At 50.0% G+C, this 1,147,093-nt stretch overlaps 9 protein-coding genes, 1 long non-coding RNA gene and 2 pseudogenes across 46 annotated transcripts; 7 read left to right on the forward strand and 5 right to left on the reverse strand.

Annotated features, from left to right (window-relative positions):
- Positions 1–1,379: 1,379 nt before the first annotated feature.
- On the reverse strand, positions 1,380–92,189 carry CDON (cell adhesion associated, oncogene regulated). Of its 4 annotated transcripts, none has more exons than XM_045192763.3 (20): positions 92,049–92,189; positions 54,297–54,433; positions 52,489–52,761; positions 51,095–51,241; positions 50,142–50,285; positions 49,208–49,495; positions 47,703–47,972; positions 45,875–46,228; positions 40,695–40,984; positions 39,232–39,406; positions 37,375–37,506; positions 34,200–34,403; positions 30,853–31,034; positions 30,259–30,364; positions 25,943–26,065; positions 22,695–22,916; positions 20,569–20,849; positions 17,800–17,879; positions 4,710–4,984; positions 1,380–4,147 (listed from the first exon to the last, which is right to left on the reverse strand). In XM_045192763.3, exons 2-20 carry the CDS (start codon positions 54,370–54,372, stop codon positions 3,984–3,986), a joined length of 3,786 nt encoding a protein of 1,261 aa, XP_045048698.2. In that variant the 5' UTR covers positions 54,373–54,433; positions 92,049–92,189; the 3' UTR covers positions 1,380–3,983. The 4 variants fall into 4 exon arrangements, with proteins under 4 accessions (XP_045048698.2, XP_053784083.1, XP_053784082.1 ...); XM_053928108.1 differs by lacking the exon at positions 92,049–92,189 and adding an exon at positions 91,450–91,567; XM_053928107.1 differs by lacking the exon at positions 92,049–92,189 and adding an exon at positions 91,421–91,567.
- A 103,854-nt stretch (positions 92,190–196,043) lies between these two features.
- RPUSD4 (RNA pseudouridine synthase D4) lies at positions 196,044–204,956 on the reverse strand. Its single transcript, XM_024557395.3, has 7 exons — positions 204,673–204,956; positions 204,196–204,361; positions 202,499–202,700; positions 199,319–199,412; positions 199,100–199,244; positions 197,839–197,936; positions 196,044–197,300 (listed from the first exon to the last, which is right to left on the reverse strand). The coding sequence occupies exons 1-7, from the start codon at positions 204,859–204,861 to the stop codon at positions 197,061–197,063; spliced, it is 1,134 nt and encodes a 377-aa protein (XP_024413163.2). The 5' UTR covers positions 204,862–204,956; the 3' UTR covers positions 196,044–197,060.
- A 19,801-nt stretch (positions 204,957–224,757) lies between these two features.
- On the forward strand, positions 224,758–248,850 carry FAM118B (family with sequence similarity 118 member B). Its single transcript, XM_024557138.3, is given in 8 exon segments — positions 224,758–224,822; positions 224,824–224,846; positions 228,266–228,518; positions 239,310–239,537; positions 242,673–242,801; positions 244,065–244,350; positions 247,997–248,053; positions 248,301–248,850. Coding segments are annotated over 8 exon segments (1,053 nt in total). The 5' UTR covers positions 224,758–224,759; the 3' UTR covers positions 248,315–248,850.
- Positions 248,851–249,103: 253 nt separating this feature from the next.
- Positions 249,104–254,835, reverse strand: SRPRA (SRP receptor subunit alpha). Its single transcript, XM_024557137.3, has 14 exons — positions 254,615–254,835; positions 253,940–254,023; positions 253,484–253,647; positions 253,141–253,301; positions 252,749–252,899; positions 252,469–252,622; positions 252,190–252,281; positions 251,988–252,106; positions 251,764–251,850; positions 251,282–251,454; positions 250,981–251,194; positions 250,408–250,571; positions 250,229–250,327; positions 249,104–250,086 (listed from the first exon to the last, which is right to left on the reverse strand). The coding sequence occupies exons 1-14, from the start codon at positions 254,729–254,731 to the stop codon at positions 249,958–249,960; spliced, it is 1,908 nt and encodes a 635-aa protein (XP_024412905.1). The 5' UTR covers positions 254,732–254,835; the 3' UTR covers positions 249,104–249,957.
- A 222-nt stretch (positions 254,836–255,057) lies between these two features.
- Positions 255,058–262,715, forward strand: FOXRED1 (FAD dependent oxidoreductase domain containing 1). 3 transcript variants are annotated; one of them, XM_024557305.3, is made up of 11 exons: positions 255,058–255,215; positions 257,211–257,431; positions 258,141–258,251; positions 258,857–258,975; positions 259,951–260,045; positions 260,322–260,423; positions 260,800–260,876; positions 261,061–261,221; positions 261,347–261,476; positions 261,713–261,817; positions 262,047–262,715. In XM_024557305.3, the coding sequence occupies exons 1-11, from the start codon at positions 255,131–255,133 to the stop codon at positions 262,299–262,301; spliced, it is 1,461 nt and encodes a 486-aa protein (XP_024413073.2). In that variant the 5' UTR covers positions 255,058–255,130; the 3' UTR covers positions 262,302–262,715. The 3 variants fall into 3 exon arrangements, with proteins under 3 accessions (XP_024413073.2, XP_071078013.1, XP_071078014.1); XM_071221912.1 differs by lacking the exon at positions 257,211–257,431 and having other exon boundaries at positions 255,084–255,215; XM_071221913.1 differs by lacking the exons at positions 255,058–255,215; positions 257,211–257,431; positions 258,141–258,251 and having other exon boundaries at positions 259,955–260,045.
- A 1,427-nt stretch (positions 262,716–264,142) lies between these two features.
- On the forward strand, positions 264,143–275,564 carry TIRAP (TIR domain containing adaptor protein). Of its 9 annotated transcripts, none has more exons than XM_053927832.2 (5): positions 264,448–265,130; positions 265,843–266,362; positions 271,814–271,919; positions 272,122–272,280; positions 272,783–275,564. In XM_053927832.2, the coding sequence occupies exons 4-5, from the start codon at positions 272,214–272,216 to the stop codon at positions 273,517–273,519; spliced, it is 804 nt and encodes a 267-aa protein (XP_053783807.1). In that variant the 5' UTR covers positions 264,448–265,130; positions 265,843–266,362; positions 271,814–271,919; positions 272,122–272,213; the 3' UTR covers positions 273,520–275,564. The 9 variants fall into 9 exon arrangements, with proteins under 9 accessions (XP_053783812.1, XP_053783808.1, XP_053783807.1 ...); XM_053927835.2 differs by having other exon boundaries at positions 264,448–265,113; XM_053927837.2 differs by lacking the exons at positions 264,448–265,130; positions 265,843–266,362 and adding an exon at positions 264,143–264,335 and having other exon boundaries at positions 271,784–271,919.
- A 5,813-nt stretch (positions 275,565–281,377) lies between these two features.
- Positions 281,378–319,890, forward strand: DCPS (decapping enzyme, scavenger). The gene is made up of 6 exons (XM_024557273.4): positions 281,378–281,601; positions 282,818–282,986; positions 308,342–308,487; positions 313,467–313,580; positions 317,807–317,917; positions 319,574–319,890. Exons 1-6 carry the CDS (start codon positions 281,392–281,394, stop codon positions 319,838–319,840), a joined length of 1,017 nt encoding a protein of 338 aa, XP_024413041.2. The 5' UTR covers positions 281,378–281,391; the 3' UTR covers positions 319,841–319,890.
- LOC128781317 (large ribosomal subunit protein eL15-like) lies at positions 283,076–308,429 on the forward strand (annotated as a pseudogene).
- A 7,956-nt stretch (positions 319,891–327,846) lies between the features above and the next one.
- ST3GAL4 (ST3 beta-galactoside alpha-2,3-sialyltransferase 4) lies at positions 327,847–361,912 on the forward strand. 21 transcript variants are annotated; one of them, XM_053928042.1, is made up of 11 exons: positions 327,847–327,993; positions 354,324–354,399; positions 354,679–354,775; positions 355,156–355,236; positions 355,477–355,574; positions 355,788–355,848; positions 356,385–356,480; positions 356,573–356,762; positions 357,446–357,589; positions 360,774–360,917; positions 361,227–361,912. In XM_053928042.1, exons 2-11 carry the CDS (start codon positions 354,384–354,386, stop codon positions 361,311–361,313), a joined length of 1,014 nt encoding a protein of 337 aa, XP_053784017.1. In that variant the 5' UTR covers positions 327,847–327,993; positions 354,324–354,383; the 3' UTR covers positions 361,314–361,912. The 21 variants fall into 21 exon arrangements, with proteins under 21 accessions (XP_053784017.1, XP_053784018.1, XP_045048684.2 ...); XM_053928043.1 differs by having other exon boundaries at positions 354,703–354,775; XM_045192749.3 differs by lacking the exon at positions 327,847–327,993 and adding an exon at positions 328,090–328,387.
- On the reverse strand, positions 344,545–346,463 carry LOC112301668 (large ribosomal subunit protein eL37 pseudogene; annotated as a pseudogene).
- Positions 361,913–369,998: 8,086 nt separating the features above from the next.
- On the reverse strand, positions 369,999–863,298 carry KIRREL3 (kirre like nephrin family adhesion molecule 3). 4 transcript variants are annotated; one of them, XM_045192908.3, is made up of 18 exons: positions 863,242–863,298; positions 860,461–860,867; positions 475,044–475,121; positions 446,252–446,401; positions 441,568–441,717; positions 410,774–410,931; positions 402,297–402,447; positions 397,120–397,225; positions 392,217–392,365; positions 390,892–391,019; positions 389,741–389,867; positions 385,311–385,411; positions 382,395–382,593; positions 380,948–380,983; positions 377,842–377,949; positions 376,275–376,384; positions 372,120–372,206; positions 369,999–371,512 (listed from the first exon to the last, which is right to left on the reverse strand). In XM_045192908.3, the coding sequence occupies exons 2-18, from the start codon at positions 860,513–860,515 to the stop codon at positions 371,069–371,071; spliced, it is 2,337 nt and encodes a 778-aa protein (XP_045048843.1). In that variant the 5' UTR covers positions 860,516–860,867; positions 863,242–863,298; the 3' UTR covers positions 369,999–371,068. The 4 variants fall into 4 exon arrangements, with proteins under 4 accessions (XP_045048843.1, XP_045048844.1, XP_024413132.2 ...); XM_045192909.3 differs by lacking the exon at positions 863,242–863,298 and adding an exon at positions 863,159–863,208; XM_024557364.4 differs by lacking the exon at positions 380,948–380,983.
- Positions 400,102–401,777, forward strand: LOC123479446 (uncharacterized). The gene is made up of 3 exons (XR_006655061.2): positions 400,102–400,173; positions 400,520–400,776; positions 400,884–401,777. It is a non-coding gene; the product is annotated as an uncharacterized lncRNA (long non-coding RNA).
- Positions 863,299–1,147,093: the final 283,795 nt, after the last annotated feature.

Below are 1,147,093 nucleotides of genomic sequence, written 5' to 3' on the forward strand. Positions count from 1 at the left end.
GGGACGACGCAGAGCTGGCTCCGCGGGGAGAAACGGCACAGAGCGGAGTCTCGCCAGGAATGAGCAAAGTGGCGCCTGAGAGGAGAGGGAAAAGTGACAGAAGCTGAAGTTGCTGCTTGGGTTCTCGCAGATTTAGACTTTATTAGAAAAGGGATTTCGGGTTCCCTCAGCGCTCTCAGGGCTGGGGCTCAGGTTTGGGGAAGCCTTATTTAAACATGGAAAATAAGATATCACAAGACCTCATCCCATGCAAAAGGCCCTGTTGGCTTTCTGGTCAAAGCAGCCCAGACACTTTTATTTATTATTATTTTTTAGGGCAGTAAAACAAAGCTGCTCCTTGAGGAGGCCAAATTCTACCCTGGAGCTCACAGGGATGTTGCTCCAGGTGATGGTAAAAAACAGCCCATGTGGCCCTGGCTGGGTGGCTCAGTGCGTCGGAGCGTCGTCCCGTACACCAAAGGGTTGCGGGTTCCATACCTGGTCAGGGGTGTGTAACAGGAGGCACCTGAGCGATGCTTCTCTCTCTCTAAAATCAATAAACATCCTTGGGTGAGGACTAAACAAAACCAGAGACATGTGAGGGGGGACCGCTCCTGCCCATTTTCTTCAACCTCTCCCACTCCCCTCTTCCTTCCAGAGAAGTACTGAGCCCCCCTAAAGGGGGGGCGTCTGCCTGCTCTGACACGGCTCCACGGTTCAGGTATTTCTCTCTCCCCCCCCCCAAAAAAAACCTGTCCTAGATCCTGTTGCTTCAGGGCCTGGCTCCCTGCAGTCAGAACAGCAGGGATGGACTCACTGGAGGGGGCTTTCCAGGGGGCTGCGGGGTGGAGGCTCCAAACTGTTTGCGAGGGACACCCATGCCCACCCCAGCGACGAGCCACAGGCAGGTTTTCTACCAATGGGGAATGTCTGAGGGCCCCGTCTCCACAGCCGCTCCCCACACAAGTGGTATTCTCTCTTCCTATAAAATCATACCCACCAAATAAAACCTGTCAAAGGTACACCATTTAAAATATGTACAATTTCAAACACACTAGTACAACTTTAAGGAAAAGAAAACATACTTTTCACTATGATACAAAAAACACGCATCTCATCGTCCCTGCTTTAAAAGAGAGCAGCGCAGGCGAAACCCAATCATGGATGGACTTCGCGGCAGTGCTGGACCTGGAACGAGAGTTGGGGCACGATCCCCCGCATAGCGACACGCTGATCCTCAGACTCATACGACAGAAATGAAACCCGGGAAGAAATGTTTTAAAAGGCCGCTTCAAAAGGTTTAAAACATTGCAATTTAACTGACACCCCGTGTGCCACCAGACGGTCACCCATCGCCAGACTGCTGGTGCGTAAAGGAAATAAAGGAGATAGTGAAACAATACAATAGAAATGGGGATGTTTAATGCGAAAACAAAGCATCACAGAGCACGCTAGGGAGAAAGGAAACATGAAGAGGCCTGTGCAACTGCAGCATCACTAAGCCACGTGAAGATCAGATTCGGGTGGGGGTCGGGGCGTAGGGGCTTCAAGGGAGAGGCGGGACTCCGGGAAGACGAAGAGCGAGCGCAGAACCGCCCACGCACACAGGGGCCGCCTCTCTCGTTGCGAGTTGGGGCGTCAGAGGAGACTCGCAGCAGGGGCGGACCGAGCGTGCAGCGCTGGACTGGTTCCATTCAAAGAGGGAACCACATGCTTTTGGAAAGCAGCATGGAAAAATGGAAGCAGCTCAGATTACAGCTCTGCGTCAGCTGGGTTCAAATCCGGGCTCTGCGGCTCACTGTGAGACTCGCGGACTTCAGCACGTACTTTGTGGGCTTGTCGTGAGGGTTAATAAGAGAGCAGTAACCAGCTGTGCGCCGGTGCCTGGGACACAGCGGTCACCGCGCTCACGTTAGTGCTGTCTCCCCCAGGGCACCACGGCCCTCGACTTCCAGGTGACGTGACATCAGGCAGGGCTATTCTGGTGACTATCACGCAGGACGTGGAAGTTCAGAACAACTCATGGTTAGGGGGAACTCACAACTCCTAAACATGAAGGCAATTATATATATAGTTATATTTATATTTATATATCTCAATATATAAAGGCATTTTTTATAAATAAAATACAATAAGAGGGATAACACTTAAAACAGCGTTACTAATAACATAAATAAAGCAGTCCCCAATGGGACTGCCCCGAAGGTAGAGTCGTTTTCTCTGCCTGGTGGACAGATCCCATGTTCAACCTCATCTTTACAAGCAGTTCAGGACCTAGGCTCACGCTGACACGCCTGCTTCCTGAATCAGAATGACAGCCGACCAGCGTTCACTCCCCGGTTTTCTAAGACTCGCCTGGTGACAGCACTGCGGTCACGTGATTGGCCAACCGGGGCACGCTCTCGTGTTCTGTGTCCTAGGACTTCGTCCTTTGCTAGTCCCAGAAGTCAGGGATGCAGCCACCCCCCTGCCAAAGCTAACTGCATCTACGCAGCATGAAGAAATCCCGCACAGCAAAGGCACGGATGCCTGGGATGCAGAACTTGACCCTACAGCATCCCCAATACCTGCCCGTGACATCCTACGCACTGCATTCTACCGGAAGTTCCTGCAGAGGGACTCAGCTTCAACAGCACATTTCGCTAACAGTTCTATCTATAAAATATATAAACGTATGCAAGGGAATACTGATGCACTTATATAGAAAGTTGATTAACATAGTATCCTAGTCTATTTCACTGTAATTTCTGGGAAGCGGTAAAATTTTTTCACTTATGCTGAAACTGCTGACTCTGAAGAGAATCGTTTTCAGTTTCTTTCCCCAAAGGGACACACAGCCCAAAAAGGAGCAATGATCCATTAAAGCTGGGCTCGAGCTATTCAACACGCAGTGTTTTTGTGTTTTGCGGTTTTTTTTTTTTAGACTCCAAGAAGAAAAGCCTTCCAAAGGCAGCTGCAAATACCCTGTCACTCCAAGGCATCGCTACTGTGACTGATGGGCTCTGCTAACCAAAGCTTTCGGGGCCTGTCTACAATGACGACCTTCTGCAAAACAGGGAATTTCAAACCACCCGTCCTCACCCTCCCAATGAGGTCTTTTCTACCCCATGTTGCAAGCTGTGCAAGGACGGTGTCTGGGCGGGGTGGGGGTGGGGTTGGTGGCAGGGGGGTGCCATCAGCACAGACCTATAATAATGAGCTTCTGCCAGGCTGGGCTCCCTGCAAACCCTCCTCTGTCTTCTCCAAATGTAAATCTTTCTCTTCAAGGCATCAGTTTAAAGTCTTATTTCGTCCCTACTCTTAGGAAGAGTTAAAAAGGGGCCCATGGTGACCATTGTATTAACACGTGCAATTTTAAAGCCGTAGAACTTGACGGCTTTCTTCTGCCCTCTGGCCTTGGTTCCCTTCCTGGGACTGCACTGACCCAACCCCACCTCTGCCCTGCCCGTGCGCCCATGCCTAGCTGATGCCTGGGGAACGGGATGGAACTGGGGCCCACGTGCAGACAGTGAGTTGACGGGGCTGCTGCAACTTCTGTGGAAGGCACGAATAAAATTCCTAAGAGGTCTGCTGTTAGAAACAGCAGGCTTCATCTGTGGCTGTTTCAAAACGTCCTCAGAAAGCCTGGTAATGTACTATTGAAAGATAGTGCTCCATCTGAAAACTTCAGAGGCCTGCGCAGCTCCCTCCTCGCTGGGTCGGCCACAGGCTGGTCTGTCAGTGAAGTTGTTGGAAGACATGGAATGCTCTGGGATGATGGAAAACTATGCAAAACTAGGTTGTCCCCTACTGTGGGGGAGGAAGGGAAAGGGAGGAAAAATTTTAAGGCATAAATAATATAAAAGGGCACACATTTTAAGATACATTCATACGACGTTACTACTACAAAAATAAATAATGACTTTTCTCTGATTTGAATTAACGTCCTTCACGCGGTCCATCCCCAGGCCTGTTCAGTGCAGTGACCGGCTTGAAGTGGGAAGTGACTTGTCCTGTGCACGTCCTCAGGTTTCCTGCGGCTGCTGAAGGACCCCAGCAGGGCTGTCTAAAGGAATGCCGGGAGGAGACCATGTTGTCTTTTCAGTACAGTCCTTTGAAGTGGGTGGCAAAATAAGAGGATTCCAACTTAAAATGTTGGTCTCTGTTTCTGAATGGCCGTAGCTGTCTCCTGCAGAACACAGAGATTTGGGAGCATTATGAAGTCATAAAGGCTGATTTTCACGAAGCAGTCTAAACACATTACTTGGAGCAGTAAAGAGAGCGTGATGAGAGGAGGCAGAGCCCAGTGACGCTTGGTTTGAATTTGAAGGAGACAAAAGGTATAAAAGGTTTAAAAGGAGCTTGAGCTCGCATGAAGTTATACAGCTCCTCTGAGAGTTAAAGCAAAACCACGAAAAGCCCCAAAATAACCACCTTAAAGAAACAGAGGCCCATGACCACATAACACATTCTTCAAGCAAGTCTATGGTCCAGGTGCAAACTGAATCAGGGCCCATTTGGATTTATTTTCTGAGGTGTGATGGGATTAACAGCCTGAGATGAAGAAGGTGAATAATAAGAAAACCTCAAAATTCACCTAGTCACCTTTGATTGAAGTATCCACCCCCCCACCCCCAGTCTCTTGAGAAACATGTGAGCTGATCACAGAGCGAGCGCATCTGCCTCATGTCCCTTACTGTAGCTAAGTGCAGACTATAGAGAAACGGGGGTTTCATCACGTCTCCCAGTACCTCTGCCGGGCTCTGCTGCACCCTCTGTGGCCTCAGAGTCTACCCCGTGCCTGCTGTCGGGACAGCAGGCAAGGTGAGCAGGTCTCGTCACCGCTTCATCCTTGCTGCTCTCCTCAGGTGACAGGCTGCAGGTGGGAGCTGCTGAAGCCTGACACACAGGTGTTGTCGTGTGACCGAGGGGTTTCATTTCCAAGCCATCCTGGGGACAAGGTGCGGCCAGAGGGACCACGGAAAGGGGGCTGCTGCTGAAAGTGCCGTTCGTTTTGGTGAAACACCTACAAAGTGCAAACCAAAAGACACAGGTTTGTCTAGAGGGGTCAGTAATTAAAGTACTTATTTTGAACTATCATTTGGTATTTGTATCACAGATTCTTAACAGGGACAGGTGCTTAAAAATAAATGCTCCGCTGTGATTTGATATATCAAGAACTCCAAAACTATGGTTAAAGTGGGATACAACAGGAAAATAAATCAAAAGGCAAACCGCCTAAGAATACGACCTTATATGATGCCTGTTCCCTTATTATGATGCCCTAGTCCACTGTCCAAGGCTGTGTCTCCTAGTTCATAATTAACTGGCTCCTGAACACAGCACACAGAAGGAAAGGGCCATTAGCCACCGGAAGAAATGAGGGAAAAAAGAGAACTTGAAGCTAAGACACTGACGTCCAGATTCAGAGAAATGACCTTAGGAAAACCAAGGAAAACAAACTACTTTGATATCAGACGCCAGGTTCCCTCCCACCCTTGGAAGGAACACTCCAGGATTAGATATTTGAAATCTAGGTCTGGTTTCTTTTGCAAATGTTTTATTTCAAGAATTAATTGCTAGTATTAGCACTGAGCATTCACTTCAATTCTGCTATACTTTTATTTCTCGTCTTCACCTAAGGTACGTGTTTTGTTTTTCTTTCCATTCTTCTGAAGGCATAATTTCTGCTGGTCTTCCGGTTCACTGACTCTTTCCTCTGCTGTCTCCAATCTGTGGCTAAACCCATCCAGTATATTTTCCACTCCAGTTACTGCTGTTTTCAGCTTTGGAATTTCCATTTGGTCTTTTTTTTTTTTCTTTCCAGTTTTTACTTCTCAGATGAAATTCCCCATATGTGAATTCATTGTGTGTTTTTCTTCCTTTAAATCCTCGGACACATTTTTAAGAGCAGCTTTGAAGTCACGGTCTGCTAATTGTGACATCTGAGTTCCCACTGGGTCTATTTCTATTGACTTTTATCCCCTTGAGGAAGTATCCCATTTTTCTGTTTAGACGTAGAGTAAATTTTTTTTACTGGATATTTTGCCTTTAATTTTCTAGTTCCTCTGTTGGCCTTGAACTCCACCTTCTGACACCTTCTGTTTGGGTCTATGGCCCAAGACTGAAAAATACTCTCAGAAAAACCCCATAACAACTGCCATCCATTGTCTTTCAAGGTCAGGCTTATTCAGTTTCAGCCTGCTTCTGGTGACTCTCCAATACTTTGGTATTGTCCATATTCATCATTATTGCCTGTGGATAATCAAGTTATTCCACCATTATCAGAAGCTGTAATTTCAGAAATGTATTTTCTATTTCTAAAATTGGGAGCAAGGAAAAGTTTGGAGAAGACATTTCATTTGGCTTTGAGTTGGGTGTGCTGGGTAGGAAGCACACAGAAGTGAGCAGTGGTGTGCTGCAGGGAGACGATGTCAGGGAGATCCAATTCTTTGGATCTCCAACCTTTAAACATGGCATGGTGTGTCTCTGGGGCACATGAGAATCAGTGAAAGGAGGTTAAGGTGACTGCTACTACCAGCTCTGTTGGTGCAAGTTACTGCAAATATCAAATGTTAAGCAGGAAGAAAGATCTGAACCTGAAAGAGAGTGAGATAATGGCTGTCAAACGAGCCATTAATTTACATAAGTCCAACTGTAATCATACAGAGAAATATTCTCACTACACATTTAGTGGAATTCAGATACCAGTCATCTGGAAGGAGAGCCTAGTAGGCCAGGCATTTGTTTGTACAGAGTAATTTGAGTACATTATTACCTAATAGGACTATATTTTAACCTTTAACAATATAGCAAAAATACTCTCATATACCTGATTCAAACAAAACCTAAGTTTTCCATGCATGTCTTAAGCCCATAAAATAAAGGAAGCACTGGTATGGAAGGAAGTTTGTTGGGGGCAGACCCGGAGCCCGGGGCTAGACGCAGCATGATTCCAGGAGAGTACTGCATTCCTTCTGTGTTTTGTCCTACATTTTACTCACCTCTGAGCTCTAGATTCAGAGATCTGGGGTGTTGGCAAGGTGAGCACCAGTCTCCTGACGGCCATTTTTAAATGTCCCTGACACCCTTCTGATACTTCACCACCGGTCCCTTCCACTGTCTCAATAACCAGAGAGCCTCCAACCCCCTGTGTGCACTCCATTCATGGGGATCCACAGACTAAATATGGTACACACCCAAAACGTGGGCAAAAAGCCTTTCTGAGTTCAAACTACTGGTAATGGGAATTTAAAGGATATTATCCATCTACATAAGAGCAACCTTATCTAGAAGAGGTCTTTATTCTAAAAACCTTTGCTAAATACCTTCTAAATGCTAGACGCTGAACATGTAACAGTAAATAGATCAGAGTTCCAGCTCCCAGGCTAGCAGAGGAGATGGAGAAGTAAAGCCATGGCCACAAGAGAATGTAGTACATGTTACATAAGAAGCTATAGAAGACCCTGGGAGCCCTCAGCATGAATTACAGATGTGTGGCTTCCCACATTACCGACTAGAGAGTGGGGTATATTCTTCTATTTCAGACTCAATTGTCTCAATCTATGAAGTTACTCTAGATAGTGATTATAGAATTAGAGAATAAGAAGGATTCTGATTTTTAAAAACCAGGAATATGTCTCTGGTCAGGGGAATCTATATGGCTACTGTGATTTCCTGGAAGTAAAGCTTAAAAATTAAATTCCTGGCTTCTGGCTAAGACTGATTAGTTTGTATCAGAATAACTCTCCTGCCAAGAACAACTAAAAAAGAGAGATTTCATTTTAAATCTGTTGAAGTCATCAAAGAGCTACCAAAACACTCGAGTGGCTGCGATTCCAGAGAGAAGGTAAATGTAACTCTGAGTTTTGGTACCATTTTCTTTCCTGAGGCATTTGCCCAATTCCATGCAGGATGGACACTGAGAGATGAAGGTAGAAAGTGGTAGGTAAGAGGCTGAGCAACATTTCTGGCAGTTCTGTGGGGCTGGGAAGGGAGAAACTGGAATTCAGAGCTCCCAGAGAGAGAAGGCCCAGTAAACACCCAAGGCTTTTAACTGAGACCCTTAAAGGGTTACAGCTGTAAAGATAATGGTGCAACAGGGAAGACTGAACCAGCATTTAATTAACTCAACTCCTGATTGGATTAAAGTGATCTACCCTTTACCTAACTGCCCGCCAAAAGCAAAAGTCAATTCTCTCTGTAGGAAGAAAACATCTTCCAGAGCCCATATCAGTTTTTGTATGCAATGTCCAGAATATAATAAAAATTACCAGACAGGAACAAGCAGAAAACCTAGTGATACAGTTATTGAGTTAGGAGATACACCCTTGGAAAGAACTGCATGAATATACTCAAGAAAACAGATGGGAAGATAAAGAATTTTAACAGAGAACTGGAATCTGATAATAATAACTTTTAACTTTTATTCTGTTTTTCTGCACTAAAAACAGAATAACTGAATTAAGAACTCATTACATAGGGTTAAGAGCAAGTTGGGCACAGAGGGGCAGAGGTTTGGCAAACACGAAGCAGGACACTGCCAGGTACTAAGATTGAAGCGTAGAGTCAAAAGGATGGAAAATGTATTTAAAAGCGAAGAGACATATGAAACACAGGGAAAAACTAAAAAATATGTGTAACTAGAGTCTCCCTGAAGGAGAGAAAGGAGAGTGGGACAGAACCATACTGGGAGAGATAAAGGCTGAGAATTTCATAAAACTGACAATAACTGGAGCCACAGATTCAAGAAGTTTTATGAACCCCAGAGAGAATAAATACAAAAAATTACACTTTTGAATGTGAATAATTAATCTGCTGGAAAGAAAATACAAAGAGAAAAATCATCAACCAGCAACAGATGATTTGTGAACAGAAATGATGGAAGCAATAAAATAATGGAACAACATTCTTAAAGTATAAAAAGAAAGTAAACACCAACCCAGAGTTCAGTAAACAGTAATAAATACCCTTCAAAAAGGACGCTGAATTAGAGAGATTTTCAGACCCAAACCTGGAAGAATTCGCCACCCTAAGACCTGCACTAGAAGGAGCTAAAGAGGACTCAAGTTGAAGGAAAATGAGTGGCAGAAGGAAGAAAACACAGAAAGAAGCTGCAACCAAAAAGGTACTGTCAGGAATTCTGAATAAATGCTGAAAAACAGTAAGTGTAACAGTCTTGGAGGGTCTCGAATATCTGTAGGTTAAGACATGTGACAAAAACAGCACAAAACAATGGAAAGAAAATGGAGGTAACGCGCTCTAAAGTATTTTATTGTCTAGGAAGTTGTAAGGGCACCCACGTACATTGGACTCTGACTAAAGGCAGGACGCCCAGCACCAAGCACGTGGTCAGTGGTGACAAAACGTTAAGTAAGCAATAAATGTTAGCACACCAGACATCTTCACGCCCATTTTCATAGGCAAGTAAGTTTATTATTAGACGGCAACAATTACGCTAATTATTGGAAGTGCCTTCTAACAGGCATGTCCACTAAAGTGAGAATGAACAACTTACCCTTTCAGATCTTTGCATTACCATACACAATAGCAAGTATCCCTGTTCTGATTCAATATGCGTCCTGATGTCTACTTTTCCTTCTATCTGCTGCCTTCACCGTAACCTGACTTGACCTTCAGTCTCCCGAAGGACAGGCAATGACTGTCCCCAGTGTCACAGAACCAAGACAGGCACTTAATAAAATCCCTACGGTGATGTTGTAAAACAAAGGAAGGGAGCGTCTGGCTCCGTGTCCCGTTTCTCTGTGAGTCTGGAGTGATAGAAGGTACACGAAACCTAAAAGCGGAAAGTACCAGGTCAGAAAGAAGTGTTTTCGTTTAAAAGAAGTAAAGTTAATCTGGAGGAAAAAAAAAACTTGCTACAATTCGAAAAACCAGGGCAGTTCCCTAAAAATGAAATATTATCAATTAATAATTTGTTCATATAAATCTCACATGAATGAAGTGGCATAATGTTGGCATAAAATAACGAAGGCTCACCAGATACTAAGATGCTTTAAATTCTTCTGTTTCTTTCCTTTCTGTTTCTTTATATTCCTGCTCATTTCTTTCATTTAAAGCACAGACGAGCATTTTAAAGGAAGCCCCAGGGGGCTCTCACAGGTTGAGCACAAGGCTCCTTTGTGCGAGGGACAGGGAGGGAGGACGATCTGGACTGGGCGGGCTGAGGAGTGGTTGGGGCCAAAGGGCCAGCGACACTGACGCCGACCAAGTGCTGTCGCCGCCGCCTGGCTTTGTGGAGGGGAGTAACCGAGCAGAGTGACCACAAACAAACGTGCTTAAAAAGAAATGACGGGTATTGAGCAAGAGAAAAGCACAATTTCCTACTACCTGCTCTTTAGCTTCTATTTTTCCAATAAGTGAAACACAAAATCACAGCAGTTTTTTTAAAAAAAAGATTTTTATTTATTATTGGAGGGGGAGGGAGAGAGAAAGAGAGTAAGAGAAACATCGATGTGAGAGAGAAACATCAATCGGTTGCCTCTTGCGTGAGTCTCATCCAGGGACCGAACCCACAACCCAGGCACGCGCCCTGACTGGCCGTCAAACTGGCGACCTTTCACTCTGCAGGAAGTTGCCCAACCCACTGGGCCACAGCGGTCGGGGCGCAGCAGCACTTACTTACATTCTGAATGAGACTCTCAGGTAACAGAGTGGTGCAGACAGTAGGACCGTAATCTGAGTTAAAAAAGCCGGCATTAAAATGGCTTTGACCGGGGGGTACGTGCTGAGAAACAAGCAGAGAGACACAGTCCGCACAAAAGGAACACAAAGCCTGCCCGGCATACAATTAGGTGGATAGCATATACAATAATTTTACTGATAATGCTTCACCGAAAGTTTCCAAAGCAATCAGGCAGTCACAAAAACACTGTCTGTCTCTGCGTAAACTTGGCAGACACGTCTACAAGGGGCGGAAAGGAGAGGACGGAGTCTGTGTCCGCAGACACGTAACATGCACTGAGATGCTCTTGCAACGCACATCACGCAGTTTATTCACTGCAGTTTATCGTCTCACTAGCTTCGGCTTTTCAAATAACGTTCCAGGTGCAGCTGCTGTCGACTTCAGCGGGAGGGAAAGTGTTCATCGAGCTGTCTCTGGCTCAAAGAAACTACGTTTCTTAACTTTAAGTTTAAACAACATCCAGTGAACAGGACAATGTGCATCTTTCCAGACAGAAGTCGTACTGTTTGGAAGAATTCAGGGTGCCGGGGACCTGCTGGTTTACCAATACCTTATGAAACGCAGGACAGACTTGTCTGACCAGCCTGCAGGATAGGAAAATGACTGTGACGGCGCCATAAAGTTTTCAAAACATTCTTTAGCCGATACTCTGAGTCGCACAGACTGGGACACAGACTGGAACAGCAGCGTAGGACTCAGTTTGGAAGAATATGTTGCTTTACTATTTGACTAAACACATTTTGGATTTTCCAGTGCAACTAGGTAGCACCTCTGAAATATTCGCTGGAGAAGTGTTCCACTTAGGATTACACAGTTGGACATTTGTAAAGCAGAAGTATATATGGAATTCCTCTGATTAGATGGTCACATGAATTTTGCATTATCTCCTCTTTCGATTATCCCTGGAGGGCAAGGACTAACGACGCACGAATTGCTTGGACGTCAGATACTTAGGTTCACAAATATGTCCTTGAGACTTCTGAAGCCGTCCCATCTTGGTAGTGGTTTGCTTTTATCCAGTTCACACTCGCTGGTTCCTCTTACCGCTGCGTCTGTGTCTGGCTGACTAGCCTTTATCTGGGGGAGTTCATCAGTTACTATGAACTGAGGACACTCCTCCAGGACCGGGCCGCCCGCCACTGTCCTTGCCCCCTCTTTGTCAGAGGCTGCAATGACCCCTGCCTCAGAGTGGGAGCTTCCTATCGGGGCGTGGTTTACTGGTGACAATACGTGACTAAGCACGTTACTGAACACGGCATGCTCACACAGCACACACAGGCGCAACCTTACAGGTAAAACACCAAAAGCAGCATCCGAACCCCGGCCCCCTGGCAACAGGCCCTCGCTCTCCACGTCCGGAGGAGGAGATACAGAACATCCCCAAAGGAAGGTACTGACCAGTTTACAAAACTAGACACAGTGCTTTGAATTTAGTTCCCAGGGCATTACACAGATCACCACAGATGGAAGAGAAACCAAATCGTAGGTTCTGTGTGTTTTGTTCCTTTGTTCCGAAGTAGTTAGCAATCAGGGATAGGAGAGGGACTCAATCATAGATCCGCTCACCAGAGGAAAGAGTTCAGGTGTGCCAGGCAAGGAACTGTTTTCACTCTCAGCCAACCAGCCGGGAAGGTCAAACTCCAGGCCTGAAAGAACTCCTACTTAAAATGTGTCACATTCACCTCTGCACGCCACTGCTGCCTGAGTGTGCCTGACATCGGTGGAAGGTTCCCGTTGGTGACAGCGCATCCCCCAACCCGACGACACAGACATGAGTCATCGCTGCGTAAAAACGCGGAGATCGTGTGTAGTAGCTGGGTTTCCTGAGGCACTGTTGCCAACAGCTCACGCCTCCCCTCGACTGCCAGCCGTGGGCAGCTGGTACTTTCCCCAGGTGGATTGTATACATTTTTCCAAGCTGATTTTTACTTGGCTGCTTCCTGCTCAGTTCCAACCTATCTTGGACCCTTGAAGTTCATTTCTTGTTCCCTCCTGACGGGACCTCTCCGTTCATCCGTCTGCGAACTCCATCAGCATCCTCTCCGCTCTGCAAATTACTGGGACCGAGGGTGAGTGGTCCAGATTCAGCGTCAATCCCTCCCCACAGACCTCGCCAGGCAACTGACAGCCCCCCCTTGATCACATATCCAGAACCGAACTCTGCCTTCTGAATTGAGGAGAGGAGAGAAGGGTAGAGAGCATTCGATTTACTCGATTACAGTCTGTTTAACTCCTGAAATACCCATATTGCCCGAGGATTTCTCAACTAAGTCTTCAGTGTGGGGACTGGACCCACGAAAAGATGACTGGGTGTGCTTCTTTCTAGCTGTCCACAGTGAGCTATTACACACGACTCTCAAAACCTGCAAAGGGTTCAGATGAACTGAACAGCGTGGGGTAGTCGACGCTAGTGTGGCACGAGGCCCTAGCACCAGACGAAACTCCACCAACCACTCCGGGGCACCTTCCCCTCTAACCTGTTCTGAAATTTCCATGTTAATACTCCAGTTGAGGCAATAAAGGCAAAGTTTTCTCTCCAGATAGTTCATTGTTAAAACAGAGGGATGGGAAGGGGGTCTGAGGCTGGCAATGACTTGTTTCTTAAAAGTCCACTCTGAGAAATGCATTTCAGTTTAAACCGAGGAAGTCGGAGAAGAATGGGGAGGGCCGAACACAGGGCAGGTAAGGGTCCACGTGGAAAAGGCTGCAGCAAGACTTCGCCAGTCCTCTGGCATCTGCGGACTAGGGGCTACCCCGGGCAAAGGTGAGTGTGGTGAGGCGTGACAGGGGTCTAAAAGGATGATCCCAAAGGCACGCTGAGGGGCAAAAGTCTCCCCTAGCTCAGGGACTGCGTCGTTATTACTTGGACGCCGTCTTGACACTCCCTCAACCTGCCTCACTGACCAGTTGGTCCTGTATTTTATTTAAATGCACCTCCTAAATCTCTCAAATCCATCGACCTCCCTCCCCATCTACTGCAGCTGTCCCAGCGCCCTACTCCTCACCTGGACTGCTGCAGCCGCCACCCCACGGGTCCCCTGAGTCCTCGCTCGCCCCATCCAATGTATCCTCTGAACTCTACCCATGGGGTCTTATCACGATGTTGCCCTGCTTCAAACCTTTCACTGGCTCGCCATGCTTCTGTGTTACCTGATGTCACTTATCTCTGGCCCCTTTGCTTACTACCTTCCTGCCACACCAGCCTTCCTGAGGTTCTGTGAGGACTCCGGCACCCAGCTCCCGAGATTCTGCACAGGTGGACCTTACCTTTGCCCGGAAAGCTTTTGACCATCTCCTCTTTCACCTAGATTCTAAATTCTTCAGAGCTTCAGAGCAAAATGTTACTTGCTTAGGAGGAGTTCTTTCCTTTCTAAGACAGTTTTTCCTTTTCCTTTAAAGCATCCAGTTTTACTTAGATATTCACTTTATGATTTAGTAATGCGATTTTTAAAAAGACATGCCTCCCCACAAACAAGCTCGGTGAAGCGGGGACCTGTGAGGCCCACCACTGTATCCCCACCACCCAGCCGGGTGCTCGGCCCACTGAGAACTTCAGTGAGTGTTTGCCGAGTAGATGAATGGACGAATCCTTTTTCCTTCTCATTCCCCTTATTTTATCGCACATCTTTCCTCATCTCTCTGCAGATATGTCAAGGCAGTACACAAAACAATAATAAAAAGCAGGACATATTCCGAAAATGTCTAATCACTGTAAATACTTAAGAAATAGAGCAAGCAAATACCTTAAGTAATTAAATATAGAAAAATATTCAGCTGAGTCTACTGTCTCCCTTGGTGATTCCACCCATTTCTAAGCTCTATCACTTTGATACAAATACCTCTTAAATAGGTATCAGAGGCCCAGTCTCCCCCCTGAACCCGTCTGTGGCCAGCAGTTCCACCTGTCTCCTTGGCCTGGCTATCCCAATGGCATCTGAAACTCTAAATGCCCCAGACCAAACTCATCACCTTTCCTCAATACAGCATCGTATTAAGTTTCTTATTTCTATGACACAACCATGGCAATTACCAGGTCATCCCTGTTTGACATGTTCTGCTCATTCTGAGCCATCTTTTCTGGGTCCCCATCAGTCAGTGGCCAAGTTCTAAAGACTTCAGCTCTAGGACCACTCACCTCTCCCCTCTCCCTCCACTCCTCGCATGGAGGCTGAGGCTTCGGTACAGAAATGCTGTCTCCTCCTCTGGCCCCACCTGTGTGCCCTCCCGCCATCAATCGAGCCTCAACGCATCTCTGAATGGGTCACTCCCCTTCTGAGGAGCTGTGGAAAGAATTATGCTGCCACAAGCCCAGTGTCTCTCAACATTTAACACACCCCTTTTGATTCATGTAAAAATCTCATATCCCTCTGCACTTTATATTACAGAAACAACAAGGTTTATTCTCATTCCTTAAATGTAAAACCGTGTAAGATTCAATGAGCTTCTTCAAACTCTACTCACTAGACTTCAAGCTCACTGGTAGATTAGGGGGCTCTCCGGAGTACCTGGGCGGCACTCAGTAAATGTGCATTAAATAAACTGCTACACCCTGGCACTCAGGGTCGCTCAGCTGGTTTCCAGTTTTGTATCCTTCACCAGCCAAATTATCCCAGTGGTTTCCAAAGCCTGGTCCCAGGACCGGCAGCGGTGGATCACTGGGAGCTCGTTAGAAATGCAAGTTCTCAGGCCCCGCCCTAGACCAACTGAATCAGAAACTCCAGGTGTAGAGCCTTGTAATCTGTGTTTTTTACAAGCACTCCAAGTGATCTGAGAGCACGCTCAAGTTGGAAAACCACGGACTTAGACTAGCCGCTGTTGTGTAATAAACATTATCCTTCCTACTTCCACGACTTGCAGTTCCTTCTTCCGGGAAACACCCCAGAACCCATTCCAGTGCCCGGCAGGCGTGCAGTGACTTTTCATGACCAAACAGCCAAATACTCTTCCTGTGTACACATTATTTCAGTTGTCGTTAGAAAATGCAGATTTATTCTTAGCAATAATGTTGATATTCCAAAAGTGTCAACTTAATAACATTGAGCCTATTTTGGGAATAAATCATATACCATCTACCTCTCTGCATTTGAAACTTAGTACAAGTTTTTCCATTTTGGGGGCTCTTGAGAGGAGATCATTGTTTCAGTTGCAAAGTTAAAAGAGTTAGAAGCTTTAAATTTAATGATTTCAATTTCCCAGAGCTGAAGGGAGGTATCTGTTAATATTTATCTGGCCAGTTATTTACTGTCCAATCACACGATGGCTCTTGGGAGCCAGACCAGGCACTGGCTCACCTTCGAAGCAACGCAGGCAAGCAAAGACGTGCCCCAACAGGTGCGCCCTCACGTGGGAGGAGGATTTAAGCCAGGAAGAAACAGAATTGTTTTTTTTTCAGGCTGAAGAGAATGCCTCTTGTTTCCAAAAAAAACAAATGTAAAATCCCAAAACATGAAATGCAATAAGTTACTGATTTGAAAACAGAAATACAATTGAGCAATGTCTAAAGGGAAAAACCATGTAAAATCCCCAAATACTACACACACACACTCACCCCCACTCACCCCCCACACAAACGGCCATGAATGCAAGATAACACAAGCTATGTAAGTTCTTTCAAGGAAGTGGGAGGTACTGTGGGTACGAGGATGGCAGCTCATCGTAGAGACGTGACGGGCAGCAAACCGCCCAAATCCACAATCGGAGCGCGTTGCGGGCAGCTGTACATTACCTAAGACAAGTTTCCATTTTTCAGAGAAGAAACAGCCCCGGATGGACTACATACCTTGCCCACGATCACAGATTTAAGCAGCAGCAAAGCCTACACCTACTCCTTCTTAGACGGGAGGCCCTCTCGTAACATCACTCTAAGGCCTACACGGAGGTGAGATCTGCTGGTGGCCACGGGGGCCACAAAGGAAAACAGTATGTATCCAGGCAACACCGTTCGTTCTCATCAATCCATCTGATTACCTACCGGGTATCTGAAATACCGTCACCGGCTCTCTGGCATGTCACTAACAAACTGAGAAAGCCTATGACAAGCTCAGGGCAAAAACATGGCTTCAAAGTCACGGTCATCTTCACATTGAGCTAGGGGCATAGAGAACTTAAAAATGTAACACGCAAAGCTTAGTGCACAAAATAAGAAGGATGCTCCTGCTAACATGTAAGCCCTAAGATGGGTTAAGTAAAAGATCTCCAGGAAACTTTATTGCTTTCGCTTTGCAACTCTTAAAACATATGTTGAAACAGTAAACTTTTAATTCTACGGTCCACAGGATCATCTTTCCGGTTCTGGTTTTGGTGACTCCCACACATAACACTTAACCTTCTAATTCATTTTTAAAATATGGGTCAAGCGCCATTTCAATGAAATACCCGAAACTCCAGTGAGATAATTTTTAAATTGTAGAGTTTCAGAGATCGGAAAAACTTGTGAGACCACGTAAACCAATACTATCATTATATAACAGAAAGAACTACGATTTCTGACAGACACAACTTTAACACAACAAAAACATTTAATATTCCCTGAATTTAAGGGGTAGCACAAAAGCTTTCTGAATACTGTTAAAATTTAAACATATTACCTATTTCTGTCTTGCGTGAAATATTGCTATACATTTCACTTTTAATATTTTTTACAGTCGATTAAAATAAAGCAAGATTTTATTGCTTAATTGTCTTAAGGTTTCAAGAATTAAAAAAAAATTGAATAATCGGGCAAGAAATTTTCAATAATGTAACTATGAAAAAACATTACTATACACACAGGGGCTTGCCCCCCAATATTCCACCATGCCCTCATTCATAACATAGAGTAGAAAGCACCCCGCAACACAGCGGAGAAAGTAACGGGTGAGAAATGGTGAAGTCCGTACAGAGAATGACTCTAATTTAAAGATTTCAAAAACATCAACCCTTTGATAACTTAGAAACAAGTCTTTAATATTGTCACTATTGCTAAAGAAACCAAAGCAGAGAAAGATAAAAATTATAGAGCAGGGGCCCCCCTTATTCAGAGATTTCTATATCTTTCTCAGGGAAAATTTGGAGAACTCTTTTTGCTAAAGGGGGGGAAAAAAAAAAGGGGTCATACACCTATTCACAACAACCTGTGCGAATACAGGTGAGCATACCTGTTGTTGTTCCAACAGTTCCGACAGGTCGCGCACTCCGCTGGGTCTGTCTGCGGGACTGCTGTGTACCCGCCACCGCCCTGATTGGGAAGAAGCACAGGAGAGAAGAGGAGAAGAGAGAGGGCTGAAGGTGCCACTAACCCAACTCTCCGCAATACAAAAGCCATGCAGCAATAAAGGGACACGCGGCATAATGTAACCTACTCCCTGAGCAATGGTACACTTGTCACGATTCACCTATATTCACAAAGGAGCTCTGCACACCATTAAAGCTGTACTCCCAAAAGGCCACCGCCATGTTGCCCCGGGTATTTTCGTAGTGGCAGGAGGCACAGAAATGGAGGAGGTTAGTTACTTCCCTTCCGTGCTTTAACCCTGAAGGGCCCGGCATGCGCTGTACATCGTAACCGCCCATTCGCCGAGCAGTCACGGAAGAATTCTGTGCGATGCGAGTTGGAGAAACTGGGTGGAAATGTCTGCATGATGTCGTAAGTTAAACCCATCTTCATCTTCCTGTAATTACTTCGACTGGGTCTGTTCGCTTGACTACCCTAAGTGTTAAAACATGTTCTATTTTTCCAGATGGAGCGGGTTCTCAGCCAGCAGTGACTTGGAGGGGAATATTAATATTTTGGTGTTGCTTTTGGCGGACACTGCCCAGCAATTAAGAAAAATGCCCAGATTAACACATACCTCACTGTAAAATGTTCGCGGGACATCGCAAGGGCAAGAGTCCTTACAACCGGAGGTGAGGCTGGACCCAGCCGTGCGGTCAGGGCTGAAATTCTGCTCTCAGATGGAAAACGGCAGAAGTGAATTTGATAAGGCTGGTGGGGCGGGGGACGGGGGGGGGGCGGTCTGTCACACTGCACCCAAATTCAGAGCGGGCCCTCAAGGTTGGGAAAAGTTCAGGCAATTGTCTTTTCCAGAATACTTTCCATTGCCATCCATCTCAGACCAACAGCCGGAATCTAAGCAAACCAAAAACACTGCAAATTTCTCTCAACATTCTTGATCCAACGAGCAGCAGGAATTGTTAAGAAAACATTGAGAGAAAGAATATTCTTAGGCTATATTCAGCCCACGGTGGGTAAACGTAAGAGCTTCAGAAAATCAAGTTAACAGCTACAGGGTATAATTACACTTATTTGAATCATTAACCATATTAAAGTTAATTAATGATTTTTTATGATAACCACCATTTTTTAAATTTCCAGATTTCTTGCCACCCACAAGAGGAGAGGAAGAAAACTAATGAGTTAATTTAGAGGTGATAACCTCTGAAATTTTACTCCTAATGGGTGACTATTACTTAAACAGCAATTCATTGTTCACAACCCAAAGCACCATGTTCAAACGCTAGAGCAAACGTCAGGCTTATTTTTTCCTTCTCGTGCAAACTCATGTGCTATCCAGACTTGAATGCTCTCCCCTCCGGGTTCTTGGATAACGTTAGTAGTTTGGACTAGCAACGGTGACAAAACAGTTCAGGGAGCCTGAACGTAAGCCATGCCTTTCCGCACGAAATCATGAAATCATCATCCTCTTTTGGTAACGAGATGCAGTAAAGGAAACTCAGTATTTTTCATGCAACATACTAAAGCTAGGTCACACTAAAGCCATTCGATTTCTAGCTTTAAGATACAGATATATATATTGTCATTTTGTTCTTGAAATATTTAATAAATCTTTATTAAAGTTGACGATAAAAAGAAAACTAAACTTCAAATTTTAGCACATTGTGGGTTATGGCAAATTTATCTGTAATGGGAACAATGAGAAAAAATAACATCTGATCAACTAAAATGATCCATTTGGTTGAAAAAGAGAGCGGATGTGTCCCCACACCATGCCGTAAGTCAAACTCCCTGGTGCAGAGAACCTCTTCAACCAAAATAAATTCAAAATATGCTTCTCATTCTGTTCCCATCTCAGAAATTAAACCCGTACCAGCGCGAGATTCCTGAGTTAGAGTGGTTTTAAAGGCTTATCACCTCTCGTGGCAAAGAGCATTAATACTGTAAAATGCAAAAGCCTCCCAGGCCACCACGACAGCGCATGCTGGGAAAACAAACCGAAGCAACTCACAGCGTGCTGGGTGCTGGTCTGGTGGCCTGCAGACGCGGTCTGCATGGCAGACGCAGTGATATCAAGAACCAGAATGAGTTCCCAAAACTCAGGAGTTGTAAAAAATCTGGCAGTTTCATCTCCATTTACAGACGTTTGGGAAAAACAAAAGGCTGGGCCACACAGGGCCCCGCATGCTCACAGCAGGAGCTGAGCCGCAGCGGCTGCTCCCACCCCTGTGCACCTGCTCTCTGGGGAGCTGGCGCCTCCACGGCTGCTGCCTCCTTCCCACCTACTCACTCGGCATCACGATCTGCCTGACTCCTCTAGCGCCGGGAGTGTTCAGACTTTGCTCTAAATAAATCGAATTTAAAGACTTCAGTCCAGGCTTCACCCAATGGTATTTCCATTTTACCTCAAGAACAAGTTCCAAAAAAAAGAACAATCCAGTGTGTTTGCTACATGGTCTACTTGCAGTGCTTAATAATTTAAAAATATAAACCAAACTGAAGGACATATCTATTACCGGCTAACAGACATCTTACAAAGATTACTGTGGATCAAGGGGTTGCCAGGGACACAGACTAACCCCATTCCCGTGAACCAGCGAGCTCGCCGTACTGCAAAGCCCAGCCTGGCCACCACTGTCGTGCCGCGGCACCGTGGGGCACAGGGATGGTTCGCTCAGAAGGGGTCTCTTACATTCACTAGACGACGAGGATGCTCAAAGTCCGCGCGTGTCCTGGTTAGAGAGCTCGCGTGCCCAGAGTAGAGCCCTCCGTTGAGGCTCCCGTTCCCAATGCCAGTGACTCCGTTCGGGACCTTATGGTAGAGGTGGGAGCAGCCGTTGCTGAGCCCGCCGTTGCTCAGGAAGCTGCCGTGCACACTCCCGTTCATCCGCTTTGTGCCAGGCGGAGCCGCGTATTCCATCAGCTGCCCAGTGATGTCTGAGCCCTGGCAGAGGTACCCTGGGGGGTCATACTCTGTTAGGAGAGAACAACGACAACAAAAAGATACTGAAAAGGACAATCTTCTTGCTTAGGAAGTTTTATTAACAGAACCACTAAGAAACGACACACACGCTAAAATCAAGCATTCTGAAAGTGTTCGGTGAAAGCCTTCTTGTGAGAGATGCTTTGATAAAGTCATTGCTGCTGTTTCCTTTACCATGTGGAGGGATCTAGGAACTATGAGTTAATTAAGACCCTGTGGAAATGGAATAAAGCAACAAAAAGCTACCTACAGGCAGGACAATTCAAATAGCAACAAGTAACTCTTACAAGGAAAAGCATGGGGTTGCGCGTGCATTGACTGACTATTCACAGCTCCTTGGTTACTGGAGCCCCTGTGGAAGTCGTGAGGTACTGAAGCCAAAGGGCTAATTCTTCCATTATCTGATATTAAAACCACTTAAGCAACTGCCTCAAAATTCTGATTTCCAGAGGTGTACTTAGAAAAACTAAAATATCCTTTAGAAAGCACAGTGTCTAGATTGCCCAGGATTTGTCGTCAGAGTTTTCACAAATTCTTCGACCGCAGCAGTCGCGCCCAGACCGGATCAGGCGTCCCTCCTCCTGCGGCCGAACCTCCCGCCCCGGCGCGCTGCTGCCGGTCTGCCTGCTCTTCTCCTCCCTGGTCTGCACACCGAAAGGACAGGGGCCACGTTTACCTCACTGACCTCCACACCGCCATTGCCGAGCCCTGCGCCAGGCCCACACCAGACGGGCAACGCATACCTTCTGAATGAATGGCTGAATGAACATTGCTACTTTAAATTTCCATCTTTCAACGTATTATCAAGTCACCAAAAAGTGACTTTAACCAGATTCCTCTTGCTCAGGCAACCAAATCATTACTTCCCTTTTAATAATTCAGCACACACTCACCCAATTAAAGTCAATGACATTAAAGCCATTGAGAAAAAGCCCCGATGAAATGACCTCTGGCCCATGCAGCCTCCCACCGCCACCACACCGCCTCTGCCCCGCCTGTCTCCTGGACGGCACCGCGTCAATAAAACCCCTCCAGCCCCAGCCCCCAATTTAGAAACTACAGCGGGACCGTGTGTGGGAACTGGATGACAGATGCTGGTGTCTTCCTCCGCTCTGCTTTCATTCTCTTATTCTGGGCCAAAGGGAACCCCCCCAAACTTCCTCCCATCGAAGACGAAAGCCTCTGGCTGATTCGTGGCCCCTGCTGATTAACAGCTGGGGGAACAGGACAGGTAGGACGGTGAGAGGAAGAGAGCTGGGCAAAGGAAAGGGGGAAGCGCTCGACATTATGGGTTTAGCACTGCGCCGTCTCGGACCTCAGCTCTCCGGTCACTACGTGCGTTTAGGGGGAGGGACGGTCACGGAGGTAGTTTGTGTCCATTTCGGTACCAAAATGGGACCATGCAACCTTAATTTGTGTCATTGGGGGCAGTGCTCTCTTCCTTTCCAGCATGCCTGTTCTGTTCCCCGCTGACAAGCTGTGTACGGTGTGAAGGAGTTCCTGCGGCCACGGCAGAGCTCCCGCTGCAAGACTCGGGCTCTTTGGTGGTCTGACCGAGCCGGAGTTTCCCAGCGCGAAGCCAGCTATTTACTTAGAGGCCGGCTCAGCTTTGGCTCTGTTGTTTATTTCTCCTGGGCCATTTAATCTGACGCTCCACTTACTTTGCTTGACAGCCGAAACGGTTTGGAAGTCCCCTCCTCTGAACGAAGAGCAGCTAATGTGTTTAATGCCACGACACTAATACACAGAATGGTTGGAAATCAATATTTACGCTGACGATATTTGTCTACGCGTCGCTTTGAAAGAGGAGAAGGAAATGTTTGGGAATGCCTTACTCTGGATGGTCCTCTGCTGGCGGTTCTTCCACAGACACATGGCAATGAAGACCATGAGAATGAGCACCATCACACCCAGCACGCAGCCCACTATCAGGTACAGCATGTCGCTGCTTCTGGTGGGGCTGGTCGCAGGCCCCGAGTGGCCCCCACCTCCGGAAGAACTGGGAGGGGTGCTCAGCTCTTTGACAGGATACTCCGAGGCTCCGGGGACACGTTTCACTAGTTGAAATATAAAGGGAAACATGACGTCAGAGTGCATACAGACTCTATGAAATGGTTTACTCTCTGAAGGAGGTCTGGTTGGGAATGTAAGCCAGGCTGTTTATACTCGTTACTGACTGAGACGATCTGACCACCAATGAGCCACGAGGAGGGCTCAGAAGGTTCAAAATCTGATGTGCCAGAGTCGTAGTCGACAAACTCTAGGGAAAACAGAACATCAGAGAAACATACGCACTTGGTCTAACCAAACTGCTGATTATCTGCTCCGTTGTACTTGCAGGAGACTCCCAGAGAGTCGAAACAAAAGCACTCCAGCTCATGGGTGGGACAAAAACTCCTTTCTATCTGGCATACTTGGAGCTGAGTAACATTCCGAATTACATATTTTATGCCTCTACCATGTGATTAATATTAGTAGGTATGACTTTGGACTATTAGAACCTCTATATACAATCCCCCCAAACCTCACACAAAACCTCACACAAAAACACTGAGCCCAACACCAGAAAGTTCTGGAGCTCAGAGAAATGAAGTACTTTGCCCCACTTCACTGATATAGGAGTGATAGCAAAAGCTAACAACAGGTGGAACTCAAACCCCTTTTTCTCTGTCCCCAGACAACATGGTCTTCATGCCTTAAATGTCGTGGAAAAGCAGCGGGGCGGAGGGGTGACAGCCTGGTCTCTGGGAGCAGGCCACCTAGGTCTACACCCGGCTCCACCACGTATCCGCGGCTGTCTGCCTTCAACTCCCAGGGACCAGTCTCTGCGTGTGGAAAATGGGTGTAGTAAGAGCAGCCCCATCTCAAGGTTGTAAGGAAGAGGAAAGGAGTTCATCCATGTAAAGTGCTGAGAGTATAGGCACAAGGCAGTGTTCAGTTCTGTTAGGGTGATGGCTTCTTACACTGTGTCTCTTGTTACGGCACCTAGCAACCCACGTGAGTGGAGTAGGCTTTTAAAGAATCTACTCCAACATTATACCCGAGTTCCATTTTCTAGCAGCTTGAAGTAGACAGAGCAGAGCTGGGAACTGCATAGGAGAGGCCGCCTTTCTGAGGAAAGAGCGCTGCGTCCCCGAAAGCTACACATCGACTTGGCAGAGCCTCTAAAGGAAATTACGGTATGTTGGATTGAACAATTCTCACGTCCCTGCCAACACTAAAGAAAACAAACAAGTTTCTGAGGCAAAATGGATGTTACAGATTATGCATGAAAGTCCGTGATGACTCACAGGGAAGTCCTTCGGGTTTCTTCACTCTTTATTTACCCTTAATTTATTCAAAAAGTCTACCAAGCTTGATGATCTGGTTGCCAGCCTCTGGCTACAGTTAAAAACTTCTGCAGTGAAGACTCAGACACGCCCGTGAACATCAGTAAGGGACGGCTCAGAATGTGAAATAAGAAATAAGGTGACGTGAAAAACAAAGATACTGGAACGCAGCTGTGCACACACGTGAGCTGACACAGGAAACAGAAAGAGAGTCACAGAACTAAAGAAAACCCTGGCAGCCTTTGATCACTGGGGGGTGGGGGGGCAAGGACGGGCCTTCAGCACCTCGGGCATTCCCCAAACCTCCCTGAGTCGCCAAAGATAAGACAATCATTGCTCAGGAGAACCTCGAGTCCCTTCTTTCAAAGCTGAACTTGTGTATAATAGGTTCTATTTAAACAGGCTAGGAACTGTGTAACGTACCAGAAAGTCGTTCAACAGAGACAGTTAACATTTACAGAAGGTTTTCACTCTGCGCTGACCTGAGCATCTGTGGGCAGGGCCTCTGACTCCCCAGCAAGGCCAGTGCGCGAGGCAGGCTATGAGAGAGCCGGCTCCGCTATAATATTATTTAAACAACACAGCTAGTCCCCTGCCGCCTGTGTTTTATGTTTTGCGTGGCTAGATTTTTAGATGTTTTGGGGACAGAGAGGATAAATTTCAGGAGAGTAAGAAATCCCCATTAACACAGCGAAGTGTCTGATACAAAAAGACACTTAAATATGTGCTCACCAAATGCACTTCAAGGTAAGTCTAGAGGTCTTTGTATATGTACAGGCTTAAATGTTGACGTGATGTGTGGGTCTGCAGCAGGAAGACGCACGATTTAGAACTAAAAGACGGAACTAGCTTAGCTTAATAGTTCAATCTTTTGGACCCTCTGTTTCCTCATTTTTAATCAGGATACTAAAGTCACCTGTGGCAGATGCCAAAGGCTGCCCGGCCCAGACAACAGCCTCGTTCTCCCATGCTCGCAGGCCCCCAACCTTGTTTAGGTGTCCCCTGAACCCCACAGAACTCTGGAGCAGGTCCTGATCCATCATCCATCCAGGGAATAGGATGGGAGGCACGTGACTGAGTGTTGGCCAATGAGACATTGGGGGAGTTGGGGCAACTACTAGAGGACTCTGGGAAATTTACCCCGGTTCTTAAAAATAGACACAAGGGGAAAACGTCTCTTTTTCTGTCAGATTAATTGAGACTGATCACGAGTGCTTCTGATTTGTAAATATCCACATCAGTTGTTTCTATGATACCTTCCGTTTTTAAGGATGGTAGTATTTCAGTTCCTCTGTGTGTACAGGCGGGTTGAGAATTTCAATTGCGACCGCTAATTCTGAACTTCACTACTACACTTAATCACGCAAGCCGTGTTACCCGTATCTGCCATTCCAGAAACCCCTTTAAGCACAGGCTGCACTTATCCCTAAAACTCTTCCATATGTCGTGTAGCACTCTAATTCTCACGGCAATCTCGGAAACTAGTCAGCAGATATTTCTGGCCTCCTGACGGGGAAAAAGGGAAGGGAAGTGGCTTACTCAGAGTGACAGAGAAATTAATGAGGTGATCGACGCCACTGCAAACTACTTTTTAGACACCTGCTCTAGCCAACACATTATACTCTTGTTTGGACAGTCTACGGGCGCGCAGAGAGAGAAAGGCCCAGAGCCGCAGTTCCTAAGGAGCGACGTGACGCGGGGCTTGGCATTCCAGCCCCGTCCAGGGGAAAGCACGAGTTCCCGGCCCCGCTCACCTTTCGTCTCACAGATCATCACGTTACTAAAGTCGCTTTCGCCCCCTTCGTTGAAGCACTGCATTTTAATGTCATAGGAGGTCTCCGGCTGCAGATGTCCGATCACGTGCCACTGCTTTGAGCCTAGACGGGAACATAAAAGATGAGCTTCACATGCCACGCAGCCTGAAGGGTGCCCTCAATATAATGACTTAATCCCTTCAAAACGAGGTTGGAGCAGCGTCCACGACCAGAGTCAGTGTGTGTAATACAAATGCACTTAATGAAAGTATTTGAGTAATGCACTGAGATAAATCGCATTTCTACTACACGGCATGAAAAACAGTGATGAAGAGATAAACTGAATTAAAGCTACACCTGTGTGTTGGTAGGAAAACTTGGTTTCATTACAAATAATTACTGGTGAGCCTTTTGCAAAAGACGTATTAACATTTTACACAGGTAAAAAAAAAAACAAAAAAACCCAAGTACTTTGATCCTCTATTTCGGCCCAACTCAATCCACTCTGTCCGCCCAGCAGGAAGCACTGTTACATGTGACATCGGCCAAGGGTGCCTTTCCCAGAACATGTGACCGTCCAGAAGACAGGCCTTAGCCACACTCTCCGTTCCATTGTAACGGATGCGACATGAACTGACGTACAAACAAGTGCCTGAATAAATAGTTCAGAATAATCAAAAAGCAAAGTCCGCCGCAGGAAGCTCTTGGCTCCTGCTCCTGCTGTTTCTTTTCTCTTGGGCCAGGGTCCCCAGACCACAGAGCCTCTCCAGCAGAATGGTTCTGTCATTCGTGGCGCACGGCCAGCGCTCCATTTAGAAACACCCCCCCACTGAACGCTCCGGTATGAATCACTCTCCATTTTCACTTCTACGGGCCCGTGACAAACTTTAATAAACGGGACACTTCTGCCAAATTTAATGAACTCTTCAAGCACCTTTAATCCCTCTTAGAAAATGCCTCTTCAAACTGTTTCCGCGACGCCTTAGAAACTCAGCTATAGCACCAACTGAGTTAAGAATCAATTGAAGGGGCAGGAAAAGAAATCTGCACACATACAGGTCAGATCTATTTGGCTGACGGGACGGATAGCACCAGGCTCCCTTCCGATTCAACACAGACAAAAACGTTCCTATCTGAAGACACAGCCCCTGCCCCAGGCCGCCGACACAAACCCCCTCCCTCCTGAAGACCCACATTTTATAAGATGAAGAACCTGTTTGTTTTAGGGTCAAGGGACTCCAGAGCCTCCACAGGTGAGGAAATCTACGCCCCATTTATAAAGGTAAAGGGAACCTTAAAAGATACGTGACTCAAAATCTGGTGGCGACTAGAACAGACCTACTTCTAAATTCCAAAATCTTTCTTAAAAACTTCTGTTTTTTACTTTACCCCTAGGTCTTGCCTAGCTCAGCCCTACACTTACCTAATTATAAACATTCTCTTGAACATTTACTACACTAGATTGAAAGTTTTCCTTTCATAGCAGTTGTAAAAATGGAATTATACTAAGCTTCTGGTATGTTACTAATAAGAGAAAAGTTAAAATAATAGATTAATATTCCATTGCATTATTAGGCTGAAAATCAAGAGGCAATTTTCTCCTTGAAGGAGATTTTACAAAAGGTGAAAAAGCCAAAAGCACAGACTTAAAGATCAAACGGCTGATTACTCCGATTTATTTGGAACTCAACTTCACTTTGTAAGATAAAAATATCCAGGAAGAAAGCATTGGGATGCCAGACACATTTACAGTTTGTCTAAATGTGGAACTTAATTCGGAAAGAGGGTAACTTAATGTAATTGTCCTCTTGCTGCATTCTTTAACAACGTGAGTTTCACTTTTTTTTTCAAAAGCTTAAACAATTTTGAGTCAAAACACGTAAGTAATCAAAACCTTTCCTTTAAAGATAGCTTTACATCCAAAGGATAAACACTTTTCTCTTGGTTTGGGAGAACGGGCCCATAGTTGCTAACTGCCACCAAAAGAATGTCAAATGCATAAACTTGAAAATAAGAAATAAGCAAATTACACAGCACAGTGAAGCCCACTTAAACATCTGACTGCTCCATCTATTACGTTTGTAAACAAGCTCTCGGGGAACCGGGGAACGTCGGGCTGAACGCACATTCGCAGGCTCTACTCCTGGGCACAAAAGCTCCTTTGAAGTAAATGCCCAGTGCCACGCTCAATACTCACATCAGAGCAGCTTGTGAAAGTTCACAGATTTCACTACAGACTATGGCTGGAAACCGTTCATCAGGGGTCCTAGAGAGAACCAGGAAGGGTGGGGAGCCAGCGGGAGACAGAGACAAAGAGACGGAGAGGGATTTACATTTGCCTTGTTTAAAACTATTTTAGAGCAAATGTTTAACCTCTGTCAAAAGATTTTAAAAATAAAAACCTGACAGCCCGCTCTCCTACCCCGGCTCAACTAAAATGAAGGCTCACGAGGGCTAAAATGTAGAATTAACAATTCTTTCCGCTTCTTTTTTAAAATAGCTTTCTTGGGAAGTCGAATACATCAGGAGGAGTGCCCACCACTGCACAGCTCGCCGAACGGCCACAGACTGAGCGTACTGCCGGTATTACCTGCACCGAGGGCCCTCCGCTTGCTTCTTCCAGGCGTGTCCCCCTTAAGGTGGCTCCTGTGTTGACTTCACAGATCGCTGTGCTAAAAACAATTATCTTTCTACATTTCCCCAATTCCTTATGTTTAAAGCAAATTTTAGGGACTGATTTCTTTTCTATTTTTTCAGATTAAGAGAAACAATTTCATTCGACAAATATTTACTGAGCACCTACTATGTGCCAGGAATTAAAACTCAGATGATAACATTGTTCACTATATTACAAAAGTAACTCCACTGGATAAACACCAAGAGGAATGCTACAATATGTAAAGAAACGTGATATGTAGAGCATCTTTCAAGTAATTTATTGTAAGACGACTTCTAACAAAAACTATATGCAGTATTATTAGACGACATGAAGGCATATGAAAATAAGGTTGGCCTAGGGCGATTTTTCTGACATGGTCCATTAGGGCATTAATATTTCAAAGAATCAGAATCTTGGAGTGAAAAAAAAAGCCTTGAAAGAAGCCTTCTTCCCAAAGCAAGAATCCCTTCCAAGATATTACTGAGAGCACTTCCAAAACTAGGGGGTTTGTTATTTTACAAGAAAACCTGAGTTAGAAATGCTATGTGGGACCGTTCTTCCTTTGTACTCTTGCCTCTCGACCGCCTCTCCCCCAAACGCCTGAGTTCTTCTTCCACCTGGCAGTCTCTGAATATCCAAAGATGACTCTCATGTTGCTCGTTAGTCAGCTTTTCCCCAGGCGGACCACCCCAGACATTCCATTGTTTTCTCTGGCTTCATTCATTCCATTCATTCATTCATTCATGCATTCAATGCTAAACCCTTCACAATCATATGAACTGGGGATACAGCATTGGGAGAAAGGCCCCTCACCCGCAGGAGGTTAACATTCAGTAGGGGACACACTTTAAGGAAATAATTTCATACACACACACATATAATTTCATACACACACATAATTTCATACACACACAGATCTATGATAAATTCCCTGAGATTAGAAACGAAGTGGGAGGAGGGTGTCTGAGGAGGAAATAGTTGAGCACACAGCAGAGAAAAGTGCCGAGAGGAGGCCGCGGGAGAGGAGCGGGGATGGCCTCGCGGTGCAACTCGAGGAGCCTGGAAGAAGACCAAGTGTGACGGAAGACTCAGTGAGGAAGGAGGAGGTGCGTGAGACAGGGCTGCGGGTGTGGGCGGGGCCAGCAGGTCACCTGGGGCCTTCAGACCGCACACAAAGTTCTGAACTACATTGTAAGCAGTTTCACCACCCTTCCCTGCGTGGCTGTTTTTTCCTCTGCACACATTCCAATTTCCCAGCATCTCTAAAAGAGGATAACAAGCTCAAGAGGCGATCTTTCTAGCACAAACTCCAATGGAACTGGAGACCGAGACCTCACTTTTTTAAGTACAGCTAGCAGTTGCAGCTGATTTTTATACACAGGCTACCACTCATTGAAACAAAAAGTATCTTCAGATGAACTACTGACGAATCCTACCTCCCCCACACTTTTGTAGCTGACAGTTTTTACAACCAAAATGTAAGCTACTATATGTATTAAGTTGAAAAAATTATGGTTCTTTAGAAAATATTACAAGTAATGGTACATGTACCATTTCACTGTTACTGTATCTTAAGCTAAGATAATGTTTTTCATATTTATAAACCCTCTCCCTCCAAAGCTCCTCATGGGGACTCCAGCTTGCCCCTGGACCTTACCTTCGACAATGTCCCTCTTGTAATCACTGTCATTATCACTATCTGTCGGCCGGTAATAAATATAAAATCCTTGAATGGGGGTGTCATTGTTAATCGATGGGATGTACTAGAAGAGAGAGGCAAAAGCTTGTCAAAGACAAAAGCAGATTAAACTTTCGAGTCCATTAGGGTTTATTTATGGGTGTGGTAGTATTTCTCTAGATTTGTTTCGCAAATATCTTTGGTGCCATTTTAAATTTAACGGCACCAAAGGTACTCAAAGGTATTAAAGACATTTAGTTTACTGCAGGGCTAATAAAAAATAAAGCAATATATTTCACAAGGTTCAAAGGCATAAAAGCACATTTGTTTCAGAATGAATAAATTATGAAATGGCAGTTAATCTAACACTTGGAGGAGAGCTGAGGTACAATCATTTTATGTGTAACATGCCCCATTTATAACATGTGTTTTTTAGACAAATATGTGTGCCCTTCAATTTCCTCACTTAAAAGTGCAAAACTCTGCTGTTCACTGGATCACGTGACGAGAACGTGAACTCATCAACAAGGCCGAACCACAGAACCTGCGTGTCAGAGAGGACGTGCCACTCACCGTCCACTTGAGCATGATCTGAGTGTCGCTGACGGCTTCTGTGTACACGATGTGAGGGCCGGCCACCGGGCGGCTGGAGTGACGGTTGGGGAACCCCGCCACCTGGTAAGGACGAGAGGCCGAGCTCCGAAAACTCTCCCCATAATGGTTGATAGCAATGACTCTGAATTTGTATGTTGAACCTTTGGAGGAGAGAAAAACACCCAGAACTTTAAGAAGCTGTGATAAGACAACTGAGGGTACAATACTCACAACGAGACAATTGTGCTGTAACAATAACATCCTCTGGGGCCTGTATGGGAAATAGATTCCAACCACTTGCCAACTTCTACGGACTGCTGGTAGGTACTCAGTAGACTGCGTTCAAAATTCCTAACCTATAATGTCTGTAGGGAAGGGGCGGGCAGAGAAGAGGAGAGAGCACATTTGATCCTTTTACCATCCAGTGCTCACACCCCTCAAATACAGTAGGAGCTGAAGTGCCTGTGTGCAAACCCAGGTTCTGTTCTCTCTGAAAGAAGCAACTGAAGTGAGTTTAATATGGTGAATCCGTTTATGAAGAGGTGCCGTGTGGGTTATGTCACTCTGATTTCACCAGTAACAAGGTGAAAGGGAGCAGATTTAAACTACAACAGAAGATACTTATTTGTACTAGATTTAAGAACTTAAAAAAAAAACCACTAAAGGTGGTGAGTTTCTGAAAATATGGAGTCTAAAAAATAAATTAGGCCATTAAAGCAAGGGTCATAATAGCTCAAAGATAACCACTGGGCTTCTGGAGACAATGTTTTCCATCTGAAAAGTATTACTTAGCTTCACGCACATTTAAAACTGTCACCTTCTCGATGGGCTTAGAGTTGAGATGATGAAGTAGGTAAACGCAGTACTAGTGTCCTCCCGTGACCACATCAAAATTACAACTACACGACAGAACAACCATCATCGAGAACTGCCTAAAATCTAGCCTAACAGAAGTTCTACAACTAAGGATACACAGAAGAAGCCACACTGAGATTGGTATGGGGAGCAGAGACGTGGAACAGGCTGCACCCCATCCACGTGTGGTGGTTAAACATCAGGAGGGATAGCTCAGCTGCAGAGACTACATGACACATACCAACACCTGCACTATGGGGGCACCAAAAGGAGAAGATGGAGAGCAAGGGGTTGAGAACCTAGTGGAAAAAATAATGACTAAAAACTTCCCTAACCTGGTGAAGGAAAAAGACACACAAGTCCAGGAAGTGCAGAGAGTCCCACACAAGATGAACCCAAAGAGGTCCACACCAAGACGCATCGTAATTAAAACGTCAAAGGTTAAAGACAAAAAGAGCCTTAAAAACATCAAGAGGAAAGCAGGTAGTTACCTACAAGGGAGCTCCCATAAGACCAGTTGCTGATATCTCAACAGAAACTACAGGCCAGAAGGGATTGGCATGAAATATTCAAAGTGATGAAAAGCAAGGACCTACCACCAAGTCTACTCAACCCAGAAATCTATGATTTACAACTGAAGGCAGATGAAGAGATTCCCAGGCCAGAAAAAGCCATTACAAGAAATGTTAAGGGGTCTCTTTTAAGAAGAAGATAAGTAACATAAATAATGAAATCGCAATAAATATGTATCAGTCAACAATCACTTTTAATGCAAATGGATTAACTACTCCAATCAAAAGACACAGGGTGGCTGAAGGGGAAACAAAACAAGACCCTCACACATACGCTGCATACAAGAGACCCACCTCAGACCAAATGACCCACAGACAACAAGCAAAGGAATGAAAAAAGGTATTTCATGAAACTGGAAACAAAATAAAAAAGGTGGAGTAGCAATACTTATTCCAGACAAAACAGACCCTAAAACAAAGGACATACAAGAGACAAAAAAGGACCCAGCAATCCCACTTCTGGGTGTTTATACAAAGAAACCCGAAACCCTAAATCAGAAGGACACACGTGTGCCCCTGTTCACTGCAGCGCTACGCACAATAGCCAAGGCACGGAAGCAGCCTGAGTGCCCACCGAGAGATGAGCGCATGAAGAAGCAGCGGTGCGTGTATGCGGTGGAATTTGACTCGGCCACAAAACAGAATGAAATCTTGCCATATGGAGCAACACGGCTGGACTTAGAGGGTATCGTGCTGAGTGAAATAAGTCAGACAGAGACAATGCCATATGATTTCACTTCTATGTGGCATCTAAAAAAAATACGTGAACAAGAAGAAGAGAAACAGACTCACTGAAACAGAGAACATTTTGGCAGCTGCCGAATGGGGTGAGGATTGGGGGTATGGGTGAAGAGGGTGAAGGGATTGTGAAGTACAAATGGGTCGTCACAGAGCAGTCATGGGGATGGAAAGCACAGCGTAGGGAATACAGTTAGTAATGTTGTAGAACTATGTATGGTGTCAGGCGGGTAGTAGATTTATCAGGAGGATCACTTCGTAAGCTATATAAATAGCTACTCACTGGGTTTTACACCTTCAATTAATATAATACTGCATATCAACTGTAACTGAAAAATAAAAACTTATTTAAGAAACCTGCCACCTTCTCCCAACTACACTACATCCTGTCCCTAGGTTCTCATGTTGCCTGTTAGACAAACGCAGGCGTTTGCCACTAACGTCCGTGGAAAGGTCCATAAACAAGAGTGGTCATGAGACGTAAACAGACACAGTTTAATTTTTCCACGTAGCCTCGGGATATCGGGGGCGGGGAGCGCTCATCTGCTGGAACAAAACATACAGGACCAAGTGTTCGGCGCTGCCTCGTCTCCAGGCGAATAAACACCAAGCGTAACTACGCTGACCTGCATCAGCAGATCACACAACCGTCACCAAATAACAACTCTCCTCTTAAAATACTCATTCATATCAAATCACATGCACACGTGCAAAGACGCCATCACTACACGGCTTCTACTCATTTGCAGGTAGAAATCACCTGAAACCCAGAAATAAAAAATGGGGGTTAAGTGAATTATGGTATACTTATTTGGCAGATACACGGTTATTGAAAGTTGAGTTTTTTAAGAATTTTTAATGATAGTGAAAGATGCCTATATGATACAATATGGGGAAAGTGGAGTCACAAAGCAATGTTTATGGCATGGTCCCAGTTTATATTAAAAAGAGAAACAAGACACATACCCAAATGTAAACAATGGTTATATCTGGATAGGTGGGTTTCAGGTGACTTGCTCTCTTCTTCCTATTTTCTTTATTTTCAAAGTTTTATGCAATAAACTTGCATTATTTTAACAATTAAAACTATATGATTATTGAAAATAAGTGGCAAAAGTCAGCATTGATGATTAAAAAAAGGAAATGTTTGAATATTACTACCTGGCTCTAAAGTACGAACTTCTACGGAGAGTCTGGAAGGAGGGATATCTTCAGCTGCCACCAGCCAATCACTAGTCCCCATCCGTTTATACTCGACCTTGAAGGCAGTGATTGGAGAACCTCCATTGGCCCGTGGGATCCAAGTGACATAGACGGACGTCTCTGATGCAGTGGAGATGGTAGGCCGATCAGGGGCCTCTGGAACTGAAAGTGGAAACATTCACTTCAATAACCCACGGTGTCAAAGACAAGAACAGCTCAAATAAACCAGGTGTCCACCATCATTTCATCAAAGGTTCTTCAAACTGTGCCAGAGTTAATAATGTGACTATCTTCCTGTCCTCTGTTAAAAGGCCATGGAATAGACAAATACAGGAAACACACGGAAGGAAAGGAAAAATAACCTACACACTTGACGACTGCCTCTGACAAACTGAACATTAATGGGTATGGTAATTGTGATCATGCCAATTTGGATTTGTGGCTGAAACTGTGTATAAGTAATTACTATTGCGGGCTTCAACTCTGGTTGTGGTTATAATTTACAGTAAATTTTCAAAATTATGTTATCTTATGTAAATGTTTTCTTTATCCATCCAAGCTACACAAAACACCTTCATCAAACAACCTACAGATTATTATATTAGTTGTTACTATCCCTCAAGGCTACAGGACGGGACTCCAAAGCAGACTGCAGGCAGTACACAGATGAAACGTGACTAAGGAAATCAACGCTGATAACAACGGAGAGGATGCTGCTCAGGATAAAATCGGGGAGACAGGACGTGTAGTCGAAGAAAAGTGCTATGAGGAAATGATGACCCACAGGATCATCCACGTGAGCGTGTAGAAACGGGGGGTCAGAGAACGAATGTCCGGCCGTCTCCAGTTCAAACTGCCGAGGGGAGGGGACGTCCTGGCCCACGGATCAGACGGTCTGATGCTGCGGCATGTGGAAACACCGGCCACTTGGGCCATGTGCCTAACTCTTCCTGCTGACCAAGCAATGGTGTGCTCCTAACTGGCTTTCTGACTTTTTCCTACAAGGAGAGGATGCTGCTAGGAACAACCTCGTCGTGTGACAGTCACATCACAAGTTACTATACTCCCACTCAACCGTGAACTTGGTAAAGGCGAGCTCATTCTCAAGAGGCTGATTCTCCTCTGGTGTGCTGAGAGTCAGGTTTCTGGAGCTGGAACAGGAAGGGCTCCCTGTGGCCCTGGTGACATTTCTTAGGTGAAGTCACCAGGCGGCCCTGGCTCTGTCTAAGCCTGTGCCACACTCTTCAAGTGGCACCCTCTGTCTCAACACCTCTCCAACCCAGACACAAATACAGAACAAAATAACGCTGCCTATGGTACTTGCCCGGAGAAAATTGTGGCATTTTAAAAACAAATTGCTTCATGGATAGAAAGAGGAATATAGTCAAAGCAGGCAACTTTCAGTGGTACTTACTGTAGTCCTTTCAAGTCAGAAAGCAATGGAAACAGAACGGATAGAACTGTTAGTGAATCTCTTTTTAAATACTATGTAACCACAGAACTTCCTTATGTTGATTTATATGGGGTTAAAAGGCATCAAAGAACACCACAGTTTGAACAGAAAAAGAAAGTTATTAGGTGGAAAAATCTCTACAGACAAGGATATCTTCAATATCCAAAAGAAACAGCTTGGGACAGTTAAAGGGGAAAAGAAGGAACCCTGAGCTTGGAGCTAACACCCTGAATTTGAGGAGCGGTTCTTCCAGGTTCTGGATGCTCTCAGACAGGCTGCGTAACCACGCTGAGTCTCAGTTTCCTACTTGGTAAAACAGAGAACACTACCTCCCCAGGAGGTGGTTGTGATGATTAAGTAGATCACTTCTTATAGTTATCTCTGCTGGATACGCCAGACTCAAGATCTCCACCGTTGCCTCGTCGTCTTCACCTACAAATCTCGTGACCTATCTGGTGAGTGGGCCCTCGCTGCCCAAGCCCACACCCCACAGTTCTCCCTCTCATTCAGTGTGGACTCGATCCTGCCACCTTCCTCTAGTCCTCCTCCATTCACACCGTCACCGGCCTCATTACATCCCAGCCTCATCGTTAGCCATTCCTCCCGTCCATTCCTCCCTCCCGTCGCCCTCTTTAAAATTCTTCAGGGTTCTTTCCAGCTTTCAGGGAAAGATTGCCTCTTTCAGCACAGGACACAAGGCACCCGCCTGCCTCCTCCGCTCTACCATCATTCTGCACAGCAACCGGTCACACTAATAAAATCTCCCACCTCTGATCTCTGAATGACATGGGACATGTCATTCACGTGTCTCTTTGCACAAAGAGCTGCCTTTGCCTAGAACCTCTTCTTCTGTCTCTCTGTCAGCTACAGCTTTGTCTTTGAGGCTTAGTTCGGTGAGGCTCTCTTACCAACACGTGGCCTCCTCTCTATCGAATGGGTGATTCCGATAGTTCTCTTGTGAGCTCAAAGTATCAAGTGCGGAATCTCAGACACAATGAATCAAAATCACTGGCAGGAGTTCATCTCTCCAGGTCACCCACGACATGGTTACTGGTTTAGTTACCGATATCATCCTGTAAACTTCTCGTAGGCAAGATTTCTTTTATCTCTGCTGCGCCAGCATTTAGTACAGTGTCTGCCACTGACTGTAACGCAGAATTCGTAACTGTGAAATTTAAATACTAAAAAGACATTTTTCGAAGATTCTACTGTAACAGTATTTAAAAACCATAAGATTGGCAAGAAAGAGCAATGAAACTGTGTGTGACCTATAATCGTTCGATTAAAAAAAAAACACCTAAATCTTACTATAGGTATCACCATATATTTTGATAAATCATCAAAAAAAAAAGGCAGACTTGCAGAATTCAAAATATAAATTTGGTCTCCTTGCTAGAGAGGAGACAGAAAAATCCTTTTTGTGAGTTATAACTACTTAGTACCACATGTTTGGGATCTGAGTGTATTATCTTAAATACCAGGCATGACAATGAGTTGCCAGGATTTGAATACAACAGGACGTTTAAGAAAAGGGTTGAAATAGGACCTAGAGGAGCTACGTGGCAGAATAGAATCTGAATGATAAACAAAACCCCGGGCCCACTCGGACCCCCAGAGAATCTGAACCAGGTGGGTGACAGTGTCATACAAACAGAAGCAGCAGGAGAAGACCCTCCTCACCTCCGCTGTGCCTCGAGGGGTCTGTCAGGACCGCCCCAAAGTGCTCTGCTGCCTCCGACACCACCGGGCGCCGAGGGACGACGCCCGCCGGGGGAGAGGATGCCTGGGTGCTCTTCGATGAGGCCGTTTTCTCTGGAAAGGTTAAAACAATACACTGTAACATAAGCTGCTGTGTGCATGTGAAATAAGAAAAGACACCGTGAAATTCAGCTGGCACGCAGAGGCAGGTATATGAACTCAGCTGTTACGGTATCTAAACGGAAGACCTACATGGTAAATACTCAGCTACTCGGAGGCACTGACTTTAAACATTATTTATCTTTTTCTAGTACCTTAAAGGGAAAAGGAAAATGTGTCTTTCTTCGCAGGCAGCTTTAATTTACACATAGAAAAATCAACCCACGAAAAAGTTGAGTGATGAGGATAAAGGTTTTCAAACTGTCCGTTTTTCTTTTTACTGGACATATTTCTTAATTCTAAAACATAAAATTCATTATTAAAGGGCTTCTGATTAGTTTCTTCACAGGAAAATTGTCACGTTAAGTTTGAAAATTTCAGGAGGCAAGCAGTGAAATTGGGTGATTATTTTAAAACTGAAATACATGATTATTCGGTATTTTAGGTCAGCTTCTATAAACAACTAAGAACTAATTATGTAAATTAACTCAAAATACGTTTCAAATAAGAAATCCTCATTATTCTTCTGGCCAGTCGCAGTAATTAGACGAAAGGGCCTTTTTCAAAAGCCAGTGGGTGACGTCTTCTCCACGCTCACACCGCCTGTTCTTACTGTGCCAAGGTAAATCTCTCTTCCACCCAACCCCCGCCCCCGCTCCCTGAAGTCTTCTTCTTGATCACCTATGGCCAAGCTACGAGGGCACCGTCCACCCAGCCTACCCACAGGGAGACCGCCATTGCTCTGTGCAGCGCTGGCATCTTCTGTCAGTCTTTCCTAGTACTGATCACTTCCGGCCTCTGCCTATGCTCTCGCCTCCTGCTTGCCCTGCAGCCCGAAGCGTCTGTTCAAACACAGAGCAGGTTGCGTCACAACTCTGCTCAAATTCCTGCCATGCTTCCGACGAGGTGCTGTGTGACTTGGCCACTCTGTCACCTCCCCGAGTGTTCTTCTCACTTCCTTTGCTCCCATCACGGTGGCCCCCTCAGTTTCAAGGGTGCACCAAGCACAGCCCACCTCAGGGCCTTTGTACTTGCTGTTCTCACTGCTGGGATGTCCTTTCCCATGACGGCCACGTGGCTTTCCACTTCGCCGCCTTAACGCTCTGCTCTGCTGTCGACTGCTCACTGAAGACTTCTCCTGCCCCCTCCCTAAACGGTGACACCTGCTACGCCACACACGTCCTATATCCATCCCCTAATTTATTTTCCTTATTAACATTCACCACCTTCAAACATACTTATAACTCAGGCATGCGTCTCTCCCGACTAGAATGTAAGCTCCATGAGAGCAAGGAGTTTTGCCGGTTTTGTTTATTGCTGGGCAGGCACACAGAAGGCGTTGGTAAACATTAGCTGAACTGAAATTTTGCCTTGTACTTGGTATTCATGCACGTGTTACCTGCTTTCTTAGCAAAGCAGACGCTCCATGAGGATGGATGTTGTCTTGATCACCTGTGTTCTCCCTGCGTCACCTACCCTAAGGTCTCATACACCATAAGCTCTCAAAAGTGTTTGTGGAATATTGGGCGAAATGGAATAATGCAACCAGCCAGTGTGGCCCCAAAAGGCACCATAGTTGGCTTATCTAATGAATTTACACATACTCCCCTAAAGGGTACTCACTAATGGGCTGGCATGAAGACAGCCGGCTCACTCCCTCTTAGGGAAGGTGACGCTCACCTTTGCTAGTTCGGAAGGTAAGCATGGCAGGCTGCCCCTCACCGGCCGCGCTTCTCGCTACCATCAACACTTCGTAGAGGCTGGATGGCTCCAGCTCTGTCAGACGGAGCTCATTTTCACTTCCTGGGACTCGCACGGTGTGCCAGCTCCCCGCCACGCCGACACCGTCGTCCAGCTGCTCGAGGGAAAACGGGCCATTGGAAAAAAGGAGATGACAGGGAGAAAACCCTTCCATTCAAACTTGATAAAAGCTAGAAGTCACTCAGTTCCAGCTGAATTTTGGGAAGTGATACACCATTTTAAATATGAGGCGCAATATTTCTTCATATTCAGAAACAGAAGCAGACCTGCAGCAAGGACTCAGGAATTCTCCCTGTAAAGACTCCCAGCTCCTCACCACTAACTTAGGGCCTCCAGCGAGCTATTTGGTCTCCCCGAGTTTGTCTCCTTTGCTTGCAATGGAAACAATACTCCTTCCTTACTGGCCAAATGGGAGAATGCAATAAGTATATAATAATGTGTATTAACGACAATACGTAACGTACATAATGAATTAGAACATATATGTCTGTGTATATGTGGATTATATAATTATGCACTATATATTTCTAGCATTCTTGCTTCACGTCTTGCCACTGTTCAATACGTGTTGCATAAATAAATCTCAAAGAGATCCACTGTGTCTCCGTTAATGGGACCAAGACACCACATTATATGGAAGTCTTTGTGCGGCTGAGAATGCCAGAGAAACTTCCTTCATCTAAAACCTTCGGGTTAGAAACGGCACATAAACTTTCAAATCTCATGATGCTGAGTTGTCCAGATATTAAAAATGTTACTATTAAACGATGGATACCAAAACGTCTTGAACAAAGAGTATTAGTTTTAAATGAGTGCATCTCTTTCCGTTTCATTTACCTGCTCGTCTCATCAAACCGAAGAGAGTCTCTCAGTTTGCTTTAATACACGCCTTTGGTGGAAAACAGCTGAAAAATCAGCCGTGGGGACCAAAGTTCACCATAATAGAGAACCAGACAATGTAAGATTCTAATACTATTGAGAAGACAACGTGAAAAGCAAAGAATTGTCGGGGCTCATACCAGAGGACTTTGTTCAAAAAGTGGTTTTCAGTAAGAAAACGCTTTATTTGGTAAATAAACTGTATACTACTATGGTAGAGGGGGGACTGACTTTTTTTTGAAGTAGTTTATACAGCTTTATACCCAAGAGGTATAAATAAAATGTCTGATAAAAAAATGTGGAGAAGTTACCAGGTTCTTAGAATCCCAATTTGGGGGGAAATGGTTTATATATCATTCTTAATACTTTTCTACGCTTGTAAATCCAGCTGCGGTATTTCTCCCTAACTCGCCCTCCTGAAACATCTTGCTCTCTCTCCTTCCACTCCTCCGAAGTAAGACAGTAAGTATATGCTACACGCTGTGGGGGTGTAGAAACATTACCTTTCGATACTTCACAAAGTAGGCGTTGATGGGCAGCCCGCCATCCTTCCCCGCCCTCCAGACCAGGCTGTACGTGTCTGGCGTGGGGGTCTGTGGGGGGCTCAGAATGATGGGGGCGTCGGGGACTGAGGCGCCGCTAGCGTTTTTCTCTGATGGCGACTCCACTGCACTGGAAGGCTCCTTCACCGGGACCGAGCTCAGCAATTCAGTTGCCAAACCACCTCTTTTAGCATTCAGGGTGGCATCAGAAGGTGTGACTGTTCCTGATTTTGTACTGGTTTCAAAAGGAACTGCAGAGAAAGGGGGGCAGGGAGACAGAGAGAGAAAGAGGGGAGACAGCTTGAAGAAACGCATTATTTTGGTGTCTGCCACACAGCTACCTAACCGCCTGCGCACACTGATACAATTTGAGCCCGAGAAGGTAAAAGCAGGTACATTTCAATGTACGATTCATGGAAACGTCTAACCTCCAGTGGCTGCCTCGTAATCAAGAAGGAGCAAATTAGTTGCGTAGAAAATCAATTAGGTGATGCAGTAGTGCCGTGGTTTAAAGGACGCCATTTCTTCCTTGCTCTACACTAGCATCCCTCGTCTTTTACAACTTGCTGGCTCAGCCTCAGAAGATTTTAGGTGGAGAACGCGGCGCTTGGACTCTGTTGGTACGTGCAACACCAGGAGCTGCAACCCCGCGGGACAAGGAAGCTACGCCCTACCTACCAGGTAGCCGGTCTCCAGGGACACCTCTCATGATGCACTCCCCTGGACAGTCCCCCCCGCCCCCATGCTGAGTGCGGGCTGGCCCTGTGACTGGCCCCAACCAGCGGAAGGGAGAGGTGAGGCTGTGCTCTCCCAGGCACAAACATGAAGACGACCTGGCCCTTCTGCATTTGTGCTGCCTCACACACGTCCCAGCCAGCCCTGTGGGAGACTCGCTACATGCACAGAGACAGAGAGAGGAGTCGGGGGTGGTTCCGGTCCTCACAGAGGTGCCGCGCACGGGAGTGGAGCCACTCCGAATGTCCCAGCCCTGGTGCCATCTGATTACAACGGCACGAGGGACCCCAAGTAAGGCCAGCAGAGCGCCCAGCTGCACTGGGTGACCCACGGGACTGGAAGGGAGAGTAAAGCGGCTGCTATTCTGTGTCTTTAAGCTGTGGGGGCAGGTACTCAGAGACAGCTAACCAGTGCACCTATCTTACACATGGAGAACAATCTCCGCTCGAGAAGAGGGAAGACGTGAGACAAAACCAGCAGAGAAAAAGGAATTGACTTGTTTCCAAACAAGGCCTGTACCCGGGCAAAACTGAAGAAGGTTAAAAAAACACTGCCAATCTAGAAAGAAAACGCAGACAGCCTCGATACTTACTTACTACTAGAAGCGTGTGGAATACACAGAGGAAGGTAAAAACGATTTATCTGCACTGAAATACCCAATAGGTTGTGTATATCAAAAAGTCACTGGGTACGTATGCGCCAGGCATCGTGCGAGATATTAGTACACATACAGTCTCATTTAATTCTCAAAACGACATTCTTAGATAGTAACAGTACTCCCACTTAGCAAGAAATTAGGGTTCTGGGGCTAAGTGACTACAGCTGGCAGGCGAGCGTCAGCCGCGCGGCTGTGGAAAAGCGAGAGAATGACATACAAGAGCAGATGTATCTCCAGCACAAAGAACTTCAGGACGGGCAGCCTGGGCTCTCGAAAGCACTGTCGGCACTGACCAAACGTCTCCTTTTCCGACGACTTTTGGGGAGGAAGGGAGCACAGGAAACCATGTTAGAGTTTCTTTCCCCAGCGAATTCAGATTTCTGATAAAAGGAGAGGGTGTGTTTGGGGGACAACTATTGCAGTTTAGTAGAAAACCAACAAAAACAGGACTGACAGTGTAAGGTCAGCTCTCTGTTTGTGTAAAAGACAGAAAAGTTGTCCCAGAAGCATCCTCCATCAAAGAAAACGAGAAGCCAGTGGGAAAATAATATAGAAAGCTAATTAGGTTCAGTGGGACTTCAAAATAGTGCTTCTGAAACAGCCGTGTTTATCTCGTGAGTCAGAATGTGGGCTGATGTCAAGGGTGGGCGCTGGTGCCTGCTGGGCCGGGACGGACTCGAGGGGCCCAGGTCACGAGCCATGCTCAGGGTAGTGGAGAAGGACCTTCTTCTTTACCACAGCTGCGGGTCCTCTGGGCAGGTCACCGCTGGGAAGAGGTGTCCGGCTGTGCAAGAGTTTAAATGCCACACGCCTCAGTTTCTAAATTAGGTAGGGTGTAGGCGACGGGGCTACTATACAGAAACATGGTATTTAGCAAGACGTAGAATCCTGAAGGGCGGATGTGGAAGGCCTAAGAAGATCCAATCTAAACAAGATAGTTTACACATCTTCTAGGGGCCTCAGGTCATGGTTAAAGCGAGGCATTTAGACAAAATATCTGGCTTCCTCAGCTACGACCATGACCTCTACAGCTCCCTCTACCCTGCGTTCACATGAAGGAGTCCCTTCCGCTGAGTACCACCCACGCGGCGCCTGCACGACACCTGCCTCAGACAGCGAAGGATCCTGTGTGGAGCCGCTCTTCCTTTCGCTTAGCAGAACAGACACATGAATGCACACGCACGCATATTCACACATACGTATAAACTTACACAGCACTCAACTACCTTTTTTTGAAGATTCCTAAGGTTTCTAAAATCAGTAACTATTTCTTCCTTCCTTAATCACCACGTGGATAATTACAATTTAACCTAGGACTCAGTATTTATTGAAGGATTTCTGTTGCTAGACGCCACTCTAAGCACTTCACATGTATTAACTCCTTGAGTTCTCCCATCGGCCCCATGAGGGGGGCCCCTTCGCTGCACCTGTTACGCAGAGGAGACGACAAGCACAGACGTGTTTAGTGACCTGCCCTGGCGCACGAAGCCCCTGAGTGGCACAGCCACATTCAAACACAGCCTGTGTGCTTCGACTCCACGCCATGACCACCTCTGGCGTTCACAGAGTAAGTGGCACAAGAGTGTAAACGGAGTCCCTGGCCTTCTCCTCTCCTCTTCCTCCCTCCAGCCTCATCCAGCGCTAGGGTCCTTGTGTGCGTGCAAATGGAAAGACCAGTGCAGTGTGCACACCCGCCCTCTGCCCACTTCACTGTCACCCCTCTGCAACAGAGCGCGTGGCCACTCCTCGGGCTGAGGGCGCCTGTGCACCGGTGGTGTGGCCCACACGCTGCAGGCCGGACCAGGGAGAAGGCCTGTGTGGGGTCAGCCTGTGTACTAACTAAACCAGGGGGTTCTGAAGCCCCAGCCCCGGGGTACAGGAGGAGGAACGCGGTCACCGGTCACTGGGCAAGCACAGCCCCGTGACCCCACGGACCTGTGGGACCGGAGGACCCCGGCAGAAAGGGCCGCACGAAGCCCTCGAAGGCAGAGGCCCAGCGCAGGAGCCTCCGTGGCCGAGAGGAAGGGCAGCACGGCTCTATGGCAGTCTTACTCTCACAGGACAATCTGGTGGCGATCTCCACTCCGGTGACTACTTGCTCGGCACGCTTCTCTATGTACCACCGACGTGCGGCTGGGATTCGCATTTAGTCAAATTTGAATTGATTCCAGTGATATTAAAATTCTACTACTGGTGCTTCAAAAACTATAGAATGTCTTTAAGTCATCATCACCCAAACAGCGCGTAAATATAAAGAATTACTGTCACACAGCCCCTTAGAGAAATTCCCGGGTAAGATGGGGAAACGCGCAGGTGTGGTCTCACAGCCCAGTGACTCTACACTCTTCCGGAAAGCCAGCCCGGCAGGCTGCGGGCATTGTACTCATCGAGGGCTCGCCTTAAAAATGGCTGCAGGAACATTTTCAGTAGCTTAGAAAACCAAAAGCCTTAAACACAAAGATCGGCCTGTGGGGGTCCAGGGTGAGTCACTCTAAGACGTGCCTCTGTGGTATTGCTGGGAGCTCAAGGCAGCTTTAGCCGCAGGCTCAAGGGAAACCACTGCCCCCCACCTTAACTCCCTAGAAGAACCTGAATTAGAGGCCTTGCCTGAAGAGATTATCAGAGATGACTTCTTCTGACCAGCCTGCAGGGCAGGGCACACTTCTGTGTATCGGGTTGGCCAATAAGTCCGTTATGTTTTTTCCATACGATGGTTCTAGTAGTGCTTAGTTGTCTTTAACTTGATTTGAAACAATTTTGTTAGACTGTATTGTGACAGCTGTCATGTCAGCGTGCATTTAAAAAAAAACGTATCACAGCCGTTTCAATACTGGAGATGGAAGAAGATACACCACACTTTCAGTGTATTACGCCTTATTATTTCAGAAAGGCCAAAACGCAACTGAAGTGCGACAACAACAAAAACATTTGTGCCGTGTGTGGAGAAGGTGCTGTGACTGATCGGACGTGTCACAAGTGGTTTGCAAAGCCTCTTGGCACTGGTGACATTCTGGCCAAACGATTCTTTGCTGTGGGGCTGTCTCACGCACTGGAAGATGTTTGGCGGCACCCGGGCCTCTACCTACTGGAAGCCGACAGCAGGAGACAGCCCTATCAAAATGTCCAAATCAACAAAGTTATTGGTGGAAATGAAAAATGTGTCTTTTATTTTATGGAAAAAACGTAACAGAGTTTTTGGCCAACCCAATACTACAGGTCTGCTCTTCTTATCCTGCCATGACTTTCTGAAGCCTCCACGGCACCTGGCCACACCCCTGGCTCAGGATGTCTTAAATGCCCACGTTCCCTCTCTCTCTCTCTGAACCTCCCCTGCACGCGCGGTCTCTGGCTCGCTCATGTATGAGCGGTTCCCGGACATAGGTATGTATTAAATTTGGTTATTTTCTCCTGCTAATCTGTCTCATGCCTATCTGATTATCAGGCCAGCCAGAAGAACCTTGAGGGGCCAGGAAAGTTAGTGCCTCCCCACACGTCGTACCTTGGGCTTCCCAAATGCGAGCGTCTATAGGACAACTACAAGCTTAGCAAACACATCAGAAATGGAGACCAAGGTTCGAGCAGTTCACATTAAGGCCAAATACCAAAAACGATGGTTCTACACATCACTCACTGGGAAAAAATATGTCTTTAGAGATTTCTGGATTCAGTAAAATAATACTTTAAAGTACTTTATCCCCCATGATCACAGACAACTATTTACCTGGGGAGAATACTAACGGCAACTCACCAACTGTGAGCACAGCCTCAGACTGCGCGGTGCCGTGCTCATTCGCAGCTTCGCAGGTGTACTTCCCAGCATGCTCCTGAGTGACGGCCCGGATGTACAGGGAGCTTGAGCCCGCTCGGGACACCACGAAGTGGACAGGCTCCAGGTCAAAGCCCCCAGGTCTTGGTGAGTGTGGTTTCCGGGATTTAGATCTAAGGACTTGAGACGGATGGCTGGTTATCAACCCATGCCTATCGTACCAACGGATGACGGGAACCGGCACTCCAGTGGCGTTACAGGCCAAAGTCACGAAGTCTCCATCCACCACCTGGGCACTCGCTGGTGCTGTAATTATGACCGGCTCGAGTCCACCGTCTGTTAAAAAGGCATTCACATACAAAGAGTTAAGAACATCAGTGTCTATGATGCAAAGTAATTTCGCCCTCGTGTGCAAATGCTCCCGATGTCGGGCACCAGACGCAGGCAGAAACGTCTTTTGTACATGTGTCTCCACACAAGTGTTTTACACGCAGGATAGTGTGAAGAACGTGACCATTCACTGAAATGCACGTTCGCGACGTCACGCTCAAGGAATGACACAGCCATGAGGACGGTGACGCTTGGAGCACGGCCAACTCCCTCCTCGTCAGTCCTCAACCCGCACCAGGGGACGCCGCCGTTAGGAGTTTTCGCAGTTAGGAACGCCGAGACATTCCCCACACCGACTTTCCGTCTCTCAGAAAGAAGGGAATGGACATAATCTGCTGAGACCCCTGCAGTAGGTACCCTATGCACATCTGGCCGCTGTAAGTGTAGAACGTGTGGAGCTAAAACCTCAGACTTTGACATGAAAAAGGCATGAAGTAGGAGAACACTAGGTATCTTTTCATGAAAATTCTCAGTTCCTAGGGTGCGGGGAAGGGGACCTGATTATAAAATCCTGGGAGAAAACCCTGTTCTGAGTCAAAGTTGATAAAGATACTTCTTACCGTGTGCACAGAAAACGTTTTTGTTTCTGAAAGTGGCACCAGCTCCCTGCTTTTGGTCCCAGGTACTCCCCAGGGCTATTTTTAAGGACGCCTACAATGGAGTATTGATGACAAAAGACATTCTCTGCAGCGTGGCTTTCTTTTTCCCTAGTCCTGCTTCCGATGTTTGACGCACCAACCAACACTCGCTGCTGTCAGATTTCGGAATTTTGCCAAACCCTCACGTGCTCACTGCCATCTCACCAGTCCTAAGCTGCATGTCCCTGGGCACTAAGGACGCTGAACGCCTTTCCACGAGTCTGCATGTCACGTACTCCCCTCCTTTGTGCAATGCCTTTTGTCCCTTTTTCTATTGGGACCTATCCTTCCTGCAACGGGGCAGAGCTCTCTGTACACGCCAGACGCTGCCCTTTGCCAGCTGCGTGGTGCGGGCATCGTGGGTGTGACGTGCGAGGACACTCGGAAACCGATGCCACTCGCTGGTTCTAAAGAGAGATCGGCTGGCTGGGGCACGGGAGCGAGAGACTTTCACCACCTGCCTTTTCAATACACCGTGTATTCAAAACTATTTTTTAAAACTTTTTCAAATGAGCTTGATTAAATAAGGCTGTTTCTTCATGGAATGAGAAACTTTTACCCTATTACCTTTTCAATATACAGTATATTGAAAAATATTTTTAAAAAATTTTTTAATGAGCTTGATTAAATAAGGCTGTTTCTGCATTGAGAAGGGACCAGGGAACATGAAGACAGCTCTATCATGGTGATAGGATCGTTCCCTTTAGTTACCTTTTAACCACAACAAAAGCCTATCTGTAAAGTAAACTTTCCTACAGTTAATTACGTGATCTAGAGGCTACCTTTTTTAATCTCGAGTCTCCCAGTAGACTGCATGAAGCCAATTCCATTATCCGCTATGCACTGATACAGGCCAGAGTCTTCCACGGTGACGTCAGTGATTTTCAATCCGCCCTCTTTGGTGACATGCCGTGGGGAAGGGCGGACTGGCCGTGCGTTGTGAAGCCAGGTGCGGGTGGGGGGCGGGTTCCCACGAACCTCACACGTGAACTGCACGGTGGCGCCCAGAGACACGGTCTGGTCCTGCAGTCCTTTAGAAATGGAAGCCTGTTCTGGAAACAAACCACACGTTGCCACACGAGTCACATAAAATCTTCTCTATCTCCCAGTAACGAGTTAAAACCAAAGTGTACTGTTTACTCGCATTCTCCCATCTGCTGTGGTCAAGAAAAAAAATTAGAAATGTATTTTAACTTTCCTTTAACACGACAAACCATATGTTACTAATACGTTGTAACCTCTTTTTATAGAACTCTCCACCCACTTAATTCCCTGAACACACACAAATACACACACACACACAGTTTCTAATTTGGGGCTTTTCTTAGCATTCGTTTCAGGTGATTTGTTTGAAATAAAGTAATAGTTTCCCTGGATTTCATACTACACGAGAGCCAAAACAGAAGAAAACCTTATTCAGAAGTGAAGTTCTTTTACGGTCAATTCTGCTCTGAGGTTAGGTGGACACTGGGCAGAAACACTTCTGTTCTGTCCATCAAGTGGGCTTTCTGCCTGGACGAAGCAAATCCTTTATCGACACTGCAACATACGCCCACGCTAAGTAGCTATGCATGTTACTCTAGGCCTAGTGTTCATTAAGCTTTAAAGCCCATTGCCGAACACTTCATTCCCGTGTAACCTGCATCGGGCCCTTGTTGCAATTAAACACGTGCAGCTTTACAAAAACTGTATTAACTGGGAGACCACTTACTATCTGTTTTTGCTGGTTCTCATGAAAGCCTGTTTTAATAAAGAAAAACGTTCTCTGCAACTACACACGAGAGAGAGATAGGCAGCTGGAAGGGAGGAACAGCTTTGGCATAGAGAGCAGCTGTAGAAATGCAGGTGACAACAATGCCAATTCTACAAGCCGGATATAGTGACGGCTTTCCAAAAGGGAAAGTGAAGTGAAGTAGATTTCTTTGTGAGATGCCATGTTCTAGTCAGTCCCTGCCTTAGTTACTACTGCTGGAGACGACACCTGCCAACAGCCCAGAACCTTCCATCCCACTGAATTCCAGTTTCCTTCCTCCGGGTCATGAAGAAAAACAAGCTCTGCACTATGTAACCAGGCTGGGGTGAGGCCCCCAAGAACGCCCCGGGTGAAACGTTCTGTGACACCCGGGAATACCGTCTAATTCAACCGTCGGTGAGGAATAGGGAGCCTGCTCTGCCTACGGGTGAGGGTGTTTCTTCACAGCCCTCGCTTCATACCCAGCTGACAGGCAGACCCTCTGCTCGAACCTCAGTTCAAGGACGGGAAGACGTTTACTGCGCAACATCTTACCGAGCACGTCGACCGTGTAAGTCACGTATTTCGTGTCTCCAGACGTGCTTCCCACTACACAGGAATAATTTCCGGCGTCTGCGGGGTCAATGCCATCCGTGGCGAGATGAGAGTCCAACCTCCTCCAGTTGCTTCCTGCCACGGTGTCCCGACCGTCCTTGAGCCAGCGCACTTGAGAAGTGGGGACCCCACTCACCACACACTCCAGGGTCACAGGGCTATGAGAGAGCACGGCTAGTGCCTGCGGAAGGGTGGGGTGGAGAATGTGAAAATCGTCTGAAGAAGGGCCTGGAAAAAGAAGAGAGAGCAAAAAATTACTATCATGTCCAATCTCGTCCTTAGCAAATCTATGAGCTCTCCCATGTTCCCATGTATTCTTCTTCACACTCACAGGTTCTGTTTGGTAGCTAAATCATTTTTAATAGAGAATTACAATCAAGAGGGTCTGCAATACTTCAGGGCTACTTCCGAATGAGCAGTTTAGAAATGCAGACTTCTCGACAAGGACACGAGCCAGCGCTTCGCCAAGCTTTGGCCACTGGCGCCACCTCCGCTCAACTACCGCCATCTAACCATCAGGTAGGAAAGCGAACAGAGGTGTGTATTTTCCTAATTCCCAGTGAGCCACAAACTTGATCACCACGGATACCAAGTCATATTGTCACTGTAGTTTACTCTCATTTGAGCGAAGGGCAAAGTTCTCCACGTGCATTTCACTCTGTGATCTTGACCCAAATTCTCCTCTGGCAAATCATTACATTTTTAAAACATGTACAGTACCATTCTATAATACATTATGTATTTAATTTTTGTAAGACTTTCCTATGATAAACAAATACGATCAAAAACAAAAATGAACTCTCATTTTTCAACTCGTTATGAGGAATGCTTCCGAGGACTCTCCCTAGTTACCATTATTGTCCCAAATACTTACGACTCACAAGGAGCTTTCGGCCAGTGGGTTCGACTTTCAACTCATGCGTGACGGGGTTAAAAGCTGCACATTTATATGATCCCTTGTCCTCCGTGGACACATTCAAAATCTGAAGATTTCCCGACGGGAGGATTACGTAGTTCTCTGAGGAACGAAGGGAATGCAGTCAAGCCTCCCTCTTTACAAAGGACACCCGTGAAAACTAATCAACTTTGATAGTTATGCTTTACATTCAGACATCAGACTAGCAGCAAATAAGCAATTGAGGGAGAGATCACTGAACCGAAGGAAAGGGGAAGTCAAGGCAACAAAGAAGCCGGTGGTACTAGAGTAACAAAACCCAGCCCGACGGCCACACCTGGCCCCAGGTCGCCGGCTGAGAGCTGACGGCAGGTTGGGCGGAGTCAGACGAGGACACAGTGACCTGCACCTGTCACGCTCGTCCGTCACCCGGCATTCTGCCTTGTCTAGCCACCCATTTTTTCTCAACAAGTACGTTCTGACTATTTTCTGCCAGCGATGGCCCAGGCACAACGAAGAATGCAGAGGAAGGTACTGCTGACGCTCCAGTGCTGGGACGCGGGTGGCAGAGGAAGGGCAAGCGGCAAACAGAACGTCGTCTGACACAATGCTGGGGGAATGAAGCCGAAGGCAGAGCACAGAGGGCAGCAGGCTGATTAGGTTAGAAAGGGCCCCGGGGGCCGTGTCCTCAGAGGAAAGTCCGTCTGAGCAGAGACCCAGTGAGTTGAGAGGGTGAGCACCGGAGCGTGGCCCGCAACCCTTTCTGTAACGTAACCACGTCCGCTAGTCTCCTGCCCTTGATTTCTGAGAGCGGACAACACGTGTCTTGCGGATTCTGGTATCCGCAAGCCCCAGTACACGGAGCTTCATAGGAGGCCCTTTCAGGAACCTCTGACCTGTGGGTGCCAGAGGCTGTTCCTCAAAGCTCTCACCTGTGGAGTGTCTCAGCCATCTGCCCCGGATTTTGTAGCGCACCTCGGCTTTGGGGATGCTGGCTGGTACCTGGCAGCCAACGAAACCGGTCCTTTTTTCTTCCGCTGTAATAACATGCTTTGCGGATGAATCAAAATCACCGAGAACTAAAATAAATAAATAGAGAAAGAGACAAATGTAAATTCGAGCTCTCTTTCCTGAAGGAAATTTAAAAACTGGAAAAAAACCATCTGCGACTTGGCTGTCTGTGGCAGCCAATCCCACTTCACAGGCAGGGGACTTCTTATCTCTAAAGGCGGCCGGGGGAGGGGTGCATGGTTCAGGGTGGGAGCCAAGTCATGGCACCCTTCTCCGGGAGAGCTGGAGAAAAGCCAGCTGCTCTGAACACATGAGGGGGAGCTATAAGGCGTAACTGTTCCCCTCCTGTCCGGATCAGCCCTTTTCAGCCCAGTCCCTCATCAACACTGACTTCCCCTACACGTCACTGTTCTATCTGAACTCATGTTCCATATGAAGGCTTTTGAGGACGAACCCAGGACCTCGAAAACAAAGCTGTGTGTCACTGGACTCTTCTGCAAACGCTAACGCAGTCTCCATTCCCCTCGGTTAGGTTCCCTGCAGAGGAGCCTGCGCGGAAGGGCTCTATCCTCTCCAGGGCCCACAGCAGCCGGCAGCCTGCCGCCGGGAATCCAGCCCTCCAGCGCGTGCCTCGGAGCTGTCCATGGGTCACAGCTCTACAAAAACATTTACTCTTCTCAGTTATGACAAACTCGCCACTCCTGGGGAATCCAGACCTGCTCTGTCAATAGGGGCGCCCTTACGAAGACGTTTCCAGGGCTGGAAGCCGTCACCGTCTGAAAGGCAGATGGCTCAAACGCACTGAGAAAACCGCGAAGCCAGATTTTCCCCAAGCTCGACACTCAACATTCCTTTCCTTACAGTCAGTTATTATTTTCCTGTTTCTTTAGCCTGGTTTCAATTACATAAATTAAAAGCACTCCGTAATCAGGCAAATAAAACAATTAGATGTGAAAGAAAGATAAAGGACTGCATAAAATCACTGAGTGTCAAAGTAGACAATAGCTTTCTTGTTGCTGCTCCTATTAAGGACTTTCAAATGCTAACACCTCCCCCCCCCCTGAAAAAAATTCAGAATTCCCTTTAGAAAACTGTCTTGTGTAAAAAAAAAACAAAAATCGCTTCCACACCCTTGTTGCAGATGAAGACAACTAGGCTGGGCCCCCCGGAGGTTCAAGTACACTCCCCCAGGTAAACACAGAGCAAGAGTCAGGCTGGGATGGGAGCTCCTGTGCGTCTTCCCACTACCCAAAATGCAAGTACGGCCAGCAACTCCAGGAAGCCCCGTACGTACCAGGGACAAAATGACACTCACCTGCAATGGATACTGTGGCAGGGCCACTCACAACGGCGCCGACGCTATTGTTGGCAACGCACTGGTAGTCACCCAAAAGGGAGGGGTTGAGAGAAAGAATCGTCAAGGTCCCCTGATGAATCTTAATCTGTTCCGAGTGTCTCTCCAATCTCTTTCCATTACGCAACCACGTGATGTGAGCAGTCACAGGTTTAGCAGAGCAATGCAGAACTACAGGTCCCCCAAGTTTCTGGACAGCAGGCAGTGGCTCAGAAACAAAATGAGGTGCCAAGTCTACAAGGGAACATTCCCCGTGTGCAGAGGAAGGGGAGAACGAGAAAGAAAATACATGAAATACGTCTCATCTCAGTCTGTGTAACTACAGACAATCCCTTACTTGATCTATATATGTTATGGTTCTTAATGCATGTGTAAGTTCCAGGAAGTCTTCGAAGTCAATTTTTGGAAGAAAAAGAGGCAACGTGTTAATAACCTAGGACTTAACAATTAGGGTAGAACAGGTAAGAATCCTTATGACATAAATGAGAAATGGCAAGTTGCTCATGTAAGGGAGGGGCTTTTAAAAAGAAAGTTAAGAATCTGGCAAAGTGGAGATGCCTTTCAAACCACAAATAATTCCCTCCCCTGTAACCAACGGGGCTGGACTTTCAAGAGCAAGGGGTTTGACAGACAAGCCTATGGTGTTACTTCAACACTTCCCTTTAACATGAAGTCACGTTCAACATTTAAGGAAGCGGAAGGAGAAAGTTAGGAAGCCGCACGGAACTATGAAGTCTATCCTTATTTTGGGCTAGAAGGCTCAACGGGGTATCAACCTGACTATCTTCATTTGGTATTTGGAAGAATTTCATTTGTTATGTCTGTTCCTTTAGGAACTTAGTGGGGGGGTGGGGAGGTGGAGTCTTGTACTTAAGTATCAAAACAGAGCCCTGTCTTCCACCCAAAATAGAGGACAGGAATGCTGTTACTCTGGCATAATAAAATACTTTTGTAAAGAAATCAATAAATCATTAATTCTACTTTTACAGGACATTTTATCAGAAATGAAGATTCAGGAAAGTGCCTCTCCTGAGTAAATCTGAGGTGGTTGTTTAGCAAAAATAAACAAACAAATAAAACCACAACATCAATTTCCCCGTACTAAATGTAATACAGTTGCATAGCACACTTAGCAGAGGAAAACAACTATCACTTAGTGAACAAACATCAACGCACTTGTGTATGACAGATAAATCTTCACAAAACCCTAGAAGAAAAAGAAATGCATGCGGACCACTGTTAGGCTCAGCCTTGGCACGCGCACTTAACAACAGACACAGGGCAGCTGGGCGGCAACCCGGAGAGGGAGCTGATACGCTAGACAAGGTCACCAGAGTCCTAGCATTGAACCCAACTCTCTCCGTCCAGGTTGCATATTGTTACACGCTGATTCTAAAACTTCTCTGTGTTCGTATGCAGTCAGCATTTTATTCCTGTTTTAACGTCCAAATTCCGAAATTTGAAACCTATCTTCTTACTGAAAAAGGCGCAATTGGAAAATAATTACTTTTAAGACAACAGAGAGAGTAAGTTTCAAGGCCACTGATGGGAAGGCCGGCTAAAGTCCCAGCGGCACTACTAAGAGACCCTTAAACTGTCAAATTCACGGAATTTTTAACTCATTCAGCTGGTCGAACGAATTTGACAAGTGCCTTTAGAATCCGTTACCACCAGTGAAATACTGAAGTCGAGGTTTTTGTTCGTTTGTTTGTTTTAGATTAAGATGAGGAAAATCTCCAGCTACAACACTACCATTCTTCTACTCTTACCTGAACTCACGGAAGAGCAGAGAATCAGAAGAATACCACAGAGCAGCGTGTGGAAGGGTCCGGGATCCGAATGCATAGCGCCAGGTTACAGAAGCGGGTGGGACAGATTTCCAGAGCAAAATCCAGGTCTTGGCTCACTGAAAAACAGTCAAAGAGAAGAACTCTAAACCACAAAAACAGCTGAACTCTGAATAGTCAATAGGGTTGTGAGCATAATCCATTATTATCTCCCCAACTCGCAAACTCATCTCTAGACGCCAAATTACAATGAGAAGTTCTGCTCATTCTTCCCAGGTGTTAGGATGCCTCTTCCTACACAGAGGCCATCATTCCAAAGGAATACATTCACCAGCCTGTGTGCATTTGTTTTATGTCCCACAAGCATCTCCAACTCAACACAATGAAAGTGCGCTCCTCTACATTCCTTAAAACAGAAATTAAAAAAAAAAACAAATAGCTAACATTTACATAATGCTTAGTATGTGCCAGACACCATTTTACTTTATCTTAACTTCATCGTCACAGCAACCCTATGAAACAGGAACTACTGGTTTTCTTCCCTTTTTTCAGATGGGGGCTCGGGCTCGTGGATTGTTCAAACAGAGAACACCAAGTGCACGCCTGTGTTGGGGGTGCAGGTTATTTAGCACGTTTGCAGAGCATCCGCAGACCAGGGTGGCGAGAGCGGGGTGAACCAGGAAAAGAGCACACAGAAGGGAAACTGGGCCAGATCCTACCCAGCTTTGAAAGACACAGTAAAGATTTTGGAACTGGGTGAAAAGGTGAAAGGGATTAAGTACAAATTGCTAGTTATGGAAACAGTCCCAGGGATGTAAAGCACAGCATAGGGAATATGGTAAAAAAACACTGTAGTAACTATGTACGCTGTCGGATGGGTTCCAATAGGGGTGACCACTTCGCAAGGTGTATAAAGTGTCTAATCACTATGTTGTACACCTGACACTAATCCACTATTGTACGTCAACTGTAATTGAAAAATAAATTTAGAAAACGTTGGAATACTCGCAACTCGGGGGCAAGCCCTGAGAGGACTACGGGAAGGGGGGTGACGGCATCGCATTTACGCTTTACAGCGGTCGCTGGCTGGAAGGGACCAGACTGAAGCGGGGCAGGCATGAAAAAGGGCAGCAAGTAGAGTAATGCCATCCCTCGGGAGAGACAGAAGAATGTGGTGGGTTCGACCAGGGAGTCAGCTGTGGGGGTGGTGGAAAGTAATATGACTCAAAACATTTGCTGAAGCCTCGGGGACAGCATGTGAGAGAGAGATGTGCTCATAGCTTTGGCTTAAAAATAATAGCTGTGTTCACCGAAATGGGGAAGACCGAGGCAGTGGACGGGGGTTAGTCAACAGTGCTGCTTTAAGCCACGGGCAGCCTAAGATATCCGTTAGGTGGCCTGGGACTACTGAAGGTTGACAATGACATGTTGGGGCCTGGGGCTGTGGAGTCGGAGCTGGCAATGCAGACGACAGACCTACAAAAACCATGGCGCTGAATGAGCTCTCTCTACGGAAAATGAGAGAAAACGAGAGACCCCCTAGGAGCCTTGGGCCATTCCAGCCTTCGGAGACTGAACAGGGAGGGAAGAACGGAGCAACGGAGACTGAGAAGTCAGCAATGAAATTGGAAGAAATCTAGGAGAAGGTTGTGCCGGGGCGAAAAATATTTTAAAAATATTTCTAGAAGTCATGAACTCTCTCGATCACTTCTGTGAGGCGGAGTGAGACGAGACACCGCGGGGAAGGCACCACGGAGGTCACTGGTGATGCTGATGAGAGGGGTTTCCATGGGGATGCGAGGGAAGCCTGGCAGTGGGTTCACAGCGGAACAGGAGGGGAGGGAGAGAAGAAAGCGGGCATGGAACTCAAGGGTTTCGCTACAAAAAGGCAGCAGAAGGACAGGGAGAACTGATGGAGATGAAGGCAGCCAAGGGAAGGCTGGTCTGTGCGGGCGTTTTCAAACAGCGATAGTACAGCAATTCAGCAAGTGCTTCCTTCTCCACGCCACGTGCTGCGAAACCTACGAGTAGCAAATTGCACTCTATCCCGCTCACGGCTCTCAGTTCATGCGCTGCCTTTTCCATTATTTTCTTGCTGACCTCTTCTTAAAAACAAGAGAGGATATTTTGGTTACCGCTCGTGGGAAGCAAGGGCCATCTGTGTGAAACTTTTTTTTGTGGGTTTATTTGAACTCATATTTGCGTCAAGGGTAAGAACTGACACGCCACTGCTGAGCAGACAAGCAAAGTAAACACTCGAACAACTTGCTAACAGGAGCCACTTTCCTGAGAGAATGAGGACAAGGAGGAGTGTTTCTTCCTTTTGCCAAGTCTTTCCTCAACTGTTTATTTACTGAGAAGCAGGGCGGGGAAATTCCGGAGTCACCTTTAACCCCAGCACGTGATCTACTGAGTTACTACTCGACAGCTGTCCTTTAAACTGTCACAGCGCATTATCGCTACCTAAGTATCAGCACACAGGGATAGACTTTATTCATTGTATCTGTTAGGTTTCTCATAGCACACTGTCCATTTTTAATGGGACGTTTGTTTTTCTATGACAGTTGACGTTTCGGGCAGACAACACAGTAATTAGACGTTATAGAACGTACTGAGTGATCGCCCTGGCAAGTCTAGTACCCATAGGGCACCACACATACTTACTACAATTTTGTGGACTATCTTCCCTCTGCTGGACTGTACGTCCCCGGGACGATTCTGTGACTTCCTGTCCGTGCTTCTTAATCCCCTCCCCGTTTTTACCCGGAGCCCTAACTGCCCTCCCATCTGGCGACCATCAAGATGTTCTCTAGGAGTCAGTTTCTGTTCCGTGTTCATTCATTTTGCTGCATAGATTCCACATATGAACACGTGTGGCATTTACCTTTTTCTGTCTTTTATTTCACAGCCTCTATGTCCATCCCTGTCATTACAGATGCAAGATTTCATTCTTTTTTATGGCTCAGTCACACTCCATTATACATAGGCACTACTTCTACTTTCTCCACTCATCTGCTGGTGGACACTGAGGTTGCTTCCACATCTTGGCTGTTGTAAATAATGCTGCAATGAATGTAAGATACATATATATTTTTTTCAAGTTGGTGTTTTGGGTTTCTTCAGGTGAACACCCGGGAGTGAAAGAAATTACTGGGTCTTTCTTTGTCTCTCGGTATAGCCTCTGTTTTAAAGTCTATTTTTTGCTCTAGTATAAATATTGCTACCCCACCTCTTCAATTATTGTTTTCATTTTCATGAAATACCTTTTCCTATCCCTTTATTTCAGTCTGTGTGTGTCTTTTGATCTGAGGTGGGTCTCTTGTAGGCAGCATATATAGGGTCTCATTTTGTTATCATTCAACCACCCTGTGTGTTTAAATTGGAGTATTTAATCCATTTGCATTAAAAGTAATTGTTAATGGACGCCTATTTATTGCCATTTTATTATATCTTTTATTGTTTTCTTCTCCTTCTTCTTGAAAAAGACCCTTTGATATTGCTCGTAATACTGGTTTCGTGGGGATGAACTCTTTGAGCTTTTGCTGCTCTGGGAAGCTCTTCATCTGTCCTTCAACTCTAAATCATGGCTTTGCTGGGTAGAGTAGACTTGGCTGTAGGTCCTTGCCCTCTATCACTTTGAATATTTCATGCCAATCCCTGCTGGCCGGCAAAGTTTCTGTTGAGATCAGCTGACACTCTTATGAGAGCTCCCCTGTCGGTAACTACCTGCTTTTCTCTCGCTGTTTTTAAGAGTCTTTGTCTTTAACCTTTGGCATTTTAATTATGATGTGTCTTGGTGTGGGTCTCTTTGGGTTCATTTTGTTTCACCAGGTTAGGGAAGTTTTCCGCCATTATTTCTTCAACTAGGTTTTCAATTCCTTGCTCTCTCTCTCTTCTCCTCCAGCAGCCCCATGATGAGAATGTTGGCATGCTCAAAGTTGTCTTTAAACTATCCTCACTTTTTAATTATTTTTTCTTCTTGCTGTTCTGATTGGCTGTTTTCTGCTTCTTAACTTCCAAGTCGCTGACCTGATCCTGTTTCATCAACTCTACTGTAATTCCCTGTAAAGTATTCCTTGCAGTTACTGAGTTCTTCCAGTTCCGATTGGTTCTCTTTTATGTTTTCTAACTCCGTTTTGTTCCCTGTCTCTTTGTTAAAGTTCTCACCAAGGTCACTGGGCATCCTTATAACTGATGTTTTGAACTGGGCATTTGGCAGATCGCTTGCCTCTGTCTCGTCTAGTTCTTTTTCTGGAGTTGTGTTCTGTTCATTCATTTGGGACGTGTCTCTTTGTCTCCTCATTTGGCTGCCTCCCTGTGTTTGTTGCTACATATTGGGCAGAGCTGCGATGTCTCTCAGCCTTACAGAGTGGCCTTACGTAGTAGATGTGTCCTGTGGGGCCCAGCGGCACAGCCTTCCGAGCTACCCAATCTGGGCACTCCAGGTGCACCCCCAGGTTAAGATGTGTCCACGTGCCTGTTACGGTTGAGCCTTCATTGCTCTTGGTACATCAACGGGAGGCACTAAACCCCAGGCCAGTGGGCTGAGAGAACTAGCTGCAACCCCAACAGAGGAGCTGCTGTGCATGGGCTGATCCCCCAGAGCAGGAGTCACTTCCGCAGGGCTCTGGTGCCCAACGAGTCTGTGCCCTAAGTGTGTCTCTGCTGGAGGTGGCAGGTGGTGCTCTGGTGTGGTCTGAAGCTGGCCACCAGGTGCACTTCCTCTGGGGCTCCCCGGGAGGCATAGCCCAAGATCAGCTGCCACCTGAGCCCTGTCCAGGGTCACCTGGCATGAGCTACAAAGCGATATGCAGATGGCTGGTACTTGTGCTGGGTTTGGAGGTGCCCAGGAGAGGCCACACTGTGAACTGAGGCTGACTACTACTAGGGCCGGGCCTGGGGCCACTTAGCAAGAGATACAGGGCACACTGAGGCCAGATGCTGCTTACTTGGGGTTTGTGAACCTTTGACTGAGAGATTTTAGGAAAGTCTGAAGAATGAGCCAAGACAGGCTGTTTGCATGGAAAAGCCACTGGAAATCGCTTGCATGGGTCTGCAAGTTGGGTGGGTCTGGGCCTCAGGGAGTCGCCAGGGCAGAGTAAACAGCATTAGCCAGGTTGATGGAGACTCAGATATGGTGCCTACATGCCAGCGATATGGGGGGAATGGCTCAGCAAAGCAACAACAGTCTCTGCCAGCATTTGTCTGGGAAAAAGCTGGCCTTTCAGCCGTCACCCCAAAGCCTGATAATTCAGTTTCTCCCCATGTGTCCCTGATGAGCCTCTCATGCTGCTGCCCCAGAACTTGAGCTCCCAAGAGAATGAGTCCAAGTAAGTCTGTGCACAGGCCCTTTAAAAGGAATACGTGGGACTCCAGAAACCTCTGTCTCACTCAGCCACAATCCCCGCTGGTTTTCACAGCCAGAAGTTATGGGAACTTCTTTCCCCAGCACTGAAACCCTGGGCTGGTGGCCCTGGTGTGGGGCTGGGACCCCTCACTCCTCAGGAGGATTTCCACCGCTGAGATATCCCTCTCACATGGGTGTGGGCCCAGCCCGTTCTGCGCCTCTGCCCCTCCTACCGGCCCCGATGCGGCTTCTCCTTTATAGCCTTAGTTGTAGGACTTCTGTTCAGCTAGACCTCAGGTGGTTCTCAGTGACGGTTGTTCTGTAATTCTGGTGTGCCGGTGGGACATTTACCCATCCACCACCTCGACAGGAACTCCAACATGCTATCTGTTGATTTTGGAGGTTGGAAAGAACGTATGACCATAGCGGTCATTCACTAAATATTTGTTGATTTGGTTTATAATTATATGCATCCACGGCAAGCTTGCTCCGTTTGTTAGAAAACTATGACAATGAACACAAGGCCATGGGTTCTATTACTATATGGGTCACACAGCTTGAACTTATGTTCAACAGCCACCAGTGGCAACCTGGGTCCAACCTCCCAAATAAATGCCACTGACCATGAGGAGGGTTAGATGGTGCATAAATCAGGGTATATCCATTCACACTACTGGAAAACTGCTCTGTGCTATGTCATTTTTAAAAGTACTCTTTGTCGAAAAAGGAAACTCAGTAATATTAGTGTTAATGCTATTTGATCAGCAAGTTATCGGAAAACATATATATGATACCTATATATAACTACATAAAATGTACATAATATGTGGATTTTATTTTGTTTTTTTAAAGATTTTATTTATTTATTTTTAGAGAGGGGAAGGGAGGGAGAAAGAGAGGGAGAAAGACATCAATGTGTGGTTGCCTCTTATGCGCCCCCCTGCTGGGAACCTGGCCCACAACCCAGGCATGTGCCCTGACTGGGAATCGAACCAGTAACCCTCTGGTTTGCAGGCCGGCACTCAACCCACTGAGCCACACCAGCCAGGGCAATATGTACATTTTATATATTTGTAATTTATATATAAGTATATGTGTCCTGCATTGCTCTACCAAATGAACAATTTGGTCGGTCGAGTTTACTACAACTGAGTGAGGCTCCTGCCCTTTTCTTACACACACACCAGTGGCCTTAACAGGTAGGTCACCTTTCTTACCCATAAAAAAGCACCTTGACAAGGGAAACAACGGCCCTAATTTCCTCTGCATACAAGTTACCCCCTCCCCCTCTCATCCTCTCTTCTGACTAGGGCAGTGGCCAGCAAAGAAAAGGCTTCTGGTAGGAGCACCCCAGCCCACTCTACCACTCATCACTTTGGCACATAACTTGCTGTTTGACCTCTGCCCCAGTGCACATAACACTCAAATATTCGCATGCAAAAATTAAACACAGAATTCTGCTTTCAATCATATGGAAGGGAATTCTGACTTACATCACACTGTCCTTTTTTTTAGACATCTGTGTTTTTCTCCCGTAGAATTTTTTTAAAGCACTCAATGTGGTTAACATAATGCCAGTTGATATTTCAAACAAAATATTCAAGTTTTTTCACATATTCTACAATTAATATGTTACTTTTACAAGTAGAACGTTGTTAATATATTTCTACAAATGCTGACAGAATAAAACATTCAGCATCAAAAATGTGGAATAAATAGACAAAAAAAAGTAAACATGTCAATTCCATCACCTAAAGATAATACATCAATATTTTGATGCTCTTCCTCCTAATCCTTCCCACATGTGTATCTTTACATAACTGAGACCGTAACATGTATGCAATAGCTGTAACTCCTGCTTCATTTATCTAATGATTAATTTTACTTATTAAAAGCATTCATAAATATAAAAATAATATAATTTGTAATAGCTATAGATACTTAGCTATTCCCTTTGGGGTAGTTGGGCTATGTGTGTGTGTGTGTGGGGGGGGGGTCTATCCAGAAAGTATCCAGCCACATACTATGAAAAATAGAGACATTTATTAAAGAAGACACAAGAAACATTGTACATAGGACAGTGATGCCTCAGTCCCCTTCAAAGTGGGCACCTTGGGACCTCACAATTCTCCCAGTCACCATCAGCTGCCCCATCACATTTTCCTGAATCTCATCAATGGTCTGAAATTTCTTTTCCTTCAAAGGTGATTTTAGTTTTGGGAAAAGCCAGAAGTTGCAGGGTGCCAAATCTGGCGATAGGGGTGCTGAGTCACCTGAGTGTTTGGATGTTTCACCAAAAAACTGCATGAGACGTGAGCAAACCGTTCTTGCCATATACTAACCATATATTAACCATATACTAAACCATACGGTAACAACGGTTGCATTTTTCCAGACAGACCTCATATGTATATGTTTTTTGTTACTACGAATAACGTTGCTATGGACATCTTTGTCCATAAACCTTTCACTCTGATTATGTCCTTAGGAGAGATTTTTTTAATGGGATTATTAGGTCAAGGAGTACAAACATTTTTAAGACTCTTTAAAAATAGAGAGTCGAATTGTTTTCCACAAAGAAGAAGATGGCAACCCTCTCCAGCCCCACCCTTGACAACCCCCATCAGCACGGCGTGAGCGGACTCCCACTCACTGGCGCAAGTTCTTGGTCTAGACCCTTACACCGGTTTAGGCCTTGGTTTAAATCCTCACGCTGTGCCAAGCAGAATGACTATAAAACATGAATTCAAGCAATTAATTAAAATATTTGCTCAGTCATAAAGGAGCATTCACTGTCTCATCCAGCAAGGCTTTTTCCAACAACATTCTATGTTTACGTAAAAGTAACGCAAAAAGAGCGAAAGAATCGGCACTGGCCCTGACACGCTTGCAAACCTCGTCCGTCGGAGCATCCAGTTACAAAAAAGTGCCCTGGATACAAAAATCTCTGCTTTTTACCCCAAATTTATTTTAAAGTAAGATAGCAGATAACTGTTATACTGTGTGATTTTAATTTATAATATGTATTTCTCTTAAAAAATTTTGTATGCAAAAACTGATGGCACTTTTGGCAATATCTGTTGGCACTCAAAATAGTAAACTACCAACCATTTCAAAATTGTATTCTCCCTTCCTTAATGCTTTTGTCCACAAAGCACGCACACAGCTCCATGCCCTTAAACCACTGCAGGTAGCAAAATACCGCAAGGGGCTACATTTTAAAGTGCTTCTGTCTCGCCTTACTGGTGGACTTCAGCAAGGACCTGATCAATTCCCAAGTGAAAACCAGAACTGTTAAGGCTTAGGGTTATCCAACTCACTGGTCTCAGCAGAAATTAACATGACCACGAGGAACTTCTTCTCCCTCCCTCACATCTTCAGAGGAAGTTAACAGCCAATAAGATTCTATTATTTTCACTGCAGTTCTGAGTGGCTGATTGAAGTGTCTGAGAGGATGCTTAGCGGTCACTTTGCTCCCAAGAAAGTATCTGGTAGTACCGTCTCCCCAGAAGGAAGACTAGGGTGAAAAAAGTAAAAACAAAATAGAACAGCTAAGTGTAGCATCCCCAAGAAACCTGCAAATCAGGGAACAAATCCTTCAAGCTGTAAAAATTTTTGGAGGGCTCCCCACTTTCACGTGCCCCCGGTACTGCTCCTGGAGTCCTGGCCTGAAGTTCCTGAAGAAGAGCTGGCGTTTCCAAAATCACAGGGCTTTCTCTAAGTCTTCCCTTCACATCCACACAGAAGGCAATTTGTCTTCTCTAACAAACTATACTTATACGCCATCCCAGGCTCAGAAGCTCTTCTGCGGGCAAACGGAAGCTAAAGGTAATAAGAAAGGAAATACTTCCCTAACATTTGCTTAACTTATTGTTCAGGTGGTGAACTTAATGCTTTTATAACCCCTTTTCGACATGCTGCCAGAATAATCCTTTGGGAAAAGTCTTTCCTGAATTTCTAGATTTGATTTCTTTGTTTCTGAAGCAATGCCTCTGCTTTCCTACGGACTGTCTCTCCCGGTTATCCCCTCCCCACCCTCCTATATCAAACTTTCTCAAGGTTTCCTTTCAGGCTTAGGGAGTAACTGTGACTAATTTGTAAACAAAAACTCAGCTTTGCGGTCGGTACTGTTCTTCAAAATAGAAAGTTCTAGTTTCCTTTTGTAAAGTAAAGGCATCTTACTCCTCATGAAACAGTAACTTCCTTCTTTAAGAGAACTGACCCTTATTTTCAATCTATTTCAAAATAGGCTGAGAAAAAAATGTTTTCTGTAGTCACTACAAAAGAAAAAATAAAACATGTCTACTGAACAATTTCTGATTAAGTACTGATTAATTCAGCACGATTTCAATTAGGGAAGTCAAACACGCAACATGTGGTTTTTAACCCACTGAACTACGCTGACCTTAATCACATCCAACTTTAAATCTCCTGTCAAAGTTTTCTTCATTCTGGATATCTGAACAATTTAGCAAAGCAGCTAATATTTCCTGCAGGCTTCTCTCTAAGAATCCTGATTTTCCCAGGAAATATTCAGTCGAGAAATTCCCTACAACAGGGCATCAACTTTGGGCAAGATCCTGGGAGGGGCATAAGGATAAGGAAGATGAAGAAGTCATAATTCCTGAATTCGAGGCTACAGCAGCCTCATCGAGAGAAGAGGCTGTGGACATAATTAACTTTGGAATAAAGAAGAGTGTCCTGCATAGTAAGTGCAATGAGAGGGCAAAAAGTATTAAAAGTTCGAAGCAGAGGAATTCACCTTTTATTCCACAAGCCGTGCTTAGTGCATGCCTACTATGTGTCAGGCACGGTGCTATGCTGGGAACTCAGCCACGAACAGATCAGACGGGACACCTGCCTTCCCGAGGCTTACGGTCACATCAGGGAAGGCGGCATTCAAACACACGGTTATCCCACAGGACTAAACTTTTTGCCCCAGGGCTCCTGCAAAATTATTCCGCTTTCTGGATGGCTTCTTTTTACCCAGTATCACAACGGTGTCCATTAGAAACTAAGAAGTGGTACTTCGATATTATAGCTTCAGGCAAAGATACGCCCATCAGTTTACATGACATCATGGTATTTGGTCAGAAAATACAGAAGAATTTGAATGGCCTGCTCTGTTTGGGTGAGTCCAAAACAGGGTCCTTTGCGTCTAGATGCTGAGCGAGGGGGGCAGCGAGCATTTCCTCCGCCCTTGGTTGATTCTTGCACTGAGGCGCGTGTGAGCCATTTCCCCCGGTTCGGAAGCACACCCGGGGGCCGACCCTTCGCCCCGCCACACACGTGTTTTCTGTGCCGTAACTGCGTTTCAAGGGCAATGTGAGTGCACGATACTATGTATCTTAGGAGGACTTCCTGTTTGAAAGTTGATTCCCTGCCTCTCCATCACCTTGGAAGGGCTTCCTCACCAGCCCTGCTTCACCCCCAAGTCTTCTTTCTCCTTTGCCTAGCACAATAAATTCACTGCAAGACACTTAGGAACAAACAGCATTTACTTACTTTGAAAACATTGCTTATCACCTATAGAAATCTGTTTTTCTTGCTTAATTGATTTATTTTTCTGTCTGTGAGACTGTTTCAAGTTCTTGGACTGGGGCCACACATCATGCCTCCATCAAAATCAATGGAATGGTTTTTGCTAAGAGGCAGTGCTTTTAGGAAATAAAGTTTTTCTGCAATTAAAGTAGTTAAGTGAGGGAGGGGTGGGAAAGCAACAGAATAAGGCAAACACAGGTGCTACAGGAAAAAGGGAAGCGTCGCTTACCATAGAGTTGGAGGACGGAAGGTTTCTCAAAGGAGACGTTTAGGTGACTCAAATGATACGTTTGGGGGGGTGGAGGGAGGGATGAAAAGCAAGCAGAGGGGAGTGTTCTAAACAGAAGGAACGGCGTGTGTGCAGAATCAGGGGCAGAGAGCGCGGAAATACAGGCTGGAAAGCAGAGCAAGAACTGGAGGACTGTAGGTAGTGAGAGTGAAGGCCATGGAGGTGAGGGAAAGCGTGAGTATAAAGAACATTATAATCAGGTTTCGGGGGTTGGTGTTTATCCTCAGGGGAGCACCGATGGCTGTTAAGTAGGCACGGGACAAGATCAGGCATGTGCCTTTCAAACAGCATGTGCGCTGTGCTGTGGAGGGGGGCTGGGGAGGGGAAGAGGGTTTCGAAGGCTGTGGGGAAAGTGGACGGGGACCTGTACCGGAGAACCATCCGGGAGACATTAAAAAATATTTTTAAAGACAAGGACATATTTAAAAAAGAAGTAGAACTTGGATAGTGAACGGCTTGGATTGGGAAAGAATACACCTCTTAGACGTCTCTGGAATCCATTATCTGTCCGCTTCTCTGTTTCCCCGCTGCTTCTGCCATTAATAAAGGAATTGAGGCTGCTGCCCAGATTTCTGACTCGGGCGAGTGAGCGAGTGAATGACGTGCGTTTCCTAAGACAGGAAATACATGAGAAGCAGCAGGGTTTCCCGTGGTCTGTTGTTGCCGTTGTGAGGGTGGCGAGGAGTGGAGAGAGTGTATCCTAAGGTGTGGAGCTAAGGAGTTGGCTCGGACACAAGTGGGAACCGTGTGGGCATCTAGGGGGCCAACAGGAAGAAGTCTGGATTGCTGAAGAGCGACTTGGGAAGCAAGGGCAGGCAGACAGGACTGACACTCCCTACCAAGGAGGGGCCTCAGGCTGACTTCTAAAGCACACAGCCTTGGAAGGGGTGGCAATTTTTCATTCAAAATAATTCGCATGGTCAATACTACTAAAATATATTTAAAAATTAGATTTTATTTGTTTATTTTTTAGAGAGGGGGAAGGGAGGAAGAGAGGGAGAGGAACATCGATGTCAGACAGAAACATCAATTGGTTGCCTCTCGCACGCCCCCAGTCTGGAACCAAACCCAGAGCCCACACATGTACCCTGACTGGGAATCGAACCAGCGACCTTTTGCTTTGCAGGATGCCGCTCAACCCACTGAGCCACATGGGTCAGAGCAAAAATATATATATATATATATATATAAAAGACAAAAAATGGTATTCTAGGGATGGAATCAAACAGACTTTTTAAAAATGAGTTTCAAAATGCCATTGCCTTTCCCACACATATATCTCTTTCCAAAGCACTACAGCTTGGGGTCATCAGACGCATTCCTCAACTGCTGACTCCTTCGTGACCACTGAAGCCTTTGATCGGTGGCAGTCTTCACGCTGTCCGCATGGGGTCTTGAAAAATGAGAGGAACAGCTGGCCTCCATCCTTCAGCGATTTTACTGGACGAGTGGGTAAGGGAGGAGGAGGGTGAGGAAAGGCGAGGCGAAGCAAGTGCCCCCATAAATCTAGTTGCAACAAATATACCATCATCCAACAGGTAGCGAGCACATTGGCTCGGGGTTATTCCCAGTCCTTTCAGGAACTGAAGATTCCCTTAGAGCAGACACGTGCAACGTGGATGGCGCCGCATTCTCTGCAGGCTCTGGTAGCTTGAGGCAGTTGGACGTACGTCCAGAAGTAGGGCGGCCTGGGTATCAAACAGGCAGGCCCAGGTGGGTAACCTGTGCCTCTCTCTTCTCACCGGAGCTCGGAGCCCTCACTAGGCGGTGCAGCTCTTCAGTGATGCCACCATTCATTCATAGGACTTCTCAAAAAATGTTCACACCTACAGATTCCACAGCCCTCTGCCCCCCCCCCCCCCCCCCGGGCGGCTCCACTGGGTGTACAAACGGATCCCACTGCCTGCGAAAGCACTTCCCTTCACTGCGGAGCGTCAGAAGTAGAGGAGCAAATGGAAGTGACTGGGAGTTATGGCACCAAAAAGGCCAAGTGAGCAGAGAAATAATCAACTCCACATGAACCACTTCAGCTCCAACACAATGGAGGGCCTAGGACTAACCCCAGGAAAGGTCACGGAGATCAAAGGTCACGAGCAGAAAAAGGCAACCCTGAAGGGCTGCCGGCTGCGGTGGGAGTCAGCGTGGTCCTAACTACCCACCAGAAGAGAAGGAAGGGGCCTGGGCAAGAGCGGAGTTCGGTTCCACTGCCAGTATCGGTGTGTTTAACAAAAGAAGTCGAGTGTTCCCGTTCACTGTCTCTCAAGCAGATTATTTCCTCCTCTCCTACGGCACAGGAAGCCCAGCACGGTGGAGGCAGATGATTCTGGCCTCTACAGCGATTCGTATGGGGGCATTGCACATGTGTAAAAGCGCAGCTGCACACAAACAGTGAAATTCTAAAGTGATTTGGGAGCAATTACTAAAAAGACAAAATACAGCAAGTTTCAAGGGGATTACTTTGCAAGCATCACAGAGTCAACACATGCCGTGAATCCAACACTCAGCAGATTTTCCAGTTTGTCCCTGGAGTTGGTTTCATGGGAAAAAATAACAGAGTTATGGTAACCACAAAACAAATGCTAAAAGCAAAGTTTTAAAGTTTGCTGAGAACTAGCTAAACTCGAACAGACATATAATGGTGCAGACAGACATTTGGCCAAACTTCTTTGGTGGAGAATGAAAAGAAGGAATATGAAAACCCGTGACAAAGAGCTCTAGGAAAATGTTAGGTTACGAAATTAACATAGTTGCTAATAAACCCAGTGCTTTGCTTAGACCTTCCCGAAGGAAACACATTTCCCCCAACAATGACAAAAGACTCACCTCATGGAGTTTGGTTTAGATTTCATTTTAATAACTAGGAAACAAAACCTCATGGAGAAACTCATATCCATAATGTACATCCTAATATGTGGTCCAACTTTTAGGAAAAAGTGAAAAAAGGAAAAATTAGAAATTTAAGAAACTGGAATCAATTCTGGATGAGCACAGGACCCCGTCGCAATGAATTTTATGTTACCTGCTGGGTTATAAGTGCCCTGGAGACCTGAAACAGAGTGGCATCAGTCTCCAAGTGCCTTATCCCACCTCTAAACTTGGCTGCATGAAAATACCTGCAGAAGTCTAGGTTTCACAGGAGTCCCTGCTTTGCGTGAACTGGTGGTGGGGCTGGGCCAGACAGGGCTTCCCGGAGCGGGCTGCGGCACCACGAACAGGGGCCCTGCGCTGATAATGGGGCTCCCCTTATCCAAATCAATCACAGATTACTATACAGGCAGTAGCTAATCACCACAAATGGATTAATACATCTAAAGATAAGTAAACACACGCACTGGCCTGTATGCAGAAAATACGCACCCCAGGAAACTTTGATAGGCACTAAAAATCAAAGAAATGACCAAGATACAATGTCCTGAAGAAGAAGAAGAGAGAAAAGTAAGTCAATTAAGATCACAGTACCTTTGTAAACGGCACCACATAGCATGAGGTTTTAGTCCAATTGAAAAGGCCTGAGAAGCAGTTTTAGCCTTAGGTCTCCCCTGGCTCCCGGAAATGGAGCAAAGCTCACTGGAACAACTCTGCTGGCGGCATTCGCCTGAACAGCAGCTGCTGCGTTGTGACGTTACGCTGGACCACAGTAAACAGGACGGCCAAAAGAAATAGGACACACTGATGCAGGAGACACACATGCACACACATAACATATGTTCATACATACACGCCATGTGTACATACATGCACTGTGGGAAAACCAGAGCAGCCGACAGACCCAGCCCAGAAGAAGTTCATTATTCCACTGGCGTTCCTCTGTGCAAAACTTCTCTGAGAAATCCTTTACTAATTCTTTTCCGTGCCAATGTATAATCCAGGCATAAAAATCATTCTCATTATGTTCTGATAGCACCTGATTTTTATTTTATTTTTTTCCATCACCATATATCCCCCATACCCTCTTCTGCCCTATAGAGTTAGTCAGTCTTAACTCCAACATAACCACCCAATTTATTCATTAACAGCTACATCCAAAAAAATCAAGAGCACCAAAAAAAAATTTTAAGTGCCATAAGATGATCCCAAAAGAATTCCAAATTTCTTAGCACATAACAGCAACGTGCGACTAACCACACAGCATCCCAACGCCGACCGACTTCTTGAAGGACACAATTGTCATAGAGATATGTGAGTCCTCGTATATTTCTTAAATCTCTCACATCACACCATACTCGGGTTTCCTCGGCACACGACACTAGCCCCACCGTACATCTGCAAATGCGCTGTCAGAAGGCGCTCCACCTACATGCCCTGGGAACCAGACCGTTCATGTTGCATGTTCCACGTGCAACATGAGAGCATCCTGTTTTGTTTTCTGGTGAGATTTGAAGGGAGCTGTAACTTTATTCTTTACACAATGTCGTAAAATTGGGGTCTTAGAATTATAAGGACGCGGTGGGTTGGACCCTTTGCTTAGTGTTCTAAGGTCTCTCTTTGCACCCCATTTTCTGAGATACATTCTGAGTAGAGTTGGAATCTGCAGCTTAGTAACACAAAAAGCAGTTTTTCATGCACTTATTCAACACAAATGTATTGAGTATCTATACCCAAGGTAGTGGGGGCAGTGGGGGGAGATAAAGTAAAGTAAGAAAACAGAGACCTCGATTTCATTTTGTAAATCTCTGATGTCTGTAACTCTTGGATTAAATACATACAATAGAATTTTAAACTTTTTTGTGGTATAAAAAAGTTTCAAGAAGTGACAGGGATCCTAATTTTTTAAATATTTTAAAGTATTATATTTAAATATATTTAACAATTAAATATATTTAAAGTATATTTTTAAAAATTAATGGTGGTCTAAATTTCTGTTTTTGGTATTCTAAATTGATGTACTTCTTTTTCCTAAAGAACATCATGTTGACCATTTACTAATTTAGTGTGGCTTACGTTCTGTCTGCAAGGGGGGAAAAAACTCCACAATTTTTTCCCAACTTGAGAATTCTATGACAAACATTTTGCAAATGCTGTGTTTAAATGAAAAAAAAAAAACACTTAGAATCTTTGTGCACCTCTTACTCTCGCTTTGCCTCATCTTTGGCAGACTCTAAAAAATGAGTGACTTCACTAATGAAGGAGGAAGGGGTGGGGGGACCCAGCAGAGGCATCCAAAAGCAACAAAATTTCAGCTCTAAAAATCAAGTCAAAAGCACAGAGTTCAGCACTTCAGTTTGCAAGAAATAAAAAAGTGTTTGTGTTTACTAAAAAAAAAAAAGAGAAAAGAAAAAAAGCCAAGTGGAAAAGAAAAAACAGTAGGAGACTAGCTTACCACTTCATTGTAAGAACTTGGAGAGGCAGCCCCTGTATTCATATTGGAGAAACTTCCCTAGCAAACTTTCTTGCTTTGTGAAAGCTACCATCAAAGTATCTGTAGGATACTCCCAGAATTCTGGAAACACTGTTAGAAACACAAAACATTGGAAAAGATATGTCTTCTCATGACAACTCAACACTTATCATAAAAAAGAACCATTGCTTATAAAGAAAACAGTACATGGTCAATTTGAAAACTAGGTGTTGGGCTTTCCAAGAATTTACGTCTAAAACTTTTCTTCATCATCGTCTTGCACATCATCACCTTCCTTTTCTCTCCCTAGCCTCCCTGCCAATGTAAGGAAGGACACCTTAGGCAAAGGTCCCAGTGACAGGTGTGGGTATTCCAAAACATCGAGTATTATTTTGTTTGATTGAATTACATCCTTTGCTTGAACAACCGTGGGGTGCAAATAACACGTACTACTAATTAAAACAGCCAACAGCAGTACTAATAAAACATCTGAAAGCTTTCATATAGACAGAAGGTACACTTATACTAAGTGAGGCGTTTCCACTTCTGCTGGAGAAAATGTAAAGCTATCTTAAGTCTGTGGAAGAGAGCGAACCCTACTTGATCTGGACGGACCATAAGCCTTATAGATGGAGAAACATGTAGCATGAGGAACAACAGCAAAGAGGCCATACCCCACATGGATATTTGTATCCTAATAATTTACTAAATTTAATGTCTCAGATTTGGGGTTGCAATAACCGGTAATATTTTAAAATGAAGCTAAACACCTGTATGGCCTGTGTAGGATTGCCGACAACGTGCCAAGTGAGAATGTGTGTTAACAACAACAACAAAATAAGAACTGCCAACTGCTGCCATTGTTTCATTGGGGCAGAACAAAACAGTGGGCAAAAAATGATATTACAGTAAGTCTGGCTTTAGGAAACAGTCACTCCGTGCCTTTTGGTTGGTGGTTTCTCATCTGACTGCAGACATGTATAAAATCTTCATTATAAACCATGCTCATTTAAAATCACTGCTGAGAAACTCAGAAGCAACTAATCTAAAGGCTTATTTCACTGTCTTAAATCAGCAGATTATACTCCATACCAACTGCTCCATACCAACACCTGGTTATAAAATAGGCTAAATCGTGTGGCCCCCAATGGAGCATTAAACACAGATATCTCGTGGCCTTTCTTCGGTCCTGAATGTCGACCAACAAATCTCCCTGAAGCAGCATCTTCCCTCTTAGTGCAGTGGGTTTCTGCCACTCAGAAGGGCACAGCTGGACCCCGAGGGTCATCCCTACTCCTCACTGTGAACACTCCCCGCAAGGAGACAAACTTTTAGACCTTGTTGGTAAACCAGTGTTTCAGAGGCAGGAACCTCACCGTCTGTATTCCTACAATCAACTAAAAAAATTCCCATTGCCCCTTGCTCTGTCTGCACACCACCTTAAAACTTCATGTTTTAAAACTCCTTTCCTTCTTCAGCAATAGCCTTGACTTTCATTTCAATCTGATTTCCCCTAGGTGGAAACCAGTCACGAAGGGGAAGTGCAGGATTTCACTTTCCCTGACTCGTCAACCTGTAAGAGAAGAACTAGGCTAAATGCTTAGAGGTCACATAAATGTAAAAAATTTCTACCTGATCTGGATCAGCCTCTGGTTTGTAGGAAGGGAGGGAAACCGTGTTTATTTTATACAGCAAATACCTGGGAAGTATCTTGCACAAGATAAGTGCTTAATAAATGTTGATAAGTGAATAAATGTACACAGAGAAACCCAGCAACGTTTTCTAGGAATCATGAAGTTACTTAACAAACTATTGATGTAATAAGTTTAAAAACACTGTAGTAAGCCAAGAGAAAAATTATAAGAATGAGCTAACACTATTCAACAGCTGTTTTGTTTAAGAGAATCAGCACTAATGCTTTATAACACATTCACCGAGCTTATCTGGTCTTCTGTGGAAGGTAACACCATACTTACTTATTTTTTATTATGTCAATTATCAAAAGGTCCCTCTAAACTGAAGGAGAAGGAGAGAGTACAGCCGACAGCAGAAGCACTATTCCTTTGCTCACCGAGAGAAATGACTCAGTAGTCTACAAAACACTCACGGTGATCTGCGGGCATGGGAGCAACAGTGCGTAAACGGAAATCTCCACTTCTAAGATTACTGTAAGGACTTGTAGCGTAAACAAATAACACAGACTCCCTTCAGACACTTATGACAAAGAAATCAGCCTTACAGATGAAAAACATCAGTGGTTTTTTTCTGATAAGGAGTGGATACCGAAAATTTATAAAGAACTGGTAAAACTCAATACCAAAAAAACAAACAACCCAATTAAAAAATGGGCAAAGAACCTGAACAGACACTTCTCTAAAGAGGACATACAGATGGCCAATAGACATGTGAGAAGATGCTCAACGTAATCATCAGGGAGATGTAAATTAAAAACACAATGAGATATCACCTCGCCCCTGTCAGAATGGCCATCATCAGTAAATCAACAAACAAGTGTTGGCCAAGAGGAGAGAAAGTAGACCTTCGTGCGCTGTTGGTGGGAATGCAAACTGGGGCAGCCACTGTGGAAAGCAGTGTGGAGATACCTCAAAAAATTAAAAACAGAACTGCCTTATGACCCAGCGATTGTACTTCTGGGAATATATTCAAAGAAAGTCAAAACACTAATCCAAATGAACAGATGCACCCCTGTGTTCATTGCAGTATCACTTACAATCGCCAAGACGTGGAAGTGGCCAAGAGCCCATGAGGAGAGGAGTGAATAAAAAAGCTGTGGTACATTTACACAAAGGAATACTGCTCAGCCATAAAAAAAAAAAAAGAAAAAGAAAAAAGAAAATCTTACCCTTTGCAACAGTATGGATGGGCCTGGGAGCATTACGTTAAGTGAAATAAGCCAGTCGGGGAAGACAAATACCGTATGATTTCACTTACATATGGGATCTAATGAACAAAATAAACTAACACACAAAACAGAAACAAAGAGTCAAAAATAGAGAACAGACAGCTGTCAGAGGGGAGGGGGCCTGGGAGGCTGAGTCAAAAAGGTGAGGGAATTAAGCAAGAACCTTGTGGACACAGTGGGGTGACCACCAGAGGGAGAGGCGGTGGGGGAGGCAGCAGAGGGTACAGGGGGGATAAGTGGAGACAGAAGGAGACGTGACTTGGGGGGATGAACACACAATACAACATACAGATGATGTGTCATAGAGCCGGACCCCTAAAACCTATGTAATTTATTAACCAGTGTCACCCCAATAAATCCAAGTTAAAAAGAAAAAATAATAGAAATAAAAATAAAATATCAGGTGTTTTTATTGTACATAGTCACGCTTCCTGCAAGCTGATACAACTTCCCACAGTCAAAATCCTGCCATAGGAAGCCATGTTGAGGCCAGGTTCTACCACATAATGCTATTACTAAGTGGGAAGGTAGCTCTCTAGGGGGAGTTTTAAAAAGCCATAAAGAATATTTGCCAAATTAACTGGTAAATAGTTTTATAAATTTCCTTAAAACTATCAAGGAATCTGTCCCACCTCTTGACAACACTTTTTTTTAAAGTCCTGAATTTGGTAAATAAATCCCTAAGAAAAATCAAGTCCATTTTTTAAGCAATCTCCCACAATGCTCCTTTAATTGAACCTACATGTGAGGTAAAGCAGTCACTTCCTGTCACTATTAGGCAATACAAACTTGCTAATTATGTGGGTAAATAAGTAAGTTCATCTTTATGATAAGCAATTACAAAATTAAAATCTTAAAGCATTGTACAAGGATTTAAATCAGAGCTACCAGAGAAAGACGAATGTTTTGCTCAGTCGACCTCAGTCATTCTCCTGCCTCCCCACGAGAGAGAAGTGACACAGCCCCGGGGCCACCGCGGGCCACCGGGAGCTGATTGGGGGGCGCAGGGCTCTGCACGCCGAGTGGAAAACCTCGCCACACAACCCTGACTCTGCTCCACCCTCGCCTCTTGCTCCCGCTAAGTGGAGAATAATGGGCTTGTGTGGAAATATCAATCTATCTCACCCAGCATCTGTTTCATGAGATTAATTATTCCGAAGAATAACAACAGCTACCAATTCCTGATTTATGGGTGACAGACTTCACATGTATCACTGCCAATCCTCACAGCCTGCGAGACAGCATTTCTGTTGCACAGCCGAGGAAGCGAAGTGCAGAAGTCTCCAGCAGCCCCTGCAGACGACACAGCTCACAGGTGACAAGGCTGGAAGGTGGACTCGGGCAATGTCCTTCCCACACGCAGCTTCCCGAAGAGGAGGCCGTTGGAGGGCTTTCACAGGTGTGCTTTTACCTGCATTCACTTCAGCGTCAGTCGGTGACCACTTCTCACTGGGAAAACACTCTCAGACCCACCGGGTTTTTGTTCTTTTCCTCTATTCTAGCCTGCAGATGGGTTTTTGGGGGTATGAAGGTCATTTTTCAAAGACTCCATTGTGTTTCTGCACTGCCAAAACACAAGTTATTGGAAGCCTACTCTGACAAGTCGGCCAGACGAGGAAGACACGCCGCCAGAGGTCAGGGCCTGATCTGCGTGCGTGCTTCTGGGTCATACCTGTAACACCTGGCAGTCTAGTGATGTTACAGATGCCGTGCAGAGAAAGTTGTGAAACAGGCAGAAAGGACAGTTGGGGGTGCCAGTCACCGCCTGGCTCAGGGCAGAACAAGTGCACCAGATCTGAAAAGCATGGGACATGCGGACGGTGTAAGGCGTTGTAGAGAACGCACGTGCTGCCGAGACCCCATGTGGCTGTGGTTCGCAGGCAATAAGTAAGTATTGTTAGTACTACAGACGCTTCATGGCATGGCTTTCATGGTTCAGCTTTACCGTATTTTTTGGACTATACGACCCAAAGGACCATAAGACACACCTAAGTTTTAAAGGAGGAAAATAGGGGGAAAAAACCCACTCCACCGCTGACGCCCCCACCGCAAGCCAGGTAAGCTACATTCGGACTGTAAGATGCGCCCCCATTTTCCTCCCAAATTTTGGGGGTGTCTTATAGTCTGAAAAATACGGTATATACTGGGTGTGCTTTCTAAAGGGACTAGCCCACAAAATATTGGACCATCAGTTAAAGACAAGGTCACCATTAGAAGGGAAAAATGTTAATCCTGCTTAAAATCCAAACAGCCAGAGCAAAGAGACAACACAAATATAAAATAAACAAACGTATCTTCCTACTGTGAAACTCAACACTGACAATCTGAACTTTTTTAAGGTTACTCAAAGTTTGCGTCTAGTTTATTTTGTATATAATTAAATGAGTAATAAAACTTATTTAATCAACATTAGGAGTTTATAAAAAGTTTTTCCTTTGAAAAAGTCACATATTACTGAAGTTTGAGTGCTAACCCCCTATCAGCAAACACAAGACACTCATCTCAGGTCTGACATCACGTTCCTTAAACACAGCTATTTCCTCGATCCCACGGAATCGCAAACCTGGGCTGAGAATAATGGGTGGGGGTGTAGGACAAAAATGACAGTTCCAAATCCAAGATTCACGTTCCCCCAAATCAAAAAGGTGGAGCCACAGCCGCCAAGACCACCACCACCCGGAAACTGTAACTGCAGCACAACCAGGCTGCATCCGCTCTGCTACGGGCTCCCGATGGAATATCTCAGGCGTCTGTGCCTTCGCTGGGTTGGGGTACCACGTTGATCTGCAGAGATGCTCCGCACTGACACAAAATTGACCTCATTTCCCTGAAAACCCGGGTTCCAGTGACAAAAATGCAATGATTGGGCCAATCCAGTGGACAGAGAAGGATGGAATTCTCAACACTTACCTAAAACATTTTCTTAAACAAGAAAAAACGTACAACAAGCATCTCCTTCCTGAAGTGCCACTGCTCCCACTGCAGGGGCCGGATGGAAACTACAGGATAAAGAGGCAATGGTGCTGAAAATGGGGGACCATGGCCCACCATCGGTTGTGTTCTAGTCCAACTCTCAGCTCCAGTTCTCCGGATCCCATCCACCACTAACTCTCAATCTCCCGCCGTCACTGGGCGGGGCGGGGCGGGGCGGGGCTGAGGGGACTTAGTGCCCAGGCCAACTGGAGACCAAACTGGGCAGTGGCCGGGGTGGGGCCGACGGTATCCACGACCGGTCTACGCCCAAGTCAGACATTCACATCTGACGCACCCCCCTGTCTATTCTGCGGGGGTGGGCCAAGGTGGGCTTACGGCTGTAAGCATACAAAACACAGAGCTAATCAGGTTGTTGTAATAATCATGACCTCCGTGGCTTTCCATACGAACAACTGTGAACCTACTTTTGCCCACCCCGCATTTCAGCTTTTGAAACAACTTGGGGGTGGCACTTTTCTGGTGGTCTTTAATGCCACCAGCCCCAGTACACGTCTCTATGCCCCAGCCTTGTGTAAGCTCCCACCGCCGCACAGTAGGAGATTTGAAGCACAAACCCAAGAATCAAGATTATTTGGTATACATACAAAAGTTCTAGAAAGCACTGGGATTTCCCATAGATAAGAACACCTGTATGTGATTTTGGCGGGAAAATTACCAACTGGAAAGTGAGCAAAGGATTCTGACAACAGTAGTCCCTTGCTTTTGAGAATATGTCAGTAGGCGAGGCAGAAAATACATTTTTTATCAACTAAATTTTATTTTCCTGGTGTTAAACTTCATATGTTTCTATTGAGTTTGGGGAGACGAGGAGGACAAGGGGAGATGTCAAAGTAACAAAGTTGAAATTTAGTGCAGGGAAGTCTGAGGTGGTACCAGGTTGTGGGGATTGGAGAATTTATTCAGAAGTTCCCCATCAGCTGTTCCACACAGCACTCAGCCTAACTGCTCTCTCTCTTTGCCAGGAGCCACGTATCACAAGAATACTTCGTCCACACCAGCCATCTCATAGCCAGCAGGAACAACAACAGGCACAGGAATGCTCACCTTGAAGAAGCACCTACCAAGAGCCAGTCGCTCCATCTGTGAGGACTAAGAGAGAGGACCCACCAGCCGGCTGGGTTGGCAACCCCGTCAGAGACGCACGATGTGAGACTAAAGGGTGGAGAAGCTGCATCGCTAGAACAGGACAGGGTCTGAATGCAGCCCCAGCGCTCGGACTCCAGAGCTTACCCTCGTCCTAGGTTAACAAAATTGCGTTCACAGAAAACTCATTCATTCCCAGTTCAATCACTTCATTAATTGGGAGGGGTGGGGTGGGGGTGGTCTCCCAGTCCTATACCCTCTTCTATTAAGCAGCATATGAGCCATAAATAACAAGAAACGGTCTTCTTTAGTTGGGCTCGGCCCTATATGTAGACTACTATTCTGAAGTGGTGCCAAGGACACCTGGCACATTCCAGTCACACACAGTGTCAGCCTGGGAGGACGAGAGAAGGGACAAAGAACATGGCGAGGTGGTCGGCAGCTACGCTCGACGGCCTGGGTGTGCTGTTACAACGGCCCAAACCATCCTCATATAGTTAGAGAGCAAGGGGTTAAAACTGCCTTAAACTAAAGCCAAGGCTTCCAAATAACTCAATTTCATTAGAGAATGAAGAGGAAAACTCTTCACAGGTTAAAATTTCTACTATACTGAATATAGAACATCAGAGAAAACCAAGTTAAGAAAGATATTAAAATATGACAACCAGATCTCTAAAAGTTCAAAAAAAATTAATCATGTAACAGTGAAATTAACCTGCTGACACTGAAACATTATTTTAAAGCATTTAACTGTAACCTAAAAATCATCAAATTAATGCACATTCATCACTATAGATAAAACTACATTACAGACTTGGTTTATACTTGGCAATTAGAGAGCTGAACAAGAATTCATTAATGTCCGGTTTTTCTCTTTTCAAATTAAAAAAAAAAAAACCGTGCAGCCAAGGCTCATCCATCAGGAAGAGGGCCTGGTTCTGACATTGTAGGAGCTCTGTCAACCTTAATCAAATTGCCTGCCAGATCGCAGATAAGTAACGCTTTGCTGAGGGCTCGCACGGCCAGCGTTTTCCTTCTGTAGCATATACAGCTCCAGAGTGAAAATAAACAGCTCACACCTCTGACTGGGAGCTGGACTCTGTTGCTATTACAACTTCGTCTTCCCTCCAGCCAAAGAGGAGGAGCAAACCTTGCCTTTAAAAATATCTGGGTTTCTTTCTTTCCTTTTCAATCTGGCCATCAAACTGGTCATGGAACCATTTTTAAACTACTTCATTAAACAGTTAACAACTGTTGTAATCAACACTGAAGTAACAAATGAGCTATCGTTAAATGCTTTAGAAGTGGTTTTTGTTTTATCCAACATTATACAGTGATGTAAAATGAAAGACAACTAGCTAGCAATGGACAAAAGTAATACGAAAAGAATCACGTAAAACTGCAAAACTCGTACTCATTGTCTAGCACCCCCAAGAAATGAAAAACCAGATTATGTTTCAACATCATCTGTCACGTCTTGGCCACAGGGGTTCCATGGAACAACTGTTAAGACAAAGAGCATATCAATTCCAGTTCAGATTTTAAATCCGTTGAAGTACTAAAGACACAAATGTAAAATGAGATTTATTTCTAAAACGCCACCTTGGCTATCCTTACTTCACATGTAATTGGAAAAGGATTTCAAACTTCATATTCAGCTGGAATATACTGCTAAAGAATTTCTAAGCACCCAAGTACCTGCTGTAAAGAACCGTGTTAGAAAGCAAGGATTCCTGCAGCTGGGGGGGGGGGGGTGGCGGGGAATGAAATGATGTCTTGAGAGGAAAGAGGTTTAAAAGACAAGACACCAGGGGGTCAGTTTTACCTTAGGCAAAATTCACTTCAGTACCTTCCATTAGGTCAAGACAATCTAGAATGCATTTGTGGTTTACAATCGTCAAAGACAGAAAACCACTTAGAATTTAACTATTTTATTCTAAGTACAGACAAATGTGCAAGTATAACCTAAATTAAGTTTAAAAAGACTACAGTTTCCAATAGCCTCCTTTTCCAATCTTGGAGAGATTTTGAAGATGACCTAACTTTGAACTGCATTAAAACACTCGTGTCTGAAACCAATGCTCCATCACTGATCCTCTACAGGATTTCCCTTTTCATGCAAATTTTACCATCTCAATCATTTATGGTAAATGGCAAAAGAAAAAAAAGAGAGAGAGAGAAACCCTGTAAAACACTCTGCAATGTAGAATGGGCTCTGTAAAGGTTACTAAGAAATGATCACCACCAGAAAGAGAGGAGGAGAAAATTATTCTGTATATGAAACAAAAAGAACCACGAGACATGAGATGTCACTGGACTCCTAACCACCCCGCTGTGTGGAGCTGCGCATGCCCAGAAGTGCCACGGTTCCCGGATGCCTGTCTCTGCATGCCATGCAGACCGGGACAGCGCATGTCTTTCCCAGTCCTCTGGGGCACCATCCCACACGTCTGAAGGACACCCCAACAGACAGGGCCCTGCTCTGCAAAAACAATAAACACTTCACTCCTTCGTCAGCAGGCGATGTCTTTATTAAGGTGCCCATGGATACCTGCAGTACAGCCACTCCAGGTGCTGGCATCAGACACAGAAGATGCTAGTATTTCTCAGTGAGTTAGGACTTTTATGAGCAAATGGGGACTTTGCCTACAAAATGTCACGTGAGAGGATTGTTTTTCCGGGAAACTCCCATTTCCACACAATGGGGTAAAAATCCTTAATTGCACAATGAAAAAATTCAAAACTCAGTTTCTCACTCTTGGTTGTTGAAGGCCTCAGGAACGTGATAGGTGCTAATTTGATCCCATGATCAGCTGACATCTACAACCACAACTAATTAAGTATTCCGTGCATATGTCCCCCTAGCTAAGAAAACATAAATCCGATCCAGCATTAAAGTCTTTGCTCTGCAGAGCTAATAATTTCCTTACCTTTTTCCCTAACAACCTACTTATCTGGAGGAGAGATCCCAAGATAAGTAAAACATTGACAATTTTTCTTTATTTTATTTTATTATTATTATGTTTTTTACTACATGAACTCATGTAATGATGGAACTTTAAAAAGTCAAACCCATATGAGCAAAGAGTAGTGTGCTGGCTGCCAGAAGCCGATGGGAGGGGAAGAGGTACCGCCTTTCCAATATGCAGGATGAGTAACTTCAATTTCTCCTGCTGTTTTCACGTGGGCTGGGAGACAGCCTTGACTTACAAGGCTCACATCTGGGAACCCACCTGGGGACTTAGCTACAAGACTCTTGCTAACAGTAGTAAGATTTATGTAGTCAAATCCCGGAGCTAAAATGTATTTGGTGCCACAAAACACTGATATCAAATCTTTGTACAAGCTGTGTTGCGCGATTAAAAATCCCACTGTGGCTGCTGTCATAGTAACAAATGTGAAATTATTTTAAGACCTAACCACTATGACAATAGCTCTTTCAAAATGCATCCTCAAACACAAAAGAAATAACAAATAATGACAAGTGTGCTCGCCAGCCTAATAATAGGAGACCACAGTTAACAACCCGCCATATAATAACTCAAAATCGGCTTCCGTTAGCCACGGGGCAAAAAAACCTTCAGCTCTACACTGCCTGATGAAAACTCCATGAAAGACCTATACAGCTCTGCAGACGAAACACGGGAACTGCAATTTCTCTGAAAAGACAAATGCAACTAAAATACACACTAATTTAAAACACGATGACGACAGCTTGGAACTGGGAACTCAGCACAGATGTTTGACCTGTTTTTGTTTCAATTTCAAAAAGGGCTTGACCATAAAAAAGAAAGTATGCCCAATTTTCAATAAATGGGAAATAAAAGATCTGATTAAGAGATCAGAGCTTTCTAATCAGATTATGACTTGAAATGCGTCCTGAAGTAGAAGTACGTATTTCGAATTAGGTTTACAATAATCCTCCCTACTGCAGAACAAAAGTTGTGATTTCGTTTTGGATGTATACACAAGATTTAATTGGAAAAAACCATCAAACGACTTGTTCAAGAAGGCGACCACAGTAAGAGGATCACCCGAGTAAATCACGAATGCAACACAGTAGTGAGACCTCAGTGCAGTTCTACTCAGGAATTTAGTAATCTACTAAGAACGATCACAGTATCTTCTCAGTCTTCCCAGTCCCAGGAGCTGCCTGAACTACCGCTCAGGTGCTAGGACACCAAATTGGAGTCCTGGTATATGAGTTGTCATTAAATCACGCTAACCACTAAAAATCTAATTTCACAGCAAGAGTGAACAGTCATTTGATTGGCCATACGATGTTATTTTACCAGTGTTTATAAAGGGGAATAAATAACTCCTGTCCTAAAAAACATACTGTCCCATTCCTAACTGCACTCACACGCGCACACTCCCTCGCGTGGCCGTCTTATAAGCCAATCATCTCACTTTTTTGATATATTGCAAGCTATGTAATATCAAGCCAAATAATGAAGCTTAACTTCATTTTCCAGAAAAAAGATTCTTTTATACCGACTCGTGTACTCTTGTAGTCAACAATGGAGGGAAACAGTTCAAATTGCTGAAACAGACGTCAGTGATAAACAGCATGTCCAGCCCAGATGAAAATGTTCACTCTCTAATTCTTATTGCCTGGCATTCCCTGCGTTGTTATTTTGTTACACACACACCCTGAGGCAAAGCCATGAAAACAAGCCAACATAAATGGGCAAGAAAAATGCCTTATCCCTAGCTTATGATGCTATTTTTCTTTTTATTGGAATAAAAGAGGCTGCCAAGTTCTGATGTCACTACAGTAATTTTATGGCCTGATAAAAGTAGTCTTTTATCCATTAAACAGTCGTCCCTCTTGCCAACTTTACCTCTAACCAGGTGGCGTGTACAATTACTCACTGAACAGATATCGTATTATAGTAAAATAGAGAATACTAATTACTTTTACGCTGATACCATAAAAAGCCAGTAACTGTCAGAAATCTCCCTGACAAGAGACGGAAGCCAGAAGGTACTTTTCGGTCCCTATATATCCAGGAGAACCCCTGTATTACTGAGTGTTTGAAAACAAACACACGTACCATGACGTCAGCTCTCTGGGGACATTTAATGTTTCACAGAACAAAAATACACGTTTTAAATATATAAAATTGTTGAAATACTAGACAAGTGTTCCAGCAACAGTGTGACAATAGATGTCCAAGTATCTTCAACAGTTAACTGTCTTTTCTTCATCTATATAACTTCCTTTAATCTTCATCATTGGAAGCTGTGGTGCACCTGAACTTGACATGGAGAGACACTGATTTCACTGGATTTTTTAAGAACCAAGTTGTGTGTTGAAATCATCCCTGGATCTCCAGGTGACAGTGAAGCCTCCTGCTACTCAGTGTGGTCCACCCAGAGCCATCAATATTGTCCGAAACCTGTTAGAAAGGGAGAACCCTGGGACTCGCCCTCCCACCACATGGTCATCTGCATTTTAACGTCTCCGGTGAAATTCCAACGCACCGGCAAGTTGGCAAAGCACTGCTTAGCGCTGCTGCTTTGCAGGCACAGTGTGAGGAAAGGGGTGAGAGGAATGATCGCATAAGGGAGGGTCACATTGTCCTTAAGGAGTGAGACGAGGCCCAGACAGACAGTACCCACCTGCAGGAGACAGGATGCATGGCAGCTGGGGAGGGCAGAAGCACCAGGTAGGTGAGGCACCCTGTAGACCTGGGCGTCAATCAGTGAGCAAGTCAGGGCCTTGGGGGAGGGGTTAGAAGAGCAGTCATGTGGTCAGATTTATGCTTTAGGAAGATCATCACCCGGGGAAAATGTAGAAAAATCGGTGATTTGGGTGGAGAAAACCAAGATTAGAGACAGGAAGAGGAGCTAGAGGCAATTTCAGCAGGAGTTACAATGATTGCTTTGTCTCACGTTCTGAATCTCCTCTCATCCTTCTCCCAAATTTTGAAAAGAAGGCTGGAGGGGCACAGTATGGGAAGAGATAAAAAATCTTATAGGTTACAGGTAAGGTACAGAAGGGTATATGTGTAGACATAAATACAAAACGGTAAAAACTCAGTTTATTCTTCTACTTTATAAAATAGAGAAAATATTATCTCAGCCCTGGCTGGTGTGGCTCAGTGGACTGAGTGTCAGCCTGCGAACCGAAGGGTCGCCGGTTCGATTCCCGTTTAGAGTACGTGCCTGGGTTGTGGGCTGGGTCCCCAGTTGGGGGTGTGCAAGAGGCAACTGATCGATGTTTCTACTGCACATCGATGTTTCTCTCTCTTTCTCTTTCCCTTTCCTCTCTCTCAAAATAAGGAAATTTAAAAAAATCTTTAAAAAAAAAGAAAATACTATTTTGGTGATTTGGGATTCCATACTCTTTTTGATAATTCTAAATATCAATTATTATCATAAGTTATTAACATATATTTACAGATACAACATGTGCACACAGTCAGATTAAACAACCAGGGTCCCCAGAGGGCAGTTTCGTTGCTTGGACGTGTCACTGACAGAGCTCTCTCTGTCCCCATATGAGTTAGTTCTCGCTCAAAGGGCAGAAAAGTTTGGATGGAGGAAAAAAGGTAGAGAGGCAAGAGGTGCATTTATTAATTCTTATTTTGTATATAATTTTTTGTAGGGGTAAATAAATAACTGGGCCAACGGACGGCTTCAAATAAGTTGTCAGACTATGTGGGTACGTGTACCTGCCTAGAAAGGGAGCAAAGACTATACCTGTAGAGTGTTTTCATTTCTGATACCCATATACTTAGAGTACTGGAAAAAGGCAGAATCTAGCATTTACTTATTAGTGGAAAACTAAGAATTACATTAAAGTTAAAGAAAGAACTGGCAAGCAGCAGCCATCCTCAACTTTATGCTAGGGTTGGATTGAGAAAATTTATTTATCCAATGGCCATTTAAAACTTTTTAAAGTATTTTCCCCCTCTGAAATTACGTATGTGGTGGTTGTGCAGACTCCCACAAAGCCTATTGCGGGGCTTCTTGGTGCTGCGAAGGCCCTGACAGGTCACGTGGTCCCTCGGTCACCCACGGAAGCGACCCTGTCTGCAGTGCCTGTGCAAACGCCGCTTGAGCACGTCTAGTAATAAGGCGCTCATGCTGCTTCAAAAGAGCGTTTTCTAGCGTGAGGCAGCTCTATTTGTCGGACAGTTCTTCCTTCTTTTGAAACAAAATCTGCATCTTTTGAGGGCCCCTATCGCACAAAAGACGCAACATATATCACCGCTTCAACCCTCCCCACCCCCATTGAAATCTTGGCCACTGGTGGTCTGATTTGAGAAGAAAAGGGGACAACTTGCCCCTCTGGAGTGCAGGGGAACCGGTCCCTGCACAGGGCTGGACATGAAGAATGACCTGTGTCAAGGAGCTATGAATAATAGACTTAATAAGATTACAAATGCGGAAAACACAGTGTCTCCTGAGAGAGAAGTGGCTTGGATTCAAGCAGAACGTCCAGAAAATCCTTCATCAACATTTCCAAGAACAGAAATGTTAGTAACCTTGACCACAGCTCCCTCCAAAGTGTAAATAAAAACAAAAACTTCTGATTCACCCACATCACCCTGTATTCCGGACTCACTGTTTGGGGAAACAAATTTTACTTGGCATAGGAGGGCATTCCGACACTACCAGCAGAAATTCCACACGTGGAGGCACAGCCTGCCGGCCAGTTACGACTCTACCCCAACAGAGGTGAGCAGGCCTGGCCTACAGCTTTTCCTGCAGCCCAGCAACATCCTAGCTACGTCTTCTTCCACTTTTGGTGGACTTTTTTTTTTTTTTCAAAATAACGTGGTGGTTTTCGTTTGCTTCTAAAAGGTTATTGCCCTAATGCTGCAGTAACGGCACTTCTGTACAGCGCTAAGTACTGATTACTGCGTTAAATGCCAGAGATGAAGGACGTGCGTAACGCAGAGGGTCCTTCTCTATTTTGAGGCTCCCTCCATTCCCTTCTAGAAACAAAAAAATAAAACAAATGCAGTTATCAGAGAATCTGACTAATGGAATTGCAAGTATAGGTGATTAAGTTACCTTCAACCCATTTTTCTGTATCAAATAAGGTCATGGCTATTTTTCTAAGCTAGCCACTGGGATCTGATTTCGAACAATTTAGAAAAAGTGTTGTTAATTTTTTCCCCAATGACCGTGTACCCACCCAATGTGCCGATAAAATGATCTCAAAGCACACAAAAGACGCGACGACAATTAAAAATGCACGTATGACTCCCCTCCATGATAACAGACGAAGCTCACAGATGTAACGAGCCATGCAAGGAACCAGGGATGAGTCCGTTCTTACAAAGTTCGAGAACAGGCAAAACTGATGTACGGTGAAAAATAATGGCCAACCAGAAGAGTTGTTCTTGCAGTGGGTAGGGGAGACGTCTGGGAAGAGCCACCAGGGAGCCATGTGAGGTAAAGGAAAGGTTCTACACCTTGACCTGGGCGATGGTTACCACAGGTGTGCGCCTATGCAAAGCTTCCTCTAGCTGTTCACTCAGTGTACGTTAAATGTATGTTTGTGTACGTTTTCATATGATACCTCAATTGGGAAAAAGGCAACACATTGTTTCCCAGTGCCTTTCAAGTTTCAGTTGCAAAATAAAGAAAACTGTATCACACAAACTACAGCAGCTACGCGTGCCACACTATTACTAACGTCTGAGAACTCCTCATTATTTAGTCCTTCAAAGAAATCCTTTCCGGGTCAAAGCAGTAGACCAATATACAGGAGGAATTACTAAAAACACCAGCAGCTAACATTCACGGAGGTTTTCCCGTGTGTCGAGCACTTTCCTTTCATTATCTCCTGTAATCCCCACGGCAGCGGTGGAGATACTGTTGTTACTACCCTCACTTTGCAGAGCGGAAGACCAGAGCCTAGGTCAAGGCCACGGCGCAGGCTCACACACAGGAAGAGGTGAGCCAGTCTGTAATGGGAATAGCTGAGGAGCAAGCTAAGTGTCAGCTTCTCAGCTCTGTTTGTATTAGGGTGATAAAAAAATAAGATCAAACACACAGTTCCAAGCCCCAAGCCCCGAAACGTGAGCAGAATATGTAACCTAAGTTCAATGATGTAACCGCATGTATTTTTTCCTCTCAAGTGAGGTGTAACGAGCTTCACAGCTCCCACATTCCATGATTCAAGGTACATCACTGGCTCTAAGGAATCGAAGTCCCTACTCACATTCCAACTGACAGGGAGGAACAAAATGGTCTTTGGGGTAGTTTTTTCATTATCTGTGGCTATCAAAATCCATCACACAGCAAAGCGCCTGAACAACTATGAGCCAAGACAGGCACCACGCTAACGTCAGTGTTTACTCCAATTCACTCCCGAGTCCTTTCAATTTGACCGTACTGGTAGAAGGCACGCCCAGGATTAAGGTAGAAAAAAATTAAAACATATTCTCTAAAAGGCTCCTTTATTGTCTAAACACTGAGCGGTGAGGGGAATTTGGTAGGACTACCTGACCTGGTAATAGAGGGGGAACATACAACGTGATTTTAATCAGGAACAAAATGTCACATTAACAACCCAATAGGCTACTGCATTCTTCTGCATTACTTGAAAACTCCAAGCATTGGAATTCAGACACATGTTCAACTATTCTCAGAAGATGAAAAGCAATTAACTATATCATCCAAGATTCAGAAGTGCCCTTCCTTAAAAAGTACACAAGAAACAATCTAGGCTAAGACTCTGCAAAATGTATCTAGAAATTATTTGGGTTAGGATAGGAGGGGCCCAGGGAGGAAGATCCACTAATATTTCTCAAAAGCTCTGCTCCAAAAGTTTTTACAGAATACTTTTAGTAGATAGATATCCATTTACTTGTGGCTCCTAGCAAGTCTGCAAAGCAACGCCTTAAAAAAAAATACTAGAAATCAAAAAGAATTCTTAAAAACACAACAGAAGAGACACATACCCTACATGAATTTAAATTCTATAATAACATAACAAAAACACAATAAAACCATACAAAAACAGGAGAGCAAACTAAAATATGCCTATTCAAATAAGCATTTCGCCGCTGCAAAACGATTTGCTTCACCTAAAGGTCAGGTTTGGCTCTCGGTTTAAAAAGTTATTAAAACAATGCACCCACCCTTACAGGCAAGACCAAACTGTAACACGATTTTACGTTATTTACCAAACTGACCGTTCAGAGAAAACTTACCAAATCTGCAGCGTGTGTATGCTTGTGCTTCGGAGGGAAAGCAGGGAAGGGACTTTCTGCACTGAACAGTGGCGTGCACGTCAGGGCTACAGGCACACAGACCTGCCAGCAGGGAAGTCCTGACTAGCAATCTGCCTCTGGGCTGGGCTCTGCTCTCAGGAGATAAGCTGTTAAGTCATGCCTTGATTTTAGATCTGCTAAAATACGGAGTCTTCCAATGCAGCTCCACTCCGACCCCTCCCTCCACTCCCCCTCCCTGCTCGGCTCCGCTCCCTCTGCACACACACACACATACACACACACAAAAAAGGCACTGCAGGGCAGAAATTCCTCAGGTGCTCGCTAATGGAATTCCCAGGGTCTTGGAGCCGCTTCGGGGATCAAGAGATCTCATAGCTCCTGCTGGGGTAAGGAGCAGCGAGTCTGTTCCATTTAATCAAATACAGAATGAATTTTCAGCTCTATTCACTAGCTTGTCTCCAGGGCTCTCAAAAGGCACCAGGCAGCTAGACTCACACACATGTGGCTCTTTTAGGCAAGTATAATTAGTTTGATTTTAAAAAGCCACATTAATAATATCACCTCAGGACCATTATTCAGGGGACAGATGACAATGATACTGTATGTTTTAAGCCTGACAATGGGGGAAAGAGCACAAACAATGAGGGGAAACTTGAAGGATTAAAAAAAAAAAAAACCCCAACAAATCCGTTTTTCATTTCATTGTAATCCCATATTTTTAAAGTGACATTAAGTATATTCCACACACTTCATTTTAATAGAAAAGAACCGAGTAAAGCCCTCCTCCCGATTCTGTTGAAAGTGAATTAGTACCATGTACACAACAAAAACTTATAAATGGAATGTTTACAAATAAATGGAATGTTTACACACAATATAAAATGCGAACTAAAAGCAGCCAACCATGCTCTAATTCAGTCCAAGTTAACAGAATTTCTTAGGAAGAGGCACCGATTGAAAACTGTAAATCAAGTTCTTTAAAGCTATCTATTTAGCAACCAGGCTGCGAATTCCCTTTCTAGTCTAATTAGTTGCTATTAAGTGGTACAATCATCTACCTAAATGCTACCTGGTGGACAAATCTCTTCTGAAGTCTTGTCTTCCCTACACTTCTACAATTACTAATAACAAGTACAAAAGCTAATAACAAGGTGACAGCTAATGCAATTAAATGTCATACATAACACATTTTTTAATTAGTTATTTTTAGTCCCCCCCCCCAGCCGGATTGCACTAAGATAACGCTGAATCCCTGAAGTCATTTCCCCAAGGATTTTACTTAGACGCCATCACCGAATTTTAGTCTACATGTTTGCCAAAGAAACATTTCTACAGAAGGAAAATCTTACTTCAACTTTTATTTGGACAAAACCAGACATGAAATCGCCTAGAAAGCCATGAAAGCAAAAGGGCAGAGTGGAAAAACAAGAGGAAGGCAGAGAACTAGTCAACAAATTGTATCTGACCTCTGCAGGGCCCTACGACAGAGTACCCATTCCCACACAAAGCCTTGGTCCATGTACACCTTGCAGGTGGGAGGGGGTGGGGGTCCTATCTTAAAGTGAGCTTTATGCCTTTCGTGCAGTCAAACCACCTCCAAAGAAGGCAAGGAGTGATGCCCAACCCAGCAGGGACAGGCCAGGTCAGGGTGCTCCAAGCCCCGAGACTTCTTTGTACCTCCCGCCGCGAGAGGGGAGCTGCTGAAGTGCTCTCCACGGAAGAGAAGGCCGCTGAGAACCACAGGCATCAATCAAGACATCCCAAGTGAGGTTCTGCCCAAACGGGACCTGGAGTCACTGATTCTCCTGGTTGACTACACTATTCAAACAAAGACACATTTCCTAAATACTGCATCTGAGTTGTTGCATGGAAGTTAAACAATACACAGTTGTGTGTGTGTGTTTTTCATAGAAATGTAAATGTTTCTGCTCTGTACGCTGCCAAGCACGCACCCCAGACAGCTCTTCACGAAATGAAACAGGTTTTCACTCCATTCTCCTTGTGTAACTTAAACGTATTAGGCAGCTTATTTCAACATGTGCGTAACAGAAACTATGGTATTTGGTGCCTCTCTGGGTTCCTAAGAATGCTTTCCAGTTATGCACTAATTTAAAATTTCCAGAAATTTTCTGAAGTTTCCTTTCATCTTGTCCTGTAAGCTGAACTATTGCCTTCCCCCTCCACCTGCCCCCCCTTCACAACTAAAATACACTACACAAAAACAAGAGCTCTGCCCTGGCCACCGCTGTCTGCCAAGGTTGCAGGTTTGATACCTGGTCCAGGCACATACCTAGGTTGTGGGTTTGACCCCTGGTCAGGGCGAGTATAGGAATCAACCAATGAATACTTAAATGCGTGGAACAACAAATCAATATTTCTCCCCCCCCCACCACCGCCCCCAGCTCTTCTCTCTAAAATCAGTATTTAAAAAAGAGCTCTAAAATGTAATAGAATGTTTAGAATTATACTAAGAACAAACCCATTTCATTTTCAGCCCCCTCCCACGTCGTCCTCCTCCCAGACACTGCCCCATTAGGTAATGCCAAGCGTCAGCTGAGATGCTGAGGGCTATGGCATCAGTGAGGCATGGGATCAGAACTGGCCTCTTTCATCTTCACTGTCCATTAGGCTGAGAATAAATCTCATGTTCCCTTTCAGTCCAACCTTCTGCTTCCCAAGGTGTCTGATTTAGGGCACAGAGGCTGCCATTCTGTTAATGAGGTTCTCTAAATTCCAGATCTCGGCTGGAAAGCAGCCTGCCCTTAAAGCACCTGCCACCGTCTGTAGTCCCGGCCAGGAAAGACAAGCATTCTGCAGAAGGGCTGCTTTTGGAGAGCCTTCCACCTGACTTAGTGGGGTTCGGAGGAACAATGAAGGGAAGACAGACAGAGTCCGTCTACCCCCCTCAGTGATTTATGACTGAAATTCCTAGATGCGGAGAGAAAGCAATAAAAGGTCTGGAGGCTGCAGGCTGAAATCAATAGCGAGCTGCAATGTATTTAGAAATGATAATGCAACCCACAGAAAGCTCACGGAGAAGGAAAATGAACTCCCTGGGGCTGGGAAGTCAGGGCGCCGGGGACGGCAGAGAAAGATACATTGTGCAGGACGTTTCTCCTGCTCACCCCACATAAATCACCGTCCCGCGGGCGCCCCGCGGGTGGAAGCTGAGGGGCGGGGACCCCGCTCTCTGGGGACTGGCGAGCGCCCCTGCTCTCCGACAGGCTCGTCCCACCTGCACGGCGCGTCCCTGTCACTGACACCCCGCCCTCCACCGGGGGGCGGCCCAGCGTCCCCGGACTGCGCCCGATCTCCGGACCCCGAGCCCCCGGCCCGCCTGCCGCCCGCCTCGATCGCCCGTCCCCCGACCCCGCGGCGGGACCACCCCGCACCTCTCGGCGGGCCGGCGGAGCCCCCAGACCTCTTGCGGCAGCCAGCTCCCACAGCCGTCCCAGGTCATCCCGCGCGGGCGGCTACCGCGGCGACAGCGATCCGAGCGGCCTCCACGCGCCGGGCGGGGGCGGGGCGGAGGCGCGGGTCCCCGCTCTGCTCGCGCCGAGACGCGCACCCGCGACTCAGGACTGGGGCGGGGCGGAGGATCGGGGCGCGCCCCCGCGGCCGCGCCTGCCCTCCCAGGCCTAGGCGCGCGGGCGCGTAACCCCGCGGCGCGGGAGCGCGCCACGAGGCCGCCCCGCCCCCGCCGGAGGGTGCGCGCGCATCCGCCAGATGGTCGGGACCTACCAATCTGCGCAGGGGTGGAGGGAGGCACCATGTGCAGGAGGTCTCTGGTCCCTTTCCTGCTTGCCTGCAAGAACGCCACTCTGGAGAAACGGAGTGGAGTTTCTGCTTTGGCGTACGGCAGGTGCGGAGGAGCTGCCTCAGCAGCTCTCGGAGGTTGCCACAGGGCCTGCACTGACTCTCCCCTCCCCTTAACTTCCCCGAGAGGCGACAGTCGGAGCCGTCCACAAAGGTCCGCACGCCCGCGGGAGTCCCGCGGCTGTCCGTTCTCTCCGCTATTACCTGGACTGTGTCTCTCTGCTCCATCTTCCTGGCGCCGTGGTTCCTTCGCCTTTTTACTACTTTCAGCGTTCTGCTTCTCCCGCACTTTCCCCTGGCTTCCCAAGCCGCCCTCCTGCATTGGCAGTCACGCCAGCAGGCGACAAAACTTCGGCGACTGGGAGACCGGCTCTGTCCCGGTGCAGCCAGCGTGGCCTTTGGCCCCAGCGTCCGACCAACTTGTCGTTGGACCTGCCCCAAGTGCACTGATCTCACTGAACTTCAGTTCAAACAGAAAAAGGCGAAAGTAACTTCTATTTAAACGATTGTCATGAAGCATGAACACACTGGGAGGGGGCGCAAACGAAAAGAACAAAAATCTGCTTTTCCTAAATTCTCCTACCTGAGCCAATGAGATGAGCAGAGACCGATTAACAGGAGACAATGTCCCAAGTGTATTATTGGGGATGTGCACGCAGGGGTGCCGTGAGGTGTGAGACCCGAGGACACACTGGGCAGCTGAGGTTTATGTGCTGTTTAGGACAAAGGGGAAGGTGGGGGTGAGGCGGGAGCCCGGGATTTCAAAAGGAAAGCCGGGAATTCACAGGTGCACCACATGTGGTAAATAAGTTCTTCCTGGACAGCCCAGAACAATGGGATGCAGAAGGAAGTTCAACCAACAGGCTTTGCTAGATTTCTTCCTCCCCGCCACACTCAATTCATCGGTGGGAAGGCGCATCTGCTAAAGGCGACATTGCTCACGTTCCCTTCCTGAAGCAGGTTTTTCTATCTGGATTCCTTTAGGCAGGACGAGGTGTCAAAGGTTCTGAGTCTTTCCCCCCTCCCCCTTAAAAATCAGGTTAAAATCAATATCGCAAAAAGTATATTTTGGTGTGGCAAAACTTTGGGGCCCCCTCCATACTTACGGTAAAGCACCTGCCCCTGAGCAGCCTTTCGTGGGCTGTGCCTTCGAGATAACCATGATGATTACTATTAATAGTTAGCTCATTTTTTAAAGCAACATGCTTACCTACTATTACTTTACCTACAGAAGGGGCCCTCCTGATACCTGAAATTCAAAAACTCTCAATACTGAACTTCAGGAGAAATATGCCCTTTACCTTTTTAGTTGGTTTTCACAAAGAAAGGCTTTGAAAGTGTGCTAGTGTTCAATCAGCCTAGCTTTCCACTTTAGCCAGAACCAGGGTCTTGGCGAAAGCATCAGTTCCTAAGACAATCGGCACAGGTGGGGAGAAAGGCCTTTTATTCTAGTTTGTTCTCCATTGTTCCATTTTTTTCGTATTCAAACCAAGAATCTGGATGTTCTTAACAAAGCGTAGTCAGTGACTTTTCATGCGCTGAAATGAGAGTTTTGCGTGAGTAGGTTGGGAGTCTTGCAGGTTTCTGTGGCACTGTGAGAGCCCTGACTGTCCCCTGCCACAGCAGCACCACTGCCACCACCTCCAGGTCCCTCCCTCGGGGTCCCAGTGACTCTGGACACCTCCAACTCTCACAGTGTCCTTTGAATATCATGATGCCTGATGCTCATAATTAACCTTGAGAAATAAATAATCACGGGGTTTAGTGCTATCGATTACTCCCTTGCTGCCTTGTTTGTAAAGTGAAAAAGATCATTTCAGGTGCAAAATGATTTTTCATTAATAAATCATTTATTTGTTTAATATTTACTCTAAAAGCAAGTATTATTAATAGTTAGTGTTAATTTGCTGAGAGGGCCAAGTGACCAGACCCAAAAGTGCAGGTGCATCTCCCTGTGGATGTGAGAAGGGAATGGGAGGAGCCCAACAGATGGGTCCCTTCCCTTCTCCTCTACCCGGCAGCCTGTCCTGAGGCGTGGTTTTCCAGCTAGCCTCATCTGGACACATCCCTCATGGTCAAGCAAGAACACTTGTTAAGTGGCCAGCTGTGTCTCTTGTGACTTGTCAAAAAGCAGTGGCCAGCATGGTAACATGTCACCTGGCTTTTGTTTCCAGGCTTTCCCACCCCATTTTCCTTTTCCCTCCCTCTCACCTACGATCGAGTCCATTGCTTCAACCTCTGTTTACTAGAACATCGCTGAACATGCGGCAGCTGTATAACACTTCAGAAGAATTAGGCCTGTGGCTGTATAAAATAAGTGACAATAGAAAGGGCTATTTGACAAATACTGAGAGAGTAGGATGCAGCAGAGCTCAACTCTGAGTCTCAGCCTGAGTATTGTTAACTACGTGATCTCGTATTTTCCACGCCTCAGCTTCCTCACATATAAAACAGAGACAGGGATACCGACATCACACTGCCATACACTGATGGTCAGGGCAAAAAATGGTACAACCTCCAGGGAGGAAAATTTGACAATAATTAGCAAAACGTAGCATGCTTTTACCCTTTGATCTCGTAGTCCCCAGCTTGTAATTTATCCTACAGATATTCTTACTCTCAATGAAATGTTGGAGAAAAAAGTCCACTCACTGCAACATGGCTTACAATGAATTGAAGCCAACCCAGGGGTCTGTCATTAGGACCTAGAGCCACCCAATGGAATACTATGCAGCTGGGAAAAGGAGCAGGGCACTCTCAGAGAACTGCTACAGGAAGTGCTACAGGACACATTGCCAAACAGAGAGACAGAGAGACAACGAGGTGCAGAATGGTGTATATAGCTTATGTTCTAGTTTCTAAGAAGAAGAAACTACAACTATGTGTTCTATTTGCTGCTCTTTTGCATAAAGGACCATTGAGAGGATCCTAAGAATAACTTTAGAAATTACTTCTGTGGAAGGTGAATAATAGGGTTGACAGGTACTGGAATAAGATTGAGACCTCTTTAGCCTACTTGATAACTTTTTACAACATTTTGATTTTTGAACCGTGTAAGTGGGTTACTTATCCAAAATAAAACAAGATGAAAAAGAATATGAGACGAATACCCACCTTTCAAGGCTTCAGTGTGATAACTTGAGTAACCTAGCACATTCCTAGTATCTGACACAGGAGGATGGTCAGTAAATGGTAACTACGAAAATAACTTCCAGTCTCAGTGGAGGAAGGAAGCCTTCAAGAAGGAAGGAGAACTAAACCTCAGCCTGAAGGCTGCAGAAGACGCAGAGAGAAGGAGAGAGATGGGGACCCTTCCCAACAAGGGAGTGGGAAGGGCAATGGGAGCAAAGGTGGGAAGGCAGGATTGCAGGCGGAAGGCTCTGGGCACCCAACGGGCTGTGGGCTCAGGGCAAATAGTTCTGTGCAGAAGAGCATTTGGCGATGAAGTTAGACAAAATTGGGTCTTATAGGGTTTGAATTGTCGATAAGAACTTGGGACCTTATAATAATAATAATAATAATAATTAATCTTTATATTTGTATCGTATCTTAGGGTAGAAACTCCATTCTTATTGTCTAGATTTGATACGAACCCAAATTAATGTCATGAGCCTCTCAAATATTCTTGGGCTAGTGTTGAAAAGTGTCCCTTTTAGAAACAGCGAGGGAGGTCGGAGTGGAACATCACCAAGCTGGCTCAGTCCTGTTGAAAGTTTTCCAACTAAATAGTGATTTCACAGGTTTTGCTTTTGGCCATGGCTTTGGAGTTTACTGGATCTTATTTACATAAGGGAAAACAATGAATTTAACCCTGAACAAGGGAAGGGAAAATGATCGTCAACAAGTCAATTGATGGTTTAGGGCCTTTCTTTTTACTCTGCTAAAGGTTCCAAAGTTCAAAACAACAACCACCCCCACAATAAGGGGGACCGAGAGGGCGAACGAATAACAGCAGTCATTTGTCTCCATTTGGATGATTTCCAAATTTATACAACAAAGTCCCTGTCAAATATGCAGGACGTGCTGATTATTTGTGATGTAATCTAATATTGACATGTTATTAAATGGCGCGCCCCGCCCCCAAGCCTTTGGGGTTTTACTTCCAATGACTGCAGGATAACTCTCCTCCCAGAGTAGAAGGTTGGTAATCAACAGTTTTCCTCTGCAAGATTTATTTCCCTCCACAAGAAATTCCAATAGGTTGACTGTATTCTCACTCTCTCGTCCATTTCCTGAACTGCGTGCAAGAGGATTTCACGGAGAGAGAGAATTCTATGGCCTTTTTTATGCGGGACGGGCTAAGCTCCGGAGACACACCGCCTAAGCCCATTACACACAGATCACCTAACTCCGTGACTGGTTCTGTGACGCTAGATTAATTTACCCACACACCAGCTCAGGACAAAGTGACTTTACACGTCTCCTTTGCACTCGCCAAGAATGTGGAGATAATTTTACAGGAAAGAGGAAGACAGGTCTGTCACGGGGGCCAGCACTGAAGATATGAATGCCACCTTCCCTGCCATTCAGGAGGCCCGGCCTGAGACGTGAAAGGAAGCCAAAGGCCCAAAAGAGAATGATGGGGCATTTGGGATAGTTGCAAAGGGCAGCAGCTAATGAACAAATGAGTCTTTTGAGGCTGGCTGGTCTCATAGAAAAAGCATGGACGGGAGGATTGGGAACCCTGTCCCGTGTACTTTATTCCCAGACCTCACTCTCCTGCGTCTGCTGTGTGAACTTGGAACAATCCCCTCGTCTCTACGGTAGAATTTCCCTTCTTCCCCTGAGAGGAAAAAATGGGTGAAGGCATCAAGGTCTCTAAAGGGCTGGCAATGTCAGAGCAAATTCTGGAACTTTCACAGCTCTTGCATAGGAACAACAATAAGAGAAAATTGCCGCAACGTCTCAGCTGCTGCTTGAAGGGTTTGGTGTTAAGTCCTGAGGATGCTGCACACCTAAGGAAGCTCTGACCAGGCAGCTCTGCGGGAGCCGGGGGCCTTCTGCTCGGTCCTGTTGCCCATAGGTCGGATGGATGTGGGTAAGTTTCCTCATCAACCAAACAGGCATAAATATCCCACAGGTTGCCAGGTTGTTTTGAGAATTCAAGGTGTATAAGGCATGCCATACATGGTCGTTCTGATTCTTCGTCAGCTCCGTTTAGACAACCGCCATTCCTGATCCATGGTGAACAGTTCTTATATCGAAAGTAAAGAATGCTCTGCAAGCCAACTTGCATCTTGGACAAATGACTTAAGTGCATTGTACATCCATGTTCTCATCTGTGAAATAGTAATAATGGTCCCTTTTTCTATGGTTATTGTAGGATAAGTGAAATCATGCATGTAAAGAACTTAGCCCAGAGACGGGGACATAGTAATAATAAAAATTCACCACTATGATTATTTTTATCATCCCCATCCCCATCATGGTAAGAATCATTGTGAATTCTCCTACAGGCCAAAGTTTCCACTCGTTGTTTTAGCTGTGAGCAACGGTTACGTTGCACAAGCCAAGGAAGATGAATGCACGTGAATTATTGGCTTGTGCTACAATCTTTCGCACGTGAATAACAAGGGTAATGCTCTACATATTGATATGATGCACGAATACCATGAATTTAGAAGACTGGACTAGATAGACCGGGCACGTGGTAAGCATTATATGGTACTTACTAACAAAATAAAGACATCCTATACGACGAGTATAAAAAGAATATGAGACGAATACCCATCTTCTCTTACATTCCCCAGCCGAGTGTTTCCTCCACTCTTCATCAGTTAAACGCACTTGAAAAGCATCAGTGCCGACACCCCTTAAGACAATGGCTCTGAACTGGCCTCTCCCAAAGCCCCTGTGTCTTCCCCAGTCTCACGCCCTGTGCGAGCCACTGTGCTTCCTGGTTTTCCCTCTCTTGTGCCCCATCCCTCCCCTGGACCATAACCTTCACCAGCCGTTGTCTGTCCATCCAGTCCTGGGGATTCTGGGTACCAAATCTCCTGGGAGAAATGGAAACTCCTTTTTACTGACTCTGAGTCGCTGTCTCAGCCCTGTCACGTCCCTATGGGCACGAGAGACCAGGACCAGGGCCCAGGCAGGGCGAGGATGCCATGAGAAGAGATGTCTTGGGGCAGAGATAGGAGACTGGAGAAGCTGGTGGCTGATGCCTGGGGCTGCTTCTCACAGCAGTTTTGGACAAGGCGTTTACATATACATCTATGTTGGGAAAGGAGAGCAAGCAAGTTGGGAGAGAACACCTGGGAGCTGGATACCTGACTGAAGGAAGTTTCTGCAGGTGGCAGGGATGGGAGGCAATTTAGATTGGGGGCCATTTCCCTTCCCCTTCCAATCTGTGCCTCCCCGGAGACCCTCTGACCTGTTCTAAAGTTGTTTCTCTGTGTTCCTGCCTCCAGGCGTCGGGGACCACCTCCGTTCACGGGGTGAGTGCCGTGGAGGAAAGAGACAGAGATCCTTCTCTCGGTTTCTCCGGGCTGGAGATGTAAACAGGCTATGTGCTTTTCAGCATGTTTGCAGGCTGAGAAGGCTTGAATGAACTGATTCAATCGAAGGTGCCAATCACTGAAAACAGCTTTATAACCAGCTCTCCGGGATCTAAAGAGGCCATTCTCCAGGAGCAGACTTTGAGACACTGAAGCGGACCCCTGGGGAGATATTTGGAATTTGGGGACCCTCTGTCTCCTCCGCCTTTCAGATCACGGCACATATTGGGCTCTTTGTCCTGCCTACAGTCAAGGCCGAAGGGGAGCAGAGTTCACCACCTCAAAATATGCCACCGTGGGGTACTGATTATTTCAGGCTGGTGCATTTTAAAAGCCAGTAGACGTGGGAGAAGCTCTGACCCTTTGCAAAGGATATTTACATTTATAAGGGCGCCTCCCTCACTGTCAACGGAGAAGGCTTGGACTTACATGGGTAACAGTCTTACCCTTACTGACTGTGCTGTACCCTGTCACCTCCCATAACTGATTCATCACCCCCAACATAGTCTTTTGTTTTTAGCTGAAGGTGGTATTTGAGGTGGTGGCATCCACCCTGTTGGCGAGTTACTCGGCATTCCTGGGTCTTTCCCACACATGCAGGAGGGACAAGCGTTATTAGACTTTAATTTGTTTTCCTCCTGCTAATCTGCTTCTGTTCACTGGATTAGTCCAGCCAGAAGAACCTCGAAGAGTAAAGGGTAACTTTTCCTCCCCGACAAGGCCCAACGTGCTGTCTCTGCTTGCCCTGAAGCCTGTCCTCTCCCTGGTGGCAGCAGCGCTTTCCTGTCCTCTCCCTGGTGGCAGCAGCGCTTTCCTGTCCTCTCCCTGGTGGCAGCAGCGCTTTCCTGTCCTCTCCCTGGTGGCAGCAGCGCTTTCCTGTCCTCTCCCTGGTGGCAGCAGCGCTTTCCTGTCCTCTCCCTGGTGGCAGCAGCGCTTTCCTGTCCTCTCCCTGGTGGCAGCAGTGCTTTAGGGCCTGAGATGAGTGACCCCCACCACCTGTGTGAGTGGCCCCAGCCTGGGGAGGGGAGGGTGAGAAGACGTGTACAGGAGCCTGTACCCATGACCCCTCAGCCTCCCCGCCCGCATCCCAGAACACTTCTTTCCCACTGCTCTGTTGTATTCATCTCACAGATGTGTCCAAAGCTCAATACTGAGCCAGTTGTGGAGTCCAGCTTCTCTTGGGCCCTTTTACAAAGGGCTTCCACCTTGAGGAAAGCATTGTTGCCTGAGGAGGTCCTGTACCTAACGTGCCTTGTAAATGCCCAAGAGCAGGGGCCTTTCCACCGAGGGAAGGGATGACTGAAAATGGAAATAAAGCAAACCATCATGAAATGTCTGAACGCAACCACAGAACCAGCTAATGAATATGGAGTCACAGACAACAGACCAAAACCGGAAGACATGAAGCCAAGGCATGCACAGAGAAAAGACCTTTGACCTCCAGCTGCACCCAGAACCAAAGTCTCACCTCTTCCAACCCCCCAGCAGAGCCAAAGGACCGGCACAGAGCTGGAACTTGCACACCGGAATGCTTCAGAAGCCAAGGGTCCGTTGTCCAGGAAGATCCAGTGATGACACCTCTGTACCATAAATGGCAAATTCCAAAGTTTTCCGGTTAAAACTTGCCCTACCAGCACTTCCGCACACCTGTCCCCCTAGCCCCTAACGCCCCTTGACCTGGTCTAGCAAGCAAGACGAGTCTGCAGTCCCCCAGGTCTCCTGTGGGCGTCTTTTAGATCGATAAACCTATCCTTACTCCAAACTCTGATGTTTTGAGTTTTGGCCTTTCAAAGTGTCAGGCACGTGGACTTTGGGCCAATTACAGGAACTGTGGACATTTTTCCAGAATGGGGTCGTTCTCTTTTTTTTACCAACCACTGGGAGCCGTGACTTTGGGGATTCTGTGTGCCCTTTGAAGCTCACAGGTGCAGTCCTTTGGCCCCACACACGGGGTTGGCTTAGAGATGGCTTTCTCTTCTCTGCTAGGCACTTCTTGACCCTTCTCTCTCAGACGTCAGCGTCTTACACTCCTGATCAGGAGGATGTAATCTCGAGGGCTCCTTCCAGGCTGAGAAGGTTGGCTTTATCACCCTCTGACACGGGAGACGTTTCAGGACCTCTTTGAGATGTTCACCCCCTCCCCCCGCCCTAGGGTTCCGTGAGCCTTGTGGGCTGTCTGCAGCGGGGAGTCACCAGCCAGACGGTCGTTCCCTGGCTTCTCTTTCTGGCAACATTAGCAGCCCCCGTGCGGAGCGGAAGCCCTATGTTTTTTCTCTATATCCTGGATCCATGCATACCTCTATCCCAAGGCAGCCCGAGAGATGGCTCGGAGATGCTGAGCCTACCAAAGGCGCAAAGGAGGGGAACAGATGACCATCCCTCTTCTTCGATCTTTCCCTCCATTTCTCTCTCTCCCTTTAAACACTGAAATGGCCAGAGTTCTCCACTTTAGTCAGTTTGCTGACTAAATGAAATGAAATGAAATGAAATGAATTTTTAAATGAAATGAATTTTTGAGTGCCATTTACTAAGCACCAGAAGATATTATCACGGAAAATGAAGTGTTTCTACACTTCTTTGCGTTCGCCTCCTGCTTACGGGAAAGGTCAGTGTCGACCGGTGCCTTCCCACCACGTTGCTGAGGAGCCACAGACCAGGCAAGCCCGCAAAGTCCTATCAAGCCTTTTCTGTGTGCTCATCCCTAGCTTGGCGGCAGTGAAAGAATACAGGAGCATGCCTGCCCTTGAGACAGTTAGTCTTTTGGGTTAGAGAAGATACACACTTACTTATATAGTACCTACTAAGTGCCAGGCACAGAGCTCTGAGCACTTTTCTATAAGCACTCACTTAACATTCTTGTGAAGTGGGCATTATTATTCCTACTCTGCATGAGGGTAAGGAAACCCAGGTGCCGGGATGCTGAGTCAGTCGCTCAAGGTGGCACAGTGAGGAAGGGCAGAGTTGGATCTAAACCTGAGCGGGTGAGCTTCAGAATCCACACTGAGCCCCTACGCTGGGCAGCCTTGCAGAGGTGTCCCCGCAGCGATGAGAAAGCCGTGCAAACGGTGTACAAACACACACTCTTGTTATGGCGTAGAGTGAGGTTACTGGGCGGGGGGGTGGGGGGGGGGCGCGGAGAACAAGGAAGAAATGGCTCTTAGGAAAAGTTCCATAGAAAGAGCTGGGTTGGAATGTTTCGAGGCTCATAGAAGACACTGTCCCCATGCAGAAGGAGGGGAACAACCTGGACGCCCAAAGAGAAGCTAAGGATGGGAGTCTCGCCTGCCTTACGAACAAGGAAAATAGGAAAGTTCCTACCTGCAGAACGATGGTGATAACAGCAGCTCCCTCCTGGTTCTGTGAGGATTCGAACCTTGCCCCGCACCTCGTAAGCTCAGCCTAAGTGTTAGCTCTACTGCTATTGGTATTGTTCTTGGATGAACTTGTGCTGCGGGACTGGCTAGGGCTGGGGAGAGAGAGCCTGACATATTATGGTCTTAGGTTAGTGACTGTAACACACTGAAAACCTTTGTTCCTGGCAAAGCACCACCACGCTCTCATTTCAAACCCACTTATAAATTCTGCAATGGAAAAAACAGGGCTGGCCCTTAGGGAACTCACGGTAAGGGCCTGAGACTTGGGCCACACTCACTACATCTGCTGGCAGAAGAGCGTCAGCCATCCAGCCCCACCTGGAGGTGGAAGGCACTTAAATGGTGATCTCACCGGTCCCTTTTGACCAAGGAGAGGGCTCGAGTCTGTGATCCTGTAAACAGACTCCTATGCATTGCGAACCATGGGCGTTTTTGTGGATTGTTCTTTGTTCAGAAAAAGCCAGAGCCATTTTGCGAAGTCTGCAGAATGTTACAGCTGTCACTTCTGAAGTAACGTAACTCTGTCTGGTACCCAGCAGATCAGCGAGGCAGAGCAAGGTGTCCGTCTCCGTGAGTCAGGGTTTATTTAATGTTCACAACCCTGGCAGTTTTCTGACTGATGAAAATGTTTCTTTGCAAACAGACCCTGGTCCTGTTTTTCTCCACGCTCCCTCCCCTGCTAAGCGCGGAGTGAGAGGTTGGCAGAGGCGGCCCTGAGCTCGTAGGGCTGGTGAGGTCCCTGCTCTGTCTCCTTGTAACACGACACATTTATTTTGCAGTGAGTGAACACAAAATTGAAAGGGGTCCAAAGACTTCTGGGAGCAAGAGGCTTGATCTTTGCCTTGCGGGGCGGCCTGGTTGGTCCGCTTTCTGCCTCTCCTGCCCCAGCAGTACACGAGCTCCATGAGAGACATAGGCCACTGCGAGGGCCGTTCTGGGAGCACCCAACCACCCCCACCACGGCCCCACAAGTCAGGAAGACGGCCTGGGCGCCCGGGGCCCAGCCAGCGTTCTGCGGATGAGACTGACTGCTGGGCAAAGCCAGATTCAGTGACTCCATCCTCCTTCCTGCCTCTCCTCTCGTGGTATTTGTTGGGGGGCCGAAGCCCCCAAGGACAGACTCAGTTGGGGCCTATGCCACAGCCTCCACAGACACATGGGGCACTTTGCTGAAGGCCCAACTCCCACGCGGCAAGAGGACGACACCTCAGAACCTGTGACCACAGGGACGTCTCAGGGGAGACGCACTTGGCTGCACTAGCCTCAGACCTTGGTGCAATCCCGGCCCTTACTATGTGCCCTGGGCAAGCCGTTTAATTTCCATGTCCTCAAAATGGGGGGAATAATAGTCCCTGCCCCCGAGGCTTTTGTGAGAATAGAACAGTCAGCTCAGAACGAGTGGGATGACTGCATTGCTGGCATTGTCAAGGGTGCGGTTCCCTCTTCATAGCCCCGAGTCCCCAGAACCTGAGCTCAGCGGTTCCCTGAGCTTGGGGCGGGGCCCTCTCTCTTCTGAAGACTCACCTTCCTCTCCTACCAGAGCTGGCTTTGGGCTGTCTCTGAAGCCCCTTGGATATTGGTCCTGCTCCTTGGGTGGGGCTCCCAGCACCAGCCAGGACCATTCAGCCTCGGACTGCTGGTTCGGTTACTTAAAGCACAGTTATTGTCCAAACTTTTCCTTTTGAAAAAAGAGAAAACCCCTTACAACCACTGCTTGAAAATATTAAGTGGGAAATTCCAGAAATAAGCACTTTGTAAGTTTTACACTGCAGTGGTCTGAGTATCGTGTTAAAAGCTCACGCTGTCCTGCTCCATCCCGCCCGGGACGGAACTCATTCCTTTGTCCACACCATAGGTGCTCCCCACCCATCGGTCACTTGGGTGCCATCTCAGTTGTCAGATCAACTGTCACAGAGCTTGTGTCTAAGTCACCCTGATAGCCGCCTAATGATACGTCCCCGCCATTCAGCTCATTTCATCTCATCCCGTGGGGACTGGACCGTCTCATGTCCCCACAACAAGAAGGGTGAGCACAGGACAGTGTTTTGAGAGACAGGGAGTCCGTATTCACATAACTTTCATTACAGCGTGTTGTTGTAAATGTCCTCTTTTATGATTAGTTATTGTCGTTAACCTCTCACTGTGCCAATTTATAAATTAAACTTACCATAGGTAAGTGTGGATAGGACGAAACATAGTATGTAGAGGGTTCGGTACTATCCATGGTTTCAGACATCCACTGGGGGTCCTGGACATAACGGGGGGCTAGTGTGCCTTAAGGATCTGGTCCCAGAGGAGATTGGTTTACAACCAGAAAATGTGCCATCTCCTCATTTATTTTTCATGTAACTCTGGTTTATTGAGTTTATGTCAGTTGCTCAATCTGAGCAGGATTGGTGCCTTGGACCCGCTGATTCTTTGTTACGGGGGAGCTGTCCTGTGCAATGCAGGACACTCAGTGGTGTCCCTGGCCTCTCCCCACCAGATGCCAGCAGTACTCCCTCCTCCAGTTGTGCCAATCTAACATACCTCTAGACATTGCCAGTGTGCCCGGGGTGCAGTTAACAGATCCAGCAAATAAAACATAAAGATGCATTTCAGCTGACAGCCCTACTCTGGATGCACATCACTCCAGGTCAGGAACCACGGGGTTAGGCGCCAGGCCCCGTGCCTGGTGAGTTCACACCCATTACCCACATGCTAACTGTGCAAGGCCCTTAGTTATCAGCGACCCATTGCAAAGATGAGGAAACTGAGTCCTGGAGAGGGAAAGTGGCTGCGCCGCGGTCACCCAGGCGGCTGGCTGATTTCAGTGCTCTTTCCATTATAGCCCAGCAGCTGATGAGTGGAGCGCATCCTCTTGCAGGATCTTCCGTGTTTGTGAACACTCAGAGGCCCCCGTGCCCAACCCTTTCCGACCCTTCTGTGCCAATTCTCTGACAACTGGGGTATGGATTGTTCCAAGGCCCAGACTAGACATTGTCCCACAGACCTCTCCACCCCACACAGCTCTGAAAGCTGCTCTTAGAGAGAAGGCACAGGGAGGAAAGGAGGGGAAAGGAGCAGCAGGGGGTGCAGGGTCCCAGACTCCCACAGCCCTGCAGCCAAGAGCCTGGGGAGACAAAGGGCAGCTCTGGGCCACGGGGATTATTTCCTGGCCGCATCACCCAGCTCCGTGGGGCACTTTGGACCCCTGCCCTACCGTGTTCAGGGCCCTCTTAACAGACCTCAGCTGTTGCCCAAGGCCCTTACCTCACCGGAGAGGGCTCCATTTGCATGAGAATGCCCTCTTTGGGCGAATTATTGCTTAATTAAAGAACAGCAATCACTTTAATTAGCATGTCTCCTTGCTCCCTGGTACTTTCATAGATTCAAATGAGCTCCTCATTAGGAACTGGCACTTGGACAAATCTGGGGCCTCTGGCTGCAAAGGGAGGCTCCCAGGGCCGGCGGCCCCAGCCGGGACCTCAGTGCCGGGGAGGCCCAGCCCCACCGGGAGTACAACCCGGGCTTTGTGAGGGGAACGGCAGATGGGGCTTAGGCCAGCACGGTCTTAGGGCCCAGGACCTGGCACGAAGGGGAGGGCCAGACCTGGGGGGTAGTGCATTTGCCGGCCTCTCTTTTCCTCTGCTTGTCCACTTGAACTACAGTTTTCTTTTCAGCTCTTTTGCCCTAACGTTAGCTGCCTTACACTACTATCCTCCTCCCACGAAGCTTTTCAGATTTTTTCTATCACGCCCGACCCATCTCCTCTCTCCCTCTCTCCTGAATGTCTATTGATCTCAGTGCACCTTTGATTCTCCGCTCCTAGTTTCAGAGTGCAATTTTCTCTTTTAGCTGGTAGTGTAGGGGGTTAGCACCTAAAACAGAAACAGAGAAGAAAAAACACCTGCCCCGAAGCTTCTCTTCCCTGAGATCTAGAAAGCTATCCCAAGACTACTCTGTGCCTGCCGGTCCGTCCCCAAGTAGGATTCCCAGAAAAAGGGGCCAGTGGGGATTCTCCTGCCGTAGCTCAGCCTTCCCTCGTTATTAATGAAACATGTTACCCACAAGGCCGCTGGACATCCGCTTTCTGTAAAGTGCAAGTAACGTCCACCTAACTTTACACTGATATTTCTCTTGCACTTGGCCAGAAAAACTTTTCTAGAATAAGGACAATAGCTTCCCCTCCAGAAAAAACTCTCTGTTGCCGGGATGTCGGTGTGCCTAAGGTCAGCCGGCCTTCGTTCTCTGTCCCCCTTCCCACAACACTGACACCCCCCGGGGCTTGTGGCTATACTGTGCTGTCTGGTGCACAAGAAGGTAAAAGTACACCTGTAACAATTGGTGAGGTAGAAATGGCTCAGGATTTGCACTCTAGACACTGGCTTCAGCGTAAGTTTAGCATCCGGGCCAGAACATCCCTTTCACCCATTTTCTGGGAATCTCAAAACAAGCGAGAATAACTCCAGTTATAACCCCAGAGGGGCCAAACTCAGCTCCTCATCAGCCCAGGACTCTGACCCACCACAGCCTGGCCAGCACACACCCTGCCTTTGGGCCGCCTCCACCCCGCTGGCCATCGTGCCCCCAGAGTGAGCAGGCCTGGGACTTCAGAGTCCCCCCTTTGCCTGTGTGGCAGGGGGAGGAGGCAGCTGGAAACTACTTGGGGGACTCAGCTGGAGAGAGATGGGGGAGAGGAGGGGAAGCACAAGGTGGGGGTGACTGGGGAGAAAGGGGCTTGCTCCCCCTGGAATCCTCCTGTGGAGAGAGTAACACAAATCAGAGGTAAATCCACTTCCAGGCAGGAAGCTGAGCCTGAAACCAGATGAAGCCACAGCGGTTCAAAGGGAGAGTGATACCCAAACAAGAGAGCAGCTCCTAATCCCCCGCAGAAGGAGGACAATGAAGAGCTCAGGCCCAGGAGGGAGACCACGTGCTTTGTGTAACCGGGACTGAAAACACAGCCCCATTGAGAGGCTGGGACTCAGAGACGCAGGCCCTGAGGGGCAGTTGCCAAGTTGAAGGCAGCCCAAGGCTGCCAGCTTTCACCTCTTTAGTTCTGGGCCTGGCAGTAATGAGGCGAAGGGCCAGGACTTTTAACTGGCAAGGTCAAAAAGGTTTCCTTATTAGACAAACAGTGGGAGGGGGTGGAGATGCGTTTGAGTCTCAGCTTGGAACCTGAAACTTCCAGAAGACACTGGGCCTGAGGCGGGTCTCCCTCCACATAGCCCCTACTGCTGAGCCCCTGGGCCCTTCGCCCCTGTCCCATCCGCACTCCTGCCATTTGGCAGTAGCTTGAAGGGAATGTAAAGGGTCAAGTGGAACCCAAGAGGTGGACAGGGGAAGGGTCTGCCCTGAGGCTAGTTCTTGACCTGTAAGTGAGCAGGTGGGATAAGGTCAACTTGGGGTGGGGGGTGGCATCCCTTAGCTGGTGGGCAGACAGACCCGGACAGGCCTGAGGGAGGGAAGGGTCCCTCTCCCCTGGGTGGCAGTAGCCTGGCCTGGTATGAGCTACTGTGGCAGCGATTCTGGGTCTGAGGCCCCACACCCCGCTGGTCCTTCTGACAAGCTGTTTGTCAGGCCACACTCTGTACAGACGGAAGGCCCAGGGAGTGGTGCCCAGAGGCCAGCAGGAGATGGGGGGGGGTCCCCCAACCTCTCACCCACGCATCTCAACCTGAGCAGCTTCTTTTCTACGCACTCGGTACATCTCCTGTGTAGGGTTTCGGGTGAGGAAACTACCACAGAGCCTGGAGAGCTTGAGAAGGCCTGCCCCGAGCGGTGAGGTGCTCTGTCGGAGAGACGCACGCATCTCTTTTCATGACAACATCTGCGTAGCTGGCATCCCAATGTAATTCATTAAATGACTGCTTATTAAACACCTTATTTATTTATATCATGAGGGTCCAAAGCAAGGCTACCTGGAATGAGGAATAACCTGGCACACAGATTATTTCCAGCCGAAAATAACTGAAGGCCAACAAACACGGGAGGAGTAGGATCATTTCTTCCCCTCGCCCTTAACTACCTAAGGAGGTTCAGAGAGAAAAAACTGCTTCAGGACGGGAACTGAGCATAATCACCTGAACACTCGTGAATTAAGTGTGGCCGACTGGGGGGCCACAAAGCAGAAATCTGAAGTTCTGTGTCCCGTTGTTCCTGAATGATCCTGCCAAAATTTGTTTACCAAATTTGCTCTTTCTTCTGCCTACTTCCCTCTCTTTAATCCAAAATGACATTTCATCTCCCTGTCTTGGGAATTTTCATGCTTATGTGAATTTGCCATGCGCATGTATTAAAATTTGATTTTCTCCTGTTAATCTGCTCCTGTGTTTGAATTCTTTGAACAGCCAGGACCAAAGGGGTAAGGGGAGAGTTCCCCCAAACTTGACAATATGCCCACTAGTTCCACAGAAGACTTGAGGCTGCTTTCAAAGAGACGGGTGGAATAAAATAGAGGTAAGTATAAATAGGAATAAATTATCAGAAAAAAAAGTACATAAAATGAAATCAAGTCCTGGCCGGGTGGCTCAGTTGATTGGAGCATTGTCTTGTCACCAAAAGGTTTCTGGTTGGATTCCTGGTCAGGTCACGTGTACAGGAAGCAACCGAACGATGTTTCTCTCTCCCGTTGATTGATTTCTACCCTCCCCCCCTCCCATCTCTCTCTCTTAAATCAATAAACATATTCTTGGGTGAGGATCAAAAAAATAAAATCAAGACTAGGGAAGAGAAGCATGTATATGCAGGTGATAAAATCCCATATATATTCTATATAATAAAAATATTGGATTTGGAATTACTCTTTGGGATCGGAAAACACCAAGCTTTTTTCTGGACCACACCTGTCTCCCTCTCTCATCCACCTTGGGGTTATTTCCCGGGAGCCCCCTCATCCTTCACGCGAATAGACTTCTCAAGGGCTTGCCTCACCAAATTCGCTTAGATGTATCTCAAATTGAGTTGGTAGATACAGCTTACACCAGAATTGAGACCCCTGCTTCACAACGATAAAAATGTATGCATTTGAATAAACATACATATTTTGTACCCTTCAGATCATCCTTCATCAACATCACTTTTGGTAGGTGCTGGACGAAAGATAATTCAGTATTATATTCCGTAAAGAGACCCCTGGCATGCTGATATTCCTAGTTGACAAATGAGAAGAGATGCGTATGTATGGAAACCAGTCAAACAGGTAACAATTTTGATACAGCTTTTAAGGTGTCTACCCAAGACTCTCACCTGTATGGAGGGTCATTCCATCTCAGCACAGGGGAAGGCTGGACGGTTACCCACAACAAAGAATTTTTCCTAAGAAACTGACCTCGTTTGGTTACCGTCCATGAACAAGGGCTCGATTCATTTCCTGAAGTCCTGCACTACAGCGTGTTTTCCCACCTTCCCCACCAAAGCATCCTTCACGGCGAAAACACGTATACTGGGGTCTTCATTATTTAAGTTTTTCTGTCTGAGTCCCTGTGGTTTCTGAGACCATGCAGGGGAGCAAAATGTCATCCCAACGTGGAAACATTCTCTGAGGAATGGATCACTTACAAAATCAGCCTCTGTCTCAACCCTGGCCCTCATTTCCACATCCCCCACCCACATCCGAATCATTGCCTGTCAGTCTCTGCCTGGTGGACTCAGGGGTAGATGTGGTGACAAAACAGTGCAAAGATGATGGCAAATCTTGCACAAAATGCAGAATTCCTAAAAATATTTGTTTATTGACTTTTTCAGAGAGAGAGGAAGGGAGAGAAAGAAACAGATTTGTGGTTCCACGTCCTGATGCATTCACTGGTGGCTTTTGTGTGTGGCCCTGGCAGGGGATGGAACCTGTGGCCTCTGGCATATCGGAACAACGCTTGCCCAACTGAGCAACCCAGCCAGGGCTTAAAAACACAGAGTTTTATGAAGTCAATGAAAGTGGTGTTGGATAACTACTGAAACTCATTAGAAATTGATGGATCACTAACAGTTGCAAAGAAAACTGACAAAATTGTTGATTTGATGGGTCCTCTGAAAAAGAGTTTTTGATGAAAAAAGGATTCAACTCCACCGATGGGCCTTTGGAACACTTGCAGGCATAACCTCCTTTATGATCATGCTGCAAAGGCCAGAGGGAGAGGAGGAGGGAGTTTCGGGCCCCGGGTTTGGCATGTGGTACCATGACAGCCACCTTCCCCCCAAACAAAATCATCGCTTGTTCCTTAAAGCAACACTGCATGGTTACGATCATAACCTAAATTCTGCTAAACATAGGGTAAAATAAACCTTATTTTGTATTTAAAATTTTCAGTATAAAATTCGAATTTACACTTTTTCTCCCTACCATTGACCACGAAGTATTTGGTCCCCAGTGAAGTGGATTCACTTCAAGTGGACTTTTCCCAGGATCCGTTTCCTCTAATAATGAAAACTTCTTGTGGGGCCCGAGGGGTCTCAGATAAGTACCTGAAATAGCTTATCATTTGTATGAAAGTCCTTTAAATTTTCACTCTTTATCTTAGATTTCATTGAGGTGTTTTTATCCTCTGTGATATACTTTATAATTTGTACGCTCTATAATGTAAAATGTAAGTGTCTCGCACTTTGTGCTAGAAGGTCTTTAATAAAAAGAAAAGAGCCCTAGAAAGTGGGCCCTGCTTGTCCTGCGGCTTTAGAGACCCCTGGGGCACGTGGCATATTTCCCTCAGGCCATACGCACTCTGCTTGAAAAGCTTGGCCATAAGAACGACCACAATTACTCAGGCCCTGACCTTGTCCAGAGGGGAATGTTGCCGGTCAGCTACTCCACCCAGCTCCAGGGAAATCTCAGAAATGCCCCCGTAGGGTATCTGGCTTGGAGCAAGGCTCCGGTCACTCTGTGATGGAAATTAATCGTTCTCGTACTCTTAAATGGCTACATTGATTAACCTGATCTGTGGGATTATCCTTTGTGAACCAGTTCAACTTTGGAGGCTGGTACTTGCCACAGAAAATGATGCTGGCGTGGAACACGAAGCCACAGCTTTCTCAGCCTAGTTAGGGACCAGACCCCTCGGTGCTCTGAGCGTGCTTCCAGATGGTGTCGAACAGAACACACATCACGTCTCCTCTTACAGGACTTTCTCCCTCTGTTTCTAGAGTAAGGGTGCTATCTATAGATAATTCTAGAGCGCACTGGTGCTCTAGAATATACACTTTTAAACTTTTGTTCATTTATTTTAGAGAGAGAGGAAGGGGGAGAGAGAGAGAGCGAAACACCGATTTTTGTTGTTTCACTTATTGACGCATTCACTGGTTGCTTCTTGTACGTGCCCTGGCCGGGGATCAAACCTGAGGCCTTGGCGTATCAGGACGATGCTCTAACCAACTGAGCTACCCGGCAGGGGCAGGGTATATTTTTAAAATTTAATATTTAAAAGATGGGGGAGGATAAAAGAGGAAAAAAGAAGAAGGAATCAGAACGGTGTTCTGGTTTCCAACGTTCGGAGGTATTCTTCGCACCGGTTCCCACCGGCTTTGACGACCAGGGCTGTGCACTGTTCTTACCTGGTCCGTTTCCAGTCCACGGGGTCAGGGCCGACGAAAGCCCAGTGAAAACTTCAAACAATCTGATACTGGTTTTGACAGATTCCTTTACAACCAGGAAGAGAAAATCAGTGATAAATATGGCCTGGCTGTGCTTAAAAACCCCAATTGCTTCCCATGTAAAATACTGCTCTAGGAGACACAAAACTACTACAGTTTTGCTAAGAAGAAAATGTGCACAATTTTATTGTATACAATTTATTTAATTTTATTTCTATACAGAAAGAATATTCCATATCATTAAGTGCTGCCTCCCCCCCCAATAAAGCAAGGTGAAAGCTGAAAAGAACCTGTAAGGTCTCGCTTCGGTTAGAGAGCAGCAACTACGCCCGGGACACTCACAGGGATGCTGAACCTCGAACTGCTGTCCAGCTCCTCTCCGAAGCCCGTCTGAGACCATCGGCGCTTGGAGAAGACAGGCTAAGGGTCATCCCTTCTTACTATGAACCTAATCCAGGTGTAAGGTGATCTGATTTAATAGGAAGGGAATTAGCTTTACGATGACTCCACCATCTTCTAGCTTTGGGGTCTTGGCAAAAACCATTTAACGTTTCTGGGTTCTGATTCATAAGAAGAGAATAATCGCATCTACCATGAGGATCACAGATAATGCACTTAAGAGCTGGCCCCGTTTCTGAGGAGAGCGTGGAAAAAGAAGCTATGAATTTCATCACCAGAGCATTGTACAGGGGTGGGCCAAAGCAGGTGTACGGTTGTGAGCAAGCGAAACAGAGTGCACGCAGCTATTACAATAAACATAGCCCGCCTGTGCTTTTCCGTACCAGCAGCTGTAAACCTACTTTTGCCCACCCTCTAGTTCCAGACTTCTGAGGTTCAGTCCCAGAGAAATGCTTTCATTAAACAGTGTGTCTATGTTTTGACACCAATTTTTTTGAAATTACCGTAAGTTATAAAAATTCTGCCTCTTTTGAAAAACCTTAGTCAAAGATCGCGTTCATTCCGTTGTTCATTCAGAATCCTCCTGATACGCGCTTGGATATGCCAAGTGGCTGTAAACTTAGCACCAGACAAAGGTTTTCTACATTGTTTGCTTTTTATCAGAGAGAACCGCAGTATTTTCATTTCTGTTTAGCTGCCAGGAAGCCTAGAAGTAAACGAAATACAACATAAGCTTTCCCTCTTCCTCCTTAGATGGTTTTGATTTTTTAATTTCTACGTTAAGCCTTATTTTCCACGGTATACTACCATTACTCACTTCCACTGCTACCGCTATTACTGCTCTGTAGCGTTTGGACAGCGGCCATGTCCAGTTTCCCCCAAGCCCTGTGACCCTGGGAGAGAGACGGTTAGGAAGTGCCCCCGCCTTCTGTGTTTCAGAAAACTGCTCATTGTCAAGAGCCGCCCTCCCCCACGTGACGTAGGTAAGGCCCCTCGACGCCCCACTTGTTTATGACAGGAGCAGACTCACACCCTCGAAATCCCCTTTCTTTGCCTCCTGAATAATTATGTGAATTGCTTGTCCCCACTGACCAATGAGAACGAGATGCCCGTTAACAGAATTTCAGTTAAGCTTCTCCCCTTCCTCCAGAACCCTGAACCGTGGGCTCCCCCAGCCAGCAGACCGCCATCCTGACGAGAGGCAGGCCTCAGGGTGAAATAGTCTCCCATTCTGCCACTTCTCTTTATCTTGTCCTTTCTAGCCTTGCTCACTCTCTCTGTAAGAGCAAATGGCTTGCCCGCAGTGAAGCAGAGACGTGAAGCCAGGTTTTCTGTCTTTGAACCCTGGGTCGCTCCTGCTGCAGCGCCACGCACCTTTCCTGGAAGTGGGCGAGGTGTAAGTAAGTAGGTGCTGCGCACAGCACAGGGAGCACGCTCTCTGGTCTTTCGGGTCCCTTGCTCTGCCCAGAAGGGGTGACTCCCCTGCGCTCCGATGGTGGTCGTTGGCTTGTTTCCACAGGATCTCACGGCCACTCTGGTTACTAAGGACGTTCTCCTGCGGAGATGGGGATGACCCCACGTGAGACATTTGGCACAGAGACTGCATCAGGTCAACTCTTTGCATGAGGGTCATCCCCGGGCACCACGCTGGAGGTGCTCCTGAAGTCTCATTGCGCCTCTTTCCACAGGAACTTGAGGTTTAATGTACTCATTTCAGTTAATCTCCCAATAATGTAATGAGGCAAGTGATTATCTTCATTGCCCAGCAGAGAAAACCAGGGTTAATCCTTAAGTAGGTCTGTCTGTGGTTCTAATAATGAGTTACTATATGTTGAGACAAAAAGAATGCTGTAAGTTACGTACTATTACCCCAATTGTTGGAGGTGGAAATCAGAGAAATGAAATCATTTAAATAATTGGCCCTAAGACAGCGGAGCCCAGTCTTTCCTGGAATCTTCTGACCCCTCCCCTTCTCCTCCCCCCCCCGCCCCCGCCCCTCTCTCTGTTCTTTATCGTGTTTTCTTAAAACCAAAGTTTCCTTGCACATAGTTTAAAGATACCAAGGGTTCTGCAAGGCTTGATAAGAAATCTCAGGAGTAACCTCTTCAACTCTTCTTTTTAAACTATTCTTTTTACTGATTGTTTACATTACTAAATAGCAAGCTTACGTTACTACTTCTAAATGTTTTCATGTTAGGCATTTCTTACATTTCCTTGATTTAGGCATTGTTTTATTCTCCGTCTCGGAAGAGGAGGATTTACTCTCTTTTGCCAAATCTTCCCTCCCACTCGTACAGTCCTGCCCGACTCAGCACGCCAGCCCCCATGTAACTACATCATGATTTTGGTGAGATCAGCATTCAGTCTTTATCTTCTTCCCCTGCACTATTATTCACAGTCAAATCATAGCACAGAACAATTCCTTCCCCTTTTATACCAAAGGTTCCTCATGGAGCTAAACATCACTTTGGTTTTGTTTACTTGTTTCGTTTTCGGCGTATCTGTCACTAATTTAGTCCCAGCTCTCCCCTGTCGTCTGTCAGTCATCTCAGATGCTGAAATGCCTTAGATGGTTTCTCCAGCTCATTTCCTAGAGCTCCGGGGAGCCAGTCTGGACTGGGTGCTCCCGTGCTGGCTGCAAAGCTGCTGACTTGGGACCTCCCTTCACTGTCTCCCTCAGGCTGCCTGCCTGGCTCGTTCGAGGCCCAGTTTTTCCGTGTAATCCTTCCCCGGTTCACTCCTCTATTTTTGGTGGCGCTCTTCTTCGCGGTAGCTTCCCGAGACAGAGTGCGTGGACGATCGAATTTGAAGACATGTCCGAAAATGTCTTCACGCTACCCTCGCACTGGTCGAGAGGTCAGGTGAATAGAAAATTCTCCTAGAATTTTGGAAGTGGCTGCCTTTCTCCATTGTCTTCTGGCTGCCAGTGCGGATGCGATTCTGCCGTCCTGATTCCTCTGTAGGAAACCTGTCATATTCTCCGGAACCATGTACAGTCCCCTCTTTGTCCCTCCTGTGCTGAAATTTCATGATGATGCTCATGTCTGTGTGGGTTTTTTCCTTCATTGGTTGCTCTGGGTACTCACCGGGCTCTTTCGATCTGCAAACTCATATATTTTCTTGAATTCTGCTTTTGATTAATTTTAACCTCTGTTTTCTCTATTCTCTATGTTTGAAATTTCTATAATTTGGATGTTAATGCATCCAAATGCATCTTCTAATATTTTCCCCTTTCGTCTAACTTTTTCCTCTACTTTCTGAGTAATTTCTTCAACTTCTTTTTCAATTATCAATTGATTTAAAAAAAATTTTTACTCCTATATTAGTTAATTTTCAAGAGCTCTTTTGTGTTCCCCGAGAACGTTTTCTTACAGTTGCCCCTTTTCGTCTTTTAGACGCAATGTTGCATCTTTCTAAGTATATGTTTTCTTCTCCCTGCATATCCTCTGTTTTCCCCAAGATGTTTTGCCTCCTGTTGGTTTGACTTTTTGTTTGTTTGTGCCTTTGTGCTCCACGGTAGAAGCTGTCCTCAAAAGTCCAGTGCTTCTGGGCTGACTACTTAGGACCGAGTATGACAAAGCTCTATAGAGGTGCTTATCAGGGGCCGGGTGGGGGTTGTCCAGCGTGGATTTCACTGGAGGGTGAGCTGGCCCAGCCCCTCCCTTGGGAAACCATGGATGTCATTTTATAAAGTTTCCCAGAGAAACTTTATCTGATCTCCTGCCTGGAGAGGATAAGCCTGGTTTTCACCAGTCAGTGAAAGAAGGTTGACGGTCTCGATGCTCAATCTACAAGCCTGCGTTTAATCCTCATGTTTCCGTGTACCTCTGTGCAAATGTCGCCAGTGCAGGCACTGTTTTACATTCTCTAGAGAGGGTGAACTCCCCTCTAGAGAGGTCTGGTCTTTGCTAGGAGGGGAAGCATGGAGGAGGGCAGAGGATCTGGGGTCTACCTGCTTTTTGGGCAAACTTTTAGCCAATGTTCTTGTTTTCAGTGCCCCCTCCCCTTCTAGAAGTATCTTATGTCACTAATTCCTGAGTTTTGGGGGGTTCTTAAATATAACTTGGAGCGTTCATGTCTGAGTTAGGATTTAACTTTCTGAGGCTGGCTTAGACGGTTTTCACTCATTAATACGGTATTTGTCACATGTGCTCTCTGGTCTCCCAAATTTTGTCACCGTGGTCTCCTTTCCCCCATCTTTGTGGGTTCATACTTTCCTTTTGTTTCCTTTAGCTTTTGTTTTAATGGGGTTTCAGGAGGAAGGAAGCTAAAGAGTGTGTTTAATCTGCCATCTTTGACTGGAAGTTTAATTAACGTGAACTCCACTGTTCTAAACTGTCTGCCGAGAAACAGCCATAATGATGATAATAACAATAACGATAAATAATTGTTAAGATTTCAGGATCTGCCAGATGCTATTTTAAGCATATAAACACTAGCCATACACTAGCTGGGGTCACTGTGAAAACCTGGTGGCCCCCTTTGGAGCCTCCCCTGACTCCAGGAAACCTGAATTAGGACTTACAGAACTGTCCGGTGGTAATGACATTGGGTTCTGGAATGAGGGTGTTCACATCTGTAAAATGTAGCTCTGAAACAGTGTCTGTCTGCCTTCCAGGGATGGCGTGTAGATTATATAACAAATGTAAAGTCCTCAACATAGTGTCCAGCAAATAGTAAGTAACCAGAAAAACAAAAATGCACTAGGATAGAGAGAATAGAAGGACCCTCCCCACAGGAAGTCACTTGGACGTGTATGTGTGTTCAGGGGTGAGTATGACTTTGGAAACACGGCCCTGGAGACAGACCCGGGATGGGGGCGGAAGCTGGTGCTTGAGGTCCAGGGACTTCCCTGAGATGCCTGAGTCTGCACTGTGCCCCCTGCCCCTGTGATGTGACATTTCTCTGGGGTTCTCTCTGGATTTGCCTTTCTTCTTCACTAGACTTCTGTCCATGTTCCGGTCCCCCTGTTAATATCTTATGGCATCTCTGTGTTTTTGCTAATTTAACCCACATGGAAGCCCTGTAAGGAAGCATTTTTATGTCCCTTTGCAAGTGTGGAAACTGAGGCACAAGGAGGAGCCAGGCCCCAAGTCATGCAGAGGCAGCCAGTACTCAGAGCAGTGGATCTGACCCAGGGCCCGTGCTGCTCACCCCCCAGGGCCTTGTCCCGCGCTGTCTCACTCATCTGTCTTGCGGATCAAACCCACCAACTATCTTGTTTTCATTCTCATTAATGCTTTTCTTCTCCATGAGTTCCTCTCATGCACAAACCTCTTGTCTCATCATTTTGCCTGGTTCCTCATTAGCTCCTGGAACCTTGACATCCAGTCCATCCCCTCTCCTGCCATCCATCCTATGAGTGTGCCACCCAATGTCCTTACGTGGCTGGCCTCCAAAAGCCTTCACCTCCTCCCTTCCTTCTTCCCTTCCTGCATAAAATGAGAACAAGGGTATTTGCTTCATAGGGTTCTTCTCAGGACCAAATGATTTAGTGTACATGCACGCAGTTCGTAAAATGTGAAGCACGGCTGCTGTGAATAGCCAGGAAGAGAGGAAGTGCAGGGAGCGTGGAGCGGGCCGGAGGGGAGGGCGCAGTGGATAATTGAGAAGGCAGAGAAGGGCAGGCCCGGAGGACCCCACATGGATAGAACTGGCCACTGGGAATAGGGGCAGGGGCTGGGCGGGAAGGCAAGGATCTTCGAAATGCAGAAAGCGCTCAGCCCTCTAACCCAGGAGTCCGACCCCCAACCCCAACATTATTCCTCTCCCTAGAGTGGGTAGCCGCGAGAGGCCACCGTGACTTGTTCCAGCAGAGGTTGCCCGAGGCCTGGCAGCCCCTCCCATGGGACGTCTGTCTGTCTATGCATTCTTTGCCCAGCCCTAAGGACAAGCAGGGGGCTAGGCAGCCGCTCCCTTCCCCCCACTCCCTGTCTATTTCTCAGGCTTCCCGAGATGGAGAGAGATGGACAAGGAGATGCTGGTACCTGGGAACATTGATTGGGTAGGAGGGGGCATGGATTTGGGCTCTCCACTCCCTACCCACCACCACCTCTAGGGCCACAGCAGGGTAGTCGGGGCCAGACAGCTTGGGGATGCACAGGCCCCCCCAAGGCAGGGCTGGGATATCAAAGCTGGAAGCGTGGGGGCATGTCAGCCTGGCTTTGTGAGCCCAGCTCCCATCAATGCATGAAAGCCTCGCTGTGCACGCTGCATTCGCCTCGCTCCCAACCTGCATTCCGGATTGGTCACAGCCTGGCCCCAGCTGCATTCCTGGGCTGGAGGAGGCACGGGGGTCTGAACTCTTTGTTCTTCCCAAATCAGGGCTCAGAACCATGACAGGCTGATCTCATTATCCAGCTGAGGTCAGCCTGGCAGAAATGACCCCCTCCCGCTCCTCCCACAACGCGCCCCGCATGGCGCACCTTTACCTTTATGACACGCCACACATGGCTCTAGTGGAAGAAGAAAAGTCTCCCCAACCCCAGCTCTGCTGCCTCCTTCCAAGGTCAGCTGCTGGGCACAGTGCCCAGCCCCTCATTCCAGGGCTTGTCCAATTTCAGGCCATCTCCAAAGGCTTGCAGCTGCTCTGGGGTGGGCCCAACTGCCCTGTTTGTGCTGGACACCTCAGAACCTGTCTGCCATGTACCTGGGTGGCAGTAAGACCTGGGCCCAGTATCAGAGCAAGTCCGGCTTTGAGGGTTGCCATGGATGAGACGCTGTTCTGTTACAAGCCCCACTTACATCACTGTCCACGACTCCTGGGAGTGATGTGGTAAGCCACCCCTTTTCTTTCCTATGTTTGACATCCGCCCCTGCCTGGTTTGAAGCCTGGCTCTGCCACTTCCTTGCTGTGTGACTTTGGGTGGCTTGCTTCACTTCTCCGGGCCTCAGTTTTCTCTTCCGCAAAACTGGGATAGCTGTGAAGACTTAAAAAGATACCGCACAACAGGTCTCTGGCTTGTTGCAGATACCTGACAAATGTTATTTTTCCTGCTTCCTTCCCTTCCTTGGAACGAGTGGCCTCAAGCAGAGCCTCCATGAGATAACTAATACCCTTGCCCCCTCTCTCTGAATTCCGAAAACCCCAAGAGTGAGGGCCGAGCTATCTGGAGACAGCTATGCACAAATTATCCTGTGTTGTTCTGAACGGTTTTACATGTCAGTCTTTGTCTCCCCAGCAAGCTTGTTGGCATTCCAGAAAAGACCTTTCTCTTTGTTATTTATTCAACAAGCCTGTATTGGAGAGAATTGCGTGGCCACTGGGGATCCAGCCGTGGAGGAAGCCGCCAGGTTCCTGCTCTCGGGGGGCTCCCAGGGGCGTGGAGAGACCGGCCTTCATCCGTCATGCAACGAGGGGCAGTGAGTGGTTTTCCCTGCTGCAATGGCTGCACTAATGAAAATGCACAGGTCGTCAGGAGGCTGAATGAAGCAGGGAGCTCGGGGGCTCTGGGAACGCCGCTCCAAGTCAGTGGCATTTAAGTTGAGGTCTGGAAAATGACAGGGAGTTAGTTATAGTGGCAGGAAAACAGTCCGGGCAGAGAATGTTAAGTGCAGCAGTGAGAAGGCGGGGAGACCTCACAGCCCATCAGGACCCTAGAGTGTGTTCTCAGTGACATTAGTGGCCATTGTGAGCTTGTGAGCAGAGAAATGGCATATTCCAGTGTCGCTGAGTAAAGAAAACGGAGGTGGGCTTGGCCAGGATGGATAGCGGTGGGATTCCTAAGGCTGCGGGAGCAGCAGTCCAGGCTGGAGGTTTGTCTTTGCCAGCCCTCCTAATTATCTCAGTTTCACAGATGCGAAAACTGAGGCCCAGAGAAGTGAAGTGCTTCATCCAAAGTCACGCAGCGAGTCAAGGTCAGAGCTGGGCTTCAAACCAGGTGGTCAGATGCCAGAGCTCGTGTTCTTGTAAGTGGGCCCAGGAAGGAACGGGGGTGGCTCACGTCACTCGCCGGAGGTGGGACAGTGGTCCTAGAGGTGCAGATTGGTAGCTTGGGCATCACATAGTGTGGACAGAGAGAGGCAGACAGGCCCACAGGGGCTGCTCCATGAAAGCCATTTGTAAGGGGAGGGGCTAAGTGGCCGGGGAGGACCATGCCTAGTCCTGCTCTGAGTTAAGCAAGAAACGTGAACGCCTTTGGAATGGCCTGCCTGTCATGACTGGAGGGATGGGGTTATTCTCAGAGATTTTCAGCACCAAGGACCCCTTTTATTATTCTCACTCACCCCATAAATGATTTTGAAGGGTTTTTGTGTACTCAACCTACTGAAGTCATTAAATTACGAATTAACTCTGTTGCCTCGTGTTTTGCTAATCAGGCCGATACACCTGGCGATCTGAGCTTCTGGCTGAGCAGACAACTGTGGTGGCCACACTGGGGTTACTGAATTCGCCGCCAAAGCAAAGAAAGGTGATGCTTCGTGTAGTCTGAGCGACCTTTCTGCTCACTTTTCCCAATGCATCTTATTGAGCATGAATAAAACACAGCCCTGCCCTTGAGAAGATGTAACTCTTGTAAGAGATGCAGGTAAGGAGCTGGCCAGTTAGAGTCGAGTGTGACAACACCATGTTCTAGGTAGGCACAGGGTTGGTTGGCAGATTCAGGGACACCAAATGCTGCCTTGCAAGGTGTTATGGACTCAATGTTTGTGTCCCTCCAAATGCAAATGTTGAAGCCCTAACCTGCAATATGATGGTGTTTGGAGGGGGGGTGCTTTGGGAGGTCATTAGGCATAGCAGATGTCATGAGGGTGGGCCCTCCTGTTGGGGTTAGTGCCCTTACAGGAAGGAAACCGGAGAGCTCACTCTCTCTACCGCACCCCCCGCCCCGACCCCCAGCCACAGGAGCATGCTCTGAGGAATGGCTACGTGAGGACACAGTGAGAAAGTGGGCCATCTTCACAGCAGGAGAGTCCTCACCAGGAACCAAACTGGCCAGCACCTTGATTTTGGACTTTCAGCCACTGGAACTGTGAAAATAAATTTCTACGGATTCAGCCACCCAGTCTATGGTATTTGGTTATGGCGGCCAGAGCAGACTAACCCAGGAGGTGCACTGGGTAGTCTTCCTCTGTCTCCCCAGGTCCTCTCTACAACTGTATCACCTGCTCTATACACCCCAGGGCCTGACTCAAAGGACTGTACCCATGGGGCTCCTCTGTTCTCTAGCTTCCAGTTGGGTTTCGCCATTGGGAGGCCCTGGACCAAGGAGGGGGAGGTCAGCCCTGCCCCTGATGAGCCACCACGGGTCACTGACTGATCCTTGACTGAAGGCCACAGTGCCTGCCTAGGCCCTGCCCACCCCCCCCCCCCCCGCCAACCCCCCCCCTACCCCGCTGGCTTCTGGGACTTTCCCCATGAGATGTCATGCTGACATCACTTTGTGTCTTTGTGGAGAATGTACCTGCTATTCCTGCCTCTGGGCTTTCCCCGGGTCTCATCCTCTAACTTCCCATCGAACTGCTCCTCCCGACTCCAGCCCACAAGGAGGCTCATGGCCTCGGACGCCATCAGCCACCGCACCTTCGAGGAGGAGGTCGATGCTGCCTCCTACTATTATATAAACGATGATGTCAGCTCCTACTGTTTTCTGTCCTGGTCTTCGTAACAAGCCAGTCTTCACGATCACACCGTCAGGCAGGTATGGTCATTACAAAGTTACTGGTGGTATAACTGAGACCTTTGGTAACTTTCTAGGCTGGGAAGTGTTGGCAGGAAGACTCGAACCCAGATAAATTCTTCTATTTTTTAATCCACACCCAAGCACTCAGAGAGGGGAAGGAAGGGAGAGCGAGGGAGAGAAGCATTGGTGTGAAACAGAAACATTGATCGGTTACCTCTTCTACATGCCACGACTGGGGACCGACCCTGCAACCCAGGCATGTGCCCTTACCAGGAATCGAGCCCACGATCCTTTGGTTTATGGGACAATGCTCCAACCAACTGAGCCACACTGGCCAGGGCTCCACCTAGGCAGATTCTTATGGCCACTCCACACTACCTTGACTTGTCTCCTTGTAGAGGGTACGTTCTTGGTGGATAGAAACCTTGTAACGTAGCACTGCTGGGTTGCACGTGCAGCTTGCAGCGCTGGATGCAAACTGCCCCGGCAGAGCAGCTACTGCTGTCATTCCACACTTAAATCTGGTCATGCCTGTGCTGTGCTCAGAACTCTCCATGGCCTCCCACATGTGATCTGCTACACATGTGCGTGCGCGCACGCACGCACACACACACACACCCGCCCTTACCCACTCTGCTACAGCTGCACTGGCTCCTGCAGTCCCACACTGTTCTAAGTAAGCATGGCCCAGCGTGCTTCCAGGGGTACCGTAAAGCCAACCCCCAGGACCCCTTGCTCACAGGCAAAGACTCTGTCCACCATGTGAGGCTGCCTCCTCATGGCCCCGTCACAGCCTCATTTGCTGCCAGAGCCCAAGTTGCTGGGTGATTTCCCTAGCAGCTCATTGGCCAACTCGGCAGTCGGGGGCCTGGAGCCCCTCCCACCGGCTGCTAATGGAGCTTTGGAGGCCTCCAGTTGGATCGCTGCCTCTCACTGTTTTTCCTTCTCCCTTTCTCCCCAACCTCAAAACACCAGGTGCCCTGCCCTCCAGCTGATGCACCAGGACCCCTCCCTGCTGGGCTGGGCTTGTGCTGTGCCCTCTGCCCAAAATGTCCTCCCAGTTTTGGCCTCACCAAGTCCTCAAGGTGCTGTTCAAATTGCACCTCACCACTGAGCCTTCCCATCTCCCCTTGGTCCCCCACTGCAGGCCCCCACTCCCCTGCTGCAGCCAATGCCACTGTGGCCCTTTCTCTGCCAGCCTTCGCGTCCGTGTGCGTCAGCCTCCACTTCCACACTTGAGGCTCTGCAAGGTGGAGAGCAGCTCTCAGGCCTGCTGTGCCCCATGGTGCCTGGCACCCATTCATGCGTGTGACTAGTGAAGAATGACACTGAGTTCTCTCAGGGGAAACTGAGGCCCAGAAAAGAAGAGTTGGCCCTGGTCTGGAGGCAAAGTCCACAGCAGGCTGGAACTCTAGGCTGCCCGGCACACACGGGACCCCCGCTCACTGTGATTCGGAGAAAGAACAAGTGAACGTTGAGAGTCAGCGTGGTAGGCCGAACCCCACAATGGCCCCATGTCTTTTCTCTCTTGGTGTTACCCCTGGGATTATGGGATGCCGTGTGGAAAAGAGATTCTCTAACTGAGCCTGATAGAATCACAAGGAGCCCTTTAAAAGCACAGAGTTTGCTGCAGCTGGAGGCAGAAGGGAAGTCAGAGAGTTGAAGCATGGGAAGGATTCCATAGCTGTGTGCTGGCTTGCAGATGGCAGGGGACACGCAACGGGATTGGGGGTGGCTCTGGCTGCTGAGAGCACCCCTGGCTGACAGCCAGCAGGGACACAGTGGCTTCGGGCCTGCAACCACAAGGAAGTGAATTCAGCCAATATCGCAACTGAGCTGAGGGGCAGACTCATCCCAGAGCCTCCATGAAGGAAAACGGCCCCCCGACACCATGATTCCAGCCCGTGAAACCCAGCAGAGGACTCGATGCACCCACCCGACTCTGACCCCGACCCCAGAACAGTGAGCTGACGCACGCGCTGCCCAAGCTGCCCCCTCTGCGGGAACTTGTTGCGCAGCTGCAGGAACATAGCACAATAAGAACGTCCCAAGTATCGCCCAGCTCACACTCATACGGAAAATGTATTCCGTGTTTACCTGTAAATCAAACTGAAACGGGCCCTCTGTAGTTTGATTTTCTAAATCCGGCCACTCTAAACCCCAGGTAGGTCACAAGGAGCCTCCGGGGAGCTACCAGCTGGCACAGAGCTGCAGGCTTGGATGTGGTCTGCTCTCCGTCTGCTACCAGAGACCAAGGAGCTTCTGGAGAGCCTGCCCAGCACCCTGCCCAATGCACAGTTTGTGACAACTTCCCTCCAAAGCTGGGCTTCTTCACCTGGAGTCCAGTCCCCCGAGGCATCCACAGACAGAACGCTGCGGGCCCGAGAACTTCAGTGGGGAAAAATAATCACATCTTCATTCCCATTGCTCTCTAACTGAAGCTTCGTGTTTCTTTCCATGAAGAATATCGGGATGGCCACAGCCATGGCCGGGCTGGCCGATCGGGCTGGAGTTTCAGCTGACTACTTTTATTTCGGTCTGAGCCCGATTAGACACACACTGTCTCTTCTAGTGATTTTTCAGGTTCTGATAGTGTACATTTATTTACTCTAGGGAAGTTTTTACTTCTGTAAATTTTGTTCTGTTTTGCTGTTTGAATAGCTGCATGGTTACTATAATTTATTAGTGCTAAATAGGGATACTAGCATTTTAATATCTCTAAAGTTGGGCCTAAAGTGTGCTTATAAAGTTAAAGGGCCATAAAAAAAATAAAGATTATAGGGATTATTAGTCCCTGTGACTTTGTAACCAATAGAAATCCCTGAGCAGTCTGTGCCAATATCACAAACTATTATTTGCATTCATCATTATTTTGAAATTATGATCGTTGTTAGATTTTGTTATTTTTACTATGTCACATACTTTTAATGTTTTGACAACGCTATTTCCATGTAACTGGTTTCCTTTGTAAATCTGATGTAGTTTTTTAAAAACATTATTCCAAGAAGGGGGCCAAGGGCATGACCAGACTATGTCCCTGGCACGGAAAGGTCAGACCCCGGTAGAAGCGAAGTGTCATAAGGGAGAAGACATCAGAAATAATTCAAGTCCCGGCTCTGACACTTCATGGCTGTGAAGATGAGTCACTTACTTAACCTTTCTGAGTCTCAGTTTCCTCTTCAGTAAAACAGAGTTATTGTGAGAATTCAAGAAATAAAATACATGCGCCACTTGGCACAGGCTGGTTCTCGAGAAATGAATGCCAGTGTCATTACTAACAACGATTCCGACCGACAGCTACACCCGCGGGCCCGCAGCGGTCGCGTTACGGTGGCGTTATAACAACTATGAGCACGTGTCCTCGGCTCCTCCTTCTCCTTTTTCCCTGTGCCATTGCACAGCTGCCCCTGGGCTCCAGCGAGGACAGTGGTTTCCTCTGGCCTCCAAATGGCTTGGCTCCACACAGCTGCAGCCCTGCCCCTGGGTCCCCCGGGCCCTGTCCCTGGCTCAGCCCTGGCAAGCCCACTATGGTCTGCCCACTGCTCCAGCCAATAGACGGAAATGCACGTCCAGCCCGCGTGACGCCCTGCACTCTGCTAATGAGAGACAAGTGGCCTGCTGTGTTCAGAGCAGACAGAGGAGGACCCATCCCACCGCAGCCCAAACCCACATTCCTGAGGCGACATGGGGTGACATGACCAGCAGCGTGCACGCACAGGACCCCCCTGCCTGGACCTCTCCTCGCACACCCAGATGGGCAGTGGAGGGGTGCTGGGAGCAGCTCCCCGCCCCTGCACCCACCACAGCCCTTCCTGTTATGGGGCACTGGACCGGGCCTTGGGCGTGGGCAGGAGGGCAGCCAGAGCCTGAGTCACTGGGAGGGACAGTCGGGTCTAGGGCTGTGGTCCCTGTGGGGAGGATGGAGAGGATGGGGAGGAGTAGACACTCCCTCCCTTCGATCTGAATCCCTTACAGCACCGCGTGGGGGAGGCTGGAACCCTGCACCAGCCTCAACCTCACCACCCTTCTTCTGTCTTCTGTGTTTGTCTCCTGGGCCCACCCCCTTGTGTAGGAGCCCCGGCTCCCTCCTACAGGGCGCCATTAGTCCCATAGGAAAGCAGAGGCCCACCGGGGCCACTGACTCCCTCCAGGTCACAGAGCGGCGTGAGGACCGAATTCTACTGCCTCAGGCTTCGGGTTGAGCGGGAGATGCTGCTGGACCCTTAGCACTGGAGAGAGGGAATGTCATTGGGGTGCGAACGGCCAGCACGCATCCACCCAGCCAGGCACATTGGGTGCCCCGGGCGGAGCTGGAGGCAAGAGCAGGACAAAGGCAGACCCCCCCAACTCTGCTGCCAGCCCAGCTACTGTCCCGTGGGTGCAGCACCTCCCCTCCTGGGCTCCACCCACGGGCTGGCATGCTGGGCTTCTGACCCTTCGGGACTCTCTTCTCTAACCGCGTGGCCTCAGACTGCCTGTTCCCCTGGATTTTCACGCTTCCTATGGCTCCGGGAGAGGGGCTCACCTCACTTGCGCAGCCTTGGTGAGAACAGGGTCGATTTGGGCCCACTGACTCGGTTTCTGACGCATTGGCGGGGACCACACCCACTGACAGCTGTCCCTTGTGCTCCTGGGGAGGGGGCGGCCACCCCACTGCCCCCCTGATGTCCAGGCTCACAAACCCTGACATCTCTGTTATCAGCATTGGCCCCTCCCGCCGCAGCCCCAGACGGGTTTGGGCCCAGTCCTGGCAAACACAGGGAGCATAGTAAACTCTGGGGGCGGGGTACGGACTTACCCCCACCCCTTTCCAGGGACGGAGGAGCGTTATCAACTGCTTCCGTGTGACTTCAAATGCTATTCTGGGAACTTCCCACAGAGCATCTCAGTTACTCCTTGCAAGAACCTACAAAATCGGCATTTTCTCCGTTTTACAGGCGGGAACACTGAGGTCCAGAGAGCTCTCTAATGTGCCAGGCGGAGTGGTAGATGTCGAGCCACGTCCGTCTGCTGCCACGGCTCCTGCCGTTTCCGCCATGCTGGGCACTCTCAGGCCTGCCAACCCTCTACGCACCCCTCCCCCGAGCCTCCGCTTGCTTCACCCTGCCTCGGTTTCCTATTTGGCCTTTCCACTCCCCACTGGGTCTGGAGCTCATCCTGAATCCTTCCAATATGACTGGAACCCTGCTGCACTGGCAATCCCTTCCCCTAGGATGGGCCCCTGGGCTCCGTGGACCCCAAAGAGGACCCCTGCACCAACTGGCTGACCCCGGAGCCACGCTGTTGTCCTTTCTGATGGTTTCCATGCTGCTCTGTCCCATCCACAGGATTGCACCTCCTTGGAATGACACTGGCCCCGAAGAAGGCTGCCTCGAGGCACCCTTGTGGACACCGGGCATGGAGCACTGGGGTCCCGCTCTCAGGGCCTGCTCTGTGGCCGCCCAGCCCTTTTCATTGCAGGTCCCATCACCCTGGAGGCCTTGTCTGCAACAGTGGAGACAGAGCAGTTTCTGACTCAGCCACTTCTCCCCCTCTCTCCCCTCTAGCAGTCCTGCGGGGGAGCCAGCCCTGCCTGGGGATCAGTGTCTGTTCCAACTTCGAGGCTAACTTCGCTCCGGGAGTGGGGATTCAGCCTGGAAGAAAACGGCCAGGGACAAATGTGGCACTTGGGAAGGCGGTGGGGAAAGGCCTCTGAGAGAGGGTGCAGGAGACTCGGCAGAAAGCGACTGTCTAGACCTGGCTTCCTGGGCTTGAAGGGAAGCAAGACCTCCTGGAGCGGCCTGTTTACATTTCGTCTGCTCTGCTCATCTGTTTGCGCTGCCTTCTCCAGGCTGCTGGCCCGGCTCCCTCACATACTGTCATTGTCGACACCCTCTCTGCTGTCTCGTGCCCTCACGGAGGGACACTGCTGTCCTGATGACTCTGCCCCAGCCCCCCGGGGAGAAAGGGCCAGGGGCAGCAAGGGCCCTAGGGAAGCTGAGTGCCTAGAGGCCTCACCGCCTGTTAGCCGCAGGCTCCTCCCTTCCTGGGGAGTGCCTCGCCTTTTCTTGGCTTCCCTCACGTGACTTTTAGCTCCCTTTCCCCTCCTCTGCTATTCAGTACCTGTGTCTTCTTCAAAAGCCCAGGGAGCAGCCCAGGCTGGGTGGCTCAGTTGGTTGGAGCGTCGTCCTGTACACCAATAGGTTGCAGGTTTGATTCCCAGTCAGGGCACATACCTGGGTCATGGGTTCACTCCCAGGCTGGGGCGCACACAGGAGGCAACCATCGATGTTTCTCTCTCTCTCTCTAAAATCAGTAATCATGTCGTTGGGTGAGGTTTTTTTTTTTTTTTTTTTTTTTTTTTTTTCCAAATTACTTTATTTTTTTTTATTATTTTTTTTTTAAATATATTTATTGATTATGCTATTACAGTTGTCCCATTTCCCCCCCCACTCCACTCCATCCTGCCCACCCCCCTCCCTCCCACATTCCCCCCCCATAGTTCATGTCCATGGGTCATACTTATAAGTTCTTTGGCTTCTACATTTCCTACACTATTTTTACCCTCCCCCTGTCTATTTTCCACCTATCATCTATGCTACTTATTCTCTGTACCTTTACCCCCCTCTCCCCCTCCCACTCCCTTATTGACAACCCTCATGTTCTAGTTGTTTGCCTAGTTTGCTCTCGTTTTTGTTTTATGTGTGGTCGTTAATAACTGTGAGTTTGCTGTCATTTTTACTGTTCCTATTTTTGATCTTTTTCTTAGGTAACTCCCTTTAACATTTCATATAATAAGGGCTTGGTGATGATGAGCCTCTTCAACTTGACCTTATCTGAGAAGCACTTTATCCTCCCTTCCATTCTAAATGATAGCTTTGCTGGATACAGTAATCTTGGACGTAGGTCCTTGCGTTTAATCTTGGGTAATGTAATTATGATGTGCCTTGACGTGTTCCTCCTTGGGTCCAGCTTCTTTGGGACTCTCTGAGCTTCCTGGACTTCCCGGAAGTCTATTTCCTTTGCCAGATAGGGGAAGTTCTCCATTATTTGTTCAAATAAGTTTTCAATTTTTTGTTCTTCCTCTTCTCCTTCTGGCACCCCTATAATTCGGATGTTGGAACGTTTCAAGGTGTCCTGGAGGTTCCTAAGCCCCTCCTCATTTTTCCAAGTTCTTGTTTCTTCATTCTTTTCTGGTTGAATGTTTGTTTCTTCCTTCTGGTCCATACCATTGATTTGAGTCCCAGTTTCCTTCTCATCACTATTGGTTCCCTGAACATTTTCCTTTGTTTCTCTTAGCATAGGCTTCATTTTTTCATCTGTTTTTCGAATAGATTCAACCAAGTCTGTGAGCATATTGATAACCAGTGCTTTGAACTGTGCATCCGATAGGTTGGCTATCTCTTCGTCGCTTAGTTGTATTTTTTCTGGAGCTTTGAAGTGTTCTGTCATTTGGGCCATTTTTTTTGTTTGTTTGTCTTGGCGCGTCTGTTACTTTAAGGGGAGGAGCCTTAGGTGTTCACCGGGGCGGGGTAATGCTGGTCGCTGAGCAGTGATGCTGTACGTGGGGGCGGGGCCGAGAGGGAGCAATGGCGCCCGCTTCACTCTCCTCCGGATTTCAGTCTTTCACTCCGCTACTCACAATCAAACTGGGCCCCTCTGGTGCTGGTTCCCAAGTAAGTGGGCCTGTGCACACTCTAGGCCCCTGTGGGTCTCTCCACCAACCTCTCCTGTGAGGCTGGGAGTCTCTCCTGCGGCCCCAACCCCCAGGGGCGCTTTCAATCAGAGGTTTGAGGCTTTATTTCCCCGAGCTGGAGCCCTGGGTTGCGCAGCGGTCTGCTTCTCTGCCCGCCGTTCGTCCGGTTTATCTGTGGGCGAATGTGGTGCCGCAATGTGCTATCCGCCACTCTGCCTGCCCCACTCTCCGCCACTCTGAGTCCGGCCCTCTGGGTTTATCTGTGCAAATGTGGGACCGCAGGGTCTGCTAGTGCTCGGACTGCCTGCGCCATTTGTCCCACACTCCGCCAGTCTCAGTCCCGCCACAGCCACGCGAGTCCTCTCCACCCCAGTGCCGTCTCCGCCCCTCCTACCAGTCTGGATGAATGATTATTTTCTGTTTCCTTGGTGTTGGTCCCCCTTGCTGTTCGATTCTCTGTCGGTTCTGGTTGTGCGAGGAGGCGCAGTGTGTCTACCTACGCCGCCATCTTGGTTCTCCTTGGGTGAGGTTTTAAAAAATAAAAATAAATAACATAAAAAAGGCTAGGGAGCAGAGGCTCTGAGGAGCGGAGACCACATTCCTACACCCAGGAAAGGCCCACTCCTCTGCCCTGTGTCCCCCAGAGCCCACGCCTGTCCTCCCTTCCCCATGTAGGCAGCACGAGTCCACTCCGAATCACGGCCCCACCCTGGCTGGGCACTTTCCCCACCGAAGGCCGACCTCCCGCACTGTCCCCGCAGGGAGACCTCCCTGTCCATCGGGGGCCTGCAGGGGCGAGCCCTGTCGGGGGCGGCTGAGCAAGGCTTGGGGTGGGCAGAGCAGGGCCCTGGCTCCTCATGCACCTTCCAGGGATGCTTTCAGGAGCAGCTACTTCCTGATAAAAGAAAACGGAGAGGCCCAGAGACGGAAACAAAGACAAAAGACAGAGAGATACGGGGGAGACAGACAGAGAGACAGAAAAACACCGAGAGGCCCAAATTGACACCACATGGTCGTTTTGCTGGACCCCAGGGCCCAGCAAACAAGGTTTCGTGCTGAGTCAGTTGCCATGGTGAGAAATATGCAGGAAATATCCAAGATAACTAGAAGAGCGGCGACAGCATGTGTTTTGGATAAAACCTCCTCCCCACCCCCTCCAATGTATGCATTGCATTACTTGGGATAAACTGGGCTTTTGCACAATCACCTTCCCCGAGAGGCCTGGGGTGGGGGTTCTGAGGTCATGGGGGTTGGGGAGAACAGCTGCCCTAGGGAACTGGCTGGGCCTGGGAAGATCCCTGCTCAGGAGAAAAGTGTACAGTTTTTTTTGCCTTTGCTCTCACTTCTGCGTTCCTGGGTCTGGATCTGGGTCCCTGTATCCTCCTGCTCCACAGCCCAAAGGCCCCGAAGAGTCTGAATTCCTGTTTGAAGTCACACAGAAAGTCTGAGGATGGGGAAAGGTACTGGGGCTCTTTACGAATCCAAAAAGCATCCCAACAGAGTTCAGGTTCAACGGGGAAGCCAAAGCTAAAATGAGGGCACAGTACGCAGCGTGAAGAGCCAAGTGCCCAGAGAACGCTGGCCCCTTCATTTAGATGGGCCTGCCCTCTCTCCCAAAGCAAGGGCAAGAATATGGGGGCGGGGGGAGGAGAAGTAAGAAGCCCAGGAGGAACAAGGCTGCTTTGGGGGAGGTGACCCTGAAGGAGGGGAGAAGACGAGCTTTGGCCTGGCAGACACACAGGAAGGAGGTCTGGGGAGGAGAATGAGGCGGGGGAGGAGGCTCTGAGGGAAGGGCCTCTTAGAAAGCCCCCCACCAGCCTCCTCTGCTCCTGAGGATCTGGCAGGGCCAAAGCCACCACAAGAGGTCCAGCTGGAAGCCCATCCGGTCAACCCCTTCCTGCCTGCCAACAATGGGAGGACTCTGGTTCCCTGCACGCCTCCAGGCAGCTGGCAGAAAGGGGTCCATGGAAGGAACCCAGGAGGTCAAGTCCACCACCTACGGCTCGTGCAGCCCCGGGCAGGCCTCGTGACTCCCCTGGGCAGAGCTAACAGTCACTTATCTCCATTCGGAGGAACAAATGTCACGGGGCACGTGGGAGCACTTGGCACATCAAGTTGTCGATTGCTGCCGTGACTCAGGCAGACAGGAGTGGACGGGCCAAGGGAGCAGGGAGAGGTTGCAGGCGAAGGTTCGTGTGAGGAGACTCTGGTTTCTGTAATGACATTATGCCCAGATTTTCCGATCTAAACAAACGGCTTCAGCTGTGATTTCCCGCCTCGGAAAGTTTCTGGGAAGTGATCTGTGAGAGACGCAGGTTTGGGAATGGTCCATCCGGACACAGTGGACCTTGCTTGGATGGGAGCATTCCCTTTGGGAATGCCAGAGCCATGCTGTGGGGGCCTGGAGGGCCCAAGGGGTCAGTTCCATCCGCTGACCGTCCCTCCTGGGACTGGGATGCCAGCCCCACCTGCCTTGGGAGCACTGAGTCAGGCCTGGAAGCAACCCTTAAGTGACCCTCCAGGTCCAAGTTAGGTGGGTGGGACCAGCTCCCTTGGGAAAGTAAAGCTCTCCCACGTGGAGGCCAGATTTGCTTCCTCCTTGCTGTTGGAAAGAGTGAAATCCATCACACTCACATGCCAAGTTCAACACCTGTCTTTGGTACGGTGCTGAAAGGGATGTGCGTGGAGGCAAGGCCAAGCCCAATGGGGGAAACGATAGGCTGGCCTTGGAGACTAGCTCACTCAGGAACAGCCAAGCTGGAGGAGGGACTGGCTTAAGGGGGCAGGAGTCCCATTTACCTGACCTGGGATGGGGGCAGGACCCCAGGGAGGATCAGGGGCCTGGCACCCCCTCATAGGTGGCATGTCAGCTGAGTGAGCAGGAAGGAAGGTAGACCAAGGCTGGGCCTGCCCCGCCCCCCCACCTGGGTTACCCCGGAGGACAGAGGAGGTCTGCAGGGTGGAACCCCCCCCAACAGTGGGCGTCCTTTTCTGTGACCAGTTTCACTCTCTCCCCTGCTTTTTCCACACGGATTCTCTCTGGCTCTGGGGTGAATTTTCCAGCCCTTCATCTGTTTCTATGTGGTGCCAGCAGAACAAGCAGCCTCAGTGGCAGAAGGCTGGCTCTGTGCGGGCATTGGGGGCAGAGGTGGGTGGTGGGGTGCTGACGGCATAAAGAGGAGGAGAAGCAGCTGGGAGCCCTGAGCCTGGCAGTCCCGCCGGCTGCTCTTCCCACCGCTGTCGGGAATGTCCAAGGGCCCACAGGAGCCAAAGAAGTCTGGGACTAGAGGGGCCCAAGTGCCACCAACCCTTTTTCCTTCACAATTCCTCCAGGCGTTTGAGAGGAACAGAGCTAAACTACCGATTCCCTCCTGGAAAGGCCCAGCTGGAATCCTCACCCAAGCCTCTGGGGGTGTGGGCAGAACACTGGGGCGCAGAGCCTGCCTGGCAGATCTAGGAGATGGCGTTCCATGGCCCTGAGGTAGGGCTGGGTGCAGGCAGCATCTCTTCTCTGCTTGCCAAGGAGCTTTCTCCCAGGGGATTAGCAGGGCCTTCCTGCCACCCGTCTGGCTGCTGCAGGAGCCAGAGCACCAGCCCTGGCTGCCGGCCAGCCGGTGTCCAGAGAGCCGGTGCTCCTTCAGAGACTTGCAGGCGCACTGCTGGGGCCCGAGGGCAGGGGAGGGCGGCAGGGGCCTCTGGAGAGACCCTGGGGCCACCAGCTGGGAAGTAGGGCCCTGAGGTTCGGCCAGCTCCCACTTCTGGGGAAGTCCGCCTTCCTGGCCTGTGGCTGAGGGTGCACAGGGTGTCAGGAGGGTCCCCTGTTGGTGTGTCTCCCCTCTCTTTCACCCATGCACGCGCACACCCACCCACACACGCGTACTCTCTCCATCCTGAGACAAGGAATGCGTAACCTATGTAGCACCTGGAATACAGAGAGCGGGTCCGGGGGGGCGGCCTGGCATAGACGCCTGTTGGAAGCCAGGACCCAGCTAAGGGCTGGGAATGTGCTGGGCTGCGTTGGGAGTGGGGTTGAGATTGGGGTTGAGATTGGAGGCGCAGGCTTTGCGCTGACAGGTCCAACGGGGCAGGAAGGAGCCGGCATCTGTCTCCAAGTCTCCTTGTTTTTAATCCTCACCCGAGGACATGCTCATTGATTTTAGAGACAGGAAGAGAAACACTGGTGGGAGAGAAACATCAATCGGTTGCCTCTTGCATGCGTCCCAACTGGGGACAGAACCTGCAACCCAGGCATGTGCCCTGGCTGGGATTCAAAACTGCAACCTTTTGGTTTATAGGATGATGCTCCAACCCACGGAGCCATACTGGCCAGGGCTCCAAGTCTCCTTGAAAGAAGCAGCTGTCGAACCACAAGGAAACTCTGGAGTCCCCTCACTCTAAAGATGAGAAACCAGGTGAGGCCCGGTGAGGTTACTCGACTTGCCAAAGGCCTTGCAGTTACTGATTGGTGGAGCCCAGATTCAAATCCACTCTTCTTTCATTAGATCCCTGTCCCTCCTTTTTCTCTTCGCCTACCTCTCAGGGTTCTGCAGCTAGGAGACCCCCAGCATGAAGGGAAGACGGTCAGCTGCCCTGGTGGGGAGCAAGCAAATCTACCCTGCTCAGGAGGGGAGGTGGGGAATAGAGCCCCTGGTGAGGAAGGTACACAGAGCTCAGGATCCTGAGGGGGGCTCTCTAGAACCAGCAGTCCCCATAAAACGGGGCCATTCAAACGGGCCCCTGAGACCAACGCTAACTCTGTGCGGCCTGCACTTGTCTCTCCCCTTGTCCCTCCCTGCACTCTGCTAAGTAAACAAACACGGCTCTCAGGCAGCTCTCTGCTGGCAAACACCCCCGACTTAGCAACCGCTCCTAGAATAAATAAACACTCACACACTGCACGCTTACACACACACTCACTCACACGCACGCCTGGTGCTCCCTGATGGCCACTGAATCCCCATCGGGCCCCAGCCTCAAACATACAGGTTACAGTCAACGTTGTGACCTAGACTGCCATGCTCTGCCGGGGGCCAGGACAATCTGGGACCTCAAAAGACACAGACTTGGGCCCCAGGTTTGAGGCTTTGCTCCGCTGTCCACAAGCCAGCGAGGCTGGGAGGTCTCTTCTAGGAACCCAGGGGTTAGCCCCGAGGGACCAGTAGAACACTCAGGATGCCCCAGTAACTAGCTCAGCAAATGGAAGCCCTGGGAGAGGAGGTGGCCTGCTCAAGATCTTGAGAGTGGACCTTGCAGAGGCAGAATCAGAACCCTTGGCAGGAACTCCGCCCACAGAAGGCCCTTCCCTGCCAATCTTTGGAATATGTTCACCAGTGTGGCCCGTAGGGTCAGGGTAGTTTTAAGAGGACAAGCACCATCCTGATGGCATAATCTCAAGAAATGAGAACTAGATAGTCAAGCCTCCTCTTGCCTAGTGTGGGGTGGCGTTCTCTCCCAGGCCTGGGTGACATGAAATAAGAGACGTCTCACATGCTGCCACACATCCTCACTCTTCCCTTGGAACCTCCCAGGAGCCACCTTATCGTCTCCTTGGAAAGCACAGCTTCTTGTGACTTCCTGCTCACCACTAAGTGCCGGTACCTCCTCATCAGCAAGAGAGATGGGAATTCAGTGACCTGTGTTCCAACTGGGGGACAATAAAGGCAAAATCGTTTTAGACCAAAGGGACTGAAGGCTAATACCAGGAAGTTTTATTTAATACGTAAGAAAATCAAGACAACTGAGGGATGAGGGTGGTGTTTGATCCTACACAGTAGGGACACCTGGAGATGCCCACAGACGGAGACCGGGCCTGGCGTCAGGCAGGAGCATGCAAGCATGGGCACCAGGCACAGCCAGTTCCTGCTCTGGGCTTTCTGTTACTTGCTGTGGACACTGGGCAGCTCACCTAGCTTCTTCTGTCTCTAAAATGGGGATAATGCCCACCTTCCGTGGTTGCTGTAAGGACCAACCAGACGCTGTGTATTAAATATCTAGCGGCACTAGCACTGTTGCCTTCAACAGTGATGGATGAACGTGGCATGATTTTAAGTCCAAGCTTGACTCCTCTTTTTTTTTTTTTTGTATAGAAAAAAAAGGGCGTATTATCCAAGTGGAAACATGATGATGTGTGAAAATGAGTTACAATACAATGGACCTGCAGAACGGAGGTGTTACCATTTGAAATAGCTTCACGCTTCTGATCAATCTGGCCTTAGCCATATTCCTCAAGTCCAAGTCTTATGCACCAAGGGCTGCATAGTGTTACTGTGATCATTGCCTCAGGTGCCAGTGATCGTTAACAAAACAATAACAGCCGAAAACAAAATATCAGTCCTGTCGGTCAAGAGCGCTCAAAGTCACCTTGGGGAATCAGAGGAGGCTTTCAGGAGGGCACAGTGCCCGAGTCCCGCCTGGGAAGATGAGGAGGCATGCCCCCGGCCGACAAGCCCAGAAAGGGAAGCGCCGTCGGAGGATAGAGCAAGTGCAAGATGCAGAGCCGTGAGAAAGCCACTGGCTTCTGGGAGGTGGAACAATGAACTTCAGTGTTGCTGTACCATAAGAGCAGGAATGGGAAGGAGAAATGAGACTGAGCTGACAGACAGGAACCAGATGATACAAGATTTTTCATGCTATGCTGAAGAATTTAGATTTTATCCCGAGAGTAGTGAGAAGCCACTGAAGAATGTTAAGTAAAGGAGTGATGGACAAGATTTATAAAATGATTGCTCTGGCGGCTATGGGTAGTATAGATGGGGCACAGGCAAGGCCGGCTGAAGGGAGCCCAGTTAGGAGACAGCATCAGGAAGTAAGAGCCAGCAGCCATGGAGCTAGAGGCGAGGGGACGGATGCTTAAGGGGTCAAGTTGGCAGGACTCGGTGACCGACTGGATGTTACGGATGAGGCAAGGGCCTGGAAAATGTTGACACCCTTGGAAACAACACCTGCTGAGTAAGGGAGCAAAGGTGGCAGAGCCGGCAGAGAGAGACCTGGAAGGATGGCGCTGCTGAAACAGCAGAGATCGGAAGCTGAGCTGGCCCTTCGGGAACGGCCCGGACCCAGGCCGAGAGTTGCTGAGGTGGATGGGTTTGTAGAGAGGAAGTTCCTTCCTGGTGGAATCCCTTTTGTCTGCAAAGCAAAGCGTGGTTGGGAAAGAGGGTCTGGGGTCTTGGGAAGAGTGGTCAGGGTCTGGGAGGGCTTCGGGGACTCACCCAATGGGATCGCTCTGCGCTCTCAGGAATGCAACAGCGGGCAGAGGCTGCAGACCTGTGGTGACGCTGTCTTCCCGTTAGGGTGATTTTCCTCAGTAGGGCTCAGCACCCCAGAAGTACAAAGGGGAGCTGCAGGTTGTATTCATTAAGGTGTGTTTCTGGGTGTGGGCGTGTGCCCGGCTGTGCCGCGCGCCCTGTCCCAAGCTCACCCTGGGAGGGAGCCTGTGGGTCATGCCTCTACTTGAAGCTCCCCTTCCATCTCCAGGGTAACTTTTTAAAAAAGATTTTGTTTATTTATTTTTAGAGAGAGGGGAAGGGAAGGGGAAAGACAGGGAGAGAAACATAGATCGGTCACCTCTTACATGCCCCCAACTGAGGACCCAGCCCGAAACCCAGGCATGTGCCCTGACGTGGAATAAAACAGGCAACTTCTTGGTTCACAGGCTGGCGCTCAATCCACGGAGCCACACCAGCCAGGGCTGATAACTATTTATTTTGTTTTGGCCAACTCACCAATCCAAAGGTTAAAAATAAGCAGAGTATATATATCAAACCATTCCCAGAATCACAGTTTAAAATAATTCAGAGGTCAATGAGTCAGATACATGCGGATTGCATTTTCCTCTCACTGTGTACTTGGTTGGAAAGTCCTAGACTGGCACTTGGGAGGGATGGGTCCTGTTTGGGACACCCGAGTCATTATAAAGTGGTAGAGCGCACGTCCACGTCCTATTCCCTGGTCGCTGGGCAAAGTCTGGGCGCTTCTGCTAGAGACTGTGCAAGTTCCCGTTACCGCAGGCCACTGGGACAAACTTCTAGCAGGCAGACTTGGCGCTGTGGTGATAACCCAAGCCAGACCTCTTCCGGGGCCAGCCTGGGGTAAAACGGGCCCAGCATGGCTGGCTGCTTGCTAACCTCACCCACTCTGTATGTGTAAGCGGTGGCCTTGAAGCCACAAGGGAAATGCCAAAATGGTGCAAGGACAGTAAGTTCAAGGTCATTTCAGATCACTTCTATCTCTTCTTTAGTGTTCAGAAGCCCAAAAGAGAGGATCCCTGAGTTATCTGGCAGATGCTTTTCTGGAATGACTGCGTTTGAGGCAAACGGGGAGAAGAGGAAACCGGCGTTCTGCCAAGGACGACAGAGGCAAGGACCCGAGCCCTGACTCTGGCTCTGTGGTCTGACGGAAGTCACCGAGGTTACCCTCCCCTTGGGGTTTTGGTGCCCCCCCCAAAAAAAGATTTGGCTGAGACGCTGACTAAGGGCCTTTTCAGATCTGACTTATCTAGTTGCACGTTCTTTGTGCCTCAAATTTAAACTCATCCCTTCCTGACTCCTCCCTATCTGTCTCCCTTCTTCCCGAAGGGCCTGGCGGCGCTTGGTGAGCTCCCCGAGGTTGGCCTTGTCTTCCTTTTCATTGCTCAGCCTTCGGTCACTTCCCTGCACTGTCGTCATTCAGCAAAAGCTCACTGATACCGATTTCTTCCCACCACCCTCGCTAGAGCCAGGCAATGAGACACATGGCAACCTCCTGGGGGAGAGAACCTGAGGCCCCCCTGGGGCTCCAGGTCGGGTTAGGTCAGGGCCCACCCAGCCCCCAAACTTCCTCCGAGTCCCTTTTTCTAGCCCTCACTTCCCCTGCTCTCACCTCGGTTGCGAGGAAGGAACAACTCACTTCTGGAGCCCCCAGCCAGGATGGAGGGGGGACAGAGATAGGCAGGAGTGATGAGGCTTTGTGACAGGGGGCAGTAGCTGGCAACTCTCCACTCCTTGATCTCAAGGCCATTTTCTCTCATGGGAATGATGGGGATGGGGGAGGGAGAACAAGAGAACCTTGAGACGAAATGCTGAGGCTTTGGGGATGAGTAGGACACCGTAAGAGCTGTCCCACAAACAGGGATGAGGAAGAGCATTTGAAGCTTGAGTTTATATTTCTAGAAAACTCTCCTCTCTTCCTCTTTTTCTTTGCTTACTCCTTTGCTATATTATGGGGTTTTAGTGAGGTTGAGAAGAATAATCAGAATCTAACCATAACTGTCTGGATATGCTAATTTACCAAGAAAGATGTAACAGAGTAGCTGTGCACAGTAAGCCTCGGTCGGGGGTGGCCAGCTCCCTGGGGAGCTGAAATTACCCACAGTCACCCACAAGAGTGGTAGCTTTCCGGCTTTTCATCCCTCTCCAGGATGGGCTGCTTTTGCACACAACAGCTTGGCTGGTGGCTCTGAAGGCTGAGTCAAATTGCCTGTAGAGATGAGGTTTAGGAACGCAGGGCGGGGTGGGGGGTGCATATCCACTTTGCAATCAGCCACTGTCCCAGGCTTGAAAAGACCTGGCTAAGGCCACCTGGTCTGCTGTCAGCTTTCAGGTAGGTTGGTCCCTAAATCATCTTGGTAGGAGGTGAAACTCTCTAACCTTCTTTATATCCCTCCACCCAGGAACGTACTTTGTAGGGGGGGAATGGCACCAATGACTCAAAACATGAAGTATGTTAGAGGTGAAAGCCATCTTATCATGCTGGTCCAATCCTTTGCAAATGAGTAAACTGAGTCTCATGGAGAGGACACAACTGTCCAAGACTCCTCAACTGCTGAGTGACAGAGAGGGGACGAGAACCCAGGTCTCCTTAACCCCCGTAAAGAGGCGCTTTCCATACCAGCTCCCATCTAATCTCGCAGTTCCTCTTTCCTCAGCAGCCCGTCCCTTTGTTCGTGTTCTCTGGGTTCTGCTCAATGAGTTTGTGTACTTTGGGCCCCCTGCAAATACAGCTCCTGTGGTTTTGAACCCCATAACTTAAGGTCCCCCTCTTGTTAACTATCCCTATCGTCAACAAAAGTCTCCAATCTGGGGTGTGGAAAGAGGAGCAACATTTTTCAGAACAGTTTGCAGATGGAGTCCCTTCTTAGCAGATCCGTCTTTTTCTTGAGGTCCACAGCGCTTTTCCCTCTGAAGCTTCAGGACTGCGCAGGGTGGGAGAGGGAGCAGGGGTCACCAGGTTGGGCTGTGGTCTGTAAGTAAGTTGCTCTCCTGGGGCTGGAAGCGAGGTCTTCCGCCTCCCCCCACTCCAGGATGCATGTGAAAGAGAGGTCTCTAGTTTACTAACAGATTTAGGGTTGGATAACCTGGATTTGAATCAGAGTTCTATCGCTTATCAGCTAGGAGACCATTAACAAATTATCTAACCTTTCTGAGCTCAGCTTCTGCACTGAAGATGGTGAAATCCACCTTCTAAGACTGTTATACAAATCAAAGCAAATGAGTAAGTTTCCTAACTACCTGGCACACGGGGAACCTCAGTAAAGGCTACTCGTGCCCTGCACTGTGGCTTAGTTGTTTGGAGTGTTGTCTGGTAACTGAAAGGTTGCAGGTTCGATTCCCAGTCAGGGCACATATGTGGGTGGCGGGTTTGATCCCTGTTCTGGGCGTGTACAGGAGGCAACCAATTGATGTTTCCCTCTCACATCAATGTCTCTCACTCTCTCCTCCTCTCTCTAACAGCAATGAAAAAATGTCCTTGGGTGAGGCTCATGAATAAGTAAATGAATAGATAAATAAATGCTACTGCCTTCCTTTGTCTTGGGTTCTGGGCTTTCAGGACTGCCTGTCACCCACAGCGTGCTGCCCCCTGAGGGGCTTCAACTCCTGTTTGTTGAGAAACCGGTTCACTGTCCATTCCCTCCGCATGACAAGGGGGTTGGCTTCCCACCTTCTCCCCTCTAAGTGTGACTTCCCACCTCAAGTCCTCCTAACTCAGACCTTGGCTGGACCCCCTTCCTGCTGGCCACGCCCCCTCCCTGAGTTTACCATTGCAAAAGAATCCACCCTGATCCAAGCTACACCTGTTTTTGAAGAAATAACAATGAAAGGGAGAGAAGAGGGGGAGATGTATTTCCAAAAGCTAAAACTCTCTCCTCCTTGCTGTTTCATGCAAGGTCACAGGACCTGAGCTCAGAAGATACGTGCTGGGCACACGACTCCTCACTGGTCCCTGAAGCCCTGCGGAGCCTCAGCTTCCTCACCTGTAAAGAGGGAATTCAAAATCTGGTTTAGTTAGGGGAAAGGATACTACATTAATACTGTGATTATTTTTTCCTCCTCCTGTTCCCCCAAGACATCTCAAGTGAGGCCAGATGGGGGGAAAGGCAGGTTTATCCTGGCTGAGCTGAGTGCCACATCACCCTCTGCAATCGGCACAGCATCCTCACCCCCACCCCCCACCCCCCACCCCCGAGCTGGGGGAGGCAGGGGGTAAAGGGTGGACCCCAGAGCGTGGAGGCCGGAGCTGTCTCCTTCTCAATCTGCTTCTGGGGGAGTGCTCTTGGCACAGAGAGAGACCACTCCACATGTGCTCCAAATGCCGAAGGTGAAATCCATCACCAGGGCCCTGAGTTGAGATAAGATAGAGGAACGTAAATCACAGCTCCCTGAGATAAAAAGGCAGCCTGGGGCCTCAAAAATGCGACTCTCCTGCCAGCCGCCCACTTCTGCAGAGTTGCAAAGAGGGCTGTGCTTGGCTGGGAAGGAACCCAGAGCCCCAGCCCTTCCTGGAAAAGTAGGAGGAACCTCACTCTTGAGCCCCTGCATTTCTCTTTTCTCTCTCCCTGTCACCACAAGTCCCAGCCTGAGAGGAGGGACAGGCGTTTTTATTGAGACACTCTCGACAAAAGACGGCGGAGCCATCCATGGACCTCTGAGATGAAGGGGCAGAGGCCATGGGGTCAGGCAGCCTAGGTTCACATCCTCGCCCTGGTCCTGACCGTGTGGTCTTAAACCACCCACCTAATCTGGAGCCACAGTTTCCAACAGGGAGACCACCGGTGTTACTTTATGAAACTGTTTCCAAGACTGACTGTGATGCTTTCTGAGGAGCATTTTGCAAAGAGTCTGGCCCGTGGAAAGTGCTTCAGTGAACAGTCGCTACAGTAACTCCGACACCTCTCCAACTTCCTGTTTATGTCACGTGTAGTCATCTTTTTATAATTCTCTAAACGGTAATCCCCCAGAGCGAGTCTGGGCGTCTCAGTCCCACCTGTGGAGCGTTTTGAAGGCTGGACCTTCTCTTTGCCAAGTCTGTGTCCTGAGCCTGACCACATACAGAGAACCCCTGCACTCCCCGATCCCCCAGTGTCCGTATTTGAGAGCCTGCCTGACTGGCTGAGCTTGGAGCAATCACAAGGAGGTGATTTGACCACACGTAGGTTACAGAGGAAAGAAAATCGTAGAAAGACACCTAGCGGCCTAAGGTGGTTTTCCAGGGAAGGAAGTGGCCGAGTGACACAGGCAGGAGCCCCCCTGTAGGTCAGCGTGGTCATTCCTGCTACTGAAAGCGGCCCTTCGCACCCTGCAGTGTCCTCCCAGCCTTAGCCTCGTCTTTCCCTCTTGCGTTAACAATCAAGACCTCAATAGCTGCCCTGTGCCTGCGTTAGGAGTACGGTGGGAGAAGTTCATATCTTGGCGGCTAAAGGATGCCTGTGATTTTGCTAGGGAGCCAACAAGCTCGGGATGTTTCCGGGGGTCCAGGAACCTGGTGCCGCTACTGCATAAGCCCCTTGTAGAATTGAGACGGGTTCGTGGGGAGCAAGCAAGAACTGAAGGGCCCAGAAAGGTAGGCAGACCCTGTGGATAGGTTGACATGCTGTGCGGGTGGGTCTGTCTGACTTTGCAAAGGAGCTCTGGACCTGAGTTCGAGTCTTGGCTCAGCTGCTCACTAGCCACTTAGGTTGGCTAACCTCTCATTTTTGGTCTTTCCCTTGGAGTAACAAAGCCTAACTTCCAGGTTTGTCATGAAGCTGTGAGGTGACATGCGTAAGGCCACTTCCTGTAAATGTATGGGTTCCAATGACTGGAGGGCCTGTGGAGGTGGGATGGGCCCTTCTAGCTTGGGGTGGGTGGGGGCTGTTACGCAAGGAAGTTGGGTGGCGACCAGGGTGCCGATGGGGTGGGGACTGTTGGAATCAGTTTCCTCCTCATTCCTTATAGCTGTCCTGCTGCCCACCTGTGCTGGGGCCCCCATAGAAAGAATCCCGTAGACTTAAACCCTCTCTGGGCCTAAAACCAAGCCGACAGTGAGAGGCAGACAGCCGAGAAGGTCAGGGAATGACAGAACATGAGTGCATATACAAATAGACAAGATTAATTATTCCCATTGTATACACAGAGGCTTTGCTAACACTCAGCCAATTAGAAAACTAATCTAAACAGCCACTGGCTTCCACGTCTCCTCGGAGCTCTTTCGAACAGCTGTTCGGTGTGCACTTGCCGCTGTCCGAGCAAGTGCCTGGAGACTGCTCCTTCGGTCGGCTTCCCCCGCTTGAGCCTCGAGGGCTCCTCAAGAGCGAAGGATCGTGTCTCTTCCGTTCCCTGGACTCCCTCTAGGGGTCCTGCTGCTGTTCTGTGCCTGTCACACCTCTGAGAAGCTGCCGCGTTCCCCCAGAGGGACTGTTACAGCACGCTCCCTGATTTAGTGCCATTTATCTGGGAGGCGTGTAAAGGTAAGAGCAAAGCCTTTGAAGTCGGACAAATTAGAGTTCAAAAACTCCTAGATCGCTCACTTCTATGATCTCCCTGAGACGGCTTCCTCACCTGCAGAGAAGACAATAGTTGTACCTACGTCAGAGAGATTAGAAACAAAGCATATATTGTAAAAACCCAGCACGTTCACAGAGCTGACTTGCCATTGTTATTCTACTGTGGCGGACTCTAACTGCCCCTAGGGCAGGAACCACCTGACTGCACCAGGCAACTGGAAGACGCCCAGACAGTCCATGTGACTTCAGGTTCGCAGCCCAGTGTCACCCCCTCCCCACGAGTGCGGGCAGGGCCTGGGACTTGCTTCTAACCCGTAGAATATGGCAAAAGTGATGCAGTGTTTCTTCGGCTGTCACATTACATAAAACGGTGACTTCGGACTTGCTGGCCAGCCCTCTCGGTCGCCTCTCAGCCTGCACACTGTGCTGAGAAAGCTGCCACGTGAGACAGGCCCTGGGACAAGGCGCGGAGAGCAGCCGCTGTCTCACAGCCTGCTAGGCCCTCCGTCCACAGCCCCTGGGGGCTGAGTTCTGCTAAATACCATGAGAGCTTGGAAGGAGATTTTTCCCAATGGAGCTTCAGGTAAGGCCCAGCCCTGGCCAAACCTTGATTATAGCCTGAGAGACGATGAGCAGGGGGCCCAGCCAAGCTGTGCCCAGACTCCCAGCCCCCAAAAATCACACAATAATAATCGTGTGCTGTTTTAAGCTACTAAGCCTTATGGTAATGTGTTACCCGGAAATAGACAACTAATACAACTGCTTTGTCTTCCTAGCACAGCACTTGGCACAGAGCAGAAGCCAAGTGCGAATCGAGTAGGTGGGTGGATGACGGGGTCGAGAATGGCCTGGCTGAGCTGGACCCCAAGGAGGGCTCTTTCTCAGCCCCCACTGCCTGTGGCGTCTGTCTCTTTCTCTCCCTCCTTGAGAACCCCAAGCCCTTCCTCCCTTCTCCAGTCCTCAGGACCTTGCTCTGCTTCTGGTTCCTGCACTGAGTCATTCTCGCTGAATTTTATTTTCTTCCTTTAAAAAAAAAAAAATCCAGCTCTCTCTCAAAAAGCTGACCCTGGTGAATTGGACTAATTTCTGATGGAAAGCAGTCTTGTCCAGAAAGTCTCTTACCCACCCTGCTGAGGAATGTGGCTTCTGCAGATATGAAAACAGACCTGCAGGCGTCTGCAGCGAGCGCGAGCTTGTGCCAGGAATGACCTCAGCCTGCACAGCGGGGCTTTTTACCTACGAAAGGCCTCTGCTCTGGGCTAGATCACCCCAGACACCTCCCTTCTCTAAACCCTCCCCTTCCTACAGACCCCGTGCTGTACCCCTAGCCCAACGTCTGAGCAGAGCTTCCCGCCCAAGGCTGGTACTGAAACTCAGGAGCACAGCGCTGTCAGGCCTGCTACAGGGAGTGCTGTGGGTCCCTTTGTCTGGGTGGCTCCCAGTGACTCTGGCTGAAGCACGTGGTCCTGGTAGCTGGCGGCCGCCTTTTCCTTGCCTCTTCCCCTGAGTCCACCCTGGCCCCTAGACAGCTGGGAGGGATCCTATTCAGATTGAGAGGTTCCAGGCTTCACTCCCTCTGCAAAAGGCACCCTCATTACCCTACCCCACCCTCCCTGGCTCAGAGAAGCCCAGGACTCTTGGGGCAGAAACTGAGGCTGGGAAGGCTCCTCCCTGCCTGGCCCAACTTCTACCCAGACCTTGGATGTCACCCCAACTGATTCAGCTCCTGCTGCTCAATCCGAATGTGTCTAAGATGAAGTCGATACTCTTGTCAGTCAACGGATTTCCCTCTTCCACCAAGAATCTCAGAGAACTAGGAGAATCCCTACGCTTGCCCCTCCAGCCTCCAAACTCAACTGATAACCCCCAGAATAAGAGTCCCAGCTAAGACTTGCCCAGCCCAGTCCCGTGTGCAAAGAAAGGGCTTTTCTGTGGGCCTTTTCTCACAAGAACCCTATAGTGCCTTCAGCCCCATTTCACCGGGGAATGAATACACTGAAGCTGAGGATGACTAGGCCACGTTTTGCAGTCACTTGGTGAACAGGTGGCAGAATAGGAGAATAAACCAAGGTCTGGGACTCATAGCTGCATACTCTTTCCACCGCTGCTCGCTCCCCAAAACTGCAATTCTTGTTCACCTCTAATTTTGCATCTTAATCGTGTGTTGATTGCTTTGTGTTGAAATGTGCATTCTATATGGTCCAATTCCTGTCGCTTTCACCTTAGTCTTCCTGCAGACCGCCTCCGGACAGCTAGACTGAGCGACTCCATCCAGAGTAGCAAAGGACGGACCACTGGCCCTCCAGACAAGGGGACTGGACTTTCAGTTCTGGCTCTGACACCAAGGAAGCATGCGCCTTGCCGGAGGGCACCTCACTTTTCTAGGTGTGATCATGTCAATGTGAGAAACTGGGTGCTCTTTGAGGTCACATCTAGCTCTAAACCGATGTGATTCTTTGATTCAGTTCCTGATTGGGTTCCCTCTTGGGAGGGTGGGGGGGTAGTTTCCCAAATTACTGGGGCAATGCCTTGGCCTGTTGCACGTTTATGCCATCTGGAGCTCAGGCTGGCCGTGGAGAGCACTTAGCTAGCTCTTCCAAAGTTGAGAGAGAGAAGGATGCTGCACCCCATCTCCACCCCAGCAGTCCCCCTCATTCCTGGCTCCATCCACAGCAGGGCCTCGCAGCCTCCTTTAGGTAACAGCATTAGCTCCGAGAGGCCTCTGTCCGCCCGTTGACCAGGGACAATTGCTGGACCCCGATGGCACAGACAGGCTGGCACAGGGCGTCTGTGAGCCGGGCTGAAGGCTGTCACCACGCCTGCGCTCAGGGAGGCCCTGCAGCTGCTCCCAGCTGTCCGGCTGAACAATGCAGGTTCTGTCAGGTCCCGGCTGAGCCTGCTCCTAGGGGGTATTCAGGTTGCAGTATTAACCGGAGGCATCTCAGCTGCTTCCTGCGCCTTGGGTATCAGCACAGATTCCTCAGCGAAGACGCTCGGTCCAGTTCTGCACCTGACCTCAACACAGGGATGGGGCCTGAAAGCCTTTCCCCATCGTCAAACCTCCTAGGCTGGAAGGGACTCAGGATCAAGTGCGCCTGGGTCTCTACTTCCAGGCCCAGAGGCAGGAGTGCAGCTCAGCTTCCGGAAATCCTCGCGGCCTGCTAAGTCGCCTCTTCCCGCATTAAATCACCCCAGCAGGAGTCTCCTAACAGCATCCCCACCGCCCCCAGTCAAATCACTTGCACAAGCTGCTTGTACAACTTGCACTAATTTGAACCCTCCGCTTCAGCAAGACTTATCCTACTGCCTGTCTCCTGAGCTCCGCTGTCCCCCTCCATTGCTGAGCAAGGCAGATGCTGTCACCCAAGCTCAATTCCCACCCTGCCCCACCAGCTCCATTTCCACAGAAATCCCAGTCCTTCTCTCGGCTTCTGATCTCTGCTGCAAGACTCATCTTTACCCCAGAACTGCTCGAGTGACGTCCTGAGACTCTACCTAGTCTATTGATCCCCCTGCTTCCTGGGGCCTAGATGCTGGCTTGGCCAGTTTTGCCAACGTACTTACCTCGGCAAGTACTTTCTGTCCGTTTTCTTTTCATGGCCATTCCAGTGCCTCTCCCACCTACTCCTTCACCCGGGAGCTCCTCCAGTGTGCTGACCAGGTCTCCTCCTTCCCTCTAGACTGGTGTTAGGGCTGGCATTTCTGGTTATTGATTCGCAGGAAGTTCCACCTGAGAGCTAGCCATTCAAGCCTATTTCCTGTTTGTTTGGGGCCTGGGAATATGATAAGGCTTCGGCCAGCTGCCGGCAGAGTGGCTGGTCCCCAAGGCCGGTTTGGGGATCTGAGGGCGAAAATGACATCTATCACATAGATATTATTTCGGAATACAGCAGGGTGGAGATAATGGTCCTGCTGCACCCAAATCCGCTCTAACCCCTTCCTTGCACCACGCACCCTAGCTTGTCAAGACCGCAGCACTAGTAAGCTGTTCCTGGGAGGAACGTTGTTGTTCGCAGCATTCAGCCCCAGAGACACATGGAAGAGAAGTGGCTGGGCAGGGGACACATGGAGGATGAGCTAAGATGGGAGCCAGGGGTTCAGCTCCACCCTCTGCAGCCTCCACACGCAGGCTGATTTCGTTAAAGCTGTTCTTGAGTCTAACGAAGGACAAGTTGGAGCCCTGATGGGGGCCGGGGGCAGCGCTTGCTGAGCTGAGTTTATAAGCACTTCCATGTTCTTCATGGCTCCCTCTTCACACATTCCTCTGCATGTTCCCTTTTTATTAATGTGGCATCTTTCCCAGGCCACTTTATGGGACTGTGTGCGTTTTCACTTACGCTCTGATTAGGTCTGACCGTGTCTCTCCCTATGAAGAAACTTCAGATCTTTTCAAGGCCCCACTCCGCCCCCCACATCCCTGTGTTTTGGTCGCCATGGGACTTCTGGGCTCATCCCTCAGCCGAACCCCCAAGGGCTCCTACTGTGTTGTCCACAACACTGGGCACTTGTCTGCATTAGGGTCGCACCTCATTTGGACCCCAAAGAACACAGCCCAGGCTGACTACTCACCCAAATCTGAAATGACTTCTGGCTCTTGTCCCCAAATCAAATAGGCCCCAGAGGATGAAGAGGACGATTTGCCACAACTTCAGATTTTCAGGGAAATGTGCCACATCCCCCAAGGCCATTGCCAGAGAGGAATCCAGTGTTGGAGCCACAGTGGCTCCGAGAGCACGCAGCTCTCCACGGGCTGCTCTCTCAGAGGCCTGGAGCAGCGTTTGGATAGTCGCGTGTTGGCGTGTTTATTAAAAAAGACACTCGTGCCCTGGCTGGTGTAGCTCAGTGGATTGAGTGCCAGCCTGCAAACCAAAGGGTTGCCGGTTGGATTCCCAGTCAGGGCACATGCCTGGGGTGCAGGCCAGGTCCCCAGTAGGAGTTGAGTGAGAAGCAACCACAGATTGATGTTTCCCTCTCTTTCTCCCTCCCTTCCCCTCTCTCTAAAAATAAATAAATAAATAAAATCTTTTTTAAAAAGAAAAAAAAAAAAACACTCGTGTTGCCCTGATCAGTGTGATTCAGTGGGTTGGGTGTCGTTCTGCGAAGCGAAAAGTCACTGGTTCAATTCCCAGGCAGGACACATGCCCCGGTTGCATGTTCGATTTCTCTGTCACGGATGTTTCTCTTCCTCTCTTTCTCCCTCCCTCCCCCAATCGCTCTCTATTTAAAAACAAACAAACAAACAACAACAAAAAACCAAACAACATTCATGTTACTCTCAGGAACTTTGCTCTTATCCTTTTGTTTTTCTTCAGACTGTAGGTTCCGAGAGGGCCATGCCTGAGGCTTGGAGCTGACCGTCTCTCTTTGAGCTCAGTTTTACCCGCACCGCCCCAGCGTGGTCTCCTGGTTCCCGGATGGGAGCTGCCTTTATGAACACAGTAAGCAGCAGGCAGCATGGCAAGCCTGCGGTCTTTGGAAGCCCCCTCGCCCTCTCCTCATTTTAGGGCGCCAGTTTTGTCCTCTGTAAAATGAGGAGAAGGACACATATTCCACAGGGTTGTGAGAATTAAATGAAGTAATATCTGGAAGGGGTCTGGAATGTTGAAGGCACTCAGTGAATGACAGGGATTTTTATTACAAGACTGGGGGGGTGCTCTTTTGGAGAATCTGCTTTTGTTCCCTCAGCCTCATCCGCCCCAGCCATCTCGCACGGCAGCCACTCCCTCTTGGGATGTCTGCAGACTTCAGCGTCCACGCTCTGTTCTCAAGGGCAAGAATCTCTAAGTCCTTTGGGAAATCTAGTTCTGGGATCGTTTTTCCTGTTGTCAGCAGGCTCTGGGAGAGGCATTAGCCCCATCAGGCTTGACGTGGGAAGTTTTACAGGTACCGCTCATCTGGCTGACAGATGTAGCTCTCCAGCAAGATACAGTTCTGTCTTCCAGATGGGAGGGTGCCTGGAAGTCCTGAGGTGGACGGGCTTCCCTCTGCTCGGAGCCAGGGTGGGGCGTACGCATGGATCTGTCACCTCCTTCCAAAACCCTGGGGCCCTTGAGCCAAATTAAGTGGAGCTGATCGTATTGGTGTCCCCTCAAACCTACATTCTGGCAATGGGCTGACCACCCCTCCATCATCTCCCTCACGCCACCCTCTGCCAACGCACACACGCACAGCACTATGTTTCTAGGGGAGAGAGGAGGAGAGCCCTGCACCATAGCGAGGACGCCGGGATGCTCCCCTCCCCCAGGGAAGAGTTTCATTCATTCTGTCACACATGCTCCTGAGGAGATGAAACAGGGTAAAGAGGGTGTCTTAACTTAAGACGCCCCCTTAGATTTGGGCATTGCCCCTAAAGGACAATGGGGGGAGGAAGCGGAGGCCAAGGCTGGTTCTTCTCTCCCGGTGACATCGCCCTGGATAGCAGCGGCCACAGTGCTCCACCCTGACGTCCCCTCTCTGCTCCACAGAATGGGCTGTGTCTTGCCCACTAGCTGCTGGTGTCCAGCCTTATTCGAGTTGGGCTTATTTGGGGACATTTATGCTAAAATCCTCTCGCTTTCATTACTTCTGACCAAAATGATGTTGGTGCCGAGAGGCAGAAACCTATTCATAGATCAAAAGCGAATACAGGAACAGCTATGGCAGGGGAAAAGGGGCTCCAAATGAATGGGGTACCAGGCCTGGGGTTCTCTCTCCTCTTGGGCTGCCAAGCCTCCTGTCCCTGCTCTTCTCTGTACATCGTTTCGATTGGCCTGTGGTTTAATCACAGGGCCCCGACTCAAGTCCTCATTGAACGAGAAGTGTTAGTTGAGCTCCCTGTGACTAAATGGGTGAAGAGTCTGTGAGTCTGTGCCTTTTTGTTTCAAACTCTTAAGGGAGGAAAACTGAAAGGCGATTGTCAAGTTGAGACATTGGCTGGCCTTGGGCACCTATTCCTGGTTGAATTAGCTGTGGCTGAGGAATGGAACACGTGCTACAAAACATGTTTGAGGCCCATAGCTGGTGTGGCCCAGCTGGTTGGGGCATTTTCCTGTAAACCAAAGGGTCGTGGGTTCAATTCCTGGTCAGAGTACATGCCTGGGTTGTGAGTTCAGTCCCTGGTTGGGGCGTGTAGGAGAGGCAACTGATCGATGTGTCTCCCTCACATCAATGTTTCTTTCCCTCTCTTCCCCTCTCTCTAAAATCAATGAGTAAGTCCTCCAGTGAGGACTTTAAAAAAAATGTTTAAGGTAGCAGGAGCTGAATGTGAGGAAACAGATTCTCTGAGAAGCACACATATCTTTTCCAAGGTATAGCCAGTCCCCACAGGTGGTTCTGAGGTTCACTGACAGGCAGGTACCATTTGTCTCCAGGCACTCCCTCTATCTCTGCAGATGCTGGAGGTGCCATTCAAAAGCTGGGGAGGCAGGAGACCAATGAAGCATCAACCACCTTCCCAGCACTCTGGGGCCGTGGTGAAATTTCGTAAAAGAGTGCCCAGGATAGTGTCCTTGGAAAATGGCACTATCCGGAGTTGCGTGTCTGATTCCCACTCTGCTGCTAACTCACAGAACGGCCTCAGGAAAATGGCTTTTGCCCTGCGGGTCTGAGACTGTCTATAAGTTTAAAAAAATTAATCAATAATAGCACTGAATAAAGTGTTGAATTAAATAGTCTCTTCCCTGGCTTGTGGGGCTCAGTGGATTGAGCACCAGCCTGTGAACCAAAGGGTCCCCGTTTAATTCCCAGTCAGGGCACATGTCTGGGTGGCAGGCCAGATCCCCCGTAGGGGACATGCAAGAAGCAACCACACATTGATGTTTCTCTCCCTCTCTTTCTCCCTCCCTTCCCCTCTGGCTAAAAATACACAAATAAAATCTTTTAAATAAATAAATAAATAATCTCCAAGGTCCTTTCCAACCTCTAAGAACTCCTGAGCTTATCTTCTTGCCCACCTGCCCGAAGCAGTTTCCCAGAAATACATAGAGCAGAGCGCTTTGACCCGGGACTTTGGGGGGGTCTCTGCCGCCCCCTCTCTCCCACGATAAACTGTCCAGAGGCTTCTCCGCCTGGCCCTGCAGCCACCCGACATAGTCCAGGCAGCACCTTCCTGGGGGTTGGGGGCCACGAATCCCCACTTCAGGGAGCACATTTATTTCTGATTTTGTAGAGGCCAAGGACAGAGCCTGGGCGCTTGGTCTCAGCCAACACCAGAGAGGGCAGCCTGGGCACCAGAGACTCGTCCAACTGCCGGGCTACCAGGGCCTGTGAGGACAGGGGAAGCTAGAGGAGAGGGGTCAGCAAAGGCCTTGGGAGATCAAGGACAATAAGCCGAACGGCGGTGGAGAGGGAAAGCAGAGAATGTTCTGGGTCCTAAGGGGAAGATGGCAAGACCAGAAGAAATTGCTATGCCTTTTGGCCAGAAATGAAGAACATTCAGAGAATATGCAAAAGGCCACACTAATCAGCACCTGTTCACTCTGGAGCCAGGGGCTTGGGCCCCTGGCATTGAGGCCAAGCCTGGCCTTGGGTCTCCCCCGGGGAAGAAACCCAGTACATTGAGATCCACTCAAGTGTTGAAAGAAGCCCTGGCCCTAAGGGAGTAGAGAGGAGGAAGGTGCCCTCAGCTTCCTTGGCTCCTTCCTGGCCCCAAATGGTCTGTTACGCCCCTTCCCCCTCTTCCCCGCTCAACCCCAGGCAGATGGCTGCAAATTCTGCAGGGGCCTCTGAGCATTCCCTTGGCTCCGAGCCACATTCCAGAGCAGCATATGTTTCATCTCAAGCCCACAAGGTTTGCACTTCCAAGTGGAGCCAAAGAGAAAACCTTGGCTCAGGCTGCACATTTCTTAGGAGAGGTGGGGGCAGGGAGAGGCCATGGGGGAGGTTGGAGCTGTAGGGTTGAGGGACATTTGAGTTAATGCAAAGCTGGGTCCAAAATCTGGGACACACTCATGCCCAATGCAGAACTCGTCAAGGAACCTTCGCAGGAGGAGGTGGAGTGAGGGAGTTGCCGCCCATGTTGCTCCTGCAACTGCCTCTCTGCCGCCTACCTGCTCCTCCAATCCCCTATCTCACGTCTACACCTTCGCCTGAGCCCATGACCTCCTGGACCAACCCTTCATAAGCCAGGGCCGCACAAAGTGAGGAGGGAAAAAGGGGTGCCTTCTGATTCTCTCTGTCCCTAAAAAAAGCCTGGACTTTACCTCCCTTTGTCCCTGTCCCTCTTCCCTGAGAGGTGTGCTCCTCTGGCCTCCTTCCAACTCTGGAAGAGGGAAAGAGACAGGAGGAGGTGAGCAGGGAAGACGTGAGGAGCCAGAGGGAGTGTTGGCAGGGAGTCTGTGGCTGGAGGAGAGCGGCAGGTCTCCCCTCGGGTGGGCAGCCCGGGATGGGGAGCAATGGCGGGGTCCTGGTCCTCTGGGGCTCTGCTCTGTGGTAAGCGAGGGGGTCTCTGACAGCAAAGTAAACTGTGGTGCGCTGAGTTTACCCAGCTCCAGTACGCAGTGCCTGGAGTGTTTAACGTTTCCTTTCGACCGAATTCGTTGACAGGCACTGAATTGGGGCCAGCCCCTTGCCGTCCTTTGGGGAGGGAAAGGGTGGGGAGTAAGAAGAGGGCCGTCAGCAAAGCTGGGTCCCTGACCCCAATCCAGAATGTGGAGACTTGAGTGGGGGCTGGGAAGTCCAGCTAACACGGGAGAAAGAATCTGAACTACATGTCACCCCTCGTCACCTCCTCCCGCACCGGTCCCTGTGGGGCCGCGCACACATACCCATCCAGCCCATGTATTTCTCCCACTGAGCTCTCTGTATTACACGCCTGCCTGTGAGCCTAGTGTCTCAAACAGTCATGCTCATGCAAACAGATGCAGGAGACACACAGACACAAAATAAACCAAGCAGACACCTGAGCTCGGCATCTGAGAACAAAATAAACTCACCCTGGCATGCAACATGGGTGCCGCTGGGGTTTGTGTGAAGGAAGGATGAATGGGTTGAAGTATGGGGGCGAAATAGCTTTATTTCCCTTCAATCCAGGGAAGTTCCTGGGAAGAAATTGAATTCTGAAAGGCTCTTAAAATGAAATGGGGCAGGAGAGTGTGGACAGAGGGCCATTATGGCAGCGGAAGGGACAGAAGTGCAGAACAGGGGTGAAGACCCCCGGACAGGTGGTACGCCCAAGAATGAGTATGTGTGAACAGCCAGGAATGGGCCAGGAGCTGGAGGAGGCGGGAAGGATGGAGTGGGCTGTGGGCACAGAGTCTGAACTTGACCCAGAACTACAGCAGGCTTCGAGTCCTGGGCTGCCTTTGCCCCTCCCCACCTCACATGCAGAGAGTTTGAGGTCACGCTGGACCTATAGGGCAAGTGGAGGTGGACATATAGTGGGGGAGGGGGGGCCCACGATGCCAAGAGGCAGCCCAGGCTGAGGACCAGGACTTGGGATCCCTACTGGGCTCCAGCCAGGAAGAGGGAGGGGACATGGGGCCATGATTTTCAGGGTGTACATAGCAAGGTGAGGGAGCAGCCAGAGCGAGTGAGGTTAAAAAGGAATGAAGCAGGAGGTCGCTCACTGCTTGGGGGCAGGGGGACTGGGAGGGTGTGTGGGCGCCAGTCATGGCAACGGCGATGTGCGTGCGGGTGTGTAAATGTGACGCACCTGCCGGGAGATTCATGCAATAGCCTCATTTAACTCAGACTCCTGGGTCTCGAGTCCTGCGTCCCTCCAAAAATGTTTTATTTTATTTTAATTTTTAAAAAGGTTTTAGTATTGATTTTTAGAGAGAAGGGAAGGGAGGCAGAAAGAGAGGGAGAGAAACAATGATGTGAGAGAGAAACATCCATCAGTTGCCTCTCCTACATGCCCAACTGGGGACCTGGCCCTCAACCCAGGCGTGTGCCCTGATCGGGAATGGAACCAGCAACCCTTCACTCTGCGGAATGACACCCAACCACGGAGACACACTGCTCAGGACTCTCCAAAAGTATTTTAAAATATGCTCCTAAAAGTAAGGAGGAGTATTTGAGTGGCTTCAGATGGGCTCCGTGGAGCTCCTAGGAAGCCAGCAGAGGGCAGAGCGAGGAAGGGGGCGGGTGGGTGCGGGGAGGAAAGTCGGAGCAGGCAGGGCTCTCCCATTTCAACCAGACCAGCTCGGCAGCAACTGTTGGATTTGTTTATGCTTTTGTGTAAAATTTCCTTGAAAGAAAGGCTCGTCACGGTCAGCCTGCAGAAGAGTCTGAATGAAAACCACTAAGGTATCCTTTCCGCGGGTGGAAGTCCCCCGGAACTGTGACTCTGGGAGGGAACATGCCGTGAGCACACGCACCCACTTTGGGCACAGTTCCCAAACTCAAATATCCTGGCGCATTGGCAGGGCCGTTGTTCCCGTTGTTGGTGGTGTCCAGAAAGAATATGACCAGCACGAGTGTGTGTGACCCTGCCCTCCTTTCAGGAACGTGGGGACCAGTAGATTCCGCCAAGGCAGGCGCCTCAAGTCAACGGTAGCGCTCTCAGGACAGTAGTAATAGCGGCAACAAGAGCACCAGCACCGTCTGGGGATCCGTCTCAGCGGAGCGCACCAGGCAGCTGCCACCGAACAGCGGGTTCAGGAGCTGAAACCTCTCCACTAGCCCGGATTTGGTAGGTGTCTGACTTCAGGAGCCCTCAGCGAAAGGACCACGGCCACCCTTGCCAACCCCATGTCCTTCCTGGCTCCCGGACCTGTAGGACAAGGGGCTGGCCTGTATTTCCAACAAGAGAGCAGGACTGGCCGTAACTTGGGAGGCAGGTCCTTCAGACTCAACTGTTGGCTGCCTGGGCCCTGGCGGAAATAGGCCGTGTAGGGGCAAGTGGCCATTTCTCACACCTTGCCCTCTCTAGTCGAGGGTCAGGGACAGTTACCATATATGACTTTGAACTCAAGCTTTACATCTTCAGACCACCCCCATCTGTTTATTCTCCCCAGTTATGGAGAGTAAGACTCTCAGGGAAAACTCTGAAAGGCTTCGAACTTGTTTAAAGGGGAAGCATAAAAAGGGGCAGTGACAGACTGGATTCCAAATCCAAAGCCACTTGGGAAGATGACTCTCCTACGGGAGGCATTGGGCGTCGGCGGTGGGGGACAGGAAGCAAGTAAGTAGCCTTGGAACAATCTGGAAAGGGGGCAGGGTACATGAAACAAGACAAAAACGATTTAAAAAGGGGAGGAGTAGATGGATGGTTTTCGACTTCTTAAATAAGCAGAGCTGTCTTTTCAGAAGAAATCTGACTCAGACCCCCAAGATATAAGCTGGTAAAGGAAGCTGCTCTGGTGGAAGGCAGAGAACAGGCCTCCCTCTGGCTCTACTCCTTCCTCCCCTGACAGTTGCCGCCCCGGGTCACCTGGCCAGCAAGGGCTCCGCCAGGTATCGCAGTCACAGGCATGATCAGTCACAGGTGTGATTACGGAGCTGCCTCCACACTGCTTTGCTCCCCACTCGTGCACAGCACTAGAACGTCCAGTCTGACTCACACCGGGCCCTCGGTGGGCGTTTGCTGAGTGAGCAAATCTACCATAGCAACCCTGTGGGCTGACTCGGAGCGTCGCAGTTGGTGAAGAAACTCCACGCGGGACTTTTCTGCCTGAAGGTCCCCCTCAGCATCTGCCTCTGAGTCTCGCACACCCTGTCCATCTGGGGTGGGGTGGGAGGGGGTGGCAAACTGAGCACGGGCAGGTGTGATCTCTCACCTTTCTGCCCCTGAGGGGCTCCAGATTTCCAGCTTTGGGAAAGGAGACTTCCTCTGAGAAGCCTCATTCCTGACCTTGGTCACTGGGTACGATCCAGCTTAGAGACCCTTCAGTTCCAACCCACTCCTCCCCCCTCCCCCCCCAACACCCTCCCCCAAGCCCATTCACCTTTGTGTGTGCCTTTAGCACAAACATTCTGGAGAGGTGGGGCACAGGCGTTCCAACAGGAAGCAGAGGGTGTCCTGTGGGGCCCAGAGAGGCAAGGCCCATGTCATTTGTGGGGTGAAGGGGCTCCCCTGTAGCCCAGGCCCCACCCTCCCACGGTCCCCATCCTTTGGAAAGAGATGAGTGTATTTACCGCTGTCCCATTGGACCACTCCCCTGCACCCACCTTGGCTCCCTCACCCCTCCGCAGAGACCTGCCAACTTGGGGACAGGAGAACAGGCCAGGTTCCCTATGGGGAGCCAAGGGGGCGGCAGAGCCAGGCCTGGCTGGGCCTCCAGGTTGGCCTGCCCTGGCCCAGGGTTTAATAAACTCCGAGAGAGGTTTTCAAAGGCCACTTGATCTTCCCCATCAGGCAGCCCCTGTCTCCTTTTCAGAGCCGCGGGACTGGAAATAAAAAAAACCGCTCAGTGAACAAGGCAGCTAGAGAAAGCTGAGCTGCGGGGCACCTCCTATGAATTTCTGATGAGCACGCGGCCCTGCCGCCTGGGTCCCAGCCCGGTGCAGTCAGGGTTGTTAGTTTAAGTCATTTCGCACGGTTCACTGGCTCTCTGAGAGCAGCTTGTCTCCAGCCTGGCTCTCTCTAACAAGCTCTTTTTACTTGGGGCTTCTCTGAGCAGAGACCTCAAACAATAGCAGCTTTCAAGGGGCTTGGCCTCTTCTGCCGGCTTCCCTCTCCCACCCCCCAGGCCTCTCCACCCTTCCCTCCAGCCTCTCTCTGAATGTCCTTGACTGGCAGTGGGCCTTCAGGGAAAATTCCCTTCCTCCCTCCCTTCCTTCCTTCCTTCCTTCCTTCCTTCCTTCCTTCCTTCCTTCCTTCCTTCCTTCTTTCCTTCCTCCCTCCCTTCTCTCCTTCCCTCCTTCCCTCCCTCCTTCCCCACTGTCCTTATCTTTTTCTTCCAGAGCAGGCAGAATAAGAAAGCAGGCTCTCAAGAGCAAGCCACCTTGTTGCTCAGTTCCCGAACACCGTGTGGCTGGCTCCCCCTGGAGTTGTGCAGTGAAGAGCCACCTGTCTGGACACTCCAGGCCTATTAAGCTCCTTGCCCCCTTTAACCCTGGAGCCATTTCACCCTCCCTTTAACCTGAGGAAGGTGCTGGCTTCCTCCACAGGGGTGGCGGTGGGCGTGGCTGCAGGCCAGCCCCACAGGCCCAGGCCTGGCAGGGGGAAGGTGGGACGTCAGGAGAGGGAAAGGTGTTACAGGCACAAGGCTGAGGGGGGCGAACGAGGCACAGCACCCCTCTGTGGCAGCTCTGCCCCCACACGAGAGGTGGGCCAGGCTTCCCACCAGTGGGAGGCGTTCTCTGTCCGCCCCATCCCACTCTTTGTCCCCGTTGTCCCTTGGCCACCCAGGGCACTGTGGAGTGCCCCCTTCAGGTGTCCTCGCCAGGGTGATGTGTCTTCACAAGCGACTCCTGGGGGCAAGGAGATCAGGGGAGCAGCATTCACGTGTTGACACTAAACCTCCTGCCAAAACGAGCTAACAAAAGAAGTTCCTATCCGGACCGGTCAGTATTTTATCTTCGTGAGAGCTTCACCTTGACATTGGGTCCTTGGATGGAGACCTTTGAGCTCGGGCGCCCCAAAGACTTAGGGCCACCATTCACGGACGGTCCACACTGGGAGAGGAGCTGCCCTCTCCCAAGGTACCCGTCAGCACTTGAAGGTCCCCTCTGGGGTGACCTGGCACCTCCTCTGGGGCCCGGGGTCTCTCACCTTTCCAGAGTCCCAAGTAGCTCAGCTGTACATCTCCCCTCACACCTCCCCACCTTACCGTCCCTACTCTCTCTGCTTCATTTCAGTCACAACCTTACCCCTGTTAATACCCTACTTGTTCAGAAGTTTGATCAGAGGGAGGCCAGCTGGAAGAGTGGGCTGGGAACCCAGGGCCCATACCCCAGCTCTGCCTCTGCCCTAATTTGCTCTATGATTCAGGCAACACTTTCTCTTTCCTTCTCCATCACTCCCCCCAGGCAGTGTGGGCTGGACCAGTGTTTCGTAGAGACTGATCCCCAGATGGCCAGCGTTGGCGTGCTCTGAAGGTCTCAGAGTGAAGCATGCAGACTTAAAGTCCCCTCCCGCAATCCACTAATGCAGAGTTTCTGGGGGTGAGGCGTATGTGCCTAGGGGCATCCGGCCCACTAGGGGTGGAGGGCCACGGGCCTAATCTGTTCCAAACTATACCTTCCACTGGAATCCGCCCAGGTGCTCAGTGTGAACTTGCTTGAGACTTGAGCTCTATTTTAGGGCAGATCTGCCAGGGAGCAAATGACCCGTGCACAGGCTCCCTTGTGAAGCGTTGGGAGCAGCCCTGGTAAGTTCGTGTTGAGACATATGAATTCTTTTACTTAAAGAAACCCCCACTGCCCTGACCGGGTGGCTCAGTGGGCTGGGCGTCATCCCAAAAAAGCAAAAGGTCGCTGGTTCAATTCCCAGTCAGTCCACATGCCTGGGTTTTGAGCTTGGTCCCCAGTCAGGACACGTACAAGAGGCAACTGATAGATGTTTCTCTTCCTCTTTTTCTCCCTCCCTTCCCCACTCTCTGAAGATAAATAAATAAAATCTCTACAAACTAACTAAATAAAGACAGCCCCACCACCACACCATAAACTCTCAGGCCCCACACAGCCTGGCCTGGGCCCTGGCTGGGCTGGTGGATTGGTGATGTTTTGTAGGCTCACAAGCCTCGCTGTTTCTGACCAGATCTCCGCCTCTGAAGATGCCCATTTTCTCTCGAAGTCCTCATCCCTCGGAGGGTCCAATACCTTCGCACCCATAGTAGTCACTCTCGTAATCCCAGAAGTCAATTCCAATCCCGTTGAGACCGAAGGGAGCCATGATTCCAGAAGCAGGGAGGTGTGCCCCAGGCCGGCTGGTGTCTGCAAACCCAGGCTCAATGTGTCAGAAGTTTCGTTCCCAGGTGTGGGGATGGGGTCAGACGGGGCCAGGTGGAAAAAGACAGGCCCGGCTGTAAAGCTAATGAACCATTCTTTCCCATGCCCAGACTGGGGTTTGAGTCTGTGCTTGGCCTGTACAAGCTGAGTGTCGCTGGACCCCGAGACCCCTCTGTCCTTGTTTGCTGATACCCCTGAGTCCCACAGCTGTGGAGAGGGTGGCAAAGACAGTGGGCATGAAGGCCTTTCATAGCCCATCGGTACTAACCTGCCGTAGGATATTGTTAGTCGGGCAATATTTAGGCAGAGAGGCCTTGGTAGAACCCAGAGTAAAGAGTTTGGGATACTTAATGTCATAGATTATACCCCAAACTTTCCAGTGCGGCTCTGTGGCAGAGGGGACCGAGGTCCCCTGCTAGCTAGCTCCCGGTTCCTGCCCTGCATCCCCCACCACCCTCAGCGCTGGCACCAGACAGAGTGCTGTCACACACTGCTCTCTCTGGCCCTGCCCTGGGCAGGAAGCAGAGTGGGGAGAGCAGGACATAGGTGCTGGAGAGTCTCTCCCTCCCCTATACCCCCTGCAGCCCTTGGCAAATCAGGGGGAAGAGGAGGAGGCAGCCACATCTGGTCTGAGCGAGTTTCCCAGCAGGGCCCTGGGATACCGGAGGAGAGGGCCCGGAGCTGGGGAGGAAGGGAAGCAGCGAGGGCTGGCATGGGCCTCAGGTAACTGAGGGAACGTGGCTGGGGCCAGGGGAAAGCAAATTAACGGAGCGGGTGAGACAGTAACAATCAAGAGGAGAGTCATCCAAGTGAAGAATGGAGACGTGTCACAACCGAGACAAAGAGAAAACACACATCCAGTGGGTCCACGGTACAGATGTTGGCGCTGAGGACCACAGATCAGAGATGCCTGGAGATGCTGCCATCCAGCAGACCGCAGCCGGAGAGCAGGTGGGCAGGAGCCCCAGCCAGAGGGGCCTCAGGGCTGGAGGGGAGCAGCCCCAGAGACCACGCACTGTCCCCCAGCCGTGGGCAAGCTGGCCCCGTCCCGAGGCTGGCACAGCACCTGCACTCGAAGGGCAGGAGAAGTAGAGAAAGGATGTCATCCTTCCCTGGGCCCGGCCGGGTCCCCTGCATGGCGTTCTCCTTCCCAGCCACGGTCTCCTCCTGGCAAGAGGGACCCTCAGTCTCCCAGTGTTCACACGAGGTGAGTTCTTCGAGTGACCTCAGGGAAATTGTCTTTTCACTGGTTGCTCAACAGCCTACCACCACACTCATTTTAGTGATTCTTCGGGGACTCAGTCTTTCCTTCCTGGCATCCAGTGGGGGCGGGGGGGGGGGATACTTCTGAGCTGACCTTTGACCTGTACTAGTAGGAGGGGTGTGGGAGCTCAATGTGTGGGGTATTCAGGCCTCATTTCCTCAAGAGTCACTTTGTGTGCCTGGCTCTGCATTAGTCCCCTTGGTGGTCACAAAGATGAGGAACACACCGTCCTTCCCCTACAGCTGGGGTGTCCAACCTGTGGCCAGTGGGCTGTGTGTGGCTCAGGATGGCTGTGAACGCGGCCCAACCCAAAATCGTAAATTTACTTAAAACACTATTAGTTTTTTTGTGATCACACATCGCAGTGTATTTAATGTGTGGCCCAAGACAACTCTCCCTCCAGTGTGGCGCAGAGACGCCAAAAGGTTGGACACGCCTGCCCTAAAGGTATTTAAAGTCCAGAGATGAAGGAAAACCACATTTTTTGAGTGCCCACCCTCTAATAAGCGCCCTGCTAGGCTCTCTCCAACGGTCTGCCTTGTGTGTTCTTCACGGCGACTCTGTCGGGTAGATATTATTCCCTCGTCATCCTTCCAGGGGCGGGGGGGGAGGACCACAGAGACTCGGTGCTTTTTCTGCGGTTGCGAAAGAAGAACAGGGATCATTTGGAATTCGGGCCCATGGCTCTCACAGCCCAGGGCTCTTTCCCCGACACCGTAAACAGCCATCAGGTGAACCTGGACTTGACAACTGCCACACAAAACCGCATGCTCTCAAAGGACGCAAGAAGGGGGTCTCCTGCCTCACATCCAGCCCTGCTCCCTGCCCCGTAATTGGAACCAAATTCACCTTCCGGTTCTGTGTACCAGCAGGGAGGAGCCGGCACATCCCACCCCCAGCAGGCCGAGTGCCTGCAGGTGTTTGAGGAATGCTAATGGCCATGAATTGGGGGAGGGTCCACCCAAGGCTCCTCGGTGGCATTTGCTTCCCATTAAGCCCCCTCCCCTTCCTCGCTAGGCCCCTTCCCGCTCCAGTGACCTGCTGCTCTCGTGAGCCAATTACCACGGCCAGGTTGCCTGTTTCTCTGAAGCTACCAGCGCTGCTAACAAAACACAGATGAGCGAGGCAGCCCGGCTGCCCACTGCCCGACAGACCCCGAGTAGGCAGGAGGAAGGCTGGGTTGTCCCACGTCGGCACACCCCAGAGGAGGGGAAGCCTCAGAAGGCTGTGTAGTTACGAGTGCTCCCAGGAAGGTGAGCAGTGACCTGCGCCTTCCTGGCTGTGCAGTTGTGGTGGGTCCCAGAGGTGGAACAGAGGGCTGAAAGGGAAGAACGAAGACTGGGTGTGAGTGAAGGCCCAGAGCAGCAAGGGTCCCCCGATGCTCTTCGTGAACAAACAGGTATCCAGAGCTAGATAACTTAATTCAAAACAACTTGGCTTAAAACCTGCTTATACGCTAGCAAGGCAGGCTGGGGTCCCATCTTTTTCTACCCTTTCTTAGAGCTCACCACCAGCCCCACTATATTCTTGGCCTCTTAAAATTCTATTCAGCCTGCAAGGCTCCAAGATCCTTCCCAGATGTTCCTGGGGGAAAGGAAGCCCTCCTTTCTCGCTAGTCTCTCACCCCGCTGCTTGTGTTTCTCTGAATCCAGTTTCGCTGTAACATATCCAAGTGTGGATTTGTTTGGGTGTCCTCGGAGCTCTTAATATGTCTGCGGTTTGAGGATGAATAGCTTCTGTCAGTTCTGGAAAACCGAATATTGCCATTCCCCCGTTTTCTCTACTCTTCTCCTTCTGCACCCCTCGTAGGGGCAGTTTGGGCCCTCTCATTCTACCTTCCCTGCCCCTTAGCCTCTCTTTCATATTTTCTCTCTCTTTATCTTCCCATGCTGTATGAGGGGTAATTTCCTCCGATCAACTTTTCAGTTCACTAATTCTCTGTTCAGCTTTCTCTAATCCACTGTTTGACACATCCTTGGAGCTTTTATTTCAACAATCTTTTTAATTTCTAGAAAGCTCTATTGGTTCTTTTCATACATGTGCCTGTTCCCTTTCAAAATAGCCTATCCTTTCTTTATGGTTTTTCTTTTTCATATTTGTAATCAGTTTAAGCATAGTTGTCTTAAAGTCTCTTGCAGGTTGTTATTTTTCATTATTAGAATGCTAAACTGGTGTGATATGTTTGCTGACTTTCCCAAATGGCACATCATGTCCTCATGTGGTGTGTGACTTTTTTTTTATTGTCGGTACGACTTCAAAGAGGGTTCCAGTGTGCCGTGAGAATGCCGCTGCTCTGGGGCACGCTCCTCCAGAGCGGTCTTGCGCTTCCCTCTCTTGATACCGCAGCATTTTGACTCTCTGGGACTGATTTCTACATCAATTTCTCAGCTTGAGAACTCTAAACAGTGGAAAATCACACACTAAGTCTCATACGATTTGGACCTGGGACTTCTATTTCTCACCAGAGACTTTTTCCATTCAGAGCCACGGCGAGGACAAGCTCACTGGTCATGACCCAAAGGCTGTGAGTAGTATTTTTCTAGTCCTGATTTCTCTGAAGATGCATTCCTTACGGGGTTCCAGATTTTTGCAGAGGCCTCGATATCAGCTGTCTGCCTCTTATAAAATAGAGATTGTGTCCCCTGCCCCCGTATCAGCAGCATCCAAGCCATCGTCCCTGGCACTGAGAGCTATATCTAGTCTGATGCCCTGCCCCCCATGGCTCCGACACTGGGGCTGCAGCTAGTGGAATTTACCATTCAGACATTAACTGCACCCACTGGCGTTTCTACTCCCCACCCCCGTCACCTCTCCTTTCTTTGGCACCTAAGCCTCTTCTTTCCATGGAGCCTCCTTTCACTGTAACCTGCTCTTCCTCCAAGTTCCCTCCCTGCTGAGGACTTTGTCCTCTGCCTGTGTCAGGTAAGAGGGGTGGACGCTGTGGTGGCCTTGAGTGTGCCCTCCAGTGGTGGGGTGATGAGCCTGTGGGGAGTCAGAGGGAAAAGCAGATGACAGTGACCCAATGCCCCCACATGGCCCCAGCTTGAGGAGTTTCCTGAGCCTTAGGCTGGGGACCCTGCGGCTTTAATGAGCCTCTTGAGCCTGTTCGGAAACAATGAATCAAAACCGGCTGGAAGCTGCCCTCCGACCCAGCTAATGACTTGTTTATTGTCAGAGCAGCAGTGCGTCATATAAGGGAATTTCAAAGTGTCACTAATTGGCAGAGGGCCAGTAAATAGCACCATATAAACCTGAAGGCACTTCCACTAGGGCTGAGGGTTGAGGGCCAGATGCGGAGGAGGCACAGGGAGAAGGGCCGGGCAGCACAGGCCCTGGGCACAGGGCGTGGCACCTGGTCCAGCCATGCTGGCCTCCCTATGGAGTGTTTGTTCTGTGACTGGGGAAAAGGAACGAAGAGGCTCTTTGATGGCCCTAGTCCCACCCTTGGGAACATTGTACCACAAGTCCCAAACCCCGAGAGGCCTGACTCCCTGCTGTACTGTGGAGAAGATGCCCACTTTGTAAGGAAACACTAAGGATCTCTTTTGAGGTAGGATTAGCAGATTCTGCAGACATAAAATTTAAAGCCTTGTAGTCCATGACCCAGAAGGTTCTGCTTACAGAAGAACCTTGGCAAGACCCTAGCTCCGGTGGGTGTCTTAGGTACCAAGCGGGGAGGACCAGGAAGGAATAACAGAGGACAAAAAGGAGCCTCTTCTCCCCCTGCAGAACCCATGAGCTCCTGCCGGGATGGACCACAAGATTGGCCGGAGACGGGTGATCAGTGAAGAAATGGACGGCCCCTCCCTGCCCGCCCCCGCTCCTCACACACACACATTCCCGCTGCCTGTCCCTCACCGCTCTGCAGAGTCAAGCCAGTGGGTGATTTGGAGAGAAGAAAGCAAGAATGAAGGAGAAAGGAGGAAAAGCATAAAGCAGCAAGTGAAAGGTGGGTAGGAAAGGAAGACATGAGGTTGGAGAGGCAGAAACCTGCTCACACATGGCTGTTCCAGACGGCCTCCTCGTGCCAGATACTCAAGCACTGTCCCTGACACCCTCAGCAGGCAGGGACCCATCAGGAAGCTTCGCCCTGGGACCCTGCTAGAGCGCAATGGGGGAGAAGGGCCGAGGCTGGTTCCTTGGGATAACTACTCTGTGTCTGGGATACCGGGACCTAAGCTTGGGCCCTTGTGACATCAAGAAGCCAGTGGGGAACAGTAGGAAGGTAAAATCTCTACAGGGGATTGCTCACAGGAAGTCCTAGGGCACCTGTGGTCTCTAAATGAAAGCGAGCGCTGCCCCAATTTGTTGGGCCTCCACCAGGACCAATGGTGCACCTGAGAACATTTTCTATTTTACAGATGGAAAAAATGGAGGTTCAAAGAATCAGAGCCTGTCTAGGAGGTCCTAAGACCTAAAAGCTACTCACTCACTCACTCTCTTTTGAATTCACAAGCACGGATGGAGTGCTTGTTCTGGCCACTGGGCTAGGAACTCTAGAACCAGTGTGAGAGTGAGCTCTGCCCTCAAGGGCCTTCAAATGATTGGCGTCCAAGTGACAGAGGATGACGTAAAACACAACGGAGGGCTGGAGTAGCGTGAGGAGCAGGAGATGCGTGAGAGGATGGTGGGGTGAATTCTGCCTCCGTAGGAACAAGGAGGGCTTCACAGAGGGGTGGCCTTTGAGCTAAGCCATGAAGACAAGACAGACCTCTAGCAAGCGCAGGGGAGAGGGCTCAGCAAGGTGGCCTATGGAGGTGGGAGCTGCGTCCTCCCGCCTCACCCAGTATAGGGCAGTGCCCACAATACTTGGACAGTGAGCGCTTGTGTGCAGCTTGTGGACGAGGAGCTGGGACAAGACAAAAAAATAACACACCAGGGAAATGACCCCAGACAGATAACAGGGGACTGCCCGTGGCCTTGGACTAGACACCCCCAGGTCACCACGTTCTTCTTCTCCCCTGAAGACCTGCTCACTATTAGCCCTTTGCCTACCTCTGGTAGCCAAACACCTTGAGCTTCAAAAATTAGGACAGCTGGAAAGAGTTCTCTCCAGTGTGTCTCCTTTTTTGCCTAGCATTTAAATTTTTAATGTTATTAGTTTTTAAAATTGGTTTTATATCATGTAAACATAGAACAAAAGCACTTAAAGGACATTATGATTTAAAGTATGCCTCCTGCAAAACGGGACAGATATATATATTTAAAAAACCCCAAAAAACCTAGACCACCTTCTTACACTACATACAAGCATAAACTCAAAATGGATTAAATATAAGCCCTGAAACGATAAAACTCCTAGAAGAAAACATAGGCAGCAAAGTCTTTCACATTGCTCTTAGTAATTTTTTAAAATATCTCCTCAAGCAAGGGAAACAAAAAAAATAAACAAATGAGACTACATCCAACTAAAAAATTTTTGTACAGCAAAGGAAGATATTTACCAAAGACACATTTGATAAAGAATTAATATCCAAAATTTATAAATAACTCATACAACTTAACACCAAAAAAATAAAACAATCCATTTAAAAAATGGGCAAAGGAGCTAAATAAACACTTCTCCAAAGAAGATGTACAGATGGCCAATAGACATTTGAAAAGATGCTCAATGTCACTAATCATCAGAGAGATGCAACTCATCAGAGATGCCACCTCACACCTGTCAGAATGGCTGTCATCAATAAATCAACGAACAACAAGCGTTGGCGAGAGTGTGGAGGGAAGGGAACTCTTGTGCACTGTTGGTGAAAATGAAGATGGCTGGAACCACTATGGAAAACAGTATAGAGGGTCCTTAAAAAATTAAAAATAGAACTGTCTTATGACCTAGGCATTCCACTTCTGGGTATATATCCAAAGAAACCCAAAATACTAATTCAAAAGAATATATGCACCCTTCTGCTCACTGCAGCATTATTTACAATCGCCCAGATATGGAAGCAGCCCAACTGCCCATCGACAGACTGTTAGATAAAGAAGTGGTGCGTGTCTGCAATGGGATGTGACTCAGCCATAAAAAGAGTGAAAGCTTGCCGCTTGCAACGATATGGATGGACCTAGAGGGTATCAGGCTGAGTGAAATAAGTCAGACAGAAAAAGACAAATACTGTGTGATTCCACTTATATGGGAAATCTAAAGAACAAACTGAATGAAGAAACGAAACAGAAACAGTCATAGATACAGAGAACAAGCTGACGGTTGCCAGCTGGGAGCGGTGTTGGGGGGGATGCGGGGGAGGGGAGCAGGGGAAGTGAAGGGATTAACAAGTACTAATTGGCAGTCACAGAACAGTCCCGGGGATGTACAGGACAGCATAGGGAATATAGTCAATAATACTGTAATAACTACGTATGGGGCGAGGTGGGGGTCACTTCATAAGTTACGTAAATATCTAACCACTATGCTGTACACCTGAAAATAATATAATATTGAATGTAACTGTAACTGACAAAAATTACAATTAATTAATTAAATGTAAAGTGAAGTATGCCTCCCACCCCTGCATCTCGTCGCTGTAGTTCCCCTTCCTGTTCCGGTATTACCAATATTCCCAGCTAAAACAAAGTTTCCGGGCTACTTTGGGACTTCCAGAATTGGGGCAAAAGGGAAAAGTCCAGAAGCTTTGGCCCACATAGAACAGCAAAACCCTCCCGGTTCCCCACAGACCAACGCACACGGAGGCCGTGGGGTCCGATAGCTGAGAAGAGGAGCAGTGTCTCCCCTCTCTCCTGCAGCACTCACAAAACCCTACGGTCAGTCTACTTTCATCCCCGTCCCCCCCCCCCCCCCCTGCCCCGACACACATTGCCAGATACAGAAACCGGTGCTCACAGAGGGGTGGAACCGTTCCCCTGTGGCCCAGCTCATAAGTGGCAGCACGGGATTTGAACCCAGGCCTGTCTGCTCTTTGACTCTTTACCATCACACAATTGTTTCAAGAAACCAGGCTTCCCTGCGCACGCGCCCTGCGGGAAGGAATCCAGGCTGTAGGAAGGAGGTGTTGAGAGCACCCACCATTCGTGTGCCCCATCCGACAGTAACTGCCTTCTGTGAGCCCAGAAGAAGGCCTAGGTAATCCCGCCCCCCACCCACCGCCACACCTGCCCCAGCCACTTGGCACTATGATCCCAAGGGAGAAATGCCCTGGTCACTCTGAGAATGCGGGCGGTGCTTTCCAATTGTTTTCCAATAGTTTCCAATAGTTTCCAATGGGCCTCTCTGCAGACAGGCTTCTGGGAGGAGCCGAACCATCACGCCAGACAGAAATGATTGCACTAACAAGGCGAGAGGTGGCCTGCAGGAGCCTTGCCTTGGCCCCAAGCCTCTACTTAATGAGACTTCACAGGGAGAAAGAGCGTCTAGGGTGAGTGGGAGTCGGCCAAAGGGGCTGCAGAACAGCTGGAAGCCAGCAACCCCAAGGCTGTTTATTAGGAGACAAAGAAAGGACTTTGCTCCCTGCACTGAGGTCAAACTCAAGGTATCCCAGGGAAGTGTCAGGGGAATTTATGAAGTGAGGAGGCGGCAGTTTGACAGCTGTCTGTGGCCCCGCTCCAACACAGGGCTGCCTCAACCCCTGACCCGAGCTGGAGAGCGTCCACCTGGCGAAGCAAGGTTCTGTCCGGCAAGGGGGGCAAACCCAGGGCCCCAGCTCTCTCCCCTCTATTTCTGTCTATAACCATACAAGTCCCCTCCCCGACCCCACCTCCACCCCATGGGCTTCTGGGAGATGGTACTCACCCAATGGCACAGGCCACAGAATGGGTTGGAAAGAGAGAAGGCCGAGAGCCCTACTTCCTGGGCTCCCACAAAAATCCAAACTCATCTACCTCACTTCCCAACTCCACGAACGGGGAGTGTCCGGCAGTCTCCTGCCTCTGAGGACGGGCGCCTGGGCCCCGGTGTTGTGCCCCTCTCCTGTCCCACCCCAGGACTCTCAGGGCACAGAAGGAGAGAAGGGGAACCTCTCTGGAGAAGGTGGACCCCCGGGATTGAGCCGGAGGGAATTCAAGCATTGCATTTCAGGATTCTGGAGAAAGAAGTGGAGGAGAGACATTGCATACGCCTGAGAATGTAAACTCAGATGCTTTGGTTATGTAAGTGGCCAAGTTTCCGTGGAAATCAGGTTCCTTTTTTTCTAAACGAGAGGAAGGTATTTGGGTGTATGTGTGTGTCTGGAGCAAGGTGAGGATGCCGGCATACTCAGTGCAGTTGGACCCCATTCCTCCCAACACACGCGAAATATAGGCACTCAAAGCCTTTCGGAAGCCTAGAAACACAACTCAAGACAGTCCTCTCCAGTCATCTTCCTCCAGGGTGTAACTTAGCCAACCCGCCCCCCCCCCCCACCCCAGAGGGGGCCTGCTCTTTCCCTCTGTCCGGGATTCTCAGCTGGGAAATACCCTGACACCCACCTCCCCTCCCCAGCCTTCCGTAACTGCATCCCTCGCCTGGACATTTCTGCTGCCCTGACATTTCAGCTACCGGGAGCCCCCTCCGCCCTCAGCCTGACCTTGCCCTGCACAGCCGGGACCTCGACCCCCAGCAGGGCAGCTAGAGCTGCTGCCAAGACCCATCCATCAGGCCCAGCACAGCCCTCCTGCCCTAGCAGCACCCTCCCTCCCCCCCTCCTGCCCAGAGCCTGTAAATGACAGCGCTGCCATCACAGGGCCCACTGGGAGGGGCTCCCAGGGTCTCTCTGCCGCCAATCCCCCCTGGCAGCCCCTTCGGAGTGACAGCTACTGGGCAGAAGAAAGTGATGATCCCTCCCCTCCAATCCAACTTTCTGTGAAGCTGACAGCCCCCTCCCACCTGGTGACCTGCTGGGACCTACGGAGACCAAAGCCTCCGGTCAAAGATAAAAAATGTCTCGCTATTGACTGAAGCACAATAAGGGGCCAATTTGCATGTTATTTACATAACCAGTTAATGCCCACGCGGCCTGAGTGAGCCCATCCCCACCGCCGACTCCCTCAGTGGCCCTGGTCCCCAACCTTTTCTCCCCAGGGCTGCTGCTGCTTTCCCACCCTGCAGAGTGGGCTTGACCCTGCACCCACTCCCCAGCTTCCCTCAGGGCAGGGGTCGGTTTTGAGCATCCCTGGGCCAGTGCCCCTCCTCCTGGTGCATTTTCACTGTGCCCTGTGAAAAGCCAAACCCCAGCTTGCCGACCCCTCACCCCTGCAGATCCGCTCTGTTTGCGCAGGAGCTCAGAGGACGCAATGAGAGGCTGATGTCCTGCAGCTGGGCTGCGTTTGGGCCCTGGGCCGGGGGCGAGGGGGGTAGTGTGGGCAGCAGGGCAGGTCCAGACTGCGGAGGAGGGGGAGGGAGAGGGCGACAGCAGTCTCAGCTCACACAGGAGTTTCCTCCCCACCGTGTTCTCCGCTCCAAGCCTGTGGGCCCCAGAGTCGGAAGCTTCCAGGGCTGTAACAAGCCTTAGTTTATACACAAACAGCTGCGTTTTCCTACTACTGTTTACTGCGAAGGGAGTGGGTCCCAGCAGCCTCCCAGCTCCCTGCGGTCTCAGGAGCAGGTTCAAGCTGCTCTGCGGCTAGGACAGCGCAGTCCGTGGACCGGGAGCGTCCAGGTGGGACCCCCAGCTCCTGGGCCTGGTGTTCAGTCTCCGACTCCCCATTCCTCTGGACCTTGGGTTCCCTCCAAAGTCCCTCATCCTTGCACTTCCCAAAGCATAAACAGGGGGATAAAGAGCTTAGGAGTAGAGGCCAGTCATTTCAGACTCAGTGATATCATCTGTCAGGCAGAGACCCTGTGGGACGGACTCTATGCCTCAATGTGTCGTCACCTCCATGCGAGGTCACAGACGGGCCCTTTCCACACCCCACTGTCACCAGGGCCCCACAAATGCCCAGTGCCCGGGGCTTCTGCAGGCTTGCCAGACTCAGTGCCAGCTGCGATGCTCCGGGAGGCTCCCAGCCCAGGAGTGCTGGCCACCAGGCAACCCTGCTGCCACGGGGGCCACGCGGCAGGAGACACCCCCACCCCCACCGTGCCCAGAGCAGGCTCCCCTTGCCTCTTCTGATCTCTGGGCTGCCAGAAGCCAAGAAAAGGGACGCCGCCCCTGGGGACCAGAGAATGGTGACTCTGCCACTCCCACTCCCTCCAACCATAGCGCAGACCCTTTGGAGAGGCAGGGAGGTGGCTGTGGAGGTGGCAGGCAGCATCCCCTTGCGGCTGTGATGCTTAGCGTTTAGTGCTGGGCCCTGGCAGCACCGTGAGTGAACAAGCTACTCACTATCGCTGGCTCCCGGACCCCGCCCTTCAATGGAGTGAGCAGCCCCCTCCCGTGGCTGTGGCAAGACTTGAATGTACTACCCAAACGGAGCAGTTTGCACAGGCCTGGCGCACAGTAGGGACTCAGGGATGACAACCTTGTGGCAGCCGCACAGGCCGGGCGTCGGAGGGTGGGCTGGAGAGGGGGAATTGGAGGTTTGTGACAGACTCTGACGCTTCTGGCATCACACTGTGAGTGACTCAGAGTCACGTTCAGGGATTTCTTGTCTCTCTTCACAACCTTTGTTCAGAAATAAGGTGGAAGAACCAAATTTCCTCATCCCTGGACTAGTCCCCAAACCCCGCCCCTTGGTCCCTTGATTCTCCTTCTGGGCATGGACCGAGGGGAAGGATGGGCCCAGGAGCAGACAAACCTGGGTTGAAACCCCAGTTCTGACTGGAGCTGGCTATGTGGCCTGGAGAAAGTGACTTATACTATCTAATTGTCCTCGCCTATTACATACGCCATGGCCAATAGTACCTGCCTTACGGGGCGAGGCACTGCCCCTGAGGAGGCACGGCAGGCTCTGTGTGCCCCCACACAGGCACCCTCGCATCTTGACACCGGCCTCTCTCAGATAATAAGCAACGACGTTCCTAGGGACCTTGGGGCGGGAGCAGGGGCAGCCCCGGGTCATTACAGCTTTCGCTCTGGAGAAGTTGGGAGCCGTCGATCCCGGCTCCCAGGCCAGAGAGGGGCCAGCAGAGCAAGTGAGGGTCCCCATGGCTCCCCTGAATGGCATCCTATGCCTTCCAGGGAAGGAGAGCTCGATCACATCTCTCAGGCCTCTATAAATCACACACCCAGCAAGGTCAGCTCAGCCGCCTGGCAGGTGAGCTCCAGGACTCACAGGTGTCCTGGGAAGCACCTCCCACTTGCCCGGGGTTGCCCATGCCATGCCACCTCTAGGCAAACTGGCAGCTCTTGAGACACGGGCTGGGGCCCTGGAGTGCAGAGTGCCCTGTGGACCAAGGCTGGGAGGCCATTGCCCTACCCTCTCCCCTGCAGGGAGGATGGAAAGAGGAAGGGGCAGCTGGTGAGAAAACAAACTTCAGACCCATTATCTCCCTGCCCCGCTCTCTGCTCTTCACACAATTAAATGTAGCTCTAATCCAGAATGAAAAGCAAACCGGCTCCCCTCTGGTCCCCTGTCCGCACTAATCAGGGCCCTGGGCCCTCGTTCCCATTTTCAATACAAATATTCAATTAGACTTTCCTACAGGTTCCAGTAATTGGGTTTCCAAGGGGGCAGTTCCCACAGAGCGAGAGACCCAGAGACAGGGAGACCCAGGAGGTGCAGGCAGCCTCAAGCAGAGCAGGAGCGGGGATGGGAAAGGGGGCCTCCACAGGGGCTGCAGATTTGCCCTAATGGTCAAAAACACTGGTCTAGAACTTGGTGCCCAAGATTCAGGCTTTCTCTGAACTGGCTTGACAGCGGGGCTGAATCTTCAGGAACAGACCGCAGACCGGCCTAGACCCGCCTTGGACCCGCTGTAGACTCTGTGACGTCCTGCTTGTCCCGCCACCCCACTCGCCCCCCCCCCCCCCCCCCCGGGGTCAGCACCCTCTTGTGTTTAAGTAAAAACACTAAAACCTCTGAAGACCCTCCACCTTCGACACAAATCGCTGCACAGGAGGATCCTCCTCTTTGCTGTAGTTGCCTACTGGAGCTCCTTCCGAAGCAGAGCGTTCTCCCGGAGAAACTGAGACCCAGCGGGGAACAATCCCACCAAGGTCGCCCTGCAGGTTAGGGCCTAGGCCTGAGCAGCCCCCAGGGCTCCTGGTGGCCTCAGATTATTTCCGCCCAGTCAGCCCCAGTCAAGGCGAGGGCTCCAGCCTCAGTGCCAGCCCCAGGGCAACCTGCTGGGACGCAAAGGGAAGATACCCCCACTTCTGACCACTCCCAGGAATCACTTTCCTCCTCGGGAACCTTTCTCCTGCAAATCCTAGGGACCCCGAAAGGGCCAAGAAGCCAAGATTCAAGCGAGCAGTAAGACCTGGCACAAGGCGAGTTTTAGAACACAGGCAGGAGGTGGGTTTGGTAGCTCTTCTTTTTATTTTCGGTCCCATCTAAGAAGCCAAGCTACAAGACAGGCTTGGGGGTGGGGGTGAGGAGAGGGGGGTTACTGAAGAAGGAGCCCAGCTGGTTCTCCTAATTATAAACCCTAAAGCCCTCTTGACAGATGTGCCTGACAGTGTGGGACTGAGTCCTCTTATCCCGGCACAGGCCGCACCTGGAGGTCTCTGCTCATGACCTCCAGACAGAGGACAAGGTTGACTGGAAAGGCAAGCGGAAAGGGGAGGGGCCGGAGTGCCCCCCCCTACTCCAACCCCCTCCCGTCACCAGAGTGGAAGAGACACAGACTCCAAAATGGCTGGCTGGGCCGCTGGGGGAGGGGAGAGGATTAGCACCCTGAGATGGGGCCACAGGCCACAGAAGGCATGGGTGATCCTGGGTTCTGGGGCCTCCGCTGAAGGAAAGGCGCCCGTAGGCAGACGTCACCTACACTTTTCCCAGTTTTCCCCTGTTGTTACCCACCATTGGTTGGGTTGATGGTTCTCTGGGACCTCTTCAAAACCTAGTCTCTCAGACCTTCCCCAAAATGCTGGGGCAGCCTCTCCGGAGGCAGCAACCCCGAAGTTCAGAAGAATTTGAGGTCTACAGCTCAGCCCAAAGATGTTCACCCATGGTAACCAGAGCAGGCCCTAGGCCTCTGGCCAGCCGGGTAGGGGCTGCCCGGCCAGAGCCAGAAGTCAATGTGTGAAGTCCTCGGGGAGTGAGGGAGAGCAGACAGGGAGGTGTTCCCCATGGCAGGGAGCCCAGGAGGCGAGAGCTGAGCCAGGGCCTTCCAAGGGAGTCTGGCTTGGGATTTATGAGTCTCTTGTTCCTATTAAAAAAGACTCTGGGCCTCAAGTGCCCTGGAGAGGATCGGGACACGGAGCCAAGACACGGACGGAGGGAAGCTGGCTTTCTTGAGAGGCACCATCCTGTCCCCTCTGAGGCCACATTCAGGGCTCCCTGATTCCCTTGTCCCAGCCTGGGGCTTGGAACTCCTCTACCTCCGATTTAGGACAAAGGACACGCAGAGGAGTGGGAAAGGGTCTTGGGCCCAAGGAGGAGCTTCAGGTTCTTGAAAAGTGGCCACGAAGGTCAGCTTTGCCGAGATTCTCTGGCCATCTGACTCAGGCTTGGAAAAGAAAGATCACCATTTGTAATCTCGCTCTCTTTCGGGGGTACTGTTCTCAGTCATTCCAGAAGCATCTCCTCTGAGCCCCAAACTGCTCTGGCAATTCCCCTCCCTCTACCAGTCCTTCTCTCACTTCCCACACTGAGATTCGGGCTCTGTGTAAGCCCTTTGGTTTAGATTCCACCTACATCCTGATTGGGGGTCAGATTGTCCGAAGATGCTGACCTCTCCCGCGTCCAGCCCAGGCCACGTGCAGGCGGACATGGGCTGCTGCCGCCGGTGGCTCGTCTTGCATGTGGTGAAGGCTTTTGGCTGTGGATCCTGCTTAGGAACGAACGACTGGGGCTGTGGGAGAAGAGATGCCTGAGGCCCTAATAACCAGTTCCAGCAGGAAATCAGCGGTGTTGGTGGGGGAAAGGAACACTCCTAGGAGATGCTAGACTTCCGGGATGAATCCAAGGGAGCAAGGGGAGGAGCAAAATCAAGGGAAATGGAGACAGTGGGGGTGAGCAGATTGTTTTCCCGCATTGATTTTTTAAAAATTTTTGATTCTTTGTTTTAGAGTAAGTTCTTTTAAGCCATGGCATATATTTCCCACACTGCTGTTGCATGAACTGTTATGATATAGGCAGGGGGGTTCCTAGTGGTGGGCGAGCCCCACCCTGCCTCGCCTCAGCCAGACAGTTCCACCTGCAGTTCCCACGTCCCTCCGTGGCACGCCTCTCCTTTTCCGGCACAGCCTCACGGTTTTCCTTAGTCTGTTCCATGTTCGGGATAGGCTTTTCTGCCGCCGCCAGCGTGCTGAAGCTGTGGTCCTCCAGAGACAGGTCTTTCTTCTTTGGAGAAGCTAAAATTCACAGGGCTTCTGAGACGGGAGACAGTGGCTTTAAGATCAGCTCCAAAGCATGGCCAGAGACATGCCTGTTGATTTGCTTCATTTCCATATCGTACATGTAGATGCTGATGTTGCAAGCGTCCAGGTAAAAGCAGGAGTGAATCAGGGAGAAGATGAACAGCTTTTTCATTTTTTCCTTGTAGACCATCGCTGTTTAAGCCACTGCAGGGATATGCAGACACTGAGTGGTGGCAGAGGTGAGGGGTCCGGCAGCAGCAGCAGCAGCAGCAGCAAGAGAGAAGCGGGGGTGAGCAGATTAACAGGCTCCCAGCCATGGTCCTATTAGATAAGGTGCATATTCAGCCAGAGCCCAGGAGATTGCAGGAGATTGTTTTCAGGGAAATGAAAATTCCCTGGAGATGCTTGGAATCCATCTTACAATGAACAGGCATTACTGACTACAAGATATTTACAGGAAGCTTTTCACCTGTGACAGAGGAAAAGAACTGCAGGAAGAGGTACATGGATCTCCAAACTCCACTTAGGGGCTGTGCCTCCACACTTTGGCACATGCCGTTCCATTGGGGACTTTTTTTTTAATCCTCACTCAAAGATATGCTTATTGATTTTAGAGAGAGAGGAAGGGGGAGAGAGGGAGAGAAACATCGATGTGAGAGAGAAACATCAATCATTCGCCTCCCGTACATGCCTCCACGGGGGGATCGAACCTGCAACCTAAGTATGAGCCCTGACCGGGAATCGAATCCATGACCTTTTGGTGTACGGGATGATGCTCCAACTAGCTGAGCCACCCAGCTGAGCCACCCAGCCAGGGCGACACCACTCCATTTGCCTGGAATGCCCTCACTCCCCTTATGCACCTGCTCTTTCTTCCCATTCCCCGTTAAATTATTGTGAGAATTGAATGAGTTGATTCATATTAAAGCCTTAGACAGAATCCACAACATAGCCCTCAAAGGTTAGTCGTTATTGTTACTGCTATTCTTCCACAGTGCCCTTCAGATACCTCTGCACAGGTCACGTGGGCTGGGAGTCCTGGGGCTGGCTGTCACAGGGCCTGACAGAGTTCTTGGCTAGCAGGACCATTCAAACATGCTTCCATGGCCTAAGAACCTGGGATATGGGATAGTGCAGAGCCTGGTATATGCTGAGTGATCATTAAATGTTGAATGAATATATAAACAAAAAAAAATGCTTGTGCACTTCAAGATGTATTATGAGCAGAACCCCTGTCTGCCCCCAGAGGTGGTCATACTCCCTCAGACCTGTGTTCCTTCCCCCCAACCCACCAGCCCAGGCACTCAGCCAACAACCTGGGGTCTGTTGTCTTAGGAAAGAGTTCATTTTGCTTTTTTTCCAACATCAACAGCAACGTGGAGATGGAAAACAGACCAGGACCAATGAAAGTGGTTCCTCCTCCAGCTGAGGTCCCAACCGTTTTAATTCTGCTCATGAGACGCAGCCAGGAGTAATCAGGAAGTGTCTAAAGTTAGCTGTTGTAACTTGAGCAAGAGCGAAAGGGACTAACTCATAAGGGGCACCGTCTCTGGTGGAAAGATTGGGATCCCAGGAAACTCCATGGAAACCAGAGCAACATCTGGTGCTCTGGCACCCAAGACAATGCCCAGGAGGGACTCCAGAACCCTGTGACTCAATGCTTGGTCACAAATTAGAACAATCTAGTTGTCTGTTGTCCCAGAATCCTCTGTGCTTCAAGTTAGAGGCCACCACTACCATCTGGAAAATGTCAGCTGAAGTCTGGTTATGGGAGACCTTTCTCTCTCCTACCCACCACACTCCTTTCAAACTTCGTTATCTGGGTTCTCATTTCTCACCACTGGGTTAGGCACATGGTAGGTGCTTTGCCACCTCTGTCAGATTCTTCATGACTATTCTGGTCCCCAGGGATCCCTCCATCCTCTGAAGGAAGAGAAACTTGCCGACTTTACCATTCATGGATCGATCCGTCTAACATTTATGGAGCACCCGGTATAAACCAGATTCTGAAGTAGGGATGAGGGATTCACACACACAGGAAGGCGACACAGTGCTGCCTTGAGGAGCTCAGTTGGCCGAGGAGACAAAAATGGAAACAATGGGCATATCATGACACAATTGTTACGTGGAGTGTCACCCGTGCCGGGAACAACGGGAACCCAGGCAGAGGACAAATGGAGCTGCCTAGGGAATCAAAGAAGATTTCTTTTGGCCCTGACCGTATATTGCCTTCTGTTACTAGTTTCCGTTTTTATTTCCTCATCCTCAGAGATGAGCCACTTGCAGCCAAAGAATGTGTGTTCCAATTTTTAACATTCTGATCTGCACAGAACTTTTCACATAGTAGGAGTTCAACTGATATTCTCTCACTGGTGATCGATCACCTAAGAATGTGGAAATCTTTCATTATAGCAAATGGAGACAGTTTTCATTGCCCTGAACATCTACAGAAATAAGTTGAAACTGGAGGCACAGGGGCGTCCAAACTTGTGGCGTCTCAGGGCCACACTGGAAGAAGAAGAGCTGTCTTGGGCCACACATTAAGTATATTGCAACATGTAATCACAAACAAATCTCATAATGTTTTAAGTAAATTTACGATTTTGTGTTGGGCCACATTCATAGCCATCCTGGGCTGCATGTGGCCCGCGGCTGTGGTTTGGACACCCCTGCAGAGGAAAAGAATTAGGGTGAGGGTCCTCTGGACCTAGCGGTGGGTGACTTAGTGAGGTTGCAGGATCTCCTGCAAATGTTTCAACAACGGGTCATCTCCCCTGCGCCCATGGCAATTTCGATCAGCTGCCCCATAAGGACGTGAGAAAGGGTCACCGGAGCTCCGAGGGCCCGTTGGCTCCCAGGATTCCCTTGTGTTCAGGGCCCCCAACAAAAGGCAAAAGACCAAGTCCTGTCTTGGGGAATTTACAAGTTAGAGGGGTAGTTCCAAGGGTCAGATTCAAGTCCTTCACTTGGCTTCCACAGCCCTTCTCCGCGGGTCCCACCCGTCTCTCAGGTCTCATCCTGGTCATTGCTGCCACGCGGAACTTCCCACTGTTGCCCACACTCCGCCGGCCCTTCACGTGCCTGTGCCTCTTACATCTCGGGACCCCCTCTTCCTTCTTGACCTGAGGACATCTACTGAGCCTTTAAGAACCAACTCCAATGTCACCTCCTCAGTTAAGCATTCTGTGACGATCCCCAGCGGAACTGGTCACTCAGTTCTCTCAACAACTCTAGCACTTTGTGTCCATTTCTGTTGTGACGCTCGCCACGTTGTAGTGTACGCGTATTCATTAGGCTGTTTGGGTCACGGGAACAAAAGCGTCTGGACTGCAAAGCCTGGATGATCCTCAGAGCCCCTGAGCTCACGTGCTCGGCCAGAAGCTCTGATGTCAGTGGGACTGTTGGCACAGCAGTTTCTCCTGCAAACCGGAGTCCCTGGGCCCCTTATCTGCAGATTCGCCTTTAACGCCACTTGCTATTCCCTCTTTATTCTCAATACCTCCCCTGCCCCTCCCTACCATGCAGTCATCCAAATCATACGAAGGCCGAGTTCCTTCTCAAGTCTGTGCCCTTGTCCTTGACTCAGCCACTACCACCATAGTCACAGTGGTCCTTAACCTTGAAGGCATATTAGAGTCACCTGGAGAGCTGCTACAGTCTCGCATTGGTTTCTCTCTACTCTTGGGTTAGAGACCTCATCCTTGGCTTGGCACCAGGCAAGGCAAGGGACCCCTGACCCGGGGCCCTTCTCCTGTGCTCAACACACTGCCGTTCTGTTCCTCATATGTGTCGTACCCTTCCCTCCTCGGGGCTGTCTCAGGGAGTGGTCCCTTGGCCAAGAGATTTTTTCTTCTTTCTCCCTGTCTGGGTTAGCAACTCCTCCTCCACCTCCTAGAGGCTGAGACTGTGAGCTGTAAAGAAGACAGTCGCCTGGGTTCGCACCCCAGCTCCAGCACTGTGTGTACCACCACGCAGGTGACTCCGAGCACGGTGGCCGCGCCGAGCCACAGTGTGTTCTCAGAAGGGGACTTTGGGCAGAGGCGTCAACTGTGGGAGAACAGTGTGGTAACTGACTTAGCTGCCTGTCTCCCCACTTTTCACTAATGCTTACAGAAGAGCACCATGAATTTTTACCTGGTACCCATATCTGTGCCTGACACACACTAGGTGCTCAATGCACATTTTCAAAAACCAGATTGAATGTCCCTGTCTGGATTTCTGAGCAGACCCTGCCTGGAGCTCCACTCTTCCTGTATTTGGGCTACTGGATCATCTCCAGCTTCCCCTAAACTGTGCTAAGAATCGGGACTTTCTCTCTCTCTTCCCCCCCACCATAAAAAAGCCAAAAGCGAGTTGGACATCAAAAGCCTCTTTAAAACCAACATTTTGATGACTTAAGAGTAAATGAATGAGAACCATACGGCTTAAATTTCCTCTCGGCTGCACGAGGGCTCCTTCTGGACTCCCTTCCCGTTGCTGCCAAGCTCACGAGGAGAGGGGAGGTCGCTGATTCTCACTTCAACAGATGGCTCCCCATATTTGGAAAATCTTCATGTGGCTGAGGAATGAAAACGCCAGCTCCTCCAATCACTCATGTGTCTAGCGGTGCCTTCGTCTGCTTTATATCGTATCCCGGTCAGAGAGAAACTCCACACTCAGTGGGCCCTGGCCGGGCACGGGCATGAGGGGAGCCGCCTGCCTGGAGCCTACAGGGGTGGAGCAGGAAGAGCCCTGCACCCACTAAGGTGGGGAGGCTGAGACGCTAGTACTGATTTCCCAGTACTAAGGTCACCTGAGTCTTTTTTTTTTTTTTTAAGATTTTATTTATTTTTAGAGAGGGGAAGGGTAGAGAAAGAGAGGGAGAGAAACATCAATGTATAGTTGCCTCTCATGAACCCCCCTCCTGGACACCTGGCCTGCAACCCAGGCACATGCCCTGACTGGGAATTGAACCAGCAACACTTTGGTTTACAGGCTGGCACTCAATCCACTGAGCCACACCAGCCAGGGCAGGTTACCTGATTTTTAACATTCCATGAGTGTACAAACCAGGGGCTGATGTTCTGTGTTCCCTTCTAGCTGGGAGAATGGAGACAGCCTCTGGGAGGGAAGCAGTGCCCAGGACATGTGGCCCTTGCCTGGCTGCTCAGAGAAGACCCCCGGTGGGGAGGCAGAGATTGGGTAGTAACTCCCAGGACCCTTTGTTCTCAGTGCAGTGACAGCCCCCCTTTCTCTGAGGCCCTGTGTCACTCTCAGAGTCATTTGTGACTTGCTCTGATTTTAGTGTCACTTCAAAAATCTTTCCCAAACTGACCAGTGCTGGCAGAACAACAAAAATCTCAGCCCTGGCCAGGTGGCTCAGGTGGTTGGAGCATCATCCTGTATGTACACCAAAGGGTTGCGGGTTCGATCCCCGGTCAGGGCACATGCCTAGGTTGCGGGTTCAATCCCCAGTCAGGGCGTGTACAAATCAATGTTTCTGTCTGTCTGTCTGTCTCTCCCCCTGACACACAGCTTTAGAAGGGTGGCACATAGGTTTATAAGGGTAAGACAAGGAATCCAGCAGAACATATTTGGGAAGAAAAACTTTCAAATTTTAGCCCTGACCAGTGTGGCTCAGTGGATTGGGCATCATCCCGCAAAGTGAAAAGTTGCCGGTTTGATTCCTGGTCAGGGTACGTGCCTGGCTCGCAGTTTCGATTCTCTTGGGGACTTGTGTCAGACCCAACAGATGGATGTTTCTCTCTCACATGTTTTTCTCCCTCCCTGTCTCCCTCCTTTCCCCTTTTTCTAAAAAAAAAAATAAATAAAAATCTTTAAAAAAAGAAAACTTTTGCATTTTGGTGAGTTGTAGGCACAACAGGAGGCTGCTGCTGGAAATCTCAGGCTGCATCATGGAAAAGCAGCGTCTAGACTAAGGGCTGGGAGAAAGCCGCTCTGCGCCCTGGTCAGCGACCGCGGGTTCTGAGCCTCGCGTTTGAAGGGGCATCTGTTCCCAGTCCAGGTGAGGCAGACAGTGAAAACCACGGGACATGTTTGAAGGCATGTTTGAAGGGTCTGGCATTTTTAGCTCAGAGAACAATAGCCTCCCCAAATGCTCTCTTTTAAATGTTTAGGGAATGCCCCCTAATGTTGGGTAATGCATGTAGCATGCGCTACCATGGCGATCAGAATTCCTTTTCCAGGTGAAACTGCGGCGTTGGCCCAGGTTCCATCTTCAAGGCTGACGGACCCATCCCCCAGCTACTGGGAAGGCGGGGGACTCACACCTTGTGCCTCACTCGGGCTGCCTCACCCAAGGCCACTCTTCTTGCCAGGGTGACCTGATGCGGAGAAAGACCAGCCAGGCCTCCTTGCCACATCTGGGAGAGCTCTGAGGAGCCCCACAGCTCCAGAGAGTCTTGTGGGGTCAGCTGAGGCCCCAGGTGCAACCCCAGCAGGGTCGGCTGCTCCCCACCCAAACCCACCATTCTCATCTTCTTACAGGACTATCTCCCCATCAGTCTGGCCGGTGGGTGGAGGCGGACTAGCAAGTGGGCGGCTACTACAATGATTGACAGGGCTACGAATGGGGGCGTCCCAGGTGTTAGGGGTGTACCTAGGACAGCCAAACTCAGGGGGTCAGGGAGGCTTCCCAAGGAGGTCATCTGAAATGACATCCAACGTGGCTGGGGCAGGGGAAATGCTCTTTGACCTCCAGCTAGTCCTAAATGGAAGAGGAAAGAGCCAGGGTCTCTATCCTGGGCCCAGAGTTGGGCAGATGGCCGCAGCAGAGGGCCCCTGGCTCTGCCTGCGCTCCTCCAGGCCTCCCGGAGCTCCTCCCAGAGCCCACAGGGACCGGGCGCCTGGTTCTGAGCCACCAGACACCGCATCAGAGTGCCCCGGGGCAGGGAGAAGGGCTCTGCTTTTGGGAGTGGGTTTTCCTAAGTGAGGTTGAGCTCAGAGATTAAAATTGCATCCCCTTCCAGGAAACGAGGCGCTACTGCCAGGCTCTGCGCCCAGACGGGAAAACACCGACAAGATGCCTGGTGCTGCTGCTGGACTCCCCCTCTCCGGGCTCCCCCGGCCTCCAGCCAAGGCAGAGACACTGGCCACTCACTGCCCCAGGCTCTCCCAAGCTTGTTGCCAGCGGGGTTTCACCCGAGAGTGCGGGAAGTCCCTGGTTGTAGTCCCACCCACAGCCATAAAATGTTCTGGTGGCTATGAGTTGCCCCCATTGGAAGGGGCAGAAAGACATGGGAGCAGCATGGAGAGGGTGCTGGTCCCTAGACCAGCCTTGCATCCAACTGGCCAGGTGACCTTGGGTGGGTCTGCTGCTTCCTTGGGCTTCGCTTTCTTCATCTCTGTGCTGACAGACATGTAGCTGGGCTTCTGGACTTCTACGACTGCTTCCACCTCATTCTGATTCCTGAGGAAGGAAGTGGGAAAGTTGACCGACGTGCCTGGGATCTCACAGCCCAGAGGCCGAGGTCGCTAACCCTCTAGTCCAATTTCTACTCCTCTATCTCTGAGCAGAGAGGAGAGCCCAAGGAAATCAGTGAGGTGTCTCTTCAAAACCGCTCACCTCCAAGCTACCTAAAGAAGGGGCCTCTGTCTGCACCCTTCACCTCACCCATCTCTCTGAATGAAGAGCAACCCTCTCACTCATAGGGAAGATTTTCCAGGCCACTGAAGGTCCCCTGAGCCTAGAACGGCCCCAATACACAGAAGATGCTAAAAAGTAAAAATAAAAATAAAGCAAACCTTGGCCAGTGTGGCTCAGTTGGTTGGATGTCAATCCACAAAGAAAAAGGTCGCTGGTTCAATTCCCGGTCAGGGCACATGCCTGGGTTGTGGGTTCGGTCCCCAGTAGAGGCGTGTACAAGAGGCAACCAAGGGATATTTCTCTCCCTCTCTTTATCTCTCCCTTCCCCTCTCTCTAATAAATAAGTTTTAAAAATCTTTTAAAAAATAAAACAAATAAAGCAAAAGGCTGCCTGCTCTGGTACCTACCTGACTGACTAAAGACGGAGTACAAGAGGAAGAGGTGCCGCTGACGGAGGGCGCAAAGGAGTTAAAGGTGGGCTAGAGGGGCCACATTGGAAGGGTGTGCGCACCAAACCCTGAGGAAAAGAAGTGACAGAAGAGACGGAGAAAGCGGAAGTTCTGCCGCTTCATCAAACACAGGAGGCTGCGCCTACTAAGTGCTCCCAGTTTTGTCCACTGCTCCCTCGATCGCCCGGTCTCTTCCTCACAGCATACCCTCTGGGGCAGGAGTTTTGGAGATGCTCATTTCTCAGATTTTTAGAGATGAGAAGGGTAGGACTCTGAGACATGGGTGACTTGGCCAAGGTCGAATGGGATAATCAATGAGCCCGCAGGCCTTGCTTGCTCTTGCGTGGGGGGGCAGGAGGAGAGGAAGAGGAAGGTATAACGAGAGGGGAGCTTTTCAGCAAAGGTGCTGGGACCACGGGATAGCCACACGCAGAAGAGTGAAGGTGGACCTTTATTCACACCTCATGCAAAAACTAACTCCAGATGGACCAAAGATCTAAATGGAAGAGCTAAAACTACAAAAACTCTTAGCAGAAAATACAACCATAAATCTTGGTAATCTTGGGTTAGACAGTGGTTTTTTAGATATGCCACCAAAAGCACAAATAAGAAAAATAAAAAGAAATGGGCATTATCAAAAGGAAAGACCTTCGTGCTTCAAAGGACACCATGAAGACAGTGAAAAGATGACCCACGAAAGGGAGAAAATGTTTACAAATCCTGTGTCAGCGAAGGGGCTGGTAAATAAGGAACTCGCAACTCAGTAATAAAAAGGCAAGTAATCCAATCTTAAAATGAGCAAAGGATTTGAACAAGCATTTCTCCAAAAGGGATAGACAAAATATCGATATGAGCACATGAAAAGATTCTCAACATTATTAGCCATAAAAAATTCAACCTCCGCTAGGCTGTCTAGAATCAAAAAGACAAAGCGTCCAGGTGTGGGTGAGGAGGTCCAGAAACTGGAGCCCTCATACACGCTGGAGGGAAGATAAAATGGTGCAGCCTCTTTGGAAAACAGTCTGCCAGTCGCTCTAGCCATGAACCTGGGCTCTGGGCTTCCAGCGTCCTAGACTCTAAAGTTGGAGAGACCCACAGAAAGGCAGGGTGACCACAGTCCCGACTGCCTGCGGACAGGCTTGGTTTAAGCCTGCTGTTTGGGGTGATTATTGAGTGCCACCTTTTGTTCTCAACAGTGTCCTGGTTTGGGGGGACATTCGGTCACCCCCGTGTCCAAAGGGGGAATGGCCACGGCTTCCTGGGTGTGAGGAGCCCTTCAGTGGTCCCGAGGGCTTCGCCTGCCCGAGGAAGGGTTCACGGCAATGTTGCCCAGCAGCTATACGTAGAGATTCGACAGCTAGGGGGCCGGTACCCTTAACCGCTGGGCTGTTCACGGGCCCACTGTATTGAGTGCTCATTTCAAAAGTGTTTTTATGGAGCACTTCCTGCGCACCAGGCCTGTGCAAGGTGCTGGGGATGGAGTCACGGCCTGGACAGGTGTCTCTGCCCCATGGGGTCGCCCTAAACCATAAAGTCTAAAGCCACCTGGACTACAGCACGCCGTGACCTCTGGGCTCCTGTGTACCGGGTTGCTCAGGCTTAACGGCGACCTTTCTATAGGTCAGCAGGGCGATGGGACAGCATGCGCTTCACATGCGCTTCCAAGTCTCAATTCCGCATCCCCTCGGCAAGTTACCTCTCCTCCGTCCCACTTGTGAAGGGCAGGGCATGCCACAAACCTGGCGGGACTGTGTGGAGGGCCCACGGGGACAGGGCTGTGAACACTCAGCATGGGGCCTGAGACGGGGGACCAAGGACTGTCCCTGAGAAATGGAGTTTTCCTGTCCCCTTGAGCTGACGATTCGTTCCGTTGCCAGTTGGCGTTGGCACTGTGTTCCAAGCCAGCGTTGGTTAAACTTGGCCGAGTTTAAGAATCGCCAGGGGGCCAGGGCACATCCAGATAGCAAATATCCCAGCAGCCTTTGGGCCGAGATGGGGGTGGGGAGAGAAGAAGCCAGTGCAGGGAGTACAACGGGCTCCAAGTGGCTTCTGGTTGCTTCTGCCCCTCTTCCCTTTTCTTTGCTGCTCAGTTTGTAGTATCTGTACCCACAGAAGTTTTGGGCGGTTTTAACAAAGTGAAAGTAGTTTGGGGGGAGAATGGGGTGGAGACAGAGCTGGGTGCTGGGAAGGAGGTCCCCTGGGGGAGGGCCAGGCCACAATCCCCACACGATTCAGGCATCTTGAGGGGCTAGATTTCCCCCGGGCCCTCCCAGGGGCCCAGGGAGGAAACTGAAGCCCAGACATGGAGTTCTGTGTGGTTGAAGCAAAACCAGGACCACCTTCCACACTAGCCCCCTCTCCCCCTCTGCACAGGGGCCCCCACCAGCAGGCCCTCCCTGGGACCAGCCCCACCCAGGATCTCTGGGCCCAAGAGATGATGCGAACCCAACTGTGGGCCAAAGGCAATAAAAGCCTCTTTTTAGGGGGAAAAGAATCGCCATGGGAACTTTTGAAGAAAACACAGATTTCAGTGTCCCCCGAACCTACTGAACCAGAACTCCAGGGCCTGGACAGGGCTGGGGAATTTGCATTGTGAGAAGTCTCCAGACTCCCACTTCTATTTTCCCAAGCTCCTGTTCGGGAGCAAGGAGGACCAGGGCTCCAGGGAACCTCAGGCTCTGCCTTCCTTCTCTCCACTCTGGGGCTGAGCACCCCTGGCCAACCCCGCCCGCCCCAGGCTGTGGTGGGTCCCCTCTGAGTGAGGCAGCTGCCGGCAAGCTCCCGATGAAAGGCCAGACAGACAGGAGGGGTCAGAGTTCACATAAGTTGCTCCGCCTTCTGTTTCATTTACAAGTGGCAGTCACCTCATTAAACCCAGTCCCCTTACCCCCACCCCTCACCCACAGCCCACCCCACACAAGCCGACACCAGCCCCTCCTCCCTTCAGCCCTGGGCAAACGTCAACCCAGACACGTGGTTGGAGACCAAGGCAGACAGGTGACACCCTGGAGATGCCACCCACACCCCTGTTGGCAAGTCCAGACCCCCACACTGGCACAGAGCCGGGCATGGACAACGTGCCCCCCAAAGGCTTGCTGACCCCAGGCATTTGCAGAGGCGTGAAACTGCCACCCCAGCAGTCGAAGCATGGCTTGTCCTCAGGAACCAGCGCCGAGGCCTGTAGGCCAAGGACCGAGGGAGAAGAGAGTGTGGAGAGGGTCACAGAGGCCCAGATGGACCCCTGGCAAGCACCAGAGACGTGCTGTGCGCCCTGGATTGACTTCGCACCTCTCGGACCCTCAGCACCCTCCTCTACAAGGTCGACCACACGAGAGACCCTCGTTCGTGACTGGCACACTGCAGGTTTTCGGTGAACATTCGTCCCCTGAACCACGGAGGGCGGAGTCTAGTGGGGACACACGTTGCACAGAGTTAAGTGCATTTGGTGACTCGTGATGGTGAGGCCCAGGCTGTCACATCATGTAGAAGGACCTGGAGTCATGTGAGCGTGGGTGGTTGCTCCCCAGATACCAAGACCTGAAGGACGGGCGTCAGCCAAGCCCAGGGGCGATGAGGGTGTGGAGAGAAGCCACATGGAGGGAAGGTGAGGGAGGCCTTTTGTAGGAACAGGGCCTGGCCATGTCTGGGGTCTGGGGACAGAGGAAGTGGAGTGACAAATGAGTGAAGGGAGCAAGGTGAGGGCCTGAAAGAGGTGAGCCGCGGGAGCCCCTCTGAGTGGAGGGCACGGGGACTGGTCTGGAGATGTTGGCAGAGCCCCACGTTTGTGTGGGGGGGTGTTTATTTGGTGGGGAGCGGGTGGAGACTGCCAGGGTCTAAAGCCCCCACCCCACCCCCAGCCACAGAGCCCCCAGGGTCCGTAGCCGGACAAGAGAGCACCATTCACTCTGCCATCTCTGTGAGGGTGTCTCCTGTCTGGGATTTGTGAGCCTGCCCCTGGCCTCTCCTGGTGAAAGGGGAGGCAGGGTCGAGGATGCAGCCACAGCTGCCACCCAGAGGAGAGAAGGGACATGGACCCAAAGGGAAGGGCCCCTGAGCACTGCCAGCTAAGCCAGACCCTGCAGGGAGCTACCTGGGACCCAGCAGGGCTGAGTGGGAATCTCGGGCTCAAGAGGAGCCAGAGAGGGAATTTCTGGATGTTTGATACTGAGGGGTGGCTTGCCTGCTGCTGCTGTGACTGTGGCTATGAAACCACCAGGCCAGGCACTGACAGGTGTGGAATATCGTCCTGCAAAGCAAACGGAACGGTCGCCGGTTCAATTCCCGGTCGCACATGCCTGGGTTGCGGGCTAGAACCCCAGTTGGGAGCGTGCAAGAGGCAGCCAATTGTTTCTTTCCCTTCTCCCGCCCTTCCCCTCTCTCTAAAAATAAATAAATAAAACCTAAAACAAAACCCCCAAAGAACCCCCCAGTAACAAGCCCTTCAGTCACCAGCTGAGGCTGATGGGGGGTGGGGGGCCCCAGGCTCCTGGTCTCCCGCAGTTCTGAGCACAAAGTCTCTGCTCCCCCACGGCCCGGGGGTTTCTGGTTTCTCCCCCTCTTGCTCCCTCACCTGCAAGTTGGAGCCCGAGACCTCTGCTCCCTCTCCAGCCCTGCCCCTTCCTGTCCCCAGCTCTGGGCTCCACTTACACCCAGCTACTTGCTGACCTACCAGTAAATCTGCCACTTTCCTGGGACGTGGGTGCCTTCCCTCCCTTCCATCTGTAGACCCCCCAACTCAGGCTGCACCCGCACTTTCTCATGGTCTCATAACACCCAGCACACATCCGGAACGTGGACTTAAGGGTGGGGTTACAGCTTCATCTCTGCAGCCACCACTGCTGGACACAGCCCGGGGTCCTGCGGTGCCGCGAACAGAGGCGGGCGCTCTGATACGGGACAGCCAGGAACTGGAAGCCGCAGCTCACCAGTTACTCTGGACGGGCTGCTCTTCGTTTTGGTTCTCTACCTAGATTGCATGTCCCTTGGGTGCAGGGGCCACATGTCGAGCTCCAGATGCCTCTGTCCCATCTCAGATGCCTGTTGACAGGAAGAGGAGTCCCTGTCTTGCTGTGCCCAACGGACTTGCCTGAATTCTCTGAGACATCATCCCCAGGACCCTGAGCTCCTGGGGGCCAGGAAGGCACCAGGTCCACCTGGAGCTTCATCCTTTTGCAGGGGATGACTCTGTCCTGCACCCCAGACCCTGGCCTGGAGCCCCCTGGTCAGACAGAAGGTGGGTTGGAATCGGAGAGCAGGTGATGGAGGCACTTTCCTTTGAAGACTACTGAGGTGGGTAGAGGAGGCAGACGGCCGTCACGTTGGCTTTTCCTGCTGAGACACTGCCTGAGTGCCCTCCAGGGCGAGGCCATCTGCAGCTGCAGCCAGGTGGTCCACCCTGTCACCTGCCCACCTCCCCCACCCCCCTTGGCGGCAAAGACCTGGCCTTACGGTTTTGGAATAAACCGGACTGGGCCCAGGGCCTAGAACCTTGGTCCCCTGCACTTCCTCACCAGACAGAAGTGCCAGCCCAGGAAGGCTGCTCTTGCTCAGAGCTGTCGGTCAGGGGGGCCCAGGAGGGCATGGCTGGAGGGAGCCCCAGGTGTTTTCCCTCCACTCCAGCGGAGCTCAGCTCCCGCCACAGCGAGGCTTCCTCCTGAGACCCTCGCTCGGCTCTGGGTGTCACCTGGACACCCTACTGGTGAAAACCCACCAGCTCACAGCTTCCTGGCCCCAGCCTCTGGCACCTGGTGGGATGGTTGGCAACTGAGAGGGAGGGTAGGAAGGGACCAACGCCAGGGGAGTCAGTGTCACCTGCAGCGCCTTGGAGCTCATCCTGTCCTCATAACCCAGGACAAGCTCTCCGGAGAAGCTCACTGTCCAGCCCTGAGAGAGAGTGACGTGGGGAGGGGAGGGTGGCGAGGGGAGGGGGGGGACATGTGCTCAGAGTCCAAGCATGGGGAGGGGCAGAGCCTCCAGCAGGAAGCAGCTCGTGATCAGCACTGGCCAGGTGCACACAAAGGTTGCTATGTCCCCAGGTGCCCCGCGCCGTGTCTCCCGCCCCCCGTAGGCACTGCTCCCTGCTTTCAGTGCTGTCCTTCCCAGGTGTACGGAGCTGCTGGCCTAGTCGGCGATGGCTGGGGTGGGATGCCAGCATGGACAGCTCTTGTCACTGCCCCCTGGGGCCTTATTCATGCTGGGGAGGTGAAGACAGCTTAATTCCCTGGCCCAGACACAGGGCTGCTTGCCAGATAGGGTATGGGGCCACCACTGAGCCCCCCCCCAACCACAAAGGTGGACACAGGGAAGAAAGCTGCTGGTGTCCCCCGTGCCCCAGGGCTCTCCCTCTGCCCCTCCCCCTACGCCAAATAGCAGCAGCCCTGTGGCAGCTAAATTGCTGGGATGAGTGACGCTGGGTGCTGAGTGAGCCTGCTCGGGTTGACAGAGCAACCTCAGCCCTCCGATTTGGGGACAGGGAAAGGAACTGATGCCAGATCGTGGGGTTCCCTTAGCCCTGGTAACCTGGGCTTTTGGGCTTCAAATCAGGAACCAAACAATCCAGGCTTCATGCCAGCCCCTTCCACGCTCCTCAAGGATCCTAGTCCCTCAGGGCTGCTGGCGATGCCTGTTCTCCATCCTATCTGCTCCCTCCAAGGCCAGGGCCATGGCTGAGGTCATCTGCAAGGTCTTTCACTTGAAAGTCCTGGGCTCTAGCTCCATTCCTGGTGAACAGGGAAGCCTGGGAAATACCTGCATTCCCCACTGTCTCCCCACCCTGTTCTCAGGACAATCTCCTGAGCAACCTTGGGGCTCTAGCCACTCAGGCCTGGCCTGGCACCCCCAGTCAACACTGCCACCCTCCAGCTGGGAACTTCAGGCTTTTACGCCGTGGGGCGGGCCCGCCTCCCCTTCCCTTTCCTGCAGTGAGAGTAGGCAGTCAGGGCGGCTCCTCATGCCCTGGGGACTCTGGGAAACCATACCCAAAGCCCGAAGAGCCTAACCTGAGAGCCGCCTCCTCTCCAGAGCAATCGGTGGGAATCTAAGACTGCACCTGAGATTGGGCAGCACGCTAGCATGGAGGACACGGATGTGCTCTCGAATCTCAGCCCCTCACTTCCGGGCTGTGGGCAAATTGCTGACCTCTAATGTCCTGTTCCCTAAAATGCCTATTTGGTGGAACTGCTGGGAGGGCTGGACAGCACCGTCCAGATGGAACACAGCATGGTGCCCCTGCACCATAAGGGCTCAATGCGAGGCCGCCGCGGTGTGCAGCGGCCCTCCTCAGTGATGGCTGCTGTGGCCGCTCCCTGCCCATGTGGTGGGGCCCGGCCAGTGCTGACTCTTCCGGGAGGCTCTACCTCCAATGACAGGCGACACTCCTGAGTTGGACCCACTCACGGAGTGACTGTGCTGCCCTCGTCTGGGAGGCCGGGTTTGCTGGCGCCCTGCAAGGGGCTGAGGGTGCTCTTCCTTCTCCGGGATCAGCCATCTCAGCGAAGCCAGACTCCGGGGCCCGCAATGAGAAGGGGCCTCAGAGATGATCTGTGCTGGAGCCTGTGATCCCAGACAGCGTGTCATCCCAAGCACCTTACAGGTGAGGACCCGAGGCCCAGAGAGACCGGACGCAGCCAGCCAGCAGCAGGATAGAAACAGCGCCCCCACTGAGATGCCACCCGCTTCCAGGCACACGCCTTGCTCACACTCCGTTCGGGGCCGCTGTGTGTCAGAGGACAACTGGGACTTCTTTGGGGACCTCCAGGACACCCAGTCCCTGGGGAAGTGCAGGTTAACAGAAAGGCTCCAAAGATAGGCAGACCTGGTCGAAACCTGGTTCTGCTGTACAATCGCAGGAAACCCAGGGGCCCGGTTTCCGGTGGGGGCTTCTCGGCCCTCAGCTGTGAATGACACAGACAAGAGCATCAGGAAGAACAGTCTAGCCACACAGCTGTGATCGGAGCTTTAAATTAGCGAATACACGGAGGAGGTTCGGGCAGGGCAACAACTGTGGAACACTGAAATCCTTGCCTCCACTCTGTTCCTGGAACCCCAGCATGGGTGGGAGGAAGGGAAGGCTCAGCTTCGGGTGTGCTCAGAGGCCCTCATCCTGCTTTCTTCCCCCCTTTGGCTCTTCTCCCCTAGGCCAAAAAAGCAGGGGACAGGGGTAATCTGGTTTATAACTTCAGGGGGAAAAAACAAACAGGGAAACTTCTGGAAAATTCTGTAATGTCAGACAGGAAAAAGGCCAGACTCCCTGGCTGGGCCAGGATGAGCTGGCGGTTTCTCAGGCCTGGCTGGAGCAGGCCCTAGGGCGTGTGTGTGTGTGTGTGTGTGTGTGTGTGTGTGTGTGTGTGTGTCCCAGGATGGCCAGGAGCTCAGGGGAGCCAGTGGCTCTCCTCCCTGTCTGGCCTGTGTCTCCTATCCCCTCTCCCCCTCCCTGCTCCTTCATCTTCTCTTCCCCCACCAGTGAGGCAGGGAACCTCAGGGGGTGGTGAGCTCCTTGCATTAAATCCTGGCTGGGTGGCTGCCTGTCAGTCAAATAGTTGAAGGTGGAGCCCCCCCCCACCCCCGCCCCCGTGACCTGAGGCCCCTCTCATTGCTGAGCTTCCAGATCCAAAAGGGAAAATTCTGCTCTCTGACCCTGAAACTGGGTGTTTCATGCATGAAGTAATTACCACACACCCCATAGGATGAAGTCGATGGCTTGGCCCCCACCCTAGGGGCTCCCTCACCAGCACCCCTTGTCCCCAGCTCCCCATCCAACCCTGTCCCACGTCCCTCTCCAAAGAGGTGTGGGAGTGGGTGATGGGCCACAGGCAGGACACAGGCCGGAGGTTTGGGACCAGGAGTCTGGAGCCGCTCGGAGGCTTGGAGGGAAGATCAGACATGGCCCCAGGAGGGGAGTGATGGAAGAGGGGAGAAGACAAGCTGGCGTCTTCGTTCATGCAAGTCTCTGATGAGAGAGCAGACTGTCTGGGCAGCCCTCCCCAGCTCCCCCTCCTGTTCCCTCGCTGACCTTTCTGATCACATCAAAGTGGGGACCCCTTCCCCTCGCTCTGCTCTCTGAATGGGTCCAAGTCATCACTCCTGGCTTTTTGAAGCTGCTGACGGACGGATGGTAACAGCTCCGAAGTGCCGAAAGACAGGTCAGCCCCGGCCCTCGCCCGGACCCCTGCGTGGGGGAGGCTGCCCTCCCTGCTGCCTGCCCGCTTCCCTGCACCCCGGCCTCACAGCTCCTCAGGACAGCCTGGGTAGCCCGTGTCAGGAAAAGGGGTGTGCAGTTAGCTGATGCTGAGGTTCAGAGGCCCCCAGATGCAAGGGGGAGATGTGAGCGAGGCGAGGGTCTGAGGATGTGCACAGCCTTGTCGGAGAGGCTGTGGAAGCAGCAGAGCCACGTGGCAGGGAAGGGTGAGCCTGCCCTGGGTGAGCACCCCCCCGCCCAGCCGGGACGGTGAAGAAGGGATGGCAGCCAAAGACACACGTTTGAGGCGCCCAAAATGTGTTACTGTGGCTTCTTTTCCTTCCAGTGAGATTTCAACCTGTTTTGACTAGTCAAAGTCACTTATAACTGTCAATCAGTGCTTCTGATTAGCAAAGGGGCTGCGACTGTTACTACACTGAGCCAAAATAAAACCATCCGAGCTAAGGCCCTCCACATTTTAGCTAAGCTGTGTGACCACGTGGGAGGTAAATGCATATTTCCATTAGGCTTTTTGATGGCGGAGGACAGCTTGATTATGCGTCCCACGGTTCTGTAATGAACGTGTAGTGTTTTTATAACTGAGTGTGAATCAAATTCTGTTTCAGATTCACTCGGGCAGCCCAATCCACGAATGGGGAGCCCTACTCCCTCATTCCACCAGAGAACAGCAAACTCCAGGTTTTCTACTAAAAAGTATGGCGCTGTGATTTATGATGCTGGGGTAGCCAGAGTCGGAGTTATAGGATCAGAGAAAGACAGCTCAAGACTCTTGTGGAGAATACTCCTCCATACTTGACTAAAACCTGTTCCCACTTTTTAGAGCAGCTCTGTCTGGAAAGGGATGAAATCTGGGAGACTGCTGCCATCTCGTGGCCAAACCAGAAACTACAGCTATTTCTCGTTTTGTTCCATTCACATCAATACTACTGTAATAAAACCAAAATGTGCCCTATGAAATTATCTATATTAGACCTGGCATGACCTTTCAAACATGTCAGTTTACCAAAACAATTTTGGGGGGAAGAATAATCTTTTCAATAATTGGGGCTGGAACAGCTAGACCCACATGCAAACTTGGATACCCTCCTTACATCGTACACAGCAATTAAACTGGACCATGGGCCTGAACATAGAGCTAAAACTAGAAAACCATCAGAAAAAATATAGGCGGAAATCTTCATGGCTTTGGACTGTCCAATGTTTTCTTACGTATGGCACCTGAAGCACATCGACAAAAAACATTACACTACATCAAAATTAAAAACTTTCTCGTGGCAGGTGATGTCACCTAGAAAGTGAGAGAGAACCCACAAGAGGCAAGAAGATATTTGCAAATAACGCACCTGGGAAGGGACTGTCTCCAGAATATATAAAGAAATCTTACTACTTAATGATAAACAGACAAATGACTCAATTTTTGAAATGGGGAAGAGCCTTGGACAGACATTTCTTCAAACAAAACAGGGCATCACCTACATGAAACACATCAGAGAAAGACAAGCACCGTATGAGCTCACTTACTATGTGGAATCTAAAAACAAAATGAACAAAAACAACAAGTGCACAGATGCAGCAAACAGATTGGTGGGTTGTGGGGGTGGGGGTCACGCAAAATGCGCAAATGTGTTGAAAAGCACGAACTCTGAGTTATACATTAAACAAGGCACGGGGCTATAACGCATATCACGGTGACTGCAACTCATAATGCTGTATTGCATATTTGAAAGTAGCTAAGAGAGTGAATCGTACAAGTTCTCTTCGTGAGAAACACAATTTTGAACTATGTGTAGTGATGGATGTTAGCTTATTGGGGTGATCACTTCACAATACAGACAAATATTGAACTATTGTGTTGTACACCTGACACTAGTGTGTCAGATAGTCCTCGATTAGAAAACATAGTGAGAATGCACTTCACGCCCAGTAGGATGGCCACCTTGGGGAAGATGGGTGACAAGTGCTGGCATTGAACTGGAGCCCTGACACGCTGCTGCTGGCGATGAGAAGACAGGGCGACTGCTTTGGGGAGATCTGGCCGCTCCAGGAAGTGCTAAGCAGAACTATCATGTGACTAGGAGTGGCCGTAGGGCCCAGCAATTGCCCTCTTAGGTGTGAGCTCACGAGAGATGAAACATACCTCTTCGTGAAAGCTTACACACGAATGTTCATAGCAGCACAATTTATAGCAGCCAAAAATTGGAAACAATCATCAACTGGTGAATGAACGAAATTTGACCTCTTTGTACGATGAAATATTATTCTGCAATAAAAAATGAAACACTGGTGTACGAGCATTTGACAACAGGATGAACCTGGAAAACATGATGCTGAGTGGATGGAAGAAGCCAGGCACAAAAGATCACGTACTGCATGATTCCATTTGTATAAAGTATCCAAAATGGGCAAAACTACCGGGGCAGAAAGTAGATTAGCAGGTGGCTGGGGCTGGGTGTGAGCGGGAGTGGGGAGTGACGGCGAAGTGGGTTTGGGGTTTTGAGGGTGAAACCAATAGATGGTAGCGATAGTTGTTCAATTTTGTGACTATATTAAACCCACTGAATTATGTACTTTAAATGGATGAATTTCATGGTATATGAATTTTACCTCAAAAAGATATTTTTAAATGGCTAATTTCATCTTTTTTAGCCTACTATGTTACACTAATTGAACTCTTCCCATAGGTCAGGAACTCTTCTGGGGACTTAATATGAATGAATGAATGCAACCCGTAAGATACCTGTCGATACAGGCCGTTTTGCAGGTGAGTGAACTGCTCCGACCCAAGAACCAGGGAGGGTCTCAATGCCTCCTTCCCAGTGCGGTCTCTGGTGGGGACTAGCAGGCTGCCTCTGATTCTGCTTCTAACCTACGAGGCTCTTCCACTTTCCAGGTCTTTCCTGCCATTGCTGGAGGTAGTGATGGGGGAGGGCAGGTAGTGAAGGTGGTATTGGGGAGGAGCAGGTAAGATCAAAGCAGGAAGCTTGTTTTCAGAGAACGGTGACATAGAGGAGCTGGGATTTGGGGCTCTGTAGGAGGGAGTCAGGGTGGTCCCCAAGGTGGCAGTGATGCCATTTGATGGAGGCAGGAGTGGGAAGGAAGGGCCCAGTCTGGAGCAGTTGGGCCACAATTCCAGGGGGTGGACAGGGGACTCCCAGGGGGCTGACAGGGGACTCCCAGGGGGCCACGACCACAGGAGAGACGGAGGCCAGGGAGAGATGTGCGAGGACTCGGCATTATCAGAGTCAGGTCCAAAGCTACCCCACCCTGCGGCCAGGCCCCCTGGGGGAGGGGCAGCACACAAACATGAAGCGCTGGGGGCACCCAGGCCCAGCCCTTCAAGGGGCCTGGGAGGAAATAAAACAAGGTGCAAAGCCGGTGAGGAGCCCAAGGCAGGAGGCCTGGTCACTGAATTTAAGGACAAGGCACAGTGTGACCAGGGAGAAAACTGCTTTCCCAGCTGAGGTCACAAGGGTCCAGCCTGGAAAAACCTACCTGGTCACTGGCTAGCAGCAGGCTGGCTGGGGTGCTGCCCCCACCCCCAGCCCAGAGGAGTATGGCCAGGGGGTGGGGGGGAACCAGTCCTCCCCCTGCTTCCTAAGGAACAGACTAGATGGGCCTCCCACAGGCACGCCATGGGCTTTCGCAGGAGAGCTAAAAATAGAAGCTCCAGGTGGGCAAAGAACACTGGGTTTCATTATAAGCTTTTGGGTTTTGATGTTTAAGATCATGTGCATGTAGGACTTGAATAAAAAGAACGAAAACCATCTCCTTATACTAATCACACAGCTTCACGGCAAATCTGGGCTTCTCACTGGCTGGCCAGCATTTCACTTCGGGCACCGGCCAGCCTCCCTTGCTGTGCAGCACCAGCTTCGCAGGCCACACCGACTGGGTGAAGGTTCTCAGAGGGTTCTCAGCGCCTGAACACAGCCACTGTACCCAGCAAGGCCGAGAAGACTCAGGAAAAGGCCGAGGGCCCTCATTCCTCAGGCCCACACCCCCACTGTGGCTCTGGGCGCTGCGAGCACATTTGTGTACAGGCCGCCTGCGCCCTTTGGGGCGGCTCCCTGGGTGCCTGGGGTCTCTCCCAACATCCATCTTGGCCATTGGTCTCCCTAAATCCAGGTCAATCATCACCGTTTTGTGTTACACGCTTGCACCTTTATCTGGAGCAGCATGGTTTACTCAAGCAGAATGGGCCCAAACGTCAGTGTCGTGCACACCAGTATGCAGACCTGTGCTCACCTGCGCTTTGGAAGGGGAACCCGTCACGCACTGCAACAGCATCAGGGCCGGGGCAGGGGTCCACAAGGCTGCCTGGGCAGTGGAGAGCACAGAAAGGCAGCTCTCGGGCTTGTCCCCAGCTGCTGTCCCTCCGGCTTCCCTCAGCTCAGCCCGGAGGAAAGTGCGCACACTGGTCACGAGGAACAAGAGGGGAGCTGGCGGGACGACTGAGCCGCGAGGCCAGGATCATCTCCATCCCCACTGCCGCCCAGCAAGGCCGCCTCCTTCCTGAGACCAAGGGCAGGAGGCTCGCTTCCAAAACGAGGCAGCTTTAGACCATGGCGGCACCTTCCTGGCCACGCACGTAGACTAACCGAAGCCGGGCCCTAGTCCAGAAAGGATGTGCAGCTGAAATGCCAACCGCTGATCCGGAACTTTATTTTTTTATTGACTGGAGGGGGGCGGGGAGGGAGGGAGGGGGGGAGGGAGAGACACCCATTTGTTGTTCCACTTATTTATGCATCCATTGGTCGATTCCCATGTGTGCCCTGACCGGGATCGAATCTGCAACTGCGGTGTGTCGGGACGACGCTCCAACCAACTGAGCTACCCAGCCAGGGCCTGATCCAGAACCTTCTGGACAGCACCTTTCACCAGCCGTCTACTCCATTCTTCAAACACAGACTGCAAACAGGCAGCCTGCAGACCAAATCCAGTATGACTTGCTTGGGTGCCTAAGTGATTTTTCAAAAATTGATTTAGTTAAACACATACTGGGAAATTTCACATAAATATCCAGATTTCCCGACTGAAAAACAATCAGAGTATCGGTTCCCATAGAGCAACACCCAGATGGAGTCAACAAGTACCCACTTCGGAGGGCCGCGTGCACTCCTCTCTCAAACCTCACACCCAGCCTGTGACACTCCCTCGTGTGCCCGCCTACCTCCCTTGCCAGCGAGCACCCTTCACAGGCCCCAGGACCGCCAGCACAGCGGGGCTCCCGTGCTGGAGTGGGTGGGCGTCCCTCAATTGACACACGTGTCTACAAAACCTGAGATGAGCGTGAAGAAGAGCTTGCTCCGATGCTGCAGCTCCGTGAGGAGAGGAACTGATTGCTTCCCAGTCTCCCAGAGAGTCAGATAACCACCGCGCTCTGTCCGACCACGGGAACCCTCCCGACAGACCAAGAACTTTATTGCTGCACAAAGACAGTTCCTGTCCTAGATTCTCTGCCGCAGTTTCTTTTCCAATTTCTGACCCAAGCTGCCTGGACCTGGGCTCTCTTCCAGCTTGGCAAGATGACGCTGGGGCCCACAGGTTTTTCCAGAGTGTGGCTCGAGTATCAGCAAATAATAGACTAGTTTCCAGGAAAAGCCCCAGAGTGGCTGGGCTTCTTCAACTTCTCTCACCTGGCTCTTCGGAGTCTGTCGCAAGGGAGAAGTCCACTGGACCAAGCGAAGAATTCAGGGGCCACGCTGCCCAGCGGTCTTACTGTGCTCCCTGATGTTCAGCTCCATCATCCCTGTTCTGGTCCTGACTTGGCATCTTTAGGCCCAGACGGCTCAGAGAGCGAACAAAGTAGCGAGGAAGCCTGCAGACCAAGCTGAGCTCCTCCTCCCTGGACCCCAGGGCGGGCAGGACCAGCTGGCGGGCATGCAGGTGAAGAGGGATGTGGCGGGCCTTGGCCTGCGGCAGGCCCAGCTTCTTCAGCGTGCCAGCAGACAGCTTCTGTACGGAGAAGAGGCGGTGTTGAGAGCAGCGCCAGCAGCAGTTCGCCCGACCAACACGCAGGTCAGAAGACCTGCGCTTGGAGGGACCCAGTCCTAACACCCCTGGAAGCGGGCCTGGGAAGGGTCCAGGACCCAGGAAGGGGAAATCCGCCTCACCAGGGAAGCTCTGCCAGCTCTCTGGGCTCTCAAGAGAATGGGCTAGACCATCATAAGACACGAACGTTTCCACCGTGGCTCTTTAGCAGCGGCACGAAAGGCAGCTTTGAGCCTTCCGAAAGCCTCCTCCCCGGCCCGAGGCCTCGTAACAGAACCTGAGACTGGTCACACGAAGCAGAAAGGTTCTGCCCAGAGACCCCGAGCCCCATGAGCCCAGGAGCTGACTGCGCCTGAGTCTCTCTGAAGGCCGGGTGACTGGGGTGGTGCCCTGTCCGAAGACCATCAACTCGTCCTGCTGTGCCCCGCTCCAGGGTGCCCACAAGGGGACAGCCCGAGTTCGCCCTGTCTGCCTGCTGCATTCTGAGTGAAGCCCGTGTTACCTGGGGGGCCAACTTGTTCCAGTCGGAGTACTTGTGGTCACCAAGGATGGGGCAATCCAGCCCAAAGGACAGGTGAACTCGAAGCTGATGTTTTATCCCTTTATAGAAGAGAGAGAGAACTTACCAGAGGCTAGACACAGTGGCACTGGGGGCATCAGCCCCTCATCACGTTAAATCAAAGCACAGTGAGCTGGCACAGCCCCAACCACATTCAGTTACGAAGAATAACCCGACACACTCTGAGCCCACAGGAGGTAAACACTGTAAATACTGCTACACCTCCACTCCCCCCGCCCTCCCCAGAGACAAGCATCACCATCATCTTGGTGTCTACCACTGCCGTGCTGGCTTTGTTAAAAATAATTTTATTGTATCACACTGCATAGCTTTGTTTTACACGTTTACCTTTTACTGTGGCAAAATATACATAACATAGAATGTACCATTTGAACTGTTTTTAAGTGCACAGCTCAGGGGTCCCACGCACATCCACACTACTGTGCAGCCGTCACCACCGCCCATTCCCAGAAATTCTGTGTCACCCTGAACTGCACCTCCGTCCCCATTACGCCCTAAGCCCCATGGCCCCCGTTCCGGCCGCTGGTGAGCACCGTGCCTCTCTGAGGCTGACCACTCTGGGATGTCACAGAGAGAGAGTAGCAGCGTTTGCTGTCCTTCCGAGTCCGGCCCCTTTCGCCGAGCGCCACGCCCTCATGCCTCCTGCTGGTGGCAGCTCCTGTTGGAATTCCCTTCCTTTTTAAGGCTGCGCAGCACCCCGCTGCACGGGTGGGCCACGCTGTTTACCGCTCATCTGCCATGGACACGCGGGACGGTCTCACCTTCTGGCCAGTGCGAACAGTGCCGCTGTGGACACCGGGGAACAGGCACAGTTTTGAAGCCCTGAGTTCACTTCTCCTGGACATACACCTGGGGTAGAACTGCTGGATCTCATGGCAATTCTACGCTTAATTTCTTGGGGAACCACTTGGCAAACTTATTTAAATAAGTGTAAACAAACTGTTTATATCCCTCTGCTACCTACTAGGGGTAGTTTTTAACAATTTCCCCTAGGGGAGCTCCCGGCCTCCGCTCAGCACAAGCAGCACACTTTCCAATGAGTCAGCGGCAGCCGCAGTCCCCAGCACCAGCTGCTCTGCGGGGCACAGCCCAGCCCCATACAGGCCCAGCCCTGCACCTCTGGGGCGAAGTGCAGAACAGGGGCCCCTCCCACGGGGGGGTGGAGCGGGGGAAGCCCTCTCACCAGTAATAGGCTGGAGCTCCAAGAGGGCGGAGGAGACTGTGCTGCTCAGCACCTGGTACTGAGTCACAGCCACACTTGCTTTCCGGCTGGTCCGCACTCTCACCATCTTCCCGTCGTCCACGCGGTAGCTCGGGGACAGCGTCATCTGAAGCCAAAGATGCCAAGATATGACTTCAAGGGACATGCAGAAAGCCCGTCCCTCCGGTCCAGCTCACCCACCTTATGGTGCTGCTGCTGCCCTTGCACCTCCTTCTCGACGATGGGGATATCCACGACTCCTGCCGCGGGCACTGGGACGCGCACGGTGACCGCCCTGGCGTGACAAGACCCTTGCTCAGGCCCCAGGGGTGAAGGAGGCACTCTTCGGATTTGGCTACTTAGAGGTTTTTACGGAGGACCCACTGTGGTCCGTTCCTAAGGTCTGAGGGTTCCCAATAGTCTCTTGGTGTAGTGCTTAGCCTGAGAGCTAGATACTACCTTTACAAACCTATCTTTTTTACTCCTAAACTAATAGGTGTTAACTAGAATATTTGGGGGGGGGAGGGGAAACCAGAAAAAAAATATATTAATAACATGGTCTTTACTCCAGCCTTTAAAAATGAGTATGTATAATTTAAAATAAAATTAGAGTACTATGGCTTTTGCATCCTGGTTTCCTTTTTTAAAAGATAAAAGAGGGTAAGTTCTGACTGCACGTGAAATGAATGAAAAGTGAACGAACGAACGAACAGGATCTCACAGGACTGCCCCTGCCCCGTTTGCCGGGCAGACAGCCAGGGAGGGACCGAGCCAAAGATGTCGCAGCAGCCACAGCACGTCAGCAGCTCACTCGGGATCACTCCTGCGGGAGGTCTCGTGTCATCGATCCCATCAGACAGCCGCAAGACGTCATCTGTCCCCATGGCCATGCCTCTCCAGGTCAATCAGAGCAGTCCTCCTGGGTACCAGGTGGCCCTACCACAGAGCCACGTCTCTCCAAGGGGAGAAACAGCCACTCGGATGTAACACTTCCCATCCTGGCCATGCCACTGCAGGCTGGTGTATTTTATCACACTAAACTCAGTTGTGACTACTCGGTCACCCTTCCTGATCGCCTAGCATCACTGCTCCAAAGTGGTCAGAGAGTGAATATTTCCCGAACGTAAACAGGCACCGATTCTGAGAGGCACTAATTCTATGTAGATGAGCAAGACCCAAATCCCTGCTCTCAAGGAATTCAGAGTCTGCTACGAGGGTTCAGACCAGTAACTGTCACGGAACAGGTTGCTATCAGCAAAAGCTGATCCTTCCTGCCTGTTCTACTTGTAACTTCTACTTCCTGCACCTGGCATGTAAGGCCACCACTAACCAGGTTCCAGCCTGCCTTTCCAGTCTACCTGCCACCACCTGCCACCGCAGTCGGACCGTGTGCTGCACCCCTTCGCGCACGCTGCTCCCACAATCTGGAACACCGTCCTCGAGCTTGGTGATCAAACTCATTCCTTCATCACGACCCAACCGACCGACTTCAACTCCTCTATGCAGCCTATCACTGAGAACGGTTACCAATTCTGGGCTTTCATGAACAATTTTCAAACAATGACAATTTTTTACAGACTTACATTTTGATTACTTGTATACATAATAGCCTTGGTTTTCCAAACTTCAGCTTTTACTATGAGCTCGGTGCTGTGTTAAACACTTCACATGCATTATCTCACCCAAACTACAAAAAGAATACTTACAAATCAAACAGAAAATAATGAACAGCCCGAAAGAAAATGGGCAAAAGAAATAGTCTGTTTACAGAAAGGGAAACTCAAAATACACAATAAGCATGAAAAACAGTCAACATCGAAAGTACACAGAGAAACTGAAAATAAAATACTCCCTCCCCCGTTTTTACCTGTCTTGGTGGCTGACCTTTTACAAACACAATGGGCCCTGGCCGGGTGGCTCAGCTGGTTAGAGCGTCGTCCTGAGACACCACGACTGCAAGTTCGATCCCCAGTCAGGGCACACACAGGAAGCAACCAATGGATGCACATGTAAGCGGAACACCAAATCGATGTTTCTCTCTCCCTCACCCCCTTCCTCTCTCCCTCTAAAGTCAGTACAAAACAAAAATAAAAACTTTAAAGCACATCGGTCAGGCCTAAGAGGTGGGCACTCACCACTGCCAGTGAGAATAAAAACTGATATAACCACTTTGAAGAGCGATCGGGGTTGTAAGGACTCAGATATTAATGTGTGTACCCTTCCGCTCAGCAATTCCACTTCTAGGGATTCGTCCTGAAGGTAGACTCACATACTCTTTGCAACAGGTTCTGGAAAAAATGGGATCACCTAAACATCTGTCAATAAAGCAGCTATGATACCTCCACACAATGGAATACTACAGAGCCATTAAAAAGGAGATAGCTTTAAATTGCACCACAAAATGCTCTCCGAGATCTATTGCTTGAATGAAAAAAGCAGGATGCAAAACAGCACAAAATAGGCTGCCGTACGCAATGTGCTTCTTCTACATGCCCCGGATAACTCTGGGAGTTCATACAAGACACTGGTGACAGTGACTGCCCCTGGAAAAGGAACTCGAGTGGATGGGGGACAGAAGTAGGTATCATTTGCACTCTTGTATCTTTCTTCTATTTAAAAAAAAAAAAAAGAGGAGGTAGCTCTGGCTGGTGTGGTTCAGTGGGTTAAACACTGGCCTGCTAACTGAAGGGTCGCCGGTTCGATTCCTGGTGAGGGCACATGCCTGGCTTGTGGGCCAGGTCCCCAGGTGGGGGCATTTGGGTGGTAGCCAATCAATGTTTCTCTCACACATAACTGTTTCTCTCCCTCTTTTTCTCTCTCCTTTCCTCTCTCTCTAAAAAATAAATAAAATGTTAAAAAAATATATGGAGGTAAACCTGTATGTACTAACATGGAAAGACTCCCCAAGGCACAGAAGGAGAAACAAAGTACGATTTGCATCGTACAATGTGACACATGCATGTACACATACGTGTTTGTAGATACACATACTGTATATACTACATACATACATAAATATATTGAGTAAGGGCCAAAGGAATAAAAACCAAACTACCCTAAGGGAAGGGACAAAAATGATAGAGCGGGTGGATTCCCTAGGAGTTTTTTATCTTTGTTGTCTAACTATTTTGCCACAGGAGAAAAACCATGTATTACTTGCATAATTAATTTTCAGTGATTTTTATGTATCGCCATAATTAGGAAGCGCAACTCTGCCAGACGCTAATAATGTCTAGCACTAACTCTGTTTCCTGTACCTTTTAACTGCCCACAGGTCCTAGTACAGTGCCTTCTGTCAATAGGAGCTGCTGCCGTAGGAACTCGTGAATAGAAGGGATGCCTTCCTTTCTACCACCCCACCCCTGCCAGTGGGCTTCGTACCAGTACTTCTTTGTCACCTGACGGGTTCTAAACAACTCTTGGACTTGGTGCGCCACTTCCTTCTCCCAAGCCAACACCATGACGCCTGTAGTTTCCTTGTCCAGGCGGTGGCAGAGATGTAGGGGCTCTGCCTTGTGGCCGTGAAGCATCTTTGCCAGGACAGGTAGTACATCACTGATGCAGAGCTGGACCCCAGGGCCACCTGTGAAAGGAAAAGGAGAGGTTTGAGCGGTCACGAAAAGATCCCACCAGAGAACTCTACTCGGGGGAATGAAGCCTTTCCTGGATTAACTGCCAGTGCTTTCTACAGCCTTGTAACTCAATGTGGTCCAGGGACTAGCAACATCGGTATGCCAAGGACTTGCCAGAAAGGCACCCGAGGCCCCCAACCCAGACTATTAATCAAAATCTGCACGTAACAAGATGCCCGACTAACTCATATGCATATTAAGTTTGAGAAGGTTTGTCTTAGAGCATGGGGCTTTCTCCTTAGGCATAAATACACTTTAGCCTACCTATGTGCATGTACTCACAATAAAATCAGCAATCAAAATGAGGAGGCCTGATATTTTACTACATAAACAAAGGATGGAGAATTTGTTAAGGAAATCCTAGTGAGAAATGCAAAACCATGAGGCCCCCCTGAAGCACTACAGCAGAGCTAAGATGCTTTGGGTGAGATATCTCTAGGTTCTACTCTGTGCACTCTCCTAAGTAGCCAATGACTTTGGAAAAGTTGCTTAATCTTTCTAACCTTAATTCTCATCTATAAGATGTAAATGTTTGTACTGTAATTATCTCACGGGAAAGGAGAAGGCAAGAAACTACTGTGAGCGTCAGCAGAGAAACAAACCCACACAAGGCACTCGGCAACGTTTAATTCGTTGCCTTTACGTGCAACCGTCTCCACAGCTCCCCGAAAAGCACTCTTCTTCCAGCAAAAGTATGCCTTTTCCTCCAGCAAAACCTCTTCCACAAATGCACTTTCCGCCCCTATGTTCCCTGACTCACTCCAGCTGTCTCTAACACCTACATTCAGCATTTATTCAAAAACATTCGAGTGTCCATGAAGTTCCAGATGTCCCAGGGTTTGGTTGGGGATACTCCAACACACACCCCCCCCATACGTGTTTTCTTTTTAAACTTTTTAAATTTCCTTTTATTGATTCTAGAGAGAGGAGAAGGGAAAAAAAATGGAGAGAAACATCCATGAGAGAGAAACATCCATTGGCTGCCTCCTTCACTTGCCCGGAATGGGGACTGGACCCAACCCAGGCATGTGCCCTGACCAGGAATCCGACCAGGACCCTTCCGTATGGGGGACCATGCCTAACCAATTGAGCCACACACACGAGGGCTACACTTTTTCCTTATGCTATTTCCTCCTTCCCAGTTTTGATGTAAAATAACTTATAGACAAATCACACAGCCTTTAAATCCTCCTACAGCAATCCCCGTGGAGGTGTGCACACAGCATGTTCCGTAAACCACTGCTGACTGCCAAACGTCGGGAGGGTGGGACTGTCTTACGTACGTCTGCATCCTCCACAGTGCCTTACATAGGACAGAAGTCCACAAAAACTTAAATTATTCTAAATGCAAGGCTTCTGAGAGCCCCTGAAGTGATGCGTGAGTGTTGCCCTTAGTTGCAGCTGAAAGCGGCAGCAGTCTCCCTCCCTTTGCTCCGGGGTCCTTACCATGCACAGGGACGCCATAGGGCTTATTGATGACCACCAGGTCCTGGTCCTGATGGACAATCCCTCGCTTCAGTGCCTTAGCGAGCACGTTGGGGTGCACTCGCTGCAGCTGCTTTGTGAACCGCACTAGTTCTTGCACTCTCCGCTGGACGGGGTTTGTGGGCACCTACCGGGAAGAGAAACAGCGATGGGAAATGCTTGGTGGGGAAGACGTTCCCTAAGTCTGGGCGAGAATCCGGGCTGGGAGGGAGTCACTGTACCTTTGCCCCTTCCCCGAGTAATTTGAGAGCGGGGGTACTTAACATCGAACCCGCAGGACGACACCCTACCCCGCGAACCACGTGCTCCGCCCGAGCCCCGTTCTCCCACCGACGCCCCGGATCCCGACTAGCGAGGCCTCAGGGGACCCTTCCCCCTCACTCCCCGCCACTGAGTGCACTGTCTCTTGGGAGCTGAAGTCTTTCCCTCCGTACTCACCGGCTCCTTCTTGTTCTTTTGTTCCTGTTTCTGGGCTCGGAGCCTCTCCGCTAACTGCTGGGCATCCAGAGGCTTAGAGGCAGCAGCGGCGGCACAAAATGGCTTTGAGACGAGAGAGAGGAGACTCCCCACGTGCCGCCCGGAGCCCCAAGCCCACAGGCGCCGCGCAGGGGAGCTGGGCGCCACCATCTTGCCGCGGGGGCCGGGGCCAGGCAAGACCACCTGACCTGGGAAGCCGTTTGGGCGGGGGAGCGACTCACGTGGGTCCAGGCCGGGGGCCGGGGGCTGGGAGGCGGGGGAAGGTGGGTGGGACTAGCGGTCCGAGTCACGTGGCCGCGGCAGCTAAGTGCGCCTGCGCCGGTGGTTAACTGCAGTTAGAGCGGCGGCGTCTGGAGCGGTCCGGGTGAGTGTGTCGGGGAGCGCGGCCGGGGATGGGAAATGCCGGCTCTTCGAGCGTTAACTTCGCGTCCCACGATCTTTGTCTCGGGGAGCCCTGTCCTGGGAGGTCGTATCTCCCTTTGGAAGAGATCCCACCCCAAACCCCCTCCGCCCCCGCAGAACGATGCCCTCAAGCGCTGGACCCGGAGCCTCCTCAGGCGCCGGCTCGTTCGTCTGGGCAGCCAAGTCCCCGGAGTTTGAGCAGCCCGGGGGAACGCGTCCTGTCCGTTCGCTCCCTTGGCTTGCCGCTCGCTTTGCCGAGATGCCCGGATCTCTTGTCACCTCCCGACTCCCCAGCCTCTTTGTTATACGTCGTAACCTGTCCTCTCCCTGGGATGACTGGGAGTCCTCGCGTTATCCGGGGACCCCGGCCCGATTTCCTACCTAGGGAACCCCTTGAGTTTCTTCTGACCTTTCCGAAGAGTTCATTTCTTGCAGCCCCCTCTCCTCCTTCCTACCCTTTCCCTGGGACTCCTTGCGAAGGAAAGGCTGAGAGCTCCGAGCACCAGCTTTCCCCCCGTCTGTTCCTTCACGTTCCCTTCCATGCTTTGCAACCTCCCCAAACTCTTCTCTCCCTCTCTTACTCAGTGCGATGTTGGGACCCCCGGTGCCCACACTGCACGCGGCTTTCTCTGATTTCTCTGAGGGGTAGCTGGGAAGGTGAACGTTGGTTGGGGTGGTCATGTTACAAATACCTTGGCACATCCCTGCCATTCGTTAAGAAAAAAGCTGTTACGAGTTGTGAGAAATGATGAGTCCGTACTGACGGTAGAGGAAACAATTTCTTAAGATGCTTAGAAGGAAGGGTACCTGAGGAGTTAGAGCAGGTCGTAGAAGTAGGGTTACCGGCCAGCCCTCCAAAAACAGGTAAGTGGAGCTAGGCTGTCGACGACTTTAAGTCAAGTCTTTGAACTAGATGCGATATAAGTAGTGAGGAGTCGTTGGAGCTTCTTGAGCAGGAGAGAGACTCCTTGCAGGGGATTCTAGAAATGAATCTGGCAGTTGAATGCAGGACAGCTCGGAAAGCAAAGGGCTTTGATGGCAGGGACACCCGCTAGGATGCCGCGAGCCAGGCAGACGATAGGAGACCCCTGTGCTTCATTCCGGGGTCTTTTCTCCCTGCACCGTCCTGTCCTCTGAGTTAGAATTGATTTCGAGTCGTACAAGTCAAGATGCACCATTGGCTGCTGCTGTAGAACCGTGGGTCCCCGAAGGACCCATTCATTTGTTTATTCCCACGTCCGGCACAGTAACCTCGCACATGTTCATTAGAGGAAGTGCGTTAGGTACGTCTGACCATTCTGATTTGTCTTAGTGCCGTCACTGTTTTGACCTGAAGAATGGAGGTGGGAGTAACAATTTGTAAAGAGTGGGAAAGACGGTGTGTGCGGATGTTTCTGTAGTAAGATGGGTGCCTGGGGTAGAATTGCGAAGAAGTATGAGTGAATTTGGAAAACAACTCCTTTCTCTCCTTCTGTCCACACCCCGCACCCACACATTCACAGGCCAGACACAGATCTGTGAAAGTTGAGAAGTTCCACCCTACAAGAGTTACTGCCCTTCACTCGTGTGCCCCAGACCCAGGTTTTGTTTTCACTGAAAAGTCACACGTCGTGTATTTCTTAGGTACAGGAAGCCCCTTTTCCAAGGCCTCTGAAATTTGGACCTCAGGATTTTAATTGGCATCGCTGCATTAATTATAATTACTGTTTTGGATATAGTACTTTTATGGTTTTGTGGGGGCTTGGAAAACCCATTTCTTCCTTCATGTGTCCTTAATGGCATTAAAGAAATGACAGCTGTTCTTGAAGAATTGGCCTTCTGTGTCAGGAAACAAAATGAAGCCCAACTCCGATGTCATTACTAGGGACGCGGAGCTTGTGTTCCTGGGTTTCAGTTAACCCAAGAACACACTACAGAGCCTAAGAGTAAAAACACTGGCCACTTTTTTATGGAGAAGGATCTTTTAGGTTTTTCCTGTTGAAACATTTTGAGAAAAATTTGAAGAATTCAAAGTCTGTTTCCTTGGCATCACAGTACAGTCTTAGGCGACATGGGTACAGAAGTTGCAGCTTCCTTAATGTGTCTCCTGTGAGTCCAGGACTTGGTGATTTAAAGTAGCTGCTCTCTGTACACGCATTTATGCAAATACAAGGTCTGCTTTTGTGTTTTTTATGCTCTGTTGCCTCCTTCCTCGCTCAGTCGGTCCCTAGGCAGTTTATTTTTTCCACTTCTGTACCAATCTCACGTTCTCTTTCTGGTTGAGGATTCCTCATCTGGACTGTTTGCTCAGTACAAGGAAGAAAGTTCTGTTTGTGGGCTCTTCATTTTTATAGAGTTCAAATATGGCATAGTTACGTGTTTTTAGAATTTCATTTATCGGGGTGACTGGGGTTAAGAACATAAATTTCAGGCGTGCAGCTTTTAGTGCGTCTGTGTACACTGTTGTGGCTCATCACCCGAGGTCTAGCCTCCCTCATCAGCGTGTACTTGCCCTCCTTTCCCCTCTTCCCCTCTGGCAACCGCCATGCTTAAGATTTGGGTGTATCATAATGTATCAAGTGCCCCCCAAATAACAATATAAAGAACTTAGTTCATTTTTAAGGGTATTTCCCGATCTAAGCAAAAACAAAGCTACATTTTAATTTCATAGATATGAACAAGGACCGGCTAACAAAGGAACTTGTGTTTGACTATCACAAATTTAAGTTTAGTTAATGGCGTAAGGTTAAATTCTGGCTTCTCGAACAATGATTTGCAAGTTGCAGATTAACTAGCAATTCAGTCTTCCTGAAGAGCAGGAAGTACTTGGACACTGTTTTGTGGTTTCAGAGCGAGCCAAAGAAGCAATTAGCAGCAGCTTGCTGGACCTAGAAGGTACAGTTGTTGGGAAAGGGGAGATGTGGAGGCTAGTCCCAGTTCAGCTGCTTGTGAACTTGAATAATTTGGGCTTCACCCCTTTTTTTTTTTTGTCTTGTAAAAAAAGATCCTTCCAACTCTAAGCTTCATTCTATAAAGCTTTTCCACTGACACTTAAGTACTTCTCCTTCTAAACAAGTGGAATTTATTTCAGACATACCTTAAATACATTTAGCACTGGCATGGGGAACCAAGATTCAGCTCTTTACCCCAGGCTTTAAACTTAACGCCAGGTGAGCTAACATTTGTATGAGGAGGTTACTTTATTGAGTGGTGTTGGAATATACCTTAAGATTTCCTATGTGGGGCACGACAGAGGAAGAGTGCAGACAGAGAAAAACAAAAATATTAGAGCCCTGGCCAGGCAGAGCATTGTCCTGATACATGAAGGTTGCGTGTTCGATCCCTGTTCAGGCCAAGAATCAGCCAATGAATGCATAGATAAGTGGAACGACAAATCGATATCCATCTCTTTCTCTCTCTCTCTCGGATCAATCAATAAAAAAAATTTTTTTTAACTATTAGAAATCAGTGGTATAGACCTATAACGTGGCTGTTCTTTTCCCCACACTAGCATTTTAAAGACGTTCTGTCGTACTGATGCTCCTCACTGTACTTTTATTCAGCTTTTGAGTAGTAAATCAGAGCAGGTGTGGCTTAACCCAGTACTTCCCAAACTTTTTTCACATCGTGGCACGGATGGACATGATCGTGGCTTTGTGGAGGAGAACTGCAGGCAGCCCACAGAAGACAGCTGGCCTGGAAGCTGTGGCTGTCCCTCGTCCTCACGTGACTGCACCTCTGCCGGTTTCTTCACGTGAGCAGTGGAACGGATAACACGTATCGAGTAACGTCGCTGTGATGAGCCACGAGATAAATACATGTGGTGCCTAGCATGTAGTAGATACTCAAATTATTAGTAGCATTTCATGATTACAAGTTAAAATAAGACCATTACATTAGAGCATGTTCATGATGACAACGAGCTATGTGTTTATGGCATCTGTATTGATGAAGGTGACCAGGGCATCTTATGGGAAGAGGCACGCACACCAGAAGGGTGAGCATGGAGTCGGTGTTTCCAGAACGTGAGCAATGGAAAATTGAGGGATATTCCCCATGCGGTGGTTAAAAGCCAGAGGATATCAGGGCCCCTAGAGAAATTTAAGAAGGCATTTGCAACATCTAGTTGCTTAAGTCAGATAAACCTATTCTTTGATTACTTGAAATTTTAATAAGTTATAGATAGGGATTGCTGTGTTTTAATTGTCAGTGATTGGACAGTTCATGCCAACATGCTGTGTTGCCTTTCATGATATGTGAATTTAATGACATTAGCTTCCAGGAGCTGTTAGGAGGAGACCTGAGCTGCTGCTCACTGATTTGGAAAACCAGATCCACACTGAGTTTAAGACTGTTAATTCTTCACATTTTTCTTAGGATATTTCATCAACAAAACCTAAAAGTTCCTTTTCCAGAAAAATGACCAGTGTTTTTATTCTTAGGCTTTATAGCGCGTATCTTGGGTTAACCTATTAGTCAACATTTTCCCGACTTGCTTGGTGATAAGAATCACCAGAGGTGCTTTTAAGTCTACAGACTACTCCTCTGGATGTGGTGACTCAGTGAATTCTGAGTTAGGGCCCAGGGACCAGTTTGCCTCACCCTTTCCTGCCCAGCAATCACTCTGGGGGCCTGGGCTATAAGTTCTTTCCTTTATGAATGCATCACACAAAAGGTAAGGTTACTTAAAAATGTAGATAAAAATGGCAAATTTTAAATGTTGCTATTTTCCCTTTTATTTTTTTGAAAGGCCTTTTTTTTTTTTAAAGATTTTATTTATTTATTTTTAGAGAGAGGGGAAGGGAAGGAGAGAGGGAGAGGAACGTCAATGTGTGGTGGCCTCTCGTGCCACCTACCGGGGTCCTGGCTGGTGACCCAGGCATGTACCCCAACAGGGAATCGAACCAGCTACCCTTTGGTTCGCAGGCCAGCACTCATTCCACTGAGCCACACCAGCCAGGGCTATTTATTTATTTTCAGAGAGGGGGGAAGGGAGGGAGAAGGAAAGGGAGAGAAACACTGACGGAAGAAACATCCATCCCATATGTTCCCCGACTTGGGGACCCAACCTGCAACCCAGGCATGCGCCCTGATGGGGAATCGAAGCAGCAGGCCTACACTTTGCAGAAAGAAGTCCAACCAACTGAGCCACACCAGTCAGGTCTGGCTTTGTTTTTTATCCAGGTAATTCGTGTATATGGTTTAAAGTCAGATAGTATTAAACGACTTACATGGGGGAAACCAGAAACCATTCTCTCTGTTCTTCTCACCTCATAGTCTCATTTCCTAGAGGCAGACGGTCAGTGCTTTCCCTCTTCCTGCTGGCGTTACCTTCCAATTTCTTCCTCACTCGCTGTGTTAGTGGTACTCTTCGTTGTCTGCCCCCCAGTGTTCGACCCCTCGATTTCTCGCCGTGGTCGATTAGGGCTCACTTCTTCCCTCCATTTCTATCCCTTTCCACGTCCTCCAGCCCTACCATGGCGCTACTGTAATTTTTGGTTAAAACAGGCCGTTTTCACATGTTTTATGCCTCTGCCGGCTATCATTCAACCATGAGGCAGGTGGCCTATGTCAGCTCCATTCTTCCTCGTGGTTGGGTTGCCCTTTGCCTGCTTTTTTTTTTTTTCTTTTCCCACATATCTACTGCAGATTTTTCCCCAGATGCTTCAAAATATTTGTCACACTCTTATCAGTAACATTTTCTGTGACCTCAGTTGCTTCACTTCCACTTTTTTCTGGGAGCCCTGCGTCTTCCTCCTCCTCCTCTACTCTTTTCGATCCAGAACTGCTCCCCAAATGCAATACGGCAGCTTGCCTTTGCGCCCCTCCTGGGCTGGCACCGTGTCGTCCCATCCCTTGGCGTATGTCCTTACGTACTAAGAAGCACTTGAATGACTTTATTTTGCCCACAGACTTGCTTGACAGTTTGAAAATGTTATAGAATTCTAGGGGGAAAAGAGTTTTCCCTCCGAATTTGGAAGGCCTTGTGTGTTCCTGTCTATTTCTGTGATTGCTCTAGATGCACAGTGGTTCAGATCTTTTCTATGCAACCTGGTTTTGGTGGTTTTTTCCTTTTCTTTTCTCCTTCACGGGAAGCTTTGAGGATATTCTCTGTCTCTGGTGTTGTGGAATATCTTGATGATGGACTCAGTAGAACCTGTCATTCTAGAAATTTGTGTCCCTCAGTTCAGGGAAATTTTCTTCTATTATTTCTCTGGTTTTCCTACCCATATTTTCTTTTCCTTTGAAGTCTTTTCATAATACCTACTCTGGTTATGTGGGCGTGCAGCTTCCAAGAAAGCCCACGGCGATTACAGTTCTTCAGTTTCCTGCTCTGCGCCAGAGTGGGTTTGAGCGTGAGCCCTGAAATAAAGGCAGGGCCTGTGTGTGGTGGGTAGTCAGTGCTTCCTCACAGTTGCATAGACCCCGCTAAGTCCCGTCCGTGGGGGCTGGGGAGGGGCTGGCCCTCTGCCCGTTCCCTCCTCGTTTCCTCTCACCCCAGATTCCTCACTCGCCTCAGTCCCTAGAAATGTACCACTGCTTTCTCTTTCCTGCTGTAGAAACGTGCTATGTGAGTATTTTTAACGTTAATATTACTGAGACACTAAGATAAATGAGGAAAGAGAAGTGTTTTCTTTAAAAACAAACCCGGAGAAGAGGGACTACGTGTAAGAAAACCCACGGCGTAAAAGCAGGGGCAGGCCCAGGAGCACAGCTGCTTGCAGTTGGAGCAAACGGGACCTGGGGTACTTGCACTGCGTTCAGGCTGTCTCTCCACGGGGACCAGGACATCAGAGTGGTCCTGTCCCGGGGGGGTTGTGGGGCCACTTTCATGTGCTCTTTCTCCTCCGCCTTACCTTTCGCACCCCCTGCACTGCCTATCTCGGACCGTTTCTTTCCGGTGGGAGGCTAGGTCCTCCTCCCCGGGGCCCAGGAGGCCCAGCCCCCGTGGCTGCTGTTGTGATTTCTCCCTTGGTCTTGCACTGACCTCCTTCGTTCTTTGAGAAAGTAAGTTACTAGGTCTCTTTAACCTGTTTTTCTCTCGCCTATTTTTTTTTTTCTCAATTATTTTTACTGGTCACTTTTTAAGACTGATGCTACCTGCAGCCAGCCAGGGCTTTTAAAGCAGTTTCTTCTAAGTTAGTCTCACCTTGCTAGTGGTTCTGGTGACCTCTGTGACAGATAATAGCTTTTTTTTGAGCTTTCAGGGTTTTGTTTCAGGTCTAAACAGTGCTTTCATGTCTCAGTTCATTTGCAGATCAGAGAGAATATTTTGCAGTTAGTTTTTATTTTAAAAAATATCCTGGAAGGAATATCAAACTTGTTAAAGGTTTCGGGCTTCACGACTTTCCTAAACTTCCTTCGGTCCATCACTCCCCTGTTCTTCAAGGGCTTGTTGGAGTTGACACACGAAACGTGCTCCCAAGTGCATTGCTGAAGTACCTGCCAGTCTTTCAAAGTCAGTAAGTACTTCTGTTGGCGCTTGAAACAGAAAGGGGGAAGTAACCACCCATAATTCTCTCACCCAGAGATTGTTTCTGCCCTTCAGAGACTGATGGGACGCGATAAGGAACAGGTTCTTGGGCTGTTTTTTGACCTTTAAGTTTGAAGTATTGCACTGTCTTAAAGGACCTTTGCACGTGAGGCGCTGTGTGACTGAGACTTCTGAGTGGGAATCTCCTGTGTCTGAAACACTGGGGCCATCTGAGCTGAAGACGCAGATTTGGGAGTCATTAGCCTTTAGCTGGTGTTCTCATCGCTCGGGAGACCAGGTGGGGAGGGGAGGGAATTGGAGTGAGTAGACTGGAGAGCCTGAAGTAGACTCTGGACTCAGCATTTAAGAGATGGGCAGAGAAAGGAGGGCTTCCACTAGAGGGATGGGAGGAAACCAGGAAAATACAGTATCCAGAGGAGGTGAGAAATGGAAGGCTGGATGCTTCCGAGAGCTAAGGGAGCTGAGTGCTGCTGATTTCACTGAATCAGTTTGCTGTAAAGCTGTCTGTCTCCCATAAAGCTTTCCTTGGTCTTCCTCAGGAACGATTGTTAATCTCCTCTGTACCCCAGACATGCATGTTAAACTTAGCACTTATGTAATAAAATTTGGTGACAGTTGTATTTCCCCTAAAAGGTAGAGACCCTCAAGGATATGGTTTTATGGTCTTCCTCGTCTTTGATGAGACAGTATTGCATTGTGTCTTCACAACGTGAACTTGAGTCAGCATCCTGTGTCTACTGTGTAATAGTGGTGTGTCCTTCAGCGTGGTCTCAACATCTCTGAGCTTCTATTTCAATGTCGATGCTATCTGTGATGTGTGGTGATAATAGTGTCTACTGCAGAGCAGAAGGAACGTTTGTGAAGTATCGGGAGCAGTGGCTGACATTTAACAGGTATTTGAACGTGAACACTCCACAACTTGGGACTAACAGTTCCAGTCACTCTACTCTACAAGCACACATAGAGTATACTCATGGCCGGGCCTTAGAAAGACTGCGGAAGTGGACTGAGTTCAGTGAAATGCATGTAGCTCTGTTTTATACACATCTCTCTGGATTTTTTGCAAAGTACTTTGTGATCTTGGCTTCTTTTCCTATAGTTGGGAAGGAGAAAGTGAAAAGGTTAAGAAGATTGCTCCAAAGCACATCAGAATTTTTAGTGTAGAGATAAGCAGCTTAAATAGGTGAGCGGTGGGTGTAAGTCACAGCATGTATTTGTTTGACTGAAAAGAAACAGCACTACAACTCTACGCATTCATCCTGTTTTTTCCCTTCCCTTCAGGAGAACAGTGTAACGGTTAGACCGTACATAGCTTCCAAAGCCATCGCCCTGATGGGTCTAGCATCCCTGCAACACCATACGCCGTTATCACGGCATCGGCGCCTGTGCTCTCTGCGCTGCACTTTGCCTCCCATGGTTATTTTGGTGACTGGCCCTCCGTGCATCTCCATCCCTCATCTTTTTCACCCGTCCCCGCAGCCCCTTCTCGCCTGGCAGCCGTCCGTGTGTTCTCTGTATCTGCCAGTGTGTTTCTGTTTTATCTGTCGTTTAGCCTCCATGTGTGCCTGTGTTTTTTACTTTTCTCCCTGTGACTGACTTCTAGTTCATAGCATTCTGGTCGGAGAAGATGCTTCAGAGGATTACAGTCTTCCTACGTCTGTTGAGGCTGGTCCTGTGGCCTAAGCTGTGGCGTGTTCTGGAAAATGTTCCTGAGCACTTGGAAAGATGTGTATGCTGCTGCTTTAGGTGAAATGCTCAGAAAGTGTCAGTTAAGTCCCCCTGGTCTAACGTGTCACTTATGGCTGCAGTTTCCTTGTTGGTCTTCTCTCTGGGTGGTCTGTCCACTGATTTTCTGTTCAACCTGCCGGAGGCTCCCGGGTGTTTCTTACGGGGGCTGTGTGTGCCCTCCTGTTGTAGTTGGTCCTCAGTGGCTGCTGTCAACCCAGAGGGTGGGGTTGACCCTCAGGCTGACTGGCCGTCTGGGTTGGCCGTGACCATGGTGGACGAGGTGTTGAGTGGGGGCTGACCCCAGGGAGCGAGAGTCACTTCAGTGGGGCTCTGTGGCCATTGAGGTCTGGCCTTCGGGTGTGTCATTTGTGGAGCAGGTTGGGTGGTGCTCTGGTGTCGTCTGAAGGGGGCCCCCAGGTATGTTGGGTCTGGAGCCTCTTGGGAGAAGCTCTGGTGCAGGCCAAGGTCAGCTACCACTCGTATCTGGCTTGGGGCTGCCTAGTAAGATCTAGAAGTGATCTGCAATTGGTTGCTCTGAGTTTGGAGATGCTTGGGAGAGGCCATTCTGTGAAATGAGGCCAGCTGCCACTAGCTGGAGGCTTGCGGCCATTTGGTGGGCACCACAACATGACCTGAAGTCGACCAGCTGCCGCTTGTACCAGGGTTCTGACTGCTCAGTTGAAGCTGCATTCCAAACCAGGACTGGCCACCACTTATGCCAGGATTGTGAACATTGGGTAGAGCAGAGACCTGCTGCCATTTGTGCCACTGAGCTCAGGTTCTCCAGTGGGAGTGTCCTATTCAAGAACAGGATGTTGTCCTTGGGTAGTGTTACTTACTTACAGCAAGTAAAGGAGGTGGGATTCACACCCAAAGCTCTGTCTCCTTGAAGGGAGGCTTAGCCATTGCTCCTACACACTATTTGGGTAATTTTTTCTTTGTGGTTGGTTATACCTGACTTACAGTTGGGTACCATTTAGCAAAAGTAGCATTTAGTAACAAATGCTGGGACCCCGAGTCCCTTGTCTTAACACTAGGGCTGGGCTTGGGGTCACTTAGCAAGAGGTACAGGGCATGCTGAGGCCAGCTGCTGTTTGTTTGGGGTTTGTGGGCCTTTGAGAGATTTTTGGAAAGCCCGCAGAATGAGCCAAGGCAGCTTGTGTGGAAAAGCCACTGGAGGAGGTTTGGGCCGGGTGCACGAATTGCGTGGAATGGGTTCCCAGAATCACCAGGGCAGGGCCCATGGATGTTAGGTTAATAGAGACTCAGATGTGGTGCCTGCCATCTGGGAGGGAGGAGCACACAACAAAGGAACAGTGGTGTTCGTCAGCGTTTCCATCCCTGGAGAGAGCCGCCCCTGAACCCCTGCCCCTCTGGCCTTGACCCTGAAACTTGTCAGTTCCTCCCTGTATGTTCCTGGCACCTTTGGAGCTGCTGCCCCTGCAGCGGAGCCCAGAGCTAGTGAGTCCGTGCACGAGCCTCTCAAGAGCAGTGCCTACGTCTCTAGCAGCCCTGTCTCTCCAATGTGGTCCTCGCTGGTTTCCACAGCCAGGGATTCTGGGGACTCCTCTTCCCAGCACTGGTGTCCCAGTCTGGGAAGCCCAGCGTGGGTCTAGGACCCCTCACACCTCAGGTGGGATCTCCCCAGCCAGATACCCTTCCTGATTCTTAACCACACACCTGGGTGTGGCACCTGCCTCTTTCACATCCCTGCCCCTCCTGTTGGTCCCAGTGTGGCTTCTTGTGTATATTCGTAGTTTTAGGGATCCTGTTCAGCTAGTCTTCGGGCGGTTCTCAATGACGCTTGTTCTATAATATAGTTGTGGTCGTAGGAAGAGGCACGCACAGTGTTTGCCTACTCCAACATCCTGCCTGTAAGTCCTCATCCTGTTTTTTACAGCTCATGACATTGAAAGTATCCATGGGTCCGCTAGTCTTTAAGTCATTGTAGGTACACATGCATGCAGTCAGCAAATATTTGAACATTCACTCACTGGGTAAACTGTGCTCGGGGCTGTGGACATAATGATACAAATAAGACAGACACTGTACTTGTCCTGAAGGAGCTGTGTTCCTGTGGGAGGCACCAGTAATTGCAAGTGTTAAGGGACGCGGATAAGGGGCTGCAGTGTAAATGCAGCCCTTGGGGTAAAAGGGGTGGATGCCCACACTGCATAAAGCTGAGACAGTGAGGCTGAGACCTCAAGGAGGAGGTGGGGGCTGAGGCACTTGTAGAATACGTCGCTCTAAGCCAAGTTCTGTGCGTGAGCTGGGGATGTTTGCGATGTGTCCTGTGTGGTTCTGATGCCTGGGGAGTGCAAGAGAGGACCGCAGGGGACACTGTGAAGTGGGCCGCAGATGACGATCATGCCTGGTCCCTTACCCGTGATGGGGGGTTTTACTAAAAACGGTGAGAAACCGCAGAATGATTTTAACTGTGATTTAATTCAGTTGCGTTTTGAATTCCTTTCACTGCTACAAAGCTTCTAGTGGTAAAATACTTTAGATTTAATATATAAAATCCGAGAAGCTGATTTCATAGTGCTAAATACTGAGGCCATTTAGTCATTTGCCAGACAGAATTCTTGCCTTAAGAATCCACCTGTAAAAATCAGTTTATACCTTAGCCCTGGCCCGGTGACTCAGTCGAGGCATTTCCCCGTGCACCAAAAGGCTGTGGATTCGATTCCCGGTCAGGGCACATCCCTAGGTTGTGGGTTTGATCCCTAGTCCGGGCATGTGCAGGAGGCCAACCCATTAATGTTTTTTTCTCTCTCTCTGTCTCCCTATACCCCTTTGTCTCCCTTCCTTCCTTGCTTCCTCTCTCTAAAATGAACAAACATTCTTGGGTAGAAAAAAAAACAGTTTATATTTTAGATATCAGAAACTTGACTTAATATAAATAAAATAATTTCTATATAAAAATAATCAGCTAGTGTCAGAGGATAAGCTAAAGCTGAAATCCTTTTGCCCGCTGGAATCAGATTACCTTTACTCACTGGTTGGCATATCTGGAAAATAATAGTCTAAATATTGATTTACTGTGCACACAATTTTCACAGGAATTTGCCTTTTCCCATTTTTTCCAAATGAACTTTTATGGTTCTTAGTACATTAAAAGCAATAGTGGGGTGTTTTCTTTTAATAGGAAATGCTTTCTCTGTTGCACAATAAATTTCTTTCCTGTCATTGTAATTATGAGCAACATCTTGCATTTGAGTTAGTTCATTCAATAAATATTTGAATACCTACTATACACCAGGCACTGTTCTAGGGCCTTGGGATAGACTGTGAACTAAACAAAGAGCCCCACTCTGCAGGAGTTTGCATTCTAGTGGAAGAAGGTAGGTGACAAATAATAAACTCAGTTAGTATCCTTACTGTACTACTCATGTAGCATGTTAGAGGGTGGTACATGATATGAAATTAAACGTAGAACAGCTAATGCAGTGTTGAGGAGGTTGCAGTTTTAAATAGGGCGGTCAGGGTAGCATCGCTGATAAGGTATGATTTGAACAAAGGCAGGGAGCCTTATGCAGAGACCTGGGGGAAGAGCGTGCCAGGGAGAAGGAACAGCCAGTACAAGGAAAGGCCACAAGGCCAGAGGGGCCCAGGGAAGAGGAGCAGGGAAGAGGCCAGGGTGTCCAGTGGAGGGGAATGGGGTTGCTCAGCTTTCTAAGAATGGGTTTCTCTCCAGTCAGTTTTAAGAAGTTCATCGGCCAAAACAAATGAACAGTTAGGCAAAGAATTTCCATCCCATGAATGTTCTGCAGGTGGTAATCTCTACACACTCAGACTCCTGTCGTAACTTGAGTTAGGTAATTTCAGGTAACACAGAAGTTTCTTAAATCCGTGCCATACGGCAGCTAAACAGAAATCAAAAATCCTTTTTTTTCCTGTAAATGAAAAAACTGATACTGGATCACGTGCTTAGAAGACCTAGCATGTAGTAAATACGGAACATTCTGCCATTCTAATTTCTAACTCTCCCAGTTGAAAGCCGGAGGCTCTGTTCCACCGTGGAGGACGGCAGGAGGAGCAGCGACGGGGTGAAGATTGCTCTGAGGCAGGGGAGGCAGCTCTTTCAGAGCAGGTTTTCTTGCCTCCCTTCTTTCTCTCTCGCAGGCTCAGTAGCTCTAACTCCTTTTAATGTTTTTATTTGGTGGTCTGCGTTTTCTGTTCCGAGACCCAGTGAAAATTTGCATGTGCTTCTCAACTTTCCAGGCTAAACCAGCCATGCTCTTTCCTGAGGTCCTAATCAGTGACTGATGGAGACTGCTCCCAAAGTCACGTGCACGTCAAGTGTACGATGCTGGGGTATATCTTCAGGGTCATCTTGTTTCAGATGCACGGCGCTCTCTATAACGAAGCAGGCTCCGTTTGTCCACTGAGGTCACTGGAGCTGTTCCAGGCATACGTGCCCACGACTGGTCTTCTCCCCGTGGTGTTTCTGATTTCATTTTTCATAGAGCACACTTTTATAGTTTCTTAAGCTCTTCTTCTCAATTTCCTTCCTAATTGGCCATGGTTATTTCATATTGGAGTCCTGTCTGTGTGAATTGCTGTTCATTGCTTCTCACGTATTTCCCCATGAAGTGGAATCTTGAGGTAAGATCACTCAAGAAAATGCTGAGAAGCCACGGGTCTTTGACTTCGTTCCCACAGTAAAAAGAGAAGGGAGGGTGAGTCTTCACGTAACTGCGCATTAGGCCCTTGAAAACGTTGCCAGGTCTTTTCTCTTCTTTCTCTAGATTGGACTGCATGTGAATCACCTCGAAGTTGCATAGTCTAACCCCTTTTTCTGTAAAAGGAGATCCAGTTCCGTTGCTCTTCTCAGTGGGAAGGTCAAGAGCCTAGCATTCAGTAGACATTTAGTAGCTGCTAAGTGACAAAAGTAAAAGGAATTTGAACGCATTAAATAAAAGCAACCTTATTTTTAAATCCCTCTTTATTGGGTATTCGGATAACTGAGCTTGAAAACATAATTAAGAACCTCAGATGGGTGTCTGTTCACTTTTGTATGTTATGTCCAAGATACTGTGTCCTTGAACATGAACTAGAAAGTAATGAATAAGTTGGACCTGAGCGAGTTTATCCTGATGTTGAAGAACATTTTATTAATTTTCTTTTTGGTTAACTCTAAGAATAATTGTAGGACAGATTTGCTTTCTACCTTACATTCTGTCCTTGGCTTTGCTGTTGGAGGGTGGGGGGGCGTGGATTACACAGCCCCAACGCAGTGACCTCGGAGCTGTTGCCCCTGGGGCCGCCACCCAGCACCGTTACTGCGCTGTGCTCGGGGTGTTTAGTCCTCTTATTTGCCCACGCTTTGTGTATTACTGTCAGGACAGCACTGCGCTGTGTTCTGTCGGCGCGAACAACGAGAAGTTGAGGGCATTGCCGTACGTAACTCACGCCGTGTTAATAGGAGGAGTTCAGTTTTTAAGGACTCGCTAGAACATGAAGTCTCGATGATTTATCTAATCTCATTTTTACTGAACAGCCTGTCGTTTGGGATGAAATGCTGTGATCGTGCGGCTAGACTCGTGGGAAATGTATCTTTTTTCCTAGTATTTTTGGTAGCACCTGCGTCATTGTCTGCAGGACCTAGCTTCTCAGCAGCTCCCCAGGAGGGCAAGTGGCGACAAGGAAGTTCTTGTTCTGTGCTATATATGAAATCATCCGCTTCTATCAGCAACTTCTAATTCCAACCAGATTTTTAATTTGGGTCTTCCATTATTCCTCCGTGAAGCAGTTTTGTTTTCTTACACATAATGTGTTTACTTTGGTTTTATAATGAAAAATAATGAGTATAAGCAACATGTGAGCCTTTGAGCCTGGAAGAAGAAACGGAAAATTTGTCTTACACACTGCCAGGAAAGGCTGCGGTCTGCAGCATAGAACCGAACTTATCAACTACCTGAGAGAAACAGTTTGTTTGTTACCTGTCAGCGCGCGCTTGCTGGGTGCCCTTTTGCAGGACCTTACACTGGGTTTCTCTTTTCTCCCTATACCCGTAGTTGCTAAAAACCAGATGTGTTGGGATTAGTCCAAAAGCCACAATTAGAGGGACTTGATTTCTTCAAAGTCAGAGGATGGCTGTCTTTTTCCCTTAGAAAATGAAGCTAACCCCTTTCTATGTTTAGGTTAGAGAAGTAAGCCAGTCTTCATTCTTGTCACTTTTTTTTTTTTTAATAGACATGGCGGGGACCTTTTAAAGCAAGAAATGTACTACCTCCTTAAGCTAGTCATTGTTGCCTTTTACTTCCAGGCAAAAATGCCATCATTAGAACTTTTTTCTCCTGTCGATTTCTTTCATCTACCCCTAGACCAATGCGAATCACTCTGAGCTCCTTGTGGCCGGTCACTTGTTGGAGCTGAAGATGACACACTGGCAGCAGAGGGAGGGGTACGAGAGGGAGAGACCAGCAGGGAGAACTCAGGCTGCGTGGCCTCACCCTGACTCTGAGATGGACGAGCCATCAGGTTTCACTGTGCTGGCTGGCTCCAAGGCAGCACAAAAGCAAGAACTGCTGGCCTTCTTTGATAGGTCCAATCCACAAGTCCTCCAGTTTGCACAAACGGTGTTTCACTCATTTGCCAGTCCCTTTTCTCTTGTCCTTTTTTTGTGTTTCTTAATGGGTTTTTCCTGGAACACTTGCCTTGGTTTCCCCCTTTCCACCCACCTGATACGAACATTCTAGTTCCTGCCAAGCTGGCAGGTTTCAAAGGAAGTGTCCTGTCTTCCACGAAGACTTAGGTCTTTAGAAACTTGTTGCTGAGTTTGCTGTGGCTATCTCAGCTTGTACCAAGTATCTGACGGTTATTTTACTGAACTCTGTTGGCTTTGAAGGACTTCTCAGTGCTTAGCAGTAATTGGAGTAATGAAGACATTGCTGTAGATAATCGTCCTTGGTTTCTTGTGGCAGGAAAGCTTTTTCCACCTCTGCTATACATTGCATGCCCCACTAAAACAGAAACTCAAATAGTGATCACATAAAGAAATTAATGTGTGAACTAGCTGATGCAGTTTAGGAATACACAATTAGCTTGGAAACTCGTTAGAAGTAATTGCATATCGTTTAGGGTAAAATGCTAAAAGTTTTTTTTTCTGGAGCAGTACTATGTAAGGAATGTGGTATTGTTTATGCTTAGATGCCACTGGGCTGTGCATATGAGATTGTATCCTATGAGACATCCTTTATTTAGACTGAACACATGATGATATCCTGTTAGAAAAGAGAACGACTATATGGTCAGTTACAATGTGGGCATATTGAATTATTTCTCATTGAGTTCCTAAATAAGAGGACCCCAAACATTTTAGTAACAAATTGTCGGGAGCTGTCAGCCATATGGAACTCTTTTTAAATTATGCAGGCGGAGTGGACCTTCAGAACAGTTGACTCCATAAAGAAAAAAGAAAACCAGAGAGCCTGGTATTCAGGTGTAGAAACCAATAATTGACCACCTGTCAGAAATAGAATCCAGCAAAAAGGACCTTGCTTATTTTCCAGGAGAAAATGGAAGGGCTGATCTAGGGCTCGAGTAGACTAGGGGTGGCGGGAGGTAGTAACAAGTCGTACTTGTCACAGAAAAAGTGTCGCCCCAGCTTCAGAGCACAGGGGACGGCTGCGAGAGCCTCAACCGAGGCCTGGTCGGGTGGCAGGTGTTCAGCATTGCACAGAGTTACTTCAAATAAATCTGCTTTCCAGCTTGTAGGAGCTTCCTTTTCTGATCGTTTCGGACTGCACGTTAAAAACAAAAAACTGACATGCTAATACTCGAGGAATGCTTTTAGGCGATAGTAGTGTGGTTGAGAGCGTGGACTTGGCCTGACCGGTGTGGCTCAGTTGCTGGGGTGTTGTGGGGCCAAGCGGTCCCCAGTCAGGGCCCATGCCTGGGTTGCAGGGTGGCGTGTGAGAGGAAACCGGTCTATGTTTCTCACATCGATGCTTTTCTCTCTCCTTTCTCCTCTCTGTAGACAGACAGACAGACAGATAGATAGATAATATTGGACTTTAAAAAACGAGCATGGACTTAGGAGACAGACCACCTTGGTTTGAATTGACACCAAACCTTTCAGTGCCCCATCTCTAAATTACGGTAGCCCTGGCCAGGTAGCTCAGTTGGTTGGAGCATCATCCCATACACAGGAAGCTTGTGGGTTCGATTCTCGGTTAGGGCACATGCGAGGGTTGTGGGTCCAGTCCCTGGTCAGTGGGTATACAGGAAGCAACCTATTGATATTTCTCTCGAATCAATGTTTCTGACAGTCTCTCCCTTTTTCTGTCTCTCTAAAATCAATAAACACATTCTCTGGTGAGGATTTTTAAAAAATAGGGTAATAATAGTACTTCATAAGGTTATGGAAGTACTATATAACAGTTTGTAAATAAAACTGGTGTAGGAGCCTCATTAAGCATTTAATCCTGAAGATGTCTGTCTTCAAAACATTAAATTCCTTCCCTCTGTACTTTGTTTTCATCTTTGTCAGTACACGGTATTTTGGACACAGATTCAATTTGCTCAGACAGCGGGTTCGCAGAACGATACTTAAGGAGAAAGCATAAGCACATTTTTCATTGCATGGCTGTAAGAAGTCCCCCAAACTGATGCGTTGTCCTGTATGTGGTAGAAGCAGCCACTCTGCGTCACTGCCTCTCCAGGCTAGCACAAAGACTTTAGAGTGGGAAATAACGTCCCATAAATTAAAACTTCAGGGAAACATTTTAATGGTGATTAGCTCCTGACCGTGGCATTAGCAAACTGGGAAGCGGCTAGGCTGCAGTAAATGATGCCTCCCACTTGGAGGGAGGGAAGGTGACCGAAGCGTAGGGTGCCCAGTTGTGCGCCCTGCGTGTAGCAAAAGAGTTGGATTGTGGAGAGTTGATTTCTCCTAGGTGTGTCCTACTTGTCTCATCATAAGAATCCCTTGAAGATTCTGGAGACTGTGGTTCAGTAATTTGGGAGTAGAGCCCGAGAACACACAGTCTTTCAAATCAGCAGACCGTTATTAAGAACACGCACTTCCAACAAGCATCTCAGGTGATCGATAAGTTACGGCAAGATTTGCTGCGTTAAGTAACCTGAACCTCACCTCTCCCACCAACAGAATCAGAGATTTGGCTAGAAGGACAGTCTGCTTCCTAATTCACGTCTGTGACTGTGTGATTCCTTTTTTCTCATGATTTCTGATCTCAGAGAAGAATGCCATGATGTGCTGGAGTCTGGGATGAGGACTGAGCCTTCTGTTTATCAGAAAAAATGAATCAGCAAGCTTTTAAAAACGTCTTAATAAAGAAAAAAGCATTCTAATGAAACAGTACACTTAAAAGAATTACTGGTAATTTTGTTCTTTCTAAATGTTGGCCACGAAGGATGATAAAACACCCGAAACTGGTAGTACATACTGTCTTCCTTATTGTGCTGTGTGTACGTACATACTACCATTTCAGAATTACTGGTCCTTAGGCTTAGCAGGCTTACTCAATTTTGAGCAATTAAAACTTCTCTTGGTAGTTCTCACGTAATCCATGGTAACTCTGTTCTTTGGCTGGTTTTCTCGTCACCTGGACATAATTGGCCATTTGTCATGTATTTTTACTTGATAATACCTTTTCCAGTTAGCACAGTGTGTTTAACTTTCTTTTTCATCCTCCCTTGAGGACGTTCTTTCACTGCTTGGAGAGAGGAAGGGCTGGGGGGCTGGAGGTGGGGGAGAGAAACGTGGACGTGAGAAACTTCAGTCAGCTACCCTCTCGCAAGTGCAACCCGGGATTGAACTCAACCCCCCCGGGCGGGTGCCCTGACCAGATATCTATCTGGCTGCCTTTCCCTCCACAGGACGACGTTCCAACCAACTGAAACACACTGGCCAGGGCAGTTTATCACAGTGTGTTCAGCTAGAGAAACACGTCTCACCACCCATGAGGATACAATTGTCCAGCAACAAGGAATGTCTGACAATCAGCAAATGAGAATTGATTGATGTGTTCTTGACCCAGTGATTTTTTTTTAGCTGTTAGAAAATGGATAATTGGGAGCTATTAGCACACTTATCTGTGGTTTTGTTCCGAGTCTTCCCCAAGCCTGTTTCATGAGAAAATAAAAGGTATTTCTGACACTCCACAAAAATGATGGCCAGTCATTGACGTGAGCCGACGCTGATCTTGCGGTTTTTCAGAGGTGGGGGGGAGCTTTCAGGAACAGAAGCAGAGTGGCAGTGTGGAGTACCAAGTCATCATTTCAGAGTTACCTTCTTTCAGATGAATTTAATTCTGTACGTTTGGGTCGCTCATGAATCAATGAATTTCTGTTAAGCAGGGTTTACCTTTAGAGTGCCTTTAGGGTATACGGCTTATTAAAACTGTTTAATGTGTATGCTGTTTTGAATGGTACATCTAATTGTGGTCCATGGTGTTTAATATATTTTAGAAACTTGATGGCTTCTACAGGGAGCCAGGCCTCTGATACAGACAACATTTTTGGATTCTTCAGTGATGGCGCACCCCCCCAACAAAAAGCCCAGGTAAACCGGGGAGGGGATCCGAGGAGTGAAGCACGTTCCCATCACGGTGGTGCACGGAAAAGAGCAGACTTGCTCTACGTCCCGGTAGTTCTCACTACTTAGTCGTGACCTTTATGCAAAATTAAAGTTCTGTTTTGGGTCTAATTTTTATTTTTTATCAAGATCGTAAATGTGCATAACTGTAGAAGTCAGTACTTCAAGGCTCATAATGCCTCACTCATCCCCCACTTTGAACTTTTCTATATGTTTCTCTAATAGTTACATTCATGTTTTTAAAAACAGTGCGTGCTGCTGTATTCCAGTGTTTGGGTTTAGTAATATCTATTTCCGGTTACGGGAGATGAGAATTAGGCTTGCTTTCATAGCACCTTTCCCACATTGTCACACACACACACACCCCATACACACTCCCCATACCCCCCAGTATGTTTCCTGTCACGTTTTCTGTTTAAATCAGTTTTTAATATTTATATTATATGCCTGTATAAATAGTATTCATAGATGAACCTAGTAATGTGTTATGAGCACAATTCTTGTCCATTTATGCCTCCAAGTTATGAAAGATTGCCTTGCTCTTATTTTTTTTAATTTATTTTTTTGGTTCACTTTGTTTTCTGTGTTCCTGTCCATTTATCTTCAGACTCTGTGACAAAAGAGTCAGCCTCCTAGACTCACTGACCCCTCAGAAATGTCCCACTACCTGTGAGGACACAATCGACACTAGTCATACTTGTCCATGGATTCTTCCTCCGCACTGGGCTCCGCCCCGAGCATGTAGCTGTTCTCCCTGCCGCCCTGTTGCTGACTCTGCCATTTTCCTTCCCCACCACGCTGAGAACCCCTCATTCATCGCTCCTGTGTTGGGTCCTGTCTCCTGGCTCTCTTGTCTGTGTGTGTGTGTGCTTCCTTTAGCTTCCTCAGTAAGGACGCATAGGAGACAAGTATTCGGAGATGTTTGAAATGTCTTTACTAGACACTTACATTTATTTGATGATTTGGCAGAGTGTAGAATGTTAGGCAGGAAATTGTTTTCCTTAGAGTTATGAAGTTATTGCTCCTTCTCTGCTAACACCTAGATGTTTCTGCCAAAATAGCCACTCTGTTCTCTGATTCCTAGTCATTTGTATTATATGGCCTCTTTCTTTCTTTATTAGTAGTTTATAAGAATGACTTTTATTCCCAGGAACCTCAAACTTTCACAGTACATCATTGTGAAATTTTCAGGTTGTGGAGAATAAAATTATCTAGATACCAGGTGTTTGCCCATCCCTTTTTACAGTATTCTGTTCATGTTTCACTGATGCTGGTTTTTTTTAAATTGCTGTGAAGATGTCATTGTTTTCTTTTTAGTTTTTCTTCTCTTTCCTTTATTGTCTCTTGTTTCCTCCAAGTTCCAGTTTATCTGCTAGTTTTGTTTTGGTGAAATGCTCACGTTGGGGACTTTGCCCAAATATAAGGCGACCCTTTTATGTCGGCTTCTATTTAAAAAGCCAGATTGTGTATGTGCCTAAGGGGCTTGGTCATGGATGGGCCACACTGCGGGTTTCAAGTACAGGCAGTCCCCACCTGGCAGCAGCTCGGGCTGTTGCCTCTTCTCTTGGGCTGCCCGTTCCTCCCAGAACGGGATTCTCCCACCTGGGACCGAATGGGGAATGGGGTACAGGTGTAAGGTCCACTGCCAGTGTGTCTTCTGAGGGGAGAGGGCAGGGGAGAGTCTTCTGTTTCATATACAGACCTTTACCCACACAGAGTTCTCACATTGAGAATCCTCTGATTCAACCTTTCTGGAAGGCCAGCCTCCAGTCCCAGAACTCTACCCAGTTGGTACGGTCTTGCCACGAATTCGCCCGTGTGGGCCCTGCCAGCCCCTCCACCTTCAGATACAGCTGGGCAGTCGCAGGGTTCTGCAGAGGGCATCCGCTCTGACCTCTCAGCTTCTGGAACTGTCCATCTCTGTTGTCTGCTGTCAGCGTTGCCTGTTCTACTCTTTATGAATTGATGTCTTCTAAAGAATTCCTTTACTATTAGTGGTTTTAGGAAGAGCCAGAAATGGAAAACAACTGTTAAATCTTTTTAACTGGAAGTCCTAAGGTAGGAAAACCTACACCTCAAATCTAGAGTGTATGAGGTAAAAAATTCAAATAGTACAGCACAATCAAGTGGGAAAAAAATAAACTTTTTTCTCCCCTATCCCCAGAGTGACCACTATTGACAGTTTTTGTGAATCCTTCTAGAAATTTCCTGAGTGTTTGTGCGTGCTTCACCGTTTTGATTCCCTTGAACTGAAAATCATTTTTTGTCATTTGCTTCCAGTACCTACTATTGTCTTTCCCGATAGACTGAACTTTGGAGATCGGGGCTCCGTTTTGTTCATGAATGCGTCACTAGTGCCTACCGCAGTGTCTGCTACTTTCTTTATAAACTTTTTGTGTCCATTGAACAGCTGAATGCAGGAGTGAGGGATAGGGAAGGTAGTGTTTTCCCAAAGCTTAAAGTGTTGTTCCAAAACGCTGATCCTGTTCCTCTCTATTTTATTACTGGGACAAAAGGTTGAGAAAGACAATTTCTCGTGGGAAAAATGCCGCAGCAAAAATGAAAGTAAATCAATACATTTCGAACAGATTTCATTATAGCCTGCAGAACAAAACCCCAAAACCTGTGCCCACCCTGTCTCACCTGGAGACCTCAGGATGGAGCTCCCTCTGAGCTTACCTGGTGAGAAAGGGATGGTTTTCACTTTATGTCATACCCATAGAATGGTTTGCTCTTTGTTTATTTAGATTCTGGAGGCTCTTCCTGTGTTTTCAGAATTCTTTTGGCCACTTTTTTCTTGTCTTTGGCCTGAGGGCACCTAGAACAAACAGAAGGCAAACTTGTTCCTTCGTTGGACTATGTCCTGCCCAATTTTAGTCACGCTGGGTTTTCATGTTCACAAAGTTGGGGCTTGAATTGTTTATTGTCCGCCTTTCATCTGCTGTTTTGTTTCTCAACAACTGCAGTTTGATTTGTATGGGGTTCTGTTCCCTCAGGAATCTACATCAAACATGTTCTTTGAAGTTTGATACTGGTTTAAAATGGAACTTTGCCAAACTCAGCTGAGCTGTAATATAATTGGAACTTTTCCTGAAATTAGTGGGGTTTCTTAGATTTTCTTAGATCTCCTTTCTACGAAGGAGAACGTTGACTTAAGATTGCTTTTTAGGGTTCCTGAAATGGGGTTTATGGCTGGTTTTCAGCAAGCACCGGCACCACGTTCTGGTCTGTGAGTATCAGCTGCCTTGGAGAGGTGGCAGAGACCCAGCACTGGCCACCTCTGCAACCGTGAAAGTCACACCCGAAAGCCGTGGTTTTAGACGGTCTCTCTGTGTGCCCCACATCTGTTGGAAGGTCCCCATCCTCTCTTTTGTTAACTTTTTTAGGAAGCTGCTTCCAAGCTTAAAAAGTAAGAAGCCTCAGGAGCTCGTGCTGGTGATTGGGACAGGCATCAGTGCCGCGGTGGCGCCTCAGGTTCCAGCCCTGAAATCCTGGAAGGGCTTAATTCAGGCCTTACTGGATGCTGCCATTGATTTTGATCTTCTAGAAGATGAGGAGAGCAAAAAATTTCAGAAATGTCTCCACGAAGACAAGAATCTTGTTCATGTTGCCCACGACCTTATTCAGAAGCTGTCTCCTGTGAGTACCCTGTCATTTGAAATCTAAAACCACCCGCTGCGTGCCAGCTGGGATCGGGGTGTTCACTTCCAGCGTGTGGGTGTGCACAGCACTCGGCTCTTCCGCGAAGTGTTGTTGATGGGTCTCCCTCACGGTGTTATGTTTGGCCCCATTTTAGTGTGTGGTGTGTGTGTGTGTGATGATGATGGTGGTGGCGATGATGATGCTGAGGCCTTTATGTAGAAGTGAGACCCCTGTCCCATTGTCACTACGTCTCGAATGGTCTTTTTCTGCACTCACTACCGTAAAGCTCTGTTCTCTGGCGCTTACGCCTTTTAGGGAACCCAGGGAGGTTAGACGTCATTCTTACTTTATGGATGAAGCAGCACAAGTTTTTAATGTCCTTCTAAAGGCAGCCACTCAAAATATTTATAAGGAAGTTGGATACCAATTTCCTAAGGCTAAAGAGCCTCCTTGACTTGTTTTGTCTTATAAATGTCTTTAAAATAAGGACTTATTAAGTCCTTATTAAGAAATATTGGAAAATAATAGAATAGCCAAAGCATAAGTCAAATGCTTAGAAATATATATATTTATATAAATATATAAAACTCTCACTCCTGAAAGAGTCAATCATCAGTATATTTATATAAATATATAAAACTCTCACTCCTGAAAGAGTCAATCATCAGTATTTTTCCCTCCCCCACACCCAGCCCTAAGGCCTTAGGAAAGAAGTGTCATTAAGAATTAGCCTAAAAGTCATGGATTTAAAAGTAATTTCTTTCTGGTTCATGACTCATTTTAGAAAGGTAGGGACTTTTTTCACTTCTTCTTTTCATTTCCTTGTCCCTAATTGGGATACATTGTTACTAACCTAGAACAGGCTGTGAAGAGCTCATGGGACCTTCACCTTATACCATATACAGAAACTAATTCAAAATGGATTAAAGACTTAAATATAAGAGGTAAAACCATCACACTCTTAGAAGAAAACATAGGTTTAAACTGCACGACCTTGGATTTGGCAGTGGTTTTTTAAACGTGACACCAAAAGCACACGCAACAAAGGGAAAAATAGACAAACCGCAGCTCACCAAAGTTAGAAACTGCTGGGCTCCAGGAGCACTGCCAAGAAAATGAAAATACAGCCCTAGGGTGGGAGAAAATACTAGCAATTTGTATATCTCATAAAGGTGTAGTGTCCAGAATATATAAAGAACTGTTACAACTTGACCATAAAAAGGCTAATAATTCCATTTAAAAATGGCAAAGGGTTTGCATAGCCGTTTCTCCAAGGAAGATATACAGATGGTCGGTGAGCACTGGTCATTAGAACAGTGCACACCGAAACCACGTGAGGTACCACGAGGATGCTAGACTGGAAAGTCAGTGAGCCCGGGCAGAGCTGTGGAGGAACGGGCCCCGCATACACAGCTGGGCGTGTGAAGCGGTGCCGGCAGTGGAAAGCAGCATGGCAGCTCCTCCCGTAATTAGACACAGAGTCCCCGTATGACCCAGCAGTTCCACTTCTAGATGCCTGCCCAGGAGAAGTGAACACGTTTGTTCATACACAAACTGATGAGCGAATGCTCGTAGCATTATTACTCATAGTAGCTGAAAGGTAGAAATAACCCATACGTCCCTCACCTGTCAAATGGATAAACAAAATGTGGCATGTTCATACAACAGAGTGTGACTTAGCAGTAAAAAGAAGTTAGGTACTAACAGATGCTACAACATGAATGAACTTTTAAAACATTATGCTAAGTGGAAGCCAGTCAGTCGTAAAAGACAACCTAGTAGGTGACTCCATTCATAGAAAACGTCCAGAACAGGGAAATCCATCAGAGAAATCCAACAGAAAGTAGTTACCGAGGGCTGAGCAGGGATGGAGGGCAGAAGGATGATAAAGAGGATGGGGGTTTTTTGAGATCGTGACAATGTTGTAAAATGGACTGTCGTGACAGTTACACAGATCGGTGAGTCTGCAAATGATCATTGAACTGTACACGTTAAGTAGTTGATCTGTATGCTATGTGAATAATATCTCAATAAAGCTGGTAAAAGAATGAAAAAGGTATATGATCCAAATAGTAATCAATAGAAAGTGAGAGTAGCTATATTAGTGTCTGAGAGAGAACATTTGAGAGCAGAGAGGAAAGAAAATGCATTTTTTTAATGTCCAAACATATACGAATTATTGTCATACGAAAGGTAATTCAAGACTGTATATACAAAAAATGTAAGGGATTGTAGTATTAAAGATGTGTGGCAACCAGTTTATTGATAAAAAATGTTATTTTTCTGGAAAGAAAAGAAAAGAAAGAGCTCACGAGGGAAAAGAGTAGTCCCAGTCCCGGAAGACTAGGCAGGTGGAGAAGTCCAGTTTCAGATGAGGGCCCTGCGGTGTTGCTTCGCCACCCTGCTACCTTGGCCGTAGTTACCAGTAACCCATTCAGTGGCCTCCTGGGAACAGAAAACATGACTTTGCCCGTTCGGGGTTATTATCATTGAAAGCAATGAGAAGATTGAAAGTCAGTGTCACTAAACATATACCAGCCGAATATAGCAAACTGGGGTCACTAATTATCTGTGGATGATAATTTATTACTGACCTTAAAGTATACTGTAGAATAGTGTCAGTTTTAATAGAGTAGCAATTGTTCAACTTTTTCAGGTCAAGACTCCAAGATGAAAAATTAAAACAAAAATTTAAAATAATAATTTATTTAAAAATAATAGTAAACCTATTATATGTTAACATGAATGTTTATAAAAATAATTATTTTTAAGACAAAATTGTGAAAAGAGTAATACTGTTACATTTTTGCAAATCTCTTTAGTGCCTGGTTTAATAGAAAACAGCTGGATTCTAATATCTGCTTTATTTATAGTCAGTCTGTTATGTTTGTGTTGGTTTGGTTTAATATATGGGAAAAACCCAGGTTCCACAGACACACAGTTGGAAAAGAAAGAAGTAGAGATGTTCTCTGTTTATACCACACCAGAAACTCAGGGAGTCGTGGCCTCCTCAGCACTAATAACAATTGGAGGCTGCCAGTCAAGATGGTGGTGTAGGCAGGCGTGGCTCTCACCTCTTTGCACAACCACGTCAAAATTACAACTGAAATATAGAACAACCATCGCTCAGAACCAACAGAAATCGAGTTGAATGGAAGTCTGACAGCTACAGGGTTAAAGAAACCACATCCATCCAGACTGGTAGGAGGGGGAAGACACAGAATGGGCTGGTCCCACATCTGTGTGTGGTGGATAAAAATTCAGGAGGGACATGTCAGGAATGAGGAGTCCCAGCCCAACACCAGGTCCCCCTCAGCCCAGGGTTGCAGTGCCAGGAAGATAAGTCCCCACAACTTCTGGCTGCAAAAACCAATGGGAATTGAGTCGGTGGAAGAAACTGCTGGAGCCCAAAGCACTCCCTCTTGAACTTACACATGGACTCACCTACTCAGACTCACTCCCTCTGAGCTCCAGCGACAGGGTGGTGACTTAAGGGGCACCAGGGGTGTGCAGGGGGAGGCTGAGGTGTCTGGTATCAAAGTGAGCAGAGGCTGTTGTCCCTTTTCTGGGCCCTCCCCCATAGACCCGACAGAGTGGTGCCATATCTAAGATTCCATCAACCTGGCTAACACTGTTTGACTTGCCTTGGAGATCCCCAGAGACTCCGCCCCACCCAACTAATGGGCCCACCCAAGCTGCTTTTCTATATGAATGGTTTTAGCTTATGTTTTACAATTTCCTAAATCCTCTCAAATAAGCAGCAGCTGCCCTCAGTGAGCCCCAGGCCTGGAACTAGCAGCCTAGCTTCACAGCTTGGCTTCACCTGGAAATCTCCAAGCCCAGGCCAAGTAGCAGCCTTCTCTGGTTGCTTTATAGCTTAGGCAGGGTGGCCCCGGGCAAAACACAGAGGGCTGACCTTGGACTGCACCACCTGGGAAACCCCGGGGCCAGCTCACGCAGTGGACAGCTACAGACCACGTCGGAGCACCACTGCCTTGCCCCTGCACAGCTGACCCTCCACGGAGGGTGGAGGTTGGTGGTCAGCGGTCACAGCCAATCCTTGCAGCTGACTGGCCTGTGTAAATCCCTCCCATTGACCTGCCAACAGCAACCAAGGCTCAACTACAAGAGGAGGGTATACTTCGCCCACACAAAGGGTGCACCTTGCGTCCCCCAGCTTGGATGGGTGATAGGGGAGGCTGTGCCACTGGACCCTAAAGGATACCTATTACATTAGGCCACACTATCAAGACACGGAGACTAACCAGCTCTACCTAACACACAGAAGCAAACTTGGAGGCTGCCAAAACGAAGAGACAAAGAAGCATGTCCCAAATGAAAGAACAGATCAAAACTCCAGAAAAAGAGCTAAACAAAATGGAGATAAGCAATCCATCAGATGCAGAGTTCAAAACACTGGTTATAAGGATGTTCAAGGAACTTAGTGAGGACCTCAGCGGCATAAACAAGGTCTAGTCAGAAACGAAGGATACACTAATTGAAATAAAGAACAATTTACAGGGAAACAACAGTAGAGTGGATGAAGCCGAGAATCAAATCAATGATTTGGAACATAAGGAAGCAAGAAACAACCAATCAGAACAAGAAGAAGAAAGAGAATCCTCAAAAAACAAGGATAATGTAAGCAGCCTGTGGGAGAACTTGAAGCAATCCAACATTCGCATCATAGGGGTGCCAGGAGGAGAGGAGAAAAAGCAAGAAATTGTAAATCTGTTTGAAAAAATAATGGAAGAAATCTCTGATTTGTTGAAGGAGATAGACATGCAAGTCCAGGAAGCACAGAGTCCAAAACAAGATGGACGCAAAGAGGCCCACTCCAAGACACATCATAATTAAAATGCCAAAGGTTAAAGGTCATGAGATGGCAGAGTGGAAGTGGGAAAATGGGTGAGAGGTGAGGGGATTAAGAAGTACAAATACATAGTTACAGAATAGCCATGGGAAATGGAGTAATTAGCCAAAGAACTTACACATATGTCCCGTGGACATGAACAAGGGTGGGGGGATTGCCTGAGAGAGTAGGGGGTGCTGTGTGCAGGGGAGCCAAGGTGGGGAAATCAGACAGCTGTAATAGCATAATCAGTAAAATAGAAAAAAATTTTTTTAAAAGATTAGTAACTATGTAATCTGAATCAAATCATTCCATATTAATGGTTATCTGAATTTGAACTTCTTCCATTCCGTTGCATTAAATAAGTCCATGGATCTGTCTTGCACATAGAATGAATCTCTCACCGGTATGTGATTTTGTAATATCACACGTTGGTCATTCGGAAAACGCCAGTTCACTGAGTTATACACAGCTCCAGGTGTTGGCACATTTCACTATGCAGTAAAAAAATGCCTCCGTTAATGTCACTGCCAGTCTCATCCCAGAGATACTTGGAAGCTGTCAAGCTCCCTGTGGCAGAGAAAAGTTTTCTAAACCGCCAATTCGTGCTCGGAAGCCCAGATTTCATCATCGGCAGCAGCGGCAGCAATCAGCAGTGGTTTGCCTCAAGATGACCGGCTCCCTCCGTTCATTTTTGGGAGTGATGCCTGAGAATACCCAAATCTGAATAGCCGTAAGTTTGTCAGTCAGTCAAATGAAAATGGTGTTTGATGAAAAAAAAGGTGGCTCATTCACTTAACAGTTCAAACAATCACACAAGTGTTTTGCCTGGAGACAGCTATCCTACTCCAGTGTACAGAAGTGCTGCGGGCATATTTCCTGTTTCTTCATGTGGAATATTAAAAGGACAGGTACTCGAGAGTCAAGATTTAATGCAGTTAATTTGTACTGCCTCATTAAGGACATCCTTAAGTTGAGACCGGCATTTTTTTCACACTGAAAGCCTTCGGAGGGACGCAACAATCACTGGAGTTTACCTAGCCAAACTGACGGCACGTGCTGGGGAGCAGATGTCGTCAAATGCTCTGAGAACAGCAGTTTTGCAGCTTATTTTATACATTAGAATCAAAGGATGAGACATAAGGGGTTACATGAAATCCACTGGTGGAAAGGTTAGGGAGGTGGGAGGAAACAAAGCATGGGAAATTTGGGGGTTTGGATAAAGAGTAGAACAGATACATACGAACTTCTTTTGCATTGGTGGGTACAGGATAGTTAATAATTAACATTTACAGCACTTAGAGATGGTGTGGGGGAGGGGGAAGCAAGGTAGCAGTGAGGTGTTCTGGGGTCCCCTGCTCCTGGGGGAAGTTGTGCCCTGAGGGGTCCGGAAAAGGAGCATTACTCTGACCTTCCCAAGGTCTGTTATCTTCAATGCAAAAAGAGGATGGACAGGCTCGGGAAGGTAAACACTGACCTTTGTCAGGGCAACTACAGACGTGACTAGCGGCTGTGACTTGCTTTCTGTTAGGAATTTTGATGTTCAGACCATCCTATGTGGTTACTTTCGGTCTCTGAGTTTGTAAGCCTGCCGGGCCGACCTCCCCTGAGCTTGTCAGGTGTAGTGTGTGGCCCCTTTTTGTCCACAAAACAAATCAACAAACAAGTGTTGGAGAGGATGCAGAGAAAAGGGAACCCTAGTGTTCTGTTGGGAATGCAGACTGCTGTGGCCACTGTGGAAAACGGTATGGAATTTCCTCAGAAAACTGAAAACCGAACTGTCTTTTGACCCAGCAATTCCACTGCTAGGATTATATCCTAAGAACCCTGAAACACCAATCCAAAAGAACCTATGCACCCCAATGTTTATAGCAGCACAATTTATAATAGCCAAGTACTGGAAGCAACCTAAGTGCCCATCAGATGAGTGGATCAAAAAACTATGGTACATACAGGAACTACTATAAAGGACACATGGACAAAATCAAGGGGAAGGGTGAAGGCAGGAGAGGGAGGTGGGTTCGGCTGGGGTGGGGTGGAGGGATGGGGAGAAAAGGCAGACAACTGTAATTGAATAACAATAAAAATTTTTTAAAAAACAAAACAAAAAAAACTATGGTACATTAACACAATAGAATTCTACGAAGCAGAGAGAAAGGAGTTTATACCCTTTGGGGCAGCATGGGTGGAACTGGAGAGCATTATGCTAAGTGAAATAAGCCAGGTGGTGAGGGACAAATACCATATGATCTCACCTTTAACTGGAACGTAATCAACAAAAGAAAAAAGCAAACAAAATATAACCAGAGACATTGATATTAAGAACAATCTAACAGTAGCCAGAGGGGAGAAGGGAGGGGACAGTGGGGGAAAGGGTTTTCAGGAACTACTATAAAGGACACATGGACAAAACCAAGGGAGAAGGTGGAAGTAAGGGAGGGAGGTGGGTTTGGCTGGGGTAGGGGGGAGTGGTTGGGAGATAATGCAGACAACTGTAATTGAACAACAATAAAGTAATTTAAAAAAAAATTAATAGTATTGCATTTTTTTTTAGTTATGAGGGTGTTGCAGTTATGTTTTATCTGCAAAGGGGAGTCCTTATCCTTTAGGGAACCTACTGAAGCATCTGAATGAAATGATGCCCAGCAATTGCTACAGAAAATGCAGCGAAGTGGGGAAGGAGCGAGGCGGATGGGAGTTTAGGTTACCCAGGATTGGCTGTGGTGTGGTTATTGTTCAGACTGGATGATGGGTACATGAATTTTTTTTTATACTCTTTTTACTTTTGTGTCCTTTTTAGTTTGAAAATGTCCATATTAAAAAAAAAAAGAAGAAGAAGAAGAATCTAACAATAGTAATGTGGAAGGTTAGCAGGCCCATCTGTTGAGCCAGTTTCTTACTGTAGGGAAGTGACCTTGTCCTCAGTGCAGAGAGTATTAGGAATCAGGGAAAAAATGCCAATTAAGGAGACCCTGGGCAAAAAACAGTTGTGCATGTCCTGGCACCTATAAAGCTGGGGTTTTGTGAAGAATAAGTGAGATAGCAAACATGAAGTGACTGGCACATGGTAAATACACTGTACATGTTCGTAGCCTCGGTGAGGGAGTCAGGTTTATGCCTGTTTTCTCTGTCTGGGATCAGAGAGAGGAGAGTCACGGGGAGAAGGAATCGAAGTAGGAAGTAGCGTTGGACTCAGTTCACTGTCTGCAATGAATGAGAAAATGTCCACAAAAGTTGTGTGGGAGTTCGGCATTTCCTTTTGGCCATGGAACTTCCTATTGTTTTCATTCCTTTGTCCTGATTCAGAGAGGCCACTGGTGGGAACTTTAGTTCAGAGTCACCTGCTTCAAGAGAGAAAAATGTTCATTTTTAAGTCCGAGGAAATCGGCGTAGCAACAGAAAAAACCTCTTTTCTTCCTCTCTCTGTTGATATGCAAAATGTAATAAAGAAATAGGACTAAAAGATAGCTAGCTACAATAAGTGACTCATGACATTTATTTCCAGGCTTTAACCTTTTCTATTTCTTTTCTTAGAAGCAAGAAAATATATTCCACACCCACGATTAGCTGATTGTATACCCAGGCATGTTTATCTGTGTGCATAGTGATTAAACTGGTGCTTGACTCTAGTGTTACATAACTGCGCATGAAGTGGCGTCCAAAATAAGTTGTAAACACAAGAAAGTCCTTTCAGTAACCATATTCTGTACTTAATTTTGCTTTTTTGGATAGGTACTGTTTACACACATTGCAGAAACCAAACGACGTGAAGAGGTGTACGTGCATCACAGCGCCTCACTCCCGCCAGTGTCCTCTCTCCCAGAGCTCACCCCCAAGTAGGGCCCCACTCTCGCTAGGCTTTTGAGTACCCTCCTAGTGTTCCTATTTGCAAAAAGAGGCAAACAGGACTATATTTATCCTTATCTCCCTGCCTTCGTCCCCGGTGTCAGCAGGCGGTGTTCTAGGCACACTGCCCTGCACTCCTTTGCTTGACCCAGCAGTGCATGCTGGAGGCCTTCCCGTGCCAGTCTGCTGTGCGTGCGTGCATGCTGGGCTTGTCTCCCGAGAGCAGGATAGCCTTGTATGTGTCATTTCCGTTGTTGGCAGATTCCATCTGCGGGGTACATTCCTAGAAATGGAATTTCAATATTGTAAGGTAAATGAAGTGTGATTTTGATAGACCTTAAAGGGGCACTGTATTTTTCATAACAAATAGGAAAGGGCCTGGCGTTCAGGAGTGGTTGACTCTTGTAAGTAGTGAAACTCAGTAACTGGGGTTTAAATTCTTCACAGTTTGTTTCTGATCAGATTGCTTTTTTTTTTCTTTTCCTTTTTTATTGTACACCCAGGTGTGTTTATCTGAGTGCATGATGACTAACTGGTGCTTGAATACAGTGTTACATAACTGTGCATGACTCCAAGTCCAAAATGAAGTGATACAACACAAGGAAGGCCTTTAAATAACTGTGTTTACTTAATTTTAAACTTGTTAGAGTCCTCTGTTGGTTGTCTGCTACAACATACGATGGAATTATTTGTGCCCTTATGGAATGAGAATGGACAAAAGCGAAAATTCATTCCTAGCCACATAAATTAGGGGCCATACTATATTTAGCACTGGAAAAGAATCTCCGAGCCCCTGACAGCAGGGTACAGTGAGGAGCCTGTCTAGTAGTAGATGTCACAGGGACCAGGGACTGGCGTGTCACCACCAGGGAGAGGCACTGTTTCACCTCTGCTCTAATTGTTCTACTGTGGAAATATTTACCATTTATTTGATTGGCATAAATAATTGATGATTTTATAATATACTTTGAAAAAGGAGGAAAAGAGTTTGGCAGAGTGAAGTGTGTTTCATGAATCTGCTTCCATGGTTCCATGGAAACAGGTCTTTGTCTTGAGCATGGTGCTATTAGAAAGATGCACAAAGAGAACCAGGAAGGGAGGGGGCACCCCGTCGATCTACAACCCAGCTCGGAGCTTGGTGACCTGGAGTTCGAATGGGAAACATTGGGGCCTTTAAGAACTAACTCTTGCTCTGACATCACCTAATGGGATGATATTGCAGGAATAGGGTAGGGATCAGGTCTGTGTTATAGCGAGTTAGAGTCACTTTCCCTTTCAAATTCCTTTTGTCCCGGGAGCCACTTTATCTCTCCATCTGAAGTTGGTATTTTATTTCCTCATCAGTCCACAGAGATATTTACATGTATTCGAAATGAATCCGGGAAAGGAGTTACTTAAATAAACCCTATGTTAAGAAATAGGGAATCTGTTTAGAACTGACTAGTGTTTGCTACTTTTAACAGTTGCAAAACAAAGATGTTTGATAGCCTTCATTAAATACTGAGTATTCTTCCTAGTAAATCTGTAGGCAAATTGCTAACTTACGCAAGGGCAGAACAGGCCATGAGAATGTAGGGGGTTTTTCCGTAGCATCCATAAAACTTAAGCCTCCAAATCCGTAGGCAGCTGGAAAAAGCACCTGGGATTGGAAAAAGAGATGCTAAACCACGTTTAGAGGTGGGGTCTCTTACTAGTTATTCCCTAGTTAAAGTTTACAAAAGCACACACTGTTTTCTCGCCTGAGGGCAAATTAGAGGGCAGTTGGTGCTGTGCTTCCCCCCCAGCATTGCTTCAGTCCTGGTCGTAGTTATATCTCTTGGCCGAGCCCGTCTTCTCCATCCCGCGCAAGCGCCTGCTTGCAGAGCTGGTGCTTGCTGACATGGGATGTGATAGTGCTGATGCTTCTCGGCATTGCACTAGGCACTGGCGCGCTGTCCTCTTAATTTTCCTCATACCCTGTGAGGTAGGCCATACATTAGCCCTTATTATAGGTGTAAAGTATCTTTCAAAAAATTGCTATTACTGTGACTATGGCAAATGATATACCAAAACCCCTCGCATTAATTTTTCTCTTTCAAATCCCTCCCCAGCGTACTAGTAATGTTCGATCCACGTTTTTTAAGGACTGTTTATATGAAGTATTTGATAACTTGGAGTCAAAGATTGAAGACTCTGGAAAACAGCTGCTTCAGTCAGTTCTCCACCTGATGGAAAATGGAGCCCTGGTACTGACTACGAATTTTGACAATCTCCTGGAGCTGTACGCAGCCGATCAGGGGAAACAGCTGGAATCCCTTGACCTTACTGACGAAAAAAAGGTAAAAAGTAGAACGTTAGTCTGTGCTTCAGGCTAGCGGAGAAAACCTGCCTTCCGGTCAGTACATTGTGTGGTGCTGGTATTTATGGGGAAAGAGAAAGGAAGCTTCTCCCCGGTTGGATTTTTTTTTTTTTTGAGATGAAATCAATGTACAATAAAATTCACAGATCTTAAAAGTGTTCAGTTTTGACAATTTCACTCAGTTTTAAAGCAAGAAGCAGGAAGTCATTAGAACTGTAAGATCTCTTTAATACCTGTTATTATCAGGCATGTGTAATGTTGACTTAGAATTTTCTCTTAGAATTTGTTCTTTACGCCAGCTCCATCTGAAAATGAATGAAAACTACCTGATGACTCTGGAAGACCAGCCTTCAGGTCAAGTGAGTGCCAGGTTGAGGTTAATGTTCAGTGGAGCCCTCAGAGGACTTTTTAAAATGGTAGCCCAAACTGTACCTAAGTTATCTACCACATGTTGAATTATAGATGTTGCTTTACATTCACTAACGAGAGGAGGCTTTATTAGAAAGAGTTTGTAATTTGAAATCTAGTACCAGGAGATTCTATAGCTACACCAACATGTATTTAATTGGTGAAATACAGTGAAGCCGTAAAAGGGAAAATACTCTTATTGGCACAGGAAGATATCGGAGACATAATGAGTGAAGAAGAAAGAAAACAAAACTGGTTATAAACTGCCACCAGGTCTCACTTGTGCTGCTCTGCAGTTTTGTAATTTTCCTTCTACACTGGGTTTTCCCAGGAGCCTGCCTCAGTGTGCAGCCTAGAGCCCCGTTGAACAGGGTGTGACCAGACCAGCCATTCACCCACTGGCTTCCAGTGGCGCACAGTACTGCCTCTGCCAGAGGAGGCGCTGTGACGCCGCTCTCGTAATGTTGCTGCCCTTGAAGCCAGGTTTGAAAAGGAAATCACAGTTAGAGAAATGGTGCCCTGAAGACTGAGGTTTCTCTGGCTGGCATGCTTTCCACCCGCTACTCCCATGCTTGGATGGCCGCTTCCTTCACCTGTTAAATCTCAAACAGCGCCTCCTCCGAGAGGTCTTCTCTGCCCGTCTTGTGTAAGAAGGGACACACCCTTCTGTTCTGTCCATTTGCTTCATAGCACTTACTGTAACTTACTTTTTAAATTTTATTTTTCAATTAAAATTTACAGTCAGTACTCGTTTGTACGAGTTTCAGGTGTACAGCATAGTGCGCAGACACTCTCATACTCTACCCAGTGATCTCCCTGATATTTCCAGTACCCCCTTGGCACCACGCGTAGTCATTACAGTGTTATTGACTGTATTCCCTGCGCTGTGCGTCACATCCCCTATAATTTTCATTGTTTCTGTTGAAGATTTTATTTATTTATTTTCAGAGAGAGGGGAAGGGAGGGAGAAAGAGAGGGAGAGAATCATCAACGTGTGGTTGCTTCTCAGGCACCCTCTACCCAGGACCTGGCTTACACCCCAGGCATGTGCCCTGACTGGGAATCGAACTGGTGAGCCTTTGGTTTGCAGGCCGGCACTCAATCCACCGAGCCACCCCATCCAGGACTCGTTGTCTGTCTTGGTCTGTTTGGTTTTTGGCTGTTTACCCTTCTAGAATAGCAACTGGGCAGGTACCATGTCAGCCTTTCTTACACCCGTGTCTAAGATAGAGCCTGGCGCTTAGTAGGTGCTCAGTACATATTGATTTAATGATTGAATGGGTCCTGGCCGGGTGGCTCAGTTAGTTAGAGAGTAGTCTCAGTACATGGAGGTTGCAAGTTCAGTTCCTGTCAGGGCACATACCTAGGTTGTGCGTTCGATCCCTGATCAGGCATGTATGGGAGGCAGCCAGTTGATGTTTCTCACATCGATGTTTCTCTCTGTCTTCCCCCCTTTCTCTCTCTCTCAAATTAATAAATAGTTTTTTTAAATAAATAATTGAATGAAAATCAGAAACTAATCGCTGGAAACAGTGTTTACACTGTTTCTGATATAATCTCTGAAGAAGCCTGACCAGTGTTGCAAGCATCAGGCCTTTTCAAAGTTAGGGGTATCTATCAGACCTGACATTCTCCTTCTTATCTCCATCCTGGAGCCTCACGCTTTACTTCGTCTGTTTAGTCCACGTTAGGGGCAGTGCTGAAGTCTAACCGGTAAAGCCATTGGCGGTAGTCAGGATGGGGCCTAATGGTACTCAGGTTTCAAATCCCTGTGCCTCTTGACTGTTTTGTCTTAATTCATACCTTGTTACTCCGGGATGTTATAAGAATAAATGTGCACTGTCTTGAGTCGCTGGGAAAACAGAACTGTAGAAGTGAGGTGGCTGTTGTCACCGTTGTCATTGGAATGATCAATCTGCATTGGTAGCCTTTTAGGTAACTCAGAGGTGACTGAAGTGATGCTTTTTCTGCTCATCAGTTGCTGCACAAGAAACCACCCTGAAATTTGGGGGCTTAAAACCCCATTTTATTTGCTGGTGATGACATGAATTAGTGATCGCAGCTGGGCTCAGCAGGCAGCTCTTTTGCTGGTTGTATGGTGGCCCCCTCGGCAGCGGTAATTGGTGGCCAGCCCGCAGCTGGCTGGGTGGTGCGAGATGACCTTGCTTCTGTTTCTATCGGGCAGGCCGTAGGCTGGGCCCTGCATCTCCAGCAGGCTAGCCCAGCCTTCTACACATGGCAGCTGGGATCCAAATCAGCAAAAGAAAAGTAAGACTTGTGCCAGCATTTTTTAAGCTTCCGCTCGGGTCGTGTTGGTTGATGCCCCAGCTAAAGCAGGCCACGTGGCCAAGTGAGTGTTAAAAGGACTGCACAAAAAGCTTGATATCTTGAGGATCGTTTCGGAAACAGTCATTCGTGTCTCTCCTGGGCGTCACCAGTGGAAAGAGCCCCTATCATTTCTGCGATGATGAGAGAACATTCTAATTTTTTATTGTTACTTTCCACGTGAAATCACCAGACTTGCTGCCGTCGGTCCTAGCAGTCTTGCCTGAAATGGGCGCTGAAGCCACATCAGGTTTTGCATTCTTGCTCTGTGATATGTCGTGAACTGGAGAGTTAGGCCAGAAGCCTAGTCGTCTTGCCCATTGGGACCCTGAAGCCAGTGTTCGGCCCGCCACCCTGGTTGAGCTCTGTTTGTGTTGTGCAGGTCCTAGAGTGGGCACAGGAGAAGCGGAAGCTGAGCGTGTTGCACATCCACGGGGTCTACACCAACCCAAGTGGCATCGTCCTTCATCCTGCTGGGTATCAGAACGTGCTCCGGAACGCCGAGGTCATGGTGAGTGGTGCCGGTCAAGCCGGTCCCGGGAAGGCCTTCCCGGAAAACTCTGGGTGTTCCATTGGTCTTCAAGGGGGGTGACGTTTTCTTTCCACTCAGTAGAAGTTGGAAGGTCAGACATCCTTTCCCGTGCTCCTCAGCTTGTGGGTGTGCATGCCACCTTAGGAAGCCTACTCTTCAGGTCTCCCGCTGTGCGGTTTTCCTTTGCTCTTGGTTGACAGCCGGCTGGTGGCACCTGATCATTGTCGTCATCTTCACAGACGAAGAACACCTTACTACCTCTATTTCTTGTTGGGTTTACCACAGTATTAACAACCCTCTCTATGCCAGTAATAATTTATGTAGCTTTTTATGGACCAGTCAGTACTAGAACATGAATTCTAAAGTAATTTTGTGTAAATGATGATAGGTTTGTACTGAATTGCCACACTTACTCAAACTTACTGCTCAGTGGAAAAATCACACTTATTCAAACTTACTCCTCAGTGATAAAGAGGAGGTCTTCTTCTTTGTGAAAAAAGATCTGTGTTGATCTTGACAGATGGAAGTTTTAGACTTGCTCACACATAATATCTTGTGGGAGTAATTCATTGGCCTCAACTCCGAAACCAGCATATACCAGCAGTTTCAAGACTGGTCACTGTCTAGGGCGATTGCATCTACATGATGCAGCAAAAGAAGGACCAGAAGAGAAAGCATAAGAGCCTTTTCCCCCCGCATATTGTTTCCTTGACCTCTGATGGAGCTGCATTCATCACTGACGCTGCAGGATCCCTGAAGCAAAATAATTTCTAATGTACTTATATTTATATACGTGTGCACAGATGTATACACATACACAGATTCATACTGATGTTCTCAGTGTCAGACTTCCTTAGAGAACAGCTGGTGATGAAATTATCTTCACCGGCGGTCCAATGGAAAGAGTAATGTATTGAAGACCCGCTTCGTGGCCTTATGGCCTCTGGGCACATTGATGTACAGAATCAACTGCAAGGTCAGTAGATCAGTGCTAACCTGGAGAAACCCTGAATAGGGAGCCTGCAGGAGAATGCCAGGTAAAGATAAATTATAGACAGTCATCAAGGTACAGTAATAAACAGTAAGAAGATCGGATTTGGGGACTTTCTCTTACATCTTGGTTTAATGCGGACCACAGTCTGATGAAGGCAGCAGTTTCAAGGGCCCTGCAACTTCTTTATTTGAGACAGGCCTGTGTGTGTCTTCACGGTGTCATTAATATGTTGTTTCTTTCCCTGCAAGAGAGAGATCCAGAAACTCTACGAGAACAAGTCATTCCTCTTCCTGGGCTGTGGCCAGACCGTGGATGACACCACCTTCCAGGCCCTGTTCCTGGAGGCCGTCAAGCATAAATCTGACTTGGAACATTTCATGCTGGTTCGGAAGGGAGATGTGGATGAGTTCAAGAAGCTCCGAGAAAACATGCTGGACAAAGGGATTAAGGTCATCTCCTATGGCAATGAATACGCTGATCTTCCAGAATACTTCAAGCAGCTCACCTGCGAGATCTCCACGAGGGGCAGGTCAGGTGAGGTGCACCCCGGGGCCAGAGGGGTCTGAGAGCAGCAGCTCTGTGGCCGTGTGTGGAATGTTCTGGGTGAGGTCGTCACCAAGGTGAGAAGTGTCATCCTAACCCAAATGTGAAGCGAGGTCGTACTTGGTCTGCAGGCTAGACTTACAGTGGCATGCGGGCAGGAGGAACACGGACCAAGGCAAATCCAGTATAGAAGTGGGAAGAATTAAAAAATTCCGCCTCATTAGTTATCAGTGAGATGCAGTTAGAATTTAGATTTCTAAATAGGAAAGGGCGATGACTCAGTTTTGGCTGTGAGAAATGAAACATATTCATGTTGGAGTATGTTCAAAATTTTAAGACCTTTGACCCAGAAATTCCATCTGATACAATTTATATTAGGAGAAGTTTCTCCCAAAGAGATGATTGGACAGTCGCACAAAGACAGAGGCACGGGAATGTTACCGTGTTGTACGTAATGGAAAATATTGGATGCAACCTAAACTGTTTCACTTGATAGGGGACTCTGTAAATACTCCAACACTTATTTAATTGATAAAATACAGGAAGCAATAAAAGGGAAAATGTTTTTATTGTCCAAAAAGATGTCAGAGACATAATATTGTGAGTGAAGTGGGGAAAAAGCAGATTGGAAAATGCCATGGCCGGCCAGTCCCATTCATACAGAATTTACACTCTGTGTGTGTGTGTGTGTGTGTGTGTGAGAGAGAGAGAGAGAGAGAGAGAGAGAGAGAAATGTCTGCACTTGCACTGATGGTTACTAGACTAACTTTGGTCTTATTTATGCTGTAGGATTTAAGGGTTTTTAAAAAATACTTTGTTTCTATGTTGGTATTTTCTGTTGTGCAATGATTATGCATTAGCTTTATAAAAATGTAAAAAACACACTTTAAAATGCTCTTTGGATACTGTTACAATGGTGTTAAAATCAGAGGGTGGGGACTACTCTCTGGACGTTTTACCTCGGGGTTCTAACAGGAAAGCCAAATGGGGAGGAAAGGTTTGGTTGATTAATGGCTCCAGGCAAGTTCCCAGTAACCCCACAAAATAACAGAACTTCATGGTATCAATGAAATTGAAGAATGTTTTTTAAAACCTTACTTTGAATAAAGCCAGGCCCCAGGATATGACTGTTCTGACCACCCGATTCCCAACAAACTTTGCTGTTGCACGTAAAATATGTTCTTGAAAAGTTTTATATTAATGTAGATTTTCATCGTCACTCTGAATGCATTCTAGAGGGCCTCGTAAAGTTCAGGGTATTTAGTAGAGAGAACTTTTCTGAAATCTCCCAGCCGTTCCCAGCCTTTTTTCCTGAATCAGGTTGCTTTGAGTGGGACTTTGGAATGAGAAGTTCCACGAGCTCTTATCGCCGTAACTGAGCACTGAAGCCCACGTCTGCCCTTTCGCAGAAGCTGAGCCTTCGGTTTCTCTTCTATGCGCAGTTTGCAGCTCCTCCTGGGGGCGTGCTGTCTGCTGTCCTGCAGTGTTTGGTTCTTTTGCTTTTTACCCAACACTTAGGGCTCTCAGTAGGTTTTCCTACTGGACACCCTGTTTCCTTCAACAAGGAGCACACGCCCACTCGTGGTGTATTTCTCTTGATCCCCATCCTGATACCTTCTACCCAGGGAAGATGCTAAAATTGAAAATGAAGTTCCTCTGTTCCATTAGCTGTTGCATTACACTCAACCTTTTCTTGACAAAGCTCATCCAAAGTGGTACAGATGCTTTTTTTTCTTTTTTAACTGTGTGGGCTTCCTACTAGAGTTGCTTTCCTGAGTTTGCACTGGTTAGGCATTGGGAATTTTTAAAAATCGAGGATTCTCAGTATGGCCAGGGGCTTTATTAGAAGGGGCAGCTGAGTTGGTTTGTGATTTGAAACCTAGCAGAGCAGTTTGGGGTTAAAAACATTCTTCGCTGTGAGACGAGTCAGCCTTACCTGCCGTCCTCAGTTGTGTTTGGAATGGCAGTGGATGCACACTGGTAAGGGGGGTCCTGTTGTCTCGTGTCACGCTGAGTGCTTGCTGTGTGCCTGCGTTGTGCTGGACACTCACTTTTGTGTAGTGAAAATGGCTTGGGTTCAGAAGAGTGTGAGATCTTGTACATTTATTTCAGAAAAATCGAGTTAGGAAAAGAAAAAGAATTCTTTTATAGCCCATTACCATCATACAAGCAGCTATTTTGGTATATTTCCAATTAGCAATTTTTCCTATGCATTTTTTCAGCAGTGTAAACAAAGTATACTCACAGTCTGGGTACTTTTTTTATTCAGTGGAACATGATACAATTTCCTACAAGGCTGTAGGTTTTGTTGCTGGTTCAAGATTCCTGTGCCCTACTCTTCAAAGGCCAATAATCAGAAATGTCAGAGTTTGGAGTAAGGAAAGGGTTATTGATTGAGAAGGTGGGGGTGGGGGATCTTATGGCTTCAGCAAATCCATTTTAAGAGAGCCCAGAGTTCAAGCATCTTCTGTGTCCAGGGACAGGAGAAGGGGGCGGGGCACGGGGCGGCCAGGAGCCTAGACAGCCAGGCTCCAAGAGGGATTCAAGGAGGAGGGCGAGATCTCCCAGATCTCTTTGTTCCTGGTTGGTCTGTTGAACAGCACCTCCCCCCTGGTCATCTGAGTCCAGGCTTGAGGCTCCTGTAAAGCTTTGATAAACAGCCATTATTTTGTACATACTTCCCTGCCTCTGTGTAATTCCTCTAGTTAATTAGCAGGTCTGGAGCTGGAGCTATGCGCTGAAGGCCATGGAGAAATGCAGGCTAGAATTAAAATAGTCAAGAAAGTGAGCATTTCACTGTTACATTTACATAATCACTATTTTTACTGACTGTCACAGTCCAGTGTGGCTGTTAGTTTACGTAGTTATTTTCCTGTGAGTCAATTTTTAATTTTTTGTAGGTTTTTAAATTGTAAGACCTACTGCAATGAATGTTATTTTTACCTGAACAGTTTTTCCTTTTGCCAGTAATTTCCTTAGGATAAGTTCTCAGGGTAGTTACTAGGTCAGGAGGCACAAACATTTTAGGGGCTGGTGCTTTCCAAGAGAGAAATTGCAGTTTGGCACGTTTGAGTGTGTTTACGTGCGCTCCGGTGGGCCACGGTCCCCTCTTCCCCACGCCAGTCTGTCCCTGTGCCGGCCAACAGTTTCCTGCAGGGGCAGAACTGTCCTGCCATTTTTGCTGTCTAGTATCAGAATCACGGCACATGCGGCTGTTGACAGTTTGAAATGTGATGAGTGTGGCAGAGGAACAGACTTCTTAATTTAATGTACAAGTCAGCCACGCTGGGCTGATGGCGTGGTGCGAGCACAGATCCGCCCCACCTCTGGCTGTGGGAGTGTCTGCCACCCAGACCCGGTTGGGACGGGCAGATGCACCACATGGGCAGACACACTTGGCCCCTGTAAACGTTTTGTTGACAGGCAACGTCAGTGCACTTGGACCTAGCTGTTCCCGTTATTTAATACAGCTGTCCGAAGTCTGAGTGAGTTTGTTCTCCCCACCTGTCCTCTGTAACATGTTCATTACTAAATAATGCCATCCTTCGTAGTTCACACATACGCTTTCATCTCCCTTTGGCTGGTTGGTTTTGGCTTTTTTGGTCTAATAGCTGATACTGTTCATTCTGTTTAGCAGGGACGGCGAGAGAAGGTCAGCTAAATGGTTCATCTGCAGCACACGGTGAAGTAAGAGGTATACGATTTCCTGTTCTACTCTTTGCCAGTTTGTCAGCAGAAAATGTGGTCCTTGGACTGAGTTAAGACCTTGGAGAGTGACTGACTTAACCTCTTGCTACCTGGAAAGGATCCTGTGTTTTTTATCAAATCTGTTACAAGATTCCTGTTATCCCCTATGTCTTGTCTTCTGAAGTTGGTTACCTTTGAATGTGTAAACCTGTTTTGTGAACTTCCTTTTTATTCTCAACCTTCTCTCCCTGCAGACCGTAGTACATGAGAAGGCTACATAAGTCACCGCTGTGAGACCAAGCTCGGAGGCCCTATCGTGGAAAGTGTCTAACAGTAAACTCACAAGAACCCAATACAGCTCCTAGGAAGAACCAGAACCCGGAAATTGAAGGCTGGGGCTTCGGACAGTAAGGGGGGAGGGGACGTTCCAACAGCTCTTCCTGCGGCCGGTTCTTGGTCTTTTTTCCCCCAGTTCTTGGCCTTACACGGCCTGTTCCAGTTTGAGAATACCCGAGTGTCGGCGGGACACACACACAGCTCCCCTCCCCACCCCAGGGCCAGCACACTGCTTGTGTCTGCACAGCAGGCCAGTGCGACGCCCAGCAGGCTGCTGCTGGGCACGGAGGACTTGGGGCGCAGCTGCCGTGGAGCTTTCCGCGGCCCTGTTGAAGTTTTGTACTATACTTGGTTTTCCAGTAATGCCCAATCACTGTTTTTTAAAACAAGACTTGAAGCTCGTTTCTAGACCTTTCACAGTGTACAGTATTTTGCTTACCTGAGCTGTATTAAAAGCGCGTTCATTTATTTCTCAGGGCCCTGCTTCTATTTTTAGTTGCTTTAGAAAACTAAGCCTGGTTTTCGTAACTCCACTTTTAAGAGGTCTGTTCCTTCGCCTGGGGGCTGGGGGATGGTGCTCGTCCTCAGGGGAAGCCAGTGGACTGGAGCCCGCAGAGCACTATTGGCCCCTGCTGCCTCCCTTCTTACCACTGACCCGTTCACGTGACATGGGACTTCAGTTTTGAGTTCTGTGAAAAGTAACTCCAAAGCTAAAAGGCAGTTTATTTATGAAATTTATTTTCTGATATATAAATTATGCTCTTCTCTGGGCAGGTAGCCTTCCCCTTATTGCACTAATAGCACGCCTGTAATACCAAGCTACGGGACAGGTCTCAAGAGGTTTGTATTCTTCAGTGTAGCACTTGTCTACCAGGCACTGTAGGGCGGAGGCCGCAAAGCCGGGGTCCCTCAAGAGTGATGTCTCGGGAGGGAACAACTCGATACCGTTCTGACAGGTGGTTTTCTCCCAGAAGGGGAACATGCAAAGCTTACATCCAGGTTCTGGGCGTGGGGAAGAGCAGGAGGGCTGAGAAGCCCAATGCAACACCTCAGCTCAGCTCCCCTTCTCTGAGGGAAGGAGGGACTAGTTTTTCTCTCATTTGTAACCAATCTTTCTGGCCTAGCTGATGCTTTGCAGAAATGATGAGGATGAGGTCATCAGAATGTAGCAGCAATTAAGATCAGGCCATACATTGCCACAGTATGCTTACTATGCTCAGATGTCCCTATGCCCACACTAATGAGCGAAGTTCTGATGCTGGGTCTTCTGACCACTGGTCAAGGCTGTAATGAGACCAAGTCTGCAGGCAGAGTGACGGGGATGCCGGGGGAGGGAGGGTGGGGCCCTGTGGGGGTAGGGGGTGAGCAGTGATTGTAACATGATTGGGCCCTCCTTACAGGCGGAGGCTGGACTGGACAGGGGTGGGGCGAGGAGGAGCTGCATAGTCCAGGGGCTCCCCGCACTCTGCCTTTGCACTACACTGGAGACAAGTTGCTCACGCTCTAAAGCATGTTCTTGATACAGGAACAGGGACTTTGGGGGGAAGCGGTGATTTGGTATTAGGCAAGAGTACGTCAAGCCTTCATGAGAGCAGCCACCACAGCCTTGGCGTTGAGACTACGTAGGTCACAGTAGGTCTGGCCGGTGCCCACAAACACGATGGGTTTGCTTGTGATGTAGGTCATAGAAATAGCAGCTCCCACCTGACGTGGAAAAAGGGGTGCCCATTCAACTCAAGGACCTTCAGTTCACTCCCCAGTAACAGGGAGCTCTGTAGTGAACGCAGCCTCAGCTCCCTTGTGGAGGACGGCCACTCCCTGCCCTCCCAGTGATGCTTGCATTTACCTTGTCATCAATGGTATCAAATTTGGTAAGGACAATGCCATCAATGAGCCGAGGTGTTTGAGACATGGAATGGTCAGCCAAGGCTCTGTTGAACTTGACCTGGAAAGAAGTGGGATGTAAGTAAAGAGCACCTAACTGGCCAAAGCTGAGGTGGGGAAGGACCATGCCGTAGCCCTCACCAGCTGATCCACGGCCTCGTTGCCAACTAAGGCCTCCCCCACAAACAGCACCAAGTCAGGCGTGTTGACGGTAATGAGCTTGGCCAGGGCGGTCATCAGAGGGGCATTGTCTTGCATGCGACCGGCTGTGTCCACCAGCACCACATCAAAGCCTTGATTGCGTGCTAGAGAGAAAAACGGTGAACTCAAAACTCCTGGGCTGCCACAGATTCCCAGCTTTCTCAAAAAGTCCTGGCCTGACAATGTTAAAAGTCTAAGTTTCCTTTCTTGGGCTCTGGGTATGATTCCAAGGCAGCGGGAGAAGAAAACTCTATTCTATGCCTGGCTCTCCAGGCACAATCAGGAAAAGGATAGCAACTAAGGTGACCAAATAGAGGTTTCTTCTGGGGGGATATAGCAGCTCTGCTTGCAACCACACCCATCTCGCAAAGCAGAGCGCAGCAAGTCACTAATCCCGACTTGCTACCCAGCAGCCTGTGGGCAGTAGGGTAACCCTGATGCTCAGCACACTTTAAGGGAACCCAAGGAGGAAAGGGGCCCTGACCAGCTTCCCACACGTGGCGTGCACTGTACCAAACGCAATAGCTTCCATGGCGATGCCGGCAGCATCCTTGCCATAGCCCTTCTCAAACAAGTGCACCATGGTGCGACCACCGTGACTCTCGGGGGGGTGCAGGGCACTCAGACGTCGGGTGTGGGTGCGCAGCTGCTCCACAGCCCCGGCACGAAACGTGTCACAGGCAGCAATGAGGACACTGAAGCCATTCTCTAACAGCCAGAAAGAAATCTGCAAGAGAAGCAAAGGAAACTGTCACCCAGAACTAGAGCTGCTAAGACATGAAGAAATGCCGGACAGGTGGGGAACTGCGCTGACCTTGGCAAGGTTCGTAGACTTCCCCACTCCATTAACGCCACAGAAGGTGACAACGTAAGGGCGCTGATGACGCTGGGCATCCATGATGTCCCGGAGCATGTCGACACGACGCTGTGGCTGCAGAATCTGCACCAGGGACTCTTGGAGGGCCTGCTTTACTGTGGAAGTCACCGCTGCAAGGGGGAGGAGGCGCAGCCATGAACCCCAAAGAGTGTACTCCACGAGCGCCCACCAGCTTTCTGCGCTAAGGAAACTCGAATCTGGGCACTCACATGACCAGGCCCTGGCCCCAGGAATCCACCCCGCATCTGAGGCTGTCCTAGTAAATACTTTACAAGCATTAACTTAGTAGCAGTTTAGAGCTTCGGGGATTTGGCGAAAGTGTGGTTGATGCACCCGAACTCCTGGTGCACATCACGCCCCCCCCCCCCCCCCCCCCCCCCCCCCCGCGCATTCGCATTCTGCTTTGGGGTGATACTCACTGCTGAACGTCCCCATCACCTTCCCTTCCAGCTTGTTGGCCACAGACTCACAGAGCTGGACTGCAATGTCTGCTGCTACGTTCTTCGCTGAGGAGAGGACAGCGGGTGTGGTGTGAGCGCCACGTCAACAGTCAACAACCCGTGTGGTGCAGCTGAGAAACTAGTTTGTTCTGCTCCCCACCCACCCCCGGCCGACAGGAGCCCACCCGTTCCTCAGAACTCACCGATGAGATGATCGCGCATCTTGTCCAGCACAGACTCCATGTCTTCCCGACTCAAGCTCTTGGAGCCCACGAGGCCCTTCAGCATCCCAAACATGCCTCCCAGAGTCCCCTTGGTAGCACTGCAGGCACGGGAGAGTGGGCGGAGTCAGGTCTCACCCACTCTGGAGCCACACGCGTCACCCCCACACCTGCGATTTCCTACCTAGGTTTGGAAGGGTTTTGAGCGGCCCCCTCATCATCTGAGCTGCTGCAGTCCAGGTCCTGAAGCTGCCTGCCAGGCCCAGTCCCTCGAATCTGCAGGGTGCGGGGGAAGGAAGGAGACAGGATCAGGCAAACTAATGGTTCTGAGGGAGGGGGAAAAAACCCAGGATTTAATTGCTCTGTCCCCTCCAAGAAATCAGAGGTACTGCCCTCCTCCTCTCTACTTCCTCCCCGGTTCTTTTTAACGGTGACCTTCACCCTGACCCCCGTTGACTCTTACCAAATTGATGTCCTCAGGCGGGACAACCTCTGGGGCTCCATTGGTGGTAGGAGCACTATAATCAAGGTCTTCCTTGTTAACACAGCCACCCAGGGCCCACACCCGAGGTGCTTTCTTGCCCTTCTCCTTTGGCGCATCTGACTTCGAGGACTTGCTGAAAGGGTTACAGCACAGAAGGTCACGGTGGAGAAGCAGGAGAGGAACATTCACCCGAGAAGTGCAGACAAGAACGCCCTTGCCCCCGACAGGGCCAGATCACGGCAAAGGTCAGAACGCTCACCCGGACTTCTCCATACCCTTCCCATGTTTCTGGATGAACTCCTCTCGCTTCCTCCGTATCAGCTCTTCTTTGGAAAGTTCTACCCCATTCTCAGCCCCCACTGACTTCTCTGCAGAGGCTGTCTTGCTGGTAGCCAAAGGAACATCAGAACCTGTTAGGAGAAAAAGGGCCAGATTCCAACAAAATAGACAATGGGGAAAATATCTTCCAAAATCCTTAAAGAGGACACTACGCAAACATCTCGGGGCCCACGAGGACTGGGGAGGGTAGCGAGGGTGGTGGGCGTTTGAGTGAGGGAGACAGGCAATGACAGAGCAGGACAGGGAAGCACTTCACCACTTAGCACCACATTATCCCTTCACGGCCTGTATGTCCGAGGAGCTCAAACTAACCTTCCTTCTTGGCCCCCTTGTTTTTTTTATTCTTGGCTTTCTCCTTGGGCTTTTCACCCCGTGTCTCAATCATGGATCTTACAGGTTTCTTTGCTTTTTCAGAATCTTCGTATTTCTTCATGGTAGTTGGAACCCGGACCTTACTGCTCTCCTCTGCTTCACTAGAGAGAAAGAGAATAGTTAAAGTCCAGAGGAAGGACCCTCACACCAAGAGGGTAATTTTGAACTGGGCGGCAAATTTAGAAGCATCTTTCAATAAACAGTTTACTTTCGATAAATAGCCTTAGGAAGGGAGGCACCTCATCAAGCCATGGCAACTGATTTTGGAGAGGGGAGGCCTCACCGAAGGAGCTGCAGAAAGTCATTTTGGAAATCGAAAGTGCCGTTCAGTAGACTCAAGGCACTCTGCTGTTGGATCTCTGTGCGGTACTTGTCCCGAAACAGCCGGTGCACGTCATCTATCAACTTGTCCACGTACGTCAGTGTTAGGATCTTCTGAAAACCAACCTGTTTGGGGGGGAGAAACCGATCCAACGGATCTGCTTACATGCCATTCCAGAAGAGAGGGACGCCAACTCAAGCCAGGCCTCCAGATTGGCTAAGCCATCTGGCAGGTGTCCCTGACCTGAGGGGTAGCCAAGCTCTCTGACTGGGCCCCCGAGTTTCTTCTCTTTACCCACACCCTCCTTGCCTTCTCAATTACTTCGTCATATATCACTTTCTTCTGCTAATCAGGGTTTTCTTACTAATCAGGACTATGTTGAGGATACACTTGTCCCTCTAAAATACCCCCACTTACCACAAACACCAGCTCAAACTGGTTGTCCAGTTTATACTTGAGTGTGAGCGCTTCATGGGTGAAGGAGTTGTTGCCTCCCCTTTCCTGGAAAGACAGTATGTCTCAGAGTTCCGACTATTCCCCAGAAAACCCAGTCTTGGACCCCTCAACGATTACCTTTGGGAAAGAACCAGATATTCCCCCAGTCAAACCTGTTCCAGGACTGGTGGATGCTGGGAATTGCTCTCTAGCATTCCGCCAGGGAGAAAAGGAGATAACAAGCTGGGGGTTGGGGCAAGAGATGAGAGTGGCAACATATATGGGAGCCGGAAGGAAAGGCGTCATACAAACAGTCAGGTCTGCCAGCAGCTGTACAGTACTCACAATTTAAAAAGGCGTCTTCCCACCCATTATTTCACACATCCTTAGAAACACAACAGAAAACCAAGCTGCCAGGAGCGAACGACCTTAAAAGTCTAAAAAAGCGCCCACTCCGGCTAGAGTCCCAGAAAGTGGAGGGGGGGGGGCGCAAAGTTGCTGGACGGTCTGAAGGGGGCGGGAGAAAGTTGCTGGATACCCGCGAGCGGCCAGTTCTCCGGGCGGACTGGGTGGGAGCGAGGCGCGGGGTCTATCGAGGGGGACTACGGATCGGATGGGGGGGACGAGCCCGCAGTTCTGACCCCGAGGGGGCGGTACCTGCAGCAGCACAGAACGAATCAACGCGTTAACGGGCCCGGTGCAGGAGTCGCTCACGCCCTGGAAGCACCAGAGCACGAGCCCGCCCTTCGAGAAAATGGTGAAGAAGTCGAGCATGGCGGCAGCGGGAAAGGAGCCCGGCCGGCGCCGGGAACTGAGGCCGCGATCGCCCGACTTCCTGCTGCGCCAAACGCGGGACACGTCACACTAGCGGCCCCGGAAACTGGCTCAGCGGTACTTCCGCTCAGAACCACGGGTTCCCCACCTTCCTCCGCCTGAGGGCGCTCTGCACCGACGTAGACAGCAGGCTGGCCAATGGCGGGCTGGGTCGGGTCTAGGCGGGGCTCTAGGGAGATCACGGGGAGACGGACAGCCTATAGCGTGCAGAGGCGGGGCCCCGAGGTGCCGCTGGCCAATGGTGCGCTCTCCGCACGCCGGGAGGCGCGGAGCAGTGACGGCCGCGGGCAGTGCCAGGTTTAAAGGGTCGTGCCCAGAAAGAGCGCGCTCGGAAAGGCCATGTTTCGGGGAGCAGTGCGGCTGTGTGCAGGCCGAGGCCACTTGGGCCGGGGCCTAAGCGCGTTCAGAGGAGGCTCGACTCTGGGTAAAGTTGAGGACACCGGAGGGTATCATGGTTCTGGGGTACCCCCAGTCTCCAGCTATGTGACCTTCAGGACTTGGGACCCCGGCCGCGCTGGGCAGACACTGGGTCAGCTGGGAGAAGGGGGTAAGGTTGTCCGCTGGAGCTTGTAAAGCCTGGACAGGTGTATGGACGCCAAGGTTGCCTTTCTCAGGTGCCAAATCCTAGGTGTCTCTGTACGTCCGCTTACCATCAGCGTAAGAGACGAGGCTGATTCGTTAGGTGCACGAATGTAGGTTGAGTCCTGCTCGCGTGCAGCATGCGGTGCTTACAGTCGTGGCCGTGAAGGAGCGAAGAGAAGGTGGATGGTTCAGTGTATGCCCTGGAGGTGCCTGCATTGGAGCTGGGGAGGGAAGACATTCTAGAGCAGTTCAAGACTAGGCTAGGTCCCAAGCTAGTAGCGTCGTAGAAGTATCCATATGTGGCAACAGAGATCAGATTTGAAGGATGTATACCGGCTCCGGGAAGGTGTGTATTTCAGGTTCTGGAAACCTGAGCAAAGGTTAGGAAGAAAAAAGCATTTTTCTTGTGCAAGGAACTAGCCAAAGCCATCTGCACAGTTTGAGCGGTCGTGTGAAGTGTGTGGACAGTAGGGAAGCGCAGATCAGAGAAAGATTCTAATGTTGCTGCCCTTGATCTTGGAAACAATGAGAAGACTTGGACATTTGTGAGCTAGGTGTTAATGACAAAGGATTCGTTTATTCAGGATATTTGTTGAGCGCCTCGCAAGTGCCAGGTAGTCTGCGAGGCTGGAGATTCTGTGGTGAAGGTAGACACAGTGCAGTATGAAGCTATCCCAAATCAACGGATCCAAAGTCGCAAGTGTGTTTCATGCTGCAAAAGAGGATCACAGGCCTGTGAGTGAATGTGATGGGAGAATCTGACACAGTCCAGTGGGGGTGGTCAGAAAAGGTTTCCCTAAGGAAATAATGGAGCTGATGTCTAAAGGGGGCAGAGTTCCCTGGGCAAAGAAGTGGACCCAGAGTTTCCAAGCAGAGAGAACACCCGTGTAGATTGCCTGTGATGGGAGGGAAAACAAACGGTGCCATCAAGGAAGTAAAGGGGCTGGGGCTGGAGTGGGTGGGGGAGGACAAGGTGAATTGGAGCCAGGTCGTGTCTCACGGACCATGTTTATGCATTTTGGACTTTTATCCTTAGAGTAATGAAAGCCTTTGGAAGGTTTTAAGCAAGGGAGTGTGACTAAATTAACGTTTAGAAAAGATCATTCAAGCTACGATGTGGAAATGAATTTGGGGGTGATGGTAAGAGGAGAATTGGTGGGAACAGTTAGGAGGCTTTTGTGTTAGTCTAAGTGAGAGATTGTGGCCATCTGGTCTAGGACGGTGGTACAGAGATAGAAAAGGGGGACAGATTGGGGAGATCGTTAGGAGGCAAAGTCATCAGAACTTGATAATATATAGGACATGAATGTGAGTTTGCTGGTGGTGGCAGATATCTAGGATAAGGGGCCACTCAGAGGTACCATGCTTCAGAGGTTGCTGCAGCGCGGAGTGTGCTGGGACCTCTTGGTCCAGGAGCCTGGGACATCCAAGTGCAGGTGACAGCGCAGTAATGCAGTTGAGAATACTGCGTTACACTCATGCAAGGAGCTGGCCAAAGCCATCTCCATAAAAGTCCACGGGGCTCACAAGAGAGATAGGTCTGCACAGGAGATAAATACGCTTAAGTCGCCTGTCCTAGAGACAAAGTATAGAGTGTTAATTTTAGGGAGTTGAATCTTGTGCTGGGCACGGTGCATGAAAAGGAGAGATTAATAGCATGCAGGCAATGTAGCAAAGCTGCGGAACACTGCTGGTGCAAGTGACCTTATGAGAGGGGATGACAGTGGGGACTGCCACCTCGGTGAAATTTAGCCCACCTTTTCCTGTGCGCACCCCTTAACCCCCTACCGCCCGCGAAGGAAATATATGACCCTCTGACCGTGACTGTGTCCCACAGACTGGGCTGGAAAGGTGTCCGACATTAAGAAGAAGATTCAGTCAGTTCTTCCCGGAGGGGCCTGGAACCCTCTGTATGACACCAGCCACCTGCCCCCTGAACAGTCAGATGTGGTGATTGTGGGGGGTGGGGTGCTCGGCTTGTCCGTGGCCTATTGGCTGAAGAGGCTGGAGAAGCGACGAGGCGCCATCCGGGTGCTGGTGGTGGAGCGGGACCACACGGTGAGGTCTGGGGTAGGACAGAGTCATGAGCCAGGCTGGGACTTGGGTGTCACTGAGGACTCTAGGGACAAGGGGATGGGAGAAAAGGCCTTGATATTTGGAGGTCCAAAGGGCAAGGACTGTGCTTTGTACCTTACCGAGGAGTAGCCCCAGGTTCTTCCTTCCTTAAACTCGGGACCTCGGCAATACAGTTTTTGCCTTTGAAAGGGAATTTTACCATGTTGGATCTTTTGAGATGTCACAGGTCTGGCCAAGAGAGCCTGCATTCAAGTTATAATTGATACAAACAGCCCCCTTTTAGGTTTCACTATTTCTGAAATTTTGCCCTGATCTGTTCCTGTTACTGCTGCCAGCCAGCCAGGAACCTTGCTACTTTGGCCATATCCCTTTATCATCCAATTAGTAGATTATATGTTAACCCCCTGCCCTTGGACTTCCAGGCCATTACCATTTGTTCGACTGCCTGGCCCGTTCTTGATGACTGGCTCTCTGCTCCGCTCATCTGCTTATGAGGACTTTAATAACGGTTGTCCTCCCTGGGCTGCAGGATGACTTACGCATGGCTTTTTCCCCGTCAGCTCCTCTTCGATTACAAACCTGGACTCCCCTTTAGCTTTAGGTGTGTGACCTGCCACTTCTGTGACAGCATTCTGCTGCCGTGCTGCAGGGGACTCACTGGTGCACCTCGACTTCCCCTGTCTTCCCACAGTATTCCCAGGCCTCCACTGGGCTTTCCGTGGGCGGGATCCGCCAGCAGTTCTCCCTGCCCGAGAACATCCAGCTCTCCCTCTTTTCAGTCGACTTTCTGCGGAACATCAACGTACGTGCAATGAGATTTGGGGGTTGGTGTGGTGACCCCTTTTTGACCTCAGAGAGAGGAGCAGCCCAGCTAGCTAGGGAGAATGGAACAGGAACAGGCAAGTCAGCAAGTCAGAAGTGAAGCCACCCCCCCCCCATTTTTTTCCAGTGGCGGTGCCTGGAGGAGGGCTCCCCTTGGGGTTAGGGCCCTGATCCCTGAGAGTCGAAGGTAAAGAAGCCAAGAATGCTCTCCGTCCCTCCTTCATCATTTTTAAAATGATTTATATTTTTTAAAATTATTTTAATGTTCAATTACAGTTGTCTCTGTTTACCCCACACTAATCCCCCCCCTCAGCCAAACCCACCTCCCTCCCTTACTTCCAAGATTTTTATTATTTTTAGAGAAAGAGAAACATCAGTGTGTGACAGATACATCAGTCAGTTGCCTCTCATACATCCCCAACTGGGGACCTGGCCCACAACCCAAGCATGTGCCCCGACTAGGAATTGAACCCTCAGCCCTTGGGTTCGCAGGCCAGCACTCAACCCACTGAGGCACACCAGCCAGTCCCCACCCCCATCCCTCCTTTCAATCAGCTTCCCTAAGGCTCTCTTTTTTGCCGGTAGGATAACCTGGCTGTAGTCGATGACCCTCCCCTGGACCTCCAGTTCAACCCCTCAGGTTATCTTATCCTGGCGTCGGAAGAGGGCGCTGCGATCATGGAGAACAATGTAAAAGTGCAGAGGTGGGTGCCTGGAGTGCGCAGGACTTCAGGCCCCGGTGCTGAGGGCTGTGGTACAGGTCCGGGCCAAGTGCTGCCGCGGAGCATCCTAAATGTCCAGACGACGAGGACACACCCGTACCTAATAAATCAGAATTCCCAGGGAGGGGCCCAGGAACACGCAGGCAGTTCCCGGGAGAGCCAGTCAGTCAGTGTTCTAAGCTTTCCAGGCCACACAGTCCCTATTGCCATCACTCAACTTGCGGCTCAAGCCCAGAAGCAGCGACACAAAAAAGTATGCAGATGAGTGGGCTCGTGCACCCCGGCTGCACACCGGAAGTGGCAGCCCCGCCCTCAGTGGTGGTCTCGGTCAGCCACCAGCGGGCATCTTCAGCAGCTTCTCCCTGTCTCACCAGTGACGTTGGGCCCTGTCCTGACGGCTTACAGATGTTAGCTCCTGTATCACCGGGACTCCCTGTTTACATGGGGGGAAATCGAGGCACAAAGAGCTAGTAAGTGGTGGCGCTGCGATTGCGACCAGGCGGTCTGGCTCGCGAGCGTGGTCTTTCAGCACCTATGTGGCTGCCTTTGGACAGCGGAACTCTAGGGCCGGTGGCGGTGCTGGTGGACGCGATTCCTCCGGGAGGTGGGCAGGAAGGCTGCCCCAGGCAGAGTGGGGGACAGAGTGAAAGGACACTGTGAACAGTTAGGCCTAGTTTCTCAGGGTTTGGCGAGAACCATCCTAGGGGATGGCGAGGACTTTAGTGCAGCCAGAGGGACAGTAGGCTGTTGGAAAGGAAGAAGGGATCAGATGACAAACTGCCCGGGAGGCTCATCCTCCACCCGTTCAGTGGAGAGAAAACTGGGGAGTTTGGGGCAGAGAAGGGGCATAAAAGGGGTAGAGTCCACTCTTGTGAGCTGGGTCCATACTGCTCCCTCTCTGCACACTCCCCCTCTCTAGCGTATGCGCACACACACACACACCCGTGTTTCTTTCAGGCAGGAAGGAGCCAAAGTGTGTCTGATGTCTCCTGAGCAGCTGCGGAACAAGTTTCCCTGGATAAACACAGAAGGAGTAGCCTTGGCGTCTTACGGTGAGGCCTGCATGCACGGGGGTTGGGGTTGCGGGTACCCCAGGTGCAAACTCTCAGTACCCTGCAGCCAAGCGAAGGACAGACGCTCCCCTCCTGGCCAGCAGGGCCTGCCCAGGCAGGGCCAGCTGTCTGTTCTTCTGCCAGATGTGACCCAGTGTACTCGGTCAGCTTGACCTTCCCCAGCTTGTGAGCCCAAAAAGAGTTGGGGGTGCGGGAAATACAACAGGAGAAGAGGGTTCTAGTCCCTCTTCATGAGTCCTCTTTTGTCCCCCACAGGGTTGGAGGGTGAAGGTTGGTTTGACCCCTGGTGTCTGCTCCAGGGGCTCCGGCGAAAGGTGCAGGCCATGGGGGTCCATTTCTGCCACGGAGAGGTGACACGTGAGTCCGAGGCCCCATCCCCCCAACTCATATCCTTGGCCATGCAAGGCGCAGCCGGGACTGTGTCTTATCCTCACTCACAGGCCCAGCAAGGGTTGGTGGGGAGAGGGCTTCTCCCCTGCGGGCTGGCCCTGGGCATCCCGACCCCAGCCCCTGGCTTGGCCTCCTCCTGACTCACATGACCTGCTTGAAGATTTCAGCGCCCTCAGTCCTGAGTGGGGCCAAGTGCGCGCCTGTGACCCTCTCTGTTGGCGTCAGTGCCTGTGGGAAGCTCCCGGCCTCCCAGCCTCCTTTCCTTCGGAGGGAGACTGATGGAATTCCCATCTCCTTCCTCCTCAGGGCCTCAAGGGCTCGTTTAATTGTCCTTTTCCTGCAGGTTTTGTCTCCTCCTCTAGCCACATGGAGACCACGAGTGGGGAAAAGATGACCCTGAAAAGGATCCATGAAGTTCATGTAAGTCCCCAGCCCGAGCATCTTCCTTACTGAAGCAGAGGGACGAGGAAGTTAATGACTGTCATTTGATCTTCTTCTACCCACTGCCAGTGTGGGTAAACGAAGTCTTAGGTAGGAACCTGCCTCTCCCGGTGGCCAGTGTGCGGGCCAGGCCCTCCCTCCCCTCCTCCTCTGGTGCCCGCAGGTGAAGATGGACCACAGTGTGGAGTACCAGCCTGTGGAGTGCGCCATAGTGATCAATGCGGCCGGGGCCTGGTCTGGGCAGATAGCAGAGCTGGCTGGTATTGGGAAGGGGCCGCCTGGCACCCTACAGGGCACCAAGCTGCCTGTGGAGCCCAGGAAAAGGTGACCTCCCCTGGGGCGGCTGAGGAGGTTGGCTAGAGGAGGAAAGACGCAACAGAAAAGGTCGTCCAGCGGGAGGAGGGAAGAGTTGCCGTTCCCGTCACACCCTAACCCCAGGGTTGCGGCAGGTATGTGTACCTGTGGCACTGCCCCCAGGGACCAGGCCTGGAGTCTCCCCTCGTTGCAGACACCAGTGGAGCCTACTTCCGCCGGGACGGATTAGGCAACAACTACTTGGGTGGCTGTAGCCCCACTGAGGTAAGCGAAGTGGGGTCGTGGGTGCTGGGAAGGAGACAGGCCGATAGTCGTTAAAGAGGCAGGGCTTTGGGGAGGGCCCTGTGCTGCTATTAGCAATGCAGCCCCTTCAGGTTTGAATTGGACTCTCTTGTCCCTGTCCCCTACCTTCCGGAGGGGCCGTTTAAAGGGTTCTGTGAGATCTGGCTCTGTCCTTGTGCCCCAGGTAATATAAACCTTGTCCCCACCTCTCACCCCAGGAGGAGGAACCAGACCCAGAGAACCTGGAAGTGGACCACGATTTCTTCCAGAACAAGGTGTGGCCCCGTTTGGCCTGGAGGATACCAGCTTTCAAGAGTCTGAAGGTAACTAGAAGGAAGGAGACAGATGACACTGGAGACCTCGGTCCCCTCGGAAAGCCTGTCCTCAGCCTCTGCAGGCCTGCCTCACAACCGCTAAGGACTGTGTGGTCTATGGGCCCATCCCATCAACCCCCCACCCAGCAGTGGCAGAGGGTGCTGATGCCTGACCAGGAGAGAGGGCGGGGAGTACCAGCAGCCTTCCCGAGAACCCCAGCATCCTGTGTCCCTGCAGGTCCGGAGTGCTTGGGCTGGCTACTACGACTACAACACCTTTGACCAGAACGGTGTGGTGGGCCCCCACCCACTGGTCGTCAACATGTACTTTGCCACGGGCTTCAGTGGCCATGGGCTCCAGCAGGCGCCCGCTGTGGGGCGGGCGGTGGCTGAGATGGTGCTAGAGGGCCACTTCCAGACCATCAACCTGAGCCCCTTCCTCTTCAGCCGCTTCTACTTGGGAGAGAAGGTCCAAGAGCACAACATCTTCTGAGCCTGTAAGCTCTTCACTGGCTACCTTTTCCCCCGTGTCATCTCCTGGCTCAGATCCTGGCCACAGTCACAACGAGGGAGGCTGAGGTCTCCTGCACCCTCCTGCTGGTGCCCAGGCAATTCTGTCGCCATGTGGCTGGGCAGGTGGGCAGACTGCAGGCTCTGAGGTCCCACACCTGAGGCCCAGGCTGATGGAGAACAGTGGGGCAGGACCCCAGGACTGATCCCTGGCCCAGGCCGATGCTACCTGCCGAGGTAGTCCATCAGGTCAGAGCACCTCGGTGGCCCTGAGCTCCGTGGCGCAGAGCCAACCCAGAAAGATCACCTCTGCCCCTTGTCGCAGAGCCCAGGCAGGGAGCATTCTGGCGCATCCTTGCCCGAATTTATTACCAGTCAATAAATGCGATTAGTTCCATCCTGCCAGTTTCCTGTCCCTTCCTCTCTTCTCCCCATGGCAGTTCCTTCTGAAGTACCCACCGGGCTGGCAGGAGCACAGCCTCCTCCTCCTCCTCCCAGGAACAATCTTAAATCCTTGTTGGCAAGCTAGTGCCTCCTTTTCCCCACTTCCGGCAGGGGTGTGGCTGTAGAGGGAGGAATGTGTTCATTCCTCTTCAGTATCCATTCAGCTGCAGCTGTTGGCCAGGCCCAGGGCTGCATATTAGTGATGCACTAGCAGGCAAACCTAGAGGATAAGCAGCTTAACAAAGGGAGTGTGCAGGGGGAAGTGGGGCAGAGAGTGGGGAAGGGGTGATTCCAGGCTGACTGATGGAAAACTGTATGCAAAGGCCAGTGACCAAGAATTAGCAAGGTTCGAGGGTCTGGTGAGATCATGATTTGTCCCAGCAGGCCATGGCGTGAAAGAAGAGGTACTTCAGGGCGGTGCTGTGGGGCTTGGATTTCCTTCTGTGGGTGGGGGCTGCTGATGGGTTTGCAATAGGGAAGCAACGTGATCGGGTTTCCTTTTAGAATAAGCACCAGGCCTGCCCTGTGGACAACAGGCTGTGGGGTCCGAGCAGGCGCCGGACAGGAGGCGGCTGCTGTGGCCGGCATAGGCCTGCACGGCTCGGTAAGAAGCACGCCCGTCTGAGAGGCTACCGTGCCCCGGGAAACGGGCGAGTAAGGCTCTAGTCTCTGTTAAACAACTGGATGGATGTCCTGCTTTCACAGAGGTGAGGACGGAGCTGTGAGGGACAGGTGGTACTGCTCGGGGCAGCTGAGCTGAGTGCCTGCAGGACACCTGCAGAGCCGTCTGACAGGATTGAATTTGTTGTGGCCTCAGGATGGTCTGGGCTGAGGCAGAGGTGTGGACACCATGCAAGAGGATGCTGTCACTGCAGGAGGGTAGAAGGGTAGGGGACAGGGCAGTGAAGCTGGAGGGACTCCATCACCTTTAACGAAGAAACCAAAGAAGAGATGGCTTGGGGCAGAAGAGCCAGGAGAGTGAGGGGAGTGGCTGAGGAGGGATGGTTTATTACAAACGCACAGGGGGGCTGGAAGCGGCTCGGGTAGGTCAGGGTAGGTCAGGGGAACCTCAGGGAGAGCGGGTCCAGGAGACAGTGCGCCTCAGTGGGATCTGAGGGGTGGGCCGCTGTTCAGAAGGGAGAGATGAATGGACACAGACACAGCTAGTGAAGGGCCCCCACCCCCAAAGTGCCTTTGGGAAGAAGAATGAAGTGAAAGATGGAGATGGGCCTCATTATGATCACCTGGGGTGGGGGGATGGGGCAGGGGTGGGGTGTGTGGATGTGCTGCCAGTAAGGTAACAGGAGAAGCCCCTGGAGGGTGAGGGGTTAAAGAACCAGGAAAGGAGGAGCCACCGGAATTTGGTGCTTAGAGACAGGAAGGACCAGGCCAGGGGCGTAAGGGCCAGGCAGGTCACCCTTAACCCTGTGGGCTGGCCTGCTGAGCTGCCCAGCATCACCCTTCAGTGCGGACACCCCTACTTATGTATGGGTCAGAGGGAAAAGGCCTTCAACTGGCTCCGCACCCAGAAGCTACTTCCTTCGAGATAACAGATGAACTCAGCAAGGCATTGGTGAGTCCTGTCCTCCCCCAGGGCCTTGTTCAGCAGGTTGGGAGAGCCTGCACTCCCCACTGCTCGTGGTGCCGTTAAACTGCCAGGGGCAGGGACCAAGCCTCCCCTCCACGCGGGCGCGGAGCCCTGGCGGTGCCGGTGCGGCACTCAGCTCAGCGTGTACCTGGGTGCCTCTCTGCTCCGTCTGGAGCCGAAGATGGGTCCCTGGCCGCAGGGACTCTTCAGTGTAAGGCGAGAGCTGAGCCACGGAAGCACGAGCTCCCAGTAGCACCTGGTGCTGCAGAAATTTGGGGAAAGAAGAGGGCAGGGAGAGGGCTAAGAAGGGTTTTCCTGCATAAGATACAAAGATGACTTTCCCGAAGCGGGGTTGTTGAAGGTAGATCTGGGAAAAGGCAGGGCCCTGTGGGCGGAGGGGCCTGGGGGTCCGGGCGCAGAGCCTGTAGAGCAGTGGGATCCTCCCCCACGAGGCTGCGGGGGTTCCTGTGGCCACCAGGGCTCCTCTGCAACTTTCCGCCCAAGTGGTAACTCCGTCGGTGCCCGCGAGCCAACCAGCGGGCACGACCCCTCTCCGCAGGCGCAGAGGCCGGGCTGGCCGGGCTGTGGCTGACCCCGCCTGCGCCTCCCGGCGCCACTAGGCGGGCACAGGAGGAGGCGGGGCGCAGGCTGGGCGCTTCCGGGGAGGGGGCCGCTGCCTGGCCTGCGCCTCACTTCCCCTCTGCCGGGGCAGCGAGCCCTGCGCCCGACCCCGCAGGCACCGTCGCTACCTGGCCCCGCGCAGGTGAACGCATGGAGGAGGTGGGGCGAACGGTGGGACCCCCACGCAGAGCAGGGGCAATCGGGAGGGGGGCGTGTGCTGGGGTCCGGGGAGGGAGGGCGGGCAGCCTCCGGGGCAGGTAGGACCTGCATCTGGCCCTGTGCCCCGCACTCGGCTCAGCCCCGGGCGCACCTGCCAATCCGCAGCCTCCCTCCCTACCCCTTTACCTGCTGCCTCAGGCACCCAGAGACCCGAAGCAGGGTGAAAAGGGCCTCCGAGACAGCTGTCACCCTCCTGTCGCAAAGAAGCTAGTTTGGGGAGCCTTCCTTGAACCGGAGAGGAGGGCTTGGTCGGGTTTCTCCCACAGCCTCCCCTGCTGTGCTCACCACTTCTCCCTCTGCGCTTCTGATGGTCTTGTGACCGAGTTCCAACGAGAACAGGGCTTTACTCAGGGTAATGGCCTGCAGGCATCCCTTCCACAGTCATTTCACCAACATCTGCCATGGGCTGGGCCCCGTGAAAAGCTCAGGAGTGCCACCGCGGAACAGGGCTGATTCACCCCACTCCTGGAGACAGACGGCTGGGTGAGAAGCCACAGCCCAGCCTGGCCAGTGCAGCTTGGAGAGGGGAAGTTCTGTAGCTGCCCAGGGGGCACCAAGGGTTAGTAATGACTGGCTGTCACAGGAAGTCATATCTAGTTGGTTTTTAAACTTTTTTTTAATGGCACAAATCATAAGTGTACCTCCTACGCAGATTCCACACAGTGAGCCTTTCTTACCTGTGCTGCCTGCATCCGGAATTTATAGAACATTGCTAGCTCTGCAGAAGCCCTTTGACACTTCCAGTCACTACTTCCACCTCGGCAGAGCTGCTCTCCTGGCGTCCAGCCTCGTCAAATAGTTTCACCTGGTTGTGAACTTTTGCTACATGCAATCGTGCAGTGTGTACTTTCTGCGTGTGGCGTTTTATACTCGACATGTGAGATTCACCCATGTTGCATGTGGCAGGAATTCCTCCGTTCGCTTTGGTGTGTGATGGTGCACTGTACAGATGGACCGAGGTGTAGTTCTGCTGGACGCTCGGATGGGTGGACCCGGGCGGTGTCCAGCTTGGGGTTATTTGCGGTAGTGCTGCGAAGGCATTCTTGTGTTTGCCTTCCAGTGAACCCGTGTAAGCCCTTCTGCTGAGTTTGTTCCTTGAGTGAAATTGCTGGGTGTGTCCGTGGTCAGCTTTCAAAACCGGTTGTGCCGAGCTGCGTTTCTACCTGCAGTGTGTGAGTTCCTCTTCCTCCTCATCCTCACCAATATTTGATAGTGTCTCATTCGCAGCGGCCACTTTGCTCGGGATGTGGGTGGTGGTGTTGCAATGAGGGTTTTATTCGCGGTTTCTGGTGGCTAATGACTTGTGTTTATTTGCCTATTAGCCATTGGGGTGTCCTTTTTTGTGACGTGTGTGTTCAGTTCTTCCACGTACTTTCTAATAGATCTTCCCTTTTTCTTGCCAGTTTGTAATAAGAGTTCTGAAATATTCTGTATATGAAATATTGATTGGATATGTAATTTTAAGATATCTTTTTTACTCTCCTAATGGCACCTTTTCACGAACAGAACTTTTTCATTTTAACGTTGGCCCGTTTATTGCGGGTATTAAGTCCGGTTTGAAAAACAATCTTTGGGGAGCTTGAAATAGGTGAAGGGGGTCAAAAGGGACCAACTTTTGGTTTTCAAATAAACAAGTTGTGAGGATACAATGTACACCATGGTGACTACTGTTAACATACTGTATTGTATACTTGAAACTTGCCAAGAGACTAGACCTTAAAAGTTCTCATCCCGAGAAAACAGCATTGTAGCCACGTACGGCATAGTAAGCAGACTTACCGGGCTGGTCATTTCACAGTATATGTATATGTACAGGGTGGGGCAGAAGTAGGCGTATGCTTGTGAGTGCAAACTGAAACACGGAGTTTATTCTTGTATTTGTTATTAGTTATTGTATTATTTTCCATGTGGACAACTGTAAACCTACCCTGTTTATTGATTGAATCATTATGTTGTACACCTGAAATTAACATAATGTCATATGTCAGTTATATCTCAATTTTTTGAAAATCAGGAAGATTTAAAAAAAAAGAGAGAAAGAAAAAATCAGGAAGATAATCAAAGTCGGGAAGATAATCTCCTGTACTTTCCTCTAAGAGCTTTATTGTTATTCTCATGTATATCTGCTCTCCACCTGAAATTTTTTTTTGTATGGTATTCTGATAGGAATTATGTTAAGTCTATAGATTGCTTTGGGTATGGACATTTTAATGACGTTAATCCTCTTCCTATCCGTGAGTGTGGTATATGCTTCCATTGACTTGTATCTTCTTCGATTTCTTTCTTCCTCGTCTTACAGTGTTTCAAGTGCAGGTCTTACACCGCCTTGGTTAGATCTGTTCCCAGGTATTTTAATTTATTTTTTGATGCAATTGTAAATGGGATTGGGATTGTTTCCTTTGTTTCTCTTTCTGATGGTTCATTATCACTATGTAAAATGCAACTGATTTCTGAGTATTTTGTACCCTGTTACTCTCCTGAATTCATTTAGCAGTTCTAGTAGGGTTTTTTGTGGAATCTTTATCTCCCTATATTATCATGGCATGTGCAAATAAGGACAGTTTCACTTCTTCCTTTCCAATTTGGATGCGTTTTATTTCTTTTCTAATTGATTTTTTTTATTTTTATATTTATTAGCTAGAGAGAGAGAGAGAGAGGAACTGATTTGCTATTACACCTATCCATGCATTCATTGGTTGACTTTTGTATGCGCCCTGACGGGGGATCAAACCTGCAACTTTGCCATAGCTGCATGATGCTCTAACCGACTGAGCTACTCAGCCAGGGCCCTTGGCTGTGTTTTATTTCTTCTTCTTGTCTGTTGTGGCTAGGACTTCTGTTACTATATTGAATAAGAGTACTGAAGGTGGACATCCGTGTCTAGTTCTTGGTTTTAAGGGAAATGCTTTTAGTTTTGCCCCATTGAGTTATGATGTTAGCTGTGGGTTGGTCATGTACGGCCTTTATTAGATTCAGGTAAGGTCCCTCCTTTCCCACTTTGCTGACAGTTTTTACCACAAACGGGTGCTAGATTTCGTCGAGTGCTTTTTCTGCATCTATTGATAGGATTGTATGATTTTTATCTTTCATTTTGTGTATGTGGTTAATTATTGGCAGATATGGACCAATCCTTGAATCCTAGGAATAAATCCCATTTGATCATGGTATGTGATCTTTTTAATGTATTCCTGGATTCGATTTGCTAATATTTTGTGGAAGATTTCTGCATCTGTGTTTATCAGGAATATTGGCCTATAATTTTCTTTCTTTGTAGTGTCTTTATTTGGTTTTAGAATCAGGATAATGCTGACTTCATAAAGGAGATTGGGGATCGTCCCCCCTCGTGAATTTCTTGGAATAGTTCAAGAGGGATAGGTGTTCATTCTCCTTTGAGTGTTTGGTAAAATTCTCCTGTAAAGCCATCCAGTCCAGGGCTTTTGTTCGTTGCAGGTTTTTTGAATACTGCTGCTTTTTTGGATGAGATTGGTCTGTTCAGATCTTCTTTGTCTTCTTGGTTCGGTCTTCAAAGATTGTGTGTTTCTGAGACTTTGTCCATTTCTTCCTGATTGCCCAGTTGTTGGCGTGCAATAGAATCCTTTATACTTCTGTGGTATCCGTTGTCACTTCTCTTGCCTTTCTGATTTTATTTATTTGGGTTTCTCTCTCTCAAGTCAGGTTAAAGGTTTATCCATCTTGTTTATCTTTAAAACAACTCTTTGTTTCATTGATCTTGTTTTCTTTTGTTACATTGATCTTTTGTATTTTTAAATTTAGACTCTATCTTATTTATTTCCACTCTGATTTTTATTATTTTCTTCCTTTTACTCACTTTGAACTTTGTTTGTTTGGGGTTTTTTTAGTTCTTTTAGGTGTTAGTTTGATTGTTTACTTGAGATTTTTCTCGTTTCTTGCAGTAGGCCTGCATTGCTGTGAATTTTCCTCTTACGCCTGCTTTTGCTGTGTTCCATGGATTTAGGATTATTGTGTTAACGTCTTCATTTGTCTCCAGGTATCTTTGGATTTCTTCCTTTATCTCGTGGTTAACCTGTTCGTTGCTTCGTAACATGTTATTTAGCCTCAAAGTGTTTGTGCTTTTCAGGGTTTTTTTTTTTCCTTGTAATTGATTTGCAGTTTCATACTATTGTGGTTGGAAAAGATGCTTCATATGATCTCAGTCTTTTTACGGAATTTATTGAGACTTGTTTTGTGCACTGATGTGATCTGTCCTGGAAAATGTTCCGTGTGCACTTGTAAAGAATGTATATTCTGCTTCTTTGGGGTGAAATGTTCAGGAAATATCAATTAAATTTACCAGTGTCATGTGTCCTTTCGGGCCACTGTTTCCTTGTTGATTTTCTGTCTGGAAGATCGATCCACCGATATCAGTGGGGGGTTAAAATCCCCAGCTATGACTGTGTTACCGTCAATCTCGCCCTTTATGGCCATCAAGATTAGCCTCATATATTTAGGTGCTCCTATGTTGAGTGAAAAAAAAATACCTTCTTATCTGCTTTGGCAACTATGTCTCCTAAGTCTCAATATATGACTATTACTAAATCTTTTAAAGATTAAAGCATCTTTGAGTGTAACGGTTCCACAGCCTCAGGCATGCAAGAACTGAAAAGTAGCAAGGCAGGTGTGCTGGGGTTTTAGGTTCCGGGAAGCAGACGGTCTGTATGGCTGATGGAACTATGTCCTCTCTTGCTCAACTGTCCTCTGTCAAAGTTGGTGTTATTTCCTGTGTTTAAACTCTTCCCCCATCAGTCCCTGGGGCTTACACAAACCCACGTCCAGTGGCATCTGCTGTTGGACAACTGGATTTTTTCTTAACCAAGCAACGGAAAAAGGCAGTTACCCCCAAATCAGCATGTATTGCCAGAAGGGCAGGTCATTTTATAAAATGAGAAACTGAAACTTTTAAATCTACATCTGTTGAGTAGATTCAAGCATTATGTTAATTTTTGATCTTTAGGCTATCATTAAAATATCAAATGATTCTCCAGTTCATAAGTGTAGCAAGGACAAATAACAAATTTTATAAAACAAAAGAGAAAAAATCTCAGTATTATAAAAGCCAAGTGAGAGCATGTTTACTGCTTGGGGGTGGAAAGTGGTATCTTGAATGGTCTAAAGGAAGATGTTGACCGCCAGTAACCCCGGACCAGGGAGAGGATTTCAAAACCTGGTGAGGTTATCAGGCACTGCCTGGCCCCACAGCACTGAGGCTGTCTGAAACCCTGAGAAACTAGGCCAGAAAAGAAGCACATCCATCGGTTAATGTTTGTCTGTTCGTGTCCTTCTGGCTGGCTGAGCGGCTTAACTGCTTTTCTCTTTCAAGTATATCTCTGATTCCTGTTCCCATTCCATCTCCTCTCTCTGCCCCCCTTGCTGCTGCGGTTCAAGTTCTTTCTTCTTTAACTTGGATACATGTTCATGAATGAACAGTACCTCTCATCTCACATTCACCAGCTTAGCAGCAAACGGGGCATTACTGCCCAACACGGGGTGACATTCTTTATATTTTGAATCCCGTTATTTCGGTGTGTCTGATGGTACAAGTTGCTTCTATGTTAATTCCCAGGGGGCTGGTTTTGACCTTTGCAGATTTGGCAAAGAGTGAGGAAGCTGTTCTCCACCAGCCCTTCATCTCCGGCCCTGTCTCAGACCAGGGCAGGTTCTACTCCACAGGGCGTCCTCCCAGAAACCTAGGCTGAAAAAGCGTCTCCCGTCAGGGACATCCTGGTCACCGTGGTGGGCAGAGAGCATGGCAGGTCCCCCATCCGAGGCATTCTTGGTCCTTTGCATTGCTGTGCACATTTAGAAGCAGTGAGACCGGTCCTTCCCCCCAAAACCAAAAAACCCTTGTGGAATGTGGGGTAGCACCGATGTAAAGAGAAGTTTGGGGAGAATTGATGACAATATTGAGTCTTCTAAACCATGCACATAATATATACCCTTCCAGTATCTAGATGATTTTTTAAAGTTTTTTAAAAAGATTTTGTTTGTTCATTTATTTATAGAGAGAGGGGAAGGGAGGGAGAGAGGGAGGGAAGCATCGATGTGAGAGAGAAACATCGATCTGTTGCCTCTTATACATGCCCCAACAAGGGGCCAAAGGTGTGACCCAGGCATGTGCCCTGATGGGGGGGGGGGGAGGTGGGGCGTTGGACACCAGCAACCTTTCACATGGTGGGGCGACTCCCAACCCACTGAGCCACACAGTCAGGGCTCTAGATGATTTTAAATGCATACCAACCACACTATTTTCTGAGCATTATATGCCATGCACCATTAGTACTTGATGGAAGTACTAATATAAGGGCTAAAGGCCACAGTGCATGAAAGGTGAGAACCCAGGCCGCGGCCTGCACAGGCTGCCGTCTTTGTCATTATGTGGCACCGCTTCCCTGAGCTGACAGCCGAGGGAGGAAGAGATGGAGAGATGCATGGATGGACGGATGGGGAGAGGGAGGGAGGGAGCTACTCAGGGGAAGGCCAACTTAGAGGAAATGTTTCCCAAGAGTTCTTACATGTGTTCTCTCTCTCCCGCTCTGTGTCTGTCTGTCTGGATACAAAATAATTTGTCCAAATAGCAACTGCCCTCCCATTTCGGCATTTAACAGGAAGCCCCTGTGAAGAGCCAGCGGCCCTTCCCCGGATCCCGAATGCACTCCAGGCCTGGCGGAGCAGAGAGCAGGCACCCTCCTGGTCATGCTGAACTCATACGCTGTACGTCTGGCCACACCACACAGGCTCCGGTTTACCTAGAAACCTGCCCCTCCCAGGGGTGTCTCTCCTGTGAGGGTTGAGGGGCCCCCTGAGAGGTTGAGCCTCCGTCAGGCAATAGAGAGAAAGAACATTGGAGCCCACCCCTGGGTCCAAGAGTAAGGTAAGTACAGCTTTCGTGACCCTCTCTCTCTGTCTCTTGTAGAATGGCTGTTCCCTGGGTTCAAAACTGGTTCCCCTCCCTTCTCCGGTGTCACCAATGCCTGGTGTCCGGGGGTTAGTGTTGAGCCTAACACTATGGCATCACCCACCTCCTTCCCAGCTTCTGGCTCCAGGTCCAAGAAGCCTTTGGGCAAGATGGCTGGTGAGTGGAAGCGGACTCCTATTGCTGTTCTCGCTCCCGTCGCTCTCCCCTTCTCCCTTCCCCTCCTTCTTCATATTGTTATACCAAGGCGTAGTTTTAAACTGACATGTGATTGACATGAAACATTATATTAGTTTCAGGTGTACAGCATGCTTCACTGTATATATTGCAAAATGAGCAGCACACGTTTCGTTGGCATCTATTACTGGGCAGAATATCCTTCCTGTGTAGAGAACTTACAGGATTATTAACTGCAGCCACTTGCTGTGCTCTGCATCTCAGGACTTACAGTCGGCGTTCTTCTGTCTTCTGGAAAACTCTAAGATAGTGGGGACTTGGGGCAAGTCCTGAGGACGTGCGCAGTAGCGGGGCAGTAGGTCTGTGAGTCCGGCGGCGTTGGCCAGTGCAGGAAGGCGGGCTGGATTCCTGGGCCGGGCCCTTCTCTGCGGCAGGGAGGAGGTGGTCTGGGGAGAATCAGGCTTGAGAGGAGTTTTTTCCGCAGGCTGGCTCAGGCAGGCCCTGTCGAAGAAGCCCAAGAAGATGCCTGCGTCCCAGGAAAGCCCCCCCAGTGACGCTGTGCCAGGGTGCTCACGGGACGACACCCCGCCACCACGCTTGCAGGAGGACCCTCCACCGCAGTGCCCCCAGGACCACCCCGCATCCTCGGGCCTCAACTCAGCCGCACTGGCGGAGTCTCCTGCCTTGCCGCCTGCACAGGAGGGTGCCACCAGCAGCAGTGGTGGCCGCTGGAGCAGGGACTACGACGTGTGCGTGTGTCACAGCGAGGAAGACCTGGCTGCCGCGCAAGAGTTGGTGGCCTACCTGGAAGACTGCTCCGCCAGCCTGCGCTGCTTCCTGCAGCTGCGTGATGCGGCCCCTGGCGGCGCCATCGTGTCCGAGCTGTGCCGGGCGCTGGACAGCAGCCACTGCCAGGTGCTGCTCATCACTCCTGGCTTCCAGCGTGACCCGTGGTGCAGGTACCAGATGCTGCAGGCCCTGAGCCAGGCCCCGGGGGCCGAGGGCCGCACCATCCCCCTGCTCGCAGGCCTGGCCAGGGACGCCTACCCGCCTGAGCTGCGCTTCATGTACTTCGTGGACGGCAGGGGTCCAGAACGAGGCTTCCGCCAAGTCAAGGAGGCCATCCTGCGCTGTAAGCTTTGCGCCAAGGGGACCGGGAAGGGCTCAGCGTCTGATCTGCTTAGGCTCTTAGGAGACAGCCCCTGTCCCCCCGTAGGGTAAAATGCAGGCTCTGAAAGCATTGTTTCTTGGGCAGTGACTTAACGCCTCTGGGCCAGGTTTTCCTCATTGGGGAAATGAGCATGGTACCGTGCACCTCAATAAGGGTATTCGCTAAGTCGGTGTTCTGAGAGAGGCCTGGCAGGAAAGCACGTGTAACAAGGCACGCATCGAGTCCTCCCTAAGCTTCGCCGTTATTAGCATTAATATATTCATAATATGAGTTTCCCTCACGGAGGCCAGGGTGGAGATGTCCTCCAAGAGCTGGGAAAATGCCCGGAGGAACACTGGTGTAGTGAGGCAAAACGGTGCAAAATAATAGGGAAGAATCGCCTCCAATCCGCGTGCCCAGGGGAGGACGTTATATGACAGCGGGTTGGGAAGGAAAATCCAGAAAAAGTCAGAAGAGGTGGAGACCTGTTGCAGGAAACGGATGCTGGGTTTGGGGAGGGTGGCAGGCCCTGTGATTCTGTTTGGTCTTTTTCAGATCTGCAGATGCTCAGGTGACACTTCCTATGTCACCGTGGGACCCGGAAGGCTGGTGCAAAGCTGGAAATCAAGTTAGAGAGCCCAGGGCCTTGGATCCAGCAGGTGTGACAGGGCCTGAGGAGCTGGAGCTGGTAGCACTTTCTATGGGATCTGGGATCAGGTTGCCTAGCAGGCTTCCATTATTGCTGGGGACTCCCCAGGAAGGCCCTGGGGAAGCTGGGGATTCCCCCAGAAAGATCATGAGGAAGCCGGGGACTCCCCAGGAAGGGCCTGGGACAGCCAGAAACTAGAGGTGGTAGGAGGAGGTGCTGATGCCAAGATGACCACCAGTGTTTTGCCTCATCCCTATTGGACGTGAGTCTGGCACACCCCTAGGTCCTCTTCCCCTGGAATCCGGCACACGTGTAGAGATGCATTCCTCCTGAACAGGTGACTTGCCTGGTGCATCAGCCAGAAGCCTAGAGTGCATGTCTCAGCATGGACGGTTTTTCCAGTTGCCGGGGAAAGCCCTGGAACAGGTGTCAGGAGAAAGCCAAAGGTATCGAGTCTTGCACACTCAAACCGCTGCCATTCTCCTTCTCTTCATTCACTTCAGAAAGCTACATGAAAAATAACACTCAGCATTGTACCGTATTTATTTTTATTGCATGCATGTTGTTAAAGACTCAAACCTAGAAACCTTCCTGAGTAGACAGGAGAAGACTGGGAGTAGGTGGGGTGAGGAGAAGGAAAGCTCAGACCTTTTACTTTGGATCAAAAGCCTACCCACCGATGCTTTGACATATGGGAGCTTCGTGGGCGTCTGGCTAGAGCACATGCTTTACCGTGTCTTCGCCGCTGCACCGAGAGCCAGCGTTTTTCTTCTGGCAGATGACCGTGTGTGTTGAGGGACAGGCAAGGTTCCGTTCATCTGTTCTCGGTGAAAGTTGGTTGTTGAACCTAAATGAATGTTTTGTTCCACCCATGTGTGCCTTTGTGCTTCTCTCACTTCCCCCTCCTTATACTGAAAAATATTTATACATATATATATTTTTGTAATTGAGATGCAGTTGGCATGTGACACGATAATAGTTTCAGGTGTAGGAGTCGATATTTGTATATATTGTGAAAAAAGTTATATTTTTAACTATGCATTATTTTACTACATACGAAAGGACTACAGCATACTATAATGTACACGCGTGTACCTTCCCCCCAGCTTAAGCAGCAACACCTGACAATCTCCAGGTGCCCGCTTTGTGCACTTAATTGTCCTCCTCCCTCCTGTCCCCAGAAGTCACCACCACTCCGAATTTTCAATTTATCATCCTTAGCCTTTGTCTAGAAATTTATTACATACACGGGCATCCCTGACAGCACGGTCCTTTTATATGGTTTGGACCTTTACATAAATACCGTCACACTGTGCTCTGCAAATCGCTTTGCCTGCCATACTGGTGAGGTCTGACCACGCTGAGGCATGTAACTGCGGTAAGTCCACTCGCCGTCCACTGTGTACACACCCCGCTCCTGAACCACACGCTCTGCTACAGATGGACATTGGGTGGGTTCTCGTTTTTTTTGCTGTTAAAAACAAGGAGGTCTTTTGAAAAAAAGAAAGTGAACATTTTTGTACATGTTTCCATGGGCGAGATTTTCTAGGATTTAGCCTGGATGGGGAATAGCTGGGTAGTAAAGAATGTACATGTTTAGTTTTGGTAAAAGACACCAATTTTCTTCCAAATGAGTTGTGGCGATTCATGTTCCTACCATTTGTGTAGGAGTTCCCATGGTTTGATGTTCTTGCTAACACTTTAGAATTATCAGATTTTAAAATGTTTGCCAATCTGGTGGGTGAAAACTGGTACCCTGTTATCATAATGTTCGTGTTTTCCTTTTTCCTTTTTTTAAAAGATGTTTTAAAATTTATTTTTTAGGGAGAGGGTAAGGGAGGGAAACATTGATGTGCAAGAGATACCATTGGTTGTCTCTCTCATGCCCTCCACTGGGGACCTGGCCCACAACCCAGTCAGTGCCCTGATCAGAATCAAACCCACAACCTTTTGGTTTGCGGGCTGGCACTCAGTCCACTGAACCGCACCAGCCACGGGGTCCTTTTTACGATGAATTCCTGCGTGTTGATGAATCTTTACACCCAGCTTCCGTAATTACCAACTCAGAGTTAAGCTCATATCAGCAATTACGCTGCTCATTCCCTCACCCCCCTCCCGCCCCAGTCTTCCAAAGCAAATCCCAAGCATTATTTTATTCCTCTATATTTAAGTATGTATCTCTAAATTAGAAGTTTAAAAAATGACAATATGATGGTATCTTTTAAAGGATATAATTTTTTAAAATATAAAAACTTTTACTTATTACTTTGTAGTCTGTGTTTGTGTGGCTTATGGAGAAAATCCTTCCTCACTCAGAAAAAGGTGTTGTCTTTCAAAAGTGCTTTACACGTGGGTCTTTAACGCACCGGGATGTTTTCTTTGGGTTTTTGTTGTTACTGCTCTTGGCTTGAAAGTCAGAGATCTGCTTCCCCCCATTTGAACAGCTGATAGTCCATCCTCTCCCACAGCTGACTGTAATGGGTTCTCCAGTCACCCCCATTTCTGTGTGTGTATCTGCTCGTCAGAGGCATGCGACTTATTGTGGTTTTTAATGAGCTTTGCTAACTTGTGCATCAGCCCTTCCTACCCTTCTCATTCGTCAAAATCGCTCTGACTTTTCTTGTTCCTTTACTTTCGCAGAAATAGTTTATTCAGTTTCTAGGAACATGCCTGGTTTTGTCAAGCTCCGGGGAAAGGCCTGTTTTGTTTGGCTTTGTTTTTTTCTATTGGGCCGACACAGAGTTGAGAGATTCATTTGGGAAAAATAGATTTATAAATGAGATTTCATCTTCTTAAAAATGGTATGTGTCCCTTTTTTGATATCTTTAAATGTATTCAGTAAAGCTTTATAATCTTTTTCCAGAGGTCGGTCAGTCACATCTTTTATTAGATTTCTTCCTTCGTATATCATATTTTCTGTTGCTACTGTATTTTTAAATTACATTTTTATCTATTACTAATAGAGATTACAATTTATTTTGCATACTAATCTGATAGTAAGCAACCCACTGAATTATTTATTCTCTAAGACCATAGATTTGGTTGAGTCTCTTATAAGACAATTGTAAAATATGAAAACAAAAACTTCCTTGTCCTTCTGCGCTGCCTAGGACCACCAGTAAAATGCTGACCACGGCAGCCATGTTTGTCTCCACGATTTTAAAGGGAAGACTTCATGTTTCACCGTTAAATGTAACATTTGTTGTAGGGTTTTGGTTTGGTACATACTTTTTTAACAAGTTGTAAATATCCTGCTGTTTCTAGTTACTTCTCTTGAATGGGTTTTAAATTTAATCTAAAATTTCCACATCTACTGAGGTGATGTGTTCCCCCACCTTTTTTTAAAAAGAATTTTGTATACTTTTTTAAACATTTTATTTGTTTATAGAGGGGAAGGAAAGGAGAGAGGGAGGGAAACATCAATGTGTGGTTGCCTCTTGCATGCCCCTTACTGGGGACCTGGCCTGCAACCCAGACATGTGTCCTGACTGGGAATCGAACCGGTGACCCTTTGGTTCACAGCCCACGCTCAATCCACTGAGCTACACCAGCTGGGGCTTGTTTTCCCCCCTTTTAATCAGCTAATGCAGTGAATAAAATTGGAATTTTCTAATGTTAAGCCAGCCTTACATTCCTGGGGTAAACTCAACTTGGCCATGATGTATTTAATAATTTCATATATTTGTTATGAGCCGCAGGCTTCCAATTGCCAACACGTTCTTTAGGATTTTATATATATGTTCATATGTAGGACAGGCTCATACTGCTCCCTCTTGCATTATTCCCTCTCTGGTCATGTTACCAAGGTTGTACCAGCTTCATAAAATAGTTGGGGAGTCGTCCCTTTTTTCTGATTGAAGAGTTTAAACTTGAAATTAATCGTTCCTTAAATGTTTGGTAGACTCATCTGTAAATCCACTCGGCCTAGCACTTTCTCTGTGGGAAGACTGAAAACTGAAACTTCAATGTCTTAAGGAGTTACAGATCTATTCATTTCTTCTGGAGCCAGTTTGGCCTGGAGTAAGAAGTCAGTAAAGCACACAGAGCAGCTTGAACAGATTCTTCAATTTGAATTTCCTGGGTCACATAGGCCATATGAATCTGAATTCTAGTCCTACAGGAAGACCAGCCTGTGGTTATACCTGGGCGGGCCTGGGCGGTTATACCTGGGTTTTCTTTCTTCCCTTCAGAGCCAGATGTTGAGGCAGACGAGTTAACTAAATATCTTGTCTCCTTTAGTGGGGCAGTTTTTGTTTTGTTCATTTTTTAAATAGTTAACCCTTCCATTGAGGTGGTGACCCTTCAGAGATCTCTCTGGGGAGTCCTCTCTTCCTGTTCCTCCCCTGGCACAAGCTCAGGTCTTGCTTCCTGTGCCCGAAACATCACATTTAAAGCTCAAGGCTCTAGATTTCTTGAAACCAGCGATCACTCTTAGAACTTCAGTTTCTATATCCGCTTAACGTTGTATAAATTCATGCTCCCACATTTTTCATTTCAGAAATTATTTTCTTGTGAGAGCTGTAAAGTAACCGAAAGGATGTTTTTAATAGTGCACCTGGAATTGCAGGTGTTTTTAGCTAAACTGTTTTTAGGATATCTAGTCTGTTATAATACCTGAGATGGAAGTGTTTATTTTAGTCCTTTAAAAAATTGGGAGAAGTTTTGAGATTCAAGAAGACTGAAGGGGGCTGATGCTTACAGAGACTAGGGTTTACCAGTAATAACCTCCTAGTACAGCACCATCCACTTGAACTTGTGATGACAGGAAATGGTCCCCATCTGGGCTGCTCAGTGTAGTGGCCACTATTCATATGTGGCTCTCAGGCAGTTGAAACGTGGCTGCATGACTGAGGGGCTGAACTTTTAATTTTATTTAATCCTAGTTAATTTATTTTTTAAAGCATTTTATTTATTTTAGACGGGGAAGGGAGGGAGAAAGAGAAGGAGGGAAACACCAATGTGCGGTTGCCTCTCATGCACCCCCTACTGGGTGGGGACCTGACCTGGTCCACAACCCAGGCATGTGCCCGGGAATTGAACCACGGACCCTTTGGCTCACAGGTCAGTGCTCAATCCACTGAGCCACACCAGCAGGGCTAATTCTAATTAAGTTAAATGTAAATAGCTACACATGGCTAGTGGCTATTGGATGGATAGTGCAGAGCCTTCTGATGTTTCCCAACAAGCTGAACTAAAAACATCAACTGACAAAGGCCTCTGAAGCCAAGCAGTGATCCGTAGTGTTGGTAAAGGTCCCTTTCACTCTGCCAGCTGGTATTCTAGTAGGTCCTCTGGCAGCTGAGGCTCCTGTGAGCTCATCCTTCCCTTGAGCCAGAGCTTTAAGACTAGAATTCTGACCTTATGGATATTTGTTTTAAAGATTTTATTTTTAGAGAGAGGGGGAGAGAGGGAGAGAAACAATGTGTGGTTGCCTCCAGTACGCCCCCTGCTGGGGACCTGGTTGGCAACCCGGGCACGTGCCCTGACTGGGAATCGAACCAGCAACCCTGTGGTTCCCAGGCCGGAGCTCCATCCACCGAGCCACACCAGCCAGGACTGTTTCCTTCTTATCACTCCAGTTTTAGCTCAGTGTCACCTCCAGAGAGGCCCATGACCACCTTATCTAAAGTCCTCCCTATGCCCAGCTCTGTCCCATTGCCGTTTATTCCATAAATAACACATTAATCATTGCCTAAAAGTATAGTATTTGCTTACTTCCTCTGTATTTGAATATGAATTCTAGAAACATAGAGGTGTGTCTTATTCAGGATGGACTGCGTGTCTGGCAAATAGAAATGGAGGCCTAGAGAGGGTAAGTGCCTTCCCCAGTGTCGCAGAGCTAGTCAGTGTTGAGGCCAGGCTTCCTGGCTCCCAATTCAGGGCTCTTTTTGTTAAAACATAGCTACTCTGCTCAAACTCTCATTCCAGGTGCAAGGAAGAAAATGTTTTTAAACACATGGAGAGAGGGAACAAAAAGAAGAGGGAGGGAGGGAGAAAGGAAGGGAGGGAGGAAGGAAAAGAGGAAGGGCGTGCACACCTAGACATTTTCATAAGGTCAGGGCCTCCTCGTTCTGAGCTGGTTTTGCTGGTGCCATTTTGCCCCAGGACATTTTGTTTCCGGGTTGCACACCGTTTACACCCTGCTGTTCATTTCCAGGAGGTGAGGGATGTGCCCAGGAAACTTGTGGACGAGCAGCAAATGTTTCTGGTTGAAGATAATTACTCCAGATCCCAAGCTTCTCCTACTAATGCTCTGTGCTTCACAAAACAATTAGCCTTTTATCCAACTTATCCCACACGAGTGTAGTTCTGGTAGAAGTAACCAACCCCAAAGCAAACTATCATTGACATATAGTACACTTCATGATTTGCCGACTGCCTGAAAATTGCCCCCACCATTATTTTGTCTGAAAAACCGAACTCAAAATAAAAGCGACATTGGCAAAAATACTACAATTTTTTAGTATTCTATTATTTGATGTACCCACTCTTGACAAGATTTAGATCTGTGAAATAACACCAAGGGAAACGGGACTCGTCGGAAATAATGGGTACGAAAGAAACTTACAAAGCAGAAACTATAAGTAAAATGTTTATACGTTTCCGCACCCCGCCCCCCCAAAAGGGAAGAAATTCTGATAGATGAATCATACTCAGGCTGCAATCACACCTCGGGGGCGCAGAGCAGACACAGGAGGTACAGAGCAGAGCAGGTACAGGAGAGGCAGAAGCCCCTGCCCGCAAGAAGAGCGGCCAGTGACGGAAATGCAGTGCCGCCCTGTTCACTCGTCTTTCTATTCTGCAAGGACTGAATCTACGAAGAACTGAACGCAACGGAGATTCTGCAAAATGGATGAACAAATGATTTAATCGTTCTCTATAAAAATCGACTAAGAAATGAGATAGGCTCCACAGATGAGTTTCAGAAGCATTCCCTCCACGTTAACTAACCAGTGTTGATATAATTTGTTAAAATACCGGTATCCGAATAAGGTGCCGAAGCCTTCGGCGTCGGGCGCGGGCGGCTGGGCTGCCTTCCCCCGCGCAGCACCGCTAGCCCGCCCGTCCAGGGGCTCGCTGTCTCTCTCTCTCCTCTCAGCGCCTGCCTCAAGTCGGGTGGGCCAGCGCTAGGAGACTAAGGCAGCAACTTGGATGAAACATGTCCCTCCGGACAGGTCACGGGGTCGTAGGGGCGTCCACGCCCGGGGCGCATCGGGAATTGTAGTCGTGGCGGACCACGCAGGGGGGCGGGGCGCGCCTGGGGTCTGCGCAGGCGCACACTCCCGCGGGCAATATGGCGGACGCAGCACCTCCGCCGAGCAAGAGAAAGCGCGAACTGGATGCTGCGGGGGCGGAAGCCTCCGGCATAGAAGATGAAACGGCCAAAGTAGCCGAAGTTGGGAATGGCACCTCGGCCCCTGTCCGCTTTCCTTTCTCCGGCTTTAGACTGAAAAAAGTGCTGAGGGAGTCCGCGCGGGACAAGATTCTGTTCCTACACGGCAAGGTACCACGGGCAGCGCTGGGCGGGGACGCAGGTGTGTGACCAGTCACCGTCGGGAAGGCGGATCTCGGCGGCGCTCGGCCGGCCAGTACCAATCGCATTACTGGGAAGGGAGGGTGAGAAAGTGAAATGCTTTGGGGGCGGAGGGAGTGGAGGAGACACGGTCACCTCTGGAGTTAAGGACATTTAACTCGTGTAGGGCTGGTGTTCCTAATTCCTCCTTCGCTAAAAATAACCACTAACACTTCATAGGGCGTATTCCAGATTTTTTAAAGCCCGTCATTCATCATTTATGCTCGTCCAAGTCATTCATCATTTATTCATTCAACCTGTAAAGGTGCTAGGAACCCAGTAAATGATGCTGCACTGTCTTGCTCCCCGGTGCCTCTGGGAACGACGAGAGACTGCAGGAGATAGGATCCTTGCTGTACGGGGCTCCAGCCCTAACAGAGGAGACAGTTTAGTAAATGGGTAATGCAATTCCATATACCATGCACTGACAGTCCAGCGCTGAGCTAGATACTGGGGATGTAGAGATCAAAGTTACATCCCTAAGCTTCAGGAATGCAGAGTATCTTGGGGCAGACAGATACACACAGCTGGCTCTAATGCCACGTGCTCAGCTCTCTAGCAGGGACTGGGAGAGACTGGAGACCATCCTGCAACTGGTGAGGAGGCCTAGCCAAGGGCAAGTCTTAGGGTTCCCCAGAACTCCTAGCAGGAGCTCTCATTTTGGGAGGATCGGGGGACCACGCTTTTCTCCGCGTCTCTTGTTTTAAACAAGGTTCTGTCTGGTTCTCTCAGCCCCATCTGTCTCTAGTCTGCAGCACCTGCTTGCGTTTGGCCATGACACCGATGGAGGTAGGAATTAGTTGGGATGCCTGGATTCTAGTTGCATTTTCAATATTGACTGTCCAGGTGACCTTGGGCAAATCACTTAATCTCTGTAGACCTCCCCGTCTTCATCTGTGAAATGTGGAGAATTTAACAGAGGCCTTGGGAGCTTAAAACTGAAGACAGCCGAGAAGCTCTGTGTCTTTGAGAAGAAAGATGTGAGTGCTGCCCAAGGATACTGATCTCCCCTCTGGGAGGAGAAACAGCAGCGCCGTCCTAGACTTGCCCAGAGGGAAACTACAGAGAAGGAAATCCCAAAGGTTGGGAATTCCGAGGCCCTCAGGAGTTCGTTCTCCAGGCCTCACCTGTGTCTCTCGGCCCACAGGTGAACGAGGCCTCTGGGGATGGAGAGGATGCCATTGTGATCCTGGAGAAGACACCATTTCAGGTGGATCAGGTGGCCCAGCTCCTGATGGGCAGCCCTGAGCTCCAGTTGCAGTTCTCCAATGACATTTACAGCACCTACCACATGTTTCCTCCAAGGCAGCTGAGTGGTGAGCAAGCGCTGGCCCAGGTGGCTGCACGTGGGGAGGGTGGGATGGTGGGGAATTAGGGAGGGGGTGGCTGCTCTCCACAACTGGCTTGCGGGTTCTAGTGAAGTAGTTCTCAAAGGGAGGTAGAAGGGATTTTGTCCTTCTGGGAGGCATTTGGCAATCTCGGAAGACAATTTCTGGCTGTCAGAACGGGGGAGGTGGGGTTGCTATTGGCACTTGGAGGGTAGAGGCCAGAGATGCTGCTAAATATCCTATAACACACAGGACAGGCCCCCACAACAAGAAATGTCAATGGTGCCGAGGTTGAGAAACCCTGCTCTGGTGCAGTATCTTCTTTTTGAAGGAAATTATATGACTTTATTAAAGGATATAAAAGAAGACAAAATTAAGTGGAGAGATACCATGCCATTATAGGAAGACAATCCTATAAATATGTCAACTCTTTCCCCAGTTACTCTGTAAATTACATGTCACGCCTGTTAAAGCCACACATGGTGGTTTTCCATAGAAGCTGACACACTCATCCTAAAATCTAGATTAAAGAGTGAAAGGCCAAGAAGAGCCAAGGAAATTCTGCGGGAGAAAAATGGGCGCATGCTGGGGCTGAGGAAGACGCTTAGCACACCGGACTTCTGATTCTAGCCCAGTCATACGTGGGAACGTGGTGTGTGATGAACCTTTTTTCAAACCAATGGGTAAAGAATGACCTAATCAATGCGTGGTGTTGGAACGATCAAAATGGAAAAAGGAAACCAGAACCTTATCCTATACCATGGTCTGAAATAAATTTAGGGGAACCAAAGATTCTATGTGAAAAAATTTTAGAAGAAAATTAGGCTTATCTTTAGGACGTTAGAATAGAAAATTATTTTTCAAGGACTGAAACACACAAAGCATGAGGGGAAGATTGGTAAACATGACATTAGAACCCTCCGTACTAGAAAATACGCTGTAAGAAAGGTTAAGAGACAGTCAGAGAAGATATTTGCAAACCTATAAAAGTGACAAATATTAGTATCTGGAATATTTAAAACTACTGAGTCAGTAAAAAAAAGACAGAAAAAATGGACTAAATATATATAAAAGCAATTCAAAAGATTTGTAAAAACAAGTCACCAAAATTGTATATTTTTATGTTTGAGGTCACTAGTAATGACAGTAGGTACATTGGAATTGTGAGATACCATTTCACACCCATCACAGGTGCTAAAATTTAAAAGTCTGTAGGTTAGGTACTTTTCAAAGAAAGAAGAAATGGAAATTGTGCGGCACTAGTCATTTATCCCAGTGACAGGAGGCAGTGCACCTGGAGGGAGCACTTGGGTCGTGGCTGCTCAGCCCAGGTTGTCTACGAGGCGGTGGCAGCAGCAGAGGCCAGCCCAGCGTGCTACCAAGGCCACCTGACACCTGCTGTCCTTCCTCCTTTCCCTTTCCAACACATACGCTGTTTTTAGGAGGCTCCTGGGATTCGCCCTGCCAGACATACTGTGGGTATCCTTGCTAGGGGTACCCCTGATGGGTGGGTAAGGTCCTCCCACAGGTCCTGGGGGACAGACCTCTGGCCCTGTTGGTGGTTGTGGATAAGGTGGGTGTGGGGCTGTCAGACCCGGGCCCAGATACAGTGGAGGGCTCCTTTAGTTCACGAGGGGCCTGCAGAATGTACTGCTCCAACGAAGGGCTGGGCACCAGTGTGGTCGGGAGGGACAGGGTTAGGCGGGGCGGCACCGATAGTGCCGCACCTGCCCCGGGGGTGAGCGAGGAGCCATGTGGTACGGTGTGTTTTAGTGTGATTTATGGGAGAGAACAGGTTTGTCTACTGACTGAATAGTAACAATCGTCAACACTTACTGAATCCTTACTATTGCACTAGCCACCATTCTAAGTGTTTCACTTGTATTATTGTATTTTATCCCTAAAATGGCCTTGTGCCAAGACTTTCCAGGCGAGGGAACTGAAGTTTTGAAAGGCTGAGTGGCTTGGCCGCCGTCACACAGCCAGCGGGCAGCAGAAACACTGAGGTCTTCTCGAAGATGAGGACTTGCTTGCCACACCGCTGTGAAATGAGCCGGGTGCTGGGTGCTGGGTGCTGCAAAGACCAGCTGCTTCTCTGAGGGAACTCTCTTTCCAATAGGGAGACAACGATTGTGCTTGAGGGGGATGGACTTGAGATGGGCGGGAATGCAAGAGTTAAAAGACAGAGATTTGTTTTTGATTGCAAGTGTTTTTTAGCATATTAAAAAGGGGAAGAAGGAGAATGTTCCATGCTAAAAGCCAGGCATGATGCGAGCTTTCCCCTTTAGCTGGTTATTTTAGTAGGCAGCTTTGTGGGGAGTTGGGGGGGACACTGGCTGACCTTGAGTGCTCCTTCCAACCAGGAAAATCTGGGGTCTGCTTTGCAGCACGTGCCCTTCTGTCTCTTTATTTGCCTTCCGTCTTTCCGGCACAGTTTGGCTTTACAGATATCCTGCCACAGCCTTTCTGACAGACTACGTCTTTCCCACACCCCGAGAAAGGGCTATTGTTGTCCTTTGGAAATATGTGTGAGACAAGCAAAGCTTTCTAAAGCAGCCTGGCCCTCCGCTGAAAGAGAGCCAGCTTGATTGGCTCAGATTGACAGAAATGGACAGCTGTATTTACTTTCCCCGGCACTGACATTTAAACAAATGTGTTCTTCAACACGGAGTGCAGGAGTGTGGCAGAAGGCATGGTGGCCAAACAGCACTTGGGCAGCCCCTGAGACAGGCCCTGGGGCTTTTATTCTGCTGCCATCCCCGCCTCTTGCCTCCTGGCACCCCTCCATCCACCCGCCCCACCCTCAGCCAAAATTAAGGTTCTCCACAGAGCAACTTCGTAGAATTTACAGCCTTTCCTTATTTTATTTTTCCAGAACTTGTATGGTTAGTGCACACAAGTAATGCTGGCCCCTCCCTGTCTTTCTCTTTGTACACCCCCCCAAATAATAAGTACTGAAAGAGTCGTCAGATGTCAGCTCACCACAGGCCCTGTCCGCACTCAGAGCCCAGTATCCCTCTGCCCTTCCCCCACAGCCCACTCCCACCTGGATGCCTCCTTGCTGGCTCATCTCTTCCAGAGCAGCCTGCTTCGCATAAGCATTAGCACATGCGCAGTGTGTTGTACTTTTGTTTCCCCTGCCCACGGGAGGCGCAGTGGTTTGGAAGTCCTAACAGCTTGCTCCAGAGCTCCGTGCTCCTCTCTCGTCCTGTGGGCTGCGCAGCCTGCCCCTGCATGATCTAGTCAGGGGCTGGCAAATGGTTTGTGGAAAGGACCAGAGAATAAGTACTTTAAGCTTTATGAGCCACAGGTGGTCTCTGTCACATATTCCTCCTTTTCTCTTTCTTAAATTGGTTTTTGCAGAGAGAGAAACATGGATTTGTTGTTTTCACTTATTTCTGCATTCATTGGTTGCTTGTATGTACCGTAACCAGGGATTGAACCCACAACCATGGCCTATTGGGCTGACACTCTGACCAACCAAACTACCCAGCCAGGGTACACGCTCTCTTTTTTTTTTTAAACAGTGCCTTTAAAAGTGAAAATGTCGCTCTTGGCTGGGCCAGATTCAACCTTCTGGCCAGTTTGTCAACTCCAGATCAGACTTTCTCACTCAGACGTGTGGTCTGTGGCCCAGCAGTATTGCTAGCACCTGGGAGCTTGTTAGGCTTGCAGAGTCTCAGGCCCCCACCCCTGACCTCAGGCTCAGAATCTGCATTTTAGCGAAAACCCCAGGCAGCTCACGCACACTAACTGGTCTTTAAACTCATCTGTGTGCTGGTGGTACCCGTGTTTGCTTCTCTGTCTCTGACCTTCCAAGAACTCCAGGGTCATGTTATAATGAACTGGACATCTCCCTGTGGAAGTCCCGTAAGTACTGCATGGGCAAAAACGTGAGGCTCGGGCATGTGCATGTGTTTCAGAGTACTTGGCACTTACCGAACAGTAGCTGCCATTGTGTTTCTGCTGTGCTGGGCCCTCTGCCGGGTACTGGAGCTTCAGAGACGGAAAACACACCATCTGTGTCCCCACAGGCCTGTTATTATGGAAAGGGGAAGCAAAGGCAACAGGGTTTGCCCATTGCCTGGATGTAGGAGTCAGAGGTCACTTAAAGTTGGAGCATGTCAGGCCCACTGCCAGTCCCCAGCAGCTGGACCCGTATTAGGTGCTCATATTAGGTGCTCAATAAATGGCTGCGGAAGCATAAAGCCACGAGCTGACCATCTGTACTTGCTCCTGTGGGCCAAGCAAGCATCCCCCGGCCTCCAGGTGGCAGCATTGCCAAAGGATTGCTGTAGCCGGCTCCTCTGACCAAGGTGCCAGAGCCTTTCCAGCCCTGCCTCTCCCATCTCATTCCCAGAGTCGCCAACCCTTAACATGCCAGGAGGGACCTAAAAGTGTGGTTCCTACAGCCTCAGCCCTCTGAGCTCCCTGCACAGTTGTCCCTTGATTTTTTTTGCTTTTTCCAGCAGTTTCTCCAGACCTTCCCAGAATACTTCCCTGGGGGAGCTCCTTCCACCCCCTATTTCTGAGCTGGTCACTCTCCTATTTCTTCTGGTATTTCTCTGGTCATTGGCAAATTTCTTCTTCTAGCCCGAAGGTTTTGCAGTCTTCTTATTTATCCCCTCCAAATCTCAGCTGACCACTTGAGGGTCCTCCCTGCTGGAGGCTACTCCCCACTCTACTGACGTAATGGAGCATGGGCATCAGTGTTAGGCTGCTTGGGTCCCGTCCCAGCGCTAGCACTTACTAGCTGTGTGACCTGAGGGCAGTGTGCTGTTTGAGTTTTAGTGTCGTGCAGAGGTTAAGCGTCAGCCTCGGCCAGACACAGAGGGGCTGGAATCCCGGCTTTGCCATTTACTAGCTGTGAGGAGTTGGGGAGTTTCTGTGTTCACTTAACAAAGATGAGGTGTGTGCCATGTGCCAGGTGCTGTGCTGGATGCTGTGTGTATTGGCTGGACTTCAGATGGCATCCCTGTCTTCGGAACCCCGGTGGGGAGGCAACCCGCCAGCCAGGAAGCAGAGGTCTCGGGGGCCGGGACCAAGAGAGGGCTGCGTGGGCTGGATGTCCAGGAGGGACCTCTGTGAGTGGCACCCACGCTGAGACCTGAAGGATGGAAAGGAACTAGTTGTGCAAAGATCTGGAGAGGAGGGGCAAGGAGAATGTTCTAGGCTGAGGGAACTGCATGTGTTCTGGGGGTGGAAAGGAGGAACATAGAAAGGAGGCCTTTCTATTGCTCTTTGTGTCGGGAGCTTGGAGGGCAGTTGGTGGTTGTGGTATGTGGCACGAATGAATTAGGGGAAGTACTAGTAAATGCAGTTAGCAACTGAACATATCTCAGGACGGTTACAGCACGAGTAAGAAAGAACACAATTTTCCCTGGCTGGTGTGGCTCAGTGGATTGAGTTGCCGGTCTGCAATCCACAGGGTCTCCAGTTTGATTCCTAGTTGGGGCACACGCCTGGGTTGCAGGCCAGGTCCCCAGTGAGGGGCACGTAAGAGGCAACCAACCACACATTGATATTTCTCTCCCTCTTTCTTCCTCCCTTCTCCTCTGTCTAAAAGTAAAATAAATAAAATCTTTAGAAAAGAAAAAAGAAAACACGATTTGTTAGCCTCTGCCCACAGTGAGAAATGCATTTTGCATTTCTGTGACCTGTGCCCTTGAGTAAATCCACGTAGATAGGAGGGAAACAAAAGGTTTGCGGAACAGTTCTACCCTTGCTTTGTGCGGTACTCTCTAGGTTTCTAAATTCCAGTCTTGTGTGTTTCCTTTTTAATTTAAATGCTGGTCTTAACCTTCTAAATTAATTTCATCAACCACTGTCACGAGTTAGGACCCATTGATAGAAGGTATATAAACACTTAGCACAGCTGCTGGCATATGGTGTGTATTCGCTGTTAGTCATTCTCTATTCCTGTTTACCCCTTTCAAATTATATGAGCCTTAAGTGGAACAATATATGTAACATAACAGAAAAACGCCAGGCCCTGACCATGGGCAGGTTTCCTGTCTTCCCCTGTGGCTGTGTGGCAAATGCGAGGACTGGGTGAGCTGGACTGGGGTGGGCCTGACAGCTGGCCCCCAGTGCTGCTCCTGGCCCGCAGGCAGGGCAGAGCCTGGATCACAGCCTCCTGCTGCCATGGCTCTCACGCTGTCAGCCTCTGGCTTGTCAATGGAGCCCTTTGACTGAGGTCTCTGTTCCCTCCTACCTGGGAAGAAGGGGGCAGATACTAGGGAGAGGGGTGTGACTCAGAAACCCAGTCCGGCTAGAAAGGCCGATTGTTTTCCTACTCTAGAGCATGGGTGTGGAGTCCCAGGTTCAGAGGAGGAGAAGGCGTTTGTGTGACTGTGGCCAGGGCAGGGAGTGGGGGAATGCTGGGAATCCCATCATCTTTGGGTGCGGAGAGCTACTCGTGCAGGCAGGGACTTCCGCCCTGGGCTCTTCGCAAAGGTGAAACTGGGCCTCTGGGCTTAGAGTGAGGACTTGTTTAGGAGGAGTATTTGTATTTTATTTTATCATTTTATTATCTTATTTTTTTATTTAGTCCTCACCTGAGGATGTGTTTATTGATTTCAGAGAGAGAGACATAGACAGAGACATCTTCATCGATGTGAGAAACATCAATTGGTTGCCTTGTATATATGCCCTGACTGGGAATCGAACCAGCAATCTTTTGGTGCATGGGACTAGGCTTCAACCCACTGGGCCCCCCAGCCAGGGCTGGGAGGAGCATTTTAAAAGACTAGCCAGTTGTATAAGAGTTTCCCCGTCAACCTTGTTCATGGCAGAAGAAACTAGAAACAGTGGGAGACAGGCTTTTCCTTTCCGTCTAGCCACAGCCATCAGGTAAGCCAAGATGGGTGCCTGCAAGTACATCCAGGAGCCATGGAGGAAGAAGCAGTCCGATGTGATGCGCTTCCTTCTCAGGGTGCATTGCTGGCAGTACCGCCCACTCTCTGTGCTCCACAGGGCCCCCCGCCCCACCAGGCCTGATAAAGTGTGCAGGCCAAGCAAGGTTATGTCATGTATCGGATTTGTGTGCACCATGGTGGCCGCAAATGCCCCATTCCCGAGGATGTGGCCGGTGGCAAGCCTGTCCGTCATGGTGTTACCCAGCTGAAGTTTGCCAGAAGCCTTCATTCGATTGCTGGGGAGCAGTCCAGGCACCACTGTGGGGCTCTGGGAGTCCTGAATTCTTACTGGGTGGGTGGAGATTCCACGTACAAGTTCTTTGAGGCTGTTCTCATTGATCCAGCCCACGAGGCTATAAGAAGGGATCCCGACACCTGATGGATCACCAAAGCGGTCCGCAAGCACTGGGAGATGCGAGGGCTAACATCTGCGAGCTAAGAGCCGCGGCCTTGGAAAGGGCACTGGTCCCGCCGCACTACTGGTGGTCCTCGCCCTGCAGCCCAGAGAGGCACGATGCTCTCCGGCTCTGCCCTTACCGCTAATACGGGTCGTGTTTGTAAAATTCCTACTCAGTAAACAATTTAGGACCAAAAAGAAGAAACTGGAAACCACCCGGATGTCAGCTCACAGTAAAATAGGTAAATAAATCATTCTCCTCCACTCTGCTGTGCTGCTTCCCTACTGCAGTGAAAATGAATGAACTACAAGACGCAAAACACGGAGTGCACACAGTGTGACCCCAGATGGAGCTGAAAAGCCAGCGGAACTAAACGGTGTACCGCTTGGGGTACTCACACACTGACAGAAGCTAGGGAGACAGAAAAGACACGGTAGCACCCCCTGCAGCAGCGCGGTCATGGGGGCGGGGCTGAGAGGACACGGAGGTCCTGGGAACGCTGTTTCTCGGGCTGTGTGCTCCGTGCGTGTATATTTTCACATTGTATTTTAGGTCTTTAAACAGTACACATTGTGTATTTATGTACACATGTATGTGTATATGCCTATGTGTTATATGTGTACACAGGCATGTGTATACGTATACACAAGTGTTGTTTTATATGTACATTATATTTTCCAACTGAAAATTAAGAAAAATTGGCAGGTCCTTAGAAGAACTGAGACTGTTTCCCCACTAAGTTGTAGGGCTCTACCCTTGTTCTCAAGTTTGGTTTCTAGTCACTGCTGTTGAATGTGAAATGTTTGATTCAGGCCTACTTCCTCTACGTTTCGGGCATCAGGAGACTTTTGTGGCTGCACGCCGCCTTTCCCCCGAGGTGGAGGAGTGCTGGGGCCTGACCCTGGTCTCTCCAGGGGGCGAAGGAGCTGTGCCTGCTGGAGTACACTCCAGGCTGGTGCCAGCCCTGGCGAGGCAGGGCAGTGTGGGAGGTCCTCCAGCAACCAGACGGAAGACCCAGTACCAGGCTCGCTCTGTGGGCCTGCCTCCAGCACAGACTGGCATGTGCCTCTTATCCCAGCCCTGCTTGTGGCCCTCCCATGGCAGCTGAGCCGAGGGACAACAGTTCTCTGAACAGTGACCAACAGAGAAAGCCTCGCCAAATAGTTCACTGCCTGAGTGAGTGTTGAAGAGCACCATCGTCATCTGGCGTGAGAAACTCCCCTGGCATGGCCAGTGTGGGACACCAGGGCAAGTCACGGGTCGCTCCGAGACTCCATTCCTCTGAATGACCAGCGAGGAACCCATCAGCTGGCTAGCCTGCCTCAGGGGGCTCCTGTGTCCTCTGAGATTATGGTGTCTCAGGTTGGAGTGGAACCTGGAGGTCCTTTGTGGCTCCTCCCTAGAACTGCTCATCAGCATTGCTAAGGAGCTTTCTCAAAACCCGAATCTGGACCGACTGAGTGACAGCCTGTGGCCGGAGCCTGGATCAGAGCCACACCATCATGGTCCAATGATCAGGGAGCACCAGAGGGCTCACATGGGCAGGAGCAGCCTCTCGGGCCCTCTGCCTGGCCCCGGTTGGTCGTCCAGCTTCTGCAGCTGTTCCTTAATTCATCAGATTCTGACATTATCAGATCCCCACAGTGGAAGTTGAAAAGGTTAGCTTCTTTTTATCTCATTTTATTGCAAAAAACGCAGATAACTGCGTTTTTTCCAAATTGAAGCTAAGACCCTCCACCAGCAAATAAGATTACAACTCGCCGAAGACTCAGATGATGGTTCGCATGTTTTAGCAACAAAGTATTTTTAACTGTAGTGTGTGCCTTGTTTTTGAGACGTAACACTATTATACACTCAACCGACTATGGTAAGCGTAAATATCACTTTCATACGCACCAGAAAACCAAAAATTCTGCGACTCACCTTACTGTGACCTGGAACCAAGCCTCGGTGTCCCCCAGGTATGCCTGCGCTTCCCTCCCTCCGTCCCTGCTCTCCCAGTTTTTGACGTTTATATTACTAGTTTTAGAATTCCGGAAAGTTGCCTTTGGAGTCCTACGTATACTGAGATCTGCTTTAGGCTTCATCACCGTGTCGGGTAGGAGTCTCAGGGCCTCCAGCCTTTCCTTCCCGCCGACTCCTGTCCTGTGCTGTCCCCCAACGTCCCTCTCAGCTGTGCTGGTGCTCCGCTGCCACGGTGCATGGGGCTGCACATCTACACCATCGTCTCCCACGCCGTGCCAGAGAGTCGACTCTGGTTGACAGCAGTCGGCAGCGCTCACATAGTGTAGCCCCATCAGCCTGCACTGCGCTCTCAGGCAGAGCGTGAGTGCCCCAGGTTCTTCTCGACCTGTGCCACTTGGGGAGGTCGGACGCCAAGGTCACGTGGATTCTCTCCTCACATCCCAGCAGTCCCTCCAAACCCCGCTGCTGTTTAGTTTTTCACTCAGGACTCACTGTTTTATCTGCTTTTACTGTTTCACAGTTTCTAGTTGCCTTTTTTTAGAAAATTGTGGTTAAAAGAATTCTGTGCCTTTCGATTTAGTTTGGACCCTTTCGATTTACTCTGTTTTTGAAACTATCCAGCTAACACTTAGTTGGGTAATTGATTGCATGATATCTGCTTCCTTCCGGGAAATGTTTCCAGAACGCCGTTCCCCGCTGCCCCGGTCTGGAGGGCAGGTGCTCCCGACCCTCTGCCCGAGCCTGCCTGCCTTCACTGCGCTCTGGGCTCCCAGTCTTTTCCTTGTCTCCCTCTCTCGTTTAGCTGCAGTGCATGTGAAAGCACTTCTTCAGAAAGAGTACATGAGAGGTAAACTTTAAATCTTTTATTTTGCCCTCACTTCTGATGGATGACTTGACTGAATACAAAATTTAAACTTTATTTTCCTTCAGAACATTAAAGACAATGATTTGCTGACTCCGGGCATTCATTATTGCTAATAAGACATCTGATGCCAATTTGATTCTTTTCTTTATAGCTAACTTGGTTTTTGTTTTTGGTTTTAGTGCTTTGTTAGTTTCCTTTTCTAGAAACTTACAGTGTATTCTCCTGGGTGTACTGCAATTTTGTAAGGTGTGTAGGTTGGATTTTTTTTTTTTTTTCATTGTGCTGGGTACGTTTGGACCCTTTCGATTTAAAGTCTGTCATTCTTCCACTCTACATTTTTTCTGTGTTTTCTTTGATAATCTCCTTTATTTTCTCTTACTGGAGATCCTGTTATTTGTTAGACTTCCTAGGTTGATGCTTTGTGCTTCGTCTGTTCTCACTTTTTCCATCTGTGTCTTTTCTTCCTATAGCCTGGTGGATTGTATTAACTCTGTCTTCTAGGCCCTGTAGTGAAGGTTTTAATTTGGCAATTATAGTTTTAATTTTCTTCCATCTGGTTGGTTGATTATTACCTTTACATAGCATCTTGCTCTTGCTTTGCAGGGGCCAGATTGGGTTTACTTTCTCCGACACACTGATTGGAATTGTTTTAAAAATTATCTCCTGACCCTTACGTGATCTCATTTCCTTTGGGCTCTGGCTTTGGTTGTTTATTTTGGTCATTCTTTTTCAGGCTGCTGGTTTTTCTTGAATGTCTGGTGAATGTTTGCGCATTTTTATTTAGAAGAACCAGTCTGATGAGTCCAGTGAACTAGCTCTTCCTTCCTGTCCTCTGCACTTGCTTACTTAGAGCCCAGCCTGTGCTGTGCTCCCCTGGCTGGAAATCACCTCCGTGCAGCCCCTCACATGCTCGGGGCTGGAGCTTCCTTCAGGGTCCCTGCCTCTGTCACATGCTGCTTCCCACTTCCTGACGTTGAGGGTGCATTGCAGTCTCTGGTTCTCTGCTGCCTCCCCATTCTCGTCCCTTCCCTGTTGTGGGTTGGTTCCCTTTTGCATTTCATTACTGTTCTTGCACTGAGGTCTGGAAACGATCTGAGCGCCACCATTAAGCAGGAGTGAGTCGGCCTTCCGTGTATGTCAAGCTGTGCTGTGCGGGGTCTCTGCAGGTGTAGGTAGCTTAGACCATGGAGAAGCTCCCCCTTTGAGGGCACCCGCAGATACGGCTGGTGTTGGTGAGCTGAGATGGGCAGACACCTGGGTTTCTCCCAGGTACTCATGCACAGCATGTGGGATGTACATCAGACGTGGCCAGAGCCGTGAGGGCATAAAACTGTGTCCCTCAGATACATGGAAGCACGTCTACTTCCACGTGTCTGACTGGGCCAGCTGCTCACACAGCTGCACCAGAGGTGCAAGAACATTCATCGCAGCCCCCTTTGTGAGAGGGAGGGAAGACAATCTCAGCGACCCCAATTGGCACCGGGGGTGGGGCTGGTTAACAAGGCACAGAGCTTAGTGTGGGCTGCTCGTGATTGTCGCAAACGGGGAAGGAGGTCTGTGCGGACTGTTGTGGGAGGGCTCTGAGGTCACAGGTGACCCAAAGAGAATTATCCCACTTGTGCCTAAAAAAAGACTTTTATGTAGATACGTTCATACTTACACAAACTCATTTAAGAAAAGACTGGAATGAGGAACACGCGACTATTATCTGTATTAACCTCATGAAAAGGGTTGGAATTATTTAAGAATATATTCATGTGACACTCAGATAGACAGATAATTTTTAGGATGTTACCCTCCTCACCAAATGAACAAAAGACGCAGATCGAAAGATTAGCCTGCATTAGGGCCCCTGGCAGCTTCCTTACTGCACAGCCTGGGTGACCCCCATCATTTAGGGCCTATCAGTTCATCGACAAGTACTACATACCCCCAAGACTGGTGGACCCGAGGGTCTGGTGATTGGCACCTACCCAGGGAGACACGTGTGTGTCCTGCTGATGTAGAGCACTTGGCCATTGGGCGGCACATGTTGGGGCTGGGGTCAGAGTGCGGAAGTGACTAGTCCCCCTCCTGGAGATACTGTGGCCTCCTGTGGTGCGCTGGGCTGGGTGACGGGAAGGCCTGTGGCATCCTGCGGTGTGCTGGGCTGGGTGACGGGAAGGCCTGTGGCATCCTGTGGTGTGCTGGGCTGGGTGACGGGAAGGCGGGAGGTGGAGGGGGTGTGCCCGGAGAGGGCAGCGGTGTGGACGGAGCTGTAGAGCAGGCATGTAGCGTCAGCTGGGCTTTATTCCTGGGACAGGGAGAAGACGAGTGAGCCCACAGGGGTCTTGCTTTACTGCTTTGGATTCACCAGTTGATGCCGCCTGAAGATGGCAGGTTTCTGTCACCTTTCCCCCAGGCTGCATCAGAGCTTCTGAAACCAGTGAGTCCAGGCTCCCTCCATGCTTGGAAGGACAGTGGGATGAGAGCACGCAGAAGTTTCACAGCCCACCTGAGTGAGATTCTCAACTCAAATCTGGGCTCCGCCTTCCTCTGGCTCTCTGATTGGCCCTCACTCTCCTCGTGCTGCCCCCTCAGCTCAAGAGACCTCGAATGCTGCCGCCTCCTTGCCACCTGCGAGCAGGGGCCCTCTGTGGGGTTCCTTGTTCAGACTCATGGCTTCCATGAGGCCAGGAGACGCCATTGCGTTCAGAGCCTGTTTAGAAGTGGATAAATCCTGAGTTACTGCATCTTGCCACCACTGCAGACTAGCGTTCCCTCCCTCCCCCCTGCTCCCCCTCCCTCCCTCTCTCCCTCCCTCCCTCTCTCCCACACACAGAGATGGGGCAAGGTCCCAAGACTCTGTGGCAGTCTTAAGGCTCGAGTCAGCGGAAAAGTCAGCTTACTCAGGACCAGTGGGCAAAGGCAGATTGCCCACAGGATAGCTGGTTCCATTTCATCGCTTGGCCTGGCTGTGGCTGCCTGCCGGTGGCAGCCCGGTGGTGGTGTCCGCTCCGGAGGCATACTTCTCAGGGAGCGAGAACCTAGATTCCGGCAGTCCGGGACTCCTGTGGGGGACGTATGCTGTGCCTCCCTCCCCACCGCACGCACGTTGTGGCCGTTTCCATTGACGTTGCACCGAGACTGGAGCCCGTGTGTCTCTCAGAGTCAACGGAGGAAATACTTTTACATAGGAAGTTGTGGGAGACCATATGTGGAATTCCTGAGTGTTCACTCTAACAGCTCTTGGAGTCTGGTCTGCTCAAGCCCGGAATAATTTCTTCCTGCATGTGGGGAACTGGGGTTCTTGCAGTCCGCAGCTCCGTTATCTCATTAGATGCCAGCCCGTGAGCCTTCTGTTCAAGTGGGACCTGCAGAATGCAGGAATTCCCCCAGGCTCCCTGGCAGGAGCATTTCCTGTTCCTGAAGGACCATCTTATGCATGGAGCAACCGAAGGCCACTCCCCCACCCCAGGCATCTCTAGGGCTGCATGCGGACTTACCATGTGCACCCATGGGCCACCAGGCCCTGTCACACCCCTGTTCTCACTCCTGGGCCTCAGAGAACTGAGGAGAGCAGGGACAGGAGCCCGTCTGACCCAGGGTCTTGGTAGAACCAGCACGCGCCTCTTCTCCGACTCTGAGAGCATCTCTGTGCTTTCCTTGAGACCTGGAATTAGCGGTTTGAGGTTTGCTGTGAGTGGTTGAAGCTTCCAGTAGGATCCCGACCACACCCCTCAACCCTGTTCTCCTCAGGCCTAGACTTCGCCCAGCACCCTGCCTTGGGTGGGGCATGGAGCACTCCTCCCCAGCCTTCCACTGGAGCGTGGCCACCTCCTCTCCAGCCTCTGGCCTGGAGAGGAGGCTCCTGGTTCTTTCTGGTCATCAGATGCTGGGGTGAAGAGTGTTGCCTAGCCAGAAGAGAGCCCCAAAGGGGGGAAGGACAGGCAGTTCCTGGAGACCCCCAGCGGCCCCTCCATTGCAGCCCTCCTGCAGGAGTTCTCTGATGGGGTGCTTAGCCAGCCCTGGCCATCCAGCCTGTCACCTGGCAGCTCTGCTTGGCGCTTGTGGAGGGGAGGTGGGGGTGGGCTTCACACTCATGTCATGTTTGCTGTCACTTCTGCCCTGCTTTCCTGGGCCTGCACATCTGGGTCAAATAAGTTGACACTGGCTCATCAGAGTGGAGAGCAAAAGCCACAGACGGAGCCATGGAAATGACCTCATCATGTGGAAGCCATCAGCGAGGGCTGGAAAGCAGTCTTGTTTGAACATGTGTATGGGAAGGAGAGCAGACTGTCTGTGGTTTGCATTTTCATGTTTCATGTGCAGCAGCATTTTCCTGGGGATTTGGCTAAGCCAGTTTTGGCAGAGAGCGAGGGAGGCAGCTGCTCTTTTCCCTACATAAGCCCTGCCTCCCGCCTCTGAAAGCAGTTGTGCTTTCGTGTCTGAGTGGGGGCAGGGGGTGGTTTTATCGATTGGAGAAGGCCTTTTGGGAGATCCTAAAGGTCTTGATGGGCAGCACAGAGCTGCCCTAGCTGAGCTGCAGAGGAAGGAACCTGTGTGTGCAAGGCCACTGTTCATCCTCATGCATTGTGCGGCCATTCCTGCTGCCAGAACATCCCTATAGATCAAGAGCTGCAGCCCCAAGCCCCACAGAGGCCACCACACCACTGCAAGGCCCCAGGCCTCCTTTCTCACCATCCAGCACTGTCATATTTGGTGGGGGGTGAGGGTTGGGACCACACACATCAGCCAAAACAGCCATTGTTCCCTGTTGTGAGCAGGGCCGCCTTTAAGTCCCTCTGTGCATCCCCAGAGCCTGTTCCAGCCCAGCTCCTGGTGCCAGTGTGCCCTGGTGACACCGCTCCTCAGACAGCCCTCTAGAGCAGAGGGAGCGGGCCTCCCTGTCCCCACACTCCCCAGGAGGCCTGGCCACCAGCACTGGGGAATTGCTGCCTCTGGTCTCTGTGTGCTCCAATGGCCTCCCCCACCTCCCAGTCTGTGGCCCCAGCCTCTCTGGCACCTCATCACACCCTTTGGTTTTGCTGACAGTGGTTTATGTGTCTCCAAGACGGGTGCGACTCATCACATCTCTCGAATCTGAGAGGGCCGCTTTTTGGAGATCAGGCTGCAGCATGGGTGCCCTGGGAAAAGGCCTGAAGGAAGGCGGCCCTGTGGCATCGAGAAAACAGTTGCGTGGAGGAGCCAGCCTGCTTGGGCTCCAGTCTCAGCTCTGCCGCTGTGACCTTGGGCGAATTACTTAATCTCTGCAGCTCAGTTTTAAGGGGTGGCTGCTGCTTCTATTTATAACATGTTTGTTACATAAGTGGTACATATTTGTTTTAGAAAATATAAATAGCCCCCCCAAACTAATTAAAATTATAGCACATAACCCTAATTCCACTGCCCAGAGAGAACTCTCAACATCTTGGAATGTGTCCTGATTTTCCATTTTTTTCTAGGTGCTTACGTGTGTGCAGTTGGGCAGGCGCACACTCTCAAGAATAAAGTGGCCCCGTGTGCACTCCGTTCCCTAGACTGTATTGTGAGGGCCTCGCGTGTGCCGGGAGCTGTTTCACGTGCTGCGCACACAGCGGACAAAGCAAAGTCTGCGCTCTCAGCTTGCTTACGTTCAGCGGGAGGAGGTGGACCATGAATAACAAATAGGTCAAGTGGCCGTAAACAGGGAGAAATACAAAGCGTCATGAGAAAAACGGACAGGGATCTGGGCTTCCAGTTAAAAGGCGCAGTTTGAATGTCCACTGTTTCCTTGAAAACCCTCGCTAAAAATGACATTAAAGGAATTACCTTAAAAAATTTAATCCATGAATACTAGAGGGGGAGAGAGGAGACAGACCTAGAAAGCGAAGTGGGGAGGAGTAAGTGAGCTAGCAGCTCTGAGCGGCTGAGACCTGAGCTGGCAAAGGGCAGATCTGGGCAGCATCACTGAGCTCCCTGCCCCACTTCGCAGAGCCGGTCACTGCTCCTCCTGGACATCGGGCTCTGGACAGGTTAAAGCAGAGGGTCCAGAGGTTCTGGTGCAGTTGAGGTGGAATCGTGGTACTGAAGTGTCGGAGGGTTAAGTGGAAGTTGAGATACTGAATGTCGAGGCCCTGGCTGGGTAGCTCATTTGGTTAGAGCATCTGGATATGTCAGGGTCGAGGGTTCAATACCTGGTCAGGGCACATACACAAAGCAACCAATGAATGCATGAAAAAATGGAGCAACAAATAGATGTTTCTCTCCCTCTCTCTCTAAAGTCAATAACACTAAAAAAAATTAGATATTGGATGCTGAGATGACCCCATGCCCCCCTCTCCCCAGCTGCTTCTCTTCCTCGTCACTTGGAATGCTGTCAGCCAGGCCTCTGTGCCTCCCTGTATGAAACCGGAAGAGTGGTCTATGGTGCATCTGACAGCCCAAGAGCAAAGACCTACATGCTCGGAGCTTCTGTCATGCAAGGGGATAGCCTGATCATCCTGAAATAAAGCTCCAGGGGACTCACCTGTGTCCACAGCTCTTGGTCCCTACAGTCTTCAGTGTGAGCACACGGGCAAGGGTTCCCAGTCTTTGAGTAAAGCCTCCCCTGGAAAAGGACAAGAAACAGGAGGGAAGAAAGGAGCACAGAGGAAACAAACTGCAGGGTGGAGAAATGTTCAGAAATTGTCATCAACCTCAGAGAATTCTGATACATTGAATGCATAAGAACAAGATGCTATCACAAAGGAATATTTAAAAACCTCTCAGAAATTAAAAATGTAACAGAGAGAAACATTTCAATAGGAAGGTAGATGAAGTTGAAGAAACCTCCTTGAAACTAGAGCAAAAAGACATAGAGATGGAAAGTGGGAGAGAACAGAAAACTGAAAGATGAACTGAAGACGTTAAATATCCAAGTAGGTGTTCTCAGAGAAGGGGAGGGGAAGGTGGGGAAGAAAATGACCAAAGAAGGAAGACAGTTTCTCAGGATAGAAGAACGTGATTTTTGAGGTTGAAAGGGCCCAATAATTACGCAGCTCAGTGGATGAAAATAAACGCCCCCCCCCCAAGACCCATCAGCACCAGCAGCACTTGAGGACAGAGAGAGAGTCACTGCGCAGGACTGGGGGCAGAGGGACCTCGGTCACCGGGCAGTGCTTTCAGTGTTTGAGCGTCCCTGCCTCCTGACCCAGGGTTCTTCGGGGGCTGACTCTTCATTCAGTGCGCCAGTGAATGCACTCCAGGTGTCCCAGGTCTCTGCACGTGTCTCCCTCACACCATATCTCTGGAGCAACTAGCACTTGTGCTTTTGCGCTGCGGCTCTTGATGTTTTGTCCCCTGATCCGCGGCAGCAACTGCACTTGGGAATGCATTGGAAATGCAGATTCTCAGGCCCTGCCTCAGCCTAACACACTAACGTCTGAGAACCAGTGCTTTAGCCAAACTGGGGCGCGGATGTGCAGAGGAAGAGGGCAGGTGCAGGAAACCGGCATGGGGGGGGGTGGGGGGCGGCGAGGGGCCATCCCCGGGATGGCAGTGCACGCGCTCGCAGGGCACCGCTCGGCCCAGGCGCCTGCTGCAGCAGGTCAGAAGCCAGGAAGGCACATTGCTTGTGTGCCTGATGAGGTTTGCCATCAAGAGGAGATATGTAGCCCCGGCTGGTGTGGCAATGGATTGAGTGCCAGCCTGTGAACCAAGGGGTTGCCGGTTTGATTCCCGGTTGGGGCACATGCCTGGGTCCCCGGTTGGGAGCATTTGAGAGGCAACTGGTGGATGTCGCTCTCACACGTCGATGTGTCTTTCCCTCCCTTTCTCCCTTCCTCTCTCTTCAAAAATAAATAAATTAAAAATTAAACAGAAGAAGCTATATAAACAGGGATGTAGATGTGGTAATGAATTAATGATAAGTTTATAGAAGAGTAAACTTAGAAAAACAAAAAATAACTGCAGACACCAAAAACTGTGGTGAACAGGAACAGCAGTCATAGAACACCACTCAGTGGTGAACGGCATTTACGTCGTCACTGGTGGTGCCAACGCTGAATCCTAACTCACCCCGGATTGTGGGGGGGAAAAAAAAGCTAAATCCTTATTTTCTACAATGGGAGGTTAATAAGTAAAATTGAAAAGTCAAGGAGAGACAAGATATAAATATATTTGTAATTTAGATTTCTGTATGTATGTACGTAACCAAAGAAATGGGTAGGAGAGTTGGAAGTGGCACACAGAGAGGAGCAGCAAACTTAAAAACAAGCTTCATTTGGCTCTTGAATCTGCGTGCAGATGCACCTCGAATTGAAAATAAAAACAAAGTTTGAAAATGCATGACAGGCAGGGAGCGCCAGGGAGGGCCTCTGCATGTGCAGTGGTTCCTGGTGCCTGCGGTTCGCCTTCCACTGCTGTAGTTGCCCGCAGTCGGATGTTAAATGGGAAACTCCAGAAACAAACGCAGTTTTGTAACGGGAGGAGCTCTCGGGCCCTCCAGCTCTGTCCCACCCAGGATGCGCATTGCCCTTTGTGCAGTGAATCCGTGTTCAGACCGTATTGCGAGAGCTTAGGAGAGAGTGGCCGCGCTGCTGTAGTCTGTTACTATTATCACGTATAATTGTTCTTACTGTCGCTAGTCTCTTCCTGTGCCGAATTTATAAATCGAACTTTATGCTAGGCAAATACACATGGGAAAACAACATAGCATGTATAAGGTTCGCTGCTAACCGTGGTTTCAGGCACCCACTGGGGGTTTTAGAGGGTGTCCCCCAAGAACAAGGGGGGACCGCTGTGTTGTGCACATTTTTGAGGGACAGGTTTTGGAGGGTTTGAGAGTGTTCCAAGCTGTTTTTTCAAGAATGTCAGCAGGGGTGTGCCGGGAGAAGGATGCTGCTTTTCTAGCCACAGGGGGACGTTTCTGGGTGGGGAGGTGCCAGGGACTGCTTGCCCTGGGCAGATAGCTCCCCGAAGTCAGCTTGCTAACCAGGGATTGGCAGAGAGGGCACCGGGCAGGTCGTCGGGCTTCACCTGCCACCCTTTGGGGCTGGCACCGGGGTGGCTTGGCTGGACCCCAGCCCTGAGCCAGACAGAGCCATGGGACGGAGGACACCGTGGTGAAACAAAGACACCCTAGTCGCCTCACATCGGTTGTGAGGAGTGAATGAGGCAGGGCCCCTGTGGGACTGAGAACTGAGTGTCTAGCTCCTCTGTTAGCAGGGAGCGCTGAGGGTCCAGAGGGTACTGGTACCTTTTTTATTAACTCTTTATTGTGAAAAAAATTTGGAACCCTACAGAAAAGTTGTGCGAATAGTACAAAAAACTCCTTAATAAAAACACATTCACCTTTTGGGTTTTTATTGGTTGGTTTGTTTAAAAATTTGTTTTATATGTTTTTTATTAAAGTTACTTATTTAATGATTTTGGTGGGGGGAGAAACATCGACTAGTTGTTCCACTTATCCGTGCACTCGCTGGGTGCGCTCTCTGCGTGCCCCGACGGGGGACTGAACCTGCGACCCCGGCATATCGGGGTGATGCTCCAACCAACTGAGCCACCTGGCCAGGGCTGTTATTTATTTTTTAAGTTACAGTGTACGTTCAATATTATTTTGTAGTAACTTTAGGCGTACAGCACAGTGGGTGGACAGTCACATACTTTACAAAGTGGTCCCCCTCACCCCCCCGGATATTTCCAGTACCCACCTGGCACCGTACACAGTTGTTACAGTGTTACCGGCTGTATTCCCCACACTGTACTTAACATCCCCGTGACTGTTTCGTAACTGCCAATTAGTACTTCTTCATCCTTCATCTTTTTCACCCAGCCCCTGACCTCCCTCCCCTCTGGCAGGCATCCGTCTGTTCTCTGTATCTGCGACTGTTTCTGTGTTCTGTGTTTGTATTATTCTTTAGATTCCACATGTAAGCGATATCATATGGTATTTGTCTTTCTCTGACTGACTTACTGATATTTCACTTAGCACAATACCCTCTAGGTCCGTCCACGTTGGTGCGGATGGCGGGATTTCACTCTTTTTTTATGGCTGAGTCACATCCCATTGCAGACATGCACCACTTCTTCTTTATCTAACAGTCTGTCGATGGGCAGTTGGGCTGCTTCCATATCTGGGCGATTGTAAATAATGCTGCAGTGAGCAGAAGGGTGTACATATTCTTTTGAATTAGTATTTTGGGTTTCTTTGGATGTATTTCCAGCAGTGGAATCTCTGGGTCATAAGGCAGTTGTGTTTTTAATGTTTTGAGGACCCTCCACACTGTTCTCCACGGGGGCCGCACCAGCCTGCATCCCCACCAGCGGTGCACGAGCATTCCCTCCTCGCCACGTCCTCGTCAGCACTTGTTGTTTGTTGTTTTGTCGATGGAAGCCTTTCTGGCAAGTGGGAGGTGGTATCTTGTGGTTTTAATTTGCATTTCTCAGATGATTAGCAACGTCGAACATCTTTTTATGTGTCTCTTGGACATCTGTGTGTCCTCTTTGGAGAAGTGTCTATTCAGGCCCTTTGCCCATTTTTAAATTGGGTTGTTTGTTTATCTGCTGTTGAGCTGCATGAGTTCTTTATAAAATTTTGGATATTAACCCCGTATCAGATGTACTGGCAAATATGTTCTCCCATTCAGTGAGTTGTCTTTTCATTTTGTTGAGGGTTTCCTGTGCTGTGCAAAAACCTTTTAGTTTGATGTAGTCCATTTGTTTGTTTTTTGTCTTTTGTTTCCCTTGCCCAAGGAGATACGTCAGGAAAAAATGTTGTGAAGAGAAATGTCTGAGATCGTGCTGCCTGTGCTTTCCTTGCAGCATGTCATGGTTTCAAGTCTTACCTTTAAGCCTTCGATCCATTTTTTATTTTGTGTGTGGTGTAAGAGGGTGGCGTAGTTTCATTTTTTTTGCACGTGTCTGTCCAGTTTTTCCAATACGACTTATTGAATAGACTGTCTTTATCTCACTGTATGTTCTTCCCTCCTTTGTCAAATGTTAAGTGACCATGTAGGCGTGGGCCTATTTCGGGGCCTCTGTTCTGTTCCGCTGATCCACGTGTGTGTTTCTATGCCAGTACCATGCTCCCTTCAGCTCTTGTTAACGTTTCACCGCATTTGCTTTTCGTCATTTCACATACACATACAATAATAATTTCACACCATTACTACTTATTGAAGAGTGAGTGACAGACAACATCACCTTTCAGTGCTAAGCATTTCAGCGAGTGTCTCCCAGGAACCAGAGTGGAATGACCCCTTTCAGGACATTTCTATACAAGACAGTATGCAACATAGAGACCATTATTAAATTTTACCAGTTGTTTCAGCGCCTTCCAAGAAGCAGAACCCCTCCGCCCCAGCCCAGGCCCGGTGCGGTCTGGGCTTTCACCTGAAACCCCCTCAGCCCGTCACTGTGTCTCCTAGCTTGGACGCTTGTGAAGAGTTGTAGAGAGGCTTGTTGCAGAATGTCCCTGGCTTAGGGTTTGATGATATTTCCTTGTGATTAGATTCAGGTTGTTGGTTTTGGCCAGAGCACCGGGCACATCCGTCAGGAGGCACGTGGTGTCGGCTTTCCCGTCGGAGGTGAAGCTAGCTCTGATCACTTGCTGCTTTCCCTTTGTATTTAGTGAGTGATCTGTGGGGAGATACGTTGAGACTGCGCGTGGGTATTCTGTCCTCAATGCGTTTCCACCCAGTGGTTTGACATTTATTGGGCCTTGACTCCTGACCAAGCTCCTTGTGAAGTTCGGTGGCAGGTCAACACCTTGACTGGCGTTGAGACAGACACCGGAGTTTGTTTTGGCTGCCTTTGGGAAGCCTACGTTGATTATTATCAGACAGGTTTTATTCCATTCGGGACAAAAATGCTTTTCTTGGGTTTAAGGTCTGAAAGGCCAGATTCATTTCCTCGTTTGTTAAGTGCTTCCTGGAGGCCAAGTGCTGTTCCGGGTGCTGGGGCTCAAATGATTTTAAACATTTAAAAAGTTGGACGAAATAAAATTTTCATCCCCTCGGAAGGTACATGGTAATGGGGGGCCCAGACTCTCTCAGCAGGTGTGGCGGGGGAAGGGGACAGGGAAGGGCGAGGGTGCCTCTTTAGCCAGGGCCGCCCGAGGGCTCTGAGGAGCTGGCCTCTGGGGAGAGCCCTGACTGATGCAAGGCAGCAGCCGGGACCACAGCGGGAGGCTGCCCAGCAGGGGGACAGCTGGCACAGGCCTAGGAGTGGGCGCGTGCTCGGGGTGATTTAGTGGGAGTACAGGGAGGTCGGTTTGACTGGAGCAGAGATACCAAGGGGGAGAACAGTGGTAAATGAGTTTGGGGAGAGATCCGGACACCATAACACAGGCCCATGTAGGCTGTGATAGGGAGCCAGCCAGGGGTGTCCAACCCATGGCCCAGGGGCCTCATGCAGCCCAGGAGGGCTATGAGTGTGGCCCAACACAAAATCGTAAATTTACTTAAACCTTTGTTTTTTGCTCATCAGTTTTTGTTAGTGTTTGTGTATTGAATGTGTGGCCCGAGACAACTCTTCTTTCAGTGTGGCCCAGAGACACCAGAATGTCGGACACCCCTTGTAGACAGTCCAGGTGTGAAGGGGTCAGCGCCTCAGGGGAATGAGAAACTCAGCCGGCCCCACACCTGACCCCAGCGAGTGAGAGTCCTGGCTTCCGGTGGTGGTCTGCTGGAGGCTGGCCCCGAGAGGGTCTGGCATGGAGGGCCGGAGGGCCGTGAGCACAGCGAGCACAGCAGTGAAGTTTCTGCCTCCAGGAAAGGGAGGACAGCAGGAAGTGAGCAGTTGGAAAATGTCTTTTCATTTTTTTCCTCCCACTGGGGGGAAGGCAGGAGGGGGCTGGCCTGGCGAGGTGCCTGCTTCCCCAGCACCCTGGGTGGCTAGGGCGGTCTTTTGACAAGCCTCGGCAGACAGGGGCATGCTTGGGGGCCTAGCAGTGTTCTGATCTGGAGCAGCCAGGGAGCCCCAGACTATGAGCACAGGCCGTGTGTCCATTGCCAAGAGGGCTAGGCTGTTCTCCAGCATGAGTGCTGCCTTTGTCCCACCCAGCTCCCCCGTGCTGAGGGAGCACCATTGTTCATGGCTTTTCTCCCCTAGGCCCAGCCCAGGAAACTGGAGCCCCGGCCAGCCTGGGAATGAGCTGGCGTTGGAGGAGCACTTTCCTGTTGGGGGGCGGGGCACTTTCCAAAGGCTTCCCATCTCCTGCTCACTGACTTCTCGCAACAGCCCAGGGTTACAGAGCTACTGAGTGCAGAGTTAGGGTTTGAACCCAGGCTGCTTGCTGCCAGAATCTCTGTTTTCTCCACCAAGCTGCACTGCAGACAGCATGGGATTCCCCTAGAGGCCACTGCCAGGGCCATGACAGCGCCATTCGACCTATTTCAGGCCGACTCCTGCCTGTTGAGATCTTGTTGTGCTTGACCTCTGGCCTGTGACCCCAGGCTGTCAGACATGGTGGGAGTGAGAAGTGAGGAACACCTGCTGTGCTGCCTCCCTTTCAGGGTCCCCTAGAGAGTCCCAGGAAGTGGGGTCATACTTGCTAGCGTCTCCAGTGACTGTTTAATGCTAACAGCAGCTCTGTGGGCAGCTTTTATGGCCACCCTTTAACAGATGAGGAAGCGAGGCTCCGAGAGCCAGGTCGCACAGCCAGCGAGAGGAGAGCCGCGTGTCAGCTCAGGTCCCATGTCTTCACACCACTCTGGCCCCCGGAGATGACGGAATAGGGACCTCTGATCCCGCCCAGAAGTCATGTGCGTTGTACAGCCCTTGAGGACTTCTCCCCGGGGCTGGCGTCTAAAGAGCACCGACTTCGACTTCGGGGTGAAGACCGGGCTCCAGCTTGTCTGCCCTGCTTCGCAGCGTGGCTGACATCAGATATGTGTCAAATTGCTGTCAGTGCTTTTCACCCTCCTATGAAATGGGAGTAAAGTCCCCAACGTCCTCAGACCAGATCTGAATGGGTAGAAGGGTGGTTCTTAGTTGGTCCTGAGGTGTGTAAACAAATGTGAAAATTCGCCGGGGTGTGAAATGCGCCCGTGTGAAATGCACGCTGGCTTTCTCTCCGGGTTTCTCTGGACGAGCACCCCTGCATCTAGAGTAAGGGAGTGGGGGGGGGGTCTTTTGAGAAATATCCCAGCTGATCTTGAACACCATTCCCTTTCCTGCCCTTCATACCTTTGTTGGCGTGCCATACACAGAGGAGGGCAAAAGTAGCTTTACAGTTGTTTGTACGGAAAAATACAGATGCTACAAATAAATAATGCAATGATTAGTAAACAAACAACACACGGATTAACTGTAAACCTACTTTCCCCTGCCCTTGTATAAACACTAGGGTAATGGTAACAGTGGTAGCAGATGTTATTAGAAGTAGAGACAAGGACTTCATTGGGTGTATTCGACCAGGACCCGACCCTGGAGTCTGTTTAGGAAAACAACCCAGTTCCCTTCTGGTGAAGACAGTTTCACAGCCATGGGCAGTTTTATCCCCCGGGGACGTTTGGCAGTGCCCGGAGACGTTTTTTGGTGGCCGCCTGTGGGGTGGGCAGAGCCTGCAGCGCTGCCGCACATCCTGGGACGCCCAGGACGGCCCCCACCGAGAAGTCAGTAGGCCCAAGTGTTGCTGGGGTCAAGGCTGAGAAACCATGGGTTGAAAATAGCCGACTTTTGCATGGTAAATATTTGCTGTCTGTCAGAGATTGTTCTAAGTGCTTCACAGGTATTAACTGGCTTAATCCTCCTCAGGTGACAACTGGGAACTCAGGGGCCTGGGAAGGTAAATGACTGGACTGGCTTCCGGGCCCTGGGGAAGGAGACGGAGAGATGGGACTTGAACTCAGTGGGCTCCAGAGCTCGTGCCTTTGACCATTCGCTGTGCATCCTGCACTGCGTGGCTTCAAACCAGCTTTCCAGCTGTGGGTCCAGAAACCCACGTACCCAGAGCCTTGATGTGTGAGAAAAGTCAGGAACTTTTCATTTCTGTGCCTAGAAAATAAAGGGGGAGCACAAAGGTAGGCAGATGAGTTTTCCAGGTTCTGAGTGTGGCCCAGTTTTTGAATTTAGTGGCCCAGGCACCTGTGGGAGTGGATCGCGGGTGACAAGAACCTCAGCCTTTGACTGCCTTTGCCAGGGAATCAGAGGTGGGGCAGAGGTGGTCCCCTTTCGCTGGCGGGGACCAGAGTGTGGCCGGACTGTGCAGGGAGCGGGCCTCACTCTGCACTCCCGGGCTGTGGTGTGTCGTTGCAGATGTGAAGACAACCGTGGTGTACCCGGCCACAGAGAAGCACCTGCACAAGTACCTGCGCCAGGACCTCCACCTGGTTCGAGAGACGGGGAGCGATTACAAGAACGTCACCTTCCCTCACCTGGAGTCCCAGAGCCTCAGCATCCAGGTGACTGGCCCAGAGGGGGCAGACCCGGAGTGCCATCCCAGTGGCTAGTGTGTCTCTCACAAGCATCAGTCGCAGCCCTGCCAGGAGCCCTCACTGTCCCTCAGCCTGGCTGTGGGGCTGTGGCGGAGAGCGCGGTAGAGTCCTGTCTGTGTGGGGCTCGCCTCCTTGTGCGGGAGTCAGACCGCACAGAATGCACCCGTGACCGCACGGGACGTGGCCTCACGAGCGCTGTGGGCAAAAATCGGCATGAAAGTGGCATGAGCAGCCCTGCGATGAGGTGGTCACTGTCCCACAGAGGACAGTCATTGGTATGGGAACTGACCCCAGTCTCGGGCATGCCCCTGAGGCTCCCTGAGGACCTCAAAGCGACCCAGTGCATTAGAGAATCTTTGTCTGCTCTGCAGTAGTCGCGACAGTCTCGTGGGGGGGGCGGTGCGCCCTTGCCAGGTATCTGAATGGGCGACGGATGCCCAATCGGGCCCGCCCCCTCCAGACTCGTATTCCTGGTTTTCCCGCAGCAAACCAGCTTCCAGATGCTGAGCTCAGAGTAAAACCCTGCCCTTCAGTCGCTCTCCCTTGCATGCATTCCACAGAGGGCAGGACCCGATGGTCTCGGGGGGCTTTATGCAGACCCCTTCTCCCAGGGGCTGTGTTTGGCGGTTGGCAGCGTCTCCTGAGTGTCCTCAGGGACTGGGCCAGATTCAAGGCCATTTTACTAGCAGGTCCCGATTACTCCTTGGCCTAGGCCCAGTGCCAGCGCGAGCCTGTGCCTAGAGCTGGCCCCGTGTGAGTGTCGGTAGTAACTGTGATAGGTGAGTTGTTTCTTGCTCGCTCACTGGCTCTCGCTGTCTCCGTGGCTTCCTCACTCACCCTTGTTCTCCTTGAGCATTCTCATCCACTCTCCCCAAGACGCAGGTTGCAGTGGTGGGAAGCATTCTGATATGGGGAACCCACAGCCATTTCCCCCAGACCCAAGAGAAGGGCGGGTGTCCTGGGTGTAGGGGCAGTGTGGGCTGCACGTACTCAGGAGGAGGAGGCACTGGGAGGCTGGCAGGCTGGGTGGGAGGCGCTGTGCGCCCACAGCCCTCTTTCCTCATCTGGCCGTGTTTGCACAGGTTCCTCTGACTCACGCTGGCTGGATTTTTTTTTTAAGTCCCAGCACTTGCTTTGTCTTCTAAGTGGAAAAGAGATATATTTCCATCTTCCTAGATAGGTTCTGCTGTCAGGGCCCTGGAGAGACCTCCTGGAGTACATGTGCTGTGTACCAGTTGCACATCCGTGGAATTCAGGAGAGGAAGCCCTTTATAGTCCGTGCAAGTCATATATGTACTTTCTTCTACCATGATTCAGACCCTTCCAGAAAATCACACAACAAAATTCCACTACTCTGCCTGCTTCTGTTCGACATGAGCACTTATGTACTCTTTCTTGACTGTTCCTAGCACGTTCACAAGCACTCAGCTTAACTGGCAACAGTCGTCGTACTGATTGAGCGTCTACTGTGTCTGGGCCCTGTGGTAGGCTCAGGTGGGCCACCCGGGTGAACACTGGTAGCCTTCGCGGAAGACAGGCGTGGGGCTGACAGCTCCAGTGCGGTGCGACCAGCACTCCGGTGGTTTATACAGAAGGTGCGGTGGCGACACAGAGCGAGGTGATCAGCTCAGATGGGGGCGGGCCTCTCAGAGCAGGGGATCCTCCAGCTGGGAGGGACAAAGAGGAGTTTAACAGGTGGACGAGGCAGGCAGGGCATCCAGGCAGAGGGAAGGGGCAAGTGCAGAGGCACAGAGGGCTGGGGAGCTTGAGGTCAGCAGGAGGCAACAGAAGGCCAGCAGGGCCCAGGAGGAGGCAGGTGCGCTGTCCAGGGCCTCCCACACCTTACCGATCGTCGGGGTTGCCTGGTGAGATTTTTCAAAATACAGAGCCTAGTCCACATCCGCTGGATCAGATGTTCAGGCAGTGGAGCTGGGGGATCTGTTTTAACAATACCTCTGTCGCTGCTGGTCATCAGATTTGAGAATGATTGCCATAGCCAGTGCAGGCCCCTGAACAGGTTAGTCCTGAGTGCCATGCACTTGGGGTCAGAGTGTGGCGGAGTGTGGTGAGAGAGGGAGTGGGAGGGCTCTGAGAGCCCGCGAGGGTCTCTGCAGGGAGTTGACAGGCGGGGTTTAGGGCTGGTCAGTGGGAGGAGGAGGGAAGAGCTGGGGGTGGCTCCAGGTCTAGCCTGTGCGATGAGTGGACAGTGGGATTACTAACCCGGACGGGGACGGGGACAGCAGAGAGGGTGTATGTGCAGACAGTGAGTTCAGTTTGGGACTCGCTGAGTCCCCACCAGGCGCCAGGAACTGTTCTAAGCACTTTATGTGCTTCACCTCAAAACACATTCGCAGCGGCCCTTCAGAGACGGGAATCGGAAGCCAGGCGATCTGGCTTCGGGGCCGGGGCTTTTAGCCGACTACCTTCTTTGCCTCCCCAAATTTGGTGCTTGCAACGTCCAGTAAAGATGCCCAGTAAAAAACACGGTGGGCCATCTGGGTTCTGAGCGGGAGAGGTCATGGGGCTGAAAATGCCAGTTGGTCACTGAGCCGAGGCTTCAGCGTCAGCCAGGGTGGGTCCTCACTCTGCCACCTCAGAGCAGTGGACACTGTCCTCCCTTCCCTAAGCCCAGCTTCCTCGTCTGGCAAAAGTGCCTACAGTCCCAGTGGAAATTGAGAGAGGTGCTATGTGTCACCTGCCCGCTGCTGCTGCCAGCACAGAAAGGTGCCAGAGTGGTAGGTGCTGTGAAGCACACCCAGGTGACAGTCTGGGGAACAGGACAGGGCAGGGCAGAGCTGAGACACGTGGAGGGCAGCTGGTACAGGGAGGCCAGCAGGGAAGCGGGAGCTGAGGGAGGAGCACGACGTCCCAGGGAGGAGAGGCGGGTCTGGAGTGGGTGCCGGTGTCACTGCCAGGAGGCCCTGCCCGGTGCCTTCCAGAAGCCATCAGGGCCCACTCACAGGCCCGTATTGTCGGGGGGCCGAGTCTCCTGGCCGTGCTTTCGGGGATCACTCCCTTTAGGTAACCCCAGGGTCTGTGTGAGCCTGCTTCTCCTGCCTTCTCACCTGGCGTCTGGCCGAGACTCCATGTGCATTTAGGCCCCTCCTGCTCCCCCAGGGGCCTTCCCCGCCGTGGCCTGGAGCTCGGGCTCCGAGACACGCTCTGGCGTGAACTGCATGGGCACCTTCGCCCCTGCCTTTTTCTTACCTGCAAAATGGGGTGCTCACAGCCCCGAATTCCCAGGATGGCTGTGAGGACAGTCCCCGTGAGGCTCTAGAGCAGAGCCTGGCCACTCCCTTCCTGGACTATGCTGGCCACTCCCCACCTGCCTGGAGCCGCTGGCCGCTCCACTCTTACACCAGCCTCCGTCCTGCCCTTTGGTCGGTGCTACCTCCTTTGCTCTCATCTTCTCTTCCTCCCCCCAGTCAAGCTCATGGCCCCCACTGCCATTCTCAATTCAGGTAAAGCTGCTCAGGTGGACACCCTAAGACTTCATTCTGGGAATAGGTTTTACTCTTTGCATCTCTTAGGCAGGAAAGGAGGGTGGTCAAAGTTTCTGAGTCTTGTTTCTTAACCAGCTTAAAAATCAATATCCCAAAGGGAAAAGTTTGGGTCCCCTTTCTCCTCCAGACCTCTCTCAGGGAGTGGGGCAGCCAGGCTCTTCTCGGGAAGTGTGGGCCTTTCTTCTTTGTAGTGGGTGGGCCACATGTGACCTGTCTATGGGTCTTACCAGGGAGATGGGAGGCCCAGCTATTCCCAGGCAGTTACCCTCTGTTCCCAAACTCTTCATTTCAGATTGGTGCACTTGACCTTGGCCATGCTGCCCTAGAACTGAGGAGAGCTGAGGCTGCAGACTCCTGGGAGGAGGCGTGCAGACTAAACCAGCCCCTGGCCCCGGCCTTTGCTGCCACTGCCTGCGCCACTCTGCTGGGAGTGGGCAGAGGGGCCCTCCGGCTCCGGTAGTAGCAGTGCCCTGGCTGCCCCTGCCCCTGCCCCTGCCGTGAGCTGGGAGGTGGATGGGCAGCAGTGTGAGCCCAGCCCCTGCCCTCTATGCGGCTTCCCAGCAGGGTTCTCAGGATTCCTGGCACTGAGTTCACTGACCTGGGAGGAAGTTTCCTATGCAAAGAGTGCTTAGAGCCGGGGGAAAGTGGAGAATTGCTGAGGTCTGAGGTCTGTGGGTTTGAGCCCTGGGAAATAAGGGCCTTCGCTCAGCCTCCCTGCAGGAGGCCACTTTGGGAAGACATCTGGACTTCACTGTAGTGATTCCCCCGGGATCCACACAGTGCCCAGGAAGGGCTCCCGGCGCACTGTGGACAGCAGCAGGTCAGAGGTGTGTGGGCAGGCCAGAAGTCCTGTTGACAAGGTGGCCTTCAGGTCTGCTTTGTCACGCAGGGGCCGTGTCAGCTGACACTGCTTTGGCTGTAGGTGGGCAGAGGTGCTTATCCAACCACTGAGAATCCCCGGGGTGGGCAGGGAACACGCACACATTACTTTAGAACCTCCGCCTTCCCCCGTCTGGCATGGAGCCGGCTTCCTCTGCAGAGGGATCTCCCAGCATGGTCATGTGCTGCGGTCCTGAGTTCTGTGGGCCAGGGAGGGAGGGAGCTCTTGTCGTGTGGGCAGTGGAGGGTGGGTGCGGACCGGGCCTGTGAGGCTACAGTGGAGGGCATGCGCTCTGCTGACCCGTGAGCCTGGAGAGCCAGCTCTGTCTGCATGTCAGGGGCCTCGTGGGGATGGCGAGTGCCCGGTGTCAGCAGTGGTAGGAGGGGAGATCTCTCCTGGACCCGTGAGAGCAGGTCCTGGGGACAGGACCGCCAGAGCGTAGATCCCCTGAGGTCAGTGGCTGTTCCTCCTGGAGGAGCCAGGGAGCTGCCCTAGCCTGGTCTGGGGAGTCTCCCCAAGGGACAGTGACTAGATCTGAACCCCCTCTGTCCCTCTCCTTCCAGTGGGTGTACAACATTCTTGACAAGAAGGCGGAAGCCGACCGGATCGTGTTCGAGAACCCAGACCCCTCTGACGGCTTTGTCCTCATACCCGACCTCAAGTGGAACCAGCAGCAGGTAGGAGGCTTCCCACCGGGGTCCTCTGCTGTTGCAGTGCCCTGCTCCCGGTTGCTGGCCCGCCTTGGCCCTGCCCTTCTTTCTCTCGGTGGTCTCTCACTGTGATCCAGCCGCAAGAGAGGTCTGAGCTCTGCGGTGCTAGTGCATGCCTGTTGCGTACTAACGTTTAAACTTCGCTGGGTCAGTTTACAGCCCTTTCTGTCTCCCCCAGCGGCCCCCCGCACCGTGTAGTGGGGGGGCGGCATGAGGCAATGTTTGCGTAACCACATGGGCCACTCCTTAAGCAGCCAAGTGGCTTGGGTGGCCAGTCTCACCTTCTGTAGCCCCGTGGTGGACTGTTTGCTTTTCTTCGTTCCCCTAGACTCTGGCAGACCCAGGCAGGCCCATGGTCTAAAGTAGTGACAGGAGGCAGTCGTGGTGAACAACCTGGTGTCCCTGACATTGCCCTAGTCATGGAGGAGGCCTCCTGGGGGCCCCTCCTGCCCCTGAGCCTCCCGCTTTGTTTCCCGGTTCCCAGGTGCTGGTGCTTTCTCCTCCCCTGCAGGGAGCGGGCCTCCAGCAGAGCCGCCTTCTCTCGCACTGGCCCTATCCGTGCCGGGTAGCCTCTCTCTCTGCATCTCCTTTCTCCCCTCCTCACTCCCTACATCTGCCCCTGCGCATCACAATGTACCGTCTGCTCTGTGGGCAGACTCACATGCCCTAACAGTACCATACCAGGCAGAGCAATGTCTTACAGGAAGTGCTGTTCCTGCTGCAGAGCAGCAGTAGGCCTGCAGCGGGCCGGGGGGCAGGAGAGGGCCAGGGAGGCCAGAGGTGGAATTGCTGAGTCGGAAGCAGTGGGTGGACAAATGCCCCTCTCCTCTAACTAGACTGTTTTGTGTATTCCAAGCTCAGATTTCCATTCTGCTTTTGGGGAGTCCTTCAGGTGTTTGTGCTCCTCCTGCAGTTATGGGACAGGCAGCAACGTCACCCTGGGGTCTGGGCCCTGTCCCCTACCTTGGACGCCCGCCCTCTTCTCTCTGAGCTGTGGCCTGCTCATTAGGCCTTGGGGTCCTCACTGAGCCCACCTGCCTGGTTTTGCTTGGTTTTGCTTTGGTGATTCCTGGACCTGTCACGCTGCTCCTTCACCGCCAGGAAAGGGGGGCTGGGAGCCTGTGGTTGGGGCAGAGGGCCAGCATCTCAGCGCAGGCACACAGGAGAGGGAGCACCAGCTGTCGCTTACAGGAGACCAGAGGAAATTCCTGAGCATGGCTCCGGGGTGGTAGGAATTTGAAGGGAGTTTCCAGAAGGTGGAGCTCTATGTGATTTGTTAGAGCCAGGTGAGATCGAAGTGTGGGGTGTTGTGGTGCAGAGAGGCTGAGAGAATGCTTGCCCCCCACTCCCGCATCTCCTCCCCACCCTGGCCTCCATGGGGGAAACTAGACTGGCTCTGGAGATGTTGGGGGCGCTGGGGCGAGGTCCTGGGGACACTGGTGGCAGCTCTGGACAGTGCCTTTGTGCAGCTCTGCAAACCCCTGCTGCCCCTCAGCAGCCCTGTGCCTGGAGGTCCTGGGCGGCGCACTGGGTCACGGGGGTGGGGCTGGTGTAGGAGGAACCTCTGACTCACAAGGTCCACGAGACTGGGGAGTGTGTCCTCCTGACCTGGCGCTGGCGGGCATCCTGGCTGGCCCGTGCGTGGACGTGCCCTCCCTCTGTTCCCTTGAACACAGAAAAGGCTTCAGGAACCTCACTGGGCTTCCAGCCACACGTCTGAACTGACCCTCGGTGGCCGTGAGTGGGCAAGCTGAAACATCGAGCTTTCCTAGATAGCCGTGTAGGTGCCATTGTTCTTGCCCTTTGCTCAGTTAGCACTGGTAATGCCACATGTCATGGTCTCAAATCCTTGATCTGCGACAGAACAGCAAAATCATAGGTCCCTGACAGGCAGGCAGCGTGTCAGCAGAGAGGCAGGGCGGACAGACGGCTATTCTTTCCCTCACAGCCTCAAGGTAAAGCGGGGGGGGGGGGGGGGGGGGATCTGGTGCTTTCCTCAGGGGCCTTTCTGGTCACCTGGGACCTCCCCCTGCTGCTCTTTCTCTAGCAGTGTATCTTTATATCATGTATATGTGTTGTGTAGCCCCCAACAGATGGCTCAGGATTAGAGACTCTGTGTCCATCCGTCCATCCATCCATCCATCCAGTCCATGAATACTTATCAGGTCCCTAATGTGTGCTAGATACTCTGCCTTCCTGGAGGTTGTAACACCCCTTCCTCAGCTCTCTTAAGAGTTACCTGTTTATTTTATTTGCAGGCCCGCTCTGTACATGTAGGGGGTAAACTGCAGCTAGTACGAGCTGTGCAGTGACAGTGAGTTCCCTCCATCCATTCCGCTGCCCTTCCAGAGAGAGTCTTTGCATGTTCTCTGTGTAAGCATACACACACACACACACACATGCACACACACTTTCAGTTCGTGGGGTGTAGGTTTTCTGCTCTAAGGTTCTCAGATCAGGAGTCTGTCCTTTCGGGTCGCTCCAGAGGCGGAGGGACGGCTCTCCAAAGCTCCAGCCAGTCTCAGTCTTGCTTCTTGCTGGGAAGCTGTTACTTTGATGGCACCGTCTGCCTTGTAAAAAGAGATCGATGGTGTCTTCTGCCAGCGTGACTGATGGGCCAGCTTCTGAGGTGCCAGTCGGAGACCCTCACCAGCCCCTCGTCTAGCTCTGTCGGATCATTTCTCTTGGCTGGGGGCCCTGTGGCTGCCTGCAGAAATCTGGGGTAACGTCCGATATTGAAGAAGGGCTTTCTTTCCCTCCCTCCCCGGCCCGTGAGCCGACGCCCAGCCCCAGGCTCCATTCCCCGTTCCATGTCTGTGGCTCAGGGAGGTAAGATTTAACGTCACGTCTGGGATTTGTCAGCAGACTCCATTTGAACAAACGCTCCTATTATTTGGTTGTCCTGTGGTAGTGCTACATGGAGCAACTAAAGACACACACACAGACACCCCAAGTTTAAACAGTTTCGTTTCCTGGCTTCTCCTTGGTCCTCCAGCGAGCGAGAGAGGACATGTCCTGGGCATAGGTCGTGAGAAGGGAAAGCCCAGAAGGGACTCGCGGGCACAGCCGAGGCCTGGGTGGGCACAGCCAGGTCATCTGCCAAGAGATTCCCCCGGCAGAGAAGAATGTCTGTGTCAGGAAGAGGCACAGCTGGGCATCACGTACCATGTGGGAAATCTCATTCTCACCTTGTAAATCAGGGCTCTTCAGGGGTCGGTCGGGTGACTCACGGGGCCCGGAGTATGTCGTTGAGCTGGCAGTTCAGACTGCAGGGCAGAGTGCGGCTGGTGTCACCCCAGGCCTCATCCATGGAGCCCTGGTGTCTGGGGCCCGCCTCGTACAGGGACGTGATACCAGCCCAGGCCTGGCGTCTGGGTGAGCGGGGAGGGAGGGGGTGTTGACCGGGCCAGAAGAGGAGGTCATTCACTGTCCTGAGCAAGGTCCTGTTGACTTTGGTTCTTTGTACTGCTGTGAACTCCAGGTTTTCAGCTCTGTTCCAGGAGGACAGAGGAACTGCTGCCTGGGAGCCCGGGGGGATGCGGGGGGAGAGGAAAAGGTTATCAGGCTCTGCCGGCCCTGTGGAGCTGGCCCCAGGCTCCCTTGCACCGTGCACACCCGCCTCCAGGCAGGGCAGTTGGGTTGTTTGCTCTGCCCTGCAGGCCCCGTACTCCGCTGCCTCCGAGCCTTGGCTTTCACCGTTCCTCCACCTGAATGCCCTACTCTAAGCCCACATCTTCCAGACCCGGGTCCTCTGCCTTCTCCACCAGGAAGCCTCTCTGGATGGCCCTCTCGGACAGTCTCCTTCCTCCTGTGTGTACTTTGATTGCTTTGTGTCTCACAGTAGTTGCTTGTGTGAATGCAATTAGACCATAAACTCTTGAAGGGAAAGAGCTGGCCTTGGCCCTTGCTGGAACCCTATCATCTCTGTGAGTCCAGAAGTACCCCCCTCTGGTGTTCTTTAGCAGGAGGAATAAACAGAAGTTCCATTCCTTGGGTCGTCCCCGCTCGCGCACCCTGGGCACGTGGGTCCCTGTGTGGTCTGGGGACCGGTCCTGCGGTGGGCCCCTGAGCTTGGCCAGGGCTGGCTCTGCAGGCCTGGGCGCTTGCTGGATGCTTCCCTGGGGAACCCTGGGATTGGTGTCCTCCCCAGGCCCTGTCACCTGCTGAGCCTGGCTTGCCCCTGGTCTCCACAGCTCGATGACCTGTACCTGGTTGCCATCTGCCATCGCCGGGGCGTCAGGTCGCTTCGGGACCTGACTGCAGAGCACCTGCCGCTGCTCAGGAACATCCTCCGGGAGGGGCAGGTGAGCCACCCTAGCCGAGTCACCTCGGAGCCCAGAGCAGTCCCACTCCGATTCCAGCGTGCCCCCCCGCCCCGCCCCCGCCCCCGCCCCGCAGTCTTCACCCTTCCTGGCAGGAGGTCTGCAGCGGGGGCTTCTTTCTGGACATCAGTGTGGAGGCCACACTGTCGCCTGGTCCTGCCCCACCCCTCCGCCCAGCTGCCTTTCCTCTCCCCACGCTCGTCCTCCTCGTCTGAGGTCCCCACTCTGGTCCCCTTTGGGGGACTTTCTCTGGCAGGCCCCTCCTGGGACCCCTGTCCATCCCAGGATCGCCTGCCTGGCCCGTGGTGGCCCGGTCACACAGCCTTGTGTCTCGGGCAGCGGGTCGCAGGCTCTGATGCTGAATGCAGGACCCTCCTGCTCCAGCCTGAGGGCAGAGACTGCATTCTCTAGCGCCTGGTCTTCAGGGACACCCGCTATCTGGGGTGTTTATTGAATGGAATGACATTATGGGGGTACTAAAAGGAGCCCTGAGGCGAGGGACCATGGGGGAAGAGAGACAAGAATCCAGGGTGGTGGCCCTTATTTGGACTTTCTGACCGAAGCCAGCTGGCTGACCTTGGGCCTCACCTCTCTGGGCCTCGATATCTGGTTCAGATCCTTCTGAAACCTCCATTCTGGAGGGCGGCTCTCAGCCTTTTTTCCACTCTGGAACATTTGAAGGCCCCCCAAGGCCTCCCCCCATGCCAGGGCCTGGCAGTCATGGGTGCTCCTCTCAACAGGAGCTGCCACTAGGCGGGAACGCACGTGGAGGAAGGGCCCTGCCCAGTGCTGTCCATGAGCCTGGGCCTGCTCCCTGTCAGTGCCCTCACCGCCCCTGTCCCACCTATCCTCGCTCTCCTAAAACACACTCTGGTGGCAGAGTGGCGTCTGTCTTTGGGGGGATACCTGGCCAGCATGTTCACCTGCCCTGGCAGCCCTGGCGGCCTCGCCCTGCCCATCCCAGGAAGCCCTTTGGGTGCCCTGGCCCAGGTGCAGAGACCCCTGGGGTGAGCTCCCAACACAGAATGCGGTTCTGGGGTGTACTCTGAGCCCACTGAGGCCCTTGTCTTTTCTCCTTACCGTTGACCCCCTTAGGGATTTGCCCACAATGGCAACCGGAGGCCCCTATTAACTCCAAGCCTTGGAGACTCCGGAAGAGGGGTTGAGAGAAAAAGCCCTACCCCTGAGCAAGGTGGGGGCCCCGGGAGGCGAGGCCAGAGTGGAGTCCGCCCGATGGCATGCTGGGGGAGGACACGGCGCCTCCTGCACTTGGTGCCGTCAGTGTTTACAGGTCATCCCCAGTCGGTCCCTGCGGCCTGTCCTCAGGCACTGGGACTGTCTAGATTCACAGCAGCAACTGCCTGAGGAAGCAAATGTTTTGCCCAGATTGGAGTGGGGAGCCCTGAGCCAGGCCACGGTCCCGGTCCCCTTTCTTTGGGAGAGAGTCTCAGCCTTGCTGCTGCCACCTGCGTTTGTTGAATCTTAGACGTCAGGGACCTGCTGCGCACAGCATGCAGAGGGCTGCTGGGAGGGTTTTCATTGGAGTCCGAAGGCCGTCTGGGATTAGGGCAGGAGGAGGGTCCCGTGGGGGTTCGTGTGCACACCCCGACCCCTTTCCTGCCACGCCCTTCTCGCCAGGAGGCCATCCTGCAGCGCTACCAGGTGAAGGGGGACCGCCTCCGCGTGTACCTGCACTACCTGCCTTCCTACTACCACCTGCACGTGCACTTCACAGCCCTGGGCTTCGAGGCCCCTGGCTCCGGGGTGGAGCGCGCACACCTGCTGGCAGAGGTGATCGAGCACCTGGAGCACGACCCCGGGTACTACCAGCAGCGCACCCTCACCTTTGCCCTCAGGGCAGATGACCCCCTGCTGAAGCTCCTGCAGGAAGCGCAGAAAAGCTGAGTCTGCCCAGGGCTGCCCAGAGGAGGACGGGGGCGGGGGGACTGGGGTGGAGGGGATTTTTAGCACCAAATCCGATTTTTGTAATATGTTTTATACTGGCTTATTTCCTATGTGTGAATAAAGCATTGGTCTCATTTGGTGTGGCCTTACGGTGCGGTCTGGGGGGCTGTGCTGAGGCAAGCAGAGGGGGCAGGACCCCGGGGAGGCCTTGAGAAGGGAGGCCAGCCTCTGGGGAAGGGGGCGTGGCTGCAGCGGACCTGGACGGCTGCCAGGCCTGTGTCCAGACCCGGCATACCCGGCCTTGTGATTTCCTTGTCCGGACCTGACTGCGCCTCTCCCTGTTTTCACTCCTGATCCTACTGCCATGTCCCTCTTCCTTCCTGATGGAGTGTCCCCAAAACACCCAGTATGAAAACTCTGGAAATACTCTGTAGCACTTTTTGATGGCACTTCCTCTCTCCATTCCCAGCATTGACGTCACGCCTCCCGGGGTGAGTCAATCCTGCTGATAAACTTGTTGACAGGGATGAGGTATTGCCCCGTGGAACTGGGAGGGTTTTGATAGGAATCATGATGCACGCCCAGAAAGCCTGCCTCGACTCTGTGCTTTGGTCAGCGAGTCCCTGGCCTTCAGGTTATTATCTAGGCAAGAAGACAAAACAAGGTCTCAGGAGCAGCCAGAAGATCAAGTATGAAACAGTGTACCAGCAAGGGCAGAGTGATACGGGTGCGGTGGCTCAGGTCCAAGGTGTGACCAGCGTCACAGGCCCCTGTTCATACAATCCTGAGACCAAGAAGGGACTGCAGGCTGATGGCCTGTAGGAGCCAACACAGGCATATCTGGCTGTGGAGGGTGACGTCTGCCACTGCTCCAGCAGAGCAGGGAGTCGGGCATGCGTGCGGAAGGCACACAGTTTAACACGTGGCGCTCTCCTCAGCACAGAAGACAGATGTGTCCCAGTATGGCGGTGGGGGGAGGGGGCTGGAATGTGCTCGCTGGTCCTCAGGGCATTGGGTCTTGCTCAGGGAAGCTCTGGGGGAGGCAAGGTGTTGGGTTCTGTGTTAGGCAAAGGAGTGGCTCTTCCTTACTCTGCATCCCCTGGACTCAGAGCTGAGCTCCATTCACTCATTCGTCGAATGTTTATTGAACACATAGTGTAAGCCCTCGCCCGAGATACTGGTGAATGGTAAGCAGATGGCCAGAAGTCTGTTTCTGGAGCTGACATTTGCCCATAGCATCGGAGGAGATCCAGGGCCTTCTGAGCCTGCCACTTGGTGAAGGGGAGGCGGGCTGAGGACCCGCCACATCATCTGCTGTGTGTCCGGTGAGACAGTGAGGCTTTGTCCTACCCAGCGACTTGCTGATGGGCTGCCTGGAGCCAGACAGTGTGCTAGGTGTTGGGAAACAAAGGTGAAGGCAGCAAGATGCCCCCCTCTGGTGCATGGCGCAGACAGGTGAGCGGAGGAGTAAAAATAGACAACTTTGGGGGAGCTGCTTTGAAAGCAGGTATGTGAGGGAGGCTGGTGTGAAGAGTTACTGCAGGGAGACACGGTGTGTGTCGGGTTGTGACGGCACTTGGCACACAGGCCCACCTGGTCGCCTCCAGCAGGACAGTGGGGCGTCCAGCCCGCAGGCTGCGTGCGGCCAAGGATGGCTGTGAATGCAGCCCAAGACAAAACCGTGCATTCACTTAAAACGGGAGATTTTTGTGATTACAGGTCACAATGTTTTTAAGGTGTGGCCCAGAGGCACCAAAAGTTTGGACACCCCTGCAGATGGAATAAGGCCTTGAAGGTGGGGAGGCCAAGGGGGGCTGGGTTAGAGGGGGGGTTGTGACAATGGGGGGCACCTGCTTCCCCACCAGGTGACAATGACAGCCGTGGAACCAGCTGGCTTGGAAGGGACCCCCGGCCTGCCTTTTCTCTGTGTATAAGAAAGCTACGCGTAGGGAGGTCTGAGGAAGAGACCCCTCCAAACTGTTGTGAGGATAAATGCTAGGAGGAGTGGAGGGGAGGGGACGCAAACCCAGAGAGGCCCCTCACAGAGCAGAGGGACCCAGTCTTGGGGGTCTTTTCTTCTTGAAAGATCAAGTTCTCTCAGCAGGGATCTCATCTGACTTCAGGCAGAGAGTGTGGCCAACTCATCCTGAACCAGAAGGAAGGCAGCCAGGGCCTCCTAGGGGACAGGCCTCCACCTCCCTGGAGTCCCGCCCCATGAAGGCGTTCCCTGCCCCTCCGAGTGAGTCCCTGGCCCCACCTCTCCTTCACGCGTGTGTTCAGCCGTCCACCAGATTTCCATGGGCAGTCGTGCATGGGTGGAACTACGGGGCGATGGAGGGACAGGGAGACCCGTGGTACCCTCCAGAAGCGGCGGTACAGCAGGGTGGGAGAGCCTTGGGCAAGACAGCAGGGAAGGGCTGTTCAGAGGGAGCCACGGCTTTGCCCCCTGGTTGTGCTGGGAGGTGGGTGGTGCCTGGGTGTCGGGACCAACTCTGCTCTCACAGAGGGGCCAGGCTCAGTTCTCCCTGGGGCCTGCTGGGGAGCAGCCGAGACCCAGGGAGGGAGCATTCGTGCGAGCCGTAAACTGCTCCCCCAGAAACCCCACCTGTGGCCAGCATCACCGCACACAGGAGTAGTCACTGTGACTCCGTCAGACAACTGCTTGGAGGTGTGGTGGACCGTGCTGGACCCTCCTGACCCCTGTCTGACAGAGCTGCTTGCCTTTGTCACCACCTGAACTAGTTCCTTTGCTGCACTCTCGAAGAGCTGCGGGGAAGAACTGTCACCCCTCCTCTGAATGCGCAGGGGGTTTGGAGCAGGTGTCCTCTCTTTCTGACCACATGTCCCACTTCCCTGTCATTTCTAGGGGGTCTCCATTCCCAGGGGCCACAGGGGTCCAAGAGCAGCTTCCTCCACCACAGGCGCTGTGGGCTGGAGCAGGTGGCAGCTACTGAGCCACCACCTGGGGGCTTTTACCCGCAAATAAGGAGCCGGGCTCTGGATCCAGGTCTGCTGGTGCTCTCAGTCCAGGAGATGCAGACTGAGGGCCGCTCCTCTGCCTTGCACTTCCTTCTCATCACTTAGCAGAACCCAACGTCCTGCCTCCCCTGAGAGCTTCCTGAGTAAGGCTGAGTATTCCTGAGCCCCACCTCGACAAAGTAGCACGTACCAGCCGCTCCGGCGGCGGGACACATCTGTGCGATCGCGTGTGATTGCGTGATTCCGATGTGCATGCCTGCATCCCGCTCTGCTGGGGCAGTGGCAGAGACAGATGCCACCCTTCCCAGAGCAGTCCTGGAGGCTCCGCAACTGGCTGTCGGCCCCCAGCTCGGCCCAGTTTCTTCCTGGCTCAGCTGGAGAAGGAGCGGAGCAGTTAGAGGCTTGACTACTATTGTTCCGGGGCTCCTCTCAGTTTGCCCCAAACATTCCTCATGTAGCAAAATTGCTGACTGCTCTCTGCTTGTCAACATTCCCTCAAGAAACAGAAAAATAACATTTGGAAATGAGTTGGACATTTGAGCTCCACTTGGCATGTCTCCGTGGAATGCAGATCCCCAAATTGAGAAATCAAGAAACAATTACATACAAAGTAACATTTGAACAGGTCTCTCTTCTATAGCCAAACATTATAATGTATCTATTTTACTTCTGAGTAGGTTGCCATAGGTCTGCTAACTCTTCCCTCTCGGAAGGACTAAATGTGTATTCCAAACATGTATACATAATATTCAAACGTCTTTTATAAGAAGCCGGCGATAATTAATGGCTACTGTGTTTCAAATATCCTCACTTAGCAAAATAAATGTTGACAACTCTATGTTTGTTGTATGATTATTGTTGAAATCACATTGGATTCTGAAATCTATATAAACTTGAGCTATCCAGTTTTAACCACCATTAAAAAAATAAGCATGGACGGAATCTGTTTAAAGTGTTTCAATTTAATACACAGGTTTTGAACATCCACTGTACTCTTCTTTTTAAAGTAAGAACCTGGAGATAGAGCCCCCATGGCGCTTACAATTTAGTGGGGCGTTAATTACAAACGAATTACAAAAGTGGGGATCCCCGTGAAAAACGCAGAGGGGGCTACAGGAGCGTATGCTGAGAGAAGCCAAAGTTCTAGGCTAAAACTCGATGGCCGCGGCCCGGCACGGCCAAGGCCCGGCGGTTCGGCCTTGGCATTTAGCTTTAGCGAGAAACATTTAGCTTCTCGCATGGGCATACACCGACAGCTCGCTGGCCAGTTTTTCCTTCAGCACCAAAGTGAATGTCAGGGCTAGTGTGGGGGATATAAATATATACACACACTTTCCCTCCCACCTGCTAAGTTCTTCTAGCGGGTAGCCATCAAATTAAAGGGGCAGATTGACAGGAGCAAACCAAATTCCAGTACATGCACCTGGGGGATTCACATCAGCATGAAATTTCCAAAGACAGGAGGCAGCACTTGGTGTATAGGATACTTCAGACATAGGAGAGAAGGAGGCATTGGGGTATTTGAGTGCAGAAGTGAAAATGGGCCGATTCTTCCTGGGCAACTCAGAAACGGCAGGATGCAAGGAAGGGGTAGCTAGTTGGAAGTAGACGAGCATCCTAAGACTTCCTTCTTTTTTCTTTTTAAAGATTTGATTCATTTTCAGAGAAAGGGGAAGGGGAGGAGAAAGAGAGGGAAGGACATATTGATGCGAGAGAGAAGCCTCGATCGGTTGCCTCTCAAAGGCACCCTGACCAGGGACCATGTGCCCTGGCCAGGAATCGAACCTGGCGGCCCCTGGTTTCTGGATGATGCCCAACCAGCTGAGCTGCCCCAGTCAGGGCCAACAAAACATTTCTTTTGGTTGGTTTGTTTTCTTATTTATTTATTTATTAACAAGACATTTTTGAACACCCCACCCCCCTCTGCTCGAGAGGCAGGGGGCCTGATGGCACCGCACAGGACCTGCGCGGTCAGCCAGCATGACCGTGGACCAGTGACGGCTCAGACACTAGGAGGGTCGCTGTGCTTATCCCGAAGGATCACGTGAGGATTGTGTGAGGATTGTGTGGGCACAGTAATCGCACAGAAGACATTAGCTGCTATTTTCCAGATGTGGAAAAGGTCAACAGGGCCATCACCAGAGATACTTGGGCCAGATATTAAAAAGGACTTCCTGACCAAAGGCTGGGTAACCCTAGATCGTGCAGTCGAGTAAGGGCAGCCAAGAGACTTTTGAGGCAAAAAGGAAGCCATACGCTCCCTGTGGCTCATTGTTCACAGCCTTGCACAGAGACAAGGGCTGGGCCCAGGGACTCCTCGGGATCTCTCCCGGCTCAAAAGTTCCTGGAATGCATTTTAGCCTCGGCCAACAGGCAGGTTGCTAAGACGACAACAGTGATGTCCCTGCTATTGAGAACCCTGGGAACAGCTCCGCTCCATGGTCCAGCCATGTAAATCTGATAAAAATAGGAGTTGAAATACTATCCCAGAGTTGCTATTTTTAAAAGCGTCTGAGATGCCGGATTGGGTTTATTTCTTCCTCAAACAGCATCTTGCTGTTCCCTCCTTCGGGTGGGCAGGATGCTAACGTGGCACACACAAGGGGCAGGAGCCAAAAGCCTGCCAGGCATACTTGTCAAGGGGCTCCGTGCCTCCTACCCACACCCACTGCCACCAGGGAGGAGCCTGCGGGCCAGGGCTTCCGGGCTCCAGATGTACCTGCCCTTCCCATGCACCTTGCTCCTCTGTCTTCTCCCTCTGCTCCCACCCCACAGCAGAGAGCTGTCTTCCCCTTCCTCCACAGCGGAGACAAACGCAGCAAGGTAAACAGAGGCGGAGGCAAAGGGAATGGAGGCAGCATGGCTGAGAGGAGGACCCAGGTGACTGTTCCTCAGGTTATCTTAACCCACCCTTGGCACAGCCAGCCTCCGCACACTGCTTCTTGCTGAGCAGCTCACAGTATCGTGCCCGTGGGCCAGAGGGGTGCAGTGGAGTGGTGGGGCTGCAGAGCCCAGTGCCGGAGATTGAAGGCACCAGCATTCCTCCCACCTGCACCACAGATGATACGGCTTCCGGGCAGAGAGCTAAGCATCTGGGCCCAGCCGTCTGGTCTGAGAAACTAGAGGAGAAGGATCACGCATAAGCACACTGTGGCCTCAGGGGAAGAGCCAGAGTGGCAGTTGGCTTCTGAGCTCCCAGTAACCGGTCCTGGGATAGATAACCTCTGTGAGGTGGGTGGGGTCGGGAGAGGTCTAACTAGAGCCTGTTGGTTAGAGGAGGGATGCATCCACCTGCCTAATAACAGCTCCCACGTCTATGACACATTGTACTTTCAGAGTGAATTCATATCCATTGCCCGACTTAATACCAACCATATCCCTTCGGCCAGCAGTTATTTCCTTTTTTTTCTTAGTAAGGGAACTACAGCTATCGAGGGACAGAGGCAGAGCTGTCATTCAGGTCCTTGGAGCAAAAGCTGGCCCTTCGGTCCTACCTCCCGGCCGGGTAAAGCTTACGTGGGTCAGAGCAGAAATCGCAAACTGTTTAGATGTAGTGAGTGGGGTGGAAGGGGACTAAACAGTAATGGAAAATAATCCAATAAAAATAAACGAAAAAAGAAGAAGCTGGGCTGATTCTCCATGGAGCTCTCTTGGGGTCGCTGAGCTGCTTAGGGCCCGGTTTCCCACCTGTAAGGTAGGGAGGCCCCTCCCTCTTCCTCCAGGCCTGCTAAGGGCAAGGGCTTGAGTCACTCACTGTGTTCTTTCTACCTGGCTTAGTGTTAGCATTAAATATTTGTTGAATGAATGCTTGGCCGACGGTGTCAAAGACACCATTCAAACTTGAGTAAGACGCTGATGAAATGAAGCAAGAACCACGCACCGTACGCCTTGGGATGGAGGGCGCGCTGCCCCGCGGGGGAGCTCGGAGGCGGACTCCTGACCAGCGCCCTGTGCGCTGTGCTCACCTCCAGGTTCACCTGGCGGGCGCCTTGAGCTGCTAACTCTCTGAGTCCCTTTACCCTCACCGTCAGTTACTCTTCACACTTAGTCACATCCTGCTCTGCTTCTTTTTTTAAACAAAGATTTTATTTATGTTTAGAGAGAGGGGAAAGGAGAGAGAAAGAGACAGAAATATTGCGCGAGAGAAAACGGTGCCCTTTCGCTTTGCAGGAGGTCGCCCGACCCGCCCTGCCACACGGCCAGGGCCCTGCCTCCTGTTGAAGGGGAGTCTGCGGTCGGCGCCCTCTCTGGGACTGGATGGTGAGCTTCCCGGAGGCAGGGTTCCCCCGGAGCCCTCAGCACCAGGCCGTGCACACCGGGGCTCGGTAAACACTGTTCACCTGTGAAACAGAGACTCGGGGGCTGTGGGTGGCCATGCAGGTGACTCCTGGACTTCCGTCTTTCAGCCTGACTAGCTCCTGGGTTTGACTGGGGGGTGTCTGGACCCCGCGAACTGGGGTCATGGGCCCGATGAGGTCTCCCCTGGAGACAGGATGCCTGGCGCCTTCCTCTTCCCCGAGGAACAGAAACTGAGAAGCTGTCCCCAGTCCAGGACAGGGTGTGCAGAAGAGGCATACAAGAGGGAACTGTATGGGGGCGGCAGCTCCAGACCAGGGCAGACGAAGGGCCCGGGTCTCGGTTCGGAGCAGTGGGCCGCTGTGCGCCAGGGGGTGGGCTCCCGGGGCAAGGCCCCCTCTTCCTGCCTCACTTTCCCGAGCGAGGGTGGACGAGGCTCACCGCGTGGGGGAGCGGAGAGCCCTTTGTTGGCGCTCATTGTGTCGGGGAGGCCGTGCGGAGGCCGCGCGGGCCCGTCCCTCCTGGCACCGTTGTCAGGCAGCTCCGGGCTCTCCCTTCACACCCACCCGGGCCCCGGCGCCCCCACCCCAGCCCATCCCCGCGGCCCGCTGCGGCCCCGCCCGCGATATCGCCCAGCCCTTCCTCCTCCTCCCGCCCTTCGTTCCAGGCCCGCCCGCTCCTCGTTGCGCCTGGCGGTGTGCGCACGCGTGTCCGGGGCGTCCCCGCCCCGCCCCGCCTCGCCCGGCCCGGCCCCCGGCCCCAGGCCCCGCGCCCGGGACAGGGACCCGCCGAGCGCAGCGCCAGCCTGTGCGCCCGCTGCGCGCCTAGCGGATCGGAGCCGCGCGGAGCCGCCCGCCCGCCCCGCCCCACCCTCCTGGGTGAGTACGCGCCGCCGGGCCCTGGAAGAGGTGCGCCTGCGGCCGGTGGCCGGCCCCCAGCCCCGCGCGGCCGCCAGGGGTTCGGGCCGGCACGTGGGTGCAGCCGGGTCCGGGCCGGGTGGGCGGCCGAAGCCTGGGATCCCTCCCCTGATTTTCGCGGGAAGCCGAGTCTCTCTCCCTCTCGGAAGGAGCCAACGGGACGGTCCTCTTACCCGGAAAGTTTCCAGCCCTCGCCCTGCGCCCAGGCTGGGAGGTGCCCCACCCTAGCATCCTCCGAGCCTTGCTTTCTCTCACGAGTGCCCCATCAAGCCCAGGAGGGTCCGTGCGCTGGCTTTTCTGGAGGTGACAGGCTTTGCGGTCCGTCGCAAGGTCACCGAGCAGAATCAGCCCAAAGGTAGAGGTTGCTAGCTGCATGCTGGCTGTGCCCTGGAGACGGGGTCCACGTTGTGGGGGGTCTTCAGGCCTAGGTCCCTGTGCTCAGAGCTCCCTGGGTGGTGGGCAGCGGGTGGCTGCCCAAAAATGGGGTACTGCTGGGGGCAGAACCCCTGGGCTCAGCTGTCTGCTCTGGGTGTCCCCCCTCACCGCCCCTGCCCCTGTCTGCAGGGACCTCCCGGCTGGCCAGCCTGGAGCTGCCAACATGTCTGCCAGGACCAGTATTGCCCCTCCATTCCCAGTCTTGGGGGAGGCTTGCTCCTCTGGGCCATTGGAGACCTGATCTGTTGCTGCTGCTTCCTCTGTTTCACAGACGGGGTCCCAAAAACCTGGCTTTGGGGGACTGCTTCCTGAAGGCTGGGGTGCAGGCAGTATAGGGGTGCTCGCTGTGCATGTCGGACCTCATGGCCACCCACAGACTGGCACCCCCAGAGCCCTCTCCAGGAAGCCTTTGCTTTCCGCCGCTGGAGGGAGGCACAGCGTGGAAGCCAAGTTCAGGCGGACTTATTCTTTCAGAGCCTTGGGAACGGACCTGGGACGGTCTGGGTTGTCACGAGAGGCACACAGCAGCACTGCTCTCTGAGCTGGCTCAGCCGGCCCGCCTTCCTCCAGGCGCTGGCCTGTTGGGGCATTTTAAGCCAGTCGGTGGCATTAGGTGCCTGCCCAGAGGAAGAGGCCTGCGCTGGCTCTCAGTCCTGTTTCCCCCACACTCTCTTCAAAGTCCCCCCATGATTCTAGAGAGGGGGCCTGGGAGGTGCCAGACGTTTGGGGCCCAGAAATGCACCTCTGGGGCTTTTTCTCTTTGCTGGGAGCTGGTCTGGAATGCCCGCTGCCTGAACCCAGGTGGCCCCGGCCCCTCTGACCTGTTCCCTGTGCTGCTCCTGCCTCCCCTCCGTGTACCCTACCTGTCTTGTCTGTCGGCATCGGCGTGCCGCCTGGGGGACCCTAGGCTGTCCCACAAGCCCTGGGTCCATCAGTTGAGGAGAGCCACAGTTGGGGCTGCACCCCCAGCCCCGAATCCAAATTGTCAGAGGTCAGGAGGGGAGTTTAGATGGAAGGAGAAGTCAGGAGTGGAAGGTGAAAGCTGCCACTCAGGCTGCAGGCTGAGAGGCGGCGGTAGCTGGGGAGGGGTTGCTGCTCAGGGCAACAGGACCCCTCCCCTTGCGTGGGGACCCTGGCCCAGGGAGCCCAGGATACTTCCAGCGCTGCCTTCCTTACCGCGTCTCCTTCCTGACCCAAAGCAGGGACTTCCTCCCCACTCCCCAGAAGCAGTTCCTTGGCCCTGCCACCTTCCCAACCCTTTTAGACTCCTAGGACCCGGTTTTCTGGGTAGAACCAAAAATCCACTCCTTTCGGGAACTGGAAAAACTTCTGGAAATGACACTCCCGTCACCAGCAGGAGCAGAGAGGCCAGCCCCACCTTCTGTGTGCTGCAGGTAAAGCTGTGGTCATTCCACAGTCAACCCACACGGGCCTGCCATCGGCCCCGCATGGGGTGCCCACCCAGGCCCGACCTGGGCACCATCTCTGGGCCTCTCCTCTGAGAGGCTGCCCCCAGTGGAGCTGTGGTTTCACCTCCCCGAGTGGTTCCAGGGTTGGCACCCTCTATTCAGGCGGGGGGGGGGGGGGGGGGCGGGGTCACGCTATGTCAGAATAATACCAAACACCAGTTCCAGCCCACAGGCACTGTCCCGAAAGGGACCCTCTAGATCAGGGCCTTGGGTGTCCCAGGGCCAGGTTTACAAATTGTGACCGAGGCTGCCTCAGAGCCTCGCCAAACTCCCAGGCCCCCTGTCTGGGGCTGAGGGGCGGGACCCCCAGAAACCATACAGGACCTGTTCCCTCTCTCCTGACTCCTCGGTGACCCTGTGGTTAGCCGTTTCCCTGCAGCGCTAGCCGGCCCGCAGGGTCCTCCTTCCTTCTGATAAGTGAAGGCCTGGGCCTGAAGCTTTCTGTTGCTTTGAGGAAATGACTAATGTGGCAGGTGGTGGTGGCCGTAGTCGTTAGTTGCCTTCTCTCCTCTGTTGCCCCCTTTCCAGAATTGCTCAGCACTTCTGCAGGAGTGTTCTCGGTCGCCCAGTGCCTTACCACTGCCACCTTCCCTGTGTGTGTGTGTGTGAGACAGAGAGAGAGAGAGAGAGACGCTCTTTATTCTCCAGAAGAGGAAGTAGTCGAGTGTAGCAACAAGTGAAAGCAGCAGTGTGTGATGTCCGGGCCACAGCCAGGTGCCTGGGGTTTCCGATTGGTGCCCCTGAGCCCGGCAGGGGCTGAAGCTCTGCCAAGGGGTTTTGCCGGGTTGTGCTTTTCAGGCTGAGGAGGGACCTCGGTGTCCAGGGCTGCAGGTGCTCTTTTAAGCCTGGCCTCTTGCCCGGGGCCCAGAGACCTGCAGTCCTGCCTCTTCGCGCTCCACCCCGCCACAGCTGCCCGGCAGAAAGACGATGTGGTTGCTCTAGAGTCTGAAGCCCTGGCTTCTGCCCCTAGGCCAGCAGGGAGGAAGCTGCCCCAGCCAGGGCTGCGAGGCCCTCAGGGTCCGCGGGGGCCTTGAGTGTGAAGAACGCCTGGCCTCGGGGGCCAGAAACAGCCGTGGTTGTCGGATAGGCCTTTCTTCCTTCCGCAGCTTCCCCTCGAAGGCCCGGTGGGCCAGGGGCTCCAGGATCTGCTTCCGTGTGGTTGGGGAGGGGACGGAGGATGGTGGGGGGCTGGAAAGAGGACAGAGACCAGTGTGCATGATGCTGGGCCCACACACTGTTGTTTCCGCCTTGGGCCCAACCCTCCTCCCTGGGGCGGGTCCCAAGGGCTGCAGGGTGGGCACCTTGCACCCATGGTCTGTCCTAGGTCCTCTGCCCATGCATCTGCTGTCAACTCTATCCTTATAATAAAAACGGACTTAGCGAATGCCAATGGAATTACCATTGATCAAGCAGGCACTTATTAAAAGCCTGGCCCAATGAACTAAAAAAAGAACCAAGCAAACTAAAAAATGAACAGTGCGCTCCACATTCGCTGATGTCGCTTCATGGGAGCCTCGCATGGCCCTTCCACTGAGCCCATGTATAGGGAAGGAATGGAGGCTCAGGAAGATTAAACTACTTGGCCAAGGTCACACAGCTCGTAAGCAGCTGAGCGGGGACTCGCCGCTGGGCAGGTTTCCAAACGCTACACTTTCTAGCCCAGCTCCTCCATGGCTCCCTGGGCTCATCTCGTCCTGTCCTGTGATCCATGACGAGCCGGAGGCTTGGAGGTGTGAAGGGGTTTGCTCAAGGTCACGGCGTCTTGGTGATAAGGGGGGACCACAAACCATCCCAATTCCCAGCCTGGAGCTCTGCGTGCCAGCCCTGAACCCTATATCTCTGTTTGCTCACCCTGGAACCCCATCCCCTGAGTCTGGCCCTTTCAGTGGGGCAGAGAGGGTTCCCCCCTCCTCCCCATCCCCGCTGCTGCCAGCCCCTCCCAGCCCCCACCTCTCCCCTTTCCCAACCATAATTGCTTCCATCTGACCCGACGCCCGCTCCTCTGCCGTAGGAAAGGCAGTTCAGCTGCCGCCCACAGGGTTATGAGGCCTCATCTGGCAACTGGGGCAGCATGTTGGGAAGGGGGCTGCCCTGTGGGGTCTAAGCCACCGAACCGGCCAAGGTGGCCGCTCCCGGTACCTGGCATTCCCCGATCCCTGCCAGGCCAGAGCACCTTTGCCCCGCGCTGCTCCTGGCCGGAGAGGCTCCTCCGAGCCCTGCTTCCCAGTCCAGTGGTGAACTCCCCTCCTGCCCAGAGAGGTTGCTCAGGTCCGGAGCAGGGAGGCCCAGCTGGCAGGGACAGGGACAGCAGGAGAGGGGTGGGGCCAGTGGGGTGTGCTGGGGACCCTCTGCCCCAGGGTCACAGGAGGGAAGTGAGGCAGGTCCTCGTGATGGCAGACACTGAGGGACCCGAGAGCTTGGACAGGTGAAAAACAGAGCCACCTTGCTCTCTTTGGTGCCAAGCAGTTGACTCAGAAGCAGCAGGACTAGAGCTGAAGCTTCCTATTTCGCCTTGATAGAGAGAGCTTGCACATTGTACGGGCACAGGTACCGCTCTGTGGCCCCTCTCGCCTCCGGTTCTGCGCCCGCAGCGTCTTAGTGTGGGCATGCGGAGGTGTCAGGGGGCCAGCGTCCTCTCCCTGTGGATGTCCAAGGGGAGACTGGTGACTGTGACAGGGATGCCCCAGGGGAGGTGCAGGCCTTGAGGGGGCATGGGTCTGGGGGGGGGGGGACTGGGCTTGGGAACTTCGACGGCATTTTCCTCCCTGAGATTTGAGGGTTGCAGAGTGCGCTCCAGAAACCTGTTTGTGGTGGTCACTGCTCTGCCCACCACGCCTGGAATGGTGTCTGGCCAGTAATAACTGCTCAGTAAATATTTGTTTGATGAGTGAATGGACGATGAGCTCAGGTTTCTGACTCTGGTTCACCCTGTCCCTGCTTTGCTTCTCCTGTCCCCGGGGCAAAGGGACAAGAGCTTCCCTTTGGACAGGTGAGCTGTTTGTCAGAGAAGGATCTGCTCCCTTCCCCTTCTCTGGGGGTGGGGCGGGCGGGGCAGGCAGGAGCCCCAGGTGGGAAGGGGACGGAGTCTGCCCAGGTCACCCTCCTGCTCTGTGGTGTCAGCTGGGCACATGGCCGCCCCTGTCACCCCTCCTCCGCCCAGCCTCCAGGTCCTCGCACACACTGGTTCTCACTGCACCTCCTGTCCCCGACACCCGCCCTGTCCTCCTCATTTTGGGCCAAGAAAGGCGCCCTGGGACTGGAACCCTCTCGGGGTCCTCTCAGGAGGGAGGGCTAGGGAGCAGGGTCTCCCCGTCTTCTTGTTTCAACCCAAACAAATTCATTCCTTGGACATGTTGGGTTTCCACATAAAATTTCATTGGAAAGTGGAACAGACGGTTTCTTGGCTTTAAGAGCGTGTGTTTGAGAGCCCGCTCCTGCGCGGAGGAGCACAGCACGTGTGTTCCCGCCTCCTCTTCTGCCTCCGCGTCTCTGCTCCCGCCGTCTGCACCGCGTGGCTTCGGTGCCCTCCGGCCACCTCCGGCCGCTGTTCTCCGAACCCTTTCTGACCACGCAGCACACTGTCCCTTCCGCCCCGCTCACAGCCCACTCCTGTGACGGGAGGGAGGGGACCCTGTGCCGGGCTGAGCCTGGGTGAACCACAGCAGGGTGAGCGGGTCGCTGGACTGCAGACAGGCGGGGCAGGGCTGTGCGTGGCAACTGGGAGGGGCCATCAGGCGTCCCCAGCAGGCAGGGTCTGCCCCTTCCCGGGTGCGCAGCCTAAGCACTTGTGAGTGAGGCCCTTCAGGTCGCACCTCTGTGCCCCGGCCCCTCCTCTGCTAATGCTGGTGGGCGCATTTCACGTAGGTCGGGGTGCAGGGCGGAGAGCTTCGTGTACGCCCGCTGGCCCCGGAGAAAAGGCAGGTGGTGGTGCAGGAGTCGCTCCTGAGGGCGTCCCACGTGTCTACTCCCGGCTGCGTGACTGCAGAAAGGTCTGCGACTTTATTGATTTCCTGCAAGCACACCGGCTAATTGCACTGTCAGTACCTGCCCCACCTCTCGAGATCCTGATGCATAAAGTCAATCCACACTGACCTCGAAGCCCCAGCACCTGGCACCCTGCTGGCACCTGGCACCCACTCTGCCACTGTTTCTTTCTGTGCAGCTTGCTGTTCAAGGTCACAGAGTAGCTCTTCCACTGGGCAAGGAACTGCCGAAGGGGTCTCCTTGGTCTCTGTCCCTCCATCCCCCCCCCCCCCCCGCGTCCCCCTCTCGTCTCTTTCTTCGAGGGCCTGGTGTCATTCGACCTGCCTGTTCTCTGGCCCCAAAGGTCCAGGCCTGTTGAGGCTAAAGCTCCTGGGGCCTGGCTCACATGAGACAGGGGACGGGTGAGCGGGCGAGGGCTTCCCGGCTCCCTGGGGCTGAGAGTGTGAGCTCAGGGCTGCTGGGGGTGTGTTCTTGTGGGGGGGGGCTGTCCCCATAGGCTGCATGGGCTCTTCTCTCCACACTTGCTGACTCCCCCGCTCCCTGGCCTCCTCATTGGTCCTTCTCTCACTTTTTTCCCTTTCCAGTGTTTTTCTGACTTCCTCCCTTGTTCCCCTTTAGGTTCAGCCATCTCCTTCCCCTGATGCCTCCTCCCCCTTGTCTGTGCCCCTCCCTGTCCCGCATCCCAGTTGTCCTGACAGCCGCAGTTGGACCTGGGTGGGTTGGGGGGGGAGGGGTGGGCGCCCTGCAGGGCTGGGGGTTCAGGCACCTCCTGGGAGCAGCTGCAGAGTTCTTAGTGAAGGGGCTCCTGCAGCCATTGGGTTTGGTGAAAGGGCCCTGCCCGCTCAAATGGTGGGAAGCAGTGTGGTCTCCAGCTTAGCACCCTGGGCCCTCACCCACCTCCTTGGGCATCTTCCCGGGCAGGAAGGTGGGAGCTTCTCCTGGAGCTGGCGGGTGGGGCTTTGCTGGCCTCTGACCTTTCCTGCCCACCCTCCTCTCTCCAGAGCTCCAGCCCTTTGCCCAGAGGCCCCTGCTGGGATGGAGGAGGCTGGCCAGGGCAGGGAGGAGGTTTCTGCTCAGATGGCTTCCAGGTGAGCGCACACAGTATGGCGTGCTTGGGCTGAGGGATTCATGTGTGTGTGCGTGTGCACTACGGGCGTGCGGATAGGGGGAACATGGGCGGTGTGTGAGAGAGAACACGGGCACACCACTGGCCATGGACAAGAACATGGCGCCCTGTGCAGGTCTGAGCCCCTCCGGGCCGGTCCCTGTGCAGGCCTGCTCCTAGTCCGGAGCCCTCCTCTGGCCTTTGTGACCCTGGCCTTGCACTGCGCTTCATCCTGTCCTGGGGGGAGCTGGTCTCTGGCTGTAGTCCCACGCATGGTGACCGATCCCTGGCCACCCATTCGGCTGCCTGGGGGTCCTGCGGCCAGCATTTGCCTACCCCCTCTCCCCCAAATGGAGGCGTGTGGGGGCTTCCTGCCTGGTGTCTGAGCCCCGCCAAGGCGGAGGGAATGGGGAACAGCTGCGCCGGCCGATCCTGGCACCGTGTGGATGTGGCTCCACAACAAAGCTCCCTCTGTGTGTTCTCAGGCCCCTTACATAACGCCGGTGGGGGTGGGGGCGCGGAGACAGGCGGGAGGAGGAGGTGATCGGGACAGGCAGACACCCAGATGGGGTGGCTGGAGAGGGGCTAGGGACCCGGAGGAGAGGGAAGGGGAGTGAGAGAGGGAGAGAGACCATTGGGGAGAAGAGCGGGAAGAGGAGAAAAAGTTTGTCTTGACTCCATAACTCTCTGCCTCCTGGGGTGGGAAGGAGGTCCTGTCCAGACCCTCCAACCTTTGCCCTATTGACGCCTTGTCTTCCCTCCTTGAGTCCCACCGACCAGCCTGGGCACAAGAGCAAGGGGCCGAGGAGGGGCTGCGGGACCTGCCTGGCAGTGGGGCCAGATGGGGTTTGGAGCTAGGTGTGACAGTCAGCCCTGAGCCCCACCCTGTAAACCGAACACACTCCATAAAGATAGGAAACATTCTCCTCCTTTACTGTTTTTTTTTTTTAATTTATTGCTTTTTTTTGAGAGAGAGAGAGAGATTTATTGTTGTACTTACCGATGCATTTGTTGGTTGGTTCTTGTATGTGTCCTGACTAGGGATCGAACCTGCAACCTTGGCATCTGGGATGACTCTAACCAACTGAGCTACCCAGCCAGGGTCCTCTGTTACCCTTGGTTGTCTGCTCCCCACTCCCAGGCCCCGGGCCTGGCTCTAGGAGCCCCCCTTTGTATTGCTACTGAGGGGCTGGCTTTCCCTCTCCCTGCACCCCACCAAGCTGGCCCCAAGGCTCCTCCTAGCTTGCTCTCTCCTCTTCCCAAGCAAGACCCCTGCTCCAGAGCCTGGGGTCACCGCCTTCAGCGGCCCTCTGTCCTGTTTCCTGCTCTCTCCTCCCTCAATAATCAGATACTCTCTCCTCACCATCACGATTTCTGCAGCTGTCCAAATAGAGCGAGAAGAAAAGGTTCTCTTTCCGGAATGGCTGGACTGACAGGCCAGGAGGGCCAGGTGAGCTGGCCGGGCTTCGGTGTGTCCTTGGAGTGGGAGGTGCCCTGTGCCAGGCCCCGACCCCGTCAGCTCCTAGGTCAGGGAAACAGAGGGGAAAACACCCGGGAGAAGCGGGGAGGGTTGGTGGGGCCTTCAGACAAGGCCCAGGACTGCGGTGGCCCAGTCTCCCGGGCTCCCTCGGGGTCTGTGTCTTCCCTGTGCCTCAGTTTCCCTGAGCCTTTTTCTGGCACTGGGCCTCCTTGGAAAGGATTTGACGTCACTCCAAGGGTAGTACTTGTCCCCGGGTTGCAGTGAATGGACAGGACCGAGTCCTTGAGGACAAGGATGGCTCCGCAAAGGACAGGGAGGAGCTGCTGGTGAGGCCCCCAGTTCTGCTGGGCACGAGGGACAGAGAACCCACGGTTCAGGTCCTTGCTTGGCCCCTGGCCTGCTCTCATTTAGGTTTAGGGTGTCTGCTCAGGGCATTCGCTGTCCTCGGGGCACTGCCCTCTGGAGAGGTGGTGTGGGCGGACCCAAACCTGCTGGGCAAGCCCTAGACCCTGGACTCCTCAGTCCCCAGGCCCGGACCTGTCCCACCCTGCCCTCTCACCCCCTCCTGGGGTCTGGGTCTTGGGGTGATCTGAAATTGCTGAGACCACATGGCTCGAGCCCAGAAGGTCTGGGGCTGAGGCAGGCGGCTGGGCCAGGGCCTAGGAGTTTCCTGGGTTTGTGTGGGGTGGGCTGGGAAGATGGTACCTGTCACTGAGACCAGGGTTAGGTGCTGGGACAGGCTGTGAGGATGGTGAATTTGTGTTGGGAGGGTGCTGGGTGGGGGGTCCCCACAGGCTGCCTGAAGTCATCCCCCTGCCCCCCTATCACCCCCCACCACATGCTCCTCCTGTGGCTGAGGGTTTTTCTTTACCCAGCTTTGGGAGGAGATCCCCACAGGGCTGGTGTAGCCACTCCCAGCTCCTCTGGAAGCTCCAAGCTCCCTGGCTGGTAGCTCCAGGGAGCTTCAACCTAACAAACAAACTCTGCTGGAGCCTGAGCTGATGGTTGAGGAGCCTGGTGGGCAGTGCCCCGCGCCGCCATAGGATGGGGGAAGACAGCGCCCTGGCACAGGGGGCCCAGCAGCCCCCAGAAGCTGTATGTTGGGAGTAGGGGTGGGAGGCAGGAAGGAGGAGGGGCGAGCCACTTCTGCGTGCGTGAGCTTGAGTGTGTAGGGGTTGCTAGGTTCGTGCGGTTCCGTGTTTGTTTTGGGGTGTACACCTGTGTTTGAGCAAGGATCGCTGTGTTTGTGCAGAGATAGGTTTGTAGGTCTCTGGCTCCAGAGGGAGGCCTGGGTGGGCCAGAGCAGGGTTGGCGTGGGAGGGGGCTCAGTGTCTTCCCGTGCCTCCTGGTTCTGGGGTATGGATGGGGCTCCTCGTTGCCACGTAGGGGCTGGGTGAGCCCCAGGACAAAGGTGGCCCTGGATCATTTCTGATAACCTGGACATCATCCAGCTTTCCACCCAGCATTCCCTTCTGCCTGCGCCCTGGGCCCTGGGGTGCTTCCTGGAGGGGCCGCCCCTTCCCTAGCTGCCCCTCCTTTCCCTTCTCCGTCACCATTCCTGGGAGGAGAGCCCTAGATACAGCTGGCTCGGTGAAGGGCCTCACTGGTGTGAAACAAGCTCCGAAGGGCTTCTCTTCCCAGCCTCTCTCTTCCCAGGGTACAGGCTGGTGCAGGAAATGGTGCCTCGATTTCCCTTTTTTATGATTTCATTTCTCTTGTAGAGTCTCCCTGCCCTGCCCCCTCCCAGCAACGTGCACAGCCACCTCCATGTCCGGTCTGTTCTCACCCTCAGCCAGTCTTACCCAGTTATTGGGCCCCTAATAGGAATTCAGGAGTGGACCCTCCCCCGCCGATGCCCTGAAACCTCTTTGTTCTAGAATCACCATGCGGGCCATTTCGCACCACGGTACTGCCGGCTGCTCTGGTGACGGAAGGCAGGGGCTTCATCCGCAGGAATGGGGGTCCCTGTTGGCACTAGGGGCCGGGGCCAGGGGCTTCTGCATCTGAATCCCTGCTGTTCCCCAGTGCTCCTGAGAAAGCCACACCAGTAGCCACCATCCATGGGCCCAGGCTGGGATTGTACCCAACTGTGCAGGCTTCCAGGTCTGAACATGACCCTGCAGTGCCCCTGCTTGGGACTTCGAGAGTCCTGCTCTGCACAGGGGATATAACTAATGGAGGGAGTGTCCCTGGGGAACCAGGCACTGCTTGCACGCAGAAGGCACTGCTCCCAGAGCCTAGTGGGCAGCCCCCTGGGCCACAGCATAGCAGAAGAAAGCGCCCTGGCAGAGGGCACCCAGCAGCCCCAAGAAGCGGTAGGTGGAGGGTGCTGCTCAGCAGACGCGGCACACCTCTGCCCCACTCAGGGAGCTGTGCCAAGGCCCGACGGGGTGGCTGTCAGGCAGACCTGACCAAGGACCTGGGCACCATCTCTAGGAGACGCTGTATCCAGAAAGAGAAAAAACAGCCTCTCCAGGGTGCCCTCTGCCCCCTCCCCACTCCACACTCCTCCGCACTTCAGCATGCACCCCGAGACTGGCCAGGCTGTGGGATCTGCATTTAGGACAGGGCCCAGCTGGCTGCCAGTGCCCCTCCCTCCCTCCCTGGGCAGCTGCATGGGGCCAGGAGGAGAGGGGAGCACCACCATTGGCCTTTCCGCGCTGTGCTCAGTCAAATCTGCCTTCTTTCTGTTCCTCACACCCAACAAAGCCTCAGGGTCTTTGCCGTCCTCTCAGTCTGGAACCTTCTTCCCTCTCCCCACACCCCACTCCAGCATCTCTACAGGGTCGCCCTCCTCTGAGGTCTGAGACGGTGGAGAGGGCTAGCTGTCCCGGCTGCATTGTTGAGTTTTATTGGCCGCATAGTGGGCATCACCGTCACATGACAGTTCTCACGAATTTGTCTGTCTGTCCGTCCCGACCTAGGTGTACATTCTGGGAGCTCAGGCCTCTTTCCGTGTTTACTGCTGTAGCGCAGAGCCTGACAGAGTTCCCGGCACGTAGTAGGCCCACAGTCCCTGTCTTCTCTGGTTTCTGTGGGGCTGCCGGGCCTCGCTGTGTCCTGGGAGGGCTTGGGACGCCAGCCCACCTTGGGACAGGGCTGTTCTTCAAAACGAGCCCTTCTGAGCAGGAAGTAGAGGAGGAGGGAGGTCCCCCCTGTGGCTGTCCTGGACCCGCACGGGGTCCGTCACTGGGATGACCTCACTTAGTTGACCAGCTGCCCTAGACTTAGGACGTAGGTGTGCATGGGCCAAAGGTACCTGGAGTCAATCCCACAGAAACCACGCCTGCTAATGGAAAGCAGGTGTCCTTCTGACTTTAGGAGAAACGGCGCTTGGAGACAAACAGCGATGGGCTGACTGTGCCAACTTCCCCAAAGCTGTTACTGGACGCCACCGCCCCCGCCCCACCCCCATCCACATACACCCAGACTTTTGCACTGGGCTGCTTTTAACTTGGCAGAAGGAGGGAGGGTTAAACTGCGCTGCTCTTGAGGATGTTGCGCTAGCTCCCGCAGACCTTTCCTGTAAAGCAAAATCACTGCCCCCGTCTCTGGACACACCCCTGCGCCAGGGCGAAGGGTTTGATGGGCAGAGGGAGGGCTGGACGCACTCCCCACTCGCTGCCCCCACCAGGCCTGGCCGGGCACACTCAGGGTATGTAACTGTGAGCAGTGGCCCTGGCCCTGCCATTCTCTGCCTGTGGAGTGGGACATGGAGAGACACTTCTCGGTGATAAAGATCCTCGTTGGGCTGGGTAATAGCAACAGTAGTGCCCTGTTGGTATCCCCCTCGACCCAACAGAAAACCTGGGACCTGGAGGGGTGACTCGTCAGCAGTCACACAGCTAGTCAGTAGCTGATCGGGACTAGAAGTCCTGGGGTGTGAGGCTCCAAAGTTTATATTCCTCATTTTCTGTTCTTCTCTTTGTATTAAGTTTTTAGTTGAAAGTGTATCCTACTCACCAGTTTAAGAAGTTAAACATACAAAACGGTGTGTGATAGAAAAAGGCTGTCTCTTCCATCCCAGACCTCTGTCTCCAGGACTTCCCTCTGGAGAGGTAGCCACCTTAGTTTTTTCTGCATCCTTCCAAATAGTCTGTGGAAGAGCCGGTCCGTGTATGCACGTACGTCTCTCGTGGAGAGCGCATGTGGAGACACACGGAGCACTGCTCTCCGCCTGCCTTTTAAAGATCAGTAGTGGGGCTCTGCCTGCTGCAACTCCGCTGGGCTCAGTCCTGCAAAGTGAGAGGTCAGCAGTTCAATTCCTGGTCAGGGCACACGCCTGGGTTGTGGGTTTGGTCCCCGGTCAGGACGTGCGAGAGGCAACCAATCAATGTTTCTCTCCCTCTCTTTCTCCTGCCCTTCCCCTCTTTCTGAAAGTAAATAAATAAAATCTTTTTGAGAAAAGCAGTGTGCCTTGGAGAGCACGGGAGACCAGCTGGATTTGCGTCCTCTTTTCCAGAGCTGCATGGTGTCCCATCGTCTGCGCCTGTGTGCTCTAGACAGGCGTCCGCATAGAGCTTTCTCTGTTCTTTTTTTAAAGATCAACGTTGTTTTCTTCTTTTAAAAAGGTTTTATTTATTTATTTATTTTTTAGAGAGAGGGGAAGGGAGGGAAAGAAACATCGATGTTCGAGAGAAACATCAATCGGTGGTCTCTCGTTCACGTCCTGTCTGGGGACCGAAGCCACAACGCAGGCACGTGCCCTGACTGGAACGGAACGAGCCACACCCCACCCACTGGGCCACACGGGTCGGGGCTCTGCGCAGATTTTCAACTTGTGTCCGTCTTCCCCGCTGCAAATAGGGCTGCTGGAAGGATCTCGACAGAGAGATCTCTGCACACAAAAGGAAACTTTTCTGTGGAATAAATGTGGCATTCAGTGGGATTCCCCGGCTAAAGGGGATTTTGGTAGATAAGGCCAAGTCACCTCCCAAGAGGTTGGCCTGCCTGCCACTTCCCCTGGGCCTGGCGCCCCAGCTGCAGCGGCAGCCAGGATGTGGGGCTCAGTGAGATGGGCGAGAACAGTGTCCCTGCCACGAGGCAAGTCTGACGTCAGCAAGCACCTTTCCCTGTGTGCCTGTCACCGTCACCAGACATTGCCCGGTAGTGTCCCTGGCCAGCTGTCACATTTGTTTCTTTATTTCTTATTGCTTTGCACATTATAAGTTAAGGGAATTAACTCGTCTGTGACACACAGATTACAGGTATTTTTCCATTTTTTCCTTTGCCTTTTAACTGTGTTCTAAGATACCTTTTTTTTTCTTTTATAGCCTCTGAATTTTTGTCTTAAAAATAACATAACAGATCCCAGCAGTAATCAGCCACATCTAACAAGGGTGCCTGTTTCCCCTTATTACATCAGTGTTTTCTTTAAGAAATAAAATATCACAAGTACAGACCTAAAACCTTGGCCTTACAGCCGGCCCTACTCTGCGTCTTCCCAGAGTGTAATATTTACTTAAATTTGGGGGTGCCCCTATGCTGTATCATCTTCCCTTAAACACACACCGTGTGTATGCACACACACGAACACACAGACGGGGCTGCCTAGCTGCACGCACACTCAGAATTATTTTGTAGGTTTTTCACTTTTAAGTGCAGTCGTGTGCTGCTTAACAACAGGGATACGTTCTGAGAAATGCATCATTAGGCTATTTTTAAAAAATGTATTGATGTATTTTTTTAGAGAGGGAGGCATCAATTTGTTGATTCACTTGTTTACGCATTCATTGGTTGCTTGGTGTATGTGCCCGGATTGGGAATCGAACCCACAGCCTTGGTGTATCAGGGGCAATTGTGTCCTTGTGTGAACGTCAGAGAGCGCACTGAGTACACACCTGGGCTGTATGGAGTAGTCTCTTGCTCCTGGGCTGTAAACCTGTACAGCATGTTACCATAAAAAACAGCCAGAGATTAAACCCAGACTTGAGAAAAAGATGCAGTCCAAAGAGGCCGTAAACACAGGATGAATCAGGCTGCTGCTGGCCAAACACGGCATCCTGTTCTCCAGCAAAACGATATCTTTCATAAGTAGAGAGAAGGCACCGTAATGGGAGAAAGCATAGTACAGTAGAGTTGTTTGTTATCATCATCGGGCTGTGTGTCCCGTACACAATTGCGTGCGCTGCCCTTTTACACCACCGGCTGTGCGGAGGCTGGTTCACACCTGCATCGCCACAGACGCGTGAGGAACGTGTTGTGCTGCCACACTTCGTGGCTGTGACATCGCCGGGCGGCAGGGGTTTTTCAGCCCCATTATGATCTTTATGCAACGCGTGACCGCACTGGATCTATGCTTATGTATCTGTTTGCAGCTCTTTAAAAATTGCCATTGTGTTCCAGGCTTACTCAGATGGACCCGTGTAGGAGAGTTTCTTCAGTTTCAGTGGCTGTGTAAGTGCTCCGTTGTGTGACTGCACCACGGTTTACGCAGCCACCCTCCCGGACGTGGAAGGTGCACCCACAATGGGGGTCACTCCGGGCGGCCCTGCCTGTGAACTAGTGGGTTGTAAAGTGTGCGTAACCTCAGCCTTGCTAGGTGTTGTGAATCGCCCTTCCAAGCCTTGGTAGCCGTGAACTCCTACCAGCAACGTGCAAGAAAGGATACATTCAGTTTTCATCTGCATTCCCTGGGCACTAGAGAGGGTGAACACCTTTTGTGTTTTGAAGTTCCCCGGATTTCACTTGTTTAAAAATCAGTTCACAGAGATGTGTAGCAAAGAACGTTTTAGTAATTAAAGTAATCTTAAAATGACACATGTATCGCTGGTTCACGAGAAGGTGTTGAACACTGAGATGCCCTAACTGGAAACTAGGCAAGCCGAGAAGGCTATATTAAACTATTGGTGACAAGTCGGCCCCTTTAGAGCCAGGGAAGTGAGAAGATAAATTCTGTTTCGGATACAATGAAATATTGAACTTAAAATAATGCTTTGATATTAATCCATTCATCATTTCTCTGTATTTTTCTGTTTTGAGTTTATATTTTGTTTCAAAGTTTTGTTTTTCAGTTACAGCGGTCATTCAGGATTATCTCGCATTACTTCCGGGGGCCCAGCATAGTGCTGAGACAGTCCCGTACTTACAAAGTGTCCCCCACCCCGACGTTGCCCACACCCCCTGCCCCCCCCCCCACAGTTGTCCCTGCGCTGTTGACCTTACTCCCTGTGCTGCGCCCATGTCCCCGGGGCTGTTTTGTCGCTGCCAGTCTCTACTCCTCCGTCCCTCCACCTTTCCGCCCTCACCTTCAGCCTCCCACGAACATCTTAAGCGTTCACCTGCTGTTGGAGTGGAATCTGTGAATTACCTTTTTCTGTCCTTTTTTCTCTTCGGTCTTTCATTGATCGGAGGGAGTCCCGACGTACCCGCGTGTTTGTTGATTACAGGTACGCGCTGTGTCTGACTCAGCCAAGGCCGGAACGCTTAACCACTGCCTTGCTGTCCCTGCCTGTGGCCGACTGGTGTTGAGACAATGTCTCCTGCAGAGGGGGGTCTGGTCAGGGGCCAGGACACCATGTCTGCGCCAGGTGATGCTGTACCACGAGAGAGCGCAGAGGGCTTCTCCAGGGCAGCCTCCTCCCTCTCCCCAGCACGGCATGTGCCCTGCTCCTGGCCAGGGCCTGGGATCCGCGCTGGTGCAGGGCCCGGTCTGGCTGCTGGTGCCCCTCTTCCCGCTCTCCCCAGGCAGCTGTCTGTGTCCCGTGTTGCGGGCACAGTGGACCCAGCTGCCAGGAGGAGGGGTGAGTGCCAGTCTTGCCGATCAGCCACCCACACCGTGGCTGGACTTGCCCTTGTGGGTCTTCCTGTGATGCTAAGATGTCCTTCAGCCACAGTCATCAGGGAACTTTGAAAACGTGGAAGTTTACTGTTTATGGGGCCGGCAGTGACAGTGCACTTGTGGGGTTGGGGGTGGGGAGAACTAGGCCGGGGTTCTGCTTTAATTGGGGTTGAAAGTGCAGGCCTAGAGTTTCAAGGATTCACTCTTTTTTTTTTTTTTAAAGCCACAACCTTAATTGCACGATTAATCATTGAAACCTTTAAGACAAAGTGGATGCTGCAGCAGCTGCCCTCCTGGACTTGGGTGTTGCTCCTTCATGGAATCCATGCCTGAATCCGGGTATATGACTTTCAGGTGACTCATCTGCCCAGTCCCGGTGGTGGTTCGTCATTCAGCCTTGGCGCTCCAGTTGCACTTCCCCTTCTACTTGGTGGGGTGGCCGCCCTTACCGCAGGTAGACTCCGGGGGCTGCAGGCATCGGGGCCACAGTGGACGCACAGCGTGGGCATCTTGCTGCAGCGCCGGCCAACCGGTGACGTTCCCTTTGTCTTCCCGCTTCTGCTGCTGAGACCGGAGAGTGGCAGGACTCTCACTCATTATTGGTGAAACTGAAACATAAGAGCCATAATCTAAAGTGCGGCCCAAGCGGTCAGTTATTGAAACCAACCGAGACCTCTTAACACAAAGGAGCATGGAGGCGGGGGAGGTGGCCTGGCTTTTTATCTAGCCGACTGGTGGTCGTGCATATTTGAGATACCTGCCTTTGAAGTGGATGCCATTTCCAAACCTGGATTCTTTTCCTCTGCCTCCAGGAGGCCAAAGGTGCTTTGGGGGCTAGGGCTGGACCCTGGGTTTTAGCCCAGGCTGCCGCCTCTTGAGGGGCAAGTAAGGAGGAAAGGAGGCTTCCTGGGTAAGAAGAGGGGTTCTTCCAGCCAGTCCCTCTTCTGGGACCACACAGGACAGCTGACGTCAGCTCACAGTGTGGCACCTCCGCCTTGGAGCTGCTGGTGGTTGAGATGAGTCAGAGGTGATATGGACGTCCTGTGAGAAGGACGTGTCGGGCAGAACGCGTGGCATCTGCTGGCCCTGCCAGCTGCAGTGCTGAGCGCCTCGCCAGCCCCTGGCATCTTGAGTGCCCAGGCCTTCGCGACGAAGGGTGTGGGACGTCTCACCATGACGAAATGTTCCGTTCGCTCTTATTCTGCTCATTGGCTCATTCATTTATTCACTTAAATAGTTGTTGATGACCTACTGGCATTGAATTTCATGCTGTAGGTATGGTGGGCCACAGGAAGTCCCTGCTTTCTTGGGGCACACAGTCCTGTCAGCACAGGAGATGGTGTGGTTTAACTGTGACAAGGGAAATTCAACAGGGTGACGCGGTGGGACAGACCACGGCGGGGGCAGGGTGGCCACGGAGGCTCCTAGATGGGGGTCTGGGGCTCTGCTGGGCGGATGCAGGGGAAGGGGAGGCCAGAGAGTGAAGGCCGGGCTTGGCGCACACGATTCCAGACTCCCCGACATTTATACCACAGAACTCCTGCCCCGACAAGGGTTCCGATCCGAGGCTGTTGGCGCTGACCCTGCCTCGGCCCGGCCTCCGTTCTCAGATGGAGTCTGGGTGTGGATGGGGGCGGGCAGGCTAAAATGCTTCGTTTGGGAAGGGGAAGGTGTGTTTTAGGAGGTGCTGGTGAGGCCTCGGGCTGCCGGGGTCGTCTCAGTTCAGGAGCCAGTTGGTCGTGCATGGCGTAAGGTCCTCAGTCCTCCGTGCTTTCGGTCACAGAAGACTGGCTGAAAAATAGTCTGTTTGTTTTTTAAGTAACGTTGTGATTCACCCCCTATTCTTCACAGTTGTAGCTTTTGGATCTCGCTGAGGGCGTGAAAATGAAGTACTGGCAATAGTTTCCATTCGCTGAGCACGTCCTGCGTGCCTTACCCTGTCTGTCTCGTTGACCGAACTGCAGTAGGGTCCCTTTGCCTCCACTTCACAGACTGGGAGATGGGGCTTAGGGATGCCAAGTAGTTCCCCAAAGCCACACACCTGGCAGGTGGCAGAGACAGGGTGCAGACCCAGGGGTGGGTCCCCTGGGCACAGCTCTCAGCCGGAGGAGGAGAGAAGCTCCGGTGCAGTGGTCCCGTGGGACCTGCTGGCCAGCCCCGCCGTGCTGTGCCATCCATGTGGGCCCGGGCAGGTGTGGGGAGCGAGGCATCGCCGGGGGCCAGCCACTGGGCCAAAATGCCAGGGTCAGGAAGAGGCTGGGGGCGGGCCAGGTGGCAATGTCTCCTTGAACTGTGCCCCCACACCCAGAGCCCCAGTGGCCAGGGGGCGCAACATGGAGGGAAGAGGGGGTCTTCTCGGCTGATGAGCAGAGACTCAGGACCGTGCAAATAGTGGCTGGGGTCGGGATGGCCGAGACTCGTCCTCAGCATCTCAGGCCCCGAGTTGGCCTTTTGGACGTGGAGCCCAGGAAGCGCCCCAGGTGCTCCCAGCGGGAGCCTGGAGGTGACCCAGCACAGCGCTGTCCAATAGAAAGGGGGTGGGAGCCACCCAGGCAAGCCCCGCGTGCAGTTTTAAATGTAAAAGTGTTAATTTCATCACATTTGTAAAAAGTGAAATTAATTTTAATACTTTGAGAGCCGATGTAGCTGACATATTATTTCAGTGTATGACCAATGTCAACAGTTTAAAGGTGATAGTTTCCTTTTTGGTACTAATTTGAGGTCCAGCGCGTATTTTTCACTTAGAGTGCATCTGAGCGTGGACCAGCCACAGGGCCAGCACTCCACAGCCTCACGTGGCACGGGCCACCGCATGGGGCCACCACGTGGGACCAGGCAGGGCCGGGACGGGGCGGGGGGCCGGCCACACTGTCGGTGAGCCGGGTTCAAGCCCCAACTGCAGCAGGGCCTTTAGCTTTCAGTCCAAACTCCTCAGGTCCTGGGTGGGCGGTCGGAGGAGGGTAGCCTGCAGGAGCCCCCGACTAGGAACCTGGGGCGGGCCCACAGCCACACCACATTTTCCCTTTACTTATCCCGGACATGGGCCTGGATAATGGACTCTCTGCCCGGCCACACCACTTTAGCTTCCGCGCCCAGAGAATGGAATTCAAAGCGCCTGCCCCTCCCTGGCCCACACCAGAAGTATGATTTTCAAGTGGCTCCCTGTGGTGCCTTGTGACTAGCAGTTGATAAGGTGGACAATACCACATTTCCACGCGTTTCTGTGCCTGAGGCTGCGGTGCTGGGCTGTTTGGGGCCTGTCCTGCCCCCTTCCCTTTGGATATGGGTGTCTGGAGAGGTGCCCCCTCTGCTCACTGGTGGGCCTTGGGGCAGCTGGTCCATTACTCTGCCCTTTGCTGCCTGGAATGCGCCTGGGGCCGAGGCAGCCTCGCTCCCTCCGGGCACGCTGTGAGCGGTGACCTCGCCATGCTGTTCGGTGAGGCGCACAGAGCAGTCCGCAGGCCGTGGCCGTCGGGGCTGAAGCCGGTGCCTACCTGTTGCCGCCTCTCCCCCTCTTGCTCCAGGAGGTGTACGGATGTGTTCCACAGAGCTGTGTGGAGAGCCCCCTGTGTGCCAGGCACTGTCCTAGAGACAGGGCAGCAGACAGGAGACGTCTCTGCAAACAGGAGGGGGGCCCGAAGTATGGGGTCTACGCCAAACTTTTGGTGGGAGATGGGGTGAGTAAGGAGCTGAATGTCCAGGGGAAGCGTTTTGGACCCAGCAGATGGCCCCGAGGGAGGGGGATGCCTCGCCCCATGAAGAAAGGGCGGGCCAGGGCGAGCTGGGAAGTAGGGATGCGGGTGCTGCTGGTGGGTCACGCGCATCCTCATAGGTCAGAGGCGAGGCTGTGGGCTTTCCTGGTGACGAGGAGCCCACGGAGGGTTTTCGAGCAGAGGAGAATAGAGATGACAGGCCCCTTCTCCAGGATGGGGGAACCGCATCCATGAGGCATTGATTAAAGTGGACTGGGACCCCCAGGAGAGCTTCCACGGCCTCCCCTAGCAGCTGTGTTCATTCCATTAAGTTCACAGCCCAGCGGGAGTCCCCTCTGGAATGCCAGCAGCAGACACCAGGCCTAGAGGACCTGCCCTGGGTTAGCTGACAGTGCGACGGGCTGGACACGTGGCCCTGGCTTCCCGAGGGGAAATGGGGGTGTGTCCACAGGTGTCTTGGCGGTTCTGCTGTCTGCTCAAAGTAGCAGCCACATGAGTTCTGGGCCCAGGAGACCTGGCTTGCCCGCGGAGGGATTTTAGGCCCGCTCTGGGGCTGGGACGTGGCTGCGTGAAAGTGAGCGTGGTTACAGCCAGCCCTCCTGGAGGTCTGGTGTCCAGATGGAGGGCAAAAGTCATTCTGCCAGTACAGCTGGATGTGCTGAGAACGAGCTGGAGAGCCTCCAGCGCAGCCCCAGGCTGGGGGGCAGCAGGCGGATGCTCCAGGGATCGTGGAGTCCAGGAAGCGATTCCCCGGGCAGGATGGGGTGAGAGGCAGCAGGGTGGGGGGTTCGGGGTGCCAGCTGGGTGCTGAGCCTGAGTTCCAACCCCCTTCCCCCAAGCTGCACGACCCTGGGCAAGTTGCTGACTCTCTTGGCACCTCGGTTCTCTCTGGGCACAGGGAGGTAATAGTAGTGTTTAACTCACAGCGTTGAGGTCATACTTGGACAGCCCTTGAAAGTGTCTCGCAGAGGAGTTCTCAGCGTTTGGTAATTTTTGGAGATGTTTTGTCTGTCACAGCTGGGGAGTTGGGGGTGGGGGTTCCTACTAGCATCCAGGGGGTCGAGGTCAGCATTCTGTGGTGCACAGGACGGCCCTCACAACAGTGCTGGCGAGACCCGCCCCTGGTGTCCCACCGAGTAAGTGCACAATACATTTCAGTTGTGAGGAAGGGATGCAATACATTTTAACCTCATTGTATTACTTTTATGTCAAACATTTATAATACATCTGCTACATTTAGATACTGTTATTCTTTATGTCTGGAGACTTCATGAAGAAGTCCCTGACCACAGAGGTCACAGTGTCGTGGACAGGATAAAAAAATACGTAATAATCTAATATAAAGTAATATTATGTGGTAAAGCATCTTCTCTACCCCGGGTATTCCGATAGACTCTCAGCATAAACAAGCCTCCAAGTTCAGAGGTCAGAAGGCAGTGGGCAAGGCATGCAAAGCAGTGATTCTATAATATGAAATTAGATTACCTGTAAGGGCTAAAATCGAGATATAAACAATATTTTGTGGGAAGAGAAACATCAGTTGCTTAGAAATGTCAGAGAAGACTTCCTGGGCGAGGTGTCGTTGAGCCAGTGCCGCGGAAGGGGTAGGATTGACTGGCAGCCAGGGTGACGGGGGCAGAGACCGGCAGGGGAAGGAAGAGGCGGCTCTTGTCCTGTGGGGTCGGAGGTGCCCCTGCAGGGCTGTGGGCAGACTTGAAAGGGGGCCCATTGCCTCTGAGGAGTTTTGGATTTTCGTTTAAGGAACAGGGAGTGATTGAAGCGGGAGGGCGGCTCAATCCAAATTGTTTCTTAGGAAGACACCGTGTTGGCCATCCCAGGGGAGGGGCTTGAGTGAGGAACGGCTCACAGTAAGAGACTGATTAGGAAGCAGGGGAATTAGGGTGAGTTGTAGACTCAGTCTCTGGCTTGGGAGGAGGAGCAGGGGGTGCTGCCTTCTGAATATTTCGGAGGCTCTAGACTAACTGGCCTTAACCCTGGGAGTTTTATAAAGCTCTGCATTCCCTGTACCTCCCACAATGCCAAGCCTTGGAGGGAGTTCAGCAAACATTTGCTGGAATTAGGAAATGGGGCAAATCGATACTTAGTAACTGTTTAGTAGGGATGGTGTGCCGGCCAGTCGGTTGTGTGGGGAGACTGAGTTGACCATGTTGGGGCCGGGAGGGGCTGGGGAGAGGTCTGGTTGGGGACAGGGTCACTTTTGAGGAGTTTAAGGTCATCCAGGTAGCATGTGCCATTGAATGTTGGTAATATTAGGATGGGTTCCAGGAGAGAAATTAAAGGGCTGGAAGTAAAGACCTTGAATTATCAGGTATGGGTAGTAGTTAAAGCTCTGGAAACGAATGAACTCCTGTGAAAACAGACCGGGGAGAGTGGAAGTTCAAGGGCGCGTCCCTGGATACTGCGCACACTCAGAGCCTCAGGGCCAGCACAGGGACGGTCACGGAGGCAGCGAGGAACCCGGGGAGGGGCTAGACCTAGAAGCCAAGAACAAGGCACTGGCTGACGGTGTCAAAGGCTTCCGCAAGACCAATTTCAGCGTAGAAGTAAGGGTGGGAGGCAGGGCTGGAGTAGGGTGAGGGGTTGTGTGGGAAGTGTGACTGTTGGAGGCCAGGAGAGGGATGCAGGGGTAGCTTGAGGAGGAGACCAAGGCAGAGAGGGGTGTAGTTTTGTTTTAGGAAGAGACCTGAGTACGTTCATTGGTCAGAGAGATGGATGAGTCAGGGCCAGAGTGGGTGGGGGCGGGGGGCAGGATCCACTGATCAGGAGCAAAGCTGGAAAGGTGATTGGGGAGTCAGGGTCCAGGTACAGGGATTAGGAGGGGCAGGAATGGCAGGTGAGTCTAGAGGCGGCAGGCAGACAGCTCCCATTTTCCCTACAGAACAGGGAAAACGGTCTCTGAACGAATAAGAACAGACCCTGTGCTTCTGCCTCCCAACCCCCTTCCTTCGGTCTTTGGAGGAGCATTACTCCGTGTCCCAGCGGGGGTTCTGAGGGGCCTGGCATCACGCTGTGCCCGTTGGGGGGCAGCTCAGTCTCCTGTACTTCTTGGTACAGCCTCTGCCTGCCGAGTACTCACTGTGTCGACCGTGGGTGCCGGAGCAGCGGGGGTTATGGTTGCTGTTTCCATGGGGTTTGTTTCTGTAGCCGGTGGCCCCCAGGCTGCCCTCGGGTGAGTGCTGTGGCAGTTCCCACCAGCCTCCCTTCTGCCCGGGACACTGTGGCTCCTGGCAAAGCACCAAAGAACACACAGCCTTCCTTGTCCTGGGGTCAGCTTTGCCTCGCGGGCTGGGAAGCCCGGCTCCCGGCAGCCAGTGGCAGGTAGAGGCTGCTGCACCTTGGACCAGATGAGTGGATCGGACACCTGCTTTCCTGCCCAGGTACCCCGCTTTGAGTTCTCTCCTGTCCTTTCGTACCTCGGGGCTCAGTCTGTCACGTGGGGTTGCTGCTGGGAGAAGGCTACCCATTGTCCTGAGGCAGCAGCCAGCCCAAGGACCACGCTCCTGGGGTGTCTGGGGCCAGCTAGCCATCCCCTGGGCTTGGCTCAGTGAGGGGAGGGGTTGGGCTGATAAGACCCCGGATGGGGCACCTTAGAGCAAGCCCTGAGACCAGCCGGCCTGCTGAGCAGAGCGCCAGCGCGGTTTGGGAAGAGACACAGCACAACTTTCTTGGTCAAAGAAGGGCTAGCTGTCTTGCTGCTCAGGACCGGTCAGTGCCGGTCCCCTCTGCTGGCGACGGTGGCCTCCATCGAGGGGGGCCTACGGGGCGGCCGAGTGTCTGTCTTTCAGTTGCTGCGGCACACGCTCTCTGTCGCGTGTCCATCTCGGCTGTGCGTTAGAGTCCTGAGGGAAGTGGGGGTGGGGGTTGGCTCTGCCTTGTTTTTTCACTTGGCCAGGCCGGGTCCTGCCCCTGACCAATTAAGTAAGAATCTGGCAGAGCGGGGCCTGGGTGTCTGTACATTTTTTAAACTTCTCAGGTGGTCACTTGCCTTGTGCAGTCGGCGCTGTGATCTTCCGACATGGGGGGAGATGAAGTCAGATGGGGGAGCCCTGGTCGCCTGGGGCAATGTGGGAGCTGGGAGGGCCCTGGTCTCAGCCTAGCCGCAGGGCCCCCCTCCCGGGGGGCTGGTTAGGCTTGGACCCACCCACACCCACTGGGTCAGAAAGTGCCTGTTCGAGTTTGAGGAACCTGCTTTCGCCACCCTCTGGCCCAGTGCTGCTCAACCTTGGAGTCGCCTGGGGTGCTTGGACAAGTTCCGGCGCTGGGCCAGACGCACGAGGTCAGAATTCCTAGGTTTGGGACTGTCAGCACCCCCGGGCAACTCTCTCCGACACCTGGAGCACACCCCTCCGTCCTGACCAGTGTTTCTCCCACTTTGAATGTGCACTCGAATCCCCTGGATCTTATTCCAATGTGGGCCCTGATTCTGTGGGTCTGGAGGGGCCTGAGAGGAGGGGTTTCTACCGAGTTTCCTAGTAAGGCTCAGGCGGCCGCTTAGAGGCGCAATGACCTGCAAGTGTCCAGCGCCCACGCCCCAGTGTCACAACCAAAGAAACCGAGGGTCAGAGAGGGAGAAATGACTCCCCCAAAGCAGCCCAATATGCTACTTCATTCACTACTGTTCAGGGCTGGCTGTGTGCCAGGCAGCTGCTACATGCCAGGGTCAATGCCGGGACAAGCAGACCAGACTCCTGCCGGCACGGAGCTTACACTCCACTGGGGGAATCAGAGAGTAAACAGATGAGTCGCTGAAGGACTGACCGGTCAGAACTGCACCCACTGGGGGAATCAGAGAGTAAACAGATGAGTCGCTGAAGGACTGACCGGTCAGAACTGCGCCGGAGGCCGCAGAGAGGTGGCATGCAGGGAATGAGGGCCGTGGCTGTGGGCAGGTAGGGGAGCCCCGCCCTTCTGGAAAAACAATCAGGGGAGTTATTAGAACCATGACCTCCCCTGGGGTCTGCTGATGGCACACCTGGGACGTGACTGGACAAGGCCACCCTCCGTCCCCAGGAGACGGGCGCCTCTGACCCTCCGGATGACTCCTTGCTCTCGTCCCCACACGCACTCTCCTCCTGCTCTAGGCTCATCCTTCAGGGCTTGGAGACTCTACCAGGAGCCCAGCGAGTGCCCCCTGGGTGCAGGGCACGACTTCGTGATAGGACAGTGCTCAGGGTCATTGATTTGGGATTTGTAACAAAACCCAGGCCATGTCCGGACGCTGTCCCCCGCCTCTGAGGAACAGTTGATTTTTCGTTTATCCCGGGAGTGCAGGCACTTGTGCTGCTTCGGAACCGAGGCTAAGCACAGAAGTGCCCGCCCCCCGCCCGCACAGGCGACCGAAGCCGCCCCAGGGGCAGGGCCAGGAATATGGGTTTTTGGTAATTGGCCTGGTGATCCGTGGGGCCCAGATCCCCAGGGAACCCGGCATGGAACCCCCCGGGGCCACTCTGTGTGGCTGTGGACACTGCGGGAATTTCCCCCCCGGGCCGACCCCAACGCGTGGCCCTGGCCGTGTTCTGTGATTGCGGGACCTCTCTGTGACTGTACGAGCAGCAGCTCCCAGCTCCACAGCCTGTCCTTTCTGCGCTGGCCTTTGCCCGTAGCAGAAGAGTCCCCCACCTCCTCACTGATCAAACAGACTCTGGTGCTGCAAGCACCCCGCATCCAAACACGCTGCCCTCGCCGGTTCCTCTGGGTGCCGAGGGCTCAGACCGTGTTTGCGTTTGGTCAGAGTCCAGAGGGCTGGAGGGGCACCTCGGGGACCATCTCGTAGCTGCACCCTCCCCTCACTGTCTGGTCTGCGCAGGCCTGTTTGGCTGGAGTAGAGAGAGACACGTGATGGGGAGGTGGCCAGAAGCAAGGTGAGGCCTTGGGTGGTGGTGAATAAACTTTTAATTGCATAATATATGAATCACACCCATATACAGTTAGTTTGACTTTCTTGTAAAAAAAAAAAATAGGGGAGGTGCCCATTTGCCTCCCGGAGCTGGCCCTTTCCTGGTCTAAATGAAGAAGAGGACAGCAAGGGAATCACTCTGGAGAAGCTGCAACCAACCACTCTAGCGCGGAACCCAACCCTCGAGGGGTGGGACTTGGTTTCCCTTCCTGGCTCATAGGCCCCTGATGCTGCCTTTGAGGGGCTGGGGGAGTCCAGGGTGAGAAGGGCCAGCTCTGGATGGCTGCCCTGAGGCAGCTTGGGCAGAAAGAGGAGGCGGGAAGAGGCGGGCTGTGGGCGTGTCCTGCTCCGGCATCTGGCAGGAGTGTGTGTGGAGCTGACCAGACACCTATGACTCCTGTCTCCTAGGTGGCCCGAGGCAGCCGGGATGCCAGCTCTCCCCAGGAACCCTGCTTCCTGCTGAGAAACATGATCAACAAGTCCCGTGAGTGATGCCCAAGAGCCTTCACCCTGAAATATGCCTCCCGAGAAGCAGTCTTCATTATCGTCCTGGGACCTGGGGGGCTGTGGAGGGACGGACAAGGAGCTAGGGCCCCCCCTTCAACTTGAAGGACATTGGAAGTGCTCGGGCCCGAGCCCTTTGCTGGAAAGCAAGGGCCAGACCGGGCCAGAAGCTGGGCCAGCCTGAGTTGCGGGTGGGGGGGTCCCAATGGGGTCGGTGAGAAGGTGGCCGAGGGCTGCACCTGCCTCTTTCTGCCTCTAGCTCCTCTGTGCGTGTGCCCTGCAGGCTGGAAGCTGCTGGCCATGTTGGTGCTGGTGCTGGTCATCATGGTTTGGTACTCCATCTCCCGAGAGGACAGGTACGTCGGGCTGCGAGTCCGGCTCCCACGTCCTCAGACTCCGGAAGGAACGTCACATGGTGGGGGCAGAGTGGGGCAGGGCGGTCAGAGAGCCCCAGGGTTACCTCTCCCTGTAGCTGCTGGCATGAGATTCTTCCAGGAGGGTAGGTGGTGGGTTTGGGGGCGGGGCATGGGATGACACCCCCAGACCCTTGCTGGGGCGTTCAGAAGGAACAGCTGCCTCCTCCATGGTTTGGTTTCAAAATGGACCAGGGGTTGAAATGACCCCCCTCTCCCCGGCATGTTGTGCTCCAGCACCTGGGACCCGTGTGCCGTGGGAGAAGGTGGATGCTGGGCTCCACGGCTGACCGCAGCTCCTGTCTCTCCTCTTCCACCCCCAGTTTCTATTTTCCCATCCCAGACAAGGAGGAGCCCTGCCTGCAGGGGGAGGCAGAGAGGAAGGCCGCTAAGCTCTTTGGCAAGTGAGTGCTTGGGCTGAGGTGGGTGGGCAGAGCCTGAGGTGAGCCTGGATTGAGTTTCACAGGGTGGGGGGCCTCAGAGCTAGCTGGACTGGGGGTGGCGTGCTGGTGGACCTGGGTTAGAAGAAGTCAGGGAAGGAGGGCGTGGCCCTTGGACATGGTGTAGGAGATGAGTCAGGGGCCTGATCCTGGTTCTGACCTTTCCACATTAATCCTTTCCCACCCGCACCCTGCTCTCTGCAGCTACTCTCGAGATCAGCCCTTCTTCCTCCGGCTTAAGGATTACTTCTGGGTCAAGACACCCTCCGCCTACGAGCTGCCCTACGGGACCAAGGGGAGTGGTAAGCACTGCCTGGGGTTGTGGGGACAGCGGGTCACCTTGGCCACCCCCTCCTGTTTGGCACTCCACAGTCCCCGTGCCCAGGTTCTCAGCCGGGCCCAGGCTCTGCCCTGGGGCAGGGGCGCAGAAGGCAGGCAAAGCCCTGAGGAGTGGAAGAGGGAGAATGGCACGCTGGCTCTTGTCATCAGCCCCTTCCGATCGGTTCTTTTCGTAGAGGACGTGCTCCTCCGGGTTCTGGCCATCACCAGCTCGTCCATTCCGGAGAGCATCCTGCGGTAAGCAGACTGCCCACTCGCTCTGGCTCCAGTGCCTCCTCCTTCCTGCCCCAGCGAGCAGCAGTCGGGGCCCAGCACCCCCATGGAGCCCTCCTGTCACTGGTCCCCCACGGCCCATTTGGCCCATTTCCTAGCCTGCCCATCTCCAGGGGAGGCAAGTGCATCGGTCCCCGCAGCAGTGAGCCTGGGCGTCTGGCTGCTGGAGCAGGCAGAGGCTGCTGAGGGGTTGCCGGGGCAACAGGCAGGCCCAAGCAGCAGGCGAGGGGCTCTGCAGTGGGGTTCCTTACTGGCACTCCTCAGTTGTCTTCATGTCTCTCCTCCTCTCCCTCCCGTGCTCTGCTCGGTTTCCTCTCCGGTTACAGAGGCCCAGTGCCGCAGAGGCAGCAACACAATGAGCATGGCCCCCTGGAGATGCCTGTCCCCCGGGGACCAGGGACTCGGGGGGTCTGGGGAGGGATCCTGAGCCTGGCCGGGCAGAGGCAGACCCAGGGCGGGGCAGCAGTTGCTCCTGGATCTGAGCGCCCTCTCCCCGGCAGCCTCCAGTGCCGCCGCTGCGTGGTGGTGGGCAACGGGCACCGGCTGCGCAACAGCTCGTTGGGCGAGGCCATCGACAAGCACGACATGGTCATCAGGTCTGTATGGCCGGCTTGCCCGCTTCTGGTTGGGGGCGGCTGCAGACAGACTGGGGCACCCCGGGCAATGGCAGCATCCTCCTGCCTCCCAGGCTGAACAACGCCCCCGTGTCTGGCTATGAGGGTGATGTGGGCTCCAAGACCACCATGCGCCTCTTCTACCCGGAGTCTGCGCACTTCAACCCCAAGGTGGAGAACAACCCCGACACGCTGCTCGTCCTGGTGGCTTTCAAGGCCATGGACTTCCACTGGATTGAGAGCATCCTGAGCGATAAGAAGCGGGTATGTGGGGACACGGGGACCCTGCCTGAGTCTGGCCCTCCGTGCCGTGATGTCTGCTCTGCTGTCCCAGAGCTGGCGTGGGGAGACGTGAACCCAGTCTCCTGCAGGGCTGCCCGGCAGCCAGGGCCCGGGGCTGGAAGGAGTCAGGTGGCAGCCAAGGGCGCCCCAGGCTCGAGGCTGCCTGGGGCAGAAAAGCTGCCAAACTCTTTGCCAGGGAGAGAGCCGGGAGCGGAGGAAAGGGCAACAGTCATCTCCCAGGCAGGGGCAGGTTAGGATATTCAAGACCTGGGTCCTCTCCAGGTGTTCCCCACAAAGTCCACTGTGTCTCCTTATCATCCGGTCAAGTGCCGAACTGTCCCTCTGGTGCTTTTGCCCAGTGTTGACACAGCTCTGACTTCGAGGCCCACCCCCTCGCCCCCCACCTGCCTGCAGATTCTTAGAAGTGGGATGGCTGCGCCTCGTTCTCACTCTCCTGGCCCCTCTGGGTGGGGGTGCCCTCCTCTCTCGCCCTGCTCCGCTCCTCTGGTCCCCCTTTCTTATCTCTGGTGCAGGCCTTCACCTCCCTGCCCTCGCCCTGAGGATCTCGGCCATCACATGGACCCCATTCCCTGGCCGAGGACCTCTGGGCTAGACCTGAGAAGCACCCCATCTCCCATCCCTTCCTTCCAACCTCAACCCCCTAGGTGCGAAAGGGCTTCTGGAAACAGCCTCCACTCATCTGGGATGTCAACCCCAAGCAGATTCGGATTCTGAACCCCTTCTTCATGGAGATGGCAGCTGACAAACTGCTGAGCCTGCCCATGCCACAGCCACGCAAGGTTAAGCAGGTGCTGATGTGACGGGCAGCCAGAGGGGCGGGGGCGCAGGTGGGAAGTAGGTGGGGGGGGCCCGAGAGAGTCAGGAAGCCGGAGAGGCCCCAGAGAGAGGAGAGAGCCATCAGCTCCCATAGGAGTCGCACCTGTGAAGGCCGGGGGACCTTCGGGCACACACACACACACACGCGTGTGTTAGCCTGCCCAGGCTGGGGACAGCGCAGACTTGCGAACCCCAGGCCATCTCCAAAGTGAAGAGTTCCGGGAGGGCCATTCCTGGGGCTAGGGGCGGGACTTAGAGGATGGTTTGGGCAGGCACCGGTCAACATTTGTACATTGGGCCTGGCTGGGACAGTCTCGGCCTTATCTGCAGGACAGCTCAAGCCGGGACAGCCGCTGTCAGATCGAGTCAGCGGCAATCTCGCAGAGGGGTCGGCCCGGGCTGAGGTTTTGAGCTTGCAGTTTGAACGGCCTACCACGGTGAATCACAGAGGCATGGTGTAGTTTTGCAGGTTTAGGTTTTAGCTCTCAGTGCCCTTGGTGGTCACATGGTCACCGTTGGCTTGGTGCTACCTGAGCCTCTGAGAGGCCGGGCGGGCAAGCAGACAGAGGTGACCAGCAGAAGCAGACAGGACTCCTGTGGCCTTGGGCAAGTCAGCTGCTCGGAGCCTCTGTTTTCTTATCTCTGCAGTGGGGGTGTGACCTTTGAAGGCCACTGCGGGGTTTAAAGAGACACTTACGAAGCAGGTCTGTCGGGGAGACCAGCACACAGTGGAGGCCAAGTTTTGAGTCAATGATTTTATCCTTTACTGGGCGTCCGTCCACTGGGGTTCAGCTTCACGTGTTGAACCCCTGCTGCTGAGACTGCTGGAGCGGGGCCGCCCCCAGCAGGCAGGCAGGTGGGCAGTCTTGCTCCTTGCTCTGAGGGCCCTCGGGCCGGCAGAATAAACACACAGGCGCAGCATGGCATTGCCAAATGCCCAGCGGAGAGTTGTGCCAGGTGCCGCGGGATCTCAGAGCAGGGCAGACCTCGGCTGGGGGCTGTTTCGGAGCCCCCGCCCCCAGAGGAGGTGGTGCTGGGGCTGGGCCTTCTGGGGTCCTGGGGCGCATCCGGCAGAGAACGGGGGAAGGTACGTCATTTGACAAAACCCAACACCAAATGCTCCCTCTGCACTGAGTTCTGCAAGTGCGGTTGCAGGGGCAGCTTGGAGGTACTTTCCGCCCCCGAAGGCTGGAGGGGGGGCAGGAGAAAGGAAGGACCAGAACCCTGCTCCTGCAGCGGGCCGAGAAACAGAAGGGGTGGACCTGGTCTGTGTTAGTTTCCTGTCACTGCCTCACAAGTTGCCACAGGGCAGTGGCGCCCCACAGCAGCACGGGTGCGCCGGCTCCCTGTTCCTAGGTCAGACGTCCTGTCCAGCGTGGCCGGGTTCTCCGCCTAGGGTAGGTGTGCTGTTGCCCCGCTGTCCCAACGTTGCCTGTTCCTGTGAAACCTGTCATAAGCTGAGATGGCGAAGAAGCACTTGCCATTGATCTCTGTGTCTTTATTTCTTTCACCACAGTTGCCACGTTCAGTTACGTCCGGTTTTATGCTAAGCGCAGCACCCTCATGAGGTCTCCCAGGCTTTCCCGATGTGTTAGGGCACATCTTGCTGACATGCCCAAAATAAACCTAGAGAAAGCGCAGATGCTCAGCCTCGGTCCGCAGCTCTGGCGGCAGGATGCTGGGTGTGGTTCTGGGGGAAGGAGCTTGGCGGGGCCACTGATGTTGCAAAACAAATGCTGAGGCTGTGTTTGCTTTTCACCTCTTTTCTTAAAAGTGGAAATCCTCTTTGGACTTCTTTAGGTTAGCAAACACAGGCGCTTCGGTAGGTCTTTCGTAAAAGCGAGTGGCACAACAGGAACTTTCGGAAAGCGGTGAATGCTGTAGGAGGCTGGAATCCGGGCAGCAACTGGGCTGAGTTCTCCTCTAGAGGCTGGGGAGCCAGGAGTGGGGGGGGGGGCGACTCGCTTCCAAGCTTCTTCTTGTGGGAAGAATCTAGTTCCTAGTGGTTATAGGAGCAAGGTCCCATTTTCTTGCTGGCTTCCGGCCAGGGGGGGCAGAGCTCCCTCAGCTCCTCCCCACGTGTCCCTCTCCGCCTTCAGCCAGCCCCAGCTTGATAAATCCCTCGGGCTTCTTATCTCGGACTTCCTCCACTGCTCAGCTCCAGACCCAGATAAGTTCATGGAATTAGGTCAAGCTCCCCGGGGTTATCTTCGCTGTCAGGGTCGAGGGTGCCTCTACAAAGCCACACGACAGAATGCGATGTAGCTCATCGTTGCTGCGGTTTCCACACGCACGCAGGGCGAGGGCCTTTGGGAGTCACCTGAGAATCCTCCCGCCACAACATGTACCTTCCAGGTGGAATGGAGAGGTGTACGACAACGCCAGGTTCCCCGCTTGGACAGCTGGGTGGGCGGGAGCACAGGGGGAGAGGTGGGTGAGTTTAAGAGGCTGGCGACTGGGCGGGGCTGGCAGGAAGGCGGTGGCAGCATGGTGCGGTGAAGGTCTGAAGGGGATGAGGTAGCTTAGTGGCACTGACACGAGGTGACATGGACGGAAGGCCCGGCAGGAAGTGGCAGATGGAACGAAATGATAGCAGAGTTCAGAAGTAGATGCTGGTGAAACCCTGGCTTCAGGAGGCCCGATCAGCTGCAGTGTCTGGGAGGCAGAAGCTGAGGACAGTGGGGTGGGGGGCGGTCTGGACCCCAGGGCGTCCGTCCCTGGGGGTGAACTGGGGGTGGGGAAAGGCAGGTCCCTGGAGCAGCCCAGGAAGCGGATGGAAAAGTCTTGCCATCCTACTTGACAGAAGGGGAGAGAGCACACCCACAAAGGGTCCCCCGTGAATGTGGGGGTCTCACGTCTGAAAGAGGCGAGGTTCTCCAAGACTCAGAGCAGAACCGTTCCACTCCTTGGGGAGCCGCTGAGCAGCGATAAGCCACCGGTTCCCCATCTGTGCTGTGCCGTGTGGGGGCTACGAGCCACATACGGCTATTTCAATTTCAATTAAATAAAATGAAAAATTCAGTCCCTCAGCTACACGAGCCCCCTTCGCTTGCTCAGTTGCCAGCTGTGCCGGTGGCTGCCGCACAGGACGGCCCAGCAGATGCTGCCAGAAGCACAGCCCCCCCTAACAACACGTCCCTCACCCTTGTCCCTCAGAAGCCCACCACAGGCCTGTTGGCCATCACCCTGGCCCTCCACCTCTGCGACATGGTGCACATCGCTGGCTTCGGCTACCCTGACCCCCACAACAGGAAGCAGACCATTCATTACTACGAGCAGATCACGCTCAAATCTATGGCGGTAAGGGGCCTCCCCTGCAAGCTGGGCTGGGCAGACCAGTCTGGGACACGGCAGGGAGTGAGTGGTGCCAGGGGCCCAGAGGTGGCTCACAGGGAGGCCACTGAGAGTCAGAACAGGCACCAAGGCCTCTGGACTCCCAGGCCAGTGTCTTCTGTGTTTGGCCACACAGATTGTTCTTTCTGAGAGGCGGCATGGGGAAGGGAGTTCCCAGAGTGTGGGGCTGTCGGGGGCGGGGGGGCCAAGGAGGCTGTTCTGGGCCAGGGACACCCCTGGGAGACCCTCAGTTTGCTTCCTTGGCTGTCTCCACAGGGCTCGGGCCACAACGTGTCCCAAGAGGCCCTGGCCATCAAGCGGATGCTGGAAGTCGGAGCAGTCAAGAACCTCACTTACTTCTGATCTGGGCGGGAGCTGTACCCATCGGTCCGCCCACTCTGCTGCCTGAGCGACCCCCAGCCACGGCGGTGGGGGTGCCTGGTGCCCGTGGGACCAGCCTGGTCTCCCCCTTGCCTGTGTGGGGAGGGGCCCCGGGACTGGCCAGGTCTGAAGAGAGGCCATGCCCCTGGCTGCTCTGTCAACAGGGAAGCCAGATCTAGTCCGGGTGGAGGCCCTGGGGCTGTGGGAGCCCGGTGAAGGAACCAGGGCTGTTGCTGTGATATCCCCTGTCCGTCACTGCTGGGAGATTATTTAATGGGCTATTTAATTAAGGGGAAGAAAGTGCTGTGGGCTGGTCCCATGGCATCCAGAAAGGGGGACATTTACAGTGTTCGGACCACTTTTTATAAAACCACAAAAGTGAGGGGCCCACTAAGGCCTAGATCCGGAGCCGGCCTCCCGGGAGGGGGGTCGCCTGGAGTGTGTGCGCGTCTGTCCTCCAGAGAGCGGCTGCCCCTCCCAGCGGGCATGGGAAGAGCAGTGGTAGGTGTGTCCCATGGAGAAGGGAACCTCACCTGGAAAAGAGGTACCAAACAAATTAAACTATTTTTCCTAAAACAGAAGCAGTTGTGATAACACTGTGTCCTTTCGGATTGGGGAGGATGTGGGCAGGCAGTGGGACCCGGCAGTGGACAGGCTTGTTAAAGACCCAGGGGGACCCAGAGCAGGTCACAGTCATTCAGGAAGTTTATTTTTGAGTATAGTGCTTGGTGCCAAGTCATACATTGTCACCCTGGCATGGCGGCAGGCAAGCAAGTGGCGCCCAGAGCAGCCCCATCTGCTGGACACCCAGCCTGGCGTCCTGGATCCTGGTGTGCTTCCCAGAGGTGGGGAGGGGCGGGAGGATGCCAGATGGGAGGGGCAGCACCTCCCCACCTTCCTTCCTCTCTCTTACCACCAGCTTGCAGTTTGCAAAATCTCATGCTGGGAGGTGTCTGTGTGAGGACTCGGGTGGAGTCGGACAAAGGAAGCCAAGTTTTCCTTAGCAGATTAAGTGGGAACCATAAAAATGGAGTTTGCAAAAGGTCCTGCCAATGGCCTGGGCTGCCAAGGTTGGGACGGGCAGGGCTGGGGCAGCAGCTAAGGGGTTTGGCACGGCCTGCCCACCAGTTGCCAGGCCAGGGGGTGAAATGCCCCTCCCCCCCCAGGTCTCTAGACTTGGGATAGCCCTGCCATTTGCTTGTCTCTCCCCTCTTTGTTCTCCATCTTCCCAAGCCCTGCTTGGCTGCCAACTGGGCTTGCTGCCGCCCCACAGCTGTCTCTTTACATCTGGAGCCAGGAGGGAGAGCTGGAGCTCCCCACAGGGGGTGGGACTCACAGCTGCGTGCCTAGCTTTCTCGGAAAGAGTCCCGGCCTTGAGGTTTTGAAGCTGGGCTGGGATAGGACAGAGAGAAAAGGGCAGGGGCTTGGGGAGGGACAGAGGAAAATGACACATTTCTTGACAGTGTTAGAGAGGCCTCAACAACACCCACCATCATCCCATTGGTGGAGGGAAGGGAACAGCCGTTCTGGGAAGCCTGGTGGCATTACGGGGAAAGGGGGGAACTTTGCCAGCAAATAGGGGCCCAGCATCTGCCACCCCACATGGGGTTTTGCAAGGTGGGGGGAGGGGTCTTGCTGACAGGGGCATGAGCACAGGGTCGGGGATCTCAGTTCTGCTTCTCCCCGGTGCTTCCCCAGCTGTTTCTCATTGAGGGTGTGCAAGGGAGTGTCCATTTCCCCATCCAGGCCCATTGAAAGTGGCTGTCAGCACACGTGACCCAGCTGTCCTAGACTGGGGTCACTGCCTGTTACTGAACAGGCCGCACGGTGAGCCAGCATGCCATACACACGGACGGGTCAGACTCCACATGCACGTGCATGTAGACACAAGGGTGTGTTACACGCTCGTTGGGTTATGTCTCTGATGCCATGTGCAGACAGCCCTTCACGATCTCGCAAACACACAGGGCTGTGTGTCGGGGTGGGGTATACACACCCAACCCATCCATTGTCCCCTGGGGTGTGGGCTCAGCTTTCTCCTGGCTGCAGCCGGAGGCAACGCCGGTGGAGGGGCAGTGCTGCCAGGGGAGCTTTGATCTGGGGCAGCTGGGTGGGGTTCTTTGGTGTACTGAGAAAGGGACTTTCTTCTTCCGTTGGATGAACTGCCTGTCAGCCTGGCCGGTACTGATTAAACCGCGCCCTGAACACGGGGCAGGAAGGGGAACAGGGAACAGGAGGGGCAAGCCGTAGTGCAAGTCCACAGTCTGGGTTCTACACCAGGCTCTGCCACTTAATCATGGAGGACCGATGATTTCTTCACGTCCATGCTCCCAGGTCTTACGTTTCTCGGAACAAGAGGGTGGGCTGGGCCAATGAGGACCTCTTAGATCAGTATTATCTGGGGACGGATGAAGAATGCAGATTCTTGGGTCTAACCCAGGCCGCTGGGGTGCAGGAATCTGGAATTTTGACGAGCGCTCAGAACTACTGCTCTAGCAGTCTAGACTCCGGGATGACCTCATGCGCCTCTCAAATCCACCGTCTGGGTGCAAAGCCCATCCTAATCCCCCGCGTCCTGGAGCCGTTAGCGAGGCGCACTTGCGAGCGGAGCCCCCGGCAGGGCTGGCCCCGCCCCCGGCGGCCGGCGGCAGGGTGCGCACGCGCGTTCTCGCAGGAGCGCTGGGGCCAGCCTGGTGGCCGTGGGAACCGGGCGGGAGGGTCACCGCTGAGCGAGGCCTCTGGGGCTCGGCTCCAGCCCAGCCTCAGGCCCAGCCTCTATGAGCCCTGCCTCCCTCCGCAGAGGCCTGAAGAAGGGGACTCCCAGCCCAGCCACAGGGCGAGGCAAGAAGGAGGTTAGGCTTGGATCTAACCCTCGAACACATTTACGGGATTAACATCAGATGGTGTGCCTTAATTTGGGACACTTCGGGTTTTTATTTACACTTCCTAAGGACAATAGCACATCCCCCGAGACCGACTAGTCTGCGGAAATTGGGAGCTGGGAGCAGTTCTGTCCATAAGGCAGGAAAAGGCGGAATGCACGCAACGTAGCACAGACCGTGGGGTGGCAGGTCTCACTCCCTGCCCCCTGTCATCAGCCAGGTGAAGCCCTGCCCCTCCGACTGGAAAACGCACTGTGCATGCCCACCTCGCAGTGAGGTTTCAAGGGTCTAATGGGTAGATTGTGTGGACTGTAAAGAGTGATACCGATGTTAGATGAGAAAGCCGCCTTGCATAATGGAAAACACCAGAAAGCAGACGAACCAGGCGATGTACAGCTGCCGGGTCAAATATTTGTCCAGGTATGTAATAACATGGCCAGTTCCAGAAAAGTCTGTCTCTGAGTCACCTGCAAGCAAAGGAAGGGTCAGACATCAGCGCAATGACTCAAATGCAGGCTTTGCATAATCAAAGAACGAACAGTGAGTGCGAGCTGCTCTCTGACGGTGATTTTCCTGTCACGTCCGACGCCCTTGGGGCTTTTGGAGAAAGCGCTTTCTTGGGAGTCCTTATCCATTCATTTCAGTGGTATACACATCACACAGCACACCGCAGTAGGTTCCTACACCCAGGCTGATAAGTACGATCTCTGTGAGCGAGATCTCTCCACCCTGACTTTTTTCTGTTTTAATTATAGCTTCAGAGAACTGTTTGTTGCTCTTGCGCATTCCCATCTCTGTACCAGACATGGCCCCAGGAAAAACCTTACCAAATTAAAAGTTTAAGGAGGGATGTGTGTTTGTGTGTGTGTAGCTATAGCCTGTTTTCCTTTCCAGTTCTCTCTCCACAAGCCTACCTCTCTTGTTAGACAAGAGGCCTTGGGGATCCCGCATCCAAGAATCCAGGCAGGGAGCTGAACCCTGAGTCTCGGTAGATGCCAGATCTGGGGGGACCCCAAATGTATATCGGAAGGCCCTGCTTCCTCATGTAAGGGGCTGCAGAGAGCCGGCGTCAGGCGGGAGAGAGCACAGTCCTGTCGCTGAGGATCCAACAAAAGTTCCTGGGGAAAAATGAACTTGGGAGGGCAGATGTCAGGTTCCCAAGGAAAACGGACATTGTAAGATACATTCACCCCTCGAGAGAGGCACAGCTTCTTCTCAGGAATCTTGCAAGACTGGGAGGGTGGACTTGGGTGGAGGGAATGCGAGAAGGCTTAGATGGTGAAATCACACTAGGGGATTGAAGTTGGAATTACTGAACTAAGCTATTCCAGAACCATCCATTAGTCTGAGACTTCCTAAAAACACTATTTACCTACATCGCCCATTTTAACACTTAAGGAGTATCTTCTGCTTAAAAATGTGTTTCTCTCTTGAGGAAAAAAAAAACAAAGAATTACTAGAGTGGAAATTAGAGGCCAGCAGGGCAACTCTCTCCAGTTCTGTTCTCTTTCTCTGTAGATTTATGTTCCACTGGTGAAGGCCTGCATGGCAGGAGAGCTAGAGAAACTTTAAATTAAAAGTCAAATGGGCGTTCTTATCTAAAAATTCTTCTGTAGAAGCCCCGGCCCCTTACCCACATCACCTTATTTCCACTGCCCTCTTTCTTCAGTGTTTCTTCCAACTGTCATTTGTGATGTCCATTAGTGTCACAAATACATCTTCTGGTCCCTCAGCATAGGGACCCTGGCCCTTGTACTCTTCTTACAAAGCAGGCAAAGGTGGTGTCTTTAATTTGGTCCACCTGATTGTGTCTTTGGGGGTGACCTGCAGGGGAGACTCCCTGTGTTCGGTTTCTGTCCTGAGCAGCTCTTTTCCTCTTGCATCATTGGGAACAGATGCCAGAGAAGCTCTAGCTCCTAAGATCCCAGTGCTCCCACTTGCTGTTTCCTGAGACTCCGCTTACCTCGTCTTGGAATCTCAGGAGCGTTCTTGAATGTTCTCACAGCATTCCAAGGCATTTCCAAGGGCCATGAGGTTAAGCAGCAGCGGAAGGAGATAGATGTCTTTGCAGGGCTCATCTGCCTGGTCTGTGGGCTCAAGAACCACCTTGGGCCCCAGGGTGGAGGAGATCCCAGCCCGGTGGTCGGGCTCAGTAGACTGTTCCAGAGAGGAGATGTGGAAACATGGAATGGCAGGTGGACACCAGCACCAGGGATTTAGACAACAGTCAGCGAGAATGGTGTATGTTCATAAAAGGCCCTTTGAAAGGGCTAGGGCAGCCCTTGCTGGTATGGCTCAGTGGATTAAGCGCTGGTCTGTGAACCAAGGGGTTGCTGGTTCAATTCCCAGTCAGGCCACATGCCTGGATTGTGGGCCAGGTCCCCAGTAGGGGGCGCATGAGAGGCAACCACATGTTGATGTTTTTCTCCCTCTCTCTCCCTTCCCCTCTCTCTAAAACTGAATCTTTAAAGAAATATATATTAAAAAATAAAAGGGCTAGGGCAGGAGTAAGTAAAACTACAGGGCCTGTAGTAATGAAAGATCTCGGTGCATGTCAGAGCCCTAGCCATGAGGGGGCAGTGGGGAAGGGGACCGGAAAGTACAGCAGTTAGGGAAAAGGATCGATGATCGTCTTCCTACAGCAAAAAGGCATTCGCCCAGGAAAATGAACCTTTACTTTTAGAAAGAAGAGTAACTTGAAATTTCCTCATGTTTGCCAGCTTTTGACCTGGGGAGGAGGATTGAAACTAGGGAGTTAGGAGAAAGATGATCAGAGCCTTTGGAAACTGGTAGCAAAGGTCAGGCTGAGAGGTCCTTATCGGCCATCGATTATCGAAGGCTGCTGGTAGTTTGGCTGCTTACGCTGCAAATGGCTGGCATGTGGTCGAATCTGAAGACAACTTACATCAGAGGCTTCTAAAAGACTTTGTTTTTTTAAAGGAGGAAGTAAAATTCAAGATTTAGTTGTGATGTCATTGGTTTGTGTCTAAGTGATTATGTTTCTTTAGAGAGGCACCCCAACTGGTACTTCAGAGAAAAATCTATATGCAAATCAAGATAGCTTTTATTTACATATGTATACTTTTATTTTAATAAAGAGTTCATTTTACGAGAAGAACCTCATCGCAGGGCTGCCTTTGTCTTTTCTTTTCCTGGCGCCTCATAAACCACACGAGACATCTGGGAGGAGGGCATGGCATCTGCGGAGTGCACCTTGAGGTTTCAATTCCGATTCCTGAATAGCAAACGCCCACACTGTGCCTGCGCCTCCCCGAAGGGGAAGGGAGAAGTGCAATCCCTGTTCTGAGAAATCTCCCAAGAACAGCATCATGGTTGTTTTCATCTCCTCAGGTCCCTTCCGCTCCCGAAAGCTCAGAGGCAGCCTCAAGGCCTATTGCTTTAGAGCGCTTGTTTGACCGGCCTCCGTCAGAAACGGATTGGATGTGGTGTTCTAGCCCATCCAGAGAGAGCACTTCCTATCCCAGGAAGGGCGACCGGGTGGTGGAAATAGCTCTGGCCTCTCCAGACTGATAGCGAGCCTGAGAATTAGAAACTGGGCTTCCATCCAGGGACTCCGAGCCAACCGTGCATTTGAAAACGATCAGAAAACTGGACGCTGGCCTTGGTAGGGGAGGGGGGTGCATTTGATACAAGAATGGCTTTGTTTCCCAGGGAGCTGTGGTCTTTCCAGGTCACTGGGGGACTTGAGGTGGAGGATGCCAGTCCCACCTTCCTAGTGGAGCTGTGGCCTGTCCCTGCTCAGCCTACCTCAGAGTGGGTGCTGGTGGACGGCCTTTCCCACAGGCCGCCTCCATCCTATTCTAGGATGAACGTGGCCTTGGGCTGGCACTGTAGGACGCAAACATTTTACAGAGGAAGTCACGTGTGTTTCACCCTTCCTGTTTGCCACTTGTTAGCTCTGTGACCTTGGGCAAGTCTTTGGGGTTCTCTAGGCCTCATTCCCTCGCCTGTAAATTGCAATACCTTGTAGACTTGTGAGGGTTAAGTACAATCACAAATGTAAACTCATTTCAGTTCATTGGAAATCACCTACAGGGGAATTCAGGGCTTCCTGTGGCCTTAAACAAGGTGTTTTTTAACACCTCCCTTGACAGCTCGTTTGCACCCTCACTCCTGTGCAAGAAGTGAAAAGCGCTGGCGACCAGGAGGGGTGCACACAGCTCCGTCTGGGCTCCTTCCCAATGCCTCACCATCTCAGAAGCCCCAGATGCTACCGATTTCCCCCTTTCTGTTCTTCTCTTTCACCAAGGCCTTCCCTGTCCCTCTTGTCCCTTCCGTGGTCCTTGCTGTATTTGTGCATCGGAGGGAGGGGGGGGCACCGGATGGCTGAGCCTTGAGGGCTCAGTCTCTGTCGAGACCCCCTGCTCCTCTTCTAGGATGGTCCACTCACTCTGGGCATGCCAGAAGCCCAAGATGCACTCATTCTGCTCTGCGGGACAACAGCGTCCTCCCCTGTGCTCTGGTCATGCGGAGCCATAACCTCAGGTGTCAGGAGAGAAGGGGTGCCTTCACCCTGTTTTGAAAGTCATTTGGAGGGTAGGCAGGGGACAAGGAAGGCTGTGGTGAGGATGAGGAGGAAGATTTCCCACCCACTTCCTGGGGAAGACCAGGACAAATTAATGGACAAACCCACTGAAGTCATCCTCTTTCTCATTCTAGCACCCCAAGGCATTTTACATCTGGTCTTGGAAGCTTGGAAGATTGCTTAGGGCCTCGTTCTGATAAGCCAAGGTTGGGGGTTCGATCCCTGGTCAGGACATGTGCAGGAATCAACCAATGAATGCGTAAACAAGTGGAACAGCGTACTGATGTCTCTCTCTCGTGTGCTTTCTCCCTGCCCCCTCTCTCTAAAATCAATCAATAAAAAATTAACCTAGCATGTTCAGGAGCCAACACCCTGGCCTCTGCGCCAGACCAGAATGGTACTAGGAGCGGCATCTGAGACTGGCATGTACACGCATATTTCTCATCAGTTTCTACTCCCCGGGCCCGGGGGCTGCAAAGGAAGGCATTTCAGGCCCCGGGAGTTTTGAAGCAATAGGAAACACGGTGGAAGCCAAACACCCTCCTGGGCAGAGGTGCTAAGAAGGCAATGCATAGACTCTGTGGGCCGGGGCCATCCCAGGAATCAGTGTACGGATGGAAGCACAGACCTTTGTGGTGAGGCTCCCATGACGGGTGAGGACTATGGGAAAGTGGGGCAAGAAGGGCCTAAAACCTGTGAGGAATGCCAGCCTTTGGGGCAGTTTGGGTTCTCCAAAGTTCCATGTGAATCCTGCTCTCTGAACTGGCCGCCTCACTCGGCCCTGTTTACCCATCCTATCCTGTCTGGCTTCACTCTATGTCAGGCTTCCCACCCAAGCAAGGCCGCTCTTGGAACATTATTTGAGTCTTAGAGTGTTACGGTTTTGGGTGCCATAGGTTCTTTGAAGAGGGCCTCCTTCCCTGAACCCCCAAAGAAGGATACTCCTCTTGCAGAATGTTGCAGAGAGAAAGACCCTAAAGGACCCCTACTGTGCCTGGGACAGACCCTGTGCCGCTGACCTGTGGATGGCGCAGTCCGGTGGTTGTGGGTCCTGCCTTCGCAGCCCTCTGTGCCAGGCGCAGCCACAGGGGGAGGAGACTGCCGGCAAGCGCCAGGGCACCCCGACCAGAGCCCTCAGCTGCCTTCATGATCTAGGAAAAGGGATTCACACAGGGGCAAAGGACCCTGGGTCCCCAAAGCTCTAGGGTCCCTCCTGTGGCTCTGCAGGAACAAAAGGAAAGCACGAATCTGTTGGAGTAACAACCCTAACATTTATTCTCGCGTGGGGAGCAGGAGGGATAAGGTGTCGATGTACTGTCTTTCTTGCTGGCGGTGTCTTGCTGAAGACAGGGCCACTGCTCCTGGTGTGAATCCAGGCCTGTGGAGAGTCATCAGCTGAGAAAGCGAGTCTCATCACCCTAAAGACCTGGCCTCTAGTCCCCTCAAACCTACATCTGCCGGGAAACCCTCTCCCCGAAGACCAGAGAAGCGCTCACACTCCTTCTGTCCACTCTGATGTGCTGTAGAGAAGAGGGGCGTATGCAAAGCAGGGGTGGGTGGGAAGGCTCTGGGGCTCGCAGCCTGGTGAGGGGGCGGGGCGTGTCAGGTCAGGTGTTGCCCGAACTCGCTCGCACTTTCCCTCCTCCCCTCCCTCCCTCTCCCAGGACACCAGTCTCTGACTGGGCCAGTCCCGCCCCAGAGTTCAGAGGCATCAGTCCAAGGACAGAACTGCAAGAGCATGGACACAAAACACCAAACAATTTGGGGGTGGGCTCCCAGACAGTGTGGTGAGAGACCGTCCTGTGTCCAGGGCCATTTCTAGCTCTGAGCAGCAGAGGGCGCTGGAGTCTCTGGGGCAGGAGACCGCTTCACCTCTTCTCCCTAGAGTCGCAGGGGAGCACAGGTGCGGGGGCGGAGCTTATGGGCAGCCAGGGGCAGCTCACAGAGAGACTGGAGAGTGATCGGCAGTTTAATTAAAGCAAAGTTAGAGCTGCCTCTAGTGCCTGCAGGTGGAGCAGGTAGGGAGGGGCCTCCAGGAAAGGGCTGGGGACCCGAGTGTCCAGCGCGGAGCACAGGGCACTCAGCTGCATCCTCTGACACTTCCCCACCCCGCGCCTCTGGCCAACTGCAGCTGGGCACCCAGATTTGTGCTTCATCAGGGCTTCGGAGGAGGGCGATGGCAGAGGCACTCTGGGGCTGTCCTGGAGGCTGCCGGTTCTGGGGTCCTCTGCAAAGTACCCATGTTGCCTGGAGAGCCAGGACGTGCCGTGGCCCCGGTCCCCCGCCTCCCTGCCGGCGGTGGGGGGTCCTCAGACGTGAGTCTGCATCCGCCGCTGCAGAGGGCGGCTGGGGTCGGAGTTCTGGGAAGAGGACTGCGAGTGGTGGGAAGAGGAGGCAGAGGCCTTGCTGGCCTTGTCGAACTGCACGTAGCCGTCCTGCTTGCCGCTGCTGCTGACGCTGCTGTCACACTGCGTGTCCAGGAAGGAGCTGCTGTCGCTGAGGGAGCCCCTCTGGAACTCGCGCTCGCAGAGCTCGATGGACGAGCTGCCCATGCCCAGCACGAACCTCTGGCTGTAGTCATAGAGACGGCCCTGGCCGCTCAGGGTGCTGTAGATGTTGGTGAAGGACATGCCCGTGGGCACCCTCTGCTTGCCCGCAGGGCGCAGGTCCGGCTGACAGCTGGACAGCGAGATGGTGGGGGTTGAGTGATGCTCCTTGAAGGTGTTGACACTGTAGTAGCCATTGGTGGGGTCCTGTGGTACGGGACAAGGGCAAGAGCAGAGTCACCGGGCAGGGCAGAGACTGCATTGAACTCTCTATTGGAACCGGTCCTACCTCACACAGGCAGGGATGAGGAGAGACGGGAGGAGGAGGGGACTCCAGTGGAGAAATGGGTGAGGGGGACATCTGGAAGGGTTCCCCGGGTGGGGACACCAAGGGCATCAGGTATTCAGGTGGCAGCTGGGAGGGGAGGCGCTGGAAGGAGGGAAGCAGGGGCCTCTCTGCGGGTGTATTTGGTTATGTCAGCACAATGCAAGGTCATTTGAGAACCAGACTGTGTTCGTTGCTTTTGTCCAGGACACGGATACTTAGTTTTCAGGTGTATCTGTGAAAAGGCTGTGGGCCAGGGGCCTGTGGGAGCTCGACCCTAACTCTGTGGCCTCCTTAGTGTGGGGGTGAGGCAGCAGGTGCGTTTGCAGGGGAGGGTCCCACATTAGGGAGAGGCTGGGTACCTGTCCCCAAAGTGGCTTCTGGCCTCTCTCTTCTATTTGCTGTTGTCATTCGTCTGGACACAGGGCTCGGGCCATCTGAGCCGAAGGGCAGAATCACCCCGAGTCCTGCCGCTGGCGGCCACCCTACCTTCAGATTCTGAAACTCCTTCTCCTCTTCTTTGAGGACCTCCAGCTGCTTGAGGACTGAGTCTTGTTGGAATTCACCCCGGTCCATCTGCAACCCAAGAATCATGGCTCAGAGGGCAGGAGGTGGGCTAGACACCCACTCCCCGCAAGGAAAAGTTGGAGAAACCAACTCAAAAGAAGCTTGCCCTCTCTGCCTCCCCTCCCCGCGCCTCCCACTGCCTGGCCTGCAGGAGGCAGGTGAAGGAGGCAGGAGATTTCAGATCTCGTGTTGCTCCTGGACCTCTGTCCAGAGAGACAGAGAAAGAGACAGGGAAGGGGGTGGGTGGGTGAGAGGCAGGACTCTGAGATCAACTTACTCCCCTCGGGCTAGGAGACCACCTACAGAGCTCTCACTTGGCTGATTCAGTTCAATTCCTTGACCATTTACTGAAGTGGTCCCCAGCCTTTCTGGCACCAGGGACTGGTTTCGTGGAAGACAATTTTTCCACAGACCAGGGTCGGGGGAGGGTGACTTCGAGATGATTTGAGTGCAGGGCATTCAAGCTCACTTCCTGCTGTGCGGCCAGGTTCCTAACAGGCTGGGACAGACTATTACTGGTCCTTGGCCCAGAGGTTGGGGACCCCTGACTTACTGAATTTCAGGTGGGGCACCGCACTGTCCCACGGGCCAGGCATAGGCACATGAAGATACAGCTGTTCCCATCAGGGCAGTGGATCTGCAGCTAAATGATCGCAGAACCTTGCCCAGTGGGCACGGGGTGGGTGGGGCCCTGGCCGAGCAGCACGTCGTCCAGCGCCAGGCTCAGCGAAGGGTTAGGAGGGGGCACAGGGAACCACGGGGTCCCTGGGCCACACGGCAATGCCTGAGAAGTCCTGAAAGTTTTCTTCTTTGACAGAGACCAAAGCGCTCCCGAGGAGCATCGCTTCTTGCTTGTCTCTGGGTCCGCAGCACACCCGGCACACGCCTTGAGCACTGCAGTCATTGATCACGTCCTTTCGGGGTGCAATATTTAATTGTTTCCTTAGAAATGTAATTCTTTGCTGTCCCAGCGCCTAGTGCGCTGCCGGGTCTGCATACAGCGAGCGCGGTCACAAATGTTACGTTCGCGTTGGGTGAATGCACGGAGCGGAGCAGCTCTAAATTTCTGAGAATTAAGACACCGGTCAAAGGAAGGTGAAAGGTAAGGCACACCCAGCACACAATGGGCGTGTTAATTGATCTGAATACTCACAGGGGCACTATCCTGCAGGCTGTAGCCACGGGTCCTTTCTGCACACGGCCTGAGCCAGGCCAGATTCCCACCCACTCTCTGAGCTGTGATGATGCTTGTCCCTTCCGACTCACTTTCCTGGGGCCCCAAGACATCAGCCAGAGTACTTCCACCCTGTCGCCTCCTCACTGACGCTGCTTCTGTCATTCCCCAGGAATGCCCTGGGTCTGTCTGGATTGCAGGTCTCTTTCACCAGGTTTGACTGCCACTCCCAGGGCTGCAGCGGGAGTGGGATGAAAGGCAGTGAGGGGATGACAGGATCCCCAGGGGTGCTCAGCCGCAGAGCCCTCAGCAGGTCCCTCTGCGGAGTTGTCCTCCCCCACCCCTCTCTTAACTGACAGAGAGTGACGACCCCCCCCTCTTTCCTGAGGGTTTGGACTGGAGTGTGTGGAGACCCACTGAGGCAGCCAGAACGTTCCAGTGGGAAGGGATCCAGGCCCCATTTGGGACAAAGGACAGGCCGGGAGCCACCACACGGACTTGTTGAAGCTCATCTGCGTTGATGCTGGTTCCTTCTCAGGTCTACCCACGGTCTCCATCCTGTGAAGACTAAATGCCCTGCTGGGTCTGGCTTTAGGTTAGCCCTGGGGACATACACTCACATACATTCGGGAGCACGACCTTTGCCCCAGGGGACTCTGGGATACCTGGGGAGGCTGACCAGTGATTTGAGCAGGGCACTGTAAGGGAGACACGCGGTGTTTGGGAAGGGCAGGGAAAACCATGGAGGAGGTGACCTTTGAGCAGATTCTTATAGCAGCATGTGAAATTCAACTGCCACATTCAACAGGCAGAGGGAATCGCCTGCGCAAAGCCTCGGAGGTCTAGAAGACTCGAGGGCCGGGAATTGCAGTTCTTTGGGGTGTCTGCAGCGCCCCAGGCATTTGGCAAGAAGGCAAAGTGGCCTGCTGACATGTGTGGTCATGGCCTTTGCCCAGCAGGCACGGGGAGCCCCCGGGGATTATGTGTAGCCACAGGGTCGGATCCGTGTTGTAGAGCTGAGGCAGGATTGTAAGAGGCTAGAAAAATTCCTGAGCAAGTGGAATGAGGAGACTGAGACGAGATAATTAAATAAGGCCAAATAATTTGAGCAACTTACAGCCAGCTAGTGTACTGCAAGCCCTTATCTTCCCAACCAAGGGCACTTGAGAACAAATGGCTTATACCTCTCCTCCCTAACGAGAGAAGACATAGCTTAAATCACCCTGGTCAGGGAGAGAGAGAACAGAGACCCAATTAATGTCATTTATGCCAGCCAAACCCAAGGACAGCTGAAGTCAAGGGAACAAATAACAAAAACCTGATTAGAGCCAGACCCAAGATAAAAGGAAAACAGTAAAGGGGACCAAAGAATAATCCCAAACTCCCCTATGCATTCGTTTTGATGCATCAGCGTGTTAAAAACGCACCTGGAAAGCTGACGGATATTCTGCTGAGACCCTCCCCTAAGATTCTCGCCCACAGATGAAAGATAACCCTCAAGACAAAGGGTGCCAGCGCAGGCTGTCTCTGGGTGCCCTTCTTGGGTGTGGACGTTTTACTTCCTCCTAAACTCTAAGGGTCCCGAGGGGACTTGCCGCCAGGGGAGCAGTGGGCAGCAGCAGCTCAACCCAGGCTCACCCCCTGATCCTGTCTCCAGGGCCCCCTTCTCTCCAACTTTTCCCAGTGAGCTGGCAGCAGCCCCTCCTTGGCTCACTTTTTTCCTGTAACGTTTCTAGGCAGCCGAAGCAGAGCACCGCCTGGGCTCTCTCCTGCTGCTGCTTCTCCCCAAGCCCTCCCTTTGTCTCACTGTCCCAGCTTCAATAAACATACGCGCAAAACCACCTGGACTTGTGTTGTGAAATCTGTCCTGCACGAAGTCAAGAACCCACGCACTACAGGATGGCCTGAGGCAGAATGGCTCGGGGCCAGTCCCTGTCTGGGGACAGAAGGACCCTTTTTGGGGGGTGTGGAGGGGGGCACTGAGCAAAGTGGTGAGAAAACAGAATGGTGAGACCACTGAAGAGGCCACTGGGACTGCCCAGGGAGCCACTGCGAGGCCCAAGCCGGCAGCCTAACAGTGGGGTACAGGCAAGAGCGCCCACTGGAGGAATCTTTTAAAGTGGAATTGACAGCACCTGCAACATCAATTGGACAGAAAAAAAGCAGCTGAGGAGACAGCCAGCTTAGTGCTCTACTCCTCGGTGGGTGTCCGCTGGGGACTGGGAGGCTCTGGTATGCACGAGGACACCGGGGAATTGTGAGCGGCACAAGCAGCTCCTGTGCCGGGGAGCTCACGGCACTCCGCAGGCTGCTTGGGGTTTGTCGGCTGGCCCTCCACCTGGCCTGCATGCTCTCCCTCCCACCCCCATTCCCCAGAGGAGGAGACTGAGGCACTGGGTGGCCCGTGCTCTTCCCCCCCAGGTATCACCAGTGGAGTTTCCTAACAGTGTTCCCGCCTTCTGTTTGCAGGGCCAGCTGCAAGAGCGGGAGAAGGGATGATTTGCTGACAGTGAGCGAGTCCATTCCGGCAGAGGAACCTATGACTCTTGCAGACTTTGGGGGTGACGTTGGAACATGGGGTACATACTGAATACGTGCAGTATCTATGGGTGGGTGTAATAGTACAGCTACTGACGCATGGCATCTTGCCCTCCCGAAAGGCCAGGTTCTCTGAAAGCTGGGGCTGCCTTTGGAAGACTTCGAGGCTCTAGAACACCAAGCGCAGCACAGCAGACACACGGCGAGTCTTTGCAGGTTGAGAGCAGGGCCCTGGCCTGCAGTGGGGGAAGGGCTGTCCTGGCTGATGCTCTGCTGCATGGGAGCTTCTAGGCCCCAGGAAGCTTCCAGCCAGGGACCTTCAGGGCACGGAGGGTGGGTGGGGTGGGGGGAGATGGCGTTCTCACCATCAGCTGCTTGATGGTGGGGTGCTCCTCCGCCTCCCGGCCAGAGGCAGGCTCCTTGTGGACGATCTCCACGCGGATATCGTTCTTGGCTGACACAACACCTTTGAGATCTGGACATAAAATAGGAACGGATAGGTGACGGATTCAGTCTGCGTCCTCAGGCACTAGGGTCTGAGCTGCTGAGCTCCCACCACCCCATCACCCCCCAGAGTTTAGCCTCCAGCCCTGAACTCCACATCCCCTCGCCCACCCCCACCCCCCTCCCCCCACCTGGGCCTGCAGAACAGCTGTCTGGACGCTCTCTGAGGGCCGCATGCACCTCAGCCTGCTGCTGCCACGCCCGTGGCTTAAGAGGTTGCCCTCACCCATTCTTCCACCTTACAGAGCTAGGTCCCTCCATGCTACTAACTCTTCACTTCCTTTTAGAAGTCTTCTCTGACCTACCGTACCAGGCTCTGATCTCTCCATTCAGAGAATCGCCAATCTGACCATTAGAAAGGACCTAAGTGGGCAACCTCCCACCCAAAGCCGAACCTGCCTGGCATGGCTGTGGGTGGGGGGCAGGAGGGCAGCCCTTGTGTCAACGCGTCTGTGACGGAGACTCAATGATGCCTGGCAGAGGCGGCCACTTTATAGTAGGAGAGTCGTTAGAAAATTCCGGCTAAGATCTGCTCCCTACAGTTGCCACGGAGAGGGTGGTGAGGGAGGCCCCGAGACCACGTGGCTGGGGAGTCAAGGCCACCTAGCCCGGAGTGGAGCAGACGTAAGGGGGTCCCCCAGCTTTCTTCCATAATGAGGGCTACCCCATGGGGGAGGGTCAGGCGGGCTCTGATTATTCCTTTCGTGCCTCTTGTGCTCACAGTGCAGAACGTTAGAGCAGGGTGGGGTCACAGAAACCCTGCCATCCTGCCCCTTGCTCTTACATGGGGGGGAAACTGAGGCGGGGGTGGGGTAGTTGCCATCTGCCCAAGCTCTCGTGTAGGAGGAGTGGGGCTGGGGGGCCGTGCCTCCATTGTTCCCACCCCACTCTGCCGCCCTTTCACAGGTCTGCGTGTGTCTACCACACGTCACGTCAGCGCTGTGCCCAGGGTGGAAACTCTAGGTGCACGTGACCTTCACGAGCTCATAAGCACTAAGGTTTTATTGCTAACGACTAAAGGCCTTTAGAAGTCTGCACGAAGCGATTCCTTGAATGCTCTTTTTTGTTTTTCGTATGTGGGTAACCTGCTTTTCTGCTTGGGCTCCCGGGTGTTTGAGGGGAAGGATGGACACTCCCCCTGAGATTTCTGCAGAGTTCTAATGGCTACAGGTGTCCAGCCCAACGTGCTGGCTGACTGCCCGGCCAGCTGAAGTTGCGTTCAGGCCAGTTCACCCTCGGCTGAGCACCCACCGTGCGCTAGACGCCCCCGAGCACCGCGCAGACAGAGGTGCCTGTGACCCAGCCTGGCCTGCAGCTCACCGCACCGGCAGACCCTGCTCCCCGCGCCCCTGCGTGCTGGCTCCCTGGGCAGTCTAAGCCTGGCCCCTTCTCTGCCCCTCCCTGAGACCCCCGGGCCCCCTCCCGTACTTCTCTGGGAGCGGGCGCAGCAGAAGGCCACAATGGTTGCCATGAGGACGAGGAAGGCCACGCCGGCGCCCACAGCCACCCCAATGATGACGGCCATCGGCACAGACTCTGTGGGAGAGAAGCAGGCACAGCTGACCAGGGATCCGAGGGCCCGCTCTCCCCTGTTCCCGCGGGTGCGGCCTCTGCCGAGCTGGGGCCGGAGTCCTGCACTCAGGCCCTCCGGAGAAGCCTGTGGGGGCCCTGGGCAGGCACAGGCAGAGTCCAACAGAGTCGACAGGAGTGGGGAGAGGGTGGGCAGTGGACTCCCAGCAGTGGTGGTGGGAAGGGAGGCAGGACTACACAGGAGGGGCGGGGGAAAACAAGGGCGATGAGAGGCCAGGCTGGGTGCGATGGGGCTCTCTTGGGTGTTAAACCAGGAAGAGTATATCAGGCAGTGGCTGGAGAGTCCTAAGTCCTGGCTTTTCTTCCCCTGTGGCCACTGCCCTTGTCTGCTCCATTTGTGTGGGCCTTTGCTTCCCTTCCCAGGTGCAGGAGGCGGGGCCTGGACAACCGGCTTCGAGGGTTCTCGGGGCTTTCTGGGTATCAGACGTTGTAGGTGCTGGAGGCCCAGGTCTCAGGGGCCAGGGGAGCAGGGACCCAGCTCTGTCCTCTTTAAGGAGAGATGTCCCCTTTCCTTACCCCTCCCACCCCAGTCCTGCTCCTTCCTCTCCAGGCCAGAACTCTGGGCATCTAGGCAGGCTTTCTAGAGGGGCCCAGACCTGCAGCCAGGCAAAGCCTCGCTCCCCGCTCAGTGTCTGTGGTCTGTGGCTGCCCAGCCGTGTGGGGATGGGGGTAGGAGGGTGATGTTGGGGTTGGGGAGGGACTGCCCTCCCGGACAGCCCTGGCCTCTCTGTGGCTGCATGTGGGGCCTGAGCTCGTGGTTTGGGGCTTGGATAGTCCATCGGGAACAGAACTCGAGAATGCAGCAGCACAGAGGCCAGAGGGCCTGCTGGGCCCACAGCTCGCACTCACAGAGGAAACACTGAGGTCCAGAGAAGTCAAGTGACTTGGTCAAGGACGCACAGCTTCAGCAGAGCCAGGGCAAATCTAGATCCCCTCTTATCCCACCCCTGCCGCCCATTGCAGTCCTGCCAGGCTCTGCACACCCCAGACTCTGCCTCTTCTGAGCTGCTGGCTTCACCTGTCTCATCTGTAAGATGGGAAGAAGCCAGGGCCCACCCGGCTGTGGTATAGGGGGTAGAGGGGTGAGTGCAGGTAATGCCCTTGGAGCTGAGCCTGGCACCCACCCCGCTCAGTCTCTGCTGCTGCTTCTAGGTAAGGGGAGCAGGAGCTCCCGCCTGCATGCCCACACCCCATTCCTCAGTGTGGGTGACTTCTAGGTATTGCTTGGGCTTGTCCTGGAAGGAGAAGGTGCCTGCAGGTTGACAGTGTTGGTGGCTAGGCTGGCACCTTCCTCCCAGCCCAGGGCCTGCCTGCCGGTGGCTGAGACACTTAGAGTGGCAGGGGAGGTGGCAGGGAGCAGGGGGGTGTGGCAACCGTCCAGGGACCGCAAACAGAGGCCCTTGGTTGCTCTCAACAGCCAGGAGTGAGGGGACTTGCCTCCTGCTTTGATAGAGAGACGGTTCTGTCTCCAGTTTCAATCCCGTCAGGCAAGGAAAACTGCTTTGGAAGCTCATTGGCTCTATGCTCTTGAACTTTATCAATTTGGGTTTCATTTCAGTTCTCTTCGGGTTCCTAGTAAGCTTCCTGGGAGTAACTTGGCCTTGTCTCAGCTGAGCTCAGAGGACCGCAGGGGGTCCCTCAACCTCTCTGGGCCTCCCCCCCTCAGGGTCTCACTGGAAAAAACCAGAGGGCCGAGGAATCGAGGGAGCGGTATTCTGCCTCCGGCCTCCTGTGACTCCACATGTCCCTAGGATGTTGACAGCTGGGAGGCACCATCTTATCTGCAGCAGGTGGGCGGGGGGTCTGATGGGGACATTCCTCTCTGGCCTGCCAGCTTCCCCAGGTCTGGCCTATGCCTGAATGCTGTCTGTCCTCTTCTGGAGAGAGCACGCTCAGAGGTCCCCTGGCGAGAGAGGGACTGGAGTGGGGAGCTGCCCACCGGTTCAGCCCCCTCTACATCCAAGGAGGTGGACTGGGCATGAGGAATCTCAGCCAGTCAAGGATCAGGGACCTCTGGGTGAGTGTGACCAGACACGCGTGAGGTGGAAGCAGGCAGGAGACGCCGTCCCCAGCCCCAGGAGGGGCTCTGTGGGGCCTTGGGGACAGGACAGCAAGAGGCCAGTCACTGTTGCTTCCGAGAACCTGCCTGTGCCCCCTGAAGCTCGTTGAAGGAGCTGACTGGCCCTAGCTCCTTCTGGGCCAGCGTGGTAGGAGGACTAGGGCAGAGGACACCCCCTACCCCACATCTTCTGCGTGTCCTCAGTCAGTGCTGTGGCATCAGGTTTTGCAATGACCTGATTCTCTCCCTGGGTTTCTGCTTGGAGGGTGGGGGCAACTGTCTCCTGTGGGGCCCAAGACAGAGCAGCTCAACTCTGGGAATGTGAGGACCGCTTGGCTGACAGGTGCCCCAGGGGAGGGAGGCACTTCCCGCAGCCTCAGCTGGTGGTGGGATGGCAGTGCCCTGGAAGCAGGGGTGGGGGATGTGGGGGGAGGAGGCAGCCATGAGAAAGCATGGATTGGTATGGATTGATTGTGCAGGCCGCAGTGGGGGCTGGAGGCCTGGCCCGGGAAGCCATCGCCAAGCTGGTGATGATGTTGAGAAGCTGGAAGAGTCAGGGGGAAATAGAGGGAGGCCAGGCTGGGGGCAGCTGCCCAGAGGCAAGGAGACAGGGCCTGGAAGGGAAGGGATGAGAGGAACAGAGCAGGGGAAACGGGAGCCCGGTCCCTGGCTTCAAGGAGCCTGTGGGCTCTGGCTGCGGTGGGGTGGGGGACAGGCCGCCCGCAACCCGGGCGGCTGGGAAGCCCTGTCCCTGCTGCCCTGACTGCACTGAGCCCGCGGGCGGGGGAGGGCAGAGAAGTTAGCGGCCTGCACAGGCCTCCCTTCCCCCGCTAGCCCTGCGGTCCCTTCCCCCCACCCAGGGAGTTCTCATGTCTCCTTCCGTACCTGCTTCCAGCCCGGCTCCCGACTTCATTTCCGAACCTGTTTGGAAATAAAGCAAGCGTCCACAGCCAGGGCCTGGCTGGCCAGGGTGGGGCGGGACTGGGGTGAGGGGGCTCCCTCCTCAGTCTGGTCTCGGGACTGCCCACTAGACCCACTCTATCCCAACTGAGCTTGGGGAGATTTGGAGACTCCAGGGGCAAGGGACCGGAAAGAGAAGTCAGGCTGGGGTGGGAGGGTCTGGAGGTGGGGGGAGAGTGCTGAGAGGAGAGCATGGGGGGTTGGGGCACCACGGGGAAGACATGGAGGGGAGCAACAGGGGACTGGAGGTTTGGGATGATGTGTGGATGATTTTATGCAAATTATGTGCAAAGCATTATGCGAAGCAGCACCTGTTAGGGAAGAGGTGTTGGGAGACCCTGTGTGGTCCCTAGGGGTGGCCTTAAGGCCTGAGGGCCCAGTGGGAACTTGGCCCAGAGCCTTTGCCAGGGCCTGACAGCTTTTGGTTGGCCTTCATTTTGGAGGGGTCAAAGAGTGCCCGGGCTGAGGCCCCCCAGAGAATCCAGGCAAAGGGGCGAGGCCTGCAGCCTGTCTCAGGACCCAGCATGCTGCCAGGGCCTGAGCTTCTCTGGACCCCACTCTGTGCACCCCCCAGGCTCCCCGCCCTCTGGTCTGTGTGAGACCTTCGAGTAGGGGCTGGAGGTCATGGCCAGCAGCTGGGCAACCTGCACCCAGGGTCACAGTGGGATGAGCCTCCCCCTCCCTCCTCCTCCTCCTCCTTCTCCCCTTCCTCACCCCACTTTGAGCCCTTTTGCCTAGAGCAGAAGGTCCATGTGTCTCCTCTGTCCCAGGGGAGCTGCAGAGGGTCTGAGCCTGCCCCCCACCCTGCCCCCAGTGGTTGGGGCAGCTCAGGTGCTTCCCTTTCGCTCAGCTTGGGTGCCTCTGGGGGGCTCTGGGTGTCTGGACTGGCTGGTTGTGTTAACTGGCTCAGCCATGTTCCCCAGCAGGTCCATCCTAGGGGATCCCTGTGTCCCACCCAGGGCCCCGGGCTGCCTCTCCTCGGATCACCCACCCCTGAGGGCACTGTGGCGTCAGACCAGGGCCCCCCAGGGAAATGCTGAGTGCAAGCAAGCCAAGGCCTTCAGAAGGTGTGGGCGGCTCACCATGGCAATGCACTTGGCTCGCTCTTGTGGCCCCTTCCTCTGAAACACCACCTCGAAGGGCCAGCTCCCCAAGCGGCTTTCTAACCCTCTTGCTTCCTGGTGCTCGCTGGCACCCCTGGCCTCAGGGGGCGCTGGGACGAGGAGGGCATGTCCTGGACCTGCCCAGGGCTGCCTAGCGAGTGGACAGGAGCTCGGTGACCTGTCCTCGGGCCCCACCCCACTGGGAGCCTTCACTAGGCGTGCTGCCCCCTCAAGCCCCTGGGAGACGTTGCCCCAGGGAGGGCCCCCACCTTGCTCCTTGAGCCGGATGATCTCAGTGTCGGAGCCGAAGCTGTTCCAGGCGGTGCAGTTGTAGATGGTCTGGAAGTCGGCCCGCACGATGTTGCTGATGGTCAGGGTGGAGATGACGCCCTCCTCTGTGCTGACCGTCTCCACGGTGTAGCGCCCCGATGTACCCGACTCCAGCACGTTCTCCTTCCAGGACCAGGCCTGCCCAGGGTGCCAGAATTAGCAGGAGACCCCACCTCGGCCACCCACGCGGGGACCACCGTGCCGCCTGGAGTCCCAGGGCTGATGCTGCCAGGGTCACCGGCACACTCACCGCCACCAGCACATGCATGCACACACAGGGACACACACACACCAGCACACACCCAAACTGTGCGCCCACACCATGCCAGCCATGCCATAAACATGTGCACACACATGTTCCCACACATGCACGCACCCCAACACACCACAAACACGCACACACCACACACATAAACACGCACCACAACCCATGCACACAGCGCACCACCCCACACAGTGCCAGCATGTGCATGCACACACACACCACACCACATGCATGCACGCGTGTGCATGCACACACCACATAATGCATGCACACACCACACCATGTGCACACATGTGCACACACACCACATGCGTGCACACACTACACACATACACACAGGCACACACAAACCACACACATGCACACACCACACTACGTGCACACCCCCACCATGTGCACACCATGCACACACACACCACACCACATGCATACACACCACACCATGCGTGCACACACAGGTGTACCTGCACACACCACACCCTGTGCACACACACCACATTCACATACACACACCACACGCGTACACACAGGTGCACACACGTGCACACACCACACCGTGTGCACACACCCTGCACCACATGTATACACACCGCACCACATGCACACACATGTGTACACACACACACCACACCGTGTAAACACACACATAGAGGCTGGGCCACCTCTGGAGGGTATTTCCTTCGAGAAGGGGCCCTTCTGTGGGTCTGCACAGGGACATCTTTCCAGGCAAGCAGGAGACCTGGGGACAGTGACTGGATCCCCACCCCCTGCACTGGCTGGCCTGTGCTGAGGTCTCTCCCGGATGCTCCTGCCAGCTGGTTGCTGGAGTCAGAGAACCAGCCCCAGAGTGGCTGCGTCCAGTCTTGTTACTGTTCTGCCTTGTCCGTACAAAGGGGCATTCCAAGAGTTGTTTGTGATCACCTTTAATCTATCTTAGGTTCTAAGGATGATGGCTGAGTTTTTCCCAGAGCTGGTTCCCAGGCGCCAGAGGCCCCTCGCATACTCTGCAGGCAGGCACCGGGAGCAACTGCCCTGACTCAGCACTCCTGACGCTCCACTGGCGGCCGTCCTGGGCATGTTGTAGGACGGGCAGCAGCACCCTGGCCTCCAGTCACTGGAGCCAGCGGCATCCCCTCTGTGACAACAGAGATGTCTCCAGAGAGTGCCAAACATGCCCTGGGGGCCAGAGTCGCCCTGTGAGACTCTCTGGCCTAGAGCGGCAGACCTGTGATGACCGAGATGTGTGGCTGTGCTCCAGAGTGAGTGGGATACTCCACGATGGGCGCGTGGGCACTTACATCATTGAAAAAATTAACGAGTGATGGGCACCGGGGCGGTTAGGTGTTAGTTCTGTGTGTGAATCCTTGCAATTTTCGTGTGGCTCTTTCAGGCCGTGCATCAACTGAATGCCTGGGAAAGCGAGCACCAGCAATAATGCTGTAGTGATACCTCGTGGGTGGTGGCACCCTGAGTTTAGGCAGCCTCGGCCCCCCAGCCCCAGGCACGCATGGCCCACTGTGGTTTGGCATGCGCCCCAATGCCCTCCCTGGCACACCTGGACCCTGAAAGGCAGACCCGCCCCTCGGAACTGGCCTGGGACTCTTCTAGCAGGACTGCCCCAGGCAGTGGGGCTAACTAATAACAGTATCAGCCCTTCCCCCCAGTGCTGTCCAATATCCACCTTTCCTGGTTTTCGTGCCTGGCTTCCGCCAGCTTCAGGTGGCTGGGGTGGAAGGCTCCCTCCACAGATGTAATGCCTGGGACTGCTAAGTGTGAACGATCAGGTTGCTTTGGCTGCGCTGCCTGGAGATCAGCATTCCGAGCAAGGGATGGGGATGAAAAGGCACTTTTGGAGGGAAAAACTTGATAAACCTGGTAAGTGCAGCAGCTTTCATTCTCCATGGACGGAGGCCTAGAGAGGGGGCTCTGGGAGGCGCAGAAAGGGGCTTGCCCACCGTATACTGCACTCTGCAGAGGATTTTGCCAAGCTCTGTCTGGCCTTGAACCCAGGGAAATGAAGAAATCACCTAGCTTTCTTTTCCTTCCGTTCCCCTCGCTTGCTCCTCTGCTTTCAGGACGCAGAATTCTGTTACACTCAATGCTAGTGCCCAGCTCCACGGCAGAGATGCATTAAAAACACGTGCAGACGGCCCTGGCCCGGTGGCTCAGTTGCTTGGAGCGTCACACCGTGCACAGAAACGTTTTAGGTTTGATTCCCAGCCAGGGCACAAGACTAGGTTAAGGGTTCGATCCCCAGTCGGGGCGCATCCAAGAAGCAACCAATCGAAGTTTCTCTCTCACATCGATGTTTTTTTCTCTCTCTCCCCCCTCCTTCCTCTCTCTCAAATCAATAACCGTATCCTTGGATGAGGATACAAAACACACTTGCAGACAAAACCTGGCATGCAGCCTGCTCTGAAAAACAAGACTGCCTGTGATTTTTGTCTTCACGATGGCTTTCTGAGAGAGCAAGTGGGAATAATCTCCCGGCAGAGGAAAGGAAGCCCGGAGGTGTGTGCTGCCTCCCCGCGGCCCCACGGCTGTGGGCAGAGACGCCCCCGCAGCGCCCCACGGCCTCCCCCGCACTCACTATTCGGTCGGGCGGCGGCGTGCTGCGGATGAAGCATTTGATCTGGCCCTTCTCGCCGTGGAGGGCGTGCTGGGTCTGGGTGCTGGAGATGATGGGCGGTCCTGTGGGGGAAACAGCATCACGTCAGGGCTTCAGAAGCCCTGGTGTGGGGGTGGGGCATGGGCTCAGGCTCAGGAGCTTGCTCATTATTTCAGTCACACAGCGGACATTTCCTGAAGGCTTGTGTGGACAAGGTGAAGTGCAAGGTGTCAGTCGTGAACCTGTTAGGGGATTGTGAGTGGGTGCTTCTAAGTCAGAATGTCCAGAAGACATTGTAGGGGTTCCGAATGAGTCACCCCAACATATGCTGCTATGGTGCGTGGACTATTTTGAGCTAAAGGCAACAGACACCTGCAGGCTCAAGAGAAACTTCTACCTCCCCTTAACTACCTATGAGAATTTCAATTAAGGGCCTTGCCTAGAGTGAGGCATTATCAGAGATAACAGTTTCGACCTGTCTAGACAGCAGGGCAAGCTCCTAATTGCTGAGCACCTGCCTTTCTTATCACGTTGTCCTAACCTCCCCTCTGCAGCTCCACGGTGCCTCACCTTACCCTCGGCTCCGAGTTCCATATCCACCTCATTTTACCTTTCCGTCCCTCTCTCGTGTGTGGAGGTCTCATATGTGCATATGTACTTAAGTGGGGCCATTTTCTCTTGGGAATCTGTCACAAATTCATTTGATTATTCAACCAGCGGAAAGAACCCGAGGAGAGAGCTGGCGAGGTGGGGTGTTTTTCCCTTTCTCCACAACACGAACGGTGGTGAGTGTTGGGATCACAGGAACGTCCGGAGGAAGGGCTAACCGACTTCAGAGGAGAGAGAATCGTTCTACCTGGAGGGTGAGGGGACGCTGTAAGAAGGAGGGGGTCCACACAAAGGAGCAGGGGAATGGGCAGGGAGGAAGGGATAGAGCAGCGCGAACTGGTGGGGCACCACCGCCTAGGCCGGCTGTTCGGTTTCCAGTCATTTTCTCTGATCACCAGTAGAGGGAGCGCTTCCCTAACAAACCCGGTGTCTGGGTGGGGCCGAGCACTTAGTGGGGCAGAGACCCCGTGCAGCGGCAAGGCGCTCTCCCTGCGGGGGAATCAGCCCGAACAGGCGCCATGCGCTGCGCACGCTCCGAGCCTTCGCCTCACACATGTCTCAGGAGACCCCGGTGGGCCCAGGTGAGGCCAGGCCTCCAAAGCTGACTCCCGTATCTTCTCATCCAGTCCACGTGTGTGAGTGGTTGCACCTGCCTGTGCACGTGTGTGACGTCTCGGGGTCCTGGAGTACCTGTCTCAACACTGCATCATACAGCCTAGCGCGTCTCCCTGAAGTCTAGCAGTGCTTCCGGTCTCCTCCGCCTTTTATCTGCCTTAAGTCTTTCCCCCCTCATGCCCACCTGGCAGTGAAAGAGCAGTGGAGAGTGGCTAGTTCGGTCTTTTGTGTGGCCAGTGTCCTGGCTGGGCGGGCACTGGAAGCACGGGGTAAAGGAGTGGAGGCCCCTGTGCCTGCTTGCCATTCCTTGGGGCAAAGGCCAGGGCTTGGGTGGCAGGAAACAGGAGCAAGAGAGGCAGAGAAAGGGATCGGAGGACAGGTAAAATTATGCCGGGAACAAAACAAAAATCGCAGCAAACATAATTGCTGTTTATTAGCCACCTTAATTAAACCAGATTTGCATTTCTATGAGTAGCTCTCAGCCAAGGGGAAAAAACGCTACTGAGAGACACTCAAGTGGACTTTTGAGGTCAGGAGGCAAATGGCTTGGAGCTGGGTGAGGCAGACGCGGGGGACCCTGCATATGGGGGCGTCTACACTCGGTTGGCTGCGTGAGTGGGCCGAGCCCTCAAATGCGATGAAGCATTTGGGCAAAAGGCAGGAGGGCTGGGTGTTTCAGGAATTTGATGGGGCTTTGTTCTGCTGCTGGGCTGGAAGTGATGAAACTGGAATACCTTTCCCCCTTCACTTCCTGGGAGCTAGGAAGCCCCTGGGGGATTCTCCCGCAAATGCAAATGCATCTGTGTTAAAGAGCTTCTTAAAAGAACCCAGCAATCAGCACAGAGGCAGATGGGGTTGAGGGAGTCACAACACAGTGGTTACACAGCTCGCCTCCCCTTTCTGCAGGCCCTGGGCAGGAGCCGAAGCAGCAGACCTCTGTGCCCGAGGAGCCCCGGAGGGCAATGGCCAGCTGACCCTGCTGGGCGGGGAGTTGTGTTGAAAAATAGCTCATCATCCTAGATCCATTCAGGGTTGTCAGACCCCTCAGCCTAGTTTGGCCCCTTTGCAAAGGGCCGCACCGTCTGCCCACCTGTCCTCCAGGTGCCCAGGCTGTCTGGCAAGCTCCTCCCCCTGGGCCATTTAACCCGCCCCTGCCTCAGGGCAGGGTGAACAGCTTTCTCGCTTTACTCCCATCCCTTGGGCATTTTCTTCCTGGCCACCTCTGGAGCTTGTGTGGAAGGACTGGGGGCAGAAAAGGGATGGAAAACCGGGGAGTGGGAAGCCAAGATGCTGGAGGGAGCAGATTAAATCCGGGACAGATGTCAGGGCCCAGGCTGGGGTGTTTCCATCTAAGAAAAATGTCCCTCCACGCTGTGCCCCGCCCTGGCCGGGCAGCTCCATTAGTTGGAGCATCTTCCTGTGCACGGTCAGGCTGTGGGTTCGATTCCTGGCCAGGACACATGCTTCGGTTGCAGATTGGATCCCTATTTGGGGCACGTATAGGAGAGAGCCCACCGGTGTTTCTCTCTCTCCCTTTCTCTCTCTCCCAAATCATTACAGTCATATCGTTTGGTGAGGATTAAAAAAAAGATATGCCTTCCTTTCTCAAGAAACCAGTTTAAATCTGTGCTGGGAAATTCCTGAATGTCTAGAGTGACGACGGAATGTCAGTCCCTCCTTTATTCACCCTGGTTACCCTAGAAACGAGGATGCTCCTTTAAAAGCTTCAGGCTTGAGGACCCTGGAGGCCGTGTGTGAGTCTGAGGGTCCTGAGACTGGAGGGGCCCGGGGCCGGGTACCAGAGCCGACTGTGGTCATGGGCCAGCACTGCCCGGTACCCTCCCAGAACTGTCAGCGGGGGTGGCCGAGACTCCACCAGGGCCTGGCGCCGAGGAGCTGAGAGTCAGACACCAGCGCGGCAGGAAAAGGCTGCAGCCTGTGTTGCCATGGATATATGGAGGCGCGATCAGATGCTGTTATTTTTAGCCCTGCCGTGCCAATTTATTGGTGGCATCCTAGGGACACATAGGAAAGGCAGAAAGGTTCCTGAGTCAGAATTCTGCCCAGGACAGGTGGCCTGTGAGCCCTCAGGGGCCTGGGTACCTACCCCCACTCTCTGAGGCTGCCACAACCCAAGGGGAGAGGACAGGGAAGGAAGCAGATGGAGGGGCAGCTAATGGGGACAGCAGAGGGGGTGGCTAAGGGGGCACCATGCTGGTTTGTTTTCTGGAAAGGGGAGCACAGGTGGGGCTTTCAGAGGGCAGCCTCTGGGGTTGAGAGGGGCCGCCTGCGCACATCTCTGGGACTCGGCGCCACCCCCACCCCCTAGGGCCCTGGCAGACTGAGGTGGGAGCTGGGTGGCAAAGGGCTGTGGGCATGACAGACAAGAAGCAGGACACGGGAAACCCAGCGGGCGGAGGACGCTTGGAAGTGGCAGAGGGACTTGGCCTTGGTGTTTCTCACCCTCTCAAACCAGCACCTTATCACGACAGGGACACTGAGTTTCTGTCCTGGTGCCACAGCCACCTTGGGCCTGACCCGCACTGGGTCCCAGCGGCTCCATGACCTTTGAAGTCCCATCAGCCTGGCCTGGCCCCAGCCCTGTCCCCTAAAGATTTCGTGTAACGGCCATCTAGGAGCTCACACCGCATTCTGGGAGGGAAATGGAAACACTCTCCTGAGGATTTTTATTGTGTATAAAACAGGACACCTTCTTTCCGCTCCAGGGGAACCCTGAACACCTGGCCTTGCGGGCGTGGTGACAGGTGTTCCCAGCTGGGTGGCCCTAGTACAATGGGAAGAGGCCGATCTGGAGTCCAGAGATGCTCCCTTCGATTCCCACCAGGGCCAAGGTCAAGGTCGAAGGGTGGGTATGGCTTTGGCTGCCCAGTGACCCTCTGACCCGTTTTTCCCGGCCAGGATAAAAATTCATCAGCTACCGCTTTGAGGCCTGAGACCCCTTAAAAGATAAAGAAGAAGAGAGGTGGCCAGAAAAGCACCCCGGTCCTTCCTCAGGTCAGCACCAGGCTCAGACACAGACTTGACAAGGTGGACCCACGGTTGGAGGTGATGGCAAGACCCAGAACTGATGACGGTCCCTTGGGTCACTGCCTGGGACCAAGACGCCTTGGGTCGCTCTCCCTCCCTTCTACCCACCCCCTTCCCCAGCAGGAGTGGGGGGCTCTTACCATTGACAGTCAGGGTCACCTCTCGCTCCCCGGCCCCCACCCGAGGCACCACCGCTCGGCACACGTACTTCCCAGCATCCTCCTGGCGGACGGCTTTGAGGGTCAGGGTCTTTTCGTTGCTCAGGACCTAGGAGAATCGGGGAGAAGCAGACACAAATAGTGGGGGTGGGCTCTCTCGGTCTTTCAGAATCAGAGAGTCCAAGAGACAGGCCTGGTGGGAAGGGGCAGGTTTCCGTCCCCTGTAAGAACGAGGGCCAGGGTAAGAGGTTGACGTTCATTACAGAGCAGCCACGGGTGGGAGCACCCACGTGCAGAGGAAGGGCCCCGAGTGGCTGAAACGGTACATTCTGCCGCAGCCCTGGGGGTGGGTGCGGGCGGAGGAGAGGACTCCCTGGCTGCGCCCAAGGCACCCTCTCATATGGAGAGGGGCTGTCCGCCAACTGGGCCCAGGCTGGCCCAGGTGAAATGACCCTACCGCTGAACCTCTTTGAGGGTCCCTGGACCTGCCTTTCAGAGTCGTTTTCAGCATTCCTTTGGGATGTGGTCTGCGGTGAAGAAAACAGACGGTGGCTTTGGGGAGTTCCGAGTCGGAATCCTGCAGGGCCCCAGCGGTGACTTACCTGTGTGGCTGTGGGCAGTCACCTATGGGCTCTAAGGCTTCCGCCCTCCCCCCACGGCCGGGCAGTGGGTTCACAGGGCACTGCAGCGTCTGGCACGGAGCTGGCCACATGGAGGCCACCTTCCCTCTGTCCCCCGCCCACCTCCCGCCCAAGGCTCTCATGCGCAGAAAGAACACGCATAGTTTGGAAGAGGAACACAGAAGGAGAACAAAGCTTAACCCAAAAGCTAAAGGCTAACTTTATTTGGGGAAGTTGAAAAGCCTGCCTAGCGGCTTTTCACTCCCAGCGTATTGGTGACCACCGGGTTTCTCATGGATTTCACGGCCGGAAAGCCCGCAATGGCTGCACGTGTTAAGGGCCAAGGAGGGGGTACATGTGGGCTACCCCTCCTCTTTCTGGACTCCTTCTTCCTTTAGCTCTCTGAGGCTGACCCCCATGTAACAGTGATGGGGCCCTGGGAGGAAGGTCCCTCCTGGCCTGTGGTCCCCCACCCCCTGCCAGAGGCTCTCTGGGGTCTGAGGGGGGACTCACCACGCCAGAGCCCCGTTTCATCCAGACAATGGTCAGGGATGGGTTTCCGGTCCAGGCGCAGCTGAAGACGGCGTCCGAGCCCAGGTCCACGAGCAGGGACTGGGGCTCAGCTGCCATCCGGGGCCCGACTGTGGGGGGTGGGAGGACAAGACAGCGCTCTGGTCGGCTGGGAGCTCTGGGGACCCTCTGTGTGGCTGCACCACCCCTGCTTCCCAGTGCCTGTGCCACCTCAGTCCACTGCACCCCTCCCTTACATTTCAGTCCCTGCCCCTCGGGGCCTCCCCCTGAGCCCGCCTCCCTCTGGTGGGAAGAGACAGTTCGGCCTAGGAAAAGGGCTCTCTGGCCCCCTGTGCCTGCGCAGGCCCTCAGGGCTCTCCCATCGCCTCCCCTCTGCCTGGTCCCCAGAAGTTCCCCTCCAGGGTGTGGGTGGAGGGGCCTTCCTCCTTGGGCCTGGCAGATCCCTGTGTCTGCCTTCAAGTCAACTGGCTTCTGCCTGAGCTCCCAGGCCCCTCCTAGTGGCCCTGAGATTCAGAGTGGAGCAGGCTGGGTGGCTCCCGAGGGGCTCCCAGTGTCCCGCCTCTGCTCCCAGTGATCCTCTCTTCCAGCCCCTTCCACGCCCCTGCTAAGTGTTGGTGAGGTTAATGGAGGCTCCTCTCTGCGTCTCCTCCCCACCCCCTGCTCCAGCCTCCTGCAGACAAGCTGGGCCCCCTGAGTGAGAGCCACCATGAACTTTAGGTATTGTGATGGAGAGTGTGTGGAGGGCTGCTTCAGGGAGCGAAGGAGCGAAATCTGGGGCCAGGAGCCTGGTTCAGCCCCTGGCTGTAGCCCAGGAGCTGGGGACTCTGTGGAGGCTGTGGGGGCAGAGGGGAGCGGCAGGCGTCCAGTTTGTGAAAGTGCTTTGAAAAATGCAAAGGGCAGTAGAGGCACTAAGGCTTACTGCTGTGAGTGCATCCAGCTGCCCGTCATGGGGAGGGGTCTGCCAGGCCAGTGGGAGGAGGGGTGGTCGTGAGCCCGGAATGGGGGGCAGGCTGGGTGGACCTGCAGTGGATCTGCTCGGAGCTTCGCCTCAGTTCCCTTTCTGTCACCACCTCACTGTGTGACCTCGGGCCTCTGTCCCCTCCTCTCGGCAGGAGGAACAATGACCGCCTTCCCGGGTGCTTATGAGGGCTACCCCAGGAGGAGGCTCTTTGCCAAGGCCATGACTTTGTGAGCTTGGGAGGCACTGTAACGTCGTGTATGGTGAGCCCAGCACCGGCGGTCCCCCTGGCCCTGAGCTGAGACCCCCAGGCCCTCGCTCCAGGCAGCCCCCACACAGCGGCACTCACAGTAGACGTCCACGGTGCGGCTGATGTTGGTGCTGCCCAGGGCGTTGGTCACCTCGCAGGAGACGGGCTCAGAGAAGTACGTGTAGTCCACGGCGGTCCGGTACACTTCTCCCGACGCCTCCTTGATGATCTGGCCCCGCTTGGCCCACCTGCAACACAGGCCCGGAAGGCTGGTGTGGCCTCTGACGGCAAGGACGTCCCGCTGGGCCAGCCCAGCCCGGGGAGCTTCTCTCTGGGAGCTGGACGCCCACAGAAAAGGAGGCATGGCCTGGGACAGCCTGGAGCAGGCCCCTGTGGGGTCCCTCAGTGGAAGTCTCCATAGAGGGGTGACTTCTGGGGCTGGAGAGCAGTTGGAGGGGGGGGCTTCAGTCCGAGGTCCCCAGGCTGTCAGTGGCGCTGGATGCGTGGGTCGCTCTGGAGAGAGGTGGTTTGGCTGTGCAGTTGGTCAGCCCCTCTGGGACCCCCTCTGGGGCCACGTCGGAAAAGGAGATGAAGCCCGTGACCTTGGGGGCCAAGGTCTAATGGCTCCTGCCTGTGCACAGTCGCCTGCCTGTGGGCCCCACACAGAGGGGTAAGGATCCCGGAAGCGGGGCTCCTCCAGACGAGGCGAGAAGCCGGTGGACAGTGTTCACCAGGGGCTGTGATGGCCCCCCCACCCCCACTCAGCCTGCTTTCTCCTGCGCTGACTTCTGTCCCCCGAGTAGGGCCCCTCACAGGGCCCCCTCTCTCCCTTTCAGCCCATCCCCCACCCCCAGGGATGGCACTTGCTCTTTTTCTGTCTAGCTTCCCCCTCCCATCCCCTCCCACCCTGCCTTCGCTCCTCAGAGGCCTGGACTTCTGGTTTGGTCAGGGCAGCAGGCTGTGACGACTTCTTTCTTTCTTTTTTAAAGATTTTATTTATTTATTTTTAGAGAGCTGGGAAGGGAGGGAGAAACATCATTGTGTGGTTGCCTCTCACACACCCCAACTGGGTACCTGGCCTGCAACCCAGGCATGTGCCCTGACTGGGAATCGAACCAGCGACCCTTTGGTTCGCAGGCTGGTACTCAATCCAGTGAGCTGCAGCAGCCAGGGCTGTGCCGACTTCTTTCGTCAGCCAATCCCCCAGAGCAATCAGCACCAACAGAGGGGACAGTCTCAGGAGCCTCGGGCCTGTCGTGGTCCTGGCCCTGGGACGTATATCACTGCACTGGACCTGCGACCGGGCAGGCTGTGACCTATGGGGTGATGCTTGTGGTCTCCAGGGTGTGGGTGTGTGTGGGCCCGTGTGTGTGGGCCTGTGGGGTTCAAAGCCGCCCCGGGTTTAATTCCACTGCGGACAGCACTCACTTTCTAAAATGACAAAACTTCCACCTGGCTCTTCCTGCGGTTCCAGCCATTTCGGGGTGCCCGTCTTTCCTGGAGCTGGAGAGGTTCTTTGGCCCCCACCCTGTCACCCTGTGACCCTGGGTCCCTGCAACCACAGCTTCCCTGTGGGTGCTGCCTCCGCCCCACTCCGTCTCATTCCAGGAGCCGTTCCTGGAAGCAGGGCGGCTGGCCATCCTCAGCTCTTCCCTCCAGCAGGCGTTTCCTGTCCCCACTGTCCCTCCAGCCCCGGGGAGCGGCCATCTCTCAGCATCACCCGGAGCTCCCAGGCTGGCACCATGCAGTTATTATTATGAATTAATACCAGGATATTATTAAGAACACGATTAATAATAACAATTACAGTTTAACAACAGAACAAACCATGCTCCCTGAGAGCTTAAGGAGCTTCCCAACAAACCATTATGAGTTACTCATGAATCACTTCAATTTCTAACTTTAATTTAATGGCGGACTTAATGGGCATGGCCCCTGCCTGAGGCGGATGAACTCAGTCCCAGACACATGGCTGGGGACCAGGGTTCAACCCTTATTCCTTCCACCCTGCTGCAGCGAGGGGGTCGGGGGTGGGGGGGTGGGGGCTGCCCAAGAACTCAGGGGGCTGGGAGCAGGGTGGGCCACTGCGCTTGGAGTTGTTCAGGAGGACCTCAAACCACTCATTCAGGCAGCTGGCCACAGGATCAAGGGTAAAGCAGGAGGCAGCGACCGCCCCCCATTTCCCTCAGCTCTTCTCTCTTCTCCTCTTGGTTCCTTGGCTTAGCTTCTTCCTGCTACTCTATGCTCTCGTCCCCTCACTCTCCCACCCCCGCCTACTACTCCCTGCCTGTCCCAGCCCCTCGGAACAGGAGTGGTATTGGGGAGGTGGATAAGCCTTTCCCAATCAATGCGACCCAAGTGAAGGTATTTGCATCCCAGAGCCTGGTGTGTCGCCACCTGCTGGCTGACCTCAAGTAGCCCCAAGTTGCATGGTGGGTGGCAGTGTTGTCCCTGTGCCTGCGGGGGCCTGAGCGAGCCTCAGAGGGGAAGCGGGTGGGAGACAGACTTGGTGCTGCACCGGGGCCTGTTCTCACCCAGGGTCCTGGTCCCAAGGGGCAACCGCAGTGACAGCGAGCCTGGCCGTGTGCGCTCCCATGCCCACCCTGTGGCCCCGTTCTGGGCGTGGAGGGCATCTCTAATTTCTGAGATCACAACCTTTTATGTAAAACAGGGAGGAAGCAATCCAGAGGAATGGAGAAAAGACAAAGATCTCTGTAATCTCGTCAAAGTCAATTGGGAAAATCAATGTGCTTATGTGATGAGATTTGCTTACAGCTTTCCCCTCGGATCCCAGCAAGGCTTCTAGAAGGACCTCCTGGGCGAGACCTCACGGAAGCCAGCAGCCCAGAGGGTGTGGGTGGGCTCAGGTGCTCCCACCACCTCTCTCTGCAGCCCCTCCTCCCCCTTCTTTCCCAAGCCATCCAGCTGGGCTCCCGGGAGGCCTGGAGGGAGCCGGATCCACTCTGAGGCGTTCTCAGGACTTTAGCTGATCAGAAGGCCCCAGGGCAGGTGACAAGGACAACTGCCCACCTGTGGGGAGCCCACCAGGCCCCCTGACAGCTCCTCTATGTGCGGGCGGACCTGTGACCGGGAGTGGCAAGGTGGGATGGAGAGGGCAGTGGGACCCCAGGAGATCCGGAGCCCCGGGAAGCCCGCAGGGTCTCTGCTTGTTTGTTTTCTTGTTTATTTGTTATCTCATTAGTTTTAAAAAAAACCTTAGAAATTATAGAAAAGTCGCAAGAATAGTGCAATGAGCTGCCCTTTTCCCCTCACTAGACTCCCTGATTGTTGCTCTCACGCCCCACCCACCTGCTCATGGCCTCCCTCCGTGGGTGCACGTGCACCCTACTACCGCCGTCACTGCTGCTGTTCCGCTCTTTGGAGAGAGGTGACCCGGGGCTCAGGCCCAGGAGCCTGGTTTCTGGGGTGCCTGCTTGCCCTGTGCCAGTCGGGGGGCAGGGGTGGGGTGGGCGATGAGGCTGGGCCCTGAGCACAGCTCCGCCCCCACCCTGCCTCAGTAACTAGGTCCTCAGTGGACCAGAGGTGGGCAGTGCAGAGAATGGAAGGTGGCAGCTCTTTGCTCTGGTCCACATGTTCCTGGGACCCTGTGGGGGTCCCTGTGGGCTGTGCCTGCCCCTGTGGTCTGTGTGCATGAGGGGCTGCCCGTGAAACTGGCGTTAGGCGTACCTTCTGGGCACCTGGCGCCTGGTGTTCAGGGGTCGTGAGCAGAGAGCAGCCCGCCTTGTTGAGAGGAGCTGGGCCTGGTGGGAGCAGCGCCAGAGCCCAGAAAAACGGCTTCTCTGGGTGCTTCCTCCCCCATCCTTGTCACTTCCAGATAGATGCTGGGTCCCAGCCAGCCCAGACCTGCCCCGGGGCCTCCTGGGCTGCATGACTCCAGGGATCCCCAACACAGTGAACAGCTAAATCGGACAGGACAGATGCATTTTCGTCCTATTTAAAAAGACTCTCGGTCTCTCCCGGTTTCCCGCCCCCATGTTGTTTCATTACCTGCGCTGCAGGGGGCACTGGCTTACGTCCAGCCTGAGCCTCTGGCTGCTGTCTCTGGCCCATTACCCCTGCTTCTGCCTTCCCTGTCCCCCATCCACACAGCCAGCATATTTCCACTTTGAGACCATTAGCATCTCTGGTGCTGGCTGCTGCTGCCGCTTAATAGCCCATTTCGGTGGCACAGGCCACACTCTGGACTCCTCTGTCAGGTCTGGGGTGGTAGGAAGGGATGGGGCGGGGGTAGGGCCATGGTGAAGCCCGCTGGGAAGCAAGGCACCAGTCTGCCTGTGAGCGCCCCTGAGGTCCCTCGTCCCAAGGTCCCTCGTTCCCGGGTGTCACGTGGCGATGGTGCCCAGGCTAGAAGGAGCCCAAGGGAGCAGCTCTGCGTGTCTCCCCAGGCAGCTGGCTCACGTTCTGGAGAACCAGTGCCTGGCGCACACGCTCTGCCCCATGCTGAGAACATGAGTGACTCAGACTGCAGTGCTTGCCTCCGAGAAGCTCCGTCAGCAGGCAAGACGGTGAGGCTGTGTTGGGGCTGTGAGCAGGCGGTGCACAGGGCCACTGCTGTGGTGGGTCCCAGGTGCCCACTGCCCAGGGCCAGCTGTCCCGGACATCCCACCCTATCCAGGGGAACAGTTTGGGGACACAGACTGGAATCCAGATGCTGCTCTGACTGGTTCCCCTGCTTGTTTTAACTTTTTTCCTGGGCCGTTCGCTCTCGTTTCAGAAAAAAGGGATCCACGAGTTATTCAGACAGAAGGGGTGACCCCTACTCTCTCTGGTGGGATGGGAGTGCACGTGTGCGTAAAGGAGAGGAATTCCACCTGGCCAGCGTGCAGGGGGAAGGCAGGAGGAAAGGAGTCCTCCTCGCCCAGCCAGGGGTGGATGGGGTGGCGGGGTGTGGAGAGGGACACAGGGCCCCCACATCGAACCAAGTGCTGTGCGGGATACCCAGGACACAGTGACAACCTGCCTCTGCAGCGGTGGCTCTGACCTGTACTGGGTGACCGCCGGGTTGGCCTTGGCAGAGCAGTGGAACGTGACGACATTGTCTTCCAGCACCGGCTGTGGCTCCACGGACAGGTTGACCAGTGGGGGGTCTGCGGAGAGAAGAGATTCCCTTGTAGATGGGGGGGGGGGGCTGTGTCCGCAGCTTGGGGAAGAGTGAGGCAGGAAGACCCCCTAGGTGACATGGAGGGTAAAGGCTGGAGGTTCCACCACCCGTGTTCCTGGGGACCCTCAGAGCAGCCACCACTGCCGTGGTCCCTGGGAAGCTGGGGGCTTCAGCAGGGGCTCCCCCACTCCCTGGAGGTGCTGCCTCAGGCAGCCCTGTTGGGGGGGGGGGGTCAGGGCTCCCTCTGTGGATTCAAAGCCTGGTATTTAAGCTGACAGCCAGCTGAAGGATGGCTGCCTGGCCCCCGGAGCACGCTGCCCGTCTTCCAGCTTTTAGAGAGAACAGAACGCTTCAGAAAGGGGAGGGGTAGGAGGGCGTGCAGGGGGCACGAGGGGGAGTGGGGACACGAAGGCCCATTTACATACAAACTGTCCTCTTTGGAAATGTCTGATTCTATCTCTTTGTGCAAAGGTTTTGGTGCCTCCCTTCACTTCAAAGTGGCATTTACACCCTTTCATCAGCCTAATCATCTCGTCTGCATTCTGACTGGTGTTGTCACCCAGCCCTCTGCTCCCCAGGCCGGCTCCTCGCTCTCCTTCAATGATGAGAAGCTCTAAAGTGCTAAATGGTGGGAGGTGGAGGAGACGGGAACTGAGAGAGGGCGAGAGGCAGGGAGACTGGGAGCAGAGACAGAGATCCACAGGGGGGTCTGCAGAGTGGGGATGGGAGGCATGGAGACACCTACACGGGAGAGAGACATGGAGGGGGGAGAGAGAGAGAGAGAAACACTGAGAAGTGCAGAGGAAATAAAACCCCCCAGAGAAACACTCAGAAGCAGAAAGACGGAGAGAGACACAGAGAGACTGACATACACCGAGAGAAACATAATCAGACAAAGATTTCAGACTAGACGCAACAAGACCAAGGGAGGCAAACAGACAGAAACAGAAAATGGCAGAGGCTGGGGAATAAGACCACACAAAATAATGAGGAATAGAGATGAGAGAGAGGGAGAAAGAGGCACGGAGAGATGGAGAGATGGAGGGATCCACAGCAGAGAGACAGAGAGGAGGGGGTCAGCTGAAGGAGCTTAGAGGCAGGCGGCCCTCCTGAGCTCAGGGGAGCTGGCTTGGGACCTTCCCCCCAAGCTGGTGTCACCCATGTCCCCCAGCTCCCAGGCTTTGGTGTCCCCGGTGTCCACACTCCCGGGAGGGGCAAGGACAGCCAGTGCCCATTCCCTTTCTGTCATGGTGTGGAGGCCTGGCTGGAGTTCGACTCCAGGTGAGTTCAGAGGGTGGCGTGGCCGTGTGGCCTGGCCTGGGCCCTGGGCCGCCTCTTCGGGCCAGTCCTCACCAATAGGCAGAGCAAAGTGCTGGAAGATATTAGGACTTCCTAGGGGTCCAGCCCACTTTCAGAAAAGCAGTAAAGAAGCCAGGTGCTCAGGGACCATGGAGAAAAACTGCTGACCACTCTGGGTGCCCGGGAAGGTCCCCAGGAGGGAAGAAGACTCCAGCCTGCCCAGCCTCAGTCCCACTGGAAATGGCCGGCGGGGTCCTGTGCCCCTCCGGGAGTCATAGGCATGGCTCCCCAGCTGCAGACCAAGCCTAGCTCCCCAGAGTGGGTGTCATTCGACTGCTTGGCTCCCCCTTCCCTGCTGGTGCTCAAGCCAGCCAGGCCTCCCTGCCCAGCGCTGGGCCTGGGAGCGGACCGTGGGCTGGGGCTGCGCAGCTTTCTGCAGACAGCTTGTTGAGACACGGGCTTGGGCCCCTGGGCCCCTGTGTCCCTCTCTCTGGCCCTCTCCCCTGAATGTGCAGGTATGAATTTTCAGGAGCCTAACAGGCTCTGGAGGCATAAATAGTTTATGTCATATCCAACTATTAAGCATGATTTTAATCCCCCTTGTGATGTTGGCTGCATGACGTGCAGAGGGCAGCTTTGATGTAGCTGGTGGAACTGAGGCCGCCCGGAACAGATGTGGCAGCTGAGAGAGTGTTAGTGTTTCTCTCAGCAGCTCGGGAGTTCAGGGGAAGCACTACATGGAGGAGGGGGCGGGAAAGAGAGAAATTCCATGACTTAGTGATTCTATAACACATCCATTTGCAGCTTGGCAGCTGGAGGCAGAGTCCAGATGTGGTGAGGTTTGCGGGCGGGGCGAAGCTTTCTCTCCCGTGACTCAATCTGGGGACTGTGTCTTCCGTTGGGCAACATATAAAGACCAAGGGAAACAAACAACAAATGTGCTTTTGCTGAGTGTGGATGCTTCTCAGTTGACGGAGAAAGTGAGCAGGTTTGCAAAGGAGGCTCTGACCCTGCCCACGGGGTGCTGGTGAATGGCGGGGTGCTTGTTGAGCGAACAGGTGAACACGAGGAGGAGGGAGGAAGGGGGCGGTGCGGGTGGAGAGAGCCTGTGCTTCTGCTTGGCGCGCACGTGCAAAATGACTTTCGGGAGAGGACAAGTGGATGGAGTCCTCTCCCCTGTTGGGGCTGGGAGGGGCCCTGGGGGAGGCGGCTCCGCACCCCTGACTGCGTGGATACAGCAGCTGACGGGCTCAAGGGGCTCCCCTGTGCCAGGCACGGTGCCAGGGCGATTCTCTGAATTATTTAAGGTGATCCCACAGCAATCTAGGAGGCAAGCAGTGTTCCCTCTGTATACAGATGAGGGAACTGAGGCACAGAGAGGTTTCATAACCAGGGCGACCTTGGCAGAGCCGTGTCCAAACTGAGAGGAAGGCCGTGGCCTGAACTACCGCCCCATACTTCCTCGGGTGGGCGGACCTATGAAGCCAGGCACCTGGGCTCTAAGCCCCAATCTGAGCTCACTCCTGAGGCCTCCCTCCTCATGGGGCGGAGTCGTCCTTGGGAAGAAAGGCAGGCAGGGCCCAGAGACCTGGCAATGCATGTGCTCCTCGGATGCGGCTGTCCTCCATGCACTCGGTAAATTGTTCATCTCATCAGAGTGCCCTTAGAGCGATGGCATCTAATGGGTGCTGGGCTGTTGTGTGGTGGTGACTTCCTGGCTGACGGGAGAGCTTACCCTGGTGAGATGGGTAACGGCCTGGGCCAGAAGCGTTGCTGCTCCCGGGCCTCCCTGCCGGGGCCCAGGCTGCTGCTGCTGGTGCCAAGCAGGGGGTTCTTCTGTGCAGGATTCGTAGCTGGCCCAGGCCTCTGACCAGCTTGGGGACTGGAGGGGAGAGTCAGGGCAGGCTGCGCAGTGGCCACAGCCGGCAGCTTGGCGGTCGGGGTTTGGGTGTCTGGAGCCTCCCACCCTCATTTCTCCCAGGTTTGGCTTGTGTCTGCAGAGAGCTCTGACTCGTGTGCCATCCTGGGGCGAGAGGGCACCTCGGACATCATTCAGTGCAATTGGACAAGGAGCTGGCGTCCCTGGGGTGGAGCCACACGCTTGGGTCTGCACAGCTCGTGGCGGGAGGGCCTTTCTGGACACTGGACTCCCTGAGGCCCACAGCGCCCCTGAGGCTTCCCCTCCACCCCTGCGCCTACTGCTTGCTCTGTGCCTCAGCTGCCACACGGAAGAAGCAGGTGGGTGTGGGGAGCCAGGAGCTGGCCCAAGGGCCCGGGGAGTGGGCCTCCCTTGCAGGCTCACCCCTGAACTCACACGTCCCTCCCTCCCCTCGCCTTGGTCCTAGGACTGGCAAGAGCCCGGCAGTTCTTGGCTCTCACTGAATGAGGAGTGAAAGAACCCCCCCACTTGGCGTGATGAAGACAGTGAAGATAAAGCTTCTCCAAGAGCTCAGCGGCCTGTCTGGTATCTGCAGCGAGCCCATCTGAAATCACAGCCATTGCTTCTGCCCTCTGGAATGTCAGTGGCGCCTGCAAGGACGCAGACACTGCGTGGGAACGTCTGCCCCCAGGCTCCCAGGACGGGTTCAGAAAACCCTAGGACACAGAGCCTCGGAGAGCCGTGTGGGGGCAAAATCCAGAGGCCGTGGACGAGCCAGGGCTGTTGGGAAGTGTTTTCCAATGAATTTGATTGAAAATGGATAGAATGATAAGGAGGAAATGAATGTCAGCCTGCGGCTCCAGCCTTGTGACTCAGAGCCTGTGATCCAGGCAGCCAGCCTCACGTGGTGGCATCGTGCTCCCGGCAGAGGGGGGGCGGAGCAGGCAGGTATCAGAGAAGACCAGCTGATTTTTGAGAGCTGACAGTTTAAACCCAGCCTGGCCCAGCGCTGAGCGCGAGGCCACCAGCACCTTGCTGAGCCCTCCTCTGTTCGCAGGGACCGACAGACACTTTAGGGGACCTGTGGGAGTCTCTGTTAGGGGACTTTTGGAATGCAGTGCTGGTGTGGCTGTAAAGCACCATCGTTGCTCATATTCGCTGTGGTAACGAACACTGGAACACTCACTGAGGGCCCAGCGTTCGGAAGTGCGGAGGAGGGCTTACCAGCACGGGCTCTGCCTGCATTTGAAACCTACGCGGCCTTGGACCAGCTAATCAGCCCTTGGGGGCCTTGGTTTCCCCAGACAGGGGCCACAGCCAGACCTACTCCAAATGGTTGTTGTACAGATTAAATGAGATAATCCATGCAAAGTACAAAGTACGGACTGACTGACTCATCTTCCTCTTTCCTCCTTGACCGACCCTCCCATGAGGGGGCTGCCCTCCAGACTCTCCGGAGAGGGTGGCGCTACCCTCCAAGTCTCGAACCCTGAGGGCCCCTTCAGCTCCCAGCATCTCTGCTGTGGCCTCCCCTGCCAGGGACCGTGCGGGGCCAGGGGCTGCCCAGGATGTTTACTGATGTGGAAGTTCCACCTGACACAGGTGTAGAAAAGAGGCTTAAACATGTTGTTTGCCAAGGACTCTCACTGAGATGTTTTTACTTCATGTGGCAATAAGGACGCGCTGGCCCTTTGGGTGCCCTCGAGCACAAACATGGCCAGTCCCCGGAGCTGTCCGACCCCGTGCCTGCCTCAGGTGCCCTGTAGGGAGGGAGACTGAGGGAGGTGGGTGGGGCCCGGGGAGCTGGTCGGCTGGCCGAGTCCCTTCCAACACCCAAGCTCCAGGCAGGGGTGCCAGGGGCTTCCTCCTGGATACTCACGCTGGATGTCAATGGTGACCGAGGTCTCCTTCCCCCCGGGGATGGCTTTGTTGGTGGCCCGGCACACGATGCTCTGCCCGTTCTCCACGTCTCCGGGAGAGATGAAGAGGGTGCTCACGATGCTCTCACGCTTGCCGTCACGAAGCAGGGTCTGGGGGCGGGGCAGAGAGAGAAGGCCCCGTGTCACTCGGCTGGGAAGACCTGGGCAGCTACAGGAGGAGGGAGCCCTGTGCACGGGAGGGGGGCAGCTCAGGACCCCAGGGTACCTGTGTCTGCACAGAGCTGGGGTTACCTTCTGCTCCCCGGTCTGGCTGAGTGCTGGGCTGCAGAAGAAAAAAAAGGAACGCTTCCCATTATGTGTGAAAATCAGCCTGGACTTGCTGACCCCACACGATACAGGAAATGGGGCCGCAGGTCCTGTGGACTGTAGTGAGCTCCATCCGTCTGCCTTTCCTGTCGTGGGGCCGCTGGGTCTGCACGTAGCTCTGAGACGCGTGCAACTGGCAGTGATGGAGTCGGGGGTGGGGTTTGGGGCGTGGGGTTAGGGTGGGACTGGGGGCGATGCGGGCAGAGTCAGTGAACACTGACTGTTTTTATTACTGCATCTACATAAACCCTTTTAAGTTGTTGGACCACTTCACTTCCTGGCCTCACTGTAGCCCTGACCAAGTTATCGGTGGCACAGATGCCATCATCTTCCGTGCGACAGGTCAGCACACAGGGAAGACCAAGAGAGGCCATAGGGCTCGACCAAACTTACACCTCGAGGCAGAGGTGAAATAAGCCAGAGCGTCCTGTCATGGGTTCAACTGTGTCCCTCCCCAGATTCATGTCCCTCTGGAGCCCCAGCATGGGACCTTGTCTGGAAATAGGGCCTTCACAGATTAGTGAAGTAATTAGTAATTTGCTGAGAATCTGGAGACAAGATCATCCTGGATTTGGAATGGCTCTCAATCCAATGACTGGGGTCCTTACAAGAAGAGGAGACTCAGAAAGACGCATGGGAAGGAGGAGGCGGAGACTGGAGGGGTGCCGCCAGCCAGGGGTGCCGGGAGCCTCTGAGAGCTGGGGGAGGCCAGGGGGCGTTCTCTCTAGGTCTGCGGAGGGAGCACGGTCCTGTCAAATCTGTGAGTGCAGACTTTTGGCCTCCACAGCTGTGAGACAGTGCATTTCAGTCGTTTCAAGCCTCGGGTGTAGCCCTTGGTTAGGGGGGCCCCAGGAAACTCAGGCAGGTCCTGGGCCTTTGACCCCATCTTCCGTTCCCATTTCCACGGAGCCATGAGGTCATTCTGCAGCTCGTTCCTCCATCGTTGCTACACCCCCTCCCTCCCCTGCACCCTTTTTCAGTTCCCTCCCCGTCAGTTTGGTACCCTGGAAGCGGAGCCCACTGGTGGCCCGCTAAGGTGGGTGCGTGCTGGGGAGGTGTGCTGGGCAGGAGGGCCACTCCCAAGGCGGGACTGTTCGGTCCTCGGAAACTGCTGATTCTGGGAAGGATCGTAGCGCCTTCCAGAAAACTGGTGCCTGCCATAGTCTTATTTTGCCGTGATCAGAGCCAGGGAATAGAATAACAGTCTTTACTTCCTCAGAACTTCCTTAAAATAACCACAGCATTGTCTCCAATCTCACCAGACTCCGGAAGGAAGGGCAGATTATCTGTTTAGCAGAAGAGAAAGCCAAGTTCAAAGTGAGCTAGGAACTTGCTGGGCCCAGTGGGGATTTGCACTTGAGAACGATGACCGGCAGCCATGGCCCTCCCTGACAGCCAGAGGGCGATTGGGATGACCTCCACTTAAAGGTGGCAACAGTGAGAACCACTTCGTAGCCTCCAAGGTCACTGGGCTGTGGGCAGCACCACAGAGGCTGTGGGGACCGCTCTCTGGGGCAGCAGGCAGGTCAGCCTGGTCCTTCTCAGCTGGGGTGAAGCTTGTGGCCTCCGGCCCTGGACCGTGACCCGAGACTCTGCCCAGATCAGCACGTCCTGCGTGGACAAAGCCAGACTCTGAGATGCTGCAGGGATTCATGGAGCAGGGCAGCCACCCACACTGTTTCTTCTGGATGCCTGAAAACTTCCTGGGCCTGGGCAGGTGCTGGTGGCTTGAGGCCTCAGGGCACATCCGTCCCTGGGAAGTCACAGGGTGGTGGCCTCAGCCCTGGGTCCTCAGAGAGGAGTTGGGGACAGGGACGTAGCCAGTCTGAGCCAGCCGCGGGGCAGTCCGGGTAGCCGGGGGATCAGGCTCAGGGTCAGGGTGTGGAACTGGGGAGAGGCCAGGAGCCTATGAGCGAGGGACAGGCCCAGGGGTTGAGCCCCCACCCCTGACAGCAGCTGGCCAGCTGGGGCTCTGCCCCACCCGTGCCTATAAATAGCCAGGCGATAATAAGAACAGTTTCCTGGATGAAAGTAAGACCTGGGGTGGGTATGTCTATGTGTGTGGGGGGGGAGTCAGTACTTTTCTTCCCTCCCCCCCACCCCGTTCTTTACTTTTACCTAACAAGGGGCATTGGCATATGTTTGACTGGGCCTGGAGCCCCTCCACGGGGCTGCTCTTTGTGGGGGAGGGCAGGGCTATGGCTGTGATGGTGTGTGAGAAACCAGGAGGCCCGCGCCCCTAAATAGGCCCCTGGATTGCCTCCCCACCGCCCTCCTCCCAGCCCAGGCTGCTTATCTGCCTCAGAATGATAATTAATGACATATTTACTGTGTCCGGGCGTGTGCTTTTCTGGGAAATAAAAATTCTGGTACAAGTTGTTTGTTCCACCTAATTAGAGAAAAGGGAGATGTGTTCATTAAACTGGAGAGAGTGAGGCAGGCAGGCTCTGGGCTCGGCTCCCAGCTCCGGGGGTCCCCAGGGAGGGGCCGGCCCGTGGGGCAGCCGGAGTCAGGCCTCCACGCTCGCCCTCATTATCTCCTTCCCTCTTTCCTTCCCGATCTTCTCACCTCCCCTTTCCGCTTTCTCTTTCCCTTCCTTCCTCTCTTACACAGGCTCCCGTTATTCATATGCAAATGAACCTTTGCTCTGAGTGGCCTTGAAGGCACCAGGCAGGTCACGCATTCTACCGTTTGCTGATTCTGGTCACAGCCCCACTTCGCCTTCGCTCCCAGCTCCTTCCCTCCGCTGAACTTCGCTCCAGGGACACGCTGTGGGCCCCAGCCCCCACCTCCTATTTCAGAAACCTTTGTTGGTATGCAGATCAGCTCACCCAGTGAATTGTTAATGGTGGGCCTTTCCTCTCTGGGGCCCCACTTCCAAGGCCTGGGGCAGCACTCCCTCTGGCTTGGTGGCACTAGCGTGCTGCCACATCCCAGCCCAGGCCGCCCCACATGACCCTGCTGGCAGCTCCCGGGGATCCAGTAGGACCGGCTCATCTTGTGGGCAGGTGTGGACTGGGGCAGGGCATGCAGGTGACACAGGCACAGGGGTGGGCACTCCAGGGCAGCGGCCTTCACGGATCGGCTTCTTCCCCTGCCTGCGTCCAAGGAGCTCTGGGACCGTCCCAGCGGCTGCCTTAGCGCTGCTTTCTGTCTGTGCCCCGCGCCCCGCCCCTGAGGGCAGGCACTGGGCTCCCAGTTGGCAGTGGCCCGGGAGGCAGGGCTGCCCAGGGACAGAACATGCCCTGTGTGTGGCTGCCCAGCGCTGGCAGCAGGGGCCCCTGTGCTCTTTCCCTGGGGCCTCAGCTGAGCAGTGCAGAGCCAGGCTGAGCCCAGGACTTGGGAGGCCTGGCGATGCCTGCTGGGGACCCCAGGTGATGAGGAGACAGGTTTGGAGGGAATGCAGTGGGCGGGGCCCTAGCCCTGTGCTAAATAGGGGGATGCTCACCAATATGCAATTAGCCTCCAGAAGCCTTGAGTGAGACCCAATTGCCTGGCAACAAGGCCTCCCTTCCTCCCTTCCTCACTCAACTCCCCCGCCCGCTGTCTGTTTTTTAATCCTCTCTCTGCTCCCCTTGTTACAGCTGCCTGGGGAGTCCTCTAGGGCAGTGGCCATGCTGTGGCTTGCATAGGGATGAGAGGGAAGGTGAGGCTGGCACAGGACCCTCAACCTTGTGCCCTGGGGCCAGCAGCTACGCCCTTCACAGAGGAGGCACCACTCACACAAGGACTCTAGGCCCCTAAGATACATAGACAGGGTGGGGAGTGCTGGGGGACTGGTGGGGAGACGGGGATGGGCCTCAGTGAGGGGCTGGTAATCCAGGGCTCCCCTTAGCAGGGGCCCAATGAGACCCACGGTCCTGGCAGTGGGCAGCCCGTTGGACAGGCTGCTGGAGGAAGCAGAGAGGCAGGGCTGGAGGGTAAGGGCCGTCTGAGTGGATACGCACACAACGGTGCTGAGACCTGGCCCCTCTCCAGGGCCCAGGCCTCATCCCCAAACCTGGCATCTGTGAGCAAATCAGCTGGTGGAGCGGGACCCGGCTGACTGGGGAGACTTCTCTCTGGGCTCAGCCCCCACCGTCTTCCCTCTATTTCCACAGCCTGTCCTGCCTCCCCCGGTTTGTGATTCCGGTGCCAGAGAAGATGGGCCATGTGGAGAAGATGGCCCACGTCCGGGGGTGTCCAGACTTGGGGAGAGGCCTTACACTCGGCTCTCCGGGCTCCAGGGCTTCTGCACCCAGACACCTGCTGGGAGCCCTGGGTGCTCACCCAGGCCAGGGGCTCTGGAGGCAGTGTGATGAAGGGGAGCCTGTGCTGGGGGCTCCTCCTCCCAGGTCAAGGGGCCTTGGCCCTCCTTAGCGATGCTATCCTCAGTCCTACCAGCTCATCCATCCCCTGCTGGCCACATGGTGAAATAGCAGAAAGAATGTTCCATGCAACCTGGGTGGCTGTGAGACCTGCAGGACAGCGGGGCTGGGCTAGGCAGAGCCCCGGGAGGAGGGGCCCGATAATGGCAGCTGACGTGTGTGGAGCTGTGACTCTACGCCTGGCCCTTTACTGAGTGCTTTCGGACGTGGTTCCCTCCGAGTCTCCCAGCAGTCCTTACAGGTGTCTGTGGTTATCATCATGCCATTTTGCAGCTGGGGAAACTGAGGCAGAGAGCTTCAGTTACCATAACGGGATGGAACTCAGGTGGAACCCAGGTCTTAGGACCACCAGGCCTGCTCTACACAGCACTGACTGTCTCCTGTAGGACATGTGGGCAGTGGGGGGGTGTGTGGGGGCTTGCCGCCTGGGAGGATCAAGGAAGGTCAGGCAGCGACCCTAACAGCCAGGCTTACTGTGTGCTTGCTCTGCCAGACCCCCTGTCAGCAAGCTTGCAGCCCTCCATTGAGGCAGGTACTGCTGCTGCGCCCGTTGTTCAGATGGGGACACTGAGGCACACAAGGTGAGGCAGCTTGCCCATGGCCACGGAGCTAGAAGGTGGCAAAGCTGGGCTTCAAACTGAGGCTGCCCAGCTCCCAGGCCCACTGGCGTAGCCACCCACCCACCGTGCAACCATACTGAAGCTTCAGACTGGGGCAGTTAGGGGTACCCCGCAGGGTCTCTCCCGGGACCTGCACCCCGGGCTGTGTGCATGCGTGCTCTCCCAACCTCTGTCTCTGGATCGGCTGCTCATGCCTGGCTGCCCCCCATGCACGGCCTATCGGGGCAGTTCTGCCTTTGGGACTCAGAGATGCCTGTGGGAATGGCCTCTGCAGTTCTGGGGGACTCAGGGGCAGCGGGGTAGGGGCCCAGACAGTCCTACTGGGCCACCCACCCTTCTCCATGTGCTCCAGGTGGCAAGTCCCTAGCTTGTCGGAGCTGGCAGACACTTGTCAGGGGAGGAGATGTGTCCCCCATGGAATTCACATGGCAAAGCCCTGGCTCCTCAGTGTGAGCGTGTGTGGAGACAGGGTCTTTAAGGAGGTGGGTAAGGTTTAGTGAGGTCGTCAGGGTGGGGCCCTAGTCCAATAGGGTTGGTGCCCTTGTAAGAAGAGGAAGTAGGCACCAGAGACCTCACTCTGGCACACACAGAGGGACGAGGCCACGCGAGGACACAGCACAAAGGTGCCACCTGCAAGCCAGGAAGACAGGTCTCACCAGGAACCAGCCACTGCCGGCACCCTGATCCTGGACGCCCAGCTTCCAGAACTGTGAGAAGGTACATTCTGCTATTGAACACCCAGTCCGTGGTGTCTGGTTTCGGCAGCACTTCCCTGCTAACACAGAGCGTCCGATCCAACCCCTTTGTTTTATAGACCAGGAAACTGAGGCCTGCGGGTGACCTCCTGGGGTTACAGACTGGGAGCGAAACGCAGGCCCCTGGCTGCCCCGTGCAGTCCTTCTGGCCACAGGCCAGTAGGGGCGAGAACAGGGTTGGGTGGGTGGAGGGTGGAGCATGACCTATGACCTCCTGCTTCGGTTAGCAGTAGCACGGTGCCAGGCAAGGGGTCAAGGTGGTCCCCGCACAGGTCCAGCAAGGTGACTCTGACCTCTCTTTTCACCAGCTGAGGGTGTGTCCCCTGCAGGACGTAAACCTTGGCGTGGGCCAGGCTGGCCCAGCCTCAGGGAGGGACTGGACAGATGCCCAGACTGGAAGGAACACCCCTTCCCGTCCCTTTCCCCCTCGACTGCAGGACACAAGGCTGCATCATGCTTTTGTATTTTGTAACCCCGCAGGTGGCTCCTGCCCAGGACGGGGGCGAGGGACACATCCCTCCCCGGCAGCTTCCCCTTGCATGGACTTGCACGAGGAAAGGCTTTTGTCCTGGGTTCCGGTACCCAGCTCTGGTGGGTGGGGACCGTGATCAGCAGCCCCAGGGTTGACTCCTTGGGAGGGTGGGGGTCAGCTTTGGACAGGAAGGCCACCACTCCAGAGAAGGGACAGGCCACCTCATGTCCTCCCCTGAGGGGGAAGGCTTTGCTTATCTTTCTAAAGACCTAGGGTGGGTTGGGAGTGGGGCGCAGGTGGGGTACCTCCAAATCTCTGAGGCCATGAGCAGAGAAGAGAGCAGGGTGCTGGAGGTGCTGCCTTGCCCAAGGCCCTGGTATGTCTCTGAGCAGCTGGCACCTGTGAGTCTGGAGAGGCTCACAGGAGGGAGACCAGGGTTTCTGCCCACTTGTCGGCTGAGCAGGGTCTTACCTCCCTGTCAGACCGTGGTGTTGTACCTGCAGACCAGGCAGCTGGACTGTCTGTCCTTCCAGGTCCCGCCCATCTTTCCAGTCTCTGTGGCCTGAAGCCCGTGCGCACAGTCTCCTTGAGTGGAGAGTGCAGGGTGCTGTTTCAGAGTGAACCTGGGATTCTGTTGTTGTCCAGGTGGGGTGAGGCCAGCAGATCAGATCACTGGACTGCCTTGGAGCCTTTGCTGTGGTTTTCCTGGGGGCCTCCTCCTCAGGCAGAGTAAGCAGGTGGACAGGTTCTGGTCAGCTAGCTACCTGGAGTAGTTGGGTGGGGGTGGCCAGGCCCTGGGGGGTGGTGTGGGTTAGTGACACAGTACCTGGCCGGGGTCATAGAGGGCAGGAGCACTGCAGGAGCCTCCGGAGAGTGGGTGGGGAGGGGCTGGGCCCCCCACTGTTTGGTGTGCACATCAAAGGCGCATTCTCAGCAGGTCTCTAGGAACTTGCTAGCCCGGCAGGAAGGACCACCTTCCTCACAGGAAGGCCTGCAGATGTCGAAGCGTCTTAAAGTACAGAAAATAACACCCTGGGTCATTCAGGGGTCAGTTCAGGGCACTTGCAGCTCCAGGCACTTCGTGTGGATGGGGAAGCAGCGCCCCTGCGGGCGGGCAGGCAGCTTGGGCTCAGGCCTCCGTGCGGGCTTCAGCCCTGCCCCAGACAGGGATGCACCTGAGCGGTCCTACCTGCAGCCCTGGAAAGGTGGCCAGACTTAGCAGATGGTGGCCAGACACAGGGCTCTCAGCTACAAATGAATTTTGGAGAAACAGTGAATGATTTTGTAATGTAAGTAGGACCCATAAGTGTGCACCGTACACTCGTTGGGACACACTTACACTGAATAGTTATTTATTATTTATCTGAAATTCAAAGGTAACCAGGCATCCCGTATTTTACTTTATTTTATTTCTTATTTTTAGAGAGAGGGGAAGGGAGGCAGAAAGAGAAAGGAGAGAAGCTTCGACGTGAACATCGATCGGTTGCCTCTTGCATGAGCCCTGACCAGGAATCAAACCTGCAACCCAGGCCTGTGCCCTGACCAGGAATCAAACTGGTGACCTGCCACTGTGTGGGACGATGCCCAGCCCCCTGACCCACACCCCTCAGAGCAGGCATCCGCTATTTTGTCCCCCAACCCTGGGCTCTGGCCCCTTGGGTCCCCAGTCTCCTCCTCTGACACAGTTACCCCAGGGAAGAGAAAGAGGAAGACAGAGCATGGGAGAAAGTGACCCCAGAAAAAGACAGAGGCACAGAGACAAAGGCGGAGAAGCAGAAGCGACAGAAGGATGTCCACGCTGAGCTGGAGCTGCAGAGGTGGGGAGAGTGGGACCCCTCCCACGCAGTCCCCACCCCCCCTTCACCTCCAGTCACCCCACCTGCCCCCAGGCCTCACCTTGGAGTAGGTGGCCCCGTTGATGACCTCTCCCTTCCGCAACCAGATGATGGAAGCCGCAGGCTTGGCGTTGTCTGCGTGGCAGGTGAGGTTGAGGGGGTCCCCTGCCCGCAGGCTGATCACGGGTCCCCCCAGGATGACGGGGTCATCGGGTGGCACTGTGGGGAGAGGAGGAGAGAGGTCACGCTGAGGGGAACTGGCCCTGCAGCTGGGCAGGCCTGCTGAGCTGGCGGACTTGGTGGAGCTGATGACAATAATTATCACACTTTAATAAACATATAATCTCCTTATAGTATAATAATAATAACAGCAGCAATAATCCTGGACATGTGCATTGCGTGCTGATTTGCAGAGGACGTTCTTATCGTTGAATCATCCTCGGCCCACAAGGAACCCGTGAGGGAACAGGGCAGGCGTCCTTGCCCTTGTTCACAGGCGGAGGGGCAAAGCTCCGGTGCCTAGAGAATAGCTGTAGTTTCTTTCCTTTTAACTTCTTTTTATGTTTTTAAAGAAAGCACCATTCCATCTGTCATCTGGTTGAATGCTCACAGCGACCTCGCCAGATAAACATTGTCGTCATCCCAATGTCACACGTCCAGACACTGAGGCGCGGCGGGGTTCGGTGACTTGCTCAGGGCCAAGCTGCCAGCGAGCGGCAGGGCCAGGGCCGGAGGCCAGGCCCCTCTCCTCTCCAGGGCAGGGGACAGGCGACTTTGCAAGACTGGGAGGGCCGCACGGCCCCTGGCATCACCTCGGCATTTATCCTTCTGGAGCTGTCCCGCCCCCTCGCCCCCGAGCGGCTGTGGATCTTCCTGCCCCATGCGGGGAGCGCCGGGAGGACACGGATGTCTGCCCCGGTGTCCTGCACAGGGCCTGGCGCCGGGCGGAAGGTCCGCAAACGTTCGCTCACGTGGGGGGAGTCACCCCTGTCTTCCCCGTGATGACCGCGGGGTGCAGGGTAGGCAGCTATGAAAATAAATAGAGCGAAGAGGCTGGAGGAGGGAAGTGACTGGCCAAAGTCACAGAGCCTCTTTTGATGTCAGGCGTGTGGATGCGTGGAAGGCGCCGGGCCTCTGATGCTGCCTGTCTGTCCTTCTGGACCAACTGTGCAAGGGGTGGGTCTCCCTCTAGACCAACTGAGCCATCCTGCTCTTCACCCCCCGGGGAGGGGCTGGGCCAGTCCCTTCTGGAGGCTTGGGAAGGGCTGACTGCATGTTTGCCAGGGAATGGTAAAAGGGCAACTGAGAGACAAGCTAGGTTCTAGATCAAAGGACCCCAGTGGCCAGAGAAAGTCCATCCTTCCGCACAGGCCCCATGGGAGCTTCTGCACTGTGGCTCCAGGCCCCCCACCTAGCAGGCTCTGCCTGGCAGTTTGCCCTCCCTGCTCCGGGCACACCTTCAGCCCAGGGCTCTGCCCCTCCCTTCCTGACTTGAGCAGGCCTCCTTGAGAACTGCAGCCCAGGGAGTGCCAGCCCCAGGTTTCTATTTCCTGAGGGAAAGGGAAGCCTCAGACTTCCCAGACACCCTCACCAGCCCGGGGCTCTGCCTAGGGTCCTGGCCCAGGGAGGAAGTCTGCCTCCTCCAAACCGGCCCCACCTCTGGGCAGCCCTGGGCACAGACAGGTGGGGGTGTGGGCTGGACAATCAAGACACCTACCCTGCCCACCGTGCACCCCCTCATTTGTGCCTGGGGTGCAGGTGAGGCCCGAGAGCAAAGGGAGGCTATGAGGGCTTTCCATACATGGAAGTGGGCCTTACAGTCGCTGTTGAGGGGCTTTTGTCTCCCCGGAATGGGCAACCCCTTCCAGCAGGGACGGCTGGGGCTAGGTCTCCTGCCCCCTTCCTTCTGTGGGGATAGCCTTCTCCCCACAAGGTGTCTGGGGCAGAGGCACCCCAGCTGAGCTAGCTGAGGGCCAGGAAAATCAGACAGAGCCACACGGAGCTTCAGGAATAGAAGAAGTAAGCCCAGTGGTGTGGCATAGTGGGCCGTGCCCTCTGTCAGAGGGTGAAACCATGAAAGCAGTCTCTATATCGGTTTTATTTCCTCCGATATAAAATGTGAAAGTTCAACTGGGGATCTGAAAAGTTCTCTCCAGCACTGACATTTGTTGGGTCCAAAGTAGTGGTTTTTAACCCTGGCTGCATGTTAAAATCTGGGAGAAATTTTTAAAATTGGGGCCACAGTGAACAACTAAACTCAATTTCTGGAGGTGGGCGCCAAACCGCAAGAGATTTATTTATCTAAATATCCATCTATTTGAGAGAGAGAGGAGGTCGAGGGGAGAGAGAGAGAGGGAAACATCGATTCGTTGTTCCACAAATATATGCATCCACTGGTTGCATCTTATATGGGCCCTAACTGGGGATTGAACCTGAGTCCTTGGCGTATCCGGAGGACACTCTCACCCACGAAGCTACCTGGCCAGGGCCAAGCACCAGGAGTTTTTAATGCTCCCACAGGATTCCAGTGTGGGACCAAGTTTAATGAAGCAACTGTCTCTGGGGCTTTGCTCAGGCTCCTAACTCCCAGGATCACAGTGTGGAGATGGAGGAGGCCTTTCCCTGTCCTTCCTGCTCCTGCAGTGCTGTGCTGGGAACCGGGAGTAAGGGCGAGAAGACCAGGGGAGAGGGGCGTGGGACTGCGCTGTGCGAGGACTCGGGCGCACACTCACTCACACACACAAACTTCCACCCGCAGAATGGTCCTGATTACATCTTCCCAAATAAGTGGTTATCACACCGGTTACTCGTGCAGCTATGCATTATTGATTGGCCTTCGCCTGGCTGCGCAGCAGATGGGTGGGGGTGGGGTGCAGATGGGGCTGGTGTGGGGGGGGGGTGGGAGGATGTTTGGGGGCCCAGAGGCTGAATAGAAATCAACAGTCGCCTTCGCAGCTGCAGCTCTCTGTAAAGAGGGGGGGACTCATTACCTCTCTATTCAGAGGGGCCCAGAGCTGAGGCGCTGGGAGGGGAGAGAGTCTGGCGCAGCCCGAGCCTGGTCATGCATTATTCATGCAGCCCCCTCACGGGATTGGCTATTATCCCGAACCACGATAGAGTTCGGTCTCCTAATTTTTAATCACAGGGAAGGTGGAAACGTTAGCCTTTTGTGATTAATCTGGAGATAAAAATAGTTGACTGTGTTGGTATTGGGCTTGTTGTCAGTCAGGAAGAAGGCGTTAACTGTTGGGTGACTGAGGCCTGGGGCGACCTGAGTGGGTCCCGGGAAAGTGGATGCCCAGGGCTGGGAGCTGGGCTGAGGAGGCCTCCACGCAGCCCCAGACAGGCGGCTGGAGGGAGAGCCCCGCCCTGGCTGACTCCGTGGGGTGTCCTGACACAGCAGGTCCTGTGAGTTCAGGCTCCTCCGCTGACCGCGGGTGTGGCTGGCTATTGGTGGTTGACTCTCCTGTCACCCAGGATTTGGGCAGGTGTTTGGGGGTCTCCCTTCCTGCCCTGTCCTGCCTCCCACCAGCCCTGCGGACTGCCACCCACGGGTGGGCAACGTGGGGCCCCCGTCTCTCTCCCGGTGTGTGGACTTTCTCCAAGCCCTGTTGTCAAGAGCGAGGGGCCCCTGTGGGGAGGCGGGCAGGGGACACAGCCCAGTTCTGCGCTCACAGAGAGGACGCGGAGGCCAGAAAGCACGGGGGGCCGCCCGTGTTACTGTGAGGGAGGGCAAGGAGGGGTGGGCCTGGGGCTGGGGGCACCCCGACCCTGGCGGAGGCAGAGCTGACGTAGTGTTATGCACTGAGGTCCTTCATGTCGTTCTGCAGAGACACGAGGTTCTGCGGCTCAAAGGTGTGTGGGACCTGTAAGATGGGCTCGCTTAAGGATGTGCAGCATCCTTCAGAGCCCTTCCATTCCTCGGGCCGCGTCCTGCCCATCATCCCAACGCTGGGCCAGGCTCTGCCTACGCCTGTGGCATGCAGGCCCCTCGGTCCGAATGTCAGAGGGCGAGGGAGCAGGGGCCGAGCTGGCGGTTGGTGCTTGAGAGCTGTCTGCTGTGGGAATGGACGCATGGTGTTTGCAGTCCGGATCCACGCCTTGCTCACTTTAGTCCTCTGCCCAGGTTCGGAGACACCTGGAATCCTAGCAGCTTCTATTCGTCACGCGCATAGATGCGCCACCTACTGGCTAAAGCGAAGAACCGCAGAATGTAAAGACAGAAATGGGGACGAGACCCCGTTTAGGCGTCTGCTTCCCAGGGCAGCTCAGCATTAATTCAGAACATTCACATGGACTGCCCACTCGGTGCCAGGCCCTGTATGAGGCGCGGGGACACAAAGCTCCCACCCACGTGGAGTTTATATCCTAACGGGGAGGTGGGTAATAAAGACCCCATGCATGATATATTGTTGGGTGTTGGTCAGTGCTCAGGAGCTGAGACCAGGTGGGGCGTAGAGACATCCTGGGCAGGCCCCTGGGTCTCCCTTCTGTTTTTCTCCATTGGCTCTGGTTGTCGCTCTCTGTCTCCCCCACAACTGAGGCGACTGCTCCCCCAGGGCCTGCTCTTCCCGGCACCTGTCATTCCCCATGCTGCCTATGGAGAAGCATATCACTTTCTGATGGACCCCCCCCCGGCCAGCAGGCTGATGAATCCCAGACACGCGTATTCACTGTGGTGGGGACTGGCACCTCCATGGACTGACTGAAGGAGGCTCGCCAGCTCTTTCTGGACTCCGTCTCCTTCGCCCTGCCTTGTCACACTTCCTCGGGCATTCTCCAAGCTCTCTCAGATGTGCCCGTCTCTCCTGTCCACCCCAAAGGCCTCCAGGCTCAGGCCCTCATCCTTGCTTCTTCTTCTTATTGTGTTTTTATTGATGAGAGAGAGAGAGAGAGAGAGACCCCGATGGGAGAAACATTGATCAGTTGCCTTTCGTACATGCCCCGCCCAGGAATCGAGCCTGCAACCTAGGTACACCTCCTGACTGGGGTCGAACTCCCAACCTTTGGGTGTGTGGGACGCTCTAACCAGCTGAGCCACCCGCACAGGGTGGCCCTCAACATTTCTTGCTTGGATTATGCTACCTAACACTATCTCCCTCATTCCTCCGCTCTGTACTGTCCCAGAGCGGTCGGCACAGAAGTCTGGTCATTCCTCCATCTAGGCCCGAGCTCATTCACTCTCCATTTACTGAATGTCTGACAGCCCTCCGTTTGGAATCTTTCTAGGAGTATCGCTGTCTGGGTGAAGCTGAACTCCTTGGCTCCTGTCAGCCTCTCCCGTCTCCTTTTTCATCACTTTAACTCAAATTCTCCTTGTGGCTAAGAATCACCTACTTGGACTATTTTTTCCCCAAATGTCCCTTTCCATTTGTTTAGCTAACCTGAAGGCTGGGCAGCTTGGGTTCAAAACCTGGCTCCTACCTTTATTAGTTTGTGGCCTCAGGCGAATTGCTTAGCTTCTCCGTGCCTCAGCTTCCTCATTTGTAAAATAGGTGTTAGAATAAAATCAGATTTGCTGTTTAGCTGCCAGAATTGAGCGAGCGGCGATGGGGGAAAACACGGTAAATGGTCCAGTGTTGTACTGATGTTGTATGTCACTGGTTCTGTGAGCAGACTGGGCCCGTCCCTTGAAAGACTATGGGCAGATTGCCTGGGGCGTAGAAGTCTGTGCTCTCTCTCCTTGGGAGAGTAGGCGTTTCTCTCTGTTTCCCCCCTGCCCTGTCCTCACCGGGCTCCCCAGGGGTGGTCCCGTGCTGCCTTAGTGTGGCTTCTCCTCCCTCCAGTACCCCCATGGCCCGTGCCCACGAGAGTGAGGCCTTTACCGCAGAGGCAGTGGGTGAGCCCAGCTGACTCCACGCGGTGCAACAGAGATGAGCCGTCTCAGCTGAGCTCAGCCGCTCGCTGACTCAGAATCCTGCGTGGGGTGGTTTCCTAGGCAGCAAACCTAACCGATGAACTCAGCAGTACCCCGCCGTCTGGGGACCACCCGCACGTCTGGCTCCTGTAGTGCTCTCAGAACAGGGCCCACGGCGTGAGCTCTCCCTCCATTCCACTCTGACCCTTTCTACCTCCAGCACGGCCAGGTGACTATTCTGGAAGCTCAGTCTCTGCTACCCACCATGTTCACTGGCTCCCTGCCGCTCCAGGCCAAAACCCAACTCCTCAGCACCAGGGCATTTGAGGGTCTCTGCAGAGAGGCCTTCCCTCTCCTGCTCCTTCTCTGATGCCAGAGCTGGGCTGGCCTGCTCACCTCCCTGCAAGGAGAGCCTGCCCTTTTAGAACCACGTGCATTTGCTTGGGGAGTTCCCTCTGCCAGATCCCGAGTCTTAGTTGGCTGGAATCCCATCGTTCCTTCCACCAGTTCAAAGGCTGCCTTTGCCTCGTGAACTCTTGGTCATTCTTTGCGACGGTTGCCTCCTCCAGAAAGCCCTCTCTCAGAGTCAGCTGCTCCCATCCCTCGCCCATCTCTGCTCCGCCCCGAGACTCTGCGCCACTTCCCTGAGCTCACGGGCCCCGGCTGCCGTTGCTGGCGGCTGCCCCTTGAGTGCAAGTTCCCGGAGGCCTGGTCCTTGCCAGGTTCTTCTTTCTGCCCCAGCATTAGTACGGCGTCTGGCCCGCAGGGAGTGCTCCATTCATATTTGTTGCCTGGCGCCTTGCCTGACCTACTGAGTCGGAAACCACATTCACCAGGTGCCCTAGCCCCGTGCCAGGCTCTTTACGCGGCACTCAGCACAGCCTGGGTGCCTGGATCTGGGGCCCATTTCAGGTTCCTTGCACTCCAGACGAGGGGCTTGAGGCCTCTCTGTGTTTCCCCACCACCTGGCATACTACCTTGGGCATGGTAATAAAAACCCCAACAACCATAACATAAATGATAGCTGACATTGATCCAGGGCTGACAAGACTTCCAGAACCTTCAGTGCTGTAAACATCACCACCATTTAACCCCCACAAGAACCCTGTATAAGGTGGATGCGATGACCCTGCATGCTTCAGAGATGAGGAAACTGAGGCACAGCGTGGTTAAGTTACTCGTGCGCAGGAGCAGCAGGAGCAGCAGGGTGTACAAGAAACTGCCTGTTCCTGTGCTTGTCCTGTGGTCCAGCCTCAGCCTCCCCGGATGTCACAGGCGGCGGCTGGCCTGGGAGCCGTGACGAACCAGCGCAGTGATGCGATATGGAGGCAGCAGAGGCAGGAGGGGCAGGAGGGAGGAGGAGCCAGGGTGGTGAGGGTGGCGGGGGGTGGGGACATGGGGGGGTGGGAGGGCAATGCTGTCAGGGACAAAGTCACTGGTTTCCCCCTTAAATGAGGAAGGGTGAGCGTTCCGCTTATTCCAGATTAGGCCTTGGAAGAGGGTCTGAGCCCACTTATCAGTGACGAGCTGTTTGTGAGAAGGATTCTACGTTAACACCGAGCAGGCAAACACGTCACAGGATGTGTGTGGGGCAGGGAGAGGGGACCGCGTGTCGGCAGGAGGGCGACAGACAGCGACTCCATGCCGACAGCCATGTCACATGTGTGTGTGTGTCTCTGTGTCCCTGTGTGTGCCCGCGTGAGTCCTGGCTCTGGATGCTGGGGGTGGTGTGGGAGGGCACGTGGGGAGGGCCGAGGTAGCTCTCTGTTTGGTGGGGAGGGGGCTGTGAGAACAGCAGCAAAGGAAAAACTGTGGGTGGTGGGCCAGTGGGGCTGCAGGGTGGGAGGCGCAGAAGGGCACAAGGTGTGGGTGGCCCCCTTGGGCCATCAGGGAGGTGGGTTGTCCTGCTGAGGAAGGGACTCGCTCCTTTCTCCAGCTCAGCTCCTGTGTGGATGGGCACAGGACAGAGGGACAGCCCTTGCTCAGTGTGTCAGCGCAGTAACCAGCTCGCACCTGCCTCGCCGAGCCTCGCTGAGCTCCTCAGCTCATCCTGAGCAGCCTGGTGTCGGGGTTCTCCCGACCAGCGTGGCTGGGCCCGGGGAAGCAGAGCACGGCGCACGGGCTGCTATCGACTTGTTTTTAATTCTTTCAAAAGTGAATTATAATTGGCATTCGACATTAAATTAGTTTCAGGTGCACAGCATAGTGATTCAATATTTTTATACATTACAAAGTGATGGCCATAGCAAGGTAGTTACCATCTGTCACTCCACAAAGCTTTTACGGTAGTATCGACCATGTTCCCTGGGCTGTACATCGCCTCCTGCGACTTGTTTTCTGACTGCAGCTTGGTCCCTCTTAATCCCCGTCACCTCTTTTGCCCCACCACTTACTGAAACCACACAGTAAACTCAGCTGTGGGCCCCCGCAGTGTCCTTATTTCACAGATGGGGAAACTGAGGCACAGAATGGTCAAGCCGCTTGCAGCAAGTCCCACACGTTGTAAGTGGTAGAACCAGACACCTGGATCAGGTCCGCGAGTCCAACAGCCCCTGCCGACCTCAGTGCCACAGGCCACACGGGAGCGAGAACCTGTCCCCAAGCTCTGGGTGGCTTCCCCAGCTCCCGGGCAGCCACCCTGACCCAGCAGGAACTTGCATGGCTCGAGTCGTCTGTCTGGGTCCAAGAATAGAAAGCAGAACTGATGTGCTTGATTTGGCTACGAGCTCCCCATCTGGCCATGAGCTTCATGGAGGAGCCTGGTGGCTCTCCCCAAGGAGGGAAGGGGGCCAGGGGCAGGAAGCCTTCCCAGCCAGTACCCGGAGCCTCAGCCGCCTGTGCAGAAACCGAGGGGTGCGGGCAAAGGGTCACCTCCTTCAGCGGTTTCAGGAATAAATAGGAAATGCCAACGATTGGCATCTAAAGTGAGAGGCTCGGCACACTGCTTTTTGCGTTATGAAAAACGTGCCTTTGCTCCCCACAGTAGTGGTTGAAGGCGGGAAGGGAAGACAGAGCCGCAGGTGTGAGAGAAGTGTGGGCAGGGGACACACAGGGAGAGACGGGCGAAGTGGGGGAGGCAGGGCCAAGTGACCCAGCTCGGGGCAAAGACCAGCGTGAAGAGGGCCAGTCAGTGTCCCTCTAAGGAGGAGCTGGGACGCCGATGGCACCCCTTCAGGGAAGGGAAGGGAAGACATGAGGTGCTTTGTCTGGTCTCTTGCCACAAAAACTCATTCCAGGGAATCTCAGAAAACCACAAAATGTACCTTTCAACTCTACGCCACATTTTCAAGTCTACTCTTTGCCAGAATCTGAGCCCTGTTTGAAAAAGTACAAGTCTCTAAATTTAAAAAAGGGCAGCACTCTTGGAATTCATTATGAGAAGTGTTGGAATGCTCCTCTATCATTTGGCATCACAGATAATTTTGGAATCTCCTATCCTCCTCACGATCGCAGAGAGACCACGCTTTCCCTCTGCAACTAGGGAGCATTGCCTTTCCCTCGTACGGAGAGGGCACACAAGAGAGTCTCCCAGGACGCTGATGTGGAAGGTTCCTCTGCAACCACAGGGCATCGCTCGGAGAAGTCGGGACATGCCCAGCAGTGACAGACAAGAAAATCCCGCTGTTCGCTACAAACTGGGTGAACCTGGAGGGCATCGTGCTAAGTGAAGTAAGCCAGACGAGGACGGACACATACCACATGACCGCCCTTACATGTGGAATGCAAGAAAGCCGAACTATGTACGAGAAACAGACAGTAGAGAGGAGGTCGCCAGGGGCTGCTGGGGAGTGGGGAGAACGAGGACGTGTGGGTCAAAGGGTACGCCCTTCCGGCTGCAAGACGAATGACACCTGGGGCTCTTGTGCTCAGCATGGTGGTTATAGCTAATAGTGCTGTGTTATACACCTGAGTGTCTCCAGGAGCGTGGATCTGAAATGTGCTCATCACACACGCACAAACAACAGTAATTACGGCACAGGTTGGAGGGCTAACCAATGCGACGGTGGTAATCATGTTGCAATATGTAAATGGATCAAATCAACACCTATACACCTTAACCTTACACAGTGTTACAGGTCCATTTATAGCTCAGTAGAGCTGGGGAAATAGAAAGCTCAGGTCAAGTACAACATAAGAGGAGCAATGGGGAGAGAGCCATGGTGTCTCGTAGCCCACTGGGCTACGATCGCCCAGGAGAGCAGCAGGGCCTTGTGGGTGAGTAACCAGGAGGTGGAGGGCCCACTCTTGGAGCAGGGGTGATGGCAGAGGAAATGCACTTCGGGACTCATCTGAGAATCCTTCCGGAGAGCAGGTGAAGGAACACTCGGCCTGAGCAGCCACTAAGTGGGCGCAGTGCAGGTGGGGCTGCGTGTGCCTGGGCTCCAGGGCTCGGTCAGCAGTGTGCGCTTGTGCACGTGTGTGTGTTGTGTGTGCCCCTCTGCACCAATGGCAGAGAGGGGTTTTCTGTGTTCCCAGCGCCTCTCGGCTTGCAGCCGTGTGCAGCATGTCAAGGGTAGCCCTGCTGCAACGTTGGGTGGTTCACACAAATCGGTCAGGCCTCCAGGGCAGCCGCCAGGCCGATCACGCAGTGGCCACGCTGCACTGTCGCTGGCGCTGTGAGAGACGGCTTCTGCTGTTCAGAATCGGCCCAAGGAGCCCAGAGGACTCTGTGGATGGACACACTTGGGCCCAGAGAAGTGAGGTGACTCGCCCAGGCTGCCCAGCTGGCTCCCGGCTGCCTCTCCTTGCGGTGAACCCCGCCGATGGAGAAGCAAGCGATTGTGTTCACCAGGTGCACACACCGTGCCGAGTGCCCCACGGTGGGTAGCCCGTCCCAGCAGGCATCTCTTCTCCAGGGGGCCGTCTGCTCTCGGGGCAGAGATTTCTGTACTGGTCTCGTGAGGTTAGTGCAGTTCCCCCTTCGTGGCTGGCGCTTCCTCGTGCCGAGCCTGGGGCTGAGCAGCGGCTCCGGATGACTCAGCCGTGCATGGTGTCTAGTCCCTGTTGTGCGCACACGGCCCTTCCCACCCTCCCCGGGGGCCTGTGGGTAACTGGGGCAGGTGTGGCTCAGAGGCCTGTGACTGGGGGGAACGGAGGCTCAGAGAGTTCAGGGGGCGTGCTCAAGGGCTGTTTCCCAGGTGCCCTGCACCCCCCGCCCCGGCTGGAATTGGGCTGGGCACGTAGTGGGGGCAGAATGGGGCGGCCATCGAACTTCAAAACCTCGAGGTGGGGAAAAGAAGGGAGTTCGGCTTCCTCTCCCCACATGACGCATCCGTAGAGACTCAAAGGAGATTAGAGGGGAAAATATTCCAGGTCCCCCCTCCTTAATTTTAATCTAATTAGATCACAACACCCCTCAGTAAACAGCAGCTTGCCTTTAATAAGCCAGGATTGTCCCGACCCTGTGATTGTGTTCCTCATCAGCCGCCGCATCGGGGAAGGTGACGCTAATTGTCTCGAGGCCTCGTCCCATCCTGTGCCAGGTAAGGGATGGCAGCGAGAGACCATTATAATCAGAGCCAATTAGTAATTATTACAGATCCCAACTAGAAATTGTTTCCAGTTAAAAATTCCCGGAGAGGTGCAAAGAGTCTCCAGGGCAGCCTGTGTGCCACAGCCATGGGGGAGGGGCTTGTGAGGCCTGGTGCCCCTCCAGCCCGTGACTTTCATCCCCTGACCTTCCAGCGAGGAAAGGAGATGCAGAGAACTGGCAGCTCGGGACAGCGGTGGGTGGTCCGTGTGGCACAGTGAAAGATGTCCAGGTCACCTGGCCCCTGTGGGCAGCACTTTCCCCACAAGTGGCCGAGGTTGAGGTCCCTATGCCACAGGGCCACCTGCAGGGAGCCCTCAGCCAATGCCAGTTATTAAATGGCTCAGGACCCTGCGGCCTGGGAACCCCTGGGTCATTTGAGAAACCGCACATGGCTTAGGAGATATGGGATATTTGCTGCTCAAATCATTGTGGCGTTGCATGGGATTAAAGGCATTGCCCAGGAGCCCCCTGGCCGACAAAACTGGGGGCTGCGACGCTTCACCCCCACTTTCGCAGCCCCAGCATGCCTCCTTTCTTTTAGGCTCTCGCAAGTGCTTGGGCAAACTCGCTCGTTCTACCTCCTGTGAACCAGGATCTAACCGGCCAACACGTTCCCGCTTTCAGATCTGTGCCCCGTGCACCACACGGTTCTCTTCCTGGGACCATAGGACCAGGTGATGCCCTTCCTCAGACACCTGTGACGGGTCCCCTCTGCCCAAAACCAAGCTCGGGGCTTCAGCCTGGCTCAAGGCCCTCTCCCGCTGAGCCCCTCCTCCCCCTGGGCTTCCTGATCCCCAAAACCATCCCAGCAGGGGCCCTTCCTTGAAGGGCTGTGTGTGTGTGGGTTATTCTTTGAGCTGTCTATGCCTCGGCTCCTGTTACCACGATTCATTTTTCATCTCCAGCTACTAAAATTCCCACCCACACCACCAAGGGAGCGTTCAGTAGCCACCTCCCTTGTGAAGCCTTCCCAGATTTTTCTCAGCTGCAATGAACAGTTTCTATTTTATGTATCCAAACCCTTCTTACATTTTGCCTTGTATAATAGTAAGCAGTTTGTCTGTTTTCTCTCTCCCGTGGCTATAAACTCCTCGAGGGCACAGACAATGTTTGGCTATTTCTACATCTCCCCTTTGTATCTAACACAATGCTTTTACACATAATAGGAATTTAACAAAGATTTGGTAAATAAAGGAGTGAGTGAATTACTGGGAAGCTTCCACTCACTGACTGCATTAAGATACCAACGTAAATGCTTCCGGGAAGCTAACCTGTCCCTGTCCAGGCCCAAGCCTTTGAACCTGTCCCTGTTACTGAATACTGTTGGGTTGTTGAAGATGAGACAGAGCCTTGGCTGGGTGGCTCAGTAGGTTGGAGAGTCGTCCTGTACACCAAAAGGTTGCGGGTTCGATCCCTGGCTGGGCGCATATGGGAGGCAATCAATGTTTTTCTCTCACATCGATATTTCTTTCTCTCTCTCTCTCCCCCCTCTTCCTCTCTCTCTAAAATTTAAAAGAGAGAAAAAAAGAGATCAGACAGAATTTGCCCAGAGGACCCTGGAATGCCGGCATTCTGTTGAAATAAGCCTCCCCAAAGCCGAATGAGGCTACTGAGTACTTGAAGCGAGGCGAGTGTGACTGAGGAGCTGTGTTTTTAGTTTTGTTTAGTTTTAATTAATTCAGAATGAAAATCAAAGAGCCGCTTGCTGGTGGCCACTGTCCTGCACAGCACAGCTCTAGACGCTCTGCTGGGCGTCCTCGGAGACCCCGCGACCCGGGGCAGCACCGAGGGCCTGGAATCAAAGCCTACGTGATTCAGAGCCTGGCCGCAAGGTATTCCGGAGACTCACATGAGCTCAGTGGAGACACAGAGTCTGGTTCTAAGGTATTCTTGCATTTTTCAGCGCCGATGTGGGCATGGTGTCCATCGGTTAATCACCCAGGGAAACGCTACTCCCTGACCACGTCGGGACCTGGGAGTATAGGGACCCGTTCCACGTGTAGGAAATGTGGCCCAGCCCCCACTCAGAAAAGCCAATGGGAGCAGGGTCTGGCGGGCAGGACCCATACCCACGGACAGGTTCTCCCGTGGGGAATCAGGCCTGCACTGTACCTGGGCTGCTATGAGACTTGCTTTTGCTAAAACTCCCTCACCCTGGATTGAGGCTGCAAATGTTTACTGAGTATCTTTAACTTCCTAAAGTCTGTGCTAAACCTCCCAAGTATGGAGTGTTAACCAGTTCAACCACTTTCCCCCTGGAGCTGTAACACTCTTCTCTTTGAAGTAATTAGCAGCATTCTGTCCTTTGTTGTCTGTAAAAGGTGATCACCTACGGTGAACCTGTGCACAGTCAGTGAGGACCATCCTGGATGTAACGTGCCCGGAAAAGCAATAAAAGCCTGTCCAGGCAGGGGTCGGCTCTCTCTCTTTGGCTCTCTCTAGCCCTCTCTCCCTCTCTCACTTAGAGAGCGGTGGTACCATCCCTTTTTCTCCACAGGATTTCTGTAGTCCGTGTGAATTTGTCTGTTGCTGCCACAACACAGGATCCTGCTGGCCGGGATCCGCATCATCTGCAGGATCTGCAGGGAGCGTAGTTTCACTCAATCCACTGCCCGCTGCATGGAACCTGCTCAGCCTGTCCTGCGTCCTGGGGCATTTTCCTACCAGGCCCTGAGTGGCAGGGGGCGCCTAGCACCCAGTTCCGGGCTCCTTACAATGAACAGCTGCTCTGTTCTCTCCTGCCTGAACTCCCCTAAACTCCCCTACCCGTCTGCCCTTGGCGACTCTGCGGGGTGACCAGATGCTGCCGGGCTTCTGCCTGCCTTCACCTGCCCTTCCTGTTGGTAGTTTAACCCCAGTCCACAGGGTGACTCCCTGAAGCAGGTCCGCGCCTGGGGTTGGGGGATCGGGGCAGCAGACTTCCATGCAGGTTCCGTGTGCACCGAGTGGCTGAGGCCAGCAACTGCGAGTGGGGACGGGGGGCCACACACGTCTCACTGACCAGAGCGGCCACTTCGCAATTGTTGCCAAGCCTGCAAGTGGGCCTGGTGCTGCCAGATCTTCCCAAGAGAAGCCAGAAACCTGAATTTTTAATACAAAGGCCTCCAGAATCTTAAATGTAGGCAACAGATAAAAAAACAAACAAACAAACAAAACACTTCTGAAGATACTTGTGTCCAAGCTGTGACCCGTGGACCGCATGCAGCCAGGAGGGCTATGAATGCGGCGCAACACAAAATCGTAAATTTACTTAAAACCTTTTTTTTTTTTTTTTTTTTTTGCTTATCAGTTTTCATTAGTGTTTGTGTGTTGAATGTGTGGCCCAAGACAACTTCTCTTCCAGTGGGGCCCAGAGACGCCTAAAGGTCAGACCCCCCGCCTGGGAGCTAATGGAGCTCGTCCGGGTGCCTGGGCTGGGCCGCTGCTTGCCGCCGTCACCGTGAAGCTGGGTTCAGTGATTCCTATGGTCTCTGCCCGCTCTGGGGGCTGCTCACCCTTTGGCAGACCCCATGCTGCCTAGCAGAGACACACCCGATTGGATCAGCACATCTGTTAGGGAAGGACAGAGCCCCAGACCCCTGGTGTGGGCCAGGCCTGGTGGCCTGTCCTGGGGGCACCGCCCACAGCCCCCTGCCCACTGTCCTGGGAAGATAAGATGGGACAGCTGCTCCCTCCAGGGGGGGTCAGAGAAGCAGCCCTTGGGTGGGCCGCCTACATGCCCCTGGGCACTGGCTCACACACGGCTGCACCCCCCTCTTGGGAGGGTCATCTCCTGTTATGGATTTTTAGGACCAGTGGCGGCAGAATCATTCTCTCTCTTTCTCTTTTTTTAAACTTTTGGTGCTGTGTCTCTCGTCGATAAATACGTGGGAAAGAAAGGATTTGCGAGAACATAGGATGCAGTCCAAAGGGAAATTGTGGGCTTAAAAGCCCCTGAGAGAGGGGCACAGACTTGGAAATGTTTCTTAGTTTGCAGCCGGTGGCTTCCCTCAGCTCGGCTTTCAGCGCTTCGATTTGCATCTTGGAAAGGTAATCTTTAAAACTGATTCCCCTCGGTTGCATTTCGTCGGTGTAGAAACTAAACAGGCTGTTGTATTACGGTAATAACATCAACATTTCACCTACCTTTCCCTTAATTATTTTTCTGTCGTGCCAATGGAACCTGTTTAATCAGATTTATAGGTGGCTGGGAGGTGGGGTGAGCGGCTGCTCGGCTCAGATAATGGGCCGAGCAGACTTCCCCTCACCGGGTGTTACAGTATAAAAACATGAACTAAAAGCTTTGCAGCACTTAAGTAATAATAATGTCAACATTTCACCTGCCTCCCCCTTAATTATTTTTCTCTTTCACTCTTGCCACCTGAACCTGTTTAGATAAGATTGCCTCACAGATAAAAACCTAGGGCTCTCCTTCTCCCAGGCAGATAAGGGGCTGCTTTTCTGTGTGCAAAGGGAGCTTCGAGTGGCAGAGAGGTTCGCTCTCAGCTCTTCCTGGGGAGGCGCGGAGCCCCGGATCCGGGGCAGACCCACGACCATGGGAAAGCAGGGCGGGTGACTGAAGGGAGACAGGGGCAGGAGGGCACCCGAAGCCTGACTCAGAGGAGGGCCCTCTCTCTACAGATGCTCTGCCTCCCAGGTGCTCCCGGACAGGGGAGAGGATCTCACTGGCTGGGGCGGGGGTGGAGGGTTCCTATCACATGAGCCATTAGGCAAGCCCTCAGAGGGGCGGAGAAAGCACCTGGGCTAGCCCCAGCTTTACTGCTGTTGCTCTGGGTGGCCTTGGGGAAGGACCCAATCCTGCTGAGCCACAGTTTCCTAAAAACAAAGGGGTTGCTCTACATCCTCCATTCTTATCCTTTGGGGAGCTTATGAAGCGACTCCTTTGAGAGCGTGAAGGCTCTCCCCAGAAATGCACTTCTGCATCCAGAATTTTCCACCTTGGTGTCGTCCATAACCCTTGTCTTCCTCTCATTGCTGCTGCCACACCTGCACGGCCACCATCGTGGTCTCTGTCCCCTCCCCTCCTGTCTGTGCTGCTGCAGGGACCTCTTGTCGGGCTCCAGCCCTTGTCCTCTTTGTGTGTGTTCTCAGGCCAGCAGCCAGGGTGATCTTTCCAGAAGGTAAGTCCGATCCCATCACTGCTCTGTTTGGAATCCTGTAATCACTCCATTTTTTCACTTCGAGTAGGGATTTTTCCTCAAGATTCACAGCTAACGCCTTTCCCAAACTCTTCAGGTTTTTGTTTAACAGCCACATTCTACAGACAGATGAACAGAGCTACAACAGGGAAAAAATTGAATTAACAAAATAAAAAATCTTCCCACAAAGACAACTCCGGGCCCAGCTGGCTTCACTGATGTGTTCCATCAGATGTTTAAAGGAGAAACAATATCGACCCTTCACAAGATCTTCCAGAGAGAACAGGAGGAAGGAACACCTGCTAACTCATCCTGCCAGAGTAGCATCACTGCGATAATAAATCCAGACAAAGACATTGTGAGAGGGCTATAGATCATTGCCCGTCACGAAGGTGGATGAAACCCCCAACCGCAATTCAGCCAACTGAATCCAGCACCACGAAAAAAATACTGTACGCCATGACCACATGGGGCTTTCCCCAGGAATTCAAGGTTGGTTTGACATTTGAGAATCAGTTAATGTAATATACCATGTCACATAAAGAACAAAAAACCGCACAATCATCTCGACAGATACAGTAAGAGCACTTCACAAAATTCAATACCATTCATAGTAAAGCCTCTCACTGAAGAAGAGGCAGATGGGAATTTCCTCAACCCATGATGCAGGGTGCCCATAAAACACTCACAGCTAACGTTGTACTTCACGGGCAAAGACTGAGTGCTCTCCCCTGGGGCTGGGCGTGAATGAAGCCAGGTGGCCGCTCTTACTGCTTTCATCCAACTCTACCCTGGGAACGCCAGCCAGGGCTGCCCAGCCTTTCCGCACCTCTGGGCGCATTGGACAAAGAATTGTCTTGGCTGCACATTAAATACCCAAACACTAATGAATACTGATGAGCAAAAAAAAAAAAAAAAAGTTTTAAGTAAATGTACAATTTTGTGTTGGTCCGAATTCGTAGCCATCCTGGGCTGCATGCAGCCCGCAGGCCACAGGTAGGACACCCTGTTCAGACAGTCCAGTAAGGAAATAAAATGCATCCGAATGGAAAAGAAGACTATCACTGTTCTTACATAAATGATCCTATGTGCATAAAATCTTAAGGAATTCATAAAAACACCATTAAAATCTGAAAAATGAGTTCAACAAGGTTAAGGCTCCAAGATCCAAGTACAAAAATCGTTTGTGTTTCTGTCTATTAGTGATGAGCAGGCTGAAAATGAAATTAAGAAAAAATTTCATTCACAATAGCATCAACAAGAATACAATACTTAGGAATAAGTTGAACAAAAGCAGTACAAGACGTACGCTAAAAACTAAAAAATGTTGCTGGGAAAAATGAAAGACCTAAATAAACAGAGAGACAGTCCGTATTCATGGATGGGAAGACTCAGCCTTGTGGAGGTGGCAAGTCTCCTCTAATTGGGCCTTAGCTGTAACACAGTTCCCGTAAAAATTCCAGCAACCATTTGCAGAAATTAAGGTGGTCCTAAAATTCACATGGAATTATAGGAGGCCCCAAACTGCTAAAAATCATTTTGAAAAAGAACAAAATTGGCCCTGGCTGGTGTACCTCAGTGGACTGAGTGTGGGCTGCGAACCAAAGGGTCGCAGGTTTGATTCCCAGTCAGGGCACACGCCTGGGTGGCAGGCCAGGTTCCCCAGTAGGGGGCACGCAAGAGGCAACCACACATTGATATTTCTATCCTTTTCTTTGTCCTTCCCTTTCCATCTCTCTAAAAATAAATAAATAAAAATTTTTAAAAAAGTTAAAAGAAAAGAAAAAGAACGAAATTGGAGGATTTCCTTTTCCTGAATTCGAAATGTACTCTAAAGTGATAGTATTCCAGATAAGAACCCTTACAGTTTTGACCAGTTGCGGTTGGAAAAGGTGTGGAGGTAATTCAGTGGGGAGAAGGACAATGTTTTCCAACAGATGATGCTTGGACGGCTGGAGAGCTGTATGCAAAAATGGTAGATTTTGTTTCCTGCCTCACGTCCTGCCCCAAAATTAACTTAAAAGGACTTATACTATAGGCTAAATATAACAGCTACAACTGTAGAACTTGTGGAAGAAAACATAGGAGTCAATCTCCGTGACCTCGGGTTAGACCGAGTTCTTGCATACGATGTCAAAAGCACAATCCATAAAAGAGAAAATATGCTAACTTGGACTTGATTAAAATGACAATCTTTTGTGCTTCAAGAGAGAGCAGTAAGGAGATAAAGAGACAAGCCACAAACTGAGAAAAATATTTGCAAATTAAATATCTCAGAAAGAACTTGCGTCCAGAATATATGAAGAGCTCTCACAATACAATAAGACAAATGATCCTTTTTAAAAACGGGCAAAAGATTTGAATAGACATTTTTACCAAGGGAAATAGAAAGTAGATAATTATCACATCAAAGGATGCTCGATATCATTAGTCATTAGGGGAATGCAAATTAAATCCATCATCGGATGTCCCTTCAAACCCATTAGAACGGCCGTAACAGACAAGGCAAACTACGGTAAGTATCGATGAGATTGTGGAGACCCGAAACTCTCACTCATGGTGGGAACGCGATAAAGCAAAACAGCTGCCGTGGCAAGTACAATGATTTGGCACTTCCTTAAAAAGCTGTGCTTGAACTTCCCATGTGACCTAGCTATTCCACTCCCAGAAACTTACCCATGAAAAACGAACACCTGTACCCAGCCATGCACTGTGTATGAATGTTCACAGCAGAGTTGTCCGTCACAGCCCCACACTGGAAGTGACCCAGATGTCCGCCAGGGGACGGAAGGACGAGCAGAGTGCGGTCTAGCCACACGACGGACTGATGCCACTGAGCAATGACAACGAATGCACTGTCGACACAGGGTACAAACAGCATCGGTGCATCTCAGAAACACTCTGCTAAGTGAAAGGAGCCAGACACTAGGGCCGAGTACTGTCCGATCCTATTCGTGGAGATGCCCGGAAGAGGCGAATGCACAGAGACAGAAAGCAGGTCAGCGGTTGCCTGGGACTGGGGTGGAAGTGGAAATTGACAAGGGATTTGTGAGGGTGATGGAAATGGTCTAATACTGGGTTGTGGCGATGGCTGACGAACGCTGTAAACTCACTAACAACCATGGAGCTGTGCACTTAAGATGCTCGAACTTAGGGGTATGTCAATGATGTCTCAATCAAGCTGTAAAAAAATAAAGGAAAGATAATAAGGCCACATGCTCTTCCCTCCAGGAAACGCAGTCCCTTGGGCCCTTGTTTGGGTGGCACCCGCCACCTTCTAATAAACGATAACATTTCCTTCCTGTGTTTATTGTTACTGTTCCAGGATTGAAGTTCCATGAAGGAAAGAGTCTAATCTGTTTTGACCACTGATGAATATTCCCAGTGTCTAGTGCCTGGCAGGTATACGAGGAGGGACTCCCCCCCAAACTGGAATTTATTTATAAAAAACTGTGCTTATTCTTACATGTTTAAACTTCAGTCACCTTCAAAGTGCTCTCCATTTGATGCAACACACCTATCGTGACTTTTTTCCACTGCTCAGCACAGTTTAACTTGTTGATTTTGACGCCTTTTAGTGCTTCCGCCGTTTTTTTGTTTCACCTCTTCCACATCAGCAAAACGTTTGCCTTTGAGGACTTTTTTCATCCAGGGAAACAAAAATGTTGCTCGGCGTGAGATCGGGTAACTAGGGAGGTTGGGGCATGGGGGTCATGCTGTTTCTGGTCAAAAACTGCTGAACACTCAGCATGGTATGGGCAGGTGGACTTGTCAATCACCCATTGTGAAATGGGTGAACACGTTGAAGGAGTCTTCAACAAAAATTCACCGAAGCCAAACGCAGCCTCTCACAACAATGCCAGCTGGTGCACTGAGGCAGCTGGGTTCCTAAAACACTCACCTAGTGGTTAAGCCTGTCCTCTACCGGGACCACCCTCCAGAATATAATTCCTGGTTTATGTGGGTTCCCCCCTCATATGTTGAAAAATGGAATGAACAAAGAACCCTTGATTGGCAAGCTCCTTCCAGCTCTAAAATTCTCTAATCAAGGATAGGTGTGGGGGGGTCTTTCCAGGTTAGGTTTTGGCTGTTAGCAGAACGGCTTCTCAGGCCAAGTTGGTATTTGGGGCTGGGAGGAGAGACAGGGGAGAGATGGGGGAGTCCCAGGGGACCTGTACTCAGAGCCCAACCTCCTCTATCCTGAGGGATCAGAGATGCCAGGTTCTCCCTTTCCTCTGCATCCTGCAGCCTCTGGCATATTTTCTTTCCTTTCTGGCGTCAGTTGACCCATCTGTAAGACGAGTTCTCTCCAGCATCCTAGGGACTGTGTGTACGTCTCTCACTGTGTAGATAGAGGGGAAGCATGTGGCAAGTGGGAGGGGGCGGTGTGTTCTGGGGAAGAGCAGTACCGGCTCTAGGGTGGAGGTGGCTCTTTGGCCACCAGGCTGGCCCGGGCCCTCCCGTCCCCCGACTCCGTTCTTGCCCTCCACCACTGAGGCTGCCCTGCTGTTCCTGGCGCTGGGTGATTTCTCAGCTGCTAACACCTTTCTTGACATATTTACATATGGGATGTTCTTCCTTCCTATAAACATTTACAAACACCTTGATAGGCTTGTGAAAACGCAACATTCTTTTGGAAGCCAGCCTTCCTGGGCTGTGGGGCTCAGCTATTTATTTTTGGGAGCTGGAGGCAGCTGTGTGGGCTTCTGGGTGCCGATGAGCTTCCCACTTAGGAAAGCCTTCTCCACACAGACAGGGTGGTTTAGAGGCCCAGAGTGATGGGGAGAGGGGCAGCAGGCAGCCCCCTCATAACGGGACCTAATGGGATGGAAAATGGATGCTGTGCGTCTAGGGGCCCTGGCTCCCCCAGTGCGTCTGGGGAGTGGGCTGCCGGGAAGGGTTTTCCAAAGTCTGTGGTTCATTGCACAGGCCACCTCTCTGACTGTGGGGTCCCTGGGACAGGGCTAGGGCTTGGGCTCGGACAGGGCTCCCAGAGGCCCCCCGGGGCTGGAGAGAGACTGGCGCTGCCTCCGCATCTGAAGCGAGGAGTCAGACAGCAGTAAGTCTGAGCAGAGTGCTGGGGGAAGGGAGGGGCCCGACTGGGCTGAAAGGGCAGGGGATCTGGGGCCAGAAAGAACTGAGTTCAGATTCTAACTCTTTTTCTCTCTTGATGTGTGACCTTGGGCAAGTTCACGGGTGTCTTCATGCGCCACCTTTCTCATCTAGGAAAGGAGACCTTGGGTCTGCCTGGCAGGTGTGCAAGTGGGTCACCCATGCGGCAGGCCACGGTTCCGAAGTGCCTCTCCCCCACCCCCTCCCTCTCTCCCTCTCTCGCTGCATCTTCACTACAGGTACCGTCCCTATGCAGCAACCAAACAACAGCGCTCTGGCCGGCCCTCTCCTGAGGAGGCCTTGCACCATCCCTCTGCAGGGAGCGGGGAGCCCAGGCTGTGGCTTCCGCAGGTGGGCGCTGCCCACTCTGCCACTGCCATGTCCTGTGCTGGCGAGCGCAGTGGGCGTCTCCCGGAGGTCCGGTCCCCACTCCCTCTCCGGGGCATCTGTCTCCGGGACGGTTCTTGATCTTAGCCTCTGTGAGTCTGCCTTGGGTTTTGTGACTTCGGCTTTCAACTCCCTCCCAAAGTGACACCCCTCCCTGTCCCTCTGGCTGCTGAGGAAAGGCTTCCATTTAGTAGCATTTTCCTTTCTCATTTCATGCTATAATGGAGATTCATGGCTAGTTTTAAATCCATAATTTGCCATGAAACCCTGGTCTCGGGCCTGGGCTGAGGTCAGAGGAGGGAAGCCATGTGCTATTTTTATCCTTAGATATGTCCCATCCCAGCTCGGCCTCTGGGGCTTCCCCAGGGCTGGCTTCAGCCCACCAGCCAGTGTCCTAGGTGTGGCATTCGCACTGTGCCCAGGGGCTGGGGCCAGGAGAGGGTTGGCTCGCCCCAGTGGGACTGGCTGTCCCTGGCTGTCCCTAGAGGTGGCTGTGACTCTTCCCTCCACTTCATTTCTCATTAGGGGGAATCGACAGAGTGGCGGGGCCTCGCTCTGGGGATCTCATGCTCCACTGCCTCCAGTCTCTCTGGGCCTGACAAAGGGCGGGGGCAAAGCTTTAGTTCAGTCACCGAGATTGCCCATTTCCCATTGGCCACTGCGTGTCTTGACTGAGTGTATCTCCCCACCACGGGGGCCTGGTGATTGGGCCAAGCCCTGAGTGTGCGTGTGTGTGGATGTGTGTGCACACTGGCGACGTGACCTTGAGGTGCATGTACGAATACGACTAATGCATAAACAGGGAGCCTCCTCAGGGCCTGTGGGCAGCTGGGTTCCTGGCTGAGGACCCACAGGGCCCCCCACACAGGTGGGCCCCTGTCTGTGTTCTGCAGGTGTGGGGGATGTTGGAAGCCACGCCCGGCCAGAGGTGCTAGAGTGGATGCAGCCTCCTCAGGGCAGCTGCCTCGTGAGACCTACAGAAAGTGGCCGGAATTGCCCAGGCTCCTGGGAGCTGCTGGTTCTACGTCCGATGGCCGACACCAGAGGGTCAAGGCCCTGACTTGTGCAAATGTCCATGGTTTGAGCTTATGCTCCCCTTTGCTGAGCCGCCTCTCCCAGGTCAGGCTTGGGTAACGCAGAGACAGACACACCCTCTGTCTCAGGAGCAAGGGACCAAGGACTCAGGGAATAATGGCCCTCCTGCCCGGCCTCAAACCAGGATCAGATGAGGGAGAACCCTAGTCAGGCTGTGGAGTGTCTGTGCCCCCTTTTCCAGCTGATTTTACAAGGGAGACAGGGGTCCCAAGAGGTCAAATATCTTTAGCTCCTGTGTCATGGCCACCCGGTGGCAGGACTGGAGCATGACGACACAGCTCCCCACTCCCAGGTGCGGGCCCCTGTCCTGAAGAAGCACAGGGCCTGGGGTGGGGTGGGTCACACTTCAGCGCTGCAGGGCTGCCTCATTCAGTGATGGGGGACTCGGGGGGCCAGCACACTGAGAGCGGGGTGGGGGTGGGGTCCAGGAGCAGGAGGCTGAGCACCTTGAGGTGATGCAGAGCCTGCCGTGCGCTCCTGTTGACTGCCAGAGCTGCTGGAGGAGGCAGGGGAGGGGCGGGCCCTGGGGGGCTGTTTGGGGAGCACTGCCCCCGAGGCAGTGCCAGGCTTTGGGCCACTCTTGCAAGGCCACCTAGTTAGGCTAGTTAGCTCTCCTCTCGTTGCCTGAGTCTGTTCCCGCTGACCAGGGCAACGCCAGGTAGGGTGACTCGGAGGGTGTGTGTCCTTTGCATCAGGTCCCCCCTGCCGGGAGAGGCCCCTGCCTGCCCCTGCCACCTACATTCCTGCTGAGAGGGGACATGCTGAGTTTGCCTCCGACCCTCAGGGAGCCCCAGCCTCCCTGAACTTGTCTCCCACCTCATCTCCCACCACGATGGATGGGCCCGAGCTAGGGGAGTGGGCTCTCCTGCAGCCCACTGAGGCTCAGGTGAAGAACAGGGTGAAGGGGGTGTAGGCAGGCAGAGAGGCCGTTCCTTCCACGTCAGCATGAGTGTTGGAGGGACAGGAAGACTGGGGATGGGGGGATGATCTCAGCGTGCGAGGGCCCACAGGGACTCAGCTCTGAAGTCAGCACCCTGCACCCAGTGGCTGCTGAGCGCTCTGCTCTCACCCTCCACCAACGACTGCTCTGGGTGGCTTGTCAGGGGGCACAACACTGAACCCACAGTGTGGACCTTGGAGACCAGGACCCCTACCCCCAGGGACATTATGCGATAACTTAGGAGTGAGACTGTTAGTCAGCTTAAGGTCCCTCAGTGAGCCCGAGCCACGCTCCCTTGGTTGCTGGTCCCAGCAGGTAAGCACAGACTTAAATGGGGAGGGCCGAGAGGGGTGTGCAGTGGCCACGGCGAAGGGAGGAGGGGAATCAGCTTCTGGACTAGGGGGCCTGGTGGTGGCCCCCCAGAAGGGCAGGGTAGCAGAAGGGAGTGGGGAGGAGCGGGCAGCGGGGGTAGCAGTGGAGGGGGCGAGAAGCTCAGGCCCGATGCCTGTCTGGGACTTCAGGAGATAAGGAGGCTTTGTTTGTTCCCATCTCCCATCTCTGGCGTGTTTGCTGCCCTATTTGGGGGTGATCGCAGGGTAATGAATGTGGCAGGAACCAGGCACACGGCGCAAATGAGATACGGTACCCAAGACCAGGCCGGGGCCCAGCAAAACACGCCTAATGAGGAGATAAGGAAATCAATTCTGCCTGTCTTCCCGTGCTGGAGCGAGCGGGAGGGGCTGTGGGAAGCCCGTCTTCCTGCCCGTGTGCTGGGTGGATGGCTTCCCGAGGCTATGAGCCTGAGCCCCCCTAGGAGGAGGGCTTGCTCGTGGTGTCCCCCAACATTGCAGGCGCCGGGGCGACACCGCCCACAGGCATGGTGGTGACTGTCGGCGCTGACAGGCCTTGCTGCGTGAGCGCTTTGCATGTACTATTTCAGCGCATGCCCTCTATAACCCCGAGAGGACCTGGTTATCTCGACTATTCCCCCCTTTTACACATGAGGAAACTGAGGCACAGACTGGTTACATAACTCGCCCAAGCTTGCACCAGTGAGGAACCAGCACAGCTAGGCTTCCAGGGTCTGAGCTCCCCACTGGGGAGGCAGGTCCGCTCTCTGAACACACACCACAGCACACAACGTAGCTCTCACGGGCACCCGGGGCTTACTCGCTGCCAGGCCCCGCTCCCCGTGCTGAGGTGCACGGGAGCCACCCCGTCGTTTGCCCCAAACCCTCTTCCTACAGTGGTAAGGTGAACATTTACTGAGCACCAGGCAGGTGCTCACAGGCTGCGCTGGGCACGAGGGACCCAGTGGGGAAGCTAGGCGTGGGAACAGTTACTTTCAATGTAATTGGGTTGAATGTTGTGGAGGATATGCAAACGGAAGGCTAAGGGGGCACAGAGGGAGACAGTCAGGCCATGCGATGTTCAGGGAGGGCTTCCCAGAGGAGGTGATGTCTAAGATGAATCCTGACAGGGGAGCAAGAGTTGGATGAGGAAAGAAGCGTGGGAATGGCATTTTAGGCAGAACCACGCAGTGACAAGGGCACAGAACGTGGGGAGCAGAGGGGAGTGTGGGCTGGTGGCTGTCGTCAGAGCAAGGTGGGCTAAGCCGGGGCTGGAGAGAGGGCAGAGGGCCGGCCTCAGAGGGGGCCTGTGCTTCCTTCTGTGCAGGAGCTTTCCCGGCCCTGAAGAACCACTCTGACGGCCCCCCACTGACAGACAGGGCGACTGCGGCAGGGTTCTCGCCATCAGCTCTGAGAAGAACAATGGAGAACCGGTTTAGAAGCCAGGGATCTCGGGGTCTGGGTCAGCTCTGCCTTCGGTTGCTGCGTGGCCGGTTGCTGCATGGCCCGAGTTGTTCACGGCCACTCCCTGGGCCCACCTCCCCCAGCTGAGGGGTCCGCAGTGGGGGTGCACTCAGGGGCACCCTGCCTGCAGTTCTCCTGCTGGGGCACTTGCAGAGGGCGCTCGTGCATTGAAAAAAGGTGCAAGGTAAGGACGTGTTGGGACCTTATCTGTTTTCCCCTCTCAGTATTCCGGGCCTGACGTCGGTTTAAAGGCACTCACTTTAGTTCAGCTGACTTGGTCACCGTGTTAAATAATTCATGTTGGTTTAGGAAGCTTTGCTTCTGACGGGAGCTACAAGGCAGCAGACTTAATATCAGAACGGGCCAGGAAGAAGAGGGGAGGGGGAGGAAGACTGGGAAAACACCTTTCTAAATAATTAATCTGGCACCCACCACCCTTCCCCACCCACTTCCAGTCCCCTCACCCTGCTCTCCCCTCTTTCTTGGTGTTTATTCCAGCGGATGCCCGACATGCCTGCATGGTTCACTCGTTCACTGTTGTTGGTGTCTGTCTGTTTCCCTGCTAGGGAAACGCGCTCTGCCGGGGCAGGGGCTGGTCTTCTCTCTTGTTTACGGATGCATCTCAGCCACCTAGAGCTGTGCTTGGCACATGATATGTGCTCAGTAAATATTTGTTGATCAAATCTTCCCCGCTCTGGTCCCTCAGCACCTTGCTGCCCAAGTTTTCAGGCACTGAGAAAGGTCAAGTGCAATGCCCCCCTTTCAGCTCTGGCCCTGGCACAGTTTAGGAATTTTCAACCCTGGGGCTCCTGCAGGTAGGAGAAGGGGTGGTCTGCATGTGTGTGTGTGTGTGTGTGTGTGACGATCACAACAGTGCTAGAAGGTTGGTATTTTTATTATCCCTGTTTCATAGATTAAGAACCAGAAACTTCATTCATTCACTCATTCATCCATTCATTCACTCATTTATTAAAAACCATCACATCGTATTGAGTACTAAGTGCTGGTTAAAGAAAATTGAACTAGAGACCCAATACCAGCCCTAAAGACCTGCCCAAGGTCACCCAGGGACTAAGCTGCAGGCAGGCATCCCTCTCCCCAGCCAGGGCTCTGCCCCCTGTCCCCCAGCTCTGCACAGGCACATGGTCAACTGTGCTGTGTCTCTGAAGACAAGGGAGGGGGGAGGCTGGATACAGAGGAGGGCTGTAGGCCAAGGTGTACAGCCCGTTTCAGAATGCCAGAGCTGGCCAGGACTTGAGAGTCCCCATCTCTGTCCTCACTCGATCACCTGTCACCTTCTCTGCCTCCACCAGCACCTGAACCCCGGGTCCAGTGCAGGTTAGAGCATTTCCCTGGAATAGCTGCTGTGACTTTTGGGTCCTTGCTGTGGAAGCCAGGCATTTGGGGAGCTAGCTGGACAGTTCTTAGGGGTCATCTTATGTGTCACCACCTCCATTGCACAGATGAGGCTATGGGACCCCCAAGGGCGGAGTAACTGGGCCAAGGTCACACAGCTGGCTCATGGCTGGACTGGGACTGCTGCTCTTTCCGTGATACTGGGATTTTCAGGTGTTCTGGGGGCGGAAGGACACATGTCTCCAGCTGGCTTGTGTCAGAGCACGGTCTCTGGCTGTCTGGGTCACAGAGGGAAGGCAACCCCTTGACCTGGAATGGCCCCCCCATGCTTTGCTTGGCTCAGACTCCGGAGCACAGCCCCTGCCCTCTCTTCCCCCCCAGTTCCCTAGCTCCCTCTCCCCTCCCTGTGCCTCCTGGGGGAGCAAAAGCCCAGCTCAGCGTTGCTCCTTGCCTGATTGCATCTGAGAGCTGGAAACGCAAGGCTAATTAATATGTCTGTGACTCTAGGCTTGGCTGCTGGGCCCGAGTCCCCGCGCCCTCCCAGGAGCCCGGCAGGCTGTGTGATCTGGCCCCCCCACCCCTGGCTTCTCCAAGCGGTGCCGGCAGATGCATATTTTCACAATGCACATCTGTTGGCTATAGAGTCTCTCGTATTTGCCCTCCTCACTTGGTGCTTGCTTTGCGGTTTTGCCAGAATACCATCTGATTCTGCTCTCACATCTTCCGCAGGTTCTAATCAGGCTCTTACTTTATTTAATTAAAAATCGATCTCAGGCAAATACAGACTAAATTAGGAAGCTCTCATTCCTGGAACACAGGAAAGGCAGCACTCCCCACCTCCCAACCCCCTTGGGGAACTGGCTGGGACATTTTCCCAGGCTGAGATGTCACAGTGGAGCAGATGGGTCTTGGCTGGGAAGCTGGCTGGGCAGCGTGAGAGCACCCCTCTCCCTTCGGCCGGAGCAGCTGCTCTGTCTGCTCAGCACCATGCACAGGCCAGGGCTCGCTTTCCAGAAGGCTGGGTGAACTTCTGCGGCAGAGCCTCCCTCCAGGGCAGTAGGTGGGGCTGTCCACCACAGAGATAGGCAACCAGGGTGGTCCTTCGGGCAGAGCCCTGCAGGACCAGCAGAGGGCTGGGGACCTACAGGACAAGGTGAGGGATAGGACGTGCAGGACTAGCTCAGGGGTGGGGGCCTAAGGTGTCCCTGAGGAGTTGGGGAAGCTCTTTCTTGCCAGGGGTTGGTGTAGTTAAGAGGAGCTGTTTTTGTGGAATCTGAGTGAAAGGTCCCTCCCTTCTCAGGCCCCTCCCTGGCTCTCAGGAATGTTACCCAGGCCATCCTGCTGGGCCCCCCTGGAATCTCCCCCTTCTGCCTCTTGAACTGTGACCCATACTTGAATGAAACATCTTCCCCGCACAAACCTAGCTGTGTGCCCATACGCGGTGCCAGGCTGTGCCACTGGAGAGGGAGGCGGGGGGATCAAACGCCATTGCGATGTGGCCCAAGACAAAGTAAGGTGTGTTTGGACTAGACCCGAGGCCCTGCTCCCAGAAGCCTGGCTCTTATCTGGCCAGACCAGGGAGATTCTGCCGGCATCTAGGAACATGGGGGATCAGGCAGAGAGCTTTGGCCGCAGATGGAAAGTCTGGGGTCTGTTCTGAGTGTGATTCAGCTGTGTGACCTCCAGTAAGTGCCTTTGCCTCTCTGCGTCTTGATTCCCTTATCTGCCAGATATTTGGAGTAATTCGGACTTCTTTCCCTAACTGCGGTAGAAGGAACGGAACCAGTAAATCGCTGGGCCGGACTGGGTGGAGCTCTGACGCTGGGACAACCACTTCAGGACAAGATGCACCCCCATCTATTCTAGGGCCTACATGAAGCTCAGGCAGGCAATGCCTAGCCCCTGCTCGCTTTAGCATTCTTTGGTCCCCTCCGCCAGGGAGCGAGGAAGCAGGAGGCAGACCCTCCTGAGGAAGGGGCCGAATAACCTCCGAAGATGAAGATTCTGCACCTTTGCTCAGCAAATCTGTTCCGGCGTTTTGCAAGCCTCAAAAACCAGATAATATATTTGGCACTAAACCCGCCTTTCCTCTTCCCTCAAGCCCCGTACCTGTCCCCATTTTCCTCCCCATCCCAGGAGAGACAGAATGGCGGCTTGCCCTCAGTGTCCCTGACGACTCTCCTGAAGGCCCACTTCCCAACCACACAACCCCAGTGTATCCACCCCGCCGGCCCGGCCGGGCTTGCTTTTCTCATGCCCTTCATCGCCGGCCCGAGGCGACGCAAAGGCCACAGGAGTTTCTGAGCCCAGCCCCAGCTCCTCCTCCCCATCTCGGGAAGCCGGGCTCTGAGCCTGGTAAGTGGTCCTCTGGGGCCTGTCGGCCGCTGTGCTGGGCTAATCTGCCTGTGCTCTGCCCGTGTAGATCTGAAGATAACCGGACACGCGAGTAAATATTTCATCACAGTGTGGCCCTGCGCCTCATCTGCGAGGCGAGGGGGCAGCACCCTGGCTGCTGACCCCGCTGTCAAAGCTTTTCAGCAGCTGCGAGGAGGCCAGCGGGGGCGGAACCCGGGAGCCCCTCTCTGGCTGCTGAGCTCCGTCCCACAGGAGGCCTGGCGGAGACGCCCTAGGGAGGCAGGGAAGCGGTGCGCAGAGCTCCAGCCGGGAGGCCTGGCCCTCAGAGCCTCAGCTTCTCATCGGGGGCAGCAATTCTGCCCCACAGGCTTGCATCAAACAGCAGAGGAAGGATACGGGAAAGTGCTTTGAGAGTTGCTGTCAACAGCTAACTACATGGAGATATTATGACTTGTGTGCAAGGCTCTGTGCCCAGCGGCCTGGCTCCTCAGTGACCTCTCGCTGGAGGAAGGAGGTGACAGGGGCGAGGCAACTGAAGAGGTAGTGAGCTTATTCCCTGTCTTCCGGCAGGCGTCCCCAGTGAGGGACAGGGTGCCCTGTTTAGGCAGGATGTCCAGGGGACACCGGGAGGCCGAGATGAAGAGAGACCAAGAGCAAAGTTATGAGCTGAAATAAGGGCCTGATGTGAGTTTTCCCAGGCATGACGTAGGCAGCCCAGGGTTCCCGGGAGCAGGGAAGGGGGGATGGGACAGGGAACAGGGGAAGCAGAGGTTGCTATGGATGCTGAAGTCATAGGGACAAGCAAGCTGGGGACTCTGACAGGGGGACTGGTGAGATGGGGCTTGGTTAGCACCCTGAGGGAGGTCAATCCAGGAAGAAGTGACCCAAAGCAATGTCACCTCCTCCTCCATCTCTCTCTTGCCTAGCACGGGGCCTGGCAGATTCCACATGAAGAACAGGTTTTCTGCTGGAATAAATGAGCATCCAGGGGCCCCTGTTTGCTCCCTGAGCTGGGGTCAAACCACGGGGTGGACAAGGTCACAGGGAAGGTGGCCTTGGCCCTCTGATGTCCAGGGCAGGAACTTTCACTCTTCCCCTTTTGGTGGGGAGGGGTTACAGACACAGTGGGGCCAGTGGCCGAGTCCTGTGAGACAATGCCTGGGGCTTGGCCCACCAGGAGCCCCCTGCATCGGGCTGGAAGGCACCTTCTGGAGCTGAGCCTGTGGTGTCCCCATGGTGTCCCCGCCCCACACGTGGACAGTGCTTACCCAGGACGGTGAGGCGTGCAGGCCGGGACCGGATGGCGGCCTGGATGGCCTGGCACTCGTACACGGCGTCATCTTGTAGCTCTGCCCGCAGGATCTTCAGGTGGTGTTCCCCCGACAGGTGGTTCCCCACCACCAGGTACTGTGGGTAACCTGTGGGGACAGCAGGCAGATCAAGGGGGCTGGCCCAGGGGTGGAGCTGACGTGCTTGATAAACAGGACAGCGGCGCACACCTGAGCAGGGGCTGGACCGTCTGTCTTAGCAGCTGGCAGAGCAGGCAGCTGCTTGGGGTCCCCCGCTCAGCATGAGGAGACCCGCTGTGCGAGTGTCCCCAGGGCGCTGGGGCAGAGTGTGGGTGCACAAGGGAATTGTCGATTTTAAGTCTAGGGCTGTTGGGGAAGCTAATGCTGGAGAGGGAAGGAGAGAACGGAGTGGGGAATGTCAAGTGGGGACAGACACAGCAGGCTTGGTACTCCAGAAAGCGGAGCGCTGAGCATAGTGGTTTACCAAGTAGAATGCGTTTTGATAAGGACACACCCAGAGAGACAGAGGGTGCTAGGCTGGGATCCACGAAAAGACAGGAGAGAGAGAGAGAGGGAGGCACACACACACACACACACACAGAAGGAATAAAACAGAAAAATATTTGCGAAAGGATTCTGAGTGATTTGGGGGAAAAGTTCTGTTTCAAGGTGCACAGCCTGGGCCCACCCTACCAGTGCCCAGGAAGCTCGGGTCACTTTGAACCATCAGCAGCCCTTTTCTCCTCACCCCTCTGGCTCACCCCCAAGCCCCAGGGTCTGATTAAGTGCTTATAAGGGCACTTAGGGATCTGGGGCCCCTTGTACCAGTGGAGATGAATAATAGATACATAAAGGCTTGGGCATGATAAATCATTAATCAGCCTCCCTGCTGCTGTGTAGGGCTGAATACAAACGCCAACCCAAGTCATGGCTGACCACGTGGGTCAGCTCCTCTCTTTCCAGGGTCTTGGGTCCTGAGCCCTCTTACTTGCCCTCAGCGGGATCCCTTTCCACCCACTCCCTTGCCTGAGCTCTGCCCTTCCCCCCACCTGTCCCTCATAAGGTACCGCCTCCCGCCTCCCCGTACTGGTCCCCTTCTCTCCTCAGAGGTCTGTCCCCCTTTGGGAAGTCCCAAACGGCTCTTGTTTCCGAAGGGCCTTCACCAGGACAGTGTGACTTCTCAGAAAGGTGCCACGGGAGAGGAGGATTGAGCACGTTTGGCCTTTAAACGGGGAGACCAGGGCTTAAGCAAGTGAGAGACAGGAACAGAGGCAGGGGCGAGGAACAGCTCTCTCTCTCTGAACATTTCAAAGTCTCTCCGCATTGCTCAGATGCGTGTTTGCTCCTCCCGAGGACCGCGTCAGCACTGATGGCAGAACTGTCACGGGGAAACACTTTAGAATGTTGTTAACCCATCGAGGTGTCCAATGAGGGTCTGGGCTGCCAGGAGTGGTGGTGAGGTCTCTGTCACTGGCTGTATTCAAGCACAGGTGGTGTGGCCATCTGTCAGGGGCTCTGCAGAGGTTTCTGCCAATTAAAAACATCGCAGCTCTATGGCCCCTTCCACCTCCACAAGCTAAGGGTCTTCCTGAGGCAGGGCGGGGCTCCCTGGGGGGTGGGCAATGCAGGGCCCCCCAATCCTGGTCCTTGAAGGTAGCTGTCATTCTCTGCCAGGTTTCCCAGTAGGTTTTGCGGGTGCTCCTTGTGCGGCAGAGCCCTTTAGGCTCATGTCTTCTTGGCTGGCATGTCCCCAACACGCAATCAGGTAGCCTGCCCTCCACCGCTGCTCAGGCCGGGTCAGAGAGAGGCCCACAGGGCAACCAGCAGGGCACCGCCCACCCCCAGAGCACCGCCTCCCGCCTCTCCTCCTGCCTGCCCTGCCCGCCCTCTGCACCCTGGGGAAGGAGTCCAGGTGAGTTAAACTGGTCCCCCAGGGTCAGGGCTGGAAATGGGTTGTAGCCAGGGCGCTCCCTGGCGCTGCCGCACTCAGTGTAGCTGGCTGACCTCGACAGCCCCTTCAGCCCAGCCTCTGGATCCTGCTGTCCCGGGATTAGCTCCCGCTCCTCCGCGGGCCTCTTGGCTGGAGCTGGTGTTTTTGTTTTTTCACAAGCGAGCGATCAGCCGCGATTTCACTCTCAGGAGCTGCTGACAACATCAGTGATGGGTTTGTTTGTATTTGCTTAATTAGGCGACAGAGCTGTGATGCTCTCCTAAGGACTGGCAGCATCTTCAGAAAACATCCAGAAGCGTAGATGCTGAGGAAGTTCTAGCTCCTTCCACAGCATCGTTACTCCCTCTCGCTATTCTCGGGGGAGGCGAAATCATGGGGAGTCTGGGTTCTGCAGCCAGGTTGCTTGGGTTCAAATAAATGGCAGCTGTATCCCTTCCCAGATGTGGTGTCCTGGGTTGGTCACTTTTACTTTGTGCTTCTGCCATCAGTAGTGCGGGAACAAAACCAGGACCTTGCTGAGTCCTGGTAACGATTGGATGGGATAGCCTGTGTGAGGAGCCCGGCACCTAGTGGGTGGTCTGTACATGCTGGTTTTCATGAGGCGGGGCAGCAAAGAGGCCCCGTCTTTCTAAGTGAGAGCAGACCTGGCGCCTGGGCCTTTTGGGGGCTAGGGGTCAGGGTACCCAGCACTGGGCTTTGGTGTGGATTTGAATCAATTTCTTTCTCAGCTGTGACTTTGTTTTCCTGTCACATGAAGGGGGAAACCCTCTGTTTCTCCCTGTGGGTCATTATAGGTTTGTGAGATTCTACCTGGGCTTCTTAGTAGAAGAATGCCCTATCAATACGAGGGAATGTACTTATAAATCACTTCCTTTGACTGTTTTTTCCAGCCGTGGTGACCGGGAAGACTCTGAGGTCTTCGTCTGGGACACCATTCCTGGGGGGCTGAACACAGGCCGCAGCAGGAGGAAGTCCTGCAAGACCCAGCCTCAGTTTCCCCACAGGAAAAGGGTGTGGTGTGAAGTGCTCTGCAAAACACTTGCTGAACTGAGTTGAGATCGATTACTCTCACTTTCTCCTCGGTATTTATGGGGCATGTAAGTGTCTGTCACTATCGTCTTGATGCTATTTTGGGAACAGGTGACCAAATACAGAGGAAATGCCCTGTCAGGACTTGGAGTTCATTGGCTGTGCAGGGACACGGCCAAGTTCCTCTGTATAAATGGAGTCAAGGCCAGGGGGAGGCAGACGCCCATCCATCAGAGCCCAGTGCCCTTCAGCACCCAGCAGGACCCAGTCCTGGAGCCTGGAAAGCCGCTCATGGAAATGGGTGCAGAGGCTCAGCGATGACCAGTCTGTGACCCATTCGTGGGGACCTGGGGCCTGCCTCCCTTGGCCACCGACTCAGCAAGACCACAGTTCCCTACTGAGGGCTAGAAACCATCATCTGGGGTCCCCGAAAGCCTCCTTAACTAGCAACAGTGTGGGGCCAGGCTCTGAGACATGCAGGGCGCAAGCGATTCTAGTCTGGGAAAGTCGTATCCTCCCCGCAGTTCCTCTAGGGTACGGGAGTCCAGAGGCCCGGAACATGGCTGGTTCTCACCATGCTTAACTGTTATGGCAGCTTCGTACATTTCGGAGCTTTTGTAGTGTATTTCCTCTGGGCTCAGTTAGGCCGTAGAGCTCACGTCCTGTGATGCCATCGGCCATCGCTATAATTTTTCAATATACATTTTTGGCAAGATGTAACTCAGATTTTAAAATATTAATTCCCCCGCTGTCATGTTGCAGAGAGCGCTTCGATTTTTACTTTCCTGTAGCTGTACACCATGAGAGAGGCAAAGCTGCTTCTCCATCAAATACACATTCTTCTCTCCTCCTCCTTCAGCCGGTCCCCCATTGCAGGGACGCCCAGGTCCCTTGTCCTGGGTTTTACAGTTTATGCCAAGCTTAACAAATAGTCACAGGCTTGGCATCCTCTGGGGAGGGGAAGAATGCTGGCTGGGCAGTGGTCAGGAGGGTGGTTCCCTTCTCTGTTCTCCCAGAGGAGGGGACGGATTGGAACGACAGGTCTATGGGCTGAAGGGCTGGAGTGCACAATAGTTAGCAGATGCCCGAGCATGGCACCGCCAGGGGGCACAGGTGCCACCCTAATGGCCTCAGGGCCCACCGGCGCATCTTGGGTGAATAGCAGTCTTGGGGGGGCTGGACAAGGTTTGGATTTTATTTCAAACCCTTTTTTCTCTTTTTCTCCTATTACACAGTGACCCCAGGGTTTTTTGGTTTTGGTTTTGGTCTTGGTTTTTTTTGTGAGTTTTCAATATATTTGTCTCCGAGTGACGGATGGGAGCTCAGAAGAAGCAGGCGGTGACGTAGTGGGGAGTGCATTTTGGACGGAGAAACAAGAACACGTCACCTCTGGAAATATGACTTGACAGGAACCAAGTTTGATTTTAGAGCAGACGGTCCGGGGCAGCGTTATGTCAGGTTTGGGAGTGATCACCGGAATCGAGGGGTTAGTGGTCGTTGAGTACCAGTTGTCTGAGGGGCCCTCATAGTCCCCCGGACCCTGGACCCGGGGCTTGCCCAGCCTGACCCTGCCGGGGGAGCTGCACTGACCACTGGAGGTGGGATTCCCGGGCAGGTGGGTGGGGAAGGCAGGGGTGGGCCTGGGCTTTCCCGTGAAGGTGGGGGAGCTCTGGAGGTACTCACTGGAGAGGTCCCTGCCCACACCCAGAGCCAAGCCGTCTTTGATCCACAGGACGAAGCCATCATATTCTGGGATGGCACAAAGCAGTGTCACCGGCTGCCCCGACACCACGGCCTGGTCCTGGGGCTGCTGGCTGAAGGAGTACACTTGTCCTGCAGGGAGACAAGCACAGCGGTCTGTCACTGCAGGGAGCAGAGCCTGGGGGGCTTCTCTTCAAGTAGGCAGCAGAGCCCCGGCCACCCCTGGGGACGAAGTCCACCCCCACCCCAGGGCACCCCCTTCCTGCCTGGGGCCCAGTGGTGGCTTCCTCACTGCCTCCAGCTGGATTCCTGCTTTCAGGAGCTGAACTCACTGCAGCCTCCTCACTCTCTGACCCACCTACACTCGGGCTGAGGTCAGCCATCCTCCCCCAAAACGGGCCATGCCTGCCACTCCCTGCCCTTGGGACATGCTTTTCTCTTTCTTTCTTTTTTAATTCTCATTCCAGAACAGGTTCGCTGATTCTTAGAGAGAGGGGAAGAAAAGGGGAGAGAGAGAGAAACATTGATGTGAGAGAGAAACATCAATCAGTTGCCTCTTGTATGTCCCCTGACTGAGGATTGAACCCACAACCTTTGGTCTATGGGATGATGCTCCAACCAACTGAGCCACCCAGCCGGGGCGGAATGTGCTTTCCCTTTTCCATTTGGCTAACTCCTACTTCACACCAGTGTCTTGTGCCCACTTCTGCAACAGGGCAGAGGCAGGACTGAGACGCCCCGCCGTGGGCGGCATTCTGTGTAGGGGGGGGTGTGCTTGACGAAGACAGCAGGTGTGGGGAGTGGTGCGCTTTGGTTAAGCCCGAGAGTCCTGGAAATAATACTGTGGTCTGTGAGGCTCAGGGATGGGCCTGGGCCAAACCCAGCAGGTGAGTGTGGTGGAGCTGTGGTGGCGGAGAGTGTGGCACGAGGGGCAGCTCTCCCCTCCAGACGTCCTCCCGGCCCTTTCTTCTCGGCAGCAGACCCTACTCCGGCCTCACTCTCCCTGGGGAGAACGTCGGGGTTGGGCCCCCATGTGTCCCCCTCCCGTAGGTACCGCAGAGTGACAGGGCACTGAGGCAGTTGAGTGAGCCAGTGTGTACGACGTGCCTGGCCCTGCTCTAGGGTTTAAAATGCTGGCTCATCGAGGTTTTCACCCTCACGCCAACCTGTGAGGGAGGTGCTATCTTGATTCCCGTTTTCCAGATGAGGCACAAGGGGGTGAAAACAGCCACAGGGTCTGTGGTTGATGCCTACTGACTAGGTGCTGTGCGCACCTCACCTTGAGAGGTTGCAGCCCCCACGTGGACCTCGTTAACCCCGTTTCCCAGGGGCGTAGGAACCCGAGCCTCAGCAGCTCACTGGACTGTCCATGTGTGTCTCGGGGCAGAACTAGGGCTGTGAACACAAGACTTTTGGGCTCCGACTACGTTCTCACCTACTGAGCTACGCTGCGTGCAGATCCCTAAGCCTGGCCCTGGAGGGGCTGCTGCAGATGGGGGTGTGGTGACCACGTTCCCCGGAGGCCACAGCTGAACAGACCACAGGGTGATGGTATTTACCGAGCTCCCGCCCCCAGTGCACAATGCTTCACATCCCCTTCCTGCTATAATCTATTTAATTATATTGCAGGGCAGAACTGTCCCCAGGTGGCAGCGAGGAACCAGGATCAGATAAGCAAAATAACCTGCCCAAGGTCACACAGCTAATGAGCGGCAGGGCAGGGGTTTACTCTGGGGTCCACTGACTTCCGAGCCTCCCTGGTTTCCCGAGCCCTGCTCTGCAGATACAAACACATGGCCCAGGAAAACTGGACCTGATGGGCAGGCTGCTGCCGGGGCCTCTCTTCCCCCCACCTGGAAGAGGCAGGATGGCCCCAAAGGTCCTAGACTCCGGCTGCTGCTCATTTTGAGCACACAAAGTCTCAGGCTCAGACCACAGATGAGACTGAGCTCTCCGCCGATGGCCCTGAGAAGGGAGTGACTGGTGTGTCGCTCCAAGGGGAGCAGGGAGGTGGCAGCAGGTGTGGCAGAGCCCCAAAAGGAGCTACGGAGTCCACCAGCGAGAGTCTGTGGCCGGTGGGCAGGTGGTTGGTCTGCAGCCTCATAGGCTCTTGGCTGGGTCTCTGAGAAGCCTCCTTAACAGTCAAATGGGCCCAGAATTGTGGGAGTAACACTTTTTATTCTGATTTGAGCTTTACAAATTAGATTTCATAGGATATTTTAATCAGCTATGTGTGGTGTTTTTCTTGCTTCTGTGACTCTTCACATTCTCTGTTGTAATTAGGCTGTTTCTGGCACCAAAACAAGAGAGAGGAGGGAAGAGAGGAGAGAGAAAGGAGATGGAGAGAGGGCATGAAGGTGAGGGGCGAAGAGAGCAGGAGAAAGAGGGGCAGGAAGAGGAAGGGCAGGGGCAAGAGGTGGCGTGGGGCGGGGAAGGGATGCGCCTGAGAGTGGGGAGCCACTCTTCTCTTCCCTCTGATGATGAATTCTCAGCTCATTCCTTTATCTCTGAATCTTTCTTGCAAGCAAGACCAGTCAAGACAGCGGCAGCGGCTGCGGAAGAGTGTGTTATCAGAGAGAACGAGCATATTGTCGTCAGCAGGAAGCTGAGGGGGTTCTGCTGAGAAGGCCCGAAACATGATGGTGCCCAAGACCTCAAAAACGTCCACGAATGGGGGCCCCTGAAGTGCTGCCCCACCCGCATCCCGCTTTCTCTTGGGGCTGGTGAGCAGACCAGAGAGCCGGGTGCAGGAAGCATCCTGAGGCGAGCTGGAGGAGGTCTCCTAGTGTGGCGCGGGTGGTGCCCTGAGGGAGGAGAGGTGGTTGTCATGGAAACCAGGCTCTGGAGGAAGGTGTGGGGGTGTGCTCTGTGAGAGCGGGCCTTGGCAGTGGACACTGAATAGCCACCATTTCACTGTGGAGTGTGTCTCAGACCCAGGAGGGAGAGCAGGCAGAAGGGCGCCGCCCAGCAAGACCAGGGAACTACAGAAAGGAGGCTGAGGGTGGGAAGAGCAGGGGGGGGCCCGAGTGGAGGAGTCCCCAGATCTCTGCCCCCTCGAAGGCTTCTCAGAGGTGTGCGGTTCTCACTCCTCGTCTGTCTGGATCCCCTCAGCTTTTCCATGGAAAGAATGTTTCTGGGCGCAGAGGACGCACAGAATAGCCCCCCCAAACCACCCGGAGGACGGAGTTTGCAAATTATGTTTGTGCTTTCACTGACAATTTTCTTTTTCAGTCTAATTTTAATTTTCGCACGTTAAATGCAGGACACTTCACATACTTTTTTTCCTTTTAAATCAATGGGATGATTTTAAAAACCAGGATCAGAAACACAGTGTCAGTCTCTGGAGTAGATAAAAGTTGAGGCGCTGTGGATGGAGAGGGGGGCGGGGGTGGTCCCACTTCTTTTCACCCACGGAACATCCCTGGGAGCCGCTCCTTCCAGCTCAGGACCCCTAGGCACACATACAGCAGCAGGCCGGGGGAGGTCCTGGCCTAAAGGGTGCCCATGCCCCTCCCCTCACCCCCGCTTCCCCAGTCTCCACGTTTCGTGCGCCCAGGAAGGGACATTGAACGAGCCTGGCACCCCCTGCTATACCCGGCTGGGTACGGTCAGTGACAGGAAGACCCTTGAGAGCACTTGTTCAGGACACGTTTATTGCCACTTGCTGTGAGGCAGGCACAGCGCTGTCTTGTGAGAAACTGGTGACCTGGACCTGGCCCCTCCCCCTGGGAGCCAAGTCTGTGCCCGGCCACTCGCACGCTCTGGCCTGAGCAGGGAGTGAGGTCCTGCTCTCACCGTGGGCTCAGCACCCCCTGCACCCTCTGTCCCAGGTTTCCCGTCTCAGTTTCCCATTTCATCCTGTGACGTTCTCCCAGCAGTCAGTGCAGGCTCCCTTTTCAGGCTTTATTTTTATTTTATCTTATCTTAGCTTATTTTTTTTTATCCTCACCCGAGGACATGATCATTGATTCTAGAGAAGGGACTGGAGGAAGAGAGAGAGGGAGAGAAACATCGATTGGTCGCCTCGTGTACGCACCCCGACCAGGGACCAAACCTGCAACCTAGGTATGTGCCAGGACCAAGACTTGAACCTGTGACCTATTAGTTTATGGGAGGGTGCTCCAACCAACTGAGCCACACTGGCCAAGGCTTATGCTGTATTTATTTATTTATTTTAAAGATGTTTAATTTAGTTTTAGAGAGAGGGGGAAGGAGGCAGAAAGAAAGGGAGAGAAACATCTATGTGAGAGAGAAACATCGATAGGTTGCTCTTATACACACCCCTGATGGGGACTGAACCCACAACCCAGGCACGTGCCCCAGCAGGGAATCAAAGCAGTGACCTTTCACTTTGTGGGTCAGCCCCCAGCCCACTGAGCTGCACGGGTCAGGGCCTCGCTCCTTATTTTAAATCCGTGACATCACCAGGCCTGGCCCCGCCTTCTTCCACAATGGCTCCCAGCCCCGCCCTTCCCTCTCCATTCCTATGGTACAATCCAAAGGCCAGCAGCCCTCATCGTCTCAGCATGGGCTCTAAAATCAGACTGTGAAAGCTTTCGGGTCCTGCCCTGGACTTTTCTTTCAATGCTGCCACTTCGCTCATGCTTTCCCCCTTCTCAAGAGGTGGACACCCTAACGGCTGCCCGTGTCTGCAGGGCAGCACCTGACCCCCGCCTCCTGGCTGCTCAGTAGCCACCTGTGCTGGCCGTGCACAGGTGTCCTCCTGGCAGGCCTCTTGAATCAGTCCTGAGGTCGCTGTCACTGCAGGGCCAGCTCTGCTCCCCTCGGCAGCTTTGCCTGCACCCCTGGGTACTCTCTGTCACCTGGATGGGATCTTCATCTTCCTTTCTCCCCTTCTCCTCCTCAGCTCCCCCTCTTCCTCACCTCCCTTTATTTCTTCAGAACTTTATTGAGCACCTACTACCTACATACATGTTAGATGCCAAAGAAACACAACTCAGTAAGAAATGGAGGGTAAACCCCTTGAGGGCAGGGGCCGCGGCTGTCTTTTCCGTCTTGCCTTCCCAGCGCCTGGCCCAGTGAGGAAGCACGGAACGGGTCTCTGTTTAGCGGCCTGTGGTACTTGTAGCTTACCTACTCCGGTGTGTCTCCTGCAGTCTTTAGCCACAGTGGGAAAGTTGTTTTTGCATTGTGAACTGCTGATGAGACAGGCACTATGCTGAGCGGGCCACTCAGAGGGCATGGAGCGGGAAGTAAAGGGGAGGGGCTGGAGTCTCAAGGAGTCGGGCTTTACAGGACAAAAATATCTGAGTTATTCATGAAAACCGACTTTATGCCAGGCATTTGAATATAACTACAGTGCGCGTTAGCTGTTATTACCCACAGTTTACAGATGAACTGAGGCTCCTAGAAATGAGGTGATATGATCAAGGTCACACAGTGAGCCCAGGTGTAATTCAAGGTCACGCAGTGGGCCCAAGTGTAATTCAATGTCACATAGTGACCCCATGTGTAACTCAAGATTATGCAGTGGACCTCGGTGCCACTCAAGGTCACATAGTGAGCCCAGGTATAATTCAAGGCCACACAATGGGCCCACGTATAATCCAAAACCACTGTCTCTGGTTGCAAACACTGTTTTCTTACCTTTATCCCATGTTGGCTATTGAATTAAGGGCCTGAAACCCGATTTTGATTCTCAAACAAGTATTCACCCCACCAACCAGGCAGCCCCCTCAGAGCATCTAAAGAGAGGCAGAGAATCTTCGGGGTGAAAAGCAATTGCTTGGTTCTTTCCTAAGTTTGCATAGCCTCCTTCTAGCTGGTGACCAGTACTCTCAGTAAGGGTTCAGGGTGGAGCCCTGAGCTGGCCACCATGAGGGTAGGAAAGAAAGGAGGTGTAATAATTATTGGTACTTATGATTCTATAAATAGCCATTATTTATATAATAGCTATGTTATCATATACATGTAACTAGGCACATACTGTAACTATTTTTATTGTTATAGAGTTCATCATAGCTAACTTTCACTGAGTGTAAATGTTCGCTAACAGCCTTACGTGACATTGTGATTGAATTCTCTCCTATGTGACGGGACCGTATCAGACCCACGTGAACGTGAGGCTGTCCAGGGGCCCAGCACCACAGCTTAAGGTCCTTTATAACAGTTCTCAGCCCCTGTCAAGTAAGACAACCTGCTTGAGACCTCCCAGCCCAACCCTGGCCTTTGCCCAGAACTGAAAATAGCAGGGACCTAAAGGAGCAGGCTGGGTGGAGGCGCCTCGGAGCTCTCCCACATTTGGTGGGTCCCCCAGATGGGAGTGTGCTCCTAGTCGTGGCTGTAGGCACACTTTCCTGTTTGCTTCCCAGGAGGGAAGGGAGCTTGCAGAACTGGGGTCCCAGTGGCCATTCAGAACCCCTGTGGCAACTGCCCACAGCTGGCGTGTCTCTCCCAGCACGCCCAGGCTGTGTGGGCTGCGCAGGACAAGCGAGCACCTCACCAACCCTGAGTGGCCTTCCCAGCACCGATGTGGGGCTGGGAGGCTGCCTCCCCCCACTGAGCTCAGAGAGGACACCTGGACCCTCAGGTCCACAGTGGCGGGGTCAGGATGGAGCCTGGCTGGAGGCTACCAGCATGGCGCTCTGCTCCACTTGCTCAGCAGTGGCAGGGGTAGGGGGGTCCTTTGGAGCCTTCTCTTCAAACTGCAGGAGGCAAGGGCTGCTTCTGGCTGGGAATGGTACAGAGGAGGGTGGGCTCTGAGTCGCCTGTGCACCTGTGACCCCACGTGGTGGGCCGTGAGTCAGGATGGCAGGGGCAGGGCAGGTGCTGGTGGCCGGTGGAGGGGAGGAGTGAGGGAGATGGCAGCAGGTGGCAGAGGACTTCTAGCTTTTCAGTGCTGAAAGGGACTGGTGCAGGTGCAGCCTGGCCCAGAGAGCGGGGTGGGGATGGCAGGCATTGGGAAGGCCCTGGAGGGCTGCTGACCTGGGGCAGAGCTGCTACTCCCCCCACCCCAGCCCCCACAGGCTCCCCATCCTCCTGCCAGCTGTTCCCCAACCCTCCGCTCTCTGCTCAGAGCAGTTCAGGTCAGCTGTTGCCTCCTAATGACTTCTCCAAACTGTTTTCTCAAATGCACCCCCTGAGCCCTCTCCTTCACTCCCTCTTCCACCTCCATCAGCCCAGCAGACTCCCGAGGGGCCACCCCTCCCAGCTCTGGCCACATGGCCCCTCACCTTGGTCTCCTTTCTGGGGACTCCCCACACACATTAGCATGGGCTGAACCATCAGCATCTGGCTCGGGGAGTTTCCCTCTGTCTTCCAGGAAGACGTTTAAAATGCTGAAGACTGAACGACTCTCTGTGAACTCACTCCTCTGGCCCCTGACCTGTGGTCGCCCCTCAATTCTCAGTTATGTCCTGGGGAGGGAAGAAGCATTTGGCTGTGCAAGGCTGGACTGTAAGGGCCGGAGTGATTTCAGAGCAGTGTGCCAGGGACTGGCTGCCAGGTAGGGGTGTATGTGTGTGTCTGAGTGAATGGGGGCCTGGGCCTCACCCCTTCTCCAGCTACACCTTTTCTGTTTTTATGCCTTGTTAGCCACTTAAGATTTTGCTTGAACCAACTCTTTTTCTTCTCCCAGAATGTCTGAAAACTCTGGTTTAGAATTTTGGGGTGAAATTTTTTCTGGGGCTAAGACGTGTACTGAGAAGGTGGGAGCCTTGCTCTGTGGCCCGTCAGGCCCTCCTGGAGACCCTGGGAGGGACTGTGGTCAGGGCCATCTTTGAGACCCTGGGAGCCCGTGGTGCTGGGGCCTGACCAGTGCTCTCTCTCTCTCTCTCTCTCTCTGTGTGTGTGTGTGTGTGTGTGTGTGTGTGAGAGGCAAGCGGGGAGGGGCCCGGGCCCCATGCCCATAGCAGTCAGCATCCTCCACGCTGGGCTCAGAGGCGCCATGGTGCTTGCCCCCCATGCCGTCTAGAACTGTCAGCCTGCAGGCTTCTGGAGACCATTCTGGTGCCCTAGCGACCCACGACCCACGTCTCCCATAGACACGTGTGTTTGTGCCCCTTCCCCAGCAAGCGACATGGTGGCCAGGGAGCCCTGAGAGGGTCACGGAGAACACGGGGCTTTGGGGTCAGTGAGTGTAGCAGGAGAGAAAGCCTCAGCACAGACTGCACTGCAGTCATGTGGGCAGAGGGTGCGGATGCCCACGTCCCCTTGCAAGTCCCTTCTGTCCATCCACGCTCCGCTGTCAGGTAGGAGACGACCAGGAGGTGGTGTAGGCTGTGCTCACTCTCCTCCTCCGCATCTTGGGCTGGGCGCTTTGGCCCAGCTTTTGCTCCAGCAGCAGGCGGGGGAAGGCGACAACTGCCCTTGGGGTTAGCCTCCGTCAGCCCTGGACAGGAATGGCAGCTGTCTGCCCTGGCATCCAAGGGGCTAGAGCTCTGGCAACTCACGTGCCTGGCCACCCTCGCTGTCTTCAGAGGGGAGGGAGCCGGGCTCAGGGGGCTGTGTGGTGGCCTGAGGACGCCCACTGGTCCTGGAGCAATAAGAGGCAGTGAGAACATGTGGGTGCCCTGGGGAAGCAGCTCCACCACCCCTGTGCCTGAAGTGGGGCAGCCCGGCTGAAACCCTGCCCGCTGGTCTCAGGACACTCGCTGGGAGTCTGCGGATGGCCGACCCTGAGCACGGGGCACTTGGCTCCTAGGAGGTTCTTTCGGGGTTTAAGCTGCAAGCACGGGGTTGGGGGCAGGAAACGGAGAAGTTCCTGGAGGAGGAGCCGCGGCATAGGGATGTGATGGCAGAGAGACTGCGTTCTGCGTCGGGGAAACTGCAAGCAGAGGCATGAGGACGAGAAACCTCAGGAACCCTCGCTGACTCCCTACCTGCCAGGTCGAGTGCCAGGGCCTGGGCCCCCAACAGGGGAGCACTCAGGGCCAGGCGGGCCCAGGGGAGCTCTGGCTCATCACCAGCAGTCAGTGCCGTCAGGGGCACATTCCTCACCCCGGCCCCAGCCTCCGTTTTCTCTTCTAAAATGGGGGCGGCGCCCTTGCTTCGCACAGCTGCTGTGAGGACAAGGCCCCTATCCCGGCACACAGGGTGAGGCTGTCACCCAGAGGCCTCGCAGGAGGCTCTTCTCATTGCACTCTCCACAGTCCTTCCTGAGCCTGGACAGCTGAAACCTGGGGGGGGGTGGGGGGGGGGCGAGGGGTGTTCAGAAGACGGGAGAGGAGGTGTTGCAAATCAATGGGAAGTCAGACTGTCTAAAATCTGCTTCTTCTTGAGTCACGCAGGTGAGAGGCGATGGTTTGAGCGCCATCCTCCTCCCCTTCCCGCCACAGCTCTATAGTGGACAAGGTCCCAGGCTGGTTTCAGTCCCTTAGAGCTACTGTGTCAGCGTGCGGAAAAGACTCATGCTCTGAGTCTGCTCTGTTATTAGTGACCGATTGGGGGGGCGGCTTTCACTATGTGTGCCTGGGATATTCACCACCCACTGTCTCCCAGCACGTGCAGTGGTCGCTTCTGAGATTAAGGGAAGCGGCCTGGCCCCCAGCAGCAGGCGGACGGAGGGCAGGAGGAGCAGCCAGCTCGGCGGCCCCTTGCCGACACCGGCGGATGCCAGGAGCGACCTGGGAGGATGACTCACACCTGACCTGGGAGCCCGAGTCATGGCTTCTACCGTTGGCCTGCTGCTGCTCAGCGTAGGACCAGCTCCGAAAGCAGGAGAAGGAGCTCGGGACATTTCTAGAATGCCTCGTTGGGATCTACTCAGGAGAGCAGGGTTGAGGGTGGTCAAGTTGGGTCCTGGACACTGACCCGCAAATAAGATGGATTGTGACGGAGGGGTCATGGAGACAGAGATGTGCCAGCCTGAGGAACGTCAAGGTGGCTGAAGGCGGGGCAGGTCCCACTCTGACAGTCCCCAAGTCCCCTGGCCGGTGTGGGGAGTCAGGGGAGGGGCGGACACGTCTTCTGTGACAAGGAACTTAGCGTCTGGAGGAGACAAGTACGCACCCAAAGAAACAGGGTAAAAGGCGCTGCACAGTCACCCAGAGCGAGGTGTGAAGTCCGGAGGAGGAACCGTTTTCCTCCTGAGGAGAGGGTGGAAGGGATCACAGACGGCGGGGGGGTGGGGTGGGAGGGGGCTTCTGAATTGGCCTCAAAGGGAAAGTGAGGTGAGGCACCAGAAGGAATGTCCCCGGGAAGAGGACATGGATGCCACACAGCCTGGGCTTGCTCTCCGGCTCCGCCATCGCAGCTGGGCCCCCGGGAGACATCCTGGTCCTCCTGCACCTCAGTCCCCAGAGAGTCCTCAGCACTTGTCGGCTCTCACTGTCCCCGTGGAGCTGGCATGCGGGGCGCGTGGAGGCCCGTGTGCCTGTGGGTGTGGTCAGGTGCAAATCTAGGGAAGCCTGCAAGGTCCGACGCTGTTGGCTCGCGAACGCACGCTCAGAAGTTTGCTCTTGATGAGACGTCAGCAGGGCTTTCTGACCCGCAGGCTCAGGTCTGAGGTTTAGGAGGATGGCAGAGGTCCCAGTGAGGAGGGTGACAGAGGGCCCTCTGAAGGAGGAGGACAAAGCGGGGAGATTTTGCTGTCATGGGGCTCGGACTAACACTGCCTCAGTGGGAAGAACATGAATTTGGCAGCCGTTTGGGGGTAGAATTGGTAGCACCCGAAGGAGGATGGTAGGCCTGCAGGACAGGGAATGGGTGACTGGAGCAACCACTTCTGTCTCAGGAGAAGAAGCAGGTCTGCGGGGCAGTGATCAGTTGTAAATTCGTTGACGGAGGGGGACCCAGGTCACTGGGACATCCTGGAAGAAGTTGGAGCTGTGCGTCTGGTGGGAAGAAGGGGAGCATACCTCATACTTGGTACTCACTACGGCTCAGGCAGAAGTGGTGCTTTGACAGCGTGTCCTTGCATTTGGTGTTGACGTGAGAATTCATCTCCAAGTACCGAAACTTATAGACCTTGATGTGACTATCTAAGAGGAACATGGCCACTCCAGGATTGGGTGTATCGGGACAGCTGCCTTGGGTAGACGCCTGGCAAGCTTTGCACAAGCTTAGAGCCCTGCCGGGATAGCAAGAGGTCATCTAACTCAGTCTTTTCCCTTTGGATCTGTACTGGAAATACAAACAGAGAAGCCAGAAGACCAAGGTGGGGGTGGAAGATGGGCCTTCTCGCTGTTGTCTGTTTCTTCCAGACATCTGTGGGGAGAGAGACTTGGAAACGCTTCAGGCCCAACCTGGCCATTTGTAGCCATTGGCAGCTTCACGCTGCCGCACAGGTGAGGACTGACTCACTAGCATCATGGATGTTCCAGAAACGGCGCTGGGCTTTTGTTTGGGCTTACACAGGACAGCCTGGTGATTCTTCCCGTGTTGCGAGCTGGCTGGGGGGCAGAAGGGCCCCCACCCGAGTTCCTTGCTGGAGCTAGAGCAGCCTGTGCTTCTCACGGCCTCGCAAGTCTCTCCCTGGACATGCAACCCACCAAGGTCGTCCTGAACAGCGTGGGTCGTTAATGAAGAGCAATGGCACTGGCCGAGGCAGGGTGACTCCAAAGTCACTATAAATCCTTTGCCTATTGATTATCAGCCTGTGACCCTGGCAGTGCCTGCAATGTGCTCATTAGTGGCAGAGAGAGGTGACTCTCCATCCATTCAGCCAAGTTCCGGGTGCCGGGAAGACACCGATAAGCACTGCTGGAAAAACTGGTGCATTGGCACCCTCGAAGGAGCCCATCCAGCAGTGCTGGCTGCGGTCATCCTGGAGTCTGACCGTGATGGGAGGCGGGGGAGGGTAGAGGCGGGAGGCACGCAGGCAGCCCGTGAAGGCTGGGACCCCAGGTAGGGCCTCGGGCCTGCTGCTGCCTGGCTGCACTCCTTTCTTTCTTTGAGTCTCAGGCCCTTTTGTGCACAGGTGCTCACTGAGCTGGGGGAGGGGAGGGCAACTGAGAGAACCGCAGGACAGGATGATGTCATCAGCCGGAGAGGTGGCTGTAGGCGTCAGAGCGTCAGCTTGGGGACGTTGGGATAGGCTGGAGGCAGGGCCAGGGACCGCTGACCCCGTGGTGTCTAGCATCTCTTGTTCTCTCTCGTAAGAGACACCATGTGGACACCGTGAGCACCTTGGCCCAGAAGGTTCCAGTCTGGTGCTGCCTCTGCCCTTGGACCTGGCTGGCTCTTCCCTCTCTAAGACTCAGATTCCCCATCGGTAAAAGGCAAGGTTTCGACCAGTGGTCCATCTGCTGGGTCTCTCCCTGTAACCCTAACGGTCTGTGTTCCGATTTATCCAAACTCTTATGTTGGGAGGCCCTAGACCTGAAAGAATGGAACCGAGGCACGAGGAAGTAAAAACAAATCCCCCCTAGACACTGGTCTGCTTGGGGGATGATCCATATTCTAACCATTATTAAAAAAAATAAATAAGTCGCCATTTTAAAATAACCATTTTTAAGGTGGTATCAACCTTGCCAGTTAGAAATTGCTCTAAAACTTCCGTGTGCACAGGAATCACCTAGGGAACTTGTTAAAAGTACAGCTTGCTGGGCGCTAAGCTAGGAATTCCAAGACAGCAGCTGAGCTGGGTCAAGGAGCCTGCATTCGGCAGCCGTCCAGCCGCAAGCGCTTTGGTCCACCTCTGCGGGGCGCTGCTGTCTGCCACCTGGAGGGCTCGGGCTTGGGGGGGGGGCGGGGTGCTTGTTGTTGCTGCTGGTTTGGCTCTGTCCCTGGTGCCCAGGGTCCCGCTGCTGCTTGTCTCTGGGTGTGCCTTGGTTTTCTTAACCGCACAGCGAGGGTATTGGATGAGGTCACTTATGTTTAATGTCTGGTTTTTTTTTAGTGCATGCAACCCTTTGTCAATGAAATCTCATGTGGAACCCCAGTTACAAATAGGTGGGAGGCAGAGCTGGGGGGAAGGCAGAGGCACCAAGTCTAGCCCTCCGGTCCCTCGGCAGGGGACTCCCTTGTCCCTCTGCGAAATGCTCAAGGAGTCAGAGGTCCCGTGTCCCGTGAAGGGCAGCATGGCTCTGTCCCACTGACAGGGAGCCAGGGCGCACTGCGCGGCAAAGGCAGGCTGGCCTGGCAGCACGAGGTGCTTTTGTGTCCCTCACTGAGCCTGCAGCGGGGACCACTGTCTAGACCTGCTCTTCAGAGGGGCGTCTTCCCATGGCTGCTGGAGGCGTTCTCCATCGGAGGGGGATCACGTCGCTGCCATGGCCTGCATCTGTCTGCTCTTGGAGCCCGAATGCTATCGACTCTATTATCGCTGTGAGTGGAGAGGAGCAAGTGTGTGCATAAGCCAAGATGGTGGACATTCCGCAGTAATGAATAATTCTAAGTAACATTATTTTCAACTTTGGAAGGCATTGTGGTTTTCACGTCTGCATATAGATGTGTCAGATGTTCTGGGAATTTTTAATACTTAAAAAAAGTGTGAGCAACGGAGCTGCCTTCTGTGCAGCCAGTGGCGAACATCAGCTCCCTTACCGGCCTGCAGCTGGGGCGGGGCCACTCCACCCTCCCGGCTCGCTGTCTCACGGCTCACGCCTTCCCCAGGAGGGGACGTGGTGTTGGTCGGTTTTTGTCTTTACTGGACCTTCCTTCCTTTCATTCCCTTTGGGCCTCATACAAATAAGAACAAAATAGGAAGCCGTGAAATGTTAAGAGGACTTCATTAAGAAATCTTGGCAATAGCATTTTCCAGGAATGGGGACAATCTGGCAACAGATGACTGAGAGCTGACTGTATATATGTATTCTAATTAACAAAGTGGTTTTTCGTCTCCCTGTCCTGGGATTCTGGGCTCTGACTTCCGGTGGCTTTGGGACACTAACCGCGCCTCGCACAGCAGTTTACCTCTGTGACCACACTTGCTTTGCCCTCACGACACCCAGTGGAGAAGGTTCTATCATCCGCCCCGGCGGGGAGACCCCAATGCCAAGGCTCAAGGCGGCGACTGTGCCAAGGTCACACTGCCAGTGTATGCCTTCCACCCCAGCCCTCTGAGGCCTCACTCGGTCTCTCTGTCACCACCGAACAGTGGCCCTGGCAAGGGCTCAGATGATTTGTGTCAACTCTGAGAGTGTGGCAGCAAAGGGAACAACAAAGAAAACTAGCATGCAGTTGCTACTCTAGTTTCTGTCCTGATTGTTCGACGTGGAAATACTGGTAAAGAAGGGACTTTGTGGGATGGTGCCCTGAGAGGAAGGAGAGGGGTTTGCCCGCTGCTGGGGGTGCCAGGACGGGCTGGGAGTTGTCTTGCTCCCCAGGAGGCTTAGGCTGGGTCACCGAGCCAGGAGCCACTGAAGATGGGCTAGTGGTGGGAAGATGGAGCTGGCGGGCACAGAGCTCCTTGGAAGCAGAAGTAGCTCCAGCCCCGGGCCAGCTGGTCACATCAACACTCCTGAGGGACCGAGAGAGTCACTCCCATTTTACAGATTAGGCAATGGAAGCTCAGACAGGTCGTGAAACCCGTCCAAGCGTCCAAGGCCACAGAGTGTGCTGGAGGCGGGCATCCGTGGCATCTGGCCCCAGGTCTGGGCCTGGCCTTTTTCGCCAGTGCTGGGTAAGTAAGCACAGAGGGTGTGCGAGCCCTGTGGTTTCCTCTTCCGAAAGCAGAGACTGACCGCTGTCTCCTCTAGTGGTCCCAAGCTGTGCTCCAGTAACGCACACCAGGCCGGCGGGATGCCTGCTCTGTGCCACTGGGTGTAGTCCCTGCCCCACCTGCAGGCCGCCATCACCCAGAAAAATCTCAGTGGGGCTCTTGGGAGATGGGGCCCATTGCTGCTGCCCCCCAGGACATCTCTATTTTCCAGCATGGGGTGCCCTCGCTTGCACCCACAGCTCCTCTGATGGGAGAGTTACTCATGGAGGGAGCAGAGCAGCTTTGAAGCCCCCTCCCCTAAAGGCAACAATATTTAGTAACACTTGGTGTCTTGGGGAGCGAATTCATGTCTGTAATTAGTTACTGTATATCACCGTTAGTACTCTGCTCAGGATTTACTGGGCAAATACCATTTAACTGCACAACAACTACAGGTCCTTGCTGCTTATTGGGTAATTTACTAAGGCTGGGAGAATGGGGCAGGAGGGACTCAGTAGGAGGTGTTGTAACCCCTTGAATCAAACTTTACGAGTTTGGGTTTTGGCAGGGAGGCGGCTGCTGGGAGCCAGCTCTCACTGCTTTGTTTTGCGGAGTTGGCGGGCAGACTGCTTCCCTCCCTCTATTCACGGTGGAGGAGGTCTGAGGCTGGGGTCCTGCCGGCTGGTGGCTGTCCAGGGCTACGTACGGCCTTTTGGTACAGAGGGTGTTGGCTGAAAAAACCCAGCAGGAAGCCGGCAGCAGGAACCGGGCTCTGTGTCCTGGGGGCTCCATCCAACCCTTCCATTTACCCCCTCCACGGGGCTTCTTTGTGTCTGGGCCAGTGGGTGGAGAGCACCGGAACTGTCCTTGGCCGGCAGCATCGAGATCATCCTAAACCCTCTCTTTTCTCGCCCCGGCCACCACGGTGGTGAAGCCGCCATTCCTGGACACTCGGCCGACACCCCCAGCCTTCGTCTGCTTGAGCAAAGTCTGTCTTTGTGCGGCCCTGCACTGTCTACACTCCTCTAACCTACTTAGACGGGGGAGAGGGGGAGAGACACAGTGATGAAAAACACGCAGCATTGCCTCACGCAATCTAATAAATTACCCGGCACCCGGCTGCCGGCTCTGACTAAGCCCAGTATTGCCTGCAGTAATTATTTGGATCAAATGCAGTTTATCTGCTTCATATTTGTGCTCCTGTGCTCAGTGGTAACTTATAAATGTCATTGTGGTGTTTATTTGTTATAATGAAACTTAATGGCATTGGAAGCCAGGAGCAGAGCTGGTGGGGCGGCAGGTTTGAAACAATCTCTTCATCTCTGGAGAAGGAGCGAGCCAAGATAACAGGAAACTGCCCACCGGGAAGAGATTTGCAGAGGTGGCTCTGTCCTCGCTGTGCGGAGTCAGCCAGCAGCCACCTCTGAGCCATCTATCAGGAGGCGGGAAGGCCCGGCTGGGTCTAACTCCGGCACTGCCCTCTCTGTCCTTTCTCCACCCGTTCAGCCTTCACTCAACCTGACAGACGGCTCACAGAGGAGATGCAGGTTGCCCAGGGTCTTGGGACACCAAGGTCCTGGTGGTCGGGGACGGACATTAGAATGTATGGTGGCCGTGTCACGGAGAACAGACTGGCAGTGAGGGCAGGAGAAGAGAGTGGGGGTGGAAAACAAAGGGTGGGCCAAAAGAGGGGCGGCTTGCTCCTTTGGGTGAGGAGGGGGCGCTGGCTGGCGGTAGGGAGCACGAAGCATGAACAGATCAGGGAAGAGCTGGCCAGGGTGGGAGGCAGGGTGCCCCGCTGGCTCTGCCAAAGAACCACGGGCGGGGATGGGCCAGTCAGTGTGGCACGAAGGCTCTTGGCTTCATACAGCCCTGGATTCTGCCATTTCCTAGTGATATGGCTTTGGGCAAGTGGTTTCTCTTCCCTCAATTTTATTTCCTCATGTGCAAGGTGAGGGTTACAACGGATGCTTTCGGGACTGTGGTGACGTTACGGGAGGTGATGTGCACAGAGGGGCGAACATGGCCTTGGACATATAACAAATGATAAGCAAATGGCCGTGGCAGTGACCCGCATGTAGTAGATGTTCAATAAACACCTGTGGCGTGAAAGCTGAGTAACACTCCCCACCAGCGTGCATTACAAAGCCCTCTTCCGAACGGCTCCAGCTGGCCTGAGACCTCACAACTGACCTGTTGTCCCCATTAGCTGTCATCCCAGGCTGGTTACAGGAACTTGCCCAAGGCCACCCAGCTGGTGGGTGCAGTGGGCACTGGTTCTCCTGCCACCCAGGGCAGTTTCCTTTCACTGGTCAGGCTGGACAGGTCCCCACCTCCGCTGGGAGGCTGAGCCCTTCCCTCCAGACCAGCTGCCCTGCTCCCTGGCGCTCAGTCACAGAGCCCGAGCCCACCTTCCCAGCTGCACCCGCAGGCGGAAGCGGGGGTCTTCCTGTCCACTTTACCTGAACACCACATTTAGCGTTTACTCATGAAATATTCATTCTCTCCCCTCAGTGGCAGGCTCATGCCAGACTCCTAACATCATCCATATGGATGAAAATTATTAGTCACTGTTATTTCTCCCACTAGCCGCTCCCCTCCCTCAACACGCCTCCTGTTTTGATCTCAGCAAAATGGGACTGAATTGAGGGTATGGACCTGGGACACTAATAATACTGCCTTGCGTTTTATGGCATTTAATACTTTCTCAAAGCACCTGTCCGACCACTGAGCACATTTTATCTTCGCAACATACGCATAGAGGAAAGAGGGCTAGCGGCAGGAGCACCCCCATTTTGCAGCTGAGAAAACAGAATTTAAGGGAGATCCAGATTAAGGTCACATGCTTAGTGAGGAACAGAACTTACTATTTAAAAAAAACCAGTTATTATTTTTTGATTCTTAATGAAATGTTCTCTGAGAAACTGAGGATATTTTGTTTCATGCAAATGAATAACAGCACCATCTTTTATGTAAATAGGTAATAGCACCATTTACAGTTCATAGAGTTTTTATCCCTGCCACTTTAACTAGTCTTCAAGAGGCAGGCTTGAATTATTCTCGTCTGACAAAGCTCACATAACGAGTTCGTGGCAGGTCTTTAAACCATTACATCCCAGGGTGGATTCCAGGGAATGCTAGTCACAATACGTTCTCTAGGAAAAGTGTGTTGAGGTCAAATAAGTTTGGGAAACTCCGTGAACCGCATCCCCCTTTTGGGGACTCGCCATGCCCTTTGGCATAGCAAGTCTGAGAAATTCTGTAGAGAGACCTGTTTAATCAGGGTTCACGCAGCTTCTCTCCACCTTATTTCACCACGGAGCCCGTATTTCACAGAAAACGGGGTAATGGGCTGCAGAAATGCTGCTCCAGGGAAATATGTGTGTGTGACCCCGCCCTTGCCCCCATCGTATTTTCTGAGGCCGTGGGGTTTGGAGCAGGGCTGGGGCAGTAGGGCACGGAGGGCGAGGACAGAGTAGAAAGCACGCTTGGGGGGCCCAGCAGAGTGGAAGCGCCCCTCCCCAGGCCGCCTCTTCTCCTTCCTGCAGCCCCAGGAAATTCACTCGGTATTAAGTGGACTGCAGTCAGTCCAGCCTACACCTGGGGCAGGACCAGAGGGGCAGCTGACGGGCTGAGTGGGGTCTGTGGGCGGGGCTCTGTGGGGAGATGGGAAGAGAGCTGGCCTTGGCCTCTGGGAAGAATCTGCGTGGACACCCAGTGGGCGCTCGGTCATGTCTGCCCTTGGTGGTGACGGGGCTGGTCGCCCTGCCCTCACTCTCCTGAACCCGCACAGCTCCCGGAGGCAGAGTGGACGGGAGAGGACCACGGCTGGAGTCTGAGCTTCACCACACCCATCCATCGCTGTGTGCCTTCCAGTCGATGCCTAAAGTTTTCATCTTCAGAATGGCGCTCCCACCACCCACCTGTGAGGAGGTGAGGACTAAGTGTGTGGACGTGCCTCCCAGCCCCTGCTTTTCCAGGTAGCTTCCCCCATCACCTCTCTGCCTTCTGGAAGTCTCCTGATATTACTCAGAAGGAATGGCCCCCACCTTTGCGCCCCACAAGCACACCGCTTGAACAGCTTTCTGGCTCCTCTACCACCCTGCCTTCTGCTCTTTCATTACACGCCTGCGTCCCCACTGGACTCAGGATTCTCTCAGGGGTGTGGCCACTCTGCCCGTGCCTCACTGGCCTCCCTCAGGCCCGACCATGTCAGTGCCCACGGGGCAACCCCCACCCTTCCCCTGAGGTTTTCTCTTAAGCTGTGAAGGCCACCGTACCTTCACAAAGCGCCAGGGAACGGGCACCCGCACCCAAGCGGCCCTCAGCCAGTTGGTGACAGCAGCTGCTATAAACACAGCCCACTCCTTGGGTGGCCTGAATTCCCCAGACCCTCTCAGTGTCCCCTTGGGGACATGGCTCCAGTCATCCACCCTGGTACCGGGACAGATGATGCCCACCCCCCCAGCCCCCATGTTAGATGCTTTCCCTCTTTCCTATCAATTCCCGACCCCCACCTGGTGTCTTCTGCCTCCCAGAGGGAGCGTCCCACACAGGACCTTGCCCAGGTCTTCTGGGGGAATCCGAGCTAAGATAAGGGCATCGTGTATGCAGTGTCCATCCGCACGTCCCTCGCAGCGTGGGGTGCACCCTAGATACCCGAGAAATCTCTGAAGCAGACAGAAACGAGCCGTAGGAACAACCACAGGGAGTGACGGTCCTCCAGCAGGCTGACCGATGGGGTGGGGCCCGAGGAGCCCAGGGCAGAAAGAAACACAGGCCTTTCTGCCTTGGGCTCCTCCTCTCACCCGGGAGGCCACGCCCTCTGCTCTGTACCTGCCCCATCTGACCAGCCTTGGCGGTGCAGAGGACTGGGGTCCGGCCAGCATCCTTCCTCAAGGAGAGGAGAGCGTCTCGGTGCCGGGTTTGGAGACCTTTTCATGAGCAATGGCTAAGAAGGGCTGCTCTTTAAGATTAAGACTGGTGGTTATTCCTTCCCGGTGCCTTCGGCTCGGAGGCGGGAGTTTCCGTGGCTCTATTCATCCCGCACTCTGCATGCAGTTACTGAGACTGCCACCGTGTCCCACATTCCGTAGGCTATTATGTGTCTTTCAAACCGTTATATAAATGCACTTGATTTGGTGCTTGTGAATGTCATTAAACTCCTCCCATACCAGCAACAACACAGTTTCCATGGAGACTAGCACGTCGGAGAGGGGCAGGCAAGGAGAAGAAGCAGTTGGAGCAGGGGAGAAGCCGAGTTCACCTGGTTACCATCTCCAGAGTGTGGGGCCCTGTGACGTGCGGCCACAGCTCCGTAGGGGCGGGGCCGGCTCCCTCAGGGTTTTATGGGCTCTCCTTTGATAAAAGCCCTGGGTAATTCATCCCAGCCTGCACCGGCTTGTTCTAGCATACAGCTCTAAAAACTTTACGGTACCAGAGGCCATTAAACAGCCCCATTTACTGGACCCTTCCACCCTGGGCATGCGGTGATGACGGCTTTGAGTGAGCGGAGGTGGAGGGGGGAGGCAGAGAGGAGAAAGGAGGCTTCCTCAAGACACAGCTGGCACAGGGCGAGAGCCCAGGATTTTGCCAGTGGCTGCTACCTACGTCACCAGGTCTCACCGTCAGCCGTGCAGTTAGAACTATAAAACTGTAGACACCTGAGGCTGAATGGGGTGTTACATCCGAAAGCCCTTCAGAGAGCCTGGCTGAGGAGCCACCCATGTCGTTGGTAGGCAGCAAGACTCCTGTCTGTGGCGGGATTCAAGCAGAGGTTGCGATGGCCTCTTATACTAAAATTTGCTCCCAGGACTCAGCTCCAACATCACTTTGTCTAGGAAGCTGCCTGGGCCCTGCCCACTTGGCCTGCAGTTCGACGGGGCTTCCTCCTCTGTTCTTATAGCTCCCGGACGTCCCTCGTTACAGCGGTGACACAGCTTGGGAATGGCTGCGATGTCCGTGAGGCAGGCTCTGTGTCTCCAGATGCAAAGGGCCACCTGGCACAGGGCGGGGCACAGAGCAGGCACTGGGCACACAGTGGGTGAAGTGACGGGCACACAGCACTATAGCATTCAGTGGGACTTATGCCTAGAAGTGCTTGGCAGGGATATCGAGCCACCGAAAGGAGGGGGGAACCAGATGACCTTTGGTCCCTTCTGGCTTCAAGAATCTTGTAAGATCTCGTTCTAAACCTGTTCTGACTATGAATGGGATTTCAACCTAGATTTCTCCGACTCCTAAGCCACAGTGCTTAACTATTAAGCGTATCAACCACAAGTTAAAAAGCAAACCCAAACCAAAACAACTACGCAATCAACCTGGTATAAAACAAATGTAACTTGCCAGACGCAGGGCAAGGTTTCTGGGGACAGAGCTGTGTCCAGGCTCTCTGAAGCTGCTGTACCTGGCACAGTGCTGGGCCCGGGTAGGGGGATGGCTTCCCTTGTGTGTTTCGTGTCTGTGTCAAAGAACTAACTTCCCTTCCTTTCCTCCAGGGGTCTTGCTTCTGGTCTCTTCCAAAACATGGCTCCAAACCCAGTTGGAGTAGGCAGACTTCCCTGACTGGTCCTCCCCTGTCACTCCCAGACCTCAAAGACTTAGCACAGTGGAGCAGAAGGAGGACTGGGCTTAGGACCAGCAGCCTGGGTTCGCGTCTGGGCCCCATCACTTGCTGGCTGTGTCACTCTAAGTCACATTGCTCTCCAGAGCCCCGGTTTCCTCTTTCCCACGTGATTTCCAACGTTTCACCCAGGAGTCTATGCTTCTCAGGTCACCCAGTCCCAGCATCTTGGGAGCTACTGACCAGGGGCAGAGAAGGTCAAGGTCCTCACTCTTCTTTCAGTGTCTACACTGTGCAAACGTGCTAGGCTCCTGGGGTATAAGGGAGACTGGATGGAGCTTACAGACTGCTAGGGCAATTGGGTCGTACTTAAATAATGGTGATAGGAACACATAGGTACAGGCTGAGCTGCGAGTTCTGAAGGGCAGGCACACGGTCCCACGAGAGCATGGACTGGGGGCGTGGGGCTCTAAGCAGGCTGCAGTGGGGAAGTGATGCCTCAGCCCAGAGCTGAAGGATGAGCAGCCTCTATGTGGCAAGGGTTGGGGATACGGTGTGGTGGGTGTGGCCGGCACCCAAGAGGAGAGACCAGGACAGGCAAAGCTGCTGTGCAGATGGAACATCACTGTTTGGGGAGCTGAAAGGTGCCTGATGTCACCAGAACACAGAGTGTTAAGGGGCACAGATGAGGCCAAAGAGCTACATAGGCACCAGACCCTGTACAGCTGTGTGAAACGCGCCAGGGATTTTGGCATTTTTCCTAAAAGCAGTAGAAAACCGGTGAAGTATTTTCAAGAGGAAGGTGACATCTGATTTGCAGTTTGAAATACTGCTCTGCCTGAAGTGTGGAAAAGGAACTGGGAGGGAAAGGGTTGGGCTCATGGGTTGGTGGGGAGCACAGCTGTTCTCCGCCCAGATGCAGGAAGGAGGCAACGGGGACCTGAGTGGTGGCCCTGAGGTGGACACAGGTGGGTGGAGTCAAGAGATATCTGGGAGGTAACATTTCTAGGTCTTGGTGAGGATTGAATATGGGTGTGAGTGAAATGGATGTTTATAAAGGAGCTTGGCAGGGCCTGTGGCCTAGTGGGGCCCCAGGTCGCCTTAGCTAACCAAGCAGGTTGGGCAGGAATGGTGGCCGGAGGCATGGGTCTGGGAAGGAGCTCCGCAATCCCCCATCAGACTGCAGCGGCAGAGTGAAATGGTGGGCCCCTCGTTCCGAGACGCCAAGTGAATTAAACAACAGTCATAAAGTATCCGGACGTCTGAGGCTTGCCATAAATAATAAACAGGGATGTTATACAAATAACCAGCTTCGCAGCCCCGGTGGAAGAAAACACATCAGCAAGAAAAATGAAATAAGAAAAAAAGCACCCCAAAGCCCCAACTAACAAAGCGACAATATTAGCCAACATCCGGGGGGGTCTGGCAGCCAGTGGGGAGGAGTGGTCTCGAGGAAATGACTGATGTTAGCCCGAGTCAGACCACAGTGGCCCCACCCCCAGAGGGAGGAGCTCTGAGCTGGCAGACCTGTTCTCCCCTGGGCCAGGTCCCTGGGCCAAGGCCCAGGCTACCCTGGGGCTGCTTCCTCTCTGCTCTGACAAAATCGCAGCTTGTCCCTTGGCCTGTGTCCCTGCCCCACTGCCACCCAGGGTGCATGCAGCTCAGATGGGCCTGAATTCGCTCTCAGGGAACAGACAGGGAAACTCAACAAGCTCTGCTTTCCGAGGCTGCCGCGCAGACCAGCCAGCCAGCCAGCTTCCTAGTACTGGCTCCTTTGATGACCAAAGCGTTTAAATTCATAGACTGGCAGTGAGAAGAGGGTGTGAGAGCCAGGATAGATTTTGAATCATCACATTTTAAAGGCTTCCAGGTGACCGTAGCCAACATTATTCAAGTTTGTGTACAAGACGGTTGAAGTCTGAGCACCCAGGGACTTGCCTAAGGCCACACAGCTGGCACCTTACTCTGAGGGGCTCCTTCCTCTACAGAAGCCAATGGAGCATCTGCCATCTCTGTCACAGGGTGGGGTTAGAAACAGTGGGTGTTTTAGACTCACTTTTTCAGGTTAGGGAATTGGGATGCAGAAAGATAGGACAGACTCCGCACCGTCTTAAAGGACATCAGGGATGAGCTGGTGCCTGGATCCCCAGCCTCCCGGGGATCTGTGTGCCCCCCCCACATGGCGGAGGGTGAAGACGGATGCCCGGGTGGAGGCGTGCTGCCTAGACCTGGACCACCCGGAGCTGCTGGGCAGGCAAGAGCCTGTGTGGGGTCTGCCACCTGCAGAGCTGGCTGCCTCCCAGAGAGGGGGGGGTTGGTGAACAGAAGCGGCCTTTGCTAATCACTGCGTTTGTTTCTTCCTGGGAAGATGAAAGTGACAGCGCTGGGAGGCATTTCTGCTCTCCCTTCACTGAGCTGGGAGAAGCGCCAGTGGCTGTGATTCTGAAGGTCCAAAATCTGGGATCCCGCCGCCCCTCCAGATGTGCACCTGTGTGCAAGGGAGGGCTGTGCGCAGGCACCCCTCACGAGGCTGGCAGGCAGGGCCAGTGCCTCCAGCCTCCTCTCTGCTCCTTGACACGTCCTCGTCCTCATTTCCCTTCTCAGGAGTCCTAGGGCCTGATAGAATTTTCTGGTTCCTTAGAAGTGGTCTTCCTGGGCCTATGCTCTGCCTTCCAAGTCTTTCCCTAATTTTCTCCCACATCATCTGGCGTTCCTCTCCCTCTTCCTCCGACCCCTCCTACTTTCTCTGTAGTTTTAGCTGCCCTGAAAAACCAAGCCATCTGAAGAGTAGGGGGCTTGCCCTGTGTTCACAGGTCAGCCTCCTCTTTCTGAATCTCAGGAGCACTGGGCTGGATGTCAGGAGACCTGGGTTGTGGTCCTAGCCCTTCCAGCAGCTTCCTCCTGACCCCAGGTGAGCCGCTCATGCCCCTGGCCTCCCTGAGTTGGTGGGTGGCCTGTAATCGCTGGGGTTGTTTATGGTTCTAACACAGAGGAAAGCTGAGGTATTTGAGGGGCAGGCAGCGTCCTGCATCAGATACAATGTGAGAGCTTTCTGTCTGCCTAGGACTAAAAGCAGCCCTGGGCAAGCAATGTGCATTGAGAAAGTGAGTGGTTCTGGAATCTCCAGGATAAAGGGGTTATTGGAACAGCCAGGAAGAGGGGTAGTGGTGGTGGTGGTGGTGGGGTGTGTGTCTGGGCGTGGGATGAGGGGACAGTGGGGACAGTCCCCCTTGCAGAGCTGGAGGGACATACCTACTGGAGAAGCCCTGAGAAGGTGGTCCGGCAGTACCGGGGTGAGCAAGGAGAGCCTCCCGTCCCAGCTCCCTGGCTCTGCTGACCTGCCTGGGCCCTGGCATCCCAGGAACAGCCATCGTCTGGGGAGAAGCTGATAGGCAAGACTTACGGAATTACTGGGGATGTGGAGACTCGCTTCCTGGAATACTCTGCCTCAGTCTACTCTGAGGCCCGGGGACCTTCTTTGCAAGACCCCCCTTTACACCTGCAGGTGACTTTGCCCATCATGGCACTAACTAGTTGAATTAAACCTGAGCAACTACTCCCTACTGGGAGTCACTGGGCCAGGGGAGGCACGGAAGGAGCAGGATCCTTCTCTACCTGAGGCTAAGTCTTTGGGTGGGGCAGACAGTGTAACGAGTAATCACTGATCAGGGTAAGTGCCACACCATTAATAGACCGGTTGCCTCAATGAAGCATAACGGTGGGGCATCCAGGTTAGGGCCTCTGTGTGGAGGGGACATTCACACTGAGGTGTGCGTTTCTGCCCTGAGCTTATGGAAGGTGGGGGCCATGTCCTGCTCACCTCTAAAAGCTCCAATGCTCAGAGCAATGCCTGGAGCTTGGTACAGACGCCGGTGTAATTTTTCTGGCCGGTATTCAATGACTGTTTGATGAATAAATAAATGATCTCCTCCCAGTAGTGCCCATTTAAAGCACCATGTACTTATTCACAGGAACACGTCGTGTGTCAAACAAATCTGATATTCTCAGGCTTAGTCTGTCTCTATCTCCTTTCTCGTCTGCCCTTCACTCATGTTTGTTCATGTGTCCACTTGATGCCACAGAGGTGCTGGGCCCTAACAGACAGAACACACACATGTATGCACACACACCACAGTCTACTCACCGCCCCCTTTCTGGCAGGCGTTGCAGATTCTGTCCGAGCACCCCCAAAAAGAGCAGCTCTCACGCACTGTCACTTGCTTCCTTAACGATCTTTGAACAGTGTTTTGTCTTTATTGCTTTGTGTAGTTTAATCGCACCAATTGCGATTACTCTAGCTTGTGATAAATCCCAAATCTATAAAGCTCCTGCTCATTCGCTATTTTCCTCTTGCTCTTTCTCAGTCAGTTATTGTTGGGGAATGTAGTGAGGAGGGGCGAGCGGAGGGAGAAGAAAACAAAAAGATACCAGATTAACAAGGAAACATGAAATAGGGGACCACTGCTCCCCAGGTGACGGACACCTTACTAAATACTGTTAAACAGAACAAATGAACTTTTAATACAGCACGTGTCTTTTATATTTATTCTAATGTAGAAATATAATGATCACTACCTTATCTTTAATGGAAGAAGCAGCTAATTGTTCTAATATCTCACTAACTCCAGCATCTGGGAGAAGAATAATTATTTTTTACTACGTTATCAATTGTTCCATTTATACCAAAGCGTAGACAGAGATTTCTCTTTCGTGAGCTATGTCAGGGCTGCGATGCCAGTCCCGTCATTCACATGTGGAAGTTATAATTATTTTGAGTGTTGGTACAAGATAATTATAAACCATAAAACAGCTCCCCGTGCTTGCTGATGTCTTTCCTTATCTGAGACGTATTGGGGTTTGGGCACACGAGTTTTAGAAAGAGAAAAAAGTGTATAGTGTGGCGCTTGGGGTAGCAAGACTGTCCAGAGTGGGAGCAAGGGAGCCCTGCCCACCCATCCAGGTCCATTCCTCTTCTCCGCCCACCCAGAGCCCAAGGTGACCCACCTCATGCATCTCTGCATCTGTCCCACTGCCTCACTCCCTCCTACTCTGTCTCCTCCTTGTTAGCTGAGACTTGCGACCACTCACACAACACCCCCTTGTCTTCTTCATCACGAGATGCTGTGTGTGTGGTTGTGAGTGAGTGTGTGCGTGAGTGTGTGTGCTGGGACATTTGGGAGGGATGAGGACCACATCCAGAGGGGGAGGCAGGAGGGAGGAGTTCAGGGCCCCGGGCTACTAGTGATGCCTCCGCTGCCCCTCAGTCTGAATGCCTAGCTTGGTTCTTAATTAGTCTTCACCACCGGGAGGGCCCAGGTTGGGGTAAGGCACCTGGGATCTGCCACTCTTAACCAGCTCAGTCATACAGCTGAAAGTAATAACACATTTGTGTGGATTGTATGCGTTTTGAGAGGGGGCTCAGAGACAACACACACTGTTTTGGCATCTTCCCATTTCAAAGAGAAAAAACTTTTAAAATGCTGTTTTAGCTTAGCTGTTGCACTAGGTAAAGCTTTCTTTCCTCAGAGGTAATCAAGTCCCGGTCTTATTCTGCAGTCTTGGTCTAGTCCTCCCTGCCTCCCTCCCTTCCTTCTTTACTTAAGCACTATCTAAGAAGTGCGTCTCTGCCTAATGCTGAGTTTATTTTTCTTACTATTTTCCCAAATTCCTGGTTCAGAGCATTACCACTGTACCTTTCTGCTGTGGCAAATGCATTCAGACCCCTTGCCACGGATTGAATTGTTTCCTCCTTTCTCTCAATTTGTGTGTTGAAGCCCCACCCCCCAATGTGACTGCACTTGGAGACGGACCTTTGCAGAAGTATTTAAGGTTAAATGAGGCCATGTGGGTGGGGCCTTAGTCCAACAGAATGTTATCTCCATAGGAAGGGCCATCAGAGGGCTTGCTCTCTGTCTGCCGTGGGAGGACACTGTAAAAAGGTGGCCACCTGCAGGCCAGGAAAAGAGGTCTCACAAACACCTGACCATGCTGGCACCTTGATCTTGGACTTTCTGTCTCCACAATTATGAGAAAGTAATTTTCTGTTACATAAGCTACGCAGTCTGGGGTGTTTTGTTATCACAGCCTGAGCTGACTGATAGGACTCCCTGGCCATTAGCCACTTGTGAAAAGTGGGGGAAGTGAAATCGTGTTGTGATTTGGTTCTTTGTAGGCCCCAGGGCCTAGAGTCAGTGCCCTTCTACTTGTCAGACACTCAAATCCAGCCCAGCTCCTGACTGTTTGGCTTCCCCAAACTCTGTGAACCTCACCTCAGCTGCTCTAATGAGCATCGACCGCAAGAGAACGTCTGTTCAGCACCACGGACAGAGGCACCGTGTCCATTCCCACAAATTACAAGTTCCTGCCTAGCTGGCGCCTTTGTGGAGGCTGCGGTGGGAGAGGCGGGGGTGGGCTGGGGAAGACAACAGAGAGGAAGGGAGACGGACCGGCAGGAAATGCAGCTTCCAACCCTGGCCAGGCTCAGCCCCGGGGCTCCCACAAGTGGGAAGTGGCTTCTGGGGGCTGCTGCCTTCTCACGCAGACAGGCGGCAACAAGGGGGCGGTAATACTCCTTGTGCTTCATTGTGCTGGCCTGCCCCTTGTCAGCCTGTCACGATGATGGGTGCCGGTGGCAGGCCTACAGCTGGCAAGGCATGAGGTTTGGGGAGCATCACGGGGTGTGGGTGTCATGGACTATGGGTTGGAGAGGAGAGCCAGTGGAGGAGCATGGGAAGAGTGCACTTGAACTTCACTGAATCTAACTCTGGGAATAGGGATAATATAGGGGAGTTGCCTTCCCCCTACCTGGAGCAGAGCCCAGGCCCTTGGAAGGGGAGGGGTCCAGCTCATAGCAAGCTGAGCTGGTGGGAAGCCAATGCTTCATTTGTGTGACTTTAATGAATAAATGGCAGCCCCAGCCATTGTTTATCTACTTTTGAATCCTGACAAACCGTCCGTGGCATCTGATGGAGAGGGTTATTAGCTACACGGAGACAGATGGCTGGGGATGAGGGGTTTGGCTCTTCATTACACAGGCCCGTAAGTGACAGCACTCCCTCCACATCCCAGCCTCCACATCAACGTCAACGCCTTTCCCAAGCTCCCGTGCCCTGGTCAGGCCTCAGAGGAAAGACTCAGAGCAAGAGAAAAGCAGAGTGGCCCATGAACAGTAGGAGACGTCAGGTGAATGGGGCTGGAAGAGAGGGCAGGTTTCCGAGAGCAAGTTCTTTGAGAATAAAAGGTCTACCTTCTTCTTCTTTATTATTGTTCCAAGCCCCAAGTAAGGGGCTGTTTACTCAATGGGCATTTAAGAAGTGTGAGTGATTGGGAGAAAGGTAAAGCGGTCTGGATTGGAAAATGTAATAGAAGAAGATTTAATTGCACTGGGTGGGGAGAAAACAAAAGTCAGGGAAGCACGGGGAAGGGAAAGAGGACACACGAAGGGAGGAGGAAAGATAGCATCAGAGAAAATGACTCTGAATCAGCAAACTGCGCTTCAGGTATTAGCTACTCTTCCCCATTCACTATGTGAATAGCTTCATGGACATTACACCTGGCCCGCCCACTGTCCTTTCTAGGTGGCCCAGATTCTCTTTCTTGGTACTGGAGTTGTAGGGCATAGCTTCCTCCCTCCACATTACCCCCGAGAGGGTAGGCGGGTTCCCACTGACCTTCATTCATTCTCCGAAACTTGTCCTTGGCCATGTAGCCCAGCACCAAACAGCATCCTCTCTTCTGGAGGCCCAGTTCTGGAAGGAAAACATAGATGTGTGAGCTGGGAATTGGTCAGGTGTCAATGAACTCCTTTTCGGGGGATGTGGCACTTGTTGCTCTTATAAAGAGGGCTACTTATTTATTTTAAAACATTTACATGGCACTTACTATGGTCCAGGCATAGTTTTAAGACACACATTCTTTATTTGATTTCCACCAAATCAAATAAGCACCTACCATTATCTATTTTACACCGTCCTCATTTACATATGTGTTTCGTAAGCAGTCTTCGGTCAAAGGGCTACAGGTGGCAGAACCAGGAGTTTGAACCCAGGTGGTCTGGGTCCAGAAACCACACTTTAACGACTACTCATAGGTTAATGAGGCCCCGTGTGTCCCAGGCTTGGGGACCGCACCAGGCTCACACTGGGACTATGGCAGGCCTGCCAGAGGAGGGGCAGAGTCCAACCAGTGGTGTCCAGCATGGAGCAGTGCAACCAGACACAGAACGCCTGGGATGAAGAAGTGGTGGACTTGGAGGAAGACGCAGGAGTCGAGGCAGAGAAAGGAGCATCTGCCTTTTGGGAGAGCATGGGCTTCTGGGGCTGGGGATCCTGTGCGTCCTTTTTAAAAAACCTTCACCCAAGGTTATGTTTATTGATTTTAGAGAGAGACTGAGAGGGGGACAGAGAGAGACGGAGAGAGAGACATCGATGTGAGAAAGAGACATTGATCCATTGGCTCTTGTACGTGCCTCGACTGGGTAATCTACATATGTGCCCCAACCAGAAACTGAACCCACAACTGCTATGGTGAATAAGATGATGCTCCAGCCACCTGAGCCACCTGGCCAGGGTCTCTGCACTCCTACACTCAGGTACCATTCAGCACTGTCATCAAGCACTGCTGTGGTGTAGACCCAGGGAGGAGCCTTGGGTTGGGATGGTAAAAGACACAAGGCAGACTCTGGTCCCAAAGACTTTGACCTGATTGGAGAAACAAGTTAGAACAACAATGCTAGACAGAAAAGACAAGGCACAATTTTTTTTCACAGTATTTTGTAAATCAGTGCCCACCGTGTGCGAGCATTGGACAGGGTACTTGCACCTCCCAAGAAGTCAAGCTTTCTTCTCCGGTGTTTAGCCTCTAATCCTGATTTGTCTTAAGCCACTTCTAGGGTCTGAAGCAGTTCAGCCCCACATTTCTCTTTGACCCCCACACCAGCCCCATGAGGTAGGCAGATGGGTCCCTGCTCTTCACATGATACAGATGAGAAAATTGAAATTCAAAGATGCTAAACAGCTTCTCATGATTCTTTTAGATGCTCCCCCACCTCTTTTCTTAGAAATCCTACAACTGTGACAGCTGCCATAAACTGGGTGAGTGAATAAGGGGTATGATTTCTGGAAGACGGAATGCAGCTGTGCCTTCTCCCAGGGCTTGCTGGGCTTTTGGGCACCCAGGTGTTCCCCCCATCAGTTTCTCAGAGAAGGCGGGTCCCACTGAGCAGTGGGTTGCAGCAACTTCTCCAAAAGCCCTGGGTGTTTCCAGGCTGTTAGGGCACAGACAGGCTGGGCTCATCCCTCCTGCTCCATCTCTATCCACCTCTTGTTGCCCAGTGCGCCCTCCATGAGTAGCAGGATGAAAGGGAGCTCGGGGCCCAAGGGAGACGGATAAATCAAGCGTGGGGGCTCCTGCCCTAGAGAAAAACAAAGCGTGGCGGGTAGTGGCAGGATGCCATGGCCCAGGGAGGTCGCTAGCTTTGATCTCTTGATTCTTTAAAGGGGTTTATTGACTATCAGTAAAGAGCAGAGAAGCAGACCCGAGCATGCCTATCCAAAGGCACTCACTTCTTTTCCTTTCCTTCCACGCTCACTCATCTGAAGGCACGGCCAAACCTCCCTCACTTCAAACGGCCTTACATCTCGGGCGCCCAAATTGATGATGTTAAGTTCCCTCATCCGAGGCCTTGGCTCTTTCTGCAGGGGCTCCTGCTTGGCAAGGCCACGTGGATCAAAGCCCCTTTGATGTTTACTTACTATATTTGTGGATTCTTTCTAACAACCGCCTTCAAGAGGCAGGAATGTGGCATGTCAGGAGGGGGCCGGCGGAAGTGCCAGCTGTGAGGAGGCGCTGAGCATCCCTGAGCGAGAGCCTCTTGCCCGAGACTGTATTGAAACCTCAACAGGCTGAAAACAGGCAGAGTGAGCCAGTCCATTGCAAGCGCACGCGATTGTTCACCATAAGAATGATACAGCGGCTGATGAGTCTCGTTATATTTTCCAGGGACTTCTCAGGTGCATTTAATGGGAAAGGGAGCCTGGGCTCCTGGACAGAGCCCGGGAGGAGACCAGGCATGGGGGCAGAAGGTGCTGGACGTATTTCTACCAATCTCCTGTTGGTGCTCCTGGAAAGTCCCCTCAATTCCCAGGGAAGTGGAAGGGGCATAATTTTCCTAAAGATTTGGCAAGTGCGGACAACCCGTTGAACCCGGGTCATCTACGGCGGCTGTCTCTGGCACCCCCACTCAACCCGTCTGATGCCAGCATAACGGGGCCTCCAGAGCGGTCGCCGGAGGGGAGGGGCTGCACATATCATTATTATAAGTAACGGCCTCACTGACCATGTTTGATTTTTGCAGATGACCAGGAAAAGAAGTTTTAAAAACACTTGATTAATGAAAGAAATGGAGGACGAGGCAATTTCTCAATGTATTTGGCTCATTTAATTTGACACGTGTGGGTTCATCTTAATTATTTCGGCAGCAACATTACAAGGTGCTAATGAGCACACTGCAGAAATCTGTCAAGTGAGAGGGCTCTCTGACTGAGTCTGGACGGAGAAGTGGGGGGTAGCCGGGGGGGGGTCTGTGTGACGGCAAGCAGGTTGGAGGACCAGTGAGGCGAGCCTTAGCCAGGTGGCTGCACACGAAAATGTGGGAGTTCTTCAGAGCTAAGTTAGAGGTCACTGGGTCCAAGTGAGGAAGCAGGCCAGCAGGGCTGAAGGGGGCGTGGGGCGGGAGGGGCACCTGGAACTCAGGTGAGAACCGGGCAAGTAGGACCCAACTGCTCTGGCTTCCGGAAGCCCTACCGAGCCAGACTAACCAGGTTGTTACAGAAGAGATGTCCCAATGTGACAGAAAGAACTGTGTCCTTCACTTTGTGAACTAGACCAGCCTCTGGGCTGCCACATCCCTTGTCACATTGCACTGGGATGGAGGGTGGAACCGGATCCCAGATGCCCACTTTAGAACGAAAGGCATGATGACAGAGGCGTCTCCATGGAGACTTGGGGGCTGCAGACTCAGGCCAGGCGCTTTTCAGTCGCTGAACCACCAGGTGCACCAAAGGCGTCCATGGGAAATGACTAACATGGAACAAGGGGTCCTGGCTTTAAACAAAAGTTCGCTGCAAAGAAGTCCTGGGTCACCTGTGGGCGGGGGTGGAGGGCACTGTCTGCGGAGAACAAGGGGTTAGGAAATACTGCTGAGCAAGGACACAGTTACAGGAAGAGCGTGTTTCTGGGGGGGAAGGGAAGAATTCATCCCAGGAACTCCTGGCCCCTCGACTGTGAACATTTGGAGTGTGCCTTTTTTTTTTTTTTAACTCTGAGTCCCTGGTTCCAAGCACAGCACCTGCTAATTTAAGGAAAGGGCCAACTAAAGAAATATTGGGTAATGATGAGTTTTTCTCCACCCAGGTCAGAATGAAATCAAGCAGGTTAAAAGTGGCACGAGGGATTGGGTAGGAAAAGGGGGTGGTGGAGTGAATGAGAGCTGTAATTCATTGGAACAGGAGTCTAGGAAGTGGGAGATTTTCCTCTCAAAAGGAATAAAAAGCTTTATAAGTGGAAAAGTTTCCCTTCAGTTTCAGAGAATGAAGATGGGACTTTTTCCTAGCCCCGGGGTTTTAAAATTCTTATTAGTAATAACAATGACACAGTGATATTACTTCACATTTGTGAAATATGTATTTTTTTTCACGATGCTGCCATATTCTCTAACTCATTAGTGCCTCTGTGAAGTAGGCAAGGTAGGAACTACTTCCCTCATTTCCGTTTCAGAATCTGAGGCACAGAGAAGCAAAATGACAATTCAAGGCCAAGGTTGGTACCAGTGCTCAGGCTGGAACCCGGGTCTGGTATCTGGCTTAGTTCTGGGGAGAGGGCTGGCAGCCCAGGGCAGTGGTGGCTGTGGGGGCCCAGAGGAGGAAGGAGGAGCTGCAGGCCGTGGGGTGGCCCTTGCCGAGGGCCCCAAAGGCTGGAGATCGGCCTGGGGTCCTGCTTTGGTTGGGGGTCCTGCTCAGCGGCCTCTCTCATCAGTGGTGGTCCAGCACTGCCATGCTGATGGCAGGAAGCTGGCGTCTCATGTTTGGAAAGTTCTGGCCTCGATTCTGTCGAACTGCTTTCACATTGGCTCTGTACAGTCTTGTTTTCAACACGATCGCTCACGCCCCAGGCCATGGAGCCGCCCATAAATCAGGCAAAGGAGAGTTTTCTGACCCACGTCTCCAGGCCGGAGGCTGGAGGAGAGGTGGAAGAAAGCTGGTCAAGCCCGACCAGTCCTCGCACGTAACTTGGGCCCTCGAGGGCAAGCAATAAAAGTTTAATAGCCCAATAATACCTGTTTCATGATTTTCGAGTCCCCTTGCTTGCTAGTTGTATGTTTATTAAAGGAACTATAAACTTTACATTGTTGTAAGGACATAATTGCTATTTCATTGCTTATTTAATATGAGTTAATTATATTAGAACTAAGTTTTCCCCTGTTCATATTAAGTATCAATTAGTTGTTTTAAACTATTGATTTGTATTTAATTAACTATGCTATTACATACCAATTAAATTTTTCTAAGAGAAACCCGGAACAGCTGTGATCTGAAATCACGTTTTTAAATTAACAAATTACATAAAAAGCTGATGTCGAGTTGCTCTGTTTTAGGAGCAGTGGACAATCGTGACCATTCCCCAGTTTCCGAGGCCACCGGCCCGGGCTCACCAGCTCCTGTAGGCAGCAAAGCTGCTCCTGACCCTAGGGGACAAGCACCCAACGGTTTTCCGCAGCAGCAGCAGCAGCAGCAGGGACTGGCATCAGGGCACCCCTCAGCTGGGCCGTTTCTGGGCTGGCGCAGCCCTTTCTACAGTGTGGCCAGGGCAGGTGGTGCATTAGCGGGCCTCCCCACCAGCTGTGGGTCTCCGATTACCTGTGTGGCTACTGGCCCCAGATGCCACGTGCCTGCAGGAAATCTGGTGCCCATGTGGTCCCCCATCAGTCCTCTGGCTTCTCAGAGTCTCTGCTGCACTGGCCTGAGTCCGTATGCCATGAACACGAGAAACACAGCGGTCGGTCACGTACTGAGTAGCCCTGGGCATTTTACTCTCCTTGACTTGTTTCAACCTCCCACTGACCTTCTGACCACAGGTATTGTTGTTCCTGTCTGGATGTGTAAAGAAATAGACATGTCCGAAGCGTAAGAAGTGTGTCCAGCATCCTTCCCCTGTGACGGCAAAGCGCGGTGTACACCTGTGTGCGTCCTCCGTGCCTGGTACAGCCATGTGCCTCCCCTCACCTCACTGCCCCATGCCTTGGGGGCTGAGAACAGCCCACTTCCCCATGCCCCCACCCCACTGGTTGGTAGCACCCAGGGCTCACCCACCTGGGGCCAGGCTCACTTAACTCACCACCGCAGTGAAGCAGACACTCACTGGTCGCTTATGATGTGTTACTCTCTAGCCTAAGCACTCTGCGTATATTATTTTCCTCAATCGTAAAAATCCAACGCAGTAAGTACTATTATTATTCCTATTTGATGGAAGAGAAAACCGAGCATCCACACGATTCAATAACTCACTTAGGGCCATACAGCTAGGAAGTGTGGGGACCAGTGGCATGGATTACAAATGCAGTGCCTCGGACTTCTGGTATACTCTCCGTGTGGTGCAGGGGGTCGGGGAGCGTGATGATGTTAGTTGAAGGGCTTTATGGGAAGCAGTTTTATCGCATGTACAAGATTCCTGCGGCCTCTCTGATTTAAGATGTCTAGTCCCAGCGGGTTACTAGCTCTGTGGGGGACTGTGACAGACAAGCAGGCCCCGAAAGGCCATTCCCGCCCCCGGCCTGTCATCGGTCTACTTATCCTGTGAGGAGCAGGGGCTGCTGAAGGCCCTGTGCCTGGAAGGCTGTTAGACTTTTCCTGAGACAAAGCTGGAAGTTGGTGAATCATGTGTGAATGGGGCCAGATGTTCCACAGCTGTGTGCCTGGGGGAGGCCCTGCCTGGTGTAGCCCGTCAGTCAAGCAGGGAGGCCAGGCAGAAGGAGGCCATCTCTTTTCTCTTTTCTAGGAGGGTCAACGGAGCCCCAGAAAAGTAAGACTGAGAGGAGAGGAGGCCTGCCAAGCTCCCCTTCCCACTCCCCACGCCCCGCCCCCCTCCTGCAGTCCTCTTGAGGCCCAGGTCTTCGGGGAAGGAGAGGCCCAATAAGAGGCTGTACTATAAATATAAGGCGGGTTTGTGGATGTAATCTCCATGCACATTTGTAAAGATGTGGATTATTAGCGGCGATACTCAGGTGAGGCTCAGGGAAGGTGAGTGGTTTTTCTGAACTCGCACTGGGAAGGGGAGGAGCCAGGAGTACACAGGATTACGCCCCAGGCCCATGTGATCCCAGAGCGCAGGCTGTGCCCATCTGCCCGGATGCAGTCTGGATGCCGCACACTCAGCCCAGGAGACAGGCAGAGACCCCCCTCCCCAACACCACCCCAGGAACAAGGGGACCACGTGTGTCCGCAGGGTGCTGGCGGATGGAGTCATAGGCATTGCTGCCAGGTGGTTGCACCACTGCGGAGCCCAGTGGGAGGCGGACCCCTGGGGGTCCGTGTCTGGAGCGTGGGACGGTCCCCAGGGGGAGGGGCTGGGGAGGTGCAGGGAAACACGGTGAGCGTCCTGGCACGGCGGTTGCACAGTCGTGTGCTTTCACACCTCGTCACCCACCCGTGGCCCAAATAAGATCCTAAAAGCCGAGGATTAACCAGGAGGGTCTCAAGGGGGCCACAGGCTGGCTTTAAAGGCTTTATCATGGAATCAGACGTCAACGGGTGGTCTTTGCCCTCGATCCCACGCCTCACCACATGGGATGAGGTGGGGGGGCATCTGCTCGTCCCTGGTATGAGGAAGAGGGGAGAAACAGGAAAACATGTCCCTTCAGGGGGTAGGGTCAGGCTGAGCCTCAGGGGGCTGGAATGCCCCCCACTCTCTGGGCAGCAGAGCCCTACACAGGACAGCAAAGTGATGGCGTGTCCTTGCCCCCGGCGAGCAGTTATTCACACCCTGTAGCCAGGCCGTGCTCAGCAGCAGGGCCGAGCCCACCCAGAAGCTGCACACCCTCTGTGGGGCAGGGGGGCGGCTGTGTGCAAGTGTGAGGCCTCTCCCTGCTCCACAGCTCCACACAAGCCGCCCGAGCTGGGACTGTCTACTGCCGGGATGTGGGCAGTCTGGGGAGCTGAGGCTGGCGAGGAACAGGGACGTGGTGGGGTCGGCCAGGCCTCCAGGGCAGCACTACGGGCCCGCCCTGCCCACGTGGCCAGGAGGAGAGTGAGGGCGGGGTCAGGTGGAGCACCAGCAGAGAAGGCAGGGAGCCCTGCTGGCCCCCCAATCCCAGGCCCGCCTCCAGCCTCACACACCTCATTACAACCCTGCGTCTCGCAATTAGATTGCGCCTGCCAGTTACCTCTTGGCACAGCAGCAATCCAAGCTCAGTGGTGGCTTGCTTTGTTTATGCTTTGTATTTGTTTACTTAGTAATTATTTACCTAGCTATCCGTGTTGCCACACGGAGCCCCAGCCCGTCGTTTCTTTTGCCTTCAAAACCCAGGAAGGGTACATGCGGTCACTTCCACTTGGCATGTGGGGACAGGTGGGCAGGAGGCAAGGACCTTGGTGAGCTCTGGTTGGGGGACGCCTCACAGAGGGGAGTAGAGTGCATGCCAGAGGCTGGGTCTACCCCCCCGTTCTTGCCCAAGATGCTTATGGAAGGAAGGTCCACTACTTCCAGAAAGCTCCACGGAAGCCCGTCATCCTGCGGGACTGGAATGTGGGTCAGAGAACCTGATTGTGTCAGCCGCTAGCACACCTGTAGTGTTAGAAGCACCCGTCAAACGCAAGTTCTATTTGACCCGCACCGCACTGAGATGGTCCTGGAGGAGGGCAGAGGAGGAGGGAGAGTGCCCACCACTTACCCAAAGTCACCGGCCGGTAACGACAGAGCTGGGATGTGAACACGAGTCTTCGGGGAAAGCCAAGCGCCCACATCCCCTAGAGCCCCGGCTCCAAGCTGCAAGCCCGGCATTAGAAATCAAAGCACCGCTCTTCTCTTTAATGATAACCTTTCCGGGGGGAGAGTGCGGAGGAGGGGAGCCCGAGAGCTTTGATTAAGGAACTGACCTCAAACAGATCCAGGGGAGTCGTTCTGAACCAGCTGCCATCATGTAATAAGAACAGGAAAGTTGACTCACACGAGGCCAGCCCAGCGGTGGGCTGATTGCTAATAGGCATGCCAGGAACCCGTGCGTCAGTAGGTGAGCCCTGGTGGGGGGGGGTGACCCCGTTTGGGGGCATCCAACCTGGCAGCCCCACCGGAGCAGAGGACGAGGGTGATGGGATGGAATGACAGGGAGAGAGCAGGCACCTGCTCGCTTGTTATGCTGCTGGGAGAGTGGGAAGGAACGCAACTCCAGCTGATGCCTGAGACAAATGTCCCCCAAGGAGGAAGTGGTGGTTACTCACCACCTCGCCCCTGCTTGGCGGGTTGTTTGTGGGCTGTTCACGGGTTCCTGGAGCACGAGTGAGTGATACCACAGAAGAGCTGGCCCCCCAGCCCCACCCCGACCCTCTGGCTCTGCTCCGGGGCCAGGGGCTCACAGCGTCCCTAGTGCATGAGGGGTGTGGGGCTCCATGTGCTTGGTGACCTGTGTCCCTATAAGAAACTGCCAGGGCCCTTGGCTCAGGTCCTGGCTGGTCCGCAGAGGGTGTCACAGCGCTGGTGGCCCAGCCTGGACTGCAGGAGACTTTATAGGTCTTGTTAATTCGGAGAAGGTCCTCTGGCCGGAGGGCACAGAGGGGTGGCCTGGACTCAGACGGGGAGCGGGAGGTCTTGAGCTGTTTTTTGGATGGGACGGCCAGGTCCCTTCCTGGCCCCTGAGACCCCGCAGCTCTTGGGACTCGCACACAGTAGCGTGACCCCTCTGACTGTGTCCCAGCTCTTGGTCTGAGAGTCCACCTCTGTGGTTTCCTCAGTCTGTGCAATGCAGACCTCCTGGGCGAGGGTGAGGACTGCAGATAACTTATGCAAAAGGCCGGGAGGAGAGGAGAGGCGTGTTCCTTCCAACTGCGCAAAGATTCGGAACCAAGGCTGGGCACGCGGTAAGCGCCCCAGAGACGGCGGTGAGTTAGAACATAACGACAGAATGTGTTACTGTAAAGGAGAGGGCAAGGCATGACCGCCAGTCAGGACAAGACTGAAACACCCCAAGCACGCCGTTTAGCCCGAGGGCTCTGGTTCTGCAGTCTGCACCAAGGCTCCTAAAGGCTGCGCCCACAGCAGCCCCAGGGAGGCGGCGCCCAGCTCTCAGGGAAAGGGGCTGGCTCGGGGTGGGGGGGTCCTAATGGGGCCTGCCACCCCTGGCTGTGGGGGCCTGGTTGTCCCCTCTCCTGTGCTCCCTGCCAGAGTTGAGCCGTGGCATCTGCTAGGGGCCAAGTTCCTGGTCAGATGCCAGTGATGCTGGGCCTGCTGGGAGCCTCCCTGCCTGGGGCAGATGATGGCCTGATTTCCTGGTGACCCGGCTCTGCTCTAATTAGCTGGGTGACCTTGGGTGAGTCATCTACTCTTTCTGGGCCTCAATTTCCTCATCTTCAAAATAGAGAGTTGGAACTGGGGCAGGAGACTTAACCTGGTATCGGAGGACCTCAGTCAAGGGTTCTGACACTTGCGAATTTGCATACAAAACTGAGTGTGTGTGTTTTTTCTAGAGAGACTGTGGTTTTTATGTACGCTCCCACCCCAAGCTATAAGTTCTCACCAAAAGGGGTCACTAAGAGCCCTGAGGCTTTGGGGTCTGTTACATCTGAAGGCCTCCCCTTCCTTGATGACTGTGGCTTAGCAATGAAGCTGATGGCGGGGAACTGAGAGCTGGGAGGCTTGTGGACTACTTTTGACCACAGTGTTTTTTCCCGAGTGTCAGCGGCCCCGTGGGAGGAGGCACAATGATCAGCTCCAGCCCCCGGCACAACGTGAAGAACCTCCTGTCTGCTTCCCTCTGTAACCCTAACTGGGGCCACAGCTCACGCAGGGCGAGACTCCCCCCCCCCCCAGAGGGCCAGAGGAGGAACCATGGGGTTCTGGGAGCCAGAACTCGGTGTGGGGTGCGGGGGATGACTCCGCAGGTCTTTAAAGAATTGCCAGCGTAGCCATCCTATTCAGCCCTTACACTGTTTGCTCGAGATTAACCCGCGCTTCTTTGTGTATTTTCTTACGCCTCTGGTCGTGTGTACATATTTGATTTTGTGCATTAATCAGAAATGTCAGAGAATGTTGGAAGCGGAAGGGAACTTAGGAATCTTGCCCATTCAACCTTGGCCAGGGGAGGAAACTGGCGCTTGGAGAAGGGGAGGGATCTGCTTAGGGGCACCGGGAGAGCTGCATCTTTCCCCTCCAGCAGCGCCCGGAGTGGCAAGGAGGCACCCCCACCCCACCCACCTGTGTTCCTCTCCAGCTCTCTTTCCCGACAGCAAAGCCGGCCTTGGTGAGGAGTTCTGAGAATGTGCCCTGCTGACCCAGCTCAGTGCCCTCGACCGTGCTGCTCCTTCTACCGGGTGTGCCTGCGCTCCTCACAAATGTCCCGTTCCGCTCAGTTCCAGACCCCCCTCGGGAAATGCCCTTATCACCCATCCATGCACTGGGCACCCCCTCCTGGACACCCCTATGCCTCACATACACCTCTGCCACGCACCATCGTATGGATGGAACGAAGGTGTATTTTTCTTAGCTCCACCCTTCTAGACTGAGAGGCGGGGACCGCACACAGTGACCCTTGCATCTCGACCCCCCACGCAGACCCTGGCGTAGCAGGCCCTTGATAAATACTGGCACGTGGAGAGTGGGACCGGGACAGTCTACCCTTACGGCCAATGTACTGGCACCTTAGGTCTCCTCCAAATCTTGGGGGCCAAGCTGAGGGCTCAGGTCTGAGGGTCTGTTGGGTGGTGTGAGGGCAGGACTCTGCACCGTGTGGGGGTCAGCCTCTTGCGTGGGTCAGGCTTGTGTGGTTGAGTTTCAAGTCATTCAGGTTTCCACCTTCATTTTTCTCTATTCCTCACTCATCCCATGTTTGTCGAGACTCACTCTGAGTTCGTTCTGTTTGCCTCTCTGGGCTTCCATGTTAGACAGCGTCACTCAGGGTTGGGAAGTGGCACGTCACTCGGACGAGTCACTGGGCCTCACCGTCTGCAAGATGCAGCCACTCAAGCCTACCTGGGGCTGGCAGCGTGTCAGGCGCCTCGCTGTGGCCCCGCACGTGGCTGCGGCTGGCACCAGCGGCCGCTCTGAGTGTAGGTCCCAGCGCACGCGGGAGGGGGTCAGTTGGCTCCCTCTCTTCCCTAGGGCCTTGTTTCCAGAGGCACGGCAAGAGGGCCCTTTCCATCAGCCCGGGAGCGAGAGACTGCTGATCCGCAGACTGAGTTCTCGGTGCCGGGATGCAAAACCAGAGTCTCCCGCACACACACAGGCTTAGGTCATCGACTCCGCCTGTAATGGGGGATGGAGCTGTTGCTCCCCACTTCTCGAATGAGGACACCGAGGCTCCGAGTCCCTGCTCAGCACTCAGCGGGCATAGCACCCTGCCTTCCCTGCGGATCGCCCTCAGCCTCGGGGAGCACTTCCCACATGCGGGGAGGCTCCAACAGCATGGGAGGAAGGGGGCTGCAATGTCACAAGCCCCCTTTCAACACAGGGCCCAGCAGCGTGCTTGCCTGGGCAGCATCTCCTGCTGTCCCTGTGTGTGGCTCGTGGGTTGAGTGTGTGGTGGGGCGGACTTTGAAGGATGGACATCTTCTCTAGCGTCAATAAGCCAAGTGAGTTTGGGTGTCAATTTGTCCAAATGTCACCAGAAACCAATTCAGCCTCTGGACTTTGGAGCCAGTCAGTCTTGTAGCTGAGGCCAGAGGGCAGAGCCCACGGCCCCAGGTCTCTGAGAAGGAGAAGGTCTGGGACACCTGTTGGACCAGTGTGGGTCCTAAGTCCTGAGTGTGGGGGGGGCCTGGAGACCGGCATCCTAGAAACTGGCCGTCCCTCCTCTGTTCTAGACTTCATCCTTGCCTTCAGGGAGAGGAGCTGAGCGAGAAGCTGTGGGATGATCCCCCAGTTCTAGATTCTTCTCAGAGACAGGGGCTTGGAGATCACTCAGGCCCACCACACACCCAGTGCAAGATCCCCACGATAGCATCTCTAAGAAGTAGTCACATGTTTGCCCTTGGATCCTTCTAGGAATGGGGAGCTCATTACTCTACAAGGCTGTGCTTTTCATTTTTGGAGACCTCAACTAAGGTGAAAGTTCTCTACACTGAGCTTCACTATCCTCTACCGACCTGCAACTTTGACTCATCCGTCCTGAATCTGCTCCACACAGAACAAGACCGATCCCAGTTCCATCCGACTCCCCAAAAGTTTAGCAGATGGTCTTCTCTTCTCTAAGAGCAACAACCCTTGGGAGTTAGGGGCCTGGGATGCTGCAGCCAGAGACGGCTCTCTGGTTCTCTATACAGTTAAGGCCCTATCTTCCTCCACTGGTCCTCCCTTAGCATCTCCTGAAACAGGAGGAGGGAAAAATGGGAATTTGCAGGGGAATCCTTGTCTCATGTGTCGGGAAGGAAGGATGATGGCCTGGGTCTTGCGTGGACTTCCACGTGGGTGTGACTACACGGTGTCTAATAGAAGAGGTGGTGTGTGTGTGTGCATTTGGTGAGGGTGTGGGGTGAGTACGTGGTGAGCAGTGAGTGCTTCGGGTGTGTGGGTGCGTGGGTGCGTGGGGACGCTGTTCCCATGTGCGGGTCTTGGGGGAGGGGCTGTGTGATGCAGCTGTGCTTGAAATCCACCTCCCCCACCGGAGAGCTCTCTGAACGTGGCGCCAGCCTTTTCTGCCCCACGGACGGCTGTAGCTCCGTCTGTAAGGCCAGTCCGTGCTCTTGGAGTTGTAAATGTTCCAGCCTTTCTTATCGCAGCAGGTCTGGGCTTACTGACTCTGGGAAGGAAAGGGGCAGCCTAGACTGTGAGCAGAATTCCGTCCTGCGAGAGGCTTTGCCTGCATCCTCTCCCGTTCTCCCACCACACCTAGAGACAGGAGGTGATCCTTCACGAACCTGGGAAGATGCTGAGGATCAGCAAAGTTCCCTGATGATCCGAGGCCACCGAGCATGGAGCAGTAGGACCCGAAGCCTGTGCTGTCTCCCTACGCAGGCCACCTCCATGAAGCAGCACCCATGGAGGGTCTTGGTGGCAGAGCTGGCTGGTGACTCTGAGCAGTCTGCCTCCTGCCAGCCGCTGCTGGCCCTGGAGGATGAACAGGTGGAGAGGAAACCATGACTGTAGCATAGTCTCCCCCCGATTTCCACTGAGAGCTGCTAAGGATTTACCATGTGAAAGGGCGGGTAGTTCCAGAACACAGGCCAGGATACAATCCAATTTCTTCCACTCCGTGCAGGCCAGGGGTTCCGGCTGCACTGTTCCTTACAACTCCCTCGGGGTTGCAGCCCCTCATTTCCCCAGATCCTCCCCCTTGCTGCGTGAGCATTCACCCCTCTGATTCACTTATTACGTGTCTACTGGGCCTTTCCTGTGGCGCTCCATGCCGCCAGGACCCACTCTCTCATCTAACCTGCAAGTTCTCTCATGAGTAAGGTGGCACAGGTCAAGGGGGATGGCAGCGGGAGAGGGGAATGGAGCGGAGCGTGAGGGAGGAGGGGCAGAGACAGCAGGGTAGAGACAGCAGGGCGATGTTCACAGGAGGCGCGTGTGGCTTTGGCCCAGTGCCGGGCATGAGTGTGGGAGGTTCCCTGAGAAGGGCAGCTCTTCTCAGCACCTGGGCTTGCACCTGGGTATGGACAGCTGTTGTAACTCCCCCGCCTGCTGGTCACCCCCAACTCCCACGGTCCTCCTGCTTCTCGCCATCGCTGTGTGACGGTATCTGCTCACGTGTCTGACTGTCTCCTTGGATTGTAAGGTCATTGAAAATAGGGACTACGTCACGTTTTCATACTTGGCACTTGTCTCTGTGACTGGTCCACAGTGGGAGCTTAATGCACATCAACTGAGTCAGACACTGGATGAGAGCTGAAAGTATGAAGATGCGCCAGGCTCATTGCAGCCCTCCGGAGGCCCCATCTTTGGGGTGCAGGGTGCATATGCAAAGGGCAACTGATGGCCACTGTGGTGGGTATGGCCAGGGAAGTCTTCAGGGAGGAGGTGGGACTAGAGCTGGGCCACATGGGGTACTGGGGACTGGTCTCTGGAGGGGAAAGGGCATTCTAGGTAGGAGGAACAGCTCAGGCAAAGGTTCAGGGTAGGAATGGGAAAGACGGAGGCAGGATCTGTGCAGGGAAATCAGGAAGGGTAGTTTGAGGCACACAGTGGAGTGTGGAGCCTGGAATTTCTCCACTTTTGATGGAGAGCTTGCCCAGGCCAAACCCTATGGTCCCCGGCATTCATGCACTGCCCTCCTGGCGCATCTCCTGCAATGGAGGGGGCTGGCATGGCGTCTGTGCACCGTGGGTGAGCAGGGCCCCATGTGACATGGGACTGCTCTGCCCCATCTTCCCCTGTGAGCCCAGAAAGGAAGAACCAGGCTGACTCTACTGGTCCGAGGGAACTCCCACCCCAACCTGGCCGTGGCCTAATCTAGGGATCACCTCTCCAGCCAGGATGAGGTCTCAGAGTAAGACTACAGAGTAACACAAGGCCGGGAAAGGAACAACCAGAGGGAGAAGCTGGAGAGGGGACCGACACTCACTGAGCCCCTCCTGGCTCCCTCACCGCCTATGGTAGGTGCTCATAGTCCCAGTTTACAGGCGGGAAAACAGACACTTTTGGGAGTTAAACAAGCTGCCAAGGTCAGTGGAAGCGGGGTTGATGGCAAAGCCTGGCCCCTCCCTTCATTTGGCCCTGGTCTGCGGGTGTGGTTCGTCCAGCCTTCCTGGGTGATCCTGAGGAAATCATCCAGCCTCCCTGGGCTTCCAGTTCCTCACTTCTCCTTGAGGTGGGGGGTGGGGCAGGGGGACTCTCAAATGACTCCTCTGCTCAGTTCAGACCAGGTAGGGCTCCTCTCACGTGGCTACCCGCTCCGAGGCCAGGCTGCCGTGTTTTGCCGGCAGCCCCAGTGGGGGCTTCGCCAGCCGCACTAAGCCTGGGTTTGTGTTCTCCTTGGTGTTTTATGAGTCAGTATCAGCACGCACTCCCTGGATGCTGCCGGAAGCGATGATCCAGACACGGTTGGAGGGTTTAGTGGAAATCCTCTGCTGCAGCAGAAGAAAGTGAAACTCGGCAAGGCAAGGATTTCAGAAGATGCAAAACCTGCCCGTTTACCTTCCAAACCCAGGTTGCTGGGCAGGGACACTGAGAAGCAGGTGGACACCCTCGGCTCCCGGTCTCCCTGAGGTCTCAGGGACCTTTGCAGGCCTAAAGCCACTGAGGACGGAAGGGGCGGGTCACCAAGCCTTCCCTCTGCACTAGGATCGGGATTCTGTCGAATGTTGCCTGTACCATAGGCAGTCACCACAGTCACACTCATTTTCCTACTAAGTCACAGAAGTAGGAGTCTTTGTAGTTTTGATGTAAGGCTCTGAAAGCTGAAGTGACCTGTCTAAGTTACACAATCAGCGAACTTCAGAGTGGAGAAGAGCCACTCATTACAGACAGGGGGATGCGATACTGCTACTTCTTCTCGGCAGTTGGACCCTCCACCTCCCCGACCCCACATGAGACCGCCATCACCGCCGAAATTCCCCTGACGGGGCAGCCCACCGACCTGGCCCTCTGCCCCCTGTGTGCTCCCGGAGCCTCCTCCATCTGACACTTGGTCTGTGGTCACAGCCACCCCTGCTGTCCTCAGCTGGCCTTGGACGCCTTCAGAGCCCAGGGAATCGTGTGGTTACAGGGAAAACATTCTCCCGCCCTAAGCTTGCCAGCAAATGTAGGGCAATGTTATCTTCCTTACATAAGGCTTTACCATTCCTGAGATGCTGAAACCTCCAGATTCGCCCAACTGCAGGCCTTCTCCCCAGCCCAGGATAGCCAGGATCATGGCCAAGGCTAAGCTGCTCAAGACCTCTCTTCCCAGCATATCCGTGAAGACAGTATGTCCAGACCCCCAGCGCCTAGAACTTGGCCCAACACCTGGGAGCTTCTCTGCTCTCGCCGTCCAAACAAATGCACAGAGCAGCCCGGCAGAACGAATGCAGTGTGTGTGGTGCAGTTACACAGCCCCAGCCTCCAATCCCAGCTCCGGCACCAACTGTGCACCCCCAGGCAGACACTGAACGCCTCTCTGAGCCTGCTTCCTTCTTTGTAAATGGAAATAACCCCACCCACCTCCAGGAGCTGCCTCGGGATGCAGGAGATTGAGCACTCAGCACAGTGACTGGCACGCAGGATGGCTCCTCACAGGGAGGTCCTGCCTTCTCCCCTTGGAGAGAGACAGCCAGATGGGGAGGCTGCCTGTGAGCAGGGCCCCCGCTGAGCAGGCTGCTGGTGACTGCAGCCTTTCAGAAGGCATTACCGGCCATTGTTTTAATCAGTACTGCAGTTCTTCCTCCGTGGCGTCTCTCCCCATGTTTGCCATGTGTAAATAGGGGTTTTCAATGATGTGAACGTGTCGGTTCAGTGTGGCTGACATTCAGCGTGCGCCAACTGGTGGCTCACCCTCAGGACCTCCAGGAAAATGAGGTGATGTACCTGCCACCAAGCCGCCCTGATGAGCGAAACACGACGCGCTGGCGGCCAGGGCACCTGACGCACGCTTGCAGACACGGGCTGCATGCTCGAGGGGGGAAACTAGGTAACACACTCGGGCCCTGGGAGCACGGCCCATCCACTGGGCGGAGGGTGTTCGCAGCTGGTGGCCCAGAAGGAGGGCGGTGGGGTTCCACCTCTTTGCTCCCCAGGTGTAGGTACAAAACCTCTCTGCAGTCTGGCCAGGTCCTGGGGCTGTCCTGCCTTCCTGCGGTCCCTGAAGCCTACTCACACTCCCTGACAGCTGCTCTGGTGTCCTGGGTTCTCACACAGCCCCTTCGTCCCTTCCTGACACGTGGCCCCCAGCACTCCAAAAATCCATGCTGCACGCGTTTCCCGGGCTTGGCCCCAGTCCTGTGAACTTGGTCCTGCCTCGCTGTCCAAACAGGCAGAGTGAAGCAAAGGTGGTTTTTCTAAATTTCTCACATGACCCTCAATCCCCTCTAGCTCCAGGCTGCTCTGGGTAACAGATGTCGGCATGCACAGCCCCTCTTCCTTCATCCCGCTGGCCTGGAGCTGAAGCAGAATGGACTCTGTTAACGTGGGAAGAGCTTCCTCACCGTGACATCATGAAAGTGGCAGTCAGATGCCACCGCCCTTGCGTGTCTCACGACCCACGGGCCAGGCCCCGGCGATGGCCGTTGAACTCAGCAACGTCAGCTAGCAGACAAGTTTGGACTCCTCTGCATAGCTCTCGGCAGTGCATTGAAGAGGAATTAGCCCTTACCACCCAGTGTACGGAATTTCACCACTGGGATGCGCTTTCACCCCTTGTTGCCGCATAGGACTGGGTAGGGAACTGCTTGATTTTCCACCTTCGTGCCAAATGGCAAAGAGGGCTGAAGGGAGGCTGCCCGACAGACATGTGAGAAGGAAGGGACCAGTGCCCAGCACTTCACGCCTGTCTGTTCATCTGTCCACGATGCTTGTCACACTCTGGGGGTCCATCTCGCCGAAAGGTACTATATCAATATAAACAGCTGTTACCACTAAGCTCCGTCTGTGAGTCTTAAACCTCCTGCATGAAGGGCGGCCAGATCTGGGCTTCTGCTTCTCCTCACTGCCTGAGAGATGGGAGGGAGATGGTTTACTTGGCAAATAAATATGATCTCATAAACCCTGGCAGGATTCCAACCTGAGGAGTAGCCGTCTGCCTTCCTAAATCCCCCCACAGCCAGGAGTAGGAACATTATTCTTTACTTCCTCTCTTTAGAAACAAACTCTATTGGCGAGCATCACTCAGCTGCAGGATCCCCAAATGGCGGGGTGGGGGCCGCACTTCCATGATGGGATGTGAAGGATGAGCTCCGATTACAGTGCACTTTTGGGAAAACGCAGCCAGACAGTTGGCCGGGAAAAGGCACCTGAGGATCTCGAATTAGGCTGCACGGTTCGTGTGCCCTGGTTCACGAGGACGCAGAGCCAAATCAATAAGAATCACATTGCTTAGCAGAGCCATTTCCCTGGTCTAAGTCATTATGGAGTAACTAGGTAACTGGGCGGTCCAGCTGGAGCTGGGTGTTTGCAGTCAAGTGCAAAGCTGTCATGCTGAGCCCCCTGCTGTGAATGAGCTGGGGGGTGTCTTGTGGCTTCTGTGCTCACAGGGGAGCTGCTGCCTCCTTGAAGTCTATACTCCCCCCCACCCCTTTGGCTTTGCTTGTCACTCAATATTTGTAACTACACTTTCACTCAAGTAGCAGGTATTGTCTCTCTCTATTTTATAAACTTGAGAACTGATGCCCATAGAGAGGAACGAGGGACCTCGTTCAAGGTCATAGGAGACGCATAGCAGAGGTGGGAGGTGAACTCGAATGCTGATCCGTATGATGCTGCCTCATCGTTTTTCTGGGGCCGTGAGGACTTTGGCGATTCCCCCTCCCCACACTGAAGTGGCTATTGCAAGGCAGGGCAGGGGACGCACGGGGTTAGCACCTTGGCCCTGGGTTTGCATCACGTGGCCACTGGTTGGAGCAGCCTCACTGGTGGTCACTGGGCCAGCGAGGGTAGCCCCTGGCTGAGCTCACAGAGACGTTTTGAAGCACGCATGTAGCAAGGGCTCTGAGTTTGTGGGGAAAGCAGCGTGCAAACGCTCAGGAGTGTGGGTTCATCCGATAAACGTTTACTGAGCTCCCCTATGGTGAGGCTCACACAGGACAGAGTCCCCGCCCTTGAGAAGCTGGTAGTCTAGTGGGACAGACCATTATAATACAGTGTGATGAATGCTCCAAGCAGGAGTCCGGGGTCCCTGGGTGAAGTACAGGAAGTCACTAATCAGACACGGCAGTTCTTTGAGAATGAAAGTCCTCGGCGACATCAGCTGAAACAGGTAGATGGAGGTGGCCCTGCAGAGTGTCCCAGGCTGAGGACAAGGACATGCACAGGCCAGGAGGTCAGAAAGACCTTGAGTGACAGCACATTCAGTCTGTACTGGAACCGTGTTGGAGGGAGAGGTGTGTTGGGGGTGGGGGGAGGTCAGGCCGGAGCAGTTAGCAGACCCCCGCTGGGGCAATTTCCCAACAGGAGCAGGGAGGGCACGCACCACCCAGTCTCCCAAACCTCCCGGCCCTTCCCTCTCCCCACCTCCACAGGCTGGAGAGTCTTCCTGTTGCTCTGGACTCTGCGGCCTTCGACTTCGCCTGAAGGGGGAGCCGGAAGGGCAGCCACACTCAGACCAGACAGCGTGGAGCCCTGAATCAAGAATGCAGCCGTTTTTTATCCAACAGGAGGGCTATAATCTGGGAGAGGGTCCTTTAACATATTTCCGCCTTCTAGATGGCTTTGACTTTTCACTAAATGGAAACTGCGGTACAATATATGTGAATGATTAGTCTGTGTAACACATGCCTGCACGTGTTGATTAGGAGTGATTATGACTTAAGTGAAATAGTTGAACACGATTCTCACGGCCATCTATCTTTTCTCTTCTTCTCTGTGTCCCTGGGGACGCGTGAGTGCAGGAGCGACCAACCGATCTGATGGAGAGGCTGGGTCTGGGTGCAGAGGGGGGCTACTGAGGTCCACCTTTGGAGGCTTCAAAGAAGGCGAGAGAAGCTGATGTACGGAGGGGAAACTGCGGTACAGGGAGAGGCAGATCTGGGCGGGGTCTGAGCTCTGCCCTTTGTTAGCTGTGCGACTTCAGGTCAGTGATTCGAATTCTCTGAGTCTTTCTTTCCCCGCAGCAAAGTGGACGCTATTCTTCTTGGCTTGTGGGACCCTTTCAGGTGGAATGAGGTCAGACGTGGGAGAGCGACCCGAGAGCTTGGATGGCGGTCAAAGTCCTGGCCTAGTTCTGATGCTGCGCCTTGCTAGAGCCCTGCGGCCTTGGCCTTTGTTACTCAGCCTCTCAGAGCGACACTTTCCCAGTCCACAGAATGAGGGTAAGTGCGCTTGGCCACGGCTATTCTTGGGAGAGAATTAAATGGGAGTTTTCACGTTTAAAGTGCATTGCAAAGTGTGGTCCCCTGGGAGTCCAGCGCTGGCTGGTAGGGGAGGGAACAGGAGTCTGAGGAAGGCTGTGGCTCTCCTTTGTCGGGACAGCAACCTGGAGTGTTTGGGGGGAACCTCGCTGGGGCGTCCTGGATGAGGAGTGCAAGGAGAGGAGACCTGTGGAAAGCTTCCTTGGGAGTCCCAGCCCTGCCCCTGCCCTGGTCCACTCAGTCCTTCTTGCTCCAAGCACCCTTCCCCGCCGCACTGAACGCATGGAGCAGTCTTTATAATTCACTCATTCACTACATTTTTGTCTGGAGCCTGTCCTCCTGGGTCACAGCTCTGCTGTGTCCCCTTACACACCCCGAACACTGACCACACAGCTGGGCAAGAAGCAGGCCCTCAGGACACGTGTGCCCAGCGCATGTGTGCAGGGTGAGGCTGTAATGTTGTCTCCCAAGGACAGCTGAGGTGAGGCTGGGGGGACACTGGTGGCCGGGGGGACCTGGGGCAAATGGAGGCATCCGTCACTCCAGCAGGGAACTTGCTGCGGGGAAAAAAGAAATAACAGCAATTTGGTGTGTGGAGCCCGGCACCTATTCTTCATGGGAGGCACAGCCCCCGGATTTTCTCAGAGGCCCTGGGCACGGGCACCCTGGCTACATTTCCGTGCCCCTCCCAGCCACACGTGACATTGGCAATGCCTCCTGGTCAGAGCAGTTACTGCCGCGCTAGCCACGGCCTCTAGAGGTGCCTGCCTGCTGGGGCTCTGGCTGGGGACAATCTTTCCCTTCTGTCTCTCATGACAAAAGGGACAACAAATGACATGATGGCAGAGGGAGGGCCTCCCAAACCCCCCAGAGAGGGAGGAGTTTGGGCTGCAGCTGCAGTGGCGTCCGCGTGGAGGGGAGCACCTGTGGGGGTCTGTGTGCTGAGGGCGTGGCTGCCCCCTGACCCCTCCAGGCCTTGGGTGCTGTGGCCGCTTTGTCCAGGGCCAGTGTCTCTCGGACCAAGGAAGCAGCGCATGGCAGCTGAAAGCAGGGGCTGGCATCAGCTGGGGTGCCCCCGGCTCAGGGACCTCTGTGCCTAGGAGCCCGAGAAGCACCCTGGAGAGGGAGCCGGCACCGGCCAGGGCCTAGCGTGTCAGGCGCCTGGCTGAGTGCTGGCCCCTCTAATGGCAGCTACTCTCGGTCTCAGTGAGGAAAGGAAGCTGGGCTGAGGGACCTGTGCTTGGTCGCTTGGCTCTTGAAATGGCAGTGCTGGGGTAGGACTCTCGTGTTCTGAATCCCAAGCACGTCCACTCTCTCCGGCCAGTGCGCTGTGGGCAGTTTCTTCCCCCTGGCCGCAGGCTCCGGACCAGTGCCCCGGTTACTGATGTGGCACCTCGGCCCCACGTCCTGCCACCTCGCCTCCTCGCCTTGCCAGCGCCCTCACCGCTGCCAGGCTGGGGCTGGCCCTGGCCTGGCACCCGCTGCTGGCTGAGCTCCTAGTTCAGTTACCACTCAAGGTCCCTTCTTTCTACTGTGCCCCATCCTGGGGGAGCTCCCCTTGAATACCAGCCAGGGCTCAACCAGAGCAGAGATATCTTGGGGTACCCATATTAATACAGATACAAATATGAATAGTAATATGAACCCTAATAGTGGCTTATTATTTCTTGAGCATTTGTTCAGTCTCAAATGTGAACTCTGAAAGCTGACTCTTGAGAACTGTGTTTATGGGTTTCTTTTTTAATCCTCACCTGAGGATATGTTTATTGATTATTGATTTTGAGGGGGTGAGGAGACCAAGAGAGGAAGAAGGGGAGATGGGACGGGGAGAGCGAAAGGGAGGGAGAAACATTGATGTCAGAGAGAAACAACTAATTGTCTCCCGTACGCGCTGTGACCAGGGATTGAACCTGCAACCTAGGTATGTGCCCTGACCAGGAACTGAACCCACAGACTTCTGGTATACAGGACAATGCTCCAACCAACAGAGCCATCCAACCAGGGCGAGATCTGTGCTTTTAATCATTCTACGTCCTGCTCCTTTCTCATATGGCATGGCCCTTTGACCTAACCCACGCTGGCATTCTCTGTTTTATTAATATCGCTCTTTGAACCAATTTCTAAAGCTGAACGCAAACTCCCAGATGTGGCCTGTCCACGCAAAGCCCCGGGGATGTCACTTCCCTATGTCTTACACATCATTTTGCAACTAACACAGTCTAGGATTACACTCACTTTTTTGGCCCCCAAGTCCCAGCGTTGCCAACCACTAGACTTCCCAGCCAGTCCCGAGTCCCCAGTCTTCCAGAAATGAGCTTCAGTGGGCGAGCCTGTTTCTGTTGCCCTCGTGTGCAGCCGGGCTGAAGCTGCAGCTTTCCTCCCCATCGCAGGCCGTGTCTCGAAGGCCTCACCTGGCCCTGCTGGGCCCTCAGTGAACACGAAAGATGAAAGAGAACACGGTCTCCAGCAAGTAGGGGGCTGGCTGCTGGGGAAATGGCCTGTGAAGGTCACTGCCACCGCTTGCTGAGCGATCTGTCCCCATTTCAGCCTCAGTGGGAAAGTGATGGAGGGTGTAATTAGGGCCCGAGCTGTGCTTGTGGGGGCTGCTGTCCCCGCTCAAGGAGGCTGGGCACAGGGACAGCTTTCTCTGTGCTCCCAGGAGGGGGGAGGGGTGTGCCTGCTGGTCCAGGGGAAGGAGGGTCTGTGACCCGGTACCTGCAAATCCCCCACCGTCCTGGGAGTGTGGAGGTGGGATTGGGGGATGGAGTGAAAGGAGGGGGAAGGGAGGTAGGAACTGTCCCTGGAAAAACTGTGATGGAGTTGGGGGGAGGTGGTAAAACAGGCTCTGTTGCCCTCTCCTCTTTCCAGCCTTCCCCCCTCACCCCACCTTGGTATCTGGGAGCCCAGGCTTCTCAGGACCCCTCTCTGCGGGGCACCCTACCTACGTCTTCCTTCCCTGTTTTCTCCACTCCTTCTCTCTTCGTCTTGTGTGTCTCATTTCACCCCATTTCCTGGAGCACTTACCTTATTGGAAGGTGGTCTAACTTCCAGCGGTAACCCAAGGGCATAAATACTTTAACGGGAGAATTCCTTAACCTAAAGGAAGTTTGGGCAGCATAAGCCCTAACTGGTTATACCCTGTGGGCACTCCTTCTCAAGTACCCACAACGCACAAGTTCAAGACTCTAGTGCTGCTCCTTAGGATACTGCTCGAGGTTGACAGGGTGGGGACTGTCCCTACGATGAGCAAAGGGATGGCCAAGGTCACACGGCCAAGGCCACGTGTGGAGCCCAAGCAGTCCAGGCTCTTGCTGGGACAACAACCCCACCCCTTTCCCATCCCCTCAGGGCACTGATGGCTTCTAGGGAGCCAGCCCCTCTGGGATGTGAAGGCTGCTGCCCTGAGCTGAGTGTGGCCCTGTGGGCATGGATCCTGGAGCTGGAGGACCTCAGCTCAGTTGGCAGAGGCCTGTTTCAGAGAAGCGGGCTGCTGCCCAGGGCAGAGGACCTGGAATGGGAGTGGCTGGGACCTGGGGGCTGATGGGGAAGAGGCACATGGACCCTCCCCATTAGGAAGCTCGAACAAAGGGCTTCTTGGCCAGAGCTTGTGCAACCCAGCAGCCTGTCTGAATAATTCTCCAGTAGGAGAAACGCCAGGGCTTTGGAGAACCAAATGCATCGGATTGGCATCCGGTGGGACCAGGATGCTGTTTTTGTAGGGCATCCTCGTGTGGACATGGCCACGGGCTGGGAGGCCCTGGGCCCAGTTCCGGGGGAGCTCGCCCAGTCCTGCCCGGCCGGCCAGCCCTTCAGTCACCACTGTGCACGCTCAGCCATTGTTAACTGGTGACTCAAAAAGTGCCTTTATTCAGCACTGTTATCGGGAGACTGCAGGGGTGCTGGCGTTTCCACTCCACCGGCTCTCTCTGGCTGGTGGCAGCCAGCTGGCTCATGGCACAGCCCGCAGCCCCCAGCTGCAGCCCCTCCCTGCTCCCCAAGGGCCCTGGCGAGGTGAGCTCAGTGGGTGCAGCAGCACCTCCTCTGGGTGCAGGGTGGGCAGTGGAACACCCTCCTGCGCTCCCTGCTGTCTGGTCAGTCCGACTCGCTTGCTTGCTTGTCATTTCTCCGCAGACACGCTGCTCTGTATGCGTGAGACGTCTAGAACAGCGTCCTCAGCTGGCATCTGGGCATGCCCAGGGTGCGGCGCTATCAGGACTTTCGCAACTCCTTAATTTTACGTGAATGTGCGTGTCAGCTTTAGGGTGGGAGAACATTCATAGCTTTTAGCATATTCTCAAGAAGATTTCTGACACTCACCACCCCCCGCCAAAAAAAAAAAAAAGACCTGGAAGCCATCATCCTCAGACTGCCTCTCCCGGAAGCTGTGTGGGTCAACCCATTGGATGTTGTCACTCTGCCGTGCTGCGCAGGGCGTCGGGTGATGCCACTGACTGTTTCCTCCTCCCAGAGGAAGGACCCAGGTCCGCGCTCTGCTCGGCTGTGCCCCTGGATGGTGGGAGACGGCTGACTGGCTGACCAATCCCAGGCTTGTGGGGGAGATGGAGGAGACTGCATGTTTGCAGAACCTCCCGCCTTGCCCCTTTGCCTTAATGGGAAAAAGAACTCGTGTCTCCTGGTTCCCCTGCTCTGCCCTGGGTTTGCACTCTGTGCCTCCCCTCTGTTCCCGGGACCCTGTCCTCATTCAGTCCTGCGTGCCCGGCCCAGTAGTGCAGGACCCGGAGCAGGTGTGGGACTCATTTACCTGGAGGAGGAGGAAGGCAGGGTGGAGGCGCTGGTGAAAACTAAGAAGGCGGATGAGGAGCAGGGCTCCACTCGGGGGTGGGAGACGAGCCCTTTCTTCCTAGGCCGCAGTGCACCCCCGCTGTGGGGCTGGGCCAGTGGGTTACCCTCATGGGCCTTGGGAGTGGTCTTTTAAGGGAACAAAGAGGCAGCAGGAACACCCTAAGGCCCCTGCCAGCTCTAAACCATTCTGATTTCTAACACACCGACTCCTGGCCGATTCCCTCTCCCGGTCCAGCCACGGGTCCTCATGGAAAGACAGAGACTCCGAAAGGAACACAGAAAAAGTCATGGCCACAAAGATCACACAAACTTCCCAAGTCACAGGGCAGGCACGTGTGTTTAGGAGTCACATGGTCATTTCTGCAAGCCTTCTTTCATTCATTTCTCAGCTCTCTGTGTCGGGGGGTGTGGGTAGGGGCAGTGGCATTTCCTGGCAAAGGCCGTAGGGTAGCTACCCTGAGCCTCTGGGCCCAGCAGGTCTTCCTGGCCATAGTGCCGGTGGCACCCCTTCCCAAGCAGGCAGTGAATATGGATGCAGTGTGCCCTCGGCTACCCTTGGCATTGCTCCCCAGCAGCTGTGGGGACCGTGATGAGGTCTGCGGGCTGCCAGGCGGCTGGAGAGCACTGGAGATGCACTTCACTGACCCCGTCTTCTCTTTCCAAGGCTCTCAACCCACCTGAGCAGGGAGGAGGGTCTAGAAAGGGGGGATCGCCCACTTTGGGCACACAGAGGAGCCAGAGTTGGCCTCGACTTTGGCCTGGCCCCAGCAACCCGGAGGTCGGGGAGGGGAAGGGAGGGAGCAGCATGCTTGGCAGGATGACACGGGGTGGAGGGGAGGGGGACAGGAGCCTGTCCTCAGCTGCACCTTGATGACGTGCGTTGTGGCCTGTTTCCCTTTGTCAGGGACTTCCTAAGGGTCAGACCTGGTCTCTGACTTGAGCCTTTTTAGTTTACCAAGTATTTACATAAAAAATATAATTTACCACGTATTATTATAGAGGGTGGGGCAAGAGTAGGTTTACAGTTGCGAGTATGCGTGTGAAACGCAGAGTTTATAATGGCATTATTATTTGTTAACTATTGTATTTTTTCCAGGCGAGCGACTGCAAACCTACTTTTGCCCCACGCCATACAAAGGACTTTCCGACAGCTCCTGGGTGTGCCCTGTGAGCGCCATCCACAGATGATGCTGCTGTGATATAGATTAAGCGTTTCGTCCAAGATCGCCGCATAGCCAGCAAGTGGCAAAGTCGAGCCTAGAATGAGGCTTCCATTTCCACCCAGTGGACCACCCGCCCTCCAGTCCTGTTAGTGCCCCCGAGAGTGACGGAAACAGCAAACCCTGATGGCACATAAAAGCCTTGGTTGACCAACGTGACAGAGGTCGGCCAGGTCCTCCTTGCCAGACCCTTGTCCAGCTCCTAGGAGCCATTTGCTTTTCAAAGGCTTTCTTTGAACGGGGTGTGGTCATAAATAATTATAATAAGTTATGCATTAAGAGCCAGAGTGATAGGCTGGTGACGTGATCCTTCCTTTAGGAGCAGGGGACAGTGGCTGAGGTCCCCAAGGGGGGTCCTGGGCCCCAAGGTAGGCAGAAAGAGCTCCCAGGTGAAGCCCTCTGTTCTCAGCTCTGGGGTTCTGCGTGGCAAGCCCTACGAGCCGAGGCTGGGGAACCTGCCTCGTGGCTGAGTTGCCTTCTCCAGAGGCCATTTGCCAATGTGGAGGATCCCCTGCTGAAAGACTGTGTAGCTATGATGCCCGGCGTTCATGCCCGTGGGGCAGAGTAGCAAAAATGCTGCCATCTGCTTAGGTGGAAGTCAGTACCTGGCACGTGGTGTCTGCTCAGCACACTTCCAACAAATTAATTACGTGTGAAGAAAACCTAGGCGATCTTCCCTGAAGGGTATTATTCACTCCAATCTACAAGAGGTTAAGTAACAAGTCCAAGGTCACACAGCCAGGTGGTGGGGGGAGAAGTGCCAGGCCCAGGTCTGCTATCACGACAGACACACGTTTCCTCCTGAAGAGGGGAGGTTGGGAATGTGGGGCCCCAGGCCCCAGGCTCACACAGCTGGTTTGACCTCTGAGAAGTTCTTTCCGAATTTCTCAGCTGCAGCGAGTCTGCAGTCCTGAGATGTGTCTCAGAAAATGAGAGCTGGCTTCCATGTAGGAAGGCGCTCCCCTCCTGTCCCCCGGCAGTGCACTGGCGGCGGGAGCAGATGCTTCCCTCCCGCGCCCTACGCCTCGTCTTAGGCACACCCACCTCTTCACGGGCAACCCGCACAACGAGCCCTGCTTTCCTCTCTTGGGAAGGTGGAGTAAAAGCCACTGCTCATGAAGTGGGAGGAACAGAAACACCCTCTGATCTGATCTTCCAGGGGAGTTTGATGGGCTCTGGGGAGGGAGTCTGGGAGACAGACAGAGCCCGGGCTGTGGGCCCCAGGGCTCAGGGGACGTGTGGGCACAGCTGCCTGCCGGTTACTAGAATCTTTAAAGGTGGAGGAGAGAGCAGGATGGGCTAGTGTATGTTCTAGTCCCTCCACTGAGTCTCTCAGAGGAAAGCTAGGACCTAGGAGAAGACCCCTTGCTCAAGACTCACCATCACCAGAAACCCATGGGTCCCCCAGTCTCTCCTTTTCAGGGCCCTTCCCTGCCTCTGTCTCCTCATGAGCTCCTCCTGTTACCCCGAAGCGCCCTCAGCTCTCAGTGGCGGAGTCTCTTTCTTGCCGAGAGCCACACGGGCGGTCCCAGGGCCTGGGCCAGAGCCTGCCTGTCCCTCTGCAGCTGCTCAGTGTGGGGACTCCAAAGGGCAGAGCCAGCGGCCCACTGCAAGCTGACGAGGCCGGGCTCACTTCAGCACTCAGGAGCCGACAGGATCCTCTGAATTAAGTGGCCAAGTTTAGTTTTTAATTAAGCCCCCGTGGTCTTTTAAAAAGGTCACTGATGACAACGTCTTCTTGAAGGCCAATATGAAAGGACATTCAAAGTCAAAGTTCTGAGATGGAGCCTTGTAACTTGAAATGTCACAGGAAGAAGTTTGGGAACGGAGGAAGAGGAAGCTGGGGAAGGACTCTGTCACATTGTTCTGTCATCAGCCTCCCAGTTTCCATCTGGAACTCCAAACTATTCTGGTCTCAAAGGACAAGTGGCCCCATTTCACTCTCTCAAGGACCATCCACCGCAACTGGCTAAGGGACTTTTGGTTCACGGCAGTGGTGAAAGATGGGGCATTCGGTATGAATGGGGTAGAATGTGACACTTTGCTTCGGATCTCTGGGGAGTTTAAGATACATGTAACTGGCCCTGGCCAGAGTGGCTCAGTGGTTGGACGTCGTACCGAAAACCTGAAGGTCAACAGTTCGATCCCCGGTCAGGGCATGTGCCTGGGTTGTGGATTCAGTCCCCAGTTTGGGTGCATAGAGAAGCTAGCTGATGCCTCTCTCCCTCTCTTTCTCCCTCACTTCCCCTCTCTCTAAAATAAAAACTAAAACTAAAATAAATGAAATGTATGTAACTGATCATCATTCTTCTGCTCCAATTTCTACATAAACTTTTCTACATAACTTGACCAATACTGTATCACTGGGAAGTACAGTTCTTGTCTTGAGTGAGGCAGAACAGTCACTTAATTCTCCTACAACATCCCCTAATAAGCCTACAATGAAAGCAAAGACTTATGCCTGCTTCTACACAGTCCTGGGAGAAGCAGAGATTTGAGTAGAGTAGACGGTACATCCTAAAAGGAAATGTGGGGGAACCACTTTCTTTCTCTTCTTTCTTCCTCTTGCTGGAATGATGCAGCTGATGGTTGTAGCTTCATCAGCCATTTAATGGCTATGAGGTACAACCTGAACATGGATGCCAGTGTTAAGGACGGGCTGCCAACCTCCCTCTAGACTTCATATTATGTGAGAGGAAAGTTAACCCATCGTTTGTGCCACTGGTGCTTGGGACTCTGCTACTAGCCATTGAACGAGGGTTGATTATTCACTCCTGGGGAGTGTGGGTAAGTCATTAGGGGCTTTCTTTGGGCATAAATTTCCTCACCTCTACAGTGAGAATTAGAACCCCTGCCTTGCCTCGTATATATATATATATATATATATATATATATATATATGTCATCTCTGCCTTCTAGGCTTCCCAGAACACTCTGCCCCTCAGTCCGAAGGTCACGTAGTTTATGTATCTGAGCAGGACCCCCCCCCGCCCCCCCGCCAAACCTTGTTGTGCGGGATAATTGTTCCCGGACCAAGGCACGTGCCCGCCTTCCGACTTCAATGGCTTGCCCAGGCTGTTACAAAGTCCCCTCGTGGGCTCCCATTTTCTAGAGACACAATGGCTCTTCCTGGCTCGCCCAGGCCTCCCCCTTCCTTCCTGGGCACAGAGAGGGCTGCCGCTTCAAGCTGCTGAAAAGGAGGCTTCAAAGAGTCCCGCACCGGCCCTTCTTAGGCTCTGACTCATAGAAAGGTTTCCGGAAATCCTCAAAAGTCTCCTTAATCTGTTAAGATGAACCAGAAGCGGGAGTCTGCGCACCCTATCTCTAGGGCTTTTCAGCTGCTCCCATTGTCCTGCCTGCATTGCTCCTGCTCGGTGTCTCGGCCCCTGGTGGGCTCTCTCCGAGGCAGTGTGCCTTCGGCTGCACCTGCGCTTTCATTCCCTGACTCTTTTCCTCTCCTTGCCCTTAACACTGAAAGGGAAAAGGTGACTGCTCTTCATGGGCTGTTTATTCCTTCAACCCTGCTGTGTGGCCCCCTACTTCACCTCTTTCTCTGCTGGCTTGTGGCTGGATGTGGGTCAGGCACACAGGGTCCTATAGAAACTGGGGTCCACTTGGCTTTTGCTTCACATGAAAACCTCTAGGGGTCTGTCATGCCCAGTGAAAATCCCTGGGGTCATTGCTAGCCTCTGCAGGGGACCTGCTTACAGCCATTGGCTAGATAAGTGCTGGGCCAGCTGCTCCAGGACACCCCAGTCCATTCAGTGACCACCTTCTGGAGGGTGAGCTTCTCTGCAGTTGAAGGGGCCCTGGGGGGAGAGCCGGGACTCTACTCTTATCCTCAACTCCAGTTGGGTTTCTATTGCCTTGGTCTATATTCAGGGGGTTTGACTTGATAACCAAGGTCCATGATTGACAGAATCCCAGTGGTCCCTGTCTTCTGGCTTTCAAACCTGTGTAATAAATTAAATGAGCCCACCCCTCCCTTGAGTGGGGGCTGGACCTAGTGCCTTGTTTCCAGTGAACAGAATATGGCCAGAATGATGAGATGTCACATCTGTAATTGTTATAAATGACCGTGACTACTGTGTTCTGTGTCATTGACACACACACTCTTTCTGGTGTTTTCTCGTCTGCTTGCTTTGAAGAAGAAAGCTGTATGTTGTCAAGGCCCCTGGGGCGAGCTCTGGCCACAGGCTAACATTCAGTGAAGGACTGAGGCTCTCAATGCAACAGTCTGCAAAGAACCGAATCCAGCCAACAGCTACGTGAGTGGGCTGCAGCCTCAGGAGCAACCTTGAAGCCAAGGAGCCAGCAGAGCCATGCCTAGGTTCCTGCCCACACAGATGTTGAGGTAATAAATGTGTTTTGTCTTAAGGTGCTAAATGTGGGGTCATTTGTTACACAGCAGTAGATAACTAATACAGACCCTTTTTAGCTTAACAAAAGGGTTTGTGTTGCTCTTCTATATTTAGACTCAAGGACTTAAATCTTTCACATCCACGGGCCACTTTAGTGGTGTATTTGCACACATGTGTTCAGACACACACACTCACACTCACACACTAATCTATGGACTGCCCAAGCCCCTTTACCCCACTCCAGAAACACATTATCAGAGTAAATGGATCAGAGACACAGCTGAGATAAAGCTCTAGTGAGGTGATTCCTGGTTTCTGTTAGTAGCACCAGTAAAATTTGAATTTCTGCTGGAACCCAAAGTGCCAGCAGGGGCTTGACCCAGGAGGCCCTGGGGGTCTCTGTGCTCCTCTGATAATTCATTCCACGATTCATCTTTCACTCGCACTTCCGTTCCCTGAAAGAAAGTCAGCTGACTTCTCCGGTGAGAATGACTGTTCCCTGTCTGCGTCCCACATTGGCTTGTACCCCCATCAAAGCACATGTCACATTGTATTTTAGTTATTTACATGTTCCCTCTCTGCTCTCTCACCTCTCCACTGATCCTCTACCCCAGGAAGCTCAGCATCCAGTCACATCTACAGAAAATCATCCAGGATTTCAAAACCTTAGTCAAAAGGAAAATTAAAAACCCTTTGCACCCCCTTGTACCCCCAGCCCCATGCTGTTCCAGGAAGCCAAAGCACAGAGCAATTCCTCCAATCTAGGAAGCAATAAAGAAATGTATCTATGAAGCAGCCTCTATTGAAGGGAGGAATTTATGTCTCTTCGTGCTCTTGTTGACAGTAATAACTGGTTGCTGCATCGATGTGAGGCAATATACTTTAAAAACCCTCTAAAATAAGGACCAGAAAACAAATGGCAGGGACTGAGCCGTGGGCACTTTCGGGGTGCCGGCCGAGCCCTGGGCCTGCTAATGGCCAGAGGCGAGGGGGGCGCACCTCCAGGCGCACCTGCAGTCTCATCTCGTTTCTTCCCGAGCACAGGGAAGAAAAGCAATTTGTTTGCTCTTATACTCTAAAGATGAGCTTCCCGTGCTCCATCAACCATTATTATCCCCGTGTAAGTCAGTTTACCTTTGAATTGGGAGGCTATTTTCTTCCTAAATGGCTAATTATGGGAGATAGATGGCTGTAAACAGAAGACTCCACCACTCGGCAGGCCCTCCTCCCTGAGGCACCTCAGAGAATCTGGGAGAGTGGGCCTGACATCCTCCTGCCTTCCCCACCCCATCCTGGTCGCCACTGTCCATTCTTCTCCAACACCCTGCAATAGCATTCATCCCCCCCTCCCACATTAAAAAACAATCCTCACCCCCAAATACATTTGTTGGTAGATTTGAGAGAAAGAGAGAGAGAAGTATCGATGTGAGAGAGAAACACTGATCAGTTGCCTCTGGTATGCACCCCGACAGGGGACTGAACCTGTAACCTTAGATATGTGTCCTGACTGGGAACTGAACCTGCAACCTTTTGGAGTATGGGATGATGCTCCAACCAACTGAGCCATCGGGCCAGGGTTCACGCACATTCTTAAACACCATTTGGAGTTTCAGCTCCCTGAACTCTGTCTGCTGCTGAGCCTCAAGTCACAACTCCCCTGCTGAGCTCATTTTCTGGAGTGACGTTCCCCTGCGCCCATCACCCCTCCAAACGTGACCCATCTTCTAAGGTGACAGCCGTTCTGGCTGAAGACGTAAGATGCACAACCCAGAAGAAAGAGAACATGGGGAGTGAGGGCCCCACTCCCTGCCTCAGCTCACAGCACCCTCTTCTGGCCTACCCCCTCTGTACTCCAGTCTACTCCAGCACACAGTAGGTGCCCGGTACAGGTCAGTTCCTTCCCTCCCTCCTTCCTTCCTCCATGCTGGGCCCCTCCTGAAGGTCACCGTATTGAAGGTGGATGTCAGCCTGAGAGCTGGGTACATATGACAGCCTGATGTTTAGGAGACAAGGGACCCTGTGAGTGTGGGTGCTGAAACAGGTCACCCAAGGCTGCCTCTGTGACTCTCTGGCAAAGTCAGGGAAGCAACTGCGTGGCACAGCCCTTCCTGGCTGCATGATGGACACCACGCAGGAGCTAAGGGTGTGGCCGAGTTTGTCCACCAAGATGAGGAGTGGCTCCCCACCTCCTCACAATGCGGGTGGTTGCCCAGGAGCAGCGGCAGAGGCGTCAGCCGCGGGGCAGCCTTTCTGTTCACCTTTTGGTAAAGGCTGAGTCAGAGCCTCTGGAAAAAGGAGCTCAGTGTGTGGAGCCTGGAGACTTCAGCCCTTGGAGCCTTTTGGGTCTGCGGGGTGCAGAGCCTGTGGTGTGTGGGGTTACGCAGGAGGAAGCGTGCCTTGCCATGTGTTTCCCTGTGGCCTGGTCCCTGGCCCTCTGCTCTTTCTGCCTGGGACACAATGCCCCTGTCCAGTGCCTCGAGGATTATACGGTATGACTGCGTATGTTATCTCATTGGATCCTTGCTACGGTCCTGTGGGACCATCCTCACCTGACAGACGCAGGACAGGCTCAGAGAGGCCAACAGCTCTGCCCAAAGGCACGTACATAGTAAGTGACAGAATTGGGACCTGCTTCTGGGCCTTGTGACTTCATAATTCTAGGGCAGGAAGGAGAGAGTGTGGCTCCATGGTCCGTGTGGAAGTCTCGCCCTAGATTGGACTTGAATCACGTAGGCTGGGGGTTCAATTTATACCCTTTAGTTGGACCTTGGAACCATGGGCTTGCTGTTCTGTGTGGGACATTTTTTTTTTTTTTTTTTTTTTTTTTTTGCGGAGGGTGCTGGAAGGACAGGGAAGAGGGAATGAGATTTTTAGGAACTGCTTTGGGAAAATTGAAGGTCATGGTGAGGGTCAGCCCAGGGAAGCATGGCCAAGTGAGGGGTGGGCCTCTCTCACTCGTGTCTGCAGGGCTTACAATAAATAATGAGTGGGTGCTGACTGATGAAGATAGAGAGACCGGCCTGAGATGCTTGCTCTACTAGCTTAGGCTGCGAGAAGCCCACAGCATGCTCCACTCCGACTCCTGGCCCCCCACGGGAGCGGGGTCTGGCCCTACTCCAAGAAAGGAATCCACTTTGCATCTGATGGGTTGTAGTTCTGAGCACTCCCTACGTACTCCCAGAGCGGCTGTGCCCCGTGCCAGGGCGAGGATGCCGGGGCCCCCTGTGTTGCTTGGGGCTTTGATTAAGACAATAAATTCACATTGGATACTGATGGGCAGGCAGGTGGGGGCTCATGCCAGCTCCTGCTCACTCCTGGCACCACCTCTTGGAAGCTAGTTTGGAGAGAAATCTCTCTCCCCTGTGGTAAGAGCCCTGGCTTCTGATAAACAAGGGAGCAGAAGCCACCCTGGAACCCCGGGAAGGAGAGGGCACAGGAAGGGGTCAAGTGCAGAAGTGCACTGCGGACAGAGGGTCTTGGTAACGCCAAGAGGGGCACAGAAGGAAAAGGGAGAGCACAGAAATCTCAGCGGATGCCTCCATCCGAGCCCACGCTCTCTCCAAACGTTCTAAAAGGGAAGGAGGGTGGGGACTTGGCTGCCTGAGCAGCTGGGCTGGAGCCATGCATCTGAACAGACTTGGCCGGACCTGTTGCTGGCAAAGCGTGCTGCAGGCGCTCTGGACTCTGCCTGATACCCGGCAGCCACGGCCTTGGCAGGTGAGCAGGGCTGCCACCTTTCCTGGCCCTGGAGGGCTGGCAGCTCTGAATGGACCAGGCCCACGGATGGGAAAAGTGGTGCAGGCCCAGGGGTAGGGGCGGGGCGGGGGGGGCGGTGAGACCCACCTTCCCCAACACAAGGTTTTTCTCCATGTCTCTAAAACAGAGTCTGCCTCCCACTGGCCCTGAGACCAAGGGTCAACTGTCTAGTCGTGTCCCAAAGAGAAGCCTGAATCTGTAGAGGTGGCCGATCGGCCCAAGAATGTCGTGATTCTTGTCATCCATCCACCTTTTGTTGATTTGGCATTTTCCTTCCCCCTCCATCCATCTATTAACATTTATCGATAATCTGTCGCCTCAGGCAAGATGCTGCACGGTGAAAATAAAAGATGAAGAAGCTACAGCCCTGTCCTTGTTCTATCCCCTCAAGATGTCCAGCATTATGATGACTGCATTTCTGAACCAAGCCTGAGACACGCAGGTGACCAGGGAGAGTGTACACAGGGGAGCAGGAGTGGACACCGTCCCTGAAAGGCTGACACATACTGTCTGCAAGCTGGGGCTAAACAGAGAATTCACTCAGTCCTGGCCACATGGCCCTCTTGTCTAGTAGCTTTGCTGCTGAGGGCAGTAAGGGCCACTGGCCCTGGACAACGTGTGAACCGCCTCTCGGTCTCCTGCACGGGCCTGGAGAGAATGCATTGTACGGTACGAGGTGGAGGCAGGCGGGCCAGTCAGTGGGGGCTCTGCCCTTGTTGACCGGCTCTGACTCCTGGGCTCCCCTATGCTGCTTCTGCACCCAGAGGCTTCGGACCACAGCCACAGGGGCAGGTGTGCACAGCCCGCTGCCAGAGGCCCTGGCGTGTGGGCCTGAGGGTGCACAGAATGGTGCCCTCCAAACAGGAGCGTCTCAGCTTCGCCAGCGTTTGGAATGGAAACAACTGCGCAAGGCGAAGTGGGACAGCCACGTGAGACACAGCTGCGGAGGCCCAGGCACTCCTCCTGGAGCGCGGCCTTTATTACGTTGCAACTTCGCCGGCCTTACTTAACCTCTCTGAGCCTACTCTCATCAATGGTTTCGAGAGGGAAACCGGCTGATGCTGCCTGCCTGACAGCAGGACTCAGGAGGAGCAGTGTGATGGTCTGTGTAAAACTGCCTTGTAAAGCGCAAAGTAGCAGTCGCGATTATCATCGTTACCCTTCCCGCACCTCTGCCGGGACCCGCAACCACAGGCCCCACCCAGCGAACCACGCAGGGTGGCCCCGCCCCGTCAGCCCTGTCTCCCACCCTCATTGGTCCTGCCCTTTCTACTCGGTTCCTCCCATCCTCGTGCGTCTTCTCCTGTCCCGCCCCCCTGCCCCGCCCCGACTGAGGCTCTGAGGATAACTCTAAGTAGTAACTGACTCCAGTGGGCTGGAGAGTGGGACCCCACTGAACCTCATCTCCGGTGGTGCCTCCTCAGCCACTGAGGCCAGGGTCCGGTTTAACGCAGTCCGTTAGGGGCCCGGCGCGGTTTTCGGGTGCAGGCAGGGGGAGTCTCAGAGCAACATGGTCTCTAGGCCTCAGGTCACCGGGTCGGGGTTCCTGATTCCAGTCTCAGAAGCACGCCAGCGAGAGGGGTGTACTATGGCAGCCGCTGTAAGGGGAGCCACACGGGCTCACAGTGCGGCCCGTCCCGGGAAATGAGGGAGGGGACGCAGGGAGCCAGCAGGGAGGCCCTGAGCGCATTCGGCAGCTCAGCGCTGTGAGCAGGGGCTCTCTGCTCCAGCCTGAGCCTGGCACTTCATTTCCCAGAGACAACCGGCACGTTTTAATGATGTCTACTTGGGTTAATGAAAGTTGTCTGTTTCACTTAGTAAATACATTACCATTCTCGGCCATACCTAATCGTCATGCTGGGCCCGGAGCCCTGCGTATGGCCGGGGAGGAGAGAAACGGTAGGAGCTGGGGACTGGTTGGGGGATTGGCCAGTGTGGTGGGGCAATCCTTGGAGAGCCAGGTGGGAGGGCAGAGTGGCCTTCCCCTTGGGAGTTCAGCGGAGAGATCCTTTTCAAAGCACGTTTTCTCCAGGGTCGCATCAGAGCCACACAGGCAGAAGGGACCATCCAGAGATTCTTCCATCTTTTTTCCGCACAGACTGCCCCCTTGGGAGAGGCATCGGGAGGTGACTCTCCAAGTGGACTCAGGCACACTTAGGAAGGCAACTCACAGGTCCAAGTTCCCAAGCCAAGTGACTTGGCCCAAGGTTGGCACTGAGGGGAGAGAACCCAGGGGCATGTTTAACTTTCTGGGGACGTTCTCAAATTCTGCAGGGTCCTTAAGACGCCCCTGAACTACCGCAACAGGGAGGGACTGGCCCACCGATGGGTAGTAAGTAGCTTCAGAACCTGCCCGCCGCACAGCCTGCGACTCCAGGGCTTGGTAATGGCATGCAGATGTTGAGCCCAGTGACCAGGGACCCTCCTGGGCCTCAGTGAACCAGCCACTGGGCTGGTCACGGGGCTTAAGGGTAGCCAGTGCCTCCCAGGGGCCATGGGAGAGGGTGGTGGGCTCAGCCACAGGACAGGTTGGGGCTCAGGCTCCCTAGCCCAGGGGAAGATGGAGGTGATGGGCCCACCTCCTCCTTTTACAAGAAGGGAAACTGAGGCCTGAGTGGCAAGGCAATCACCTCGCTTTATTGAAATTTTGGCATTCAACTGTGTGAGCACATGATGGCTGGCGCTGTTTTCTGATGGAAACAGGAAGTCTCAGCTGCAGAGGAAGGACTGAGGATGAGATCAGACCCAGAGGCCAGGAGCGGGGCCTTGCAGACCACGGTGGCCCCTTCCACCCGAGGGACCAGCCCCTGCGATGGTGGGCTGTCCTCGGTGGAGGTGGGGCAGGGGCTCTGGCTCCCCCAGGCCTGGAGATCAGCAGCCCTCCCAGTCCCAGTTCAGAGAACTGTTACTGCCATCATTATTTGCTCACTGTGACTCGTGTAGGCTTCCTCCGTCCTCAGAGTAGTAATACTCAAGCAACAAGGTCAAAGCAAGGGCACGGCGGCAAGACTTGTATCTCCGTCCTTCCCATAGGCACCACTCCACCAGATGGAGAACCCAAGCCCCCTCCAGCCTTGCTGAAGGGTCAAATCCGCCCGGATGGGCCACCCCCTTCCCCTCTGTGAGTCTCAGTTCTGTAGGGAGCACTGATGAAGAGAGAGGGGCACTGCCCTGGAGAGTGTCCAACCAACAGGGGCCCTAAGCAGGCCTGGCAGGATCCCACTCAGGGAAGGACAAAGGCCTCCATGGGGAAAGCCCTACAGTTGCAAGGCTGGGGAAAGGGCCCAGGGCCCTGCCCAGCCAGGTAGTTCTCCCCTGAGCCTTGCTGGCCATCACCTACCCCCCTCTTCTCCCCGACCAGCCTTGTCAGTTTCTCACCACCCCCAGGGGAGGGTGGGGGCCACTGCCCTACCCACACCCTGCTATCCACCCACCAGGGGCAGAGCTGGGAGATGATTCAGGACCTCTGCCTAGGTGGGGAGGGGTGGAGTGGGGTGGGACGGGGCGGGTGGGAGAGAAGGGTGGGAGGCACCTGCACAGGTGGTCTCTGAGTCCCCACCGGGAGCCTCCCATCCACCTGGCGGGTAGAATAACAAAGCATTTGTGAAAGCTAATTAGTGCAGCCTTAACTTCTGACTTCCTGCACGCACGGCTCCTCCTCTGGCTCCAGGCTCTGAAGCTGCATTAAGCTTCCTAAGACCGCCTCATTAAATTCACTAACCTTGCTTTTCCACTGTGTTTAGCCCCAGGTGCCCTTCCCTGTCTGTGGGAGGTTCGAGCCTGGCCTGACTGGAGTGGTTCCCAGGCAGGTGTTTTAGGAATGCGCCCCCTTTCCCCTCCTCTGCCCCAAAGCTGCTTTCTCCTGAGTCGGTAATTACCCTGAATGGACACATCCTTGGCTCCAGTAGGAGCCCCACTTCTCACCTCTCCCTGTCTAAGGAGATGGTGGTCTGGGTGGTGCAGGGAACTGAACCCAGAGGGGAGGCGGGTGCAGAGCAGAGTGCTGGGCGCCCGGGCGGCTGGTAACAATGCACATGGTCCGCGGTCTGCAGTAGCGATGCTGGCAATCTGGACTTGCCGGAGAGGCTGTGCCGTGTGTGGACGCACAGGAAAAACAGGGCATATGCGGGGCGTAGTACTGACGGCAATTTCAGCTGTCCACTGGGGGCCTTGGGATGTATCCCTAGCAACTAAGGGGGGTGGTTATTGTAATGGGCTCTCCAACAAAGGAAAATTTTCTCTTCTGAGAAAAATTAAATGAGATAACGCGTGTGACCTATTTGGTCCCATTCTTGGCTCACGGTGCTCAGTGAATGCTAGCTGTTACCACTCTTACTGTTACCACCACCGTGGAAACCCTTCCCATTGCTTTCCTTCTCTACCCTGTTTACATCTCCAGCTTCGAGCCTCTGAGGGATGAGGTCTTTTGTAGAGCCAGACTTCTTTGAAACGCCAAGGGTAGTTTTCTGTGCTATGCAGGCAGCAGTCTCTGCTCCCACTGTTGGTGCCCTTGGTGAGCACAGGAAGTGAAGCCGTGTTCCCCCAGCCTGTGCTGCTTCAGACTTGATTGACTTTGAGGACTCAGAGTGTTTTTCGTTTCCCACCTCATTGTCTTCACTTTCCGCTTTACCATTTTCTAGGCCTCCTCTCTGTCTGGAAAGTGTGGCGGGCAGGAGGACATGCCAGAGCCAGGCATAGTCGTATAATTTGCCCCAGCTTGCTTTCCTTTTTCCTCCCACAGTCGGCCACTCTCTGGGCCATAACCTGTTGGACACACCTGTCTGCAGGCGGATAAGACCACAGTGGCCTCCTCACCTGCTCCTCACACATCGGCCTCTCTCCAATCTGTTCCCCACAGACCAGCCACACTGATGCTTTAGGAACAGGTCCCATCTCAGCTTGACCTATCGGCTTAGGCTAACAACCCGAATTCCTAACAGGCCACACTGTCTCTCTGGAACCCAGCACCCCGCTATGTCCTTCTCTGGTGCCTGTGACCACATGGATCTTCCTTGGTTCCTTGTGCGCTGTGGTGTCCCACTCAGTCTCACCTCCTCACGGAAGCTGCCCTGCCCCAGGCCCTGTCCAGCTCAGGACACACTCATGTCACCTGTCACCCCTGTTGCGATAACATACTTTGCTGTGTGTTTGTTTGGTGGGCTATCAACCTCCCACTAGGATTTCGGTCCAAGAGAGTGTGCATTGACCTGCTCAGTGTGGTGGGGGCAGGGCCCCCCGCATGCCGGAAATCGTAAGTGCTCCATCGCCATGGGAGTGAATGAATACATATGCCACCAATTTGGGCTAGTTTGTTCTATCTTATACTTGTTCTCACTATGTTCTCTTATTATCTGGTGAGCTTGTAAGTGATAAGGAATAGTTTTTTTTTTAAAAAGTACGGTCGTTTAAAAAATGAGATATAGTTCACATAACATAATATTTGCCCTTTAAAAATGTACCTACAGTTCAGTGATTTTTAAGTATATTTACAAATTTTGCAAGGATTGCCATCAGCTAATTCTGGAACATTTTCCTCACCCTGATAATGGACCCTGTACCAATCAGCAGTCACCTTCCATACCCGTTCCGCCCCCCTGTGACCACTAACCTACCCTCTGTCTCGGTGGATTTGACTCTTTCGGACATTTCATGTAGATGGAATTAGACATGCGTGGGCTTTTCTGTCAGCACAGGATTTCAGGGCTCACCCACACTGGGACACATATGGGTGCCCCCTCCTCTTTATGGCAGAATAATATTCCACTGCACGGGTACGGCACGTCTGTTTACCTGTTCCTCACTGCTTAGCTGGTTGGGCTTCTCCTCTCTGGTCATTGCGAATAAAGCTGCTTGACCCTTTGTGTGAAGTCTCCGTGTGAGTGTGTGTCCTCAGGTTTCCCAGGCAGATAGCGCGGGAGGGAGTTGCTGGGTCACAGGGCAACTATGTTTCACTTCCGGCAGAACTGCTGAACTGTTTCCTGCAGGCAGTTTTGTCTTTATTTATTTAATTTTTTTAGGTGAAGGAGATGGACCCATGTAGGAAGGAGATGGCTTCCTAATTTTTAATTTTCATTGATTTCTGATAAAAAGCCCCTTTAGAAATATTGTAAAAACCATAGGATGTCTCAGCAGAGAACTGTGTATGTATGATACACGTGATTTCAGGGGTGTGAGAACCATCAGACACGGGCTGTGGGCCCCAGTGTTCCGTGATGATGGGCTCGTGCGTGGGGCGCTTCAAGGTTGTATTAGTGTCTCAAACACAAAGCTCCACCTACATTTTTGGCTTTTCCACGTGGATAAAGGAAATGGATAATCTGACTAACAATTTCTGATCCATGTCTGATTTCCATCTGGGATCCAGACCTTCCGCAGCCAATCGGCTGCCCCGATTTTTCCACCCACTCTGAAACCATCTGATTGATGTGCAGTTACCGCGCTCTGCCCCAGCACACGCTCTCCCCCTTCTCATGTTTGCAATCCGATGCCAGATAACCTTCATTTTTCCCCATTTATTTTGTGTATTGGCCACTGTTTGATGTAATTATTTTTGCAATCATCTTCTATTAGGTGGAAGAATATTGCAGGAGAGAAAGGAGGAAAAAGAAAATAAATGCCTTCCTGACACGTTCTAATATTTTATGTTCACAAATAATCTCGCAATATCAGAGTAATAATATTAGTTTCTCAATGTGCATTTATTAAAATGTAAAGTAGCTCCATCAGATTGGGAATGGAAACCCTTGCATTACCTTGGCCAGCAAATATCACTTATTTATTTCAGATTACATTTCTGGAATTTTAATGCTACTTCTCCCCTCCCCACCCTAATTCTCTCCCCACCCCCCCCACCCCCGCGCATAGCCTTTATCTAGCCGGGGAGTGAACCTGGAGGGTTGATTTCCAAAGAGGCATTGTGGGATGCTCAGGACCTTAATTCGGTTTTGAGAATTGCTTTTGGCTCTTGATTAACAACGAGGTGTTTTTCGGTGTAATTCTCCCGGCTGGAAACTGAATAGGTCTCTACCATTGTAAGTGGCACTTTGGCACCACATTTTAGGACCGAGGTAGAGAGGTGAAGGAGGAACTGAGAAGACTTAGAAAGAAGAGGGATTAACAAGGTGGGTTTTAGGGGTTGGAAGAGTTGACTCCAGTATCTGTTTCTCTAAAGCATCTAATGGGATACCCCTTGGATGTTAGTTTGAAGTCAGGATGCAAACTTCCAGGTAGCCTGTTGAAGAAGATGCTGGGCTGGAGGAGCCCAGGTGTCCTAGGACATTGGAGCCTGTTCCCCTCATAAGAAGCTTTCTGACCTCGGACAGATCACATGTGCCCTTTGGACAGTTTTCTCAAGTGCAGAAGGCAATGGGGAGGTAGATGGACAGATTTTAATCCTGGCTGTGTAGAAGCATGTCCTGGGAGCTTTGGAAACTCCTGTGATGCCCAGACCCTTAGGTCAGTTAAATCAGATTTCTTATGGGTGGGTGGGTGGATCTGGACGTTGGTGCCTTTATGAAGCACTCCCTGGGTGACCCTGTCACTGGGTCCAGAATACCCCAAAGGCTCCTTCAGACTCCTGGTTGCCCGAGGCTATGAGGCTGGGCAGTGACGTGTCACCAGCTGAAGCTGGTGGGACATGTTGGCAGACAAATGGACCCCCATCACTGGCTCATGATTCTAAGCTGGGGTTTGAGGTGTCTCTGATGAGGGACTCTGGGGGAGAGGGGGTGGAATGGAATGGAATTTCTCTTGGCATCAGGCCTGGGTTGGGCACGTAAATCTCCCTTTCTTTGTGGGTCCTTGGTGCTGAGAAGATGGATGAACCAGGGCAGGTAAAATAGCTTTTGTTCCTTGGAGAAAGGCATGTAGAAAGATAAGGCAGGCCTATTATTTTTAGAGGGGGCCTGGGACAGTTTAGTCTAGAAAAGAGGGGACTGAGGGGGGCATGATTTGTGGTCTTTGAGAGGCTGAAAGATTGTCGTGTGGAAGAGGGATTGGAGTGATTCTAGGTGCTCAGGGGGCTGAACCCAGGCCAATGAGGACGGAGGCCGGGAAACTCATTTCGTGGCCTTAGAAGAGGGAATTGTTGCAGTGGAGTGCTGTTCCCGGTCTGTTCCCGGTCTGAGCCCAGTATTCCCCGTGCACGTCTCTGCCTCAGCGCCTGCTCGTGTGACCGTCTCTCTACCTGGAGACCATATCGTTTCCATTTTCATTTTCCTAGCACCAAATCCAGTTCCTGACACAGTCCTCAATCAATGGTTATCATTTCTGTGATTATTAATTACTCTCATTAATGCCCACTGTGCAAAGCACTTTTCCTGCTTTATTTCCTTTAACCCTTCCAGTGCTTCGTGGGCTGGGTACAGTTATTGCCCCACTCTGCAGTTAGGGGAGCTGGAGCTGAGGGAGGTTAAGGGATGTGCAAAGTCACAGCCAGTAGGTAGAGAGGCTGGCTGTGAACTCCAACCTGTCTGACTTAAAAGCCGTGCTCCTAGCTGCCTGCCAGGACCCTGGGCAGGCTCCCCAAACCCACAGGCATTGAGGTTGGAGGTGGACAGCTATTTGGTTGACCTGGTTATGCCACGAGCATGAACTGACTTAGATTAGTCCTGGATGGTGATGGAGCCGGAGGCTGGGTAGATTTTAAAGTCCGAAGTCACCTGGTTACTGCTCCCCTCAGCCTCTTACCCTGGGCCCTGCCAGCAAGGTGCTGGCCTGGTCCAGGCTAAAAGCCTCAGTGCTTTTGACCACATAGCTCCATGATGGAACTGCTCTCCTGGCAGCTCTGGCCATCTGCCACCTGCCTGCATTTCTCATTGATCCCCATGGCCATGTGCCCGTGACCATGGGCAGCAGACTCCTCCATAAGTCCCTGGCGACAGGACAGAATGGAGAGAGGTGTCCTGAGTACGTGTGTGGGAACTTGTGACTGCTGTGGGCAAGAAACATTGTATTGGCTTCTCTGTGTATCTCACACGGATGCAGAGATCGCATTGCTGCCTGGCTCAGGGTACAGGCAGAGGGGTGGAAGCGGCCGACGAAGGAGGGAATGCTCCCAGAAAGTCTTTCATCAAAGGGATGGCATAGCTACAAGCACAGAAATAATATTCCCGAGATAGCACTGCCAATTAGTGGAAGGCTGCAAGGAGCACGGCGAGATGGAAGCCAGGGAGAATGAATGGGAGAGGGGCTGCTGTGGGGCGAGGAGAGACAGGAAAAGGGAGAGGGGGAGGAAATGTTAGTGGGATGGGTGATTCCTTTAACGTGGTGTGCGCTGCTTTAGAGGTCGTGGCGTTCAGCCCTGGCCAGGTGGCTCAGTTGGTTGGAGCATTGTCCCCATTCACCAAAAGGTTGCGGGTTTGATTCTGGTCAGGGCTCATATCTAGGTTTCAGGTTCATTCCCCAGTCGGAGCAAGTAATCAAGGTCTCGTTCCCATATGGATGTTTCTCTCTCTTTCTAATTAGTAAGCATATGCTCAGGGAGGATTAAATAAATGAATAAATTCTTTAAAAAGCCCCCCAAAACAAATGATTGTGGCGTTCTTCTTAAACATGGCCAAAATCCAGCCTGAAGCAGAGAGAAGGAATTGAGTTAGATGCGGTGATGGCCCCCTGGGAGATGGGTTAGGCAATGAGATGTCCTGGAAAACTCTTTCTCTGCAGGGGGTGGCATGGTTGTGATGACATTCTAGAGACAAGCAAGGGAGCGAACATTTGAGAACCTGGCACTTAAAATACGCGATCCCATTTGTTGCTGATTACAAACCCACAGAAGAGGTGAGTGGATTCCCATGTTGCAGAGGAGGGAACAGGCTCAGAGGGGTTGGGAAGATTAAATTAGAAGCTGCGTTGAGAGGGGCAACAGGACTAAGCCCATGCGTTCATGCCACCGTAGCAGGCCACGCTGCGGACGTGTCCTAGGCGGGCGGGCTACACAGCAGCTGGGGATGGAAGAGGATGCTTTCCGAGGAGACATTCGCAGGCAGGCAGTGCTGTGTATTTACCGAGTGGATTCTGGGAGGGTCTTTCTGGCCTGAGCAGGCTGAAGCCACAGCCTCTGTCCACAGGTCAGAAGAAGTCGGGTCACTGGCAGGTTGGAAATGCCCACCCACCATCAAACAGACATGGATTTGGTTGGTGGGCACATCATGAAATTAACTCTCAGGGGAGGGATGAGGGAGGATGGGCACCCCAGATTCAGTGCAGAGAAGCTCAGAGCTATGTCTAGGGCATGGGTAAACTGGTATTTGGGACGAAAGTTCAAGCCTGGACATGCATTTTGATTTCTGGTTTCCAGAATTTACACGTTATCTACTTTCGAGACGAATGTGAAGAGACATATTTTTAGGAAACTGAGAACCCCTCTAAAAGTTCTTCTAGCTTGAATATATTGCCAAATGGATTGTAGAGAAAACTACGGCGCGTAACTAGAGCTACGGTTATTGGGTCCCTGCGAGGGGACTCCACAGTGTGACACTGTGTTAGGTACATCACACGCTATCTTTTTAAAGATATCCTGCGACCCAGCAAGATAGGTATTTTTATTCCCATCTTCAAGGTGAGGAGCGCACTGAAGTCCAGAGAGATCGACTTTCCCAGATCTCCCGCCATGTCTAGGTAGCGAAACTAAGACTGACTTAAAAGTACATGCGCTCCCCACTCCGTGACCCGAGGCTGAGAATCTGCAAATATCAGAACAGAAAGCTAGAGTTCCGCTAAACTTACCTATCCACTGCAGAGGCCTTGCTGGAGCCTCCCTGGTAGGAGCTGCAACTCGATTCACCCACTTCTACTGACAGAAGACTCACTAATTACCTCACGAGGAAGACGTTGCACTGTCTGATCCCTCCCTTGTCCACCCACGGAATATTTAATGAGTGCCTGCTGGGTGTCAGGCTCTCTTCTCGAAGCCCGCAAGCCAGACAAGGGCCTGGCTCTCGCGGATCCTGATTTCTAGCGGGGGGAGCGAGCATTAGGCAATAAAAAGTGTATAAGAGAGAGTGTGAGGTGGTGATAGATGCTTTGGAGACAGTGAGACGGAGTGGCAGAGAGTGCCTGGGCACCGGGGCCACCTGAGATTGAACAATTCAGGAAGACCTTACTAAAGAGGTGACAACAAATGACAAGAAGGGTCCCATCTTCCAAGGATTCAGGGAAGAGCACTGGAAGCAGAAAGCACCGGAAAAGGCTTTGAGGAGAGCCCGAATGCGCCACATTAAAGACAGACGACCGCCTGGAGGAAAAGCAAGCAGGAGCAGCGCAGGAGGAGGGGAGCCCAGAGAGGAGGGCGGACGCCACATGGTGTAGGGCCCACCTGCCACAATGAGGACTTTTGGGTTTTATCCTAAGTGTTGTAGGAAACCGTTGGATGGGCTTGATTGGGCAAGGGACATGCGGTAATCCGATTCATATTTTAGAAAGATGCCGTGTGGGGATGGGATTGCAAGGAGCACTTCTAATTGTTGAAAAGATTATTCCCTCTTCTGCTGCTGAAACGTGGTTCTTTTAGTAACAGCTCCGGCACCAAAACCCCAGACACACCACAAACAAGGCTACTTTCCTCTTTCAATTTTTCTTATCAGCTATCGTATTTCCCTTCAGTTCTTTCCCAACTTCTCCTGTTATTTCAATCAGTTTGACCTTGGATTCTAGACTCCTCACAAGTTTGGCCGTTCTCCACTGGCTGATCTCTTGCTTGTCCTTGTCCTTATTATGATGGGCTACCCAGCATCAACACACTTTTGAGCAGCCCAGGGTTCAGAGGGACTGTTAATTCCGTGGACAGCCACTCATTAAGAGCATTACACCAAATCTTCATGGGCCAGGTGTTCTTAATGTGGGGCTCGCGTGTCTATGGATGGGTCCGCACACACCACACACAAGGGCATATACATGTATGTGCAAATGCACATTGTATGCATGTCTGGGAAGAGAGTCCATAGCGTTCATTTAAGTCAAATTTTCACCAACATTACAAGTAGGGAACTACTGTCCTAGAAAGTTGAATCAAGATCCCTGGCTGGTGTGTCTCAGTGGATTGAGTGCCTGCCTGGGAACCAAAGGGTCACTGGTTCGATTGCTGGTCAGGGCACATATCTGGGTTGCCAGCCAGGTCTCCAGTAGGGAGCGCGTGAGAGCAACCATACATTGCCTCTCTCTCTCTCCCTTCCCCTCTCTAAAAATAAATAAATAAATAAAATTGTTTCTTAAAAAAGAAAGTTTAATCCAGGGATTGTCACACTGAGTAGAAGCTACAATTAGTCCTTTCTCTGATCTCATATTCATCGTCTTCCTGTCTGCTCCAGATGACTTTACAGTGTCTTGATCTCTACTTCCTGCCTCAAACCCTACTTTAAATTTCTTCGCTAGCTTCTTGCACTTCAGTGAAACCCAGAGAAGGCAACCTGTGCTTCTTGCTTTTTTCTTAGAGAAGAGGCTAGTGAAGAAGGCTGTGTCCAGCTAACAAGGATGAGGACAGATAGAGCAGTGGGCCTGGGCCCAGAGTTCTCTTTTTCTTCTTCTGTACTCGTACATCTTTGGAACTGACCCATGTGCTTGACTTTCAAAGAGCACAGATTTTCAAAGAGCAGAGCCCAGAATCGGGTTAAAGGGCTTGAATGCAAGCTCATGCAAAGGGCAAAGTCATCTTAAAAGAATTATTATTCATTTCCCATTGCAGTTAATTTTGGCACCTTCATCAGGATTTAAATTCTAGTACCATATCATATCAAAGGAAAAAAAGCATTTGATGTACATGTTAATTACTGCTAAGATGTAGCTACTTAAATCAAGAGTTTAATCTTCATTTGACTATTCAGAACAGCTCTGTGTGGGGGGTGGGGAGAAGCCCTTTTGATTTGCATTATTTAAATAGATGATGAGAACGTCAAGTAAAATGGTTCCCTATTTTTTAAACCAACATTTGAAATTAGTACCCAGCTAAAGGAAAAATAATTAGGAAAATCAAGTTCCTCTAGGAATTCCCAGGTCTGCCTGTTCTGTGAAGTATGAGAAGGCAGTGAATAATATCATTTCTTGCGCTCAGACTTAGGGCTCTGCAGAGCAATAGCCTCATGGTAAATGAAATCTTAAAAGCATGGTAGAGGTTTAAAGAGTAACTCTGTGCAGAAAATAATGCACTATTATTTAAAAGCTCAATTGCCAAAACAATGCTACTCTTGGATACACTCTTTATAAAAACCATCTTGGATGAATCCCTAATGTGCATTTTTTTTTTTTATACCACGAAACTAGAAAACCCACTGAAATACCAAGCCATTTACCAAGTGATTAAGTCATAGCCATTTATTATAGTTTTACTAGAACGTTGTGTTCTTGGATTTCCAAGGCTTTATCGCTTCAGATATAACACTTTGCTCCTAATAATCCCTATTGATTTCACTATATTACCTTATATTTTTAGATTTGCTTTACTGCCTTGAACTAAATTCTAACCTGAACGGGCTGTGTAAAATGAGATCTATCACTATGTCTCTCCAACCTCATGAAGATAATCATCTTGCCCGACGTGGGCGAAGCATGCTCATTTTTGGCCGATGACAGAGTTGGGGGCCTGAGGGGGAGGGGTACTTCGCAGCACCTGGGCCCGACGGCTGGGAGGCTTCTGGCCGGGGCCTTGGAGGGTGTGGGAGTCGGGGCGTCGCACAGGTTAGAGGACACATCTGGGATGGCATGTGTATCACCGGTTTGCTACCGTGGCTCACCTCTCTCGGGATTTGTGGCTCAGCCTGCATCTTCAGGGCACTTTGCTGACAGTCACTGTCCACGTGCCAAGCTGGCCAGTGGAGAAGGTGAGAGAGTTCTTGGAGAAAGTTCTTAGAGGAAGTTATTGCGACTTTGGGTGCTGTTAGTCATGGTGGCACATTTTCTCTCACGTTGAACCCTGAGCCTCCCTTCTCTGGATGAGGGGGACAGTGGGACGGTGGCTGCTCTGGCTGCTGAGTGATGTGGCCACCGATCCCTCTGGGGGAAGGGCAGCTACTGGTAAGCCCTCCGCAAGGCAGACGTTGGTGGCCCCCTCGGCCACAGCGAGGCCTCACACACTCTTACTAGGCCCCGATGTAATGAACGTGACAGCTTCGTTACACTTGAGTGGACACTGGGCTCTCGACTCCCAGGATCTCAAATTCTAAAGGAGGAAGTTAATCACAGTTGCCATACTTCTCATGATGCAAACTACATGCCGGAAGCTGTTCTATGTGCTTTATCTGCATCTACTCTTTTAATCCTACAATAGATCTCACAGGGCAGACGCTGTTTCACCCCAGGGAAACTGAGGCACCGAGAAGCTAAGGGCTTTGCACAGGGTCACACAACCGGGGTGTGGTGGCTCCAGAATTCCAAACCAGTCCACCCGACTCCCAGAGTCCAGTCTCTTGCTTAGTTACATTTACACCACCGTTATAGCCTATGAAGTCTTGTCTGTTGATTCCTTCATGTGGTCATCCCAACAACCTTTGGTTCCATTTTAGAGACAAAAAAACAGAAGTAGCGGTCATTTGTCTATGGTGACACAGCCCAATCCGCTAACCTGCTGGCAGGACAGCCTTCTTCTCTCCTTTTCTCTTTTTAAAAAAATCCTCATCTAAGAATATGTTTATTGATTTGAGAGAGAGAGAGAGAGAGAGAGAGATGTGAGAGAGAAACATCGATCAGTTGCCTCTCTTATGCACCCTGACCTGGGATTGAACCTACAACCTTTTGGTGTATGGTTATGGGACGATGCTCCAACCAACTGAGCCACCAGGCTAGGTCCTCTCTCCCTCTCTTAAACACTCCCACGCAGTGGAAGACATGCCAACATGACATGCAGAAGGGAAGCCAAGGGCCCAGGCACGGTGCAGTCTGCTTCACGGGAAGCCAGTCCCCTCCCTGGGGGTGTCTGAGATGAGACCCCTGAAAGCGGTGTCAGAGCAGCAAATGACCTTGATTTGGGTTGTGTGCAGGGGACTGAACTGGGGGGACTCTCAGCGCCAGCACATCTCCGTGGGCATCCCCTCTGATGTTGGCTGCTCCATCACTATAACTCCAAGGTCTGGAGGAAGGAACAGTGTTGGTGTGTATGATGTTGTCTGCTTGATGTGCTGATGAGATTTTGCAGCCTCAGGACCGATCAGAAAGCATCTGTGTGAGCCGTGAGTGGCGAGGAGGGAGGAGAAATTGACGTGTGAGAAGAGGGGTAGAAAAGGCAGAGGTGACAAGGCAGCAAGGAAAGAGAGAGCACTGCACTCAGGGCTGAGCTGCATGCAGGGTGTTCCCTCTGGCTTTTTAAAAGATTTAGCTATTTTTAGAGAGAGGGGAAGGGAGGGAGAAAGCGAAGGAGAGAACCATCAGTGTGAGAGAGAAACATTGGTTGCCTCTTGCATGTGCCCTGACCCACAACCCAGGCATGTGCCCTGGGTTCAAACCCGAAACCCAGACATGGGCCCCAGCCGGGAATCGAACTGACAACCTTTCACTTTGCAAGATGATGCCCAACCCACTGAGCCACACCAGTCAGGGCCCCGCTTGCTTCTCTAAGAGAAAAGGAAAGACTAGTCAGGGAAGGTAAGGACAATGCCACTGACTAAATCTCAAGCTCGAAGACAAAGACACACAGTGAAATTCTAGGTCCTGAAGAAAATGAACCAACCCACCAACCAAGCAGAAAGTTCTTTTCCATGTATTGGGGCCTGAGTGGAACCTAGCAATAAAAGTTATGTCTTTTTTTCTCCCCAGTTCAGAACAGGCTGGCAGGCAGATATTTTAACCCACTGAGAAAATAACATTGAGCAGTTGTCTGAAGTCAACAAAATAATAGTCAAACAGGCCAGAACCAAAGAGACAGAAGCTCGGATGAGGAGGCAGAGGGACGAGTGTCTTCTCTGCCTGCAGCGACTGCTCTTCCACCTGTGGCCGCAGAAGGACCATCCTCACTGGTGACAGATGTTGATTTAGAGCTCTGCCTCCCCTGGAGGACGGGTCGGGCTACTAACCAGGAACATGCCTTTTTGTGTCGAATCAATAGGAATGAAGAACAAGGACAGCCAGTGGGAGGGTGGGGGGCAGGGCGGTGCCAGAATGAAAGATGGGAGGGTCAGGGAATGGGGATGCTGGTACAGCTGAGATTATCTGTTATTCACATGAAACAGATGATTCTTTTCTCCCCTTCCGATTTGGGCTAGGGAAAGAAAAGAAAACCCCAGGTTTTTCGCAGACCATGAAGCATGAATTACTTACACCTGTTAGATGAGGAAAGCACCATTAGGTGCTTGAAAAGCAATTATAATGAAAAGATCAAGAATCTGTGGTTCATTTCTAGCAGAATGAACAAATGCCTATTTAGACCGGTGTGAACACTGGCGTCTCCCCTTCCTGGTCTGGGTGCCTTCATGGGGGGCTTGGACCCCTCTCCTACGTTATCCACCTGACAGATGATGCTCTGCGGAGGCAGGCTGCCCGGGCATGTCGTGTAATTCAGCAGTAAGCATCCTATTGATTCACTGAAGTGCTGCTGTGGATGTTAATGGAGACAAATATTGTGGCTGTGATTTTTCAAAGGGTTGAGTAATTCCCAAGCACCTATAACATCTGTCATTATGTAATGTGGGGTGACCTCAAGATCTCTGACTTGAGGCCAACTATGAGGGCTGGACAGTGAAGGGGCCCTTGGGCACTGACCCAGGTCTTGAGGAGGTAACCTGTCCTTTTTCAAGACCTACCGAGGTGAGGACAATGGGAAGGGGGTGGGGGGACCGGGTGGCGGTGGTGGAAGCAGAGGCGATTGTGACAGCATATTCTGGTGACTCATCACGAAGGTCACTGGCTATTAGAAAGCAGGGCGTTCTACACTCTTGTCATGAAAGCTTGCCGGGCCCTGGGAAGTCAGCCCCTACCCTGTTGTAGAGAGTAGGGTGGGTGGTCCCCATTCTGCAGCCAGAAGGGCCGCAGAGCCCGAATGACGAGGAAGCAGAGCCCCTGTGATCCTGCAGCAGCAGCTCCTACCCTGTGCCCTGCTCCCTCTGTGCGTGTGACTGCATTAGTGCGTGACTCCAGTGGCTGTTCTCAGTGAGGTTAAGTTTCTTGCTCAAGGTCACACAGCAAGGTAGTCAGGGACTGGGCTATAACCCAGCTCTGAGGATTTCCTACCCAGGCCTATTCTCAGTCACCTTTAGGTAGGGTCTCTGGAAACCGTTTGAGTATACGACCTGAAACGAGTGATATTTCCTTCCACAAGGACTCTGGAAAAACCTCAGGGTTGGTAATTGTGAGAAATCAGTTACTCACAAATCCCATTTTAGTCAAATTCTGCAGGCTGCCTAATCTTTCCTGCACTCCAGTTCAGTCTCCCCGCTGCCGCTCACACCATCATTCTACAAGACACATCTGGTCTTGTCACTTGCTGACACAGAGACCTCCATCAGCCCCTCTCTGAGGACAGGATATGCTCCTTGGCCCCGTCCTCACAATCTAATCTCCTCCTCCTCACAGTCTTTGGTTTCATGTCCTGCCCCTCCTGGTCCCAGCAGCCTCTCTGGACGTTGCTGACCATTCTATACCCTCCCATTCTCCGGGTGCTTTGCACGGGAACTTCCCTGTGTCTTCTTCAACATCTTTCCCTTGCCTGCTGCCGAGGAAACTCCCATCCCTCCTTCAAAAGAGCCCAATCTTCTATCTCACTTCTGAGGACCCTCCTGCCCCTCCCGTACAGGGGTTAGGAGCAACCCCGCCCTTCCGAGATCCCATAGATTCCTTTATCAGCTTTATTCTAACAGCTTTCTTATTGGACTGTGTGTTTGTTTTCTTGTCTACTTCCATTGCTGTTTGAATTTCTGTGGTGAGGGGAGGCGCCTTTGCCCTTTTCTATCCCACTTCTTGGCACACAGTAGGTGTACTCCATGTGCTTACTCCACGAATGGGGGAATGTGTCCTGGAATAGCAGGCTGTTGGGGCAGGAGATGCCAGCAAGGTTCAAGGCGCATACGTTGGCCCTGTGAGACACATTTCCACAGTCTTGGGTCCAGGATGGACCTGCAAGGGATTGGGACCTAGAGGCAGAAGAGCAGTGCCTCACCTCAGCAGCGTGTCGGGGGTGCAGGAGGGTGTGCCCTGTGCCACCGTGTTCTCTGAATCCAGTGTCCCTGAGTGTATGTGCAACCGCATTGCCCCTTGGGGAGCCGACGCTGACATTCAAATGGAAAAGCCGCACACCCTACTTTGATGGTCATCAGACTGATGAGTAGGGTTGATATTCAAATAGTCAATAACTGGCCCAGCAGGTGCACTGACCAATCAGAATGAACACAGGCCACAGGGCTGAAGCGGTATCCTTTGGGCCAAGCATGAACTCTTTAGTGCCGACCAGTAAAGGGTATCTCGGACGCGGGTCTGGGAATAGCAGAGGCATGTTGGGTAAGGGGGTTTGGAACAGTGGCTCCTTTCCTGTCACTATGAAAATATTTCAGTATTTTAACAATGCACCCTGGTAGGGCGGTACCAGTGCCTACCAGCCTATTGACAAGTCCCATTAAAGCAAAGCACAGCAACAAGTTTTGAACCCAAAAGACGATGTGTGTCTGTGCATATGTGAAAGAATGAGGCACAGCTTTCATAAGTCCGCAGCACTTGCTTGTATTTCAAGGTAAAGAGAAGGCAGGAGAAATAAGGGAATTGCAGGTCTCGACAAAATGAGCTCACGGAAGTGGGAGCGGGCCTGTCTAGGAGGTGGCTGCATGGTTCTTGGAATGGCTGGGCTCATGAGGAAGGGCCAGTGGGTGGAGGCCGGGTTGTGAGGAGCCCGAAAAGCCACATGGAAGTTTTGTTATCCTGCCTGCATTCCCAGGTTCCCACCCTCTAGCCAAACCTCACTGCTTGGGCAGGCTTCCAGGTGGCCCTTGCTGGGACCATCCCCAAGTCTGCTGTTGTCCCCCAGTGAGTGGGACAAGGTCCTCCTTAATTAGGAATGTCGTGGCAGCCTCCCTGGCTCCATGGTGCCTGATGTGCCCTTCCGCTGCCACCCACATGGCCCATGCGCCCTACCGCGGTACATCATCTCCTAATTAACACGTCTTGTCAGGTCCAGCAGTTGCCTTTGGTAAACATGCTCCAAGCAGCTGTCACTGGGCCTCTGCGTGGGGCCTGCCGCCTCATTAGCTCCAGAGAGGGAGGTGGCACTGGCGCAGGGCAGAGGGGGAGGATGTTCTTTGTGGGGGTGTTGGCAGGAGGAGAGAGATGTTGGATGCTCCTAGAGAACTCCCGGGGCCCTGCAGAGGACTCAGTTCAGAGGGTGGTAGGCTTCCCTTTTCCTTAGTGCAGGGACAGGACAGGGTGGGTGCCGGAGTGCCCAGGGACTGGAAGGCCTGGGTCCTCATGGTGACTCTGCCACCACCTAGGAAAGGCCAGTGTCCCCCTAAATTCATATGTGAGGCCCTCATAGTCACTGGAGGGTGGTGGTGGTAAGCAGGGGACCTCTGGGAGGTAGGTTTAGGTGAGACCATGCGGGTGGAGCCCCGTGTTGGGCTTAACGCCCTTATACAATCAAAAGAGGAAAAGATATCTCTGCACGCACCAGGGTAAGGCCTGAGAGAACATAACGGGGAAGAGAATCCAGCCATGCCGAGGCCCTGCTCTCCGGCTTCCAGCCTCCAGAGCCTTGTCCGTGGCCTGAGCCACGCAGTCTACCGTACGGTGTGAGAGCGGCCTGACTGGACTAAGATAAAGGCTCAGCCTCTTCACTGGAAAGAGGGGTATGGTCCCAGCCCACTGACTCCCAGGCTTGCTGAGTGGGTCTAATGGGAAAGCGGAAATTCTGGGGATTAACAACTCTCTGTACTATGAAGTAGCAAGGCACGGCATGGCTCCAATCTGGGGTTACCAGGGAGCACTCTTGGCTCAGACCAGATCAGTGCTGTGAAGTGTCTCTGAACATAGCTCGCCTACCTCTCTGGGGCTTCCTGCCTGCATCGTCTGGCCACTCATTTTTATCAAACCCTTGCTCTCCCCTCTCTAATCCTGCCTAAGCCCTCTGCCTCCTTGGAGGGGCCAGCCCAGCCTCCCCTCCTGCATGGGGAGGAGCATGAGGAGACCCCAGAAGGAAATACTCTTCTTTCTATGGCTATCAGAGTGCCTCCCAGGGCTCAGGGGCCAAGCAGCCTCCCTCCCTCTGAGTTCCTGGGTAGACAGATGGAGCCCACCCCTCTGCCTTTTCCCCTGCCCTGGATTTTAAGCACATGTAGGCGGTCGATGAAAGTCTGTGGCACAGGAGAAGCAGTGTGTCGCGTTCCTGCCGCCCTCTCAACAGTGGTGGGTGATCTCACAATTTCTTCCACCAACTTGTCCATTGTCAACTTTTCTGCAGATCTCCCTTCGAGGTCTAACCAACATCTCCCTTCGGGTGGTACGTATGTTTCTTCTTTGTCTGTCGTACTGCAAAATAGGAACTTGATCGCATCCTCTCTGCTGGTACTGGAGGGTGATACTGAGTACCTGCACCTTCCCCGGGGCCAGCCTGTTACCTGGAGCCTGTCCCGCTCTCCAAGTCCCCTCCGGCTCCTTGGCCTTGAGCAGGGTCTGTCCTGCATAAAGCCTGAGTGACGGAGGGTGTTGTGAAAGTGTCTGATCATAGCAGAGAGGTGGACTTTTCCAGCCAGCAGAGGCGTCAAACCCACACGAATCTGTAAATCTTTGGTAATGAGCACATCCTAATGAAGGGAGCCAAGAACGAGTGGCCACGGAATGCCGGCTGAAGATTTTAATTAAAATGCTGCTGTCTATTTAGTTTTCCTCCCTTTTCCCCCATCAACACCCATCTGCCTTGCCCATGATGCGTATTTCTTGCTTTTGGACCTAGCCTGTGCAGGAAATGTGTGTCTCTTATTTCCTCTCTGGGGGGTTTAGAGTCCTTCTTTAGCGTGGGCGTGGGCTTGGTTTGACAAGGATGTGCACATGGGAGTGGAGGCAGAGCAGGAGTGGGCTGCCCAGAGCCAAGCAGCTGTCTGCACCCCAGGGAGCACGGCGGGGATCCAAGCAGGCTCAGGAATGGGTGGCAGCTGCCAGCCTTGTGAGCTTCCTGGGGCGAGGCTCCAGGGTGAGGGCCAGGGGACCAGCTGAGGGACTTCTGGGCCAAAGGGGTGTTTCTTGGGCCACTTTCTAAGTGGCTTCATGGAGGGGGGAGCAAAGGCAGCTGTGAGAAAAGGGCTTTGCATTGCTTTCTCTGGGGGTGGAGTCAACACCTCCCCTCTGCTTCTCCAGATCCTTGCCACAGGCTTCAGATTGGGTCAGGCCAAGGAGAAGGCCTTGGCAGGACACTGGAGGGGGAAGGAGGACAGTGAGGGTGGACTCTTGCTTCCCCTGGCTCTTTCTCTGTGCGGTTATGAGGGGCCAGTCTGTCCCTCCACTAGAGTCCACAGTTTCTTCTCATGGCAGCTACTCTAGACACCCTTTCCTGGTTCTCCCACTTCCTCTAGACACCCCTCCCCTCACCCTTGTTTCTGAGTCACTCCCCCTCAGGCATTCTGGCCCCAGGGTGCGGTGTTATTCCACGTTACTCCCTGAGCACAGCCTGGCAGCACAGCCCATCTGTCCAGCTCTCCCCAGATTCCTCCGTTCCACGTGCCATCTGTTTGCTGCCAGGATCCTGATGGAACCACCTGCTCTCTTCCAGGCCCCTCCCCCACCTTCCCTCCACACACACAGTCAAAGGGGTCCTCGTGGTGTTGGTTGTTCCTGAGAGGGTGGCTTTGATGTGGAACAGAATGATGTCTCGTGGGTGATAAAGATCTCCATTTCCAGGTGGATGAGTTGGGTTTTAAAAAGTGCTAGTGAGTTTGCTTCCCAGCACCCATGATAGTCCTCGAACTGATCCAAAGTCTGTGAAGGGTGGACAAAAGCCCTGTGTGTGTGTGTGTGTGTGTGCGCTAGGTAAGGTGGGGGTGAGGTTCACTCTTCCCCCAAACGTTTCTCTGAGGGTTGTTGTCTGTTCCTAGTTATTAATGGACCACTGAAGTTGGGACTTGACAAGAATTTAAGGGCATGCTCTCTGTAACTAATATTTAGCAAAGAACCGAAGCAGGTATTCTAGCAGTGGATCTCTCCCTCTTTCATTCTTTCCTTCTTTTATTTGCTCCCCATTGGCGATGAAGACTTATTGCAAGGATTTCTGTGGGGGAGGGAGTAAGGCACTGACCCCAGGCTGGGAAAGACCACACTGAGATACAGCCTGGGAGCCAGGCTCCTCGGGTCTTTCCCATCCAATGGTGATTCACCCCTCTACCTCTCTCTGTGGCTGGCCCTTGACTAGGGCTTCTGGTCTTGGCTTCACTGACTGACCACCTCCTACAGGAGCCTTGTTCCAGGGTCCCAAACTCTTAGACCCATGCCTGGCCCCCAGCCAAGGGGCTTGTCTTTGATTCCTCATTGGCCCTTTTGCCCAATGGTTTGGGTTGCTCTTCTCAACCCCACTGGACCCAGACTCCAGTTAGCACTACCGTCCACAGTGGCCAAACAAGACGAGCCTGCCCTTGACCTGACGCTGTGTCTATGCATTTGGTTGATAGCCACCCATCCATTAACTCATTCATGCTTTTCTGCTATTTATTGAGCAAGCTCTATACCCATGAACTTGCAAACCTCATCTCATTTCATCCTCACCCATCTCTGTCAGGGATGTGCTATGTTAATTACTGATGCTTTCCACAGGAGGAAACTGAGTCAGAGAGTGACTAGAGGGCCACACAGTGGCCAGTGTTGGAGCCAGGGTTTGAAGCAGGTAGCACAGCACTAGAACTTGAACTCTCTCACACCGCAGCACAACGCTCCTGTTCACAGACAATCCGGGATTGTTCATATGTAGAAGTAGCAGGCCCTTCCCTAAGCCGCACTTCCCATTGGCTGTGCCCACAGCAGGTATCTCTGTGCAGGAAGAGAGATGGAGAGCGGGGCGGAGAGAAAGCCCCAGGGAGAGGTGTGGGGAGGGCGCAGGCGGAGCCATCACCCAGAGATGATTTGTGTCGGTCACAGAAGGGAGTGAGTATCACACTGTCGCAGCCTTTTCCTGTATTGACACATTAGAAACCCCTTACTTTCGTGTGGCACTTTGTGGTTTTCAAAGCACTCTCAACTCCATGAGCTTATTTCATTCCCACCCAGTCTTGCGAGCAGCAGGAATGGCTGGCCTTATTTAGCAGATGAACAGGATGTGTGAGGTGATGTAGTTTGTCCCAAGTTGGGGAGCCTGGACAAAACCCTGGACCCCTGACTCTTGGCCTCAGGGCCTGTGCTGCCTACTTCCCTTTCTTCTTCTTCACTTTCTGATCTTGAGCCATTTGGGGAGAGGGTTGGCTTCTCAGACTCCCCTCAGTCCTGGGTGCCAGGCCACCCAGAATATCGAAGGCAGCGGTCCTCAAATGCTGGTGGGTGTCGGGACCACCAGGAAGGCACTCAGGCAGATTGCTGAGGCCTGCTCATGAGTTTCTGACTCGGGAAGTCTGGGAGGCCCAAGAATCTGCATTTCCAACAACTTCCCAGGATGCTCCTCCTTGCTGGTCTGGGGACCCCACATTGTGAGAACCCCTGACACCAAACAATGTCTTACAGGTACTTGGGTGGCCTTCTCTCACCTGCACTCACATGCTGGGCCAAAGGAACTCCAGACAGAGAAGGAATTACCATGTGCTTTCTCCCTGAGATGAGAAATCTGTGCCTGCCTGACTTTCCTGACTGACTGCTCTGTGACTCAGAGGAGAAAAGCTCAGGCTTTTTGGTTCACACACACACACAGAGGAGAATGTCCACACGAGATTATTAATTTATTGTTCAATTAAGTTATGATCTCTAAAATTATCACAATATTTGATGGGAGGAAGGCGGCATTGAATAGCTTGTTCCAAGTAATGTGTGAATAATGTAACTTTATTACTTTTCTCGCTGGTGAGTAATTGTGACTGACACATCGGCAATAACACAGATCACCTTCTTCCCCTCGCCCCTCCCCGCTCTCCACACTGCGCATTTACTTTCTCATCCCTGCTGCTTTCTCACTCGCCCCTCCCTGCCGACAGCCCCCTCTCCCTGTCTGCTTCACTCTTGTTCTGTTCTGCCTGCAACTCAGGACTGAGAGGGGCCACGTGGCGGGTCCCAGGAGACACGGCGGACCGCACGCCAGGCCCCTCCAACCCCGTGCGAGCCCTTGCAAGGCTACTTCAGCTCTTGCTCACGTTGTTCCTTGTACTCCCCCCTCATCTTCCATGTCTTCCAAGTCCCGCGAATGTCCACGAGGGGGGACTCCACTTCACAACAGGGAGGAGCCGGCCTGGGCACATGCGCTGTAGGCGGGCGGGCACACGCCGCGGCAGTGTCGTGGCAGCGTCCACACCTTCTGACAAAGGAGGGCGTCTGGGTCTCCTGGTTTTGTGTCCCCTTCCAATCCTGAATCTAGGCTAGCTTCTGTCTCCAGCTGGCCGGATCTGGGAGAACACCTGAGTCCCTCACTTCTGCCGCCAGGAACTCTGGGCATGCAGGAGACAGCGGGCTGCCGTCAGCACCAGGGACAGCTCCCAGTCTGCTAAGGGCTTCTCTACGTTTGTTTCCCTACGAGCCTCCCCAGCTGTATAGGATCCCGACCTGCGTGAGAATGTATTTGCGATTCCTCATCAGTCCTTCTTTCCCTTGTGCCACTTGGGGTCTAAACTTTTTTTTTTAAATCACTTCAGCCCTGGCTGGGTGGCTCCGTTGGTCGGAGTATGGTCCTGTACACCAAAAAAAGTCACTGGTTCGATTCTCAGTCAGGGCACATACCTTGGTTGCAGGTTCGATCCCCAGGCGGGGCGTGTATGGGAGGCAACAGATTGATGTTCCTCTCTCTCTCTCAAATCAATAAACGTATCCTTGGGTGAGGATTAAAAAAATCACTCCTTAGCTGTTGAAGTTCAGGTTAAACACTATCTTGCCTTGCTGGTTCATCATCCATCAGTGAATATTTTTGTAGCAGCAAATACATTTATTTAGGCAGAACCTGGGTGCTGACAGCTTGTCTACAGTGTGGGCATGGGAAGGACAGGAGGGGTGGGCGTGTCCCACACAGACTTGTCTCACGTGGACCAGTCCTGTTCCTGCTGCAACGCCTCTGTTCAGACACCATTTCCAGCCTCCTCCCACCCCTCCGGGAGAAGAGTCGATGCCACATGAGTCAGACCTGACCCCTGGGGGACCCTTCCCTCTTACTCTGGAGGTCTGGCTTGGTGATCTTGGAGGGGTGGTCTGGCCTAGCTTCCTCTAAAGCCCACATTCGAAGGCGGTCCAGTGTAGAAGGCCACCTTGCATGCTGGCTGTGTGTTGTCATGACAGCTCTGTGAACAGGTCCGGTGGAGTCGGACCTGACTCTACTTTCCCTTATGAGTGGGGAGGGCTCCCACGTGTGAATACAATTCGTGCCATTATTCTGTCTTGTCTTCATGATGACTGAATGGGGAAGGTGGCTGTGTTGCTCCCCATGTCACTGCCATCCAGGGATGGAGCCAGGAACCTGCCCTCCACAGCCTGTCCTCCTCACAATACCGTGCTCACTGGCCTCCCTGGCTGGGTGTCTGGCCTTGCTCCTGGAGCCTGGGCCACCCTTGGGACTAACCAATGGGAAGAGGTAACGGGCCCCGGGGTGGGACAGTGGGTGTGGCAGCACAGCTCTGTGGAGCTGAGGGGAAGGACTGCTTGGTCCAGAGAGGTTGGGGGGCTTCATGTGAAATGAACCTTGGCTGGTTCCTGAGGGTTTAAGCTTTGCTTTTCTTCTCAAAAAAGGACTAAAGGGAGCTAAGTGTCTGGTTAGGGTTGCCCTGGGTATGCCCAGCAGGGTGTGTGTTGGGGATCAGAGTTCTCCCTCATCCAGTGCTCCTGACGTTCATTTCCACCAGCTCCCTGTTCAGTAGAAAGTCAGATTTCTAAAAACAGCTACATCCAGCCCTGGGCTACAGGTCTGGCCCCTCTTGGCCAGCATACTCTCTGCTGGTGTTCTTTTTACTAGGCCTCTTGCAGGCCACCTCTCTGGTGGCCAAAAAGGGCTCATCACTGTGTGAGGAGCAAAGGGGAGAGCGTCTGTACACCCAGGAAGGGAAGGCAGCATAGCCTCTCATGGAGCCCGGAGTTACAGTTGCTGCACCTAGTTCGGAAGTGGCATGAATCCAGCTTCTGGATCCTACTTGCCCCTGCATTTCTCCTAGATCAGGAAAAATGCTATGTTTGAGAATGAGCACAAAGAACACTTTTTCTTTAAAGGACTCACCTTAAAAGAACTTCCCAATCTCAAAGGTGGGGGCATATGCCTTGCTGGTCCAGAGCAAATCACTGTCTCTAGTCCTTTTTTCCCTCCCTTGCCCCATGGACATTGAACTTGATGGTTATATCAGGCATAGAGGGAGCAGAGAGCCTTTCTCATTAAAAGAGCTGGGGTGGTTGGGGGGCTTTAAGGGTCTCAGAACCTCCAGGCTCTTGGGCCACCGGAAAGTGGGGCTTGGGGGACTGGACAGCCAGTGGCCAAGGCCTGCTGCAGGAGATGGCTGACGGAGAAGAGACTGGGTGGGTGGAGAAGGCTGGAGGTGGGGACCCCTTCTCAGCGGGCTGTCGTGTGTGCCTGGTGATGAGCACACTGCCGGATCAGTGAGGGCAGAGGTCTGGGGTCAGGAGTCAGATGGTCGGAGACATGGCTTGGACACCAACTGGATATTTGGTCAGGTTGTGAGAACTCTTGGAAACTCAGTTTTCTCATCTGTGAAATGGGGATGCAGGTACGTGCTCTGCCTCCCTCAGGAAATTGTTTTGAGAGTCTGAGGAGCCACTGAATATAAAAATATCTTGTAAAGAGCAGAGTTGGCCAAGGCATGGAGGGTGAAGGAGGCTGCCTTGTTCTCTTCTGAGACTTCTTCTGTTTGTTTCTTATTCCCAATGTGAAAACAGTGATGGATTCTGGGGGATAATACTGCCTTCCTCCCATCAAATATTGTGATGTTTGCACCTGGCGTGTACTCTTAACAAGCTTGTCCTCTTGCAAATTTAACCTACATGTTTATTTCAGTTCCTAGTCTTGGAAGAAAAGAAAAAAATAAATCACATCTAAACCCTGATAAAAAATATAGCTTGGTGCTTCTGGGCTGATGAAATCCTACTTGGAGAATAGGGACCTATTTCTTTTCCTAAGTCTGGCTACTCTTGAAGGCCAGTCACTTAAAAAAGGATAAAAAACCAGAGAAGAATTTTCCTTAGCAAAAACTAATAATCAGTGGCTTCAACATCTATCCATCCATCCATCCATCCAATACTTAACAGTGTCTACAATGTTCCAAGCCTAGCCCTGGGCTTTGGGGACACACAGGTGATTGTTGGGAAGACTGGCAAGTAAATCAAGTGTTATAAATGCTCAGAGCGCGGTGGGAGCAGGAGGAGAGACAGCGGAGTTGGAGAGCAGGAGGGGGCGGTTTCTCTGAGGAGGAGGACCCTCGAATTAAAGATTGAGGAGTGAAGAGACTTCGGCTTTGCTGAGTTCCCTCTCATCGGCACTTGTGTGGTGCCAGGATCAGTAAACTTCAGAATCTTTATAGAGTCTGAACCGGACCTACTGCCATGTGTTCGCAGTCCTGTAAGGTCCTGGGAATGGGGAGCTCAGAGCAGGAGCCATAACTGACTTCGCTTTGGAGTTTCGCATTGAATTCTTGGAATCAGAGAACTCAGAACATTTAGGTAATATCACTTCCTCTTGGCAGAATTTCACTAAAACCCACCTGAGAGACTGGAATAGCAGCACCTTGTTTGTTTTTAAAGAAGCCAAAGGTCCACCCCATTCAAGCCCTCACCTCCTATTGGAAAAACTTCCTTGTCTGACATTTGTCTGCAGCTAAAGTCAATCTTCTCCCTGAAAGATCCAGAAACTCTTTATATTTCACCAACTGTCCTTTACAACTAAGCTTGAGACCACAAGAGCTGTTCTGTATTCTCTCCTGGGTCTGGCCTGGCCTCACAGAGTCTACACAGATGGAAATAGTTAGCTAATGGATGAGGGGCAATACTAACAAGAAGCAGAAGCGCATAGATGAGGGGCAGCCGTTTTGCTGTAGATGGATGAGGGAGGACATGGCACCACACATGGGGAGTTCCCTCTTCATCTCCCCCTACCATGAGACATCCTATGCCTCCTGATCTCTGCTGTCATTTGATCACAGACCAGCCTTGGTGAAGGGAAGCCCAGGCCACCAACTGGAAATCTGTGTTGTGTGGGAAGCTTGGTGAGAAGGCTGCTGCTGTGGAGGGACCATTGAACAAAAGGACTTCAGCCAGGAAGAGCCAGAGGGTGATGGTGCATCCCTGAGTCTGGTCCCCCAGCCCCATCTCCCTTGCTGGGTGATGTAAGCTCTCTTTTGCACACCATCATATCCCTTTGGCCATGTTGCCAAAATCTGCCATATCTTTGTGCCTTGGCCGACCTCCAATCATCCCAAAGGCCAGCCGACAGAACACTTCAGTGCTAATGGATCTGGTGACGAAACTCTGGACGGCCACGTCTATCTAATCAGATTTGCCTTCAAAGGCCACTGCCTCTGCCCTTTTGATAACATTTAAGAAGAAGAAACCTTATGTATTGACCGCATCAGTCCTATCTTCAATGAAGGTGCAGGTAGCTATTTGTATTTTCGTTTGAATTTTTTGGTTTTTTCCTTTTTCTACTTCTGGGTAACCATAAAGGAAAAAACAGTTCCTTTGATTGACCAAACTTCATTTAAAAGTTGTTTGTATTTAAAAAAAAAAAAAAAGAACCCAGTCCCTTAAGTCTTGAAAAGCAACCTCCGCTGAGCTCAGTAAATCATTTCCAATGCAGCAGCTTCTAATCCAGGAGATTTTAGGAAGAAGATGCTAAACAACCACCAACTACATCCCAAGAGAGTTGCCAGCAAGTCTCAGGGCTCTGTGAGCTGGAGATCTGATCGTCTAATCCTGACTCCAGCCTCGTGTCTGCTCGGCTAGCTGGCCCGACTCATGCAATTAGTATTCTTTCCAGTGTTGATTTTGTTCAAATATATTGGGCCCATCAATCACCCACTTTCCAACCCATCTGTCTGGATCAGTCAATTACAAAGTTATTTTGGAGCCACTAGGATGCTTGTGAAAGAGACATAAGAAGGAGCTAAACTCATTTTCAGCTTTGACCTCGGAGGCTGGGATGTGGGAAGGCTTAGTTTGCTTACACTTCATGGCTATCCAATTCAATCTGGCCTGCAGAATAGAAAGGCCACTTGCTTAATTGGGAACACTTTAATATAGATATCCATTAACTTATGCTAAATTACAGTAAAACATCTATGGAAGAACCTGATGTGACAACTGCATGAATACTAAATCACTTCATTACGATCAGCACGGTGACAATGAATATGAAATGAACGTGCCCAGAGAAGACAATTAATCTTCCACCTTCCCAAGCCATTACTGTTTTATTTCCCCCCGCAATGTACTAAAATATAAGGCACAGAAGCTCTATGATTTTCTGAGATGATTACTTCTCTTTAGCTGCTGAGCGGTCCCTTAGAGCGCCTGCAGTGTGTAGAGTGGAGACTGGCTCCGGCCCCTCAGAGACATAGCCTGGAAGTGAAGGGGTAGGGGCCCTGGGGTCCCACTTTGGTTTGGGACAGGAGGCTGATAGGGCTGCCTGAGTACCACACACGCACACACACAATGAAAGGCATCCTCATCGGAAACTAAAAAACAGACTGTCAATTTAGATTAGCAACTTCAAAAGCATTCCAGTCTGCTCCCTGCATACATTACATGCATAGATCTGAGGGAAAAATCTGGCTTCTGAATTAAATCAGCTTTCCTTCTGGGCTGCTTGCACCTGAAAAGTGTGGCTAAGAGGGTCTAGCAGTCAGATAAATGTATCTTATAGCCCTTAGTCTGAACCACACATCTTGGTTTCATTCATTCATTCATCCTCACCAGAAGGCATGCTTATTGACTTTAGAGAGACAGGGAGGTAGGGAGAAAGAGGGAGAGAAACACTGATGTAAAAGAGAAACACGGATCAGTTGCCTCTCTCATGCACCCCGACCAAAGACCAGACCCGCACCCCAGGCATATGCCCTGACCTGGGAATCAAACCCACGACCTTTCAATTTATGATGTTTCAACCAACTGAGCCACAGTTGCTGGGGTGAACCACAGAACTTTTAAAAGATACCCCCTTTCATGCCAGTTGGTGCTATTTCACGTAGGTTCTTTCTTTATCTCAAAGTGAACCACGGGGACCTTTGTATTTAGAACCTTGCCCAGCTCTGTGTGAGGAGTAGCCCGTGGGAGGCGAGCATGAAAAGTATCCCTGGGTTCTCCACCCTGATCCTTGCTCCCTGGATCACAGACCTCTCTTCCTTGCTGGCTTTTCCTCCTCTCCTTGACATCCGATTCCCCTCTCTCAGTCCTTGGATCTCTTCTCTTGGTCTGGACTCAGTCTTAGCGCTTTAAACACCAACTCTCCTGTGATGCCTCTCAGATTGAATTCCACAGCCTGGACCACTCCCCTTAACTCCACTCATGTAGCCAACCGCCTGCTCCTCATCTCCACTTGGATATCTAGTGGGCATCTCAAATTTAACGTGTCCCAAAGAGAACTCCTGATCTTCTCCCACAGATGTGCCCCTCTCCTAATCTTCCTCATCTTTTAAGTGGTGGTTTTCTCCTTCCAGTTATTCAGGTCAGTGATCTTACACTCTTCCCTTTCTTTCATACCCATGACCAATTTGTGAACATAGCCTGTTGTCTCAAAATATACATGTAGACCAACCACCTCTCACACCTCCTCTACTAGCACCTGACCCAGGACAGCACCATCATTCTGGCCCAGATGATTGCTACAGTCTCCCCACTATAGCTTTGGCTCTGGCCTTAGCAGGGCCTCTAGCCCAGGCCTTGTCTCAGAGGACCCTCTTAGTGGTCACAAAGCTAGTCTCTGCCATGCTCATCAGATCAGGGGTCAGGGTCTCTTGTGGAGTTTGGCAAGGCTGGACCAGAGATCTGAGGTAAGGGGATACCTTTGACATGAGTAACAAAGGGAAAGTAGGAAATTGCTATTCTCACCTAGACTGCAAGCAAGGAAAGTACCAGCCAGTGGGCTATACCTCGCCAAGACGATATATGCTATACTCGATGAGAGCCTCTTGGCTTCTTATGAGACCAGAACTGCATGATGTTCCACCCCACCCTTGCAGCTAGCTCCGTTTCCCTATTAGGTGGCAAGTAAGTCTCTCTCATTCATTCCCTCTCTCCTCCCCACAGTTCCCACCATGTTTAAATGGTGGGAGCCATTAAAATATTAGTTTATAGGTGATTTGAGAACTCAGAGGAACTCCAGTTCTATATAGAGCCATGTGATGCTCACTGGACTCCTCATCACAAGTTCCCTTGCAGGTACAAAGCCCCAGCCGCCAGTTTTCTTAGGGCTAGAGTGTCCATTCTGCTACTCCAAGGGAGGCTTGTCAAAAGGCCCTCTTTCCATCATACAAAGGGCAGGTGTCAGTGGGGGTGGAGCCTCCCTGTGAAATGTGCAGAAATCCTTGGCTGCTTCAGAGGGAGCCCAGGTCCAGCGGGCAGCTGCTGTGCTGTTCGTGGAGAGCCAGAGACCCCTCTTGAAAGGGCACATCTCCATAGCCCATGGAGGAGAGGGAGTGCTCACAATCTTGTTAGCACATCAAGGAACAGATTTTGACAGACGCTTCCCTGCCTTCTAGTCCCAGCTTCAAAATCCTCCCTGCACGAGTCTCACTGGGGTTGGTGATTAGTTCTCACTGTTCCCTCTTCTGATGCCAGCAAGAGGCTCTGTTTGTGCCAAGTCTCCCTGTAAATGCTATGGCTATGCCCCTACCAGGCAAAGCATTCCTGGGAGATAACGCAGGGTTTGCGACAGGACTCCTACCGGGAACAGGAGGGAAGGGAAATTGCCTCTCTGTGAGAGCTCATCACCACGTGGTCTAGCTCAAGTAAGACTCACAGAGATGTGAACTCTCCCCCCCCCTTTGCTATTCCCTCCCCGTCCTCTGCTCTTCCAAGCAAACTCAGTGTGAGAACAGGTCCGATTTCCTCGGGTGACCACCATTTCTAAGCTAGCGTCTGGGAATAGGCCACAAACAAATAAGAGGCCTCAGAAAAGTCAAGAGCCTCTGACAGGAGAAAGTGCTTATGAGCACATTGAAGTTTTAAGGAGTAATGACACAAAAGGGACGGGATGGAACCAGAAAGTAGCAGCATAGGGACAGTCTTCCTGGGGCAGGGGGTGGATGACATCATGTTCATCTGTCCTTTCCAGGTGCATCATTTGTGAAAAACTCTAAACTGTACATCAGTTCAACCAAGTAAATTTTATTAGGCATCTCCCCTGTGTCAGGCTCTAAGCGAAAAATTCAAAGGTGAACCAAGTAAGATTTCCGAGTTCAAAGATTCTACAATCTAATAGGGCAAAAGGAAGTCATTTGAGACTCTCTCTCCCTCTCTCACCTCCTTTCCAACCAATGCAAGGCAGATTGTACTAAAGCAGAGGTATCTCTGGTCTGATGTGAAGACCACTGTAATTGGGTTTGCAAACTGCCTCTACCACTTACCAACTCTGTAATGTTGGGCGGGACATTTAAACTCATCTAGCTTCAGTTTTCTTATTTATATAACATGGATATTAACAATACCTACCTCAGAGGGTTAGTGTGAGGACTAAATAAGATAATGTATATGAAAATTCTTCACATGCAGTAGATGCTTAATAACTATTAGTCAAATGAATCAATAATAAATGAAAACGTTAGGGAAACACAGAGGAGAGCCATCAGTGGTTGGGAGGGACAGTATCTGAGACGGTCTTGAAAGGGGAAGAGGATTTTGACAGGTGTGGAGGAAAGCTACTTCAGACAGAGGGAGTAGAGTGAGCAATGAAGTGGACAAGAGTGGGTCACACTTCCAGGAGAGGCACGTAGTGGGAAACAAGGCTGAAGATACAGATTGCGGTTATACTGTGGCAAGCCTTGATTGCTAGTCTAAGAAATACGGACTTGATCCTTGGGCAAAGAGATCTTTTGAGAAAAGCATGGCTGTGTTACAGGAAGATCAATGTGTCATTCAAATTAGTAGAGTTTCCTGGAGATTAATTGGAGATAGGAGGCAAATTTGAAAGCAACAATAATCTCAATGAGATTGAATGAGGGTCTTAACAAAGCTAGAGATAGTAGAAATGAAGGAAGGGGAAACAGAGTCTGGAAGAGCTGGTGACTAGGGGGATGTACAGAGTGAGGGGGGTCAGAATGGACCCTGAGTATTTATGGGGAGATCAGTGAGAAGAGCATGAGGCCGAGTATGGTTTACGGAACATAGAAAAGGGAAGAGTGTTTGGAGAAAGGCAAGCTATGCTCTAGAGGGTGAATTAGGAATCTTACAGGAAACCGAAGTAAATCACATAGCGCTGGAACCAAGTCCTGAAGCCAGGCTGTACTCTAGCATTAGAGACCAGGATGTGGAGCTGCCTTCCTAGGGGAGGTGACGGAAAGCGTGGGGGAGGGCGTGCATGAGGAGCAGCTGGAGGAACTCTCAGTTTATAGCGTTAGCACACTAGACTTGCAGTGGACCCAGGGAAACGTGGGTCCCGAGAGTGGGGGCCTGGGAAGTCAGGTAGGCAGAAGGACAAAAGGGTGAGGGATTCTGGAGCATCAGCACTAGTAGAGGTAAAATATGTGGTCACTGGATTCGGACTGAGTGAAGCCAGGGAGGAAAGTGGGAAAGTAGGAAAGAACAAATAGGCCAAAGGCCAAGGGAAAACCAGAGAGTAATTCAACAGGGAATGAAAAAATGGGTGTGGGATTGTGGCAGCTGGCAGGCTGATGTGTAGCAGTTCTGAGTTGTGAGTTTTGAAACGCAGAAGAAGGAGAGACAGGGGTCACCGGAGTGAAGAAGACTTGAGGGTGAAGACGTCAGGGACTTGGGAGGATCGGAAATCACCGAGGATAAAGGAGGGGATGCAAAAGAGTGGGGAGGGCTGACAGCCTGGTGCTAAAATCCTAGCAGACCATGGGGTCATGTCCGAAAACTTGTAGATGAAGTGAGAAGGATGAAGTGACGGGACAAGGAGTGAAATTATTGGGACCAAGAACCTACACTGAAGTGGGTCTGGGGAAAACAACATTCAGGATGAATTTATTGACTTGCTACCAAATGCCTCAGAGACTTAAAAGGCCGTCTATGAAACAAGCAGTTTTCAGTAGGTTATAAAGTCATCAGATATTTTAAGTGCTACGATGTGGAACACTGGCCGCACACAGCTCGAGTCTGGTGCCTTTGACCAGCCCTCTTGACAATGGCAGACAGGTCAAGCTCTGCAAGTCGTCACTGCTGCACAGAAGAGTAAAGACACGCACACACACCATGGAGGAGGAAAACCTGGTGGGAGGGGCAGGAACCGAGGGGAGGAGAGCTCTCTAACCAATGAGAGAGAGGATAAATAGGCAGGCGTGGGAAGAGGACACCGTCTTCTAAAGCTAGTGTGGGAGCGATGCAGGCTGGGCATTTGATGGGCAAAGTTGGGGACAATAGAAGGACCGAAGAATGGAGGCGTGCAGACTGATGTTATGAGACCTCAAAAACAAGCAAATATCCTCAAGTTCCCGCGGTCCCAGACTTGGGCCAATGGAAGCATTCAGTTTTTGCGTAGACTTCCCATGCCCTCATTTGTGGTCCCCAAATACCGAGAACTTGTCTCTTTGATAGCATTCACCACACGGAGCTCTTGGTGTGCCTGTGTTTTTGCTCCACTGTGAGCCATGGGAGAGCAGAGACCAGCCCATCTCAGCAGCGCCCGAGCTAGGGCTCCATGTGTCGGGCTGAGTGAGAGTCTACTAATATTTGTGAATGAACCGATCAATGACCAAATCCTGGGCACACATTGGAGGACATGCACTGAACTGAGTCACGGGGCTTCGTCCGAGGCCCCCCACATCTGAACAGAAAGCATCACGGCACAAGGTGAAATTCTCGGTTTCTTAAAAAAAAAAGTAGGAAAAACTCTCAAAGCCTTAGTTAATTAAAAACACAAATAGCTGTTCGGGGAACATTCCCTGCCTCCCATTCTCTCTCCTCGCACCGAGGCCTCGCGCGAACGGCAGATAAGGTGGTATCTTAGCCTACGCTTCGGACCACATTTAATTAAACGCCTCCGTTGACTGCTTCCTCACATACCTTGTTTTATTTCCTTTCCTTCCCTCCATGCTAAAGAGGGCCAGGGCTAATACTAATGCATATGCTGTTAAACCTTTTTAATTAACTTCAACTTCTTCCAGAGATTTATGTTTAAACAGTAAATTTTTTGTTGATACTCAAATACATAGGCGGCACTCAGAATGATGTACGAGTACTCTTGTCCTCAAAATGATTCTTCATGAGTTACCACCAGAGACGTGTTCATGAGCCTTTTTTTATTAAAATAATAATACTCTGCAAAGCAATAATGCTTTACAACCGGCAGCTAATTAACCCGCCCCACCCCCTGCAGGTCGGCCTGGGCATCTGCGGGTTTGCAATGAGATGGTCCAGTGGGTCTCCCACACCTTGGAGTCAGCACAGAACGGGTTCAAGTTTGTCCTCCGGCATCTGTGAGTAATGATTTTCATTTAAAACGGATCTTCGTTCTTGAACTGTAGCTCAGTCTATTATTATCATTATTTATTTTGTTCTTGTTCAGTGAGCTCCCTGCACTGAGATTCAGTGTGTCTGATCTGCAATTGACCCCCTGAAATGGAATTTAAGCATGCCTTGGAAAATCCAGTGGACTTAAAACTCTTGTTTCACGGCAAAATCCATCTATGTTTCTGTAACTCTGAATCAGCGCTGCAAGTATTTTTAATCGTGATCTGTGCTGTCGGTGGTAATTGCCCCACAACCACGCTCTGCCAACAAAACCAATCTACCTGCCCCGGTCCCTGTCCCAGTCTTCCTGTTGAAATAACACGTCCCTCCACGATCCAATGTAGCTATATTCTCCGTGTCGCACTGCAGACGAGCCAATTATTCCAATTTTGGCATCAGATTCAGAAGAGTTTCCTGACTCTCAGTAGCACAAACTGAATTTTTATTCCTACAGCAAGTTGGTAATGACGATTACACTTAAGCACTTAGAAAGTACTTCTCGTCTTCCCCTCGACCAACAGGAGGCCACAGGATCATTTCAGGCACTTTTCTGGGAGGGTTCAATGGGGACCTCAGTGTGGGCACCAGTTCACCTTTGGTTTACCCCTGCAATTCCTCCTGGGGCTCTAGAGAGAAAGCCCCCAGGCTGGGGGCCCATCTACGGGGCTTTCAGCTAAAAGTCAGAACAAGGTCCCAGGTCTTGCACATCTATTTTCGTTAATTTGTTTATTCACTTATCCAACAAATATTGAATGATTTTCCACTAGGTGAGGAATCTCGGCCCCAGGAGAGAGACTGAGTTGTGTGAGGTATGCGCTTTTCCCTCTAATCAAATTCAACCCAACCGCTGAGGTCCACATTACTTAAATAGTTCATGTATGCATATGTTTACTCCATTCATTCAGCAAACACGTGTCAGGCACCTTCTAGGAGTAAGGTACTCTCCTGGGAGCTGAAAAGTTTACAAAGACGTCCAATCTGTCATCAAATCCTGCTGACTCTATCTTCACAGGAAATTCAGGGTCTCATGGCTTTCCACCCGTCCGCTGCTACCCCCAGGCCAAGTGACAGCGATCCTGCACCTGGCCTATTGCCAGGGCCTCCGACGGTCTCCCTGCTTCTGCCTCACCTCCTCACACTCTCTTCTCAGCAGAGCAGTCTGAGGGATGCTTTTAAAAACTGAATCCAGGTGGTGTCATTGCCCCATCCCAAACCGTCCCAGAGGAAATGGCAAAGTGCTTGTCATAACTTAGCACCCTATATGGTCTGGCCTCCTTGGTCCCTCTTTAGCTTCCTCCCCAGCTCTCGGCTGCAGTCACTTTGGCCTCTTTGCTGCTCCCCAGACACGTCAGATATGCTCCTGCCTCAGGGCCTTTGCACTTGCTGTTCCCTCTGCCTGAGAAGTTCTGCCTTAGTTACCTACAAGGCTCAGTCCTTCGCTTCCCCGGGACACTGCTCAGTCATCGGCTTCTGGTGGACAGACTGCCTTATTTAAAATTCGCATCCCACTCCTATGCTGTTTCCCTTCCTCCATATTCCTGCCCCTGCTTTTTCTCTAGAGCGGGTGTTCCCATCGCATGTACTACTTATTTTATTTGTTAATTTCGTATCTCCCCACTAGAAGGGCAACTCCATGAAAGCTTAGGTACTTGTCTGTTTTATGTACGGCAGTACCAGTGTCTTGCACACAGGTATTTAATAATAAATATTGGTTTTATGCATATGTATATATACATCTATAATGAATCTATAGAATAAATAGCGCCATGGTCTTTAAGAAACACGCAATCTAGTAGGAGCTCTGTCTGAAGAGAAATAACGAGCTGTTTTAGGAAAATGAGAGCTACAGGTCTGCCGCGGTTCCCAGGGCAGAGTTTCATCTGCCTGGTTGAATGAGGCTGCTCACACCGCAGCCCTGACGTCCTGCAGGCAGGGGGCGCCGGAAAAATGCTGCAGTCCCGGTTGAGAGGACACCATGGCTTCCTGCGACAGCATCCCTCACCAGAGCCACGATGGGCTCCTGGGAACTGATGCCCACGTCCGAGGAGCAGTGCCTCAGTGGGCCTTGGTGGCTGTTCTGACAGGGACCCCTCCCTGTCTCCCCAGATCACTCACAAGTTCCAGTGAACACTCAGCCCTACATCCCAGGCAGGAGACATTCCGAGGCTTGTGGCTGCTCTTCACAGACGTCAGTGGCGGGGCCGCTCGAAGTTGGCGTCATTTCTAATGGCTGATTTTGACAGGACATGTCAGGTTAGCACTACTTATCCTGGAGCCTAACTGGATCCTGAGGATAAATCTCTTATTTTGATAGCATTTTAAAATAAGTGGCAGCAGTTCATGCATAATTACTTCTGAATTACATGGGGGATTCATCAGGTTTGATTATAGATGCATAATGAATTTACTGAATTTGGGGGTATTAGGGAGATATTAATTCCATATGAAACCTCACAGTTCCTTCATGTGCCATTTGTTTTCATTCCTTCTGTAATAAGAAGCTAATTCGCTTAAATTATTTGTACTTGTACAAGGTCTGGAAGCACACGGAAGGAATGACGACCCCAGAGCCCCCGGTACATGGAGAGCTCGAGAGCGAGCGCTGATTGTGGGGAAGGGACCATAAAGCAGGCGATGCTGGAGTTTCTCATTTGGGGTGGCGGTAATAGGTCTGATCATGGCACCTCCATAAAGTCACGGGCAGTCCCCAGTGAACGTTTCTGAATTCAGACATTGATAAGGAGATGGAGGGAGCCATTGTGCCAACTGGGGGATGAGGCAGAGAGAGGAGTCTGACCTCGTTCTAAACAGAGAAGAAGAGACAGTGAGGGCTTGTTACTTCTGGGCCAGGAGCAAGACAGGCACGTGTCATCTCTGATCCGTGTGCGGACTTCCTTTAAGAATCCAAGCTTCCGGGGGACATTAACAAGCTGGGATTTTGGCCCTGCAGAACGGAAGGATGGGCTTCTTTGGGCTGGGGCTCCAGTATCTGTGGCCCCTTTTGGTTTTGTATGGGGGATTGACACCCTTTGGCCAAGGAGCCTGGGCTGGAGTCTCTGTGGCTTGGTGGAAAGTACAACTCTCTTCCTTCCTGAGGACATAAGGCGGGACCAAGGCAGCAGGGAACCTGGATCCAGCTCCCCCAGGCAGACCATAGTAGTAGTAACCATAGGTTCTGTATCTCGGGCATGTTTCAAAGTCAGGCACAGTGCTAGGCTCTTTACCCATTTCATATGATTTCATCTGCATAACAGCACTATAGTGTAGGTATTATTATCACCTCTACTTCACGGACCATGCAAGTTACATGACAGGGGGCCACGTAACTTGCCCAAAGTCCTCCCGCAATCAAGAAGTAGCAGGGCTGGCAGTATGGGGATGTCTGATCCGAAGCCCTGGATGTAATCACTTAATCACTATGCATACGGCCTCCTTATTCCCCACTGTCTCCCAAACATCAACACTGTTATTACAAGCCCTTCATTACCACCGCTGTTATTACCACCCCAGATGGGGGGCTTTGGAGACCTACTCTTTTTTGAAATGTTCATCTCAAGTTTTCACTCCAAGGGCAACCAGCTAGACCAGAGGCCTTTAGATTTCCCTCCCTGAGGTCTTATTCTGTGAGGCAGAAACAAAAGTGACAGCTACCTCCCTGTCCCCCACTGCCATCAGGAAGAGCTCCAAGGGGTTAACAAAAAAAGAAGTTCTGCTTTCGATGTGACACCAGCTTAATTTATATCTGATTAAAAAAAAAGTCATTCATTCACGCGGCCAACAGCGGTATTTGTTAAATGTCTCCCTACACTCTTAATTGGATTTTGTTGGGGGGAAGGGAGCAGGAATAATAAAGCTTATGCCAGCCACCTTGTTTATAATTTCCTTGGGAAGAATATATGTACACACCTGAAAAATTAAGTAAACAAGAGAGTGATTGAATAACCGAGCAACGGAGAGACTCAGGCAGTGAGCTTTCTGCAGTCACACGGAAGAGTCAGCACTGGGCTCCTGGAGTGGTCCAGGAGCGCTGCTTGGAGGAAGTGGGATGTGAACTGCTGGTTGAAAGGTGCGAGATGAGCAGCCACGAGGAGGCAGAGGGGCACCAGCTGGACCCAGTCAGGAAGCCATGCTCCTGGCCTCAGTCACTCACTACGCCTTTGACCTTGGGGGGAATCCCTCCCTACGCCTCATTCTGCTTGCTGTAAGATGAAAGTGGCGATACCTCACAGGGTCGTTATGAAATCCCAATAAGTCAATGGACATGAAACTGCTCTGAAAGATGTCAAATGCAGCACAGATGCCACCCTGTGCCCAGGAGAAAGCAGCCCCAGGGGCCAGTGTTTCATAAACATGCATCTTCAGTGTCCTGCTTTGCGTTCTGCTTAAGGTCGCCTGGGTACTCAGGCCCAGCTCTGGCTGGGCAGTGTGCAGGTGACATGTTGCTGGCCAGGGCACGGAGCAGAACCCATCTGACTCATGGGAGATGCCAGGTGACGTGTGGTTAGACCAAACCTGACCCTGACGGTTCACCGACTTTAAGGGGGCGGGTTCAGGGGGCAGTGACCTGGGGATGAGAAATAGTAAGGGTCAGGGAGGCTCTGGAAGTTTCCTCGTCTCTTGTGCTGTCAAATGGAAAATGACATCTCGGTTCTATTGTAGCCAGAAAAGGTAGTTGGAAAAATACCTTGTAAATGCCTGGATGCAGATCCAGGGGAGATGCCACATCTTCTTCGTACAGGGGACCCACCAAAGGCATACCCGCACACCTGGCCAAAGTCTAGTCACAGTGAGGCCATAGCCCTCATTTCAGAGCTCAGTGACCTTGACCCTTCCCACCCTGGGCCTCCGGTTCCAAGGGGAGCCCAGACACATTAAATTCTACTTCGAGAATTTCTTCGACTCTTTGGATCTCTGCATTCAGTTTCCTCAGGCTGATGAATGAGGGTTCACGGTCTGGATACCTGGGGCCGGGGGCACCTTCTCTACTGGGGGTACTGCTTTTATTGCTAAAAGCTGTTAAAGGCTGAGTTTTCTTCTTAGCATCCAGGACCTTTATGAATCAACCCTAAGAAGGTGGGTCGAAAATATGTAAAGTGAAAGGAATTTCAAGGAAATAATTCCTTCTTGTCCCTCCCTGCATGCATCTGTCCCTCAAATACTGAAGGTGGAGATAGACGTGGCCTTTCTGCGAAGATCTCCACAAATGGGCTTCCTGTGGGTGACTCCCCAGATGAGGCAGAGCCGTGTTATCTGGGTGCCCCCTTGCTTCCAAGTGGAGATGCCCTCCGCTTGCCCTGCAGAGAGTGCGATGACCTTGAAATTCCCTTCCACATCTGTCTGGAGGGGGTGTTTAGGCTGGACCACATGCCTCCAGGTGTCTCCAGCTGGAGAGCACACAGTCAGACAGTGTGGAAGGTCTGAACCCCTTAGAATCACTTTGAACTTCAATGGGAGCTGGCGTATGGAACCCTTCACTCCAGTTTCCACCCACAGTGCTTCAGTGTTTTTGATTTTGTTTTAAACCATGAGCCGTTTAAGGACCGGATTCTTTAAAGCCTTTGCCCACTCTCTCTAAATATTAGAAATCTGTAAGAGACCGGACCAGAGGTCTGCCGAGGGCCATTCACTCGCCAGACGTAACTCCTTGGTCTTTCCTGCCCTTGAAAAGACAGCTCAAAATGCCAACTTTTAATTAGGATGGAAGAAGACACTGAGAAGCCTTCCCACCTCACCCGCTGGGAAAGAGTGCCTGAAACACGGCTCTCGCCCACAGTGGACAGTGGCGGGGAGCATCTCTCTCTGTGTGGACGGCTGATGGTTTGGCAGCTCTGCCAAAGATTTGTGAAAGGGGGAGGAAGGGGGCAGGGTAGGGTTATGGGGAAAGGGGGACTCATCCCTTGAGTCAAGATAATTCTTCCTCATGTCAAAACCTCATTCAGGAGAGCTCTTGCTGTTTCTTGCTTTTTAACTGGAAAGCAATCTGTGCAGTATCTCTCAAAATTAGGTCACGCCGGCAAAGGCAGGGGCTTGCCAAGGTGCTAACTAACGGCCTGAATCCTCGGTGGGTTTACACAGCCCTCTGTTCTGACAAATGGCTTCTTTGTTTCCCTGGAACGTCTGGCCTGCCGAAGCATTCACACTGGCCTCTCTTTTCCTTTGCCCTTTTCCTTCCCCCACAAAGAGCAGAATCTGGAAGGTTACAATCACTTCACTGTCAACTCCAAAGCTCTCCTGCCTTCTATCAAGCTGTTTCGCTCCCCACCCAGGGCGGGAACTGCTGTGCAATGACTCTGGGGGCTGGCAGCCACTCTGAGAAGTCAGTGGGTCTGCGCTTTTCGCGACACGACCGCCCTCTCTGGGGCAGGGCGTGCCGGCCTGCCCTGGGTGCCGAGGGTTTCAGCGGGCTGCAGAATCAAGGCACAGTCCCCGTGGCCTGGTCTCCGGGCTCAGGTCTCTTCGTGGTGACGCCATGACGGAAATCCTGCCCACGCTGCCCAGATGGGGGTGGGGTGGGAACACCAGCGGCAGCAACAACAACAAGCATTAGCTCTTAGTGGATTTCGAGGACAAAATGAACTTTCTCTTCTTTATTTATTTTTGTACTGGCACTGTTTGTTGCTGACTAAGATTTCTTCATAATAAAACACTGTGGGTGGGGCTGAGGCACGGGAGAGAGCAGGTGTTGGGAGCTAATTAGGATCTTCCAGAAGTGGATGGAAATGAGAAGCTGAGCTAGGAAAATTCTGCGGGCTCCGTGAACTCTGGGACTGAGGACGATCCCACTCTGCCAAGGCGGGGAGCCTGAAGCTGCCTCTGGAACCAGAGACACCGCTGGGGTTCGCAGAGCCAGGCGTGAAGGTGAGCCAGGTGTGAAGGTGAGCAAGGTCAGGGCAGCTCTTGAGCTTGGACTCTGAAGTCAGCAAGATCCTTTGGCTGCTGCCATTTGTACCTGTGACACTTCAGGCTGGTTTCTTACCACGGTCTCTCTGCGTCTTTATTTGCAAAAGAGGTTGAAATAAAACAATGTATCCAAAACCCTAGTCTTGAAATTTGCCTTCAACAATTGTTAGTTGTTCTTAAGATTGTTTAGTTATATTTTGAGAAGGAAATATAGGATACTATCATTGGAGTCTTGAGAAAACCTTGAATAATGACTTTCAGCCTTTTTATCTTAAGTAATAGATTTTTTTTTCACATGATATTCACATGGAATCACAACATATATAAAATGGGCATCAGTGACGTATAAGGCAGTGGGAGGCAGGTTGGGTCCTGGGCCCTGTCTGCTCAGCCTCCCCATTGGTTGTCTGTAGAGGCAGCTTGGCTGTTTTGGGACCCCAAGGCTCTGAAGGACCCCATTAGAAAACTGCTGGCTTAGACTACTAGAGAAACAGTAGGTTGTTTCTGAAAGAGAAGAGCCCAGCCTCACCCTAGTTCCGTGCCATGTTAACCAAGCAAACCGACCTGGGGAGAAAGGGATCCAAGAATGAGGGAACCTTGACGATCCTGCATCAGAAGGATACCTACCTCGCTGCACACATCAGTAGGTACACCAGCTTCAAGGAGATTGCTCTTTTTACACATTCCTGGGCTCGGCACCTTTGGTTCTCTGGTGAAAGTCACAGCCCCAACTCCCTGAGTTCCCCCTAAAGGAAAAGCGCAGATGCCACTGAGGTCCCCACACACTTTCTGGCCTCCTCAGTCCTCATTGTGGGGCTGGAGGTGACTCGGGGAGGCACCTTGCAGTTTTCATGACCCACTGGTGTCTCAGTAATGAATGCACACCACCACGGTGCCCTCATTTAGCCTAATAACTTCATAAGGTAATATTTGATGTGTGCTAAGTATCTAATTAAACAACATAAAGTATTTGACCTATTGATCTTTTATAGCTTGCCAGCCCTCCGTTCCTGGATACACTTTAATTACTGACTTGGAGAGCTTTCCTGAATGGGATTTGCATCTCATTAAGACCTTTTCTCTGTCTTTTGGGCTGCGTGTCAAAAGCTTTCTTGTTTTCTGAGCCTTATTCCACTTCCTGCTTCTCCACCACACCCTCAGACTTACAACATTGGGTTCATCTACGAGGAGGAGGGGCCTTTAAGAGTCCACAGATCCTACCGCTTATTTTAGAAAGTCGATGATCATGTGAACAACTGGACTCCTTACTTCATCCGCTCTGACTTTTGGAGCATGGGAAACTGTCCAGAGCGCAACCCCTTTCCAGGCGGTTGGGCACAGCTGTTGGGTTGACCTAACCCCTGCATCTCACAAGGAGAATAGGCCGGGGGCCATCCATCAGGAAGAGCGCAGAAAGCCATTCTGCTGGCCAATTAGTGAGCTAATTGCTCTCATCCGAACCACCTCTTAGAAAACTACAGAAAATCATATATTCTTTTCTCTCTTGCCTGCAAGGCTATTGACATGAATGCTCATAATAATTACGTGATTTACATGCTCTTTCCTTCAAGAATCTCCAACATGCTGGGTTTGTTTATTTATTATTTTTCTCTTATTTTAAAATTAGTTCTACAAAGACTGAGCTAGCTTCCCTGTGGGCCCTCCTAAAATGAGAGTGACGCTCAGAGAATGAAGAGGATTCAATGAGAAAATCCTTGTGGGGCACATATAGTAATGCTGGCCCCTAGTAAGTGCTCAATAAACAGTAGCTACCATTACTGCCGTATCATCTAAGGAGGTTCTGTGGCGTGTGGGTTGGCCCTGCATTTCTGGACATGGCCAGGCTGGGGAGGAGGTACACTGGCTCAAGTATCTGGGCACTGTGCCCAACTCACCTAGTAAAGGTTGTCCCTCCTGGCCCATCACAAGTCAGGCTTGCACTAAAATGAGTGGTTTGTGCAGCAAAAGGCCCTGAAACATCTATGCTCATCTCTGCTCTAGTCACTGGCCCAAATCGGAGGAGAAGCAGAGACAAAACGTTCTCGAATGGTGGTTTTCGGCAGGTGTCTCCCAAAGGGTGGCGTGCTTGACAGCGACACAAATTAGAGAAGCCACCCCTGACATCTGAACTAGAACTTCTGCGAGGAGGCCCCAGGCATTTGTGATGAAAATGAGCTCCCGGGGTGATGCTTAGATTCAGTTAAGTTTTGAGAACCCCTCCCGGCACGTGGGTTCCTTTCCCTCAACACCTTGCAACGAACTTCCAAGAAAGGCTGGAGGTTGTGAGGTGCTACCTCTGCAGGAGCCTCTCATAGGCTCCACATCCCAGGTAGCACTCTGGTTTTGAAGGATGGCCACCGTGAAGGGCCACGGAGAAGGGACAACTGTGCAGCCTGCAGAGGGAGTGCCGTGGGGTACCCGCTACATTCCTGCCAGCATCTGTGGCAGATCGTGGGCACTTTGGAGGCATCGGGCCAAAGTGGGGCCCCAGGTGGGAAGCGACAAGCCCTACAGGGTCCACAAAAGTCCCGAAACAGAGGTCCATGGCCCTCTTTATTGCTTGTGTACACACTCTAGGGGGCGCTTTAAACTCCAGGTTGGCTTCTCTCTGATTCTCATAGGTGGCTACGATGCTTGCTCCCACTTCTAGGCGAGGCTGCCCCAGAGGAGGCAGACTCAGATACGCCTGGACCCAGCCGGCGAAGGAGAACGTGACACCGCACTTCCGCACATGCTCCCCCTGCTCAGTGGCATCCCTGCGCTTGTCCTGCGGCCACCAAAAGTGATTTTCAGATAATCTGCTGTTTTAGATTATCTGCACCGCTGCTCACCTCCACGAGCGTGGCTAATTGAGAACTGACTGTGTGTGTTGGACCATTTCCAGGAACGGAGCCCAGTACCTGGATGGCAAAGCTCCCGAGAGAGCCCTTTCAGTGGCTGGAAATGTGAAGTTGATGCCCATTGGAGGAGGAGCAAACTTTTAAATAATGGCTTGACCATTCCCAGGCCAGAGAAAGGAATCTTGTTCCGCATGCCACGTCGATCGCCAAGGCAGCAACCATAAAACCATCCCACAACTAGAACATGCACCCGCTCGGAGAAAGATGAGGCTTGGTTAGTAAAGGATGGAGCCATTCCAAGGACCAAAGATGCGGTGGGATTTTCCCTGGGTTGTATGTGAACACCATCTGGGAAGCGACAGAGAGGATGGAGGTTGGGCAAACGGCCGGCTTTGCTTCCACGCAGAGAGGAGGAGATAGAGGCCAGTGGGGAGATGGCGTGAAACCAGGTAAAAGGCTCGGGAGGGGCTGCCTCCGCAGAGACCCAGGCGCCAGAGGAAGTGCTGGCCTGTGCGTGTCACAGCGTCTCTCTCTGCCGTTTAATGTCCTGTGAAACACTCCCGATAAATCTCAACACCAAAACATACTAGGAAAAAAAAAAAAAAAGAAAGACAGCACCAAGTTGTGACTGCCTTCTGGGGAAGTGTGTTTGGATGGTGTCATTTTTCTTACGACATCAGCTCCCACATGGTGCTGACGCCGTCTCTTAGAATAAATAGGGATCAGCCGTGGGTCAGGCCTGGTGGGGGGTTCTGAGAAGTGGTGTTTGTGTGTTTTCTGTTTATCACAAGAGGACAGATACCACTGTCAGACAGGCTCGCAAGCTGCCTGCTGCCAGAGAACGTCCCTGACCACTTTTAGAATTCTGCATTCTATCCCAAATGAAGATGGGACGTGAATCGCCAGGGCTGGAAGGTAATGGAGGGAGGTGGTACGTTACTCAGGAGGGTCGGAAAGCCTACGTCTGGGGTCAGTGTGTACCCCCCAGTCTTTGCTGAGGGTCCTCTCTCAGCCAGAGACTCTGCTGGCTGCCCCTTGGGAGCCCCTGGGGGAGCATTAAAAACGTGGGTCCCCAGGCCCCACCTCCAGTGTCTCTGATGTCATTGGTCTGAGGTGGGCCCCCAGTGTCCGTGACTTTTACAGGCTCCTTGGACAGTCCGTGTGCAACTGTGAGGACGCTCCAGCAACCACGTCTGCTGTGATGTGGGTCAAACAGGAGGCCCTGGTTCACCTCACAGAGTGGGGATCAAACGCAGAGTGGGGGTCACACGCAGTCTCTGCACTGAGCTCCTCTTCCTTATAGGATGCCAGGTGATCCACGGCCACTGGGCAGGGAGTGGGGAGGGGGCCATGTGGATCGGAGGCCAGAGGGAAAGGGAGGAACGCGGGGAGTCAAAAGCCTGCTGAGGGGAGAGAAGTAAGATTGATTTTCCCCGAACGGTGTTTTTGCAACCAGGTCTCCAAGGTGAAAGCTGTGCTCATTGTCCACCCCCCTAGCCCCCCAAAAGCATCACCACCTAGGAAATTTGGCATTCGCATCTGCCCTCACAGAGGAGTCAGGAAACTGTGGAAAAGTAGCGTTAGGGACTAAAAACGAAAAACATGCCCTTCCGACAAAGAACCATCGCCACAACAGCCCTGAATGACTTTGGGGAATCTCCCCACTGGCCACCAAAGTAACCAGGAAAGGGGCAGGCACCTTGGAGAACATGGTGACGTCAGAAATGGCAAAGCAGAGTGTGCGACACAACCAGGGAGGGGTTTCTGGGCCGGAGGTGAGAAGAGGCTGGAGCATCAAGTGCTTCCAGTGCATTCTCAGCCGCAGGGTCCTGGGAGCCTCCAGAGGGCAGCACTCTGCTTCCAAAGTCATCTCTTTCTTTCTTTGCTCTGTGTTCTCACTCATTTCTTTCTACTCAGAACAGGAGCCAGGGACCCAGGACCTCTCCCCAGCGAGGTGCCGAGGGAGAGCCGAGGTCAGGGCATTTCTCCGGCGTGGCCCGGGGAGGAGCAGTGGGAGGGGAGGGTGGGGAAGGGCCCCAGGGGTGGGTGAAGACCCAGTGTGGAGTGAGGCAAGGTGGGACGGGCCGTGGGGGAGTTCCATACTATGCCTTGCACGAGACAAAACCAATGCCTGCTTCTCTCTTATAACTCCCGGTTCCCCCAGGGCGGTGCCAGTTTCTATGACACAAGGACAGGTCGATCTGCTTGTTATGATTAAAACATCTCATGGGATCGAATGCGTTCGGTTTCTCAGGAAGCTGGTTTCCTAGGGAAGTGGGGAGTGACCTGCCAGGTCTGCCCCACAGGGCGGGGCACAGCCCCCGCCCCTTGGATCAGATCTACCTCTGAACTCTTGCTCCAATTCCATGCTCCCTTTGGAGCTCCCTGGTCATCCCTGGCCCCTGAGCCTGCTCTGATTATATGTGCAGGTGAGCCACCGCCGTCCTGTACCACTCCGGGGTCAGGCTCTGGGAGAAAACCTGAGGGTCGCCGGCCTGGAGATCAGAAGGCCTTTGCTGAGAGTGTGTGTGTGCATTTGAGCTGGCACCAGGGAAATTAACAGACTCTGCCAAGTGTGGGAATTCTGCGTGGCAACCTAATGAAGGCTTAGTTTTTCATTAAAAATTCCATTAATACCGGAGCCGTTTAGAGCATGTTGAGTGGGAATATCCTTAGTGCACCTTCTACCCTCTCTGACCAAACTGAGGATCAGTGGGAGGCTGCGCACTTTGCCAGGCCATTTGCATTTTGCCGTCATCGTGATCACCCTCCCCAGCACCTGTTATGCACCGTGGGCAAAGCACAGAGAGAATCGCGCAGGCCCTACCACGGTCCAATGCGACAGGCAGGGAATGAATAAAACAGGAGGCGCTCAGGGATGGGGAGAGAAGCACGGCGCAGCCTCAGGCAACGGACTGCACTTTTTCAGCATTGAGAGAGCCTCTCCCTCTCCCCACTGCTGACACCAAATGCCACTGGGCTGGAGCAATCGCATAGGGAGGGGAGGCATGGGTCTCGTGGGGCCGGAGGGAGTGACAGCGTTCAGGCCTCAGCCTTGGGAGGCCATTCCTATATCAGAGCATCTCCACCCCTACTAGCTCTGTGGGGCCCCTTGGACACCTTCACGGCAATCATCTCTCAGAGACGTCTCCTGTTGTTCCCTGGGTTGTGGGACACCTCGGGAACCTGGACAGCCAGAGGCTGCTTCCGTCCCCCAAGGCTGCTTCGATGACACCTTGCTCAGCAGCATCCCTTTCATCCTTAGCTGCAGATCCATGAAACTGCTTCCTAGTCCGTGGGCACCGTGTGCTTGTAGACAGGGCTGCCTTACCCACAGGCCCCTGGGGCTCGTCCCTCAGAGTTGCCGCCCTGTCCCCTCCAGGCAGAGTGAACTCTGATCTTACTCTAGGCTTCCGCAGCCTTCCAGGCCCTTTATAATATGATGGCTATTTGGGTGTGCGTCTCTTTTCCTCTTCACACTGAGAGTAGAGAATACCGTATTTTTTGGACTACAAGACACACATTTCCCCCCCAAATTTGGAAGGAAAATGGGGGTGCGTCTTATAGTCTGAATGTAGTTTACCTGGCTCGCTGGGGGGTGGGTGGGCGGCAGTGAAGTGGGGTCACAGGAAGCAGGAGCAAGGTCGCTGCTGCAGGAAGCCCGTGGCAGCAGGAATGGGGCGACGCTGAGGGCCCTGGGCTGGGAGGAGGGGGTGTCCCGGTGGTGCGAAGCAAGGGGGGCAGGAGCGGAGTCCCCGCTGTGGCACACTATAGTGCTAGGAGGGAGGGTACCAGCGGTGCAGACACGGTAGGAGAAGAAAGCCTGTGGCGCCCGTACTGCCTCCATCACGTGACTGCTGTGTCCCCCATTAACATTAACATAGGCAAATTCCACTGCAGGGTCACCTGTCAATGTGGCCCTGCAGCTGTTGCAAAACTATAACTCCCATCATGCTTGGGCAGGTTGGGATGATGGGAGCTGTAATTTGGCAACAGCTGCAGAGCCACACAGGTTGTGCAAAAACTGCTGTCCCCATACGAGAGTGTTGCACAACCTGTGGCCCTCCAGCAGCAGATCCCCCCATAACAGTGTGAGCAGCAGATCCCCCCGGTAACAGTGTGAGCAGCAGATCCCCCCGTAACAGTGTGAGCAGCAGATCCCCCCGTAACAGTGTCAGAAGCAGATCCCCCATAACAGTGTCAGCAGCAGATCCCCCATAACAGTGTCAGCAGAAGATCCCCCCATAACAGTGTCAGCAGCAGATCCCCCATAACAGTGTCAGCAGAAGATCCCCCCATAACAGTGTCAGCAGCAGATCCCCCATAACAGTGTCAGCAGAAGATCCCCCCATAACAGTGTCAGCAGAAGATCCCCCCATAACAGTGTCAGCAGCAGATCTCCCCATAACAGTGCATCACCCACTGATGTTCTCAGCTACAGCGCCCCCATGACTATGAAGGACACAGTGCTGATTGTTCTGTCATTACTGTATTTTGTTGCAGAAAGATATGATAGCGTACCATAGTCTCCTGCTGAAGCTACTGTAATTGTGGAAAGATGTCAAAGCAGAAAAGGATTTCTGCTTTAAAGGATGTTATTAAATATTTTACCACATTTTTTGCTTCAAATTTTCCCCCCTATTTTCCTTCTCTAAAACCTAGGTGCATCTTATGGTCCGAAAAATATGGTGTGTGTGTGTATATATACACACCTATGGATACATTTATTGATTTTAGAGAGAGAGTGGGGGAGAGAGAGAAAGAGAGCAAGCAATCAGTTGCCTCTCAAATGCACCCCGAACAGGGATCGAACCCTCAACCTAAGCATGTGCTGCGACTGGGGATCAAACCCGCAACCTTTTGGTGTTCAGGACGACGCTCCAACCAATTCAGCCACACAGCCAGGGGAGAGAGACCCTATTTTATTCAGTTTGTATCCTCTAGGTTAAGTGCAGGGTAAGTCACATAGCAGTTTCGTGTAAAATGTTGTCAAAATATAAACTTCCCTCCCCTTCTCTGGGTGGAGCCTCATTGCTCACTGACAAACCGGCCACTGTATGAGACCATCCACGGCCGCTCGCGCAGTTTGCAGGTGGTCTGTGGGGGGTGGCAGGGCGCACTCCATTTGTCTCACACACGCGGTGTGCCCCCCACCTCCCCCCGAGGCTGCCAGCTCTCAGGGAAACATTCTACTATGAGACAACTTAAAAGAAGTTGTAGTACAGTGAGTGGTTCCTACCCAGGCACGCGTGTCAGGAGGCAGTTTAGTAGCAACGGGACGAAGTCCCAGTGGGGAAGAGCCGAGACTCTGCAGACCTGCCGCAGGGTCTGGGGCCGGTCCATCACGTTTCGGCTGAGTGGCCCTGCGAGACTCCGTAAACTCTGCGCATCCGTTTCTCTGTGAAATGGAGATTGGAATAGAGCCCGTCACCCAGGGCTGTCACATGATGTGTTTTATATAAAGGGGTTTGGGATAGTTTAGACTCACGCCGTGGAAGTACAAACTATTGTTTCTGTTGTCATTTAGTCAGAGTTCCTGGTTTGGGATGATTTGGGCATTTTTATTTTGAAAGGCTGTTCAGGAGAGTCTGACTTACCCCCATGGTTCACAACATTTGTCTTCTACTCTACGGAAGTGGAGGAAACTTAATCAACAGTAAATGAGTAGAGTAGGGTGTTGGTTAGCCAGGAAGGGCACGGGTTCCTGGAATCCGATTCTCATTGGCAAATTATTCCAAGCTGTCCTGCTGTCCTTCTTCTCACTGTATCTGTCACGGGCAGCCCCCAGTGCCCCCTCTCATAGGCACCAGCTCCCCTGCTTGCAGGGGTGAGGGCGGGCAGGGAAGTGCGTGAGCACGGTGTGGGGGGGGGGGTGGCGGGAAGGAGGAAGCTGCCTGTGCAATCCACCCCAATGTAACCAGCTCCTGCGAAATGGCGGGCTCACTACCCCGAGAGCTCCTTGGGTTTACCAGGAAGGGAAAAAATCTAATAAGAAGAAAGTTACAGCAAAGCTTATTGAGCAATGACCTGTTTCCTTCACTTAGAAACAATGAAGAGACATGTTTCTCAGTTCCCTGGCACAAGGAGAACAACCTCTGATTTGCTGTCTGGTTATCAGTCTCTGTATCATTGTGCTTATTTTCTCGATGTGTGATGTTAACCTTAGGGCTGCACACGGCTCTCTTTTCCTCTCTGCTGAGGTTTTTGCTTTTCCCATTTTTATTTGTATTGACTGTGAGGTTTTTCATCAGAAGAAATAAACACGGGACCGTGTTCTCGCGGAGCCGGCCACGGAGCTTATCAATGAGCGATGCTGGTGTGGGAATGTGCATCTTGGGTTTGGAAGAGGACAAATCTGTTGAAAGATTTGTGGGGGACAGAGGGGACCTGACTGAGAGCTTCAGGGACAGGGTCCCCAAGTCGTGAAAGATGCAGATCCTGACGTGGATCCTAGGGGATGCTGGAGTGACGAGGAAACTTGTCGAACAGGTAGTTTCGCTTGTCAAAGGTCTGCATCGTTTCGTAACAGTGGCAAATTGTAGCGGTGGGAAATTGTAACCCACCTTACCATTCTTTTGACGTTGTGTCTCTAAGTGTGGACTCTAATATGTAGCTTGTAGATGAAGAGCATGTTTGTATGAGAATCCTAGGAACTAGCTTCAAAAGATACAGGCTGTCCAGCTTTCAGGCGTCTCAGCTCCGGGAGATTTGCTCACTTTCAACCACAGAGCCAGGATGAGGTGAAACCAAACCGGGATGATGCACAGTGGACCGTCACTTGCCTTATCGGACTGGACTGTGCTCGTCTGCACACAGAGCACTTTTCTACCCCTCCCTTGGTCTCTTTGTTCTGTTCTCCTCTCCCTCCTTACAAAAACTCCTGCCTCCTGGAGATGGGGAGATGGGCTTCGAGACGTGAGTTCCCCATCTTCCAGGTGGCCGGCTTCTGAACATAAACCACTTTCCTTTACATCAGCACCTGCCTCTTGAGTATTGGCTGTTGTAGCGGCAGGCAGCTGGACCTGATTTAGGTTACAATTTTGCCCAATTTATTTCAGGGAAAGATATCACTTCGGATTGAAAAACAAAGGAAAAAAAAGCTCCAGACAACTCCATGATGTTGGACAAAGAATCTCAATGAAATAACTTTGAAAGTTTAGAGTTACAGGAAATAAAATATAAAAAAAGCAATCAGAGAATATGTCTCTAATGAATTCAATCACAGCAAAAGTCCATTTCCATTCCCTTGAATTCGAGACAAACAATTTTCAGTCACAAATACCTTTCAGAAGTACTGTATGCACAGGTTGGATATTAAGTTGCTTGACAAACATTTCAGCTCAAAACTGCCTGCCTAGAAGTGGCTGCTGGAGTGACAATGTGGTTTTGGAGAGAGCAGGCTGTTTGCACTCGGGTGTTGCTTACGTGTTTAATGGAGTTTTGCAGGAGAAAATTGCCTGGGAAACAGAGGGTTTTTAAGGAGGAAGGTTCGACTCCCAGTGCGAGGCAGAGGAAAGACTGGGGAAGAGACCAGGGCAGCCTGTTCATCACCATCTTCCCGGGAGGGGCGTGGAGACAATGACTTCTCCTTTGCCCTGATTGGACTCAACAATGCACTTGAGTCCTTGCCTCTGCTCCCGATGGAACCTCAGCCCCAGCTGGCCCAGCGGAACGGTCCCCTGCCTGGGCTCTGAGACCCCTCTGGGGGCCTCCTTGGGGGTGGAGGCTCACAGCTAACATTCTGAGAAGTGTGTGAGTGTGAGTGTGTGTGAGGGGCACTGCTTTAGGGAACAAATGGGGCCACCAGGATGTGGGGAAGCCTGTTCCCTTTGGCAGGAGTATCGGGAACCCATGAATTCTGCCCAAGGGGCCTAAGGTTCTGGATCTGGCTGGTCTGGGGAGGCAGGTGTTTCCTGATCTTGGGGTACAGCAGCTGAAACCTGGAGCCCCTGCGTCCTGGAGAGAAACCCTGGAGCTTCTACTCTCCAGGGTGTGGGGCAGGACTGCTTGGTGACAGCCTGGGGTGATCACGGCTGTCAGGAATCTTGTCTCTGAGCATCCTCGGCACCCAAGGAGAGGCGGAGAGCAGAACCCCCGTTAGGGAGAAAGGCTGGAATTCCCTCTCGCCAGCACACTTTCCTTTCTCCACTGTCTGTCTGTCTGGCTGTCCAAACCTGGGGAGCTTCCCTGGGGGAAGAAGAGCCCTGCTAACGGGACCCAGGGAGTGTGGTGGCCTTTCCTCCCGTCCTCCTCATTAGTTTCTGCCCAAGTGCCCAGGATGGCAGAAGGGCCCCTTCTCAGGTTTTCATTATGGCTGAGAGTCAGCCCATAACGTGCCATTTGGTGTCTCAAATCTATAAAGAGCTGTTGGCAGGCCATTTTTTTTTTTTAATTTAATTCCCCCAGGTGGCTCACCTAGCTTTTAATAACTTTCAGGTCCATTTGAAATCCCCAGCCCTGAGTGTTCAGCTGAGAATGTATTCCTGTGGGCTCTTGGTTACCGTAGAGTTAATGAAAATTTCAACCTGCCCTTCCTGCCCGGGAATCAGTGAGAGTCCTGGAGGAAGGAGGGGGTTCAGTGATGCCCTGAAGTGTTTTTCTTTTTAAATCCTCACTCAAGGATATGTTTTACTGATTTTTAGAGAGAGAAGAAGGAAGAGAGAGAGAGAAAGAGAGAGAGATCGATTTGTTGTCTCCCGTACACATCCTGACCTGGGATCGAACCCACAGCCTTTTGGTGCATGAGACGATGCTCCAACCAACTGAGCCACCTGGCCAGGGTGCTGTCCTGAAGTTTTATTCCATTCCAACTCCTGGCAAAAAGGTTTGCTGTGTAGAGTTAACGGGAGAAATCTCCATCACCGCACTCGCCTACTCTTCGCTCTGCTGCTATGGCCTGTGGGCCTTTCCTTTTGCTCTGGCAGGACTCTCCTGTTTTGATGACGACGGGAAGCCACTGGCCCCACTGCACAGAAGAAGGAAGAGGGGCCTCTAGATCCAGTGTCCTGGCCTGAGGTGAGCTTCCCCCCAGGCGACGTCAAATGCTTCCCAGGTCCTTCTCCTTCCTGGGGCATTTGCCTTCTAGCTTTCAGATGTTGGACCGTCTCTTCCAGGAAACTTCCCCTCATGAGCCTCATCTACTTTTAACCCACTAGCATATTCCGAAATGTTTCCATATCTTTAGTTCATTCTTGTAAAAGCCGTGCCTATCGAAGGGCCTCTTTGTTACCTGTGGGTGCGTAGATTTTTAACCCCTGTTCGGAATTAATCTGTCTTTTCTGGCACCAGGTGGAGGTCTCAGCGCCCCTGCGGAACCCTTGCTCGTTCTGGGGCTGGCTGATTCAGGCCCTCCCGCGAGTCACATCGCTCAGCCGGCCAGCACTTGTTGAAGGACTCTGGGCTCTTGTGGGCTTTTGCATTGTCTCCACTGAATTCTTGATGTGCCCCCCACCCCCGGAAACTGTATGAAATTCCAAGGCTTTTAACCATTGATATACAAATGATTTTTAAAATTGTAAATCCGGCCCTGACCTTTCCTCTGAACTCCAGATTTTTATATTCACCTGCCTGTTTGAATCTTATTTTGGAGTGAAATAGTTACTGAAACCTGAGACTCGTCCCAAACAGACTTGTACATGCCCCCGGCCCTGACAATATGCTTCTTTTCCAGTCTTTGGCGTTTCAGGACCTGGCAGTACTCACCGCCCACCTGCTCAAGACTTGTATCTAAGAGGCTCCCTTGACTTCTGCCTTTCCTTCTCCCTCCCTATTCAACACACCAGCAAGTCCTATCGGCTCTCGATCCAAAATACATCCAGAATCTGTTTACTTCTTATCTCTGGTGCCGTGGTTCCGGTCCAAGCCACCATCAGTTTTTGTGTGGGCCGTGTATTATTAGTCTTCCCAAGTAGTCTCTCTGCTGCTTTTCTTGCCCTCTAAAAATCCACGCCTGAATAGCAGGCACAGTGATCTTTCAAAATTAAAACAGCATTTAACAAAATTCAATGGCCACTCATCATAAAATCTATAAACCACTGTAACTAGGAATAGAAGAGATTGTCAGCGTAATAAGAGGAGTGTGAAAAGACCCTGGAGCTACCACTGCACTTGGTCCTCTCCCCGCTCCTATTCAACATGGCACCGGGAGTCCAGGCTAGTGCAGTAAGACACACAAGAGATTTTTTTAAAAAAACCTTGGGGAGGAAGATACATGATTGTCTGTGTATAAAACCCCAAAGATTTATTTTAAAAAAACCTCCTGGAACTAATAACCAAGTGCAGCAAGTTTGCAGGATACAAGGTGAATGTACAAAAGCCAACTGGTTTGAATAGAAAGTGCGAGTCATGGAGAGCCGCCTACTTTGTCCCACCCTTGAAGGCTACATTTTAGCTTTTTGGAATGTAATCAACAACTTGGTGGAAGGAAACAAAAATTGATGCCTTTAATGAAAAAAAAAAAGAGTTAACTGCCTTCCACTAGATCAGCAACAACCAATTAGAGTTTGGAATTTAAAAAGATACCACTTGCCATAGCAACAACAACAAAGGAAGAAGTACTTAGGTGTAAACCTAACAAAATAGGTATAGCATCTCTGTATGGGTAAAACTACAAAAGTCCGAAGAAAGAAATCAGAGGAGATCTAACCAAATGGAGAGATACGCCATGTTTTTAGACTGAAGATTCAGTGTTATCAAGATGTCCATTCTTCCCAACTTAATCTGTACGTTCAACGCAATCCAGCAGAAACAATTCCAGCCAGCTGTTTTGTAGATAGAGGCAAACTGAACCTAAAATATGGAAAGGCCAAGGCCCAGGATAGTCACCACGGTACTAAAAAGGAATAACAAAGCTGGAAGACTCATACCACCCAGTGTCAAGACTTACCACATAGCTGCAGTAACGAAGACAGCAAGGACTGGTGAAAGACGAGATCGATGGGACGGAATACAGAGCCCAGAAGTAGACCCACACGGATATATTCAGCTGATTTTTTTTTTTACAAAGGCAATTTAATGGAGAAAGGATAGTCTTTCCATTGGCTATGTTTATGTAAGAAAGAACCCATATGTATCTTATACCCTAACCCTTGAGTTAACAAAAAGTAACTCAAAATGGACCACAGATCTAAATATGAAATACAAAACCTAAAATTTCTGGAGAAAATAGGAGAAAATCTATGTGATGTTGGGTTTGGTGATGAGCTTTTAGATACAACACCAAAAGCAGGACCCGTGAAACTAAAAACAAACAAATAAACAAGCAAACCCCCCCAAACCTTGGACTTCATGAAAATTAAAAACCTTGTTTGGCTAAAGACACTCCTAAGAGATTGAAAAGATAAGTCACTGACTGGGAGAAAATATCTGCAAATAACATTATCATGTAAAGAACTTGTATCCAACATATACACAGAGCACTCTTCAAACTTGACACTAAGAAAAAAATGGTCCAGTTAAAAAAAATGGACAAAAGATCTGAACAGACACTTCACCAAAGAATACATACTGATGGCAAGAAAGCATACAGAAAGATACTCAGGATCATCTGTCATCAGGGAAATGCAAATTGAAAATACAATGAGATACCTGTTAGAATGGCTGAAGTCCAACACGCCGGCAAGACGATGCTGAGAGATGGAGCAACAGGAACTCATTCATTGCTGGTGGGTGTGCCAAATGACAGTCACTTTGCAATATGGTTTGGGAATTTCTTACAAGGCTAGACATACTCTTACAATACCATCAAGTAATTGTACTTCTAGGTATTTACCCAACTGGTTTAAAAAGTTCTGTTCCACAAGGACATATGAACCCCGATAGCAACTTGCTTTATAACTGTCAACATTGTCAGCAACCAAGCTGTCCTCCAATGGATGAATAGATAAACGGAAGTGAGTGAATTCGTCTAACGAAATACCGTTCAGTAATAAGAAGAAATGAGCCATCAGGACATAACACGGATGAGTCTTAGATGCATATCGCTAAGTGAAAGAGGCAGTCCGAGAGGACTAGGGTATGATGTCACTCCCGTGACCCTGGAGAAGGCACAACTACAGAGGATGAACATGTAAGTGGTCAACAGGGGCTTGGCAGGGGAGAGGGTAGAACTGAGGACCACAGGGAGTATTTTAAAGGCGGGAAGCCATTCTGTAGGATACTGTACCGATAGTGCCCTTGGGTCCCAGCACAGAGTTGGGAGGGTACAAAGATAGCAAGAACAGCCCTAGGAGTACTTAGGAAACTTGCTCTCTAGTTGGATAACTGACAAGAGTGCTTCTTTCCTTGTAGCTGAGTTCTTCCCTCACTGGTCACGTAACCCAGCTCACTAGCTAACGAGGCACCTAGCCCTCGCATTCCTATCTGAATGACGGTCGTGAGGCCTAACTGCTTTGTGTTAACCTTTTCTTAAGGCTCAAGCTTCTTTTAAAGCCGATTTTTAGTCATCTACCTGTCATGAAATTATAGAAAGCAATATAATACACAGGCTTGAGTCTCCTCCTGCCTGAGCCCTGCTCACTCTCTCGGGCAAGGGCTGAGACAGGAGTGGTCGTCGGTGTGCCGCTGAGGCAGGAGCAAGGAATGTGACCAAGGGCTTGGGTGGCCAAGGCAGAAGCAGCTCTGGATAACGGGCTCTTGGCTGGGTCCAGCTAACTCGGCCAGCCACACCTGCCAAGGCGTGCGGGAAAGCAGAGGACCCAGACGAATGAAGTTCAAGGAAACAAAGCCACATTTGGCTTGGAAGGGCAAGGAGAGGGGCGGTCAGCGAGGGTGGTGCTGCGTGTGCAGAATCCGAGCCGGTCCCATCTGTTATCTGGTCAGGGCAGGCGGATTACAGGCAGAGTGTGGGCTCGGGCAGGCGGCACGGAGAGGAAAATTTATGAATAGACCTTTAACTCTGGTCACTGCGGAGCCCAGCGGCTCTGGAAATTAGATCCAGATGGATAGTATTTTGATAGTTTCTCCTGACCAAGGAATTTATGTTAATTCTTGGGACTCAAGGGGAAGGAGGAAGCATTTACAGGCAAGGAATCCATAATTGCTTCTTAATCTGTTTCCAAAATTCGTCTGCGTTGTCAGTCATTGCCACGGCCAGGGCTGGCGCGGGGATGGGGAGGGAGAAAGAATGGGAGCCCGGGGCCTCACTCGTCACACGTGCCTTGTGTGAAATTTCCTGCAGCAGAAATGGACACAGGCTCCCAAGTCAGAAACGGTTCTGGGTTGAAGTCTGTGAGATCTTCCTCTACAGGGAAACGTATTAAGCCTCGCTCTGCTGACAGAAGCATTTAAAGATGCTCTGAGCACCAGGACCGGTTTTCCTCCCTCTGCATTTAGGATTTCCCACGAGTTAACTACTGGAAGGGGTGAGGGGTAACAGAGCTCAGCATGTAGCCGCCGTGCTCATCGATTTGAAGGCTTCTCTGAGAAGAGAGCTGTTTCCAGGCATGGTCCTGCCGTTAACCCTGACCTTGGTTGAACTCCTGAACCCTCTCCGGACTACCATGTCCTCACCTGCTAATGGAGAGGCTTGCGTGCGGGGTCTGCCAAGGACCCTCGCAAGCTTCAACCTTCAGCACCTGTGTGGCCCGGCTCTGCTGGAATGTTCTAGGAAGAAGGGAAGGGCGATTCCTCTTTTCTGAGCCATGTTTTGGGAATTCTGTAGGCTTGAAAATGACTGTGAAGAGTTTATCTTCCGCCCCTAAGTGGGATTCATCCCCAGTTCCCATCTTGATGAGATGGGATTTCATGGGCTTACTGAGTAATCTTTGTCTAGCTCTTCACAGCCTTTACAAGTGTGTAAAGGTACTTTACAAGTGAGAACTTGCTGTGTCAGACCCATGCTGGTAAGTCCTGATTCCATACTGAGATGCCTGGGAACAGCAGGGGCCCCAGGAAGGGCTCGGGGCATGAACAGTGTGAGCAGGGCCGGGACTCCCTCTCCTCAGGGAGGCCAAGCTCCCCACCCTGCCCAGCTGCTCTTGGAGTCCGCGCCCTGTGGCCAAGTGCCATCCTCTTTCCTAATCTTCCCCCAGTACTGACGTTCACTTGAGCCCTGGTGCTGCTTGGGGATGCCCAAAAGGGTAACATCCTCTTCGTTCCTCTTCAAACTTCATGGCAAGGCTAAATGAAAGGGTTCATGGGGAAGGATGGCAGGGGCTTTTGTTAGAGCTAAGAATTTGTTTTAAGGGAGGGGAAGGGAGGGAGGAAGAGAGAGAGAAACATTGGTGTGGGAGAGGAACGAGAGACTGGCTACCTTCCCAGCCCCGACCTGTGACCTTGCACTTTGTGGGAAGACACCCCACTGACTGAGCCATGCTGGCTGGGCAGGACTAAGAACTTGAGCTTCTGTTTAAGAGACTGCTGTTGGTCGGCCCTGGCTGGGTATCTCAATTGGTTGGAGCATCGTCCCAATGCTCCAGGGTTAGGGTTTTGATCCCCGGCCAGGGCACATATGGAGTCAACCAATGAATGCACCAATAAGTGGAACAACAAACGGATGTTTCTCTCTCCCTCTCCCTCTTCTCTAAAATCAATTTTTTAAACAAACAAATAAAAGAAGAGATCATCATGGCCGATGGATTCTAAGAAGCTGATCTTTCCTCTCTGCACAATCCCTCCAGTCCCTTAGCCTGGGCAGCAGGGAAAATGTGTTACTCTTGTCTGTACTACTTGGTGGCTTGAGGAGAAGGCTACATAGTGAGTAATATCTCTACGCGAGAAAAACAGGAGACCAAGCGGAAGTGATGCAGATTATGTTAATCAGCAAAGGCCTGAAGGACTCTACCTCAGGTCAAGAGGAGGAAAATGCACCTGGCTCTACTGGATCACTTCCAAGTTCGGGCTGTGGACAGCCCTCACCTCCTGGCGCGCTGTTGGCCCATGCCAGCTGGCCTCTCAGATCCTCCGAGGGGATGACATCAGCACCTCCTCTCTCTCTCTCCTGCTGCTTTATCTCTTAAACCCACACTGCTCTGCTTTGGGGCCTTTATCTACGTGCTACCCTCAGAGAATCAAGTCCAACTGAGCTGGCGATCTGACCTTTGATGTTTCCAGTGGCTGCTCATGTCTTTAGAAATGGATTTCTGTTGCTCCACAGAACTCAGCATGTTTGACCTAATGGGCTGGGCCTTCCTTGCTTTGCTCTCTGATTATACACTAGCCACATTATTAATTATGGTTCATTTCTTAGGCTCCAATGAAAACCATGGAGCATTGGCTTACATCTGCTTTCACGTGGGGGTTAGGAATGGAGTAGGAGAGTGGGGAGAGAAGTTTGATATCACTGCATTGAAGCCTGAGGGCAGCAGTATTAGATAATTTTTCTCCAGTTGGGGACCTGGGGGTGGTGGGGACAAAGAGGTCAATCACCAGCTTGTAATGAAGGGGCACCCCTATGCCCGCTGTCTGTCTTTGTCACTCCTTAGAACAAAGAGCCTGCCACCTGGCTGACTGGGAACTGGTCGTGGTGGAGGTAGGGAGTACAAAGAGATGAACTAACGGGGTCAGTTCATGAAAGGTTTTGGAAGGCATGCATAGGAGTTTGAACTTGATTCTGTAGGCAATGGGAAACCATTTGAAGTGGGGAACTGCTCATTCCAGCAGCTGAATGATAATGGATTAACGAGGGGAGATTGGAAGGTTGGAGACCACTTAGGAGCCACAGTGGCAATCCGAGCAATGAAGAGGAAGCTATTTAGTAACAGGATAAAACCGACTTGTTGACTGAGAGATAGAGGGGGAGAGAGGAGCTGACTCCATGGCTTGGGCTTGAGAATTGAATGGATGGCCATGTTCACACCAGAATGAGGAGAAAGAAGCTTGAGAAAGGGAGAGGACAGCTTCGGTTTGGAACGCACTGGATTTAAGATAGTTTGGGGGCATCCACATAGAATTGTGTGCACTATTGGGCCACAGAGGTTTAGAGCTCTGGAGAAACACCTGACTGGGGGTACACATCGGGGGTGTCATCAGCGTCAGGGTGATATGGACATGGTGGGCACAGGTGAAGTCACCTAGGAAGAGAAGCACAAGACCGCTGGGAGTTCAGCATGCAAGGGGAAGGCAGAGGCAGAGGGGTCAGGAGGGAGGAGACTGAGAAAACGCGGTCGGTATCCTGGAGTGGATTCTGCCCTGTCCATCTTTGTCTCAGCCGTGGGAAGATTCCCGGCCATCCTGGGGCCTCTCCCATCCCCCAGGGCTGCTGGGCTGGCTCTGCAGAGCGGCCTCTCCCATACAGCCCGTAGGCCAATGTTTCTCAAACCGGCAACTGCAGATGCTGTGATTCGTTTGTTGGTTGTGGAGGGGTGGGGGTGGGGTTGCGGAGAGTGTTCTGAGGAACTGTCCCCGATGGCCTTGGGGTACACACCCTGAGGGGGTTTGAGTTCTCCAGTTCAGGATACTCCGAAGTGGCCTGGGCCTTGTGCACCTGAACTTGAGGTGCCTGCTGTGGCCTGCTTAGGCCAGAGACGTGTCTCGGGCTCATAGACATCCCCCCAGTGCTGCCCACGGCACCATGTGGTGACATTTTTGCTACTATAATGTTTTATTTTTATTAGAGCTGATTAAAAAACAGCTGCATTGAGACCTAGTTCTCACACCAGACAATTCACCCACGTAAAGTGTGTGATTCGATGGTTTTTTGTATAGTCACAGGGATGTACGACCGCCACCCCAGGCAGTTTTCAGCACCCCCAGAAGAAACCCTACACCCTTCAGCAAGTACCCACCTACCCCTTTATCCCCTTACATGTCGCCTCCACCCCCCACCCCCAGCCCTAGACAACCGCTAATCTCCTTTCCTTCAGTTCAGGCCAATTGAAGGGAGCCACGTACCACGTGGTTTATGGTCACTTTGAAAGATTTCATTGCTCCCTCTGATAACTTAATCTTCATTCCGCAGGAAGGTTTTTGGTCTTTAGCTCAGTGCTGGGTGCTTCTCAGTTTTCTCATCGGATTCTCCCCACCTCTCCAGGAAGTCGGGCTTATTGGCCCTGTTTTACAGGTGAGAGAGCCCAGGTTATAGAGACTGAGTGACTCACCAAAAGCCTGAGACAAGTGAGCAGCTAGGATGAGCATCCAGCTCTGTCTGGCTGCAAACACTCACAGGCTGCTTTGTGCTAAGGGCTGCGGTGAGAAGTGGGGTCGGGGCAGGGCAGGGCAGGGTGGGGTTGTCGCTGGGATGAGCTGGAGAAGACACACTATTGGCCAGCAGCTTCCAGGGCCTTTCCCAGAATAAGTCCTGTGGAAGCTCCTGGATAAGTGTAGGGTGGGCTGATTTCAGGAACGTGGGGTGTTGGCCCGGCGCTTGGAGCAAACTTGCCTCTCTCACTGCTTCTCTGCGTGGTCGGAGTGGCAGAATGTTCCAGACCAGACTTTTCAGGCCCAGCCCAGTCACTGGTACCAGTGTCCAGCCTGGGGACACTGATAGACACCTGTCTCCATGCTCGAGTCTCAGAATCAAGGCTTTCGAGTCAGGGCCCTGCCGCCCCCACCGCAGGGAACTTATCATCTCATTACAAAGGATACGGCCTATTTTCTCAGTATGGTTATATGTGGTAATGAAGCATGCAGCAAACCACGCAAGATAGATAGCAGCTTTCACTAGCGAAGCTGAAAACTTGGTTAACTTAATAGTCTATTTATTACTTTCACTCTCTGAGCTTACAAGCGCTGGATTAATATCACCCATTGTCCCCCTTGCTATACAATTAAAACTGGTAATTTGTGATCACACACGCTGACTCCAGCACAGACAGGTATGAAATTTGGGAACACGGAGGAAAAGTGAGAGATTCTGGCCCCACCTAGGTCAGGGTGGTGGAGTCACATTCCTTGCAGCTTAAATGAGAACTGCTTCTAAGACAGTGACCTTTCAGAAGAAAATGAACTTGAAAAGAAAAGGGCTCTTCTGCTACCCTTTGCCTGGTCTTACCCATTTCTGCACCTTCAGGCAGGAGACTGGCAGAGCCTGCACCCTCTGATCGGCGGCTGGGCCCGGCCTCACTCATTGAGACAAGACAGATAACTATGATACAGCTACTCAAAAGCTACTCCCAGCTTCCTGCTCCATTTCCCACCTACTAGAGGGGAGCTCGGCAGGTGGCCACCTTCTGACCAGTGAGACATAGGGAGGAATCTGCTTATGAACTTCTAGGAAAGATATTCTGCTTTCTGAAAAAATGGAAAGGTATACTATGAGCGTTTGCTGGTGCTGCTCCCTCCTCCTTCTTCCTGTGTTGGATGTGGGTGTGATACCCGAACCTTTGGCAGCCATCTTGTGAGTATGAGGATGACAGGTAGCGTTCGGACGTTGATAATGGGGGAGGTTGTGCGTGGGCAGGGGCGGCGGGTATGTGCTCCTCTGCAAACACACGCACAACCGCTGCACCTTCCACTCAATTTTGCTATAAGCTTAAAACTTTTCTAGAAAATTAAATACAATATCTTAATAAAAGGTAATAATGTGGTAGGGATAGTAGAATAGTAAAATAGAGGGAACTTGGGTTTTTGATGATATAACTCAGCTGGCAGACCAACTCCGAGACCATCTACCGCTGGACTTTTGTTAAACAAATAATACATGTCCTTTGGTTTAAGCCACAGTCAAAAGGCCATTGTGTTACTTTTGGCTGAAAAAATTCCCAAATCATATAAATCACTCCTGCTTCCTGAGCCCCACGTACAGGCCTTTGGTAAGTGCTTTGTGTTCATTTTGAAGCTTTCTTCACAACATCCCTCGAAGCAGGTGCTATTATTACCTCCATTTTGTAAATGAGGACATTTGGGTCTGAGGTCACGCAGCTATGAAACAGCGGGGCCTGGATTTGAACCTGAGTCTCTCTGACTCCAGAGAGTTAGTACTATGGACCATTATACTCTGTCACTTTCTAAATGGTTCCCTGAAGCACTGATGCCTGAGAGTGAGAGCTGCTTGCCGTGTGGTTGACTTAACAGCACTCAGCACAGAGGAAGAGGTTTGTGCCCGCGACCCACTGAAATCAGGCGAACTTCAGTCTAACCGGTGACTTGACAGCGTACTACCCCCTGTCCCAGCCTACCGCAAACAGTCCACACAAGCCACGCTCACAGACAGGTTGTAATTAGTCAAGCTAACCTAGCCTGCCCCCGCCAACTCGGTGGTCCCAGAGTGACATGGGTGCCAGGAAAAAAGGGCTCAGAGAGAGCCCTGGAGCGAGGAGACCCCCAGCTGAGCCTGTGGAGCCCATCATAGCCCCCCACACAGCTTGTGAACGCAGAGCGCGTTGAAAACAGAGAAAGATTAGGATGGCTTTGAAAGCTGGGTCTGCTTCTCCCAGCAACACTTCTACTGCCTCTCCTGGCTGGAGGAACACAACCCAAGTTTGTCATTGTTCTCTGACATAAGTTTTCTAAAAAGGTGTGAACTACTTGTGACTGTTCCCAGTTCCCCGAGGTGCCTACTCAGTGCCGCTGCCTAGCAGACCCTCAGTCGCATCTGTCGCCTTTGTGATGAGTCAGGTTAACAGGAAAAAAAAAAAGGTTGCTTAATGAATATGAATCGGCCTTCTATTCCCCAATGAAAAAGCAAAAAACAGGCTTCTTCATTGGTAGCAATCGGTAGAATGCATCAGCCAACGATACTTACCATGCGAGGGACCACTTATTGATCCTTTCCGCATCAGCCCAATGCATATCAACCCGTCCATTATGCATATGCGTGTTTGTGTAGCCAGCAGCCAATGGAGGGAGCTGGCCACACAGTGGATTCCCCCTCCCCTCCCAGCCGTGGAACCATTCATTCGGCAGGAGGTAGAGGAGTTCTCCCCTCTGTCACACCTCCTCGGGGCAGCGCCTGTCTAGAGAGGGGGGAAATCAGAATAAACATATGCAAGAACTGGGGTTTAAACATCCCACGAAGATTAACTTATCTGCAGTAATTGCTTTAACTAGGGGCTTTTTAATGCTTTTCAAAGTTTCTTAGAGGAGAAAAAATATGCAGAGTGAGTCTTAACAGCAGCCAACAGAGGAGATACACAGAGCAAAAAAAAAAAAAAAAAGTATCAACCATAAGAAGCCCATAGCTAGGAAATTTTCAGGCACTGATTCTAGGGGATTTAATAAGAATGTAATTTGTATAATTAACCATTCATCAATGTCAATTTCATTAAATGAATGCCAGAAATATTACCTTCAGCAGCACGACCTAACAGGATTGGAATATATTATATGAAAAATGAACACTTAGCGGTTTCCCCCCCCTGCTCTGGCTGTCACAGCAAGATTTGCAAGGCTGAGAAATAATTTAAAGGGTAGTAAATGAAACCGGCTGAGGGAAATGTGTGCATTTTGGTAACTAACCTACCTCGTGATGTATGAGAGTGTATGTCAAAACGTTTTCCTGCAGCAATGACTAAAGGGACTTGGAACTCCCTTCTAGGCGGTAAAACGTGAGAAATAACGTCAGAAGCTTACCAAAGGCACGCCTCGTCCTGCCTGGGCACAGCTCACGCTTCCCCTAGACAGGCTCTCCAGGGGCCAAGCCCAAAGGTCGTGGGTTTTTGTATCCAGAATTTGCAGACCTTCCCTAACTCCTCCAGAGCAGCCTGGCACGGAATGGGAATGGCATGCCTATCTGCCCAGGCAAGTGATGATGGATGCCCAGTAGAAGGAAATTATCCTGAGTTTTATTCATGTTATTGCCTGCAGTCATTGGGGGAACATGGGGCTTGAGGTAGGTGGGCGGATGAAATACTTGTAAATCAGACTTATTCCCAAGGTTGCTCATGGGGGAGGTTGTTTGTGGGGATTTAGCCATCTCAGCTTCCTTTGGGAAGAGTGGAGAACAGAGGGGGCAATAACGTGCCCACGTGTGTGCCCATGGGAATGTACGCCAAACACACTCACACAGACACACATACACACACACACGCCAGATCGTGTAACCCGAAGGCCGATGCTTGAGCTTTGCAAATAGTCATCGATGGAGTAGGCATGCGACCCCACACATAGTAGGTGCTCAACCAATACTCATTTAACTGAGTTTCTCTCAGCGTCAACCCCACTCCTGCTCTTATCTGATTCGGGGCACTGCAGAGCTAATAATACTGGATCAGTATTCCCGAGGAATCTGCCTTCCAGAATCGCAGGCCCTGAGAGGCAAGAAACACATTACCAGGCAACCCAAATGTACTTTTAAAAATGAAATCATGCAACAGAAAGGTTTCCCAGAATGTTTTCTTATGCATTAGATTTCCAACATCACACAATCTAGTAGGCAGAAAGGAAGTATTAGTTTGGGAATCAGGAAACCAGATGTCAACATTGGACTAAACCTCCTCAGCCGTTTGCAGTTTTACAGGTCTGTGTTGTCCATTATTTGGCACCATGCTATACGATCCTCCTCCCCTACTTAACCACTGAAGAAGACACCCATGGTACCGGGGGGGAAGGAAGATGGGTGTCACAAGGCTAGCTTGGAGTATGAGTCCAGTTCTGTGCCCTAGGCCCGTGGGTGCTGCAAGGGCTCAACATTACTGCTTCTATTTCTTTAAAAAAATTTAAAAAAAATTTTATTTTTTAGAGAGAGGGGAAGGCGGGGAGAGAAACATCAATGTGAGCGAGAAATATAAATCGGTTGCTTTCCGTACACTGACCTAGGACCAAACCCACAACTCAGGCATGTGGCCCAACTGGGAACAGAACTGGCAACCCTTCAGTTTGCAGGATGACGCCCAACCCACTGAGCCACACCGGCCAGAGCAATTACTGCTTCTATTTCTGAAGCATTTCCTGAGCGTGCTTTCTCCTACCCATCCTCACAGTCGCTTTCTCTTCTATCTAGCTTGGACTGCATGACGCTGGGCGGGTACTGCATCCTCTCTGAGTCACACTGCCTTTACCCCCCTCCCCGGGCTGCGGTGATGGGTCACTGAAATGGGCACACTGTGCCCGGCCCAGGGCCTAGTGAGACAGAACAGGTGTTCACTCCACGTTTGCTTTTCCCCTCGCTCCTCTTTCCTGTCCCCTTCCTCCAAATGAGCAATAGCTCTGCCTGATGAGTTCCTTCATCAGTCTCCTCCAAGGGGAAAGGAAATCTGGTAAACTGATTCACCCCGAGATGCTATGGAGTTACTCTGTTAGCTTTGAGGGGAATTGGCATTTTAAGAAAATATGGCAGGAGGGGTTAATATTTAAGGTAAAAAAAAAAGCGCAATGGAACTCAGGATGGAGTTGTAGGCATGTCCACCAGGCACCCTCTGAGATGACCACCCACGTCGAGCTCTTTGATCCGCTTCATATGGGAACTGCGGTCCAGATTTTCTGACCTGGAAATCAGGACAAAGAGCTTCTGGAGCTACTTCCAAGGGCGTGGATGGAACCTGGAAGATGGAAATGGGATTCTGAAGTACTGGGATGATTGCACGGTTTGAAGGTCTGTAAGTGGGGTGTACGAGGTGCCGTCAGGAGACTCCCCCCGAGTGGCCCACAAGGGGAAGCAAAGTCCGATGTGGCTCAGAGCCCTGGGTCCAGGGGGCGGGTGTCCAGGCTTATCATGCACAGGTCTCGGTGTGACTTTGGGCAGGTCACCAGAAGCCTCTGCTCCTCTCTGCAATCTGAGGAGCACATGGCGCCTGGGTAGAGAGGAGGTGGGGGGGCGGTTAACAGGAGTTTAGCGTGTAACGCCTGACACAGTGTGAGCTGCAGGGTCATGGGGGCCTCGGGAACGTGCATCTGAAGCCCAGGCTGAAAATAACTGTGCTGATTTCAGCCCCTTTTCCACACTGTCTACAAGCAGTGAAACTCTCCAATTAGGCTCCATTCAGCAGGACCGGCAGCCTCCTCCCTCCAGGAGGTAAACTTGCTTATGGAGTGGAAACCAGGTGCATTCTTCAAACACTGGCCGGACTCCAGACAAGTGTGCTCTGCCGTGGTGCCGAGGTGATTCCTGCCTGGCCCCTTTCAGGGACTGTGGAGGGCTGTGGCCTCAGGGTTCCTTTGCGGGGTGGTGGGAGTGGAACCCAGGGTTTGGCTCTAGGCCTTTCGGTCCCTTCCTCTTCATTCTGAAGGCAGCTCAGCAGGGAGTGGCTTGTCTGCTGACAGCTGTGGAGGGAGCTGAACCTGACTCCTGGCCAGAGGGACATCATTTCAGGAGAGCCCCTCAGGCAGGTTGCTTGGAGCCTTAAAACAGGACACTCACTGTGAGGAGCTGAGGGGTGGACTTGTGAGTGACGTGGTGGAAGGAGCCAGGCTGGGTCGACAGACGTGGGGTCGATGCCCAGCTCTGCCCCAGCCAGCCGTGGGACGCCCCCGACCTTGGGGACCTCATTCTGTTCTGAAAGAGAGAGTGGTACTAGACCAGGGGTTTCAAAACTGCTGTTATTGTAAACAGCAGAATTCTTTTCATAAATTAGATCTAAACAAAGAATTGATACGTAAAAACACACAGAGGCAAAAACTTCCTGGTTACACTGGCTCCCCTCTCCTGCAAAGCACTTTGTGAAACCTCAGGCTCTGAGGCGTATTGGAGGAACCATCAGCATAAATCACATCCATTATTCCGTGACTTCATCTGACCAGCGGTGTCCCTTCATTATGTTGATGAATATCCCTGTGAGACAATAGTAAACACATACAGGTCTCTGCCCCTGCTTCCTGGCACAGGGCTCCCGAAAACCCTTGTCATTTCCTGGGTGACAGGTCTGTCTTCTGTTCTAATGGGGAGACTCCAGGTGGGCTCCTGGGGGAGGGCTGGTCACCGGGAAGACCAAGCCATAATTAGAAGGTTGGAGTTTTCAGCCTTCTCTTAAGAAGGGGGAGGGGCAATTCATCTGTCTTCTTTATCATATCCCTTAATAAACTGGAAAACACAAATAGGAGCTTCCCTGAGTTCCATGAGTCCTCCTAGCAAATTAATCAAACGCTGGTGGGGGGTGGGCAGGAGCTTGGGAACCTCTGATTTGTAGCCAAGTCAGGCAGAGGTAGTGCATCCCCTGGGCATCTACTACTTGTGTTTGGCCTCTGAAGTGGGGGGCAGTCTTGTTGTCCTGAGCCCTTAACCTGCGGAATCGGAAGCCATCTCCGCGTGGACAGCGTCAGAGTGGAGTTGAATTGTAGGCCACACAGCTGCTGTCAGAGAATTTTTGGTATTGTGGGAAAAACCCACACACGTGTTGGAATTAGGCTCAGAAGCCTTTAATTCCCTACCACGCAGCTCAAACTTTACGCACCATTGATCAAAAAAGAGAAAACACTTTAGAATTAAATTTCTGTCTTTGGGTAGGTCACCTCTTTTTGTTTACATTTTCCAAGAAGGCATTTATGTTGTCAGAGTGACTTATAGTTATCCCGGCAGGTACTGAAGCTTGTAAAGGCCACCTAATCACTTCGCTTTGATATTCATCAGTCACTTACACCTATGAAGGGTGGGGGGGTGGAGCAGGCTGTGTGTGCGTGTATGCATGCACGCGTGTGTGAGAAGATGGAGCAGCTGCTGGCCCAGGCCACCAACGACCCTCAGCAGGACAGAGCTCTCTGCCTTGATCTCACTCCCCCTCCTTCCTCTGGTCCTTTCCTCTCGCTCTCCTTCCCCACTTCCTTCCCTTCCTCCCTTCTTCCACCAGTAAGGTGTTAGATTCACACTCCCGCAGACTGTGATGGGAAGAGAAGTTGGAAGGAAGGCCAAGACGAAGGACGTTGTCTCCTCAGGGAGCGAGCCCTGCAAACAAGCCCGAGGCAGGGAGGACTGGGAAGGTGTCCTTTGGGGACCCCCGAGAACAGAGCAAGGAGCTCAGCTCTGCACTGGGGATCGAAGGACGGAGCAGGGTGTTGGACGCACAACCAAACGCAGACTCTGTCTCTCAAACCCAGCAGACTTTGTGCACGAGCATTACTGGAAGGAGAGCTGGGGGTGGAAGTTCTGTGGGAAGGAGACAGGTAGCTGCCTGGTAAGAGGGAGGAGTTTGCAGACGGCGCTGTGCCTCCCACCTGCACACCAGACGATGAGTCTGGTTCAGGGAAGAGGGCTGCCCTCAGCGCGTAATAACAGCAACAATAACTAATAATCTATCCTTAATGAGATTAAATTAATAATTATTTTAAGCATGGCACGTTTCCCTCCCCTTTCCTTCCTGCCAGGGCAGGCTTGGCGCCGCTCAGGATTACAGTCATAATGGTAACAGATAAACCTTAATTAAAACATTCCGAAATACAATGGCTGAATTAAAATGCTGTGACAGTTCGTTTCTATCTCGTTTTGATCTCTTGCTTATGATGGTGAATGTTTCCCCACTGTTATCAGCATCACGGCTGTTCCGAGAGCTGCCCACACCCCGTTCAGGGGCGGCTTCTGGAGCCCCTTGGCACCCCCTTGGGGTGATGGAGAACTCCCAGGAGTCGGGGACCACTTGAGGATCTTCCTTCATAGCCTCTTCCCATTGTACCATGGGCATGATCAAAGCCGAATCTGGTCCCCATGCCTACCTACATGCCGTAGTTTGCTCTCTTGCCTTGACCTGCAGACATGTTCTCTGCTCGGGCCCTGTGGGCACGATGGCTGGGGTGTGAGCCAAGCCTGCCTCAGGAAGCCCTGGACTCCTGGAGCTTGTCCGAGGCTCCTTGCTTTCCTGTCTAAGCTTCCTGCACAGCCCACCTATTTGCTGATGTTTCCCGACTAGGACCGTTTCTAGAGGCAGGTTACCCTGGCATCTCCAAGATCACCTCCGGACTTTTTGAGAGTGCTTAGCATTTTTCTATTAATTCATCCACGTTTTCACTCAGCTCCAAAGACAAAAGACATCATCTTATTCTCATGCACCTTAACACCCAACAGAAAGGAAGTTGTGTGCGCCAAGCGTTGCGGGAGACAGTGCTGGCTGTGATGACAGCATGGGGCGGTGGGACACCAGGCAAGGCAGGTGAGGGACAGTTTCTGGGCTTGTGGCCCCAAGCTAAACTAGAAAGATAAGTAACAGTTATCGAGTAGGTGAGAATAGGGGGAAGCTCACCTTGACAAGGGAAGCATCACATTCAAAAGCATGTGGGTCTGGCTAGGCACAGCATCTCTGGAACTGTAGGTAATAGTGTGGCTGCAGGTGGGGTTCGAGGGGAGGGGAGGCGAGAGACAGGGTTGCAGAGGTAGGACAGACCTAACTTTAGGACGTGCCTAAGAGGGCTCAAGTTCATGAATGGCTGCATGAAAGATCCACACCAAGGAAGGAGCTAATTAACTTGTATGACGTTATTACAAGCATTTACTAAGCCCTACTGTGTGCTGAGCAATGAGCTAGTGTTCTTTTCTCTCCTGCCTGTCTTGCTGAAGCTAATTCATAGAGTTGCCCTGACTCACAGGCCATTTGCATCAAAAAGTCTCCTTCTGGCCCTGGCGGGTGTGGCTCAGTGGGTTGAGCACTGGCCTGCAAACCAAAGGGTCACAGGTTCGATTCCCAGTCAGGGCACATGCCTGGGTTGCAGGCCAGGTCCCCAGTAGGGGGCGCTCAAGAGGCAACCACACATTGATGTTTCTCTCCCTCTCTTTCTCCCTCCCTTCCCCTCTCTCGAAAAGTAAATAACTAAAATCTTAAAAAAAAAAAAGTATCCTTGATTGGCACAGAGAAGAAGGAATTAACACACATGTACACCCCCCCAATATAACAGCCCCAAATTTACTTAGTCCAAAGTTATTTAAAAAATATTTTTATGCTACCATCTCTTATGTGCTCACTTCACTGATAAATTGATTCATTCATTCATTAATGCACTTTTTAAATATCTTAATTCAACAAACAAACTTACAGTGGTCCTACACGTCAGGCATTGTTCTGGACATTGGGGATTCAAAGGTCAGGCCTACGGGCCTCTATTCCCAAGGTGCGTGCAGTCACATGGGAGCCGGGAAGCGCGCGGACCGCGGCAGGCAAGGGGGAGCAGCGCAGTGCGGATGTTAGCGGGCCTTTGAGGTGTGGCCCCGGCACAGACTTCGCTGCTGCGGGCGGAGCCCCTCACCTACCACACAAGAAAAAACATCTAGGGAAATAAAACAAAGGGTTTAAAGCCTATAAAAGGTATCTTGGGCACTAGTTACATTTGATAGGTAAATAATGTTATTTATGAAAACATCAAGTGGAAGGAGATGCATAACTTTTTTTTTTAAATCCTCACTCAAGGACATGTTTTTATTGATTTTAGAGACAGAGAGAGAGAAAAACACTGATTGGTTGCCTCCTGTACATGCTCCGACCAAGGATCAAACCTTCAACCAAGGTATGTGCCCTGACTGGGAATCGAACCTGTAACCTTTTGGTGTATGGGACGATGCTCCAACCAGCTGAGCCATGCAGCCAGGGCAGAAGCATAACTTCTTTAACAACAACTCCTACCACCGCCAGTGTGTCGATACTGAGAAGCCTGAAATAATTTGGTCTTTAAGGTGGATGTAGCTGGACTTCCCAGCATTACCACCAACCGTGTAAACGTACAGAGCCTTCTCCTCCCAGCCGTCCCTCTTCCGCTGTCTGGCTGCCTTCTCACCCAGCGCTGGCCACAGTCAGATAATCTCCGCGAGCACATTCCAAAACCTTCCTTTGCTTTTCCGTCCCGAACACGATTGCACGCATGCTGTACATAAGCGATATTGATCGACAATAGGTGGAAGGCTGGAGGACTCTCTCTGTGGAAATGTTAGGGAGGGGGAGGGGAAATAAAATTAAAAAGAGAGTTGGAGAGACACCCATGGCCTCCATTTGGAAACTGCTCAAATATTTGAAGCTAACGACGTTTTAGTTGCTTTTCTCTTTCTTTTTTGGTTTCTTTTCCTTAGGAGTTATAAATGTCAATATTGCATTTACCGCTGAGCAAGCTAAAATCATAACAAATATAATGAAAGAAGAGAGTAAGCTGCAGCTTTCTTCAGAGGATGATTGGCGTTTTGGAGCCCCAGATTGGTCGGGCCTTTATCTCGACTGCGCCAGCTCATAATTAAACAATAAAGAAAGGAATTGTTGTTACTTGCGTTGAATATATAGTGTCAGTTTTCTGGGAGGAGGACAGCGTGTCGTTGGTAAGCTCTGTTGCTATCTCGGCTTCCTGTAAGGAAGGGAACGTGTGGATTTTAGGCGCTCTGTTCTCTCTGTCAATGCTGGACGACCCGGAGATGACAAGGTGGCTGTCACAAGAAATTTTTGCTCAATAACATTGAACACTAACTACCCAGAGCTCTCTAGGCCTCAAAGTGAAGTAGGGGGAGGAGGAGGAAGGAGGACATTTTTCTGCTCCCCACCTTGTTAGCTGGCTGTGAAGGAGCTATGTAGAAGTGAGCGAAAGAGGGAGAGAGAGAGATTGAGAGAGAGAGAGAGATAATGTGTTCAGCATAAACTGACTCATCTTCACCAGCTGATAAACTGACCTCCTGTGACCCTGCTGGAAATGTCAACAATCTGTGATCTGCTATTTCAGTGACTGGAGAGAATCCTGGAAATAGTTAAGAAAGATGATTTTCAAGTGAGCCAGTCTGTGCTGCCAGCGGCCTCTGAGATTACCAGGTGGGGCCTGAATGGCCCCATCTAGACTTGGGGGAGAATGAGCCACCGGGAGGAAGAACCTAATCGGGCTGAGACTCACACACTGGACCATCAGGAGTCACCTAACACAGCCCACCGCCGGCTGGGCCGCTGCAGCTCCTCCGAGCTCCAAAGAGTTTGCTTCCCATGTTCGGAAGGAGGAGAAGCCTTCAGACGTCCTAGCTGCCGTGTTGTCCCTTAGCCCTGTCTTACCATGACACTCCCAGTGAGACCTGTCTAATTATTCCGTCCAAAGCCAGCTTGGAGATTGGAAAAGATGTCTCGTTAGCCAATTCCTCTGGTGGCTTCCACTGCCAGGGTCCAGAATTTTAGTTAGTTTTGCTTCGAGTCAGTGTAACTAGCTACCTGCCTGCCTGTCACTTTTCAGAGGCTGCCTGGCTCTCAGCAGAGGGTACCCTAGGACTGACAGGTTAGCTGCAAAGGCACAATCTTCTAGTCAGATTTCACACTGCCTCACAGGGCACAGGGACCCTGGCAGGTAAGTGAGTAAATATGGGGAGACACTTGCTATTGACTGCAAGTGGCGAGCAGCACCCCCGAAAGCTAGTTAGTGAGACAGGAGCAGGAGTGTGAGAGCTGCCTCTTATTTCAGTCCAGTTCACCTCTCCGCCTCGCTGCTTTTCCCCAGCACGGACCTCTCGCCCCAGAGTCTCTCCTGGCCACTGGAGAAAGCCTGAGAAGGAAGCCTCAGCTGCACGCAGGCTGTGCCTATTTCGGCTTTACCTGCAGGGCACTCTGTGTAAGATTATCAAGAGCCAACGTCCACTGGCCTCGATGTATTCTTTTGCTCACGTCTTACACTCCTCCCCTCGACTCTTCACCGGAAACCCACACCTCAGGGGGAGAAGTCCTGCGAAGACTAAAGGCATAACCATTTCTTTGATTCCAGGGAATGTTTGACAGAAACTAGTTCTATGTGGATTTTTAATGTCATTTGTCATCATGTCATTAACAGTTTTAGTGCAAGAGAAACAGCGCCCCTCTCCCCAGTGCATGGAGAGTGGTGGAGACTTCCTGTTTCCCCTAGCTGTGCTCTGCAAAGCTCCTGATTGGAAAAACGTGACCGCATTTGCATGGGAGGAACGGTCATTTTATGTCTTAAAGTTTAGGGTTTCTTAAGGCCCGACAGTCCCTCGGCAGCCCCCTGCGAGGGTATCTTGGCCTCGTGTTTCTGCTCCTGGGAAGACCTTTTCTGGACTCACATGGATTCCCAGTTGGCAAGGGAGGCAGGAGCAGGCTTTTCTGACTAATCCCTGACCTGGCTAAGGACGAAGCCTTAGGAAGTTGTGTCAACACTAAAGGAAGTTTTCATTTGCTGCTGAGAAAACCCCACTCGGTGACCAGCTGGTGTTGTGAACACAAGCACATCCTTATGGGTAACAGTAATAACTGAGAGGATTTTCTGCTAAATGCCTACCATTTCTCTTGTCTGTTTTCTATCAGGTGTGTGTTCCTCCTCATGTGTACCTCCTTCACACTCATTCTTCGTCCGCTGTGGGTGTGTGTGGCAAATAACCTGTCTTTGATTGTGACTTGTTTTTCACTTTCTTTAGGGTGTCCCAATGAAAACAAGTTCCTAATTTGATGAAGGAAACACCTGTAGTCAGTAACCATATGGAGGGAATGATGGGGAAAATGTGTACCAAAGGCAAATGGGAGACCACGCTCACCCACTGGACTGTAACAATTAAGAAGTTCAACAATATAGAGAGAGAGAACATGGATCTACAGAGCCCTCTGGGCTTCGCTGATGGTGTGAGATTGCGCAGCCACTTTGGAAACGGTTTGGCATCATTCTGTGAAGTTGAATATTCAGATACCTAATTACCCAGCAACCCCACTCCTAGGCACGTACGAGGGGCAACCTGTGAACACAGCCACCAGTCGACACGTACGAGAATGCTCTACCCACATTATTCATAAGCAGCACAAGTCTGAAAGCCATACAAAATGCACTGTGACAGGAGAACGGATTACTATATCGTGGAGCGGGCATATAGTGGAGTAATAAACTTCAGTCAAAATGAATGAACAATAGCTACATGAAACAATGGATTAGTCTTAGTAATAGAATTTGAGTAAAAAAGGAGGCCCCCAAATAATAAATATTGCATGATACCCTTAGCATAAAGTTAAAATAAATCTAAACCAAAATATTATTTTTTAAAGAAAATATATAGCTGTAATAGAACTTTCTTTGAAAAAAGAAAGGAAAATGAGGCAATGGCAGACATAGGATTCAAGAGATTGCTTAGGTACTTTGGACAGAGAAGGACAGGGATACAACACAGGCTGACATCAATGCTCTAGTTTTCTTGTTTCTTGGTGATTAAATGGACATTTATTAGAGTATTCAAAATATATAAATGCAACCCAAGCTGTTTCCAGTGGCTTTTCCATACCAATAGCCTATTTTGTCTCATGCTTCAGACTTTTCCTGAAATCTCTCAAACAAGCAACATCTGGCCTCAGTGTGTCCCATACCTGTTGCTAAGTGGCTCTGGGCCCGGCATTAGCAGCAGCCAGCCTTGGTTCACAGCTTGGCCTCACCTAGGCACATCCAAGCCCAGCACAAGTAGCAGCCATCCGCAGATTGCCTTGTAGCTCATGCTGGGTGGCCCTGGGCAGAACATAGGCAGTGGCTGACCTTAGCTGGTACCTCCTGGGATGCCCCAGAGCCAGTGCACCTGGTGGACAGCTTCAGACCACGTCAAAACACTAACCAGCAACCTCTACAAGCAACAGAGTCAGCAGGCACCGGAGTCCTACTGAAGTAAGACCCGCTCTGTGGGATGGGCCCCTGCACAATTGATCCAACATAGTGAGCAGTGGCTACAGCCAGTCCTTGCAGCCAACCAGCCTGGAGGCAAATTCTTCCCACTGACTTGTCAACAGCAATCACGGATCCACTACAACGGGAGGGTGTATACAGCCAACACAGGGGTGAGGTGTACCTGGAGTGTCCAGCCTGGGTGAACAGGGAGGCTGTGCCACTGGACCCTACAGAACACCCACTACATAAGGCCACTCTACTAAACCTGGGAGACGCAGCAGCTCCACCTAATACAGGGTCTGGCGGAGTAAGGCTTGCTCGAGTGTGGTTGATAGAGTAATAATATGGGTGTAATAATTTATAGTTTTATGTTCAACATTTCACCTAAAATGGCATGTGGCCTGAGTATGATATTGTTATATTACAGAATTACATGCTTATGATTTTGTAATAAAAGATTTTGTAATACAAAAGGGGCGTTGGTCATGCCAGATTCTATACATAGAAACAAACACAGGGAAGCTGCCAAAATTAGGAAACAAATAAACACGTCCCAAATGAAAGAACAGAACAAAACTCCAGAAAAAGAACTAAACAAAATGGAAACAATCTACCAGATGCAAAATTCAAAACACTGGTTATAAGGATGCTCAATAAACTTAGTGAGAACTTCAACAGCAAAAAAAAAAAAAAAAAAAGAAAGAAAGAAAAGGACATGAAAACCATAAAGAAGGACTAGTCAGAAATGGATGATACACTATCTGAAATGAAAATTATTTATAGGGAATCAACAGTAGAGTAGATGAAGCCGAGAGTCAAATCAGCAATTTGAAGTATAAGGAATAAACAAACAAACAAACAACCCCCCCCCCCCCCCGAATCAGGACACCTGCAAAGAACACAGCAAAAATAAAAAAGAATAAAAAAAAAATGAGGATTGTGTAAGGAGCTTCTGGGACAACTATAAGCACACCAACATTCGCATCATGGAGGTGTCGGAAAGAGAAGAGAGAGAGCAAGAAATTGAAAACCTATTTGAAAAAGTAATAATGGAAAATGTCCTTGAACTGGTGAAGGAAATAGACATACAAGTCCAGGAAACACAGAGAGTCCCAAACAAGATGAACTCAAAAAGGCCCACACCAAGACTCGTCATAATTAAAATGCAAAAGGTTAAAGACAAAGAGAGAATCTCTAAAGCAGCAAGAGAAAGCAGTTAGTTACCCAGGAGGGAGTTCCCATAACACTGTCAGCTGATTTCTCAACAGAAACTTTGCAGGCCACAAGGGATTGGCAAGAAATATTAAAACTGATGAAAATAAAGGACCTACACCCAAGATTACTTTACCCAGCAAAACTGTCTTTAGAATCAAAGTACATATAAAAATCTTTCCAGACAAGAAAAAGCTGAAGGAGTTCATCACGACCAAACCAGGATTACATGAAATGTTAAAGGATCTTCTTTGAGAAGAAGAAAAAAAGCGATAAAAATATGAACAATAAAATTGCAATAAATACATATCTATCAGCAATTGAATCTAAAAAACAAAATAAATGAACAAGCGGAACAGGAAAAGACTAAGAGACACAGAGAACATTTTGATGGTTGCCAGGTGGGACAGGGTTTGGGGGGATGGGTGAAAAAGGTGAAGGGATTAAGAAGTACAAATTGGTAGTAACCGAATAGTCACGGGGACGTAAAGTACAGTGTAGGGAATATCGTTAGTAGTATTCTAATGTCGATGTATGGTTCCAGATACGTACGAGATTTATCGGGATGATCACCTAGTAAGTCACATAGCGTCTAATCTCTGGGGGACCAGGCCTGTGCTAATCTGCTGGAGGTGGCAGACTACGGCTCAGCCACCATTGTAACCACTGCCAACAGCCAGACCACCACCAGATACGTGAGGCCATCCAAGACCAGCCATTCCCTCGTCACCTCCAGGGAACTACAGATAGGTGACTGAGCTCAAGTTCAGCTGAGCGGGGCCCACATTAGCAAAACTGTCCAGCTGACACACAGCCAGATGGGCAATAAGAAATGCGTGTTGTTTTTCAGCCACTAATTTGGCATTATTTCTTACACAGCAGAAGCTAACTGGTACTGTGAGGAAGATTGAGAAATGCCTACATGTATGTGTTGTACTTTTTTGTCTTCCGAGAGCTGAACAGACTAATGCACACAAGATGCCTTGAAAATAATGTATGATCATATAAAAGCCAATGCTGATTGTGTGACCTGTGTGCACCGTGGGCCTGCAGGGAGCCCATGGAGGGGACCTTCAGAGCAGTCACTCTGCTGACACTCTGTGTTCACTAAAGAGTGCTGAGAAGGGCAGTGAACTTAGGGAAATGGGAAAAAATGGCTACATGTTAGAAGAAAAATCTGATCTTAGCTATATCTGAGGCTTTGGTTTGAAGCACAGCGGGAACTCCAGGTGAGGAGCAAAGTCAGCGGAGGATGTCATCGGGAGACAGAGGGGGTTGTGAGAAGTCATAAAATGGAAAGCTTCTCCTCGGGAGGTGAAGAGTGCTTTGCAAGTCAACACGGGAAGAAGCAGAGACGATGCTGGAGTGCCACAGAAGCGTGGAGCTCACGGCATGGGACCTGGTTCCAAAGAGGCTGGGCGTGTAAGGGTGTGTTTCCTTACACAAGGGTGCATGTGTGTGCACACCCACACCCACACCCACAGCCACAGCAGCGCTTCCAATCAGGGGCGTTTACCAAGGGGAAATCCCACGTAGCCTTCTGCGTTCGAGTATCGGGGTAAGGTTACCTCCTAGGGGGGAAGTCAGGCCTGACATCCGAGAGGAAGAGAAAGGAAACCAGACACTTCTGACCAGGCACTGGCCTGGGCCGTCTGCCTTGTTACCCTCCCGATGCACTTTTATAAAACTCAGACTCTCTGCTCTCAGTCTCCTAGTCCTGTCCCCCTGTCTGCCATCCCTCCATCCCTCCCCGTCTGACCACTTCACCTCTGGGACATTTGAACCTTGAGGACACCTTCTTTATCCATTTGATTGCAGGTGGACACAGCCTCAGGCAGGTCAGGCAGGTCAGGCAGGTCAGCAGGAAGGAGGCGGCAGGCCAGAGCAGGCGGAGGGCAGCCTCGGCTCACCACAGGGCGGAGGCTCAGCTTACAAAGTCTCGCTGGGACAGGTGGGAAGCTGGGGTGGGCAGGCTGCAGCAGGCTACGGGGACACAGGTTCCACCATCCCTAAGGGGCCACTTTTGTTTTCCCTTTCCAAAGTCGGCAGGCAGTAAAAGAAAATTGCAGGGATGGGGAAATAACGAGAAGGCTCTTTGTTTCCCCCGCAGTCCGAACTCCTAGCTCATCAAACCTTGGAAACGCTCACTGCAAATGCCCGCTCCTGTTTTATTGCTTATTTATGGGAATCTATTTAAAGTGAATCGCACTTTTCCATTGTGTCCCAGCACGCGCATGCCAGAGTTGTGCCTCCCCTGGCTGCGGGGCTGTCTGGACTGGGGATTCTGTCTGACTGTGTCAGCATCACGCTCCATGACATTTGAAAGTGGGGGCGGAAAATACTGCAGAGGAAGCAAGGAAAGTGTGGAGAAGGATTTGCTCAGGCCCCGTCTGCAGGCCGGGCGCTGGGAGAGCTGCTCCGCGGGCGGGTCTGCGACCCGGCTTCCAACAAAGAAGAATCTGCCGCTCTGGACTAGAACGGTGGTATACCTTTTGGAGTCTTTGAAGTTTCATTCCGGTTCCACTCTGAGCAATGGGACCTGAGGACAGTTACCTAGCCTCTGTGAGCCACTTTATTTTAAATCTGTAACACAGGTTATTGATCCAGGGCTGTGGTTACTGACAAAGGAAGATGAAGCTTTAGCGTATAGTGAAGGTGCTCTCCTAGGACAAGGCAGGTGCTCACGAAGTGTGGGACGCCCTTCCAAGGATGGCTGGGAGAGACAGGTGAGCACCCAGCCTGTCCTCATCTCTGAACCTGTGTGCGCGGACCCTGGAAAGGAGGGCGGGGCCCTTACCGCTTTGCTTTGAGGGGGGATTAGGCGCAAGGCTCGCTGTGCCCTGGGTGCTGTGTGTCAGGGGTCAGCAGACAATGGACAGATCTGGCTGCTGTCTGTTCCCGAACTGAGGGCGGCACGGAGCACGGCCTCGCCCCCGTGTCGGTCTTCTGTCTGCAGCAGCTGCTGTACTACGAAGGCAGTTAGGTCGTCCTAAGGACACTTACAACCCACGGGACCAAAAACACTTACTATGTGTCCCTTTACAAGAAAAGTTTGCCGACCCCTGCTCCAACTCATCGGCATTTCTGGGGTTTCTCCGGCCTGTGTGCCTAGAGGAACCAGATCTGTGCAGTGTTGGAGGCGGAAGGGACCTGAGGCTCAGAGAGAGGAAGTGGCATGTCCAGGGTCACAAGTGTGTGTCTCAGTCAGAACCGCAGTCCGGCTTCCTGATGCTGGGCCCAGCGGTTTTCCGTCATCTGACTGCACCACTGCACGACCTAGAAGCCATGGGGGCGAGGTTCGTCCCCCCTGTCCCTGCCCCCCAAAGTCTGGTGCTCCGTTTGGCCGGTGGAGTTGGCATCAGTCCCTCCACACTTCCCAGGGCTCCATGGGCTACCTGTCCCCCTTGTCCCTGCACCCTGCGTCTTCAAGCTCAGCAAACTCCCCCAGGAGCGCCGATGCCCCCTGACCCTGGAGTCCTCACCAGCCATCCTCCAGGTCGAGAGTCTGAGAATGCTGACGAGGGCTGAGTCAACCCCTCGGTGTGGGGTCTGTCTGTGTGTCTACGTGCGGCTGCCTGTCTGTGGCTTCCGTGGCTCTGGGGCCCTGCAGCACTGCGTGGGGAGCTGGGACGGAGACTTAGAGGGAAAGGGGGCACGGAGCGGGAGCTCGGAGTCCTGGAGGGTCCCCATTTTGCACAGAGCAGGGCAAGCACGTGGCTGCGTGCAGAGTCACGGCCCTGCCAAGCTTTATTTTTAAATTTATTTTTGGTGGGAAAGGAGTGAGATCATCCTTAATCCAAGGCAACATCTCCAGCTCTCCGGCACTGCTGCCTCTTCTGGCCCAGAGTTTCCTTCTTGATTAATTTGCCCTTTTCCCTTTCTCTCCTGAACTTTTCCCTCCCTGGGCCCCCATTTGGCTAATGACTACATCATCCATCTAATTTCTTAGGCTGTAATTTCAGAGTTATCCTCACTTCCTGCTGTTTCCTCATCCTCGGCCTGTAATCAGAGTCAAAATCCTGCCTCCACTTCCACAGCCTTGGGTCAGGCACGACACCTCTCACCTTGACCTCTGGACTGACATTTCCACCCATGTCCCTGACTCCAGGCCGGTCCTGGCCCCCGGGCGCCCTCCGCTGCCGGACACTGCCGGTCCACGTGAAGCAGCACTTACAACCCTGTGGAGATGCCTTATCGCCTCGGGATGGGCCAACCCCCATCGCATGGCTCGTAAGGCCTTTGTCCAGGTGACAGCAGCATCCCTTCCTGCCCCGGAACCTCTCGATCCCCCTGTGTGCACTGCTGGTGCCAGGTGCCGGTCACCCCAAATATCCCTCGTTGCCTAAGCACACTGCGGCTCTCTCAAGACCGACGCCAGGAGCAGGCTCTGGAGCCAGACCGACCAGGGCTCAGGTTGTGGCCCCACTGCGCCAATTCCTGTCTAGGCAAGGGGGTCACCCTTCCTGGGTCTCCGTGTCTTCATCTGTATTATGGGGACACCCTGAGGATTAAATGTATGAGAAAGGGCCAGACGCCAAAAAATGCATGAAAGAAGTGTCGGCTCCTTCCTTTCAACGCTGCCTCATACACCGGCCATGCCATTTGCCCGGAATGCCCTTCCCTGCCCTCACTCCCTGGTGTACTTCTACTCACCCTCCAGGCTGCGGTTCTAGCACGCCCCCCTCTGGCTCCTTGCAAATGCCTAGTCACCTCTTCTTCCCGGCTCCTGAAGACCTGTGTTCCCTGGTTGATGGCCCTCCTCACGCACCATTGTAATTATGGGCTTGCTTATCCAGAGATGACAGGACGGCCAGAGGGTGGGGACTTCCTCTATTTCCCTGGGACCAAGGGCGTATTGTAGAAAGCACTGGCCTTGGAGCCAGAGATCCAGGACCCACCCTAATGGGCAAGGAACTCAGCCCTGGGAACCCGTTTCCTATCTAAAAGGTGAATAATTCCTGCTTGCCAAGGGACCGTCCACAGTCCCTGACTCAGAGTGGACACTGATAAATTTGCACCTTTCCAGTGTTAATTCCTGTGACTGGAACACAGTGGATGCTCAGGGACTCCGTGCTGAATGCATGAATCCATAATGGGGGTCATGAACGAGGCCTTAGGGTCTAGAACTGGGGGCCCCCCGAGCACGTCAGGGGATTTGGACCAATTCCAATCACCTGAACTCAGGTACAATTGGATGGAGAATGAACACTGTTTTCTTTTTTCCTTTTGCCACTGAAAACAATGCATTCTAAATGTTCCTCCAGCCTCATTTTCCTGGGGCTCAGCCTCTTCTGTGATTCCAGAGGGGGTTGTGGGGGCCGGAAGCAGCCAGCGCTGCGGATCGCTTTGACCACCTTCGGATTATTTCACGTCAGATCGCGCCCTACTCAGCCTACAGAAAAGCAGCCCTGCTCCTGATCGGCAGTTTGGAATCTCTGCTGGGGGCCGAGGGCAGCGGGAGGGGGGAGAGTGAAGGAAGAAGAGATGGGAAGTGACGGGAGGGGAGGGCGTGTGTTGGCTCAGAGACAGCCAGCCGGTGCCAAGGAGAGAAGATGGGGACGCTGGTGAAGTCTGAACAAACGCAGAGTCAAGCACAATAATAATTTGGGCAAAATGGCAAATGGCACAGCTGAGGAGGAAATAGCGTTGTGAATGTAAAAACTCCTAAATGGAGCGCAGATGGGAGGGAAAAGTGTAATCTTGTGGAAAAGCCTCTAATTGTCTGCCCACACTGATAATTTCGGCGAACGCTCCCTCTCTCCCTCCTGCGTGTAATTACACCATCCATCTGTCTATCAGCAGGTTTTTCACTGAGCCTCACTGCCACCACGTTCTCCTGCTCATGGAGAGAGGAGGGGGTTTTGGAGATTTAAGAAGCCTTCTGACATGTGCCCTGAAGAAAAGATACTCAGGAGAGACAAATCTCTCCCGTAGGCTGGTTAAGACTCTATTTTTAAAAGACACAGAATCTCCCCAAATGCTATTATGGAGTCAAAAGGAGGCGGGCCACATAGCCCCCCACTTTGGGTGTCCTCATCTGCCACCGTGTCTTGGTGGGTCAACTCCCGTAGATACTGGCTGCATCTAGGAAGCACTGGCCATATGTCCTCAAGGTAGCAGGTGTGAGAACATCTGTTCAGGGCTAAGCCTTAAGTGTAAGTGTGTCCCGGGTGTCCCATCCAGGGTTCCGCCCCGTGAGGAGGAAGAGGGGTCCAAATGGAAGGAGGGAAGCTGAGTGAGGAGGGGTGGAGTGTCTGTGGCCGAAGCGGTCAGCTCTGCTCAGCTGTCCTGGGGTCTGGTGCCCTGAGTGACTCCAACTACGCTTGGCTTCTCTTCCTGCGCAGGCGGTGAGTCGCAGAGAAGACAGGTGGCCCCGTACATATAGCCCAGTAGGACAGCCTCCAGGTTTCCCTCCCAAGTCACTGCCTCTTTTCATGCCAGAGGCTCAGGGCTCCCCATCCCCTTGTTCCACAGGAGGGGGCTTGGGAGGGCTGGGATCTTAGGAGGCTGTGCTGGGAGTGCCCACTAGTTATCCATCAGCAAGTTTTGCTTTCATAGGAAAAACTGCACGGTCTTCACCTCCCCTTTTCTTCCCATGCAAGGGTTCTAACTAGTTCCTGGGAGGGGCAGCCGAGAGAGAGGCAGGAAAGGTGAAGGGGGTGTGAGCCCAGTACCCCAAGGGCCTCCTGAAGGCTGAGGGGCACGCTGGGGTGGGCACCGAGGCAGGATCTGCAGCCACAACCAGGCCAGTGGGCGAGCATCTGGCTCTGGCAGGGTCAGCGCCCCTCCACTCAGTTTGTCCTCGAGCCACGCAGCATCACAACCGCACCTCCCCCGGAATGGCTGAGCTCACGAAGAAACACCGCTCACAGCACAACTCATTCGGCAAAAGCTGTATTGTTTCCGCAAGGTGCCGTGAACAGTGGATGCAAAACAGCTTCCGGTTCTCTAGGAAGCGAAGTCGAGAGAGAGGTAACGCCAGTCACCTATGTGACTTCAAATCTCCGGGTAGCCACAGTCAAGCATTAAGAAAAGTGGGAAATTTATTTTAACAGTGTTTTATTTCAACTACTATATAAAAATACTAATTCAACATGGGATCATTCTACAGATTGATATTTAGATAGTTTGCTTTTTGCTAAGTTTTTACAATCTGGCTGCAGCCCATCTCACTGTGAGTCGTCCACCTTTCCCGGGCTCACAGGCCACACGTGGCTGGATTGTGGCTATGTTTCAGAGGGTACACATCTGGAGCTTATCAAGGAAAGAAAATGTGTGTGTAATAATGATCATAAAATGCCCACAATAATTATTACAGCTTAACCCCAGCTAATGATTTGCTAAACATTTTCACATGCACGATCTTGTTTGATCTTCTTTGCCTTTTTGCGAGATAAGGACAAGTTAACATGGCTATTTGTAGCAGATGAAGAAGAACGAGTCCAGAGATGTGACTTCTGACCTCGGAGAAGTCACTTAACACCTTCTCTCTCTCCTTAAGCACGCTCACAGACACACACACTTTCCAGGCTTGATCTGATGTGGCTCGAGGAGGTGGCTCCGCCAGGGTCCGGGCGGAGGGGCGGCACTGTGCACAGAGAGACGGGGTGGTGGGAGGGGAGTTCCCGTTTGAAAGACTGCTGTGGTTGAAGGAGACTGGAGAAGGGCAGACTGCAGGGGGCGGGGGAAGAGCGAGGGCCTGGGGCTCTGCAGAGAAGGCCAGTGTCAGGGAGCCGTTGAAGGAACGGCTGAAAAGGTACCTGAACTTGGGACCTGGTTGTTGAAGGCTCTGAACGTGTCACTGTTATAACTCATAGGGGCAGGAAGAAAGGAATAGTCAGATGTGACTTTCGCGGTTTGAGCTTGGGTGACGACGGAAGAACAGTGCCGTCAGGAGCAGAAGGAGGGTGGCCCTAACAGGGATGACATCTGGCTCCCGGAACTCTAGGACGGTCAGAGGCGGGAGAATGGGTGTCTTGAGATTCCCTTTCTGCCTTACAGTTTCTAGGGTCCGAGCAAAAACTGCGTATATGTTTCACCTGATGATAATTTGGAGGCGTTTATCTGGATTGAGGTGGCGTTCATTTCCCTTTGGAGGAAGGGAAGAATACCTTGGGTAACTCTCTCCTCCTCCCTCCCTTCCCTACCCTCACACTCCTGCTAGCTCGGGTGGGAGGAGAATCTGGGTTCTCACCACCCACTCCTCTCCACCACCCCATTAGTGCTGCATCTAAGGGGTTGCCCATAACCCCAAGCTCATTATTCATCTGTGGAATGCCCACTGGGCTGTTTTGAGGGTAGGATGAGATCCTGTATGTGAAGGCCTCGGCAGACGCAGGAGCACTGTTCGGGGGCAGCTCGTTAGATGCTGCAGCTCCTTCTTGGTGGAAGAGCCCCTCCGGGAAAGAATACACCCCGACCCCGCCCGACTCCTGCCGGGGCCTTGTCAGGAATGTCTCCCCTCTATCTTCCTTGCTAGCTCCCATCTATCCTCAAAAACCAGCTCAGAATTCTCTTCTTCTGTTAAAACCTCCTAGGTCCCCCCCTATCCAATAGCTAGTTACTGTTGAAACACCTTGTTCCTTCCTATGTTATAATTTATTGTAATACATCATAATAACTTATGTTTATCATAACTTATGTTTCCACGTCTATCCCTAGACTGTGAACTCCTCAGGGGCAGGGAGAATGTTTTACTTGTTTATCATTGCATTACCCCGGCCCCAGCGCAGTGCCAGACCCGTGCGAGGAAGCATTAGCAGGACTGATGAAACAGTATTACCAAGACCCATTCGCCAATGCTGGAGAGCTAAGGTCAAAGTTGACATCTTTTAAAAAAATTTAAAAAGATTTTACTTATTTGTTTTTAGAGAGAGGGGAAGGGAAAGAGAAATAGAGGGAGAGAAACATCAATGTGTGGTTGCATCTTGTACACCCCCTACTGGGGATCTGGCCCACAACCCAGGCATGTGCCCTGACTGGGAATTGAACCTGTGACCCTTTGGTTTGCAGACTGGAGCTCAATCCACTGAGCTACACCAGCCAGGGATCAAAGTTGGTATCTGAAACACAAGGTCCTGTTATCTCTCCACCCAGGGCGCCAATCCGCCTGTGAGCAGTTATAGTTAAGGAACTTGGGTTAGAGTTGCGATAGAGTCACGACCCCTTCAAATCCTCCCCTTCCACTTTCAGGCTTCATCAGAGTATTTTCCGTGAACTTGACAATGTTTAGAGTCTAAAGAGGAGACAGTTGCTGAGAGGGAAATGCACTCCTTCCACTTGGGTTGAGTGTGAAGCACTGACCCCAGTGGCCTATAACTTAGCCCCTGGGCTGATTTCCTTGGGTATGTTTCCCCTTTTGCACAGCCTGGCCCCTTTCGTCTAAGGGGCCCGGGGGGGGCCCTCTGAGCAGCCAGGGGGCTGGAACCTGAGGTCATGGCATTGTGCCGCACATGCCCGGATCCCCCTTTACTGACTTCCACCGACATCCCGATCCAAGCCAGGGTGCACTGCCCTCTTGCCAGGATGAGTCCCTCCTCCAGCTGGACCCTGCCCCCAGCTCCCGTGGTGGTGGGCGTGGTTCTCAGAGGGCTGGGGGTCCGTCCCAAAGAGCAGCCAGAAGCCCCGAGCCCCTGAGGGTCTGTGGGAGAGGTTCACCCACCACTCAGCACATAGATCTCTTCTCCTGCAACACCCCGCCCCACCCCACAATGTCCAGTGGCCTAAATTGGTGCTGGGCTCAGATCTCCCCGAGACTTTCCCAGGGACAGCGTCCATCCAGACGCCTTCCTCCGCAGTGTTGGGCTAATGAGCTCAGTCCCTTTAAACCCACCTTCTGCCTCAGGCCCTCCTAGTACCTCCTTGCTTTGTGTCCGGCCAAGTAGACAAAGCCTAGAATTAAGGCCTCCACATTCGTTTCATTTAGCAAGAACCCACAAAAGCCAGCCCAGCAACCCATTCATCCCAAAATAGCCCGTGAGAGCCTGAGCAGACATCAGTGTCTCTGTGTGGAAACCGCCCCGTATTGTCATGAAAGGGCCATTGGAAAACGGGAGCCACGGTGAAAATTCTCAGTGCAGCGCGATCCCGTTCTAGCAGGAAGGTTGGCTCCTCAGTAGCACGATTCCTCTGACTGCAAGTGGATTGTGTGACTGGCGTGTGTGCATTTGTGAGACCCGCCCCCCCAACCCCAAGACAAATTCCTAGAAGAGCTGACGTCTCAAGTGATGGGTCTATGCACCCATTTCTCAACATAAATCCCAAACAGCAGCCAGACGCAGGGAGAGACTCGGAGGCCCTGGAGTCTGGTCCCGGTGGGAGGGGCAGTAGGGACCGGGCTGCTGCTGCACAAGGACCTCTCCGAGAAGCGGCGGGGAGGCTGCAGGTGCACGGGCTCTGAGTATACAGCTCCCTCTCCTGTGGCTCTTAGCCTTCGACCTGTCACCCTGCGACGCATCACCCTGAAACTGAACACTCCTAATAGAGTCACAGTTTGAGTATTTTTAAAAGTAGCTTCTCTCCTGTGATGCTGAGGCACTCTTACAACACGGCTAAAGAAGAGAGAGGGAAGGGCTGCTGAGCGGCAGCCCCTGGGAGGGGCCCTGGAGCACACGCGCAGCCCTGAGAGGGGCCACGCCTTCTCTGGCCTGGACTTCAGGGTTTCCATCTCCAGGGGAAAGGCCAACATCCGGGAAGAGGCCCTTAGGCTAGTCAACATTGGCCAGGTCCTGGGGTTTGGACCTGTCATCAACTTGCGGTGTGGCTCCGGGCGAGTGCTTTGCCATTTGCTAGACTTCAGTTTCTTTATAGCCGGGTGATCACATACTTCCCTATTTAACTTGTAAGTGAAGCTGTTGAGTGTGGGCCTGGAGCCAACGACGCCTAACTTAGAATCTGGGCTCTGCTTCGAACTAGCTGCACAATCCAGGGAAAGCCTCTGAGGCTTCTGTTCCCCTGGCAGCCCTCACCTGTGCGATGGGGGAGAATAATACCTGCTTCCTGGGTTTGTTGTGAGGTTTAGAAGACAACGCGTGCACAGGGCTTAGCATGGGGCCTGTCAGACAGAACTTCCCAGCGGATGGTAGCTGCAGATGTTTACGCAAGCCTGAACTGGGAAACAGATTCAAGAAAACAAAATCCTTAAAAAGTACACGGAGAGTCACACATACGCGACGTTATGATTCCCGTTATTGTGGCATGTGTTGCACCCTCACGTGAAGTTCAAGTGTGATGGGCATGGCCACACTATCCAGCGCCCAGATGTGCCGCTGACATGAGCTGCCTACTATAGGAGGACATCAGGGGTGCTGGAGAGGGAGAACCCCCACCCCTCTCCCCACGTTCTGGCCAGCTCCTTTCCCAGCAGAGCCTGGCAGCCTCCCAGACACTCTGACGTCTGTTCAGGACAAAGCAGAGCAGAACGACGCAGGCCGCGGCTGCCAGGTGCAGGGCCCATGCTGTGTGGAAGGGCAGGGCTGGCAGAGCCTGGCCTCACCCTGCCTCGGCACTGGCAGGGCCCCCCTGCGCAGCCCCCTCGGTGCACACGCTGTGTGCACGTGCACCCAGGAGGGGGCGCTCGGCAGTGTGTGCACCATCTCCTGGGGGGTGCGTTGTGTCCTGAGGACGATTGACGGGACAGGGGTCCACCTGTGCCCCATTGTCCCCACGAGGGGCTGGGAACAAGGACCAGCTCTGTCTTGCTCGTCAGGCCAGCTGCTCTCTTGCATTCCAGCTGGAGCGCCTGAAGGACATGTGTTGCTTTCCTCCTGAGAAACCTCTTTATTTTGGGGGTGGCAGGAAGGATTTATGACGAGCATGGACTAAAACGAGGAGGGAGATTAGACAGTGTATTCTCCGAGCTGGTCAGGCCAGTGGCAGACGGGGGCGGTGGGAGGCCCCTAAGGAGCCAGGAGAGCTGGTTTCATTGCTGTTTACCTTGCTGTTTACCTTGTCTGGCCGGCTTCACAGGCTGCGCACCGCACAAGGCCAAGGCTGCCAGTTGCCCAGACTGGACGACGGGGCCCCATGGAGTTGTACTGTGCAGTGGCTTCTCCCATGGGCTCTTGTGAGACCACTGTCATCTCGACCAATTATTGGTCACCTGTCGTGTGTCAGGCTCTGTGTTAAGCACTAAACATTTTACCCTCCCTGACACCCTACAAGGTGGGTACTTCTACTGTCTGGCCCCCATGTTACAGGTGAGAAAAACTGGCTAAGGACCGTTGGATAGGTAGTGATGGAGCTGTGATCGGAATGGGGGCTGGCTGGGGCCCAAGATTCTGCTCAAATCTCCTCCGTCCACTGTGCGGAGATGGGTGGGCTATGGGAAGGAGGACCCCAGGCCTGGGCCCTGGCCTGGCTGGGCTGGTCTGCAGTGCCGGAGCCCTGTCTCTCCGACAGAAGGCGCGAGAACAGGGAGCCCTGCCCAGTGTGGCAGAATCCTTGTCCCGCGGCCCTGTCATCCTTGTCTTGGGATTCCTCCCATGGCACGAGCCTCACTCCTCAGAGGCCAGTGCCCGCAGAGCCTGTGCTGGGGGGTGGATGTGTGTTCCCTTCCTCAGAAGGGAGCAAGCAGCGGAGCCGCTTGTCTGAGCCAACTGTCAGGAATCACCATTGCTATCTGTCCAGAGGGGCTGCCACCAGTCATTCCTCCTACACACACACACACACACCCTGACACACATGTCCTCAGCATGTTTCTTTACACACGGGTCCAGAAAGCTGTCACAGTTCTCATGCACTCACATATTTGCACTCATGCGTGCAGCTGGGCAACATGTATTCCCACCGTGCACACACACACCTGTGCATGTATATGTCCACATGCATGCATGTGGACAGCTGCCTGTTCCCTGCGGGACCACGGGAGCACAGCAGCGGGGAGCAGCAGCCAGGGGCGGTGTGTGTGTGCACGGGACGAGGGTCAGGGAGAAGGGAGGGCTGTCGGGACCGAGGCTGGGAGAGGACTGCAGGAGCCAGCCCCAGGTGACCAGGAGCTCGTGGTCTCACTTAGAAGGTCTGGCAGGGAGGTCTTGGCAGAGTGCCACTCCAGCTCTGGGGCCACAGCTCTGCAGGGTCTTCCTCTCGGGGGCCACCCCAGCCACATGCGTGCACCCGGACACACGCGGATCTGTCTCAGGCTCGCCCCACACACACGGGGGGCGCTTAGTTCCCAGACGTCTTGATTTTCACAAGTTGGGGCAAGTGGAGAAGCCTGGGTCCTTCCTGATACCCTGGCTCACATGACTTCCCCTGCGTGTCTGTCTTAGCAAGGCCTCGTGGGGGTTGTCACCTGCACCAATCCGAAGGCTTACCTTGTTCTGTCACATTCAACTTGGTGACAAAACAAGTAAGAGGTCCTTCCAAAAGAAGGCCTCTGGTTTCAGAATGGCTGTCACCCCAAGGGAAGCCACATTCTCCTTGAACGACAGCATCGGGGCGGGTGTCTGGCCAGTTTTCTGCCTTGGGCACAGAGACAACGATCATGGCGGAAGGGATCTCAGGGCAAAACTCCATTTGTGGGCAGTAAATTGATAGCCAAGTTCAGCTTTATTTGGCTCAATAAATGGGTCTAGTGTCCTTTAAAAGTTTTTTAGTTAAAAAACATGTTTAGAGTAAGAATAAAAACAATATGAAGAGGTCAGTCCTTTTCCACTGATGCCAAAATCATAGACAGTTTCTTGTGCGTCATTCCAGAAATCTGCAGATATGTACATGCATGTGTGTGCACGTACACGTGGATGTGTGTGTGTGTGGAAAACATACCGTGGACATGACAGGTGGCCACAAAGACTTGCCACTCTGCCATAGAATGTGGAGGAAGCTGCTGGGACAGAGTTTTACGAGAGATGAAGTTTTGCGTTTGCTTGTGGAGGTTTGGAATGTGTCCTCGTGGTGTCCTGCTGCCACACTGTGAGCAGCCTGCAGCCCACGGTGAGGCACGCCCTGGTCTCCTACCCAACAGCCAGTCCCGGCTGCTGGCTGGGGGTGGCCAGCCCAGGCCAGCCCTGAGCACACTGCGAAAGCCCCAGTGAGACCGGGCAGGGCCAGCGGCCCACTGGGCCAAACCAGCCGCCCACAGAGCCGTGGAAGACCGTGAATGGTGGCTTTTAAGCACCTACATTTTAGGGTGGTTTGTTACAAAGAAAGAGGAAAGAACTAAAGCATGCAGGTTGAGTTTAGTCATTTTAATAACTGGCTAGTAATTCAGTGATTATTGTACTATAATTAAAAAAAAATTTGATATATTAAAGGACCCGTATGCCATATCTAGTCCCCTGCAGGGACACAGCAAAGGACATCTTATATATGTCTATTTGTGCATATATATATGTACATATATATATGTTTTAATTCCTAGAAATAAAATTCTCATTAAATAGCACATGAATTTAAAATTTGGAGAGATATTGCCAAATTAGCCTCCAAAGGTGTCCTCCCTGGTCCAGCGCGCCCACGCAAAGCATGCGAATCCGCCTGATCCCCTGTAGCTGTGCCCACGAGGGGCATAGACAGGGAATCAACTTTTAATCTTTTCTTGTCTGACAGATTAAAAAAATATCAACTGAGCTTTAGTTTGCTTTTCTTCAATGATAGAAGCGGTTCATCTTTTGATATGTTTATGAGCTATTTTTCCTTTTGCTGTGAATGTCCTTTGCTTATTTTTTACCGGCTCATGAGAGCTTTTCCTCTTTATTGAATTTTAAGAACTCTTTCCCCTTATTGAATGATAAGAATTCTCAGATGACAAATGAAAGAAATTAGGCCTTTGTCATTTGTGTTACAAATACTGTTTTCACAGATTATTTTTTAGCACCCGACTTTGTGTATCCATACACGCATGCCCACAATACATTTTCTCTTTTTTAATGGTTTTATTTGCCATCTTTCATGCAGGTGGGATTTGTGTGGGTACAAAGAGTGGGGAAGAGATTCTGTTCAAGCGTTTTCTTCCCCGGTGTCTAGCCAGGTCCCCATGGCTGTTATTAAATAATCGGTCCCTCTCCCACCGCTTCGAAACAGCCTTTGTCTGGCCCCGTCTCCCCATATATACGTTCGGGTCCATGGCTGTGCTTTCTGGTTTGTTCCCCTGCTCTCTCTGTTTGAAGCCAGCCTCTGAAGTCTGCGGCTTGGTGGTTCTAGCCTGCATCTCCTCTGGACGTGGCTGGCTCTTGGAGGCAGGGTCTCAGGTCCTTAGCCTTTGTCGCCAGCCCTGGCGTCTTCATCCCGTCTCATCCCACTTCACCCCAGTCTGTTCTTTCATAAAGTCCTGCAGCACTTTCAGAAAATGTCCCTTCCCTGGACCACTTCTTCCTGAGAAGAAGACTCCTTTCAGTAATTGCTCTGAAGCCCCTCCTCTTAGTCATGGCGACTAGCTTTCCAGCTTTCCTGGGAACCCTTCCACGCAGGGCCAATACCGCCCTCTTGCAGCCTCCTCTGGGAAAACGGTTCTTTCTGTGGGCCGTGCCCACTCACATTCTGTCTGTCGCTCTCCTGCAGTATTGCAGGGGCTAGTTCGGTGGAGTGAGCGGAGAGTGGACCAGAACACTGATGGTTTCTTGCAGGTGCCCCTGGGTGAGGTGGGCATCTCCACAGGTCCTAGAGGACTCGTGTACCATTTGATGATCAAGAAATGAACTGTCTCCCTTGTCCACCTCCTTTTCACAGGTGAAAGGAACCCCTGGCCAATGAGTCAGGAGATACTCACGCTGCCTCAAAACTCATCTGCCCATGCTCCTTGCCTTTCCTCCCTGGCAGTTTACAATGATACGGTGCTGCTAACGCAGGCAAAACAAGTGTGTGCAGTCAAGCATCTGAGAAGGCCCCAAAAGTCGCAGATCAACATGTTAGAACAACAGCATCCTACCCACCAAGGGCATTTTGCCTGAAGACAGCTCCTTTTAAGAATTCTATGAGTTTTCCTCTTGGAAAAGGGGAAAGCAGGTCTGTACTTCCTCTGTGAATACACCATTTTCCCTGTAAAGGGCAGGACTGGAGGGGAGGACTAGAAATAAGGTCCTCTGTCTCAGGTCTCACGTTCTGGCCCAGGGCGCACAGGACCCTGAGTCATCTCCCTCAGTCCCAATAGCTCCATTAACCAGGCCCAGTTCCCGGGTCAAGGAGGCACCAGGGGACTGAGAAGCCAGGAGTGGCCATCTTGGCTGCACACTCCTTGGCTGATGGGTCCAGACCCCCCGCCATTCCTCAGTGCCCCCAGGGCCCTCCCCTCACATTCAGCACGACCTCTGCAGAGTTCACCAGCCCCTGCCCCCACGCTATTCCAGCTTCCACTTTCAGTCATGTGCACCCTTCTCCACCAAGGCGGGGCTACGACCGTGGGATCAACTGTGGTCTCTCCCTTTGTTTTTCATTCTCCCCCCTCATGCCCACAGCCCCTACAGTCAGCGCTTCTTCCTTCGGGTGCCTTTGGAAAGTTTCTTCTTCTCTCTCCCCCTGCTATCGCCCTGACCCGTGCTGACCGGAGAGTTCCTGCCCGTGCTATCCCGGCCAGAAGGACCTTCCTCTAGCACCGTGTTCAGCATAACTCTCCGGATGTGGAGAAGGACGGCAGTATCCGAATGACTACACCGCATCGGGCCCTGCTTTACGACCTGTGCTCTTTCGCTTAGTACTGTCCACAACCTTAGGAACAGTTGCCTTATTATCCTGCAGCACAAGGATCAAGAAATCATCGCGAGCCCTTTTCTTGGCCTCCCTAACTCTCCGCACAATATGGCTCTGATTTGACTATTTGGCCTTAGAACGCACTCTATCCCAGGACGGCCTTGGCCCCGTCAGGCTGGTCTCTTCTCCGGGGGCATGTGGGGCAGCGGGGCAGCTCACTGGCAGAAGGCGTGGTCAGATAGCGAAGACAGAGTTCACACCTAGCCGGCTGCAGTTCAGACACACAGCTGTTAATGAGGGATGGAGGTGGTGGTAGGGGGCCGTTAGGGGGTTAACTGCATCCCCCTGAAACTCGCGTGTTAAAGGCCTAATGCCCAGTACTTCAGAATGTGACTGGGTTTTCAAGTAGGGCCTTTGAAGGGGTGATTAAGTTAAAATGAGGTCATGTGGGGGTGGGGGTCATCATCCAATAGGACTGGTGTCCTCGGGAGAAGAGGTCCCCGAAACGTATGTGGGGAGACCATGTGATGATACAGGGAGAAGGTGGACACCCGCAGGCCAAGGAGAGAGGCCTCAGGAGAAACCAAAGCTGTCGACATCTTGATCTCAGACTTTCCAGAACGTGAGAAAATACATTTCTGTTGTTCCAGCCGCCCAGGCTGGGGTGCCTGGTTGTAGTGGATGAACACGGGGCCCAGTCGGGTACTGGCTGGAGCAGTGGCGGGGGCAGAGGGCCTGGGGCATGAGGTCAGGGAATAATGGAGGAGCTACCTTTACTGAGCATCTGTGGGAGAATTTCTCATTTACTATCTCTAATCCTCACAAGTGCCCCTACCGGGTAGGTATTGTCGTTTTGGAGATATGGGCTCCGAAGCTAGGAGTGGCTATGAGTGCCCTTTAGGATACACAGATCGCGAGGGTCAGTTCTGGGATGTGAACCCCCACATTCTCCCGTGACGCTGGTGCTCCTCCGTGTCAGTGCAAGGATGGCCTGGCACCAGGGGCCCCGGAGCTGTCCGCCAGGTGGGCTTTAGGAGCAACTGCGGCACCTGGGAGGGTGTGCTCACCACGCTCAGGGACGGAGGGAGGAGGGTCAGCCACCTCCCTTCCTAGTTAGATGCAGCGGGTCCCAGAAGCACCCTAATGGAGAGCCTGCTTAACTTCCCGAGACGGTTCAGTATCACTCAAGTAACCCTCCACAGCACGCGGACACTTTTAATGAGTGAGGACGCAGTCCTTACAGCTCCAGTTAACCTGTGCGCAGATGGGAGCTCGGGGAAACATTTCTCTGGGCAGCGGTGGTCTGCCTCAATAACCATCACCCTCCCGTCTACCAGGGAAGGTGCCCTTCTCAGAGTCCCTGGGGCCCCGCGGGGAAGCAAATTAGTCTCCCTTATAATTAAGTGTCTCCATAAAGGTTTGCCTTAGGTTTCATAAGAAATGTGCTTCCAAGTTAAACAGATCACCATCGATTATTAAGAATAGAGTTGCCCAAGTTCAACAACTGCCACAAACACCAAGTCCTACTACAGAGTTGCTAGCCCTCGATGAATACCATTTTAATAATTAATGAGACTTTAACGAGTTCACGGCAACCCTGTCTTCACAGTGAGCTGGATGCGATGGCCTCAGGGAGTATCACGTGCAGGCTGGGCAGGGCCGCCCTCCGACCCCGCCCCTCTCTGGGGCGGTGAGCTGCAGCTGCCCCAGCCCTGCGGACTATGGGAGGAACGGCCTGGTTCACCTGAGCACCCCACCCCCCAAATCTGTGGTCTACGCGATTCAACTTAACCGCTTAATCGTCAAACACTCTTGGGCATTCAGGTTTCAAACACTAACCCCTGGAAACTGTGTAGTGCATAGCGGAAAGACTCTGCTCCATCCTTCACGGGCTGAGTGGGTGGCAGAGGGGTGGGGTTATTACAAAATAATGGTCTCCATCCTGCTTGATGCTTGAGCAAGTGAGCACCCCAGTTTAAGAGGAATTCTTGCTGTGATCTATTCAGTCAGTGGTTCCCACAAGTTCGCAGAAGCAGTATCATGTTAGCTGTAAGAAAAAGACCTCCGCCCTGCCCCCAGTCCCACAGAAGTTCCGATGTAGTGGGCGTGGCTAGGATTTAGCAAGGCGGGGCTTTCTCATGCAGTCCCAGCTGCTGGGGGATGCTTTGCCAGCCAAGACCAAGGCTCCTGGGGGTCAGAGAGCCACCCCCGCCCCACTTGTCCAGGTGAATCTGAGGCAGGAGCAGCTGTGGAGGTCTGCGTTATAGAAAGCAGTAACATCCCTAAGAACCTGATATTCCAGGGACACAGAAGAGCTACTATCCCATTGTAAGGGCCTCCTTGGAGGTCCAGGGAGACCGTTCCACAGTGGCCCAGGCCTACTGCTCCTGGGGCAGCGCTACCTGGACTTCCACCATCGCCGGCCGGAACCCTTTCCTGATGGTCCTCTTGGGACATGGAGTGGGCCAGGAAAGGGAAAGACAGGACAGTGAGCCGTGGTCTTCCCACTCCAGGAGCATTTTCTTCCGTGTCAGAGGTTGTTTGAATGTGAATTATCTGCCATCGTGAAGGTGACAGGATAGCTGTGTGCACCTGGCGGGGGCGGGTGGCAGGAGCTGTCTCTGCCTCTCAAAGCAGTTCCTCAGGGGCCTCGCCAAGCCAGGCGATGGCTGCGGGGAGCGAGCCCCTCCGAGCCCCTGTGCAGATTATGCTCTAACAGCAAACGGCCCGACCCCTTTAAGCCACGGAACTGCTTCTGCCACCTCCCGCCCTGGGATTTCAGTCCAGTCTCAGCCTGTCCCCTCTATTTCTGAGGGATTTCACAGGAAAAGACACAATGCAGGTGTGACCGCCGCCCTTATTCTCCTGGATCTGGAGCCTCCGCACCTGGAGCCAGACACAGCTAAGTGCCGGGGTGTGACATCCCACATCGGACATCAGGAGTTGGGCTTCGGTCCTGCCACTGCATGGGGTTTGTGGGACGAGGAGGCCTGCGAGTTTGGGATGGTGGCCTTCTGAGCCTGGCGACAACCAAAGAGCTGCCAGTGGAGAAGAGAAGCAAGTGGAGAGAGTGCTGCCCTTTGGCCAAGGCCCCTGTTTCCATCCCTGGCCCTAAAAAGTGACAAGTGTGCCAGAGGCCGCTAAAGTTCCCAAGCCAGTCATAGGAGATACTGCAGTTAGGTGTTCCGAGGGTTTTTGGCCAATTAGCAGACACTTACTGAGTGTCTCCTAAGCTCTGGCATAGTGCTAAGTGCTATATGCTGGATGCTGGGTACTATATGCTGGGTGCTAGGTGCTATGTGCTGGGTGCTAAGTGCTACATGCTGGGCCTAGGTGCTACATGATGGATGCTAAGTGCTATGTGCTGGGCCTAGGTGCTTTATGATGAGTGCTAGGTGCTACATGCTGGGCCTAGGTGCTACTTGATGGGTGCTAGGTGCTACATGTTGGGTGCCAAGTGCTATGTGCTCGATGCTGGGTGTTAGGTGTTACATGCTGGGCCTAGGTGCTACATGTGGGGTTCCAGGTGCTAGGTCCTACATGCTGGGTTCCAGGTGCTACATGCTAGGTGAGAGGCGCTTGGCTTCTGGTCTCGGGGAGCTCCTAGTCTGATAAAGGTGACTCTCAGGTAAACAGTAGCCAGTTATAACATAGTGTCAGAAACCTGAAATCGGGGAAGCATGGGGGGCTGTGGAGGTCTCTGGTGCTGAGAGCCAACCGAGGCTGGGGGTGCCATGGGTGTGAGAGCAAACATCTGGGAAGGCCTCTCAGGGAAGCCAGAGCTGGGCTGGTGTTGGACATGCAGACAGGGAGGCCTTGGGGTTGGGGACGACTGGAAACCGGCCTGAGGGACGTGCAGGGAGCTGGCTGAGGCTGGTAGGGGAACGAGGGCTGGGCGGGTTCCTAGAAGCCTGGATGTTCTTGTGGAGGCACGGGGCAGCCACTGGATGCTTTCTAGCAGAGGAATGACCCACCCAGGGGAGTCCTCAGAGGCCGGTGCAGGGGGCTGGGTGAGGACCAGGAGGCCCCGGGCTGGGCTGTGGGCACTGAAGCCAGCAAAGATCCCAGACGCCTCAGGAAGTAGACTTCCCAGCCTGGTAACTGACGGGCGGTCGTGTTCTGGGGAGGGAGACAGCCATGACCCAAGTAAGGGCACAATCAGAGACGCCGTTACTACTGTGATAGTGGTCTGTCAGGGCGTAGGGTGTGAGGGCCTCCTGGGGAGGATCTGTCTGGCCAAGGGCAGGGGAAGCTTCCCCCAGCACCAAGGGCGCCATGCTGACCTGAAGGCTGAGCTGGAATATCCAGGCTAGGTGATGGGTGGGGGGCAGGAACTCCATAGGGAAGCAGGAGGCAGTGGGGAGCACCATGCTTGGAGAACCTAAAAGACCAGTTGGCTAGGGCAGAGGGGAGTCTGCTACAGTGCCTGGGCCAAATGCGGCTGTCTGCCTGTTTTGTCCAGGAAGGTCTGTAGGAGCACATGACACCCATTCATGTCTGTACTGGGTGTGGCCGGCTCTGTGGTGCATCTGGCCAGGACTGGTGTAAGGGACCTGAGGTGGCCCAGCGGGCAACATCTCAGAAGGCCCTCTGTCACACAGTGGGGCACTGCCCTAGCCCTGCAGCCAGCACCCCCTCGATGGGGCGCCCTGGGCACCTTACCTTCCTTAAGTCACACCTGGCCCTGCCACACTGCAGCCCCAGGATTCAGTAGGCGCACAGAAAGCTTCTGGTCGCAAAGCCTAAAATATGTGTCCCTGGCCTTTTACAGAAAAAGTTTGCTGCCCTTGGGCTAGAGCCATAAGAATGACGGGGCATGTGGCACAGACCAGGCAGGGATGATGTCAGAGTTCCGCCTTCTCCTCTTAGCCCTGAACTATACACGCAGAGGCACCTGTCCATACACCTGAGCTTCTCTGCAGGGGCTGCTGGGGGTGGGCACACGCTCTGTTCAGGCTCAGGGCAAGTGGGAGGTGCTGGGAGTTTTGCCCTGGAAGCAACCCTCAGCAAGTGATGGATGGGGTTTGTGGGAACAAATATCCCCATCTCCTCGCTTCTCTGTGGGCAGAAGGCCATGCCCGGAGCTGCCCAGTGGGGCTGAACACAGGTGCAATCAGTGCTGTCTGACCTGACAACGAACCCTTCATCGGCTCCCTTCTCTCCCTTTCTTGTTCACCCTCCCCCACCCCGCTCACCAATGTTTCCCCGGGATCACCCCCACCCTGAAACCAACTGCACGCCCTGGAATCCTTGTCTCAGCACCTGCTTTGAAGGGGAACTAAACAAGATGGGAGGATGGCCCCAAGTACCCCAAGGTGGGGGACACACAGCCATTGTAGAGTGGAAGGCTCTCTGGACAATTAGCAGAGGGTCACTTATATGACTTATTTATTTTTGCCTCTAGGTCTTAAGCCACAGGGAGAAGAATTGTGCTTTTTTAAATTTATTTTTTATTCTAAGCTCACACACCACCTTTCCGTGCGACCGCGTGGCTGGGGATGCCACACTCCTGCTAGCTGGCTCCTTGGGCAAGCCTGCAGCCCTCCCACCCCAGGGAAAGTGCCCAGACAACTGATTTGTAGTCTCTGTTCTGTCATCTGATAATTCTGTTGCCTTCTTCCTCAGAGGGAACTGTGTGGAGAAAGAATCACTTGAGAAAAGCAGTCTTGGCTGACTTACCCCCTCCATCTGTCTTGTGGAGGGAACCCCCCCACCCAAACACAGCCAGGCAGGGCCTTTTCATTTTCTTCCCAAAGGTCTCAGGGCAGAGGTAGGCAGCTTGGGAAATCGGTGGGCTTCCACCCTGCACGGACGAGCTCCTGATGGGTTCCCAAATTAAAATGCAAGCTTTCAGGAGTTGCTCCCCTCCAGGGGCGGGGGTTGCTGCCAGCTAAAGACCACATGGACTCATCTGCGTGATCTCGCAGAGCGAATGGCTCCAAATGGGGGTGGAAAAGCTTTCACAGTGACAGGGCGGAGATATTGCAGGCTGCGTGAGAAAACGCACTTCGAGAATCTAGGGGAATACGGGCCACTTTGCAAATCAAAAACAGGAGGAAAAGGATAAAGAGCACTTGAGACAACACAAAAGAGAGAGGCGAGGTGAGCTGAGGGAGGGAGAGGGCAGGCAGGCAAAGGGAGGAGAGAAAGAGCAAGCAGAGCATGCAAACATTAGACAGCATTCAGACGAGCGAGAGGGAGACAGAGCATGTTCAAACACCATCCAAGGTGAAGACGGTGGCACAGGGACTTGCGTTCCAGGGTGAAGTGTGCAGAAAGGCTCTTGGTGCCCCTCTGAAGACTACGAGAGTGATCTGCAGTGTCATTGACTAGCGGAGAAATGGCTCCTCTCCGACTTAGCCCAGAATGCAATTTACCTCTGGAGAGTACCCTCCACGTGCCCACTGTTAGTTCTTAGATACCTTGGCAAGAGGGTGGGCCTGAGAAGGGTAGAGGATAAGGTGTGGAAAAAAGAGGAGAGGGAGGTAAGGGGAGTGCGGGAGGTGGTGAGAAGGGGGAAAGAAAAAAGGAGATGGAGAGAGAAAGGAAGACAAGGAGGAGCAACAGAGGAGGGAGCTAGGATAGCAGAGAAAGAATAGAATGGAAGCTTGGGAAGGAGAGGCAGGGAGAAGAAAAGGAATGGGAGGGTGCTGGAAAGGTTTTTTTAAATCCTCACCTGAGGATATGTTTATTGATTTTTTTAGAGAGAGAGGAAGTGGGGGGTGGGGAAGAGAGAGAAATCGATTGGTTGCCTCCTGGACTCGCCCTGACCAGGGATGGAGCCCACAACTTAGGTATTTGCCCTAACGCGGGATCAAACCCATGAACTTAAACTAGGGAGAGCAAACAGCTAACATTTACGGGGGCCTGCTGGGTGTCACACAAGGAGCTAGGTGTCATTTCATGACCTTAACCTTGACACCAACACCACTGGCAATGTCATAGTCATTTTTATAGGTGAGGGAATGGGGCTCTGAAAATTTAAATAGCGGCCCAAATCACAACATTGGAGAAGTAGGGAGGTTGGGATTCGAACTCAGGAATAAAGGAAGTTTAAGATGATTCAACATTGGCCCCATCTCAGGGGGACAGGCAAATAAATACACGTGTTCCCATCCAGAGTGCCACCAATTCAGCACAGATTCCTATAGGTACTACAGCGTGGAAAAATGTAGGCCTCCAACCACCAGGGGGAGCTATGTCCCCAGCAGAAACAGGAATCCAATTGCTCTAAAAACTAGCCATGCCAGGCAAAGACGTTATTTGCTGGTATGAGTTTGTGGTGAATGAATTGGTGACTACGGAGGGCACCCGCGAGAAAGCTGATTGAATCAGCTGATTTTCACCTTATCCTGGACCCCTGTGAATGGGGCCTAGCCCTTATTCTCAATCAGTGTCTGCTTTGCCTCCTGTTCTCAACTTGGGACCATACCCTGGAGCCTAGGCACAGAGCCTGTAATTGTGGTATATTCTGGTTTTATCCTCACCTGAGGATACGTTTATTGATGTTTTTAGAGAGAGAGTAAGGGAGAGGGAGAGAAACATCGACTGGCTGACTGGGAATCGAACCCACAACCGAGGTTTGTGCCCCTACCCAGGATCGAACACACAATCTTTTTGGTGTACTGGACGACGCTCCACCAAGCTGAGCCACCCGGCCAGGGCAGGTGGGGTACATTCTCGATAAATGAATGAGCAGGAAGGGACTTTGAAGAAGCATTCAGTCCCAGCAAACCCCTCAGACTGGACTCTGCAATACTGCTTTTAAAGGAGGAGTCCCACAAAGTGAGCTTTGTTTGGTTTCCCTTGGACCTCACCTTCAGGTCTGGCCTTCTTGCGTTCAGCACACTGGTGTCTTTTCGGGGAAGCGAGTTGGGGGTTAGGAGGAGAATTATGTCTTGTTTTGTTCTGGTAATGATACTAATAAAGTTTCCCTTCCCAGGCTGCATGTATGAGACCCAGGGGCCCCGTGGACGTGTGAGCACAGTTTGCAAGCTAAAGTGCTTGGAATGTGTCGCTGTCCTCTGGGGGAGCACTGTTCTTCACCTTTCCGTAAATTCTCTAGTGGGGCTCAAACAGCTGTGAGAACCAGGAGGGACAGAATATTCTAGAAGCTGGCTATGCCTCACCTTAGGCCTATTGACCCAGAATCTCCGGGAGTTCTCTCTGGAAACGGGTCCTTTCCAAACCTCCCTCAGGCAGGTGTGATTGTGCTTTGGAATCGCTTTTCTTGCACTTTCTCTTCCTCCACCCCCCTCGTCTCTGTCCTCAGGTGGCCCAGCCACCCATCTGTCTTTCTGGGTGGCTTTCAAGTCGTTGCACAACTAAGAAATCAGTTTCCATCAACGCTATCCTTCATTTTGAGCCACAGTATAAAACATTTTATATTGTGATTACAAATAGCAAAGTTATTTTCTGCCAAGCCTGAGCATCTGAACCTAATAGCATGCCATAATGCCACCCTGTGCTGATGTGTGGCATATTTAATATCCATCTTTCTTAGAAATAACAGCATTCAGAAATTAGAAGGGACTTGAGCAGCAAAATAATTAATGTGGATAACCGTTATAAATGCCACAAATGGGCCAAATGCAGATGGTAGTGAGCCATGATCGCTAAGATGCTAACCTCTTTTGACAGAACTTGAGCTTTTTTTCCTCGGGAGGTTTGTGGATGGAAGCTAAAGTGCCCCTTTTCTCATGACAAGAGCCTGTCTTTCTGGGTCATGGACTGATGGATCTTCTACCTGGGCAAAGGAGCGTCACAGAACTCAGGCTAAAAGGAGGGCTCGCAGCCTGGGCCGGGGCCTCTGTCCCACCCTGGCTGCAGAAGATGGGTCAGGAGGGAGATCACTGTCTCAGGCCAGCCTGGAACTGCAGTCTGGCACCCCTACTCCTGCCCTGGGCCCTGGGGGAGATACCGGCCCCCTGGCTGGGCTTGCTCAGTGGGAAGTAGCTCTGGAAAGATCCTAGCAGTTAGCAGGTGCAGGTTACAGAACCAAGCTTCAGGAAGCGGTGTGGAAATGAAAAGTCACCATCGAAAAAGGACTCATCAAATTCACGGGCAAAAATCTGCCGAAACCTATAGAGAGAAGTGTGTCTGGGGGAAGCACAGCTCACGGCTGCTCCGGCTTCCAGCCCCGCTGGCCTCCAGGCTGCACTGGAAGCAGAAAGGCCACCCAAGTTTCTTAAGGTGAGCCACAGAGAAGCCCTGGTAGGGGGAGAGGGAAGCTAGGGGCGGGAGGGCTGGAGGAACCTAGCCTTGCTGAACCCCTACGATGGAGTAAGCACTGTGATCTGAACATATTATTCTATTTCCTCTTCGCAATGATCGTGTGAGGGAGGCACAGTAAGCTAATTTTTAAGACAACGAAGCTGAGAATTAGATGAGAAGTTATTTCCCAAGTTCACCAGGGGCCCTCACAGAGCTTCCCAGCTCTGGGTAACGCCACCCTGGCCAGGCATCCACGTTGGAATGATACTAGAGGGCTTTTTGAGTCTTCTGTCCCCGAGACCGAGCCCCTCCCTTCAGTGCTGAATTCCAGCCCCTCTCTCCCACCCACTGACACTGACCCCTCTGTTTGTCACCTTTCCCTCAGTGCCATCCTTTGCCCTCCTCTATTTGATCATCTTCTTACAAACATGCCGTGATATCTCTAAGTTTTACAGCATGGAGGGACCTCTCTGGACCCTCGTTTCCCTCTGGCTACAGCCCCGTTCCTGAGCTCTGTTTCCATAACTCAAAAGAGCTCTCTGTCACCCTCTCCACTTCCCCTCCACTCACTCTCGCTTGGACCCACTCACTTCGATGTTGCTTCCAGCTCCTCACTGAGACATTTCTTCCAAGGTTACTGCCAAAGCCAGCGGTCAGCTCCTAGTTCACCTGGTTGGTCAGCTCTTCCTATTGGAATGCTCTCCTCCCTTAGCCTCTGGAAGGATGATCCATCCTTTTGGTCCCCTTCACAGTGGCTTCGCCTCCATCTCCTCTGTTGGTGCTTCCCATCTACCCAACTCCCAAATGTTGGAGGACCTTGGGGCTCCCTGCATTCACCCCGGCTTATCTCCTTCAGTGCCGTGGCTGCCAACACTACCTACATGCTGAGGATTATCTGCTTGCTTGACATCTCCATTTGCGTGTCTCATGGAACCTGAAATGCCACCCATCCGAAGCCAACTCCTGATTCTCAGCCAGGTCTCTCCACACCCTGCCCACCAGCCCCAGCCTCTCCGGTTCCCACCCCCCCCCCCCCCCCCGATCTCTGTAAATGGCACGGTGTTCTTCCTCTTGCTCAGGCTACCACCTTCGAAGTCATCCTCCTTCTCTAACCCTTGACATTCGATCTTTTTCCCAGAAAAAAATGGCCATTTCTTGCCATCTCTGCTGCTGCCACCCTGGTCCCCAACAGCATCACCCTGCACTTGAATGTGGGTGTTTGCCCCCCAGAGGTGCCCTTGCATCCATCCTTGTCCCCTGCACTCCCTCTCGGCCCAGCAGCCTGAGCCATCCAAGTGTGGTGCGGCGGGGGTCCTGCTGCCTCTCTGTGCGCATCCTGCACTGGCACAGGGTCAGGGGTCAGCCCCTCACCTCTCTGGCTCAGCTCCTGCCCCTCGTCCTTTTAGCTAACTCCGTGTCGGCCGCACTCACCTCCCTGCGGTTTCTCAAACATGCCAAGCAGGCCTCTCCCCCGGATCTTGGTCCTTATTACTTTTTTTTTTTTTTGCCTGCTATTTCTTTTACTTTGTCTTATTTTTCTTCATTGAACTTAACCAATTTGTGAATCTGCTGACATTGTATATCTGTTTGTGGACTCCCACTAGAATGTGAGTTCTTTGAGGTCAAAGACTCTCTCTGTTTTGTCCAGATCTGTGTTGCCAGTGATCAGAATAGGAGTTGCCTGGTACCAGGCACACAGTAGGTGCACAGTAAGTGTTTGCTGAGGGGATGATCTGAAACCCAGCGAGACCCCAGGGTCTTGGCCTCCCCTACCTGCTGGCACGTGGTGTCTGCAGGCAGGTCCGGCACGTGTCACAGTGGGACATTGCGGAAGGGCCCTCCCTGTCTGCCTGGCTCCCTGGTCACACCAAGTTCTACATGCCAAGGAGGCCCTGGATCTTCCACGGTGGATTTACCTTGGCAGGGAAAAAGCAGACTCAAAGGAGCTCTGCAAGATTTCAGGATGTCTACTAGGACACAAACACACAAACCATTAGATGGGAAGAAAGTTGTAACACGCTGAAAATTATTTTTATCTGAGATCCAAGGGGTTTAAATTAGTGTCCACTCCCATGCCCCGTTTCATTGAAGACATTCGTCCCCCAGAGATGCTCTGGGGAGTGAACGCGGAGTTATTAATAATCATACCGGGATGATAGGACAAGCTGAGACTGTCCCGAGCAGACCAGGAGTGCTCGCCCTCATTGGAGAGGAAGGGGCTGGCTGGTGGCTGGGCCTGGTGGGCCTCGGGGTGATGCTGGAGGGACGGGGGTGCAGAAGATATTTGGAAGAAAAGGGAAGAGACAGAGAGGGGGCCAGGAGAGGAGGCAGAGCGAGGAAAGGGCAGAGAAGTGTGTGGGGGGATCAGGTTTGACATATGCAAACAGCAGGCTAAAAGCAGCCTGGGAGGGGTCTATTTCATATGCTGAGAAAGGGGAAAGGAGAGAGGAGCTGGGGCCCCTAAGCAAGAAGCTAACTGGGGCTCAGCTGGGCTGGGAGGGAAGGGCCATGACGTGAGAACAATTTTGGCTGGGAGCTGAGTGGGGATTGTCGTGGTGATTCAGAAAGATCATGGAGTCCAGACTGATCCGTCTCCCATCCTGGCACTCGTGAACTTGGACTGTGGTGGCGGCAATGCCTGGGCCCTGCCTGTTTCCTCACCTGCAAAATGAGGGTTCTAGCACCTTGATGAAAGATTTCCGAGAAACAAACGTGTAGCACGTGATAGGCGCTCCTCTGGAAACAGAAGAGGAGCCTGTTCCTCAAGATGGCGGAGAGAGGCTGGGAGGCTGCGGCTGGGAGGCTACGGCTGCGTGCTGGGAATGCCTGGAGGAGCTGGGGGTGAGCCTGAGGGCCTGGGGGAGGCCTGTGCACTGAAGCGGGGATGATGACGGGCGTGCATGGGGGGGGGGGTGACTGCGGCTGCGGCTTCGTGCCGTGCAGAGCCATCTGGGCCACCAGGACTGTCAGGACCGAGGACAGCTGCGCAGGGCTGATGCCCGGGTGGAGCCTCACCAGGGACAGTCTGAGCCACGGGCGTGTGCCCTGGTCTGGAGAGAGCAGTTTGCAGGGCAGTCTTTCCCCTCGAATCAAGTCAGGTCTCCGGAGAGCAGGGTGTTCAAGGCCCCCTATCTACCCTCTCTGCCTGAAAACACCACCTGCTCGCTGACACTTGAACCTGGCTGCCTTGTTTTGGCCTCCCGGGCTCTGGACTTGGTCTCCCCTCTGTCCAGAAGGCTCTCCCCTGGGCACCTGAATGGCTGGCTCCCTCGTTGCTAGCCTACCTCGTTTTGTAAATAAAGCTTTATTGGAACACAGTCAGGCCTGTTCATGTTTGTATTGTCTGGGGCTGCTTTTCGGCTGCGGCAGCAGAGCTGAGTGGTTGTGACAGAGACCATATGGCCCTGAAGATGGAAATATTTACCAGTTGCTTCTTTGCACAAGAAGTGCTGACCTCTGCTCTAGCGTATCTATGCGGTTCATTTTCTGTCCTCCCTGCCAGCACGTGAACTCCTTAGGGCAAGGATTTTTTGTGTGTCTTCTAAATTATTACACTCCCCCAGGCCTAGAATAACGTACTAGCTATTCAGTAAATACCCGCTGAATGAGTAAGTGTTGGAAATCTCCCCGCTGGCCAGGTCCAGCCCTGATATCACCTCTTCTGGAAGCACCCCTTGATCTAGCCGGCTGCCTTCTCCTGCGTGTTCATGCCCACAGCTCTCTAGTTCAACCTTGGAGCACAGCTGTCTTTGCACCAAGTCTCATTTCTCCCACTGGTACCCTCCAGGGGGTCACCTCTATTGTGAAATGGTCCTTTGTGGCCCAAGACAGAATCAGCCCCGTCCCCTCCTCCAGTCCTCTGCGCTGCATGTGGAATGCGGTGTTCAGCACATGTAGGGCTCCTCTGTGTTACTGAGAACGCAGTGGACGGGGGCTCTGGTTTCGTCCCAGCATCTCCCTCAGTGCCTGCAGTGCTGGCCCGTGGTCCGTCCTCAGTGATCATGGCTGGACTCACCCACCGCATCCTGGGTAGCCCGCCTGTTTTAGCAGCGCTCATTCGTGTCCATGGAATAGAGTGGAAGGCAGAGGGGCCGGGGCTGACCCAGAGGACACCGTGTGCATGGAGGGGAGACATTTGGGGAGTTCATGAGGACTGTGGAGAGGGAGCCAGAAATGGTCAAGCAAAGAGGGAGGGGTCATGTTCCCTTTCATCCTACTCTGGAATGAAGAGGTGACTGTTTTAAAACCAGTTCTCTTAAGACTATACTTTCAGGGACCATTTCTATAGGTTGTAAAACCAGTTTTCCTCGGCCTTCTGACTCTCAGGCTCTGTGGGCCCTTTAAGCTGCTGGAACCAACACTACCTTTCACTCCCCTTTGTAGGCAAGAAAGCATTTTTCTATTTAAAAAATTAGAAAATTAAAAAATTTTAAGGCCCTATGAGAACAAACACAACAAATGTAATATTTTATACTCCTCTATACTGTGACTTTTTGAGAGTCGTGACTGTGCCTTATTTGTTTACGTTCTTAGAATCTAGACCGGTGTCTGATTACACAGAAGACGCTCATTAATTTTTGTTGGATTATGTAAATGACATATGATGGGAAAAGGAGGGGAGGAGGGAAAGAAGGAAGAAAGAGACCAGCACAAATGCTTGCTAGGACTGGGGAAACAAGCCCAACAGTCAACAAAATACTATAAGAGAAGCCGTTACTGTTCAAGAGAGGGGGCTATCCCTGTTACCTCTCCACGTAGGGTTCCTGGGAAGTCTCTTCTAAGAACACAGTCGCGGGAAACTAGATCGCCCCTATTCTTACTGGCCCCCCGGGTGACCTGGGAGACAAGTGAGGGGAAGAATGTAACCCCCCTCTCACCCTTCAGAGGTTGGTTTCTTTTGCCATTGGCAAGGGGAGGACTGCTTCCTGCCTGAGATTTCTTGTTTCCGTCCCCTTGCAGGTGGTCCAGTTTCCTTAGACCTTAAACAGCGGTGCTGTGGCGCATGCAAGTCAGCGCACGTCAGACCCCTAGCTCAGTACACGCACACACACACTCACATACACTCACACATGCGCAGCAGGCTCGCCATCATCGCTCATTCCCCTTGTGGACAAGATGCGCAGCGCGTGAGCTGGCAGATGCACACCCTGGAGGTTCCGCGCCGTGTCGCCCCCGATCAGCCCTCTCCGAAGATCCGGGTAGGACCTGGGAGGGGCTGCCATGAGGTGAGTGGGTGCCCTGAGTTTCCAGCTGCAGCAAAACCTTTCTCTCCCCGAGGGATGGAGACGTCTCTATAGCTGCTCAGTAGCTATGCCACGGCGAGACTGAATCCAGGTGCATCTTTTAGCTGCCTTCCTACAGAGGCCTTTTTTCCTCTTGTGAATTCTGATAAGACAGCTTCTGAATGATGAGCTTGGGAAGCAAGACCAAGGCCTGCTTATGTGCCAGGAGTTCTTACTGGACTTTGAATAACCTGAATAACAACTTTCCCGCATTCCTCTTTATCACCAGTCAATTAGTCGGCCCTTTACCTGTGTCAGGCAGTGTGCTAAGTGAGGAAGTAGGCATTTTCATTCCTATTTTAAGATGAAGAGAGACAATTCAGAGAGGTGAGGGATTTCTCTAAGGTCACTTACTTGGACAGCGGCTGACTGAGGAATCAAAGGCCTGCCTGGTAGCATTTCCACTTCCCCCAGGGTTTAACCAATGAGGGTGTTAGTGAGGGGTGGTCAGGAGAGGGGAGGGCAGAGGGGGTTATTTCCTAAGCCTGTGGGTGACCGCCGAGGCAGCAGGCCAGGGGGACTCGGGCCCGGCTGTGATGTATTGTGGGAGAGGACAGCATGGTGCCAGGCGTGCCACGAAGAATTAATCTCAAGGAGATGCTACTGAGCTCCAGACACTTAACATCCATGCAGAGGGATCAAAGACCCGGTGTGTCTGGCAGAGGGAGCCATCGGGAGCAATCAAAGCAAAACAAAAGGGTCCGTTTCCGGGCCTGTGTGTTAGCGGCCCGACGCTCTGACCCTGGACACTAAGCAAGCCTTCGGGGATTGGGAGCTGGGCTGACACCCGCTTGGACTTTGTTTTTGTTTTTTTTGACATTTCCTTACATGTCACTGTTGCTCATCCATAAATCCAAACATTATCACGCCTGTCCCTTGGCCCCTGCTCACCACCAAGCTGGCTGGCCCTGCGCTGCCTTCCTCGGAGGCTGGCCTTGTTTGGGGGATGCGGTGGGACAGGCTGTCGCAGGACGCCACTTCCGGGCCGACTGTGCCTGACCTGCTCTTGCAGGAGGACCCCAGGAGTGGGTGTTCAGCACTGGTGGTCTCTGTCCTGAGGTCCCTGCAGGCCACCCTGCTGAGTGGCTGAGTGCCCTTTCCCCCATTCTAGGCCCAACACCCTGCAGTGGGTCTCAGGCCCTCTGTGGAACCCTGGAGCTTCCACGGACCCACTTTGACAGCCACCGATATGGATGCTCTTGAGTTCCTTAAAGCTCTGCCAGCCAGTGATTCTAGCAGAACCGTTAAGCCTAAACTCCCTCAGAAACTTCTGAAAGATGTCTGATGTGTTTCCTACAATTTTCTCCCAAAATGTCTATGTTTCTTCTGGGATCTCTCTCACTTTTGGCTTCATGGAGGAGTCCAAATTCCAGCCTATCCTTCCAGGCCCTTTCCCCACTGCTATCACTTCCCTGCTCTCAGCGGACCACCGAGGGGACCCCATACTTCCTGTGAACATGCCGTGCCTTTGCTGGTGCTGTTCCCTGAGGTAGGAGCAGCCCCTTCCACCTTCTTCCTGGAAAACTCCTACTCGCTCTGCAAGGCCCAGCTCAGAGCCCCCTCTCTTGAAAGGTTTCCTCTCTTTCTCACTTACTCACACAAGGGGCCCGCTGTCTGAGAAGCCTTACCCTCTGTGACATGCCTCCATCCGAGGTCAGTGTGTCATGGGTCATTTAGAGAAGCCGGTCTCCCCCACCAGACTGGGAGCCCCTGGAGGCAGGCAGGGGCAGAGCTCCGAACTCCCAGTGCCTGGCACAGAGCTTCACAGGTAGAAACTGCTCCGTATGGGTGAGCGTGAAATAACTGAGAACAACAGCCAAGGCGCAGGTGCGACTGGTGTTTCCTCAAGACAGCACCTGCTGGGGCAGCTCCCATGGGAGACCGGGCTGGGCACCCTTTGGCATAGCAGGCCAGTGGTCCCGCCCTTCCTCCTCACCTCCCGCCCCCCTTGGATACTGTTCTCTCCTAGAGACACAGGGTTTGCCTCCGCCTCAGGAGGAGGGTCTCACAGTTGCCAGGTCTTGCCATTAACGTAAGTATATGGAGGGGCCCCTGCTTTGTGCTGAGTCTAAGCCCGGAGGACTTGGTTTTCGTGATGTGTAGGAGGCCCCAAGGCTGGGAACCGCACGCTGCCCGCGAGTGCCTGGTGCCTGACCCCACCAGCTGGCGTGTCCCTCTGCACTGCCGCCTCCTCTGCAACTCCCCCCCACCCTCGAGCGCCTGACCATCCCACCCTGGCTGAGCTGTGTTTCTGGTCCTCCTTCTTCAAATTCTGTCTGCCTCACAAAGTGGAGAATTCAATTTAGTTCCCTGAGAAAATCAGATTTGACTTGGCTTCATCCATTTCTACAATCGCTAACTGTCTCTGTGAGGATGGAGAGGCCAACCCAGAGACTTCCAGTGGGGGAATGGTGCAGGGCACACCTGTGTCTGAGCACCTAATCAGGCACGGACCCTGGTGGAGACATCTGCAGGCAGTAGGGCGCTGACCCCACACCCAACAGCTCTGCGAGAAGCTGAGCCACACCGCCCAGGAACCCCCAGCTCTTCCCACCTGGCAGTGGGACCAGGGCACTCTGTCCGGGACTGGCACATCAGAGCCCCAGAGATGGACAGGGTCACAGGGGCTGGGTGGGCCAGGGTGATGATGCTGCAGGGCAGTGCCACCAGTGGACAAGGCGCTGCCATCCCAGCAGGGACACTAGCCCCGTGAGATAAACGGGACTACACAGGTGCAGGGCCAGCGGGTGAGCCCCCTGGAGCAGAGCCCCTGAGCCTGCTGCCCCCTCTGCAGGATGGGTGTGAGGTGCTCCAGGGACTGCTGTCCTCCTGCGCACGCCGCCACTGCGCACGCCACACTTACCCGCCCGACTAAAGTGGGTGTCGGGGCTGTGTCTCCCCACGAGGGTGCAGCCCCCAGAGGGACACGCTGTGCCCTTCCTCCTGCTTTATTCCATGCTGAGCACCTGCTGGCTGTACGGAGCTCAGCAGCCTTTGCTCACCTGAGTCGAGATGATGTATGTTACACTGCTTGCTGCCTGTGGCTGTTACTAGTTTCCAGGCTGAGGGTAGGACCCCAAATGTGGGACCTGAAAACCCTGGACAGCCTGGACTTCGTATGGGGTGGGGAAGAGAGGCGGGGGAAGGAAGCCCTGAGTGTTTAGCACCGGAGTGAGGCGACAGGCCCAGTGTGCTAAGTAACGTGGTCCCCTGGGACAAAGCCCTACACCCTCCGTCCCTGCTGCCCCTGTGCTGATTCCCAGGCCCCCCAGCCCCAGGGTGCTATCTGTGTTCTGGGAGCAGAGCCCAGGCTTGGAAGGTTGAGGGGTGGGAGAGAAGGTGGGTCTGGGCTGGGCAGTGGGCTGTCCAGTGGCTGAGGGGACACTGAGGGAGGTGGCTTTGGGGGCAGGTGTGCACCCTTGTAGGCTGAAACGGGGCCCAGGCAATGGCAGCACCCCTTTGGCAATGCTGGAGACGTTTTGATGCCCAGGACTCATGGCTGTGGAGTCGTGGGTGGAGGCCGGGATGCTGCTGGACGTGCCGCAGTGCCCAGGACAGCTCCCTGCGAGCACGAGTTAACAGTCCCGAATGTCACGGGTGCAGAGCTGAGGCAGCCCTGGCTGAGACACTGCCACCTTGTCCTCGCTGCCGTCGGGTCCACCCTCAAGCCCGTCCCGTCATCGCCGCCTGCAAGAATTCCGCGCTGACAAACACCTCTGCCTGCACCTCTCCACTGCCCAAACTTCCTGGCATAGTTTGCAAACTCCCCATGGTCCAGAGCCTGCCTATCACCTCCCCAGCCCCACCTTCCATTTCCCTCCTAACTCTCAGCTCCAGAAATAGCAGGTGATTTTCACTTCCCTGAGGACATCACGCTCTCCCCTCCCTCCAGGCTGTTGCCGGGCCTCAAATGACCCTGCCTAGTGCCCATCCCCAGCTCTTATGTACCCTTTAAGGCTCAGCCCAATGTTACCTCTCCCGTGACTTGTATGTATTCTCATATCTACTGCTCACATTTCGAGATCACCTCAAGGTCATGGATGGCATTTCATTTATCTTTGGAGACCCAGCGCCCTGCACCGTGCCTGGTGAGCAACCAGGTAAAGGACGCTGGCTTGGCCAAACTCCACCTCCCTTGTTGTTGAAGGGACCAGGATCGGCACTCTGGCCTCTGGACTCCAAGCTAGGTTTTACTCACTAGACCTGAGCCCACTTGCAGGTCCGAGCCACTGGACCCCTCCAGCTCCCAGCTGGGGAAAGACAAGGCACCAGGGGGGCTGGCTGCTGCTTCCTCCCTGGGTGCTCCCATTTATTCACAAGCTGGGAGACAAGAGCTGGGCCCCCTAGCATATGTTGGATCAAAAGCAAAGAACAAAAAAGACTGAAAAATAGATGCTGGAAACAGTAGCTACTTTGATGCAGATGACTCTTTGAGGAAGCAACAGAGGCCTGAGCCCCCAGCAGGGAGGACGAGGAGGAGCGGCGGCCCCAAGGTGAATCACGTCATTACAGGAGGGAGGGGCCTGTGGCTGGTTTCCAGTGAGCAGCAGGAAAGGGGGACCTCATTAATCCCAGGGCCTCATGCCCGGCCTCGGGGCCTTGCCGTCTGTTCCATTAGGAGACAGGGTTCCTACAGGAGCAGCAATCAGAGCCAGAGGTTTGGGGAGGAGAATTCTAAGCAATGGCTAGGTCATTCATATAAGACTGTTGTTAATAATAAAATGATTTCACAGTTTATTATAATGCAATAATTTAGTCAGTTATTATATTGAGCCCAGGGATGCAGAAATGACCAGATAGACCCTGTCCTTGAAATAGTCGCTTCTCATGAGGTCACCTTGAGAAATCCAAGGTCACCGGGGAAAGCAAAGCGATGCTTTACTGTTAGCTGGGCTTGAGCTCAAACTCCGGAGCTTTCTGGGCAGCTGGACGCGACTGCTTTGTGCTATGCAGATTTTGCCTAAACAGCGTTGCAGAAACAGCCAACCCAATACACCAGCATCCCCAGGAAAGCTGGGGCCAGAGCCACAGAGACTGGGAGAGAATGAGCCCTTCCACCCAGTCTCTGGCCCAGAGTGGCCCTGGGCAGCCTGGCCCAGGATTAGGGCACCGTCTTGGATGTGGCCACCACCTGGGAGACCACAGAAGGGGAGAGAGGACACACTTTGAGGAAGGTGACCTTGTGCCTGAGGAGAACCCCAGACAGCGTTGGCACCTGGCCCCAGGGGGCGGTGGGGCAGAACGGGCAGCAGTAGGAGCCCCCATCTCACCAGAAAAACAAGCAAACAGAAGTCGGCCTGGGCTGACCCCGCAGGGAAAAAAATAGTGCTTCCGTGTTTCGGTTTGGGCCCCGAGCAGCGTGCCTGCCTGCTGCATTCACAGGCAGTGTGGGTGAAATCCAGCGTCAAAGGAGGCAGGCTGGACCCCGCGGCGAATGTGAAATAAGGACCCCTGGGCTCTTGAGGCTTCTTGACACATTGGGGACATTTCACCTCTGCAGCTAGAGGGCCATCTTCCCGTCCAGCTGTGTCATTGCTAGTGCCTTTCTTGAGAAGTGAGCTTTGGTACTTTGCAGTGTCACCTTTGGATCTGCCCTGCTGAACTCTGCAGAAACTTTAAGGCCAGGCGAGAGTATTTTTAGAGATGGTGAGGACCCGCAGGGCTGAGAACCTGCAGGAGCTCAGCAGGTGTCTTGCATGAGAAGGAAGAAGGCCCCAGTCAGGGCCAAGGCGCCCTGTCCCAATGGCCTCTGCACCTCACACGGCAGGACAGACGCACACAGCTCAGGACACCGTATTTGTTTTCCCGTCCCCTGGAGGGGATGCAGTGCCGGGAAGATCAAAGCAGCTCGCATCCTTGGAAGTTTCTAGAGTCTTTTCTTCTCCCTCTGAACTGTCACTCTCTGTAAAAATGATCGTTGATATTCAGCCATTATATTTCCACAATTATTAATATTTTTAAAAGGCTCTTGGAAACACATTGATACAAGGCTACCCGATCAGTTCCTACATTTACTTTCAATTTAAATAAGGGCTTTAGCTAGAGTTTTGATGTGCTGTTTACTTTAATTACTGTTCTCCCTCTCTCTGTGTCTTGACACAGTGTCATTTAACATTTTATGAATTTCTTTTAGCCCACTTTTCCCCTGATATGTGTGATTCTAAGGCGCTGCTGATGCACTTTAAAAAAAACATGCAATTTTAACTTTTCCGAGGCTCTCTCTGTAAACACGACGTGGCGTGTCTATGGAGCCTCTTCCCCTGGTGGTAATGGGAGGGAATAAATAAACCAGCAGACAGCTGTGCTGCCAGGCTGGCACTGGGATGCCGGGGCACTCAGCCCTGCTGGGGGCTCCGAGTGATAACCCAGCAACTTAAAGCGAGGCAGGATGCCGCCCAAGAGAAATCCGAGATGCTTCTCAAAGTATGGTCTGGTGTCTTGGGGAGCACCTGGGAGCCCCCCACCAAAAATACTGAGTCAGAACCTGCATTTAAAATTAAAAAAAATGTTTACTGATAAGAGAGAGAGAGAGACAGAGAGACAGAGAAACAGAGAGAGACATCGATGTGAGGGAGAAACACTGATTGGTTGACTCCTATGTGCACCCCGACTGGGGACTGGACCTTCAGCCTAGGCATGTGCCCTGACCAGGAATCAAACCCCCAACCCTTTGCTGCATGAGACCATGCTCCAGACAACTGAGCCACCCTGCCGGGGCTCAGAGTCTGCATCTTAACAAGATCCCCAAGTAATCTGTGTGCATGTTAGAGGTTGAGAAGCGTTACACTAAAGTAAATCCATCAGTGGGCGAGAAGAAAATAGGCTTTTTTCTGACTCTCAAATTTCCAGGCTGTCATGGATGGGGTGGGGGTGGGGGCCCCACTTTCCGGATCTATGCCAGATTCTCAGGGCCATGTGGAAATAAGTACTGTAAATGTTGTGTCTGTTATTTGCCCCAAGATTTCCCCCCATCTTCCCATTCACCCACTTGTGCTGGGAATTACGGAATGGGAGGAGACACAGAGTGATACCTGTTATGATAGACAGGTGTGCTGTGTGCTAGAGACACACGGAGTGGGGTCGAATGGAGAGGTCAGAGAGGTTTTCATCGATGAGGTCGACTTGTGAACTGATTCTGGAGGAAGGATAGCAGTTCTGCAGGCGGGAGAGAGGGTGGTTGGGGGGATACTGTGAATGGGGGTCAAGGGAGTGATGCCTAGTGCCAGTGTTTGGGATGGGCCTGCCGCTGGGATGGCATTGTCTCCCATGCTGCAGGTGTGGTCCAGCTCTATTCCCAGAGCACTTGGCCTCTGCAGCAGCGAGGCTCCTGGGGGCGGGGGTGTTTTCCCATCTTCCGGAAGAAGGGATTTTCCCATCAGGACGCTGGTTGGCTATTCCTGGACAGAGGAACCAGCACTAGGGACTCAGAGTTGATGGTACCCTTTGCCTCTCTAAGATCTGAGAAATGGAATCCTGCGGTTGTTGATGAGAGAGAACATGCAAAAGAAGCTGGATCTGAGCATGAATCTGAGGTTGATGAGTATGAATGGGGAGGTGAATAACAGCGAAGACAAGGGGAAGAACAAGGCCAGGTGAGCACCTCTGGGACCTGCACGGCCAGGAGCCGAGGGATGACCAACTGGGAGAAAGAAAGGGAGAGTTCCCACTGGCCCCACTTCTAGCCTCCTCTGCCTGCTCTGTTGGAACTTAACACACAAGCCAGGCCTATAACCAGCGGTGGGTCAATACTTCCACTGAAGAATAAACCTCTCGTGGGGTTGCCCAGACCAGGAAAATGATCTCAGGGGTGGGCCTTGGGGACCGAGGGCTTCCTGCAGAAGGTGGCTTTGTAGGTAACAGACAGCTGTCAGGCCTCAGAAAACGGGAAACGAGAGGAGAGGAAATCACAACCTGTATCTCAGGTTTGAGGACAAGTATTACTTCCCTGTCTCTTTCAGTAGGAGCTGAATTGTTCTTTGGGCAGAGCTGAGCCAAAGAGCAGACAAGAACTCATTGCGAGTGAACAAACCCAGCTAAAAATCACTCTTCCATTTTCTTCCCTTCTCACATGTGGTGTTTATCGTGGGTAAGATGAATGGATAATACTAAATTAAAGGCAAAAGAGAGGGAAATCATTCCCAATACTGACGGTACAACATATTTCTGCCCTTCCAGGCATCGGCACGCCGACAGGGTCTGGGTGAGTCATCAGACGCCATTGCGTTTATTAGTTGTGCGTGCTGCCGAAGCTCCTCCTGGTTCAGCTGGAGCATTTGAATGACACTGTGAGCATAGTATGTAGCACGGAACAGGCGTTTCATACACGTGTTAGTTGATTTCATTGCTAAACTGCTGCATCTGGCTGGCTGCTGGTGTGTGAGTTTGCGTGAGTGTGGTCACGAGAGGGACTACGTAGAGAAAACCAAAGTCACCAGTGTGGCAGTAACAGCGTCATTCATTGGGCGATGTATGGTGTTGCCCGAAGTTTTGTATACATTTTCCCAGTTAAGCCTCCAACACACACACCCTCTGAAATAGGCACCATCATCTCCATTTTGCAGATAAGCAAACTGAGGCTCAGCGAAGTGAAGCAGTTTGGCCAGATGTAAACGCTAACCTGTGCCTGCGAGAGCCGGGGCTTGACTAGGGCTCACCTCTCGCCCACCCACCGACCCCAGTTCACAGAACCTTCTCTACAGAGAACCTGGGAGTTGGCAGGACCGTCAGAGATCAGCCAGGACAGTGGTTCTCAACTGGGGGCCACTTTGCCCACGGGGGACGTTTGACAACGTCCGAAAGTGTTGTATTTCAGGCCATCACAGTAGGTGGAGGGTCACGTCGAGGGCTACTGGCCAATAGTGGGTAGAGGCAGGGATGCTACTCAACATCCTAGAAGTCGGTCCTCACAACCACGGGCCATCCTCCCTGGAATGCCAACCATGCTGGGAAACTGGTCTAGCCCAGTGTCCTGATTTCATAGACAAGAACATGGAGGTGGGGGCAGGTTCACCGGCACAGGGCTCCAGGGGACCACCTGCCGCCCCCACAGTCCCCGCAGCATCCTGTGCTGGCCGGGAGGAAGGACTCAAAGGGCGTGTTCCCCTCGGGCTACCAGGGAGCGTGCTTGCGCTTGGTAGGGCGCTGTCTGGTTGTGCAGGGAGCCAGTGATTTGTCGCGCCAGAAGCTGTTATCCTCAGGAGCAGTGACCTTATTTAGATTTCAGAAAAGAAAGCTAATATTTTCTCCAGTTGTAGGTTTCCTACTTTGCTCCATCCGGCAATTTCTAACGCGGATTTGGTGGGGTCTGGGGACAGTCTGCTGAGTGGGGATGTGCTCGCCAAGGGGAGGAAGAGGGTGTCCTCCTGGCTGGGTTGGGGGGGGGCTTTAGAGACAGTGGTGGCTGTCAGCCCACTGAGGCTGGGGTCCGGGAGCTGGAGGAAAGCAAGGCAGCTTCGGGGCACAGCGTGTGCTGACTGCTCACAGCTCTGGCTACAGAGGAGGGGCAAAGGCAGGACAATGTGGGAGCTGCTGCTGTAGCTCCCTCACTACCGGTCACCGAGCATTACCACCCAAGCAGCCCCTACGCTCCGGGGGTCTAGAGGAGGGGGCAGAGGCCTCTGAGTCACATGTAGACCCTGGTGAAGGGCCTGGGTAAGTTTTCGGCATCTCAAATCTCAGTTTCCCTCCCAGTATAATGAAGGCAGCCACTCAGCCACAAGTGGTGGATGTGAAGGAGTCATAAGAACACTTAGCACATCGACGCCAATGGGTCATGTCCGTGTGTGCTAGCTTCTTCCCCATCTCAGAATTCTCCCGAGGATGAGGGGCATCTGGGGATGGAGTGAGCTAAAGGAGGCTCTGCATGCAGATGCAGAAGGTTGGCCGGGGCAGGACATTTAAAACACACTGTGTAGCCCTGGCCAGTGTGGCTCATTTGATTGGATCGTCATCCCATAAACCGCAAGATTGCAGGTTTGATTCCCAGTCACTGCACGTGCCTAGGTTTCGGGTTCAGTCCCTGGTTGGGGTGCATAGGAGAGGCAACTGATTGAGGTTTCTCTCTCACATCAATGTTTCTCTCCCTCTCTCTCCTCTTCTCTTCCCCTCTGTCCAAAAATCAATAAGCATGTCCTCTGGTCAGGATTAAAAATAATAACAAAATAAATAAAATAATAAAATAAAATAAACTACACTGCATGCCTAAGGCGTCCCGTGTGCTCGTTACAAAGCGTGCCAGGCCAACAGCTATGCCCAGGATCGAAACCAGCACCTTTCTGTCCCTGGGGCGAAGCCTCTAAGAAGACCCCGTTTTCCTATGTCACCCCCACCTGACCTGGTCTCCTGCATACCCTTGGGGCAGGGAGCTCACTCTCGGCCTTCTCAGCCCTGGAGCCCCGAGGAAAGAGGGCTTCTGGGAAGAGGGGGCCAGAGCCTGCCTGGCTGTCCTGCCCTCAGTACGGCCACCAAGACGCATGTGAGGCAGGGTGTGTGGGGGGCCCAGCGGCAGTCCTTCGCCTTCAGGCTGGGTTTCCCGGGTTTCCCAGAGCGCGGCATGGTGGGCCGATATGCGCTGGGTGGTGATTCATAGCACTTCATCTGTAAATCCTGAGCTTGTTTCTCGTTTGTTGAGGAATAACGTCAGCGTAGCCACCCCTCCCCCCACTTTTGGCTTCTTCCCTCCATCCCTGCGAGAAACATCCTTCCCTGTTCCAGCCCTAGCAGGTCTTAGGAATAGGAGGCCAAACCACATCAAACACTACAAAATAAAACCCAGAAAGGGTTTGCTGAGGCCGTCACCTGAAAACAAAGTACATACAGAAAGAGAAGAAGTGAGCTCTGCCACCCGCACCCCCGGCCTGATCTAAGGGAGCCCCTACAAGACAGGCCTGGCTGTAGTTTCCTTGTTCTGTCTGTCAGCGTCTGGTAAACCAAGTGGCCTCCGCGACCGAGCTACCATTTATTAAATGCCCAGTGCGTTCCAGGTGCTTAAATGCATGTTGCATTTAACTCTCATAACACCTCAGCAATCTTGAAAGGCAGGGACACTTCATCTCCCTTGTACAAATGAAGGAAACTGTGTTTCTGGAAGACCCGAGAAGTTGCTCAAGGCCACACGGGCAGAAGGGGGCAGCGTGGGCCGACCTCCAATCCAGACTGGTCTGGCTGTAAGCCGAGCCCTTCCCACTCTTCCACGTCGCTGCCTGACACCGAACTCCCACGTGTGTGAGTTGCCTGCGTCTTGTCCATGGAGCATAGATGATACTCGTAACAATATCAATTTGACGTGGCATTGGCATGGTTGCAGGCTGCTCCACAAATCACTTCGTAGCTGTGTAACGCCGTTGTGCCACAGACTGAGCAGGCGTTAGCGAATCCCGCCCTCTTCACAGATGACGAAGCTGAGGCTCCGAGGCACTGAGAATTTTGCAGGGTGGAGTCGCTCTTGAGCAGCATTCCGCTGTCGTCAGGGGCTTCGTATGACAACTTACTAGTAGTGCCTGGAATTTGGGGGGGCTGGTGAGAGGCAGCTACTGACAGTGAAGGGCGGGTGGGGCGCCCCACAAGTCCTGCCCCCCGCCCCCCGTTTCACGGGGGCAAACGTCAACAGTGGGAGCATAGCTGCCACTGCAAGTCAGGTGCCATGTATCAGGTTTGAAAAACCTCAGGGGGGTTTAGGGGCCAGCAAATAAAATGTGCTCCATTCTGCCAGAGCTGAGGGGCCCCGGCAAGAAGGAGCACTTAGAATTTTGACACCGCACTTTGATCAGCTTGACGGGTTTAATATTATAGAAATATTTCATTGTTTCAGCAGAGAGGAGGAAATCTAATCATCCATCCAGCTGAACTCCGGATTTGGCGTGCGCGACTGGAGGGGCGGGGGCAGAGAGAGGAGGAAGAAAGAGAAAAAGAAGCAGCTGATTTAAAATCCAGCTTAACCCGCGGTAATGCGGCCCATTCGTTCAAACTGGGCCCCCCTCCTTCCTCTTTTAAAGTCAGTGTTCTATTTTCGAGATATTATTTGTAAAAAGCGACATCTCACGATGCTTTCCCCTTCACATCCATTTGGGGCAGGTAACGAAGCTGCAGTGGGGAGTCCCACTGAGACTCGGGGGCGGAAACGCCGACGGGGCCGCCCGAAAGGGCCGTGTTGCACGCGGCTTTGTAAATGGGAAGGAAAGGCTCTACGTGCTCTGCCTCTGGACTCGGTGCGACGGTCGTCATTCTGCTTCCTCTGCTGCAGTCGTTTGGACAGGCGACCGCCTGGATATCCCGAGCCAGCCTTCAGGGGGCACCACGCGCTCTGATTTGGGGGTGACGCGAAAGCCCCCCCCCCCCGCCGGGAGATCTCTCTCCCACCGGGAAGCGCTTGGCTTAGATTTGATTCATTCCTAGGGGGAGAGCATTGCTCTCTGCCCCAGCATCCTCTTTTATCTTGGGAGAGGAGACTAACGAGACAGTCATCCTGCAGCTAGACTGAGCCCGTGGGGGCGGGGAGGAGGAAGCACTTGGGGCCTTGATGGAGTAGGGAGGCCAAGACAGGGTGAGGGGCAGGGCCACAGCGATGGGCTGAAAGGCAGATTCAGACACATTCTTAGATTTTCCTCGCCAGGCTCAGATATATATTTTTTCTCTTCGGGAGCGGAGAAGAACGCTACATTTACACTAAAACCAGGCCATGCTACCTGGAGAAAGCCAGACTTGTCGGGCAGAAGATGTACATTGTCCCGTGAGAATCGCTCCTGGCACAACCGGCGACAAGGCTCACTTCGGGGCTGGCTGAGACTAGGAGAAGTGGCAGATCAGGGAGAAGTGTCCACCACAAGGAGCTCACGTCTGCAGGCACTGAACGGAAGGCCACCCCCCAGCACTACATGACATGGGCGAGCCCTGCTCACGAGAGCAGGGAGAGGTCATTGGGGTTAAAGGCAAGGCGTCCTTCCCCATGCAGCAGCCTCTTCTCCCTTCCCGAGTTCCATTGCGTGCACTGTATCTCTCCCCGCGTCCACTTTCACCAGCCCCTTGGAGCACAGGTCCAGCTCGAACCCAGATCCCCCCGATGCTCCTCACCCACCACCTACACGTGCACATGCATATTCACACGTGTGTAATTTTACTGTCGTTTCGTTGGCTAGCTTCCACAGGATGAGCGCAGTAACCCTCCCAGGGGCTCTGTGACGCAGCTGGAAATGGAGCTCTGAACTTGGGTCCCCGACCAGCGTGGGTGGGGGGTCTTACATCTCACCAGAGTGCAACAACTGCTTCAAAGTTCTTCAAAGAGACCCCCGAGAGCCCACAACAGCGGCCGTAAGATGAAGGGGAAAGCGTTCAGGAGACTGGCAGGGCGATAGGAGTTGAAAAGGGATGCTTCTGCAGCCATCCCAGAATCTTGGCGGCGAGAGGAGAGACTCTCACAGGCGATCTCACCTAGTATTAGCATAGCAGGGCACACACCGGAATTACATGGGGGACATGTGAGGAATTCAGAGGCTGAGGCTTCCCTCGTGGAGACTATCACCCAATCACCGGGTAGGTGCAGGTGGGAAGTTCAGAACCTGCTTGTCGGGATGCCTAACGCCTCCAGGGAGCCATGGAGGTCTTGGGTGCTCCCCAGACGAAGGACTGGAAACCCAGGAAAAGGGACTCAGCCAATGCCAGAAGGCTAGTTAAAAGTGAGGAGTGTAGGACTACCATTCCCTGGTCGTTCCATTACTCCTAACTGCCACTGGTGAGGGTCTCACCGGAAGAGAACCTCTGAGGGTCGGTGGACAGCAGGGGGTTGAATGGAGGACAGCAGGGCTAAGAAGGGAGAACTACTCAGAACACATGTGAAGCTCTATTTACACTGAGCTTTGAAATGAACTTCACATTTCCAGCTTCAGCTTCCAGAATGCAACCTTAATCTAGTTCATTTGCATAAGCTTTAAAATAAGCCTTTAGAACAAATGTAAATGGATGTTCAAAGAACAATATTATGATGGGTTCAGTGTAAATGACTCGAAAACATATGGACAGCATTTCTTGAAGATTTCACAGAGAGTCTTGCTGTCTGTCTGCATGCAAGAGACTTTTATTTTCCAGACAAAATCGGGGGTTTGGAGGAGGGTGGGACTCATGCCAGGGTTACACACCCTAACCTCTCAGTGATTCTCATCTATTTTCATGTGCCAGTGGGCTGGACCGGTAACTGGGCATGGCCAGCGCGAAACGGGGCTAAACCTCTTCCTCAGGCCGAAGACTTGGATTATGGGAACAGCACACACCCCAAACCCTGGAGCACAGCACACAGATGTCAGAACTGGAAGACACCAGAGGTTTTCCCATTAAAGTCCCCTCACAATAGCGATGAGGAAGCTCAGGATCAGAGAGGGCAAGTGACTTGTCAAGATCACACAGCTAGTATGTGGTTGACTTGCGACATCAACTCGGGTATGTCTAACTCCAAATCTTACTTTCTTTTGAATATATCACCCAGCTGCTAAGACATCAGTGGACAGTGGCTTGTAGAACCAGAGAGACCAAACCCAGTTTCAGGCAGAGGTCGGGAGCCAGAACTTCATCGGTCAATGGTTTTACCACATCAATGACACACTGGTTGCCTGGCAACAGGGCTTCTCTCCCGAGAGCCAAGAAGGAGATTCTGAAGATGATGGATCTGCCTTAAGCAAAACCCAATAATGAGGCCTTTCAGGTCAAAGACTTGGTTTGCTGTGGTTTGGAGTTTCTAGGTCAGCTGCTCAGAGGCTGTCCCCTGCTCAGCTTATCTGAGATGAGTCCCTTAGTAAGGACCTCCTCAGAGTGGAGTCAGAAAAACCAATTTAAGGTTTCCCTGACAGGGGAGATGGAGATACGGGCTGTGTCCCACCCGATGTCAGTACCTTATCTCACAGAGAGGCTGCCAGTGAGAGGGGCTGGCTGTGAGAGCCAGGCCAGAGGAGATGGCCTCGGGGCGGGAGCTAGGCTGCTCATCTCCAGCAGGTCCATTCACTACTATGAGCCTCAGTGTCCCCTTTCATAAAATGGGGTGGCGGGTGGGCTAGTTTCCTACTGTCCGTCTGAGGACAGGTGCTGGAGGGTTGCATGCTAAGAAAGTGCCTGGACTCTGTTAACACAGAGACTCTCAGGCTCCGCCTGCAGCCATTGTGACTCAGAAGGTTCGGGTGGGGCCCAGAGACAATCCCATGCGTTCCTGCACTTGCTGGGATCACCACACGCGGGAGCTAGTCTGGACTCCGTGGGCGGGGCTGGGGATGTAATTATGAATGCACACTGCATGCAGAGCTCTACAGAAGGCAACTGGGCCGTGTAATTGTTTAAAGAAAAATTCTTGTCTGATGGATGGCTGTGGACTCATGCCTGTGCGGGAATTGGTCAAGACTGGGTTTGAATCTTGGCTTTGCCACTTACTAGCGGTGCGGCCTTATTTATGCAATTCACCTGACCTTTTTGATCTCACCTGTCGAATGGGGCATGATTGCAGGGCACACTTCATGAGGGTGTTCTATGATTACAACGGCTCATCTGGCTGAGTTGCTTAGCACAGTTCCTGGAGCACAGCCAAGGCTTACTGATAGCAGGTGCGCACGCAGGGATTCCTAGGGGCCCTCAGGCATGTGTGTGACACGTATGAGAGAGTGTGAGACATACACAGGCAGGCATGTGCAGTATATCTGCACCCTGGAATACATTCAGTGGCAGGAAAGACTTCTGCCCATCTGCCTGGTGCATCAGGGAAGGCCTCACGGGAGAGGTGACATTCAATGTGGAATCTTGATATCAGAGGTGGGGAGGGGCAGAGGGCCAGAGGAGGCAGAAGCAGTGCTTGGGGCAGTGGTGAGCAGACCATCTGTGGGGAGGCTTGTGCAGGCAGGGCCTTCAGGGCCTGGGCTCAGGAGGTTGGACTATTTTTAGACAAGTGACACAGTCAGCATCAGTCTCTCCTTTGAAACACACAACCTGCCTTTTTGGGCGAGGCAAGCCTTTTGGTCAATAGTTGTTGAGTAAGTGGCTGAGGTGTTGAGCAGGGAGCAGCCTTTCTGGAAAGTTCCTCTGGCAGAGGTGTGCAGGCCAGAGAGGGAGGGCAGGTGGGTGGAGGCAGGGGGGCCAGGGCTGTGCAGTATTCCCGGAATGGGTGACAGCCTGCGGGGGACGATCAGCACAGCGCCAAGCTTTGGTGACTCACTGGGGGAGGGGGGAGGTGTGGCGCGGGAAGAAGAGGCAGAGACCTCATTTTCACAGTGTGTATCTGGAAGAATAACGGTGCCACTAGGGCCACTAAATGGGGCTGAGGAAGAGGCCGAAGTCAGGGTTCCCAGTCCTGTGTCCCAAGGTGCTGGCAGTGGCGTCTGTAGGCAGTAAGGACACGATGAACATCCTTCTCATTACTGACACGACAGCGTCTATGGCTTCTGAAGCAGCTTTGCCGGCGTGAGGCAGGCACTGTGTCTACCATGTTGCCCGCTGTGACCCCGAGACCTAAAACGGTGTCTGCCACACAACAGATGCAAAATAACGATTGACAAAATAACTGAGAACTGGTTTAGTGAGGAAAGCCTCTGTTTGAGACATAAGAGGTTTCAGGGGATGGGCTCTGTCTGGGTGGAAATGGCCACAGGACGGTTGAATATTCTGGGTAACAGGCCGAGTTTAAAGAGGGAGAACCCCAGCCAGCAGTGGGCGCCCCTGAGCTCAGAGGCATTCCCTCTGACTCGGGCCATTCCCTCAAGGGGATCTCATGGAACCTCCCTCAGCAACACCCTCCCACTTTCCAGACCTCATACCCCGGCGCCTCCACCAGAGACCCTTTGAATCTGAGCTGCGGTGACACCTCTGTGACACAGAATGGCCTCTGCCTAAGGAAGACCGTGTAATTGCAGGCTTCCCGCCGCAGCTTTGCGGTCCACTCTATGGCAATTCAAAAGGGAAAAAAAAGGAAAGAGAAGCCTGCACAATTTCCTAGCTCATTAAAAACAGCATTTGGTTCCAATTTCAACATCTGAAAAAAAAAGACAAAGTAGAATTTTCCAACGTGGTCACATGAGCTGAGACTGGTGAAACAAGACCAAGATCAGAAGGGAGGGGAGAAAAATAAAGAAAACGAAACCCAAACAAAACCCCCAGGTAACTGATTGAATTACGATAAATTCTTGGTATACTTAGCATGGCCATTTCCAGAGGTTCTTGTTTCTCCCATCAAATTCCCAAGTGCCTGCATGAAAACAAACTTGTAAGGCCAAACCCAGAGGTCAAGGGGATAAGAGAAGAGGATCCAGGTACCCAGAGAAATCTAACCACTGAACGGCCGTGAGGGCTCGGCCTGCAGTGGGTTCATCGGGCCACCGCACTGCTTGACACAATCTGGCTTTTCTTGGCTTCACGACTCGACCCTAGATGCAAGGGCTGAGTGGACTTGCAAGGAAAGAACCATCTGAACGTTCCAGCAGCCAGGCCTGGTGCTGAGGCTTATCTTTGCACCAGCCATCCTTATCCCTGAAAGGGACAACGTCAACGGTCATCGTGACCAGCCAGAGCCCTGCTTGGCCTCTGTGTGGCCACCGATGCTGTCGGCCACCCTGCCGTTCCTGGAAGTTTCCCTTCCCCTTTGCCTCCTGGCCATGTCTCCTTTTGCTTTTCCTCCTCCCACTCTAACTGCACACTTTGTAGGTTTCTTTACAGTCTTATCTTCTGCCGACTTTGTGGCTGTTGGTGGTCCTTGAGATCAGGTCTGAACAACTTTTCTCAATTTTGTCTCCATTCTCGTGCACTTATTCAGCACAGTGTTAAAGAACCTCATCACACGGGGCCTTTGGGGATACGAACAGGAATGATGGGTCCTTGCCCTTCATCATTAGCTTGTGGTCGGGTAGACACATAGGTACGTAAATCAGATACAACACATGTGTAGGTACATAACACAACCAGATACAACACGGTGCGATACTCGTTGTGCAGGTGTTATGAACGTGCAGAGGAGAATGTGATTAACTCTGCCTGGTGTAGCAGGATCAGCCTGATGCAGGACGAGGTGACAAATCAAGACTCCCCAGTGCATAGCTCTAGCCATGACCTGCCTTTGGTCTTCTGAGCTCCACACTGGAGTGTCAAGTGACTTGAGAGCCTCCACTGGCTTATCCTGCGGAGTCAGGTTTAGTGAGGAAAGCTCAAGCTCAAGATTTTCAAAAGTCAACCCCAACCTCCACGCATTGCCATTACCAGCCAGCCAGTCTCCCGAGCTGGAATCCTTAGAGTGACCTTGGACCTCGCTTGTTTTCCCCTCACCCAAACGCGCCCTGATGCCTATATCTCTGTAAAAGCCCTGGCCTGCCTCCTTCTATGTTACTATGGTCACTGTCCAAGTTCAGGCCCTTGTTACCTGTCACCTGGAGCATAGCAAATGCTGCAATGATTTCCAACTCATTGGGAATAACTACATGCAGACAGTACAGGAAAGACCACCGCGCCCCTCTCTGCGGGCTGCAGAGTTGTTCTTCGCACAGGGTCCTCTCAGTGGCCCTTGCTTCCTGGGGACCCACGGTCAGCCTGACGCCTCCCCGACAGAAGTGTGTTGACCTCTTTTCCTGTCCCTCTGTGGGCCTCGATGTGGCCTTCCCTGGTGGCTTTCCCCTTCTCTGTTTCCCTGCCTCCATCTGAGCCATGCCCAGCTCTGTGGCCCCCGGTCAAAGGCTGCTCTGTTCATAATCACCCCCCTTATGACTGATTTATCTGCTCCTGGAATCTGATGAGGTTGATCTTTTAGGTCAAAATCTGCAAGTCCCCACAAAGCCAAATTCTTTTATAGCATTCCAATTCTGGCAACTCAAGGGAGGCCCGGGGCACTCCCACCCTGGGGTGAGATGCTGCTTCAGTACCGTTTGGCCTTTTGGGTGTGCAGTCTTGCTATCTCTCTGTCCACTCTCCTTCCCTTTCCCAATAAGCTGCTCAGGCTTCTGTGGCAGAAGACAGAGTTAGCCTCAGGAAGCTGTGAAAGCAATAAAAGAACTAAATGTTTTCTAGGTCACTGCCTGATCAAGTCCCCGCTTAAACAATAATCTTGTCATCGCATCTGCAAAACCCCAGACTCAGGCCCCGAAAGGTTATTTCATCAATAATTCTTGAGCTTGCCCACAGCTAGAATTATTCCCAGCAGCGCCGTAGACCGTCCCTAAACGTGCTCTGCAGAGGACAGGCCTGGCTCCTCTCACGTACTTAGGCAGGAGCCATTAATATTGTTGAAGGCGGAGGTGGGCCAGGAGGGTGAGCAAATGCCTGTGGGGGGGAGGGATGAAGAGGATTATTCTAGAAGGGGGCAGGTGAGGGAGGCCACAGTGGATTTGGCCCTTGGTGGGGCGAGGGCTGCCTGACAAGGGGAGCTGCTTTTCGCGTTTATAAATGCAGATTAAACAAGGCCAAGTGTGCCATCCAACCTTGTGATCAAGTCTCCCTGACAAACCCAACTCTGCGTGGGGCCTCTGCAGTCTGCAGCCTCCAGTCAGCTCTGGGCTCAGTACTAAGCTGCTGTTGAAAGGCTCCTTTGATTTACTCAGTGTATTTACCAAGCAATTTGCAAGAGCAAGTAATTACTCCTCAGTTCACTGAATCACAGGTAGGGGAACCACTTAGGTCATCGTATTTGACCCCCATCTAGCCTTCCCGGGCCTCCTTGGACTTGTGTTCCTATTAGCATGTAATCTCCTCCCTGTTCCGCTCCAAGTTCGGCCACTTCCCGGAGAGCCCAGCCCTTCGCCCAGTGGCTTCTCTCAGCTCTGAACTTTTGATGCTGAGCCTTCCCCCTCCCTCTCAAGGTGGAGGGTTAGTGCACCTTGTCCTCCCGGCTTTGGAGACGGTGATTAATTCCCTTACTTCATTTATACCGTTTTCGTGGAGGTATTTATAGACCATTGTTGTGTTCCCTCCAAGCCAGGTCCTTTCTCAACTATATAAATTTGGCTCTCTTGCTCTCTCCTGATACGACTTATCTGCTAATCCCTGGAACATTTGTTGGTGTTTATGTCTGGCTTGGATTTTCTACACCTGTGCTAAACGGCACTCCCTCTCATGGCTCCAGTTGCCCATCCCTGGGTGTTCAATGGGAAAAGCACCCCCCTCCCCCATTCTTGTCAGTTTGTTCCTGGGGGCCGCCAGCGGCTGAGAGCTAGAAAGATCACGCAAGGGGAGAGGAGGTTAACAGATGGCTCATAATTATATTACAAGAGTATCTCCAAAGGAAATAGGATCATTTTTCAAGTGACTTCTTTACTCTGATACTCTGTTTCAATTCTTCCCCCTGTACCAAGAAGTCCTTTTCAGAAGAAAAGTCAACGATAATTTCTCCAAGGAGGAAATAAAGGAGAACTTCCAAATAGTCTTTACAGGGGAAAGGAGATAAATTAAGGGGAGTGAGAGAGCTGGAACTTGGCGGTTGTGATTTCCATAGCTCCAGCCTCGATGTGTTCGTCTGGCTGCTGAGCCTGGGAAGAAGTCCAGACTTACAGGCATCCACAGCTGGGCCATGGAGGACCCCAGAGATCTTAGTCCAACTTCACTTTCTACAGGAGGAAACCGACTCAGGGCTGTGACGCAGCACGAGCACCCGTTTTGATGTCATGGGTCTTGGGGTCCAACGACTGCTCACCCATTTACTAGCTACCAGGGGTCCTGGATTAAGTTCCTTACTGTGACTGAACCCCAGTTTCCTCCTCCATAAAAGAAGGGTGTACTATTTAACGCGTGGGCTTACTGTGGATATTGAAAATAATGACTGTAATGAATAGCTCCCAGGCACAGAGCAGACGATAATTGTTACGGAGGCACAGAGCAGTGAAGTGACCTGCCCAAAGTCACCTTGGCCACTCTGGAGGCTGACTGTGGGTCCTTTATCAGGGCATGTACTATGGTGCTCCCTCTCAGTATCTACCCCATCGAACACATGCCTATTCCCTGCAGGTGCCATGGATATGTTCCCAGTCACATCACATTGGCTATCAGAATGCTCAGTGCTCGAACAGGCGGGGCCCAGAGCCCACACTGAAGCTGTGAGTGAGGGGAGCCAGAGAGGAGCACTTTATCTCATCGTATCCTCTTTGGAAACTGGGGCCCAGACTGGAGAGAGGCTTACGGATATGATGTGAACTTGGGGAGAGTGAATGTAGCAGGTAGGCCTTTTAGAGGGCTACGGGGCTGGACCAGAGTCACCAGTTCAAGTTGGAATGGAAGAGGTTCTCTTTTATTGAGAAAGACCCAAGCACCCAGAGCTGGGTGACTTATCAATGCTACTGAATTTAACCTCCCTCTCCCCATTCCGGGAAGAAGGTGTAATTTCACCTTATATCTAAGGAAGCAGAGGCTCAGATACATCACGTGAATCATCCAGGAGAACAAATGGCGGTGCGAGGATTTGAACCCGGGTTCTCCGTGACCGACGCACATCTCTTTTTATTTTCAAAATGCAGAGCGGCTGCCACCCTGGAGATGGCTTTCATGTACGTGGCACCCATCCCTAAGGAGCTCAAAACATCTATGGATTTTTATAAATGCAATTAAGTTTGTTATCTTAATATGATCTTGTGTAATACTCCACATGGATGTGTACACGTGAGACTTGGGCAGGGAAATCAATTTGGATCATTTAGACCAAATGCATTTCATCTTATGTCTGGGCTGGAAAATTTGCCAGCAAATTGATGGAACTCTCACTTTCCGTTGACAGTGCAGGCGGGCCGACTGAATGCTTTCTGTGGATGGAGAGGACGCGGACAGAACGGGGCTTCGACTCAGCTCATTCAGTCCACTGCCCCCCAGCTCTGAAATGCCCCAGGAAGCAAACTGTCTCATTCAGAAAGGTCTTCAAGGACAACCTGCCTCAGTAAACCGTCTCCTCGCCTAACAATTCTTCACAGCCAGAAAGTTCTTGTACATAATCAGAATGTCTATTGCTTTGAGCAAACCACTTTGCCTTCTGTTCATCCTCACCAGCAATGAAGAACAGCTGGGAAGGTTTCAATATCTCTGTTATGAACTCGAAAGCTGTTTTAAAAACACTGTTCAAGTGTTTTTTCCCCTGGCTAAATATACTTGATTCCTTTCGTATTTGTCAGAGAGAGAGAGCATTTTCTACGCATCTAGCCCTTTGACAAGAGAGTTGCAATCATTTTGGTAAAAGGAGGTCTTCGGGGCCAGGATCTTCAGCCCGCTGGATAAAAGCTGTGCCAAGTAATTATTACAATACCTGGCGCAAGTGAATTCTTACTAAATATTGTTGTTGTGTGAAAGAGAGAGAAGAGTGAGACTTAGTTCTAAATTCCAGGGTCTAGTTGAATATAATAAGAAGAAAGCCAGGGAGGAAAACAAACTGAAAGGGTGACATGGAAGAAGATGGGTGGGGGAAGGGAGACAGAAGCCCGTGCTCCTCAGTCCATATTTATGGGGGAGCGCGGTAGGCAGAGTGTTCCTGTCGGCTACCACGTGGGCCTCAGAGCCAGAAAGAACTGGTTTTACATCTCTCTTCTGCCTCATTGTATGACCTCGATCAAGGTGCAGCTCCTTGTGGCTCAGTTTCTCCTTTTACAAAATAGAGACAGTAACATTTATCCTTGAGTCGTGAAGATGGAAGAAGATATTTGTACTTAAGCGTTTCTCAGGCTCACAGTAGGTCTGAAAACACTGTAGCTCTTGTTCTCTTAAACCACACCGCTGGCCATGGGTCTGGCTTTGAAACTATCTCTAGGAGCCCCCTCACTTTTGGATGGTGTCGACTCCCCGAGAATTAAAAAGACAGCTTTAAAGAATGTTAGGATTAGTCTGCCATTCATGAGTTCAAGGGACCCACGCTGGCTGGTGAGTTAACTACGGAGCTACAGAACTAACCTGTTTGCGACTGTGCTAATAACCACGAATGCATCATAGCATTGTCCGTGTAGCAGAATACGCCCAGTGGGTGCCACACCTGAACATGGGCGTGGCACTGCACTGTGCTGAGCCCCTTCCAGGCTGGGTGCAGCTTACAAACACATATTGTATAAAGTATTGCCGTTGTTCTCATGATTACTATTGTTTCCCCCAGAAAGGCTCACACGTCCAAGGAGGGCAAACTATATTCTCCAGACAAAGAACTAGAAATCCATGGATTCTCCTAGGGGTACTCTAGGAGGAGAATTTACCGGAAGAGTATGAACAAACAAACAAACAAACAAACGACAACCAAACAATTGGTCCTGTGTGTTTCCTTGTGGGTTTAAGGGGAAATGGAGCTGGGATGGGTGGTGTTGGGGGCGGTGATGAGATGTTGGTATAGATAAACCCTTCGCTTTCCCTAAAACACGTTGAAGGAAGGAGCAAGGAACTAAGCTTTCTGTGCTCTTCGGGCCCCTTGTGATAATCTTAAATGCTTGTCTTTAGCAGAAAAGCTTTGGGCACGAAGCAGTAGCAGAGGTGTGAGCCCCCCACAAGTGGTTCTGCCTCCTCTAGTCAACATTTAGAAACAGGAAGTGAGTGGACGGCAAGGAACAGCCTATGTTCAAGAAAACTGCTCTGTAAAAGAGAGGAGAAAACCAGGTGAAAACGTTCCCCGAGACATGATATGTTGGTAAACGTTTGCTTGCCCACTCTCCACGCCAGAGGAGGCCACTCCAATCAAGGGACACGGCAACAGAGCACCAACACGTCCCTCAGCCTCTGAGGGGCCTTGGGTCATCTCTCCACCCGTCGGAGTCCGCAGGCTTCCCAGAACCAGACCCGAGGAGCCCGTGGCTCCCGCCCTGCACCGCAAGGACGTAGGGCCCCTTCCCAGCTGTCCACATTACAGAAGCAAATTGGTGGCCTAGATTATTTAGGACAAACAACAAACAAAAATGACAAGGGAGGAAAACAGGTGATTATACTGCGCATTTATTTGGAACAGGAAGTTAAACAAGAGACAATTGTGGGCTGTGAGTCTCCCCCCATCTCCCCAGACGGGACATCTACATCGACTCATGATTCAGTAAGGGGTCAGTGTTCTTGCTTCTTGGACAGTGTAGACCTAGTGTAGACCTAGTTCAGACTCTATCAGGGCCCGGTGAAAGGCTACAAATTGGGAGCGTAGCCCGAAAAGGCCGAGGCCTGACAAGCTGGGCCCGTGGTCGGACCTCCTGCCCCTCATCCCGGGTCCCCGTAGGAGGCCAGGTAGATCCCGTCACCACCTGTCTCCTGATCTATGGGGTGGGAACCATCACATCGGTCTGGCTCACGAGGCCCTATGCATCTTCATTACATGCTTGGACATGATTGGGTAGAAGGGTCCAGAGATAGTAGGAGTCTTCACGATAATGGTCCTCATGCATATTTATGCTGCCCCATAAGGGAGCGCCTGGTGTCGGAAGAGTTTGCTTCTGTTCCATTTCAGACTGGAAGTGGGAAATGAGGGGACGCGCCTACCTTGTCGCTTTTTGTCTTTCTTAGTTAACGATGTAAGATATATGAGGGCTGCTAAACAATTTGGTGGCAGAACGTTATAAATGAAGTCTGTTTTCCCTGGAAACTGCATAACCATTTGAATTAATTTAATTTGATATTTCAAATTAAATTAAACTGTAGCATAATCCCCAAGGGAGAGCATATTTCATTTGCAATGTCTTTTGATAGAGTGTTCCTTGCCAAAAGTTTTGCTTTGCATCTGGCTACAGATCTAAATTTGTTGCATTAGCTTGGAGAAGACTTTTAATAGAAAGCGAGATGAGATGAAAACTTGAGGGAAAATAAAGATGTTCGGTGTTGAAAACAGCACCCCCAGAACCTACCCCTTTAACTTGATGCTCTTGGCATGTCCGCCTCTGGTCTTCAACTTGGACCATGCTGCTGGGCTGAATGCAGAGGTGGAGAGCCTCCCTTTGATGGTGCTAATTAACACGGACAGAGACTATCAGAAGAAGATCGGCAAAGTCTACCCTGGATACTGGTGAAGGGGATCAGCATCGTCAGAGAAGCAAAGAATGGGCGTAAGAGATCGATTAAAAAGCTCGCCTCTAAGGTCATGGGGGCTCTGCGTGTTCAGTGGTGTCAGGTGACCGTGCCGTGTCCTTCCTGAGTTGTCTCCCTTTCTCAGTTACTCTCCTCTAAGTGTGTTCTCTACAGAGGCTTTGGGTCTACAGGTTGGAAGGAGGAGATGATGGTGAATCCAATTGTTTCCTAAAATGCAGGTCACCCCAGGTCATTCCTTAGGAAATGACTGGTGTCTTTTACCATCAAGACATGGAAGAAAACCGCACCGGGCAGCTTCCTGGAAGTCGGTACGGTGGGAATCATTGAGTCCTTCCCAGTGAGCAAGTGCACAGCGGGCGAGGGACACACGAAAGAAGCATTTGCTTGAAACCCACAAGCCTGGCCCTTTAAGGAAGGTGTGCGCCGAGCTTCCACGGGGGCCCAAAGAACACAGATAAGAGTATCTTAATCAAATAATAATAATTAAAAAAAGCATTAGGCGTTAATCTCCAGCACTTTAGTACCCTCCTAGTTTGTTTTAAATCTTGATTGGAAGAATTATCCTGACAAGAAAATTAGTAGTAAGTCGATAAGCCCGTGGCCCAAAGATAGGGCGTTAAGTAACCAGAGGGAGAAAATCTATTCCAGCCCCCAGGCCCGTAGTTGCCCTCAGAACCTGCTGGCGGTCGCCTCCTGATCCTGTGCACTGCAGTGGGTGGCAGAGGTCATTACGATTTTAGCAAGAAGCCCTGAAGGACTGGTAATCATCTTTAAAAAGATAAGTGACATGACAAGAAAAAAACCTTGCTTCGTGAAGAAATTCTAATTTTCAGCAGTCATGGGTGGAAAATCAATACTACTCCTCGATGCACAATGAGAACTAGACTTGATGAAGCCACCTCCTTGTGCTCTTTTTGAAAGAGAAACACACCAGAAAGTAAGTGAGAGAGAGACAGAGAGAGACAGAGAGAGATCACAGAGAAGAAGAGAAAGGCCTGCAACAGGGAAGGGGCTGCATACTGAGACTTCCCTGAACACCTCCACCCCCAACCCCCACACTGTGTCTCCCTAACAGCTCCAAGTCCCCCTTCTCCCTGTCTCTTATTTTTGGCACTTTTTCTACCCTCTCACCCCTACCCTACAGGTGTGCTCATCATCTGCCATTCATCAAGGGAGAGAGAGACAGACAGACAGATGAACGGAGAGCTGGACAGACAGGGAGAGAGAGAGAGCCCCTCACCAGCTTTGCTGACCCAGCACCCAATGTGGACACCTCACTCAAGAATATGAAATCACAAGCAGTTATTATCTTGACAGAAAGGCAAGTTTTGTTAATGGACTAGCCGTGGAATTGGGGCTCCCCCGTACTCGGTCGTTAATTTGAGATGGCAGTTTTAGACATGTTGGGAGATTGCTGTTTTAATCACCAGTTATGTCTTTGGCCAATAGAGCTCATATTGTTCCCATTAATGTATACATATTTATAAGTTGATGGAGCTAGACCTACTTAAATAGAATGTTTATAGTAATCATGAGGATAATCAGTCAAATTCAGGTGTCCCTGCTGTGGGCCAGTGGCCCACTTCACCCCAACTCTGCCATGAAAATCACGTGCTGTGGTGACGTCCTGCCCACCCCGTATTTTGGTGGGAGCCCTTGAAAACATCCTGCCACGTGTAACGCGCGGTCCACTGATTGACAGCGAGTGGCTTCATGGATCGCACTGAAGCCAACTGTGTTCTCAAAACTCCAGCATGGGAGGCGTTCTTGAAGAGGAAGGGTCTTTGGGGGAAGTATGCCAGGTCCCTAAGGCACCCCCTGGAAGGTCAGGCCGACAGCTGACCGAGACCCAGACAGATGGAGTGTCAGGCCAAGCACGGGGAAGGCCAGCAGCACTACCTACATCCCTGGCAGGGAGTGGGGTCATCTCTCACCTTGGCTTCAGCAGTAAAATGCGAGGTTCCCCAAGGAGGGAGGGCTGCCGTGCTGCAGGTGGTTCAGGAGACAAGGCAGAGATCAAACCTGTCCTTTCGGTCAAGCTGACCTCCGCCCTCCACTCTGCCTCCCTTCCCGGCTTGCCTGGCAGCTTTCCCCTTCCTTGGCTTTGAGCAGCAGCGTGGACTCTGAACTCAGCATGGGATGCATCCGCAAGTCCCTGCCGAATTCTCCAGTGGCATCCTGTGCTGCCTCTCCCCAGTTAGATGAGAAGCTTGGCAAGGCTCATGCTTCTCCTCCTGTCGGTCCTCTGATGTCTAAGCAGATCTGACCAGGGGTTTGGGGAAGGCTTACTGAAAGAAGGGCTCAATGAATAAGTCTTCCAGAACTTTCTGGCAGGGAAAGTTCTCGCAGGTGCGTGTGTACTCAGGGCATCGGTTTCTTGGGTGCCTGGCCAGACACAGCCACTGAGACACAGGGGCCTGCCTCCTGCCAAACGCTGCTCCAATCCCACATTTTTATATGCTGTGTTACTCACATCGTTTCCGCACCTCTTGGAAGCCCATGCATTTCTGAGCATTGGCAATCAAGCATAAAGTTCTGGGGCAAGCTGTGAAATCTCTGAAATGAAAATCAATTCCATCTCCATTTCATGGGGACTAATGTGGCATTTACAACATAAACAATCACTTCTGTTAGGGAGGAAAATTAAAAGCGCTGCTACATAAAGGCACAATGTTTAAAGTTCTGGTGGAAATGAGCACTTGGCTTTGAGATGATTACAAAGGAATTGGAAAACGAAAAAAAAGAAGGAAAGTAAAGAAAAGAAAAAGCCGCCCCAACAATGCAGCAGTGCACAGGTTTGATCACCCAAGTTCGCTATGACGGAAGCCATGGGCCTGGGCTCAGAGCCCCGAGGGAATAAAGGAAGCCCTTGGGCGTTCCCCAGTGGGAGGAAGGTGTTTGAAGGGCTCCCGAAAGACACATCCACACCCTTCCCTGATGGCGTCAGAAGGCACAGGGATTTTCTAATGGGAAAAGGCTGCAGACTCTCCAAACGGCAGTGCGTCCCTCTGGTGCTTTCAGAGCCCCCCAAACGTCTTTTGGATCCTTGATCTGGTGATACTTCATTATATCAACCTTAGGTTCACTGCTGTTATAACAGGGTCTCATGAGTTTCTCTATGCAGAACCCCAACATTTACAAGATAAAATTAAAATTAAAGGCAGGAAAAGAGAGTCTATAAGAAGTTTACACGCCTGAGGTAAAGCCTGGCTCTCCCCACCGCCTCATTAAGGAACTCTAGGATGCTAACCTTGGAAGACTCAGTTTTCTCATCTATAATTGAGAAACTAGACCTTGTGGTCCCTGAAGGAGATTGGCTCTGAAATGTTATTATTCTCCTAGTCTGCCCTGGACCACAAACAACCATTCAGTTGGCCTCATTTGCATGGGTGGTGGGGAAAGACAGAAGCTGTTACCAATCAGGAGGCGCTCATTTACATAATGGCTGTGATTCACTAATTAGCCAGAAAAACTTCTAGTACATCCTTGCGGGGAGGCACCAGGGTTCCCGCTGCGACATTATTCAACCAGGCTTCTGGCTTGGGCTATTAAGACTCCCAAAGTACTAGCCAGTAACGACCTGACTTTTTTATGAAGCTGCCCAGGCAATTAGGAGCATTAGCATACAGGCATCTTTCTCAATTAGCTAATTTTAGAGTGGGCTGGAAATGCTGTCTTGCAGTCTTTTAGAGATTTTTATTACAGCACCCGGCTTGTCGTATCACCGGTGTCACATGGGTATTTTCATCCTAGTTTTGGTCCGCATCAAATAATTTGTAGTAATTCTATTTTGAGGGATAGTCATTCCCATACCATTTGAAGAGAAGTTAGATGAACGCCTGTTACAGGCAGCCTTCGCGAACGCTAAAGTGAAAGTGGGACCACCAGAGTACCGGCTGCATCCCTACGTCAGCCCATCAGCCCATCAGACAGCTCCATCTGCCTTGATCAGAGGGGCAATTTGTTCGGCATTCCCTTCCCCATCCCCAAAGTGCTAATCACCTTTTCAAAGGAGAAGATGGAGGGGAAACACCGCACAAATTGCTTGCCGTAGCCCCAGAATGCTGATCGCTTCTGAACATCTAAATGATGACTTGAGACCCTGCCCGAAAAGGCGAGGAAACAGTGTCAAAGCGTACAGAACTATTATTTACCCGTGTCAGAAATAACTACCGCATTTGCATAACCGTGGGGCTAGATGACAATTTCTCCCTCAAAACTGCTTCCGCGACAGAAAAAGCTTTGACCGGTAGGAAGTGTGGCACGTCGTTACTTTTTTTTAACCCTTACAAAGTGGAACGGGATCTCTTAGAAAGAGGAGTTTGAGCGCTGATTTGGAAAACGGGAGCTACCAATGAAAGCCACTTGAAAATGCTTCTGTGATCACATTTCCTTTGCATGCAGTGGGTGCTGTCTTATGTAAAACCAGGAAGGCATTTATCCTTTTGGGTGCAGGGAGAAAGCATTTTATCTTTTAATTCTATAATGTCCACATTGTGAGTATGGTTTTTAATACCTACCACACCTTAGAATTGGGGTATGTGTATATAATTTACATAGAAAGGCATCTATGCATTCTGGGTGTATGCTAAAAATTTTTACTGACGGAGGTGAGCGATAAAGGAAAAATCTTTGGCAATCAGGAGTAGACAATGCGTTGTGATGCCGGCTGGGGGGGATGGCCAGGTTTTAAAGAGGATTTTCCAAAAGGAAAAGCTCATTAGCTATATCCACAAACACACTGTTAGAGATGGTACTTCAACGACATAAAGAAGCCCCACTGTAACCATTTTACATAAAAATATGCTTAACATTTTATACACCTTTCCATTCAGACTATAAAGAAATAATGCTTTTCTCAAAAACTGCCATTATCAACAGAGTCTCTCAAAGTGAAGCATGATACGGATTCAATTCTCTTTGGGGTAGGGAAATACGTCTGGAGTAAGACAGGACGAGGTGTTTGCAGAGAAGAATAGCCGCGGTGGAGAAGGAGCAGGAACTACGCAATTCCAGCTAAGCAAGCCTGGGGACAGGTCTGGAGCCCTGAGGCACCCTCGGCTGCCCTCAGCCCTACCTCGGGCCCCTTGCATAGACAGAAAGACCTCTGAGATTTCCCGTGCCGCTGGTTTCTCTGCAGCACCGCTCTCCTTGTCCCTAATAGCTTCTGCTCTGGTGCCTCACTCATTCAATTGCAAATATTTATTAGCTGTTTCAGAGGTGCCAGGCACAGTTCTGACTATCCTGAGATTGTCTTTTCCTCCCTACTCCTGCCTGGGTCTCCAGGCTAAAATGTGCCAACTCGTGGCTCCTGTTTATTGTTCATTGCACCCCCGCTGAGAAGTCTGGGTCATCAAATAGGTTTCACACAGAGCTCTGACAGCAGAAGGGGAGGTGAGGACTCTCAGAGACAGTGGGCGCTCACCCTGCCCAGCTCCCTGCACTGACCTCATGTCCTGCTGGCAGCTGGGTCCTTCAGGGTAGTGCCTTCCAGCAAGCATGTTCTTATAGTTGGCATTTCTGTAGACCGCAGCAACTATGCCACTTATTTTTGAGAACCTCCTCCGTGTTCAGTCTTGAGCTTGAAGCTGGAGGGATCCTAACTGGCACCTGAGAGTCAGTGCCTGCTTCGGAGGAGCCTGAGCCGCCGCCGGAGGAATTAGTGTCACAAGGGGCGCTGTCACAGAGCAGGGCTTAGGTAAGTGCTGGTGCTGTTTTCGGGACCTTCTGGAAATTGAGGGGTCATGGAGGTATAGTACAAAAGTCCAGCACTTGAAGTCAGACCATCTTGAGTCTAGTTTTAGCTCCATCCCACACCAGCTCTGTGACTTTGGGCCAAGTACTTCCACCTCTGAGCCTCTGCTTCCTCATCAACAGAACAGGGATGCTCCTCCCTACTGGTAGGGCTGTCTTGAGGAGGAAAGGAAACAGTGGGTATGGAAGTGCCTTTTAAACTGGGAAGTGCTCTGTACATTTTAGAAATTACGATTAATGGAGGGTGATCGCTCTGGTCTGGCGTGGTTAGGGAAGTCTTTATTTTGTTGTCCATGTAATGGATGTGAGGAGCTGAAGGTCACTTCCTCTACACATTCCTTGAAGCTGGACCAGGGAGTGGGCACAGGCTGGCCCATGTTCTCCAACCCACCCCTTCTTCTGAAGAATCTGCGAGGGTTTAGAATCCCTGTCCTGACCAGCTGGGGAAGGACAGAAACTGGGCAGAAATGGGGGTTGACTGGGGCTCAGGGGCATGCAAGCCCTAAAGGGAGAGGAATGCTAATCCGCCAGTCAGCCCCCATGCTCTGCCCAGGCAAGGGCTGCTGACAGGCCTCCTGGAGGCTCGCTGGACCCATTGACCTCTGTGGTGTATTCGGACTCGCTTGCTTGGCACCAATGGAGGGCAGTGTCTAGAGTCTGTTCCTCCTGCTTCCTCCGGGGAGCAAGACCACCCTAGGCCCTCCCTCTGCTCCTTCGTCCTTCAGTGGTTTTCGGTTGATAATTCCATGTAAGTGACAAGACGCACACACGAGAAGAGGATGTAGAAAGTAAACGCAAGCCTAACTCACAGAACACACTACATGGTTATACTGTTATTACTCTAAGACATAGTTACTCTTAATGCTAACTCATCTCGTAGGAATGTAGTTACTAACTAGCTTCTGTATACCACCCGATCTTATGAGGGACACCCGTGGGCACCCCAGTCAGTCCTTGGGGGCTAGAGCAGAGTTACGATCTGTGCTATTTCTTTTTGGTTTTATCGTCTTTCCCATAAAATCTCTTGGGGAGCCTCCCCAAGAGGTAGCTCCCCGCCTTCAATCTCATTTTCTGATATCGAGTTCTGAATTTCCCGGAATTGGATTGAGTCCGGGTCTCCTGGCTGTTCATCTTGCCTGACTCGCCTTCCCCTCTGTGGATGCCCCGGAGACAGCTGTGTCCGCAGCGGGGCCCCTTGGCCGGGGACGCAGTCGTGTTGCGTTGCCAAAGCAGATGGCAGTGTTTGCAGAGATGGCGTTCGCTAGACAGACATTACTAGCTGTCCTTTAATATCCGTCCTCTACTCGTTAGCGGTTACGAAAGGACACCTTCAATATTAGTGGGGAATAAGGCTGCCCGAAATAAGCCCACATTCCCCAGGCTTCCTTGCAGCTATGTGATTAAGTACTGGCCAATGGGGTGTGAGCAGAAGGGGTGGGCACGACTTCTGGACTGTGTTTTTAAAAGAGAAAGAAAAGTGCCTTCCGTGGACCGGACTCTGGGCACGACTCTGGGAGCTGGAGCAGCCACGGTGGACCAGATGTGGGGGTCATGCTCTACTGCCCATTTCCTGGCTGGCTGTGACAGAGAAGGGAGCTCTCTTTTGGTCGACAGCATTGTTAAGTCGGGCCTTTGTCACATGGTCCTAAACGGTGACCTCTGCTCTGGAGATCTTCCGTGGAGGACCCGGGAGTGGGGATCCCCGCTGTGGTCTCCTTCTCTAACCTGCTGGGCATGCACTCTGTGACCAGAGCTAAGTAGGAGCTGGGACAACATTCCTCTGAGTTTTAGGGCCATTTTTGCCACTTAACTCCGGCCCCTGCTTGGCCTGAATTCCTCCTCTGTTTCTTCGCTTCCCTTTGTGGCTAACAGCTCTGGAGACACTCTCGCAGAGCCACATACACTGAGGGCCTGCGGAAGTCAAGTTTGGAAGCATGACACAGTAGGAGGAGAGGGGCAGGAGCCCTGGAGAAGGATCCCAACTCCCAAACACACCGCTCTCCTCCTGGCGGAGGGGAATGAGCACTGGGCTGGGTTCGGGAGCTGATTCTGGCTCAGCCATTCACCAGCTGGGTGATCTTGAACAACTCTCTTCCTCCGGGAGCCAAAGGAGGCAAATAGGCCAGAGGATTTCTAGAATTCCTTCCAAATACAGCATTCTGTAATGTGACAATTCCATGAGCAGCCTGTGACTGCAGAGTCATCTTCAATACATGCATCAAATGACCTTGGGGAGGTTCGCGTTTGTGCTAAGGGCTGGGCAGAACAGCTCCACTCACCTCCCATCAGTGCCCAGCACCAAGCAGGGTCTGCTGGGGAGGGTAGGGATGGGGGAAGGATATGAGGGGGAGGGGCGAGAGGCACTGCAGAGGTGACAGACCACAGGGGCTTTCTCTTGAGGACTGTGGTCTCTCTGGAGCCACACAACACACTCATGGAGTCTATGAGAATTGCCTTAAGGTTACTCAGGAGATGTGCCCGGGCTGAGAGGCCAAAGCACAGGAGGGGTTTGGCTGGAAGTGAACCCCTATTGGCACAGGTCTGAAGCCTACTCTCCCCCACTCTGCATGTATGAGCTTGAGAGAGTTTCGAAGCTCTTGAGCCTCAGTTTCCTCACTTGAATAATCAGGATGATAGAATCTCCCCTCCCCTCTGTGTGCAAAGCGGGGGAGGGGGTGTTTCTAAAGCACACAGCACACAGTAGGTGCTCAGTGAATTCTAAGTCCCTGTTCATTCCTCATTCCTTCTCTCCTCTGAAAACACCAGCCTCTGATTAAGTATCCTGCTTAGTTTCCAGCTGACATCCCAACTCTCTTACCTTCTGGCCCCTGGATCTTCCCTCTCTCTTCCCTTCTCTTTTTTTCTACAACTTTGCATTACCCCCTTCCCCAGCAAAGGTCTCCCCTCATCCCTCTTTGCAGAAGGCAAGGAAAGGTGGGGTTAGCCGCCTGCCCAGTGATATTTCAGAAGCTCTAATTAAGGGGAAGATCATGCATGGCATTTGAGTTTTAAAAGAGATTCAGATCAGAATGAATAAAATGCTCACTTTTCTCCTGTCTAACCCACTCACCCACATAACCCCAGGGCAAAAGGAAACATAACTCAGTTTCTCCAGGAAAAGCAGGAGACAGCAGGTCACTCTGGTCAATGGGCTGACAGCCGCAGTGCCGACGGTCTTGGCAAATGTCGGTTCTGTCACACGTGCTGCCTCTTGCCACCTCTTTCTCGGTTAGATACAGATGGGAGAAGATGACTGGGCTGTGCGTTCTGTTCTGCCTTAAGTGGAAGCTGCCGATTTCTGTCCTGCAGATGGGTGGCATGTGGACTCGGGCTGTGTGGCCCCCTCATTTGCTCTCTGCAGATGCACCTTTGCCAGAGGTCTTGAGGACTTTCTTTCATACCCATCTGATGCCCTCCTCCTTCTCTGTGGTACCCCCACTGCCTTAGGAGGTCCTATCAGCCCCCTGTGAACCAATGGCAGCTGGATGTCAGTCCCTAACACATTTCCGCACGCAGTTTATGAGACGTAGTTTATGTGACGTTTTGCTAGCTCTCTCTCTTTCTCTCTCCCCTCTCTGTCTCTCTCTGGAAGTGTAGGCCCTGAATGCTGGTTTTGTAAGTTATTTCACACACGAGTAGAACATACTCCTTAGTTGCTTTGGACTTGTTCTAGCAGCCTCTGCGGCCCCAGGAACATGGTTCTTTACATGGGACTCAAAGGGGTCACTCCCCTTTAGGCCTGGCCCGGATCCTGGCCTGGTCCTCGTCCATGAGTCATCTAAGTATCACCCCATCAGTACCTGAGCTCTTCCTGTCTAGCACAAGGCTCCCCGCACTAGATCTGAAGAATTCTGGAATGCAAACGAGTAGCATGCAGTTGATAAAGTAGATGGCATCCTCTTAGACCCGGCACACTGGGGACAATTACGGCATCCCTATATGGAAACTGGAAACCATTCATAAGAACAGAGGTTAATAGAAAATATGTAGGATCTTCAGCCTCTGTGGCCACAAACTGGTACTGCCAAGCCTCTGACGGCCATCAGATGCCCTGGCCCAACCACACACCATGGGTTCTGCAAACTCTTTTTACTGACGAGGAGTCAGTTTTTCCACCTGTAAAATGGAAACTGTGAGGACGGACGACCTTCTAGGGCTGAAATCGCCACACAGTTGTTTTCAAGTTCATCTACAGATTTATCTGCTTACTAACATCCCATAGAGCTCAGCGCCCGTGTCCTTTACCGCTCTCCTACCAGCGTTTCTCCTTCTCAACAGCAGACACTGTGGAGCAGAGATAAGGCCCACACCCACGTGCCCACACTGCCCAGGGCCTGTGAGGACCAGCAGGGGCGTCCTAAAGCCAGCGAGCCCGTTCCTGCGGCTGCTAACCCACCCTCAGAGCCACGTCCTGGGATCTCCCTCATCCCCGATGTTTGTGAAGCTATCTTTCAACCCAGCGGTGGCCCCAGCATTCAGCTGTGGAATAAACCTTCTTCTGATAATTGCTGGGTCACCATTGTTTACCTCTACAATTGTTTTTATTTATCGCTGGGTCACCAGTCTTTACTTCTACTGTTCATTTTATTTAAGAAAGCCCCTTTCCTTGGTGCTCCAGAGAGAGGGCACTACTGAAACTTTCTTCACTGTCTCCCTTCACTGAGGCCAGACGTCAGGCAAAGGGAGTCAGGCAGTTCTAGAAGGAATGGCAAGGCTGCAAAGTTGGCCTTGGCCAGGAGAGTAAATGCTAAGTCATTTCTCAGGGCAACGAATCAGTCCTGGCTCCTGCAGCCTAGCTAGGAGGCGAGCAATTGATTATAGACAGGTACTCCGATAGCTAGGTTCAAGTTCACCATTTCTTTTTTTCTTTTCCTTTTAAAAATTTGCCACCTGGGTAAGGAAGCATGCCCCCGCCAAGCCCCATAACTCAGTGCTCTGTAGTTCCCACTGCAACTTTGTGTGGACAGAATCCGTCACCAGCACTCCAAGCCTGGCCGCACTGGACGGATGCCCTCTGTGGAGTAAATTCACCTCCTGGTTTTGCTGTTTACTACCAATTCCCATGGCCCTTTGCATTTGCCAGCCCTCCAGGGGTGGCATCGACCGTAGTGAGTGGGTTACAACAATCACCTCCTGGGATGACTAAACTACCCAGGGTCCCTCTCCCTGCACCCCCTGCCCTTGCTTCCTCTCCGTCTCCCTGACCCTTGGCTGGCAGAGAACAGTGGGGGCCTGTAACAGGGAGCACGTTGCCTGGTCCTGACAGCCTCAGCGCAGTAGCATGGGCCTGCCAAACCCATTACAGTAACGGCAGCACTGAGGGATTAGCACGCTCACGCTCACGCTCACACAGGGAAGGAGAAAATTGGGGAGGTGGGGGGCAGGGTTAAAACCTCTTGCTATTTTGCTTTCTTTTTCTTTTTTCCCCTAACAGGTCACGCGGTTCCTCTTTCACTTTCTTTTATTCCATTAAAAAGATAAGCAAGCGCAAACCACACATCCCCAAGACAGCGAATGAGTTTTCAGGGGGAGGGGATGGCATCGCCCGGGTCTTGGGGGACCATCCCCAAAAGATTATTGTGTCTCACCGTGGAGCTGGCAGCCTCATTCCGTTATCATTTCCCCAAACAGGACGTGTTCATGGACTCTGTTTGCTGGGGTTTCATAAGCTCAGCAGGCACTGCAGAATGAACTTTGCCTTAGGCGGGGGAAGGGGGTGTTGCAGAACTTAACGATCATCTTTCTGACTGGGGATCATAAAGTGCTGTTGATAATTATGATAATTAAAGTGATTTGCTAACAGTAATTAGTCCCTAGGACTCCCTTGTGGAGGTAAGAGAGTGCTCCGTCTGGCATCTGGGCAAACTGAGGCACTGAGAGCTAGGCTATACAACAGGGCACTAGTCCTATCTGTTCCCAAGGGACTGGTCCAGACACATAGATTGAGGGCTTTGCGTAGAGCAGGGGGTACAGGGGTGGCTCCGTGGGTATGGGACACATTCAGTAGGGGATAAACAGGATAGTTTAATGAGACAGAGATGTGCCCCCACAGCCCCCGCTGAGTGTGGACGTCTAGGAGCAAGGCTAGAAGTGTACCAGTGGAAGCGGTGGGTTTTCCGGGGAATGTCATGTTCCCACGGAGTGACAGAGGGCCAGTGACGCACACTAGGACACCGGAGGAGACGGCAAGCCTAGAATCAGCCTCCTCCTTTCTGTGTGTGCTCCCAGGCACCCAGCCCACGAGTCAAAGGACCTCCTGGAAAGGTTGAAGGTATTTTCTACCAAATCTTACAGGAGGGGGCTGGCGGCATCCTTGGGGCAAGAGGCAGAGCTCACGTCATTAGTGATCAGGCTGCGAGGACCGGAGGGTGCCCCGCTGAGCTCCTGCTTCAGCTGTGGCCACTGAGCCTTCTTCCGTGGACATTCAGATTGTTTCCACGCTGTGGCTGTAATAGGCAACGCTGCAAAGAGCAGAAGGGTGCAGACATTTTTTCGAATGAGTGCTTTTTGTTTCCTTCAGATAAATACCCAGAAGTGAAATTGTTAGATCCTATGGTAATTCTATTTTTGACCTTTTGAGGAAACTCCATACCGTTTTCCACAGTGGCTGCGCCAATTTACATTCCCACCAACGGTGCACAAGTGTTCTTTTTTCTCTGCATCCTCGCCAGCACTTGTCACTTAGTTTTAGTTTCTTTCTTCTACTCGTTCAAAGTACTACATCAGACATTCAATCAGCTAACAGATGTTTCTTGAGAACCTACTATATGTTTGACCCAGTACTAGAGGGGTTTAAGAGAGGAAACTTGCCCATAAGGACCCAGTAAAATGATGAATGTTTAAAGACTATGTAGAATTCTCTGCAAACATTGCTAATACTATGTGGCTGTAAACTAGACTGGAGAGACCAGGTTCAGGCATAGGAAATGCTCACAAGCCAATGCAAGGCAAGAGATGATAAATGTTGTCTGGTGAGAATGATAGTTTCCTGGTATCCTCATCGGCCATAGGATGAAGTCCGGATAATCTGCACGGCATCCAAAGCTCCCTGAACATCTCTCCACTTTAAAAGGTTATGGTTCCTCATAGCAGCGTTATTCAGGGACTGTCATTCATTCATTCCACCCATCCACCCCCCATCCACTTATCTCACAGATACTGAGTGCGTATTATATGTAGGCACTGTATGTCCCAGGTCTCTGGGGATGTGTGTGAGTCAGTCAGGTAGGCTGAGGATCTCATGAACTTATGGTTTAGTATGTTTAGAAGAGACAGACAATATGAGTATGAAGAAATAAAACAATTCAAGTAGGGAAAAGTGAAAAGGAGGAAGTAAAGCAGCGTAATGTGTGACGGCAGGAAGCCCGGACGGAAGACTGCTTTGGATGGGATGGACTCTCGAAGGATGTGACATTTGAGCTGAGATCGGAACATGAGTCTTCTCCCCAAAATGGTGGTGGCGGGGAGTAGGGAGCTGGGGGATGAGAGTTCCAGGTGGGTGGGACAGCGAATGTGATGGTCCTGAGGTGGGGACGAGCTGCTGGGAGTCCTTTGGGAAGAGAAGGCAGGCTGGACCCTGATGAGCCCCGGGGAAAGGCAGCACGGTGATGTCTGAGGAGAAGGCGGGACCAGAGCGTGGTGGGCCAGGCCGGCCCTGGCAAGGCATCAGGATTGCTTTCCGGGTCTGTGGGAGCCAGGGAGCTATTTTAAGCAGAGAACGAATGGGATCTGCTTTGCGTTTCAAAATCTTTTAAAAACGATCAGTGCCTGTCGTTTCCGAAATGCCCACGTCTAAGCCCCTGCATAGGCTGTCGAGTGGGGTCTCCTTTCTGCATTGCCTCCTACAGGGTCTTCGAGATGGAACTCACCTAGCTCTCCTCTGTGAAGCCTTTCCTGATCCTCCGGCAGGCCCTGTCTCCCGGCCATCACTCCTTTCCCTTGCTCCTATGCTTCCTCCTTCTACTGTTGCACAACGTCTAATACACTGCCGCCACGTGCTTAGCTGTGTCTCTCCTGGTGACGGGCTCAGAACATGATAGAGGCTTAATAGATTCGATAAGGGCCAGTGTAGTCAGAAAAGCAAATCTTGAAAGATGGATAGAATTTTGATACAGAGTCCCGAGTGACACAAATCCTGCCGTATCTGCTCAAGTCAACATGAGACGTGACTAGAAAGATGTCGTCCTCCAGAAGGGGCGCTCACGGTGGTGGACGCCGGGCGACCCTTTCCTCTCTCCATTAGAACACCGGCTCGGGCAGTTCAATGAGAAGGACGGATGTTGACTTTCATACGACAGTCATGCATTTTGCATATGTCCAGTTCCCATTGAAATGCATGGGCAGGCTTCTCAATCCCCTAGTTCCTTCCTCCCTTCATTTAGCAACTTTTAATTAAATGTGTCCTGAATATTCTGCTTCATGCAAGGCCTGCGAAGGATCGGAAAGTAGACATTTGTCATCTCTGGTGAGCTCATATGCTACAGCAACCAGGGCAGAGGTAGAAGAAATACACAGTCTCCAGCCCTGGGGCTCTGGAACCAGGAGACGTGGGTCTCAGTATTGACTCTGACGAACTGATCTTGGGCAATGGATTTGGCCTCCTTGACCAGGCCTGGGCTCCTCCTTTATAAAACGAGGGTCATAGTATAATACATACCTGGTAGGGGTGAACTGGCAAAGTGCTGGGCACAGAGCTACAGCTCTAGGAATGTCAGCTGCTGGTTATCACGGCTTCCCCAGTGCCCTCTATGGGAGGATTTGCAGCACTAAAAACTCCTGGTTAGACTCTGTCTAGGCGTGTCCAGCTTCCTTCCCTCCCAAATTCCCAGGAGAAGTCTGAATAACTGAGGCTTCACTTGGAACAGACATTGAGCAACTCGCCGGGAACCCTATGTTGGGTGCGGCCAGTGGGGCCGCAGAGCCTCCCTGCCTCCCACCCATCAAGGGCCACCTCTCCTTGCTTCTCCGGTTGCGAGCAGAATCCACCCATTTACTTCCTTTCTCTACTCTTGCCTTAACTGTGCCCCAGAGAGACCATAAATTGATTTCCCCTGGCCTACAGAGAGTCTTCCAACAGGCTCCCCAAACCTCTGCCCTCCCCTGCCAGTCAGTCATTGTCTCGCCCCGTCACTTCGCGGCAGCAGCACTTGGGGTCAGGGAGTGGGTTGAGTAAGCTCAGACACCACGTACGGTGTGATTCATTTGTGCCAGGGGATTCTGAATAGATAATAATCGTCTGCAAATGGCAATTAACAGAACCTTTTAAAAAAGGCCTCGATGGTTATAAAACGGAAGGCAAAGCACATCATGCTTCTCGTTACAAGCAATTACGGAGACGGCCTGTTATGCATAGGTTTTGAATGACCCGATATTTCCGCCCAGTCATGCCAAACGGGAGAGAGTCCCCCCACTTTCATCTGCCTCCCTTGGAGCTCTTCCCCCAAGAGGGCATCGGAGGAGGGCCCACGTCAGCTGATTCTTGAGGCTCTGGCCCTGGCTCTGCGTTTCACCCCAGGCAGCAAAGGGCACTGACCATTGGCTCCATTTGAAGGTGGAAGGGGCAGAAAGAGGAACTGACATTTACTACCCAGTGTCGTACACCAAGTCTCGCGTGAGCTGCTTTCATTCTCCTCATCTCAGTCATCCTTAACCACCCTGGCAAGCGAGGGCGCTTTATCCCCTTCTTTTATTATTTTTCAACAGAGGAGAAAACTGAGGTTTCGAGAGGTTAAATGACTTGCTTGAGGCCACTTAGCAGCAATGAGACTTGAACTTTGAAGTGTCTGATTAGGGAGCCCATGCCCTTTCCCACTCTGCAGTACTCCCTGCACTTCTTCCTCGCCGTATTTAAACAGTTACTCATTATCCGTTTGTCTAATTATTTGTTTGCCTCTTTTCTTGGCTCCGTTGCAGGCTTTTCCCAGGGCAGGAAGCCACTGTCCTTCCCGTCCAGCACTGTGCTGCCAGTGCCTGTCTTGATGTCTGTGGGCAGTTGGACAATATTTGCTGAATAAATGACGGGTTTCTTCCGTGGCCATGAATCATAAGGAGTGACCAATGAAAGATCATCTGGTAGTCAATCAATAGCTTTATTAAAAGACATTTTCACGTGAGGCAATAGATTTGGTACCGGCTAACCCTCGGGGTAGACGTGACTTTTTACCCCCGAATCAAAGGGCTGAGACCTGTCTCTACAATTCCTCCGTGGACAGCCATCGGTGGAAAACAGCACCCTCTTGCCTTACTTACATGCTAATAACCTCAGATGCAGTCCTGCCTCACTAACCCCCTTTCCTCTCTACCTGCTTCCTGTGTAAGCTGGTGGTGGGGGGTGCCCTCTTGGGGAACCACGGTCCCTCCACCTGCCTGGAGAGCAAGAAGGCTTTGAGGAGTCCCTGGTCAGACAGAACCATTGCAGGCGCCCATTGCGGGCTCAGCTCTCAGCTTCCCTAGCCTCTGAACTTGCCAGAGCAGGTTAGATGAAATCCCCAAGGGTTAGTTAGGAGAAAAGAGTCACTGCAAATTTAAAACAGAAAAACAAGGTAAGATTTTGGGTAATGGGGTTCAGGAAAAAGGATAATTTCCTTGCTGGTCATGTTCTGGAAAAGCAGAGCCTCAAACTACAGGCTGCTACATCGGTTTCTGGGACAGAAAGCATCACGCATGCAGGTGGAGTGCCGAGCTCACAGCTCCATCCCCCTGGGCCGCAGGCTGGGAGAGGCGGCGAGCAGTCCCGTGGGTGGGTGAAAGAGCAAAGGGGAGCAGTAGGCTGCTCACTGATGCTTTTCAAATGGCACCTCTCTCCTCTGCACCCACCCCACCACCTAACGCTTCAGTCTGGGAGGCTTCGGAGAGGCCAGGCCAGCAGGCCTCCAAGTGCGTCCACAGGCACCTGTGATGAAGTCCCCTGCAGGTTCCTTACCCAAGCAGCCCCACGGGACGCAGGCCTTTCCCCTCCCCTGGGGGTGTTTATTCCCTGGTCTCAAGTAGCTACTTGCTTGCCTGTTAGGTTTTGGGGTCACCCATGCTGAAGTGAAAGGACCAGGACCTTCCCAGGGGGCTGGGAGTCTGCTTGGCTGGAAGTTCCCCAGGTGGCTCTCATGAACGTCAGACCTGGGCCACTGAGCTTAGCTTGTCCTGAGGTTTATCCTCTGGAGTAGGCTGGGCTGGGGGCCTCATGGATCTTGGGTAAAAATATCTTGGTTCTTTAAAAGTTCCAACAAGGAAGAAACTGACTGTGTCTCATTTAGAGCTATTGGACCCCAGAAGTACTGGAAATGAAGGACTCTTCAGAATCACCGCCATTCAACCTCTTGACTTTGTAGGACTGTGATGGTTAATTGTATGTGGCAACTTGGCTGGGCCACGGTGCCCAGATATTTGGCCAAACACATTCAGGGCGTTTCTGTGAGGGTGGTTTTGGAGGAGAGGAGCAGTGAGTTGGGGGACCTAGAGTAAAGCCCACCATCTGGTTAAGGCCTGAGTAGAACAAAGACTGACTTCTCCTGAGCAAGAAGGAGTTCAGCCCACAGACGGCCTCTGCGCTTGAGCTGCAACCCTTCCCTGGGCCTCCGCCTGCCCTCCACCCCGCAGATTTTGGACTTGTACCGTCCACCTTCATCCACCATCATTTGAGCCAGTTCCTTAAGATCTCTCCCTCTATCCACACATCCTGCTGGTTCTGTGTCCCTGGAGAACCCTGTCGAATTCAAGGCCCAACAAGGTATGAGAACTAAGTTGGGTCCAGAATCTGTGCCACGGCAGAGATGTGGAAAGGATGCCATTCAGAGCTCTCCTTGCAGGGAGAGAACAGGCTTCTGGGGTCGGGCTGTGTGTGCGCTTGCACGGAGGTGTGTGTGTCCTCCGAGCCCCTAGCAGTCTGAGACCTGTGTGCCGTACCCATCTCCACTGTCCCAGCCCCTAACACTGGACCTGGGCGATAGTATTTAGTGCGTGGCTTTGGTGACTCTACATTATGTGGGGATTTTCCAAAGCTCCGGGCAGCCGGGCACATTCTAGTCAGTGCTTCACTCCCCACCTCCCGGTCCTCCCCACCCCGGTACCTTGATGGGTAGGAGTGAGCCCAGGGAAGGGGTTGTAGGGCTTCTGACCAGGGGCCCTGGGGTACTAGAGTAAACCCCAATGCCTGGAAGGAAGGCAGGAAGGGGAAGGGGAGCCCCTGATACCAAAAGCTTCTCTGTGATGGGCACCCTGCTGGGTACCTGTATGCAGGCTCTCACATGTAATCTTTATGTCAATGTGAAGAAGAAGATAGTACTTGACTTCAATGTCTCTGGTTATATTTTGTTTGCTTTTTTCTTCTATTGATTATGTTCCAGTTAAAGGTGAGATCATATGGTATTTGTCCCTCACCGCCTAGCTTATTTCACTTAGCATAATGCTCTCCAAAGAGGGGATTACAGGAACTACTATAAAGGACACATGGACAAAACCAAGGGGGAGGGTGGAGGTGAGGGAGGAAGGTGGATTCAGCTGGGGTGGGGTGGAGGGATGGGGAGAAAAGGCATACAACTGTAATTGAATAAAAATAAAAATTAAAAAAAAAGAAGAAGATAGTAAAGCTTTCTTAAGTAAATGAAGAGGGGTAGGGAGCAGCGGTGAACATTAGGGAAAAAGGTCCTGAGTCCTAATCCTGACTCAGCAGGAAAATCAGGCCCTAGGAAGGAACACCTCGTGTGCAGGAGGAGGCCGAGGGAGCTTGGCGTCTGTGCTGGTGGCCGCTTCCGTCAGAGGCGGCTGGTGCCCAGAGCCTGTCCATTACGTCCCCTGGGCAGCCGAGTGGGGCCCTGGTGGCGTTTGGGCTGGGCTTTGCCCTCAGCCACACAGGCAGGGTTGGGGGTGCGGAAGGGGTCTGGACTGATTGGGATGATAACATCTTGCTCTGGTCCTCGGAGCTCTGGTCTCCGTGCCCAGGACTCCCCCTTGGGCCTGCACCCAGGCCCTGTGCCCTGAGCATGTGCAGTGGGCTGAGAGGGGGTTTGGGTTGCACACTCCCCCCCCCCCCCACCGCATTTGTGTGAGCTGCGCCTCCCCCAGGGCGAGGCGCCATGGGGCTCCCGTCAAGTTCTTTCAGCTTTCGTGGCAGAAACGCCTGTTTGGACAGCTGAGCCCTAGGCTGGGTTGGGTCCTCCAGGGCAGGGCTCTCCAGAGACGCCGACCCAGCATCTGCATCCCCACTGGAAACCAGGGGGACAGGTGGCGCCTGCCACAGCGCAGCTTCCTGGGCCCCCAAGCTCCTTTTTTGAAGGTGCTGCCCTTGCTCCCGGCTGCTCTGTGACAAACCTTGGACATTGTTAGCTGCCTCGCCCCATGGCACCCCAGAAGTGCCCCCCACTGGACCCCAGAATTCCTAAATGGGATTTATCTTAATAAGACAGAAACAGAGTTTTTCTTTTTCTTCTTTGTGTTTAATCCTCCCCCCAGGACATAGTTACTGACTTTAGGGAGAGGGGAAGAGTAGGGGAGAGAGGGAGGGAGGGAAACACTGATCGGTTGCCTCCTATACGCACCCCAACCAGGACTAAACCTGCAACCCAGGCTCGTGCTGGGACTGGGAATCGAACCCATGACCCTCCAGTTTATGGGATGATGCTCCAACCAACTGAGCTCTCCTGGCCAGGGCACAGAGCTTTTCAATATGCTATTGAAAACCAGTTGTCCCCTAGGCTTGCACGTTTCTAAGCAGTGGGTGCAAATGACGAACACCCCACAGCCCAGGTCCCAGAATGGCTCCCCATTCTTAGAAATCACTGCAGTCGCCGCAGTTGTTCTGGAAAGCGCATGCAGGCCGCGGGAGGCGAGCAGAAGGAGCTGTCTGCCAGATGCGCTCACTTAAGGACCCAATCGATGCAAAAATTCAGATGGATGCGTCGGAAGCTGGTTCCGGCAGCCAAAAGGAATTCTCCCCGGTCCCACTGAGTATAGCGCCAAGTTACAGGTCTTCCCCAGCACCTCTGTAAAGTGTCCACATCAACTCCGCGTGGGGGACGTGGGCAGCGGCAACGCCTTGACCAGGAGACAAGGACGAGTCCTGGGACTGTGTCACTCTTCTCCTCCCCCGTGACAGCTCGGTCAGGCCCTGCCTGCCTGTCCAGACCACCGAGCCTGCCGTGCTCACCCGGGTTGCGGGGCCTAGTCTCATTCCTGGTGCTCAGTAAGTGCTCAAGGAAGAAATCCTAGTAAAAAACTGTCTCTCGTGTACCAGGTACGGAAAAATGTTTCACGTATGTAATTTTAAATTTTTATTTTGAAGCCTAACACAGATCTTGGAGGGGAAAAACAGTTCTATGATTTGCTTTTTATAGAAGAGGGAGCTTAGCTGGGGGCTGAATTCACTGCTTATCAAGCCAAGTGTGGAGGTCTCACACGCCACACCAGCCACATCCCTGTTCTTTGCCCTGAAGAACTTGGAGAAGAGGCTGCCTCAAGACACCTGACTCTGTGGCGTGGGGTTGGGGGGGGGGGGGAGGTGGGTGCCTGAGTCTGGTGCAGAGCAGCTCTTCCTGGGGGCCGGGGGACAGGTGCAGGGGGACCGGCGCCAGGGGACAGGCTCCTGGAGCTGGAAGGGGCAAGCCTGGGGCAGCCCCCTCCCCAGAAAGCAGCCAGGCCTGGCTCCGGGTGGGCCCCCCTCACTTCAGGGGCTCTCTGAGTCTCCGCTCACTCGGCTGGCCTCTAGAAGCTAGTCCGGCCTTGTCTACCACACACACTGCAGGGCAGCTCTGGTCTCTCCCAGGCCCCGTCCCTTCCCCAAGAAAGTGGGGAGTGAAGGGCAGTGGAAAGGAAAAGCGTGACTCAGAAGGAGTTTGCCAAGGTGCCGCACAGCAAGCGTGGGGACAGCGAAGACCTGGGTTTTGGGTCCTGGCTCTGCATCGTCAGCAAGGCCACAGTTTCCCGTTGGTTGAATGAAGACGCACTCACTTCTCGGGGTGCTCGTGCGATCCCATGAGATGCTGCGGGGCTATGAAAGTGCAGCTCGGCAGACACGTGGTGTTGCCGGGCCTGCCCTGGGTTTCGATGGCAGGTGAGCAAATTCTAGGGTCAATCCAGGTAACAACAGATGGAGTCCTTCTCTACGAACAGGCCCTGGCTCAGCCCAGCACAGGACATCTTTCCTCAACGTGGGGAAAACACTTGCTTTAACTGAGAAAGACTCTGGGACCAACCAAGGATTTTGGAGGCACAGAAGTTAACTGATAAAACTTTGTGGTGGCCCAGACCTGCATGGGCGTCGTCTCGCAAAGCAAAAGGTCGCTGGTTCGATTCCTGGTCAGGGCACGTGCCTGGGTTGCAGGCTTGGTCCCTGGTTCGGGGCTCATATAAGAGGTGACTGATGGATGTTTTTCTCTCACATCGATGTTTCCCTCCCTCCCTTTCTCCCTCCATTCCCCCCTCTCTAAAAATAAATAGATAAAGTCTTTTAAAAAAACTTTGTGGTAATTCAAAGAGAACAGAGGGAATCACGTGATGTCCTTTTTCCTTTCTGCCTGCTGCTGTTCTTCAGAGGAAGCATTTTCAGATGATCCCCGGGTGACAGGTGACACAGATGTGCCCTTGGTCAGCAGTGCCCCAGCCTTCATGCATGGCCTGGAGTGGCCCTCCTGCCACCCAGGAGAGCCAGGTCCCCATGAGGCCTCCATGAGGTCTGGATGTTTGGACAGATGCTCCATGTGGCTTCTTGGGGGACGTCAGCACTGCCATTTGTGAGCAGTACCAAATGCCAAGTGTCAAGAGAGGAACTCTCCTTCCACAAGGCTCTGGGACAGTGCAAGCAGCTGATGGCTATGACCCAATCTCAGCACCACGGGCCTGGACTTGGCCTGGATGCCGCAGCCTGCTGCTCGCTGACTGTTTGATACGCACAGGTCTCCTTCCCCAGGATTCGAGAGAGCAGGAACAGGGTGCCACTGACTCGCAGCCTGGTGCCAGGTACGTGGGAGCAGCCCGCAAATGTGGACTGAACTGTGAGGGTCGGTCACGGTCACAGTCACGGTCATGGTCACAGAGACATTAGCTCCCGTCTATTTCCATGTCCCAACAACTGGGGCCCAGGGATGTTAGGTGTCTTGTCTGATGTTACAAGTTGGTAGCTGCCATGATTCTCGACCTGGGGCGATTTTGCTGCCACGGGACCTTTGACAACGTCGGGAGACACTCGGGTGGTCTGACTGGAGGGTGCTGCTGAGGGAGGCTGGGAGGCTGCAAAGGTCCTCCAACATGCAGCACAGTGCGGGCCCAAGGCCGAGAGGGACCTGGCCCAAGTGCCGCCAGTCTCGGGGTAAGCCGCGGCTTACTGGTAAAGACCGCAATGCACTTAAAGTCCTCTAGCTGTTCAGGGGCCGGGGAGGTGTAGATGGAAGTGGCCGTTCAGGTGGGAAGCGGGAATGAGGAGCTAATGAAGGCAGTGCACGGGGTGGGCTGGGGATGGAGGTCGGAGCCAGCGGCAGGTCTCGATCGCCGAAGGATGGAGTTTTGCTCCACAGACTCCAAAGCTTTCCTGGGTTAGTGGAATGGCCAGACGGGAGCCGAATCTTTCCACCTGACCCTGCTTCCTCTCCCCGCCACGGTGCTAGACAGAACAGAGGCACGGAGATCCGAACCGCAGCAACCCCACTCGAGCCACTGTTTATCCCGGACAAGTAAAACCGACGTCTCTGTGAGCCAGCGAAACCTTGTAACTCTTTCTGTGACAGCTTCACCTGTCACAGCATGTCACAACTGCTCGACTGTTTGTCAGTGTCTGTTAGACTGTGGGCTCCTTGAGGACGGGAACCATGATGAATTATTCTTGTATCCCTGGTGCCTTCCACCACATCGGGCAATGGTAGGAACGGCAAGCATGCCGGTTGGATAGAGGAAGGAATGGGGGCGGGGAGAGCAGCCTGCCCCACAGTTGTGAAGTCTGGGATGGGTTTCCTTCCCCCATTCTCTGTCTCTGTCTCTCTGTCTTTTAAATATAAGAAATACATGCTCACTGTACAAAAAAATGGAAAAAAAAAAAACAAAACTAGAGACAATCCAAAAGCATAACATAAAAATTCTTCAACCCCTAGGATTCCCGCCAGCGATAAACACATTTAACATTTCAGTAGGTAGCCTGCCACCCTTTCCAGGGCTATACGGTCATGAAATTCACATGCACATATTTTTCTTTTTAATTAAAGTGGGATCTTACTTGGTATGTTGTCTGCTTCCTGCTCTGCCACTTAAAAATATATTGAAAACTAGTGCATGGGAGGCCAGGGATTTGTCTTGAAGCTGTGTTTGCATAGCAATCACTCATTTTTATTTGGACTGCATCTTTGGAGAGGGGTGAAATCGGTGTGAACATCCCTCCTTGTCCGTGAGCACCCTCGCACCGCCGCACCTCAGGGCTGCGAACGGAGCGACTGCACGCTTGAACGAGCTATAGTGGATGACTCAAATCCTTAGTGGTTGCAATTTGTGTTACGTTTATGTTTTTATTATGACAACGCTGCCATTATCATCTTTTCTAGCTAAATTGTTGCCCGGATCCCTAATTTTTCCTTAATTGGAATTCCTAGAATAGGAATCGCTGGCATGGAGTTGCCTATTTTCTGGCTTTGGGAAAGCGGCACCGCCCTGCTCTCCAGGAAGTTGTCCCGGGTGCAGCCCCATAGCCGCGTACGGAGAGTGCTTGCTCAGAAGGGCACAGAGTGTCCATGCAAACACCAAGACGAGCCATGTCCATTCCATTTCGGACCATGCACAGCAGTGCAGTGCAGAAGGACCGTCCTTCTCAGTCTTTTACCGTCCACCGGATGTGTGTGCTCAGTGTTGGTAGGACGGGCCGTGTGGTTGTTTATGTGCTTCTGCACACACAGCTGCGGTGATGAACGTAAACACCCCCAGCACAGTGCCCCGGACACAGCAGACAGTCTGCCACCCTCTGTGCCATCCCTGCTGCTGTGGGAGAGCCTGTGTGCCCCCCTTTATCTCAGGGTGTCTCCAGCCACCTGACTTGGAAACCTATAAGCCAGTCTACACACTTGCCAGAGTGACTCATCAAACATGCAAGACGGGCCCTGGCTGGGTGGCTCAGTTGGTTGGAGTGACGTCCCGTTTACCAAAAGCTTATGAGTTCGATTTCTGGTCAGGGCACATGACCCAGGTTGCAGGTTTGATCCCCAGTCTGGGAGCGTATGGGAGGCAACCGATCAATGTTTCTCTCTCACATCAATGTTTCTTTCTCTCTCTGTAAAATCGATACACATATGCCTGGGTGAAGATTTTGTAAAAATTAAAAAAAAATGCAGGGTGGACCATGGCATTCCCTTGCTCCACTGTCTTCCGCTGCTTCCCACTGTCCATCCGCTGAAGGTGGATTCCTAAATGAGGTTTATAAGGCTCACGGCCTGGCCCTGACCCCTGTGGCTGCCCATCTCACGGTCTCCCACACCTGCCCGCATCTCAGCTGTACCCTGCTCATGTGTCTCTTAGTGGGATTCGGCCTTTCGTTCCTCTGTGACCGGGAACAGGGCTATTCTCTCGTCCCCAAACACATTTGTCTTCTTTCTTACCTAGTTGGTGTATGGAATTGTCTACTGGGAAACCCGTGTTAATGACCTTTGCAGCCTACCCCACCCAAGCCACGCTGTCCCCTCCTTGTAGAATCCTAGCAAATCTGCACACTCACTGTTTATAACACGTCTCCCACTGTGTTGTAATGATCGCTTTCCTGTGTGTCTCGCCAACTGCACTGTTGAGAATCAGATCCTCGTTTTACTTTATGTCCATATTCCCAACGTCTGACACCAAGATTATCACACAGTAGGTGCTGAATAATGCTTCTTGAATGAAAGTGTGAATGAAATGACCATGTCTTTCCATTCTTCCTTCTTTCATCCCTTCCATCTGTCCACCACAATAGTCACAATGCGAGCAAACTACAGTCACTATTCAGACAGTGTTGCAGGTTTCACGAGCTAATGACACGCCATACTACTTCCTTCTTGGCATCGAGCAGACTCGTGTGACAGCCAAGTGTTCTGCCACCATCTGTACCCTCAGGAGCAGACTCATCGTTGGCAGGAATCAAGAAAACAAGTTCTAGATTGGTCACTCGAGCAGAGGGGGAAGCTGGGCTGAGTGTGGCTTTATGGCTTTGACGGGAAGCTCGGTGTCATATATGGAAGGGAGGACTGTACTTCCGGGACCAGAAACAGGGGTCACGGAGAAAGGAGGAGATAGAAAGGGATCGGAGAGGGAAGGTGGGCAAGAAGCAGAGGGAAGAGAGAGAGAGAGACAGAGAGAGACAGGGAGGGATGCAGAGTCACAGGAGAACAGGGAGAGACTACAGACAAGAAGAGAAAAATGAGGAAGCAACAGAAGCCCAAGCTTGCGTGGGCTTGTGTGCTGTGGCTCTGGGAGGACAGCGTCTTCTCCTGAGAGAACGTGAGAGGTCTTGTGCAGGAGAGAGCCTGGGCTTTTTACTCAATGTAATTAATTACTCTGTGGCTTTAAATAAAAGCTGGCTATTCTCGGGGAAGCCTGACAGGGTTTCTTTTTAACTTAATGTTTGCTGAACCAACCCTTCTATCTCACTTACCTGATGTGGAACATATGCTGGGATCAGAGTGACAGAGGATAAATCACCAGATTTGCTTGGCTTCTTTGAAAAATGAATTTGGGGGCTGAGATTTCTCATCAGTATCTATCTTCCCCGAGCAGCCTCCTGACAGGGAATCAAGCTTGGGGGATGTCCTGTGCAAAAGTAAACAGGTACCCAGAAGTGCCCAGATGGCCTCATCTGGCAACATATCCATCATCTCGGGATGCAGGTCCTAGGCTGGCAGGTGTTTTCAGGGTGAGATCCGAGAGCTGGCTGAAATCGTAGGCATAGAACACACTAGCGGTCTTCATGTGAATTCAACAAGTATGCGTGGGATTTTAATGCCTCTGCAACATGTTACAGAAGTGAGGCTCAGGCCAGTGATGCACAGGTGAGGGCTTTGGACCAGACAGCCTGGGGTGAGGTTTCATCCCAGCTTGGCTGCTGGTGGTATGAATGTGCCTCAGTCTCTTCATCTGCAAGATGGGGATGGAGCAGCCTTATGGCCGAGTTTGTCAGGAGTCCAAATGTTAGTCCTCCTGGCCCCACACCCCTGTCCCCACTTTCACTATTGGGTTCGGTGTGTTGTCAAGTTCCAGCACGATGCCTGCCTTTGTCAGACACTGAATAAAAGCTCCTTTTCCCTCCCCTGGGGTTGCCAGAGCTCCCAGGCCTCTGGGCGGAAACAGAGGGGAGTCTGGGAAGCATTTATTAACTGTGGGTATTTTGGATCGGGGTAAGAAGGGAGTGGGTGGATGTGTGTGTGGTGTGGGTGTAAGTTAGGTAACGCTGCTTCCCCAGGGCTTGGCCTACATCTGCGGGACTCTAACTGGACCTGTGGAGAAGAATACACTCCATGCTAGCGCTTTGGTCCCTCACCTTCCTATTCAGTATCCGTGTGATGTTGGGCGAAGCATTTAATCTCTCTGGGCACTGCTTTCCTCATCTCTACGATGGGGAGGCGAGTTGGATTGTGCATCTTTTCCATTGTCTTCCTAGCATTCCTCTTCCAATGACAAAAGTCATGGATGTCCATTATAGAAAGCTCAGACAACACATCAAAGTATAAACCAGATGATTAGAAACACCCATTCTCCCACCACTCAGAAAGACCATTGTTGATGTTCTGGTTATTCTGCTTCCTCTGGACATAGAGTATTGCAGAGTGAGATCACACCGTGTATATATTTTCGTATCATGCTTGCTCTTCCCCTTAACGTTAAATCATCATAAGCGCTCTCCCTATGCCATTAAAAAATTATTTGGACCTCATTGCCAAGGTTCTTTCCGACACTAAAGTTCTATGAAAAATAGAGCTCGTCTCCTTTTCGAATGAAAACATTTGTTCTCCCACAGCGGCGGAATCTCAGGGAGGACCGCGTCCTGAGAGGTGCTTTTCGGTTCCCTGTGGCCTAGCCAGCCACTTTAGAGGCCCCCAGGGACCAGCTGGCCCAACCCGGCACCGCCACCTCAGCCCTGGGGAATGAAAGGAAATCGTGGAGCGGCTTTGAATGAATCATCCACCAGTGATGAAGCTTTTTAAAAAATTAAATATCATCAAGAAGTTTGACCTTATGTATCAGTAGAGAAAGGGGTTATGTAGATGATACATTTTCAGGGGAAGGGCTCAGAATTGTCCTAAATCACCCTTTCCGTTTGCCCTGGGTACAAGGTAAAATTTAAAATAAAGCTAACTTTGGGCAAATGAACACATTGACCAAAATTCACGGAAAGATGAATGCAGAGACAGTGCTACATGCTCAGCGCATAATCTCCTCTCGTGGACTCACCGGGAGGCCGTCCCCGCCCAGCCTTCGTGAAATTGGCTTCAGGCTGTGAGGCCGTTGTGGTTACCGGCAGTCCCAGGCCTCGGGGAATCCTGCGTGGTCTTTCAGCTTTCTCCGGTCTCCGCTTTGGCGTCCACAGGTTCCAAGTGGTAAAGCTAAAGGTGGAGGAGGGGTGCCCTAGCGGGCACGGGGATCTGACGCGAATAAGAAATAAAGCTTTGCTGTGCTGGGTGAAGCTGAGGTTTCGACGTTCATTTGTTCTTGGAGTTTAGCCTAGCCGTTTCTCACTAATATGAAGATATAAATCACTGATAAGAGATCCTTTTGACAGATTCAGTTTGAAGGTAGAGAAGACAAGGGGGAAAGTGCAGAGGTTGCAGACGCCTTTCAGTTTGGCTGGAGGGGAACCCCGTTTGGAGGGGATGCAGGGGCACTCCTAGCGCGTACAGCACCTTTCGTGTGAACTGAAAAAGGAGACCCCAGGTTGACAATTCTGAGATGCTACACCTGTACACTGAAGCTGAGCAGTGAAGTCGGTGGGTGGTGGGTGGTGGGAGCAGTGTTTCTCACTGTGGGAGGGGGGGTTACAGGAAAGCAAAGGGGGGCAGCTAGAATGTGGAAACAGATCCACCTGGTCACGACTGGAGCTGGAGACAGCAGTATGAATGCGTAGTTAGCTCGACGTAGATACAGTGGTTACATATAGAAATGGTTACAGATATGTGCATATGAGAGGGTTAGTACCCACACAGATACTTCCTTGCTCTGTTTTCTGAGAAGGCCTGGCAACAGCCAGCCTATCTAGTTGCAACAAGAACATCCAGCTTCCAGCATTTGGTTTCTAACCCCATTCTCTCCATCAAAGGAACCAGGGCGCCTTGACGAAATGTCCGGCTCTGGGACTGGGGTGGGTCAGCAGCAACCGATCGCTGCTCACTGGGTGGTTTAACACCACGGGAGTTTCTCCTCTCACAGTCCCGGAGGGCAGGCGTCTAAACCCCAGGCGTCAGCAGGGCCACGCGGGCTCTGAGACCTGCAGGAGGGAACCCTTCCCTGTCTGCCTGGTTGCTGGTGTTCAGAGGCAACCCCTGGTGCTCCTGGGCTCGTAGATGCGTCACTGCAATATCTGCTTCTGCCATCACACGGCCGCTTTCTCCCAGTGTGTCGCTCCTCTTCTTAACAGGACACTAGTCACATTGGATTAATGGGCCACCCTGCTCCAGGATGGCTTCACCTTAACTAGTGACCTCTGCAGTGACTGTACTTTTGCCCCCACCCGCGCCCCGCCCAGCCAGGCCCTGCTGTGCAGTGGGCAACCTGCACGAGCTGAGTGACTGTCCTCAAATCAGTTACCCTCCATCACTATTTTGCCTGGAGCTTGTCCCGCATCTGAAGATAGTACTAACTGGGGCTAGAAATAATAGTTCCATGGGTACGCTACCTACAGAGAATCACCTGGGGGTTTCTGGGAGAAAGCCCAGGAGCCACCCGTGAGCATGGAGTCACCTTCCAGAAAGTGACTTCCAAGCCTGCGGAGTCACAACTCTGGTTTTCCACCTGCTTGGAGGTGAAAAAGCCAAGTGCATCAAGGGGGATGATGTCCTTATGGAGAAGGCATTCTCCAGCTACTTCTTGTGCTGCCCCCCCAATTAAATAAGGGGAGCATCTTATACAAAACTCCACTGAACCCCATGAGGGCAAAGAGGTGTGGAAGGCCTGGGGTGGGGGTGGTGGCCAGTCAGGGAATCTGAGCCAAGCTCTGCCCTTGGAGAGTTGCTTCCCATTATTTACATGTGGCTCCATGACAGGTATCCAGGTGTCTCTCTGTCAGGAAGTCACTTATTACAGCAGAAACAAGCATTTTGAGTCATGCATAACAAGTCTGACATTAATTTTCTGCTTTTCGCCCTAACAAAGGAACGCACTGATGTCTCTTCCCATGGCTGCCTCCACCTGCAGCGTGGTCCGAGGACACATTTGTTCCCTCCTTGCCCTGCATGTGATATGCTCCAGGGGAGTTGGGAGGGGCTGCTCTAGGGCCTTCTTTCTAAGGGGCGAGAGAGCCCAGACTGCCACCACACCGGTGCAGTGCAAGGGGTCACGGGCTCCCCAAACGTGAACACAACCCTGCTGACTAAAAAGCATCGACAGAAGATGGTTAGGCTGACACATGGATTAGAAATCGATTTGTGAGTTCATATCAGCAATCAGAGAAAGGTTCACACCCTTTGACTCAGCTGCCCCACTGCGGTGAATCTGTTCTAGAGAACAACTCTAAACACCGAAAGATCACTGAGTGCAATAGCAACAACAGCCTGAGTAATCAACGGTTGAGGAATAGTTAAATAAATTATGGTTCCTAGACTTGATGAAATACTATGGGCCCTGAAAATGATGGTTTATGAGAATTATATAATAAGAAAATTGCATCTGATAACTACGCTAAGTGAAAAAAGGGGTGATAAAAATCTAAGTACAGATAATTACTGCTATGTTAAAATATGCATAAGAAAAGGACTCAAAGGAAATTCACCCAAGTGCTAACAGTGTTTGTATTAGACTGATGGGATTTGAGTCGGCTGTTTCTTTTCTCTAGTTTCGCCATTTTCTGTGATATGGTAATATTACATCCTTATGGAAGAAATTATTTTAAAAATATGTCAAGTCCTATCCCCAATGCATATGGATAGTAGAAAGGGGTTCCACTGTATTTGTAGAGAACATAATAATGGTCGTCAATAATAAAGGAACCTTAATAAAAATTAATAACATTAACGAAACACAGCTTGGCGACTTCCTCCAGGGCCAGTTTTGGGGTTCTATTCCTGTCAGAGGGAGGGAGCTCTGCCCAGCTGGGCTGACCAGGGGAGCTGGCCAACGCCAGGCTTGTGCGCCACTCAGGGCTGGGCAGCCAGGAGCTGCTCTGTGCCCACACTCCCTGCCCCGCGCACCTTGGCTGAAGGATGCAGCCCTGTTTGGGCCGGTCCACCTTGCAGGGCACTGTGGTCGGAGCCCTAGCTCGATTTCCTAATTGGACTGGAGCTTCTGGACAGGCGGCCAGTAGCGACGGAAGGCCAGTCCAGAAGGGGGCTGGATTAGTAGCAGCTGCTCCTGTGAGTGTGGCGGGCCTGAAGGGACAGGGAGTGGCTCTCCGCGTCCCCTTACAGTAGTTAGAGGAAATCTTGACTGAGGGCGCATGGCAGGCTTCGGGCTTTTGCCCAGATCATAGCAAAGGAAAGGCCAGCTTGGGGCCAGTCATGTTATCGGGAGGAAGATGGGCCAGAGGTCATCTTAGCTGATCTGGGGGCTGCTCACCGGAGAGGACAGCTGACATGATGAATGACAGGAAGGCGAAATGATGGTGCCGATCCATGGCCAGCTGGTGGGTCTGTCTTCCCTGTTGTACCTGTGCTTGGGATCGTCTTCAATGTGCTGTGTGTGCACCACGAGGAAACAGCCTGCTTTGTGCACGGGGGGGGGGGGGGCTTGCACAATTAATAATCTTACTGGGGCCTGTGGCCTCCCGGTGTCTGTTACTCACATAATTTAGATGCCCTCACAACCTGCAGGGGAATGGTTTCGAGCCGTTTCTTTGCCCTTCCTACAGGACTGCCCTGCAGGCGCCAGCGCTTTGCATTCACCTCGGTCTCACTGGGCTTCCATGTCCACTGGCTGACACGTGGTTTCTCTCCCTGTGCCCACTCACAGAGGGTATACTAACGCATTCTGCATTTCGGCAGGGTCTGCAGCCCTTGGGTTTGAGCCTGAGGCAGGGCTGGGCTCCTTTTCTTGCCTCTCTCCCCAGTCCACAACCTAGCAACAGTTCTGCAGAGTGCAAACACTCCTGTCTAAAAGGTCCAAGGCAACAGCAAGGCCACTTCTTAGGGTGTTGGGCTGGAGGGGAACGTGTGGTGTTCAGCTCACCTCGGAGAGGTCTGCTTCAAGGGTGTAGGGAGGGCCTACCTTCTGCCAGGCTGCACTGTAGTTTGGGTTGAAAGCCAACCTTAGCCTCACCCAACCTATTACCACCAGTTCTCCACACTATTGACCACGGAAGCCTGACATTCATTATCCAAGGAATGGATTATTTTGATCTGGAGGCAGAGTTCAATGTGGGGCCATCCAGGCAGTTGCATATTATATTATCAGCATTACAGGAAAAGGAGGTAAAAATAGTGGGCTGTTTCATAGAATCCAGTTCCCAATTCATGACTTAGATTTGCAGAAAGTCTGAATTCTAAATAGTCATCATCATTAAAGCATAGTATCTGTTAAGCACCTATGAGTGTGTGAGGCTGAGCACCCTGCCCAGCAAACCCAAGCCACCTTCTTTGACCCAGGTGGGCTGGAGCGTACCCTCCTCTGCACTCCGTGCCCTGTGGACAACGCTGGCATGTAAAGAGGTTGTAATACAGGCACCTGCCTCCCCCATGTGATCAGGAGCTCTTTAAGGGAAAAGACTACTCTTCACCCCCTTTAAGTCCCCTGTACCTAGCAGCCTGGGCACACAGTAGGCACTTAATATAGGTTTGCTGAATGGTGAAGACTCATCTTTATGGAGGAACCAGATATTTTCACCACTCGTCCTGTAAACCCACCACATCTGCATCTGTCTTCTCCTGCTTCCGTCCTGTTACAGTTAATGCCTCTCACAGCGAACACCAAGCCTTCACAGTACGCCCTGTGTGCCTCTCTCTCCTCCTGTCATTTCATCATTTCAAGGAGTCCCTCAGTTACCTCCTCTCTTGCTTGCCTCCCAAAGCTCTTTCTCACTTCCCTCGATCATTCCCATTAGGGCAGAAAGCAAGTGAACCCATACTCAATTATCTCTTGGTCTTAAAATCTCCCCTAGACGCCATTCCTTATTCTGAGTATCATCCCATTTCTCTGTATCCTTTCCAGGGAAACTTCTGGAACAAGTGGTCTAAACATGTTAGTTCCACTTTGTCTCCTCCCATTCAGTTGCGAGCTATTTCTGGTTTATAACCTGTGGTTACAAAAACTTCTTGTTAAGACCATTGTCAACTCTTAAGTTGTCAAATTTTGGGGGCCATCTGCCTGTCTCCAACTAACTTGAGCTGCAGGAAACATTCCACACAGTTGTCTACTCCCAACTTCTCCAAATACATTTCTTTTCAGCTCCAACAACAGGCCACTCTGTAGTTTTCCACCCATCCCTCTCTTTGCCTCTTCTCCACCACCCTGGTAAATTCCTGTTCCCTAAACACAGGACCCCAACCTGGACCCTTCTCTTTCTGTGCAGTGCTCTCTTTAATAATCTTATCAATTCTATCATATATGATCGACAATTCCCATATTTATGTCTCCAGCCCAAACTTTTTCATGTTCTCCAACTGCTCACTCAACAACACCTTCCCTGGATGTCTCATGGGCGCCTTAAGCTGATGCCATTCCAAACCAGCTTATTTACTCTCATTGCTTCCCCCAGAACACACCCTTTTCCTGTCTTTTCGCTCTCAGTAACTGAAATCTCTGTCCACCTAGTTGCCCAGGCCAGAATTCTGAGTGTCACCTCTAATTTCCCTCACCCACTCTGTCTGAGTGGTTCTTTCACTACTCTGCCCCCCGACCCATCGGTTCATTTGTTTCTTGTCCATCACGTCTTTTCTCCTAATCTGAGATTACAAAAAATTGCACTACGTCCTAGGTAGGAACAGATTAATTAAATACCGACATGTTCAGTGAATGTGTTCTGGATGCTGAATGCACAAGAGAATGACTGGGCATGGAAGGGAAGACCCGGGCTCTTGGATTCCCAGTCACACGCTGCAGCCCCACAGTCCTCCTCAGAAGGAGGCGCCTCCGATAGGTTTGGTGCCACTGGTCATGGAACTCAGTCTCACTAAGACTCGGTTCCTTGATCTATCGAATGAGACTAGCAACACCTGAGTCTCAGGGCCACTGTCAGGGTCCAAGGGCAAAGCGCCAAGCATAGAGCTAGTGCTCAATTCATGCTTAATTTAAGAAGAAACCTGTAATACACACAACCCAACCATGTGATCAGCTGTCTTTCTTACTGTTTTCGCATGTTACCCCCAGCCTGAGGTGAACCTAAACAGCACGAGACCGAATGAATGCAGATGAGTGCACATTCGTGGCCAGTGAGTCAGAAGCAAGAGTGATCCCAGATGTAGTGAGAACGATGCTGGCTTGGACACAAGTCAGGGACTCGTCTGTTGCCCCCTTCTCCACCACTGGCCCAGGCTCTGCCTCTGTCTCCCGTTCCTGCGCCCGCTCCCAGAGAGGGCAAGTGATGGATGGAAACATCATAAACAAGAACAATGCCTCTTCTGCTCTGCTTAGCAGTGGCAGTGGCCTGTGTTCTTTAAAAAATTATGAATAAAATAATCTGCCGACTAAATCAGGAATGGAGGATTTGCAATTGAGAATGCAAATGCAAATGAGGTCACTCGTTAGGTGTGGAGGGAGAAAAATGGTCCAGGAATAGCCTTTTTCTACTGCTGGGATGGTACAGGAAAACCCATCTTTGTGAACAAAGCATCAGAAATTGCCTCTGAGCACTCTGTCTGCTGCAGTAGAAAGGTCTGTATTTAGGAAGCCTCTTACTGAGGAAAGACTATACTTTTGGGGGGCCTATACTGACAATGTGGTTGCTATTTGTTGACCTGATGAGATGGGGAATAGTTGAAGTGTGAAACCCTAAAATGAGTGTAGAAAACATTATAATGAAAGCCCCAATACAGGGTCCCTGGCCCGGGCTGAAAGCAGTCAGCCGCCAAGCTTCTACTTACGGGAGTCTCATTGGGGCCTCAGCACAGGGGAAACAAGAGCTGGCCACTCCTGACGTTGATGGCCTGGGCAGAAAATTGTACATATCATGCATATCTTTTCCTTCTCTTGCCTGTTTTTCAAAAGAAATCAGTTCTTAGGGCACTTGTGAAAATGAGGGACTGAGGAAAGGAGGCTGGAGCCAAGGGTTTGCAGGCACAGGGACCAGGGGGCTGTTTCTCAGGTGGGAAGTCAAGGCTATGGCCCTGCCCAGCCAGCCCCACCGTTCCTCGGTGCTGCTGCCAGGCCCTAGGTCAGGCTGAGCAAGGGCTGACTTTGCCCCTTCGAGCCTCCTTTAACTCTCTTGGACATGACACTGAGTCAAGGGTCTGATAAGTTAGCTGGAGGGTGAAGGAAAGCCAGAGCAGGAGACAGGCGCCAGCAAAGTAGATCAGCCCCAGATGTCGCCAGGAGCTCAGCAAAAGGCTCATGGTGGCCCCAGGTGGACACACTACTCACCCACGGTGACCACACAGAGGGATCAGTGCAAGGCCAGGGCGAGTCCTTCCTAAGAGGGTTGATGGGGAGGGTCTGCAGGGAGAGGGCGTAATTTGAGAGACTAGACCATTTTACCCAAGGAGACTGAGAGTTAACCGAGGAGCCTGTCTGCATTACTGCATCAGGCCAGGTGTACTGGAAGGAACCAAATGTCTGCTCACGAGAGGTTCAGAGAAGGAACAGGCGGATCTGAGAAACCCTAGTTCCTACGCGTACCTGAACTCTGCTGTGAATACATTTGCCATCCAAATACATATGTTGCTTCTCTTCACTCTCAGCCAGTGCCTGGATTTTAATAGGTATGTATTGAAAATCTGGAAAATTATACAAAGACCTAAATAAATGCATTTTTAATAGTCGAGTTTCCAATGCTGCTGATAGGCTGAGAGATCTATTGAATAGGAGGAGGCTATGGCAAGATTAAAAACTTTAAGAGGTGTTAGGCAATGAAAAAAGCATTGTATGCCTTTCTGTGTTATTTAAAAATAAAAATAATCCCAACACAAGGCAAGGAAGTTGAACAACATTCTGATGTTTCCAGGATGGCTGAAGTTAAGAAGCCTCTGGGACATCTCCAAATGTACCAACATCCGAATCATGGGGGTGCCAGAAGAATAGGAGGAAGAGCAGGAAACTGAAAACTTATTTGAAAAAATAATGAAAGAGAACTTCCCTAATTTGGTGAAGGAAATAGACAGATAAGTTCAGGGAGTGCAGAGAGTCTCAAATAAGCTGGACCCAAAGAGGACCACAGCAAGCCACATCATAATAAAAATGCCAAAGGTTAAAGATAAAGAGAGAATCTTAAAAGCGGCACAAGAAAAGGAGTTAGTTACCTACAAAGAAGTTCCCATAAGACTGTCAGCTGATTTCTCCAAAGAAACTTTCCAGGCAAGAAGGGACTGACAAGAAGTATTCAAAGTGATCAAAGACAAGGACCTACATCCTAGATGACTCTATCCGGCAAATCTATTATTTAGAATGGAAGGGCAGATAAAGTGCTTCCCAGACAAGGTAAAGCTAAAGGAGCTCATCATCACCAAACTATTATTACATGAAAGATTAAAGGGACTTATGAATGAAAAGGAAGAAGATCAAAACTATAAACAATAAAATGGCAACAAATCACTACTATCAACAACTGAATCTAAAAGTGTACACTAAGCAAAAAAACAAAACAGGAACAGAATCATAGATACAGATATCATTTGGAGGGATATGTGCTGGGAGGGGAAAAGAAGGAGAATGGGGGGAAAGGTGCAGGGATTAAGAAGCATAATTGGTAGGTACAAAAAAGACAGAGGGAAGTTAAGAATAGTATAGGAAATGTGAAGCCAAAGAACTTATATGTAAGACCCATGGGTGTGAACTAAAGCAGGGAATGATGGAAAGAATGGGGGTATCAGGTGAAGGGGGGCAAAGGGAAAATTTGGGACAACTGCAATAGCATAATCAATAAAATATATTTAAAAATAATAATAATGTATCAACCTTGGATGACCAATGGTAACAAATATACCACACTACTATAAGACATTAATAATAGGAAAGATTAAATGAGAGAGAGCATATGGAAGCATCCGCCACTTTCTGTTCAACTTCCCTATAAAATTCAAAATAAACCTAAAACCAATCTAGGAAATAATTTATATTAACTGAAAATTAATTACAGAGCTGTTTGAACCACTGGCTCCTCTTCCCCACCCTCTACACCAAGAGAAACAGTCCTGAGAAGGGAGCATGTCAGCTCTCCATGCCGCCAGCCTCAGTCTGCCAGGCTCACCCCCACCTGGGCAGAGACTCACACGGCATTGGGAAAAGCATGAATCAAAAATGACAGCCCATATTTCATGCTGAATTATTAGCCTGCCTGGTTATTTTGCTATTCATACAGACAATAATAAGCCATTCTGCTATCATGTCTTCATTTAATTTGTTATTTAGACTAATCTTTCACTGGGACACTTTTGTATCCATGGGGGGACATAGGTTTTATTTTATTTTTGCTAATGTAATAAAGTTGGAATCTTGAAGATACTGTGCAGTCTCTAGAGGTGACTGAGGGAGCGGTGTGGGGAAGGGGAAAAAACGGTGAGACACAAAGTAAGACCAGACTGATTATATATTAAAATGAGGAACAACACCCCAAAGACCTGGTTAAGGGGCTAAAGAGGAGGGGCTCAGCCTGGGTTAGCTCCCTGGCTTCCGGGACCCACGGGCTGGGCTGGCCAGGCAGGGGCTGGAGAGCCTTCTGGATGGAGGGATTTCCTTCTGCGGGTGGCCTGTCCTGCAGCCTTGGGGGTGGGCGCTGCTGAGCAGAGAGAGAAGGACAGTGAGCCAGTTCCAGACACTGAGTGAGGGCACGTGGCAAATGTGGGAGCAGAGCTGGCGTGCACCTTTCTCAGACCAGGCTGCCTAAGGGGTGAGATTTGAAAAGCCTTGATGTCTCCATCACTGAGATTGAAATTCTCCTCCTTCCCATGTGAAGTAGGAGGCAGGCACCCAATGGGTAATAGGGCCCTCGATGTGGGCAACAGGCCAGGTCCCTCTTGGGTTAAGAACTGCCCTCTCTCCTCCTTTTTTTTTTAAGATTTTATTTATTTATTTATTAGAGAGAGAGAGAAAGGGAGGGAATGAAAGAAAGGGAGAGAAATATTGATGTGCAAGAGGAACATGAATAGGTTGTCTTTCCCATGCTCCCACCTGGGACCTGGCCCGTATCCCAGGCACGTGCCCTGACCGGGAATCGAACCAGCGACCTTTCGTTTTGCAGGCTGACGCCTAACCCACTGAGCCACAGCAGCCAGGGCCCTCCTGCTCTTGTTAAATGCCAGTGATCCCGAGCAGAGCTACAGCTTGGACTGCATGAGTGTCACAGAGCCCTGGGACTGAGAAAGGTAGGCCTGATAGTGGGGGCGACCCAGCACGGAGCGGGTAAGGGAAGACAGCAGAGACCATTTCTGGGGTGGTGTCCTGTTGGGGCTGGGCCAGAAGGGCTGACACTGTGCCCATCTGCCGCCTGCTACTGGGGGCCAGAGACAGCGCCTGCAGGGGAGGGAAGAGAAAGTGTCTTCCAGAGTCCCGGAAGCCCACATTCAGGAAGGACCGCCTGGAATCCACAAACCAGAGCCTGGGACTGTCTGTTCAGCTTCTGTCACCAAATTTGGGGGCTGCGGCCTTAGGCGGGGCTACTGCTATGAGCTTAGGCTCTGACTATCTAGTCGAGCCAGATTTAACCCCTGACTCTGCCACTTATTTAACCTGACACTCAATTTCTCATCCACGTCACAGAGCTGTTGTGAGTGTAAAACACGTCAAGTTTGTAGGACAATATTGGGCACAGAGACGCCCTCGATACTGAAGTTTTGATGGTGTGACTGTTCCTGGCAGGAAGAATCTGTTGGTGAGTGTCCAGTGCCCATGTGAGGTCCAGCCTCACCCTTCTCCCTGCGGATCCTCGGCGCAAACGCCGATGGAAACTCCAGTTTCATTCATGGCTTCCTGTGCAGCATAATCCCTGTCCACCCATGGCCTGGGGCAGCTGGGGCTGGGGGATGAGGCAGCCTGAGCCTCAGCTTTCAAGCACAGTCAGCACTGAGCTGATGGATATGAAGAAAGCACAGAATCATATGGTTGAAAAGAACTGTAATTGTAATGGAAATTCAAATCACTCCATGGAACCGGTTTTCTGCATTCACATTTTGTTGTAAATCAGAAGCACCGGGAGCAATTCGTTTCTAAACATCCACAACTCAGGAGGGGAAAGAAAATGAAATAATTGTGTTCTGAGTCACTTGAAACAATTCATCTGCACGTACATGCACATCCAGAGGCCCGGGGACACCGCCGAGTAATGCATGGGTTTGCCCCTGCGTTGTCCGTCCCCCGAGTGTGCTGGGAGATGAGGAGGAAGGCAGGTGCATTTCTGCTCCCCACTGTGTGAACCTGCAACTATGGCAGCAATGGCTCATCACACCCGCCACAGCCAGGTGGGGAGAGAAGGCTTCCCTGTGCTCGTTTTTGCCTCCCTAATTCATCGGCCCCCAAGGGTGGCCCAGAGAGGCCCACAGTCACCCCACTCTGACACTCCAGGTGCACAGCCCCTTCTCTCTTAAAACATGCCAGTCTTCCCTTTCTGTCCCAGCCTTTTCCCTCGCCAGAACGGTGGCTGCTTCTTGCCTCCTGGGATTCTGGACCTGTGGACTGATATCCAGCGAGGGCACCTCCAAAGAGCCCTGCCCGGGGCCCAGTGCCTGGTGGGCCGCAGGAAGAGATGCTCTGAGTTCCAGAAAAGCACGGGCAATGAAAGCATCAGGAATTATTATTTTTGGAAGCAATTTGATATTTTATGGAAAGAACTGGGGAGATTATCATTAGAAAAAGCAGACCACTGCCAGGGGTCAGTTGTATTAGTTATAAGCCCGTATCGGCCCGGGACTCAAGGGGGCTTTATACAATCATTTAAACACATAGAGCCCTTAAATATCTCACTCTGGTCCTGCCCTTTCAGGCTCTTAAAAGGCCTTTTGGTTGCTAAGGCTTTAATTGAGTGGGTGGGTACATCTTCGGGGTTAGCCGGGGGATCTCTTTAGAGAATCGGTGTGGAGTCACATTAGCCTAAGAAGCATTTTAGGGTGCAGGAGGAAAGCTGTAAGAGGAAGGATCATGGGTGTGGGGTCCAACACTGGGTTCACATCCTCAGCACCTCTGTGACTTACATCATGCTGTGCCTACCACAGAAGAGAGCCTGTAGGGACTTGCATGAAAGTGCTGTCTGAACCACACAGGGGGCTCTGTGTGTGTGTGTGTGTGTGTGAGAGAGAGAGAGAGAGAGAGATGAAGAGGAGGAAGCATAGTTACATTAACAGCTACTCGGAGGATCTCTGATTTCTCTTGGCCGTGTATGGTGTTGTTGGAAAAACAAGATGATGCGTGCTGGCGGAAAGACGAGACTCCTAGGAACATGAGCCTAGGTGGGTCCAGCTGGTGAGCAAAACAGCGGGGGAGAATCTGGTGTTGGTGGAGAGGGAGCCAGAAGGAAAGGAAGGGCTTGGGGAGGAGGAGCGGGGAGGGCCAGGGAGATGGCAGGGACTTTCCTGGAAGCCCCTCTGCTCCAACGTGTATGAACTTCCAGTAGAAGGCACCGAGCCTGCCTCCCTGGGGCTCACGGGGCAGAGGGCGCCTGGGAACACTGGCGCGAACAGGATAAAGCTAGCTGCTGGGTCTTGGGGACGGCTTGGGACCAGCGGTCCTCACTCTGCTCTTCTTTAGAATTGCATGAGTTAAAACAAATAAGTCTCTGGGCCCCACTCCAGACCAATTCGTCAGAACCTCTGCACATGGAGCTCCAAGCCCTAGAGTTACTTTGAAACTCCCGCATCTGCCTTTTAGTCTGGGGACCAGAGGGTTTTCCCAGTAATGCCGAGGCTTACACTACAGTAATCCGGGAGAGAGGAACGAGTTCGGGCCGAGAGGAAAAATATCTCACCAGAGTGTTAGTGTAACTGGCACAAATGTCAGCTATGCCAGTCTCCGGGGACCGTTTCTCCCTTGACTGAGATTCGACTGTACTGGATTATCAGAACCCTTATACCTCTTGTACAAGTTGGAAAAAAAAAGGGCTAGGATTCTGAAATAGCTCAAATATGCTTTTCTCCTGCCTTCCTGCCTGCAAAAGAATTTGTGGGCTTGTGACCTTCAGGATGACCTCAAGAATAATGAGCCCCAGGCATCTTTTCAGCTCCAGTTGCGATGGAGATGCAGCCCTCTGTCCCCAGCACACAAGCAGGCCACCGCTGGGGGCAGATGTTAACTCCAGGCTCTCTGAATGAAGAGAACTGTTCAACCTCTGGACAACGAGGGAGCAAACGGGCAGCCAAGTATCCTTATACGGGATGCAGCGGCGGCAGGGGATGATGGGATGGTAAAGCAGGGCGGCTGGTTTCTGCGTCACAGCTTCGAAAGCTCCAGTTGATGGGAGGTTGTCGGGGGCTGGTCAGAAGCAGAGATATTTAGGAATAAGGACATTGGACAGACTGTTATAGCACCTAATATCCCTGGTGAATGCGTGCCCACAGCCCCGACCCTTGCCACACTTCAGTCTCGTTCGTTGGGCTTCCGAATTTTGAGGAACACTTCGATTAATTCGAGTGCTTGAAAAGATGTGGAATGTACGGTTAACTAAGTTTATTCTGCATAATTGAGGATTACTAGAAACTCCACCCTTTTAAGCCTCAATTTTTATAGACAGTCTTTTCTACAAAATACACTTGCTTTCTTTTTGTATCCTAAGAAGGATACAACTAGCTGACCATTTCAGTCTTTGGGGACATCAGACATGCGTCATTTTTCATCGAGTCCTTTATGCGAAGGTTTCTCGAGTCTCTGCTTTAAGTCAGACACCGTGCAAGGGGCTGGAATATGGCTGCCGTAGCCTGGAAGTGGGTGAGGTGGTAGCTGGTGTGCAGCCATGGGGTTTGCTGGGGGGGTCTCCATCCCCAAACCTCTGATAGGAGGGAGTCAGATGACAGGACAATCCCCCTCCACCCCCAATATGAGCCATGTTAGCACTGGGATGCAGTACAAAGAGGAAAAGTTTCTGAGTCGGAGTCCCTGGGTTCAAATCCTCACTCTGCTACGCACCGGCTGTGGGGCCTTGCACAGGTGCTTTGTCCCCCCGCCTGTACTCATCTGTAAGGCGTGGGGCGGGAATAAGGCAGAAACACGCACGTGCCTAGCCTAGTGCCTGGCGTGGTATACACTCTTAGTTAATATTTATTTAAAATAAAAGTCAAATCATTCTGAAATCTGAGGGAAGCAAGCATAAAACAAGATTCCACTCCACTGCCATCAAATACTCCAAATTCCCAGTGGCTTGGTTAAGACCTGGTGCATTGGTATTCCATGTGCAAATGAGCCGCCAGTGTGTGGCCCTGATGGAGCAGAGCAGACAGGAGATATTCAGAAATTCAGTTTCAGTGTCAGGCTTACTACGCCCCTTACCTGCTGCGTTGAGCAGCTGCTTGTGGTCTCTCTTGTGTTCTTTGCCCCGGCCAGGCCTCCGCTGGAGAGGTTAACCAGGGAGGAGCTGGCCCTAACCATGGCGGGGGTGGGGGGGTGGGGGCACAGTTAAGGTGGGCGGGAGTAGACGGGAGGCAGGACCTGCCTAGGAGCTTGTCATACATGAGGCGCGTGGAGGGATGGGTTCTATGTGGAAGGGAGCTTTGTTCCTGGGAGCGTCCTAACTGGGTATGCCAGGGTTACCTGATCGATTCCTTCATCCCTCCATTCTCCAAACAACGGCACCTACACTTGGCCTTGAATCTTCCTTGCTCTCCTTTCTAATCACACCAGTTTGGACACCCATTCACTTCATGTGAATCCAGCACTGACTGGGCGCTAAGCTCCATGCCAGGCACTGCAGGCCACAGACAAAAAGGACACGCTCCATGCCCTCGAGGTCAAATGAGGGAGGCGGGCACATAACCAGGCACTTAAAACACTAAGCCAGCGTCTGAGAAGTGAAACTCTGGAATCAGAAATCGGTTCAGATTCTGACTCCGACACCCAGGCAGAGGCTCTGTGTCCTGGGGCGGGGGATGCATGTGCCTAACTTGAGTTTCCCTTTATCGCCTTCCTCAGAGAACAATGATGAGGGTTATTTGAGACAGTGTATGTGAACCACTAACAGAGTGCCTGACACTTAGTAAGCCTCCATAAATGGTAGCCATGCCTGTACCAGTAACTAACCAGGAGGCCTCATAAAATGCTCTGGACACACATCACAGAGGAGACATGCGGAATAATCTCAAAAGCCTCCCACAAATGCTCCAAAGACTGTCTTGCAAAATCTGGGTGATGGGTGAGGGGAAGAGACGTTCCAGGCAAATCGTGATGGTGGGAAAGAGCCCCGCCTCACGGGGACCTGTGAGCCGTTTGGTGTGACTAGGAATGCGGCAAGCCTCGTGCTCCCTGTGCCGGTGTCCACACATCGCAAGGGCATCCCAGAGGTTCCAGTGTAATTGAAACACAGTTTAAAATTTTAATAGTTACATGTGTACTTGAATGGTGAAGCATGCGCCCTGGGGGCTGGGGGTTAATCTGGGGGCTGCCTGCCCGTCAGGACGTCTGTGCTTTGCAGAGGAGGGGTGGGGCAGGGCTGGGCAGTCTCCCCGGGACTCTCCTGCCTCTGAACAGCGTTCCCACTGCATGTGATGCAACCGGAATTCACCTTTGCAGTCCGACGGTTTCCTGGGCTGCAATCTAAACGTCAGTTTGAGAAGTTCCTTCATTAGATGAGAAGCGTGGGGCTTTATCAGTGGGGGTCAGGGAGGTCAAAAAAACTAAAACTCTGGCAGAGGAGGGGTCTGGACAGTCAGGCCTTCCCTCCTCCCATCCGCCTCCTGCTCCCACACCTGCCTATGTGCTGGAGAGGGAAGGGTGTCTGGGACAGCGTCTCTGCAGAAGACCAGGGCAACTCCTGATCCTTCCGCAATGATGCTATTCGTGTCTCTAAGTTACAGGTGGGGACTCTGAGGCAGAGGAGAGACGCATAACTTGCCTGAAGTTGTGCGCAGTGTGTACACCACAGCACGAGGCATCGGCCCCGCCAAGGCCTGTGAGACGGGGAGGCTACGTGGAAGGTCCGTCTCTGGCTGGACGTGACTTCTGTCATTACTAACACTACTTGTGCTCCCTGTCATGGGACTCTACAACCTTAGGCCTGGAAAGGACTTCTCCCACCAGACCCCCAGTTTACAGACGGAGATCTGCTAGCCCAGGACCAGCGCTGCCTGGGGGCAAGGCTAGGCGAGGGATGGCATTTGAAGGCGGTCTATTCCTTTTTATTACCATCGCCATGAGTGCTCATGTTGTTGCTGTGAGTACAGGAGGGAGAATATTCTTCATGTGTTTATTATCTCCATGAGGCTCGTCAGAGCCGAAGCACGAAGACGACAGCTTTCCCTGAAGACCTTAGCTTGCTTTCCATGCTCCTCACTCCCCAGCCTCTCATTCTGTCTTTTTGCTGATTGAACTCACATTGGGATTCAGGGTCTGGGACATTTGCACAACTGCTGGGCTGGTGACCGGCCAGGCATTTAATTTGGCACGGGGAAGGTCCGGTGTGAATTTAAAAAATTCGTGGAAACAGTTGGAGGAAAGACTTTGGGACAGACACATTAAGGGCCAGCTACGGAGTAGGTGGCGCTAGGACACACAGGCTGCCCCTCCACCCCCCGGCCCAGCACCAGACAGCTGGCTGGTTTGAGCCTCATGCCCTGTAGAGGTGGGGTGGGGGCTTGGGTGGAGAAGCCGCGCTGAAGAACTGAAAGGTAGAGAATACCAATAACTCCTCCCTCCCTTCCTTTTTCTTCTTGTTTTGTCTTCCTTGCTTCTCTCTCTCCATCTTTCCCCTTCCTCCTCCTGTCTTTCTTTCATTTACATTTTGAATACATATTTAACAGCCATTATATACTTTGTACTGAGGAGATTAGCGATCACTCTGAAAATAATCCTTCTTCAGATGACAAGATGACAGGGTGGGGAAGTATTTCATTTAGTCATTAATTAATGAACGGCCACCTAGAGACTTCCGTCTGCCACCAGATCCAGTTCTTTTCTTTCCATAGGACTCCGCACCTGGGGAAACATTGGAGTCCAGAGCAAAGCCAGATGACATGGGATGAGGCTGGTGGGGGGAAGGTTCCACATGGTGCCCTGGGACCTTTGAGGAAGATGAGCAGAACACGTGAGTGTTCGAGTCCCTCCACCGAGTATGGCTTCCAATAAGTTCACCTCCTGTCCCCTTCCAGGTCTCTGTTAGTGACAGGTAACGCTTCTCCTGACCTTCGGTATGAGACCTAAATGTACAAACGAGTCTTTCAGGGTTTTTAGAACACTCTTCATCGCTGCCTTGTTTTATGTATTCATCAATGAAGGAATTAATCTGGATACAAGATGCTATTCTAGTACACTTCTGTATAAATACACACACATTTGTAACTCACTACAGGTTAAGACCCACCCACTGAACCTCCTCAGACCTTATGAACTGTGTTCCTTAAAGGGTAAGCCAACTTTTCAAACCCCAATCCCCTTGTAACCCCTTCCACAACGAAACATCCACCCAACTTCATCCACCCTTTGATCTCAACCTCTAGCCACAAAAATCCACCACTCACTAGGATGTGATCCGCGACCTGTTCTGTGTCAGCGATCCGTATGAAAACCTAATTAAATCCTGGAATCCACTCCCTGGAAAACGCACCCCACATTGGCGGATGGTCTCGTGTTGTCCATCCCCTCGGGGTCTGAGCATCCCCAGGTTGGGGACCCCGCTGGGAAGACAGGTCGGTATGTGCCAGTGACTTTCCCTTTCCGTTAGTAACTGTGATCTGTCTACAGCTTTTGGTTTTGTTCAGCCAGCTACTGTCACGTGTTTCTTAAACCAAAACTAGTGACGGATTAATGCAGGAGGTGTGTTTCAGTTTCTTTGTCCTTTATGAAAATGCTCTCATGAAAAGATATTGACCATATGCCACTTCCTCCTCCTCCCCACCCAGAGACCAGTTTCAGACCCATTTCTCAAGGTGAAGTCCACCAGAGGACTCAGATTCCCTTCCTCTGACCAATCTGCCTGTAAGCCCCCAGACGGCTACCTCTTCTCACAAGCAAGAGGAGATTTGCCAGAGGAGAACAGATTTTAGTGTAGAGACCCTGCCCTTCCACCCTTACGTAGTTAAGGAAGAAGAGGCCACTTATTTGTATGAGTGAATTGACTTGTGAGCCGGGAAGTAGGCTTCCCCACGCTTGCCTCTGCCGGGAAAAGGTCATCCCCAGGCTTCTGCACTCCGCCAAACTCAGCGATCCTTGACAGCGGGAGAGACATCTCACGCTCCTCAACTGTGTTTTCCTTTGTGGATTAAGACCTCAGCGGTCACGGGCTTTTGGTTTCAGTAGGTTCATTTCCTAGAGTATTGATGGCTATTGCCTGTGATGGAAATGGCACCTCATATGTGAAAACACACACACATGCAATCACACACATCATCGCACAGACGCATGCATACCCCCAAGCACACGTATGTACCTGTATGCGTACTTACAAACTCACACAGCCATGCATGCACACGCAGACACGCAGCGCTTGTTTTCGCCCTTCTCAGTTGGGATAACGTCAATGTACCAGTCTATGTTCTACTGGACAGGTTCCGATTTGATGTGATTGGCCATTGTCTTGGCAACAGATACAGATGCTGTCTGTTTGGCAGTGTGACCCACCCCTCCCTCTGGAGCTCTTACCCCAGGGGGTATCTGGTTGATAGCTGAGACAAAGGGCATATACACAAAGGGCAGGCGAGAAAAGAGGTAAAGACCCCATGTACTGCCCTGGGGGTTGGGGGGGCACAGGTGACAGCCAGCGATCGCCCAAGGGTGTGTGTGGACTGTTGGCTCTGATCCTCCTGGGCCGGAAGGCCTCCATCTGCTCCACTTAGTAATTTATAGGGGAACTGATAGTAGCCAAATACTACATTTGTATGTATTATAAGTCTCACCAGCAGTAGGATTGGTAGTGTATCAGCTCCCAGTCCTTTAGGAAAAGGTAAATGTTTTCTAGCCTCAATTTTCTGTTCACACTCATGAGACTCACTCCCTTTCCTAGAAAGAATCAGGGGCTTTCCTGCTTTTGTGCTTCGGCATAAGCTGTTCCCTCTGTTGACAATGCTGTTCCTGCCATTCTGTGCTTGGTGGTCTCTGATTCCCATTTCCAGGGCCCAGCGCAGTCCTGCTCATCTCTGTGAAGCCTTCACACATCCCTCTAAACAGAATGTTACCCTTGCGCACGCCATCCCACAGAACTGCGAGCCTGCCACTGTGGGGGCAGGTGCTCCATCGAACGAGTTGGACCTGGACCCCCTGGACTGGGCATTGCAGGGGCCAGGTGTGCCCCTCAGAATCCTCTCTGCTCGTCACCACACCTGGCATCCTGTCGGGGCCGGCACTTGGTTTTCACATACTCAGTGTTTCTGAAAAGAATAGGGCACCAGTGTAGTAAGACACGCCTGTGGGGGAGCCATTAGCAAAGGAGAATGTGGTAGTCCTCCTTCCTCCTTATCCTCGAGGGATAGGTTCCGAGACCCCACACCCCCCCGCAACATTGGAGCCCTGACCAGTATGGCTCAGTTGGTTGGGCGTCATACTGCAGAGCAAAAGGTGGCTGGTTCGACTTCTGTTTAGGGCACATGCCTGGGTTGCGGGTTCAGTCCCCAACTGGGGTGCGTACAAGAGGCAACCAATTGATGTTTCTCTCCCTCTCTTTCTCCCTCGCTTCCCCTCTCTCTACAAAGTAAATAAATAATCTCTTAGGAAAAAAAAGACCCCCACCGGATGTCTGAAACTGCAGAGAGTACCAAACAATACGCTGTAATAAAGACAGTGTGACTGGCTTTGGGCCATTACTTAGTAAAACAAGGGTGGGTGAACACAAGCATCGGGCACACGACTCCTCTCGTTCTGGTGGCAGGGACAGCTACTAAGTGACTCATGGGAGCGTCTTCAGGTGGAGGCACTTGACGAAGTCCCAGCTGGGACAGAGCCGCAAGGTGTGCGATTTCACCATGCCACTCAGAACCACCCACCACTTAATACTTATGAATTCTTTATTTCTGGAATTTTCCATTTAATCTTTCCAGACCGTGGCTGACAGCAGGTGACTGGAACTGTGGAAAGTGAAACCACGGATTGGGATGGGGGAGCACTACTGTACTTATTTAAAATTTAAATGTCCTAAATTCTTTGTCATGCTCTGCTTTTGGCAAGCTGTCATCAGGAGCAGCTTCCAGGGGGTCCCTCTATCAGCTGGGTCCATCCTTGCCCCAGGGCAGACTGGCCACCAGCTTAGGCTAGGGATGGGGTGGGGGATGTCTGCCAAGTTGAAAGAGAGTTATTAAGGCCTTAAAATAAAGTTTTTCACGGGGTTTATTTTTGTCCAGTGACCTCCCGAGGCAGCAGGCTCCCCAGGTCCACCGTAGCCCCCCATAGAAGGCACTGGATGTTCTCAGCATCATAAATCCACTTAATTGTAACAACAGAAACAGCGGCAGTGGGCGGGGCCCTTTTCTGCACTCTCTAACTAGCTCAAATTAAATGCTGAATTGTATTTTGGGGTCTGAGTTTTGTCATGCAAACGAAGAAAAACAACTTGCTCTCCAATTTCCACATGCAAATATAGAATGAATTGTGGAGACAGAGAATATATTTTGCCATCTCAGTGGTTCTAGGAAAGATAAGGGGCTCTTGCAAAAAAGTTCCGCAATTTGTCAGCTGGCGGCTTATTAAATACCCCAAACGAATGTTTATGTAGCTTTAGAGGGACCCTGTCAAGGTCAGGAGGTTCTAAAATGGACCAATTTGGCTTTTCTCGTCACTGTTTACAAAATCTCTTGTTCTTTTTCTCCCTCAAAACAAATAGCGGCTATGCTGTTTTCAGCTGCCTTAGGAAAAACCAGGCAAGGAGCCAGCCTTGCGTACAGGCCTCTCATAATAAACGCCAGCACATGGCCAGTTGCTCGGCAGTCACAGGCAACACTGCAATGAGAGTTTCACAACATGGAGCCCTTGGCTTCCCGGAACCTTCATTAGGGGGTGGTGGAGAGCAGGAAGTCCATCCGACCTCACAAACAAGCCCGACTCCCGTGCCCTGGGGGCCAGTGAAACTAGGCTGAAGGCCGAGGGGATAACGGGATCTCAGGGTCTCGTCTGCGCTCCAGAGGGTACTACAAAGGCCTGGGCCACATTATCTGGTGGGACCCTAATTCAATTTATAACCATTTGATCAATACCAAGTGCAGTTTATGTTGGGTGACACAGAAGACAACAACTAAGGAAGGCAGTGACTGTGCCCCAGGTTATTTAAATATTTTCCCCCTATTTTATTGATTCTAGAGAGAGGGAAAGGGAGGGAGAAACAGAGGAAAGAGACACATTGATTGGCTGCCTCTCTCACGTTCCCTAAATGAGGACTGAACCTGCAACCCAGGCATGTGTCCTGACTGGGAATCGAACTGGTGACCTTTTGGGTTGCAGGACGATGCCCAACCCACTGAGCCACGCTGGCCTGGCCCTTGCAAGGGATCGTATAGTCTAGGGGCAGAGAGGGGAGACAGACACCTAGGTGACTGCAGTGCTGGGTGGTACAGGAGGGTGCGATTCGAAGACAAAGGGAGGGAGAGGCAGGAGGAAACAATGACATCGCCCCACTGCTTATCTTGAAACTGATGATCTATTAGTAATCACCCTTGAGAGATTTGGTCTTTAACCCGTTAATTAATACACTCAATCTCTCTATGCTAACTGGGGAGGTCTCAGCTGCCTAGAGGTCAAGGACAAGGTGTGTTGGGTTCTGCCCTGTACCAAGCTTTGCAATCTTGCCTGGTTCTAGGGAATGGCCACGCTGTCCCCAAGACTGACAAGGAGGAAGAGAGACAAAACATCCCTGAAATCGCCTCCTATGACATCGCGTTTCCCTCCCTCCCTTCCCTACCCAACTTGAAACCCTTTCTCACATCCAGTTAACTTGAAATGGTCTCAATTTTGGCCAAGAAGGTTCTCTGAGGCTCTGGGGACCTAGGTGTGAAAAAGTTCTTTTTCTGTGATGACATGTCAGTCGCCTCAGCTTGCTTCATGGCTAGAAATAGATTTCTGTCATTCTTGATAATGGCCCCGTTGGGTCTGGGAAGGGCAGCGTGTGGAGCCACTGATCATAAAGGACTCCGAGTGGTGAAGGGAAGGAGGGTGGGGAGGGGGAGAGCTGTCAGCCCCTCGCTCACGCTGGTCTAAAAGCATGTAATTCACAACTTCTGTAAACTCGGGAACTTAGCATTTGAAAGCTGTCGCTCTAGAATGTCTTGATGGGCTCTAACAAAACAAAATAAATCTTCTATTCACGCCTCTCCAGCTAGCAAGGAGTCCCGAATGTGCAGCCACAGCGGAAAACAGCAATAAGTTCCATGTATGTCGTTGAAACTTACAGCCACTCCATGCTTCTCTGATTACCATATATTAGTTTTCTGCAGGCACGGGAGGACTTTCCCCATGCCTTCTTTCTGGACAGCATTCTAAAAATATCTTGTGTAAGTCCCGTTAGGGTCCCTCCAGAATGTCTGATTTCCGCGTTTCCAAGCTGTAACATGTTTTCTCTCATTAGGTTAAGTAGCTTGCAAACATCCCATAAATAGGAGCTTGGAACCGCAGGAAAAACAAGCCGAGAGATGTTCTCTGTACTCAGCCCTCCACCTGGGCATTGCCAGCGTTTTGGAGGCTGGTCAAAACCAGAGGCATGAATATGGAGGAGGGGAAACCGGCTCCCCAGGAAAGGCTCAGGGATGGCTCATAAACAGACATCTGTTGGAGGAGTCACTGCAAGAGATGAAGACCTCGTGGGCTGCTGAGTCTGAAACACCAAATTAATCAGGGAGGCAGAGCACGAGAGCGCAGTTTCCTCCTTTTGTGGCGGCGCTGGCTGCAACCCGGAGAGGGATACTGCTGGTCCAGAAGCGTCCTACGTTCCCCCGAGCCCCACGCTCTCCCTGACAGCTGCGGCGTTTGTGTGTATGTCGGAGTGTGTGCTCAGTAATGAGCCACACAGCCGCCTGACAAGCCCCATCCGCTCCGTTCTACTGCCTACCCGCCCCCCCCCCAGGCTCCCTGCCTGCACCCCTGGGCTGAGGGCCAAACAGGAGTGTTTAAATCTCTGATTCTAAGCTCCTACCGTGGCCAGCCTCTGAGAGCCAGCTCCCTGCCTGGGGTGCTCCCATTTGGCACCTGGGCGTTTCCAGTTGCCTCCTTCCTACTGTTCTGAGACTCCTGCCCTTCTCAGGATCGAGCTCCTTAGGACTCTCTTCCTCTCCGTCCATCATCCTCTTTCTCCAGGGAGGACTCTGAGCCAGAAACCAAATGACTTTCTTATGGAGCCCTGTGGTCCCTGTCTAAATTTTCCAAGTGGCTGCTGTTTTGTAAACTGCTGAAGGGTGGGAGGACTGTGTCTGGATTGTTTGTTGCTGCATCTCTAGAACCTTGCAAAGCTCCTGGCACAGAGCAAGCCCTCGGTAAATGGTTGTTGATGATTTGGATGGATGGATGGACAAATGAATGAGTAAATGAATAGGAGCCAGTGTGCGTTGGACAGGAACAGTGCCAGCTACCGCTAAGTCTTCTTTCATAGCACTCAACATGAGCATTGGGCTTCTTTAATCCCCAAAGAAGTCAGACCAAGCCCTCAACACATTAATTTACAGTCAAGAGACTCTTACTGAATCCGGCCCTCCCACTCCTTCAATGCTACTCCAGCCCTGAGAGGGATGCATTGCTGACCTGCCGTCGTCACATACGAGAGGTGAAGGCGCTTTCAGAATTGGAGAATTTTCACTTGGTTTCCAGGAGAACATTTATTGACCAGATATGTAATAGATTCTATCTATTAAGCAAACAATTTATCTTATACCATGTAGCCTCTTCTTTCCATGGTGATCATAAGAGACAGCCAAAGACCTTTCCTCTCCCTACTTGGGCACTTTGGGGCGTTGCTGATAGACCTGTGTGTGGACCAAGCTCTCATTAACACTGTTTAGAAGACGCAGCAGATTTGCATCTGCAGATGAGTCGGCGGGGAGTGCGGGGGAGGCACGCTCCCCAGGCCACTAGAACTGTCTGGTTGGGGTAGCAGAGCTCCTCTCAGAATTTATTCACACTTTACGACAGCACTTCTGCTGCGTTCTGACTGCGCTCCACAAGGAATGCTGCCCAGTGAACAGAAGGCCGCCCTCCGAGCGCCCTCCCTGCTGCACAGGTAAGGCAGCAGACATGACCAGGAGACCAATCTTTTATGTCTGGACTGGGCACGGTGCCTGGCACAGCACAGGCACGTCACGAATGCTAGTGACTATTTGGTGACTAGGTTCCAACCCATGTGCCTGTGGATCAGAAGGGATGTTAGTAATTAGGCTTCTTAGTCTGCTCTGACGTTGGGCCTCTGGCTGGAAATTCAAGCTCTTTCTGTCGGGATGAGCAGCAAGGTCACTGTTTCACTGAGACATGGGCTCATACCATCTGCCAGTGCCATTCGATCAGCCTCCACCATCATCCAAGTTCCAGGATGGGCGCTGCCCCTCAGATCCCGCGTGAACACCCTTCATTGGCTCATCAGAGAACGCGGCTCTGTCCCGAAGGAAGAGAGCTAGGCAGCCAGCTCACCTCAACTCTGGCGGGAGGCATGGGCTCTGGTGGGAGTCCACAGCCAGGTAGGACCAGCCCATAGGACCTAATGAACAGATCGAGGCAGTGATGCCCATTTCTCCATTCCATTAGCCACGACTCCCTACATGTCAGGTTCTGTTCTCCCTGGTTCAGACTCATCAACGGACTTGCATCATTGATACAGGACTTGCCTCTCCTTGTACTGAATGATAATGGCCAGACTTTAAGCAGGCAGAAGCGATTTAGCAAAAGTAATTCAGCCATGGGTCTGAGCTGAACAGGACTTGACTCATGGACTGTGCCAGCAGATACCAGCCTCACAGACATCAAGGCATTTTCATTCTCTTTCCCTCCATGGCTAGAGCAGGAACCAGGCTCTGGGATTTCCTTCAAAATCATTAAAAGCACATTCACTAGTCCAAAGCCCCTCTCACCACCTGCATGTGAAGGAAATAAGTAAGTGAAAGATGCTGGGCCCTCTGACCCCTGTTGCTGCTGCTCCTTGTGTGGTCCCTCATTTATTTACTTAGCACATACTCGCACTGCCAAGATGATAGTTTTGGGGAGAAAGTTATAAGTATACTGGACCAAAATATGACCTTGAGGTTTTTGCCCACCTGACTTCCACTGCCGTGAGTGAGAATTCTTTCCAAAAATGACCGAATAATGAATTCCCCTGCTTGTTTGGAACTTAGTATCTTCTCGACCATCTTGACTAACAACGTCCCCTTTGCCGTCAGGACGCATGACCAGAGTCGACTGCCATCGAGGTTTACGTACACGAGCACGTGAGCAAGTGAATAGGGTTTTTGACTCAGAGCTTCTCATTCAGAATCCACAAGCGGACAAAACAAAGCCACGCCAACGCAAAACAACAACAATGACAAAGAAGCGGGTGCTTTAAGGCTACCTTCCTGCAACCATGCCCGACATTTAGAGGGTTAATCGCTGACACAGAAGCTCCTACACCTGTTGCTCCATTCCTTTGGCCCTGAGGCCGCAGGATCGGGGACGTCTCCTTGATGGTGTTGGTTTCCTTGAAACAGGTGACAAAAGTCTCTGGCTTAGACTTTGCCATTCTTCTCTAGGGCCGTCAGGAGCGAGTAGCCCTTATGAGTTCATCTTCACAACAGCCTCGAGCACACCAGCATCCCAACTGAGTCCAGTCCTAGGCACTGGGCTTCCAGCTCAGCTGCTGAGGTGACTGGGGTCTACTCTGGAGCTGGGCTGGAAGGGACAAGGCTATGGGACCAGACGGACCCGGTTTCTGTCCTTGGCCCTCAGTGTGCTCCCTAGGTGACCTCAGGCATGTGACGAACTTTTCCAAACCCCACATTTCTTCTCTGTAACGTGGGGGAAGGATAGTGCCTATTTTATGAAGGGATTGAGGGAAGGAAGAGCACATGCTTTTAAAACCACATAATACCTGACACAGTAAATGTGAGCGATTATTTTTATGGTAAATGTATTTCTTGTTCTATTTCCTTTTGATGCAGCTCTTATCAACTCTCAGGAAACGAAAGCCACATGATTACAGTGTTTTAAACGGGCTCCTGTAAGGTTCTTACAAGCCCCAGCGCTGAGCTCGTGCGCCCTGGGGGAGGGAGAACTAGTGTGTTTTCGATATTAATGCATGGACGACCTCCTTCCTTGCCTCTGTGTTGGAAATGCCACAGCTAGTTCTGGTGATCATTATCCGACATTCAACAGTTCACAGCGAAACAGCACACACAGTATGGAGATAATTGCCCCATCGGATTCTTACGGAAGAGTCAGTTTTCTATAAATAATAGAATTTGGTAATTATCACTAGTTCTCTGTTGTAAAATTAGAAAGTAGGTAAATAACAAAAAAGAACAGCATTTATTCATTATCATTCAGATGAACGTCAGCTCAATTATCCTAAAATTGCACAGACAATAGGCAAATTGTTTCTCTCCTTTGGGGGAAAGACTTCTTTGACAAGCCAGCAGTAGAGCCTGTTATAATGGCCGCTGTCTTTAGCGGTGGCCCGACGGCAGGTTTCATTGCTGTGAGCTCTGGACTCTTTGCCTCAGTTCTGAATCAAGTGTGTTAGAACTGTTTAGACTCGTAAAGTTAGAGAACCCACAGTGGGAAAAGCAGGTCCTGCCTATGGTTTCATTTATGATCCCCCCCCAATGCCAAATTTTAAGGCCAGACTCGAGGACAAATCTGCGAACCAGGGATATCCTACGTGCTCACAGTTCTAGGCATGCTGGTCAGACTCCCCCCACCCCCACCACCCCGCCCCCCAGCAGGGAGGTCACGGCCACATGAAAGCACATTTCAGTCTCTTCTGTGCTCCGAGGCCTGCCTGGGGACTGTGGGAGGCTCACCACGATCAATAATTGTCCAGGACACAAACTCAAAGAGAAATCAGCGATTCATGGAAAAGCCACCCAGAAACGGCAGGAGCACAGCATTCCCTCCAATCACAGGCCCGGCGCCTGCGAGGAGCCACTGAGCAGAGCCCCTCGAACCAACGCAGACACACCAGGCACAATCCAAAGCAGTTACGGGGACACGCTACCTGGCGGAGGGAGAACCTGTTGCAGGCAACATGGGGCTGAGGTAAAGAGCGCGTAACTGTAGGGGTGCAGGGCACAAAGGCCAATAGGGAAAAGCCAACGGTGCTGCAATTAACAGGAAAGAGCAAAAACCAAACAGCTGGACCATGGATACATAGCAAAAAAGCCAAGTGCACGAGACAGTTCATCTAAGCTCAGAGGAGGCAGAGAAGAGAAACAGCCCACACTGGAGCTGTTTGCTTTTGCATCTGTCAACCGAAAGGGGCAGGATTGAGGGTTTGCCTGAGTCAGAAGGGGTTTCCAAGGAGGATGCAGCATGCTGAGGGTGGCAGCCGTGGCAGAGACACTTGGCAAAAGCCGATGGTGACTTAGATGACATTGCTGGCCATGGGCTGCAGGTGACGAAGGGCTCCAGCCTCCCAGCTCCCAGAGACAGAGGAGGATGGGGTGGCAACAGTGCTTGCTCGTCCAATTCATGGAGGGGCCCTAGAGAGGGACAGGCCAATTCTTCCTACTCCCCTGACGATCGGCATCCGCTGGTTGTGCCTCTGGTGTCACGTCACGGGGACTGCTGCATCCGTCACCACCTGACCCCACCCCCACCCCTGCCCCAAACCTGGAGGAGATGCTTTGCTTTCTAAGTCCCCTAGTCCAAGGGACAGCAAGACGACACCCGTGACATGGCATGCAGAAGAGCAATCAGACCCAATGCCAGGTCTCAAAGGGACTGAGAAGTTTCACTGGGCTCCGTGTTCTGAGCTCCCCGAACTTGTTCCCGTTCTGACACATGTGGAAAATGCCCATGGTTTTATGGAGTAAACAGGCAATGGGCTCCTAACTGGATTTGGTTCTCTGGGGCTCTGGCTGCTCCCACCCCACCCTGTTCTGAGGGCCGAGGAGGTCACTGTACCGAACCACAGGTGGGAGCTCTGACTGGCTCCCCCACAGTGGTCCAAGGGTGCAGACCCCGCATCTCGGTGCCCCTTCTGCTCGGTTCTGCTGAGCTCTTCACAAATGCCCCTGGTGAGCCAGCTGGCTCTCTAATCAGTGGCTTCAGCAGCAGGGGACCCTCGAAAGAGCCCAGGCTGATTAAGGACAGCCACTGCGCTCTGCAGAAGTGGGGATTCATCTGGATGAGTGTCGGGACTTTTGGAGGGTGCCGCGGTTCAGCAGACAGCTGGCACACAGCTCTCAGGTGGGCAAGAGCATCTGCCGGAGATCGGCCCGTGAGGCGGGCCTGTGTGACACAGCCGGGGGGTGGTCAGCCACGTGCCGGGTGAGCTGTTTCCACAGCTGGGGCTGTGAGGGAGCCTCAGTAGGAAAAGGAGGCACTGGTGATAAGTGAGCTCTTTGCAGTTGCTTTGGGTTCATGAAAAAGGCAAATAATGATGTAGGAAGGGTGAACGAGGCAAAAAGTAAGTGTTTTTAGGAAGACAGTGTGGCGGAGTAAGGAAAGCTCAGCTGGCTTTGGAGGGAGGCAGACGACGCTCGAGTCCTGCCTCTGCCATTTATAGCTGTGTGGCTTTGGGCAAGTTACCTAACCTCTCTGCGCTTCAGTTTCCTTACTCAATGATGATGATCTCTCTCTCAGAGTTGTTGCATATGTTAAATAAAAGCGTGTGTACAAAGCACCTGGAAGGCCAGAGGGTTTCAGTGAAATGTTAACCACTGCACTTGACTCGGTGAGTTGTACAAAGAAGAAACTGGTTTGAAGTGTGTATGCGTGCGTGTGTCTGTATGTGCTAAGTCCTTTAGACTTACCTGCAGTCCTAAGAAACAATACAAGAAACAATACATAGATTGACAGGACCCCCCTGCACCCCCTCCCTCCCCCATATGGACTCTACACAGTTATTGTCTTTGCCTACCCTAGGTCTGCCTCAACCTAGAGTCCCATCAATTGGCATCTGGTGCCCAAATTCTGCAGAGGTTTTTACAGCCATTGCATCCTCCTTTGCCATACACAAGCCACTATTTATTAGACTCTGAGCCTCCCAGGGGTAGAGAATGTGCCTGAGATCCCTGCCCCGGTCCAAGGGCTGATCCGTGGCGAATCGCAGTGGGGGGCCCTGTGGGTGGGCGGGAGGGCGAGGGAAGCGCCCTGTGGGATGGTTTTGAGCTTCCTAGGTCTGGGTCTCCATGACAACACACAATGTTTTTTAAAATCTTGTATTTTTCCCCCATTACCGTTCAGTCCCCTTAGACTCCTCACACAATGTTTTTAAAGAGCTCCACAACATTCCCTCTTTATCTCTCCCGGGACTGAAAGGGTCGAGGCACTGGAACGATTTGTGGCTTTTTGTGGCTTCACAGTGAATGGAGGCCCCTATCGCAGAGTTCATTATCAGAGGGCTTTGCTGGATGAGAAACGTTGTTTCTTTGATTCTCAGAGACAGATAAGTGAGCAATCTCAGAGGGCTTCTCCTACAAAAGGCCCCCCTTCTCTGTTAGGGCTGCAGAAGCTGGCTGGGGGAACCCCAATACTGCTCTCTCCCACTATAAAGCTGGTAGAAAAATTATATTTCCAGGTGTTGGTGCAAAGGCATAGTGATTACTCAAGTTCACTTCCATACTACACCCCTACCTTTGGGAAGGACTTATCTGGCCATTTTCCACAATATTCCTACCTCTTAGCCTGCGACTCTACCATTTTCAGGTGATGTAGCATTTGGTGTGTGTGGCCTTGGAAAAATTATTTAACCACTGTGATCCTCAGTTCCACCATTTGTAGAAGAGAAGGCATAATCATTCCCCTCTTATTGGGTGTGGAGGGCAGAATGATGTCCAGGCCCCTTTCCCCCCAAAAGATGTCCATGTCCAATGTGCAGAGTACGTGAATGCTATGCCACGTGGAAGGCAGAATTAAGTTTGCTAATCAGCAGACTTTGAGGTGGGGGGTAGGCTGTGTTCTCCAGGTGGCTCAGCATCATCACGAGGACCCTGATAAGTGAAAGACAGAGGCGGGGAGTTTGTGAGAGAGAGTCCACGGGTCAACATTGGCTTTGAAGGTGAACTTAGAGAGCCCCGAGCCAAGGCGTGTAGGCAGCTCCATAGCATTCACGTACTCTGCACATTGGAAAAGGCAAGGAAACAAATTCTCTCCTAGAGCTTCCAGAGGGGACACAGCGGACACTTAGAATTTATCCCCGTGAGAGGCATTTTGGGCTTCTGACCTCCAGCACTATGATACATTTGTGCTGCTTCGAGCCGCTGAGTTTCTGGTAATTTGTTACAACAACACTAGGAAATTAATACGTAGTTAATGGGATCATTAAATACTGTATTCTAACGTTCGTCTGGATTTGTAACCTTGGACAGGACTCATGGCTTCTCTGTTCCTTAGTTTTCTCGGGTGCAAACTGGGGCCGAGGACAGTGGTTACCGTGTGGGATTGCTGTCAGAGTACAGGGCTGCCTGACACCCGGCAAGGGCCACTCGGTGTGGGTTGGTGGCATTCCTGCTATATAAGGCGCACAGCCTGGTCATGCAGTCCCTTCTCAGACGTTATCACAATGATGATTGTTACTGCCTGAGAAGGAAAAGGGAGAAGGGACAGCAGCTACTGCTCCAGGACCTCCCAGCCCCTAACTGCAGTAGCTCCAGCTACAATCCAGGCACGCACCACAAAGGCCACGGTGTCCTGCAACGATTTGCCCAGTGCCTGCTTAATTTTAATTTTGTTATATACATCTTCTTAGGGAAGGTGGTCTGACCTTGGGTCCTTATTGTAACTTGTGCAATGTCGAGGTTTTCATTGTTGTGCAAAAAACTACCCCCAAAGTTGGTGACTTACCCATCATTAGAGCTCATGATACGTGGGTGGGGAATTCAGACAGGGCTTGGTTGAGTGGTTCTTCTGCTCCACGTGGTATCAGTTATTCAGCTGATCTGGAGTGAAGGGTCCATGCCAGCTTCACTCATGTTTCCGGCGCCTGGGTTGGGCTGGCAGGGGGAGCAGGGGGTGGGCCAGCATCGCTCTTCTGCCCTGGCCACTCCAGGTGGCTAGTGTGGGCTTTTTCAGAGCAGGGATCCCAGAGAACGTGTTTGCAGAGATAGCCGCTGAGGGGCTGGGCCAGGAAATACACAGCACCACACCCACTGCCCCCTATGAGACAAAGCAGTCAAAGGTCCCACCCACATTCAGTGGGGTCCAAGGACCCCATCTCCCAATGGGAAGAATGCCAAGGACTCTGTGGCCTTCTCTAATCCACCACGCATTTCTAGTATTCACTAGACACAACCCAGGGAAAGAGAAGAGGAGGGAGGATGCAAGGGACTAAACTGCCCATCCTCGGCAATACAAGAAGCCCTGAACCCATTGGCCTGCGGCACTCTAAGCTACTGGATTCAGCCGGCAGCTACGGAGTATGTACTATTTGGAATGCATTGTGCTACATGCTTCATAGTCATGATTTCTTTTCCTCCTTTGCAAACAAAGCGTTATGCTGCAGCTGTGCCCAAACGAGAGCCTGGGGGCCGTGGACAGCCAATTGAAAGTTGCCCCTCTACCCTCTTGGGCACTTGGTTGTCATTACAGGCTCATCTAGCTTGGGCTTCGTGCCTCCATTTTTCCGACTCCAGGCAGACAGAGTGGCTTCAGCAGAAATGCAGGCTGCCTTAGACCTGTGCGTCCCAGGAGGACCCCGGGGCACTTTGAATCCAGGTCAGAATGCCCCCCCTCCCGTGCCCCCCCACCCCCCGCCCTCCATGAGCTCCTGTTTCTAATGTGCTTTGAGTTCCTTGGAGAACAGAAGTTATTTAACTCCAGAGCCTGGCCGATCTCACTGGAGGGTCCCTGCAATGGGGAACATGCCTTGTCACGGCTAGCACCAGGCCGGGGCCTTGATAAATAGGGGCAAATTAGTCTCCAGGGTTCTCTGCCTGCCATCTTTTCAGCCACAATAAGTTAATTTGCAGAAAAAAGAACTTAACACAAGAAGAGGGAGTAGGAAAGAAACCAAGCAACCTGGTAAGTCTGCAAGGAAGACGAGAATTGCCGCTGCCCTGGCTGAAGTGTGGAGTGAAGGCTGACCCCTGGGTCTCGGAGACCAGCGGTCCTGGAGCCCCGGTGCCAGGCCGCAGGCGGAATGGGCAGAGACCAGGTGGAGAGCAGGGGAGCCTGGCTGGGACTACCTGTAGCTATTCTGGATTCATTAGCATCTCTCCAAATGTGATCAAGTTGATCCTGATTAAAGCTGAAAAACCCCAGCACCCAGCAGGCCGGGCATCTGACTCCAGGGCCCCTGAACAAATTGTTTTCCCTTTTTATGCCAATCCCTGCAAACTCTTCAGCTCAGCGTGGTCTGCCCATGGGGACAGGGCTGGAAAAGGAAGCACGGGGTTCTCCCTGGCAGGGAGCTGTCAGAGCCATCCCTGAGCATCCGGGGGGGCCCCAGTCCCATCAGGAGGGAGATTAAAAAAAGCGTTCGCATCCCACAGGCTGCCCTCTGCATGTGCAAATGGACTGAAGAGCTCACAGCCTTGATCAGATTCACACGATATTTGTGGAGGCTCTACCTGTGACATCAATGGTTGGTCTCATTTCGAACTCGTGGTAATGCTACAAGTCAGGTATTACACTATCTGAGATTTATCGTGAGGACCATTGTTCAGAGAGGGAAAAAACCTCGCCCAAAGTCACACACCTAGCCCTGGGAAGTTTCCAGGTATAAATATGGGCCTTCTGACTGTTAGTCCTTCTACCAGCCACTAGCTACATATATCGTGGCTCGTGCTAGACTGATACCAGTGGGGCTCTCCGGTACGAAATACCCTCCAAACCAGGCTTGGAGGCTGAACACTTGACCCAGAACAGGGATTCTGAAACTGGCAATCTGCTGGCGCTATGCACTTCTTCTCCGGAGAGGCTTTTTGAATATAAAACAAAACGTAAAATACAATCGTAAAAATATTAAAAATAAGAGATTTGTGTAAGGTAAAGTATGTGCTGCTTTTTAAAAAAATCCTTATCTGAGGATACGGTTATTAATTTTAGAGAGAAGGGAAGGGGGAGAGAGAGAGAGGGATGGAAATATCAATCAGTTGCCTCCCTCACACGCACGCCCCAACCAGGGATCAAACCCGCAACCTAGGGATGTGCCCTGACCAGGAATCGAACCCACAAACTTTTGGTGCATAGGAAGTTGCTCCAACCAACTGAGCCACCCGGCCAGGGCTGCATGTACTTCTTTATTAACACAATGAACAATGAGGTCAAGCAAAGGTCTCCTAACTACTGTAATTTCCAGTAATGACGAGTGTAAACAGTATTTTGAGATTTCTGCAAAACAACAATGTGATGTGAAAATATCTGAAATCTTAATTGGGGACATAGTCACAGGTAACTGCTGGTACCACTGTGATTGTTGTTTATATTTATGATGAAAGGGAATATTAAATTCCAGTTCCAAGTTAGTGAAAATCAAATGTGATCTCCCCCCCAAATCCAAGTTCACTGCCCTCCCTGGATTCGCCCACGTTAAGCACTGTACATCTATTTACACTCGAGGTAGATACTTTTCCTATCTCCATTTAACAGATGAAAAACTGGGCCACGGAGATTAAATGCAATTTCACACACGGTCATTACAGTGGAAATGGGACCTCAGTTTCTCTTCCTCTCTCTCAGTGGGGACTCTGCAGCCCTCTTGGGAAACATCCTTTGAAGGAGACTCTTCCTTTTGGATTTTCCCCTGTTGGGTTCAGCATGAGAGCTGCATGTCAGGGTCTGAGCCTGCTGGTCCTCCTCTGCCCTGTTCACCAGGGCAGAGGCGTGGTCTCTGATGGCTCCTCCCCCCTCAGGTCACGCCGCCTCCTGTTCTTTCTCCCACCTGAGGTCTTTTCTTCATCTGCAGAGTGTTTGGGTGCTCTTCCCTTCCCCAGGCTGGGTAGCTCCTACGCACCCTTCAGGTCCCTCTTCTGCAGTAAAAACTTCCCTGCGTAGGCACCTCCCTACCCATTCCATTCATCCATAGTGCGAAGGCCTCCTCCTCTTGGTACTTATCCTCCCGGCCCAGGAACATCTACTGGTGTGATCATTAAGTTAACATCATTTCTCTTGCTAGATAGCGAGTGCCATGAGGTGGGAACTCCCCCTGGCTTACACCACCTTTATATCCCCACCCCTCACCTGTGTGCCTGGCTCTGAGGCTCAGTCACTGTTTGCTTGCAGAATTAATGAATGGAGATGAGTAAATCACTAGTCCTAGAGATCTCACCTGGTCCGTCACTGAAATTACTGCTTTACTTGACCTCCCCCAAACACCTGATCCACGTAACCATGTGACTAATGGCTAGACCAACCCTTGACGGCTGTGCATGAAATGGGTCCCTTTGTCTCCCTGGCCTTTGGGTCCTCGTTATTTCTCTCCTCTGTATCTCCTCCAAGTTTTGCAAACATTATGTCTGCTTTGAACTTCCAGGACTTGGATGTTCTGGGAAATATCTGTCTGAGGTGTTGCAAGTCCAAAGCCATGGTCTGCCAAGCCTGTGGGGTTCCAGCCTGAGGCCACCATGCCCACGCACCTCTAGGAATGTCACCGTGAGACAGGAAGGGCATGAAGGGACACCTATGGTGATGTCTAAAGAGCTTCCCAAATGACACGTTTTCCTGAGGACACTTCATTTCTGACCCTGGCGTGTCCCCAGCAGAAGACATACCTTCTGCTGCCGCTTCTTGGTTATTTTGTGGAAGATGAAGCTGCAGAAGCAGGGGTCACCCTTGCTTCCCAGTCTGTTAGGATATGGTGAGCTTCTCTTGGTCTGTTTTTGGGGAGCTCTCCACCCAAGCTGTCTTTAGTTTCACTGCTTGTCATTTAGATAAATAAAAGGGAAGAACCAAATGCCATCTACCCCTTTGTGCCCCTAAATGACAAGAACTGATTTGAGGAAAGTCCACGGGGGGGTCGCCGCGATTCAGAGGCGCCATCAAACTCCTGGCGTTGGACAATCTGGATGCCTTCTGAGGGCGAGTGAGGGTGTGGCCCCTTGGGGGGAGAGGGCAGGAGCGATGCACTTCAGAGGATGTTCATTTTTCTTTTTTTGAATCAGTTCCAAAAAAACGCTTAAAGATTTCTAAAGCTGTGGAAAGGTATCGCTGCACCATTAACTGGGAAGGCATTTCCCCAAGTGGCGGCTTTGAAGTGACTGCGTATGTTTTGGTTGGTGTCACCCCTGACTCCCACCCGGAGTGAAAGCCGTGCTAGGGGTGGGAAGGGCACCCGCACTCTCAGGTGGGAGGAGGAACAACTTTCTCCTTCTCTTTACCCGACCTTCTCCGAAGGAGGAGCTGGCATGGCCTTGCCAAGTGGTCTCCACTGGATAACATTCCAGGACAAGGCAGAATGCTAAGCATGTTGGGCTTTAGCATTTGGCTGACCCGGGTTCAGCCCTAGCTGACTTATGACTCAGGGGTGGTTTCCTATCTACCCAATAGGGACATATTAACTACCTTAAAGGACTGTTTTGGGCATGGGATGACATAAAGTATGCAAAGCATTTAGTACAATGCATGATACGAGGTAAACATTCATGAAAAGGCAGCGATTTTGAAAATGAGTCCTCCATCCAATGCTTCCCCACGGACCCTGGTTTACTACTTCGAGTTCACTGAGAGTTTCACCGGACAAGATCCTGGTACATCCCTACACCCACCCTGGAGAGCGGACAGGACGTTTCCTGTCTGGAGTCGGGAACAGCGAGGCAACGTGGGTTGCGTGAGGCTGCATAGTCAGCGGCTAGGAGCGCAGCGCTCCGGGCCTCCGGGGACCTTCCCCCAGCCGCTCTTGCTCTCTCCTACGGAGATGTCTTGCAGGTCGTTGCGCAAAGAGTCTGGATTTCTCAGAACCTGACAGTTTAAAATGCAACGAGATTCTAAAAGTAGGACTGGTTGTCTAATGTGCTTTGTAAACAGCAGGGCCAGGGTGAGGGGCAGGCACGCGAGGCACCTAAGCAGAGCCCCCATTCCCCTCCGCACTTACATTCCACACCCTGGGCGCTCACTGCCGCCCCCTCGCCCAGGCCTATAGAGGCCCTGCAGGTTCCCTCAGGAAGGCCAAGGCCAATGGCAGCTCGGGACATGAGTGCACAGCCTTTAAAGGGGGTGAATTGTTAAGGCATCCTCATGTGGGTGTCTAAGTTCTGGGCCTGTTTATATTTCTTTCTTTTTTTATGATTAGAATTGAGGCATGCTGAGAAGTCTGGTTCCCCTAGGAGCTATTCCTGGGACCAGGGCTGGAGCGTGGGTAGTTCACTGGGAGGGGATTCCAGGAAGCAGGTGTGGCGCAGTGGGGGGAAGTGGGAAGGGGGAGGGGGTGTGAAGGCAAAGCCAGTGTGGGAGAGCGTCATGGACGGAAGCCGCGCTACGGGCACTGCTCTGGGCTCTCCTAGGAAGTAGACAGAACGCCTCTCAGATGCGTCCCCAAAGGAAAGGAGGTTGCAGGGGACACCCACCTGCTCCTGTGCCCCACTGGCAAGGGTACCCTGGGAGTGGGACACCCCCGACACTTCCAGGCATGCTTGCAAACAGGCTAGGGACACTGCATGCAAGTTTTGTAGATGCAAAGGTCAGCAGAGTGACGAAGAGCATGGACTGTGGATCATGCAAAGTTGGGGTTGAGTTCTGGCCCTGCCATTGGCCAGCTCTCTGGTCGTAAGTAACTGTCTGCTCTGTATGGGTCTCACTCTCTGCATGTGTAAAGCAGGGACGGCGATGCTTACTTTTGGCCTGCAGGTTGGCATCAAGACCCTGTCGGCAAAGGCTCGAGGCCTCTTCTGTTCTGAGCAGCCATCTAGTAGGATGGGAGCAAGAGGTCTGAGTGGCCATGTGACTGTCCAGACTGGTTGGGGCAAAAATCAGAGGTAGACAGACCAGTGAAATATGACACTAGGCACTAACGGGAAGCTAAACGAATTTTCTTCCAGTCTGGAAAGGGCTAAGAGTAAAAGTTGCAAGATGAGCAATCTGATGTAAAAATAATCAATTCATGTGTAAGTTGCTCATGAACTGACAGCCTTTGCTACTCACTCCCACATGACTGCAAGGTCTCAGTCCATCTTTTTGATGAAGATTCATTCACTAGCTTCCACAGGCGTTAAGAATCCCGATGAGAGGGAGGGCAAGTGATTTGCCTTTGAGGTGTGATTTCAAGAGCTTTGAGGTTCAAACTACCTTCTTACCTACTCTGGTGTTACTTCAAATTCTTGCCCTGTAGGTCAGCTCCTGGCATTGGGGAGGCCACGTGTTCCTGTGATCCTTCACATAGTTATTTACTTAAGAAATAACTAATGAGAACTACCAGGTGTGAGGGACCAGGGGCTACGGTGGAGTCAAGATGGGGAAAAAGAAGTAAAAACAGAGATCCTTTAAGCACCTACAGCATACACAGGAAGATAAGCCATATGCAAGTAAAAGGCTTTACCGTAAAAAGGCCCAATATGGTTAAATTGTAAATGAGTAAAACGGAGTCAGATGAGTGTATGGGGAACTTGGGAGGGAGCGTTCCAGGGATGAAGTTGCCAAAATGGCTGTTGGGAAGGAGTGAGTTTTGACAGGAGCCTCGAAAGATGGGTATGGTCTTTCTGATTTATTTCACCGCACACGCGGACACTTCCTGTTTTTCCTTCCAGACCACACCTCTCAGGGAGAAAGAAAGCTGAGAGTGGCAATGACGGCCACGTTGGGTACTGAAGCCCTGCTCGTCTTGCAAAAGGAAAAAGACATTGTGTTCCTGGAGGCAATCGAAGTGCTGGTTTTGTCTGCAAGTCATTCATGAATTAACACCCTTTGCTAATCACCCCTAGCTGATATTTATCGTAGGTGCACTTTACAAGATGAATTCTGTCATCGATGCCGGCAGCTACTCACCAAGTCCCACCAGCAGCTGCAAATATTCATTAATAATATTTTGTTTGGGTTCCCACTTGCCACTTTCCATCCTCCCGTTTCATAGGTGGGAATAGCATCGTTTCCAAGTGGCACCCACAGAATGGAACACAGAGGCAACTTGGAAATTTCAAATGAAAGCAGATGTTGAGAAATGCCATTATCCCATGCATGCTGCAATAAATAGCATTAACAGTTCTAAGTGACGGCCTTCTGAATTGGGCTGCAAGGAGCTCCTGTTTACAATGACATGAGGGACTTATCCTTTCACGTCCCCAGATGCTACAGGTGGCTTGGTGACAGTCATTTCTTAGCGTTTCAATTTTAGTGCAGCTGGTGAGAGCCAGAGAAGCAGGGATTGGACAGGCAGGCATTTCGGAAGGTGTTGGTGCCAGATGCACTCATTGTCTAACTGCCTGGAAGCAAAACTAACTCCGCACAGCAGCTGAAGGGTGAGAGCTCTTGAAATGATTTCTTCCCCAACAGCACATCTCCCTACGCCAGGAGAGGCATTGTTGTTAATGTCACTACGGACTGGGGTGTCCGTGTATTTTGTCATCAGAAAAAAAAAGATCACATTATAATTCCTGGAATATTACTCTATGGTCGAAGAGTACATCCACACACATCTTCACACGTGTGAAGAACGCCACCCTGGGTATTACTACATCAAGACTTTGTAGATGCAAAACTCAGCAGAGTGACCAAGGGCATGGATCGTGCATCATACAAAATTGGGATTGAGTTCTGGCCCCGCTGTTGGCCAGCTCTCTGGTCATAAGCTAACTGTCTGCTCTGTATGGGTATCACTCTCTGCATGTGTAAAGCAGGGATGGTGATATTTACTTTTGGCTTGCTGGGTCGACATCAAGTACTTGGCATGATACTACTGGTGGCTCTTTATTTTTTAAAGATTTTGTTTATTTACTTTTAGAGAGAGGGGAAGGGAGGGAGAAAGAGAGGGAGAGAAATATTGATGTGAGAGAGAAACACTGATTGGTTGCTTCTTGAATGCCCCCCAATGGGGACTAAGCCTGAAACCCAGGCATGCACCCTGACTGGGAATCTAACCGGTGGGCCTTAATTTTGCAGAAGGACACACAACCAACTCAGCCACACGAGTCAGGACCCATAGCTCTTGACTTAAGCTCAGTTTTGAGATCTCTGTTTCTCTATCTCTTCACTGGAGTAAGATCACCTCCGCCAAGATAACCCAGGGTGCGGCCACAGTAGGTTTGGAGTGGTGAGTAAGCAAAACACAGGTTATCCTTGATTATTATGTATTAATTATTGTATTACTTTCCCTATGAACAACTGTATACCTACTTTTGCCCCACCCTGTGCTTTAGGAGCAGAGTGGTGAGTAGAGAAATGTTGGACTCAATGAAGTAAGTCAGGGCACAGCTTTCGTGAACGGTGTGCCAGTTATTTGTCAAGTCACTCTCCCTACCCATCCACCCATCTATCTACCCACCCACCCACCCATCCACCCATCCACCCATCCACCCACCCACCCACCCACCCACCCACCCATCTACCCATCCATCCATCCATCCACCTATCCACCTACCCATCCATCCATCCATCCATCCATCCATCCACCTATCCACCTACCCATCCATCCATCCATCCATCCATCCATCCATCCATCCACCCATCCATCCATCCATCCATCCATCCATCCATCCATCCATCCATCCACCCATCCATCCATCCATCCACCCACCCATCCACTCATCCATCCACCCACCTATCCATCCATCCACCCACCCATTCACCCATCCATCCATCCATCCATCCATCCATCCATCCATCCATCCAACCTCCTCTGTTCTGAAGAGCCTTCTAGGCCATGAGGTGACCTCCACCCAGCTGAAAACATTGACTTGAACTTTTTCCCAAACAAACAGGCCTATATAATTTTGAAGATCCAAGGTACCTCAGGAACAACAAATACAACACTCCTTAATTGGCTCAGCAACTGCTGAGTGTGTCCCTGAGTAATTTTCTAAACTTATAAGGTGGGATTATATCTAGCAGAAAATATGTGTTTTCTGGGGTTTTCTTTGACATGTCTTGGGCCTGGAATGTTCCCTGAGGGGATCCTTATGCCTTCCTACTAAATCAACAATCTCAAGGTGTAAGTTTAGAGAAACGATTTGAGGAGATGGTTAGTTAGATGCAGTAGGTGGTCAAAGGACTAACGATAAGTTCATGTTATTGGCTGAGCATCTGAAATGTCTTATTGTTTGTAAAACATCGTTTAGAAATTGCCCTCATGGCTTATAACTGGTTGACATGCAGATGGTAATGCACCTACCTACATATCTACCCACACGATATACTCCTTAAGTCTTTGTATTTAATTTGTTTTATACTGTTTAAACCTTGGAAATTCTAAAATATTCAATGTTATTTCCCATCCAACATTTCTGCATTTTATTTTACATAAAGCAAATGAGCCACATGCCCCAGACTTCACAACAAGTGAGGGTCTCAACAGAACAATAGGGTCGAGCTACTCACTTGCCTGACAGTGTGTTGCAAATCATCACAGATACGTCCACTGTGTGCACAGATGCCTCTCCATTGGCTCAGGGCCGCATTAAATGAGAGTAAACAGCACCTACTAATGTAAGGTCTAGGGGTCAACGCATGTTTGTTTTGAAAGTAAAGCTCATGCACTGATTACACGCTCAGGAGGGGAAAGTGATGGAGAAAACAAATACGCAAACATGTGGAAATTATAACTGCTTTACAATAAACCTGTTTCTATAAGGAGGTTCTGGGAGGAGCATGTACACAAAGGCCACCCTCCCCCCCGGCCCCGGGGTTGAGATTCTCCTAAGGGAGCTTGAGGCCAGAGCACATTCCAAACAGCAGAGTCCTTGCACATTCACAGCTACTCAGAGCTAGAGCATCTGTCTCATTAGGGCAGAACCGGATCAAGAAGAAACCTCCCCTGGCTGGTGTGGCTCAGTGGACTGAAGGCCAGCCTGCGAACCAAAGGGTCACCAGATCAATTCCCAGCCAGGGCACATGCCGTGGTTGCGGGCCAGGTCCCCAGGTGGGGGCGCTCAAGAGGCAACCATACATTGATGTTTCTCTCCTTCTCTTTCTCCCTCCCTTCCCTTCTCTAAAAATAAATAAATAAAGTCTTTTTTTTAAAAGAGAGAAACCCACAGTGGCAGCATATTACTCTTGCAAATGTATGCTCCTAAAGGGCCTCCCACGTGGCACTGGGCTTGTGTGCTGGGAATGTCTTAATGAGCAGATGTGGACTCTGAGAGGTCAGAGTGGCCCAGCGTGTAGCAACTGGGGAAACAGAAAACCTCTCCCGCTTAGTCTGGACAGGACTAAAAACAGTGCTTTTTCGTGTGTTTCTGTTTGGTGCACAGACTTCATGCTCCTTTTAATGTAGATTTGTTCAAGTAGCCTTCACTGGGGTGCACAGATCAAGCTCAATTAAAATAATGTGAAAGGTCCGCATGGAAGCAATCCAACACGGAGAATTCCGAGTTTCGGGCCGCTGCATCACCTTTAAATCAGCCGAATGTGCTGGGCACGCCGTCGGTAGGCTCTCTCCTCACTGCTGTTATTCCTGTAATAGGATCGTTCAGGCTCTCTTATCTGGTCTCCTAGATGCTCGGCTCCAACTCTTTCAAACAGAGGTGATTTGTCACACACCACCACCCTTCCTGCTGCAAACAGCACCGGATGAAGCGAGCTGGCTTTGATGTGGGGCCAATCTTCCCCTCTCTCAGTTAAGTATTTTACTTACAGAGGTAGTGAGCCCTGAAAACCAGGAGATAGGAACACCCTCATATTACAGAAGGGCACATGTGAGTGCGAGAGCAAATAGTTTATGGCAAACGGGAGTCACCGTGTCCTGAGACAGGTTTGCCCGCTGCAGGTCCACATGGCCACTTCCCTGTCAACAAGGAAATTCACGTGATGACCTCTGCCTGCATCGCGTTTGCTGTGCTAGCTGAATTTTGTCTCATCGAGTCTTCTGTGGGGCCCACTTAATTACCACCCTTTTGAATACCAGCGGCATTCCATTTGAAGAGCCATCGAATGTGTCACCGAAGTGTCTCCTTACGCTGAAATATGCAAATTGGAATTCCTTTGTGCAGACAGGTGGTGACATGCTACTGTGTGTGGAGAATGTATGCCCTCACACCTTTAGCCCAGCGCTAGGCGTGTCTCCAGGCGGATGGACAGACGGGCCACCGACAGGGAGCTGGCTGCTGTGTTCAACATCGCCCCCTATTTGTGAGTTTTGCATTTCTCTCTGCTCATAGTTTTCACAGGTCTGATTACGTCTCGCCCTGTTGAAAATGATATTCAGCCTACATCTGACTCCGGACTTGTGAGAAAGAATTAACATCTTCTGTTTCCCAGGGTTTCATCCCCTTAGAAATTTACATTTCCTTTCTGCCTTTAGGGTTCACCGCATACTCTCTTCCAACTTCCATTGCCCCCGGTGCCTACTCCCAAAGGTACACGTGTTGGGGAGAAAGTGTGTTTTCTGTCTATGTTATAATTCTATGTTCTAATTTGTACCAGCGGTAGTTGATATGCAACCATTAAATTGATGGCTATATGTAAATATGGATATGTAATTTCAAACTGTGGTTTGAGGTGGGACCACCCATAATCCCTGCGGCCACTCTGTAGGGCCTCAGGATCCCACCGAGGGACCTTGTATTACAAGCTGGGTGCTGAGGCTCCCCCAAGTCAGAGGACATGGAATTTGGGTGGGGATTGCTTTGTTCAAAGAGTTCACCTTCTCTCTTCAAAGAGTTGAGCCACCAGAGCAGGTGAAAGCTAGAGTGGAATACTCACTGATTGGTAAGACAATGAACTCCCTATCAAATGTGGGGCTCAGAGCAAAGCCTGAGCCACAGATACAAGGTGGAATTACTCTGCTATCAGATACCCCACGAATCTGCACTACCAGACTCTGGCTTTTGGCAGGAGACAGCACAGACTGATGATACTATAGATCATCTCAGCAGCTCGCTGTTGAGGAAAAATTAAAAATTAGACCACTCAGGGGCAATTTGAATGCCATTACCCAATATTATTTTGAGATGCTGTTCGCTTGAAATTCTGCCATCTAAGAGCCTTGCCCTATCCCAATTTGTAAAGAAAAGAATTCTCATGCCAGGGGTCTCAATAACCCCTGACGTGCAGCCCTTCCACTAATGCGCACCATGGCAGGCTGCGTGGGGCGGCACTGCCAATGGCACCTTCGCGTGCACAGCTGGCAGCGTGGCCCCCAGTCTGTGCCATCGTGCCGGGCACATTAGGGACACTCCACAGCTGGCACAGAATGAGAAGCTCAGTGCAAGCAAATCATTGCAGTTTTCCGAGAGCCATCCTCTCGCTGATCCTGCTCAGCATCGCAGCTCCTACCACGGGACAGCAAACAGGGGGCAGACGTCAGCGTAGAAATCAACAGGTGCACCCAGTTGTTCATTTCTCAGTGGTTTGCTGCCAGCTCCCGACTTCCTATATTTTGTTTGAAATTTTCTGTTTCTCCCGTTATTGAATTCTCCAACCAAAGTCCTGTGATCGATTTCCAGTGGGCTGAATCTTCCTGCAGACTTATCTTTAATAATGTCACCACATGAGAAGTAATACAGAATGAGAAATAAGTGCTTTGACTCCATTCCTCCCAGGGTTTGGAAATAATGTTCTCCTATAAACATCATTGACATGCCCAGAAAGGCGTCTGGTGCTTGTTCAGGCTTAAGAAAGTTCTTTGACCATCAATGTAAGCTAAGATGTGGCCATGAATTTTGCAGGTTGGTAGAAACCTCAAAAAATGCGTGATGTTCTGCCCTTAGATGTGGGGGAAGAATTACATTGACAAAACGAAATGTCATCCAGAAAGCAAATGAAAAGCAGCCAGTAAGATCTAAACTTCTTACACATCCAAACATTTCCCCCCATCAAATGGAAAAATTCAACCCAACTGAAATTTATTAAACAGCTACTATGTGATTGGCCTTCTAGGTGCAGAGTGTTAGAGGCAGAATGAGAATTCGGACGTGGTCTCCAGCCCCGAGGAGTTTATCGCAGGTCCTCAGATAACACGGTTTCATTACAACGATGATGAGAAAAAAATGGGCCACGGTCTGGAGTGTGCCTGTTTTCCTCACGTCGTGGGGTCTCCCCCAGGAGCTCTGGTTCCCTTCCACGTCACAAAAACGTGGATGTGACGTGAATGGGCGTGTTTCAACTGTCCGAATCTGAGTGGGTGTCGGTGAGGGTGAGTGTGCCCAGCTGTGTGAAAGGGTGTCCTGCCCAGCGTTGGGTCCCACCTTGTGCCCTGAGTTCCTGGGAGAGGCTCCAGCCACCCTTGACCCTGAACTGGAATAAGCAGGTTGGAAAAGAATGATCTTGATCTTACTTGTTTTTATTCATCTTTCTTACATGATGTGTGTCTCACATTGATTTCAATGTTTAATATTAGAAGAGGATTGGGTCTTCATTTAGACATTTGGTGATTTCTTTTTGTGACCAGAGACATGCCCTAGGCACTTGACTCGTGTTTATATCAATGAACCTATGGACAAATTGGTTTCGTTATAAGTTACTTTGCTTGAAGTTGCAGTTTCCAAGAACCCATCGATGGTGCTAAGTGAGCACTTTACTGTACAATGAGATCAATGCACCCAGAGGCACTAGCACCGGCCCGTGGGGCGTGGAGCGGGATACAGGCTCTGCGTGGGGGGGGGCACAGTGAGCTGGGCACCGAAGGGGGGTGTTGTAAAGAATTCCGGCTTTAAAGGCGCCAGACCCGTGGTGACAGAAGATGATATGACTCTGGGCGGTGGACCCACAATGCGATGTACAGATCAAGTATCATAGAAATGGACATGACACCTGTATGACCCTATTAACTGATGTTACCCCAATAACTTTATTAAAAATAAAATAAAATAATCTCCTTTACTTAAAAAAACAGAATTCAACTGTGCCCCCAAAGGGGTCTGGCCTTTGCCAGTGACTTCGTCTGCCTGGGGACTTTGTCTCGCACTGGCTGGTCTAACAATGGTTGATGGCGGGGACTTTGGGGCGCAGGGTGTTAGTGGACCTGGAGACCGAGACCAACCATGTGAGCCATCAACTCAGCAGTCAACCTTGCCCATGCATTAGAGCCCCTATTAAAGTTTTTATTCAGCTCTGAACGTGGAGGCTCAGGTGAGCTCCCTGGAGATACTTAGGTGTCTTGTTACACAAAAGTGACACAGGAAAGTGACACATCCTGACAGCGTGGGAAGAGGACAGTTGGTGTTCCGCATTGGGACTGCCCCAGGCTTGCCCTGTGCTCTTCTTTCCATGGCTGATTTGAATCTTTTTCCTGTGATAAACGTTCATCATGAGCGTAATAACTTTCAGTGAGTTCTGTGAGTCCTTCTAGAATATGATCAAACCTGAGCGTGGGTGTGGGAACCCTCCTGAACTTGCAGTTGGTGTCAGAAGTGAGGTGGTCGATTGTGGGGACGGTTCCCTTTAACTGGACGGTTGGTCTAACTCACTCAAGAATGAATGGAAGTTTGATGGAGAATAAAGATGCCAAAGAATAACTATTAAATATGATATCTTGAAAGTTCTTGCCTGTTATAAATCCTGACTCCAACAAAGCCTTGATAAAGAGCCTGTGTTCACTCCACCAGAATTCTAAGGCACGCGATACAGATCCCAGGCAAGCGGATATAAGGAAGATGAAAAGACTGCCTGAACTTAAGTTAAACCAAACAGTGCAAAAAGTCTTTACTGTATTGACAATCTGCTTAAAGATGCCTGTCTGAGACTCCTAGTGGATGGAGTTGTTTTTTCTTTCTTTCTTTCTTTTTTTTTTTAAAGCTCATGAAAGCACATGGGAGCAAGGAACCAACTTCATCTTGGCACAGGTAGACTTGTGTAAGGAAGAAAAATGTCCAGAGACTTTTTCCCCTTGACCTTCTCACTGCAGAATGGGTCCATAGATCTCCTAGTTATGGAGATCCTAGGGCACACTGTGGGCATTGTCTGGGGAGGAGGCTTGCGCATGTTTCAGGGAAAAACTTGATATAGGGCCCCCTCCTCCAGGAAGCTCTCCCTGAGCCTAGTGCTCATGCAGACCTCAGATATGCTTACCAGACAGCCCGTGCTTATCCTAGCTATAACTCTTGTAATAGCGCAGCTAACTTCCTGTGTCATTCCCCCTGACAAAACTTGAAATCCCGAATAGCAGGGTTGGTGGGTCCTTGCTTGAGCGTTCTCAGCACCTCAGATGTGAATGGGCCTGAGGTAGAGAAGGTATTCAGGAAGTAATTTTTGGCTGAATGAATAAATAAGCCAAAGAACAGATTTTAGAGTAGTGTGGTGTAGAGGAAACTACATTTTAGGAACAAAAAGGAAAACACAGTTTCAAATCCAATCTCCATCTTTAGTTGGGTGAAAGACACTTTGTCTAAAACCCAGATTTTTTCAACTTTGAAACGGGCTTAATCTCACCAGCCTGTGAGACTGAGGAATGCAAGCTATGGGAAAACACTTGCTCAGCGTACAAAAGAGAAAACTTCCAAAGAGGGTTCAGATGACATTTCAACAGCCTGCATGAAACAGTAGGACCCTCACACAGAAGAACGCGCCCAGCCTCAGAGCAGGGACCCATCGGCGGGTTGGATTCCCCATCGAGTTACTTGCATAATAAGACAGGGGTACCGGATCTCCTCCAGCTCACGGCCAGCCATTGGGATTAAAGGTGATTTCATCAAAATGCAGCGCAATCTCTTTGTTTATTTCACACGGGACAACAACTTGCTATCCATTATCAACTACTTGTAGTCTACGGCCAGGTTTACATCCTATCCCTCTGCACGCCTGAAGCCTAAAAAAGAAAATGTCATTTATAGAAATGCATGTAGGATATAATCTATAGTTAAATGTGCAGGTGATTTATCATTATCTTGGGCTATCTGGAATTCACATTATTTATGTTAGTAATTCTGTCCCCAGACCTCTACGTTGTTGTCCATCATTCCTCCAACAAAAAATAATCATCCCAAAAATCGTACTCCACATTACATTTGGACACCAACTGTCGGAAAGGTAATAATATACAGCAACTACAATGATTGAAATGAAGGGAAAAGATTGTTAATATAATAGAGGTTTCTACCAGGCGTGCTTTAAATCAATGTGCAAAAGCAATTTAAACAACCTATCCTGTCATCTTGTTTAAAACACATTGATTTCTCTCTTTTTCCCCCTTGTGGTTTTTATCTCTTAGGTTGTTTTCCCCTTTCCCGTGGACTTGGAGAGCAAGCCAAAGGAAAAGAAACTTCGAACAAGAAGACTGGCTGAAATAAGCGGAGTGACAGTCTGCCCCTTTAAGAAGATTTCTAATAAATCAAGGGAAAAACAAATTTCCACCACAGTGCCATGTTTGACACGTGGAAATTAAATCGCACCAATTCTGGGGAGACTGAGATGACCTGCTCTGAGGTTTCAGCCCAAGTTAACAGTTAACAGGTAAGAGCGGATGAGAGAAGATTATGTTTTTAAAAGAATCCCCCTAAACACTGATCAAAATGTGATTCTAGACCCCAAATCCATATTTAGTGTAGAGTATGAGTTCAGGGGCTAAAAATAAATATGGATATTTTTGCATATAGATGTACATGCATTTTTCCCCTTTAATTCTAAAATTATTCTCTTGGAGAGAGTGGTAAATGGAATTTTTTGCCAGCAGTGAATTTTCGGTGTTATCAGCTGTCAGGTTGGAAAAATGCATGGCAGTAATAAAGAGGGGAAATATATGATCCATAAATAAAGAAAAACGGGACTTGTTTGGCATTATAAAGTTTTCCTGCCTTTAGGTAGAAAAGACTGCAAACAAATGCCCTTCCTTTAACTCTTCTTACGCTCTCTTCCGAGGGTCTCTCCAGTCCCTTGTCCGAAGTCTGTAAATGAGGCTCGGGCTGGACAGACCTGCAACCCAAGAAGGCGCAGGTGCCCCTCAGCTGGCAGGCTTGTGTGAGAACCTGGCTTTTCTTGCATGAGAGTCAGGAGGAAGAACATGTCAGGTTCAAGGCCAGCGATAAGCCTTGAGAAGGTTTTCATGGAAAGCTATTTTTCAATCTCTGCTTCTGGGAACGTACAGACGCTGCTGAAAACAACATGGGTCACTTCCCATATGCCCTCAGGGTCGGACGCTGCCGCACCAGGGCGGTGAGGCCTGGCCCTGCCTCCAGAGATCATCCTCTCGTAGGGAGACGGTAAGGTCCTCCACAAGGCTGCCGAGATAGTCTAGAACTGTCCTTACGTCCAACAGGTGGATGACGGATATCAGTTGAAGGAATGAGTGAATGAGTGCTAATGGCAGGTTGTCATTAATTAACAACGTAGAGGGTGTTGATAATTTCTGTCTTGTTTTGTGTGGGGGCTGGAGGAGAAGAAGGGGTTGTCTGCGTACAATGAAGGATTGACTCCTGACCAGGGAGAAGAGGAGAAAGCGCTCTGATTCCAGAAAGCTGTTCTTCAACATCAATTTATATCACACACACTTGGTTTTGAATGAGGAGTTTGCCTGGGGGGGGGGGGCGGGGAAGACAATGATGAGTCAGCGTATTGCGGGTAAACAATCCCAGGCCATTGTGTCAGGGTCTTTGCTCTGCTGGAAGTGTGTTATCGCCCTAAAACAGGCAGGCAGGCTCCACGGCTGTTAGCATGCAATTTGCATGCTCTGGTGATGTTTTATGTAGTATGCTACCTACACGCTAGAATGTACATGCACGCCCCTGCAAATTTAGGTAAATTATGAATAAATTAAATCTTATCTAAATAAACAAGTGTCTTTGTGAACCCCAGTGCAACCTGTCATGAATATTTAAGTGGACAAGAATGAGTCTCTTCCTGCTGTGTGTCTTACAGAACGCTTTTACAGCCTGGGTTTCAGGAAGGAATGGGCCACGGCTAGAGCAAGCCAGTCGGCGGCTCACTGGGGACACGGATGCGGAGAAAGAGGCTTTGGAAGCGTTATGCATTAACAAGTAAGACCCACTACGGGGATCAAGTGATACGGTGTCTCCTGACACTGATAATCGCTGCCTTTTCACGCCATTTTGGAGACACAGAGTTTGAAGAGAGAGTTATTATTTTTATCCTTCCTACTAGCAAAGAGTCAACTCATGCGAATCGCCACTCTCAAACTTACTAAAATCCAGACCGATTTCTTTGTAGCATGAGTATTATTTCTGTAGGAATCTCACGAGGACTGGCTCACCCTAATCAAAGTTGTTAAGGACGTCCCAGGGCTCAGGGACAAGCCGAAGGATCTAGTGAATGGTTTTTAGTCTGTGTCTCGGCAACATCGTTGTGTGACCCATGGCCACAGAATTCGAGAATCTGAGTTGAAAGGGCAAATGGGGCTGTTTTTCACACTTCCACACTCTTACACTTTCTGCTCCTCTGTAGAGAGCCTGCATCCCCCTGTCTTCCGTGGAACAACTGGGGCTCTTCTCTTTGGGACCCCCTCACCCCCATCTCACAGAGCGCTGCTTGAGCTCCCCGGGCAGAGTGAGGTGTGTGCATCTGAGCTTAAGCCCCTCTGAGGGCAGGGCCTGTCTCTGCTCCTTTACTGCGTGCCCCCAGCACCGAGCACAGGGCCCAGATGCGGAAGGCACTCGAAACTAATGTCACACGAGCTCACTGCACAGATCTCTCCAAACGCTGATCAGATGATGGTACTTCATTGTTTGCTCACGTGTCTGTCTGGCCTCCTAGAGGGCTGGGCCCGCAAAGGCCAAATTCCCACCTTATTGATCTGTATTCCCAAGACCAAACATCATAAGTACTTGACAAATGTTTGCTTATTGAAGGGAAGAAAGATAATATCCATTACACTTCAATTAATTGCAGCAATGCACCTGAAACTTATTAGCCGCTGTGTACCCTATAGTACCATCTTTGTCCTTGAGAGCCATGCTCAGTGTCCAGAAACCTTCTCTTTAGTTACTGTTGGAAGTGGTCTTCCCGAGTCTCTCAAGGGGCCTGAGAAGCCTTCCTCTTACACACAGCCACCCGACAACTGTCTTCTCTCCAGTTAGGTCCTGCCGGGAAAGACAAGGCTGCAGGCATGGCCAAGGCGGGCTTTTGGGTTGAAACAAGGATGACTAAGGAGGAGTCCTAGGAGTGGCCCTCCCTCCTCTTTTCTCCCCCAGCTCTGCATCCCCCTGGGCAGGCTCTGGGCCAGGGAGGGATGGGCAGGGAGGAGTGGCTGGGAGCGTGCAGACTCTCCTGGGCTGTGCCATGCTAAGAGGCAGGAGAGAAGAGAGAAGAGCGCCCTCAGGAGGCGGTGGTGGGGAGGGCTGCCGTGTGGAGACTTCACTCCGTCAGGAACTGTACCCAGGCTCCGCGTCCAGGACAATGGACCGAGGCAGCACGTGCTACTGAGTCCAATCTGCCCCTTGTCACGTGGACCCTTCTGCGTGATTGTCTCTGCGTAAACTTGTAAAGAACTTCTCTGAACTTGCTTAGGACTTCACTCTCTTAGTCATGAGAAACTGCCCCTGGTATCAAATGTAAGTCTCTCGGGATTCCCTGATGCGAATTCTTTTCTACCTGACAGGCTCCAAGTGGAGAGGACCAGCATCTGGGCCCCTGCCTTCTCATCTTCAACACGTATCCACTGGAAGACTGTGATTACCTGTCTCACCCTTTTCTTTTCCAGACTAAGTCTCCTAATTATCACCCACAGTTACCTTCATTTGGGACCTAATCCTGGACACAGTGTCAGTGTGGAACTGCTGGTCCTTCTGCCTCAGGCCCAAGGATCTGCAGAACTTCGGGGTCAGACCTGGCTCTGGCTGACACGTGGTTTAGACAATAAGGCTGAAGAACGAGTCCCCACAGGAGGGGCTCAGAGATGACGGAGCCACAATTAAGGGGCTGGGAAGGCAAGTCATTAGTGATGAAAACACGCCTCTATTCCCAGAAATGAGACATATACTCACAAAAGACCCACCAAAGGGTCGATGTCCTCTTGCCCCTGTCTTAGACAGCCACTAGCTGACCATGAGTGTGACTCAGTGTAATATCGTCTCAGTCACACCGACAGCTGGCCTCTCAAGCAGGAGAGAATGTGAGTCAAGTTCAGAAGGACCGAGCATCACAGATTTTATTTTTCTTCCTGCCAAAGCTAGGCCTTTCCTTGGTGCTACAGGGAACTTGAGAACTGAGGCCACCTGGTCTGTGGACTCCCTGCCCTAACTGCACAAAATCCAAAGCCAAGCAGAGGGACTGGCCCTCATTTCCGGGCAATGCTGTCCTCGTTCGCTGCTGCCCTTTAGGACAACATCCTGCATGATCAGAGCAGCGGGCGACCACACCGGACCACACTCTGGGAGGCAGACACGGTCTCTGAGCGAGACAAAAACAAGAAAACCCACTGGTGCAGCTTAAGCTGTGTCCCCGCCGTATGAGCAGCAAGTGCAGGCAGAGCGATAGGACTTGGTCCTTCCCGGCAGTGAAGGGGAGTTTGGAACACCTGCCTGTGTAAGGGTGCTTGTGAAAGGCTTCCGGAGAGAGCGCTTTCCTGGTGGTGTAACAGTGGGTGAGTGCGCCCACTCTTCGGTTTATTACAACAGGGACGACTCCAGCCCCCACACCTGCGCATGACTCGGATCTGCCCAGGCCCATCTCAGGAGGACTTTCCTCACCCAGGGCTCTGATCCCGAAGTGACGCAAACCGATAACCGGCGTGCCCACCAACCGCTGTGAGCAAGACCAGAGCCTGGAGAAGACATGGGGGTCCCAGGATAGCCTGCTCAGATGGGGGACTTCCTAGCCACCTGCCCTTCCTGACAGAGGAAACCCCTCAATCAGTGGGGGCAGGAGTCAGCTCTGGAACCCCCCAGACATGCTGTCCAGACACCCACAAGCTCTTAATTACAGAGGCATCTGAGGGAAGAGGCCAAAGGTGGAGGGCGATGGCAGCGGGGTGTCGCAGGGCTGTGCCGCTTTCTCTAGGCTGCCTCTCTCGAAGAGCACGAGGCGGGGATGTGCAGCTGCCAGCGCGTTCGGTGGGGAGGCCCATCCATTACCGGGGGACTGACGGCACACGGCAGCCTAGCTCAGAACTTTATTTAATGAATCAAAGCTGACAACTCCTCCCAAACTGATATGAAAAGGCTCTTCGGTGTCCATGACCTGCATAGGCTTTATTCGTCTCACTCTCTAAAGTAAGAGGTGAGTAGGAATCACAAACGATCTGTTCTTGGCAGGTCGCAATGGCAGCGCACCCTTCCGGAGCCACCGGTCACCGTGAGGCCACCAGGGTGGGCTGGCTCGGCCTGGGTTGCAGGGTCAACAGCTAGCAAAATAGTGACAACAGCCACCCCCTGCAGGGCACTCTGGAATTTCCAAAGAGCTTTCCCCTGCAGTGTCTCACTGGAACCAGCAACCTCTCCGTCGGTGGGTTTTATTTTCTCCACTTCTCAGAAGAGGGAGTGGGGTTGAAGAGCGGGAGCGGCTGGGCGGCCCTGGGCAGCCGGAGGGCAGGCCAGAATCTGTAGCCTGCCCTCCCAACAGGAATGAGGCCACGCTAACCAGGGCCTGTCCCGTGGGTGCTCCCAAGCCCTCTTCTGCCCAAACTGCTGCCTGCTCCAGCATCTTCTTGCTTTGGGGTCAGGTTCCCTGCACCTTCCAGGGGGACCATGAGCAAACCCATAAAGTAATAAGGATCAAGGGTGAGAGTGAGTGGCTGCCTTGGGTACCATTTCTGCTGCGAGCAGAAAAACGTTTTAGGAACTTCAGAGGACAGCGTTCCAGCCAACGTTTATTACCCGAGTCAAAGGGTGCAGGTGGCAGAAGGTAAAACCTCCAGCTAGAAGATAACTAAGAGCTGGAGCTGCAAGGTGCAACGTGACGACTGTCGATAACGCTGCTGTATGGCGTGTTTGAAAGTTAGCAAGAGAACAGAGTCTAAGAATTCTCATTACAAAGAAAAGAACACATTTTTTCTCTTTCTCTTGTTTTTTTTTTGCAAATGCATAAGATGACGGATGCTAACTAAGCTTATTGTGGTAATCATTTCCTGATACACATAAGTCAAATCGTTACGCTGTACGCCTTCATGTAAACGGTGCTCTATGTTCATCACAGCTCAGTAAAACTGGAAGAAAAAGTAAAACGAGCTCGGGAGAAAAGAACTTGAATGGAAGGACTCAACTCCAGGTTGCAGTATCAGACTGGGAACGTGGCCTGTGGGAGGCCCAGCTGAGCAGGCAGCTGAGAATGACCCCCGAGGCCCTGGAGGATTCTGACTGGGAGGAGCCTTGTCTGGTTCTCCGGGAAACCCCACATCCTCACTCCAGCCCCGGAGGCAGAGCAGAAGACGAGGGGACAAAACGGCCCTGTGACACATAAACATTGCAAAGAAAAGCCTTAACCCCAACTGAGCCCCATGCGGAGCAGCATTGTGGGAAGTCCAGATAATTCATATGGCTGGCCCTGCAGGGGATCCCTTGGTGTCCCTCTCTGAAGGGGATAGGGCTTGGGCTGTCTCTGGTAGGAGTTCCGAGTGTTAGGAAGCAGAAGGATGCTGAACAGAGAAGACTGTGATCTCAAATCATCTTGTCCACGTCCCGATACAACTGAGACCAGACTGCCTGTGTGTGTGAGTATGTGTGTGTGTGGTGTGGTGTCCTATGGGGACTTAGTGAATGAACGGGCTGTGCTTTGGATATCGGAGTGTGTGGGGCATCGGGCTGTGGGGCCCAGACGACACGCTGGTGGTACTTTGAAAAAGGCCCTGGACCAGGGTCATAACATCACTTACAGACTATTGGACCTAAGAAGGCTGCTCAGGACATTTGGGGAGCACATGAGTTGAGTCCATGTGGAGGTGTCACTTCTCTAGATGGCTGCATGAAAGCTTCCTTAGCGGTGCCACCCAAAAAATATGCATGGTTAAATATGGGGAAGTGATAAATTGTTGGAGCTTTGGAGGGCGATGCTGTGGGAGTCACTCTGAGGGGCACCTACTCCCTCCCCAGTCTTCAAGATACACAGTTTCTTTCAACCATAGAGAACATGCCCTGTGTCCTCTCGCCATCCTGGGAACCAAACATATCTCCTTGCCAAGTCCAAGGTCCTCCTATCCAGGTCACCACCCCATCTTCCTCAGTGTGGTTTGTCTCTTTCCTGGCTATGGGATGAGAAGTGTGGACTCGGGCCCCAGAGAGAGCAACGGAGACATTCTGGCAGGGAGGTAAGCTCTTTGTGTCCTCAGTTTTGATGGGACAGCATAAAGCAGGTCTGTCCTCTGGGCTCCATCAGGGCTGTCGAAGCCCACGTGGGGGGGTGGCTTCAGCAAACTGGCTGGGAGACTCACACGCAGCTGTAAAGCAGGCCGTGGCCCGAATCCACCAGCTTTCCATCTCCCTTTCTTTTTTTTTAGGGAAAAAGGGAGGGGGGCAAATGAGTGGAACCACCACCGGGCTTGGTTGGATTCAGAGGATGTAGTTCTAGTCTCAGTTCTGCTATTTATTAGCTGTTGGGCCTGAAGCCTCCTCTAACCTCCCATAAACTCGTCTGCAAAAGACCATGATACTCAATTTGCCAGGGAGGAAAGGGGTAAATTGAGTAGTGCCAGATACCACAGGTACGTTTTCTCAGTTCTCACCATAGCTAGGACACTCATGTCTGGACACTTGTCACTGACGTCAGGTCACCCAGCTTTGTGACTTCAAAGCTTGAGCTCTGTCTCCATTAATAACAGGAGTTGGGAGCCGCCATGATATGGTGACAGCCGAGAAAGCCCCTTATTATTCTAAATCTCAATGAAAACTTAAGACATTATACTGAGATCAAAATATCTGTTATACTTTCATCATATTCATTTGCAAAAAAAGGAAGTGGAGCGTGGGGGTCATGGCCCTCTACGGAAGGCCCACAGCCATGCCGTGGCCGGCTCTGCACCCTGTCTCCATGCCTCTTGATCCCCGTCCAGTTCTGGGAGGCAGACAAACTCCCTGAGCAAAAGCAACAAGTCCTCAGGCTGGACTGGAAAAAACACAGAGGCTCTTCCCCTGTCTCTGCCAAGCGCACCTGTGGGCCGAGGAGGTAACTTCGGCGGGGGTGTAATCCCTCCGGGAGAGTGTGATGTCTCCTCCTCAGCCTCGGGAAGAGCAAGAAAGACCTCACATAACTCCGGCAAGAATTTTTGCATTGCTGCTGATTTTTTTTTTAAATGGAAAACATTTCCTTTTTCCAAATGCTATCAGTTTCAATCAAATTATTGCAGAACCAAAAAAGGTTGCTTACATCGCTGTGCTGTGGGTTTTTTCCTTGCTTTCTCTCAATCCTTCCACTCAGCTTCTTGAAGAATTAAGGTTGGGCCCTTTCAAATGTAAATGAAGCAATTTACAAAATATGTATTTTGGCACACAGGCAACTTGGCTTTTCCAAACAAACGGGAGTTTTATTGATTCTGTGAACTGCCATCTCATGGAGTTATCTTGTGGCTGTAATTTGAGTCTTAATATGAGGAGACTGTTTTCATTTATAATAAGCGGCACATTCTGTTTTTATCTCGCTCCACTCCCCATTTCTGGGCTTTTAAATGGGTAAAAGGAGCCATGTCAGTCTTAATATGCTTTTCATGCGTTTAGTTTCTCAAATGCTTTTTCCTTATCATCTTGTCTATTTTATTTGTTATTAAAACAATATTCAATGCCGCAGAAGACATTAAACCATGAAAAACATCCGCCCACAGCTCTGCCAGCCCCAGACAGCCCTTCACATTCGTTCTGTGCTCCTTCCAGGCTTTTGTCGCCAGGCATATGCTCCTCACAGAGTGGGAACAATACTGCAGAAATAATTGTCAAGACAATTTTTACACCAACTTAAAAAATAACACTGTCCGGACCTCCGTTCAAGATGACGGAGCCGATGTTGCTGAGAACTTGATTCAGCGCTTCGGTATAAATAGGTGATAGGACTTTATCTATCAGAGATTCACGATATGCTTCTCAGTCTTTACTTGATGATATTCACAGTGGTGCAGAAAAGAAGCACATGGCAATTGGTCGCCAAGGCCAGTTCGTTCGACCCCCTGCACCCCACCCACATCTGCTGGAGAGCCCCGAAAGGTAGTCGGTGGTGGAGCTTCTCCCAGGAAGAATGTCTCCTCCGGTCCCATGGCCTCAATCCTCCTGCAGCCACGGGGCTTGCTTGTTTGTTTAAGATGCCGTTACAAAGGGAGAATGGCGCCGGACTGTTGGGACTTGGTTCGGCACCCTCAGCTCTTGAGTTCGACTGGGAAAGAATTCAGAGCCAAGGAATGCAAATACTAGTGAGAGTTTATTTAGAAAGTCACAGAGGTAGATGAAGCGAGGTGTGGAAGAAGTGAGAGACAAGTTACAAAGGCAAAGGAAGGGCCCTCGGAGCTTAGGAGAAAGGAAGGTAAAGAAAAAGCACCTGGGGAAAGGAGAGGGGCAGAGGTGGTGTGTGCAGGGGGAGGGATAGGAGAAAGAAAGAAAAAGAGAGGGGGCGGGGAGAGAGAGAATATGAAATGGGTCCTTCATCTTCAGGGTTTTTACCTGGGGGCCTCAGGGGAGGATCTCAATAGAATATTCATCAGCTTCTCAGATGTGTCCTTTCAGGGGTGTGGTCTCTACTGATTGGTTGGCACCAGGCAGGGGGTCCTCATCCACGGTAGCTGGTCCCCATGTGGGCATGACTTTGCTCTACCTGCTTCTGCTGCTTTTCTGGGCCTGGAGCTGAGTCACAACTGAGGCCCAGATGTCATCTCTGTTTGACCAAACCTCTGACTCTGTGTCTCTGGGACCTGGTCAAAGCCGTGGGCAGGTGCCCACATGGGGAGATAGGGAGGCACCGAAAGATGACCCTGCTTCAAAACATGTCCAGAGAGGGCCCCTGAGAGTGCCACCTTCCTCCTGCCTTGGCCGGATGTTTCCCAAAGTTGGTCCCTGGGGTAAAAGTCCTTTTAGTTCTCCTTGAAACAAGGGTTCCAGCGCTAAGTAAGTTTGGGGACTATATCATAAGATCTCTGTCTCCCGCAGCATCACGGTGCACTTCAATACACCGAAGGCTCTGGAAAATCCCACGGTCCAGAAACCTGTTTCACTCTATTTCAGTCGTAGTAACCACGGCGATTTCCGTGAAAACGCAAATACGGAACCAGGATAGCAATTAAGCACCAGAGATAATAACATCTATTTACCGCATGACTTTTCCTCTGCATCTAAACGCAGGAGTTAGGAACAAGGGAAGACAAGAGGCCTCAAGCCCCTTCTCAGAGGATTTAATTAAACTACTCAATCTTTCTAAGCCTTGGTATTTTAAAGCATCTTTTACAAAGAAAAATCACACTTGCTCACGGTCGGAAAATCAGGAAAGTATAAAGATGAAATAACGTCTCATAACTCTAGCTCTCAGAGACAACCAGTATTAGCATGTTGAGTGTTTTCTAATAATACTTTAAAGTACGTATGTATTTTTTAGATTTTTATAAAGTAGCAGATGTGCCAGGGACACAAGTTCACATGCCAGTTTTTCCCCCACTTGACATTGTCGTGAGCGCTGAGCTTTGGGCCTGAGTGGCCCTGCGGAGGGAGGTGGGGACTGACAGGTGTGTGCAGGAGGGAGCTGGCGTCGATGGACCTGCGGCTGTGGCATCGTTTACATTTGTGACCGCCCGTTGTTCTCATACCGACTTTATGGTAGGCTAATGGGGCTGCTTCGTGTACACTGAGGGCTGTGAAGCTCAGCAAGCTTGAGGGTGGAGGAGACGGTTGTGGTGGTCCGCCCAGATCCTGGCATTCCTTTACTGGTCCCACGTGCCCATCCCTACCCACCTGTGGGCTTTGCTGCCACTGGCCCACCCCTGTGCCTCCCGTGCACTAACGCCCTCCGGCCAGCAGAGGCGCTCTGCCCCAGTCTTGGCCCAAATTTGCAGAGACTGGGAATTGTCTTATGCCGCTGGGGCCCCTGAGCCAAGGATTGGCATGGGAGCGTGAGTGTTCTCTTAGAGTCAGATACACTCTCAGCATAATTTATGCTCCAGAGCTTTTCCCTCTGCAGGATCAGCCAAGACTGGAGGTCTACCTAAAATCACACTCTTGCTTGGCTTCCCCCTTCTCTACTCTGATGCCCTTTCTCCTTCTGGTTTCTCCCGGGAGCACTTGCCCAGGAGTCCTTGAGCAGGGGCTGAACCTGGGACTCTGACCGAGACAGGTGTTCCTCCATAGTTGCACCTTCCTAAGTAGCACACTGGACCTAAACGGAGGTCTTCCGGCCTCCAAAGCGGACACTGTCACCATCACAACTCCTTGCTTGGTTCCCAAGGAGGCGGCAGAGGTGTATGGGAGAAGAGCCTGTGGGCAGCCCAGGTCGTCCAGGCTGCAGGGTGAGCCTGGGTGCGCTAGCCCTGCCTGGGTGCGAATGGAAGGGCAACAGGTGGCTCTAGGCAGCAGAAGGCTGTGGGAGGGACTCAGAAAAGCCCTGCTGCCCCCACTCCCATCTGGGGCTTTAACCACGTGGGTGCTGCAGGCAGCCAAGGGCGCAGAGCTGGTGCTGGAGTTGAAATAAGCAATAGACATGTGACTCTGACCTGCTGGCACCTAGCTGGCGCCCCAGTCGCCACCCAACCACCCCAGCCAACAGGTCAGGAGGCTCACGTGCAAACGCCTGAGAAATATTACTGTGGGCTCGTGCTGGGAAGCAATCTGGTCCCTGTCAGCTATCACGTCATGGCAGAGAAACCCACAAGTATAGACCAGACCTGTCCAAAGGAGCTTTGCCCTCATTAACCTTGGAGGATGATGCACACCCCATTGAAGGCGGCTCTGCAGTCAGCGTTCGGAGAGGCTGCCGGGCCAGCAGGACTCAAACAGCAGACATCAGCACTGCCGAATGCATTTCCCCTCTTAATACAGGAGCGATCCCTCATCAGTGTAGGGAAGCCGGTGCAGGACCGGGATGAAGGCTGAGAGGTGTGGCAAGGTGCACACTGCCTACCACACAGTGTGCTGCTTGGCCTGAGCCAAAGAGATTAATGCAAATGGGGTACTTCCCTCTTATCTCCTGAGAGGGCAGCGCCCTCCCTCCCCCACGGTACTCACCCACGATCCCATCACCTACCAGGCAGACACACTTTGGCCTTGATCTCCCAGGAGGCCAGGTCAGCCATAGTGAGTGTGTGTGTGAAGCTGTGCACGCTGTTTTCTGCCTAGTCTCTGGGAAGGAAGAGGGGCAGGCCTGGCTGTGTGAGAGGTGGTGCAAACAGGCCTGTGTACAGACAGTGGATACGCAGTCTTCTGCCAAGCGAGGCCCGGGGAAAGACCATCTTCAACGTCAGCTTGACCCTAGTTCTATTTATGGACAGAGAGGCCGGACATTCCTTAGTTGGATGTTGGGTTTTTCCTGGGGAAGGGGACTTAGGAGGGAAGCGTGGTTTAAATGAGGTTGTCTCACTGCTCCTGGCTGGGGCCCCTGGACTTGGCTGGGAAGCCGCAGCCTCTTAGGACAGAGGGCTCAGCCACTGAGGACTCAGGCTTGGGCAGGGACATTGGTTTCCCTCAGATGCACTCCATGGGTGGCTGGGGCACAGATGCCCTTTTAAAGGAGTTGCGCAAGGGCCACGGTTGATTTTTGCTGAGCTATCCCTGCAGGCGGAGTCGTGGGAAGGAGGCTCTATAAAACAGCAAAGACAAGGAATTCCTTTGCCCTGGTCCTCAGACGGGAGGAGGAGAGAAACACAGGCTGTCGGCAGGTGAAAAATAATCGCCGTCATAACAGCAAATATTCACACACTGCTTATCCTGGGTTAGGTGCTGTTCTCAGCTCTTTGTATATGTCAGCTCACTTAATCCTCACAACTGGCCCACGAGGAAGCTTCTATCATCCTCCCAGTTAAACTTATGAGGAAACTGAGACATGGAAATTTATACAAGGCCACAGGGCTGCATTTAGCAGAGCTGGGATCTGGAGCCCGGCAGTCGGGTTCCAGAGCGCACGATTCTAACCACGGAGCTGTGCAAACCTCTCTCTAATCAAATGGACCGTTGGACTGGACAATAGAGATCAGTCTGAGAGGAAGGGAGGGAGCCAGGCCAAGGTGGGGGTGGGGGAAGGGACTGTCCCCAAAGGACCTCTCAGCTTGGAGTTTACTCACAATCTAATAATGGAGGAACCACACACAGAAACACACATGGAAATGACTGAAAGCTTTGGCTAAAGCATCCATCAAGCTAACTGTCATTAGAGATATAACTACTGCCCAGTCCCAAGAAGGAACAGAGTTGTGGAGAGAACTTTCTTCTTTGGGTGCAGTCCAGCTCCCTGGAAGAGGAAGCAACTTGCAGTTGAAGTAGGGTTGAGGAGAGGAGCGAGGATGAACAAAGAGACCGTGAGTTGGCGGAGCCTATTTGTCACAGCACCAGCCTCAACCTGAGACTTGCTATTTCTGTCTCACACGGCATGTCACCTCTTCTGGTTTACCCATCTAAACCCCCTACTCAGCTGAAAACAAATCTTTCTGGTTTTGGAATTTTCTTATTAATTTCATCCTTCCCTGCTACTATCTAACCGTGTAGCTCTGTGCCGAACTCTGACAATTCACCATTGTATGAAAAGCCCACCCCGAATCAAGTTCTGTCATCTCCCAGCCCCACACATGCTCTGAGAAGGCCCGTCCCAGTCTGGGAGGGAAGTGACGCTGGGACTTAGAGTGAAGTAGGGGGGGTTCTGGAAAGGAGTAGGGAGATGAGGAGGAGGAGGAATGGCACTAGATTCATTTCAATGTAGCAAACGTTAACGTGCATTTAACGTGCTTTTAGTATCTGCCCACGCTTGGTGCTGGGAAGGCAAGAGACAGGCTGTCTTACGCCAGGCTGCGAGCTCTAAGGTGTAGGAACAGACGCACAGATGCAAAATGATATAACAATTTGATTTAAAATATTAATGAAACTGTAGGCAGTGGGTTCTGGGGGCACAGAGAAGGGTGTCTACACAGGGACCAGCAGAAGTAATGCCTGCTTGAATGTGGTTGGTAGGGTAATGACATGGGTATAATAATTTATAGTTTTAATTGGAAGATTTCACCTAAAATGTCATATGGTGTGCTTGAGCGTGGTGTTGTTATGGTACAGAATTACATGCTTATGATTGTGTAATAAAAGATTTTGTAATAAAAAAGGGGCATTATTTGTGCCAGACCCTGTATATATTTCAGGCAGAAGTTCCAGAGGGAGTTACGGAAGTGATATCCCTAAGAGCATGAAATGGTGGGAAAGAATTTGCAGAGGAAGGGAGGAAGAGCTTTCCAGGCAGAGGAGAGGGCTTGGACAAAGGAAGAGAAAGGCATGACCTCCTCAGGACTCGCTGGTCACAGCGGTGTAGCCAGGCAGCAGGCTGCACGGAGGCGGAAGAGCCTGCCTGCCAAGGGCTTTGGATCCAGGGCTCTGGCCTTGGGCCCGATCCTATAGGCAATAGGGAGTCAGCAAAAGTTTCTAGATGGGAGACTGGCCTGGTGTGACATGTATTTTAGACAGACTCCTCCTAACCACGGTGGGGAGAGTGGACAGGCAGATCGGTGAGAAGACTGCTGCCTTGGTCCAAAAGAGAGGATGAGAATCTTGGAAGCCACGAGGTGGGGGCCCAGGTACCAATGCAGGACAGCAGCCATGGACAGTTTGAAAGTGGAGGGATCCTACACTTGGTCCTTCTCTGTCGCTGGGGAACAGCAGCTCCTTCACATCAGTTCCGGCAAGTTCTTATCCTGGCCAGCTCAAACACCACCTCTCCCACCAAGCTCCCAGCTCCGTGAACTCCTCCCTCTGCTGAGCTCCCCTGCTCATGTCTGCGCTTCTCCCTCTGGGTTTCTAGATCTGGCTACTCTGCATCTCCTCTTTCATGGAATGGGAAGGACAGAGTTCTGGAATGTGAGGATTCACTTTGCACTAAGGACACTGCCCTTGATTTCATCGTTTCTGGGAATGTAGCAGCTCAGGCTGAATCAGGTGAACAGACTCATGCCAGGTGGTCTAAGGGGAGAATGAGGGCGCCAAAGGCCAGCATCGGGGGTAGGTGGCCCGGCTGGAGAACCAATGCCGCACAGTGGGAACTGGGACAACCCAGGAGACACAAGCGCTGTCTCGGAGATGAACACGAGCTGAGATAGAAGGGTGAAATGCACTGGCCTCTCTTCTCCTCCACCCTGTCACCCTTACAGAGGCTTGCAGGACAGCTGGAAGGAAGCCTGGGAGGTGCAGACTGCAGGGACGGGCGAATGGACCTGAATGTGTCAGTAGGCAAATGACCAATACAAGAAACTTACAAAAAGTCTGGCTCTACTTGCCTCGCAGGTTAGTGAGAGGCAAATGGAACGTTATATGTAAAAGCCCAAGCCTAAGTCACAGAAGGCTCTCCAAATGGAGCTCTGAACTCATTTATGCTTCTACACTGAACTGTCTGCCAGTCAAAGAAAAGCTGCGTTTCACTGTTCAGTCATTAATGCCTTCCCTGCCCAGATCTGGCTTCACAGCGTTTCCCTGGAGCTAGTCCATGGGCCGTGTCCATCCAATAGGCTGTCACCGACATTTGGGAGCCCTCAGATTGCATCAGATGACAAGATCTTTCTGCAGAACGTGAGACTCTAACCACCCATTTCTAAGCCTTTCCCATCAGAACTAGTTTAAGATGCGTGCACAGGTGGGCATCTGGCGTGGAGAGGAGCCTTGCCAGCCCCTGCCCTTCTTGGCAGGTAACCCTGAAGGACAGAGCCACAGTCCAATGAAGCAGTCTGATGCTCAACAGGCTAAGGAGGAAGAGAGAGGAAAACCTCTGAGCAGGTGGTCCCCGAGCATCGTGCTGGTCACTCTACCTGCCCTTCTCTCCCGGTGGCAGAGGAGATGCCTGGGAAACAGGGCTGCTGCCATTGAACCCTGTATCTCTTCAGCCCCATTAACCCACAGCCACCCAAATGGATTTTCAGCCAGTCCCATTAATGCATCCTGTCAGAACCATCCCACGTCATTTGCAGAGTAAAGTGAATATCAATAAAATTGTAATGGGTAATCTTTCCAGCTTCACTGACTTACTGGAAACCAAGCCAGCCCTCCGCTGCGGGTGTTGACGAAAGCCCCGTTCCTCCTGGGGGCTGCTCTCCACCCACTGGGTAGGTCTGAACCCGTCTGAGCAGACTCCAGGGGTACAGTTTAATGGGAGATGGCACATGGGCTGCACCTTGGCACGGGGACTCGAGGCCCCATCCCTGTTGTCACGAGCAGCCCCCAGGAGGAGGTCCGAGGCTCTCCAAGCTGGGGCAAAGCCAGGGGGCAGGCATCTGACTTCCGGTTTCCAGTCACCATCCACCGCCCCTACCAGTCCCTCTAACCCCACCGGACCTCAGCATTTCACCGACAACACCAAAGGTCCCTTCCAGTTCTGCATTCCATGGTTCCGAGAGCCAGAGAAGGCACCGAGAGAGCCACCTGCCAGAGGGTGATGCATTTGACACTGGAGACCCTGGAGGCTGAGTTGACACTGCCAGACGTTGAAGAAACAGAGTGGAAGTCCTGCTGGCAGTTTCTCGCTGTGGCTCTCTGACCGCAGAGAGCCTGTGCATCACACCTGCTTGGTGGCCATGACAGCCAGCACTGGGAGACTGCAGCTCTGAGTGACAAGGCGTTAATTCAAGGCGCTTGAAGTGTGATGGTGGGGGGCTGGCCTCACCTTTTCCTCTCCGCTCCCTTGTGCCTGAAAGGCTGTCAGCAGCTCCTGCTGATGCCTGGTGGCCGTGGCCTGTTGCCTCCCTCCCCTACACGGATGTGTGGACGGAATCGGAGGTGTTCCCGCAGCACTGGGGTTGCTGGTCTGGAATGTGTGACCTGGGGGGGAAGCCCCAGGACTGCTCGGCCACTGTTCTGCGCTGGGGTCCTGCCTTCTCTTTCCAGCTGCACAGGAAGACAGCTCAGCCCAAGTCAGGGTTCCGGCAAAGTGAATGGGGGTGGGGTGCGTGTGGGGGAGTGTATGTGTGTGCAGTGGGGGCGGGGGGAGGGGGTGGGGAGGAATGGAGTCACTGCCTCTCAGACCTTGCAGTCTAAACTTAAAGTTGGACTTTCAGGAGAGACTTTGCTGGCTTTCTAGAACCCCCAAGTAGCTGCTACTCCTCACCTGGAGTCCCTGCTACACCGAAACTCACTCACGGGACAAAGGCAGGAGGCAGGCCTCGTGGGTGCCAAAGCCCGGGGAACAAGTGGTGGCGGGGCGCTGTTACCACCGACAGCTAATTTGGTTGGGAAGATACAGGCGGTGAAGTGGGTGTTGACTCTCCCCTGCTCCTTTCTCGAGTGTCCTGCCTGAAGTTGGACACTTGGCTGCAGAGAGGGGCTGACCAGATAATGCTCACTACGGAGCATAGAGCGCACTGTGGTTTACAAGAGCCTTTTATCTGTTTCTCTTGTGAAGACAAGAAGGTGGGGTCAGGCCCTGGCCGAGGTGCCCCACTGGCCGGAGTGCTGTCCGGATCCACCAAGGTTGCAAGAACCAACCCAAGAATGGATGAATGAGTGAAACAACAAATCTCTCTCTGTCTCTCTCTTCTCTCTCTAAAACCAATAAATGGAAGAAGTAAACAAAGAAGATGGAGTTATCACTCCCCGTTGCATGGGGGAGAAAACTGAGGCCCAGTGAGGATCCAGCGGCACCTCCTCCAAACCCAGCCTCCCATTCCATCCCAGAATCTCTGTCTCCTGCATTGGAGGGCAGTGGTTTCCAGAATGATCTGAAGAATTTTGATAACGGAGCAGCACCCCTCTCCTTCCCCCTGTGAAATCTGGAGGAAGGCAGGAGTCGGGCTGGGGGGCCACACACCTCGTGTGACATCTGCCTTGCCATGGTGACTTGTGACCACGGGTGGAGGGGCAGCAGACTCCATTTCCACTCTGGGTCGGTGTCCCCTGCTTGCTCCTCTCCCGGTGAGAAATAGTGACCCACACTTCACCGCTGTGCACACTTGACATATATTTGCCCCTCACAAGAAGCTCATGAGTTTGGTATAGAATTATTCTCATTTTATGGATGAGGAAACAGAGGGGCAGAGAGGAAATAAAGGGCCCAAGTGTGTGTCCCTAGGCTGCTGGAGCCGGGGCACAAATCCAAAAGCTGGGCTCCAGCGTGCAGGCGCTGAGCATCCTTCCTCTGCATCCTTCCTCTCTGTTGGGGCACACACACCATTGGCTGGCTGCTCACTGGGGATTCCACACTCACCTGCCTGTTATCCTACTAGCTGGCAGGCACGGATGAAGGGTGGTCCTAGCCATGGGGGCCTATCCCAGAGCCCCTCGTCCCTCCTCCCTGCAGGGTGTGTGCAAGAACCTAGGGCTCACACAGACAGGCCAGCTGGAGAAGCCCAGGGAATGCTGGGACTTGCCTCCAGGCAGAGAGAGGGTGTAGCTCCCACAGGTTCCCTGAATCCCAAGGCCTCCTTCTTTTCTGCCCCCAGGCCACGCTGCTAAATATATCCAGGGATGAACCCATTTACCATCGACAGCTAAAATGCCTCTGGACGGCTCTGCACCAAGATTAGAAGTCTGTCCAAATGTCAATGATTATTCCATCGGCTAAAAGCAAATTGATCAAACCTGTCCTCCCTGCAGACTAAGAAGGCTCTCAGGCTATTTGTAGCTCAGTCGGAGAAGCAAGAGGCGGCCACCCGGACTTGATGTCTGCACTGATGGAGCTCACGGAGCGGGTCATGTTAGCCTGGGGTCAGGGGAGCCTGCAGGGTAGGTTAGGAGGACAGCACTGTCCCTGGCTTCTTAAAGCAACCGCAGTTGCTGCAGCAACAGCTACCCATGCCCGCCCTGCAGGGCCATGCCCACCAGGGCAGATCCAACACGAAGGCCCCACCCACCTTCACCATCCTGAACTGCCTGCTAACAGGAGCCCGTCAAACTAAAAATGGGCCCTGAGGAAGGAACAGAAATGCTATCAGGTGGACCGGGCTCTGAAGCATTTGACAGAGTCTTTGTTTCTGTCTTTTGGTAAAGTTATGAAATGAGAGCAGAGACTTGGGTGGGAGAAAAATGCATTAGGAAGTGGAGAAGTTTTCCTATCCAAAAAACTTTAGCCGAAATTAAAAAAAAGAAAAGGAAGTCGAGAGCCAGGGAGAAAGGCTTGTATGTGTTTCAGTAGATATGTTTTTCTTTGTAATTTTAACGTCGTTTTTGTGATCCAAGCATCTCCCCTCCCCTGAGTTTCCGGCCGCCTCTAAGTTAAATAATATAGTGGCCAGGCCGGCAGAGACAGGCCTTGAGAGGCAGGAGGGTCCCAATACACAGGGAAGGGAGTTTTCATTTCATACATCATTTAAGGCTCGCCGCAGTGATTTAGCAATGTCAGGCCATCTTCGGAGCACACCATGAGAAGAAAGAGAGCACACCATGCATGCTTCCGCTGGGAAGCTGGACTGGGATCCTAGGAGGGTGACCGGCGGAGGTGATGGACTGAGGTTTCTCTCTTGTCTGAACATAGCGCAGAAGCCAGAGATTGCTCAGCACTTGGGAGAAAGGCAACGAGGGGACCGTGGTTTGTGTCTTGCAGGGAGAATCTGCTTCTCTTCCCACCCGGCCTTGGCCAGGCAGGGCGGGGCTCCCCCTGCCCCCACTTGACCCCCCCACCCACGCAGCCTACGTGGTCTCCCGGGTTCCCAGGTTCCTGCACTCATACCCATCCCACACCACCAGGAGAATGGTCTTGAAAGCCCACAGTTATACTAGGCTCCTGCTTAAGTGCTTAGGGCCCTTTGTCCAGGCAAATGGACTCCTCCCTGCCAAGTGTGCCAGGACGCACTCTCCTGACTCCGCCTTGAGGTGCCTGCACATCGCACGTCTCACGTTGCACGCTGTGGCCATCAGCTCCCCATCCTTGTGTCCCTCCTGCCTGGAATGCGCTTTCTCCTTCCTCCCATTTTTAAAACTCTCTCAAGGGCCCCACCTAACACCCACTGCACCCATTACTCTGTCCGCGGCGGAGCCAGTCCTCCCTGCTTGCTCACTTCCCTGAGCTTCCGCAGCCCTTTGAATCAGCAGGGACTCGAATTAGATAATAGATAACACTAATATTGGATAATAATACTCATAAATTTTGTTGAGTAATTACTGAGCGCCACGTGGTCTCCATGCAAACACGGTCCACTCTCACAAAATCCCCATCAGGATGTGCCGTTGATATTTTCAGGGGGCGGAAACGGAGGCTGAGCCCCAATTAGGTAATTATTTAAAGCTGCACTCAGCTAGGAGGTAAGTAAGGTGGCCAGAATCTGAATCTGAAATTTCTGCCTTTTTTTTGTTTTATGAGCCTTTAACAACTACCTTTACTGCCTCTCAGTCCAGTATTACTTCTGAGGTAATTGATTTTTAGGTTTTAGTTTAGTTCCGCAATAAAACTGTAGGCTCCCTAAGGAGGCCACGCATGCCTTCTCTGTCTGTATCCCCTCCAGCACCTAACTGCAGAGCTAGACACGCAATAGGCACTCAATATAAACTTGATCACTCATCGATCGGCCAGACAGCCTCCAGACGTGGGCACTGCCCCCTCTCCTCGTTCCGGAAAAGTCTACGTAACAGATCGCTCAAGGAAGAGAGGAGGGTGGAGGTGGGACTGCACGGCCAGTTTCTCTTTGGACGCCTCCCGCGGTACCGCTTCAGATTAACCCAGCCGATGCCTATTCAGCACGTGCTAGGGCAAACGGAGGACAGGCGAGAATTTAAAACCGTCCTGTGACGAAGGAGGCAAAGCTGAGACTGGAGGAAGAGGCAGGCAGAGAGCAGAGCAGGGCAGCTTCTGGGGAGGGTTTGGGGAACGCGAGTGATAGCACTCTGCAGATGGGCGTGGGTCGTTCGTGGGTGGAGGGAGGAGCCCCAGGAGAAGGCGGGGCTTTGAGGATGGGCAACCTTGCTTGTCTCAGGTGGAAAGAGATTGGCCCCCGACTCACCACCTGCTGTCTTTGTGACCACGTAATAGCGGGGTTGGGATTTGTTTGGACTTTGCCACTAGTCATCGGGGCTACCAAGCTGCCGCACTTGCTGTACCTTCCTCACCAGCTGGACATGCGGGTAAAGTGTGATAACACATGGGAGCAGCGTGTGCAAGGGGAGGTCCCCTATGCGGGTTCAGTCTGATCACTGCTGCTGCCACCTTGCCCTTCTCGCAGCATCTGGCTCTGCGCGCCCCCCTGCCTGAGGGGGGGCCCCCTGCCTGGGGGATTTTTTAAAAATAGCAGGACTGGCAGAAGCAGTCCTCAACCTAGGTCAGATGGGGACAGGGGGACAAACACCCCGCTTCCTTGCCCCTTGGCTGGGACAACTGAGGTCTGTCCTGTGTGGGATGAAGCCTGGCTGCCCCAGGGGAGACCTGCTGCTGGGTGATGAACTCTTTCCTGGCTGCCTCCCCCTTCCCATCTGGCTTCCCACTTGCCCATCGTGTTTCTAGGGCTCGCCTCCCAAACAGACAGCTTGCACTTGAATCGTAGGGTCTATTTCTGGGGGAGCCCAAAGTAGGGCACTGTTGTCTTTATTCATTGAAGGACTATGCAAGGGTGCTAATAGATAAGTCCCCCCATTGTCCTAATGGGTTCTGCTCAGGTATAGGAAGCCAGGTTGACCCATTCATAATACTGGACTCTTCACAGGGGCTGACATCATCCCTCTCACGATACACTTAGCCAGGTATGTGACTACCAGCCCCTGCCTCACCCCAATCCCAAGTAGAATTTTAAAGTCTTTGAAAGCAGGGGCTGTGTTACATTGAGACTTCACTGTAAGTCCCTTGAACGGAACGGTCGCTGGATGAATAGTCTTTAAATTGGATTGTGTTAAGCACAAAAAAATGCCCCTCTGTCGAAAAGCAAGCTAATCCCTGTGCCTTTCTCTGTCTTCCAAAGTGATAAAAGTTCAGCCCCAAAGCCACTTGTAATGGGTTCATTATTTCATTTATCCTGTTGTATCCACCCTAAGTGGTCTTTCAAATGCTGTTACAAGCATCCCTTCCTTAGTCAGTTTCAAATGCCCCTGAACAGACCTCTCATCTCCAGTAGAAAGCTCATCCGTCCACGTGCAGACAGGACCTCCTTTGAAATAGGGTCTGAGAACACCAGAATTAAAGAACAGCGGTGAGTTAGGTGAGGGCATAGTCGCTGTCCAGGGGTAAGGCTCTGTCCACGGTCCAAAGCTAAGCCCGCACCCTTTCTGCCCCGCACCATCTCGGCCAGGGCAGCGTGGCCCACACTGCACTCGCTCCGTGAGATGCCAGGGCTGCTGCCGTGCCAGTCCCTTGACATCTGACCCACTAGGTGCTGGCTGTGCCATTGACGAAAGCATCAAAGTCCGGCTTCCGGGCCTGGGCCCCTGGAGGGCCCATCCAGTGGGGCAGGGCTGCTCAGAGCTGCTGGCCCCTGTGGGTCAGAGCCAAGGGCTAAGTGGAATGGGGTGCTCTCCTTGAGGCTTTTGCCCTGGCCCTGGAGATGCGCATCTCCTGAAAGGTGGCTCCTTCACAAAAAATCAGATACCACCTGTGTGGGGCAAACTGCTCACTAGGAGGCAGCATGCTGGCCCAGCCTGTGCCATCCCCCAGTGGGCTCCCCCACGTGCTCGTCACACCAGGCTGGGCAGGCCGAAACTGGATGGACAGATGCTCCCCCAACCTCTCTTCCAGGGCCACCTCGTACTGTGAAGGCAGCATCCATAGTGTGTGTAGGAACCCTGGGAGGCCTGGCCATGTGCACCTCCTGCTATCGCCTTGGAGCAGAGCTGGTCGCGGAGCTGGGCAGGCTCTCCCCAGCCCACGCTCAGGGGAGGCCCAGGAGCTCTGCCCGCCCAAAGCAGCTCTCTGTGCAGAGAACGAAGGACAGCCTGGAGGCCTGGTGCTGCGTGGCCCACGGGGCGCATGTGGGTGCCAACTGGGTCTTGCACAGGCAGCAGGATTCTTCCCTGCCTCACAGAGAGATTGGATCCCTGCTCTCTTTGTCCTCAGGAGGCATGGAACACATTCCTCCCCATGCACAGGTCTGCCCATAGCCTGGAAGCAGGCCGGGTGTGGGGTCTGGAGCCAGGGGCTGACACCAAGAGCGCCTATGGAGCCTTTTTTGGTAAAGGGAGCAGATGATGCCTCAGACAGTTCAACTAGACTCCTCAGAAGCAACGTCCGCCCTTCAAACAGCGTGCTCTGCAGCCGGGGCACGCTAAGTGCACCACTGTCGGCGCGGATGCCGGATTCAGGTTGTGTGTTCTAGAAAAGGAGGAGGGGGCAGAGGCGGGAGAGTGCCCCCACCCCTTATAAAGGCCCTCCAAGTCCATCAGTCCAATGGGGAGAGCAGCAGTCTGGGCCAGCTCTGACCCCAAGAAGGTCACAGGGGAGGCACAAATGTAGGCCAGCAGGGCTGCATGGCTCTCTTTGTGCTGCACTGCGCTGTGTGACTGGGGGGAGTCACTACACGACCGTGTCCCAGCCGCAGAGCGTCTCAGGTGCAGATCCACCTCCCGGGGTGTGGGGACCGTGAAAAAGGAGGGAATAAGAAGCTGTAGTAGCTAAGGGAAGACAGGAGGACTCTGCACAGAGCTGAAGAGAGTCATTCTCCTGGCCTCTCATCGGGAGAGCTGAGTTACCGATGGACGCGCAACGGGAGAGTTTGCATTATTCGAGGAAAGGGGCCTTTCGTCGTCCGTACTGGCCTCCTTCTGGAAGGAGAGACCCTAGTGCAGTGTTTGCTCGCGCACCTCCATGAGAGGATGGGCTTGTCCTTCTCAGGTCAACTGTATGTGTGTGTCTGTATGTGTGCATTTGTGTGTGGGTATATGTGTCTCTATATGTCTGTGTGTGTGTATGCCTGTGTCTCTGTGGGTACATACATGTGCGTCTCTGTGTTTGGATATGTGTCTGTGTGTTTTTGTGTGCATATGAACGTGTCTTTGTGGGCATATCTGTGTGTTGTGTGCGCCTGTGCGTGCATGTCTGTGTAGCTGTCGGAGAGAGCGCTGTCCCTGGTCAGGAGAGGGCAGGTCATTGAGAATGGAGGGAGGAGGAGCCCAGCGAGCCCTGTGTGCCTGGAACTGAAGCCAGTGCCGCCTTCATCAACATGCGGGGGAACAGCACCTCCCCTGTGCCTTCCTGGAGCCTGCGCCCCAGGGCACCCTGCCATCAGGGATCCTGAGAGGAGGCGTGGTCTGCGTATGCATGGCCCCACCCCCCTATCTGATCGGGCTGCAGGACTGACAGCAGTGATCCCGCCCCCCACCCACCCTGGGCTTTGCACTGAATGTTGGGAGCAGCTACCTCAAAGACCACAGCAGCCCCTCTGAGGAACCTCAGGCCTGTTGCTTTGAAAAAGTTTTATAGGATGTCTACCTTCTTTCACTCTGTCTCCACCCCACCCTACCCCAGCCTTGTCTTCATCCTCTCTGTGAGGGTGGGCACCTTCTTGCCCGGTGCTGCCAGAATGCTGCTGAACAGGAAGGGGGAAGCCAGTTAAATACTGGTCAGCCCTCTCTTTCTTTGGTGTGCTGAATAATACCCCAATGACAGCTGCAGGTGCTTGGAAGGCGGTCCAGCACACGAGCAGGCCTCGCAGGCGTCTAGGTCATGGGCATCTCGGTGGGGCCAGCGCGTGCCTGCCGAAGCTGACTTATCAAGCAGGTGGACATCAGCCACCCCTCTGGCCATCACGCTGGAAGGCCATGGTGATGCACCTCCACCTGTAATCACCTGGAGGGAAAATTAAAGCAGCCCGCTCCATCAACGCTTATGCACTGCATCATGTAAATTAACAGATGCCTCCAGAATCTATAACAGACATATCTTTGTTCGGCCAGAAAACTTTGATGTAAATGGTAGCTTTTGAGGATGGCCCTGTCTCAAGTGGAATAGATCATGGAATGGCGGATACAAGTTCAAAAGCACATATAATAATATAATTAAGATAGCTTGACAAGGATGTGTTTTAAAAGTATAAAATACCTGCAGGTGTAATAGCTTAGTAAAGTCTGTCAGATTTACTTCTGCTGTGAAGAAATTGAAAATGCTTTACTTTAATGTGATGCAAATGAAGGCTGAGGCATGCATATAGCACAGTCCTTAAAAAATAGGTGGCGGGAACAGAATAAAAGTCAGATTCGGGCCAGCCAGTGCAGCCGACTGCGCACGTAACTCGGTAATAGATCAAGCCAACAGGCTGGGTGTGGCGCTGGGCTGTTTGTAGAAAGCTCGCATTTCACATTTCCTTCCCTTGTTGGCACCAGGAAAGTAAGTGTTTTTATTCAAAATGAATGATTCCCTCTGCACATTTTTCTTCTTGCTCAAAAGGTTTAAGCATAATTTTTGTTTAAAGCAAAAGCAATTTTTATATAATTACTGGCCCATGGAAAAGTGTTTTGCAACATACTAAAAGCTAAGGAGAAGAGGGACTTACACCCAGAACAAAGGGTGTTGGGGACCCCTCCAGGCACCCATGGACGAGGTGCTCCCAACCAAGAGTGATCTCCACACCTGTCCAGCCTAGCTTGGCTACCTGTGTGCTTGCTTGGACAGAAATGCTGTATTGAGCAAAGAAGCAGGAACCATTCATTAATCTAGAATAAAAGGATGCCCAGATATTAAATTACAAGGTTAATCCATTCAGCAAAGCCACAGTTTGGAACATACACCCTCCCCCTGCCAAAAAAAAAAAAAAAAATCACCCTCAGGAATCCCATCCCTCCAGCCTGGTTAAGATTAACCTAATAATGCCCACAGCTCCTCATCTCTCCGCACTGTGTCCGTCTGTAATACTAAGGTGACCCAAGGTGCTGACCCCAACCGTTACTTAATGACCTGAGAGCATTTCTGGAACCTGAGTGGCGTTCTCCTTTTCTTATTCCCAATGGGCACCAGAGAGAGAGGACTGTGAGGGAGCAGCTATGGAAACTCCACTCGCTCTCCCAGGTCCAGGCCGTGGTTCAGAGTGAAAATCCTGTATCTCCGATTTCTGGCCATGCTTATGCGCTAGGTGCTTGCCCACGCTGAAGAGTTAAACAATCGGGGGACAGGGAGCACTCAATGACAGTCCCCTGTTACTCAAGGTGAAAACTGCATGCTCGGATTATGAAGCAGCGAAGCAGAGGAGTTTTCGAATCCACAGCCCCTGCGCCTCTCAGGCCCGTGACTGCGCCCGAAAGGACTTTCAAAGGAAATGTACTTTTCACCATTTTCTTGCTCATTTGCATTCTGCTCTATTTGGGTTCTGAAATGTGACGAGACACTTTATTTTCAGGGTAGAACTACAGGATGGCAAACAGACAGTTTGGGAAGGAATTAGCCATATGGGCCTGGGCATTATTTTCTTAATGTGGGAATTGGGTCAACCCCGCAGAATGTTTCCTCAAACGCTTACACTGGCACATTTTCTCTTGGAGAGGGGAGGTTTTTCCGAATTAAGCATCCCAGCTGCCCGTGTGTGGAGTCGCAGCTACAGAGCCCCAGCCGCCCCACCTGCCCCGAGACTCGTGAAATGTGAAGGGGGCGGCCCCCTCACGGTGTCGCTGACACAGAGGTCCAGAGAGGAGAAGTGACCGGAGTAAGGTCACACAAGCTGGCAGTCCAGCCTACACTGCCCTGCTACCTTACCGCTCCCGTGTTGGCAGAGGTCCGCGTTGTTCCCTCCTTATGTCCGGGAGCACCTGCCGCCCTCTAGGGCACCCCCTCTCCATTGCTGGCCCCTTTCCCTGTTCTCCCAAGCCTGTGTGAATCAGAGGTTGTGAATTTATAGCAATCATCAGTCGACTGCTTGATTACCCGACTGACCAACCTGTTCTCCAGCACACCTCCGTGTCTGACTCAATGCTTAGGACACAGGACCACCGGCTCACTTTCCCCCCACCCTCCGTGCGTCAGGGTCAGAGGCAAAGTGCAAAAGCACAGACGAGACCCCTGGAAATCACTCCCCCCCACCCCCCTGGCGACTAGTGGGAGACACAGGGGTGGGAACGGCACCGTCGGGGGTGTCACGGGGAAGGCTAACAATATGTGAGACGGACCTTTTCAAGGCAACCTATTATTTTTGTAATTTGTTTAAACAAAACCAAGTGACTCTTTCAACTCTAATTCCCATCTCAGAAACCCAATGCTGTTATCTACCGTTTCTCGCTCTCTGAAGTCGTGGCAGTAATTTTAATGCCAGCACAAGGCATTCGACATCAGAGGTGAGCAGGGCAGAGGGGTCTGGCTTTTATCAGATAATTAAGATGCTACCAAAGTCAAACCTTTCTCCACGTTAGACTAAAAATAAGCTACTTCCACCCAAGTGCCTTTCTACAGAGCGTGCAAACTGACAGCGCTCTGGAGAAGGGTTAGCTTTTAAAACGGTTCATTGTTTTTCGACTTCTATTGGCAATCCATTCTCATTATGCGCAACACATTTGTCTTCATAATGTGTACTTCGCAATTATAATATCAAAGAGTCTGTATCTACATAATGAAAATGATCTATAGGATAGCGTGGGGAGAGCATAATAACGCAGTGTGGTCATTAACGAGTCGAGTACTTCGAGGGGAAACATGGCATCTCATGGGGGAGCCCATCCCCTGGACCATAAGATGTTAGACAGAGGCACAGGCTGGGAGGTGGAGCGGACGTGAAGTCTCTGACCCCCTGGAGGGGACGGCACTGCCTGACACTGCTTGGTTTTGGTGACAGGAGAGGCACATGGGGTAGGGGCATGCCAGGAGACCTCCTGTTGGAAATCGTCAGTTCGAAGTATATTGATCATATCTGTGCTCCAGAACTTTCTGGCCTAAACACTGCTGGCCCGCAGACCACTGAGATAAGGCTCGGATCTTCTCCCAAGAGGTGTTGGAGAAATTTCCCTTGGCGAACTAGAACCTGTCTCCAAAGGAGGACAGGCTGAGAGACCAGAGAAAGAGGCTGACGACGCCAGCATTCAACACAGAGCTGGAGAAGGGAACTTGGGGACAGAACTGAGTGCTGGTCCCAGCAAGAGAGCGGATCTCTACACCCACCAGACAGGGGGCGAAGGCTTGATGCACATGACCTCCAGGAACACGGGGAGCCTGCAGCTGTATATTCCAAAGCAGTAAACAGCTCAATGGACCTACTTATCCATGTAAGGACATTTCAGGCGATAGGGGCCCACCCCTCCTGGGGTGAACTGGCCGACAATCACCGAGAACAACTTGCTCCTTAAGTCCCATCAAAGCTCTAGAAACCATTTTGCCTGATGTTTGCATAGTTTAATGCCTATGACGCTCAGGGAAAAATAAGCGCATAGCTGGGTAGTCGGCACAGGCTCCATTGTGCTGTTCAACTATCCTCGGGTTTGGCTCACAGAATACACTCCGTAAACAGTTTTTAATGAATACGGAAAACAAGAATGGCTTTCTCATTCCGCCAAAACACTTCATCATTGGTAATCCCTACAGCAGATCACGGAAACCTTCAAGGCAGATGGGCACTGGCATGATGAAAAAGAGCGGTATTAATGAGGACTGTGGAAGAGGGAACCGCAGACAGGGGATGGGCGGGACGCCGCTTCACTTTGCATAAACGTGGAGATGGTTGTGGCGTTTGATCAAGGCCGAGCTGGGAACCCCTTGCTGGGCAGATAGATAGGAGGCTTGGCAGATGTTCTGAATGGGAAGGGGCGGAGTTGAGCAGATGTCCAGCTCTGCTGAAAGGCCATCCATTGACAAGGAGAGCTATTGTGCTTCTCAGCTAGTGGCAAAGGCACGGATCCACTGCAGGGAAGAGAGGCCTTCCTGGGACAGCCAGCCAGGAGCTGAATCACACCAGCAACTTGGGCTTGGATGTGAAAATTGGGTTTCATATATACACACACATATGTTCCAAATCTTCCTGTGGCTTCTGCATGTACAAGTCAAATATCAGTCTGAGTGGACAGGGTTTGGCCAGTGAAGGGGCAAGGGGAGGAGAGCACGTCACCTAGGAAACCAAGCTGTCCAGAACAGCCAAGGCCTGCGATACTGCTGTGAACAGGCTCTCCTTCCCTCGACCCCCCAGATACACCCCTGTGCGCACGAGGTCCACCCCAGAAAAATGCGGCACATTACACTGAGAGCCAAAATCATTTTGGTATCAATAGGTTTCGAGAAAACCTTTTTTTTTTTTAACTTGGTTTATTTGGAAAAGTATTTTATCTGGCTAGCATAACTCACGTATGTGCAAGTATGACTTTGGACAGAGAGAGCTTGGTTGATTTGTTGCTAAAATGTATCTGGGCACAAAGTGCTGAATAAAAAGGCAGGAATGACAGAAACAATACCTCACAGAGGAGGTGACATGCAGCGACATGTAGCAACAGAGGGATCCTGAATTCACCATTCCCTTCTTTTATGCACGAGAAAGCAGAATATGAACCTGGGGCTAAAAAGTTGCAACTTTGAGGCTGAAATTCTTCTTAGACACACAGTCCAAGCTTCTCCTTTTACTCAAAGAGGTAGACGTGACTCATCCAAGGTCTTAGAGCTTGGATTCAAGCCCGGATAGCTAGACTCCTAACTCGGTGCTTCTCCAGTCTAGGCACGCCCTTTCATTCACAGGGAGGGAGGCAGGACGGCTTGTTTGCGGCTAGGAGACAGATGGATAAATGCGTATTCTCGAGGTAGTGTTAGTTTTTAGATACAATTATTCTGTCTTCAGATTGAACCTCCCATAGGGACATCAAAACTCCCAATAGGACATTTAACCTTTACCGCCGAGTTAAAAACGGCGGAGAGTTAAAAGTCCCCTGAAGCTATGAAAATAGCGTGTAGTGAGAAGTGCTGTGTGGCAGGTGACGGGCAGGGCTTCATCGCTGCCCGTACCCCCACTACTGTATTCCCATACGGAGAGAGATATCAATACCTAATGTTGCATTTCTAAGCAAGGAGTTCAGTATTTTTACTCCTGGGGGAGGGAGCAACTGCTGACTACAACCCCCCCCTCCAAAAAATGGCATTAACTTTCTTTTGTAAGAAAAATGAGAGAAAAAAAATCAATAGAGCACAAATGGACATGAAAAATGCATTTTAACCCATACATATACTTTCTAACAGTGCAATATTTTAAAGCTTTCTAAAAAAAACACCAATCAATGTGATTCTCAAGGGGGGAAAATGCAACACAACCCCGAATTCAGGGGCAAAGTTAAACGACCAAGAATAGTGCAGATGTAAAGATCTGACCTAGTAATTTAAGGCATGGATGAAAAAATGGTGTAAGCTTTGGGCACCTCTGGGATTGGCAGGTCAAAGGGCACATTAAATGTGAAGGGGAACAAATTCGGTTTGGGGGTCGTTCACCCTATATCCATATCAGAGCTGCTAAGCCTCCCCGGCTCAGTGAAATTCCTCCCAGGGAATGGGGTGTTGCCGTGTGGACCTCCGTGCATTTCTTTTCCCTCCGACTAACAGGCTGTGAGACGGCCCCTCCAGAGCTCCGGTGAAAAGAGAAGGGTAAGAAGAGTGCAGGTTAAATGCAATATTAAGAACAATCTCTCCTAATCAGTGTATCTTTCTTCCTTGCAGCTCAGCAATCTTTGTCAATTACAGGGCATTACTCTGCGGGCCAGCTGGCAATTACAACGGCCTCTTTCTTCTCATCCCTGACAGCAGAAAGGAGGAAGCATTCCGAGTCCGGCCGAACGTGAAGAGGGAACGTGGCGCTCACTTCGGAGGTGATGTAGAGGGAACCTATGCCCAGGACGCAGATGCTATATGCAGCTGTTGTGCAAAGAAGCTGATGTGTCTATTTAGACTAGGGCTAAAGCTGAGTTAACGCTGGTTTCCAGAGAGAGTGAATACACACCAACGTGAAGCTATGGAACTGCTGCACACATCTGGAAACGTGTGTTTTTGCCGTGTCTTTTCTGTGGCTGCCAGCTGTGCTGGGGAAGCAGCTGATGAGGTTGCCGTTGGTATCGAGGCCCAGCTGAATGAATGGTGTGCCATTGGGGGAACCCTTGGCCCTTCCGATCAAGGCCACGGCCCTCACTCCCTCCCGACCCTTTCACAGCTCCTCTTGCTCCATGTCCAGATGTGAGTGTCCCACCTTCATCTGCAAGATCAGGCTGCGGCCTCTTTCGTGTCGCCCAGGGCTCTCGTGGCCAAACCACTTCTCATGCAGTCTTGCATTCTCCCAAAAGAACAAAGAAAAAGCCTGAGCCTCGCAAGGCTCTGGATTTCACCTCTATTTTTGTAATCCCATCATTTAACTGTGGCCCAGGGCCCAGTGGGGTGGTCACCTGGAAAATAACCCTTTGGCAAAGAGACTACTTGGATTAATGGCAAGGGCAACCTCAAGGACGCGACTGATCTCGTGACCCTGAAACTTCTGTCTCCAGAGCCCCGCAGCACCGTGTTCCTTACTGAGTGGCCGGCCCATTTCCGTGATTCCATTTCAGAACAGATCATTGTCCCTCCACTCCCCATCTCAGCTTTCTTAAAAAGAAGGAAGCCATGGTGTTTATTAAGAAGTGCTGTGCCTAAGGAGAACCCTTGAAGTAGAAAAGCTAAAGGAATAAGCTATTGTGGAAGTAGCCGGCCCACCTTACTCCTCTCTGTCACCGCTCTGTGCCTATCCTTTCTTGGACGGAGGCTAACCTAGACACGCAAGTGACCTTTCAGCCTCCTGGAAAGGCTTCGTCGATTTGACCTTGGTTGCTGATGTAAAGACCTTCTCACCAGTAATCACAAAGCACAGGACAACTCAAAGGGCCCTCCCAATATCAGTCATAAAAGCAGTTCATAGTGTGAGATTCTCTCGGGGGCTTTCAACAGCTGCTTGCTTCGAACCCTCCACCCCCACCTTTTGCTCCCGAGATCTCCAGCCGTTTAGACATCCCACTGTGTGAACATCAGTCGAACCGTCCCTTCATCTCCGGTTCCCAGGTACCCTGCAATCATTTGTGCTTTCCTCTAAAATATACCTCTTTCGGTGCCACATCTGAAGAGCTCTTTAAACACTAACAAGAACCAATATTTTAGATTCTACTGCTAGATGCTTCAGCTAAGTTCACTTTATTGTAAAATTAGATGTCATTGTGAAAAGCATGGATATAAATATAAGAGCAAAAGGCCGTTTTTTCTTAATGTGGAAACCAAGGCAACAATATCCTATTTTACCTTGTTGTCAAAAAGTTCTTCTTCTTTTTTTGATAGCTCAGCCAATATAATGCACCGCATATTTACACTTACCATTAAATAACCATTATGCAGAAGTACCTCACAGTAATATCTAAGTATATTTATGGTAAGCTAAATTATATTGCCAAGTTTATTTTAGACCAAAGAAGCCCCTGAGAGGGGATATTGTATGTTTTAAAGAGTAAATGTAAACTCTTAAATAGACAGAGCCTTTGTGGAATGTAACAGATTCTACCTGGGTAAATCACAGAGCAATTACACGGTAAACTTTTCTTTGATGAGGCACTGAAGTGATGACATGTAATTACTTTTCCAATGCTGCACCGTGTGTTTATCAAAATGTTAATGCAAGCGTAATAACAGGCTGCATGTTTGCGCCGGAATGTCAGAGCCATCCAGCTGTCAATCACATCTGAAAATAAAATCCCAAATAAGCAGGCAGCCTGATAACAGGAGTGACAGCCAATACTCACTGGGCTGACGGGCACTTTGCTCCCTCCACCAATCAGTGTCAGTGTAACGTACCTAATAGGAGGAGTGTATCTTTTATTAGCCCGGACGGAAGCAAGTGGCATAAATGGGATGGACTTTGGGTGGGCTCCCCTCCCCCCAACCCCATGTTCTGCTCACGGGCTGCCTCTCCCGGGTGCCAGCTGATCCCACTCCCTTCTGGTCGCTCCTCCGGGGCAGGGCCCTAGTTGAAGGCCACAGAGCCCACAGACGGGCTAGCATCAGGGAAAGTCCGTCTACACCAAGCTTCCTCGTCAAGGGGCCTGTTCAGCCAGTGAAGAACAGACCCTGCTGGACTCCCCATGGCCATGAGACAGAAAGTCCTGCGCAAGGGCCTGTCTTGGCAATCGGCTGAGCTGGTTTAGCTTAAAGCGCTTGATGCAACTAGAAAGAAAAAAAAAATGTGCGTGGTTTGGAAAAACAAGTGCCACAACTACTAGGGAAAATTTATTCATCGCTTTTGACTAAAAGTAGGCTGAGCTAAGTAGGCAGTGCTTTCCTGGAGTGTGCAGTCGGGGTCAAGTCCTAAACAGGTCCCCGATAAGGTCATTTTCTCTATCATTTCCTCATTCGCTGGAACATCTGGGAAATGAGCACTTCAGTTCTGGAAGCTCGTGTTCAGCCTGACTCACGCCCTCTTGACATTCTCTGAGAACCTTTTCACTGAAGGATCCTTTCCGAAGTCTCGAAAAATTGCCAGCCTCTTGTTACAGTAGGAGCAGGTGCATACCTAAACTTTCTCATCCCGACTCGTACCTCCAGACCTTTGTAGGAGGGGCACACTCTGGAATTTCCTGGTGCTTAGGCCCAGTAGGGCAGTCTGCTGGGAAGAGAGCTAACCCTACCATTACAGCATCCGCTGCCCTAGTTCGCCAAGCTCACAACGCCAACCAGACCTATGTGCTTGTCATAAATGCTGGGATGGCTTGTCCACCCTGCCCTTGTGTGAGCGTGCGACTGTCACCAGGGGAAATCGCTCTGGGTTGCAGCGCAGAGAGAAACTGGGGAGCTGTCCCCGCAGAGAGCAGAATGTGGGGAGAGACTGTGTCCCTAAACCTTCTGCTCTGAAGCAGCCTTATTTCCATTATTTGTCATGACTTCCGGCGATGCCAAGGGACGCTGCAAGGGCAGCAGCCAACCTTGATGTTCTTGGCTCTGGACTGCCTGACGGGCGGCCGAGAGCAGGGCTTACCCTCCTTCTGTGACTACCATGGCCAGTGGAGGAGCTTCTGTCACACATGCGACGGACTAATGGATGCATTTCGAGGGCAGAAGCTTAAAAAGTCACCCAAACAAAGAAACCTTCGGCTTTTCCAGGGTCAGAGACCACAGATTCAGAGACCCTCGCCTCCCTGGATATGATGTATTAGACAAGAGGTGAGAGTTTAGAAAGACCCGGATGTCTGCCCGCTGAGCCCATTTGCTAACCCCTTAACTGCAGTGGGCATACGCCTCCCATTAGGGCAAATAGCATTTTAATTAAAAGTAATAAATCTCCTCTTGTTTAAATGAACATGCGCACAGTTAGTTACTTTAATTTTCTTCCTAAAGGGACTGAGTCTGATTCTGAATGTGGGCCTAACTCCTTGGCAGTTGCGCAGGAGACGGGGCATCGCCGCAGGCTGCAGAGGGTCCTGGAGGGGCCGCGGTGGCTTAGGGGAAAGCGAGGCAACTGGGAAAGGCAATGCAGGTCTGCAGACGTGGTAGGAATGATGTGTCCAGACCACACAGCATTTGAAGCTCTTTATAACCTGTTCCCTGCAACTGCTTCTGCCCTTCCTGGCTCCTCCTCTCCTGCATCCCTGGCTACCGATTTTCTCCCTATGTAGGACTTTGCGCTAGTCCCTAAGTGCACCATCACCATCACGGTCACCATCTCGGTCACCATCTGGTCACCATGACTCTACTCACGCTGGCACCTCTGCTTCCAACGTCCTTTACTTACTTTCTCCACCTGGAAAAAATCTGACCCTCTCTTCAGGTTTCACGAAGGGCACATTTTCTGCGCTGAAAAATTTATTGTTTTTACCCCAGCACTTCCACAACATGTCTAGTTTAGCATTTGCTCCCTCCACTCTCAGTTTTCTCTTCCCCATGTCACACCACGAAACCCTCAGGGACAAGCATTAGGCCCAAAATGCAGGTGTGGGATTCCAGAGCCTCACGCAGATTGGCTAATGGATTCCCAAGAAGTGCTCGATGACGCTTGTTGATTTCAATGGACAATTCAACATTAGAAAGGGTGTTGTGTAAATAAGGGCTGTTACAGGCTGTTCTATATTTGTTCACAGTCAAAACTGGAAGCCAGAGGCGAGGCTCCAGGCTTTGAATCCGTACGAGGAATGCTCTAATCGAGCAGCTCACCAGTGGAAGATTCCTGAAAAGGTCAGGAGCTCCTCCCCTCCGCAGGGGTTAGCATGGAGGCCGTCTGGGGTTAGCACAAATGACCTCGGTGATTCCTAAGGTGCTTTTCAACTTTAAGATTCTGTGATGCATCAGGCCTAGATGGGCGAAGAAACAATTGTTTGGGTCTATTAGTTAGAAGAAAGTTCCCCAGTACTCTGGGTGTCCAAGTGTGTCTAAGATTCTCTTGTGGAGCTTGTTGAAAACCCTCGGCTCCACGCCCAGAACTTCCGGGCAGGAGTGTGCAGGGGGTCCCGGGAGCTGGCCCTCCACACAGTCGCTGCAGCTGATGTTGTTGGAAGCAGCCCCAGGACTGCGACTGGAGAAATGCTGCCAATCAAGGGCCCCTCCACCCCGGGGTATTTGCAAACTTTCCTGTATGTGGACATGAAGTCGACTGGACCTTCGGGTCCCTCCCAACACAGGCTTGGGAAAACAAGATCAAATTCAAGTACGCAGACAAGCATCAGCATCACTGTCAGGATGAAGGACTGTCCCAGGGCCGTGTGCTCAGAGAGTCCTGAGGAAGCCTGGGTGGTGGGTCACAGACATATGTACCCCGGTGACTCAGGTCTCACGGCTCTGAAGCCGAAGACAGTACAGTGCTCCGTGAGGCCAAACAGAAGGCAGATGAGCAGACAAGGGCCACGACCCAGGGAACTAATGAACTGCTCTGCCGGATGACAGATCTGGAGGCATATTCCTAGAGATTCAGACAAGGAGACTTGCCAAGGTCATGGGCCAGCTCAGCAGCAATGACATCACCTCCCAGGATAGGCGAACGAGGTGGATAGGTCCCTCAGAAAAGCACAGGAACCTGTTTGAGCACAAGGTGGCGTGGTCAGCAAATATCTGAGGACTACAACCAGTGGTTGCTGGGCAACGGGACATCTCCAAGTTAGATAATGAACACGACATTTGCAAAGTTCAATATCATCTGGAGTTGAAAATTTCATCCAACTCTTGGTGAAGACATGTTGGGCGAAGGGGCATCGGGTTAAGAGGCTTGTGCATCGCTTTTACATACAAAAACCATGGGTGCAATGTGAATATGGAAGCCCCACTTTCAGATGGGGCGGTGGTTGAGAAGTAGAGTTATTCCAAACGCTTAGCAAAGACGTCGACTGCAGAAAGGAATCTGACGCCAGTAGACGGCCAAGGTGCACCGCATTCCCTGGTCTTAGACACCAGTTACTGCGCCGGCTCACTCCAGCAGGGAGAAAGGCCCCCCACGCAGAGGGGCGTCAAGTCTGAGCAGATCCACTTCCAAGTGCACCTGCCCCCTAAAGTCGGAGGGTGGTGGGCGGTAGAGGCCCCTCAGTTACGGTGGCAACTTCTGCAGTTCCCATGTTGGAGTTGATATTTGCACAGCCTTCCCAGAGATGTGGAAACATAGAGTGTGTTCCTAAAATTCTTAGAAATGTTCAGGCATGTTCTTATCAAATGTGTTGAATTTCTTAGGAAAGACAGCTCAAGTACCGATCATTCTTGGATCCCAGCATCCCTCAGACTGTTGTAAGTTGTACTTGTGAACACGGCCAACATCCTATTAATTTTTATCGTCATCATTGCCAATGCCATTGTCAGTGTCATCATCAAACACTCTTCTCCAGAATGAGAAAAAGCCAGAGATCCTCAATTTGCCTTTTTTTTTTTTTTGCGGGTAATCCTTTCACGTTATCTGGGAGTCCCCTCTTTTCTGAATAAGACAGTATCAATGAGCTGGAGCCCAGGGCAGCTCCTGAGCCGTCTCAGGCTGCATGCCTCATGCCTGCCCCATTGTGGGGTCTAATTCTCGGGTAGGTGGGGCTTTGAAAAGAGGTTTCTTTTTTCTGTTTGGCAACAAATGTTTCATGTAGAAATTGCGAGCCTCCCAGGGTAATCAGGACTCACCACTGTCTGAATTCCCTGAAGATGGGTTATTGAAGCTAATCAGTAAAAATGAGGACTGGGACTAAGAAAGTGTCCTTTCTTTCAGGTTCAAGTGGCTTCTCACCTCACTTCAGGGGTCTCTCCTCTCTCCCAGCCCTCGCTCTGCTCTTTTCCAGTTGGAGATTCCCTACTCTTTTCCATCCTCACGTCTTCACTGTCCTTGGGCACCTCCTGCGCCCACTCACTCCCTCGCATCTTAATGAAGACGCTGAGTGCTCTGCCCCATGAATAGTGTTTAGATGGCGGTGCAAACCCAGTTCCGAGGGAGGGAGTCAGGCGCAAAGGTCGCAGGAATGTGGTAACAATGTTTGGCTACAGCTCTCAAATACACAAGCACTAAGCATTGTTTCCTCCACAACACCACTGTGCTCGGTAATATTCACTTTGAGCGGTCCCTTCATTCCCCTTCAGCCACTCTCCTGCTGTCTGACTATACAGCTCTGTCACTCACTGGCTTCATTCACGGCCTCAGGCACCATGTTGTCACCGACCAGTGCCCATAAAAAGTATCCTTCAGCCCTGGCCGGGGTGGCTCATTCAGTTGGGTGTAGTTCCCCAAAGCAAAAGGTTGCCAGTGGCAACCAATCGGTGCTTCCCTCTCACATAGACACTTCCCTCTCTCTCTCTCCCTCCCTTCCCCTCTCTGTAAATCAATCAATCTTTTTTTTTTTTTTTTTAAGTATGGTTCATCAGGCAAGTAGTGGGCTTCCCTTTTCTCATAAAGGCAAACGTTCTCCTTAAACGGATGGTCTTCTGCCTGGAAACACGGCCATGTTTCAGCGCCACATTCCAAAACAGGTGTCGGGTAATTCAGTAATTAGTATGCACATCTAACTCCGTGCAGCCTCTGTTGATCTCTCAATTATAGTTAGCTGGGTCCTCTGAAGTTTGTGGTAGTTAATTAGAGTGTTATTGAGCAGGGGAGCCGGAGAGCCAAGCTCCGCCATCAGCCGACAGCTTGGTCCCCCGCACTGAGCATCCGGCTGGTCCTCCACTGGGCAATGCCAGTCTGCAGGGTGACACAGAGCCGGGAGGGCTCGGATAACAGGTAGAGGGAGGCCTGTTTTAGGAGCAGAGAATAATAGTCCCATTCTTCATTCTGTCCCCTCCTTGACAGGAAAATTCACATTCCAGGGGTGACCACTTTCATAAATATCTCCTCAGGGGAACAAAAAAAAATCCTTCAATGCTCAAAAAAAAAAAAATACTGGTTCCAAGCAGACTTGGGAAAGTCCAAATTTAAGGCTAACACAGGAATTAGAGATCATTCTCCCTGTCCCACACTACTTCACCTTGACTTCCTCCCGGGAGAATGTGGGAAGGGCAGAGGGTTGGTGTAGGGAGCAGGCAAGGTGAGCTGTGCACAAAATTACCGAAGGCAATTTGGAAGCAGTTGCTTCTGAATAACTGAGGTATCGTGTCATCTGTAACGTCAGAGCCTGACTCCCCCAAACTCCTGTTAACTGCCCAGGGTCAGCGTGGAAGGCAGCCCATGAATATTAGAGTGAGCCTGCGTTCATCACACTAAGACTAACAGACAAGCATGTCTTGTCCGTGGGGCGGTGGGGAGATGCCTTGGGGACTGGAGGCTAAGGAGTAAGACGCGTTACAGATTAGAGTCACGGTCAGTGTGCTTTCCAAAGACGACTCTCCTATGGGCCCCAATTTAGCTTCTGTGCTGTTCTCGTTCCAAATTCATAAAGTCGCGAGGACCACTGCTCTTTCCTCGGCAAGCTCTGAGGCAGGTCTTTCTGCAGAGTGTCTGTCACTGCAGGGAGGGAGGGAGGAGGCAGGGGTCTTGGGTGGTCCCCCAGGGAGGGGGTTTTCATTGCCCAGCCCCTCCTCCCCTCCCTGGGGTCCCCAACCCTGGCCAGGAATGTAAAGGGGACAGAATGGCGCACACACAGCTGAAACAATGTTTACAATGAAGCAAATCTGGAAGATGAACTTGGTACAGTGGAAAGAAGGCTGCATTTGGCAGGACCTCATCTCTAACTCAGCTCCAGTGTGACCTTATGGAAGTCACATTCCTGCTCTCGGCCGCTCATGAAAAATGGGAATGAGCATAGGGTTGTTTTCAGGGTGAGTTAACCAGAGGTGGGGACGTCCGTTTCCCTGGGATGGCGCGAGGAGAGACACAGCGGGGTCAGATCTTAGAAGGTAGAGGCTTGCTTGTTCTCTCCACCCCTGTGCATGGGAGGATCTCGGACAAATCTTATTCTGTCATGGACGGCAAGTCCCTTCACTGTAGGCAGGAGTCCTAATAGGACGTAGCCTATCCACTCTGCAAGGGGAACTAGGGGAGTGATAAACACGGGCAAGCACCTGGGAACCTGCCAAGGGTGGTATAAACACAGGCACAAGGCAGCCGGGAGTGAGGCAGGTGGGTGATCAGGGGACTGAACTGATTGTCAGGAAGCTAGGGGGAACATTCTGAGAGCAGCCACAAAGTCGGGCATCAGACGATCTGCAATTTGGGGCTCTCTGGGGCCTGGAAGGGTCTTTGAGGTGAAGGAGCTCAGCGCAGCTACCCCCCCAACCCCCACCAATTCCACTTTGCTGTGTTGTGACTCTAAGGGGCTCCACCAGGCTCTTGGCAGGCTCTCTGCGGACCAATTCCTATAGTAGGAAGAGTGCAGGACAGCACACCAAAAGTTCTAGGATTTTTGTCTCGATCGCCCACTAGCCACTCTCTCCTTCCTACGCATCCTTTTTAAAGGCCTCGAAGACGTCTAGGTCTCACTGGTCTGGACCTGGGAAGTGGTGCCGAGGTTCTCTGATTCCCCTCCCTTCTAAGATGTGCCTACCTTTTTGGGATTCTACTGGAAGTTCCATGAATACGTAATAAGCGGACTCTGAGGTGTCCGTGGAGGTTTGTTAAGCGTTAAACCTCAGATGTCCCCCTTCTCCTGGCCATGTGTAAAGTAGCCCCAAGGCTGGGCCCTGGAACAATGGCTCGGTTCCTCTCACTTGCACTGTGATTAAAGTTGAGGAAGTCCATTCGTTAATTTGTTAGTAAGTATACGAGATTTGTCCAGAAGGTATCCAGCCACGTGATATGAAAAACAGGGACATTTATTGAAGAAGATACGAGATACAAGCAACTTGTTCATTGAACAATGATCCCTCAGTCCCCTTCAGAGTAGGCACCTTGGGACCCCACACAGTTTTTCCAGTCACCATCAGCTGCCCTGTTGTATTTTCCTGAATCTCATCAATGGTCTGAAATCTCTTCCCTTTCAAAGATGATTTTAGTTTGGGGAAAAGCCAGAAGTCACAGGGCACCAAATCTGGGCTGTACGGTAACTGAGTAACCTGGGTGATTTGATGTTTTGTCAAAAAACTCTGCACGAGACGTGATGCATGAGCAGGCGTGTTGTTGTGATGAAGCTGCCAATCACCAGCTGCCCAGAGCTGCAGCTTTCTGAGTCATCCAACTAGTTTCTGCAGGGGAATGTTCAAGCTTAATGCATAATTTGATGCAGATTCGTGGCTCTACTTGCTCAGTCATTTTGAATGCGACGACCACACAGTACACATACTCAGCAGCGTCTACTGCCCCCACTGACTGGTACAGTGAAGTCATCACAGTTCACCCATGCGCATTCCAGTCCACTCTCCTTGGCTGCCAGGGTACATCGATGTTGTGTAAACCATTCTCTTTATATTAACAGTGGTGGAATTTTCTGGACAGACCTCGTATATCTGGATTGTCGTTTTCTCACGCTGACATTTCTCCACCCCTGTATCATTCCCATTTTACATCTGAGTAAGCTACCACCTAGAGAGGTTAAATTGTCATAAAAGCAAATGGTGGAGCTGAGATTTAACAAAGGCAGTGATTTTCAACTGGTGTGCTGCAAGAATTTTTAAAACATGCACTACCTGACTATTTAGTCAGGGGCACCGACCTCTTTTCCCTTAGATTACGAAATTTAAAAAAAATGACAACAGCCAACACAACAATAGCCATTCAGCTTGAATGAATCAAAATCATACCTATTTTTGTCATATCAGCAAAAAATAGATGTTTGGTGTGCCGCGGAATTTTAGTCACTAATTTATGTGTGCCGTGAGATGCAAAGGGTGAAAATCGCAGAGTAAGGGGTTTGTCCGTGTGAACAGGGTTATTGAGGCGTCATCAGCACAGGACGAACTACACATCTTTAAAGTGTGCGGTTGGGTGACTTCTGCTGTGGTCCCTCACACCACCGTCACCACCATCACCACTGTCAGGGTAGTGACCATTTCGGTCTCCCACCGCCGACAGAATTTTCTCCTGCCCCTTCGTCACCTCTCGCTTCGGGCCTCCCCCACGCAGGCACCGATGGGATCCCACACTTCTTTTCACCGGTGAAATAGTACTGGCCTCTTTCTCTGAGGGTGACTATTTTGAGACACCCAAGTTGTTGGGTGTGTGGGCGCTTCATTCCTTTCCAAGAGAGAGAGAGAAACATCAATGCGAGAGAGAAATATCGATGGGTTGCCTCTCATATGCACCCCGACCAAGGACCGAATCCACAACCCAGGCCATGTGCCCTGCCCAAGAATCAAACCCACAACCTTTGGTTTATGGGACGACACTGCAACCAACTGAACTATGGCTCCAGGGACTTTTTTTAAACACTCCTCTTAGAAAACAAGAAGAAAAATTCAAACATGTCACTTTCCTTTCCTCCTTTCACAATCGTAGATGGTGACATCAAGCCTTGTTTCCCTAGTGCTTCCTCATTGGACACCCGAGTGCAGCACCGGGAGGAGCCAGGGGAGCGGGGCTCACGGGCGCTGCGCAGGGAGACAGCGGCTGCTTTGCTTGTAGACAAGGAGGGCTCACAAAGGCGTAAACAACAGAGAGCTTTGGAGAAATTATGAGAGCAATTTAGGAATGGATAATTAGATATCTTTTTGCAGGGTGTTTGGGAAATTAAATTAGCTTTTTGTTTTTAAATGAAGGTTTGGGAGGATCACTTCATAAAAATATTGCTGTGACGGATGATTTTCTAATATTCTTTGCCTTTCTTTATATCCAAGGAAGTGGCACTTTGAGCCCTTAGCTGTGACAGCCAATCATGGGCTGTAATTGCATTCGCTGCATAAATTGGGAGTGTCATGAATAATAAAATTAGTTTAAATAAACCCCCAGCTACAATCACCAGTTGCTGTCTGGTGGAGGATACTACGCCCTTTCATTCTATGGGAAGGGTCAGTGTGATCGCTGTAGTTAACTTCCCAAATCAAAATGAAGATATAATTATTATCGGGGGAAGGGTGCAGGACAAAACCGAGGGGAGGGAGTGGGAGGAGAGCCATTCTTGGCGCTCGGCAGGTTCATGAGTGGGAACAGGCCTCCTCACTGAGAAGCCTTCAGCGAGTGTGCTGTTCAGGGACGGGCAGCCCTGAACAGCAGGGAGGCCAAGAAAGGGTGTGCACTGGCCACCCCGGAGAGCAAGCCCTCACCCGCCCAGTGCCCTTGGCCTCTCCGGCAGGGGGGGTCCAGAGGGGAAGCATGGCACCCAAAGCGGAGCACTGCTTCGTGCCCCTGCTGTGCGCTAGTGAGGTCTGTCCATACATCACGCAGCCGTCTGCCAGGCTCGCTCCGAGAGATGCACGCACGGGCCTGCCAGTCTGACCGGCCAGGGTGCCGGTCGGTTTCCTAGTGAACCTCATGAAGAGGTGTCCCCATTAGCAGTGATTGGCCCCCAAGTTTCCTGCTCCCTGGCTGCAGGCAGGGGTACCTAGAAGGGTGTCCTAGAAGTCCCTGCTCGCTTTCTGTATGTTAGGGTGACGACGGCACATCCTGGCAAAGGGTGTTAGGAAGTTCAAGTTGATGGCCAAGCAGCTTCCATCAGCTTCTCCCTTCTTTTACGTGCCCCGCTTAAACACTGGGCCTTCTTTAGATGCGGCTGAAGCTGCTGCGGCTGAGTAAAGAAGAGCCAGCTCCCTGTCCTGCATGAGACTGGCCCCACTGCGTTCACTGCAATGGCCAGCCTGTGCCCTGTGCTCCCCCCATGTTCCCCTCACGACTTGCCTGAACACTGCTTCTCTTGGAGTCATATGATTTTTTTTTCTTTCTTTTTTCAAAAAATCCTCACTGGAGGACATTTTTCTTTTCATTGCTTTTAGAGCGAGAGGAAGGGGGAGAGAGGAAGGGAGAAAAAACATTGATATGAGAGAGAAGCATCTACTGGTTGCCTCCTGCATGCGCCCTGACTGGGAATCAAACTTGCAACCTAGGGATGTGCCTTGACTGGGAACCGAACCCACAACCTTTCCGCCACGTGACAACGCTCCAACCAACTGAGCCACACTGGCCAGGGCTGGGGCATGTGATTTTTTCAAAACACACTCCTTTCAACCCAACCTTGGCTCCCTGACAGTCAATTTGCGGGCTGATTCTTGTCCCGCTTGTCCCCCACTTGCCTTATTACACTTCTGAGCCCACTCTGCTGACTTTAATGAGGTTTATTGTTTGTGCTTAGTAATTTTCAAAGCCCCATCACTCTTTTTGAGTTCGCCCTTAGATCTCCAGCCTGCCAGAGAGGTGGGCTTTTGAAGCTGCCTTCGTTAATTCAGTACCTAGCTTCAGCATTTAACCGCACGTGGGTTTGAAGTGTACATGAGCCACAGTGGGAACATCTGAGAAGCATCCCAAGATACTGCAAATTATAAAGGGTGGTTAGGAGATGGCACAGCGCTCTATCTCCTTCTGCCTCAGAACTTGATTCCTCATATCAAAAAGATCTTGCGAAATCAAAATATCACTGTCGGACTCTGATAATGACTTCCCAGCGTTCCAGACATTGTGGAACAAAGAATTAATTTTAATTATCAGCAGCTCTGTTTTTCTTTTTCTTTCTTTCTTTCTTTTCTTTTCTTTTTAAAAAATCCTCAGCTATTTAAAGGACAGGGGGCCTGAGAGGAGGGACATAAGAGGAGGAGGTAGGAGGTGGGGTAGCAGTGTCGCTAAGGCCCTGTGGAGTGGCTGCCTGTGGCTGGGTCCTGCTTCCCCGCAGGGAGGGACTGTCTCCAGGGCTGCAGGTGTGGGGCACTCTGGCGGTCAGGCTGCCGTGCCAGCGCTAACACTGCCAGGCGGCACTTGGCGTAGCCTGACCCCCAGAAGCCACGTGGTCTAACAATCAAGGCAAATGCGAAGACTCTGGAAATCACAAGGAGGCAACGGAGCTTCTAAAATCCAGCCCCAACCAGCTGAGTCAAAGATAGATGGCTCCCAGGACCTGCCGTCCCTGCAGCCCCGGTGTGGTGGAGGCAGCAGTGGGGCGGTGCAGTGGGCAGCATCGAGCCGCCCCAAGGAAGCCCCTGTTCTCTGTGAAAGGTACCGAGGAGCGTGGTGCTTTTCCTTGGTAGCCTCAGATAAGCACTTTTATCTAAGAATACCTAAGACTATGTGTAAAGTTGGGGTTTGGGGTCCTTTAGGAAGTTGCCTATTACGGTGCTGAGCCATCGCCAACTTTGGGAGCGGCTGGAACTCTTTCCTTTGCGTCCCCCACAACCTGGAAACAGGGCCCCACATGCTGGCCGCCTGAATTCCGGTCCTGGCCCTGCTGCCATCTGGGAGCAGCCCCTGGAGGGCACGGAGCCCTCTTAGTCCTCAGCGGCTGTTTGGTGATCTCCCAACTATTTTTAGCAGGTGAAGCCTTTGCTTTTCCAGATGAAGTTTTGCACACACACTCAATATTTAGCACAGCTGAGTGGGGCTGTCTCGGCAGAAGGAGGCCCTGCCTGCTCGGGTTTTCTCTGTCCCCTCCACCCCTCCTGCCGCAGCTCAGGCTGAGGGACCTCGGGAGACCCCTAGCCCTTCTCAGAACCCAACTCGGAGACAAAGCCCTAAACTCTCTCTACGACTGTGTCTGGCTGTAACATTTTATGATTTGATTTTAATCTGTACCATTTCGGATGCACTCAGGAGGGGCCTGAAAGAGGAACCTTTCTTTTTTTGTAAATCAGCCATGATTTATCCCTAAGGAGGAGGAAAAATGACAACCCCGAGAAAGTGATCTGCCTTTCACAGCCTGTTGTGGATGCTGGGCACAGTGGGGAGCCGGCACAGCGGGGTGTGTGTGTGTGTGTGTGTGTGTGTGTGTGTGTGTGTGTGTGTATCTAGCGGGTGGATGTGGCTGGAACCAGTTCTCGCTATTTTTGGTTTTGTTGCGGTAGCAGGTGGTGGAGATGGACTATGGCCTGACGAGGGTTTGTGCCCCTGGAACGGTGACCACCGTGGCCTGGGGTAGGCCAGGGCCGTGTACTCCCTCTCAGACCCACATGTGTGCACGCAGCACACCGGCTCTCCTGGAGAGCGAGCTGGACGGGCGACTCAGGTCGAGCACGTCCAGTACCCCGGCTCCTGCTGGACCCAGAGCGCCGGCCATCTCTCTGTCGTCCGTCTGTAGCACTGGGCTGGGGGACTGGCTGAGCACTCTGATGGCTTGTGGGCTGAGACTTCCCTGCAGGCCCGCATAGCGCTTTTCCTGCTGGGACGGATGTTGGGGCCACAGTAATCTCCTCCTATTGTTTGGCGTCCCTGCCTTCACATTAGAGAAGTGCCGGAGAAGAGCCGTGTTCTCGGGAGGAAGTGTCAGTATTTAGGGTTCACACAAACAGCTACACCGACTGCCCGTGCTGCCCCCACTTTCCTCCAGCCACTCAATAATTCAGATAAACACCTTTTCAAATGGCTCTTCTCCTATAATTTCACTCCCTTTAAAAATGGTGATGGGGTGAGATCTGATGCTCCAGAACGTCCATCATGCATTTATTTTATCCAGCTCAGTGCTAGGCAGCAATTAGCAAACGTAATACTAATTAGGTTTTACAATGTAATATGTGTCCCTCTAAAGTTAAGTCATAGCATTTTAAGCTTCTAATGATTGCAAGGTCATTTTGCTATTCTACATAATGGCAGGGATGCTAATGAGTGCATTTGGTATGCACGGGATGCCCCTGTTTCCTCTTGGGGCTTATTAGCATTTATTGGGGACACTTTACTTAATTTGTTGCTGAACTTATGTCTTAAACGGAAGCAATGAACCAGCCACCTGAAAGGCTAGAAGTTTTGGACTCTAGTGGAATTGACCCTGCCCAAGGCCTGGCTATCTGGGCTATTACAAGATAATCACTTGTTTTTCCCTGGACGTACAAGCTTCGCATCCTCTTTGTCTAATTGTCTCCGCTGGCCAACACTACCAAATGCACTTAAACCGCTCGTTCCCACTGAGAAAAAATATTATGCTATTACACTATGCTTGTTACAAATATACACCTTAACATTCATAGCTCCACGCAGCCATCCTGCTGACAGGATGGGTAGTCTGGATATATTTTGGATTCAGTTTCTAATTCTTAGACTGTAAGCCCTCAGGTGGCAACATGCAAACCCGTGAGACTGTCTCTGTAAATGTCTACCCGCGACCCCATGTGACTCGTGCTCTCTGTGCGCTCTGGGGTGCTGCTGTAGGTAATGAGATGGTGAAAACGACAATGATGAGATTCTAGCAATCTAAAAAGAATTCTCCCCTGGTGCAGCTGGGAGACATGACAAATGGCATTTCCAGGCCTAAATCATTGTTGGGGGCGACCTCATAGGGTGAGGGTTTTGAGAGGCGCGATGGGGAATCAGGCTTCCTGCCTTCTTTCTATGGGAGTGAAGGCAAGGGATGAATTGATGGAGATACATATACACACCAACTATAGAGAGCTAGTTTATCTTAATTTATTCAGTCACGTGCTAAGTATTTATCCCTGTGTGGGAAACTGGGGATGACGGGGTATGAATCCAGCTTCTCTAGCTTCCATTCCAATGGGAGCGACCATAGCAAGCAGCAAGTTCCCAAGAGATTCTTTCTTTTCAATCATGTTAAGTAAAATAAAGAGGAGGGGGGTGCTATGAAAGAAGAGTGGGCCCCACCTTCCCAGAGGGGTGCAGGGTGGAGCTGCAAATAGCAAGGAGCTGGAAGGACCAGAGGAAGCAGCACTGGGCGGGGCTCCCAGGCAGCCTGGGGTCAGGGCATGGAGAGCCCAGCGGCCCACAGAACTGCATGGTTGCCCTCGGCCACGGGGAGACACTGGGGCATTTGAAGCCTGACAGTGACGTGGTAATTTATCCCCTCCCCCTGATAGTGCTAGACTCTCTTGACCAGTGATCAGAGAAGAGCTCTTGAAGTTTTTTTAAAAAGTACTTTATGTATTTATTTTTAGAGAGAGGAGAAGGGAGGGAAAAGAGAGGCAGAGAAACATCCATGAGCTGTCTCACCCATGTGAGAGAGAAACATCGATCAGCTGCCTCTTGCACGCTCCCTGACCAGGGACCAAACCTGTGTCCCAGGCATGTGCCCTGACCTCTCTTTGTGGGATGACACTCCAACCAGCCAAGCCACGCCGGTCAGGGTGAGCTTCCTAGGTATGAATGTGGGAGTCGTTTTACCCATGGAGAGTAGGGCCATTCACAACGTGCTCCACCTCCTCTGGGAAACGGCAGGGGGAAGGACTCCAAAGCAAGGACTGACAGGTCAGCCCAGGAAAGACAGCTTCCAAGCAAGCAACTCCCAGCAACAGAGTTGCCCTGATGTGATGGCTTGTGGCCATTCCTAGAGTTCCCTGATAGCTGCCTCCCAGCAGGGGGCTTCCTCTCCTGGCTCAGAAAAAAGGGAGAAGCCCGCTAGAGGGGAGAAGTGGTGGGAAGAAAGGAACTGGCAAAGCAACCTCTCTGATTAGTCCTGGGAATGCTCTCACCATCCCTTTAAGGAAACAGAGTGCCAGATCATCAAAGAGAGAGGTGAGTCCCAGGTGTCAGGCGGAGCGAGGGACAGAGGCAGGACTCCTCTGGTTACTGAAAGCCCATGTGAACAGAGTGCGGGGTTCTTCAGCCTCTGGAGCAGGTGGGGTTGGACGAATGTGTGTCACTTCCCTAAACCTCCCTTTCACCTCTGACCTGAGCCCTGTGCTGAATTCATCCATGGGAAGCCGCAGTGGCCGCAGGAGCCAGCCACGCCCACCGGGCAGGCAGCCTCAGACCCCAGGCGACAAGCATGACTTGCAACACACACTTCACAGGAGATAAAGAGAAGACACTGCAGTGGCTTTGTCACTGGAGCGAGCGGCACAGTCTCATAGCCAGATAATGCAGAAATAAAGTGCATTTGTGAAAGACAACAAAAGGATTATCCCCCATTCATTCCAAAGCACCCTTCGTTCCACTCAGGGATTACATTTCTCTTTACTTATCTTGCAAATAGTTTTTTGATTCTTGTTTTCTCTGAGGAGCACACATGTGGCTTATGGCAAATGTGAAATGTAGCTGGGCCGCTCAAAGGCAAGGCCCCCATTAACCACAGAGAAGTCATTCTCCCAACATCTTGAGTCCTCTAATCCACTGCTGGGTGGACGTTCTTCCGAGGAACTCACCCATACCACCCAGCGCAGAGCTGCCTCTGCTCGCTTGCATGGCTGAACACGATTCCCAAGAGAGAGAGCCACATCTCAGGGCAAAGCAGAGCTGGTCACGAGGCATCTCCCCCCAGAACCAGCTGTTTCACGGCTTCCTGTACGTCCCCTCCAGGCCCCTGTGTCCTTCACAGACCACACACAGGCTTGTTTTTAAAAGACTCTCCTGCTTTTCACTTGGAACGGAGAAAACATCAAAATCTGAGAAACAGGCAGAGGTGAGGATGTTCCCAGTGGGTGGAATAATGGCGCGGCTGCCCTGGAAAACTGGAGGCAGTGGGGCCAATGCCCGGGCATCTACTCCCGCCGCTCAGGCTGGGGTGGACGGAGTGAACTGCCGGAGGCTTTGATATCATCAGGAGCCCTGGCTCTGCTCAGACCTCCGGGGTGGGGGGTGGGGGTGAGGTCACAGCATCACTCTGGCAGTCGCTGACACTTGGGTCATCACTCTCCTCATTCGTTTCATCTCTACGCCATGCACATGTTCTCCCTCTTTTGTAGTGTTTACACCCTTACCCTGGCAACACAGCATCCTGTGATCCACACGCAGTGGACACTTGAACAGGCATCGCCACGGTGCGTGCTGGCTGCTCTGGCTGCCTTCATTTGTCCCTCTGAGCCTCCGCCATCTCGGGGCACCGGGAGGGGGAAGTAGCAGGAGTGGGTAATGGGCCCCAAGCTCCTCTCTTTCCTTTTTTTTTAAATCCTTTCTCAAGGATATGTTTATTGACTTTTGAGAGAGAGGAAAAGGGGGAGATGCAGAGAGAGAGAAACACCCATCAGTTGTGGTTGCCTCCGTATGCACCATGATGGGGATGGAACCCACAACCTTTTGGTGCAGGGGATGATGCTCCAACCAGCCAAGCCACCCAGCCAGGGCCCTGAGCTCCTTTTCCGTGCTGAACTCTCTGTCCCCATCCCCCACCGCCAGGCAGGCATCCTGCCTGGACCTCTTTCTTGGCAACTATCCAAGTCATCCACCTAGGAAATATCTCATGAATATGAACCGCACACAACTCACACCTAAACCCCTGTGGCTGCATTGGATCCAATGAGCACATGTGGCCCCGCTGGGAAGAGCAGGCATTTGCCCCCACCGATTTGCCCCCAGGCCCACCAGGCGGGGTGGAGTCTGCAGAGTGTGCTCAGGCCAGCGGGGTCTCGCAGTCAAGCGACCAGTTTTAGAACAGAAGAGGAAGCCACCCAGTTCAGCACATGCTTCCCTCGAAGGTGTTCAAAGTTTCCCAGAAAGTTCAAAGCCTTCCCCAGGTGTCCTCTTGTTTTGGAAAATGAAAGGCAGAGGACTGTGTAAGTCAGCCAGACCTCAGCGCAGTCTACCGCGAGCTGTAGACGTCTGTCATTTGGCCGTCACACGTCCACCAAGCCCATCCCCCACCTCAGAGCCAGGAGAGGAGAGCGAGCCCCTCTGGCAAGTCTCCCCTGTTTGTGGGTAAGAGAAACCATTGGGGTGTGTTTATTTCTCCTCTCTCCATGTTGCGCAATACCACATTAAAAATACATTTGCAGGAGAGCTAATTTTCTGAAGATGGATAATTTGGTTAAATCTCTTCCACTTTGATTTCATCTCCAGTTTCAGATGAGCAGCAGTACAGCATGCAGCAGCAAAAGCCCATTTTATTCTCATGAAAAAGAACGTAATGACCCTCTGATATAAATGTGATCCTCTGATAAGATGGAACTTGTGGGCTCCTTTGAGAGACACATTCCGCTAAGTGAGTCTGCAAGGATGCACTGAGCGTGGCCCCTGGACTTGCAGCCGGGACTGGAGAGAACAGGTAACGTGGGCAGGGGCGGGGCGGTGGGAGCTTGTGTTGTCTGAGCCGGTCCAACAGTGTTGTCTCTGAACTCCTACAGCATCGGAGTGGTCCTTCTGAGGTCTGCTGCCTCATACAGCCACGCATTTTATTTCAGGCACCGCCAGGTCAGGGTTACGCTGGTTCTAGTATCCGATGCCACTCCCTCCTATCTTGTGAACAGTTGAGAGTAAAGATCTAGCATCAAAGTTATTGGGAATGAGGAACATGGAAGTAGCAAAGAAATACTACTTTATACCAGTTAGGAGAACAAAAATTAGAAAAGTGGAGATAAGGGTAATGAGCGTGTGAGGACACTGGAACCCCCAGGAATGAGTGGTGAGGACGCAAACTCACCACGCAATTGGTGAGGTCAATTACTTGAGAGACACCTGGCGGGACTTGGTAAAATTACGTCTCCTGAGACCCAGATATCTTGTCTGGTTGTAGGACTGCCAGAATTTTCAAACAGGTTTATGGGAATAAGGAACAGAATGAGAAGAAGCCTAGGGATCCATCAAAAGGGAATGGATACATAAGACTTCGTAAGTGCACCAATCTAACAGGATAAATAATCCTTAAAAGCTGAGTTGGGTGAAAGAAGAAACAGAGTTATATATGCAGCATAATGTCATTTAGGTAAATTAAAATTAGTCAGATAGAAAATGCTACATATATACATATTCAAAGGCATAGATCAAACATGGAGTAGCCCTTGCTGGTGTGGTTCAGTTGGCACGTTCGATTCCTGGTTAGAGCAGAAGTTTAGGTTGCGGGTTCAGCGCCCCCATCGGGGCGCATGCGAGAGGCAACAAATCAATGTTTTTCTCTCTCTCTTGCCCTTTCCCTTCCCATCTTTCTAAAATCAATAAGCATGTCCTTGGGTGAAGGTTTAAAAAGAATAGATAGAGTAGGTACCTAGGGGGAGAGGATGGGAAAAGGAGTAGGACCAGGGAGAAAGGTAGGAAAATAGAGACAACAGCGTTCTTCTTAGACAGGTGGAAATGTGCTGTAAGCTGAGAAATGCGATCAACCTGAGTCTTTGCTGCTTACATTCAATTTTGAAAAATAACAATACACCGCTTAGCATGCACAGTAAACAGCAATAGAAATGGTGATTCTGATGGTCACCATCGGGGTTCCCTTTTCCAACTGCCTCCTGAACCTACTCATCTTGGACAATCCGTAGGGACGCTGTAAGGGAAGGGGATTCAAAAGTAGGTGGAAAATCTCTCCCACCCCCGAGCTCCCTGTGACTGTGGGGAATAAAAGGCTAACAGAGGTGGAAGGGTCCATTCAGGTCAATTACAAACTAACTGACCCACCAGGATGGAGCAAAACCCAAGAGATGCGCTACGATCTTGTAGAACGGAGGTTTTCTATGTTCGGGGCTCTAACTGGAGAAGCGCATTGACTGTTTGACTAGGGTATGATGGTGGTCCTGAGAGGCTGAACAAACAGGAGCCTGTCTGAATCTTTGTAGCCTTTCACTCTTTGTAGACGTCCTAGAAGAAGTGGATGGAGGTCATTAAAGTTGTTTGCCCTTGTAAAATGTGACCCAGTAACCATGAAACACAAAGTCTCTGATAATAGCAGTAAAATAACAGCATCGCTTATCCTAACTGACAAAGGACAAGAAGGAGCTGATGGTCAGATGCGGAATGCGGAAAAGTCTTTACTCTTCCTGGAACTATAACAGTGCCTACTTTTCTCTCTCTATCGAACCAGTTTGCAAGAATGACCTGGAAGATGAAACTTCCTCAAAGCTGGATCAGCCCTCAACCTTTGGAAAGCTACACCATTCTTGCCGACTCCTGGGACGGGGGTTCCTAAAACAACTGTGAAAGAGCCTGTCAAGTTAGGGGGCTGAGAAGGGAGCTTCATTAGGCTCAGAGCTAGCAAGGCAGCGGTCCCACGTCCTGTACCACTTGTTCACGATTTAGTTCACCAGTGATGCCAAACGTGGTCAAAGCATGTCAATGGAGGCCTAGTAGCTGAGTTCTACATGTTAGACCAGATAAAATCAGCAAGTAGGGGCCCTGGAAGAGGTCCTAGACATATGGTGTCTTCTCAGAGACTCCGAGAACTCAAATCTCCTTCTACAAAGACAAAACCACTCTTCAGTGAAGGAAATTTGCCTGCCGAGGGGGCAGCAACTAGTCCTATTAATTGCTTGGTGGTTTGTGTTTTGTAAAAAACGTAGTCATGCACTGCCTAAGGATGTCTGGCTCAATAAGAGATCACGCATGCGACGGTGGTCCCGTCAGATTATAACGGAGCCGAAAAGTCCCCGTCACCCGGTGATGTCGTGGGGCCATGCATTACTCACGTGTTTGGGGTGACGCTGGTATAAAGCAACCTACCGCACTGCCTGCCCTGTGACGGTGCAGTGTATGCAGTTATGCACACAATGTACTTACTCTTGTGTCACGGGTGCCTCCAGTATTCCGCGCAGTGACATGCTGCACAGGCCGGAAGCCTAGGAGCAATAGGCTCTACCACATCGCCTAGCTGTGGTGGGCCATGCCTAGTCGTGCGTAAGTGCACTCCATGTTCACACGACAAGGAAACCACCTAGCAACCCACTTCTCAGAACGTAGCCCTGTCCTTGAACGACACGTGGCTGTGGCCAGTTGATAGATCATTTTCTCTCCTCTCCAAAGCAGTTGTTGTGCACAGTGAGGACACACTGCCAGAGTCAAGGAGCTAAATGAAAGTGTGTGCGTTCTATGTGTGTCAACATGTGGCTCCCGTGTGCCTAATTTACAGCGAGTAGCCTACTCCCAGAACATGACTTCCTCAATTACAGATAGCCTGCATTCTTCCAACCAAGGACCCCTTCATCACCAGTGATGGGGGGGGAGTGAATTCAGCTGAGGCTCCAGAATTACTCAAAGGTTTCCTTGGTGGCAGGGGTGCTGCCTGTGAGAAATGCAGAGAAGCACAGAACTAGAGACCACAAAGAAAAAAATACTGCGAGTTGACTGACGGCAGCCCAATAGGAATGCGTATTCATGTTCCAATAATGCACTCCTCCTCTCTGTCTTTCTGCAAAGCGTTAAACTAAAAAAAGTAATTAAACAATGATTTCTTTATAAGTGCTGGACTTCCGAGGCCTGTTTTTGGAAAAAAAAATAGATTTAAGATAATGGCTCTATTCTCCTCAGAATAAATTAAACTCGGAGATAAAGAATTCCATTACTAATGCCTTTCAGCAAAGCCCAGGCATCCTTTAAAGTCAAACTTTAAAGTATAATGTGGCATGATCTTGTTGAAATCTTTCCTGTAATGATATTTAAGTGATGGGCAAGGGTATCAATGGTTCAGGCAAAGTATTGATTGGATATCTTCAGGGCTGCTGAGCTCTTTCCAAGTATTTGTTGGAGGGAATACATTGCATGTTTCATGACACTTTCAAAAACGGTTGCAAGTTAAGTCAAGCAACTGGTTTGTCTTAGAAACTATAGGAAAAGAGGGCAAGTTAGGAGGGGAGGAGAGAAAAAAAAGGAGCCTGGAGGGGACTCAATGTGGGAATCAGTGGCGAAGACTAGAATATGGAACCAAGAGCTGGACTCTGGGATATCGGCTCAAACCAGTGCACAGTACCTGCTTTGAGTTACGGATTGCTTTCAGGGTTCAGCTCATCATTTTCCTTTTCTGTGGGAGGAGCCGACAAAAGGAGTCATTCTCAGTCTTGCAGCAAGAAGTTGTTCCTTTTCCCTTGAGGAGCAGGGAGCCTCCCAAAGAGGAGATAGCTAGGTGCTGGTCTGAAATATCTGAATGGTCTCCGCAAATACGGCCCTTTTTTCTTAGGAAGGCAACGCCAGGGTCACAGGGGGCCTAGGGCCCGCTTGCTTAGCAGTGGGATAGGGTATTGGCTGGAGAAATAATGGGTGATGGCTTGGCACCATCATAGCCTTGTGGGGAACTTCTTAATGAGGCTAAAAGCCCTTGATGCTCCATCCGATCGTCATGGCCTTATTTAAGTCACAAATTGAGTGTCTAAAACTGTCATATGTGTTGCTGACAAGTTGATGACCAGCCCCGACATGGATCTGAGATTCTAATACGTCTCCCCTACATACATGGCCGTAAGCTTCTGGAGGACAGGTATTGACAAAAGCCTTATCTTCCTCAACAGTCTCACTAAATACATACCTCGTGATGGGACCTGGTGCAACTCCTACAGTAACTGCTTGTCTTCCTTGAAACAAAGAGGCAACCAACGAGTTTGCCTGGCACCGATGCCATCCTCGAGTTCACAGCTAAGGCGACCCCTGCTGGGCGCCAGGTGGCTTCAGGGGTCCCTGAGTGGCAGAGTGAGATGTCTCAAGAGAGGTGGAGCAGAGCCTTTGCGGCTCCATCCTCCCCTTCCACGGGACAATGACTGTCACCCCCGTGCCCGGTACTCTGATGTCTGCAAAGCACATGCTGGCTCCTGGGTGTCACCTCTCCATGAGAAACACCCACAGTCTTGCCGTGGCGGTGCTGTCATCATGGAGCATGCACAGGGCTTTGGGGAAACTTGTCCAACCAATAGCCCACCGGAGGGCGCTGTGGCTGACCCTGGCAAGGGCACACTGCGTGGAGTGGTCTAGATACCGGACACAGGAGACCCAGTTCCTGGCCAGACAGAACATACTTCTGTGTCTTCCCTGCAGAGGAAGCAGTCCTTCCCTTTGCTCAGAATTTCCAGCTTACTTTTAGTGTGAGTCTTTGGATTGAAGTAATCTGGCCATTTGAAGTGAGTGTATGTACACGATATTTACATATTTATGTATTTGTTGATGACTTTAAAGTGCACCTTTCTTATGAGATTAGGTTAAGGCTTTACAATAGGGAATTGAAAGAGTGTACTCACACCTACCCCACCCTCACGCCCCAAATGTTTCTAACAATCCATTGTTGGCTACTCGCTCAGTGCGAGGCAAGGTGCTGATTCCTGTGGACACAGAAATGACAGGTGCACCCCTTTCCTCAAGAGTCCACAGTCTCCTGGGGCACGTGAGTGAGGAAACCAGCAACTGTCACGTCTTGTGTTAGGAAGCAGACAGAAAGCTAGGTGAGCACCGGGCCCGCTCCCTCCCAGTGTTCTATATGGAACGCTGAGTTCCTACACGGCGGTGATGGCCAGAGGCCCTGGTGAATTCTATTTTCCTACCTGTGTCTGAACCACCTTTCCTTCTGAGGATATGTGCATGGGTCGCCCCTCTCACGGGAGGCTTTTCTTTAAATAAACAGAAGGCTAGTTACCAAAATGCTACCATCCAATGTCTTGGCCCATATGTATTTCATTACACCCTCTGAATAATAACTTTTAAAAAGGAAGCCGAGCTTGTGAAATTAGCAAAAAATAGTATCATCATTGGCCCGGCACCACACTGTACCTCTGCCTATTGTTTCCTTGCTTGTCTAATTATTCCAAAAAGAATCGCTATGCTAAAGCACCCTTTTATCAGCAAATATGCTTCTGATTTAAGAAATTATTATAGAAAAACGCTGGAAGGCTTGTAGTCATCTTCACTATATTTAGAAGGAAAATAACATCCTTCCGCAATTATCGTTTGGTATGAAGTTTAGTCGCTCACATTTTTCTTTTCTCTTCCATAAACTTCCCTTCACCTTGTTTCTGGGTTAGCAATGCAGGGGTCATAGCTGCACAATTATGAAGGAGAGGCCACCCACATTCCACCCTCCGTAGACACAGTATCTGTGGCAATGTCCAACGAGAGATTAACATTGAAGAATTGAATAACTGAGGCTGCTAATGAACTTGAAATCTCAGCAAAGCAGCAACAATGGGGCACCTCTCTGGCTGGCTGGGGTTTTTTTTCCCCCCTCTATTTTCTCATTCCCCACCCCCATCATCGCATGTCTGGCCTCGATGGGTGAGTTTCTTACTACTCATAACCTTGGCCTCAGTGGAAAGGAAAAAGCATCAGTGTCTTCGCTGAGCTGGAGCCGTTCAGTGTGTTGGATTTGTGACGTGTCCAGGAGGTGGCAATGGCAGGAGGCTGGTGAGGGTGCTACCAACACTTTCTGTAGTCACCGCAATAGGTCAACCAAACAATGGATGTTGTTGCTGGAAAAATGAGAAGCCAGTCTTAAATAAAAAAAAATAATAACTCAATAGATCACAAGTCCTACCGCCACCCCCTCTAGGAGACTGAGTTGGCTGGGCACCTCGCTTGGCAGGCTCGCATTGGTGGCCGCAGGTGCACAACTGTGAGTGCAGTCCCTTAGTTCGGCCTGGAACAGAACTGGCCTTCCCCAGGAGGCCCTACAGCAGCCTGCCTTGGGCGTGTAGCGCATTTCAAACTCAGCCTGGAGGACATTCTCCAGCAGAGACTTGGGCATTGGAGGAGGCTGGATTATAAGGGTCTGGATCGGAAGGTCCTCAGTAACTTGGAAATGCTACAGTTTCATAAAGGTGGTATAGGACGAATTGCCTGCCTCGAAGAGGACCACGCCCTCTGAAACCTCTTTTGAATAAAATTGCAAAGCTGTTAGGACTATTTTTATCATTTCGACAGTGTACCTCAGATGATACATTTCAAGCTTCATTTGGCACAAAATCTAGGTGGTTTAAGGCAACATTCAAAGTAAACATCTGCATTTTTATGGCCCGAGGCCTCCACGCTGGTGATTACTGGCTATTTTGCTGTTGTTGGTTAAATTGCGCTTTGATATTTACTGCCTGTCTGACACCGATCAGACGGATGACTCGGAGGGATATTACAGCCGGAAAGAGGGACTGGGTCCGCGGCCACAGCCGCCTCTCGGTCACAAAATCTTTTATGACTAAGAGATCATCCCTAATAACATTTCCTTAAACATCTTAGCCACACTTCCTAGCTCAGCCGCTCATGGCTTTCCACTGATGACTTTAAATATATGTTTTTGACAGCAGGGCAAGGAAGGATCTGTTTTATAAGACTATTCTGACTTGGACCCCGAAAATTTGTTTCCTGCCACCGCACAGCTCATCTATAGCTTTGGGGGGAGGGGTCGAGGGAGGAGGTGGGCACCGTATGCACATTTAATCTTGCCTTATCTGTTGTCGTTCTGCGCTCAGTCAATATTTGTAATAGTCTCTTTGTGTCGGTCAGCGTCAGCGCTGTTCCTCTGAGACACCAAGACCCCAGAGCATAGGAACTGTGCAAATGTTCTTTGAAGGTATCTAGGACAGCTCCAAGTACGGTTAAATATACACAACAACAACTGACTGTAGAGAACGATAAGGATGATGAGGCAGGAGTAGCAGGTCACACACGGAACGGTCTTCGGAGGGGCATTTGTGGCGATGCTTCAGACGGGAAAGCAATCTGGGGGAGTCGCGGGCATGCTCTGCTTTGGCAGAAAGGGCGGTACTATGTGCAGGGTTGTGAGGACAAGTCTGTGTCATCAGTGGGGCTTGTGATGCCACCCCGCTCAGTGGGTGGAGGGCGAACTAAGCTTGATTCAGAGGTCTTTCCTTGGAGATCCACCTGGCTTTCTCCCAGTAAACTGCCATGCACGGTGCGGGGCAGGACACTTAATGTCTTCCTGAAAGAGATGCTCATACAGGGGTAGTTAGCTGAGGGGCTGAACCAGGGAGACCGGCTTCCTGTGAGATTCACGGAAAACTTCAGAGAAAAAAAATTGATGGTTGCCAGACAGGGGCGGTGGGGGGTGAGTTGGAGGTGAGTGAAAAGGAGAAGGGATCAAGACGTACAAATTGCCAGTTACAGAAACAGTCACAGGGACGTGAAGCCCAGCACAGGGGATACGGTAACACTGTAATGACTATGTGGGGTGAGATGCGGACTAGCGTAAGTTACATCCATCACTGGGTTGTACACCTGAAACTAATATAACATTGTACGTCAATGGTAACTGAAAAATAAATAAGAAAATCTCTGTCTGTCAACCTCCTTGTTTTCTCCTTTTCAAAATGGTATCATGGGGTAAACAGCCTTAAATAATTCAAATTCCTCACCTTGGTCAGGGAGCGGACAGTAGGTGGGCACTTCCGTAACACCCTTTTGCATTGGGATGCTAAGCCTAGGAGGGACGCGTGGCATTTACTGGTCATTGCCTAGGGCTCGGTGGCTGGGGGTGGGGAGTGGGGTGAAGAATGGGATGCAGGGGAGTGGGTCTTTCTTTTCAGGCCTATGGGACCTGGACTTAGGACCTGCAAGCACATTGCAGGTGTCACCCAGTGCTGGATGGGTATGTGACTCAGGTGCTAAAAGGCAACTCACCATTGTTAGCCTGTCTGGCTGTGAGCCCCTAACAAAACACCAGAGACATATGTGAAATGGAGTCACTGTCCACCTCCACGGCCTGACCACAGAGCCCTATCTGCCTGCTGTCAGTCCAGGCTGGGCAGCCAAGTAATGCCCTGGAGCACGGCTGCAGCGGGGGCTGTGACACCCCAAAGTGCTCCAGGGGTTCCCTCATCCACACCCAACAGGGCAGGATTCCCAGTGCGGCGGAGCAGAATGGGGAGGCACAGTGCAGAGGAAGCAGGGGGACAGGCGGAGCGATTCTATTTGAGGTTAGTCCATAAAGTTGTCAGTTCAGGTCTTCAGGTCAAAATCATTTTATCTGCTAAACCAGATGCTTTGTAGAACAAAATGCCAGGCCAACTTCAAGGCTGGGAGGCGCGCCGAGCCCCGGGCTCTGCTCACGCGGCAGCAGCTCCAGCCCCGCCAGCTGCTCTCCAAATCCGCTCGCTGCAGACACCAGGCTCTGCTTCTTTCTCCCTTGCTCTCCATTTCCTTTGAAGACTTGAGACTCCAGAGGCAGAAGGTTCAAAGACAGGGCCCTGTGGCCGACTTCAAAGTTGTCCTGCCATGCATGGCTGCAGAGGTGCTATTGTCGGTGGTGTTGATTTTGTTAGAGAAGCATTAGAAGGTAGGAAGGCATGGGGAAAGATCCAGATCCTTAGCCTTTTATCAATAGAGGGAAGCCGAGGCTCCGAAAAGGGAAGTATTAACGGTAAGGGCAAGATCATTCCCAAGGAAACAAGTCACAGAGGATCCCCGATGGCAAGAGCCTTAAAAATGATCTCCAGGCTGCCTCTGCCCAATAACTTGAATCTCCTTGCAGCAGGTAAGTAGACGAGGATTCTCTTTCCACAGGAAGCAGTGTTTTTGCTTCGGATTTCATTTCCTCTCGCTGTTTTTAGCATGTACGGGCACGTGGTGGTCACTAGTGATTACGGAGAGTATTAAAATCAGAAGATGTGAGTTGCACACGTTATAAAACAAAGTAGATCCCTTCAGACCTCAAAGGTTTCTTAGGGAGCCCCAAGAAGGAGGCCGCACGTGGTTTCCTTCTGGGGTGTTGTGAATTGTTCTGCCTTTCTGGGGTCTGGCGGGGGGGGGGAGTCAGGCTGGTTTGGCTGAACCCCTGTTTTCTGCTGCTGCATTATTCTACCCCATAGAAGAAAAGCACTTAGAACAACTGGCAGGTCGTCACTGGATCAGTCAGTGGGTGGTGTCACTCTTATTGTTGCTGATGGAGCACTTGAGTTTCACACTGAGACTTGGTCAGAATGCAAAGCTACTTCTCGGCCAGTTGAAAATGCCCCTTGCGCTCTTCCCCCAGACCTCCCCCCCACCCCGCACTGATATCACACACACACACACACACACACACACACACACACACACACACACACGAGTGAGCCCGAGCTGCCTGTGCCTCCCACGTGTGCACTCAAGACTCCCTGACCACCGTGCCCCTCCAGAGAGGGCAGCATCTGCATTGTACCACATCATTATCTGTGTTAAATATAGTTGTGATTATTTTTACCGAGGAATATCACAATTTCCCCCGTACTTTACGATGGCTGCAATAGAGAGCAAATTGCAATGCAAGGTCATTTCCAATGGCACGAAACAGTGTGAAACACATGAAAAAGGCTTCTTGCAGATGCCCGGCCAGGAGAGAAACCTTTCGCTGGAAGAGTAGGTTGATAGCATAAGAAAACTTTGGCGGCAAAATATTTTTTAAAAGTACAGGATTGCAGCTCTTCTGTCAGCTCCAGCAGCTGTCCAAACAGAATCCTGAGCACCAGCTATGGTGGGGCTTGGAGCTGAACCCTGGAGCCACGGCGGTGCGTCTGCCTGTGCCCAAGTCTAAGGAATGATGAACTGCGTTGGTAAACAGGGATTAGAACAACGTGACAGATGAACTCGAAGCCAGCCGGGTCGGGCTGCTGCCACCTTTCCACCTCATCTCTTCCCATGCCCCCCTCACTCACTCTCTTCCAGCAGTTTCTCCATCATGTCCAGTGCCTCCCCTCTGCACTTGCTTGCCCCCTGTGCCTGGGAAGCTCTCCCCCTCAGGTGTCTGCCTGGCTCCCTCATTGTTTTGACCCCTTTTCAACAGAACCTTCCTGGACCACTTTGTATGAAGTAATATTACCACCACAAGACCCCGCATCGTCTTCCCTACCTCCTTGCCCTCATGCACTTATCCTTAGCCACACACCAAACCTGTTATTTCTTTTGTTTCTTATCCTGACTCCTCCCAACAGAACGGAAGTTCCATGAAGGGGGTGGGATCTTTGTTTTGTTTTCCGCTGTGTCTCCTGTTCCCGCACATATAATAGACATTTGATCAACATTTATTAAACAAATAAATCTAGACAGTCACTTCAAGGGATAGCTTCTACATTCATAGACATCAGGAGCTAAAGAGATCTTTGTGATCACTTTGTTCAAGCAAAGTAGGGGCTCTGGAGCCGGGCTCCTGGGTTCAAACCTGGGATCCATCACTTCCTAGCTGTGTGACCTTGGGAAAGTCACGTGACCTCTACTCAGTTTTCTCAACTGTTGCATGGGAAAGTAATGGTGACCTCTGACAGGGTTGTGATGAAGATGAATTATAATCATCATGTGACTCATTGAGAACAAACATGGCAGAAGGTAAGCATTATAGCAGCACTGGCTGTTACTACTATTATTACGAAAACTGAAGTCACAGAGATAAGTAGTTTTCTCAAAATAACTCATTCATTCATTCATTGATGCATCCAGTCATTCTACCAATATGTAAGTGGCTTCTACATACCAGAAACTGGGGATTCTACAATAGACTAAATGGAGTGGTTCCTGTTTTATGGAGGCTGTAATCTACACAGGGAGATGCATGTTGAACAAAGAGGCGTGTAAATAAATAATGACAATCGAGGTGAGTGCTATGAAGTCATAGGGGGCCATTGGCCTGAAGGGCGGAGGACCTAATCGCTATTCTCAAAGGGCTGAGGGACACGGGAGGGCGTCATCAGAGAAATGACATGCGTACTAAGACCTGCAGCTGAGTAGAAAACAGCAGCGTGGGATTGGGGGAGGGGTGGCATCGGAGAGGAAGGAGTTAAGGGGAGTTATGGAACTAAACCCAGGTCCCAGCCTAGGGCTGTTTACATCCTAAGTACATAGCCATGGGAGGACTGAGTGTGAACTTCTCCATTGGCTTGATATCTCCTCAAGCAAGACAGCAAAGACTCTTTGCAGTCAGGGAAGACTTGTTTTCATGCAGGACAGACCTGGGAAGTGCACAGCACCCCCAGGGTGTGACCACAGCACTAGCTCCCTCAGCACCTGCTCAGCACCAGCTCACGGGGTGGGGCTCTGATGAGGAGACGCTGTTGCACACTCAGATGTGCACCCCCCACGCACCCCCTGGGCCATTTACAACTGAGAAAGCGCTGAGCCGACTGGGGTCACAAAGCACTGCCCCTGTGGTCTCTTGCACTCTTTTTGGCAGGCAAGGAGTCTCCTGGGAAGCCTGCCAGGGGAGAGGGAAACACGGTTTGTTCTCCATAAACCCCAAAGAGGCAGTATCCTGATCTCAGAGATGACCTTTTGCTATTATTGTCTCAGCATGCATGGAAATGGTTGTACATGGGCTGAAGCAATAGCCATTATAAAACACTTGGCTAAAATATGGATTAATCCCTGGGAACATGTTATGCAAGATTCAGATATATGGTCTGTGATATGGATAGGATATATTTTTTTATTGTAATAATAAGTTTCTCAACTCCTAATGGACTCTGTATTAACTGAAGATGACAGCGAGTGAGGAATGGCAAGCTGGCAATTTGTTAAGGCTGCAGAGCAGCCGTGCCAGCGGTTGTAAAAAATAAAACATTTCAGCGTCATTAAAATCACCCTAAATTGTCTCTCAGAACTCAAAGCAACAGACGGAACTCATCCTGAGTCTATCACCAGATACCTTTTCTTTATGGTGTTTCGATGCCCCTGGAGCTGACACGCTGGTCCATGGTCTACTCCCAGAAGCACCCGGGCTTTGCAAAGACCCATGTCTGGACTTCCTGGAGGAGGTGGGCTTTGCTGTTGCTCAAGAAGGGAAGGGAGACAGCTATGTGACAGATACACGGCCCTTGGGGTAGAAGCTCTCATTTGAAAAAAAAGAGGCAAGGAGGGCAAGGAGGGCCTTGTCTGGAGAGAAGAAGGGGTCATCTGGGGAGCCTTGAGGGCTTTGCGGAGTTGGTGGCTGGAAAGTAAAAAAGGACTTTAAATCATGGACTGAGACTTTGTAGTTGTCTAGGGTAATAAGGGGCATAACAAGGATTTGAGAAGGACTATGGCCAGACTCCTGACTTTAATAATAAGTCTTGCTACTATTTACTAAGAGCTTATTAAGGCCCAGGTGCCCTTTGGAGGGATTTTCAGAAAGCAACCCATTCCATTCTTGTCATAACCCCATGTAGGTACCATGGGGTAAATAAGAGTATCCCCATTTTATGGAGGAGGAAATTGTTAGGTTTCTCAGCCTCTCTAAGGCTCAAAACCACATGGCTAACAGGAAGCTGGGCTAGGGCCCAAACGGCAAAGAACCAGACTCCGTGAAGGCACTGGCCACCACATGCCCCTTTTTCCAGGACATGGTATGTTTATTCTAAGGGAGTGCAGTGAATTCTCAGCACTTCAGGCCCCACTCAGCTGGCAGAGGCAGTGCCCCCGATGGAGCATCCTTGCTGTAGATGATGTCCACAGCAGAAGTCCAGCAGTGACTCTGGACCAGACTCTTGGGCTTGGCAGTGAGCAAGATAGAAAGACGCATGCTCCAACTGGCAGGCGCAAGGGTGGGCTTTATAAGACCCCTGGGCCACAGAAACTCTCCCTGCATGCTACCCTCTGTGGGGGAGAGCCACAATGATCAGGAGGAGGTGGGGCAGAATGGGGTGGGTGGCAGAGGACAAGAAATGTGAGGTTCTGAGGGATGACAGAGGAGGAGGGGGTACTGGTGATGACGATAATGACTCCATATTTCCAGGCCCCTCCTTCCTTTCCAAGTAGGAGCCACAAAAGGGGACAGGCGGCAACTGAGGAAAGGTAGTCACTATGCTGAGATTCTTCTTGGAAAATGGCGTTGTTGTCAGACTCAGAAAAGTTTCTCACCTTGAATAAAACACTGGCGCTTGCCTAATTGAAGAAACTTAATGGAGATTCCTCAGACAGAGGGAAGCGGCCAATGTATCTGCTGGTCAAGTCTGGCCAGATCCAGGGCGAACTCTGTCGCAGAGACAGGGTGAGGCACTCTAGTGTTCCAGCCATTCAGTTACCTCCGTGGCCTTGCTGGCTGTGGGCGGCCAGAGAAGGGATTTCTGTTTGTCCCTCTCCTCTCCTCCAGGAAGGGGTAGGAGCAGGAGTGGGGCTGGGGCAGAGGCACTATTATGAAGGAATTCCTTTTCCTGGGCCCCAGTGCATGGTGGGATGTTTTAATACAAATGGCTGGTGGGAAGACTTATGGAGACTGGGAGAGAAGCTCTGGGAGGTGCTTCCAGCCACAGGCACCCAGGCAGGACTCCAAAGCATTGTTCAGACCCCTGGCAAGAGCTAGGCTAAGTTAGGAAGCCTGGATGAAGTGAGGCTGGCTTCCAGAAGGTCCGTCTGGAGGCCAACTCTCCTTTCAGAAAGACAAGGCAGACTGTGGCTGAGTGGCTCAGTGGAATGGAGTATTGTCCCATGGACCAAAAAGTTTTGGGTTCAATTCCTGGTGAGGGCACATCCCAAGGTTGCATGTTCAAATACGGGAGGCAACTGATCAACGTTTCTCTCTTTCTCTCTCTCTTTCTGAAATTAATAAACATATCATTGGGTGAGGATTAAAAAAAAGAAAAGACAAGGCAGGAAAAAACACAAGTAATCAGTAGCGTAGCCACTGTCCCTGGAGATGTGCTCACAATCTATCTCCAAGAAGCAAGCTCACCTGGACCAGGGTGGCCCTGCCCACCTAACACTTAGGCTGGGGCTCATCTTCCCGCCCTACCCTCTTCCATCTCTCACCTATCTGGACCACGTCTTCACTTCTCTCCACTCTAATTCCGCCTTCCCATCGACACTCCTCCAGCGAGTCTGTGTAAAGATCCCAGCGTTTCACTGGGCATCATCCAAGAAGACATCACACACACACACACACACACATGCACACACACCAAGAGACCCACCATGAGCTGTGAGAGAGAAATAACTTCTCCTGCCTATTAGTTTCGAATAAGATCCTGATGAACAGAAAAGGGGAGAAGAAGTTCTCCTGCCTCCATGAGTCCATGCTGTGTAGCTGTGGGGCTCCTGCCTCTGCCGTTCATTATGTTTCCGGGGCCCTCGATTCCAATTTGAGACACCACAAAGCCTCCTGCTGTATCAACCTAATTACCAGCCTCCCACTCTTGGCTCCCACTGGCATGGCAGGTGAAGTGGAGCCCAGAGAGGCCTGGTGGGCTAATGGAACCCAGTGATGGGCTGCATTCATTATTCCAACTACCAGTACTGTTTTATCGTGATAACACGCTGCGAGGTGCTAAGTCGTGACTGTGTGGGTGCACCAGACAGTCAGAGCAGGCAAGAGAGGCAACAGCCTGGGGAAAGGCTGCTGCCTTGAAAAGGCTCTCAGCCAAGCAAATGTAGTTGACAGGAGCTGCCTGGTAGGCAGGTGCAATTGAGAATGTACCTCTGGCTTAACCACCCAGAGATCAGAGGCTGCAGTTCTCCAGCCCAGCCCATGGTCAGAGGCTGGGGAAGCTGGGATCATCTTTCCCGTCTTTTGATATCCTTCCCCATGAGGTATCTGGGATCAGCGGTGACTGCAGGTGATAACAGGTCTTTTCATTGTGGTTGGAGATGCACTTTACTGCCCCCTGAGTCCACTCTATGTTTCCACTGAATAGCAACAGTACCACTTAGGGAAATGTCCAGCTCCCTGGATGAGCCTGGCTGGCCTAAGGGCTATCTACCCTCCTGGCATCCATCAGTTCAGTTCTGGGCTAGTGGCCCTGTTTAGACCAATGAGATGCCAAGGGGATGCTGAAGGGTGTTTGGGAGCTCACCTCACTCTCAGAGTGATAGAAAGACACATGCTCCTTCCCAAGTGACGTAAGCCCAGAAGCACACGGCCTAGCTTGCAGTTGGCAGCTATCTTGCAGCCATGAAGGAGGCTGGCTTGGGGGAAAGACAACCCATGGAGGAAGAAGGGCCTTAAATGAAGAGAGCAAAACAGACCCCATGCCTTCGTTCATTAGTGCCTAACTCTGGATTACCGGTTGTGTTAATCAACCAAATTCGTTATGGCTTCAGTCAGTTGGAGTCATTTCTGTTGTTTGAAGTCCAAAGCATGCTTTCTGTAAGAAAAGGTCCCTCCTCCCAACTCTGCTTGGGAAGAGACCCCCACCTGAGAGTGGACTAAAAGACCCTGGAAGTGGCCCGGCAGAACAGAGCGCGCAGAGATGGTGAAGGCTCCAGAGCAGAGGAGGGGTGTCTGTGCTCGGAAGCTACATATGTGCTTCAGGGGACTCACCTTCAGGCAGCCAGTAATTCATGCTCATGAAGAGCAGGCATCGCTTTCCACCTGCAGTGCACGGAGAGCAGGACGAGGAGAGACTAGATTTTGCCACCCATCACCATCGTGGTGTGATCTGTACTGCTCCCTCTGGGCAGTGTTTTCTTCCTGCCCCTGCGTCAGGCTCATGCGGGCCTTGGCTTCAGCGGGTGGAATATGAGTGGAAGTGCTGCACGCCACATGTGAACAGACGCTTTGAATGCAGGCTCTGGCGTGGTTTGGCCACTTTCTGCCATCTGTCATGAGATAGGACTTTCCCAGATGGGTGCCACTCCTTCAGCCAGGGCCCCAGAATGAAAAGCCACATGGAGCAAAGCCACTGCCCACCTGTACCATGAACGTTTCTTGTTGCAGGTTGCTGAGATTCTGGACTTGTTTGTTACAGCAGCCAAGCTAATACAAGTATCTATCAAGCAGGACTATATTCTTAGGACTCTACAGAGTGATTTGCAAGACACAGAACTATGAGGTATGGTTTCTGTTTTCCAAGAGTTTATCAACACAGTAAGCCCCAGAAAGAATAACAGAGCCCTGACTGGGTGGCTCAGTTGGTTGGAGCATCATCCCATACACCAAAACATTGCAGGTTTGATTCCCGGTCAGGGCACATACTTAGGTTGCAGGTTCAGTTCCCAGTTGGGGATTGTTTGGGAGGCAACCAATTGATGCTTCTCTCACATTGATGTCTCTCTCTGTCTCTTCCTTCCACTCTCTTGAAAATCAATAAAGACATATCCTCTGGTGAGAATTTAAAAAATATTATAGAGACTACTGAATTCAGGGATAACATATGTGTACAGACTATGGGGCCATTGGAATTCAGAGGGAGGGAGGCCAGAGGGGACTCCGCTAGTTGGGACAACCTTCTAGAATGGAGGAGACTTGGCAAGTAGTGGACAGGGTCAACCACAGGCTGGTGCCAAGGCCTGAACGGCAGATTCTCCTCTGACCTTGGCAGCCGCCCCAGTGGAAGGAGGGCGTGGCAAATTCGGGGGTAGCACAAACCACTCCACTTTTCCCTCTGCCCACCAGAGGCAAATATGCTGAGACTTTTACTTTCATGTTTGAACGAATATGACTTAGTGTACAAATTATCGCTTTACAATTAATTATGCAGAGCAAGCAAAACACATGAGACCTCAATATTATGACAGCTTGGAAATTTACTATTTTCGAACTTAACATGCAACAAGTCTTGCCAAGTGTATGTTGAAAAGGAGCACAAGATTAGACAATTAACATTTTAATTTTGTATATTCACGGCGCGTCTGTGGGTCAGCGTAAACATCACAAGCAACTCGGCGTAGGCAAACTTGACATCCCCCTAAGACTCTGACCTTAAAAACCAATGTTTCTTAATTAGGCCTTTCCTTCCACTTCTGCCTTTGGGGAGAAGAGACTGTTATGAAAAAGATATGATTAGACAATATTGGAGTTCACCAGGCATCTCAAATGGTTTCGGTTTGATAAATAACAGCAGCCTTCATTGCTGGAATCTTCCCTCTTGCATCCGTACGCACCGTGTGGATATCAAGGGGGATTTCGTTGGTATATTTCTGATTCCTTTACACTTAATTCATTAAAAGATTTTTGAAGGTTTTTGAAGTCCCAAATCTCTCTTGAGCCACTCTTCTCTCCCCCACCCCCAGGATATTTTTTCATTTCTTTTCATAAAATTCAGGAAATTGAATTTTAGCTCTGGATTTAAAAGGAGAAAAAGCAGCTGCTTGTCAGTGATAGTGGCTGAGGATTAAAACCCCAATTCTAAAAATCTGTCTTGGAATCCATCCACCTGATGAATATTTGTCTCTTCCCATTGGTCCCACATCTCAGATGGTAGAGATGTGGCCACTTATGATTCTAGGAAAGAGCTCAGGAGTTATATACTCTGTTGTCCTCCTTGTGTGAATAGTATAGGGTTTCGTGCAAGAAAAGCCAGGACAGCTGACTCAGACGAAACGGGCAGAACTCACTATTAAAAGCTGGGTAGGACCTACAGCCCCACCCATCCAAGCCTGCTGCCCCGTCAAGGCCCAGCTCCACAGGTGTCGCATCTCCTCCTGTGTCCTGTCGTGGAGCCTCATATTGCTTTAGTCACGTTGGAGTCGACTCATTCTTTGTTATGCCGGGTATCACCTGATCTTACTCTTCTCAGGTAAAAGCATTTCACATTTTTCCATTCTCTGGAGAGATCAGACCCTAATCTTGAAATGGATTCTATAACCATTTGCAAATACCAAAATATTTCACAAAGGATCCAGTAAGGAATCTGGCTCCATGGCAGCGATGGCCTCATCTGTCTTCTTCATGTGTCACTCTCCAGACCTGGGACTGTGTCTGTCATACACGGGGGATACATAATATTTGTGAAGTGAGGGTGTGGATGAATCAAAGTCTAATCCCATGTAAAATGTATGCAACCTTTCACAGCACTTCCACACCCACTGGGGAGTTCTGTTCTATCGATGCTCTGGGAGGGTAACAAAGATAAAGTCGCCCTTGAGGAGCTGGGGGCCAGAATCTGCATTTCTAATGTGCTCCTAGGTGATGTTAATTCCGCTGCTCCTGGGACCACACTTGGAGAACCACTCATTAAGATCATATCAAGAGCACAACAGTCATGTGAGAGAAACAGACACTTCTAAACATGCTCTGAGACTGATTAGATAACTAAACATAACTGATCAGGGTAGAGAACCAGGCTGTGAGGTTGACTTTTCCCTTTTTCATGAAAAACTAAAATAAACAAATGCACTTCGGGATCACAGTAGGGGAGATTCCAGTCTAGGGATGAGTGCCAGTTGGAATTTTACTGGATATAAATTTAGAGCTTGAATAGAAATTTTGGAGCTGGAAAGAACATTAGCGATCACCCAGTCCAACCTTCTAATTTTTACACCTGTAAAAAGAAAATGAAGGTCCTGGCCAGTGTGGCTCAGTTGGTTGGCGCGCTGTCCTGTAATCGAAGGTCACTAGCTCGATTTCTGGTCAGGGCACACACCTAGGTTGTACGTTTGGTACCTGGTCAGGGGTGCCTACGGAAGGCAACTGGTCGATGTTTGTCTCTTACATTGGCGTTTCTCTCCCTCTCTCTTTCCCTCCCTTCCTCTCTCTCTAAAAATAAAAAATAAAAATTAGAAAAAATTAGAAATAAAAAGAAAATGCAGGTTCAGACAGTAACTACACCTGGCCCAGCATCCCAGGGTCTCCTAATGCCAGATGTATCAGCTGCAGGCTGGCATCACAGGGAGGCAGGACTTCTCCGAAGATGCTCCGGCACAGTTGGTCACCCTACTGATGTAGGTTTTATGGGTAATGAGTAATGAAGAACGGAGCAATATAGTTCCCAGTGTGAGATTTGGGGTGGCTGCCTCAATTTCTGGTGGCAAGAGATACTGTTCTGTGCCCTCCACTAGTTTCCTGTGCTTAGGGACAGACTTCAGAGTCAGGTGAAGTTTCTGGAGAATGCGGGGACAGAAGCAGTGGGGTGTTTAGGACTCCCTCCAACCCAACTGTGTCCTGGCTGTGCCTCTGGTAATTGCCGAACTCTCTATTCCACTTGGTGTGTGATTACATAGCTACAGGGACAGGGCAGAATTTAGATTCTGTGACTCATCTCCCCAAGCGGAGCTTCCATAAGACTCTGCACTGATCTCTGGCATGTTTATTACTGTCTGGGAAACCGGTTTTCTGCATTCTCAGAAATATGAGGTTAGCATGTAATAATACACACACCTCCCTGAGGAAAGACAGACCCACGGAATAGCGGTGGAAGGACACACGACTTGAGTGAGATGAATGTTACTAGGGAAAAAGGAATGCTTGTCATTCATTTGCTCATAACGCCGTTCCCTGTCCCCTGCGTGTGTCCAGCTGAGCCTCCAACGCATAGCCGGCTGCTGGGGACATCCAGTGACTTGTGAGTAGGCAAATACACGTGATTTGATGGCAGAGAGCAGAATTTGCCACACCACAAAACTTTGCCCTTCCTTTATTTTGACAATTTGCCGCCCACTATTTCTGACATTCTTAGACCGCCCAAGTAGTCTGGGCGTTAGGAGTGAAGTCTTCGTAAACGGGGTTGCTTGATCTCCAACAAGGTGACAAGCAAGCTGACGGGATTGAGGCCACTCATGAGATTTTTGCTAACTAGTGAAATGACTGTATCTCCACATAAACATTCCTCACCATCATCATCAATCATTCATGAGATACGTTGGGCACATTTATACAGAGAATTGTAATAATACATTCCCTGCTTCCCAGAAATTTGTAATAGACAGGGATTGCAAACACACCGAAAGGGCCCTCCCTGTCTTCCTCACTGTGCCCTTGGCAGACCGCTAATCAAGCACAGGGTTCTCTCCCGGCGTCATGTCCTACGTCGGACGCCAGGAGGCCACTGCCAGCTGATGGCGATAAGTGAGTGCAAGGCCTCCCTGGTCAGCTTTCACTAGAGAGACCGGGGAATTGGAACTTTAGGACATTTCTTGGACACTAGAGAGAGGAGAGTGAGGTATTGTTACAGACCTGAGGGCGTAAAATTTTATAGCATCAGCTTAGGTTTTCACACCTTCCAAGTAGTAAACAAACATGTAACTTGTAGAATGGAGGCAAAGGAGCTTTGTGGGTTTCAGGATGTCTGATCCCTCAGTGAGGATGCTGCCGTGTGATGGGTGGGGGCAGGCCCAGGGGTGGGTGTCTTTGCCCCTAAGACAGGGCAGTGCCAGACCCTTTGGTTGAGCCCCGACCACAGCTACTTACTCCCCTCACCTCTTTCTGTCTATAGTTCCAGTGGAGTAATTAAAGTCACTCTGCTAAACTAGTGTGGTTGGCTCAATAAGCCAAGGGCAAGCTTATGGATCGGAGGATGGAAGCCACTTTAAAACCTTGGCAGTTCTGGCTGTGGTGAGGAATGACAATTAGAATAATTAATAACCAGGTCCTTGATGTCGCGCCACCACCCAAGGCCTCGGCACATCAGAGGCGAGCCTGAGCCTCTGGCTGAGGGAGATAACAGAGCCGGGATCGGGCTGTTCCGGTGGCTCAGGCTGCGGCGGCTGAGGACGTGCTTGAGTTTGGGAGGCCAGTTGCGCAAGCGCTTTTGGAACTTGCACAGTCAGCTGTGGTCTGCAAGAGAAACCCGCTCTCTGACAGGGAGGGTTACATAGGAATACATGGCTTGCAGACTAGATGCTGAGGACTTGAGCTTCAGGGTTCCCAAGGGGAGAGGTGGGCATTGGTGGAGTAGGTTGTGTGGGACGAGCTCAACTGGCGCAAGCAAATGCAGGCATGACACTGATGTGCAGAGAGGCATCTGGAGGCTAAGTTGTCCTTCTGCTTCAAGTAGTATCAATAAATACTTCTATTACCATTGATCATCATTATTGAACAATGACTACATGTTTGACATGATGTTAAATGTGTTTATATCATTTAATTCCATCATTTAATGATGTCATTTAATCTTCATATCAATCCCACGAAGTACTTATCATTCTCCCTCCTCTATAGATGAAAGCGCTGGAAGATTAAAGAACTTTCCTAAAGTCCAACCGACAGTAAGTGCCTGGGTCGGGAACTTGAGCCCCAAACTCATGCTCTTAACTGCCATGTGTCATTGCCTTTGCACAGTCTGACATGCGCGCCCACTGCTGTTTCTACCTGTAAAACGACTTTCTAAAAATCACTATAAGATGCATCTGTAGATCCCAAGAGGCCTATCGATTGGACAGAGATAAACGCACAGTGCTATAATAATGCCATCCAATCACTGCGCTGAGGAGCGAAAGGCAGAGTTAATCTCTCCGGATGCAAGGATATTCATTTCACTGTGGAATTTAAGCCATTCGATCCGGATTTGGGACTCCAGGTAAAGAAGTTGTCAGGTGAAGAGTCACTACTGACGTTCTTTTTTTTTTTTTCCCTTATGGGGCAGTCATAGCCCCCCCTTTTTTTTTGAAAAAAAAATTTAAGTACTTCATTTTCCTATTCATATTTTCCTAATTTTCCTGATCTTACTTGGCTATTTCTCAGGATATGGTTTAAGACAGATACGTTCTTGGGCACCATTGAAGCCCCTCCTCTTTTGCCCCTTTACGTTCTACCCCACAGACCCCTGTCCATTCACTTCCATCCCTCTCCGGCTTGGACCCCAGGGTCCATCACTTCACCCATGGCACTTAACCCCTTGTCCTCACACCTCACCTTCCTAGAAAACCCAACCCCAGACGCCTTCAGAACCTGCCTCCCCTGGGCCTAATTCTGGGATCCTGGGAGCTGCTGGACAGATTACCCCAACACTCAGACCGGGCCCAATTATATACAAATCTGCAAGCTCAACTGGCCCCTTCACCCTACCCCCAAGGCCTCCGTGATTCTGTGCTCACATCTGCCTGCCCTTTGCACAAACCTCTCCACCCTTCTTCAGCGCTACCAGTGCCTTCCCTAGCCCCCGCTCTCAGCAGATAATCTCCCTACTTCCCAGAGAAAACAGAAGTCAACGAATAAGGGCTTTCTCATCCCAATTGTTGGGAGTGGCTCTCCCCACCCTCTGCTGCCCATATTACCCATTTGTTCAAACCTGAAACTAGAGGGGCAGTTGTCTGTGGCTTCTTATTTTCCCTCAGCCCCTGGGACCAATCACTAAACTATTTTCTATCTTACCACTAACTAGTGCTCATAACTCTACCCCCAGCATTTGTCACAGTGCCTTACAGATAGTAGACGCTCGATGGATAGTGGCTTTTTGGCTGGTAGATCTGACATCTCTGGACGCTTCCATGCTGCTCCTTCTCCACTGTCCTAGCTAAGGCCCCATCATCCCTCCCCTGGGTCAATCCACGCAGCCAGCTTTGCTGCCCTGCTCTCCCTTCCTGCTCATTCATCTCCTCACTGCAGAGAGTGATCTTGAAGGACTCAAAGCAAGTGTCCTCACTCTCCTGTGCACACTTTGGAGAGCCCCTCCCAGTGCCTGCCTTGCTACCAGGCACTTACCAAGAGCTCCCAAAATATTTGTTCAATGAACACAGGTTTGGGATCTACAATAAAGAGGATTTCTGGGCATGGCACAAGTATAGTGCCCGTCCGTTTTATGCTCTTATTGTATTTTCCTGTTTGCAATAAGGGACACATTGGGCTTCCCACATCAGGTCCACAGGCCGTTCTTCAGCTTCCAGTTCCCTCCCTTCTAGAAACTGGCCCCAGAGTGGCACAAACTGACAGGCAGAGACATTTGGGGATTTGGAAGAGGGGCTAAAGCAAAGGAGCCACTTTGCTCCAATCGAGGCTCTGTCTCCCCAAGCACACGTGGCCGCTCCCGTGCTTCCCCTCATGCCGGCCCTTGCGGGACTGTGGGATGAACCGGGTGCTGGCTGTGTGCTCTGCCCTGTCCCTCTGACACCCCACCTCAGTCCTGCACCCCTCCTGGTTGGCTTCTTCAGCTGTGGAGAAGGAATGTTGTTATTAGCATGACTCACCTCCCGACAGCATGGACATTCGCCGTGATTGTGTGCATGCGTGTGTGCATGTGTGCGTGGGTGTGTAGGGTGGGAGAGGAGCCAGGGAAGGGATAAAAGGAAATTCCTAGGAGATGTGCTCTCAGGGAAAAGGCGGAGGGGTGCACAGGCTCCTGAAAAGTCTGTGTTTCTTCCACCGTGAAGACCAGGGGTGCGGTGGTGGGATCCTAAGCCTGCGCAAAGGTTTGGCTGGTGTGCCTTTGCCCTCTCTCCACCTGCCGCACACCTCACAATCCACAGCTGACTGGAAGGCTCTCCTGCCCTTTCCCCCGGCTGTCACTGCTACCGGGGTCCACCACGCACGTTCACGCGTCCTGACAGGTGTCCAGGGCCACACAGGTGTGAGGAGCCTGCCAGGAGGTGGAGAGCAGGAACATGCAGGGGCTGCCCCAGGACACAGGCATGGAGTCACAGGGGCCACCTGAGACTTACAGGGATGATTTATGGGTTACATGGGAGAGGCTGTCAGGGCCGAGCCAGAGAACAGACGTCAGGGACTGCGAGCTCGCCCAACCTGCGGGCGCTTCCTTGGTGTTGAGCTCTGCTGCTGTCACAGACCACCAGTCCCCAGTCTTCATTCTGCACTGGGCCCAGGACGGCCAACATCCCAGAGTCACCGCTGGGGAAAGGCTTGCAATCACCTCATGTGCCCCGCCCACCCTCCCTCTCCTGCTCTGCGGCCATTGGCTGTTGTGAGTGTTCCCAGACTCCTGCTCTCCGCCCCTCGCCCCCCAACACACACAGCACCTGGGCAGTCAGTGGACAGGGCTCTCTGCCAGGTGGGAGCTGACAGGAAACAGCCACACCTGCGTCTGGGACATCCATTCCAAAAGCATAAGCTGCCCCGGGCAGGGCAGCCACAGGGCCCTCGTCCTCTCTGTCCACATATGACCGCAAGCTTGCATGCCCCAAGCCTCCGCCACGTCCCCACGCCTCAGACTCCTTGTCCACACACCAGGGCAGGCCCCACCTCTCCAGGAGCAGAGAGGGTGTGGCACACAGAACCAGGAGGTCCACACCGCCCCTGAGCGACAAAGGGCAGGAGCCTGGTGTGCCTGGGTTTGAAGTCCGGGCTGACCACCTGCTGGCAGTAACACCTCACCTAAGCAAGCTGGTGTTTCCATCTGTAAAATGGACAGGAACATCTCTGCCTCGTGGGCTGTGACCATAAAAGTGAACACAAAGCATTCCTAACACAGCACTCAGTGTCATCGTTGAAGCTGGTTTGTGTTAACTGGAGTATTTTCTCGCCATAAGTCCTGTGTGCCTGTCCCCCCAGTCCTGCCAAGACAGAGCCGTGGCTGGGACTGTTGAGACTCCCCTGAGGAGCTTGCAGTCAGGGGCTATTTCCCACTGAATTCACATCTCTGCACGTCCCCCGGTCCCCGCAGAAGGCTCTCAACTGTCTCTACTGCTGCCCCGGTCACTTGTCACCAGAATCGTGCCTGGGAGTGTGACGGAAGCCACCTGGCATGGGTCTAAGAGGAACTGCAAAATCTCCAGCGCGCATGTCTCTCCCCACCCTGGTTGCGATGCTGGGCACAGCCCAGCACCATGGCAAACTCTGATGTTTGGGAGGCTTCTGAATACTAAAGAGGGCAGGGAAAAAATGGAAAGAAAAGGGAGAAAGATGTTTTGGTCAGAAGTTTTCCTTCTTGTTACAGATTTCCCCCCGTTTTAGTGGATTTGAGAGAGGGTGTAGGAAAAGTGAGGGGGAAAAATCAAAAGCAGATTATTACCCTGAGCTTCTTTTCCCTTCGATCCCGAGCGTGACAGCGGCTCTCTGCCAGTTTCGTCTGCATGTGAAAGGCAGAGGGACGGAACCGGCAAAATATTGACAACCGAGCTGAGACTACGGGTTGCTTGGATCTTGAAAGATACAATCAATTAAAATGGAGCTTTGCACTCACCAGGTAAATTAACTTCTGAAAAAGAGAATCAGGTTCCCTCCCCAATGTCCAGAATGTGCTAGAGATCGAGGAGATGGGGCCAGATGGATTGTGAACGGGAAAGCTCCTTACAACGCAAACATGTGCACGCACACACGTGTGCACACACACACAGGGAGTACTTGGGACACAGTGGCGACTCCATAAATATTGCGTGTTTGCACACTCCCACGTCTACAGGCTCTATCCGATCACACACACCATTGTATCTTTGTTTCTGGGCAGCAACGCCAGGCCTGGGAGCTGTCAGACTTCCATGAGATTCTACCAGGCTTACAGTGTTCTTTCTTTGTAATACCAACAATACATTTTAATAAATAAAAATTCTCTTGGCCACTCTCCCTTTGGACTACTTTCTGGAAAGTGTGGACACACCTTTTACTACAGTTACCTAACGAGAGAGCAGAAAAGAAACCAGAACTCCAAGTGTTTTTCCCACCCTGGCCCTGCCCGCTGGGCCCGGGACCTCCAGCCCCATTGTCCTGAGGGCCAGGTCCAGGGCTCGCTGTGTCGTCCACCTGGAGAGCTCGTGTGTCCACGTCTCAGAGTGTCCATTCTCAGAACGTGAGACCTGGGAGATGACTGTCACCCACAGAGATGGCCCAGGCAGTATTGTCAGTCCCTTTATTTCCCAATTCACTTAGGCTTCGCCTTCTTTGGGATCGACTGTCTCGAATAGGTTATAATGACACCTGAGAACTTTTCCATTTATAAGTGGAGGATTCAGTTGAGGGAAAAAATAAAACGCGCATGGGTAATGAAAAAGATGAAAGCTTCCCGGAGTTGGAGGAGGGTTCAAGGATGTGCCGTTCGAGGAGTTTGGAAGCCGAGGGGGGTGCCAGAATGTGCACAGTTCAACATGAGGCTTGGGAGAAGTCTCCAGCAAAGGTGCTTTTCAGGAGGCCAGGGTGGGAGATCCACTCTGCCTGGGGGCTTCTGGGGCCTGGAGGACGAGGAGGGGTTTGCTGGGCAAAGAAGAGGTGGGATGGGTTCCGCCAGAGGAAAGACAAGGCGCAGAGGCACAGGCATGCAGAGAGGCGCAGAGCGCACAGTGGACCTGTGTCTACATCCCAGGGTAGGGAAGTGTGACCAGAAATGAAGGCGGGGCCAGACTTCACGGGGCCTTGAAATGCTTCCCACTCCACGGTTTAGGCAACGGGAAGCTGGTCCGGGTCCACAGGCAAGCAATGCCCTACCGGGGCGGGGGCTGGGGGGCAGGGCTTGGAAAGATGACGCTGGAATCAGTGTAGAGAATGGATTCGGGAAGGGAGACCCTGCAGACTGGCCTTGTTTCTCAGGATGGGGGCTGGAACCTCACAGTGACAGTGGCAGCAGGAGGAAGGACAGGACGGGGGACTGTCTCAGAAGTGCTCTCCACGTGCACACCCAAAGCCCCTCACTGCACCACCGGCTGGAGGATGCTACGCTGTAATGGCAACAAGGAATAAAGGAGAAGTAGAGTTGGGTTTTTTTATATTGCTTTGCTTTGTTTCAGTTGTTGGCTTGGGGAAGGTGAAAGGAAGAGAAGAGGCCACTGAGGAGAAGGGGAAATTGAGTTTAGTTTTAAAGCAAATGGGTTTGTGGTAGTTCTGAGCTGCAAGGATAGTGATGCTTAGGTGGTTCCTCTGAGCTTAGGTAGAAGGGGAAGGCCAAGGAATGGTTTTTGGGAGTCAGGGTCAAATCCCTGATTGGTATACTAATGAGAAAGATGAATGAAGTCACTCAGAGAAAATGGGGAGTGGGGGAGAGGGGGGCCAAGTTCAGACACACGGATTCCTGAGGAGCTTTTAAGAAGGTGGGTAGGAGCAGGGTCCAGAGAGTGGGGAGGATGCACAGGGCCAGAGAGCGGAGGAAAGGCCCCCGAGAGAGGAGTCTCTCACCAGGCAGAGGGGAAGAGAGTTTGAAGGAGGACAAAGTGCTCAGTCTCCATGAAGTCGAGTGAGGTGACGCAGCCACTGAAGGGAGTGGCATCCTGGCTTCTCCTCCCAAATCTGAAATGTGCCATATGACCCCGAATGCCGCCCAGGTGTGGAGCAAAGGGGAGAAAGGTGTGGGCACCTGGGTGATGAGGGTGTGTTCAGGGAGAATGGGGGAGGGTAGGGGGACACCTTTTGTGGATACAATAAAGGATACATGACACCACCTGCAACGCACATTCTTCTGACGTGCTCCCCAAACCGCAAACAAAACCAAGCCGATGGAAAACAAACGCATTTTAAAAACCGCAACAACACGGAGGGCAGTCAAATAAGACAGAACAGAAGCACACAAAGCCTGTTCACGCCAGAGCGGCACCTGACCCAGTTTCTCAGGCAAGAGAGTCAGAGCTCCATCGGGGCGGCCGGCTGCCAGAGCGTGCCAGCCGGGCCCAGAAACCAAGAACGACCCAGCCTGCCCGGAGCCCCCTTGGGCACGAAAGCTCCTGGAGAATCTATTCACGGCTTCCAATTTCCCCTCATCAGATCGCACGTTTGCCTAAGAGCCATTCCACACTCAACATAACTCAGCCCGGAAAAATGCCCCTCTGTGCTTCCCTTTCATAGCCGAACCTCAGCTTGGCTTAAGTGACACCACTCGACATGCACAAAGACGTGAAAGGCGAGACCATAATTGCATCAGAACACCGTGGGGGAGCCGCCCACCCCGCTCGCCCACTCCTAACCACTCTTGAGGGAGGAGGAAGAAGGGGCGTGTAATTTGTTCATTCCTTACATTTTATGGAACACTACACTTTGCTTTCAGCATAATTATTGTTGTACTTTTTGCTGTTTCCCATTTACTGTGTTTTTTTTTAAGCTCTTCACTCCCCCCTGCACGCTTTTCTTAATGCATTAAAATTAATAACTCGTAACAGTGACCTAATTTGCTTTGAGTACTGTAACTCAGGGTTTTTCTTTTTTTCTTTCTCTTCTCTCCCAGATCTGCAAGCCCTTGCAATGTTACTGTGGTAACAGGAGCAACTGGGTAAGTTCATGAATGAACCCCATTGTGCTCTCCAAAGCCTTGCCGCCGCCCCCCTCGACCTGCGATATTTGGATCTCCCTGGGCCTGTTGAGCCCTGGGTCCGATGCATCGCAGTTGGGCTGCTTCCAGTATCTCCAAATCCACGCCTGGTGCTCTTCACCCCTCACCATCCAACTGTAGTTTGCTGCCAGTCCTTCTCGACATGTCCCAGCTCCCCAGAGCCCACGTTCTTGGTTTAAATCTCCTGCCCTTCCCTGCCAGAACAGTCTGGCACCTCCATCAGGGCACAAGGGGCAGGGCACTGGATTCTCTTCACTCCCAGGCCACCCCCTGGGCCAGGCCATGACCTTCCTTCATAACAGCCTCCTAACACCTCCCATGTTGGGCCTTGTTCCCTTAAGCCGTCCCGTACCCAGTGCAGCCAGAGGGGTCTTAACTACGTGTCCAGCTGGTCAGGTCTCTCCCCGCCCAGCTATCCTGCCAGGCCCCTTGCTCTCAGGTTGTGCCTGAGATCCTTCACACTGCCCCTTCCCTGATGCATCATGTGGTACCGACCGGGAACCACACTAGCCCCACGGCCCACCCCTTCCTCTACCCTGAACAAGTTGGAATTGCTAGACTCTGCTGGTCATTTCTCTCCAGACTTTGTACATTTTGTTCCCTCTGCCCAACTTTCCCCACCCATCTCCTGCTCGCACACATGATGAGTGGAAGTAGAGCCTGCTCTCAGAAAAACCTGAGGGGACTTGAACACCCAACTTCTAAGCTCCAAGCCTGCTGCTTATCCTAGTGGAGAACTCACGTGCCCCACCTACTTTTGTCTGCTTACACTTCCTTGTCTGCTCCCCAGCTTGTCAATCAACCCCTGGAGGGCAGGGCCTCTATCTCTAGCACCCGTCGCCCAGCCTGGCACATAGTAAGTGCTGAAATCAAGACTGAGGGATGGACAGGCAGACTGGAATCTATGACCCATCTTCCCGCCCTCCCACTCTTTCCTACTTCCTTTCCTCCCTTCCTCGCTTTCTCCCTCCTTTCCTCTAAATCATTCCACGAGCATTCCCTGCTGGTTTTGTGAAAGAGAAGGGGAACTGTTAGAAGAACCTCCCTCTCCTCTGGGAGCCCATGGTGATGCAGGATCAGTTGTGGGGCACTCTGATGATATGTTTCTTTTGAATGCACCCCCAAGTAAACCCTCTAGGCTGGCCATCCCAGACAACGCCCTTGTTTTATGTCCAAGTCTCTGTTCTAGTAGCAAGAATAGGAACGAGGACCCTGAACAGCGCTAGTTGTCTCAATCCGCAATTCAAATGCAGCCTGGGAGCCGCCATGCGCCTGCATTCCTGCTTCCGTACAGCATCCCGGGAGACACTGTCATTAGTTTCCGGCAGCAACGAGGCAGGAAAGGTGCCTTCCATCCCCTCAGAGCAGAGAGAGAAGACGGGGTCTGGCGTGCCGCGAATGCACACTGAATTCTCACCTGGATGGGTGTGGACAAGGCGCCTGCATACCAAGGACGGTATAAGGATTTTATTTCCACAACTACCCAGAGAAGGAAATTCATCATCACCTTCAGCAGACAGCAAGAAAAGAAAAAAAAAGAAAAAGAATAAGAATGTACCAAGGAGGCTTAGTATTGATTTTAAAATCCTGGCTGACAAGAAAATGATTTGAGTCCATTTCCATTTTGCAGCTGAAGCCTGGTGCTTCTCTGCGTCTGCCTGACCTCCCAGAGCAGAGTTCATCAAGAATCTCCCTGGCTGACACTCCAATCCTGATCTTCAAACAGCCTTTTGCCTGCTTGCCTAGAATAAGCAAAGACATGGGGATGAGGGGTGCTATGTGGCTTCCTGGATCTTATCTGGGAAACAGCCAAGCAGGCCAATTTGGGGAGAGGGGACGCTGTTTGGAGATGGATTTAGAATAATATGTTTTAAAAGCCTCCCTTAGTCTCTCGCAGGCGGGACCGTGGCTGTCAACATTCCCATCTTGATGGAGGCTCTCAGCCCGCAGCAAAGGGCAAGGCTCAGTGCCTTCAACCTAACAAGCTCCAGGCCCTCACCGGGGGCGGTCCCCGCTGAGGCCTGCAGGTCTCCGCAGGCGCTCCCCGCCAGGAAGTGTGCATCTGCTGTGAGTTCTTCCTTTCTGCATGGCCAGAGTCCTGAGTAGGGACAACAGCCTGTGTATTTAATTTACTTGTAAATGAACGGCTTCGGTGTTGGGAAAAAATTAACTCAACCTACAAATTTGTAATTGCTTGAGATTTCACCTCCTGGCCACGCTTCTCTTCCTATGGAGTTATTAAAACCCACACAATATGGTCTGATAATTTATTAATAGTCAGCATAAATAGATAAGAGCTCACATAGCCATAATAGCCATTGCATGTTAAATAATGAGGGATTACTTAAAAGGCATATTGCTGGAAAGGAGGAGGCACGGTTATTAAGGTCTGGAATCGCTGCTGAGGTGGCACAGGAGCTCATGGACATGAGGTCTTCTTGACTGCTGAGTGGGCTATCTTTTGTCACTATTTCCCATCTTCAGTTGGAAGGGGGAGGGTACAGCTAGTCCTTGCTTAGCTGAAGCAGGCATCCGAATGAATGGGAGAGGAACAAACCATTTCTTCAAGGAACAAAGTAAAAATGCTGGAGTACTTTGGCCTCTGAAAGGGGCTCAACAGTGGTACACTTTCTGTCTCCCCATCAAAGTCCCTGCCATCGAAGCCGAGTGTGCCTTTCTCAGGGCAGGTCCTTCAGTCCCGTGTCTTCCCTCAGTCCAGCACCTTGCAAAATGAGCGAGTGCGCCTGAACTCACTGCAGGGACTCCCTAGTCCCTTCTGCCACCCCAGCCCCAATCTGCAAGCCCTGCCTCCTCCATGTTTTCACATTATCTTCCCCGGGGACCTCCTCTATACTATTTTTGAGTATTTTATAAAGTTTCAAATGCAATAGTAGATGCTTGGCAAAGAGATTGAAAGAAAGATGGAAGGAAAACTGTCTTTATTTGTAGATGGCCTCACATGTAAAATATCCTAAGGATTGCCCTGACCAGTGTGGCTCAGTGGGTTGGGCACTGTCCTATAAACTGAAAGGTTGCTGGTTTGATTCCCGGTCAGGGCACATGCCTGGGTTGTGGGTTCAGTCCCTGGTTGGGGTGCATATAAAAGGCAACTGATGTTTCTCTGTCATGTTGATGTTTCTCTCCCTCTGTCCCTCCCTTCCCCTCTCTCTAAAAATAAGTAAATAAAATCTAAAAAATGAATCCTACAGAATCTACAACAAAAAATTACTAGAATATATGAGTTCAGCAAAGTCACTGGATACAAGGTCAACATATAAAAATTAACTTTGTTTCTATACTGGCAATAATGCACATAGGAAATTCTGAAAGCAATTCCATTTATATAAGCATCAAAAAGAATAAAACACTTTGGAATAAGTTTAACAGGAGAAGTGAAAAATTTATTCACTGCCAACCAAAAAACACTCTTGAAAGAAATTAATAAAATTCTAAATAAGTGGAGAGACATTCCATGATCATGGATAGAAAGCCTCAAAATTGTTCAATGTCAATTATTCCCAAATTATTTTGAGATTCAATAAAATTCCTATCGGAATATCAGCAAGATTTATTTTACAGAAATTGATCATCTAATCCCATTGTTTATCTAGAAATGCAAGAATCCCAGACTAGCTAACAATTTTGAGAAAGAACAGAATTGGGGGACTAACATTTCCTGATTTTAAAACATGCTGTAAAGTTATAACCTACACAGTGTGGTATTGGCATAAAGATAGGCAACAAATCAATGGAACAGAACTGAGGGCCCAGAACTAAACCCTTACATTTATGGTCAATTGATTTGTTTTAAAAAAAAATGTGCCAAGACAATTCAATGGGAGAACAGCTTTTTCAACATCTGGTGCTAGAAAAGTTCTGATAGTCACATGCAAAAGTAACATTTCTGGAGAGTGTTAGACCCTTGTCTCACACTGCACACACAAGTTATCCCCCAATTCATACAGACCTAAATGTAAGAGCTAAAACTATAAAACTTTCAGACAAAATCATAGTCGAAAACCATTATGGCCTTGGGTTAGACAGAGTTTCAATACACACCAACAACATTCATAAAGGAACACATCAAGGATTTGGACTTCATCTAAAATTAAAAACTTTTGCACTTCAAAGGGCACCATTAAGAAAATAAAAAGATAAGCTACATAGCGGGAGAAATTTTGCAAATCTCATATTTTTTAAAAAAAAGACTTTATTTATTTATTTTTTAGACACTGAGGAAGGGAGGGAGAAAGAGAGGGAGAGAAACATCAATGTGTGGTTGGTTGCCTCTCACATGCCCCTTGCTGGGGTCCTGGCCCACAGCCCAGGTGTGTGCCTGACTGGGAATTGAACTGGTGACCCTTTGGTTCGCAGGCTGGCACTCAATCCACTGAACCACACCAGCCAGAGCTGCAAATCATATACTTGATAAATAACATATCTAGAATGCATAAAGCACTTTTTAATAAGCTAAATAATAAGAAAACAAACAATGCAACATGCTAAGTGAAAGGAGCCAGATGTAAAAGACCGCATCTGACACAATTCCATTGATAAGCGATGTCCGGAAGAGGCAAATTGAGAGACAGAAAGTGGATGACCAATCACCGGAAGCCGCGGGGCAGATTGCCTGGAAATGGGCACGGGGGATCTCTGTGGGGAGATGGAATTATTCTAAACTGGATGGTAGTGATGGGTGCACAACTGTGTAAATTTACTAAAAATCATTCAATCGTATACTTAGAGAATTTTACGGTATGTAAATTACACCTCCATAAAGCTGTTAAAAAATAGCAGATGCTTATTAAGAATGTCACGAGGGTGCACGGATGGGAGGGCACGCATTAAGGAGACTACCTATGATTAATTTACCGTTACAGGACTGCTGGCGAACAGCTCTTTCAGGAATACCTCCTGCTGCTACTAGAAATTCCCTGTATTTATCTAGGACGTAGCCTCGTAGTTATATTAAGCAGAAACAATGGGAGCTACCAAACCCAATTCAAATGTCATCTCACCTGCAGAATGAAACAGGAGAACCCCCAGCTTGGTCAGAAAGAGGCCAGTGAAGAAATACCAAGTTGTAGCATGCACCAATTGTCCGCTGGGTTTTAATCACTGAACGGTGTTACACTGTATGGGGATACGGTCGATGGCGAACATTTACATCCCTTCCACTTATAGCTTATTATGCATCGTGCCGCTCTGAACATTCACGCACATGCCTTTTTGTGGACTTACATTTCCATTGCTCTTCCACAGCTATCTAGGAGTGGAACTGCTGGGTCACAGGATAAATTTATGTCTAACATTTTACGAAACTGCCCGACGGTTTTCCACATTTTATCATAGTGGGGCATTTGTTAGACTCTATGAACCTGCTCTGGCACATCATTATCACCCAAAGTCCATAGATTACAGCAGGCTCACTCTTGGTGTGGTACGTTCTATGGGTTTTGACAAATGCATAGTGACGGGTATCCATTACTAGAGTATCGCACGGCATAGTTTCACTGCCCTAAAAATCATCTGAATGATTTCAGTTTCCCCTCTCCACCCCTCCCCGCCGCCCCCAACCTGGGCAACCACTGCTTTTTGACTGTCTCCACAGAATATCATCCTGTGAGTCGGAACGCAAGCAGGCTTTTCAGATTGGCTCCTTTCGCTTAGTAACATGAATTTCAGTTTTTTTTTTTTTTATAGCTCCATGGCTCATTTCTCTTTAGCCCCGAATAACATTTCATTGTCTGATGTACTGTGGTTTATTTATGCCTTCCCACTGAAGGACATTGTGGTTGTTTCCAGAAATTGTGAGTTATGAGTAAAGTTGCTTCTATCGACGTCCATGTGCAGTTTTCTGGGTGGACTTAAGTTTTCATCTCATTTAGGTAAATACCAAGGGGTCTGATTGCTGGACCACATCAAGAGTAAGTTTTCTAAGAAGCTAACAAGCCGTCTTCCAAAGTAGTGCACCATTTTGCCTTCGCTTGAGCAATGAATAAGGGTCCCTACTGCCCCGTGTCCTCACCAGCATTTGGTGTTTTGGATGTTGGCCATTCTAATAGGTGGGTAGTGGCATTCATTCTTGTTTTAATGTTTCAATTCCCTCATGACATACGACGCTGAGCATCTTTTCATATGTCCATTCACCATGAGTACATCTTCTTAGGTGAGCTTTAAATTATGAGTTGCACTTCACAGATGTCAAAACTAAGACTTACACTTCGCAGCTTCTCCCAGGTCAAACTGCCAGCAAGTGGAAGGGCAGGGACCTGCACCAGTGTCCTGCATCGAGTCACACGACAGTCACCATAGAAACCACGCACTGAGCCCTGAATAGGTGCCAGGTCTCTGACTCCCCAGGACACTTGACTTCTTTTATATTTTCTCTAATTCTTGAAACTCTGTAAGGGAGGCATGACCACCCGCATGTATAAACAGGAGCACAGTGAGGCTGAGAAAGCTCAGGTAAAGCGGTCAAGGTCACAGAGCGAGTAAGCAGCGGGGCCAGGATTCTGAACTGGAACGTGTCTCATCTGCTGCGAGAGAAGTTTAAAGCAATGACACATGCTTCCTTGGACCGAGGGACAGCCTGTTCTAGGTCTCCCCTGATTAAAAACACTCTTCAGCTCTAGGGAATGGGCCTGGATGGATGGCCCCTAGTAGGACTCAGCTTCCCAGCACCACTCATACTGCTTAGCTGTGTCGCAGTGTTTACACTTTAAGCTGTACCGAGAAGGCACTTCGTGGACACAAGGATCTTGCACTGTTTACAGCCACGTTTGTACCATGAAGCCCACTTCTCAGGACACCCACCCTGATGACAGCGTGTAGAGGCCACTCTACACTATGGGATCTCTATGGGGCATGTGTAATTCTGCTTCTTTCCAGAGGGTATGGGGGGATTTAAAACACCACTTTTCAGCAGTGCCAAGCCCAAGGTCAAATCTGGGGCCTAAAATCAGACTGGGGACGGAGTCTTGAGTTGGGGTGAAGAGCAGCATAGCGGCCTTGGGGAGCAAAGGCCCCATGAGTAGAGGAGCTCCCAGCCACACCAGGTGCCCCCTGCACTGTGGCTCTTCCAGGCATCGGGTCGGTAGCTGGGGCCTCCGAGCTGTCAAGGGGGCTGTGTGTGCTGGACGGCTGGCTGGAGCTGGGAAGGGCGGCAGAAAGTTCTTCATAGGGGTTTGGAGATACTAACTGCTAACTGCTGTCTCTTCAGAAGATCTAATCCCCCCTTCTTTTTAATTTTAATTTTTGATTTTAGGGACAGGGGAAGGGAGGGAGAAGGAGAGGGAGAGAAACATCGATTGGCTGTCTTCTGTATGCACCCTGACGAGGGATCAAACCTGCAACCCAGGCAAGGGCCCTGAAGGGGTGCTGAACAGGGGAACTTCTGGTTTTCAGAACGAGGCCCAGCCCACTGAGCTCCACCAGCCAGGGCAGAAATGCCCCTCTCCTGAGATAGGCTGTGACCTTGTCCATCTCCACTGGCCCAAATGGGTGGTTCCACTTTAAGAATTTAAATGGTTTTTCTGTCTGGGTTCCCTGTATCCCCAACAATGACCAAATAATTGCTTCGCTTAAACATGGGGCAATAGAATTGATGCTGTTTCAAGGGATCCTGAGGTCCTGGGCCAGGGAAAGGGTGGCCTGCGGGGCAGCTCAGCACCAGCTTGGGTGTGCCGCCAGCAGGCTACCTCACTCTGTCAGGTGCCAGGCTCACAGGGCCTCTGCCGGCCACCCGGACTAATCAGCACCCCTCAGAGACAGGCCTCTGGGGCAGCTGCCAGCCTCTCTGGTTGGCGAGACCAGATACCCTGGAGGGCTGCACCTTCCCTCAGACCCAAACTTCGCCTTGCTCCTCTCAGATGGTTTGTTTCCCTGTATAGGGCTATGTTGGCATGTCCACTTCACGAGAAGCTGAGATTACGGCACATCTTATCTCCATGAAGGCAACGGATCTTCCTGCTATCCTCCCGCATCCTTCAGACGTGCACCTTCTTCCCAGGGTCACTGCGAGTGAGCCTTGGGGTGACCTAAGGGTCTTGTGAAAGTCGCTGGGAGAAACCCAGCAGAAACGAAAATCTGATCACGCTCCTGGGAGCTCCACTTCCCGGGACTTCCCAACACCCCCTTCCGTGTCCCAGCCCTGGACCTCCTGTCCCTTCAAGCTTGGAGATTTTTCCGGAGTCCAACTCTGGAGGTAAAACTGGCCTTTTGAACTTATCTGACCGACCACCCAGTGCCCACCCCCGACAGGAAGCAGTTTGGACCACAGGCGGGTCACAACGCCCGGCCCTTCTGCACACAGCCTTCCCCAAATGGAGCATCGAAAGGTGAAACAAACCAGTGTTCTCACATCAAAGCATCATAACTCATGTAACATTGAGGGTATTTTTTAAATCCTTTTTTCTAGATTAGAAAAACAATCATTGTTTGTTTTCCCTTTCATTTCAGCAGGGTTCCAGATAATAAAAAGATTTATAATTAAGGCAGTAGATTTACTTTTGCTATGCTGCCCTAGATTATGAAAAAGTATAATTATATGCAATTAAAAAGTGAACAGTATTTCTTACCCGAGTGAAGCTTTGAAAGTCATTATGAATCCATTAGCTCAGCGGACCTTACAAATGGCCTTCACTACTGTGGACTTCATTTAAATTTACAACAGAGAGAAGTAACTTTCCTCCATGACGATGGTGTGCATGTGTGTGCGTGCGTGTGTGTGTTCATGCCCCTCCGCAATCACTTCATGTCTAAGGCCATGCTCTTGCAATTGAAGTTGCCATATTCTTCCAGCCACGTGGCTTGTAAGGCTTCAGTTTGGAGGTTGCCAGCGGGAAAACTGAGGGATGACCCGGAATTCTTCTCACTCGCCCTTGTCCCCACCCCCTTGCTGCAGTCCTTCAGCCTTTAGTGCGGACAGCTCTAGGTGAGGCCACGACTGGATGGAGCTATTGGGACTGTGATCCGCTCACTCCGCTGTGATCGTCCCAGTGAACTCACGACTGGGGGGCTGCGGGGCTGGTTTTGGCTACCAGTCACCTCACTCACCCAGATAACTACCTCCCACGGTGCAAGCCTTCTCTACTGACCACTGGGGATAACACATACAGCAGAGCTGATCTGGATGATTCAGACCCCGTTCATGATTTTAGTTCAACTGAGCCTTCACGTTTGACAAGAAGCTTTGATTATTGAACAGTTCATCTGCATGAAAGCAATGGATCATACCCATAGGTCCATCTTCTTTGGTTCCTCAATGTCAGAAACATCCTCGGTGTCGTTCTGGGCAGTGACCCAGGGGTTGTGGTACAAAACCAAAACAAAACAAAAGAACAACCCCAAATTCCCCCCAAATTTGACACTGCCTCCTTTCACATAACTGGCCATCCTCATTGTTTGATCTCCCCAGACTTCCTGTGTTTGCCCAATGACGAGAGCCTTCGGCAGTGGCTTCAAGTGTGGCCGATAACCAGAATCGCCTGGAAGCCTTAAAACACCCACAGAGTCATCGTAACCTTGACTTTGTGGGTCAGCGGTTCTGGGAGGAGGGCTTAGGACTCAGACAGTTAGTCCTGAGCGGTGTGTGGACTGGCATTCACAGCCTTCCAGCCCAGAGTGCGGGCAGCACACACTCAGGTAGATGAGAGAGAAGCCCTCCTCTCTACTCATCTTCTTACTCTCTCTCTACTCTTGTTCAGTCTTCAGGCACAAGCCTGGATGAACAAGGATCCGAGGGCCAGAACCAGATCCAACTGTCGCAGGCTTCCCCAAGTGGGCTGGGTGGGCTGAGCACCCCACACCCAGCGGCACATGCTGGGGAAGATGGTGGGCTTCCCAGGTAGCTATCTGGGGCAACTATACCTGCTCAGTGGGCACGGCCTCTCCCCCTTGGTTATTTTCCAATTACTAGATGTTGCAGCTCCATCATGCACTAAGTTCACCACAAGCCATCCACAAGTTACTTAAAAATAAAAAAAAAACACTGCAAGTTTTCTCCTGAAAGATGGTGAGACAATGAATGTGCCAAAGTGAAAAGAACAAAGGACGTGAATTCAGAAGAACCAGCCTTTCATATCAGCTTTGCATTTCCGGTGCTTTAGCCTTGCAGAAGGCACTTCAGTCTTTCAGGCTTCAGCTTTTTCACCTGATTGAGAGGCAAGCTTGGGCCAGATGGTATCTAGGTTCCCTTCCAATTCAACACTCCCAGACAGTTCTGTACGTGTTCCTCCAATGGTTAATATTTCTGCACTCTACCTCACCAAGCAGCTTTTATAACTGTGATCGAGTTATTAATCTCTCTGATCCATGGTTTACTCACTTATAAAATTGGGGTGAACAGTATCATCGAGCGCATAGCTGAATAAGGACTACATGACACACGCATCTAAAACCCCTCGTGTCCTGCCTGGCACACGGTAAGCACGGAGTACATGTCACATGGTGTCATCCTCATTGTCGTCATCATCGCCCTTGTCACTGTCACGGATAACACAATCCCCCATGTTCCGAAGGGCTCAAGTCAACAATAATCACTGTATCACCTCGTTGAGGTAACACAGCGACCTCCAGAACCTGGTAAAAAAGGATGCATAACCCTAACCCTGAATTCAGGAAACAGGAGCTGGCCCATTGCATGAAAGCCCAGGTCCCGTGCCTGTCTGGGTTCTCCCAGCTGGACAGGGCCATTCAAGCACCATGGAGTGGCAGCCAGTCGGGGAGAGTGACCTTGGGTCACTCTTGCATTCACCTTGGGTGTCCTGTGGCATGTGCTAGAGGGGACTTTCTATCTTAATTTAATGAATGAAGTCCTTCAGTGGAATGCAATCTTAGAGATCTCACCGGGCTCACTGGGTACTTTTTGGGTGGCCATCCCCTGTGGGGCCTCTCCTTGGGTCCCGGGCTTCCTGGTCTCCAAGCAACCTCATCTTCTCTCTCTCTCTCTCTCTCTCTCTGAGTATGTCAAAGCCAAGTAGTCCGTCAACTCCCCTCTCCAAGTGGCTGTGTTACATGGGCTTAGCTCATTAACATGCAGGCAGTAAAGTACGGTGGGAGCTCCGATTTGTCATATTAAGGAGACTATATTGCTGTGGAGAGGAACATTAAAAGATTTTATTCTAAGATACCCCCTCCAACCCCCACCCACTGCAGACAAAGTGTCTTGGGACCGGCCTGTGCTCAGGCACGCTCATTTGCCCAGCTTTCTGATGAATGTTCCCATCAGTCCCACAGGCCTGGCTGCCGCTCCCCTGGGCTTTTCCCTTGGGGGTCTCGGGATTGGCTTTGGGGATGCCTTTGGACCTTGAGCAGCCACAGTGGTAAAACATTCATCTGCCTCCTTTCTCTCACTTCAACTGCTCACTTACAGTGAAAGTCTTGCCCCAGAGAGGAGGTGGGGAGGGAGAGCCCATCCCCGCCACCGACCCCCTCCACCTGGGAACCGATCCCAGCGTCCCTCGGCCCTCTCAGCACCGTCTGATGTCATTATCGCCAACATCATCAAAAGAAGGCCCCTTTAGCGATTGCACTGTACAAACAGGATCGCCGAGACATGGCTGAGGTTGCCTGTGAGCAGGGCACAGGCACACTTACACAGTGCCACGGAGCACAGGTGGAGGGCAAGCCCAGGACAAGAGTAAGTCAGCCCACCGAGAGGTAAATGAACAGGAACGCGTGACTATCGAGGACCTCTCTGCGAGTTAGGTGCCCTGGGGGCCAGGAGGCAGGGAAGAGGGCATTACTACAGGCTCCGCAGAACCAGAATGACTGATGTGAGGGGTCAAGGGCAGGCCCATCCTCTAAGGCAGCGGTCCCCAACCTTTTTGGCACCAGGGACCAGTTTTTCCACAGACAGAGGTGGGGGTGGAGTGGTGGGGAGACAGGAGGCAGAGCTCAGGCAAGCTTCCCTCGTGGCCCAGCTCCTGAAAGGCCACGGACTGGTACGGGTCTGCAGCCCCGGGGGGTGGGAACCCCTGCTCTGAGGGGCGCATTAAAGAGCAATCTCCGTAAGTGAGAGGAAGACTATCCCTGTCCCCTGTGCCCTCTTAGTTTCATTAACATCCTGTTGAATGAAGGAAAACAAAGTGGGGGGATGGACATTCTCAAGATTTGGGGGACCATGCTCTCATTGAATTCGGGCTGGGTGCGGACAGCATCATTTAGATACCTGGCACCAGGCCAGGGAACCTCGTCCAGGGCTCGCTGGGAAGGAAGAATCGTACTTGAGGTTGGCAGGAGGAAGAAAAAGAAACAGAAGTTCCTCTCGGAAGACATGGGGTGCCTTTGCTGCCGAAACCGTGCAGAAGAGGTTAGGACTCGGGCCTCGAGCTGGCTGAGCTTTGACAAGGCAGCGTTGCACCCCGCCACCCCTCCCTACACCTGCGTGCCTGGAGAGAGCCCCCAACCAGTCCAGCTGGAGCTGAGTGCAACGGATTGAATTCCCTCCTCCGTTGCTCCTGGGGCTGCCAATTCATAGTTGCATTAGCTTTCATTTGGGTAACAGCATGGGGGATTGTCAGATATCAGCTCTGACCGAATTTAATCTACAGGCTGTGCTCTGCCCTCTTTCCACTTGCCTTTTATTCAAGACCCTAATGAAGAGACTTATCCGATGGGTCACCAGAGTCCTGGCTGGAATGAATAGCTCCAGCCCTCTGAGCTGCCCGCTCTGCTGTCCACTCCAATCAGGAAGGGGGCCCTTGCGACTATCTCAGTTCTGAGACAAATTAAATCTCCCTGACAGACCCTATCTGCCTCGAGTTCTCCATTGTGCTTCGCGTTTGGCTTGCTTTCTGATGACAGAACCGCTTCGACGCGTTTGCAGATTCTCAGGGGCCTGTTCTCCGTCGACTCCCCTCCTCCCCCTCCCCCCGTTGTTGCTGTCCAGTGTGATATCTGTAATGACACAACCATTCTGGTCCTTCTCAGGCGTCCCCATATCTACAGCGTTTCAGGTACATGTCAGCAGCGTTCAGCCACAGGTGCGCTCTGACGGGCTTGGAGGGGCGGCAGAACGTCTCTGCTTGTTTCCTGGAGGGACTTGGGACCATTTCTTTTTCTTCCTTCTCCTTCCAGCCAGCACATCCAGTCCTTCTGAAAGAAGTCATTCTCCCCTCTGGTCTCCACAGGTCCTTAGAAGAGTGTGGCCTGGGGCCATTCAGTATCATTTCTAATCTATACCTGCAATTTAGCAAATCTTCAGATAGGTTTCCCCGGGGCTGTAGGGGAACAGATCTCAGGGTTCCTTCCTGTGGTGCCTTCCAGGGGCAGCTGCTCACCTCTCCGCACCCTCAGAGCCTCATTAGATTCACAGAAGATGGCCCCTCCTCCTCTGGGCTCCTGTACTGAATCCTTCTGCTCTCTTTAGGACAGCAGGAAGGTGGGAGGAAAATCCCAGGCAAGCCACCATCCTGAGGGTGAGCACGTTGATGATCATAAATTCTGCATTTTCAAGCTTCTGTTAGTACTTTAAAAGTTGCATTATTGGCTTTAATCATTGCAACAATATTGGTTACATTCATCAGTTGGGGTCCATTAAGGTTCCTTTCAGCTCTAACGTTCTATTCCTTCAATGGGTTCCTTCCTTCGTTCTTCAACACACACTGAATACTTGGCCACGTGTCAGGGTTTTTGCTAAGAGTTCTCCGGGTTGAAGTCCCCAGGGAAGGGGGCTGCTGGAGACCAGGCTAGGAGGGGCGATGAGACCAAACACTTCCTGAGTGCAGGTCCTTACGTACCCTTCTCGCTTCGGGGTCCGGCATAGTCACCATGCCTTCTCTTCCCTGGTCCCCCGCTCCTAGTCAAACGCCCTTTGATCAACCCAGCGCTTCAGCCGTAAAAAGCAGAGGCGTGCGATCCCAGAAAACTACTGCTTCCCTCCAGAAACGGCACCAACCTCTTTCATATCATTCCTGGCACTTCCCGTGCACCCTTCCCACCCTAAGGCAGGGGTGTCAAACTCACTTCCACCAGGGGCTACAGCAGCCTCGTGGTGGCCTTCAAAGGGCCGAATGTAATTTTAGGACGGTATAAATGTAACTACTCCTTAACAGCGAAGCGAGAGCTCGGCGCTGCCGCTGGGTAGAAACAAGGTGCCGGGCCACATAAAACAAGGTGGAGGCCTACAGGCCTTGTGTTTGCCACCTGTGACCTGGGGTGACTGTCACCAGGGTGGGGCCTCTCCAAACCTCAGGCCCCGAGCTGGGTGTTTTAGAAATTGCAATAGAGTCAGGAATCCTAAGCAGAACAGCGGGGAATTCTGACCTGGAACGCAGTGCCCTGAGCTGGGGCTTAACCCCTCTGTGCAAACAAGACCTCAAGCTCAGCCGCCAGGACACCACTTGCAATTCTTTCCCTGAAACAATGGCGAAACCCCTGAAATTGCAAAATGAGAAGTCACCCCTCACACAGAGGCCTCCAGGCTCTGTAGCTGGCCGGCAACCCTTGACCCCTGGAAGGGAAGGTTTGGTTGACATGACATGCCACCCTACTAAGAGTTGTAAGAACTGGGCTCTCATCGCTTTGGTAATAAGATTAAATGGCCACAGAAAATCAAATGCTTGGATATTCTAGTAACAGGTGTAGTAATAACGGCTGCTATTATTACTGGTGTGGTCATTATGTACCAGGCAATGCATTACATGTTCTACATGGGTTTTTGCTATGTATCTGCACAGAACAAACATATAAGGTAGATGTCACTGTGTACACACTGTTTAACCAACAATTACTGTGTGGCTAGGAGTGGCAGGCCTTGAACTAGGTACCTGGTATAACCATGCAGATATCACATCTCCAGGGATAAAAGGGCTAAATAACTTTCCTCCACACAGCTAGCAGGTGACAGAAAGAACCGGAAATCTGGTCTGCCAGGCTCTAGAGCCCAAACTCCTAGCTGCTAACTACCCTACCTGTCTGGTCTTGGTTTGATGATCTTCATGGCGGCCAAAGCTAGTGTTTTCTGAGTCAATAGCTTAACTACATCCCCTCTTGTCATTTTCCCACTCAGCTTCTCCCACTCCTGGGCTTCTCCCACTCGCTTCTCCCACTCCTGGGCTAAACTTCCCTGCTGCTCTTTCTATCTATGAAAAAGCCATTTTTGTGTTCTCCCTGCTTCACTGGGTCTCATTTTCAATTGCCACCTGAATACTGCTATTTTCTCCTTATCTTCCACTCTCTGCTCACTCCTTCACCTCTCCTATAACTCTGTAAAATATCTGTGAATTGGCTAAACTGAAGGACTGCGCCATGGTATGATTCTAGAAGCACAGACTGTGAACTCCTTTGAAAATACTAGCTGCCCATTATAGAACCCAGAGCAAAAGTAGAGACGAAGCGTTCCAGAACAACTGTCCATGAAGCCAAACCGCGGGTGTCTTGGAACTGGATGGTCCTTCCTATCTTGAAACCACGTTTGACTGGCCAGTGTGCTGGAAGGGAAAAGCGTGCATAGCCACTGAGTTGTGTTACACACACGTGATCCATACAAACACATGTAAGACAAAGAGCTCTGAGTCAGGTCCTCACGTGCCACATGGGAGCGGACGCGGCAGACAATAGAGACAGGGATCCACGGACTGGGATGGGGTAAGAGTGAGGCCAATGGCTCTTCACGTTGTCTAAAGAAATCTAGACATGTTCATTTTATCATGGGTAGCATCATTGTGAGTTTGTCAAAATAATGAGGTTTTCAGAATAATGACTTGCCCTTCCAGACCGATATGAAGTCAATACAGTCCCTGACCCCAGTCTAGACGGGGGCTGCTGAGGAGCTGGCGGCTACTGAAGCTGCCCGGCAGGAGGTCCAAGGCTGGGATGGGAAGCGAACCAGCCCTCACGCACCCCAAGCTGTGAGAGGCTCTCTGGTAAAACATGGCATCGTGCTCCTCAAGTGTTAACTCAGATACCCCATCTGCTGCTTGGCTGCCCCACACCCCCATGCAGCACATTATTTCATAACAGGTGTTAAATATAAATTGTTCATTAAAACACATATTATTGAATGTTTAACTACCGTGTAATTGATTTTCTATCCATTGCCTAGTGGCTAACCCTCAATAAATGCTTTTTGTAATCAACTTAAAGTATAATACCTACCACGCTTGATATCTTTCTCCTTTGATTTAATAAGAAACCAATTCTATATTATTAAAATTGTACTTGATTATTAAAAAAAAACTGGTGAAGTTTCAAGAACATTACAAAAACTCTCTGCCATGAATCTGCTGGCCTTTCGGGCAGAGTCTCAGTGTAGCTGAGACACGGGGGGCCTAGATCCTGTTCTCACCATTGTGATGTTAGCTGGGGGCCAGGACAGTCAAACGCCAAGCTCATAGCTAGAGAGGCGGTGGAGCAGGGCCAGGACTACCCTCAGGAACCTGGTTCACAGTCCAGTGTCCTGGCAGGCCATGCAGCTCTTCCCGGGGAGAGACCCAGAAAACCACAAGGGGTTTCAGGCTTCCCCCAAGCCTCAAAAACAGCTTAGCATCCATGGGATCGAGTTTTTCTTTTTCAGAGGTTTGCCCAAGGCTGCTTCCCCCTTTTTTTCAAAGCCTCCTAAAACCACCACCTCCTCAGGGGGCCTGCCTCAACCAGATGGAAGTCGAAGGTGACTGACTAGGGGCAGGCTGGAGAAACGTCTGTGCGACTCCAGGGAGGCACACGGCTGGGGGTAAGGACAGCAATTTAGATGCCAGCTTAGGGGATGTGAAGGAGGAGATACTACTCACTTATCCTCAAAAACTCAAAAGTGTTCACAGAATCCCCAACCCTCTCAGCTTCCAAAACACACTTAGGTAACAAACCACAGAGGCTCAGTGAATAATACATGGAATAATACGTATAAAGTTCTCCGAAAAGGCACAGATTAAAATATTACCTATTCCTGTGTTCCGTATGAATATTTATTATTCTACAACATGGTCCTTAACTCACTTAATCTCCTTACTCCTGGACTTTGAGAGGAATATTATCCATTTACTGAGTAATTCATTCATTTATTTCCTTAGGTAAATCCCTAGATACGAATTTGCCAGGTCTGCAGGTATGAGGTTTTTGGACATACTCTTGTATACCTCAATCTCTCTGGAAGCACGTGTAGGCAGGGGGTGAGCGTACTGGGTACCATGAATTAGCGATCTTTGTGAGGGTGAGTCTTCTGCCAGAAAAAGCAAGCAAGAAGAAGTGGAGTGAGTCCTAACTGGACCTGCTGTAAGGGAGTTCAGTAATGTGTAGGCTGTTGGACTCTCAGGTCCCTTCCATTTCTTAAATTTTCTGGTCCTGATTCTTACGGAACACTGAAACGGTGGTCCACATGAATCCTCATGGGGAGTGACATAAAGGTGTATTTCAGACTCACACCATAACAGGCTGTTTAGCATCTTCCCTGGATGCTCTCGCCCTGGGAGATCAAAGGCTGAGCAGTTCCCCATTCAGCCCGTGACAAACCACAGAGACTGCTGGAGCAGCACGCTGCTGTTAGAAAAACAGGGTTCCTCCTCTCAAAGGGCATTCTCTTCTGCATGGTGAGTGGGAAGCCCACGCTATTTAGGACGCAGCCCGCAAATAAAATTCAGGGGCCACCAAAGGACTCAGTGTGGGAGCCTTCATTCCCCAAGAGAGGCGGGCTGCTAAGAATGGCAGGAACCACCCACAGATGGTCGGAGTACCGGTTGCATCGACAGATGCGTATACAACACAGCCCTTTTCTCTGAAGCACCCAGCCAAGCTCACATCGAGTTCTTCACTGTGTACATTAAAACCAAAATAAATAATCCAAGAAAAGCTGCACATGTCTGTGTGTTTAGGGTCCAAGATAAATCAGGCAATAGGCCCAAGAGGAATTTAAGACATTTGGCAACTCTTTTCTTCTTCCTTTTGCTTTGTTATTTATGGAAACTTAAGCATTAGCTCACTTTCCAGCTTTAAAATATACCAGGATGCCTGGTGTCCTGAACACCAAGGCTGATGTCTACTGGCTAGTGTTTAAGATCCTCTGGAATCTGCTCTCCTTTAACTAATTCCAGGTCTCCTGAATGCTCAAGCTAAACCAGGCTGCTCTCGCCACGGCCACCTTCCTCCCCTTACTCAATTCTTACTTCTACCTTCAGGTCTCTACTCATGCTTAATGCTTTACAAGAGAAGCTTACATTGTTTTCCTCCATGTAGGAAGATACAGCTTTCTCTAAGGACCAGCCGGTGCTGATCTGGGCTGATCCCTCTCTTCTCCCACCTCACAGTACACAGAGGAGGGAGGGGGTGGGGTGACCACCCATCTGCACACTGATATTTGCAATTCTGAGGTGCGAGGACTGGGTACCAGGAGGACCATTTGCAGAGAGCCCCTAAACTCCTTGGCAGAAAAAGCCCTGAAGCTGACCTGGGCTGGAAGTCCTCTTGGGGAACAAAGAATGACCCTGCCAGATAAGGGGGAGTTCCTAAGAGCGGTCCAGGCCAGAGAGAAGATTCCTGCTGCATGAGGGCAGAGAACTTAAGACGCAGAAGAAAGTTCAATGACATGTGTTCTGTTTAGGACAAACAAACCAACCCCATAACAGTTTCTGGAAGGCTTGACTCCATCCAGAAATATTCCCAAGTTCAACACAGTGTGTCGTCATTCAGGTCATTTGTGGTAAAGCTGTAGAATCTTGCTCCCAAATATATAAGGTTGGAATGGGTGTGGGCCAAAATGTGTACCAAACAGTTTGCCCCTTACAAAACCCCCAATTCAGAAATGGGCCATTTCTTTGTGTGCTGGGAAGACCTTGTGTGCACAGGGGCGTCTCAGCTGCGCCCTGAAGGAGGGGTAAGTTTTAAACCAGTGAGAAACAGGGAGTGCCTCACTCTGAGGAAAGCGGATGTCTTCTCCTGGGCCACTCATCTTTGAGATGCACACGTGTCCTCTATTTGCTCTGGGCTTCAGTAAGACACATAGGATGGTGACGAATGTAGGCCCTCGGAAACCCCAAAAGAAGCTCCCTGTATGGACAGACTCTGAAAACTTGACAAAGGAGAATTGCAAATCATGGGGAATGTGGAGGGTACATTTTGAATCTGGTCCACAGGGAGATAGGATGGCTGGCAGGTTGCAGAGCCCCAGGGAGCCCCGAATTCCTTCCCTGCAGCAACAGGGCTAAGCTCTGGTTTCTGTGAAGACTGAAAACATCTAACAAACGGTGGCTGTTATGGAGAAGAGTCTACCATGAGGCTGGAGTTGGGAGAGAGGTCAGAGCAGAAGCTATTGCATGAGTTCAGAAGTGGTCCCCACAGGGGAGGGAGTGATGCTGTGGGAACAGGAGAATAACTGAGGGCCATGAAAGAGAAAGAGAAAATAGTAAAATTAATAATGAAAATGTGAAAGGTAGAAAGAAAGATGATAGATAGATAGATCAATGGATTTGATGAGTCATCTTTAAGGTTAGGAAGGAGAACAAAAGAGCAACTAGGGGAGAAGTTAGGAGACCCCCCAGACTAGTGAAACGAACAGCCTTGGAAGAGAGGAGCCACATGCACCTTTTGCTTTGAGACAAAATAGAAGAAACGGAAGAGGTCCAACCATCTACAGACCTGAAGTTAAAAAAGAGGCTGCTGCGTGAATCGAAATGCTTTAGAAATTTGATAATGGACTCGAGTGACTTTGGATTTTGTATAATTAGAACATGAGCTTCAGAGGGGCAGAAGCCACATCTCACATTTTCCCGTTTGTTGGCCACGGACTCTGGCAGCACAGGACACATGGCAGGTGCCCAGCAATGTACAATGATGACCATGGTGGGTGTTGGGCACCAGGAGGAAGTGATGGGGGCATCTGCTGCTGGCAGATGGGTACATTTTAGTTAGGGCTGACTCGGAGAAAAGTGGGCAATGCTGACCAAGAAGATTTGAAAGGGTCAAGGGCCTGTGGCTAGAGTCTGAGGCCCCAGGAGGAGCATGCACCTAACTCCTCATCATCATGGAAGAACTGATTGTTCTTGAAGTTTCAAAACAGTCACGCCAATCATGATGTTGGCAACGGTGGGAGCCACAGCAACCAGAAGGAAAACAAAGCATTTGAGTGATGGAAGGAAGGGCAGGAGCCACACATCGACCAGTCCAATCAATCCTGCCAAGAGATGGAGGAATTGGCCCAAGGCTCCCTGGACATCCTTTAGCCTTATTGAAGTCTGTGGCAATGAGCCCATCCTGAGGAAAGCAGCAATTGACCAAAGGAAAGGAAAGAAGGAAACCGTGCTTTAAAAACAGGCCCATCGTGAGCTGGAGCCTCCAGGTTACCTAGGGATGTACCCAAGATAAATACATGCATTTATCCTACATATTTGTCCTGTGAAAGCCTGGAAAAGATAGGAGAGAGAGAACAATGAGAAGGAAAGGGAAAAAATGGAGTTCTTTTTATGTGTTTATGATGGGAACACGTTGATAGACAAGAGAGAAGAAAAGAAGATCAAAGATGCAAATGAGAGTTAAACACATACGAGGGAGAGAGACAGACAGACAGACAGACACACAGACAGAGAGGCAGAGAGATAGAGACAGACAGAGAGGAGACCCACCAATCCACTAAGTACGGTGACAAGATAAAAAGGCAGATTACTGGCAGACTGTCATCACATTGGTCATCACAAAACAGTAATTCTTACACATTCAAACCACAGGCTACCAAGAAGGAGTTTCCGTGATTTCTGCCTCTCAGAGGTCTTTCAGACAGCTTTTCTAGTATACTGTTTTTTTATATAAATTCTGCAGTGACTGTCCCCTGGTCTTATTAGTTGTTTGGGCTTTTCTGTGCCTGCCACTGGCTTATTTATGTTGTCCTGAGTTAGATCTTTCTTCCTTCACCAAGGCTGGGTTTCACAGCATGAGGGGCCGAGTGGCATGCACACAGGTGCGGGTCTGCCAGGCGTGTGCGTGTGTGTGCATGCCCGTGTCCATGTGCATGTCTGTGGGCATGTGCATGCAGAGTTTAAATTCTCACCAGGGGCTGTGTACCTCTCTCACATCTTAAGTAATTGCTCGAGGTTTCTAAGGAGGGGACTGAGGTATTGAAGCCGCCACTGCAGGTTCCGGAGGACGCAGCGTCGGCCATTGCCTGCACCCAAGCGAAGGATGAGAGAGGAATTGGGAAGTTGATAGCAGGTCTCTTTCTTTCTCTCTCATTTAGAAAAAAGGCTGCCTCAGAGTTGACATTTTGCTTTATAGTCACATTAGAGTTGAGTTCAGACATATTCTGTGCTATTACAGCTAATTATTTATCACTTCAATGGAGACTTTATTAATTTACTTAATGTTCACTGTTGATAACATGAAAGATCTCCAAATTCCACATCTTCTGGGGGCTCAGGAATGCCTAATTCTGCCCTGCCTTTCTGGTGCCCTCCTATCTGTCTCCCACCGCATCCCCACACCCCCTCCGGCCCTTTGTCAGGCCAGGCAGAGCCCTGGGTCCAGAAGATGCACAACCTTGACTGTGGAGGGTGGGAGGAGGTCTTCAAAACTCAGCTCCAACCTCGTAAGACAGCTCGATTCACAACATTATGTTTCAACCTAGAAGGGGCCCTTTAAGGTTGTCTGATTGAATCTCACAGGCAGTTCATGGTCACAGTCACATATGGAGTACCTACCATGGTAGGCTTCATCACTGTGGACGGCCTGGCTCCCCCCTGAACAGCTGGGTCAGAAAGCTCTTCCTCCTGTGACAGAGAAACATCTCCCCTGGCACACTCACTGTCATAGAGTAACCCACTCTTAGGTAACGGATGCCAAGAAGGGATGCTAACAAAGACATCATGTAGGAAAGAACCCTGTCTTTGGCTTGCTCCCTTCTCAGGACACCCGGCCATGGGGGACATGGTGGACATCGATACGTTACAGGTGTCTTAACTCAGTCGAAGCAGGGAGGCCAGTAGGGGTGAAGGAGCTGACCGCTGGCTACACCGGCCTTGCTCTGATTCCCTCGGCACCCAGAGAGCCACGTAGCCCGAGGGATGCTGCTGTCGGGACGTGGCGATTGCTGCAGTCTCCCTGTTGCAGTTGGTTTAAAGCATGAATTAGGGGAAGCATCCAGCAGGGTCAGGAGGTGATGAAGGAGATGGAAGAGTGAAAAGCAAGCCGCTTTAACCCCTAAAGAAAGCATTTCTCTAGCATGTAGCAATCGCTTTGAAAGCAATTGACAGAAAGCTGGCTTAATCCTTGTTCTGAGCATACTTACAGCTGCCCACAGTTTTTAATTAATACGCTGGGCTCCCTAACAGAGGGGAGGAGGTTGGAGGACATTAACAGATTTACTCCTCCCAGCCGGAGAAAGTGCTTTGGAGGAAACACCCTGGCTGCTCATGGGCCCGGATCTGCCTTTCCCTTCCCTTCCCTTCCCTGTGTGTCCAGGCCCCCGGGTGATTTATGTGGGCCCTGGAAGGAGGGCCCGTTGTTCTGGTTTAGAGACATTTTATTCCACTTTGCCCCAACCCACTCCTTCCCTACATAATGCATTCACTCATTCCACAAATATGAATTGAGTAGCTAACTATACACAGAACAGGCATAGTTCTACACTGACCAGCTACATTCATATCAAAGGCTTGAGCTTTAATGCGGCATCAAAACAGGCATGATGCTCATCCTCCGAAAGCGGAGGTCTAGTGACAGAGGAGCACCCAGCGCTTGTATTCTGGACGGCAGTCCGGGATTTTAGCCGGCGATCATTCTCATTGTGTCTACTCTGGTGACAGTGCCACCGATCCACCCGTTCTTAAACAGTGTTTGACTATTACTCTGAAAGTGTGAATTGAGTAAGTACACACACACACAAATGCAAAATGTGAAAAGTTCTATGAAGAAGGGGACATGGAACTATGGGTCCACACTGCCGCCAGGGACACATGCCAAAGCCCCCATGCTGGGTTCTGTGTGGCCCTGTGGGGTTGAGTCCCACCTACACCGACCTGCTCTCCAGTCCTACATCCCCCAGCGACTGACTTCCCGGACTCCCCTCTGCCTCCTGCTTCGGCCACTCACCTGTCTTCTTTGTTCAGTCCTTCCTTCGCTCATTCATTCATTCACTCATTCACTCACTCACTCAGCCTACGACCCTTGCTAGAGGCCAGGCACTGAGTGCTGTGCTGGGAGCATGGTCCCCTTTGGACCTGGCAGAGCGTGGGCCCAGCGCTGGCCCCGCCCTCCGGTGGCTGGAGCTTTCTCTTTTGGTTAGGGCATCTGGTGTCAGGCTCGTTCCATCTGACAAAGTCTCTCCTCGTCTGAAACTCCCTGTCTCCTCCTATCTTCTTCAGTCCATTTCCACACGTCTAAGCATTTTAATGGCATATGGTTCCGGGGTGGGGTGGGGGGGGCTGGGGATCTCCAAATGAGAGAAAATTAGCAACTGTGCTTATTGGGCTAAAGAAAATGACTGGAGGGGAAGTTTTCTTTAAAAATACCCCCAAGAAGCAGCAGCCTCAGGAGATGTGACTGCAATAAAAATGATGATTTTTCGTAGGGGTGATAGTGGGGGTGGATTATCAATTGCATTTCCTTTCCCCTGGAATGCGTCACAGTCATTAATTTGTTTAATTTATTTTTTTGCCTCTTCCCTAGCGAAGCAGCCCAATTCACTGCCGGCCTACCCATCAGAACAAATTACACTTTGGAAATATCCGAGTGCTTCAATTTCCCATTAAATATAATAAGAAATCACAATGCACTGTTCTGGCCTGATGACTTCTCGCCAAGGATCTACAAGCACTTTTGACAATTGCTGCCAGGCAATTCTGGTTTGTCACCCTTGGGGATACACAGGCAGGAACACAGGCCCAGGACCACCAGGCCCTGTACTAATTTGTACACGTGTGTGTAACTCTTGGGTGGTGTTCTTCATCCACTTCACACACATGGGAGCTGATTCTGCAATGCGATTTCCAAGTCTTCGCAGCAGGGGCCACCTCTTCTGCCTCTTTGGTGTCTCCCTACTGTGTCCCAGTCGACTCCACTGGATGCTGTGACTGGTGGATTCACAGAGTGAAGCCTGGTGAGGACAGTGGTGGCCAGTGTTCATGGAAGCTGGGCTTCTACCTCCCAGCCTCTGCCACTGACTTATCACAAGGCTCAAAGGCTCATCTTTCTTCCCCCGATGCTCCTGCTTCTCACCTGTGCTCAGCCATTGCTGAGATGCTGAAAACTGCTCACTGCTGCAGACCTGTCTGTTCTAAGGAGCTGCTAATTGATGATTCCATTTCATTTTCAGGATGTTATCTTACTTCTGCAGATTGGAAATTAAAATGTCCAGGGGTTACGCATAGGGTATATACGGCTCTTTCAAGTCAGAGATTGTCAAGTGTTAATATTTAATTTTTTATTGCAATGGCTTGTCACAGGCTGCTCAGGAAGGTGAGAGCTCAGACCCATCTTACCTGGTGCTCAGCGTGCTCAAGAATAGAGTTGCCAGCTCTGCCAGCTCTGTAGCTTCTGAGTCTAAGAGCGAGCATGGGCTGCAGAGGAAGGTGGGGGCGTGGCAGCCTAGTGAGTTCTTGCATGGCCAAAGTTTCTAAGAAGCCACGGGCTGGGTTGGCCCAGATACAGGTTCTGTGCTGGGTCAGTATGGACTTCTGCCTGGCCAGGAGAAAGGGATCTGAGGACAAGACTTGACCTCTTCCTATGTGGGCCATCTGAGGGACCCTAGGGTGACCCAAAGGACCAGGCTGGTGTCAACACACCAAATATCTGAAGACCTGGGTTCGGTTTGCCCCTTACTAGCAAATCAGCCTCCAGAAACTTCTGAGAGGGACTGGGCAGGGTGCCATCCACCTCAAGTGCCGCCCTGTCACTCAGTACGAATATTGTTCAATTGCCCGCTACTCGCAGTGTCCAAGGCGCAAAGGAGAACAGAGGTCCCCTATAGTCTCTAAAGCCGGGCAGCATCTCAGGACATCAAGTGGAGCGGTGTTTTAGGTTTGTTGGACTCTCTCAAAGAACTGCTGGAAGAGTTAAAGGAGACAGTGTATGCAGACCACAAGGCCTGGCACTTAGCAAATGTTAACTCGCTGTTTCTAGCAGTTGCAGCTTAGAATTCTAAAAAATAAACTAAGAAGGGCAGCTGAGAGTGTGACTACGGTAGAATAATTGTGTACTCAGGAGCATTCATCTGGCACAAAGATGGAATGTGGGCAACTTGGGGAGGCCCCACAGGAGCCCAACGCTGAACAAAGTTTACCTGGACTGGTGCTAACGCCGGGCAAGGAAGCATCTGCGAGGAGCTCCTCCAGGTGAGCCCAGCCCTCATCCTCTGGCTCAGGTCACCCCTCTTCCAAGGGCAAGTGATGAGATTAGGGACCCACATTCAGAACACTGAGACTGGCCAGCCTGGTATTCAGCCTCACTCAGCATTTTCACCAGCCCCATCCTTACCCTATGGGTGTGTTCATTCGCTCCTTCCTTTGACCCACAGGTGTGCCTACCACGTTCACTGAACTTGGCAGTATGGCACCATCGACACCTGCGATTTCTCCTCCAGTACCTAGCACAGTGCCTTTCACACACAGCTGTTTTCTCCATCCTGTTAGTGTGTGCACACAAATGCAAACACACGTGCAAAACCTCCTTACCAAAAGGTGGTTGGGGTGGTTTGGGGGATTAGGCATACAAATGAGAGCATTTCTCTTATCTCTTCCCTTCTCTGTCTCTGGTGCCCCTCCCGTCTCCTCTGCCATGCCTCTTGTGATTTTAATTTATGTGTCAAGTTCACTGGTCCGCAGGGTGTCCAGACATTTGGTCAAACAGTATTCTGAGTGTGCCTATGAGGGTGTTGCTAGATGGGATTAACCTGTAAGCCAGTAGGTCACGTAAAGCAGAGCGCCCTCCCTAATGTGGTGGGCCTCATGCAATCTTTCACAGGCTCGACTAGAACAAAAATTGGACGCTCCCATGATCAAGTGGGAGCCCCTCCTGCCTGACCGTGTGAGTGGAACATTAATGTTTTCCTGCCTTTGGACTCAAACCAGAAGGTTGACTCTCCCTGGGTCTCACCCAGCAGGTGTTTAGACTGGAACTTCCACCAGCGGCCCGCCAGGTCTCCAGCTGACTCATGGCAGACTGTGGGAATCTCAGCCTTCATAGTCACGGGAGCTGATCCCTTATCACAAAGCTTTCTCTCTATACATACACATGCTCTTTGTTCTGTTTATCTGGAGAAGCCTGGCTATCACATCCCTAAGTGTTGGTTTTTACCAGAGCCTTTTTTACCATTTTTTCTCCTCATTCCACATTCATTGCCCATTTGGCTAATCTCACCGTACTTCCAAGGCTCCAGTCACTACCCATCTGTTAAAAAGTGACAAACCTTTCTCTTTGGTCTGGATGCCTCCCAAGTTCAAGCTTCAATATTGTCTATTCATTGTCAAGTTGATATCCCTCCTTGGACGTCTCCAAGGTCCACCCAGTCAGCCTGCCCAAAGATGAAGGCAGCACTCGCTGCATTGCCTCTCCTGCGCTGGCCCCAGCTCAGAAAATGCCCTGCCTTCTGCGCTGTTGCCAGATCTTGGAGCCACTCATATGGCACGCCCTAAATCCGACTAACACTCAAGGACAGTAGTCTTGACCTCTTGACTCCCCTCATGTTTAAACGCTCCCCTCCGAGTCTGTTAGCACTGCTTTGGGTCATTCTTCATCACTGTGTCTAAGTCTTTATCGCACGTTTGTTTAGCTCTGTCTTTCTATTCTAGACTGTCTTCCTTCTGGGCAGGAATCCTGATTGATCCATTTATTCTTGTATTCTTCAGTTCCCAGCAAAACAGTTAGCAACTATCAGCTACTTAATAAATGGTTATTGTCTGCATGAATGAATGAATGACTTCATTCATGCAAAGCTGAGAAGGCAGAGCATCTGACAAGGCCTTGGCATGACTCAGGAAACAAGAAACAGAAACAGAAGTTAGTCTCCTCATCAGAAATAAACAAAGAGAAAACTCTCCTTGATTAAATCTGAAATGAGAAAAACAGAAGCCGGCAGTTATCTGAAGCGGAAGGCAGCGCATACCCCAACTACTCCTGTGGGATAGGAGAGACTCTGCTAGGAGAGGTTATGTTTGTTTGTTTTTGTTTGTGTTTGCCACTTGCAGAAAAGGCGTTCGGGACACTGAGGCAAACACAATCTTTCTAAAGAGGCCCTGGGGTGTATTTAAAGTTCTCCCAACACACGCTGTCTGGGGTCTGAAGGCTTTCATTTCAAAGGATCAGCACAGAGCAAACTCTTGAAGCGCAATTAATCAAACTCATCAAGATGGATTTGATTTGAATTGTGGCTCCAGGAAGCTGTTCAAAGTCCAGAGGCCAGACTGCTGATTTAGCTCCTGGATGGAAACCATGTGGCCAGTGATGATACCCAGCAAGATGGGAGACGGAAGCTGACTGTTAAGCTAAAAATGTAAACTACATAAACCCTACTTGTGAATAACTCCAAAACCCCTTTCCCTTTCACCTTCTCATCAATTTATAGCCCTCAACTACTTGCAAATATCTAGCAAATAAAAATAGGCTTTGATAGCCTGAATTACTGACAAGACTGACAAAATAATGGAGAAGAGAGGAACGTCATAGGAGAGATGTAGCCTTCTAAGAGTTAGCTTTCTAAATGAATGAGCTGCTAGTCTTCTCCCTGGCCACCCTTCTCCAAACACACACACACACACACACACACACGCACACACCCTTGAAAATTTGGAAGCACTGTTGCTTGCAAATGGGCCCATTAAAAGCAGATAAATCAATGGGAAATGCATTCAAAAAGTCTAATTTATCATATGACACGTTGGACAGGGTTGTGAGTTTTACACATATTCATTCTAGAAATCTGTTGATCTGTGCAACATTTCTGAACAGAGTACATTATGATGAACCATTCTCTTCTTGAATCTATATGGAAAGCAATTATACTCAACCCCCGAAGACAAAACGTGATGAATGCGGCAGCCATGCTATTGATCTGGCATTTCACCACTGCCCTTCTCCCTCCGGCACACCGTCCTCTCCATGGGCCTGTAAAGGCAGGCCCTCCTACTCTTGTGAAATGTGTTTCCCACATCTTGAACCAAGGCAAATTCCCCGATGATTCCCTGAAAACCAGAGATGACGAGATCCTTGTGCAACGTTGGGAAGTGGGCAGAAGTGCTGTCCCTGGAGTGGAGCCCTTCCTCAGTCCCTTCATCCTGTGACCCCGATGCTAAAGATTTCCTCACGCCCCATCTCCCCAGTCTGCACTTGTTCACAGCGGTAGAGGCCTGGGTATGAGCATGTGAGTAAGACGAGACACAGGAAAAAGTGAAGAAGCCATTCCCCCTGCCCGTTCCATAGGGGAAGTTCCCTCCGGGTGGGCTCCAGGTTTGGGGCACTTCTGTATTCTCAGTCCCTAGCAGGCAGTGGGCCACCTGTGGGGCCTGAGCGAGCGCTTCATCTGCGCCAAGGACTTGGCACGGTAGTTTCTTAAAAAAGTATTCAGTGAACATGGTTACTGAATGACAAAAGCTGCAGACATCAAACAATAGACCCCAGCCCAGCTCATGGATTCCAAGCGTGTTCGTGATCTGGAGTAGAAGCTACCTGGCCTCTGTGGTTGAGAGGAGCACTATTGATTCGAGTCAGCAGGTTCAGATTAATGTCCAACGTGTGATGTCTGCAGACACAAGGCTAGGCTACCTGTACACAGTGCCTGCCTCTCCCAAACAGAGAGAAAGCCTTCAAACATCCAGCCACTGTCACAGTCCAGTGTGACAGACTCTGTCAGGAGTTTGCCTAGTCCGCCCTGTATTCCCTGTTGGGTGGGCCCTCTGAGAAAGCCCCTCCCTGCAAGAAGAAAGTATGAACACGAGATCAGGCATTCTCTCAGACGCACTCTGCTGGTTTCACCTCAGCATTTCTGCACAAATGCCCAGAGATACACCCGGTGACTCTACCCCCGAGCCATGCCAACAGCTTGTGTTATAAACTCCTGCAAATAAGGATTCATTAGAACAGAATCAAGTGACAGACTTGGAACTAAGGCAGCACAGATGAAGAAGACCCTGAGGTTCTTTGGAGGTGTTGACTTTTATCAAGGTCAACACTGAGATTTATTGACCCAAGAGGTAAATATTGATAGAGACTCAGGAGGTCAATATTTGCCCCAAGGAAAAATAAATCTTCCCAGGGACCCCCGCACTGAATCTGTATTCAGTAGACTCAGTTCCAACATGAATTAGCTGTGACATAGATTAAGATACCATTTCATTAGATTGTCTAGGGCATTGGAAAGCAATATTAATACTGAGCACTTCGTGTTCGAATAATACTTTCCAAACATTCATTAAAGAGTACCATCCTCTGCCAGAGGCATACAAGTGCTATACCCCCAGCCCAACAGATGGGTCTTTAGGGCCAAGAAAAGGTTAAATAATTTTACCTAGGGCACAGAAAAAAGAATGGGAAGATGAATCGGGGATAAGGACAGGCTGGAAGCTCTGTGGGGACTATCCATAAATAGAGCAGTGCCTTAATGTAAGTTCCTGCTAAAATCTTAAGTCCACTTGATTTAATTACTTTAATTTAGTTCATTTATTTCCTGTGGTTGACAACTCTGCTTGGGTTTGCCAACTGTACTGCTTGTTTACAGAGATGGTTTAGGTGTTGACATGTGAAAAACTCTATCTTTTGAACGTCGGTACTCAACTCTTAGGATGTGAGGAGTAGGTTGGTGGTGGGAGGGAACTGGCCACAGGTCTGTTCTTCTATTTGCACAATAGTTATCACCAGATGCCAGTTCTCAGGAATCCCTCGGCTCTCACGGGGGGTCCTGGGATGTTGGCACTGAGAAATGTCAGAAAATACTAACCTACAAGCAACTGGGATATGAATTCACATATCCAATTATCCTCTCTTTTGTATTGTCTCACAATGAAATTTTAGATATAAAGTTTTGATTGTTAACGAAAAGACAGAGCTTCGGATAATCCAAAACATTGGGCAACCCACCAATCCTACTTCCTTCTGACTTTGGAATACTTCACTTTCCCATATTGTGTTGGCCTCATTCCGTTTTCCTTCGGGTAGTTAACATTGGGAAATAATGAGCAGTTCCAGAGCTCCAGCAAATGACAGCCAGAGAAGTGACAGAAAGCGACAAGTTCTGGGTATCAAGACAGTAGCCCTGATGGTGTGCATTGTGTAATCCACAGACAGGTACTTGGATTGATGAGGCTCAACTTTTAGAAGTTAGAATTTTCAAAATCGATCAACCTGAAATCTGTTGGTGGGAAGGAGCAGGGTATTAATAGCATCCTCATTCAAATCGCTTGAAAAAAAGAAACAATTAGACTTGAACAGATGTACGTGGTTTTAGCTGAAAACAGAATTTAGATGTCCTGACCCCCGCCTGGCATTTTGGGGGCAGCGCTGCTTTACCCTGCAGCAGGATCTGGGGGTTGCCCAGGGAGTCAGCAATACCGATAGTTTGATATTATGAAAGGGCAATTTGACTGACAATATAGTACAGACAAATGAAAGTGTTTACTGCATTTAATATTTAATAATGTAAAATGAACGCATCGGCAAGAGCAGATGGGAGACGAACGGGTCTGCAGCGAGTCAGGCGCTCCGCCCGTTGTCGGAGGGGCATGCGTCTCCTGGGGGTCGGGATGAGCGAGGCGCTCACTGTTCTGCAGAAACTGTTATCTTGGGGGTATTGATTGTGTGTTCCAGTCAAGCTGTTAGCCTCTCCCTGCTGCCTTTATTTCATTTTTTATCTTTGACATTACTATTTTTAGGCATCCACCTAAACCCTCCCATGCCACTCAGCCCTTCAAACTGCATGCAGGTCCAGGGCCATGGCATGCATTCAGCACTGAAGGCCTGGGCTCTGCCGGACTTGCTGGCTCCGGCCGTGAGTGGCAGCTCAGTGTCCCTCCTCTGGAGCACAGTAACAGGCTCCTTCCCAGGGGCTGGGCTGCTTGGGGGTCCAGAGACATGCCGCTGGCCTTCCTCCTTATGACGGACTTGCTCTTGGCAAATTACCCGCCCTGTCAACCTCCTCATTTGTAAAATGGGGAGAATACCACCTACCTTACAGAACTCCCTGGAAGATGAAATGCGATGATAAACCAAAATGTTCTGCAGGGTTTCTGGCACAGAGCAGTTCCCAGAGAGTGGCAGCTGCTGCCATGACCGCCCTTCCCTGGGTACCTGTGGCTTAAACAGGCAGTGTCTGGATTCTAGAATACCCAGCCTTAAAAGCCAGCATCCTAGAATTCTTCAGCTAGAAGGGCCCTCGAGAGGTTATTTCATCCATCCACTTGCCTTTCCATCAGCCCAGGCTGCTGACAATCTCTTTTTAAATCACTGTTAGAAAAGATTCTGAAACTTTCTCCAACCTGGAGTGCAGTGTCCACACAACCCCACAGCTGGTGGAGCAGTTCAAACACGCTTTGACCTGCTACGGGGAGAGGGGAGGGGATGGAGAGGAGACTGGGGCCCTGGTTCAGCACCTCCTCTTGTGCCTGTGAAACTGTTCCATCTCTACTGGCCAGTTTTACTTCCCTCAGTAACTGTCAGGAGGCTCCCACATGCCTCCTGAAGAATGCTGCAAGTTCCACCTGCCCTTCAAGCCTTGGAAGGCGAGACAGCTGTGCGCTGATGCGGGCACAGCCCTAGCAGAGAGAGGCTTCCCACGGGGCGCCCCAGTTCTGTGGTCTCCCTCCAAACTGCACCTCAGGAGCCATCTTGCAATAATAATAACAATAATAAAACTTACGTGCATAATGCCCATTTTCTATGTTTGAAAATCTTACGCATCTCATTTGATCTTCACGGCAACCCATCTCAGAGGCAAGGAAGCAGGTGTGGAGAAAAGCCAGGTGATTTGGCCCAGGGCCACATCATTAGAGTGAGGAAATGCCCGTTCACACTCAGGTCTTCCACCCCCAAGCCCTACGCTCTTTTCTCATATTACACAGCCAATGGCCGGGACAGCGGTTCTCAATGGGCGAGTTCTCCCCACCCTTTCCCCACGGACATTAGTGAATGTCTGGAGATGCTTCTCTTTGTCACAGCTGAGGGTGGAGGGGGGTAAGTAGTGAGTAGAAGCCAAAGATGCTGCTAAACATTCTACGAGGCACAAGACAGCCCATCACAACACAGAATTATCCAGCCCAGAATATCAGCAGTGCCAAGGTTGAAAACCCTGTCCTAGACTTGACGTAAGGGGGCAAATAACAGAATCCAGTGGCCTGTCGACCCGTCCCTGCTTCCCTGACTATCTCATTGGGCCCACCTGCTTACCCCCAAAGAAGCTTCATAGACACGTACTGAAGACATTGGGATACTCAGGATAAAGTTAATAGCTAACTGTACAGTTGTTGGATTTTGTAAAGCCGCTGGTAAAAGTTATTTTCATTTTGCTTTTTAAATTAGTTTGGGAGTTGGTGTTCTTCTTTACATAATTACAAGCTGACAAACATGCTTCTGTATTTTTTTTAATTAACAGATATTTGTATTCGAGTTCCCCAAATCGCGCACCGCAGCTTGCACGTTACAGGACAGCTGCCGTGCTCCAGATGTGGGCAATATCCAGAACGCGGTAATGGCAAAATGCAAAAGAAACAAAGGGAAGAAAGAAGGAGGCGTTAATGTATCTGGATGGAGAAGAGCAATTTCAGTCAGTGTGTTTGGATTTTTTTGTTTTTTTTATGGAGATGAATACCTTAGATTCTCCCAAATTTTCAGCTCGGTTTGAACAGTTGGGAGGAAGCCGTCTGGGTCATTCATTGCTGCCATCAAAGACTCACCAGTGCCTTGTAAAAGCAGATTACAGATGAAATGGGGCACGTAGAACTGTTAACAGTGTGCAGGAGAAACTATTCGAATTGCTCCTGTTTACAAACACCTATTAAATGCACTGAGCTCCTCCCGAAGAAAGCTGCCCTGAGATGGGTAAGCTACCGTGTTTATTTATTTAGCCTGCTTATGCGACTGCGCCCCTTTAGCTCACTTTATCCCAGAAGGGGGCTCTCGGGAGCCCATGCATCAGGGAATGTGCACAAAAGGACTTCGGGATAGAAATGGGCAGGGGGTGGAAGATGAACAGCCCGGTCGCAGCCTGCCAGCACGCTTACTGTGGGACTCCAAGGACCGTGACTCTCCGGGGCTCTGCTCCCTAATCTGTAAATAGAGGGGGTGTGACTGGATGATTTGTGAGGTCCCTTGGGCTCTAACAGGTTATGATTAGATGTACTTTTGACAATCTTATCAGATACAGAAAAACACTGCCTTAACCTTGACTAGATCTCTGGAGGGAGGGAGCACCTTCAGGGGTGTCTGAGAGCCAAAGCTCTGAGACCCAGTTCTCAGAGAACGAGGCTCCTAGCACAGCAAATTCTGCTCCGACAGAAGAGGACGCTCAGGTGCCAATGAAGACATTTCTAAACTGAACAACAAGTTGGGGGCAAAGGCGGCCGTGGATGCCAGTGTGGTCAGGGAGCATCATTTCATTCACTTATTCAATAAGCGCTTGCTGAGTGCCTGCCCTAGGCCCAGAGAACAGAGAGATAGGGTGGATTTTCTGTCTGTAGGAACACCAGTCTTCCAGGGAGAAGGGGCTGTCTACCAGGGAACATGTGATGGCCGTTCAGTACGGTGTGGCAAGTACTAGGCTGGAGAGAAGCATGGGGTACCATGGGGAGTCACAGAAAGAGTGAAAGAAAGCTACTGAGGAGGTGATATCCAGGCAGCATCTGGAAGGAGGCGCAGGTGTGAGCAGGACAGAGGGAGTAAGGGCATTTCGTCAGGGTTGAGGGGCTGTGGTTGGGGGCGGGGGGATGGTACCGCATGCTGTGTTCGGGGCAATGCAAGCAATCCTGTGGTAGGAAACAAGCAAGGCCCACACAGGAAAATCCTATCAGGTGAATGCAGCAAGGTGACCTGTGCTGTTGGCCTGGGTGCCCGTCCAGACCGCTGATGGTACCAAGGCTGACTCAGTAATGGACATGTCACCTCCGAATGTGGCTCACTTCTGAGGTTCCATCAAAGCTGGAAATGGTGGGAGAAGGAAGCAGCAGGAGAGCCTCACCTTGATTTTTGTGATTGCTTCTACCCTCTCCCTACTGTCAATGGCCTGCAAACTGCAAAATCCTGGGGTCCAAGGACACATATGAAATTGTTTTGAAGGGTTGGTATTTAGCTCCAGCAAAGCCAATGAGGGCAAACAAAGTTCTGTGTTGATGTGATTAATGGAATACTCCACCCAAGTTACGACAAGATAATACAAAAGAAAACTTGTGTGAAATGAGTCTTCTTTTACAAACCAGCTGACAGCAGAGCAGCCAAGCCGCCCTCTGTTGACGCTGCACCTAGCGGTGGCATCGGGAAGTGTAGCCTCCTTTACCATAACCCTCTTCCCCTGGGGCTATTACGTTGTTTTTCAGGGTTCACAGCTCAGTTAACCTCACTCTGCTTTCCATATCTATACACCTTTCTCTTCGGCTCCCTTTATATTTTTCTAAATTTAGTTGAGTTTTCCGAGGAGTTCTCTCCTTTTTCTTCTTCCCTCTAGTCTCTCATTCTCTTAATCAAACATCATTTTAATTATTACTGATCGAAAAGTGTAAACCTAAGTGATATAGTCGTATTAATTAAATAGACAACCGCAGGTTTGGAGCAAAATTAGACACAAAGAAACCAGTACCACCAATCTTGAAAACTCTTCAAAATACCCCACTGACCTCTCAGAGGGCCCAGGAAAGCCAAGTATCCCACCAATATATTGTCATCCAGAGAAATCTGAGGTTTATTACCTACCAGGTTACAGAGAAGTTTTGATTTTACCTTTGTTTATTCAATGACTAAGTTGCTAATCCATTTACTAATGTTGTGACAGGGGTGTTTTCTATTACGTGTAAATTTATAAACAAAGAGCACTTCAGCTGCTTCCCAGTGAAGTCACATTTTGTGGGTTGGCTGAGGCATACAGTTTGATTTAGAACATGGCTTCCACGCAAACAATGTTTGCTGAGTTCCCAATACGCACGTCTAAGGGACTGTAGGAAGACTTGTGAATCCGTGGCTGATGAGGCCCATTCACCAGGGGGTGTCTGCCAGGTGGTGGAGGGACAAACAGGCACCGCCTGGTGCTGTGGCCCTGACCTCAGCTTTGCCTCTCCCTGACCTCCTTCAAAGTGGCTGCCAAGGGCTGAGGTCATTTTAAGACTTGAAGTATTAAACAAAATATTGTGGTTCAATGTTCCTTTATTGTTTCTTCCTTCACACCACAGCCTTTTTCTTCCTTCTTCTCTCTTTATTGTCATCGTCTTCAAAGAAGCAGAGTCTTATTTAGGTGGTTTTTTGATGATTTGTGAGCAGAATGTATTACCTGCATTTCTGGTGACATAATAAATTGCAGGAACAAAACTGTATAAACATCTTGACAAGGGCAATGCGTTGGAGGTTAAACCATTAGTGAGAAATCATCAAGGTAGGCTGCTGATTTTTTAATGAATAGGGGTTGCAGAGGCAACGCATTCAGCACCCGGTTTTCCCAGCTCTCACCCGAGCATAATGATCTCTATCTGCAAGACTGTAATCATTAAACATTGTTTGCAAAGTCCCAAGATAACACCTAGAAGTGCAAATGAGAGTTAGAAGCCACTGGGAGCCGGACAGACACTTTATGTTCTGTCTCCCCATACTCTTGTCTGACCGTTGGCCATATTACCAAGACTTTTCTGCACCCATTAAAATGGGATCGCGTTACCTTAACTCAGCAATTCTAAGAGGGGTAGTTACTGAAGGTAGTTACTGAAGTGAGGGCCGTGAAGGGAACCACGGAAGAGAAAACTAATCCGTCAGTTCCTCTGCTTTGAGCTCAACCTCAGGTGTTATGAGGAAGACGCTCAAGCCCAAACCAGCAAAGGGCGTGGAGGCAGCCATCCTGCTGCTTCTCCATAGCCCATCCTTTAAGGTTTGCAGGTAAGGGGCAGGGAAAGGGATTGATTTGAAAAGATTTTATTTATTTATTTTTAGAGAGAGGGGGAGGGTAGGAGAAAGAGAGGCAGAGAAACATGGAGATGCAAGAGAGGAAGATCGACTTGGATGCCTCCCACATGCGCCCAACCAGAGACCAAACTCACAACCCCGACCACCAGGACTCCAACTGATGACCCTTCGCTCTGCAGGACGACGCCTAACCAACTGAGCCACACCAGTCAGGGCACAGTGGTTTTCTATGTATGCCTGTTCTACGTTAACTCCGGCTCACTACATTGTACAGATAGGATGACCGGCAACCGAACCCAATCAGGTAAGAGCAGCATCTGGGTATTCAACTAGTCTGGGGCAGACAGGTTCGTGGTAGAGGCTTGACATGGCCTCTTCCCCAGTTTATGATTACAGACCCACTGTCACGGAGGTGGCGTGGAAGCTCACCTGCTGGCAAGCTGAGAACTCCAGATGAGTGATAGGGTATGGCACGGCAGTGCTTTTCCCCCGAAAACCATCACAGGCTGCCATCGATTTGTGCACATTTCTTTGACCTAATGACTGCACAGAAAAGGCCTGGTAGTGGGAGGGGATTGTGCACACACATTTCTTTACACGCTGCGTTTTCACCACGGTCAGAGAGACAGCCACACCAGGGTGCCTGTGGTGGACACTTGTTAGTCTTTCTGGCTGCCCTGCTGTCGTAACTACCCCTTCCTCTACAGGAGGGGGCGAAAGTAGGTGTACAGTCATGAGTATGGAAACGCAGAGTTTACTCGTGTTTTTATTTATTAATCACTGTATTATTTCCTATCCGAACAACTGTGAACCTACTTTTGCTCCACGATTACTCTTGCTGGGAAACTGGTTCCTTCCTGCTCCAGACAGAACTTGCAGAATTCCTGGTTTTCCCAGCCTCCCTTGCAGCTAGAGTGCAGATTCCCGGCCCCAGTCGCTGCCAACCTGACCCACTTCCCAGACTTAGCCTCTAGAGTTGGTGATGCTGAGAAGTGGGTAAGCAGAACATCCCTTTCAGCAGGGTGGGCAGCTGTGGCAAGATCACGCAGGGGTCAGCCGTGCCTGCTGACAAGAGCAGCAGTTCTGACGGTGGTCTGGGGTGTGATGTAGACCCGCCTCCGAGCCCAGTTCGTCAGCCTTCTGGCATTGCTGTGACCTGCCCAATGTTATTTTCTGTTTCTGCCAGCCCGATTTCCTGCGGCTTGCCACTACGGCCCCTGCCTGATACAAGGCCCACACACGTGCATGCCACATGTATGCACACACCACACGGACCACACACTCCTTCTCCTTCCCTGCATGTTCTTCTTTTCTTGGCTTGAAAAATGTTGTTGCACAGCTAGCTTAAAACAACTGCAGAGGAGTGAGAAAAAAACCCTTTATTCATTGCCCCCCATCATCTGCATAAAAAGCAGCAGAGGAGAGGAAACAACATGCTGTTCTGATTGATTTGATAGCCTTAAATGTACCCTCCCTTTCACTCAAGCAGGATGCTGGACAAAGTCAATGGGAATTACATTTGTGTGACTAAGGGCAGAGCTGAACCCAGAGAGACTGGACAATAATTTAGCATATAACTTACTCCACTGTCGACTGTAAGTTTTGCAAAAAAAGAAGAGGCAGAAATTGAGTCCTGAGACCAATCTGCATGGGCACATTAGTCACGGGTCTCTGAATAACAGGCTGAATACCCTCTGACATAAACATTGGCTCATTTTTATGGTGGGAGAGTCTTCTTAGGACTTGCAAGTGACCACAATTACCAGCTTCCCATTGCCAAGTTCAAAGTGACCCAACCAATGTTGATGTAGCCTCGGGGGCCCCGACTTGGTTGCAAATGCAGGGTTGGCTAAGGCACAAGCCCCCTTATGTGAGAGTTCTTCGAGGGTCAGTGGGAACAAGGCAGTGGGGGTGCAAGGTCAGCTGCTGTCCTGGCGTGAAGAGCTCTCGCTGTGCTGAAACCACTGCCCAGTGTTTAGGTCTGGACCCCGTTCTGTTACACACCGTCAGGGTGGAGCTGAGCAAGTCATTTCACCTCTCCGAATCGGAAGACAAGCTTTCTCTCGACTAATGTGGTGTGGCAGAACTGGCGCAGGCTTAGGAGGCAAACCATTCAAGGTCAGGAACTTCAGCTCTGTCATGTATGACCTTGGGCAAGTAACTTCACAGCACCTCTGTTTTGACATCCATTAAACAAGGAAAAGAACACTTCTTACAGAGTTTGGAAGAATTACTGGCAAGAGTAAGGACACATATAAAGTATGCAAAACATTGTCTGGCAAGGAATAATTCGGCGAGTGCTGGTTTCAGTTATTCAGTCATTGATTCATTCCCTGATTCAAGATTCACCCAAAAAATATTTATGGATTTTTCTGACGCGTCGGGCGCATTGTACGTGCCAGGGATAGAGTGATTTATATGACAGGTAATGTCCTTCCTCCTGCTACTCACATTTTCTCTCTCCGCTGGAAGAATTAGTTTAGATTCATGCTCTGTGATTCTGGAGGTGCACCCGGAGCTCACCTCTGCCAGCATTGTCCTGTGAGTTCCCTGAGGACGGAGACCAGCTCTACCTCTGCTTCCAGTATGTACACAGTAGGTGCTCAGTGAATGTTTGGGCATGAAGTACGTCACATACAATGTAAAATGTTGCAGGTGCCATCTGCAGAGTAAAGCATTCTGTGCTTTGTATGTACTGCCTCTTCAGACTTGACCATCTCTTCATGTTTCAGGAAATGTGTGCTTCCTACTCTCTCCTGTGGTGCCCATCCCCATCTTCCTTTCCTGTTTACACCTCCCAGACTCCCTTATCTCTGTGCTGCAGTCCAATACTTTTTTCAATAAGTGTCCTCAGTTGAGTTTTAAGAGTGTAGGGAGTGCTGGAGGTCATTTCAGCTGAACCTCTCCTCCGATACAGCAATGTCCTTTATGCCGTCTCTCACGCACTGTGATCTAGCCTCCCCCAAAGGTGGTTAAGGACGGCAGGCTGGCTGCCTGCTCCATTTCAAGCTTCTATTCTTGAAGGTCTTTCCTCCTACCTTCTTGTCATTTCATTAAACAAGTGCGTGCTGACGCCCTACTGTGTGTCAACAACCACATCCGGAGCTGGAGAGACAGAAACGTGCCCAGTGACATTGTCCCCACCCTCCCGTGGCTGGCACTGGAGTTGGCTGGCACTGGAGTCCAGGACTTGTTGATTAGGGATCTGTCCTCTCATTTTATATCTGAGGGCAGTTTGCTCCTTCTAAGTCATGTTTCTTAAAATATGGTTCTTGGACCCCTGGAATGAGAATTGCCTGGAATGTCTGTTTGATTGTAATTTCCTGGGCCCCTCCTGGGATTAATGAATCAGAATCTCGAAGAATCTAAGAATCGGAGTCACTGAGATCTGCAATTTAAACAAACACCCCAGGTAATTCTCACGCACCATAAAACTGAAGAATGCCTAAGCCTTGCCTTTCCTGCCCAAACTGCGCTAAATTCCTCCACTCTTCCTCACATTACACCATCCCCCAGGCTTCCCACCCTCTCACAGCCTTCTGCATAGACCCGTGTTTGTCTGTGGCTCTCCAGGCTGTGGGTGTCAGGGTGGAGCACGCTCACCCAAAGATGGCCACTTCAGCAGAGCGTACCGGGGGCTTGCTAGCATCCCTGATACAAACACAGCGCTTTCTCTGAGGAAGCCAGAGTCCATTATTTATAACGATGTCACACTGTTAGCTCATATTGAGATTTCAATAAGTAAAACTCCATCAATTAAGACTCTGAGAATATACCTTAGAGAGGAAGATTTGTTTATTAAATCTGTGAATAAGGAGAGACAGATTATGAAATTGTAATGCCATTTTTTTTAATGAGATGTTAGCATGACTTTGCAAGATCAAGGTGGCTTCCAGTCACACGATGACCTTCTGGGTGTTTACCAATTATCAATTTTTTTTTCTGGTGATCTATATGAAGTCTACCTGTCTACTATTTCCAGAACATACTGACATCAGCTCCTCCACTTTTAAAAGCATGGTATTTTTCCAGACTCTTGCATTTTCCACTATTTCCTAACTATTTTTCACCCAGAAGTGTCCTAGGATCATACCTTCCAATTGTTTCATATCCTGCAAGGTTAATTTTGTTGGGCCTAGGAACCAGATTTGTTTTAAACATCTAATTATCATCGTGATTACAAGAGCTAACATTAATTGAATTTTTAAAAAATCTCAGACATTGAGTGTTTTACTTGAATTAATTCAGTCAACAATATATGATTCCCATACACTTGTTATTTCTCTTTTACCAAAGGGTAAATTGAGCCAGGAATGGTTACCACCGGCACGAGTTTATTACGTGGCAGAAGGTGTTTAATCCTTTGTCTTGGCGACTCTAAGTCACTATCTTGTGTAGGTTCTTATCATCACACCACCTGTGTCAGGTTTCGATTCTTTCTCACGCAAAGTTTATTGTCCCTGAAACATAAAAGCGTTACAGGAACGATGGTACCAAAGAGCAGTGTAAGTTCTCTGGAACAGACTAATATGCTCATTTCTCAAGGAGCACGCTCCCACTACTTGGAACTTCAAAGTCTCCTTTCTGCCGTTTCTCATGGTTCTCTTTTTCCCTTTTCTGCAAGCGTGGCTCATTTTGGGACTTTCTGTCACCTGTTACCTGTTTTACAGGCTCCTGCTCCTCTCTTGTCCCCACCCTGTGCCAGTGCCCAGCCTTCTGTCCTTTTCCAACCGGAGCTCCTTGGAGAGCTGCCTGTGCACCCACCGTGGCTTCCTCAGAGGCTGCCCCCTTCCCTCTTCATCGGAGTAACTCATATCATGCTGTCAAAGCCAGTTTTGTTTTGGATGCTCCTGTCTTTCTGAAGCCGCCTTTCCTGCTGAGCACCCCTCTTTCTCTATCTTTCTTTCCCAAAGATTTCAGTGATACTCCTTAAGCCTAGGATAGGAGTCTGACCATGCCCGGTGTCCTGTTCTTATTATAATGCCTAAGGTGAGCACTTATTCTCCTTCAAAGTTGCTACTTGATTCACTCATTGATTCCTGCATTCTTTCAGTAAACATGTATTGAATGTCTATTATGAGCTTGTCTGCGTCATCAAGAGGTTTATGCCTCTTTGGCTCCATGCCTGACACGTATTGGGTGTTCGATGAATATTCGTTGAAAAAGTAAAAATTAGTTAGACTTGAACCTAGAGTGGCAGAGTTCCTCATTGATTTTCCCCAGCTCTCTGTGCGATCACGCTGGCCTAGGGGGCAATTAAAAAATGTTAAAACTCTGCCATTAGCAGGACTAGCCTTCCGGCCCACATCGGGAGAGCTGAGGGTCCCTGCCGCAGCCATGCTTAGTCCTGAGCCAGTTCATACTTGGCGTTAGGAAAGGACGTTCGTATCTTGCCTCCTGCGTAGGCAGAGGAACCGCCTAAGTTCCTTTTTCCTTTGCGTCCTCAGTCACATTCTGCCGCCATGCCTCCCGACCCCATAGCACGGACTTGTGTACGACATACCTCCTTACGCCCAGGCTACTGACAGCGCCTTCCCTGCACGCTGACCTGCTCAAAAGTGCCTCCCGCCAAGCCTGTGACATCAACCCCAGGGGACAGTTGTTAACATGTGGGGGTGCAAGGTTTTAACGCGACCTTGATGTATTATTATGCACTGTGTGTAGGTCATAAATCATGGGTTCGTGAAGGGTAACTGTGGACTTCCTGCTCCACGAGCTCCTTCCTGTGTTGCACCTGTTGTCCTCTCAGACGCGTGTGGTCTTCACCCTCCCCTTCTAACTGAAGTTTAAATCACTGGTAATTTGGTTTTCTGCACCCCATGTATGGAATCTCTGAGACCAACCCGATTCTTTTCCCTGTCCTTTGCAGCAGTCACATCCTGAAGGACAGCACTCTGGCCACCTCCTACCTGTTATTGCTTCTCCTCTCCAACATAACGACTGCAGTAGGTGGCCGGGTCGCTCCCTGACCCCCGGCCCTGTGCACGGGGCATGGGACCCCTAGGGCTGCTGGGGCCCCGGGGCCCCTTGGATCATGCCACGGTGAGCTCCCTGATGAGGCTGCCTTCTGTCATGCCTTCAGGCATCAGCACCCGCCTTGTCCTCTGCCCAAAGTGCCCTTTCCTTCCTCTCAGCTCCCCGTGCTTCCCACTCCACCCCTGCCCACTGTCTTCCCTAACTGCAGCTCATCCCTGGAGTTCTACTTCATGGACCATGTTCTCCCTGTGAGCTCTGTCCAGCGGGTGGGCCAGCATCTCTCTGGCATCCTCCTGCAGAAATAACTCTGTGGAGCTGTCCCTGGTCCCCACCTTTCTGCACCTGAGTGGCTGGTTTTCTTATCTGGCTTCCTTTCTGTATCTTGTGCTCCTGGATGCAACCGCACGCATAGGGGTTAGCTTGCCTTTCTGAAAGCTGGGCCCACTTTCTGGTCGGTGCTGCATAAACAGCAGGGGCTTAGCAGGGGTGAGGGATGCAAGTGCAGGGAGGGAATGGCAAATGAACAGATCTCAAACAACATGGAGCTCCCCAGACGCGGTTAAGAGCACAAACTCTCAGGCAAGCAGCTATTAAAGACATGGAGTCCAAATGCACCCGGAACAAAAGACCGGGCTATAACCATTACGCATCACCCAGAAAGCACTCTCTTTGTGTTCCGTTGTCAGCGCTCCGCAGACCACATCTGCTTTTGGCCGGGGGAGGAGACAGAGGGAGGGAGAAATGAATAGAAATGAGAGAATACATTTCATTTATTTATTTATTTTACATATAAATCAGCTAATCTGTTTAACATTCATATTAAAGTTGTAATCACCTTTGCACACATTAAAATACAAACTAGCACAAGTAATAGGCCTTAAGAACAACATTACAATAGCTATTAACGCATAACAGCTACCTTATCAACTTACAACATCCCTATAAAATAATAACTGCATCCGGGATTGATTGGAAGGAAACTCATTCTCCCCGAGCACTGAAGCCTGACAGAGTCTGGGGAAGCCGAGAGTCTAGCTGACTCGAGAAGCAGCTCTGGGGAACCGGAAAGAACACCAGAGGGGAGTCAGGATGCCTGAGCCTTTATTTTTGGCTCCATTACCTACTGAAGATAAGATAGGATCTGGAGCACATTTCTTAACCTCGCTGAGACTCAGTTTCCTCATCTGCACAATGGAAAGAAGGATCTTTTCATCATCATGTTTTTGGGGTTTTTTAATATTATATTTATTTTTAGGCAAAGGGGAAGGGAGGGAGAAAAAGAGAGAAACACCAATGTGTGGTTGCCTCTTGCACATTCCCCACTGGGGACCTGGACTACCACTCAGGCATGTGCCCTGACTGGGAATCGAACCAGCGACTCTTTGGTTTGCAGACCAGCACTCAATCCACTGAGCCACACCAGCCAGGGCCCTCATTGTGTTTTTATGGAGAATGTATTGAGACCATGAGAAAGCTCCTGGCATACTCAGCAGGTGCGTCGTTCACGTTGGTGTCTTTTCAAGACAGCTCGGTGCTGGAGGGGCAAGAGGGAACCGGGCTCTAAGCTATGCAGTGCCTTGTCCACTTGTTCCTTCTGCTGACTTATGAAACATTGGTTGAGCACCAGCAGAGAGGATCCGATGACTTTAAAAGGTGAGAACAAGAGTTTCTGTCTGGGGCTCACAATGCAGTTGGCGAGACACAGTGTGAACAGCAAGCTGGACAGGACTGAATACAGGACACGATAGCGTATATACATCACGTCGAGGGAGGACAAAGAAAGGAGGGTCTCTGAGTTGGAAACAGGAAGTGACTTCATGGAAGATGTGATGCTTGAGCCAAGCCTTGAAATATAAAGAGTGTTTCAATAAGTAATGAGGAAAGAATATTTTAGGCTGAGGGAATAACATAAGCAAAGACATGAAGTCATAGTATATCCAGGGAATATTAAAAAAAGAAAAAAAATTTTTTTGGCTGAAGCTTGGAGAGCAAGGAGGGATGGAGAGAAGATGATGCTGAAAAGACCATTGGTGTCAGATCTCAGAGTACTTTAAATGTGGGGTGATGGTGCAGACCTCAGCCAGGTGGAGGTGCTTGGGCTCTGTTTTGTAGGCAAAGAGTAGCCATGGTCTTGGCTGAGATGGGAAGAGTAAATGCGACTTGAATCCTAGGAAGACGTGGGTGCCTGAGTAATGATGATGATAAAGGATGGCTTTGGAAAAAAGAGAGGAACTTGAGAGGATGCTCTAATAGTTTGGGAGAAAATGGTGAGGATAAGTGGAGAGTAGAAGACAAACGAAAGAGACGGTGTAGCTGAAACCCGTCACGGCAAGGGAAGTGACCGGAGGGAGGCAGGTGCAGGCTCAGGCTTCAGAACAGGTACTGAAGAGTACTCGGGTACCTTTTACTGAGATTGGGATCGCAACACAAGCTAAAATGATTTAGTTTTCAGATTGTTGACTTAGCAGCAACAATGGGGTACCCACAAGAACCCCATGGAGTAGAAAGCTAAATGAGGCACAAGAATGTTTTCATTAGTTCTGGTTCTCATAATTAGCTGCCAGAATAGGTGCTAGGAATATAAACTTGGAACTAACCAAAATCCAGTTAGGATACAAGAAAATGATTTGGGGATCACTCGGCAATGTTGATTCCCAGTACTTCAGCAATGAGTGATGGTGTATTTAGAGCTCTACACAATAAACTACTGTTAGCCCCATTTAAATTGCTACAACGTGCTAATCTTGTGGGATGAACCTACACATTTGGATGCTTAGTTATAGAAATTTGGAGCCTGGTACCACAGGCCCACCCTTCAGTTGAGCTGGTAGCCAGGCCCCTAGACAAAGTGAGGAATGATGGCCCGCTGAACCCAGTGGGGCTTCCTTATGTTTACAAGCCATCCTCTCTTGCTTATTTTTAGAGTGTGGCCCAGGCCCTCTGCAGGCTACAGGAGTTAACGCTGATGTGCTCCAGTGGCCAGTATCAAGCGATGTCCTACCAGAGCCCTCAGAAGGACTGATGACCTCCAGGCCCACTGAGGGCACGCTGCCAATTGCCATGATGCTAGAGGAAAAGGACCAGGAGGCGTCAAATGTGCTGCAGAACTCCAGGAAGGAGAGAGACCAGTGCCCTCCTCGATCACCGAGGAAGTGCCACACACACCTGTACCTGTCTGGTTGGGCACGTGACTCTGCCCCTGGCTACCCATTCCATGAGGGACAGGCAGCTCGGCCTTTCTCAAAGAGGGAGAAAACCTTGTTCTTTATGGCACATGCTTGGGAGGCTGTTTTCAGTGCGCCCCTTCTTTGGAGTAGGCTCCGGGCTTGGTGGCCAGGAGCTGAGCAGGAGGTCTCCATGGCTACCGCAGAGGGTGCCCCTCCCCCCTGGCCCTGGTGGTGCCCTGCGGTGCTGGTGCCCCAGGCGATGATTTCAGAGCTTCTGCACCACACATGCCCTCCATAGGGGACTCTGCCAGGGACGCAGCCTTTAAACGCCTCATTAATATTCAAATCTATGCAAGTCATTCCAATTTGAATTCTATGCATATTATTGAAGAGAACAAAATGCAAATATATACAAATTCATCCATATGAAGAAATAAATAGGGGGAGCTCTGCATAATGGGGTTATAATCACTCTCTGGCTTGTGTCTGCTTTGGTGCCCCAGAGCCCCAAGGCCTGGCACTGGTGGCGATGGCCCCCTGGGACTGCTCAGCAGCCACATAACCTTTCCTGGACACAAGCTCTTCCAGGGCTGAACATTTTATTTTATGAACACTGTTTTAAAGATGCTACCATTGTCCACTGCTTGTGTCTCTCTCACAGGGCTTCCAAAGCAGAAATGCGGTGATTTTTAGGGTGTGTGTGGGTGAGGGCAGACTCAGAGGCCCATCTGGGGGTTTCATATTTTGCCTCTTCTGGAGGCCAGAGAGGGGCTGGGACAGGGTCAGTCACTTGGGCCCCCACTGTTCATGGAACAGCCCCATACCCTCTATGGAGTCTTGGTGCATCGGGTGGGCAGAGATGGGCTCAGCTTCCTAATTTCTTAAACCTTCTCTAACCTAGCAGGGTCTGCCAGGTTAGGGAGACTTCATAAAGCCTTTAAAGTACAACAAGTGAATCTCAAGGCCTACAGGTCTAATACTATCATCACACACCCTCTCCTTGGCTCTAAAATGCGTGGCAAGACACACAAACCCATCCTGGCGTCTGCAACGCACCTTCACTTCCACGCACTGTTTGTACCCACTCCCTTGTGCCTCCTTCCTAGCTGGATCCTCCATCAAAGGCCAGAAACTCAACCAGACTCAGAGGCAAAGAGAGAACATCAAAGCACAGGCAATAAACCTCTTACCCTACAGCAAATCACACACAGAAAGCACAGTGCCCATTTGTCCTTTGTTTTACACAACCCTTGTTTTCTGTTTCATTTCAATTACAACAAAGACAGGAGGGGGCTGAGCTATGTGGCGTTTTAAAGGAGCGTTCCCATACTCCATGCTAATGAAGCCAAAGTAAATCACTATTAAGAATCATTTAGTGAAGTTTAACTACAGACTCCAATGGGTGTTCCCCCTAATTTCTCCCCCAGGGGACCCAATGATACTTGCATCTAGTAGTAGCTGCATTGATTAATGTTAAGCCTAATTGATACGAAGTCATAGTATAATATTGTAATAACCGTTTCATACTCAGCACCTTTTACTCGATCATCTCAAAGTCTTTATAACTATAAACGGGAGGGAGATCATTCTCTCCGGTTTACAGACGGGGAGATGGAAGCACAGACGTCTCATACAGAGAGGTGGGGAGGAATGCCTGTATTTCACTGTGCAGAAGGCAGGGTCTGCTGGCTCCCTTTTGTCTCTGGTCCCCGTGGCACACAGAATAATGACCCCGAAGATGTCCTTGCCCTGATCCCGCGATATGTTACCTGATGGACAAAAAGGACTTTGCAGCTGTAGTGAAGTTAAAAGATCTGGGGATGGGAGATGACCTTGGATTAGGTCTGACAGCATCACAAGAACTCTTACAAGGGGCCTGCACGGCGTGGCTCAGTTGGGTGGGCATTGTCCCACCAAGAGAAGGGTGGCTGGTGGTTTGATCCCAGGTCAGGACATATGCCTGGGTTCTACGTCTGGTTAGGAGTGGCATGTGTGAGAGGCACCCGATAAATGTTTCTCTCTCACACCGGTGTTTCTCTTCTTCTTTCCCCCCCCTTCCCCTCTTTCTAAATATAAATAATATCTTAAAAAAAAACGAGAACTCTTCTAAGGGAAAGGCAGGAGGCCGTTCACTTCCAGCAGTAGTAGATGTGATGGCAGAGGCAAGAGAATGGGGGAAGGACGGGGTCGAGAGCCAAGGAAAGCAGGTGGCCCGACTCGGGAAGCTGGAAGAGCAAGGAAACAGATTGTCCCCAGGAGCCTCCAGAGAGAAGCAGCCCTTCCCACGCTCTGACTTCAGCCCAGGGAAGCTCATTCCAGACTCTTGGCCTCCAGTGGCGTCACACAACTCTAGTGTATTGCAGTGCCCCGGGGGCGCTGTAGGTTTGTGGGAACTTTTACACCAGCCCCAGGAAACTAATACAGTGCCCAGATCTCCTTTCTCAGCTGAGGTTCCTCTTCCAAACCAGGGAACCCGGAAAAGAATAGGAGCGACTATGTTGTCCCTTCTCCCAAGGAGAGCACAGAACTAGCACCCTTTCAGGTGCCTAGGCACAGATTTAATTCATCAATACAATGGAAGCCTTTCCGCACTTGAGTTTAAAGCCTTCTGATGAACCCTGCTGAGAGCGGCTGGCTGGCCTCACCTGCCCCTGCCCCTGAGGAAGCCACGCAGTCTGTGGCCACGAAGAGATGGAGGATTCTGAGCAGACCTACTCTGATCCTGGGCACCAGCCCCAGCTCAATGCCCCTGGGGACCCTGGAAGGGACAGCTGCAGACACCTCACCTCTGCTTGACACCCTTTTGGTGATTCAGAACACCCCTTGATAGTAACTCTTTGGGAGGCAGGTGGGAGAGGAGGTCCGAGTCCCTTCTGCATATAAGAGCCATGCCCAGCACCATGCCACAGGCATGGGACATGGCAAATGGCCTCCTGGCCTCTAGTCTGAGGCCTGCCTCTCAGGCTTGGAGGGAGAGAAGTTGTGGTGGGTGCTCTGGACCCTCAGCAGGTTCTAGACTGACACCGTTCGGCAGGTGCCTGCAAGGGCAGGCCCAAAAGAACACTGAGGGGCTGCTCTGGGAGGCCCTTCCAGGCCACCGCAGCCACTAGAAGTCCCCATGATAATGGAGCTACTACATGCTCCTCATCATGCCGCACTTACGAGAGAGAACCCCAGGCAAGAGCACCTTTGCCCCAGCCTCTGCACAGATGCTCTCGGTCCTCGGCTGGGATCAGCCATCACTGCCAGAGCGTTTCCCACGCTCCCCTCCCGAGTTGCTGCCCTGCCTGTACGGGGTGCACATACCCCATCACGCTCCCTGGAATGCACCCTCCAAGTCCCTACTCCTCAGGGGCAGGAACCCAGCAGGAGACACGGGAGGCGGAGCAGGGGAGGGGGAAGGACCACTGGGCTTGGAGTCAGAACTCCTGAGTTTCCCTCTTAACTTTGACACTTACTAGGTGTGCGACCTTAGAAAGGCCATGTACCATAGCTTGGTGTCATTTTCCTGAGTTTTAAAAGTGAGGGTGACAAGTGATCATCATAAGGGAGAGGGTTCTGGAAACCACCAGGTACTATGTGAATGCAAAGAGGGATTAACTCCTTGCCACCTTTCCCCTGAGGAGTACTGGGCGCTCACGGGCACTGTGGTTGCAGGAGGCAGCAATGGTAAGAAGCAGAGCATGTTCTTCGATCGAGCACTTTCTGGGTCAGCGAGTGGCGTGTGGGCACGGAGGGTGGAGCCACTGAATCCCTGCCGTGGTACTGTCTTTCCCTGTGTAAGAGACACTGGTCATGTGTCGACTGTGCAGCCAGGTCCAACGGCGGAACTGCACAAACCGGTTCACAGGAGCCCGCCCTCACCTTCCAGAAGTTCACTATCTGGAAGGGAAGGCAGGCAGAAGAGCCACTTGGGTGTATTGTGACAAGCGCTATAAGGGTTTTCCACAGAGGGCTACGGAAGGAGTGGGAAAGGGCACTTAAATTTGCTTGTGAGGAGCGAGGCCGAGAGGTCAGGAAAACCCTGTCCAGGAGGCAAAGGGAGCAGGTCCTCAGGGCAGAAGTTAGCCAGACCAGCATGGAGCGATGGAAGTTAGGTGAGAAAGTGGGGGAGAGAGGACCAGGAGGGAGCAGAGCACACTCAGAGAGGTCAGCAGCTCGGCCTGGCTGGAGTGAAGGGTGGGTGTGGGAGAGGCCGGACCTCCAGCCCGAGGATCTTTACCCCCCCAGGTGTTGGGATGCCATCAAAGGAACGCACAGCTGTCTAATGACAGAGACCCCTGTGCCAGAATCTGGCACCTCCGCCGCCCTCATGGCTAAGCAGCTGAAGCATCTCACTGACGGATGGAAACTTCAGAACCTCCTGTGTGTAGGGAGTGCACCTCCATGGAGCCCATCTGGGTTGGGGAGCGTTGAGGCTGTTGTTCTGAACCCTCTAGTCTTATCTCTGGGAGACTAAAATGTCTGTGTCCCACGCTCATCTCTCCACCTGTCCCTCTGTCTCTCCTGGCTTGCCTGACAGCCACGCACGCCCGTGTGGGGGGCTTCCTCTTCCTCTCTGCTATCCCCATGTTGTCCTTCAGACACCTGGGAGTGAGCACGATGCGCACCCGGCAGCCACTGGGGGCCCGGGGGCCTTTAGATCTGGCGCTGGCTCCACCTCCGGCTCTCCCACTGCTGCTGTGCTCACCAGCTCCCACAACTGGTTTCCCATCAGTGGTTTGGGTTGAAGGAAGAGGCCCAGAGGCCTACTGATGAGAATATCTTTTCTTTATGAATCGAAACATAAAATGCCAGTAAGCAGTGAGCAGATCCCAGTTCACAATGAAGTAAATATCAGTATCTGTTGTTGCATTGACCTTGAAGAATTTTAAAAACCAGAACAGGGATTCTTGGGGTGCATGATTACATACATTCTGACTCTCTTCACTGTGCAAAGCAGAAAATCCATCCTTCACGCACCCTCGCCTCTCTGGTGTGCAGCACTGAGTTTAAATAAACACTCCGAGGTGCCAGGGGAAGGAAGCCCACGTCTCTCTCCACTACCGTCTTCCCTGTAAGTGCAAATGACCCCATGGCTCTCCTGGGCTCTCCTGGGCTGAGGAAGGGCCGAGAGGCGCAGGGAAAGAAATAACTCTCAGGTGCTTCTCAGGTGTGGGGGAGCCGGTGACAGCAGCGACAGACTGGCAAAGCCCCCCAGCTCCTAACTGGATGTTTTTGACCGTAGTGAGTTTGGTTTCCTATGCTCTTGACCCATGGCGACTCCTGAGTTCATTTTCACTGCGCACGCTCGCCACCCGAGGACAAGATGACCTGAAACTCTAGGGGCAGCTCCCGTGAGTCCCCCTAACTCCTCCGGTTGCAAACTGCTCTGGACTTCTCGTCCAGCCCCGTTAATGTAAGCAGCGGAGCGGCCCCTTCAGTGACACGGGTTAGGACCGTGGGGGCCCACCTGTGTGTGGGTTTTCTCAGTGAGCAGCAGTATTGTTTTGAAGCCATGGTTGGGGGGCTGTGAATGCAGAGGGCCGACTGTGTGTGCCGGTCTAGGCCATTTCACGTAGGGGCCTGAACGTCGGTGGAGCTTGGTGTCCATGGGTGCCCCGAACCGATGCCCCGTGGATGCCTAGGGCCGGCTAGGTTTTGAGAGAACCAAAATTGTACTCTGGTTTTTCCCTTTGTGGGGGGGGGGCGTGTCTCTCACCCCCACATTGTCCAAGGGTCAACTGTTCCCATGGAAATGAGGCCAAGGCAGGGTGGGGGCAGGGTAGAGTGAATGCAGGAGATTCCCATGCCAGAGAGTACACCCCTGAAGCTTGTTGTCATTGTTATTATTATTATTATTTAAAGCATCTTGATATTTCTCGAAAGGGAAGTTGTGAGTCAGGCTCCACCCACTGCTGCCTAGTGGGCAAATGCTCTGAATGCCATTCAATTAAAGGTGCAGGATGGCTTGGGGTAATGGCTATTTTTATTAGCATTAGAAAATACTTTCTCAGTTCCTATGGTTGCAACAGCCTTCAAGAAAGACACAAACATTGGGGCCCTGACTTTGTAAATGTATAACGTAGACCACATAAGAAAACTAAGACAAAAAAAAGAAAGAAAGAAAGAAAATAAAACTAAGACAATTGAATTTAGGAAATACAGTAGCATGTGTATATTTATTCTCCTGGGTATGAATCTTAGAAAGTAAGTAACTGTTGATAATGAGAGGAAAATGCAGATTTCACATTAGGACTAGCAGGAGATGGGGTCAGGGAGTAGTACGTTTTTCCGGAAGGTGTTTCCTGATGCTGATTAGCTCAGCACTTGGCTGTGGTCGCCTACAAAGCATGGATTCTATTGGTGAATACCACCGCCCCGCTTTGACGAAGAGAGAACCCAGCGCAAGGCTCACGCCCAGAGAAACGGCACCCGGGTGGATTTGGAGCCTGGGTACCAGCAGACAGGGTGCTGCTGTGGTCGCGTGTCCCCCTGAAGGGCTCAGGCTGAGGAATGAAAGGGAGGAAGGGTACGTCTTCCCCGCGGTCATCTACCTGCCTTGCACTCTTCCTCTGTATTCTTGATTCCATCTAAAGGAGCTTTGAAAACTTCAAAGAACTTTTATGTTTTGCTAGTTTATCCTAAGTGACCATCTTAAAGCAATATGATGATTTAAGCACAGCCCAGGTAGGTACGTGCCATCTTCAGAAATGATTTCTGACACGAGTGAAGATGTACCAGCTGGAGCCAAAGCGAGGAGCGTCGGAGGCTGAACGGCATTCACAGTCTTCAATATTCCGAGAGTCTTTTCATTTCTCCCTAACGACTGCTATTAATCATTGCAGAACCATGTGGTCCCCTGACATTTTTACTATTCTAGACTTGACAGAGAGGAGGGCTGGATGTCCTGGAATGCCTCCTCCTGTCGAGAAGCTCTGTTCTTACAGCGGGCAGCTAACACCATGCTAACCTCTCCCCATGCAGAATGGGCTTCAACTTTTTTTCTTTTTTTAATCCACTGCAGGAAAGTTAGGAGGTAATGGATTCTTGTTAGGAAATCGGCATTTGGCTTTTGAAATGTTAAGATGCTCTGGAGCTGGGTTGTGGAGAAAAACAGCAGCCACTAGGCCGGGCTGTGTGGCTCAGTGGGTTGGAGCATTGTCCTGTCCACCAAAAGGTTGCAGGTTTGATCCCCAGTCAGGGTGTGTGCAGGAGGCAACGGGTCGCTGTTTCTCTCTCAACACTGATGCTTCTCTCTCTCTCAAATCAATCAAAATATCCTAGGGTAAAGATGAAAAGAAAAAAAGGAAAACAGCAACCACTATAGCTAAGAATTTAAAAAAGAAAGGAAGAAAAGCAGACAGTGGCCACTACCCAGCAGCAAAGCTTCTCAGGTTCTTATCCATGCTTCTGTTAGAAGAGATTTTTTTAAAAAAAGTTTCTATCAGCTCTTCTTCCCCTGCCCTACCAGTTATGAAGGAGGAGGACCACAGACCCGGACAGGGCTTTCTGTGGCTTCCTAAAAGTCACACAGCTGTCAAGGCATCTGTGCGACCAAATTCCTTCTGAAGGGATGGGCAGCAAGGGGTGTGGGGTCTGCGCAGGAGTGTTTGGGTGGCGGCTCTGTCACCTGTGGTGTGACCTTCAGGCAAGTCAGGAAACCTAAACCTCAGTAGTTCTCATCTACAAAGGAGTATGTCAGTCATGCTCGGTCTGGCCACTGTGAGGACTGAATAGGGGATGACCTGCCAAGCTCAGCAGGGGACTTGGCCACAGGCCCCAGTCAAACTCCATTCACCATGGCTGGCTCCAAAGCAGCAGCCGCAGGCACAGCGGTAGTGGAGAGAAACACAAGGAAACCGCTGTAGGCTTTGATGCTTTTCCGTTCTCACATGTCCCCTCTTCCTGTGCGACTTTCCACGGAGGGACCTCCGAGCACTGAGGAGTCGTGTTGTGAAAGGGGCAGGGGGGCAGGCAGCCAAACCAAGGGGCCCAGGAGGCCGGTGAAGCCAAGGCATCTACACATTGGTACGGCATCTCTGTGTGTGGGGAAGAGACCTAGCTCTATTACTTTTAGGAAATTCTCAAACTGCGCAGTTCGACTTTCTTTCCCTGATGTGTGGAGCATCACATCTGCAGTTTCTGAATGGGGTTTTCAAACTTTATGTGAAAAGTTTTCTTGTCGGACATCAGCTGCTCAAGATGTCCCCTGCCATTTGCCAAGGGAACTATTAGCAAAACGGACAGAATGACCCTCCCTTTTCCCCAACTCCATACCCCCAGGAAGACAGGCGATGTGAGGACGAGGGCTCTGAGAAGGCAGCAGGGGCCTATGATGCTGAGTCACAGGTGGGAGGCTGCTCAGGTTCAAGGCAGCCTTACCTAAAAGTCCCTCTGGCTACCGGAAAGTAGTGGACAGTCAGACAGTGTGTGATGACTTTAGGCCACGTCAACGGCAGGTCTGCCAGCTGCTCTGGCCACACAGAGAGAGGACGAGAAGTGGACTGCTCCGACAGTGGCCTCAGCCTTCCTTCATTCCGCGTTCCACCGTGCTTGTTTCTGCTGCACAGAGGTCGAGCCTGAGGCCTTCGATCAAGTTTTCCAAAGAGGGTGGCGAGCTGCCACTCTTGAGCAGATGAAGGAAGACGGGGGAGCTGTGGAGCCCTGAAGACTCCCGCACCCTCCTTTGGCAGAGTGCGGGGCACCGGCATCGGGCGCCTGCCCAGGATCGGGCTACCTTGCCTGGACAAGACCACTTTCCAGCACACAGCCGTGGCTCGTGGAGATTTTTGTTGCGGTGCCTGTGTCTGTCCAGAGGTGACGGCAGCAGCGCCTCGCCAACTCGCCGAGGAGGTGGGAGGATCAGGAATAATGAGGACTCACGTTAGCATCAGTGTGTTTGCTTTTTCAGCATGAGAGGGGAGCCACGGCAGGTACATTGGCCCCCGAATCCTTAAAGGGCAAACACCTTGGGAGGGGCAGTGGGCCCAGGCCTAGGAGTGGGCTCCCCGGAGTGAAGGGGGGCTCCTGGCTGCAGGCAGCCGCCCTTCTGGGGTGGACACCTGCTTCATCACCCACAGGAGAGATATCACCACAGGGATATGCCTCACCGCAGGGAAACCAACTCTGCAAGCTGAGATCTCTCACTCGCCCTCTTTGTAGCTTGCCCAAGCCCTGGAAGCATTTGTAAAGAGACCCACCTACCCTTTGGCACTCTGGCCTCACATCCATCAGAGTGAGAAGAAAGGAACCGAGGCATCCAAAAAGCTTGCTCCTCCCTTCCTTGGCCCCTGCCTCATGCTCAGCTGGTCCAGCCCCACTGTCCCAGGTAGAGAAAGGCCCAGGTACCCACTAGAGAGTCCATCTCCCTTCCTGGGCTCGGCTGGCAGCTTACTCCTGGCTTTGCAAGCGCTGCTGCTGCCACCATCAGGCAGATGTGGGAATCACACTGTTCCCCTGGTTTCCTCTCGGAAAACATTCTGCCAGCTCCTGCCTGCTGTGGTCCTGAGAAAAAAACAGGCCCTCTGTCCCCAGTTGTCTCTTACACGATGCAAAGTCCTGGAGTCCCTGATGCAATGGGATTCCCCCTGGATGTGGGGTAGATTAGACCTCAGCACCCTTAAGTGAGGAGTGGGAAAGTGTGGGTCCTAGGACCTGGCGAACAAAGCCCCCTGCGGATTAACTGGCAGTTTCCCTTCCTCTGTCACCAGGGCAGTGAGGCAGGAAGAGTGGGAGCTGCCTCTCCTGTGGCGCTCCGGGTGGGTCTCTGGGAGAGCGCTCCGCGTTTCTCTCTCCAGAATGCCTGCATGATGAGCCACCGGGCCCCCGTGACACTCTGAAGCTGTCATAGCTCCCAGCATTGCCAAGGGTGACAGGTGGACTGTCACATAGCACCGGAGCCGAGTCACCTGTGACATTTGCAGGTGAGTGACGGAAATGGGAACTGACATGCGTTGAGGAACAGAAGGACGTGCCTGCTTCTTGCGGAAGCCGAGGAGTGGGTGGCTTGACGGAGGATGTTTTTCCTGGCAGTGTTCCTGGTGACCCCGATGGCCACTGAAGGCCTCACTCAGTCAGCAGCCACCCCCTACAGGGCAAGACCACACTCTTCATGGGTGGGTGCTTTCGCCTGCCCTCCTGAGGGGTCGCTCGAGCATCTTGAGTGGTAATGTCCGCACCGCCTCCTTTCATGATTCCTCACTCATTCCGTCACCTCAGCATTTATTCGTGGCTTCCCATGTGCTGAACAGTGTTCGAGGCACCAGGGGGCACGAAAGAAATGGTATTTCATCTACCAGTTAAGAGAAGAAAAGTCCCTACCTTTGCTTTTTTTTTTCTTTCTTTCTTCAGAACAGTCACAAAAGAAGCTACCAAAGCCATATCTGCTTTTTGCGGTTCAGCCCAGAAGGCTGGCCTGTCATTCCTCCAGGCAGGAGTGGCCTGGAAACCTGGTGCCCTCCAGGTAACGCTGAAACCTGGAAGATGGAGGAAGCAATCTAGAAAGAGTCTGGGTTGAAGAAGAGATGGAGCTCCAATGCAGGGCCACTGTTCAAAGGTCGGCTCCCCAGTTTGTACCTGGAACCCCCGAACGCCTCTTCTCTGCCTAGACTTCGAGGACTCCCACAAGTCATAAGCATACAACTCAGCTGTGCCACAGCGCGGGCTCTGCCCGTGCATTTTCAGTGTGGGAGGTTTGCTGCAGCTGGCTCTCTCAGCCTCGGGGAGGCATCAGCACGCAGAAAGTGAACCACACTGGGGCTGACCGCGGTCAGGGAGCGTAACCTTTCTGAGGGTCGGCAGAGATGAGAGCCTCTCGTGGCTTCAGTTCATGGCGATGGGATGAAGGAGGGGCGCTGGTGAAAGGCACACTGCCACTTGTGAAGCTTTACACATTGCTAATTATCATCATATAAGAACACACTATTGCCACCGCCACTGCCAATGACAAGCGAAAGGGTGTGCCTGGCACCTGCATGAAAACGTGCTGGACAAAGAGCACTTTTACGTACCATCTACCGTCTAGGAACTGATTACCCTCCGTAAATAGCTCATTGCTGATAGGGAATATTTAGGAAATATTAGAACTGGAGAGGACTTGGAGGTCATCTAGTCTACTCTCCAGTCTATTTCTTAGCGAGGGACTCTGCCCTTTTTGACAACCTGAATTCCATTCTCAGTTTTTCAGCAATGGGAGACCGCGCAGTGGGCCAGCTGTAGACACTGGAGTTAGACAGCAATGGTCTAGGAGATGTCGCTGTCTAATTCTTGCAGAGCCATGGAGGATTTTGCTTCACTATCGAGCTAGTCTCCCTGGGGAAATGAAAACAGGACAGAGAGAGGGACACATGGGGAGATCCGACAATGTCCTTTACTTGGGAATGAAAGGTTAGTTGGCACTGGAGACCTGTAAACATGTCTAACATTTGAGCAGAAGAACCACTTAGCTTGGAACCGAGTTTTCCCCAAAGCCAGTATCGCTTAGCTTCCTCTTGAGAACAGAAAAGAAATCATCGCAAAGTGTCCCTTGGCACCTCTTGCTTGACTCATCCTTGTCCTGGCCTCTTTTTCTGGTTACCATCCATCTCCAGCGTTAGGCTGCCTCCATCTCTGGCTCGTCTTCCGGGGGCCCTAGAAACTGACAAATCCCATTTCACAGCGATGGCATTGGACTAACGGTCCAGCGTGGACTCAGCCATGCCTGCTGCTGTGTGCTGCGTCTTCTCGCCCAACACATCCTTCTTAAGTGCACAGCTGCCCACCCCCTATCTCTGCCTTCCCTCCAGAACACAGTTAAGGTCAGCTTCTCAATACTTGCTCTCTTGCTCACTGGTCTATCCTCTACATAAGAGCCATGAAGGAAGATGAGCTGGAAAGATCGAGTATATTTCCATTCAATTCTATACGTGAGACCCAGAAAATCCCAAGAAGAATAAATGACATGTGGACCCTTCTTTTTCGGGGGAGGGGGCCCATGGACTCATGGTACACAGAGGACTAGACACATAAGCTACTAGGAATGTTTCTAAAGAGTAGGCGTAATGCTGATAATCCATCCTCAAAACTTTCAGCAGCCCATCCACCACCATTCGCAAGCTGATCTTTCTTTCCCCAAGCTTCCTGTCTGATTCCCTTCAATACACTGGCATTCCAGGCCCTCCCCCCCACCCTGGGGCCCCATTGCTTCTGAATGTGTCACATTCTGTCCTGTCTTCTTGCCTTTGCACACATTCGAAGGGATGGCCCGAAACACTGTTTATGCTTCATCGGGACTCCCACACATCTTTTAAAACCAAGTCACCCCCTTGTGCAGCCTTCCCTGCTGCCCTCGCCCACCCCAGCGACTCTCTGCCCGATCTGAGCCCCGCATATGGTAACCAGGAGTCAACGTGTCTGCCCACCTCCCGGGCTCAGAGCGCCTCCGGCACAGAAATGTGGTCTTAGGCATCTTCGCCTCCAAAGCCGCTGGCAGTGCCTACTACACAGAGGCCCTCAATGAGTGCTGGCTGAGAGGCCAAGGGCTGGGCTTTGGTGCCATAAGATACTATTGGATCACAAGGGGAGGGGTCAGAAATGTGGCCCTTGGAGACAGCAGCCCCTACGAAGCACCTGGGGGGAAAAGGGCAGAATGGTAAAAATCATATTGCATCTTCGCTGCCGCAGCTCTGTGTCCAATGTCACATTCTTGTCTTCTAGGCCTAAGCTGGAAAGGGTACGAACTTGCAACAGCTGTCCAACGAACTCAGGCCACACTCTAGGTAACTCAACTTGACACGCACGCACTGTCTAATACGACAGGCGTATGCCACGCGAGTGTTTGTCTCCATGATCAAAAACGGCCTCAAGGAAACCTGCTTCACTTTTTCTTCCACCTACGCCAGGTGGAAGGTTAGAACAAGAGCCCGCCTCCCCTGTGGGTAAAACAGCCCATTCATTCTAAGTTCTGGATGTCACTACGCTTCAGTAGTAAGTGTGGGGAGTGTGTGTAGGGCGGGATCACCGATGGAAGCAGGCCTGGGATGGGCAAGGTAAGGCTTCTAGACAGCCTGAAAAATCTCACAGCATGCGGGCTGATGTCTCCATTTGGTTACTTCCTTGCTTTTATTTCCAGGAAGGAGGAGAGGGAGCATCCATTTCCCATCCCCCCGTGTCCCCCCTCCTAGCCAGGGCTGCCACAGAAGCACTCTGCCAGGAGTGGGACCCGCCCAGGCTGGCCACTATTTCCATGGCTTTCACTTGTTACCAATGTACCGAGAGAAGCTGACATTTATTTAATCCTCATAGTGGTGTTGACTGTGTGCTTATGGAAGACATTTGTTTCCAAGCAGCTTATGCTAAATTGCAGTGATAGAAAGAAAACACTTCTCCAATATTGACATTTACTAACTTCTGGAAGTATACCGCCAGAACACTCATTTTTACCACTTGGAGAGGAGGAGGAGGCACAACGCACGGTGTTTGATCCCTAGCTCCCGCTGTGGCAGACGTTCCTCACGGTCTGGAAGGAGCCCATCTCCCTGTCTGACGTGCACATCCAACCGGGAAAAGGAAATGGCACACGGCGACCCAGGGACCCACGCCATGCCTCAGTGCAGTGGCCTCTGCGACGTCCCCTCACTGGAGGTCAAATCCCATTCTCTTTGGAGCACAGGGCTCGGCACTAGAACCCGGGCACTGGGCACTGGCTGGCGTTGCACCTCTCCCCTGTGTGGGAGGCAGTGCTGGGCTATGGAGCCTGAGGGAAGAGGCTCCCCCAGAGCGGTCACTGCGGCTGGCCCTGCTGTGTGAATGTGCCAGGGTGTCCAATGGCCTTGAGGGGGGGCTGGGCCCCGGTCACCCTGCCACGAGCACCACCATGCAAGTCAGGGGTGCTGCTGCAGTGGGGAAAGCCCGAGTGTGATTAAGCTTGCCATCTGGGATATCACTGACCCTCTGCACTACTGAATTACGGTGTCCTGGGCCCAGGCACAGGCAGGGGGAATCCAGGGTCTCACAGTTTTTAGGTGGACCCTCATTAAGATGCCTGCACTGGTTTTTCCTCCAAAAGTCCTCTCGAAATCTTACAAGGATGAGGACTGTGGCTGGAAAATGGTGCCTGGGGCCCACGGGACCCCCTCCCCACCCCCCCACTCAGATCAGGACCTGCCAGTGAATGCTCTTGGCCCTCCTCCCCTCTCCTCCATCACAGGCGATCTTCTTTTCCTTGGTCATGTTTCCAAAACAGTTTATCTTTTTATCTCCTTGGAAGAAAAGTACTCTGTAAATCAAAGGTATCATTAGTATTGTTATTATTTTGCTATTGAAATCTCTTGAATTCACTCTGGATTATTCACGGGCTTTTTTGGGTCTGCAATATAAAGCTTCCTAAGTCACCCCCACTGGGCCAAACAAAAGAGAAAAATTGCATCTTCGGGCCCCATCCCCTGCTCCCCCCGGGCTCCTGCTGGCCCTGGCTGCCACCAGCACTGGCGCACCAGGCTGAGCTGCTCCCTGGTCCCGTGCCCAGCTCTCTGCTGCCACGTTCTCAGCCAGATCCGCCTCTGTAACCCAGGAGGGAGGCCCTGCACGGTCCTCTAAGTGCAGTGTGAAGGTGTAAGCCACACCCCACGCCCTCTACCCCTGGGGAGTTTCTCTTCCCTCTGCAATTGGTCTGGCTGGCAACTGAGAACCCCCTGCCAGGCAGCAGACACTGTAGCCACCTCCGTGCCCAGCAGACATGTCCCAGTTTCCCTCACCCAGAAAATCCGTGAAAGAAGTGGTCCCACACCCTTGGCAGCCGGGCATTGACCTTCCAGCACAAAAGCAGCGATTCTTTCTCTTTTAGACAAGATGTCATACCACTTGGAGCGTGGGGTGGGGGGGAGCATCACACTTATTACGTGCCTCTTCTTTTGTTGTATGCCATTTCTGGGTGAGGATCAGTGTTTCCAAAGTTGTGGCTCACTCCCAGGGTCCTTTTCGAACGCCTTCCCAGCATGCACCCCCCTAGGGTCTCCTCTGTTCTGTTGGCTGCCGTTGGGGTTCTCATGCTATCTTTTCACCTCCCCATTCCATTCCCTCCCCTCCCCCACCCAGGAAGTTTCTGCAAGTTGAGCCTCTTGTACTGCTACTTCCTTCCCATGCTTCCAATCTTTCCCCTGGCTCACACCTCGCCCTGGCCAACTCCTTCCACTCACACTCTATTTTAGCCTCCCGTCTGCTTCATGTTTTTCTATTCCCTGAGAGATTCATGTCACCGTGAACCTTCGTCCCTCAAGTGGACATCTGACAGCCCCTTTGGGTGATTCCTGCAAGCAAGTCAGGAGGGCAATTTTCTTAGACACTCAGACGAATTGTCAACTCCGGGACGTCACTGACACTTAATGCAACCTCTCCCTTTCACCCCAACACGCCAAAGCAGCACGGTGCACAGGTAAGGCCGACAAGAGATCGGGGCTCACCAGCATTAGAGCTTTCAGGCCCACAGAGTCACTAGGCAGGGCAGGGCATTGGGCACACGAGAGCGAACCACCAGAGAGTGGGGCGGCCGGCGCCTTTGCTGGAGCATCCTGAGTTCAAGGTGTGGCGCTCGTGCCTTTGCCCTGTCCCCAGACTCCCCAAACTTGAGATCAGTGGGCAGAGGGAGTTGTGGAAGGGCAGGCTGGGGGGGCTGGGTCTTGAAGAGGAAGGAGGGCGCCAGAGGAAAGAGTCGTGGGCAAACTGAAATGGTAAAGGGAAACAACAGAGCGAGTTCTACGTTTACGGGTGACCAGAGAACGCACGCCTTTCATCCCAGGGCAGAGCGTGCCTCTCCTCGGCAGGAGGCAAATTGTGCTGTGACATTATCCCTCTCTGTCCAGAGCACGTGGTCCTGCCAGCAGAGGCAGGAGGCCTCCCCAGCAGGAGGAAACCCACAGGCAGCTCCTGGCGGCAGCCCATCTCCTCGTGAGGAGCCAGGCCCAGGCACCTTGGCCAGGGGGACATGGAGGAATGCCACTGGGTCTCTCTACTGCCACCTTAGGAACGATGAACACATACTCAATCTTCATCTACCAGTAAAGTCCGAGCTTTAGCAGAATAAGGGTGCAGCGCATCATGAAATTAATTATCCCTTAATACCTTAATTTCATTCTCCAAAGGGTTATGGGGGAAGAAAAGAAAGGTGAAGAAATATTTGACAAATTCGGAAAGAAAGGATGAGTGAAGTAGACTTTGAGAGTTTACCTAAACATTCTCCTTGAAAGCCCTCCCCGAGCACCGTTGGGAGCGCCCCCTCCACGTGGGAACCAAGACCACGGAGGGCAGGAAGCTTGAGCATGGCATTGCCGGAAACTCCAAGGTGACACGCAGGTTTCCACTGTGACAGGCGTTGGGTGGCAGATGGATGCATCACCAGAGTGCCAGGTATGGCCCGAAATAGAACCCTGGCCATTTGTTTTCTCTGAGTGGAGGGCCATCCCTGAGTCTCTGCACATTTCCTTGGAAAGCGTTCGGGAGAAAGAGCACGTGAAAGGTGGGGGTCAGAAGGGTGGCTCTTTGGGGAGCAGGGGGATGATGAGGAAGTGACCTTCGTGAGAGGGATGACAGCTGGAGCCGTCTAGAGCCTTTGGGCTAGTCCTCCGATGACCCGTTGAAAGTAGACACATGGCAGCCCATAATGGTAACTATGTGGCCCCGGGTAGGGGTGGGGCACCGCATATGAACTAAGCATAAATGTGGAGAGGGTCAAATAGATTCCTCCAGGGGATTCACGATACCGCAAACAACATCCACATTAAACTAAATGTCCGCAGAGCAAGTCAAAAGGTATCTATCGCAATGAAGTCCATAAAACATCTGGCTGCAGTCAGCTGCTGTCTATTCCAGAGACCTGGGACCCACAGCGTCCAGTGGTGTGGGGTATTCTGCCTGGCTGGGTCCACTCTGGTCTTGTCATCTTTCTTTAGACCTGGGGTGGTGTCCCGTGCATCCACCGTCTGATGGGGTGGCAGTGCTGGCCAAGCTCAGAGCCCTCAGGAGCAACAAGGAACTATGAATTGCTGGACCACGACCCTGTGGCTTCTTCCTAGTGCTCTTAGGGCTAAGGGTGGATGAAGCAGACATTTAACCTCCATAGGTAAACATTTAAAGATTCAAATGAGGCCGTCAAGAGGTGGCTGTGTGCTAAGAAAGGATAAGCAAAGCAGAAGACGCACACTGATGAATCAGGCAGCAGACAGCGGAGAGGCGCTTAGACACCTACGGACTTCTTGTGCCAATCTAGAGAATAGTGGTGTTGACACGAACCACCAATTAAAACATGTCCTGGTCCCCTGAACTGTGTGCAGCGGGGTGGTTGGATCCTCCCTTCAGGGGTCCCACATGCAACTTCCTGAGTGAACTGGGAAGAGGCACAGGGGAATGAGAGTGAGTGTGTGTGTACAGTTGTGCAGATGTGTGCCCATAAGCAAGCGTGCCCACATCTGAGACAGAGTGTAGTCTCACGAATGGGCTATACCAGTGTTCTGAGATACCTCTTATTCTTTCAGCCTGAAAACTCTGGGGAAGGCTATTTATCTTGCTGCTGCTGTAGGCGCACGCAGCCCCATGAGTGGAGGAGCCCACTGTGATGACACACAGGCAGGGGTACAACATAGTCACCTGGGGGAAGCGCCCCCCAGGTTTCGCCAGGATGGCCATAAGCAACACTGGAGGCAGGGGAAATCAGCAGGGACCACAGTAGCAGCAGAAGAGGTGAGGGAGGAGGCTGGGATTCTGCTCAGGCTGGCTTCTCCCTGACAAGGGGAGAGAGAGGGAGACACGCTGTTTGCTTGCAAAGCCAGCCACCGATGGCGGTGCTCTGCGCCCTCAAAAACTTTTACCCTTCATTTAATCAACAGATGGACCTGCTCTGTTGTGGGTTTTTCTGAGAGTCCCGGTCCCTCTCAGAGCGGCGCTGGCTGCGCAAACGCTGCGGCCGATGGCGAGCAGCACCGACCGGCGTGCTGAAACAGTGGGCAGCCGTCCACTTACCGCCCCCTTTGAACTCCATTCCACAGGTGACTCTTAATGCTTTTGGCTAAGTAGGCACTCAGCGTCCCTCTCCCAAGTCCCCCTCCCCCCTCCGCCCCTCCCAGCCCCACCGGCCCTGTGGCAGGCAGCCCAGAGGTGGCAAAGTTCTCTTCCGAGCCTTCACCAGCTCCTCTGCTCCTGCTAGGCTGCAGAAACGAAACAATCGGCACCAGGGGCGAAATTCCATTTTATACCCTGAACCGAATGCTGAGGAGAAGTCAGAATTCAGTCTGACTCAGAGAACTCGATTCCATTCAATGAAACTCTTCACAAGCTGTTCCCCAGCCCTGCAAATTACCCCCACGGCACACTCGGTAATTGCAGCCCCTTCTGCAAACGAGCGACGCACACACTCGCTTTTGAACACACTCAGGCAAGTCAGACCTTTTTCGAGCTGAAAATTCACCTAAACAAAGCTCTCCTTCCCGACTCGCTCGGTCTCCAGCCCGGGTCGGAAGGAGAGGAGGTGCCCAGAAGTTCAAGGCGCACATCCACACAGATACTGTCTCATTAACATACCGGGGGCATAAAGGACTCATTTGCATTGGAGAGTTTGAGCTGGATGTTGACAAGTGAGAGGCGAAAGTCACTCCCCGCCCCCATACCCCTTCCTTCCAGAGGAAATAAACAGTACCATTTTGTTGCATTTTCAAAGGCAAAGGAGCAATGCCAGTGCCTCTCGACCGGGCCGGAGAGGCGCATCCATCAGCTGAGTTTCCGAAGCCTCCCGCCTCCCGCTCTCTGCCTCCCGCGCCCAGGCGGCACCCACTTTCCCTGCTACTCCGGCGGCCTGGGTCCTACCTTGACTGAAGAGGAAGAAGCAGACGAGGAGCAGGTGGAGCTGGGAAGGTTTCATTCCTCGGCGCGGCGAGGGCGAGCCGGCGGGCAACTTGGGCTCGCAATGAGTTTCCCCTCCTCGGCTCCCGGGGCTCAGCCTGCGCCGCGGTCCTCGCCCGGTCGCCCACCAGCTGTCTGTCCCGCGGTCCCCCGGGCCTCCGGTTCTCGCGCCTCCGGTCTCCGCAGCCAGTCGGCACAAGTGGCTGTTCTCTAGCCGCCTCGGGAAGCCGGGGTCTTCAGCAGCGTTCCCTCTCGGAGCAGATCCATCTCCGCTCCCGGCCTCCCGGGCGCACAGCTTCCTCCGGGCTCCTCCCACCACCAGCCAGCGAGCGAGAGAGGGACCAGTGACGGAAGGGCTCCTTTCACTGGAGCTGGGGAGGGGAGAGGGAGGGGAAACCGATCATAATTAAAGAGAAAACACTTGGAAAAGGAGATCTATGCAAAGCGGGGGGTGGGGGGTATAGAGGTGGGGGCTCTGTTCTTTCTCCCCAGCCCCCCAATAGGAGAAAATTTAGCTTTTGTCACCATTAGTGACCAAAAGGCATCTTCAACAGCGAGTGGAGCTGTGACTTTTTTGTCCACACGATATCATGTTGTTTAATGGAAGTTAAGAGGGACTCTATGCGTGTGCGCGCAGTGGCACATGCATGCCCCCCACCCCGCGGTCAGAGCACTGGAAAGGGGGCTGAAAGAGGAAAACGAAGAGGGGAGGGGAAGAGCTGCAGCTTTCCCAGAAAGGACCTGGCCAATGTGTGCCGCGGGAGTCTCCGAGTTGGGGAAGAGACAAGCATGCTTTGCATTTTTGAGACTTCCCTAGGAGGGGTAGGTAGGTGGTAAAACCTAAATGGTGGACCTTAGTATGCTTGGTGCTACTCCTAGAAAAACAAAATGAAGGAACTAGAGGGAAAGCAGGTAGATTTGTGACACATGCCTGTCTATTATTATCCTGATTTGTGTATCTCCTACCAAGGAAAGGAGCGCAGTCTGTCTCTGCATTTGCAGCCTCTCCTCTAGCAAGCACTCCATCACTCTGAGTGTGCTGTGTCTTTTCTCCAAGAGGTGCTTTGAGTCCTATGTGGAAGGAGAGGCCAAGGTCATAGGCAACTGCCTCTTAAGAACCTTTAGGTCTTTTACCTATGTGAAACCCACATTCAAATCAAACTCTACTGCTTCCAGGATATCAAAGTGAATTTACCTAGGTCTATTTATTTGATAGACATTTAGATATGCCTGGTATAAGCAGGGCATTGGGGGAAATAAAATCACAGGTATGGACTGTGCCTTCGGGGGCTCATAATTCAGTGTGAATGTAGGGTACACACATACATGCAAACTATAAGGATAGTTACAAAACAGTGTCTCACATATGTGGCATTATACAGAAAGGGAGGTAATGAGCAAAAAGAGGAAAATGAAAGATGCTCTCTCGATTTGTCTCATTCCATCATAAAAATCAATCATTCCTTCCTTCAGTCCCTGAGACTTGGAGAGAGGTCCTTTGGGAAACCTCAGCCTCTCTTCCACCAGTATTACATACTTTGGCGACTTTGCTGACTGGAAGGCACATTCCAACTCCACGTTTCCATGTGGACGTATCCCTTGGTATTTAGGAACAAGAAAGAGAGACGTGGGGGCACCTGGAGAAGGGCGTGCTGGTCGGAGCTGACATCTAGTGGCTCACATCAAAGACCTACACATCAGTACGTGTCTGCTCTGTTGACTCTGCCATTGGTAACCTGATAGTTTACTTAGCTGCATCCCTTAGAGGCTGGTAAACGCATCCAATGGAAATTTGCGAGCAAACTTTTTTTTTGGGGGGGTGGGGAGAAACACAGGGCAACAGAAATGAAGGGGATACAAAAGAGGCACCTCACCAGCTAAACTGGCAAACAGATTTCAGAAGCATTGTCTGCAGAGCCTTTCATGGACTCGTTACAGCCCACGATGCAACAAAACAGAAGAGGCAAAGCAGAAACACGTGCAAGTGGTGGATGATAATTCTAAACAACACATGCCAAATAACATCTGAAGAGTAAACCGTGGCATGCACGCCGCTGCGACTTCAGTAGTCGCTGCCATTCGTTCCACGGGGGTGGAAGGACATGGAAGGCCGGGGTACGAGTCCCAAGGCCAAGCCTTATGGAGAATAAGACTTCTAATACAGAATGCGGATTGTACCTTACAAAGCAACATTGGATGTTCTGACATTTATCCTTTAAGCTGTTGTTTAATTTGGGTTGCTAATTCCTAAGTGGCCTGGGGTCCAGATTTGCTTAATTCGGTCCCAGGGGAAATATTACAAAACAAGAGTTAGGAGGCCAGTGAACTGTGCAATACATGAAAAGCCAGGCCCACGGCCAGCGTGCGCGCACCCCACACACTCCCTCCTGGATGGGGGAGGCTTGGTGGGAAGTCCGAGGTGGGAAGCACCTTGACTGGCTCTCCCACTGGTCCCTGAGACGGGCCTCACGACCCTCAGCCAGCTGGACCTGCGCCCTTCTCCACCCTCTTCACCCTCTCCACCCCTCCCCGCAGCCTCCGGTCTCCGGCGGAAAGGTAAAAGCTTGGATTAAGTGATGAGCTGCCGGGCTCTAAAAGGACCGGAAAAACCACGGCAATCTTCGGCAGCCACCACGTGGGGCAGCCAGAACGCCAGCGGTACCTGCAGGGCCCGCAGCCGGCCGAGCCCTGGCGCCAGCCCCGACGGTGGCCCTGCCATCTCCGCCCGGCTGGTCCTGGCCTCACCTCCTCCGGGGGCTCGGTTAACCTCCTGGCGCTGCAAGGTGCCTGAGCGCAGTCCCGGCGAGGAGGGGACGGCTCCACCTGATGGTGTGGAGCCAGACTCTCAGGCCCGCGAGCGCGTGGGGGGCAGGGGGGGGGGCAGGCGGAGGAGGGGAAGGGCAGCAGGGAAAGGGAGGGCAAGTGGGGAGAAGGCGGGGGAGACCCCCACTCTTGGAGGGAACACCCGTGTCCGGAACGCGGCGCGGCGCGGGGACACCGGGTCTCTGGGCAGGTCCGTGGAGGTGGCAGCCCTAAAGAGAAAACAGAAAACCGACAACTTGGATAACCGCCCGAATTTTTCTTCTCTGTACATCCAGGCTCCTGGTCTCCGTCGCGCCCATCCTGCAAGCCGGGGTCCTTCACCAGCAGGTGGCATTCTCTCCAGCCTTTCTCCTGGAGTGTAGCCCAGGAGGCTCAGTTCATCAGTCGCCAGCCCCTCTTCCCCTCTCCAGGCCTTCTGTCCAAGTGTCCTTTGACCCCGCCCCCCCGCAACGCTGGCAAGCAGGAGCTCCATCGCCAAGCAAGGGAGGGCTGGCTCCAGTTCTGCTAGTTCTGCTGCTGGCCAGCCAAGAAGTTTCCAAGGCGCAAGCCTCCACCAGACAGCTCCCGGGCCCTGCTCCCCTGGCACCATGCTTGCCCCGGAGTTTTCTCAAGTCTGGGGCAGACAGTGAGGCTCGGGGGTCCGAGTCCTGACTCAGGAGTGTGGGGTCCTACTCTTCAGTGCCCGGAGCAGGCCAAGTTCAGACAGACCATACAGACCCTGCTGCACCACGACTTTCCAGCGACCTTCGTTTGGACTGTTCACGCGTCGTTGGTAACATTTCTTATTCCCTTGGTTGGCGTCAAGGCCTGTGAGGGTACTTAATGAAGACATGTGGAACGAATACATAAATTCCTGTTTTTGGAAAGTTTGTCCTCCGGTTGTGGAGAAGTATACACAGGTGTATACCTGGAAATAAAATTACTAAACATCTCGTGTGACTTTTTAATAAGACAGAAATTGCCCTGGGGGTCATCTGTCAGGCTGAATCCACCTGCCAGAGGCCCTGTAGGAAGGTGCTGAGAGGCAGGCAGCACAGGCCCCAGCCTCCAGGCAGGTGTTTCTGCTGCCTGCAGGGCTCTGGCCAGCTGCCCTCCCACTGCCTGCCTGTGTTCACAGGGTACCTTCCCGCAGATAAGGCGGTGGGGGGGCTGCTGTAAGCCGCGGGCAGTCAACGTGAGTGGAGAATTTCCTGTTTAATGCCTCTTCACAATATCTGTTGCACAGATACATTATAAACCGCATTTCCTCCCTCCCCCCCTTTCTCTCTTTTCTTTTCTTCCTTCCTTCCCTCCCCCTTCCTCCCACCCTCCCTCCCTTCCTCTCTCTTTCCCTTCCTCCCTCCCTCCCTCCCTCCCTCCCTCCCTCCCTCCCTCCTTTCCTTCCTTCCTTCCTTCCTTCCTTCCTTCCTTCCTTCCTTCCTTCCTTCCATCCTTTCCTTCTTTGTTTCGCATATCCTGCCAGTACTGGTTAAAACCTCCTGGTCCAGGGATTTAGACACGTTTTGAACAGGACCCTCCTGGGAGGTCAGGGTAAGTTAATAAGGGCTTGAAACTACATATTCGTCCCGAGGCCAGACGGTCTTCGGGCGTCTTCCTCGAGTGGCAGCCCGCCTGACCTGGGCAGTAACAATCTCCCAGCCTATTTCTTTTTCATTTATCCGAACCACATTCTTGCTCACATCAGTGCAGGCAGATTATAGACTTTAACCCAGGTTCACTGTGGTCAGCTGTGGAGCCAGCTTTCAAAAACATCTCCCCAAAAGGCAGGGCAAGCCTGCAGCACTGAACCACCCCGGGCCAGGCCTGACTGAGGGGTCATGGCAAGCCTTTTCACCGGGGCTGGCTCCGGCCTGGCACTGCCACTTTGGTGGACACTTAATGAAGCCAGGCATCTTTCATCATCTATAAAAGTGACTGGCTGAAGACAGTGGATCTCTGGGATCCTTCCCAATCCGAAAAACCCTACTGTCTCCTCTCTGGAGGGCATGGGGCTCAGCCTGGAGGGATTTGGAAGCACTTTCCCAGCGTTAGGGGCCATTGGGGTCCAGTCTTAGGACCCTGAAATCTGCATGTGCCCCTCTGCTCTCACTGGTTACAACTTCTTCCCAAACGGGTTCACGTTTATCCTACGCTGAGGACCTTCGATCTTGCCCCAGCTTGGTCACCTCATACTCTCTCTTTGCTCCTAATTTCCCCCAGAACCATGCCCCTCACCCAGCTTGGATTCCAGGTTCCAGAACAGCTTTTCTTCCCTGTACATTCATAATTGTCCTGGACGCAAACCTTTAATAAAGTATGGGAATGCTGGTGCCAGGGTGGCTCATTGTAAAGACCCCTTTAGAGCAATAAGGAGCACAGCACCTTGTATTGTAACCCGATCTTAACATGGATCAGACTTGACCGTCAAGTCTGTCTGATTGTGCACCTCCCTGCCTCCCCAGATCCCAGCTGTGCCCCAGCTCTTGCCCTGGTAGGCTTAGGCACTCCATACATAACGCTGAATGAATGGGAACGTTTTACCTAGTGCCCTGCATCCCATTTCCTGTTTCCTGAATCCCATTGAACTCATTCTTCCCTCTGTTATTAAAGCATTGTCAAACATCTGGCATGTGCTTGCCCCTGCTCTGGCTGCATTTTATGGGGATGGGTAATGAAGTGAGCCTATATATAGTCTGAAAACTGTAGAATGCACTTAAGATTGCATAGCACTAGAGACATGAAAGATATTTTTATCTCTTCAGTATCATCCTGCACAAGGAGACAATTCCCCGGCAGCACTGCGTGAGGACAATAGACCTATGTAGCCTTCACCCACTCCTGAGTGCAGGGCACTGGGTATTCACTTCCCATGGGAGTGGCATCCTCTGTCTCAGCCAAGGCCTGAACAGTGGATAATGTACAGGGAAGAAAAGATATGAGAAATGCAATGAAAGGATGTGCTGGTGCCCCGGTGCCTTGTCTTGTCACGGGCTGCGTGCGCAGGGCAGCACCTTTGTCCGTGGTCCAGGGAAGGCACAGGACGTAAGCCTCAGCATCCACGTTCAGAGCTCAGTCCTGTGTCATTTGGGACTCTGCCATGTGCTCTTTTTGCGTATATGAATAGGCTGATTATGTGGAAACTGTTGGAAGACAAAGTGAAATTCCAGTTTATGACTCATTCGTGGTATTCACTGTCTTAGAAATTATATTGAGTTTATCCTTTTTTCCATTATTATTTTTCATAAGCCCATCTCCACACAAACATACACACGCCCTGGTCTATGCTATAAATCGGGAGCCCTCTCCAGCAGCCGGGGAGCAGCTGCATCTTACTAGAAGTCCCTGTAAGTTTCCCTCCCCGATAACAAACTATCTTTCTCTTTTCTGTCTTTTGCACACAGTATTTTTCCTTCTGTCCTCCCTCCTTCTGTCCCTTTCTCCCTTTCTTTCTTCTCTCCATATAATAAACTCACATATATTCGTTTATAAATAAACTTATAAATTAAATATGTATTTATAGCTTTTACAAAAGCTATAAATAAAAGCTATAAATACATATTTAATACTATGTACATATAATACATATAAATACTATATTTATAAAGTTACTTGACGTTTTGTATATCCCAAACTTTACACATGCACACAGAGTGACTTACATCAACACATTAACAATGGGCTTCTTAGGCACATATTCTGAACTACTAAAATCCAGGCCAGATTTTCATCATCTCCACCTGAACTCATAACCTCCTCAACTCACTGCCTGGTCTACAGACACGCAAGCCCCTCTCCGCTGTCTGACCTACTGTTCCGCCACATTTGTTTGAAATTCAGTTCTGTAATATTTCTCCATGCTTAAAGACACGGATTGTCCCCAAATGGAGTGTCATCTTTTCATCACAATATAGAGGGCATGTCAAACAAACGTATCTTCTCCTCTAATCACCAGCCCCCCCAACACTGCCTATATTTTAGTTCCCTCAAATTACTCCTTATTGATTGTTATTTTCCTGCACTTGTCTTGTGCTATTTTCTCTCCGGTTGTGCCTTTCACCCTTGTTGTCTAATAAATAGGTGCTCGCTGCCCAAGAATCAGTTGGACTACCTTCCCATGGGAAGTTCTCTTCCTCTCTTCTGCCCCTCAGTCAAAAATGAGCAGCTCATCCATCTTGGTTTCCAAAGCATTCTTATCATGTGAGCATTAATGTTGCATTATAATTATTTGTTTACATGTCTAGCTTTCAAAATAAATGTGAGATTGTCAAGGTCAAGGACAATTCTGTGGAATTTATTTTGGCACATCCCAGAAGGTATTGTCCAATGGGTGGCTGGGAGTAATTGTCTGCTAAGTGGTTTGCAAATGAACTAAAATTAGGCCGAAACTCCCGGTGTCCTTCTGGTGACCATCCAATCCCCAGCTGGGAATTTTCTTTCTTCATCATCTGATGCCTTTAGGTCCGATGAGATCTGGAGAACTTCATACCCATCTTCTGGAACTAGGCACATCTGAAGGGTGAAGGAAGATTTCTGACTGCACATTTTGAACCCAACTCATGTCTCAGGGAAGTGGCGCTATTAATCTGTGTACATCACAGCCTAACGCCAGCGCTTGTATTCAAGAACAGTTAGAAATCCTGCTTTTTAATATTGCTTGATGGCACAGTCCCAAACCAGTTGAGAAGCTAGACACTCTATAATAATTATATGGACATAGGTTCAAAGTAAATGAGAAAAACCAACATTAATTTTTTCCCGAACTCAGTCCAATTTGAATTGCGTTGATGGTTCAGTGCTTTCTCTGTTGTCTCTCTCCCTTTTTTTCTGTTTGAGAGTGTGAGCAGGCAGAAGGAGAGACTCCTTCTGCCCCATTTTGTCTTGTTGCGCCAGCCCCGTTAGACTCCAGCTGAAAACAGAAGGTGCAGTACAATGCCACGGTTCTCAGTGTGGGGGTCCTCAGCCGGCAGCATTAGCATCCCCTGAGAACTTGCTAGAAGCGCGCCTCTTCGTGTCCCTCCCCAGACCTCCTGAATCAGAATCTGATTTGGGGCTGTCTTCCACCTCACTGGATTATTCTGAAGCGAACTCAGTCATCATATCCTCTCATCCATAAGTATTTCGGCATGCGATAAGGGGCTTTAATGTAGATGAAAATAACACTTCATAATGTAATTTGTTAGCTATCTAGCCACACCATTCATCTTTAGACAATTCATTGTTAGAATATCCTTGGTAGTCAGTGTGGTAGATAAGACAGAAAAAAGATTGTTTTTCCTTTTTTGGATGAAGAATTTGTTATTTAGAAAATAATGAGTCTGGCCATTATAATGGGGAAGAAAAATTAACACAGAAGAAGCAAGCCCTGGTTGAGGTTGCAAGCACAATAGTGTGCTGTCACCTGGAAAGAGCTGGCTCCTTACAGGTCCTAAAGTTAGGTGCTGCATCCTATTCATCAGGTATGGGGTCTGATCGTTTTTCTAGAATTGTGATAGATTCACAAGTTTTATCCTCACTCTTGGCCTGACATTCTTTCTGGTTCACTTGTGTTTGTTTGAAAGTTGGCCGGAGGTGAAATGCAACCCGCAACCATGATCTGTTATCACCGGGAGAAGACAAAGGAGCCTAAGCCTCCCCTGGTTCTTACTAGCTGAGTGTGCAAGCCCCCTGAGTGAGCCAGCCAGTCTCATCAGACGGCCACAGCATCGCCTGGTCCCCTAAGTCCCACCATGAGAAATCAAGAGAGTGCTTGCCCCCGTCCTCAGAAGTCCATGGCAAACTCTGACACTTGCATGGAGCACGATTTGATAGCACTATCTGCAAAGTGTCAAAAAGGGGAGGCAATCAATACACTTAATTTACTTGGCATAATTCATTGCCTAGCCCGAGTTTTCAGTGAAGGCAGACAAATTCCACACTAAACTCACTCACCCACCTGGATCGAGAGGAGAACAGTGAATCCATCTTTTGAATGAGATGTAAAACTGAGTTTCTTGCCTTCATTACTGACTCCCTCGGCCCTTTCTTGGGACAGGGTGCTCATTCGGTCGCTGTGTTTCAGAGCAGGCAATGGATGCCTTTGACTGAAAGCCCCCTGCTAGTCCCACCTGAGCTGACTGTTTTCACCTTCCACCCTTGTGTGTGCGTGTGTTGCTCGCTCAGAGGCTGTCGGTCCGAGCTGCACTCCACCTGAGGAGGAAGGAAACGCACAGCTACTTTTCTGTGGTGGTGGTGATTTTTCTTTCGTTTCAAGGCTAAACTGACAGGAAATCTGTTTTTCATGGGAAGGGAAGGTACAGATAAGTAAGAATTGCACATGGCAATGCGGTGGGAGATTCAGCATGACGCACTGAGGTCACTGAGTCCCTTCGAGGTAAGCATCGAAGAGGCGTCTAGCCTTGACTTCGCAATGACCTGTCAACCTCCCATCTCGTCTATCGGGTACCACAGGCAAAGTGACTTGAAGTAGAATTTGCCGCGTAGTAGCAATGATCATTGGTGAGCTCCGAATTTTATTCATTTATTTATTTTTGTTATCTTCACTTGAGGACTTTTTTTTTCATTGCTTTTAGAGGAATGAAGGGAGAAAGGATGATCAAGAGAGAGACATCAGTGTGAGAGAGAAGCACTGATTGGTCGCCTCCCATACCCTCCAGGACTAGGGAGCAAACCTGTAATCCAGGTATGTGCCCTGACTAGGAATTGAACCTGTGACCCTTCAGTTACAGGATGACACTCCAACCACTGAGCGACACCGGCCAGCGTGGGTTCTAAGTTTTTGAGAGAATCCTTTGGCATGTTCCTCCCTTGTTATGCTACATCCATCCCTGGGAAATACTTAATAGTGGCCCAGTAGCATTGCATTGACACAGGACAGGAAAGGGATAAAACCAGAGATAAACTTGGTGTCAAGTGGCTAAAGGAGCTTGGGGAGGAGGGATGTAATAATTATGCTATTACTATTAATTATGAAGTGCCACTTTCTGCCTTAACTACCTCAAATGTGGAGACCACCCTGCTATGGCTCTACTGAGCTTTGGGGTGCTCCCTGGGGGGCCGGGAAAGTATGCAGTAAGAAAACACAGGGCCCCTCAAGGGGCCAGATAGGGCCCGAGAAAGTGGCCTGAAAAGGTCAGGGAGTGCATTTCCACACTCTTTATTTGTCAAAACTCCTCACCTTCTGAGTTACCTACAAAAGGAGGGAAAGGATCCGCTGCCCTTCCCTTTCTTTTTTTCAAATTTTAAGTATTTTTATTTTAATTATTATTATTTTTAATTCTCACCCAAGGATATGTTTGGAGAGGAAGACAGAGAGAAGAGAGAGAGAGAGAGAGGAAGAGAGAGAAACACCAATCAGTTGCTTCCCTCATGCGACCTGACCAGGGATCAAACCCACAACCTAGGTATGTGCCCCGTCCAGGGATGGAACTCTCACCCTTTCTGAGTATGGTATGACACTCCAACCAGCTGAGCCACCTGTTCAGGGCTGTCCTTCCCTTTCTTGTGAGTAGGCTGGTAAAAAATAAAGATCAAGAGATAAGTCCCTGTGAATATGCTACTATCCTTTAAAATAGGAGGAAATCAAGAAATGTTTGTTTAATGCTTCCTTTTCTTAGGGTGCTGGAGGGGATGCAGAAGATTGGAGACATAGGCCCCTGGCCTCAAGTACCTTCCAATATGGTTGAAGACACAAAACAGACACATCGTTTGATTGAGGCAACCATTTATTTATTCATTTAAATGTTCCTGAGACACATATTCATGGGTTGCCTACTTGGTGTCAGGCACTAATACAGATGCGGACAACACAGAATTGAAAACGAGTTCCATTTGGTCCTCAAGGAGCCTATGAACAGCCCAGTGAGACATAAAGAACCACAGCATCAGCCTCTGAGATGAGCTGAAAGTGATCCACTGCTCCAGAGATGCTGAGGGTGGGCGCATGCGCGTGGACCAGGTGGGCTGGGAAGTTGCCCAAAAGGGCCTCTGCTGGAGCAGAAGGGACTGGGGTCAAACCTGATAGGAGTCCAGATTAAACTGGAGACCCTGACACCCACTGCCTCCTTAGTCTCCACTTCATGTCCCATTTGCAGAACACAAGCAATTAAACTCAACCAGAGAAGCATAATTGTGGCAATGGAGGAGGAGATTAATTCCTAATTTTGATTTCTTTTGAACCGTTTTTACTTGATTGAGTCAAACTTGCTGGAAGATGATTCATTACCATCTATTTTAAATCATGGCCAGGAAGCAACAATGACACGCCACAATGATAGAGAATGTGTTTCAAGTGAAGAAATCTCAATATTTTTAAACTTTCAAAAAATTAATTTGGTTCTTCCTTGTAGAACATAAGGGAAAGAAATGACCTAAAAAATTTGTTCGAGAATTCACTGCTGGCAAATGAATCCATGTATGATTTATGTAAGTCAAAACTAAACATGATGATCTCCTTTAAAAAATCAAATTTCACAGAAGCACATAGAGTCAAACGTGACACCTGGTTTCACCCGTGCTCACCCCAAATCTCCTCATGGAGACACCCACTGTCAGCAGTTTTGTGTGGGCCTTTCTAGCCTTCTATGCGTTTATACACATGTGTAAGAGCAAACACTCCGTAGACATACAAACAAGTGGAAACACACGTGATACATGCTATTCCGCAATAATTTCTTCGATCTGAACAACGTATCTCATAGATTTTCCAATGATAGCCGGTTTTCCTGTGCCTGGAGGAAACAGAAACTGAAGCGTTCATTGACTTTTGTCTTCTGCTTTCCAGGGGAAGACATGCTTCTCGCCTCCATCCCCGACCCGGGCTCCCAGTGAAGCAGTGATTGCCGTCCTGGTTGGGGACAGGGGCAGAAGGGAAAAGTGAGGGTGCAGGAGGAAATCTGAGCTCCTGAGTCTCCAGGTTCTTAAATCCGGTCCAAATATGGGCATAGGAACAAGACCAAAAGTTAACCTGAAACTTTTAGGCAAACCATGATGAGCTGGCTTCAGGAAGCAAGATGGCCTTGATCTCAAAATCACTGTCAAGTCCACATCTCCTTATCACTTCCTGTGTGCAAACATGTACAAGTGCTTTAGTGGTGTTCTTTCTTTTTAAAGTTTTCTTTTTGTTATTGTTGTTCTATTATAGTTGTCCTAATTTTCCCCTGTTGCTCTCCTCTGCTCTGCCCTCCCCCCTTCCCTGCTCCCACAGTCAATCCCCACCCCATTGTCCGTGTTTGGGGGTCATTTATACTTGTTCTTTAACTAGGCCCTTTCCCGTCTTTCCTTCCTTGTCCCCCTCTCTCTGCTCCCTGTGGGTCCCTATCAGTCTGTTCCTTGTTTCCATGCCTTTGGTTCTATTTTGCTCCTTTGTTTGTTTGTTTTGTTCATTAGGTTCCACTTATAGGTGACATATGGTATTTGTCTTTTGCCGCCTGGCTTATTTCACTTAGCCTGATGCTCTCCAGTTCCATCCATGCTGTCGTGAAGGGTAGGAGCTCCTTCTTTCTTCCTGCTGCATAGTATTCCATTGGTGAATGTACTGCAGTTTTCTGATCCACTCATTTACTGATGGGCACTTAGGCTGTTTTCAGCACTTGGCTCTTGTAAATAATGCTTTAGTGGTATTCTTTCCACCATTGCCCTTTTGTAAAGTAAAGGAAGAAAGGGAGGGAGGGACGGAGGGACAGAGAGGAGGAAGAGAGAGGAATAAGGCGGGAGTCAGATGTCTCTGCCCTCTCTACAAGCCTGAGGCTGAGCCTATCTGGTGGCCCTCTAGGGAGAGTTAGAGGCTTCCATTCTCTCAGCTCACCCAGGAGCGTGCAAACAGAGCAGAAAAGAGTTTGCCCTGAGTTCACACTGTGTCCATGTGAGGTTCAATTAGCTCAGCTCTCCACATGCAAACCTTTCTACTCTGGAGAGAGATAAAGTCGTTGGGTAAGCATTCTTTAATTTATTGGGTTTTAGATGCAATTAATCAGAGATGTTAATATCCACTGGGCCCTTATCTCTTACCCTCCTTTCCCATTTCCCCAAACATAAGCAATCAGATCAGACAGGACAAGCATTTTTCTTGTATCAGAAAAGATAAATTCTTGAATGTGCAACTTGTAGTGCAGTTGTAGAAAGAAGCAGAGCATTTGGGTCTTTGGTGCAGATTCACTTAGTCCTTGGAGAGCACGGGGATGCGCGACCCCGGGCTTCCAGAGGCCAGCACAGAGAGACGTCTTCGGAGTGGCTCCAAATCCTGAATAGTCCTCATTAAGCTGGAGCAGTTTAATTAACACAGGTCATGGAGCAAGAGCCCTGGCAACCACACCAGTCTGTGTCCTGGCATAAAATAAGGTGCACTCAAGTGGGATCCTGAAGGAAATTTCAAAGACTATGTACAGAGGCATGGGCAGGGTTAAGGGAGCCAGTAAGAGGTGATGCTGAGGCACTCAGTGAAGGGAACAGTGGTTAAGACACACCACCCAAGCCCTGAGGGGAGGGACGAATGGAAGTGGAGCCTTGGAGAATTGAAGCATGGGGGTGGGGCCACCTGGTAGGAGCTGTGGTCCCGGAGGGACAGGGTGCAGTCAGTGCCACGGCCCAGCAGAAAGGGGGCAATGGAAGACATTTTCTCCCTCCTGCACTCCCATCTCCAGTTCATGACTCCAACTGCAAATCGGAAGGAAAAGGAATTGGGAGATGCAGTCACCGAGTCGACACTTCAGGGCACAGAGCAAAGTGGAGGTGGTCCAGGAAGGGATCTTGGTGGTGATGATGGTTGGGGGATGTAGGGACAGAGAGATAACAGAGAACAACTCTCACTCCAGACTAGTGGAGACTCAGACAAACGGAAACAGGTCAGGACAGGAAAATGTGGACGAGTTTCCTGAGGCTCTGGATCAAATCAAAGGGGTAAAGAAACTGTCATCCCTGTCACCCTAGTGTGCTAAGCACTTGAAGGATGCTCAGTAAACCAGAGTCACTGAATCTGCAGAGTCCCAACCCTTTGATTGCTAACACCATCCAAAACTGCGCAGGCTGGAAGAGAATTCCATCCTTCATCCTTCTGCCTCTAAGGAAGGGAGTACTCAACCCTTCCAGGGAGATGGGAGGCCTCCACATTTTTGCTTACACAATTTTATGAGATGTTCAATTTTTCCCTCTATTAGTCATGCACGCAAAATGAAAAAAGGTCATTTCAGTTAAAAACACTTAGGCATTTACTATGGGGCGTGCGCCACTTTAAACTTTGTAGTGGCTATGGAGATAAACGAGGTACGGTCTTTTGCTCTTCTGAAGCTTGCATCCTGCTGAACGAGGCAGACAGGTGCACAGCAAATTATCGTTCAAAGTGGGATGCGATTAGGGCCTTAATAGAGACCCATACAATATGTTTACAGAAGAATAGAAAAGTTAGAGGTTACTTTTGATCGTGAGCGTTAGAAAGACACAGTGGTGTTTCAGCTGGTGTTTAAGAACAGATGAGAAAGAAGTGGTGGGCAAGGAGGTGGGCAAGCAGAAAGGTAGAAAGGCACCACGGCTGGTTGGCAGGGCATGGCAGGCTCCGGGACGGTGGAAGGTGGAGCTGGTGGTCGTGGGCAGTAAGGAGTCAGCTGGGTGGAGCTGCAGAATGTCTCAATGCCAACACGAAGGCATTTGAAATAAGACAGCCAGTTACCTGATCAATAGCCAATCTCTTCTTTATGTTTCCTAACAGAACCCCAAGTTGTTCCAGAGTGTCGTTATGTCCATTTAAATGTATGAATGTCCTGGGCTCCCTTGCAGCTAGAGAGGCAACGCATAACCCAACTCTCGTCTGAAACATGGAAATAGAAGTCTATTGGGTGAGGTCTCTTGAAAAGCCATTGTATGACTGATCACAAAGGACTCTCCTGGCCCATGCGTTTTGCTCTTTGCCTCTCTCTCCTTTCTGTTTAGAATGTGAACTTGAGGCTAGAGGTAGAGCAGGCATCTTGTGACTATGAGGCAAAGTCCCATGCCTGGGAGGGCTGAAAACGAATGAGAAAGAACCTGAGTCCATGATGACTTCGGGATCAGCAGCCTCACACCTGGAATGCCTACCTCCTGACTTCTGATTATGTTTTACATCTCTGCAGCCCTATTTCTGTTACATGGAGCTGCATATGCTCGTCCAGTGCTTGAATGCTTGAGTTTATTCTATAGGATGTGTGGAAACACTGAAGGCTAAGCAGTAGCATAGGCCTGGTATCAGGGCACTTTGCTTCTAGTCTAGCTCTTTCCCTGGACGTGATAAATAAAAGACCTGGCATTAGCGATCTGGTGCTTCCAGTTCAGTTCTACCCTTGGTTAGCACACTATCTCAGGGTGACTCACTTGACCTTCTGGGAAAAGTGAAGTCATTTATAAAATATGGGTTTTCTTAGGAGGTATCTGAAGGACTACTGAGCTCCATGGTTTCCTGACCTGAGAGACATATTTGGAAGATGGCACCAGGGGACGTGGAGGCTGCCTGCAGAAGGGAAAGCTTGGAGCAGGAAAGTGGAGATGTGCTTGTTAGATTTGGAGAGGAAAAAGGTAGTTAGGACTTGACCCAGGGGCCTAGAGATACAGGAGACGGAGTTGGCTGTGCCATCCTGGACGGAGGCTGGGTGCTGCAGAAGGAGAAGCTGTAGCTGACTGATCCAAAGGTGGATAAAACACAAAGAGTGCTAGAAGACTGAGTCTTCTTCAGTATTTCAAGGATTTCAAATAGATTTGTGCAAATCCTGAGATGGTGTGGCTGCCACTAACCCTCCTAGGTAGTCATAGATGCTGGAGCCAACAATAATAAAAAGAACGGTGATTCATGTCACACCGTCCCCTCAAGTGACCAAGCATGTTCGTGTGGTGGCTACAAGTGTGTCATTGGGGTGCCCTTGCCCAGTGAAGAAGGGAAGAGAAACTGCCGTGTGAAGGGGTGGGGACCTGCTTACAGTGCCAAGGCAAGGTCAGGGCCAAAGCCAGCCCTGCAGCTGAGTTGGCTGCCTGCTGACCTGGGCTTCCCAGGGCCCGAGATTCAGGCGCTAACACTGCCGATACATGCAGACTAGTCCCAGCATGCATACTCTAATGAATAATCTCTCTACCTTTTTTTGTTTATTTGTTTTTGTGGGTATTTTTTGTTCGCGATGCATTGCGTTTCTCTCCGGGTCAGCTCTGGAGGCGCTGCAACACGAGTGTCTTAGCCGAAGCTTGAGCTACCTACGTGGGAAGCACAAGCAGGGTGTTCTGGCCTCATTTTCACACACAGGTAGGTGCCGAGAATGCTCTGTGGTCCCTGAAGGTGTTTTGTTTGTTTGTTTGTTTTTCCTTAGCTTGTGCTTCTAGTTTTGCTTAGGGGCAACTTTGCCTATTCTGAAAATTCAGGTCCCCATATCCAATTTTTTGTAACCTACATTTCAATGTGGTCCAATCTCAGACACCATTCCTTTCACGGATCGCTCTTACAAACAATAGGGGCAGAACTGGTAGAGTTTAATCCCAAAATGGCATCTGAAACGTCTGCAATGCCGCCAAGCCAGCACTTTTCGAAGCATCTGAAGATATTAATTTCAGTCTATTTCCTGAGGTTTGCAGGAAACGAAAATGTAGAAAGTGCTGTGGCAAAAAAAAAAAAAAAAATTAAAGCTTCGTGGGGGAAAAAAAAGGAAGATTGACAGGAAACCAGGCTTCAATAGGACAGCTTGCATGGAATAGCGCTGTTCTCTTTTCTGCATATCAACATATGCGGAGGAAAATAGCTCACTCTTACCGCAGCCTGCGACTGGCCACAGGCTTTGCCCACACGCTGTAGGTGTGGAATGATTTGGGGCAAATATTCACGGGAGACTGAATATGGACTGTGGCGTAAATCATTGATTGCTGTCGCCAGACTTTTCCATAAAAACAAAGTTACATCTGATTTTGATCAGAGTAAAGAAAAAAAACTAAGGAGACAATAAGATCAGTTTTTCTAAAGCCCATGATTATTGTGTGCTGCTTGATTTCCCCACATCCCTTTTGTTTTTTACATGTTTTAAATCCAGGTCTTTCTGGAAAGAAATGTCTTCTAAATTTGTCACAAGCAATGATGATTCGAAACAAATTCTACTTCTAAACACACCATCTTTCCTTCTAAAGGCACCTTCTTCATCTGCTTTCTCTTTTTGCTGATAATCTCAGTGCTGGTTTTCCCCTTTCTTCCTTCCTTCCTTCCTTCCTTCCTTCCTTCCTTCCTTCCTTCCTTCCTCCCTCCCTCCCTCCCTCCCTGCCTCCCTCCCTTCCTTCCTCCCTCCCTTCCTCCCTTCCTTCCTTCCTCTTAATGAATATATTATTAAGCAAACCTGTTATTATCACCACGTAGCTAAAGACATGGACCTTTGCCAGCCACTCCAAAATCCTCCCCCACTTTGTTTCCATCTCAATCCTTTCCTCACAAAAGTAATCACAATCTTGACTTTATAGAAATGACTTCCTGGGTTTCTTTATATTTTTATCACTGAAACAAAATTCTTATACACATCACTTTAGACTTTCCTATTTAAACATTTTTTGTGTTCTTAAGAATCCTTTAATCTACAACTCCCTCGCCTCGTGCCCCTCCCCAGTATCTCTCTTTTCATTGCAGCTCCCCTGTCGAAGACCTGCGCGGTTTGTTCTGGAGCATTCCCTTGTGGTGCAATCAGTGTTTCCCTGTGCTTCCTGAAAACCGGCAGCAGGGTCCAGGGCTGGGTCAGACTTCGGTTCAGTCCCTTCGGTCAGAACAGAGATTGTGTCTTGTCTGTTTGTTTTCCCCCACCGGGGGCATTTGGTAACTGCTGGTCTCTGCTTTGTGGTATAAGCATTTCTCTCTTTTTTTAATTGAGGCATAGTCAATATTTAACATTATATTGGTTTCACGTGTAGAATAATGGTGCGATATTTGTATACTGCGAAATGGTCACCACAGGAAGTCTGGTTTCCTGGTCACCCTGTAAGCTGCACAATGCCAATGTCAGCGTGCTGCACCCATGTTCTTCATTGTTTCCTGGGCAGAAGGGGTTGTTGTTTTTTTAACGTTTTATTATTATTATTATTATTATTATTATTATTATTATTATTATTTTGAGAGAGGGGAAGGGAGGGGGAAAAAGGAGGGAGAGAAACATTGATCAGTTGCCTCTCGCACACACCCCCTGACCGGGGACTGAACCCTCAGCCCAGGCACATGCCCTGACTGGGGATCAAACCCGTGACCTTTCACTTTGCAGGATGGTGCCCAGCCCACTGAGCTACAGTGGTCAGGACCCCTGTAGTGCTCTTTACTGGCTCCTGCACAAGGTTCCCCTGCCTTGCTGGGCTGCTTCACAGGGTCTCTTTCTGCTTCTCACCAGTAGGGGGACACAGTCCTGCTCAGCACGACAGGATTTCTAGCACATTCACTAGTAGGCCCTGCACAGCCTTAGGAATCTCCAGGAAGACGTATGACACGAGCCATTATGACACGAGTTGATGACCCCTAAAGCCTGTGATAGCAGATAGGAAATACAACAGCCAAGTCTTCAAAAAAAACAAAAAACAAAAAAACCAAAAACCCACCAAAACCCAACCAAACAAAAAAGCCAGTTCCACAGCTGCTCACTTCCACTGGGACATGATCTTTAAAAGCAAGGCCCCGTCACTCCCATCTCCCCCAGCTGTCCTTGCTTGTGGCTACGACGTGAGCAAGGATGGGAGGACAGAGCCTGGAGGTGCTCGTGGGTCTGTGACTTGGTAAGGCAGGGAAACTCTGGACTTTAGGGAAAGGCTCAGGAGCCACTGTGAACCCCAGAAAAGGCTTCACCTGGGCCTTGAGGCTCACTTTTCCAGGACCCACATTGTCATGGCGATGACTTTGGACAGACCGGGCTCGGCTCAGACCGCACCCCCAGCCCTCCGCTCTGCCCTCTCTGTATGGCAACTCAGGCGAGACTGTCTCTCTCTCTCTCTCTTTTTTTTTCTTCAAATTTATAGGTGCAAGACGTGCCCAAATGCCACCACGGATAGTGTGAAACCTATTATGATTTGTTGTTATTGAGAGGAGGTGTGAGATGAGGTGGTGAGAAAATATGCTGCCTCACCCTGGCTGTAACTTTTAACAGAGCCGGGATCAAATTCTGCAAAACCCCAAGGAGAATCTCTTTCAAATATTCCAATAGCCTCACATGGTCTGTTACTATTATGATTCCCGCAGTATGGATGGGAAACGGGGGCTGGGTCAGAGGTTAAACGTGGTGCCCCTCCTCCCCCTCCCCCGTCAAGCGAGGGCCCATTCTCAGTGGAGTGTGCTGTTTGTTGTAGATGACTCTGTACATTTTGCTTGTGATTCTTATTCTTAGACGCAGTGTGAGGAATGACAATGGCGGACGGGCCAACCCATGGGTGATTGGACCAGAATGAGACTTTTGAAAAGCCAAAGGGGTTCCTCCCGGCCTTGTTCCTCCTCGATGTGAGCCCCAGACCTGTCGTTGTGGTGACCTGGATCCTGTCGTCGCTGTGGAGAGCTACGATGGTGTGTGAGACGCAGGGCGAGGGACAGGGGTGGCCCTCACAGGTGTCTGAAGAATGAAGGAGGGAGTGGGTGTGTGACTTCAGCAAGGAGCGGATACGTTGGAAGGTGCAGTTTCCCCTGAAACCTTTAATGTTCTGGTGAGTTACAGGAAGGGGTAACCATTCTTGCGGCTCCTGTCCCACCGCCCTGCTCAGGCCCTGGGACATTTAGCCCTGCTGTGGTGGTTACTGGCCCAGATGTTAAAGGCCATTAGGGGGTAAAGTGGAAAGCTTCTTCGGAGCTGAAAAGTGCGTGTGGGTTTGGCCTATTGATCTGAGTACGATACGTGCTTCCCATCATTCGAACGCCTGTGCCGGAGACACGCAAAAGCATTTGCTAAATCACGAACACGGTAAGCAGAATTCAGAGTGTGTGAGTGGCGGAGCGGAGTCAAAATTGGAGACAGTGAGTGAAGGTCAGGTTCAGACTTTGGAGGAGGAGCTTTCAGGATCCTAAACACTGTAACAGGAAGCTGGTGTTTCCAAGCCTCCTTTTCTGGAGCAGATTTGGACCCCTCTATCGTCTGCTTTGAAGGGTGATTTAGAATCATGGCTTCCAAGGGTTACCTGTGATATTCTCTCTTATCAGTGAGTTCATTGTGGGGTAGCCTAATAAGATCCGCAGGCAGAAGATGGAGCCCGGGAGGGACCACACCAGCTATGGCAGGTCTTGCAGTCTGACGGGTGATGGAATTGTCTGTGCTCCGTGAGCCCTTGTGTGAATTGCTCCTATTGGGGACCCAGAGAAAATAATTTGAAAAGCCGAAACCTTTTGAGGTAACAAGTGGCTGTTTTATTCTCTTCTCATTTCAGGCCTGCTGAGTTTTCATCCGGAGTGGTGGCAAGGGGACCTCTCCATCATACATCTGGAAACCTGCTATCGTTAAGGATTATTTCGCAGATTTTCTGCAAGGGAAAGAAAAATGGGGAAGGTGAAAACTTTGATGTTTTCCAAATGCCCAACCTTTAACGTGTGTGCCAGCGCTACACTTTCCATGGGGGCGTTCCCCTGAGAATTCTTTCCTTCCTTCTTCACACCTCTCCCCATTTATACCAGTCTGACTCCTGAGCCCAGCCATTCACACCCGTTCCCCAGTTCGGCATTATGGTGTGACCTCCAAACTTCCGTTCTTTTTCTTTTTTGGCATCAGACAATCCTGTTAGATAACAGGAAGATACCAGGCACCATCCAGCACAGAGTACGGGGCCTAATACCACACAGTGAAAGAGGGGAAATCAGCTGCTGGCCCAGACACTTGATGACTGGGCCGCACAAATGCTATGGAGCTGTGCCGCCTCTTGCGGCAGCCACTACTGACGTGCGCTCTTTAACTGAGAGTTCATTAAATGTAAATACAATGAACAATACACTTCTTCAGTCAGGCTAGTCACATATATGCCAGGTGCCCAGCGGACACGTGTGGCTAGCTAGTGGCCAGTGTATTAGACTATACAGACTTTAGACACCATTTCTAACATCACAGGAAGTTCTGTCGGTCTAGTCTCTTTACTCAAGTAGTGTTAAGCTGGCACTGTGTAAGAAAAAGACCAACAATGGAGGTTTGTCCCTATGAATGATCGTCACAGAAATGATCAGACCCTAGTTTGATAACCATGATGCTTTTGAATAGAGCAAGCCAGAGATAATTTCACAAAATTAATGGCATCCCTATCCAGGTCTCCAAGCCCCGATGAAAGATTTAAAAACTTAGATCCATTTGGAAATAAATAAATAAATGAACACCAAAGCACCTTGACTTCTATGGACCGAATTGTCACCCCCAAATTCTTACATTGCAGCCCTAACCTCCAATGTGACGGTACTTAAGATAGGGCCTTTGAAGAGGTGGCAAAGATTGAATGAGTTCACACGGGTGGGACCCTTGTGTGACAGGGCTGGTCCCCTTATGAGACGAGGAGGGGACTCCAGAGCTCATCCTCTCCACCACGTGGGGACCCATCAACAGGCGGCCATCCGCAAGCCAGGAAGAGAGCTCCCATCAGAAGCCCACCACCCTGCTTGTGAACGTCCAGCCTCCAGTGCTGGGGTTTAAGCCACACAGCCTAAGATATTTTCTGATGGCAGCCCACCAGAGTAATTCAGTCACCTCGTGTTTGAATGGCTGCTGCTAATAATGTCTAGCATTTGTTAAGTATTTCAGAGGTGATTTTATGTATTTTATTTGCTTTTCACAAGAGCTGCGGAGGCTGGTATTACCATTGTGACCTCACAGATGAAGAAAAAAAGTCCTGGGAATTCTCAGATAATCAAGGGTCAAAGTGACTCTGGATAGCAGGCCTTCTGCATCCTAGCCCTGCGCTCTAGCTGCTCCGCCACTGTGCTTTGGAAATCTACTGTGGCGGCTGGGCATACTGCACTGGTGACTCCGAACACAAGGGACCCCCACCCCCGCCACTGCTCTCACACTAGCTAGAGTCTGCCCAGTAGAAGTAGCTGAGAGTTCAGGAACTGGGAATCGGTATTGCATAGTCAGCGAGGGATTTGTTTCCAGATATTAAGCGTATTTTCTACCATGTTTTTTGTTTTTTTAAAGCAAGAGAGAAACCAAAGAAGGACATGAACAAAAAATCTACAGAAGAAAAAATTCAAATAATCAATAAACACTTTTAAACGTGTAAACTGGGAAAATACATGTTAAAAGAAGGGTGACTTTTACATTTAACCAATTAGGAAGAAAATTTAAAAGTCTCGTAATATCAAGCACTGAAGAAGAAACAGGAATTGTCGTAATTGCACATAGGAGTGTGAGTCAGTGCAGCCTCTTTGGAGAGTAACTTTCCGATAAGAGACATATGCCCTGTGATCCAGGGATTGACTTCTAGACGTATGTCCAAGAGAAAACTGCGCATGTGTACACACCGATATGACCAAGGATATTCATTCCAGTTTAATTGGTGACTGTACAAACTTGGAAGAATTGAACTAAATGTCCATCAATAACATAATGGGTAATATGTAGTTCAGTCATACAAAATTTTTTCTGGTAGTTAAAATGAACTAGATTGAAATGTATCCACATATATAAATCTCAAAAACATGATGTCAAGTAAAAGGGCAAGCTATGAAAATATGAAGTCTGTGCAGAAAATATCCAGTCATGTAATATGAAAACTAGAGATGTTTATTGAAGAAACCGCAAGATACAACAGACAATGATGCCTCAGTCCCTTTCAAAGTAGGCATCTGGGGACTTCACACAGTTCTCCCAAGCACCATCAGCTGCCCCATCATATTCTCCCAAATCCCATCAATGGTCTGAAATCTCTTCCCTTTCAAAGGTGATTTCAGTTTTAGGAAAAGCCAGAAGTTGCAGGGCACCAAATCTGGGTTGTAGAGGAGCGGAGTCACCTGGGTGATTTGATGTTTCACTAAAAATCTCTGCACATGATGTGATGCCTGAGTGGTACGTTGTCATGATGAAGCTGCCAATCACCAGTTGCCCATAGCTGCGTCCTTCTGAATCATCCAAATAGTTTCCATGGAGGAATGTTCAAGCTTAATGCAAAATTGGATGTGAATTCATTGCTCTACTTGCTCAGTCATTTTGAATGTGACAGACAGTACACATGCTCACTCAATGGCATCTACTGCCCCCACTGACTAGTACAGTGAAGGCATCATTGTTCATGCATGCATGTTCCAGTCCACTCTCCTTGGCTGCCAGGTTACATGGATGTTGCATCAACCATTCTCTTCATATTAAAAATGGCCTGACTTTCTCTGGAGAGACTTATGTGATGATATCATTTATATAAAATTTAAGAAAAATTAATATTACATATTGTTTGTGGATGCATAATAGGAAAAATATAAACAACATAAATATAAAGATAAAATTCAACTTTAACATGGGGATTATCTTTGCGGATGGAGGAAAGTGTTATGGGAGCTCAATTACATTTGTAAATTTTTGCCTTAAATTTTTAGGCAGATAGGGAGAAAAATAATACAAGCCGTATCAATATGGATGGCACACAAATAATTGTCAAATAGTTCTCTGTACTTTTATGCATATACATTTTTCATCATTTAAAAACTCGAAACTTTGGACAAGATCAGAATTATCCCAAGAGTTTAGTATCTGCACTCACAGCCCCCGTCTAAGCCTGTGGTCTCTATAGCAGATAGGCAAAGGTGGAAAGAAGCACTCAGAAACTGCCATCCAGGAGCCTCCAGCAAGTCAAGGGTAGAGCTGGGGTGTGACATCGCAGCTGGGGGCCAGGCTCAGCGCTCACCCTGTGCTCAGCAGACACCTGGAAGGAGACAGTGGGCAAGGGTCAGAGCCGCTGCCCTCAGCTTTGCCTCGACTCCTTCCACATCAGGGGTCCCTGCCCCACGTAGGACTTGGCTAGAACACACACTTAACATCTGGAAAAATAAAGGCAAAACCAAAACTTAAAATGAATTCTTAAAGCAATTAATGGTTGATTCAGGCAATTGTTTTCTTGAGTCTCCAGAAAGCTCAGCATTGCTAAAAGTAGTTTGTTTGTTTTACAGGGATAAAAAGAATAGAAAACATTAATTAGTGTTTCATGAGTCACCCAGCTGACACACACCTTTTCTTTTAAAAACAAACAACTGAGACACCTTCGCCATTAAACATCCCCCTTCACTGCTGCCTCCCGTCTCCCCACTCTGATTTCAAGGCTCTCTGAGATTTCCGGAGAGTTTGTGTGATTAGATATTCCATGTTGTAGTCATCTTCTTAAAATATCTTTTTTAGATTCTTCTTGGATGTCAGCTGATGTAACCATTTGAGTGAATAAATGAACATCTACTGAGCAACTATTATGTTAGATGCTTGTTCACTCCTTATTTAATTTAATTTCATTCAATTCTTGTAACAATCCTTCAAAATAGGTGCCATTATTAATATTATCCTCACTGCAGAATGAAGAAAACCAAGTGCCAGAAAGAGCGGCTGGTTCATGTTTGTGAGGTTATCACCTACGAAACAGAGCCAGGATGTAAACAGTGTACTGGGACTCGAAGTCCTGGGTTCCAATCTCAGACCTGCCACTATCTGTGTGACCCTGCGTGGGCCCCTCTGCCTGCCAGAGCCTTCCTTTTCTCATCTTCTAAATGAAGGGATGGGGCCAGACGATGTCTAAGTTTGCTTCTAACTCTAAGGTCTTTTTCCCTGTGGCCTTTTATTCTACAAAAGAACAGAAGGAAAAGAAGGAAAAAGGAACAGAAGAGACAGCTTGTGTTGTCTGTGTCTTTCTTTTCCTGTTTCTCTGTGGACAACTCAAGGAATGACTTGACCAACTGAAAAAATATCAGTGAGCAAAAAAAATATCCTACCAGCCCAAATGCCCAGTGAAGTCATGGTTCTCCCGGGCAGGACTCACATCTGACTCTGTTCTCTGAGGTACTGGCACATCTGAATCAGCCTGTGTTATTACAATTACTGTGCCTATTAAATACGAAGAAGGGGGAGCTGAAAAGGCCCTGTGTGCAAAGCAAGTCAAAAAGCAGTCCCTTGAACTGTGTCCACTTGCATTACTTTGAAGTGATCTTAACTGAGAGATGCAGGGACCTCCTGTTCATAGGACGGGGGTGTCAGCTTTTGTCCTTCAAGCCATTTGCCCATGGCACCAGGTTAACATCAGGACGGTTGGAGGCCTGGGTAAATATGTAAGGACAGCCGTCTATCTATCCCAGTGGAGATTCTGGCTTTAGTGACACTGTAAGCGGTTGAACTTGAGCAGGGTCCTACAGGAAGGGAACAACTTGCATGTCGTATTAGAAGGTGGTGTGCACTGTGATGGAAGAGCAGAAGATGAAGGCCCAACACAGGCAGGAGTGAGACTTCCCTAAATGAGAGGGGAAAAGGGAATAGAGCAGAGGACATAAAGATGGCGTGTAATTAGAAATAATGGTAAAGTGACATTTATCAGTAAGCAGTGTGGCGTGGCAGTATAGGGAAAGACACTGGCATTAGGCTGCTGGGGATGCAGCTCTGACCCTGCCACTTACTAGCTGTTGGCGAGTCATTCATTCAACCTCTGAACTTTAGTTTCCTCGTCTGCTATGAGGAAACCAATTCTTCATCCTAGGGTTGTCATGTGGATTAAATAAGAAAATTCCTGTGAGGCTTTAGCATGGAAAACTAATAAATGTTAGTCATAATTAGCATGGCATTAGGAATCTTGGCCGTGGCCTCCAGGGGAAGCTACTGAATGTTTTGAACATGGGAATGATCATTTTGAAGCAATAGAAGAATGCAATTGAATTTAGACGGGGACAGGAGAACAGTTTGGAGGACATTGTGGAGATCTGGGTATGAGGTAATTGGGTCATGGCCTGGAATGATATTAATGAGAATAACAGAGAAAGGCCAGATGTGACTGTCACTTCAGGATTTAAAAATGTAGTCAATAAGGGGGACGTAACAGAGAGCTGAATGACAGAGGAGAGGTCTAGTTGTTACCTTGGCCTATGAAAATAGTGGCAACATTGAATGAACGAAGTAACCGGTTTCAGGGGAAGACTCCATTTGAGATTTATTTATTAATTTTGAAGGTCAGGTGGACCGCCCACATGGAGCCCCCAGGTGGCCATCAGAAGTAGTCACTCACCGAAGAGAAATGACTACATTTATTGTTTGAAGGTCCATAGTTATTCCCTAAACATCATCTACGTATGACTTACGTTTTCCTCTGTTTTGTATCTCCCATAACATCGTTTATTTAATATTTTACTTTAATTTGGCTTAAACTGACTTATTTGGCTTCATCTAAACAAATATAGTTGTGAGATCTCAGGCTTTCTGTGCTAGTTACAGTGTGTCTAATATACATTAAAATAAAATTATAACTATTAAAACAGAAGTATTCATCCATATGCCTCCTCAAATCATTCCTGGTACTATCATCATTATACATATAGCTTATGAAACTTGGATAAAAATGAAAATGAAAGCCAGAAGAAATGCTGGTTTTCTCATGGAAATAGAATAGCATAAAGATCAGGAAGTTAAAGTGAGAGGAGAAAGTGGCCAGAAAATTACAAAGAAAGAAAGAAGTAAAGGAGAATGTGGACTGTATAATGTCACAGCTGTACATGGGGGCAGAGAGAGGGGGGTGTGCTGAGAAAATTTCAGAGAAAAGGTGGTAATAATGCTAATATCTAGAAGAATACTGTTTTTTTTTTTAAAGCTATGGTATCTAGCAATAGATAACCAAGGGAGGGTTATCTATTCTGGATAACTTTGATTCTGGATATACTTTGAAAATTAAAAAGTAAAGTCAACACATGTGATTTGTTGAGGGACTCAGTGTGAGGTATAAGAGAAAGAGAAGAGACAAGAATACTCTCAAGGCTGTTGGCCTGAGCTGTGGGGATGTTGTTGCTGCTGTTGACTGAGGTATGGAAAATTATGGGTGGTCCATATTTGGGGAGAGGGGAGACTGGGAATTCCACTTGGACAGTTTGAGATGAAAATGAGGTTCCTGAGAGGATTTAGATGAAACAGTAGGGTAAATGGGTCTGGAGTTCAGGGCTCAGGGTCAGCCAACAGATAACCTGACAGATTGGGAGCTGTCCAATACAGATAATAAGTAAATTTACAAAACCAAATATTTTCACTGTAGCAGTTAGAATGGGTGTGGTTATGCTAGGTAACAAGCATGCCCCATCCTCCCAATTCTTAGTGGCTCATGACTTCAACACTTGCCTTTGTCGTTTATGTTATTTGTCCACTGCGGGTCTGCTGTGAGCTCTGCTCCGTGGCTCCTCACTCCAGGACGCAGGCTGGCAGGGCAGGCAGAGGGAAGAGAACTCTCGGGAAGCTTGCATCGGCGACAGGATACTCTGGCTCGGAAGAGACGTATCACTTCTGCTCACCATCACAGGCCAGAAGTAGCCACACAGCCTCCCTCAGACCCAGAGGCAGCACCACCCTACCACGTACCTGGGAGGCAGAGAGGCTGACTCATCTGGAGTCCTGGGTGGTCGTGCTGCCCACAGTCCTTGGGGGAGAAGGAAAGGCAGCTGACACATGCGCACTGGGGCACTGGGACATTCACGGGGTGACGGCGTGAGAAGGAACCAGTGATCAAGAAGAATGAAGGAGAACGAGGAGAACATGACTTCCTCAAAGTAAAGTGAAGCTGTTGTCATCTGGATTTAGAAGCTTCAGAGAAGGGACAGAACAGGTAGGGTGAGTAGAGTCAACAAGCCTCAGGATGTGAGATGAAAGGGAAAGGCATCAGCGAGTTCCCTTAAGAGTAAGGTGTGCTTGCTACCTTACACCAAGTCAGAACACCTTGAGGAACCTGGAGGCCATCTCAGGTGACAAGCACTGGGTTGAAGAGCAGCTACTTTGTGTTATCTTGTCACGTCTCTCAGCCTAGGTTTCCTCACCTGAACAGGAGGCTGTGATGAAGACTGAGTAACATACTGCCTGGTCCAGATCATGCAGGAAGCACTCCAGAGGGGCAGTGAGCATTGCCATGCTGGTGGGCATGTGAACTGCTGCTACAACCATCTTGGAAAACTCCGGCAGTATCTGTGAAAGCCGAACATGGGCATAACCCAGGATTCAGCGTGACAACCGAGCACACGCCACACCCAGTAGCCTGGGAACGTATTTCACCAAGAGGCATGGACTGGATGTTAATGGCAGCCCCCGACGGGACACGACTGACTTTGATTGGCCAAGTGTGGTGTGTGTGTATTGCAGTCACCCGATCACTCAAACCAGCACTCGGAAAAAACGACACACAACCCAGCGCTGTGTGTGAATCCCACCACACCGTGTTGGGGAAAGCAGACAGGCACTCAAAGAATACATTCTCTATGGTTCCATTTCTATAGTGGACGGAAAGAAGGCAAAACTAAGCTGTGCAGACAGGAGGTAGGACAGTGGCTACTCTTCAGGGGAGAGAGGTGAGCTCCTGGGAGGAGTAAGATGTGGACTTCGGGGCCATGGGGTATGTTCTGCGATGGGAGCAGTGAATGTGCGCATTCAGTATGGAGGAACTGATCAAGCCATACATTTATATATGTGCATTTTTATGAAACAAGATACTCTTCTTTTAAGGAAAGCAGTAAGATCAGATGTATCATAGCTGCCAAGAAAAGCGAAGTTACTTTACTTACTTGGTGGCGACACCTGATCCCACTTGGTTTTTCATCACCCATTGCTACCTCCATTGCCAAGGAGCTGGTTCAAGCCCCGGAGCAAACATTTGATTGAGTGGGATGTGTATCCTCTCAGTTTAATTGGTGGTTTAGACGCTCATCCTTATGCTGCCATTGTAATCAGATTGGTGGAGAACCCAGAAATTCCAGGTTGTTACATTCGTCTCTCGATTGCTGGATTTTTTAAAAGGATACCTTGTACTTATAAATATGATGGTGACTTTGGCTGGGAGGAAGCCATGCTCACTTATTGGGGCAATTTTATTAGGTTCATGCGCAAACCGTGATGCTAAACAGAGTGATGAAATGGGGCCAAGTTGTCCTCTACCCCCTACCTTTTCTGCGGAGTGTCAGTGAGTCACACAGCAGGGCTCCTTGAACCCTAGCCTTGAATTTAAGAGCTCCAGCAAAAAAAAAAAAACAAAACGGTGAAAGTCCTTGCCGATTTTACGAGGCAATCTTCGCTGCCCCTTGCTTGTTTTTTGCTTCTCTTACTGCAGCTGGTTTCAAGGGACGCTGTAACTGTAATCATTACCAGGAATGAACACATCCAGACCTGGAGGGGCGAATGCACGCTCAGAAACAGATCGAGGGGCCCTCCGACGTGGGCCCCTCCATTGCTCAGGCGTTTTGGACTCATTGCTCAGGATCCTGATCACCTGAGCTGGGGAGCTGGCTGGTGATGAGGATTTACTTTCTCCCTTTGCTTACTCCGCCCCATTCAGGACTGAGCCTGAATTGCCTCAACTCGAGCATTTTCGTTTTGCATAATTAGATAATGCCTTTTTATTTTATTTTTTTAAAAATTGCTTTTTTTCTCTTAGACATTTTTACTTAATTCAAGGGAGGTAATTAGAATTCCATTTTCTCCCAGAATGAACTAGAAGGTGTTTGGGTATAAAGATGTATTTGTGTTTGCAGTTTCTATGGAGATTTTAACTTTATAAATGTTTTCCAAATACTAGCCACAAGATGCTACTTTCAGTAGAAAAGGTAAACATGCTAAACCTTACATATTAAATTAGATAATCTTTTCAAGAAGACGACAAGTGGATAGCGAGTTTTATCACTAATGCTTAGCTATTATCTGTTACATCTTAACCTAATTCTCATCTTATCCCTAATTATCAGGGTGCTTCTTTCTAAATCATCCCAAAATGGACCTGGAAGCAAAGGCAATCAGTTCAATTCATGGAACATTTACTGAATGCTTATGCTATGTCAGGCCCTATACAGGGCCCAGCAGAAGGAAGGCCTGCTTGAGTGAAGTTGGTAGGGTAATAACATGGGCGTAATAATTCATAGTTTTAATTTGAACATTTCACCTAAACTGTCATATGTTGTGCTTGAATGTGATATTGTTATGTTACAGAATTACCTGCTTATGATTTTGTAATAAAAGATTTTATAATAAAAAAGGGGCATTATTTGTACCAGACCCTGTACTTGGTATTAGAGATTGGGAAATGGATAAGAAACTGGCCTTCTCTTAAAGAAGCTCAGATTTAGACAGAAGCACAAACACAGTAACAAAATGTAGGGGATAAAAGGAAGTAGGAATTATAAATAGAGTATAGGGAGGGGAAGAATTGGTTTTAAAGGGGGGAGGAGTCTGGGAAAGACTTCCTAAAGAAGAGACTATTTGAATTAGGTTTTGAAAGATGAAGAGGAGTTTTCCTCATAGGCTTTAGAACGCAGTGAGTGTAGACACAAATACTTCCTATGGCCTGGCACGTGCCGGGAACTAGAGGCAGTTACACCAGATGCAGAAGCTTGATATGTAGACAGAGGCAACGTGGATCTAGGCAGAAATCTTGTACCTTATTCTGCCAGTGATGGAACGAGTGCGAAGCTTTCTAAGTAGGTACATAGCGAATCAGCAGCATGGAGGATGGGCTGGAGGTGTACCTGGAGTGGGAAACGCTGTTTGCTCAGGGGATGAAGAACCATTTCCAGGTTGTTGCACTAGTTCAGACTAGTCACGATGGTAATTTGGACAAAAGCATTAGCATGTTTGGAAATGAGAGGCCAATTCGAGAGACATTTAAAAGATCTGACACTACTTGGGGAGAGAGAGACTTAGGTTTAAACTCTTCCTTCAGCTGGCCTCACAACCTTTGTACACTGTTTCGTTGGCTCCTCTTTACTTTTAATTCCCAGCAACGGAGCAGCACTGCTCGGAATGCAAAAACTGCCACCCCGATCTCTCAGACCTGGAGGGTGTCTCAGGCACTTGTTGGAAGATGAGTGGGAGAAGCTGGGGTCCTTCTCTCTGCCTGCTCCTCGAGCCTCTAGCTGGCAGCTCACTGGGTGCAGCATCTACTTTTCTGAAGAACATCTCAAGCTCATGATCTGACTGACTTTACACAATTCCACTTATACTTGACAACAGAATAGAATGCATAAAGAACACAAGAACACAGTTTCACCCCAGCCAGGTGGCTCAGTTGATTGGAGTGTAACCCTGTACAAAAAAAAAAAAAAGGTTGGGGGTTCAGTCCCCGGTCCATGTGCTCACAGAAGGCAACTGATTGATGTTTCTCTCTCACACTGATGTTGTTTTCCTCCCTTCCTTTCTCTCTGAAATCAATAACAAAATATTCTTGGGTGAGGATTAAAAAAAATAAAAAAATAAAAAACACAATTTCACAAAACAGGAAATAGCATTTCATGAACAGATCTTGATGGGTTTATTTATCTCTTTTAATCGCAAAAGGAAATACTCCTGGAAAAATCCATTGTCAGCGTAGCAGTTAGAACACTTAGGGTTGTGAATAAAAGAAAAACTAACCCAAATGGAATTGGGCCCTAAAGGGAATTTGTTAGCGTATGTAGCAGGAAGAAAGGACAGCCTCAGCCAGCAAACAGTATCCACAGAGAAGGTCTCTACTCCCTGGTCCTCCTTCCCAGGTTGGCCACACTCTTTGCTTCTATCCATTGGTTACAAGATGGCAGCCAACAGCTCCATGTCAACGTACACAGCCAGTCTAAGTCCGAGGGTAAAATCAGAGCCGGGCGGGTTTGATGCTCTGAGAACAGTGGCAGCGGTTCCCCAGGCAACACAGACTGAGCCTGGTGAAGGAATTGCTTGCTCCTCACAGGAAGTTCTGAGCAGGGGCAGCAGAAGGCAGAGTGGGTGGCAAGCAGGTGAAGATAGAAAACAGCTACCTTGCTAGGAAATCCAAAAATGCTGAGAGGAGCACAAAATTTTGAGTTTGTTGAGTCTACTGCGTCATTTGCAATGTACTTAGCAACTACGGCAGTGATAGGTGCTCCCTAAGTATTTGTCGAGTGAGTGAGCCCAGCCTGTCCTTCTGCCCCATCAGAACTGCTGCCTGGTTTCCCGAATTCGAGAGAGCTGACCGTACATGCGACTTGAGGCTCCGTGCCACAGGCGCCACGCTCCTGTGTCCCACAGCAGTATCACCCTGGACTTCAGGTGCCTGTTTACATCTCCTCCTCTACCCCCTGAGGGCAGGGGCTACGTGTTTCCTCCTTGAGTTGGAAGGACACAGCAGAGCGTTAACACAAAGTCTGTTCTCAGAAATGCTTTGTTTTGTATGTACATACATGCATGCATGAATGAATGAATAAGTTATGTCCATTAATTAACAATCAACTGAGAGTCAGCTCTCGAGTCCTTAGAATACAAGTTTCTCTCTCTCCTCAATCCCTGCACTTTATTAATATGCTACCCTACAGCAATAATCCCCGAACCAAGTTTCTCTCTCTCCTCAATCCCTGCACTTTATTAATATGCTACCCTGCAGCAACAATCCCCGAACATATTTGCACATTAGAATCACCTTGGGGTGGGGATGTAGCGTATTTAAAAAAAAAATTTAAGCCCAGGACATACCCCAGGCCACTTAAATCATGGTATTTTAAGGTTATACCAGGAATGGGCAATTTTAAGCTCCCAAGATGACCCCAATATACAGACAGACTTGGAAAGCACTGCTCTGTGGGTTTACTCAGAAGCCTGGTGAACTTTATGGGGTACCTGTGATTGCCTTTTCTGGTGTACACCATGGGTTAGGGGATGTCAACCCTGTGCTCTCGGGGCTGGGTAAGAAATCTCCTGAGCTTTTACAAGCACTGGGATGTTGAAAGGTAGAGGAAGGCTGTTTACATGGCTCTAAAATAAAAAATGAGAGTTGCCTCAATCATCTGCTTCCCCTTATTCCATCAGTGAAGAACAGTGAGCTGGAACTTACGACTAGGTGCCTTCTCTCAGGCCCGCTGACTCTTCAAACCTCGGGGGATACTAAGAACCTGAGTGAATGGAGTCAGGGTTTGGGTCTCTCAGCCTCCCACTTCTTCCACGGGAGGGGGCCTATGCCCATCCAAACCAAACCTTAGAAGTCACACTCCAGCCATCAGTGAATCTGCAGAAGCCACAGGCCCAACCTCACTGCCATTAGATCCTCACTATTCAAAGTGTAGTCAAGGGGCTCACAGCCTGGGCTTCCTCCAGGAATTCTTTGGGAAATGCAGACTTCCAGGCCCCACCCCAGGCCTGCTAAACCGGAATCAGCATGAACGAGATGCTCACGTGACATGCATCCTCCTTTACACTTGAGCAACCCAGCTTTAGACAACCTTAGAGTGGAAAAAAATATTAAGTTTTGACGTTTTCCCCATTGTTGAGAAAAAGTCAAACAATCTTGGGCTTTTGCGGAACTTTGACTACTTTGTGTCTCTACTGAAGTATGCTCGAGGCATCTCCATTCTTTGCTTGTGGAAAATAGGCACTTCTCGTGTTAATGTTTTGATGCCCAAGCCTTTGCATTGGACGAGAGGAATTCCAGAACCCTCTTGCTAGGCGTGTCAACAGTAACATCTACGTGAGGTGGGGAAATCAGCACTAATGGTGCTGGGGCCAGATCTCTGCAGCTTTCCTGTCCCTGGGCCTCCTGCCCCTTGAATAGCACTCGAGGCTAAAGGCAGCACTTCCCGAACTTGGATGTGCGTACAGATCACCAGGGCATCTTGTTAACGCAGATTCTGGCTCATCGGGTCTGAGGTGGGGCTTCTGAGTATGCATTTCTAGCCAGCTCCCAGGTGTGCTGCACAGGTGCTTCTGGGGGCGGTGGCTCCTGGGTGGTGGCCCTCCCTCGGCATCACCAGGAGCTTGTTAGATGTGCAAATTCTAAGGCCCAACCACTCTAGGTCTGCTGAATCAGGAGCCAATATGGTGGGGCTTAGCAATCTGTGGGGTTTTGTTTTTTTTAAAATTGTATGTACTTATTTTTACAGAGGGGGAAGGGAAAGAGGAAGAGAGGGAGAGACACATTGGTGTGAGAGAGAAACATCGATCAGTTGCATCTTGTACGGGCCCCAAGTGGGAACGAGCCTGCATCCCAGGCATGTGCCCTGACTGGGAATTGAACCGGTGACCTTTTGCTCTGTGGGATGATGCCCAGCCGAGTCACACTGGCCAGGGCAGCAATCTGTGTTTCAATAAGTCCCTGGGGTGATGCCAATGCGTGTTTAAGTTTGAGAACCTCTGCTCCAGCCAATTTCATATGAAACGTTGCTGTACCTCAGAAATGGATTGGTCAAAAAGGCATATCAGAATCTATGGCAACTGCATACATGTTTGGGGGTGATGGTGAGGAAGGTGAAATATCTATATTTTTCTAAGCAAATACTCCAGGTAATATTGCTAGGCAGCTGGGTTTGGGAACCACTGTTCTTGACTGTACCCTGGAGACATCCAGCTTGAAATCAGTCATTTCTAAATGTTCCATTTGCAGCCAGCTACCCACGAGGACTTCGATGAACTGAGAGAACCTCCTCTTTCCTCCATCCTCATCCGTAAGCCCCAATCCTCTCTCCTTGTAAACAGGTCTTGCTGGACTTCAGGGTACACCTGCCATTAGCAGAATGTCCTCGAGCTGCATTTCACCGTATGTTGACTGCAGGTCTGTGATGTGCTCTGCCTCACCTTTCTGTCCAGTTAGTTCTCATCCACCTGAGTGATTAATACCTTGCCCTTGTGCATCATCTGAAGTCACACTCGGGATGGTTCGCTCACACTGCATACAGCTGGGGCATGTGTTAACAAAGGCAGAGACGTCAGCGCAGTAAAGATGAAAAAGCTTGATAATACTCAATGTTGGTGAGGTTACTCTCATAAACCACTGGGAAAAGTCAATTAGCCTATTTGAAGGATAACTGGTAATATTTATAAGAATTTTTTTTGAATCACATACTCTTTGGTTGAGCAATGTTATTTCTAGGAGTTGATCTTGCAGAAACACCCATCCAAGGAACAAAGATGTGTGGATAAGAATGTTCGTGGCTGGCCCCTGCTGGGTGGCTCGGTTGGTTGGAGCATTGTCCCGAAAATAAAAAGGTCGTGGGTTTGATCCCTGGTCAGGGTGCATACGGGAGGCAACCAATCGATGTTTCTATCTCACATCGATATTTCTCTCTCCCTTCCTTCCTCTCTCTCTAAAATCAACAAATACATCTTTGCATGTGGATTAAAAAAAGAATGTTTCTTGCTGGATTTTTTGTAATGCCCCCGAACTGGAAGCTACCACAGTCACGACCATTAGGAGAACAGTTAAGTAAATTGTGGTGTACTTGCACAGTGCCGTGTTTAACTGAGGGAGGGGCTCTGTAAGGGCCGCAGAAGGCTGAAAGTCTGGACCCTGCTGAGACCCTTGTCCAGGCTCCTGGAACGCAGCCTCCCCAGCGAGGCCGCCTCAGGGAAGCTGCGTTCCCCATACGGCGGCTCAGGTCTCCCGGAGAGAGCGTTGGCTGAACCAGGTGGATGCTGCAGGGCCTTTCATGCCTTAGACTTAGAAGCAATGCACTGTCTCCTCTGCCCTTCTCTATGGATGGAAATAGTAGTTATAATCCTACCCCGATTCAGGAGGGGGAAGGACACAAACTCCGCTTTCGGAGGGAGAAGCATTAAGAACTTATGGCCATATTTTGTAACCGCCACACCGCTGTCCCCTCCAGGGAGACGGGGTGAAGGAAGATTTTGCCTTTCATTTTATACCCTCCTGTGTTGTTTGATTTATTTAAAGATGATTTGCATTACTTTTGAGGTTAAAAGAAAGATAAAATATGAAGAAAGTAATTGGAGGAAAAGGGAGGCCAGTGGTAGAAATTTGCAAGTAGAGGAAGGGGGGCAAGGAGAGGAAGACAAGCAAGTAGACATGGGAGATGAGGACCCGGAGGAAACAGACGCGGGACTGATGAACCTGGAGGAGGCACTTTGGCCTTGGGCTCATACTGAATGCAAGCGGGATAGCCTTCTGCCAACAGCCCTGCACCATCTGCCCTTGGAAATACTACTCATCCTTTAAGAAACAATTCATATATCATCTCCTTTGTGTAACCTTAATAGTTTCCTCCCAGCTAGAGTGGTCCCTCCCTCCTCTGCCTGACCGTTGTGTCTGCGTGAGGAGCCCTGTGTACAGCCCGGGCCAGCCCTGCTCTCTCGGTTACTTGAGTACAGTTCTGTGCCCCTCCAGAAACTGCCTTTAAAAGCTGACATTTGTTAATTTTCTACATTCCCACACTGCTTCTTAGTACTGAGCCTTATGAGGGGTGGGGGTGGTAGATATTCCATAAATATTTCTTATATTAAAAAGCCTCATTTAACACACACTTACACAGCATCTACTATGAGATTGGCAATGCTCTCAAATATGCCAGTATTTCCTCTCCCAGAACAACCCTCTGAGATGGTACCATCTTGCCTCCCATTTCACAGAAGACAAAACTGATGCACAGCGAGGTTAAGGAGCAAGGCCGCCAAACCAATAACGGGCAGAGCTCGGAATCAACGCAAACAACTTGGCTCTAGATTTTGTCCTCTTACCGTGGCGCGTTCCGCTTTTCTTCATCCGTGCATCAGAGGGCACGTTTCTAGCTTTCCCCGTTTGAGAGTCTGGAAGGGTGTCTCATTGCACTTTGTACAATGCAGCAGCACCTGACAGAATTGAAATTCCATCTACAGAAATCTGTCTTTGCTGTCTGGAAGACCACGGGGTAAAAGAAGCAGAGGGGTACTCGGCCTAGGCAATTAGCTCTCTAGCCATTTAACCTTCGCTGTCCCTTCACTGACTCCAGCCTGGACTTAACAAGGCCTCCCTGGAAGTGTGAGAAGGTTCCAGAACTGTGATCCATGGCCCAGGAGGGTCTACAGCGAAAGAGCATCGTAGAAAGTCTGAAGAGATTGCTTAACTGAAGAGAACAGGGACTCAGAAAAGTGCTGGCATGTGGGTAGGAAATAATTTGAAATCAATACTGATGGGTAGAATGTGAAACTGTTCTGTGGTTGAAAACTCCAAAGTAACGAGGCCACAGATTTGTTTTTCACCGCCTGATTCTTCGAATGATTGCAAGGCTACGGTTATATGAACAAAGAGCAAAAATAATCAATGTCAATATCTGTTATTATGCCCTGTAGTAAAATAGAGCAGGGGACTTGGGCAAGCAACTCGTTGGCAAAGTGCTACAAAGCTGGAAGGATGCAGGGTAGTCAGTTTCACCGAGACCCACTCAGCTTCATTGGGAAGGACCTGAATTTACAGACAGGAATTGGCACAAAGGTTCTGTCAAACCTGGAGTGCTCTGCAGAAGTTTCAGTTTTGCTTTGCCGTGAGTCTCCACAGACAACACAAATACAGGAGAATTGACTATTAGCCCTCTTGCTTGCTTATTGCTTTTTATTGTCTAAAGAACTCAGTGCTAATTTCTAACATTCAACATTTATGGACTTCCAGGAACTCATAAATGTCACATCAGGCTGCCTCTTGCTGAATTTTTAATCAAGGGGGAGAAATTCGGCTACAAATAGACCAAGAATCAAGAGGCCCGGTATCGATTGGTCAAAGTGGCACTTACGAACCTGAGGTTGAAGTAGTTCGGATAAAAGGATGCCGGGCTTTTGACGGCCCCCGAGCCTTCATTTTCCATCAGCTCCAGGTGAGTATCAGATCTCTTCTCAGAACCGCGGTTTTCAACCTTTTTCATCTCAGGGCACACAAACTGATTACCAACACTCTGTGCCAAGCTGACAAAAAAGAGGTATGACTTCGATTGATTTATAAAAAAATTAATAATAATAGTCATTACCTACCCTTTTTGCTCCAAAGTGACTTTTAAAAAAATCAGGCACCTATACTTGAATATAAGGGCTTCTGGTACCAATAATTAACCAATTAGACACAACCCTACTGTGTGATGTGACCCATAAGGTGTGATATGACCTGTATATTCGTGGTTCAAGACGAGGCATTCTCAGCAGACAGCTACCGTTGTCTTGGGTGTCGTCGTTTTTCTACTGACAATCTGAGGGAGGAGAGGTCAGGGCCCCTCCCTGAACCGTCAGGTGTTGCACGTTCCAAAAATTCTTGCGGCACACCCATGGAGAATTGCTGCCTTCGGGTGATTGAACAGCAGCGAAGAATAGGAGGCCTGCTGAACACCCACACTCGTGCCGTACGTTGAGAAAGAGGGGCTGAAACTCTGGCCCAGACCGAATATCGTCTCAGCTGGAAACCCTATAGATGTCAATCCTAAAGCAGATTGTACCACCCTTCCCACACAGTTCGGAAGGTCTGGCGTGGAGTGGGCCAAGGCCAAGGTGCTCTGGTTATCCTGCTCCATACAGGGTCTGGCCTCCAAGTCCGAGGCCTTGAACCGTCCCGGAAGAGATACAGAACAGTGCTTGTTATGTCAGGGATCACTCGGCCCGGTGAATGATGTCTCTCACTAATGCCAAGCCATGAATCATTAGTCTGTGGTGCTGTAAAATTAACATGCGCCACTATAAATAACTCATCTGTAATGGGTTGTCATTGATGGCTTTTTGGAAAGGCTTGACTCAGGAGTAAGGGTTTTAATGACTGTAATTGAAATGAGATGAAAAGCATCAGCATTGGGCTTTCTTCTGACCCATGTGAGAACAAATTCCATCATATGTCAAAACAATTAGGCTGTGTCAAACCTCAGGGACGCAATGCCGCAACGCCTCTCCTCCGGCCCCTCTGCCTGCGGTCTCCCGAGATGTCGCCTGGTAAGTGACAGCGCACAGCCGGTGGAGCTCCTCCGCACCGGTCCTTCACAAAGGGCCTTAACAGAACTGCAGTGCTGGAAAAGCCGCCCCCGCCCCAACTCCCAGACCAGAGTTGTTACTGCCGGAAATGTCGTTATTGTTAATAGCAAGGAGTTTTCTTTGCACAGCCGAGTATGGTTTACAAACGTCTTTCGTGTCCATTATCTCAATTGATCTTCGCAAGGCCTTGGGAGCTTGGTCTGACATTATCCTCAGATGCCTGGGGAGGTGGAGGCTCACAGAGCCAATGACTGGTCCAAGGTCACTCAGCTCAGAAGTGATGAAGGGGGAAACAGAAACCTCTGATCCAAGCATGTCCACACGCTGGGGCCTCCTACCCGCGGTCTACTGGCTGGTGCCCGCTGTCTTCCTCCTCCCGTGAAACTTCCACCTGAGCAGTTCTGAGAGGCCCTGTGTCTCCGTCTCCAACAGAAAAAGACAAGACAACTGAGGACAGAGGACACACAGTATGCTTTTCACAGGCTGCCTCAAATCCGAACCTGCTTTTCTAGTACATTCTGAGTCACGAGTGGAAGTTCCAATCCTGTTAGTGGAGAGGTTTTGAAACAGGTCAGATGGTACTTCAGGGCTGTCTTTTCATTTAGCTTCTGGTTTAATAGAGAACTTCAAGGGTTTCCTTTCAAGGTGAGGCTGAGTATTAGGGAAGATCAGCCTTTTACATGGAAAAGCCCTGGATTAGAGTTCAAAACCCTCGGGGACACTGATTCTCCAAAGCCCAGCTGTCCCAAAAACCAGATTCTGCTCTACATGGAGATGCCCTGGTCCCCTGCAAGCAAACCTCATGAGTGTGTCCTGGGAAGGAGGAGCTCTGAAGTCACTGCCAGCTCCTTCAGCCCCGTGGTGGCTGCTGCTGGCCTTGTTCTCGGGAGGCAGAAAACCTTAAAGGCACAAGAGACCATATGCTTCAGCCATTATCTTCCAAACCTCCCCAGACAATTTGTCAGAGGAGCTGAGCCCACGTGTCTCTCCAGCCCTAACATGTCCCCACCGAGCCTGCACCACACTCGTGGAGGTTTGCGAATGAACACGAAGCATACCTTTGTCCCTACAGCATGTCACTGTGCTCCTCCTGGAGCCGGCTCCTAATCCCCCTGTGCAAAAATAACAAGTCCCACCTAGGATTGCGTACACGGTCTAATTACACGTAACAAAACATCTCCTCTCAGGAGGCAAGGAGTGTTTGGTAGTAAATTAAGAGATGCGAAAACCACTGTAAGCCATGCTGATTAATCCAGGTCTCTAGCCATGGGGAGGGATCCTTGAGAAATGGTTTGCGGTTTGATGATTATAAGCCCTCCACGGGGGCTTTTCACTTGCACCGCTTCTGTGCCGAGGGGAGGGCGGGGGACTGGGGCAGAGACTGCAAGGCTGATTCATTTAATGTGGTGTTAAAGGGATGGAAATTGCTCCAGAAAAAGAAGGGAGCTTATTAAATGGGTAAAGCACCAGGGAGCCCACCTGCATGGGCTCTCAACCCCTCTCCCTGCTGTTTCAGATGGGACAGCGTCTGTGCAGGTAGAAAGCATTACCCAGCTTTGCCCTTAAGAACCGTGGGCTTATTGGACTTGCCTTCCCCTTTCAGCACCGAGCTCAGAGAGCCTCTCTGGACTCCAGTCTATGGGGACCTTATGGACTAAATGGAAGACAGAATAAACACATTAGAAAACAGAGATAAACATGCTTCCGACTGATTACAGCTATGAAGGCAGACTCTGTGTGTATATAGGAGAAAAGGCTGGGGGAGGGGCCCATGCACATGTATGCACCTGAAGCTTTATGGTTAATACAAAGTGCCTAAGCTTGGATGTTTGGCTTAGTCACTTCCTAGCAGCTACCTGACCTCACTGGGCCTTAGTTTTCTAATCTGCAATGTGGGATTATTAATCATTCCTGCCCTTCCTACGTAGGGCTTACGGTGGGGATAGACAGGAAAACAGATGTGCAAATGCCGTGCAAACCGTAAAGCATTACACAAATATCATTGTCCCTCACAGCAGCCCAGAGTGGCTAGCACAGAGCAAGCGTCTGTCAAACACGCTTGTGGTCAGATGGGTGGACTGATGCGGGGAGAATGGAGTTATTTGAACCATTTGAAAAACTCAATGGAGATCTGCATAAATCGTGGATTTTTAATAGAATTTTTAAATGGGAAGGGTTGTGGAGCCTTGCTGAGAAGATCAGAGGAATATTCCTGACTGTAAGAGGTGGAAATCCGAGCAGCCTATTTCCTTGACTAGAATCTGAGTCGAGGAGGAGCTGAAAGAACTGAGACAAAAAGTGGAGGAAAGGAGGAGAAGTAAGGGAAGGCTGGGGGCCCGAGGTTAGGTGCTGGGGTGGAGCCTGCCCCCGAGCACGCAGCCAACTGCATGCGCGATCTTATTCAAGAGTGAGGGTTCACGCAAGGATGGGCACCTGTGCAAGGCCTACAGCCTGCTCGCGGGGGAAGTGCAGGTTTGCAGCTGAAGATCAAAAAGTAGATCAAATGTGCATGTCTGGCTCAGGTACAGAATTCTGGTGCCTATAAAATCTTTAGTGGTTGTGACAGTGGGGGGTAGTGAAGGCAGAGAGGGCGGGAAGAGGTAGGATTGAGCATGAACTAGAACTCTGCCAGGTACCGATCAAGTGCTCATTGGACAGACCCATCCCAACCAAACATTCCAGTCTATCAAGGAGCGGAGCAGTTCAAGGACCTTAGCTGAGAAGCAGTAACATCCCCAGGGAACTCCCCCCCAAAACCAGCCTGTGAACATTCCGGAGAAGCAGCGCCCCCTCCCCACTCCCTGTGAGCGTGCGAACTTCTCCAGAGTTGTAATCCCGACAGAGGAGAAAAATACATTTCCACTACAAGAGAGGGAACTTCTGTGAGAACAGAGCTGGGTTTAGAATGTTTTAATGTACAGAAATGGACACGCTTCTTCAGCGCTCAAAAGCTCGCTCTCTGGAATAGAATAACAATGCTTTCTCCTCTATATTTTCCTTGCAGGCTGCCACGGACTGCTGTTGTGAAGCAAATCCTTCTGTTGCAATCCTTTATTTTTACCTCTCCCCCCTTTGTAAATCACTTTCCCTCTCTAAAAGATTAAAGTGTGGTAAAAGCTGCTAAGTGAGTAAGAAATGGACCCTTCTGAGTCAACAGATCTGCCCCCCTCCATGGATCTTTGAGTCATAGCTGCTAACATTTCTTGACATAATCCAGTTTTTCTTTTGATTTTTTTCTCTCTTGGTAGCAGGGCTGTAAAAAAAATTCAAAGTGCTTGAGGGTGGGAGGTTTGGCCATACACGAACTGCTCACCGTGGGAGCTGCCTGTCAAGTAGACGTGAATGTAGCCCGTGCTCATTTCTTGGCACAACCTGGCTATCCTTTGGCTCCGAGTGCCAAGCCTTGCTTGGGGGCTATCAGCCCTGTGCTTAGTGGGCCTCCACGAGTTCCACCTACACGTGGTGACCACCCTGTCCTCACAGTAGGTTCAAATCCAGACCCTTTCCTTGCTAGCTGAGATCTTTGGACAAATCACTTTCCCTCTCTGCACCTCAGTGCCTCATCTGTAAGGTGGGGTGAGAATATAGGCCCGGAGGGACGTTGGAAGAGAAAGAGTGGTAACCCGTGCGGTAGGTGAGAGCTGACTTTGCTCCCCTTTCACGGGAAACATTGCCCTCCTCAACAGCCTCCCCGTCTGCACGGGCCTCTGTCACGTGGGCAATGGTCGCTTCCGGAGAGGCCGGCATCTGATATAGGAGGTTGATTTCCCTTTTCACTGTACAAACTTCTGTACTATTTGAAAGGTTTGTTATCAGCATGTATTTCTTGAAAATATTATACAGAATACACGTATTTAGGAACTGAGTTCCGAACCCTTGCTCCTTTTTGGTCAGTGTCTGGTCTTCCTTTCAGGGTTTAGCGGCATCATACTGAACACGCCCAGGGAGAGAATTCTGCACATGCTGGTTTCAGTCTGACTATAGGACTAGTGTAGGGCGGGAGGCCTCCCCATTCCAGAAGCTCTGGGAAATAAATGGACTTCTTAATAAAGGACTGGACAACTGCAGAGGCATTTGGGAAAAGACAAAAATGGATTTGTATCTCACACCATGTTCCAAAATAACTCCAAGCGGATCAGGGATTTAGATGTTAAAAAAAAATGAAACCATGCAAGTACTAGAAGAAAACATGGCTGAATGTTTTTCATAATCTGGGTATAGAGGTCTTTTCTAGTCATGATGCAAAAATGCAGATTTAATGAAAGGAAAGATTGATACATCTGCCTATACTTTTTAAAAAGCACAAAACTTTTCATGGCCCCAGAATCACAAAGTGAAAAGACAAGCACCAGACTTGAAGAAAGTATACGCCCTGTACATTATGGATAAAGGGCTGATGTCTTCTGGATACGTGAGGAACACTTGAAAATTAGGAAGTGAAAGTCCAAAAGCCTGAAAAAAATGTGAGCAAAAGAAAGACACTTCCCAGAAAAATATGCACAAATGGTCTTCTGACATACAAAAAACTGTTCACACGTACTCTCAATAAGAGGAATGCAAAATAAAATGACCCTTTGATACCACTTCTTACCGACCAGTTAGGCAGAATTCAGACAATCCATGCACTTTTTCTGAGGCCATGGGACCACGTACCCTCCTACTGTTTGTGAGAGTAACGCGGTCAGTCTCCATGGGGACATTGCCTGTGGAGGGAAACTTTGTGTTTTCCCTGTGAGCTAGCTGTTATTCTTGTTAGGATTTACCTGAGGCACATTTCGACAAATATGACCCCCTTGTGATAAGTTTATGTGTTGTGACATTATTTATTATAGGAAAATATTGGAATCAACTTAAATGCCATTCTGTAGTAGGCTTGTCGAATCCTCTCTGGTACATCCACACAAGAAGGGCCGTACCAAATGAACAAGAATGAGGACACTGTCTACGAACTGGTAGGAAGTGATTTCCAGGACATTTTGTTAAGAGCAAAAAGCAGGGTGTGAAAGAGTACATATAGCACGTTACCTTTTATATGAGAAACAGACAAGAAAACGTACGTTTGGCCTTATTTTTGCAAAGGGAATGCAGTAAGCATGTGTCAGGAACCGATGAAAATGGTTGCCTGTTATTGAGTATTTGGGGATGGGGCAGGGGCCAGGGCGTTGGGGATGAGAAGGAAACTTTTCTGAGTATACCTTGTCACATAGTTTCCACTTATATAGCATCGAAATCTTTCATACACTTTAAAATTACATCAGTGAGGATGAATATAAAGCAAATCTTAAAGCAGTACAAAATGAAACAAAGGAAACCAACCATGTATCAAATTGGTAACATAACGGTACAGAAAAAAAAAAACTCACTCAAAAACTCAGAGCTCAGAGTTCCAGCTATGTATCCTCAGTGGGTTATAAAAAGAACTGTAAAAACACCTTGAATTTACTTTGTTTGTTGTTGGTAGTGGTATTGGTGTAGTAATTCCGATAATTTTGAATATATTGTAGGGCCAAACACAGGAGTTAAGTATATTAATGGTGACAGGAACCAGGGAGAAGGGTCTGGAAATACAGGATAGGAAGAGAGGGGGGAGAATCCTGCAATGCTGGATTTGAGTCAGAGGACTCTGTCTGCACTCAGGTTTGTGCACTGTAAATGCCCTGAGGCAAGAAACTCCAGCGTCAGTTAGCTTACCTAGCACCGGATCTTAGTTTCTGAACGCCATTGCCCACTAAACGAGCAACCAGGGATCCCTGGAGCAGTGCCCACTTACAGGTCGGAGTCTGGGACATCTTGTAGCAGAAAGCCCTCAACAGCTCAAAGCCTGCTAGTGACTTAGCAACAAAACATGTGAGCTGGCTTGTGGGGGATCTCACCAGCGAAACTGGAGACAATTTGAGCATCAAAAAGAATAATGATGTTAATAGATTATAACACAATGAAAGAAAATGAGCCCAGAGTGATGCTAAAAAATTAAAACAAGAATTAGAAATTTAAAAAAGCAGTGAAATCCAAGTAAAGTCGGTAGTCTAATTAATCATATTATGTCAATGTCAATTTCCTGGTTTTGTTAATGTACAGTGTAGGATGTTATCATCAGGGGAAGCCAGGTTTTGGGTACACCAAACCTCTCTGTAACATTTTTGCAATTTCTTGTGGGTCTTTATTTCCAGTTAAAATTTTAACAAATAAGCATGTGTGTGTGGGGTGGGGGGGATGATGGGGTAGTTTTTTTTTTTTTAACTTTTAAAAAATCCTTACCCGAGGCTACGTTTATTGATTTTAGAGAGGGGTGGGAAGAGAGAGAGGGAGAGAGAGAGAGACATGGGTATGAGAGAGAAACATCAGTTGGTTGCTCCCTGTGTGTGCCATGAACAGGGATGAAACCCACAACCTAAGTCTGTGTCCTGACGGGGAATCACATCCTCATCCTTTTGGCGTGTGCGGCGACGCTCCCACTAACGGAGCCACCCGGCCAGGGCGTGGCGTGGTGCTCTTCACGGGAGAATGCTCTCCTCTGTTTTCTGGAGAAATGATTGAAGTAGAAAAGTCACCACTTGCAACCGCCAAGGCAATATTTCATTCAGACAAAGATCATCAGTGGATAATAAAATATTGGATAAAAGCCATTCGAGAATGAGATAGTCACATAGTCTCACCCCGCAGGTTACTTACTGTCTACAGAGGGTAGAGGAGCTTTTACGGTGGATAAATCTGGCAGACGTCACCTGAACCAAGTGACAGAAAAAAGTGTCCCGCCTGATTGCCTCGTTAGTTCCTGCTCCTGAGTCTTTGATGCCACGCGGGGTCATTATCCATATTGATAAATGACATTATGAGTTTGCTGATGAGCTGGCAGAAGTGTGGAAGATCACCTATGTAGGACTTATCCCCAAATTGGTACTCCTAATTCCAGCAGGGAAGAAACGCACACCCAAATTTGGATGATACGGTATTCTATAAAACATTAACCTGGACTCCAAAACTATCAGTATAAAAGACGCAGCCCCCACCCCCAAAAAAGCAGGAGACTGCCTAGATTAAAGAGACTAACCACACTGAAGAGAATGATAATTACATGTAGCAGATGATTCTTGGTTGGACCCAGATCAGAAAAAATAGTGTAAAGGTCATTATTAAGATAATTGGGAAAATTTATATATGGGCAGTATATTAGATAATATTATCGTATCAATGTCTTGGGAGAGAAAAAAAGCACTGTGCTTATGTAGGATAATTCCTGGTTCTTAGCAGATACATGTTGAAGTACTTCGGGGGTCAAATTTCAAAATATGTGTAACTAATTTTCAAATGCTTTAGCAAAAATATAAAAAAACGAGATCTCAAGTGAATAGAGAAAAATGTTAGCAGTGGAGGGACCCAGTGTAAAGAGCAGTGCCTATGTATTATTTTTATCGTATTCTAATTTCAACCTTCTTCAGGTTTGAAAAATTTTAAATAAAATCTCGAGGAGAATGCAGGTAGCTGACATTGGTTCGTGCATAAATTCTTTCTCTTGCACCCAAATTGGAATTTCTCCCCTCTCACTCAGCTCACCCCTTCCTCCAAATCTCAGCGTGATGTAGCAAGAGTTGCTTGGGGCCTAATGGCCCACTGGGGCCCAGGCTTCCAGAGAGTCTTCAGAGATGGGTCCCACCACTGCCATCTCTGGGCTCCACTGTCCCACCAGCAGGGGCTCCTGGTAAAAACTGATTGGGTCATCACTGAACCTAAGACAGCGTCTGGCGTGGCTGGAGCCTCAGTGGCCTAAGACTTCCCGAGCCCTTCAGCCTGAGAGAGCAGACACCTGAGACTAAAAGCCGTTATAACACAAAGGACTTCCTTTTACAATGGGGACTTCACCTGGAGTTGATTGTTCCCAGGAAGAAGGACCGCGCTAGTTACTTTTGAATGGATCCAAGAGTTACTGTGGAATATTCAAATAATGAGTCACAATCAATCTAACCACCCATAAACCACCCCCTCAGTGCGCCCGTTCACTCAGTAAGTAAGCACTGGGCGGATTGCACGGTAACCTATGCCACTGCAAGGGTAAGGAGGGCACAGCCTGCGCCAGCAAAGAGGCTGAGTGTTTGGGGAACGGAGACTACAAATCGGTGCCACGCAAATCGGTGCCACGCAACCACTGGCAAATGCAAAGTGGCAGTCTCCACATCGCAGCACTGAGGTGGTGCGCCTAAACTAGGAGGGGAGGTGTGAGAGAGCTTTCTGGAGAGGGCGAAACATTTTCCTTCAGCTGTCAAACCAGTTCCTTATGCCTCAAAGGAGAAAATAAATCAGGGATTCGGGGCCACACTAGGGGAACGGTAAATAGAGGTTCTAAAAGATTCAGTTGACCCCTCAGTTTTCTCTGTCCCTTTACTAGGGTTCAGGTGACCTGTTCATCCCTATTCACCTGGGACTTACCCAGTTCTAGTGCCAGAAGTCCCGATCCCTGAGAAACCATGACTTCCAGGCAAGCCGGGGCAGCTGGCCACCCTGCGACCCTCCCACATTTAGCCCAGAGTCTCAGCTATGACGGATCCCATGTCAAGAACAAATCAGATAACAGGCTGGCTCCGAGAATCCTGGAGTGGACATGGAAGAGGAAGGAGTGAAAGAGCCAACCTCAGTTCTCCCTTTTCCATCCAGATCGGACCCCATACCAAGCCCGGCCCCCCTCTTCTGCTCTCCATTCCTGCCTCCCTGGAAGGCCCGTCTCTGCATCAACATACATAAATGCTGCTCGTTCTCCAGTCCCCGCTAAACTCACATTTTCTCTTTAAAACCTTTCCCAACTGTTCTAGTGGAAAGCGAGCTTTGGCTCCTGAGAAATGTAATAGCTTATCATCTCTGTGCTCATGGGATAGGAAGAGCTTCAGAGAAATCGCAGGGAAGTTCAGAGACACGTTCACTCATGTGGAATGAACACGCTCATTCATTCACTCATTAGGAAGTGGGCGCCACGCACGGTGCTAGGCACCGCGGCTTCCAAACGAATCCCGTTCTCAGGGAGCCACGGTCAGCCAGGTGAGGTGGCCAGATACAGTAAGTAACGGTAACACAGGTAAAACGTGCTGTGATGGAGGCTAAGCATCAGCAAGCAGTGCCGCTGGGGCTTCTACCCAGTGGCAGACACTGTGTTAGATGCTAAAGGTCACTAAGCCCTTTAGGAAATTGTAATCAGTTTAGTGTCCAAAGCAGATCCCAAAGCACACCATTTTCATACCATATGGTAAGTGCTATAAAAAAAAAAGTAAACTCAGGGCCTCTGAGACCCAGATGAGGAACGCCGAGTGAAGGTGTGGGTCGGGTCTTGGAGAACCTGGCACACACCTGAACTGACCGGTTAGAGGTTCGGGGACAGGAAGGTGAGGGCAGTGGGGACAGGGGCTGCTGGCAAGAGCAGAGACACGTTGAGCAGAGCAAACCAGCAGAGCTTTGCGCTGGATCGCAGTTGCCGAGAAAAGAATCTCAGACCTTGCATCCTCTGGAAGGTCTTGCGCAGGGTGCTGCCAGTGCTAGGCACAGAGCAAACCTCTGCGGATTGATGTAGGGGAGACATCGGGCGGAATCCAAAGGGTGTCTGACTCGATTATCCGGGGGAGTCTTGGAACCAGGGTTTCCTGAAATATGTTTCTTCGACAAGTTAAAAGGTTAGACAAACGACACCTCCCCAAAGGGGGAACAGCTACTTAAAATGTCATGTCTGTGGGTCCTTTGTCTTTGTTCTCTGCCAGTCCGTTCCTCACTCTTGTCAGGTTTAAGAAGTAAAATCAAATTAAAATGTGTAAGTTTCCCCCTGTCTTGCTCCCTCTACTCTAACACATACTCTCACACACACGTGTGTGGACGCACACATGCAAACACAGCCTTATCACGTGTTTGTCATCCATGCTCTCTACAGTCAGACCATAAACTCCTGCAGCTGGGGGTGGTGTGGGCCGCCCCCCACCCAGTTTTGATAAATATGCCTTGATGTTGACCCCCAGGGTCGCAGCTCAGCTGCCTGCATTTGGAGCGGAGGCACAGCTGGATTCAGATGAGCAGCTCCAACCTCGAACTCCTGGCCCCTCTCCTTGAATTGCTGGGTAGGAAGATGGAGCACAGGGAAGAATTTCCCTTCTGCTGTGGCATCTGTGCCAGTGACTTCCCAGGCTCTTCTCAATCTGTTCTCTCCTGTGACTTCCTCCCGCCTGCACACACCTGCTGGGCCAGGCTGAAGGTCAGCAACCCCGGAGGCTGGGCTTTCCGAAGACGCCCGGGGAACTGCAGCTCTGGTTCCCTTGAGGCCTGGCCAGGTGGAGATGGAAGACTGGCTCTGGGGCTCCAGTTGAATTTGGGTCAGAGCAGGGCAGCTGCTTTTGTCGGATCCTCTTGCTTTCTACTTTGCAAAATACAGAAGTCTTAGGTTATTGCTATAATATTTGTATCTTGGAACACTGGCCAAAACTCAGGTGCCCTTACAGGATTTGGGAACTTTGATGAAGAGCGTAGTGTTGATCTAGGAACCTGAGGGGGCCCGACTCTCCCGTTGTACAGCCCCTGACTCACTGGATGGCTTCCTACCACATCCATCTGTGAGCCCCACCCCAGCCACACACGGAGTGTTAGCTATTGAGCACTTCCAGTGGTCAGGCGCTGGCTATGCACCCACATGCCCATCTCAATGGCCCAACCCTGCAGGACAGGCGGTGTTACCCTTGCTTCACGGAAGAGGAAATCAGGGCCTGGGGAGGCACAGGTGCCTTAGTGGAGGCCTTAGGGCCCGTGAGCAGCAGAATCAGGTTCTAATCTCAGTTCTGCCCATCTCCAAAGCCTGTGCTCTCCTTTCTCCCTCAACCTATAGAAGGCAGCGTCAGCACGGGCCAGGTAGGGCAGTGATGAGCATCACACCTTTCCGACCGACCCGATTAGATTGTGAACTGACTGAGAGCACCGACCACACCTTATATTTCTCTTGGGACCTAGTGACATTACCTGGGAAATGGGAAAATCTCACTTCATCTCAAATGAGTCCATTCAAACTGAGTTCCGTGTGAGCCTTTGGAATGTGGGGGAGAAAGCGGGACAGGTCCCAGGTACGATGATGTGCTGTGCAGCTTCCTCCCCGCCCCCACCGAAGCTCTCCTCTGTCTCCTGGATGCCTATTAGGCTCAGTCAGTTCTGCAGAATCCTTCCGGAGCTCAGTGCCAGATAAACAGTCTCTCAGATTCCTTACATGTTGTGAAGCATTGCAGATGCCTCCGTATAATCAAATATGCCATTCCACATCTCATTTGTAATTTCACAATTTAGCTCTCTGCGCCATTTAAGCACATATAGAGCCTCTAGAGAAATCCTTATTTTTTTCCCTAAAGCTTTTATATGTGAGCTTTGTGCTGATTTGGGTCTTTGCTCTGTCTAATAAGATTCTCCCCAAGTTTTCTCACTGCGAAAGGCTTTATGAAATTTAAGAAACCATGGAAATAAGTCCTGGCCTAACATAAGGCAAGGTAGGCCAAGGAAGCGTCAGGCAGGAGGCCTGGATGAGGAGCTGGATGTTCTTTTTCTCATCTGTTTCTTTTGTGTTTGGTTTGACTGGGTCTCTGGAGAATGCCACGTCTGCTTGACAATTTACAAAGCACATCTCATGTATCACAGCGTTTGGTCTGAGCTTGACAGCTGCCTAGCAAGTGAGGCAGGGTAATTATTATTATCTCCATTTTATAGATGAGGAAACAGAGGCTTGGAGAGGGTAGATGACTTGCCCAAATCCATGCGGCGAATCTTAATTATTAATCAATGGCAATGCGAGGCATCGCGCACGGATCTTTTGATTAGAAGCCGGCGTCTGCCTGCTAATCCGGTCTGCCTTCCTAGAGGCTATTCTTGGCAGCCGCTGAGCTGAGGTGCTGGAGGTGACATTGTGACATGTTGACTCTGCCCGCGTTCCGTTGTTGCATCCACCCACCACTCTCCATCCCCGCCGCCCCGCTTCCAGCCCTGCCCACTGCCATTTCTGGGTCACTGCCGCAGAGCCCTGAGTTGGTTTCCCTACTTCCAGTTTTGATTCACTCAGGTCCCATATCCACACTGCAGCATAAATAACTTCCTTCCATGAAAACTTTATCACTGTGCCCTTCTGCCGAAAACATTTTTTCTGGCTTCCATGATCTTCAGAAAACCTCCCATTTCTCTAACTTGGCCTTGAAGGGTCTGCATGAATGGGGGCTACTTACCTCTCACTCCCAGAATCTGAGTCCCAGCCCCTTCCCCTCACCAACCTCTCTTCTACTGGGGTGTTGTCACCTTCATTTGGTGACTCATTGCCACCTCCCCTCAGCTTTAGCTTCCTCTCTTTATAGTGTTTAATCATTTTGAGGCGGTTTTTAACCAGCTGCAAAAAAAAAAAAAAACCCCAACAAAACCAAACACAAACAAAAAATCCTTGTTTATAACCAGTTACTATTATTGATGGGGGTAACCTTTATTTTGGTAACATGATTTAGAGTTTATAAAATGCCGACATTACTTCCAATAATTAACATAATAATGGAAGTGGGTAGGGACCTGTTTTATAAATTAAACCACTGAGGCTTGGAGGTGTTCAGGAACTTGCCCAGCATATGTCACTGGCAAGTGGCAGACTCAGCACTTGGAATTCAAGTCGTGAGATTCTAGTTTACATAAAATTATGCAACCTGTTCGCATCATTTATCAGCTCCTGGCTCTTATAAAGCACATTGGAATATGCAGTAGAACGAGGCCGTGTGGAAAGCTGAGTTGCATCGCACAGACTAGGAGGGTCCTTGCGGGGGAAGCGGTCCCCAGTGGAAGGAGAAGAGGCGACAAGAAAGGGAGAAACACAGTGTTGCTGGAACAGCCAGCGCCTGGGCTCATTAACCTCTTCCAAACAGTCTCTCTCTCTCTCCCTGCCTCCCTGTTGACCAGAAACAAGTCAGAGGGGAGTTCCCGTGGTAAACTCTCACCCGGGGGGATATGGTCTCTGGCGAGATGACACGTCAGGAGCAGACAGTTTGCTTTGGTGCTGAGTCATGGCTGTAGTTCTGCTTTCTTGGAATAATTGGAAATTACTCTCCTGGGGAAAAATTATCAGTGTCCCCAACAGTGTTGCCTAAATGACATAAATTCCCAGGACAATACAGCTCTGGTTACATCTCTCAACTTACCGAGAGCCTTTCCTAACCGCATCACTCACGTGTCACCTTCCCACGCCACTCAGTCTGCCACAGATGGTAAGACACTGCCAGAGAGTCCAAGACGACGGGGACCAATAAGATGGTTAACAATCAGCCAGTTACAGAGGGGAGGAAGGTACCCAAGCCGAGAGAAGAGGCTGTGTGAAGGCACTGAAACACGTAGTCGAAAACAGGGCAGGTTCTACAGTGATTTGCAGGGTGTAGAATGAATGACTGATTGAGCTGTAGGAGTGCGGGGCTGTTCCCAGGTGTCTGGCTAGAGCGGCTGAGAGGTGATTGTGTCATATCATGAGGTAAGGATTAGAAAGCAAGTTCTGTCCTGATTTCTCTTCTTTATTCTTTCAGATCTGATGACCAGTGCAGGTAAGAGCACCTGCAATGGGATGCGCCTGTGGATATTTGAGTCTGGAATGTTGAAGATGGGTTTGAACTGGAGGCACAGATTTGGGACACCTTAGCCCACAGAGGGTACCTGAAACCGTGGGGTGGACGAGATCACCTGGGAGAGAGTTTGCAGTGGGAAGGTTCTTACCTGAGGTGGCCAAAAGGCACATTTCTCATTCCAGAGTCTGAGACAAGAGAAACGGAAGTTACCCACTTGTCATTGGGAAGGTGGTAGTGTGTGTCACATCCCCAGAGGGACAGGTTATTGCTGAGCATTCTCTAGATTCACGAGGCCCTTCCACACAGTGCCCGGTTTATGCTCGGAAGGTGGTTGTGGGCACTTTGAAAAGCAGCTCTGGGCTGGACAAAGTTATTCCTTATGTTGTCAGGTCCTCACTGTGAGGATAGTTTAAAGGGAAAGCGCCTTCAGGTTTGTGCGCTGATGAACACCTGTAGCCCAGCCTTCATTACCCCAAGAAACTAAGTAATTTGTTGATATCAAAGAGTAAAGAAAGTATAAGATTCTTTGACTCCGCCCCTGCTTGGGAGGCCACTTGCAAATAGAACGCTCTGCAGGTATACCACACAATGAAGAGTCACCTGCTCACAGACTGTGTGAAGTCAATGATGCATCTCGGAAACAACGAGTCCATCTGATACACAGCTTGGTTTTGCACGGGTGGTTCACTTGTCAGTGTGCTGTGACTTCAAACATAGCCCTAAGTCTTCGACTCGTGACCTTGGAGGTACAAGGATCAGCAATTCTAAAAGTCACAGGGCCTTCCATCCAGGTCCTCCTTGCACGCTGGATCTTGCACGAACACACATACCTTCAAATCTCAGTTGCTTCACCCAGTCCGAGGATGTGCGCCAATGATGCCAGGGGGAAGGCATGGCCCAGGGACCAGCAGCATCGGCACTGCCTAGGAGCTTGTTAGAATTCAGAATCTTAGCCCTCCCCCAGGTCTTGTGAATTGGGATCTACATTTTAACAAGATGCCCAAGTACATGTGTGCATATCAACAGTCAGGAAGTATTGCCCCAGATCACCTAGATTGGGTGAACAAGGTAATTCCTACAGAAGAGGGAGAGAGGGGAAGCAGACTTAATTAAACAGCAGTGGGGAAACAAGAAGAGGCAGTCTGACCTACTGGGAAATCATGAAATTATACCAAATTATGGGAAGGCTATTCCTGAAACCCCTGCACGTTGGTGTGCGGTGCAGGGTTCCAGAAGCCAGCCCGGGTTCTTCGCCCATTGCATTGTGGAGTTGGATGGCTGCTCCTCACGCCTGTCCTGGGGAGTAGGTGCGAGGGCAGGCTGGCTGTCATTTCTTCAGCACTCTGCAGTTGCTATCTGGGCATGCAGGTGGGCAGAAGAGAGACTGACCGGTCGACCACAGTACGTTCTATTAGAAAATTGCAAAAGCCAGAACAGTGTTTTTTCTTCCATGTAGCACCGCAAAGGAGGTGATTACCAGCCCTTTATTATTCCCATTTTGGTAAAACTGTTTTCTTCCCCCAACATCTGTGTTTAAAGTTAATTTTGTGTTATTTTCTCCCCACAGGCTTGTGCTGGGTACCATGGGGAATAGCATTTAGCAACACCAAGCAGGAGAAGCAGTGAGAGCAGCGTTAACTCCACACATGGCTTGGAAATCAGCTGCGTTAGATGGCAGGAGTGTTTTTATGGTGTTAACCATGAAGGGGAAAGCAGCCGGCACTCAGGGGTGCCAGCGTGGCTTGTTCCCAGGATCCCTGGCACACAGAGCTGCCACGGGCAGCTCCTGGCTGCTCCCTGCAGTGGGAAATTCTGCTGAGAGGAGGATGAAGTGGGAGAAAGGAGAGGCTTTGCTTTAGTGGGATGGGCTCTTGGGAAACAAGGTGCGAGTGAGAGGGTGGAGCATTTGGCTGAGTGTGAGGGCTGAGGGGGGGATGCAAAATATCGTATCTCAGCAGCAATTGGGAGAGGGGGTGTGGTGGGTGCTTCCCAGGGTAGAGCCATTTCAGACACTTACGCTTTTACCCCATTGGCCACTGAAGCCAGAAACTAGCCAGCAACCACATAGCTAGTCTGTGCAGTGTCTTCTGTTCAAAACCACCATTTCCTTCCACCTTTTAACAAAGAGTCCAAGTTTCCACTCACTGTCCATTCTATATCCTTCCTTGCTCACAGAACCCTGATTCTGTCCTGACTGGCCAGATATCAAGTAAAAAGATAAGGTTTTCCAGTGTCCCTTGCAAAGAGGAATGGCCCGCACAGTGAACGGAGCTCTCTGGGTGGGCTTTAAGCAAGCCCATCCCTGGCACTGACTCAGCTCGGGGCACCTCCCCTTTGCACCTCCTCCTTCTTTACACCTGGAATGTGGATGTCTGTTTGAATCTGGAGGCAAATTTGGTGACAGGATCACATACTGGAGACATGAAATTCTGCAACAGACACTTGGGAGGACACTGATTCCTGGGTGATACTGTGCTTCTGGGCTGCTTCTGCCAGAGAAGCCACTGGTTGGAATTTTCTGCGTGAAACTCTCCTCCCCGTTCCCTGGATTAGGTAGAACAAGTAAATCAGCTACTGCAACAGCCAACTTCCAAATGCCCATAGCTTAGCCCAATGAAAGTTTGTCATGCCCACCAGGCCCAGTGAAGAAATAACAGGTTGTCAGGTAGGGTTTCTGGCTCCTTCCATCTGTGTCTCTGATGAACTATACCTTCCGCCACCTCTCTGTGCTGCAGCAGATGGGGAAGGTGAGCAAGAACAGCACACGGGCCACACCTGATGAGGTGCTTGTCTCTTTCCCTAGATCTCACTGGCCAGAGCTCAGTCGTACAGCCCCAAAGGGAGCTGGAGAATGTCATCTGGTGATGTGTGAGGAGGAAAGAGAAATGAGTTTTGCTGAATATTCATAATTTGCCACATGCACACTTTCAAGGGGAAAAAAGAAAAAGGAAGGAAGGAAGGAAGAAGCAAGGAAGGAAGCAGGGAAGACAGCAGGAAGGGAGGGAGGAAGAGAGGAAAAAAAGAGAAAGACCATCAAATACTCAATTGTTCTCTGGAGATTATTAAAGCACATTTCCCTGGACATGAAAAATGCTCATGAGTAGAAAGAATGGAATCATGCCACCTGATTCCCAAATGGATCTATACACGAGCCAGTCTTCCCTTCGATCAAGAGGGCTCCGCTCAGCACCTGCCGTGTTCAGAGAACTGAGGGTGCAGCCAGGGTGGGAATAGCTCTCTGTGGGAATCAACATTGGCTCCCAGTGTTGATTCCCAGCACCCTGAAGGTCAGACTGGAAGAGGCCATTGTGCCCAGTAAGGTTCCTGGTGTCGCAGGTATCCTGTGGGGCTCAGTGGCACAGCCTCCCTGTTCCCCCAAGCTGTGCACTCCAGGTGTACCTCCCTCCTGTGTGGGCTGTGCACTCCCTCCTGTTATAGTTGAGCCTTGATTGCTGTTAGCAAGTGAATGGGAGGGATTTACCCAGGCCAAGTGACAGCAAGGACTGGCAATGACCACTATGGAGGATCAGCTATGCAGGATCTCACCCACCAGAGCAGAACTTACTTCAGGGGGGGCTCTGGTACTTCTTGACTGTGTCACTTGTGGAGGTGGTGGGGTGGTGCCTTGACGTGGTCTGAAACTATCCACTAGGTGCATGGTCCTAGGGCCTCCCAGGAGATTCAGGCCAAGGTCAGCCACTGCCTGTGTTCTGCCCAGGGCCGCCCAGCGTGAGCTACAGAGTGGTCTGCAGATAACTGCTGCTCGTGTTGGGCTTGGAGCTGCCCAGGAGAGGCCAAGCTGTGAACCAAGCCTAGCTGCCACCAGTACCTGGCCTGGCGCCTCATAGTGAGAGGTATGGGGCATGCTGAGGCCTCTTGCTGCTTGTTTGAGAGATTTTAGGAAAGTCTGAAGCATGAGCCAAGATATGCCACTCACATGGAAAAGCCACTGTAAACAGCTTCAGTGGGTCTGAATGTTCAGTGGGATGGGGCCTCAGGGAATCACCAGGGCAGAGTGAACAGTGTTAGCCAGGTTGATGAAGATTTAGATTTGGTGCCTGCGTGATGGCTCTGAGGGAGAAGGGCTCGGAAAATGACAGTGGCCTCTGCCAGCACTTCTGTCTGGGAGAAAACTGCCCCTCCAGCTCTCACCCTGATTCTACACAATTCAGTTCCTCCCCACATATCCCTGATGCCTTTCAAGCTGTTGTCCCAGCACTGGAGCTCAGAGTGAGTGAGGCTGAGTAAATCCTTGTGTGGGTCCTTTAAGAGGAACTCCTGGGACTCCGGAAGCTTCTGCCTCACTCAGCCTCAATCCCTGCTGGTTTCGATAGCCAGAAGTTATAGGGACTTCTCTTCCTGGCACTGGAATCCTGAGCTGGGGGGCCTGGTGTGGGGTTGAGACCCCTCACTCTTCAGGGGGGACCTCCAAAGCTGAGATATCTCTCCCAATTTTTATCCACCACAAGTGGGTGTGGGGCCAGCCTGTTTTGTGTCTCTGCTCCTCCTACTAGTCTTGATGTGGCCTCTTCTTTATATCCTTAGTTGTAGGACTTCTGTTTAGCTAGACTTCGGGTGGTTCTGCATGATGGTTGTTCTGCAGTTTAATTGCATTTTTGATGTAGTTGCGGGAGGATGTGAGTACCACCTTTACCTACAGCACCATCTAGACTGGAAGCCAGACGTGGTGCTTACTGAGGGACCCTGTCTTGACCATCCTTTTATCCCAGCCTCTAGCACAGTGTCTGCGATGTAGAAGATTTTTTAAAAAGTCAGTGAATTAATCAATGATGCCTGAGTGAATAAACGCTCTTTCAAAAGGTGGATTAGTGGTAGACATTAACTGGAACAGTGGAACCATTGTCTGATTGAAGTGAAAGGTAACAATGCAAGAGCTCCTGAGTACTTGGGTGGGTTCATAGGAACATATGACAACTCGGGCTTTTGTAACTGAATTGATCTCCAGCTGCCTGCTGCAATGAAAGCCAAACTCACAAGACAGGTGCTGGTGAAAAGGAAAGTGATTTATTCAGATGCCAGCAATCTGAGAAAATAGGAGACTCATCTCTCAAAGCCCACCTTAACATCTCAGTGAGGGCAGAGGTTTTTATATGGAGAGAGAGGGACAGCAGGACAAAGAGGTCAAGGGGAGGAGGTTGAAAAGTTCTGTACGTGAAGACAAGCACAGTCCCTTGTGATGGTCTGGTGTGTGTCATCCTAGGTACCATCATCCTGGTTTTACGTTTGAAGGTCAGCAAATCTCCCGGAGCTGAGGTGATTGAAGGTCAGAGTGTATATTTTCAAGGTAGTTCCTAGGACTATTTATTTATTTTTTTACCATAGAATTTAAAGGTTTGGAGGGTTTTTAAAAAAACTATTGTTGTTCAATTACAGTTGTCTGCATTTCCCCCCTCCCCCCAACTCCTCCCTCCCCACCCCAGCCAAACCCACCTCCCTCCCTTGCTTCTACCCTTCCCCTTGGTTTTGTCCATGTGTCCTTTATAGTAGTTCCTGAAAACCCTTCCCTCCACTGTCCCCTCCCCCCTCCCCTCTGGCTATTGTTAGGTTGTTCTTAATTTCAATGTCTCTGGTTATATTTTGTTTGCTTTTTTCTTTTGTTGATTATGTTCCAGTTAAAAGTGGGATCATATAGTATTTGTCCCTCACCGCCTGGCTCATTTCACTTAGCATAATGCTCTTCAGTTCCATTCATGCTGTTGCAAAGGGTAGGGGCTCCTTCTCTCTCTCTGCTGCATAGAATTCAGTCAAAATGGCCATCATAAACAAATCAACAAACAAGTGTTGGAGAGGATACGGGGAAAAGGGAACCCTAGTGCACTGTTGGTGGGAATGCAGACTGGTGCAGCCACTATAGAAAACAGTATAGAATTTCCTCAGAAAACTAAAAAATGGAACTGCCTTTTGACTCAGCAATTCCACTGCTGGGATTATACCCTAAGAACCCTGAAACACCAATCCAAAAGAACCTATGCACCCCAATGTTCACAGCAGCACAATTTACAATAGCCAAGTGCTGGAAGCAACCTAAGTGCCCATCAGTAAATGAGTGGATCAAAAAACTATGGTACCTTTACACAATGGAATTCTATGCAGCAGAGAGAAAGTAGGATTCTTATACAAAGATGCTGTTTACCTCTAAGCCACATATTAGTCAGAGTTAGCATTTATAGAAACAATGCCAAAAGAATGGGGGAGGGGGGTTACCATTCCCCACTGTTACATTTTCACAACATTCTGTTTCAGGTGGGGAATGGAAAACTCTTGGACGTTAGACAGGAGGGATGGGATGACCATGGACTTGGGAAATACACGGAAATCTGGAGGGAAATCTTGGAGAAATGCCATCTGCCCCGGGTAAAGAAAACACAAGTGTGTGACATAGGGAAGCCACAAAACATGTGTTAGTAAGGTCCTTGTGAGCCGCTTCAGGCAGGGCCCGTACAAGAGTCAAGGTAGAGTGGTCCAGCAGGGCTGGACCAGCTGGAGAACAACGGGCTTCTGACCAGGGGCTGGCTGCCTCTACAACCCCATGTGTTACCATGACAACTCACTCCCTTCACTGGCTTTGGTCCGACCACACTGGCCTCCTTGCTTTTTCTCAACATGCAGTATATCCCTACCTTAGGGCCTTTGCACCTGCTGTTCCCTGTGCCTATGCAGTTTTTTCCTGAATGCCAAACTTACTCTCTCATTTCATGCAGATTTCTGCTCATTGGTCAGGCCATTGGATCACTAGATCTGCAACAATATCCTTCCAGTCACTCTCTCCCCCTTTTTTGGCATTATTTGTATTCATAGCACTAAATAGTTATCCACTTACTGTTTCTCTACTTCCTCACAGAAGGTAAGGTACACGAGGACAAGGATTTTTATTTTGTTTTATTCGTTGCTGTGTTCTCAATGTCTCAAACAGTTCCTGGCACACAGTAGGTGCTCAACAAATATTTGTGGAATGAATAAATGGATGGAGTTTGTCAGTTTGTCTTGAGCTGGCCTTGAAATGTGGACAGAGGAGAGGAGGAAGAAGTGAGTATGGAGCCAGCAAGTGAGTGTGCATGGAAGGGGCTGCAAAGTAGGGGTGTTCCAGGCCCCACTCATCTCCTCTCAAGGTGAACAGGGAGCCAGGACCCCCTCTCCAGAGGCTGGCAGGTGCTGGGGAGGGCAGAAAGATTTCCGTGTGGCCTGCTCCTTCTGCTAAGGCAGATGTGTTAGAAAAGATCATTGCAAAATATCAAGTGCCATGGAAACACTTACCAGAGCCGGGGCTGGCGCTCCAATGGTGCTGGAGGCTTGGGCTGGCTCTGATGCACAGCCAGCAGGTCTGAAACATGTCCAACGCACTTGGCTTGTTGGACCCAAAATCCCAGTTCTCAGTACCCAATGACTTAGTGCTTTCTGTCAGAATGTCTCAGAGCATGTGACCAACAGTCACCCTGCCCACATCCTTGGGAGGAGGTGTCACTGAGCAGCAGGTCCGTGGTCTAGCTCGCCTTCAACTGATAGGAAGCTTGCGCCTCCTTTGCCACTCTCACAGATCCAGGACTCCATTCACTTCAGCCCATCTCTGGGCTGTCCTTTTGCGCTCTCCCCCTTTCCCCAATGTCAAAACCTGCTCCCCACTTGACCCTTCTACCGGTTCCCAGCCCCAGTGGGATGAGAAAGGAGGCACAGGAGGCAGCTGGCCCTGACCCTGGCCCTCATATGGCCACCAGGCAGGGTCAGAGCAGTATCTTCTCTGACACGACTCAGGGAAGGTGGAGGAAAGAGAAGGGGCCGGGGAGACGCTCTGGGGCCAGTGCTTGGTGAGACAGACACACGCTTGCTCGATGGCCCAGCCCGCTACGTTTTCTCAGGGGAGCAGCAGGAGAGCTGGCAGGTAGGGACAGAGGGGTCGGGGATGCCAGGGGATGCCAGAAACAGGAGCCACTCAGGACAGCAGCAGGTCAAACTGCAGTCTCACATTTTTCCCAGGGGAGGAAGAAGGGAAGGAGGAAAGACAAATTCTTATAAGTTCTGGACTCAGAAATTGGAAATCTCCAAGTACTTTAGCCTTTCCCAGGGCATACTGGCTTCTCTTAAGGTAACTTCTGTGTTCTCTCGCTTTGAAGGTTCAAGAGTGAGCAAATCTGTTGCCTTACCTGAAAATGGTTTAGCATTTCAGAGTGGGTCAATCCCTCTAAGCACCTAGCGACCATTTTTCTAATCCTCACAGGAATGCGGTAGTGTGTGGCCCCAGGGCTCGGCAGAGGTGACCCAGGGTGACTACACCCTGACCAGGTTTGGACTCAGAAGAGGCTGCATTATTGGCAGGGCTCTGGACTTTACCCCTCTCCATGTCTGCTCTGCACTCAGTCCAGGTCAGAGGATTCTGGAGGTGGCTCAGCAGGTGGTGGGACCAGATGCAGGGAACGCAGGCTCCCGGCTGGTTGGACTGACTGTGGTGAGCGGCTTCTCAGGTCAGGGGCTCAGGCATGTTGACTGCTGGCCAGTGTCAGCTCAGAGGTGGGCCCTGTTGTGACTGCTTCATCATTCCCATCTTAGTTTTAGAGGGTAAAGCAGCAAAGCGGAGGCAGGGGAGACTGAAGACTCTAGGACTGCAGTGAGAGCATCCTGGAAAATTGCTGAGGCCTGGATGGGGGCTGGCTTGTCTGACTTGCCCAGTGCGCCCCCACTCTGCTCCTGCCCTCCACCTGCTTCATCCCCACCTGAGCCAGCCCCGTGCAGCCTGAAAACAGCTCCCCTGCCCTGTCTCCCTCTCCCCTCTACCTTCCCGGAACACCACCTCCTGTGATTCCTTTTGATGACTTCTCCTTAGTTGCCATGAAGAAGTGCTCATATCAGCAAACAGATGGTGGCTGAGGCATGTAGCATAAAATATATTTATCAAGGCAAACAGCTGTAGCCCATTTCATTCCGCAGATTTCTATTAAAAGTTCTCCAGAGCTACAAGCCGCTCTGAGGTGGAATCTGAAGGCAGCCCAGGGCCGGCTTTGTGCCCGTTCCCGCCCCGGCCTTTCTGAGTGCAGGGCTCAAGAGAAAGCACCGGTCTCCGGATTCTTCTTTGCAGACTTCCATTAAAGTGCCACGACGGCCGCCTTGCTGCTCAGCCTCACCGGGTGGGTGGGGGCCCTCCAAATTGCTTCCACTTTCCAGGCACAAAGCCACGTGGCCATGTAATTCCCGAGTGCTGTGAGGGCAGAGGTCAAGTCCCCTGGGAGGGGCCCGGCATGCAGGGCCCCAGCAGCGGCTCTCTGATCCAGGTCTCCAGTGTCCACACACTCTCTTTCTCACTGTGCTTCGTGATGTTTTTTTCCTGGTGGCCAGGATGCTGTTGTGGTGCTCCCTTTGGTACGGTTTGACAGAGCACTGGTTTGGGAGTTGGAAGAGCTGGGATCTATTTCAGACTCTTGGTTTCTTCTTAGGGGAGTGGGTTGGATATAAGGAGCAAACTCAAGTGCCGCTAGGGGCTGGGCAGGTACCACAGGGGAGAAATGGCCGGGTGAAGGTGAGGCAAGGCTGCACAGCGTGGGCTTCCCTAAACACAAGAGCGCGTCAAGGGTGTGGGGCACATTTGGCACATGGGCCTCTCGTGTGAGATGCCCTTAGACTGAGTGTTTGCCAACATGTGGTCCAGCGTGGATACTCTGTAATAATTGTTACAGAATAACTCTTCAGGATGAGGATGAACACCACAGAGGGCAGTGGGCATCAGTAGGGTGGGCGCTAACAAAACCACAACCTTTTGCATTGTCATTCTAATAGACTTTATTTTTCCAGTGAGGTTTTAGGTTCCCAGCAAAGGTGAGGGGAAGGTACAGAGAGCCGCCCCTACCCATGGACAGCTTAGTCCACCGTCAACATCCCCCACCAGGTGGGACACTTGTTCCCATCTGTAAGCCTACTGACACACCGTGATCCCCTGCAGCCCCTAGTTTACCTTGGGGTTCACTGTTGGTGCTGCTCAGTGTGTGGGTGTGGATAAACGGGTAAGGACCTGGAGCCACACCTACAGCATCATACAGAGTAGTTTACCGCCTGGAAAACCCTCTGTGCCCTGCCCACTCCTCCTTCGCATTTATTCCCTCCTACACACTCTTTCAGACGGCGATGGAGTGGGTAGCTGCAGACTCTGGGTGTCCCATCTATCTGTGTGGGACCACCCACCCCCCTCAGAAATCCCGTGGTTTAGCGGGTCAGAGAAGGGACTGTGGATTCAGACTGCCCGGTTCAAAGTCTTCTCGTGCTTCTTCACAGCACGTGACCTCTCGCCAGTTACTGACCGAACCTCAGACATAGCTTGGGGAGGTAATTTAGAGATACCCACGTTACAGCTCAGTTTCCCCAACTGCAAAATGGCAGCGGAAGTCGTAGCTATGACACGGGGCTGTTGTGAGGATGAACTTGATCAGCCTGAATCCTTCATCCAGCATCATGCCGGATGTTGAGTACGTGCTCAGCAAATGCCGATGGTGAGTGACTGAAGTCGCCTTCCAGGTTTGGTGGGGACGAGCCTGCAGTGGCGGGGCCTGTGGAGCTGATATTTACAAGTAACTGGCGACTGTGCAGGGCTTTTCCCTCCCATCAAATAGAGCATGGGTGGGTGGCAAACCCAAGGCCGGCGGGCCAAATCCGGCTCTCCACCTTGTTCTATCTGGCCCGGCACCTTGTGTCCACCTGGCGGCAGCGCCGAGCTCCTTGCCCCTAGTGAAGGAGTAGTTACATTTATACAGCCCTAAAATTACACTCGGCCTTTTGAAGGCAACCATGAGGCTGAACGAGTGTGACACCCCTGAAATAGAGCATCTTAAGGCCTTTGCTCCTGCTCCAGATGTCAAGCTGAAAATTTCTCCCATGTCTGATACACTTTTACACACATCACCTAATTAGATTCCTTGGCAGGAAAGAGGTGAGTAGTGCCTTCATCTTTTTACAAAGGCAGAAGCACAAGTTCAAAGAGGTTATATAATTTGTTCAAAGCTGCCCGGCCAGCAAGCGTTTGGGCCGGGATCTGAGTCCTCGATCCCGGGCTGCCTCCGCAGCGTTCTGTCCAGTTACAGGACTGTTTCCTGCAGGCTGACGCGGTGCTTGTAATGAAGGGTAATTGACATGTTATAGCCAGGGTAGCTCTGCTGATTTGTGGGGTTTCTCAAACTTGCCCAAAGCCTGATTTCAGGCGCTTGTCCTTAACTGTGCTGTGCGGACCCCAAGCCAAGCCTACAAATCCAGATTCCCGGAGGGGACACCGGTAATCTGCGTGTGTAACAGGCACCCCAGGTAGTTCCCATGACGATGATAGCCTGGGAAACAAAACTGGGCCAGAGCATTCTGCCAATAAACCTGCCCACCGGCGAGCTTCGTACCAGATACGGGAAAGGCTGTTTTAGGAACACGCGATGAGATCATGGAGGAGTAGGCAGAAGAGTGTGGCTAGCTCTAGGGACCAGAACAACAAACAAAGTCCAGGGCTATGCAGTTTACCAAATCGATACTGAGTTCTTATTAACAAGCAAGACACCTTGTTAGGTCCTGCATGTTGGGGCACGAAGGTCACAAAAGAGCCAGATATCAGAGCAGCTGAACTTTTAGTGGTTTAAAACAATAAGTGTACTCATTTGGCTGACCCACTTCTGGGGAAAGGTACAGAAACCAGGTAAGGAAGTCATGTCTTAATGTCTGTAAGAGATTATGTTCATGGAGCGGGGCAAAGATGAGTCCTAGCCTCTCTGGGCTCATGTTCCACCCCCTCTGCAATCTCGGAGGAATGAGAGTCCTATTGAAAGTCCAAACCTGCCCCTCATTGTGAATCTGATCGCTGCCCCCATGCCCCGAATCCAAAGGTGATTGATTGCTAGTTCCACTACAGCCACAAGAATGGAGAGTGGGGACCACTGTGTATTTCTTATACAGAAAAAGGCTGGGGTGGGGAGATGCGTAGCAGGCAGAAACAACAGACGTCCAACCCAGGGCTATTTAGCTTTCCATGGGAAAACACTCAACAAACAAACAACTTTCTAAAATTCTGATTTCATTGCTGGTGCTAAATAGGCATTGTGAACATGCAGGCAGCAATCCGAAGATGAGTCAGTCCCGAGCCTGTGAAAAGCTCAGCGTAACTTGCCTTCCCTATTGAATATACAATTTAATACACATTATATTGTAACCCAGGCACATTTATCTTAAGGAAGTAATCAGAGGTGCATACAAAGTCAAGGATGTTAATTGCAGCAATATTTATATAGGGGAACCAACAAAATTGGAAATCACATAAATATCTAAAATAGAGAAATGCTAAATGCATTCTAGTCCATCCATTAAAAGTGATGTTCCTGAGATGTACTGGATACAGAAAAACGCTCGGGACATTAGGATGTGATGTGCAACAAAAAGCCGAGATACTAAAGTATTTATATATTATGATCCCAGATTTGTGTGAATATAGACAGTCGCAGTAAAGACTGAAAGGAAATACACTGAGATGTTAACAGAATTCATTTTGGAATCGTAAAATTACCAATGAATTCTCCCCTCTTTCATAATTTCTGTTTCCCACTATTTTTCTGAAGAACAGTGTTATTTCATGATTGGAAAAAGAACAAACATGGTTTATATCTCTAAATTCATGCCTTGGTGTCAGTGGAGTTGAAAACACATCCCATCGAATTTACGACGGCTGCAGAGTGGGACCACACATTCTCCCTGGGCCAGGGCCCAGCACAGCACAGAGGAGAGCTTTGCAGCTTGCCCTGCCCCGGGCTAGGGAAGAGGGCGGCACTAGCTGCAGTTTCTCAGGGGCCACGCGCCCTGCTATCTCCCTGGGGGCTGCTGCTTCATTTGTGCTCACTCAGCCTTTGGGGCGGATACCCATCCCCCCTCCTTTTTATTAAGAGATGGAAAAGGAGAGGGAGGAATGAAGAAGAGGGAGGGAGGGAGGAAAGTGGAAAGGAGAGAGAGACAGAGAGACAGAGAGAAAGAGAAAGTCTTTGTCCCATAGGATCTCAATAAAGGAGCATATGTATCAACTAAAAAAAATTCCTTGGCAACAAAAGCTTTTTAATTGAACACAGTCTCTTCAGCCAACTTATGTAAATTCTATCCCAATTTTGGGCATCTATTTTGAGCACAGAGAGAAACGGTATGAATCTTGCCCTAAAATTGTACTCGACAGAAGGGGTGACGCCATCTGGATGCCGCGATATGGGAGCCTGTCACCTGCTCACTGAGATGAGGGATGACAGGTTATAATCGCCGTCCCGCTGCCTGAGCAGCCCTGGTGGGAGGAGGGTGCTTTGGGCATCAAGGTGCAGTGTGACAACCCGGCCCTTGACTGGGGCTTTGTAGCCACAGGTGCCTGGGATGGCACGGGGCGGGGGAAGGGTAGGGAGGCAGCAGTCTCTGCATGGGTGAGTGTTGGCTCTCCCTGGGAAGGAGCTGATTTTCCTCTCCCCAGCTGAAGTGGGGATCTGTCTCGTCTTGAACACTGTCGCTGCTGAGAGTCAGTGGGTGACCCCTCGGTGACTAGACCGACCTTGAGCAGCCGCCTCCTGTGGAAGTTGGGGAAGTGGTTGAGGAGCGGCGCACCTGTTAGTGGAGAAGGTGGAGGGAGAGCCAGGACTGTGGACCACTGTGAGCAGCCTCATCTGCGGGGAGCTCTGAGAACAGTAACCCCTCCTGCCGTGTCTTAGGAGAAGGCCAAGTTTTGTCACGTGGTGTGGGCTCACAGGAGAGCTCATGGCTGCACCGTAGAGAGCATGACCTGGGAGGGAGGGCCGGCAGGCTGCCAGGCTTTAGTCTGTAGGCAGCTTCCAATGAATCTGGAGATTTTCTCTGGAAAGGTATTTATCACAGGTATTTGTTAAATATGATGCAGGAGCCCTGACAGGTATGGTCCAGTTGGCTGGGCAGCGTCCCGCGTGGCGCAGAGTCGCAGGTTTGATTCCCGGTCAGGGCACATGCCCAGGTTGCGAGTTTGGTCCCCCGTCAGGGCGTGCGTGAGAGGCAACTGGTCAATGTTTCTCTCTCACATCGACGTTTCTCTTCCTCTTTTCCTCCCTCCCTCCCCCTCTCTCTAAAAACAAATACATTTTTAAATATGATGCATGAAATAACAAAGTAGGCACGGTTTACATTTATTTTCTAAGCAAAACTTTTCTCCTCAAGTCACTCCAATTCTTCGGCTCATGTCAGAGGCCCGCTCAGCACCAGGCACTTCATTATTTCTCTCTCCTTGCTCGTTGTGTAGGCCAAAAGCTTTATTGGCCAGTTGAGCATAGTAGTGCTCACTTAACCTCACCCATAGGGTTTGCAACTTTAAGCCAAATGACGTATGTATGATGAAACCACTTTTACTGGAGGCTAATTGATACAAACAAGAGTTAAGTTCCTATGCATCCCATCAACATTATACAAAACGACACTGAATGAAGCAACGCTGTTGGAGGACCTGCTTGTAACAGGTATTGCCGCCACTGATACGCTGTAACGTGGGATGGTTTGAGCCATAGGGTTCATAAAGATGGCAGTTTTCCCTGGCTGGGTGGCTCAGCTGGTTGGAATATTGGCCCGTACATCAAAGGGTTGTGGGTTCAATTCCCAATCAGGGTACATACCTAGGTTGCGGGTTCAAGCCCAGGTCAGGGTACATATGGGAAGCTACCGATTGATGTTTCTCTGTTGCACTGCTGTTTCTCTCTCTCTCTTTTCTTCTCTCTCTAAAATTCTTCAGGTGAGGGTTAAAAAAAGATGGTGGTTTAATCAACTCTTCTAAAAATATGAGCTCTCGGAGGACAGGGCTCTGCGCCCTCAGCTCCTGGTAAACTACCTGATGCAGAATGAGTAGTAAAAGATGTTCAATCAGTAAATACACAATTTCCCTTGATCTTGCCAACTTTTGCTAGAAGCAAAAGATCTCTTTGCCTAAAGTCAACTGAGAATATGAGGGCCATTCCTTTCACCAAGGGATTCCTTGGGCTTCTCTTTATAAGATGGGGATGTTCTGTCAAGTTGCGTATGTACACCCAGTGATTGGTTGACTCAGTAATTCTAGACTTCTGATGCTTACTGATTCTTTTTCCTTTGCCTGGATAAAGTGGGCTTGAGTTTTATCAGGAATGATACTTTCTATCTGAATAACTCCTCTGGTCTGTAGCAGACATTGCCTTCCCCTTCCTCCCTCCCTCCCTGTCTTCCTCCCTCCCTTCCTTTCTTCCTTCCTTCCTCCCTTCCTTCCTTTCCTCCTTCCTTCCCTCCCTCCTTCCTTCACCATAAACACTCATTTAACACTTGCTGTGTTCTAGGCATCGTGGTGATCATTTGGGATAAAAAAAGGAACGAGGCGCGTCTGACTTGAAGGAATTTAGTCTAATGAAGGAAGCAAACAACCAAATCGATACTTACACTAGATTGATATGCTTGCATGGACATATGCAAGGTACTCTGGGAACACAGAAATAAGATATCTAAGTCAGGTTATTGACTCCAAAATAGGGAAAAGGGTTCAAAGATGGGTTGTAAGAATGGAGGAAAAGTAACAATTCATAGAACACATTTTTTTGTGGGAAGTAGCACTGGAGAAGCCATCTCTGGTTCTTCCTGCTTTCAAAGTTATCTTGAGGAAAACTGAGGACATGAATCTGAAGTATTCATCATAGTGCCTGGCTCATAACAATTCTCTACAAAGTAGTTGTTGTGGTGGCCATAGTAGTGATGCCATTATATCTTTTGCACAGTTCTGTTCAACTAACATTTAAGAATCCCTAGTATGGGTGAGTCACTGTATTAAGCCCAAAGAAGCCTATGGTCTAGTAAAAACTATGGATTTGCAAAAAATTAATTAGACTATAGAATTATATGTGCAAAAATAGAAATATGAAAAAGGTAGAAAAGTAGCATAGGAAATAGAATGACTGGGATAATCTGAAAAGGGTTTTTAAGGATGAATAGGAGTTTTTCCTATGGGCAAGGAGTGGGAAGAAAAAGCTTGGTGGAGGAATTAGTCAGCATGGCATGTCCAAGAACTTTCCAGAGAATAGATGAGAATACTTGTCGAGGGTGGAAAGCCTGTCTGCAATGGAATGACATTTTTTAACAAATTATTCTGCAGTAAGGCAATCCTGGATACATATTCCTTTCATCAGACTCATCCATCATTTGTCTCCCTTATAGGATTGTGAGCTCTTTGAATGAAAGATGTAACTTATTCTTTTCTATTTTTTTTTACTCCTAGTGTCTAGCATATATTATGTAATCAATAGTAGTTGAATGGTGGATCAATGAAATTTAATTCCTACGAGGAATCCCAGACTTTCCTCTATATCTGCTTGGCATTTCAGACAGGTGGGCACCCCTCCCAGGGTTATCCTCTGAGGATGCTGAGCGCTGTTCTCCACGTTGGTAGAAAAGAAGGTCAGGCTGAGATGCTCTCGCTGCAGAGGGGAGATCAGCCATTTAACATCAGATCGTTGCCTACCAATAAGGTTTTATGGGACACCCAAAAGGAGATGATTGAGCGTGGCCATGAGACCATTTTTGCAGAGTTATTTTTCTTCTAGTTTCTTACAAAGGACCATTTTACTGAAAGTGTTGGCTTGGGGATCAATTCCAGCTGGAATGGCTCTGCTAGGAAATAGCATCTGGAGGCCTTGGTGAAGGGTAGTTTCTAAACAGGTAAAGATGGGGTTCTAGCAGGATGGCATAAGCTTCCAGTCTAAGGGACTGGCTTGGACAACTAGTGCCTGGATGAGCCCAAGGGGAGTCTCAGGGAGGGGGTCCTCTCCTCTGCCTCTCAGGCAGAGGTCAGTTTGAGTGAAACCGGGTCTCAGAAACTGGGTCTTTTGTGATTGCTCTTCTCACCTCAGAAGGCACGTTCCTACGTTCCTTCTAGAGAAGTCCCCCAGGAACACCCGTGGACCCCGCCCAGAGAGTGTAAGCATCCTGAAGGGGCGTCGTTACTCACTGTTGCATCTCCAGCGCCTGGCTCAGTCCCTGGCCCCTAGCAGGTGCTCCCCATCCAATGAATTTAAGTATTCATTGGATTGAATGAATAAAAAGAACAATACTTGTAGAGAGTTCATTCTGTGCCAGGCACTGTTTTCAGGGCTTTGAATGTTTTAATTCATTTTTATCCCCACAACAAACCTATGAGGTAGATACTATTGTGCATAAATGCCAGTGAGCAGATGGCAGAAGAAGCGAGCCGAGCGGGGCCTGACGCAGCTGCGGGGATGGTTCCTGCCACCTGGGGCTTCCTCTCTGGCTCCGTGAAGGGCCGCCCACGGTGCACAAGATGTCTCCCTGGTTCCCTGACTCTGACCACTGAGGAGTAGGGGAGGGTAATCTAACGGCCCTGGGTGACCTGGGCCAGACGGAGAAAAGTTTACGGCAGCCATTTTCAAAGCTGCAGCAGAGCCAGGCAAGTCCCGGGCTCCCTGTGGCAGGATCGCAACAACAGTAAACACACTTCTTCCTGGAAAGTGAAGCCTCCTCCTCTCAGCTGAGCTGTGGGACTGAGTGTGCGCGGCAGCCTCTGCAGAAGGCAGGTCGCCCCAGAGAGTTCACGCAAACACAGCTGGGTCCCTAGAGGAGAATCGTCTCTTAGTAGCAATTACGGGGCCGGCCTCATATTGGTCTCTTGCCGTGTAGCTGGTGCGAGAGGGTCAGTTCTAAGTGGCCGCTCCTCCAGGAGAAGGTCCTCCCTGGGTCTGAGGGGCAGCGAAGGACTGGCCTCTGGGCAGGGTGCTGGAGAAAAATGCAGGCTTTGTTTGCATCATGCACCTGCTTCCCTGAACCGCCGCTGTTGGGCACAAATGCTTTCTCTCTGTGGCTGACCTCATGGCCATGCCTTTACCTTGATGGACAGCAGCCATGCACGGACAGTTTTTCGTTATCCAGACCCAGGGAGGGAAGCAGAGATGTGTGGTGCCCAAGAGTGGGCAACCCAAGACTGACTTTGGTTTTGGGAAACATGAGCTGTTTTATGTCATATATATAGCACAGAGATTCAGAGATGAATGGTACCTTAGAGATACTTTATTCAAAATCTTTATTTCACAATAGAGGAAAGGAAGAGTTAGAAAGGAACTGGTGTGATAAAATTGTTTCATTGGGTGGCAGCTGAATCAAGGCCCATTGTTCATTCCATTAAGTTATTATGTTTTCCGGATATAAACAAATGCATCTACAGAAGTTACTTGAAATGACTGCCCCAGATGATGAGGGTGAAGAAGGTTCCCCAAATTCATCAGCTGGAATAACCCAGAAGTCTGCATTTGCTTCATGGAGCAAACAGGCTTGCTGGCTGGGCAGAGACAGGACAGGGAGTGAGGGGCGTGCCTGGTCCTCAGAGCCCTGGGTGGCCCGCAAATCTGGGCAGAGCCGTGGGGGTTCGCTCAGCCCCAGTTTGTAACTGTTCTGCTACTTCCTCACCTTCCTTGTGACTTTGGGCGAGTTCATTTTTCTGAGCCTCAGTTTCTTCTTCTGAAAAAGTCAAGGATAGCCCTGGCTGGTGTGGCTCAGTGGATTGAGTGCCAACGTGCGAACCAAAGGGTTGCTGGTTCGATTCCCAGTCAGAGCACGAGCCTGGGTTGCAGGCCAGGTCCCCAGTAGGGGGCGCATGAGAGGCAACCACACACCGATGTTTCTCTCCCTCTCTTTCTCTCTCCTTTTTCCTCTCTAAAAATAAATAAAATCTTTTAAAAGAGAGTCAAGGACGTATGTCAAAGCTCTGTTCCTTTTGTCTGTAAACACTGGCCACGGGGGAACAAGACACTAAGCTGGGTTGTCTCTAGGCAGTGCCTTCCTTCACCTGCATGATTTTTTAAATGAGCTGGTGTTATCATCATCTCCATTCTACAGAGGAGAAAAGCCTGAGGTGTAGAGAACTCAAGGGTGAGAGCCAGGTCTTAGAGGCAGGCTCTTTTTATTTATTTATGTATTTATTTTTAGAAATAGGGGAAGGGAGAGGGAAAGGGAGAGAGAAACTGTGATCAGTTGCCTCTTGTACACGCCCTGACCGGGGACTGATCCTGCAACCAAAGCATGTGCCCTGACCAGGAATCGAACCAGAGACCTTTCACTTTGCAGGATGGCGCCCAACCCACTGAGCCACACTGGTGGTCAGGGCAGGCCTGTAGTCTAACTTAGAATTTCTGCTTAGATATTCCAGGCACTGGGAATCCTGAGGTGATTGGCAAGGCCTCTGTTTATGTAACTCACACCGGGCCAGAGAGACAGAGAAGTAAGCAAAGGGCTATGCTACAGAGTGATAAGGATTATAATACATAAAGTTTCCAGAATTTGGGAAGGAGCACCTGCCCAGAATGGAAGACCAAGGAAGGCTTCCAGGAGTTGGCAAGGCCCCTATAGACTTTCAGGATGAAGGGAAATGATCGGGTGGCAGAACCCTGATATTGACATTCCGGAAACTCCCGAGAGGTGAGTTTCAACAACCTGGAGGTGCGGACTAGCTGAGCACAGGTGGAGGACCTGCAGCCAGCTGCGTGTGACAGGAGACGGGTGGGGCTGTGCGGGGGGCGGGGGGGCGGGGTAGCTACTGGTCTCATCATAAGGCGACACATATACTGTATTGAGGAGGGATCTGGGCCATAAGGTGCCAGGGACCCACAGAGGGCGTTAGTGATGCTGTTATCAGATCTGAGTTTCGGAAAGCTCACTACCTAACTTACAAGATTTCTGCAGGAAGAGTCACAGCCTAACCACCAGCCTGTTTCAGTTTACGGCTGAGTGTGAAGCCAAAATAAAACAGAGGCAGCTAATGAACCTTGTTTTCCCACTCTTCTCCCTGATGCTTCTCCCTTAGCTACCTGAGGTGTTTCGTCCTTGCCGGGCCTCATCACAGACACTAGGCCCTGGCTGAGGGCTGCTGATGTAGGAGCCCCAGGCCAGACGGGGAGGAGCAGGAGGTGGAAAATCACTCAGGGGACCCGAATATCTGTACAGCTCTTCCCCTCCCTGGGGTTAGGGAAGCCTGAGGGCGCTGCCCCGCCTGGGGGACACCCCTGTCTGGGCTCTCACCCATCCTGCAGGGACAGCCCCGTTGGCCTACTTGCTGGAGCTGCCTCTGCATCTCTACTTAATTGAATTCTCATTCTTTTTAAAAATAATTTTTACTGTTGCCTAGAGGCATTTAGGTAATGGGTGCATTTTAATAAACCCAGTAAGTAAGTAACTCTATTTTCTCCCCAGAAATCCAGAGGGATTTGCGTTCCTGTTGCAGCAAGGAAAACAAGAGTTGCGGGAATGGGACTGGGAGACGCGTGTACTGAGTTAGCCTCTCCCAGACACCCGTGGGTCCACATGCTGGCAGCTAACCCCCTCTAGTGTTGGTGAACTTGCACTAGAGCACTTGCAGCCGTGAGGACAGGACCAGCACGTTTGGGTGCTGAGACTTTCAGTGGGTCCCCCCACCCCACCCTGCACACCCTGCATCTCCAGCACAGAAGAGTTAGATTCGCGGGATGGGGGGTCTTACTTATGGGTCCATGTGGACCGCCCTACCCTCTGCTGACCTGCCCCCGATTGCTTCCCTGGCCCTGAGGCCCTTCCTGCCCCCATGCTGTACGCCCCTACATGTCCATGTCCTCAGGCTGCACCCCCATTCCTGTCACCCTATCCTGCTATGATCATTCTAGTGCCACCCTTCTGCTCATGCCCCTCTTTATGCCCCAGTTCCCGGAGTTCCAGGTGGAGTGCCACCTCCTCTTTGCCCCCCACTGTAATGAGCGCCCTTCCCTCGAAATCCGGCAGCACTCCAGGCACCGACATAGGACATTGGGACATGCCACCCTGTGCTTTTGTTTAGCCTTTTATGGCAAGTGAGCTTTTGGAGGGTGGTGGGTTGCTGTCTGGGGTCTTATCCCACAGAGCTGACAGTGGGCAGCCAGCTTCACTCAAGTCCCTCGTGATAGGAGCATCTTAGCTAGAAAGTGGCTTCTCTTACCCATACACTGCCCCTCTCGCTTGCTGGCCCCTGTTGCCCCAAACGCACATCTCTGCAACTTTCCAGAAAATTCTGAGTTACCAGCACTGTGAACCCTGTGTGAACAATAAAGGAATAACAAACAGCGTAGCTCTCATCAGAGAGAAAGTCTCCGGGCCTGGCACCTCGGCTGGTGGTCTGGGTCCATCTCACAGATGGGCCAATCGAGGCAGCCGTGGCCTGACTGCATCGCAGGAGACATTCTTGGGACAGTGGAAGTCAAGGAACCTGGTGGAGGAAGTAGCCAGGCAGTCACCAGTACGTGCTGGACCTGAGCCTTCACCTCTCCTGTTTTGCTGATGGAAGTACGTTAATTGAAAAGTCCCAAAACAACAATTTGAAGAAGAGGGTTATCTGAGAAGGGGATTGTAGACTTTAGTTTCTAGTGAACCCTTACGAAGCCCTTCTTCTTGGTAAGCGGCAGAGTGGCCCTTCCAGAACTGTCCACTCAAACCTCAGCAAGAGCTGCCAGCCATAGCTATAGAGGCAGTTGTAAGCACATCTCTTAGGTGCTTTTTTTCCCCCATTTAATAAAGGCTGCCTCTCCCCCACTCCCCTCTTCTGCCTAAGGCCTCTACTCCACTTGAACCCCCTCTAATTCCTTTTTGCCACTTTTAACGATGTGCCTCTAGACCCTTCCCTCCGAGAACAGGCATCCGGGAAGGGGATGGGTCCCGTCGCCTGCTGAATCCCACAGAAAGCTCACTGGCGGATGGGAAGTGATTTATAATCCCAAACAGTTTCTTTTATTGTTGGTTCCGGTTTCCTGCCTCGAAAATCGCTTTGCGTATTAGCATCACATTGATGATATTCAAAACAGGTGCAACTGCCTATAGAACAGCTGCCATGGCCCACTGACAGCTTCGAGCCGAGCCCCGGTGTGTGAACCCTCCTTCTGATAAGCTTCAGAACAGGTAAAGTCATCGTTAAAGGGAAATTGACTTGTAGGTGCATGCGAGATTCTAGTCATCGCATCTAACCACAAAGGGATGCGAGGCGGCGGCAGCCAAGGGAAACTTCTTTAAAAATGTATTCAACAGAACAACAGAAAAGAAATTGCCATGTCGGGAGAGAGGCATGACACAGTTATAAGACGCCAGGAAATCAGCTGTTTGTATTGTCTGGGAAGCAGGGGGCGCAGCCTGGAGCTCGGGAGGCCAGGGAGAGTGAAGGTCGTACTGCAGAAAACATGGAGTAGGAACTTGTATTGGGAGGAAAAATCGCAAAGGAGCCTGGGACACCAGATTAGGATCTGGTCTACCTAACAGTGAACCTCAATGTGTTACTCTCATGATGTTGAATCCAGAAGAGTGATTTTGAAGATTTCTTCCATTTCAAACAGAATGACCTAAATTTTTTTTTTTTTTCAGAAAAATAGGCCGAAACTTAAAAGCAGGGTAAAACTGAAGGGGGTCCCGGGTGTGACTTGCACCTACAATTCTGACCCCTGATTTAATCGTTGAACAACCACTTCCTGAACACTGCCGAGGTGCCAGACACAAGGGCGCAACTTCCTCCTCGCCACTGTGACATTTAACAGGGGCACACGACATCTGTCTTACCAAAGGGTAGACTGAGGACCAGAGCCGTCATCACCAGGCCCAAGTCATCCAGCTCCCAAGAGGTAAGGCAGGGTCCGAACACAGGCTGCCGACTTGAAGACCAGAGGGCTTAGCTCCATCTCTCTCTCTGTTTCCATAATAACATATCATTTATTTCAGGGCCACACACACACACACACACACAAGTGAGAAAGCAGGGCACAGACCAAGCCTCCCGCATAACCCCCCACTTTTTCTTGAAGGTACATACACTGCAAAATGACACTTGAAAAACAGTGGGAGAAAAGTAGATTTCTCTTATAAACCATATTTTTTTCACACTTTTGCAGCTCTATGGGGGTACAACTAACAAACAGGAAAGGATGCATGGGTGAGCCAGCATATAAAACGTGGGTTCCACGATCCTTCTGCAGACGAGAGCAGCATCGCCCCGTGGGTCCAGTCCAATGGCTCAGCCATTGTTGCACCTTCCCTTTACCTGGACTGTCCTTGCCTGGGGTTAGCAAGGGGGCCAGGATGGACAAATCTGCGGAGCTGAAGCTCCGGTACGTGGGAACAGGTTCTGGGCTTACCTTGACCCTCTTTCATGTACTTTCTAGTTCCTCTCTTTTTTTTATTTTTTCTGTGAACTACAAAGTCTTAGAGGTGGGAGGGACTGCAGCGATCACCTGGCCCAGGCCCTTTACCTTACAGAAGAGAAAGTGGAGGTCCAGACAGAGACAGCGATAAAGAGGGACGGACCCGGAATGGAGATGGGAACCCGCAACGAACCTCTTTGGTCCAACCGCTGCCCCAGCGCTAGTGCCTGCCAAAAGCCCCCTGGGCAGACGGGGCACTGGGGGGCGCAGAGGGTTTTAATCAAGGAGCTGAAGTAGATTTGCTTTTCCAATAATCCTCACATTAGTGTCATTTGAAAAATGGCCTGTTGTACGCTCCTTCCTGCTGGCAGTGGGGGGGGGAGGGCTGTGATGTGAGCTCATTCCTGCAGGCTGAGCCTGCCCTGTGGCAGGAAAAAAATGTAATTTTGTTTCAAAACCTTGGGAAGGTCTCGAGGTTTCTCTGGTGGAGAGGAAAACAAGAAGAGAAGATGGTAGCAGGAGTGTCCAACCTTTTGGCATCTCTGGGCCACACCGGAAGAAGAAGAGTTGTCTTGGGCCACATATTAAATACATTGTGACACATAATCACGCAAAAAAATAAATCTCATAATGTTTTAAGTAAGTTTACGATTTTGTTGGGCCGCATTCATAGCCATCCTGGGCCGCAGGTTGGACACCCCTGGACAGGCTTCCTCCTCTTCCCTTGTGCCGTGGCTCCTAATGACTCAGATTAGGAGCATGTGTGAAAACTGGCTTCCTCACTGGCCCCCTCCTCACTGCTGAGTACCCCCTGGGCTCCCAGTCAGCCTCACAACAAACAAATATAGGCTGGGTCCCTGCCCAGTTCACTCACAGTGGCTTATTGGACTTGACACATGGGGCTTCCGTACCTCTCCTGAAACGTATTCTGAGACCCCTCCACAGGGGCAGAGTGCAGCATTTGGGGGACTTCCTAGTGAGAAGAGCCTGAGAACAGTAGTTTGGGGGCTGAGGAGAGCAGTTCTAACAGTCGCGACGTGAGAATAGTATTAACAGCATTTGCTCGTTAGGGACCAGCCAGTGCCACATGCTGTTCTGAACACATGTGAGAACATGCGTAGTAGTTCTCGCTTTAAGTGAGGCTTTGTTATTGTGCCCGTTCCAGAACTGAGGCAGCTGAGTCTCAGAGACGGTAAGTAATCTGCCCAAAGACAGGCAGGTCGTCATGTGGAGGCTGGGATTATCAGGGGTGTCAAACGCATTTTTCCCGGGGGCCACATCAGCCTTGCGGTTGCCTTCAAAGGGCCGAATGTAGTTTTAGGACTGTGTAAATGTAACTACTCCTTAACAGTGAAGCGAGACCTCGGCGCTGCTGCTGGGTAGAAACAAGGTGCTGGGCCGGATAAAACAAGGTGGAGGGCCGTATTCGGCCTGCGGGCCTTGTATTTGCCACCTGTGGATTAGATTCTGGTCTGATCCCAGATTCCAATGTCACGACCGCTCAACTGTGTTGGCCTTTGATGAGACCCGGCTCATTCCCAGGGTGAGCTCAGCTTATCCTTGGTCCATTTCTGGTCCCACACCCTTTCCCCCTGCGTTCAGTACCCTTGTCCTTTGACCTCTTACCTGGCAGGAACCAGCATTTGAAAACTTTTCCCTTTTCTGTCTCTGATGCCACCCCCTTGGCCCCTTCTGGAAGTTCAGACAAAGCATTGGCTGTCAAGTCGGACTCCCCACCCCTGTCCCCTCGTTGGAAGTCTCCAGGGTGGGATCGGGGTGGAGGGCTGTGGGGCAGAGTCTATGCACAGCACCATATACACTGCTTCCCATGACACGGTTGACATAAGACACTGCGTGTCCCGCTACTGAAGCACACGCAGGAAACATTGCACTAGAGCGAGCGTCTCAGAATCCGCCCAGCCCGTGTTGTTAGCGCCCCTCTCAGACAAGGGTTCCCTTTAGTGGGGGCCTTTCGTGTAATGAGTTAGGCCAAATGGAGGGTTTGTCTGTGAATTTCAGACACTGTGGTGAATTCCACAGGTTCTGCTAATCAGGGTTCTGGGGACTTTGGGGGATCCTGCAAACTGGGCCACCCTAGATGAGGCGGGCGCTGTGGATTTCCCATGGCCCTTCTGCAAGAGGGTGAACAGCCTCCCCTCCGACCACAGCATGACATAAGCTTGGGCCTCTCTTCCCCATCCTCATGCTTCCTGGGGTGGGGGGAGGGACTCTGGGTACATATCTGTTTGTTCCCCCTCACCTCTATCCCAGCAACTTGCCATCGGCCACCTGAGCTCTGTGTCTCCACTTGTCAAAGAAGAAAGTTGCAACCGTGTAATTATGACATCCCGGAGGTAATTTTAACAATAAGTCATTATTCTGAACCAACCGATGCCGTCCCCATTTGCCTGCACAAAGGAATGATTCTCACTAGCCTGAACTCACTGTCAAACATGCCAGGAGAAATAAAAAGGTGCTAATGCAATATAGCCCAGAAATAGAAAATAAGATTAGAGGCGATGCTTGAGATTCAGGCTGTGGGGAGGGGGAGGGGGGGGAATAGCACAGGGTTTAGTTACCAGCAGAGCTGTCAGACAGAAAGCCTCTGAGGTCATTAATACCGGGACCTTCATTAAGCCAAGTGGATAAAATTAAAGGGTGTTTGGTAAGGATTTAATTTTTCCTGGAGGTTGGCTGTCTCTGAAGGGCATTTGGGACCGGTGATGAGACCAAGGCAGCAGGCCCTGGAGAGGGGAGTAGAGGTCCCGGAGTCTTCCTTCTTGGTCATCGGCTTGCAGAGCTCGCTGAGGATGGTGGCGTGGGGAGAGCCTGTTCAGCTCTGAGAGCTGCCGAGGCAGTGGGCTCAGTCTCCCTGACCCTAAGCCATGCCCTTTAAAGCCACATGGGGTCTCCCTGGCCCCACAGGCAGGGGCAAAGCCCACATCAGGCCTGGGAGACTTGGGAGGCCCCTGAGCTCTGAGTTCAGTCAGGTACCCAGGTGGCCCCAGGTGGTTCAGGGGGGATTATGGAAAATGGCCTGGCTTCCAGCAGAGCTGGGTAGTAGGAAGCGTAGCCTTTGGTGGCTTCTCATCACTGCTTTTTGGGGCCCTCCCTCCCCCTTTGCCCTCCTTCACCTCACTCATTTTAACAGTGCCTTTCTATCACCTGGTTGTCACAAGAAGTCAAATGCATAACCTCTTTCAATGTTATTAAATGGTTAGAGTTGCAAGGTGTGAAACTGTCCCCTCAGGAATGTGTATAGTTTTAGAAAAACATTTTCCCTATTTTTTTATTGTGATAAAATACAGGTGACACAGAATATATTATCTTGACCATTTTGAGGTGCACAGTTCAGTGGCATCAACATATTCACAGTCCTGTGCGACTGTCGCCCCCCTCCATCCACACAGTCCTTTCCATCTTGGAAAACGGAGACTCTGTGTCTACTAAGTCATCACCCCCACCCCCAGCCCCTGGCAACCTCCGTGCTGCTTTCCATTCTATGAATCTGCCTAGTCTAGGAACCTCATGTAGCTGGAAGCACACAATACTGTTCTCTTGTGTCTGGCTTGTTTCACTCAGCGTAATATCCTCGAGGTTCATCCATGTTGTAGCACGTGACAGAAGTTCCTTCTTTTTTAAGGCTGAATAACACTGCAATGTATGTTTATAGAACACTTCGAAGCTAAAAAAGACTTACGATCCCAAAGGAAGACGTTTTCAATGATGGAATGCAGGCGCTGTGTGTGGTCAGGGAAGACGGGTGAGGAAACTGCTCTTTCCTCCCTCCTCTGGCCGAAGGTGCGGCGTCAGCAATCAGGGCACCGGAGTCCCGTCCCGACCCTGCTCCAGGGTGCGGGGGGAGACACTCTCCTTCCTCACCCCCCCCTTCCCCAGGAGAGACTGGAGTTATATACCTGCCTGCTCTTACCCCAAAGGACATGGAGATGGTGACAGAGTGTGTTGAGATTCCTGAGGGAAAACATGGAGTCAAGTTTGCCCTGCCTCGTGGTTGGTCGCAGTGCTTTAGGACTTCCGTGGACTTTGCAAGAGCCAAACCAGCCAGAAGAAGGGGTCTCCCTTGGGCTCCTCAGTAGGGCAATAGCTGAGGTATAGCAGAGCATGGGCTTTGGTGTCGCTCACAGGAAGAGACAGGTCCAGAGAGGGCCTGGGACCTTTGCCGGGTCACCGTGTTAGGCAAGGGAAGGCTTCTCCTCCAACGACCATGCAGGTCAGAGCTAAAGACCACACGGTCCTCCCCAGGAGCTGTTTGAGACGTTTGGTCTAGAATTTCAGCGGTGTAAACTCAGTAATAACCCATCAGAAAAAGAGCCGATGGTCTGGCTGTCACTGAGACAAGTCTTTCAAATCCAACACCCGTGGACGTGGCGCCCGACGTCGGGCCACTCAACCCGTGACTCCGGACAAGCAGCATCAGCCGCCCCTGGGAGCCCATGGGGGTGTGGAGTCTCAGGTTTCAGCTCAAACTTGTGGACATAGAATCTGAATTTCCACATGTTCTTCAGGGGATGTTTCCATGGAAGCCTTGTACGTACCAGCCTAAAGGCCCGGATTAGGCCTGGAAGAGATGGATGTCAGTCCAGGGCTCGCTAAGGCCTCAGTGAACTTCTTTGGTGGAGGAGAAAAAAAATAGCACCTGTGCTGCTTTTCACTGGGTGCCCGAGGATCAAATGACACAATAAACAGGGACGCGCGCCGGGAGTACAAAGTGCCTGGGAAATGTATGGCATTTTTATGCTCTCCGGCAGCCGGCCTGTCCCCACCCCTTTACTTTCGCAGGGAGTCCTCTTCATCTCTCCAGCCAAATTAATCTATTTCTCTGCTCTTGCTCCTATACCCTTTTTGAAACAACATCAATTTTGGTTGCTTTCATCCAAACAGCAAAGTGTATTTGAATTCACAGTATTGCCTTTAGTGAGATTCTCTTCTTTGCCTCCATTTTTTTTTTTTTTGACTCACATTTGCCCGGTGTGGAGGAGATTAGCGTGGTGTTCAGCCACTGCCTATGCCTCCAAGGAGCAGAGCTTTCTGTTTATCTCTTAGAAGCAGACGTTTGGATTTTATCCCAGGGGGAATTTATCAGGGTGTTCTGAGTTCATTCATTCATTCATTCCCATATCCCCCCCGCCCGCCCCGCCCCACACTCACATGGCTGCATGTCAACCATGTCAGGGTGCTGTGCTGCGTATTTGGGAGGCTGTTTTTCACGTACAGCCATTTCAGGATTGTTGCCATTGAGTCTTCCCTCTAAGCACATTCCTGAGCTGGGTCTCCGTACCCCTCAGAGGCAGCTTGGGCTGGCTTGGCCCCTGTCCTCCTTCCCTATCTACCCCATGCACGTGGACTTCTTCCAGTCCCAGCAACTTTTTGTCTGGCCTGGCATTTGCAGAGTCGCACCAGAGTTGCTGTTTTCTCCCGCACAGGTGCCCCTGCTACGATGACGTGTAGTGCCCGGAGGAAAAGCCACTGCCCACGTGTCGAGTCGGTTTTTCTGTCTGTTTCAGCATGAGTGCACATGGGCGTACGATTAAACACACAGCTCTCACTGCGGAAACATTGTAAATGTGTGGTTAAGAGGTTGTTTCATACAGCGACTGATTCGTGTATTTCTGTCGCCATGAACAGCTTTCCGTTTAGTGAACAGGTGTGAGCATTCCTACACCTGTACTGATTCATGTATGTTCGTGGACTCTGTGTGTGTTAAGCACGTACTGGGTAGAGGGCACTAGGGAAGTGCTGGGTGAGACAGCTGTTGTGTGGGTGAAGAAGATACTGGCTTTCCTTTCAAGGACTTTCAGTTTCCTAAAAAAAATGAAACACTATCTGCTATCGTGAACTTGAGCACACAGTAGAAAGTGATAAGGGTCATGAGGAAAAAACAGATAAATGAGATTAGAGGAATGTAACTTTGCTTTCCGCTGGGGACTAGGGATGACTTCCAGGAGGAGATGGCATTTGAGGGAGGGATTTGCATTCTGGCATTGCAGGCACAGTGAGCCCCAGGACTGGAGGCACGAGCGTGGAAACGGTCGTGTGCATTGAATAGCAACTTGTGCTGTGCGGCTGAAACGCTCAGGGCGTGTGAAGGGATCGGTGAGAGATGTGGCCAGTTTTTGTTAAGACTGTCGGGGCTGGTGGATGTAGATTAGGCCATTTATTTTTGGACTGAGCAGAGGAGATGAGGCAGGTTTTTACCCAGGTAGATAAGACGATCAGAGAGGGGCTTTAGGAAGATCACTCTGGTGGGGATTTGTAAGAGGAATTAGAGATGTGGAACACCAGAGGCATCAAAAGCAGTTATGAGGCCACTACAGTAACCTGAGGGCAGATGATGAGTGTATGAATCGGGGGGTGGCAGAGGCAGATAAAGGAAATAGCACGGAGCCCACATTGGCAGAGCTCAAAAATATATTAGTTGTGGAGTGGAAGAGGAAGGAGGACGAGGAGAGTTTGGGGGCTGAGACGATGGAGGGCTCATAACAGACACAGGTGATGTACCGAGAAGCTCATTTCTTCTTGCATGGAGTGTAAGAGAAAGTGTGACTTTCGACTGGGATGTGTTGAGTTTAAAGTGGGGACATCCTGATGGAGAATCTTGGGAAGACACAGGACATTTGGAAGGGGTTCTTGGGCTGGATTTCAGGACTGAAGTTAAATTTAATCATTATGTTTATGGAGGTGACAGTTGAAGCCTTATACACGAATGCAATTGTTATGGGAGAACATACAGGGAAAAGATTAAAGAGTAGGTGGAGGGAAACATCTATATTCAAGAAGGGGGAGGAGAGAAAGGAGAACAAGAAGGGTCTCTAGATGGCATGAGCAAACACCCACAGTTTAGATTAAAATGCACACACATCCTAATTACCGATATACTCAATTCCACATAGTTGAAAGAAAACAGGAGAAGTAGTGTTTCAGTAATGGAAGGAAGAGGGATGGTCAATAATGAGAATTCAGGAGCAGAGCAGTGCAGGCCGGTGGGTAAACAGCTGGTTCTGTGGGTGGGGGCGGTGAACTCACAGGGACACAGTCACGTGCATGCGTGTGGATGCCCATCCGAGTGTTTGGAGGGGCGAGAATTGTATAAGCAGGGAATAGGAAAGGAATGGTGTGAACTGGTAACGGGGACAGAGCAGTAGGTGACACCATTATGTGTCAGAACAGATGACTATTGTCTTGTTTTGTTGATCCCTCCAACCCTTACCTTGGCTCTGAACCTGGATTAGATTCTGTCTGGTGTACTCAGCTACTTTTCTTTCATTTTAGGTGCCTCGTCTTCTATTGTCCGTGGAACCGTTAGGTCACTTGCTTTGCCCCAGTTTTCATATGTCAATGAAACCGTACAGTAATTAGGCCCTTGATTATGAAATTCACTTTACATAGAAAGCTGGTCAGACTATTTAGCTTGTTCCAGCCAATACACTGAATGGTGGGGGTGGAACCTTTCTGTCGATTTGAGTTATTCCCTTTAAAGTGGAGTGACTGCGCTCTCTTTATTTTTCTGGGTTAGGAATCTCCTTGCCTAAATTTAGCCAAATACACAACGCACATTGAAGGTGCAGAGAGTCTATTTTTGGGACAAGACACCAAGACCAAAGATCATTATTAGCAATGAATAGGATACTGGGCTCATTAATTCTCAATAATGCCCCATCATTTTTATCCTGTTCTGGTCTGATTTCATCCTCTCTTCCATATGCTCATTTTCTTAAACTTTAGTTAACATGATATTCTCAGATCCAAATCCCAGTGAGCACCGGCTCAGGGGACGTAACTGCGTCCAATGCTTACACGCGACGACTCCAAAGATGACGAGAGAAGGAAAGTGGGTGAGGAGACGTGCTTATGTACCGGTTACATGCACTTTACTCCCATACTTATTATTTTTCATTTCACAGCTTTTTATGGAGCTCACACTCCTGTGTCTGCAAGAGTCTCCTTCCTCCCTTCATTTCTTCCTTTTTCTCCTAATTATAAAACAGCACGTTAAAGATTCTGGTCCTGGTATCTCATTGCAGTTCATAGAAAAACTAAATTCAAAGAACCTTGATGTTTTTTTTTTCTTTTTCTTTCAGGGACTGTTTCATGAATTCTTAGCTGATTTCCCTTGTGGCATGGCAGGGTCATGTGGTATGTGTGTGTGTAGATGAAACAGCCCTTTCTTTAGAAGGTAGGGGACAGATACAGTATTTCACAGCCCGCTGGCTAGTAATGGAATCCATCTATCAGAAGCAACTTTTCAGGGTTCTGGGCTGATTAGCATATGCAAATCCTGCACTGCATGCTGATGACACTGAACCGCGCGTGTCTGTGGCACTCTAGATGACATGTATGCACATACATGCATACACGCTATTTTCATGATAACCCCCACATGTCTGTATTACTAATATATTCACTTTTACATAGTTGGAAATCCTTTTCTTTGCAGTTCAAAAAATATAGTTAGGCAGAGGTGATTTAATAAGATGAAAGGAGTTTCTGAAGGACCAAATCATAAAAAGGGATTGGAAGTCTAGGGCTCTCTTCCCAGCGGGGAAGAGAGAGGCTCCATCAACTGCAGAAGGAAGCCTGGTCGTTATGGCCATCTCTCTTTGGGCACCCAGGTGTTCTCGTTCAAGTACACATGAAAGTGTTTCTCAAGGCCAAAAAACAACAAAAAAATATGAGTCTTTCTTCCAGGATTATTCTCCAACCCTACTCCAACCTAATTCTATTAGTAATTCCAGCCCCAGTTATGGCTCTGTCCTAATTTGGTTGGGTTCCTGTGCCCACCACCTTGTGGCCTCCTTGCAAAGGTGAATTTCTGGAAGTCAGGCCCTGGTAACAGCACCTCTGTGCTCAGAAGGGAGGCTCTGCCTGGCTGTTCAGGACTCAAGCCTCTGACGCAGCCTTTCCCTCGGCCCCACACCCCCTCTGGTCAGCCTCCAGCCCAGGCAGCAGGGGCCCCGGGGCCCCCAAAGGCCAGTGAATGAGCAATGAACCGGTTGTGCAGCCTCAGCTCCTCATTCTGTCTTTGTCCAGACCAATTAGTGAAGAAAAATGACACATCCAATCACAGTCTTATGGGGAGGCAGGCTCCGAATGTAGAAGTCAAGTCTAGGTGGAATTTCACCTTTGATCAGGGCCATGCACTTCTCACAGACACGCCGCTCAGGGCTCTTGAGAGGACAGACCCACCCCCCAACTCTCCTATTCCTTCCTTCTTCAACCACTGCTCTTCTACCTTGTCCTCCTTCCCTTCCAGGAGGGGAGGCTCGGGGCCTGAGGGGATGGGGACTCAAGGATGACGTCGCTGTCAACATAATTCATCCTGAGCATGGGCCCGTTAACCATCCTCATCCTGCATGATTTGTCTCCCTTGTTGGCCCCTCTCTATTTTGCTCCTGGCCGGTCTGAGGTAGCACAGTGTGGGAGAGAGGGGACACACAAGGCATTCTCCTTCTATACAGCCCATGCCGGGCTGAGGTGTCCACACCTTTCTCTGCCTGCGACAGGGAGTCTCTTTCGTACCTTCACACACCCACATCGGGAGTCCTCAGGAGCACTCAGCACACTGCCTGTTGCTCCTAGCCGGGCCAAGGCTCAGATTAGGCATTGTCATTATGTGGCCGACCCAAGCCAATGCACTCATTAATACAAGCACTGAATCTCGACTGAGGGAGGTCGTGTCCGTTTTCCAAAGTGATAGGCTATAACCACCCACGTCTTTTAGGGGAGATGAAAGGAGGCTAGATTTCCTTTGGTCAGCAGGATGCTAAAGGGATACAGATGCGTTCTATGTGAGGATGGAGAAGGGAACTTGGTGTCTGGTGCCACCGTGTTCATTGTTAAGCATCAGATGGGCTGACTGACAGAAGAGATTGGACTTACTTTCTATGGCCTTTTGGGGAGAGCAGTGGTGATGGGATGGTCACGGAGGAAGATACTTTCAAAGTAACAGATTTAGGCTCAGTGCAAGGGAGAATTTCTAGTCGTTGGAGCTGCCCCAAGAGTGCCTGTTGGGGGGAGTGTTTGAACATAGGCCACATGGCCAGGTGATGGAAACATAGGTGCATCTGCCAAGTGGCTGGGCCTGGGGCACTAACACTGAACTTCCAGTCCCAGAAGTCTACCTAGAACAGCTAACAACCACTCACTCCATAGCACACCTGCCACATCTGTCTAGGGTCATCCTACCTACTCCAAATGAGTCCCCAAGATGGGGTTTCTACTCCCTGACATCTCAGGTCCATGCACAACTTATGCCCATAGCCCAGGTTCTGATCATTTCTAAGGCAAACTCTCAGAAAACGTGAGCCAGGCAGCTGGACCAAAAATTAGGTGAGCAGAGGTGAGGCCTAATCCAGTGGGCTGCAAAGCCTCGCCTTCCGTTAGCTCCACGTTCCAGAGAGAGAGATCGATGTGCTGAGCAGCAGTTCAGAGTAATTAGTCTTTGTTCCCAGATGTTCTCAAAGAATTACTTCAAGAAGCTCAAATAAATATTTTTAGAAAAGAGAGCAAATTTGTATTACTTAACCCAGAATGCAAACAAGTGTAATTAAAGTGAACACCCATAAATAAAGTAAATACATTAGTTGGGAAATGAATTAATTAGTGTTTAATTACTATCAATTACCCAAATCACTACAGAATTACTTGTAGAATGGATTGGATCTCTTGCTCCTATTAATAATTTCCATTGCTAATTGTATGCAATTGTGTTTCCTTTTCTTTGGGTGCATCTTAGCAGAGCTAATAGGAGGAAGGAACAGAACAGTGAGCAATGACAGGAACATTCTTTTTCTTTGTTTGGTAACAAACAAAAGTCATTTGAAAAATATCTGCCTGATTGTCAAAAGCCAACGTGGGTGATGAAGGTGCACAGGAGGGAGGCTGGCCCTGTGACGCACACGGGGCCACCACACCATTCCAGGTGAGGGGACAGCTGACATTTGTGGTGGGGTCTAAGGTGGGGAGGCGTGTGTGTAGAGTGGAGGAAGGTGGGTGCTGAGCTCACTTCCACCAGGCTGTGAAGAACCCACCAGCTGACTGACAGAGGACTATCTTACACTCTAGGCTGGCCAGGTGAGGGGACAGGTGTGACATTGACCTGGAGGGCAGAGTCCACCATCCGATGCCACTGGGAGAGGAGAGCCCACCTCTGGTGTCTTGGACCCTAATGAGCACCGCAGGAGGGAGTGAGGAAGAAACGAATGCACATAAAGGAGAGATTGAGGGTAACAAGAGTCCCTCTCAAGGGGCTGTGCCGCCCACCCATGGACATTCTCCTTTCCCTGTTGACGCATCCAGCCTGGCCCCCTTCTCTGCCCTCCCTTCCTCTGTCTCCTGGGAGCACAGACCCTCAAGCCAGACTGCTGGGGTTTAACTTTAGCTTTCTCCACCTGTGTGACCTTGGGCAAGCTACCTAACCTCTCTGTGCACTTCTCACAGACATGCAGCTCAAGTGATGAGGATGCTAACCTTATCCTGAGCCAAGGTGGAGGTGATGGCAGCAGAGTGGAGCAACCACTTCAGGTTCCCCTCCTGTAGAAACGGGAGAATAAAAGTATATCCCTCAGAGGGTCACTGTGGGAGCCCAGATCGGGACCTGACACATCTGTGACCTCTGTCTCTTACATTTTATTACTGTTGCTGCCACATAGTGCTTTTCAGAGCAAAGAGCCTGCTGGGAAGCATACAATGTAGAGGTCAACTAGTTGGCATGGAGGAGCGATCTGGGAGGAAAGGGAAGGTGGGGGGAGGGATTGGTCCTTTTGCAGTTGCTGGGATGGCCTGGAGTCAACATGGGCTCTTGTGGGAGGGCCAGTGGTAAGAGAGCTTGCTCTGCCCCCACCCCCATCCCCGGACCCACCCAGCTCCCAGCTCCCCATGCCTTTCTGGGGTGCTATTTGTAGGCTCCTGCTCTGTGGAATGAGTCAGGGCCTCGGGTGGCTGGCGGGCGGCATGCATCCGAACCTTCCCGCAAACTCACCCCATCCACTTTCACAGGGACTGCACTTGGCCCCTTGGTGGGCTGTGGTTTTCCTTCACAGAAGAGCGGAGGTTGCTCCACTCTGCTGCCATCACCTCCGCCGTGGCTCAGGATGAGGTTAGCGTCCTCAGGAACACAAACGTGGGGGAAGGAAGGCCACCTCCTCCAGCTGATTCAGCGTTCACTGGATGGCTGGTGGATCACATCGGAAGGAGCCACTGGTGGCTTTGGAGAAGCTCGACTCTTTGAGCACCACGTTGCCACGGCGCTGAACATTTCTGCCCTAGGCCAAAAGCCAGAGTGACCAACTCTGGAAATAGTAAACTAAAAGTCTCTTTTTTCCTGGACAGCGGTTACCTTACAGAAGCAGCCATGGTGATTCTCAGTGTCAACACTGAAGCTGACCCCAGGCAAAACTGCCCAAAGGGTGAACCGAGCTAATCTCTAGAAGGTCCTGTGTCCCATGTTATTTTACTCCTCACTGTCAGTTCATTCATTCATTCATTCATTCATTCAGTGTTTATGAGGTACGGAGGATAGGACAGTAGACAGGACATATTCCCTCCCCCCACTTTAAGGAGTGTACACCTTGGTATGTATAAAACAGTATGATGTGTACCACATATTCAGAGGAGGGTAAAATAATTGGGTGAATGGTCAGGGTATCCTCCAAGACAAAGAAACTCCAGTCAGAGGTGTCCACCTGTGACCCATGGGCCGCATGCGGCCCAACACAAGATTGTAATTTACTTAAAACATCATGAGACGTTTTTTTGTGATTGCGTGTGGCAATGTATTTCATGTGTGGCCCAAGGCAACTGTTCTTCCACCGTGGCGCAGAGATGCCAAAGGTTGGACACCCCAGCGAAGACCTGAGACAGGCAGTGAAAGGGGGTGTTGTTACCCTTATCTGCCAGATGGGGACGCTGCCAATCAGCATGGGTGAGAGGCTGCAGAGCACACAAAGCCGGCGGCAGATGATGTCGGAATCGAGATTCAAATCAGGGTCTGTGCAGCTCTGGAAGCGTGGACTCTTTAAGTCACACCGTGTTCTCTTTCATTCCTTTCTAGCTCCTCTTGAAGCAGAATTGCCCCGCCTCCTGTATTCTCTGTCCTCCAACTTTCACTGCCACCTGTGGCAAAAGACAGACATCGGACTGCCTGGGTTTGGCTCCTGACTCCACCTCATTTGGTGCGTAGCCCTCTATAGGCCGCTGCTCAAGCTTTCTGAGTGTGAAATGCGATACCTGCCTCAGAGCTGCGGTGGGTATTAAAAAAGGAAGAAAAAAAAAAAGGGAAGGGAGAAAGGTGTTGTTTGTAGAGAGCTTAGCGTAGTTCCTGGTTCACAGTAATTATCCAATGGATGGAAGATAGTATCATAGCTGTGGAGGCTATGCTTCGCTTTTGGTCTTTGCTGATTGTTACTAAGCCAAGCTAAGGGGCCGCCTGATGAGGTATTGGCCAAAGTTGTACCTGCGTTTAAGACGGAGATACTTGAAGATGAAAACAGACACTGCCCCTGAGTGAGGGCAGCCCTCCCCATCCTTCCAGAGTCCGAACACGCATGGACTGGAGGCTCCCTTGTGGTGGGGTCAGGGAAGGCCGGTGGAGGTGTTGCCAAGCTTGCTGGAAACTCAGAAAGGCGACGCCATTGCGCAGGGCCAAGGGAACTGATTTGCCATTCGTGCAAAAGCTTGCAAGATGCCCCTAGGGTTAGAGTTCTTGAGAAACCGGGGCTCACATCTTCATACTTTGTCACCCTTCCTAGCTGACCAGAAAGAAAATCAGCCCCGGGAAGAAACTTGTCCTTTGAAGTCAGACTGAGGGTTCTTATGGACCTAAAGCATGGCCGCCCCCAGGTGCACCTCCAAACCCTCACCCTGTTCAAACCCCCGCAGTGGGGACGCCCCCTCACCTCTGCAGGTGCCCCCTGCAAATTGCAGAGCAGCAGCACTCATTAGTTTTCATCTGCTGAAATCAGCAATTTAGTGCCAGCCTAACAAGAGCCTGAATCTCCCCTTCCCGGGCAAAGGCCCTCCTCGGGAATGATTGAATTTCACCGGGTGCAATAAAACAAAGGCTTCTGCTGAATCAGGCGCCAGACTCCCAGGCCTGTAACTCATAGCCCCAGCTCATGAGGTTGCAGATGCTATCTCCACCACAGCCATCCCTTCCCTGTCGCTGCCATCTCCCCAACCTCGCCCACGGAGGAGCCGACTCTAAGCGATGCATCCTCTCCAAACTCAATATGCAGCATGGCCATGGGTCCTCATTCACAAAACCTAGAGCAGCAGGAAGCTCCTTTCATACGTATGCACCCCCCATGGCCTGCCTGGGTAGGTAGAACTGGTGGGCAGGGTCAGGCCTGGTGTTTTTCTGTGGCCGCACTGGGCCTGCGTGGTCAGCCCAGCTGTGCTCAATGTCAACAACAAATGAGCCCTGACTGATTGGGCTCAGTGGGTTGAGCGTCGTCACCCAAAGGGAAAGGTTGCTGGTTTGATGCCTGGTCAGGGCACATGCTTGGGTGTCAGGCAGGTCCCTGGTCGGGGCGCATGTGCGAGGTGACCAATCGATGTTTCACTCTCCCATCGACGGCTGTCTCCCTCTTTTTCCCTCCATCCCTCTCTCTCTAAGAATAAATAAATAAAATCTTCACAAAATATGTAACAACAAATGAATGTATAGATGAATGAATGCAGGTGGCTCGGTGGCCGCGAGTTTCCGGCGCCCGTCTCAAGACAGAGATAACTTGTCAGAGGAGAAAGTCTCTTTGCATGTCCCTAAGAAAAGTTGCTGCAGGAGCTCTGTTCTGTCTCCTCAATGAGGGTCTCTCCCTATGCCCACAACTGGGCTCCCACCACAGCCTTGACTGGCCGCAGCCAATGAGGGTGAGCTGGAAGCAGAGACCCCTGGAGAGGGGACCTCAGTTGGTTTCCTTCTCCCCTGAAATCCAGCGTGGCTTCTCAGCAGGCGTGGCGTCTCTGTCCTGTACTCTTGGTGATCTAAGCTCTTTCAGAGAGGACAAAGACTTAGTAGAACCCTGCATTAGGGGAGGAGACCAGGGTTCCAGCACCCTCTCTTCCCCCTGAGGGGCCTTGGGAAGATCCTGTGGCTGAGTGGGATCTTACGTACCTCAACTATAAAATAAAAACAACCATCCTAAGAATCTTACCAGCCTGAATGTGGGTGCCATCTAGTTGCGAGAAGTGCTTTAGCCCAGCTGCTGATCCATGGGATTGTCACCCCCCACCCCGGAAGCCTACGAATCTATCTAGCAAATACCCAAGTTTTGCAGTGGCTCACCAGACAGTGAGTGGCAAAGATGGCAAGCTTTCTGGAACATTCCAAAAGGGCTCCTGTTGCCAACACGTCACCAGCCTCTGACATTGACCCTTTACCCATGGACAATTTTGCAACACGTTTAAGTTTCTAAGTCCTGCGCAGCAAAGTCAGAGCTCAGAATTCATTTCTCTGAAGGGTGGAATAAAGGTCTTTTCTATGGGGCAAATGTGGTAGAATGGGAATCCCATCCTGTTGAGAAGGCCCTGGTGTTGCACTGAATTTTCCGGGCTGTTAGAGATGGACCTCTCTCCCCCTCTCCCCTCCCCGTCATTCCCCCCTGGGAGTCCTGGTTCATCTCTGCTGAAAGCCAAGGTCCCGATGCTTGCCAGGGCTCCTCCCGGGCCTCTCCCCACAGACCTTTCTCCTACCTGCCCTGGCTTCCTATCAGAGTTCCTGGCCCCCAGTAGTGCCGGTGTGTGGAGTGCCAACTCCAAAACCAATTACCAAGACCTAGGGTAGCAGGAGAACAGCAGTCAGCACTGGACTGAGGCATCTGTCCCATGACTGATCCAGGAACCCATCAGAAAAAGAAATAATCTCAGGAAAAGGCACCGTCCTTGATCCTTCTTCATGTGCTGACCAAAAAAACAAAAAGGGACATTTTAACAAGAGGATGGGACCCTCCTTTGGTCAATGAAGAAGCCTGGGGGTGGGGGTGGAGGAGACACAGAAAATAAAACCTTGGAGTATGGGCACCATGCCTTTCTCTCCCTCCTTGTTCTTCTCTTAGAGACAGCAGGATAAGGACAAGTGCCTTCTATCATCAGAAGCCAAAGAGGAAGCCAATTACTAGAGGCAGGAGCAGCCCCTATGAGCAATGGAGAATCATCAACGCGTTATAAATGTGTGCCTTCGGTGCTCCCAGCTTGCTTTTTCTTTGCTCCATTTCCCTTCCATAGAGCTCAGGTTCTCTTTCTCCACGTTGCCCCCTCTTTCCTGACCCTAAGCAGCAAGCCCCGCCAAGGATTCCACAGGCAATACCTGCGCACTCGCCGTGGGCATCCCAGGGATGAGCATGGTGCCTGCCTTCCAAACACCTGTTACACAAACCTCTTCTCAAAGCTCCCAGTCATCCCTGGATGTGAACTACTGACCACAGTTAGAGCTTTACCTCTTCTGGGACATCTGTCTTTTAAAAACAGATCAAAGCAACGTGGGAGAAACCTCAATTAAATTAAGTGGTGGAATTCCAGAAAACATTTGATCCTTTCCTTTGAGCAAAGGACCTTCTGCATCCCCTGAAACCCAATCACAGATGCCTGTGGTGTGTCAGGGCCACTGGAAGCCGGTGAGTGTTGCCGCATTTGAAGGGAACAGCTGTCAGTTTTAATGCATCTGAGGCCTTCTTCTGCAGGGGAGTGGGGGAAAGCTTACACTCTCTTCTGTGCATCCTGAAATCATTCCATTTAAATGCAGATTGGGAGCCTTCCTTCCTCTAAATGATCAGAGAAGACAGAGCAAAGTTGAAATGATAATTCCCTTAAGGAGAAAGGGAATCTGTTTGGTGGCGAGAGTCATTTCTGGTCACTGCAGCTCTCCCCAGGCCCACTGTCCCCCTCACCCCTTAGGCAGTTTGCTTCCCCATCACCCCAATTTTTTGCATCAATATGCTGCTTTAATTATGCAAATCCCCCAAGCAGCTAGTATCTTCCCATTTACATGGAAAGAAGCCAGCATTTTCTTCTTCTCCCTGTCTCTGCCACCCCATGATCGGAGGAGGCCTTTTATATTGAGTCCCAGGTAAGATGAAAGGCTGTGTGGCTGGAGAGTGAACAGGAGGGGGCTGAGATCATTCAGAAGAAGATCTTTTCCGATTTTTGATTTTCAAGACACACTGGAAAAATCTCTTAGTTCCAAACAACTGACCAAAACCAAGGATGCCTCCCCAGGCGGAGCTTGCCTGCTCCAGTTGCCTGAGAATCCGGCTGTTTTGGACCCTCCCTTGATCTTCTACTGGAGGAGTCAGCTGCTTTCCAAGAGCTATTTTTGTAATGGTTTGGGGCTGGTGGGGCATTTTAGCCGCTCGTCTGTCCGCCAGGGGTGAGTAGAGATTTTGATACAAGTTGGGCCCTTGCCTGAGACATCCTTGACCAGCTGCTCTGCCTCTCAGCTCACTGCTGGTTATCCTGTAAGAACTGGACAGGTGGCCAGGAGCGCAGTCAGTCCAGATTACCCTGATATCTCTGTCTACTGATAGCCTCTCTCTGGGGGAGGAACCATAACTCACCTCCTGGAAAATTCAGACAGCTTGCAATGAGGCCCCTCCCGAAACAAACCCCTTCTCCTTGCCATCTCTCTCCAAAGCTGCAAGAAGGAAAGGGGCCATGAATCTGAGAGAGTGCAAAAATAAAACCCTTCATATTCCCATCTCCCTCTGTCCCAGTGGCTTCGGGCTCTTCTTGGGAGCGTGACACCGAAAACAGAAATAGCTGCAAGAAGACTTCAGGCAAGTTCGTGGATAATGGAGTCAAAAAACGATTACTAAAGGGGAAGTCAGCAAGACTCAGAGCTGCATTTTTGATGGGCTGTGCAAAGAACACCAAAGAGAGGGAGTCAGAGTACTTGGAGTCTAGTCCTGGTTTAAACCTGACCTGGTTGTAGGATCCTAACCAATCCATTTCGCTTCTCTGTGTCTTAGTTTCTGCATCTACAAAGTGAATGGGCAGTCTCCATGATTTTGTACCTTTCCTACTCTGACACTGCCAGAATCGATGAGGGGTGTGTCTACGTGTGTGTACAAAACACCAACTTGTTGCTTTCGGGAGAGAAAAAGAATTTTCATTTACCTTCTTATTTCTGTGGCTGGTGCCTATGGATTAAACAGACAAAGGACAGATTAACAGAAGAACTGCATCTTGTTTTATTATTTTTATGTGCACACAGAAGCCTTAGTAGGGAAAATGAAGACCCTGAACAGTGATTAGTACTGAGAACTTACGTACCTTTTTAACAAAGAAATATAAATTTGTGGAAAAGTGACAAGACAAAGGGAAAAGGGTTTAAGCTTCTAGGGGTGGCGAAATGTGGGACAGTGACTAGGAAATATGAGGAGGGACCTCCCCAAACTGGAATTTACTTATACAAAATAGTGTATTCATTCTTACATGTTTAAACTTCAGTCACCTTCAAGGTACTCTCCATTTGAAGCAATACGCTTATAGAGACATTTTTTCCACTGCCCAAAACAGTGTTTGAACTCATGGATTTGGATGCCTGTTAGTGCTTCTGCTGTTTTTGTTTCACCTCTTCCATGTTGGCAAAATATTTCCCTTTGATGACTTTTCACCTGGGGAAACAACAAAAAAAGTCACTCAGGGTGAGACCGAGTGAACAGGGAGGTTGGGGTGTGGGGGTCATACTGTTTTGGGTCAAACACTGCTGAATGCTCAGCACGGTGTGGGCAGGTGGACTCGTCAATCACCCATCATGAAATGGGCAAAGGTGTTGAAAGGGACTTCAGAAAAGAATTCACTGAAGCTGAACACAGCCTCTCACGACACAACCTCAGCTGGTGCAGTGATACAGATGGGCTCCTGGAACACTCATCTAGCAGGGGAAGCCTGTACTACAAGGGGTCTGCCCTCCAGAAGGTAATTCTGTTTTGAGGGGTGTCCCCCATCATGTGTGGGCGAAACTATAGAAGATCAAGGTTATTTTAGCAGTTCTGTTTGTACAGATCCATTTCAGCATTAACTCCCAGTCTCTGGTGATAAGAATGTTCTCTCCCTGGTCTAGAAAAGGACCTTCCTCATGGGAAATTCCATGTCCTGCTTCTAGGGAGAAAGACAGAGGGCAGAGAGCCCTTCTTGAACCTAATGTTTCTCTAGTGCCTTAAGCTCAATAGGTACAAGTGGGTGACCTTCTCTGAACTTCTGCCCTGCCCCTTCCTCTGCTCCCAGAGAAATACAAAGTCTTGAGTAGCCCAGAGAATGGACAGGGCTTTCTCTGCATGTTTGGCCTTTCTGCAAATCTTTTCTCTTTTTCCTTTCTTCTCCTCTCTTTTTAGCTAGACACCCAACCATCAGACTTGTGAAATAGAGGAAGTGGGGGGAATGAAGAGTTTCTGAAATACTTATTTGGCCAACATACCAAAAGAGTGTTTGTTACAAATGAGGTATCTGGCGGCCATAGGTTTCATTAAGCTCATTCAAACAATGTAATGAAAAAATCATTCATGGAGATGCAAAGGATCTCTCCCATTTTCATTCTTTTGTTCTCTTTGCTCTCTCAGGAGAAAAAACATAAGTGGAAATTAAAACAAGAATTAAGGGAATATTATAGCAAAGAAAAGGAGAAAGAGTGAGAAGGATGAAAAAGATCCAGGGTTAGGAGAAGAGCATAAACAGAGGCCATGGACCTGTGACAAAATACAGCATTGATGAAAAGAACGTGGATGAAAATTTTCCTGGGAATGTAGCTTTAAAAGAATGGCAGGGAGGGAGAGCCTTAGGGAGAGAGAGGATAGTGAGATGGGTGAAGAGGGACACCAAGTCCAAACTTCGCTGCTTCTCTATTTTGCTGAAGGCAAAGGGCACTGGGTCTTAGACCAGGTGGGCACCAGTGTGACCGAGCAGGGTTCCTGCGGCACAGCAGGAGACAGATGCCACGCTCTGAACCACGCCCTCCGCTCAGGAGACAGCCCTGCTCCCACAGCCTCAGTCTCTGCTCAGTGCACTGCTGGACCGCCCCTTTCCAGACTGCGTTCCAAAGGCCATGTGATCTGGGCTCCCGGACCAGTGCTCTTGTCCTTGCAGCAGGTTGTGGATCAGACCGATCTGACCTTGAATCAAACCCCTGCTGGCTGTGTGATTTGGGGCCAGGAAGTTTCCTCCTTGATTAGGGAAGGATGATGATAATACTGTCTGTCCCGAAGGCTTGTTGTGAGGACTGAGTGAGGCCATACACGTGGAAGGGGTCAACGCAGAGAGGTATTCATCAAACCTGGGCAGCTTCTCTCTGAGAGCCTGGTCCAGCAACCAAGATAACAACTCCTCAAATATATACTGGTATCCAGAGCTCCTGTGTGGTCGCCAGGGTCCAGAGGGCTTCCTATAGGGTCTACATCCATTATCTCTATGTGCCTCTGATTATGGACATGTGACGTGAGGAGATGCAAGGCAACTACTCCAAATTAGTGAGAGGCTGGCTGGTGAGAGTTTCACAGCCTCTGAGCTCTTAGATGTATTTGCTGAACATAACACTGAGTGGCTTTCCGAAGAGTGAGACTCACTCCCCTGAAGGGGCAGAAGTCCATGTCTTCCCTGCAGCCCAGGCACTGGGGACACGCCTGCTGTTCACAGAGTGCAGAGTCGAGCCAACACCCTTCCTTCCCTTCAAAAACTGTCTTGCAACCTGTTTTCACTCCCTTTTTCAGAGATGACAGGTTTGACCAAGAGAGAGACCGAGGCACATGCAGAAATTATGCCGTCTCTGACGTTCGCCTTTTGTCCTTTTTCAAGGAGCAGCTGGCACGTGTACAACTCTAAAAGTGCTGTTGGGTCAGAACCACGTGCGCTGCCTGTGTCTGCTGCGTGGTTCTCTGAACCTGGGCTCAGAAGTAGCTGACAGGGAGCCGAGGACAGGCAGAAGCCCAGCCTTTGTCCTGGGGTCTTTTCTGGTCTTTTCTCCTCAGAGTAGGCCTTCTCCAGGGAGCGGGTGGGAAAGACAAGACCCGGGTCGACAAAACTCAGCAGCGACATCTACAGGATGCCTGATATTGTTTGTTTTAGTATCTCTTCTATTAATACGTATTATTTACTTGTCCTCAGCTAAACTGTGAACGTATCCAAACTCATGTCCTACATTCTGCCTGATTCACTGATTACTTCCCACTGTGAGGGTGTTCATTTTATCTTCTCTCTCCTCCATTCAAAATCTGCTCATAACTCATTTTATTCTGTAAGTAAAACTTCTCTGAATAACTTCATATGGCTACCATTCCTCTATGTTGTCCATTCCTCTTAGTTCATCTGCACATTTTAATGCTGTAATGATTGTCAATATTATTTATAATACTATCAATATTTGTCCTATACGCGTATATGAGTATGTGTGTTTGTATATATACTCCTTACGGGCACTGATGTTTGATTTATTCTGTGTGTGAATTTTATGCATTTGCCCTCCAGCAAACTCTACACAGAGCCATTTCTAGCAGATTGTGTGGGGCCTGGGAAATTACCCCATGCTTTTCTTACAGGTGAGATCTGATTAATCTGTAGTCGCTGCCTTAATCAAGGTTGCCTGTAGAGTAAACAGCAGAAAGGCAGTCATTTGGTAAGCATGCTGGAGGAAGAAGCTATTACAAAGGGTGAAGAAGCTCGAGGGGCTGCCAGGAGGAGTAGAGGCAGCTGCTACATCTCATAGTCCAGTGGCTCGGTGATCCTTTCCCTTCTCCCTGGGAGGTTCCGTGTGGTGGGAACGTGTGAAGCCTAGCCCATCCCTCATGGCGGCTTTTCTAGGGCTGGTTTGGATAATAAGGTTCTTGGGATGAGAGATGACCACCTCTGGAGCGGTGGGGAGCTTGCTGGGGGCCAAGAAGGGGTCTTTCAATTTGAAACGAGTTGGGTATTGTTCAGGAAGTGAAAGAGCATTGTAATTATGCACATCTAGGGTGGATTTCAGGTCTTGCGTTTTCTGGCTATAACTTCGATCCAGGGACTTAATCTTTCTGGGCAACATGAGGTTAAAGGATCTTTATTTTGAGGGGTTGTTGAGAGAAGCAGATATAATGTTTGAAAGGGCTTGGCTCACGCAGGGCACATGGTAAATAGTCAGTGGTAACCGTTGGTACTAGTATCTCCCCATTGCACATGGTCCCTCAGGCTTCTGTGCGTACTGATGGCTTTCTGTCGCGCTGACACACTACTCATAGTAACACGCTCATGTCTCTGCATTCCGTCTTGGTGGACCCCAAACCCTGGGTCTTGTCCTCATGGCGTTGGTTCCACCTGTTTTCCTGCCAGCTTTCCTTGTGCCTTCACATCCCGCTGTCCACGTGGGGCCCTCCATGAGGCGGGTCCTGGTCTTCAGAATGAAGCTCTGAACCCTTGGGCCTCTGCAGGGGCCAGCAAGAGGGACCACGTCCTTCTCAGACCTTATTTATTCCTTTGACGGTACCTACTCATTCATATCTCCTGGAATGTCTCTACTATCGCTTTTGCTTTTCAAAAGCACATCACAAACGAACCAACATAAAACGGGACCAGGAAATAACAAACCATGTGGAGGCCAAGAGCCTGCTGACGACACCCCTGTTCTGCAGGAGGGCCGACTGGCCGCGCTATTTAAGTCTGATGTCATACCCACTGTAGTGAGTAAATTGGACTGCTGAGCGAGGAAAAAAAAATTTTTTTTCCCCTTGTGGAAGAAACTAAAAGGTTCTTTTCTGATTTTCAGATTCTGGTCATACAGCCAAAACTTCCTTTTATCTGCTTTTGTATATATTTTTTAACATCTCACGATTAGGTTTGATCTTCTTAAAGGCTTTGATTAAACAGTCTTTGCACTTCCGGATGTACAAGTTCATCATTTTCTATGGGAAGATGTCTCGATGCCTCACATAAAGTCACATAGACTTGAGAATGAAAATGTTATTTTCGCCCTTAAGCCATAATGAGCTTTTCATCTTAAACATTATTATTATTATTTTATTTTTGACAGAGAGACAGGGGGGAACGCCTCTCCCCATTCAGCGGGGCCCTCCTGGCTCCCCTCCGCAACCCTGAGGCGGGAGGCCAGGGCGGCCTGGAGTCGCGCGCCACCTCTGCCCCTCGGTTAGACCCGGGGGCCTGTTAATGGAAGAACCGCAGCTTCCGAGTTCACGGGAAGACGGGTGCCCTCCCAACCGGAGGCCATCAGTGGGCTCCAACTGCATCTTGGAGGGGCCACCAGCAGTTTCCAGGACATGTGTTTGTCCTTGTGGCATTCGGGCTGGAGGACGCCAAGGGAACTCATCTTGAGAGCAGTTCCTGAGTCTCAAAAAACCAAACCACTGGGGTCTTTACACTAGTCGAAGTCATCATGGCAGTTCCGCACAGGAGCCCACCTTGTCCAAAGGGTTTACCTGTAGCAGTAATAAAGAAGCGCAGCGGTCTGCCACCAAGGCCGGGCTTGAGGCCAAAGCACGGGATTGAGCAGCCATCGCAGTCCATACCCTGTACCCCAGCTCCCGCACCAGGGGCCACGTTGTCCCCTTTTCTTCTCTAGCTGCTTCACGTCCACATCTTGCTTTATTTCCTGATCTAAAAGTGTTAGATCCTCGACAAGAAGGGCGACATCTCCCATTCTCCCAGCATGCCCCTTTCACTCACAACAACCTGACTCCTGCGGTGCAGATTTAATCTGTATTTGTCAGTCAGTTCTTGATGGATCAAGGGAAACAACTCACTAAGCACTGGTGACTTTCTCTGAGGTTTTGCACACGGTTCATTTTTATTTTTGACGTTCAGCGCACGTGAACTAGGCATCTGAGCTTTTCACCTGCCTCACTGGGGCCGTGAGGCTGTATGAGCTAATGTTTAAGACACACTTAGTACATTTAAGACACACACACACATATACATGCAGACGGCAATGAGCTATTCTTATCCGCACCTCTTGGGCTTGCTAAGATAGAAGTTTCACAAGCTCGCTCTGGCACTTCCTCCTGGAAATAGTCTAGGAGACGCTCCCTGCCCTTCATCTAGCTTTCTGCCTCAGATTCCATTGTTCCAAGTCAGAAAGCAGGGTTCAGAAATAATGAAGGCGAGGTGCAGACTTCACTAAACCCCAGGTAATTAAGACACCCAAGCATAAGAAGTTATTAATTTCTCCAATTCCATCAAATACTGGGCTGTGTGTTTTTCTATAATCCTCCTTTTGTAATTGGATAAACAAAGCTATTGGGTTTTTTTTTTCCCCCTAACCTTCAATAGCAGCCCTCCCAAAAGAGGCTGATTCAGCTGTGGTCATGGGAGAAAGCTAATGACCAGCCAAGTCTATTTCTGTGATGGTCACGAGCTCTTTGGGCCTCTGAACCTTCCCTCTCATCCTCATTCCCAGGCTCACACGGGATGAGGCCTCGGAGACTCGCAGCTCGATTTTCCAGACCATTAGTGTGCGTGACAATAACAGGGCCACGGGGAGACACGCACCTGAGTGATCAGGCTATTTGTGTTCCTACTTTTTTCCTGACTTGGGACTCAGACATGACGTGGGATTCAGAGAAGCTCAAGAGTTTAGGCTTGCTCATTCACATGCTTACAAAGTGCAGACTCTGGGTAGTTTAATTGCTCGTCTGTGTGTGTATGTGTGTGTGTGTGTGTACACATGTGTCTGAGAGAGAGAGAGACAGAGAGAGAGAGAGAGAGATGATTGCTGGGTCTGAGGCCATGCAACACCATGGCCTTTTATCCTAGCCCGTGTCTCCCACATAGCACATTCCAGCTGTTCAGAGCCACAGCTTGAAAAGATAAGCTGATTGAAATGCTGACTGTACACCAGACAGGCTGTCGGCCCCACACAATTAACTGAAAGAAGGGTCCTTCCCTGCTTTTCCTACTGTTCCTATTTTTCCCCAAACTATTTCTTTCCTTCCAGAGAAAAAGGAAATGTGCAGAGAAGCAATTAATTATAATTACATACATGGTGGAGTATGGGAGAACTAGTCACAAAGAATTTTCAAGTCCCAAAATTGTCTAATAAAAGCTACTCAAAAACATCATAATTTTTGGAGGAAGTTACATTTCTACCGATTTTGGCGATAAGAAAAAATTTGCTAAAAACGAGCATTCTTAATCACCACGCTGTCACTTTGCAAAGTAATTGTGGAATTAGGAATAATTACACTCTAAAGAGAGAAAATGAAACAATCTGCCTTATGATATTTTAAAATAGAATCATAATTTTGGTTTGTCCCATTTGTCAAAGAGAAGCAAAGCATAAATCGTGGGTGAGGTAATAATCAGGGTCTCAGAACCTCAGGTTTAATGCTTAATGTGCCCGATGAGGGGACTTGACTCACTGAGTTACAGGTAGCTCACCACTCGAGAAAGCAGGAAGAACCTCGTGTGCAGAAATGTAACAGACATGGAATCTTCTGGGTGGGTGCGTGATGTTCTGGGGAGCGTGCGGCACCCACTAAGAACTGTGGATGTGAGTCACTCCGCACACTCCTCTGGTAACACTGCCATGTCTCTGCCAATGACACGGCCCCCTGACCAGCCCCAGCCGACCCAAGATGATGAATGTATTAGTCAGGAATCGTCAGAGTAACAGAGCCAAAGGATGTATTTATGGAGACGACAGGAATCGGCTCTCGGGGAGATGGTCTGAGAAGTCCCGTGATCTGCCTTCTGCAAGCTGGAGAACCAGGGGAGCTGGTTGTGTGATTCAGTCTGAGACAAGTGAGGGGCCTCTGATGCAGAGTCCCAAAGCCCAAAGGCCCGAGACCCAGGAGGTGCCGTGTCCGAGGGCAGAAGATGGTCAACCCTGCCCAAGAGGAGAGAGAGAAAACTCGCCCTTCCTCTTCCTCTTTGTTCTGTTCAGACTCTCATGCAATTGGGTGAGGCTCACCCACACTGGCAAGCATGTATCCTCTTTACTCAGACTACTGATTCAAAAGTGAATCTCTTCCCAGAACACCTCATAGACACACCCAGAAATAATGGGCAAAAACTAGCTGGGCGGGTATCCCTTATCCTAGTCAAGTGACACAAAATGAACACCCCAAGAGGTACAGTAGGAATAGTGTTGGAAGACATTCTGAGGGCCTCTGTGTATAGGCATAAAAAATTCAGTTGGTTCCTATACTGTGAAAATGACATCATAAATGTTATAGAAATTATCCCTGAAAAAAAATCCCATCCTTAGTAATTCCCACCACTATGGAGTGAAATCAGGACAACTTAGACACCTGGGTCTGCAGCACTCACACCTGCACATTATTTCTAGAAATCTCCCTGAAGTATAGTACTGATTCTTGGGAGTGAGAGTGGAGGAACTTAGGACTGTAATCCGGGCAGCAGAAGACCAAGGGTTAAAAGTGGACAGTTGGCCCATTGGATGAAGGCCTGGCAGGAAATAAAGAGACAAAAATATACACATGAAGTGAATAATAGCTGAATAGTAATAATAATACATTATGTCAAGAGCGGTGACAAAAGAGACACTCGGCGTTTTTATAGAGCTAAATAAAACATAGATCCAGGTCCCACATTTTGACTCTGAACAACCTTCTCAGTTGGATTTTGCCTCTGCCTGAGGATTATTTCAGAAAGAGCTATTATTACTCGTGATTTATCATGCTGCACTAGGGGGAACTCACGCTTTCCACGGAGACAATTATTGAATTCTCAGTGGAGGCCCTTAAAGGAGCCGAGACCTGTTCCAAGGGTTCAAGTGCAAAAGATGATCTGACTAGGGGCAGGGACCTAGCACCATCTGATCGAGAGTGACGTGCCGCGGGGGGTCCCTCCTCAGCTGTAAGGCCTCCAGTCCGTTCTCACGAAATGTACTCTTCAACCCCCTCATTGTGGTAAGAAGGCAGAAGGGGAATTCAGCGTTACGGTGAGTCTCATGCAACAGGTACCTCTCAGCCCCAGGAATCATGGGCAGAAGCGAATTCTGAAGCATCGTCGAAATGAAAAACAAGTCAAAGCCATGACCTAGAACGACAAGAGTCTGCAGAATTCTGGAAGCTGAGTCTTCACTTGAGGGGGCAGGTACTTGAACAAGTCCCACGGCCGTCTGCATTGGAGTGGAGGTCATCAGGGGTTCAGAAAAATAGCAGAATCATTGTTAATGCTAGAAAAGAGCTCCGAGACTCTGGAGGAATAAAAACGCAGTATTAGATCTCAGCAGTAACTGTGAAAATAAACAATGATAAATACCATATTAGATCTAAAGCACTACATTAGTAGATAATAACAAGTATGAGAGTGAATAGCCAGCTGTTACTCCAGGCCAATTTATTATTTAAAACATTTATTAAGATTTAACAATAGCCCAATAATTTTTTTTTGGTTAAGACAGTTGTTAAACTGAAGTCTTGTATACATTATTCAACTGATATTTATCATTCAGATTATATCTCATTATAACCAAAGGGGTATATATACTTCCAAAACAAACTTGGAAATTTAAAATAAACTGTAGTTTGTTTTTACCAAGTGTATACGTGTAACAATTGTTGTGCCTGCCACTCGGCTAGCCAGAGTGTGGCGCGGACTTGTGTAATTAGGAACAATGGCTGATAAATCCATTCCTTCTTTTTATAGGACAATTAGAATCTGTTTGTGTGTGTGTGTGTTTTAAATTCTAATTTGATTTTGCACATTGTTCTGCAACCAAGTTAATTCCTCGAAGCTCTTTCAGATCATGCACATCTTCCATAAACTATAATAAGGGTTATTGCTGTTGTATCCGTCATGCAAACAATCCAACTCCATCTATTCACTCACTCACACAACTGAGGCATAAACCATATAACATTTCTCCTCTGATGCCTTCATCCGGGCTTACTATGCTGGACCCAAACACGACTTTTCATTAGTCACCTAATATTTTCTTATTTATACTATTTCTCTCCCAGGAAAGGCTCTCTTTATCATCGTTGCCTTTTAAAATCCTTCGGAGTCTTCAAGCGCAGCTCAAATACCACTTCCCTGATTTTTCTCATTGAGAAGTCACCCAACGCTGGCATCGCTGCATTTCTCTCTCACTGTGTTGAACACATCGCTTTGCACGGGGACATTGAAAGACTAGGTTGTTGTCGTTTACTTTGAATAAATGAATGGTCCTGAGGACCCGTGTCCAGCCTCGCTGCTTCGGCTACAGTGGAGCTGAAAACGGGGCACACCACGGACACTGAAGGAAGCTCCAGTCCACGCGCAGCCAAATAAACCCAGGGGAGCGTGAGTCACTCACACGGAGAGGGGAGAACGTAGTTTTCATCTTTCTGCCAAAGCCTGTGATTTCATTGGCCGTCATTGCCAGGAGGAAGTGTTTTTCCTTTTTGGCTTGCCACTCTCAATTCTCAACAATTAAGGAGGCAAACATCTGCCCCCCGCAGGACAGGGCAGCAAGGGCTCTTTGAGACAAATGAAGTGCTGGGCCTGTCTGCGCATGTGCGCTCACGGGAGGCCGCGGTTGGGGGGCAGTCTCTGCGCCCCGGATCCAGGTCAGGAGGCCTGGAGAGCTTGCGGCCCTGTGAGCAATTAGGCTCCCAATGCCACAGGCTGTATGCCGGCCAATTACTCTGCAAGGAAGCAGAGACCGGGGACTCTAATTGCTTGAAGGGCCTGTTTGTGTACTCTGCGGGAAGCAACTTTAATTAAATATGGTTTCTGGTTTGGGAAACCTTGGATTCTGAGGGAGTGGAGTTTTGGGGGCCCTCTCAGATCCTGGCAGTCATAAGTGTCAAGGAAGAGGAATGCACAGTGGATTTTGGCTCTAGCTCCCGGTCAGTATTACCCAGTAATCCTCTGCTGGGGGATCACAAGAGCCTGTCACCACCTGGTCACACTCCGTGTCACTGGTTCCTGTCCGTGAAATCTTCTGTTGTGAGAATTACCATTCCTGTCCTTTAGCACCTTGCTCATGTTCTCTGGCTCACACTGTGCTGAGAACACAGGCTGAGTTCGATCTTGTAAACTCGATATACACAGCTTGGCCACTGAAGACTCTAGCAAGATGTCACGTAATATAATGAAACATCCAGAAGCTGTCAAAGCACCTAGTTTTTATCCTAAGGTGTTCCAGCCCCAACTTTTTGTCGAGGCCTTCTTAGTTCAGGACGTACTAGTCCTTGCTGAGATGAATGAGCTGACCTTTGCCTGCTCCCCTCCTCCTAATTTTCCCCACTCCCACTGGGTCTTCACTTTTTGTTAGAATTTGAATTTCTTTTTGGAGGGCGGAACAGTCCCTGCTCAATCACCTCTAACAGTTCTTCGCTGCGGTTTTTGTGTTCCACCCAATGTCTCTGACTTTGTTGCCCTTGAATTCTCTCCAAACATTTTATTAGCTCCTTCAATGGCGCCAAGCCCACCGTGTCACACTTTGGGCTTCATTCTTTCCCTGGTCTGTATTAGTCGTGACCTGGGATTCCCTTACCTTTGTACAGGTCAGAAAACATTTGCGATCTAAAAGGTACTGGTGCATAAAAACACCCTTTTCATGTAACATCTACTAACTAGTACTCCATGGAAAGAATTCATTTTTAGAAGTCCACTCTGGTACACTATCGTAAGCTCTTTGAAACCTTTAACTGGAACATAATCAACAACAGGAAAAAGCAAACAAAATATAACCAGAGACATTGAAGTTGAAAACAATCTAACAATAGTCAGAGGGGAGGAGGGAAGGGATAGTGGGGAGAAGGGTTTTCAGGAACTACTACAAAGGACTCATGGACGAAACCAAGGGGGAGGATGGAGGCGGGGGAGGGAGGTGGGTTTGGCTGGGGTGGGGTGGAGGGGTGGGGAGAAAATGCAGACAACTGTAATTGAACAACAATAAAAATTTTTTTAATTAAAAAAAGAAAGTAGGGACTCTCTCTTTATCTTCGACTCCTTCATAGTATCAATCAAAGTGCCTATACACAGTGTTCAATAAAAGTTGAAATTAATTTTATTGACACCATAAACTCTTTGGGCTCCCCAGCGATATAATTTACAATTCTGGCTTTGTAATTTGTTTGTTGCATTAACTTGGGCAAGACACTTTTAATTTCTGTTCTTAGTTCTACGGGATATTCTTTTCATTTATAAGATTGTTATATAATTACAGTAATAATGATGTGCTGATAAAAGATAAGAAGGATTGGGGCAAAGGACTGATATGAGATGCTAAGTAAATTACATCGTACGTTACATTTCACAAAGACGATTTATTATTACTATTATTGTTATTATTTTCTGGTTTAGTGGTAAGAGCAGTAGCTACTGTTCACAGAACAGCTGTGTCAGATACCACTGGGTATTTTACACATATTATCCCATTTCGTCTTCTTAAAAGCCCCCAGAGATAGGCACTACCCCTCATTCCATAACCGAGGAAACTGCAGCTCACAGTGTGTGACCAGCGAGGCTCAGAGTCACAGGCTCAGTAGGCAGTCATGCCATCTGACACCTGAAGCCCACTTTCTTGATCACGCTGGACTCAGTCCCTGTGCTGAGCTAGGAGAATGCTGGACACCTCTGCTCTGTCCTCACCGTTTGCTGTCACTATGGCTCAGCATGCACCTGTTTCCACCAACTCCTGCAGCAAAGGCTGTCACCGTGGGCTCCCGTTAGCTGGAGACTGTTCAGGCACTGAGCCACTCCCAAGTGACTAGTGGTAAGGCCGTGGAGAGGGTGGATTAAACACCCTGGGCTTTTGTTACTTAAACAGAGCTGATGTTAGACCTCCGCACAGTGTGACATCCTCACGCTGATATACAAAGCAGATCTAAGTTTTGTGATGTCTGCAATCTACACAATGTGGGTAACTCTCTTTGAAAAGGAATGCAAAATTATAAACAAAAGGTTAATTATAGCACCTAGTAATAGGTATCTGCAAGTGAGAGACATGGTAAATTAAGATTTATTAGCTCCTCTGTTTACCTCTGTCTGCCCCAAATATGGAGCCCTACATTGGAAGTTCTGCAGAGTTTTGAGAAGTAGAAGGAGCTTCCTTCCTTTGCCTGTTGAGAGGGAATTTACTGTCCGTACATGAACATGGTTGGAGAAGAGCTACAAAGCCAACGGGTGATGAGTGATCATTGAATTAGTGCCCTCACAGTGTAAAAATTGGGTAACTTGCCAGATTAGATCATCCCTCTGCTAAGAATAGAGGTAATCCATTTTAGACGTGGGTGGTGGAGAAGCAAGAACATAAGGAAGATGTCAGGATACTGTATTAAGAACTGATGGTCCTGTGCTAACCTGCCATGTTTGTGATCGTAAAACGTGAAATCACAATCAGAAGCGCAGGAACCTTGCATGCAGTCTTGTTGGAGCAATTTGTTGTTTCAGGGGAGAGGCACCGGGGTTGGCTTCCCATGACCCACCTGCAGGTGCACACCTGTGGAAGGTGATTGAAGCCTGTAGGAGTTCTGCGGCCTGTTTGGAGGCATCGCTGAGACAGCACGCCCTGACCTCTCAGGGTTTTCCCTCTAGGCCATCTCCATCGATGCCCATGGACCAAGCAAGACGCTCCGCATGGGCTGCTCCAACTCTCACGTTAAGAGCTAAGGCCGCCGCGGCAGCTTCTCAGGGGGACGACTCAGAAGCAGACCCTCTGAGTGCATCACTCACCCTTGATGTCACCCAGACCTCTTCCAAATCCCCACCACCTCTCGGCGTGTCATGGAATTGTCCCCGAAGATGGATCAGGGTAAAAACAACTGTTTCTGCTCTGGAGGGCTTTACTGCAATTTCCCCCCAAATCTCTCACTCCCACCACCCCCGTCTTCTTAAAGCAAGAGTCCTCCAGGCTTGACATGCATCCTGTAGAGCTTTCCTCTTATTTGTAGGATTGCTTTAATATTAAAAGGGGAGAGAGAGAGATTGACATCGAGATTGTAGGCTCATAAAACATTCAAGAGAACATGGAGATTGGCTCAGCTTTCATTTTACTTTATTTTTAAAATTTTTATTTGATTGCTTTTATGCTAAAAAGATGTAAGTTCAATCTGGCCATATTACAGAACTTGAGAAAATGGAGAAAATAAAAAGAAACTCATTCGTCATCCTAATGTCCTATTATAGCCAATGTTATGAATTACCATATGCATTTTTTACCACCTTGCCACCCTGGTGCACGGAGAAGGTTGCGGCCTTTTTATTTTTATTTTTAAACTTAACAAGACAGATGAGGTCACTGAGGCCTTAGATCCCACAACTGTATAATACCCACCATTTACAGTATTTATTTTTATACTATCTCAGAATAAGCATCTCCGTTTCTTTTATTTCTCTCCCGAGGCTGCTTCCACTGTGGTTGTTGAGCAGGCAGGCTCTGGAGTAAGCCTGCCTGGGTTTGAAGCCCCAGCCACTTCCAGACAGTGTGGCATTGGGCAAGTTACTTACATTACTCCGACTGTTGACTCATCTGTAAAATGGCAATCATACAGGGCTAGAGTGAGGACTGAATGATATAATACCTGTCAACACACAGCTGCTGGATTAATTACCAGTGTCCAGGCCCTCTGGTCTGCAGTTGGGTTTGGTCTCTGTTGGACCCAACAGAGTCTAGCTTTGTATTTTGTCGGGAGCTCTGGCAGGTAACGGAGGGAGGGAGGGAGGGAGGTCGGAGCAGTAATTCCCTGAGCTAGCTTCCTGCTTGAGAACCTCTAGCTGGTTGTGTGTGTTAATCAAAGACTCCTGCTTTCAAGGCAGATGACTCTAAAGGATTCTTTCTCCCTGGGTTCCCATGACGGCTGTCCCATCCTCCTTCCTTCTGGCCTGGGAGTCATATTAGCTTCACCGCTGTCACGCCCCAGGTTACTGTGCCATCCCGTGCGGTTGCCCAACTTCCACAGAGTAGCAGCAGCCCCTTTGTAAATAAACCCTCCTGGAACTTTCCTATTTTGAGGGTACCATCTGTTCCCTGTTGAGCCCCCAACTGATACAACATGTTAGTATTACTTCATCCCCTTTTCAATGAAAAATAAAATTACAGATTTTAGAAGACATGAGATTATGAGGGTCTATTTAACTCTCGCAGGATCTGATGGTAGAGCTTCTGAAAGGACACAGAGCCGGGTCTGCAGAAGACAGAGTGGCCACACACGCACAGCCACTGCGGTGCTTCCCGTGTTCCAGGCCTGAGCCTAAGGCCTCTGCACGTGTTAGCCGGTTTTCACCTTCACAGAAAGTCTGCAAGGTCGACTGAGACAGAGATTGAGACACAGCTAACTTAGGTCAGCAAGGGGCAAAGCTGACTTCTGGCTCTAAGACCACATATATTGTTTAAGGGCTTTATTTATTTTTAGAGAGAGGGGAAGAAAGGGAGAGAAACATTGATGTGTGAGAAAAACACTAATCTGTTGCCTCTCATACACCCCCAACTGGGGACCCGGCCTGCCACCCAGGCATGTGCCCCCACCGGGAAATGAACTGGTGACCTTTTAGTTCACAAGACGATGCCCAATCCACTGAGCCACACCAGCCGGGGCTAAGAGCACACCTTTAACCACATACCAGTGGTGCTCCACGTGTGGTCCTGGTCAACAACAGCAGCTGCACCTGAGGTCTCTGGAGAAATGCAGATCTCGGGCCCCACCCCAGACCTGCTGAAGCAGAAACTGTGGGCTTGGGGCCTGGGCCTCTGGGTTTCAGCGACACCTCCAGGCGATTCTGAAGTACGCCGAAGTCTGAGAGATGCTGCATTTCACAAACTCGCCTGCCAGGGATCGTGGTCCTCCTTCTCTGCTGGGTTTGCTTTGAGCTCAGTTGGAGAACCTGGGATTATACCCAGGATGCCGCATATTGAAAAAGACAATACAAATAACCACTTTCGTGCAGCCCCGGGTGAATTTACAAAACGCTCTCTCACCCCTCCCGTCAGAAGGCAGTGTGTTCCGGGGCTACGTGGGTGGGCCCTGAGCTGGACTGGCTGGGGAAGGAGCTCTGGTGTGTTGGGCAGTTATTTGAACTCTGTAAACCTCAGCTTCCTCGTCTGGAAAAACAAGGGTAACAAGAGTGTGTGTCCCCTGGGAATGCAGGGGGAGCAAGTAAGAAACTCACATAAAACACAGGGCTGGCCACATAGTAAGCACTCAATAAATACCAGCTATCATTATTTTGTAAAACCCCAAAGCGGAGATTATTTTCCCCGTTTTATGGGTGAGGAAACCACAGCTCAGGAATGCTGACTTGTATAAACTGGAGCTGGGCTTCAAAACCAGATCTTTGACATCAGATCCCTACTGTTTTTCACACTCTTACCAAAGCTGCCTTAGAAAATCTGATTTAGCAATATCCTTGTTAACTAATGGACAAGCAGTCTGAAGGGTAATATGCCCAAAGGTATTTGAGGCCTAAAGTAAGGTCTTCAGCCCACATGGGTGGCATTCTCCTGTGAGCTGGTACTTGGACCTTGAGACCCCAGGCCCCGCTGCCTCCTTCCCAGGGGGCCAGTAGCTCCGAGTGTCTTTTCTGAAGTTTGTCTGTCTTCCCATCCTGCCCTTCTCATCCCAGGGCACCTTTTCTCCTAACAGAGAAAGGCGAAGGCCAAGAGCAAACAGTCCCAGGTTTACAGGAGCTTCTCGGATGCTTAGTCCCCGAGAGGCTTCCAGAACCATCGAGAAAGTGCCAAACAGAAATGTAAAAGTTAATAACTTCCTGATTTGAAAGCTATACCTTTCTCAACCTATCATGTGCACTTTTCCTCTTGGAGGATGAACGGCCTGACAAGGTTGAACTTTGAAAGAAAAGCTATTTGTGACTTATGGGGAGCTGGGGAAAAAAGGTCTTGACTTTTTAACAGCAAAACAAAACAAGCAAACCAAGACACGTTAATTTTTCTCAGGCCTGCAACTCCAAAGGGCACCTCTGCTTTGGCTGGAACTTTCCAAACGACTCTCCTCTGAGTCCAAGTGAGGTGGGAGCAAGTGGCGGCCCCACAGAGTCCATCCGGTAATATTTATAAGAGTTGAAAATAAAGGTTCGCACGGGAATTATTTCAAAGCTGAACATGATGGAGCCTTTTCTAGCAAATCACTTCTTTATTTCCATTACCCCAAGGCAGTTACGGTAACACATTGCCAACTCCAATCTGGCCACTCTCCTTCCAAATTTTTAAGAGTTTGGATTAGAGTTCAGAATTAAGCTTATTTTTATAGGAGTTTCAAAGGAAGTTAATAACATACTTACGATTTTAGGAAGTGAGGTTTAAGGCAAGGATCCCGAAATTAGAGTTTGTGTCGCAGGATTTATTAGCTGTGCACCTCTGGACGGGTTACTTGGCTGCATGTCAGTCACCTCATCTGAAAACAGGCGTAATTATGGTGCATCGTACATGGGCTCAGATGCAGCGATCCTTAGTAAACATCTGAGAAAAGTTAGCCGCTTCTGTTATTACTTACTGCCCTTTGAAATCGGTTTAGGATCGAATGCGAAATACCAGGTGTGCAGCACTTACTATGTTAAAGCAGGTCCCCTACTAACCCGTATTAAACAACAATTCTCAAACCTGGTTTTCATTATTAATTGTATTTCAAAGCAATTAAGCTGAACTTCTTTATTCTATGGATTCGTTCAGATTTCAAAGGACACATCATTCTTTCCCCACTTCCGGCAGTCTAACATAATGAGAGTTTTCTGTATGTAGTATTTTTGTAAGCTTGGCGTGTCCCAAGGTGCTGGAGGAGGGTTGAAATAAATTTAATATGTGATCCCCATTATCAGCATTTTTGATATGGTTGTTTAGCCAGGTGGAGCTCTTGTCCTTCACCCGTGACCTTGGCAACCGAAGGGTGGATAGAAGGGCAAAGGGGGAAGGAGCAGATGAGCGCAGCCAGCGGCACGCAGGAGCACATGGGACTGTCCAGATGGGAAGTGACAAGGAAAGATGTGTCCCCAGGCAGTCGGCGTGGAGAGAGTTTGTTGTTGGGTTACTTCGTGGAAATGGCAGGAATTAGAGTTCGCGAGGTGACACGTGACGTCAGAAGGGATATCGCGGCCTGTTTTCGCAGAAATGACTCGCGTGTGGGACAAGAGGGAGAGCCGTGAATGTCGGGGGAGAGCACCGATATTGTGATTTATGTTACATTACATTTATATTACAGCAGGCGTCTAAAACGTACAGGCCGAGTCGGGCGACTCTGATCTTTACTGAGTAAATCGCGCCTGAAAACCTGGATCCCAGACCGCGAGAGGAGTGTGGTGAGCAGCAGCAGGGAAACCCTGGTGGGAAGCGAGGGACGGGTGAGCGAGGCTTCAGAGTTCAGACGTGAGTAGTGCTCTGAGCAAACAGGGCGACTCTATGTTTCTTTATCAAAAGTGCGCGAGTAGTTTTGTGAATCCACCAGCACCTCACAATTTGAGCCCATTTTCAAAATTCTGGGTTAAAAAAAAAGCAAGCTTGTTGTTTTCACTGACTTGCAATACCTGGAATAGCAAACATGCCCCCCGGGGTGGTGACTGGTTCTGCGTGTTTTAAACCACAGGCTGCGTTTCATCAGCGGGTCACAAAATTAATGTTCGTGGGTTTTTCCTAGCATATTTTTATGTTGTTTACTTGGGACAATTTCTATATTTTGTTTGATATTTGAGATTTGGTCCTATCAATATCCGGTTTAATACAATTGCGTTTTTACTTTATCATATTGTTTTGTGAATTTTCTCTTGGTCTATAGACATACATGCCCACACATGCATGTGTATGCATGTGTATGTGTGTGTCCTGGAGTGCAATGCAAAATACATTTCTTCCTGTAGGTCATGGTGAAAAGTGAGTTCGACTTCTTTTATTTAACAAGAATATTTAAAGATTAATTGATTGGAGGTTTGACTAAATAGAATTCCATTTCTTTTTACTTTTTTATTGAATTTATTGGGATTTCAGGGGTACAATTCTATAACACATCATCTGTATGGTACTGTGTGTTCACCACCCCAAGTCAAGTCTCCTTCCATCACCATTTATCCCCACTTTACCCTCTTTTCTTTCCCTCCACCCCCTTCCCTCTGGTAACCACCATACCATTGCTTTTTGTTTAATCCCTTCACCCAGCCCCCAGCCCCCCTCCCCTCTGACAGCTGTCAGTCTGTTCTCTGCATCTGAGTCTGTTGCTATTTCATTTGTTAGTTTATTTTGTTCATCAGACTCCACATATAAGTGAGATCACATGGTATTTTTTTTCCCCTGCCTGGCTTACTTCACTTGGCATATTACTCTCCAGGTCCATCCATGCTGTTGCAACAGGTAAGATTTCCTGCTTTTTGATGGCCGAGTAGTTTTCCATCGTGTAAATGTAGCACAGCTTGGAAACACACTGTATTTAGTTGGAACAGCACCATTACAAACTTATCTGTGCTGCTATTGGATGTACGTGTCCCAGACCGAAGCTGGGCTGCCACACAAACATCGCCTGGGAGCGGGTTTAGAGTCTGTTGTGAGGCTCAGTAGGTCTGGGGGGATTCCTGGGAATCTGTATTTCAGAACAAGTATCTCGGGTGATTCTGGTATGTGACCGGGACTATACACCCCCAGTGCAGTACACAGGTTCTGCCAATACGGCCAGCCTCCCATGTCTGCATTTTCACAGCCATAGGTTCAACCAAACATGGATCAAAAATATTTTTTAAAATCCCAGATAATTCCAAGAAGAAGATCTTGTATTTGCCATGTGCGGAGCACTGCATGGAATTGGCTTGAGGGCAGCGATGTGCAGGCCTGCCCTGCTGTGGCTGCGTGCAAATGTAGGTATGCGAGTACTCCGCCGTCTTACGTAGGGACAGAGCATCCTCCAATTCGGGTATCCGCAGGGATCCTGGTACAGAAGAAAGACTGTCAGTGATAAAGTAAGCATTATCCTGGTGTGTTTCCAACTTTCCTTAATATTGATTTGAGAATGTCCAATTAATAAGCTGCAGTTCTCAAAGTAAGGCCATGTACAGATAAAGGAAATGACTCGAGAAAGAGGGACGTGGTGCTGGGACCAAGGACCCAGCTGTCAAGAGAGGAATTCTGCAAACCCGACCACAGTCTGCACTCTTTGTGAATCTTTTCCAGCTCTACCTTGGCCAACAAATCTCCAGTCAGGGTGTGTTTGGGATGATTTATAGTTTTTCATCATAGGTTTTGTGGGTGGGGGAGGTGATGTTGGAGGTGAAATGGGGAAGAGCGCAAACCAGCAGTGCGCACAGACAATGCTATGCAAATATGTATGAGGAGCATCACATAAAAAAAAAATATATAGAAAATCCCAACCAGGCTGTAAATGACTGAAATTTTGACCTTGAAAACCCACGTCAGTTATAAGTTGTTTTCTTACTGAAGTCTAACATTAGTTAGGGCTTTCACTTATTTTTCTTTTTTTTTTGTTTTTGTTTAGGTTTATTGTTTTCTTCCACCTGTAAGAAAAGGTGAGCAAAACACTTCAAAATACAGTATCAGTCACACATCTGATTAATGTCTGTATTGGCATGATGCAAGAAAGCCAATCATCTTAGTAACATTCCTAGTTATTGCTAATAAGGCATTGTCTTCATTACCCGGTGTATTTTTCTCAAGCATCTGCTTCGGATCGCTCATACACTATTCTGGGATACAGCGGGAAAGGAGACAGGTGAGGCGTCTGCCCGCGTGGTGGAGCTTGCGGCCTCGCAGGGGAGACAGGACGCAACTAGGGCAAGGGCAGGCTGCGCTGGCTGCTGTGAGGATGGTAACTCAGGGCAGCCCATCGGATGCAGGGAGCAGTCAGGGGCCCCTGCCATCTGGGTAATGGAGTGTTAATATGAAGGAGGACGGCATGGAAAGAAGGAGCTGTGTCAAAGCAGCTCTCCCTTCAGTTACGTTTTTCACATCTTGCCCTCATTCGGTCAGTAAATCCCTGCACAGCGCCCCAGCCTGGTGCCGCCATTGGTGTAAATCAACGTGGCGGGGGAGGCGTGCACCAAACAATCACTCTGTGCCAAACATAGTGAATGAGATGCGGATGGTGTGCGAAGAGATTATATGTAGGAACCCAACTGAAGGTGAAGGGTTAGGAAGACTTCAACTGAGGTTAAGAACTGAACAAGTAAGCAAATGGGTTTTAGGTAGTGGGAGAGAACTAACAGAGAAAGAAGTTTCTAATAACTCAGGAACAAAGAAGGCTAGCACGACCCCTGTGGTCTGGATTCATGCCGGAGCCATCAGTATTAATGCATGTTTCTGTATATATGTGCACACACCCCCACAGACACGCACTGCTTAACAGTAGGGGCACGTTCTGAGAAATGTATTGTTCGGCTATTCTGTTGTTGTGTGAACATCGTGGTGTGCATTTACACAAACCCAGGTGATACAGCCTACTACACACCTGGGCCGTGTGGTGCGGCCTATGGCTTCTAGACTACACACCTGGGCAGCACGTTACTGTACAAAGAAACACGAGGTTAAATCGGGCCCAAGGGAAAACGCCGCAATCCAGAGATGCAAGGACCACGAGACATACGAGGATGCTGCTGGGGGAACACGGCAAGTGGCTTCACGGCAAGCTTTGTTTTTTAAGTAGAAAGAGTACCTTCTAACATAACAATAAAAAGTGTAGTAAATACCTAAGTCAGTCACAGTCTTTTACTATTGTTTCCAAGTGTTATGTGTTGCATGCGCTGTGCTGTTACAGGACCGGCGGCTCAGTAGGTTTGTTTACACAGCGTCGCCACCAGCGTGGGTACCGTGATGGCCTGTGGTGCTATGATGGCTGCAATGTCCCTGGCTGATGGGAATGTTTTTAGCTCCATTATTATCTCAGAGAACCACCTTCATCTATGCAGTCGTTGACCCAGACATCATTATGTGGCACGTGACTGTGTGCAGACAGGTAGGTACAAATATGTGTTTGGCTTCTATGTATTCTACCATTGCTTGATAAAAGGAACTAGAGCTCCTTGGAGAAATTCCAAGGAAGCTCTAGGGACTAGGGCTGGGGGAAGGGGGAGATGTAAGATAAACTTGGAGCACGTTGTATAGGCAGAAAGCAAGAATGCGTTAAAATGTTTTTTTTTTTTTTAAGATTGTATTAATTTGTTTTTAGAGAGGGGGAAGGGAGGGAGAAAGAGGGAGAAAAACATCCATGTGTGGTTGTCTCTCACGCGCCCCCTACTGGGGACTGGCCCACAGCCCAGGCATGTGCCCTGACTGGGAATAGAACTGGGGACCCTTCGGTTCACAGGTGGGCACTCACTCCACTGAGCCACACGAGCCAAGGCTAAAATGTTTAATAAGAGAGTGAGAGAGAGAGGAAAAAATGGAGGCGTATCCGAAGAACATAGGAGTCAACCTGCAAGAGCTCCCAGTGGTCGAAGCTGGAACACTTGGAGCAAGAATATAAATAACACAGTATTGAATTGTCTCCCAAAGTCTGAAACACATATACACAAGTCTGTACTGACATAGATGAGTAAATGGTGGCAAAGAGGTCGATCTTTCTTACAAAAGAATTCTCAATGATACATGTAAATACCCTCAAGGAGGTGGAGCTTAGTTCCCCTCTCCTTGCGTGCAGACTGGGCCTCCAGAGGGCAGAGCGTGGAAACAGGATGACTGTTACTCTACAGTGGAGAAGCTGGACACACCACGTAAGCCACATGGCCGAGGTTCCAGTAGAGGTTCCAGTAGAAGTAACGCTGGCGCCACCTGTGCCCTCATAGCTAATGTTAAGGAGCCTCACCTCCTGTGATATCCCTCCCCCAAACCCATAATTCCAGTCGAATCATGAGAAGAACATCACAGAAATCCAGACTGACGGGCATTCTAAAACATACCTGACCAGTACTTTTGAACACTGCCAAGGTCATGAAAAACAAGGGCAGGCAGAACTCGTCACACACTGAAGGAGACTAAGGAGACACAGCAATTCCACGCAGGGTGGCAGCTTCATCAGAAAAAGGGCGTGAAGGGGAAAACTGGTGAGAAATGAAAGATTATGGAAGAGCAGCAACCTAGGAAGGAGTCACCAACCCCTGTTTCCTTTCAAAGACCCTGAACTCCGAATGATATTTGCAAGTCATTAGGGGACTTAGCCACCCGATGTCCTAGGTGCACATGGACATGCCGGCCCCTGGGACAAAGACTGGGGCAGGGGTCTGCTGCTCCTTAGAATGCCCAGCAGGCCTCTGCATTGGCCTCGCTCAGGTGTAGGACAAGTCCCCGGGGAGGCTCAGACCGTTACCGAGCTATGCAGGGAAGCCGTGCTGTGTAGAAGTATCTCAGTGGCCTGAGAGTTTGTAGCGGGAAATGAGGAGCTCCGGCTGATAAGCTGCTGTGGCCGCCCTGCTGCTTCTGTCCCATCCAAGGTCTCCCTGCGTAGCAGACACCACAGGACTGTTCGGATCTGCAAATAGATAGCCCAATGCTATGTAGCCTTTCCTGTTCACCTGTTCAACTGTCTCCTTCCAGAGAAGGAAATAGCTTCTACAGGGCAGGAAAGGCCACGTCACTGCCTCAGAACACCCCCGATCGAGAAAAGTGGTGTGTGCAAAGTCACTTGCCGCACCCCCAGACTTGGCTCTGGCCAGTGGATGGTTCTGTAGATTTTTCTAAGATCAATGCTTCTCTTTCTGGGTTCACTAACATACCAACTGGATTTGAGTAGAGGTGTTCTTCATATTTAACAGTAAATTGGAGAAAGCGGGATCCTAAAGACAAGAGCTTTGCTTGGGTCACAGAGGCAAGTTCGTAAGAGAGCAAGACACGCATTTCCTGCTTGCCTAGTCTATCCCTTCTCTGCACTCCACCCGCCTTTCTTTGCCTTTCCAGGTGAGGATTCTCCACTTTCCTGGGTTTCTGTGACTTGCTCATCCCAGCGGCTTTTTAAAGGTGTATGTTCAGTGTGAAGAGATTATGTGTTCCCGGTCCCCGGCCCAATGCTAGTGCCTCCTAAATATTAAAGGGATTAGAGGCAATAGTAACAATAAGGATGGTGATGGGGTGATGGTGATGATGATGGTGATAATGGACCCCACAGAACTTTGTTACAACACCGCCGCCATCATTACAAAGATGATTTTGAATGCCGCAGCGTGGGTCAGATCCGCGCTCTCTCCTGCTTCGAGGAGCCTAACAAAGGGGTGCTGAAAGGAAGCACTCCATGTGGTCCCTCCTTGCCACGCAAACTGCAGAGCTCCAAAAGGCACGCATCTCAGCAGACTTGCAGTCACCCCGTCTCTGTGGCCAGTGTCACACTTGGTCATTTGGGGGGCTCTTAAGGCTGCAGAGCCGAAGTGAAGGGAGGACCAGCGGAAATGACCAAGCTCGGGAAAAGTTGGAGATGTTGGACTTTAGCCTGGAGCCTGACAATAGTCATGGGGTTTTCAACAATAACTGCATCCTCCCTGCCCATCGGGCTTAGCCGGGATGTTCTAAGTTGTGTTACTATCACTGGCTATTCCCCTGGTCACACTCATGCTGCACGGCCCTTGTGTGCCACCAGGGGGCTCTGCTCCATTCTATCCTCCCCTCTGCACCAGGGTTGAGGCCACTGCTGCCTTGTGGAAGGTCTCCAGAGGTAAGGTAGGGAGATGAGAAGGTGCTAAGCATTGTGCACTGGCCCTTAAGTACTTTCATCTGGAGTGGGCACGTGTCACTTCTACATGCATGTCATTGGCCAGAGCAAATTACCTGACTGCACCTGGCCTCATGAAGCAAAATGCTGTCCCTCGGTGTGGCCGGAAGGGGAGAAGAACTGGGAATCTTGATGAGCAGTAATACTGCCTGTCCGCTCCCTTACTCTGCGTGTCTGAGCCAGCCGACGTGGGCGGGGGGCGTCACCTTCAAGCTTCAAGGCTCTGGCAGATATCGCAGCACCATCGCAACACGCTTTTGCTTTGCCTCCTTTTCTGCAGAGGTTGGAAAATGGAACACTTGGCTTCCCAGCTTCTCTGGTACCCACGGGGGTGGGGGAGACAAGTACAGGTTCTGGGACAACCAGATGGAGGAGGAAATCTGCTGGGAGAGTATCTTTTTCCTAAAGAAGACAGAGCCTCGGGAAGAGGAGGTTCCGGGCTGGTCCCCTTGTTCTTGTATGGAGCGTGAATGTCACACCTGAGAGACAGCAGCCATCTGGGTGACCACCAGGTGGGAAGATGAGAAAAAGCCCCTAAGAATTGCAGAGATGCTGATGTCGGTAACTCCAAGCTGCTGAGCTAATGTCAACAGCCACTTATCTCTAGATTTCTCATGATGTAACACAAAGAAACCCATTCGTTCCGTTACTTGTAGCAAAAAGCACGTCTAACTGTTACAGAGTCAGCAGAACAACTGAGATCACAAAGACCCCATTTAACAGATAAGAAACAGATAACAGACGCAAGAAGTTAAATAACACACCCAAGCCTCGCAGAAAAAAAGAGCAGAAACGTTGGCGTAGGGGTTAGAAAACCTGTGATCCTTTGATGGCACTTGCTTCTTGTTCTTCTTTGTTCTCTGGGTCCAAACATACTCTGCCGTACCACAGCTGACATCTCTCCTCACATTGAACGTCACGTTTGCATTTCTCTTCCCATCTCCAGTCTCCCCATCCCTGAACCCCTGAATCCTGTTACAAATGCATCTACAGAAGAAACCCCTTCTTCCCAGTAGGAAGCGAAGTCTCCTACGGCCACGTTCCCATCAGGCAAATGTTATCAGTCTGAGACAGGATGCTCCTACAACCCCTGAGAAACTCCCCACTTTCAAATTCCTACAGGAATGTCACGGGCAAGAAGAAAAGGCAACTGAAGTCGGTGTGCTGAGAGGTAGCTCCTGCCACACCGGCACACACACTGCAGCAGAGAACTGTAATTGATTTCTAATGGCAGACAGCATTTAACCTGCTGGTGTGCAGAGAGGGGAACACAGCAAGGAGGAGAATCGAAGCTGAGCTCCAGCTCCCACTTAAAAACTTCTTGAAGTCTAAATTAATTTGGTCCTATCTCACTTACAGGGGAAGTATCTATTTCACTCGCAGCCAAAGGGAGCGTTTGCTTAACCTCTTGGGGGATAGACTATGGCTGCATGTGGACCTTTGCGAGAAGTGGCACGGTTATCCAATTTCCCTCTAATTGCTCTAACAAGGATGAATTAGGACTTCCATCAGCAGGCCTGAGTGATCAGTTTGGAATCAGCCATGGGCGGCGAAGCCAGTTATTAAACAAAACTACAGCGTTAACTCCTAATAATACACAGCGAGGGCAGATTAAGCAGAAGACAGATATGCCATATACTGGTGACACGGGAGAATATGTTCTCTCGACTTCGTGTTTGAAAGTGATGCCATTGTGAGTGACATCTAAGTCCATTTCTGAGGCATAATAGGGAAACAAATGTTCACTTGGGCTTTCTGCACCGTTACAAAGAAACCAGCTGAAAAGGCAACACAGTGCACTGTTTAAAAATTCACTTGGGCCAGGCTCCGCTTTGATAAACAATTATTCCAGTAACATTACATCTGGGGCACTCACAGAGATGCGTGAGCCACACCACACTCCCAAGATAATCGTTCCCGGCTCCGAAGGACAGGGGCCACCATGGACAGTGTTATCTTTGCTCGAAATGTCACTGTGTCTACCCAAGGTAGCATGCAAGAAAACACTTCTGTTTCTGCCCAGCTTATCTCCAGCCACCCCATGCTGCCCCTGAGTCCCTCTCTCCAGTGGAAGCTACAGCAGGCATGCTGACTCTAGGCAGAGACGGCTATTGAAATGCAGTTTGAGTTAAATAAATTGATCGTGTATCATGGGAGTGGAGGAGGGGAGAGGGAACCAGGCCACGTCTCACGCAAACCTCAGAGGCCCATTCTCATAGGGTAGAACCTCGTTCCTTTGCACCGGGGGCGGGGATCGACTCGACTAATTACTGAGCAGCGAGCAGTGTGGATTCGAGTGCTTGGGAGCAACCACAATTTAGACGACTGGGATCGTGAATCAAAGAAATGGACTTCACCGTGCAATTAAAACCCCACTAGTGCACCGACTGGAATGAAATCCAATAGCAGAGTAAGTGCTTTAACAGTAACACTTTCCAGAGTGCGGTCCGGTGACAAGCACACAACCTTTGCAAACTAGCCTCTTTGCTTGCTAGACTCTGCCTGACCATGAACTCCCTGTTGACCTTCCAAAACTGACTGGTCTTTCCTGGGCCTCTGTTTTGTATCCATGGAGGAAGAACAGGTGTATGGGAACCTTCCTTCTATTCTACCTACGCTACAGTCTCCATGAAATAGAGTAGGGAGAACACGTTGAACTTGGCTAAGTCAAGTATATGCAGGAGGCTATTCCCTAGGAAATCTGTTTCCTTTCTCTCTTTTTATTTTTTGTAGTCCCAGAGAAATCGGGATTGTAGTTGTTTGTCTGTTTCAGACACACCTGCTGGTTCTGCAGCACCTGAACCCACTTTCGGCTATTTGGACACCACAGTAAGCTTGCCACAGAGGCGGTTCTGGTGCGGCCAGCAGAGGATTAGCACTTCAGGCGGGGAAAACGCAGCAGGAGCAAATGAAAATATTAAGTAGCAAAGATCTTGTTTTCATCTCCAGAACTCTAGTAATAAAGACCAGCGGCAATACCCTCGCTAGGACCAATGTCCTGAATTAAATTACTTTCCCCTGAAACTGTTGACCCATCACATAGCAATAGCTGTCTGCCTTCTCCTCCCACCCCTTGTACCTGCCCATGCACACGCACGGGGCTAGGAGGTCACCGGGAGCCAGACTGTTACACACAGAAAGTCATGTTCTTGACCCTAGGTGCACACTCAGGTATTGAACTCTCAAATAACTTCCAGAATAGTGCTGCGCCAAGGGCAGGCAGTGAGAGGCATGCTTAAGCTTCTTGGGAGTAGGCGTGACATGCACTAGACTTGGCAGATACTTGGTCGAGCGTCGTGGAGGCTGGCAGGCTGGGGGTGGGGGTGGGGAGTAGTGCAAAGGAATTGTACATGCACATGACTTTGCACTGCAGAGTATACATCCCCTGCCTACTGACTCTGGGTTTGGACATGTGACCTGCTTTGACCAGTGGCATGGGAGTGCGTGTGACATGACGGGCTTTAAATGCATGTGCAGCCCTGGCCAGTGTAGTGGAATTAGTTGGGTGTTGTCCCGCAAAGCGAAAGGTCGCTGGTTTGATTCCCGGCCAGGGCGCATGCCTGGGTTGCAGGTTGAGTCCCCAGTCAGGGCGTGTAGGAGAGCCAGCTGATGGATGTTTCACTCCGACATCGACGTTTCTCCTCCTCTTTCTCCCTCCCTTCCCCTTTCTCCAAAAACAAATCAGTCAGATCTTTAAAACAAAGCCCTTGCATGGCTTCACGGGACCTCTTGCTCCCCAGCTCTTCACCAAAGGCAAAGCTGGCCCCAGTTGCTGCTGCTCCTTCAGCCTGATTCCGGGCTGAGAGAATGGTGGAGAAGATCATAACTCAGTCTCTGGAAGAGTTTCCTTGGCTGATTATCAGACTCACAAGTGAGGAGAATCAAGTTTTTGTTGTAAACCAGTGACACTCCGGGCATGTACATTATATGTCATTAGAACAGTAAACTAATACCCCCCAAACCTGACTCATCCAGGAAGAGACCAACATAAGTCAGGTATATCAACTCTGCCCTGAAGGAGCTGGCAGAGGAGCTAGGAAAATCAAGCAAATATATTAATAGCAAAAAAGGAGAGGTGAGACATGTGTACAAGAGAGGCAATGCTCACGGAAGGCTGCTTCCAGTGCGGGAGGGGAGCGGGGCAGGGAAGAGGATAAGAGAAAGCTTCATGATGAGTATGGCATTTGAGCTGGATTATGAAGCGAGGAGGGATGGGAACAAGTGGAAAGGCAAGGAATGGCACCCTGAGCAGAGGGAATGGCATGAGTTCAGGGAGAGGGACACTCATCATGTGTGTATGTGAATATATACATACACATATTCACCCTTGCCTCCTTTGCATGCTTCCTTTGCCTTTCATATTTCCTAAATAATCTTTCAAGTTTTAGCCCAAATCCCATTTAAATGAAGAAGTAGGACAGAAAAGAAACACTTTCGAAATCTAAGTTGTTACATCTTTAAAGGGAAGTACTTTTTTTCTCTCACTTTGTTTAGGGTATAGAATATGAAATTTATCTCAGAAAGCCCCCAAGATGACTCTATCGACTGGCCTTTAAATAGAATTAAAATTGACTCAAGACATATCTGCGCATCTATTGAATTACAAACTCCAAATTGAGCTGCAGCTGGTCTTGCAGGAGGAAATTAAACAGACAAGGAGATAAATTGAGTGGACAGGTCGCCCCTGGATGCTGAGGCTCCTAGTAGAAGGGATGAGAAAATACGTGTGAAACGTGTAGCATCCTGGGAGACCTAGGCTGAGCTTCTGAACTGTTGGGGTCAGGCCTTTGCCTTCATTTACTTGAAGAAGTACAGCATTCATCACGTTGGATTCTTCCCTCCTGTTTCAGAAAGGTATGGTTGACTTCAGAACAGAAATCTCCCCAAATTCTTCCTCGCACACTTTCCAAGTCCTGTCTCCTGGGATGGGCCTGGAGACACAAAGAAAGCAAGGTGTCATCTCTGTTATCTCCATTTATGTTTTTCCTTCCATCATTATCTTTTCTTATGCCCTGCCCACTCTCCACCAACAGACATCCTGAGCTCCTGCCCCATGCTGGGCACTCTTCTGGGCTTTGGGGATGCTGGTCACAGCAAACGCCAGCTAAGGGAAGAGCTCCGCCTCCTGGGCTCACACGCCATACATTTTGTATCGAGGTAGTGATAGACGGAACCTCCTCGGAATCAGGTCAGCCTGTCCGTTGTGCTGGCTGATGGCCCTGAGGAGACTACGAGCCTTCCCCAAATGTCTTTAGCTGTGAGAATGGTGGCTCTGCCCTGAGATAGGATGAAACTTCTACCTCATGGGTTATTGACCCAAAGAAAGAAGTCAAGTTTCTCGCTATACCGATTACGACTGCCGTTAGATGTAATAGTATTATTCACAGTAATCAGAGACTGGGATTGTGGCTGCAGGGTGGGGTAGGCGGTGTTCGCCTGTGGGAGAGCAACTGTACATCCTCTGGGTTTCCTATTTGTGGAGCGAAGACCTGCTTTGCTGAGGGGGCTCAGTTTAAGCACTCCCAACACCACACCAAGACACCCATAGATTTTGCTTGTTAATTTGTTCCTTGAATGCAACAAATACTGATTGTATGCCTGTTGTGGGCCAGACGCTCTTCCATAAAACAATGAACACGCTTGTGATGACACCTGGTCCTCCAGAAGGTTCCAGCAGCAAGCGACGGATACTGGACAATCACTCGTGCAGTAGATCATTAGTGACAACTGTGGCAAGTGCTGTGAGGCTCCCATTCAGGCCGCACGAGGTAGAAATGCCGGCATGTCTACAGTTTGTGCTTTTGGCTCCAAGAGCAGCCCCCGCTGAGTGACTGGGTGATGCTTCCTATGAGGGGAATATCGGGGGCATGGCACGTCTCCTTGGGAGAATCTCGAACAATACTCAGCCTTTTCCGGTAGGTAGGGTGTGTTAGAGAGGTGTGTTGGGTGACCACCTGTCCTGGTTTGCCCAGGTCTGAGAGGTTTCCCATGACTTTGAGTGCAAACACAAGGACAGTCCTGGGCAAACTGAGACAGCGGGTCACCCTGGTGTGTCTGTGTTATGTGTGGGTGTTTGTGTTCACACACACACATACACCTGTGTGCACGTAATGTGTGTGTGTATGTGGTCATGTATGAATATGGAAGTCTCAGTCTCTCCAAAAGCATCTCCGTAGCTTTTGGTGGGCGCAGGTGGGAGATTAGTATGGCCTGCATCCACGTAGGAGAGTGTGGTACCCAGGGCATGTGCCACAAAACACAGCCCTTGCCCATCATTTTCTATGAATCCCAGTTGAATTTCATTTCTATGGGAGCCTCGAGCCGGATGCCGAACGGCTTAGTCCTCTTTGTGCCACATTAATCTACTGTGCTCGATTGCAAATGGACTGCCATTAGCCTTGTAGTTAGAGTAGGAAAATCTGAGTAATTGCTTAGTAATTTTTTAAAACTTTCGAGTGGTGTGCGTGTCTGTGTGGTTGTGCAGGCCCATCTATCCATGGGCTGTCTAATGGGCTCCAGTGGGAGCGTGCGCAGCATACCGCCAGCCTGGCAACCCGCAAACTCATCAGCGCTTCGGGCAGGAGTGGCCTTTCAAAGGACCTTTACCAAGAGTGGAATTAGCAGGCAGCATCCCTCTGGAGCCTGTTAGCTTTGCAATTCTGACCCCCCATGGTGAAAAATAAATGCATGTAATTTAGTTGGAAAAAGTGTCTTTAGGGCATTTTTGCTAATCCTGTTTTTGCTCTAAGGGACAGATTCTTCCTTCCTCACTCCCTCTCTCTTCCTTCCTTCTTCCTTCCCTCCCTCTTTTTCTCTGATTTCTCCCTTTTCTTTCTTTCTCTCTTTCTTCTTCCCTCCCTCCCTCCCTCCCTCCATCCCTTCCTTCCTTATTCCCAAATGGTAGTGGCCACAACTAATGAAGGTCATCACCCAAAAAATAGGAAAGTATGACAGTGTCAACCTGCCACCCTCTGCCAGAACACTTACAATGGTCCTGTCACCTAGCTTCCCCAAATTTGGGCCTCTGCTGGTGTCCTCCTGTGTGTGGTCACAAACTGACAGCTGGTTCCAGCTGATGGGTGGTGAATACAATTTGTTGGGATTCAACAGTGCAGAAGGATGCTTAGTTTTAAAGACAGATTATATCCAAGAATGCTTAGGTCTGGAGTCGGGACTAGGCCTTGTAGAACTGGGAGTTTATGGTACCTTTCAGGATTCATCATGAGCCTTCTCTGAATTCCTATAGTGATTGTGCTACTTTTTAGCCCATTTTCATAGATTGCCTTGTGTAAACTTCTTTTAAGTTTTTTTGAGCACTGATAATATTTTACTGTGGAATATACTCATATGTCTATATATTTAAAAGCTCTTAAACCATTTAAATAATAAACCAGGTAAACTCTGGTATAGCCTCCTACCTTAACAAACATAATTCGTAATGACCTAAAAGATCAGATTTGAACTGAAAATTGTGCAACTCCTCTGAATTCTATTTTGCAACGTGGCGACAAAGAAAGAACCAGTTGGTGCCTAGCATGTGGCCCTTCTTTTCCCACCTCTGGCTCTTACCTACAATACAAAGAACCTCATACACAAGTCTGTGGGCCCCCAGCCTGCACACCTGTGTCACCCCTACCGACTGCCAACAGCCTCCCTTGGCACCCTGCAGGCCTAGTGTATGCACATTAGTGGCATATATCCTCAGAAGGACAGGCCACGAAAGAGGCACTTTCAGGAGCAATAAGTGAGCTAAGAGCCATTTGGGTGGAGAACTTGGGGATCCAGGGTAGCTAGAGAATGAGCTAGAAAAGGGGCAAGGGCTCAGGGTATGCACAGTCCTGTGGCCCCACAGATATCCTGCCCCATGGGAAGAGGTAGAACTCTCTACCTCCTCAAAAAGTGGTCCATAGGTCAGCACCATCCATGCCCCCTGGGCGATTCAGATTGCATTTGACCAGAGGCCTGGGTGAATGCAATGCTCAGAGATGTTTAAGCAGCATTGCTGGAAAGCGTGGAGTCTAAAAGCAGGATGTCTTGCCTGGGTCCAAGGTCAGCACTGGCTGTAGGCAGTGTGTATCCCTCTGTCCTTCTCCTATCCCGAAGATAGACATGGAGTACAAAATCAATGACCCAGGGTTCCCCTCTGTTGTCTGACCACCCCCTGCTATTGATCTGTGGCTAATGGTAAATCTGATTTCAGCTGTGAGTCATTCAACCACAAATGAGGCTACCCAGTTATTTCAAGTCCATTTTCCTGACCCTTGAATGGAAGTGGGAGAACCTCTGAAGTTGTCACAAAAAACACACCTTCAATACTAAAGAACACGCCTCCCTTTGTGACTCCAATCCAAAGTAGGTCAAGAAACTCAAAGATAATCAAAGCATTTTCAACTGGGAACCAGCTCCCAGATACCCCATCATGGTGTGCAAATGCAGGCCTATCTCATCCCTGTTTAATTTCTTTCTGGAGGTGCAGGTAGAGAGAGGCCTACTTTTTCCCAAAATATCCTTGAGTCATGGCCCCTGGACTGCAGTCACTGAAAACATTGCAGCATCGATCAGGACTACGATTCCGAGCTAAAGGGTGTCTATTATTGGAAGACCCTGCTGCTAGGCAACATTAAGAGTGTGGAGGGACTTTAGAAAGATATTAAGACGCCCTAAGATATGAAACAGGCCCCGTGACGGTCATGACACGAACACACAGATCCCTGAATGAGGAAGGCAGAGAGAGGAGCGCAGGCCCTGCAAGGAAACAGAGACACTGACTTAGAAGATTCCATATTTTAGATGGGTTTCTTCCAACCTCCTGAATACTTGATGCTGAGGCTTCAGAGGATCAAAGACATTGACCTTGAGTCACAGAAAGTTATCTAGTTCTGCAGGGTTACCTCTTCTGATTTAGGTAAGGCAGAAAGACAGACATTTCAGCGTTTTTATCTTTATAAGAACTTTACTTATATATGTTCCCAAAATAATAGGATTTGTCATCTGCATTCTCTAATTTATAACCAAATAGAGACATTTGGAAGAGAGGGTTTTTGTTTTGATATTTAGAGTGAGAAGATATGTTCCAGAAAGTCCATTTTTAGGAAAATGACTAATTATTTGATGAGAGTCATTACTAATGGAACAGGTTGACATTAACTCAAAGTTGAAGGTAGAGGAGTATCAAGATAACTTAAAATTCAGCCCAAACGTGCACTAGCACATCTGCCTTAAAATCCCAATCCACCTTATCAGCGGTTCTTAAAGGAGGGACCCCAGACCAGTGCAACGATGTCAATCAGAAATATGTCAGAAACACAAGTTCTCAGACGCCGCCTCACACAGGATTAAAACCTCTGGAGACAGAGGCCAGCAATCTGCATTTTAACAAGAAGACTCTGATGCACAATAAATTTGAGAACACTGCACTAGACCACTGGCTCTTAGGGATGGATGCTCATTGGAATAACTTGGAGAGCATGAAGCAAGTACCAATGCAGGGTCCACCTTAGACAAATTAAGACACAATCCACTGGGGTGGAGACTAAGCTTCTCAGTTTTTGAACCTCCCCAGGTGGCTCCAACATGGAGCCAATGACGAAAAACCCCATGCTGAGTCATTTAGTTGTATAGACCTAGCTCTCCTGTACTTCTAAACAAACTTGCATCCAAGGATTGGCAGGCCATTTCAAAACAGAGGCATGCTTTTGAAGATCTGTGTAACCGAGGTATAGTCACAAAGTCAACCTGGGCTTTGGACATACCCAGAGCCAAACTTCTGTATCCCAGGCTACCAAGCATCATTTGCATGGCTACAATTATTTCTACCACACTTAAAAATGAGAAGGGAATTAGATTAGCCTGCAATCTTCTTACATGTTTCTAGAGAACATGTCACCTGTCACTTGGAATGAGATGTGCCTCTCCCTCTCTCAGGATGTGGCATAATGAGGTCTCTCTCTGAGCTCTGAATGCAGAAATGTATTTATGGCACGAAGGGAGATTTATGTATTTTCTAAAAATCCTGGCAGCCAGTAATAGCCTTGACTGACTCTCTAGGGCTCCAAATGCAACTAGATTGTATTTGGATATAAATCTGGATGCATTGTAATCTTAGCCCTGTTTCCCTCCATTAAAGTCCAGATGGGGCAAAGGAGTTTAGAGGGGAAAAGTAATAAAGTTATTGATAAAATGCATAAAAATAAAATACTAAGCCATAGAAGGCCACTTTGGTGTAATCTATGTGAAATTCTCAGAGATATCATGTGTAAGTACCATCTTGGTGATGATGCCAATGAATTCTGGTATAACAGGGATCCTGTACAATCACAACATTGGATAACATCATTTCTTCCTTAATGTCATAGAAAGTTTTAAGGACGATATATTCAGTAAAGGATTTGTTCCAGGGTACAGAAGCAATTCCAAAACTGTTTAATATCTGCCACCTGATATTTCCTTTTTCCTTGATCATAATATTAATAATGAAACTGTTAATAAGAGAATTCAAGTTGAGAATGTAACTAACATACTTCATGCTCCAGTCTGTAATAGATAGGATATCCCAAGGTCTCAAGAAGGATGGGGGTGAAGCAGTAATTCTAAAACAAAAGTATTAGAATTACTCTGGCTCTGATATGTGGCATAAGAGGTCTGTCCAGAAGGTATCCAGCCATGTAATATGAAAAATAGAGACTTTTATTAAAGAAGATAAAAGAGACAAGAGACATTGTACACAGGACAATGATGTGTGAATCCCCTTCAAAGTAGGCACCTTGGGACCTCACCCAATTCCCCCAATCAGCTGCCTGGTTATATTTTTCTGAATCTCATCAACAGTCTGAAATTTCTTCCCTTTCAAAGGTGATTTTAGTTTTGGGAAAAGCCAGAAGTTACAGGGTGCCAAATCTGGGCTGTAGGGGAGCTGAGTCACGTGGGTGATTTGATGTTTCACTAAAAATCTCTGCAGGAGACGTGATGCATGAGTGGGTGTGTTGTTGTGATGAAGCTGCCAATCACCAGTTGCCCATGGCTGTGGTTCTCTGAGTCATCAGAATAGTTTCCACAGAGGACTGTTCAAGCTTAACACAAAATATGATGCAGATTTGCTGCTCTACTTGCTCAGTCATTTTGAATGTGATGGCCACACAGCACACATGCTCACCCAATGGCGTCTACTGCCCCCCCTGACTAGTACAGTGAAGTCATCCTCGTTCATGCATCTGCATTCCAGTCTATTCTCCTTGGTTGCCAGGTCACATCAAACTGTTCTTATATTAACAATGGCTGGACTTTTTCCGGACAGACCTTCATATATGTGAGTCTCTTCTTGCATGGGTCCTCATTATTCTTAGAGGAAAGACCACTACTGGCTGATATAATTTGCATTGTGTGTGGTGTGTGCCTGTGACGTTGATGTATATCTAACTAGTATTTTCCAATTCAAGGAAATAAGGTAGCATTTTTTTATTTTTTACTTGCGCACACATCTCAAACACATTGGTTGAAAGTTAGTTGTAACTTTTTTCACTCTTCAAACGCATCCTCTTCATTGGTCCTTAAGCCTCTTCTCTGAGTCACGGCTATAGTCTGACAGGCCCTCTTTGTGCTACTGGATCTCATCCTTTGTTAGCTTTATTTCTGATTCACGTGTAGGCGCAACACAAACCAGAGTGAAAAGGATGGCAAAGGAAAGATCAAATCTAGATGTTTCTGCCCCTTCCAAGAAAAACAAATACGAGAGGGAAGCCAGGGAGGCATTGGGAAAAGCAACGTAGTGTTACGGGACTCTTGTGCTATGGTTACCTGTGTGTGCCCGATGTAAGCAAGTGTGCACAACAACCAAAGGGGAGCCAGCACACTGTGAGGAAAGTGAAGGAAAATGTTAGCAGGCAACAGCTGGAAAATATCAGTGGGCCTGCTGAGACACATCCCAGACAATTACAGCTATGTGCCACCATGGACAAAGACTCCAAGAACAGGGTGGGCGAGTGTAAGGAGCTGGTCCAGTGGACTGAACGGGAGCAGAAAGCTTGTCTGGGAGGCAATGTAGGTCCACTCTGTAGGAAACTGGCTCAAATAGGTTGAGTATCTTGCACAGGATGAGTGTCAGCTTCCCTTATCCTCACCCTAAGATTGAAGACAAGAACTGCCTTCTGCTACTTTTATATCCTGATGACTATGTTAGGCTTAATAGGTACTTGCTGAATTGAATTGAAGTGAAACTAGGATTTGTCTCTACTTCTTCCTTCTGGGCTTACTGACAGAGCTAATGCTTCTTCTAAATTCCTCTGAGATCATTCTTTCTACAGGCAGCTCCCAGGAGGGAATCAAAGACTCTAGTCCCTGTGGGGAACTGATGATTTCCTAAGGATTTCTAGGACTGAGAGCTATCCATGCTTCATTGGCATTCTGCTGTGTGTTATGCAAAACCGAAGAGAGAGAAGTCTTGTCGGAGGCAAATGAAGCCTAAATGGAAGATAAGCAGATTTAAAAAATCTCTCTTACAATAGCTATACAATAGATTATAATTGCCCCCATATGAAATACCTACCTACTGCCACTCCCCTCCATCTAAATATAGCTGGCTTCCACATCCCTCAGGTGTGTCCCTATAGTTACAGCCTGTATGAGCTGCAGAACATTATGGTCTCACATTTTGCAACTACTTTAAGATGTACCAAAATGAAGAAGAGAAGGAGGAAGAGAAAGAAGAGGAAGAACAAAAAATTCAGCTGATGCTTATCAGAGTTGCGGTGTAATGAGCTAAAGTATTAGAAACTGCCTAGCTTAGAGTTGGGCTTATAGAAAGCATTTAATAGGTAACTGAAGGTATTCATTTATCAAGGAGGACGCTATCCATTACCCACTGGCCTGGGTGCATACTCATGATTATCAGCCCTCGATGCTTACTGAGCCTCCGGTCTTCACTAGTTCACTCACACTGCAAGGTTTTCATGATTAGGAAGACAAGTCTAGTTAGCAATTTTATTTTATTTTTTTATTTATGTAGTTCAACTTAGCATCCAGGGGCATGAAAAGGTCACTATTAATCTAGAATATTTGCAATGCATATACTGTTGTTCTGATAATTCAGGGGTTTTTTTTAGCATCACCATTATTCACCCCATTCTGTTTGATATAAAACCATCTGAGATTTTCAGGCCAAAACAATTTAGGACGGATTCCAATATATGGAAATAAACTCTGGCTCCCAGATCTTGCCTTCCATGTTGTAGCCGTGTCATTCTTGTTGAGTTGATATTTAGTTTTCCGATCACAAAATGAGAAAAATAATAAGATCAAACTCATAGAATTATCTAGCAGGGACACAAGTAAAGCATGGGGTAAGAAAGTATTTTGCAAACTTTGGTAAGCTGCTAAAGAAAATGTCAGGTTATTATTGTTGTAAATGACATTTGTCAGAAACTAGCGAGTCTTTGAAAGAGCTTGGCGTTGCTGAGAACCAGGTTTCACATAAGAACAAACTCCTACTATCATTTCTCGAGTTTGGATCAGAAGTCCATCGGACTCGCAGTTTATCTGGGGGCTTAAACACCCAGCCAATTTCTGTCACTGTTTGGTTGATATCTGGACTCCGACGTTTCACATTCTCATAGCAACTCCAGGCAGGATGAATTCCCTGCATCTGATCAGAATCATTTAGTGAATATACACACAAAAATATCAATTGCTTGCAGTGTTTTTTGAAAAAAAAACCCACATTTATTTAAACCTTTGAAGTGACTATTTCTAATAAAAGCTGATTCCCTTGGGAAAACACCAAGTTTGAAAATTTAGTTGTGTTTGAATTATTTGTATGCAGAGATCCCTGTGGGAGAAGCAGAAAAGAGCTGTTTCCTGGCTTGTTATTAGAGGGGAAAAAATATATTTCCCATAAATCCAAAATAACTGATTATACATGAGAACACTTTTTTTTTTCTTGTCTGGTTTGGCTAGCTCTGGAGCAACTCAACGACTCTCTGCCATTAATTAGCTGATCTTTTCAACACTGACCTCTTCCAGCTTCCAGGCAGCACGACCGTATATCCTCTGGGCTATGAAATGCCTAAGGGTGTTGGTTCAGAATAGGAAGGCACTCAGTGGTTGCTCCATAAATATTGATTGATGATGATAACAGAAGCAATGATAACACCAATTAAATGGGCATTATGAAGAATGAGAAGCCCGAAATCAGACTGAGCAAATCAGACTGAAGAAGAGACGGGCCTCGTATTCTGCATTTATCTAAAAATGAGTGAAAATACTGAAGAAAAGAGAGGAGGTTCCAAGCCTTGGCTGGCTGAGATTTTCAATCGATGAGGCTTGATTTCATTAGATAATTGCTTCTGCCACACTCTGTGTGTACGATCACGTTCATTGAGAAACAAGGCTGTATGAGGGCGTATTTTGAGTTTAGGGCTCGGGAAAATTTGTTGAATGAATGAATTAGTGAGCCAATCATCAGTGTTGTTCATGTTTCGCGTTTCTTCATTCTTCTGCCACCTTCCAAATAATCCACCAATAATCCAGTCATGGCAGAGCACCAAAGTTGGGTGTGTACTCTGTGTGAGTGTGTAAGTGCATGCTGTCTCCCAACCAGACCATGCCGGTGACTTCTAGGACTTCTAGGGACAGGTCTGTTGGCAGCCCATAGGGATATATGAACAGAAACGTTACATTCTCCTACGTAGGTTACTCTTGCAGATACAGATAGAATCTCACTGGCAGAGACAAGGCCATGAGACTATAGTTGGGGAAAAAAACTGTTTGGTTAAGGGTAGCAAGGTGAAGGGAATTCTACGTTAAAATGGCTGTGTAAAGAGTGCAAGGAAATGTGGCCAAATATGAGCTTGATAGAGAAATAATTACCCCATAACTTAAAAGTTGATGATGACTGTTTTCAAAAGCCTGGTGTTGCCTGAGACCGCTTCTCTGACTTCAGAGCTGTGGCTGCACACCAGAAAGCCTAAGCCCAGCTACCCGGCACCGCTGACGGGAGGAAGGAAAAATGACCAATAACCAGCAGGCCGCTCATTCGTTGGCTTCTGGGGAAGGAGGGCTGGTATGTCTCTGAGGGTAGGTTTAACTCACTCCAAAGCTGAAGACTGCTTTGAGGAACCACAGCCACTTACAGGACATCCAAGGTCATACGTATATGTCCAGCTGCATTCCGTGTCCTTTCCCTGGCTCTTTTGTGTCCTCCCCGCTTTGAGTCTCCCCGGTCAATCCTTCTCCTCTTGCGATTGGTATCTTTGACGTGTCTCAGATATTCGTCATTTAGAAAGCGGCCACGCACTCATGCCTTCCGCTGCCCTCCCCTTGGAAGCCAGCTCCTCAATCTTTGATGAGTGTAGAGAGCAGAGCCTTCTGTGACGACTGGCAGGGTGACCTCGGGCCAAGGCATCGTGTGTGTCTTTGCTCCAAATGGGTAGAAGCTTTATTGATTTTTTTTTCTTATATAGCACATCGCAATCACTGAGTAGAATAAAACAAAACAAACAACAACAATAACCAAACCTCCAAATAGCTGCGCTGCTTCAACTGCTTTTAAGGTAGCACTTTAAGAAAACACTACCTGACCCCTGATGACTATTTACCCTTTGAAGTTTCTCTACTTAAAAGGAACATTTTCTTTCAATGTTAATAATTAAAGTAAATTCCAAGTGCATAATACAGGCTCTTCAAATAAGCATATGCAAAGAGGGGTTTTAAAAACTTTTCCTGATGACTTCGTTTCTTTTACCTTTCCCTTTTAGCATTCCGTGGAGCGCTCTAATCTTTGTACTACAGAATAGTTCTCTTTGAGATTCAGGACTTGCCACCAGTGGGATGAGATGTAATAAAGTCGCCGGCAATAGCGCCCTGCTGACACAGCCACTGTATGAAGGAGTGGGGGAGGCGTGGCGTCTTCTGGCTGAAGGTTTATATTCTTTCCCGGAAGTCGAATCCAGTACCAGGGACGCATTCCAGGTGATTACTGCCTTCGAAGGTGAGAGGAAGCTCTGAAGCTCCTTGTTTGTGGAAAGGCAGGCGTAGACAAAATCACATGGAACATAATTTCAGATTTGCCGATGCAGTAGCTGAGCTACTTGTCATTGCTCTTACCATCTGTTGATAAAACATATATTGAAACAGAAAAGAAACAAGGGGATGAAAGAAAGGAAGCTAAAAAGCCCAAACCGCAGGTCTTTCTCTTCTGAAGGAGAATTAGAAGAACTGATCACTGGCCCCTTGGCCCTGGGTATCCGTTACCGCCCCCTGTTGGCTGAATTTTGAATGCAACGCTAATTTGCCTCCTGTGGCCCTGGTCTCTCCTGTTCTGTGAGCCTCAGGTTGGGCAATACAAGGGAGAGCCGTCCGGTTTCTAAGGGTCTGTGAATAAGTACACGCACTGCATCCACGCCAACATCGTGGCATCCAAGCCAGGCCTTCTTTCTTGGGTCTGCTTCTACCTATAGAATCCTTGTCCCCCAACATCCCACATTTGAAATTTTGGCATTGTCCTTGAGATGTCCAGCTTCTTCCTGCATGTTAGTTTAATTTATTAGGGACCCATCCGTTTGCTCAGTGTGAACTCCCACCCATTCTCCCCTTAACTTTCTATCAACATCACTCTCGTCCCTCCCTCAGGGTCTCATGCTAGGATGATTAAAACAGTTTTCTAAATTTTTCTCTTCTTCTCATTTTGAGTTTCTCCTCACATAGCTGGTTCTGAACACCATTATCAGCGTCTGTTCCTTTCTTCTTCCCCAATTAGAGGCCTACAACGGACTCCTGCAGCCCACACCACTGGCTTTTCAGTTTTCTTTCTGTGGTAGAGTCTTTGTAAAACAGTATATTAGCACCGAACTCAAATGTTAAAAAATGCAGAGCTGTTCTGCTTGAAGGGTTTTGAGGGGGAACCTGGAGTACTTCCTGCAAGGTAGGGTAGCCTGCACTCTCTCCTGCCTCCTTCGTGGCTCCCGAGATCCTCCTCTCAGAACCCAGAAACTCAAGGGGATGTGTGCGAGACTGTTGTCCGGCCCGGGGTCGGCAAACTTTCATAAAGGAACAGATATAAATATTTCAGGCTTGGCCGGCCGTATGGACACCATCGTACAGGGTGGGGCCAAAGTGGGTTTGCAGTTGTTCGAGTGGAAAATAACACAATAATTGATAAATAATCCCCCCAAAATCAACTGTGTGTTTCATGGACTCACAACTGTAAAACGACTTTGGCCCCATCCTGTGTATTATTATTGTATGTATGTATTTATTTGTACAGCCCCTTAAACGTGTAACGACTTGTTCTTCGTTTACGGCCTGAACAAAAATAGGCCACAGTTTGCCAGACCCTGAGGAGCGTAGTCCTACATTTCTTCCTGCAGAAGGGGCCCTCCCCAGCCTGCCTCTGAATCTCCGCCACCTTATGGGAGGCAGAGGAGGGAGGCTGTCCCAGGCCCGGGCTCTGGAGCCAGGCCGCCTGCTACGCACTGATCACTGTATGACTTTAAGCAAGTTAGTTAGATTCTCTGTGCCTTGGAGTTGTCACCTGAAACAGAAAGCTAGCTGTAGGGACCTCCTAGGAGTGCTGAGGGAGTAAAATCAATGTGTACAGCGTGCCCAGAGCAACGTGCTGGCCAATAAATATTTGCTAAGAGTCAGCTATAAAGGTCATATTGCACTACTATCAAATTTTGTTTTCCTATCACATATTTCCTGCCAGTCGTATTGGCTGTTTACCCACGAGTCCTGCTCCTATTATTCTCTACTTTCTCACTTCTCTTTACCTTCTAGATTCTAGAACCATAAACGGGTAACCCCACTTGGTTGGTGGTTAGAAGCGTGGCCGTCACGGAGGCCCGAGGGGGACAGCAGGTCTCGCGGAGAGAAGCCCCGGAGGCGGTTCTCAGCCTGACATTATTGGGGCAGAAGGACCCAATAAGGGCCTAGCGACTCTGCTCCCTGGTGGGCGCACCTGGACACCTCAGAGGCTCCCAAACCTGCTTCGTCACAGGCGGGGACCGCCTGCGTCCCGCCCAGAAAGCAGTTAGGTTGGAGAGGCTGGGAGGAAAGTTTTGGAGGGCTGAGAAATTTCTCATCGCTCTCATCTCAAGGAAGATGAGAAAGGCTTCATGGAGGCTCCTCAGCGAGCCTGGCAGGAGCTCGTAGGACCGGGAAACCTAAGAACTGGCACCTCTGCCCGAGGGAGACTGAAGCTAAGGCAGGAGGCAGCCTCCAGGTACCAGCCCTTTTGGGAGTGGCCTCGCCCCTTCTAACATGAAGGCCATGTGGCCCAGGGCCCAGCTGTAGACTCCATAGGTGGAGCTGGCCTACACATGCTTAATAGGGATTCTGCTCGAAGTGGGAAACCCTTCACAGTGAGAGCTGGGTAAAGGCTGAGTTTCTGGAAGGGAAGTCTTAGGTGGTCCCCAGGGAGGAGAGACTTTGCTCGCATCAAGGGAGATGCAATGAGAGGTCCCTGGAGGGAGCTTTTAAAAACAAAAGACGCCAAGCCAAATACAACCAAAAGGCCAGCAGGTGCACATCTGCCACCCGGAGGGTGTCATCTCCAGGTTGTAACGGTAGCTTCCACGAAGAATCATGTCATTTCCTTCTGATGCGCTCTCATCCTGGCAGGGGGCAGGGTGTAGGGGAGAGGGGGCAGAGTGAGGACACAGAGAAGCCAGCCCGGCACACGCACTGCCTCACCTCCGGCTGCCAACCTAGAGGAGATCAGACGGGGGCTTAAGGAGAATCCGCAAGTTGAATGAAGTTTGGCTCTTTGACGATTACAGAGCGCTGGAGGTCTTTGGACTCAATTATGAAACTGAGACTGCTTTCGTGATTAAAGGAGCTTGGACAGCTTTAAGACTTTCCTGGCATTTTATCCCAGGGATAGCAAGGACTAATCCAGAGTGATTTTGTAGGGACTCAGAGTGATTCTTTTGGAAGAAAGAATAAATTTACTCTTCTGGTTGCACTTTATCAAGTCCAGTTCATCCAATAAAATAGTTACACATGTGCACTTTTTCAAGTAATATAGAAGTCATTGTCACTACAAGATAAATTCAGCCAAAAACACACGTGTGTGTGTGAGACAGAGAGAGAGAGAGGGCACATGAAATTGGTTCTAGAACCGCAAAGGTCCTGGCTTTTTTGCCCTGCTAGTTACTTAACCGTTCTGAGCCTGGGCTGGCCTTCTCATGTGTAAAATGGACACAATGATAAGGCCTGTTTCATGGGGGTCCTGTAAGGATTGAGACAATGCTCGTAGCTGTTACACATCTGTTACAAGCATTCAATACACACGAGGGATTATAATGATGATCTCCTCATCCACTTCTACCCTCTTCTACCCACTCCCATGCCCTCTGACCTGGGCACACGTCCTCGCCTACCACCACTTCCTACCAACATCCATGCCGGAGAAATCAGCACAAGGCTAATTTATTTCTCTATTCTGTAAAACTCTCAGAACAGTCAGTATTTGAGAAACGTGTCCAATGAGTGAGATAAAGGTGGGGCAGGCGAGGATCCTTCCCCGAAGAGCGCGTGGCTAAGCTAAACACAATTAACGGTAGTAAATCGGAATAGTGATTGTCATACAAGGCACGGACAACTTGGGGGTTCAGAGGGGCGCTACGTCATCTAGCTCGGGTTAGATTGTGAGAGGGTGAATCCGAGATTTCTGGAGTGGTTTACAGTCGAATGTTACAGGAATGGTCATTCATGCACTTTTTAAAAATTCATTCATTTACCCAAGACATATCGGAGTGCCTGCTCTGTGTTTGCAGTCCTCTCCAGGGTGTCCAACTCGAGGCCCACGGGCTGCATGTGGCCCAGGGTGTCTGTGAATGCGGCCCAACACAAAATCGTAAATTTACTTAAAACCTTTTTTCTGTTCATCAGTTTTTGTTAATGTTTATATATCTAATGTGTGTCCCAAGACAACTCTTCTTCTTCCAGTGAGGCCCAAAGATGCCAAAAGTCTGGACACTTCTGCGGACTAGCCACTGGTTCTAATGGAACCAGTTGGGTACAGGCTGCTGCTTGGGATCTTGAGGTTTCCTTGCTCACAGGAGCCATGGGCTGGGAGAACTCAGCTCGGTGACATGGTTGTAAGGTCCTGGCAAAGGCCCTGCTTCTGGGGCAGCTAGGCGAAGGCAGGAAAACGTTAAGGCTACAGCCTCCCATAAGAGGACTGACTGGAGCCCATACTGGTCTGCACCTATAGAACAGCACTAGGTCAAGGTCATCTAACAGGAAAGCCCAAATCTTACTGGCATTAGAAGGAAGGGCTGAAACCAAAGCAAAATCTATGACTTTTTTTTTTCTTTATGGAAGGGGTGTTCCTCTTTTTTTCTTCCGTGTGTTTCCTCTAGAGACATCTTTTGCATCCTTCCTAAAAGTGCTGATGACGGTCAGTGAGGTGGCAGAGCCGGGTGTCTGTGCTGTCAACGTTCGAGCCATCTGTCCTTCAAGCTGTCAGTCCTCACGAAGGAGAAACACTAGGGGGCTCACCTAGGCTGGATTGAAGTCCCCAGAGTGCACCGAGGCCTTTTTGGGGTCGGCGCACGGTGGCGAGGATTTGCCCATGGCAACCCGTGGCCAGGTGACCTCAATAACTTCAACTCCTTTCTCATCTGTCAAAAGCCTTCCCCTGCTTAACGCTCTCCTGCCATCCCAGAAACACCTGCTGCCAAGTCACGTCTGTTTTCTCTGCTCCTTGATGTCTGTCCTGTATTTTAAACAAGATGTTTTTCCTCGAAGGAGAACACACTTTTTTAGGCCAAACTTTCAGATCCTTAAATGACTTCAGGCTTTCGACCATTAGGCATAATGCAAACCGTTTTCAGGCTGCCAAAGCAGCTTGATAGATAATAATTGTTCTGCCATTTATGTGTGTTCTAAAGAAGCTTGTGTTTATGAACAGTTCTCGAGGAATATAGTGTCAGGCAAAATTTTTGTTGAAAATGTGCATTACCCCTCAGAGATTGGCATCAGCATTAGGAAATAAAAAGGATGAGCACTTCAAAAAGGGAGCTCCTGGAACAGCTGCACTTCCAGATTAAAAAATTCCCTGACACTTTTCCAGCTGGGGAGAAGCCCTGGGGTGGTGGAGAGCACCCTGGGCTGGGAGTCAGAGACCTGGACTCCTCCCAGTTCTTCCCTTGTCTGGGTGACTTCAATTTAATACACATGAAAACGACAGGTGACATCATGGGATGAGGAAAATAATGAACTGAATTCTAAGTTTTCTCACCGCAATAAAACTCGTGGGCTACCTTAGGCAATGCTCAGCCCCTTTCTTCTCTAAACTGCAGGGCGCAGAACTGGTGGTTCAAACAATTCGACTGATTAATCATAGTCTGTTCCACTCTGCTGTTTTCTTCTGTTTATTCATTCACGCATTTGGTACGCGCATGGCGTTCAATCATTCGTCCACTCGGGCAACGGGAATATCATTTGCTTCTGGCCCATATACCGGAGGCACAGAAGGCCTGCGGTGAGGTCAGAAACTCCGGCTAACTTCCTGTCTTGCTCTGGAAGCCGCCTTGAGCACACAGCCTCAGGTCTGACAGTCACACCTGGTAAGGCCATTCAGGGAGCCCCATCTTTATGACCTAGGATCCAGGTACCCTCTGATTTTGGATAGTAAAGGGAACTAAAGTAAAGATGTGTAATGAACACAAAAATGAACTTTCAGCAAAATTGCCAGTGACTCGGTTGCCATAATGAGTATTTAACAGGTGATACTAGAGAGGAAGGCAGGTAAGTCCCGGGCTGAAGCTTGAATAAGGGTATTTGCTTCAACTGAGATCTGACAAAAGGAAAACAATTCGTGATTCTTTGGAAAGTGATAGACTGGAATCGAGGCTCAGGTGATGAATTGTGAGGACAGAACAGAGAAAGGGGGCTTTCTCACAACCTGGCGGGACTTGCTGAATGAGGGAAAGGTCAGAAGGACCCTGATGGAAAACTTTCATTCGGGTTTACCAGGAGCTCGGTTTTCGGGAGAACAATGCCATTCCAAACCCATGCGAGGGAGGAAATGGTGCTGTCAAAACGGGCAGAAAATGACCCCATTCTCAGTGCAGAGGTGAAAACCTTGGCAGACCAGAAGAAATAATAGAGGTATTTGTTTATAATAGAGGAAGGAACGTGTCATGATGGAAGGCCCCCTAAAATAAAAGCATCTCTGCCCCTAACTCTCTGGGTCTTGGTGTTCTTAGCAAATGAAGAAAAAGGAATTGGAGTAAGATTCCAGCTAATGACAGGCTCAAAAACCTACAATGCCCAGCAGGTAAATACTATGTGTTGCAAAGGAACGATGGAGACCCTGCTGAATTGGAAGACTGGAAAGTGTATGTAGGTAATACAGATGCAGATACAAGTGTAGATACAGATATAGTTGTAACATTTCTAGACCCAGTTCTACTTTCCACCTTGGGACATCAAGTTACAACCCTTGGACTGAATTTATTTGTTTGAAAAACCTTATACCTTCCTATTTCCTATTAGCTACACTGACGCCTTGCATCTGACCTAGGTACGAGGAACCCCCTCCCATGTTGACTCACCTTCACTGTCATAACCACAGTTCCCCCACTCATCCAAGGACCCACAACTGTCTGAAGGTTTTTCTCCTTGTCAGGGCAGGAGGGGGCTGCTAACACACTCCACAACAGGGATCCAGGGCTCCATGGCCCCAGGACAAGGAAGCCATCTTTCTTACTGCCATTTATTTCTTATACAGAGGCTGGAAGGCACAGGCAGGCAGGGGTTGTTCCTACTTGTAGCTCTCCTATGTTTGAATTCTCTAGATTTCCCAGAACAGCCAATGGGAGGTCAATGAGCCAGTTTCAGCCCCCTAAGAAGCCCAGAGCCCTGGGCAGCTTCTCAGTAAATAAACATTTTCCTTAGGTTCTACGGGCAAGCAAAACACTTCATTATTCACCTCTGAATATGAGATTTTCTTTACTCTCCCTGGCAAGGCATCTTGTTTTTCTTTGCCTGGCTTGGATATCAGCCAAGACATCTCACCATTCTCCTTCCTTTCCACTTGCAAAGCTAAAAGAGATGGATGGAAGGGAAAGGTTGGCACTTCTCCCTACCCCATTTCTTTTTCATAGGTTTGGAGGTGAAGAGGCCAAATGATTGAACATACCCATGGGGCAGCCTCCCCTTCCGGGGGTGAGAATAAAGGAGGGCAGAGCGGGAGCTGGTACTGCTGGTCCTCACCAGCTGGAATGGGGTGAGCTGGAATCTGGGTACCACGAGAGCCAGGAGTCACATTACACATGAGGTCTCATTTGCATCTTTCGAGGTAACACGGGGGGATTTTTAAAATAATCTTTCTATCTGGAGGATTTCTGTCCTTTCATGTGAAATTACTCTTTGGGCAGTGGGCAGTACCTTATAGTTCACGGTGAGGTTTCTCTGGGATTGATGGCAGTGTAAGATCCGATTAGTTTTGTGTTGGTCCTGCAATCTCAGCTCCTTGAAAAATATACTTTGTTCTCCATATGGTAGTGAGTGCTTGTGGGAAGCCTGCTCACAAGAAGGTAAGGAGCCGTTCACAGGTATGTAACTAGGAGACGGAATCAGGATTGGCCCCTAGGGAAACCTTTGGGTAGGATTCTATAGATAATCTTCTCTCCTTGTAAAATGGGCACAACATGTTTCTTCATATCTATATTTTTTGCTTCCAAATACATTTTGCCTGATACTGTCTTAATTCTCTTAGCCTTCTTTTACTTAAGTATTTGCTTAGTGTGCCTTTTCCATTCTTGGGTTTCAACCTTTCTTTTAGGTGGGTGTACACTGTACAGAGCTGGATTTTTCTCTGCTCTGACAATTTTAAACAACCGACATTTGAAAGAATATTCTCAGGTGGCCTCGTTCTGAATGTGCCAACTGCGTGTGTTCACTCAGGTGTGCGTGCACGTGCACACGCCCATGTACACACACAAACAGTGCAGGAACAAGAGCATGTTTGTACTGAAAAACTTGCCTATATATAACGCCAAAGGACAGGGCTCAGAAAGAACACGTGGGCACACGTCTGGAGGCTACACGGCTGCTGACTACTATCATCATAGTTATGGCCTCAGTCTCTGCCATGGGGCTCTCTGGTCTCTTGCTCAGAAACGGACAACAGCTCTGGCCCTCTCCACTGGGAGCCAAGGTGCAGAAGAACCTCCCTAGTCTTCCCGTGCAGTCCATTGGATGGGTAAGGAAGTGGAAGCCCAGGTAATCTGAAGGCTAGCTTCCACAGTAAAACCAGGAGAGCTAGATTTTATCCTAACCACGGGCAATTCTGAGCTTAGACGAAATTTTAAGTTCAACCAAGTTAGCTTATTAAATGAGCTTATGGCTTATTAGAAATGAGAGCGCATTAGAAATCATGGAGGCCAGCCACTTCCTTTTATACAAAAAATATAAACCCCGGAGAAGCTTGCCTTTATCCCTCCCATTGTCACCTCGCTCTGACAGTTTCTATCTTGGTCTTACCACCCTCAGCCAGGTTCTCCTTGCCTCCCTCTGCCTGGGGGGAAAACCCTAGTCACAACTCAAACTTAGCAAGGTTTTAGAGTCTTAAGGTGTTTCTTCACCCAGAGGTTTTATATTCAGAAAGATCAGTAAGTGAAGAAGAACATGTTTTTACAAAGGATATTTAAGCTTGAAGTGAAATTTTGATTTCAATGAGGGAAATATGTTAGAACAGGTGTTTTCATAGGTGTTCTTAATAATCAGAATTTTTAAAATAAAAGACCGCTGGTGATGATCCAATTTAATAATATTAGTAGTGACTCTTATGATAATGAATAGCACTTATTGGACATTGACTGTGGCCTAGCATGATTTCAATGCTTTAGATGCTTAAACTCATTTAATGTCATAACAACGAGCACCTGCCAGTTAAATATTTTAATGATCTCTATTTAAAGATGAGGAAACCGAGGCACAAAGAAGAAAGACACATTGTATTGTGTGCTGACTGTGTGCTAAGTAAGCTCTTGCTGCTACTCCAGGTGGTGCCGAGATGACTCAGGTGGAATCTTTACCCTCACCCTGGGGTCACGGAGGTTTCAGGGCTGTTAGGGCAAGCGGGATGCGGAATGCACCGGCTCTCCCTGCAGGGACTGTGTAATGAAGTGTGAACATCAGGCCCCCCAGTGAGCTTCCAGGGAAGGCTGAAGGGAGCGCTGCATTGCCATGGGTCCAGGAGAGGTGCGTGGGGCAGAGCGTGGTGGTGAGGGGAGTCGGCGGCACTTAACCTGCCCTGTTCTATTACTCTTATTACATGTTTACTGTGGCCCCTAAATACCACCCTTAATTTGCAGAGGTTTCTAAAACATGATCCGCTTTCAGTCAGACCAACCCTGGCATTATGAAGAGATAAGGTGAATGAGGATTCCACGCATTCCATTCAGTGCAAAGGAGGTTGAGTGTGTGTGTGTGTGTAGCTTTCAAAGGGGCTCCATCAACCTGTCAGCTAGTCCTGGGCTTTTCTCAGACGGGCTTCCAACTTCTCTTTCCACTGGCCTCGCTGGGAGCTTCTTCAGGCCTCTGCGATCCCAACCACCTTGGCTTTCCTTCCTGTTCCTGTTGCTTTGGGGTTTTGTGCTGTTTCCATTTGCAGCCCTCTGGGAACTTTCCAGAAGCACAGAATCTCCATGATTGTGATTTTGCGTTCTGTTATTCATACTCAGCCTTTGGGTGTGAGCAGCTGCATGTTAACATTTATTATGCCTACAATCTAGCACATTTTAAAGAGCCGCACAGGATTTTCTTTGCACCAATGTCAACAGGAAGAGCTCTGGCTACAGACAATGTTTTTCTTTTGTTTCCCTCCTTTCTGATGATCTAAGACAGGTGGAGCATTGCCAGAGCCATTCTATAGGGACATATTTACCAGTCTAGTAAACTTATTTCCTCAGAAAGAGTGGTTTCCCCTTTCTCAGGGCAAAATTTCTTCTGTCCGTTTGAAATAGGCAACTTTGCCAAAACCTGAAGCTATACACTGATCAGGAAACTTGATAGTACCCATGGCGACTGCTTCTAAGAGAAGGCTCAAGAAGGATTAAGGAAGCATGGTGAGGATGAGAGATGCTTAGGTGCCATCTCTGTACTATTGGAGACACGGTGGGGTGCTATTAGTGGGAGAATCAATGAATCAAAAAGTATTTATGGAGACCTCCTCTGTGATAGGCCCCATGACTTTGCCACAGTGATAAAGCAGGTTTTTCATTGTAGAGCATTTGGAATCAACTTGTCTGGTGAAGGGATATGCCCCACAAAACTCCGCATAATGCAAAGCAGTGTCTGCTGGATGTTTTGAGGAAGAAATGTCAGACAGGACAAGGAAGCTTGAGCTAGGCCTGGAGAGATGAATTGGCTTTTGGTGCATGCAAAAGGGGAGGAAAGCTTTCCGGGTAAGAGAAACACTGTGCATATTTTTTGATCTCTTCCCTCATTGCCAGTTACTTGATAGGGTTGCCAACTTAATTTCTGCAATGTAATTCAGTGCATTCTCAAATGACTGGTTTCGTGTCTGTTTGTTTGCTTGTTCGTGGTCATAGACCCCTGTGGATCCTAGGTAAAGTGGAAAAAGCTTAGATAGAAGACTGTAATCACACTGTCTTGGAGAACCAGTGGAGAGAGGTTAGGGCATTCACCACAGCTGGAAAGTGAGGGGGCAGGGAATTCTTGAAAGGACAAGGAGGGGGACTTCACCTTCTGTGTATAAACAAACTGCTTGAATCTGTGACTAACCTCCGTAATGTGAATTCACAGCACATATCCCAAGCATCCCAGCTCAAACAGAAAGAATGCACACAGCGGAAATAAATGAAATACTGGCCAGAGAAACAATAGAAAAGATGAGCAAAAGTGAGACCTGTTTTTTGAAAAGATAAACAAAGTGAAGAAAACCTTAGCTAGACTCAGAGAGAAGACTCAGATAATTAAAATCAGAAATGAAAGAGGGGACATTATAACTGATACCACAGAAATTCAAAGGCTCATAAGAGACTACTAAGAAAATTATATGTTGACAAATTAGATAACCTAGAAGAAATGGATACATTTCTGGTAACATATGGCCTATCAAGACTGAATCATGCAGAAATAGAAAATCTGAAAAGACTAATAATGATAAGAAGATTGAATGAGTAATTGAAAACTTCCCAACATAGAAAAAGTCCAGGGCCAGTTGGTTCCACTGGCCAATGCTACCAAACATGTAAAGAAGAATTAACACCAATCATTCCCAAGTCTTCCAAAAAATTAAAGAGAAGACAACCCAAATCATTTTATGGGGCCAATTTAACCCATATAACATAGCCATATAAAGATACTACAAGGCCCTGGCCGGGTGGCTCAGTTGGTTGGAGCGTCGTCCCGTCACCAAAAATGGTGCTGGTTCGATCCCTAGTCAGGGCGCACACCCAGGTTGCAGGTTCCATTGCTGGTCAGGGAGCAAATGGTAGGCAGCTGAACAATGTTTCTCTCTCACATTGATGTTTCTCTATCTCTCTCTCTCGCTTCCTCTCTCTCTAAAATCAATAAACATATCTTCATGTGAGGATTAAAAAAAGATGCTACAAGAAAAATAACTCTGAAGACCAATATCCCTGAAAAACAGAGATTTAAAAGTCTCCAATAACACATTAGGAAATTAAGTTCAACAGCACATTAAAGGAACATATACCATGGTCAAGAGGAATTTATCTCTGGATGCAAGGATGCTTCAACACAGGCAAAAAAGTAAATGTGATACACCACATTAATACAATGAGAGATAATAATTATATGATCATCTCAATAGGTACAGAAAGAACATTTGATAAAATGCAACAGTGTTCATGATAAAAATGTTCCACAAATTGGGCACAGAAAGAACATACCTCAACGTGATAAATGCCACATAGGACAAGGCCACAGCTGATGTCACACTCAGTGGTGAAAGGTTGCCAGCTTTGCCTGGAAGATAAAATGCCCACTCTCACCACTCCTACTTAACAGAATACTAGAATTCTATGAGGAATCAGGCAAGAAAAATAAATACAAGTTAATTAAACCAGAAAGAAGTTCAATTGTGTTTATTTGTAGATGACATGATCTTGAATATAGAAAGTTTTAAGAATTCCACCAAGAAAAATTCTCAGAACTAGTCAACAAGTTCAGAAAAGTTACAGAACACAAAACCAATCTGCAAAAATCTGTTGTGTTTCTGTATATTACCAACAAAACATCAGAAAACTAAATACAGAAAAAGATACCATTTACAATAACATCAGAAACAACGAAACTCTTAGGAATGAATTTGGTCAAGAAGATGAAACGTCTGCACCCTGAACAAGTACAAGACTTTGATGAAAGAAATGGAAGAAAACATAAATAAATGTTAAGTATTCCATGTTCGTGGATTAGAGGAATTAATCTTGTTAAAATGTTCATACTACCCAAAGTCACCTATGGACTCAATGTAATCACTGTCAAAATTCCAAGGGCCTTTTTCAGAGAAATAGAAAAACTATTCTAAAATTTGTATGGAACTACAAAAAAACTCCAAATATCTAAATCTTGAGAAAGAACAAAGCTGGAGGCATCACACTCTCTGATTTCAAACTATATTACAAAATTACAGTAATCAAAACAGTATGATACTGGCATAAAGCAGACCCATAGACCAGTGGAAGAGAATGGAGAAAAATAAACCCTCTCACACATAGTCAATTAACTTATGACAAAGGAGCCAAGAACATACAAAATGGATAGTATAATTCCTTCAATAAATGGCATTGAGAAAACTGGAGAAGCACATAAAGAATGAAACTGGCTTCCAATTTTGCACCACTCACAAAGATCTGCTCAAAATAGATTAAAGACTCTAAACATTAGAATCCAAACCTTGAAACTCCTAGGGGAAAATACAGGCAGCAAGCTTATTGACATTGGTCTTAGTAATATTTGCTTTTTAAATGTGACCACACAAACAAAAGCAACAAAAGCAAAAGTAACCAAGTGGAACTACATCAAACTAAAAAGCGTCACTAAATATCAGGGAAATGCAAATCAAAGTCACCTCACACCTTGTAAGATGACTATCGCCAACAGCGTCAGCAGAGATGTGCAGAAAGGAAACTCGTGTGCACTGTCGGTGGGAGTACAACTGGTGCAGCAACTTTAGAAAACAGTGTGAGTCTCCTCCAAAAATTAAAATAAAACTGCCCTAGGATCCAACAGTCCAAAGGAAATGAAAAGAGGATCTAGAAGTGATGTTTGCATTCCCATATTCATTTTGGCATTATTCATAATTGCCAAGGTACAGAAACAATGTTAAGTGTCCACCAATGGATGGATAAAGTAGACGTGGTATAAACATACAATCGGCCGTGAGAATAAAATAAATTTTGCCATTTGTGACAACATGGATAACCTTGGAGGGCAATTTGCTAAGTGCAATAAGTCAGAAAAAAACAAATAATGCATAATACCGCTCACACGTGCAATCTACAAAAACCGAAACAGCTCATGGAAACAGTGGAGTGGTGGTTAGCAGGGGCTGGGGGATGGGAGAAATGGAAAGATGCTGGTCAAAGGAAACGAACTTCCAGTTAAGAGATGATAACTTCTGGGGGTCTCATGTCCGGCATGGTGATTATAATTAATAGTACTGTACCATATACTTAAAGTTGCTAGGAGAGTGCATCTTAAATGTCTCACCACAAAAAAGAAATGGTAATTACAGGAAATGCTGAAGGTGTTAGTTAATGCTCTGGTGGTAATCAGTTTGTAACATACATGGGTACCAAGTCAATATATTATTCATCTTAAACTTACACAGTGTTATATGTCAATTACATCTCAATGAACCTGGGAAAAACAAGTTTACTAAATATAGGACAAAACGGAAAAATGTAGCACCCTCTATTGAAGATAAAAAGCAATCGATAGAGATTGACCCAGAGGTTGTATTTGGCAGAGAAAGAGTTTAAAGTAGCTATTACATGTATGTTCAAGAATGTAAAAGAAAACAAGATGACAATAAACGGACAAGTAGAAACTTACAGCAGCAAGTTTAAAATGATAAAAAAGAATAAAATGGTAATTTTAGAATTAAAAATACAGTAAAATAAAATTTTACTTAGTTCCAAAACGAGCTTACCAGCCTGTTGGCAATGATGAAAAACAAAATTGAGATGGCATACTTAAAAATGTATCAGTAGAAGTTATTTGATGTGGACCCTGGCCGGCAGGGTCCAAGTGTCGTGGCTGGGGTGAACAAATTCACACAGACTGAAGAAGTCCTGTGGAGAAAAGGGATGGCAGGGCCACTTTCTAAGTGACAGAGGGTGTGAAGGCCAGAGAGGACCCCCGAGAAAGCCAGACCCCTGCCTGGACAGGCTTTTACTGCTTTTCTGGGTACATTACATTGAGGATGGTCCTCATTTACTATGCACAGGTAGTTGCTGTAGGTGATTACCTTTTACAGATAACAAAGGAAAGAATGTTGCTAATTACTTCAAAGAGAAGAATATTGCAGATCAAGGAGAAAAGTGGTCAAACTGGCTACACTCCATACTTCGGAGGTTTAGCACAGATTTTAGGAAGTTACTTTAGAGATATGCAGTAAACATTTGCTGCCTCAATCCAGGGTGAGGGAGTTTTAGCTAAAGCAAGTCTCATAGCAGCCTAGGTACACTGCAGGCCTGATTCCCCATGGGAACACCTATCCGTAGGCGTGGGTCCTGCGTGCCAGACCTCGCTCCCCACTGGTCTTTCCAAGCAGGGGCTGGGCTACATTTCCTACACCATGCGGAATGGTCCCCTATCGTATTCAACTTGAAGAACAAAGAAAAATATTTATAAAAGTACAAAATGCCTCAGAAACCTCAGATACTATCACAAAATACTAACATACATGTAATTGGAGCCCCAGAAAAAGAAGGAAGAGTGAATGTGGCACAAAAAAACCCTATATGAATAAACAAAATCTGAAAAATTTTCAAGTTTGGTAAAAATATAAATTATAGACTCAAAAAGCTCTGAAAACTCTGAGGATAAAGACCAAGGAAGTTATAGCTATACACATCAGAGACAAACTATTGAGACTAAGGGCTAAGAGAGAAGCTTGAAAACCATCAGAGAAATGGGACGCCATGCTCAGGACCACGATAAGGTGTCTGCAAACTCACCGTCAGAAGGAGCAGAGTTCAGAGGCAGAGGAATGGCATCCTTGAAGTGCTGAAGGAGAAACTGGCAAACCCAGAATTCTATACGCAGTAAAAATATCCTTCTCAAATGAAGACAAAAGGAAGATTATTTTCAGATAAACAAAAACTAAGAGAATCTATTACTAGCAAATCCACATGACAAAAGATACTAAATGAAGTTCTTCATGGCTGAAAGAAAACTACATCAGATGGAAACTTATATTTTCAGGAAGAATTGAAGGGCACAGGAAATGCTCGATACATGAGTAAATATAAAAGTACAATTTCTAATTTAAATTTTTACAAAATACATGTCACCATCTAAGAAAAATTATTATAACATTATATTGTGGATATATATATATACATATATATGTGATATATATATATATATGACAAAACAGAAAGGATACACAGGTTATAAATACATTCATATAGTTGAAATATTCTTGCATTTTATTTGATTGAATCCAATACTAACTCTAAGTATACTGTGAAATATTAAAGATATATATTATAATTCCTAGTAACTACTAAAAAAGCTAAAAAGAGGTACACTTTAAAGAACCAGTAGAAGAATGCTGGATCATACAGTAGTCCTATTCTTAATTTTTTTAAGCACATCCACACTGTTTCCATAGAAGCTACACTAATTTGGATAAAGAAGATGTGGTATATGTTTATTTATATATATAATGAAATACTAGTCATCCATTTAAAAAAGATGAAATATTGTCATTTTTGACAACATGGATGGATCTCGGGAGCATTATGCTAAATGAAGTGAGTTAGACACCACATGACAAAAGCTGTATGATTTCACCCCTACATGGAATACATAAAAAGTAACAAATGACATAACAAAACAAACAAAAACCCATGGATACCTAGATACAAACAAAGGAGTGGTAGTTACCAGAGGCGAAGGCAGCGGGGGAAGAGCAAACTGGGTAGAGGGGGTCAAATACATGGATATGAAAGAAAATTAGACTTTGGGGGTGAGCAGGAAATAGAGAATACAGATATGGAATTGTAACATTGTACACTGGACTTTATATAATGTTTGTAACTGTTGTTACCTCAATCAATTTCATTAAAAAAGAACCAATAGACAAATTAAAATTCAATCTAAAACAAAGTAATATAAAAGTCTAGAAAGTGAGAAACAAGAAACAGGAAGAGAAAGAAATATAATAACAAGGTAGATTTAAATCCAACTTGTTATTATATACATCAGGTGTAAATGGAACACAAACACTCCAATTAAAAGGCAGGGATTGTTGAATGGATAAAAAGCAAGGCACAATGATGTGCTATTTACCAGAGATGCACTTTGAATGTAAAGATACAGGTGGGCTGAAAAAAATGGACGTATAAAGATACAACATACAAAGTGTGGGCGTAAGAAGGCTGGAGTGGCGATAGGAATACCAGATAAAGTAGATTTCCCAACAAAGAAGTACCAGAAATAAAACACCACATTTCATAATAATAAAAGGGTCAATTCATGCGTGCCACAACATGTAACAATTACAAAGGGCTGTGCATCTAAAATAGATCTCTAAAACATATAAATACAATATTGACATAATTTTAAGGAAATTCAGAAAATCCACAATATCAGATGATAATGTTAACATCCTTCCATACATTATTGATAGAACTGTTTGACCCAAAAATTATTAAACACATAGATTATCTAAACAATAAAGCCCCCTTGAGCTAATTAATATTCATTGACTGCTGTACCGCACAATTGTAGATAACATTCTTTCCAAATGCACATAATGTGTTGCTCAAGATACACAGTATACTGGGTCATAAGTCAAGTCTCAATGATTTGAAAAGCTTGAAATCATCCAGATTATGTTCTCTGACTACAATGAAATTAAATTATAAATCAATAATAATATTTGAATATGATTTAGAAAACTTGGCTACTTGCTAATTAAACAACTAATAACTAAATAATCCATGGGTCAAAGAAGAAATCACAGGAAACATTAGAAAACATGACTAAATAATAATGAATGTGTACCAAATTAGAATATTAGAACTGTTTCTAAAACAGTGACTAGAGAGAAATTTATAACATTAAAATGCCTCCAATAGAAAAATAGTGCCTGTGTGTGGATGAAGATTGTAGCTTAACAAGGTAGAAGAAAAGAGGAGCAAAGTAAGCCCCAAAGCAAGTAGAAGGCAGAAAAATAATAGACGAGAAGAAATTAATGAAATAAAAAACTCACAGAGAAAATTAACAAAGCCAAAAGTTGGCTCTATGAAAAAAAATCAACAGAGATTGATAAACTCCTAGCCAGACTCATCAAGGAGAAAAAAGAAAAAACAAAATATCAAGGATATGAATAGCTATTACCACAGATCACACACACACACCCCACACATATTTAGTATCATATAAACTGTATCACATATAAAATGTTATATATATATATGTATAAAGAATAAGGGAACATTATGAATAAGTTAATGTCATTATATTCAACAACTTAGTTAAAAGGAACACATATTTTGAAAAAAATTACTGATGTTGATATAAGATTTTCTATTAATATGTCTCTATGCCAGCTATTAATAGCCCTATATCTGTTAAAGCAATTTATTAACCAAAAAGAAAATTTCAGACCCAAATTGTTTCACTGACAATTTCTCTCAACATTTCAAGAACCAAAAATACCATTCTTCATGAACTATTTCAGGAAATAAAAGGTAACTTTTATTGAGTACTTACTTATCAGACACTGTACTAAGAACTTCATATATATGATGAGATCTGTCCAGAAAAAGTCCAACCATTGTTAATATAATGAGAATGGTTTGTTCAACATCAGCGTAACCTGGCAGCCAAGGAGTGGGCATGTGTGAACAATGACGACTTCACTGTACTAGTCAGTGGAAGTGGTAGATGCCATTTAGTGAGCATGAGTACTGTGTGGTGATAACATTCGAAATGACTGAGCAAATAGAGCAACGAATCTGCATCAAACTTCGCTTTAAGCTTGAACATCCCTCTGTGGAAACTATTTGGATGATTCAGAAGGCTGCAGCTCTGGGCAACTGGTGATTGGCAGCTTCATCACAACAATGTGCCTACTCATGCATCACGTTTTGTGCAGGGGCTTTGGTGAAACATCAAATCACTTGGGTGACTCAGCCCCCCTACAGCCCAGATTTGGCACCCTGCAACTAACTTCCGGCTTTTCCCAAAACTAAAATCACCTTTGAAAGGGAAGAGGTTTCAGACCATGGATGAGCTTTTGGGAAATACAACGGGGCATCTGATGGCGACTAGGAGAACTGTGTGAGGCCCAAGGTGCCTACTTTGAAGGGGACTGAGGCGTCATTGTCCTGTGTACAATGTGTCTTGTCTCTTGTATCTTCTTTAATAAATGTCTCTTTTTCATATTACATGGCTGGATACTTTCAATATTTTCATAAGAAAATATTTGCTCTTATTACATAAAAGACAAGATTGCAATATAGGAGCATAATACCCAAGCAGAATGTTGAGATTCTCAACACGACTAACTCTTGTTTCTTGACATTTTGGAATAATTTCTAGGCTCCGGGCTCTTTAGTTCTTTTTACCTGAGATGCCTTGATCCTTCTTACCTACTTATCCACAGAGCATAAGAATGTCTGTATGCCAGCTATTTTCAACCAGTGTGCAGCAAGAATTTTTTTATTATTTCCCTTTTGAAAAAATTGTATTTATTGACTTTAGAGAGAGAGAGAGAGAAGAACGGGGTTGGGGGGAGAGATTGATTTTTTTGTTCCATTTATTTATACATGAATTGACTGATTCTTGCATGTGCCCTGATGGGGGATCAAACCCACAACCCCAGTGTATCGGGACAATGCTCTAAGCATCCAGCCAGGGATGCAAGAACTTTTAGAACATGCGACACCTGACTATTCAGTCGGGGGCACTGACCTCTTTTCCCTCAGATTGTCAAACAGAAAAATGGCAACAGCCCAGACTGCAATAGCCATCTTGTGTGAATGAATCAAAATTATACCTATTATTTTTTGTCAGATCGACAACAAATATTTTATATTTTTTGGTGTGCTGCAGAATGTGAGTAATTAGTTTAGGTGTGTGATGAGGTTAAAAAATAAAATGTTGGAAACCGCTGCTCTGCACTCCCAGGAGAGCCTGATGCCGTGTGCTTCCGCGTGCTACCCTCCTCCGCGCAAGTCAGGGTAGCTGCACGTAAGAAACTTTTGTCTAGTTATTTAGAGTTTGATCACGGACTGGAGTCGTAATCTCCTGTGTTAAAGTGGATGCACTCACTCGAAAATTTATCTGTGCTATTTAGGGTAAAAAGGTGATAAAATATAGCTGTTTACCGATTTGGTAAATATAAGATTAGAAAAATGCCATTTGTCAGAATGAGCTATTTTTATGTGGTCATGCTTAAAATCTCTGTTTCTGGGAACCTCTTGTTTTTCCTGTGGGCCTTATAAATTGCGCCTCCAAGTCATTTACTCTGTGTTTATGTTACAGCAATATAGGTGCCAACTGACAGAGGAAGGGAAGAGCTGGAGAAAGCTGATGAGCTAAGCATGATGCCACTGGAAATGGAAAACCCCCCACAAAACTGTGGATTTCTGAGTGAAGGGAAAATAAATCAATTTAATTGGTTAGTTAAAAATAGGAAGGAATTTATACCTCGAAACAGACATTACTTGGAGTGGTTTCCAAATGCTTCCACTGGCCTTTTTTTTGGGGGGGGGGGGGAGGTAGGGGAGGCCTGCAAGTAGTTCTTTTTGATTTTAAAAATTTTATTGAGGAGTAATTTATATATTATAAAATCCATCCACTTTAAGTATATTATCAAATGATATTTTAAGTTTATCAAGTTGTACAACCATCAACATAATTCAGTTTCAGAACAGTTTTATTACCCCAATAAGACCTCTCATCCCCATTTATAGTTAATTTGCTTTTTACCCCAGCCTGAGGTAACCACTAATATCCTTTCTATCCCTATAAATTCAACCGTTCTGGACATTTAACATAAATGGTCTTATACTGTATGTGGTCTTTTGAATCTAGTTTTATGTTTTAAACCTCATATTTTTGAGGTTCATCCATTTTGGAGCATGTATTAGTTCATTCCTATTATTTTTATTTCATGTTTTATTGCTGACTATTATTCACTCCATGAACACACCCCATTTTGTTTATCCATTTATCAGCTGACAGATATTTAGATTGCTTTTACATTTAGCTGTCATGGATATAATGTCTTACGCTGGGGTTTAACTTGCTTGAACTTTTAAATGAGCTTGTACATTTAAATGTAAGTGAATATGTACTCCATTTGGACAAGAGATTTACTGGAAATGAAAATACCTTCTATAATACATATATTGAGTATTTTCTATTTGCTAAACACTATATAATATTGTGAGGAATATGCTTAAGGCAGAAAGGCTCTCTACTCATGGAGAGCTTCCATTCTATTTGGGGAGACAGAATATAAGAGAAAAATACAGCGAGAGAGAGAGAGGAAGGAAGGAAGAAGGGAAGGAAGGAAGGAAGGAAGGGAGGAAGATGGAAGGAGTAAAGGTGGAAAATAAAGAAGGAAGGAAGGAATAGTATAATGGAGACAATGAAATTAAGGTTAATGATTAAGTCAGTTGCTACTTTAGATTGGGTGGTCAAGGAAAGCTCTTTGAGGACGTCATATTTGAGCTACAGTGTGAATAATTTAAAGGTGTCAGCATGAACAATCAGAGGGAAGGGTGGCATGAGTAAAGTGAACAGTGAATATAAAGGCCATACAGCAAGAAGGAGCTTGTCTTATTTGAAAAATAGTAAGAAGTCCAGCCAGGCTGCAGTGTATTGGACTAGCAGAAAAGGGTGAGAAATAGGTGGGGTCCCAACTGGATAAGGTTTTGTAATTAGGAATATGGATTATATTCTAAGTTCAAATGGACACCATTGAGAGACGTTAGGCAGGAGAGTGCCATGGTATTCTTCAGGTTTAAAATTGCATCTCCAGCATCTAAGTGCAGAGAATGGACGTTGGGGGAGGAGTGGAAGCAAGAAGACCTGTTAGGAGTTACTGCAGTAGTGTGGGGGAGCAATGGGGGTGGGCTGGATACAGGGGATGCTAGCAGAGTTTCAGATAAGTTTTGGGAGCAGAGTAGAGAACTTGCCTATCACAACATGGGAATGAGTGAACTCAGTGGATAAAAGAATTCAGGACAATTTCTAGTTAAATCTTCAGCTGTTGTTGAGAGAGCAGTGCCATTCCTTTGAATGGGGAGGATTGGGATGAGGGACAAATTTGTGTAAGAGGAAGGACAATGGGCAGAACTCAGTTCTGTTCAGTCACTTGGTGTTTAAGACAGCAATGTACATCTGTGCGGAGCTGTCCAGTAGGCAACGGAAACATGGACCTGAACTAGGGAGAGGTCAAGGTTGAAGATACATAATAGATTTGAGAATCACTGGAAGGTAGAGTATTCAACACTCAAGATAAAATCATTTTATCTGCACAGAGAAGGTAAGTAGCAGAAGAGAAGGGAAGGTGAGATGGAGCCTTTCCTTCTATGGCTTAGAGTTAGCGGTCTTTCTGTTTTCCCGAGGAATCCCACCCATAAAAGTCATTAAGTTCCATTCTTCTTTACCTCAGTCCTAGCAATAACAGCTTTTCTTAGAGCTCTTTGATCCAATTGGATTAGTTCCTGCACAGTTTGGAACAATGAACCATTTACTTCATTGCCTGGGGGTTGCGGCCTGGAGCTTCCCCTCAGGCTACGGGATGCCAGCTGTAGGCAGTTTCCAAATGAGAAAGTGCATGGCCTATACATCTGAACCTAAACCCCCACCCTAGAGGGCACATCCACCTGGACTGGGCAATGGAACCCTGTGCAGGATGAGGACCCTGTCTCATCTTGTCTGGCTTGTTCTTGTTGACTCCAAAATCTACTTAATCAATCAATGAATTCATCAGTCTGTTAACTTGTTCACTCACGTTCCACTCTTTTCAAAAATAATAAATGAATAAGTGCATTTATTCATTCATTGTGGTAACATAGGCATAGCATAAAATTTACCTCTTAAACCATTTTTAGGAGCACAGCTCTGAGGCACTAAGTGTGTTCACACTCTTGTGCAACCATCAGGAGCACCCATCTCTGGAACCGCTCACCTTCGCAATCTGCAGCTCCGTCCCCACTAAATAATGACCCCCAGTTGCCTGACACTGCCGTCATACTTCCTGTCTCTGCGAATTTGACCTCGTAGAAACAGAATTATACACTATTTGCCATTTTGCGACTGGCTTATTTCACGAACATAATGTCATCGAGGTTTATCCTTGTTACAACATGTGTCAGAATTTCCTTCCTTCTTATTTTCACTCATTTTAATGGTGACTGCATATTACTGTGGTTGAAAGCATATGCTCTGGAGCCAGAATGCGGGGCTCAATGTGAGTTCTGCCATTTACTGGCCATGTGGCCTTGAGCGAGTTACTTGGGCCTCAATTCTTTCTCTGTATAATGGACATTCTAATGGCAGCAGCTTTTACAGTTTGTTGAAGGATTGACTAGTTGAATATACACAAGGGGCGTAGAGAAGTCCCTGAAACACAGAAATAATTCAAGGTTGTTATTATTATTTATCAACAGCCTCATGGGGTTAATTAAGGATAAAAATAAGAATTCAACCTGAATACCATCCACAGGAAGCTTATAGATAGAGAAAAGAAATACATCACGCTTAGAAACAGCAACAGTGCACAGAAGAAATTGCTAGGAGACGCAAGAGAAGGGCGGTATGGCTCAAGGAGGGCTAACCGAGTACCAATTTCAGAACGAGGAAAGCTTCGTGTCAAAACTGATTTTTAGGTTGGGCTTTGATGAGCGAGCAGGAAGGAAGGCTAAGCAGAAAGGTTAGCATAACGAAAAAGCACCAAGGCAAGACCAGAAAGTGCGTCAGTCAGGCCGCTGGCTGGCTCAGCCCTCAGATGGGATACGTAAGGGAAGCTCAGCATCGTGGGCTGAGTTAGGTGAGTCCACAAGGGGTGCAGGGCTGTACCTTCAGGCTAGCAGCAGTGGGAGCCATTACTACCCCTGAGTCTGAAAGAACAAGTTACTGAAACCCAGAGAGGAGTCCGTAGGGAGAAGGCTGACTGGCAGGAGCTATGACGTTCTGTGCGTGGACGGCATTGCCACCGACAGCCTGGACCTAGCAGTCCTGGAGTTCTCTCTCATATGCCTTTTGTGCAGTCTGCAGTGCCAACAGGTGGCGTCCTCAGCTCTTTCTGTGCACAGACTTAAGCTTACAGGACCGGGCCTTATGCTTCGCTGTGTGGGACCCACTCCTTGTTATGGCCATGGAAGCAATGTGGGATGATGGTGTTGGGAGGACTGGTTCCTCAGGAGAACCAGTATTGCCTGTAAAGTAATTGCCTCATGTAAATCACTAAAGTTTGTATGGAGGGAAAGACAGTTTCCATCAGATTAGGGCGGGAATGAGGGTAACTGTCCCTGCTGACAAGGGAGGTCCAGAGGGATTTGCAGGTTCAGAGTTCTAAGACTTCTCTGATTCATTCACCTAAATGTCCCCATCTCATGTCATGAATTCCAGTCCTTTTCCACCGGTGCCCTTACCTTGACATTAGATGCCCAGTAAATTTTGATGTTTAATTGTTGCCGTGACTCTGCTCAGCTATATCTGCCTGCAACTTCAAAACTGTCACGGAACCCTTCTGATTTCCCTCCTGAGCACTCAGCTGGACATTGAAGGAGTTTCACATGTCCTTTTCCCTGTGTGCTCTCTCCATGGCTGGCAGGGGCAGTGTCACCTGGCCTCACAGCTTTAGAATTGCTGGTGTCTCTAGAGTACCGCTGCTTCTTGGTTGCTACCTGTCCGGTGCTACCACTGGTCTTCATGTGAACAATCCCAATGCCACCGAAAGCCAAAGAACCAGTGTCTAGTCTCCTTTGCTTCTCTGAGCCACTCGGGTACCTGCCACTCTATCAGCCAGGGTTCCAGTAGGACACATACAGGTGCGAATTACTCAAACTGTGTAGCTGGAGAGAGGTAATAAGGGGTCTGTCTACAGAAGTGTGGTCAGGCTTTAGGCAAACCAACAAGGGATGGACTAGTATCCCCGTTCGTGCCTGAAGAGAGAGGAGAAGGAGTAGTTACTAAAAGGTGAGTAGACGCCTGTATGAAGAAGGCTTCCTGCCAGCCCCTGCGGCTCTGGTAGAGGGACTCTATCCTAACTCTCCTCCAGTTCTCTGACCTCTTCTTTGTGCTTTCCAATCGCCAGACCAGCTAGAAACCAAGAGCGAGAAAGCCTCCATTGGTCAGCTTCCTGGTGCACAGAGCAGGGGAAAAGGTAGAAAGTTCATTTGGAAATATTGCCCAAATATGCAAAGTGAAAATATTCAGCATAGCTTGGCAATCTGGGTTGGCTACCAAAGAAAGTGGAGAAAGTAGCAGGGGATAAGGTTAGACAAAGAACTTAGGACTAGCACGTGGAACACTTTAAATGCTAACAATGTGTCTCCCCACCCCTGCCTCTGGTAGGGGTATCATGGGGCATCATGGAAGACTTTTAAACAGGAAAATGACATAATCAGAGACATGCCTTTGATAGATTAATACGGCAACAATGTAGAAGATTGATTAGAGTATTGGCAGACTAGGTGGGGTCGTCCTTGAAGATTCTGACTGTCATAGGCAAGGGTTAGTGAGGGCCTGTGCAGTGGTTTAGAGAGCAGAAAACAGGAAGTTGATGTGGTGGCACAAGCTCTGGAAACACTGGTTATAAGGGAAAGGGGGAAAGAATACAGGATGACTCTGATACATTCTCCCAAAAATGAGCGTGTCTGATCCATGCAGAGTGCAGACTAAGCGGGCTGTTAGCTTTCTCATTAGAAAGAAAACTGAAGTCTTTACAAGACAAAGTTAATACAGTTTGATGGAAAATTTTTACCAGCTTAATTTGATTTTCCTATCATAGTATTAAGATATTAAAGAAAATGATTAATAATAGAGTATCCTATAACGTGAAAGAAATCTCAGCTCAGAGGAAACATTCACACAATGATTTTAATCCCTTGATATGGGGATGACACCTTTTCTAGAACTGAATGATCATATTCAAACACGGGCTGTTCATACTTGACATGACACTTGAAATATTTGCAACCTCTGCTCTGAATATGTTATGTCTATGAGAGGTTCTAGACGTTTTTCTAGTTTGAGAGGGCCATATGTTCCCTGATGTTTATTGGGCATCTAGCTACGACTTTCGGTTTTAAGGTTAATGAGCCTTTGAGAGAAAAACTTCCTTCTTCTTTATCACACTGTTGATGTTGAAAAATAACAGTAATAATAAAAATAATAAAATGATAAAAATTAGCTAATGCTTATCAACTATTTACTCTATGCTAGGCACTAAGAACATTTGAAAAAATTAACTCTCACACATCTTTCTGATACAGGTACCATTTTAAGCACAATTTTACACGTAAAAAAAGTCAAGGCACAGAGACATTGATTAGTTACACAAGGTCACACACATAGCAACTGCTGGAGCCTGAGGAAGAACCCAGCAGATGGCACTTTACCCTGATGGCAATTGGGCTTTCCTTGAGATCAAGGTATGAAGCTAGAAAGAACAGGTGTCTGGAGAGGATGGCCTGGTGAGAACTGTGAGTTTAGGGAGAAGGGGACACTCAGTTGGTGCAGGGAGCTGGGGAAGCTAAGACTTGGCAGCAGTCTTTTCTTGCCCTGTGGATCTTCTGCTGGTTCCTCCCATTGGCTGAACCCAGCCAGAGCTGGAGGGAAAAGGGGTTAATTGATACAGACCCTCCAAGTTGACTTTTCATAGTATAAAGCATCGCTGCAAATGCCCTGAGACTTCCTGAGTCTTTGCTGAGTTTCTTGAGAGGTGTGATTCTCTGATTCCCGTCCCCTCAGAGTGCTTCCTTGCCACTATCTCTAAAGCGTGGAGACCCAGAAATGAAACTCAGCACTTCTGTCAAATATTACATCTACAAAGGCATTAGGGTGCAACATAAGATTAAACATCATATTAGATAAATCCGTTTTCTTAGGTGTCTGCCTTTACTCCATTTAGTCCTCCAGGCTCCACAAGCAGTTTCTGCGCTTTCTTGGTCTCTCTCTTCCCACTTCAGTGTCTGCTGACTCTTTAATTCATTGCCATCTAGTTCTCTCTGGCTCCAAGTCTCTGACTCACACACCTGACAAGTAGCTCATCAGATCAAAAGTCCAACTGTCTCTATGTTCATTCTTTTTAAAATTATGATATATTTTCCTGCTACATATTGGCTGTAGCACACGTGTTGGGGAAGTTGATGTTTGATATTTTTACTACACCAGGACTGAAGGAGAGGTGGCTGACCAGATAATTTGTTTTAATAGATGGAGAGATATTCATTGTCCCCAAATATTGCCTCCATCTTGGACAGACAGCCGGGAAGAGTAGAATATGAAATGTAAAGTGAAAACACATCGACATAAATCATAACTGAACCACTTGCTAGTTTTTGTCACATAGAATAGGTTGCTTAAACTTGAGTAAACAATGATTCATGTTTTGCTGAGGATCATGAGACGACTCTCCATCAGCATCATATTTCTGCACATCGTGTAAACAGAGGTACTGCCTGCCTTTGCTCTAGGTTTTTTAAAAAGGATATGTGCATGACCAACATCCCTCTGGAGAGGAGGGCAAGTTTCTTACTGCCCAGTGTAATAAAGATGAGGTCTCCCTCCAGAGCGGAGGGCGGGCAAGCTTGGGTTCCCCATAGTTAGGGTTACTATAACAGAGCTTATTGCATATGCAAGAGTCACGTGGCCCAGTTTACAGAGCGTCCTGGGTGAGGATCCTGCAGACAAAATGCTGCTCCTCCTGCTGTAAAAACTGCTGTGAGTGACAGTCCTCTGTCTCTGAATTAGGTGTTTCATGCCTTCTGCTAGCGTTCACGCGACTGTGGCAATCTCACTTGTCAGCTTGCAAGTGGAGTAAAATCTGCCCCAGTTAATGTTTTATTTCTTGACATCTGGCATCCAGGAATGTCAGAAGAGATTGTAGCAGAGAGAGCACTGGCCCAGGAGTCAGAATAGCTGTCTGAGATACCGTCTAGCAGTTTGACTTTGGACAAATCATACAAGTACACTTAACCTCGGTTTCTTTGCCAGAATTTCGAGGATAAGAAAATAGGCCTTACATGCTTGTGAGAATCAAATATGACATTGTGTGTGTAAGTACTATGGACAGTAAGAAATGTACTTTATTACATTAAAGACTATCAATCTCCCTAAACTACTTTTCAAAGGAATAGGCTTTTCCTAGAGTTTTGGAAGGACCGCACTAGCTGCATAATGAGTTGGCAGTAATGAGCATGGTCATTTCTTGATATTGCATTTGACTGGCCTCCTCTTAGACTTAACAATAATGTCCAATGAGTTCCATGTTCATTTAAAATACGAAGTGATAATTTCAAAGAATAAATATAAGTGAATTGCACAGGACACTTCAAAAATGAGCAGAAGAGACTTTTATGACTTAATTGCTTATGGTTCGTAATGAGAAAGGTACATAAGCATATAACTGGCTATGAATGAAGTGACACCGTGCTAAGGACCAGGGGGAGGGAGCATTGTGAGAAGCTGCAAACATATCCCTATTAGAGGGAAGATGAGGTGCACGACCATAGCCACTTGCTCACGAGCAATTGTAGAGAACTAGAGGAATATGACTAAAAAAAAAGGTTTAGAATGAAGAGAAAGGCCAGGTTTACACATGGAGAAAGGAATTGAAATAGTGTAGATGATCAAACCACACCTATATTATTCTGCTTAATTTCTCAGTGTATAGATGTAACCATTAACAATGGTTACATCTAGATTGAAGATGACTTTTTATGTCCCCTGTAGCTAAGAAGAGAGTGTATGCTTCCCTTTCCTACCTAAGAATAACGGTAGCATTTGCTTGTGGGCCCTTGATTTTGCACTTGCTTATGCTTTCTATTGCTCTCGGATGATTCCTTTGGTCTACGTTTTGTTCCCACAAGTAGACCAAATTTCTTGATTATGTAGACTATGCTTTATACTTCGCTGACTGGTCCCAGAACGACTCCTACAGCCCTGGGAAAACCACAGGCTCTGCGTTGTTCAGTGGAAGTGAATTGTTGAAAAGAAATCTGCTGGGAAAGCACAGGAGCTCTTCTTGAGCTCCAATGGGAGAACTGCAGTGAGCTGTGCTAGAGAAGGTGCTAGAGCAAATACGAAGGAATCAGTGACCACAGGAGTCTCGGCTCTGGCTGCGATCCAAGCTGAGTAATTGCACCCCGTCTAGCGGATGCCCCCCCGCAGTTCCAATCAGATATGGTGCTCCGATTCACTTCTTTCCTAAAGCCTGTGCTCTGATCAATAGAGGCAGCACCCAAGCTGTGGGTGAAAGGCTCAGGGTGCTGAGTTAGTGTGACAAAGGGCCTCACTGTCTCCCTGCTGTTCTCTTCATCCCTGCACTTGAATGGTACGTCTTAACTTCCTCATTCTTACCTTCTGGGAGGTGGCTTTGCAATATCCCCTGAAAAAGGGATTAAAAACAGGGCGAAAACTTCTGAAGAAACCCCGTTTTGTTTAAACAGTCTCCCTCCCTGCAGGAGAGACTGGAACAATCACCTGATGAACTGTGAGTCACTGGGATGTTAGGGTTTTAGAAATTCAGGGCCTCCTGCCATTTGACTTGTGCCTAAATTATTTGGACACTTTGTATAGTTTTATGCTGCTCTCAAAGAGATGGAGGAGAGGAGATGGGGAGATGGACTCCCTCACCCCCAAAATCCTCCCCGCTCCATTACATTTAGGTCCATTAAGAACCAGCTCGTCAATGATTTCCTTCTCTTGGCCCATAATGAAGTCAAATTGACTCTGATTGTCATCAATAATTAATGAGTCCAATGGTTCTGTGCATCTCCAGGCCATTTGGCAGATGGCACTGTCAATTTGCTATTGTGCTCGCCATTCTGGAAGCTTCTCAAAGCGGTTTATATTGTGAATCTGGTTATAAAAGTCTTTGCACTTCAGGCATTCTCCAGGTTTTGACATGCTCGGCGCAGCATTTTCTTCTGTGACGGCCACAGAAGAGAAATAACCAAGTGTATTGTCAGCGTTCATTTCTTCCCCTTCCACTGCAAGGTGAATAAAACAGAAAACCATGGATGCGTTTAGATAGCCGATGAGAAAGTACACTGGTTAAGATAAATGGCGTTGCAGGAAGGTATGAAGCACCCAGTGACCCAATATCAAAAAAGAAAGATTTATTTGAAAGGTTGAGACATGTCTAAGGAGCAGGATTCAGTCAAAATATGAAAGTTTATAAGCTTACTTTTCCCTTTTTTTTGGAGTTCAAGCTAAGATAAATGGCTCAGGTATTAGTGAGAGCTGAGTGAACCCAGGTAAATGTTTCAAATAAAAATAACACAACAGGGGTATATATATATATATATATATATATATATATATATATATATACTTATTTAGATACCCTAAGGGGAAATGATCACTGTAAGTTTTACCATCATCAAGGCTGAGGATTTGGCAGAAGATGTTTGCGTGGCACCACATACAGTAATTCAGCATCAGAACAGGACCAGCTGAGGTGGAGTGCTCAGCGGAATGCATCAAGCATGCAGCCACGCCAGACACAAATATGCCCTGTACACGCAGGTCCGCATTACAGACCGTGTTCCCCATCCAAATCTCTTTTAAGCAACTGAAACTTGTGAAATGCCCACATACAACAAAGAATTCCCTGAGCATCTCTTGTTTGCAACTGTTTTTCTTATTCAAAACCTTATGATTCTGGGGTTAACATGGTTCCTCAGAAAACCGGCTTATTTTTGGTTAGATGCTTAAGAAAATTATCTTCCAGGGATAATTCTAGAAAAGGCAGGTCCAGGAGTGACATTGTCTCTGCACAGATCCCAGCTCTGGAGAACAGGTTCGTTCCTGAAGTCCAAGAAATTTCCTCTTATCTGCTGAGCACTTGCTTAACTTTCCACTACCAGCTTCCCAGGATGTAGCTGAATTACATTGCAAACCGTATCTTCACAAGACACCTACTTTCAGACCACGACTTCCCACTGCAGTTTCTTCTGATCCACTGCACAGTACCAAAAGGTTTAAAATATGTGTCTTTTCTCTTTAGGAGAATACCTTTGTCTACTTTTCTCAAATCAAGAATCTTCAGTGGACCTCATCTAACATAGCAAAATTCCTAGATAAGCAGATGGAAGCCCCCTCCAACAAATACTGGGACCAAGAAGGTTAGATTGAGAGGATTAAAGCCTTTGGTATATAAAAATACAAAACAGGTGTGAGGGAGTTCTCTCTATTGCCTTTGGGAAGGTTGGGAGCTTGGTATTGAACAAGTCTGGGTAGAAGTTATATCTTGTAGAGCAGTGAGCCCTGACTGGTGTGGCTCAGTGAGTTGAGCATCCTCCCATGAACCAAGGGGTCTGGGGTTTGATTCTTCATCAGGGCACATGCTTGGGTTGTGGACCAGGTCCCCTGTTTGGGTGCGTGCGAGGGGCCACCAATGTTGTGTTTCTCTCCCTCCCTACCTCCCTCCCTTTCTCCCTCCCTTTCCCTCTCTCTAAAAATAAATAAATAAAATCTTTTTCAAAAAAGAAGAGTAGTGAGCACATCAAAATACAGGTTTTGCACTGAAAGGTGGTATTTTCCATAAACCTTTCCTCCTCCTTGGCTCTTATCATGTGCCACATTCTACCCTGGTTATATTTCCTTTGCACAGTTCTATCAAGGCCTGGACATGTTAGTTCTGCCAGTTCCACACTGGGGAAAACAACGGGCTAAATACCGTTCTTTCACTGGTCAGAGCCCATTGCCGTCAAAGAGAAGTATAAATGAACTACCTATGGGCTTCCGCTGTCAGATCATTGAGAGAAGACATTGGAAAGGCCATGTGAACTATGAACACGGGCGCCTCCTTCTTGCTCTGCCTTCTACTGTATGCTCACCCATCTTCGGATTCATTAACGTGAAATCCCAGCCCAAAGTTTCTGCATGGAGAGAAGACTGTTGATATTTGAGAGGATAAACGCACTGGGGTTTTAGGTGTGACATCCTTGGAAATAAAGTAGCCCATATGCTTATTGGTGTCTTAATGGGTCTTCTGTCCCCACGTTCTCTCACTGTCTTAGAAGAACTCAGTATAATCGGTGAGGTGGGAGTGGGGAGGGGTCTGTGTAATTATTCCTGACCATTGTCATTTTGTTCAAAATAGCATTTTATGACCCCGTCTGGGTGTAGCTCAGTTGGTTGGAGCATCATTCCATAAACCAAAAGGTCATGGGTTCCATTCCGGGTCAGGTCACATGCCTGGGCTGCAGGTTTTGTCCCCGGTCAGGGTGCATGTGAGAGGCAACTGATTAATGTTTCTCTGTCACATCAATGTTTCTATCTCTCTCTTTCTCCCTCCCTTCCTTTCTCTCTAAAATCAATAATCACATCCTCGGGTAAGGATAAAAAAAATTCTGTTTTCTTCAAATTATGAAAATATTATATAAACATAGTTGAAAACTCCTAAAAGCACCCCCTCCCCCAGAATCAAAATCAACTAAAACCTCACAATCCAGAAATAAGCACTATCAATATTCTGGAGTAACAAAATGTTGGAGTTTTAATATTTTAGATAGTAATATTACTATTTGAAGTATTTACATACACATCACAAATAATTGGATTCATATGAGCAGTTTTGTATCTTGCTTTTAAAACTTAACAATGTAACAAAAGCATTTTGTTAGGTTATTTAAACTCATTAAGTAGGTAATTTTTAAAAGCTGCAGAAGTATTTCATTATAGGGCATTAACATGTTTTATTCAGTCCTGGTAATTTTGAGAGGTAGAAGAAATGGCTATTGTTGAAATAAAACATTTAGGGAGGTTTTCAGAGTATGTGAGAAGAATGGAAATTCAATTCAATTCCATTCCACAACAATTCATTGACTGCCAACCATGTGCAAGGTCATCTGTTGATTCGGGGGCTATAAGGATGAGTAAACAGATATCTTGTTCTTAAAAGAAATTCCACAAGTAACAATAACAATCACCGTATTTTGTTTAGCTGTCTGTGGCTATAGCAACTCCCCGAACATACAATTCATTTGATCTTCACAAAAATTAAGAGGTATGTAGAATTAATGATGCCCACTTTATAGGCGAGGCTCCTAATTTAATAACCTGTGTAGAGGTACCAAGCAATTCGGTGGCAGAATTCTCTTCTAATCCACTGTCTCTCTACCTTGCTGCCTGAGAGCCCTGTGATTGTTCTCCCCAGCAGGATTCCCTGTCTTCATTCCTGCTTTTTACTTGCCTTTCATCACCTGTAGTCTCTGGCTAATGGTTGCAGTGAGGAGGAATAGCTGGTCTGCTACTTCCCCTGGTCTCCGTCCACTACCACTCTCACGGTGCCCTCAGGATGCTGTTCTTGTGAGAACTGATAGGGCCTGGGCCCTATAGCAATGGTCTGTGCTATAGCTGAAAGGTAAAGAAGCTGAGGCTGTGAAGGAAAATCTTTCAGAGAAGGAGAGAAGGCAAGAAGGATGAGACAATGGGAGGAAAGAAATGAGAATGTAGGAACCCAGGCAGTCACATGGGGAAAAGAAAAACAGTGAGGAAGAGGGAGTCGTGAGAGGCCTTGTTTGTTGTGGAAGGTGGCTGACTAAGACAGATAACAAGGAAGGGAGGGACAGCTTTAAGCCATCTCAGCATCCTCATTCTGAGCCTTGGGTTATTTTGTTGTTATATTTTAATGGGCTTCCGCTCTTTTTCCCCTTCTCTCTCACTGCATTAGTGGTACCATTCAGATGGGAAAGAAAAAAAAAAGAAAAATGGTAATAGTCAATTTAGGGAGAAAAAGAGAAACCACACACACAGGGAAAAATCACCAGATGCCAGCACAAAGATGCACTCACCTTTTCATATGGGCCTCTCCACCAGCTGGTACGGAGCTGACACAGCTCTTCTGAACAGGCAGGCACACAACAGCGAGGCAGGGGCCCGCTGGGAGCACTGGGGAAAGGGGCCGAGAAGGGGTTTTTGAATGGCAGGGGAGGGGGGAAGGCAGCATGAGGGATTGGGAGGTCCAACTACAGACTGTTGAGAATATCTGGCTGCCTTTTCCTCAAGAGGCGGGACTGCCGTGAGATAGAATTGGCAGGAGAGGAGGCAGGGAGACAGATCGCCCATGGATGTGCCCGAGATAGATTTCCTATCTGAATTCTTGGTGGTTTTTACTGACTTCTCCTTCCTCACCGACTTTGTTATTATCATTGTCATCACCCTTTTGTCTCTACTGTTAGAGACTTTCATTGCCAACTGAACAATCTTATTTAGGCCTCCAAGTGCCCCATGCCTGAGAGGGCTTGTGATGTACTTGATGTTACACTCTGGCTCCTTAGAAATAAATGGACAGAGAACAGAATTCTGAGTTTCAGGTTTAGATCTTACAATTGGTAGACATACAATATCATTCATTGTATTGATTAAATATGTTAACAATGTATGTGAAATGATGATGATAGTTTAAATTTCTGAGGTTTCTCAAGAACTCTCTTGAGCAAGCAAAAACATTGCATTTATTTTTTTAGTTTTTCTTTTTAATAATCGGCATGGTTTATATTGCATATTGCATTTACTTTTCACAATTATCTTAGGAGGTAAGTACCACTGTTAACATTATTTTAGAAGTGGAGTTAACTTAAATGAAGTTCTGAACAGGATAACTTGACTCAGCTATTGGGCAAGATTAGAAGCCATTAGAAGCTTTTGAGCAGAACAGTGACACGATCTAATATATTTTAATTTTATTTATTGGTTTGAGAGAGAGGAAGAAAGAGAGAGAGAGAGGAACATCGATTTGTTGTTCCACCCATTCAACCAATGAATGCATAAATAAGTGGTCTCATATATTTTAAAGGGATTACCTGGGCTGCTGTGTTGACTGTGGAGGATGGGGACAGAAACCCAAAGGTTACATAGGAGGTGAGGAACGTGGTGGCTTGGACCAAGGTAGGAGCAGTATAGCTGATGAGGTGGTCATATTCTCAATGTTTTGATGGTAGATACAATGAAAGTTCTGATGGAATGGCCATGGGATGTGAGCGAAAGAAAGAAGCCATGGATAAAATAATGAGAAAGTGAAGGATCCATTGCCTTTAAGTGAAATGGGAACAGTCGTGAGAGGAGTAGCCTGAGAAGGAAGGTCAGGATGTCAGTTTTGGACCTAGCAAGTTTGAGATGAGCATGGCATTTAAAGCCATCATGCTGGGTGACATCACCAAGGGAATGAATGCAGGTAGAGATCAGAGAGGAGTAAGGCAGCGGCCTAGGGACACTTGTATGTTTAGGGATTGGGGAACTGAAGAGGAACCAGAAAAGAAGACCAACAATCATCCAGTACTGATGTTCTTTTGAGTCTCGAAAGCCAAATGAAGAGAGTGTATCAAGGAAGAAGAAGCGATCAATCTTTTCAATGCTACTAATAGATTAAGTAAAATGAGGACTGACAATGAGAAGTTGGATTTAACCATACATTGGTCATTGTTGAGGTGGACAAGAGTGGTTTTATTGGAGATGAGCAGAGGGTGTGAAAGTGAGCGTGGAAAATGGTCAAGAACAATAAGAGAAGATCAGTTGGAAACAGTGAATATAGACAATTCTTCCAGGAGGTTTGGTTTTAAAGGTGTGTACTAAAAGGATGAGTAGGTTGAGGGACTGTAGGTGTAATCTAAATAGATTTTTTTTTAATGTGAAAAATTACAGTATGCCTGGATGTTAAAGGGAATTGTCTAGTAGAAGAAAAGAAATAAGGAACGACACGTGAGAGAGAAAGAATTTCTGTAGTGATATTTTTGAGTAGGCAGAGGTGACAAGATCTGGTGCCCAGGGTTTAAGACTCGCTTTGGTTAATGGTCAGCCCTGTTCATGAATGGGTAACATCAGGGAAATCAGAATGAGGGCTCAGATGGAGAAGATACAGCTTTAGGAATGTTCTGGAAGGTCATTAGATAAAAGCAAGGAAGAGGAAAGAGTTGTTGGATGTTAAAGAGTTAACTTATTTCCGTTGATTATTTTTTTGTTTTCTGTATTTGATGCTAATTATTTTATGGCATGAAATACACCATAGAAAATACGCATGAAGATATTTTTCTTTTAAGTCAGATGCATTTGGATTTTTTCCCCAATGATAAGCATATGTAGTTGACATATTGTGTTGCCTTTCACTGCATGTCACCGGCTTCTCATAGGGCCCAAGTGTGAAGCCTGTGGATTTGACTGCATCCCAGGAAGGCCCCCCTAGAGCTACTGCTGCAAAATGTTCCTATGGCAAAGGGCCTTCAGGGTCCAGGCATGAGGCTTAATATAGCATTTTCCTGGTCCATGAATTCGTTTTTGGTTTTAGATTGAATTGGGCATTTTATATTTGAGATTCCTGTGGATTTCACAATGGTGAGTGTGCAGCATAGCTTAAACAAAGATGTAAAAGGCTGTAGGGAAACACAAAAACCGAGAACAAAAATGCATTGCAAGGAGACACTGCTGTGAACAGCTGTTACTGCATTATAAAGTGCCACTTATTTTAATTGAGTGGCAATAGGATAATAATACTGTTCAATAATGGTGCACCTTTGTGTGGGACCCTTGGAGGCCTCCCCATGCATGATGTAATGCGGCCCCACATCTCCAAGGGAAAACGTCAGGTGTACTTGCCTTATTTCTGCAAAACAAATGGAACTGGGTCATAGACTGAGCATGACTTGCTCAAGAATATTCTGAGAGAAGTGTTCCTGTAGATTCCAGAGGCAGCAGTTCAAATAAAGGTGACCATGTAGACACAATTCCTGTTGGGCTACTCTCCAGGTAATAGAGGTCAGAGTAGCCAGGAGAGCGGTTGGTGATGCATGTAAATTTCCTCCAAGGTGAATATCTGACAAAGAGTGAACGGTCAGAGATCAGAGCAAGCAGAAGTTCTGAACGCCACCTAGAATGAGAAACTCCAACCCAGAATGCAATATAGAAAGAGAACTGTGGGATTTGAGGGATGCAAGAGACCTTTCAGGTGATCTCAGCTAGGTCTAGTTTACTCCCTGTCCATCTTCAACTATTCTTTGTTTCTGAAGCAAAGGTTTCCCCCAACTATGGCGTCTTTGTACACGGTCTGTCAAGGCAAGAGCCAACGGGGATTGAAGTTGAAAAATGGATAGACAATTCGATTGGTATGTTCAGTGAGAAAGTGAGGGTAGGTAATTAGGTAGTTCATCTTGATTGTGCATTGGGAAGTAGAGCTTTTTCCTGAGAAGGAGACTTCAGGACTATACCAAAGGTGAAATGATTTCCTGTTTGAATTATTCTAGACCAGTGCTTCTCCAATATTAATCTGCCTATGAATTGCCCAGTAATCCTGTTAAATTACAGATTCTGAGGCTGTGGGTCCGGAGTGGATCCCAAGACCCTCCATTTCTCACAAGCACACGGGTGCTGCTGGTTTGAGGACCACACTTTAATTGGGGAGGGGAGAGGCAATCTCAGGGCCTCTATTCTCTTGTGAGCTGCATTTCCCTCCCTCTCCATTGTATGCTCACGTGTTCTCTTCCCTCAAGGGGAATTCATTTGCATGAGGTATTTTTAGTGAAGGTTCTTCTTGATATAGTACAAGTAGCAACAGTTCTCTTCCCAACGTGATAACAATGGATGGGAGCCATCACATCATATTCTCTGCTGTAGGTCTGAGGTCATTTCCTAGCTGCCACCTACTGGCTGCATGACCTTGCATGACCTTGCGTGGGTCACAACCTCTCTGGGCCTCTGGTTCCTAATCTATAAGAACGAGATGACTAGTTCCTGTTCCATTTCTTCACAGAGTGGAAGCGGTCGTGGTGTATAATGGGGGTGAAACTCCTTCACAGAGTACAAATGTGTCTTATAAAGGGAGTGAGGAGACTTCCTCTCATTTACGACCAGTATCCAAAGTCTAAGCCCCTTCCTCGTTGAAAGCACTTGATAGATTTGTAACGTGTGATACAGGTGTTAGGCATAATGGTCACCACGGTGCCCTGAATGCTGCTCCTTCCCTTACTTTGACTCCTTCCTGCTTCCAGAGTTGAGGTGCTGGCCCTCCCTCCCTTCACGTCTGATCATTCCTGTGGCGGCCAAGGCCCCGTCGATCAGGGCCCAGAGCCCACATGCAGGTGAGGGTTGTGATTGTGATAAATTGTAATTGTTCCACAAGCTACCACGTTTGAGCCCTAAGAGCAGCTTGACAGTTTAGGTATGTGCGTTTTTATCAGATAACCTTGGAATGTACAGTGCCATTCCTATTTTCCAGAGGAGGCAGCAGGGGCAGCAGAGAGTTTAACTATAATTAGCTCAACGTCACATCGCTAATCTGCACTGCTACAGAATTTCAAGTCCCGGCGTGGGGGACTTCAAAGCCTGCCTAGACCTCATCGGGACGAGCTACTGCCCCTCTCTCACCCAGAGATTTTCACGGTAGCATCTGGTGATAAGCTTTGATTCCGACGGCCTTGTGGGTATCAATCAACTCATGTCAGTGACTTCCAATAATGCCACATGCGAAGGCACTGACCTCTGCGTGACAAGGCCTGGATCTGGGAATGACAGAGCAGTGTCCTGGCCTCTTCCCAGGGAGCAGTTATCCATGGCAGAAGGAGAATCCTGTCTCTTCTGAGGGGACCGAGTCCCTGTGTCACTTACAGAGTAAATGAGAACTACTCCCAGGTAAGGGAGAGGCGGCCTCCATCACGTATGGAATACAAAGAGCCTGGAGAAGACCCCGAGAGGAGGGGCTAGGGGAGAGCTTGTACACTCGATTCCCTGTGGAAGGCCAGGGTGGTCGGTGTCACTGTGCGGATCGGGTTCCCAGCAGCAGCTTCCATCCTTGCTGTGATATCTGTATTTGTTGGTCACATGGCATTTGTCTTGCTCTCGCAGGCTTACTTTGCGGGATATGTTTTATTCACAATAATTCTCAGCAGTGTTATTTCTGTGATTTATTGCCCTTTGGTGTTTATCTGACTCTCTCCGTTTTACGTTTTTCTTCCACCATTGTCTAACATTTCAGAGTTTTACTTTCTGTGTGACCCAAATTTGTCCTTTTTTTTTCATATTTATTTTAGCATTTGTCCTTGTTCTCCCAACATGTTTCATTCTCAGAATTTAGCTTTCTTATTTTCAAAATATGTCTCGGAATATGATCTTTTTCTTTTCCCTACTTGGTCTTTATTTGTTGAATTTTTTACATCGTTTGTGTGTTTTGCTCTTTGCCTGAAGCGTTGGCTTCCTCTGGGGCGTTCTCTCCGAGAGGAAAGGGCCCGGCTGCTTCCCGCAGACACGGGTTCTGGAGAGCTGCTTTCTTTTGCAGGCACCTCGACTTTTCAGTCCATATAAATGGGGATTATTAAAAGCCCAAGAGATAACCTGTGATCTCTGCTTTGCCTCAAAATAGCTTTGGGAGTTGGTGGGACTGAATATTTAGTTTAAAGACAAAATAAGGGACCTTCCTACTAAGGATATGGCCCATTTCTTGTTTCTCCTTTCAGCGTGGGAGGGAGGCCAGGCCTCCTTCAGTCACGTTTCCATAATTTTCTTTTGACAGATCCGGACTACTAAGGGTTCCTCAGCGGTGACTGTAGTTATGCCATCAGCATTTTCATAGTTTTTCATGAATATGCAAATTTCGGTGCCAGAATCACCTTTTTATCAAACATGATGATAATACCAATCATGGATATTAACATTTGAAGAGCTACGCTTAGCTTACCAGGCACATTCCTAGGCCTTCTCTGCTGGATGCTCACAGCAAGCATGTAAGTTCGGATTAGTATCCCAGTTACTAGGGGAAACTGAGGCATGGGGAGATTGAGTTACAGTTAGTAAGTGGAAGAGCCAGAATTTGAACCAATTTCTTCTACTTTCTATTTTGTGCTCTTTTCTGAAATCATGTTGTATTCATATTCATTTTGATCTCTGGTGTTGAATATAATTTTTAAAATTACTTTTTTTTTCTTGGACTTTCTTTTATGGGCTTCCTTGTCAGGTTTTCTTAGCTTAGTCTCTTTTTCCTTCTATTGGTTCCTAGTCAGACCCTTTCCCTCTGGCTTAGGAAGGTCCTTTCGTGGATGCGACTGGCAAAGATGCTGGAATGCGGGGATGGTGGGCGTTACCGCCTTCTACCATCATTTATTTCCAAGCTCTTTTAACTCTTCACTCTGGAAAATACATCCTCCTTTCCTGTTCACCCAGGGTGTTCTCTGATGGCTGATGGTAGGAGTTTCTAAGAGAGAGAAGATAATAAAACACATCATTCTAAAAGCAAATTCCTTCCCCGAGCCCAGGCACCAGACTATTCGAGTTCAGCCTGACTTTATGTTGAGGGTAGCTGCCCAGGCCTGGCCTCGCTTTTTCTCTGTGACTTTAAAACGTCTCTGAGCTTTCACAGGGGTCGGTACTCTGCCAGAGACCCTGCTGATGTTTAATAAATATCAAACCGCTGCCCTCATCCCCCTGAGCAGCTGAAAGGCCCGCGTGCTGTGATCAGCGGGTTCAATCCTGGGTGTGTTTTTAACACTTCGACCTTACTCCAGGGACAGCTGTTAGGAGAGTCCTGTCATCACGACAACAGGGGCAGTGATGTTCGAGCTCTTAGCACTACTGCCCAAATCGCTTGCCATTTCAGAGGGAACCTGGGCCGAGGACGTTGCAGTTGCTGCTTTTGTTTTCCTGGTTGGGTGGCAGCAAGTCCACACGCTCCCTGGAGCCCTGGTGTAGATTTCCTCCCTCGTGGCCCATGTCGCTTCCCCCTGACCCCAGCACCAGCCTTCCTGGGGTTTTGGAGCAATTTGTCGAGGGGCCCTTCCATGTCTTTCCCTCTCCTGTCCTCTCCACTGGGCCCCCTTTCCTGCCTGTTCCATCACTCCCTTTTTCTTCTTTATAAAATTGAATTTATTGGGGTGACATTGGTTAGTAAAATGATAATTGGTTTCAAGCATTTCATTGCTCTTTCTAAGAAAGGAGGAGAGGTAGAAGAAATGCATTTCAAGCAAATAAGAACATAGTCACATTTAATATACTTTTCCTTATATCTCAAAAGACTTTCTACCCTAAATTCGCCTTCCAAAGATATTGTTTTGCTCTCTTGCTCCAGGCGTAGGTGCCAAATATTCCTCCTAGTATTACCATCATCTTCATCTGCTCACTCTCCATCTCCAAGTTTAGCTCAGAATCGTCCCCGAGGCTCACAGAACTCGCCACAGAAATATTCTTCTTGGCATTTGTCTTTAGGCAGAAATGGTTCTAAGCCTCAATTCCCTTCTTTTGTTTATTTTCCTTTATTTCATTTATTCCCTTAGCATTTCCCTGGTCATATGTATCAAAACAGATAATGAATGTAGAAATGCTTTGTAAACTATTGAGTGCTGTATACATAGAACTGTGTATATTATTATGTTCAGGATACTTTGATCCAATAGCCCTCACTCCTTTTAACAGCCAGGCTACCTTTGTAAATATTACTTAAGAAAGACCCAAAAGACAGCTACAAGCCCCCAACCAACTAGTGGGGTTAATAGTCATCAAATTCGGTTGCGGATTGGAACCTTATTATCATTAAGACTTGGCAGCCATGTCATATAGAAAAGTGTTAGATTGATGCATTAAAATCCCAATTATTACTTTCCCAGGATCCACACCTTTTGCAATGGGCTTTGCCAATCTCCTCATGAGGGAGTGGAGTCTGTTTTTTCCCTGGCCCTTGAGTCTGAGCTGGCTTTGTGACTTATTTTGGCTAATAGATCGTGGTGGAAGTGATGGTAGAAACTAGTTCTGAGTCTAGGCCTCAAGAGATCCTCCAGTGTCCCTTGCTTCTTTACTTTTACTCTTATAACATTCTTCTACTCTCCCGAGGACAGGCCTGGGCTAGGCTGCTGAGGCCCACGAGACCAGCCTGCAGCATCTGACACTCAGGACTCGAGAGAGTCCAGTGGAGCTGAGACCTGTCCAACCGTGTGCATTAGTCAGGGACCTATAACGAACCAGACATATCTCTATTTCTATATCAATCTATCTATAAATCATGTATAGACATGTATATGGTGAGTGAGAGAGAGAGATATTTAAAGAAATTGGCTCACACGATTGTGATGACATCCAGGTCTGAAGTTAGTGGGCAGGTCTACAACCTGGAAATTCCAGTGAGAATTGATACTGTGTGGTCTTGAGTCCAAAGGTCTGCACGTGGGCCAGCAGATGGGAAACTCAAGCGAGGTTTCTGTGTTGCGGTTTTGAGGCAGAATTCCCTCTTCCTCAGGGGCCCTCAGTCCCTGTTCTTGGGGCCTTCAACTGATTGTGTGAAGCCCACTCATATGATGGAGGAGAATCCGTTTTATTTAAAGACTATTGATTCTAAATGTTAACCACATCTACAAAAAAGCTTCGCAGCAACCTATCCATGGGTGTTTGACCAGAAAACTGGATATTATGGCTCAGCCAATCTGACTCATATAATTAACCATTACACCATGTACCTGGGAGCCATCATAAAAGTCTAAGTCTCTGAATTTGTTACATAGCACTACTGCGACAGAAAAATATACCTTTGAAAAACTAAGCCATAAGGCTTACTTTTTATGAGCTGATTTGATTTTCATGAAAAGGCTGAGTCCCACTGATATGGTGGACCACAGAGTTCAATGTCAAACCAAGCCCCTGCCTGCGTTTCAGCTGCTAAAATTCAGTCACGCTAAATGGAGTCGGGGAGAAGCCAATGGTGGCTCGTTCTGTTCTCTAGCAGAAGGGCCTGGCATCAGTAGGGATGTCACTGTGCATTTCCAGCTCAATCTACAACTCAGGAACTGCCAATCCAGGGTTGGTCCTCCTGCCTCCTTCATTGCCTCTCTGAGCATGGGAGCACGACGACCTTCTCGTAACAGCACATGTTTGGTCTGCAGATCCTAATGCCTCCGCCTTTTCTGTCTCCTTCTGCCACAGTCAGCTTCTAAGAAAATCTGAGTTATCAGTCATTTACTCTGCACTATAAACAGCTCTGTTTCCATTCCAAGGAATATTTGCATCTTAAAACCTTATCCCTGTGGAATGAAAAGCTTTGCTCCTTCCCAATAATTCTTGGACCACATGGATAGGTGAAGATCTTTTTATGGACACAAGGGACAAAATGACCTTTTTAGGACCCCTGATGTCATTGTATCCTCTGTGTAACCCGGGAAGGATGGCCGCCCTTCCCCTTCCCAGGCTGTGGTGCGGTGTTCCCATCTGTTGTTTATGTTCTGAACACCGTCTCCTCTTTTTGGGTTTCTGAATTGAATTTCTGTGGGAATGCTCGAAAGTCAACTTTCTTAGGAGCTTTATCTGATTTTCCCCAGCAGAATAAATTACTTTTTCTGAATGACTAAGGGCTGTCTTTATAATTTCACTTAGCGCTGATTATTCTGTCTTGAGGTAGAGTTGCTTGCATTCTGGCTGTTCTTCCACGGCAGGGTGGGTGCTTGAGTAAAGGATCCTTCCCCTGCTTTTTCTCTCTCTACTGAAATAATGCAGAAAATTCTCTACACTAGTGCTGGCCTTGGCCTCAAGAATGTAAATGTAATAGGGTATGAAGTTTAAGGAGCTCAATCGTCACTGGGGAATTATAATGCAATGTGATGGGGACTATGGTAGATTTTGATTCACGTTCTATCACCTGTTACAGCAAATATTTCATCTTTATCAGGACTTTCTATAGGAAAGAAAAGAATTCACCATTGTAAAGCTTTTTCTAACTTTTTTCTTTCATTATAACCAACAACTCTGATAAATTAAAAAAACCCATTTCTTCTCTAAGTATCTAGTGGAGGTCAGTTGTTATTTTTTGCATAGTTCACCTATCCTCTCCTGAGACATTTATTTGAAATTTCAATCATGGGCAACTATGCTATTGAGTCCTACCAGCCACAGGACTGGTTATATGACCTAAGCCAGGCCAATCAGAATCTTCTTCTGGGAACTTCTTCTGAAATGAATCCAAGGGAAGGAACTCCCAAACACATTGGCAGTAAAGATGAGAAGCCCTGGACAGGCCGGTGTCCATCCAGCCTCAGGAGAAACCTAGTAAGAAATATTGAAAGTGACTTTCGTAAAGAAATGTGTCAGGGGAAGAGTCCAGTCAGCATCCAGCCTTTGGATGAGTTGAGTCAGATCAGCTGCCAAATATGCTCTATCTATGGTCCTATAATGAGCCAATGACTTCCCCATGCTGCCTAAGATTTTAAAATGGAGATCCTTAGAAAACAAAAGAATTTGACTTATACAGGGTTTGACTCATCAGTTTCCCTCCCAATCTGCCGATACCTCACTTTCCAAGAACCCACTCCACACCCTGAGTGGCAGAAGACTTGCACCATTTTAATTGAATATTTGATAGAGACAAGTATTTTGTATCTTCTTTAATTGTGTTAGAGCTAAGATTAAATGGGATGTTACAGGGTCTATGATACAGCATCATTTGGCTTTTAAGCTGTTTTTGGAACAATGGAATATGAGCAGGAGAATTCTTGGATTTGATTTGTGAATCTTGAAAGAATTAGGCTTTTCAGCTTAGAAGAAAAGTTCCTGAGAGCAGAGAAGCAGACATATGAATATATTTTATTACCCAGTCACAAAGGAGAGAGAGAGAGAGAAAGAGAGAGCGAGCGAGCAAGCAAGTGAGCACAGGGCATCCTCAGCTGACATTGAAGAGAAGGGAAAAGGGATGTAGAAAAAGCCAACAAAAATGTATATTTGAAGTATATTTAAACAATAAGCAGCATTGCAAGTAAATTTTTCTAGTTTAACTGCTATCTCTTCCTCGGGATCATGGAGTAAATTAGCAGTAACTTAGGTGTCTTAATTGGAACATTTGACGCAATACATTCTGAATGTACGATCACATACATGTAGTTTTGTTATTATCATCTCCAACCCCACCAAGTTATTAAATTTTTACTGTTTGCTTAGTTTTATTTCAGGTACGGTTATGCATAAAGAAATAAAGGTATGGCTTTTTGACATATTTCTTTCTATAGCCCTGAGAAGACCAGGAATGCACTAAAAAAGATTAAAAAATTGCAGAACAGATTAAACTAAGGGGCAAAGAGATCTTAGCTGCAAAGGCGTTGAAAAGAGTGGTCCAAGGAAGCTAATGAAAGTGAAACTTGAGGAGTAGAGGGCCTTACTGGGCAGAATACAAAGGGAAGGGGCTTTCAGCTTGGGATATAAAGCATACAAGTGCATGGAATGGAGGTGTCCTCGGTATTCTTGGGGACTAAGGAGACTAATCTGGCTGAAGCAAAGGGCGGTATTTGGGTAACAGGTTCACGAGAAACTATGTTGGTGAGGCCGGATTGGGTCAGGTTGTGAACTATCTTGAATGCCAAACTCGGTCATTAGGGGTTCATCGTAGAAGACCAACAGCTTTTTTTAAAAAAAGATTTTATTTATTTTATTTTTAGAGAGAGCGGAAGAGAAGGAGAAAGAGAGGGCGAGAAACATCAATGTGTGGTTGCCTCTCACACGCCTCCTACTGGGGACCGGGCCAGCAACCCAGTTCTGTGCCCTGATTTGGAACCGAACCGGCCACCCTTTGCTTTGTAGGCCCGTGCTCAATCCACTGAGCTACACCAACCAGGGGCAGAAGACCAATAGCTTTTATCTTATGCGGTAACTCGGGCTGACTCTGGGAGGTCAATGCAAAAGGACACGGGCCCTCACCTCATGAAGGTCACAGGCTGGTGCTATATATGAAGATAATCAAATGAATAATGTAATCAGTTAATACATAATTTAAACCATGATATATGCATGAGTCCACAATCCATTGGGTAACTGTCACGTGGCGGGCACAGTGTGAGGTGAGCAGGCCAGGCCAGAACTCTCAGCAGGCCCCATAGGGCCAAGGGCGCACCTACCTCGGAGCAGAGAGATGACTGAGCACATCGAAACCTGAAGTGACTTGCTTAGGACTGAACATTTTTTTAAAGAATATTTGAATAGCGATACCTAGTGCACAATATTTGAAAACCGTTTTCTCAGTGCAATAGCTTGAGTTGCTCCTGATTTCTCTCGTTTTCATTGTCCTTTTGGTGACATTGCAGAGCCGCAGGGCCGACCCCTTCACTCACCCAGTGCCGCTTCCAGACAGCCGTCACCCAGCGCAACAGCTGAGTCCTCCCCAGAACGGCCTCCCTCTTCTGCCCCTTTGAGTCTGTTTGTATCACTCATTTGCTTAACGGGTTTTCTTCACAGGTAATATCCAAGTAATTTTCAGGCCTGCCAACATTGAAAGAATCACACTTTTTTTTCCATTTGAATATTTCCAGTTTTATTAAATCCTTCACATTCTTCACTGTATAAGTATCAGGTGGTCAGCACGATGCTTTTATATCTGTATTTACCACGATAGGTTTAGTTAACATCTGTCATCTCATATAGATAAGACAAAAAGGAAAAGAAAAAACATTCTCCCTTGATGAGACATCTTAGGATCTACTCTCTTAATAACTTTCCCGTGTGTGATGCAGCCATGTTAGCTATGAGCCCCATTCAGGGTTCCTAGTACTTATTTATCTCATAAATAGAAGTTTGTACTTTTTGATTACCGTAGCCAACTCTTCCACCCCCAACCCACCCCTCCCTCTGGTCATTAGAAATCTGATCTCTCTCTCTCTTTTTTTTTCTGAGTTTGATATTTTGTTTGTTTGTTTTTTAGATTCCACACATAAAGGAGATCATTTGCCTTTTTCTGTCTGACTTATTTCACTGAGTATAATGCCTTCAAGTGCCACCCATGTTGTCACCGATAGTAGGATTTCCTCCTCATTTATTTATGATTAAGTAGTATTGCATTCTATTTATCATATGTAGATATATATAATCACGAAGTCTTTTTCCATTCATTCCTCAGTGGACACTTGCATTGCTCCCATGTGTCGGCCACTATAAATAGTACTGTTAACAACACGGAGGTGCAGATGTCTTTTTAAGTTGGTGTCTTCATGTTCTTTGGACAAATTCCTAGAAGTGGCACTGTTGGATCATATAGTAGTTCTATTTTTAATATTTGGGCCACCTATATACTCTCTTTCACAGTGGCTGTACCTATTTACATTCACTCTCTGGTGCACATATGTTCTCTTCTCTTCACAGCCACAGCAGCATTTACATCTTGGCTTTCTGATGATAGCCATTCTAACAGGTGTGAGAAATCACACGTTCTTAATTGGTGGAATCCAAATTTAAGGTCTCAGTACTTCGTTTGAATCTATATTTTATGTGACGTCCTTAGCACGAGTGAGTCTCTTGGTTTATTTTTGGAATCAAAGTACCTCTTGAGCAGAAGCATCAGGGTGTAGGAGAATGAGCCTGGGGTTTGGAGTGACCAGGAGCCTGTCTCTCAGCTGGCAGTCCGGACTCAGAGCTGGGTGCATGGGCTCTCAGCTGCTGCAGTGAGGACTGACAGAACTACAGGCGCTTCATAAACGAAGGTGGGCTTACAATCAAAGGCAGGGAAACAAAGTGATAAATCTGTAGGAGGCCAGCAGATGAAAACAGGTCCCCATAAAGACCCCAACTGGCATCTTCAAGCCAGCTGAACCAGGAGATTCAGAGGAAAAGTAGGAAGAGGTACCAGGAAAGGTGACTTGACTATTCTGTACACAAAGAAACAACTTTCTAAAGGGTTGTTCTGGCCTCACTCAAGCATGGGTTGGGGACCTTTCTGAAGACTCTGTAACATTAGGTCCCCTGCTCTGGTCTCTCTGAAGTGACTCTGTATCTGCAAAATGATGATTATGTTTCTACCTCCCAGACGCCAATAAAGTTATCTAGCACACAGTAGGTATTGAAATAAACTTCCCTGGGAAATTCTAGATGGCTTTCCTTTCCACATTCGAGAGGCTCCCTGCATGTTCAGCAGGCTGATGAGAGTCTTGCTGAAAATCCCCAGAAGCTCAGAACCTCGCGATGGCCTGAATGGGCTCGCCCCCATCCCTGATGTTCTCACTAGCTGGGCACAGGTTCCAGCTCCAAGTCTCTGCTGTCCTTTCAGGATTTTCCTTTTGTATTTGCTTCTTAAACTTTTCACCCTCATTAAATTAAGCTCCAGTTTTTGGCAAAACCCTGTCCCTGGGGGGATTCTTAAAAAGTCCCATGTTGAGTTAAAATAAAACATTTCTTCCGCAAGTGGTGTGGTAGCAGATCTTGTCCGTATGGAAAGACCTGGGGTCCGCCCAGCCTTACATAGCCCAGGACGCTTTGGTTTGATATGTGAAATCATCCTTTCACTGAAAACACCAGGGAGGCTGGATTGTAACTGGTAGGTCCTTTTAAATTTGCTTTACTTCTTGGATAGAAGCAGCTCATTATAAATCCATTCCTTATCATGCATTTGAAGACAAGAGGGGGAGATCATGCTTCCCAAAGCAAAGCTCTCCTTCCCTTTCAGTCATTTCAGCTTTCTGATGTTCTGTCCTGTATCTCCGCCTGCACCTGCCAGAGCTGAGAGACAGGGCTGTCCCTTAAAGGCACAGATCCTAGGATAACAATGCCACAGGCTTTCAAAAAAGCCTGCCCTAGTATCTGTCTCTTTGGCCATTCTTCCTTTTTCCTTAGTAACCATGATTAGACCATTGTATTGGCTGAGCTGATCTTTTGTTATTTATTGGATTTTCCTAGCACCCACACAGCTTGTGGCAAGTGGGCATGACCAACGATTTGTTACTATAACAATGTGTTACTGGGTCACACACCCAGTGGCACTTTATACAATGGCGAAGAATTGTGTGGAAATTTGGAACTAGTTATCTTGGAGTACACGGGAGCAATGTTGAGTATCCACGAGCTTTGACACCAATTAGTACGAGCTCCTTTGTTACCTGTTGGTGAGAGCCCCCAGTTTCTGCTCAAACCTAACTGACCTTCGGGGGCTCCAGCAGTATTTTCCTGGAGCCATAAATACAACACAGTGTCTGACAAAGTCAACAGAGAGTCAAATTCATTCATTCAAATATGTACTCATTCAAATTTGTATTCATTCATTTACTCGAAAGTTTCTCTGGCATTAGCACTTGCCTCACTCAGTGCTGAGGATACACAGAGAGTAAGCATCTTAGTGTAATGGGAAAATGAAACTGAAGTCCAATATAACGTGAACACGGGGAGACAATAACAGCTTTGGGAGGGGAGCAGAATGTAGCACGCTAGTCTGGGCGGGAGGTGGAGGCTGGGGTAAAAACATCTCCATAGAGATGATGACTTCTGAATTGGGTTTGGGAGATGAGCAGGAGTTTGCGACATAGCTTGGAGGTGGTTTGTAACTGGGATATCTGAGAGCCAGGACCAGGTGTCTCGCCCCAGGTGTAACGGGCCAGGCATTCCCGAACTTGTTCATGGGTGTACATCACATGGAAATCTTGTTAAAATGTAGATTCTGACTCTGTGGGTCTGGTACGGGGCCTGAGAGACCACAACTCCATAAAGTTCTGGTTAAAGGCCCATTCTTCTTTCTTATATATCTCAGTCTTTTTTTTTCTCCTAGAACTAAAAAAAAATTATATTAATTTCAGATTTACAGAAAAGTCACAAGAACAGTACAAGAAATGTTATATACTTTTACCCAAATTAAAGTGTAACAATTGTTTATACTTTCTTCTATTTCTTTGATTATGCTTTCTTGTCATATTTAGATATGATAAGACTTTACATCTGAACACTTTGGAAGTCAGTTGGCGACACTGTGCCCCTCTACCTCTAAATTCTTCAGTGCCTATTTCCTAAGAATAGGAATATTCTCTCACATTTTTCAAAATCAGGAAATTTTGAACATTGATACTGTTATCCAATATAAGACATATTCAAAAATTTTCCACTGTTTCAATAATGCCCTTCCCATCAATTTTACCTGCTGGTCCAGGACACAGTCCGAGGCCATGCAGTATATTTGGTTGTTGTGTCTCTCGAGTCCTCTGTTATCTGGAGCTATTTTTCAGATGTTTTTGTCTTTCTTGACCTTGACAATTTTGAATGGTGCAGGCCAGTTATTTTGTCAAATGCCCCTCAATTTGAGATTGTCTGATGTCTGCTCATAATTAGATTCCAGTTGTATATTATTGGCAGGAATACCACAGAGGTGACACTGTGTCCCAGACCATGTTTTGAATAGCAACTATTGAATGAACACAGGCCTGCCTGGTAACTGATCCTGGCCACCCATGTCCCCACCAAGGATGGCCTGCCTGCCAGGAGCTTTGTGCTACCTGGTGCTCTGCTTGGCTAATTCTGGCTGAGATAGGCATACTGCCTCTCAGATTCACTTTGAACCTTTGAGCCACAGATCTTATAGTAAGCCAGTTCTTTCCACTTCCAGAGTGGCTTTTGCACTTTGCCCTATGACTCCATGTCCCCTTTTCTGGCTTCTTTTTATGTGACTTTCAGTCCCAACAATCAGGCCCTGTCTGTATCTCTTGCCTCATCTCTGGTAATCTAGGATGTTGCTAGGATATGAAGAGCGAAAAGACTGACTCAATGCTAGGCAGGTTGAGCTACTTCTTGCAGCCCCCCCCTACTCTGGGTTGTGCCCCTCTTGTCTGCATTCTTTATTGCTGCTCTTCTCACTGCCCAGAATGCCCTCCTTACCCCTCCTCCACTCACTTTTCTACAAGGCCTTCCCTTTCCCCAAGTTGCCCACCACTTATTCACATGTACGTTAATGTGTGAGAAGCTCTATTTTGATATCAAGAGGTCGACTCCAGAATAGGCTACGGTGCCAGGTAGGTCGGGCTGCAGGACAACCAGAGGCAAAGCTGGGAGGCAGCAGAGTGTGAGGCTCCCTTGTCTGACCTGTGGGCTCCAGTACTTCCCAAGAGATCAAACCTCTCTGACTTTGAGTTTCTTCCCAAGTGAAATGAGAGTCATACTACCACTTTCCTTACGGGGCTGTTAGAAGAACCGATCATGAATGATGCTGGCTCTCATTTACAGGCTACCAGATTCAGAGAGAGTTTGGGTGGGAATCATGGACGCTCTGACTTGCTGAACTGGGGAAGTTGCCTTCCTCCAGCATGGGGACTCAAGCTCAGAGGCTGGGGTAGAGTTGGACCTGGGGATGGTGGCAAGGGGCCCTCACCTCATGAATCAGGCATATTCAGGGCTAGGTTAGCAAACCCATCCTTATGAAACTGTCAAAGCTCAGGTGCAAGGTGATGAGAACTGGACAGGGCACACGCAAGGACGCGAGCACTCACAGGCTTGCTGTCCTCGGGAACAGCGTTTTTGGACCAGAAATGCAGGGACAACAGAAACAATATTTCAATGTGATTTTTATGACAGTCACTGCTAACTGTGTCAATCTGTCCTGAGAGCCACTTCCTGCAGAGCATAAAGAAAAGTGCAAGGAAAACAATTCCGATCAAAGCCCAGATCCCTCTGTCTCTGGCGTTTTCTCTGAAATGCACCCAAAGGCACTTTGTAAAATAGCAGCAGCCTCTGAAAGGAAGACGTGTTAATAGGGTACAGTTTGCATGTCATCGGCTCATTCCCAGAATGGGTTTTGCATCAAGGCAGACATCAAAATGGAGAGCAGAGATGAATTCACTCACATGTTGGCACTTGATGGGGAAAAGGAGAAAATCAAATGTTTGAGTGGCCCAGAGACTAAGACTCTTGACGTGAACATTTTTAGCTCCATTTAGCGCTCTCAAACTAATGGGGTTATAAAATCATTCTGTAAGAATGACACCATTAGCAGAGACAGTTCTGTGCTGCCTTAAAGCTTGGAAGTACACCAATTAGCAAATATTTACTGAGTGCCTACTGTGTGCCAATGCTGAGCTGGGCATCCAAGGGGAGTGGACGTTTATGGAAAGTGGGTTCCTCGGTGGTAGTTACAACAGCAGCAACCACTTTTGGAATGCATATGTTCAGTTATTTCAAATCATTATCTGATTTCATCCAAGGTAGACAGTGCTAATCATCATTTAACAAGTGAGAAAACTGAGGGGCAAAGGAGTAAAATGACTCGTCCAAGGTCCAACAACAAAAGGCTAAACTGGTTTTCCTTCCATCTGCTATTTCATTATTCCATGATGCTTTGGAGAAGATACTGCCCATATCAAAGGACACCAAAGCCCAGTCCGGTGTGGCTCAGTTGGCTGGGCATTGTCCCACAAAGCGAAAGGTTGCTGGTTTGATTCCGGTCAGGCCACATGCCAGGGTTACAGGTTCAGTCCCCCATTGGGCACACACAAGAGGCAACCGATTGATGTTTCCTTCTTGCATTCATGTTTCTCTCTCTTCTCCCTCCCTTCTCTCTCTAAAACTAAATAAAATCTATAAGAAATAAAAATAAAACACACTAACGGGTTTGAACTAGGGTATGATAAATGTGAAAACAATTCATGTTAATGTTATTCTTTCTGGTGGGAGTCACCTCACTTACGTAATAGGTGCAGAGTCTAAGATGGACAATGTGCTCACAGACTCACAGGAGGTTTTTACTGAAGAGGCCTTGGTGCCATCCAGCCCAGCACTGCCTGGTCCCCGTGTCCCTGGCCCCACCATGCTTGCTCTGCAGCATGCGCTGTCCACTTTCTGGATGTCTCTGTCCTGCTCTGATGGCATCTGGAGTAGGTAGTGTGACTTCCCTCACCTACAGCTTGGAGGAGGCAGTGTCATCCCTCATTCTAGGTGGCCTACCTCCTGCCAAGGTGTCTCAAGGTGCTGGAAGCACAGCAGCTAAAACATGTCAGAGGAAGGCTGTTGGCATCGTGGTAAAGTGGATGGAAGCCCTTTAGTATGGGAAGCAGGCTGCCGGGAGACTGATGGGTGCCACCCGCTCCTGCATAGAGAAGAATAGCCACCCTACTATTGCTCCCTCCTCCCCACTCCCTGACGGGCAGAGTTTGGCTGTTTGGGGGGCACTGCAGGAGCATGTCAGGGTTGGTTCAGTGAGGGGCATTGCTCTGAGAGGGCGCGTTTTCATCCCAAAGGGTCAGGAGAGGCACGTCGAGGAGCTTTGCTGGGGACACGTGCTGTCCGGTGAGTTTGTCACTGAGCATCCTGTTCCTGTTCCCTAGAAGAAAGAGAAGGAAAAAACCTCAACACTGGGCAAAGAGAGTTAATCTGTGTCCAGAGCTTTGCGAAATAATAAAATCAGAGCAGGCTCACTGGATACCATCCATTTCCATTTCACGCTCCCAGAGCCTGAAGACAGGCCGATGAATTTGGCTGGCAGACTCCTCTCTTCCTTTGGCTAGCTGTCTTAGTTTTTCCTTTTGGGATATTGGGCCGAAGTCTAAGGGCTTGGAAAATTGATGTAGGAAAACGGTGCCGGGAGTCCATATCCTTCCTCTGGCATTGGGCGAAGCCATTCAGGAAACCTCAGCTCTCCCCTCTGTCTCTGAGTCTCTGTTATACCCTTCCATGTGGGCGGGAAGGGCACCGCCACACAGCGCTCCTCGTTCTGATCGATCCGTGAGTCACGACAGAGAGAGAGACGGTCAGCAAAAGCACGGCGTGGGTTTGAGTCGCTCAGGCACATCTCGGGCACAGCTGACCCTGGTGACCGGGCCTGCCGTCTGGCATCTGTCACATCTTGGCTCATGCAAGTCCGCTGATCTTCTGGAACTGGGGGGGGAAAGGCAGGTCAGTCATCCCCTGGTTGTTTCTCAGGATCCACGAAACTTCGGTTCCACAGCCCAAGGAGAAATGGAATAATAAGAGAAAAAAATGACATCCTAATCCTCCTTAATCAAAGCCTTTGAAAGGAGCTGGCATGCAGTCATCGCACTCCAAATTTATTACTACAACAGAACAAGGGTGATACTAATGGAATAGCAATCGCTGGGGAACACAGTGCCCTGTTTATGGAAATGAAGCTCTGCCTGCAAGCTGCAAGGAGAATACAATGGGGCCTGAGTCTGGTGAAGGACTGTTACGCTGTAGGGTTTGCTGTTGCCCCCCCCCCACCATCATCCTGCTCAGAGCAAAGAGCACTAACAGTGGTCTTGGGGGAAGAACCCTCCCTCCGGACTTCAGGCTTTGCTGTCAGCAGTTGCTGCCTGCGGCCCCGGAAGGCATCGTGGGCCTAGAAAGGGGAAGGAGGGGAACGCATGATTACTGTTAACTGAGTGACTGCCATGGGCCAAGATTTACACATTTTGTTTTATTCCGTACTCAGGAATTTCACCATGCCAATTTTGCACACGACACAATGCAAGCTTACAGCTGCTAAACATTTTTACCCAAAGCTACAAAGAAATCTGAATTATAACCTGTCCAAATTCAAAGCTTATCTATTTATCTTTTCCTCACAAATGATAGAACTTCAGTTCAAGATCTTGGGGCACCCCTCCCATAAATGAATGTAAGGTTTCTTGTGGAATCCTCCTTTCTCCTACGTGCACGCTATAGGCTGGGAATGGAAACCCTGTCCTTCAAACCCCCGCACATGCTGGGTTTCTTTCTACATGAATGACATGGTTAATTAGTTAATTAATTAAACAAGTAAACAAATGTTTACTGGGTGCCTACTATTTGCCAAGCACTGTGCTTTTTGCTGGCACCGTCATGTAAGAGGTGGCAAATTTCTATTTTGGTAAAAGGAACAACACATTTTTAAAAGGCATGAAGAATGTGAAATCTAAATCAATGATGAGAGCTTATGAGCAGCGCGACTTGGAAAAACATAAAACAGGGAGCTGCAAAAAATAATGGGAATGGGGAAAACATCTTTACATTTGTAGACAGGATCCGAAACAGCCAAGAGATGACAATACATGGAAAAAGAGGAGCTAAGCAGAAGGAAGGAGTGTGAAGGCCCTGGGTGAGAAGAGCTTGTCGTGGCCTGAGGCTATGGAAGAAGGCCTGGGAAGCTGGGAAGAGCAAGCTGGAGGGAGAGTGGGACGTTCCACAGGGAGAAGGCAGAGACCAGGCGGGACGTTGTTCACTGCGCTTTGGAGTCTGCAGTTGGTTGTTCTAAGTGCAATAGGAAGTCCTTCAAGGATTTCCAGCAGGAATGTGATATGAGCTGGTTTAGTGTCTGTAATTATGCTTTTAATAGAAAAACATGTCTATGGTCCTGCATTCAAAAAAATATATATACATATATATATATATATTTTGTAAAAATATCTCCCTCTTATCCCTGTACTTCAATTCCCCTACCAGGTTGTATATCCTCTTGAATATATCATATACATATTCAAGACATACATATATAATATTTATGTATATATGATACATAAAGCTAACACACATGTGTACCACTCTGTGGCCTGCCCCTTTTTCTCACTTTCGACTGTACCTTGGAGATTATTCTGTATGGAGATGAAGAACCATGTTGTGCTTTGAAACAGCTGTGGAGTTGTCAGCGTCCCATAGTGCGTCAGAATAGACTTTGGAGCCAGACTGCTGAGTCTAAGTCCATCTGTGTGACCTTGAGCAACTTACTCAACCTCTGGGCGCCTAGGAAATTGACAGGGTGCGGGCGCCCGTCTAGTGGGAGCGGGACCAGGAGTGCATGAGCTAGTGCATGTGAAGCGCCCGGCACAGTGAGGGGAGCGTGTGGGATAAGGCCCCGATTGTTATGGACACACAGCCCCTGTTGATGGTCATTCAGGTCGTTTCCAGTGGTTGCTCTTGTTTTTGGGTGTGCACTATTTTACTTGGGTTTGTCTATGTCTAATAAATATGTAGAAATAAAATCGCTGGGTCCAGGAGAGAGATCTTTGTAATTGAGGTATATGCTCTCCGATTTCCCTTCAGAGGATATTTCCTAAGTATAAGTTCATGTGCGATGTATATCGTCAAACTTTTGGGCGTTTGCCAACTAGATAGGTAAATAATATGGGCGTCTGGTAATAATTTATATTCTATTTCCCTTAATTTGATTGAGTCGGAGCATTTTTTATATTGAGTTATTTCATTTCTGTTTTGTAAATTCTGCTCAGGTTTTCTGCCCATTTCCTTTCCTGCTGTTGAGCTCTTCCTATTCAGCCTTATCAGTGCAGTGGGTTCTGGAGAAAACCAGTCAGAATCACGGGTCTGCCTTCCGCCACCTTGGTGATTCTGGGCAGGTTGCTTCGTCTGCCTGTGCCGCACTTTCTTCTGGCTAACGAAGTGTCTCTCCCGTGTGAGTGATGTAAGGGCAAGGTGCATGACAAGAAACTAAGCGTATGAATGGACAATGAGCAGCCACCATATAAAAACAGAGTTGCCCACAATCGGCAGGGACTGTCCAGGAAACCAAACCACAAGCTCTGCGCTACTCAGCCCCAAACGGCTGAGAATTAATTACTACAGGATTCCCTGGGTTTTGCCCTGTGTCTAACTCAGTACCGATTGGAGAAAGCCAGATTTGCTCCCCTGCCTGGTCAGGTAGGGTGTCCCACACCTCCAGTTTGCCCATAACAACAGCCTCCACTTGGGGTACACTGGGAGCTTCCCTTTGTGTGCATGTGTGTGTGTGTGTGTGTGTGTGTGTGTGTGTGTAAAGCCTCCCCCCTCCTCTGCCTGCATCTGAATCTCTGCCAAATGGTAGCTGGCTGTCTTGCCGAGCAAGCTCTGAGTAAGTTGCCTTCTCTCGTTTGGGCAGCCTTCATCAATTTCCACAACTAGTCGAAGTAAAATGCTTAGAAGAGAGTGTGGGATACAGTAAACATAGTAAATGTTCCACAGCACAGGTGGTTGTCTTCTGTCTGGGATCACGATACTATGAATAATCGTTCCCAGTTTATCTCTCCGCCTAGAATGCGCACTCCGTGAAGGAAGACGCTGCCACCAGTGCGTGTGCAGGTCTTCCAGAGAGCCCAGAGAAGGCCTGGCCCGGGGCGGGAGCATGCGGAGCAAAGGCCGGCGTGAAGCGTGCTGCAATCGGGCAGTTCGGAGGGTGGTGGTTATACTGCAGTTTAAAGCCAGAAGCCCCTTGGTGAACCACGGGGAGCTTTAGAGTCAGGGACAGTGGTCCATTGACACTCAACTAGGGACAAAAATAAATGACCACAGTTAAAAGATAGGAAGGTACTGCAAATCCAGTTGCATAAGCTCCGTGACCTCTGGCAAATATAAAAACTGTCTTCCGTTTCCCCCCACGCAACCTGAGGATAATACTAAAGGCACAGAGGCATCGTGAGACGTCAGTGAGCATACTGAGCAAAAATAGGTCCTCATGGGGCCCGGGGCCAGGGCCCTTGTTCGGTAAGCCTTTGTTAATTCATCTGCGCTTTTGTGATACTTTACATATTTTTTAAAAAAATTTATTGTTATTCAATTACAGTTGTGTGCCTTTTCTCCCCATCCCTCCACCCCACCCCAGCTGAACCCACCTCCATCCCCCGCCTCCACCCTCCCCCTTGATTTTTCCATGTGTCCTTTATAGTAGTTCCTGTAATCCCCTCTCCTCACCATCCCCTCTCCTCACTGTCCCCTCCCCAGTCCCCCTTGGCTATTGTTAAATTGTTCTTAACTTCAATGTCTCTGGTTATATTTTGTTTGCTTTTTTCTTCTGTTGATTATGTTCCAGTTAAAGGTGAGATCATATGGTATTTGTCCCTCACCACCTGGCTTATTGAACCCTGGAACACCAATCCAAAAGAACCCATGCACCCCAATGTTCATAGCAGCACAATTTACAATAGCCAAGTACTGGAAGCAACCTAAGTGCCCATCAGCAAATGAGTGGATACTTTACTCTTTATAAAACACGTATCTATGTATAAACTCGATAACTACAATAGACCATTAAGGTCGGCAAGGCCCGAACTGTCATTCCCATTGAACAGATTAGAAAACCTCGGCTTGAAGCCAGAAAGGGAGTTACTTACAGGCACAAGGCTAATGGTTGAAGGTAGAGTCAAATGTTAGGCTTAGTTTCTCGATTTCAAATTCTACCTTTAATCTACTAAACCACTCAGCTTCATAGCTACCTGTGGCATATTTGCATCTATATGTGTGTGTGTATATACACATTTATTTATTTATTTATTTTTGCTTAAGAACCAGAAATTTATTTTCTCACAGCTAGAAGTTTTTTCTTTATTTTTATTGCTGATGCTATTGCAGATGTCCCCATTTCCCCTCCTTTGCCCCCTCCTGCCAGCCCCTGCCCGCCTTCCCTCTGGCCATCACCATGCTGTTGTCTGTATCTGTGGGTCACACATATATGCTCTGTCGCGGACCCCTCCCTCTTCTTTTATCCAGCGCTCCCGTTCCCCTCCCCTCTGACAGCTGTCAGGCTGTTCCATGTATCCATGCCTCTGTTTCTATGCACCTGTTTTAGAGGATTAAAAAAAAAGTTCCCTGAGCTCCCAAGGGCCCCCCGGAGACAATCTAAAGGCCACTGTGCCCAGAGGTATGTGCCTCTGCGTCTCTGATGTCCCCTGCATGGGGCCTGAGCCAGTGGAGTAGGGAGAGGTCTGCACAGCCCATCTGAGCCCATTTGATTCATTTGGTGCTTGTCACTGCTATTCCCCCTCAGGCCCTTGGACGCTGCAAGAAACAGCAGCTGTGGCCACCTAGTCCATGTCACTAATTAAATGGAATTTATGTTTCAAATGTGAAAATGGATACCTTGTTGCCAGGGCACAACAGCTACTGAAATCAAGCAACTGAACTCATTGAGCTTCAGAAGAAGCCTTCTCAGGCCACAGAGCCCAGCTTCCATTCCAATCAGCATTGATCGATCACGTGCCTGTGCCAAAGATGTGAAGACTTGCCACGCCAACCCCCCAGAAAGGTTTCCTGAGCACCCACAAAGTGCAAGGCCACGTGCAGTATTGGTGTATAGAAAGTGTAAGGAGAAATGGTAGAGGCAATTCAGAAAACAGAGAAAATGGTACACCGGACTGGAAGTGAGCCTACTGCCAGGCGAGACGCTGGGCTACGGCAGTGCCAGAAAGGCCGGGGGAAGTCCAAGTTCAGGGGAAATGCAGAGATCCTTCCTCTTCATCCACGTGTTAAGAACTTTAATAGAAGTACAGCCCACACCTGTTTGATGAACCCCCAAATTGTGCTGTGTTCACCTGCCCTTGAACCCCTGTGGGCCCTTCCAGGTGGGCCGGCTGAGCAGCAGAGAGCTCTGAGGCTCTGGGGTCTTCTCTCTCTCAGCACCATAGCCCTCACTTGCACCAGACCCTAGGCTATGTTTCGGTCATTTCCCCTCCCTTTTCCCAGTTATTCAGCCTGCAGCTCACCAGAGCTACCACCTGTCGTAGCCCTTGATCATGTGTAACCATGTGTCCCCTCACTAAAACACTAACTGGCCAAGACAGACCCACTTTTTGTTGGGTGTCTGCACACTTCAGCGTGACTCACTGCGCTTGCCTGACCTGTGGGAGGAGGCAGGGACTTGGGGATGGCCTCCTCTCCTCCCTTCCTCCATGGATGTATTGCTGCTCCATGCTGTTGACTTTTGTGAATCTCTCCAGAGCTTTAAACAGAATCCTGTGGGAGTAAATCCCTTGAAAGGGAGGCGGCAAGCACTTGCCTCAGTGGGGACTCAGTGGGCATCAAAGGTTTGCGTCTATTCAGCAGGGGGCGTCCTTTTAGTGCTGCTCTGGCCGGAACTAACCACAGATGCGCTTTTACTAAGTAGTCCTTAAAAGCCTCATTTTGGAGAGAGGGGAAAAGATAAAAAATAAGTCCTAAACGTTTTTTTAGGAGCTACATGCTGTATTTTGCCATGTATAATGTGCACCCATGTTTTCATGCGTCTTACACACAGGATTACTATGCCCATGGCATGTAATCATTATAGCCACGTATAACATGCATCCTTATTTTCCCCTCAAAAATGTGGGCAAAAAAGTGTGCATTATACATGGCAAAATACTGTAATTCTAATATAGGAGTGTTTTTCTAAAACTATGGGACCCTAAGGATAAGGAAGGAGGTGAGCTAATAAATTGTTACTAGCCAAGGTTCTCCAGTGGACACAGCCACCCAATAGTTAGTTGTGTGTATGAACATATAATTGTCTATTATATGTAACTGAATATGAGGAACGGCTCCTGTCATCTCGGATTCAGAGAAGTCCCACAGTCTGCCATCTCTCTGCACGCTGGGGATGTGGGGAAACGGGTGGGGAAATTTCAGTCCCAGTCTGCAGGGTTGAGAAGCAGGGAAGCGGATGGTGTGAATGTTAGTCCACCGGCTGGAGCAGACGCGGTGTTCCAACTCAGCAGGAGGCAGGAAAAAAGGAGGAAACTCCTCCTTCCTCACCTGTCGTTCTGTTCTGTCCAGGCCCTGCAAGGTGAGGCCCGCCCACAGTGGGGAGGAGCCTCCGCTTCACAGAATCCAGGGATTCAAATGCTAAGGCCTCTGAAAACCTCCTCACAGACACACCCAGAACTGCTGTTTAATCTGGACACCCCCCGGCCCAGTCACATCGATTAAGTGGCACGGCGATTATTATAGTTCTTACCACTATCTCTGAGAAAAAAAAACAAACAAACTTGATTAAAATCCTTGTTCTTATCGATGTGCATTTGGCTCTCCGTGAATATGTAACTCAGCATCTCTGAGCCTCAATTCTATAACCTAGTAAGCAAAGGTAAGTGTAATTATTACACAGATTTACTAAGTGGATCCAATAAGTCATAGAAAGAAACCAAGAATAAGGCCTGCCACAGTCACCTTTGATTAATGTTAGTTGCTCCTATCATCATCATCATCATCATCATCATCATCATCATTGTCACCATTTTCCTTCATTTCATAAATATTTGTTTAGCCTTCGTTACATGCTAGTCACTGTTTGATTGGATCAGGATATCGATGTGGCTCCGACCCTCAGAGGGTTCAGCTCTAACAGGGAAGATAAGACACATGCAGAGATGACAGTAATGCAAGATTGAAAACGAGAGCGCAGCAGGAAGTAGATGTGAAGTGTATTGAGAGACCAGAGTAGGAAAAGTTCGATTTCAGTTGGTGGCAGGATAGGAGGTGGGCATTTTAGGGAAAGTGTGATGGCAAAGGAGTGTTTGGTCTCTGTGTTGTTGGAGAGGTGGGATTTGAAGTAGCGAAGGGAATAGTCTTTCCAGGGGAGGAAACAGCAGGGTGCAAGCGAAGGAAACTGACAACAAGCAGAAGGGAACTCAAATCTCATCTTTCTGCTTGGACTGAGTATGGACTGTCTAAGGGGGAATAAACAGTGGGACAGAATAGAGGGGGAGACTGATAACAAGCCCTAGAAACACCGCACCAGCTTTAATAATCATATTGTCATCAAAGACCTCAGCATTTGACATAGACACTCAGAATGCTTGGAGTCTAAGAACGCTGGGGGTTGTACACTCCCCTCCCTGGCTTCTGGGGAAAGCCACCCCTAGAGCCCTTAGATGTGAAATCGAGGTTGTCCCCTTTCAGGGGAGAATAAGCCACAGGGCTCTCAGTCACTTCCTTGGATGCCTCAGGGTCTGCTGGCAAGATGCCAGCCAGTCTTCTTTGCTGAAATAGTCATATTCCAACACAGCCTCTGAACACCTTGCTTCTCCTTTCTGTTCCCCTTTTGTGTGCTTTTCCCAGCACTTTAGGTCTGTGAAGAAAATCAGGGTGCTTGCTATTGACTTTCAGGATATGAAGTAAAAAAGGGAAGGAGAACAAAAGTTTTCTGAGTTTCTATTTTATGGATATTTCTTACCTTCCAGGCTTTCTTGCACTAAAGTTCACTGAATTACCATGATTCCTCAAAATGCACATTCTACCCCTAATCCTACAAATGGTGGAACTGACTTCCTGACGTTCCCAAGGTCCTCAGACAAAATTGGTAGAAGACAGATTTGCGTGGAAATCTGTCTGGTTACGTAGCCCAAGCCCTTTCCGTGTGAACATCTATTCCTGGGTCCTTTGAGGGGTTCTTGTTTTGTTTTTTTGTTTTTCCAAAATATTTAAAATGAATTCTCTAATTGCCAAAGGTAGAAAGTGAGCAATATTTCTTTGTCCTTTTCCAGCCTATAGTTCTTCAACAATTTTGCCTGGGGCAGTAAGTATGTTTGATTTGCTTACCATTATATATCTAGCACCTAGCACATACCTGTATGATGCTAATTACACAGATAAACGCTGGTCCAGTTTAGCCCCATCAGCCACAGAGGGCGGGGTGGTGTACCGCTCAGTGTATCGACCTTGGGGCCACGGTCACTGGTTCAAAATCCTAACTTTTCTACCATCTACCAAGTGCATTTGAGCAATATTTAACCTCTCAGAGCCTTGATATCCTGTTCCATAAAATAAAAAATACCTCAACCTTTTGAATCTGCTGCCCAGAATTGTACCATGAGGGTTAAACGAGGCAATTCCGTTCAAGAACTGATTTCCAAGCTTTTGCTCCCAGGATCAGATCCCGAACATGGACGATGATTACAAACGGTTGAACCTGTGAAGAAAACTGTTTTTATACAAATACAAGTCGAGGGGTTATCATACACAGGGCATCATCAGCCTCATACCAGGGAACACTCGCTCCCAATACCTGGCTGAGTCCCCTACTGGATTTTTTTTCTCCCTGTTGAAAAATTGAGCACATTCTTTTTCTCATGACATTTCATCTAAATCAAGTTGTCAGAAAGGTGTAATTTCTTCTAGGTGTGCGTATGAAAATAGATAGGCTGCTTTCTCCTTGGGGTCATTAGCGCTTACCTATTTTCCGGATCCCTGGTTTGCTGAAAGCGACAATGGATGACATTCACAACCAGAAGGACTGGCCGAACATGTTCTCTGGCACACCACGGTTCTGTCCCCAGGCTTCCCCTGGCATGCTTAGCAACTTTATCCTGGGCACACAGCACCAATTTCTCTCCTGAACATGCCTGCATTCTTGTTTTTAAGGTTGAGTCATATCTCCAAAGCAGTGCTAAATACACAGTCAGAAATTATATATAACACAGCAAAATTTCAAAATTAGAAGAGAAGTGGCCAATAGTTTAACTCTCTCATTTGACAGACTAGGAAGCTCAAAGCTAACCATCCATTCATCAGTTTATTTATTTATTCATCATTGAAACTTATTTTAATGAGCTCCTACTATATGCCAGGCACTGGGGATAAAATATTGAATAAATTGTGGGGGCGGGGCTCAATTCTCGGAAACCTTGATAATATTTGATTATCCTTATAACAAGAACAACAATAACCATAACAACTATGTATCGAGTACTCCGTAAATCTCAGAAGAGTGCTTTCTCATCCACTATTTTATTTGATTTTTATAAATATATGATATAGGTACTATTATTTTTCTGTTTTACAGATGGTAAATCTGAAATGGAAAGAGATGTAGCAACATGCCGAGGATCACATAATTATTAAGAGTTTGCATTGCAACCCAGCTCTGACTCCGACACCACATTTTCTACATTTCACAGTGAAGCCTAAAGGGTCAGAGCAGGGGTGTAATTGCCCACAAGAGTCAGCATCATCTGGACCAGATTGCTGCTATGTGTGTAAATGTGAGTATGCATGTTCACGCTGATATTTTCCTTCAGCACTACAATTGTCAATCAGTAGAGAATTGGGCACTGGTACCCATGTTCAGAAAGTCAACAACCCTATTTTTCCTTTATATAACATGTTAAAGTACTCACAGTGTTCTTTTTAGTGTGAGAGGAGTGAGAAGGAGTAAAGTTTGAACTTTATTGGGGCGATCATCCAATTTCTAAATATTTCCACGGAGAAATCGTGTAGGAGTCGAAAATTCTTTGAGGGCTGGTAGGGGGTACATGCAGTGCTATCCTTGAAAAATGATTGCTCTGAAAATTGCAGCCCCATCAATATCTGGGCAATCATAAGGCAAATCATTAACCTATCAATGCACAATCACCTAGGAAGGCATAGGTGATAGAGCATATTTTATCAGGAAATAAATCATTTAGAACACTGGTTCTCAAACTCGAATGTGTGCGTGGACCATCAGGATTCTGTTAGGTTCATTTGGGAGGTCTGAGCTGGGGCTGCTGATTCTGCATTGCTCAGGAGCTGCCAGTTGCTGCTGGTGCTGCTTTGTCTGTGGATGATGCTTTGACAATGAAGCTTCTGGACCAATGGTTTCCTGTTACGACTCTTAGTTGAAGTAGACAATGTTTCTTAATCTCCCTATGGATCTTTTAATTGTGTAAATGATTTTGTAAACTGTGGGCTTAAAAGGTATGGTGTTGATTTTTACTTGAATGAATGATTCTTTGGAAGACCACCCCATAAAGGTGGTGGCTGTCAACTTGTAAGAAGACCAGAGGTACCCTTCAAGCAGCAGTTCAGAGAGAGGTCCTAGTTGATAGTTATATTATTGCAGGTCCCAAATATAGAGAGGGAATATGTAAAAATAATCCAAACATATACCTCATTGCAAAGAAAAAGAAAATTCAAAATGACCTTGACAAGTCATTCAAATGACCTTGATGAGTTGTAGTAGAAGTCAAAGTGAAGAGGAACAAAGTGAGACACTTAAAGCCAGAAAACCAAAATGTAAACATGAGATGTGGTAAGACTGGGAAAAATCAATGGGAAGTTCTAAAGGACACACCGAATCTCAAGCTGCAGATGAATCAGCCATAAGATGCTACAGTGGGATGGAAATCAGGGCACTAAAATATTGTAAAAGTTCAAAGTAATCTTTCCACAAGAGCTTCCCTTATGTCATTGGGATTTCACATAATTGCATTTCAAAAAAGGCATAGGAAAATTGAAGATTTAAAAAGTAGTAACCTCATATATCTTGGCATCAGAGGAATTTGCCCCATCCCTGGAGAGTCCTCAATTCTACCTTCTTTGTTCAGATGGTTTATTCCCTTCCTCTTGTCACTTACAACTTTACATACAGCTGAGCTGCAGACAAACACCTGTCCAACAGGAGCCCCGGTTGGACTTGTTGGCTCATCTGTAAAGTCCATGCATCTGAGATCTGTTATATAAATTAGTAAGTTTCCCACTATGACATTGCAAGAGTTTGAGATGTCATATGTTGAGTTTCTTAAAAAAATAACATTCGTATTTGTAGAATTGCCTCATTACAACAGAGATTCACAAAATTGGCCCACTGAATCCAACAGAAGCAGCCTAGGAGCATGTAAATCCCTTTCTATCAACTGACTGATACTTGATGTTCATTTAGAACTTTGGGGCAGAAATGCATCAGTGAATAGAGGTCCATTGGACATCAGGGAATTTGTGTGGGAAGCCAAAAAGAAAAAATCAGGAAAGACTTCGGGCCTCTTATAGTCCTTCTTGATTTCCATTTGTTTTAGTGTGGTTTTGGGTTGTTGTTGGGATATTCTCTTTGAACAGAGAATGACCTTGTAGGTAAGAGTGTAATGGTTGCATTGATGTGACTTGACTCTAGAACACAGCTGTTGACATCTTTCTGTTCCTTCTCAAATAGCTAGAGGTTCCCCTGGGTTCTGTACTGGTCTAAAATTTCCCTCCATGGGTCAGATGAGCTGGGTAGCAGGGGAACCAGCCATACAGGAAGCATATTCATCTACTAAAGAAAATCCATTCATCCATCCATCCATCCATCCATTCACTGTCAGTCATCTGGAGAAAAGACATATCTTCTGTGTTTTTGTTCTATAGCAGGAAAGACACATGTTTCCACCCACATACCTTTAACATCTCACTTTCTCTCCTCCCACTCAGCCAAGAAGGAAGCGGCAGTTTTCCTTCTTAGAGGGAAACACAAGCGACCATGGGCAGATCTATCCATGAGAGCAACATAATTGTTATAGTGGGCTCAGGGGTAGGTCTAGAAAAACAGCTGCATCAGAGCTTCAAATGTTTTTAGTTCCCGAAAGAACGGATATGCAGAGACGGTGGATGACTAGATAAATTAACTTAAGTAGTTAAAGATAAATTTTTACTTATCTTCAGTAAGTCAGATACTGTGTTTGCACTTTTCTCTCCCAACCTAGCATTCTCAGGATCCATGAGAACCTTGATATTATTTTCTTCATCCTTATTATAAGGATGTTGAGGCCCAGAAAAGCTATAAATTACCCAAGGTCATATAATAATGGAACTTAGATACCAATATGGTCTCACTCCCTCTTTCCTTCCTGTTTCTCTTCCTTCCTTCACCCCTCCCTTCTTCCCTCCCACCCTCCCTCTCTCTCTCTTCCTTCCTTCCAAGTACTAATTGAGTTCTATTAAATAGAAGACTCTCTTAATTGCTTGAATAAAAATATAATTAAGACATGTACCTTGCCCTTTCAGAAGTGAGAGTCTAGTGCTAAAGAGGAGCATTATTGTACTATTTGAAGTGCTGTTATAGAAGCGTGTAGATATTACATTAGGAGTGCAGAGGAGGGGGAGTTAATTGTTGCATCTGTGCTAAGGGGAATCAGGAAGCATTTTATAGAACAACTGACATTTGTGTTGAATCATGGAAGATGAGTTACTACTTACACAATAAAGGTAAACAAGCAGGTAGGATTAAGAGGAAAGTTCTGAGCAGGTAACTGAAACTGAGTGTAAGATAAGTGGTAGAGGCTTGACACGTGGTTTATTACGGAAACTGTTAGTGATTTCACATGGTTAGAGGCTAGGACGAGGAGGTGGGCCAAGTCCAGCCGAGGGACAGTCTTGGGGGCCATGTTGGATATTGTAGCTTTCAGGGCCGTGTTTCTAAAACTCGAATAATGGATGCTCCATTTTTAAAAGACAAAATAAAACCCCCATTATTCTTGTTAGTCTTCATTATGTTCTGAAAATTTCCTGAAATCCAGAGACTGAAGAAAGAGGCCGACTACTTCATAATCATTCGATGGTGAAAAATTGAAAGCTTTTCCTCTATGATCAGGAGCAAGACAATGCTGTCCACTCTTACTACTGCTATTTGCCACAGTCTGGAAGCCTGAGTCAGAGCAATAAAGCAAGAGAAAAAATCAAAATGCATCCAAATTAGAAGCAAAACGTAAAATTGTCATTTTTTTGCAGGTGACATATTTCTTTATTTAGAAAACCCTAAAGACTCCACCAAAGAAATCATTAGAAACAATAAAAAAATATAGTAGGGTTGCAGATTATAAAACTTAAGTACAAAAGTCCATTGTATTCCTACATGTTACCAATGAAATTTCAGAAAAAGAAATTTAAAAAGTTCATTTTGTAATTACAGCAACAAAAAATAAATAAAATACCTAGGAATAAACTAAAAAAAAAAAAGATGGGAAGGACCTATACACTGAAAACTGTAAGACATTATTAAAAGAAATTGTAGAAGATAGAAAGAAATAAAAAGATATTCCGTGTTCATGGATTGGAAGAGTTAACATGGTTAAAATGGTCACATTACACAAAACAATATACAGATTTAATACAATCCCCATCAAAATGCCAATGACATTTTTTAAAGAAGTAGAACGAAAAAAAAGTCATCAGATTTGTTTAGAACCACAAAAGACCCCAAATAGCTAAAGCAATCCCAAGGGAAAAACAAACAAACAAAACACCAAACCCAAACAAAAAAAACAAAGCCAAAAATATCATATTCCCTGACTTAAATTGTACTACAAAGTGACAGTAATCAAACAACATGGCCCCGGCAGAAAAACAGACACACAGACCAATGAGACAGGACTGAGAGTCTAGAAATAAACCCACACGTATATGGGCAGATGATATTTAGCAAAGGAACCAATAGAAACAGTGGAGAAAATAAATTTAATTCAGTGAATGGTGCTGTGAAATTTGGAAAGCCAGACACAAAAGAGTAAAGTGAGACTGCTATCTGCCACCATTCACAAAAATTAACGCAAAATGCAGCCAAGACCTAAATAGGAGACCCGAAATAATAAATTACATGGAAGAAAACATAGGTAGTAAACTTATGGACCTCGGTCTTGCTGAGGATTTTACGAATTTGATCTCAAAGGCAAGGGAAGCAAAAGCAAAAATAAATAAATGGGACTCTATCAAACTAAAAAGCTTCTGCACAGCAAAAGAAACCAACACCAAAACAAAAAGGCAGCCAACCACATGGGAGAAGATATTTGCAAACACCTCTGATAAGGGGTGAATATCCAAAATATGTAAAGAGCTCATTCAACTTAACAATAAAAACCAAACAGTTCAATTAAAACTGGGCAGAGGATCTGAAGAGATCATTCTCCTAGGAAGACATACAAGTGGTTGGCAGACATGAAAAGATGCTCCACTTCATTAGCTATTAAGGAAACACAAGTCAAAGCTCCATGAGGCCCCATCTCACATCCGTTAGAATGGCTATCGCCAACAGGCCAAGTAACAATAAGTGTTGGAGAGATTGTAGAGACAAGGGAACCCTCATTCACTGCTGGTGGGGATGTAAACTGGTATAGCCACTATGGAGAACAGTATGGAGGTTCCTCAGAAAAAAAAAATCAAGAATAGAGTTGCCCTATGACCCAGCAACCCCTCTTGAATATACACCTGAAAATTTTGGAAACATTTATTCATAAAGATATATGCACCCCTATGTTTATTGCAGCCTTATCCATGGGGGTCAAGACACAGCTGAAGTGTCCTTGGGTAGTTGGCTGGATAAAGAAGGTGTGAGACATTTATGGGTATGTACACACACGTACATGCTATGGAATACTACTCAGAAAAGATGAAATACGACTATTGCGACAACATCGTGGATCTTGAGACTATCACGCTAAGTGAAATAAGTCAGATCGAAGAAGTCAAGAACCATATGATTTCACTCATAGGTGGGTACAAAACTGGAAGCAACAAAAGAACAGACAGGAAAAACAAAAAGTCACAGACACAGACACAGTATGTGGTGACTGGGGGGACGGAGGAGGGGGAATTAGAAAAGGGTAAAGAGGGTCAAATACATTGTGGCAGAAGAAGATTTAATTTTGGGAGGAAAACACACAAGGTAATATACAGATGATGTATTATAGGGTTGCATACTAGAAACCTATCTAATTTTATTAACCAGTATCACCCCAATACATTTAATAAAAAGTAGTGTGTGAAATTCCAAAAAATTAAAGTTAGTGTTATAAGTGGAATGACATTTTAAAAATGTATTTAATCACAGCTAAGTAAACTCCCCAGTTTATGTACTCATAAGGACTTTTGATGTTATATGTATAGTTAGTTCTAAAAATATATATTCTCAGTAATTCTTTGGTGACTGAAGGAAATATTTTCATATAGAACAGAATTATGAAATATTTGCTCAGTATTTTCTTTACAATTTGTGGTTAAAAAGAGTTTCTAGAATCACTTTAAAAGCACACAAATCATAGGATAAATAGGTACATTTGACATTAAAATTTCCCATTGCAAATTTAAAAAAAAGAAAGAGTTTTTACCAAGGGAATTCATAGATAGAAGCAGTGTCTCGGGAGGCAGCAAAACGATGGGTCTCCCCACCCAAAAGGGGGTGGGACTTACTACATGCAGCCAAGTGGCCCGTGATAGCACAGGGGGCTAGTAGCCGAGAGGCACCTGCTGTTCAGTGCTGTGTAATCCAAAGCAGTCTGCAACTTAATGGGCCCACGTATCTATGCAAGAACATTCCCTTCAGGTGATATGGGCCCACCCGTCCTGAGTTGAACTGGCAGTCAGCTTGCTTCCTAAGATGGCATAGGTCACATCAAGAACCAGGAAACATTTCACCTAACAACTCCCTCCCCACCCCCCCTCCAATCTCTCAATCTCTACCCTCCTTGGGTCATATCAGCCAGACTCCCTTGCCCTCTGGCTTTGAAGCGATTGGGCGAACGGGGAGTCTCTGAGGTGATCAGAGGTCAAGCCAAGTCAACTCTGTGTCGACTAAAATATTTTTATTGTGTCATAGCTTAAAGTGTACACACATAAGGAATGCAGCTCTTTGAGCTCCAGTGAAGCTAAAAATATCAAAACAAATGTATAACTAAATACACACAGAACAAAAAGCCAATAAAATAGGAACTTGCAACATCGTTTAATACGGTCACCAGGTCGTCCGCCTAACCTGCAGTTCCGGCGGGTCTCCGACTGCCACAGAGCAGGCTCCTTTGTGTTTGTCTCACTTCTGGTGGCGTGCGCGGGGCGATGACTCAAATCTCCCACCCTGTCTCTCTGTTCAAGCTGCCGGGACATCTTTATTCATCCAGTGAACATTGAGGTCATTTGACCTTCACGTTGAAGGAAAGTATAATTTATGTATTCAGTCGGCCTCTGTTCTTTTCTCATTAACTTTCCGTATTAGAGAAGTGTGACTTGTCACCATTCCTAGTATAAACACAAACACAGCCCCAAGCACTGTAATTGCTTGGCAAAATTCTCTTCTAAGGTGAGCATTCTGATGACCCAGAATATGCTTGTGTTAATTTTGATATTACCAGGGATGAAAGCACACAGGAAACAATATCCCTCATGTTATTGAATTATGTCTGTAGAACTCAGGTGTCAGATACCTGAGTTCCAGCGGGGAGCCACACGGACCAGTAAACAGGTGCGTACAGAATCAGACGCAGGTATGGTGTGGCGGGGGAAGACACTGGAGGCAGGTTAGAAAAGCTTCCCGTTCAGGGCTCCTTCTAGTTAAAAAAACTAGCTCTAATTTTTAAACGTTATTGACGGAAAACAGTGAGATTTCATCCTGTCTCCCCGCCACCCCATCCCAAATTAATCAGGACACCCCCATCTCCTTCCTGAGTCAGGAGGAATGCCGCAAATTAGGGAAAAAGGAACTCGAGGACTGACAACTTGGCAACATTGCAAAAAGAGTAAGACGTAATGTCTTAACACTGGGAAATTACAGACCAAAAGGTAATAATAGAGCGACAGAGAGATATGAAGGCCGTAGGAAAAACACTTCACAGGGATTGTACATCCGCACCTTTGAGGATTCGCTTCTCTCATGTGTAAAATGGGGAGAAGGATTGAAATACTGAATGGAGGACCTTGGAGGTGTGGCTGTAGCACCATCACCCATGTTTCCGTTAAAAAAATCACAGATGATGCAGGATTTGTGTGTGAGCAGGTGTGCCTATCGAGAGGTGCTCCCTAAATTAACCTTTGAGTCTGTTCCCAAACAAATAGGAGCAGCTTGGAAACCTCAGCGTCTTTGCTGGCTCTGTCGCGGCTCCTCTCCCTGGCTCACCTTTCCTTGGCTGCACAGCAAAGTACTGCCAGAGGAGGTGAGAGGTTTGCGCAGGTGGAGGAGGTCGGCAGGCACGGAACAGCTCTGTAAGCAGCAAAGGCTCCTCAGCATCCCCTTCCTGGGGTGGTGCAGGAGGAGAGGACCCCCTAAGTGAACCCCAGTGCTCTTAATTGCCCACTGTTGGGGTGACCGTGCCATAAAGGGGCACTCATTGCCCTGCTTTCCATTTCTAGAAAGGAGAGAACATGTGCTGTCTCTGTCCACAGCACAGGAATGTTGGAGAAACCACTGCCGACCCCTCTGCCCATTCCTTCCCTCTTCACAGGAGAAGTTGGTACAACAAATATCCAGGGTTGGAGGTCTGCCAGGTCATTTTTCGAGTGGGTGGAGTTACATACCCAGCAGGGAGGGGTCAGTCCAGGAGCATCCTCCTCTCTGACTGTGGTGTCCTCAGCTTAGGTGACATAGGGGCTTTCATTTCCTCTCTGTTCCAGGTAGGTGTACCCAGACAAGGTGTACATATAGGGTGGGAAGTAGGATGCTGCATTATGACCTCAGCAAAAAAAGAAAAAGCAGTCGTGTACAACGGAGTTTACCAAAAGCCCTGCATCTTGAGGGCTAAGGGATAATTTTGCAGATTAATAAAGTGGGGGTGGCCATTCGATTCTCAGACTGCCGGTCATCTGTGTACATCTCAGCTGGCCAGGTCTCTGGAGGGGACAAGAGGGGTAAGACTTCAAAGCCCTAAAATATGCCACTTCCCCTGTTCATGGATCAATCCCCACTCAACTTCCCATCTGTCAAGCACTGTGACTACCTCATGGGACTGGGTACATCTCCAAACTCTGTAAGCAGCGACCTTGGTACACGGGCTAAGCTCCCATGCCTCGCCTGCTGACGCTGCTCTGTGCTCACAGGTGCCGGAGAGCACCTTGCCCAGCAGAGCTCAGATAGGCTGAGCGTTGCCAGCTGTCTGCCATTCCCCCGTCTGGGAAAAAATAAATCTATTATTGCGGAGCCTGATCTGCTCCCAGATGGAGAGCTAGCAATTACCATTCATCGGGTAGCCCTGAGCTCTTTCTATGCTTTCAGGGGCAGAAGCAACTGACTGCAGTGTTAAGCTCATTAAATCTACCCCAGGTGGTACAGGCATGTCACGGGCCTCCCCACTCTAGGATTCAGGTAGGATTAACTAGCTGCGCGTCCTGCACACAGGTATTCTCCTGGACTCGCGCATCCTGACCACTGCTGTCGACAAAGGCTATGCGGCCAGTGTCCTCAGCCAGGGTCACGGCCCTCAGCCAGCCAGTAAGACGGGATTAATCTGTGCTTTCCCACATTATCAAGCCCTCCTGAGGGGCTGGTGAATCAGGTGGTGAATTCTGTTTCCCACACGTATTGAAATCAATCCAGGGCATTCCATGTTGCCGTCTCCCAGCACTGACTGCCAGGAATAAGAACCTTCACAGCATCTGTCCACGGTTGAACTCCTGACTGTTCAGAACATCAGTGGCCATGGTCTTCATGTAGCCCCTATTCAGGTTACTTTTGCTTGTTTTTCTAAAAGTTCTCCCTCCCCTTTCTCAGAGATAATTATTATTGAAATGATAAATATGGCCCCCCAATTTTTTCTGTGTGAAAACACATGCCTATGTCTAACCTCCTATCATTTATTTATCTACCCATCTATTTTTTAAAAAGATTTTATTTATCTTTATTTTTAGGGAGAAGGGAAAGGACCGAGAAAGAGAGGGACAGAAACATCAATGTGAGTGAGATACAGCGAGTGGTTGCCTCTCGCAGGCCCCAAACAGGGACCAGGCCTGCAACCCAGGCATGTGCCCTGACCGGGAACCGAACCAGCAGCCTTTCAGTCCACAGGCAGGCACTCAGTCCACTGAGCCACACCATCTAGGGTAATCTACCCATCTATTGATCTATCATGTATTTATCTCTACATCCCCCCCCCCCCACACACATACAAGTAAAAATAGCTGTGCAGGTTTCAAACCTTGTACATTCTCATTTTAGGATTCTAGGCCTCTGGAAAGTGAGGGCCAGCTCTCTCTCCAGCTATTTGCCTCTAAACTGTCAGCGCCCCTCCCACGTGAAGGTTGGTACCACGGAGAACCAGGGAGGAAATCTACGTGTGCGCTCTGCCCTCCCCATGGGCCAGGCGCTGGGGGTCCTCTCCTCAGGACCCCAGGACAGAGCTGCCATTGTCCTCTCTATTGTGTGGGGGCACCACAGGCTCAGAGCAATGTGCCTGATTTCCCAGAGTTGGGGGGTGGTTGGGCAAAGTTCAGCCCTAGGGGTCAGACTCTGGGGTCATGCTTTCCAGGGCGAATGACCAGTGCATCCTCACTTGATCGCGATTCCTTTGGGAGGGACCTGGTATTTTTACTGTATTTTCTTTCTTATTTTTAGAGCAGGGAGCCGAGTCTCTCATTTTTGGTCACTCTCAGCTGAGGGGTTGAACCTGGAACTAAAACGTACCAGTGACAAATAGTTTCCCAAGTATTAGGAGAAAAACCAAACAACAATAAACACAGAGGTAAAGAAAACCTTCAAATATGCGCTTACTTGCACTAAGAGCACGTACTTGAACTTCGGTCACAAAAATCCTAATTTTTTCCTTTTACAGATGTAAGTATCCCATATGTTCATTATGAATTCATAATGAGGGCCCAGGACAGATGGTGTAGACTTAAAATGACATACATCACAAGCAATGCTTGTCTGTGCAGGGCTGTTTCTGCCCTTTACGGCCCTGGTGGGGGGGGAGAGGGGGTGGCGCAGGCGGCGTACTGGGCGTGCCTGGGGCAGGCCTGGCTTGCCTGGGGCTGGGCCGAAGTTTCCTGGACATGGGGCGCTAGTGAGCTGGATCTTGGCTGGTCCCTGTGAATGTCCTAAGAATGGTGTCTTAAGAATACCGCAGTGGCCAGAGGGGTAGGAGCCTGAGGATTTACTTAGAATTAGCTTAGGCAGAGCCATGGAGGGGATGAGCAGGACCTGTGCCCAGCATCAGAGACACCCTCTCAGGGTCCCTGTCCCACCTGCCCCACTGAGGGTCCTGCAGCCAGACCTGCAGGGCTTGGCCTGGCTCCTCCTCCGAACCCATCTTCTCTCAGTGAGACCGTTCTGCTCTTTCTCTCACACCCAGGGCTGGGGCGCACATGGGGCCCTGACATCAGTGATCTGCTGTATTTATGCTAATATGATGGAGTGAAGTGTCACCGCTTGTCACGGGTGCCGTGCCACTTCGTCCCCACACGATCTAAGTCGTGTACAACGGCGTGCATTTGGAATCTCATTCTGAGGGAGAGACACCAGATTGGAATGGAGCCATTTGATCGTAAAGCCCAGGATTTGTCTAATATGGTCTGTTGCTAGTGTTAAGTTTTGCTAAAGATTCCATCTGTAATTCTCTTCTGTAAGAATACGAGAAAAGTCTCCGTGACTTTTTCAGGAGGTTCTTAGAAGTGCCAACAGCTCAGGCCGGCGACTATTAAATGGTTCAGTTTAGAGCTGCGACAGTTCCTGTGGTTGGAAACTCATCCCAATGAAACCTCGAAACACAACACAGTCGCTGGCCTTCCACTTCGGGCGAGCTTACGTGAGTTCTCCCACGCTCCCCTTCTGTCCCCTGGACCACCTCAAATCGGCCACAGTGTGTGCCGTGAGAACAAGGGAAACCTTGCAGAAAAGCCCTGCTTCACTGATGTCAGCGCCCCGTTCTCTCCCCAAGCCTGGGTGTGAGGAAGCACCCCGACTCTCTTCCTGTCCTCAGCCGACTAGTCAGACAGGGTACAGGCAGGTGGTTGAACAAAAGCAAATCTAGGCAGTGGGTTGTACCTACAGAGGCCGTACACTTGAGCTTCCTTTAAAACTGAAGATCCTCTTGCAGGTGGAAATTGTTTAAAAATCACATAAATAGGTAACTATCACTCCTCCCACCTGCCGGTGCTGAGTGCTACTGAAGGAAAAAAGAGGAAGTAGTAAATCGTGTGCGTGCTGCCGGGCTGTACTCACTGATTTAATGCATAAATTGTGGAACTTTATTTATGTGAAAGGCACCTCACCAACTGCAATATTATGAGACACTCTCCTGCCACATGGAAGGTCATACACATTTGGACCCTGTTGTTTCCACAGGCTATTGAAGAGTTCGTAATGACATAGCTTTCTTGGAAAGAGGCAGCCATATCACACCTCACGAGTATCACAGTGTGGCCACTCAATGGCATGGCCCTCCCCCAGGGGTGGGTGGGTGCTAGGGTCCCACCCTAGGGCTCTGGTGCTGGCCTGGTATCTGTGCCACCTCAGGCAACTCATCCCTGCTCGAGCATCATTCTTTATCTGTGAACATGAATATGGCAAAATCTGTTCTTCTTACTTCAGAGAAATGTCATAGGATCCAGTGAGAGAACATGGCCAAAAGCCTTCTATAAATTGTAAAGTACTTCACAAACATCTGCAGTTTCTAGAATATCACATGATTAGAGGGTTTTGCAACATCAGCACCGTTGACATTTCGGGTCAGATAATTGTGTTTGGGGAAAGAGGGCTGTCCTGTGCATTATAGGGTTTTGAAAAGCACCCCTGTCTTTGACCCACTCGATGTCAGTAACATGCTCCCCCATACTTGCCTCCATGTAGCCATGACGACCAAAAGTGTCCCCAGACATTGCCACGTGCTCCGTAGGGGGCGATCTCCCCAACTGATTGTGTGACCTTGACCATTAAATTAAACCCCCTACACCTTGGTCTCCTCATCTGTGGGCTGGGGATAATAATAATCACACCTACCTTATAGGTATTATGGAATTTGCATTGTGAGGATTAAGTGAGATAACGCACACAAGCAGTAAGCACAGGGCGTGCTACACATGGCAGACGATCAGGAATTATTTGCTATTATTTTAAGAGCATGAGCATAACGCTCTTTTTGAATAGGAGGATAATCCTGCTCAGCCACCATCCGTAGAATACGCACTCAAGAGGCTAGTGAGGAAACAGTGATGGATTTTCTCCAAAGCACTTACGGCACGTGATTGGAAATGGACACTGGTGTGTGGCGTGCCTGTGTCGAGCTATCCTCGGTGAGTGCAGGACTCTGGCCTCCCTTCCTTACCTCTGTCCTCTTGCCGAATGGCATCATCTAGTCCAGTTCCCCCCAGTACTCCGCTAGGCCTTTGTCTCTTTTTCCTGCTCCTCCAGATCTGCTTCTAAGACAAGATCTGATCAGCTCATTCAGGCCAGAGAGGGCATGTCTACAGAGCTTAATCTGTACTCTTCACAGGTACATTTGAAGACTTTAAAAGCATTCACTTCAAGCACTAACAGGCCAGTGAACTCTATATTTAAGGGGCAAAGTTGCCTTGGAGACCTTTCCATGTGTGTCGTCCTCACCCTGTCTGTCCTGAGAGCAGCCAGTGTGAGGAAAAGAAGCCTGAGGGATGGTGCATCTGAGACGTGAGCTTAGTGTTAGCGTTTCTGAGGTTGGGGGAAGGTACGCTGTTGTTGCTCATTAAATTTAGGGGCTCATAAATGACTCTTCTATTCTGCATTTGGCACAATAGATGCAGAGGTCAAAGATGAAGTTCAAAGTGTCAGCTGTTTGGAGATAAAACAGTCTCAATTCTGGAACTTTAGAGTAGTTGCCAAGGGCACTTGCTAAATCTTCACCCTATACCGAGCAGATTTCATGATGTTCTCCCCGAGTCTTTGCCTCAGCTGCCCCAACAGGGGCGTGAAGGAAAGCAGATCCAGAGAGGGGAGGGCAGGAGTTCAGATGCATTTTTCTATCATTCAACCCTCCACATAGAAACACAAGCCAGGAAGCAAATATTGCTTCCTCAGCACTGCAGCCTGTCCAGTGACCTTGGCCTCTAGCCCTATGTTGTACTCTACATAGTTGTGCATGCTGGCTTCATGCTAACATTGTCCAACAGGCATCTATGAATTATTGTCGTGTTAGAAAAATAATTAAGATGGGGTGGTGAATGATAAATAGTATGGTGAAATAATTTGGGGAAAATCTGTGTTTCATTTTTGCTGAATTGCTCAGAGCCACTAGTGTACAAATACGCACTTCAAGTTTTCCAGCAGCTGGTTCACCACCCAGGTTGCCTCACACCGATGTGCCTTTCTTTCCCGGGGCATCAGACATACCTGTCTTAACCTAGTGGGAAAGGGTTTTTATGGTTGTTGTTGATGTTTTTTAAACTAGCAGACAAAGAGGACTGAAACTCTACCAATGCAAAGTCATGCAAAATTAGCTAAATTTCCCCCATTTTTTATGAGAGAAAGGCTGAGACCCACAGTTGCTGGTTGTTGGTGTAGTACTCTGTTATATCAAAAGGATATTTGTACAAGTGCATGCAATGTGGACACTGGCTTATAGCTTTGAACCAAATATATATACAGATGCTCCTTGACTTGCAATGGAGTTAAACCCATCGTGACTTGAAAATATCATAAGGTGAAAATGCATTTCATTCACCCAACCGTATCTTAGACCAGCCTACTCTAAATGTCTTCAGAACGCTTACATCAGCTTAGAGATGGGCCAAATCCTCTCTCTGCCCCTGCGAAGGATCACAACAGAGTATTGCACAACATATTGCTAGACCTAAGAAGGTCAAAATTCAAAATGTGAAGTGTGGTTCCCACTGAATACGTATCACTGTCACACCATCGTGAAGTCAACAAATCACAAGTCAAACCAATCATAGTCATGGATTGTCTGTATAGTGCATGTATGTACACACGTACTCACATACACTCACAGGCATACACACGGTTCCCTGAATGATGAATGAGTGATTTTTATTTTCCGTTAACTTTTTGTTTTACCGAAGTCCCCTGTGAATTCTCATTTCCGCTTCTGTGGCTTGGGACATGTTCACGGATTTGATGAAGCACCCTATGATTTAGTACATGGGAGCAGAGCAACAGAGTAGTTCATTTGATCATTGGACAAAGAACCTCCTTGTGTGTTCATTTTGGCTATAACTTCTTTGCAAAGAGTTGCATGTCCTGCTGTGCTGTCCACTAGGAGAGCCCAATCGCATCACCTTGGTTCTAAACTGAAATGGGATGTAGAGATAACTGGTTCTGGGGCAGTGCCTGGGAATTGCTCAGAGAGGCTTAGGGGCTGGCCAGGAGGGATTTGAACCCAGGTGAACTCTCCAAGAGCCCTGAGGTTATCATCGCCTCCTTGTGACAATTGCCTCAAGTCAGAGACAAGAGCCCTTCATGGTTGATTTGTCTCCAGTTACAAAACTTCCTGTTCGTGCACTAAGTTTTTCCTCATAAAACTTATGTATCTTTTTAGCTGGAAATGGAAGAGATTGGAAGTGATCATCTAGAAAATGATGACAACATATTCTGGTTGTCCTTCCAAGCATCATTTAAATGCTGCTCCTTATTATAGGGCTTGTTTGTACTTGGGGACAGTGTCACACTTCTGGGGCAAGCGACGTAGTTACAGTTGCGATGGCACTTCCATTCTAAACCCCCATTTTCTGGTGCTCATAACTGCCCTGGGGGAAAAATCACTCTTTGGGCTGAAATTCCTCACGTCCCTTCTCGCCTCCCAGGTGAAAATCTTATTTTAAAGTCTGACAGAAAGCTCAGCATCTGTGACTGTAAAACTTCTCAAATGACCCATGGAAGTGGGGTGGGGGTTGGGGCTAGAGATTGTATAGGCGCGAGATCCAAAAAATTCAGGGTTCTTTTCTGGGTGATATTTGGGAGTTGGGACCCCTTATCACTCTGGGGCCTCTGACCTGAAATGAGAAGGTGATTTTGCAAGTCACCTTACTTCCCTGATTCCTGGATGTTGAAAAAGTTTGAACATTCCAGAAGTAGGAGGGTGAAGTAATCTGCAGGGAAAGCTTGTATTTGACCTCACGCGTCTCGCTCGGTGCCCTGTGTCAAACTAGACACTAGTCTAATAGCTGGGGTCTGGCCTCACCATCCTCTCCACCCGCTCTGTACTATTTTTATCCAGCACCCTCAGCCTAGAATTCTGTTCCCATCCCAGTCTACCAAAGCCCTAAGCTTTCCATAAAATCCAGCTCACATGCTTCCACCCATCATACCCGCTAAACCCGTCTTACTCTGTATTCACACAGCATGATGCTTGTACCCCAGATATAGCTCTCGTTTTATTCTACCTCTATGCTACTTATTCCTGTCTTCCGCTTAGGCCCCTCCCTTCCTTTAGCTTGCAGGCTGCCTGTGCGTAAGGACTCGAGCTTCTGAGATCACTGCAATACCTCGTTGAAATCAAGTATCAGTAAGTGTTGTTAGATCATTTCATTATCACCGCTTACCGAACATCAGGCACATGCCTGGAACTCTTTAATGTGATAATACTCTTTGAGATTTTGAATAAGAAAAACCTAAATGGATATTCTTGCTCTCCACGAACATGTGATTTGAGATGTGTAGGAAGGAAACAGAGAAATAAAATTTTAAGTAAAGCCAGCAGGCCAATACAAGACCCGACGGTAGAGCGCGGGCATCCGAGCTGTGATAGGGATGCCCCTGTGCAAGGAGCCCTGGCGCTGGGGAAGGACTCTGCACGGAGGTCTGTCCTGGGTCCCTGCTTTACTGGGCATGGAAATCCTTTTGCAAAAGCCATCAGTAGAGATCAATCCAAACCTTTTTCTATGTTGGTCTGCATATTGTGCTTAAAATAAATCAACTTGCTATCAGACCGAGAGCCAAAGTCTCATCAGCAGGGCTAATTTTCGTCTTTAAAATGGGCCCACAGTGTGCGCTCATTCTTGTAAGATTATTGGAAAGTGATGATAACCCTAAACCCAAAGAATGGCTGGAAGTGAGGTTTAAAGTAGCTTCCCTCCCCCATTTCCAGCGTCGCTATTATTAATGCCTCCTCACCCATTGATTGCAGCTGTTCCGTGTCTCTTCTTGTGTCTCTGTTTTATTGAACTTGAGGTTTGTGCCACTGAGGAGACCCTGCCAGGGAGGATGTGGAAAAATGATCAGAGCCATCGCCTGCTCCTTAATTCTGTCTGCTGGGCTGCTCCCTAGCACGACAGCAGTGCACAGATGAGCCATTGTAAGCCCCTGTCCCTGTGCAATAGTGGCATTTGTTACCCGGTTACTGAACAAGCTATCGCTTTGGATAGAGTGCCCCTCCGGTCAATTTTCAAATGATTTGGATGTTGGAAGATCTTCTCAGCTTCTGTGATTAAATGCAACTCTGGATTTAAAAGCAGGCATTCCTCACATTGGGATAATTAACTAAAGCTTATTCCTCTTTATCCTAAATCCCCTCTGACCTATTTTAGGTGCAATGTTTCAAGAGTTGTGATCCGAAGGTGGAAACAGAGTCAGCCCGTGGCATCTCGCCCCTCTCTCATTCCTTACCCCCCACCCCTGTGTTTCCGCCTTTAATGCCTACCTCTCCCACCTGGAAGTTAAACTGAATTCAATGCTCTTTTTTAAGAAAGCCCATCAGATGCAAGCTTGGCCGTAGGACTCTAGGGGCACTGGGTCCCGGGAATCAGAGAGTTTCAGGCTCACCTTGAAGGCACTGAATGCTCTTATTCACATGACCTTGAAAATGTTAGGTGCGCACACGCTAAGCAGTGTGAGAAAAATGTTCCTTTCTCCAGCGGTGCTAAGCACTGTGGTGCTAAAAGCTGCCTCTCTCCTCCTTTCTCTGCCCTTCTCCACCTCTCTCTCTCTCTCTCTCTCTCACACACACACACACATACACACACATGTGCAGAATCAAGGGAGGAGAAGGAAAAGAAATAACAAAGGAATCTGGCAAGAATGTCTGAACACTCAGATAAAGCAGTGCCTTTCAACTCTGCTCTCTATCCTTAATTGCAGAAAGGAAAAAAATAAATAAAAGTTCTGATTAATTAAACACTTTCAGAATTGGGTGCAATGGCATTTACAGGGGCATACAGAATTGCTCTTTCCACAGAGACGTTTTACCATCATATGGCCAGCCCGCCTTCTTGTTCTTCCTTTCCACTCCTTCGACCTTTGCCGCTATCTCTAGATTTATCAGCAATCCTAGATGGCTTTTCACATCAGTAAGCACCATCCAAAATATAACAATCAGAAAGAATCCGAGAAAATAAATCAATGTCCACAAACAACTGGCCAATTTGGGCAAGTGCTACTTATTCAGAAAGAGCTACAGTTCTCTGGGGACCCTCTTGTCTTGCATCACCAATGCCCTTGATTCAGATGCCGGCATGGTGAGCAGCAGGTGGCAGCCAAGATGGGAAGACATGCATTGTTGCCTCTGGTTGCTGTGTTCCCCGAGCGCCTCTGGCTCCCTCTTTCTCCTCTCAGAGGTGCACTTCATCCTAGAAATTCTATAGGGTTGTTACCCTATCTCAGTGCAGATAGAAAGTAAAGTCGAGCGGACCATTTTGGGAGGGTGCAGGAGGAGGGGTGCAGATAAAGGAGGACTCCGGTCCTGTGCGTAGGCTCACTACTAAGAGTGACTCCTTTCTGGGATCACACATGTCGCTGTTCCTCCAAGGTCATGCTCAGGCACCCACAGACACCACCCTAGCAGGAAGACTTCTGTATTTCAGCTCTATATTCTCTCTAGGATTAACTGCATCTTTTCCCCAGAGGGATTCTGTGTTTCCCAGCTGACACAACAGATATTTTGTCTCAGAGTCCCTCTTATTTTCAAGCTTCCATTTGCATTCATGAGGATTTCTCTGCCTCTCTTTCCGGAAGCCTGTTTTTGTGTAGGGTCCAGGCAGCAGTCGAAATGCTTTGTTTTTTGGTTAGAGACATGAGAAAGGCAGAGAGGAGGAGGACTAGAGGCCAACGCTGTGGGTGGGAGAAGAAGGTGCAACAAAAGCATTCTTTACCAGTAAATAAGGGCTCCTCGGCCTGAAAACAGAATAAATAATTCCACTGACAATAATTAATTAACAATAATAGTTTGCACTGGGAGCTCAGCTTTCATCAGGCAACCTCAAAGCACTTGACAAACCACACTTAATTAAGGCTCCTGGCCCCCTGTCGAAAGTACACAGGTATTAATAGAACCCTTTCTGTAGCAGGAAAACAAAGGCACTGTGGAGTTCAGTGCCTCTTCCAGTGGCTAGTTACTCTGAAATTGCTGCCCACTGGGGAAGAAAGGAGCCTTCAGTCAGGTTACCAGGGTCCACGTGTGTGTCACCGGAAGGGGCGGGCAGCGATCTACCCCGGGGACCAGGGTGTACTGTTGGTAATTAGTTGTCGACCTGACACACATCTGCGGTGTTGTTCACTCCCCTCGGTTCTCACCCAGGCGGACTAGCTGGCTTGCAGCCTCTTATCTGGTCAGAGCACTAGCTATCTCAGCTTCCTGTTCCCAAAGCAAGCTGGGAGGTGAACTGTCCTGCACAGACAGCATTTAATTTGTGTCAGCTCGATGAGGTGAGTCACCTTGCTCTTTACCTCTGTGTTCTCTCAGCCACGTGTTCGCCAGACTTCCTTGCTGCTGATGCCTTGTCATGGGGGTTGATGGAGAGGGATCGGGGAGGAACAGAGGAGAGATGTGCACGTCTGTCTGGTGGCTCCGCCACCGCCTTTCCTGCTCATCCTCCTGTTGGCCTACGGCTGGCAGCTGCTGCTGAGCTCCCCCAGATGCAAGGAGGAGAGATTAGCTGGCTGTCCCTGCATCTCGTGCCAGGCCTGTGTGGTAGATTAGGTTGGCAGAGAGACCCGAATAGCTTCATCTTCAGAAGCAGGAAGCCCTTTCTCAAGGTCATTCTGCAACATACACAAGTTTCTGAGTTGCTCTGGGAAGCAGCCTTCCAGGTCCTCTCAGAGACTCAGTTCTGAATGACGAGTGGTTCCTAAACTTTCCTAGGGCTGACTTTTCTCATATGGCAAACGTTTCCCAGCACACACTCCTCACCACAATCTACTTTTACATGGTTATTAATCCTGGTAATACTTGTTTTGTAGGGAAGCACATAATGACAAGTAGCTATGATAAATTTAGTAATGATCTTATATAGGTATACATTTTATATACAAACATATAAAATAATTTGAAAATAAAATTAGTGTAGACTCCTTGCAAAGCACTAATTTTTTAGGTGAGAGAGGCAACAACTAACGTACACTCAAATTTCAAACTGCTTATAATAACTCCATATCCTTCAAGGGCCTTTGGCACATAGGTTGGAAACTTTAGGTGTGTTATATAAGGCACATAAAAGCTGGGGTGAACAAGTATGTGAGAATTCCCCAAAATAGACCTAACACATTTTCAGAATGCCTGGACCATTCTGTGGAATTTCTGATAGGGGGAGTGTACCAGCCTTTCTTTGAAAATCCACACAGCCTCATTTGCCTTGAATGCTCAGGGACATCTCTTCTGTAGGTGTCTGTTACCTCTCATTACTCTTGAAATTTCTCTTGCATGTCTTTTTTTTTTCCTGAGGATATCAAAATAGTTTGCTACAAGTAACCACAATAAGGAATGTAAAAGCAATACAAAACAGGAGCATGGTGGGTCTATGGTGTATTGGAGGAAGCTCTAAATATTCTTTTGAATTTGAATTTGAATTTGAATTTGAATTTTTCTTCCCGTGCACTATCAAGGTCTAAGAGGCCAACAAAGAGGACTGGAGGAAGATTCAGAGAAATTGTCGAGCAAAGAACAGATTGTTGTGCAGACCAAGCATAGCTTGACGATGCCACTTAGGGTGAGCGAGCATTTATTGGGTTCCCGATATGTCAGATTATTTACAGAGATTCCATAGTAAGGTTTATAAAGGTTGTGGGTATCACTGCCACTCTTGTCTGTTTTGTGCACAACTGTGAAGAGTAGTTATCTTCATTCCCAAGGTTGAGAAAACACAATCTCAAGGTCACAAAGCTGGCAAATGGCAGAACTGGGGTTCAATGCATGTTCAAGTCAAAATTAGAAGCTTGGGCTGTGGCTCGCATGTCTGTTGGGGGGTCACTTGTTTCTAAGATAATTTAAAAAGGATAACTTGCCACACAGCTGTGCAGGCTGTCAGTACTGGGGGTCACTCACTGCAGATGACTGGCTGCCTGCAGTGAGTTGGACACCCATGGGAGGTTCTGCTGCTCAAGAAAAGGAGCAATGCCTTGTGGAGAGTTTTCACAGAAGTGGCTGTCCATGGTAGACTCAGAGATACTGGTTCAAGCTTTAAAAGGAAAATCCGTGAACCCAGAGCCAAGAGGTTTTAGTCCCAGATATACCAGTGTTTGACTCTTCACGAGATGCTCAACTTCTCCAAGCCTCAGTTTTCCTCTCTGTAAGTTGATGACTCATTCATTCGCCAGGTAATTTTTTGAGCCTTAACCTTGAACTAGCCACAGTGCTGAGTGGTTGTTTCTATGCTTTATGAAATCAATCCAGTGGTGGATGAATAAAAAAAGTAATGATTATTCCTGGTAACAAGTGGGATAATAGAGCTCTGAAAAACCTACAGTGAATGCCTGGTGGACTCAAGGAAGGCTTTCCAGAAGAGGTGGCATTTGAATCAAGTCCTAAAGACCATCAAATTGACCAGGCAGGGAATTCAATGCAATTTAACTGAGGTGTGTGATTGTGTGTTTTAGTTATTGGGCTGGGCTTTGGGTGTATCACTGTGAAGAAGACATACAACCTCTTCCTAAGATGCTTAGTCTGATTACGGAGGAAGGTCCGTAGACGTGGGTCCATTAACAACTGCAAGGAGCACACACAGGGGCACTTGCAACATTCTGGGGCAGGGGATGGAATTCTCAGCAGAGACAACAGGCTGCGTGCAGGTGAAATATCAGTTCTGAAAGGGCACTGCCCCGGGGCAGTGTCTACGGTTGGCAATGTAGACAGTGAGCCTGGAGAGCAAAGGAAGGGCCAGGTGGTAAACAGTAAGCAACATGTGCCTAGTTAAAAGTTTGGATTATAACTTGAGATGATGGAGAACTTGAATCAGGAGGACAGACCAAATCAAAACTGCTTTGGCAGGGAGGAAAAGGGGTTTCCTGTGACATTGGAAATAATCACCTGGGGGAGAGAGTCCAGGTAGCAGCACAGCACATCCATGCAGGAAGGTCTCATAATGGGGGCAGCAGGTGGGCTGGCAGAGTGACAAGAGCTGGGCTACAGAATGGCTCGGAATCAGAAGAGGGGATTTATGGATTGGTGAGGGTTGGGGGTGTGAGAGGGACTTGGGGGTCACTTATAGGTTCCATCTTGAGAAACTGGGTAGGGTAAGAACAGGATCTAGTTTGCCAAAGAAGACAACACTCCAGCTGGAAGAGAAGGTCTGATAGAGAGATCAGGAGTTCACGCCTGCACACGTTCACCCAGGTGCCCATTAGATCCTCAGGTGGGGGTGTCTGTGTGGTCCGGTGGGGGGTTATGCCCAGACCTTGGGGGAAAGTGAAGAACTGGAGGTTTGAAAGCTAAGAACTGGAAGTAATTATAAAGACATGGGGGCAACCGTAGTGATGTGAATGATGAGGATGGATGCCAAAAATAAATCCCTGGGAAAGGGAATGTGAGTAGGTCACAATGAAGCGAATCAGCTAGTGAGAAGATTGCAAGAGAAAACCAGAGGGTTATGAGGAAGATCGGGAATGAGTAAAACCCTAGAGGTTGGGAGAGTTTGGTTGGTGGGCAAGACAGCCTCTGATGCAAAGCAGGATGAAGGGGGGACATGAATCACTGCATTGGGTAGCCAACAGGGGGCCACCGGTGGATCTAGCAAGGACCACCATTTCCTCTATAACTCTTACCAGGATGCTCTGCGGTGCTGATGAGACAATGCATGTGAAAGCAACAGACTGCAATGCTAGACTAATGTCAACTGTGGGTTCCCTGCCTGCATCTCTTCTCCTTTCCCTTGTCACCCTCACATACTCTCAGGCACTATTTTCAGCTGCCAATCTTGTCTTGAAGATGAGGCCACCTGTGTTGCTTATCCAGCCACCTCCCATGCTGCTTGCTGTTCCTCCTCTTTTCTTTGTCCATGCTGTTCCCTCTGCCAAGAAAGCCTTACCAACCTCATCTTGTGCCTTAGTAGCTCCCCTGGATCCTTTGGGACTGGTGTTGAACATCCCCTCCTCCAGGAAGCCTTCCATTATTCTCAGCAACGGAAATGACTTCCCGGACCCCCCCATCACACCCCCACAGCTGAGTAAATGCTCCTCCTCTCGTCTTCCACAGCACCGTGTGCACCTCTGTATGATGATACGTCCACGTTTACCGTCCATTATATTTTTATAACGTGTGCATTTACTGTCCATTATCTGTGCTCCATTTGTGAACAGGTGCCCTGTCTCATTCTCTTAGAATTCCCACCTTCCAGCTCCACGCCTGACACTTAATAGATCCTCGATAAATAGCTGTTGAACATGAGTGAACAAATAAGATTCAGACACCCAGGTGCTGTTTTTCTTTTCTAGAAGTCAGAGCACTCAACCTCTGAATAACAGCCTTCGACCGTTCCCCTACGAAGCAGAGCCGTTGGCGAGGAGCTGTGACCAGACCAGCTGACAGCCTTAATTAAAACATCTAGCCCATGTGTATGCAAATCCAGAAAACAGCGTGTCAGGGAAGAGAACGCGATCCCATCTCATCCCCGGCGCTTTTCCCCGAGCCCAGCTGTTTAGAAACAATCTGCACTGTGGCCACTGGGTACAATTATTTCTGTTTGGGAAGTGTGGGTGGATGCGTGGGCGTGTGAACCCCCGGCAGCCAGGGCAGGGGCTGATGGGAAGTCAAACTGCAGAGGCTCCAGGAATGAAAAAGCACAGTGAAAAAACCCTCAGGGACCTCATCGAGGGTGGGGTTAGAGGGCACGAAGCGCAAACAAAAGAAGGAATATCTGATTGTCATACTTCCTCAGACTACCTGACTTTCATGTTCAGAGCAGCTTTGAGACACAAACACAAATTCGTAGGCAGGACCCTAAGATAAATCACGTCAGCAGCTCTCAGCCTCCTGGAACTGGGGCTTAACTCCTTGCAGGCCCCAAGTTCAACCCAGAGCAAAATATATGTTTCCTTGACAGAGTGCGTTGTCTTCTAAGAAACTGAAATGCTGTTCAAAGGAAGCATGTGCCTGAGATGGAACGGGGAACCCCGGTCTCTCCCCAGCTCTGTTGCAAACTGACTGTGTGGCCACCTGTCCATCCCATGCTTCTGTGAGCCTTTGTCTCCTCATCTTTAAAACGAGGGATTTCAGACTAACAGACCTCTAGAGTCCCTTCTTACACTATGACTATAAAATGCTACTCCCTCAGTGCTGTCGCTGAGGATCACAGCTATGACCAAGCTCATTCAGAGACGGTGAACCCTCCCTGGCGGATCCAGAGGGGCGCTGCATCCCGGGTTTGGACCACTCTCTTCTCTTCTGACTCAGCCCCTGCTTTGCCAAGTCCACTGGTTCCAGGGTGCTGTCTACTTGGCCACGGCTGTTAGCTTCCTTCCCCTGGCCTTTGAAGAATCCCCCTTTACTTGGTCCGGCATTTGGCCATGCTGGTTGGCAGTTGTGAGCATCCAGTCAGGTGACTGCCCTGCCCTGTAATGACGGAGAGAGAAGAAAGAGAGAAAATGGAAATGCAGTCCGTTTCTGCCAGTGCGCCCTTGTGGAACTCACACTGCTCTCTGCAGCTGCACACCAAGGGGGCCAGACTTGCATCCAGAGGGCCTCCGGGAAGGGCCTGCAATAATATTCCATCACGGCGTCAGACCTGGAGTTCACCTTTCCACGCCGGGCTCTGCGCTGCAGCTTCAGGTGGCTCAGCCAACAGGCACGCCACACTCTGCTCTGGCTGTTGCTGGCCGAGGTGGCACCATTCTTACTAGCTACAGAGAGGGCGGCTAGAGCTTTCAGGGAGCTGGGAAGAATGGCCATGCCTCCTACTCGCGGAGGGACAGGCACTGAGTCAGTAACGCTCTAAGCGGGGCCTTTACTTCCCTGGCCTCTCTGTTCTTCAGCTTCCCCATCGCCATCACTCTGAGAGTTCAGCCTTCATCATCTGCACTCAGGGGGGTCAGCAGGGGATCGGTAAGTAATGGGGATCCATTACTTACTAATAATCTCAATCCATTTAACAAATATTTAGTAAATGTCTACTCGTGCCAGCCATTCCCGCTAGCTGCCAGGGATATAGAAATGAATAAGCCACGGACTCTGGTGCTTGAGATTCTGACCTAGTTCGAGAGCATCGAAGGGGGAATGTGTCATCAGTCAGGCACCTGGAGCAGGGAGGCGCTGCTGGGGCACATGGAGGTAATGGCGGGCTCTTGTGGGGAAATAGGGCAAGCTTCCTCTCACAGAGGAATTTTTTAAAATGAGAGTGCAGAAGGTTGCTGGCGGGAGGTGAGGATTCCCTGACAAAGCAGGCGCAGAGGTGAAAGGACAGCAGCCAGACACACTGGTGAGAAGCTCCCTGTGGCTGTGGCCATGACCGGATGTGTGATGGCGCAGAGGCAGGTGACATTGCCAACAGGGCCTCTCCATGTGACGGTTTACTCTGAGGGGTGATGACAGGACGGAAAAGACAGGATCACTGAGGTTGCATTGTGCTGGCACCGCGCAAGGTATTCCGCACACGTCACCTCGTGGGACCTCTCAGGCGCCCAGGGCTCAGATCCTTCCTCCCGCCCCCTGGGACGGATTGCTGAACCAAGCCAGGCTTTTAAAGTCACAGGGGATATGCTCAGAATCTAGAAACTGTAATCAGAAAGAATACGTGCACCCCTGTGTTCGCAGCAGCATTATTTACGGTAGCCGAGGTCTGGAAACAGCCCGGGCGCCCATCCACACGGTGGAGTACTACAGGACTGTAAAAAAGAAGGAACTCTTACCCTTGGCGACAGCCTGGGTGGACCTGGAGATTATTATGTTAAGCAAAATAGGCCAGTCAGAGAAGGACAAGTACCATATGATCTCAGTCATATGTGGAATCCAATGAACAAAACACACTGATGAACACAATAGAACCAGAGGCATGGACACATGGAACAGACTGACAGATCTCAGAGGGGAAGGGAGGGGAGGGGGAATGGAAGGGATCAGCCAAAGAACACATGTGAGTAGAAGCGTAGTTCATGGACTCGGACAACAATGTGGTGAGGGCCGGGGTGGGGGACAGGGCAGGAACTAGGGGGAAGAGGGCAAATGGGGTAAATGAGGGACATCTGTCATAGTGTCAACAACAACACACATTTAAAATTAAAAAACTGTGAAAAATAAAAATAATAATCACAGAGAAGGGGCATAACAATGTCTTCCTCACAGCTGGTGCGGAAGTTAAGTACAGAGACGCAGCGGACTTCTGTCTCTGTCGGTGTGGGAATCCCACAGGCTGGTAAATGGGGCCTGGTCCAAGTTGGAGGGTCTGACCAACCAGCTCCTCTCCTTGGAGGTCTGTCTGGAGAGAGCCGAGCAGAGGCAGAGGCTGAGGAGGGAAAGGGGTGTTCTCTCCCCAAAACTCAGAACCACAGGTCTGGGAATAATGGCCCCGTGGGTCCAATATGCGCAATGCCACCAAAGGCAGGAGTGGTGCGTGAGGGTCCGAGGTTCAGGTGCCCCTGCACACGTGGGCCCAGGCAGTGCTGACAGACGAAGGGCCCATCCTAGGGAGAAGGGCACCTGACTTATATGTGGAGTGTTGTTGCAGACATTACGTGGGTTATTTTCAAATGGCATCACAAAGCCACAATAGGAAATAATAATAATAACAAAAACATCTGCCAACTGATGAGCTTCAATAAGACCCAAGACCTATTTATTTTCTCTATTATTTCATTTAATCCTCGCAAAAGCCCTGTGAGGTAGGTGTTATTGATCCCATTTCAGAGAAGAGGAAATTGAGCCACAAGGTGATTAAGTAGGTATCTCAGGGGCTTTCCGTTCCGAAGTTAAACAAGTAAGGATTCCAGCTGCCCAGGCTTGTGCATCTGGGAGGAGTGAAACCCCAGAGTGAAGGACTTCCTCCAAAAATGCGCAAAAGGCCTCAGTCTTATCTCTTCAGGGGAGAGTCTGGTCTCCCGAGTTCTTCCCTGCCTCCTCGGGAGGAAGGGAAACCGGTCCATACAATCAGGACTTGGAGGAGCAGACAGCCCTGCCGAGAGGAGATAACTCTATGAACAGCTACAGGGTGAAGTAACTCAGCAAAAATATAATGAAGCCTCTTCTCTGAGGCTACGGTGGGCAGCCCTGCTCTGCTCACCTCTCCAACAAGTGCTTGCTGATAACTACGTATTACCGTGCAGAATCACAGGCAGTAATTACTAGACGGGATTTAGTCTGCAAGGTGAGATGCGCGAGATTGAAGCTGGGGTGCCGTGGTTCCCTCTCGAGGGACAACGTCTGTGGACTGAGGACGACAGAGCCCTTTGGACCTCGAGGAAGGAATGGAATTTGGCGTTCTCGAGGCTCTGTGCCTCTGATAAGAGAGGAATCTCAACCAACTCCCCCTTGTACCGAAACTGACATACTCAACAAGCTTTTACAAAACAACCAAGGCAGGATACTAGAGAGATTCAATCTAACGGCTCTGTTGACTCCTTAGAACAGAGCTATTCCCAGGGTTCCAGCCCAGAACTTCAACTCACCCATAAGAAGGCCCTGCCTTGGATACCTGATGGGTCATTTTCATTCGAACTTCTGTTTGTCTTTCTTAGTTCAGCTCTCACGACCTGAACCTTGCTAGCTGTGTTTTGCTCCGTGGCCGCAGCTGCTATTCTGGGTCTGTGAAGTCATTTCTTTTCCTAAGCGAGGAAGTGTATGTGGTCAGTGAGGCACTGCGGCTCATCTCCCAGTGGACGAGATGCACAAATCGACATCCCATCTCCCTACTTTGCTTCCCGGGAGGCTGCTGGACTGATTTCACATAAGCCTGTTTAGAGGGAGGCCTTTTTGCTGGGCTTTGGGGCCATGGAGCTGAGTTTCTGAAGAGGCATTTCTAGACCCCTTCAGCCTCCTGCCCGGTTTTTGGGGGGGGGGCCCCAGGGACAGGCAGTCCTAAGCCCACGGGTGGAGGCACTCAGTTCTGAACATCTCTGCTGCAATGGCACAGCCGAGGTGCTCTTGAAACCCATAGAGCCTTCTGCTGGGCAGGGGTTGGTCTTTCCTGAAGAGGACCAGGCACTCAGCTACTATCCCCCAAACAGCACATCCATTCTGACCTCAGGCTGCGAGAACACAAGCAAGGCACTGGCCAGGCAGCTCCCTGCCCTCTCCTCCTTCCTGTTCCAGCGATAATCAGGAAAATGCCTTCCTGTCTTCAGAATGCATGGGCACAGAAGATGAATGGGACTGACAGTTAAACCCACTATTACTATTCTACTCAACCCCGATGTTTATTTTCCACGGAAACTGAATAATGGATCTAAACTGTCTGCTATTACTTTAAGGGGCTGCGGATGCATCATAGAAATCTTTGAAAACATTCTCTTTAGATTCATGCTCCTACTTCAAATATAGCCATTTTCTCCCCTTTTCCTGCTCCCTTATTTGTTTGCAAAATCTTTGCAAGGGAAAAGAACCTGTCCAGGCATTCCAGCAACAGTTTTTCTTTATCCGGAGCTGCAGTCACCGGGTTTGAGCTTGGCCTTGGCAATGCGTCAGGGCATGGGCTCCGCAGCCGCCAGGTCCGCTCCTAATTCTGGGGACTCGGGTGCTATGCTGGCACTGATTTCCTTCCTTAATGGCCTCCCTTGACACATGAGTATGGAGAAGAGCAGAGGCTGAGCAAGGTCAAATAGGAACTGGATGACAGAGTTAAAATTCTTACTGCTTCTTATCCTTTCATCTTGTGATTTTTGATTCTCATTGCTTTGGGTTTAACCATTAGACCAAGAAACAAAGGATTAATAGGTCAAAGAAAAAATATTGACTTCATTAAAGGTCCATTACATAATTGGTTAATCACATAATTTTGGTGTTGGTAGAGACCTTATTGACGATTTATTCCAATCCCATCTTATTACTGGAGAAGAAACTAAGACTAGAAAAGGGTAGAAGTGTCTGAGTAGTTCAAGGTCCACCAAGTAGGTGAAAGGACCGAGCCCAGAGCTCAGATATCACTACTTAGTGCTCTAGCCTCCCCTCTCCCTGGGCTCACGATTCCACAGGAAACAATTCAACGGGCGTCCTTGGCTGTCGGGGTTGTTCCTCGGTTAGACTATTGCTATTGAAAGAATGTCCCTTTGAAGTGTCCCGCTCGGGTTCTAATGACTACAGCGTGTTTAGAAGACACAGCCCCTGTCTGCAGGAGCTCAGAAAGTGAGGGCCCAGCAGGCCTCACCCTTGCTTCTTCTCCACTTTCTAAAGCACTGGTTCTTAGCCTGGAGCTTTCATTCTAGTCGCCAGAGGGCATTTAAAAAAAAACTCACTCCCGCTCTGGCCAGGTAGCTCGGAGAATTAGAGCGTCATCCTGATACGCCAAGTTTGCAGGTTTGAAGCCCCATCAGGGCACATATTAGAACCAACCAATGAATGCGTGAACAAGTGAAACAACCAACTGATGTGTCTCCCTCTCCCCTTTCCTCTCTCTAAAATCAATAAATACAAATTAAAAAAAATAAAAAATATAATAGGTGAGTGGCTTAAACAACAGAAATTAATTTTTAAAAATCCACCCCCAACTACTGAATGAGAATTTATTTCTGCGAGAACGTAGGAGGCATGTGCACTATGGACGACCTCCCCCGGGGAAGTGGAAGAAGCCCACTGTTAGGAATCACAGCTCTGAAGCCTCCTGAGGGTCGATGAGGATAAATCTGACACAAGGGACAGAGGTGGATGGAGTGAGTTTCTGTTGGTTGTCTGGAGAAAATCTCTAGAAGAGAAAGACTTGGTTACCCTCTTTCCTAATCTCACCTGGGAAATATCCTGGGTGATGTCCGTGTGCCGGGCTATGGAACCAGCAAGGCTACATGCGAGGCATCCAGTCCGGCCAGTCTCATCTCCTGGCTCTCAGAACCTCTGGGCAAGGTGGCATGGGAACACTAGTCACAGGATGCGTGGGTCTCCCGCCGCAACTCTGAGGCATAATGCTGTGACTAATGTCAACATGTGAAGCCCCTCCCTTTACTCTCTATTTTTTGTTCTGGGCCTACCAGTGGAAGATCAGTCTGAATTGGGAGAGAGCCCATGGCCCTCAGGGATGGTCAGCACAGGTCCAAGGCTATTTTCAATTTCTCATCTCTAGGGTAAAAGACTTCCCCAGAGAAAGGTGGCGTTCTACCTAATTCGCCCCTGATCTGGTCCACAGGTCTGCTGTTATGAGACAGTTCGGCTTCTGAGTAACTAGGATGGGGCAAGTGTCTCTTCTGAAGGCCAGGTTACACGGTGTGGTCAGGCTCTGACCTGCAGCAACACAGGAGAGAGGGCACAGCAAGGGGCTGAGCAGACCCAGGGCTCAGGGCCCACTGCAGCCTGAGCACATCCTTTCTGAGCTCAGGACCTACAGTGTCCCTGCCCTCTCTTTGCAGTCCCTGGATTTGGGGTGCAGCAGGAGGAAGAGGGAGGAGGGAGGCACAGGGGCCCCACAGCAGAAGGACGCCCTGGAAGCACCTGGAAATAGAGATTGTTTCCAGCCACGAATCAGCAGTCCTCCGTCAGCCTCAGTGAGGGAGGGCCTCTAGCTCTCGCAGCTACAGACATCAGTCAGGTTCCGGAGCAGGCTCTGGTTCGGGGCCAGGGACGCTTGGAGGCCTCTGGGATGTCTGAGCTGGAGCTTCCCCAGAGGAAGTAACACAGACCCAACCACAGCCTCATTTTCTGGGCCAAGCAGTTTCCTCTGGAATAAAGATTGGTGGGCTGTGGGCCAGGTCTGACTACCAGATACAAATAGATCGGCTTGTTTTAGATTAAATTCAAAATGCTTTGCATGGGGCATGCCCTTTCCAGTTTGCCCCAGTCCCGGTTTCCCTTCATGCTGCCCCCAGCTGAGTGTAACTGTTACGTCCTTGCCCTTTCTGGGCCCTCTTGCCATTAGAGCATTCTGACTCCCTTACTATCGTCATTTGTGAGTCCACACAAGAAATGTAGGGGATGGCGCTGTTAATCGTTCCCCTTTTGTGGGTGAAGCTGAGAGAATAGTGCTTTAGCTGAGGTTTCATAGCTAGTAGGTGTCGGAGGCAGGGCTCCAGCTCCTGACTCACAGCCTGAAAAGCAGTTGCTGCCTCAGCCCACGCAGAGCACAGTCTCTCTGAGAAGCTGTTGCCCACCCCCACCCCGCTGGCCCCCTCTCTCCCTGTCCTGACACACTGTCATGTGCACGCACACACTCACACGCTCACAGGCATGCACACACAGGCTGCGTTGGCATCTTGTCTCTTCCTCCTCACTTGGCCTCAAGCTGGCTTGGACACTAAGGGGGGTGATTTGCACCCCACTGATGATTAGTGTTGTTGAGCATCTTTTCATATATCTCTTGGCTGTTTTTATGTTGTCTGTGGAGAAATACTTTTCAATTCCTTTGCCCATCTTTAAATTGAGTTGTTTAGTTTTTTGCTGTTGAGTTGTAGGAACTCCTCTGAATTTGAGAAACGGGAGGATGCTGGTTGTCAGGGTAGGGGGCAGAGGCGTGGGCGGCTGCTGTTCCACAGGTGTCAAGTTTCAGTTAGGGAAGGTGAGTAAGTTCCGGATACCTGCTGTCCAACATTGCGCCTATAGTTAAAAATACAGACTTTACACATAAAAATTTGTTAAAACAGAGATCTCAAGTTAAATTTTCTGGGAAAGATGGGCACACTAGAAGGATTTAACACGGAATTAACACTGCATTTGTTTTCGGGGTCCTCAGCTAAGGCAGCGGAACCCTCCAATTGTTTGAGTTGGGACCCACTAACCTTCACCCTTCTCAATCTCATTACCAAAGATTGAGGCGGCTTGAGTGTCGAAATTTGTGTGAAAGGCATCAGAGTTGCAAAGGCAGGAAGCTGAACAATAGCTTGATTTGCATTTAACTCTAGGCCACAACAATGTCAGGATGCACACCTTCTGGGGAAGGCGTTTGCGGTTTAAAAAAACCTCCTCCGTTGCAAAATGCACGTGCGTCTTCCCCTGGAGTCTACCTTGCAGTCGCCTGGCACAGGTGAAGTGCGGGTGCTGGCTGGGGGAAACTGATGGGTTCGCCTTTTACTAAGCAAAGCGCCCTGGGGCCCAAATTACCTTCTGCACAAGTATGAAGAGGGAGCCTGTCATCTTGACCCTTCAGGCTAACGTGGCTCCCAGGTCTAACCTTTCTTATCACCCCTGCAAAGTGTTTTGTGATGAAAAAAGAAAGTGTGTTTACTTCCCTCAGAGAATCATTTTTCCTCCGTATTGAAGGCCAGGGATCATTTTCGGGATGGCAGGGAAGCAGGGGGAGGTTTAATCGCCACTGGGCTGTGGGCTCCCCGCGCAACCGGCTCACAGCCCGAAGAGAATATTGCCCACGCTTGCTGTCCGTGTGGATGAATTCATTTTGAGGGGCCTGTGCACACATTTTGAGTGACCTTAGAAAAGAACATCATTTCACAGCAAAGTCCAAGGCTCGGGGCAGATTCGCTGACAAATTACGCATCCCAACCAGCCCGGAGTCTCTTTCGCCCTGACGTGGGTGTTGGAGCCCTCCGCCCGTCCTTCGCGATCTGGTGATTCTTGCCTGTGATAATGGAAGCGGCACTGTGCCCCCTTGCATGCCTGAGGTGGCAATACTGTTGTCCTTCCAGGTGTTTCGATATCTCCCTTCCTGACCCAGGCCTGGCTGACAACTCCGCACAGGCCCTGACTGCGCCCAGCAGAGGAGCTAAATGGGGGTGTGGACTTGAGGGCCGAGAAGGGAGGGGTGGGAGGGGTAGCAGCGGAAATAGTGACTGCAAAATGGCCATGGGAAGGGATTGAATTTTCCTGACAGGAGATGAAGGTGAAGATTAGGAATTAGTGACAGGTTGAGGCCAAGGAGTTGATTTAAGGATGGGGCAGATTTGGAAGGTAAGCCAGGGCCAAGAATAAAAATGTGTATTAGTTTGTGAATTGGAACCAAAAATAAGTTCTGGTGAAACCGAGTGGTGATGGGGTAGGAGAGAGGCGATGGATGTGCTTATGGGGAGCCCAGACTGGGATCTGATGGGCAGTAAGATATTGCTGTCGCTGCCACCCCTGTAGCAGGACCCCCACCTCTTCTCCCTCGGAGCTCCTTCACCCCACCCCAGCCACATGGAAGCACTCCCCACCCCCCAATCCCATTGGCTCTTCCCATCCTCCGTCTCTCTTCCTAAGGCACTCTAACTTCGTGACTTACAAACAAGCCCTTCTTCCTTTCAGGCACAGGCCTGAATGTCACTTCCTCTAGGAAGCCTTCCCTGACTACAACTCCCTCCTCAGTTTTGGTGGGATGCTTCCGTCTTGTGCCCTCCTAGCTCCTGTACTGTGTCCTCGCACTTGTCACACCTCTTTACAATTGCTTATTCATTGCTATTCTCCCCCAATGGACTATAAGGCAGTAAGGACCAAGAAAGCAAGGGAACTGTGTCTATTTTGAGTCAGGCCCCTCCAATACCTAGCAAAGTGCTTTCCTTCAGCAAACTGTACTAATAAATAAATTTTTGTTTATTCGTATGAGGCACTTTCTTTTCCTCTGTCCTGTACAGAATGCCCAACAGTTTCTAATAAGAAGATCAAGTTTAGCACTATAAATAATCATTCTCTTGTCCCAAGAAGTCAGTTCTACTTCACCTTTCCCTCTCCCTTGTTAGGTTATTTCCCTCTGCCAAGTTCAGTGTAGTGCTAGACCTACAGTAGATGCTCAATAAAAAAAAAAGTATTATTTGACTGCAGTGATGAGCTACCAGATATAGAAGGTATTATCTCTGCCTTAAGAGAGAAAACAATTTGCTTCAAACTTGTCTGAGTGTTTGGAATATGACAAGAGTCCTTTTTAAAATGGGAAAATGGGACTTTAATAGGTCTTGCCCTCTCACTTTCCCTATGGAAGAGGAAGCCGGCATTTCATTCCGCTGGAGATGCATCTGAAGCAAATAACCCTTGGGATCTGAGAGGGATTATCTGGCCGCTGGAGGACTCTTACATTTTTCCATGTAATACAGTTGAAATTTACTCAGAATGACTGAAAAATTAATGCCACATTGTACCAAGGGTGCTCCCTAGTTCCTATCACATTTTTTTAAATGCAGAATTTCAAAGGGACCAGACTTAATTTACCGCGCTTTGCTTCTTCAACAAAAACATGAGATGAATGATTTCCCCACATCGTGGCTTCACGTTTCCCCATAAATAGGGCATCTGTTAGCAGGGATTATTACGTATAGGATGCTACCATGATTAGGCTCACACACTCACCCAAAGAGCACAATTTTTAAAAGGAATTACTCATGCAAAAATGGGACTATAACAAGAAAGAAAAAATGTTAAGGAAGAACCTAAAAGGGCGAGAAGTTAGTAGTACGCTTGGTATTTTGGAGCTCGGGGAGGAGCACTGTTGGTTGGTTCAGCGGCATGAAGCATGGGCCCACTGCGTGGCAAGCAGTGTGCTCGCTGGACACTGGGCATACACACACGACAGCTTCTGAGAGCAGCCGTGGCAGCCGATTCTACGAAAGGCCAGGACTTTGTCTTGCTGACCACTAACCACGGAAGCCCGGACCAGAGCCTGAGCCGCGGTAGGCCTGTACTAATGTTCAGTCTGTGGGGAATGTTTACTGAATGCCATACAGGTGCCTTAGCTTGTTTGAAGAACCTTACAGGTGTTCTCATTTTTAATTCAGACAATAATATTGTGAGGTCAGAAGTAGTACTACCCTTATGTACAGGAGAGGGAACTGAGGTTCAGTGAGATTAATTCAGTTGCCTGAGGGGACTAGAGATGAAATTAAAACCCAGGTCTCTCTGGCCTGGAGTGCGATGTGAACAATGCACTTCTGGTCATTAAGCTGTACTCCGCAAAGATGGCTTTCCTGCGGTCGGGTGTTCACATCTAGGGCCAGAAACAAGCGGGCAATCACGTGAAGCCACAATAAAAGTAGTGTGATCGGAAAAAGCCATTCCTGCTGTATCACTTGTCTTCCTAGAGAATTCTGGAAAAGCTCCACATAGGAGTTCAAATTTGATGTGGTTCGTGAAGACGATGTCGGTAGAGCTACAGTGGACCCACAAAAGACACGGTGCATGGGTGAGGTCCACAGCTTTGCTGTCAGGGGTCACCTGAAGTTATTTATCATTAGACACCAACCTATCTTCTTCTGACTGCTATGTCGTGATAAGAAGGCTTCTTTCAAAGCATAAAAAGTGTAATTATACATATTTTTACCTCTTTTGGAGTTAAACGTGCCCATTGAACAGAGTCCATGGGGGAAGGAGTATAGGTCAGTGAATTATCAGAAACAGACCCTAGAACAAGAAGCAGAATTTCACCTGCATCCCGGTGTCCATGCAGCCGGACCTGCGTTCTGTCACAGGAGGACACCAGCCAGTGAGGTGAGGGCCACCCTAATCCAGGGTGATCACATCCTGAGATCCTTAACTAAAGTCTAGCTCCAGAAGCCCTCCTCCCAGATCAGCCAACACTCACAAGCACCAGGGCAAGCACTTGCACGTACTTCTTCAGGATGCACAATTGAGCCCCCTAGGGTCCCCTTTCAGTCACAGCTGCTCCCAGGCCAACACTTGACTGGCTTTTAACAATGTCACCTGGTTTTCTGCTTCACATCAAAGGAATCATGCAGTTTTTACTAATTGTGTTTGACTTTTTCCCAGTTATATTTGTGGGATTCATTCATGTTGTTGCACAGAGCTCTGGAAAACTTATTATCATTGCCGTATAGTATTGCCTTGCGTAAATAGAACGTAATTTATTCGTTACACCATTCAGAGTAGGTAGGTGGTTTTCACTTTAGTGCGTTTACAAACAATGCTGCTCTGGACGTCTCTGTATGTTTTGAAGGTGAGCGGATGTGTGGATGTTTGTTGGGGGTACATCCAGGAGAGACATCGCTGGGTCACGGGGTATACGTACTGTCAGTATTAGCAGAACAGCCAGTTTGCCAACATAGTTAGACAAACACTGGCTGAAACGGAGGAGTGGCGTGATCTGCTCTGCACATGTAAAAGATCGCTGGCTGGAGGATTATAGTGGCTCGAGGGTTAGCTTCCAGATAACGTTCACGCAGGAAGGTAGTCGGAGACAGGATTAGCCAGAGAACGTATATGCATAACCCATCGACGCAGACAACAGTGTGGTGAATGGCCAGAGGGAAGGAGAGGTGAGGGCTGGGTGGAGGTGGGCAGAGAGGGAAAATGGGGACAACTATAATAGCGTAAATCATAAAAATAAAGTTAAAAGATAAAAAAATGTAAAAAAGTAAGATTAGAATTTGGAGGGCTGTAAGTCTTAGCTTAGAAATTTGGGCTTTTCCTGTTGGGAAAAATGCTGTTTTTGTTTTTGTTTTTAAAGTAGGAGAATGGCAGGTTTAGATTTCTTCCTCAGGAAGATGGATGGGAGCCAGTTAGAAGGAGATATTAAACCTTGAGGGAGACCTTGGGTGTATGAACCCAGGGATACAGTGAGAGGGACCGAGGAGCGGGGTGGATGCGAGGGCTGTGAGCAGAGCCCGCGGACCCTGGCAGGGTGGTGTGCAAGAGCAAGGGGTCCACGATGACGCCTTCCGGAGTCCCTACCTCTCTAGGACTCTGTGCAGGGTGGTGGAACTGGGATTGGACTCAACTGCCGTTTTCAAGCCAACACGCTGGATGTCCTGTGTTTTGATTAGAATGAGTGCTATCTTGGCCGAACCTATCAAAGGGTTTTGCTCTGGGGCAACGAAGAGCTGGTCACCAACAGGTGCCTCTGTCAGCATTGGGCAGAGAGCCCCGAGGCCACCTGCCTTCACCTCTGTGTTTATTAACATTGGGAAGGAGAGAAAAGTGAATGTAGACTCATTCAACCAACACTGAAGAACCCGCTGTGAACAAAATATCTCAGCGAAGTGTCATTTTGATCACAAAACGTGTGACATGGGAATGAAGGAGATGTGGAGGCGAGGCAGCTGAGCTGACCAGAGGTGGCAGGGAGGATGACGGTGGAGAACATGTCAACTAGGTTTTGCAAGAGGAGTAGGAGCCCTCAGAAGCAAGAGGGGGCTGGGGAATTGAGGCCGGAAGTAGAGTTGGGTGAGGTCGGAAAGAAAGAAAGTCATTTTCAGCAGAGGAAGTGGCATGTGCAAAGCTCCCAAAGAATAAAAAAATAATGGCTAAAAGGTATTGTACTGTCTACCAAGTACTGGGCTAAGAATTGGATCTAGGCGTATTCATTGGATCCTCTTGGCAGCTCAGGAAAGCAAGTGTACGTATTATTTTAATTTTGCAGATGAAAAAACTGAGACTTAAATTGATCAAACTACTCAATTCAAGGACACACAGCTCCCAGGAGGCAGAACAGGGATTCTGACCATAGGGGGCCCAGGTCTCTAACTGCTGTGAGTTCCCAGACCCTGAGAAACAGATTGGAAACGGTGTGGACTCTAATGCGAGAAGCTTGCGTTGTGCTAACAACAAAGTCACGGCAGATAAACGCTTCATCCTGAGCCATCATTTTCCAAGATTCCCTTCCAGTCCATGCCCAGAGAAATAGGAGTGCCACACTAAGACTTCAAAAATGTTGGTGACACTTTCACGGCCGGTACATCAGAACAAAAATAGCCCCTTCTGAACACCCCTCCCCCATTTAACCCCTTCTCTTCAGCTCAGCATCCCTCAATGTTGCCTTTGCCCCATGTTTTTTTCCTCTTTGAAGAGGCATCAGGTCTCAAGTTCAACTTAATCCAAATGCTAGATGTATTATTCATTTCTACGCTTTAATGATGTGATAAGGTTTCTGGAAATAGGAAAAGGCTCATTAAACTGTCATTTGAATATAGATCACACCTAAATTCTAAGGAAGACAAAGTCTGCCAGCTGGGGATGCATTTGCCTCCCCAACACAGCTCTTCACAGACTGGGAAGGCAGAAAGAAGCATTTAAAAGATGAGAGCCTCCAGATTAGCACGTATCCTTGATTTACTCTGCAATTAATGATGGCTCACAAACAGAACGAGCCATTCGGGAGACAGAGAATGAATACTGGCCAAATGGAGACGGAATCTGGGATGTCGAACACGGCGAGGTATATTTTGTCCCAGCCTGTGATCAGCGGTGTGATCAGGCAGGCGCTATTTGGGGGAGGGGAACATGGAAGAATGTTAATTTGACTCCCATGGTGGAGAACAGCATGTCATCATCCTTAACTGCAGAAATTGACTTGAGAATACAACCTGCCTGCAGCTTTCCCTCTCTGCTTGCCTACAGGGTTGAGAAGATGCTAGAAAATGCGGGAGTACAAGGGAGGAATGCAGGGTCAGATTCCGGTGAAACTGGAAATGTGCTCAGCTATTTCTCCCCCTCTGAAAGAAGGGGATCTAAAAATAGTACCAGTGAACCTGTATGAAAAACTTGAGTTGTACTAGACGCTGGTCCAAGCGCTCAACACAAATTCTCTTCTTTGTTTTTTTTTACCGTAATCCTATTAGATAGGCCCAACGTGGTCCTTAGACAAGAGAGGCCTCTGGCTGGACTCCTTGCTTTAGTGGGCTGTTTTGGCTCTTCTTCACTTGTGTCCTCCCCAGAGGGTAAGAAGCTATTTCATGGGGACAAGAAGACATACCTACCAGGCACCTGGAGCCCTAGAGTCTCCTTACCTAACATTCCCGAGCCAACATGATATTCTGAGCAGGCCTCTTACCTGAGTTTGTCCTTTCTACAGACCGTGTCCCTAATGTGACCCTGGGTCTCCAAGCCAAGGGCTGGCCCTCTGTGTGGCTTATGGACACACAGAGTGTTTCCTGTGGGCTAGGCCATTGCGAACTTACATCTACGTGACTTGCAATGTGGGGTGGAGCCAGGGGTGGGAGGAGAAGCGGAGGGGGTGAGCCAGAAGCAGAGCCTGGGGTGGGCTCTCTTCTAAACCATCACTTTTCAGCAAGGACCCCCAGGGAGTCTGCAACTTCTAAACTCAAACCATGTGCTTCCAGGTCATTATAAATGGATAGAACATGCTTTGTTCAGTGATTTGTTAACTTAATTTTTGCTTTTGAATATTTGACATGTGCTATATAGCTGGCCATTTGTACTCTTGCTCTGGGCCTTAAAATTGTTAGGAGTGGGTTCAGTGTCGGGATATGAATATCTATATTTTATAGAGAGAGAAATGGAGAGCTTAGTTCCTTGCTGGTAAGGTCTAAAGGCAGAATTTGAATTCCGGCAATCTTATTGCAAGATCTACTCTCTCCAACGGTCCCTGATATTTGCCCTTAGGGGGCACCTTGCAGAGTCACCCATTCAAATCAGCTACTATCCTGCTGGAGTTAGAGCCAATAGACAAATGTGGGCAAATTTCTCCTGCTGTGTTTTAAGAGAAGTCCAGAGGGACCCCTGGGGACTCTGATAGGTACATGGGTGGAAGATATCAGAGACAAGAAAAGTTATTTAAATCACATTATCAGTGTCCCTGCCAAAAATGTTTACCGTGAATTTAATTACTAAAAAAAAAAGTAATAATAATAACAGACAAATCTGGGAAATTCAGAACGGCAAATGTGCTAGTTTCCAGGACCCTCCCCCCACCCACCCAGTTCTTGCCTTCTGTCCTGCCTGCTCTGCGTCATGCCAAGGTGCGCCAGACACCTTGTGTGGTCTGGGTCTGTGCATGATGGGACTGTCATGCCCTGGAACATGTTCTGTATGTGACACAGGTGAAATAATTTTGCTGATATAATTGAAGTCTCTAATCAAAACCGAAATCACAGCTAATTTATAAAACAATCAACCTGAGCAACCAACTGAAGACTCACTGACAAGAAATCTTATCACCAAGGATTCACAGAAGAAACCACGTGGAGACTGGTAGAAGGACAGAGCCGTGGAAAAAAGCTGGCTCCGCTCCCACCTGCTGTGTCTGGGAATCCAGAGGGCTATCTCAGCTGCCAAGGTCCCCCCGAGGAGTGAGGGACTCAGCTCCACACCACGATCCCCAGCCTGGAGCGCCAGAGCCAGTAAGAGGAGCTCACAGAACATCTGACTGTGAATATCAGCAGGGATTCCATCAGCCAGGGAGAGATGAGAGTCTCCTAGAATCCTGAATCTGCAAGAAATCCACATGACCTCTTAAAGGGCCAGCACACAAAATCTCCAGTCTTGAGACACTGCATGAAAATGTGAAGGGATTAAGTACAAATCGGTGGCTACAAAATAGTGACAAGGATGTAAAAGTACAGCAAAGGGAATATAGTTTATAGTATTATAATGGTATTATGTGTGCCAAGTGTACCTGAAATTTCAGGGGGACACTATGGAAAGTATGGGATTGTCTAACCACTTGGCTGTACACCTGAAAGGAATACAAAATAATATTGAACGTCAACTCCTATTGAAAAATAAAATAAAACTCCATTGAAATGATAAAAAAATACAGCGGGAAAGTGATATAATCCAGGATATATACATTCCTGGCGAGACCTAATTTATTGAGCAGATAAGACTCATTTGTAGATGGCAGCATCTACTCGTCCCCACCTACATCCCAGTAATTAATGCCAAGTTGTTAGCGTGCTCTGCTCCCGGCCAGGGGCAGAGTCTGTGCTTGAGTGTGGTAGGAACGGCCTGCATAATCGCAGAACTTGACTCTATTGTTTGATTTGTTCTCTAGTTTTCTCGCACAGGAGCCTTTTCAAACCCATTGTAAGACGTTTACTAGGGAGGATTTTGCGCTATACTTTCTCTCTTTATTAAATCACTAAAACCTGCCAACTTTTCTTTCGGCTACTCCTAAACAAGAAAATATTCTCCGTGCGTGGGATTCGGTGTGTGCGTGCTAGCCCACGGCCATTGTCCCCACCACGCGTTGAATAATGCGTTAGGTCTCGTATGTTATACTTCAGGTGAAGAATGTGTTGCTGTTGTGCCTCCCTGTTATTTTTCTGTTGCTATTCAGAATAGAATTGAAAAGCTAAACATTATATAAATAATCTAAAATATAAATTCCATGAGGGCAGGAGGCAAGGTCTGTTTGGTTTGTCGCTGATGTACCCGTCAACACACAGCACAGGTCTGTGCGCGGTAGATGCTCAATAATGGCTGAATTGACATAAAAATTCCTGTAGCTTTGGAATATTTCCATATGATATTTCTTCTTCCTGGCCCAGTACCTCACAGGGCCCATGGCAGGCACCTGCACAATAAACACTTCCTGATTTTCCTTGACAGCTTACGTTGTTACTAGGGCTCCAATTCCTCCAGTTAAGCTCTTTTTTGGGAAAAATATCTCCCCAGCAGTTTCAGTGGCCACCTAGTTTATCGGTAGGCGTTTTTTAGAAATGGTAAGTAGACCAGGGGCCCAGCCCTGCAGGGTCCTCCAGCGCTTTCAGAGTGAATGCTTTAAGCGTTTACCTCTGTACCTTTTCTGCTCTCAGATAACTCAGAAGTGGCTGGATTAAGAATGTCACACTTGGCCTTTATGTAATCCTCAGTACAGAAGGCAGCAGAGTTCAATTTGAAGAAAAAAAAATGGTTAAAAGATCAAGTTCTGAGGCAGCATGAGGATCCAGAGTTCCTTATTTTAGGGAACAGGGAGATATTTTCAAATCCCTTTTCATCAATTAGGAGTCTCAGTATTTTTTGCATGTTTACCATAACCTGTCCGGTGTGGGCTGCAGGATGAAAAATGCGAGGGGAGACCCTCCCAAGAAACCCAGAATCTGTATCAGTGTACCAGCTGGTGGTGTAAGAGGTGCATTTGGCTTCGATGAATTTTGTTTGCAGACTCTTCCAACGCGTTTGCCCATTGCATGATGGGTGACCTACCAGCTTACCTGCCCTCCACAGCGCTGAGTGCTCAGCCGTTTCTGACCAAACACGGCATGACCCCGTGCCCCACCCTCCCTATTGTCCAGATCTCAGCCTCAATCAACTTTTTTTTTTTCCTGGATGAAGAAAGTCCTCAAAGGGAAACTTGGTCAAAGTGGAAACGGTGAAATAAAAAATAGCAGAAGCACTAAAAGGCATCCAAATCGACAAGTTCAAAAATTGTTGTAAGCAGTGGGAAAAATGTCTCCGTAGGTGTATTGCAACAAATGGAGAGGACTTTGAAGGCGACCCAAGTTTAAGCAGGTCAGAATAAATACACAGTTTTTTATAAATAAATTCCAGTGTTTAGGGGTTCCCCCTCATAGACGTAGGGGGGACCCTGAAGACCTTCCTGTACCGGGAATTTCACAGCTGAGAAATCTTCCCATGTTTTCAGCTCCGGGTCTTTGCTCAACTGTGTGGGTTCAGATCCCGTTCCTGCCACTGGTAAATTGTGGAACTTGGATGAGTTACTGAACCTCGTGGAATCTTTTCTCATCTGTCAGACTGAGGTGTCAACAGTGTCTGTCTCGAGCTGTTGTTACGAGTTTACACTAAGGGTACTTCCCATAGGGCACAGGGCACAGTAACTAACTGCCTACTAAACACTGTCCCTGTTGCCAATGTCTTGGTCCTTAACAGCACTCACCCCTTTGCCGCTCCTCCTCCCAGCACCACGGGGTGGCGAATCAGGACCAGCCTCCCACCCTGGCCATAATTTGAGGATTTAGCCCAGAGCTCTTCCTGCCCAGGGGGCTTTAGGCTCCTGCCAGCAATTGCCTGGATTAAGAAACCAGCTCTGAGGCTGGCCATGTGCCTCCGGATTCCCCAAAGGCCCCCTGCTCACCACTTCCTTTTCACTTTGACTCTGGTTCCTCTGCTCAGTGAGTCCTTCCTGCTGTCCTGTTGGCTGTCTCGCTGTCCCCACTTAGCTTACACCCATCTCGGTGTCCTTGCTTAACCCTTGCTACCAGCCTAAATTGTCCTCCCTCACTCTTCTGCTTTATCGTTATAATTCGATTCAACGCCACTTTCTCTACAACAAACTGTGGATTTCTCTAGCCCTTTATATGGGGGTGGGCAGAAGTAGGTTACAGTGGTTCGTATGGGAACAAAGACATGTGGGTTGTGTTTATGACAATAGCTTTAGTCACTCAAAAGGATGTCACCCTGAAAGTGTAACCCTACCTCTGCCCACCCCGTACCCTATTTCTCTCCCTCGGGAACTTGATTAATCAGGCATCAGCTTATTCATGTTTAATACAGAATGCTATGTTGAAGAGCAAACAAATCCTGGTTCTGTTTGTGTGACTTTGAGGAAGTGATTTAAGCTCCCTGGGACTCCAGAGAACACATATAAAATGGAATTAATTATATATACCTCGACTGGTTCTATAAATGAGCTAACACAAGAGAAGTCACGTAGCACAGGGCCAGGTCCACCCTAGGCATTCAATAGGCAGCATTTGTGTTGTCCTGGGTGTGTGTGGCTGGGACGTCTTTCAGGACGCGGTTTACGTTTCTTTGCAGGCTCCATGGTGCCTGAAAACATGCCATTCTTTTCATATTCCCTGACTTTCTGATCATACATATTTGTAGAATGAATAAATGAATTACATTTCTACCCACAAATCCTTTCCTGTTTCAATCCCTGTGTTTGCCATCCAGCTACTCCTGTGTGGTGTGTGTCTCCGTGTGTCTGGGTGTGCCCCCATGTATCCATTGGGCAGTTCCTGTGATAGGCACATCTCCATTCATAAGATAATTTGAATTCTCTGGAGATCTTAAAATTGACTCCCCAAACCAAAGTGTCACAAAGACAAAACTCCATGATTAGAGAGAATTTCATGTGGGTTATAACGCACTGGACTTATCCAACCGTCTTTTTTAAATGGAAAAACCCTCTATCGAGGTGCATATTCATCAGCTCAGGGCGCCATTGCTAAATCCACAGATCGAGAGGCTGAAACAACAGAAATTAATTTTCTCACGGTCGCGGGGGCTGAGAACTTCGAGATCACGGGGCTACTGGGTCAGAGCTCTCTCCTTGGGCTGCAGCGACCCCTTCTTGCCGTGGGCTCATGTGCTTTTTCTTGGTGCATATGTGTGGAGAGACCGAGATTGCTCTGTCTTCTTATGAAAACACCAAACCTATCAGATTAGAAACTCAGCCTTCTGACCTCATTTAACCTTAATTACCTCCTAAACTACAACCACGTTGGGGGTTAGGACTTTAGCATAGGATGTGGGAGAGGGGACATGGGGACACAGTTCAGTCAATAGAAAGATCTTAATGTAAATTCCATTTTTAAATGCAGTGGATCCTCGAGTAATGTTTCACTCAGTGTCATTTTGTTTTAACATTGATGAGAAAAGAAGTGCTTCCAGGTTGAAGCCGCTGTCTGAGTGGAGTTTGCATGTTCTCTCTGTCTGTGGGTTTCCTTCAACAGCTCCAGCTTCCTGCTACCTCCCAGAGAGATGCCCATTCAGTGAATGGCGTGTCTGCGGTGTCCCAGCCTGTGTGTGTGTGTGTGTGTGTGTCCCATCCTGTCCTGTCCAGGGTAGGTCCCGTCTTGCACCCCGAGCTGCTGAGAGAGGTTCTGGATGTCTTCAGCCCTGAACTGGGGTAAGCATGTTTGGAAATAATTCTTCCATTTGATCGTTCTTTCTTAAATGTGCATAGAGCTCACATTTACTTTAATGTTTAATGTGAGAAGGGTTTGGAATCCTTAGACATGTGGTGATGTTTTCATGACCAGCAATAAGCCATGGCAACATAACTCTTATTTATGTCAAGTAGCCTGCGATAAAACCGGTCTTCTGGTAGGTCCTTTGGCTTAAAGTCGCAGTTTCCAAGAACCTGTCGATGACGTTCGGTAAGGACTCGATGTAATTTTCCCTCCCTGACAAAGAGTGGGGTCCTCTATGTGGACATGTGACAAACCAGGTAGTGCGGTCAAACTTCTTCTAGGGCCCCCCGAGCACACATTCCTTGTTGCAGTAATAGTTCCTTTGTCCAGAGAGATTGTGCTGCCTCCACAAATTTGTCCCGCCGCTTACTCTCATCCCCCCAAATCTTCAGAGCTGTGGCAGAGGAGGATGGCTGAGGCCATAAATGTTTATTCTTAGAACCCCACCCCTGCATTAAGCCCTGGCCTCCCAGCAGCCTTTGGAGACAGAGGTAACGTCTCTGTAGCAAAGGGACGGTGTAATTATTTTCGAGTAACTGTTCCTATCCACAATGAGACACTGTGAAGACCAAAGCTGTAAACCCAGCTCAAAACACAGAACAGAGGTGTCCATACGAAAAAGGACATCTAAGAAGAAAGAAAAAGAAACTGAGCTTCTAAAACTCAGTGTGAGTAAACTTAACATAAATGGCTGCCAGCCCAGCGGAGTTTCGCTAACGCTGTTCTTTGTTATTACTCACTTGCTCTCTGGTCACTCTTAATCAAAATCCTCCCGTTTCCCTCATATCTGTCCTTTTTTATGATAATGATGTTTGAAGAATGTTGAAACAGTTGTCTTGAAAAATACCCCTCATACTAGTTTCCCATTGCTGTATAACAAATGATGATAAATAGGGTATCCTAAAATAACACTCATTTCCTATTCCCCAGCTTCTGTGCATCAGGAGTCTGGCTTGGGTGACAGAGGTCCTCTGCCCAGGACCTCACGAGGCTGAAATCAAAGTGTCAGCCTGCACTGTGATTTCAGCTGAGGTTCAGGGTTCTCTTCCTTGTTCACTGGCCGTGAGAAAAATGTAGTTCCTTGCAGGTGTAGGTCTGAAGCTCCCAGTTTCTGACAGCCACCACCTGCTCCTTGGCCCCATCCAGAACACGGCAGTTTTCTTCCTTAGGGTTATCACAACAGTCAGCTGCTGCTTCTGTCCCCAGGGAAAGGGTTAAGCCCTTCCTACTGGTTGTCAGGTACACCCAGGATAACTTCCCAACTACTGATCTTAAAGTTAACTGCTTAGGAACTTTGTATTTTCAATGCTATTTTGTATTAGTTTCAGGCACACAGCATAGTGGTTATGCAATCCTATGTTTTATAAAGTGTTATCCCTGCTACTTCCAGTACCAACCGGGCACCATACACCGTTATCGTGATATTATTGACTATATTCCCCATGCTGTACTTCTACCTCCTTGTGACTGTTATGGAACTGCCAAGTTGTACTTCTTCCTCTTAATCCTAACCCTAACTTTTCATGCAGTCCAGTGTCCTAACCCTCCTCCTCCCACGCGGAAACCCTTAGTCTGTTCTCTGCATCAAAGTCTGTTTCAATTTTGCTTGTTCACTTTGTCTATTAGATTTCAAATACCAGTGAAATTATATGGTATTTGCCTTTCTCTAACTTCTTTCACTTAGCGTAATACCCTCTAGGTCCATCCATACTGTTGTAAATGGTAAGATTTCATTTTTTTACGGCAGAGTGATATTCCATTATATATGTGTACCACAACTTTTTTATCTGCTCATTTATTGATGGGCACTGAGGTTGCTTCCATAGCTTGGCTGTTGTTAATAATGCTGCAATGAACATAGGGGTGTGAATATTCTTTCGTGTTAGTGTTTTGGGTTTCTTGGAATATACCCAGAAGTGGAGTCACTGGGTCATATGGTAGTTTCAGTTTTGATTTTCTGAGAAACCTCCATACTGTTTTCCATAGTGGTTACACCGATCGGCATTCCCACCAACGGTGTACAAGGGTTCCCTTTTTTTCAGCACTGGTTGTTTGTTAATTTATTATTGATGGCAATTCTGACGGGTGTGAGGCAATATCTCATTGTGGTTTTATTTTGCATTACACTGATGGTTAGAGATGATGAGCATCTATTGGACATCTCTATGTCCTTTTTGGAGAAGTAGCTATGCAGGTCCCCTGCCCATTTTTTAACTGGATTGTTTGTTTTTCTGGTGTTGAATTGTGTGGGTTCTTTATAAATTTTGGATATTAAACCCTTTTTGGATGTATCATGGGTGAATATCTTCTTCCATTGAATAGGTTGTCTTTTGTTTTATTGACGGTTTCCTTTGCTGTGCGAAAACTTTTTAGTTTGATGCAGTCCCGTTTTTTTTCCTGTTGTATCCCTTGTTTGAGGAGACATATCAGAAAAAGTACTGCTAAGAAGGGTATCAGAGAGTTTGCTGCCTATATTTTCCTAGTAGTTTTATGGTTTGGAATCTTACATTTAAGTCTTTAATTCATTTTGAGTTTATTTTTATATGTAGTATAAGAAAGTTGTGTACTTTCATTTTTTTTGCACATATCTGTTCAATTTTCCCAACACCATTTATTGAGTAGATGACTGTCTTTACCCCATTGTATGTACTTGCCTCCTTTGACAAATATTAATTGACTATATGGGTATGGGTTTTTACTGGGCGCTCTATTCTGCTCCATTCATATATGTTTCTGTTTTAATGCCAATACTGATCTGTTTTGATTACTATGACCTTATAGTATAGTTTGCTACCAAATAGTGTGATACCTCCAATTTTGTTCTTCTTCCTTATAATTGTTGAGGATGTTTGGGATTTTTTGTGGTTCCATATACATTTCTGGGTTATTTCAGTTCTGTGAAAAATTTCATTGATATTTTGATAGGAATTGCTTTGAAACTATAAATTGCTTTGGGTAGTATGGACATTTTAATTTTGTTATTCTTTCTACCTATGAGTATGATATTTGTATACTTCCATTTATTTATATCTTCTCCAGTGTTTTTCTTTAGTGTCTTATAATTGTCTGAGTACAGATCTTTTACATCCTCAATTAAATTTGTTTCTAAGTACTTTATTTTATGATGAATTTAAAATGGCATTGTTTTCTAAGTTTGTGTTCCTGATAGTTCATTATTGGCATATAATATTATACACAATATGTATATTGCATATAAATGTGCAACTGGTTTCTGAACATTTATTTTGTATCCTGCTACTTTATTAAATTCATTTATCAATTCTAGTAGATTTTGGTGGAATCTTTAGGGTTCTCTATATACAGTATCATGTCAACTGCAAATAATGACAGTTTTACTTTTTTCCCCAATGTAGATTCATTTTAATCTTCTTGTTTTATTGTTGTGGCTAGAACTTCCAGTTCTATGTTGAATAAAAGTGGTGAAAATAGATAACCCTGTCCTGTTTATGATTTTAGGGGAATTCTTTTAGTTTTTTCCATTGTGTATGATGTTGGCTGTGAATTTGTCACACATGGCCTTTACTATGTTGAGGTATGTTCCCTTTATTTCCACTTTACTGGGTGCTGAATGATGTCAAATGCTTTTTCTGTATCTATTGATGATCATATGCCTTTTTTATCCTTCATTTTGTTTATGTGGTATATCACATTGATTGATTTGTAGATATTACACCAACTTTGCATCCCAGGCATAAATCCTACTTGATCATAGTGTACAATCTTTTAAATATATTGCTGATTTTGGTTTGCTAATAATATTTTGTTGAGAACTTTTGCATCTATGTTTATCAGGGATATTGGCCTATAATTTTTTTTTTCTGTAATGTGTTTACCTGGCTTTGGAATTAAGACAATGCTGACCTCATAAAATGAGCTTGGATGTCTTTCTTCCTCTTGAATTTTTTGGAATAATTTGAGAAGTATAGTTTTTAATTCTTTGAATCATTTCTCTTATTCATTCACTTGGGGCATGTTTTTTTTTTTTTTTGTCTCCTGGTTTTGGCTTCCTATTTGTTTCTGGGTATTTGGTAGATCTGATAATCTCCCAGTCTTGGTAGGGTGACCCTGTATAATAGGTGTCCCGTGGGGCTTAGTGTCACAGTCTGTATTATCAACCATGCTGAGTACTCCAGGGGTGTGGTTGTGAGTGCCCTCCTGTTGTTGTTGAGGCATGATTGCTGCTGGCATGTCTGTGGGTGGGTTTGACTCTCAGGCCAGCTGATTTGAGGATTAGTCCCAGCCACAGCCTAGGAGCTGCTGTGTGGGAGCTGACTTCACAAAGCAGAATTTGTACCAGTAAAGTCTGGTGCTTGCCTAGACCTGCCTTAGGTTGTGCTGATTATGGAGCTAATCAGGTCAGGCTCTGTTGTGGTCTGAGGCCAACTTCCAGGTGTGTTGGTTCTGGATCCTCTTGGTAGGCCCTTTGGTATAGGTCAATGTGAAATGCTGCCTATGACTGGCCTTGGGCTACCTGCTAAAATCCACAAAGCGATCCATGGTTGGCAGCTGTCTGTGCTGGCCTTGGATGTGTGTGAGAGGGGCCAAGCTGCAAACTGAGGCTGGCTACCACCAGTACTGAGCTTGGGGGAAATCAGCAAAAGGCCCAAGGCTCCCCAAGACCCCTCTCCACCTGGCAGCTTCCCGTTAGGCTCAGCCACTGAAGAGCCTCCAGTTGTATGTATGTTGCATGAGGCAGGTTCTCAGGAACTCTCCAGGTAAGGGTGAGTGGTGTTCAGTAGGTCAATGCAGACTCAAACTCAGCACCAGTGCTGGGTCTACGGTCACTCAGCAGAAATCTCAAGGTATTCCAAGGCCTGCTGCCTCCCACTCAGACCTGCCATCCTCTGTAGTGGTGCAGGAGTTCTTAGGGAATCATTAGGATGGACCCAGTAGAGCTCATCAGGCTAGACCTAATTAAGGTTTGACCTGTGGGGGGTGGGTTCCGAACAAAACCATTGGTGCTCATGGGCACGTGGAAGGACAGCCTTTTTCCTCAAGCGACACAACTCAGTCCCTCCCTGTGTGTCTCTGGCACCCACTGAGCTTACTGGGAATTCCTTGAGAGTTTCTCAAGAAAACCTGCGATGAGGATCCAGGCTTGCCAATGATGGTAGAGCCCATCACCCTGCAAAAGGGCAGGTCAGGGACTTGGGGTGTCACCAGGGTGGAGCTAATGCAGCTCCCCAGGAAAGTACTGTGGGGGAGGTGGCAGCCTGACACAAGGATGGTGATGCTGTTCCGGTGCACGGGGATGAAGGCCCTCAGCACGCAGTCTCTCCTTGTGTGTCCCTGGCAACAACCCCTCCAAGCTTGCCCAGAATTACTCAAGAGTTTGGGTTTTTATTTTTTCTTAAGACTGCAGTGTGAGTCCTGGCTGGTTTCTGTGGGCAGAGCCTACAGTCATGCATGAGATGGGTTTGGAGGTCCTTCAGAAGTCATCAGGATGGGGCTACTCTAAGTAAAAACATCAAAGAACATGGTTTTCCTAAGGCCCATAAGGAGTCCAGTGTGCCCCTTTGCTAGTGAACAAGAAGAGACATGGCCAGAATTGGGAGAAAGGAGCAAGACTAGATCCTGCAGGGCTTGAAAGACCGTGGCAAGAAGTTTGGACTTTATTCTAAGTAGACTAGGAAGTAGTTCTAGGGCTTTAAGCAGAAGTGGGACGTTCTACAACTTGGAAATTGACAAGATCGCTGTGGCCTTTGTGTGAAGACTAGACTAGAGACCTGGAGTGGAGAGTGGGCACTGGTGAGGGAGCCGTTGTGTTAGCCCAGGTAGGAGAGGCGTGTGCTGGCCTGACAAGGCTCATGACCATGGAGATGGGGCATGTGGACGCATTCAAGAGAGTGCAAAGTGCTGCTCCATCGGTTGAGGATGATGAAAGAACAGGAGGAATCAAGAATAACCTTTCCCCCCCACTTGAGTACACGAGTGGCTGGAAAGCTTGTTGGTAACAGAGGGAAGAAGAAGAAAAGTAAAGGGAAAAGAGATTTGCAGATCCGATGTTCAGAAGAGGAGAGACTTTATGTGTGGAAGTCTCTGTCTTCCCCATAGAAGGTGACATCCCTGATCAAATTTTTGTTGCAGAAAAAAATAATTTTTATCAACAATCATCTTCCCTTCTAGCCCCCCCCTCCCCAAATATTTTTTGGCCTACAAATTTTTATTGACCATCTAAAAAAATTTCCCCTCTTAAGATGTTTACTGCCTCCTGCTCCTGCATAGCACTTCTACCATCTTTTCCTGCTCCTTCCTGTGTTCCTTAGCTCCAACGACACAAGTATCTGAGTGCAGCAGACATACTTTGAGCTTTCCCCAGATACGGAGTCTACTGAAATCTAGGCCCAGGGGAACAACACACCTGGGGAGAGGTAGGGTGTGTTCAGTTTCTTTTATTATTATTGCCAATCTCTCACTTTAGGGCACCCTGATTGCTTTAGGGGAAGGTGGAGCAGTGCTTTCTTCCATTGTCAATGTAATGACCCTATTGTGCTAATGTCTCTTTCACCATAATATCAACTCTTCCTCCCATACATCGTGGACCAATGGCCTAACCCTCCAAATACAATCCATGGAGGACCTCACCATCCGCCTAGGTAGACTGCAGCTACATCATGCTAGTCTTCGCACATGTATATGCCTGCCATGAGGTTACAGGAGGAGATGCTATTCTAAAACTAAATACCCTCACATTATTACACTGTGCTTTCCTCCCTTTATTTGCAAAACTTGAGATGCACCAGGTAGAACAATGAGGAGGCTCCATTTTTAGCAGTTTGTATTTAGGGTAGAATGCACCTGGAAGAATGACAAGTGAACAGGAAACCTGGCTGAGGGAAAACAGGACTGACCAGTCTGAGTCGCTCAGTCATCTGTTAATTCTTTCATCACTTAAAAGGTCATTGAGTGTGTGCTCAGTGGCCTCCCCTTAGGTTTTCGCATTGGGATTTGAAAAATAAAGAACTAATTACAATAGGAGAGGAGCAAGTAGAGCTAAACGCAAGGCATTGTGGGGACTCTGACATAGGAGGGATGGCTGTGCAGCTGTGAGTGAGGATGTAGAAGGTGTGGGCAGTGTAGCCAGTAGGCAGGAAAGGTTCTTACAAAGAAGGTGCTATTGAAGTCTAGTCTGGGTAATACCAAGTGGCTGTGGCCTAGCGTGTATGGGGGGGTTGTGGAGAGAAGGAAGAAGAAGTGAGTAGAAGACATGAGGCAGAAAAAGCAGGCAGGAGCTCTTCATCTATCTGGAGAGCTGTTCTGCTGTGCATTTTATAAACAACTTCTTCAAGCATTTTGTAAACCTTTGTTATGTTTACCCAGTGGGCCATTCTGCATATTACATTTCGGTGCATCTCACTCTTCAATCTTTATCTGCTTAGAGATTCTTTTCCAAAAACATGGTCTATGTTGTTTAATTGGAGCTATGGTCACTCCTTCAGGCTGAAAGTGGTTCTCCTTGCCAAGGCTGACTTTCAGCCTTGGCCCTTGACCCCTAAGTACTCAGCACTATGTCCTGTGAATGCACCAATGCAGGGGACTTTCACGAGGTGTGGTGGCAATGGGGAACTGAGAGAGAGATGCAATAACCAAAACAAGGAAATAGAAATCTGCTTTAGTCCTCCACTTCCGTAAAATCAAATTGAAAGGAGAAAACATACCGACTTGATGTTAGTTCGGAGGACTTAAAATATAACCTCCAGGCGACAAGTTCCTGCTGTCCAAGCTAGTGCCTAAGTGGGAAGTGGATAAGGGAAAATGGCTGTTTGTGTGCACGGTTACTTCCGGAAGCCGTGCTCAAGCTCACTGTTAATGCATTCTGTGTTCTGGGGGCAAAGAAGGGTGACGGAGAGGGTGGCTAAAGGAAGGGACCGATGCCGGGGGACCCAGTGCGGATGAAACCTGCTCAGGGCTCCTCCCATGTGCAGTGACGGGCACGGCTGAGAAACCAGCACCCCCATGTTGGCCAGACCCAGAATCAACATTCATGTAGGGATTACAATAAAAAAAAATAAAAAAGGACTTAGTTTCTTTGGCAAACTAATAACAGGCTTTGGGATTTGGCTTTAAATATTTTGAATAATCCTATTAGCAGCTTAGAAAAATGGGGTTATTTTAATGACAGAGTATATATATCTATATATTTTCCATCCACTGTCTGAAAGAGATTATCCACACTCCCTGTTTGTGGGGTTTATCCCTGTTACCAGGTTTGGAGAGGCAGGACAGGGAAAGAGTCGCTCAGCCTCTCTCCTGGGGCAGATTCTGCTGAATACTGTATACTTGGCCCACCTGCCAAATGACAGATACAATTGTTCTCTTTGGTGTCCAGTCCAGCCAGTCCACACCCAACAGGGACAGCCCAAGGACCAGAATCCAAATGCAGACTCAGAAGCCCTAAGCTATGTCTCAGTTCTACCTACGGCATTTCACCTACAAAACAGGAAAACCAGTCACATTCAAGTCAAAGTTTGTCTTGAAAACAAAACAAAACCACAAGCGTGGAAGCACCAGCTCAAGTGCCCAGATGACCAGTTCTGGTGGTTATTTGTATTAGTCAGGATGTCACTGAGGGCTGGGGGCCTATTTTGTAGCTTTTTATTTTTTTCCAGATCAATCTGCCTTGACTCAGAAGAGACAGAAGTGGGGTTTATTTTCTGGTCCTCAGGCAGCCTTGCTAGTTGGTAGAAAGTGTCAAAGAAGACTTCTAGTATTCTCTTCCAGTGGGAGGGTCTGGCCAATGAGTCATGGAGATACACCCACCGCTCAGCAATATCATGAACGTATATACATTTCTTTTGTGAATGTGAGTTGTACGGTTTTTAAGGAAAGAATATTGCTGCGTGGTTGGGCTTTCTTAGGAAATTTTGCATGTCACCTGCACACCTCTTTCCCTCAACTTCAAGAGTTGTGTGATTCCCCTAAAAGAGAAAAACAGATGCTTGCATAGGAAATAGGCTCCCGCGTCTCCTCAAGCCCTCCTGTCTCCCTGACGTTGTTACTTGCAGGGATCGAATGAGCGCGAAACATTTCTTCTACGTGTTGTACTGACTCCTGCTCCAGGACAGTGAACAGTTCTTGGCAAATGCCAGGCACTATCTAAGCCAACAGGAGAAAGTCCACATCAGAAAAACGAATAGAAGGCCCGACTAGAACCTCCAACAGGAATTTGCAGAGGAGAAAAAAGTCGTTAGCCACAAAAATCTCTTTTGATTCTAAATCATAAGTCCTATGTGTGTTTCTTAGACCGACATCCACCACTGATTGTTTACATTTTCCATTTTGAATATTTCAGTTGGTAAAAGAGGAGGAGGCAACTTTGGGAACTAGTCATTCATATGAAGGAAATCTATTGACAGACTTACATAGGGTGGAAAATTAGAGAACAGTGAAGCCAAAACTCTAGCGTCTCCTTCAGTGACAATCAGGTAAGAGTAGTGTAGACTGGGTGGAGGTGGAGGAAGAAAGGGGGTGTGCAGACAGGCCCGGCACCCAGTGGGTGGGAGGGAAAGAAGAAGGGATTGATGGAGGGAGGACAAAAGAGTGAGGGTCAGGGAGAACAAAGGAAGGAGCGGCAGGCAAGGCCACAATAAAAGAAAGGGGGGAAGAAGACACACAAGGAGACAGTAGTAAGCCCTTAAGGTAGGTGCTGGAAGTTATTAAACCCAGCTCCCCCGCCCCTCAGAGGGCTGTGGCCTGCTGAAATGTGCACTGAGTAACCATCGTATGCCACAGTTTTCAAATGTGTTAGTCTTTAAGCCAAATCCCCTGTAAATTGGATAACCATAGCAACCCAACATAGTGTAAATTGTTCCTGGTGGGCAGCAGCCAGTGGTGGGAGCCAGAGGGCCAAGGAAATCAGGGTAAAGGTCAGAGGAGGCCCTTGAGGCAGGGGTCCTCTCCCCGGGCTGAAGAGGCTGTCGGTGTCTCCCAGACACTTGCTAGGCACTGGAGCCTAAATCTGTGATCTGGCCAGAAAGCAACCATCCAGGCAGGGGGGGTGGGGGGGGTGTGTTACCAGACTGAAGAAGTCCTTTTGTCTACATGCATCAGAGCCCAGTACGGCACAAACAGGAGCTGTAGCAAAGAAAGCAAGGGTTTCCTTTTAGGAAGTGTTCCACACCTGGAGACAGGTGAGCCAATGCTCAAATACTGGGCTCCCTGATGGCTTCCAGGGCGTGGGTTACATAGAGGAAAAATCATTAATCATTGTGACTGAGGGAGTTAGGGCTGTGGTCTCTACTGACTGGCCAGCACTAGGGTCCGGGTTAGTTTGTCAGTGCAGCTGGTCCTGATGTCAGCCGTGGGGTGCTTTGTCTGGCTTTTCTGGGCCTGGAGCTGAAACACAACTGAGGCCCAGTGGTCCACAGACCTGAGGCTTGGTTCCTGTGATTGTGTGATATGGACCAGACCTCATTGTCCTGAGGGTGTAATACTTAAGGGAGTGGCCCTGCACAACTGAAGGAGGAAGGCGAGTCAGGGTGCTGGATGAGGCCAGTTTGAATGGAAAGGAAAGAAAGGAGAAAAGGTCACATTAAAGAAATAAAATTTCTTCCTGGCTGGTGTGGCTCAGTGGACTGAGCACCGGCCTGCAAATCAAGAAGCCCCTGGTTCGATTCCCAGTCAGGGCACATGCCTGGCTTGCAGGCCAGGTCTCCAGTAGGGGGCGCGTGAGAGGCAACCACACATTGATGTTTCTCTCCCTCTCTTTCTCCCTCCCTTCCCCTGTCTAAACATACAATAAATAAAATCTTAAAAAGAAAAAGAAATGAAGTTTCTATGTGGTTACAGGAGGACAATAGAGCTGCACTGAGGAAGGGACTCTGCTCCTGCGTGTCCCACACCTGCTCCGCCTCAGGGTTCAGCCATGCCCCAGTGCACAGGACAATATAACGGAAGAGTAAGCAAGAACATTTGTTGTTTCTACCCAGGCAGAAAACAAACAGCGTCCAGAACAGCAGAAGATTCCGTGTAGAAACAGCCTCCAAACTGCAGGCTGTAACCTTGATGGTATTGATTGAGTGCTCCTGTCCATCTTCATTTTAAACCAGGAGCTTGATTGCTGGCAACTTTATAGGATTATGGCTTTAATTGGATGCCTGTGTTTTATGAGATGTAAGTGAAATTTATGTCTGCGGAGTTTGTGGTGCCAAGGTTTACCTCAGTTATTGCTTCCCAGGCTGGAGGGTGAGACTCACCAGCCAATCCGAGGGCGCTCTGGGCTCCCATGAGAGGGAGGCACCTCTGGGGGCTGCCGGCAGACTGGGTCACCGGGAGAGCAGGTAGACCGACTGGAAAGGAGCAAGCGACTCACGCTGCGCCCACGAGCCCCCCTAGCTCTCTGGCCTCATCTGAAGCTTAAAGGAACTGGTAACAGGCATCCTGGATAAATTATTGATGTTTAGTTAGGTCCCTAAGTGCTTGCGATACACAGAACTACTTGGTAGGATGGCTGCTGTGTTTTTCCTTTTGCACATCGCTTTGGTGAAGTGTTAGGGAAGGCTTCCGTGACAGGCTGATGGGTTTGGGAAGTTAGAGAACTATAGAGAAGCTCTTTCAGCCTTTGACCCTAAGTAGTTGGTGTGCTCATCGTTTGCTATTTAATAACTTATACATTTAAATTATCGTTTCATTTTTCAAAGTCTGACTGCTCCTAATAACTCATTTGGCCTTCAGAGCAGCTATTCATCTATGTATTCATATATTCATTTAACCAATTATTTATTGAGCACCTATTATGCATCATTCCCTGGGCTTTTAGGTGAGAATAGAGGCAATTCTCTCTCTCTCTCTTTTTTTTTTTTTTTTGAGGCTGAGAAAATGTACTTTATCCTGGTCATACAGAGACCTTCTAGTAGAGTTAGACTAGAACTCAGATACCTCATTCTAAATTCAGAAAGAACCTGGTCAGCTGGCTGGCGGGTCAGAGAGTCAGAACTGAGAGGACAAATGAGGGAAACTCCAATTAGTAAGAAAGTTCTTGGGCTTCCACTTGACTGCTCAGAAAACCAAGTGCTCACTTTCTAGTTTTTACTTGATTTGGGACAGTTTTACTTACTTAAATCAAATGGCCTCCAGGAAAGTGTGAGATTATAGAAATCACTTGGTCATATTCTTCTAACCAAGGACAATAAAAACTGCCTGATGAGAGGCAGCCCGGAGTCCTCGTTAGGTAAGTGAATCGCTTGTTTATAAAGCAGACTTGGGTTGGTGTTCTTTGGGTGAAGCCCAGATAGAAGTAGCTAGCAAAGATCCATCCTTACAAAGCAATTTATCAAGATAAAAATAAGAGGCACTTAAAATGTTGCTCATGTGCTAGGCACTTGCTTACATTATCTCATTTGATTCTTATACCACCCATTTTAGAGATGAGAACATTGAAGCTTAGAGAAAGTATACAATTTGTCCATGGCACAGAGCTTCTAAATTGGCAGAACTAGGTAGGATTCTAAGGTACTTTACTATGGCCACACAGCCCATGCCTTTTACCACTACACTCTCCTGGAGAGTATTTAGAGGCGTGTTGGTAGGCGTCATTGTGTTATAAATGTACTGATGGCGCTATTTTAAAAAGAACTTCAACTCTTCACACGTTGGCCTATCAAATAAACGAATAAACTCAAGACGGAAGAAAAGATAATGCTGAAAACTCGTGCATTAGAGCATGGAAGAACTTGACTGGCAGTTCAGAGAGACTGGGTTTGAATCAGTAGCAGTAAGGAGCTTTTGAAGGCTCTTGAGCAGAGGCACATTCTAATGAGGGAGTTGTTGGTTTAAGTCAGGCTCTTCCACAGGGTGGCGAGGAAAGTGTTCCAAGATCCACGTGCAGGAGATTGTGATGTGGCATGGTGATTTATTCTGGTGGAGATAGAAGCTGCCCTCTGGGTTTCCAATGCCCTGTCTCCTTCCATCCCACCATGGAAAAAGTCTAACTGTGTCTTCAGCAAGGCTGAAACAAAAACCAGTGCCTAAGGATCTAATTCAGGAGAGGTCACTGAGGCACAGCCGTTGGACTGGGCAACCAGCGGGAGTAGGCTAATTTTGGTAAGAGGCTCCCTTTGGGGCTCCAGGTTTTGATGTTGAGTCAAATGTCTGTGCAATTCTGTTGCAAAGGGTATAAGCTCCTTCTTTCTCTCTGCTGCGTAGAATTCCATTGTGTAAATATACCATAGTTTTTGGATCCACTCGTTTGCTGATGGGCACTTAGGTTGCTTCCAGTACTTGGCTATTGTAAATTGTGCTGCTATGAACATTGGGGTGGAACTGGAGAGCATTATGCTAAGTGAAAGAAGCCAGACGGTGAGGGACAAATACCATATGATCTCACCTTTAACTGGAACATAATTAATAAAAGAAAAAAGGAAACAAAATATAACCAGAGACATTGAAGTTAAGAACAATCTAACAATGGTCAGGGGGGAGTGGGGAGGGGACAGTGAGGAGAGGGGATTACAGGAACTACTATAAAGGACACATGGACAAAATCAAGGGGAAGGGTGGAGGTGGGGGAGGGAGGGGGATTCAGCTGGGGTGGGAGAAAAGGCACACAACTGTAATTGAATAACAATAAAAAATTAAAATTAAAAAAATGTCTGTGCAATTCATGGAGATATTTGGGAATACTTGGAAATGCCAGACTAGAGATCCACAGGAAAAAAAGGCAGGGCCTGAATGTATATATTTACATATAAATTTACAAAAACTTGGGTTTGAAGGAGATTAGGAAAGGGGGAAAGGCAAGGGATCTTACGGGACCAGATAATTAAAAAAGAGAGAGAGAGTGAGAGAGCAAGGATTTCTGTATGGGCTAGAATTTCATAACATGGATGATAATTAGATGCTTAAGAGAAAGAAGTCAGGGAATAAGAACTAAGAAACAATCTTTGGCTTTAGTAATTCAGAAATCACTGTTAGGCTGGAGAGAACTGCTATAGGAGACTGTAGGAGAACCGCTGTAGGAGACAGCTAGTTGGGGGACGGTGAGGATGTAAATGCAGTTGTCTTTGCTAAAGGTGGGGAGTAGAAGGGGACACACAACTGTGTCGAGGGGAGAAGGCAGCAAGAGGGTTAAAGGCATCAAGAGATGGAATAACAAGAGAGCAGAAGGACACTGTATTTTGTGGGTGATGAGAGATAGAGACCTGTTTGGAAACAGAGCAAAAAGAACCAGAGAAGAGAAAATGATGAAAGGCATAAGGCAGAAGATGGGGAGATTTTTGGCAGAGCAAGATCTTTGAGAAAGGAGGAAGAGGTGGGAAAAGAATCTAAGTGGTGAACTTGATCTTAAGAATAAGCAGGTGCTGCTTCTGCTATAAGAGCTTGGAGTGATAAGGCGAGCACAGAAAGGCATTCTAGGCTCGGCAGATTACACAAATATTCTCTGAGTCTTCTGCTGGAGTGTGGGGTGAATTAGATGGATGAGGAAATAGATTTCCAGCACCTTCCAGGAAAAATAAAATAAGAGGTTGATATAAGTAGGAGAGAGATTTCAGATGAGGTGAAGAGACCAACTGTGTTGAATTGAAAGGACATGTGGTCAACAAAGATGAAAGATGTTTCTCTAAAATTCTCCAGTTGCATTTCACAACCTGGAAGGGTGTGTAGAAAAAGCACCAGTAGTTTCCTAAAGTTGAGAGCTGCCAGGGAGAAACATGGCAATGATAGCAAGGCATTTGAGGGTGGTGGTAAAGTGACTCAGCACTGATGGCATTAGCGTGAGAGGGGAGAGGAGTGAGCTAAGAATGGACGTAATGAGTTATAGGGGGAACAAGGAATGGCACGGTTACTGGGACTTAGGACTAAACAAAAACAAGGTTAGTAGAAGTAAAGGCAAAAGGGAAGTAAGTGTAAGGTGAGGAGGGAGAAATCAGAAAGGAACAGTTACACGTTCAAGACCGTAGAGGGAGAAGAATAAATTCCAGGAGGTTGGGATGTGTGGATGTGATGGTAAGAAGATCAGCTACTCCCTGAAGATGCCAGAGTTCCACGATGCTTGGCATGTGTGTTGGCATATAGGATCAGCAGACAATCGCAGAAACGTAACGGCATTCACACATTGAGTCAAGAAAGATACGAGTGTCCCAGAGCTGTGTGGATAACGAAGACAATGTGATAGGGGCTTCCGAGATTGGCAGATGTCTGGGGATGATGTGGGGACATTGGTTTGGACGCTGCATTTTGCGTAACCTGATCCCTTCTCCAGTTCTAGGTGCAGGGATGGCAGGTGCAGAAATGGAGCTTGTTGGAAGGCCTGTAGAGAAGACAATAATGCCTGATGGTTAGAAGCAGGAGTTTTGGGTCACATTACTTGGTATCTATCCTAGTTCTGTGTCTTCCTGGCTGGGTGATCATGGGTGAATTACTCAACCACTTGTTGCTCCGTCTCTTCATCTCTAAAATAGTGATAATGGGGGTATGTACCTCATCGGATTACTATATATAGTAACTGAAATAGTTAATGAAAAAATAGCATAAACTCACTATGTAGTAAATACTCAATAAAAATTAGCTTTTGTTATTGTTTTTAAAATTTTGTATTATTGTCAGAAAGAATGTATAGAACATAGTATTATTGGGGGGGAAGGTAGGTTTCCGTTTATGTGGCCACGTGGGAGGAGCATTTAGAAATATTAGTCATGTAAGAGATTTCATCTACAGTAGCAGTGTGGTACGAAAGTTGACCTGGTTCTGCTCCCCAGGGGAGCAGTGGCCTTGCAGGGAGAGGGACGAAGCTGGCTGGGAAGTGACCAGGGGCTCAAACTGGAACATCGTGAGTGAATTATATGACAAAGCAAAGCTGGGGTTGGAATTCAGAGTAGAGGCAGAACGCTTTTTTTTGATCAAAGCTTTTTAAAATGTTCCTTTTTTTCGGGGGGGAGGGTGGATTGATTTGCCCTACAATGAGTGAGAGAAACGCTTTGCTCTCTATTGATAGAGAATATTAATCTTGCTTGCTGTGGAAATTTTAAGTTTTGAAGGCAAAAAGTCTTTTGCTCTTAAATATTATATTAATGAAGGTCTTCTGTTCTGTTTTACTAATCTTAGTAATTTCTAAAAGTCTTTAAAAAATTTTGTCATTAATTTGAAGGAAAACATATTAAAGTGTTAGTCATTACAACCCTAATCCCTTCTGCTTTGTAAAATGACAGATCTCAAGAAAGAGAGGTGGCCCAGTATTCTGTTCACGGGGAAAGGCACAACCAAGGCACACGAGCTTCTGGAGGAAGAGGGAGGCAGAGGTGGGACCATTCAAAGAGAGGGTGTTATGAAGGGATTTTCAAGAGATCAAAGAGATGCATGGTTGATCAATTTAGGTTTTCCTGCATAACAAGATTTTGGGGAAAAAAAGAAATGTTTCAAAACATTTTTAAAATAAAATGTTAAAGCTTACAGAAAAGTAGGAAAATAGTTTAATAAATAACAACACACTCACTGTCTAATATTTGACAATTGCCGATATATTGCTAAATTTGCTTGGTCTCTCCGGCTGTCTTTGTACATATTTTTCAGGAACCATTTAAAAGTAAGCTAAAGCTATCATGGCACCCATTCCTAAAATCTTTAAATTGCATCTCCAAAAAAAAACATTGAAGACCACTGCAACTACTATTTTTGATAAACAGATCCCAAAACTAGTAGCACAACATAGGCACTGTTTTATTGCACTCACAGGTTCCATGGGTCAGGAATGCATAGAGGGATGGCTGGCCCCTGCTTTACAACACCTGGGATTTCCAGCTGGGGCTGGAATTATCTGTCAGCCTGTGCAGATAAACCCAGAAATGACTCAAAATCTGGCTTTTGTTGGGCCAATGACCTGGAGCACTCACATGTGGCCCCTCCAAGTGGCTTGGGTGTCTCATAGCATGGCATTTGGCTTCTGAGAAAGAGTGTATCAAAACAGGGAGGGCCATCGCAGGAGAAGCAGGTGGAACCTCATAGGTTTTTCTGATGCAGCCTTTGGAGTCTGGCAGTATCATTTCCACTGAAGCTTGCGGGCCAGAGCAGGTATAGACACGCCCATTTTCAAGGGAAGGGGTGTAGATCCTCTCCTCTCCATGGGGCGAGTTTCAGAGACTTTTTAGCTCCTTGTAAGAGTCATCACAAAGATAATCTCCCATGCAACACAATGCTATTATGCTAACAAAAAATTCTCAGTATCATCTAATACCTACTATCCAACAATTATCTCAAAAATTACTTTAATAGCTGTTTTTTTCAAAACTCAGATCCAGTCAAGGACAAAGCATTACATTTCTTATCCTATATCTTAGTTTAAGTCTTCTAGCATCATATGCAATATAACTTCATTCCTCGTTTGCTTTAGTCACTGAGTTTTAGTAACAATCTAAACTCTTTAATGCCTTCAGGGCAAATTTGATTGTTTTGGATGCAGTAAGTGCGCTGAGACGGGCCTTAAATCGGACTGATTGCATTTGGATTATTCATTCATTCACTTAATAATAACTGTCCGAGGGCATGCTACATTCCAGACACTGCTAGACACTAGGCATATAAACATGAACAAGACAAAAATAACACGGAAAACATAACAAAAATTTCTCACACTCCATCAGCTCTCAGGCAGAAGAGACAGAAACTCAGGGGGCAGTTATAGAAGAGTGAGTGACCGGGTGTCACAGAGGAAGTTTGGTGGGAGCCCTGGGAGCAGAGAGATAGAAGGGTCTCCCTCTCGAGGACTCAGTTTGGAATCCAAAGGGACACAGATATGTCTGCAAATAAATCACGAGACAAGTGCTATAACATAAGAATAGCACATAGTGAAGAAAGTGTGTATAAAAACAGTGAATGACCCCTTTCCCATAAAATAAAAGTCTAAATGTCCTAGCACACTCTACTTTATCTCTCCTTCCTTCACTCTTTCCCGATCTACCTCCCTATGTCCAAAGCGTTTGCCAGGGCTCTTGGTCCTCCTGCATTGCTCTCTGGCCTAGGCTATTGGCTGAAGTGGCTCATTTGTACTTTTCATTTCTTTTTTTTTAATTAATTTATTTATTTTTATTCAGTTACAATTGTTTGCATTTTCTCCCCATCCCTCCACCCCACCCCAGCCAGTCCCACCTCCCTCTCCCACCTCTACCCTCCCCCTTGATTTTGTCCTTGTGTCCTTTATAGTAGCTCCTATAGACCCCTCTCCCCACTATCCCCTCCCCACTCCCCTCTGGCTGTTGTTACAATGTTCTTAATTTCAATGTCTCTGGTTATATTTTGTTTGCTTTTTTCTTTTGTTGATTATGTTCCAGTTAAAGGTGAGATCATATGGTATTTGTCCCTCACCACCTGGCTTATTTCACTTAGCATAATGCTCTACGCAGCAGAGAGAAAGAAGGAGCTTATACCCTTTGCAATGGCATGGATGGAACTGGAGAGCATTATGCTAAGTGTACTTTTCATTTCATTGACTTCAGTCTTAACCCCACGACACCTTTAGACTTTTTCCTTGGCCTAGACACAAAGCCTGCAAATTCCACTCCCCACCTGTCTGCCTGCCTCCCTTGGGACTTTCCTGTGGGAAAACTGATGGGCTCCTGCTGACTATCCCATTTTGGACCACATCACTGTCTCCCTAGGGGGGCTGTAAAGCCTGGCTCATTTGCATGAATCTCTGCAGTGGTTCTTCTGACCCCAGGCCTGTTAGAAGTACTCATTAGATCCTCTTTAATTAAATATGTAACACACATCATGCCATCAAGCATAGCAAAAAAATAATTACAAATCTAACAACAGCTCCTACTCCTAATTAAAAGCTGGCTGTCTTTGCCTGAGAGCAAGCTGGGGACAGAGCTTTTATCCTGGGCACAGCCATGGAACTCCTGGTGCCAAAGCCGGGGGGCACATGGACATGAGGCTTTGGATGTGCCAAGGGGGATGAGCTTTGTTGGGTGACACAGGCTCTCTCCCTTCTCAGTAGGTGAGATCTAATTTCGGTACCTGATATGTGATTCAAGGTAAAGATGAGCTTTCATTTTCTTTCATCCCACTTTCAAATGCTCTTTGACTCCATATCATATAAGAGTATTGTAGGTAAACAGAATGTGAACACAGTGGGATGGGCTCACCAAGCAATGCTTTATGAAAGCTTAAAGAAAACGAGCCACATGCATCAGTTGTTCATACGTGATGCCGGTAGAAAATGAGGGAGCCGATTGGCATGGGGGCATGAGGGCTGGGCTTCTGGAGAGCCTTTGTCATACATGGAGCTGAAGGTTGAAAATAGCATCCATAAGTAGGAGACTTTTTCACTTACCTTCTCATAACTGTTGTTCTTAGATACCCCTTGAATTTTCCTCCACCCCCCTCCAAATCTCATCTCTGTTCCACCCTTGCCAATTCTCTTCCTTCTAGTGAAACTAAGTAGAACCTCTCCATTCTAGCACTTGAACTGCCTTTTGTATTAGATCTGAGTCTTGAAACACCTTCCCCATGATCAACTACATCAAAATACCTTTTACTCGTCTTTTCAATAATGGTGGCTCCCGATTGGAGGGATAATGTAGTTAGATGGGCAGAAAGGGCAAGAATAGTGGCTGGAAAGAAATTTATCCTGATACTACATATGCTTTGCAAGCCCACTTTTTATTGATTGTGTTTGTTCCTTTTTTTTTTTTTTTTTTTGATTTGGAGAAGCCTTAAAGGGATGATGGAAACTCCACTTTAAGCATGGCTCTCAGATTAAGTAAGAATTACAAATCCTTTATAAGATTTACTTGAAGTGGAAAGGAAGACTCTTCTTTAGTGCTGTTGTTTTCTTTAATTTTTTACTTCAGTCCTCATTCAGCACAGGGTCCTAATGGCCATCAAGGAGGGCAAGGTATTTTCAGGGCATTTATTTGCCAGGTTTGCTGTCAACTCTTTGGGCACAAGAGCTATTGAATCTATCAAGATCTCTCAACCACAGATGCATTCATTTAGCATTATTAGACCCTCTTATGTGCCAGGCCTCGTTTCAAATGCTAGGGGCACAGCTGCAGAGGAGACAATGCTCTTCCTTTCGGAGTTTACAATTCAGTGTGGAAGTCAGATATCAAAACAGACTTGTAGATGCAGACAGCAGACTGAGGGCTAGGGGGTAGGGGTTGGGAGCTGGGTGAAAAAGGTGAAGGGATTAAGCAAAAAAAAAAGGAAGAAAAAAACTCACAAGCACAGATGACAGTATGGTGATTACGAGAGGGAAAGGGTGGTGGGGAGAGGTAAGAGAGGTGAAAGAGGGGATCAGTGGTGATGGAAGGAGAGTTGACTTGGGGTGGTGAACATACAATATAATATATAGATGATGTATTATAGAATTGTATCCCTGAAACCTATATAATTTTATCAACCCATGTCACCCCAATAAATTTAATAAAATATTTTAAAAAACCAAATATGTGAAATGCTAGGTAGTAAAACTGTCAATGAAGGAAAAATAGCAGGCGAAGCAATGGGAAGTGATGGAGGTGCTAGTTTAGACAGGGCAGTTGAAAAAGCCTTTCTGATGTATGCTTAGCTGAGCAAAGAGCTGTGTGAAGTGAGGGAGTGGAGGGAAAGGAGTTTTAGGGCAGTACGTTCAAAGGCACTGAGGCTACAGCATGGAGTATTTGAGAACTAGCACAAAGACTACTGGTGGCGAAAACAGAGTGAGTCAATAGAGAGCTATTGGGGTTCTTCCAGTTGATTCTAAAGCATCATGGTCCAATTCTTAACCTTGCCATGGCTTTAGACCACACCTACATCCTCATCGTAACGCATGAAGATTGGAGAAAGGAGATGATTGGCTGCTGTTATATTCCCAGTTTGGTCATGGTTTAAAAAATTAGGATAAAAAACAGGTCATGGAATAGAGAAAGGCCTTCGTGGTGCAATATTACACGATCTAATCATGGAAGTTAGAACATCAACATAGACAACTGTTCCAAGATTTTGAATCTTGAAGGATGGAAGAGAGAAAAACAGGCCAGAGAGTGAAGCAGGATTAACAGCAGTTTAAAGATTTTTCTATTTGTTTACATGGATTTGGGTACAGAAGACTCTCATCAATTTTTGGCATGAGTGAAAAAGCCAAAGTAGAATCAGCAACTCATGATGCAAAAGAAAATTGAAAAATAATTGAAGGAACAAATTGGAGTACAGATGTAAAGGACGGAATTAAGGGCATAGGTTAGTGTTGGACTTGGGAAGGGTGCCACTTCTTGCCCTGGCCTAGAAAGGAGAAAGGACTAATGGATGAAGATTTAGACGATATGGAAGTGGTAGCTCCAGTTCAGAGCTCTCTACTGAATTCAGGACTTGTATACCTAGATTCCTGTATCTAACTGCCTCCTCGACATACCCACTGGATTGCGTAATAGACCTTCAAACACACTGTGTCCAAAACTAAGCCACCCACCCCCAGGTCGTTCTTCACCTTAGTCTTCTCTGACCCAGATGAGAACAGCTCCATCTTTCCAGTTGCCCAATATACCCATAACCCTTTTTTCCTAATATGTTATTAGCAACTTCCATCATTTCTATCTTCAAAAAGATGGTGATCTAAGTCACTGTCCCCTACTGTAATTTACTGTGATGGTCTCCTAACCAGTATTCCTGCTTTTAAACTTGCCTCCCCTCAGCCCCCAAAGTCTAACGCAGAAGCCAGAGTTGCCCCTTAAAAGTCAATGTTGGGTCATATTACTTCTCTGCTTAAAACTTTAGAATGACTTCCTATTTCTGCCAGAGTAAAACCCCAACTCACTGCACTCACTGACAAGCTCTCTACAATCTGCTTTCGCCCCACCCCTTACCTTTCCGACAGCATCACTACACACTCCACTTGGCTTCCTCTGTTCCAGCCACACTGGCTTCCTCATTGGCTCTTGAACACATCAGGCATCCTTCGTTCATGGGCCCATTGCTCCTTTCCTTCTCTAACTCTACATGCTCTTGCCCCATACTTAGCTAATTTTCTTGCCTCCTTCCACTCTGCTCCAGTTTCACCTTCTCCGACTTTAGTACCTACTCTTTCCAGACCATTCAGCTCTTTGCCCTTTGCTCTTTACCACAGTACTTATCATCATATAACATGTACATGCTTGTATCTTATTATATTTACTTATTATCCTCAGGCAACTTAATTTTTATTGTTGCTCATTTTTGTTTTTATTTCTTTATTTTTTAAATTCACAGGTGTATCCTAAACACTTGGGACAGTTCAAGTACATTGTTTAATACAGTGGATGAATGGATAATAGAGACTCCTAAGAAACATGTACTGAGTAAACTTAATTTTCCTAAAACATGAGGCAAAGTTCTCTGCTGAAAGCAGGGTAGATGGTTGAGGAGTTGAGATTTGAAAAGATTTTGGAACCATCTCTGAAGAAAGCAGAAATAAGGTTATCTTTATAGAAATAAAGATTGTACTGACTCTCAGTAAGGGTCAAGCTTTGATTTAAAAGATACAAAAGATGCCAATCTGCATGATGATAATACTGTGTTTAGAAATGCTTGCTATCCAGTCTTGAGAAGGCCAAATGGTGGGCCCCCAGGAGACAGGTCCTCATTCTAATTCCTGGAATACATAAATATTACCTTATGTGGCAATAGAGTGGATATTACCTTTTATAGCAAACAGTGGGATTAACAACCTTGAGAAGATAAATTCACCCCAGATTATATATTTGGGTTGCCCTCACATTCGATCCCATGTATCTTTATGAAAGAAAGATAAAACAAGGTTTGAGGTAGACACACAGAGGGGAAGAAAACACCTCCAAAACAAACATGTATTCAGACAAGGCAACATGACAATGGAGGGAGTGGTTGGAGTGATGCAATCACAAATCAAAGAATGCCAAGAATTGCCAGCAGCTACCAGAGGCCAGGAGAAAGATTCTGCCCAAGAGCCCCTTGGGGGAGTGCTGCCCTGCCAACCTGGATGTCAGACTTCTGGCCTTCAGAACTGTGAGAGAATGTGTATCTCTTGTTTGAAGCCACCCAGCTGTGATAATTTGTCATAGTAGCCCTGGGAAAACAATATAGGTTGTGGTACTGAGAAAGTACAGGGCCTTTCTGTAACAAATACCTAAAACTGTGAAAGTGGCTTGGGAACTCGATAATGGATAATGGCTGGAAGACTTTTGAGGTGCATGAGAGAAAAAGCCTAGATTGCCTTCAGAGATGGTTGGTGGATAGATAGTGATTCTGGTGAACATTCAGACAGAAGTGAGGAACACAGTGGAAAAGTTTCTGTGTTTAAGGGATAGGTTATATATGTATAGTGGCAGAAAACTGGCTGAACTACATTCTGCACTTGTGTAAAAAGCAGAATTTGTACATGATGGAACTAGCTATTTAATGGAGAACAATCCCAAGGAAAATGTTGAAGGTGCAGCCTGGCCTTGTTTTGTTTGGTTTTGTGTTATCGCTGTTGTTGCTTATTATAGTAAAAGGTGAGAGAAAAGAGGTAAGTTGAAGGGAAATTTAATCAAAATGAAATTAAAACTTGATGATTTGGGAATTTCTCAGCCTATCCAGATGGGAGAAAATGGGACAACAGCACCAGATTTACTGTTAGAAAACTGTGCCCTACAGAGGACAATGCTGTGTCTAGACAATCACTTGCTGAAGAGATTAAGTATGTGACAAATGGGTCCACTCAAGCATCTCAGCAGAAACAAGGGACAGAGATGGAACTACACAGGAAAGCTCTATGAAGACTCCTCTGTTTCATGATGTAGGTCCCCATGCCATCCATGGAAAATCCACAAGATTTTTGAAAATGTTATACCAGTAGAAGCACTGCCAACTGAACCGACGAGAACAGAGCTGTGATAATCTGAAAGAAGGATATTGGAATCCCAAAATTCTACACCCAAGAGACAAATACACTCTTGAAGAAAGGAAATTGTTACACAAACTGTAGCATTTGCCCAAGGCTAAGGAATAACAAAATAAGTGTAACGGAACTTCACAAAGAGGAACACTAGGTCACTAATAAAAGCACAAATAATGTGACTTAACTAAAAGTCCAGTTAGGGAGGAAAGCAAGCCATTCATGAGTACACAGTGGGTGAGGAGGGTCAATTGGATTGAGTCCCAACGAAGTCAAAAACTCTATCAACTGGAAGAGAGACTGTGGGGGAAATATAGGACATGGGGGTCAAATAAATAATTTATTAGACTTGAAATATTCAGGGTGGACAGTTCTTAGTGCAAACGATATCCAGTGGGTGCCATGCTATGGACGGTTTTTGCATAGTAGAGGTGAAAATCATTCCAGGGGATTCGGCTGAGTTATGAAGAGATTGGTAGATGGTAAATGGGTAATACCATATTTGTGCCATGGCTGGTAGAACCAGGAGTGATATATATATATCAGAATTTGGTCCCTCCAAAGATTTGGAGTTAAAACCAACACAGGTTCAGTCTTATACCCTCTTCGTACTCAGAAATTTGGCAGAAGAGAGGAGTAAAGGGGATGCTCAGAGAAAAGCCAGAATGAGAGAGAGAGAGAGCGAGAGAGAGGAAGAGAGAGAGAAAATATTATGTGGGTCATCTTTTAAACACCTGACTATATTTAGACCCCTTGACTTTTAATATAGCCCTAAATCCTTCTATCGCTATTTAAATTGTGATATCTGGTGTTGGTTTTGTGTTTTTTTTAAAAAAAAACTCTATTCAACATAATTTGTCCAACCTTAAAGCCTCAGAGTCATCCTCCCTTTTTATTTTTTAAATCTCTGTTGACATTATCTTTGGGTGTAAATGCTCCCTCCTCGTGGTGAAATGCAAATGTGTTACGTGATTATTTTTAATTCAGCTTTAATCATATAAGGCCTAATAGAGTTATAATAAAATCTCATTGTCACAAATAGTTTGATCTTTAGAATAGCAAACCATTCTCTTTTTTACAATACTATTTTAAAAATCAACTGTAAAGGTGTATTTCAACCTTTTATTTTGAAGTGCATCATGCATATGGAAAAATCTACATAAAACATACGTACAGTTATATACAATTTAAGGGGTATTTCTACAGCAACACCTATGAACCACCAGTTAAGTCAAAATTCATTGCTGGTTCCCTAGAAGCTGTTGCTCTGGGTCTCAACCCCAAATACATCGTGTTGCCTTTCCCCATTCATTTTTCTTAATTTTAATGATAATCACACCTTTAATTTTCTTTTTAGTTCCCTCTGTGTATGCATTCTATGCATCATATTAATTTTTAAGGTTTTAAAATGTATAGACACTGTATTAAATGTACGTTTTGTAATTTTTTGCTCAATATCATGCTTCCTATTCATTCGTGTTGATGAATGTTGATCATTCACTCTTCTCTAGGCCAACTTTAAGCACCACCTCTTCGATTGAGTCTTCCCAGTCCTTCTACCAGATCTGATGTGCTCTTTGACAGAACATTTAATTTTATTCTTATTTTCCAGGAGTTCCTATATTCTGGCTTGCAATATAATTTTGCATCGCTCTTGTATTTACTCCCGGTTTATTAGGTCTGGTCCCAGATGTCTTTGTACCTTCCGTAGTACTAGACCTGGAGATCGTGCATAATCCATGCTTATAAAATGCTCATTGAATGCACGATGTTGAGGTCTGCAGTATATATTTGGAAGGAGGACCCTATAATATATGTTCTCCAAAGTCTGGACAATTTAGTGATAAATACATCTCATCTACTCTGCTTCTACTAAACCATGTGCACGATCTGCTTAGTGTTTGACTTTAACTATGTTTTCAATGAAATTGTTTCATCTCTCAAAAGCTATGGTTTATATCTGCTAGACTGCTTTGGCTAATATTAAATTTTTTTGCTTAAACAAAATGTAAGTGGGTAAAGGATTAATCAAGGTTAGGTCTCTTAATTCTATGCTTCTTGGACTAAATAAATAAAGTGGGGGCGGAAGGAGGGATGCAATAATAAAAGCATGAAGGGATAGAAGCGGCTCTCAGCGCTCGAGAGGAGATGTGACCTGTTTCCAGCTGTCCCTGCTACAGGGAGTATGCTGGTTCCTGTGGCTTATGGCCCTGGAGCCCCAGAGTGCCAGCCTTCCTGAAGCACTTCTTCTGGAAGATTCCTTCGCCTCCTCTGAGCCAGAGAACAAATGTGTGTGTGTGGAAGCAGAAGTGAATTCCCCTAAGCTGAAAGCATACAGAGCAAAGCACAACTTCCTCCTGAAAAGGAAATGAACCATTTTATTTCTTTATTTATTAGCTTTGTTACTAATTGTACCCTCTGCCAGAGGCCCCAAGGCAGAAAAGCTTATTGTAAAATAATAGAGATAATTAAATTTTATATTATGAAACAGCAATTAACGCAGCAAACTAGGATCTGGTCCACCAGGGATATCTAATCTAAGGAGGTGGGTTCTGCATGATGTCCCAAGGCCAAACACCACCGCTATCTCTATTCCCCTCTCCCTTCCTCATCCATTAATAGGTATCAGAAACTGTGGTTGCTGGATACTTCCCATGTTTTTTTTTTTCCCCTACAAAGTAAAACTGGAGCTTGATTGTATAAGTAACAGAGAGAGGTCTCTCCTGAATAATGTTTCGGATTTCGATCCATGGAGAACTTCAAGAATATATACTGTCGCCCTAAGACAAATTTTAAAACCAGGTTCATTTTGTCCTCCCACAGCTGTCCCCCCACCCCCCCGATTCTGTGGGTCTCCACTTGGGACCTTCTTCCTCCCAGCTCCCATGTCCACAGCATCCGCCCAGCTCAACAGTGTGGAACTCCAAGTAGAATTTCCCATACCTTATTCAGGTTCCTGCCTAGACCCCCACTTTCTCTTCACCTTTACTGCTTTGGGTTAGGTACTTGCAATTTTTTCAATAAATATGTTTGCAAATATCTATTTCCCATGAGAATAATAGTGTAGAGAATAAAAATAAGATTTAGCATAGAAGACTTGGGTTTAAATCCTGGCTTTCTTACCTAAGTCATTGTATGGAGAACTGAGATGTATTTTCTGGTTTCAATGAGGGAAAAAAGTATAAATTTACTTTTCTTTGGGAAGAAAAGTATAAATTTACTTTTCTTTGGGAAGAAAAATAAGCCAATCCCTTATTTATTGGCTATCAAGTATTTGCTCTCACAAGCAAGAGAAGGCAGATTCTGCAAAAGATAATAAGCAGCTGTTTTCAGAGACGGAGAGACTGAGGTCTGAAACCATGTGCATACTTGTCCGAAAAAAGTAACTGCAGAGTTGAGCAACCTGGTGAGCTAATGACCATCCCACTACCACAGTGGCCCTGCAGCAAAAGATACGACGTTTACAAAGATTTTTAGAGCATCCACAGAAATCCTCACTAATTTACAGAATTAATATTTGACATTCCAAGGGGACTGTGGGCTTAGGTGGCAACATTAAGGTACAGCGCTGTAGAAGATGAGAAGACTGAGACACTGAGAGTCTGCATGATCTGCTGAAGAACACGTAGCTAGTAAATGGTGGAACTTGGAAGAATATGCAAAGTCCTTTGGTTTAAAATCAACTCCACAAAAAGAATCAGAGTTTCTGACTTTGTATTGACTGGATTTAACAGGGACTCCATTTGACAGTGTGGAATAAATGTATCATTCATGTCAGAATCTAGAGTCCTGGAAGAATGAGTTAAATAAAATTTTAAGTAATAATGACATTCATTTGAATGACAATATAATTTTCCATTATCTTTTCGTGTACTTGTAAGTGGGCAGGAGGAATCTACGTCTAAAGTCTTTCATTTGAACATCACCTAACAATGCTCAACTATTTTCATTATCAATTAACTCATTTGTCATGCACGCTTTAGTCTGGACTTCTGCCACTGGGTACTAACTATGACAACTACAAAAGGTCAACCTAAGAGATCGGGGTATTTTCCAATAGAAGACTGAGCCAGCATGTTTGCAGAAGCAGCGGCATCCTGGGCTACACGGAGGAACAGAGCAGGGGTAGGAGATCTTGTGGGGGCCCAAGAGGACAAGATGTGTAACTACGAGGCCACAGGCATGGCCGATGTGAATTGCAAAGCACGCAGCCTTCCTCACGCACTTACGTCACCAAACACTTGGGCCCTAATTTCCTGGTTCACAAGGGAAAATGCGGAGTTAAAAGAGAAATAACAAATGACTTTATTGAATTGGAATACCTGACTGCAGACTGAACACCCAGTCTTTAAAAATATATTTCTCTCCTATTTTCCTTGTGGGAAAAGTACCTGATGGACACCAAAACAACTTTGCAAGCACAATCAGCAGATATGTTCCAGTAGTTTGAAGAGAATAGCATTTGAAATCAGACAAATTTAGGGTGAAGGATGGACCCCCCACCTCCTAGTTATGAGAACTCAGTCTCATTAACTGGGAGAGGGCCCAGGGTTCCTCATCTGTCACGGCTGTTATGAGGATTAGATAAAATGTACATAAAAACACTAAGTCTGGTGCATCCAAAAAAACTCAATTACTTATAACTGTAGTTGTAACTTTTATTACTACTAGGAGGAAGATATGAGAAATAATCTGCTGACTACACTACACTAATAATAAGGAAAACAATTGTTTTTCTGCATCATGGCTCATTAAAAAGGAATGATGTTGTCGGAGGAAAGATGGAGAACATCCCTGAAACACCTGGACTCATCAACGTGATCAAAATTAAAAAGTACACATGGAAGGAAAAGGCTGGGGAAGGCCCAGCTCAAACTGCAAAATTAATACCATGCATAGCGAAAGGCATTGCTTGGCAGGGGTGGAGATGGGGAAGGCTTTGAGAAAATAACAACTCTAACAGGAACAATAGCTATATCTGTATCATCTATATCTGTCATTGAAGTAGCACTGAAATTTATTGGGGTTTGAACATGGACTAACAGAGAAGATACCTTGTGTCAACAAAACTAATCTAACAGAAATGGCAGGAGAATAGAACCGTGGAAAGATATGCACATCAGCAGGAATCTTCACCTTAAGGTGGGAGCACGATGGCACGTATTTGAGTGTAAGATGAAAGCAGAAATAAATACAAGTGTTGTAGTGGCAGAAGGTTGCTGCAGCCTCTCCAAACCATTCAGATGCACCTTAAACACAGCGCACACCTTCTCAGGGGAGAGATACTGACCTAATGGGATGTTTTGACTATCGAGGCAGTGCTTGAAAACCCTCGAAAACTTGAATCTTTTACAAGTGAATCATCTTGTTAAAGTCATAACATGACTTGTTCTGATTTTTTATTTTAAGTGGTAAAGAGAGTCGCAAGAGGAAAAGTGTCGCACTGGTTTAATCCTGCATTGATACACTTCTGGTCCCCGTCAAGAGAGGGAGGGGCAAGCAAGCATCTTGCAGAAAGTAATCTTGTGAGATTCAGGAAAGCCTAGAAACACGTAGACTTGACTTCAGAATAGCAAGGTTAAAAACAGTGAGAACTTGTGTGGATGTGTGTGTGAGATCCCAAAGAAAGAGGCTTGAAAGATAACACAGCTTAAGAGAGCTAGGATGGTAAGAAAACTCGGAAGGAACCCTATAATCAGAAATTATTCTAATGATAAAGAAGAGGGGTATAAATCTAAAGGAACGGATATAGCTGAAAGTCAGGTTCATTGTTTTAAAAGTACATGGATTGAATATTGAAGAAGGAGAATAAACATCAAGAGAATACAAAAGAGCGGCCCCAGGCTGTAGGAATAATGCTAGGTAGTGTAAGTGTGGAAAAAACATGAAGATTTGAAAAAGATGCTTTAAAGCTCATAGATTTAAAAGCTATGTGCAGAGCAAGGTGAGCAAGAGAGGTGTCCCAGCCTGGGTTTCCCAGAAAGCCTAGCTTGAGACAAAGGCTTTGAGTACAGGTAATAATTTAGAAGTAATCTCAAAGAGCAGGACTGAAGCCAGAGGGCATGCAGCAGGGAGGGAGGGAAGCAAAGCTTGTACCAGGAAGCCTTGGAGAGAGGGTCAGGGTCTAGATGCCGTGGGTAGGCCTCATGTCCATCTGACTGAGAAATGGAAGCTAGTCGCAGCCCCATCATTCCTGGTCTCTCAGGCGGTGCCTGGCTGAGGACCGAGCTGGCTCCACTGGTCCTTAGAGTAGGACTGGGCAGGAAGGGAGAGAGGCAGCACAAAGGTGTGGGGGTGGTTCACGCAGGCAACAGCCTTCTTGGAGCAGGTTGCAAACAGACGAGGCCCAGAGGACTAGAAGAAGTCTGCCCACGAGGTGTCTGATAAAGAAGGGCGAGGCAGTCTGCGGTGGGGGAGGCTGGAATGTGTACAGAGGGCAGAAAAGCAAAGCAAAACGAGTAAACTCCATCCTCAGTATTAAGGAAGAATTCACGACACTGAAGGAGAAGCCAAGGGCAGTTGTGGGAGAACTGAAGCCATTAGAAACGTCTGGCTGGGGGTCCCAGTTTGGTCACTGTAACATCCATGGAGACACAATAAAAAAAGATGCACTAAACGTAAAACTAAAATGGAAAGAAAAGTGGTATAAAGCAAAGTATAAATCCGTGTGTATAGAAAGCACAGTAGCTATGGAATCATTTGCATTTATGTTAAAAAGGGGGCGTGCATACAACCAACTCTTACATCTCTTCTGGGGTGACCGTGGGTGGCTTAGTTCCCTCAATGGCTCAGTGTTCAGTTCCTGTCCCTAGAGGTGCGCCCCCTCTGGGGACAAACTTACCACCGTGTCCCCAGTACCGACGGGTGACCTGGCACAAGAAGGTGCTTAGTGACACTTGCTAAATGAATAAATGAGAAATGGATTGGAACATGGTTGTTACAGGAAATATTAAAATATGTATTGAAGACATAGATAATTTTAATATTGTAATACATTTTAATTCATGGATATGTTGAATTTTGTATGCTACACCCTAAGCATACATCTCATTTTCATATTTCAACAGTTATAAAAATTGATTTGATTCTAGGTAAAAAAAATATAATTCTCAAGTCAGAAATTGGGCAGGAAAATGGTATCCTGTCATAATATAGGAACTGTAAATTAATAACCAACATTAAAAAAAAACAAGTAAAAGTAAACCCCAGCAATGTAGTAATTTAAATCATTTTTTAAAAAACCTATTAGAACAAAAAAGAAACCAAAATTACAATAAGAGGCTATTTAGAAAAATAATAGAATTTTTAAAACGTTACTTATTATTGTTGTGCAATGCAGCCAAAGTTATTCTCTGAGGCAATAATCTTGAATGCTTGTGTTATTAAAATAATAATAAAATAAAGGAATTTAGTAATCAACTCAATAAGTTGGAAAAGCAACCACAAAATAAACCTAAACAAAAGAATATATAGCAAGTATACAGAGAAATTTTTAATGAATTCAAATGGAAAAGAATAGAATTTCTTAGCAAACCCAAGAACTGTTTATTTAAACACAGCACGCCAATGTCAGTGAAATGACAAAAACCAAAACCCATCGAGGCAAAAGAGGGAATAAAAAGGATTTTTAAAATAGGAATACAAGAAGAGAGATTTTTTTAATTCAAGAAAACATTAAACATGTTATGCTAAATAATTGTAACAAGCATTAAATGGATGGTTTCCTAGGAAAAAATATCAATGGTCAAGACTAAGTTAAAGAAAAGTAGAAAATTTAATTTGGGCAATAATATAAAATAAATGACCAAAAAGTCTTCAATGACAGGCTGAAAATTTCCGATCATTGGATAATTTGTTCGATTTTCAAAGAGGAGGTATTCCCATGCCACAGACACTCTTCTAGAACGAGAACAACAGACTGTTACCCACCATATTTTCTTACACTTGACACCGACAGGAAGACCTGTGCAAGAAACTTCCCACTCACCAGGAAAAAGCCCAACAACCCCAAAACCTACAAATGAGTTCATTCAGAAATATTGATACAAAACTTCTAAACTTTTAGCAAGGCAGGTTTCTGTATCTTCAAATAACAGCCCCCCACGACCAAGTAGGATTTGCCCTAAGACTGAAAGGCTGGTGGGATATGATCACGAGAGAAATGATTATAATGTGCTATATCTCTTAGTCACATAAAAAGACAATAACCTCAAAAGATTCTGTAAAAATATTTGTGACAATCAATATCCTTCTTGTTTTTTTCTTCTTCTCTTTGAAAAGCACACAGACATATAAGGAAATTAGGTTTAGAAGATTCAGCCCTTAGTCAGAAAAGGGCATCTGTCCGAAATCAACAGCTAACATCACACTTGATGGCAAAACACTGAAGGCAATCTCACTAAAAAAAACAAAAAAACCATGACTTACCATGACTCAACGACTTGTGTTCGCTATCTTCTGTACTATTTAACTCTATTCTTCAAATAAAAATAGGAGAAACAGAGACACAGAAGGGAGAGGAAAACTTAGTAGGGACAATCGATCTGGTAAAAGAACTGACAGTATTAATTGTGTTTAAGTCACTCGGTGTAAACAATGTACATCTCAGGGCATAGATTAATTGGTCAAAACAATTCAGGAATTAACTGAGAGGTACTTGAAGAATGGCACCAGGTCAGAGATACACAAACTCTCTTACTATTTATATATGAAAAAAGGCAGCTTCTAAACACTGGACTAAGAACCATTGACTATTATCCCCAGACAATTCAAAAGTACATAGTAATGACATAAGTGCTTAACAGGGGAGACAACTTGAATTAAAATTTGAATTGAATTTGAAGTTACTATGAACTTTTAGGCTGTTAAAATTTTAGTCATATTAATTTTAGGTCACTTTTTTAGAAATTTAGAATGAAAAGGAGAGTTGATAAAGTATCCATAATAGTTCAGATTGAGTGCATGTTCAATGGCAAGTAATGTTTTGGCAAAATTTATTTTGATATTCTTTCAAATATCCTGGCGAGTATGGGCTCAGGCTCCTATATGGGCTTTGTGTTGGTTCAGGTGTATCCACACCCGCTGTGCGGAGCCAGGTGGGCTCAGTTACCAGCCCCCTTTCACTGTCACGTTTGTCGACCTTGGACAAGGTGCTTAACTTTGCCCATCACTGAATAAGAATAGTCCCCTTGCATGAAAATAATAAAGATTAAAGTTACTACAGAAAGTACCTAGACAGTGCCTGGTGTGCCCCACAGCCAGGGAGGCCTTTGTGGTCTCAGTGCCCCTTTCGGGTGGCTTGATTGGAAGACCTTAGGGTCACGTGTATTAACTTTGTTTTCTCGTTTTCTGTGATGGACGCTCTGGCATCTGGGGCCTTGCTCACAGGCACGCTGCCCCTGCCAGGCGAGCTAATCCCCAGAGACAGCACGCACCTCCAGGCAGGGCACATTCCACGTGCAAACCAACCGATTCAGAGCCCATATCTCTACCTGCCTTTAAAAAAAAAAAAATCGGTGGCCTGCCCTCTAGTGCCCACATCACGCCAGGGCCAGGTACTGGACAAATAGAGACCACGCTGTGTCCCAGAGCACGCCGAAGTTACTCAAACCAGCCTGTCTACACTGCTTAGACCCTAAGCCTGTCTACGCTGCTTAGCCTGCCTTGCCCGGCCCTTCTCGAAAACAGCTCAACCTGGGCTCCCAGCTGGGCTTCCCCCTGCTCCCGACTGACCCCTGCGCCTCCTGCGACGCGAGACCAGTGCATGCAAATGTGTCCCTTCATGCTGGTCATTTCCGTGGCTGCGTGTCTTACCACATCTGATTAAACCAGGTCCTGGCACATTTTAGAACAGCATGTCACCAGGCTGCTGCTTCTGTATATTATGGTTTTTTTTAATATCACAGAAAGTGTTTCAAAAAGAAGCATAGACTTAGATAAATTGGAGCTGGAATGAATTAAATTCTAGATAAGAAAGTCTAGAAGATCTTAAGAGGTTGCACTTATAAAAACAAATAGTACAGAGTGAAGTTTAAAAAATATACATGATATATATGACATATAAAAGATATATATAAGATACATTGTAGATGATGTAATATATAATAGTTCTCTCTATATACATAGGTGTGTGTGTGTATTCTTATACTTTAAAAGTGATGCATTAAATGCAGAACAGGGGAAACAAGGCCTGACAACAATCCATCTGTAAGAAAAATGAATCTACACATCTACACATTTGGATGCTTCAGCTCAACTGTGGCGACGAGGCTGCGGGCGTGCCGTGGCCACCGAAAAGGCGGTTTAGGCTGCGCTAACGGTGTTACTGTCAACGCGAAGCAGAGGCTGTCCTCACCGCATTGTGTGCCAATTAGACAAAACGTCGAGCTATTTTTCTTTATAAGTCCTAGAAACCAAAGAAAGAAAGCTGGAGAGTTAGAATAGCAAAGGGTGTAAAAGGGAACGGAGAAAGAGAAAGGCACATAGTTATCTTTAAGTATTTGAGATGTTCTCATACAGAAGAGAGGACATTGTTCTTTCTCTGTATTAGCTAGAACCACACTCAGTGAATGGAAGCTCAGAAGAGGAATGTTCATCTCAGTAAAGCCGAGGGGACGGGGGAAGGAAATAGCATTTCATTCATTGCACTTACACGATACGCAAGACAGTATACTGTCTTATAGTCATATATGCCTTACTTTCTAATATGTAATGTTCTCCAAATACACTGCTGTTATTCTTCTAGTGAGAGTTTCTAAAATATTTTGTGATGATTCCCAGGGAACCTAAGATGGGTTATTCACTGCGCTCTCTTTAGAAACGAACGGTTTCTGATGGGTCAGATTTTAGGGGATGCGGCAGGGGCAGCAGATGGGGCAGTTTGCAAGGTGCCTCCCCCCAGTATAACTATAATTATAAAGAACCCAAGGTGGAAGGAGATATATTGTCTTTAGCTAGCAAATTCAACCCTGTTCCCTATTATAGCTCATATAAATAAAAATTGTATTTGTGTATCTTTTGGGAAAGGCCACATGCTTAGTAACATGTATTTAAAAGAAGCTTACACCAAATTCGATGTCATTCTGAAGGTCGGGTTACCACTGTTGGCTGTCCGAGCCTGGGCACAGGCATCAAATATGCAACTAAGAGTTAGAAAGAGAATCGTTGGTTATTTGAAACAACTTTAAGGGTCTGAAATAAGTAGACATGAAGGAGTCCTTGACTGTGTGCCCTACTTTAATTGTATGTATCACAGAAAAAACAACTTTAAAAATGTGTTTTCATTTAAAAACAATAGGTGACTGTCATTTCACCTCCAAGAGGAGTGGCATGACTCTTTCCTAAGAGGGTAGCCTTCTGTTTAGCAAATATGTTACTCCTGCGTGTGAACGGTGAAGTTCTAAGACCATGAAACTCTGGGAGAAGCCCATGCTGTGAAGAGACAGTTGAACTGCTTTGCGTGAACGTTAACGCTTATTTAAAGGAACAAAATATATGAGGAGGAGAATGGTCCCAAAAACAGGACAAATTTCCAGACAAATTAGGAGAAGTTTGGGTGCATGTGGGAAAAATTCCATGAAAAAATGTTGGACGTGAACATTTCCGGGTGGTAGGGATGAGAGGGGGGCTTTTAGTAAGATTGGTTTTAAATTTTGTTTCTGTGTATTGTTGCAATTTAATAGCCATTTGCTACATAAAAATGTCTTCTAAGGATATGGTTTTAAGGAATCCGTGGGTTATATCGGCATATGAGTGAGCACTGGACAAGAACGAGAGAATAGTCATGGGAAGGAAGACACAAGTTCAATGGGAATAGTTAATTAAAAATACAGATAACCATGAGAAGGTACATTTAAGATATGTGCAGAAAATCTGAGAGAGGATATTGAGCTTCTTATTAAAGATGAGAATAGGGGTTGAGGTTAATTTCAAGTCTCCAAGGACAGGGAAACCTCAGCTGACATCTCCATTGAATGTATAATTGGCTCAACTCTCTTTTTCACTGTACTTCTTGTAGGAACATCTTGAAAGTAAAGCTTGTGAAACAATTAAAACATGTTCCTGTTATTCACAGGACTCACACTTTTTTTTTTTTCATTAGAAAGCCTGAACTATTTCCCATTGAAAGTAGAAAAGGCAATACGCCTGTTTGGACAGACATGTTTTTTCTTCCAAATTAACTCATTGGATTTGACCCTCATACACCACGAGGTAGTTTGGAACTAGTTTCACAAATTGGAAAGACATTAATTTTTAATGTGGTACCTTTCGTTAAGAGCTAGACTGGTTCCAAATGCACTGTTACAAAGCGCCAAAGCTAAATCCATGCCGTGCACGTGCCCCAAAGTTCTCCTTGAGGTTTCTAGCTGGTAGTTCAAGCCACATGTCGCCGAACTGAAGTCCCCTGGGCGAGTCCCTCTGGTTCCTCCTTTGCTGAATCTTCCACCTGGCAAGCTACACATTCGGCAGCCAGGCTACATATCAGTAATTTTTTTTCTTTGTTTTCTTTATTGATCTAGTGCAACAGCATAGAAATACATACACAAATTAAAGGAGCGATGGAGCTGACACCCTAACAGTTTTAGAATAGTTTCTGCTTTACTAGATTCTGAACTAGTTTCTCCCTCAAGTTATTTGAATGTGAGCCGAGGTGTGAACAAGGCAGGAAATGGGAGTCATTAATTAAGCCTTTTCCCTTTATACCTACTATGATGGGAAATTCATTTCTTATTCTCAGCCCGAGGATTACTTAGTATTTATCCTATATCCTCAAGCCAGGTCTCCACAGCAGTGGAATAAAATGTCAGTACAATGAAACAAAAACCCATACCAGAACAGGCCACGTAGCCTGTTCCCCCGGAGGGTGTTTTACAGTCTTGGAGCGGTCAAGTCCTGGGTTAGAGGCTGGAGCCACAGAAGAGGGAAGCCCTTTTTATTATGTTTTCTCCGATGTGAAATGTCATACTTCTTCCCAGGGGGCCACTATTCCATGTGGCTGCTGAAAAAAATGGAGCGAGGGCCCCAAGAGGGATGCCTTTTCCGATTTCTTTAGTCTCCCTTGCTCACCTGTAATTCCCCCAGACGTGGTATTTCCACCCACGCTGATTAGCCAGCAAGTCAGAGCAAACAGGAAATGCCTTATGAGAATAAGTTCAGACCCCTCAACCCTGAGAATATGCCAGAAAATCTTGCTGACAGCCTTCCCAAGGAATCAGTTATAGAGAGTATAACAATGTGCCCTGAGAGACCAAAGGAAAATCGTGACTTAACAGGTGATACTTGTTTATTCCTTCGCGGCTGGACAATGAGGTGTACTGGGAGCCCAAGTCATCTGAGTTTGCTGGTTCCAAGCTGAGTACCTTAAGGCAATGGGGGGAGTTGGTCACAGCGGGAGACCAGCCTTGCTTACTATTTCTCTCTTCATCATCGTTCCCCAGAAGACTGCAAATCATCTCAAAATTAATGACTCTCCCAATGTCTTCCCGGGCTCTGATGTTGTCCAGACACGGCTACGGGCATTAATTTAATGGCTCTTCGCCGGGGCAACGCATGGACGGACAGCCATCTTGTTCCAGGAAGACAATGGGCCGGCCATACCGTTCCCTGAGACTGAGCAATGTCCTAGAGCATCAGGCTTGCGTAGTTTGTCACACTTGATGCTTAGTCTCCTCAAACAGCTTCACTCCAAGTTTTTGCTTTCTGGTCTCTCGTGCTGTGTTCATTCATCTGAAGTTTGACTACCTTTGACACCAGCCTATGAAAAGGAGCTCACCAGCCCTCTTTGGGGTTTTCTACGGTCTTTTCTCCCTCCCCTCAAGCTGACCTGCCTAGCTTGCCGTAATCTGTGGCCACGGCTCAGACTGCATGCGTGACTCCTTCTACTGCTAAAACCCACAGGATTTAGGGGTTTGTCCATGGTCCTTTTTTTTCTTTCTCTATCCACTTTTTTGATGAGCTCATCTATTTACACTTTAAAAAAAAATTTAGCCTCTATGCACTTTGCTTTTTCTCTTCCTACTTCAACCCCGAACTTGTGATTGGCCTTTCCATGTAATCCATGCCTTGGAGTCAATCTCTCTTAACCAAATTTCTCATCTTTTCAGCCTCTGTTCCTATGTCACGCAGCTCAGTTACTGCCATCCCGTCTCCATTGCTCGGTCTCAATATACCTTTGTCTCTAACTGTTCAACTCAATCACCACCTTTTCAACAAGGCCGTAGGTCTTTCCAGTTGCAAATCATCTCTCCCTCCTATACAAACCTATAGCATTTTCTTATTATTTCTGTCATCAAGTACACCAAGGCCTGCTATGTATTATTTATGTTTCATATGAACGTTACAATTCACAAAATGTGCATGTGCCATATCGTGGACTATCTTTTTCACTCTTCTTTGCATCTCTTTGAGGGCCAGAGATCTTGGAGAATTTGCAGCTGTGTCTGTTAGGGTATCAGTGCACTGCATTGTGTGCGGTAGGTTGCAATATGTCAGTGTGGGCTACCAGAAGTCTTAAAGTTTTACTGTTTAGTCTACTTAATCCAACATTTCCCTTAAATAGCTCAATGCTTCAATCATTCCACTTCCAAACCATTCTTTATCTTATTATTCATGCCCCCAAATAGGAGATACATATATCAGTTTTGTGGGTCATCAGGATTTCATCAGTATCTGCAAACATTGACAAAGATTGCAGATACTGGTGAGATACTTGAAATGGCTTGACTATAAAAGTAATATTAATTACAGTCATTTAAATGAGCTGTGTACCATGCGACCTAATAATAATAATTCATAATAGTGATACATCGATTAACTTCGTGATAAATTTTACTTGATATGATTTTCTTGATTGTATTGCTAAAATATTCATATATGTTTAATTGTCATGAATTGTTTCGATTTTCACATGGTCGTCTATTCAGAATTTGAAGGGAAATTGATGAGCTGCGCTTACCATGGTCTTTAATGTTGTTGGTTTCACCAGAAGTATAAATAACTGTTGCAGTCATTAAAGAGATTATCATGTCATTTTAAAATTAATGTATGTACTTTATTATTATTAAAATAAACATAATAAAAGAATAATGAAAGTAACTGCCTCTGTGAACAGATCTGTGAATTTTAACACATGCCTAGATTCGGGCAGGCATCACCACAATAAGGATACAAAACAGGCCTGTCAATCAAGAAAAGTTTCTTATGCTGCTTTTTGTAGACAAATCCTTTTCCCACCTCCAGCCCCTGGGAGCCACTTACGTATCTCCAGTCGCGATAGCTTTGCGTTTTCTAAAGTGTTGTATGAATACACTCATGCACACCTTCGAGACTGGCTTCTTCACTTATCCATCACATTGTGTGTACCCCCTAGTCGGTCTCTGTTGTTTCTGGATAGTATCCGTTACATGGAAGTACCTCGGGTTGTCTGTTTCCCCATCGAAGGACATTTGAGCTGATTCCAGCTTCTGACAATTATAAATAATCTGCCATAAACATTTGAGTGCTAGTTCTTATGGGAACATAAGTTTTAATTTTTCTAGAGTAATACGCAAGGGTGCAATTTCTGGGTCATATGGTAATTGTGTGTTTAATATTATAAGAAACTGCCAAACTGTTTTTTAGGGTAGCTGTACCATTTTTGCATCCCTCCCAGCAAAATGTGAGTCTAATTTTTCTTCATCCTCTCCAGAGATGGGTATTGTCAGTTTTTAAAAAGTTTTGTCTGTTCTAATAAGTGTGCATCAGTATCCCATGATGATTTATGTTTCCTTATGTCTAATGGAAACCCACCCCGCTATTCTTTTTAACGTTATTTCTGTAATGACCTGTTAACTAACTATGTGACTACAGATAAACAGACAGACTGTTTGCTTGAGAATTCTAGGAACTAACTTCAAAAGAACCAGAGTCTGATCTTCACACATTCTGGCTCTGGGGTATTTGCTTCCCTTCAACCAGTTATCTGAACAGACTGTGTTGACTTGCATGCAGTCAATAGAAAACCCTCGACTCTTTCCTTTCAATTCCCATATTCTGTTTGTTTTCTTCTCTTCCTCCTTCCGCTTTACAAAAACCCCTGCCCACGACAAGAGTCTGCCCTCTTCTCAAGCTGCTGGCTCTTGAATAAACCTACTTTTCTTCCACCAGCTCTTGGCTCTCGATTATTGGCTTTTGAGTGGCGGGTGGCCAAACCTGGGTTCGGCATCATAATTATGGTGACGACATAGTCGTGTGCTTATCTGCCTTCCATAAATCATCCTTGGTGAAGCACCTGATCAAATATTATCCATTTGTTTTTAAAACTATTTGTTTGTTTTCTTACTGTTGAGTCTTGAGAGTTCTTTGTCCATTCCAGATACACATACTTTGTAAAATATATGAATTGCAAATATTTCTTGTCTTTTAGTTTTCTTAACAGTATCTTTGCAGAACTAAGAACTTTTTTTTTGCCAAAATTTAATTAACATTTTTCGTGTATGGATTGTACCCTTGGATTATATATTCAAATTCCTTGCCCAACACAAAAAGCATGAAGATTCTTTCCTATGTTTTCTTCTAAAAGATTTATAGTTCTGCATTTTACAAACTATGGCCTGTTTTAAGTTACTTTTTGTAAGAGGTGTAGGTTTGTTTTTTTTTCTTTTAACACATGAATGTCTAATTGTCCAAATACCACTTCTTGAAAAGACTTTTTTCTTCATTGAATTGTTTTTAGATCTTTCTCAAAAATTAATTTTTAATGTTTATGTGAGTATTTCTCTGGACTCTAGTCTGTTCAGCTGACCTGTGCCTATAAATTCCACACTGTCGTGATTATTGTAGCTTTCCGGTGCACTCTGAAATTGGGTAGTTTTCCTGTAACTTTGTTCTTGTTTTTCAAATTATTTGGCTGTTCTACTTTACTTGCCTTCCTATATGGTCATAGAGTATGCTTGTCTCTACAAAAATAAAAAATAAAAATTCCTGCTGAGATTTTTGATTGGAATCATGTCGAATGTGAGAAAAAAATGAAGACAGGGAATATGTAAAATGGAATCATTTTAACCAAACTGCTAAAATCATTAACATTATGAGGTTTCAGGCATAAGCACACGACAGCATTATTGTTCCAACTAGCCTGGGAACTCAAACTTTGAACATTCCAGTCCTGCATCAATGCCTGGATATACATCTGGACCCCCAGATAACCCTGTAATTACACCCCGAAAGGCTCATCTGCCCAAGCCACTGGATTACTCCCTTCAGAGCTTGCATATACATCCACCTGACATCTATTGCCAAGACCACTGGGTCTAACCGGACCTTCTGGCACCCATGTTCCAAGACCTGGCCTCCATCATCCTCACTAGCAGACATTGGATGAATAGCTGTCCTGGACCAATCCTAAGGCTAAGAATGCAAGACTGATACTTCTTAACAATGTACTTTTTACTATAAAAACGTTTAACTTTTTTCTCTCTTTTTTGGAACACTTGTCGGTTTTCGCTTAGCTATATTTCTCGTTTGCAAACCCCAAGACCCTTGAATAAATCTCTATTATTTATTTCTAGCAAAGTCTCCAGATTCTGTCTGAGCTCGCTTAATAAACGTATAGATCAATTTAGGAAGAATATACATCTTTCCTATATTGAGCTCTGTAATCTGTCAGCACAGTGCGGCTCATCTTTTGTTTATGTCTGCTATCTGCAGGGTTTTTAAGTTTACCTCTTCATATATCTCTTCGCAGTCGTTGCTCAAGGGATACAACATTCACATTTAACTTTTTATAGTCTAATGAGAATGAATATTTAACCACTTCAAATGGAATGTAGAAAGCTTGCCAGCCTATAGTTCCTTTTACCCTCCTTCTCTTATGTTGTAGTTGTCAAAAAGTTTGGACAATATAATTTTGGTTTTCAACTGTAATATGTATTTTTTTTAATTTAAGAGGACAAAATTGGTCTATTATATTTTTTCAGGTATTTCCATGTCTATTGTTCTTCCTCATTCCCGAAGTGCCATGTGCCCTTCTGGTGAAGACCTGTTCCTCCCGAACTTCCTTTAGCATTCCTTTCACAGCTTATCAGCTGGTGATTAATACTCCTGGTTTTCTTGCATCCTAGCATTTCTTATTTTGTCTTTATTTCTGAATACAGAAATACAATAATTGGATATAGAGTTATGGGTTGACAGTTCTTTGCTTTCAGTACCGTGAATAGGCTACACCATTATTTTCTGGCCTCCACGATTTCTCATGAGAAATTTGCAATCATTTGAACTGGCTGCAGTCAGTTCAAGGTGTTCCCTATATAATGTGTTGTTTTTCTCTGGTTGCTTTCAAGACCTTTTCCTTTTCTCTCAGTACTTTCATTGTGATGTGTCTAGGCGTGTATTTCTCTGTGGCATCTTATTTGGGGTAGGCTGAGCCTTTTTATCTGCCAGTGTAACCCCCAGTGTGATGGTAATAGGAGGGGAGGTCTTTGGGAGGTGCCTGGGTCATGAGGGTGGAACTTTAGAGAAGAGACCCCAAATAATGCCCTTGACCCTTCTGCCATGTGAGAACACAGCAAAAAGGCACATGTCTATGAGCCAGGAAGTGGGCTCCCACCAGACAAATCTGTGGCACCTTCACCTTGACTTTCCAGCCTCGAAGTTCACGAGGAATAAATTTCTGTTGTTTATAAACCAACCACCCTCTGGTATTTTGTTTTATCAGCTTGAAAAAACACCAGGACAATTACCTTATCTCTTCTTATTGCTTTGCATTTTCATGTTAATTTTAGACTCAGTTTATATATTTCTATAACGTAACCTCTGGAGATATTGATTAGAATTGTATTTAATGGATAGGTTAATTTGGTAAAATTGAACCTAGTTTATGCCTGCATTCACTTAAGTATTCCTTAATTTGTCTCAGTAATAGTTTAAATGTGCGATGAGAGGAATCTTATACCTGAAAAGTAGAATCGAAGGCAGTAATATCATGAAGAATAAGTAATGACACCACATTCTTGTAAAATGAACTATGAAAACATAAGGAGCATTCATCATAAACACACATGGACCCGTGTGACCTGTCTGTATAGCCCCGACATGCGTTAAACCAACAGCTGCAGGAACTGAAATGAGACATTGGTAACAAAATTTAACTGGAGTTGGAACATCCCCCTTTAGAAACTGCTTGCACAAAGGAACAGAATATAAGTAGACTTCTTAAACACATCAACAATTTATTAAGCTCAAGCAACTATATATGGGCTCGGATACCCAGCAGGCAGAAAGGATGCATTTTTTCAAGGATAATGTCATATTTATAAAAATAGATAACGTATTAGACCTTAAAAGAAGTCTGAGGGCTTCTAATATTTGATACATACAGACTATTTCCTGTAACCATAATGCAATAAAATTAAAATCCAGCAACAAAAGGAGGAGCTTTAAAAACCTCTGAATCTGGACTTCAGCTTTTGGGTAAAATGGAGTGACAGGAACTGAATTTACAATCCCACTTGAAGTAACTGAAGGATATTTTAAGAATTACATAAAATGTTTCTCAAAACATTGGAAATCTGGCAAAAAAGACAGCAATGCCTTAGAGATGGAAAATAAATAAAGCAAGCACTATGCTTGTCCCAGCCTAGTGACTGAAAAGGGTTTCCTGGGTGGGGTAGAGAGAGACGGAAGAGCCCAGGGGGTCCCAAGTTGAGGGGATGGAGCTGGGAGTTCAGAGAGGCCCAGGAAGTTGGAGAAATAATGAAAAAAAATCTCCAATTTTGGTGAAACAATAAACCCACAGTTTGAAGAAACTCAGTGAACTCCAGACACAAAAAAACATAAAGGAAACTGCAGTAAGGTATATGAGAGCCACTTTGCTCAAAATTGGTGATAATGAGAAAATCTTAAAAATGGTCACAGAAGAAAAGGACATATTATATACAGAGTAACAGAAAAAGCTAGCGGATTTCTTGTGGGAAATGATGTGAGTCAGATAGTGGAACAACACATTTCAAGTACTAAAAACAAACAAAACTCTGTCAACTCAGAATTCTTTGCCCTATGACAATATCTTTCAAAAATTAAGGTGCAATAAAGATACTTTCAGACATACGAAAGCTGAAAGAATGTATCACCATTTCACTTGCATTATAAGAACTCTTAAAGGAAGGAAAATGATAGTGGGTGGAAATTCAACTATGAAAAAGAATGAAGAACATTGAAAATGGTAATTATATGCATAAATATCAAAACTTTAAGAAATTTAAGTCTACTTAAACCATGATTGACTGATTAAAGCAAATATAATAACAATGTGTTGTGAAGTTCATAACACATGTCAAAAGAAAATATATGGCAACAATAGTGTAAGAGTGGAATGAGTAGAAAAGGAAGTAAACTGTTATAAACTTCCGACATGGAGGAGTATAGTACCACTTGAAGGTAGACCCTGATAAGTTAAAACGCATATCAGAAACCCTAAATGTAATACAATTAAGAGTTGTAGCTAATAGGCAAAAAATAAAATGGAATCACAAAGAGATAGTTAATTAATATCAAACAAGGCAGAAAAAGAAGACAAGGAAAGATCAGACAAACAGAAAACAAATAGCAAGATGGTAGATTTAAACACAGCCATCCATAGTCCATTAAATGTAAATGTTCTAAACACCCCAAGCATAAGGTAAGGATTGGCTTACTGGATACAAAAGCAAAACCTAACTGCATACTACCCACAAGAAGTCCACTTTAAATATAAAGACACAAGTTTAAAAATGTGGAAAAGGTAACCATGTTAAGTGAAAGAGAGCTGAAGTGGCCATATGAATATTCAATGCAATAGATTTTATTTATTTATTTTTAGACAAGGGGGGAGGGAGGGAGAAAGAGAGGGAAAGAAATGGGACCTGGCCTGCCATCCAGGCATGTTCCCTGACTGGGAATCAAACTGGCAACCCTTTGGTTTGCAGGCCCATGCTCAATCCACTGAGCCACACCAGCCAGGGCTCAAGCAAGTAGAGTTTAGAGCAAAGATGACCACCAGAGACAAAGGGACTCACTCCATAGTGATAAAGAGGTGAGCGCAGCGGAGCACAAAATCTTAACCAGTTTTCACCCAATAGCAGTTATGAAATACACACAGCAACAAATCAACAATTATAGTTTAGGATTTCAGTACTCTCTTAATAATTGATAGAATGGATAGCAAACAAGAAAGAAAGACGGCCTGACTGTGTAATATTTCAATAATTCAATCAACCAACTTTGACCTGAATTTATAGAACAATTCTCCCAATGACAGAATACACATTCTTTTAACTGTACATAAACCATTTCCCTAGACAAGACCATACTCTGGACTGGAGCCAACCAATGATGACTCACAGGCCAAAAGGGCCCATTGTCTGTTTTTGTAAATAAAGTGTTATGGGAGCACAGACATGCGAATTTGTACTACCATACAGAGTATATGGCCTAACGCCAAAATTGTTTCCCCTCTGACCTTTTACAGAGAAAACTCTGTTGACTTCTGCTTTAGGCCATAAAATAGATCTCAAAATAAAAAGCACAAGCCATAAAAATCAAATTGACAAATTGGACTTCATTAAAATTAAGAACTTATGTCCCCTATAAAAAAGACTTTATTTATTTTTTTTTTTGAGAGAGGAAGGGAAAGAGAATGAGAAGGAGAGAAACATCAATGTGAGAGAGAAACATGGATTGGTTGTCGCTAGTATGTGCCCCAACAGGGGACCAAACCTGCAACCTAGGCGCATGCCCTGACCGGGATTCGAACCAGCGACCTTTCACTTTGTGGGATGATGCCTAACCCACTGAGCCACACGGGTC

The sequence above is a fragment of the Desmodus rotundus genome, chromosome 7 (genome assembly GCF_022682495.2).
Source record: "Desmodus rotundus isolate HL8 chromosome 7, HLdesRot8A.1, whole genome shotgun sequence".
NCBI lineage: Eukaryota > Metazoa > Chordata > Mammalia > Chiroptera > Phyllostomidae > Desmodus > Desmodus rotundus.

Coding starts and splice junctions, on each gene's coding strand:
- ST3GAL4 (XM_045192744.3), top strand. CDS start 337,550: ATGGGGGAAGACAGCGCCCTGGCACAGGGGGCCCAGCAGCCCCCAGAA. Junction 356,481..356,572: donor AAGCACGACATGGTCATCAG/GTCTGTATGGCC, acceptor CCTGCCTCCCAG/GCTGAACAACGCCCCCGTGT. Junction 356,763..357,445: donor TCCTGAGCGATAAGAAGCGG/GTATGTGGGGAC, acceptor TCAACCCCCTAG/GTGCGAAAGGGCTTCTGGAA.
- SRPRA (XM_024557137.3), bottom strand. CDS start 254,731: ATGCTCGACTTCTTCACCATTTTCTCGAAGGGCGGGCTCGTGCTCTGG. Junction 253,648..253,939: donor AGTTTGAGCTGGTGTTTGTG/GTAAGTGGGGGT, acceptor CCCCCCAAACAG/GTTGGTTTTCAGAAGATCCT. Junction 250,087..250,228: donor TTGATACCATTGATGACAAG/GTAAATGCAAGC, acceptor TTTCCACGTCAG/GTGGGAGCTGCTATTTCTAT.
- KIRREL3 (XM_045192908.3), bottom strand. CDS start 860,515: ATGAAACCTTCCCAGCTCCACCTGCTCCTCGTCTGCTTCTTCCTCTTC. Junction 475,122..860,460: donor CTTCTTCCTCTTCAGTCAAG/GTAGGACCCAGG, acceptor TTTTCCTTCCAG/AACTGGGCCTCCAGAAGAGA. Junction 392,366..397,119: donor CCGGCGGTCACCCAGTACAG/GTCAGAGCCACC, acceptor CCTGTGTTGCAG/GTGGGCCAAGCGGGGCCAGA.
- CDON (XM_045192763.3), bottom strand. CDS start 54,372: ATGCATTCGGATCCCGGACCCTTCCACACGCTGCTCTGTGGTATTCTT. Junction 50,286..51,094: donor ATGGCTGAGACACTCCACAG/GTGAGAGCTTTG, acceptor TTCGTTCCTCAG/AGAACTACGTAATCCTCCCG. Junction 22,917..25,942: donor GATGATCTGTGAGACGAAAG/GTGAGCGGGGCC, acceptor TATTTCAACTAG/TGAAACGTGTCCCCGGAGCC.
- TIRAP (XM_053927837.2), top strand. CDS start 272,214: ATGGCATCACCCACCTCCTTCCCAGCTTCTGGCTCCAGGTCCAAGAAG. Junction 272,281..272,782: donor GCCTTTGGGCAAGATGGCTG/GTGAGTGGAAGC, acceptor TTTTTTCCGCAG/GCTGGCTCAGGCAGGCCCTG.
- DCPS (XM_024557273.4), top strand. CDS start 281,392: ATGGCGGACGCAGCACCTCCGCCGAGCAAGAGAAAGCGCGAACTGGAT. Junction 281,602..282,817: donor TTCTGTTCCTACACGGCAAG/GTACCACGGGCA, acceptor CTCGGCCCACAG/GTGAACGAGGCCTCTGGGGA. Junction 317,918..319,573: donor ACATCCTCCGGGAGGGGCAG/GTGAGCCACCCT, acceptor CCTTCTCGCCAG/GAGGCCATCCTGCAGCGCTA.
- RPUSD4 (XM_024557395.3), bottom strand. CDS start 204,861: ATGGTGGCGCCCAGCTCCCCTGCGCGGCGCCTGTGGGCTTGGGGCTCC. Junction 202,701..204,195: donor CTATGGCGTCCCTGTGCATG/GTAAGGACCCCG, acceptor TTCCTTTCACAG/GTGGCCCTGGGGTCCAGCTC. Junction 199,413..202,498: donor CAGGTGACAAAGAAGTACTG/GTACGAAGCCCA, acceptor TTGTCACGCCAG/GGCGGTCACCGTGCGCGTCC.
- FOXRED1 (XM_024557305.3), top strand. CDS start 255,131: ATGTTTCGGGGAGCAGTGCGGCTGTGTGCAGGCCGAGGCCACTTGGGC. Junction 258,252..258,856: donor ACTTTCTGCGGAACATCAAC/GTACGTGCAATG, acceptor TTTTGCCGGTAG/GATAACCTGGCTGTAGTCGA. Junction 260,424..260,799: donor CTGCCACGGAGAGGTGACAC/GTGAGTCCGAGG, acceptor CTTTTCCTGCAG/GTTTTGTCTCCTCCTCTAGC.